This window comes from Callorhinchus milii, unplaced genomic scaffold (genome assembly GCF_018977255.1).
Source record: "Callorhinchus milii isolate IMCB2004 unplaced genomic scaffold, IMCB_Cmil_1.0 Scaffold3, whole genome shotgun sequence".
Classification (NCBI taxonomy): domain Eukaryota; kingdom Metazoa; phylum Chordata; class Chondrichthyes; order Chimaeriformes; family Callorhinchidae; genus Callorhinchus; species Callorhinchus milii.
In genome coordinates, this window is record NW_024704744.1 from 78,900,902 (window position 1) to 80,034,136 (window position 1,133,235).

The 1,133,235-nt window shown below is 41.3% G+C and overlaps 12 protein-coding genes and 1 non-coding gene across 28 annotated transcripts; 6 read left to right on the forward strand and 7 right to left on the reverse strand.

The window, feature by feature from the left end:
* Nucleotides 1–720: 720 nt before the first annotated feature.
* On the reverse strand, nt 721–74,522 carry LOC103177908. Its single transcript, XM_007892283.2, has 10 exons — nt 74,457–74,522; nt 71,356–71,430; nt 60,822–60,884; nt 51,996–52,093; nt 39,895–40,126; nt 31,908–32,008; nt 29,127–29,311; nt 20,281–20,405; nt 13,355–13,412; nt 721–2,628 (listed from the first exon to the last, which is right to left on the reverse strand). The coding sequence occupies exons 1-10, from the start codon at nt 74,520–74,522 to the stop codon at nt 2,261–2,263; spliced, it is 1,371 nt and encodes a 456-aa protein (XP_007890474.2). The 3' UTR covers nt 721–2,260.
* Nucleotides 74,523–80,933: 6,411 nt separating this feature from the next.
* Nucleotides 80,934–93,002, reverse strand: LOC103177909 (otoraplin). 2 transcript variants are annotated; one of them, XM_007892285.2, is made up of 5 exons: nt 92,786–93,002; nt 84,035–84,247; nt 83,120–83,259; nt 82,379–82,492; nt 80,934–81,930 (listed from the first exon to the last, which is right to left on the reverse strand). In XM_007892285.2, the coding sequence occupies exons 2-5, from the start codon at nt 84,150–84,152 to the stop codon at nt 81,907–81,909; spliced, it is 396 nt and encodes a 131-aa protein (XP_007890476.2). In that variant the 5' UTR covers nt 84,153–84,247; nt 92,786–93,002; the 3' UTR covers nt 80,934–81,906. The 2 variants fall into 2 exon arrangements, with proteins under 2 accessions (XP_007890476.2, XP_042189353.1); XM_042333419.1 differs by lacking the exon at nt 92,786–93,002 and having other exon boundaries at nt 84,035–84,332.
* Nucleotides 93,003–93,346: 344 nt separating this feature from the next.
* On the forward strand, nt 93,347–222,607 carry kif16ba (kinesin family member 16Ba). Of its 4 annotated transcripts, XM_007892286.2 has the most exons (26): nt 93,347–93,458; nt 98,409–98,478; nt 99,199–99,312; nt 102,323–102,439; nt 103,532–103,629; nt 105,966–106,075; nt 107,976–108,118; nt 109,221–109,389; nt 109,510–109,641; nt 110,616–110,791; nt 115,724–115,789; nt 118,216–118,275; nt 132,904–133,023; nt 133,514–133,565; nt 134,403–134,540; nt 142,413–142,495; nt 144,740–144,828; nt 149,507–149,560; nt 155,249–156,604; nt 158,161–158,316; nt 165,524–165,650; nt 169,933–169,983; nt 179,416–179,538; nt 184,149–184,238; nt 205,902–205,985; nt 222,060–222,607. In XM_007892286.2, the coding sequence occupies exons 1-26, from the start codon at nt 93,412–93,414 to the stop codon at nt 222,216–222,218; spliced, it is 3,984 nt and encodes a 1,327-aa protein (XP_007890477.1). In that variant the 5' UTR covers nt 93,347–93,411; the 3' UTR covers nt 222,219–222,607. The 4 variants fall into 4 exon arrangements, with proteins under 4 accessions (XP_007890477.1, XP_007890478.1, XP_042189120.1 ...); XM_007892287.2 differs by lacking the exons at nt 205,902–205,985; nt 222,060–222,607 and adding an exon at nt 192,938–192,999; XM_042333186.1 differs by lacking the exons at nt 179,416–179,538; nt 184,149–184,238; nt 205,902–205,985; nt 222,060–222,607 and adding an exon at nt 170,805–173,087.
* Nucleotides 222,608–248,827: 26,220 nt separating this feature from the next.
* Nucleotides 248,828–857,548, reverse strand: macrod2 (mono-ADP ribosylhydrolase 2). 2 transcript variants are annotated; one of them, XM_007892290.2, is made up of 18 exons: nt 857,219–857,548; nt 847,634–847,702; nt 846,199–846,249; nt 842,030–842,140; nt 840,505–840,615; nt 748,048–748,077; nt 694,824–694,940; nt 475,623–475,744; nt 435,079–435,109; nt 399,244–399,317; nt 301,600–301,681; nt 289,904–289,990; nt 276,758–276,832; nt 275,119–275,184; nt 274,841–274,927; nt 256,929–256,973; nt 253,065–253,109; nt 248,828–252,499 (listed from the first exon to the last, which is right to left on the reverse strand). In XM_007892290.2, exons 1-18 carry the CDS (start codon nt 857,241–857,243, stop codon nt 252,486–252,488), a joined length of 1,242 nt encoding a protein of 413 aa, XP_007890481.2. In that variant the 5' UTR covers nt 857,244–857,548; the 3' UTR covers nt 248,828–252,485. The 2 variants fall into 2 exon arrangements, with proteins under 2 accessions (XP_007890481.2, XP_007890482.2); XM_007892291.2 differs by lacking the exon at nt 253,065–253,109.
* trnae-cuc lies at nt 498,136–498,207 on the forward strand. Its single transcript has one exon. It is a non-coding gene; the product is annotated as a tRNA-Glu (tRNA).
* flrt3 (fibronectin leucine rich transmembrane 3) lies at nt 782,461–796,765 on the forward strand. The gene is made up of 4 exons (XM_007892289.2): nt 782,461–782,523; nt 791,800–792,633; nt 793,695–793,803; nt 793,958–796,765. Exon 4 carries the CDS (start codon nt 793,972–793,974, stop codon nt 795,955–795,957), a length of 1,986 nt encoding a protein of 661 aa, XP_007890480.1. The 5' UTR covers nt 782,461–782,523; nt 791,800–792,633; nt 793,695–793,803; nt 793,958–793,971; the 3' UTR covers nt 795,958–796,765.
* Nucleotides 857,549–858,599: 1,051 nt separating the features above from the next.
* Nucleotides 858,600–890,278, forward strand: LOC103177913 (SEL1L2 adaptor subunit of ERAD E3 ligase). 6 transcript variants are annotated; one of them, XM_007892292.2, is made up of 20 exons: nt 858,600–858,726; nt 861,088–861,137; nt 861,468–861,654; nt 862,148–862,280; nt 865,265–865,430; nt 867,438–867,491; nt 870,614–870,673; nt 870,762–870,843; nt 874,431–874,585; nt 876,065–876,121; nt 878,910–878,978; nt 881,600–881,677; nt 884,030–884,092; nt 884,206–884,293; nt 884,403–884,551; nt 886,160–886,325; nt 886,414–886,488; nt 888,049–888,221; nt 888,855–888,983; nt 890,120–890,278. In XM_007892292.2, the coding sequence occupies exons 1-20, from the start codon at nt 858,651–858,653 to the stop codon at nt 890,237–890,239; spliced, it is 2,130 nt and encodes a 709-aa protein (XP_007890483.1). In that variant the 5' UTR covers nt 858,600–858,650; the 3' UTR covers nt 890,240–890,278. The 6 variants fall into 6 exon arrangements, with proteins under 6 accessions (XP_007890483.1, XP_007890486.1, XP_007890484.1 ...); XM_007892295.2 differs by having other exon boundaries at nt 874,431–874,474; XM_007892293.2 differs by having other exon boundaries at nt 865,268–865,430.
* Nucleotides 890,279–892,410: 2,132 nt separating this feature from the next.
* On the reverse strand, nt 892,411–904,488 carry ndufaf5 (NADH:ubiquinone oxidoreductase complex assembly factor 5). 5 transcript variants are annotated; one of them, XM_007892300.2, is made up of 11 exons: nt 904,135–904,488; nt 902,397–902,437; nt 901,048–901,111; nt 899,882–899,929; nt 899,473–899,576; nt 899,239–899,278; nt 896,208–896,405; nt 895,352–895,412; nt 894,989–895,072; nt 893,894–893,976; nt 892,411–892,609 (listed from the first exon to the last, which is right to left on the reverse strand). In XM_007892300.2, the coding sequence occupies exons 1-11, from the start codon at nt 904,453–904,455 to the stop codon at nt 892,517–892,519; spliced, it is 1,137 nt and encodes a 378-aa protein (XP_007890491.1). In that variant the 5' UTR covers nt 904,456–904,488; the 3' UTR covers nt 892,411–892,516. The 5 variants fall into 5 exon arrangements, with proteins under 5 accessions (XP_007890491.1, XP_042188787.1, XP_042188790.1 ...); XM_042332853.1 differs by lacking the exon at nt 904,135–904,488 and adding an exon at nt 902,979–903,181 and having other exon boundaries at nt 902,397–902,463; XM_042332856.1 differs by lacking the exon at nt 899,473–899,576 and having other exon boundaries at nt 901,028–901,111.
* A 163-nt stretch (nt 904,489–904,651) lies between these two features.
* On the forward strand, nt 904,652–940,917 carry esf1 (ESF1, nucleolar pre-rRNA processing protein, homolog (S. cerevisiae)). 2 transcript variants are annotated; one of them, XM_042332852.1, is made up of 14 exons: nt 904,652–904,738; nt 907,652–908,390; nt 910,803–911,119; nt 911,284–911,397; nt 915,089–915,204; nt 916,935–917,087; nt 918,040–918,154; nt 920,912–921,056; nt 921,460–921,606; nt 925,682–925,824; nt 930,800–930,890; nt 932,597–932,688; nt 936,538–936,687; nt 939,161–940,917. In XM_042332852.1, exons 2-14 carry the CDS (start codon nt 907,685–907,687, stop codon nt 939,458–939,460), a joined length of 2,589 nt encoding a protein of 862 aa, XP_042188786.1. In that variant the 5' UTR covers nt 904,652–904,738; nt 907,652–907,684; the 3' UTR covers nt 939,461–940,917. The 2 variants fall into 2 exon arrangements, with proteins under 2 accessions (XP_042188786.1, XP_007890489.2); XM_007892298.2 differs by lacking the exon at nt 904,652–904,738 and adding an exon at nt 904,876–904,949.
* Nucleotides 940,918–951,644: 10,727 nt separating this feature from the next.
* Nucleotides 951,645–1,014,807, forward strand: tasp1 (taspase, threonine aspartase, 1). Its single transcript, XM_042333289.1, has 13 exons — nt 951,645–951,798; nt 955,028–955,095; nt 962,278–962,346; nt 969,027–969,147; nt 976,433–976,517; nt 979,097–979,176; nt 982,626–982,732; nt 988,168–988,287; nt 989,363–989,441; nt 992,022–992,132; nt 1,003,033–1,003,143; nt 1,006,837–1,006,910; nt 1,012,605–1,014,807. Exons 1-13 carry the CDS (start codon nt 951,669–951,671, stop codon nt 1,012,695–1,012,697), a joined length of 1,248 nt encoding a protein of 415 aa, XP_042189223.1. The 5' UTR covers nt 951,645–951,668; the 3' UTR covers nt 1,012,698–1,014,807.
* Nucleotides 1,014,808–1,034,786: 19,979 nt separating this feature from the next.
* On the reverse strand, nt 1,034,787–1,078,292 carry ism1 (isthmin 1). Its single transcript, XM_007892303.2, has 6 exons — nt 1,078,133–1,078,292; nt 1,053,583–1,053,834; nt 1,044,737–1,044,995; nt 1,043,622–1,043,765; nt 1,036,578–1,036,667; nt 1,034,787–1,035,775 (listed from the first exon to the last, which is right to left on the reverse strand). Exons 1-6 carry the CDS (start codon nt 1,078,268–1,078,270, stop codon nt 1,035,258–1,035,260), a joined length of 1,401 nt encoding a protein of 466 aa, XP_007890494.2. The 5' UTR covers nt 1,078,271–1,078,292; the 3' UTR covers nt 1,034,787–1,035,257.
* Nucleotides 1,078,293–1,078,803: 511 nt separating this feature from the next.
* LOC121848549 (putative uncharacterized protein DDB_G0271982) lies at nt 1,078,804–1,079,547 on the reverse strand (the record flags this gene model as incomplete). The annotated part of the gene is made up of 2 exons (XM_042333148.1): nt 1,078,804–1,078,863; nt 1,079,488–1,079,547. Coding segments are annotated over 2 exons (120 nt in total), but the record flags the coding sequence as incomplete, so codon positions are not given.
* A 13,682-nt stretch (nt 1,079,548–1,093,229) lies between these two features.
* sptlc3 (serine palmitoyltransferase, long chain base subunit 3) lies at nt 1,093,230–1,125,395 on the reverse strand (the record flags this gene model as incomplete). Its single annotated transcript, XM_007892302.1, is given in 10 exon segments — nt 1,093,230–1,093,790; nt 1,094,995–1,095,124; nt 1,095,228–1,095,363; nt 1,097,997–1,098,123; nt 1,099,009–1,099,228; nt 1,101,602–1,101,707; nt 1,112,133–1,112,226; nt 1,113,039–1,113,163; nt 1,124,006–1,124,154; nt 1,125,241–1,125,395. Coding segments are annotated over 10 exon segments (1,359 nt in total), but the record flags the coding sequence as incomplete, so codon positions are not given.
* Nucleotides 1,125,396–1,133,235: the final 7,840 nt, after the last annotated feature.

Sequence of the window (1,133,235 nt, forward strand, 5' to 3'; positions counted from 1 at the left end):
CGAGACATTAATTCTCACCAGTGACTTATTGAAAAATAAAAGAAATTAAATCGAGTGATCATTTTCTGGTTTACACCGAGATCCCATCTGCCTGTTCAGATGAACGTTAATGATCCTGTGGCATTATTTGTAAAGGAAATGTCTCCTGATGTCCTAGTCAATAAACCCCCAACAAAAGCACAGTTTTGGGAGCATTGCAGCAGGCAAATTGGCTATTTTGCCCATAAAACATATTCACTACACTTTACAGATATCCTGTGAAATGCTTTTAGGTGTCCTCCTAATATGAAAGGCGCTATGTTAAATGTGCAATCCTGTAATATATGGTTAGAGCACTCTCCTCGCAACAAACCTCTGTTTACTTAGCAGTAAGTTGGAACCTGGCTGTCCATCAATTGGTGGATTGCTTGCTTTCTGGGGGTAATAATCCCTCAAAAAAAATTAAATGATAATAATTTGGTGTTTGTGGGACACTGCTGTGCACGATTGGCTGCCACGTTTCGCTCATAAAATATACAGTCGATTCACTTTTCAATATATCCGGTGAAACGCTTTGAGATGTGTCAACAATGTGATAAGCTGCTATATCAAATGCAAGGATTATTATTAATTGTAAGGGCTATTATTATTATTTTCATTTGGAACAGCCTGCAATTCTTTTGGAAAAATTAAAGAAAAGATTCCGAAGGCGGGTACAATTCACTTAATCCCCTTCCTGATGCAATGAGTCATTCTTTTAATAAACTGGATAAGACATGGGAGCATGCAAAATCAAGGTACAAAGTGTAACATCGGAGCAAGCCTGTGTCGCAAATGCTAACGGAAGCCCGAACGGTTAATTTGGAGCAGAGCAAATGACATTAAATTACATTATAGTCCAAGAATTACTGTGACCTACTGAGTGTTATTTTACTGTGAGTAGAAAGTTGAAACTGCCTCCAGAAAACAAATCCGTTGTGAAAAGAATAGCAAATATGTGCTTGGAATTAGTCTTTTTTTTTGGTCAGTTGGGTGTTTGGCACACACAGAAACCCATCACCAAGCTGAAGAGTCTCTGAGCCATACATTGAGCTCCACATGTATCCTATCATGAATATGTATATGCCACATGTATATGCCACCTACACATGGACATTTTCATATGTCTGGGGTGGAATGTGTAGTCTCGCTCTGGAGGGATACATCCTACTTCCCAAATTTGGGAAGACGGCTCAAGACGCTTTACAGGATTTTCTGTGACGTGTCATGGTTGTGTATTTGTTCAGCCCGTTTGCACACATTAATGTCCCGCAAACACCCATTAAATGAATGACCAAATTTGCCCGGGGAGCTTATTGGCAAGAACACTGGAAGAAATTTATTTATTTTTGAATAGCGCTAAAAGATTTTTGACTTCCACCAGAACAGGCAAACGGACTTTGATTTTGACGTCTCAATCCCCTCAACACTGCCTTGGAGCGTCAGCCTGAACTGTATGAGTTCAAAGTTCCGATGTGGGGCTTGGACACCCAACCTCTGAGCCAAAACCAAGAGTGCTACTCACTGAGCCAGGCTGACACTCACTGAGCCAGGCTGATACCTAAAGAACACGTGATCCTGAAATATCCTCTGTTCCTTGGATCTCAGACACCAGGAAATGTCTATTTTCCTGGACTGGACTCGTTTGGCAGGAAAGGTGGCTGAGGCGGAGATAATAGGGAGGTGATTGCACCCCCACCCATCCACCCTCTCTTGGTGGCACCTTTTCAAGTATGTAATTGTCAATTGCATGTGCGCTCATGATTGCTTGGATTAAAAGGTTTAAAAAATAGCTGGATTATTTCCAGCTGCAATTGTGAGCTTGTGAGAGAAGCAGCTAGCCACAGGGGGGTTTGGGGGTGGGAGGGGAATGTACATGGTTCGCCGTGGGGGCGTGGGGTGGGTGCTATGAGGAGCCAGCAGCTGACGCAGAGAAGCCAGCCTGCACTGTGGAGCCACTAATAACCCATCACCTCCCCACTCCCCCACCTGTTGCAAAAACCTGGCTCTACCACTGGGTTGAGGACATGATACTGGACTCATTTAGGACACAATTTTGGGAGGACAGTAAGATAGTTTTCTCTGGGTGGGTATAGTTCACCTACAAAACAGCCAGTTACAACCCTTCACAGTATACCTTGTGAATCACTTTGAGATGTCTTGACAGTGCGAAAGGGCGTTATGTCAAATGCAAAGATTATTATTATTATTGTGGAATTCAATTTCCGCTGTTCACTGCAGCTCAGTCTGAGTTTATCTGCTGACGATCTGACCCATCAATGCAGTCAGCGCTCTCGCTCGTGTCCTTCAGGTTAATAATAACCTCAATCTGTTTGGCGAGTCTCACAGTGCTGTCCGTCACCTGCGTTTTCCCATCCTCCTCTTCATTTCCTCCTTCAGTCTCTCCTTTACTGTTGAAATCAGGCATCAAGGAACCTTTGATATCTTCACTTACTGCCACAGGCACGTCAGCAAAACATTCTCCTGGAGCATTCTGTTCAGACGGAGCGGTCTGTCTGCCTCTCTGGCTATCAGCTCCTTCACTAGGGAGTGAACTGTCTGCATCCGAGGTGGAGCAGCCAAGAGCTTTAGTTGATGTTGAAGCTTTGCCTGGCAGAAATGCAAAGCATCGCATTAATATCCTTGCAGTCAGTACAGTTTACAGCTTCAATATCACATACCTCGTTCATTTCAAACCCCTCTCTCTCTCTCTCTTTCCTTTCCTTCATGTCTTTTTTCAACTGGCTGCTGCGTTTCGCCCACAAAATATAGTCAATCCGCTTTGCAATATATTCTGTGAAGTGCTTTGAGACGTCTAAACGACATGATGAGGTGCTCTATCAAATGCAAGGATGAGTACGATTATTATTATGTCCAACACAGCAAAGCAGCTGATGTGGAAAGAAACTACTTAGCGACATCTCATAGGCATTTGATGTGGTAAATATCACACAGCTATGTTCACCCCTATATGAAGTTCATCATGGTCAGGGTTGGAGGGTGAGATTGGTGATGGAAGGGGTGGGGGAGGAGATAACACCTTTTGTATTTGACAGACGAGTTTGTTGCAACCACTTCTTTTATAATAATATTCCTTGTATTTGATATAGCGCTTTATCGCGTCTCAAAGCGCTTCACAGGATATGCTGTAAAGTGATGTGACTGTGTATTTTGTGGGTGAGTGACATGTAGAGGCCAGTTGTACTTAGCAGTGTCCCACGAACAGCACTGGATTAGGTAACCAATTTTATTTGGGGGATAATAAAAATAATAATCATTGCATTTGGTATTGTGCCTTATCACATCAGAAAGATATCTCAAAGCGTTTCATAGGATTTACCATGAAATTCAGTAATAGAGTATTTGTAGGTGAACATGGCAGTACTAACGCACACAGTTATGTCCCACAAACAGCTATGGAGTGACTGACCAATTTTATTTGTGATATTCTGTGAAGCGCTTTGAAACATCTCCATGGCGTGATAATAATAATAATAGTGATAAGGCGCTATATGAAATGCAAGGATTATTATTATTAATGCTACAGGTGCAGGGAGGAGACCGTCATTGGATTTAAACCCTGCCCCTGAGGTAGGGAGCAGCATTCTAATCCATTGCATCAACCAACTCTCGTATGAAAAAAATTACAAACGTCTGTTCAACAATGAAAGGCCTTTGAAAAATTTAGAACTAGCTTTATCTGTTTGCAAAGTGATGCCTGGGGTTAGTTTCCAGTAACTTATTGAATAAATGCCTCACGTTCTTCAAAGGGTGAAACTGTACCTTAATTTATAATTCATGTCCTTTCCTGTCCTGTGACAAATACAATTGCCCATGTTCTGTTCTTACTCTAACCAAAACCTGCCAAAGAAACAATAAAAGCAAGCAGCCTTCCCTCCAGATGAGACGGATTTGTGTGTAAATGCTTTTCAAAGCTGTCAGCCTGGCTCAATTGGTAGCACTCTCGCCTCTGAGTTAGAAGATTGCGGGTTCAACCTTTTCTTTGAAAGTAATAATAATAATCCTTGCAATTAATATAGCGCCTTATCACATCATTCAATGTCTCAAAGAGTTTCACGGAATATATTGCAAAATGAATTGACTGTATGTTTTGTGAGTGAATCGCGGCAGCCAATTGCTCACAGCAGTGTCTCACAAACAGTCGTGGATTGAGTGATCAATTTTTTTTTTGAAGGGATTATTATTCACGGAAAAGCAATCCGCCAATTGACTGACAACCGGATTTCTATTTACTGGAATAAGGAAACTTATCTAAAGTTTCGTCCTACCCTGGAATCAAACCCGGGTCCTCTCGCTTGCGAGATGAGTGCTCTAACCACTACGCTACAGGACTCCACGTGGTCAGTGCAGGGCAGAGGGAGTTTTAATCTGTACACCGCACACGTCCTTCCCTATCTCATGCTCAGTGCTGCCATTCACACCTTTTCCACCTCCAGACTTGACTCCTGAAATGCACTAGTCTGCGGTCTCCCAAGTTCCACGATCCACTAGCTCCAACTCATCCAAAATCCCACCGCCCACAACCTTACTCACATAAACTTTCACACGTCCATCACCAGACTCCACTATCAACCCAACCCCCGGGGTATCAACTTCAAGATCGTCACCTACATTCCTTTCACAAACCCTCACTTCTCTGTCTCGCTCCAGCCTCATTCTTCTGCTCGCTCCCTCTGCCAAACAAACTCAGGCTGGTTGTGTGTCTACTGGCCCCCTCCACCCCATTAGGAACAGCAGAGCCTTCAGTCACTGTTACCCCCCCCACACACCTGGGAACTCCCTCTCTCAATCCCTCCATCTTTCCATCCCCCTCTCTCAATCTGTCTTCAAAAACTGCCGGAAAACCTAAAGTTGTTTGGATGGGTGACACCATTGATGGATGGGACATTGGTTTAACGTCTCACCTGAAGGACGGCACCACCAGCAAGGCAACGCTGCACTGTTTTTGCACTTTGAGAATGTACACAGCCATTCAAATTTATCGTACGTCCTGTAAAGAACTTTGAGACAGTCTTGATGACGTGATAAGGCAAATGCAAGAATTATTATTATAAGAAAATAAGCAAATCACACTGTAAAAGTAACCAAGCCTTTTCTTCCTTTAGATTTTGGCACATTACCTACTTTCTGCTCACATTAGTCGTAAATTCAGAACGTGATATACTTTTCCATTCTGTTTCCCTAAACAGAAAGCCAAGGACTCTATTGCATTTGTAGCATATTTGTCCACCCTCACTGCTACTTTTAGAGTCTTATGAATCTGAAAGCCTAGATCCCTTTGCTCTCTCTACCCTTCTTAGGGTCCTACCATCCAACGTTCTACTCGGTATAGTGTTTGCTATAGTGAATAACAGTCTCTGTCTGGTCTCAGCTTCATGCAATTAAGTAGGAGGCACTGTGCTGATATCAATAATACATGCTAACAATAGATTTTACTGTAAGCGTACAAAACACACAGGATAAATGTAGTAATTATGGACAGTGTCTCTTAAATAATGCATAGTTTCAGATACTTCTTATTTCCATTATGATTTTGTTCTCTTCGGCTATGATTGCCATTGAAAACCCACAACATGCTGTTTATGTTAAATTTACCACAAACCTCTCATCACAGAAGGACTTCAAAGACTTGCTAAACTTCTGTGGATGGCCTGGTAGGTGCATACTTATTGGCGCTGAATATTCCTCTCTTTCCGGAAGATGTTTCATCAGCTTGCACAAAATAGTAAATGACGTGTCAACCTTGCCCCTTGAAAAGTGTACTTGCAGTGTTAAAAGGGCAGGTGGCTCCCATGAATTTCTAGGTGGACCTTGTAACAACACAAAGTTGCATTTATAAAGCGTTTTTCACGTCAGGAGGATGTTTCAAGACGTGGACAGTCAAGGGTTTGCCTCAACACCGTCATTCATATGGACCCGAGCTGAGGGCTGAGAATCAAGAAGGGCAAGGATGGTGGGGAGGACGAACGAAGGCATGGTCAAAGAGGAAGGTCTTGAGATTGGGCTTGAAGGAAGAGAGGAAAGGGACGAGGCAGAGGGATTCAGGGATGGCGTTCCAGAGGGTAGGGGCAGAAAGGATGAAGGCTCAGTGTCCAGGGCGGGGGCCATGGAGCAGGCATTAATGTCTGCATGTTCAGACAAAAATTCCCCCAGATAAAATTGGTCATTCACTTCATCGCTACTTGTGGGACATTGGCAGTTGTGAGCAAATTGGTTGCTGTGTTCGCAGTCACCCCACTTCACAGTAAAATCCTGCAAAGAAGCACTTTGGGACATCCTCCCGATGAAAGGCACCATAACTAATCTAAGGCTTATTAATACAATTTGCATTCTGTTGCATGTTTTCAAATGCAACCATTATTTTTTTTATTAAAGCTTAAACTATATCTATTTGCTGTCAGATCTTAGTACTGTATTTCTATATTGAATTCAATGAAAAAATGTAGAGAGGAATAATTGGAAAGAAAGTCAAATCTCAACCGTAACACTTGATGCGTGACAGAATCCTGGGATCCTAATAGTAAGAATTGCTTCTTTACACACATTGCTCAAGGACACTGTAACGTTCAGGGAGCCTAGAACTAAAGGCTTCTAACTAGCAGCTTGGCAAAGTATAATCACATTTGAAAATATTGTAATCAAATGTGTGCGAAATAGGAATGCAAATTAGTCTGCAATGCACCTAATGTACGTAGCAACAAATACAGCATTGCCATTAAAGAGATATGAATTACTTAAACTTTCTGTGCTAAAACATCAATACTAAAAATAATCCTTGCAAGAAACCAAAATGTGCTCCAGAATAATTATAAGAATAATAATGCTTGCATTTCATAAAGCGCCTTATCACATTGTCGAGACAGCTCAAAGCACTTCAAAGGGTTTTATTGTTAAGCGTGGTGACTGCGCATTTGCAAGTGCACCAGAAAGCCAATTTGCATACTGTAGTGTACTATAAACAGCCACAAAGTGAATGACCATCCTTATCTGGAGCATTGTTGACCAGGACACCGGGAGAAACTCCCTTCTCTTTTCGAACAGGATCTTTTACATCCACTTTAACAGACAGTCGGTTTAACGTCTCAATGGATGTAGAATGGAAACAAAAAAGGAATGGAACCTTGTGAAAATAAATAGATTTAACCATTTCTCCAGTAGTTTGGATACTGGTATGAACTAATCAACTGGATACGATCACCATCTCGACCGTAACACTGGATGCGTGACAGAATCCTGGGATCCTAATAGTAAGAATTGCTTCTTTACACACATTGCACAAGGACACTGTAACGTTCAGGGAGCCTAGAACTAAAGGCTTCTGACTCGTGGAGTCCTGTAGCTCAGTGGTTAGAGCACTCGCTTTGCAAGTGAGAGACCTGAGTTCAATTCCAGGCAGAGGGCGAAACCTTGGGCAAGTTTCCTTACTCCACACAGAGCCTAATAATAATCCTCCAAAACCAAAAACAATAATAAATTGGTCATTTTCAATCCACGACTGTTTGTGGGACATTGCTCTGCGTAATTGGCTGCTGCGTTCACCCACAAATATACAGTCAATTCACTTTACAGTGTGTTCTGTGAAGCGCTTTGGGACGTCCTCCCGACGTGAAAAGCGCTATATCAAATGCAAGGATTATTATTATTATTTTAACTCTTTGAAGGCTTTAAGAAATGACCTGGATCCATTTTTTTCTCCACACAAAAAAAAGAATTTTAATTGAAAAACAATATCGAAATAATAATTTGATATAGCACCTTTGATAATAATAATAATAATAATCCTTGCATTTGATATAGCGCTTTTCACGTTGGGAGGACGTCCCAAAGATGTCAGGAAGATGTCTAAAGGGCTTCACGGGGTTTACTGTAAACTTAGTGACTGTGTGTACAGTCAATTCACTTTACACTATATTCTGTGAAGCGCTTTGAGACGTTTCAACAGCGTGATAAGGCGCTGTATCAAATGCAAGGATTATTATTATGTAATGTAACCGAAGTGATGCGAGGGAGACCTGACAACACCGAAGGTTGTTGAAATTCGATTTTCTGCTAATTGCCATATTGTCAGTCTGCGCAGCTGTGCAAATACTCCTGCATACTAATGTATAGTGTCCCAGATCACCATTAATGCTGAGATAATGGCTGGCAGACAGTTACAACAAGTAATTCAATTGAGCTGCTCTGGAAAAAAAAAGTCATCAATGGTAAAGAGCAAAGCTGCAGCCGTTCTGACTATCAACAGTATCCTAAGATTTAATTAGTTTGGTGAACTCTGCCTGCCAAGTGTGGTTCTTGATGTTACCATCCATGCTGCTAACAGCGTTTTGTCTTATTGTTATGCAACAAGCATAGTGAGTGACTGGGATAGAGACAGCGCAGTGAAAGTAAACAGTAAAGGGCATGAACACCATTGGTCATGTGGGATTGACAGATGCGGTTATAAATAAATAAACAAACAAACAAATATATATATATATATATAAATAAATAATGAAGCCTTGCATTTGATATAGTGCAAATAGCGTCATCGAGATGTCTCAGAGAAGCTTCACAGGATATACTGTAAAGTGAAGTGACTGTTTTTTTGTGTGGGGGTGAAACACAGCAGCCAGTTTCCACACAGCAATGTCCCACAAACAGGGTTGGAGTGAGCGACCAATTTTATTTACTTTTTTTGAGGGTGGGTGGGAGGCGGGGGGGAAGTTGTTGGCCAGGACAGGACACCGGGGGAAACTCCCTTCTCTTTTCGAATAGCGCCGCGGGATATTTAACGTCCACTGGAACAGGCAGATGGGATTTTTGCTTAACGTCTCATCCGAAGGCCACAACTCTGACAGTGCAACAACTGCCGCCCCCCAGCACTGCATTAGAGTGTCAGCTTACATTGTGGTTTCTGACATGAGGCTTGAGCCTACAACCTTCTGATTCCAGGATGACAGTGAGCCAGGCTGATACACAATATGATTAGTGTGCCAGCACCATTTCTTCATCAGCAAGATTACACAAAACTAGAAAAAATGATACAGTAGAAACATGCCATTCAGCCCAACTAGTCCATGCTGGCATTTATACTACAAATAAGCCTCTTCTTCTCCAAATCCGCTATCTCAAATCCCCTTCTCTCATATCTTTGCACCAGTTTTCCTCTTAAATACATTGATTCTCTTTGTTTCAACCACAGTTCCCGGCAGTGAGCTCCACTTTCTCACTACCCTCTGGACAAGGAAGTTCCTCTGCAACTCCCTCTCAGACCTACAACTGGCTAGCTTATATTTGCACCAACCAACAAGTGAAGATAGTGTATTAATGTCCACCTTTATAATCTTAAACACCTCTGTTGGATCCCCCTGTAGAGCACTCATGTCTGACACATACAAAAACCCGCCACCATGCTTAACAGTATCCAAACTAGACAGCGTTCCATGTATGTATGCCACCTACACATGGTAATATCCCTCTGTCTGTAATGCGCATTCTCCCTGGAGGGATGCACCCTGCTTATCTAATTCCAGAGATTACTAGGTACAGGATGGTGGGAGCCAACGCTTTGAGACCCAATAAATGATGCAACAACAACAACAACTTGAATTTATATTCTCCCTTAATGTAGAATAACATCTTGGATGGACGACAAGCGAGGGAGAAGGGAGGGTGGGGCGATGACCATAGGTAGGGCATTAGATAGGCTTGATGGCAACACCAATAACATGCATTTATATAGCAGCCTTCGCATAAACTAGCATCGCAGAACCCTTGGCAGGATTTAAAGTGGAGTGACTTTGTATTTTTGTGAGCGACAAGCAGCAGCTAATTGCACACAGCAGTGTCCCACAGACAATTTAGTAAGGAAAGTAAGGAAGTTGCAGTGCATGGAGAGCTGCACTCAGTCAGAATGGACAGAAATGGGCTGACACATCCCCCTTGAGTTTGATGTCTTAGGTTATAAAGACTTAGAGGAAAACATGTGCAGTTTTATTTTCCATTTGGCAAGCTGTGTGTCGCCACTGGGGGTATCAGCTAAACCATAACATTTTTTGTTTCTTGGCACCAAAGTTGCTGGTCATGAATTTTTAGCAGCTTCCTATTCATTGTCACAACATGTCATCAAAGGGCTCTGTTTCTTCCCAGCCTGAACCACCCACTGAATTTACAGCAAATCACTCCCCTGACTACTAACCCCAGGACTGAAAGCAAAGGGACGAGTGCTGCATACCAAGGAGGGCTAGACACGTGTCTGTATAGTGAGCGTATAGGTAACTCCTTGTATGGGGAATATTACAGCAGCCTGTGCAGAGTCACCAACTTCCCAGCCCCGAAATACTGCGAAGCATCTCGTCAACTTTATAAAGTGCTGTATCAAATGCAAAGATTATTTTATTGTAAGAAATTTCACCTGGGTTTAGACTAGACTTACACTATTTTCTTAGCATTTAATTATGTGACAAATTTAACAGTATCTTACATTTAATCTTAGTTTTGAAGGAGATTTTCTGTAGTGGTCGATCAGACTTACACAAAATCTGTTTCACAATGAAGACTACATTTAATTTGTAATTTGCGCACAGCAATGGTCCACAAACAGCCATGAAGTGAGCGACCAATTTTATCTGGGGATTGTTGGCCAGGACTCCAAGAGAAACTCCCTTCTCTTTTTGAATAGCACCACAGGATCTTTAACGTCCACCTGAACAGGCACAAATGGGGAGCTCAGATTAACATCTCATCCGAAGGACAGCACCTTTGACAATGCAGTGCTCCTCCAGTGCTGTATTGGAGTGTCAGCTTAGACAGTGACTCACAAATTCCCGACTTTGGACTTGAACTCACAACCTTACAACAATAATAATCCTTGCATTTGATATAACGCTTTTCACGTCTTCTAGACGTCTCAAAGCGCTTCACAGAATATACTGTAAAGTGAATTGACTGTATATTTGTGGGCGAAACACAGCAGCCAATTGCACACAGCAGTGCCCACAAAACAGTCGTAGATTGAAATGACTAATTTTTTTTTTGAGGTATTAATAGCAGGCATGTGGAGTAAGGAAATTTGCACAAGGTTTCACCCTGCCGCAAATCGAACCCAGGTCTCTCGCTTGCAAAGCGAGCGCTCTAACCACTGAGCTACAGGACTCCGATATCTTATGACTCAAAGCCAAGATCGCTAACAACTCAGCAGATCGATCACCCGTGAGTCTATTAGAAGCCTTATAAGTGGATGCCTCAGCAGTGAAGGGCAATAACTCCAGGGCACTGCTCATGACAGCGCAGCGAGCCTGGCTCATCAGCAGGACATGCAAGAGTCGATCGTAATTGGTGGCAGGGGGTTATCCCACTTCGCTCTTTTTAGTCCTGCAAGCCAAAGCTCTAATGTATAGGGTGTTCCTAGCTGGACAAGCAGCGGGAAAGCTTGCCAGATGGTGATATCAATGGCAAGTTACGCGGTTTTAGCTGGTTAGACTCCAGCAGTTACCCCAACGCACAATCAGGGGTCCCCAAGCCTTGGCTCTTGCCAATCTGTGCCTAGTAATTTCCAGAATTAGGTAAGCAGGATGCGTTCCTCCAGGAAGAGATTGTGCATTCCTTTCCAAATGTGAATCTCTGGAATCTCGGACATCCGGCTGACCAAAAAAAATGTTTGAGCATGCAAAGAGAAACCACAAGAGAGGTACATTTATATTTCTGCTGGGTGGTATTATTTGCTCAGTGAGAGATTCCAATTACAGCACTTTGTTCAGATCCTGTGGTCGGGCAGCTTATACCCTTTTTATCAGCATGCTTCAGCAGGTAAAGGCTTCCAATTGATCTGCCCTATCTCTGAACAGCACATGCTAAGGGTCGAACGAGGAAATGTACCTCAAACCAGGAGGCTAGATAGTGATACTCGCTAATGTTTCCTTGAATAAAATAACCAAAGGCTAACTCTAGCCGCACACTGCACTTTGATTCCTAGTTTCTGAAAACAAAATCATTGCACGATCTGTACGAGTTGGAAGGATATAACGGTTAGCTAACGCACCATGATGCATTACTTGTCAGCCATAAAAGGCCTGAAATTTCACCTTATTTTAGCCCGTAAGTCCTTCTTGCCTTAAGACAACGCTATTTTCACTTCACGGCTGTTTGATGGACACTGCTGTGCGCAAATTGACTGTTACGTTTGCCTACAAAACACACAGTTACCACACTTTACAGTGAAGCCCATTGAGACATCCTTGCAATGTGAAAGACCCTATAGGTATTTGCCTAAAAAATACACAGTCACTGCACTTCACAGCAAAATCCTGTGAAGCACTTTGAGACATCAAGATTGGTTTGGATGAAGAAGTCCCTTCAGCCCTTCTGATTTCATCCCTCCAGAACACCCACCCTAACGTCCTCACCATGAAAGCATCAAACTTTTTTTTTAAGCAAGTCTAGTGTCCTGGCCTCTATCACTGTTCCTGGCAACCTGTTCCTGTCTGAGTGAATTACCCTTTGAGCAAATCCATACTTCCTAATGTCTATCCTGAAATTGCTTTTGCAACTATACCAATGTCTTTTTGTTCTACTATTTTGGAGCACCCTATAGTATTGTTCTAGGTTTCCTTTTTGTAATCCCATTTAAAATATTATTCACCTCTATAAGGTTCCCATCTGAGAAGTCTCCTTTCAACGCTGCGGGGTCTAATTTCCGCAGTACCCAGAAAGAACTGAAAAATTGGCTTCCAAATCACGAATAAAATAAGACAATGGACTTGAGCCTTAGTTGTTGAGAAATTTGGTGATCCTTACCATCTAAAAGTCTATTTAATCCATCATTAAAAGTCTATTTCACCCATCAATTGGCTCCTTCAAGGTCCGTCTCAAGACCTTCCGCTCCAGCTGCACTTTCGGTTATCTGCCCTCCACCTCTTTTGACTCCATCCCCAGTTCAGTTGCAAACCCTTTACTGTCCAATGCCTTGGGACATCTTCCCGACATGAAAAGCGCTATATCAATGTAATTTGTTGTTGTTGTTGGCTATTCGAATGTATTACTGGGCAAAGGGAGTGTTATACAGCAAAGGAAGCTTTTTGTCTGGATCTGGCAGTGCTTATTTTTGACATTTAACCATAAAAAATCTACCCATTTCACCAGCACCTAATATTTCTTACCTCAATGAGCAAAGAAACGTGTCTAAATTATGTTCAATCTGATTTGTTTGACAATTCTGAAAATCAACAGAGCAACGAACAAACAAATGAAATTGAGAAATTTAAGAATCTAAAACAACAATAAAACCCAGATTGACACAGAATCAGCTTTGGTTACATTATCACCAGGAATGACTTACTTCTGGATTTGGCCGTTCTTCCTGATCCAGTGTCATTCCATGGAGTCGCTATAGACACCTTTAAATAGAAGGTCGAAAGAGCATTTTGCATTACATGGAATCGACAGCACCGAAACAGGCCATTTGGCTCGACAGATAAATACAAGGTACTCCATATACATAGTAAGAATAGAAAACGTGTACTCCATGGATAAGATGGAACTTGCCAAGAGAGAAGCTGAAAGAGAAGTAGGAGTGTCACTATGTCAAAACAGTGTGAGGCAGCAATTTACAAAGAAGGTACAGCATGGAAACGAACTACATGACCTAAATAGTCCACGACCGTTTGTGGGACACTGCTGTGCACAATTGGCTGCTGCGTTTTGCCCAAAAAATATACAGTCAATTCACTTTACAGTATATTCTGTGAAGCACTTTGAGACGTCTTGAAGACGTGATAAGGCGCTATATCAAATGCAAGGATTATTATTATGACGGTGTTTATTTTCCATACAAGTCGCCACCCATTCTTTACTTCCTCCCTTACCCTTTTATTCCCTTCTCCCTCATGTGAAGGTCTAGCTTCCTCTTGAAAGCATCTACATTATCTGATTCGCTATCACTTCCACAATCTCACTACCCTCTGTGTGAAGCTGTCATTGCTGGTATAGGCTACAGCACACACTGCGCTTCACAGGCTCCATGAGATGATGTGAGGCATTTTTGATGTAACAAAGTGCTGCATCGAATACAAATATATTCTCTCTTCATCAGCACCCGTTCATGTGAAGAGAATATGAGGGTTTTAATAACTGCGCGTCACAGGTAATAATAAATCCTTACTTAAAGCAAAATAAAATCTTGCAGAAAATCTGCACTAACCCTTACATAATCATTCTTATATTTGATATAGTGCATTTTATGTCTCAAAACGTTTTACAGGATTTACTGCCAGGTGTAGTAACTGTATTTTTTGGACAAATATGGCAGCAAATTCGCGCACAGCAATGTCCCACAAACAGCTATGAATTGAACGACCAATTTTATTTGAGGGATTGTTGGCCAGGACACTGGGAGAGAGAAACTCCCTTCACTTTTGGAATAGTGCTGCGGGACCTTTAACATCCACCTGAACAGGTGGACGGGACCTCGGTTTAACGTCTCATCCAAAAGACGGCATCTCCAACAACACAGTGCTCCCTCAGCACTGCACTGGAGTGTCAGCGTGAACTGTGAGCTCAAAGGGCTGTGAGATGTCATAATAGGAAACTGTTCATCTCTGCAGCATCTGTGACTTTAATTATTATATGGAAACTGTTCAGCGCCTCCGACAATACAGCGCTTCCCCTTCGTCTGGCATTGGAGTGTCAGCGTAGACTGCGTCAGCCGATACTTTACAAGTTAACTTGTAAATCTGCAACCTCTGTCCTCCGCTGTCTGTGATCGACGGTGTTCTGACAGAGAGCCAGATGGAGACAGCAGCAGGTCGATTTGAACCCAACGCACGACCTGCCAACTTACAGAAATAATTAAAATCTCAGTATGAAATTCACACTCACGTCAGCAGGAAACCAGGAGAAACCCCATAGGTGCTCTAAGCAAACCGGCAAAAACGCTCCTGTCATATTTTTTTTTTTGGTGGACACTCGGTGTGCAGCTGTAACAACTCTTGAGAAAGCGAGGCTGCTTGTCAGTCCCAATCAACAGTCTTGCTCACTGTGCTTGAATTGAAGCTGATATTTACTTTGATAAAATATTTCACAGGTTAAAAAAAGGAGTAGAGAAACAGAGAGAGAGAGACAGACAGAGCGAAAACAATGCAGTAGGGAATCTTAGGATGCTGGAATGGGAAGGCAAACAGCTAAGATCCCCACATTAAAGCATTGCCGTGTTACAATAATAATAAACAATTATTATTAATAATCCTTGCATTTGATATAGCTTTATCACGGCGTCAAAGCCCTTCACAAGATTTATTGTAAAGTGGATTGACTGTGTATTTTGTGGTTGAAACGCCAACGAAACATCAAATAAACTGCAACAATAAAGCCCATCTCCACCCCAACCCCTTCCACGCATCGCCACAGACAACCACACACTCACACACCCTGTGGAAACAGAGAGCTATGGAATTGAGCCAATATTTCTGTAAGACACTGAAAGTCAAGCTGACGCTGAAAGTGGCAGCTTGACTCAGTTGGTGGCAGTGAACATTAAAGATCCCACGGCACTATTCGAAAAGAGAAGGATATTTCTCCCGGTGTCCTAGCCAATAACTCCCCACATCAAAATCTGGTCATTGACTTCATGTTTGTTTGTGGGATGCTGACGTGCGCAAATTGGCTGCCAGGTTCGCCTGCAAACACATGGTCACTACACTTTATAGTGAATCAAGTTTGAGATGATTTATCACTCTGAAATGTGTCAAAGACCTGCTAAGGCATCGTATCAAATGCAAGGGTTATCTATTATTATGTATTATTATTATTTTTGAAACTTCTTTGGAACTCCATCCCACTGTCCCTTCTCATCAACCCCTCCGTTGCCTTCCTCAAGGCCCATCTCAACACCTTCCTCTTCGACCGTGTCTTCGGTCATTCTCCTACCCCTACCTTCCCTATCCTCCACCCCTCCTGACCCAACCCACAGCTTGGGTACAAATCTTTGCCTGTCCAGCTCCTTGGGACACTCCCTCTCGACGTGAAAGGAACTGTAGAAACGTAATTTGTTGTTGTTGTTACGATTATTGAAACAGCTCAGGAATTGATTGGGAACGTGGCTGACAGCATTTCGGAAATCAGTCAGAAATGTTGCAAATAGTGCTTCGGGGGAAAAATCTATACCATCTGTGCCAAGATATCATAATAAGAACCAATCAATAAAATGCGTGGTGCAAAGTTGGCTTCTCCTTTCCCTTCTCCCCTTTCCTCTGGAGGTTTTTGTTTTGCTTTTGAAGTTGACAGAATCCATCTCCTCTGTGCTGTTTCTCTGCAAGATTTCATTTTGCTGCTTTTCTTATTTAAACTCTAACTCCTCTAACCTCTACTGCAGTTAATCTTGCTTGCGCCCTGCGGGATGTTGCTGCTGTTGGGGGGGTGGTGGGGGGGGTAAGGTTTCAAGCCTGCTGGCGATCAATCAGTAAGCATTCAGCAGATGTCGGCAACTGCAATTCCATGTCCATAAGTGAACAGCGAAATCAGGCGGCATGGAGTTAAAACTCCCGCGCACTGGAGCAGGTTCGGCCGATGTTGGCACAATGATACCCCAAAGCAAATGGTAAACGAGTCGCAAAACAAAGCCAAAAAAATGGTCCTCTAAAAAGATAATAATACCCTTGCATTTGATACAGAGCCTTTTCACGTCATCAAGATGTTTCAAAGCACTTTGCAGGAATTACTGCATTCCCTTTGGGAAATGAACTCAGGTCTTCTCACTTAACAATGCGCTACAGTATTTGTAGACCTGGACTATTCGACTGCAAACTGTCGACATTAGGGCCTCAACACACAACCTTCTGACTCAGAAGCAAGAGTGTTACAACTCTGTGCCAGGCTGACACTTTAACACTTAGGGTCACTTTATTACTGCCATGTTACTTCTGTTACTTCAATGTTGCATGGTTTGTGAGATGAAAACGTATAAAATCCATCAATTTAGAGAGACGGGAGCCGGCGTAAACCTAAGGGTTAATTGCAGCCTTGGCAGGATCAGCACCAATGAGCTTGGGTGTTTTTAATGTTTTATTTGCTGCAGATTTACGAGGGTTGACACATCAGTGATCTTTGTTTCAACTCCGTCTGCCTACCCCAGGATTAGACCTGTTTGGCAAGGCTGCACACTGTAGCTGAGAGGCTCTCATTTACACATGAGAAACAGATCAAGCGAGCCTGTCATCAAGACAGTTCGAGCAGCCTAACGCAAGTCTCGTTCTGCATTGGCCACGTAAGGTTCCCACGATTGCCGAGCTCTTCCTGGATTTCTTCAGGTGTTTCCCATGAGTCTGAAGAAATCAGATTCCACGAAAAGATCAGGTACTCATAAAACTCAGAGACCTGCAAAAACAGTCACTACACTCCTCAGCAAATCCTGCAAAGGGCTTTGAGACCTTTCGACAAACTCATTTGAAAAGCAGCTTAATGCAGTGATGAGGGGATGGTAGGCTGTGTATTCTGGAGGGATGACATCATATGGGCCATCTTCATCCAGACCAATCTTGTGATCTTGTGAGGTGACAAGACTCTACATCAAATGCGAAGCTTATTTATTATGATTATAGTCGGAGCTTGCCTTCACCTACAAAACATGCAGTCACTGTACCTTACAGTATTTGCAGTGAAGCGCTTTGAGACATCCTCCCGACGTGAAAGGCATCATATCAAATGCAAGGTTTAATATAATTAATGGCAATGCTAGGCAGCACTACATTGTCAGGATGTGCCTTCTTTTGCAGGTTAAACCGAGGTTCAGTCTGTGCCCTAGCTCAGGTGGATGTTAAAGATCCCGCAGCACTGTTTGAAAAGAGAAGGGACTAGCGTCCTGGCCAACAAACCCCCAAATAAAATTGACCATTAACTTCATAGCTGTCTGCAGGTCATTGCTGTGTGCAAATTGACTGCTGCATTCGCCTATAAAATACATAGTCACATTAAAATTCTGTGAAGCACTTTGAGACGTTTCGATGACGTGATAAGGTGCTGCATAAATGTAAGGATTATTGATCAATGATACACACGTGCACACAGGTACGTCTGAACCCAGATAAATGTGCTTACATATTGACATTCTGGATGTATTCTTGGCTTCTTGACAAAGGTCAATACGTAAGTTCATTCCAAAAGGCTAACCTTTGCATCTGGTGGATCTGAATGAAAGTTTTTTTTTAACTGCACGTCACATCCTATCCTGTACTTATGGTAATGGCATCAAAGAGTACTTAATTATAGAAAATTAGCACCAAAAGTAAATTGCAATGGAATACAGCCGAATCCCCTTAGGAACACAATTAAGGCCGGTCTTTTAAATGTTAATATGCATCTGATCACACAATGTGGAAGGAAGGGATGAAGCTAATGAAGTAATGCATATCTCAATACTGTATATACCGATGGCCCATTAGCAAAGTAGCATTCTTTGTTTTGGATAATTTCAGCTTGGTGAAGACCCATGGTGGGGAGAAATTCTATCTGGGTCTAGATTTACTCTATTTTCTCAGCAGTTCAAAGCATCCAGTCTGATGGATTCGTAAATAATAAATTCTTAACTAAAAAAGCCAATCGTAATCAGTACGCACTCGCCTCTTGAGTCAGAAGGTTGTGGGTTCAAGCCGCAAGTCGGGTCTTCGAACATACGTAGTCTAGGCTGACACTCCAAAGCTGTGCTGTGTTGTTCGAGGTGGCGTCCTTCAGATGAGATGCTAAACCGAGTTCCCGTCTGCCTGTTCAAGTGGATGTTTAAGATCCAGTGGCATTATTCCAAAAGAGGAGTTTCTTCTGCTTGTCCTGACCCAACAACCCCCCAGATTACGTCGGCTGTTCACTTAATGGCTAAGTGTGGGGCATTGCTGAGTACAAATTGGAGGCTGGGTTCACCCTCAAAGTGCACAGTCACATTTTTAAAAATCTTATGAAGCTCTTTGAGATGTCTCAACGACGGGGTGAGGAGCTACGTCAAATGCAGGGATCGTTATCTTGGAATGGGAGTAAGAATTTTGTTGATCTTAAATTTTCAACCACTAACATAGGACTGGGACATGCCTCGAAAGGGTTTAATGATAACCTTGACCGTGAGTTTAATTAGCGTCACTTGATTGTACCGCTGCAGTTGTACTGCCTACACAACGGGTTTATTTGTTCTTAAGAAAATGTACTGGAACGTTCTCATTTTCCAGCTTTACGATCGTGGGTAAACTGCCCCCCACTGCCCACACACACACCCATCAGTCGCGCACACCTCCCTTTTTAGCCCAGTGATCCTGTTTCCAAGGCAACAGTAGTGACACGGCTGCTGGATATCGCCTTAGTCGGCCTCGGAATGGATGCTGTGCACGCTCCAAAAGGTATTTATTCCTTATGGATGGTGCATCAGAATTATTAAAGGTCAACATTTATAACATAACCCTCGGTTCGATTCCCGGGCTGGGCAAAACCATAGGCAAGTTTCATTACTCCACACGTCTCTGCTTACCCAGTAATAAGTGGGAACCTGGTTGTTAGTCGATTGGCGGATCACTTTCTGAGAGCATTGATTCCTCAAAACAAAATGTGTTGACTCAACCCACGACTGATTGTGGGACACTGATGCGCACATTTGGCTGCCGTAAAATACACAGTCAATCCACTTTACAATATATTCTTTGAGGAGCTTTGAGATGTCTCAGGCACTACAACAACTTACATTTACATAGGGCCCTCACACAGGGTGGCTTCCCAGAGCACTATGTCAAATGCAATTAATATTAATATAATGATGCTAAAGATCCTACGGCGTTACTCGAAAAGAGAAAGGGAGTTCCTCCCAGTGTTCTGGCAAACAATTCCCCAAAATAAAATTGGTCACTCACTATATATATAGCGCCCTTCACATGATGGTGGAGCACTGCATTTCTGGAGGTGCTGCCCTTCGGTTGAGATGTTAAACAGAGTTTGCTGCAGAGTGTAGTGGCTGTAATTTAGAGGCAGCCAATTTGCGGACAGCAATGTCCCACAAACAGCCATAAGGCGAATGTTCAATGTTATCAGGAGGAGGGAGAGGTTATTGTTGGCCATGACAACGGGAGAAACTTCCTTCTCCTCCTGAATAGTGGCGTGGGATCTTTAGCATCCGAAGGACGACACCTTTGATAAGGCTGCGCTCTCCCCCCAGCACTGCACTGCAGTGTCAGTCTGGATATTGTAAGCCCAATGTGGGACATTCACTTTAACGTGTGGCCCCTTTCCAGTGTTGCTCACCTGCTTCCTGTGGTCGTTGGCAGCCGCCCTGTGTTTCAGCTGCACGGACTTGGAGATAAGATTGTCTCCCAAAGCTGAGATGAACCTGGGCGTCTTGTAACCTGGTGAATTAGTTTCAATGTTCCCTACAACAAAGTTGCAATCAAAAGAATCAGAGGATTCCACAGAGTATCAGTCACGCAGTCAGCAATCAAACCCGTTTGGTTCACTGATCTCCCCCTCCTTCTCACACCCCAACGCAAGTCACATACAATTTTGCTCAGATCAAACGGAGCTCGACTCCAACAAACCTCTGAACTGGCTTCCTGAGGCTTCAACGGAACTCAATTTGACATTTTTTGCTCGTGGGTAGTCGAGCAAAGTTTCGTTCCTGGATTGAGTGGAAATGAGAAACATTGTCTGGCAATGCGTTTTCCTGGAGGTGTCGTAACATCTGCGGAAGCGTTCTCCAAATCAAATTGAGCAAACACTCTTTTTACCCAGCAGTAAGTAGGAAGTCGGTTGTTAGTCTTTTGGTGGATTCCTTTCCAGGATAATAATCCCTCGCGCCCCAAAATTTGGTTACTCAACCCATGACCTTTTGTGGGACACTGCTGTATGCAATTGGTTGCCGCGTTTCGCCCACAAAGTACACAGTCAATCCACTTTTACAGTATATTCTGTGAAGCGTTTTGAGACATCCCAATGTCGTGATAACGCACTATATCAAATGCAAGGATTATTATTATTATTATAAATTTCCACAAAACACAATACAAAGTGCTGGTTTAATGGAGTAAAGATTGCTCTAGGTTACCTGGTGTTTGAAAGTCAGAGTCTTCACCTCTCCATCTCATACAGTGGATTTATTATACAGTTTTAGAGTACAGGTGGGAGAGCTGGGTATCTGTCCTTTAATGTCATAGAATTTTATATCCACAGAATATTACCAGTAATAACAATCTTTACATTTGACTCAGCCCTTTAGTAAGGTGCCTCAAATTACTTCACAGGATTTACTGTGAAGTGTGGTGAATGGGTATTTTTGTAGGCGAGCGGGGTAGCTAAATTTTCACCCAGCCTTTAAGTGACTTAATTTTATTAATCTGGGTCAGGACACTGGCAGAAACTCCCCTTCTAATTTCAAGAAGTGCCACAGGATCTTTAACATTCACCTGAACAGGCAAACGGGACCCCGGTTGAATATCTCATCCAAAGGACAGAACCTCTGACAGAACCTCCCCAAGCACAGCGTTGGAGTGTGGGCTTGAACCCACCATATTCTGACTCAGAGGTAAGAGTGCTACCCACTTTCAGCTCACAGTCTGACAATCCTGTGCAGTGCTGCATTATCAGAGGTGACATCTTCCACATAAGGCATTAAACTGAGTTCCCGATTGCCTGTTCAGGTGGATATTAAAGTTCCCGTGGCAATTCAAGGGAGTTTCTCCTGGTGGCCTGGTCAACAAGCCCCAAATAAAATTGGTTGTTTACTTCATGGCTGTTTCTGGGATATTGCTGTGTGCAAATTGCTGCCACGTTCACCTACAAATACAATAAACTGTAAAGCACTTTGAAAGGTTTGGATGACATGATAAGATGCTATATCAAATGCAATGATCATTATTCTTTTTATTTATTATTATCAAATTACCTGTCATCCTTCTCAGGTCTGACAAGCAAACCCCGAACTTGTCAGGTCTCTTTTGGTGACTGAATCCCTTCATCACTGGAACATCTTAGTGAATCTCTGCTGCGTGTCTGCCATTGCATTTATATGCTTGTTCTAACTGGATACCCAACGCTGCACACAGCACTCAAACTGGCAATAGTAATAATCTATAGCCAAGGATGTTGAAACCAAGGCTCGACAATGACATTCCTTTTGGAAGCAGTGCAGAATATAATCCCAAATAAAACAGAACATCTAACTTACTCCTCAGAGCCATCTCTCATCACAATGTCAAGCTGGTTTTGTGAACGAGTCCCATGTACCGGCCTCAACCACCTTTCCTGGCAACCGTGTTCTAATCATTAATTATTAATCATTAATTCTGGGCAAAGAGAAACTTCCTGGTGTCTGTCCTGAAATTGTCGTTTGTAAACCCTACACCTGTGTTCTGCTGTCTTAATAATACTAGTAATAATAATAATCCTTACATTTGATATAGCGACTTATCACGTCCTTGAGACATCTCAAAGCGCTTCGCAGGATATACCATAAAGTGGAGTGACTGTGTTTTGTGGGCGATACGCAGCTGACAGTTTGCACACAACAATTTCCCACAAACAGCCATGAAGCGAACGCCTGATTTTATCTGGAGGATTGTTGGGTAGTACACTGGGAGAAACTCCCTTCTCTTTTTGAATAGACCCTGGGGATCTTTACCATCCACCTGAACAGGCAGGTGGGACCTCGGTTTAACTTCTCATCTCATCATGGTGCATCCGAAAGTATTGTCCTGGGTTTGCTTTTTCAATCGCATTCAACATTTTACATACTTCTACAAAGTCTCTTCTGAGTGCTTTGAGACGTCCCAACGACGTAATAAGGCGCTACATCAAATTCAAGGATTATTAAGATGTTTTCTCTCAAGATTCAAGAGGCCCAAGCTTGTCTAATCGTTGCATATAGTATTGGCTCTAACACTGGGATCATCCTCATTGCTCTCCTCTGCACTGCCTCTGCCCCTTACGTTGTGTGGGAATTAGAACTGTACATGATATGGAGTCCTGTAGTGTATCGGTTAGAGCACTCGCAAGAGGACCTGGGTTCGATCCCCAGGCTGGGCGAAACCTTAGGCAAGTTTCCCTACTCCACACGCCTCTATTTAGCTAGCAGCATGTAGGAACCCGGTTGTTAGTCGATTGGCCTAATAGTTTTTTTTTCCAGGGGTAATAATCCCTTAAAAAAAATTAGAAAAATAATTTGGTCACTCAATCCACGGCTGTTTGTGGGACACTGCTGTGTGCAATTGGCTGCCGTGTTTCGCCCACAAAATATACAGTCAATTCACTTTACAGTATATTCTGTGAAGCATTTGAGACATCTCCATTGCATGATAAGGTGCTGTATGAAATGCAAGGATTATTATTATTATTCACACATATTTAAATGTGTAAAAATTGTCCATGGCCTCAAAAATGCACCTTTTATATTTATCACCACATGTTCTGCCACATGAAGCGACTCACATATAGAAACCTCAGTGTCCAATCTGCATTACAAATATCTTGTAAACCCGTTGCTAGGTGCTTTGTTCCTTGGCAATATGCTTGAACAGTGAGCACCTGCTGCTCAAATTCACAATTAGACATATTACTCTCAGCGTAAGAAGCAGGATAAACCGACATATAAATAGCGTGAGCTTTCCATTGAAACACTTACAAAGTTTCCTGTGTTCGTCAATGAAAACAAATTACCTTGAAAAAAATAACACAGGCTTCCCAGATGTCACATCTCACTTGATCGTCTTGGGTTGCAATAACGTTTATAATAATAATAAAAATAATAATTCTTATTATAATAATAATCCTTGCATTTGCTATAGTGTTTTTCACATCTTCTACACGTCTCAAAGCGCTTCACAGAATATACTGTAAAGTGAATTGATTATATATATTTGTGGGCGAAACGCGGCAGCCAACTGCGAACAGCAGTGTCCCACAAACAGTCATTGATTGAGTGACCAAATTATTATTGTTTTCTTTTGGAAGCATTATAAGCCCTGGAAAAGCGACCCACCAATCGACTAACAACTGGGTTCCTACTTATTGCTAGGTAAATAGAGGGCGTGTGGAGTAAGGAAACTTGCCCAACTTATCGCCCTGCCGGGAATAGAAGCCAGGTCTCTCTCACTTGCGAGGCGAGTGCTCTAACCACTGAGCTACAGGACTCTATGATATATTTGATATAGTACATTTTCACCTCATCAAAACGGCTCAAAGAGCGTCACAGAATTTTAACTGTGAAGTGTAGTGACTGTATATTTGTAGGCAATATGACAACTGATTTGCACCCAACCATGTCCCATAAACAAGACTGAAGTGAATGACCAATTTTATCTGGAGGACTGTTCGCCTGGACACCAAGAGAAAATCCCTTTTCTTTTCAAAGTGAGAAACTCTCTTGCCTTTGCAAATAGTGCCATAGGATTTTTATTACCCCTCTTTTAAGATAGATGGAAAATTGTTTTAACGTTTCATCCAAATATTGCTGTGGAATGTCCACCTAGATGATCTCAACCCACACCCATTCTACATCGTCAAAGGCAAGCAAACACAGCTGAATTTGTAAGCATGCTATCGTCCTCTATGTGCAAACAATAAAAACTGTAGCCAGTTTTTCAAAGGGCATTTATCCTCCACAGGCTGATGTTACACATTTCTGTGAGCTAATGTGGGCCAAACTCTGAAACATTTCTACTTTAGTCAAACAGAAATGTTATTATAATCTTTCGCAGCATAAAACCAGTGTCCTCACTGATATTACAGTCAATCCTACTTAACCTTAGATTTTATTAACTCTGACATCCTGCTGTTGTTTCCACAAAGGGCGGTTTAAAGATTATTTCTGTACATTAGCAGGAATTGGTGTGGTGGAGGAATTATGCTGGGGACCAGACAGTTTTATATAGGTTCAACTAATGCAATAGGTCCCATGTGAAAAAGGGTATCAGGTTTTGTACCATTAACTATTACAGCCTGGCTTAGTTGGCAGCACTCTCGTCTTGGAGTCAGAAGGTTGTGTGTTCAAGCCCCACCTCACGACTTTGAACTCAGTTCACACTGATGCTCCAATAGAGTGCTCGGGGTATGTTGTGCTGTCACACATATTGTCCTTTGGTGAGATATTAAATTGAGATCCTTTCTGCATCTTCAGGACATTAAAGATCCTTTGGCCTTACTTGAAAAGAGGAGTTGTTTTTTTCAAGTGTCCTGGCCAATATTCGATGGAGGTGGCCATAGGTGAGTTCAAAGAGGTAGGATTTGAGGTGGGCCTTTAAAATAGAAAGTAGGTGGGGTTTGGGGGGAGTTTCAGGGGTTAGCAGCGCAGAAAACGAAGGATGATTACGCAAAGAGAGCGGGGGATGCATAGAGAGTTCGAGTTAACTGAGCGGGGAGGGCGAGCAGAGGTAGGAGACAGATAGAGAGGAGAGGTTAAGAAGGTGCCAAGGAGTAGATGGATTTGTTAGTGAGGGCAAGGACCTTGAAGTCGAACCACTGAGAAACGGGGAGCCAGTGAAGCCTGGCTAGGACCAGAGTGATCGGCATGCGGAATTTGGTGTGGGTTATGGTGCAGGTAGATTAGATGCAGATGTATGAAAGGCGCCAAATATAAGGATTTATTATTATAGGAAACATTTGTATGCTTTGTAACAGATCGCAATGTGCGGAGAGGTTCAAAAATTGCATTTAAGTGCATCTGTGCTGTTCTGTTTATTCTAAGACATGAAAGTCATTTTTAAATCCATCTTCTGTTCTGTTTATTTACAGTATTTTAGATATAAGCCTCACTGGATTCATAAAACATTATTGAACTGTGTTGTTTGCTGAGATCTACAGAAATCTTTAATTGGAAGTAACAATAATAATCCTTACATTTGATGTAGCGCCTTATCACATTGAGACGACGCAAAGCTCTTCACAGAATATATTGTAAAGTGGATTGACTGGGTATTTAGTGGGCCAAATGCAGCAGCAAATTGTGCACAGTAATGTCCCACAAACTGCTGTGGGTTGAATGACCAAATTATTTTTGGGGGGGTTTATTACCCCCAGAAACGATCCACCAATCTACTAACAACCGGATTCCAACTTATTGCAAGGTAAACAGAGGTGTGTGGCGTAAGGAAACTTGCCTAAGGTTTCGCCCTGCCTGAGAATCGACACAGGTCCGCTCACTTGCAAGCTTAGCGTGCTAACTACTACACTATGGGCCTTCACAGATTCATTCAATTAACGACTAGAACAGGGTAATGATTAATAATTTATGACTAGAAAAGGGTTGCCAGGAAGGATGGTTGAGGCCAGGACTCTACACTCATTTAAAAAGCAGCTTGATGCTGTGATGCCAATCTAATAATAATCCTTGCATTTTATATAGCGCCTAATCATGTCTTCGAGACATCTCAAAACACTTCACAGAATATACTGCAAATTTAATTGACTGTATATTTTGTATAATCTGACCTCATCCCTCCAGAATATCTATCCTATCATTCCCCCATCACTGCATCAAGCTGCTTATAATGATTCCTGTCCTCAACCACCGTCTTTGTTCCAGTTATTAGTTACCCTTTGAGTAAAGAGAAACATCCTAGTGTCTGTCCTGAAATTGCCCTTCACAACTCAATACCTTTGTCCTCTTGTTTTACTGTCTCAGTGCATCTGTAAGCATCGTTCTGCATTTACGTTTCAATCCTTTGTAGTATTTTCTACACCTCTATGAGGTCCCTTCTGGGTCATCTTCAATCAAGACTCTAGCTTGTACGATCACTGCTCAAGATTCCTCTCCCTCTTCCTCCGCAGCTGGCAGAACAGCTTCTCTGTGGCAGAAATTTTGCTAGAAATCAATTGAGAATGAGAACAGCAGTGCACGTAAACCAGGGCTGTGATAACACGTCGCCCAGCTCAGAGTCTTGCTGCAGTGCCTTTGCCTAAAGTGCACTTAGCGTCTGAATAAATTACTCTCCTAGCGGGCACTTTGTGTTTTGTCTCGTGAGTAGTGCTTCTGCTTCCCCCGGGAGCTGTAGGATAAAAATAATGATAATCCTTGCATTTGATATAGTTCCTTATCGCGCCGCTGAGACGTCTCAAAGCGCTTCACACAGAATATACTGTCGAGTGAATTGAGAGTGTGTTTTGTGTGCGAAAAAATAAATAAAAAGTTGCCTGTTTTGTGGAGGGAGGGTAGAGAGCAAGAGCTTTGCCATTTCCTCACAGTGATAAATCGTTCCTTCACTTGGCTCTGCAGCATCCAGATCATTACCCTCCCCGCAGCGTCTTGCTTTCACATTTCAGTTGCAGTAGTAAATCATTCAGCAACATTGTGATCCATGTAATGTTTATAATCGAGCTTTCCCTCTCAATCTTGATTCACTTGGCTTCCTCTTATCCAGCTCACATTGAGAAGGTAAGCAGACAAGACAAGAAGGTGGTGCCAGAGCTGCTTGTTCCGTGACCCTCAGATTTTAATGATGACAATAATAACCCTTGCATTTGATACAGTACCTCATCACGTCGTTGAGAGGTCTCAAAGCGCTTCACAGAATATAATGTAAAGTGAACTGACTATATTTTTGGGGAGAAACGCGGCAGCCAATTGCACACAGCATTGTTCCACAAACAGTCATGGATTGAGTGATTTTTTTTCCCGGAGGGATTAATACCCTAGAACCCAATCCTCCAATAGACTAACAACCAGGTTCCTACTTACATCTAGGTAAGCAGAGGCGTGTGATGTAAGGAAACTTGCCTGAGGTTTCGCCCTACCCAGTGGATCTTCTCGCTTGTGAGGCGAGTGCCCTATCCAATAAGTTACAGGGCTACATTTTATCATTAGAACTGAAAATAATCACATTCTAAGGACTCCCTGGAGCACAGTTTAGTGAGTCAACCACAGATCCAGTCATACTCAGTTGATAATGGGGAAGGGAATGAGCTTGGAGCTTTATTGTTTCTGTTGGTATGTTTTCAAGTCAATTTATCTTTTTTTTAACCCCAGTCCTCGCCAGGCTCCACTAACTCCCCGATTACCATTGATCGACTTCAAGATCCTCAGGCTCACTTATAAATCCCCTGCACACTCTTGCCCCTCCCTATTCCTGTGACCTCCTCCCACCCCACTTTTCTACTCTTTGTTCCGCTCAGCTAATTCAGGTCTGTTGTGCGTCTCACACCCCCTGCCCTGACCTCCCTCTTTGCAACCATCAGTGGAACCTCTGGAACTCTGTCCTTCTACCCTTCCATCTCATCCCTCTCTTTCTTGTCTTTAAATCCTGCCTAAAAACCCTACTCTTCGACTGCACCTACAGTTACCTCCCCCATTCCTCCCCCCTCTCCCCTCCTCTTGCTCCCGCCTTTGTGAAAAGTTCCAAGACGTTATCTAACATGATGGTTGCAGTTTAGATACAAACCGCTGTTTGTTGTTGTTGACTCAAAGTGTGTCTGTGATTTCAACCAACAATGTTATATAACAAGCTGCTCCTGATTGGAATGGAGACCAAGCGATGAAATGCCAGGGGTAACTGATATCGCCAGCCATACTCTCTGTACTCAGCAACCGGATTAGTTACAAGGCTCCAAGGATACAAGTTTTTTCCGACCGAACTCAAAGTTCTCAAAACTAGTTTAACGTCTCGGAAGTTCATTGATTTGAATCCCAGCCTGTGATAAGTTTGCGGGGCTCAGCCTGGATTGCATTGAAAGGTTAACTTGCCTTTGTTCTTCCCAAGGGTAGGGAGGAGAAAATCTCCTGCTCCTGGTCCCACTACAGCACCCCCTACTGGTGGTATGTATGATTGTGTGTGGGACAGCCAGATGGGGAGAGATCGGGTTTGGCTTTGAAACACTCCTGAGTCTAGTGTCCAGCTGACATCACTGGCGAGGCTCACACATCAACAATGACCAAGGAAAGGACAGTCAGTGAGAGACACATCCCACATGTAGGACAGGAAAATTAGTTTAAGAAAAATGTGGACAGACTAATTGTGCCTAATTACACACTTAAATGGAATGGTCAGCCAAGAGTTAAACGGAAAGCCATTAAAGACCTCAACACAGGCTAAACTTTAAAATGTTATCGAGGACTAACCTGTCAATCAGGCTGAGGCAAAAAGGTCACAGAACTGCAATTACAATCTTACCCCATCTCCCGGCCAGCGCAGCTCTTCCCATAGGTACAGAGATCCGAGGAAGCAGAAGCGGAATCTCACTGACACACGTTGACGGCAGGAAAACACTGCCCTCCGCGACACTCCACAAGTAGGGCTTCACTGCTCTGATGGCCTCCACTGTCGTTTTCACCGCCTGAGAATCCTGTCGGCCCCTGCTGATTTCAAAATGCATCAATGTCGCTGGGAGGGAGGCAAGAGGAGGCAGCTGCATGAAAGCACAAACCACTCCATCGACAGAACTAGACGGTGGTTATTGCAACCTGCTGTATTTAGTCAAGTGTCAAACACTAGCAACTAACAGCTAATATGTCTAGCTCAGCTGGTAGCATTCCCACCTGTGTCAGAAGGTTGTTGGTTCAAGCCCCAAGTTGGGACTCTGAGCTCACATGGTCCAGGCCTGACACTCCAATGCAGTGCTGCGGGTGCACAGTATTGTTGGAGGTGCTGTATATCCAATGAGACTTTAAACTGACACACTGTCTGCAAATTCAGGTGAACTTTAAAGATCCTGTGGAGCTATTCAAAAAAGAGAAGGGAGTTTCTCCCAGTGTCCTGGTCAACAATCTCCCTGATAAAATAGGATGCTCACCTCATGGGGCACTGTTTGGTGCCTCGTTTTCCTATAAGATGCAGTTCCTGCACTTTACACTATATCCTCTGAAGCACTTTGAGACGTCCACCCAATATGAAAAGTGCTTAAGGACATACAAATTGCCAGATGAAAGAAAACCAAGGTCCATCCTGTTTGCCTCCCACCATTGTGGAAGTTGCATGCACATGTCATGTCCTAAACTATAACTGTATCCCAAGATATTATTTCGTAAAAAAAATCTAACTAGCTATACAAAATGTAAGGATGATTATTAACCAAGCTTTTCCTTCAAAGAGTTGCCCTTATATCAAATAAGGTGGAACCCCATTCTCACAGAAACATGATGGTTTTATTTAATGAGCAGCTTTCATCACCAAACTGGGAAAGTTTCCTTAAGCCAGTGAGCGGAATGGTATTTTTTAAAATATTCTTATGGTGTATTGTTAGTCTGGTACTTTGGCGTTCTCGGGGGAGGTTTGATGACTACATGCTGCAAGTTTGCAGAGTCTAGTGAGGGGGTGGATAATCAGCGCTTAGGTGGTGATGGACAGGATAATTAAGATTTCAGGCAGGAGAGAGCAACATTAAAGACCAGTACAAGAGGCGAGTCTGCCATCGGTCATCAGTGCAAATTCACGCTCTGAGTAATTTTATTCTGACGCTTCTTGTTTAGGTAAGGCTAAGATCGCATACTGACAATCCTTTCCCACACAGTTAGCCTTCCCTGACTGTCGTGGCTCAGAGTTTCATTTTTTTCTGTTCGATTGCAAAACCCATTGAAAAGCTGCCAGAGGGGAGGCAAATGAAGAAATTCCCACTTCTAACTGTTTAATGCAGAAAAGGGGAAAAAGAGGAAAAGGGGGTTATTTTGCAGAGAGGCTACTTAAAAAAACTACACAGAACATAACGTCAGTGCCAAAACGTTCACGTTATATCCCTCAATAACAACAACAAATTGCATTTGTATAGTGCCTTTCACTTTGGGAGGACGTCCCAAGGCGCTGTATAGTCAGGGATTTGCACCCGAGTTGGGGATTGGGATCAGGAAGGGTGGAGGGCAGGGAGGGTGAGGGTAGGAGGGTGACTGAAGGTGTGGTCGAGGAGGAGGGTCTTGAGACAGGCCTTCAAGGAGGCAAGGGAAGGAGCAAGGCCAAGGCACTGTAGAATGGAGTTCCAAAGGGTGGGGGGAGAAAGGTTGAAGGCCAGACCGCCAATGGGTGGGCCGTGTGGGGAACGTGGAGCAGGCCAGTACCCACCAAGTGAAGGGAGCGGACAGATGTATATGGAGTTAGCAGGTTATAGAGGTAGGGAGGAGCAAGACCATGGAGGATTTTGAGGACCCTCGATTTCTTTTTAAGAAAATACGGCTATTTTCCCAGAATTAAATCTGATTTGAATCTTTTGACCAGGAGGAACAGAAAATACATTGATTGCAACCATTACAAAGATGCTAGCTGGATGTTCTCACAGTTTCAGCCATAATAAATAACAGGGGCCCCGACACAAATCGGCGGTGATTGTTTTGCACTGTTCTCAGTAGATATAATATATCTCCCAGCTCAGGTCCAAATCACTAATTGTCCATGCCTTGGGACATCCTCCGACGTGAAAGGTGCTATACAAATGTAATTTATTGTTGTTGAATATGGCCCAATGCACAGTCAAATGACAAAACAGCATGATCAGTTCTGGAATTAACCACTAAATGCTGCCACAATGAATAATAATAGTAATCCTTGCATTTGACATAGTACCTTTCACATCAGAAAAGATATCTCAAAGCACTTCACAGGATTTATTGTAAAGTGTAATGACTGTATGTTTTGTAGTCAAATGCGGCAGTCAGTTTGCACACAGCGATGTCCCACAAACAGCCATAGCACATTTTATTTGGCGGATTGTGAGCCAGGCACTTTTCGAACTGTGCCATGGGATCTTTAACGTCCACCCGAACAGTACTTTGGTTTAATGTAAACATCTCTGACAATGAAGCACACCTCCGGCACCACGTTGGAGCCAGCGTCTTGACTTTTGTGAGGTCAAAGACCCGGCGTGGGAGCTTGAACCCACAACTTTCTGACTTCGAGGTGAGAGTGCCACCGACTGTGCAGGCTGAGGGCAAAACAGCAATTGACATTAGATGTCAAGTAATTGCTTACTTCCTTGCGGGACGCCAGGGCTTGCTGCTTCTTGGCTCTCTGCTAGGATTATTTTGGTCACACCGGAAAGGCAGCACTCTCTGTAACATGCACAGGCTTCCCTGGGGAAAAGGGAAAAATCAAAAAGCAATTACATTAATTGAACACCGAGAGATTTAGGATCATAGGAGCTGGAGGAGGCCATTCAGTCCATTGAGCCCATACTGGATTTTTACATGGACGATCTTTGTCGAACCTTTCTTTTGCGTAGTGGTTAGCACACTCGCTTCACAAGTGAGAGGACACAAGTTTGATTCCCGGGCGGGGTGAAAGCTTGGGCAAGTTTCCTTACTTCATATGCTTCTGTTTACCTAGCAATAAGTAGGAACCCGGTTGTTAGTCGATTGGCGGATCGCTTTCCAGGAGGAATTATACCCCACCCCCCAGAAAAACAAAATTTGGTCACTCAATTCATGGCTGTTTGTGGGACACTGTTGTACGCAATTCACAGAATCATAGAACTATACAGCACAGAAGGAGGCCATTCAACCCATCGTGTCTGTGCCGCCTCTTTGAAAAGAGCTATCCAAATCCAAATTGTTCCCAATGAGGATGAAAAACATTGCCTGAAATCAGGGGGCGAACAGCTCCAAAACCTGTCACTGAGAACAGCGGCTATAGGTTCTCAGATATAACTCACTGCCAACTGAAGCAGAAAGCGTCAATGAGGAAACTTGACACATATAACTGATAAAAAAAAGAACACCAACAAAGCTAAGCCACGGCAACAACAACAAAATCACATTTTTAAAGCGCCTTTCACATTGGGAGGATATCCCAGTGATTATAAATTATATATTCATCATTATAAAGATGCCTAAGCGAAAATCAAACCTTTCAAGGATAAGTAAAAATGCTAAACAAAAGAAGCCCCATTAAATGAAACTGAAGAACAAAGTCCTCCCACAGTAGTCCTTCCAGATGAGTATAGATATAGATGAAATGTCTGTCTGTGTATGCGTCAATCTACATTCCACATTGAATCCTTTGGTTGCGAGGGTAGCTGCAACAGGTACAGCTAGTAATAATAATCTTTGCATTTGATATAGAGCTTTATCACTTCATTGGAACATCTCAAAGCGCTTCACAAGGACTTACTGTCAAGTGTAATAGACCCAAAATGCTAATGCTATACAAATACTTAGGCCATCTTAAGGTTGGCTAATAATCATGCAGGTTTTGATTTAAAAAGACACTTGGGACATTTTGCAGGCTGGTATATCTGTGTTTCATGTCATTTGTCTCTCACATTTTTTGTCAATCACACAGACCCTACAGGCATCATTTCAGTATGCCAGGAAAATAGTTTAGCGATGTCAGATGAAATAAATGGAATTTTATTCTCAATGCTGTAGGGGGATTCTGGGGTATAGCAGCACTGGGCTGGGTCAGCCTGGGGTAAAGATTCAATGCTACTCTTCTAGGTTTGATGACTGGTGGATTGAGCAACATGACATACACAAAGCACAAACGATGATGAGCATTGCATTAGTTCATTTGACCTTTTCTAACCGACTCCTGCCTGACTTTGTTGTTAATAATAATCGTTGCATATGATATATTGCCTTATCATGTCATTGAGATGTCTCAAAGAACTTCACAAAATATATTGTAAAGTGGATTGACTATGTGTTTTGTGAGCAAAACACGGAAGCCAATTGCGCACAGCAACATCCTACAACAGTCGCGGATTGAGCGACCACATTTTTTTGGGGGATATAACCCCTTAACACATTGTTGAATCATCTCAAAGTGCTTCACAGGAGTTTCTGTAAACCATGACTGTGTGTTGTAGGCGAACGCGAAGCCAATTAGCACAGAACAACTTGCACTTATGCAACGCCCTCATGTGGGGTAATGCCTTGAAGCACTGACACAGCAATGCCCGCAAACCGCCATGAAGTGAGTGACCAATTTTATCTAGGGGATTGTCAGTGAGGCCACCAGGAGAAACTCCCTGCTCTTTTCCAGTAGTGCAGTGGGAACTATAGCGTCCATCTGAATAAGGCAGAGATGAACCTTGGTTTGATGTCTCATTTGTAAGGATGGAAATTTCCGACAGCGAGGGACTTCCCCAGCACTCTACTGGCGGGATTGTCTAGATTGTCAGTTTAAACCATGCACATTCCTCCCAGGTGTTTACATATCGCTGGGTTGGCCTGATTTCCCAGTTAGTCACTGCTCTTCTCACGCTTTGTTTGTTTCTAAGAGCCTTCGTAAAGAGACCCTTGCTGTTTGGCCAAACTCATCATCTTGAAATGCTCCTTCCACAGGGCACACACCAGACAGGCTCACTCTGGGTCAGGTCAGGTTCAATGCCAGCCTCTCCCTCCCTCAAAAAAATGTCACAGGAGTCATTCACTGTAAACAAGCCCGTCATTGAGAGGGTCAGATTCTTCTACTTTGTCCACGTTGTAACCCTGCGAGCCCAAACCATAATGTTCCCTCAGGAGCATTTATACAGCACCCTTCACATGGGGTAGTGTCTCAAAGCGCTGAACAATGGTGTAGTTTGACGCTGAGCCGGGGAGAAAGGGGAACTGACCACAGGCACGGTTGAAGAGGAAGGTCTTCCTCTTCGATCTGAAGATGGGCAAAAGGAGCAAGGCAAGCAGTGGAGGGATTGAGGCAGGCAGCGATAGGGCACTGGGTCAAACCCTACGTTTACAGCAAACATCCTTACAATGTTTAAAATAAGCAGCAGAGCTCACGTTTTCCATTAAAGGATGGGTTTAAAGGACTTAGTTCAGCACAGCTAACGTGAAATGAAACACTGCTATCAATTTTGTGGATCCTTAGTCCTTTGTACCAGAGTTAAACTGAAGAGTAACAACAAAATCGATCTAAAAATAATACCGTGGATGCAGTACAAGTGGCAGCTGGGGCTATATCACCATGACAGTGTTTACTTGCGTTGGTGCTACTGAATTAGCGCTGAGAGCTCTAGGCTTCCCAGTATTAGAAAATGTTCTGTGCCTTTGCCATCTGGGTCCTCACTTGCATTGTGCATTGAATTAGATAGAGTCACGTCTGGTGACAGTAATTCACTGAAGCATTAAGATATGGGGTCACACCATTCGTGCAGTGTTTGTTACAGCCGGCAGTGCTTTCAGAAACTGGTGTTAAGCAGGTCAGAGATCTCTACATAGGGTGGTGGGGAATGAGGATTCACAGAACACTGGCCCACAAAATACAGAGTTAATTCACTTTACAGTTTATTCTGTGAAGCGCTTTGAGATGCCTCAACAACGTAATAAGGCGCTATATCAAATAGAAGGATTATTATTGTTATTATTATTCACACTGAATTTGCTGAGTTTCACATGGAACTTGCTCAGCCTCAAAGCCAATTCACGAGCAGCTCTCACTGAAAAAGGAATTCCTCAGTTGTGGATTTCCTCAACATGTTTATATTGTATATAGCACTGACTGACTATCCCATTTGTGTGTGTGTGTGTGTGGGGGGGTGATGATGTTGTATGGATTAATTGTAGAATCATAGAATTATATAGCACAGAAGGAGGCCATTCGGCCCATCGTGTGTGTGTCGCTCTTGGAAAGGAACTATCCAATTCAATCCCACTCCCCCACTGTCTTCCCATAGCCCTGCAAACTTGTCCTCCCTAAATAAGTATCTACTTCTCTCTTAAAAGTTGTTAGCAAATCGGCCTCCACCATCCTTTCAGACCCAAATCATTCCAGATCCAAACAACTCGATGTGTGAAAACATTTCTCCTTGCCTTCCCTCTGTTTCTCTTAAAAACTATTTTAGATCAGTTTCCTCAAGTTACTGACTCACCCGCCAGTGGAAATAGTTTCCCCATGTTCACCCTATGGAATCCCCTCATAATTTTGAAAACTTCTATTAAGTCTCCTTTAACCTTCTCTGCTCCAAGGAGAATAATCCCAGCTTCTCTGGACTCTCCTGATAACTGAAGTCCCTCATTCCTGGTACCATCCTGGTAAATCTCCTTTGCACCCTCTCCAATGCCTTGCCATCCTTTCTAAAGTGTGGTGCTCAGAATTGAACACAGTAATCTAGCTGTGGTCTAAACCCGTGTTTTATAAAGGTTCATCATAACTTCCCGACTTTTGTATTCTATGGCCCTGTTTATAAAGCCTAGTATCCCGTATGCTTTTTTAACAGATTTATCTACCTGTCCTGACACATTCAAAGATTTACTTATATGAACCCCCAGATCTCTCTGTTCCTTCACCCACCACCTTTAAGATTGTACCATCTAGCTTATATTGCTTCTTCTCATTCTTCCTCCCAAAATGTATTACTTCGCATCTTTCCACTTTAAACTTCATCTGCCATGGGTCTGCCCATTTTGCCAGTCTGTCTGTGTCCATTTGTAGTCTGCTACTATCCTCCTCACTGTTTACTACTTTTCCTAGCTTCGTATCATCTGCAAACCTGGAAATTGTACTCCTTATACCCAAGTCCAGGTCATTTACATAGATCAAAAACAACAGTAGTCCCAATACTGACCCCTGGGGGACACCACTGAACACTTCTCTCCAGTCAGAAAAACAACCGTTCACCAATGCTCTCTGCTTTCTATCACCCAGCCAGTTCTATATCCATGCTGCCACTGTCCCTTTAATACCATGGACTACTCACGCTCTCACCCAGTTACCTGCGGGGTACCCCAAGGATCCATCCTTGGCCCCCTCCTCTTTCTGATCTACATGCTCCCTTTTGGGGGTGTCATCCGCAGACAATGGGGTACGTTTTCACATGTATGCGGACGACACCCAACTCTATTTTTCTACTTCACTTTGCGACCCCCAGTCCTCTGATGTTCTGTCAGCCTGTCTGTCAGATCTCAGGGGCTGGGTGAGCACAAATTTCCTTCAGCTGAATGTTGACAAGACAGAAGCCATACTCTTTGGCTCTCGTCAATGTCTAAAATCTCACGGTTCTCACCTCCTCCACTACCTGACCTCCCCATAAAACTCTCCGAACCCGTACGCAACCTAGGCGTCAGGTTCGACCCCCAATTATCCTTCCTCCCCCACATCCAGTCCCTCACCAGCACCGCTTTCTTCCACCTCCGACGCATCGCCCATCTCCGCCAATACTTTTCTCCGAAAGCCGCTGAAACCCTGGTCCACACCTTTGTCACCTCTCGGCTCTCCTTGTTGGCCTCCCATCCACTACCATCCATAAAATCCAGATTATTCAAAACTCTGCCGCCCGCATTCTCATCCGCACCAAACTCTGCTCCCTGATTGACTCCCTGTCCCAGAGAGGATCAACTTCAAGATCCTCACCCTTGTCTTCAAATGTGAATGGCACTATACAAATGAAATCGTGTTGTTGTTGTTGCACGAGGCACTAGGAGTAATCCAGAGATCACCACCTTTGAGGTCCTACTCTTTAGCTTTTTTCCTAGCTTCTGATACTCTCCCTGTAAGATCTCAGCCCTATTTTCCTTGTATCATGGCTCCCAACATGGACCACTACTTCTGGATGTTCCCCTTTCCCCTATAGAATGTTTTGTACCTGTACTGTGATGTCTTCAACCCTGGCACCAGGGAGGCAACATACCATGTGAGAGTCACATCTCTGGTTGGAAGAACGTCTGTCTACTCCTTTCACCATTGTGTCCCCAATGACAATTGCATTGACACTCTTCCTTGTGATCCCCTGTGCATCCATTTGGTTTTGACTCCCCTCACTAGAGGTGTCATCACACTGACCTGTATGCAGTACAGAGAACTGGTTTGTGAGTGCCACACTCTCAGGGGATTTCTGCACTGCCCGTCCCCTCTTCGTACTATGCCGGGTGGTCACCCACTCACTCTCCTTCTGAGCCCTCTGTGGCTGTGGAGTGACCACTAAAACGTTCGATCCATGAACTCTTCAGCCTCAGTTCAAGCTCGAGCAGCCGGAGGCACTTCCTACACATGCATCTGTCCAGGGCACACAAAGCATCCTGGAGTTCCCACATGGCATACCTTGTGCATGCAACCAGTCTCATCTGTCCTGCCATATTCCCAGATATGTTTTGTATTATTTTAATATAACTATTATATATTTTATAATTATGCTCCTCTTTCCCCCTCTGCACCGAATTCCCACTCTCACCAAATTCCTTCACAGAATTCTCACTCTGTTCCACCTCACTCAGTTCCCTCCTCACATTGCTGGGCTTCTGCTCAAGTGAGGCTCTCGCAAGTCATCTTTATATAGGTGGGATCACCTTGAAGCTGAACTGGCTCCAAGGTGATGTGCTTAGCAATAGAATTTCAAAATCGAATCAACCGTCTGTAGCGGTCTCTAGTCTAGTTACTGAGCAGATGTCCAACAAAGTGATCATCATTTGCTCTCAAGCACTCAGCTCTGAAAGGCGTTGCATCTAATGCAAGGATTCATATTATTGTTCTTAACATCAGTGCAAGGAAATAAAATTCAGTGTAAATCCAAGTAAAACTGGGATTTAATTTGAAACCTCCCACCTATTCCCTTGGGCTTGGGGGTGGACGAGTGTTTAAGTGAAGAGGTTCAAATCAAGGGAAAACTACTGCAGATGAGGAGTGTGAATTAAAAATCAGAGAGAGCAGCGGACAGATAATTAATGACTGCGGAGGATTAAACATAGACCAGGTGATCGCACACACGTCAGCTGTGATGGAGGTGGGGTGGGGGTGTATTTTGGAAGGTTGATATCAAATGGTTGTACTGCCTTATTGATCCAAACTGATTTGGTGAAAATAGAAATGGTATTTCATTGTTTTTTTTCTAATTTAACTGCAGCCCTCATCATCCTTTCTCCACAGTTTAGATTTGTAACACAGTCTTTTATGTGATTTGATGTGAAAGAGCAACTAAACACAGGAGTGAAATGATTAATAGCACAGGATCGTGGATTATAATTTTAATGAACTATATTCTCACCTGGGAAAAGAATTTAAATGTTTCAGGATTTGGAAGATAATAAGGATTTTTTTTGTTGTTTTATTTGTTTTGATCTTTTTAATTTAATAATGAATCAAATTTCCAATGAAATTATGCTTTTCAGTGTGTTCAATTTACATGACAAAGGATCTTTGAAATGTAAAAAAAAATCATTTTTAGAAACAAGTCACCCACTGCTCCAATATAAATCTCTGATTCACCTGAACAGGATCATAGTGCAAAAGCATTTCAAAAACATTGTGCTTCTGAATCCCAGATGAGATGCAGCAATATGAAATAATGGGCATATTCGAAAAGAAAACAGAGTTTCTCTCGGTGTCCTGGCTGACCAATGCCCAGATAAATCTGGTCATTAACTTCAAGACTATTTAGGACATTGCTGTATGCAATTTGGCTGCCATATTTGCTGCCAAAATATAGACACACCACTTTATTGTAAAAATTCCGTGGAGCGCTTTCAGATGTCTCAATGACTTGATAAGGCATTGTATCAAATGCAAGGAATATTATCAATTGCAAGGAATATCTATCAGACACCCTGTTGAGAGTCAGCTGCCCACCTCCATCTTTCAAAATCCTTGTCAGTTCCTACTCTGCCCTCTACACTCCAGCATCTTCATCTTCTAGTCTCCCCATCCTCTCTGATTTGGGATCTCCGAGGACTGGGAAGTATTAGGCTCTTCCAGCTGCACTATTGTAAAGAAGAACTAAAAACAACAAGAACAATTTGCAGCTATATATTGCCGTTCACAGAGGATAACATCTCAGAGCGCTTTACAAAAACGGGATCACAAACTGAGAGGGGCGAGGTGACCATAGACGCAGTCACCTCCAGAGCTCAGGGTTGTACTTGCTGAAGGCTTAGCCACCGATGGTGGTACAGAGAGGGGTTTGGGAAGGGGTGGGGGGGACAGAAGCCCTGAGTTATCTGAGCGGAGGGGGCGAGCAGAGAAGTGGGATATCTTAGGAAAAGCGGCATATTTTAAGTGAACGTGTGTTGGATCAGTGTTTCACGCCCACCTCACTCAACTCTTGGCGACGGGGTTTCAGAGTGGTCACATCCTGATTCACTAACTCGACTCTGCAGAGTTCATTGTATAATTCTATTCTGCCATTGATCGTGACAGCAGACGATTCCTTAACCTTTGTCTGGTGTGTGCTGTTCCATGGCTTTCTTGTGATGGGTTTGCTTGTTCTGGCCTGGTGACTGCTCTTGCTTTGTCTTGGAAGTCCAAAGTCCTTCAGAAGTTTTCTGTATGAAAATAACAAAGAGGCGAGCAAAATTGCTTTAGTTATCAAACGAATCCTACTTGGACCACCTAGAACCTTGTACAGAGATGGAAATTTATTTCTCATCTGTAAAAGGTCTCAGTGTTGATGAACTGGTTGTTTTATTTATTTGGAATCCTGTAGCGTAATGGTTAAAACACTAGCCTCACAAGCAAGATGACCCAGGTTTGATTCCTGGGCAGGGCAATACCTTAGGCAAGTTTCCGTAAAAAGGATTGGCTTCAATACAGGCTGAGGTGGATGACCAGATTCATGCATGTTAACTTTGATTCAAAAGGCCTGCCTCAATACGGTGTGACCTAGACAGTCCTGTAGCTCAGTGGTTAGAGCACTCGCTTTGCAAGTGAGAGACCTGAGTTAAATTCCAGGCCGAGCGAAACCTTGGGCAAGTTTCCTTACTCCACACACCTAATAATAATCCCTCCAAAACCAAAAAACAACAATAAATTGGTCATTTTCAATCTACGACTATTTGTGGGACATTGCTGTGCGCAATTGGCTGCCGCGTTCGCCCACAAATATACAGTCAATTCACTTACAGCATATTCTGTGAAGCGCTTTGGGACGTCCTCCCGACGTGAAAAGCGCTATATCAAATGCAAGGATTATGATTATATTATTATTATTATAAACTGATTCATAAACATTAATAATACTTGCATTTGATATATCATGTGGTTAAGTTGACTCAAAGCGCTTCACAGAATATGCTGTAAAGTGAATTGACTGTACATTTTGCGGGCGAAATGCTATGATTTAATTTTAAAAATGAGGTTTTAATATAATATGTAATATAAAATAATTAATATCATATTTAATATAAAATTGTCAGTAACACATTGCCATTGATCTAGAGGACTGGCTTCAATACAGTGCGAGCTGGATAAACAGATAGGTATTTTTTGTAGGTCAAGAAATCTATTGAAAACTGTTTCAATTTGAAGAAGCAAAACCAATTACGAGTGTACATTCCCAGACCTTAAACAAGACAGGTAAAAACGGTTGTTCACTTACGATTGGTTGAGGGACACTGCCACAAAATTGAAAAAAATAAACTGATTATGGGAAACTGCTGTGCGCAAGTGGCTGCCATGTTTTGCCCACAAAATGCATAGTCAATCAACTTTACAATATAGTCTGTGAAGCGTTTGAGACATCTCAACAATGTGATGAAGCACTATACCAATTACAAGGATTACATTGCAATGTACAAATTGGCTGCTGCGATCGCCTACAAAGTACCCAGTCCCTACGCTTTACAATAAATCCTGTGAAGCGCTTTGAGACATCTCAATGACAAGATACTGCACTATATTAAATGCAAGCATTATTCTTGTTTTTATTGAAGAAAGCTCAGGAGCACTTGGGAGCAGCAGTTACCTGTACCTCGCCTGGAGTAGTTAAGCTGAGTACTGTCGCTAAGTGGAATAGTAAAACATTTTCCATCCTTAGCACACTCATCCCTCTCTCTAATGAACAGTAACAAGTACCTTTCCACATTCTTTTTCTCGGATGTGATGAATGGCATGGCTAATGGAAATTTGTGTTTTCAAACATGCAAGAATTAAATTTCAATATAGCCAGATGGCATATAAGAATCTACCTCAATCCAGCCCATTAAGAAACCAAACACAGAATTCAGTAAGATCACAGGGCCGGACCACTTTAAATCGCAGTAAGCCAGAGATGTTCAAGCGCTGAAGAAAAAACACCATCACTGTCAGATCAAAACAGGTCAAAGTTATATTATAGAACAAATGAACCGCAGAAGTAAAGCACACAAACATCCCAAGGACAGCATGAAGGTTAATGTGAAAATCTGATGCTGATGCCAATCAGACATTTGTGGATGACGGAACACTAGATATACTTAAGAGTAACGTCATTTGTCATTTCCTTAAGAAAACCACTCTCACTGACTCCAGAAACAGAAACTCCGAAGTCCCGTAGCATAGTGGTTAGCACAAGCGAGAGGACCCAGGTTTGATTCTCGGGTAGGGCAAAACCTGAGGCAAGTTTCCCTACTCCACACGCCTCTGTTTACTTAGCAGTATTAGGAACCTGGTTGTTAGTCGATTGGTGGATCGCTTTTCAGGGGTAATAATCCCTCCAGAAAAAAAATTGGTTACTCAAATCCACGACTGTTTGTAGGACACCTCTGTGAGCAATTGACTGCCGCTCACAAAATATAGTCAATTCACTTATATTCTGTGAAGGGCATTGAGACATCTCAACGATGTGAAAAGGCTCTATATCAAATGCAAAGGATATTATTATCATTATTGTTATTATAATAAACAGCTCCGTAAAGACATCAAACTTCCAGGTTAGAGAAAGTGTGGTAAAAGAAACAAGCAATAAGGAAAAAAGCAAATTGTAAATATTCACCATTATTTCTTGCATAGCTTTTTCATGCAATATGAAGGATTAATGATGAGACGCAGACCAGACACACGCTTCCCACGTCTCTGAATATTACTGCGATTTGTGTAATTTGCATTTGCACACCACAGATGCCTAACCCTATCGTTGAGTAAAATGGAAAATCTAATAAACAGATATTAAAATGTTTATACCCTTTATAATCTCATTATTCAAAACTCCTTTAGTCAATCCCCACATTAGGTTTGCAAATGTATCAGTAATATTATTATTAAACTCAGACAAATGTTAGATATATTGCTTTATAAATGTAATGATAGGTAATAATAAGCATTGCTACAGCACCTTTTCTCAAACTGCTTCACTGTAAAGTGTAGTGAATATATTTTTGTAGGCAAACGCGGCAGTCAATTTCCACACAGCAAAGTCTTACAAACAGCCAAGTGAATGAGAATGTTTTTTTCACCTGGGGATTGTTGGCCAGATTCCTTCTCTTTGTAGTGGGATGGGATATTTAACATTTCTGAACAGACAAACAGGTTTAACAACGGACGGCACCTCTGAAAAAGCAATCAGCCACCAGGACTGCAATAGAGTGCCAGCCTCGACTGTGAATTCAAACTGGAGAACTTTAATAAAGATTCCAGTTTAAAGAAGAGAACAATTAAAATGTCATCACTTGTTGAATGAGATAGTCCAGTAAAACACAGAGGGAATGACATGGTGACTGGTAAGTGTTGTTCCATTCACTACCCATGTTATTGACAGTGACATGTATTGTCAGAAACTGATGTGAAAATAATAACCCTTGCATTTGATATAGCACCTCATCACGTCATCGAGGCATCTAAAGTGCTTAACGGGACATACTGGAAGGTGGAGTGACTCTGTATTTTGTGGACGCAAAAGCGGCAGCCAGCGTTAAAGCATCAGAGGAAAAAACAAACTGTGCTTTTCTCACACTCCTTTTAATGGCATTGACGAGAGTCTGGGGGAGTTAACTGGATTCCTCTTTTGTTTGGAAAAGATGAAAAAGCACCAAGAGTCGATCATAACAGATTGAACGGTGTTGAATTATAGCCTTTTTTTAAGCTGTAGTTATAAAACAGCATCCCTTAATAAATATATCTACTAGAATAGAATGGTAAATTGATATTGCTGAAAGACATGGTTTAAATTAAATTCTCCAACATAATATTTCATGAATCCCTTTGACAGTAAAAATTTGATGAGCAAATTCTATTGGGAGTTAGTATAAAGTAAAAACAACCTCCAAATATCTACCAGGGTAAAAGTAATATTATTATAATAATAAATCTTGATAATTTAATATAGCACCTCATCACATCATCGAGATGTCTTGAAGTGTTTCACAGGATACACTGTAAAGTTCAGTGACTGACTATTTTGTGGCCCAACGCAGCAGCCAATTTGCACGCAGTAATGTCCCATGAACAGCCATGAAGTAAGTGACTGATGGGTGACTGTTGGCCAGGGACATTAGGTGGCAAGACCTCTGCTGAAGACATCATTTGTAGAAGATTTTCTTGGGATTCCCAAAAAGCCCCATGTCAGGACTTTGAGCTCGTGTCTAGGGCATGTCACATCAGTGCAGTGCATCAGAGCCATTACATTGTCGGAGGTGGCGTCAGACGTTAAACTGAGGTCCCTTCTGTCTATTCAGGTGAATGTCAAAAATCCCATGGCACTACTTAAAAAGAGAAGGGAATTTCTCCCCGCATGCTGGACAACAATCCCCCAGATAAAATCAGTCATTCACTTCCTGGCTGTTTGTGGGACATTGTTGTGCGCAAGTAGGCTGCTGCGTTCACCTACAAAAAACAGTCACTCACTCCATTTTGCAATAAATGCGCTTTGATAAAGTGCTGCATCAAATACTTGGATTATTATATGATCGCTGTGCCATTATAAAATACTGAATCTATTTTTCCTCATCCCTGGGAAGATATCATACAAAATCCTATGTAAAAATAGAAACAGAAAACCTACGGGCAACAGAAGAATTGTGCAAGACAAATTAAAGATATCTAGAGATATCCTGCTGTACCAAGATTGCCCTGATCAATTTCTCTTACCCCTCCTGTTGTTTGTACAGACGCATGATTCAATGGATCAACTGGCCTGACTCATATTTAATCTCATTAAAAAAAATTGGGGACAAAGTTAGCAAAGTCAATACCAAGATGGCCAAATTAACAGAAATCAGAGAAAGCATCCAACTAAATCCAGAATCCAGACTGTCTGCATCGGGAGAATGGGGTGGCAGATTCAATCTCTCAAAGAAAAATAATTCGCAACCACCAGAAAAGTGCAAACACTCTACCAGACCCATCTCCCTAATACAGTTATGGCTCACAAGAGTACAGTTTGCAGAAGACCACTCATTTGCTTTACCAATCTAGAGCAGTTATGTTTATATTTATATTTATGTACATTGTATATGGTGTATATACGAACAGTTATATTTACTGCCTAAAAGGTTGGTGGAAGAAGATTCGATGGTAGCTTTCAAAAGGGAATTGAATAGCTACTGAAAAGGAAAAATTTGCAAGGCAGTGAGGAAAAAGCGGGGGAGTGGGACGAGTTGGTAGCTCTTTGAAAGAGCCGGCGCAGGTACCGTGGACCGAATGGCCTCCTTCTCTGCTGCAAGATTCTGTGATTTTATGAAGTTTAAAACTGCTTCCCATTACTTACACAATTCAAACAAAAAAGTACAGTAAAGTAGCTATTCATGTTCTGTACAGCTCAGGTAGCACACACTCTGGTGTCAGCTTGGCTCATTCTGAGTCAAACGGTTGCAGGTTTAAGCTCTACTTTGGGACTTTTGAGCTAATAATCAAATTGTCTGACACTTCAGTGCAGTGCTAGGGGAGCATTGCATTGTCAGAAGTGCTGTCCTTCAGATGAGATGTTAAACCAAGCTCCAGAAACACTTGGGAAACTCGTTAAAAGCAAAATAAAACCCACTCAAGACAGAGGAGGATTTTACATCAGAATTGCTCTCACAATAGCCTCCTCCCACAAAGAAAGCACAGCCTTAAAACAACGTTGCCATTTAACTCAGGGGTTGGTAAATATTTGGACTGATGCGTGGCGTATGCTGGGATAAGGCTCAGGGCACTGATTCTCTCTGAGATGTGAGGTTAGAACGCAATACCTGTATCCATGACAGCCACATAGCCCCCTGCTTCACTTAACAGTGGGTGATTCTGCGTGGCAGACGTCATTCATTTCAACTTCAATGCATAATTGAACAAACCTCAGCTGCCATAATAGATCTTCTTACGGAAAAAAGCTGCACTAGCCCTCTCAGTCTGACCTGTTAACGTCTCAGTCTGATTCTGATTTGGTAACGCAAGCCAAAGATTGCATTAATTGGTTCAATGGGGTGCCTAACACTGAATGATTTAGCTATGCTGGATATATATACTGAGTTGAAAGACCATAGTACACGTACAAAAACACAACACAGCATTCCCTCCCATCACCACCACCATAATGGCATTGACATGCTGGCTGTCACAAATGTAAAGCAGTTTACAACAGAAGGCTTTGCATCATTCCCAGAAAAATATTTTAGGGAGAAATGATGTAGAGCGCTATCGTACATATGCAAGCTGTCTGGTCAAACTAGTGCTCCGGGACGCTACCCTGAGTGAAATGTGCTATCTAAACGCAAATTGTTGTTTGTGCAATCCACGCTAGTGTTTATACCTCACGTGAGCCTCCACCATCCTATTCCCCTCGACCATCGAAAGCACGGCACCAACAATGCAGCATATCCCAAGCCCTGCACTGGAATGTCAGCCCACGCTGAATTCAAAGTCCAAATGCAGAGCTGGAACTCGCAACCTTCTGGTTCAGAAGCAAGTGTGCTAGCGATCAAGCCGGGCTGACATCTGTGAGATGTACGTTGATGAAGACCCAATTTCCGCATCAGAAAATTGATCATTTTAAACTTGGTTACTCAACGGCATGAACTGCACTCATGGAAAGTAATCCGAAATGTTTTGATGGACTGAATTCTCCAGTGAGTTTAGACTATTCTCCTCATCTCTTACTGCTGAAGTGCAGGAGTAGAATATTTGGAAACAACAAATTGTATTTATATAGCATCTTTCCCATCCCAAGGCATTGGGCAATAGAGGGTTTGCGCTCAAGCTGGGGGTTGGAGTCAAGAGGGGTGGAGTAAAGAAGGTGGGGGTGGGGGTGGTTGGGGTGGGAAGATGACCAACGATGTAATCAAAGAGGAAGATGTTGAGATGGTCCTTGAAGGAGGGAAGGGATGAGATAAAGGGATTCAGGGATGGAATTCTAGAGAGTGGAGGCAAAAAATCGAAAAGCTCAACAACCAATGTTGGGACATGCAAGGCAGGGGACATGAGGCAGGCCAGTGCCTACGGAGTGGAGGGAAAGGGCGGGTTGGTAAGGTTTTAGAAGGTTACAAAGGTAGGGTGGGGCAAGAACACAGAGGGCTTTAAAATTGAGGACAAGGATCTTGAACTCGATTCTTTGGAGGGTGGGGAGTGCGTGGAGCCAGGCGAGGATGAGAGTGATAGGCTCACGGACCCTGGTGCGGGAGAGGACACGAGCTGCAGAATTTTGAATAGTCTTCGGCTTGTGGAGGGAAGAGTTTGGAAGACCTGCGAGGAGAGAGTTAGCATAGTCAAGCCTGACAAAAGCACGGATAAGGGTCTGGGCAGTCAGGAAACAAGCTTAGGATGGAGAGTACAAAATGAATTTCATTGCAAAGATTCTTTTAAATTTTAAATCACATTTTAGCGCTGGGCTCATTAATTTGGACAATTTATTTCTGGAATATGGTCCCAAGAGTAAAGTAGATATCGTCATTGGAAAATCTCTTTCACAGTACACTGTCAGTCGTTTCACAAGATCAGTAATTTGTAGGCTGCGTTCAACTACAAAATGCACAGTCTCTACAACTTACCTTGTGAAGTGTCCTCCAGATAATGTGAATGGCACCATACAAATGCACAGATGATTACTATTATTAACTCCAACTAACTGATAGATATGTGCATTGATGAAATCCAATTTCCTGTGAGAGAATTGTGTGACTTTATCTATAATCAATAATAATATATAATAATAACCCTTGTATTTGATATAGCGCTTTTCACATCTTCTAGACATCTCAAAGCCCTTCATAGAATATACTGTAAAGTGAATTGACTGTGCATTTGCGGGCAAAATCTATAATAAAGCATGTTGTCCTCATTTCATTTGAAAAATCCTTAAAAAACCTCAATAATAAATTGGTCACTTCAATCCATGACTGTTTGTGGGACACTGCTGTGTGAGATTGCGGCAGCATTTCGCCCACAAATATACAGTCAATTCACTTTACAGTATATTCTGTGAAGCGCTTTGAGACATCTACAAGACATGAAAAGCGCTATACCAAATGCAAGGATTATTTTTATTTATTATACAAGGTAATTTTCTCTCTTAAAGAATTATCATGTTCCGCATGGGAAAGACCCTACAAAACTCTCAATGCAAAGTGTGAATTTGTTGCCCAGCGTTATTATGTAGAGGAATGGAATTACGGCACAACAACAACTATTTGCATTTACAGAGCACCATCATCCGGGCAGTGTCTCAGAGCACTTAACAGTGGTGGAGCCTGATGATAAGCTAGGCTACATTGCCATGTTCATCTGCAAAATACACAGCCGAACTATACCACAAAAAAGAGGCCACACCATACTTTACATTAAAGCCAGTGAAGTGCTTTCTGCCACCTTCCGTACAATTCAATACGTGCAGAGAAAGACTCCTCAAATATTATAGTGTGCTATTTTCGAATGGACGAAATCATGTTTGTTGTGAGGTTACGTTCTTAGGAGTATAATGGGTTTAGGAGTAAACTTAATTTTGGCACTGATATCACCATTGCTCATTTGATAGTCAAGGATTTGCACCCGGAGGTTGGGATCAGGAGGGATGGAGGGCTGGGAAGGTAGGGGTGACCAAAGGCACGGTCAAAGAGGAGGGTCTTGAGACTTGCCTTGAAGGAGATCAGGCAAGGAGCAAGGCGAAGGGACTGTGGGATGGTATTTCAAAGAGTGGGTGCAGAAAGGCTGAAGGCCCGAAAGCCCACTGAGCGGAGGAACCGGACAGGTTGCCACCTTACGAGAGGGGTTTATAGGAGGGCGGAGGAGGTCGGGGAATGACCCTGGAGCTGCGGGGGTCCCTATTATTATTCTCCTCTAAACAAAACACCAATGACATCTTGACCATCTGCGACCAGGGCTCCCTCTGCCTCCTCGACCTATCGGCAGCATTCGATACTGTCGACCACGCCATCCTCCTCCACCGCTTGTCCTCCCACCTCAACCTTCAAGGCCCTGTCCTGTGGAGTCCTGTAGCTCAGTGGTTAGAGCACTCGCTTTGCAAGTGAGAGACCTGAGTTCAATTCCAGGCAGAGGGCGAAACCTTGGGCAAGTTTCCTTACTCCACACAGAGCCTAATAATAATCCCTCCAAAACAAAAAACAATAATTTAATTGGTCATTTTCAATCTACGACTGTTTGTGGGACATTGCTGTGCGCAATTGGCTGCCGCGTTCGCCCACAAATATACAGTCAATTCACTTTACAGTGTGTTCTGTGAAGCGCTTTGGGACGTCCTCCCGACGTGAAAAGCGCTATATCAAATGCAAGGATTATTATTATTATTATTATTATTATTATTATTTAGGTCGTACCTCTCCCACCGTCTTCATTTTGTTTCCACAAATGGCTTTTCCTCCAGCCCCCGCACTGTCTCGTGCAGTGTCCCTCAGGGCTCTGTCCTCTGTGCCCTCCTCTTCACCCTCTATATGCTCTCCTTTGGTGACATCATCCGCAGACATGGGGTTAACTTCCACATGTATGCGGATGACACCCAACTCTACCTTTCCTCCTCTATCCTCAACTCCACGACCACCGATGTCCTGACAGCTGCCTGTCCGACATCGAGTCCTGGACAAGAGACAACTTTCTTCCGCTCAACTTGCGCAAAACTGAGGCCCTCCTGAATGGCTCGCATCAGCGCCTCCGCACCTCAGGCGCTGACAACATTAGCATCCAAGGCTGCACTCTCCTCCTCTCAAAGCTGGTCAGGAACCTCGGTGTTCTGTTCGACCCTGAGCTGTCCTTTCTTCCTCATATCTGCACCACAACTGGCACCGCTTTCCATCATCTCCGAAACATCGCCAGACTACGGCACTACCTCACCCCTCACGCTGCTGAAACTCTGGTCCACGCCTTTATCACCTCAAGGCTGGACTATGGGAACTCTCTCCTCGTCGGCCTTCCCGGCACCTCCCTCCACAAGCTGCAGGTCATTCAGAACTCTGCAGCTCGTGTACTGTCCCGCACCAGGCTTCGCGCCCACATCACTCCCACCCTCGCTCGCCTCCACTGGCTCCCCATCTCCCAGAGGATCGAATTCAAGATCCTCATCCTCACCTACAAGGCCATTCACGGCCTTGCTCCCTCTTACCTCTCCGACCTACTATCCCCCTATCTACCTGCCCGTACCCTCCGTTCCTCTGACTCCGGTCTGCTCCACATCCCCCACCCCAACCGCCCTACCATCGGTGGGCGGGCCTTCAGCCTCTCAGCCCCTCGGCTCTGGAACTCTATCCCCCAGTGCCTTCGCCGCCTCCTCCCTTTCCTCCTTCAAAGCCGATCTCAAGACCTTTCTCTTTGACCGTGCCTTCAGCTCCCCTCTCGACTGAGAGAGCTCCCCTCTCTACCCCCTCCTCGCTCCCTCCCCTCCTCTCACCCTGACCATTTCCCCCCTGCTCGGGTCCTGACCCAACTTTCCAGCGCCTTGGGACGTCCTCCCGACGTGAAAGGCGCTCTATAAATGGAATCTTGTTGTTGTTGTGTTTAGAGGCCTCAATGGCCCTGAAGAGGAAATGTAAATATGGGGCAAACACATAATACAATGTAACAAGGAATGAGAGATGCACAGATTTTTGTTCCTTCATAGCCATAACTACAGATTAGATTTTTCCTCAATTCACCCAAAGCATCAATAATAGCAGATAGTCTGTGCGCTGCTGTTCTGGGCGTTCAATCTGGTGAAATACAAGCCTGTCAGAAGTTATTACCGTCAACGGACTAGCTTGAAACTGATCACACTATACCGCAAGCTTCTACAGTTTCTTGACGCTTATTTGCTAAGCTCTGCCTCAGATTTGTTACACTCATCTTGTACTCCCCTATTAAAACTGCTTCATTTCACTTTGTCCATTAAAACGCACAAAGGCCTTTTGACACAAACATTACTCAGGCACAGCACCCTGAATGGCCCACCACACAAATATCCATCTCTCTCTCTCTTTTTTCACTTCACATCCCACTCCCTTTATTAATTACAAATTAAAAAGCTCTCGTTTAACCCATTACTGTGGAAACAGACACCTTCCAAAAGGGAAAATGCTTCTAGTTTCAAGCTCACGACTGACGTAAATCTACGTAAAATGTAGGTTAGCACATCTTTCCAAGGCTGAATAGGAAATATAAAATCACCAGCTAAAAGCACTTTACTTGAGACCATCATGTTTACTGACCTTCTGACTCAATGGAAAATTAGCTCTATATTGAAACCAGATTTTCATGACAATAAATGAACGGCATTCTTAGGCGGGGGCGAAGCATTAGGCAGGTTTCCTTACTCCACACGCCTCTGCTTACCTAGCAGTAGTAGTCAATTTTCAGGAGGGTGGTAATCACTAAAAAATAAACTTTGGTCACTCAATCCATGAATGTTTGTGGGACATTGCTGTGCGCAATTGGCTGCCGCGTTTCACCCACAAAATACAAAGTCAATTCACTTTATATTATACTGTGTGAAGCGCTTTGATACGTCTCAATTACATGATAAGGCTCTATATCAAATGCAAGGATTAATATTATTTATTATTATAAGCCAAATCCATTGGGAAACACGCCCTCTTCATTTTGTTCAAATAATAATCCTTGCACTTGATATTGCACGTCTCGTGTTGGAAGGATATCTTACAGGATTCACTGTGGAGTGTATTGACATACTTTGTAGGCAAAACACAGCCAATTTGGGTACAGCAATGTGCCCACAAACAACCATGAAATGAATGATCAAATTTAACTGGACGACTGTTGCTGAGGACACCGGGAGAGACATTCCCTCGTCTTTTCAAACAGTGCCATAGGATCTTTAATGTCCACTTGAACAGACAGATAGGACTCTAATCCGAAGAATGGCACCTCCAACAACACAGCATCCCCATTACTGTACAGTATTGGCGTATCAACCTAAAGATTGTGTGAATTCAAAGTCCTGAAATTCTGCTTTTGCTGTTGGTTGTTTGAAATCTTGGTGAATGTAATTGACTTTTTTTTTAAAAAACGTGCTGAAGCATCATACTCTACCTTGTCAATTTTCTCAGCTCCTCTGCGGTTGGCAGAGCAGATTTATTGCAACTACAAGGGCAAGATTCCACCTCTACGTTGACAGACTTCACCTTAGGCTGCGGAAAAAGAGAATGGAAATGCTCAGTTACATGCTGCTGACACCGCTGAACACAAACAACGAGTTCACATTTGTTCCAGAACAAAAAGGATTCTGAACTAAAACTGCATAGCTTACCTGTTAGGACTTTGGCTTTCAGAGTTAACGGGAGCTGAGTGGGAAGTGTCCCTAATCCTAGTGGTTGTTCTGCTCTGCCAAGTCTTGCCGATGAGCCAGGCTGCCTGAGCTGTCACCAACTGTGCCCTGGAGTACTACGGACCCCAATGGCTCAGGAACTGGATTACTGAGACTGCAACAGGGAGTTGACTCGAATCCCGTGCCAAGCACATCACTTTAGAGCCAGTTTCTCAACAAAAATTCAGCGCTTAGAGTCTCATTTGGAATTAATATAGAAAATTAAGTCACATGGCTTGTACAGCCTGATGCACCAATTAATCTATTTCAGCAAGGTTTTTCATTCTATAAATGGAACCAAAGCAATCAACACTTGATGGATCCCAGTGTCTTGGCTAAAAAGAATGGGCAGATACTTGGGTAGTAGAAGTATAAAAGGGAAGGTGAAAGTACTTTGGTTAAAAGATATGCTGTTTATCTACAAAATACACAGTCACTAAACTTTACAGTAAATCCTGTGAAGTGCTTTTAAACATCCTCCCAGTTCCTGGTCAACAATCCCCCAGATAAAATTGGTTATTCGCTTCATGGCTGCTTGTGGGACGTTGTTGTGTGCAAATTGGCTGCCGTATTCGTCTACAAAAAAAACAGTCACTACACTTTACAGTAAAAGCAGCACTGACGTGCATTGCAATGTCAACCTGGACCATGAGCACAAAGACCTGACTTGGGGGTTGAACCCACAAATGTTTGAATAAGAGACATCTGTGCTGCCAATGCTGACAGGATGTCAGGGCCATAAAGGTGCAGCGGAGATTTACTAGGATGATACCAGGATTCATTGGTTTGACTAATGAACAGAGACTAGAGGAACTCGGCTCGTTTTCACTGTAATACTGTAGCTTGAGGGGAAATCTGATAGAGGTCTTTAAAGTTATGAAGGGTTTTGATAAGTCAACTGGGAGAAATTATTTTTATTGGTCTGTGAGTCAGTGACCAGAGGGCATCGATTTAATAGAGTTAGCAATGGAGCAAAGGGAAAGATTAAGAGGATTTTTTTTAGACAAAGACTTGTTAGCATGTGGAATACCCTGCCGAGTGCAATGGTCAAAATATAATCAATATTGATGTTTAAGAGGAAACTACTTTTTAGGTAGAAATCTAAGAGAGGATGCACAATGCACATCTCTCTACAAAATCCTATCCTATCATACAATTGTTACCAAGTTATTCCACAATGGAGGCTAACATAAATAGAGGCTAGAGAGAGGGCTCAGAGTATCAACATCTGTCCAGCAGAAAGGGTCTGGCAAGGGGCTCAGAGCAGTATCAACATCTGTCACACAGAAAGGATATTAGGTGGCATCTCCATAGCATCGCTTACCAGCTGGGCTTCTGGAGAGAAGGGAAGGAACAAAACAAAAGAGAAGGGGAGGGAAACTGCTCTGATTTTCCACATATATACATACACACACACAAAACTGTTCTTGCTTTCCTGCGCGCACGCTTACAGCGCAGTTATACAGTTTCATGGCTCGAGCACTGGAACTAAGCACTTGTCATTTCTCACCACTCTTTCTTGGTTTTATCCAGTCTTCCCTCCTACTCTATCACAGACTTGGTGGTGTGGCCGTACTGTGCACCTTGATCCCTTCAGCCAACTTTCTCAGTTAAAGAATATTATATTTCCAGTCGAAAGTTGTCCTTCCTAACCCTGCAACCTCACATGTTAAACTTTCGCTTTCCGTTGACCTAGGTTTGGTTAACTCTACTCCTCTCTCCCCCCCCCCCACCCCACACACTTTGTGGTAGAGCGTTCAACCAATTTATCAATTTTAGCTACAAAGCACAAACACAGAGAGCAAACAGTCAGCTCTTTTCACGGGTCTGAACATATTTAATCACTCCAGGATACAACCATCGCATTCAACACATGACGTATCTGCAAACTGAGGAACAAAAGTGGGCCAATTATGGAAATTTGCTGGCAGGCAGTTCACTATGATCTACTGGGGCTGACCTGCTCTTTCACGTATTACATTCACCGCAGAGAGTTTGTTGGGCAAATAAGTTACTTTGTTGATGCAGTGAAAAGGAATGTTTGCTGAGCACAGAAAAATCAACTCTCCACGGCAAACACTCGAAGGACAATTTGTGGACAGCCATGTTGTTGCATCTCATAAGCAAACAAAGATCTGTCAAGCTTTTGAGAGATTTGTTTGAATAAAGAGGGTTCATCTGCTTCAGACGTGGATGTTCTTTCAAAAAAAAACATGAGGCAGCAATATTCATTTGTATGCTCACGATTAAGTACTTGAGATACTTTTGTTTTAAAACGTGACTTCATAACAGATTCAGCTTGGCTCAGTTGGTAGTATTCTTGCTACCAGATTCAAGGTTGTGGGTTCAAGCCCCATGTCTGGACTTTGAACTCACATAGTGTATGCTGAACTCCAATGCAGTGCCTGGGTTAGCGCGGTGTTGTCGGAGGTGCTGTCCTTCGCATGGTTCAGTTTGCCTATTCAGTTGAACGTTAAAGATCCCATGGCACCACTCGAAAACAGAAAGGAGTTTCTCCTGGTGTCCTGGCCAACAATCCCCCAGATAAGGTCAGGCATTCGCTTCATAGCTGTTTGTGTGACATTGCTGTGTCCACACTGGTTGCCGATTAAATACAGTCACTCCACTTTACACTAATTCAAGTGAAGTGTTTTAAAATGACCATTGGACATGAAAGGCCGATACCAAACCCCAGAAACTCCCCTCTCTTTTCGATTCATGCGATCATTCGGATCCTTACCATTCACCTGAACAAGCAGCCGAGATCTCAGTTTAATGTCTCATCCAAAGGATAGCACTTCCGACAGAGCAACACAATCCCAACACAGAATTGGAATATCAGCCTAGACCATATGAGTTCCAAGTCCCGATGTGGGGCTTTAACCCATAACCTTCTGACTCAGAGGTGAGGGTGCTACCACTGAGCCACGCTGCCACATGATTTCCAAACCCTTTTGAGCAAGTACAAACTCATAGTCACCAACATTGCTGTGAAAGTCGCCCTGATTTGAAATGCAATCTACTCAGTAAACTGCAACCAATTCCACTACTTCAGAGGTTCTGGAATACAGAGATGTTTCTGAAGAACCATAGAGATTTTACCACACAGAAGAATGCCATTGGCCTAATGATGTCTATACAGGCTTTTGTAAAAGCGATACATTTACCTGCCTTCCCCCCACTGCAAATGACTCCTTTTTTAAGATATCTATCCCGTTCCCTTTGAAGTCATTTCACACTATACTGGTGAGTCTGCAGAATGTTTTATAGCCTCTGTCTAAAATCCTGATCCCTTGCTTGGCTCCATGATTTCTACCATCACCTTTAATGAAACCTTGAATCCGAGTTCAGTGCGAGCAAGATAACGATTCTCATTCACTGAAATGACAAACAGCTCTTCCCCATCGCAGCAACCACGAAAATCAATTGTAGCGCTCACATTCACGGCTGGACAACTTCAAATGACTTGCACGTCAGAGCTCAGCTCCTTTTGTGCAGAACAAGTACCAGCAGCTTCTCAGTGATAAACAAGCATAAACACAGTCGAAACAGTGGAACCAAAATACAGAGCAGCTGAAAAAACACGGCTTTGTCCTTTTCAAAAAAATGCAATCTATCCTCGATTTGTTTTGCGTCACGGTAATTTCCTTAATGTACAGCAAAAACAAAGTCGTTTACAATATATTCTGTGAAGCACTTTGAGACATTTCAATGACGTGATATCAAATGCAAGGATTATTATTATTAAAGAGGCAGAGGAGAACATGGCTACAACAGCAGCAGTTAATAATAGTAATCCCTGCCTGCATCGTATTATCTCATCAAAACATCTCAAAATGCACATAGGATTTACTGTAGTGATTGCAGTTGTAGGCAAACCCGGCAGCTGGTTTGCACACAGCAATACCCCACAAACAGCCATGAAGTGAATGACCATTTTGTTTAACCTACAGGATAGTTGCTGCAAAAACGTCCCTCTCTTTTCAAATAGCACCAAGGGATATTTAACATCCACCTGAACAGGCAGACGGGACCTCGGTTAACGTCTCAATCAAAAGAAGGCTCAATTCCAGGCAGGGCGAAACCTTGGGCAAGTTTCTTCACTCCACACGCCTAATAATAATCCCTCCAAAAACAAAAACAATAATAAATTGATCATTTTCAATCTACGACTGTTTGTGGGACATTGCTGTGCGCAATTGGCTGCCGCGTTCGCCCACAAATATATACAGTCAATTCACTTTACAGTGTGTTCTGTGAAGCGCTTTGGGACGTCCTCCCGACGTGAAAAGCACTATATCAAATGCAAGGATTATTATTATTAATATTATCAAATGCAAGGATTATTATTATTATAAGGCACCTCCAATAATGGTTGACAAGAGTCAAGTCTTGGGGAATCCCAGGTGTGTGTTGGGAGTGCTGCTAGATTTCAGAGATTAAGGGCAGAATGGCTGAAAGCTCACCCAACGATGGTGGGGCGAATTGGGAGGAGAACTTGAAACAGGCCTGTGTTCTCAGAGTGGCAGTCATGTTGCAGAAGGCCACAGAAGTTGATTGGGTTGATGATGTGAAGAGGAATTTGAACATGAGGACAAGGTATCTTGAATTTGATCTACCCAGGATGGGAGCTAGTAGAGCCAAGTGAGGATAGGGTACTGGAGAGAACACAGAGCCTGGTACTCAAGCCAGGTACTCACGAGCCTGGTACTGGAGAGAACACGAGCTACTGAGCTCTGGATGGTTAACAGCTTGTGTAAACAGGAGCTGGGGAATCCAGCAAGCAGAGCATTGGAATAATTATCAATTTATTCTCGATCAATAAATAAAATCAAGTTTAGCACCTATCCTCGACTTCGTGTGAACTACAGTCTTCAATCTTATGGGATGGTGATGTAGCTCAGTGCCTTAATTAAATGCACAAATGGTTTCTGGAAAGAGCTGAACTCTTATTGGATTCAGCACCAATAAATAACACCACTTCACCGTAGAAATGAATAGTTTTATCAATGAGTCGTAACCTGCAAGTGAAAGCCAACCATTTTCTGTTTTACATTTCAATTCAACGAAAATAGTTGTTCAATCCCTGGTGTGGTCATTATTTCCATAATCTCTTAATACCATAATAAGCGTCTGTTTCCTTAGTACTAAGGACATTGCCCAGGCGATCACTGGCCTTACATAAGCAAGAACACAATAAGAGTAATGTGGGTTAGATGCAGTAGTGCATCATTGTAATCACATCCATTAGTGTCACACCGAATGCTAGCTGTTCCTTGTATCAGAAATGGCAGGGGCTCATTTAACAAATTTGAGAACATTGTGACTGTTTCACACCCTTCCACCCATTTGATCTTATTGTTCCAGATCATCCACCCTTCTGTCAACTTGTTCTTTAAATGAGTCCAGTGTCCTAGCCACACCTTTCCTGAATCACATGTTCCAGTTGTTAATTGTCCTCTGAGTAAAGAAATACTTCCTGGTGTCTGTCCTAAATTTGACCTTGGCAACTCTAAGCCAATGTTCTCATGTTCTACTGTATTGGTGCACCCAAAAGTATTGTCCTGGGTTTACTTTTTCAATCCAATTTAAAATATCATACACTTTCATAAAGTCTTCTCTGAGACGTCGCCTTTGAAGACTGGAGATCCCCAGGTTTGCTAATCACAGCTCATTCTTCTCACACTGAGGATAATCTCTGTTGCTCTCTTTTCTGTTTGGTCAGCCGAGTGTCTGACATATGCGGAAACCCACCATCGTGGTTAAGATCATCCTAACCAGACTGAGAGTTCCATGTATGTACAGCACCTACACATGGAAATTTCTCTGTGTCTGGAATGTGTTCTGTATACTCTTTCTCTGGAGAGTGTACATTCCTTTGCACCGCCTCTAGGATCTGGGCAGCCCCATTAATCACAGTGACCAGAACTTCATGCTGATTCCAGGTGGACTGACCAGAGCACAGCCTGAGTATGACTTCTGTGGATCTGAACTCAATTATTAGGCAATATAGCCCAGAATCCTGTTTGCGTTGCCTATTGACACAACCATAAGATAGCCACTATGGGATCCAAAAGAGGATTTAGGAGAACCTACTTTATGTAGTGGGTAGTGAGATTGTGGAACTCATTGCCTGAAGCAGCGATTGAAGCAGATAGTGTAGATGCGTTCAAGAGGAAATAAAGGGAGTAAAGAGTGGGTGGTGACTCTTATGGAGTACGAATGCTGGCACGGACTGGTTGGGCTGAGTGGCCTATTTCTGTGCTGTACATTCTTTGTAAATTGCTGCCTCACACTGTTTTAACATAGTGAGCGATGAGTCAACTAACACCTAGATTTCTTTCGGCTTCCCTCTTGGCAAACTCTATCTCATCCATGGAGTACACGCGTTTCCTATTCTTACTATCTATATGCAGCACCTTGCACTGACAACAAATAAATCAAATGGTTTCTAGGTAACAATGAAGACGCCCATTATGAATCAAATCTATAATTATGTAATTATTAATTGGTTTGTTCTCAATGTTGCCTGTCCCCAGTTACGATAACAAGTGCATTCAAACCCACATCAGGAGTATTAGCTGACATTCGGACATACTGGGGGATCAACAACAAGTTGTATTTATATAGTGCCCTTCACACTTGGAGGTATTCATTATATAGTGCTCTTCACATGTTGAAGGTACCTTCCAATGGACCTTAAACCAAGATCCCGTCTGCATTTGCAGGTGGGCATTGCAGATCACACAACACTAGCTGAAAAGAGAAGGGAGTTTCTCCTGGTGTACTGGCCAACAATCAACCAGATACAATTGGTCATTCACTTCATGGCTATTTGGGGGGACATTGCTATGCGCAAATTGGCTCCTGTTCACCTACAAAATACAAAGTTACTACATTTTATACTTTCTGACGTTAAAGGCAATATGTCAAATACAAGGATTATTATACTTTAACCATTGCATTCGGCTCAGATTCTGCACATGACTGAGCATTCGTGTCTGCCAATCCTAGATGTGGAAGAGGTTGCAGGGATTCTTCTCTGACACTACTCAGTTTCCCACACTACTTTGTAGGTAACAGTGCAATACAAGTGTGTGTGTGGAAAGCTGACAAGCAGTAGGCAGCAGTGACTCATGTGAGGGGATTGTTTTCAGGCAGAACTGAGCTTTCATGCTGTTTGCAGGAAACTGCATGATGCTTTTAGTACATCTTGGAATAGCATTGCAGTCGTCAAGGAGTGTGTGTGTGACTGGTAAGGCTTGAAATGATGAGGCAAGTCTCATCTGCAGCCGTGCTGGAAATTCTGTCACTATTGAGGAAAATGTGATTTTATTTCCATCATTTGGAGTCCATAAGACATTTGTGACAATAATTTATTTTGTCCTGAATTTGCACTATTAATCTAATTTTATATAACTTAATGTTTAATATTAAACATTATTAAACATTGCAATTAATATAATGCCTTTCACGTCAGGAGGTGCTTTACGGGATACACTGTAACTGCGTATTTTGTAGGCAACTTTAACAATGCCCTGCACACAAATGGACTACTGATGTTTTGAGTAAAATTAAAATGGCGTTATGCAACTCTTAAATTCAACTCTTCAAATATCAAATCCTTTTGTGGAATGATAGTGTGTTGCTATTTGTGGTTCTATCACTGTAGAAAGTCTCCCCTTCAAACAGTTGAGCCATACAGACTGGGAAGATCCCAGTTGTGTGCTGAATTACCTAATATCTACCAGGATAGAAGTTGGCACGCTACAATTGACCTCAGGACTTAACATTGTGGAGCTGAGGTTCCATTTCTGATCACAATCCAGCACCCTGGTTCTGCATGCGAAACGTGAGGATCTGGGAATATTTCAATCACACACAGAAATGTCCCACAGTAATGAAGCTATTGACTAATTCTAACAGAGTTGTTAGAATTATTGTTGGCCAGGACACATGGGAGAACCTCCCTTTTTGAATAGTGGATTTAACATCCATTTAAACAGGCAGACGGCACGTGGTTTAGTGTCTCAAATGAACAACAGCACCTCCGACAATGCAGTACTCCCACAGCATCTAGTTGGAGTGTCAGCCTAGACTTTGAGCTCAAAATTCTGATGTGAGCATGAACTCACAAACTTGTCACCCAGAGGTGCTAGTGTTACCGATTAAGCCAGGCTGACATCCAGGCACAATTTTAGGACAGACACCAGGAAGTTTCTCTTTACCCAGAGCATACTTAGTGCTTGGAACTGGATGCCAAGAAGGGTGGTTGAGGCCAGGACACTGGACATATTTATAAAGCAGCTCAATGCTGTGATGGAAGGATGGGAAGGTGGGTGTTCTGGAGGGTTGAGATCCTATGAACCGAAGGTTGAGATCCTATGGACCGAAGGGCTTTCTTCATCCAAACCGATGTTGTGTTCTTATGAAACTGTTGACAAAATAAATATCTAAAGAGACAGGAGTCTTGGGCCATACATGGATGATTGGTTACATTTTCAAGAAGTCAATTAACAGGTAGAGTACTGGATGCAGGGAACCAAACTCACCTTGACAACAGTGCCTTTGAAACCTCTCCTGGGTTCAATTACTTGAAGTGTTTCAATTTTTTCCTAGGATGAAATTAAAAAATTAGTAAAAGTGGTAATGTGTCTCTATCCAATTAAAATATTTTCTAAAATATTCATGCCCTCAGTCATGAAATAAGCATGCAACATCTCTGCACTATTTATAAAGATTATGGCAGTTCTACTTCAATGGTCAGACAACGATCAATCTCACTTCGTCAATGTTTGCTTTTATATAAAGATGTTCTGGCTGCCTCAGTCGGTAGCACACTTGCCTCTGAGTCAGAAGATTTTGTGGGTTCATGTCCCATGACTTGGAACTCATATAGTCCTGGACTGATAATCAATGCAGTGCTAGGGGAGCACTACATTGTTTCAGGTGTTGTCCTTTGTTGAGAAGTTATGATGAAGCCATGTCTAACTGTTCAGTTGGATGTTAAAGACCCTGTGGGACTATTGGAAAAGTGAGGGAGTTTCTCCTAGTGTCCCGACCAGCAGGCCCTAGATAAATTTGGTCACTCACTTCACAACTTTTTTTGGGACACTACTGAGTATTGCAAAATTCGCTGCCATGTTTGCCTGCAAAATGCACAGTCACTACAGTTTACTGAAATAAGCGTGCAACATGCCTACTACATCTTCCGGCACTTCCTTGGAATCAATAAAGCTATGTGAGAATTTCACGCAGTATAACAGAAATTCCATCAAGATCCAGAGATTGCATTTCTATCTCTGTTCCTTTCATGAATCTGCGAATGTCTAAATGTCAACTAATTCTCGCAGTGAGGCTTAAACTCAACATCAATGACGCATGTCTGATGCATCTGACTCACTGGTAGATGGAACGATCCTTTTTGTAGGATCCACTTTTGAAGAAATACACGGTGTAAAATTCCACCTGGATCTAGACTTACTCTATTCACGTAGCATTTTAGAAAGCTCAGAATTTGAATTCCAATTGTTGAATTTAGTCTTAACGTTGAAGTTCTTGAAAGGATTTACAAATAAAACAGCTTCAAAATTAAGGCTGGATATAAGAAATTCACAAATGCCGGTTGTTCTGAAATGCTACTATAATAAAGTTAATCTAAACCCAGGTGGAAATCCAAACCCCAGGATATTCCTTCAAGCTAAAGAAGTTTTATTGTCAGTCTTATTATAAAGCAACTGTAGTTTTATTCTGAAATGCTTTTGCATAAACAATAGTATGTTTTACAATCTTGACTAGGTGAGTAACAAGTACAATACTGTATAACTAAATGGTCCTCAAGGTACAAGCGAGAATGGGAAATGAGGAGAACAAGGCATTAGCCAGAGGCTCCACTGTGGACATTTGACATACTTTATCCTGTCATTCCACAAAGGGAAAGAACTGTACATTCACCAATCTGTCCCATCATTTAAATTCAAGGGCAGGGATACTTTCAATTACTTTCCTGCAAGCCAAAGCCCTAATGGGTAGGATGTTACTAGCTAGACTAGTGGGAAACTTGGCAGACAGTGATTTCAATGGTTAGTAATGCAGTATTAGCTGGTTAAACTCCAGTGCTTATCCCAAAGCAAAACCCTCAAGCCTCTCTGGAATTAGGTAGAATTAGGCATGTCTCTGGGGAGAAGATAAGCATTCCATTGCAGACACAGGAAAATTGTGAGGTGCGAGACTCACTCGGTTAGTAGCAGTCTCGCCATTGAGTCAAAGGTTGCAGATTTTGAACTCACAGTCTAGGCTGACACTCCTTTGCAGTGCTGGAGGAACCATTGGATTATCGGTGGTGTCATCCTTTGGCATCCCCCCCATGACCTGATAACCGAGAGCCCACCTATGCCTGTCCAGGTGGACATTAAAGATCCCATGGCGCTATTTGAAAAGAGAAGGGTTTTCTCCCGGTGTCCTGGCCAACAATCCCCCAAATAAAATTGGTCACTCACTTTATGGCTACTTGTGGGGCATTGCTTTGTGCAAATTTGCAAGACCCCCTCCTCCGATATAGAGGATGCCCATAATCTACCCATGCTAAAAACTGACTTGAACGATAACAAAGAACATTATAACAGGATCAGGCTGCATTAGGTTTTAGATAACATTATAACAGGTCAGGCTGTATTAGGTTTTTAATACAATAGGATAGCAAGGGATTCATTGAAGAAGGTAAGGGTTAATAGAGGCCCTAATATTTTGTTACCTTTTCCTTTGGTTGAATAGTTTAAACAGTTTCTGGTTTATAAGAATATTAAGCAAAGTACAGTGCAAATCATCATCAGCCATGAGTTAGCCCGCACAGAATAACTAATAAAATATTGAATATGCTGCAATAGCAATGCTTCAGAGGTGCAATAAATAATGACGACACTAAGTGAAGAACTAACTTGGCACTGTATTAAAGTGGCGTTCCTATGGAAACCTTTTACACAAATAGGATCAAACATAATTAATTCTTGTGCTGTGCGAAGATATACTTTTGCAGCACTTTGGACGTAATTGCTTGGAATCAGCAACGCACACTGAAACACTTCTGTTTCCCTCGCGTGTCAACCTGGCACTCTCGTCTCTGAGTTCAAGCCCCACGTCAAAACTTTGAACTCATAGTCCAATGTCGTGTTGGGAGGGCACTACATTGAACGAGGTGCTGTCCTTCGGATGGGATGTCCTGTCTGCCTGTTCAGGTGAATGTTAAAGCCCCCAGTGCATGACTCATATAGAGAATGGAGTTTCTCCCGGTATCTTGGTCAACAAATGCCCCCCTCCAATAAAATTTGGTAACTCACTTTGTACGCAAATTGGCTGCCATGTTCGCCTACACAATACATGTTTTACACTTTACAGTAAGTACCGTGAAGATCTTTAAGATGTCTCAACTACTTGATATCAAAGGCAAAGATTATTATATTATAAAATTCCGTACAATCTTAATAATAATCCTTGCATTTGATATAGCACTTTTCACGTCTTCAAGATGTCTCAAAGCCCATCACTGTAAAGTGAATCGACTGTATCTGTGGGTGAAACGCGGCAACCAATTGCGCACAGGAGTGTCCCACAAACAATCATGGAATGAAGTGACCAATTTATTATTTGTTTTTCTTGATTGATTATTATTAGGCGTGTGGAGTAAGGAAACCTGTCCAAGGTTTCGCCCTCCCGGGAATCGAAACCAGGTCGCTCGCTTGCTTTAACTTAAACTTTATTAGAATGGTCTTCAAAGCAACCGGAATGTGGCATTTCGGGACACTGATATCTCCTTTAAATTGTTAGTCAGTGGTCTTTTCCCAAACACTTAATATACTGTACTCCTCTGTAAGGCCACACTGCCACTTATTTGCACACCAAGGACAATCCAAGCTGAGTGCTAGATTGCTATCATTGCTATTTTAGATGCCAGCTTTTCTCTCCTCTGAAAACTGTGATTTATTGCGCCCCACATCTGGGCTTTGAACTCACAGTCTAGATTGACGTTCCAATACTGTGCTGTTCTGGAGGAGCTCTGCATTGTCAGATACGTCAACTTTCAGATAGGACATTAAATCAACAACAACAAAGTTACATTTATCAGGAGTACATCGCAAGCTGCTGGACAGTCAGTGTTTAGGACCTGAGCTGGGGGTTGGGATTGGGGAGGATGGAGGGCAGGGGGTGATCAAAGCAGGGTGATCGAAAACACAGTCAAAGAGGAGGGTCTTGAGATGGGTCTTGAAGGAGGCAAGGGAGAGGCAAGGCAGAGGGACTGTAGGGTGGAGTTCCGGAGGGTGGGGGCAGAGTAGCTGAAGGCCCGTCCACCAATGGTGGGACGGATGAGGCAGGGGACCAGCTGAGTGAAGGGAGCAGGCAAGATGGTAGGAGGTCAGGGGGTTGCAGAGATAGGGGGGAGCGAGGCCATGGAGGGCTTTGAAGATGAAGACCAGGATCTTGAACTGTAGAGTTGGGTGAGGATGCGGGTGATAGGGCACGGATCAAGGTGCGGGAGAGGACACAGGCTGCAGAGTTCTGGATGATCTGCAGCCTATGGAGGGAGGATTTGAGGAGGCCGACAAGCAAGGAGTTTGCATAGTCAAGCCTTGATGTTATGCGTTTGAGGGTCTCGGCGGCCTGCGGTGTGAGACAGTGTTGGAGCCGGGCGACGTTGTGGAGGTTGGGGAAGGCAGAGAGGGTCATGGCACAGATGTGGGGTAGAAAGGATAGTTGAGGGTCAAACAAGATTGCAAGGTTCCAGACTGGCTCAGTGAGGTGGAGTGTGCCACCATGGATGGTGATGCTGTCAGCGCCTGAGGTGAGGAGGCGCTGACGGGAGCCAATCAGGAGAGCCTCGGTCTTGTTGAGATTCTACTGAAGAAAGTTAGCTCTCATCCAGGACTTGATGTTTGACAGACCTTCTGTTAGCACAGCAATGGTCCTGGGTCAAGGGTGGAGGCAGAGAGGTAGAGTTGGGTGTCATCCGCATACATGTGTAAGTTAACCCCATGTCTGCGGATGGGACCAAGGACAAAGCCCTGAGGAACACCGCACTAGACAGTGCGGGGGCGAGAGGAGAAACCATTGTGGAGATGAAGTGGAGGTGGCGTGAGAGGTAGAATCTGAACCAGTCAAGGACAGAAGGTTGAGAGGAGAGGCGGTGGATCAGGATATAGTGGTCAACGGTGTCGAAGGCAGCAGAGAGGTCAAGGAGGACGAGAAGGCAGAAGGAGCCCTGGTCGCAGATGGACAGAATGTCATTTGTCACTTTGACCAGGGCAGTTTCTGTGCTGTGGGCGGCACGGAAACCCGAATGGAGGGGTTCATGAAGTGAGTGGCGGGAGAGGAAGGAGCAAAGCAACGACTCATTTCAGATCTTGGAGAGGAAAGGGAGGTTGGAGATGTGGTGGTCGTTTGAGAGCAGGGAGGGTTTTTAAGGATAGGAGTGATGAAAGCTGATTTTAATGGGGTGGGAACAGTACCAGTGGACAGGGAGAGTTTTATGATGTCTGTGAGTAGAGGGGCAAGGAGATGAAGCTGGGAGGTAAGAAGAAGGATAGGGATGGGATCGAGGGAGCAGGTGGTCGGTTTCATGCGGGTTATAGTGGTGGTGAGAGTGGAGTGGGAGACAGGTTCGAAGGTGTGGAGGGAGGCATGTGAGGACGAGATGGAGAGGGGATAGTGACGGAATGGCAGAGGCAGCTGAGCAGATACCCTCAACTTTGGATTCGAGGAAGTCCAGCATCGCCTTGCAGTTGGCATTAGAATTGAGGATGATGGGCAAGGCTTGAGAGGGTGGGTGGAGGACCCGGTTGGTGATGGAGAAGAGGAGCCTGGGGTTGTCTTGGAGTAGAAAGGCAATTTAGCAAAGGTGAGGTCGGAGCAGTAAGATTTGATAATGTCCAGCCAGATCTGCCGATGGGCCGTTAAGTTCAATTTAAACCAGATACATTCAGCGGGACGCACCTGTGCTTTAAGGGAGTGGAGATGGCTGGTGTACCATGGTGACTTACATGAGTAGGAGACAGTTCAGGAAGAGAGGGGAGCAAGCGAATTGAGAGTGGTAGAGAGGGAGCTGTGGAGCAGAGTGACCGAAGAGGATAGGTCATTGTGGGAGGAAGCCCAGGAGAGGGAGGAGTTCAGATGACTGCAAGGCAGCCGAGAGGGATGGGGGGAGATTTTTTTCCGGGCAGTAGGAGATGGAGGTGGGTTGAGTGGCAGTGGGGAGATGCATTGAGAAGTTAAGGGAGATGAAGTGATGGTCCGAGATCGCTTTGTCGATGATGGCGAGGTCCGAGATGGTGAAGCCCTGAGTCATCATCAGGTCGAGAGGGTGAGCATGGATGTGGGTGATGGAGTGGATTTGGAGGGAGAGGTTGAGGGAGGAGATAAGGGAGGAGAAGTCAGCAGAGATAGAGGAGGAGGTGAAGTGAAGGTTGAAGTCACCTAGGATGAGGAGGGAGCAGAAGGAGAGGGAAGTTAGGAGGATGGAGATGTCAGGGAGAATGGTGGGTAGGGCTTGGGGGCGATAGATGAGGAGAATTTTGAGTGAAAGGTTGGAGGGGTGATAAAGGGTAAGGTGCTCAAAGGAGGGGAAGGTTCCAGAGGAGTAAGGGGATAGGCCAAGCGGGGGCCAGGAGCTGAGAGCTACACCGCCACCACAGTGGTTAGGTCGTGAGATATGATGGAAGGTGTAGCCAGATGGTGTGGCCTCTATCAAGGGGAAGGTGTCGCCTGGAGTGATCCAGATTTCAGTGAGGGCGAGAAAGTCGATATTTTCGACAAATCAAAGCCTGTTTAGGTGCACATTAAGTTGGTGCTATTTGAAAATAGAAGGGAGATTCTCCAGGGGTCCTGACCAACTATCCCTCAGTTAAAATTGATCTTTCAATTCATGGCTGTTTATGGGACATTGGTGTGCCGGAAAATGGCTGCTGCGCTCACCTACAACTACACAGTCACCACACTACACAGTAGTTCAAAATCCTCATCCTCTCCTTCAAGGCCCTCCATGGCCTTGCTCCTCCCTAACACTGCGACCTGCTGACCCCACATCAACCTGCCCACTCCCTCCACTTAGCAGTGCTGTGCCCTGCTCCACGTCCGCCGCTCAGCCCACTCCACCATCGGTGGCCGGGCCTTCAGCCTTTCTTCCCCCACCCTTTGGAACTCCATCCCAAATTCCCTTCACCTCTCTCCCTCCAATATAGAATATGCTCCTTCTAGGTGCATCTCAAAAGCCTCCTCTTCTGGATGTTTGGCCAGCTTTGACCCTGCAGCCTTTGATGTGCCTATTTCTGCCTTCCATCTAGTGTTGTGAAGGTACAAGCACATTACTTGAGCGTTTTTGAGGCCTTAGGCTTCCTCGCTTTTTATTAAAATGTAGACAAGTTTGGAGTCGCTTTTCGGACCCTTCCAAAGTTCCTGTATTTAAACAGGCATTTTGTGTATTTAAAGAATGTGTGACTGTGGGCAATGATTGCGCCATTTCCATTTCCATTTTTTTCCTTAAAAACTTGCAAGGTTTTTGCAAGATCTGTTGCAAGGGGCCAGAGCCTTAAAATCAGAGTCAACAAAGACACTTAGAACCTGGTCAAGAAGTATTTCTTCACACAGAGGATTGTGGGGAAGTGGAAAGTTAGATTGGCCCAGTTGGATTGGTTTAGAAGATATCTTGATCCAATGTATAGCTCATTTTACTCCAAAACTGTTAACATAGAAATGTTAAGACACGGAAGCATAAAGCAACAAGGAGCGAAAGTAAAGTGAGATTAAAAAAGAATGGCGATTTAGAAAAATAGCCAGCGGAGCTAGATTTGGACCAAAAAGCCCTTTCTGTGCAGAAGACTCGGAATTTATTTGTTTGTAATGCAATGTTTTGCTTAGATTTAAAATGTGATGGTTACGAAAGGTTACAGATTCCTGGCATGGAATATACAATCTGTTACACTGGGTAGCACTAACTCATAAAACGAGGTAATGTCTCGTACACAAAGTCTCTTGCCTCCCTCTTGTGGCAAACATTAATTACTTCAATAGTACCGTGCTAAACTGTTGAGTGAAACCGATGCCTTGGTTCAATAGCTTACTTTTTAATTCTGTTCTAACTTTACAAATATCAAGTTGATGACAGAAAATCTATCCATTTTCTGAAGTTCTGAAATCAAAATACCTTCACAAAAATGGCCTGGGGAAAATTGATAAAGTACCGCTACTGATAAAGTTGCTTCAGTTGCTCCGAGTCAGAAGTTTGTGGATTCAGACCGTATCTCAGCACTTGGAATTACATAGTCTACATTGACACTGCAGTGCAGTCGAGTGCAGTGCTGGGAGGAGGCGCTGCATTGTCAGAGGTGCCATCCTTTGGATGAGACTTTAATTTGAGGCCCCATCTGCCTGTTCAGGCGGATGTTAAAAATCCAGCAGCACTACTCAAAAAGAGAAGGGAGTTCCCCAGATAAATAAGTGATTAGTCATTCACTTTATGGTTGCAAATTGGCTGCCGTGTTTGCCTGCAAATAAATAGTCACTAATTTTTACAGTAAATCCTGTTCAGTATTTTGAGGTATTCCTCCTGATGTAAAAGTGCTATAACAAATGCAAGGATTAATCCTATCATTAGTAGCAGTAACCGCACCCACACTTATAAAGTAATAGCACTTCATATGACAAATATGATATTGCAACAGAAATTATCTGAGCCAGGCTCAGACAGTGCTGATGCACAGCAAGAGAGACTTAGTTTATCATCATAAGAGGGAATCTTCAGCAGCTAACAGAGCAATGACACTGCCTCTTAACAGTCCAAGGGTTGCAGATACCTGGATTCCTGGTCAATGTCTGCACCTCTATTACATCCCACTCTTATAATAATAATAACATTTGATATAACGCTTCTCACGTCTTCTAGATATCTCAAAGCACTTCACATAATCTACTGTAAAGTGAATTGACTGTATATTTGTGAGCGAAACCTGGCAGTCAATTGTACACAGCAGTGTCCCCACGTGGATTGAAGTTACCAATTTATTATTTTTTTTTCTTGAGAGATTATTATCAGGCATGTGGAGTAAGGAAACTTGCCCAAGGTTTCGACCTACTGGGAATTGAACAGGGCATCCTACTCTTACTCACAGATCCTCCTCTGTTCGTAACATAAGCTAGATAATAATAATAATAATAATAATCCTTGCATTTGATATAGCGCTTTTCACGTCGGGAGGACGTCCCAAAGCGCTTCACAGAACACACTGTAAAGTGAATTGACTGTATATTTGTGGGCGAACGCGGCAGCCAATTGCGCACAGCAATGTCCCACAAACAGTCGTAGATTGAAAATGACCAATTTATTATTGTTTTTGTTTTTTGGAGGGATTATTATTAGGCGTGTGGAGTAAGGAAACTTGCCCAAGGTTTCGCCCTCTGCCTGGAATTGAACTCAGGTCTCTCGCTTGCAAAGCGAGTGCTCTAACCACTGAGCTACAGGACTCCACAATGATGAAAGAAGACCAAAGTCCATCCAGTTTGCCTTCCATCATCCTGGCAGTCGCATGCACATGTCATGTCCCAAATTACACACTGTATAGTCCCAAGAATGTATTTGCTAAACAAAATCTGTCTAATTTGCTTTTGAAAGAATTCAACCATCCTCCCCAAGGAGCCTGTTCCAAACATTTACAACTCGCTCACTGAAATAGTATTTCTGCAGATTTGTTTTGAATTTACCCCCTTCAATCAGAGACCATGTCTTAATCCACATTCTCCATATGTATGCAGATGACACCCAACTCTATCTTTCTGCATCCACCCTCAACTCCAAGACCACTGCTGTCCTGACAGACTGCCTGTCGGACATCAAGTCCTGGATGGGGGCAAATTTTCTACCATTGAATGTGAGGCCCTCTTGATTGGCTCATGCCAGCGCCCATGCACTTCAGGCTCTGGTAGCATCAACCTCCATGGTTGCACACTACAACTCACCAAGCCAGTCAGGAACCTAAGTATCTTGTTGACTCTCAACTGTCTTTTCTTCCCCACATCCAAGCCATGACCCGCTCTGCCTTCCCTCATCTCTGTAACATCGCCCGACTCCGCTACTACCTCACCCCTCAGGCCGCTGAAACTCTTGTTCATGCCTTCATCACCTCCCGGCTCGACTATGCAATCGCCCTGCTTGTCGGCCTTCCCAATTCCTCCCAGCACAGGCTGCAGATAATCCAGAACTCTGCAGCCCGTGTCCTCTCCTGCACCAAACTCCGTGACCCCATCTCCCCCATTCTCACCCGACTCCATTGGCTCTCTATCCTTCAGAGGATCCAGATCAAGATCCTGGTCCTCACCTACAAAGCCCTCCATGGCCTCGCCTTTCTCTGTGACCTCCTAACCCCCTACCAACCCGCCCGCTCAGCCGGCTCCGGCCTGCTCCTTGTCCCCCAACCCACCCGCCCCATCATTGGTGAGAGAGCCTTCAGCCACTCTGACCCTAACCTCTGGAATTCCATCCCCCAGTCACTCCACCTCGCCCCCTCCTTAGCCTCCTTCAAGTCCCACCTCAAAACCCTCCTCTTCGATCATGCCATCAGTCAGCCCCCTTCCCCTCACTTTCCCCCACCCGACCCCAGCTCGGGTCTGAAATGCTGCACACTGTCCAACACCTTGGGATGTCTTCCCGACGTGAAAGGCGCTATACAAATGTAATCTTGTTGTTATTGCTCATGTACTAATCTACCTAGTTTCTCAGGCATCTGCACTGGAGCTCACATTATTTACCCGTTTCAGCCACAAAATACACAGTCAATCCATTTTACTACATATTCTGAGAAGCACTTTGAGACATCTTGACGACATGATAAGGCGCTGTATGAAATGCAAGGATTATTATTATTATAGGATTCCATTTCACAATGTTACAGTTTGGAAAAGGAGTCAGCTATAAGGGTAATTATAAAATATTAATTATCGGTCTTTCTAAAAAAAATTGTGATAACAGGTGGCAACACATTTTGCAATATTACTTTGACACGTCAGAGAGTACTGATTTATTAAAGCAAATTTTAACAGAGTCCTTACGTGAGGCTCACATTCCACTGCTCTTTTATGAGACATCATGGCAGGTTGATGGGAAAATCTGGCACGAAAACCTTTCTGAAAAAGACAAAAGCAGTTACTTTAAGGTGGAGGCTTTGCTGGATTCTATAGAAATTAGTAACAACAATAACAACAAAGCAATTTTACGTTGATTTAGCCGCTTTCACGTCAGGAGGATGTCGCAAAGTACTTCAAAGAAATGACAGTGCAAGTGTTGCTATTGATTGTTTTTCTGCATTCTGATACAGCCTGGCTCAGTGGCAGAACTCTCACCTCTGAGTCAGAAGGCTGTGGGTTCAAGCCCCACATTGGGAGCTTGAGCTCACAATCTAGGCCAAGGGTCTCCAATCGGTTGAACACCACGCATGCTCAAATAACAACAACAACAACTTGGATTTATACAACGCCCTCCACGCCGGACGGCATCTCAGAGCGCTTTACAGTAACTGATCCCGGCGCCGAGCCGGGGGAGGGGGAGGAAGGTGACCGAAGGCGCGGTCGAAGAGAAAAGGTCTTCAGCAGAGACCTGAAAATAGGAAGAGAGGGGCGAGGCAAAGGGAGTGAGGAAGGGAGTTCCAAAGCCTCGGGGCATAGTGGCTGATGGCACGGCCGCCAAGATTGGAGCGGAGGACTCGAGGGATGAGGAGGAGGCCAGATTCAGAGGAACAAAGGCAATGGGTACTGTTTTGAGGAGAGAGAGGAGGTCAGAGAGGTAGGGGGGCTGCAGAGGAGTGGAGTGATTTGAAGACCAGGGTGAGGATCTTGAAGTTGATCCTTTCTGAAACAGGCAGCCAGTGCAGTCTGGCAAGGACTGGGGTGATCGGAGAGCGGGGTTTGGTGCGGGTGAGAATGTGGGCGACAGAGTTTTGAATGATCTGGATTTTATGTATGGTAGTGGATGGGAGGCCGGCGAGGAGGGCGTTAGAATAGTCCAGCTGAGAGGTGACAAAGGCATGGACCAGGGTTTCAGCGGCTTTTGGAGAGAAGTATTGGGGGAGGCGGGCGATGCGTCGGAGGTGCAAGAACCATAAAAACAGGAAGGAGCGATATTTACCGCAATTTAAACAATAAAGTTTATACTTTTATTTAGAGATGCATGAAATACTTTGTGTATCTGGCTTTGTTTTCAACTGATCTAAAATAAAACGCAGTTCTATTACAACTTCCTGTTGTCTTTTATTTCATAAGTGAGAACGCCACCTAGAGACGATCGACCAGTTGGATACCCCTGGTCTATGCCACTCCAACTCAATGGAAAATTATAGTAGTATAATTATATTACTATATTATACAGTAAAACCAATGAAGAGGATTGAGACATCAACCTGCCATCAAAGCGTTGAGAAAGAGGCAGAAATTAAAATCAAAATGAATATAGTACACATTTACATTTAATTGGTACTTTTTACACCAGGAGGAGGTCCCTAAAAGCTTAAGAAAATTAAGAAGCTTAAGGGTTGGCGTTTGTCAGCTTGGCGCAGTGGTAGCATTCTCACCTCTGAGTCAAACGATTGCGGGTTCAAGCTCCACATCGGGACTTCGAACCGCAGCTGACACTACATTGCAGTGCCTGGGGAGGGGTGATACATTGCCAGAGGTGCCACCCTTCAAATGAAATGTTAAACCAAGATCCCGCCTGCCTGTTCACGTGGATGTTAAAGAACCCATGGTACTGTCCTCCTGGTATCCTGGCCAAAATTTCCCCAAATAAAATTGGTCACTCACTCTATGGTTGTTTGTGAGACACTGCTATGCGCAATTGGCTGCTATACTTTGCCAACAAAATGCAGTCAATCCATTTTACCGTATATTCTGTGAAGCACTTTGAGACGTCTTGATGACGTGATAAGGCACTATATCAAATGCAAGGAAATTTTTTTTAAGAAAATAAGTACAAAGGAAAATACAAAAATATGTTAGGATTATTATTTTTATTATTACAACACTGAATGTTTGAACTAACTTAATTTCTGTTTAATCTAGTATTTCATAAATACTCTTAAACTAGCTCATATTACTCTACTGCACCTTCAATTAATATAAAGTTATTGAACATGCAGAGTTTGGTGCAGGCAAGGATACAGGTAGTAGAGTACTGTATTAGCTGGACCTTGTGGACAGTGCAACTGGGGAGACCAATGAGGTATGTGGATCGAGAAACCAAGCGGAACGTGACAAAAGCATGGATGACGGTTTTGTTTCCAATTGCTGTGATATAGGGGCGTTGGTGGGCAATGTGACAGGAGGCGGAGAAAGCAGTATGGGTCAGGGAATGAATGTAGGGGAGGAAAGACAGCTGAACATGCATCGAGATGCACAATTGCAGAGCTTCAAGATCAAGCGATTAATTTTTTTAAGCCCAGTTCAAAGTTTAAATGAGGACGTGCTCTGAAAAGCCTCTTCCTCTGGGTAGCCCCTGAGCACTACATCCCAGAATGGAGGCTTTATTCTCCAAGGTGTTGATAACCTTTTTGAATATAAGATACAAACTGTGTAAATGTTCCAGATGCGGCCTCAGCGATGATCACACAGACTAATAATAACCTGCTTTGGTTCACAATAAAATGCCCTCAACAAACATTTCATTACTCATTCCAACTTTACATTTTCTGAATATTTTCAATAAACAGTTAAATATTAATAAATGGATTTTTAAAAAATCAGAACACATTTTTTGGCAGATCGATTGAACAGAAAATAAACCCTGTTGTGTATTGAGGGTAATAATAACAATCCTTCCATTTAATATAGTGCCTTATAAAATGCCGCAGCCAATTGCGCGTAGCAATGTCTCACAAACAGTGGTGGATTATTTGTTTTTCGAGGGATTATTACCTCCGGAAAGCGATCCACCAATCGACTAACAATTGAGTTCCTATTTACTGCAAGGTAAACAGGCGTGTGGAGTAAGGAAACTTACCTAAGGTTTTGCCCTGCAATTGAACCCGGGTCCTCCAGTTTGTGAGGTGAGCGTTCTAACCACGCCACGGGTAGTTAGTTTCTGGCCATGTCAATATCTATTACATTGTCTCACATAATAAACACATGCACTCGTCTGCTTCACCACAGGAAATGAAATTTACCATTCCCAGGTAAGTTCCTGGCGTGCACTTTGGTCCTAGGTTCCAGTCCGGTCGTTTGTGCTGCATTTTGAAGCTTGTTGCTCACCAGCAGGAAATTACGTCTGCTTGTCTTCAGAGACAAAATGTTCCTTTATATTTTCGGGATGTGTTGTTTCTATGCCAACAAATGACATTTGTGAACAAGAGAGAGAGAGCGAGAGAATACACAAGTGACTCGACTTTGAATACAGCAAATTCCGACTGCCAATTGTCCAGGCAGCCTTACCGCTTCGTATGATGTCAAACTACAGTTCAAACATTAAAGCAAGATTCTTTCTGTATGTTCAGGTAGTCAATAAAGAGCCCATGGCACCATTCAAAAGGAGAAAGGAGTTTCTCTCACCTGGTGTCCTGGCCAACAATCCCCCAGGTCATTTACTTCTTGGCTGTTTGTGGGCCTACACATACACATTTTTATTATAATCATGAAATGCACTTTATTTTACTTTTTCCTCCCCCCTCCCACCCACACACACACACACAAATATATAAGGTTATTTAACCCAAGCTCTGATTATCCACAATGTTGTGCACATGTGGAACAGAGTCCTACTAAAATGGTTGTTAAAATACAGCAAGATCAATTTCTATTTAATATGGTATTGAAGGTTATAAGAATGGATTATAGGTGATAAAATATTCAATGCAACATAATAGTTCATTAATGGCCAACTCTATGAGTAATTTCAACAATAATAATAATCCTTGCATTTGATATAGCGCTTTATCACATCTTCTAGACATCTCAAAGCACTTCACAGAATATATTGTAAAGCCTGCTATCGTATAATGTGTTATGGGTGAGAAGATCTGAACATGCATACAAAGTGATATTGCGGTGAACAAGCAATCTCTAAAAACCTAGCTGGCAAGCTATGTGGGTTTAGGTGGTTAAATTCCGGCAGTCACCCCAATGCACACTCTGGGATCCCCAAGTCTTGAATCGCCCACAAAATATACAGTCAATTCATGCTACAGTATATTCTGTGAAGCGTTTTGAGACATCTCAAAGACGTGATAAGGCTCTATATCAAGAGCAAGGATTATTGTTATCTTGTCAATCAATTAATTTAAACAAGATTTAACTTAGGGAATTAAGATCCACTGTTGGTTTTGTGCACATTACAACTCTGTGCTTTTCTCAGAGAAATCTTGTTGTATACTTTTCAAGCACCTCAGAATAAGCTTATTGTTTTATTTTCCGACAACAAAAACATTTCTTCAAAACAATTTTAAGATTTAAATTCTTGGCAATGCCCAATTTGATTTTTCAGTAACTCCCACTCATTCGGTACTTTATAATATTACCCGTGATTATCCGCGATTCTTAAAAGCATTCACTTATACTGACAATGAAGTGCATACTCAATGTTCTGTGTTACCACAGGGAGAGTTAGGAGGACATTGAGGAACATATATCTTATTTATAGGTCAATACTATATTCTCATGGTACAATACTTTCCACCCAATTATAGCTCCAATCATCATTCACTGTGCATTACATGCAAAGTACAGCTCCTCTTCTACCAGTTTTCCTAAAATATTCTAAAGCTCTAGTTTCTACTCATCACATGGAGTCTTTTTATCTGATTCGTAGGTTCTTAGTTTAATACTGTACTAAAATATCTTACAGAGCTTCACATAATTTACTATAAAATGCAGTAACTTTGTATTTTACAAGTGAACAAGACAGCCAGTTGTCCCACAAACAGCTATGAAATGAATAATAATAATCCTTGCAATTGATATAGCGCTTTTCACGTCGGGAGGACGTCCCAAAGTGCTTCACAGAACACACTGTAAAGTGAATTGACTGTATATTTGTGGGCGAACGCGGCAGCCAATTGCGCACAGCAATGTCCCACAAACAGTCGCAGATTGAAAATGACCAATTTTTATTATTGTTTTTGGTTTTGGAGGGATTATTAAATTGTATCTGGAAGATTGTTAGCCAGGACTTCTGTAAATGCAATTTAACATCCACCTGAACAGGTGGATGGGACCTCAGCCAGGCTGACACTATTTTTTATAAAAAGAGAAAAAGGGCAGAAAAAACATTGACAACAATAAAACTATTATTTCCTTTTTTGAAAAGAGTACCAATCGGTAAGTCTGGTGCTCTCGTTAAGTGGTTAAAAATGGAACAGTTCAACAGTTGCAAGCAAGCAATGACAGATGAGGAAAATGAAACGCACGAAACAAAAGTGCCCCACCAGCAAGGAGACAAACAGCGAGAGGAAGAGAGAAACAGAGGAAAAGTCAACTTGTAATTCACCGTCGTGTGATTTTGGTTTCCAGTCTCGGCGAGTGTGGGGCTATGTTTGCTGGGTCCGCCCTGCCTCTTGCTTCTCTCCAGCTGCTGTCACTCAGTCTCTGCGGGTGATACTTTCCAACACTGCTAAGAAAGCAAAACAAAGTCCCTAACAACTATCCTAGCAACTGCCTGACAGCCTCAGCTTTCACCTTTGCCAGAGACTGGCTTTCACCACAGCCCTAAACACCCTCAGGCTCTTTATTCCCCCTTACCAAGTGTATTGGTATGATGCTGGTTCGATGAGACAATAAACTGAGGTCTTGTCTATTCAGTGAGACATTGACACCTCTCCCACCCTTCTCTTTCTCGCTGCCCCTCTTCACCTGCCCCCAATCCCTCTAAACTGGGCACCTTCAATACCAGTCTCTGTAACTGGACACCTTCAACCCTAGTCTCTCTCTGTCTCTATCCTCATTTGAAACCCATCTATGCCCTTGACCCTTTACCTCCTGACTAGCCACCTACCCCTCCTTGATCCCTCGTGTTAGGTGACATCATTAACCTCTCCCTATCTTCCTGCAACAACGTACACCATTCTTTCAAACCCCGTTCTCAAAATGCCGACCCTTTATCTCTGAAACCTCTCCATCACCCCATCTCTGACCTGCCCTACCACTAACAAAGTATAAGATGTAATCACCTTTGGGCTATGGTCCTTTTCCACCATTCTCTCTTTGAGACCCGCCAGTCTTGACACCGTTGACCAATCCACCTTTCTTCTTTCGTTTGATATAGCGGCATTCATAAAAGGAGGACAGCGTTTATGAAAGGAAGATGTCTCAAAAGTGATTCACTATAACCCAGATGGACCATAATAGTCTTTTCCATGCATTCCATGCATAGAGCACAGAGCAGAATCCAACCTGAAACCGTCTGGCCTGATCAGTTTTCTGCCTTTACTACAAGGTTACCTGAGAGGCACATGTGACCGTATAATCTTCTGTGTACAGAATGTATCCATTACTTGTGATTAAAAGTGAAATGAATTTCACTTGATGACCACAGGAAAAACATGCCAGTACTAATACTGCAGGTTATGTTTTGTGCTATTAAACATTTTTCTCCCCCAAGAGACATATATGATTTTCTTTCTCCAGAGGTGTGGGTTATTTTTGGTCTGAACTCCATATGGACTTCCATCTTCTTGTTATTATTATTATAATAATAGACTGGACTTAATTGGTTTATGCCACAATTGTATACAGCTTCACAAATTCTGGGAAATAAATGTACTCAGTGGGGTTATCCCTTCAGAGAAAAACAAACTCAAAAAGGTTATAAAAATTTGGTCACTCAGTCCACGACAATTTTGGGACACTTCTGTGCTCAATTGGCTGCCGAGTTTCACCCACAAAATGAACAGTCAATTCACTTTGCAGTGTATTTTGTGAAGTGCTTTGAATCATCTCGAAAACTTGATGGGGCTCTATATCACATCAAGCATTATTATTATTTTTTCTATGAAATTGGTTCCTTGTGATTTTGTTATTCTCCACCCAATCAAATGTTTATACACAAGGTCTGTTTTAACTACAACAAAATTACATTTGTATAGCGCATTTCACATCGGGAGGATGTCCTTTATTAAGAATACCCCTCGCCCCATTTGATCTCATCATCTCTTCCTTCCAGAAAACCCATCCTACCATCACAGCACCAAGCTGTTTTTTAAATGAGTCCAACATCCTGGCCTCACCTCTCCTTCCTGGCAACCCGTTCCAGTCGTTAATTAGCCTCTGAGTGAAGAAAAACTTCTAGTGTCCGTCTCAAAATTGTTCTTTCAACTCTAAACCCATATCCTCTTGATCTGCTGCCTTGGTGCACCTTAAAGTATTGTTCTGGGCTTAATATTTTATATATCTCTATAAGGTCCCCTTTGACTAGTCTTGCTTTAGTCTCGTGTGTCTACCCGTAGCTTGTTTCTCATTCTTTACTTATATTTATTCCCTTTTGTTTTAGACCTGGAATGAAATAACATAACTCTGTCAACAGATGGTGCTAAAACAATGTGCCAACATTTTGCAGCATTGGAATACCTGTGTCTTCTAGACCAACCAAAATAAACTTTTCGCAGTAGAGAAAGTTTATCAAAATGTATCACTTTTATCGAGTGTTGATATTGTGGTGGCAGAGCTTTAAGGCACTGACCTGAAAAGTGGTAAGAAATGGTTGTTTAATGTCTGACCAAACCAGCCCCTCTCCTATCCACAAATACTAGATTTTCATTGATTACAAGATCCAATTCCTGGAATTTCATATCTATTTATTGACTGATTTAGACAGAATTTGTGGATTTGGGATTCTAATTAGACTGGTGATAATTGTCACAGCAAGGGTTAAGTTTATTCCCTCTAAACTAAAATAATAATAATCCTTACATCTGCTATAGTATCATTAATACCAGGATGGCATCGCAAAGGGTTTCACACGTTTTACTGTGAAGTTTAGTGACTGCGTCTTCTGTCGGCGACCGCAGCAGCACAGAGTAATGTCCTGCAAATAGCCATGAAACAATCAATTCTTACTTGGGGACTGTAGGCCAGGACACCAGGAGAAAAATCTCCTCTTTTCAAATAATGCCAAAAAATCCATTTTAACAGGCAGAAAGAGCCTCAACTTCACATCTCATTCGAAGAACAGCACTCCCAGCACTGCACTAAATGTAGCAATCAAGATAATGAGCTCAAACCCCGACGTGGAGCTTGAAACTACAACCTTCTGCCACAGAGGTGAGCATGCTACTAACTGAGCAAGGCTGGCACCTTTGAGTTGGAATGTAAATATAGCTCACAGCATTTAAGTAGAAAACACAGCAGTTAATATTAGCTGAATGTTGTACAGTGCCAGCAGTGGTTCACGGCTCTTATTTCTGAAGCGCACACAACAGTAGAAACAACACGGCTCTGCTATTATGTCAATCTGTGAAGCTTACATTATTTGATTGAGTATTGTAGCTTTGCCTCAACCAGACAACTTTTCATTGTATAATCCCATTTCTTCTCTTCACGTTTTGCATCAGTTCGCAAAAAAAGGAAGGATTTTATAAATGAAATATCTTATAAAGTATGAACTTTGCTTTGATGAAAAGTCAACCACTATTAGTGCTTTTGTTTTATACATTGCCACGTGCTACCTAATCATGTCTTAACAAAACAGAACAAAGACCTCTGTTTCTTTCATAGTTTATGGCTCTCAGTCTTCCTGTGTTAATTTTGTGCAATTGACGTCAACAGTATGCAATGTCCACCAAATGCTAACCATGTCTGGACTCAGTGCCAGTTGTACAGATTAATAATAATAGCAGACAATGGCCCTCTATTCCCTAGAATAATTTTCTCTCACACATTTGACCACACGAGGAGAGTGCACTTTTGTTTATATTAATTAGGCCATGCAAGGGCTTTTGGGTGTATGCAATATTCGATAAAGATTTCTTAATCATGTTATAATCCAAACTTTTTTATATAACCAAATCCCAAACTATTCTAAATTTGTCAAATGGGCCAATGTGCTCCAGTGGTTAGAACTTGAGTAGTGCATAAATAATAATAAACCTTGTATTTGATATAGTGCCTTATCACATCACTTCACAGAATATACTGTAAAGTGAATTGACTGTATATTTTGTGGGTGAAACCTGACCGCCAAATTGCACACAACAATGTCCCACAACCAATCATAAACCACCGATTTTATCTAGGGGGTTTTAGAGTGGGAGACCAGGAGAAATTCCCTTCTCTTTTCAAATAGTACAATGAGATCTTTAACATTCACCCGAACGGGCAGACAAGACCTCGGTTTAATGTCCTAACAAAAGGATGGCACATGTGACATTGCAGCACTCTCCCAACACTGCACTTGAGTGTCAGCCTAGACAGTCACCAAGACTAGGCTAACAACCTCAGACAGAGTTTCATATTGGATTCTTTAAAACAACTGTCCTTTGCAAAGTTTCCAGAGAATTGTGACATAATACAATATTTGCAAGTTATTTCCATAACTGACATTTTTAGTTCATAAAACAAAAGTCGCATTTTATATTTATGTTGAGGCATTTAGTTGGTGAGAGGGCAACATAGATCTTAAACGTTTTGAAGTTTTTAATGATGCTCCTTGAGACCCGAATTACATTACCTTAAACAAGGGAACCTTCATTTAACATTCATCACACATTAGACGCCAGCATATGCTTGTAAATGTAATTTATTTAGTCATATGCCCAATACTATTTAACGGGATTCCATTGTACTTCAGTCTGTAAGTTAACATAGAATCTATAAAATACCTATTTCAAGCAATACAGACATAGCTGTATGAAGAGAAAGCAGACTTGTACAAGCAGCTACTCCATGTACAACAACAACAACATTACATTTGTATAGTGCCTTTCACATCGGGAGGACATCCCAAGGCGCTGGTAAGGAAAATACCTAATTACTTTACTAAGCAAGTTCCAGTAGCTGTAAGAATATATTAATAATGGTCTTGCATTTGATAGGCACCTCTCACTTTGCAGGATACGTCAAAGAACTTCACAGGCTTTCCTGTAAAGTGTAGTGGCTGTGTATTTTTTAGGCAAACACGGCAGCCAATGTCCAACATCACACACATCAATGTCCCAGAATGCAAAATACTGCAGATGCTGGAAGACGAAGGGTTCTGATGAACGGTTGTAGACCCGAAACGTTGACTCACTTTCCTTTCTCCATAGAGGCTGCCTGACCTGCTGAGTGTTCTCAGCGACTTCTGTTTTGGTTTTCTATGTCCCAGAAACCGCCTTGAAGTGAATAACTTCATTGTATCCTGGGACTGTTTTCCAACAAGCAGTTGGAAACTCCCTTCTCTTCTCGAGTAGGTCCACGGGATCTTTAACGTCCACCCAGGATCTTAGTTTAACTTTTCATCAAAAGGACTGCACGTGATTGCAAAGAACTTAGGTTTTCTTTCTTCCTACGCTTCAGTCTATGTTGTACATTCATATTTATACCGTTGAAATATGGAAAAGGAATATCTCTCAGAATCCAGCGCTCAATGGATTCTCTCCATTAAGTTCTGTACACCTTTTATCACACAGATTGATGCCTGGATCATTATCATTAGTCACAGAAAAAATCAATAGCCTAAATGGAAATAAAAAAAGAACCATTAAATTTTAAAATATAAAACCAATCAATCATGACATCTTTAAACATTCTCCTTATCCAACAATAGTTAATAACATTGCACCGTAAAAATGAACAGCTCAAACAAATTCCATGTCAGTGCAGTTTTACTGCACCTAATTAAAATGCTATAAAGTCTCACTGGCTTTTGTTGTTAACATTGTAGAGTAGGAGGAAAACATTAGCAGCAACATTTGTAGTTCACCAGCTTACAAATGCAGGCCTTTCAGGCAGGCAGCAATGCATGGTATCAGAGACACGCAGGGAAGAAGAAAGATGCATTTTAAAGAGTTATGAATCCACGACTACTGTACAGAAATATTACCATCAATTTTTATTAATAGAATTATGGCAGTTTTGAGAGGACCCCAGAAATTAAGGAAAAGTATTTTGATAGCTCACTCACAGTTGTAGCAATTTGTAGTTTTGCTTTTTGGAAAACGTGCTGCTCTTCAACCGTAGTGTTGGGGAAATAACCAACAATACCCATCTGGTCCACATACTCATCAGTACTGTAAATCTGAAAGAAAAAAAAAAAGAAATCATTAGAGCCTTAGGACTCCAGAGCACTGCTGGATTAACCAACCAACTGATCTCATCAGCAGGACTTAGAGCAATAGACTGGTCACTGGGGGGAGAAATTCTTCCCACCTGGCTCCTGTTAACCCTGCAAACTATGGTTAATAATTAGGATAATTCAGGTTATCAGCTGCAAGAAGCTTGCCAATGGCAATTAATGGCAATCTGTGCAGTGTTATCTGGTTAAACTCCAGTAGTACCCCAACACACATTCTGGAGTTCCCCAAACCTTGGCTATTACCAACCTGTGCCTAATACACTCCGGGATTAGGTTAGCAGGGTGTGTCCTTCCAGAGAGAGTGTGTGCATTTCTTTCCAGACACAGTCTAGCCTCCAATGTGATTGAAGCTCTGAGAGGCTGCTTCGCATGAAGGCCACTATATAAATGCAAATTGTTATTGTTGTAGCCACCAATTAGCCCAAACCCATTCCAGATGAGTCGTGTGCCATCTCAGAGGACAGGACATGGGTTATGTGGAAAGCAATTCAGTGAAAAGGGCAGGAGGAGCATACTCGCATGTTGCAGAGATTGTTACAGTACATTTCTACTAAAGATACGTTTACTTACACTGCCAGACCAGAATTCACCAGATTCGCTTTCCGGCACCAGTTTGGTGTACACATACAACAGCTGTCCTCGCCTGAGGTTGAGGAACCTGCAGTCCGGTGCAATGTAATCATCCATTACTTGGGCAATGGAGATAACATCTGAAGAGCAAAACATTCATTTCACTTGACCACAAGTGTCTAAGTAATATGCCAAGCGTTTTCAACCACAGTAAAAAAATATGAACTTTAAAAAAATTGCCTGTATAAAATCGCTCCTACATGTTAGGAAATGAATGTTCACTATATCAGAGAGAAGGATATAGATATAGGGGTCTAATAATAATTAATAATTATTGCATTTGATATGATGCTTTTCATATTTCAAGTGTTATAGGCTATATTGCAAAGTGTTGTGCATTTTGAATGTGAACATGGCAGTTAATTTGATTGCGCACAGCAATGTCCCACAAACATCCATGAATGACCAATTTTATTTGGGGGATTGTTGACCAGGACACAGAGAGAAACTCTCTCCTCTTTTTGAATAGCAGGATCTTTAACACTTGATCAGGCAAACAGGATTTTGGTGTATCGTCTTGTCTGAAGGATGGTACTATCGACATTGCAGCGTCCTCTAGCACTGTATTGCAGTGTCAATCTCAACTGTGAGCTCCACCTGTACAGGCAGCCTTATCTCATCAGAAATGCATCACACCGCCAACAATGCAGCACATTCCCAGTACTGTATTGGACTGTCAGCCTAGACTATATGTATTCCAAGTCCCAATGTGGGGCTTGAAGCAAGTATAAATCTACAAGCAATGTAAAAGCAGATGATCTATCAACAGTGTTTAGCAGTAGTAATGAATATTCATGGTGAAAGCTAAATATTATTTCAGGCTTCCTTCCTGAAAATCAAATAAAATCTACTTACAGATGCATTCTTCATCGACGCAAAGTTTTTTTTCTGCAAGTCTGTCCATGAAATCTGCTGTTACCGCCTGCAGGAACACCAGTAAAATAATAGACAGATAGAAGGCAAGCTGTGCCATTTTAGTCTATAACGTCCTTTTCTTTCCTCTTATGTGCTTTGAGTTTACCGAAAATAAATCGCTCCTCACTCCTTGCCCGCCTTTGCAATCTTCTCCTTCCAAAGCAGAAAGCAAACATTTTCTATCAATGCCATGCCAAGAAACAGGTAAATCAACACACTGTCCTAGAAACGGGTGAGGGGAAATTCCACCCAGGGCTAGAATTACTCTAGTCACATAGCGTTTTCAGAACATCCAGAGTTTCGCAGCCTGATTTTTGTAAGCTGTTTTTCTGTAACTTTCTCTTAAAACTTCAGAAAACTGTCTTCAAAGTTAAGACTGAATTTAACAATTTGCCAATTTCTGGAAAACAATTTGCCAATCTCTAAAATCTCATTAAAAGCAAATATTTTTAAAGTTGTGAGTGTTTATAAATGTAAAGTTGTGCAGACTGCCAACTTTCAAACTTCCTGTTCAGTCTGGATAAGTAGCCAAATGCACATATCTCCTTATGCCAGCAGAGAGAAAAATATCTTTAAAACTTCAAACTTTAAAAATAGTCCTGTGGGGTTCATTGAGTTATACATAGAATGGTATATCGAATTGCACAAGAAAGTTTAGATTTGTTTGAAATCTAAGTGTATTTGATACTTATTCCTAACAGCAAAATGCTCAATGCTTCGGTGAAAGGAACCGTTACTGATTGCAACTGTTACTGAAAATTAGAATTATTTTATAACCACAATATTTACCATCTGCAAGGTAAAAACAATAATAATTCTTGCATTTGATACAACGCCTTTCACTTCGGGAAGATGTCTCAAAGTGTTTCACAGGATTTGATGGGTGGTGTACTTTGTGGTGTAGGTGACTTGTGTATTTTGTAGGTGAACATGGCAGCCAAAATGTGTGCTGCAATGTCCTACAAACTTCCATGAAGTGAATGATCAACTTTTATTTACGAGATTATTAATCAACCACTGGGCGAAATATGCTTTTTTTTTAAAACAATAGTGCATCTAAACTTCTGGTTCAACCTTTCGGCTGCTGAGGGCCTGATGCCCTATTTGAGATATGTCCAAGGACCGCATAAGCAATATTTTTATGTTTCCCTTCCAGAAACATAACATATACGGGTTATGGAGGGAGCGGGTGTGCCAGATGAAATGGATGGATGGAGGGCCCAAGGATCAGATGCGGCCCGTGGGCCACTTGTTGGGGAACTCTGGCCTAGACTATATGAGTTCAGTTCCATCGTGGGCCTTGAACCCACAGCCTTCATATGCAAAAGCAAGTGTGCTACCAACGGAGCCTGGTTGGCAGTCCAGTGACAAGGTCCTGCACTTGACCTATATATAGAATGAATTAGGGATAATCATCTAGATCAATATGCCGAGGAGCCAACCAGGGAACAGGCCATATTAGACCTTGTTTTATGCAATGAAGCAGGGCTGATCAGCAAACTGGAAATTAAGGCTCTAGGGCAAAGTGATCATAATATGATGGAATTTAGCATTAAGTTAGAGAGAGAGGTAGTTAAGTCCGAAGCAAAGGTTTTAAATTTAAGTAGAGCCAATTTTGCTGGTATGAGAAAGGATTTAGCCAAAATAAACCGGGAAATTAGACTTAAGGATTTGACAGTAGACCAGCAATGGCAGACGTTTCAGGAGATAGTGCAAAATTCCCAGCGAGCAAGTATTCCTTTGAGGACTAAGAATGCCACGGGAAAGGTGGCCCAACCGTGGCTAACTAGAGCAGTTAGGGAAAGTATAAAGTTAAAGGAAGAAGCCTATAAAACAGCTAAGATGAGTAGTAAATCTGAGGATTGGGAGAACTTTAGGGATCAACAAAGGAGAACCAAAAACGTGATTAAGAGGGAGAAAATGGAATATGAGGGCAAACTAGCGAAGAACATAAAGACAGACTGCAAGAGTTTTTATAAATATATAAAGAAGAGGCTGTCAAGGTAAATGAGGGTCCGCTACAGGCAGAGATGGAGGGAATTATAGACATGGCTGAGTCATTAAACAAGTACTTTGCTACTGTCTTCACCTTAGAAGACACTGAAAACCTACCAAGAATAGAGGGGAACCAAGAAGACAATGTTAGCGAGCAACTTGGGGAAATTAATATTAGTAAAGAAATGGTTTTAGGTAAATTGTCAGGTCTTAAAACTGATAAATCTCCTGGACCTGATGGCCTACATCCTCAGGTTTTAAAAGAGATGGCTACTGAGATAGTGGATGGCTTGTCTTTGATCTTCCAAAATTCTCTGGATTCTGGAATGGTTCCCATTGATTGGAAGATTGCAAACATAACACCACTATTTAAGAAGGGTGGGAGAGAAAAGATGGGGAACTATAGACCAGTTAGTCTGACATCAGTGGTAGGGAAAATTCTTGAGTCCTTAATTAAAGATGTCGTTATGGGATTCCTGGAAGACCATAACAAGATTAGGCAGAGTCAACATGGCTTTACAAAAGGGAAGTCATGCTTAACTAATCTTTTAGAGTTTTTTGAAGATGTATCTAGCAGGTTAGATAGGGGGGAACCAGTAGATGTAGTATATTTAGATTTTAAAAAGGCATTTGACAAAGTGCCACACAAAAGGCTATTGCACAAGGTTAAGGCCCACGGGATTAATGGAAACATATTAGCATGGATTGAAGAGTGGCTAATGGGTAGAAAACAGAGAGTAAGGATAAACGGGTCATTCTCGAATTGGTAGGATGTGACTAGTGGAGTGCCACAAGGATCAGTGCTTGGGCCTCAGCTATTTACAATTTACATCAATGATCTAGACGAGAACATTGAATGTAACGTATTTAAATTCACGGATAACACTAAACTAGGTGGGAGAGTAAGCTCTGAGGATGATGCAAAAAGATTGCAACGGGATATAGATAGGCCATGGGAGTGGGCGAGTAGGTGGCAGATGGAATTTAATGTGGAGAAGTGTGAAGTTATTCACCTAGGTAGAAAAAATAGAAAAACAGAATATTTTCTAGAGGGGGAGAGATTAGATAGTGTTAGTGTTCAGAGGGATTTGGGTGTCCTTGTACACCAGTCTCAAAAAGTTAGTTTGCAGGTGCAGCAAGCAACTAAGAAGGCGAACGGTAGCGTTCATTGCAAAAGGTTTAGAGTACAAGAGTAGGGAAGTCTTGCTGCAACTGTATAGGTCCTCGGTGAGACCGCACCTAGAGTATTGTGTGCAGTTTTGGTCTCCTTATTTAAAAAAGGACATACTTGCCCTGGAGGGGGTGCAGCGTAGATTCACTCGGTTAGTTCCTGGGATGAGGGGACTGACCTATGAGGATAGGCTGAATAAACTAGGGCTATATTCTCTAGAGTGCAGAAGAATTAGGGGAGATCTTATTGAAACATATAAGATTCTTAAAGGGCTGAATAAAGCAGCCACTGAGGGTCTGTTTCCCCGGGTAGGAGAATCTATAACCAGGGGTCACAGTCTTAAAATTAAGGGTCAGCCTTTTAGAACAGAGTTGAGGAAACATTTCTTCACTCAGAGAGTAGTGAATTGATGGACTTCACTACCCCAGAAGGCTGTAGATGCTCAGTCCTTGAACATCTTCAAGGCTGAGACTGATAGATTTTTTAAAAACAGAGGGATTAGGGGATATGGGGATAGGGCAGGTAATTAGAGTTAGGTCTGAAGATCAGCCACGATCTTATCGAATGGCGGGGCAGCTCGAGGGGCCGAATGGCCTACTCCTGCTCCTAATTCTTATGTTCTGATGTTCTTATTCGGATCCACAACAATTTAATTTTCTTTAGTGTCTTTTTGCAAAGAATATTTCACCAAAACAGATTGCATTGCTCTTTCAATGTAGTAAGAAAAAGGCAGCCACTGAATGCAGATAAGAATGATTGACAGTTGGCAGATTAAATTTGGTCAGGGTGCTTTTATATACAATTGTTCGAAGTCACTGGTACAATGAGAGTAAGTGATTTATATAAAAGGTAATTTTGAAAAATACTGAGTTTCCCACATCTTATTTCAGAGAACACTGCAGTGCCTCACACAGTTCATTGTATTTATGTATAACCGAAAAAAAAGTAAAATAAAGTGTCTTGGCAGGACATAAAGCTTTTCTCAAACAAATTGCATTATTATGTTGCTCTTATGCATCTCTCCCATCACTCAGGTAAGTACAGGTAGAATAATTTTACTGTAATTGCTTTGTAACTTTGGAGGAAGGTACAATAGCCCCAAACCTATTGAATATACTTAGGATGTGGAGTCCTGTAGCTCAGTGGTTAGAGCACTCGCTTTGCAAGTGAGAGACCTGAGTTCATTTCCAGGCTGAGCGAAACCTTGGGCAAGTTTCCTTACTCCACACAGAGCCTAATAATAATCCCTCCAAAAAAAAAAAAACCAAAAACAATAATTAAATTGGTCATTTTCAATCTACGACTGTTTGTGGGACACTGCTGTGCGCAATTGGCTGCCGCGTTCGCCCACAAATATACAGTCAATTCACTTTACAGTGTGTTCTGTGAAGCGCTTTGGGACGTCCTCCTGACGTGAAAAGCGCTATATCAAAATGCAAGGATTATTATTATACAAGGTGAAAGAAAAATATATGTTCATCTTTAGTTTGAAGAAAAAGTCTAATTTTCAAATTCGAAACTTTTTTATTTTATTCCTCTCACTTCAGTTATATTGTAGTCAGACCGATGCTTAACACGTGGGGACAGACCTGCTTTATGAAAGAGAGTTTATTAACAGAGGAGGAAGCGCTCAGCAGCCCAGGAGCCTGGCTGGGACTTTCAGCGTTTCATAGTTTTGAATGTTCTTTCTGTTTAATCTTTTATTTATATTTCATTTTCTTCCCATTTTAGATTTGTATTTTTTTCATTTGTCATTTTTGGGTTCTCCTTACTATACCATATAATTTTCCTGGTCTCACAGTTGTGCTCTATCTGCTGTGCAATTGATTGCCTTCTTCAGGATGCATCCTTCACAGCTTTGAACCTACTCCTAACCAGATACATTCTGAAGATTATTTTAACAGGATGAACTGTTTTAGCTGAACCAAAGAAAACAAAAACAAATTCAATCTATTTTATTTGTTGCATGATCATTTGTAACAATTCAAGTCCAAGACTGCAACTTTGTTGCAACGATATTATTCATCCCTCTCTGTATTTCAAAGCTGATCACACTCCCTCTCTATCAGTCCTTCTCCAATGAAAAGTTCAGTCTCTCCTTGTAATTTTGAGTCCTAAGTCCTGGTATCATCCCTTCCCTATGTCCTCATTGATCTCTGTCCAATGTATCAATATCCTTTCTACTAATGACCAATGTAATGCGATTTAAAATTGTTTGCTGATTTCAAGCTGCACACATTGTGCCTGATGTTGCTGTAAAATAAATGTTTCAAACTACAAAACATGTTTGAACTTACAGTATCCTCAGTAAACACTCAAACGACAACATAAACAATGGTAACAGAATTGTATCAAGGGCTGTGACGTGAAAACATGTCAAAGACATCGATTGGAGGGATGTGATCTAGTACATTGATGTTTCAATGTGGGTTGAAGGACTGTGCATCAGTTGTCTGCAATTCTTCCATAACTACAATGGAGCCTTTCCATTGATGTGGTTTTCGGGCTTTGTAATATAATGGCAAAATACGGTGTTCAATAAATATTATAAGAACAGATTGTACAACATATTAATGCAGATAAAGCTTATCACATAGACAAAAAGGTGAGATCAAAAGCAGGCAATTGTTCACTTATATAATGTAACCCTTCCTCCTTACAATTTCTTTCACGTAACTCTTTGACCTGCTAATTTCACATTATAATATGCATTTTATGTGCAATTACTGCTATCAGTTATAGACTATTCAGATTGAATAGATTGAATCCATTTGTTGGCAAATTTAGAACAAGGGGTGTAAATTTAAGATATTCCCTTATTTACGCAAAAGGTGATGAGAATGTGAAACTTCCTGCCAGAAAGCATCAATGCATTTAAGAGAAACTCACTGCATTCATGAGGGGTAATGGATAGGCAAAGAGGGGAGAGGTTAAGGGTGAGGGATTAGAATGGGTGGAGGTTTATGTGGAATATAAACAGCAGCACAGACTATTGGTGGCAAATGGTCTGTTTCAGTGCTGGAGAATCAATGTATTTATTTCTCTGTATGCCAACCATAATTTGGCTCACACGTATCTCTAAAAGGGTAGATAATTCTGTAGTACAATATTTTACCTCTTAGTGTGTACCAGCTGGTTATCTTTTAAAATGTTCTTTTCTACTCCCTTATGAATTGGTACTTTAAATCCCCTGTCTATACAACTCAGAAGAGATTTAGTCCAACGAATCAAATGGGCACACGCTGATGATTTCAACGAAGAGAGTCCCTACAGAGCATGTCTAGTGCCCAGTTAGACTGCATTTAAACCCAAACTGTTGTTTTCTTGCTGATCAGGAGCTTTTTATATAAAAAATACACTTCCGTTATTACGCTTTTTAAACTGTATTTAAACTGTACTGTATTTAAACTGAGCTGAAGAAATACAAAATTGAAATATGTTTTAAAAAGGAAGGCATGAAAAGGCGAGTACACTTTCGGTTCCATTCTGTGAGTGTTGTGAATCGGTATAGTCCTGAAGAGCCCAAAGAGATCCGTTTCACTGATGTTAGGTCAGCCCTAACCCCCACCCCCTGGAAATGAACTGCAAGTGTCAGGGGCTACATGGAGTGACCGTTCAACCATTCAGCTTCTGATTTCTTAGAAAATATAGCAGATTCTTTCTCAAAGTGGAACACTGAATCCCCTTATTGAATGGGTTAATGCCTCCTTTATAACGGCTGTCGAGCGCCACAATCCATACTCCACTCCTATTCCCCAGCCTCCCAATGCACAACCAACAGCTGCACCTCAACCATGATCACAGCGAAAATAACGTTGATAGCTATAGATCCTCAATTTCTGTAGACTTTCACGCACGCAAATGATCCGACGAGGAAAAGGTATATTTTTTTAACAAAGCATCGGGTGAACTGAGAGCTGCTGCTCCATTCCGTCGGAAACGGTTCGGTCAGTGGCACTCTCACCGCTAAGGATTGCGGATGCAATCAATTTCAGGATTTTGAGCTCAGGTCTTTACCAAAATCGGAGCGTTGTAAAATACAGCACCATGCATGTCATTTTCAGGTCTCTGCCGAAGACCTTTCTTTCCGACCGCGCCTTTGGTCACCTTCTTGAGGAGTCCTGTAGCTCAGTGGTTAGAGCATTCGCTTTGCAAGTGAGAGACCTGAGTTCAATTCCAGGCAGAGGGCGAAACCTTGGGCAAGTTTCCTTACTCCACACAGAGCCTAATAATAATCCCTCCAAAACCAAAAACAATAATAAATTGGTCATTTTCAATCTACGACTGTTTGTGGGACATTGCTGTGCGCAATTGGCTGCCGCGTTCGCCCACAAATATACAGTCAATTCACTTTACAGTGTGTTCTGTGAAGCACTTTGGGACGTCCTCCCGACGTGAAAAGCGCTATATCTAATGCAAGGATTATTATTATTATTATTAACAGTTTGTCCGCTGGACCCGCCACTTGCTGGCGGGACGCCCGCCCGCTGTGCGCCATTGCCAACCGCGCGCGTTCCGCGCCCCGCAAAACGCGCAAAGTCGATTCACTTCGCGCTGTGTTCTGCGACGAGGCCTCGAGACGTCTCCACGACGGGAAGAAGGCGCTACGTCCAAACTTAAGTGTCGTTGTTATTATTATTAATAATAATAATAAAATATGGTCACCCTACCAGAGCCTGTGTGTGTCTGTGTGAGAGGGTGAGGGGGGGGGTGGAGGTTGGAGGGGGGAGGAGGTGGGAGGGGGGAGGATGGAGGTGGAGGTGGGGGAGGTTGGAGGGGGGGGGAGGGGAGGTGGAGGGGGGGGGGGGAGGAGGGGGGGAGGTTGGAGGGGGGGAGGTGGAGGGGGGGGGGGGGGGGGGGGGAGGTTGGAGGGGGAGGTGGAGGGGGGGAGGGGGAGGGGGGGGAGGAGGTGGAGGGGGGAGTTGGAGGGGGGGGAGGTGGAGGTGGGGGGGGGAGGAGGAGGGGGGAGGTTGGAGGTGGGGGGAGGGGGAGGTGGGGGGGGGAGGAGGAGGGGGGGAGGTGGAGGTGGGGGGGGGAGGAGGGAGGGGGAGGGGGGGGAGGTTGGAGGAGGGGGAGGAGGGGGGGGAGGAGGGGAGGGGGGGGTGGGAGGGGGGGAGGAGGAGGTGGGGGGGGGGGGAGGAGGAGGAAAGAGGTGGCGGTTGGTTTTGTCGCGAGCGGCGGTTGGAGCGGGTGCACGCGCCGTCCCCGCGGCGCGGCGCTGCGGTGGGGGCGGGACGGGGAGGTGACGCGGACTGACTGACTGACTGACTGAGGGAGTGGCGGCGGCGCTGTGAGGCGCGGTCCTGGGGGTCAGTCAGTCAGTCAGTCAGGAGTCAGTCAGTTAATGTGTTTATATTTTTCAGGAAAGGCACTTTCTCTTTCCCTCTCCCTCTTTTTTTTAAAAAAAAATCCCTCGTTTTCTCTGATCGCTTTAGTTGTCGCGTCCCCCCGTCCCCTCCCTCGAAAGTTTTTTTACCCAAAAAAAATAATATATTATATATATATATAAAAAAAGTTGACCTCACCCCTCCCCAATGGGTTGGAGGCAGAGAAGGCGGAGGCGCAGGAGGAGAGGGATGTGAACAGGCGCCGCGGCTCCTGCTCGCCTCGCTCGAGCCTCTCCGGCCTGGCCTGGTCCTGGTCTGGTCCTGGTCCTGGTCCTGTCCCGGCCCGGCCCCAGCGGGGACACCGCAACCCCCTCGCCTTCTTGTCAGGTCGCGCGGACTCGGAGTAGAGGTGTCTGGTAACCCGGGAGGGCAATCAGGAAAGGGAGGGAGGGAGAGAGTGAGGGAGAGAGTCAGGGAGGGAGAGAGAGAGAGGGAGTGAGGGAGGGAGAGAGAGAGAGGGAGTGAGGGAGGGAGAGAGAGAGAGAGAGAGTGAGGGAGAGAGAGAGGGAGAGGGAGGGAGAGGGAGAGAGGGGGAGAGGGAGAGAGTGAGGGAGGGAGAGGGAGTGAGTGAGAGAGTGAGGGAGGGAGAGAGGGAGGGAGTGAGGGAGGGAGAGAGAGGGAGAGAGTGAGGGAGGGAGAGAGTGAGGGAGGGAGAGAGTGAGCGAGGGAGAGAGTGAGCGAGGGAGAGAGTGAGCGAGGGAGAGAGAGGGAGGGAGAGTGAGGGAGTGAGGGTAAGGGAAGGGGGAGCTGGAAAGTGATGAACCATGGCATCAGTGAGAGTGGCGGTCAGAGTGAGACCCATGAACCTCAGGTAAATGTCGCGCCCACGTTAATAACAATAATAATAATAATAATAATAATGATGATAATAGATTGTTAATCAGTATCACGGACTCCCTGCACCCGAGCCAGACTCGCTCACAGTCACCGGCTTATCACTCGGTATCTTTAAACTGAGGCTGAAACCCCTTGGGGACGTTTCCTTGCCCTCACGACGCCTCTGTTTGCCGAGCAGTAACAGTAGTTAAAACTCCTGTTTTGTCAGTCGATTGGCAGCCCATCGCTTTCCGAAAAAATATCAATCCTTTTTTTTCAAAAAAAATATAATAATCAGTGGGGTCACTTAATCCAGACTGTTTGCGGGACAATTTTTGTGCGCCGTTGGGCTGCTGCGTTTCGCCCACAAAAGTATAGTCAATTCACTTTACAGTATATTCTGCGAAGTGCTTTGAGACCTCTCAACGATATGATAAGGCGCTGCCTCAAATGCAGGAATTATTATTATTATCCCACTGGGTCTTACTTTTCTCCCGACCGGCTTAGTTTTTCACTGTCACTGTCCTTCGGTATAGTAATAATCCTTGCATTTGATATTGTGCCTTACCACATCGTTGAGACGTCTTAAAGTGCTTCACAGGGTATAGCGTAAAGTGGGTTCATTGTGTATTTTTGTGGGTGAAATAATTTTTTTTTAAAGATCAAGACTCTCCCACAGTTCGCAATCTCCTCTCGCTCAGTGTCTCACTGGCTGTCATTCGCTACTTGGCCATCTCAATCAAGTGAGTGGGACATTGAGTAAGATTCACTTCATAGCTGTACTCAAATTGCAGCCGCATTAATCTCCAAATCCAGTCACTACACTTTACAGAAAAACAATCTGACGTGCTTCGAGACGTTTTGATGTGATAAGGAATTATATCAAATGTTGTTAACAGTTGACTTTATTGAACAAAAAGGTACCAACATCATGTATTTTGGTAAAGTCCCCTGTTTCAAAGTGCTACATGCTGATGAATCTTCACAGAGTGTAAAGGGATCAGGATTTTAGTGAGAGACTTTATAATAAATATTTGCTCAACTTTAAAGGGACATCTGTTCCATCTATTTATAGCACAACAAACTCTGTATTTGACAAAGGTTCATTAGCTATTGAGGGAATACTCCAGGATATTTTCCCCCACATCTAGATACTGTATTTGCAAGTACTGCATTATGTTCTGTAAAATATAATCTAAACATACTTCTGTCTTATTTTGTGTTTGTCAGTCTTCATAGGGATATAGTATTTATTTATTTGTCGATTTATTGATCAGTTATAAGATTTAAACCAGTCAAGGTTGAAATACAAAAAGACAAGACAGCCAAGCTGTTCAATCTATATTTTGTAATAATGCTACTAAAACTGCATGTCCTTAAACTGTAAGAATCTATAGTCTGGTTGTATAGCTCGTGAGAAAAAAATGGCATTGGAAACTAGACCAATCGTCTAGAAATACTGAAGAAATACTGTACACATTTGTATTTTGTTTTAAAAGGGAAATTATTTGTTGCTCTAATATAAATTTTTTAAAACGCAATTCAACCTTATAATGTTGATCAACTATCAAAACTTCACTCCTACGGGTTAATGGTGGTGGTTTGTCAACATCTCAAAGAATGTTTATCAACATTTCAAAAGATGTATATCAGCATCTCAAGTGTATTTATAAACACCTCAACATGTGTAACAGTTTTATGATTTAGATATAGACTCTCGCCAACCTGGTCCTGATATTCTCCAGAATTAGGTTAGCAGGGTATACCTTGTTGCAACTCATTTCCACCTTGCTCTCAATGACTTTTGGTTGACAACAACAGATGTCAGGCTTTCACAATCAAATCATGTGATTTGAAATGCCGTGTTGTCAGGTTTATTTTATTGTACCTAACTTTCTTCGGAGAAATAGTGATTCTTGTAAACTTATCACTCAGTTCAAATCACATGATTTGTTTACAAGGTGTCTTTAAAACAAAGTGCAGAAAGTGGAATTAGACAGAAAATTGTAATTGTAAGTTGTAGTCCATTTCAAGAATGCAAAATCTCTCTGGGGTGGATGTTGTTTATAAACTGTAATATTAATGTTATAAACATTGTTGCAGTTTATCAGCATCATTTTAACATCCTTCAATTGTGTTCCACCTTCTATATTGTCCTGAATACAGTACAAAAACTATATGCTGTTTCTTTTTCTGTTGTGAAGTACAATACTGTGTGGAAATTTAAATCTTGGGATTTTATAGAGAATTACATGGACTGTACAGCGTAGAAACAGGGCATTTGGCCCAACTCTCTGATTTTGCTCCCACTTGTCTCCTTGAATTTGAAGAAACAAGTTTAACCCTTTGAATGCAATATTGCTGAACAAGTGCGCAATCTAGGTGTCTGGTTCGACCTCCAGCTGTCCTTCCTCTCCCACGTCCAGTCCCTGACCAGGACCACCTTATTCCACCTCCGCCACATTGCCCACTCCGACCGTACTTTACCCAAATGCAGCCGAAACCCTCGTGCATGCGTCTGTCACCTCCTGCCTGGATTACTCAAATGCATTCCCACTGGTCTCGCCAGCTCCGCTATTCAAAAAANTCCAGCTCGTTCAGAACTCTGCTGCCCGCAAACTTACCCGGACCAAACTGTGTACTCCCATCTCACCAGTTCTGGCCAGGCTCCACTGGCTCCCCATCACCGAACGGATCGACTTCAAGATCCTCACTCGTTTTCAAATCCATTCACTCCCTGGTATCTCCCTACCTCTCTGACCTCCTCATTCCCCAGTGCTTGTCCCTCGCACTCTCCACTCCAGCATTGGAGGTTGCACTTTCAGCCATTATGCCCTGAAACTCTGGAACACTCCCTCAATCCCTCCGCCTTGCCCCCTCTCTCCTTTTTCAAGTCCCACTTAAAAATCTTCCTTTTCAGCCATGCTTATGATCACCTCCTCTCTCTCCCACCCCACCCACCCCCGGTTCGGAGTCCAGCTCCACCTTTGTCAAGAGCTCTGAAACGCTACCCTGCGTGGATGGCGCTATATAAGTGCAAGTTGTTGTTGTGCTCTTCATTGCAAACCCTTGACTGTCCAGCGCCTTGAGACACCTTCCCGATGTGAAAGGCACTATATAAATGCAGTTTGTTGCGTTCATTCAGAACTCTGCAGCTGGTGTCCGTTCCTGCACCAGGCTCCATGATCCTACCACTCCAACCCTTGCCCGGCTCCACTGGCTCCCCATCCCTGAGAGGATAGAGTTCAAAATCCTCATCCTCGCCTTCAAAGCCCTCCACGGTCTTGCTCCTTCCTACCTTGGTGACCTGCTAATGCCATATCAACCTGTCCGTTCCCTCTCAGCATGTTCTGGTCTGCCCACATCCACCGCCATCGCTGCTCAGGCCTTCAGCATCGTTTCCTCCACCTCTTGGAACTGCACCCCACAGTCCCTTCACCATGCTCCCTCTCTTGCCTACTTCAAGGCACGTCTCAAGACCCTCCTCTTTGACCGCGCTTTCAGTCACCCTCCTACCCCTATCCTTCCTGACCTTCAACCCTCCCAATCCCAACCCCCTACTCAGGTCCAAATCCCTGACTGTCCAGCTCCTTGGGACGTCCTCCCAATGTGAAAGGCGCTATATAAATATAACTTCTTGTTGTTGCCATAAGGGATCTCATTGCAGGAACCGATTATTATAAAGAAAATAATCCAAAGAAAGAAAGGGTGTCCACTGTAGATAAACTAAATGAGATAAATTTAACTGCACTTTTTAAAAAGCTAAACTTACTATTTTATACTTTCCCAAATCTCAATTATTTGTTGGTTGAGTTATCTACCGGACATGACTGCGCCACTCCATTATGGCGGATATGAATATTCTTCTTCAATACAGTAATAACACTTAAAACATATTAGTTATGTGAGTTAATAGATCTACCAAAACATATAATCCTTTAAATCTGGTAAATCTGTAGTACGCTGTGGAATGCTCATCGATTTTTGAAAGAGTATGTATCACTGCCTTTAATGGGGGTGAGACGAGTATATTTTTCTCCACGTGATGAAGCATTTCAATGTCAACTGAACCAAGAGTTTGGACCATTTGCCAGAATTAAAACGGGTATTATATAGTTTCAGCCTCCAAATAGGACACGGTGTTATAAAACAGTACATCCTCCAAACAGGACATGGGTGATATGTGTGCTGAACCATGTGACGCTTTTAGTTCAGAGCCAAAGTTGCCGAATAATGAAGACTTGGAGCTCTGTACTGAACTGTTGTCAGCAAAATGAGAGTTTATGTTTATTCAGGTATTCAACCTTGTGTTGGATATTTTCATGCTCCGAGAATGAGGTTTTGGATTTTAGCCACTCTTCATGTGACTGCATGCAGGTTCTTGTGGTGTTCATGTTAGTGCCAACACAACCCTCTGTTTAATATGAATCCTGTTGATTCTTCTGTAAGTGGAGGAGTGCTGCAAAGAAATTGTGGTAATATAATTAATTTTGATTCATGTTTAATTAAGTTTATACTGATTATGAAACAATATATATTTGTAAAAAAAATGTAATAATGTATATATTATAATATATGATGAGACCTGGCTAAATTAGGACTCTTCCTTCTTCCCATTGGAGGAGATTGAGAAGAGATATATTACAAGTATTTTAGAATAATGAACGGGTGACGAGATGGATGAGGAAAAATTATTTAATTTACGTGGGGAATTGGTGACAAGGGGGACATAGTCTTATGGTTGTTAATGGTGAAATTAGAGATGAGTTAAAATGAATTATTATTCAGAGGATTTATAAGATTGAAACACTAAGTGTTTATTGAGGCTTGATCAAATTTCCTTATTCAACCAATCATATGCTAACTCACTGTAAATCTATATTTTTGGATTTATTAATTCATGAAAGGTTATTCTGGAAATGTTGTCATCTAATTATTTCTGTAGAGAAAAGGACTTGGATGCCAAGTTCATCATCCATATGGAAGGAAACAAGACGACAATCACAAACTTGAAGGTATACCTCTTTTAAACGATTTATACTTGATTGTGAGATTGAAACTACTGTATGTGTTGTTTCATGTAATAAGCTTAATGGTGTTCGTTCAATTTAGTCAGTTTGAGATTTATGATTAGTTTGCCACATATTCTACAATCAAATAGTAATAAACTGAAAATTGTAGTTGCTACATCAAATAATTAAATAGATAAATAATACATAAACTTCCCGTTAGTTGAACCAGAAGCCACTTCTTCACTCAAGGATTGTAGGATTCAATTCCTGAAACGATTGTCAATGCAGAGTCGGGGAGAATGCTTAACAACAACTTGCATTTATATATTGCCCCATGCAGGGTAGCATTCCACAACATTGGAAAGTTTAAGAGGAAAGTAGATAAGTATTTGTTTAATAAGATATTGAAGATGGGCAAATGGTATTAAGTTACAAATCAGCCAAGACCTATGAAAATTGTAACCAGGCTCAATGGGCAAATTGGCATACTCCTGTTCCTGTGTTCCTAAATGGATTTTGCAAATATTGTGTTTGATCCATTCTACATAACATAGATATTTCTTTGAAACATTTACATGAAGTTGTTAAAAAAAGTTTTAAAAGGCAACAAGTTAGCAAATTTTAAATTTGTGTTGTGCACATGTGGATCAGAGTCCAACTAAAATGGATGTTAAAATGCAGCAAACCACTAACTTACTATAATATATTTTTTCCTCGCTACAGATGCCCGAGGGCAGTTCAGGGGATTCTGGCCGCGAAAGGTTAAAGACATTTACATACGATTATTCTTACTATTCTGCTGATTGTAAGAAACCCGACTTTGTATCTCAGGAAAAGGTACTTTATTATGATTATGAAATGCATTTTATTTTATTCATTCCTTCTCCCCTCCCTTCACACGGTGACACACACTCACACACCACACACACGCTCTGAGTATCTAAAATTAACTTCAAGTGAAACAGCAGGTTTAAATTGTTTTCCCAGTGCTGTGTACACATGGAACAGAGTCCTACTAAAAGGATGTTAAAATACAGTAAGATCAATTTCTATTTAATATGGTATTGAAGGTTATACGTTCATTAATGGTTGAATCTATGAGTAATTTCAACACCTATAATGGCAAAATATAAGTATCCAATGTTGCTATTTGATCACATGTGGAATTAGCATAATGTGTGTTGTATGAAGATGACCCGCTTCTCACCCACTAAGGAAAACCAATCACATTTCAGTGCAAAATGTTCTTTGTCACCCAAAGATCTTGAATAAGTGAACTTGTGCGAGTAATACTCACATCATTAATTTAGTAGAGTTCTCAAAAGATAGTACAGACCCATGTATTGACTCTCCTCAATTGTTCATGGTTAAATGTACCACTTGCTGTGGTCCTGAATCACACAGACTAGCAAAGTGTTGAGTTAGATCCCCGGTCCTGTGTTGAAGCAGCTGACCTGCTGAAATGATAGGGCAGACATGGTTTGCCTTCGTCCCTCTGCCTCAGGAGAGCAAGTGCCACCTTTTGATGGCAGTCCATTGCTTATCTTTAATGATATTATTAATTCATGAGGTCAATTTTCACATTTCTCTGACTCTATTTGCATCAGCCTATCAGCATAGACTCAATAAGCCAGAGTCTGAGGGAAGCCCCCACAAATACACAACAACACTGGTTCCATGTCTGTTGTAAGCGGATACCACAACAAAACAAATTAGTATGGTGTAATTTTTATAGCTCCATGTCTCTAGATCCCAAGTATACATTTTTTAAGGCTCTGAATGTTAACGTCCAATATATTCCTTTGAGATGATTACTCCTACACTTGACATTTCAGTAAACCTAGTGACTGGAATGCTAATATGTCAGCACACTATTGAATTATTTTCCATGCTGAATGCATTCATAATTAAAATAAACAATGAAAGTTTCATGAAATGCTAAGAAATGAAGTTTTGTTATTTTTGAAATAAATGAGTCTGCTTCGTATTCCATGAATTTGCTTGTATAATATGTAGAGCACTGGCTGAATTTGGTACAGGACTATATCCAATTAAGGAACTCTCGCACTGCTGACTGCAATGGCTGTGCCACTTACATGACAGCCCTCTTGTACAGTTAATACAGGAGCTTCAGAAGTCCTGTAGCTCATTGGTTAGAGCGCTCACCTCGCAAGCGAGAGACTTGGGTTCGATTCCCAGCAGGGCGAAACATTGGGCAAGTTTCCTTACTCCACACGCCTGATAATAATCTCAAAAAAAACCAATAATTATTTGGTCACTTAATCCACGACTGTTTACGGGGCACTGTTGTGCGCAATTGGCTGCCGCGTTTCGCCCACAAATTTACAGTCGATGCACTTTACAGTATATTCTGTGAAGTGCTTTGAGATGTCTAGAAGACTTGAAGAGCGCTATATCAAATGTATGGATTATTATTAATACAATACAGAATTACATTTGTAAAGGGCCTTTCACGTTGGGAGGAAGTCCCAAGGCATTGAACAATCAGGGATTAGGACCCGAGCGGGGGGTTGTTGGAATCAGGGAGGGTGGATGGCAAAGAATGTAGGAGGGTGGCCGAAGGCATGGTCGAAGAGGATGGTCTTGAAGCATGCCTCGTAGGAGGCAGAGGAAGGAGCGAGAGGAAGGAAATCTGGGATGGAGTTCTAGAGGATGGGGGCAGAGAGTCTGAAGGCCCGACCGCCGATGGTGGGCCAGGCAGGGGACATGGAGCAGGCTGAGTGGAGACAGCAGACAGGTTGATAATGGGTTAGGAGGTCTCAGTGTTCAGAAGTCTCAGTTGTCAAAAGAAACTAACCAGTTATACATTATACAAACTATGAGATCATTATGCAAAACTTCAAATAATGGTGCCAGAGGATTGCTATATGAATGAATACAGTGAGTGCATTAAACAGCACACTTCTCTATCGGTTCTGTTTTGTTTTAAGAAATTTGTTTGTTTCGCTGGATCAGTGCAGACATCTCAAAAAAAATCACGTTTTTATATGCTGGATTATTTGCTTTTTTACGGAAACATTTTAAAATCATGAAAATCCAGAGGAAATCTGAAGTAAAAATAGTGCCAGTCATTAGTTTTAGTTCAACTGGCAGCACATTGCTGTCTGGGTTAGATGATTATAGATTGAAGCCCTATATCATACCTGAACTCGCAATCGGTAGGGTGTCTACTGAGAGAGTGCTGTCCTTCGGGTGAGATAATAATCTAAGGTCTCATCTGCTTGTTTGAGTAACAAAAATAGCATTTTTGAAAATCACTTTCAAAACTAAATTGGAAAACTCGCCCAATAATACTATGATTTTTATCAGTTGCACTGATCTCTATGGAATAGTGATAGATGGTTTTATTGTGAAATAAATAGGTTTATTTTTGTTTTTCCAAGTCTATGATATAGTGCCTTACTATGATGTTACAATGTCTCTTAGTGCTTCACAGGATTTTGGGAAGTAAAGTGACTGTATTTGTAGGCAAACGCCAATTTGTGCACAACAAAGCCCACAGACAACTATGAAACAAATGGCCTATTTTATCTGAAGGATTGTTGACCAGGACACCAGGAGAAACTTACTTCTATTTTCAACTAATGCGATGGGATGTTTAAAGTCCTCCTGAATAGGCAGTTTCAACTTCATATCTAAACGACAGTACTTCCAACCATACAGCAAACCTCTAGTATTGCATTGGAGTGTTAACCTAGACTATGACTTCAAAGTCGCAATGTGGAGCTTAAACCTGCAACCTTCTGACTCAGAGGTGAGAGTACCACCAACTGAGCCACGTTGACATCTATGATGACATATGGGATCTGTGTATTTTTGCATACAGGTTTTCAAGGATCTTGGCAATGACGTACTTAAAGCTGCGTTTGAAGGTTACAATGCATGCATATTTGCTTATGGCCAAACAGGATCTGGCAAATCGTATACAATGATGGGAAATCCGGTAAGATATGTATGGTATGACAGTGTTTGATGTTTTTTGCAGGTTTCCATTAAATTACTTAATTTGTTACATGGAAAAAGATATAATATTGTATCACTACTAACTTCACTACCCTGTGCTTCATTTTATTTCAAAAATTTGTAACTAGGTTTGGTAGTGTTGTTCTTTTTTCCCTTTCTGTTGTTGTCCTAGTTCTCTACACGTGCACAAAGTGTGACTCCTTCCCTACTCTAAAGGCCAAACACAATCAAAGGACTTGGCCTTTGCTCAGCCCCTCTCTTTGACGCATTTGTTTGTTGCAATTGGTAACTTACCTTGGAGCAAAAATCAACATTTTCCCATTATGTACAGCATATTGGAGCTCATTGATGACTGGCTTCGCAGTTCTAAAGAAAAAGGGATATTTCACAGAATGATATCTAGAGCGATATGACAATAAAACAGACCATTCGTACCAACCAGTTAACAATAACAACAACTTGCATTGATATAATGCCCCTCACATAGGGTAGCATCCCAGAGCACTTGGATGATTGCAATCTGAATTGTTGAATAGCAACTTGCATTTATATCTCGGAAATATATCTCTTATATCTTCATATCTCGGAGCACTTATAAATACCTGCAACGTAGATGAAAATTGTTGAACTACTTGTGCTGGAACAAATTACAAGCACAAGTGAAGGATCAAGGGACTAGACAAGTTCCTGGAAATTAAAACAATTTGGGGTAATTAATAATAATATGCTTGAATTAATATTGCATCTATAACAAAAGAAAATATCTGAAAGTGCTTTATAGTTAATTGATATGAAGTACACTGACTATTTCTAGATATATACAGTCAATTCACTTTACAGTATATTCTGTGAAGCACTTTGAGACGTCTAGAAGACATGAAAAGCACTATATCAAATGCAAGGATTATTATTCTAAGATTTGTTATGGTGAGATAAATGTGTCAAAGGAATATTTGGAAAATTGAGTGGGTAATCTTGATACTCTAGTCCTGCTTGAAAAGGTTACTATGTTGTTACTATGTTCCTATCTTTTCCAGACCGTGTGCCATCCAAATTATATGTTCTATTTCAGGGGGACACAGGCCTGATACCTCGAATTTGTGAAGGGTTGTATGCCAAAATAGCTGGGAGATCCAGATGGAATGAAGCTTCATTTCGCACAGAAGTTAGGTAAGATTCTTGATTATTTAAACTTTATTTCAAGCTATCTTTTCCTCATCCCTTCATTGTTGTATGTCATTTCCCAGTTAAGGATAGGCTAGATAATACTAAGTCCCTGTTAATGATACTGTACAAGTGTAACATTTTGGGATAACTTACCTTCAGAGTAATTTTTAATCTAGAGATGGACCTGAATTTTATGTGAGAAGTGCAATCTTTACAATAGTTCAATACTGTTAGGTATTGAAGCCAAGTAATACCCAGGTTAATAAGGACATGCCAATTTAATTTGACATGGAAATAGTTGATACTGATGCAGTATTGTGTCTAGAAAGTGGGGAAAAGTGGAAAAATCAATTCCCAATGCTGCCATCTTGCTGCCAGCACAAAATGTTTATGTTCCCATATTATGCCATATTCAAAAACAATTGCACCTCCCTGAATCTTTTAACGACACAAATGTTTGATCATAAACTTTAGTTTTGACGTTGCCTTAACCATGTAAAATAGAACTATGTGATCATCATTTAAACTTGTGTTCACCTATATTCAGATTACTAACCAGTTCTGGTAAACCTCTGAATAAAAACTTCATGTTGTATTATGACAAATGCTGATTATCTTTATGAAATTATGCTTCCCATTCAATTGTGTCAATCTGGCTCAGTTGGTAACACATTTGACTCTTGAGTCAAAACATTGTGGATCGAAGCAATACATCAGGTGTTTGAACTCATTCTAGGTTGACACTTCAATGCTGCATTGTTGGAGGTGCCAGCCTTCAGATGAGAAGTTAAATTGCAGTTCCATATGTATGTTCAGAAAGATTCAATGGCACTATTTGAAAAGAAAGGGGTTTCTCCTTATGTCTAGCCAACACTCTGCTGGATAAAATTGGTCATTTACTTCTTGGCTGTTTGTAGGACATTGCTGTACACAAATTAGCTGCCAGATTTACCTATAAAATACGGTTATTACACTTGTATATACAAGTATATCTTGTATACTACACAAACAATACACCATTAAAACATTTTATAGCAACTTTCACGTTGTGAGGAGGCCCCAAGGTGCTGGATAGTCAGGGATTTGGACCCGAGCAGGGGGTTTGGGATGAGGAAGGTGGAAGGTAGGGAGGGTGGACGAAGGACGAAGGCGTGGTCAGAGAGGAGGGTCTTGAGATGTGACTTGAAGGAAGCAACGGAGGGAGGCAAAAGGAACGTTGTATGGAGTTCTAAAGGGGGCAGAGAGGCTGAAGGCCTGACCACCGATTGTGGGGCGAGTCGGGCGGGTGAGGTGGAGCAGGCCGCAGCCTGCTAAGCGGAGGAAGTGGACAGGTTGGTATGGGGGTAACAGGTTACAGATGTAGGAAGGAGCAAGGCCGTGGCGGGTAGTCATTGTGGTTGTTGAAATGTCCCATGATTATTATGTTATGATTTCCTACTTGCCTGAGAAAGCTTGTATAATAACAACAACTTACATTTGTATAGCACCCTTCACGCAGGTAGCATCCCAAAGCGTATGTTTGTTCACCTTGAACTAAGTTTCAGTTATTAATTTATTACTCATATCATCACTACGATTTTCTATTACTGTTTCTGCCATTTTATCTAGTTGTTGTATGATCCCTAGCCAATAATAATGCACTTCTCTACATTATCTACATAATGTACAAGTTATATTTTTGTAATTCACAACATATACCCCTTCTGCTTGAAGATTGTTCCATAATTGTAAGGTTGTTGTTGATTCACATTACGTTTCTGTAACCCCAGACTTTATTACTTTTTTTTATTAGTGTGTGTACATTCAAGCCTTAATTCCTATTTGATCCTTTTGTTATTTTTGCGCAATTTGCGCACTGCAGATATTTGCCCGCAAAATACACACTCCATTTTATAGTATATCCTGTGAAGCGATTTTAAAAGTCCTCCCTGGTGTAAAAGGTGCTATATCAAATGTAAGGATTATTAAGTGTTGAAATGTATCCTAAAACTATCTTGTGTAATGTAATCTTTTTAGAATATTAGTAGTTTATCACCAAAAGTGTGTCACACTTGAAAGGTACTAATCCCTTCCCCCCAAAATAAATAAAATTATAATTTGGTCACTCAATCCATGACAGTTTGTGGGACACTCCTGTGCGCAATTTGCTGCCATGTTTTGCTCACAAAAATATAGTCAATTCACTTTTAGTATATTGTGTGAAGCGCTTCGAAACATTTCAACGACTTGATAAGGTGCTATATCAAGTGCAAGGATTATTAATATACTTTTGTCATGAACCTTTTAAAGTGTCATGTATTTCTAGTATTAAAAATTAACTTTTTTTTGTCTCTTAACAGCTATCTGGAAATTTATAATGAACGAGTAAGGGATCTACTCAGGAGAAAGTCATCCAAAACTTACAATTTAAGAGTAAGAGAACATCCAAAAGATGGTCCATATGTAGAGGGTAAGATCAACTAATACGTATTTCACTACAGTAAATCCCTGATTTACCAGACTCCGGCCATCTGAAATTCGAACGCCTTAGCGCAGGCGCCTCCACCCCTGCCTCACCGTTCTCCGTAGTGGCCAGGTAAGGATGCCGTTCAGTCTGATTGCAGCAAAAAATTCAGCTTGCAGGATTCAAACAATTATATTGCTGCAAGCCGTGTTTTTTGGTACTGGAAAAAGCCGGTGCCGAAAAAAGGCAGTAAATGCCGATACCAGTATTAACATTACAATTAGCCAGAAATTTCGGCTCGCTGGACTGGATCCCATCCTCCCCTCCAAAAAAAATCTGTCTAGCCGGGGCTTTTGTGTAATTATAAAATGATTTACCACCTTCTGGCTATTGGTTGTATTGCATTAGTATGGTTGGAAAAGCACGAGAGGTCAGGTTGAAGAAGCCCTTCGGCTGATTTGATTTAATCTGTCTAGAATACCATCTCTTATTATAGCATCAAGCTGTTCCAATATCGTGATCGCAACCATTCTTCCAGCTAACTTGCTCCATCAATTCCTTCTAAAGGAAATACTTTCTGGTCTCTGCCTAAAATTATCCTTCACAATCCTGAACCTGAGCGCTCCCGCCGTGCTACTTTGGTATATCTGAAAGTATTTGTTCTGGGTTTATTTTCTGAATACCATTTAGCATCTTAAATACGTTTGCAAGGTGTTTGAGATGTATTTTTTTAAAAAAGATGTGTATTCAGTCTATTGGCTTTCTCTCCATTGGCATATCCTTCTCTGCTCTCTGCCCCTCAGTGCCCTGCCCAAATGGCCAGTGTGAGCATCGGCAGTGAATTTCAGCAGGCACTTGACTGTAGAGGGGCTTACAGCCAAGACTGCCCTCTCCCCATCTGGCTGTCATACATGCACAGTACCAGTAGAGGGTACTGTAATTCTGGCTGGTTTTACCCTCCCTATTCCTGGCAAAGCTGTGGATAATTTAGCCTTTCCACGCAGCCCCATCTGACACCAGACTCTGTACAAACTGGAATATGAATCATTGAGCTCCTGGTCACTAAACTGCAGTTCTATCAACTACACTATCATGTCTCTTTTCAAGACCTGTCCTATTCAGTTATTCCTCACAGCTCATCCTGAAACAGTAGGGATCATCCTCTTCACTGCCTTCAAGGCCTGGGCAGCACCCCAATTTTGCAACAATTAGAATTGTACACAGAACTGTGTGACCTGACCAAATGTCGACAACCCACCAGCATGTCTTCTAGTGATCTGCGTGCAACTGATCTGGCTCTGTATGAGGATAAATGGGTATCCAAGACCACATTTGGCAGGCTGAATAATTACCTATTTGCATCATATATGAGTTTATTATGAGAATCAGATTTTATGTTTAAATCTAACTGTTGTGCGTGGAGCTAGCTTTAGCACGTCTATCCTGGCTTTGGGGTATAAACATCTTCAGGAAGGACCTCTCTCTTTCTAGGTGCTACTGAGTTAGTGCACAGAATTGTGTAGAGGATAAAATTTTAAGAGGAAATCAAAGATTACCTATCTATTATGGTATTCATTATTTTGAAAGACAGCCTCTTCCACATAATATTCTTCCACTTGTTCTTTCAAGTATACGTACAGCTGGCATTGGTAGATTATCATAGGTGGTCATTGTCAGTTATTTGTTTTTTTTTCTCCAGAAAACAGTGCTTACGAGGACAGCCACTCTTTATTTATAGTGTTGACAAAGTCATCATTCCAAGAATGTGGCGGGTCTTGAAAGATAGATATATTTTTTATTGTCTGTTGGTCTCTGTCCCAAATTCAAGCCATGATTGCTAGTGTTCAAGAAAGTGTAGTTTTCTTTGAAATGTAAACTAAGTTGTATCCTGTTCTTATACAATTAGATTTGTCAAAGCACCTGGTCCAGAATTATAGTGATGTAGAAGAACTAATGGAAGCTGGAAACATCAATCGAACCACTGCAGCCACAGGCATGAATGATGTTAGTAGTCGTTCCCATGCCATTTTCACCATCAACTTCACTCAGGTAAGTGGACTGACAGGAACTATAATTATTTCAAACTTTATTAACTGCCATGTTAGCCTGAAGCAGCAATTGTCAGTTGTTAATCTGTAACCTTTATGTGAACTAATTATTGTAGATTTAATTAATGTCATTAACAGACAGAAGTATTTTAATCGTATTTTGTATTAATTAGTAGTGTACACGTGATAATTCCACAAATTGCTGCGAGGGGAAATTGTTCATGAAATGCACTCTTGTCAGATTGCCCATTGGACACCGTACTGAAGGATAGCTTTCACACTATTCAGTTAATTAAAGCAATAGAGGGAGTTGCACAATCTTAAATCTTAACAATTTTGAAAATCTTTTGGTGTTTTCTTACAAAGTGCTTTGTGTTATCCTGCATAATTTAAAATCCCCAATATTCCCTGGATTCAGATTGCTAAATTAAGTCTTAAACTACCTTTTCTGCAGTGTTCTTTCATTATAAAATAGCAATTGCTGTATATACTGACCTACTCTGCAATCCTTTTCCAAGGACACAATAAATCTTTCTTCCTACCCTAAGTTTTCAGGAAAATGGTTTTGGCATGCTATTCAATTGAACAACTAGTTCTGCTGTCCAGTGTGAAACTGACCACATGGACAGTCTCTGGTTCATAATGTGGTTTGTACTGAATCTAGTGATCTCAGCCAGGTATCACTAGGGACACTATAATAACCTCAGCACCCTTGGACAAGCAAGGGAAAAAACAGCCAGTATTTCCATTCCCTGATAACTATCTCTCCCCCCACTCTACCCACCCCCCGCCCCCCCACACACACACATACAATAAATGGTGTGCTGACATTCATTGATTCAGCTCTACATTGTTGAGCAAGGATCCCAAGTATCTATGTAACTGTATCAAGGTATAAGTCCACACCTTCAGATAAGGAGAGGGGAACTAGTTCTTAACCCTGTCACTGAAACAGTTATTAGCTTGAGGATCATTGTGAGGAAGGAATATTTTATCATTTTAAATGCTATTACTTTTAGTACAGAAATTCTTAATAGTCGCTGAATATGGGTTGACTAAATGTTGTTTAGAATATAACTAATTTCAGTAAATTCAAACACTAGGCCAAATTTGATGCTGAAATGCCCTGTGAAACGGTTAGCAAGATCCACTTGGTAGATCTTGCAGGAAGTGAAAGAGCAGATGCCACAGGTGCTACTGGAGTAAGATTGAAAGAAGGAGGGAATATAAATAAATCTCTCGTCACTCTGGGAAATGTCATTTCTGCCTTAGGTGAGTCTTTGTTTTTGTATTAAAACAGCTGGCTGCTTCCATTGATATGAGTTTTTATATATTGGTGAGCTTGTAAAGAAAAAACTGAGAAATTGAACTTTTTTTTCCAAACTTTTACAGCCGACTTGTCTCAGGATGGGGTGAGCTCTCAAGCAAAGAAGAAACAAGTGTTTGTGCCTTACAGAGACTCTGTTTTGACCTGGCTGTTGAAAGACAGCCTTGGTGGGAACTCAAAAACGATTATGATTGCCAGTAAGTGTTATTGTTCAAAATGCTCGTAACTCCAGTTCATTACATTACATTTAGTGTGCCTATTGATTACTCAGACAATGGAGTCTTACCTTACTATCAATAAAAATCTAAATGATTACAAATTACTTCATGGATATTGATCTGAAACCCAAGCTAGAGTAAAGACAGTAGTAGCTGGATAATTGCAGTGTGCTTGGCGAACAGAAAAAAAAGTTGGTTCAGATGACAATATTGGGCATTTCTCTAAATAGCCAGCCCTTGGCACACCTAAAAATGACTTCTTAGTGCAAGGGGAAGACTTAGCTGGCTGCAAATTTGGATATCTCTTACAATTATGAGATATTTCATCAATTTTTTGCATTATATAGATGAAACATTATATAGACTCCTTTATTGAAAAGCTTTCTGCTGCCCCCCCCAACCCACTCATGCACACAATCCTTTCTCTACTTACTCCCTCATTCCAATTTCCTGGATGTTATCGGTTCTTGCCGTTTAAATCTACTAGAAATTAGCTGTGTTTAAAATCTTGTTTATCTTGTATGAAACTCTTTTCTATATTTCATTAAAAAGAAAATGAGGAGAATCAATTGAAAATGTGGAAATTAGGAGTAAATAGAGATTTCAGGCAGAAGTGCAATGTACAATGGTTAAAAGCTTGTGGAATGAAAGCGAAGAAAGCTTTGCAACTTCTTTCCTTTCTTGAAGTCAGCTTCTTATGAGTGGTGGTAACTCTTTTTACATTTCCATCAAACGTCCATTCTTCATGCTTTGACCATGACTGTTGATGGCCTGGTTGACCATGGAGACTATGATGGTTGTATCTGAAGCATGCTGAAATGTTTATTAAATGCATGTCTGTTTATTAATACTCATTAGTTGTTTGTGTTGGCATTCCACATTCATTATCATAAAGTGTTTCATAAAGGGAGCTCAGTGTACCATAATTTTCTTTTTTGTTTTCCTTTTGATAGCCATTTCACCTGCAGATGTCAATTATGGAGAAACGTTGAGTACACTTCGCTATGCAAATAGAGCCAAAAACATAATTAACAAGCCTACCATTAATGAAGATACTAATGTCAAACTCATTCGTGAACTCCGTGCTGAAATAGCTCGACTGAAGGCATTACTTGCTCAGGGGAATAAGGTTCGTTTTTAACTTTGATGGATTAATCATTTTATTTTTGTTTATGAGGTAAGAACTCCTGATTCCTAATTTGAATTGGCTTGTGTTATGGCAACTTCAGAAAGACTAATTATGGCGCAGGATGGAGTCGATTGATAAATCATTTGTACTTTGAGCTTGGCTGATGAAACTTCCTATTTGCTTATTGTGTACAATAATAAGAATGTATTCATCATTTCTTATGAAATGGAGCTCATTTTAGCTTAATAGATTTATGAACCTAATTTACAAACTTCTAAAAATCAATAGCAGTGCAGTCTGTGTGTTATATTTTGTAATTGTATATCAGTCTGTTTGCAGCAAATAACCCCTAGATGGCAACCATGTTCTTCTACTACAAAATACAGCTTTATCTCGGAGAAACCAATGTTGGGTTTATGCATCATGTGGAAAGCTACTTTGTTCCATACAGTATGACAATGTGGAGCACCGTGACATTAATTATTTTTGATCAGCTGGGCGTCTGACATGCATTACACGTACACACGGATATTTTCCTAGAATGGAATCCGCACACTCTCCTTGGGCAGATACATACTGCTTACCGATTTTTTTTATTCCGCAAAATGCAAAAACGGGTATTTTTCGAGGTCTATTTATCCTGTAAAAATAACGTTGAGGCAATGGGGGGTAATTGACACAGAAAAGCGATCAATTCGTCAAATCAGTAAAAATCCTTCATTGTCAAATTACTAGTGACCAATGTGACCAACTCTGACAAGTAACATATGGATATTAAGACTATGTCCTAAAGTATGTTACATACATCCAGCGCACATCATCTCTGGTCAACTTTACCATCCCAGGGCTCCAAGGTCATCTGTGAGTGTAAGTTTGCATTGCAAAGCAGTAGAATTGCATTGCATACACATCCTGAGAGCAGAAAAAANGTTGGAGAATATAATTCTTTTTCAGAAAAAATAGTTGTTTACCAATTGACTTTCACCAAAAAAAACAGTTATTTATGTTGGAAATCAGTTTAAAAACTAAACTAAAAGGATGCCAGTTATAAATGCATTAAGAATATAAAACCTGGAACAACAAAGGCCCTTTTGACTTTTCAACCTTACTCCTTAACAGTCCTTCCAAAATCTACCCTGTATTCGACTTTACATCATGGGAAATATCTGCATAGAGACTCCAGACTCCATGAACACCAGAGTCCAGCAAAAACTCTTTCAAACCCACTTCTCCATTATTCAAAGCAGCTTCATTCCCTCCATTGTTAACATTTGTCACTGGCAGCGGTTTGGAACGTGTTTCTGAGTAGTATTCTTCTTGCACTTATGCCCGTGGGACTATCCCAAGATTCCACGTACTTATGCGGAATGTTTTAAGTGTTTGCATCATATTTTCCATGTATGCACAGAATAATAATAATAATAATCCTTGCATTTGATGTAGCGCTTTTCACGTCTTGAAACCAGTAAAAATACCATTAGCGATGGCAGTGGCTGATAGAAGCAGAAGTGGGATCCTGTGGTTGAAAGATTTCTCTGACATCAGACATTGGCTTTCAGTCTAATTAGCATAGCACTTGGCAAGCATACAATTCGATATAATTTCTGCTTCTGTGTGAGAGGTAGACAATGTAACTACTGAATACAAGGCAATCTTGTCTGAGAATAAACCAATTTGCAACAATCTAGACACATTTCAAGCTAACCCCAAATATTATATGCCTTAATGAATAGATCTGAAAACATGTTTTGTTAATACTTTTTGTTGTGTAATAACAACAACAATAACAACAAGATTTCATTTATAGAGCGCCTTTCACGTCGGGAGGACGTCCCAAGGTGCTGGACAGTTGGGTCAGGACCCGAACAGGGGGGAAATGGTCAGGGTGAGGGGAGGGAAGGGAGGGAGCGAGGAGGGGGTAGAGAGTCGAGAGGGGAGCTGAAGGCTCGGTCAAAGAGAAAGGACTTGAGACCGGCCTTGAAGGAGGAAAGGGAGGAAGCGGCGAAGGCACTGGGGGATGGAGCTCCAGAGCCTCGGGGCTGAGAGGGTGAAGGCCCGGCCGCCGATGTTGGGGCGGGGGATGTGGAGCAGACCGGAACCAGAGGAACGGAGGGTACGGGCAGGTAGGTAGGGGGATAGTAGGTCGGAGAGGTAGGAGGGAGCAAGGCCGTGAATGGCCTTGTAGGTGAGGATGAGGATCTTGAATTCGATCCTCTGGGGGATGGGGAGCCAGTGGAGGCGAGCGAGGGTGGGAGTGATGTGGTTGTGAAGCCTGGTGTGGGACAGTGCACGAACTACAGAGTTCTGAATGACCTGCAGCTTGTGGAGGGAGGTGCCGGGAAGGCCGGCTTCTTCCAGCTATTGATCCTAATGTTGTAGAAATTTGTTCCACTGCTTGGTTTTTAACTTCTGAAACTTCACAAGTGTGTGACATTTACCTTCTGCTACCTTTTGCTAAACAGTTTTTTAATCAAACCAGTTTATTTAATGAGTTAATTTTAAATGTCTCAGACATAGATTGTTTAAAAAAAACCTTTAAAAAAAATCTAGTTAAATTATATACTTTCCCACACCAAGCTCCACAAACCTACCAACCCCAACCTTACTCACATTTAGTGAGCCTATCACCCCTGTTCCTTGCCTCCTCCCTTCCTCACTTTGTTCAAGGTCCATTTCAAGATGTACCCATTGACCCCTTTTTTGGTCATTTTAAGCAGCTTCTCACTACCAGCTAGTAGTGTTAAGTGTTTTGAGACATCCTCCCAATGTGAAAGGCACTATATAAATATAAATTGTATCCACAGAATGGCCCTAAAATAGTTGATTAGTGACGTATAATACTGCTTCTAAATCCATTGTGATGTCTCTTTATTGCACCTGCTTGCCATTAAACCTCATGTAGCAATTTTGTTGTGTGGAATAGGAATGGGGTAATCCCATTAGCAGTACATGTTGTGAAAGCTTCTACACATTGCACCATTGGAATTTCAACCCTAAAATAAGCACTGTTAGCATCCCACATATTGTATTTTTCTCCCCAAAGATATCTGGCTTAAAAATATAAATATAAAAGTATATAAAGTATACACTGATCTAAAAGTATATTTTTTTTCAGTCTTCAGTTCCTGATGCAGTGTTTATGGAGCTCCTAAAACATTAATCAGAGCATCAACCATTTCTGTTTGCATTTCCAAGATTGCATTCGGTTTTCTTGATGTTCCAAGAGTGCATATAGTTTGTCCCAATTGTCAAAACAATCTGCACGCAAGATCTGTTTGCAAATTAAAAGCACTGCACGTGCAGTAGACTCCATCAGCAGGCTTCTTTTCAAGAAGCTGAAGTTATCAATGCTCTATCTATACAGTTCTATTGTGAGAGTATATTTGATACTGTCTATGCCACTGTTGCACAGATTAGGGAGTATTCAAGTATTGGATGAATTTACAATTGATATAGAGTTGAAGGAAGGAAGATGGAGTGAAAATGAAAGCTAATCTAACAGAGGCAGCTTTCGCAATTAGGAGATGTGCGAATTTCATTTGAAGATAGGATTGTGAGACCTGGTATTTTACATAGAATATACAGCACAGAAACAGGCCATTCAGCCCAACTGGTCTATGCCGGTTGATAGATTTTGATAGACAAAAAAAGCTTGTGAGTGGACCAATCAAAAGTAATTGTTAGATTTTGAAGTGACCTAAAGGAACTGTTTTTGATAGACTGAAAGAAAGCAGATTTATCATTGCCTAATAAAGAACACAGAGGAAATCAAGGAATAGTAATTCATCCATTCCAGTGAGAAGTGAATGTTGTGTGTATTTAGGGAATAGAGAGTAGAATCAGCAAAAAAGGTGGGTGACGAGAGGAGAAACTTGTTAAGTGGAACCCTAGGTATGCAAGGATGAGCTATCAACTACAGCAAAGTAAAAGAACGATCTGAGAGTCTGCTGGATAGTCAAGAATTTATCTTTGGTGAGAAGGCCTTAGGATGGTAAAAGTGGCCATTGTGTGTTAAGGTTTTAGATATCAACAAAGTAGTGGTAAATGATTCCCTAAAGTTGGAATCTTGCCGTAATAGAATGATAATGCTGAAACACATATTACTAATTGTGAATTAAGAAGGAAATAACTTTCAAGTTAATGGATTACTTGAGAGTTGACAGCAGTCTCTGTAATTTTAGCAAGTACTGTATAAACACTGTTTGAAAGGGTGAATAAATTGGAATTTATAGTCATAAGATAAAGATGAGATGATTTCCAAAAAACAAAAGCTTTGCTGGGAGTATGAGAAATCGAAGAGGCTGCAAAAGATTATTTCTTGAGAAGAATAGGAGAGATACTGTTGGTACCAGAGACCTTATTTGAAAACATTTATTGAATTTAATTTATTTGAGATTGTAATGATAAAATTAATATAAACCAAGGAGTTTATTTATCAAGGTTATCAAGATCAGAATTACAGAACAGTGTACTAAAGAAGCCCAGCTATATGATGCGTGATGGGAAGGAGAATTTATTGAAACTCTGAACCTAATGCGTATCAGACTGCAATTTTTCATGTACCCGTATAACGTGCATCTTTTTATACTGTAAAGTTGGCCTGAATGTCAGAGGTACGGTATATTGGAATATGAAAACAATTGGAAAAACAGATGGATTGGACCATTTTACATTGGAACATTAAAGCAGATCCATTTGGATGTTAAATATGGTTTTTGTTAAGAGATTTACAGTTGGTTTATGTGAATGCTTAGCAAAGTATATTGACCATTACTTAGTGATGTAAATGTCTCTACGGAAACTTTAAATGTGGTCACCATCTGGTCAGTCAAGGAATCTTCAGTTCAATGGTTTTAAAAAATTGTTTTGATTATATATAGGTTTTTTNCATTCTTGCTCTTGTGTAGCTGTAACTAAATTTTTTTTTTTCAGATTGCGTTGTTAGATTCTCCAACAGCTTTAAGTATGGAGGAGAAGCTGCAACAGAATGAAGCTAGAGTAAGTAATGCGTTAACATTTCATAAAATAGCCTTTCTTTGTAGCAAATAATATATCTGTTGAGCATTAATTACAAAAATGCCACATTAACATTTTTCCTCTTATAACTGAGATAGGATTTTGCCTCTGAAACTAAAACTGTAACCCACCCCCTCAAATACTGTAGGCATATATTCCCTTTGCTTTATTTCACAGAATTCAGTGTTCCTAAATCATAAGTATTGTATAGTTCAAATGATCTTGTTCGCTAAAAGTCTTTGAACTATACGTATATAGGTTTGTCAATGTAAGATACATTTCTTGTACATAAAGGGATTAAGGGATATGGGGATAAGGTGGGTAGGTGGAGTTAGAATAGATCAGCCATGATCTTATTGATTGGCGGGGCAGGCTAGAGGGGCCGAATGGCCTACTCCTGCTCCTAATTCTTATGTTCTTATGTAAGCTCCAAGTTGTGTCTTCAGTTCATAGTATAGACTAACAATGTGCTCTCTTGGGGAGAGTGGTAATATTAGAGGTGCTATCTTTCACCTAAGACATTAAACCGAGAGGCTTATTTGGCTGTTCGTTTGGTTGATGTTAACAGATCCTAAATACTTAAAAAAGAAGAGACAGTAGTTCCCTCCAGTGTCCTACCCAACAACCCTTCATATTAAGTGGTCCTTCACCTCATCACTATTTGTGGTACCTTGCTGGAGCAAATGGCTGCTGTATTTACCAACTTAAAAAACACACTATACTTGACTAGTTACTTCTGAAATGCTTTGAGACAATTTGACATGAAGCGGCCATTATATAAATGAAAATTACTACATTCTAAATTTTTTTTGAGCTACCTTTTGGATTTGGGGTAGAAATCTTTTGCAACATGTTCACCTGAATATTAAAATTGACTGATCGTCCACCTTGTAGAAAGTGAATGTTCAGTTTCCCAGTACATTATTTTCATTCTGACAAATGTCTATTCTGACACATGGGAAATGCAGCATGAGAAAATCTAGCTTTGCTGGTCTGACAAATGAAGGTAATACAATGAAATATTGACATGCTCTAGTTTTTGAGAAAATGAAAGCTGTAAAAATAAAATGCGTCTCTATTGTAGTGGTACACTGTATTGGCTTGCGATAGCTTTATGACATGTATGTCAGAAGTTTAATTGTTGAAATGACAATGTTAATCTAAATAGAAAAAGATTATTAATTTCTATAATGTGTATACATCCAAATACAGCAATTCCCAATGTTAATTAAATCGGTCCTGGCCACTTATTAAGGATTGAACCTTCGTGCCTGAATTATAAATGCTGGAAATTTTGGGTTTTTCTGTAGAGTGAAATTTCATTAATCCAAAAGACGGAATGTTTTACATTGGACCTAAACATTCATTGCTCTCATTGGTGAGGATAAATTAGAGGTTTGATTAAACTTTGGTCCAGAATTTTATGTGGAAGTTATTGCTGCAATTATGGATGTAAATCAATTTGTACCAATAACTGATGGTCTTAATATGTGACTCAAGTCCAAAAGAAATGAAGGAAAGATGAATGGGGCCAGTTGCATCAATTTTTCACTACAGTATGCTTTCTAATACCCAGCTATAATAACAAAGCTAAAATATTGTAGAAAGATGAGATTAGAACGTCTTGGCTAATTTCACTGGCATACTAGTTCATATCTCTTTGTAGGCAGCTTCCACTTAAAGGGATCAAACTGGACCATTGTGAATTGTTGTGCACTGAGTATTGGGCTGAGGATTTAGAATCGTCAGTATGTTTTGATATAAGATGGGTTTGTTGCAATGCAGGTGCAAATTAAAATGTTTGGCATTTGTTATTGTGGGGGGGGGGGGGGAGTAACTTTTTTTGGAAGACTGTGATTTAGGGAATCAGAATTTCGGTGGTAACCAATTTATATTTACATTAGACTTGTTATACACAGTTTCAAATTCAGTCCAGTAATATTTCACATCAGGATTTATGCGTTTTTTTTAATAGTAAGCACTTGGGAAAAAAGTTTTTTTTTAAAAAAAATGGTTTGTATTGATATAACCCTTGGTGTTTTAGATTTTGCTCAAACTGTTAACTTGCTACTGCTCTGGGGGTGGGAGTTATTTTAAAGATAACATTGTATATCTGGGATGCAATGAACCTTTATCCCTTGTCCCATGTCTGATCTTCTGTATTTAACACCAATTCAGCACGTTCATGTTTGAAGATTCGGTTACTACTTTGTACTACCAAACTACTTTGTACATGTCAAAATATTACTGTATTACTGAATGTTTGATTGTAATTTTCTCTTGAGAAGATTCAGATCAATCATATTTCTCATTAACTGATTTTTCTCATTGACTGATTTGCATCTAATAAATACAAATACAGTGAAATTGTATTTTTGGGTGATTGAGAGTTGTTTCTTTGATAACAGGTAGAAGAACTGACCAAAGAATGGACTAACAAATGGAATGAAACACAGAATATCCTTAAGGTAAGTCTGCTGTCTTAAATGGACTGCAGTCTTAAATGCAGTTAAATGGACTGATGCTGATTTTCACTGTGAATGCTCCAATGTTCACTGAACCAAAATGTTCTATTTTTTTGAATAATTATGCTGTGGTGCAGAGCTGAAATTTGCGAGCGGCAAGCGTAGCCTGCAATGAGTTTTACAGATTAGTCATTTTTGCACTCGGACTACACTGACTTCGGGTGTACGGTTACAGTACCTTTTACATTTCCCAAGCTTTATCATAGTGAGCAAGCAATCCTGCATGGTGTCTTCTAACTGTGTTCAAGATGATAATGCACATCTGCAGTGCAAAATGAATTGCAGGTAATGCACAGTGGAATGTAGAGATTGAAGCTGCTTGGCAGATGGCATGATAGACTGAGCTGATTTTGTTTGATGTGTGTCCAGAGACTGAAGCAGTAGCAACAGTGTCCTTGGAGAGTTTACATGAATGTTTTAGTCATCATTTTTTTTCAAGGTGTCCAGGCAAGGCTAATTTGTTTTAGAATCCTATCTAAATCAGTTATTCCTTTCATAGATTTTGATTTGATTTTGATATTTTATTATCGTATATATATATTAACAGTTTTTTATATTTATTTTAAGTACAAGTGAAGAGATGCAGCTTATTGCAATATTAATTTATAATTTTTTTGAGGTGTGGAATGACCCTATTCAATCAGTACAGCTTTTAGTCAATCCTTTGGTAACAGACATTTGTTTGGAATATTTTTCAACAGTAGCCCTCTGTGAAGGAAGTAGAGCAACTGAATGATTTTACATTGTATTTACATTGTGTTTAAAGAAACGTTGTTCCTTGTTATAATGGCTTGTGAGATGTTTCAATAGCATTTAAATTCAGTGCTACACAAAGTATTTGTTGTCACCTCTTGTCAGTGTTTTGCATACTCTGATCCCTTAAAGAGCAGTGATTAAAATCAACCTGTTTTTATTTTAGGCAATCTAGCTGTTTCAAAGCTGCAGTTTACGAAACGCTTAAGAGCTAATTTGAATACATCTAAATTATTGTTGCTTCAAACATGCCTTTTCCTCTTTATAAACCACATTTCTTAACCTTAAAAAGGTTATTGTCTGTTAGGAAATACAAATGTTAATTTTGTGAGATGTCTATCCAAGTTAGTTTCCTCCGATATGCCAAACACACAGGAAAAAAGATGTTTCACTGCAAATGAAACAATTTCTTCAATAGACCAGTGCACACAGGGCAAGTTGCTTAGAGATCTTATTGTTAGAACCATATGTCTCAGTGTTCAATGAAAGCTTGATATTCACATTTGGCTAAATAGAAATTTTAAAATGTTAATAGGGCAACCAATTACAATAATATGAAATAGATGGTGGTGATGTAGTAATACACTGCCATTTATGAAAACAATCCTATTATAATTAGGAAGTATTTTAAGTAAACCAAGGCATTACAGTACCAAATTTCGTGAATATTATATGAATTCCTGAAAAATAAAATAGGTTTGTAATGTGAGGTTCTGGACTATAGAATATCAATAGTCTACATGCAGTGTGTTTACTGTATATGTATGTAAGTTCATGGGCAACATTTTTGTACCAATCAATCTCTTATTTTGGGTACCTGTTCGAGAACTTAGTATGTGCCGGGATGTGTATATGTGTCCAGTCCCGGGATCTGTTACTGTGAAGCGCTCTGAGACGCCGTCCGGTGTGGAAGGCGCTATATAAATCCAAGTTGTTTTTGCTATGCAAAAATAAAGGTTATATTTGAATTTATGAAGGTCATTTAGCATATTCTCAATATCTTGTAGCTGGTTTTCATACAGTGATTTGCATGATTTTTTGTGGAATTTTTGTCAAAGTAATTGACTGAATTTTTTGCTATTCTGGTTAACACCAGGTGTAAAATATAAATGATTTAATTTTTTATGTGCCCAGAGTTCGGCAATATGCCAAGCATGAGTAGATGATATGGAACAATATACTCTCCAGCTGTCTAAAATAACTTCATGTGTTTTCATTTAAAATCTAAAACCTAATTTTTCTATCTAATCCCTTGAACCAGTCTGTTGTAACGTGGTGCTATGGTGTGGAGTAAATTAATGCAAATGTGCTGTTTCTCATTTCAACGGCAGTTTAAAAACTTCAATAACAAAACAGTTTCCAGTTACCATTGATTTATTATAATCTAAAATGTCAAATTGGCCTGTTTTGAAAATGAAAAAGTAGAATGGATTTATTTTTGTCTGAAATGGCGTTCCCACCCCAAACTATTCTGCAGCAGACTGATGCGCTCAGCACAACAGCAACTGTATGACTTTTTTTGATGATAATATGCTGGAAGACGATTGCATGGTACGAGAGAGTAGAATCCAAGAGACATCAACGCTTCTCGTTTCTGCCTGCAGTTGAAAATTGGGAATAATTTTAACTGGAAAATTGAAAAAATTCTAAATCATTATGGTCATTGCCACAATAACTCCAATTGTGAGCACCATTGTAAGATCAGTACATTCTGGGTTATTTTGTGTAAATTAATGTTTGACAATTTTTTAAAAAAAGATACTGTATAGCATTCCATCCGGAATATATATCAGAATTAAGAGAAAATTAAAACTTGTGCTCCACAACTTTGTAAGCAAAGAGTGCAAAGTTGATGACAACTATTATGAAATGGAAAGAATTAGTGAGAGAATTAACGTATGCATATGGTGAGATGAGTGAGAATCTTTAATAGCGCGTACATATTTTAACCAGTGACCAGACTCACAGGTGAGAATGCTACCAACCAAGTCAGGCTGACACCTGTTACCATTGGATCCAGATTTTTCTTCTTTCAAGTCTCTTTCTTGTTCTCGGATTCTTCTAAATAAATTCTATTAATGGTTAAACGTGTTCGGAGCTTATTTTGCCACCATTGTTTCACAGTATCGAGCACATTGCAGTTGAGTGAATATACAATAGAATATCACATTTGTATAGCGCCTTTCGTGTCAAGAGGACATTCCAAGACCCTGTTTATCTGACATGCAAATTTGAGGCACTCACTTTAACTTTTATTGGAAGGATAGTTTGGAACTAATTAAAGGTGGGAAGTGTGGAGCATGAAAACATTTTAATTTGGTTCAGGTAGGATTAATACTTTAGAAAACAGATGAGCCTGTAATTATTGACGATTTCATGGCAGTGTGGAATTGTGTTGCTGTAAATAAATAAAACAACCTGAATATAAACGGTTCAATGGAAATAGAATGATTGAAAAACTTCAATATTTTTATATTAATACAAAGAGTATTATGAATAAATTGTAGGAGTTAAAGGTGCATTGGCTGATAAAAGTATTGGTATGTCAGACATCTGATGCAAGCAAAAATAGATCTTTAGAGGATATAAGATTCTTTGCAAAGAGAAACCTGTTAAACTGTGTGGAGGAGGAGCATTATCAGTAAGGGATGATAGCTATCAAAAATGTGCACATAAAGCAGAATGGTAGTGGGCTAAAGTAATATGGTAGAAATTGGTAATAAAGGCAAGAAAGTAAAAATTGGCAGCCTACGGTGAAGAAGCAGAAAACTGAGCTATTTAGAGAACTGAGGAAAGCTGCAGGAAATTGCATTGTGATAGTTGTGTGGATAATTGTGTCCCTAAGGACACTGAGTGCGTTGGGCAGAATTCTTCTATATTTTCTTGCTTTCCACATCATTCATTGAGTTGGGTATAATCCACATATACTTAATTTTTGTCTTGATTAAAATGTACATGATTCAACTGAAAATGTACCACAAATGCAAATCAGCAGGTGCATTAAATAGACTATAGCATACCTAGGCAATCTATGGTTCATGGGATTTGAAAATTTAAGATTGTGTATGTGTTTTATTAGTATTACCCCGGTAGCTTGTGTGTGTGTGTGTGTGGAATCATTCACCAGTGCCTAGGAAGTTGAGAGAATAGCTGTTGTTGGGAGCAACATTTATTAGAAACATATTATTGGATGTCTGAATTTCCTACATGTTTCATAGCATTAGCATATGGAGTCATTTATATTTAATAAAAATGATTCAAAATTTAATAATAACCACTCACTAAAATTGTAGATTTAGAAATCCATCAAAAATACATATGCCAGGATTTGTCCTAAAATCTGTATGCAGTAAATACTCATAATATGATGTTCTTGGATGTTTAAAATGAAATGCCCTACTTTTGGGGGTTGGGAGGGTGGGGGGCAGAAATCCATCACCATATCCAAGAATATCCAAGCTAGACTGAGATTTCCACGTACGTATGCCGCCACCCATGGAAATCTCAGTCTGGGATAGAGTTTGTGCTCACTCCTTGGAGTGTTGCACTCTGTTTAGCTAATTCCAAAGTTTTAGGTCAGTTGGAGCCCTGGAGACCCCAGAGTAATGCATTAGAGTGGAAACCAACAGAATGGAAAGGAAGCTGTGAGTTGTCTCTGGCTTCAATAGAAATGTTGATAATATGTTTACAATGTCTCTTCAAGTAAATGAGGAATGAAAGCCCCTTCTCTCTCTGCAGAGAGTTGAGAGTTTAAGGCTATCCCATAAAGGGGACAAAGTAGAATGAACCTGCCAAATATGAAAGTGATGGCAAATTCCTCCTGGGTTTAATTGAATGTGCAGAATATGAATGGATCCTGTTAAGCTTGCTATGAAGAAGGAGTTCCAATCTGTTTCAACCATAAATCTGTGTCTGAAATGCAAATCAAATTTGTGATTGCGATTGAGTAATTAGAAACTGAAGTTTGTTTGGGAGCCCTACTCTTCGTGAGTGCTGATCTAATAGAACCTAATATTCTGGATACCGGCCACTCCAAAGAACGTAGAACTTATGAACCAATTCCACTATAATGGTTAGGTCCCCTAACTGGGAGCGTTTGGAACAGATAAATAAATATAGTGTATCCATTTTGAGAATACCAACTCTATGCTCTGTAGAGAGAATTCATTTTTCATCACGGATAGCTTTGACAATCGGGCTGATGGGGTGAATTAGGAGGGAGGGGTAAATTGATGCAGATCAGGAGTCTTGAAAACACGTCGTACATTAAAAAGAAAAGGAATCAATGAATTGCTAGAGGAGAGAGGAGAACCAAGACTTTTCTCATTTACACAAATGTGTTCTAGGTTCGTGAATTACCCCCATTCTTTGACAATTCCTACTTGCCTGATCAGCAAAAGTGACCTTTTGCCATAGGTGGAATGTTTTCTTCAGCAAAGCTTCTCAGTTGGTGATTTTGCATTATTTTTACTTGCAGTTGATAGATTTGAATATCAGCATCCCTGGGTCTTAAATCAGCTAACTGAAGTTTAATAAACTTTCTCTCATTGCAGAATGATCTCCCCAACTTTGCAAAACAACAACTTGCATTTATAATAGTGCCTTCAAGCACGTAGACAATGTTTTGAGCATATTTTATTTGAAAACCTTTGTTTTAATGTTATTTTTCTAATTTGTTCTAATTTTTCTAAATGTGGGTTATTTACAGAATTCGAATTATAGAATATTTCTTGTTTCTCGGTATTTTACATGTTTTCTATTTATTCTGAATGCAGAAATTCGAATGTACTGAATGCATGGGTTAAAATTGGGTAATACATTGAGCCAATCATGAATTGCACTGTTCTGTAGAACAGAACTCAAGTTCTGTAGAAATCAAAATGTTTCAAAAACAGGATACCCTCACAGTTATAATAGACGATTCAACAATTTACCATGATATAATTAAAATGCCAGAACATGATCAACAGACAATTTGTGTTGCTATGTTTGTTTCCAAAAGCGCCACTTATTTGTTTCTTCATACCTAACAATACAGGAATATTATGTTTTTTTTAAACTGAATCTGGCAATTCTTAATCTTTATACCTACCAACTATATCCACAAATCCATATCCATGTATTTCCTGCTGAATAGAGATAGTGTCCAATTCTCTGTTGAAGCTCATATAAGATAAGTGAAACGTTTCCAAGTTAATAATGCAGCAATGTCCTTTGGTACCATAATTCAACCTAATCGGAATTCATTGAAGTTGCATCTAGTTCAGCTTGATCATTCATGAACAAAGCCTTCCTTAATGAATTGTGTATGCACTTCCTTATCAGGTGGTGATCCTTTATTCTCTGGATTGTATTTAGATCATAGGTTATGCAGCCCTTTGTTTAGGTGTCAATTATGCAGACTCAAACTAAAACCTACCACCTCCATCCCTCAATTTATTTCTCATGAGCACCCCCTCCTCTCATACAGTGCTTCGAAGTGTGTTAATTACTGAAGTAGATGCACATTCAATGGATTACTGGCACAGAGAGCAAGCAAAATATTTGAGTTGAAATTAATCTGGCTTTATGGAAGGAAAGAAAATCAATTCTGTATGAGCTGATTTTTTTCATATTCAGTTCACCAGTAAGACTGGTATGAAAGATATTACAGATCTGGGTAGAATATATGATTGTTGCATACAAGTTTCAAGGCAGAAAGATAGTTAGTCATTTTGAGGGTTAGTATCCTCTTGAGATTGCATTGAGAAAGTATAACAATAGTGCAGGATTTATGGAAATTAATCTAATGCAAGTTGTCCAAAAACTCACTATCCAGTTGATTTATTTGAGTATTTGTTTAATGCAGGTGGTGTGAAAGTATTCCTTTCATTCAACTTAATCATTTTTGTTATGCATAGAATTATTTCAATGGCAACAACTCTACCTACTTTTGAACTGTATTAAAATTAAGATTGTACAGAATTGTGCAAACTTCCAATCTAAATTTGGAAGCCGTTTCCTTTTATAACCTATAGAAAGTCAGCTTCTGAATTAAGACTGAATTTAAAAATATTCCATAATTCTGTACAAAGATTAAATTTTAGAAAACAACAGAAAGCTGCTGATGGCCAACCAGCTAGGTTGTTTTTTTAGGAGGACTTGGAGGGTTCTCCCACTGGCTACTGTTAATCTAGAATGGGTAAGGTTATCCTGGCTGAATAAGCAGCGGGGAAAACCTGCCAAATCGTGCTCTCAACGGCAAGCTATGCAGTTCAAGCAGTTTAAGTTCCAGCAGTAATCCAATACATTCTTTGAAGTTCTTAAGCCTTGGCTTTCGACAATCTGCACTCTACTCTCTGGAATTAGGTAAGCCGGGTACATCCCTCTTGGGAGAGAGTGGTCATTCCATTCTAGACACACAAAAATTTCCATGCGTTGCTAATACACCTATAAGGATCTTAGGCTGGTTTGGATACTCTTAAGCACGTGTCACACACCTGGCTTACTTAAAAAAAGACAGAATGGTCTTACAGGTTAAGCAGAGGTGGATTTTCAGGACTCAGAGGTGGCAAAGATGGGCATCATTATGGAGATGTTTCCTTAATTTAAAAACAAGATGTGTAGTTTTCTAATGTTTAAAAGCCTTGTATTAAAAAAACATTTCAAGTGTAAAACACATGGATTTTACCAGTGCAAATTACCATCATGAATAAAACTCACAAGATAAATTTAAACCTGGTTTGCCCCAAACATTTATTACATTTGCATTCTGTAATTTTTCTACAATTTTTCTATAATACTATATCAACAATTTGTCTTTTTTGTGCTGACTGTAAAGTTTCAGAAGCCATATCCACTTTTAAATTGACATCAGTTTCACAGTATTATTGATGCATGTGTGGTCTTATATTCCCAGCATCTGTGTTTTGGTGATGAGCTATTTACAGATTTTTCCAATTTTCTGATTTAACTTTCAAAAGTTTCTCTAATTACTTTCTGTGATGAATGAGAGTGGTAGGGCATAAAGCACTGATGAAAGAGAAAACAAGCTGATCATAATGTGCTTCCTGCACCGGGTCGTGCTGTGATCTGATTTTCTTAATGTACAATGTTTACAAAAAGTGCTATTGTAGCTACTGGTGAGATACATTAACCACATCTGAATTCAATCCTTACCGTGAAAAGTAAATACTATCGTGTTGTTATGCTTCATCAGCATATCACTAATTTCAGATAATTCTATCCAGATGTATTCTATAAATATCAAAAAGCTACACATTTCTGATCAAGTTTGACCTTGATTTTAAATTTTTTTTAGTTGGTTAAACTCCAGCAGTACCCCCAGTGCACACTCTGGGGTTCCCAAGCCTTAGCTTGTCAGGCTGTGCAGAATGCTCTCTGAAATTAGGTAAGCACATCTAAAAGAGTTAAACTGAGGTGGTGAGAATACCAAAACTCACTGCCAGAGGCCTTTGATTGAAGTAGAAAGCATCAATTCATTTAAAAGGAAACTTGACACATATGTATGTGGGGGTGTAGGGGGAAGACTCTGGGGGAGGGATTAGGATGGGCAGAGGCTCATGTGGAGCATAAACAAAGGACCAGTGGGAATGGTTGGCCTGTTTCAGTGCTTTAGATTTATTATAAGTTTGTTACCTGCTTTTAAAACATGTTCCATTATAAGCATGTGTTCGCTTACAATCAAGATTTCCTGTGGTTACCGGAAGTGCAGTGCATTTACCACTGGGTCCACTATAGTGAAGTTACCTTGTTGTCTGTTATTTTATATGCCTTTACTCAGATTCTTGTCTTATATTTTTCTGTGGAAAAATCGAAAGAATGCTTCATGAAACAAAATAAGTGTAAATTTGGTTAAAAAAAATCTGTCTCTATCTCAAGAGTCTTTAATTTTCTGCCTCTTTCTATAGCTTTTTCTATCTCTTTCTATAGCTTTTCTACCACTATCTCTACCCAGTACAAATGGAAGTATTACAAACCTACTTCCTCATACCTTTAAAAGGTCCAGGTGAATTACTTGTTTTTTGAACACCACAGTTAGATTACATAGGAACAGGAGTAGGCCATTCATCCCGTCAAGCCTGTTCTGCCATTTAATTAGATCATGGTTAATCTATATCTTCACTAGAATTTCAAATCCAATTTCCCGCTTTCTCCCCATATCCCTTATGACCCTGATCTACCAAAAATCTTGTCAATCTCTTTCTTGAAGGTGTGGATGGATCCAGCATCCACGACCTTTTGGGGGGGAGAGTTCCAGATTTCTACCACCCTTTGAGTAAAAAAATGCTTCATAATTTCACTCTTAAATGGTCTGGTTCTAATTTTAAGACTGTGCTCCCTTGTTTTGCATTCCCCCAACATAGGAAATAGCTTTTCTGCCTCTACCCTATCAAATCCCACTATCAAATCACTACTCAGTCTTCTAAACTCGAGGGAATTCAATCCTTTCCTCGTAACTTAACCCTTTTTGGCCTGGTAACATTCTGCTGAACCTGCGCTGCACCCCCTCCACGGCCAATATATCTTTCCTGTGGTGTGGTGCCCAAAACTGAACGTTGTACTCCAGGTGGGGTCCGACTAACGCTCTATACGGATTACCCGTTAACCTCCTCAAGCTCTAAGGAATATTATCCAAAGTTTACCCAGCTTCTTATCATAACTAAGCCCCATCCTATGTATTAATGACAAATTGTCACCTGATCCCTCCAAGACTAATATATCCTTCCTGAGATTGGGTACCCAAAAGAGAAAAATGTATTCCAAACAAGTTCTGGCCAAAGCTGTAAATAACTGGAGCAGCACAACCTTGCTTTTATATTTCAGAGCTCTTATTATGAAGCCCAGCACATTAGTCTTATTAATTACTTTCTTCACCTGCAAATTAGATTTTAACGATTTATGGAATAGAACCCCTGAATCCTTTTGCTCATCTAAATCTCCAATTGCTTCCCTATTTAACCCATATTCCCATTCTCTATTATTATGTGCTACAACACACTTTGCAAAGTTAAGCTCCATTTGCCATAGTTCTACCCACTCACTTAATCTGTTTTTGTCTCTTTGCAATATTCTGTTGTCTTAACACTGTGCAACACCTTCATCAGCAACCTTAGAAATATTCTCCTCTATTCCTATTTATAGATAAGGTAAAGAGAAATGCATTTGATAGAGTATCTTATGGTCTCAAAGCGCTTTACCACATAAGATTTAATAATGTGTAGTGACTGATTTATTTTGCATGTGAATGGAGCAGCTAATTCTGCCCCCACTCTCTAGAACTCCTTCCCAGTTCATTTTTGTCCTTGGAGCCTTCTGGGACAGTCCTTTCCATATTTTTACAATGCTCCGAAATAGGGGCATAGAATACATTCCACATTTTCACAACCCTCTGTTCAAATATTTATTTAACTGCATCAGGAAGGCGACAGCAGAATGTCAAGAATATTATGCATTTGGAAGTTTTTTTTTGAATAGTGATGGCAAAATGTTAGAGGCTGACAATGACACTTCTCTGAAGTTTGTCATAACTGCTTGAATATTGAATTTGCTTTCTTGCCCTAAAGGAATAAACAAATTTGTCACATCCTATGATAATTTGCTAAAAAATTATTTTTACTCTTAGTTTCACTCAGTATTTTTCAATTTATTTATTTTGACACAAATGGTATTAAAATTAGTGAATTGCAAATTTTAATTTCAAAGCTGCAAGACATTAAAGAATGCTAGGTGCGTATGACTGCAGCATTAAAAATTCATATGCTAAGGTTGGCCTGGTGGCTAAGTGATAATATTGTAGTTTTGCATTTCGGTATCTGTAGGATTATTAATTTAATAATCTTAATTGGCTCTTAGTGGATGAAGAAGGTTGTATATCTGTAAATCAATTTTTAATGCAGTGGAGCTATTTGTCCTTGACCAGAAGTACAGCTTCAATTGACCAGTCTTCAAAACAGCATTATTGTTTGACTTGTAGATGAATGTGCCATGATTCACCTGCCTCCAATATTGCACCTTTTTCGTTGTGACTGCAGAAGGAACGGTCATCTTAAAAAAAAGAAGCTGAAATCAGAGATCTTGAAAGGACCTTTTTATTTTGAGATATGGATTTATTCACGTATTCATTAACTATTTGTTTTATTGTTTTAAATCTGCCAAGATGCCGTACGTGCAAAAAAGCAAAATTTTGCAAATTTCCTTTGCTAACCACTGTGAAGTAAAAGGGATAAATTAGTTTGATTAGGAGAAGTACTGGAGCTCAATGTTTCAACCTTGCTATGGTGCTTTTCCCTGTGTGAACCATTGCTTATAAAACGTGGTCTTTTAATAAATTCAGTAAAGGTTTATTTTGCTTCTGGGCAGATATTAGAGTTGGAAAAGTTCCAGTGAATTCAACGTTATTGTACCAGCCATCATATTTTTCAGTTTTATCTTGATGACTTAATGGATTTGCACCAAATTTATCTGAGTCTAGTACACTGAATTACTGAATTCTGCACAACTTGTTTTGTGTTGCCCAATAAACTGAGAAATCTGATACGTCAACCAAATTCAGCATTCAACCTTGTGTGGTGCATTGTAAAGATCAGTAATTTCTGAGAAATTCGATAAGTCTGGCTGCTAAATTTGTTGAGTATCACTATGAAAATCAGAATGCATAGCATCAAGTAACTTTGTGGAACCCTTGTGCAAACTTTTAAAGACGTTTTTCACATTTCTTTATTGTCACCTCAATACTTCATGCAAAACTCAATAAATTAAGGAGCAAGATTTGTAATGGAAATTCATTCTTCCCACGACAAAGTCCCTTGTGAAGTGAGCAAAGAATCAAATTTTGTTTCCAGGGAACAGTAAGATTTAACTGACAACATCTATTAGGGTGTGTGTGTTCCAAGCAATTTGTTGTTTTTTTTCCTAATTAGTTTACCATCCTTCACACAAAGCAAAGCAGGAGTCCCATCTCGGGGACGACGACGGGACATAGCATTTCTTTTCTTTTTCACCTATTTATCAGTTTTTCATAGTTAGGTACTTCAATTTGCAATGTAACTTGTGTCCTCGTTACCAGCCATCAAATAAGTCAACGTTATTTATTTCATAGGGTCCCCAAAAGTTCCTGGGCTGTTTAGTTAACCTACTTTTTGCATCTTTTTTATTTGAGAACAAATTAATGATCCTTTGAAACCTACCCGGATGCTGTGGTGATTTGGTAAAACGTTCAGATTTTTTTAAAATCTTAATGGATTACTGAGAGCAGCAATGAAGGCTTACATAGGTGAACTATAGCCGTATATGAGAAGATTAATTACCTGCTGCCAAGAACCTGAAAAGCTTCTGGAGACATTATTTCTCCCCTTTTTAGATCCTGGTTATAGGTTATCATTTCCCCAGCTCTAAGTGAGGTGAGGCTGGAGTTAAAGGGTCTATCTTTACTTTCCCTCCTTCAGTTCCATCACAGCAGCCCTGCCACCTGCCTTATCTTCAAGCCATTATCCGTTAAATTATATTTTATTAGCTCTTTTTTTTTGGTCATCAGCTCCTTCCACTGGTAGACTGTTTGGAATTTGTATGTGGCTGAATGAGGTCTTAATGATCACATTTCAATATGATGCCTTCTGAAGACATTTCTTTGGCATCCAGTTAGTGCTCGAGGCTTATAGCCAGTTGCATCTTATGTTGGATCTTTGCTTTCATGTACTTATAACTTTTATTCTCAACATGACTAATCTTGTTTATTTTGAAGTTTAAATAAACAAGAAAATCACAGGTGTATTGCAACTGACACTGAGCTTCATAAGCTGTTCCAAAATTCCCAAAGTTGGCTGAATGTTTATAATGGTCATGCAGACTGCCTGGTAAAGAATTGCATTAATGATATTTGCCACTAGTTTCTAAGATACAACTTTCATAAAGTTTCTTCAGTCCTTTGCACATTAAACTCCATTTTTAACAATTTGTAGGGTGGTAATTGGTTTCTTCTTACAAGTAAGAAAATGTGTTGCATTGATCTGCTGAAAATGTCTCGACTGTAAAGTTGTTTTCTTATTTTAGCTCCTCTCTCATGATTATGTAAAACTTAATTGCCCTAAGTTTTTAAACCTTTGCTATGAATACCGAGTACAGCCACACACCAAAATAAACTGAACACCTTAAATCTCAATTCCAAATTATTCTGGTTTCAATTTATTTTCTATACCAGAAGCACTAAATAATATAAAACTCTTTGGAAGTTTATGTGGCTGAGCGAGGTATTAATGAGCACACCTCAGCATGATGTCTTCTGCAGACAATTGTTTGGCATCTAGTTAGTGTTTAAGGCTTGTACGCAGTGGCATCTTGTTTCATGCTAATGATTCAAACGTTAGAGTGGTGGAGATTGCACAAAAAGACAGATAATTAGTCTATTTTTGCATTTTAAAAGCAATAACTGAAGGAGGTAGAGTGAAGAGCCAGGCCTCGCAGCTACATCATGCTCGGCACACTTTGAGCTGTCATTTGCATAGAATAGTGGGTTTAAGTCACTTGAGCTTTGATATTATTGTTTGTAATGTTACATGAACGTTACCTCCCCCTCATTGCTATCATTAAACAACAGTTATTGTTTTCTGTATAAATACAATGAAAACATTGGTAAACTGAGGAAGAGAAATAACTTTTTGTAGTTGCCAGACATTGATCAGAAAGGATTGTAATACCTTTTGGTCTGTTTTATAAAGTTCAAGATGAAATCAGTGCAGTAAGCAATTATACTGCAGTATAATAGTAGTATAAAAGTACTGCAGTAATTAGTTTTGATTTAAAAAAATAAAATACTTAATGTCTGTGTAGGAGTTTAAACTTGTACTTCATTATCCGATCTTGATCAAATTATAGAATCCTGTCTTTTCAGACTTTAGTTTGTGAATTTTGTGTTCAAGGTCAGAGATGTTAATACAAACTACAAAGTGAATTTGTTTTGGATTCTTGACATCCATGACTAGCATGCAGTTCTCCTGGGTTGTTTAGCAACATTTGACGCCAAGTAAAGCTTCTCCTGAAGTGTCAGCCTGGCTCAGTGTTAGTACTCTCACCTCTGAGTCACAAGGTTATCAGTTCAAGTCCCAGGTCAGGACTTGAAATCTCATAGTCTAAGATGACACTTCAATGCTGTGAGATGCCATCCTTCAGATGGAATGTTAAACCAGGGTCCCATCTACCTGTTCAGGTAAATGTTAAAGATCCCATGGCACTGTTGAAAAGAGAAGGGTGTTTCTCCTGGTGTCCTGGCCAACAATCCCCAAATAAAAAAAATGTTCATTCACTATTTGTTTGTCGGACACAGCTGGGTGCAAACTCACTGCTGGGATTTGTCCACAAAATACACAGTAAAACCACTTTACAGTATATTTTGCAAAATGCTTTGAGATGTCTCGACTACATGATAAGACTCTATCAAATGGAAATATTATTAGATTACCTCAACCTCAGAAGATATCCCATAATGTACAGGCATGCAATTCTCATCTCTCTTCCCAACCATGATTGAGAACAGTTTTATGCCAGGAGCCAATGCCCAGTACCAACTGGGTTGAAACTGCCAAAACCCTAATGTCTGAAGCTTTATTCTGTACTTTCACTTTATTGTAGACATTACCAGATGAAGGTGGAAGTTTACACCTGAATGCCATGGCAATTTTTTTCCCCTTTGGCTGTGAATTATATTAAAATAGTACTGAAAAATAATTTTCTTCGCATTTGATTTTTTTAAAAAACAATGGATTCATTACAGCTAATAAATGTTCAGTTTCTCTAACTTGATTTTCATTTTTACTGTTTTAGGAAGAAACCTTAGCACTTCGAAAGGAAGGAATTGGTGTGGTTTTGGACTCTGAATTACCTCATTTAATTGGCATTGATGATGACTTGCTTAGTACAGGGATTATTTTATACCATCTCAAGGTAAGGATATTTTTGTAACCCCACAGCTCCTATTTAGGGTGATCTCTCTGTGAACGTTTTGAGGCATTTAAAACGCAAAACATTTACTGTGGTGAGCAAAGCAATGAAAAACTACTCCTCTCATCCAGTTTGATTTTTTTTTCCCCTTTTACTTTTTAATCTTATTTTCATCCACTCCCTCACAAATCTGGAGTTAAATTGCATGTTTACTTTCTGAATTTTTCAACAAGGTTTGCATGAAATGTGCTAGGTGGCAGCTTTTTGAATGTTATCTGTACCTCCTATTGCCTGAATTTTAATCTCAAGTGAATCTCGAATTTAAACCTGAAGCAACTATATGTATAGTTAATCGGTAGTCCGTTGTAAATAGCATTTGTGTTTCTTGTCTTTAAGAAAATGAAATAGTATTTTGCAAAAGCTGTTTGCTGAACTGAGTTGAGTAGTTTGTAATGTTTTACTGAATCTTACAAATGTGTGTTTTACTTAATAGGAGGGAAAAACATATGTGGGTCGAGATGACGCAACAACTGAGCAAGACATTGGTTAGTTAATTTATCCTATTTGGTCAGGACATTTCAGTGCTTTCGTATCTTTTGTTTTGATCTTTTTTTCTCTTAGGCACTAAAGATCCTCTGATCATTCAGTGCAATATGCATACATTACCCACTAGATAAAGCGCCCCGTGATTATAATAACAGTCTGTTTATAGAGCTGGACTGCAGACTCCGTTTACTGCGGGTGCGGGAAGCCAGCAAGAACACTTCCATTACATCAGCCAGTCTAAAGACTTTCAGGTCATTGGATTGCTGTCAGGTGGGCAGGGCAGGAAGTCACATAGATGACAACCTGATTATCTGGAGTTTCGTTTTAGATTCTCAAGCTTTTTTAAAAAAAAATTAAACATTTTTTAAAAAAAATTGAAAGACTTTTGGGTCATCACATTGCCAATACGTAAATGGCGATCTGAAAATCTGGCATTTATAACATGGGAACCAGGAAGTTGAACACATGGGCAATAAATATGGAAGTGCTGATCTGCTTGGGTTTTTTTTAATCCCATCTACTGCCTTATAATGGGGCTCCATTGTAGTTGGATGATCACACCACTGAGGTTTGATAAAGTTACCAACCATCAGAAATAGAACATATTCATGTGTCCATGTAAAGGAGCTATTCAGTATTTCTTTGTTTCTGCATTTATGTCTGATAAGAGCTCACCGTTACGTAGATAAATCTCTTTTGTCATTTGCCTGTGAACAAAATTCAGATTATAGTATTCAAAAGTAGAAAGAATCTGGAGTAAGGCCAAGAACAAGAAGAGGCAGAAATAAGTGAGATTTATTTTTTTTCACGTTTCATATTTACTGTTTGTCTTTCAGTTCTACATGGTCTTGACCTAGAAAGTGATCACTGCATCTTTGAAAACTTAAACAATACAGTGATGCTAATTCCATTGAATGATGCACAGTGTTCTGTAAATGGAATTCAAATTAAGGAGGCCAGCCACCTAAACCAAGGTACCTCTTCGTATGTAAATATATAAAATTGAATGAGTTGTAATGATAACTAAAGATTCCAGGTTTTAAAGTAACTTTTATGAATACAAAAGCTACCATTTACTTAACAAGTTCTTGTGTGTTAATACAAAGCCAGGAAGCCAAATCAAAGCATTCCACTCCATAATTAGAAGCATGTTTCATTTAGAATATCAAATAATCTTAATTTATTCCTTTCCAAGTGTTTACTTTCTTTTATCTTACAATTACCTCCCCTAATCACTTTGTTCCTGAATGCAGGATTGTATATTGGAGTAGAGTAAGATCCGTGACCCAATCATCCTCGCCCGGCTTCACAGGCTCTCCCATCCCCCGGAGGATCAAGTTCAAGATCCTTTTCTATGCCAAAACTTTAAAGCCCTCCAGGGTCTTGTTTCTCCCTATCTCTGGGACCTATCGATCTTTCACTGCTCGCTCCGCTCAGCGGGAACTCCTGATACATGTCCCCCGCTCTGCCCGGTCCACCATCAGCTGTTGGGCCTTCATCCTTTTTTGCTCCTACCTTCTAGAATTCTATTCCGTAGCTCTTCCATCTCGCTCACTCCCCTATCCTACTTCAAAGCCCGCCTCAAGGCCTTCCTCTTCGACCATGCCTTTGATTATCTTCCCAACCAGCTTGCCCTGCCCCCTCTTGATTCCAACCCGCAGCTCGGGTGCAAACCCTTCACTGTCCAGCACCTTGGGATGTCCTCCCAACATTATAAAAGCAATTTGTTGTTGTAGAATGTCAAAGGCTACCTCTCCCGTGTGGTCTTTCTTATTTGGTCAGCCGAGGATCTTAAACATCACCAATCTAAAGAGGATTTAAACCAAACTTTTAAAAGTTCCCCATATGCATGTAAATTTCAATTTGTGTTCCAAAACTTTCTGGGCCCAAGGGCCTCCCCATTACATTAAGCACCCTGACTGAGCATCCCCACACGTTAATCCATAGAAATTGAGGACCTTACTTTAATTTGCAAAGAGCATTTTAAAAGAATTAAAGAAAATAAATGTAAGATTTAACAATGTTAATGTAGATAACACACAAACTCTGTTGATCTGCATTGGTAAGGCTTACCTCACCTGCCATTGGCATCACGTGACCCGATCGGTCAGATTTCAGCCAGTAACGTTTGGCTATTGAAGCTGCGGAGGGATGCAACAGGCCCACATGGAGCAAGTACAGTGATTGTAAGAAGACCTTCCTTTTTGACCATGTTTACAGTCACCTTCTCCCGGCTCGGTGTCTGGCTCCACCACTGTTAAGCGCTCTGAGATACTATCCCACACAAAGGACGTTATATAAATACAAGTTGTTGCTGTGAAGGTGGAGGCATGATTGGTCCTCAGGGAACAAGGATTGTGATTGGTCCACAAGGATCAAGCGCTTGAGCCGATGGTGACGGTTTGTTCCAATTGCCACCTTATCCCATTAAATCACAGCAGACCCCTGTTTGGGAACCAATGAAATAGGGTACTCCCTCTCCTTGGAGGGATATGCATTTGCCTCTTAATCACTGAATTTTTTTTAATAATTCCACTTTCCAGCTCTTTCCCAGTATCCCTTAATTAAAGTATTATTGAACTTTCCATATACTTCTGTGGTAATGGGATGGAGTATCATAAAAGGTTAGTTAACCACTCTGCTTATCTGAAGCCTGGCTCACCAATGCTTTCCTTTGGGAATACAGGGAAACCCAGTTATATTGTGGTCAGTATCTCAATGACCACGTTATAAACTAAGTGCAAAAAAAGGGTCAACTCAATCATCAGGGCACTGCTGAATACTTCCACAAAACTTGTCGCTGACTTCAACTCCTTCACAAAATAACTTTAACTGGGCTTTCTGTGCATGGGCCTGGTGATCTGAGAACCCAGAAGTTAGACATCATTTAGCATTGGAAGCTGGCCAGTCGGCTTTGGATTCCAGGTTTATTGCACGTCTGGTTAGCATGGGTACACCGGAGGACACCAGCATTATAATCGAAGTATTATATGGGGATGGGGGAATGGGCCATTATAAAAAAGTTGTCTGTACCTTGAATCTTATGAAATACTATAATATCAAAATGTAAAATAACAGTACGTCTGTACTGAACTGATCAAATATGGGAAAGATTCAAGTTAAAAGGAGAAGAGGAAAACTGACTTTTATAAAGAGATTGTGGTGATCCTATTTCATGTGTAGTGTTTCACAGATTATCTTATTTGGTAAAACTATTAACCTTTTGGTATTGGACTCTTTTTATACCATTAAAGCATTCCACAGTTAAATAAGTGCAAACGGACAGTTTTATGTAAGCATTGCCTCTTAAGTATACATTATGGGTAACCTTGATAAGGTTGAATCTGATTAAAATTAAAAAGTTCCATGTGCAGAAAAATTATTTCCCCTCATTGGAATAAAAAGAAAAAAATTATTTTCCTTCATTGTGGAGTCCTGTAGGGTATTGGTTACAGCACTCAACTCGCAAACGAGACAACCGGGGTTTGATTTCTGATCATGGCGAAACCTTAGGCAAGTTTCCTTACTCCACATGCCTCTGTTCACCTAGAAATAAAATAGGAACCCAGTTGTCAGTTGATTGGCGGATTGCTTTTCCAGGGAGTAATAATCCCTTCAAAAAAAAGCGGGACACCTCTGTGTGCAATTGGCTGCTGCGTTTCTCCTATAAAATATACAGTTAAGTAAGTTTACAGTAGATTCTGTGAAGTGTTGAGACGTCTTGAAGACGTGACAAGGCACAAAATAAATCAAGGATTATTATTATTAAATCCTGCAAGATAAAGGTAAGATAAATACAATGTGAGATCAATATTTGAAATTCACATCAGTCTGTTGCCTTATGGTCCCATATAAGCTTTAATTTTTATTAGTTAACTTTGGCAATGTATTCATTCATGAATTCATTCTGAAATATAGGGAAATCATGCATTGCCTGCCTCCGACCATACCTTACATCAAATGCAACCGAAACCCTCGTGCGTGCGTTCGTCATCTCCTGCTTGAATTACCCCAACGCATTCCTCCATTATTCATTCATTCAGCTCCATTATTCACAAGATCCAGCTCATTCAAAACTCTGCCGCACCCATATTGACCCGGACCAAACTCCGTACCCACATCTCACCAGTTTTGGCCAGGTTCCACTGCTTCCCCATCACCGAACGGATCGACTTCAAGATCCTCGCTCCTGTGTTCAAATCCTTTCATTCTCTGGCACCTCCCTACCTCTCCGATCTTCTCACTCCCCAATCCACCACCTGGGGTCTCCGCTCAACTGGCACCGACCTCCTGCTCGTCGCTTGCACCCTCTGTGCCACCATCGGAGGTCATGCTTTCAGCCACTACGCCTCAAAACTCTGGTACACTCTCCCTCAATCCCTCCGCCTTGCCCCCTCTCTCCCCTCTTTCAAGTCCCACCTGAAAACTTTCCTGTACGACCATGCTTACGGCCACCTACCACCTCCCCCCGGCTCAGAGTCAGGCTCCGTCATTGTTAAATGCTCTGAGACGCTACCCTGCGTGGAGGCCTCTATATAAGTCCAAGTTGTAAAATAGTGAATGTAGCATCCATTAACTGACACAAAATGCCTTTTAGTATTCTAGTGAAACATTTCTTATGGTATTAAATTATTTTGTGATAGGTCTTGGAATCTTCTCTAGATATGTTGATAAGTTTTTCTTCATTATATATAAATGGGAATGTATACGTTTTGCCTACAAAACCCACAGTCAATCCACTTAACAATATATTCTGCGAAGAGCTTTGAGACGTCTCAATGACGTGATAAGACGCTGTATCAAATGCAAGGATTATTATTCTTATTAAATTGGTAAAGCTAAGTTTTGCTGCAGTTAAGGTTTTTTTGTTTTCATCACATAAAAATGATTTAACTTTATTTTGTTCTTTTTATCTGAGGAAATTATAGCTAAATAGTGCTGCTTTAGGTAATGTGTGTGTGTGCGTACGGAGGTAGGTATCTGAGGAGAAAATATTAAACTAAATCTAAAGAAAAAATTGTGTCCTACTTGTCATCCTTTTATAAAATATTGCTGGGTACAGATGCAATTAAAACATTCCCCACGATAGTCTATCAGTGGTTATTGTCACTGGTTAGTAATGATGATGAACTGCAAGGAATGCAAAGGTGATAACAAAAAGGAACATTTGTCAGAGAGCAAAATATTTCTGTCTGATGAGTTTACCCTATTTCCTGATCTAAATTCATGTTGGTATTTGATCGATTGCCAGTCTGATAGTTTCATACAGAGCCCTTTGAGTTTGTCATTGAACCCTCTCAAGTTTTCCACTAAATAATTCACTCTTCTGATTTAAGCATCTAAGCGAATGAGCTTCAAGCTCTTATAGTACATCCAGCATACTTCTGAGATTGTCTCAGAATTTAAATCCACAATAAATAATGGTGGTGTTTTATTCTCCTCTCTATCCTATTTTAAGGTTAAAACAGATTCCATTGTGCAAATAAGTTTTGAGTTGTGCTTTGTATTTATAAGGCTGACGATGTACATACAGTAGTTCTAAGCAACTATTCTTTTCTCCCAGCATAAAGTTTTAGAAAGTACTTTGTTGTTGACTATAGAAATGACATGGCAGAATCATGGTATAGTGATCCATAGGATCATAGCCACGTTGTGAGAAATTACTTTAAACACAACCACGTAGTTTAACTCCCAACCCATTGTGAAATTGTTTGGGATGCAGTATGGGAATTATAAAACTCAGGGTGATGGGTGCATTTTAAATATTGGATTAAGGCATAATTGTTCGGGTGTGCTTTCAGCACTGTGTGCAGACGCTTTGGAACTCTCTTCCCCCAATCCCTCTGCCTTTCCCCCTCCCTTCCCATATTTAGATCACAACTGAAGACCTTCCTCTTCAACCACGTTTACTTGGTTTTCAAGGTCTTGAAATTGATGGGTTTTGATCAGGTTTAAGACATTAAAACATGCTCCCAGTTACTTATGTCAATTGATCTTACCCTTAAATATATAAGGGAGTTAAACATTATCAAATTTCCTTGTTACAGAGCTGTTTCTGTTGTATTACACAAACAAAGCTTTCCTCTCCTCATAAACTGTTAATTAGTTCGAATTAATTGGCCGTTCACTTCATGACCGCTAGTGGGACCTTGCTACAGCAATCAGCTACCATGTTTGACTACAGTAACAGTTGCATCGCTTGACAGTAATTTTAACTCAGAAGTGCTTTGAGACCTTTTAATGTGATGAGGCACTATAAAAATTATTTTAGCAATGTGCTGGATACAAAGCTGAACTTTCTGACACCCATAAGCAATATGTAGAACCCTGTTTTGAATGAAGGCGGAATCTGGTTGCATTTCTAAAACATTTCATAGAAGTTAAACATTCATAATAGTTTTTTTTAAATGTTCAGAAAACGTTAGAATTCATGCAGTCAAAATGTTAAGAACATACACATATTCACATTTTAACATTTTTAGTGGCTTCCAAATAGATTAATATATTGTATTCACTTACACACATGTCCTTTAGTTTCAGCAAAGAAAGTCATTTAAAATAAGATAGAATTGACCCAAGCTCTTATCACTGTGACCAACCTTCGCATTATATCTGAATTACATTCAGGTCTGCTGGATACATCGGTAATCTTTAATTCTTGCCGTGAATAGCCCTTAACTAGTGTAAACATATGGGCACAGATTAAACATACTCTGGTTACATGGAAAGAATTCTTCATGCCAGCAACTAAAAGATTTGTCTTGTTTAGTTTCACTGTTGTATTGATTGGGTTGAAGGTTAATCTGGTGAGGTTAAATCCTTTTTTTTCTCAAGAACATTTCAGTTCTTTCATGCTATGAGCATTGTGTAATCCACACAATTGATAATATAGTACATTTATATACCTCTAGGCTGGACTGCTTTCTAAAGCATTACATTTAGCACAATCAATGGCCTCTCAGGCTTTGACTGCCTGTGGCAACTGCTGTCAATAAATGGAGAGGTTCATGTATTTTTACAAGAGAGCTGTGTTATGGAAATGATGTCTTAACTCTTCTAAATCCTGGGAAGAAAAGTTGCTGTAGCAGTATTTTGAAATCTATATATTTTTAAAAGTTTGGAAGTACTTTTGTGTGTGTTTACGCCCTACCCTACTCCCTGCAGCCCTACCAAATTAACTGCTGCTTTCACTCAGCAAACACTGCCCTGCTTCAGGTCCCTCATCTGATCCACCCAGCCATTCTGCCCCCATTCTCTGGAACTCCATCCCGCCACTTAACCCACTAAAACGTGCCTTAAGTACTAATTTCTTTGACCTCATTTTCAGTCATCTTTTCTTCTCTTTTCCCAACCCACCAGCTTGGATGCTTTGCCAGCTCAGTGAAGGTTTTGAGATATTCTCCTGACATGAAAGGCGCTATATAAATGTAAATTATTCTTGTTCATTATATTAGCAAAAGAGAGCTTTCAAACTTGAACAAATAACATCCAACATATTATTGTGAAACTTAAAAGATTTAAGGCTATTTCCTGATCAATTAGCTACTTGGTTGCAGCCACAGATTTAGTACATATTGTCTTATATAAGGAAGACTTGTTGCGTAAAGAACATGCAAGAGTTGGTCTAGTTCCATTGCCACAGGCCGCTGAAACCCTCATACATCCAGATTCGACTATGTCAACGCCCTGCTTGTTGGCCTTACCAACTCTTCCCTCCACAAGCTGCAGATCATCCAGAACTCTGCAGCTCATGTCCTCTCCCGCACTAGGCTCCATGACCCCATCATACCCACCCTTGCGCAGCTCCACTGGCTCCCCATCCCTCAGAGGATTGAGTTTAAAATCCTTGTTCTCACCTTCAAGGCCCTCCATGGCCTTGCCCCCACCTAACTCTGTGACCTGCTAACCCCTTATCAACTTGTCCCCTCCCTCCAATCAACAGGTTCTGGCCTGCTCCATGTCCCCCACCTGACCCCACCCACCATCAGCGGTTAGGCATTCAGCCTCTTTGCCCCCGACCTCTGGAACTCCATCCCATGTTCCCTTCGCTTCGGTGCTCCCACCCTTGCCTCCTTCAAGGCACACCTCAAGACCCTCCTCTTCGACCATGCCTTTGGCCACACTCCTACCCTCTCTGCCCTCCATTGTTATTACAAATGTAATATTGTAATAATGTAGTATTGTTGTGCAGAATATTTGATTTTAGCAGTCGTGCTTTAGTCAGTCTCGAAGACGTGATAAGGCACTATATCAAATGCAAGGATTATTATTTATTATTATTGAATATTGCTGAAAATTGCTTTTTTCTATAAGCTTTATAAAAGTTTTAATATAATCCAATGTTATTTTGAAGGGCAAAACTGCTTAAAATCTGCTTGCACAGTGCATATCAAGTTTCACAGTGCACATCAAGTTTGTTCCTATCCAACCACACCTTTTTGGAGCTGTAGGAAAATACCATTTCTGTATACAAAAAAAACATTTGGTCACTCAATCCACAACATGTTTGTGGGAAACTGCTGTGCACAATTGGTTGCCGCTTTTCACCCACAACATATAGTCAATCCACATTACAATATATTCTGTGAAGTGCTTTGAGACGTCTCAACAACGTGATAACACACTATTATCAAATGCAAAGATTATTATATAATACAAAAAGACTAACAATTTGCTTGCCAGTTCTATGTGTTTACAACCATCAATAGTAAATTTGTGAGAATGCTTTATTGTGTTTCAAAGTATAAAGTGAGTATTTGATCAGAATACTGCATTTCATTTGGCTACTTTTGGAATTTTTTTTCAGCAACTCCTTGCATAATATTTTGATTCCCTGTTTTCTAAAGGTGCTGTCATTCTGCTGGGAAGAACAAACATGTTCAGGTTTAACCATCCTAAAGAGGCTGCTAAACTCAGGGAAAAAAGGAAGGTAAGTTATTTTGTCCAAATCTGAGCTGCATTTCACATAAACCACTCAAAAATACAGACCCAAAACGTCAGAGGTAGGGCAAATCCACTCGACAGCGGTGCTCTCTGCTTCTCTTCTGAGAAGAGATTTGCAATTACATGGCATTGCTGTGGAGTTCAGATTGGCATTGCAATCGAACACATTGTTGTGAGTAGCTTGGCACATCCTTTGCTCGCCGTGTAATTATTTGAAAGTGTTTGAGAGAGTAATAGTGAAAGGTTTTCACTGGAAAGTGAATTGATAGTGGAGGGTGGGTTCGATGGGAGGGAAGCATAAATTCATTATTTCCTGCAACATGAAAGAGAAGGGTGGCAGAAATGTTTAATAATTTCCATGGAGTCCTGTAGCTTACTTGCCTCTCAAGCGAGAGGAGCTGGGTTTGATTCCTGGGCAGGGCGAAATGTTGGGCAAATTTCCTTACTCCACATGCCTCTTTTGCCTAGCAGTAAGTAGGAACCTGCTTGTTAGTCGATTGGCAGATCGTTTTTCCAGGGATAATAATCCTATCAAAAAATAAATAAGAATTTGGTCACTCAATCCACGACTGCGTGTGGGATACTTCTGCCCACAAAATATACAGTAAATTCACTTTACAGTACATTCTGTGAAGTGATTTGAGATGTCCAGAAGACATGATAAGGCACTATATCAAATGCAAGGATCATTATTATTAATTTCAATGTGGAATAGGTTACCATAAGTGACTATTGAAGTAAAGTCAATTGTGACGTGAGAAGGTAATACAATTTACATACTACCTTTCACATCACATCGGTAGGGCGTCTCAAAAGGTTTGACACTGCCTGCTGCACACCTGAGATCAGTTGGGAGCCAAAGGGGTGGGGAGGGGATAGATGACTTAATACATTTTGAGAGGCGCCCTGAACAAGGGAGGGAGCAAGTCAAGAGGGATTGTTGGAAGAGTTTCAGAGAGCTGGGACAGAAATGGCTGATTGGTGGATAGGGCTTGGGATATGAAGCAGGCCTGTGTCTGTTGAGCGGTGGGATCAGTATGGTTGAAGAAGGTCGCAGGTGGGATGAGACCAGTGGATTTGAAGGTGAGAACGAGGATCTTGAACTCGATCTGCTGGGAATGGGGAATTTGTTAGACTCATTTCAAATGGCATAGTAAGTATCAGCCTGGCTCAATTGGTAGCTCTCTCACTTCTGAGCAGAAAGGTTGTGGGTTCAAACATTGGGACATTGAATTCACAAAGTTCCGGTTGACACTCTAATGCAATGCTGGTTGTACTGTGTAAGGGGTGCTATATAAAGGCAAGTTGTTGCTGCATTGTTGAAAGTCCCATCCTTCTGATGAGATTAAATTGAGCCTGATCAGGTGGGTGTAAAATATCCTATGGCAGTACCTCAACAACAACAACTACTTACATTTACATGGCGCCCTCCAGGATAGCGTCTCAGAGAGCTCTAAACGAAGGGGAGCTTCTCCCAACAATTCCCCAAATAAAATTGGTCATTTACTTCATAGTTGTTTGGGGGACATTGCTTTGTGCAAATTAGCGTTCACGTTCACCTACAAGTATGCAGTCATTATATTTCACAGTAAATCCAGTGAAGCACTTTGAGACGTCCTCCCGACCTGAAAAAATTAGCAACACTTTGTTTTGATTTGTAAGCATATTAAAATCATGTGATTGTTTTACAATTAAAAATAGTACAGTTCAGGACGTAGCAAGTGAAACGACCCAAAATTTCAATGTTTAGCAGAGAAACAAAAGCTCGAACCCTCATTCTGCTGAGTTCTTGATCCCAGCAGTGCATGAGGAGAAAGCAGATGGTAGCATCCATGGGACATGGAATGGAAGAAGGAGGGAGAAGAGAAATTAAAAGAGAAATCTCACCAGGTCACTGTCACATGCCTCTTGGCATCTGTCTGGTGGCAGCCTAGGAATAGGTTGTATGTTATCCTTCTTCTCTTCCCTCCTCCGCCCTCCCCACCCTTAGACACATGGAAAGATTCTCTCTTAATTGGGAGAGGTATAGGCTGGACTCTCTCACTTTGAATAATGCACCCTGAAAATAATACAGATGTGTTTTAATATTGTGAATTCTTTTGAACCAAAACTTGAATTGTGATCAATAAAATAATTATACATCCAAGTGTGTAATTTAAAATTAGACTTATTATTAGTTTTTGAATTATTTGTGACTTTTTTATAAATTATTCATTATTCATTTTTACAGAGTGGGCTGCTGTCTACCTTTAGTTTATCTATGACTGACCTTTCTAAATCCTGTGAAAATCTTTCAGCAATTATGCTTTACAACCCAGGGTAAGTGAAAGAAGCAACTGTAAATGATCATTAATACAAGTACAGTTTGCTTAATCTACTTTATTATAGTGTTCCAGTTAGCAGTAATGTCTTGTTGACGAAAGGTTTTCAACTAATTTTCTGTGGTCAATTTCATTTTGTGACTATTTATCTGATCAAACAATCAACCCAAAATACTAATTGTTTGTTTGGAAGAGTCGCCAATGGTGTCTTTCAGAAGCACTATGGAAATACCAACACACCAGGGGAGGGTCATCAGGACTTACCACTGTTGACCAAGGAGGCTCAGAATTTGTTGTTGTATGTGTAAGGGTTTAGTCTTGAGTACAATGCGAATTATTTTTGAAAGAAACGGTCCGTGTAACATTTAAGTTGCTATGAATTCTAAACTGCAGGTGGACAGAACACTCAATACAGGGACCACACACTGAATTCTGTGAATGAATACATGCACATGAATACTCAATGCATGCACATGAATACTGTTGCAGCTGGTTTCCCTTCCATTCTGGGGGACTGGTACATGCAACTCCCTTCAGTGAGTACCTACCCCAATTTCTTATTAAAATCATTCAAAAAGAAAGATCCAGTATGAGCTTCTCTTTTGCTTTCTTTTTTTACATTTTCTCTATTATATGATTTACAAATTCTGCATTAGAAGTTTAGAAGTTTGTGTAGCACTCTGATAGTCATACCAACTGAGATATGTTCGTTGATTATACTACTGTACATAGCTGTATGATGAGCACTCCAGTTTCTAGGTTATTTAGTGAATAACATTGCATTTCATATTGTTCATTTTCACTCACTAAAGTCCTGCTTCACACTTGACATGTGCATTGCCATATCAGAAGATTGTTGCTGCACAGATTGAAACTTTCCTGCTAGTCATGTTGGTATCAAAGCAGATCACAATTGTATCTGCTTTCTTTGAGATTAATTCAGAAACTTCCTAATTGCGCATATTACCAGGGTGTTTTTTGGCCATACCAAATACCCTTTACCTTTAGCTTGAGCTATAGACAACTGTTACTGCTATTACCTCCTCATTGTGCCTGATTTCCTCCTGCGACCCCACTGCCCAAGCTGCTGCCTCCAGTCAGCAAACACTGCTTCATGTCACCCTCCCAATCCATCCCACCTTCGGTCTTGACCCGTCAGCATATGCGCACCTACTGGCTGCATTGAAGTACGTAAGCGCAGTGTTCTGTTGAAACAAGCACAGGAAACAAAGTCTTGACCAGTTACCGCATTCGCACTTACCAGCTGTAGTGATGAAGTCTCTCATGCGCAGTACAGTCCTGTGTACTCCTTTGAAACATACGCGTAAAATAAGGTCTTAACCCGTCATCATGGCATAAGACAATACAGATACAACTAAACGCAAGTTAGTGACAAGGACCTTATACTAATTTATTGTATTTGTTATGTGTTAGGCATGAAAAATCCGACTTGTACATAATTTTGCATAAGTCATGTATGAATTGACTTATGCAAGTTTGCCTGTAACCATACTTTGCATAAGTCTTATTAAATGTTATGGTCCTGACTGATATGATGCAAGTTTTATTGTAGTAAAATAACTTAAACTTATCTTACCAGGAGATGGCACTTGTGTGCTTCACCTTAACTGCAATGAATTGCAGCTTAACTGCTTTTGTGGTACTCAATTTACAGCTGCCCCGAAGGGAGAATTATATATTTGAAAGAGTAATTGTTAAATATTTTTGATTTGCAGAATACTAATCTCATTTGAAGGACTTAATATGTGAATTATACATACTGTACTTTGCAGCTGTAGCTGTGATGGGAAGGTCTCAAATTGTAATTCTAGGACACTATATATTGCTTAAAGTGAATAAATTGCACATAAATTTTACTCTTAGATAAGCTTCTGCTACTTTATTCAGTGCTTGTTTGCAGTCCACTCTTTACAGAAATGTTATATTTGAGATTCCAGCAATGTTTCTATGGAACAATTATACTTTTTTTTCCAAATGCGTTTCTTCAGGAATTGCATGAAACATTATAGCACGGAAACAGGCCCTTCGGCTCAATTAGAGCCTCTACTCCTAATCGCCTCTTCCATAAACCTCTATTCCTTTCTTCCTCTTGTATGATATAATCATTCACCAGAATACTTTTATTGCTTATTCATTAGACTTAACATTGGGGAAGCGACACAAGAAACAAATTGCAAACATATTTAACATTCCGGAATTGTCTATTATTTCCGATTTCCGGACAGGGCGAAACATTGGGCAAGTTTCCTTGCTCCACTCGCCTCTGTTTATCTAGCAATAAAAAGGAATACGGTTGTTAGTCTATTGGCAGATTGCTTTTCTGGGCATAATAATCCCTTGAAAAATAAATACATAAATAAATAAATAATAATAATTTGGTCGCTCAATCCACGACTATTTGTGGGACACTGCTGAGTGCTATTGGCTGCCAAGTTTCACCCACAAAATATACAGTTAATTTACTTTATAGTATATTGTGTGAAGCATTTTGAGACATCTCGAAGACATGATAAGAATTAGTTAAGCAGGATATTTCCCTCCAGGGAGAGAGCATGCATTCCATTCCAACAATCTATCTCTGGGATGCATGGAATTCTCAGTTTGGTTTGGATACTCTTAAGCATGGTGATGAGTTTCTGCATGTGTCAGACACCCGGTTGACCAAAGAAAAGACAGTGATAGCTATGAGCTTTTCTGTCAGACCAACTATAAGTGTGCTTCTCCAGGGATCATACCATTTTTCTTTGAGAAAGATCACTGCGCATCTACAGAGTTCTCTATGCTGACCCTTTCAGGAACATTCAAACTCCAACCAGTGAGATAAACTGAACCCGAAAGTCAATCGAGACCTGAGATTGAACTTAGTCCCTCGTGTTGAATGTCCATTCTGCTGCTTTTGTTACCAATTTTATCTCTACAATTATCTTGTTAACGCCTGCAATTTAAGATTTAAAAGAAATATAAACCTTGCATTTGTCATGACATTAGCTGAACTTAACTCATTTTGTTTTAACATATTCCTCACATGCTTTCAGCTTTGCAAAATATACTGTAATTTGGTATCTTGAAATTAGTAGAAATCGGAAATTTGACAGACTTTATAGTGCATTAGGCGTGAAGTCTTTAATTATGGCTTTAAATGAAAATTATATGGTAACATTCTTTGTTTCAATTTCTAAAGGAGTCAAGATGTTCCTTTCACTACTGCTGTGTTCAGGAATCATTTTCTTTCAGAAAATCTTAAACGTTAATTTTCAAACAAAGTATATGTGTGTAGATGTATAAATACAATGTTTTCCCTGTGTTGTGTTCAGTTATATCATCTTATTGATTTATCAATGAGTTGCCATTAATGATCTTCTGTATCGGAATAAAATTAGATTGCTTTTTAAATTTAGAAACTGTGGCTGCATGCCATGCATGTATGCATAACCACACAGCCAATACTGCTAAATAAATATATATAATATATAATCTCTTTGAAATTGGAGTTTTGGAAGTTTTAGTCTGCAAAATTAACACAAATTATTGTTTTTTGTTTTGATAACATCATCAAATTAATGTTCTGTGATCAGTTCCATATATCCTTCTACAATATCCTGTAATCTTAGATCAAAAGGTGGTTCTACATATTAACCCTCAATATTGAGTCTTCAGGCCTTAAATACTCATATGATGATCTTTTAACCAGCTTTTTCCATAAATGTAGGGTTAATATCAGTTACAGAATATTATTTGATTATAGTTCATTTTATTTTGAAAAAGAAGGATTTTGTTTTATGCTCAATTACTTTACAGGAGTTTTATTTTACATGGATATAATCGGATAAATCTTATGTCTCCTTAATCAATTTCCTTTACTTTTGCTGCATTCATCATGGCAGTCTTTTCACTGTAAAGGGACCAATTTGCCTAAGGTAGAGAAATCCCATTTATATTAATTGTAATGTATGCATGAAAGTATTTTACTAAAACTGAACCAGGCATGCCTCTCTTCGGAAATGTGTTTCCTTTTTAATATCAAATGATGGGTAATATATTTTATATTGTAGCATACTCAACATCACAGGAATCGTATGTGCAGTGTCTATCAATAGCAATCATAATTCTTTATATGAAAAATATTGTGGTAATATTTTCTGCATAAATATATACCTGTTCTGTGCCCTAATAAACTGCCATTTGTATAATTATTTTAAAAGAAAATAAATTAAAAAACATTAGTAATTGCCTGGACGTTATTAATGATTCAGTTAGATCTACTTACCTTATTTTGAGGAATTCTGACGTTATAAATGATTGCAAGGACTTTACTACACTTAATCAACTGTACCTGTGTAATTCCCAAATTGTCAGCCAGAAATGCTTATTAGACAGTCACAAACAGTAGAAATTCACCAAAATTGTAATCAATCACTTTCAACTCTTTCTTGAGACTGTATTTTTAAATTTATTTTCTCCTTGTAGTGCAGAGAGCCATCAGCGATAGTGTTTACTGATCTGCATTTTAGAATGGTCCTTTGGATGTAGTAAAGTGCAAAATTGACCTCTAAATATAACTAATATACCACTGGGACATGTCATTCTGAACAATTTTAACTGTTATATAAATGCATTGCCATCTTATTGAATATCTGTTGTGTGTTTTTTGCTAGACTTGAATTTGAAAGGCAACAGCGAGAAGAACTAGAAAAGCTGGAAAATAAAAGGTGAGGGTAACAGGATGATATGCACTAGAATCCTGTTATAAAGCACTATATTAAAAAAATGCAGTGACTCTATTTTACAGTGTATTCTGTGAAGCGCTTTGAGATGTCTTTCTGATGAGAAAAATGCTATTCGAAATGTAAGGATTATTATTATAAAGTGTACAACAATATTTACTTCCCCACCAAAAATACTTCACCAACAATAGCAACAACAGCAACAAATTACATTTGTATAGTGTCTTTCACATCGGGAGAATGTCCCAAGGCGTTGGACAGTTAGGGATTTGGACCCAAGCTGGGGGTTGGGATCATGGGGGGATGGAGGGCAAGGAAGGTGGCGGTAGGAGGGTGGCCAAAGGCGCAGTCGAAGAGGAGGGTCTTGAGACATGCCTTGAAGGAGGCAAGGGAGCAAGGCGAAGGGACTGGGATGGAGTTCCAAAGGGTGGGGGCAGAGAGGCTGAAGGCCTGACCGCCGATGGTGGGACAGGCCAAGCGGTGGGGGCGTAGATTAGGCTGGAGCCTGCTGAGCAGAGGGAGTAAACAGGTTGATATTGGGTGTGGGTCTCACTGTGTCTTTGAGTATGTGTGTCTTTCTGTGTCTCTGAGTGTGTTTGTCTCTCTCTGTGTCTGTGAGTGTGTGTGTGTGTGTGTGTGTGTGTGTCTCTGGGTCTGTGTTCAGTAGTGGGCCCTAATAGCTCTTGTATCCTCACTGGTGTTCCCCCTCCTCCCCCCCCTCACCCAAAAAAAAAGGAAAGGCCACCCAGTTTTTATTAAAGAAGCAACTAATATTTTTTTTCTAACAATCTAACGTTTGTTATTTTCTTATGTTTTGCTTTTATCAATAAAGTGAAAAAATGTAGTTTGGAAGTAAAATGTACCACAATAGCACCAATCAACTCCCCTACATTTTCTGCAAAATTTGTCAAAATCGCCCCCGCACTTTCCTGTAGAATCTGCGAACTGCCCGCAATTTTTAGCAAATATTTCTGCACTATTCTATTGGCCCAGATCATCAGGCCATGGCTAATACACAGGAAGTGACATTGCCAGAAATCTGATGATCCAGAAACCGTCTTACTTCACAAACATGCAGTGAATGCGGAAGCACTAACTGTTCAGCCAGTTTTCTCTCATTGTGCTGATGGTAATGCTGTAGGTCCAAATCGTCGCATTACATAACAGGGTTCCGCTGTGTATGTGCATGTAGTTTATTATTTCAGGAATCACTTATTTAAGAGAAGGTTAATTTTGTTTCATTACCCCCAAGATTACTTGCTTGGCAATGTAGTTTTGGAATCAAGTCAATTCTCTATGACAGAATTGATAGTCCAGTTCTTGAGCCGAGTCACTGTTAATGACCATCCAGCCTGACTCATCAGCTGGACTCGGGGGGGGGGGGGGCAGATGGTCACTGGGGTTGGGATTCTTCCCACTTGGATCGTGATTTTTAAAATCCAAATTACGTTTAACAAAATATTTTTTCACTTTTTTAAAATTTTTATTAATTATCTTTGCGTTTGGTATAGCACCTTATTAAGTCAGTGTCTCAAAGCACTTCGCAGAGAATTCTGTAAAGTGTATTAGTGACTACTACAATGAGTCATGAAGTGAATGACCAATTTATCTGGGGGCCTGTTGGCAGGACTCTGGGAGAAACTTTAATATCCATCTACACAGACAGATGGGACCTTCATTTATCAACAGCAACTAGCATTTATGTAGCGCCCCTCACGTAGGGTGCTTGACAGTGGCGGAGCCTGATTCTAATTTTTTGCATGGTGGAGCTGGGGAAATTGGTAAAGAGGGCATTTGAAAAATCGGGAGGTGACAAGTAACTTGCCCAACATTTCGCCCTGTCCGGGAATCGAACCCAAGACCTCTCATTTGTGAGGCGAGTGCTCTAACCACTAAGCTACAGAATTCCACATTCTGGTTTTGGCCTGGGAGAGGCAATACGTGCGGAAGATATAAAGATCTCATCTGAAGGACAGCACCTCTGACAATGCAGGGCTCCCGACAGCACTGCTTTGGAGTGACAGCCTGGACATGAGCTCAAAGTCCCAAGAAGGGGCTTAAACCCACAACCTTCTGATTCGGAGACGAGAGTGCTACCAATTTAGTTAGCCTGACACTAAATATAATTATACTGCACTGTTTATACTGAATATTCTACTCATAGATATCATAAACTTTTCCCTGTCCGCTGGCACCGTTCCCACCCCTTTAAAAACAGCCGTCATCACTCCTATCCTTAAAAAACCTTCCCTGGACCATCCCTGCTCTCAAACTACCACCCCATCTCCAACTTCCCTTTCTTTCCAAGGTCCCCGAAGAGTCGTTGCTTCCCAGTTTCGCTCCTTCCTCTCCCGCCATTCCCTTCACGAACCCCTCCGATCGGTTTCCGGGCCGCCCACAGCACAGAAGCAGCTTTGGTCAAAGTGACAAACCACATTTTATCCGTCTGCGACCAGGGCTCTCTCTGCCTCCTCATCCTCCTTGACCTCTTTGCTGCCTTCGATACAGTGACCACTCTATCCTCCTCCACCGCCTCTTATCTCACCTCAACCTTCATGGTTTGTCCTTGAATGGTTCAGATCCTACCTCTCATACTGTCTCCACTTCATCTCCACAAACGGCTTCTCCTCTAGCCCCCAGACTGTCTCATGCGGGGTTCCTCAGAGTTCTGTCCTTGGTCGCCTACTCTTCAGTATCTATATGTTCCCACTTGGTGACATCATCCGCAGACATGGGGTCAACTTCCACATGTATGCAGATGACACCCAACTCTTATCTCTCTGCCTCCACCCTTAACTTCAGGACCATTGCTGTCCTGACAGAATGTCTGTCAGACATCAAGTCCTGGATGAGAGCTAACTTTCTTCAGTTGAACATCAAAAGACTGAGGCTCTCCTGATTGGCTCCCGTCAGTGCCTTCACACCTCAGGCGCTGACAGCATCCACCATCTCCCGCACCAGGCTCTGTCACTCTATCATCCCCATCCTTATCCAACTCCACTGGCTTCCCAGCTGGCTCCGGCCTGCTTCACGTGGTGGGTTTTTAGCCACTCGCTAAATAATGAGAACAACTTGCTTTTTTTTAATAATGTCTTATCATTCTAGGTCTCACAGAGTGCTTCACAGAATTGCTATTGTGTACATTGCCTGTTTTTGTAAAGAAACGTGGCAGCCATTTTGCTCATAGCAGTGTTCCACAAACCGCCATGAGGTAAATGACCAATTAATTTGGAAAAATGTTTGCCAGAATACAAAGATAAATTTCTTTCTCTTTTTTGAATCGTGTCATCAAATCTTTAACATCCACTTGGGGTCTGGTGGATGTTAATAGTGCTCTTGGACACTACCCTGCAATACAAGTTGTTGTTGTTGCGCAACCAGATAAAACCTTGGTTTAACACACGGATGGCTCGTGGGGCTGTCAAGAAGCTTCTCCCCAAATATTCGCAGAAATCTAGGTAAGTCCGTGATCACTCAGTAGTGTGTTTTCAGGTTTTTCTTGATTGAGTGTTTCTTGATTTATGCCATAAATCAAAACATTCAATCAAGAACATTTATTTTGTTGGTTGACCATAAAAGTTGGTCATCGCTGATTTAACATACCGCCTGAAAGATAATACCTCGAATAATGCAGCACTAACCCAATACTGCACTGGAGTGCCCACAGAGACTAAATCTTAAGTCTTCTCACCCAGACTAATTTCTGGCCCTAAAAAGTTTTGGGACTATCAGTAATATGGTAATATTCTTCTAGAGAAATTCACAATGTATCCTTCATTTTATTGAAAGCTTAGCTTTCAATGAAATGAAGGATACACAAATGCTTGTGTTCAATCATGCATTTCAGCCCCAGCAAGAACAATTTAAAGGAAATACCAATCACCCCTACTGCTCCCATTCACTTTACTGCTGAAACCACTGTTCCATTTCTCTGGCAGTATAAACTAGGCATTTAAAAAATATCACAAGCGTTGAAAATAAATCGAGTTGTCACTTTTTCACAAAAAACATAAATGTAAAATGACTTTACAATCAATCAGAAAGGATTATAGATGATAGTATGGTGAGTAAAAGTGTATATAATCTGTCATGTTTGTTAGATATTGAACTTGAAAAATTAGTATGCAAAGTAGAAGCTTGTTATTTAGTTATATCATAAATCTCATTTGAATCTCACATTTAGTTATGAATGAAAATGTTTTCTTGACCCTTATTTCCACCCATCTCTTTTCTCTCCCCTTCTCAAAAATAAATAGTGTGAAGAAATGATAATGGAAGAATGTAAACAAATCTTTACCAGTATCCTAACTTTTGCTGATGCAAAGCTGATATTAATACATTAAAATAGTATTCATATGAATGTCAGTTTACCCATATTTGTATTGTTTTGGCCTCCAATGCGGATGTTCTAAATGCGCCTTGTACGATACCAGCAAAATACTATTGTGAGGATTTGCAAAGTTGCATGCAAGGTTTCTAAGCGTGAACTGATGTCATCTACCTGATACTATCAATCTTGCATAATTAGCAGTGTTTTATTTCTGATAGTGAAGGCGTGTCTTGATGTTTTTACATTATACAATTTAAGGTTAGAGATATGGTAAAGATAGGGAAAGGCAGATAGAAAGTTGTAGAGACTCAGAAATAGACCAAATAAAATTGATCATTCACTTCATGGCTGTTTTCAAACATTGCTGTGCTCAAATTAGCTGCCACCTACAAAATACAATTACTGCACTTTACAGTAAGTCCTGTGAAGCACTTTCATGTAACCTTCTGTCATTTATACAAGAATTGTTGGTATTTGCTTGTCTAACATCTGCTTTGTGAATTTTAAAATGGCCTTTGCCAACTAGTAGAATCTTCACCCTGGGATTACAGGTGTATGCTTTATTGCTGCTTCACAGTAGATTAAAAAGTAAATTGATTTATGTTAAATGTAGGAATTGAAGTAGAACACCAAGCTGCAGATCATCCAAAACTCTGCAGCTCGTGTAATCTCACGCACGAGCCTCGCTGACCCCATCACTCTGACCCTCGCCCGACTCCACTGGCTCCCCATCCCCCAGAGGATCGAGTTCAAGATCCTCGTCCTCACCTTTAAGGCCATCCATGGCCATGCCCCCTCCTACCTCTCTGACCTGCTGACTCCCTACCAACCTGCCCGCTCCTTCCGTTCATCCGGCTCCAGCCTGCTCCACGTCTCCCGCCCGACCCGCCCTACCATCGGTGGCCGGGCTTTTAACCTCTCTGCCCCCAAGCTCTGGAACTCCATCCCACGGTCCCTTCACCTCACTTCCTCCCTTGCCTCCTTCAAGGTCGGTCTCAAGACCTTTCTCTTCGACCGTGCCTTTGGTCTCCCTCCCACCTCTCTGCCTTCCCTCAACCCTACACCACCCCACCCTCCCCCATGCTCGGGCCCCGACACCTGACTGTTCAGCACTTTGGGACGTCCTCCCGACATGAAAAGCGCTCTATAAATGTAATTTTGTTGTTGTTATTGTTGTTTATTAATACCAACCTAAATTAACTGTATCTTTATAGCTCCTTTCACTCAAGGTTCAGGAATGTGAACATTTTAAATGTAAAAATTGATTCATGAGTGGCTTGAAGCATGCCGATTAGTATTTCATAACATTTCAGTTCTTGAAATGTGCTTTCAATCTGTTTTAGGAGATTAATAGCAGAAATGGAGGAGAAACAGCAATCAGAAAAGATGGAACTGGAACGGATGCAGCAGGAGGTTGAGTCCCAACGCAAAGAGACTGAAATTGTGAAACTTCGTATCAGGAAACAAGAAGAAAGTCTGAAGCGAAGAAACCTGGATATTGAAGGTAGGCTAAATGACCTGAGAGCAGAGAAGGAAAAATTCGAGGAAGAGCGGCAAAGAGAACAACAGGAAATTGAACTACAGAAAAAAAAGCAAGAGGAAGAAATTCATAGCCGGGTTCAAAAAGAATTGCAAAAGCTTCAGGAACTTCACGAGCAGGAGAAGGCAAGGAAACTAGAGATCCTCCGAGAACTGGAGAAGCTCAAAAAAGAAAAAGATGAACACAGCATGAAGCTGGAGCTGGAAAAGAGGAGGCTTGAGGAACAAGCAAAGGATCAACAGAATCTTGTGGCACGACTGGGGGAGCAGCTTCGAGAAAAGGTAGAAATGATCCAACTGCTCAAACAAGATGATGTGCACATGATAGAAGATGAGAAAAATGTCCTTGAGGAAATAAGAGAAGTTCTTCTCAAAGCCAAGGAAGCTAGACCTGACGGAGATGAAGACCATGAAGATGTCCAGAGAGCAAAACAGAAATATATGGATCTGAAAAGAAGACAGTTGGAAGAGTTGGAAGCAACAGAAGAAAAAGCAATCCATCAAAAAGATTTTCTTGAAAGGGAAATATTTATCGAGCATGAAGTTCTGGACCAGCTAAGACATACACAGGAGGAACCCATGAATACTATGAAGGAGGATGCTGAAAACAGAGCTTTAGATTCCATGGAGCTGCATGAAGCAGCAGAGAGAGTGAAACTGGTTGAGCAAAGGTTGCAGAACAAAGAACGGCAACTGCTCTTCTTGACCAAGAATCATTTACCCAGCGTGTCAGAAGAAAAACAAAGAACTGCAGATGTCCTTGTCCGAGGCCTACCTGCTTTGGATGTTGCACTTTATCAAACCGAAAAAGAAATTGAAGAAAAGGGGGAGCAATTAGCGCAATACAGAGCCAGCTCTGATCAACTTCAGCAGCTCCAACAGACTTACGAATTTACTGCTAATGTAGCTCGGCAAGAAGAAAAAGTTAGAATGATCGAGAAAGAGATTATTGAATCACGAGAAAAACAACAGAGAGAGGCGTTGGAGCAAGCTGTTGCCAAGATAGAAAAGCGGCATTCTGCTCTTCAGCGTCACTCCGTCGTTGACCTAGAGATTGAAGAACAGAAACGAAAACTGGCAACTTTAAACATCTGTGAAGAAGCAGATCTTCGGGACAGCCTAGAGACAGAACAGAAAGCTCTAGAGCAAGACCGAGAAAGGTAACCTTCTTTTATTTTTAATGGATTTCTGGAGCCGTTGAAGTAGATACCATAAATGAGCTAAAGAAGTGACCTGGTGTTTTGCTCGGGAGGGCAATGGAGGTAATATAACTCTATAGTCAATTTGCGTAAGGGTGACAATAAAGGACTCAAAAACTAATCCTTGTCTTAAAACAGTTCTTTTAGTTTACTGTTTCAAGCCATTTTAAAAGTATTAAAGTGAACCAATTTTTATCTTCATGGAGAGAGATCAATCCATCAATAGATCCACCCTACCGACGTGAAAGGCGCTACACAAATGTAACTCTGTTGTTGTAATTGTATTTTGTTGTAGATCAGCATGTATGTTACAAGCAATTGCCTGGAACAGTTGCTTGTGAAAATGGGAGATTGCCGTCAAAATAAACAAATAATAAATAAATAATCATTGCATTTGATATAGCACCTTATCACGTCTTAGAGACATCTCAAAGCACTTCACAGAATATACTGTAAAGTGAATTGATTGTATATTTTGTGGGTAAAACGCGGCAGCTAATTGCATACAGTAGTGGCCCACAAACAGTTATGGATTGAGTGTTATAATCAAATAAAAGGATCCATTTTGTTTGAAAATCTGAAATAGATATTCCTAAGAGTTTGCCGTGTTGTCTCATATTTTTCATAATGGTGCTGAGCTTTCTCGATACGTAGTACTTTTTGGCAAGATGTCAGATACGCATGACAGTAAACTATTCAATTAAGAATGCGAGTGACACAACAATGCCATGAACACATCATCCAGAATAGACTGAAGAAAATTCTGTATTTCAATAATTTATACAAAAATTGTAGAGACAGCTTTTTTTCCCCACCTCTCTTACTTTCATTTCTTCCAACTTGAATGGTGCCAAACAAGTGTAATGTGTTGTTACAGCAAAACACGTTTGAACAGTCCCATTTCATCTTCTTTGATTATAATTGTAGAAATGCTTTCATAATGTCCTTTGACAAATGCTATTCACGTCTGTAATCTTCCTTTTGAAAAGGAAGCTTCCCTCCATTCTGTGGTCACAGTTTACTTTAAAACCGCCCGCCCTCTCCACCCCGTGCCATTGCACCACTTCCTGCACCAGTTTGATTTTTTTTTGATTTTTTCGATGCTCCATATCAACTCTCCTTATGGCTTCTCTGACTGAAATTGTACTCTGAGTTGAAATTTGCCAAATACATGTAACATAGGACTTTGACGGTCAACAGTGAGAGGCTTTGAAGCCACCAGTCTGAGCTGAAACCAATTGCTGGACCCAGAATTAGAAGAAGAGTACATAAACTAATTTCCCCACCTGTTCACAATTTTTTTGATTTCTAGATTGAGCAACCTGGATTTACATGAAGCTGTTCATCCCTCGTAAATATGCTCATGATTGTCCAATGTACTTCGTGTTTTTGATTTTTTTCAAGGACAATTTAATATGAACAAAAGATAACCAAATCACACCAAAGTTTGCATTGTGTTGTAAGCAATGAAGCACGACGTTCTTTGGCCCTAATGAGATGTGTTTTGTTTACTGTAGGCTAGAGCAAGAAATTCAACAGCTGAAGCAGAAGATTTGTGAAAATGATGTGGCACTGAGGGAGTGTGGAACTGCTGAAGAGAAATCATCGTACACTAGCAGCCCTGCTAGCCCTAAAAGATCACCATCAATAATGGGCCCAATAGCTGATGAACGGTGCGTCTCTAAAGAGCTCTTTTTAGTATCCAATGTGTTTTTTGGATAGTTAAACTAGGTAAGAGAATTTGACTTAGTTTGTAATTTATTGGAGAAGCACCAATAACATCTTCAATTGCATTTTCTGATGCATCACAAAATCAATCAGAAACCAGCGATATTCAAAGGATTAATTGTCAAACTGTCTGAATAGTTTTAGACAAATATGTCATCTTGCATTTAGGTAGCTGAAATATTGCCTTAGCACATAAAATTATGTGGCATAGATCTGATACAATTGTTATGAAGTGTTCATTATCCAACTAGCTGTGAAACGCATAGAACTTTTAAAATACTTTTAGGGACTATCAGCTCTATTTACCAATTAATAACTTTAGATTAAAAGAAAAAAAATTTATACTAACATTTTACATTGACCACATTTGTAGACACAGTTATGTTCAGAAGCCCCAACATTTGTAACAGTGCCTGCCTTGGGACACAGGTTTGTAAGAATAATGCTCCACATGCTGATAGCCAGATCTGTCAAGCTGTTGTAGGAAGATGCTAACTTAGTTGTCTGATTGTCAGCTTGGCCACAGTACAGAGAGCCATTTGTGAAAGACATAAAAAAAACTTTAAAAGAGAAAGTCTCTCCTTCAACTTACACTTTTACCACAATAAGAACATTATGAGTTTGGTAATGGTGTCAGACGTATCAACTTATTAGCTGCAGCTATTTGTGATATTATCAGGTTACAGCACTTGATTTACAAATAAATTGAAACATAAATCAAATATCTGACAACATTTTTAGCTCAGGAATTTTTAATTGCTGCCTACCAAAATATACGTGAGGTACAAAATGATAGTGTTGGACAGAAAACATATTTGCTATCACTCTTTTCTGTTTGTGATATTGAGCTACAAGGCATTTGTGACTCCAAAACATTTGCTGCATGAACAGGGGCATAATGTAAATTAGCATTGTAATCTTTTCAATTTAAGCCAATGTTGGTGATTGCACTGAATACATAGCAGCTGTAAGGAATTTCTTCATTACAAATTACTGCTTTCTATGGATTCCCTATTTTGGACCTACATTTTGTTCATAAAATAGAATAAACCTTAAAGCATTTGAAGATTGTGTTGTGTTAGAACAAATGATACAAATTCAAAGCTGTGTCAGTGGATAACTTATGTTTTGCTGTTGGAAGGAAGAAGTATGACAATTAGTAGTCGTTTCATCAAGGTAGATTGACTCATGTCGTTGGAGCTGTAACAATAGGAAACAATCAGGACAGTAAGATCACAGAGTGTATCAAACTACATAGCCCTTTCAGCCCAAAGGATTTCCTATACAGCATTTTCTTTTAAAATGAAAGATTTCATTCCCTATTTGTAGACGGTAGGTACTGATGTGAGTTTGGCTGGCACTAAGTAGTCTTGGCATAAATGCAGAACAGTTCAAGCCTGATGTAAACTGCTATTGGAAGGAATAGAACTGCTTTCACAAGAGCAAGCTGGATAAAATTCCAGCAAGCGTTGCCCCACAAAATACACAATTACTCCACTTTACAGTAAATCCTGTGAAGCACTTTGTGATCTCCTTCTGGCATGTAAAGGCACTGTATCAAATGTAAGGATTATTTATTTATTTAAGAAAGCCCTTTGTCCCATTTGATCTTATTCTTACAGAAAACCAACCCGACTGTCCTCTCATCACAGCATCAAGCTATTTTTTAAAATGGGTTCAGTGTCTTGGCCTCAACCACTCTTGCATGTTATCTGTTTCAGTTATTAATTGCCCTATTGGTAAAGTAATACGTCTTGGTGTCTGTCCTAAAATTGTTGTGTGTCCTCTTGTTCCCGCAGTCTTATTGCATCCAAATGTAATCGTAACATGTGCACTGTCCCCATAAACTACAATACATCAGCATGTGAACAAAGATCCCAAATGTCTGACTGAATTGATTACCTCCCCTGAAAGATCAAAATAAATTGGGGTCAAATTTGTGGTATGTGACATTATCATGGGTGATGTTACCTACAATAATTATCACATCGACCAAAATGCAGTCAAAAGCAGTCAATAGTTAACATTGATCTCTCGGGGGCAGGGGAGAGAGGTTCATCCCTGAGGTCGGCAATAACTATTAACTGCTTTAACAGTTGGATTTTTGGTTGATGTAATAATTATCACATGTCACAATTTTGATCCAATAATCTTCAATTAGTTCTTTAAAATTGAACTAGCTAGGTCGTGAAGTACTTTGTTTCCTAGTCCTTTCTTTAGAGTGGTTAATTTCTGTGTTTGCCACTGTGTAATAATCCTTACATTTAGTATAGCACCTTTCACGTCAAGAGAACGTCACACACCTTTTCACAGGATGTATTGTAAAGTGTAGTGACTGTATGATTTGTGGGCGTAGTCTTTCTCCTACAAAATATATAATCACAAGACTTCACAATAAGATCTTGTGAAGTGCTGTGAGACATCCTCCTGATGCGAAAAGTGCTAGGATGCAAGGACGATTATTTATTTATTTATTGAACTGGAAAATCTTAAGAAATGATTTGTGATGCCATAGCTATCACTTTTTGTGTATTCAAATTAACAATTTTAAAACAACGATATAATAATCCTTGCATTTGCTATACCATCTTTCATGTCAGTAGGACGTTATAAAGCACTTCACATGATACACTATAAAATGTAGTGACACTGTAATTTGTAGGTGAAGTCAATTTGTGCACAGCAATGTCCTACAAATAACCAAGAAGTGAATGACCAATTTTAGTTACATTTTACATTTATATAGTGTCTTTCACCCTGGAGGACATCTCAAAACACTTCATACCTTAAGCACTGAACAGGTTTCTAGCGGTATGTTGGTTTGCTTCAGTAGTAGATAATTGTAGACCTGTATTCTTCCAGTGATCAGATTGAGTGTTGCTGTTTGTGTGATCTTTGTGTTTATTGCATGTTTTAGCATATGCAAGTGGCCAACTTTCTGAGGTTATGAAAAATTGGAATTGGCACTGAAATCACCTGGGCCAGTGCAAAGTCAACCAAATAATGTTAGCAAAGTATTCCATGAGCTCAATTCTGATGCTGAAAATATCACCAATAGTCAAGAGGTCAGTGAGCAGATGGTATACCTGTGGTTTAGTATTCTCATGTGGTGCTTGGTTTCCTACATTCAACAGTTGTGCTGGAATTCAATGGAACAAATTACATGGTGGCAAAACAATCAGCAATGTCACTGACCACTGCACAACCTGTCATAATGTAAGCGGGGCATTCACACTAGATTATAGCTAGCACACCTTATAGAAATCTCCAGGTGATTAGACTTGTGAGCGGGCATACTGCATATCAATGAGATGAAGAGGAAGGCTTGAAGCTGAAATCAACGTGGATTTGGATTGGCACTTATATGATAGTCATTTTATTAAAATATACAATATGTGTATCTATAACTACTGATCCGAAATAAAATCCATAATATTCCAATACTTCCAAAGATGTTTCACTGTTAACAGTTTGGTTATTTGCTTATTTTATAATTTACAATCCTCTTTCTTAACCTTTGTGAGATGAAACAGGAACAGATACCCAGAGAAAGAATATTAGAAAAATGGAATAAATCAAAGAAAGAGTGCATCGATGTTATGAAAATTTACATTATTGTGAAAAATCCATTATTATGGATCTTAGCGCAGAAGTGCCATAAAACATGATCGCAAAAGGATCAGAGACAAATATTCCAGACATAAGAAATATTTGTCAAAGTAAGTAAGGATGCCATGTATAGCCTGCATTTAAATGTAAATTTAGCATCTGTTTTGTGAGCTGCAGGGTAAAACAATACATTAGGCTACAAACTGGCTGTGGGATGCAGAAATTTAGGAGAGGAGTCCCATGATATATCAAGGTCTGAGGTAACACTGGGACAACTCAGAATCCTAATACAGTTGCTGAGATCATAATATGTCAGAGCAAACATGGTATGAATGTCCATTCCACCTTACTGAGCTAGTCCAGAACCTTGGGTCTTGTTTGACCCTCAACTTTCCTTTCTATCTCATATCCATGCCATGACCCTCTTTGGCTTCCCCCACCTCCGCAACATTGCCTGGCTCCGCCACTGATTCACCCCTCAGGCCGTTGAAACTCTCATCCACGTATTTATTACATCTGGGCTCAACTGAGTCAACTCCTTGCTAGTGTGCCTTCCAAACTCTCCACAAGCTGCAGATCATGCAGAACTCTGCAACTCATGTCCTCTCTCGCACCAGGCTTCATGGCCCTACCACCGTCGCCCGGCTCCATTGCTCCTCATCTCCCAGAGGATAGAGATCAAAATCTTCCACTTCAAGGTCCTTCTTCCTACCTCAGTGACCTGCTAACCCCATATTAACGTGTCCGCTCAGCAGGCTCCGGTCCGATCCAAGTCCCCTGCCATGCCCGACCCACCATCAGTGGTCGAGGCTTCAGCTTCTCTGCCCCCACCATTTGGAACTCCATGCCACAGTCCATTCGCCTTGCTCCCCCCTTGCCTCCTTCAAGGCACATTTCAAGACCCTCCTCTTTGACTGTGCATTCGGCTACGCTCCCTGCCCTTTACCCCCCGATTCCAAACCCCTGCTCGGGTCCAAATCCCTGACTACCGAGCGCCTTGGGACATCCTCCCAACATGAAAGGCTTATACAAATGTAATTTGTTGTTATTGCCCATCTCATGTCTTTCCAGGGTATGATCAACAAGTTGCCAACCACTGATGAAAGCACTGATTTCAGTTATATTTCTGTGAATGTTGGTCGTTAAGGTACAGGATTGTCATCTCATGCTCGTCACTTGCAGTACAAAATTTGTCTCAGTTAAAGCTACCGGAACCATCGTCGTTCTGATAATGCCCTCATTCTGCTCACACACTGTAACTAATGCTGTCTTTATACTGCAGCAGCCAGTGTAGCACTGACAGCATTGTAAAAGCAATTGACTGAGGGTGAGCAGGAAGCTGCAGTTGTGCTGGTTGACTTGAGATTGAAAGAAGCCATGGATTTACACATGGGAACTTAAAGCGCTGCTTGTCATCCTTTGGCTTTTAGCGAGATATTTTCAAGATTCAGAAAATTTATTAGAAAAGTCAGGCCTTTTCAACCATTAGAAATTTAAGTACCTTTTAAGCACTCTGAGACTCTACCCCGCGTGAAGAGTGCTATATCGTGCAAGTTGTTGTTGGTGTACCTTGCTGGAGTTGCCATTTTTCATATAATAATAATAATGCGTGCATTTGATATAGCGCTTTACACGTCTTCTAGACGTCTCAAAGCACTTCACAGAATCCATAGGAGCATCATAGCCGAGCCCAGTTCTGTTCCCACTTTTTGGTCCATATGTGTTTCTCTCAAACATAATCTGTTAGTTATTACAGCTGCCACTATCATATCAAAATTAAACTTTGGATTTCTGAATTAGACATGCAGTGATATTGGAAGCCTCTTTAAAGATAAAGCAATATGCAAGCATTCAGTTCCTCTCGGTGAGACAAGAATTGAAGAATGGTGCCGAGTTACACTTGGTGTCATGGAGCAAGAACAGACATGGGTTCAAATTAAATTTAGTCTACTCAGTTGCTGATCTGAGCAATGCCAAATAGAGAGATATGAAGTGGAGGCTGTTGCCTCCCTCAGTGGAAAAGTAGGAATGTTTTTTATGTTCTCTTTGTTGCCAGTTACAGGGCAACAGTTACTGTGATCGCCTTTGGAGCATACACTCTGTTGGTTTCCCTGGTTTTTTAAACTCGAAATCTAAGCCACTACCATTCTCATGTAGCTTACTTCAGAATGTTTTCCACAGCCTTTTTCTAACAGTGCTGCGGGGGTCTTTAGAAATCATTACTTGGAAGGAGGGTCGAGATTAGTATTCACATCTCTTCCAGTTTACATCAAGCGGTATTCAGCATAATATGATTTATAAATGTGCAAATATGTGTTCAATATCTGCAGTCAAAGGCAGCATCAAAACCTTTGGGAGAAAGATTTATATTGCTTTACCCATAAAGGGTTGATTTAGGCTGCATTTGAAATCATAATCTGTTGCCATATTTATTTGGGTTTGATTAATGTAAATCTATAGCCCCTACACAATTCTCATATTGCACATTCTGCACACTACCATTAGTTACCTACCAGCAACCAAGCGGGTGTCTTATCTGCTGCTGTTGCAGTTTTACAGAGGTAAAAGCATTGCATGTTGCCTATGGTGTGTTTTGCTAAAATCTGAAATACTTCACACAAAAAATCCTCCTTTAAGCTACATTACAATATTTGTGTTGTGGATTTATCCTTATGGTCTGTCAGCCTCAATAGGGAATTTATAGAGAGTTACCAATTGAAAGTAATTTTGCCTCAGGTCATGAAAACTACCTGTATAGTGTCTGTTGATACTCTACTGTATTTACAGAATGCCTAGGGTATATCTACTGTGGTAAATTTGTTAGAAGTAAAAGTAATACTTGTGTATACAAGTGCCGTTTTGACATGGGAAAAATAGGGTACAAAGAACATTTTTGATATGTTGCATAGGATTTTAAAGGGAGTACGATTGAAAGGGAAATTTTGTTCGATCTAAATTGTTCCCCAATATATTTTTAAAATAAATTATAATTGTAACAGTTCAATGCTATTCTAATTCAACATTCAGATAAGTAACTGGCAGTCATGTTTTCCCATCTGAAAATGCGCAAACCACTGGTTCTCTGATTGGTACTCTGGTTATCATCACTAATCTGTACAAATCTGCATTCAAATCTGTAGTCAAGGTAGCCAGCTTTACCCTTCGATTGAACCACTTTGTCATTTGATCACTGAAATATCCTTTTGGTTTTGAATTGATATTAATAATAATCCTTGTGTTTGATATAGCACCTTTTAAATCAGCAGGGGATCTCAAAGCACTACACAGATTTTTCTCTGATGAATTCTGAAACTAACGATTGAAAAGTGGACACGTACCTCCAAATTGAATTAGAGTTACATTGCATTGACAATTGTTTTCAAACATCGCAATTTTTCGTTATATAGTAGTCATTTAGGATTAGTATTAATACTGAGACATATTTACATTGTGGAGTTTTCAAATCTATATTTTAATATCATACCATATCGAATTCAATTTAAAATTTCGGATATATCTATGTGTATTGTTTTTATTTTACAGGCTAAATGCATATATCGAAGAGGAAGTTCAGCGACGACTAGCAGAAAAGGAGAAAATACAGACAAAATATGAAACGCATAGTACAAATGATGCATTTGACTTATCCTCTTCAATGGACATATCGCAGGTCTGTACTATATTATCGCTCACTGCCTCAACTCTCAGACATACTTCAAAATAAGTGGATTTAACTGCTAAACTAGCTGCATTGGTTGAAGCAAACTTCGATCTTTTTTTAAGAAGTGCAGATTCTAAAAGCATTCATTCAGAGTGGCATGACAGCATATTTATATCATGGAAGTGCCTTCTCAAATCAAAATCAATGGAGGTGGAACATGAGGACTTGATATCCAGTCTTTTGACCTTATGTGCCAAAAACCAAGGGACCAAATCCTCTAGGAACGAAGGACTGATGATTGCCACACAATTAAACACTTATGTTATAGGATGTAGATAGTTTGTACTGTTATTTGGCTCACGTGGCAAGAAACCTATTTTCCTAGATGGGGAAGTTGTAGATTTCAGCTCAGGAATTGACAAATATCCTGTATATATCTAGGTTGAACTTTTAAACTTTGTGAAGATTTGAGCTTCCAATAGTTGATGTGTTAATCAACTTCATTGAGTGATTAGACAACTCGTGTCGGCTAATTATCTTTAGTGGAATTGATGGTGCACTTCAGTATAGGAAGGATACAGAGTGGGGAATTATGGCTTATAGGATTTATTGAATTTATCCCAAGAGTGAAAAGCAATTTAGAATTTAAAATGGCAAAATCTTTCTCTCATTCTGTTTACATTTAAGTCTTCAGTTTATGTGTGTTTCATTATTTTACCATTATTGAAGAATTTAACCAGCATTGAGAGTACTGCACAATCGCTTATTATATTATGAGATACTGTACAATAGTATTATGTTATGAGATACCTCTTAGCTGCCTACAGTAAAGTAGTGAACGCCATCATGAAAATCTTAATCTTAGGGATAATATTGTTATATTTTTAATGCCCTTAACAGGAAGATGTTGCAGAGGTCGACTTTCCTCCTTGGGGGGGCGGTGGTGGGGAGGGAGAAAAACAGGGTCTCCTTGGAGCTGAACTGGCTCCAAGGTCACATACTTGGCAGCGGAATGTTGCAATTGAGTTAACGCTCTTTGAGAGTCTCGGTATTCCAGCTCCTCAGCCAGGCAGATCCGCAATATTCCAAGACATTGCTAATGACAGTCCCGCCAGTCTGGCTCATCAGTAGGACTTTGAGGGGCAGACCAATCCCTAGGAGCAGGGATTCTTCCCACTCAGCTCTTGTTAACTGTGTAAGCCAAAGCCCGAATAAGAAGAGGTGTCCTAGATGGACAAGCAATGGGAAGCTTGCAAGACAGTGCTTTCAATGGCAATGGGTTTTAGCTAGTTAAATTCTAGCAGTTTCTCAACGCATATTCTGGGGTCCCCAAGCCTTGGCTCTTCCATGTGCCTAATATTCTCTGGAATAAGGTGAGCAAGATGCGTCCCTCCAGGGCAAGAGTGAGCATTCCATTCCAATACGCCAGAATTTAATAATAACAATCCTTACATTTGATATATCGCCTTATCACATCTTCGAGACATCTCAAAGCACTTAACAACAACAAAATGACATTTGTATAGCTCCTTTCGTGTCAGGGGACGTTTCAAGGCGCTGGACAGACAGAGTTGCGGACCTGAGCCGAGGGTGGGGGAGGGCAGTGGGGGGAAGCAGGGAGGTCGAAAACGGTCGAAGAGGAGGGTCTTAAAGGTGGTGAGGGAGGGGGCGAGACAGAGGGACTGCAGGATGGAGTTCCAGAGTGTGGGTGAGGAGTGACGGAAGGCCCGCCCACCAATAGTGGGGCGAGCAAGACGGGGGACATGAAGCAGGCCAGAGGGAGCAAACAGGGTGGTAGGGGGTTAGGAGGTCGGAGAGGTAGGGGAGAGCAAGACCGTGGAGGGCTTTGAAGGTGAGAACTAGGATCTTGAACTGTATCCTCTGTGTAATGGGAAGCCAGTGGAGTCGGGCGAGGATGGAGATGATAGGGTCGTGGAGCCTGATGCGGGAGAGGTCACATGCTGCAGAATTCTGGATGATTTGCAGCCTGTGGAGGGAGGAGTTGGGGAGACCAACAAGCAGTGAATTTGCATAGTCGAGCCTCAATGTAATGAAGGCGTGTATGAGGGTTTCAGCAGCCTGCGGTGTGAGACAGTGTTGGAGCTGGGCGACGTTGCGGAGTTGGGGAAAGGCAGAGCAGGTCATGGCGCAGATGTGTGGTAGAAAGGATAGTTGAGGTCAAACAAGATCCCAAGGTTCCGGACTGGCTTAGTAAGGTGGAGTGTGCATCTATGGATGGTGATGCTGTCAGCGCCTGAGGTGAGGAGGCGCTGACGGGAGCCAATCAGAAGAGCCTCGTTCCTGTTGAGGTTCAACTGAAGAAAGTTAGTTCTCATCCAGGACTTGATGTCTGACAGACATTCTGGAGTCCTGAAGTCAAGAGTGGAGGCAGAGAAGTAGAGTTGGGTGTCATCCGCATACATGTGGAAGTTGACCCCATGTCTGCGGATGATGTCACCAAGAGGGGGAGCCTACAGATGTTGAAGAGGAGGGGACCAAGGACAGAGCCCTGAGGAACGCCATACAAGACAGTCCGGGGGCTGGAGGTGAAGTTGTTTGAGGAGATCAGGTGCAGGTGGTGTGAGAGGTATGATCTGAACCAATCAAGGACAGCGCTGTGGAGGTTGAGGTGAGAGGAGAGGCGGTGGATGAGGATAGAGTGTCGACGTTGTCGAAAGCAGTAGAGAAGTCAAGGAGGACGAGGAGGCAGAGAGAGCCCTGGTCGCAGACGGATAAAATGTGGTTTGTCACTTTGACCAAAGCTGCTTCTGTGCTGTGGGCGGCCCGGAAACCGATCGGAGGGGTTCGTGAAGGGAGTGGCGGGAAAGGAAGGAGCGAAACTGAGAAGCAACAACTTATTCCAGGACCTTGGAGAGAAGGGGAGGTTGGAGATATTCACAGAATATACGGGGAGGGGTGGGAAAAGACTTGTGTTAAGACTTGTGTAATCTAGTGTATGCAAAATAAATTTCCATGTTTAGGTGGGATGCATGGGACTCTGTTTTGTTTGGATACTCTTAAGAAGATAATGGGGTTTCTGTGAATGTCAGATGCCCAGCTGACCAAAAAATCATGCACAATTGAGTTAAAGTTAAACATAAGGTTATAGGTCTCTGACTTGATAAAAAGCCTGAAAAATGGAAATTGGTTTTAAATTGAATCTTGGGGTCACCGTGTGCAATTTCTGCTTTAACAGCCTGCAGGAAGACATAAGTGTGGTACTTGTCATAAACTGCCCAAATTCCATTAGTTTACCAAATTACCAGCTTGGGCACAAGTCTGAAAGATGCCTGCAGCACTGAGTGTTCCCTCTCCAAAAGGTTGATGGAGGCAGGTTTTCAGTGTCCCTGGAGACAGATGCTGAACCACAGCAACTGAAAATCAAGGTTGACTTATTGACCTTGCAGACAATTTTCTTTTCGGGGGAGAGTGAAAAGAATGAGATTTCATATATAAAAAAATAAGCCGGCAGCTTTTATCTATATTTAGGAGCTGTAAAGTTTCAAATTCAAAAATATGACCTTGGCTTGGGCGGAGGAGGGAGGAGTGTGAAGGGAGAAAATAGGGAGGGCACTGGCACTTGTGTAATCTCGTTTATGTGAAATAAATCCAAGACTTGTGAATAAAGTGTATTTTTTTTTGTGAAGTTGGCCTATACATCCGTCACTGGCAAATAAGTAAATCCTCTTTGGGCACTGCTGTGTTTTGGGCTTTCCATAGTATAGTGTTCAAATGTCAGCATCAAACTTTTACCCATTTGTGTAACTGGAAATTAAGCAAATCAAACAGACCAAATGTTTTGGAATATTTACTTTGCCACTTTTGTTTTCTATAAATTGCTTTGTTTTGCTGTGAAGTTGGTGTCTGATTTAGATAAGTTAATGCTTCTGTTGACATCGCAGCCTTATGTTTGCAATAATTTGCAAACAGAATTGAACATTTTAGTACTGATGAAAAGATGAAATCACATTGCAAAAGAATGTCTTGCATTACCTGTGTGGGCCTGAACACTTGTCTGGCCTGAAGAGCTATTTTTTCACTAAATGAACTCTGTGTCCTCATAACAAGCTGCATGAGTAGCACCCCAAGGCTAGATTCTAAAATGAGACAGCAGATCATTAGACAGATAAGATACCTATTGAACTGCAGTGATGGAACTTGTCGACAGATCTGCTCATCTCCTTTGATGATAACAGTGAAACAGGCTTTCTAAAACCAATTACTGTTTTGGAATGGAGGGTGGCAGAGAGAAATGAAACTTAGCCAACTGTACATTTTTGACCCTTTTCAGGAAAATGGAAGTCTTCACAACGGCCAGATCCAGCGAAAACTGAAATATGAGGTAGGTTTTTTTCTAAATTTGCTGAAATTCCTTTCCACTAAAATGCATGTTGTTTAGCTTTTTGGGGGATAAATGTTCTAGTCCTGATTCATTAGATCAATTGTTTAGTTTGCATATTGATTTATCCAGTTAAAAGGGCTGTGCCATCTCAGGCTTATGAGTTTGACAAAGTCCCATAGTGTTGTCGCTAATGTGTTTGAACAGTCAGATCTGTTGCCATAGCAATGTTATTTGCATGGCACTAAATTCAGATCACTCAAGTCATAAGGTAGCAGCAAAAAATAGAATCACTTTGCAGTAAAAATCCTTTTGAGGCAATTTCATAGCTTTTACATTAATGTTGCACTTTTGAAACTAATGTATTTACAATGAACTTGCACATCCCATGCTTGATCTTATCCAGCAGCTATGCTGCAAACAGCACCACCCCATCTTTTGAGATTTGAACGTATTGTAACCAAGAAGCTACTGTTGCCACAGTTCTGCTATCTGAAATGTGTACTCGATTTTAAGCTTCAACTATATATGACACTAATTATTATAACTACATGATTACCAAACTGTGGTTCAGATGGACTTTTGGCAAGAAAAACAGTTTCAATCATGAGTTGAATTGATGTCTATAGGTGCAGTTTTGATTTGAAATGAATTTCATACCAATAGACATAGACATGTTTGATCTCAGATATGCATGTGCCTTACATTTCTTTAATTCCTAAATTTTCCTCTCCAGTTGATCATTAAATCTTAATTAAATCATCATATATGGTGACAAAGTCAACAGGTTCCTCCTTTCTTTTCTTTTTAATTGTTTCAAACAGAAAAAGCAAAGTCCTGTGCCTTGGCATAGCTTCCCAACCATTCCTAACGTAGGTGCTTACTGTTGTGTGAATGAACCCGAGATAAGACACTGGCAAATGCGTTGCATAAATCTTAAAGGAAATTCTGGTGTTTGGCCTTGTGATGGTGGAAATGCTAAACCTGTGTATGCTGAACCAGTACTACTAGAATTAAAAGACCAAGTTGCACAGCAAACAAATGTATTTTCTGCTGACTGCACTGCGCCTAATGTGCCGGCGAAAACTGAACAGATTTCAAGAATGAAAACATGGCAGAGAAATGCTGTTTGCAATCCATATATGGGAAAGAGTTGTGCGAGATATCAGTGTAGAATTCAAAGCATTGATAATGATGATGTCCAATTAAGGATAAAGAAACATGCATATGGCAAACAGATTCAGAAAAACATGGAATGGGGATGCAACTGCTCCTGGGTTGAGACTTCTAAGGCTGTTCTGGGTTTTTCACAGATGCATTTAGATGAGACTTGTAGTGCTTTCCATGACATCCAGCAAATGGGATTTAAAACTGTGCATGGCTTAGGAAAGAACAATGTGTTATCAGAAATCCTTACACAGAAGTGCTGCTGTCCTCCCAACGTATCTTGCAAGAGTCTTGTCGGACATCCATCAGATTCCTATCTGTGTGTGAGAAGCTTCGATAAAGCCAGAAGAAGCACCCCAGATATTGAATCTTCAAACATCAGACAAGAACAGAGCTATGGGCCAACTTACTTTTTCAGTAAACTGGCTCGTCCATATAAAGATGCATGCCACGAACTGCAGAACTATCAGAAGGTCATCAAGCAGGTTAGGGCATTAAAGTATCTGTTTGAGAAACGCCACTGGTATGCACAAATGTCATCGTTAATAAAAGACCTTTCATTTGTGAAGAAAATACAGCTGGAGGTAACCTTGAGTCCAAATTTGCAGCAACCACAGCAATGTTTTTCAGACACGTCTAAGCTCAGTATTTATGATTTGAGTCAGCCCTGGAGCATTAAATCATCTGGCAGCAATGTTAGTGAAGAAAATGTACTGAAGTTCCCAGTAATGAAACAGCCATTAGGTTCTCCTGAAGGTTCAGTTGGCATGAATGAAGAAAATTTTGAAGACGTTCATGTGTTAAGACAAAGATTAGTACAGTTCCCAGATGATCTCTGCCTGCTTCAAGCTGACCCCATACAAAAAATTCTGGAGATGCTACAGTTTAGCTTACCACAGGCTGGTATTGGAAATGCACGTCTGATAGGAATATACTGGTTAGCTGCAGCTAATTGCTTAATGCCAGATCCACAGCCTGCTTCCATCTTCTTGTTTGACTCAGCTCTATATGTTGTAGTGTCAGCTACGAATTGCCAGCAAGGAAACAACGGTCGCTCTCTGGCAATTTTCCATATTCTTCATCTTGAAACTATTAAAGAAGTTCAGGTTAACTTTTGTGGTCAGGGACTTCGGCTCCTTGGCACCACTGAGGAAAGTATCTTAACAATTGTTACATTCAACAAATACCTTACGCAACAGATTTGTTGTGACCTTGTCAGTGTTCTGACCGTCGCAGATGCTGAAAGTAACTTTTTAAGCCACCCACTTCTAAAAGGGGATTTGATGCAACTTTCATTGGGTTGGAAATCTGAGACCATCGGGTTCATGCTAGCCAATAGAGTACAGTTTTCTAGCAAGTTCAGGAATACACTCGCTGATCTTGTCTATTTCATCCATGGAAATATGTTGGAAAATAAACTTCCCCTGGCAGATGTCGATGTAATCTTTTACACTACGGTGAGGTTAGAAGACGACACTAGAACATCTACTGCCCTCTTTAAGTCATTGGTTCTCACTAATACACACATTGGCCTTCTCAGGGAAGATGTTGTATTTTATCCTATTCCTAGAGGTGTTTACACCTTACCAACAAGGTCACAATTTGACAAGATTGACCTTTTCAGGCTCACTGACTTAAGAAGAGTGTTTGTGTATGACCATGGTTGTTTTCACAAAATCGACCTCTTATTTACCAAAATAAGTGCAAAAGAGTCTAACACTGAAATGGGTTGTAAAGAACATGCTTCAAAATGGAAAACAAAGGATCAGAAAATCATTCCATTTCCACATCCAGAAGAAGGAAATATATCAACAGAAATTTTGAAATTAGCTTTTGGTGCAAAGGAAGAAGCTGCTGCGTTAATTAGGCATTTATCTAGAATTTAGTCTAAGTTAAAGAACATTGCCAGAATCAAATAAAAACACATTGAATTAAGTTTGAACTTAAAAGATGTAAGAGTTTCAAGAATTTAGGAGAACATTTCTGAATTCTGAATTGATAGATTTATTTAAAATGGGTAAAATAATACCATTGTATGAAAATAATTTATTTAAAAAATAATGGCAAGCTTTGTGGTTTTAGCACTGTTAAGCAGTTTGCCCAACACACTAACATCGGGGACCAACCTATGTCTAATACTTTCTGGAATTAGGTAAGCAGGGTGCATCCCTCCAGGGAGAGAGTGCACATTCCTATCTGGACAGGGTGTAGGTGGCATACATATTTGGAACTCTAACTGATTTGAAAACTCTCAAGCAGGATGATGGGTTTCCGTATGGTTATTAGACCGTATGGTCTTATTTTCAAGAGATAATCACAACAGGTTTGTTTTAATAAATCAGGCTTATGGTTTTGGCAGTGGAGGAAGATTTTTCTAAAGGTGGGGGAAAAGTTTAGATCCCGATATCTTCTCCCCAGTTCCTGTTGGTTTCCCTCCACCAGTAGTATCAGAAGGTAAATCTGCTCCCAGACAACAACAATAAATTGCATTTGTATAGCAACTTTCACGTCAGGAGGGTGTTGAAGGAGGCAAGGGAAGGAGTAAGCCGAAGCGACTGTGAGATAGAGTTCCAGAAGATGGAGACAGCGAGGCTGAAGGCCTGACCACAGATGATGGGGCGTGCCGGGCAGGGGCATGGAACAGGCCAGAGCCTGCTGAGCGGAGAAAGCGGAGGGGTCGATATGGCATTAGCAGGTCATAGAGGTATGAAGGAGCAAGGCCATGGATGGCTTTTGTCATTACTGCTGTAATCTGTGACCAACCTGGGGACAGCTGCTCATGGTTTCATCAGAATTCATGCAGTTTTTAATTCATATATGATACAATTTCACTGTACATATTTACTAATATGAAAAGTTGAAATTGAGAACTATGGAAATACATATAATTTTTTCTATTTGTATTTATGGTTATCCCAGTATTTATGATTACAATGCAAAGTTTCTTATGCTTCTGATTTAAAATGTTACAAATGCTGCCGTTACCTTAAATTTCTTTCTAAATATTTTGAATGTGATGTTACACTTATTTTCCAATGTGATTTATAAATGCAGTTAAATAAAAAAATTTAGAAATAATGCTGTATTATAGATTAAAACATTAAAAGTCATTTGCAAGGCAGTGCAGTTGGCTGCCGTGTTTCACTCACATCTCAAAGCGCTTTGAGGCATCTCAACAATGTGATATTATATCAAATACAAGTATTATTGTTGTATATGGAATACATACTTTACGCACTAAGTGGAAATTACAAGTGAGAAAGAAGATTGCTATATATAAATTGAGTTTTGATTCATCAAGTTAATTAAAGATTAATTATTACAGTTGTAATGATTGTGGCTAAACCACAATCTATGTGGACCACAGATTTAGGAATAACAAAACCACTTGGTAATATTTGCACTTTCCGTGTATAAAAGTATTTTATATCTTTAAGTTTCAATGGAGTATTTTTATACTGATACCAGATACAGTTTAACGTATGATTGCAAACATGAAACACCAACACGCACTTGCTGGGCTGAATTGCCTGTTTCCACGCTTTATATAATTGAAAGATACAATATTGCAATTGCAATAATGTTTCCTGTGGTTTTGTGAGCCATGGGATATCTTTAATTGTACAAATATTTGAAAACAGTTAGTTGCCTTATGAGGTAGAAATTGTTGAGCCTTATATTGTATTAAACTACCAAATTAATAGAATGAGATAAAAAAATTGTGTTTTAAGTGGATTTAAAATCTCAGATAACAAGCATGTTTTTCTGCATAATAAAGCCATATGTATTATAATTGATGTACATGTTTTTATTTAACAGCCAAATAAATCTATGCAAGCAGCAACTATCTCTCTCTCTCCCCTCTCTCTCACTGTTCCTCCTCTCTCTTCGTTTGCTCATCTTTTATTTCCTCCTATCCTTTCCCAATCGAGAGAGAAAGCGGGTTATTTTATCTAAGCTGCTCTTGAGGTAATCATTGCAAGTGAGCGGCAATGTGGCTCAAACGACATTTGTTAAAAAAATCTCCTTCTGAACAAGCATTTTGCCAATTTAGTGCCAATGTCAGGAAATCTGACTGAGATTGGGAAACCAAAATGTGGGATTTGAAGCCATTCAGGTGTGCCATGCTGCTCTGTGATGGGAGTGTATTGTGCACTCGAGGAGTCCTGAACCTTCAGATGTTTAAAGACACTTAAATGTTGCACATCCAAGGGTGGAACCTCATCTCCAGCTCTAAAATTTAAATAATTAGCGAATTGTGAACAGTATATATTGGTTTTGTTAGTCAGTAATCATCTTGTGCACAACCTCTCTCTTTCATGGAGTCCTGTAGCATATTGGTTAGAGAACACGCCTTGCATGTGAGAGGACCTGGGTTTGATTCCCAGGCAGGGTAAATTTCCTTACTACACAAACAACTGTTTACCTAGCACTCAGTAAGAACCCGATTGTTAGTCGATTGGCGGATCGCTATCTGGAGATAATAATACCTTCAGAAAAAAAAATTATTTGATCACTCAATCCCACGATTGTTTATGGGAAATTGCTGTGCGCAATTATCTGCCACATTTCGCCCACAAAACATACAATCAATTCACTTTATACGTTATAGTCTGTGAAGTGCTTTGAGACTTCTCAACAACGTGATAAGGCGCTATTATCAAATACAAGAATTATTATCATAATCTATCCCCAATGATGGATATGGTTGACACGAATGCTGTGATTTACAATCTGTGATCAGCTGTTTAGAAATATATTTTTTTGCAATCCTCATTGTGTTGGTAAACTATTCAGAATCATTTGACTGTGGATTGATTTGTAATACTTCCAATGTTAATGATTTATGGAAGTGTGTGCTTGTACATTCGTGTAGAATTTGATTCTACAGTGGTCATTTGCCTTAGAATGTACAGCTGATGCCTAATAAATGCCTTGGAGTTTCATTTTTCTGCATTTTGTTTATGGGTTTAGAGTTCAGTGTGATTTATTACTTATAATTCCCTCACATTGGTATCTTTGCATTTAATATACAAAAATTATGAGGTACAGAATTGTGGAGATGTGGCCATAAAACAAATCCAAAATTCAGGTTGCTGTCATACTATAAATTCCAAATTGTCTGAAATTCAGTATTGAATTAGTGGTGTATGATCAGAATTTATGAGTGGAATTTGTGCCCAAGTTGCTATCCCTGGATCAGACTCAATTGAAAAATCTATCATCAACCAAGTTGCACCTCTTTCTTCCCCCAACCACCTGCTAACTAGGTTCAACACTGTGTGAATGCAGCTAGAGAAAATATGTGACATGTAATATTCAAAGCACTGTTACACATACATAAAATGCATTGACTTGTAAGTATATACCTCATAGTGGCAGTTTCTTTTTAATGATGCGTAAGGTACACAGTAGTAGTAGTGGTATGTTGCTGTTGGCAATAAAAATGAAACTGCAGCATCGGTGTACAGGTCTGATGATCCAAGACATTCGCCTTGAGTAAAATTCCATAAAGGCTGGTCATAAATTCTTCAATGAGCTTTGATATACACTGTAATTCAGACAGATTTTACATTATCACTCATTGGCTCCCTTCAACATTTTCTATTCTACAGCACTGAAGCCCTCAACCTCCCCAGCCTATCCCTCGTCTGTGTGTTTCGTCCCCTCCCGACCCGACTTATCAATTGCCCTCTTTGAGGTCTCCCCAGCTCCACCACGCACAGGATCCTGATGATCCAAAACCCCACCGCCTGCATTCACCCGTACTAAACTCCGTACCCCCATCACACCAGTTCTGGCCAGGCTCCACTTGCTCCCTATTTCAAGATCCTCACGCTCGATTTCAAGTTGCTTCATGACCTGGCACCTCCCTACTTCTCGGCTGGCTCCAGCCTTCTGTATGTCCCAATGCCGTCTGTTGGTGGATGCTATTTCAGCCTCTATGCCCCAAAACTCTGGAACACTTTCTCTAATCCTCCGTCTTGCCCCTTCCAACTCTTCTTCAGCTTGTGCCTGAAGGCCTTCCTACTCGACCGTGCCTACCGTCACCTCCCCCTCCCCCCGGCTCAGTGTCGTGCTCCGCCACTGTCAAGCACTCTGGACACTACCCTGCGTGAGGGTCGCTATATAAATGCAAGTTGTTATTATTAATTTGCCTCTGAAGGCAATTAGTTCACATAAAATGAGCAGTTTGTCACCTCCAGATTGAGCAGTGCCCCACCCAGAATAGGATCTCCAAGTGCCTCCATGTAGCAAATAGAGCAATTTTTTGTGTCTGAGACATCCATAACATCGATACAAAAATATTGCGCTAATTTTTGGATATTTGTGAACCCATGTTGCATTTTCTTTGTCCACTTGCCAAATAATAACAGCAGGATCGCTAATAAACCTGACACAGCTTTATTCCTGGCTTATTTTTTGTAAATGGAGGGAGGAGTTGGGGAGGCCGACAAGCAAGGAGTTTGCATAGTCAAGCCTTGACATAATGAAAGCATGTATGAGGATTTCAGCAGCCTGCGGTGTGAGAGAGTGGCGGAGCCGGGCGATGTTGCGGAGGTGGGGGAAGGTAGAGTGGGTCATGGCGCAGATGTAGGTCGAAAGGATAGTTGAGGGTCAAACAAGATCCCAAGGTTCCAGACTGGCTTAGCAACGTGGAGTGTGCAACCATGGGTGGTGATGCATGTCACTGCCTGAGGTGTGGAGGCGCTGACTGGAGTCAATCAGGAAAGCCTCGGTCTTGTTGACGTTCAACTGAAGAAAATCAGCTCTCATCCAGGACTTGATGTCTGACAGACATTCTGGATAAAAGGATGTTCATGAAGGGAGTTGCGGGAGAGGAAGGAGCAAAGCTGGGAAGCAACAACTCGTTCCAGGACCTTTGGAGAGGAAAAGGAGGTTGGAGATGGGGTGGTAGTTTGAGAGTAGAGATGGGTCCAGGGAGGGGTGGGAACAGTACCAGTGGACAGGGAGAGGTTTATGATGTCTGTGAGTAGAGGAGCGAGGAGGTGAAGCTGGGAGGTAAGGAGAGGGGTAGGGATGGTGTCGAGGGAGCCGGTGGTCGGTTTCATCCAGGTTGTAGTGGTGGTGAGAGAGCAGTGAGAGACAGGTTCAAAGGTGTGGAGGGGCAGATGGGGAGGGTGTAGTAGACGGAAGGCCAGAGGCAGCTGAGCAGATACCCTCGACTTTGGATTCAAGGAAGTCCAGCCTTGCAGTTGGCATTAGAAATAAGGATGGGCGAGGCGTGAGAGGGTGGGCGGAGGAGCCGGTTGATGGAGAAGAGAAGCTTTCCTTGGCCTCCAAGATTATCTTGGAGTAGAACGACGATTTAGCGGAGGCTAGGGCAGAACGGTAGGATTTGATAAGGTCCAGCCAGATCTGCCGATGGACAGTTAAGTTTGATTTAAGCCAGGTGCATTCAGCGACCCGCACCTGTGCTTTAATGGAGTGGAGGTGGCTTGTGTACCATGGTGACTTACACGAATAGGAGACGGTTCGGGAAGAGAGAGGAGAATGAGAATCGAGAGAGGAGGAGAGGGAGCTGTGGGAAAGAGTGACCGAGGAGGATAGGTCTTTGCGGGAGGAAGCCCAGAGGGGAAGGAGTTCAGATGACTCCAAGCCAGCCGAGAAGGAAGGTGGGGGGAGATTTTTTTCCAGGGGCGGTAGGAGATGGAGGTAGGTTGGATGGCGGTGGGGAGAGGGATTGAGGAGTTAAGGGAGATGAAATGATGGTCTGAGATCGCTTTGTCGATGAGGGTGAGGTCCGAGACGGTGAGGCCCTGAGTGATCACCAGGTTGAGGGGGTCGTGGGTGGCGGAGTCGATGTGGAAGGTGAGGTTGAGGGAGGAGAAGTGAAGGTTGAAGTCGCCGAGGATGAGGAGGCATTCGGAGCAGAGGGAAAACAATTGATTAATCCTGTCTTGCACATTGCGTTCAGAGAATATCTAACATATTTTCTGTTTTTCTCATGCAACTTTGTTCTTTGTATTTCATACAGATATATATCAATGATTTAAAACATCAGACAAGGCTACGTATGCTGCTATCAGTTGTCAATGAGAAGTTTGCATTTCTTTGTCAAAGCTGTCGTCCCTTTATTATTCGAACTGTGCCTTTCCTTCTCTCCCCTGCCACCCTTTATAGCATGTATCTCTGCAGTCTGCATTGTATTTGTGCTTGTTACCTTCATGATGGACAGTACTTTATTTTCTCATTACTGATCCGAGTTTTCTTCTGGTCTTTTTGATCTGTTGTTTGCCTTTGCAGCGCCTGGTCTATCGCCCTCTGGGAAATGATCCAGACAGCCTGAAAGACCCGATTAAAATTAGTATTCCTCGCTATGTCTTGCGTGGGCAGGGAAAAGATGAGCACTATGAGTTTGAAGTGAAGGTAAGCACCGTGTTCAGGCTTTTATTTCTTTTTGATGTAAATATGGTAATTGACTTGGATATTTTACCTTAAAATCCACAAAGTGAAAATTAATCCTCACACTGCATTTGCACATTTACCAGCATCAACCAGACATCAGTGTCAGGAATGAAGGGAGCCCTTACCTTACACTGCGTATATTTCAAATCAACATTGTAAATATTGTGAGGTGCGTATCTTACAAAAGATGATCAAATCCTTATAAAAAATAATAATAGTCCTTGCATTTAATATAGTGCCTTATCACGTCTTCAAGACGTCTCAAAGTGCTTCACAGAATACACTGTAAAGTAAATTGACTGTATATTTTGTGGGCGAAACATGGCAGCGAATTGCGCACAACAGTGTCCCACAAACAGTCGTGGATTGAGTGACCACATTTTTATTTTACATTTTTTTTAAGGAATTATTACCGATGGAAACGCGATCCACCAATTAACTAACAACCGAGTTAGTCGTTACTGCTAGGTAAACAGGCATGTGCAGTAAAGGAACTTGCCTACAGAAACTCTCCCTCAATCCCTCCGCCTTGCCCCCTTTCTCCCCTTTTTCAAGTACTGCCTGAAAAACTTCCTTTTCGACCGTGCTTAAGGTCACTTCCCTCCACCCACCCCGGTCAGAGTCAGGCTCCGTCACTCGTCACTGTTAAATGATTTAAGACACTACCCTTTGTGGAGGGTGTTATATAAGTGCAAGTTGTTGCCAAAGGTTTTGCACTGCCTGGGAATCAAACCCAGGTCTTCTCACTTGCAAAGCGAGTGCTCTAACCAACATGCTACAGGACTCCACAATTCACCTGAAGCCCTTCCATTTTTATTCAACTAAAGCCCTTCCATTAAAAAATTAAACAAGAATATTACTGTATGATTTTCAATAGCAATACAATACAAATTTATGTTTATATAGTGCCTTGTCAAGGGGATGTCCCAATGGGGTCAAAAGTCCTAGCTTAGCACCTGAGCTGGGGACAGAGAGGGGAAAGATGAGTTCTTTGAAAGATAGTGTATTTAATTTACACCCAAAGCAGGACAACGCAAACCCGGTTTTGTTGCAGAACACATCAGTATTTTCCTGATGATGGAATTTTTTGAAATTGTAAGTTTGAAACCGACTGGTAAATATATTTCCAGTATGAAAGGCTTTTTAATTTATCTAGTATCTTTTGGTTTTGAGTGGAGGACAAAACCACCGTCTTGAGTATTTCTGTCGCTCATCAACACAAACAAATATTTCCTCTTTCATTCACTCTCCTTGTAAAATTGGATAGTGATATTAAAATAGGAAATCTTCCATTTAAGAAATGCTCTACTTTGTGGGTAGATGCCTTTCATCTCTCCTGCTGTATACAGTAGAGAATGCTGTTGTGGACATTTTGTATTTTTGTCTCTGGCTGTATTGTCCTCTGAGAAAGGGACACCAGTTGATCACCGAATCAAAGTTTTTTTCAGGAATGGTTTATGGTTTTCTTAAGTTAATGATTAAAAGCTGTAACACTATCCTCAATTTTTCATATATCCTTCCAAAGTCTTTTTGCTACAGTTTGAGGATATACAGACAAGGATCTTCTTGTCACAAAGATGCCTAGAAACTTACTGGAGTCATAGAAATATCCTCCTAAGCTTTTTTAACATTACAAGTTTGATGGCAAATTGCAGCAATTTTGTCAACAATCTGTTGGTAAAATTGCTGTATGTTGGTAGTTGCTGTACCTCAATCACATTGAAGTTTCACTTTTGAAACCATCTGCAAAAGATGATTGCCTTTGTGATTCTGAAAATTGTACTCCTCTCACTTCCCTATGCTCCATTCAAACTTTTCAGGACCTCTTAAACATCCAAATAGTGTTTGGGCCTCTTTGATCCAATTTTAATCAATGTAAATTGGGAGGCATGAATTTGACTTCTTGCACAATATTGTCATCAGAGTCTTGTTGTGGCAGTTATATAAATATAGATTTGTATTGTATTTGAACTTCAATTCAGGTTAAGTAATCTAAAACATTTTAATTTCTTTTCCAATTTTTGACATTTGGAAAATAACATTTATGCAACTGTTGTGCAATAGAAATTCAACATGAAACTTGAGGGTTGTGTATACAATTTTGAACAACAATGTTAATCTTGATAGGGTTAAAAGGAATGTCATGCTAAATAGCCTTCTCTGTTACCTGCCATGTCCAGTAAAGAGGATTTGAGTGGGAGGAATAAAAAAAGCTAATGTCTTCTTACACTATACAAGTTAGTTCATTGCCTGCTGGATACAGCCCAAGAATATCTCAAACTAAATCAGGATTGAAGTTTTCTGTTTCTTTTGCCAAAAGCAATCACATTGCAGAAGTGCACATTCTACCAATTAATCACAAAGTGGCATTGATGGCTTTGGAGAAATCCATGGCAGTCGGTGCTTTTATTTAAATCGGGATGAAAAATTGTTCCCTGAGTGATGAGACTATTATGAGTTAGTGAATCACACATTTAAAAGCCGAGTGCACTGAATAATCCAGTGGTGAAGGAGACTTTAATTCTGAGTTTGCAACTGATTTTATTTTTGGTCATCCAGGTGTCTGACATGCGCTAAGACCCATCGCCATCCAAACCAGAGTTCAGCATATACCTGCCACCTTCAAATGGATATTTCCTTTTGTCTGGAATGGGGCGCATGCACTCTCCCCCCAGAAGGATGCACCCTGCTTCCCTAATTTTTAAAAGTATTATGTGTAGGTTGGCAAAAGCCAAGCCAGTTAAAACCCCAGTGTGTGCTTTGGGGTACTGCTCAAGTTTAAACAGTTAATTAAGCAAAGCTTTGCAGGATGCCAGCACTAAATGGTTCATGCTCTATTATTGTATTTTAACTGGCACTGTTAGAAATGTAAGTTGCCTCAGTGCTCCTTCAGACTTTATGAGATGAGGCTACATCCTTTCTCCAAAATATTTTTTCATGGAGCTAATTAAGTTTCTAATTCTGACTTCCTGGAACTGGAAGTATTGAACAAAAGAGCAGGTAAGGTCACACAATACACAAGGGTATCAGCTTGCTAATGTGTGCACACGGAATTGAAAATGCCAACTAGATGATCACCAGGCAGGATTTAAGTGCTTTCTCTCCCTCTTAGTGAAAACTATAGACTAGTCAATGTTAACTACATGATGTGATTTTGCCACATCATGGAGAGAGTTTAACAGGGCAAATGGCCTCTTTCGTTCCTGCTTCAGGTTGCTTTTGTGTACCACAAATGGCCAGCCACAGAGCATTGACAAAGGTTTGTGATCAGGTTACCTCACTATTTTCTTCCTCACAATGTATTGTGGCACAGTGAAACTTGGAAAAAGGAATGAGCGAATGAATGCTGGTTTTCGATATGCAAAGAATGCATTAATCGCTTTTCTCTTTTACTCTCAACAGTCCAATCTAGAAACTTTGGCCTCTGATCAGCCACATTTAGCTGTCTTATTGATTTCTTCTAAACATGATTTTCTTTTTAAAATATCTTAACGATATCCATAGATAAAATGTATGTTTGTAATTCATCATGTTGCCAGATTAGGCATTTTAGCTCTTTAATAGGAATAGGATCTGCACAAGATTTAATACATATATTGCCCTTTTTTCATATTCTTTAATGACCTTACTTTTCAAGTATCTAGCTCCCTTTAAAGCCTCCCAATCGATTCTAAATCTACAGCCTTCTGGGGCAGTAGCTCAGTCATTGAACAGTGAAAATTGCATCCATGTATTTCACTCTGAAATGCAGGAGCTTCACTTTCAGCACTTATTTTGAGAAATGAGTCAGCTTAAAATGAACAAATTGCAATATTGCACAAATCTGATACAAAAAAGGTACTTTGCAATTTTTCTCTTCAAAGATTTCTGTTATTGTTACTGCAATTCTCGCATCGTATATTTGATATCAGTAAGAACTATAGTAGAACCCACACCCCCATTATAAGGTGGGACTTGGAGGGTGCATAAAATCCTGGACCGCCTTATAACAAGGACATAATTGCCGATCAACAATTTGTGCTCACTGTGTATGTGCACTTGCACACACACTGCATATGCACAGCGCTGTTAACAGCATCACTGTTAATGACCTGAAAGTTTTCCATTTTTAGTATGCCGATAATCAGCATTGTCAGCATACCAAAGCTGTTTGAGCGTGCCCTGGGCAACCTGCCTTATAAGCAAACTAACATTATAAGGGGCACCTTATAAGGGAGTTCTACTGTACTTTTTCCATTACTAAAATGCTATGGAAGCTCATTTCTTACAGTAAATTATTTTATCGGTTAAAATATAAATAATCCAGTTTTAACACTGGTTACTTTCAGAAGTTAATGTTTTGCACAATCATTTATAAAATGACTTGGGTTTCTCAAATGAAATGCATTGGAATATTATCTGGAACTGAAGACAATTTATAACTCCAATTCAGAATTCAATTAATTTTAAAGATGGATTGTGAATTCTCTCCAAATTGATATATTTTTAAACTTAATATTTGGACTTTAGAGTGAATTAAATCATTTTCACGTTGCTAACCTACACAAAGTAAACACTGGACTTTCTGTTAGATAACCATTCTGGAGGAAACTTGGGCAGTGTTCCGGCGGTACAGTCGTTTCAGAGAACTGCACAGAACAATGAAGATGAAATACCCAGAGGTACGTAATACAGTAATTACCTTGACAATGAGTCCGGTTCTGTGGATACTGGCATTGTGCTTCTTTCATCACAGTCAAACCATCACTGACTGAGGTAAGATTCCGCTGCTGGGAAACGTTTTTTTAAAATATTTAAATATTTTTTAAACTACTCCCAGCCTTCAAAAGTATGATGGTTGCAAGCATTTCCTATTAGCTTAAAAATTATAATGTTTAGAGATCAGAGTGCGGCCATATTGATCTGAAAAATCTTAATTTGAGCCCGGGGGAACTCTGGGCTTCAAACTTCCATTTCGTCCAAAAAATACAGTTGATCACACTTTACAATATGTTCTGTGAAGTGCTTTGAGATGTCTCAATGATGTGATAAGGTTCTATATCAAATGCAACGATCATTATATTATTTTAATATAAAAAGCTATTCCAGCTTTTGGGGTTCACAAACAACTCAGTCCAGTTATCTACTCTCCTGGTCAACACAATTGAAACCAGAAACTCACTCATATTGAACACCCTTTGACTGGTAGAGAATAGTTTCTTCCTCAGCTGATTCAGAACTGAATAGAAGCATGTCGATTTTTTAACTAGTTTCTCATCATCGTTTTACTCAGTCTCTCATCACCGTTGGGAGTATGTTCTTCCACAGCTGATATGCCCAAAATTGAAAATAATAATCCTTGCATTTGATAAAGCACCACATCACTTCATTGAGACATCTGGAAGCACTTCACAGGATAAACTGTAAAATGAAGTGACTATATTTTGTGGACGAAACATGGCAGCCAGTTGCATACAGCAATGTCCTACAAACAGCGATTGAGTGAGTGACCAATTTTATTGACCCGGTAAGAAACTCTTCTCTTTTCAAAAGCGACCTTCCCCCACCCCAGCCAGCCAGGAATGCATTGGAGTGTCATCGTCATCTTAGGTTATGTGATTCCAAGTCCCCATGTGAGGCTTGAACCCACAACCTTGTGACTCAGAGGCAAGAGCATCACCGACTGAGCCAGGCTGATAGATGATACTTAAAATGAGGTTGAACCAACAGTTATACAACTGCCTCAATGCTTCCTTGCTGTTATGTCCTGTACCTTTTTTGTGTGTGTGTGCGCATGACAAGATTGGTCCTAACCTATTCGGATCTGAAAGCATAGGCCAGTGTTTAGTTTCTGCTGGTTAGTATGTAAGAATGAAGTATTTCTGAAGTTCTAAATTGGAGGTTTATTCTTCTTTAAACTGAACATCTTATTTGGATTCTGCAGAGTGTTGCACTGTTCCTTCACTAGAGATTTCAACAGCTTTCCTTCCAAGTTAATTTCCCACATCTTTCAACCTTCAGCTGGAGCTTGAAAGGTTTGATAGCAGTTTTACTGGTACTATACCCACAGCACCTTATTGTCACTGGTGTCGCTGTCTTTACATTTAAATTAATCCAGCTAAAATGTTAATATTCCTCTGCTGACAGTATGATCATTATGGCTCCACAGTTCTGGCTTCACAAGGAGACCACTAATTGACTTGGCTGAATTTTATTCATTAATTTATATGAATTGATACAACCATTTTAAAATAATAACTCTTGATACAAAGCATCTTCCAGGATTCTGGACTGGAGGCATTTCAGATGCATTAGGATTGATTTAACCAATGTCATATGTTATTTAATTTTGCCAGTGAGGAATGCCATCATCCCCTCCCGAGTTTCATTTTAAGTTAAAATACGCTGCTGAAATACTGAACTGGTGTAGCCAGATCATCAGCCCGAAGTCTTTTAACTTTCAACAGAAATAGTCAAGAGACTAGGAAATAAAATTAATTCACTGCTAAACAATTTGGGGAATATATTTGTTCCTAAGGAATTTTATTTTTCCTAATTTCAGCTTGAAGGCACAGTACCTTTAATAGTATGTTCTGTGAAGCTTTTTGAGATGTTTTGGCACCGGAAAAGGCACTATATCAAATGCAAGGATTCTTATTAGTATATTATATTGAATGAATAAAAATTGAGAGACTGGATGTTGCCGTGGGTGGTCTGTTATAAACATGTTCAAATCCTAGGATGAAGGTCTGTGGCCTCTCTCTCTTGACTGTAAAGGCCCTATGTGGTTCCATTGGCTCCCCATCCCCGGTACATTGAATTCAAAGTCCTCATCCTTGTGTTCAGATATTCCCCCACCCACGATCTTGCCCCACCCTAATTCTGCAGCATCCTGCAATCTTACTGCCCCGGCCGCACTCTCAACTCACCAAACACCAGCTGACTTCATGCACACTGCCTAATCAGCCTCACCATCTCGCCATATGTGGGCAAACTTTCCATCATTCTGCCTCCCCCATCTCTGGATCTCTATCCTTTGTCCCTTTGCCTTGTTCCTTCCTTCCACACCTCTAAAACAAGCAAGACCTATCTTTTCAACCGTGCTTTCGATCAGATAATCTTTCTCTTTCCCCCTGCCACCAGTTTGGATTCTCAGTTAGTCTTGTTAAGAGTTTTGAGATGTCCTCCCAAAATAGAAGGCACTATATCAATGTAAATTGTTGTGAAATGAATGGCCTGTCTCAATTGGAGGTTAGTCTTCCTTCCACCTGAATTATATTAACTTTACCTTTTATCTATTCTGGTGTGTTGGTTGCAGGTGTGCTGCTGCTTGCTATGTGTGCAGGGGATGGGGCATCATTACTCCATAGAGAAACTGTCAATACTTCTGCAGAAGCTTCCTCTCCCTGCTGCAGATATTCCTCTTCATGTGGGCAACATTACTTTAAGTTGATGCAAAACTAGAAGTTTTCATTGCCTTCCTATCCTAAGTTATGACTCAAGTTACAGCATTAAGCTCTTTGAAACAATGACCATCATACATAATAATAATAATAATAATAATCCTTGCATTTGATATAGCGCTTTTCACGTCGGGAGGACGTCCCAAAGCACTTCACAGAACGCACTGTAAAGGGAATTGACTGTATATTTGTGGGCGAACGCGGCAGCCAATTGCGCACAGCAATGTCCCACAAACAGTCGTAGATTGAAAATGACCAATTTATTATTGTTTTTGGAGGGATTATTATTAGGCGTGTGGAGTAAGGAAACTTGCCCAAGGTTTCGCCCTGCCTGGAATTGAACTCAGGTCTCTCGCTTGCAAAGCGAGTGCTCTAACCACTGAGCTACAGGACTCCACATGGTCATTAATTGTGTCCTTGCGAGCCCTTGCAATGCAAAGCACAAAAAAATTTTACTGCAAGAAAATCCAGCATTTACATGCCCAACATAATTGCCTTTTTGCTGAGTGCTCCCAGCGACTTCTGGTTTTGTTTTCAGAATTGCCTCCCATCAAATTTCTCCACCATAATTGTGTCACGTGGAATAAGGTCCGTCACCACCTGTTCTCCGTTTACAAATACAGCCTATTGAAGAAAAGAATCTCAGAACATCACACGTAGGTTACTATTTGCCTTATTGTCCTTGGGACAAATGTAGAAAAAACATTTTGTGCTCTAGGCGGAGATGTCACAATGAATGTGCTTTGATTCTGATGGAGCCACAGCACATTTCTATATCATGACTCGGCAAATTCTTTCTCTGATCATTGTGTTTTCTTGAGGTCAGTCAGATACCTCCTCCAGTGCTCACTTTCTTGTTTTCATGCATTTTATATCAGTTATCTCTTTACCTTGTGACAAATCAAAGGCACTGATGAATATGCCTTGAGCATATGTTTACAGAAGTGGCTCTTACATGTGCCATTTTCATTTACGCCTGTTTCCTTATGTAGGAACCCAGTTTTTAGTTGGATTAGTGAATTGCTTTCCGGGGTGATAATCTCTCAAAAAAATTGGGAATCACTCAATCCACAACTGTTTGTGGGACACCGCTCTGCGCAATTGACTGCCGAGATTTGCCCACAAAATACAATATATTTTGGCAATATATTCAATAAAATAATTTTTTTGACCTTTCAACAACGCAAAGATTATAATTATCTCTTTAAACTCTGTGTTTCCAAATTTATCATGGTATCAATCTGATGCTTATGGAAGCCAAAAAATTCACTAGAAGTAATGGTTTGCTGCAAGTGGATTCTATGATCCAATTTTTTTTCAGGAATTTCTCATGCTACTAGCTACTGAGTAGAGGCCATATTATACATAACTTAAGTGCTTGACTTTGTGGAGTGCAAAAGGATATTGTGGTCTCTTCCTTACTGCACTTAGTGCAATAACAACAACAACTAGCATTTATATGTCCCCTTGACATTGTTTAAAATCTCATAATGCTTCACAAACATGGTTGGATGCTGAGCAAGAGAGGAGGATAAGCTTTTGTACGTGCAGTGGATGGGGCATCATTGCTCCATAGAGAATCTGTCAATCTCTTTAGTCGAAGAGGTAGATTTCTAGGCAGGTTTTAGAGACAGAGAGGAGGTGAGAAGTAGAGCTCGAGAGGAGTTGCAGAGTTTGGAATGTCGTTGCTGAAGACAGCACTGATGGTGGCACAGAGGGGAAGGGGATGCACAGCACCCTCAGTTTGCCAAGTGAAGGGGACTGAGCGGGGGATTGAAATGTGGTAGGAGAAGATCACAAATAGTTTTTTTTAAAACTATACCAAATTATTTGAATAAAAATGTCAAATTAAACAGAGTAGTGGAATGTGACTTACATTTCCCCATTTACGGCTGATCATAAATCGCTTGCAACTTGTCACTCAGTGAATTATCTGGTTAGCCTCACTCTTGGCAATATTTAGCAGATTTCCCTGCTGGCCATGAAATATTCTCAATGTAATTTTCATGGAAGCCATTATTCAATTGGATTAATTTTTTATACATGTTCAAATTTAGGACAAATCTTTAGAATCCACTTGCAGCAAAACGTTTCTTCTGATGAAATTTCTGGCTTCCATCACCAGCAGATTGATAGTACGGGTGCATGATAAACTTGGGAGCACATTTCACATAAAGCATGTGGAATCATACCAGTGCAGATGATCTGGAATTGCATACCCAGGCCATTTCCCAAAACTGGAGGAGGATCATTTTTGCATTTCTATATTTTATTCTACTAAACAAACCCTTCTGTCAATTATTTCTTGCTATTATAATTTTCCATACCAGCCTAAATATCTCTGCATCAGTGAAGATTAATGGAAAGAGAAAGAAGTTAGCTGTGAGTTTCAAATAATTCTAATTTCACTTTGTCATATACTGTACTTGAACAGGTTTTTACTCTGTCATTGACGGGTAGTTTAAATGAATTTTAAACCTGGAGCTGTTATATTTGTTTAGTATTATTATGGCATTACATGCTAGGCAACACAGTGACCTACTGTGATACCATCAACCAGCAGGAGTGAACAGTGGAAGTGTTACATTTATGACTTACCAAGTATGCAGACCTTACTGTGGTTTGGCATCCATCCAGAGTGTTCTTCAAATACTATCATTAAACTTTGTCTCTTATTCGATAACTAAGCAGACAATTACATTTTTATTTTTTTCCTTTACCATGCTTTGGGTCACCACCACTGCCCTCCATTAATCCCCCCCTCCATTAATACCCCAGTCCCCCAGCTCGGGGCCAAATCCCTCACTATCCAGCGCCTTGGGACGTCCTCCCGATGTGAAAGGCACTATACAAATGTAATTTTGTATTTTATTGTATTTTTAAAAACTCATTGTAAATAGTCACTCATAGCAATTTGTAATATACTGTACTATATACTGTGTTAGACATCAACAAACAAATCACTCCAAACACGTTTATCTATTAATCATTGCCATTTTAAAGCATTTTCGATTGAAGCAATACATTTAAATATGAATTTCTTCTCCAGACGTGAATTAATCCCCATTTCCTTCACTTTCAATGCTCAGGAATATATCGCAAATTAATCTATTTTCACAGCATGCTTTTGGAAGCAAAATATTTTATTAGTCTGCTTATTTTTGTACATAATGATTTTATCTTATGACCTGGTTTTGATTTGAATTGTTGAAAGGATGGTTAGATAGGCTGTAATGTTTAGAGTTGTGCAAATCAGCTATTATATTCGAAAAATCCTGATCTAAACAAAATGTATTGTAATTATGTATTCATGATGATTTGTTTATTTCTTAATATCACCTTTTCTTCTTCATTAATGTGACCAGGTGTGGTACTTTTTTAAAAAATACTCTTTTTGTAATTTGCCAGTTCTCCCCTTTCAATCAAAGGCATATGACTTTTTATTCTTTTGGGGGTACAACAACCTTTATTCATATATGAGCTATTCATGTTATGAATATTTATTTGGGTGGGGGAGCATTATTTCAGGTAATGTTCAGTACCCGTAGGACTGTGTAGCACAAGGTCAACTTTCTGCACAAACTTGTAATCGTACCTGGGATCTTCCTGGCATAACTGATACGAATTGCACATATTTAAAATGTACAAGGGAGTATAAACTTGTTCATTAATTACACAATTAATCAAATTATTAACTGAATAAAGAGCACAATGGTGGAATTATCCCAAAGTCAAAAGGTTCCAGATAGCAATGCCAAAAAGTAAAAGCTACTTTCAACTACCAACACCTGATGATTTTCCAAGATGGAGACAAAATCTTCATTGTCTGTTAGGGAGAGGGAGAGGGTTCTGCATTCTTGCTTCGATGAAACAAATTATGGAAATAGATTTTCCACTTTCATTTTTCCTAAAATGGACAATCCCAAAGTTCAGGCAACGAGCAGATTGATCATGATCACTTAGCATCTGAGGAGACATGGATGGTTATCAACATCCCAGCAGTGCCCAGTCCTTCAGAGTTTGTGCAAATGATGCTGGATCAGAGACTCCAACTCAATTAGAATGCATGTTGCTACAATTTCTACCTGTCACACCTTAACTATAAAGTAATAATTTGAACCTATGGGATTTTGGAAGCTATCTTTACTTGTGAACTCTATACATACAACAACTCATCCAGATATATAAAATCATAAATGTGTATTCTGTGTGATTGTGTATGTACTATGATTTGCCCTTTCAGAGATTGAAAATCATTCCTTCGCTATCGTTATCTCAGGATTCAAGATTACTGGTCTGTGGATGTTAGTGATGTTCACGTTATCTTGTCTTGTGTATAGCTAGGATGGTTGTCCAGTCCCATTATTTTTTATTCCTGCAAATTGTATCTGAATTTCATTTGTCTCTTGTTTCTTCCATTGAGAAGTGTCACATTGCATACAAAGTATCAGCGTGTTGTTGAAATGGGGTGGGATGAAAAAGTAATCTGTTTTTGTTCTGTGGAAACAAGGTTTAGATAAGCCTATTATCAATTCCTAGGTAATGTAATAAACAGGGTAGAACCATCAAGAAAAGGCTTTGCTCACTTTATTAGTGGCCATTTGTTGAGCCAATTTGAGAAAGGCTCCTTTTGAAGTCAACTTTAAGGCAAATATCTGGCACATTTTGCATGCTTTTGTGTTAAGATTTATTTTCTTGATCACAAAAGCAATCGATATTTTGACACTGACGATAGATAGCATATTGCCTTTCTCATTTTTTAAAAGATTTCAATCTCTACGTAAAAAGGTATCTCCCAATTTACCTCCTGTGTTTTAAAGGCACAGTATTTCATAATTTACTGAAGATGCTTCAACGCTCTTTTTACTTGAAGTCTCGATGTTACTTCCTCTGCTCAACCTAAGTGTTTAGCCCCACGGCAAGGTAGTGTAAGAACTAAAGTGGAGAACGAGCACCTCCACTGCACGTTGTTCATTTTCTTTGAAGGAATCGTGTCCCTTTGTGATTTTATATTCCTAGGGGTATAAGTTCCAGTTTAACCGTGAAGTTTCAACATATTTCAAAGATGAGAAAGACATTATCTACAATACATTGAGTTAATAAAATAAAAGTTAATAAAATATAAGTGCAGCTATTGAGTCATTGACACTTTAATCAAAGTAATTCATATGCGACTTGAATTTAATCCTTCATCTTAAATATTATATGACTAAAACAATAAATATGTGCTTGATAAGTTTATAGACAAAGGAAAATATAATGTGTGCCTTGAAGCACTAAGAGTGTTGCCTGAGGTTATTTGGAGTCCTGTAACTCAGTGGTTAGAGCACTCGCTTTGCAAGCGAGAGACTCGAGTTCAATTCCAGGCAGAGGGCGAAACCTTGGGCAAGTTTCCTTACTCCACACAGAGCCTAATAATAATCCCTCCAAAACAAAAACAATAATAAATTGGTCATTTTCAATCTACGACTGTTTGTGGGACATTGCTGTGCCGCGTTCGCCCACAAATATACAGTCAATTCACTTTACAGTGTGTTCTGTGAAGCGCTTTGGGACGTCCTCCCGACATGAAAAGCGCTATATCAAATGCAAGGATTATTATTATTATTATTTATTGGTGACTAACCATTTGGGTAACATTCTATAATATTTTAAAGGAGACTCAGTAAACCATATCTTCTGGCTATTTGCATTATTCACATTCTTCCCCAACATCTCTACCTCGAAAACTTAGTATGTGTAACAAATGGACATGTTATGTAATGTTTTATGGATGCCTTGCTTTCTCTCCTTTATTTATATTGACCTCTCCTGCTCAGATTCTATTCTGACCTACAGCTTAGTGACAGCTTATCAAGAATGCTTGAAGGCATTTTTCCTTTTTCAAAGGCATATCAAGATGTTATTTCTGTTATCAGGATCATCAAAGATTCTCTGCTTCACTATCGGTTCAGCTTTGAAGGAAAAGCCTTTGGCAAGGACATGTTTTGAAGAGCAGACCAGGATATACTTGTAGTGTTTTAAAAATTGATGTTAAATACCAAATTTACTTTTATGCATTTCAAAATACTCACAATATCATTTATCTCAAATGCTGACATAATATTTAATTTGTAGGAATAGATGAGATCAGTAGCGACCCCCCCCCTTTCACACACTATGATCAGTTTTAATGTCTTCACATCGTGCATACTTTACACCCTGCATTGTATTATACACATGAGTATTCATTCTGTTCTTTTGATACAAATATACATATTGTATCTACATTCAGATAATGCTTGCAACAAAAAAAATCACAAGTATTTGAAGGCCCTTATAAGGACGGTAACGTGAACATGATATTTACTTGTCAATAGCATTTTGCATATCCATTTTAGAACTATGCTGCTGTGGGTAAAGTGTGACTGCAACATAAATTTTTCATGATGGTGTGTGACACTAGATTTTGAAGCTGGCTGTTCCAGAAATTGAGATATTTGAAAATTCTGTTTTGAGGATATAACTTGCATTAACTGAGAACCTATTTGTGGAACCCATTTTTATCTTGCAATGATAGTACTGTATGTAAATCTCAACACTTTCCTAAGTCGTGTTTTCATGGCCTATACATTTACTTGTCTTCACTATGGAGCTAACTTTATTGATCAAGGTAAAAGGAGAAAGTTACCAATAAAAACTGACATGAACATTATGAGGTTTGATGGTGAATCCCCTGAACACGGTGTTGACTATTTATTCTGGTTTTGGGATTGTGATTGTTTGAACATGAATACTTTGAGAAGTAACCTGCAATTATTAGCCTGCAGTACCATGGGCAGTAAATTATCGTGTTGATTTAATGATGTCCTAGTCAACGAACCTCAAACTAAAATTGGTCATTCATTGCTGTTGTGGGTGAAAAAAAAAAGCACCCAACTTTGCTACCAAGTTTACCTACAAATATATGCTGCGTGTATACTGTTACTGTATGTCACAGTAAAAATCCTGCGAAGCAGTTTGAGCAACATGATAAGCATTATAACAAATGCAAGGATCATTTACTTTTTATTTCCACTCAAGTTATAAAATTACAAAAGGAATATCAGATTTCATGTGATATAATAATAATAATAATAATCCTTGCATTGGATATGGCTCCTTATCACGTCTTCAAGACGTCTCAAAGCACTTCACAGAATATACTGAAAAGTGAATTGACTGTATATTTTTGGGACGAAACACGGCAGCCAATTAATAATGCATCTATATTACAACTATATTAATAGCCAGAGATACTATTTTGCTAATAAGCACATCGAATATATATACAACTATATTAAAAGGCAGAGATACTATTTAACAAATATCATTACATTATATTTTATTACCTTATTATTATAGTTGTATGTATGTTGAGGCTTATTATAGAATCATAGAATTATACAGCACAGAAGGAGGCCATTCGACCCACCGTATCTGTACCGACTCTTTGAAAAGAGCTATCCCAATTCAATCCCACTCCCCCGCTCTCTCCCCATAGCCCTGCAAACTTGTCCTCCCAAATAATTATCCACTCTCTTAAAAGTTGTTATCGAATCGGCTTCCACCACCCTTTCCGGCAATGCATTTCAGATCCGAACAACTCGAGGTGTGAAAAAATGTCTCCTCACCTCCCCTCTGTTTCTTTTAACAACTATTTTAAATTGGTGTCCTCGGGTTACTGACCCACCCGCCAGTGGAAATAGTTTCTCCTTGTTCACCTTATCGAATCCCCTCATAATTTTGAAACTTCTATTAAGTCTCCTCTTAACCTTCTCTGCTCCAAGGAAAATACCTTGCCACCTTCAAAGATTTACTTATATGAACGCCCAGATCTCTCTGTTGCTTCACCCCCCTTAAGATTGTACCATCAACTTATATTGATCTCCTCATTCTTCCTCCCAAAATGTATCACTTTGCATTTCTCCACATTAAACTTCATCTGCCCATTTTACCGGTCTGTCTATGTCTATTTGCAGTCTGCTGCTATCATCCTCATTGTTTACATAGTATCATCTGCAAACTTGGAAATTGTACTCCCTATACCCAAGTCCAAATCATTTAAATAGATCAAAAACAGCAGTGTTCCCAATACTGACCCCTGGGGAACACCACTGCACACTTCCCTACAGTCAGAAAAACAACTGTTCACCACCACTTTCTGCTTTCTGTCTCCCGGCCAGTTCTGTGTCCATGCTGCCACTATCCCTTTAATACCATGGGCTTCTATTTTGCTTGCAAGTCTCTTCTGTGACACTTACTACCTCTGAGGACGTCTCCTCCCTCCTCTCTTCCCTTAACCTCTCCATCCTCATCCACTCCCCCATCCACGACCGTGGCCTGGTGATCACCCAGGGCCTCACCATCTCGGACATCACCATCGTTGATAAAGCCATCTCGGACCACCACTTCATCTCCCTCAACACCTCAGTATCCCTTACCCTTTCCCAACCCTCCACCATTACATACCATCCATGGAAAAAAATTTCCTCCCTCTCCCTCTCCACTGCCCTTGAGTCATCTGAACTCCTACACTTCTGGCCCTCCCTGACCAATCTCCCCTCCTCACTCTCCTTTCTCCGCAGCTCCCTCTCCTCCATTCTGGACTCCCTTGCCCCCCTCACCTCCCGAACTGCCTCATACTCCCATAAATTCCCCTGGTACACCAGCTATCTCCATTCCCTCAAGGCACAAGTGCGAATTGCCGAACGCGAGTGGACCAAATCCAAACTAACGGTCCATCGGCAGATTTGACTTCACCACACCAAGATCTACCGCTACTCTCTTGCCTCCGCCAAATCCTCTTTCTACTCCAAGGTTATCTTGCAGGCAAAGGACAACCCCAGGCTTCTCTTTTCCACCACTAACCATCTCCTCTGTCCACCTTTCCTTACCTCGCCCATCCTCTCCTCAAACTCCAACTGTGAGGAGATGCTGGACTTTCTCGAATCTAAAATCGAGGGGATACGTTCAGCCACCTCAGCCCCATCCACAGCCACCCCCACATCACCTCTCCCTCATGACCCACCACCCACCCATCCCCCACTATACTCCTTTGACTCTATCTCCCTCCTCCCTCACCACGACTGTCCACATACTCAAACCCACCACCTGCTCCCTCGATTCCATCCCCACCTCTCTCCTCGTCTCCAGGCTCCATCTTCTGGCCCCTCTCCTGTCCGATGTCATCAACCTCTCCTTGTGCACCAGTTCAGTTCCCACCCCACTAAAAATAGCCGTCATCACCCCCATCTTGAAAAATACTTCCCTGGATCCATCCCTCCTCTCCAGCTACTGCCCCATGTCTAACCTCCCATTCCTCTCCCAAGATCCTGGAATGAGTCATCGCGTCCCAGCTCCGCTCCTTTCGCTTTCGCCATTCCCTCTTTGAACCCCTCCAATCCGGCTTCTGCACTGCAGAAACAGCATGGAAACAGCCCTGGTCAAAGTCACTAATGACATTCTGAACATCTGTGATCAGGGCTCCCTCTGCCTCCTTGTCCTCCTCGACCTCTCTGCCGCCTTCGACACTGTCGACCACTCCATCCTCATACACCGCCTCTCCGCTTTATTCATTCTTCACGGATCTGCCCTTGCCTGGTTCAATTCCTGTCTCGCTCACCGTCTCCACTTTGTTGCCTCTAATGGTTTCTCCTCCAGCCCCCACACTGTCACGTCTGGCGCCCCCCAGGGCTCTATCCTCGGCCCTCTCCTCTTTAATATATATATGCTGTCAACCTTGGTGACATCATCCGCAGACATGGGGTCAACTTCCACATGTATGCGGATGAAACCCAACTCTATCTTTCTGCCTCCACCCTCAACTCCAGGACCACTGCTGTCCTGACAGACTGCCTGTCGGACATCAAGTCCTGGACGAGGGCTAATTTCCTACAGTTGAATGTGTATAAGACTGAGGCCCTCCTGATTGGCTCACGCCAGCGCCTCAGCACCTCAGGCTCTGGCAGCATCAACCTCCATGGTTGCACACTACAACTCACCAAACCAGCCAGGAACCCAGGTGTCTTGTTCAACCCTCAACTGTCTTTTCTCCCCCACATTCAAGCCATGACCTGCTCTGCCTTCCATCGCCGTAACATCACCCGACTCCACCACTACCTCACCCCTCAGGCCGCTGAAACTCTTGTTCATGCCTTCATCACCTCCAGGCTCGACTATGCGAACCTACTGCTTGTCGGCGTGCAGATAATCCAGAACTCCGTGTCCTCTCCTGCAACAAACCTTGGGCAAGTTTCCTTACTCCACACAGAGCCTAATAATAATCCATCCAAAACCAAAAACAATAATAAATTGGTCATTTGCAATCTATGACTGTTTGTGGGACATTGCTGTGCGCAATTGGCTAACGCGTTCGCCCACAAATATACAGTCAATTCACTTTACAGTGTGTTCTGTGAAGCGCTTTGGGACGTCCTCCCTACGTGAAAAGCGCTATATCAAATGCAAGGATTATTATTATTATTATAAACTCCGTGACCCCATCTCTCCCACTCTCGCCCAACTCTATTGGCTCCCTATTCTTCAGAGGATCCAGTTCAAGATCCTGGTCCTCACATACAAAGCCCTCCATGGCCTCGCCCCACCCTACCTCTGCGACCTCCTAACCCCCTACCAACCCGTCCGTTCCCTCCACTCAGCCGGCTCTGGCCTGCTCCATGTCCCCCGTCCCACCCGCCTTACCATTGGCAGGAGAGCCTTCAGCCACTCTGCCCTCAACTTCTGGAATTCCATCCCCCAGTCACTCCGTCTCACCCCCTCCTTATCCTCCCTCAAGTCCTGCCTCAAGACCCTCCTCTTCAACCTTGCCATCGGCCTTTCCCTTCTCCCCTCCCCACCCCCGACCCAGCTTGGTCTGAAATGTTGTACTCTGTCCAGCGCCTCTAGATGTCCTCCCAAAGTGAAAGGCGCTATACAAATGTAATCTTCTTGTTGTTGATTATCAAACGCCTTTTGAAAATCAATATAAATGACACCAACTGCAATACCTTCACCACCCTCTCCGTTACTTCAAAAACCTCTAACACGTTTGTGAGACATGATTTGCCTTTAACAAATCCATATTGGCTGTCCTTTATTAATCCATATTTTCTAAGTGAAAAGTTCTTTTGTCCCAGATTATAGTCTCTAGAAGTTTCCTCACTATTGACGTTAGGCTGACTGGCCTGTAGTTCCTGGGTTTATCCTTCTGCTTCTTTTTGTACAGTAACATTTGCAAACCCCCAGTCCTCTGGCACCAGCCCGGAGTCCAAGGAGGATTGAAAGATTGTGGCCAGAGCCTCTGTTATTTCCACCCTTACCTTCCTCAGTAACCTAGGATGCATCCCATCTGGACCGGGTGACTTATCCACCTTGAGCACCGACAACCTTTTTAGTATCTCCTCTTGGTTTATTCTTATCTCATCCAATTTCTCTACCCTTTCCTCCGATACTTTGGCATTGGCTGCACTCTCGTCTTTTGTGAAGATAGTTGGAAAGTGCTCATTCAGTATTTCAGCTATGCCCTCTCCCTCCCCAAGAAGATTTTCTCTTTAGTCTAAATTGGACCCACCCTATCTTTGACTAACCTTTTATTCTTTATGTGCTTATAAAATACCTTAGGGTTCCCTTTTATGTAACCCGCTAATCTTTTCTCATACAGTCTCTTTGTCCCTCTTATTTCCTTTTTCAGTTGTCCTCTGGACTTTCTATATCTATTTGATTACCTTCTGTATTTTGGACCTGACATTTATCATAAACCTCTTTTTTCTGTTTTATTTTAATCTCCATATCCGTATTCATCCAGGAAAGTTTGGATGCTCTACCTTTCCCCTTTGTGGAAATGTTATTTGTTCTGTCCCCAAACTATCTCCTCCTGGAAGGTTTCCCATTGCTCATTAGCCGTTTTACCTACCAATCTTTCTTCCCTTTTTCAATTCACTGAAATTAGCCCTCTTCCAGTTGAGTATCTTTGATTGCTCCTTGTCCCTTTCCATAAGTACTCTAAACCTATTGATGTTGTGATCACTGTTGTCCAGATACTTTCCTACTGAAACCTGCTCCACTTGCCCCACTTCATTCTAGAACCAGGACTGCTTCCTTCCTCGTTGAGCTGATCCAGAAAGTTATCCTGCAAACATTTCAGGAATCCTTCGCCCTCCTTGCCCTTTACACTGTTATTTTGCCAGTCTATGTTAGGATAATTGAAGTCCCCCATTATCACTACTTTATTGGTTTGGCATCTTCTGAAATGAATACAGTTGTGTTTAACCAGCTTATGTTTCATAGAGCATGGACCCTAAACTATATTTATTAGAATGTATTAGACTTGTGTGCCCTTTGACTGATTGAGATTCTTGAAATATGGACTTGTCTGTATTAAATGCAAGAAATGGTAAAGGAGTTTTATTGAACTGTTATTTCACAAAATAAAGTCACTTGACCGAAGGTGATCTGTCATATTTCAACTGTCAACCACAAGGAAGCTGAAGAGTGCAACAGAGAACTATTGCATCAACGGTAGGCAATGTGTAATCCCCTAGGTCTCAGAGATGTAATTGTGCTGAAGTCTGCCATTCAGTGACTTTACATCAATTAACTTTATATTGCATCGATCTTCCAATGAATGTGTGCAATATACTTTTGCTTTCAAAGCTGGAGTTTAACTTTACTGACGGGGTTTATTGTTTGGTGGTAGCAATTGCGATCACTGACCTGATAGTGATGATTTAATATAGCTGATATTCATAGTGTGCAAATTATTCACAGTATCTCATTACCTCTTGTATAGATATGTATGTGCCATTGGACCCTCCTGCCCTAACCATGCAGACTGGTTGTTGAATTTATGTCCTGTTAATTCTGCCCTATGTCTTAAAATGAGTCAGTAAATATTTCAATATCAATGAAATACAAGACATTTTTTATATTGTTCTTTTNCTAAAAAAGAAGTCCAAGAGAGCATATCATTAGGCATCCTATTTTACAGATGTTTGTTTTTTCACTTTACTTTAAAATGTGAAGTACATTGGAATATATTGAAATTGGCTTCCTCTACCTTACTGTTTTCACATCATTACTTGCTGCAAATAAATAACCTAGGACTTGCTAAATGTAGCATCATTAACCATGTGTACTAACAGACATTCAGGCAATGTTGGAGTACATTATCAAAGTCATTATATATAGTATCACAGGGTTTCTCTTGCATCTATTTTTAAACAATTGGCAATGGAGTGGTATTTTATATTCCAAAGTTCATCGTCCTGTGAAATTATCTGTCTCAAAATTGTTATGTGGCTGGTGAATATGCCATTTGTACAGTTGGTAGGTTGTAAATATAATCAATTATTTTATTCGTGTTTATAATTGTATTTTGATATTAATTTAAACATTTGAAAGCCCAAAAAGACACTTTGATTGCGCCTTTATATGAGTTAACTTTCACCTCTCTCCAGAGATGCTTGGTTGTCTTTTTATTTAAAAAAAACAACTCCTGGCAGAGAATAAAGTCAGGAATTATGAGCAGGTATAGCTCTCAAGAGGTTATATGATAATAGAGCTACTTTAATTAGTGAGCTGGTTGTCTCACTGGCACTGTGAGGAGGCATCCTAATCACTAACTGCCAGGAACAGTGATATGCTTCCTACTTCATTTTCCCCTCTGAGCTGTTAAATGGAGACCTGAAATGAAGTAGGACATTTATCTGCATTTAGCAGTAGGCCTGCAATGTTTTTACATATTTTTGTAATGTCTACACAAGTCACAGGGAAATTTAAATTAGCAATGTGCCAAGTTTTTTTTTAAAAAAAGGGAATCTCTACTTAGTTTCATTTTTGGATTTAATTAAATATCTACTGGTTTTTTTTTAGTTCATTTTACAATAACCCTTCAAATGACTCTGGGCTGTTGTGGTGAACTTGTGGAATAAATTACTCATTTCAATTTGCAGAGGTTATATGAGGTTCTTGTGAAAAGGACCTCACCTGGAAGAATGTGTGGTTTTGGTCACCTAATCTTTGGAGCAATGTAATTGCACTTGAGAAAATGCAGAGGTTAAACAAACAAGATTGTACTGGTGTTTATAAATTATGGGAATCGATTAAGTAATTTGTTTTTAAAAACATAATCTTTTGTTTTGTGAATGGAATTGCAAAGACAATCTGGGTAAATTGTTCAGTATTGTAGTTTTCTTTAAAAATTAAGAAGTTAGGAGTAGAAAGGGAGTCAGATGATCCTTCACCCAGAGGTTAGAAGAATTTATGGAATAAATAGCAAGAAAGAATAACGAAGCAAACGGTGTAAATGGTTTCAAGAGGCAGCTTGAAATATTTCTGGAAATTGAGGGATATGTGGTGAGGCTTTTTTCTCTGACCACCTTTGGGACCATCAAAATGAGAAAAATAATAATAACCCTTACATTTAATGTAGCACCTCATGTTGGGAGGACGTTTCAAAGCATATGTTGTAATGATTATATTTTGTAGTAAATACAGCATTCAATTTGCACACAGCGATGACCTACAAAACACCGTCAAGTTACACCTAATGACCTGTCTAATGCATTTCTGCAGTTTTGAGGCGTTTAAGTAACTTGACGTAGTTTCTGGTGGTGATTTTGTACTTGTCAACAAAGCTATTTTAAATAAAACATTGTAAAAGATGTTTATGTAGTGTACTTAAATAGGGCATCATTTTCCATTTTGCTGGCATTGCAGATTAGACCAGACCTTTTTTGCATAGGTCAAGTAACTTGCTTCAGGGAGTTGAGGATGCTGAATCCACGCATTTCAGGTGAATACTGATTAGATGTCTTATTTTTCCACTGACAGATCATTGATCTGTCGCTAGGCATTTTAGTGTTGTCACCCCTGGTGATACAGTGGAGAATTTACACATAAATATTTTATTATCAAAACTAATTGAAAATACACCCATAAGCATTGCCTCTGTCGTTATCTGATAGATTTTCTTCTCTCCATGCTGCTTTCCAACCTGTTGTTGGGAAAATTGGGAATTATATAAATATTGCAACAATCCCTAATTGGCAATATTTCTGAAGTAATCCCATTATAGAGGCTCAGGACAGTAATTTAACACCCGGCGAAAAATGTGGACCCTTAGGGGTAAATATTCCATTTAATTATTATGTTACACACAGCAGTGTAACTGCAACAATTTCAAAATTGGTAAATAATAATGTATTCGGAGGTTTGGGAGATGAATGGTATGAAATAACAAAACATTTAGAGAACATAAGGAGAAAATAAAATGAATTGTACAGTAAATGGAACATTGCTTTTCCTACTTTCTGTCCTTGATTTGCCACTGAATTGCAGAATTTCTTTTCTATCAGTAAACATTTCTACCACAGTACCATCTTGAACAATGCTTAATTCAGTGAGTATGTCTGCTCATAAGTTTGTTGTGGCCTGAAGGATTTTCAATACAATTTACACTAAAACAGTAATGATCCTTGTATTTGATATAGCTCCTTAGCACGTCTTTGAGACGTCTCAAGGCAGTTCACAGAATACATTGTAAAGTGAATTGACTGTATATTTTGTGGGCGAAATGCGGCAGCCAATTCCGACTAACAACCGGGTTCCTCCTTGCTGCTTAAACAAAGGAGTGTGGAGTAATGAAACTTGCCTGACATTTCGCCCTGTCCAGGAATTGAACCCAGGTCCTCTCGCTTGCAAGACGGGTGTTCTAACCAATGCCGCCATAGGTCAGGAGGAAGTCTTCAGCGCGGTGCAGGATTTACTCATGACTGCTTATTTTGCAACCAAATGCAGCTGCCAATCTGGGCACAGCAATGTCCACAAACAGCCATGAAATGATTGACTAATTTTATTTGAAAAATTGTTACCCAGGACACTGGAAGAAACTCCCCTCCCCTTTCGAATAGTGCCATGGGGTCTTTAATGTCCACCTGAACAGACAGACATGACCTTAACATCGTCCAAAGGACAGGTAGACAGATTTTGTATTATGCTTAGTGATGAAAAAAGTTTAGAAGCTAGTTGGTTTGAACTAGGATGTATTACTGCCAAATGAGCTCTCATTTTTTTTAAATACAATGAATTTTCTTTGGTTGTTAACTTGACTTACATATTTGGGCACTTATATGTCAAGCAGGTTGTCACTTTCTCAACCTTTGAAATGTCTCTGTTATGCAGACACACTTATCATGATGACAGCTGTGCTCTCAGAGCCCAGGGTTACAGTATAAATTCTGAAACCTAATAAATCCATCTCATTCAGCAAAAACAATGTTTGCACTGTCCTGTGCTGACATTTGGTGTTTAAGTGGCACCCTGCAAGTTTTTTTTATGACCTTCAAAAATGAAGGAAGACTTAATTGCTAGTAGAAATTATTACTTTTTTGGTGGTCAAAAATTTGACTTTGTATAACTGCAGACTTATAGCGTTTACAGGATGCAAATGTGAAACGCACAAGACCAGTTTAATACAGAGATGCAAAAAAGTCATTGAATAGGTTCAGTGAATAAAGTTGGAAAGTCTTTGTGAATTCTTTGCAAAGAATTTCCCCAGTTTATCAGTTTAAAGGAAGCGATTGGGTATGGTCTGTTGTTAGTAATTTTTCCAAGCCAGTCCAAATCGGAGTCACTTTGGAGAACTTGTGACTGATATCACCAGAGCAGTAGAGAAAGGGAAACAAAATGGTGCATCTCAGTGAATCCAAAACTTCACCAGATTTGTTTTCCAAAGTAATATAAGGGGAATGACTTCCCAAGTCCAAGAGGTAGTGCAGAAGAACATAACGAGGATGATCCCTACTGTTAGATGAATGAACTATGAACAATCATTAAGACAAGCTTTGGTTCTTCAGTCTTGAAAAGAGCTATCTCAGAAGGGACCTTTTAGATATATATAAAATTAAAATGGCCTTGAGAAAGTAAATCCCCAAAAATACATTTGTTACGTGCAGCGAGAGCAAAATAAGAGAGCATAGGTTTAAGTTGGCAAGGGCAATGTCAAGATAGACATCCAGAAGTATTTCTTTACCCAGAGGATAAATTACGACTGGAACAGGTTATCAGAAAGGGTTACTGGTGCTGGACTTATTTAAAAAATAACGCCATGCTATAACGGGTGGGTATTTTGAAGGGAGAAGATTAGATGGGCCTTCTTCATCCAAATAAGTTTTGCGTACGTAACATTAAGTAGGGAGTGTAAAGAAAAGAAGAGAGAAAGAGAGGGGAGGGGAGCAGACTGGACTGGCAGAGAAAGAAAAGAGTGGTTCAGGTAGGAGACTACTGTGTTGATTGAATTCAAGAACATCTGCTAGGGGATATTTGCTTCTAGCTTATTAGATGCATCTAAAGGTAATTGTGTTGTGCCTTGCACATATTTCCTACATTCTGGTTATTATTATTTACTCTAGCATCTAAAAGACAAAGTATAAAATCATTCCATATCTGAGCTTTACCTGCGGCATGAATCTAATATCAGTTTCACTGATACCCTTTTTAACTTTGTGCTCTCAAAGCTATTAAAGAAATGCAATTAAAATTTGCATGCATTCATTTTGTGAGAAACTTTGGAGACCTTTTGCATGAATTACTAACTGCTTCATAATTATATTAATTTAACACAAGTGCCTACTGGCATATCCATTGCAGCAGTTTCATTAATCTTTTCGATACAATACTTTCCTATGAAGGCTTTCTTTGTCTCTGTTTCTTTAAATATGATAAGTAAATGATATTTAGAATCTAATTGTATGATGTATATTCAGTAATTCACAGATTAAAAGTGTCCTAATCAACAAGACATTGCTGCTAAGATTAACACATATTTCTAGGCGGTGGGGAGATTGAAGGGAGAACACTCTCTCAAGAAGTTCATTTTATGGCCAGGAGGTGACACTAATATCTCACTGAATTCTACACAATAATTTATTTTCATTCGGAAAGTAATACAGATCACCGAACTTTGATTCTAGCATTTTCAGTCTCTTCATTTTTGCTGTGATCCACAACAGAACAGTATTCCCAGTGACAGTGACATTTCAATGAACATTAAGCAACAGCCAGAGTAACCTAGACTGCCTGAGACAAAATTATAGATGCTATTCCATCACCATGTGACAATAGCACCACATTAACTAAGAACATTTATTCAATCAATATTAAATATGTTCTGTTTGGTACCGATGTTATTGAGTTACAGGACATGCACGCTGCTTAGTTTTATCAATGAATGAACGGCTGCTTAGTTTTATTAATGATTGAATGAAAAGCATAACAAGCTGCTGAACTTGTTAAAGCACCTATTCTATCCGATTGTCAACCTATTTTTATGAGTGATATTTTGTTCAATCCATGATCTAATGTGTCCATTTGTTCAACCTTGGATAGAGAAATGTATTTATGTTGTGTATAAAGGGCCACCAAATGCAATGCAACTGGTTTATGATGTCTATAAGTAGAGCATGACAGCTCCTTTGATTTTTTTTCACCTCAGTTATGAAATTAACCTTTGGCATACATTATTCTTTCTATTGTAAGCCAAAACCAAGCTATCACTTCCAAACACCTCGAGGTTTTGCTTTATTTTTCTTACACTCTGCTAGAAACACTGAAGCCTCCAGTCACTTGTCAGATCTATGGATACATTCCATAGAAGTGAGTGCTTTCAGTTTGTTGTGAATGTAGTACTCAGACTACTTGAGCACATATACATGAGTGATTTAGTGACAGGGTGTGATGTGTAATTTCCAATGCTTAATAATGTCTGTCCCAGTTGTCAACCTAGTAAAAGACTCAAGTGTTTTTTTAATGTTCTTTTAATTTTTGACAAATGAGTCTGATCTTATCATTGCTTCCTTTTTGCAGATTGGTGGTCTAGAATTTCCTCCAAAGAAGCTATTTGGTAACAGGGATGAAAGGGTGATCGCTGAGAGACGGAGCCACTTAGAGGTAAATGTAATGGTATCATTTAGTGTTTATTCAGATGCAATGTAAACATACTGTCGGGTTTGAAATAATTACATTGAATTGTAAGAATGCACATACTTCTTTCATCAACTAATAGCTATTAACTTCAGTAATGCTGTGGTAAATTGTAGTTCAATACAGCTGGTCTTTAAATTTTAGGATTTGGATATTTTTAATGTATTAAATGGAATTACGTTACTACAGTATAATAACAATGGCTTCCTTTATGTGAAAACATTGCAGTTAATTAATCTTGGTCAATGTAGTTATTTGAATCTTGTCACAGATTAATATACAGTTGCACTTGAAGCACATGTTTTTTTTAGTTTTATTCTACTTTCCTGAAAAGGATGACCCTTGTCGGGGTACTGTTCTACAGACATCAACAGCTCTTCATTACCTCATCCAAGGAGCACATTCTTTGTGTATTAGCCTCTCCATTGTCAGCTGGCTATTCAACCAAAGGTCTGCACAGATAAGGCAGATCCTGCCCTCTCCTGACACTTCTGATGACCACAAACTTGCACTTTCCAGCAGGGGTCATTGAATAGCAAATTGGGATGGAAAGTCAGACCGATATTCTGCTCTACCTTAACTGAAGAGACAAAGTTATTTAAGGTCCAGTGGAACCTCAGATATTTTCGCCTGATTATCCACCATAATTAGCAAGTGGATTGTACATTTAGCCTCCGCTCCACCTGACTCAGCTGCTGTCTGTCACTCCACTTGCCTCCTCGATTTAGCTTCCAAATGCAGCTCAAGTAGGGGTAGGAAATCCATCTGGGTCTGGATTGAATCTATTTTCATTTGCATTTCAGAGCATTCACAATTCTGCGAATTCTTAAAAATTCTTAATTTTCAAATGAAACTTTGTTTTTTGCAAGTTTCTTTTAAGAACTTCAGAAATCTGGTTTCAAAGTTAAGACTGAATTCAACAATTTGACAAATTCTGGATGTTGTGAAATGCTAAGTAAAAAGATATGGAGTCACTACATTTTTACAGTAAAATCCTGTGACACGTTTAAGACGTTTTGATGACATTATAAGGCACCATATCAAAGTAGTATTATTAAATCTAAATCCAGGTGGAATTTCTCTCCCATACAGTGGAAATACAATTATCTGCATGAAGGGTTCACTCTATTAGGCAGACTGTACACCAGATACTGTTCACTGAAATTAAGGAATTGAACTGGCCACCTGGTTTGCAACACTGCACCATATTACCAACTGATGTAAAGTTTTAAAGAATGCAGTTCATAAAGAAGAAAATGGGTTATCCATCTTAATGTGTCTTTGTCCCCATGAGAATGTTGCCAATGTTTGGGAGGTAAAAAACCGTAAGAGCTGAACATTATTATTGTCTTCATGACACCAAGCTCAAATCATAAATGCAATTTCTTCATTGTGTGACATGATGTAAAAAAAAACTTTTGGCAGTCTTTTTATGTGTGATCGATGCTCCTTTAATGTTCTGGTGTGATTGAATGAGATTGTTTACTTGTGGTGATATCTTTTTGGTATTGGGTATTTTTTTTAATGAAGTTGACTGCATTTTGCGGTATGGATGTGATTCCAATTAGTGGATTGTATTTAGACGTAGCGTAAACTTAGATCTCAATTGATCTACTGATAAACACATCCTGACAGGAGAAAAACGAATAGCCTGTTAGTCTGCTGTGTCCCAACCAACCTGTTATTTATGTGCCAAAGAGTGACTTTGACAGGAAAGTCACAGAATATTATCAACCTTATTCATCCTCCTTCCTGGCAAGAAAAGGCAGGGACTGAAACGGGGGGAGAAAATGAAAGAAAACACAGGAACTGATTCAGAATAAGTCTGGAAATCACTGCGAACTGTAATTTTGAAGATTAATCCTTTGATGATCCCATACACACCAGTCAATAATTAACATATTGACTGTTAATCCTGTCATAACACGCCTAATAATAATCCCTCCAAAACCAAAAACAATAATAAATTGGTCATTTTCAATCTACGACAGTTTGTGGGACATTGCTGTGCGCAATTGGCTGCCGCGTTCGCCCACAAATATACAGTCAATTCACTTTACAGTATGTTCTGTGAAGCGCTTTGGGACGTCCTCCCGACGTGAAAAGCGCTATATCAAATGCAAGGATTAAGGATTATAACACTGTCATTGTTAATAAATGAACTCTCACGATTTCATCTACTAACTCTTAATGTGTATTGCAGAGGAACACTCTGCTTAGAATTGGTTATGCCATTTGTGCTTAAAATATCATTGCATGTGATGTTCAGCTCCTCATACAGGATAACTGTCTAACCACACTGAATCTTTAATTGGAGTTCTGTAGCTCAGTGGTTAGAGCACTCGCCTTGCAAGCGAGAGACCTGGGTTCGATTCCTAGCAGGGTGAAACCTTACTCCACACGCCTGATAATAATCCCTCTAGAAAAAAAACAATAATAATTTGGTTACTCAATCCACAACTGTTTGTTGGACACTGCTGTGCGCAATTGGCTGCAGCGTTTCGCCTACAAACATACAGTCAATTCACTTTACAGTATATTCTGTGAAGCTCTTTGAGACGTCTAGAAGACGTGAAAAGTGCTATATCAAATGCAAGGATTATTATTATTATTAATTATGTGTGCCTCTTGTTTTAATGCATGGTAACTGTATAACATGGTACTATAGTGACAGCATAACTCCTAATGCAAGAACCTTTCAGTTAGTGCAACATTTTGCACTTGGTTGATGACTTGATGTTTGCCTTGTTCTCATATCCACAATGGAGCCTGTCCCAAAATAGTGGCGATATGAGGTTCTCCACTGTACATAGGAGGAACTGACAAAGCTCAGCAAAACATTTCAAGCAAAGCTACCACTAGGGCAACTTCTCCAACAAGCTACCCTTCAATTTATGTTTAGTTCATGCTTCAGTTTGGATTTGATGGTAGATGTTTTTTAAAGAGAAAGAGGAACTGATTTGTCTGTTTTTTATTAGCATTGCTGAATGGATACTACGCTAGTGACTACATGGACATCATAGTGCAAACAGTGTCTGCTTATTTACTCTTATCAAAACCCCTCAACATTTTGAACACCTCTATTAAATTTCTCCTTAACCGTCTTTGTTCTAAGGAGAACAATCCCAGCTTCTCTAGTCTTGCATCCTGCTATCATTCTGGTGATCGCCTTTGTACCCTCTCCAAGGCCTTGACATCCTTCCTAAAGTGTGAGGTACATGCCATGCTGAACATATTAGAATCTATTTTCCATTTTGGGAATGTCAGTTTGTTCATTCAAATGTTCAAAATGAATATTTGATATTGCTGGTTTCTAAATTGCTAAGGCATTTTTATATTGACGCTATATGTTCTTGGAAATTGTGTGCTGACAGGTGGAACATTTTCTTTTCTCCTGTGATGCTGTGAAACTTTTATCTTCAGAATTATGAATTTATAGACCTTACAGCATAACCAATTCTGACATCATATGAATGAATAATGCTTAACAATGTATTTGAAAATCTGTTGATTTGACATTTTCAATATCAATCACAGTACTGAATTCATTGTTTACACCAATGCCACCAGTATACGAGAATTGTGATACAAGTACTGATTGGATCAGGTTCTGGCCAGTCACAATCCTTGCATGTTTTGACACATAAATTTGTTGCAATCAAATTTTTCATGATGCATGCATGCACATGACATTCATCTAAGTATCCACGTACCTTTATCGGAAGCTTACTGAAAGTGAAGAGAGAAAAAATTAGGCGTAGATTTATTTTGAACCCACCACCCCCCCAAAAACATAAAGGACGAAGCTAACTCATGTCTTTTTTTCACCTCCTCTAAGGGGATTGAGTATCCAGCTCCAGGAGAGAAGTGTAGGTAGTAAAACGGGTAGGAGATGGGATTGAGGGATTCTTACAGGAGTGGCCATCATGAGCTTCTGGCCTTTTTCTGTTTGTTTCTTTCTATGGCTGTCTGATTAGCTTTCTAATCCTTGGTGTGTCTAAATTCACAGGTGCATTATGGTCACTGGAGGAGGCTTGATCCCATTGGAATCAAACTCCTGAGACAAGTCAATGCCTTAAGGAGAGAGGGTAATTCTGTACTTGTGCTGGGACTTAAATCAGAACTTAGATAATATGGATCGAAGCAGTTAAATATCCTGCTTACTTCTATATTATCCCATTTACGCCCACAAAATACACAGGCACATTCACTTTACAGTATATCCTGTGAAGAGCTTTGAGACTTCTTAACTATGTGATAATAATAATTCTTGCATTTGATATAGCGCCTTATCGTGTTGAGGGGTCTCAAAGCGCTTCACAGAATATATTGTAAAGTGTGAATTTGTGGGCGAAACGTGACACTGCAGTGTCTTACAAACACTAGTAGATTGAGTGACCAAATGTTTTTAGGGATTATTCCCCCAGGAAAGCAATCCACCAATTGACTAATGACAGGGTTCTTACTTACTGCTAAGTAAATAGCAGAGTGTTGAGTAAGGAAACTAGTTTAAGGTTTCGCCCTGCCCGGATATCGAACATGGGTCTGCTCGCTTGATAATTCTCACATTTGATATAAGGCGCAATATCAAATGCGGGAATTATTATCATTATGTTTTCAGCAAATGTTCAGTAGTGATATAAAATTCCATTTCCACTGTTGCTAATGAACATCCCATCTTTTTATAGCCTTTTTTTCCACTGAAAGCATGCGTCATTTTCCCTCATAAAATTGGCACAACCTTACATTTATCCTTCTGCCATTCCTTAGCCAATTCATTTAATTAGTTCAAATTCCTTTTGAATGCTATTGACCCCTTCTCTACTTGTCATCTAGCCATATGGCTAGGTGTCATTGGCAAAGCTTACAATAATGTCAAGTACCTTCCAAGCACTTTCTAAAAATCTGACTTCAGATAAATCCTGGCTAGTCAGACTTTATACCCAGGGAGGGGGGACAATTTCCAGCCCTTATAGGCATTTACCAGCTTTTTTCGGCACTGCTTTTTTTTTAATGTGTGAATAGACTATCTTCTGCTGCTTTGACTCAAACAATCTGAGTCAAAGTCAATATCCTTGGCCTTTGCGAAGGCCAGCAAGGACGGTGAGGTGGGGAAAATCAGGTGGGCTTCTCACGCGCTTAAGAGTTGGGCTAGCGGAAGTTTACAAGTGGCTTGTGGAAATAGTTTTTTAATTTTTCAGTTTCGAGCTTGGTCCAGATGGGTTTGAATTCCAGATACCAGGGGTTTACTGTATATGAACCCACTGGATTGCCTTTGACTATACATTTAGCTGCCAGAGGATTTTGAGTGGTTGCTTTAAATCCATGGTTTCTGTTCCTTTTTGCCTCTGGCCTCTTTAGATGAACATTGATTCATCATATAGGTATTGTCATTTTGTACTAAGCAGCTCAATTAGTTTCATATTCTTCAGAATCATTAATCTATTACAAAGCATGTGGAAACTCTATTGCTTTTCAATGGTAGTGGCTCTCCTGTATTGACTTGAACATCATTCTTTCTGCAAATTGTTTTTTTATTAATCCAAGTAGATTAAACGTGCTGCCGATAGAGTTCACAAGATTGGTAAGGCAGTAATCCATGATTTTATTACTTGGCTCTGAATTTCATCGTTTGCATGGAAACAGTTTGTGGATGTACTGAATGAAGTGTTTCACATTCTGTGTAATAAGGAGAGTTGTGTCTTTGAAACAATGCCAACCAGTGTATTAGGCTTTATCATTTCGAAGTAAATAGTAAAAATGAATTCCATAATCTTAATACTGTATTAGTAAGAATGTGTAGGTAAAATATAGTAGTCAAAATTTGCTCTTGATGAATGTAGATTTTTTTAAAAGCTGCTAAGGTGACATGCTTGGCTGGAGAATATCGGAATCGAGCTGGTCAGCTGTGGACAGTCTCTAGTCCGATTCCTGAGATAAGCAGGTTGACAGTACTCCAGGGCACTGCTGATGACAGCACAGCCAGCCTAGCTCATAGGCAGGACCTAGAAGGGAAGACCAGTCACTGGAGGAGGCATGTCCCACTCAGATCCTGTTAAGCCTGTAAGTCAAAGCCCTAACAAGTAGGGTGACTCAGCTGGACAAGCAGTGGAAAAGCTTGCCAGACAGCAATATCAATGCCAAACTCTGCTGTTTTAGCTGGTTAGACTCCAGCAGTACCCCAACTCACTCTGGGGTTCCCAAGTCTTGGCTTCTGCCAACCTGTGCCTAATACTTTCCAGAATTAGGTAAACAGGATGCATTCCATTCCATTCCAACAATCTATCTTTGGGATTTTCATGTATAGATGTGATGCATGGAAATCTCTGCTTGGTTTGGATATTCTTAAGCATGGCGATGGGTTTCTGTATGTCTCAGACACCCGGCTGACCAAAAAAAAGCTGTCAAAAACATTTAGTAAATGATCTGATATGTTTTAGCATTTTTTAAAAGATATCATGGTTGTTATTAGCTATGCCCCTGGTGATAATGAACATGTCATAACCCATAAACATAATCAGTCTATCATCACTGTTTACCAGTCTGCCTAGATTTATTCTGACAGCTTTAGGAACATAGGAAAATAGAAGGTCATTCAGTCCATCGAGCCTGTTTTCGACCTTGGTAAATCTTTTAATACTAATACCTCTATTATCCAATTATCTGTCTATTTCTGTTTTAAATATCCCTGTTATAGCTTTCTAAGGCAGAGGATTCAACACTTTCACCATCCTGTATGTGTGAAATGCTTTCTGACCTCAGTTCTAACTGCATTGTTTCAGATGTTAAGGCTATGCCCCCTTGTAATTAATCCATCTACCAGAGGGAAGACTCAGCAGGTCAGGCAGCATCTATGGAGAAAGGAAAGTGAGTCAACGTTTTGGGTCCATGACCCTTCGTCAGAACATTCTGATGAACGGTTATGGACCCGAAACGTTGACTCATGTTCCTTTCTCCATAGATGCTGCCTGACCTGCTGAGTGTTCCCAGCGACTTCTGTTTTTGTTTTCAGATTTCCAGCATCTGCAGTATTTTGTGTGTTTTTTTACCAGAGGCAAGAGTTATCCACTATCTAATCTGTCAATTCATAGAATCATAGAGTATTCCAGCACAGAAGGAAGCCATTCGGCCCATCGTAACTGCGTCGGCTCTTTGGAAGAGCTATCCAATAAGTCCCCCTCCCCCACTCTTTCCCCCTATCCTTGCAATTTTTTCCTTTTGAAAGTTGTTATTGAATCTGTTTCCTCCACCACCTTTTCAAGCAGCACATTCCAGACTAACGACTCTCTGTGTGTAAATAAAATCTCATCTCCCCTCTGGTTCTTTTGTCAATTATCTTGAATCTATTTGCCCTGGTCACTGACTCACCTGCCAGTGGAAACAGTTTCTTCCTATCTACTCTTATCAAAACCCCTCATAATTTTGAACACCTCTATTAAAACTCCCCTTAAACTTTCTGTGCTCTGAGGAGAACAATTTCAACTTCTATAGTCTCTCCACAAAACTAAAGTCCCTCAAACCTGGTACCATTCTATTAATATCCTCTGCACCTTCTCCAAGGCCTTGATATCCTTGTGGTGCCCAGAATTGGACATAATACTCCAGCTGAGGCCTAATCAGTGAATTATAAAGGTTCAGCAGATCTTCCTTACTTTTGTACTCTATGCTTCTGTTTAAAAACCCAATGATCACATATACTTTTTTAATAGCTCTATCAACCTGTCCTGCCACCTTCAAAGACCTGTGTATGTGAGCCCCCAGGTCTCCCTGCTCCTTAGCCCCCTTTAAAACTGTACCAGTAAAATAACTCTTGTTATTTTTATTTCTCAATCAAATTACCTCTTAATCTCATGATAAGTCAGAACAGGGAACACAATCAAAATCTGCAGCAATTACTGTGGCTCCTCCTCCAGAAACAACAGAGTCAAATGACCAATGTTAGACAATTCCCATGTTTTCCATGAAATAAGAAAGGTGGTAGATAGCATTGAGGCCTTCAGCATGTCTCTATTCCATGGCTTGATTACATTCCAATAATAACAGCAAAGCTATCTGAAAGATCTAAATGCATAGCGGCTCAGCACCAACACAAAACGAAATAGCTTTCAGTGTGTTGCACAAACCTTCAGTAAGCAAAATGGATGCTCTTTCAAATGCATTTTTTTGCTTTTGTAACTTATATTGCCTTAAATGAAAATCTTAATAGTTTGTGATTCTTTAGCACTGAGATTAAACTAAAATGCCCTATAAGAATTTTTTTTCAGAAATTCACGATGAGAAGAGAATGCACATCATTTGCATTAAAACAAATTATGTCCCGGGAAATTTGTCTGCTCTGATGATAAATCAGAACTGTTTCATACTTGGTATTGGTAATTGCTGTTGTCAACTGTATTGTAATTGATGCACTATATATCAGTCATCTGTGAATATTACTGGTATATCAGCATTTATTTAATAAGCAGCAAAAAAATTGGTGAATCTTCTTGATTTAACGTGTTGGAATACTGTACTCTTTCCCTTTCTTGTTTGGATTCAAATACAGAATAGACATACAAGATAAAAATGTGTTTGATCTTAAGTGGAAAAAAAATAATTCAACTTTGATTTAGTCCCAGTGGGTGCACATCTAAAGAAGAAAACTGCTACAATTTCCAATAAAAGAGTAATATAATTAAAACCCCTTTGATTTTTCACACTTGTCAGTTGCCATTCATCTTACTGTCTCCCAGATGTGAATTGTTAGCAGTAATAAAAGAAACACTGAGCTTGAAAGTGCAGGACTGTATTCAGTAGCTGGATTCACTGGAATGGATGTTCATCACAGCGACCTCTGCAATCTACTCTCTGAATAGACTTTACGGAAGTTGGTGTAACATACATCTGATGCTACAGCAATTAATAATAATAATTCCTTGCATTTGATATATGCCTTATCACATCACCAAAGTGTATCAAAGCACTTGACAGGATTTACTGTATTGTAACTCCGTAGGTTATAGGTTTTAGTAGATCCATATGGCAAGTACCACATTTTCAACCCTATGTTATCAGAACCTGATATAAATGTGCTGGTCACACACATGTAATTTGATTTGACCTCTGTTAACTAAAGGAAAATTCCAAGTGATGCAAACTCCAAATTCTTAGGGAGTGCAGGATCCTGCTGTTTTGGGCATATTGTCCTCAAGAATTTCATTGATCTTCTTGTCCAACTCAATGCTCTCTCCCAGGCGCTGAATGGCACAGTATCAGTTATTCTGAAGTTATTCTGAAACAGGATGCCCTGCAGCCATTGCCTGCCCAACAACCAGCATAATTTTAGGGAAAATGTAGAAATTTCAAGCAACCTAGTACTGAAATAGGAGATTACTCTTTTGCCAATTTTGTTTGTCCGTGAGGCTGACAGCGACATGTGATAAATTACATCGGTTCTTGGACAGGCAATGGCTGGTGGGCATCCCGTTTTAGAATAACCTGACAAGATGCTACCCTGAACAGCGCAATATAAAGGAAAGATGTTATGTTTGAAACTGCACCATTGGTATCTGGGAAAGAGCATCGAGTTGCACAGGAATATCTAGGCTAAAGTTTATCCAACCTGACTTACACAAAACGTTGACCGTGGCAATATAGCTGGAGTGTTGCTTGGAATAAACAACATAATTTTATTTGCAGATTGGTAGTGGTACAATTATATTAGAAATTCTGCCAGTACAGCATTCCAAGACATTACCTTATGTGAAAAGCGTTATACAAGTGGTACAAGTAGTCATTGTTGTTGCCAGCAACAAATTAGACATGCATTTTGGCTCAGTTACGAGCATTCTCCACTGGGTCCGAGGTTGTGGATTTGAGCCCTACACCAGGACTTGATATCATAACCCATTTAACACTTTGGTACAGTACTGAGGCATTCTTATATATTGTAAAGTAATTTGGGCAATTTATAATAAAATACGGTATTGTGTTAACTGAAGTCTCCCCATAGCTAATCTGCCCATAGCTTTATAAAGATCAAATTGTTATAGGTCAGTCCTGGTAAATCTCTGATACTGTTGCCGTATTTAGCTAATTTTAGTACCATGGCTAAGGATCTCAATCTGCCATTAGCGAAAACTGACCCTCCCCCACCCCCCCCTTCGTACCACTGGTGTGGGTTATTCTATTTGCGACAGTTTGAGACTCGTGGGGGTAAAAAACACTTATGCTCTCATTGAGTACATGCACTTGGCAGTCAGAATATAGCTGTGCAAATGAGAGCCAGAGAAAGCACTTACTTAGGCAATGAAGCTCCCATCTCCATCAGACTCTTTCCTTTCAAATTAGAATGGCTCACTCTTTCACAGCAACTTGCATTTATATAATGCCCTCCACACAGTTTAGTGTCTCAGGGCGCTAGCCATTTAGAGTTATTTTTATTTTGAACATTAGAGCCACAGATGTATACATTTTCTAGCAGCCAACTGCAAAACTGTATTACTACATACTACAGGAACAATTCCACTTCAATGTAAAATCTTTCTTCCAAATATCTTACAAATCAAAGTCTATTCAGGGCTCAACTATGTTTTATTTTACTTTGAACCAAAAGAAAGTAACAGAAAAATGTTAACTGGTAACAGTAAGGTTTTTTTTAAGAAAAATCATCATAAAGAACACTGCAACGCTAGACAAGTTGTATATTTTAGGCTTTGCTCCTTCCAATTTTCATCCACTGGGCGCATACTCTTAAGCTGGTAAGTGATTTTTGGCTCTTGAGCTGTCACTGTCAAGGGGAAAACAAAAATACTGCAAATGTAGATTAGGTCGTTGTTTATCTGAAAAAAGAGAGAAGTCAATATTTGAGGCTTAACAGTGAGAAGGAATCACGGATGATAATTGCTGTCTTGTGTATTTTATTTCAGGTTTCCAGCAACTTGTTTCTCTTTTATTAGAACTGTTTTTGTGTGTTCTTCAGCCTCCTCTGTTTTGCTTTAAATGAAAGTGCCCGAGCTGTTTTAAGCATCAAAATTATTTGTAACCTTCAAATTCCTGTTTTCTCAGGGGAAAAATGTACATGTCTACATGATTCATTTAAGATAGGGTAATGGAATGAAATATCCCTCAGTAAAAGATCTAAAAATCAATTAGTTTCATAACAACTCGGTAGCAGATTGACTTAAATGTTTTCACAGTCATTATTTAAGCATTTAGACACAACATTTTTCAGTCTAAATGTGACAGATGCTGAACATTACATCTGTTACTGGAGGTAAATTACCTGGAAGTCATTCAGAGTTCGTCTTGGCCTTTAAAGAGGAAAGTTGAAATAAAATTAATACCACTTGTCAGTAGCCTGAGGGAATTCTATAAACAAACACTTGACAATTTCTTGGTTGTAAGCTATGGTTTTAAGGGTTTAATTAACTATATTATAATGGTTGATTTCATTACCTAATAATGCACTTGGTGTCTTGCGGTGCGGTTCAGTCAGAATGACTCTGTGTCTTTGAACCTGACTCTAATCTGGAACATCTTTTAAATGAAAATATTACCTGGCATTTAGAAGTTTTTTTAACACGTGCCAAACATTGGGCAGCTTAACCCAAATTATAGAACCGTGCAATAGCAAATTCACCTGCCACTATGGACAAAAGGCAATGTATACAGAAGCTAGAATATAGCTAATCAACTGATCAAAGAGTAGAGAAAACATAATGATTTGTGGCTTCTAATAATATAGTTCAAACTTTCAATTTAGATCAAACTTTCTCCTGTCAACTCAGTCTGTAAGTGAATAAGATAATTCTGGCAGGTAATTTGCTATTCCCAGTCAGAATCAATATATTGATCATTGCGGTCAGAAAGGTCAGTCGATACTATATTGGCTGTTATGGGGAGGGGGAGGATTCTCTTCATTCTCACCCCACACACCCGGAGGGCAGGAATTGAGCGTGAACCTGGCTTGTGGTGGCTTTGGATTGAATATTGTTACTGAATATTGTCTTAACTCAGATCAGTAGTCCTTTACCGTGATTGCATTCAGTGTGTTTTGGTTAGAGGCCATTGAGCGTCTACTTTGAACTATTCAATATGTGTATTGCACTTTGAGTCTGTCCCTGCTCAGGATTTCCTCTGATTTACTTGTTAGTGATTATCACATTTGTAGCTGAATATACAGGCACAGCCTCATGTTTCAGTGATAATTAAAAAGCTGTGTTGGAATTGCTGTTAACACGCTCCCACCTCCGATCTGCTCCCCGAAGATATTGACTAATGATGGGGTTATGGTTCCACAGGCAGCAATCTCCCTCTAGGATCTCACCCAAGCAGTCATTCTTAATGTGTGAGGCCAGACTCTTCAGGTTGGGAGGTTATTCGACCATGAAGACAAGAGAGCTTGAGCTCAACCCAACATTTGTTTCAAATCTGCGGTCAACTTACTTACCGCATATTAAAGGGTAAAATAAGTCATTTCAGATTGGAGCACAGAATGTTACAGCTCAAAAACAGACCGTAATCTTTAACATTTTGATATAGCGCCTTTCATGTCAAGAGAACGACTCAAGGCACTTCACAGGATATACTGTAAAGGCTAGTGACTGCATTTTGTAGGTGAACATGGCAACCAATTTGCGCACTGCAATATCCCACAAACAGGCATGAAGTGAATGACCTATTTCTATTTGGGGGATTATTGGCCAGAATATTGGAAGAAAATTATTTTTCTTTTTGAATAATGACTTAGAATCTTTAACATCCACCTGAACAGGCAGATCTCAGTTAAACATCTCATTCGAAGGTCGCCACTTCCACCAATGCAGTGCACCTCTGACACTGCATTGAATTATTAGCCTAGGTTATATGTACTCCCAAGTCCCAATGTGGGGCTTGAACTCACCACATTCTGTCTCTGAGATGAAAGTGCTACCAATTGAGCCAGGCTAACACACAAGTCTGCACTTTTCTCCACATGAGACAATCTAATCTCACTCTACTTGCTTCCGAATTTCCGAATTGTAATTGTAGTAACAAATGCATCCCTAAACCCACCTGGTTCCAGACTGGCTTACCTGCTCACACATCGCTTTGGAAGCACATTTCCTGAACTAACTAACTGCAGTCAGGTGGGTTTTAGCATGTACACACACAATCACGGACAGTGGGCGAAACAAATCAGTGAAAAATCTTCCCTTTAATATTCTTCTTATGTTATTATGTTCTTTGTCCGACAACTGTTTTCCTTTTAAAAGAACTTGTGGACTCTGCTTCTTGTGATGCCGTTGGCCCTGCCCCCCCCCCCGCCCACCGTTGTTGGTCAGGCTTTCAGCCTTTTTCTCCCCATTCTCTGGAACTCCATCATGGAGTTCCTTCCCCTTCCTTCGTTTCCTTCAAGGTCTGTCTCACCACCTTCTTTGACCTCACCTTCGGTCGTCTTCCCACCCCCAACCTCTTTTCCCCACCTCTCCCGAATCCAACCCCCAGCTCAGGCGCAAATTCTCAACTGTCCAGGCCTTGGGCTGTCCTCCCAATGTGAAATGCGTTAGATAAATGCAATTTGTTATAAAATTTCACATTCCAACCACCTTCTGGGTAAGTTTTATTTAAAAAATTCCCTCAATCCTTTTTGTCATTATCTTAAATTTATGTTCACCTTACTGAGTTGCCAATTGGTGGAAGTAATGTATTACCATTTGCCGAATTGTAACTTTCATATTCTTCATAAAGACCTTTATCTTAAGAGCTTTATTGGGTCACCTCTTAACCTTCTCAATATTAATGAAAAGTATCCGAACTTTGATGTTTCTCTTCATCCCAGGTACTTATTTTGTGTGTTAACGCTGCAGGCTTTCCATTGCTTTTGTGAAGTTCAATATGCCTCAGTATAGCCTTATTATAACACGGTATAGAGTTTCCATAAAACTCCATTCAACACTGTAACAGGACATGACTGATAGGCGGTGCTTTCACGTTCACTGCACACACTGTGGGTGGGGTGGATTATAATAATAATAATGCTTGTATATAGCGTCTTATCATGTCATTGAGATGTCTCAAAGCGTGGCAGCTGATTGCGCACAGCAGTATCCCACAAACAGTCGTGGATTGAGTAACCAAATTATTATTTTTAATTTTGTTTAAGGGATTATTAACCCTGGAAAGCAATCCGGAATTAAATTAAAGTTTAAATCAAGTTAAAGTTTTGAATTGAGAAGAACTGACCAGTGTTCAGAAGTGCACCTTCCGCCACTACCAGAGTTTTCAAAAATGTTCTTAAAAAGCTGATTGGTGGTAATTGCTCTGATCTTTTGACACCAGAGGACTTCCAAAACTGTCAGCGCTAACACAGAAAAATGGACTCTAAAAGCAGCATCAATTAGCAGGCCAATTATAAAATCTCTTAGTGTTCTATAATTACTCAAGGTATCCGCCAACCACAATAATGAAAGGACCTACGAATATTGGCCTGTGGATCAACTTTTACTGTAATTTACTGCAGGTCATGATTAGTTTCACAATGGTAACCATTTTAGGCCATGACACTGAATAACACTGATCCTTTTCCTCTTAGTGAAAACAGCAATTCAACCCTCACTCTGCATTGATCCATCTTAAGGGGAAGTGTTTTCCAGTAAATGTTAACCTGTCTTTCCCTTTGTTGATAATGAATTGCTGTTGGTTAACGTGTTCTATGAAGCACTTCGGCGACATGATAAGGCGCTATATATCAAATGTAAGGATTATCAACCTGTCCATTCCCTCCGCCCTGCTCCAGCCTGCTCCACGTCCCCTGCCCCACCATCAGCCTTCGGGCCTTCAGCCTCTCTGCCCCCACCTTTTGGAACTCCATTCCACATTCTCTTTGCGTCGCCCCCTCCCTTGCCTCCCTCAAGGCACATCTCAAGACCCTCTTCTTTGACCATGCCCTCGGCCATCCACCTATCCTCCTTACCTTCCCTGATCCCCCCAACCGCCCTGCTCAGGTCCAAATCCCTGACTGTCCAGTGCCATGGGACGTCCTCCCAAAATGAAAGGTGCTATACAAATGTAATTTTGTATTGTATTTAAATTTTCAGCATTTGCAGGTTTTTTTCCTTTTCATCGCTCCTCTTTTGAAGGATTTTCTAGCCCAAGAAAAACACAAAAACATAAACAGGGAAATAGAAATCTATAATCGACATCTGAAAGAGACAAAACAAAAAAATGTTTTGCTATTTTGATGGTTAACATGCTGTGGATTTGCAGTATTTGCAGACTTTTCTTCCCAACAAAATTATTGCACTGCCCTAATATTCATATTGCACGGCCATAATTTCAGCAGGATGCTGAGAAATTAGTTAATATTGTTGCTCGTCTTATAATTTTTTTGTTTCCATCCTTTTCTTCTATCAAAAAACAGCTTCAGCTGCTGCTTGCTGCTCCCAAACTGTCAGTCATCCGGACGGTTTTTGCAAACTGTAGAGTCACAGGCAGCTGCATCCATCCATGAGTTTACATACAACATGTGGAATGACACGCAAACCTTTGTGCTCAATTCATCACAGATCCTTTACAGTGTTAATGTCAAAGGCAGAGTTAAAACTGCAGAATCTACTGTAATAGATCTGTATTCGACTCTGACAATATTATAATATTATCCATTGTCCTACCATCCATCCAAGAATGGAACTGATAATTATAGGACATATAGGCAACAATAACAATAAATTACATTTGTATAGCGCTTTTCACGTTGGGAGGATGTCCTAAGGCACTGGACAATCAAGGCTTTGTACCCGAGCTGGGGGTTGGGATCAAGAGGGGTGAAGTATATTATATATAATATATTGGTACGTATATATTGACATAGGCAAGTCCCCTTTGAAGTACTATTGTAGTTTTCTTTAGAGTTGTGGGAATACAACTCCAGTATCAGAAAACTATTATATCTGCACTGCCATAACTTTAAATTATGTTCTTCAGCTAATTTTGACCACAATTATACTAATTCTGACCCAATCTATAATTTATTTTTCAATAAAATGATATGTGATGCCTTCCTTCTGTTTTTCTTTGCAGAGCTACCTGAGGAAATTCCTTACTCTGATCCTAAAATCTCCAACTTCACCAATAAGCCTCAACACAGAAGGTTTTAACTTGTCAAAACACACCTTGTGTGAGTTCACATCTTTCTTCAGGAAAGGAGTATTTGATGTCAGCAGCCATGGAACTGGATAATCCAACAGAAAGACTAAGTTTGCAAGAGATTCCTTCAAGTATCAGGACCAAAAGCAGTGCCTTCTTGCTGTCGGACAATATTTAGTAAATAAATGCCGATCATCTCTAGCAGTCTTAATTTGCTAGTATCTCAAGTCTCCTCTGGTAGAATTGGGGAATAGTACGCTCACTTTGATCACCATTTGTTTTTATAGTACGATATGTAAGGTCAAGATCTGGCGAGCACTAAATGTGGTTTCATGATGATGTTGTCCATTGTATAAAGCTCTTCAGCAATGTGACACAATGGGATTCTCAGTGTATTTTTGCACCAAATTACCAGAGAACAATTTCACCTGATAATGTTCCTGTTGCAAAACCAAGCTGTTACACAATAACCCTTAATTAAGTCCAATTGCACATTTTTTCATTCTGAAATGACGATTTTCCAACATTATCTGAATTGTAGTTATGGTTGAATCACAAAATGAAAAACAACACCTAACTAGGAGTATTTTGTTGGGAAGATGATGCATGTAATACATTTCTGTTAATTGTGGTTTTTCATTTCTAGTTTTCCATGAATTTTAAAAATCAGAATAGTAAGTACTTAGATGTATTCAATTACAAATCTGCATAATCGTTGTATTTCACATGAACTGCATGTCTTAACAAAGAGGAAAGAAGTATCAATGACTCAAGGTGGTGGCGGATCTAGTTAAGTTATTATTTACAGTCTGTTTCGCTCATGAGTAGGAACGTAAAACTGAAACACATCTCTTCAGATTTAATCAATAGGGAATTCACTTTTCTGTGTTTCTGATCCATAAACCAGTGGACAACGTAAGTTGCACTGAAGAGAAAATCACCAACTCATTCGAGAGGTACCTGGGAAAGTCCATAGTGAGCAGTCTGTGAATACTGCATTTCATTCAATCACTCCTGTCTCTAAGGATGTGTTAACCATTTATTTTTGCTGTGATTTGTGCCACGTCAATTTGCATCAGTGTGTGGCAAGTAAAAAGTAGACTCTCTGGGGAAATTCTCTGGAATAATTTTGAAATTAAAATCATACATATTTTGCACTTGACCTGTGATATCAGCAAACTTTTCAACATTTACAATTAATCTCAAGTTAAAGATAATTACAACCCCTGTACGGTGTAGCTGCCAACCTTTGCAGTTTGTAAGTAGCTGAGGAGATGTATTGATTATATTATTGAGTGGACAATCCAAATTAATTATTTAAATTTTATTGAAGAAAATTAAAATGGTATATCAGATATGAAGTCTATTTACATTATATTTTAAAAGTTTGGAGGGATTGGGAATTCTGTTCTTATGATAAACTAATTCCAACCAACATAGTTAATAACATTAGATCCCCAAATAAAGATTTCTTCAGCCCACAATAAATTGTAAATTTTAAAATGAAAATGCGTGCGTTCCATATTTAAGATAAACTGTGCCTCTCATACCAACATATTGCGATTTTGTTTTCGTAGTATAGACAGACTATTTGAGCAAAACTAATGAAATCCTTTTCATTTGCAAACGAACAATATCAGTGTGGAGTAGAACAGCCTAAAATGAAATAGCAGTCACTGTGACAAGATATTTCTGACTGTTTCCTGCTGTCAGGTTATTGTGCAGAACTCTTGAGTTTGTCTCTTTGGCTTTTCAAAAATGAATAGCTTGCTGGCTATGTGGTTACTTATTTGGTTTTGACTCCCTGTAGATAGCAGATGTCCATTAGGACACTCGATAAGATTTCCTACTTTGATGAGGAGCAACATGCCTCAGTCCATCCTGTTGATTGAACTGTGACTCAGTGCTGGCGTGGGAAGTTGCAAGAAATCTATTGGTTTGTTCGATTCCCAAGTAGAAAATATTGTAAGAAACGAGTTGCTAAGATAAATAAATATTGGAAAAGTAGAAGGAAAATGGTGTACAGTTGTGTACAGTATTTTAGTTAAATGCACTATATATGTATAACGCATATATAACGCATCATGAGAACTTATCATTTTTTTACAATTCATTGTCATGTAAAACCTCTGTTGACTTCTCATTTCTAAACGCTTCTTTCAATTTTTTTTATCACCGCTGGCATTTTCAGGTGGCATTTTCATTCACTCATTCACTCATTAGATAAGGTTTATTTGAAACCACAAAAATGGCCATTATTGGGATTGTTCATATCCTGATGGAACTTTGAAAATAATTATCTGAAAATGAAGATTTATTGTGGTGCAATTCTTCAAAGACTGAAACTGCGAGACATTTGCTGGAGAATTTATTTTCACTGAAACCACCACCTTGTATTTTGCGTGTATTATAACGCACAGCTATGTGTGTGGAAAAGGTGTACCAAAGTTTAAAATCTACTGGAGATTTTTACTTTTGTGTTGTTGACTTGAAAAGGAGAAGAGTAGAAAAGTGCTGATAACACCGCCAATAAATCTATGCATCAAGTATCTGATTGTTTTTTCTTGAATTGAGCTAAATATACAGATATTATTTATCTTTATTTTGGTTTTAAATTTACTGGCATGTCATTGTATTTAATGGAGAGTTTCCTTTTTATCTGCCCTTAATTGCTAGGATTTAAAATACATTGCGAACCTCAGGTGTTTTAGAAAAACACAAATTGTTCTGGTGTAGAATATTGATCGTGGTTGCTGGGATACAGTGAAACAGCAAAACAGCGTGAAGATCGCATTATTTTTAAAGTTTTAATTAGGAACTAAAATTGGCCCTGTGTGACTAGACTGATCTTTAGCCAAAGATTGATTTGTTAGACTGAACATAGATCTGGATTTATAGTTCAACAATAGCATGTCAGCTGAGTTCTCACTGTACCAAGAGTAGTCAGATGTTCCCATTTCCCTAAACCACTACTAATTTTACATAGTATTTTACTTATCTGGTATCTCATTTCAGGTCCTGTAAAATCACTTTACACATCGCTTGTAGATATCAGAGATGGAAGCATCCAAAGGATTGTAATTTGTGTTCTTTCATACATAATAGCTTTTTTTAAAAAAAACAGCAAGACATTGTTAATGTTTGTGTTATTCAGAATAGAACTAGTGTATTATATATGAAACCGATACCATATGAAATTGTAAGAATTACTGCTTGCAGAGTTTTTTATATATAAGGAGCTAAGAAGGGCAATTTATACTTCATAGATTTTACATTTGTAACATAGCCAGTGACAATCACAATACTGTAGATAAGAAAAACGGCATTTTTTTGCATGTTTAATAACTAATAAACTTGGCTACTTTGAAATAAACAGCAGAACCCTTTAAAGAATTATGGAAATTGGAGTGAACCTTTAAGAAAATATTTTTTTAGCAACTAAGAATTTATTGAGGCTCCTGTAATTGCAGGGAAATGTATTTATGTATTGTATATATGCATAAATAATGCAATTCTCAGCCTGATTCTGCGCCTAATCTTATAAACATTTATAATTTAGGGCCACAATGAAAGCACTTTCAGTGTCTGTTTTTATAGGTTTTTAAAATTGCTATTTGTAAAATAAACTGGCTGACCCAAATAAAATGTTAAACCAACAGCTGCTTGCACTCAAACGGGTTGGATTGTGTCTTTTTTGTCTGAAAGAAACTTAAAGCTACATTTATTAAAGGAACAACACTCACATCGCGCGAAAATCGAATTTACCGTTCTCATGGGATCAATAGAACGTGGCTACACAGATTGTTTTGTTAGTACAGTATAAACACAATATGTATCAGACTTCCACATATACCAAGGACACCAAACAAGTTTAGTTATCAACCTGGGCAGTCTGGCAGCTGAGCGAATAACAAATGTTATTCCCAGTTTCTGTGTCATCAGCCACTTTCACTGTTATTTCCCCATATGATAATTGCCCTATCAACTATATAACCGGCCATCTGCTGCCTTTAGTGAGGCTCCCCACTCTAATGGATTAATGCACACACAATTCCAGCACACCACAAGATTTTCACTACACTGAACAGACGGACAATTAATAAAACATTCCACGGAGGGCAGAAGCTATGTTTTTATTTCTGGTATAGCAAGGCAGGTCGTAAGTCATTTTCCATTTTTAAAATAATTATAAAATAATGCATGGTAAAGGGTCCAGTCCACAGCTGAGAGGTAATTGGAGGCCACTATATTTCTGTTGCGTGCTACATGTAATGGAACAAATATTGCAGTTTGGAACCTGCCAGACAGATTTGCCTTGTGAAGGCATTCATAGCAAAGAGTAACCTACCCTTGTGTCATAATAATAATAATAATCCTTGCATTTGATATAGCGCTTTTTACGTCGGGAGGACGTCCCAAAGCGCTTCACAGAACACATTGTAAAGTGAATTGACTGTATATTTGTGGGCGAATGCGGCAGCCAATTGCGCACAGCAATGTCCCACAAACAGTCGTAGATTGAAAATAACCAATTTATTATTGTTTTTTGTTTTGGAGGGATTATTATTAGGCTCTGTGTGGTGTAAGGAAACTTGCCCAAGGTTTCGCCCTCTGCCTGGAATTGAACTCAGGTATCTCACTTGCAAAGCGAGTGCTCTAACCACTGAGCTACAGGACTCCAGCTACAGGACTCCTTGAGAGACTCGATGCCAAGATTTGGCTTATTCATGAGCCAATTATCAGTAAAGATACTCAACTGACAATAGGTTAAGAATCCTTAATTATTTAACTTTTCAGCCTTTTTACCCATGCCATTAGAACCAACTGTCCAGTGAGACGCCAGGATCAGAAATCTAGATACTGAAATACCACGGAAATTAAAAGACGTTGGATGTCTCTCTTCAAATGGATGAAAATTGTAATATTTTGTTTTTTAAATTTTGTGTTTCTAGTAATTATTATTACAAGATTTTTTGTTGTAATTTCTTATTTTAATTTCTTGTTTTTTTATTCGTCAAAGGCTTTTTGAACAGAGTGAGCAAATAAATAGAATAATTTCATTAACCTATATATACAACCGTATTTCCGCAATCACGGTGGTGGTTTGTGGTATACATTGTATAATTACAAGAATAATCCCTGCGTTTGGTGTAGCGCCTTTCATATCAGAGGACGTTCAAAAGCGCTTTACACAATACACACTAACATTGTGACTTCCTGTTTTGTGGACATATGCAGCAGCCAATTTGCACTCTGCAATGTCTCACCATCAGCCAAGACCCAATTTTATCTGAGCCAAGACACCAGGAGAAATTCCCTTCTCATTTTGAACAATGCCATGGGATCTTTAACGTCTACTTCAACAGGCAGACAGGACTTCGGTTTTAACGTCCATCCAAAGGACAGCACCTCCAACAATGCAGCACACCCCCAGCACTGCATTGGAGTGTCAGCTTAGACTATATGGGTTCCAATTCCTGGCATCTGGCTTGAACCCACAGCCTCCGACTCAAAGAGGCAAGAGTGCTACCAACTAAACCAGGCTGACATCTACTATTAGATCATAAATGTAAGGTTTAGGGTATCTTTATGTATGTACTTGAGGAAAACAGTGCACTTTAATAAGAGTTTTGCGATTTTACTGTATCTTCTGTTTGTATAGACCAAATGTGTCACTTCCAAAACATACTGAGACCAGAGCCAGGAGGAATGCCGCAATAGCACACTAAATCAGTGCTGTGATACATGAAACTTGGTTATCATGATAAATCAGTGTAAAGTAGGCTGTGTTGATCAAAGCCTTACTACATGGGCCAATAACATTAAAGAGGAACAACTCCTTGATTATAAAGTGTTTATTTAACTGTGTTCCATCTGCTTATTCCAGGGTGTTCGATTAGAAGAATGCATTTCACACAGCTGGATGTCAGTTTTTTGCAGAGAGATGTATTCCACTGATAACACACAAGGGAACTCCAATGGAACACATTTACTACTCAATATTGTTGTTGATATATTCGGTCTATTTCCAGACTCGGGTTATATGTGTGTGTGTTTTTCTGAAACTCCCTACTGTCATGCTTTCATTAGACAACCAAATAAAATGACAGCAAAAGCACATTGCATTTATATACTGCCTTTCACGTCGGGAGGAAGTCCTAAGACGCTGGAGGGTGAAGGGTTTTCACCTGAGCTGGGGGATGGAATCAAGAGGGGTGGAGAACGAGGGGTGGGAAGATGACCAAAGGCATGATCAAAGAAAAGGTCTTGACAAGGGTCTTGAAGGAGGCAAGGGAATGGGTGAGGCAGAGGGGCTCCGGGATGCAGCACCGGGGGATGGGGACAGAAAGGTGATATGGAGCAGGCCAGTGCCTACTGAGCAGAGAAAGTAGATGGGTTGGTAAAGGTTTAGTAGGTTAGAGAGTTAAGGAGGAGTAGGACTGGAGGGCTTTGAAAGTGAGGACAAGGATCTTAAACTCAATCCTCTGGGTGGGGGGTGGGGTGGGGGTAGCCAGTTAAACCAGTCGTTGGTGGATGTGATCGTCTCACGGAGTTTAATGCAGAAAAAAGGTTCTGAATAATCTGCAGCTTTTGGAGGGAAGAGTTGGGAAGTCAGCACAAGAGTCTTAGCAGATTGCTTGAGAGAAATAATCTTACTGTCTAATTACAACATTTAATTTATACAGTGCCATTCACACAGGATAGCGATTTGGAGCACTGACAGCAATGGATTTGATTAGATGAGATAGATCAGAGACGGGGATGAAATGGATCAGAGACTTATGAAGTATAAATACCAGCAAGGACAAGTTGAGCCGAATGGCCTGTTCGATGGTGTACAATCCGTGTAATGGTGTACAATCAATGTAATAAAGTATCTGTGTAATAAAGTATTGTCGAAAGAACTACACAAAATACATAGTCAATCCACATCATAATATATCCTGTGAAGCGCTTTGAGACATCTCAACGATGTATTAAGGCGCTATATCAATATTATTTTATTAGTATCTGGATCACTAAGGAAGGTTCTACATAAACTCAAAACAAAATGCTCAGCCAAATAATTGGGAGCATTCTGAAGCCAAATGCAAGCACAAGCCATAAAAGGTAGGTTGGGGTATCTGTACCAGCAGCGGGAAGCTTGCCCGTGAACAGTTACTAAAAGTTTAATCAGAACAAATTATTGAAACTGGCAGCATACACCTTGTTTCCTGGCAATGGTAGATTAACACACCAGCAACATTCCATTAAGAAGTGACCTAAAGGTGGAGCGAGCGAAAAGTGAAACGGCAAGAATTATTGCCCAATTAGAAGTACCAAAAGTATTGTAAGTATTAATTTATCACTATCATTAATAACTGCTAATAGATCACTGGAGCTTCATTTTCTGGGTTTATAATATTATTTCAACTCCTTACCTTGAAATAACATAATCTATGCATTTAATACAGCGCCTTATCACATCATCAAAACATCTCAAAGCACATCACAGGATTTATTGTCTGTGTGTTTGAAGGCAAACGTGGCAGCCAATTAACAAATAGCAATGCCCTTACAAACAGCCATGAAGTGCATGACTGAGTTTATCTGATTAGCTTTACAAATAGTATTTCAATGTACACCACAGAAGTTTGGGTGAAGACCTTTTGACTCATTTGATCTCATTCCTCTAAATACCAAGCCTACTGTCCTCCCATTGCAGAATCAAGCTGCTTTTTAAGTGAGTCCAGTATCCTGTCTTCAACAACAACAACCCCCACTGTTCTAGCTATTAATTATCCTCTGGGGAAAGAAATACTCCCTGGTGTCTGTCCTAAAATTGTCTTTTGCAACTTGAAACTTGTGTCCTCATTCTGTTGTCTCAGTGCATCCAAAGTATTGCTCTGGGTTTACCTTCCCAACCCCATTTAAATTGTTATACACCTCAATTATAATAATCCTTGCATTTGATATAGCCGCCTTATCATGCTAATTGCCTTTTCTTAAGGGAATATCCTATACCAATAAAATCCCTCCTTTCAAGACTGAAGAGCCCTACTTTGTGTAATCAATACTCACAGCTCATTCCTCTAACACTTTGAGCTTCACTAGTGGTGGGGGAGTTCATGAGACCTTTTGTTCCTGTAGACACCAATGCTGTCTGTGTCACTGCTGGGTCTACACGTCCCTCTGTATAATGAATCTCAGCTATAACATGGGTTCTCTCTAGTTCTGCTTGACTGGAACCGAACACTGGAAAAATTACAAAAAACATTTGATCAGAGAAGACCATTGAAATAAATTGAAAATGTGGCTAATTATGATTTTGGGTGAGCTCAATGATAACCCACTGTTAAGTTTATGTTTTCCTGTGTACATATTCGAATGGTAATAACCATGCAGCGAGTTTGCCAAACTCTTATGTTCGGATTGGGAATTCTGTGAGCATAAAATCAACTGCAAAATCGTTGCACCACGTCACATGTTATTATTCTTTAAGCGATTTTATTCAAATAAAACAATAGGTAATACCTTTCGGCTTATTCTTCTTTAATGTTATTTGTCATCCAAAATCTCAGCAAATGTAACATTGTCTATATAGCTTTTGGAGCTAATAACTTAGGGAATGTTCAGATTCTATATTCGTGACTATTTGCAATTGCAGCTGTGTGTCAGTTTGGGTCAGTTGACAGCAAGCAGTCTTACCCATGGGTCAGAAAGTTGTGGGTTCACAACGGGGTCCTGGCTTTGAAAACCCAGCTTGAGATCTCTCTTTTTAACCACACTTTCATCCACCTTCCTCCTCCCCCGTCCTCCCCTGCCGCCAACTCGAGCTCCAGGTCAGCTGAGTTGAAGCGCTTTGAGATGTCGACTTGACATGAAAGGTTCTGTAAACTATAAAATTTTTGTTTTTCTGAACTTGCGGAGACAAATGGCTGTTGTATTTCCCTCCACAAATAGCTACCAAAGTTGGCAGTAATTTCACCCACAAAATATACGGCCAATTGCACTTTACAATATATTCTGTGAAGTGCTTTGAGATGTCTCAACAAATGCCAGGATTATTATTGTTATTAAGTGCCTTTCCATGTAATAACAGAGAGTGATTTGAAGGTGAGCCACTAATGATCCATCACCACTCCCTACCCCCAACACCCTCCCCCCTGCTCACTTGTAAAACCTGGCTCCTCCACTACGTGATCACCAGGAGTGCTCCTACTAATAGACCAAGGCTAGGTTTAGAGTTCAGAGCACCTGCTGCAAAGAGAAGAAACTCATACTGACTCTTAATGCAGCACTCAACCTTCATATCTCCAGTTCCTTCCTACAGCCCAGACCAAAGGTCAGGCCTGCCAGGGATTCAGCCTCTCTTCAACCATCTGCTCCCATCCACGGTTTTCAGTAATTTGCTGGCCAGCCAGGTGTGAACACAAGGCAGTGAGTGAGAAAGGGAAACAGGCTGAAGGATACGGATAAGAAGGAGGGCGAATGCTTCATGCTACAAAGTTGTCGGAAATTGTTAGCGTCTGCTAAAAGCAAGCGACGAGTTGCTTTGTCAAGTGTGAAAAGCGAGGTCTTAACAATCAGGAAGATATCAAGGCAATTAGAAGCTCTCCTCTTGCAATTCAACCTTAATAAAGTCAAGTCAGGTTCGTTTACTACCAGCAGAGTTTATTTGCTGTGGCGTGTTTTGAATAAATAAAAACATAACCCTTACATTAGGTACGGATCACCTTGTTGAGAAGTTTCAAAGAGCTTCACAGGATTTTACTGTAAAGTGTAATGACTGTGTATATTTAGATCCATGTGGCAGCTAATTTGTGACCAGCAAATTCCCTCACAAACAGCCCTGAAGTGAGTGAACAATTTTATCTGGGGCATTATTGGCCTGGACACCAGGAGGAACTTCCTTCTCTTTATATTTGGGTAATGAATTCCTTCAAAATAGCAATCGCTGGGTTGGGTGAAACCTTCGGCAAGTATCCTTACTCCACATGCATCTGTTTACCAAATTAGCTGCCGCATTGGCCTAAATGTAAGTGCTCTGAGACACTACCCTGTGTGGAGGGCGCTATATAAATGCAAGTTGTTGTTGAAGTTGTTGCACCAAGCAGTAAGTAGGAACCCGGTTGTTAGTTGATTGGCAGATCACTTTCCGGGAGTAAAATCTCTTCAAAAACAATGTAAAATATAATAATAGTAATTTGGTCACTCAATCCACAACTGTTTATATTACATTGCTGTGCGCAATTGCTGTTGCGGTTTGCCCACAAAATATACAGTCAATTCACTTGACAGTATAATCCGTGAGACGACTCAACGATGTGATGAGAGCTATATCAAATGCAAGGAATATTATTGTTAGAACATGAGTAAATTAAATGAGTGTTTTATTGTTGCAGTTATTTCCTCCCATTATTTATTGTAGTGGAACCTGCGAAAATGCAGCACATCTCCAGCAATGCATTGAAGTGTCAGTCTAGACTTACATGAGTTCCAAAGTCCCAACGTGGATCTTGAATGGACAACCTTCTGACTCAGAGTTGCTACCCAGCTGAGCCAGACTGACACAAATTCATACTGCAACCTGTAAATCAGAAAATTGCTGAGTGAATATGGGTTGGTGCCAGCACTAGAGGTCACGAGTGCAAAACTAACAAGCCTCAAGCAAGACTAGAGATTACAAGTCCTTTTTCCCCACACAGTGGAGTGGGGAACAAAGCTCCAAGGAAAGCAAATGAAAACTGGCTCTGTTAACACCTTAAAGAAAGATGGGTACTTATGTATCAGGACTAAAGATTACAGGGCTGAAACTCTACCAGCCCCCAAGACCATTTTTTCTTATAATGTTATTGTTGTACAGAATCGTGGAATATTCTTCAATTCAGTCTCATTTTGGAAGCTAGTTCCTCACGTATTTTTAAGAAAAACCCGAACCCACATTAAGACTGAATTTGACCCAATTTCCCTCCCCACCCCCACAACTGTCCTTGGGATACTGTTGTGCGCAATTGGCTGCTGCGTTTTACCCACAAAATACACAATCAATCCATTTTACAACATATTCGGTTTCCTCCCTCCCAGCTCAGTTGGTAGCACACTCTCTCTCTCTCTCTCTCTCTCTCTCTGTCTCCCGCCTTTGCCTCCTTCAGGGCCTTCAAGATCTTCCTCTTCGATCACACCTTCGGTCACCCTCTACCTCCTCCACCCTCCCTGCCCTCCACCACTCCTGATCCCAACCCCTAACTCAGGTGCAAATACTTGACTGCCCAGAGCCTTGGGACGTCCTTCCGACATGAAAGGCGTTAAACAAATGTAATTTGTTGTTGTTGTTTCTGGGATTCCCATCGGTTTGCAAACTTCACTTGTGAGAAAAACTTCGGGCAGTCTTGCTCTGCGAGTTTCCACGAAGCAATTTACTCTGCATGGAAGCAAACTGGGTTCCATTATCAAATTCCATCGCACACCGCAGGTTCATGGGAATCATTTAGAATAAATCGCTGCTCCACTTTTAAACAATTTCACTAAATCACATCAATATTTTGTATCTACTGTAGACGGTTAGAGTTAATGCCTTTTTTTGGCGGGTGGGGGGGAAATCTTTTCCGATATGCCTCATTTTTCAATTTTACTTTTCAGAATTTGGGTGAATCATGGAACGTGGCTGTACAACCTGTCAAGAGCTGCTTGGCAATGTCTGAGGTAGTTAATTTGTATTCCTGTCCCCTGACTAATGAAACCACCGCTCATCCTCATAAATGAAATAACCTTGAAGCTTTTAAGTGACCTGGGAAGCCTTTCAGCTCGGGAGGATGTCTCAAAGCGCTTCACAGGATTTATTGTAATAATTGGTGACTGTGTATTCTGCAGGAGAATGCGGCAGCCAGTTTGCACACAGCAATGTCCTGCGAACAGCTGTGAAGTGAATGATCAATTTTGTTGGCCAGGAGACTGGGAGAAACTCCCTTCTCTTTTTGATTTGTGCCACAGGATCCCCTTCTGACACCATTTTAATGATACTCAGTCCACAACAATGGTGTATTAAGTAATTCCTTTGTTCTCTGCTTACAACACAACACTCCTACCATTAATATCGCTTTGGGACGTCCTCCCGACATGAAAGGCGCTATACAAATGTAATTTGTTGTTTGTTTGTTGTCGCTCCCTGTTCAGCTTTTCCAATGGAAACAGTTGCTGAGGTGGTAACCTGCTTTCTGCTGAAATCACCTCAGAGTCCCATATAGTGCTGTTAAATTAATCACAGGCACAATACATTAGCACGTCAGCAATGAATCACAAAGTGAGACAATTATTGAGGACAAAACCAGACCTACGTGACAGCCTGGCTCAGATAGCAGCATTCTTGTTTCTGAGTCAGAAAGGCTCTGGGTTCAAGCTCCACGTCAGGATTTTGAACACGTTGACTTTGTAGTCGGATGAGACATTAAACCAAAGCCCCATCTGCCTGTTCAGGTGAATGTTAAAGAGCCTGTGGCGCTATTTGAAAAGAGAAAGGAATTTGTCCTGGCCAATAACCCCTCAAATAAAATTAGACATTGACTTCATGTTGGTTTTGTAGGACATTTCTGTGTGCAAACTGACTGCTGCGTTTCCCTGCAAAATACACAGTCACAACACTTCACAGTAAATCATGTGAAATGGTGCATATACTCCACATAAGCCTCTACCTCGCCACTCAAAAAGAGAAGGGAGTTTCTCCCCTGGCGTCTTGGCCAAACAATTATTGGTCATTCACCTCATGGCTGTTTGTGGGACACTGCTGTGAGCAAATGGACTGCCTCGTTCCCTGTTCCCTTCTCCCTCATGTATACATCAAGTTTTCTTTTATTCGTTTCCTTTTAAGTTGCTGCTGCAGAAGGTTTGCTACTCCCAGTGCAATAGAGTTCAGAGCTGCTGTCGAAGGTTATTTGTGGCTCATATTGCCAGTTTTTAAGCTCTTTGATCTGCAACATTCCACTTAACATTCCACTGATAGGACTAATGTTCTTCAGACTGTATATCTATGTGCATAAGTGCTTGGGTGGTAAATGCTGATAATTCCCTTAATTTACCATCCAAACCAGCTGCTGTACTGACACTGACTATTCGACCCACAGCCATGTGAGCTAGGCATCCTTCGCTGATCATCAGATCTTGTGAAAGGGATTTCCCCCCTTCTATATTCTAGCCAGCAAACCATTCCCCCCTACACCCCTCACACCCCCCCGCCAACCCCCACCCCCGAAAGAAATGGTCATGGCTGTGTATGGATGGGACGTTACTGTGCGCAAATTGGCTGTCACATTTGCTTAGCAGCCACACTTTACAGTAATCCTCTGTGAAAGATGTATCAAATGCAAGGATTATTATTATTTTATGACGATGATTATTTTAAAACAACGAAACTCACAAAATATACAGTCAAATTCACTTCACGGTATATTGTGTAAAACGGTTTGAGACGTCTCAAAGATGTGATAAGACACTAAATCAAATGCATGGATTATTATTATTTAAACGTTTGATAGTAACAGGAACTATCCCTTTGATTTCCAGTACAATTGTGAAAAATCATTAAAACTATTCATAATTTGAAAAATGGTTAATAATAATAGTAAAAATATTCCTTGCATTTGATATAGCACATTATTAGGAACTTGAGACGTCTCAAAGTGCTTCACAGAATACTATATATCATTAAGTGGATTCACTGTGTATTTGTGGGCAAAATGCAGCAGCCAATTGAGCACAGCAATGTCCCACAAACAGTCTTGGAATGAGTGACCACATTTTGTTATGCTTAAATGCAAAAGACTAGTTGATATAATCAGGTCTCGGATCGTGTTTAGCTGTGACATTCCCTGTGGTCAAGACTCTCGCATGAAAAATGACTGGATGGTGTATCAATCTGTATGTGGAACTTTAATCAAAACGTCTTCTGGATCAGAGAAATACTGGTTGAAAGTAAAGAGCGTTGAGTTTGTGCTATGAATGCAGCAAATTGTAAATCCCCGTGGAGAGCTTGGGAAGGAATAAAGGTGAGGCTAGATACAACCACAGAATTAGGATGAGCAGCTTATAAAACATTAAGCAATATTTGGAATGTATGAAGACCCAGACCGCGGATGTGTTTAATTAATCTTTTACTTTACTCAAACGCACGAAGGGTAACAAATTATTGATGACACGGAATGTCGGTTATTACTAATAGATGAATTCAAGCACTTCTCAAAACAGAAATACAAACAGACAAAGTGGACATTATTCTCCACTGACTATTTGGAACTTAAATTCAGTCTTCTGTGTCCTCCCCGCCTCCTCGGTTGTCAAAAGGACGCCCGACTAAAATCCTTCCTCTTTGACCATGCTTACAGTCACCTCCTCCCTCTCCCGGCTCGGCCTTGGGCTCCGCCACTATTAACTGCTCCAAGACGTTGCCTGTGTGAAGGGCGCTATATAAATGCAAGTTGTTGTTGGATGGTGCATTTTCTAACCTCTGACGAGCGGTCAGAGAGGTTAAGAAGGGTAGTGGTGGATGGAGGAAAGTGCCTAGCCAACCAGGGAGAAAGGAAAAGCAGTGGGCATTTCACCTTCAGGTCCTCTACCCAGCTGAGAACACAGCTGAACAGATGGAAGCCAGAGACAGAGCCGCCCGCAGCTCAGCCTCCCAGCTGGAGATCAGGATGAATGAACCGGGAGAATGAAAGGAAGCAACAAAAGTTATTTTTTTTAAAAAAACATAAAATGCCACTTGACTCAGAAAGCTCCCATGTGCGAGACGCCATCATTACATTAAAAGCTGTTTGTTGCAGAATACAAGCAATCCTGCCCCAATGGCAATTAATTTTTTAAAATGTCCTGATCGATGAGGGCTGGGGGATCTGTTCGGATTGTTTGATGGCATTTGCCCTAGGAGGTCTCAGCGCTGTAGTGCACAGAGCTAATGCTTGGCTTTGTGCTTTGGATGATATGATCTCTTTCCTTGGTTGTATAGGTGTAGGCTCACTGCTGGGCTGATCGATATTTGCAGAAGGCATTACACTGCTGTGAAGTAAATCCTCAATCAAGTCCAGTGAGGATAAACCAGGTTACCAGCAGTGGGAGAATAGAACAAAACGAGCCGTGAGCTTTCAGACACACGACCTCAGATTAACTGCTGGACTATTGGACACACCAGTAAAATTAAACACCCAGTAAAAACTAACGAATGTAACTGAGTCTGACAAACACACATTGTTCAGACGTTAAACCAGTTAAATTCCTGCCAGTTCAGGCGCTAATTAGGCTGCCACGTTTCGCTCACACAATATACAGTCAATTCACTTTACAGTGTATTCTGTGAAGCGCTTTGAGACATCTCGACAATGTGATAAGGCACAGTATCAAATACAAGGATTATTATTATTCGAAATGAGAAGGGAATTTCTCCCAGTCTCCTGGATGACAATCTCTAGGATAAAAGTTAGTCACTCACTTCATGGCTGTTTGTGGGACATTTAAGTGCGCAAATATGCTGCTGTGTTCGCCTGCAAAATACATTGTCACTTTACAGTAAATCCGAGAAGCCTTTAAGACATCCTTCTGAGGTGAAAGGCCCTGTATCGAATGCAAGAATTATTATCATTAATTATTATTACTGTGATTATTGTGTAAAGCAGCAAATTTTTGACCAATACTGCTGTCTGCTCCTCCACAGCGATTTGTGGTATAAGTTGAAGGGAGGTTAACATATCATCAATTGATACAACTTTTGTGAAGTTTACTGTAGAAATTACCTCGGTTTTTCAGTAATAGCAATTTCCAAAGTTTGCCTGTTTTTTTGACTTCTGAAATGTGCACACATCGCCTTCTCACTTGACTGATGTCACAGGTGGCCTCTGACCCTTGCCATGTTGCTTTTTTGGGGGTTAGCCAGGTGTCAGGTTGTCGGCCAGGATATTGGAAGAAACTCGCTTCATTTTCCAAACAGTGCCACAGGATCTTTAACGATAACCTGAACAGGCAAACGGGACCTTGGTTTCACCTTTCATCCAAAAAATACCCCCAATACCACTTTAGAGCTTCAGCCTTGACTATGAGCTCAAAGTCCTGACGTGGAGCTCTGAAACTCTCTGACCCAGTAGCCAAGAGATCTACCATCTGAGCCAGGCTGACAACATATGCATCATGTTGATATATTATGCTGATACTTAACTGTGGTTCAATACAACCTCCGTTGCTGTTATACACACACAATCTCTGTAACTGTGAATTCAATTCATTCAATTCAAGTGTCAAATTCATTCATTCAAAAGCAAATTAGATTATGCTTAGAAAATAATATTTGGGGAAAGTACAGTATATGAGTAATTTGAGACATGACAAGTGTAGTGTGCTTGGAATAACCAGACAACTTTGGATCTACGATTCCCAAAGCTTTGCACGCTGTTGTAGACTAATCCATACAGAAATAATTGCTGTCACCATCTACATTATTGTAGCATATGACTACCTGCTGGAAAGCAAATTAGATGGGCCTTGAACTTTTTTGTCCAGTAATTCCTATGTTCTTATTTACTGATTTTCTTCAGGATCCTGTGGAAGAAGTAGGACGAGATGAGGTCAGTTTCATTTCAGTATGCATGAAGATCCCGGAGATTGCATTTCAGAGGAGATTGAGTGGAATCAAATGATGTATAACACGCTGTTCTGGGTGTGAAATTGGAGCTTGGAGTTGAATTGAAAGGAAATTCTCTGTTCAAGGAAATGTGAGTAAAATAGCATATTCTCCCCTCGTCTCTTACAGACCAGAGTGTGGATCAAGAGCTGCATTTATTAGAACAAAGAGACACATGTACTTCTACGAAATGCAACGTGAAGCTGTTCTTAGACTGTCGATCCAGTCAGAACAACTTACAAGTTTTGTTTTCTATTTCATCATTTCAGTCATTCCTCTGAGGTGAGCCCTGTCTGATTGGATTCACCAAGGTACAAAAGAGAAGGCTTCTTTTGATGCCTCTTTGCAGAGTTAATGCTTTGCATCACAGCATTGTGGGATCTCTTTGGAGATGTACTGGCTCCAAGGTGACATGCCTGGCACTGGAATGTCGGAATTGAGCCAGCCCTCAGTGGCGGTCTCGGTAGTCCGGTTACTAGCTAGGTGGGTCCGCAGTATTCCAGGGCACTGCTGATGACAGCACATTGGCTCATTGTCAGGACCTGGGAGGGCAGACCAGACACCAGGGCAGGGAGTCTCCCACTCAGCTCCTATTAACTCTGCAAGCCAAAGCCCTAACAAGTAGGGTGGTCCTAGCTGGACAAGCAGCGGGAAAGCTTGTCAATGGCAAGCTGTGCTGTGTTAGCGGGTTAGACTCCAGCAATTACCCCAATGCACACTCTGGGGTCCCCAAGCCTTGGCTCTTGCCAACCTGCGCCTAATACTTTCCGGAATTAGGTAAGCGGGGTGTGTCCCTCCAGGAAGCGAATGCACATTCCATTCCAACAATCTATCTCTGGGATTTCCACATGTAGGTGGGATGCATGGAAATCTCAGCTTGGTTTGGACACTCTTAAGCACGGTGATGGTTTTCCGCATGTGTCGAATTCAACAAAAGCAACAAGATTACATTTGTATAGCGCCTTTCATGTCGGGAGGACGTCCCAAGGTGCTGGACAGAGTACAGCATTTCAACCCGAGCTGGGGTCAGGGTGGGGGGAAGGGAGGGGAGGGGAAGGGGGGTGGCCGATGGCATGGTCGAAGGAGGCTAAGGAGGGGGCGAGGAGTGACTGGGGGATGGAATTCCAGAGGTTGGCGGCAGAGTAGCTGAAGGTCAATGGTGGAGCGTGTGGGTCGGGGGATGTGGAGCAGGCCAGAGCCGGCTGAGCGGAGGGAATGGGCGGGTTAGTAGGGATTAGAAGGTCACAGATGTAGGGTGGGCGAGGCCATGGAGGGTTTTGTATGTGAGGACCAGGATCTTGAACTGGATCCTCTGAAGGATAGGGAGCCAATGGAGTCGGGCGAGAGTGGGGGAGATGGGATCACAGAGTTTGGGCAGGAGAGTTCAAGATCCTCATCCTCACCTTCAAGGCCATCCATGGCCTTGCCCCCTCCTACCTCTCTGACCTGCTGACTCCCTACCAACCTGCCCTCTCCCTCTGTTCAGCGGGCTCTGGCTTGCTCCATGTCTCCCGCCCGACCTGCCCTAATATCGGTGGCTGGGATTTCAGCCTCTCTGCCCCCACACTCTGGAACTCCATCCCACGGTCCCTTCGCCTCACTTCCTCCCTTGCCTCCTTCAAGGCCGGTCAAGATCCTTCTTTTCGATCGTGCCTTCAGTTGCCCTCCCACCTCTCTGCCTTCCCTCACCCCTACACCACCCCTCCCCCATGCTCGGGTCCCAACACCTGACTGTCCAGCGCTTTGGGACATCCTCCTGACATGAAAAGCGCTCTATAAATGTAATTTTGTTGTTGTTGTGTCAGACACCCAGCTGACCAAAAAGCAAACAGAAAAAACACAGCTTTGGGATCCTGGGACAATGACGGGACCCTCGGAGATGCCGGTGCCAGCAGCAAAGACCTGTGCATATTACTTGTTGACAACAGCCTGAAGTCTACCTGTCTGTAGCTGTTACAGCGGATACATCGACTTTGGTTTGAACATTACAATTGGAGACAAGGTGACAATTTTATTCCGAGATCAGAGAAAGTGTAGTCCGTGTGGGATCTGCTGCCGGGATTTTATCTGACGGACAGTGGTAGAACTCTTGCCTGTGAGTCCGGGTATTATCCCAGCACACTTGACATAAGTGACTGAGCACGACGCCGAGCTAGGTGAAGGTGACCGTAGGCACAGTAAAAGAGGAATGTCTTCAGGCGTGACCTGAAGATGAGGGAGGAGGGGTTAAGGCAGAACTATTGAGGGTGAGAGTTACAGAGTTTCGGGTAAAAGCAGGAGCCTGTCGAGGAGAGGCAAAAAGAATGAACGTGAATCCAGCAGTAAAGTGATTTACATTCAGTCGTTCTCCCTGGGCCAGGCCATTAAGCTCAGCCTTGGTTGCTTCAGGCTCAGCTACAGTTGGATTACCATTGCAATCGGAATGGAAGGATTTGCATTCTCTTCAGCCAGAAGCTCAGATTTCTCACTCCATGAAAAAACATTGAGATAATCCACTGGGAAAGATCAAAAACACAGCCTTTATTTCAGTCGCACAAGATTAATTCTTGACGTCCAGAGGCCGAAGTAATTAGAATTTGTAATTAACAAATAGCCTCCGTTGAGCTGACTGGGACAACGAATAAATCTCATTTTGGTTATGTAGAGAGCGCTGATCACCGTACAGATCGGTAACTACAAATATTCTTCATGAGTGGTAAATGTAAAAGGTTGTTTACATCAGTATCTTTCTGCAGGGCTTTGACCCTCTGATGACTCTGCTAAGTGTCGGGTTTGGATTCACATCTGATGGTCATGTATAGTAATCCTATAATCTTTGCTTTCGATATAGCACCTTACCAAGTTGTCAAAACGTCACACAGTGTTCTACAGTATTTACTGTAAAATGTAGTGACTGTGTATTCAGGCAGTGAGTTCCACAATCTCACCACCCTCTGCGTGAAGCAGTTCCTCCTAAATTTTCTTTTAGATCCTCCAGTTGCTATCATATATTTGTCTTATCTGATTACAGATAAGACAAATTGGAAACATTGGAAACAACCTATTCACATATAAATATATTTTGGGGGTCAGCTGGGTGTCTGACACATGCGGAAACCAATCATCCTAAATAAAAGTATCCAAACCAAACTGAGAATTCCATGCATCCCACTTACGTATGGAAATTCCAGAGAGAGATTGACCTTATGATTTATGATTGACCCTTTTATGACTTTAAACAATTTCTATTACATCCAAACACTTAAACCTCTTCTCTAAAGCAGTATTTGCTTGCTCTTAGCTCCTATTTCTTCATCCAGTGGACAAAGATTGGGATGAGAGTAATGTAACAAAGGGAGAACAAATGCAGTCAGATATGGGATAAAACAAAATATTTCTCTGTGTTCCAAGAGATGTGAAAAAAAGGTGCAGAAACTCTCTTTTCCTTGATCATTTATTATTTACCAGGTGACAAAAAACAAGCATCAGATCCTGGAGGCCTGGATTACTTCGGTATTTTCTTCAGATGTTGGTATTAATTTCTGCACGATTACTCACCTGGAGCCGCTCTTCCCCTCTGACAAGCCATCAATACTCCCTCCTGAGCACTGAAAGGCTATGGCTCAGCACAGCTGTGACTTCAAAGCAACATCTCACTGATGTTCACTCGTTGATGTTAGCAGGAGAGGATTCCTGATGAGAAGGCGGATGTAGGTATAAGACAATCAACTGAAGAGAGATGTGGGTGTAGAGAATAGTATTAAAAAATCCTTGCGTTTGATATAGCGCCTTTTATCATGCCTTCTAGACGTCTCAAAACGCTTCACAGAAAATACCGTAAATTGAATTGACTGTATGTTTTGTGGGCGAAACGCGGCAGCCAATTGCAGGTTTCCTATTTACTGCTAGATAAACTTGGCCATGTACAGTAAGGAAACATGCCCAAAGTTTCACCCTACCGGGGAATTACAGCTCTTCTCGCTTGCGAGGTGCGTGTTCTAACCACTAAGTTACAGGACGCCACTAAGGCACAGAATCAACTAAAGTCAGATGTGAGTATAGGCTAATAAACTAAATACAGATGTAGGTATGGAGAATAAACTAAGGACACACATGAACATAGAGAATAAAGACAGATGTGGGTGTATTACGCCCTTGCTCATTCCCCCTCTATATCAACTAAGGCCTCCCTCTTGATGTTTTCAGCCATTTTTGGTCACTCAATCCACAACTGTTTGTGGGACACTGCTGTGCGCAATTGGCTGCCATTTTTCACTGAGGGGCCGGTTTCCGTCCTGTACATTCTTTGCAATCTTTCTAAATTTACTGTTATGATGATATGTTAACCTCCCTTCAAGTTAGACCAATAAATATTCAACACCATTAAACAGAACAAGTTTCTTCTCGTACAAAACACAAACCGTCCTCCTTAGCTATCATATAACTCATGTTATAACTATTTAACTGTTAGCCTCGACTTCCTCTCTCACACTGACATTCATTTAAACTACAGTAGGTAGTTGCAGTCATTGAGTGAAACTAATAAATCGGTTCTATATTAGGTTGTGCTTTAACTAACGGATAAAAAAGGTGAAGGTGACCATGTGTGTGCATGTACATGTGCGTTTGGTGTATGTGCATGCGCAGGTGTATTTGGGTATGTGTGTATATGTACACGTTGTGTGTATGTGTACATGTGTGTACATGTGGTGTGTGTACGCGTGTGTGCGCATGTGTGTGCGTGCGCACGTATGCATGTGTATGTATGTGCATGTGTCTATATGTGTGTATACGCCTGTGTGTTTGTGTGTGTATACACACATGTATGTGTAAATATGTACATCTTTGTGTGTGTGCACGTGTATTTAAAGCTGTGTATATATTTGTGTATGTGTGTATTGTATATGTGTGTGCCGCGCATGCGTGTGTATGTGTACGTAGGTGTATGTGTGCAATCATGTATGTATGTATGTATGTATGTATGTGTGTGTGTGTGTGTGTGTGTGTATGTATGTATGTATATGGGTCTGTATCTGTGTATATGTGTATACACACACTTGTGTGTAAACGTGTGTATATGTGGGTGTATATGTGTGTACTCTGTGTACAGGTGTGTGTAAACGTGTTTGTGTGTGTGTGTGTATGAATGTATGTACGTATGTACACATGGTTTGTGCATGTGTAGTGTTAACTGCAATATATGTTTTTGCCGTTCGAAGTCCTGTAATATCGGGACAGAAAAAGGCCGTTAATAACAGCTGCCAATGATCAAGTGTGTTATTATGCAGTGGCCACCGTTCAATTGAGGACTGACAATACATTACTTTCCATGTGGCAGTTTTATCTGCATACAGGAGCGAAGGCGCATCAGTGCTGCAGTTTCTAAAGATCTCGTAATGGAGCAGGATGGGAAACGTACATTAATCTCAAACCTATTTTCAGAACATTGGTTGTCAAGATTGATATAGCACTGCAAAGATCCCCGAGATGAGAGAGGGGGAGAGAGAGACCCTGCCCGCAGTGATATCCATCCCGCCCACCACTCGCCCACCACAACATATAATAAACACAAGTATTTTATTGGCCATCACTTCCCCTCGGCACGCTATTAATTTCATGACCCATTTTGACAAGGTTTTTAAAGAAAGTCAATACTTGAGACTTGTTGTGAATACAATCAGGTCAAAGGAAAATGATGCATAACAACTGTCTTGGTGGAATCGTACCTGCAGTCGTGTGTTTGCAATTGCTAAGCAATTAAGACCGGGCTCCGGTCTGCTCCATGTCTCCCACCCGACCCGCCCTAACATCGGTGGCCGGGCTTTCAAGCCTCTCTGCCCCCACACTCTGGAACTCCATCCCACAGTCCCTTCGCCTCGCTTCCTCCCTTGCCTACTTCAAGGCCGGTCTCAAGACCCTCCTCTTCAATCGTGCCTTCAGTCACCCTCCCACCTCTCTGGCTTCCCTCACGCCTACACCACCCCTCCCCCATGCTCGGGTCTTGACCCGCCTTGGGACGTCCTCCCAACACAAAAGGCGCTTTATAAATGTCATTTTGTTGTTGTTGTTCTTTCCTCTGCCTCTGCAAAGTTATACAACAGTTTCGTTCATAACTTTGAACTCACACAGTCTAGGCTGACACTCCGGTGCAGTGTTGGAATGTGGTGCGTTGTTGAAGGTGCCATTCTTTGGATGAGAGGTTAAAACCGAGATCCTATCTGCCTGTTTTGGCGGCCTTTAAAGATCCTACGTCATTACTTGAAAAGAAAAGGCACTTTCTCAAAATGTCCTGGCCAATGATTCCCCAGGTAAAATTGTCCATTCACTTCATGGCTGTTTGTAGGACATTGCAGTGTGGAAATTAGCTGCTGTGTTTGCTTACAAATACACAGTCACTACACTTCATACTAAAATCCTGTGAAGCGCTTTGTGACATCTCGATGACATGATAAGGTGCTATACCAAATGCAAGCAATATTATTATTATAAATAACAACAAATTGCATTTATATAGCGCCTTTCACAATGGGAGGATGTCCCACGGTGCTGGACAGTGAAGCGTTTGCACCCCAACTGGTGGTTGGAATCAAAAGGGCTGGAGGGCAAAGGAGGGTGGAAGCTGTGAGAGGGTGGTTGAAAGCATAGTCAAAGAGGAAGGTCTTGAGACTGGCCATGAAGGAGGCGAGGGAGTGGGGGGNCGAGGCGAAGAGACTCCGGAATGGTGTTTGAAAGGGTGGGAGCAGGAAGATTGAAGGCCTGACCGCCGATTGTGGGACACGCAGGGCCGGGGACATGGAGCAGGACACTGCCTGTCGAGTGGAGGGAGTGGGTGGGTTGGTAGATTGCAGAGATAAGGCGGAACAAGGCCATGGAGGGCTTAAAAAGCAAAGACATAACAGACAAGCTAGCTGAACTGGCCGAGTACGAGAATCATATCATCATAGAAATGTACAGCGGGTCCACTGAGTTTGTACCAGCGCTCAGAGCAGGCTGTCCTTTCACTGCAGTTAAAAAATTACAATAAAATAATTTTGCTCGGTCCCAGAATGTTCGAGTTTTACCGAGAGAAACAAATAAAAAATGCCACCTGATTTACATCCTGACCCGAGGGTTGTCTATGTGCAGAGACAGAAAAAGTCCTCCTTGGTCTGGACTTGCAGTTTTCTCAGCAGTTCAAAGCATCCAGTTTTTGGCAGAATCTTTAACTCTGGGCTTAATTTTGAGATCTTAAAAGAAGCTACCTTCAAAATGAAGGCTTGAAGTACAGACTTGACAGATTTTGGACGCTTTGAAAAGCTGAGGAAAGGGTATAATAAGTCTAGATCCACGTGGAATTTCTCTCCTTCAATGTGGACTTCTGCTATCCAGTTCCCCTTACAGTACTTGACTTCATGCCCAGTTGAAGTTAAGATACATGAAAAAGGCAGAGTTCTTCAGATCATTATTGGGTAACACCTGTCACTCTAACGTTGTTCAGCTCAGTGCAGATACAAAGCTCAGCAAACGCTCTTTCTCCAATTCGGCTGCACTGGAACCCAATTACCTTAAGAAGCTTAAGTTGACTTCAGCCTCCCGTTACACACAGAGTATTGAGCCAACAGATGTCACTGTATGTTATTAGTGAATGTATTAGAATCAAAGAGAACATAAGCTTTGCACTATTTACAAACTAGATCAGGCACCAGCTTATTCGGGGCATTTAAATTAACAAAAGTAAATGTTAAGTCAAAAGCCCTGTTCAATCTACTGTTTAAAATCAATTCCCAACTGTAAGCTTCACTTGTTAATATTGGTCAGTATCAATTGCTTAAAAAAAATTCTGTCAGACATTTATAATAATAATAATCCTTGTGTTTGTTAAAGTGCGTTGCATGTCAGGAGGACGTCTCAAATGGCTTCACAAGATGGCATTCATGTGATCTTTAAAGAATTGAAATGGGTCAAAGACAAATTCATTCTCCCCAAGGCCATTTTCATTGCTGAAGCCATAGAATTAAGCTTCTGGCCTGCTGGAAGGGTGTTGGATTGTTGGAACTGCTGTACTTCAGCTGAGACATTAAATCAAGGTCCTGTTTGCCTGTTCAGGTGGATGTTAAAGATCCCACAGCACAGCACAGCTGCCAAGTTTGCCTAGAAATACACAGTCACTCCATTTCACTGTATTTCCTGTGAAGCGCTTTGAGACATCATCTTGACGTGATAAGTCATTATACCAAATGCAAGCATTGTTATCATTATTACTTTCTGTAAAATGTGTTTTGTAGTCAAACGCAGAAGCCCACTTCCACACCACAATGTCCCATAATCAGGCATGAAGTGAATGACTAGTTTTATCTGGGGATTGTTGGCCAAGACACCAGGAGAAACTGCCTTCTCTTTTCGGACAGTGCCACAGGATTTTTAACGTCCATCTGAACAGAACCTCGAGTTAACGTCTGTAAAGTTATTCTGTAAGGGAGAAGGGAGAAGGATCTTTTAATAAAACCCTGGCCCAAAATGTTACAGCCTATAGCGCTTAGTGTTGTGATATTAGCTTTGTGACTGCACACACTAGTAATCATTGACTATCCTATACAGATGATAAATGAATGCTTTCGATGCTTTGATTGTGATCATCATTATACTTAGCATTTGACTAAGTAGAGCCATCTACCTAAATAAAGATTGAAGGGATCGCAATAGCTTTCAGCTTAATTTAGATAGAAAGACTGTCATTTTGTAACATAATAGGGGTGGATATCATTTAGCTATATTACACATCATTGTATTTTTTCCCCAGTGACGGGCTTGATCAGAATTGTGTGAAATGAAATGCAGGGAATTAAGAATTTAACTTCCCAGTGACTGGAACATCACAGAAATGCAGGTTTGGATCAGTATGAAAGGAGTTCATTTAATTATCCTCAAGCATGATTTATTATGAATGAAAGACTTTTATTTTTTGGTCAGCCCGGTCGGTCTCTGGCACATGCGGAAATCCATCACCGTGCTTAAGAGTAAGCGGAGAATTCCATGCATCCCACCTACACATGGAAATTCCAGAGCTAGATTGCTGGAATGGAAGGCACTCTCTCCCGGGTGCGACTGCTTACTTAAGTCTTAAAAAAAACTAAAGTCCAAACCGTGATTAATAATTCTTAAGTGCCTTATGGCGTTGTTGAAATATTCCATAGCGCTTCACACTATGTAAAGTGACTGTTTATTTTTGAACGCAATATTTTTAAAATCAATTTGCACACAGCAATGTCCCAGCAAAGACCCCTTCTTCTGGACTTGGGAGGCTAGAGTGCCACAATCAAAGCCAGGCTGACAACTTCCAGTTGGGTATTACAGTGACCTGTTTAGGAACGATAAAAGACAAATCAGGTAGAGTTGTCCTTGTCAGTATCTAGCATTCCCTTGCTGGGGGGTACGGAACATTCGTCTGGGGAGGGGGAGAGGTTAAGATTGCACTTGGTTGCAATGCTCCCAGTGAAACAGCCTTTGCAAGCGCTCATGTATCTAATCTCACACAAGAAGAATAGCTACCTAGGGAGACTGGATTCAGAAATTGGCACTTCTGGAACTGTACTTAGCTTCAGGGGAAATGTGGAGCAGTGGCTAATTGCATGGGGAGAAGAAATGCTATAAAAACACACCTGGAACAGATATGCAGGCACAGATTCACAAGCTCTGAGCAAGGTTGAAACTGGAACACCTTTCCACCGACTGACCTGGGGTGATGGGTGGGGGAGGGGAGTAATGAGTGAACAACAACAATAAATTACATTTGTGTAGCGCTTTTCACATTGGGAGGATGTCCCCAGACATTGGACAGTTAGGGATTTCAACCCGAGCTGGGGGTTGGGAACAGGAGGGGTGGAGGGCAGGGGTAGGAGGGCGACTGAAGGCAAGGATGGGGGACGTGGAGCAAGCGAGAGTCCGCCGAGCAGAAGGAGCGGACAGGCCAGTATGGGGTTAGCAGGTCACAGAGGTAGGGAGGAACAAGGCCGTGGAGTGTTTTGAAAGCAAGGACAAGCATTTTCAACTGGAGTGAAAAGAAACTCAAACACAAGCCACAAAGACCGACGCTATCGTTCAAAACTGCTGTAATCGTTCCAATTTATTGAACAGACATAATAAAGTGAAGGCATCATTTCATATCAATTATACCCCAAAGTCATGGCACAGACAGAATAAGAGAGAAAGAGAAAAGAAAAACAACCTTTTTTTAATATGTAATACGGGCTCATTCACAATAGGATCTGCGACAGTTCGCAACGAGGCAGCAGATCCACAAGATATTCTCCAGCCTTGATCTATTTGGTTCAAGTCTATGAGCAACGACTGCCAGTTACAATTACATACGTTCGGGTAAGGCAAACCTCTGAAGCGTCTCAGATGGAAAAAATATTTATATACCGTATTGTCTGTTTTCCAGAAAAATCTACGCAAAGTATGACGTCTAGCTAAACATAGTCTAAAGCTAAGCATGCGTGCACTGCAGTGTGTTGTTTTAATTGAACGTATGAAGTAGACAAAGAGAGTCTGCTGAATGGTTTTGTTGAGGGAAACACGGTTTCGTCCACAGAGCAGTGTCCACAGGTAACATCTCACACCTCAACTTCACTGCCTCCTTCCCTCTTCCACCCGCATCAACCGAGGAGCTTGCATCTATGATTAGGAGTTGGTATCGAAGCCCCACTTCCAGAAATGTTCTCTTGTTGGGCACCCACGTTCACTACGAGGCCAGGCAACTGTTTGCAGACTCACAAATCCACAAAGAGTTGCCGTTCACCTTTTCTGAATGAGATCAAAGCCTCGTTTTCACGCTCCCCTCTCATTCCCTAACACCCCTGAATAACGATGGCTTTCCAGCACCCAAGAGCTTGAGCCGGATAGTGAGGGCGATCGGGCTACGATTGCCAAATCATTGTACTCTTCCCTTCCTTTCCCCTGCGCCTTCTCCCTTTTCCAAGCCGATTTGGCACGAAAGTTACAAAGCCTCAGCAGCAACGCGATATTTCGTAAAGCGAAAACTATTACTCGAAAACAAGCGCACGGGGAGGGGTAGTGTATGTGTCGGAACGACACGTTACGACACCTCCCGTACTGATCTAGAAGTCATTGGAACCGCAAAATTGCTGCTTCAGCATTTTACATCCGCAGAGCCACAGGGGATGTAATTTTAAGATAAAGTCCAGCTGTGAGGCTGCTCTGATGATTCCAGCAGTGGGATCTGCAGCATTACGTGCCTCGACGAGAGCGCTGGTGTGCGTGGCTCACAGCTAATACGGGTGTCCGCAGCTCAAAATAAAAAGGCCTCAAGCTTCTTCCCTCGGTTGCCACGACAATAACTAACCTCGTCATCTAAATTCAAAGCATTGAAGGGACACACATTTATTTCCATTAAACCCCCCCCCAAAAAAAAGTGGTGCACGGACACGGAACACGCTATCTATACCAGCGCCTTGGGACACCGTCCTGAAGGGAAAGGAGTTACGTTGATATAATTTTACATTGTATTGTGTTTAAATGCACGTCAGACGGACCTTGATACTTGAAATCAATTAGGAAGTGTGATTAAAAGGTGAATGAAGGGCTAGAGGCTGCAATTCAGGAGGTGAGCAAGGGGTTCAGGCTACAACAACAACTTGCATCTATATAGAGGGCCTTCACGCTAGAGGGCGTTTCGGAGCGCTTTCGTACAGCCCTTTCTTCTTTGGACTAAGATAGAGGGGGAGAGAGAGGGAGGGGTGGGGGAGAGAGAGAGAGGCATGATAGCAACAAGAACTAAATGCCTAAGCTTAGTGACTAATTTATCTGGCAACTTTCTCTTCGACCTTCCTCTATGGTCATCTTCCCCTCCCCGGCATTTGTGCTCCGTCACTGTCGATCACTCTGGGGATGCTACCTTGCGTGAGGGGCGCTGTTGATGTTCTTATCTAAAGGAACAACAAGAGTTACACGTGTATAGTGCTATTAACGTCAGGAGGACGTCCCAAGTCCCTGGGAACGGGTTAGAATTGGAAAGAGCGAACCTTTATTGTTACATTTTGCTTCGTGTTTTGAAAAAAGTTTCAGCTGACCCTCCCCTCACCATAACTTTTTTAAAAAAAGTCAATTATTTGAGGGCTCTTCAGAAACCTCTGATGAAGGGCTATTTAAGAGCATTGCCCTGTGTGAAGCAACGCTATACAAATGCAAGTTGTTGTTATCACTGCCCCGGATTATTTCTAGACTAAGAGAAACCTTCCGGCAGGTTCTACTGCAGATCCAACAGGAGGGAACGCTGGATTGCTGAAGTATTTTTAACTGCGGTTTTTCAGCTGTGGCGAAAAAGTCACAGCCTTGTGGCGACTTCCAATCAGTTACAAACCCATGACAAGGTCGTCGCAGCTATTGTCGTACAGAGCTGGCAGAACGTTTAAGGAATAGGAGGCATTTTTACATTCCTATAGCTGTTTGGCATCCCTCAGGGTCTGATGGAGCATAAACCAGTTTCAGGGGAAAACGCAGAGGTATTATTTTGGAATAGATTCAATTTCCCAATGGATTCCATGGGAAGCACAGCTGTTTCCGTGGCTCTGTGCTCGGGACATGGTGAGAGCACCATCTATCCCAGTCACTGAAAATCCCCATTGCAATAAGCAGGGCCATCCAAAGGACTTGTGACACTATAGTGTTGTTGTATGTGGGTTCCAGTGCTCAATACCGGCTGAGAGTGTCGAAAGGACGAGCTCTTAAGATGCTGCAAGAATAAGCTGCCCTTTACTAGCCTCCCCAAATAGGTGGCTCAGGTGGTTGATAAGAGCCAGGGTTAGGCTAGTCAAGGCTTCCTGGAGACGCAGTAGTGGTGGTTAGTGAGTTAGGTAAAGTTAGGATTTGTTCAGCCACCAACAATAGTATTACACTGAGTGACAAGCCCCAGAAATAGGCTGTTCAGCCCGTCCATGACGGGATTATTGTATCCTTATATCTAAAATAGTTTCTAAAGTAATAATAAATAATAATAATTACATTTGATGTAGCATCTTATCACGTCATTGAGACGTTTTAAAGCGCTTCACAGGATATTCTGTAAGTGAATTGACTTCATATTTCGTGGTGTGAAACAGTGTAAGCCAGTGTAAAGTAAGTAGTGATTAAAAGATGGATGTAACCCAGTGTAACTCAATGTGACCCAATGTAATCTAATCTTCCTCTATCCATCCTCCTTACCCCCTCCTTCCCCATCTTCAGGTCGCGCCTTAAGACTTTCCTCTTCGATGATGCCATGGTCACCTCCTCCCTCCCCATGGCTCGGTGTCGTGCTCCCCCACTCTCAAGCGCTCTGGGAATGCTACCCTGAGTGAGGGTGCTATACAAATGAAAGTAGTTGGGTAACCCAATGCGTCCCAGTGCAGCTGCAATGAACGCAATCAGCTCGCTCGGCCACGGTGTGAAGCAGATCCAACATCTGGATCAAAGGTCTGACTCAATTTAAAACAGCAGCTGCAGGCAGTGCGAGGAACAGTATTGCTATTTAGAAGCACAAGATCAGGCCAGAAAAAAATTCTATTCAATAGTACAATTACGAAACATAATACAAACTGAATTTCGATCCACAAAAATGAACAAGTTGGCTATCTAAACTCAAGCACAAGTATGTTCCGTTAGCCTTCCAGGAGGTCTACGGGGTGGGGTGGGGTGGGTGGGGGTTTATGTCTGCCTTCACAAACAGACATATCTTGAGTTTGGCAGCCTGAATCCTCGCTTTCGTTTCACTTTTCGGTCTCTGTTGAAACAGAAACACAAAATGAATCAACAAATACGTCGCAACTTGGAGAAGTCAGACAAGAAGAGCATCTGCGATTTTTTTTNAATCAAACGCTTCCTCTCCCCTCTCCCTGGTTTGGTCAATGCACCGCGTGGTGCGGTACGGAGCCATACAGACAATGGATCTTCCTAGCGATCCCACCATTCACCACAATATACTGCCGGTCGGTTGGGCTGGGCTGAGTTGGGTGATGGAAAGGCGTTGAGACCACCCCCACCCCCTCCCTCCACCTGTGTTCTCAGATAACGGAGTGAAATGTTGGGTAGTACGCGGAGTTCGGAGAAAGGATTTTTTTTCGTGACGTGTACAAGGACGTTGAAGACAAAATTGTCTTTGAATTCATCAAGAGAAAAGCTGGGAGTCGAATTGAATGAAGATCTCGCCCGGCTGTATCTGAATTTATTCTGTATTTTTTTTTGTCCCATTTGGCTTTTGGGCGTGAATTTGCTTTCCGAACACTCTGTGCCGTGTTATATCTGGCTAGTTTCCCAAGATCATTGTCAAACAAGAGAATTTGGTATACCTTCTTCAATATCATCAATATAGGGTATGTGCTCCTTATCTTCCCCTGTAAAACATTACATAATATAGAATCATATTAGGCTGCATTAGCTGCGTATGCCAGGTGGAATGACCATGGGCTCAGGACAATTTGAAGGTAAAAGGATCGATTACTTTGTTCATGGATGACATTTTGTAAGCATATTAAATTGGTGGATAGTTTATGGAAATGAAGTGATCACATGGGGTAATAATCCCTTCAAAGAAAAATAATAATAATTTGGTCACTCAATCCACGACTGGTGGTGGGACACTGCTGTGCGCAACTGGCTGCCACGTTTCGCCCCCAAAATATACAGTCGATCCAGTTTACACTATATTCTGTGAAGCGCTTTGAGACGTCTCAACTCGGTGATAAGGCACTATATCAAATGCAAGGATTATTATTGTATATATTATTATTTAATGTCAACGGGTATCAACCAACATCTGTGGCTGCCTGTTTTAATTTAATGAAATATCCTCAATATTTTTGTGAGGTCTCGATGGGCTGAATGGCCTCCTTCTGCACTGTCCATTTTTATGCCTCTATAGTATTGTGTTCGCCATGAAATGTCTAGGTTTCAGTTGGAAGTGGGGAAAGGGAGCGGAAGAAAACCCCTCGTCCTGATTAACACTCGAGTACCTTGCGGCCGCACACAGTCTCAATATAACGTGTGAAGTGAAGTGAGGAGCCCTAACTGTTTAAAGTCCTGGTCTAACATAAAATAGGGTTGAAACGAACAGTGAAAAGGGTATTCTCGCCTAGTCCCGTGTCTTTTTAGTTTTCCCACTCTCTGGCTCTCCCTCAGGCTCAGTGTGTGAACAGCAATTCCATGTCTCATTGTTACAGCCCTGGAACGGACTTAGGCAAATGCTTCCACACAGACACAGTGCGTGTGTTTGTATCAGGCATGTCATGTGAGAGGGACTTTTAACTGGATCAGCTCACAGTGACTCTTTTTTGGAGGGGCGGTGGTGGGGGGGTGGTCATTAATAGAGGAGTGGGAAGAAAGCAAACTAAAACAAAGTCTGAAGATCTCGGAGGCGTGGATGAAGGTTTTGACCGCGTTGTGGGTGAGATAGGGACGGAGGTGGCCGATGTAGTGAAAATGCAGAAAGCGGTTTGGGTCAGGAAGCAGATGTGAGAGAGGGAGGAGAGCTGAGGATTCGATTAAACGCTAAGGTTGCACGCTGATTCCGTGAGTTAGAGAGAGAGATTGAGAGACAGGCCCGAAAGGAAATTGAGGAAATCACAGCTGGAAGCAAAGAGAGGCTGGCGGGAGACAAAAAGAACGGCTCCTGTCATGCCCACATTCAGCTGAAGAAAGTTCAGGCTCAACCCGGATTTGATGTCAAACATGAAAAACAACAACAACTTGGATTTATATAGCGCCCTCCATGCCGGACGGCGTCTCAGAGCGCTTCACAGTAACCGATCGCGGGGCCGAGCCAGAGGGGGGGGGGGGGGGGGGAAGGTAACCAAAGGCGCGGTCAAAAAGAAAGGTCTTCAGCCGAGAGCTGAGAATAGGAAGAGCGGGGGAAGCGAAGGGAGTGAGGAAGGGAGTTCCAGAGCCTCGGAGCATAGTGGCTGAAGGCACGGCGGCCGAGGGTGGAGCGGAGGACTCGGGGGACAAGGAGGAGGCCAGACCCGGAGGAACGAAGGCAACGGGTACTGTTTTGAGGATAGAGGAGGTCAGAGAGGTAGAGGGATGCAGAGGAGTGCAGGGATTTGAAGACAAGGGTGAGGATTTTGAAGTCGATCCTCTCTGGGACAGGCAGCCAGTGCAGTCTTGCAAGGACTGGGGTAATCGGGGAGCGGAGTTTGGTGCGGGTGAGAATGCGGGCGGCAGTTTTGAATAATCTGGATTTTGTGGATGGTAGTGGATGGGAGGCCGGCGAGGAGGGGTTTAGAATAGTCCAGAGAGGTGACAAAGGCATGGACCAGGTTTTCCAGCGGCTTTCGGAGAGAGGTTTGGCGGAGACGAGCGATGCGTCGGAGGTGGAAGAAAATGGTGCTGATGAGGGACCGGATGTGGGGGAGGAAGGATAATTGGGGGTCGAACCTGACGCCTAGGTTGCATATGGGCTCGGAGAGTTTTAAGGGAAGGAGCAAGAAAGTATATAAATGCAAGAGGAGTGGGAAAAAGGGAAATAATCAGTGTACTGCAAGCAGTTAAAGGCTTAATCTGGTGGTTATGAAACAACTCTTCGCTCAAATGATTCACTCTGGCAAAGAAACTTTACAATCGTCCTTGAATTGGGCCATCATTTAACAGGGTTGGGGAGTGGAGGAGAAAGACAGACATCCTCTGTAAGGTTTGACTACAGGTGTGTGGGGTTGGAGGATATTAGTTCTCTTTTATCTTTAAATATATTTAAATATATTAGAAGAAATGCACTGAGTGATGTGATCACCATCATATTTTGATCACAAGGGCTGAAAATGTGAGCAAAACGAGTCCTTAAAATACTATTCTTTGGGGCTGAATATCTTCTCTTTGTCGTCGTCATCCCCTACCCACCCCCCACCCCCTGCTGCCCCCCCCCCCCCCCCCCCCCCCCGGCTACCAGATTATTGGAGAATAGTTCAGGAACACTGGAAAAGAGGATCAGGAGGAACCCATGTAAGCCCACTGAGCCTGTCCCACCAGTTTATTCAACCTTTGGCAGATCTTTTAGTACTTTTAGTACCAATAGCCTATCCTTTCGCTTTTACCCTTTTAATACTTCTTTTAAAGTATGTCCAAGATGTGTCTATCTCTCTTTTAAAATATCCCGATTGATTCCACCTCTGCAGCTTTCTGGGGCACAGCATTCTTTGTCCTCTTAACCTTCTGTATCCCCCTTTGCCACATGCAGAAGCAAAATTTTAAGTTTTATCTTTTAACTTATCCAGGTTTATTGGAGGCAGGCAGCCTGTAAGATCTTCATTGTAAGGCTGGGCCTGTTCAGTCTTTTCCAACAAGGCCGATAACAATGTCAGTCCCTGCTGTTTATCTCAATCGATGGACTGCGGGAGACTGAAATTATTCCCGGACAGGGATTTTAAGGGCAGGATTTTACCCAACTTGTGATAATTAACACATCACATTTCGCATTTTTCCTCCCAATAAAAAGGGAAAGGGGTGGAAAAAGATAAGGCAATAATATCCGCCTCTAAAAATATTTTGCACTGCTGTGCGCAATTGGCTGCCACATTTCACCCACAAAATATACAGTCACGACACTTTACACTATATTCTGTGAAGCGTTTTGAGACGTCCCAAAGACGTGATAAGGCCCTCTATCAAAAGCAAGGATTATTATTATTATTTTTAGTATTAAAGATTTAAATTTGGCAATTTGTTGAATTCAATCTTGTATCTTAACTTTTGACTTTTTTGAGTGGTTCTTAAAGGGAATTTGGGGGAAAACGGTTTCAAGATGGAGCCTGCATTTAAGAATTTGCCAAATTCTGGGGGCCCTTAAATGCTGCTCATAAATAAATAAGAGTAAATTGAGAGGTAGAATTTCGCCTCATATTCATCAAGAAAAAACATTTCAAGAAAAAACATTTCTGCATCAAGAAAAAACATTTTGCCATTAGGCAAACACAGTGACAATGAAACAGGAGCTTTAGAAACAGTAACATCAACTGAACCTTGCAGAATCGATTGGGAGTTTTCGAATCAAGATAGATGAGCACTGGAAAAGTAAAAGTATTAAGCGATATGGAGAAAAGGCAGGGAAATGAGATTAAAAGATCTGCCGTGATCCAATAAATTGGTGTAACAGACTGTGCACCCTACGTCCGGAACATCTATTAATGAGAAGACTCCTCAAAGCGACAGATTATAATTCGTACCTTGAGTTTGCGAATTTTCATCACCATCACTCATTTTCTGTGAACCTGTCAAGTGAAGAAACCACATTTAAATCAAGGGAGGATTTGCTGAGCAGGGCTGAATTCTAGGCCATTATTGCTTCTCCCCTCGCCATCAGCCAAGGGCTCTCTCTGAGCAATGGTTTCATTTTGCGTGAGTGGTTCAATTTGACGGCAACAAATGGACGCAGCCACGTTAAATTGGTTCCACGCTTTTAGCTGATGAAAGTGGACTGACTGACTGACTGGCTGATAGTGCTTCCTTCAGAGCAAGAGTGCCACCAGAACAAATAGTCACTGCTCGCTGCGCATGTTTCTGCTGGAGACACTGGAGACTAATTCAAGCTGTTTAACTGAACTCACAAGTTGAACGGCTTGTATTCAACTTCAATGGCTGCCACTTAATTCTTTAAATCGTTTGTACTGTCTTAAGAGAAGCTCAGATCCATGAAGCAACTACGTCGGAAAAAACTCCCAACAGAATTAGGCTTTTACTCATTCAATTTTCCATCATACTGTGCAGCACACTCTCTCTCCTACCCTCTATCCTGGCAGGACGAAACCGTAGGCAAGTTTCCTTACTCCACACGCCTCTATTTACCTAGTAGTAAGTAGGAACCCCGGTGTCAGTCGATTGGCGGATCGTTTTTCCGGGGGTAATAATTCCATTAAAAAAATTGGTCATTCAATCCGCGACTGTTTGCGGGACCTGCTGTGCACAATTGGCTGCTGCGTTTTGCCCATAAAATACACAGTCAATCCACTTTACAATATATTTTGTGAAGCGCCTTGAGACTGCTCAACTACGTAATAAGGCGCTGTATCAAATATAAGGTTTATTATTATTATGAAATACCGAAAAAGGGGTACGGGGGAAAGGGTAGGTAAATGGGACTGACAGGATTGCTCTTTAAAAGAGCTGGCACAGACAGTATGGCCTTTTTCGGTGCTGTGAAGTTCTATGGTTCTATACCTCCAACAGGACCCACTGCAGGAAAATAGCAAGGAAATAATAATATAATAATAATCCTTGCATTTGATATAGCGCTTTTCATGTCGGGGAGGATGCCCCAAAGCGCTTCACAGAACACACTGTAAAGTGAATTGACTGTATATTTGGAGGCGAACACGGCAGCCAATTGCGCACAGCAATGTCCCACAAACAGTCGTAGATTGAAAATGACCAATTTTATTATTGTTTTTGGTTTTGGAGGGATTATTATTATGCGTGTGGAGTAAGGAAACTTGCCCAAGGTTTCGCCCTCTGCCTGGAATTGAACTCAGTTCTCTCACTTGCAAAGCGAGTGCTCTAACCACTGAGCTACAGGACTCCACAAATCCTGCATGAAAAACTCACCACCTTTTTTNAAATGTGAATTTTTGAAGTGTAAACATGCATTATAAATAACACTGTCTGTCCTGCAGTGAGTTAACGCGTGCAATCGGATTGCGATTCAGATGATAGATACAGGCTGACAAAACTTCCCTCGTCTGGTGATTGATATCTGAACTCCCTGCAGTTTAATGGTCTGGAATTCAGAGCCATATCCATTGTCTTCTGTAAACCTCATTGTTTCCGTGATTTATGACAGGAAAGCACTGAACGATGTGCATGCTTTGTACACTCATTCCAAGGTAATAAAGCTTTGCAGTGTTTGCACATGTAGACACACTGACGCTCCAGTGCAGTGCTGGGGATGTGCTGCGTTGTTGGAAGCGGCATTAAATCAGACATTCTTGGATGAGGCATTAATCCGAGGTCCCATCTATGCCTGTTCAGGTGGACGGTAAAGATCCTATGGCGCTATTCAAAAAGAGAGTTTCTCCTGCTGTCTTGGCCAACAATTCACCCAAATAAAAATTCGTCCCTCAATTCTTGGCTGTTTGTAGGACATTGCTATGTGCAAATTGGCTGCCGCCACAAACCCACATTAATAACCTGTGAAGATCTTTGAACCATCTCAATGATCTGACGAGGTGCTAAATCAAACATAGAGGATTATTAATATGCATTATATGTAGATACTATTCGTAGATGAGCAAATGAGACACAAAGGTTTCTGATGAGGAGTTCATTTGTGGGGTGGAACAGGGGTTAAAACTACTCTCCAGCAGTCAGTGCTGATGCTTGGAACCTAGTTTTAGTTGTCGTTCGCTCACAACAGTCACTGCTCATTACAGTCTATTCTGCGAAGCTCTTTGGGACATCCTCCCAACTTGAAAGGCACTATACTGAGGGTTATTAATGTCTGCACATTCGCAGCAGTTTTTCCAGAAACTGCTCTGTGCAATTTCTGTCTGCGAAAACTGCTTCCCACTTTGCTGAACTAGAACGGATATTAATTAATCTCCGTTGGAGGCTAAAACTTGACAAACCAGCATTGGCGATATCCTGTAAATCAATCCTTTTCTGCCCATGAAAGTATTTTTATTCCCCAAAATGCAGCTAACTCGACTATCGCAACATTCTCATTTATTGGGCTATTGCATTATACCCAAGTTTTGCAATAATTGTAATTTTAATATATTACATTCCTTGCATTTGATACAGCGCCCTATCACGTCATCAAGATTGCTCCAAGCTCTTCACGGGAATTACTGTAAAGTGGAGTGACTGTATATTTTTAGGCGAACGGGGCAGGACAATTGTACATTGTGATGTTCCCAACAAACAGCCATGGAGTGAATGACCAATTTTATCTTGGGGATTGTTGGTCAGGACACTGGGAGAAAATCCCTTCTCTTTTCAAATATTTCCATGGGATCTTTAACATCCACTAGACCTTGGTTTAATGTCTCGTGCGAAGGATGGTCCCTCGAGACATTGCAGACACCTTCAGCTCTGAACTGGAGTGTCAGCCTAGACTGCGAGAGCTCAAAATCCCAAAGTGTGGCTTGAACCAAGTGAGAGTTACAGATAAAGATGGGTGTATAGCATAAATGAGCGTGTTAAATTTTGAAAGTAGATAATATTTCCAACTTTGTCCCTCATTCGAGTCAGACACTTTGAGCAGTTCTCCCGAGGTGAAGGGCATTGCACGGTACTGAATGCAAAGATGTTTTATGACTTAATCGGTCAAAAGAGCCAGACAGCAGCTCAGTCCAAAAGCTTCTTTTTGCTGTGTAAGAGATAAGGAAAAGTAGCCCAGCTGGAGGAAAGGACAAGCTAAACAATGACAAGTCGACCTTATGGAAATAATGCCTACATTTTTAGAATAGCTGAGAACACACATAACATTTACTACTGCCAAGATGGATGCTCTCTGACCCAATATTCAAGGCTTTCCGTCACCTATAATGCAGGAGATAAGGGAGGAGGAGGGCAATTAAAAAATGTTGAGGTGGACACTGTGCTCAGAAACACTTGAAAAGGGAGTTAAAATAAAGCAGTTCACAAAAGTCAAAAGTGTAAAGCTTAGTTTCATGCAAATTCAGCGCACTGCTTCGCAGAATTATCGCAGAGGGCTTCCTGAAAGAGGCAGGTAGCAGCTGGAGTGGCGATGATAAAAGCCGAATGGATGATATAGTATTTCTAAAATGATACGGTGCGGTCGTTTAAGGATGCGGAACATGGGATGTCGTTCCGAGTGCCCTGACCCCACTGGAACCAAACTTAAACTCTCATTATCTTTTTAATGGTATTCAAGCAAAATTCCTCCTCTCGCACAGTATCCCTCACTCCCACAGAATCAGTCGTGCCATCACACACTTATTTTGCATCACCCGAGACTGACTGTGAAGCACAAGGAGATTGCTATTATTAATATCTATTTCCATGCCTGGCTGCTTAACGTCCTCATAAAGTTGGTAATCAAAAACAGGATGACAAATTTATTCTGCCTTTTGTAAAATATTCGAGTTTCATTTCAGGAATCATTGGGAGGGTGATTGGTTGAAGTTGCTGTATACTATGTTCCTGGTGTTTTTTGTGTATAATATATATCTGCATCTGTGAAATCAGATATTCAGATATAAATGAAGCGTTAACCCCTGGCTCAGTTGGTATCACTGTCGCCTCTAAATCACAAGGTGGTGGGTTTAAGTCCTATGTTGGCATTTTGAGGTCATAGTCTAGATTGACACTCCAGTGCAGTGCTGGGGGTATGCTGTATTGTTGCGAGAAGCTGTCTTTTAGCTTAGATGTTCAACTGAGGTTGCATGAGGTTTAATGCTCAGGTGAACATTAAAGATTCCCATGGTGCTATTTGGAAAGAGTGGAGTCCTGTAGCTCACTGGTTAGAGCATTGCCTCGCAAGTTTCCTTACTCTATACGCCTGATAATAATCCAGCAAGAAAAAAACAATAATAAATTGGTCACTTCAATCCACGGCTGTTTATGGGACACTGCTGTGCGCAATTGGCTGCTGCGTTTCGCCCACAAATATAGTCAATTCACATTACCGGATATTCTGTGAAGCGCTCTGAGACGTCGAGAAGATGTGAAAAGCGCTATATCAAATGCAAAGATTATTATTTTATTTTATAGTGTTTCTCCCTGGCCAACAATCCCCCAGATAAAATTATTCACTCACTTCATGGTTGTTTGTGGAACACTGGTGTATGCAAACATTACAGTAAAACCTGTAAAGAGCTTTGAGAGGTCCTCCCAAAGTGAAAGGCGCTATACCAAATGTAATCATTATTAATAATAATTTCAATCGCAAACCAGAACCACTTATCAAAACAGTGTTTCAGTTTTGCAAATGCTTTTTTGCAACCACGCTGTCTCACAGAACCCTTCTGCCTCTTTCTCCTGTCTTCGCCTACGCAATGCAAACATAGAACCATAGAAATTTACAGCACAGATGGCCATTCAGCCCATTGCGTCTGTGCCGAAAGAGCAATCCTTTCAGTCCCATTTACATGCCTGGTGTCCTGGCTTGTACGCTCACCCGCAAACCCCATTACCAATCACCTTAGTCCTTGCCAGGTTCCACTAGCTCCGTATTACAGAACGGATCAGGTTCAAGATCTTCACACTGGTGTACAAATCCTTTCATACCCTAGCACCTGCCTACCTGTCTGATCTGTTTACAACCCACTCCACGCCTTCACTCAGCTGGCTCAGTCCTCCTACACAATCTTCATCCCCTCTGCTCCACTAATTGCTTTCAGTCACTACGCCCCTAATATATGGAACTCTGTGCCTCAATGCCTCCACCTTGCCTCCTCCTTCCCCATTTCAAATCACACCTGAAGACTTTCCTCAACGCGTTCCTACGGTCACCTCTCCCCTCTCTCGGCTCAGCGTCAATCTCCGCCACTGTTAAGCATTCCGAGATGCTATATAAGGGGCCTAAGTAAATGCAAAGTGTTGTTGTTGCTGTTGCCCTTTTCCTATACTTGACTCCTTTTTCAGTAGTTATCTTGTTCCCTTTAACCCACACTGTTTCACAGAACCTCTCTCTCCTCTCTTCTTCACGTACACAATACAAACAGCAGCCAGCTCATTCATGAACACGCTTCATTTTTCAATTTTTCGCTTCATGACCACCGTGCTGGAGACACAATATTCACACGAGGCAACCGATCAGATGAGTTGGGGGAAAAAAAACACATGGAAATCTTCCTTCAGCAATATTGTCATAATCTAGCTTCCAACCATTTGATTGTAATCACTGAGTAATTTTTCAATCTCGTTGTTATTCATCGCCAGTGCTCACACATCCTGCGACAAGAGAGCGCTGGATATTAGAACCAACAACAACTGTTTCACAAGACGGATAACGTGCAAAATGACTGCAAATAACTAGCGCCAGAATACATAATAATAATCATAATACTTGCATTTGATGTAGCGCTTTAATGTATCATCAGAATCTCAAAGTGCTTCACAGGATTTAGCTATAAAGTGTTGTGAATAATAATAATCTTTGCATTTGATATAGCACCTTATCACGTCTTCGAGACATCTCAAAGTGCTTCACAGAATGAATACATTGTAAAGTAAATTGACTGTATGTTTTGTGGGCGAAACGTTGCAGCCAATTGCGCGCAGCAGTGAACAGTCGTGGATTGAGAGACTACATTTTTATTTAATGTATAGACTTATTGGTGAACAAGGCATCCAATTTACACCCAGCAATGCCCAATAAGCATTTATGAAGTGAATGATCAATTTTATTTGGGGGATTGTTGGCCAAAACACTCCCTTGTCTTTTCGAATAGTTTCAGGGGATTTTTAACTTCCACTTGAACTGAGACAGGTCCTCAGTTTAACATCTCATCTGAAAGATGTCACCTCTGACAAGGTAACATAATCCCGGCACTATTTTGGAGTGTCAGCTGAAATACCTGGCGTGGGACTTGAAACCTCTACCTTCTAACTCAGAGCTGGGAGTGCTACCAACTGAGCCAGGCTGATCATAACTGCAGTTCAGACTTCTAACTTGTTTATGAATAATTCCTCCGAAAAGCAAATTTACAATAATAAACAGAAAAAGGTTAGTACCTGAATAGTATAGATTATTAGGGAGGTTTACTCTATGCAGCATTTTAGGTGTCCAAAATATAATAGCAATAATCATAATAATTCTTGCATTTGATATAGCGTCTTATCACGTTGTTGAGACATTTCAAATTGCTTCAAAGAATACACTGTAAAGTGAATTGACTGTATATTTTGTGGGCAAAATGCCCACAAAAAAATCGGTCTTAACGTTGAATTTTTTTTTGTAGTTCTTAAGACAAACCGAAAACTGGCTGCAAAATTTTAAAGAAATCTCAAGAGCAATGACAACATTATACTCAAAAGAGTTTGCAAGCCATGTTGACTCCTTCACGCTTCTCAGTCTTTAAAAGCCACTTTTCTGGTCCTAGTCGTAATCCTATATCGGATTAAAATACTCATTTCCCATTGTATGGATCTTGTGTCCCTCCCATTTACTGGTTTCAATGCCGAGGCATTTTGGAAATGAACACGCTTTTTTAAAAAAAACAGCTAAGCCTTTAAATTTTAAGTGCAAGGACTCCATCACATGGAACCCTTTACTCAGAGAATCCGCCCTCCAATTACATAAAAAATAGGCTTGGGTTTTTCCATTGCTCAAAGGTGCTTAGATAACTTCTTACAGCCTGAATCAATTAAGCACTGGCCTGTGACCTGCCCTGAAGGAAATGGCCTTGTGTTAAAGACCCCCTCCCCACCAAACACACACAAACACAATAAGTGGACAGGGGTCCATCATCAATATTCCCAGATTAAAAATAAGAAAGGAGAGGTCTCTTATGCTTACTGACATTGTCCTCTCATATGCCTTTGACTAACCTTACAAGATTTTCTTTACAAATCTTTATTGAAATCGCTCGGTTCTTTATTCAATCCCCCACGGAGCCTGAAAGCCTAAATCTAATTGCTCAACACTAAGACATGCTTGATGTGATGGGAAAACCCTGAAGCTTTAAAAGATCTGAAATCTCCGACCATCTGCTTGCCACGCCGGTGAAGGAACAATGGAGTCAAAGAGAAATGGCACTCAATACCTGGGATTCTTTTAATTATCCGTTTAGTGAAACTATCAGCATGTGGAAGGCATATGAAAGCAAGCGTGAAGAGTATCAGCTCACACAGTGACTTAAAAAACAGGAAGCCGCCCTCCCCCAGCAATCCTGTTAACATTCTAAAGGTGCTTCTGGTGCTCAGTGAACATAATAGGATTGCACTTCAGTCAGTAAGTCAAGACTGAGAGAAAAAGACTGAGAGAAATCAGATTTTCACACAACAGGAATAGGTATTAACAAAAGTTGAGCAAAAATTGGTAAAAGATCAGGAGATTGCAGGAGATGTCTGAATATCAGACTTCCTTAGCTATTTGGATGTCTCGTCTTTCGGATGAGACGACAAACTGAGCCTCTGTCTGCTTGTTAATAATAATAATAATAATGCTTGCTTTTGATATAGCGTCTTATCACATTGTTAAGACATCTCAAAGCGCTTCACAGAATATACTGAAAAGTGAATTGACTATATATTCTGTGGGGGGAAACATGGCAGCTAATTGTGCACAGCAGTGTCCCACAAACAGTCGTGGATTGAGTGACCAAATTATTATTATTATTTTTGAAGGTATTTATTATTCCTGGAAAGTGATTTGCCATTCGACTAACAACTGGTTATTGCTAGATAAACAGAGGCGTGTGGAGTAAGAAAACCTGCCTGAGATTTCACCCTGCCTGGGAATCGAACCTGAGGCAAGTGCTCTAACCAATATGCTCTGGGACTCCTGTCCACGTGGACGGTGCAGTATTCAAAAAAGAGATGAGGTTTTCTCCCGGTGTCTGGGCTAACAATCCCCCAAATAAAAAAAATACCGGTCATGGACTTCATGGCTGTTTGTGGGACACAACATTTGGCTATGTGCAAATTGTCTGTGGCGTTCACTTACAAAACACACAGCCACTACACTTTACAGCAAATTCTGTGAAGAGCTTTGAGACATCCTCCTGACGCAAAAAGTGCTATGTCAAATGCAAGGATTTAAAATATTTCTGAAATGACGGAATTACCGGTTCCGATGTGAGAAAGTGAGTTAAGTGCCTTTGTCCCGGGGGGGGGTGGGGTGCTTGATCCCGTTAACCAGAGCTCCTAACTATAGCCACTGAAATAACACTCAATCAAAGGTTGTGAGTTCAAGGCCCATGTCAGGATTTGAGCTCATTGTCGAGGCTGACACTTCAGTGTAGCTCTGGGGCAGGAGGGGTGTGGGCATTGTCAGAGACAATTTTTTTTTGGTCAGTTTTTTTAATGTTATTTTTCTGAACTCTCCCTTCCCTCTCAGCCCTCTCTCACCTCTCTCCTTTTCTCTACCTCGCTCTCTCAAACCCTCCCTAATTTATTTATGAGAGATTAAACCAAGGTGCGGTCCGCTTGCTCGGGTGGATGTTAAAGATCTCGTGGCACTAGATTTGATTTCTCCCGGCATCCTGGCCAATTCATTAGTCATTCAGTTCATGACTGTTTGTGGGCACAACAGGTTGTCGCATTTGCCTACATAATCAGTCACTACACTTAGCATTAATTACACCTGAAATACTTTGAGGTAGTTCAGTGCATGTAAAAAAAATCCTATATCCTCATTAAAAAAAAGGAGTACTTAATTTCTTTTTTTTAACTCAACTTCGACCCCGTTCGGGTTCAGCTCCTGAGGAGAATAATTTGTAACTGCAACTCTGGATCAATATGTTAAAGGGCAAAAGAGAACATGTTCCATCTCTCAGTGTATTTCATGTTATCGAGAAGGTCAAATATGAGTTCAGTTGGAATACAGCACCAAGAGAGCTGGAATGCATGTTTTAGAGAAAGAAGCTAGTTTGACGTGGCGCTCACAGTGAGGTTTTCAGTGTTTGAACTTTCCTTAGGAATATGGATGCAGCGTTGACGGAACAACTTGCCTTTATTACTTGCTTCACGTAGGGTAATGTCTCAGGGTGCTCCACAAGGGGATTGGACATCAAATAAGGGAGGAAGAGGAAAAGGAGGAAGGGGGAAGAGGTACGCCTTTCGATATGATTTAAAGACCAAAGGAGACAGGATGAAATGGAGGGTTGAGGGATGGGGGTTCCAGTGGTTATAATAATAATAATCCTTGCATTTGATACAGCGCCTTATCACGTCTCGAAGCGCTTCACGGAACATATCGTAAAGTAGATATGACTGTGTATTTTGTGGGCAAAACCCATCAGACAGTTACACCCAGCAGTGTCCCACAAACAGTCGTGGATTGAGTAACCAATTTTTTTGTGTGGGGAGGGATTATTATCCCCGGAAAGAGATCCGCCAATCGACTAACAACCGGGTTCCTACTTACTGCCAGGTAAACAGAGGCTTGAGGAGTAAAGGAAACTTGCCTAAGATTTCACCTCACCCAGGAATCAAACCTGGGTCCTCTCGCTTGTGAGGCGAGCATACTAACCACTACTTTACAGGAATCCTATAAACAATGAAGGCTGGGAGTGGAGGGGGCCTGGGTGTTGCTTTGTACTGTGACCGTCCTCTGCAAAATGAGAACTGCTGACATTTTCGGAATCAATGGAATTGTACGCTGTGCGATTACTGAACATCTCCCACAGAACATCTGAAGCAAAGTGTTCAACTAAACAAATGTTTATGAACTCAGCAGCAGAGCAAACCCATTATTAATGATCAATAAATGTTAAAATGTTAAAAACAGCTATCCAGCCCTTTGTTTTGCCATTTAATGAATTATACATTTTCAGGGACATTTCTCTCTTTCCCTTTAGTGAAGACACTTAGTTGCAGTGGGACTTGAGTCCTAACGTGTCAATCTGTGGCACAAGAAGCACAAATTCATTGATGCCTAAAATCTTATTTTAAATTGCTGCTAACGTGAGCGTACTTGTGGGGAGAAGCAGACTACATTTGAAAACCTCCCCAGTGGCCCAGTAGATAAAAGGAAGCAACAATATATTTGCACTTTCAGGATGTCCCTGTCATAAAACACCTTACTAGGACACAGCTTCACTGAGAACGCAGGTCTCCACGGTAACGGTGAACTGGCGCAGACATATATCACACGAACACAATGGCTGACTTCTTCTGCTAATAAAATAGGTGCCTTCTTGGTTGTCCTGTCTTAGGAAGCAAGGGCATAAACAGCCACGGCTTCTGCTCCCACTCATTGTCCAGGAACAGTGCACATGCCTGTGAGAAATAGTTAGCGCTAAATTATTAACAGGAAGCACAAAAATGTGACATTAGTTAACTGCTGTTTTGTAGCAATCTGGAGTCACCTTTTCTGGATTAACCAATATAAAGGATTAGATTTGGAATGCCACATAGGAAATAGGAACAGAAGCGGGCCATTCAGCCCCTCTGGGTGCCTGGGTTTAATTGGAAGGAATTTACCATTTCCCTTCCCCCTCTCTAATACCTCCATTACTATGCACTGTGCATTGCAATGCGAAGCCCGAATATGTGTCAGATCCCAGGACATGATTCAAAAGGAGGAGAGTTTCTCCCGGAGTCCTGGGAAACAATTCTCTAGAAACAATCGGTTGTTCACCTCTTGGCTGTCTGTGGGTCAAATTGGTGCCATGTTTACCTATAAAAAAGTCATTACATTTGAGACTAATCAACTGCTTCGAGACATTTGATTGTGATTAACTCTATATAAAACCCGGCCTCTAACCCTCTGCGTGAACTTCCTCTCTATCTGTATTTAAATTCCGCCTTAAAACCTACAGATAAACTATTTCCTCTGGTGGGGGAATCCAGAACAAGGGGGCATGATCTTAAAATTAGACCTAAACCATTTAGCAGTGAAATCAGGAAGCAGTTTTTCACCGAAAGGGTAGTGGAAATCTGGAACTCTCTCACCCAAAAAGCTGTGGATGTTGGATCCATTCAAATTTTCACGACTGAGTTGGATAGATATTTGTTAGGTCAAGGGTATCAAGGGATATGAAGCAAGGTCGGGTAATTGGAGTTGAGCTACAGATCAGCCATAATCTTATAGAATGGCGGAACAGGCTCAAAGGGGCTGAATGGCCTCTTCCTGTTCCTATATTCCTAACCTACCTTTTCGATCGCACCTTCAGTCACCTCTCCCCCTCTCCCTTAGCTTGGCTTGTGGAGTCCTGTAGCTCAGTGGTTAGAGCACTCGCTTTGCAAGCGAGAGACCTGAGTTCAATTCCAGGCAGAGGGCGAAACCTTGGGCAAGTTTCCTTACTCCACACAGAGCCTAATAATAATCCCTCCAAAACCAAAAAAACCCAATAATAAATTGGTCATTTTCAATCTACGACGGTTTGTGGGACATTGCTTTGCGCAATTGACTGCCGCGTTTGCCCACAAATATACAGTCAATTCACTTTACAGTGTATTCTGTGAAGCGCTTTGGGACGTCCTCCCGACGTGAAAAGCGCTATATCAAATGCAAGGATTATTATTATTATTATTATTGGCATCCAATCCCTCCACAGTGATTCGCTTGTAGATGTTACCCAATGTGAAGGGCTCTGTATAGATACAAGTTGTTGTTGTTGCTCCATTGTCTTTTCATACTGTTTGTGACATATTTAACTTTGGAAATACTCAAAATTAAGTTTGGTGAACGTTGATACTTTCATTTATGACTGGCGATAAATCGTGATGTCAAAAATCTTGCAGAACCACAGAATAAAATGATTTGGAGGCAGCAAGCACAAAATAGAACCATCTTTTATAAATGTCTTGCAGGATTTTATATGCTCGTGGAGTTTTCCACAGATATTCCACTGGGAAATGGGTAAATGTCTTTTTCAGTCTGATCACCATGAAAGCACTAGCAACACTGGGGCTTTATGTTAAGAGGATGTGTATACACTGCTCGGGGCATTGCAGTGGCGAGAACATTAATCAAATGGTTAAAATGTAAAGTAACTTCTATAAATAAACTCCTGAACCCTTACTTTAATAAAGAATAATATTATTAAATTAATAATCCTTGATTTTGATTCATGTCTTTCAGGGCAAGAGGAAGTCTCAAAGCACAAAATTTTCTTTAAGTATGGTGACCATATATTTTGTAGGCAAACGTGGCAGTCAATTTGCGCACAGCAATACTGCATCAACAGCCATTAAGTGAATGATCAATTTAACCTGGGGTATTGTTGGCCAGGACACAGGGAGAAATTCCCTTCTCTTTTTGATTAGTGTCTTGGGACTAATCTTTTTGATTAGTGTCTATGTTGTCTCAGCGTCCTGGGACGTCTTCCTGACGTGAAAGGCACTTTACAAATGTAGTTTTGTTGTTATTGTCATGAGATCTTTAACGGCCACCTGAACAGGCACAGATAAGACCTCAGTTTAACATCTCCTCCGAAGGACAGCACCTCTAACAGCATAGTGCTCCTCCAGCACCGGACTGGAGTGCCAGCCGTGAACTGTGAGTTCAAAGTCCCAATGTGGGGTTTGAAGCCCCAACTTCCTGACTTGGAGATGCGAGTCCTAACAACTAAGCCAGGCTGATTGCGATGAGGGTCTCACAAACTGCAATACTGCTTGTTTGCTTATTTATTCTTGGTTTGTTTTGTACTATATTCTGCGCAGTGCTGAATCAAAGATCTAGCTTTGAGAAGCTACAAACGGTTCAAAAACCTGAATAAATATCAAAGAATATATAGGTCACCAGTGGTGCTTTAGCTTCAACTGTTCATATTAATACAGTTCTCTTACTGAATCAGAGAGATTACAGTAATGAAAGAAGCCACTCGCTTCATTTCTGGTTTCACCTTTGCTGATTTAGCTCCTCCACAGGAGCTGACTATCCCAATCTGCCCTTTATATTGTTGTTCTTCAAATATTTTGTCAAATTTCCTTTTAATGTGTCACGGTTCAAGTATCACTGACCACTTAGGGTCAAAGAAGTTAATAGGAATGTTATGGTTCATAACACGGAACCTGGAATATAAAACAATCTGCTTTTTGCGGAGCGTATGTACCAGCTAAGACGAGTAATTTGGAGTGAATCCCTATATTAATACCTGAGATGAAGGGATTCAGGGGTTAATCTCTCAGCAGGGAATTGACAAGCTAGTAAGGGGCGATTCTTTACATTTATATCCAGACAATTCCATTCATGAATGTGAATTCCTAAAATTAAAAGCTAAAGGAGGTAGAAATTATATCAGAAAACAAGAGTTTCGGAATGCACTGCCTCAGAATCAGCTGGCATGTAGTAAAGGGAGATAGATAGATGCTCAGGTGGTAAGGGATACAACAACAATAACAAAATTACATTTATAGAGCGCCTTTCACGTCGGGAGGACATCCCAAAGCGCTAAACAGTCAGATGTCGGGGCCCGAGCATGAGGGAGGGGTGGTGTAGGGGTGAGGGAAGGCAGAGAGGTGGGAGGGCGACCAAAGCACGATCAAAGAGAAGTGTCTTGAGACCGACCTTGAAGAGGCAAGGGAGGAAGTGAGGTGAAGGGACCGTGGGATGGAGTTCCAAAGTGTGGGGGCAGAGAGGCTGAAAGCCCGGCCACTAATGGTAGAGCAGGTCGGGCGGGAAACATGGAGCAGACTGGAGCCTGATGAACGGAGAGAGCGGGCAGGTTGGTAAGGAGTCAGCAGGTCAGAGAGGTAGGAGGGGGCAAGGCCATGGATGGCCTTAAAGGTGATAGTAGGGAAAAAATAAGGAAAAAGGATTCCAAAATCTGCTATGATCTACTGAAACAGTGGAATATTCTCAATGAACTGTTCCTGTGTCCCAGAATAAATGACAACTCTTTGTACGCACTTTGCTTTTTAATCATTTTCAGGGGGAACTGAAGAACATCTTGAAATATTACCAGTGTTTCCTCAAAGCTCGGATGCACAATTATTTAACAGCTGAAGATGCTTAGAGATTGCTAATCGCTCAGACTGCTGCTCTGTCTTCACAACCACAAATTGGCAGCTTGAAATGAAACTGCAGTCTTTCAAAAACTAGATCACTCAAATATAGTCTCTGCCATTATTTCCTATACTTCAAATATAGGTAAAAAGACAATTAGATGCTACTTCCCAGTTGTTTCACTGTTACGAAATGTGACTGCTCTCTAGATTGCCGGGAATTTTTTTTATATTTCCCTTTATTTTTGCTCAAGGGTGAAAATTGCTCATTTTTCTCCTGAGCCCTCCAGCTGACTTCAGCTCCATTATCACTATACGTCCTTGGCTGGTAGCCTGTCATCGTGCATTTCCTTGCCTATTACAGCTGCTGCCTTGTATGCAGAATGCAGTCCGTTCTTCCATATGGTTTATAGCTCACAGATTACTCGTTGGAAGAATTTTAAAAAAAATCACTTATCAAGACTGGTAAAGCCATTATGGGAAGAGAAGGATTTTTTTTCCTCAAAATTGTGGTATTTCAATAATAAATGTGAGCATTTCAGTTGACGCCGGATTATTTTAGGTGCTTACATAAACCTTTCAGCATTATTATGACATTCTTTCTCACTACAAAAACAACTTGCATTCCTATAAGCTCCCTTTACGCAGAATGGTACGAAAATGATGGCACCTCACACAGATCCTCTGGATGTACACTTGTACTGAATACAATTAAATACTTCTAAATACAAATACCATCATTCTTCCACATGTTTCAATTGTTGGTCAGTGCATTGTAGAAATCAATCATGGGGTAACACGACTTTGTGAACATCCTGTACTATTCTTTTAACTGTGAACGAAACACCAAAGCCTTAATATTTCACTTCATAGAACACTGCATTTGGCATCGTACTCGGTCAGCTTGTGCAGGAAAATATTTTCAGAAGCAAATGCAGATAGCACAACACAGCACAGGAACAGAGTTAAAGTAAAACAGAATTCAGAATTCTATTCTTATGGCGAATCTTTAGCACCACAAGTTTACAAAGTATTTAAGTAATTGGCAAATGTTTATCTTAATTCTTTGCATATTGTTTATCCAACAATGATCCAATGCCAGAAGCTTTTCCTTCTGGCTTCTTCAAGATTACTCCCAAGCCAACTCATCCACTTCAGTGTAACTATGAAAGCCTACGCTATTCCACATACCATCCAATTAATGGTGCTTTCTGTACAAATTAACATCCCTCCATGGACTTGACATGCAGCTTAGTGTAACCATTGATGAATAGCCATCTAATCCTGTCCCTTTTGTACATTTATGTAAAACTAAGTCTTTCAGGCTCAAAATAAAAGGTTGGGGCCTACTTTGAAATATTTCTTAATAAGAAATCCCATTAGAATTTGTATTGACTGGAGAATCTCTGCACTGGAACCACATTTAGAAAGCAGTTGGGCATGACAAACCTCCGGTTACGAGAAATAGCCTCCATTTGCACAACTCAAGATTCTTTATAAAGACGCCCCGTTAAAACAGCACTGCAAACTAGTTTCCAATGGTGCTCCTGCAATACATTCTGCCAGACCTTTACCTTTGATAATAATAATCTTTGCATTTGATGTGGCGCCTTTCACGTCAGGAGGACGTCTCAAAGTGCTCCACAGGATTTTCCTGTGACGTATAGTGACTGTATTTTGTAGATACAATACAATTTACAATGGTACAGCGCCTTTCATGTCAGGAGGATGTCTCAAGGCGCTTCTCAGCACTGGTTGGGCATAAGGTTGGCTGTGGGGCCGGTGGAAGTGTACATCAATGGCTTCAGCTGGCTGGTTACTCGAGGAGAAATCTACATACAATGCGGTTTTATCACCAAAGGGAGGGTTGGACGAAATGAGAAATCTCTCTCTTCTCAACAGAATGGTCCCGGCAGGCACATGGTGAAGTGTTCAGTGAACACTGGAATACATAATGCAAGATCTGAGGTTTTTACCCAAAGAACTGATCCATTTCTCAGTGATAATTCTGGGAGACACACAATGGGTTGTGCTCACTGTTATCAAAAACACAGGTTTTTGCAATCCAATTGACCTCTAGACTCATGCGACTGTAATTGGACTGCAGAGGAGGACAGGTGGCTGACCCTATTATATAACTAAATATAGCACCTTTCATGTCGGAAGGAGAATTTACTGTAATATGTAGAGTTTGTGTATTTCATGGGCAAACACAGCAGCCAATGAGCGCTCAGCAGTGTCCCACATCATTAAGTGAATGATTAATTTTATCTGTGGGATTGTTGGCTAGAATATAGCGGTAAGAAAAGGCAAGGCCCTCCATGCCTTGCCCCTTCCTATCTCTGTGACCTGCTAACCCCATGTCAACCTGTCTGCTCCCTCCGCTCAACCCTCCCTCCGACCTGCTCCACATCCTCTGCTTGGTCTGCCTCATCGGCGGTCGGGCCTTCAACCTCTTTGATCCCACCCTTTGGAACTCCATCCCACAAACCCTTTGCCTCGCTCCCTCCCCTTGCCTCCTTCAAGGCACATCTCAAGATGTTCTTCTACAGAGCCTTCGGCCACCCTCCTACCCTCCCTGCCCTCCACTCTCCCTGATCCCAACACCCCCCCCCTCCACTCCCCACTCGCGTACAAATCCCCGACTGTCCAGTACCTTATGATGTCCTCCTGATGTAAAAGGCGCTATACAAATGTAATACTGTATTGTGATACTGGGAAAAACTCCCTTCTCTTCTTGAGTGGTGCCATGGTATCTTTAACAAACACCTGAACTGGCAGGTGAGACCTCGGTTTAACATCTCATCCAAAGGACAGCACCTCTGACAATGGAGGGCTCCGCCAGGAATGCATTAGAGAGTCAACTTAGACAATGTGAGTTCAAAATCCTGACATAGGACATGAATGCAAAATCTTCTGACTCCAAGGCAAGAGCGTCGCCCACTGTGCCAGGCTGACACCATATTGCGTCATCTCTTGCAACACAAGTATTTAATAATAATAATATAATAATAATCCTTGCATTTGATGTAGCACTTTTCACCTCTTCTAGACGTCTCAAAGCAGGACTTAAATAAATGACATTCAGGCAAAGCCAAATGTGAGACAGTGAGTGTGTCAGTATGGGAGGGAGGGAGTCAATAAGCAAATGCCACTTTCTGGCAGAGAGAAAACTATAGCACAACTTTAATTTCAGAAACACTCAACTGTCTCTGTGGTAATTAAGAAAGTAAACTTGAAACAATACTTTCAGATCCATCGAAGCAGTAGACCAAAAGAAAATAGGTTTAAAAACATAGCTCAATGCTGTGATGGGAGACTGCAGGGTAGGTGTTCTGGAGGGATGGGATCAAATGGGCCAACGGCCTTCTTTATCTGAACTAATCTTGCGAACCTGTGACCTAAACCTTTAAAAGCCCGTCTAAATTTAAGTTGTTTCCACTGAAGGTGATGAGTTTTACTTTTCTTTGTTCTATCAGTAACCTTTGACCAGCATACTAGGTTTGTAACATACAGTAATTCCCACTAAATGGCAAGAGGAGTGACATGAAGCAGCTCTTACCTGCAGGCTCCTCCTGCGAGCTTCCCATCTCTATTTCTGAGACCTGGGGCTCTGGCTGGCTATGCATTTCACTGTCCACAGGCGTGTCTGGCAAAATAAACACAAAGAGCTTTAGCTTCAAAACCTGCCTTAAAACCTTTTTCTTTGACTGTGCTTTTGGCCACCTTTCCCTCCCTTCTGCCCCCACCTCCTGTTCCGGCTCCCGATCAGCCCCATGAAACGGTTTGAGACGCAAAAGACTCTATGCAAATGGAAGCTGTTGTTAAGCTGGCTCTTACCATCCACCTGACTGTCCATACACACATCAGCCGATTTAGATTCATCGCTGTGACTTTCTGACGGTACTAAAAAAAAACACAATAAAATTAGTCAATCAGACAAAATATCTCATTTCTTTTCCTTGCTGCACGCTTACTGCTTCCATTTCCATGCGGAAATCTGATGACCAAACATGGCTTGATTCTCTCACTTTCTTTCTCTGCATAAAATCTTATACAGAAAGTCAGTATGGCCAGTTTTACTGGACAGGCAGCCCTTGTTAGTCTAAACTTGTCACTTCATCGTTATGAAGTCCAGATATAGAGGTCCATCGTGCATTTTCTCCTGGTGTCCTGGCCAACAATTGCCCAAATAAAATTAGTCACTCCCTCCATGGCTGTTTGTGAGACACTGTTGTGCATAACTGGCTGCCGCATTTCGCAAAATACACAGTCAATCCACCTTACAGTGTATTCTGTGAAGTGCTTTGAGACACCAGGAAATATTTCTTTAACAAATTTAACAGCAATTTTTTTTGTTGAAAGAATTATTACCCCGGAAATCGATCCACCAATCGACTAACAACCGGGTTCCTACTTACTGCTAGGTAACCAGAAATGTGTGGAGTAAGGAAACTTGCCTAAGGTTTCGCCCCGCCCAGGAATCGAACCCGGGTCCTCTTGCTTGCTAACGCAAGCTCTGAGACATCATCCTACATGAAGGGCGCTATATAAATGTAATTTGTTGATGCTTAATACATGACTCTTTTTTAAAAAAAACATAGCACAATGTTGCTCAGGCACACATCCCTTCCTATTGAGCAATGAATCCACCAGTTGGAGGTGCGGAGTTTAAGCAGCAGCTGCTTCACTCTCTGCCAGACAGTTTATGCAGATAAATCACAATGATGTGCCGATGAATTTGTTGTAAGGATCACTTGAGGCAGTGAACAGCATGGATCACTGTGTAGCTTAAGGCGATGTGAAAATTGACTGGGTTCAGTTGACGCCCAGTGTTAGCACAGAGAGGGTTGCTCAGTCATTTAAAGAATTAGTAAGAAAGATCAAGAGGAGACCATTGTTTACAAGTCTGAGTGGGTATAATTTAATATAAAACTTTCTAATATCAAACTTATAAGAAAGGAACTTACACAACCCTTTTGTTCTGCTGAAAGCTTTGACACACAAAATTAATCTCATAAATGCTTATCACCCAGCACTTTCAACTCTCACCTTTATAATAGGAATAATGATCCTTGCATTGGATATAGCACCTAATCACGTTGAAATATCTCAAAGCACTTTTCTGTATTTTGTAGGCGAACACAGCAGGCAATTTGCACACAGTGATATCCCACAAATAGCCAAGAAGTGAATGACCAATTTTTTCTGGGGGATCGTTGCCCAGGACACCAGTAGAAATCCCTCTACATTCTCGTCCTTTATTCATTAATGAATTGCTCTCGTTGTAGTTAGCCTGACATCATCTGAACTTAAGCGATTTACATTGTCTTAAATCACAGTGCTCTGTGCTGTTCATCATGTTGTGTGATCCTTGTAACAAATTCAATCTGAGGTAGGAAAGGGCGCTGTCCTTTATACATTACTTGATGTGTTGTAAGAATCATTTTGACTAGTTTAATATACTGAAAGTCCTTACAGGGTGATTCCATAACATCCTCTCTCTGCTTTGGAGAACTTTCTGTTTTGGCATCTAGATTTTCTTCTGCTGATGCTGTAAAATAAAGGAGAAAAAATGCTCAGTTAATAATAATCCTTACACCTGATACGGTGCCAATATTGTGGAACTATCCAAAAGTGCTTAACAGAGAGTTGCTGTGAAGTGTAGCGAATGTGTATTTTTATAACATATAATAATCCTTGCATTTGATATAGTGCCTCATCACGTCGTTGAGGCATCTCAAAGCGCTTCACAGAGCATATTATAAAGTGAATTGACTGTGTATTTGTGGGCGAAATGCGGAAGCCAATTGTGCACAGCAATATCCCACAAACGGTCATGGATTGAGTGACCGTATTTTTTGGGGAGGGATTATTACCCCCGGAAAGCAATCCGCCATTCGACTCTTGCTATGGGATCTTTAACATCTATCTGAACAAGCAGATGAGACCTCGGTCCAATGTACCGTGCAATATTTGGCACCTGTTACAATCCAGCACGTTTACACTATGAATCCCATATGTGGCTTGAAATCACAACCTTCTGACCCCGAGACGAGAGTCCTACCAATTGAGCGAGGATGACACTATTTAGTAGCTCTATAAAATTACAAGGAATCTCCTTCCTCTTAGCCCACACACTGGTAGCAGACATGAGCGTTCTGAAATAAGGCTGATTCAACACTCTTTGTAAAAAAAATCAGACGTTTTCATTAAAGTACAATTTTGTCCATTAAACTTGCTCTGTACTGGGTTAGATAACGTGCAGAAATACAATTTGCTTCTGTACTCTACAACTCCAGAGGTTCCTGACATCTCTCCTGCTAATATTGTGATCTGTTAAAAAATATATATTTTAAGACGTTTCAGAAGAATTAGGAAAACAATTCTTTGAGATAAAAATAACAAGACAAGAGAAATGAATAATCCAACAACTGTATTTGTTCACTGAATCTCTGCATGACTTGAAAGACTAAAATGAAATCAAGTAAAAGAACACTCGGGAACTGTACTTCTGTTCATATAAAAATAGGCAGCAGTTTGAGCTCTGGAAGCTATCAATGTAAAGAGGTTGATGAGATGAAAGCTCCGGGTTAAACCTAAATGAAGAGATTAAAAGGTTAGAGTTGGAACGCTCCAGGGATAAAGGGATAAACTTATTTTCAATTATTGCAAATGTACCACTAAGCACAGTACAAATGCAGTGTTAAACGTCCACATCTGCACCACACAGCTGGATCAGACCACACCAAATGATTAGGAGATTGGACAAGGCTTGTTAACGTCTATCCTCTTGGAAGTTTGTAAAAGCCCAAGTCGCTGCAGGGAAGGTTATTCTGACAATATCTTGGGCAAGCAACACCAACTCAGTGCCAAAGATAGATATCTTGCAATTTACTCAGAATACCAGAGATGAACGGTTACAGTTATGTAAGACTTGAAATGTTGGGGCTTTTTTTTAAAAACATAAAAAAGGCAAAGGGCGAATCCAACAGATACTTTCCAAATTTTCAATTCTTTTGATAGGGTAGGAGAATTTTTTTTCCACACACAGAGTAACTATGATATGGAACACCCTGCTGTGAGGCCTTCAAGAGAGAACTAGATAAATACCTTTTTGCCTACAAAATATACAGTCGATCCAATTTACAATATATTCTCCGAAGCACTTTGAGATGTCTCAACAACATGATAAGGTGCTATATCAAGTGCAAGGATTATGATTATTATTTAAAGGAATCAACTACAGACGTCTGGGGAAAGGGCGACTGAAAGGATTGCTCTTAAAGGAGCTGTCAGCAGAGACATGATGGGCCAATTGACCTTCTGCGCCATAATGTTTCTGTATTCTATGGTAAATAGAGTGGAATTTTCATAAATCTGTCGACAGTCTAAAGCTGAGCTGAGTGAAGCTCAAGACAACACAAGACCTTATGATGGTATATACTGAGCTGTTCATCTCTGTAAAGCTACCCAAAAATGTGTTCTTTAAAAAGTAAATTGATAGCTTCCGCCACAGAAGTGAGCAGGACAGACTGAGCCTTTGAGACTTCCTCCCAACGTGAAAGTTGTTATTCAAAATGCAGGGATTATTATGTTTTCTTTACTGGGCTTCTAATTGAAAACATTACCATTCAGCCTGAGTTCTTTCCACTTTCTGTAGGAATGACTGAAATCTTGGAAAATAAATCTCCTCCTGACGCAAACTTTAGCTACTGTCACCAAAATCTGAACCGATGGCAAACAGTGCAAGTGGCAGCTTGTCTCCCTTATTAAGAATGACTGCAATATTTTTACGAAGCTCTTAGCAAGTGTGTTTATTCTCTTGTGGGCCATTCCTTCAGAACAGATAAGCGAGCAGATACGAGCTCCTAAAGAGGCTGACAGACTTTGGGTAACAAAGTGTGCGATAATCGGTTGTTAAGCAGTTAGTCAGTGGATCCCATGGCTACATAGGAGTAAACAAAATCTGAAAACTATCTCATCGTGGGACAACCTGCTCTTGGAAGTATCTCAGACAAGAAATCCCATTGGGGGAAACACACTCCTGCCTTTGTTCAAATGTTTTCTCCCAAAAGGTTGTTGGCATTCCCCGAATTTGCCAGTGGCTTAACTCAACCTTAAATTGCTGGCATTGGGGGAAACTATTTAAGTCAGGGAGAGTTGTCTCCTGACATCAGTTATCCTCTAGGACCTTTTAAGGAGCAGTGAGTCTGACAATGTGATCTTGTCAGCCCAACATCCCTCAATAGAGTAGATTGGGCACTTTTGTCCTAAGCTAGACAGAAAATTGAACCTGAAATTCTTTTGCCAATATTGTCCAGACATGATATAAGAATTAATAGGGATACAACAATGTTGGGCAGATGGTGTCAACATCCTTCTCTGTCAGCAGTAAAAGAGATGGACGGGATGTCCACTGCTCCTTCTGTATTTTCCATCATCTCGTGACCCCACAGATGTCAGCCACATATTGAAATTGAATTCCTTGCCATTGCTGAGCAATGGGATTCAGTTCATCCTGGGGTCCGTCCCTCCAACTCCCTCGCTCGCTCCCTCCCGCCCCTCTTGGAATCACATCGTCTGAGCTGACAATCCAATGCAGTGCTAGGGGAGTGTTGCATTGGCAGAGGTGCGGTCCTTCAGATGAGATGTTAAACCGCAGTCCAGTCTGTCTGCTCAGGTGGACGTGTAAGTTCCCTGGCGTTATTCGAAAAGAGAAGGGAGCATCTCCTGGTGTTCTGGCCAACAATCTCCCAAATAAAACTGGTCATTCACTCCATGGTTGTTTGTGGAGCATTGCTGTGCGCAACTAGCTGCTGCATTTCACTCACAAAATTCAGTCACTGCACTTACATAACTGTATAGTATGTCCTGTGAAGCACTTTGAGACACCTCGATGACACGATAATGTGCTATATCAAATGCAAGGGTTTATTATAATCTTTTCCTCTGCCAGATAATAGTTTGGAGTTGAAGAGATTCTGATAACAAAATGTTATTTCCTGCTTCCTCAAGTCCATGGAACACTTTTAAATCGTGATGATACGACGTCTGTACAGGGAAAATCAATCTTTTGCAATGCCAGACATAGCTCTAATTCTTTAGAAGCATACATTGGACTCCTGATAGACTTCATAATATGGGCAGAGATTGCCTCGCATTGAGGTAGGGGGTTATGATAGATCTCTTGTGGAAATGCTTCATGATGCTTCCCAATCTGGATAAAGATCTTTCCTAAACGGAGAGGATGGAAGGCATAAATCATACCCTCTACTCTGGCTGGCCGAGACGATCCATCACTTCTTATGCAATCTTAATTGCACTTAGAAACTGGTAAAGACAAACAACTAAGTGGAGGATTAGACTCAGGGATATTCTGAACTCAATTTGTATTGTAGCAGCGCCGTGAACGTTAAAACATTATCCTTTCAAAGAAAAGTCGGGTAAGATATGGAAATACGAGGAGCCACGTTATCCACTCTCGAGACCATTCATTCCAGGACCACCCAAAGAGACAAATCCATAACTTATTTACTGCTCGGGGCATCACGTTGAGCCACACTATTAAACCAAGATGAAACTGATCCATCTATAGGTTACAGCTGTGTTTGTAGTTTCGAGAATGTTCTTTGTGTTAACCAGACTGACCAGTAGTGACTCCATCTGTTTCAATTCATCTTTTATGGTCCCTGGAGACTTGCATCTTTTTTCAATGTCTCTGACATTGCACAGAATATTAATTTCTCAAGGATCAAAGAATGCAAAAATGGGTAGAAAAAATAAACATTTGTGAAGGCTTCTTGAAACGATGGAAACTAGGACAAGACTAATTGCTGCAACTGGTTCAGGGGGTTTGCTGTTGCTGTTTTTGTCTCTCCCTCCTACTTTCTGCCTTTGAGGTTTTAAGATCATTGCAATTTAGCACTGTATATATTCGTCCTTGTAAAATTATAACATTAATCCATGCATTTGATATAGTGCTGTCAAGATGTCTCAAAGCACTTCACAAGGTTTACTGTAAAGTGACAGTATATAATAATCATAATAATTGTTACATTTGGTACAGCGCATTTCATATCGGGAAGATGTCCCAAAGCACTTCACAGGATATACTATAATGTGCAGTGACTGTGTGATGAGAGTGAAACCAACTGAGCCAGGCTGACACTTCACTACATGGCATAATTAGTGACTCCTTCCAGGAACCTGAAGTCTGTCAGGGTGACCCCGTTACAACTCTGCCATGATCAATTTCTGAAATGAAATTCCCTGTGTGTCCATTATCACTTCCTTACAGTTACCAGAAATCACTATTAGCGATTGCAATTCAACAATGATGACTTTTATTCCGATTGCCAGTATTTTGTCTCCAATACAAGTTTCAAGTATTTCCTCTGAATACAGAAGCAAATAAGATGAACTGTGAACAGAGGCTTTTTATTTTCTGTTCTTTTTGGCTTCTACATTTGCGCACTAAAAACACAGTCACTACACTTAAAAATAAATCCCGTGAAGTGCTTCTAGGCATCCTCTCAACATGAAAGGCGTTATATCAAATGCAATGTACATTATTATTTTTATTATTATCATCTTCGAGTACATTAATATTTCAGCCACATATGTTGGTTGAAGGTAACATTACAGTAAATGGTAATATTATGGAAATTTTCATCTCAAAGTTTTTTCACGAGCTCGTAGGAATCTCCAGGAATCAGCAAAACAAAAAGACCCACATTTCTACTTTACTTTCCAAAGACTTATAATGACTGTACATCGCGGAAAACGGCCACACGTCCCAACTAGTCCGTGACATTGTTTATACTCCACACGAGTCTATACTCCACACAAATTTTGGGAGTAGTTTATACTACCCCCAAAGCTCTGGAACGCTCTCCCTCAATCCCTCCGCCTTGTCCCCTCTCTCCCCTCTTTCAGGTCCCACCTGAAAACTTTCCGCTTCGACTGTGCTTACGGCCACCTCCCCCGTCTCCCCCGACTCGCAGTCAGGCTCCGCCACTGTTAAACGCTCTGAGATGCTACCCTGCGTGGAGGGCGCTGTACAAGTGCAAGCTGTTGTTGTTGATGGATCGTCACCCATTCCTTACTCCTTTCCATACTCTTCTATTCTCACTCATGTGAAAGTCTAGCTTCCTCTTGAATTCATCTACACTATCTGATTCAACCACCGCTTCAGCCAGTGAGTATCACAATCTCACTACCCTCTGCTTGATAGTTTTACCAAAATATTCCTGCTGTTTTATTGAGAAAATCAAAACACTGGCACTACATATGTCTCATGCCGGGTAGCATCCCAGAGCGCTAATAAAGGTCGAAAGACAAAAGACTGGATGCCAAAATAACCTTTGCCAGGTATTAGATCACAACCTCCACTCACCCTCCACCCCCATATTTGGTGAATTTCATGACAAATAAATTAATACTAAAAATAATAATCCTTGCTTTTGATAAAGCACCTTTCAGATTAGGGGAACATTTCAAAACACCTTACAGGATGTATGTACACAGTCAAGACACTTTGCAGTAAATCCAGTGAAGTGCTTTGAGACATGCTTCTAATGTTAAAGGCTCTCTATCAAATGCAGTGATTATTACCACAATGGTAAGCACTCTGGGACGCTACCCTGTGTGAGGAGCGGTATATAAATGCAAGTTATTGTTGATGTTGGTGGTGGTAGTTCAGTCAGAAAGTGGGAACGCATAAAAGATCCAAGCAGGGCCGAACACTCAACCACAGTTACTGCTTTCTGTTTTTTTGTAATCACTGCACTGTGCTTATACTGGCTGGACACAATTTATGCTGAATAAGTAAAGTGCGATAGCACTGGGCACAGTTATCAGACTAAGCTTGTCCTGATTCTATTTTTGCACATGAAACAGTTGAGAATTTCTTGCAGAATTCACTCCTGAATTGTAGCTTGGGGCTGCAGACAGAGGCTGTTTTATACAGAAGCTTATTTTATATGGATATCTAATGCTGCTACACATCCAGTAGGTGGCACTTGTGTCGTGACTAGGCACCGCTTGTGTGGCAGTTTCTTTCCATTTGTGTAACGTTTTCTGATAATATTAAATCTCTCGGTTGCTCAGCTACTGATACTGACCATAGCATGAAAAGCAGTCCAACTTGCCCTCTGATAATCAATCATTCCTTTGACTGGCTGGAACCATGGCATCAATGGAGGTGCAATGCCAGGGTGACCTAAATCTGTAGCTTTTCATCCCATAATCCAGGATGCGAAGGATCATTCAGCCACTGCTGCTGATTGCTTGGAATCAGTGTTGAGAATTAATGGCTATTTCTGTGGTTGCTGCACACCTCAGTGTTATTCCAACCAGTGCATCTTGCCTGTTAGTAAACCGAGCGCCATCTGGTTCTGAAGCCAATTCCTGACCATTGCACAATAGTTAATTTGCCATTTGAACAAGAACATATGGACAGCAGATAACCCAGGGACATCCACAAAGCGAATTATATTTTTCAGTAAGTAAACAGCTCTGTTAAAAGGAACTTTTCACGGTATGTTATAGATTAGCAGCAATTAAACGGGGTAAAAAGGACGTGACATGCCATACCGCAACTATTTGGTTCAAATTGTTTTCAGCCAGCAGTCAGGTTGCTACTCAGATCTATTCTGGACCCAAAGTGAAGTTTTAGGCTCATTCACCAACACTGAGTTTGATCCAGGAGTAAAGCATTTCAGTTCATTTTATTTCCCGATCCCATCTCCATTCACAGTAGGCCATCTGGTGAGCTTCCTGCCAAAGGCACTGAGAGTACGGAGCCAACCCTCCGGGGAGTCACACTGCACATCAACAGACCACACTTGTGCACCGCAATGAAGAACTGTTTATATGGAACAGCATAGAAAGTTTCAGCACAGAAACATGCCAATCGATCTAACTAGTTTGTGCCAATGTTTATACAGTACAGTACTCCACTTGAACGTCTATATCTCCTAATCCCTATTCTCTGCTCCCTTCTTATCATAGAATTTTACAGCACTGAAGAAGGACATTCAGCCTGTCTTGTATGTGCCAGTTCTTTCAAGAGAGTATCCTTTCAGTCCCATTTACCTGCCCTTTCCACGTTCCCCTTGATTTACTCCTTTTGAAAGCTCCAATGCTTAGACTATCATTAACAATAATAACCCTTGCATTTTATATAGCAGCTTATCATGTCGACACATCTCAAAGCGCTTTGGAGAATATACTGTAAAGTGAATCGATTGTGTATTTTGTGGGTGAAACGCGGCAGCCAATTGCGCACAGTAGTGTCCCACAAACAGTGCCCGAGCTGCAGACAGGAAGATGGTGGCAATGCTCTCACGCATTTCATGCTGAGATGCATTGCCCATCGCAGGGAGTTCCTTGCACCTGCCATCCACCGAGTGAGGGCTCAAACCTGCACTTGTCGGATGTCCAACAACCAACTATCCTCCTTGTGGGGAGGTGGGGTGGAGGGGAAGAGATAAGCAGGGTCTCCTTGGAGCTGAACTGGGTCCAAGGTGACATGCCTGGCAACAGAATGTCGGAATCGAGCCAGCCAGCTGTGGCGGTCTTGGTAGCCCAGTTCCTGAGCCAGGCGGTCCACAGTATTCCAGTACCTGGAAGGGCAGCCCAGTCACTGGAGGCAGGGAGCCATCCCACTCAGCTCCTGTTAATCCTGCAAGCTAAAGCCCTAATGTGCAGGTTGGTCCTAGCTGGACAAACAGTGGGAATCACAAAGAGAAGAAATGAACAAATTGGATTAGTAAATCGTCAGGTTGAATAAAAAGATTCCATGCTATGCAGGTGGCAAACAGGAAAGTGACTGTTATCAATAGCTGGATAGACTCCAACTTAGCTTAAGTGTATTTAAAACAAAAACGAATTAGATGGAAGCTGTTAGCAGCTGTAAGGCTCGCCATATACCTTCTCATGTTAAAATAATGACGTTTATTAACATACATTAAATTTTAATAGCACACAGGTAGAAAGGCCTTTAAATAGATTGGAATACAATTCCCCTTAATTACATATTAAATCTCATCCCCATTCTCTGTAATTTTTTTATTCTCTTTCTCTCTATCTCCTCTGCCATTCAGAATATTAAAATGATAGCAAGGTAGGACCAGCTTTCAAATCAGCCCAACAGTACTGAAATCCCATTCTTCCAAAATGACTGTCTTCTACGCTGACTATTCTAAACAGCTAATCATTTTAAGTGGCACTGATTTACGGATGAGCCAATGGTTAGAATTGGCTGGTTATACCCTTCGCTGCACTTACGAAAAGGTGACTTAAGAATGTGTCCAACTAGTACTGAGCTGACTTTTCCTGATCGCTGAACATTTCGGGATACTCAAGGCAGATATTAGTTTCAATGAATCTCTCAGTCAAAAGAGGAACAGTGGGGTCAAAATGAGATTCAAATCGAGCAGCTCAAAGTCACTCCCAGGGAATCCTGCTGGTAAGGGGGAAGACTTTGTAGCCAACTTTGTGACAGCCTGGCTCAGTCGGTAGCACTCTCGCCTCGAAGGCACAAGGATATAAGTTCAAGCTCCACAAGGGACTTGAGAGTTTATAGTCTAGATTGGTGAGGTCCAACTGATGGCCTTCGGGCCGATTTCCTCTGATCCCCCCTCCCCCATTCCTCTATTTTACCTGACCCACCGGTCCCTCCATAACCCGTAAATGTTTAGTTTTCTGAAGGAAAACACAAAAATATTGCTTATGTGGCCTGCGCACGTTTCTCAAATAGGGCATCCAGCCCTCAGCAGCCAAACGGTTGGACTACCCTGGTCTAGATTAACGTTCCAATGCAGTGTTGGGGGAGCTCTGCATTGTCAGAGGTGCCGTCTTTTGAATGAGACTTGAAACCAAGGCTCCTGTTGCCTGTTCAGGTGGACATTAAAGATCCCGTGCGACTATTTGATAAGAGAAGGAAGTTTCTGGCCAACAATTCCCATACTTTGAGACGTCTCGAGGATGGGACAAGGCTCTATATCAAATGCAAGGATTATTATTACTATTATAACCTGTAAGGAAGCCTGCGGTCACTTCCGGTGCTTCAGAGCAAGAATCTCTCCAATCTGCCATGACATAGAGACAGTTATTCTGCAATAATAATACTGGTCACTATTACTGAAACTTGCTGAGAACCTCACACCTTTTAGACCGCCCACCCCCACCACCCTTTCTATCCTTTTCATTTGGAGATCAGACTGAGTTTGGCGTTAATAAAAAGATTGCTGGCAAAAATAATTCATTGTGAAAATGAGTTGATGTTTGATAACTAGCTGTAGCTTTCACCCTAACTTGCCTGTGAACACACAGCACGGTCAAAGAAGAAATTCCTTCTGACGTGAGAGGCGCAATATAAATGCAATTTGTTGTCATTGTGATGAACTGCAGTGTCTACACTCAAATTCAATCAAAAGTGCAGTGAAGTGACTGACTTCCAGAGAGCTCCAGTACAGTCTTGTAAGCAGGCAGCAGGGGTGGTGTATGAATGGCATGAATTAGCACCTCTTGTCTCTTCCCCTTCCTCCACCTGGCCAGAAAATGTTTTCTTTCCACTTCCTCAGACAGCTCCAACTAAGATCAGAAGGTCAGTCCCCGTGAAGTTCGAAATAGAACTTCTTATTCTCCTGTGGCACAAGCTGCAATTCACTGCGCCTTTCCCTTTTCATTTCAACACTAGTGGTGTTACCGCATCATTAAATACTCACATTTATTCCAAACACATTCAATATAGAGCCATAAATCCACACTTATTGGTTCTGGCTCCACTGTGGATATGAAAACCATTTGGGTATCAAATTATTATAATAAATGCAATGTATAAATATATATAGGTATAACAGTGTATAATGTACTAATAGTACGATCCAAAAAATAGCTGTGCTGTGCACAAATAGACTGCGGCATTTACCTACACAATACAGTCACTACATTTTACAGTAAATCCTGTGCAGTGCGACTTTCTGACTTGAAAGGCAGGCACTGTATCAAATGAAACGATTGTTTATTATTATTATAATAGTTAAAATTTCTAGTGCAGTGATTTCCCAATGATATCACTGCACCTACTTCTTGATGCTGAGCTCATGTTTTTGTAACTTATAATGTAAAAAGAGGTGCAGAAAAACAGCTGTAAGCAAGACAGCCAATAACTGCAAGAGCGAAGTCTTAATAATAAACACATACATACATAGACATGACTAGAACCATATGCTAGCAGCAGACATGAAAGACATTATACAGTACACTGCTGACAATGATAGAAATTTGGAAAGCAAATGGACCCATGCACAATATGTCAATAAAGTCTGGAGTCAATTCACAGAGAACTGCTTTCTTGTAAAACTATGGCTCATGTGTAAAAGGGAATGAATAAACAAATACATTGGGCAGTAGAATCTGAAATTGCGATACCTCACAGGCCTTTTCTTTTACGTCGTCGTATTAGGATAACTCAACATGAGCTTGTATTTTAAAGGAACTCAAAGGAAATTTGAAAAGAGTTTTGAAGATCTGACTGCTGAAATTCCACCTAATCTTAGGCTGGAGATCAAATCGTGGAAAAAAAAGTGCTTATTGATGTAAACTCCATTACCTATAACTTGCATAAAAATACGGAGATTTATATATAAACCCGAATGTCACACTCACTCACAAGATCGCTTTGGAGCCAAAGTTTCATTGAAATTTCTTCACACAGAAGGTTATTGGAACATGAAATGCTTTGCCACAAGTGGCTATTTAAAGAAAATTGGATAAATACTTGAAGGGCAGCAAAATAAAACACTCTCTCCCACGACACAATTTGAAAACAGAAGGTAAGAGTGTCCTGGCCAACAATCCACCAGGTAAAATTCACGACACAGCTGTTTGTGGTACACTGCAGTAAATCCTGCAAAGTGCTTTGAGACACTCTTCTGACTTCAAAGGCACTGTATCAAATACAATTATTAAGATTATTACTATTATTATTTTATTACTTACTGCACTGGAGCTATCTTTTCTAACCAAAATTTGTTGTTCTTATAATCTTTCATATTTTTTCCCGCTTCAGTTATTTACCAATTCCCTTTTTAAATGTGGTTGCAATTTCAATGGACCACCATAAATCAAATGCAACATCCACCTGACTAGTGTGAGATACTGTCTATCAGATTAGAAGAGTAACATATCTTCAGTGGTTACTGTTAACCATAAAGGAAAAGATGGATCAGACACAAGATGTGGGTCTTAAAATGCCGGGGCATAGAGATAGATGAGAGCAGGCTATCTGATGTAAACTGTGAGCAAAGAACTGGAGGATACGGGTTTGAAATTAAACAAACCTCCAGTGAGGCTGGAGATTAGATAGCGACATGGATATGAAGAACATACTCCCAGTGACAGCATTCTGGGCTGAATCAATCAATTCTATCAAAAACACAGGCTGTTTCTCTCCTCCTAACCTTCTCCCACATATTAATGGTTCTTTACACACAATGGGATGAAATGTGCGACTTGATCAGCGTTCAGTGTGATAGTTATCACCGACACTAACTATTAATAATAATCCTTGCATTTGAGCCATAGCCGTATACATCAGGAGGATTTCTTAAATCGCTTCACAGGAGCTACTGTAAAGTGGTGACTGGAAAAGAGTAGGCGAACAGGGCGGTCAATTTGGACACAGCGTTGTTGCACAAACAGCCATGAAGTGAGGCCTAGAAAGTAGATACAGTATTTGATGAAAAAAAGTTCAAAACTGCTACTGCGGCTAGAGTTTACAATTACAAAATCAAAAACAGCAGCAGTTCATCTCTAACCCAAGTCGAAGAAGGGGTGTGCCACCAATGAGCGACCTGTCTGTAACTCTATTGGTGGCAGGACAGGTGGTGTTTGCTGTTGAACAGTAATGTTTGCAAAACTGCTCTGGTGATAATCACTGTGAATGCTTTTAAGTGTCAGCCTGGCTCAGTTGTGAGTTTTTGGTGTGGGTTCAAGTCCCCCATCGGAGGAGGTGACCGTAAGCAAGGTGGAAGAGGAAGGTTTTCAGTTGTGATCCAAAAGAGAGGAAGGAGGGGGCAAAATAGAGGGATTGGGGGAGAGAGTTCCAAAGCAGTTTTGGGGGAGAGTTACATTGCTGAAGCTGTCGTCCTTTGGATGGACATTAACAAACCCCATGACGTTATTCAAAAAAGAGAATGTGGTTTTCTCTGGTGTCCTGGCCAACAATCCTCCAAGTGCTTCACCTCCAGATTGTTTGTAGGATTTTTCTGTGTGCTACTTAATAGTAATGACTGTAAAGCGCTTCACGCAATATACTGTAAAGTGAATTGACTGTATATTTGTGGGCGAAACGCTGCAGCCAATTGCACACAGCAGTGTCCCACAAACAGTCGTGGATTGACCAATTTATTATTTTTTTCTTGAGAGATTATTATCAGGCGTGTGAAGCAAGGAAACTTGCCCAAGGTTTTGCCCTGTCGGGAATCGAACCCAGGTCTCTTGCTTGCGAGGCAAGTGCTCTAACCACTGAGCTACAGGACTCCACTAATTAGGGGCTCAGATACAGTTACCAGAAGTTTGCTCATGTAATTCTTGCAAATATCAGCAATCATACCTTTGCTCTTGTCATCACCCTTTTCCAATAAGTCTTTATTTTTATACTTCTTCGCAGGCGGTGTTTGTAGGTTCAGGTCCTCTTCATCTGAAGATCAAAAACAAAACAACATCACAACATTTGTGAGACTAATCATTCCTCTTATGACCTTCAAACTGTTAAGGAAGTTGAGCTGACCTGACTCAAATCTATCGCAAGCCTGCTTTCAAAGAAGCTATCCTTTGTTCTTTTGCAAGAGCCCACAAAGACCGTTTTGGCTAATTCCAACAAAAAACAGATCTTTTTTGTTAAGTCGCTTGATATCAAAATAGTCAATTACTCACCTTCCCAAAGCCTGCGGGAAACCTACAAGTCAAATCAACCAAATACAACACCAACAATAATTGCCGGCACAGACACGATGGGCCGAATGGCTTCCTTCTGTGCTGTATAATTCTATGAACAACAACTTGCCTTTATATAGCACCATACATGTGGGGTAGCGCCCCAGAGCACTTGACAGTGACGGAGTCTGACCCCGAACCAGAGGGAGAGGGAGGGGGGAGGTGATCGTAAGCAAAAGGGAAGGTCTTCAGGCTGGATTTGAAAGTGGAGAGGGAGGGGGCAAGGCGGAGCGATTGAGGGAGAGAGTTCCAGAGCTTCAGTACATAGTGGCTGAAGGCACATTGGTGGAGCGGAGGGGACGAGGGACGAACAGGAGGCCGGAGCCAGCTGAGCGAAGGCAGAAGGCATGGGAGTGGGGGGTACTCCTTCGGCAGTAATAGAGCAGGAATGGAGGCAATATATGTAAATAATAATAATTATTGTAATTGATATAACACTGGATCAAAAGCACATCAGCAAAATTTATCAAAGTAAGTCATAAGATTTACTGTAAAGTCTAGTGTCTGTATATTTTGTAGGCAATTTACGTTTTGCAATGTCTCATAAACAGCAGTGAAGTGAATGACCAATTTTATCTTGAGGATTGTTGGCTAGAACATTGCAAGAAACTCACTTTTTTTTGAATAGTGCCATGGTATCTTTAAGGTCCACCTGAACAGGCAGAAGGGACCCTGGTTCTACATCTCATCCGAAGGACGACACCTCCGACAGCATTGCACTAGAGAATCTAAATTATTAGCTCAATGTCCCGACATGGGGCTTGAGCCCACAAACTTCTGACTCTGAAGCGAGAGTGCTACTAACTGAGCCAGGAGGCCACCAAATACCTTGAGAATTTATCTAGATTCCAACCTCCCAGGTACATTTTAAACAGGGATGACTATGTCTCCTGACAAACAGATAGCTGTATGAGTACACAAAGCAGAAATTTTCTTTGCAATTTCCAGGCATTTATGACCTTTGGGACAACCTGTTATCTCTCAGTTGCGTTGCTACTTTTGACGATGCTGACACTCCAGCCATCTGTGAATCATTTCTAATAGATGAAGCAGTAAACAAGGCTGTATCCATCCTTGGCTATAATTTCTTTTGGCAGGGCCATAGCACAGCTGGTGGCAGAGCCATCAAGCAAGAGCTTGGCAACCTCTGACAGACAAGATTTGTAACCAAGGAGTATTGAATTCCTCAGGACAGAAATACCTTTGAAGAAGGGAAGAAAGTTCTCCTCCGTTTCAGGCCATTATACAATCACCTGCTGCTTATCATATTTTTGGCCACCTGTTAGGTGCAGAATTTGGCCATCTACCCTTAGATGCACATTCTCCTGAGCAGACTTCAATTGTCTCTTAAGAGGATTTGCTTGGACTTGAAAGATCGAGATTTTGCTGCGTAAGAACATAAGAATTGCTAGATGAAAGAAGACCAAGATCCATCCAGTTCGCCTCCCACCATCGTGGCAGTTGCATGCACATGTCCCAAACTATATTCTGTAACCCAAGATACTTTTTCCTAAAATAAATCTATCTAATTTGCTTTTGAAAGAACCAAAACTTTATAATAATAATAATAATAATAATCCTTGCATTTGATATAGCGCTTTTCACGTCGGGAGGACGTCCCAAAGCGCTTCACAGAACACACTGTAAAGTGAATTGACTGTATATTTGTGGGCGAACGCGGCAGCCAATTGCGCACAGCAATGTCCCACAAACAGTCTTAGATTGAAAATGACCAATTTATTATTGTTTTTGGTTTTGGAGGGATTATTATTAGGCTCTGTGTGGAGTAAGGAAACTTGCCCAAGGTTTAGCCCTCTGCCTGGAATTGAACTCAGGTCTCTCACTTGCAAAGCGAGTGCTCTAACCACTGAGCTACAGGACTCCACTTTCTGCTTTCATCGTCTCCCTGGGAAGCCTGTTTCATATTATTTACTTCTATATCACTGAGATAGTGTTTCCGCAAATTTCCGCAGTCTACTTCGCCAGTGTTCATGCCCTGAATGTGCTTTCCAAACTATTGGTAATACTAAGCATTGCCTAGTTAGATGCAACAGTGACCGACTCCCTTTATCATCTGAAAACACCAGCAAAGCACTGAAAGACACATCATTCTGGCACTTGCTCGGAAACCTGGCACTTGTCTTCAATGGTTTATGGGTCTGCCATAATGTTTCTTGCAGGAAAACTAAAGAAGATGCTGCGGTTGAAGAGGTTACTCAGTGTGATGTTTGTACATTCATTTCTGTCTGACAATCACACTGGTTAAAGCTCATAACCATAGCAAAGCTGGTCACATCTGGCATCTCGGATCCTTGCAAACATGCGGTTTATTTACATTAAGAATTAATGACTTTTTCCTGCTGGCTATATTCCTTCCCATCTATAAATCTTATCTCAATGGTCTAGAAGGGAATTCTAGTGTGGCAATTAAATTCTTCTCTCTCCACTGGCCTCAAGTGAGTTTGGGTAAATCTCAGCCCAGTTCCTAACAGGTTCTATAGAACAAACGTGTCGTGTCGTACAATACAGCACAACTTGGTGGCAAATTGGCACTCTCTCTCACTGGGACATAAGGATGACTGAAGCAAAATGCTGACACGTAGAGAAAGGGACACAAAAAGCACTCTTCTGAGGCTTTGGTTAAAGTGCATTGTTAGGGCATAACCTGAGTATATTTACTACCACTGCGAGCTAAAGGAGGACCTGATTCCTGGGCAGAGCGAAACCTTAGGCAAGTTTCCTTCCTTCACACGCCTCTGTTTACTTTGTTTGTTAGTCAATTGATGGATTGCTTTCCGGGAATAATGATAATTAATAATAATCCCTTAAAAAAAGTAATAAAAACTAGCTGTACCCGTTGCAGCTACGCTTGCAACCAAAGGATCCAATATGGAATGTAGATTTACACACAGACAGACATTTCATCTTTATCTATACACATCCTCCTGTGGGAGGATATCTTTCAGGAGGACTCAGTGGGAGGACTCGGTGCTTTAAAAATGTAATTTTTTTGTTGTTGCTGTGACTTAGCTTTGTCTGTGTTCTTTATTTTGTTCCCACCACTTGGATACGTGCGTGCTCTGCGACGCAGGATGCCACAGCCCCACGGTCTGCCGGCATGGACACTAGGTATTAACTGCAGTATGTACGTAGGTGCTCTGTGAAGCAGGATGCCACAGCGCAACTTTGACTTGGCAGCCACCAGGTATGACAGCAGCGAAAAATGTCAAACTAAAAATAACTCATGAACGATCGGAGGTATCCGAAAACAAATATGCCCATGTCACTTCCAGATGCAAGACCTTTCTGATGAGGTACAAATCATGTCTCTTAGTCAATTGGTTATTGAGATCCTTCTTGAAGCGCAGACAGACATTGTCGATTTATTACCATATAGTAATATATACAAGAAGAGACAGAAGAAGATAAAAGATTGATAAACACAGACCTTGAAGTGCAGACAAACATTGTTGTTTTATTAGTGTAGAAGAAGATAATTTGGTCACTCAATCCATGACTGATTGTGAGACACTGCTGTGTGCAATTGGCTTCAGGCTTTCGCCCACAAAATATACAGTCAATTCTCTTTACAGTACATTCTGTGAAGCGCTTTGAGACATCTCAAAGACTTCATAAGACAGTATATCAAATGTAAGCATTATTATTATGTAAAAGCACAGGACATTCCATTCCCAGCACTGTCACCTTAATAACTCATATAATAGTAATATCTGCCTTTTGATATTGCACCTTTCCCACTGCGAGCACACCTCAAAGCGCTTCATGTACTGTAGTGACTTTGTATTTTGTAGGCAAACTGTTACTGTACCAATTCACCAAGGTATATATTTGAAAAGGGAAGACAGCAATCGTACACTGTTACAGCACAGACACAGGCGTTTCACCTGGATCTAGATTTACTTAGATGTAAGCAGCATTCACAGGGAGATGTTATAGTTTGGGGACAAAAACCTTATTGCAATTCTAAGCCACAATCAATTCTAAGCCACAATCAATTCAATGCCCCTAACTTTTGGAACTCCCTCTCTCTACCCGGCATTTCACCTCCTCTATTTCTGACTTTAAAGTGTAGAGTCCTGTAGTTCAGTGGTTAGAGTACTCGCCTTGCAAGTGAGACACCTGGGTTTAATTCCAGGCAGGGCGAAACCTTGGGCAAGTTTCCTCACTCCACACGCCTAACAATAATCCCTCCAAAAACAAAATAATAATAAATTGGTCATTTTCAATCCACGACTGTTTGTGGGACACTACTGTGCGCGATTGGCTGCCTCGTTTCACCCACAAATATACAGTCAATTCATTTTATAGTCTATTCTGTGAAGTGCTTTGAGATGTCAAGAAGATGTGAAAAGCGCTATATCAAATGCAAGGATTATTATTATTATTATAATAAATCTCACTTAGAAACATTTGTGAAGCGATCTGAGATGCAATCCTGCAAACTATTGTTCGGTAGTTTTGGGAAAAAGAACTCCTTTGGGAGTTCTTTTTAATGAAAATACTCACACCCCAGAGAATCTAGGATAAGTGTGACAAAGCAGAAGAGAGTGGGAATCAGGTGTGAGTCGCAAAGATCTCCCACATAAACAAAACCCTGCAAAGTGGTGTGATATCGCACATTGCGTGGGGATTCTTCTCCTCGAGTTTGCAAACCTTCCGGAGTGACAGCACTCCATTCTCATCGGGAATAATTAGGAGCTTTGAAAAAACACTTTGCAAATTGGATATATAATTACCGGCAGATTACAGTGAATAAATCATTAACTGCATAAGCACCTTTAACTTGCTTTTGAACACCTTTGCACAAAAAGTTGCATTTCGGCATGCCTTTTGCGGTAACTGCGAGCTGACCTTAAAAAGTACTTCTTTTGAAAGGTAATTCATTTTCCGCAGACACAGACGTAATAGATTACTGACCCGAGAGGTAATGAAAAATGAATTTTCACAGAAGTCATCAATTCTGCGACGTCACCCGAGCCAAGGTGGGGCTTTGTGGGTAGGCGGCATACGCAACAAGAGAAGTTTTCTCCATTGATTTCATGAAGGAGACAAGATTTTCTAAGATGGAACTGGAGATAAGCTAAAGAAAGGATTTTACTTTCTTTCAACACAACTGAATGAATTTTTTTTGGATAGCTGGGGGTCTGACGAACGCAGAAGCCCATCAAATTCAAAAGACTATCCAAACTGGACTGAGAGTTCCACATAGGTATTACACCGACACATGGAACGACATGTAACTGGGGTCCTAGTCATTGCAAGGATGGGCCATTACAGGGGTTGTCACGAGTTGCACTGGCAAAGAATGAGGTTACTAGCAGGAAGGTTCAGAAATAATAATTATTATTGTTATTACTGCAAGCATTTACATTACACTGCAATGATTTAGATGTGGCATCGGAAACAAAGCTTTCTCTCTTGGCTGCTGTGGCTCAAGTTGGATTGCAAAGAACCCAAACCAAACACTGTGCAGTGGAAATTGAAATAGAATGGGCAGTTGGGCCGACAAGTGGCAGATACATTGCAAATACAGTGGTGGGAATAAACAGTGAGAATTAAGCTAATACCATGAGACAGGACAGAGGAGAGAGACTTTTACTATTGTTAAGATAAAACAAGAACAACACCTGAAAATGAGCATAGAGTGGATCGTTTATGCTTACAAGACCCAGCAGTTAGATCTTCCACTATCAGCACATGCTGACGAAAATTCTATTACAGAGGTTAGTCCCATTAAATTGGCGCTGCAGTGCACCATCGCAGATAATAAATTATGAAGCAGTTACCTATTTGATGCCATGTAGAGAATTGTGAAATATTATTCTTAGTTCCCTATCTGTCATGCATGAGTTCTTCAACCTTTTCACGAGGCTTCAAAGATTTTATCTTTCCTTTATTAGTAGTATGGATGATTACCAGTTTCAAGCAGATGTCTCAGATTGCCACAGTGTGTCACAGGGATTTTGCAATGCAATTTATTTGAATAAAATTGCTCTAGTACAAGCTCTCCACTGTGACTATATTAACATGGGTGTACAACAGCACAGGTTTCAATTTTCCGTTTTCAACAGAATACTTTCAATTAGACCTCTATATTGAATAGTTATTATTACATTAACCGCATTTAGCAACGCAACTGAATATTTCTTGCTTTATATGGGGAGGTAAGGAAAGAATCAACTGTTAGAGAAACATAACACAAACAGCCATGAAGTGAACGACCAATTTTATCTGGGGAATTGTGGGCACCAGGAGGCACTCCCTTCTCTCTTCAAATGGTGTCACGGGATCTTTAACATCCACCTGAACAGGCACAGAACGTTTTAACGTGTCAAGAAAGGGACAGCACACCCAGCTATGCTTTGGAGCAACAGCCTAGACTGTGTCAGTTCAAAGTCACAACGTGGGTTTTGAGCGCTAACAATTCCACATGCAAATGCACACAGTGTCCTGAATTCTGTAACTAACAACCATTGTAAAGGAATCCAGAATCACCTGCCTTCCTTTGGTTAATTATGCCTCCATGTTTTGCTCTTGGTTTGTTAACCCAATCCACAAAGGAGAAACCCATGTAAAAATAATAGTCCTTACATTCGATATAGCACCTTTCACGTTGAGAAGGACGTCTCAAAGTGCTTCACAGGATACACCGCAAAGCGTAATGACCGTGTATTTTGCAGGCAAAATGACAAATCTATCAAGCATTAATACGTGCGATACAGCGTGCCTTTAAATATATCAGCTGTTGCAGGAGAGGAAGCAATTTTCCATTTTCAGTAAATGTTCGGTTGGATCAAGAAATGTCAGGTGAACAACCCTGCAAGCCAAAGCCCTAATGGGTAGGCTGGCCCTAGCTGGACAATTAGTTGGAAAGCTTGCCAGACAGTGCTATCGATGGCAAGCTCTGCAGTTTTAGCTGGTTAGATTCCAGCACTACACAAACGCACACGTCCTGGCTCTTGCCAACCTGCCCCAAAATATTTTCCAAAATAAGGTAAGCAGGATGGGTCCCTACAGGGAGTGAGTGAGCATTCCATTCCAACAATCTATCTCCGGAAGTTGCCGTGCGTAGGTGGGATGCATGGAATTCTCATTTAGTTTCGGATACTCTTAAGCACGGTGATGGGTTTCCGCATGTGTCAGGCTGACCAAAAAACCCACATCACAGTGCTAACAAAAGTGCTCCTCGGGGAAGCGGTGGGTTACTGGCGCTCACCCACTGGAAAAAGTGCCTTGTGACGCAGGAATACAATATGCATCCCACTGACTGACCAGACTTGAGCTTGGTGGGGTGGGGGGGAAGAGAGGTTTCTGGTGGTTGCTTGCCAATAAAACTGCTGCATTCCTGAGGCAGTCCTTTCCGACCTCCATGTCTAACTTTGCCATTCTCCTGGTGCTGCACAAAGGGTAGCCTGCGATATCTGACAGGTCGAAGACAGTTCACATATTCACAGCACGGAGCAGTGTAAATGAGATGAATGCAGTTTGCTGAACCAGTCTACTGCTAATAGCTTGGGACCACGAGAAAAATAATCAGAATGGTGTCCTACGATCCCTTTTCCTTTCACGTATACATCTTCCCCGGGCTTGCTTTTATTTGTCAGGACCCAAACTGTGTGGCATCTCTGGCTCCTCTAAATTGCAGGCATAGATCCCGCTGAGATAGATGCGAACATTCGTTAATTCTCTGCCTCCCATAGTTAATAACACTGACAGGGCAAGCCACGCACGTCAATGTGGATGGCCCAGAGCAGCAGTTTCCACAGCCTGCAATACTGCTGATCTGCTGAGCGTCTGGTGGTGTACGCTGGTACAATTTAATTTGAAGTTCTTGATACTGTATCATTCCTGATGTGTGCGTGCATGTTTTTCCTTGAGACTGTGTTTGCTTGTAAACCAATTTTAAATGCTTATTTCCTAATGTGCGGCACAAACACTGATACAAACAGGAGGCAGGCAATCATGCTTCATGTCTCAGTCTCACTCTAGGCTAGATAGAGTTTAAAACAACTGTTAAATCAATTGTCTTGGCCTACTTCATCAGTTTTGAAGCACAACATATGCTCAACACATAGTTAACTTCATCATGGATTCTACCTGGTGTAAGTTTGCTTTTACAGGCTAATCTCTGTGAGATGGACTTGTATAATAACAAAAATAGTCCTTATATTTGATATAGCGCCTTTGCGGTTGATCTGCCTAGGAGGGCTGAATTCCTCACTCTGCTAGGTCACAACAATTAACATCTAGCAATTGGCTGGAGGATTCAGGCAGATTTTGCCCCAATATCACAGGGTCTTCTAACATTAACTTGAATGGCTTATTATTCAAGAACAATGTATTTATTATTTTGGTCAGCCAGATGTCTGAAACATGCGTACATCCATTACCATGCTTAAGAGTATCGAAACCAAACTGAGAATTCCATGCATCCCATCTACACATGGAAATTCCTGAGATAAAATTGTTGGAATGGAGCGCGCACTCTATTTCTGAGATTACTGGAGATGAAAAAACAGCAGCTTTTGATAATGGGCTCGACTGCGGTGAGATTGGCTTTCAGATCATGGTGCTCAACTCCAATTTATAGCGTGCTCTTTCCTGTGAAAAAGCAGGTTAAAAACATTGTTCAAAATAAGTCTGTTAATAAGCCTGTTCTAAATTACTCCCTTGAATAGTTGGAGTCGAAGGTTTATCCATTGGAAGTGTCTCCCTTTAGGAAGGCAGAGCTCACATAGGCAGAGCCAAAGCATAACACCACCAACAACTTGCATTTATATAGCGTCCTTCAAGTAGGACGGTGTCTCGGAGTGCTTAACAGTGGCGGAGCCCAATGCCGAATCAGGGGGAAGGTGACCGTAGGCACAGTCAAAGAGGAAGGTCTTCAAGCGTGACCTGAAAATGGGGAGAGAGCGGGGCAAGGCGAAGGGATTGAAATAGAAAGTTCCACAGCTTTAGGGCGTAGTGGCTACAAACACGGCCGCCGATGGTGGGATAGAGGGTCTGGGGGACAAGAAGGAGGCTGAAGCTAGTTGTGCGGAGGCAGCGGGTAGTAGTGCAGGGAGGCAGCAGGTTGTAGAGATAGGAGGGGCGCCAGGGTGTGAAGGGATAGTTTTTCAGCTAGTTGATTGGCACATGCAGAAACCTTTCACCAGGCTCAAGAGTTTCCAAGGCAAACTACCGAGGGTATCACAAATGTATGGAAATTTCCACTTGTCTGGAAAGGAATGTGGACTCTGCTCCCAGAGGGAAGTACCCCTGGCTACCTGCTCCCAACTGCAGCATAAATGAAACACATAAATCTCAAGTTTAAATTCTAGGGATATGTTTGAGAAACAGAAATGAGTTTTGACACTGCTCGACATTGGACTGGGTGGATCAGGAACTGGGTCCTTCCTTTCTTTCAGTTTTTGGCAGATAAACATCCTTTTGCGTAAATGGAACCCAGTGCAAGGATTTGTTTGCACAAGAAAGAACAATTCATCCCAAAATGGATTATTTATATGGCTTTTTCCATATAAAATGATCTTCTATTCAATCAGAACATTAACCAACCATTTGCAGTATCTTTCAATTGTTGTCCTACAGAAATTCCACACTGATATGTGTTTGGATAGATTTGCAGACAATAACTTCAACACAGATTTTGTTTTATACAGCATCCCTCATGCAGGGTAGCAACCCAGAGTGCAGACATTCACAGAAAGCAGTTCTGATGCACCAAGAACAAGGACACAGGTTAAGAGTTATAACGAGTAATTTCAGGGAAGTCGTTTTTCTTTACCCAGAGGGTAATTCACGACTGGGACAGGTTGCCAGGAAAGATGGTTGAAGCCAGGACACTGTGACTCATTTAAAAAATACAGCTTGATGCTGTGACAGGGAACACATAGAACGGTAACTGTAATGAATTGCAACTGCATTGAATGCTAATTTAATTGAGTAATTAATAACAACAACAAAATTACATTTGTATGGCGTCTTTCACGTCGAGAGGACGTCCCAAGGTGCAGGACAGTCAGTGTTTCGAACCCGAGCTGGGGGTCAGGATCAGGGAGGGTTGAGGGCAGCGGGGGGAGCAGGGTGATCGAAAGCATGGTCGAAGAAGAGGGTCTTGAGATGCGACTTGAAGGTGGCAAGGGAGGGGGCGAGGCGGAGGGACTGCTGGATGGAGTTCCAGAGGGTAGGGGCATAGTGAAGCAGGCCGGAGCCCGTTCCACTGAATTATCATTTAATGTAGTTGCAATTCATTACAGTTTGAGCTATTCTTTGGAAAATAACCAAACCCTCAATTCACCACCATATTAACAATTGTACCAATCACAAGATGAATTAACACTGTTGCTCGTTAACTAGACAAAAATAAAATAAACTTGAAGATTGATACACAAACTTTTAAGCTGCTGTGGGAATTAGGAATTTTGGGCTTCTGTACTATAAATTCCTCACACAAACAACCTTGGCTCAGGTCAGCTTGGCTCAGTTGGTAGAACTCTGAATCCGAAGGTTGTTGGTTCAAGCCCCACGTCGGGGTTTGAACTCACGATCTAGGCTGACACTCTAATACAATGCTGCGAATTCTGTGGGCAAAAGTGGCAGCCAATTTGTGCACTGCAAAACATTCTTGGCTTCGAGGTGTCCTCCTGACATGAAAGGCACTACATCAAATGCAAGGATTATTATTATCATTATTATTGTTCATACACATACTGGGCAAAGGATTCCAATCTTCTCAAGAGCTTTTTGTTTGAAGGGATGACCTTCATACTCAAACACCCAGAGGAGATTCACTATTTAGAGAGCTCAAAGAGCAACACCAAGAATATATTTAGCACACTTTACGGGCGTTGGCGTCTTAGTGTGCTTGGCACAGTTAATGCAACAAATGCAGTTGACTCAAAACCTGGTTGCCAACTTGATCCTGTTTGAGGGAAATGCATTAATATTCATGACCATGTCTGAAGATGTGACTACAGTAGCTCACCTACTTACCCTTTCCAGTAACACAATACAGAGGCTTCAATCAAACCCAGATTCAATGGTGTCCATCTCAAGAGCAAATTGAAACCAGAATCCTAGACAATCAACTATTGATTTTAATCATTCTTCTAAACACAATCTAAGCTCCTTCTCTCAGATAATTCCACAAGATCCTGTCTCCAGCCTGGCTTGATTTGACATGTTCCAGACTCACGATATTCCAGTTCAAATGACATAAAAATTGGTTTAGCAAAGCTAGGCATTTAAAAACTTTTTGTTTTAAAAAATAGGAATAATTAATAAATAGAATACCTATAGGAAAATGCTGCAGCATTTTCTCCTTGTAGATCTTATGGTCGCTTTCCAAGAAAACACAGAAGATAATGCGATCAACCTGGAATTGAAAACAAATACACATTTAAGTCTCGTCGTTGACACCTGGCAACTTGATAACAAAATGTTCAAACCATTTCGACTCCATAATCTATTGGTCTGAGCCATTTCTAGGAGAAGACTTGGGAGTTAAAAGGGTCACAATTGCAGCAGGCCATTATTATCATATCGACCAAAAGTAAAAGTCATTACAAAAGGCAAAAGGAGTCATTACTGCCATCAGTGTGATTATCACTGGCATTGGGGTGATTATCACTGGTATTGGGGTGATTATGACTGGCATTGGGGTGATTATCACTGGCATTGAGGTGATTACCACTGGCATTGGGGGATTATCAATGACACTGGGGTGATTATCACTGGCATTGGGGTGGATATCAATGACATTGAGGTGGATATCAATGGCATTGGGGTGGTTTTCACTGGCATTGGCACTAGCTGGCCACCCGAGCTGGCTGTGACAACTGTGTGGGGGGGAGGGGGGAGATGAAAAAAAATGCAGTCTTCAGATGGACCTTGCACGAGGTGAGGGAGTGAGAGATATCATCACAAAGGTATTTTGCTAAACAACAACCCCCCCACCCCACCAACACTCCTTCTAGTTATCACATATTTGGGATGGTGTAATGCCCACATCACTGTCCACTCATAAAGACTGCTGTAAATCTACTAAGAGTGGCAGAACACAAGCAGTGCCAAAGCACTGAACGCCGGAAATCAATCACCTTTTGTTCCATTGCCGCAAATTGCGCAGAAAGACACATAGGCGGTAAACCCTCTTTCAGATAACGGAACAAAAAATGTGATGCAATAATTATCACTGGTGATAAATCAAAAGGTACAGAAGCTGCTGTTGTTTTTGTCCAGTACTTCACAACTGTTTTGGGCTTTCTGATATACCAAAACCTCTGATGCAATGCCATTTCTTTTTAGCTCTATCATCAACAGGCATTTTAGACACCAACTGCTCCTCTCTGTTTTACAAGATATACATGTAGGATGGATGTACTGAATATATACACAGTGGAACCCCATTATAACATGCCTCATCACAATGCAGGCTCTATTATAAGGCAGGTGCCTGTTGTGTTGTGCATGCACAGGAAGAAATAAGGCATATTCTAATCTACCCACTCTAGTAGGTTTGGTTATGTATTGTGATGCCAACAATTTTCTGCGCACTCACAGAGAGGAAGTTACATCTGCAGAGACGTTCCTCGTGCACAAAATGGTCCCTGCTAACCTCACTTCCTGGTCTGCACGTGCACAGCAAACAGGAAGTGCCGTAGGCCGGGATGCGATGACCTGTTAACGCGCTGTGCTATATTTTACGTATCCCATCCATTACGCAAGAATGGAACACCACTGTAGCACATACAAAATCCAAAAATTCTCAAAGAGCTTCACAAGTAATTGCTACAAAGTGAAGTGACTGTGTATTTGTAGCTGAACAGCAATACAATCCACAGGTAATTGTTTCAAGTAATGTCAGCCTCATTCATGGAATGGAATTTCTTTTTAATTGCATTCATCAATCAAAAATATCACCATAAAATATCTCCATAAAACATTAATGATGAATGACAACTTGGAAGATGCTGGAAAGATGAGACCAATAGGCTGAGAAGCATGTGCCAGCCTGGTTCAATTGGTAGCAGAAAGTTGTGGGTTCAAGCCTTATTTCGGGAATTTAAACTCATATACTCTTGCCTGATGCTCCAGTGCAGTGCTGGGGTTGTGCTGCATTAAACCGAGTCCCGTCTGCCTATTCAGGTGGAATTTAATGATTCCCATGGCATTATTCAAAAAGAGAAGGGAGTTTCTCTCGCTCGGTGTCATGGCCAACAATCCCCCAAATAAAATTGATCATTCACTCCATGGCTGTTTGTGGGATATTGCTGTGCAGAAACTAAATCCTGTGAAGCACTGAGACATCAGCCTGACATGAAAAGCACTGTCTGAAACCCTGGTCCATGCTTTTGTCACCTCTCGGCTGGACTACTCTAACGCCCTCCTCGCCGGTCTCCCATCCACTACCATTCATAAAATCCAAACCATTGAAAACTCTGCCGCCCGCATTCTCACCCGCATGAAACTCTGCTCCCCGATCACCCGAGTCCTTGCCAGACTGCACTGGCTGTCTATCCCAGAGAAGATTGATTTCAAGGTCCCTGCACTCCTCTGCACCCCCCTACCTCTCTGACCTCTTCTCTCCTCAAAACAGTACCCGTTGCCTCCGTTCCTCCGGGTCTGGCCTCCTCCTTGTCTCCCAAGTCCTCCGCTCCACTCTCGGCAGCCGTGCCTTCAGCCACTATACCCCGAGGCTCTGGAACTACCTTCCTCACTCCCTTCGTCTCGCTCCCTCCCTTCCCATTTTTAGGTCTCTGCTGAAGACCTTTCTTTTCGACCGCGCCTTTGGTCACCTTCCCACCCCTCCCCCTGGCTCCGGGGGAAGGATGGGAAGAAATAATCTTTGATTAGTATTATTAAGAGCGTTGCTCATCCAAATTATTCTTGTGATTCTGTGGAAATCAGTAAGGATTCTAGCCAGCGTGTAAATTTGTCAAATCCTGAGGCACCCATCCTTTAGAATATTATTATTATTCTGAATGTTAACTCAGTCTGTGAACAGGGCCAAACGGCAAACTGTGGAAAGAAATGAGCTTTAACAATCAGCAGAACAAGGTTGTTTAGCTCCTCAAGCATAGAGTTAGTGAGATGCTCACCATTTGTCTTCCCTATTATATCTGCTGCCTCTTAAAGAGAGTTGCAGTGATACATGTTCAGAATATTGAAAGGGCCTTCATTTTTCGTAGTTTACGATTTGAGGGAAGCTAACACAACACACATAATCTTGTTCTGTGCAACAGCCAGGAATGAATGTGGAATGAAAAGATGCTCTCCGAAAGATGAATGATAAATGAAAGGACAGGTAATGTACATGCAAATTCTATGAAGAAACAAAGAATATATTAAGCCCACAGCAATCTTATTAATATTTTACATGCAATTTCACTTCCACGCTTTCACCTTTCAAGGAGACGATGAAGAATAGATATGAAAAAAAATGTCACCGAGACAGGATCAGCTTCCTTAACTGAGACTACAGATTTGATACGTGCTTTTATGTTGACGAATTAAATTACCAATTAGTGTGTATTCATCAGAACAGTCGTGTTTTGCGGCTTGGATTTCTGTGAGGTTTCATTGTCAGGTTCAGGTTAGAAAAAAACATTTCTGTCAATGCGAAACAGATTGAAGAGATTCTGCAAATTTTCTAGTTTCGCAGGGAGGCTCTAGGCTGATTGTTGCCTGCTCTTAAATATCCAAATCAATCTTCCTTTCCTCCTTAAATAGTCGCTTTCAATTTCTCTCAATCTGTAAATTAGAGTCAGGCCATGCGGATGGTAGGTAATTCAAGAAGTGAGCCTGGCCCTCAATTCCACTTGTCTCATTCCCCCAACCACCCGAACATTTCAGCATATTGGCAATGGTGACTGGAGTGCCCACGCACCATGTTGTGATATAGTGAGATAATAATAATAATCCTTGCATTTGACATAGCGCCTTATCGTGTTTTCTGGACATCTCAAAGCGCTTCACAGAATATACTGTAAAGTGAATTGACTGTGTTTTTGTGGGCCAAACGTGGCAGCCAATTGCGTACAGCAGCATCCCACAAACAGTCGTGGATTGAGCAACCAAATTATTTGTGTTCATTTTGAAGGAATTATTATCCCTGGAAAAGTGATCTGTCAATCGACTAACAACCGGGTTCCTAAAACCATTCTGCATCTCTTATGCTATGCTGTGTATCTCAGCTCTGCTATAGTTTGGATAAAGGGAAAAACTCCCTTCTCTTTGTGAATAGTGCAATGGGATGTTTAACGTCCACCTGGACTGGCAGATGGAACCTCAGTTTAACATCTCATCTGAAGATGTCACCTCCAACAATGCAACATACCTGCAGCTCTGCATTGGAAGGTCAGCCTATATTAGTTCCAAGTCCCGGCGTGGGGCTTATACCTACAATTTTCTGACTCAGAGGCGAGAGTGCTACAAGCTGAGTCGTTTTGCACCTTTCATATCAGATGATGTCTCGATGTGTTGTGCAGTGGTGGGATTAGTTACCGAGCGAGGGGGAAGGGGGAGGTGACCACAGGCACAGTCAAAGAGGTGCGTTTAAGATTAGTGGAATTTAAACACAGATAGAGAGGGGGGTGAGGAGGACGACAAAGGCAACGAGTTCCAGAGGTGAGGGGCATAGTGACTAAAGGTCAGCCACCGATGGTGGCACGAGGGTGTATGGCAAAACTGGGTTAACTAAGCGGAGAGCCAAGTAGTGGGGTATGAGCAGATCAGAGAGATAGGAAGGTGCTTGGGTATGGAGGGATAATAATAATAATAATTCCTTGCTTTTAATATAGCATCTTATCACGTGTTGAGATGTCTCAAAGCGCTTAACAGAATTATAAAGTGAATTTACTGTGTATTTTGTGGGCAAAACCTGGTAGTCAATTGCACACAGCAGTGTTCCACAAACAGCCGTGGATTGAGTGACCAATTTTTTTTTGAACAGATTCTTTTGAACCCAAGGAAAGCAATCTGCTATTCGACTAACAACCAGGTTCCTATTTACTGCTGGGTAAACAGAGGTGTGTGGAGTAAGGAAACTTGATGAAGGTTTCTCCCTGCCTGGGAATCCCAGGTCTTCTCGCTTGCGAGGCAAGTGCTCTAACCAATACGCTACAAGACTCCACAGGTGTGAGGGTGAGGATGAAGTTGATCCATTTAGAGCCAGGTAGCCAGTGTCCTGATAGAGGAACACAAAGGTGCAATTCATTAAACAGTGGACCCTCAGGGTTCATTCTTTTGGGCAAAGTGAACAAGGGAAGAATTGGCCTCGGAATATTCAAACGGTGCTCGGACGGAACCAACATAATAAGCTCCTGACAACAGTCGTGGACTTAGCAGTCGAAAGCCCAGATGGTGCAGGGATCCCAACAGGGTTTAAACATTCTGCTACAAGCCTTTGAATCAAAAAATAAAAGTACTTATCTTGCGTCACCATGTTCAAGCTGTCAGATCAGCAGGGTCCAGGGGCATATTCATGCCTAACCTTTATGTTGCACACTCACTGATACTACAAAGGCTTAACTGCAGACGTGCGGACAGCAGAACAATGAGGTTTCAGGTGGCCCACACACAGCTATATTTACAATGTAAATATCACCTTGCCTTTTTTCCCAGGCCCCCTCGGTTTCCTGGGCTCTCAGCACAGCAAGCCGAGAGGATGACATTCATCACATTATATTCAAACATCTCCTTAGGTAGGAGTCCAATAGCATCATTTTGAATTAAAACTAATGGCTGCTTTGATTCAGGAGTACTTGGTCCAGCCGTATGAGATTGTCATGTTACGTTATTTGTGCACTTAATTTTTGCTGTCTTGTTTACCATCGTCTGATGTTATGCTTGGGGATTGTAAAATATTGTCAGATTAACTGATGGTAATAATAATAATTATAGCGATAATAATTCTTGCATTTGACGTAGAGCCTTTCATATCAGGTAGGTGTCTCAAAGCGCTTCGAAGTTCAGTCGTTACATTTCACAGTATTAATCCACTGAAAAAGGCTGCCACGAAGGGCTGGTTGAGGCCGGGACTCCTTAAAAAAAGCAGCTTCATGTTGTAATGGGAGGGTGGAGGAATAACAATGTGGGGGTGGGGGGACTGTTGTTGGGATAAACAGGGATGTAGAAATCTTGGAAATGACTTTTGGGTGCAATGATTGTGCTGAAGTAAGAGGGGAAGAGAGATTCACTCCGGTGGGAAGGCTTTAGAGATAGCTCAAAATGTATGATATTTCACAACAGATTGTATAGCACATTCCACAACAAGAGGAATCTGATATGAAACGTGGTATTTTTTCGACCCATTAATTCAATGCCGGTTGTATCTGGCGAGGCAGCCCCCGGCCTGTGATATCTACCCAAACCTTTGGCTGAACGCCGTGGTAGATGTGCTTGGTGGAAGCAGTCTCATATGAACTGGTGAACAGTGAGCTGCATGCTGATGATAACTTAAGAGTTTTTCCATGAATGTGAAATGAGGTTTCATGGGCCTTTGCACTCATTCGTTTTCTTTTAAATTAATTTTATACAGTCCAACAGTAATAGTAAATACGAGCACAATGTTTTGTGCACTTTTCTTACAGTGACCAACAATAAAAATCACCAAGGGGGAGGCTGAGTCGACTCGCTACGTCAAAACAGTGTCAGGCAGCAATAAAACAAGGCAATCAGGGTGCTGGGCTATATTGCCAAATCAATTAAGATCAGATCCCCAGGCGTCATATCACACACAGGCTGTACAGTGGTCTGGTCAGGCCGCACCTAGAGAACTGTGACATAAGGGGGCTGCCCAGGCTCTAGAGGCAGTGCAGAGAAAAGCAACAAGGATAATCCCCAGTGTCAACCCAGGGCATGAGAGAAGAGGGGACTGTTTACTTTGCATGCGAATCCCAGCAGCTAATTTACACACAGAAATATGCCACAAGCTGCCATGAAGTGAATGACCAATTTTTTTTTGCGGGATTGTGGCCAGGACAAACTCCCTTCCCTTTTTGAACAACGCCATGGCATCTTTCACATTCACTTGAACAGACATATATGACCTCGGTTAAATGTCTCGTCCAAAGGACAGCACTTCTGACAATGTTCCCACCAGCACTGCACTAGAGTGTCAGCCTTAAAGTCCTGATCTTGGCTTGAATCCACAATCTCCTGACTCAGAGACGAGAGTGCTACATCTGAGCCCGGCTAAACTCCTCTATGTAGGGGTGCTACGTATGGGAATTAAATAGACCCACAAAAATCTACACAATTATTCCAGTTTTGCTCTGCTGTGGGGACTGTTTGTGGGACACTACTGTGCACATTTGCCTGTCGCGTTTAGCCCAGAAATATACAGTCAATCCACTTTACAATATATTTTGTGAAGTGCTTGGAGATGTCTCAACGATTTGATAAGGTGCTATATCAAATGCAAGGGCTAATATTCTTATTAGTATTACTAAAGGCATTGATCAAAGCTCATCCATAGCTCGTCTCTATAACACAACATAACATTACTCCACAGTCTCAGGCCATCGGTCCACACCAACCATAATTTTTACAACACAGCTATGCCAGAGCCTCAGACTGTCATCTACAGTTTGTGTAATGCAGCCAAACTACTGTCTTCAGATGTACATCAAATGAACAAAGCATCATTTTGAATTAAAACGAATGGCTGGTTTGATTCAAGAGTACTTGGTCCAGCCGTATGAAATAATGTAGATAATGATAAGCTGTTTTATCTTATATGGAACAATAGAACCAGAGGACATGGCTTGCATTTGAAGGAGGTAAATTCAGAACAAATCTGTGGAAACACTTTATCTTTATAATGAGTGAGTAGTTAACCTATGGAACAGGCTCCTTAGGGAGATAATGGAAGCAGAAAATGTTGTTTGTTTCAAGAACAAATTAGATAGATTTCTGCTAGAAAATAATATCTCGGGATGCAGGATATAGTTTGGGACACAACATGTCAAGCGACTGCCAGGATGGTGGAAGGTGAACTAGATGGTCTTCTTTCGCCCAGCAAATTCTTATGTTCTTAATAAATATGCTGACAAAGTATTCTGTGAGATAATTGATGCTTTCAACGATACCACAAGTGAAGCTACAAAGACAATTCAGACAATCCTTCCATAATAATCCTTGCATTTGATACAGCGTCTTATCACGTCTTCGAGACATCTCAAAGCGCTTCACAGAATACACTGTAAAGTGAACTGACTGTATATTTTGTAGGCGAAACATGGCAGCCAATTGCGCACAGCAGTGTCCCACAAACAGTCGTGGACTGATTGACCAAATTATTATTATTTTTTGGAAGGATTATTATCCCCGGAAAAGCCAATCGACTAACAACCGGGTTCATACTTACTGTGAGTAAACAGAGGCGATTGGCGATTGGAGTAAGGAAACTTGCCCAACGTTTCGCCCTGCCTAGGAATCGAACCCAGGTCCTTTCACTTACGAGGTGACTGCTCTAACCACTACGTTACAGGAATTCCATTAGAAGGCCAGGTTTTGACAATCCATTCATCACTGGCAGAGTCAGTCCCAAGTCCTTTCCGTTCTTTATCTAAATGGCATTGAATTGAAATACAGTCCAGGCACAATTACATTGGAGCTGCGTTTATATAACCTTTTGAAAGCCAAAATATTGCCATTAATTCTCCAGTGGCAAATGGTAGCAGAATCTAAAAGCAGTACGTGTGCAAAGTCATCATTATTTCTCAGGACTTAGGTTTCCTTACTCCACAAGTCTCTGTTTACCTAGAAACCCAATTGTTAATCAATTGGCGGATTGCTTTCTGGGAGTAATATTTCCCCCCTTAAAAAAAATTGTCACTCAACCAACAACTATTTGTGGGACACTGTTGTGTGCAATTGGCCACCGCATTTCGCCGACAAAATATACAGTCAATTCACTTCACAGTGTATTCTGTGAAGCGCTTTGAGACGTCCCAACAATGTGATAAGGCCCTATATCAAATGCAAGGATTGTTAATGTTATGTAAATCACCCACCTTTGCATTCAGTCGGGGTTAAACCTTTAGTGATAAATAATAATAGTTCTTATGTTTGATGTCAGGAAGGCATCTCAAAGCATTTCACAGGATATACTGCAGTGTTGTGACTGTGCATTTGTAGGCAGACTCGGCAGCCAATTTACACACAGCAATTCCCCACAATCAGCCATGAAGTGAAATGATGCGCTGGGGGCAAAACTGATCTCTACTTTGTCCAACGAACTTAAAGAATCTCATCTACTTTTCGTGAGTTGTTTTCTTCTTACTTGAGAAGACAGGTGCATCTGAACACTGAGGTGCTCATCAGCTGTTACCCCAAACATTTGCTATATTCTCATTAAGCGAAGAAACTAATTAGCTCTTAATTTTAGACCCATTAATCTGGAATGTATATATAGGGGCTATGCAGTGAGAGGCATGGAATACCATAAATATTGAAAGAATGTTCAATTGAATGACCTGTAACAAGGCTGTGGCCATAAGCTCAGGCAGATGAATATTTGATTCAACCACACCCTTCCGTGAATTTCAAACTCCTGGCAAACAGTGGCACTTTATAGTTACTTTAATATAAGTATCTGTGTTACTGGCCATTTATTGAAAGGGTGTTGAATCCACATCTGACGCTAGCCTGTCCTCATCAAGTGCTTTGCTGAGTACTTGGTCTCCAGACTTGCAGCATTCATTAGATCTTTAGCGAAACAAAACAGTCCTTTAAACGATATGAGGCTAATAAATAATAATAATCCTTAGTTCACCCACAAAATATACAGTCAATCCACTTTACAGTATATTCTGTGAAGCGCTTTGAGACGTCTTAATGGTGTGAGGAGGCACTATATCAAATGCAAGGATTATTATATTATTATTATTATCTCATCTGAAGAACAGTACCTTTGAACAATGCAACCCTCCCCCAGCACTGCACTGGAGGGTCAGCGAAGGCTATGAGCATAAACTCCCCCGACATGGAACTTGAACCCATAATCTTCTGATTCAGAGATGAGAAGGTTATCAGACTGAATCAGTCTGACACCATAAGCACTCTTCTGTCGCACAATTTCTGGCATACATCTAAAATTAAACCTCTTCCACTTTTTTGCTCCTTTTTAAACTCTGGCAAGGTTATTCACCTGCAGATGTCTGCTAATCCTGCTAATCTAGGCAAAATATTCATTCAACAACAGTTTACAACTAAACGATTCATTGCACCAGAGAGAATCGAATCATCTATAGATTGAAAATGGTTTGGAACTTTCATTTTTTATATACTTAACAAATATTTTTTGAACAGCTTTTTGTTTGAGTGAAATTGACTAAACTCTAACTGAATTCTTGTGAAACAGAAATCTGGATGTTCAAGGTCCCTGTGTAACCAAGCATCTAATTTTAGCTCAATAGTGAGTTTCAATTACCTTTGTCCTTTAACTGAGTGGAGAAAAAAANCCAATATTACAGTGTATGGCTGTGAATTAAGTTATATACCCTTTACACTTATTTCAGAATTGTTAATTTTGTTCTACAATCAAGTCCCAATTTGAAATTCTGTCTTTTCATGGGGTTGAATTGTTTCTTTTGTGCTCCTCAATGTAAATGACTTGGAGAACATGACAATGGGACACTTGCACTCTCACATCACAAGATCAATCTGGATGAAGAAGGCCCTTTCGGCCCATCCGATCTCATCCCTCCAAACCATACATCCTACCGTTCCCTTTCACTGCTTTTTAAATTAGTCCCAGTGTCCTAACCTCAATCACTTTTCCTGGCAACCTGTTGCAATCATTGATGACCCTCTGGGTAAAAATAAAATTCCCGATATCTGTCCTGAAATTGCCATTTACAAATCTATATCTATGTCTTCTTGTTCTACTGTCACAATACTTCCTAAAGTATTGGTCTCAGTCCAGTTAGGATGCAAATCCAACAAATGACTCAACCAGAACTTCAAGGACCTGGGTTTGGAGGTTTTAATCTTGAAACTGGTGCATCCGACCATATGCTTTTGTTCATATATTTACACCGCCAAGTCTTGACAATTTGGTCATCTCTATTAGTGCAGGGAAAGCTTTTGACAGGGTCAACTGCTACTTATTGCTGTCTGTCTGAAGGGATTGTGTTTGTATCAACTTAACATCCACATTGCCCATCAAACCTTGTATTTTGCCTAGAAATCACACAGTCATTGCACTTTACAGTATATCCTGAAAAGTGTTTTACAATATAATGCAAGTCTCAAAGTGCTTTGCAGTGCTGACTGGTCAACCGAGCTGGTGCGGGGAGGTGCGGGGGGAGCCAAAGAGGGGAGGGAAGACAAAGAGGATCAAAAACAGGGTCAGAGCATCACATCTTAGGGCGGGTTTTGAATGTGGGAAGGGAGGGGGCAAATCGGTGTGACTCCTTGATAGAATTCTAGAGAGCAGGGGCAGAATGGCTGAAAGCTCGCCCACCGATGATGGGGTAGGGGGCATTTAGCAGACCAGTGTTCGCTAAGTTTCCAGTGTTTTGAGATGCATCCTCCCCATGTGAAAGACGCTCTATCAAATGTAAGGATTGTTATTGTGTCTGACAGCATTAACTCATCACCATTCTTGCTTCAAAGACATGGCACAAGTCCCTTTCCCACTCTTGCTGCTTGCTGTGGTACTACAACACCAATGTGCATCTATAGGTGTAGTGACTATGGATGTTGTAGGCTTACACAGAGACGAATCCAATCGTCGCCTGAAAACTCTACCTCACTTTTAGACTAAACAGATTTTGTTTGCAAAGACAGATGTCATCAGAAAAAAAGTCAAGTCTCATATACATTAAGTGCTAATTGGATTCAAGCAAGACTTAACTGGGTGAGATTCAGGCGTCAAAGAAAGATGAAGCTGAACCAAATGGAGGCTGTAACAGTACTGGAATGTGAAGAGAATTGGATTGTGTCTCACTTAGAACAAGGGCTAGGAAGACAACCAAAATATCATGAGCCTACAAATGCTGGTGAGTTCCGCTATGTGTAGGAGAGGTGTGAAGAGCACATATTTTGCTCTTACAATCCAATCAGACCCTTTTTAAGAGCTTTGAGACAGATGGCATGGCTCAAATTCATAGTGAGACAATGTATTGCGTCCTGAGAGAAGAAAATGATGGCCAACACCTAGCAGGACCGTCCATAAAATATGGCCCCGGTCACAACTCAAAAAGGAACTTCCTTGTTCAAAATAATTTTGAATAGAGTTGCAATGGGAAAACTCTTTATGAGCACAGACTGACATTAACAGTTCTCGGGGATGAGTCAGTACATGTTGCAGTCAGTGTGATGGCCTACCAGATAAGAATCTGTCTGTCCTCCGCAAACAAGAATCCTAGCCTTGCCCAAAAATTTTACTTCACTTTTCGAGTGAACAGATTTTGTTTGCATAGACAGATGTCATCAGAAAAAAAGTCAAGTTTCAGATACATTAAGTGCTAACTGGATTCAAGCAAAACTTAACTGGGCGAGATCCAGGCGTTGAAGGAGAGGAAGCTGGAGCAAACGGAGCAAGAACAGGATTCCGGAAGGACAGGATTCCTCCTGTTGTTCTTATGGTATATTAATAATAATAACAATCCTTGTATTTGATACAGCGCCTTATCACGTCTTCGAGACGTCTCAAAGCGCTTCACACAATACACTGTAAAATGAATTGACAGTATATTTTGTAGACAAAACACGGCAATCTGTCGTGGATTGAGTGACAACCAGGTTTTTGCTTACTGCTAAGTAAACAGAGGCATGTGGAGTAAAGAAATTTGCCTAAGGCTTCAGTCCATCCGGGGATCGAACAGTGTTCTCTTGTTCGACAGTACTAACCAATACACTATGGCAATGAAATCCTTTAAACTCAGCACATGTTTAACCTGTGGAAATGTTTAACCTACAAACCACAAAAGTTTAAAGCACAAAACGTGAAGACTTTTTTTTTACAAAAATTCACTGCATTTAAAAAACACAACTTTTTTTAGCAATTTTACTCCTGAAAGTCAGATTTAAAAGTAAAGATTCCCTGTTACACCGTTTGCCTCTCTGAATACTGCAATAAAGTACCAAAATCGTTGTGGCTTTAATGGACTAACTGTATTCTGCACTATCTGAGGAGGGTGCCATGGAGTAGTCATGCTCTGCTCCTTCGTGTATGCTGGCATTAGATAGTTGTTTATTTTAACAATGTACAATATTGGTTCATGGATGAGCCACGGCAGTGAGTGTCAGCTGGCCACTTGACTGTAGAGGTTTCAGGGCTGAGCCTACCTCTCCTCGTTTCCAGTAGAGGGTGTTGAAGAAGCACCAGGTGCAGAAAACCCACCTGACTTTAACCTTCCTAATAATAATAATAATAATAATAATAATAATCCTTGCATTTGATATAGCGCTTTTCACGTCGGGAGGACATCCCAAAGCGCTTCACAGTGTAAAATGAATTGACTGTATATTTGTGGGCGAACGCGGCAGCCAATTGCGCACAGCAATGTCCCACAAACAGTCGTAGATTGAAAATGACCAATTTATTATTGTTTTGTTTTTTGGAGTGATTATTATTAGGCGTGTGGAGTAAGGAAACTTGCCCAAGGTTTCGCCCTGCCTGGAATTGAACTCAGGTCTCTCGCTTGCAAAGTGAGTGCTCTAACCACTGAGCTACAGGACTCCACATACTAACCGGGGGAAGATAAAGACAAATGTAGCTTCTCTGCACAGCTCTGGCACAGCCCAGCAAACTCAGCATGTTCGGGGATTCTTACTCCAATCAATCTACAACAACAACAATTTGCATTTATACAGTGCCCTTCATGCGTGTAGCGTGTCAGAGCGCTTAACAGCAGTGTGGTTCGACACATTGACAGGGAAGGATGGTGACCGAAAGCATGGTCCAAAATAAATACATTGTAAACTAGAAGAGAAAATTGGATGAGATACAAAGCCTCCAGCTGAGTGGGATTTCCGCCAATGGATTTGTTACAATAGGAAGAAGTGCTGTAAAACGGCATTATCTTTTCATCTAAACTGATAAATATGCCAAAGAAGAAGAAGAGGAAAGTCTTCAGGTATGATATGAAGACGGGGAAGACGGGGGGCAAGACGGAGGGATTGAAGCAGGGAGTTCCAGAGATTTGGGGCGTAGTGGCTGAAAACATAACCTCTCAGATAATATGATCATCTCCCCATCTCCTTTTTCCATTGTTCCGTGTCCAACCCCACCATTGTGAAGTGCTCCGAGATATTACCCTATGTGAAGGGAGTTATATAAATACAAGTTGTCATTTTATAGTTGCACTAATTCTTCAAGCAAATGTCAAACTGGAAGGATGCTCTTATCTAGCTTGAATTCCTTTTGCTAAAGATTAGTCACTTCGAGATCTAAGAACCGCAGAATTGCTGAAATGTTTCAGCATAAAAGGATCCATAGCAGATTTATCAGTTCAGATGAAAACATGATGCCTTTTTACAGCACTTCGTATTATAACAAATCTACTGTCAGAAATCCCACCCAGCTGGAAGTTTCATGTCCCATTCAATGTTCACTTCTAGTTTTCAATGTACAGTATTTGATGCTTTTTAAAAAAAGTTTGCTGTCTTTGTTGCACATTTCTCTATTTAGACATCTGTCAACGGATACATAGAGTTACTAGTAACCATCCTTACAATTTTAAAAAGGATTTCAAAGTAAACCCAGAACAATATCTCACGAGACCGTAGAACAAGAGTGCATACTTTAAAGTTGCAAAGGGCAATTTCAGGACAGGACCGATACTTGGAAGTTTTTCTTTATTCAAAGGGTACTTAACAACTGGAACAGGATTGCCAAAAAGGGTGGTTGAGGCCAGGACATGGGACTCATTTAAAAGGCAGTTTGATGCTATCATAGCAGGTGTTCTAAAGGGATGATAATAATAATAATCCTTGCATTTGATATAGCGCCTTATCACGTCTTCTAGATGTCTCAAAGCGCTTCACAGAATATACTGTAAAGTGAATTGACTGTATATTTGTGGGTGAAATGTGGCAGCCAATTGCACACAAGAGTGTCCCACAAACAGTCATGGATTGAAATGACCAATGCATTATTTTTTTTAGGGATTATTATCAGGCATGTGGAGTAAGGAAACTTTGCCCAAGGTTTCACACTGCCGGGAATCGAACCAAGGTCTCTCGCTTGTAAGGCAAGAGCTCTAACCACCGAGCTACAGGACTCCTATCAGAGATCAGATGTGTCTTCTTCTTCTTCTTCTTCTTGTTCTTCTTTTTCTTCTTCTTCTTCACCTAAACCAATCTTGTGATCATGTTTTTCTTTATCACAAAAGATTTTGCGTTGCGGTCTCTGACACCAATTAGGGAGATAGGAAAGCTGTGGTCAAGGGTTTAAGTGGCTAAGACACTATCCCCAGTTGTTAACATTTATATTGTGGTCAACCCATGGAAGTGGGAAAAGAAAATGAGATATTGCCATAATGGCCGGAGACAGCGTTCTGTAATGCTCTCTCCCACAGCCCGACACTTCCCTCGGCATTACTTCATTGACATGGAAAAAACTCACTTGCATGTTTAAAACATTACAAATAAATAGGAAAGAAACAATTTGATTTAAGAGATTGTTAACAGGCACTGAAAGTATTCAAAATAAAGGAAAACAATTAAGCTGCGGTTAAAGCTGCTATCGTTCCTCAACCTGGCAAAGCCTAACTGGTTCTGAGCTTCAAAAAAGCTCTTAGTGGAGAAACTGGGTACAGCCTATGTATTGTTGGTGCAAAGTGTTATGGCTTCACTGTGTTTCTGGCCTCTGGAGGATCAGTCTAACACCTGCTGGATAGATTTTCATCTATAGAGTAACATCAATGCATGAGTTTCCCTCAGGCCCTCTTCAGTGTGTGTAAAACAAAATGTGTTCCATTAACTGGTATACTTAAATTATAATAATAATCCTTGCTTTTTTTTACAGTGACTTATCCCATCGTTGAGACATCTCAAAGTGCTTCACAGAATATACATGAAGGTGTGTAAAAAAAATAAAATATATTGAATCTCTTTATCTTTTAACTTTGCGACTGTTTGCGGGACATTGCTGAATGCAATTTGGCTGCCACTTTCGCCCACAAAACACACAGTCACGACAGTTTATAGTAAATTCTGTGAAGCGCTTTGAGATGTCTTGACGATGTGATAAAATTTCATATCAACTGCGAGGATTATTATAATAAATCTACCATCGAGCTTCACTCGTGCACAGTAACGTTGATCTTCCAGGATGACACATTGGTGAATTGCATCAATATTACTTTGCCTCTATCACTTAGCAAAGCACTCCCATAACTTTTCAGTAGTTTCCTAAAATAAAATCAATACACTTGACAGAAAAGCACTCTAAGCATCAAACTGAAAACACAACAGGCTACACTTGGATACTATTTGAGGATGATTTATATGATATATGATTTAATGATCCCAGATAATGCAATCAGACTTTCTCCCTCTTATAAAATTCCTTCCATTTGATACAGGGTCTTATCACGTCATCGAGACATCTCAAAACTGGATTTGCTGTAAAGTGCAATGACTATGTATTTTGTAGGCGAACACGGCAGCCAATTTGCACACAGTAGTGTAATGGTTCAATCAATGTAAGGATAATTTATATCAGGCGAGTGTGTGATTTGTTGGGCCACACACTATTTAAAAATATAATCAAACATGTTCAAGCAGCCTTCTAACCATTCAGCACCATTCAGTGGCCCTGTTAACATCCACCCTGGAACAACCCAGATAGATTTTATCTGAGATACACAAGTCAGAAAATAGGGAGTGCCCACCAGAAAATGATTATGGACTTCTTTAGCAAACTGTAATTTAATTATTATTTGTAATTATTTGTGATCTTAATTTTTGTATCAGTTTAATTTTTGGGTTCATACGTGCACTGTATTTTTCTGTACACTTAGAAATTCTACACACACCAATGAATCCTTGCTCAGAGACCACCCTTTTGTAAAGACCATTTTGATGCAGTCTGCTGAGCGATTGTTGAAGACAGATTTGACTAAATTTTGTTCAGGTGACTGCTGTTACCCTCTATTCTGAGACCAGTTGAACAATATGCCTCAGATAAAGCATCATATGGCACTGTTTGGAGTCTCAAAGTGCAGTGGTTAGCGCTCTTGCCTCGCAAGCGAGAGGACCATGGTTTGATTCCGGGTGGGGGATAGGACAAAACCTTAGGTAAGTTTCCTTTCTCCACATGCCTCCATTTAACAAGTAGTTAATAGGAATCCGGTTGTTAGTTGATTGCTGGATTGCTTTCTGGGGGTTATAATCCCTCAAAAAAAAATTGGGTAACTCAATCCACCGACTGCTTGTGGGCCATTGCTGTGCGCAATTTGCTGTGAGTTTAGCCCACAAAATACACAGTCAATCCACTTTACAATATAAGCCAGCAAATCTACCCACATTGGACAACAAGACTAACCCTCTGGAGTTAGTAAATTTATGAAATTCCTCCGCTATCACCACATCTCCCATGTATATCACAAGACTCTCCTCTTCAACCGTGCCTTCAGTCACCCACCTACCCCACCCTCCCTACCCTCCGCCCCTCTTAATCCCAACCCCCAGATCGGGTACAAATCCTCAACTGTCCAGCACCTTGGGAGGTCCTCCTGACATGAATTGTGCTATGCAAATGTAATTTGTTGTTTTTGTTATTTTGAGTCCATACAATTATAAGAGGTAGGGGTAAAAAATTGACATCACTAATGTCACCTCTGGCTCCCTGTGCTGCCTTGCCACAGTGCTCCAGGAAGCAGGCTAGTCAACTGCGAACAATTTCACAAGAGTTTCCAGTGCTAGAAAACCTTATAAGACCTGTCACAGATAACTTGCGGGCACCCTGCGAGCTGCACATAGGTGCAGAAGTTGGTCAGGCGGTCCTGTAGGTTCTCAGTGTACCACACTTCCAGTAACCGCAGATCCACAGGGCACCCGAGTTATAAGCGAATTCACTCCTCCGGACATCCTCACAAGATGAAAGGTGCTACACAAATGGAATTTTGTATTGTATAATAACAGGCTCATTCTGTATCTTCTCTGCATCACATTCACTTCATGGCACAATCCTGTGCGCAAATTGGCTGCCGCATTCAGCAACAAAATACACAGTACCTACACTTCACAGCATATCTCATGAAGCGCTTTGAGACATCTTGATGACATTCTGTGTACAACAACCAACCTATGAGCTAAACTGCACAATAGCACTCACAGCTCCGTCACTCAAGGCGTCTGAGATCAGATTATTCACTGAATCTATTCCATGCATCGTAGGTGAACATGAAGCATCTTTATTGTTTTCGTACAGAGCCAAGAATCAGCATCTTTGCGAGTCTTAAATGTCCTCCAGGATTACTTCTTCAGTTTCTAAAGGAGCTCTTGTTCGGGAATGATAGATGACAAACTAATCTTCAATAGCTATGACATTATCAGCCACCTTATTACTAATAGAATAAAATCCATAAAACTGTGAATACCCCAGCCTGCAAAGTGCATTTCGCCCAAGTATAATGATTTTGAGAAACTTATCAAAGTTTGGATTGATCTGAATTTCAATTGTGTTTTAAAGTCCAAGGACTAGAAGAATCTGCACTAATTAACAGTCCCATATAAAACACCATCATTTCATATGCTGTCTGTTTGATTTCTCAAGGGGGCAAGTAACCATTTTCTGTTGGGAAACTGACTCCAATCAATCAGATTAAATATTTATTTTGCCAAAATTATTACAATACAAATGCTCTGCACAATGAATGTCTTAAAGTGATATAATTAAGCTTTCCTGCCCAGGATTTTAATTTGATTTTTGCAAATGTTCAACTACGTTTTGGAGGTTTAAATCTTTTTTAAAAACATAACTTGCGTTTATATAGGGCTCCTCATGCAGGGTAGTGTCACAGAGCGCTTGAAAAAGCAAACAAGATGTTCATTCTTTGGTTAAGATGTAAGTAAAAACTATTGTGTAACTGTTAGAATTTAGTTTTAATTATATTTGCTCCCTCCCCTAAATAACTTCTCTATGGAAAACTGCAGTTTGCATTGCTCACAGAGCAAAAGAGTGCCTCTACTGTGAAGTTTTACAAAGCAGTGAACAAGCCCAATTTCTCAACAGCGGAGGAACGGACCTCTTTGTTTGCGAAGTAAGTCAATAACAAAAATAATTCTTGCATTTGATATTGCTCCTTATCGTGTCGTTGAGAATCTCAAAGAGCTTTACAGAATATTGTAAAGTGGATTGACCGTGTATTTTGTGGGGAAACGTTAAAACTTTAAAGCATTAAAGAAAAAGTGGTGGAGGAGCAGTCCTATGATTAAATTTGAAGCTTCAGTTTGTAAGTATATTCACAGTGGGGCTGTCGTTATCCATGAATTATAGCGACTCAGTACCATGGGGACGCTATTGGTGGATAATTTAATTTGCATGCACAGAGTCATTTCCGTAGCAAAGCACAACAAAGGTTTCACAGGGACCTTTAGTAAAGGTCATCCCCACACTACCTGTGCCATTTACTACCACAACAACATCGCCAATGAGTAATGATGCAGAAAATTAATGGTGTAGGAAAATTATCAATTGAATTCTAATCTGATTTGATCCAGACATTTCTCTTAAGTAACAGCCCGAAGCAGAAGTTGAAGTAGGAATCTCTTACGTACACTCACAAAAGTGGAATCAATTATTTTTAAGAAATTGAATAACTTTACACAGTTTAAGACCTTAAGGTCCAGGTTAGGAATTTGGACTTGTATAGTCAAAATACTGATACTGAGTGATATTTCAGGCAGTGTTGGAGGTGCCACCTTTAGATGAGATGTTAAACCAAGACCCTGCCTGCTTGTTCAAGTGATCTGATGGCACTATTTGAACAGAAAAGGGAGTTCACATGGTGTGCTGGCCAACAATTCCCCAAATGAAACTTCGCAGCAGTTTGTGGGACATCGCTGTACACAAAGTCCCCGTCACACCCTCCTACAAGTACACAAACCACTTAACAATAATTCTTGTGATGCGCTTTACACATCTGTGTGATGTGATGATGCATTACATTAAATGCAAGCATTAGATTATTATTCTAACACAGATTGGGGATAATTATCGCAGGCAGGAGAATAGGGCTCGAAAAGTTTGCAAAAGTAAGCAGGGTCAAGCAGTGGTCATGATGCCAACTAGCTCCTGTGAGAAACATTTTGGGGAACCAGAGCATCAGCAGGTTCAATTGTTCCAATTATAGATACTACAGTACTGACACACCACTCGACTGCAGAAATTATCATTACATGTAACTGCTTCAGAAGTCAACACTCAATGTTAAGTCATGCTCACTGATTTGTTTTGTCAGGCAACTACTTTGCTAATGACCTCACTTCTCAAAGTCTTCTGCTAATCCCACTTAATTTGAGTTTGTCCACAGTTCGCCTGGGCACATAGAGATATTTACAATAAGCACGGTGGTTCTTAGCATTGTGAATTGAAGGATTCACAAATTCATACAAATACAGTTTATATCCTACCAATACCAGAAATAATAATAATCCTTGCACTTTATACAGCACTTTACCACATCATTACCAAAGTTCTTTTGAGATGTCTCAACCCTCAAGGACACTACCCTGTGTGAGGGGTGCTATATAGATGCAAGTTGTTATTGTTTTTGCTTCACAATATATATTGTAAAATGGGTTGACTATGTATTTTGTGGTCAAAACACAGTAGTCAATTGCGCACAGTAGTGTCACAAACAGTCATGGATTGAGTGGCAAATTTGTTTTGAATGGTGTAGCTATGATGAGAGGCTATAGAAGTTAGGATTCTTCCCATTGGGAGCAGAGAAAGTAGAGGGATTATGTGTCTGAGGTGTTTGAAATAGTTAAAAGGTTAACTATCGTGGAGTTAATCGAAATTAATCGTGAAAAAACTCTTTCGGCTTTGAGAGGATTTGAGGACAAGAGGGTGTGAATTCAACATTGTGAATAGGGTAGCTAAAGGAGAGGTTCAGAAGAACTTCTCTCAGAAGGTTGTCGGGATAAGGAGTGACGTACCAAGGTTGGCTGTTGGAACAGATTCGATTGGTGGGCATTTAAGAAAGAAATGGACAAGCACAGGCAGAGGAAGGGCATTACAGGGTTCAGGGAAATAACAGTGACTACGAATGGGATGAATGGGCTTCTCGGAAGTGCAAACACTCACATGAAAAACAACCACCCACTGTGCTGTACATTTTTATGGTTCTATAACAATCATTGTGCACAATTATCAATTGCACCGTATTTTGAGCTCTTATTCTCAGCATTGGTTTTGAAATCAGTCTACTATACACAACTGCATTCTCTGTTCCGTTTGGTTAGGCATGGATTAGCTGAGTCTGCACAAACTAGTTGAGCTGAATGGTCTTTTTCTGTGCCGTAACGTTCTATGTAATTCTATTGTGCCATGTTTTTTTTCTTAAGTTGAGGTTAAGCTCATTTTCTGCTTGCACTGGAACTAAGCCCTTGGCCCAGAGACCTTAGCCACCGGGGCTTTGAGTGAATTGTGACCACTTCAATCCAAACACTTCAGGGTTCCTAAGATCCGAACTTCAGGTTCAGCGAAGCCACGTGAGAAAACCTGAAATCCAGATCAGAATGCGGCTGAGGTCTAAGTCAAAGCAAATCAAAGCAAATTGGAGCATGCTCATTCCTGCTCAGAGTCCTACCCAAGTCACAGTCAAGTCATTCTCACAGAAACAAAGGGCTGGGACGTGGGAGGGAGACGTAACTTTTGCTTACAGATCTGAATCAGACACAACAAGAGTGCACTGAATGTTACGGGGAGAAAATGGACTGAGCAGAGATGACTGCCGCTGAACGTTGGAGAGCAGCAGTTGCACTGATTGGAATGCTATTATTCTACCTCATTATATTACAAAATATCACAATGAATGGCAACCAGATGGAAGCATCTACGTGGGAGGTGAAAAGCCAGCTGGACGGACATCACCAAGTAAGACTTTGTTACAGGAACAAACTGGCAGAAAGCAGCAACTGTGGCAGAAAATCAGACAGCTGTGGATCAATGAGCCTCACACCCCCAACACAGGGGCCAGCAGACTGGTCCAGTGGCAGTACTGAGTGCTTGTAAGAAGTGGCACCCCAGGCACACAACACTGATTGAGCACATCAAGGCTTAAAGCACGGCCCGTCATGCACTTCTTCCAGAAAGGCTGAAGGTCTTCTGTCCTCTTCAGTCATCAGAATTTCTGTAACATTTGCCAGGGATAAAATTTCACCCATCATTGACTGCTTCAGTGCTTTAGGCATGCAAGCTGCTCCATCACAGAACCTACCATTTACACCAAGCACAAGCAGAGAATTTTGCTACAGAGAGAGCCTTTGGCAAGCATTCCTTGCAGCAAACAGATATACAGAGCCACAACCTGTTACAGTCTACAGAGGCACATATTTCTGAATGATAAAATATTATGATAAAAAACGAGCACTAAAACTTTCTGAGATGTAAGTTTGTTTGATAAGATAAAGCACTTTAAGACAAATGTTTTCCTTTTTTTTGATACTAACGGGCATTGAACAGAAACAAACTGATGACAATAACCTTGCTCTAAATGCACTAGCCGTGTAACTGGGGTTTAGATTGCGTTGGTAAACTCAATTCACATCTACATGAACACAACGTCTTTTATTCTAATTCACTGCAATAATCAACGGAGGTTCCTACAAATAAAACCTCACTTACATTGTTGCAGGAAGACAAGTCAACTATATTAATAATCATCCTTGCATCTGATATAGCACCTTAGCACATTATTGAGACTTCTCAAAGCGCTTCACAGAATATATTGAAAAGTGAATCGACTGTGTACTTTGTGGGCGAAACACGGCAGCCACAGTAGTGACCCACAAACAGTCATGTACTGAGTGACCAAATTATTATTATTATTTTGGAGGGATTATTACCCCCCCCGGAAAAGCGATCCGCCAATTGACTAGCAACAGGGTACCTACTTACTGCCAGGCAAACAGAGGAGTGTGGAGTAAGGAAACTTGTCTAAGGTTTCGCCCTACCCGATAATCGAACCCGGATCCTCTCATTTGCGAGGTAAGGGCTCTAACCAATATGCTAACCAAGGACTCCTCAACTTCAAGTGAACCCAAATGTGAACAGTAGCTGACTAATCAATGACCCTCAAATTGTTCTTTTATTTGACTGACCAGTGATTGTAATTGAAATAAGCCCAGTCGGGTTTCTTTTTTTGAAACAGCAGCTTCCTCTTTACAACAACCTTGAGATTCTCTCTGACAGAAACGTACACAGCGCCTTTCTGTTGAAATCCATTTCCATCATCTCTCCTATAGCCAGTCCGATTTAACCTAGTTGATTCTCTCAGCAGAAATCTAACTGCCAGGTTCTGTCTGCCCCAGAGAAAAGGTCAAAGCACTTTGGGATTCAGCGTTTGATGTAAGATTCAGTGCCCCTACTTATAGAATCCAAACCACTTGGCAAAGGCCGGTACCTCCATAGGAAGCAAGCACAGCTGCACTGAAGTAAAGAGAGATCCAGACAAAACAGAAAGGAATGTAAAGAAGTTTACTGAACCATCTAAAGCCACAAGGCTTCTAAATAAAAGGGAGGGGAAAATACTTGCAGTCTTCAATTACATTGAGCATTTAATAGATTCGCCAATTGCTTTGGTGATCAATACATACTTGAGTCTTATGATCTCATCATTTTCTATTAGGATGGTTTAATACGTTCACCAAACCTTGCTACTTGTGTACTAATAGTCTCTCCCCAATCTGCCTTCAAATCAGACGTTAAACTGAGGTCCAGTCTGCCTGTTCATGTGAATGTTAAAGGATCCTGTCGCATGATTCGAAAAGAGAAGAGAATTTCTCCTGATGTCTTGACCGACAATCTTCCAGGTCAAAACATTGGTCATTCACTTCATTATTGTTTGTGGGACATTGCTCTGTGCTAATTGGCTGCCACTTTCACTTACAAAATACACAATAACTACACATTACCGTAAATACAGTGAAGCACTATGAGATGTCCTCACAACACAAAAGGCACTGTATAAGGATTATTATTATTATAAATATCCAGTCATCAAACAAAAATCTGAAAATCCACCTGCATTTTACAAGTCAGTTAATTTAAAGGTGGACCTCCAAATATTGCGTTGGACTGTTATTTTCATTTATGCTTCAGAGTAGGGGCATTCAGGCATTTGCTCTGTTCAGTCAAAGTTCTACATTGATCTTTCACTTCAGGTAAATGACGTTTTTTTTTACAGCCACTTGATGTATTGCAATGCAACAGTAAAAAACATCCAGGGCCTGATGAGGAAGCAGGTTAACTGCATTCTAAAGTGCTTTGTGCCGGCTGACAGCATTTTTGAGCTCCTATTCAGTCAAGTAAATCTAGTCCAACTGCATAGAAAACAAATGGAACACCTGTTGCCACATGACGTGTGAATTATTCGCTAAAAGAGGTATTTTCCTCTCCTGCTAATGTCATAATAATAATCCTAGTTCCTGCATTTGATATAGCTCTTTATCACTTTGTTAAAACGTCTTAGAATAATAATCCTTGCATTTAATACAACGCCTAATCATGTCTTTGAGATGTCTCAAAGCACTTAACAGAATATTATGAAGTGAATTGACTGTACTTTGTAGGCAAAACGGGGCAGTTAATTGCACACAGCAGTGTCCCACAAACAGTCGTGGATTAAGTGACCAAATTATTATTTTTTAAAGAAAATTGTTGAAGGGGTTATTACCTCCCAATTAAGTGAACTACCAATTGACTAACAACCGAGTTCCTACTTACTGTTAGATAAACATAGGCATGTGGAGCAAGGAAACTTGCCTAACGTCCCGAACCCAGGTCTTCTCACTTGTGAGGTGAGTGCTCTAACCAATACGCTACAGGACACCACATACGCTACAGGACTCTACATCCTATCTTAAAACCCATCACAAGATTTTATTGTAAAATGGTGTGACGGCGTACTTGTTGGTGAACACATTTTGGACACAGCAATGAAGTGAATGATCAATTATATGTGGAGGATTGTTGGCCAATCTCCCTTCTTTCTTCAGTTATTATTATAAATTATTATTATTATAAATTTTTAACATCCATCGGATCAGGCAGGTGGGATCCTGGTTTAACATCTCTTCTGAAGGATGACACCTCCGACAAAGCAGGGCTGCATTGGAGTGTCAGACCAGATGATAAAATAATGACTATTCATTGAGAGTGTGAGCCCAACAACTGTGCTAAAGTCAGGGGAGAAGGAATGAAGGGGTTAAAGTGATTTTGACCACATTGATAATTATCACCGGTAAATCTCATGAATCAGACTTTTGGTATTTGCAAACCAGAAGGTGTGAATCAAAGTGTAATCTGGAGGTCGCTCTCCAGTACTCTGGTCAGACTAAATTTCAAGAACAAATATGCTTTACAAATATCATAAATTATTTGCCATCATAGTGGAACAGCTGAAAAAGCAAACACAATGATGGGATTAATAGGCTGAACTGTGCACATCTGCGGACGCTGTGCATAGCTCTACAATCCACTGGTCCCACTACACTTGCAGGTTCAGTTTTGGTGTCCATAACCTCAGAAAACATAAACAAGCACCAAGAGGATGTGGAGAAGATCAACGAGACTCATCCCAAATGTAAAGAGGTATACGATTAACAACAACTTGCATTGATATAGCGCCTTTCATGTGGGATAGCATCCTGGAGCGCTCTAGGAAAGATTAGAGAGAGAATTTCAAAACAGACCAGGAAGCATTTTTTTACCCAGAAGGTAATTAATGATCAGAACAGTTTGCCAGGAGGGTATTTAGGCCAAGATCCCGGACTCATCTAAAAAAATAAACAGCTTGAAGCTGGGATGCAGTGGAGTAGGCAGTAGAGAGTAGAGTGGGTTTTCTGGAAGGTTGAGATCAAATTGACGTGTGGAGTAAGGAAACTTGCCTTGAATTTTGCCCGACCTGGGAATCAAACCCAGGTCCTCTCGCTTCTGAGACGAGTGGTCTAACCAATACTCTACAGGACTCCCGTGAATCAGTGAATCCTGTGAAGGGCTTTGAGACGTCCTCCTGTCGTGAAAGATGCTATATCAAACGGTCCTTTGCGCGAGATATTGGGGGAAGGATTGTATTGTTTACTTGGTGCTTTAATGTTGGCTCCGTTTGTCACAAAACCAGCAATGGAAACGGAAAGATAGACTGCTCTGTGTTGCGGGGTGGAGAAAATATGCACGGACAATTTTTTTCCCAATCGTTCCCAATTCTGGGAAGCATCAGTCATCAATTTCCAATCTCAGACCGGATTACAAATCTGGGGGCCATTCCAAAAGCAAAATTATTAGATGCTCTAGAAATGGTGTGCAGATTGGTTCGCTAGTACATTTTCTCTGCCTTCACTTCCACTTTAGGAAGAGTCATTCCATTTCCATGATATTTATTGTCTTCAAGATAGTTTCAGGGTAAAGGTGTAAGAGATCTGCAGTGCCATCTCTAATCTCCTTGCCAGCAGATTTAGCTTATCTGAAACGTTCAATATTGACCCTGGGGACTGGTTTGTTTGCATTTCAATTGGCTATTTCTCTTTACATTACATAAAGAGCCTCTCTCTATACTGCACAGTATTGGAGCAGGAAGACACTAAGGCTCCAAGTTTACATGCACCATAAAAGAAGCTATATCACACAATCTGATTGACAATGCTGTCGATCGAATGCTTCAGGTATGAGAGTTACTGGGAACTGCAAAGATATGATTACATACTGCGAACTCTTGCACTTCGATAAGTTACAGTGCAAGGACTTCAAAACCTACAGATAATAATAATACCTGCATTTGAAATAGCGCCTTATCGCATCATGCAGATGTTTCAAATGTCTCAGAATATACTGTAAATTGACTGTGTATTTTGTGGGCAAAATTTGGTAGCCAATTGTACACAGAAGTGTCCCACACACGAAATTGCGGATTAATTGACTGGATTTTTTTAAGGGATTATTACCCTAAGAAAGTGATCAGCTAATTGGCTAATAACTGGGTTCCTACTCACTAGGTAACACTCTGTTTTCATATTGGTGGTAAAAAAAATGCTTGTGTAAGTCAGGGTGGTTTAGTTTGTTTATGTTGTGGTACATTGTGCATCAGTCAATGCTGCACTGAAACTGGCCATTGGGAGATGCGTTAAAATGGTTAAGGATGAATGTCTGTGCAAGCATGTGCCTGGCCTTCACTTAATAGTTCCCCACTGTCCCGCAACTGGAGATTGAGAAGTTTGCTAGCAGTGTATGGGGCAAAAGCTATCCTGGCGCACTGTATGGCATATCACTGATGAAACATGCTGCCACGTCTAACGTTTTAACTTTTCTTGATAAATGCTTTGCACTTTTGTACTGAACCGGATCATTTGTTAACAAAATTCCACAGATTTGGACCGAGTTAAACCCCTTCAGTTAAAACGAAATCAGTTCAGTGCCCACATCTGGAGAGGGCATTGTGAATTCACATACACAGGTGGATGCTCACAAGGATCAAGTTTTTTTTTAAGTCTACTGTGTGGAAGAGTCAGGTTACAGTCTCAAATGAGCAATTTGCCGCATATATTGTGCAATAAATCTTACAACACCTCCTCTACCTGTTATTTAATTAGAGAGTTCAGCTTCCTCTTGCTTCGACTGTTCTCCGTGGCCTCATTGACCCTTTTCTAAAGCATTTGCCCGAGGGTTGCGAAATTCTGGCATGCATCAGATATGTCGAACGAGACGTTTCAGTGCCCTAGTGGGTAGTCCCTATAAGTCAGGGCTATTGTGTCAGCAGCAGTCACCGGCCATGCATCACAAAGCACACAGCTTGCTGGACTCCGATCCCGAGCTCCACAGTCGGGGTTAGCCTGGTATGCAGGCATTAACATTTCTTCAAACCTTCTGGGTGCAACAGAGCAAAACCCACCTCCTCCTCTCACAGGTTTAAAGTGGTCATACTGCACCTCACCTGTGTCAGTGTGGCTGGCTGATGCATTCATATTTCATTAAAGTCCCCTTCTGCATCAGATTGACCATTTTTATCAATTTATATAAGAACACAAAAGGCGAGGTGTTATAAATTGGCGTAGTGGTCAGCTTGCTTGCCTCAGAAGCGAGATGACCCAGGTTTGATTCCCGGGCAGGGCGAGTAATTAAGTTTCCTTACTCTACATGCCTCTGCAGTAAGTAGGAACCCAGTCTTTAATCGACTGGGGAATCATTTTCTGGGGTCACTCAATCCATGACTGTTTGTGGGACACTGCTGTGCACAATTATCTGCTGTGTTTTTCCCACAAAATACACAGTCAATTCACTTTATAATGTATTAGTGTCCTTTCTCCCCCACATCCGTGCCATGACCGGCACTGCCTACCACCACTGCCAGACTCCAACACTGCCTCACCCCTCAGGCTGCCAAAACCTTCACCCACGCATTCGTCACCTCAAGGCTTGATTACGGGAACTCCGTCCTTATCAGCCTTCCCAACTCTTCCCTTCACAAGCTGCAGATCATCCAAACCTCTGCAGCTTGTGTATTCTCACGCACCAGGCTCCGCGACCCCATCTCTCCCACCCTCGCCCGACTCCACTGGCTCCCCATCGCCCAGAGGATCGAGTTCAAGATCCCTACCAACCTACCCACTCCCTCCGTTCAGCGGGCTCCGCCCTGCTCCATGTCTCCCGTCCGACCCGCCCTACCATCGGTGGCCGGGCTTTCAGCCTCTCTGCCCCCACACTCTGGAACTCCATCCCACGATCCCTTCGCCTCACTTCCTCCCTTGTCTCCTTCAAGGCCGGTCTCAAAACCCTTCTCTGCGACCATGCCTGTGGTCTCCCTCCCACCTCTCTGCCTTCCCTCACCCCTACACCACCCCTCCCCCATGCTCGGGTCCCGACACCTGACTGTTTAGCGCTTTGGGACGTCCTCCTGACGTGAAAGGCGCTCTATAAATGTAAGTTTATTGTTGTTGTATTCTGTGAAGTGCTTTGAGACATCTCAAAGATGTAATAAGGCTGGGTTCCCTCGCACTCACCGAACCGGTGTACAATCTAGACATTCAGTTCGACCCCCAGCTGTCCTTCCTCCCCCACATCCATTCCCTGACCAGGACCACCTTCTTCCATCTTCGCACATTGCCCAGCTCCGACTGTATCTTATCCCAAATGCAGCTGAAACTCTCGTGCATGCATTTGTCACCGCCCGCCCGGATTATTCAAACGCACTCCTCGGCAGTCTCCCCAGCTCCACTATTCAAAAGATCCTTCACATTCAGAACTCTCAAGCACGACACTGCTTGTCCGGCTCGGACCACCCTACCCGTTAGAACTTTGGCTTGCAGAGTTAACAGGAGCTGAGTGGGAAGATTATCTGCGCCCAGTGACTGGTCTACCCTTCCAAGTCCTGCCAATGAGTTAGGCTGGCTGTGCTGTCATCAGCAGTGCCCTGGAATACTGCAGACCTGCCTGGCTCAGGAAGCAGTCCACCGAGACCGTCACAGAAGGCTGGCTTGATTCTGACATTTTGCTGCCAAACATGTCACCTTGGAGCCAGGTCAGCTCCAAGGAGACTCCACTTAGGTGGTGAGAATGTGGAACTCATTGGAAGCTGCTGCCGAAGCAAACAATATCAATGTATTTAAGAGAAACATTGGGAGGTTTGGGAGGAGGTGCAGTGCCTTCTTTGGCATGGGATAAGGAGAAAGATAATGTGGAGGAGAGATTAACCAATCCTTACGTTTGATACAGTGGCTTTCACATGGGGCAGGGGAGGAACATATTAAATAGTGTAAAAGGCGCAATATAAATGTAATGTTATCTCAAAGAGCTTCACCAGATATACTGCAAAGTAGGCGAATATAGCAGCCAATTTATGTACAGCATTGTCTCGCAAACTGTGATGAAGTGAATGACCAATTTTAGATGGAGGACTGTGTTTGGCGGGACAATGGGAGAAACTCCCTTCTCTTCTTGAATAGGATCTTTAACATGGGATCTTTAATGTCCACCTGAACAGGCACAGACAGGACCTCAGTTTAATGTTTTATCCAAAGGCCAGCACCTCTGACAATGCAGCACAGATGTATTAGGTTGTGCAGGCTTAAAATAATGGACCACTGATTCTATACATAATGGTCGGGAAATGACTCACTATTTTGGAATTTTAGCATAGCAGAATAGGATGTAAAAACGCAGGTAACAAGCAGGATTCAATGTATTTCCAAACAGCTTGAAAATAAATTCATATTAACACGTGTAAGCTTCACTTATTTCTTATGAAAATTCTGGATTTATTCAAGCAAAAGATTGGTTCCGACAGTCTGCATGAGCAAAGGATTGTTTCAAACACTGCTGTATTTTTAAGTGCTTCAATGTTTCAAATGTCAAAAAACTCATTAAAGCTCAGTGGATGATAGAGTAGCTTCAAGGAAGATTCGTAATGGAATAGGAAAGAAAAATAACAAAGATTTAGGAAACAAAGTGCACTTAAACACCATATGCTATTGGGAATTTCTGGCTTGCAAATATTCAAATGGAGCAATCCATTTACAAGATCAAAGGTGACGATGGAAAGCACGTCCGTAATGATATGGAAGGTCTGAAAGGAGTGAGGTTCACATAGAAAGCCAATTTCCGAATGCATTTCATTGTGAAAAATAAATTACGGCAGATGTACAACTATATTTAACAGTTCTGAGCTTTTTTGAACAACGTAGACTACCCTTCCATGCCTGTGTGACAAACAGTGCCCTTTTTAAAAAATGTCAAGCTCCATTAGACTGCTATCTTTGCTCCACTGACATTCTGAGATTATGGTACATTAAAGCATGGCTGTTCAACACACCACATATCAGATAAGATCTGTGGCTCATTCCAAAAGCACATTAAAGTCCTTGACGTAGATTGCACTGTATTACTGGAATATCTTTCCTCAATAAGCTGCTTTCTGATAGCTTGCTTCCGTAACAAAGCTTGATAACCAAGTTAAAAAGAACAATATGTATGCATACAGACCGTGTTCAGTCTTACGAACAGCTATAATGGGGTTGGGTGGGGGGGTGGGGAGATGGGGTGGGGGGTTGCGGGGCAGTACGCTTCACCAGTGTGCATTATCAGTTGAGGCTTTCTCAAAGAGCCTGTTTGATGCTCTGGCTGAGGGAAATGCGTACAGACATTGCACAAGACATGTCAAACCTCACAATGTACTTCACAAGGACAATCTTGTTATCGACTGCCTCAATGCATTTATCAATAATGTGATATTTGTCATTAACACTTCACATGTCGCCCCCCACACTGTAAAAAAATGGGCGAAGGCAACACTGTACAGTACTTGACTTTTTCTGTGATGTATACCCAGTAGAAATGTTATTAAGATACACATCTATTCATGAAGCATTGTGATTCAATAAGAGTCATGTGGAAAGCCTTTCTCTTGGTAGCGTACAGAGATGATCAAAGATAGATGCAGACATCCATAAATTTGACTTATACATCAGCAAACACCGGAGAAACAAGCACTGATAAGAAATCTCCTCAAGTAGTCTGGCAAATTTCTGGTTGTCATGGCTTTTAATTCAAACTGGGTTTTGAGTGCTTTTAATGAGTTACTAATATACTGTACAAAGGCCTGGGAGTCTTAACCTTCACAAATCTTATTTGTTCTAGTAGAATGTCACATTTTATGTTGACTTGAAAAAGTGTAGCACTATATTAGAACATATGTGACACTCGAATAAAGGAACACAGTACAATATAGTATATTTTGCATGAAAGCTGGGAGCTTTAACTGTTTTGTGAAACTGTCACTGGACAATATTTCTATGTGGGACAACCTACAAAACTTACAACAGTGCAGATTAAACAGAAGAGAAACCTTTATGAGGTAGTTCATAGACACATAGTTTGGAAATTGGAGCAAGAAAACACTTCCTTGTCGTGTAATCCTATCCGGTGTCTACAAATGCACTTTAGGTGTTTGCTATATGACTGCAGGGCATGAAGAGGTGAAGGTTACAGGATGCAAATGTGAGAGATGGACTTTGATCAATGGGATCCATGGCAACTCAGGAAAACAAAGTCTTTCCCTCTGAGCCGCAACTGAACGTCCAGTGAATAAAACGGTAAATAACTGGGGATAATGAAAGTGCCGGGTTCCTGGAGTAGTGAAGTGTGGATTGGAGTGTTCAGCTTCATTTGTGATAGACCAAAAGTGAAAGAAGCAGCTTTGCAAATACTGCTTGAGAATTTGGATGCTGTGGAAACTGAACGTTTTTTTCTATCATAGAACGGCAACAGCTAAAACAGAGAAATAGCCACACAGTTGGCGTCAACTCTTTGGGGTCAAAATAGCGATGTGGGATGTTATCACTGGTGATATTATCACAACCTACAATTTTGACTCCTTTGTTGCTGTCACTGTACTTTCCCAGCTTGGTTGGCAAGCTGGTAGCTGGATAGACATCCCACGCTGTCTCCAGTGGTCATGGATGGCTTAGCCACGTTAGAAGCCAGTGAGAAAAACAGATGGGGTTCAAACAACCTGCAGCATCCACAAAGTTGTGCAGCCTTGAAAAGACATTCAGGTTATGCATTGCCCATGAGGTGAGAGAGTTCAATGGTGTTTGGCCAATCCACTAGGTGTGTCTAGAAGGAGTTTTTTTTTCTTTAGTTTTAATGTGCATTTTGTTGCATGTGTCCCGGCTGGGACCTCCTAATCCATTAGGGTTTTGTCTTGCAGGCTTAACAGGAGCACAGTGGGAAGAATTCCTGCCCCAGTAACCAACCTGCTGCTGAATGTCCTACTGATGAGCCACACAATGAGTGCTGGCCCACTTCATCATGGAGAGCACATTCACCTCTCCCCAAACATTCACAAGTAGTAGAGGGCATTGTAGTGGGACTAGGAGCAGGACCCTTGGCTGGTTTTGACTTCCCTAATCCTGGGCAAGCTAATATTACCTCCCACATGCAGCCCCAGCTGAGACAAGCAAAGATTTATTTTAGGAAATAATATCATGGGATACAATATATAGTTTGGGACATGACATGTGCCAAGATGGTGAAAGGTGAACTGGATGGACCTCGGTCTTCTTTTGTCTGTCCAGCAATTCTTAGGTTCAAATTCAGCACGAACCAGGATTCGAACCCGCGAACCCCTGGTCCATAAGCTACAGCACTATCCAAGGCACCATCGCGGCTACCCTGGGAGGAGAATTAAACAGAAACTGGCAGCTTTAGCCTGACTGTATAGAACGGCCATCTGTCACCTAACTATGGAGCGGCATGAATGGTAGCTGTGGGCTAGTCAGCATCCCCTCCTCTCCAGAGCATACGGACTGAACAAGGAAACATAGGCACTGTGGACATAAAAGAGAAAACGCGGAGAATAAAAATATCAAAAGGCAAACCAAAAGAGTATTGGCTGTCGAAAAGTAACTCTGTTAACAACGCCGGCAGTGTTTGTTCAGTGGAGAATAATATAGAGTCTGAAGAAAAATGACCCAAATTATTTGTGCGCATCCTGCAGGTAGATTTCTGGAATCCACAAAGGATTTACATGATTTCTGCCCCCTGCCTGCCCTCTTTCAGAACCTTCATGCAGCACTAACTGAAACCAGACTGTTTAATTAACATTGTGCCAGCAATGCTCCAGATTAGAATCTGAAATAAATACAGTAAAATATTTTTTTTTAATCAGCACTGCGGGTGACTGGCCTCAGGAAACACAACGCCGCATGTTTCGATTAGCCTAGCGTTACAGCAATGATCTTCATATAGAAAAATGCTCGCGGTGAGCTCCTCAGCTAACCTGGAGGTGAGGGTGCAAACAATGGAGTCTCCAGAAATGTTTTCAGGAAATAACTGGAGCATTAATAACCCCGCAAAAAGAGCCTGCGGTCTTGATGCTAAGCTGCAGCTCTGGCCACTGTTGTCCGCTTCCTGTCATTATGGGTCAATAAACTGTGTCTGGGACAGATCGGGGTGGTTGTCACATTGGGAATTTCCCATTTTAAGTGTGGAAAAATGTATTAATAATAATAATCCTTGCGTTTGATACAGCGTCTTATCAAGTGGTCGAGACAGCTCAAAGCACTTCACAGAATTATACTCAGAAGTGTAGTGACCCTGTAATTTTGCAGGTGAACACGGCATCCAATTTGCACACAGCAACGTCCCACAAAACAGCCATGAAGTGAAAGATCAATTTTGTTTGGAGGATTGTTAGTCAAGTCACTGGGAGAAACTCCCTTTTCTTTTCGAATAGTGCCATAGGATCTTCAACACCCACCTGAACAGGCAGATGTGACTTTGATTTAATATTTCATCAGAAGGACTGCACCTCCTACAATGCAGCATACCCCCAGCAAAACACTGGAATGTCAACCTAGACTCTGAGTTTAGAGTCTCGACCATATCGCCAGGAGTGCACTTTTTTAAAAACATAAACGCTCGGGGTGAGACTGCCTCATTTTATGGCGTATTCTCCCCATCTATCAACGACTCAGCACAAGCCATTTAAAATCTTCCAGGAAGAAAGATTCTGCAAATTGATCCTCCTGACTGTCAAAAATCAATCAACCAAATCCTCAGAAGTCCAATCCTATGCTCCACATCAAATGTCCCAGCCTAGTTGTGTTGTGTGTTATGGAATTTACAAAATTCCAGTAACTCAGGAACCATCTTGTTCCACACAGCATTCCGGCATATTTATCCGTACATATCCTCGGGGAACTCAGAGGCTCGGCTCGGAGTTACATGTCAGTAGCATAAGTACACAAGCGTGCACTGCTAAGATTAATATACAACCCTGTTAAAAACTTGAAAATGTTATTGAACAACAACATTACATACGTATAGCGCCTTTCACGTCGCAAGGACGTCCGAAGGCGCTGGACAATCAGTGTTTCAGACCCGAGCTGGGGGTTGGGATCGGGGAGGGTGGAGAGTAGGGGGGGAAGGAAAATAGAGTTTCTCCTGGTTTCATGGCCAAAAATCCTCCTTTCCCCCCAACCCCATCTGAGTAAAATTTAGTCATTCACTTCATTGGCTGCATGCTAATTGGCTGCCATGTTTATTTACAAATATACAGTCACGGCACTGCACAGAAATTCTGTGCAAACTCTTAGGATTTTAGGGACTTCCCAAAGGTCCTCAGTCATATCGACTCAGACGCCCCTGAGTCCTTAAGACTGAGGACTTCCCAAAGCTTTCCATTGTGATACAGAATTGGTATCAACATCTCCATTATTGTAGCATGTGACGAACAGAATGGGAGAAGGCGGACTAGATGGACCTTGGTCTTTTCTCGTCTAGCCTATGGATGTATGGGGTGGTAAAGTATTAATACTAAATTCAAAGATTCTTATATTATTATTACGCCAAGACAAGTATGTGTGTAACATTGGCCCTTGTTCATAGGAAATATGGGAAACAAGGAACAGGAGGAGGCCATTTAGCTCATCAAGCCTGTTCCATCAAAGATTTATAGCTCAGAAACAGGCCATTCAGCCCATCCAGTCCCACTGGTGTACATAGTCCACACAAGTGCCCATCCTAGATCCTGTCTCAAGTCCCGTATCCTGCTTTCTCTCTCTATCCAATCCCCATATCAGCTTTAGATCTTGGAAGATCTTTTAATCTTAATATCCTGCCTTTTCACATTATTAGCTACTCTAAAATCAAAGTGTCTCTTTTAATCATCCCTTTGATTCCTCCCTACAGCTTCTGTTTTGTCTTAAAATCTAAGATCACGCAGAATTGTTCAGAATTCTTACAGAACGATAAAGTGTCTAAACCTGCATTGTGATTGCTGGGACAGTGCCTTCTTGGGCACAGTTCCTACAGGGAAAGCGCACTCCAATGCAGGCTGACATACAGTGCTGTGCCCCCGCCAATCGGGCCTCCTGGAAGAGGTATAACAGCAGCTGGTGCAAAAATCCTGCTTAGAAATAAAGTTACGCCTTTAAAGTTAGTAGCTCATCCGCTCAGTCCATTGTACCACATGTGGATCTCATCAGCTCTTCAATCATCAAACCCTCGCTGACAATCAGAGACCAGAAATCTGTGTTCTGTGCATGCGTTTAACCACATATGTGCAAAACAATCACCCACAATGTTCGCCTATAAAATGCATACATCCTGTAATGTACATCCACTTTGAGACATCCTCCCGATACGAAAGGCGCTATGCCAAAATAAAAGGATTATTATCATAATTGTTATTATTTAAGCTCCGTCCTCCCTAGCTTTGCACTGACTTGGGAGTGCTACAGTTAATTCTGAAAGGTGCTGCCACTGTAACCAAAGGGCTGGGCTGTTCCAGTCTGCTCCACACATCCGGCAAACACCCCAAATGATGAATGACACATGCTCCTTAATAGAAAACTTTTGTCTTCATTCATACGTGTAATTGCACTTGTGGATTTATAAGAGTTGATTGAAGTAGTTCCAGACTAAGTCTTAGGTCAGATAGTTTCTGTTACAGAATCGAAACAGGTCAGATAAATATGGAGGCAATAATAGTCGTTGGGAATGATTGCGCTCCATTTTGGTGGAACTTCAATGAAAGAGCTAATTTCATGCATAATAGCTATAGCACCTAGCTGTATTAAAGCTTTCTGAATTATATTCAGAGGAAGGGTTTAATTGAAAATGAAGTGCAGAGCATAAAGCAGAGACAAAACCATTTCATTTCGTTTCATTTCCAGTGCTTTTGTGATCACGTTTTTTGTGAGCATTTGCCGTTAAAAATCATTAGAAAGTTTTTACACAGTTTTACATTCTATTGCTTTCAAAGTCAATGTCCTCCTGTTCTCCTTGACGAGCGAGACTCCAAGGTGATGTACTTGATGACAGAATGTTGGAATTGAGTCAATCCTCTGTGGCAGTCTTGGTAGTCCAGTTCCTGAGCCAGGCGTGTCCGCAATACCTTAGACCAGCCAGCCTGGTTTGTCAGCAGTATTGCAGGGCAGAATTGGTGAGTCTGGGTTTCGCCTACTTAGCCTTTGTTAACCCTACAAGCCAAAACCTCTAAAGCTAGCTGGACAAGAGGCAGAAAACTGGTATCAGTGGTTAAACTCCATCAGTTCTTTGAGCTCTGGGATTTCTAAGCTTTGGCTCTTGTCAATTTTCACTCAAACTCTAGCATTAGTTAAGCATAGTACGTCCCTCTCGGGACGGAAAGTTGGAGGGACTCCAGGACGGAGTTCAATTGCGAGGTAGAGGGTGAATGGTTGAAACTGTCATACTGATAGTGGAGCAAAACGGGCAGGGGAGATGAAGCAGTAGAAAGGGGTCCTTGAGATAGAAGCCATCAGTGTCATCCACAAATTTAGCGACAATGGGGTCTACAATGTGACGTTTGCAAACAGGACTCGAAAAGGATTTTAAAATATTAAATCACGCTCGTGTGTCACATTGATCGCTCCAAACCACAGCTCTCAATAACAACCACCACAAACTGCAGCTACATAGTGCCTTTCACGTCAAGAGGATGTCCCCAGTCTGGTGGATTCAAAGCTCCACTCCGAGCTGCCTAGGAGAGATGAGCTTCTGTGGGTAGGGGTGACGCTTACTGTCAGGATATGAAATTTGCAAATCCTTTTCACATCCTCTTGGGAATGTTGCATCCTAGACCCCATAGTCTTCTGCAGGTAACGGCCTCTTTTGATCACTCCCCCCTCCCCCGAGCACAATTATAATTTATAATTAGAAAATTAGAATGATGTCCATGACACTCAAACGGGTCTTTAAATATTACAGCCAATTTAAATTGTAATCGCTTGTTCCCACTCAACACTGGAGGCGTGCGAGGAATTTTGTCCTCGCAGAATCTAGACCAAGCTGGAAACATAGGTTTGTATGTGGCTGAGTTTAGGGTGAGGTTTCTTCTCATGTAAGTAAAACGCCAATTGAACACATAACCACTCTGTATAATGGACCATGTATTATAATTATAGTAATAACCTTGTATTTGGAATAGCGGTTTCATGTTACGAGGATGTCTCAAAGCACTTCACACGATGTACTGTAAAGTGTATTTTGTAGGCACACATCAATGTCCCACAAAAATTGTGAAGTGAATGACCAATTTAATCTGGGGGACGTTGGCCTGGAATTGGGAAAAACTTCCTTCTCTTTCTGAATCATGTCATATACCTGAACAGGCAAATGGGACTTCAGTTTAACATTTCGTCTGAAGGACAGCACCTCCAACAATACAGCACACTTCCAGCAGTGTACTGGAGTGTCAGCATAGACTATATGATTCCCAAGATCGGGCGTGAACCCACAATCATCTGACTGAGTGGCAAGAGTGCTACCAACTGAGCGAGGCTGTCGCACATCCATCCTCACATACCTACCATCTAACCTGACGCCCCACTCAAGAGAGCATTCCAACCAACCCTGCCCTTCCCCCCACACACACACAGACACAAATCATCCTGTTCCAAGGAATGCTTTGCTCATCTGTATCTGCAGCTAATGCTGTAGCTTTCAAACCCATTCTCAGTCGTGGGGTGAAAAACGTTATGTTCATGAACAGACAGGGTTACACATCAAATCTGTTAAGAAATATCAAATTTTTCCCCCAACACAAATAGTTTTTTGAACTAATTAATCATTGAACATTGGTTCTTTTGGTGGCGTGTGTGACATATCCAATTCCCTGAACAGCTGGAGGGGAAAAGATTCTAATCTTTAGACACACTTGAGGCTTGTTGTTTTTAAATCCATGACCTCTAGCTCTATGTTCAAGGTCCAAGCAAATAGCCAGCTCCCATCTACATCAGCTAAGCCCTCCAGCGTTTTAAAGACCTGCATTGTGCCACCCACTCAATCTGCTTTTCTTCAAAACAAGTTCACTTTGTGACCCTGACCTCATAGCTCAAAGAAACTGTCCTTCTCACTCCTTCTCTGAACCCGCCACGTCGAGAGCACCACTCGCAAAGCAGATGTATTGTGCGATTTTACAGTTTGCAGTGAGATTCATGAAATTCAGAGCAGAAAAACGTCAGCGAGGGAATCGCCAATCCAACGCAGGTCGATCCAAGTTGGCAAAGTTCGAAAACACGTCAAAGAGTGAAAGTTCATAGAGTGAAAAGTCACAGAGTGAAACATCAGAGAATGAAACATTAGAGTCAAACCCCCAAACACTTCCCGCCAGGAGTTTTGCAGGTTTTGCAGACTTTTTGATGAATTTTGGCATGACTTTTACCATGATTTTCACAATCCGATATTCTCAAAGTTGCCATTAACTCAACAAATCTGGTTTGTGAATCATCACGACATGGACCCTCATTGATGCTCTCTTGAGGGTCGCGTGTCTAATACAGATGTTACCCACTTTGGAGTGAAAAGCGTGACGTGTGATATGAGAACAAACTCAAATTTAGGCGGGTGAACTGGCAGCACTGATGGTATAGTGGATTGTTCCTCTCTGTAAGAGCTCAAAGCTTTCACATTGGCTGGGAATGTTCAGTGAATGATCACACTCCTAATCTCTTACTTGTCACTTCTTGAGCGCACACAAACACCTCCCGCCTCGACTATTCAAATGCCCTCCTCCCCAGCACCACCATTCACAAAATCCAGATAACCTAAACCTCCACTGCCAGCATATTCAGCCGCTCTAAACTCTGCATCCCCATCACACCAGTTCTAGCCAGACTCCACAGGCTTCCTATCACCAAACGGATCGATTTATCTTCACACGGGTTTTCAAATCCCTTCATTCCCTGGCACCTCCCTACCTCTCCGACCTGCTTATTCCCCAACTCACTCGACTGGCTCAAGCTTCCTGCATTACCTCCCCTTCCCCCCGGCTTTGTGTCGTGCTCCGCCACTGTTAAGCGCTCTGGGACACTCCCCTGGATGTGGAGGGCTATATATATGCAAGTTGTTATTGGAGTTCTTAAACGGTTAGAGAAAACCCAGCTTCAAAATTAAGTCCATGTATCTATATATATATATAATATATATAATTGTCATATAAAGAAACGTAGGAACAGGAGTAGGCCATTCAGACCCTCGAGCCTGTTCCTCCATTCTATTAGATTGTTACATTGCTCTGTTATTTAAATTTAATTATTTATTATTATTCATTTAATTATTCTATTAAATCATATTCAAGAAACTGTCGAATTCTGGACAGAATAATAATAATAATAATAATAATAATAATAATAATAATCCTTGCATTTTGATATAGCGCTTTTCACGTCGGGAGGACGTCCCAAAGCGCTTCACAGAATAGACTGTAAAGTGAATTGACTGTATATTTGTGGGCGAACGCGGCAGCCAATTGCGCACAGCAATGTCCCACAAACAGTCGTAGATTGAAAATGACCAATTTATTATTGTTTTTTTTGTTTTTGGAGGGATTATTATTAGGCGTGTGGAGTAAGGAAACTTGCCCAAGGTGTCGCCCTCTGCCTGGAATTGAACTCAGGTCTCTCACTTGCAAAGCGAGTGCTCTAACCACTGAGCTACAGGACTCCAATAGAGCGTGTCTAGTTCCAAGTGGAAATTCAGAAGCAGAAACCAAGCTCTCCCTCACAGCAGGGGACTGAATGAGTCACTCCTGCCCCCTGCCAGTTCAGAGAGAGACTGTCAGGACCTGAGCAGAGGTCACCTCGCTAGACACGAGTCACCGGCTGAACGTGGTGTAGCCAGAGAAATGGTCAGACAAAAGGGAAGAAATAAAATGTCAGCAAATGGGAAGAGATCTCCTACATAAAAAAACAATGGCTTTCTCTTCATGTTGATTGGATTGTATTGTCTCCTTCCTGTTTTTGGCATTTACCTCTGCCTGACGTGACAGGGCAGCCAGGGCGTTTGCTGTCAAGCGGTTGTCATTGCTGCTCTTTAGCTGGTAGCTCGGAGCTGTATAAACAGCGACCTTCGTTACTCATCCGATTTAACCTCTTTGCTGTCTCGAGCCAGGTTTCTGCCTTGAATGCTTTCCTGCACGGCTTTGTTTACCACTTAGACATTTCCCTTCCCCTCTTCTGTGACTAACTTTTAGAAAAAGTTCAAATAATAGGCAGTTCCTGAAAAACACATTAAAAAAAAACAGCCAGGAATTCCTCTGTTCTCTGTAGTCACTTGTAGACTGTCACTCTATAGTCATGGATACAAATGGGGGGGTCAAAGACACTGAGATTTATTATTTCCTAATTATTCTCAAATACTTAGTTGAAAGGAATTTTTGCTATCTGCAAATACCAGATTAAGAACAAACGGGTCCTATATAAAACAAATATCTGTAGACAAGCCTTGTACTACACGCTTCTAAACAAATTATAAAATAATAGCTTTATCTCTGATATTAGATTAAAATCTCTAATTTATTTGAGAAAAGCAACAATCTGGGTTTATAAATATTGAAATAACAATAACTTGGGGATGGTTTAACATGCACTGTAGTATGAATATTTAAAAGGCAGTGAATAATTTCTGCTTTTTATTAACTTTTAGGAAGATTTAATTTGGAGCGAATACATGCTGGAGTCCTGGTGAAATTTCTTTGTTAAAATGGTTAAAGCTCCCTTTGAGGGAACAAAGAATCTAGTTTCATTGCTGCCCACGCCTTCATTAGTTAGATCTGATGGTATTAAGCAAAGAGCCAGGGCTCTGCCTTTCCTCTTTCTAATTGCAGCAGAAATATCTGCAATTATCATGCACATTGATGATGACTTGAAGGGGCTCTCGGAGGGTGGGAATGAATGTGCAACTGGCTGATGACTGCTCCTCATTGATCATCACATCAAACTCCCCTTCAAATCTGTCCAATTATTCCCTGAGCCTCTGTGGGCCGAGACTTACTGCACAAAGAAGAACCAGCGGGTCTATTAAAAGTGCAAAGCTTCACCTTTTCAATGGCGGCATGTTTTCCATTAGGCCAGTCGTCAAATGTTCAGGTGAAACAACTGCAGAAATGTAATGATAAAGTAATGTATGCACTTCCCAGGGTAAGTCACATTAATCCCCAACGGGGGCCAAGGCTTCAAAAATACTCTCCTGAAAGGCACTAAAATAGTTTGTCATCGACTTGCATGTGCAACCATTTGCTCATGTCAAAATTGTGACATGTGATACTATGGTGGGTGATAATATCACCTTCCATAATTCTGACCCCATTTACGGCAGCAGCAACAATTTGACCTTATTGTTTTACGTGGGGAACATCTCAAAGCGTTTTACAATGACGGAGTAGTCGAAACCGGGAAAACAGAGGAAATCTCAGCCAATTTATTTTTATCAAGGACTGAAAGATTTCCTCCTTCCCAGGGTATTTTCCTCCTTTAAGGATGGACTTCCCTTAATGCTGTTTACACCACTGGGAGCTAAGCAGTGCAGTGATGAGGAATGCGACGCACTAATTTAAATGCTCTATTTTGTTTTGAGTAAAGAATTCTATGCATGTTTTTCTAACTGATCGAGTTACCTGTTCTTTAACAGTATTTAAAAGTTGCGGGTCTCCCAACACTCGGCCCGAGAGCTTGACATGAACCACGGGCAGAAAAGCCTTTTGTGATTTTCACTTAAGAGTGTGCAGGTGTCAACCTCACTGATCCTGAAACCATCTTCTCCTTCGGAGTCTGAGAAGCAGGGCTCCAGTGTGACTCACACCTCCTCAGCTCCCAGTTACACTGCACACATCATCGCGGCAAATGGTCATGCTTTTGGCAGTGAACCGTCAGCGAAAGCATTGTGTAAATATTCCCCAAAACATTGCAGCCCCTTTCTTCCATCTCACCTCTGCTCATTTCATTCTGAGGGAACGGTTTAATCACACTTCTCCATGTGCCTCTCAACGCAAACCTCCCCAGACCTTTTGGGGAATTTTGCAGAATATTTGCAGGAACTCGTCGACCCATGCGCACACACGTCATGGATAAACCACTTCACACGTGACAAGTAAACAGGAACACAGGAATGTACAGGACCATAAAATGCCATCACAGTCCAGTAAAATAACAACAAATTGTATTTATGTAGCGCCTTTCACGTTGGGAGGATGTCGCACACTACTGGATAATCTAAGGTATGCACCCGAACTGGGGGGGGTTGGTTTTTGGAGGGGTGGAGTTGGTAAGATGACCGAAGGTGCGGTCAAAGAGGAAGGTCTTGAGAAAGACCTTGAAGGAGGAAAGGGAAGGGGTGAGGCGTAAGGACTCCGGGATGGAGTTCCAGAAAGCAGGGACAGAAAACACTGATGTATTGCCACACCAAACCGTCACTTTGAATTACTCTCAGCAGACCTCGGATGCACACAAATAAACATACAAACTAAAAACTCTGTGTAGCAACAACTCAATCAATGGTGCGCTACTAAATCTGCTCCCTGGATACTTCAATCCCTGCTCATGAACTTTTGCTTCCTCTCCTTACTCAGCACAGATAACAAGCTATGAAATAAATACATAAACCATGAATCCCTGACTGACAAAGAGCACAGTCTGTTCCTAATCATTGTGCTTTACATAATGCATCAGCTTGCAACAGGAATTAATATTGGAAGCAACTTCCTGTAACACACTCTGTCCTTAGTGGACCTAAGCCCCTCACTGAAAACATTTGACTGCAAAACGAGGGCAATTACTTTCTACAAGAATGGATGTTGGTCAAGGTTACTGAAGATATGACATTCGGCGGCAGAGTACATTTCTCACACTGCTTTTGAGCATGGAAATGTGATCAATATCTTTAGATTAAACAGCGAAAAGGAGAAGTCACCTCTCCCTCTCCTTGGAGTTTCCATTCTGCCACACAAGAGGATACCGAAGTAGTTTAAAAACAGGAGTTTTTTGGAGCTTGAAATGGAAAAATCTAACATTGAGCAGTGAACGACTGGCTCCTTATAGGCTTTTAGCAGAACTTCCTCCAATTCTACTCTCTGGAAAGTTTCACAGCCCAGTTTGACAATGCTCAGATATTTGATATGTACACTCCTACAGCGAATTGGTTAGAGCGCGCACCTCGCCGTTTTGATTTCTCCCTGCTGTGTTAGTTGCTCACCTCCCTTCCCAGGCAGGACGAAACCTTAGGCAAGTTTGTTACTCCACATGCCTCTATTTACCTCGCAATAAGTAGGAACCCTGCTGTTAGTCGATTGGCAGATCACTTTCCCAGGGACACTGCTGTGCGCAATTGGCTGCTGCCTTTCGCCTACAAATTACACTCAGTCAATCAATTTTACAATATATTCTGTGAAGAGGTTTGAGACGTCTCGACATCGTGATAAGGCACTATATCAAATGCAAGGATTATAATTATTATTATAATAACCTATTACTTGTTCGACATCTCCCTTGCTCCTGCCCGACCCCGTCACTGTGAAGCGCCCGAGACAGTATGCCAAGTGAAGGGCAGTAATACAATGGCAATTTGTTGTTGTTAATTAATACAAATAATAATGATATCCTGCAACAACTATAAATATTCTGGACTTGTTCTTGGGGGATTTGAGTATACTGAGTATAAGAACGGTAACCTCATTTTCTAAAGAAAAACTGCCATTTAATAACTAAGCAACGGAGAGACCTAATCTGCCGTGGCTTTGATAGGCAGATTTAAGTGGTCCCCAAAGGCAACCTCTAAATCTCGGCTAGGATATTATGAAATGGTGTTAAACAAAGGGTGAGTACCTTTCCATAGGGAAGGTAATAATCCATTCAAAAAAAATAATAATTTGATCACTCAATCCATGACTGTTTGTGGGACACTGCAGTGCGCAATTGGCTGCTACCTACAAAATACACAATCACTGCACTTTACAATATATTCTGTGAAGAGCTTTGAGACGTCTTGACAACGTGATGAGCCGCTATATCAAATGCAAGAATTATTCTCATTATATTATTCTAATAACTGATATTATAATATCAGAGACCCTAACTCTCTCACCCAGGTCTCTTGTTCATCTAGTCTTAGAATTGTGGCCATTTTGTGGTGCCCAGGATAATGAGAATCATGTAGGAGTACAAATGTGAAATCGAAGAGAGGAAGGGAGGTGAGCAACTAACACAGCAGGGAGAAATTAAAACGGCCAGAGAAACAGCAGTGAGAATGAAAACACAAAACAGGGGAGGAACAAAAAAAACACGGATGCCACAAAAAGAAAAATAGATTAACAGCAAAGTGAGAATGCCGACTTCTGTTCTAAATACCAGTATTATAAATGAAGTGCTATGTTCACATCAATGAACCCACAAGTGGAAATCATTTTGCTTTTCTTTTGCTTATACAGAGAATAAAAGCAAACAGTGCCATGGGATTTTTAACATCCACCCCAACAGACAGACAGAACCTCGGTTTAACAACAACAACAAAATTACATTCTTATAGTGCCTTTCATGTCGGGAGGACATCCCAAGGCGCTGGACAGTCAGTGTTTCGGACCTGAGCTGAGCTCAAAGTTAGGCACAGGGCTTGAATCCACAACCTTCCAACCCAGAGACGAGAATGCTGCCAAGTGAGCCAGGCTGACACTTCAAAGATGGCTTTGAAACTCCATTCTAAGCTACTACAACAGTGGGAGATGATGACAGATGAGGGGAAATAACCGTAGGGAATATAAGGTATACAACTTCAACAACAACTTACGTTTATATAGTGCCTTCACATTGGGTAGCGTCTCAGAGGGTTGACACAATAAGAGCGAAAGGAAAGTTTGGGAAAGTATTTTTTTCACGCGCAGCGTTGTGGGAACGTGGAAATACCTTGCAAGTGAGATGCGAGAGACAGAGTCCATTGTAGGCTTGAAGAGGGACGTAGACAGGTATTTGAGAGATAGCGGCTTGAAGGGGTATTTGGATGGGGGCATATTGGAGGGCCAGTGGGGTGAATGGAGAGCTTGCTCTGAGAGCCAGTGCAGACTAGATGGGCCGAATGGCTGTAAAAATTTCTATGATTCTGTGAACAGCTTCTCTGGGATGTGTCCCTTTCATCCATCACGTGACGAACAATAACAATCATTTTATTGCAGATCACTCTCAAGACAGACCGAAAAGCTTACGAGTGGGAGCAATCAAACACTGCACCCCCAGTCATTGCACTGTAACAATAATAATAATAATAATCCTTGCATTTGATATAGCGCTTTTCACGTCAGGAGGACGTCCCAAAGCGCTTCACAGAACACACTGGAAAGTGAATTGACTATACTTCTGGGCGAACGCGGCAGGCAATTGCGCACAGCAATGTCCCACAAACAGTCGTAGATTGAAAATGACCAATTTATTATTGTTTTTATTTTGGAGGGATTATTATTAGGCTCTGTACAATTGAAGCAAGATCAACTTGGAAAAAAACACATAGCAGACACCGGACTATTCTATTTACTTACTAATGTAATATTGTAATGCGCTCGCCAGCACACACACGACTACTCAAGTAATTCAGCAGATGGGAAACAATAGTAAATTTATTCTTTTCCTGATGTCCAACATATTCTGAGAGAATTCAGAATTGTTTTCGTTCACCAAATTTAATATTCCTTGTAAATTAAATATGAGTGGCACTGTTTGAAGTTTCTTCTGCAAAGAATGTGAAGTAACACATATTAAAAATGCATTAGTTCAACTGGCAAAATTTTTACCAACATAAAGCCGGAGGGTTTCAGCTTCTCTCCTAATTAGCTTCCTTTCAAAGAGAGACAAAGCTCTCTTCGCCAGCTTATTTCTTTGATTTAAACAATAAGATGCTGATTTTAAATACCCATTTATTTTGCTTTTAAACCCCCCCAGAATTACGCCTCGCGTTATCGAATTACTTTTTTGATCTGAATTTCAATTTTCAGACCTCTTTTTTTCCCCACACGCTGTAATTTTTACTTTTTGTTTGAAGATGTGGCACACTGTTTAAATTTTTCATGACCGTCTTTAAATAAAGATAATGTGGGAGTAAAAACAAGATCTATAACAAAATAATAGTAATAATAATCCTTGCATTTGATATGGCGCCTTGTCATGACTTTTTGGGGTTAACTTAAAATCTTTTTAATTATTAAAAATTAAATTATTAAAATCTGACACAAGCAGAAAACCATCTCCATGCTTAAAAGTATCCAAGCAAACTGAGAGTTCCACATATGTTTGCCACCTACACATGGACATTTCCCTGTGTCTGCAATGGAGTGCACATTCTCTCTCCCTGGAGAGATACACCCTGCTTCCCTAATTCCAGACAATATTAGACACATGTTGTCAAGAGCGAAGGGTTGGGGACCCCAGAATGTGCGTTGGGGTACTGCTGGGGTTTAATCAGCTAAAATCACATAGCTTGCCATTGAAAGCACTGCCTCAAAAATGAGCTCACATATCTTTACCCAATTGTCTCCTATTATGACTTAAATCAAATATTCTCTCTTTTTCTCGCTTTCACAGAATTCTCATCCCCTCTAGATTTTACCCTTTGAGGTTTTCATATAGTCATTTATAAAACAACATAAAAATGAGAAAAAGGGATAAGTTTCACAGTTTTTTTTAAAAAAGTACATTGTTTGTAATGAGCAGATCATGGGACAGTGACAACAGATAACCCTGTCAGAAAAGTCAAAGAATTTCCATGAAATGTTCTCTCACAGAGCGTTACCTCTGGAAAACTACAGAAAATAACTGGAGGGTAGGAACTTTAGGGTTTCCCTGCAAAACAGAAGACAAAAGATACATCCATATGATCCTTAAGGAATCTGTGCTCTGTGGATTCTCCACCATTTAAATGAATGAAACTACAAACCTCGGAGCTATTTGAAATGACAATTTGTCCTTAAAGTGCAATGCTTAGGCAGCAATGAATTAGTGCATTACACGCAAAGTATCAGGTGACTCGCCACTGTCAACATCCCTTGTGAACTATGGGTGCAAGGCCTCAGGCCATGTTTTAAATAAGTTTCTTTCGTTTATCAATCTCCCATGTGAGGTTTTATCTTGAAATATTTATCTACATATTGACTATCAAACTAGAACTAGGAAAAGAGGCTCAAAAATAATAATAATCATAATCCTGGAATTTGATATATTTGTGACATAACCTATGTTATATTTGATGTATTATACAATTTGTGTGTCAGACTGACTCAGTTGACTCACCTCCAAGTCAGAAGCTTATGGCTCAAGCCCCACATTGAGACTAGGAACTTATGTAGTCTAAGCTGACACTCCAGTGCAGTGTGCTGGTTTGTTGGAGGAGCCATCTTTCGGACGAGATGTTAAACTAAGGTCCCGTCTATCTGTTCAACTGGATGTTAAAGATTCCAAAGTGCTATTCGAAAAGAGAAGGGAGTTTGTTCTAGTGTCCTGGCCAACAATCTCCCAAATAAAGATCTGTCCACAATTTGTAGGTATACAAATGCAGCCAATTTGCACACAGCAATGTCCACACACAGGCCTGAAGTGGATGACCAGTTTTAACTAAGGAATTGTTGGCTAGACACCGGGAAAACTCCCATCTCTTTTTGAATTGTGCCACGGGATCCTTAATGTTTAATTGAACAGGCAGATGGGACTCTGGTTTGGAGTATTATCCAAAGGATGGCACCTCCAACAATGCCTCTTCCTCCCCCATTATATTGCAATGGAGTGTCAGCCTAGACTGTGAGTTGAAAGTCTCAAAGGCTAGGGTTTGAGCCACAACAAGGGGCGAGAACAAGACCAAACCAACTGTGCCAGGTTTAGGGAGGGGAGAAGAAAAAAAAGGATCTACACCAGTGTCTTTGAGAGCCGCACAAACTGTAATAAAGCAAGAGGCAAGTGTAAGAGAATTAACACGTTTTCTTCATAGCGAAGGAATTATTGACGAGGAACATTCTAGAATAATAGATGGTGATACATCAACATGTTTCTACAAGGGATGATTAAATTCCACTCTGTATTTCATTATAAGACTTAGGACTTGATTGACAAACCATTCGTTTTTTTTAATAAACCCGCTTTTCCTGTACAAAAAGAACAAGAGTGTTTTTAATGTAAATCCCTTGTCAGTGCAGGTAATAACTAATGAATGCTGTTCCTTTTCACATCTGGAGTATTTCATGCTCCTTCAGCTACAAGGCTTGATCATCTGCTGCATGAATGTTTGAAAGTCAGTGATTACTGTTACATGAGGCAATGTCACTTCAAAACTAATGCTTGTGGATTTCACCCCAAGAGTTACTGTCAGTATTAACCACAGCTAAAGTCACTTTATTCCCACTTCTTTGATACCTTTGAGCTGCGAATAGCAAATTTATGACATTCTTTCGGAACACCTAACTGAAAGCTGCAATTATACTTTAAAAATATCCTTCAAAAATGGAAATGTGCTATTGGGTGAGCACCGCTTGTCTCGCTGATCAAATTCAGACACATTTTTAATTTGAACGTCAATTCAATCACAACAACATAAATGCAACTTGCATTTATTTATATAGTGTCCTTCACATAGGATAATTTTTCAGAGCACGTTACAAGGATAGTGTCAGATGCCGGCGGGATCATTTGTCTCTCTTTCTTGTGCAGTATGGGTTGGGTTAGGAGTTGAGCAGAATAGGCTCCCCCCCCTCCCCACACCATGCACGTTTCCCTCTCCACTCCCTCCAGGCACACACATAAACATACACCATAAATCTACTTTCCCTCCTAACCATCATCACCACACACTCACTATGGTTGTCTATATATACACACACACACATGCTTGAGTGGTCTACGGTCACCATGCTACTAGTTGGTACCAAATGGTACATTCACACGAATGAATCATCCAGAGATTACACATCCCTGATTTTTAGTGATTGGTTGTTTTTAGATTTTATACGGCGCCTGCCATTTTGAGGATACCAATTTAGTGGAAGAGTTGGACACCAGATCCAAGTGGATGTGAAATCAATACAACATATGATCAACACAGTGGGAAAGAGCTTGGTCACCCCAAGGCCTAACAACAACAAAATTACATTTGTATAGCACCTTTTACGTCAGGAGGACGTCCCAAGGCACTGAAGGGATGCATTATGCATGGAAGAGAGACCTTGCACTGTTTTTAAAAAGGGAGGAGGTATACTCTGCCAAAGTCAGCACTCAGATCTCAATCTTTAGATTTTTTCCCAACATTCACCCCCCCATCCCATATGAAAGGCGCCATATCAAATGCGAGGAGCCTTTACTTAACTTGGTTTTGCTATATCTGGTCATTCACATTTATGTAATTCCAGGAGGTGATAATAGCCCAGCTCTGACTGACTGTATTAATCCCCTTTCCCCTCCCCACCCCCTCAAAAACACACACCATTCACTGTCTTATTCTTGGAGTCACTTTTGCTCATCTGACAACCAAGCATGGGTTTGTGTGGAAAAGAAAATGACGAAGTAGATCTCTCTGAAAGAGGAAGATACATGAAGGCGCAGCAATTCTTCTTCTGAAAGGCATTCATGATGAATGTGATGCTTCCTAAACCATTTACCCAAATGGATTTCTGAGACAAGGATAACCAGAGAAACTATGACCCTATCCTTTCAGAAACAGAGAACTGCCACATGTCTGGTGCGGTGGTGAGAGATGTGCGGTGTAAAATTATTCTGAAATCTATTCAGAAATATTTCTGTTCATGGGAGAAATTATAAAGCCTCAGAGAATAAAAATAATAATCCTTGCATTTGATACTAGCTCCTTTCATGTTGGAAGGATGACTCAAAGCACTTGGGACTTAGTGTAAAGGGAAGCTACTGTGTTTTTTGTAGGTGAACGTAGGCAGCCAATTTGCGTGCAGCAATATCGCTCAAACAGCCGTGAAGTGAATGATCAATTTTATCAGGGGGATTGTTGGCCAGGACATCGGGAGAAAATCTGATTCATTTCAAATAGTGCCATGGGATTTTTAACGCCCACCTGAACAGGAAGATGGGAGTGTGGTTTAACATCTCATCCGAAGGCCAAATTTCACAGTTTCCTCAGTTCAGTGCAGAACGGATGAACTAAGAGCACATTTCCATTATTGCTTGCTCCTTCATGCTTTAATAGTTTCCATCGTACGACTGATCCTTTTTCACACAATCCTAAGATTCTCATACGTAATGAAAGCGATTCCAAAAGAAAGGGATGACAGCTGCTATCAGCAGCTGGCTTCAAAGGACTAATAAAACAAAATCTAATGATGTGCTTCAAATGGTTGAAAAATTGTGGATAAAACTAACAAACAAACCCACAGATTTCCTTTTCAAAGTTAATACTCGATTTTCTGGTATTTATCTGTTAAGATGTATGGCTTGAATCCAGGCCCCAGTGCAGGAGGAGAATGGGATCCCTCCCATCGGTTACAGCCGAGTACAACGTTACCAAGAGAAAAGGCAGCAACAGAGGATTTTTACATTATTCCCATCTTCCCAGCTGCTGGCTGGCTAGTATGGGCATCATTGAGTATTTAAGAAATTTTGAAGAGGGCCAAGAGTGTAAACATGTTACAGCCCAGGAATGGGCCCATCAACTCTATGCTGGTGTCTTTCTCCACATAATAATAATAATCATTGCATTTGATATAGCGCTTTTCAGTCGGGAGGACGTCCCAAAGCGCTTCACAGAATATACTGTAAAGTGAATTGACTGCATATTTGTGGGCAAACGCGGCAGCCAATTGCGCACAGCAATGTCCCACAAACAGTCATGGATTGAAAATGACCAATTTATTATTGTTTTTGTTTTGGAGGGATTATTATTAGGCTCTGTGGAGTAAAGAAACTTGCCCAAGGTTTCGCTCTCTGCCTGGAATTGAACTCAGGTCTCTCGCTTGCAAAGCGAGTGCTCTAACCACTGAGCTACAGGACTCCACATGCACCACCTGATTTAATCCCACATCCTGCTCACTCCCCCAGTTCGTTTAATACAATACAACTTACATTTAAACAGCGCCTTTCACATAGGGAAGACATCTCAAAGAGCTTGATAATTCTGGGAGCCAAGGAGAATGGGGAGAGGAAAGATAACCGAAAGTGCAGGACAAAATAATATTTCCTGTATTGAAGCATCGATTTTTTATGATAATCTATGGACTCTTAATCAACGATATTTTGTTGTGTGAGAATCCCACAGTTCTGTGGCGCATGTAGAGAAATCCCACCCTGTGTAAAGATCGCTTTTGTTTTTTCTGAAACTGCTGAAAAATTCTCTGTGTTACAATCCTCGCCCTCTGACTGCACCTTTGGTCACTCCCTCCGTGCTCTGACTCCATGAAGAGTTTCGAAACATGTTCCTATTTGAAAGCTGCTATACTATAAATGAAAGTGATTATTGTTGTGCCTTCCCACTAGTGACCCAACCTATTGAATGTAATAGGTAATGTGGAGTAATCAATTTCTATTCAATTACTACATGTGGCAATGATCTCTTAACCTTTTAGTTTAGACTAGGCTGTTAGCATTTCAGAAACATGTTACCTTATAAAGCAACAAACAGCAGGGAAATGGCCAGTTATATTTTCTGTGTTGTAACCCTGGGCCCTGGGCAGATAAGATTTGTTTATGAACACAGGTGGATAATTCCCATTTGTCTCAGACACCATAGCACTTAATAATTATGGCACCATATCCATCACATGCAGAGTGATGCAGTGCGCCACGGAAAGACTCATTAGGTTAAAGGGATAAGGCGCAGAACTGGGGATTGGTTTGAAGCCAGCCTGTGCAAGGAGCAAAACAAATAAATGTTCCTGTAGACCAATATAAACTCTGAGGCATTCTCTAACTTCATAGATTGATGATGGAAATCTTGCAACCTAATGACAGCCAGGTATAAGGCAGCTCGAAAATGAATTCCCATGGAAATGTGCTGTCCAAATGTCATAGATATGCGAAATGGCTCATATTTTAGGCAGAGATCTTAATATTGCAAGGTTATTATCTCTCCTTTCTACTATAATGTTCTCATAGCTGGGAGGTTATTTTGAATCGAAGCGTGGTCATAAAAGCCATGTTATTAAAGGAGTATGTTATTAAAGGAATATTCATGGATGCCGCCCCTCACTAGCTTCATCTTCCAGTATGTGAGGTGGAACCTTGTCGACATTATAAAAAGAAAAGTATGTTTCAAAAATAGGTGTCTGAGTAAATAGGAGGGCAGGGGGTCTTGACCAGAAGACAAACTTGCACCTAGAGTTTTTAACAAAAACAAATTGGCTTTATTTAGACATAAGGAAGACATTGCTTTGTATAGCCATCTTCCAAAGTGCTCTCTCACCGCCCTCCAGCATCCAGGTATATACTGGTGCTGATTCATTAGCAGATTGCTGGTGCCCAATTATCACTGAGGGCTGGAACTTGAAATCACCGATTGGCCTCTAATGTTAGCGATGTTGGTTGAGGCATCTTTCTTTAAACAAAAAAAAACATGTTCCTTTACACATACTTGAAGGCCTATATCCATAAAAAGCAGGGACATGGCTTATCTCCCTGTCACACTGGGCTCCTCATCTGGCTGCACATCTGGATGGAGTTTCTGAGGCCGGGGTAGAAATGTAAAAAATGTAAAAAAAATGTAGAAAAAAATAGTAAAACTGCTGGGTAGAAATTCCACCTGGGCCTCGATTTACTCCATTTCAGATGTGTAGAATTTGGCAAATTGTTGAATTCGAATGAGATGTTAAACTGAGGTCCCATCTGCCCGTTCGGGTGGATGTCAAAGATCCTGTGACACTATTTGAAAAGAGAAGGCAATTTCTTCCGATTTCCTGGCCAACAATCTCCTAGATAAAATTGGTCACTCACTTCACGGATGTTTGTCGGACACTGCAGTGTGCAAATTGTCTGTTTCCGGCGTGAAAGGTAATCTATCAAATTATTTTACATTGGGTTCTAATTTGCATTATTTATAAATTGGATTTGATACATTTATTGTGGCTTGCGGTTGGCAAATATTGAAAACGCTCAAATTTGCAGTACTGTATTGGCAAAAATGGAAGCTCCCCAAATCAGCAAAGTACAGAGACAGGCTGGGGAACAAATCAAGAGAGTTTTGATATTTATAACCAGAAGTCACAAGGAGCCCAACATGCTTGATCTGTGCATTGGGTCACACTGTCGCTGGCAACAAAGGTGCCTCTCTTTGAATTGGACAGCGTACAGGGAAGCTCTGCATGGCTCTGTAAGGTGCCTGTCAAGAACATAAGAGCTTCAAAGGATGAGGCCTCCAAGTGAAATGTCAATACTGTGCTGAGGTGACAGGCTAAGACATACTGAACAAGAAATACAAGGGCACAGCCGCACACTTGCAACTAGTACATTCCGTTCTAACAAAAGAATATGCTTGTCTACATTCAATGCAAATTAAGTTCTAATAATAATAATTCTCGCATTTGATAAAGTGTATTATTACATCGTTGGGACGACTTAAAGAGATTCATAGAATATACTGTAAAGTGAATTGACTAGTGGGTGAAACGCGTCAGCCAGTTGCGCACAGCTGTGTCCCACAAACAGTCGTGGATTGAGTGACCAAATTTTTTTTTGAAAATCAAGACAGAATAATGATCGTAAGGATTAAGGCTTGCACTGGAGTCAGGTAGTGACAGGCAGTGTGACAGATTTTCTATCACTTCTTCCTTTTTACTAGCTTGCTGTGAAAAATCAGCGACAGTCCAGCAAATTCTCATAACCCTGAACTGTCTCACTGGACATTACGGGGTGGGGGGTGGGGGGCTGTGGTTCCCAGACTAGCAGTCGTTGGGCACAGAGCCAGGGATCAGTCACCCATATGTGAAAGGATAAAGATAAAGGACTCCATATGCTGATCACCTCCATGGACTTGATGGATGAAAGTTGATGGTGAATCGTACCAGTCTGTGGCGATCGGCGATAGCTTCCAAAGAGCTCCTGAAATGTGGAGCAAGTCTTAGGAACTTCTGCAGCCAAAGGAGGAATATTTTTCTTGAAACTGGGCGCGATTCCAGAGTTTGTGTGTTCAGCCAAAACCATGCTGGCATCACTGCCTGGCACTATCCAACTGCAGTGCAGGCTTTAATCCTTGCAATCGTTATTCCAATCATTTGACTTTTTTCAAAAAACCAATAGCCGCCAGGCGAAACCAATGTTTATTTACTGCAGCGCCAAGCCCACTCCAGCGGGTTAGCGGAGGAGGATTTGGAAAGTTGGTAGAATTTCGACAACTTTCACGTTGCCTTTGAATGCTTAAACTAATTATGATTACTTCTCTAAACATTAAAGTAGGTGAAGACCATGGTGACTTTAGGAGAGCGTTGGCATTAGGTTTTGCGGTACAGCTGTCTTGGTAACTCCTGCAGGCCGTGTATAGCCTGAAGGTTTTTTGTGCTCCTGCTGCCAGTAGATTGAAGATTAAACAGCTTTGCAATGGGCACGGATCCTAATTAAAAACTCACAGTCCCAAGTCATCAGCAATGGCGGGTTAGTTATTAATGGTCAGCTTCACATGGAAATGAACTGGAAGAGGAGTGGATTTCAGGCTCTCATATTGACATAAATATAGGCACTGCAAGGTTTAAGACAAAATTCATACAAGGTTTAGATTGCAGGGTATTGGAGTGCTCTTAGCCTGCCAGTTGTAAATGGAACTGAATGATAAATTATAATAATTCTTGCAGTTGATAATAGCCTGTTTCATGACAGGAAGATGTCTCAATCCACTTCACAGGATTAAAGTGTAGTGACTCTATTCTGGAGGCAAATGTGCCTTGGCCTCCTGACGTGAAAGGCGCTCTATAAATGTAATTTTGTTGTTGTATGTGGCAGCCAATTTTCACACAGCAAATGCCCACAAACAGCCACGAATGACCAATTCTACCTGGGGAATTTTTGGCGAGAACACCAGGACAAATTCCTTTCTCTTTTCTGATAGTGCCAGAGTCTACCTGAACAGGCAGATGGGACTAAAGTCTCATCCAAAGGATGTCACCTCCAACAATGCAGCAAACCCCCAGCACTGTACTGGATGTCAGCCGTGATTAGATAAGTTCAAAGCTCTGACATGGGGTTTGAACCCACAAACCTTTGACTCAGAGGTGAGAGCACCACCAAATGAGCCAGGCTGACGCTGTGCCAAACGGTCCTTCTTCCTTGTTGTATCTATGGCTCTGCGGATTAGAATCCCATTCTGTTTATGTTATAGGGCACAATCCAAATTACAGGCGCAACACGGAAATAATTTGGTATCTGAGACTTCATACCCCACGGTTCAAACATTCACAACTGATGGTTACATTGCCTACCAGATTGCAGTCAAGCCATTTTATTATTGTCAACTCTGTGATAGCTGTACAACAATCAGGTCACCTATGACAGCACCACTCACTTAAGAGTCACTCCACCCACACAGTCACTCCACCCGGCATACTATTCCAGCCGCCACAAACACTCCACAAGTTGGACTCTGTAGCAAACAGTATGGAAGAGGGTGTGAGGGAAGTGAGGAGGGAAGAACAGAGGTAGGGAAGAATGCCACAGAAGAGTCAGTTAAGGCAAAATCATGGAAATGGCCAGAAAACAAAGACAATAAGGAATCCCTCAACTCATCAAATAAGAGAACGCTTTCACTCATTTTTAGGAACATAGGAGCAGGAGTAGGCCATTCCATTCCTCAAGCCTGTTCCGCCATTCTGTTAGATCATGGCTGATTTGCACCTCAATTCCATGTTTACTCCACATTCCTTGATACACATTCACGAAGTATCTCCACCGCAGTGAAAATATGAATTGATCCAGCACCCTCAACCTTTTGGGAGAGGGAGTTCCCCCTTGCTGTAGTTCTCACTAATGTACATATTTGTCAGATACATTCACGGAGGAGGCACAGTGATGCATGCGACTGGTAATGAAATGTCACCCACATTATCCATGCCATCTGTGCCTTGCAACATTCCAACCCCATTCAAAAAAACATTTTAAAAATAACAAAGCTCATTACATTGTGCTTTATGGGGGGGCAAAGTAGACGTCTGTCAGAGGCTCTCTGTGGTGCCATGATAAGATAGGAATACAGTAATATTAATAACAATAATCCTAACATTTAGCCTTTCATATCGGGAGGATGTCCCAATGTGCTTCATTCATAGGATTTACTGTAAAGTGTATTGTGTATTGTCTGTGTATCTAGTGGCAGCCAAACTTGCACACAACAATGTTCCACATCCAGCCATAAAGTGAATCACCACTTTTATTTGGTAGATTGTTGGCCAGGAAATTAGGAGAAACTTCCTCCTCTTTCCAAATATTAATATCCAGATGAAGAAGCAGACAGGACCTTGGTATAACATCTTGTGCAAAAAACGGTGCCTCCGACAACAAAGGTCACTGCCAGCACTGCACTGGAGAGTCAGCTTAAGACCATTTGAGCTCAAAGGCTTGAACCCACAAATCAGAGGTGATAGTACTGCCAAATGAATCCAGTTAAACCTTAATCCATAAAGTAAAACTCCAGACATTTTTCAGGGTCTTATTTGTTTTTCATCAAAAAATGTGACAAAGCTGGTAGGGGGAGAGAATGTAACAAACAAATCCTGGGATTAAAATTCTGATTTATTTTGGAACGTTAAAAGAAATTTGGGAAAACAACATGAAATCCAGTGTTCAGGAGACCGAAAGAAAGCGTGGGAATTCGAGGGGTTTTGGAACTGAAATTCAGGGGGAAATAGATTTGTTTGAACCCATTGATGGTCACCAAAAAAGAAAGGTATTTATGGTGAAAATCTATTTTTTTTAAAAATATGACCAGTTGAAATAATAATACAATGATTGTACAAACACAGTGAGCATTAAGGCAGTGATTCCCGTTCACTAATGTCTGAGAAAAAAATCCTTTTTGTTTCAAAACATGTTGCAGGAGTCCAGCTGAATGAGCTCAAGGAATGTGCATCCCAAACACAAACAGGAAAGGGCTGTAAGGGGGGCCCAGGTTATTACAATACTAATAAAAATAAAAATTCTTGCATTTGAAACAGTGCCTTATCAGATTGAAAAGGCACCATTTCAAACCACTTCATAATAATTGCAGTTCAGTGTTGTGACCGTGCATTTTGTAGGTGAACCTAGCAGCCCATTTACACAAAGCAATGTCCTGCAAACACCCATGAAGTCAATGGCCAATTTTATTTGGGCGACTGTTGACCAAGACACCGGGAGCAACTCCCATTGCTTTTTGGCTAGTGTTATGGGATCTTTAACATCCATCTGAACAGGCAGAATAGACCTTGGTTTAATGACTCACCTGAATTACAGCACATCTGACAATGTAGCACCCCCCCCCCGCCCCACAGCAAATAGCTGCGACAAATCCGTGGTCGGCAGCAAAACCTTTGGAAGGAATGATTGTGTGAAGCCGGAGGGAGAACAGGGCAGGGGGGACGGGGGGTGAAACAAGGGGACAGACACCCAAAGTGGTTAAATCTTTTAAAAAATCTAAAAAAAAAGGTGTTCCGTTCTCACGGCAAATTAGTAGTAATGGCTGGAATAATGCAACATTTCATGGGAGACTGTGCACTTTTTACCCCTTTCATTTTACAGCGTTAAGAATATAAGAACATAAGAATTTGCTGGGCGAAAGAAGACCATCCAGTTCGCTTTCCACCATCCTGGCAATCGCTTGACATGTTGTGTCCCAAACTATATCCTGTATCCCAAGAGATATTTTCTAGCAGAAATTTATCAAATTTGTTCTTGAAACAAACAACATTTTCTGCATCCATTGTCTCCCTAGGGAGCCTGTTTCCGAAGATTTGTTCTGAATTTACCCCCCTTTCAATCGTAGGCCATGTCCTCCGGTTCTACTGTTCAGTACAAGATAAAACAGCTTATCATACCTATTCCCTAATTCCCATTATCTAATGTTTTGTGTACCAGTCGCGATGGTGCCAATCTGCCTTTACTTTAACGTTCTCTCGCTCCCAGTCCCCAATTGCCCAAGCATGGAGACAATTAAAGTTGCTGGGAGCCCATTGCAACAGTACACCAGTCGCTTCATGTACAGCAAGATCCACACTTGTCAACAGAAATTACAGACTTCCAAGCAATTAATTCCTAATGACACGGGGCTTTTAATCAGTCCAGAAACAGCCTGCAATAGATTTCATCCATCAAAAGGAAATCTCTGCCTCTAATCACTGAGGCTCTATTCACCACTCAGAAATAACTAGAGAAAGCACAGAGGTTCAAATTTCTGTAACGAAAAACCTCAAAGGTCAAAAGCAGCAGAAAGAAAGAAGCAACATCCACACAACTATCTGACACACTGTCAACTCTAGCTGGCACAATGATAATTTATTCCTCTCCCCCCGCCCCCGATCTTTATCCGTTCATCAGATGAGAACTTAAACTGAGGTACAATTTGCCTGTTCAGGTGATTGTTACAGATCCTGTGGCACTATTGGAAAAGAGAAGGGAGTATCCCAGCCAACAATCTCCAACATAAAGGACCTGGGTTTGATTTCTGGGCAGGGCGAAACGTTAGGCAAGTTTCCTTACGCCACACGTCTCTGTTTAGCTAGCAGTAAGTAGGGACCCAGTTGTTAGTCGATTGGTCGATTGCTTTTCTGGGGGTGATAATCCCTTCAAAAAATAAAAAATAAAATCGTAATAGGAGACAATTGGGTAGAGATACGTGAGGTCATCTTTGAGGCAGTGCTTTCAATGGCAAGCTATGCAGTTTTAGCTGGCAAAACTCCAGCAGTACCCCAAACGCACACTCTGGGTCTCCAAGCCTTAGCTCTTGACAACATGTGCCTAATACTCTCTGGAATTAGGGATTAGGAGTCCTGTAGCTCAGTGGTTAGAGCACTCGCTTTGCAAGCGAGAGACCTGAGTTCAATTCCAGGCAGGTCAGGGCGAAACCTTGGGCAAGTTTCCTTACTCCACACAGAGCCTAATAATAATCCCTCCAAAACAATAATAAATTGGTCATTTTCAATCTACGACTGTTTGTGGGACATTGCTGTGCGCAATTGGCTGCCGCGTTCACCCACAAATATACAGTCAATTCACTTTACAGTGTTCTGTGAAGCACTTTGGGACATCCTCCCGACGTGAAAAGCGCTATATCAAATGCAAGGATTATTATTATTATTATTATTCTGTGAAGTGCTTTAAGACTTCTCGAAGATGTGATGTGGCGCTAGATCAAATGCAAGGATTATTATAAAATTGGTCATTCACTTCATGGCTGTTTATCGGACATTGCTTTGTGCAAATTGTCTGTTTTCTCCTACAGAAGTACATTGTCACTCCACTTTACATTAGGCCCTATATCACTCTGAGATGCCCTTCTGACATGAAAGGCACTGTATCACATGCAAGGATGATTATTATTATTTGTGAAAGAAAAGAAATGTGAACCGAAAAAGTTAGGAAACACTCCTCTGGAAGCAATAAAGGGGGAGCGAGGATCTAAGCGGATTCAGCAGTGAGCGTTGTGTGTGGGTGAAACTCATGTCTGGAATTGAAAAAAAAACTTGTGTCTGGATTAAATCAATGGCTTAACCTGACTGATCAAGGGTCCCCCAAACAGATTTCCAGTAAATTAAACTCTCCACTTATCCATGTTATTTATCGTGACGGATTAGAAGCAAACTCTTTCCTGTTTTGCCAATCTAGATAAAACAGTTCTGACCGATTGCTTAGATGCTTCCTTCATGTCTTCGCCTACATCTGTGTGTCACCCACAACAATCCTTTCAAGCTGAGACTCTGAAGATGCCTTCCAGTCTACTGAACGGGCCGTGAGGAATAGATTACTGTCCGGGTCTGACGGGGAGGGGTGTTTACAGCAGGCTCTCTACTGGCAACCTCGCAGTGAGTTCCAGTCTATGCTTTTAAACAGCTGAGACTCATTTAACACTGGCTTCAATCTGTTTAATGTCATCACACGTCAAAAGTAGGAGCTTAAAGGTGTACAGGCAAATATCACACTTTATTCTGCCCGCCAATATTTACGGGCACAGGTTCCATTGTTAACCCCAATGAGACCTTATAAACTTTTATAAACCTTTTATAAAGGATGAGCTGAGGTCAAGATGTTGAGCTCATTTTACAATAAAAATTGATGATAGGACACTAAGGTAATTATTCTGGAAGAATGAGATTACATGGCCTGAATATCGGTGACAATTCACAGGATCACAAAATTAATTTGTATACTCTTAAGCACAGCCATTTTTATCTCATCCTTCCACAATACCTATCCTACCATTGCCCCCATAACAGCATCAAACTGTTTTTTATATGATTCTTAATGTTCCAGCCTCAACCAAACTCCCTGGAAACTTGTTCCAGTCGTTAATTACCCTCTGAGTCAACTAAAAATGTCTACGTATGTATCCTGAAATTGCCCTTCACAACTCTAAAACTGTGACCTCTTGTACTGTCTTGTTACGTTCTGGGTTCGCGTTTTCCATCCCATTTAAAATTGATATAAACCTCACGAGGCTTCTTCTCAGTCACCATCGCTGAAGAGTCTTGGCTTGTCTAATTATTGCTCACAGCTCATTCATCTAACACTGTTAATTTCCTCAGTGTTGCCTCAAGTGCCTGGGCAGCCCCCTTCGTGGTGACCAGAATGATCTGAGTGTTACACTCAGTGGGAGGTAGTTGGAGATCGAATGGCACATTACATTGTAGCTCTGGAGAGGCCAGCCAGGCTGGCTTGTCGGCAGGACTTGGGAGAGGTAGATTGGTCACTGTGGGCAGGGATTATTCTCCCCCTAAGAGGAAGGGTGGTCCTACCTGGACAAGTAGAAGGAAGCTTGCCATAACAAAAACTCAGTCTGCCAGAGGTCAATGTAATTGGGGTATAAGGCAGAGCATGAGGGGTGAGATCTAATGGTGTGGATTTATAATTAGCACCAGTGTGTGTAATAACCATGCTGTCTGGCAACACCTAGTGCAAGGCACTAACATGAGACTTCAAGAGTGACTGACACTGTCAGTAAAGGCTCCTTCAGAAAATCAAAGCAGCACAAATAAACTTTCATTAACATCCTGCTATTGACACCTTTGGGGGCGTTTCGGAGCCTGAGGAGGTGAAGGAGTGGAACAAACATAACACAATTGAAGCTTAAGTACCTTGGCTAATGACAGTGCTCTTGTGCTCAATCAGCCTCTTCACACTAGTTCAAACCATTTTAGTTCTAAGTCAGCTTTCCCAGCCGGCCATGGCGTGTAGGTAGTAAACATCTGCAGACGAGACTTTGGGAGCAACAAAGGCAACTCAAGTAAAGCAAAACAGAAATGTGACATTTAGCATCAACAGATTACTGATGCAAGAAGACAAAGCTGATGACAGATGAGCTCATTATTTTTCAAAGCACACAGATTAATATGAAGTTAAAGTATACCCTTGATGGCCCTTCTACGTTCTTCACTTAGATTCACAATAATTCAAAGATACAGAAAGCAACATGGTGCATTTTGTCTTGATTCGAATTTAAGACAACAGACAGTCTGCAAAAATAATCTTTGCATTTGCATTTGATATAGCATTCCATCACCTGTTGAGACTTCCCAAAGCGTTTCACAGAATGTAAAGTGTGTACTTTGTATATACTGTATACTTCGTGAGCAAAACATGGCAGCCAGTCGCACACAGCAGTATCCCACAAACCGTTGAAGGCGTGATAAGGCGCTATATCAATTGCAAGGATTATTATATTATATGTGAAAAGCATGTTATCAATATATTATGTTCAAGCATGGTCAGTTAAATTCCATATCTCTGACAACTTTCAGGCAAGTCTGTAGGTGGAGGGAAGACACGGTGGGAATCAATGGAGTAAGCCAACCCAGAGTGCTGCCGGGCAGCTCCTGGGGCCTGGATACGAGTGCAGCAATGAAGCAGACCGGGCCTGTCGTCCTTCTTGATCAGAGTTTAGCACGCAGAGCAGGGGCACAACAGCAAAAACCGTGGGAGGTGGAGGCAGTCACTATTTTAGAGAAGCAAAAACAACTTGATGCAGTGACTGAATGAGTTAATAAAAGTTCTGTGCATGTAGATTTTCAGCATAATTGTGCACTATGAATCATTCATGCAATCGTTAGCTATGATTTAAGCAATAAAGAGTGCCCTTGTGTACCAACCAAAGGATGCTGGGTTGAAAGATGAGACTCTTCAGTCAGTGTCTTTACTTGATCCCCTTGTACAATACACAGGGACTTTTTCTATTCCTTTTTAATCAGAGTTTCAGACAGTCGATATGAAAAATAATTTCAGCTGAGGATAATTTGTTTTGTCATTTACTCACTTTTTGCTGCTGTGTAACACTCAGCAGAAAATTAGACAGCAACAACACAGCTATGGAGCCATGGAACGATTGCTATTAGCAAGTTTCCTGCGCTCAGTGTGAATTTTGGCACTTAGTTGACAAATATTTTGGGGGCAAAGTTTTGTGCTAAGTGAGAGAGATAATAATCCTTGCATTTGATAGAGAACTTTATCAGGCTGTTGAGACATCATAAAGCGCTTCACAGAATATACTACAAAGTGGATTGACTATGTATTTTATGGGCAAAAAGCAGCAGCCAATTGCACACAGCAGTGTCCCACAAACAGTCGTGGATTGAGTGACCCAATTTCTTTTTGGAGTGATTATTACCTCCGGAAAGTGGCCCACCAATTGACTAACAACCGCATTCCTACTTTACTACTAGGCAAACAGAGGCGTGTGGAGTAAGGAAACTTGTCTAAGGTTTCGCCCCTAAGATGGCAATGTTTCAGGATGGAAGATCTTTTCAATTTTGGCGCCAGACCAAACACAGCAGAATAAAGTGCCTTCTGCCTCAGTCAAAACCTTGGAGAGCCCAAGGAGTTAGAACTGTGGGAACATAGTCTTTTCCCAAATCGCACAATCATAAGAGAGGTTTGGATAAAGAAAGCCTTTCAACCCAATTGATTTCATCCTTCCAGAATTTTATCTTACTCTAGAATACTCCAATCACAGATTCAAGCTTTTTTAAAAATGATTCCGGGATACTGGCCTCAGCCACCCTTCCCGGTAACCTGTTCCAGTAATAGAACATAAGAACATAAGAATTGCTAGGCGAAAGAAGACAAGGTCCATCCAGTTTGCCTTCTGTCATCCTAGGATTCGCATGCACATGTCATGTCCCAAACTATATACTGTATTCCAAGATAATGTGCTTTTGAAAGAATCAACACTGTCTGTGGTTTTGTGTCACGTAGTCCACTGTGGACTTAATTGAGATCACTAAACACATTTTTCAGAGGATTCCTACAGTTAACAGAAAACGAAAACAGCTGGACGTGAACTCAGGTTCCTAAGGGTAAAAGAGTACTGTCATTCTGAAAATCTTAAATATGAGGGAAATAATAGCTCCTGATCTTGCTGAGAGAGCATCAGATACCATCTGGCTTAATGGGATCTATTATGGATCATGGGTAAACCATATTGTAAACGGCCGTAAAAGATCCCATGGTGCTACTCAAAAAGAGAAGGGAATTTCTCTGTGTCCTAGCCAACCATCCCTCAGATAAAATTGGTCATTTACTTCATGGCTATTTTAGGACATTGCTGTGTGCAAATTAGCTGCCACGTTTTCCCTACAAAATACGCAGTCACTGCACTTTACAGTATATATGGTGAAGTACTTTGAAACGTCCTATTGAGGTGAAAGGCACTGCATCAAATGTAAGGATTACTGAAATGGTGACCTTTCACACCCATATCTACTCTTTACAAATAGACATGAGAAAACATTGTTTCATAACAGATTCATTGACTCATTGAATAATTATCCGCCCTGTTGTGAAACACTGAGGTTTTCATTCCCCTCACTGCAGCAGATTAAAATCTGAAATTATCTTTTTTTGGGGGAGGAAGGGTGGGATTTTTGTATATTTTTAAATAATTAATCTGGATTTAGATCTGCTAAATAATGAACGATTCCAACCTGATTTGTTGAGTTTGAACGGACTGCCCGGATACAGCGAACCCCAGATTTGGAAGCACATTTACTGAGCGGTGTACACAGATTGCTCAGGGCATAGGACTCACAGCAAGTTGGTAATTACAGGAGAAAGCCACTTCACACCACTCTGTTGGGCACCATCGGTTGCCATATTTCCAAGGCTACATAATTAAAAGGATTGTAAATGTATGCAGTGAACTTTATTGACTGGGATTAAATAACAAACCATTCAGAACACTGTATTTTTAACTATGGCAATAAATTACTTTATGTACGAATATTTTGCTTTGACCTGTGCAATTTATTTGCTGATGTTATCTCATTAAAGGAACAGCAGAGACTCGGCAGAGTATTACACTGTTAAATTTAATGGATTACCGCGCAGGTAGAGAATTAGCAGTTTGTTAATGTAAATTATGCACCTTTGTTTGTTTCAGTGAAACGTGTAATATTGCAAGAGTATTTGTGCTACAGGGCATTTCTGTGAGTGGAAACACTAATCATTCTGGTCAGAGCTGGTTAATCATTTCCTACACGAACAGTCATTGCGGTTTACGTTCAGAGACTCTTTTCCTGAACCACATTCTCAAAGCAACTTATGGTGTGATACTCATGTACTGGAAAATTCCTACCGCAAATTATATAGTGTCTGAGATTGGGGTGGGTGATGAATTTACCATCCTTTCAGCAGCATTTGCGACTTGGCCTCATTGCGTTCTTGTGGTGGTTTTATTCAAAGCAGCCTCTCATAACGTTCTGAACTAACTAGCCAAGCACAACTCAAAACTTTAACACTTTAAGTATATTAACTATAGGAACCCAGTTGTTAGTCGATTGGCGGATCACTTTTCCGGGGGTAATAATTCCTTAAAAANTAATAAATTGGCCACTTCAATCCACGATTGTTTGTGGGACACTGCTGTGCGCAATTGGCTGCTGCGTTTCGCCCACAAAATATCCAGTCAAGTCACTTTACAGTATATTCTGTGAAATGCTTTGAGACGTCTTGAAGACGTGATAGGGCGCTACAACAACAACTTGCATTTATTTAGCGGCCTCCAAGCCGGTCTGTTCTGTGACGGTGGAGTTTGCCATAGACTGGGGTAATCGGGGTGTGGAGTTTAGTGTGGGTGAGAATGTGGGTGGCGGAGTTTTGGATGAGTTGAATTTTGTGAATAGTGGAGGAGGGCACTTGAGCAGTCCAACCGAGAGACGACAAAGGACTGGACAAAGGTTTCAGCAGCTTGTGGAGTGAGGTATTGTTGGAGCTGGGCAATGTGGTGGAGGAAAGCGGTTCTGGTCAGGGACCAGATTTGGGGGAAGGAAGGATAACTGGGGATCGAACCTGACGCCTAAGTTGCGCATGGGTTCAGAGAGTTTTAAGGACAGATCGGGTAGGTTGAGAAGGTCGGAACCGCAGGGCAGATGATGTCAACGGAAGCCAAAGAGTATGGCTTCCGTCTTGTTGATGTTTAACTGCAAGAAATTTGCACTCATCTAGGCCTTGATGTCTGTCAGACAAGCTGACAGAACATCAGGGAATCGCAGCTGGAGAAGTTGGGTGTCATTCACATACAAGTTAACCCCATTCTGTGGATGACATCACTGAGAGGGAGCATATAGATGAGGAAGACAAGGTGGCCAAGGATGGAGCCTTGCTTGGGGTACCCCAGGTGACTGGGAAAAAACATTTGATATAGAGTAATCCTTGCACTATATCAAATGCAAGGATCATTATTATTTCATGTTATTTTCTTTCTAAAACAAAAACAAGCAAAAATTGGCTGCCGTGTTTGTGTGGAAAAAAAGTCACTACAGTTCAGTGTAAAATCCTGTGAAGCACATCCTGTCCTCCCAATGCAACAGGCAATTTGCACATAATAGTGTCCCACGAGCAACCATGAAGTGAACGATCAATTTTATCTGGGGGATTATTGGCCAGGACACTGTGAGAAAACACCCTTCTTATTCGAATAGTGCCATGGGATCTTTAACATCACATGAACAGGTTTAGTGTCTCATCAAAAGGATGGTACCTCTGATAAGACAGTACTCCCCCAGCCCTGGATCCCTAGAAAGTCCCAAAACAGGGCTTGAACTCGCAATCTTCTGACTCAGAGGTGTAAGAATGTTACCAACTGAGTTAGGCTGATACCAGACTTGCTTTACATTTACAGCATTTTACTTGTTTATTTCAGATTTGCCAGATTTTGTGGTTTCTGTGAGTCGGAACCACCAACAGAATTGTGGTTGTCTGTTTGCTCTCATTTCACATCAGCAGGTCTGATGAATGAGTCCCACGAATGATGTTACAACAGGTGAATAAAATGCTCAGATGCAAAATCCGGTCAAACAGAGAGCAAGATAACAGTTTACACAGTAATAATGTTCGAAGTTGGCATAGCACCATATCTCATCGTCAAGACAAACTCCACCGTCTCAAAGCACGTCACAGGATTTTAATGTGAAGTGCAGTGACTGTGACTACGACCTTACAAATAAGTTACCACAACAACAACAAAATGACATTTGTATAGCACCTTTCATGTCGGGAAGACGTCTCAAGGCACTGGTCAGAGTTATGGACACAAGCTGGGGGTCGGGGTGGGGGAGGGTGGAGGGCAGGGGGGGAAGCAGGGAGATATAAACCACGGTCAAAGAGGAGGGTCTCGAGGTGGATCTTGAGGGTGGTGAGGGAGGGGCGAGACGGAGGGACTGCGGGATGGAGTTCCAGAGGGTGGGTGCAGAGTGGTGGAAGGCCCGCCTGCCAACAGTGGGGCAAGCAAGGCAGGGTTGTGAAGCAGGCTGAGCGGAGGGAGGGAACAGGTGATAGGGGGTTAGGAGGTCGGATGGAGCAAGACCGTGGAGGGCTTTGAAGGCGAGGACCAGGATCTTGAACTGTATCCTCTGTGTGATGGGAAGCCAATGGAGTTGGGCAAGGATGGGGGTGATGGGTCGTGGAGGCTAGTGCGGGAGAGGACATGGGCTGCTTGATTGGAATTGGCCTCAGCAGACCTGAGCTGGGGAAAGGGAGGAAGAACATCATGATCGCTTGGCTTAGCAAGCCAGGTGGCGTGTGCAACCAAGGTGGCGTGTGCAACCATGGATGGTGATGCTGTCAGCGCCTGAGGTGAGGAGGCACTGATGGGAGCCAATCAGGAGAGCCTCGGTCTTGTTGACGTTTAACTGACGAAAGTTAGCTCTCATCCAGGACTTCGTGTCTGACAGACATTCTGTCAGGACAGCAGTGGTCCTGGAGTCAAGGATGGAGGCAGAGAGGTAGAGTTGGGTGTCATCCGCATACATGTGGAAGTTGACCCATGTCTGCGGATGATGTCACCAAGAGGGAGCAAATAGGTATTGAAAAGGAGGGGACCAAGGACAGAGCCCTATAAGGTATGAAGGGCTGGGTGTTTATAAGCTGTATGTATAAGCTAAAAATACATAATCATAGAATCATAGACTCTTACAGCACAGGAGGAAGCCATTCGGCCCATCGTGCCTGTGCCAGCTCTTTGAAAGAGCTATCCAAATAGTCCCACTTCCCTGCTCTAACCCCATAACCCTGCAAATTTTTCCTTTTCAAATACATATTTTGCCTTTTCAAGGATCTGGGTTTGATTCCCGGGCAGGGTGAAACGTTGGACAAGTTTCCTCACTCCACGCGCCTCTGTTTACCTAGCAGTAAGTAGGAACTCAGCTGATTGGTGGATCGCTTTTCCGGGGCTAATAATACCTTAACAAAAAATGAAATAAATAATAATAATATGGTCACTCAATCCACGACTGTTTGTGGGACCTGCTGTGCATAATTGGCTGCTGTGCTTCGGCCACAAAATATAGTCAATTCACTTTACTTTATATTCTGTGAAGCATTTTGGGCGTCTTGAAGACACGATAAGACGCTATATCAAATTCACGGATTATTATTATTATACCTAATTTCCTAAGTGTCCACTTCTTTTCAGTCCAGTTAACTTGTGGGTTAGAACACCACTGCCCTATCACCTCAAGCAAACCAGAACGGGAAAAATAAGGACACCATCTAACCTCATCTTTGTGAGGCATTCTGAGACGCTCTCTTACGTGAAGGGCGCTGTATAATTGTTAATTATTGTTGTTCATAGGAGTGTGTAACACCGTAAAAACTCCCACTTTAAAGTGAATCAGATGCTTGCGTTTTAAAAGCATTTCATAACGAAATATCACACTGGGATATAATTAAACACATCCCCCACCTCCCCACAACTACTTTGAGATCTTCCCAACATTTCTCAAAAATCCTGGGATTTCAGGTACCTCGTTTAATCCAACCTACTCACCGGAGGGGGCGACTCACACAGCATGGTGCTAATGATCAAATGGTAAGAAATCAGCCAGGGATCAAAGTACTGATGTGGAGGCTAAATTTATGTGAATCTGTGTGACGTTGCTTAGGGGATATAAACTGGTGAGCAACTTAAACTACTGTAACCTTAACTGCAAAAAGATTGCTCAATGTTTAATTCCCTTGAATTCACAAACCTAACAGGTAATTGCGCCCTTTTTGTGCAGTTCCATCCTTTTCATAGAATGTTACGGCACAGAAGGAGGCCATTCGGCCCATCGAGTCTGTGCCGGCTCTTTGACAGAGCAAGTCACTTTCACTAATCCCAATCACCAGCTTTCTCCCCATAACCCTGCAAACCCGTCTTCCCCAGATACCTATCCAGTTCTCTCTTAAAAGCTGTTATCGAATCGGACTTCACTACTCTTTCAGGCAGATCATTCCAAATTCGAACAACTCGCTGAGTGAAAAAAATTCTTCTAACCTCCCCTCTGCTTCTTTTGGTGGCTATCTTAAGACTGTGACCATGGGTCACAGACACACCTACCAGCGGAAACAGCTTTTCCCTATCTAGCCTGTCGAAACCTTTCATGATCTTGAAGACCTCTATCAGGTCCCCGCGTAACCTTCTCTGCTCTAATGGGAAAAGTCCTAACTTCTCCAGCCTGTCCTCATAGCTAAGGTTCCCCATTCCTGATATCATTCTCGTGAATCTCCTCTGCACCCTTTCCAGTGCCTTAATGTCCTTCCTGAAGTAAGGTGCCCAGAACTGGACGCAGTACTCCAGCTGAGGCCTAACCAGTGTTTTGTATAGATTAACCATAACCTCCCTACTCTTATACTCTATGTCCCTACTAATAAAGCTCAGTACACCAAATGCCTTTTTTACTGCCTTATCTACCTGCCCCACTACCTTTAATGATTCGCTTACTTGAACACCCAGATCTCTCTGTATGTTAAGATTGAGCTACCAAGTCTATATTGCCTCCTATCATTTTTCCTACCTAAGTGTATCACTTCACACTTATCCACATTGAAATCCATCTGCCACATTTCAGCCCATTCCACCATTCTGTGTATGTCTGCTTGCAGTTAGTTACAATCCTCCTCGCTATTTACTACCTTACCTAACTTTGTATCATCTGCAAACTTGGAAATAGTGCTCTCTATGCCCAAGTCCAGATCATTAATATATATTAGAAAGAGCAGTGGTCCCAATACCGATCCCTGGAGGACACCGCTGGACACCTCCTTCCATTTCGAGAAACACCCATTAACCACCACCCTCTGCTTTCTGTCACTCAGCCAGTTCTTAATCCAAACTGCCACTGTCCCCTCAATACCGTGGGCCTCTAACGTTTTTATTAATCTCTTATGCGGTACTGTGTCAAAAGCCTTTTTGAAATCCATGTAAATAATGTCCACCGCATTTAACAAATCCATGTTGGCTGTCTCTAATTACCTCATGTTCCTCTAAGTAGAGATTTATTCTGTCCCGGATTATGGTCTCCAGTAGTTTTCCTATTACCGAAGTTAGGCTGTAATTTCCGGGTTTGTGTTTCTGCCCCTTTTTGTAGAGGGGGGTAACATTAGCCACTCTCCAGTCTCTTGGCACCACTCCTGTGTCCAATGAAGATTGAAATATAATGGCCAAAGCCTCCGCTATTTGAACCCGTATCTCCCACAGCAACCTTGGGTGAAACCCATCTGGTTCTGGTGACTTATCAATTTTGAGCCCACTCAATCTTTTCAGAAGTTCCTCTTTGTCTATAGTAATCTGATCTATTTCCTCTACCCTCTCATCCAATACTGCGGCATTTGGGGCATCCATTTCCGTTGTGAAGACAGATGCAAAGTACTCATTCAATACATCAGCCATGTCCTCTGCCTCCACAACAAGATTGCCGTCATTGTCTTTGATTGGCCCCACCCTACCTTTAACTAACCTTTTTTCCTTTATGTGCTTGTAAAATATTTTAGGATTCCCCTTTATGTTACCCGCTAACCTCTTCTCATGCGATCTTTTAGCCTGCCTTATCACTCTTTTAAGATCACTCCTATATTCTCTATAATGCGCTTTGCTATCCTCAGTATCTTGCGTCTTCCAATTGTCTTACGCCGTCTTCTTTTTCATCCTAGACAGAATATCCCTGGTCATCCAGGCTGGCTTGGTTGTCGCACATTTCCCTTTTGTGGAAATATATCTATTTAGACCTTGAGCTATCATATCTTTGAAGATCTCCCATTGCTCATGAGTCATTTTACCTCCTCGTCTTACTTGCCAGTCCACCAACTCTAGATCCCTTTTTAGCCCATCCAAATTAGCCCTTTTCCAGTCAAGCATTTTCACCCTTGACTGTACTTTGTCCCTGTTCATGAGTAATCTAAATCTAATAATATTATGGTCACTGTTACCTAGATGCTCCCCTACCGAAACCTGTTCAACCTGATCTATTTCATTCCCCAGAACTAGATCCAGCAAAGCTTCCTTCCTGTAGGACTGGAGACATGCTGCTCAAGAAAATTTTCCTGTACACAGTCTATGAATCTTTCTCCTGCCTTGCCATTAGCGCTGCTATTTTGCCAGTCTATATTGGGATAATTGAAATCCCCCATTATCACAACTCTGTTCGCCTTACATCTATCCGCAATCTGGTTGCAGATCTGCTCCTCTATCTCCTTCCCGCTATCTGGTGGTCTATAGTAAACCCCTATCAGTGTAACCACTCCTTTCTTATTTCTTATCTCTAACCAGATGGATTCTGTTGTCGAGCCTCATTCCTTTCTACAGCTATAATTGTATCCTTAACTAAAATTGCCACCCCTCCTCCTTTTCTTCCTTCTCTATCCTTCCTGAACACATTATATCCTGGAATATTTAACTCCCATTCCTGTCCTGGCTTGAGCCATGTCTCGGTTACTGCCACCACATCGTAACCCCCTACGGCCAGTTGAACCTGCAGCTCATCAACCTTATTCCCTAAACTACGTGCATTTAGGTACATGTATTTGAGGAAATTGTCCGCTTGTACCTGCTCTACACTTCCCACTTGTCTTTTTCCTTTAATCTCTAATCCATTGTTTATCCTTGGATACCCATCCCCCCTCGACACTGGTTTAAATCTGCCCCTACAGCATTTGATAATCTCTTGGCAAGGAAGCTCACTCCTGCCTTGCTTAAGTGCCACCCATCCTCAAGCTTAAGATCCCACCTCCCCCATTAGTGGTCCCAATTGTGCTGAAGCTCACAGAGGAGCCCGAATGAGGATCCTAAAAGACAGTTCAGCTGCGAAAGGAGAGATGACAAAATCATCAGCAACGGGCTAAATGTCAACTAGAGACATAAGGGCGACTTCCACTCCCTGATTGCAGGGCTGAAACGGCATCATTTTAAATTGCAAAAGGTTAGCGTTCTGAAAAACAAACCCATTCAGCATTAAGACACCAAAGTGGCCGTTTCCATGCACAGCTGTATCGTTCTGTGATGCCTGCCACCTGAGGTGCTTCACGGCAAGGGGAGCTGGACTGTCCAGCCGGCAGCTCGGGCCTTTAAAACATTCCACCAAACAGGAATGCTTTACATTCGCTCTTATCAACATGTTCCTCTGCACAAAGGCAGCGAAGATCCAATTGTCAGAGCAAAGCGAAACTCAATTAGACACTGGGCAGAAAATCGATGGTTAGAATCCGACAATCCTAGCGTTTAATTTAGCACCATTCACATCAAGAGCACGTCTCAGAGCGCTTGGCAGTGTTTTACTTCGCAAGGTTAAGTGTCTTTATGGGTGAGCGTTAAAAGTGAACTGAGGCGAGGGGAGAAAGCAAATCCTGATCATCAGCTAGTGAGCGTTGTTGTAAATGATAATGTTTCCATTCTTATTGTGTTTTAATATGCTTTACCTAGACATAAGTAGGAACCAGGTTGTTAAGTCGATTGGCGAATCGCTTTCCGGGGGTAAGACGTTTCAATCTGTACTGACCGCACATTTATGCACACCAAATACACACAACAGTCAGCGATCAGGATGTTCTTTCTCCCTTTCCCCAGCTCAGGCCTGCTGAGGCCAGTTCCAATCAAGCAGCCCGTGTCCTCTCCCGCACTAGGCTCCGCGACCCTAGCACCCCCATCCTTGCCCAATTCCACTGGCTTCCCGTCACACACAAAGATCCTGGTCCTCAACTTCAAAGCCCTCCACGGTCTTGCTCCCCCCCCGTCTCTCCGACCTCCTAACCCCCTACCACCCTGTTCCCTGCTTCATGACCCCACCTTGCTCACCCCACTATCGGCAGATGGGCCATCCGCCACTCTGCACCCACCCTCTGGAACTCCATCCCGCAGTCCCTCCGTCTCGCTCCCTCCCTCACCACCCTCAAGACCCTCCTCTTCGACCGTGCTTTCGATCTCCATGTTTCCCCCCCTGCCCTCCCCACTCCCCCACCCCCAGCTCGGGTCCTTAACTCTGTCTGTCCAACGCCTTGGGACATCCTCCTGACGTGAAAGGCGCTATACAAATGTAATTTTGTTGTTGTTGTTGGCCATTGGTATGTACAAATTGGCAGCTGGATTCACTCACAAATTCACAGTCACTACGCCTCCCAGTGAACTCTTGTGAAGCACTTTGAGACTAATTATTTAGGGCAATGAATAAGAGCGAGTAGTAATCACTAGTTCTGAGCGGGTATGACAGCCAGTGTAGGGGGTGGGGGGGAGGGGGAAAAGCCACTTCATTTTCAAGAACAGTGGGGGGTAGGGGATCTTTCACACAAGAACACAAAAGTACAGACCAGGCCTTGAAAGGATTAAAAATAGCAGTGAGGGAGAGCCACGGGGCGCGTTCTGATAATAACTGCTGCAAACACAGTGCGTTCACAAAAGTGAAGATGAAACAGGCTGCGTTATCAATCTGCCGAGCAGGAGTCAAATGTGTCAGAATTGAGTTGACGAAGGGCCACAGTGCGATATGTGATAATGCGCAGAGACATACCAGACACAAATATCCCACTCAAAGTGCAACTGAATAATTACCTTACTGTTGTGTCCCACCAGTACATACAAGGAATATTTTAGCAATCACGTGCAGGATGTTCTGTAATTTTGCACAGCAATCAGCGGTGTGTAATGTGGCCCTCCGCATGCCAGCCCTTCACTGTTTTCTGCCGTGCTAATTAAAATGACTGCTTATGAAGGAGCCACAATGCAAACCATATGCTCTAAAGGTATTTTATCTGAAATGACATCCACTTGATTCTAATTACAGTAAAACCTCATTAATTCAAAATTCCACTCAGCTCAAATTGTCAGTTTTCCAAAAATCTTTTTTGGCACAAGGACTGATGGGTTTCCCTTGCACTCGTTCTCTTTTGCTCTTCATTTGTGTTTTTTTTTAATATAATCGGGGGCACTTTGAAGCATTTCTTTTCTGTGTGGGAGAAGTTGTGTGAGCGCAGGTGGTTGCCAGAAGTAAACCAACTTCACACACACAAGCAATGGCTTTCAACAAAGAAATTTACATCCCCTGGAGATTAAAAACAAAATGGGCGTTGCAGTCAAACCCAGATGATATTCAAGAAATGTGGCAATAAATCAAAGGGCATATGAAACTCAAACTGACAATAAGAACTGACAATCTTTGCATTTGATGTACCATCTTTCATATCAGTGGGTCGTCTGAAAGCGCTTCACAGGTTTTACTGTGAAGTGTAGTGATTGCGTGTGTTGCAGGAGAATGTGTCGGCCAATTTGCACACAGCAGAGTCCAACAAAGAGCCGTGAAAAGAATGACCAATTTTATCTGGGGAATTGTTGGCCAGGACTCCGGGAGAAACTCCCTCCTCTGCTGAGAACTGCCATGGAATCTCAATAGAACTGTATAATGATGGTGCAACCCAGTACTGTACTGGAGCATCAGCTGAGACTCTGTGTTACCCAATAATTAAAAAAAAGAGGGGGGTGTTATCAGTGTAAGTAGTGGTGAGGCGTGAGTTATACAGTTATTTATAGCCCAGGCAAAGCCCACCGTTCAATCCGGGGATAAAAGAAAGACGTTAACAGGCAGATCACAGAAGTTAGTTTTGAGGAATCACATAGGTAAATAATGAGAGTACCGTTATGCTTTTTATGGTAACCTCTACTGATTGTGCTGCAGAACTTTGCCAGCAGGTCTAATGGGGCTGAATACTGTCAGCTCCAACCCAAATTTACAACCTTTGAGAAACAATTATCCATGCAGCGAATGCTAAGTAAACGACCTATGAAGAGTATAAAGACCATTCATTTGTTGATTACAGCCTGTTGTAAATTGTCTCAGGGCCAAAATCCAATTTGATTTAGTTGTTATTACAGAATACAGGATTTATTTACAAGGTTATGCACTGTAAATGTTGTTGGCGCTCTGTAAAAGTTTACCAGCTTTGCAGGCCAGATCTTAATAAATAACACAGGCAGATTTTACGCTTCTACAGCATAATAATATCGGCTCAACCTCGACAAAGGCCAGATGGGGCCTGACCCCGGCATGAGCTGCTCCTGCGCAAACCGCTCAGGGCGCAACCGCTGGGTAGCCCAGGAGCGCACCCAAAAGTATGACTGAAATAAACATGAGGGTAAACCATATAAATGGACAGAAGGACGTAAATGTAAACGGAGAGCGTCCCAAAAATGTATGTACGGTAAACACGTGCGAGTACGATGCACATCGGGGCGACTTCCGAAAGCGGCAAATGCGCCTTATCAGGGTGTGTGCAGACACGCACGTGGATGTAATGAACACAGGCACGACTCCCGACTGTTTTAAAGGGAACGTCCCCAAAAAAGTGTGAAGAAATGTACCGTAAACAACAGAATGTTTTTGTTTTGGGAGAAAGGGGATAAAATGTAACAGAAGATGTTGTACGTTGTTTTGGATTTCTGCTGTACCAAATATTTTCGAAAAGAATAATAATGATGACAAGTTTCTCTTCAATAAATAAATATAAAATGCAAGCTTCACATTCATCGCTCTGAGCACTTATTGAATAATACAATCAAACCAGCTTTTGATAAACCGATTGTTACACAACACTCTCATTGTAGCAACTCAAACTGCAGGGATAAAGGTAATTTGTCTTCAAAAATACAGTCACTACAGATCACAGTAACTCCTGTGAAGCAATTTGAGACGTCCTCCCGCTATTTTGGGGAACTTTCCTAGCAGTAAGTAGGAACTCAGTTGTTAGTCAATTGGCGGATCACTTTTCTGGGGGTAATAATTCTTGATAATAATAATAATAAATTGGTCACTCAATCCACGACTGTTTGTTGACAATTGGCTGCCGCATTTCATCCACAAATACACAGTCAATTCACTTTACAGTATATTCTGTGAATACAGTATATTCTGCTTTGAGACGCCTGGAAGAGTTGATAAGATTTGATATGAAATGCAAGGATTATTATTATTATCAAACTAAAGGATTATTATTATTATTATCATCATCTTGAGTAAGCATATAGAGTAAATATACACACAACACTACAGGCTTGTCTAAGGTTAGAGCACCCAACACAAACTTTAATTGGTTTCCTTTATAGCTCCAGGTCACACTTAGGTTAGCTGCAAGTCTGAGTTTTAATCGACCTCAGCTCCTTCACACGATGAAAAGAGATTCTATTTCCCACACCTGTGTCCTTCTGGACTCACACAGTAACATTTCGACTTTCAGGGGGAATGTACATTTAATGCCAAATTATTAGTATTTTTAAGGAATTATTACTCCGGGAAAGCAATCCGCCAATCGACTAACCACCAGGTTTCTACTTACTGCTACTTACTGCTAGGGAAACATAGGTGTGTGGAGTAAGGAACTTTGCCTAAGGTTTCGCCCTGCCCAGGAATCAAACCCGGGTCTCATTTGTGAGGCGAAAGCTTTAACCAAGATGCTGTAGGACTCCTCGAAATGCGACAAGACTCCTCAATTCTCCTGAGGACGCAATTTGCCAATGAATGTTTAAATAAAAAAATGGGTTCGCTTTTGTTGCATTTGATGTTTTAATTGTGATTTTTTTCATCTTAACACTATTTTTGTTTTTATTATTTAAATTACAAATTGCAAATACATCAGCCTTTCATGAGCACAAGAGAGTTGTGTTTGATTTCCCACTAACTCTCCTCCCCATTAACTAAAGGCAGTTTATAACTACAGGATGTGCCTGCTGTCCAAAATAACTTCTTTTAATCTCTATTCAAAGCTTAATCTGTATTAATAATGAGCAATTTTACCAGGCAAAAGTGGTCATTACATTCTTCATAATCACACAGCTCTGCAAGGCAAAGATAGAGATACAATTAATACCCGTGATCGATGGTGAAGGGGTGCTTCTCTGTTTTACACAAAGGCATTATTGGTGGACAATGTCACCTTCTTTCACATTTCCAATCCAAACCAGAGGACACACGGCCTGCGATTAGGGAGATAAATTCTAAACAAATCTGCGGAAACACTATTTCAGTGAACGAGTAATAAATGGATGGAACAGGCTCCCTATGAGGACGGTGGAAGCAAATTAGATAGATTTATTTTAGGAAATAATATCTTGGGATACAGAATAGAGTATGGGACATGGCATGTCCATGAGACTGCTAGGATGGGGGAAAGCAAACTGGATGGACCTTGGTCTTCTTTCATCCAGCAATGTTTCAATGTCCCCTTTTCCATGGCACCACAAGAAGGAAGTCTCAAAGCGCTTCATGGGATTTTTCTGTAAATGTAGTGACTGTATTTTGTAGGTAAATGAGGCAGCCAATTTGTGCAGAGCAATGACCAATTTTATCTGCAGGATTACTGGCCAGGACAACAGGAGAAACTCCCTTCTCTTTTCAAATGAGATTTTTGACATCCAACTTGAACAGGCAGGCAATTGGGACTTCAATTTAACGTCTCATCCAAAGGTCGAGAACAATGCAGCTTTCCCCCAGCACTGCATTGTAGTGGCGGCCTAGACTATGTGAGTTCAAAGACTCAACGTGTGGCTTAGACCCACAACCTCCTTACTCAGAGGTGAGAGTGGCACCAGCTGAGTCAGGATATTAATATTTTCCAGATTGGCGGGGGTGGGGGGGGGGGGGGGGAGGGGGGAATTATGGCCGATTTTTGTGAAGGAGAAAAAAAATACATCAAACAAATTATCCATTTAATTGGCAAAGCAGAGAAACGAAACGCATTAGACCTTTATTATAACAGACTGAAAGAGTCTCACTGGGTTGCTATGGCTAATAAATTACTCTTTCTGCTGATCAGGCTTATTGTGCTGTAATCCGTCTGCAGACAGATGTTGGGAGAGAAAGAGATGATTTAACTACCAGGTGAAGTCAGGCATCTACTGGAACAAGGACAGTGATTTGGGGAATGATGAACATTACATATGCTGTAATCCACTGCTTTCTTATCACAGGGCCTTTATCTGGTGCAACAAATAATAATAATCCTTGCATCTGATGTAGCGCTTGATCACGTCTTCGAGACATCTCAAAGTGCATCACAGAATATACTGTAAAGTGAATTGACTGTATACTTTGTGGACGAAACGCAGCAGCCAATTGTGCCCAACAGTGTCTCACAAACTATCGTGCATTTAGTGACCATATTATTATATATATTTTCAATTTTTCTGTTTTTCCTGGAGGCAAACAACAATTTAAAGACACTGTTTTCCACCATCTATCACCTCCTCCGTGCACCTCCTCAAGCCCCATCTATCATCAAGTGAAACGCCAAGTGTGAAGAGGTCCTAGACTTCTTTGCCTCAAAAATTGAAAACATCCACTTGGCTGCATCGTCCTCCCACCCCCCCCACCCCATTTCCCCTTACACCCCACCCAGACCATCCACACCACCTTCTCCCTCCACTGCGGCTCCTGGCACTCCCACCTCCTTACACTCCTTTGTCCTCATTTCTCCCTCTTCCCTCTCAATCACCCGGATGAAGTTCACCACCTGCTACCTTGACATCCTCCCTACCCAGCTGCTGGTCACTCAACTCCCCCTTTTCTCCCCCTTGCTGGTCAACATGGTCAACCAATCTCTCTCCTCGGGCTCTGTTCCACTCCCCCTGAAATCCGCTGTCATCACATCCCACCTCATTAACCCACCCTCAATCCTTCTAATCTCGCACACTACCGTCCCATCTCCAACCTCCCCTTTTCCTTGCCAAAGTCCTGGTACGCATTGTTGCAGGTCAACTTCGGTCACACCTCTCCCTCCACTCCCTCCTCGAGCCCCTGTGGTCTGGCTTTCACCCTCCCCACAGCACAGAGACAGCGCTTGTCAAAGTCACAAACGACATTCTCTCTATCTGTGACCAGGGCTCCCTCTGCCTCCTCGTCCTCCTGGATCTCTCTGCCGCATTCAACACAGTCGACCACGCCATCCTCCTCCATTGGTTCTCCTCCCTCATTTACCTTAGTGGGACTGCGCTCGCATGGTTCGAGTCCTACTTAACCAACCACCTTCATTTCATCTCAGTAAATGTACCAACACCCGGTCCACCTATCAGCTTGTCTGGCAGACATCAAGGCCTGGATGAGTGTAAACATGCTGCAGCTGAATATGGACAAGACGGAAGCCATACTCCATGGCTCCCATCAACGTCTTCACTCCTGCGGATCTAAACTCCTCAACCTCCCCGCGTTCTCCCTCCAACTCACCGAACCAGTGCGCTACTTAGGCATCCGGTTCGACCCCTAAATGTCCTTCCTCCCCTACATCCGGTCCCTGACCATGACCGCCTCCGCCGCAGTACCCATCTCCGACCGTACATTACCACAAATGCAGCCGAAACCCTCGTGCATGCATTTGTCACTTCCCGCTTGGATTACTCCAAACCACTCCTCGCCGGCCTCTCCAGCTCCACTATTCACAAGATGCAGCTCATTCAAAACTCTGCCACCCACATACTGACCTGGACCAAACTCCGTACACACATCTCACCGGTTCTGGCCAGGCTCCACTGGCTCCCCATCGCTGAATGGATCGACTTCAAGATCCTCACTACAGTGTTCAAATCCATTCACTCTCTGGCATCTCCCTACCTCTCCGATCTCCTCATTCTCCAATCCACCACCCGGCACCTCCGATCTACTGGTACCGGCCTCCTGCTCGTCCCTCGCACCCTCCGCCCCACCATCGAGGGTCGTACTTTCAGTCACTAGGCCCCAAAACTCTGGAATGCTCTCCCTCAATCCCTCTGCATTGTCCCCCCTCTCCCCTCTTTCAAGTCCCACCTGAAAACTTGTTCGATCATGCTGACGGACACCTCCCCCCTAAACTCTGAAGAGGAGTTTATAACAACAAGTCATCTCAATGGGCTTCACAGAATATATTGCAAAGCGGATTGACTGTGTATTTTGTGGGCGAAACAATTTTTAACTGCACCGCAATTCCCATAATACCAAGGCTCCTGATCTCGGGCTTGCTGGAGTGGAAAAAAGCTTTCTTGAAAGCTACAAGCTTTCCTACTGATTTCTTCTAAACGAATGGCTCTGGGCTATGGCCAATAACATTCATTCCCTCTGGCTATCTGATCCAAACTGCCATTCGTCAAGCGTCCATAGACATTATCAGCACAGAACGGGGTCCGCTATATTTCTAAATCAATTCTTTTTCATTATTCATCCCACTTTCCATCTCTTGCCCCACATCCCTTAGTGTTTTTACTGTTGAAGTGCTTATCCAGTTCCTTTCATTCATCCAGTCTCAATAGACACTTGTTCTCTTTTCATCTTCAAAGATCCTCACATCCCATCCAAAATACGGTACAGCCCGAATATTCCATTAGCTTTGAAGAAAACAGCTGAAGAAGCCCGATTTAATCCATATTAATCAATCGGGAGCTTTTTGTCCTATTTTTCTTCTCTGCAGAGTGAGAGTGAACTGGGCCATGCTTCCCCCTGCCCCATCAGAGAATGATTGCCCCATCATTGAGCTCAGGCTGGACTTGGAATCTGGGACCTTCCTCGTCTACATAGAGCTAAAGATCAAAGGTTCAAACTCAGAAGAGGAAAGAAACATTTAGCTCAGATTCAATTATTTTACACAGAGAGTGGCGAGTACGGGTTGGACTGCCCAGGGAGACAGAGATGGATGGTGTCAACAAATTCAAGGAAGAGTTAGCCAGCTATCAGGCAAAACATTCAGTTGAGGGGTTTGAAAGATAAGAGTCACGTAGGCTTTGCTTTTACTTCGAGACCAATTAAGTGGCCTGCAATGGTCTTTCCTGCTCCTGCACAATGCTATACTCCCAGTTTAGAGCTGAACAATATTTTTTAATGCTTTAACCCGATTTGTCCATCTGTCGCGTGCAGGACCTGGGTTTGACTTCTGGGCGGAGCGAAACCTTGGCAAGTTTCCTTGCACCACACAGTCTGTTTACCTAGCAGTAAGTAGGAACCCGGTTGAAGGTCGATTGGCAGTTCGCTTTCTGAGGTTAATAATCCCTTCATAAAAATAATAATTTGGTTACTCAAACTGCCGGTTTCACCCACAAAATATACAGTCAATTCACTTTACAATATATTCTGTGAAGCGCTTTTAGACGTCTCAAAGACATGATAAGCCACTGTATCAAATGCAAGGATTATTATTATTTATTATTATAATTTACAATCAATTCATTTTACAATATATTCTGTGAAGTGCTTTGAGACGTCTCAATGAAGTGATAAGGCGCCATATCAAATGCAAGTATTATTATTAAATGCAGCATGCATTAGCTCAGTGTCTGTGAGATCTCTGCTAAGTTACTCCAATTATCCACTTTACATAGGCTGAAGAACTATTATGTCAGCCTCTCGTCAACTAAAAACATGAATTGTCTGACAAGGGTTTTAAAGTGGACCAGTTACCACTGCTGATCACTATCCAGGAATTCTACTGGAATGTGTAAACAAGTGAATGGCAGGTTCATGCTCCACTGTGATTCACACATACTTGAACGCTTGCCGACACTCTAAGCACTCAGACTCAGTGTCACGTAAGTCTATCTGACCTGAAGCAAATTCACAGAAGAAGGAATTGGCAAATCAAGATGGATATTCAGTTTTTTTTTACGCGTCACTTTCTGGAATCCATTTCTTATAATTAGAAAATGGCTCAATGGCGAAGGAACTCTCAAATCCATTACACTGCCACACTTAAAAGCACTTTAGAACTTCAGCGGCTTGTTTTATAAAGTTACACATATGTTTCAATTTACGGTCAGCCAGACAATCTCAGTAGGTAATTTCTTGCGACACAAGAATATATCTCACTACATGGAACAATGTAAAATACTGTAGCTATCTTCTCCTTGATGGCTGTAAGCAACCATTAACCCACTTAATTTTTAAATCAAAAGATGAAATAATAATCTTTATATTTGAGAACGGCTTTTATCAGAGGGCGTATCAAAGCGATTCACAGGTAACTGTAAAATAGAGTGACTGTGCATTTTGTAAGCAAATGTGGCAGGGAATTGGCATCCAGCAATGACCCACAAACAGTCTTGAGGTGGATGGGCAATTTTATTGTGGGGTGGGGTGGTGGTTGTTGGGCAGGACATCGAGAGAAACTCCTTTCTCTTTTTGAATTGTGCAATGGGATCATTAACCATCCAAAGGACGGCACCTCCGTCAATGTTACACCCCCCAGCACTGAATTGGCAAGTCAGCTAGAAAATACGATTCCAAGTCCCAACGTGGGGCTTGAACTCACAACCTTCTAAATCAGAGGTGAAAGTGCTATCCACAGAGTGAGACGCCGTCTAGTGTGGAGGGTGCTATATAAATCCAACTTGTTGTTGTTATCCACTAAGCTACGCTGACACAAATACCTGAAAGGGAAAGACTTAAAAGTGCTGTAGCTTCTGAAGTTGTATTACATTGTCGGTTTCTCCCCACTCCCACCACCACAATGCCTGTGAGCTTAGAGTCCTCGGGATTTCACCTACAAAACACTGCACTTTACAGTAAATCTATGAAGCATGTTGCGATGCCTGCCTGACTTGAATGGTGCTGCATCAAATAAATGTTGTTATTATGACATTCATTCAATGCACCTCAGCTCAATGGACCAGATGCACAAGTTTTAGATATCTCCAGGCATCATTGCACATACACAGGCATGTGTACAAGGTGCTAAATAAGGAGCATCATAGATTGTCCTCCTGAATTCTGGACAGTTTTAGTGCCATGTAATTGCTTTCAAGAAAAACCCATTTAATTTGTGCTGATCCAAAGATGAAGGGAAATGTCAGTGATTGCACAGGGTTATTGAAGAGAAAACGTGCTTACGTTTTACTGTGCTGTGGAAAAGGGAGGTGATGGACAGAATGAGTGAATTGCTCTATTTACACACAGACTCTGGAGGTTATTAGATTCTACTTACGATGTGTGCAAATCTTTCCATGTGTGCTTGAAATAGAAAATCTCATCATATCCGCACATGGATAGATTCATTGCATATACCAAACAGAGCGAAATGCCTCTCAGTTTTTACTCTGTGCTGCATCCAAAATGCTTATGATTACATTTGCATGATCTATTGGAAGTATATCAAATTATAACCTGCGTACAGTTGCAATGCGAATGTTAAACTTAGATAACACAAGGCTGCTGCACTGCTGTAGCACAGCTTGGTTTGAGGAATGGAAGCTGTGAGGATGTTTCTGGGGGTTGGTAATTGTACCACTGGCCTATTGGTATCCGGAGACAGCGATAATATGTGCCATGGTTCAGACAGAGGCTCCACACTTCCAACATAGGTTTAAAAACGCTATCAGGAATATCCTTCGGTGTTGGGAAGACTGGAGAGGCAATAATGTGGTCTGTACTGTTCCTGAATGTTGTTCTAAGAGAACAGAGTTTCTCTTGATGTCCTGGACAACAATATTCCAAACAAAATTGGTCATTCACTTTGTGGCTGTTTATGGGACATTGCTGAATGCACAATTGGCTGCTGCTTTCACCTCCAAAATAGTCACTCTGCTTTACAATATATCCTGTGAAGCCTTTGAGATGTCCTCCTGATGTGAAAGGCACCATATCAAATGTAAAAGTGATTTATTTATCTATTTACTCTTCGCTCTTTCAACTCATTCCTCACTGCCTCCATCCAACCATCTTTGGTGGTTCCCTCAGCCACAGTTCTCTGCTTTCTGGGAGAGAGGCCGCAAAACTTCTCCTCCTGCATTCAAAACTCACTTAAAGACTTCTCTCGAAAACCATGCATTTTGTCAACTCCCTAAGATTATTTCCTTTCCAATTCCTATTATCTTGGTGAAGTGCTTCAAGATGTTCATCCTACCTGAAAGGCACTTGAGATAATAATAATCCTTGCATTTGATATGGCACCTTAGCACGTCATTGAGATGTGTCAAAGTGCTTCGCAGAATATACTGTGAAGTGAATTGATTGTGTACTCTTGGGCGAAACGCGGCAGCCAATTGTGCACAGCAGTGTCCCACAAACAGTCTGAGTCTCCAAATTATTATTATTTTTTTCAAGGGATTATTACCCCCGGAAAAACGATCCACCAATCGACTACCAACTGGGTTCCTACTTACTGCTAGGTAAACAGAGGCGTGTGGAGTAAGGAAACTACCTAAGGTTTTGCCCCACACAAGAATCAAACCTCTCACTCACGAGGCGAGCACACTAACCACTGCCCTACATGACTCCACAAGTCCTGTATGCACACAGAGATATGCACACACTGCCATTGAAATACAAATGGACATGGGCTAAAAATTGAATTAAAGAACTTGGATGGAAAAAATATATCCTGAACACAATCTTATGAGAACTGTGTAGCTTGTTGTTCTATACAGGGGAAGGCCTCATTTGCAGTTTCATCGGGTTACCGAGCTGTAATTTGCAAAGATAATCTAATACTAAAATTGTTAAAAACATTAAATTAGATTTACATCAATATACCTGACAGTTCTGCACTAAAGAGCATTCTAATGTGATTACAAGAAAACGTTTCAGAAAAGTGCTTTTGCTCCATAGCGTTTTATTAAAACAAGCAAAATGGATTAGGCGATTGGGATAATGACTAGGTGTTAAAGTTGAAAGTGGGGGAATCCAAGCTCATCTTCCCTCAATACCACCGACCTTCTATCTCTATCCAACAACAATAATAAAATTAAATTTCATGGCGGGAGGACGTCCCAAGGCGCTGAACAGTCGGGGATCAGAAACCGAGCGTGGGGGCGCAGGGTTGGGATGAGGGAGGGCAGAGAGGTAGGAGGGTGGCTGAAGGCACGGTCGAAAAGGAGGGTCTTGAGTCGTGCCTTGAAGGAGGCAAGGGAGGGAGTGAGGCGAAAGGATTGTGGGATGAAGTTGCAAAAGGTGGGGGCAGAGAGGCTGAAAGCCCGGCCGCTGATGGGACGTTAAACCGAGGTCCTGTATGCCTGATCAGGTGGACATTCAAGACCCACAGCACTATTCGAAAACGCAAGGGAGTTTCTCTATGCCAACAAACCCCCAGATAAAATCAGTCATTCACTTCAAGGTGGATAGGAAGTCATTGCTGTGTGCAAATTGGATTCGCCTACAAAATATACAGTCACTACAGGTTGCAGGAAATCCATTGAAGAGCTTTAAGATGTCCTGATGTGAAAGGCGTCATATCAAATGTTGTCTGTGGGGAGGTGCCACTAAGAGGGCAACGGAAACATAGGAGAGTTAGTCATCATCAGACAACTCTTATCCGGCTTCTTGCACCCAGTTTCTGAACCCTACTGAGGGAGACATGAAAACAGGTCTCTGAACAACAGGAGACACGTGACTTTGCAGTCCAGATGTGTGTGTGTGTGTGCGTGTGAATTTAAAGAGAAAAATACAATATATAAAAATGATTATTGAAAAAGCCTTGATATCTGTTAGCCTACCTGTCCCCCATAACAAAGTCCTAAGGAAATTTCTTTTGCCTCATTCCTAGTCAATTTTTACACTGATATCATCATCTGTTTAAAGTAAAATACCAGCAGGCTTGCATTCCTGAACAATCACTCAAGGCTTTGTCTGCTCAGTTTTGCCCTACAAACACATGACTCAGATTCTACGAATTGTGTAAGACAGCTTCATCTTTGTTTCAGCTTTATCAGTTCCTCAAACTAAACTGTCTGTGAGGATGATGGTTGAATCAGCCTTTGGGGACAGCACTTCAGCTGCACCAAGAACAGCATACAGTAGCTATCTACTTGTTGAAACTCCAAGAGGCTTAATTTCTTTTCTTTATTCTTTTAGACATATCGTCTGCAATAAAACTTGAAGTATAACTTGTGTAATCACCTAAGTTGTACATTTCCATGACTGTATACACACAGCGCACATATACTTACACACGCACACACACACTGCACATAAAACGGAGCGCACACACACTACATTTACATTGGTATCCAGATTCGAATAGCTATCACCACCTTGGCTCAATAACTCAATCAGCGAAAATAAATTGAAGCAGCCTTGTTTATATTCCCCCGCTGCTGACAAAGGGCTGATAAGGTTTAACAAGTGTATCTTTTGAGAGAACTCCCCACCCTCCTCCATACCATGGTTGCTTGACAGGCAAGACATCAGAGTGACACATAATCAGATTACAAACTTGCTGTCTACGATAATTTCCAACCACCCATCTTTCTGTTAAAGAAAGAACCTATATTTGTGTAGCTCTTCATCACATCAGATATCTGAAAGAGCTTCACTGGTAATTCCTGTCAAGTGTAGTGACTGTTTTACTGTTTAGTGACTCCGAACCTCCACAAAGAAAGAAGAAAAACTCAGCATTGCAACATTAGATGAGCTCTGTATTCCATCTTAGTATTGCTGAAAAAGATGGGGTAAATGTCAATTTGGTATTGTAACATGTTTGCGGTCTAATTTAGTACGATATAAACTATTTCTGACACTAGAAAGAAGTATTTCTGGCACAACTCCGAGACTGAAGTGTTCAGGAACTATATAACCCTAGGCTTTGTTGAGCACATTTGGTTGGTGTATCAAGAATGTGTTCCAAGGTATACTCTAGAGGACAGCAAGTCAATACTTTCATTACTTGCAATGTCTACACAGTACTGTGCGAGCAGAGGATGCCTACATCGGAATTTATGAATGCATCCCAAAATGCAGGTGCGCTGAACAAAAGACAACAGGTTACAGGGAATGCAATTTACCTGTACAACCCATTTGTGAACCTGGCAATGAATCAGTGACTGTCTAGGTTGTGCAAAGTAAAGGCTTTGCTGGAGCAGTCAATAAAGCATTAGTCATGTGCTTAATCGTAGTGTTAATATTCTAATTTTCTATTCAGCATCTTGAAAAATAGTCTGAAATCGTCCCTAAACAATAACAATGGGGTTGAAATTTAAGATTGTACAATACAAAAACCTCAATTCATACAAACGAAAGGCAAATTATTTAAAGATAAATGTAACTCTGGTCACCTTTGCAATTTGCTCCGCGAGCTACAAAATGGGATTTCATTTCATTGTACAGAAAGCTCTGATGGAGAATAAAAGCCTTTGCACAATGCGGCCGCACAATGTGGATGCAGTCAATCTCCCCCCACTCGCACGTCTTTCGTAAGCTATTAAAAAGTTTCTTAGAACTAGATGTACAGATTTTATTTAAAAAAAACTCAAGGCAACTATGATAAATCTTGTTGTCAACATACACTACTTAACATAACATTTTTGTGCATGAGTAACCGCGGTAAATCCCGGATTCGTGGCACAAAGTTGAAAGACTTTTAATTGCTCCTCTTATGCTTGGATGCTACATTCGCATGCAATTAATCAAAGGCCAATTAAGTAATAAATTTATTTTTCCTTTTTAATTAAATAAATTGGATCTTTTGGTAAAGATCAGCCTTGGCAAGGTTGATGCAGATTTTAATCATTACAGCACACATTAGTTGGTGCACATCGAACTTATCTGAAAATGACTGGCACAATACCCAAATAGTGGTTCAGATCAGGTACACAGGTTGCATTGTGCCACCATGGAGCTTAAAACTGTTTGTCAAGGGCACAGGAGGTGAACTTGTCGCTGTCTGGGCTTCTCAATTCTTTGAATGTAACTTATTCCTCAACATGCGCTGGCAGTAAAACTGAGTGTGGTGTGTGATGTGATAATTATCACTGGTAAGAATTAGTGCTGATTATTACATAACCATTGCCTCAATGGGCTGGGTCAGTCATCCAAATCATCGGTTATTAAACGGAGAATGGCCATTTAAGAGCTATCCTCACCGACTTCCAACCTTGCTGAGGCTTTCTGCACCATAATAATATTAATCCCTTGCGGTTGATATAGCTCCTTATCACATCGTTGAGACATCTTAAAGCGCTTCATAGTTTGTAAAGTGTATTAATTGTGTATTATTGGGCAAAATGCACACAGCAGTGTCCCACAAACAGTCATGGAGTGAATGACCAAATTTTTTGTGTGTGTGTGGTGGGGTATTATTCCTCCAGAAAGCGATTTGTCAATCGACTAACAACCGGGTTCCTATTTATTGCTAGGTAAACAGAGGCGTGCGGAGTAAGGAAACCTGCCCAAGGTTTCAAGGCTTTACTCTGTAAAGCATTTCAAGATGTTATCTTATGTGAAAGAAGCTGCATAAGTACAAGTTGTTGTTTTAATCTATAAATGTGTTTGGCAGGATAACATTTCCAAACAGGATCTCAGGGTACAAACAGGGTATTTGGGTACAAATAGGGTATTCGGGTACAAACAAGGTATCAGGGTACAAACAGGGTATCAGATAGTATGTTGAGCTGGAACCTCAGTCCTGCCATCACCAAGAGGACCTACATAGGAACAGGAGTAGGACATTCAGCCCCTTCCAGTCTGTTACACCATTCTATGAGATCATGGCTGATCTATACCTCAACTCCAATTATCCGCTCCAGCCCCATATCCTTTGATACCTTTACCTAACAAATATCTATCCATCTCCTTCTTGAAAATTTGAATGGATCCAGCATCACAGTCTTTTTTTTATTTTAAAAACCTCATTGGATCACTCCTCAATCTTCTAAACTCAAGGGAATACAGACCATGTTTATGCAATCTCAGAATTTAATCCTTTAAACCCTGGTATCATTCTGGTTTGAGGAGTGATGTGATTTATGCCTATGTAGGATACAAACAAATATTGCTTTTCCAGGCTTGTTCCACTTCTCCACACTGCCAGGAGTGAAGGAACTTCATTGTACTCAATGTAAGTGCAGACTGCATCTCATAAGAGCCTCTCTTATGCTGAATAAGACTTGCAGCTCCACACTAGCCCCAGTTCCTATTGATAGAGACAGCCTGCTTACACACTGAAGGAGAATCATCTGTCAAAATTAATTATCTAAACAATCCGAGTCAAAGGGAGAGCCTGAAATAGGAGAAGAGAGCTTTCTATGTGCTGAGGATAAACTAGAATAAAGCAAGGACGACAATAATAAAAGTTGGTAATCTAATTCTGACTCTCATTCATCTAGACCCTCCATATACATCGCAGATTATGCAAAGTTGGCTCATATTAATCACAATGATCTAAATAAAATAAAAATACAGTGGTCTACGTTAGTGAATTTTGCGTCAAAGGAGTACTGTCTTTGGAAATTAAATCTATGCTGGTCGAATAGCCCACCAAGACTCACTGTCGAGGCTTTCAGATGAATAATGGACACTTGGCTGGGGTATTTGAGAGCTCCTGGTGCCTGTAGAACTGTCAAAGGCAAAAGGAGTTAAGGAATAAGAATTATTCTAAGTCGTTGACTAGTGTGACTTGCTTGATGGCCAGAGCTTGTGCAAAATGAACGTCCATTTCAGACACCACGCAAACTGTAAATATTTGAAGGTACCACAAATAAAGAATGGATGTGTAGGCACAACAACAACTTTCACATAGCGCCCTTTGCGTAGGAAACGCGTCGAAGCACTTCGCAGTGCCAGGGTTAGACACTGAGCAAGGGAAGAGGGAAGGGTAGGATTGTCAATACGCTTAAAAATGGGTTAGGTTCTCCAAATTCAAGCCGGCACAGGGATAGAGCACTCTCCCCTCTGAATCAGAAGATTTGTGGGTTGAAGCCCATGTTGGGATTTCGAATCACACAGTCTAAAATGCCACTTCAATGCAGTGCTGACAATGTGTTGCATTGCCGGAGGTACCGTCCTTCGGATAAGACGTTAAACTGAGGTCCAATCTCTGCCTGTTCAGGTGGATGTTAAAGATCCCATGGCACTATTCGAAAAGAGAAGCAAGTGAGTTTCTCCCGGTGTCCTGGCTAACAATCCCCCAAATAAAATTTGTCATTTATTCCATGGCTGTTTGAGGGACGTTGCTGTGCTCATCTGACTGCCACATTTCGCCCACAAAACTCACAGCCAAATCACTTTACAGAATATCCTATGAAGCGCTTTGAAATGTCTCAACCACATGATAAGGCGTTATATCAAATGGTACAATTATTATTAGTAGTAGTTTTAAATTGCCAGTTGCTACACCCAAAACAACAGCAGTCAATTAGTCATGGCCGGTGTGTTATTGAAAAAGCCCACCAGTGATCAGCTTTTATCCCACTTCAATCTTCTACGATTTGTCTTTTGGAAAGTTTGGTGCAAGTCAATATCTCTTTGAAGTCTTGCTTTGAAGAAAGGCAACAAAGACATTATTGCTGATTTTTTCGGCCCCGGAATGAATTTGCAAACTATTAGGTGCAGAGCCCGCCTGTGCTGAGGTTGTTTTTATTCCTAAACTGAGGTAAGCCTTTTGAAGTACGATAATGTGTTCTGGTGTGGAAAAGCAGATAATGATTGACAGTGTCAAAACAAAGAGAGTTCTGAGATGACAAGAAAAAAAAATCAATTACAAAACGGAAAATTCTAGCATCAAAACTTTTCTTTATCAGAACAGTAGCGAGATTGAACAGTGGGCCCTCATGCCTGTTCTGAGGGTTCAGGTCAACTTAGATATCTCATTGCATTATTTCAAAGATCAAGGAGTTGTTCATCATCCTGACCAATATTCTTTCCTCACTCAAATTCTAGTCTCACTGCCTATTCATCTCATTGCTTCTCATTTGGGAGTTAGTTCAATCCACGACTGTTTGTGGGATACTGCTGTGGGCAATTCACATTGCAGTATATTCTGTGAAGCGTTTTGAGATGTCTCGAAGACGTGATAAGGCCCTATACCGAAAGCAAGGCTTATTACTATTATTAGTGATGCTAATTAGCTATGGTGCTGGTCTATATAACAGTCACTTGGGAGACCTTCTGTGCTGCAGCCGACATCATAAACACTTGGCCAACCAGTGGGACATAGTGGTGGGTGTCCCCAAGTACAGAATCGTGGTTCTGCACAGCTAAAGAGAAGACATTAAGGATATTATCGGAAGAAACAAGAGGCATCAGTACCAATTGTTGCTCCATTGCATACCCGGGGAAATTTCCTTGTGTAGGTGTCATACATATGCGGAAGCCTCAGTCTGGCTTGGACACTCTTAAGCATAGAGATGGGTTTCCACAAAATAAAACAGTCACTGCACTTCATTATATGAAGCAACTTAACCTGCAATGTTAAAAGGTGCTATTTCACCCACAAAATATACAGTCAATTTACTTTACAGTATATTCTGTGAAGAGCTTTGGGACGTCTCACCGATGTGATAAGGTGCTATATCAAATGCAAGGATTATTAATATCGTTATTATCACATATCAAACGTAAGCATTATTATTATTGTACAATACAAATGTGTCGTCAAATTTGAGTAAATTAAAGAGATATGTGAAAAGAAACTAATTTACAACTAAGAGAGATGGAGTAGCATAGAAACGGGACAATCAGATGCACTTTCAAATTCTTTCAGCGCCGAGCAAGGGAGAGGGAAGAGGGAGGTACTCACAGGCATGGTCAACGAAGTTGGTTGTGAGGTGGGATTTAATGGCAGAGAGGGGTAAGGCACAGGGGTAGAAGGAGCGAATCTAGAGGTTGGGGGGGGTAGCGGCTGAAGGTTTCGGCCACTGATTGTCGTGCGGATTGGGCTGGGGCTATACCGCAAGCTCAATTTAGCTGAGTTGAGGGGACAAGCAGAGAAGCGGGTTGGAGAAGATCACAGAGATAGGGAGGTTCTGAGGAATGAAGGGATTTATAGGTGAGGACCTTGAAATAGAAAATAAAGAAGCCCAATGGTACAGCCATATAAAGAATCAATCAGCTTTTGAACAGAACATGTTTGGCTGATCCCCAGTGTTAGAAGCTGATCCTCAGTACTAGAGGGATGAGCTATGAGGAACCATAGTAAGTTAGGGCTCTTCAGCCTTGAAAAAAATAAATCTGAGAGGGAACCTTATAGATTTATATATAAGCTGCTTAATGGGAATGAGAAACTAAACTGGGAAGAGCACTGTTAGATACACCAAGGTAGCAGGATAAAGGTTTACTGATTCAGGGTTGTGAAAGGTAATTTTAGGACAGATACCAGGAAGTATTTCATACCAGTACTCACCAGGTTCCACTGACTCGCTATAACAGAACTGATTAATTTCAAGATCCACTCAATCATCTACAAATCCCTTCACGCCCTGGCACCTCTATACCTTTCTGACCTGCTTTTTCCCATTCCACTACCTGCTGTCTCCGCTAGGCTGGCTCTGGCCTCCTGCTCGTCCTTCATCATCTCCGCTCCCCCCATCAGCTGCTGCTCTTTCAGCCACTACGTCCCAAAGTTTGGGAACTCTCTCCCTCAATCCCTCCACCTTGCCGGCTCCTTCCCCTCTTTTAGATCACGATTGAAGATCTTCATCTTCAACCGTGCTTACAGCCACCGCCTCCCTCTTCCCAGCTCGATATCAGGCTCCGCTACCGGTAAGCGCTTGAAGATCCTGCCCCACATGAAGGGCGTTATATAAATGCAAGGTTTTGTTGTTGTTTATACAGAAGTTAACCAACAGCTGGAACGGATTACCAGGAAAGATGGCTGAAGCAAGGAAACTGGCCTTCTTTAAGAAAGTACTTGATACTGTAAATGGAAGAGATCGAACAAGCCCTCGTGCCTTTGTCATCTTGTGAGGAATCAGTTTGCTATGTTAATATCACCTCAGATTTGTGAGTAAGTAGACTTGTAGTTAGGTTTGCTAACTACAACGTGCTAGCCAATTGCGCCTAGCAGTGTCCCACAGATAGTCGTGGATTGAGTGATCAAATAATTTTTTTATAAAAAAGGGATTACAAACCCTGGAAAGTGATCTGCCAATAAATTGTCCCCCTACTTTCTGCTCGGTGAACAGAGAAGTGTGGAGTAAGGAAACTTGCCTAAGGTTTTACCAACTCTGAAACACAGCACATCCAACCTTGTTCAACAACGCAGTCAGGAAGTTCCTACTTTGCCAGGATAAGATAAGAGAACTCTGTGAAGTTGCCCAAATTTGCGGCAACGTCACTGGCCTCCCATCAAGCTACACAACCAATCTTACTTGTCAAGCAGTGTGTAGAAGCCAAAGAAATGAGAAAGTATCTGCTACAGATTTTACTCCAGATGGTTTTAAATGAGTAAACTTGAAAGAAATACTTTATAAACTAGTTATGCAAAAAAGGTGCTTTTCTGGCACAACAGCAAGTGGAGTCAAGCACTTCAAAAGGAAAAATGAGTGACGCAGCCCGATCAGATTTTACAAACTGTAAAATGAAACAAAGGCCTGTAAATCAGACTGCTGGCACAATCTCTTATACCAGAACCATTTACGTGAAAGCTGGTGATTAAAATGTACTGGAGTTAATACTCAATCAAAATTAAACACAGCCATCTAAATTGCTATGGATTTGCATAAGTCAAATGAATGTAAATGGAAGATACATGCACCCTTTCTACTGCAGGATTAACTTGGAATTGAACCTATTTTTGAACTGTAGAAATTGGCATCAACATTTGATCTACATCAACAACAACTTGGATTTATATAGCGTCCTCCACGCCAGATGGTGTCTCAGAGCGCTTCACAGTAATGGATCCCGGGGCCGAGCCAGGGGGAGGGGGAGGAAGGTGACCAAAGGCGCGGTCGAAACGAAAGGTCTTCAGCAGAGACCTGAAAATAGGAAGAGAGGGGACGAGGCGAAGGGAGTGAGGAAGGGAGTTCCAGAACCTCGGAGTGCAGTGGCGGAAGTCACGGCCGCCGAGGGTGGAGCGGAAGACTCACGGGACAAGGAGGAGGCCAGACCCGGTAGTTCAAGTGTCTATTATTGTCAACGTGTGGATGTGTGTGTTTGAAATGATATAAGATATATATAAAAATTACATTAATTCCTACCTACTCTTTTGGTAATCTCAGGTAAAATGTGCTGTTAATAAAATGATTGGTGTAACAAAATTCCTATCAAGCTTTTGTCAGTGTCAGCTAGGTTACCCATTGACTAGTTACTCTGTGAGGAGCACTGCTGTGATGAAATAAAGTTATGATGTACACTCGGTCAGAGAAGAGTTTGTCCCGGGCCAATAATCCTCCATATAAAACTGTTCATTCACTTCATGGCTCTTTGTAGGACACTGTAGTGTGCAAATTGGCTGCTGCAAATACACAGTTAGTACTTTAGAAAAAGAATCCTGCTGTGCAAACACATTTTGCACGCGCATTTTACTTGTTTTCTCTGTTGTATAAGTTAACACTTGTCAATGCACTTTACATGAATTCCTGTGAAGTGCTTTGAGATCTTTCCATAACGTGATAAGGGACTATAATCAAAAGGGAGGATTATTGTCATTATATTGTTTTTACTGTAAACACAAGGGGGGTCTATTTAGAAACATGTACAAACAATGTGTAAATGCATGTGCACAGAGGCAATTACATTTGGCCTTATGTGATTAACAACCAATGAAGAGGGAATCATTGTTAATCCTATAATTAAGGGCACCTTAATTTCCTCTCTACACTTAATATGCCTAATAATAGTAAGAATATTAATGATAATGGTATAGCGCCTTTCAAGTCAGGAAGTCATCTTAAAGAACTCACAAAATTTACTGTAGAGTGTTGTATACTTTAAGGACAGGCCTTTTCAGATCAATTTGAACACGTAATACACCAGCCTACAGAGGGATCCTGGTGAATGAATGCATCAATGCTAATGTTCTTGGCCAATCCTTTGCCGTAACCTTTGTAATGTTATGAAACAGCTCATTTCACTCTCAGCTTTTCAATACAAATTAAGAGTGTTAACTGCCACTCGGTGGTTGCTAACTGAAGTCAGTTAGCGGAGCTGTTACATTTTGCTGTGACCGGGCCTGAATTCTCATCCAGTGACAGCAATGTTGCTTCTTGTGATATCCATATTATATATATAATATACCGTATATATTTACATATATACAGCCAATTCACTTTACAGCATATTCTGTGAAACTCTTTGAGACATCTCAACGACATCTCATCTCAATGTGATAAAGCGCTTTATTATTATTATTATTACTACGAGTAGCATGAGGTACCAGTTAGGGTCACTGGACTGGGAGCCTGAAAAAGATGCAAATAACCACCATTTTGACCACACAGAATTCAGGCTGATGATGGTTTGGACAAATTTCGGGCTTTGCTTTGTTACGTTAGCTGCTGCTGCCTGGTTACATGCAGGAATTAATGCAGAGGGTGGCCTTTATGGTGCACAAGCAATTAACTCATGTACATTCACTAAATTATTAATCTTTTTTCCCCCTACAAAGTCCTAATGAAGAAAATCCCTATAAAATTCTCATCCATTATGTATAAAACTGTCATGACCTACAATCAGAGACTATTAGAAATGCATAGTTTCACAAAATAAACTAGTAGCTTTTGCTTGTAACAGTACAACATGTACTGGCGATGAATCAGAAGGGTACTTATTGCTTGTCTACTGAATGGGATTCTATCTCAATCCAGCCAGAGTTGAATTTGGACAATAAAAAGCTGCTTCAACTGAAAAAAAAACGACTGAATACATTAGAACGCAGGGAATTAACGTACTAACTAGCTTTTAGGGCATAATAGTTGATAAAATACTGTGACAGTGTTTGTGCTGCTTCTGCAGGCAACACATTCAATTCACTGAAGAGCAATTTTTTGCACCTGCTTTGAATACAACTGAAGCTTACATTACATTTTATGGAGTATAAAGTGGGTTGATTGGCACAAGCGGTCCTGAGTGTTGAAGACTTTGATTGTGGTGGGAACCCTGGCAAGTGGAGTCGGCTTGGAGAGGATCTACTATTCCCCTGGGCTAAGGGGGACTTTCACCAAAGAGCTCGATCCGAGAAGCGTCATACTGAATACAGCCGGTTCTCATATATGTGCGCGACACAGAGGTGAGGCTTCTATTCAACCAAAAATATGGTACCCACTTGCTCTCAAAACATGGAACCCGAGCGCAAACCTCAGATTGCAGCTGAGTTTGCACAATTCACAATTCTTGTTAAGCAATAACATAAATTAGTTCCCCTTTCACTTGCTTATTTGCTTTATTTCATTCAAACCTTCGCTCAGCCTGCTTCACTGAAGTTCCCAACCTATTCTCTCGCACAATCGGTGGACGGGCATTCATACTCTCTGCCCTGCTCTCTGGAACTCCATTGAAGAGTCGTCCATCGCCTTGCCCTCCCTCTAATGCCTTTAAAATCGACTTTAAAACCTTTTGAACCACGCCTTCGGCCATCTTGCTCCCCTCCCCTCCTTAGCTGCCCCCCTGCCCCAGTTCGAGCTCTCAGTCAGTTATGTGAAGAATTTTGCAACATCCTTTGAGACATCCATGTCTGCATGGTGCTGAATAATAAGATAAAGCGACAACTATTTAGCTATATCTATTCAGATACAGCACAAACAGACCGTGAATACTCACTCTATACTTCGTACACAAAAAGCAAATGAAGTTAATTGGTCAAATTTATGGTATTTCTTAACATGATCTGTGTGTTGCACTAATAGGGATTACTTCCAACAACCAGAAATGTGTCACCTCAGCCCTGTGGGAACTCGAGAAACAACCCAACTAAATCGACTTCTGGAGTCGACTTCCTGCAGGTTAATGAAAGTAAACAGAAATCTGTATTAAAGATTATGCTTACTGAAATTCTGCAAAGTACACATTAATGTTTAAGTCACTGGGTTTGCTTTTCCTCTCATGTTTGTGACCACGTTGACTGCCTTGGTCACCAATTCAAAGGTCGACCACCAAAAGGTATTGCCACGTGCTGAATTGACGCCTGAAGTAGACGTCAAACAAGTTGATACCATTAAGTTGGCTATTGACTACCTACAGTCAGAGTGCCGACTAGGGTTTATGAAGCTCTTAGCTACCCTGTGGTATCTGTTAACATTCGAGACATGAATCACTTACTTGGAGGTTCAGAGGACTGGTTATTTCAAGTAAAATATTCAGCTGTTCCTAAAAGTGTTTTCCTACGGTTCAGGGAATACAGAATTCAATTTACCGAACAATTGATCCGTGCTCTGAGCCATCTTTGATACTTCACTGCTCAAATCTCCAGAGTAGCAAACAGATTACATACCGGTGCTCGTTTTTCAAATAGCCACTCTTTGATGGTCGACACTGCAATTTCAGCTGCATCATCTTGCGGGAAACCTGGAAGAACAAAAACATTCTTAAACTCTGGGTCTCAATCTAAGAAATAATCAGCAAAGTAAAAGAGAAATGGATACCATTCAGTCAGGACTGGCATGATATCATTCTCTTCCACACCTTGACCCTCCTCCAAACTACCTACAACTTAAAAGCCCATGAGTGTGTAAACCCCGTGAATGTAATATTGGAGGAGGGGGAAAGAAGATAAAAAAAATCATAGTACGTGTTTTAACGTCATGAAAGCAGCAATATTCATTTGCAATTTCCTGTCTTCTTCCTATTATTATAATACATAAATCATTTTAGCGTGAGAACTTGTCAGGTGTCAGACTGGCCCAGTTGGTAGCACTCTCAGCTCGGAGTCAGCAGGTTAGGGTTCATGCCCCATGTTCGGACTTTGAACTCACAGACTAGGTTCACATCCCAATGCGGTGTTGGGTGGAGCATGGTATTCTCGGAAGTTCTTCGAATGAGACGTTGAACTGAGGTCCTGTCTTCCTTTTTAGCTAGACATCAAATTCTCCAATTATATACTTCAATTCAGCTCTGAATTGGCTTTTGCGACATTGTTGGAGGTGCTGTCCTTCAAATGAGACAATAAAGAAAGATTTTGCCTGCTGTTCAGGTGGATGTTAAAAATCCTGTGGTATTATTTGAAAAGAGAAGGGAATTTCTCCAGGTGTCCTGGCAACAATTCCCCAGATAAAATTCTTCATTCATGTCATGGCTGTTTGTGGGGCACTGCTGTACGCAAATTGCCTTCTATGTTTGCTAACAATTTACAGTCAGGGTACTTTACAGTAAAATCCTGTGAAGAGTTTTGGGACATTTTGACAATGTGATAAGGTGCTATATCAAATACAAAGATTAGTATTATTATAATTATTATTGTCTACAGATGAGAGCTCCACAAGAGAGCCCATGCAGATCATAGCCGTCCTAGAGAGTCCTAAGAGATTTGTGAGGGGGACATGGCCATTTCCAATGATGCAACTCAATTAACAAGGTCCTACAGTTACATTTTATTAGTAAAATCTGCTTAGAATGCAGTAAAAAAANCTTCTCAATCTGTTCACCATGGAACTGAAACAATAGCGAATCATCTAAATATCAATTTACAGTGAAAATATGATGTCTATCAAGAGACATTGGAATGTGCTTCACACATCAATGAAAATCAATACCTCCATTCACACGTGCTTTATTTCTGCCTGTGCGTAAACTGAATCCTTCAATTAGATTTTTTTTAGCATACATATTTTTCAATTTTCTTTTTTTTAAAAAAGTGTTCATTCTAGTTTAGCTTCAGAGAGTCATCGTAGAATTGTTTTTTCTGAAGCATGCAGAGAGGTCCCAGGTCAATCGGAAAGGAAAGCAAATGGTCTTTAGTTTAGGCAGTTTTTGAAATCTGTCCTGGATTCAACGTTGAGAACCCAGCAATTTCAATCAGAGCTGACTGGCTCCTGTAAGTGAATGTGAAGTTGCTGCTTTCTCCCTTCCATCACCACATCAGTCAGAAACACTCAATACGTCAACTGCTAATAGAAGCAAGAATCACCTGTCACTGCAAACAAGATTTCACTTTAAAAGGGTTTTCACTGCAATCTCGCTGTAATCCACTGACACCTTTGTAAATAAATATTTTGCAAATGCTTGTGCAATAATCGTAGGATAGGCATGCAGAACTTTAATACAATACAAGTTACACTTATACAGCGCCTTTCACATTGGCAGGATGTCCCAAAGTGCTTGATAATTCTGGCTGGACACTGGTGCTGAATGGGGGTGAGGAAAGGCACAATCAAAGAGATTATGTTTTGAGCTGTACTGTGAAAGATGTCTATACTTAACATACACAACACTTTATTCAAGATCTGTTCAAACAGCAGGAAGAATCAATTTCTCCTTGCTGGTCACCGATTTTCCAATTTAACATTACTATCGTACATCAATAAACAGACAAGTGGAGTACCATAGCGTAGTGGTTAGCACGCTTGCCTCACAAACAAGAGGACCCAGGTTTGAATCCCGGGCAGGGCAACACCTTAGGCAAGTTTCTTTATTCCACATATCTCTGTTTACCTAGCAGTAGTTGTTAGTCGATTGGCAGATTGCTTTCCCGGCGTAATCGATCCCTCAAAAACAAAATGGCCACTCAATCCATGACTGTTTCTTGGACACTGCTGTGCGCAATTGGCTGCCATGTTTCACCCACAAAATATACGGTCAATCCACTTCACAATATATTCTGTGAAGTGCTTTGAAACATCTCAACGACATGATAAGGTGCTAAATCAAATGCAAGGTTTATTATAATCTTATTCAGGATTTGGGGGGGCAAATTTTACCCCCAAAGTGATAAATGTTGTTAGTAAATATAAAACCATCTTCAAACTTTCTGGCAACAAAACCAATTTAAACACTATGTGTAATTAACTGCAGTTATTACTGAGTTTGTCTCAAATAATTGCTTTCTGCTGATAGCGACAACACCCAAAGAGCTTGTACATATATGTATCAAAATGTCAACATCAGTATCTGGATTCCGAATTCATTTTGTGATGCACTGAATTATTTCTGATGAAGTGAAATGCTTGCTAGAGAATGTAATGACAATTCTGGTTATAATCTCCTCATACCTGAAAGTACCTAGGAACACAATATCTTCACACAATTTCCTGCTTCCATTTCAATGTTATTCTCATCAGAAATGTTTTAGAATTGTGACTACTTTAATATCTTTTGCTTAGTTCATGTTTGACCTTGACATGCAACCAAGGTACGAGTTAGTGAATTGAATTGTCCCCATACTCACGTTTGCCCACAAATACCCAGTCAGAATCACGATAAAATCCCGTGAAACGTTTTGAGACGTCTCAGAAACCCGATAAGCCGTTATCAAATGCAAGGAGGATTATTATTGTTTAACATTATTAAACTAATATTCATGTTTCAACAATACCCAAGGCAAGAAATCTTAAGTTTCTACGCAACAAATTAACTTGCTGTTTGGGACGAGCTGACACCCTGGGTTATTAGATTATGGGGGCTAATTGTGGTATTAATGAGATTCATTGATACAGAATTCTCATTACTGAATTCCTGTCGACCGACGGAAAATACACACAGGTTAGTTAACGGAAGAAGTCCCCATTTGTGCAGCTTGGATCCCGTTAAGAAATATTGCAAATTAAGTCCCAATTGTCCTCAAGCCTCGGTTGACGTTCAACACAGTGAAATCAATTCAGGCTGTTTAAATATTTTCATCATTCAGGCAAAAATTGACACCAAATTAGCAATCATACTCAGAGAGGCCACAGGGATTTCTGCTGAAAAAATTCCCACGGCTTCAGTGAAGGCTAGGCGTGTGAGGTTGGGTATAAAACAAATTGGGTTGAAATTCAGAACAAAGGCATGCACAAGATCGCCGAGTGACTTCTGAATATTTCCTCCCTGCGAGCCTATGTGGGAAGCACTCAATCAGAGATGACATTGGCCCACCCTTGGGGCACGAAGCCACATTTCTCTGGCACTGCATGTTGGAGCTGCAGCACACACCAAAGCCATTTCTCACACCACCAGATTTACTTGGGGATATCGGATTGTATCAGTATTGCAGTATCCCTGCAACAACAGAATATAATGATAATCCCTGCAATTGATATAGGGCCTCATCGTGTCTTGGAGATGTCTCTCAGGCACTTCACGGAATATACTGTTAAGTGAATTACTGTATATTTTGTGGGCGAAACGCGGCAGGCAGTTGCACACAGCAGTGTCCCACAAACAGTCGTGAATTGAGTGACCATATTATGATTTTTTTAAAGTGATCATTGCCCCTGGAATGCAAATCGAAGCAGCATTCTTTATCATAGTTTGTTACAACTATTAAATATTTGTGAGTGTGATGGTTTCATCAAAAACTTTAGTAAGCTTGGCTTCGTTGACATGGATCTCTACAACTGATTCCTCTGTCCTGTCATTCAAACTCGATTAATGAAATTAGGAGCTCATCTGTAAACTCACCTAACGGAGTGAGACAAAGTTATTTCAAATTGAATTCATGTTGTTTCAGGGAAACGCAATATGTGCTGAAACAATATTGCTTATTGCAGATCAGAGGTGTGATTAATGAATGACACTTGTTTGAAGTCATGGATCCTAAGATCAAATGTTTATGGCTTTAAGGAAGAAGATATAACCCATCCTTAAATAAACCAAGTATATTATTTGGAGTGTCAGTCTGCTCCTGGGTCCCAACAAATAATGGACTGCTTGTTAGATTCTTTCAAAGACTTTTTCTGTGTCGCTTAGTGGTAAGGATTTAGGCTTGGGGGAGAGAAAAAAATAACACCTGAGCCCAAAAACTAATAACAGTCAAGTGTCTGACACTCGTGGAAACACATCAAAATACTTTTAAGTAAGGTCAGGAGGACCAACACAAATAGTCATTAGTGTTTGGGCGGGTCTGTGTGTTCCTCTGCCTTCAGCTTTATATTTAATCTCTATTTTTAAAAAAAGTATTAGATTTAATTGGTGGAAGACACAAATGTAATACAGTAAACTCCTGATACCTCGTCACTCCAATATAAAAGAGCTCAGTGATGAGTTATCCAGATTGGCAAGTAAGGCATGTGTATTTATTTATTTATTTATTTAAACCTGGCCGGGATATTGACAGCATGATGACCTGAGTGGTAGTGACTAGTTTAGCCATGATTGAGTTATCAGGAGTTCATTTGTACTTCCATTCCTGCAGATACACAGTCACACTTTACAGTAAATCCTGTGAAGCATGTTGAGGCTTCTCAATGATGTGATAAGACACCATATCAAATACATGTGGTATTTTAGAAATCAAGACTGGGGCATAGTGGACAACACAGCACGGTAAGTACCAAGGATTTTTTCTTAAAGATCCTGCTAAAGATCTCAGGTGGTTACCCTAAACAGGTGGAATTTGAGTTCATAAAAACATGGTTTGCCTGTAAAAAAAATAGGTGCACGGGTCAATCCTCAGAGATGATTGTGGAAAGCTTGCATTGCTGAATTCTACAAGGTCCTAGCTTCTAACAACTGTATTTGTACACAAACTCATGCACCTCCTCAGCATGCTAACCAATTGAAAGAGGAAGTCTTCCCATGGATGCTCAGATCGCACATGATGTTATAAATACTATCATAGATATGTGCGTGCCACTTAACTAACACCCATGCCTTTTTGTGTCACTCTTTTGGAATGAGCAAGGAAAGAAAGTCAGAGAACCATAGAAATTTATAGCACAGAGCACAAAACATAATTCACAGCTTGACATTACCAAGATTCATTTTGCAGTTTTATAGCTTGTTCATATAATAGTGAACAATTAAACTGATTCATCACTTAGTGAGAGCTAACAAGATCGTAGGGTACAAGGAATAGTGCGAGGAATAGTGATTAGACTGGATTTCCCCAGTAGAGGAGCTAACACCAAAATAGACTCAAGCAGATGGCCTCCTTTGTGCTGTAATTGCTATGATTCGATCACAAGCTTTTTTTTGAAAGACAAATCTCTTACATTTATTTCAGAAATAGCGGTAGCAGTATCAATAATTATGTAATTTACACAATTTAGACGTCGGGTCAGGAAGGATGTTCCAAAGAGCTTGACAATCTGGCTGGGCACTTGAGCTGAGGATGGGTGATGGGGGAGGGAGGAAGGTGAGGTGGGAAATATGATCGAAAGCACAGTCAAAGAAGTAAAAAAAAACACCCTAATAATCCTTGCATTTGACATAGCGTCTTTCACACTGCAAGGACCTCTCACGCGATTAACATTAGGATTGGCTAATAAAGGATAGTGATTGTGTATTTTGTCAACAAAGAAAAATTCCTCTTATAGTGACTTTCACAATTTCCCAGCAATTTCTAACAAGGTTCCTTATAATAATAATCCTTGATTTGATATAGCACCTTATCACCTTTGAGACGTCCCAAAGAGCTTCATAGAATATCCTGTAGAGTGAGTTGACTGTATATTTTTTGGGTGAAACTCAGCAGTCAATTACTTAAAGCAGTATCCCACAAACAGTTGTGGGTTGAGTGACCGCATTTTTTTTAAAAAAGGGATTATTTCCTCCCGGAAAGCGGTCCACCAATCGACCGTCAACTGGGTTCCTACTTACTGCGAGGTAAACAGAGGTGTGTGGAGTAAAGAACCCGGGTCCTCTGGCTTGCAAGTTAACCATTAGGCTACAGAAATCCTTAACAAGGACTGAGTCACAAATGATGACTCTGCATTGTAACCAGACGTGCATTCACTGACCCGCGCGGGAGATAGATCAGAATTAGATCACACTGGAGCAGAAACCCACATAGCACAGCATGACGTACCGCTGCTTACCAGAAGGAGTCCTCATCTGCAACATGGAATCCTTATTCAGGAATCCCATTAGAAATCACTGGATGTCAGCCCCCAGTGCTAATGATACAAAGATTCCCAATATGAGTCCTTATTGTCAAATTTGCTAGTTTTGGCAGCGAGAGGAATTTAATTGCTTATATTTCTAACAGGTTTAATTGTTTTCTAATAAATCAATCCTGTCTGGATTAACGTTCCATCAGAGCAAGCAGCCACTAAAATAGCGCAGAGCATAGAATTACCGTTATCAATCTTACCTCTTGAAGACATAACCCTGAAATGCATATGACAATTACACATTTCGCTACATAGGTTATGCAATATTTGATGAGCAGCAAAGCAAGCTGTTTTAAACGTGTCTGTCTGTCAAAGACTGCTTTCAGTCCCCTGCGTTAAAACGCATAGCAATCTAAAAAAAATGCAGGAATTAAAACACTTGAGAGAAAATCGCTGAAGGAGCCTCACTGTTAACTGATTCTATGAGCGACTTGGACAGCTGTTTTGACAAAAAGGCACCGTTTCACAAAAGAGAAAACCGACGAAGTAATGAGAACTGCTTAGGCCTCTTCTGCTGCAGTGTGTGTCTGCTTGGAATACTGAGAGGTACGGGAGCACTGGATCAGTATGGAAAATACTCCAGCAAAATTAAAGTTCAGAGAAGGAGGACTGAAAGGATCGGGAACCTTCAATAGGGTCGAGAGCAGAACTTGAAAAAATGCCGAATAACAGGCTCGAAAGCCCCTTCATGCAAATGTAAAGATTGTCTATGTCGCATAAGTAACAGAAAGGAAACGGCCAGTTTCCTAATAAATTATGCAGATTATATACTCACTGGCAGCTTTGTTACACTGAGCTAGTGTTACAAAAAGGTACGCATTATGCAATTTTTCTTTAAAACCGTACTCGCTGAGGAACGTGAGGCCCGAACAGGGAATGAAGGATGACGTGCTTTCTTGTACTCATTGCCATCATCAAGCCCAGCAAGGTCAAGTGAAACACAGATTGTGCCACATTCATACTGCACACAAAGCTTTAATATAGTGTAATCGTTTTTTAGTTTTTAAAAAAATACATCTTTTAATGTAATCTTTGACTGCCCAGCTCCTCGGGATGTCCTCCTGACGTGACAGGTGCTATACAAATGTAATTTGTTGCTGTTGAGCCCATGCCAAATGCAGTATAATAATATATTAATACAATATACAGTCAATTAATTTTACTGTATATTCCGTGAAGCGCTCTGAGACTCAACAACGTGATAAAGGCGCTAAATCAAACGCAAGGATTATTGTTAATATTATTATTGCATAACCAATCTGGACAATGAAAACATTTCAGATTCGGGTCGCAAAAAGGGCCACGGTCAGTTCGCAGTAGAAGCAAAAGTCACTTGGGAGCGAAGCAAGAGCCAGGTGTTTCCACTGAGGGGGAGGGGAGTTTTGGGGGGGGCGGTTGATGATACAATAATAATCCTTGCATTTGATATAGTGTCTTTCAAGTCGGGAGGACATCTCAAAGTGCTTCACAGGATTTAGTGTAAAGTGGGGTGACTGTGTATGTTGTGGGTGAACAAATAGATTCCTCTACCATTACACACCAGCTACAGTAGAACAACAACTTGCATTTATATACCCTCATGCAGGTTAGAGGTCCAGAGCACTTGACAATGGCCAATATTAATATTGTTAATATATCATAATTATCAACATGATTATTAATTGTTTTCAACTGAAATTTTAAAGAGAATCCGCAAGACCCACTGTTCTGCCTTTAGAGAGTGGATATGTTGCACATCTTGCATTGAAACAAAGCAGATTTTGTGACATATGATAACTGGAACTGCAGTTCATCTCCACTGAAGTTACTTGTCTGGTCTCTCTGTGAAATAGGTGACCATCGGCACAGTCAAAGAGGAAAGTCTTCAGGTGTGATCTGAAGATGGGCAAAGGGAGGGCAATGCAGGGGTATTGAAGCAGACAGTTCCAAAGATTCAGGGCATCAGGACTGAAAGCACGATCGTCGATAGGGTGGGGGGTGGGGGGGAGGGGAATGGGGTGGGGAGAGGGCAAACAACCATACAGAAGACCCAAGATGGCTGAGTCACAGTACAGTCTAAGCTAACACTCCAATGCAAGGAGTTTATTGCATTGTCTGAGTTGCCGTCGTTCGGATGAGACATTAAACTGAAGTCTCTTCTGCCTGTTTACGTTCACCCACAAATACAGTCACTCCAATGCACAGAAAATCCTGCAAAGTGCTTTGAGATGCCCTTCCAAAGTGATAAAGTGCTAAATCGAATGCAAGAATTATTATTGTTGTTGTTATTTAGGCGGTTGTTTGCCTCTTCCACTAGTGCAAAGTCTGCTTCGGAATATTCTGCTCATTGCTTGGAAAATTATATGGTTGAATAGCCTGTCAAAACAGGTGCACACAAGAATGGTTAGTTGTTGAGTTTGATACTGAAAGCTGCCAATGCCAGTTCCAGTTTAGAGGTTGATAGCTACTTGGTAAGTAAGATAATACACCATGTGGAGAATTGGCAGGAAAACAGAATAAAAGAAAGTTCCTGGAGACGTAATGCCAGACAAGGCTCCCCGACAAATTGCCCATTCTTGTTTGTTCATATATTGTTAAATATTACAGTGTACACCTTTCTGAAACAACAACAACTTGCACTTATATAGCACCCTTCATGGAGGACAGCGTCTCAAAGCGCTTAATAGTGGGGAAGCCTGATGCCGAGTTGGGAGGAGATGATCGTAAGCACGAAGGTAGGTCCCAGTCGTGATCTAAAGGAAGCTCAGGAAGGTACAAGGCAGAGGGATTGGGGGAGAGAGTTCCAAAGCTTTGTGGCGTAGTCTTGAAGATTCCTCTCCCTGGATCCTCAGAGCTCTTGAAATTAAAATGTGCACTTCCAGCATTTAAGTATTTTATAAGGAATGCCAGCAATGCAAAACCTCAGCTCTTAAGATAACTATTGAAACAGTTATTATCACAAATGTAACCAGTAATTGTGCACGTTCAGTTTTCATGCTCTACTTCCATGCTCTACTTTGATTCACAAGCTCTGTGATCAAGCAGTACAACTGTGGCTGCCTCACATTGCTCTCAAAAGTACTTTGGATATATCCCTGCTTGGTGCTGCATAATTAGATCAGTTGATGCCTACGCAAACATAAGGCTTCCAATACATGCACTAACAATGTGATTGAATTCAAGTCTCTGAAGAGCACCAGTGTGGCATTTCCATTTCCATTTCCTGAAACAGACATTCTTCTAGTCTGACTGAGATTGCCAATTAACTTCCATGGACTGGGAAGTGTGTTCAGATTACCAAATCTCATTTCACTGAAGAATCTTACAGCAAGCAGAGAGGGGTGACTTTCATTCAATCAGTCGACTTCAACATAGAGTTCTGTAGTCAACGTTTGGTGATGGCAACCCTGGAACACTGGGCTAGCCAGTTCTTAAACGTATTTCAATATCCCCCTTGAAACACAATGTTGCTTCCCTCCTCACCTGAAGGCACCGAGTCAAGTCATAAGAAATGCTGGATGAAAAAAGACCAAGGTCCATCTAGTTTGCCTTTCACCTTCCTGGCGGTCGCATGCACACACGTCCCGAACTACCTATCTATGTACTATATCCCATAATGTTATTTCCTAAAAGATAACTATCTAATCTGTGTTTGAAAGAATCAGCACTTCCTGATTCAACCATGTCCCCAGGGGGCCTGTTCCACAGGTTCACTATTTGCTTACTGAAATAGTGTTTGCAGAGATTTGTTCTGAATTTACCCCCCTTCAATCGCAGGCCGTGTCCTCTGGTTTTACTATTCTGGACAAGTTGAAACAGCCTGTCATGATCTATATTGTCTTGCCCCTTTAGAACCTTAAAGACAGCAATCATGCCGCCTCTCACCCTTCTCTTTTCTAGTGTCAACATGACCAATTTATTTAGTCACTCCTCATAGTCCAGTCCTTCCATTCCCTCAATCATTTTGGTTGCCCTCCTTTGTATCTTCTTGATTTCTCCCATATCCTTTATGTACTGCAGTGACCAGAACACAGTACTCTAAGTATGGTCTCACCATATCATATGCTCTATGTCCAGATGACTATTGTTCATGTGTAAGTACGGACAGCAAATACTGGCAGGTTATTCAACACATGCTCACATTCTAGCAATTGTTCGGAGCGAGAGCATTCCGCACCCCCCCCACCCCAGTTTTATTTTGTCCTTCTTCAGACCAGAGCGTTTAGGCCAACTTCAGTGTTTCAACCGCTATCTTAACTGCTTGAACCAGCCTGTTCCAGGCCTACAATGCCTCAGGTTCACTCGAGACCCTGTTGTTTGTTTAAACCAACCAAGCCACTGGGGATTGTTCAGTTATTGCTTTTGAAAAAGAATTTCGCTTGACAAATTAATTGTAGCCAAACATAGCAATCATTGCAAAATAATCACATTTCAACCCTGAATTATGAGGAACTTCACCACAATCGGTTCTGCTGGCTGATGGTTAATTCCCCTGTTCCAACATACAAGGAAAAATAGCACAATAGGGAAGAGCTAATGTCTGTCTCACTCGGAAAAAAAGGGAAACAGAAGGATCCCAGGAAGGATAGTATCTCTGTATTCTGTACTGTATGTCAGGTTCAGCCTCTCTGTCCCCACCCTTTGGAACTCCATCCCACGGTCCCTTTGCCTTGTCCCCACCCTTGTCTCAAGGCATGTCTCAAGACCCTCCTCCTTGACAACGCCTTCGGCCACCTTCCTACTCCCACCCTTCCTGCCCTCTACCCCTCCTGATCCCAACCTGCTGCTCGGATCCAAATCCCTGACTGCCCAGCGCCTTGGGACATCCTCCCGACAAGAAAAGGCACTAAACAAATGTAATCTGTTGTTGTTGTATTTCAGCTCTATTATTAATAGTAATAACTGTTGTATTTCACCCACCCCTCCTGGTAACCCATTCTTGATTATTCTTTGTGTAAAAAAAATACTTCCTGGTTTCTGTCCTAAAATTGCCCTTCGCACGCTTGAATCTACCATCTTTTGTCTGGTGGCTTGGTATGCCTGAAAATATTGTTCTGAGATTCCTTTCTCTATCCCATTAACATACATTACCAGAAGCACTATTCCAAGGTGTTTCTTCAAGACTGAGGGGCCCTCACATCTCAGCCCACTAGCAGCTGCTCTTCAAGACAACAATTGCTTGAATTTCCAAGTATGGTGATTTGCTATTTCCCCAGAGGTGAATAGTGCAACTGTACAATAAAAGTATTTGCACTGGAATAAGAGACAGAGGCTGAGTTTACAAGTTAGGGTATTTCTCTCAAGCCTGTGTCTAACGGATCCTGTAATCTGATCAGAGGATGCAGTGCCAATTGACATCCCTCTTACACATAATTATTATCATTTTTATTATGTTATTACTCACTCAAATATTTAAAATTTAAATCACTCTGTGGGAACAGTTTCAAAGTGATATTCAATGATGGGCCAGCCAGACCATATAACATAATAATAATAATTTGATATAGCATCTTATCACGTCTACGAGTCTCAAAGTGCTTCACAGAATATACTTAAAAGTGAATTGACTAAATAGTTTGTGGGCGCAATGCAGCAACCAATTGCGCCCATCAGTTTCCTACAAACAGTCATGAATTGAGTGACTAAATTATTATTATGTTTATTTATCTATCTGTCTGTCTAATCTTTTTTTTTGAAGGGCTTATTACCCTGGAAAAGCGATCCACTAATCGACTAACAATCAAGGTCCTACTTACGACTTACATACAAATGAATGTTACTTTTCTTAATGTATTTGAACTTCCTAAAATAGCTCCTTTTTGCAGAAGGTTGATAATAATAATAATCCTTGCATTTGATATAGCGCTTTTCATGTCGGGAGGACGTCCCAAAGCACTTCACAGAACACACTGCAAAGTGAATTGATTGTATATTTGTGGGCGAATGCGGCAGCCAATTGCGCACAGCAATGTCCCACAAACAGTCGTAGATTGAAAATGACCAATTTATTATTGTTTTGGGTTTTGAAGGGATTATTATTAGGCGTGTGGTGTAAGGAAACTTGCCCAAAGTTTCACCCTGCCTGGAATTGAACTCAGGTCTCTCGCTTGCAAAGCGAGTGCTCTAACCACTGAGCTACAGGACTATTCTGGTGTTATCAAAATGTCTTCTTCCCACCCTTCCCAGGATTTAAAGAACACCTGAACAGGCAAATGGGGCCTCAGTTTAATGTCTCATCTGATGAACGGATGTGCAAACTTTCCTGGTTCCTTCCTGAGCCAGAGTCTGGGTTACAGGAAATGTGTAGCCATCATAGATTCGTCTGGTTGGCAATCGCTGACAGGCAAATCATTAAAATTCAGGCAGGACTGAAGCCAGGTCAGAGCGGAACATCGTCTGCTGGTTGCAATGTACCTGCCATCTGCAACATCAGGAATTTTCCATTGCTTTCCCTGATGATGAGGTGAAGGTAAGCTTCTTTTACAGCGAGCCACCATTGTAGACACTGAAGCTATTGTGAATGGGTTTAGACCACTTATCATCCCTGATTGTTTGCACATTTGCAGTAATCCGTGCACCTGTCATTAGTCGCTTCTCTCTTCCACCAGAAAAACTTGGGTTACATTCAGTATTTGTGGAAGATTCAGAAATAATTTGAATCATTGTTGTCAAACAAGGTAATTAATTACCTATCAACGTGCCTTGAATGTCTTGAATACTTTTTATTTGAGCCTAGCTTCTGCCTAATTTCTTTTTATGGAAGTCCTTCCACCTTGCCTCCTCTTTTCCTGCCTTAAGACCTATCTTTTCAATCGCCCTTTTGCCCACCTTACCCCCTCCTCACTCCCCAGCTTGAGCTCCCATTCAGCTGTGTGACTGTGTGAAGTGTTTTGAGACGTCCTCCCGAAGTGAAAGACACAAAATACACATAGATTGTCGTTAAACAATTTTGCACATCCTGAACTCCCAATGAAATACACTGCTCCTTTCCAAGGTTGTTCACTCACTTCAAAATTCCCAGTCTTATTTCTGTCCTGGTCTACATTTAGGCTTGGTTTGTATGGTTGCTTAACCATTCCATTTAGCCATTATGCCATTGCATTTTTACGCAGAATCTACAGGGCGTTCACAAAGTCCTGTTACCTCCATGTTGTTGCTTTTTTTACACAGTGCACTGGAAGAATGATTATCATTGAATTTAGAAGTACTTAAGTGTATTCAGTACACTTGTTCAACTGTATTTAGACATCCAGAGGATCGATGTATGTGAGCACCATCACTTTCACGGCAGATAATGATCCGTCACCATGTTCAGTGCCACATCTTCCATATCATGATGGAGCGTCGAGGCGAAATGCAGCTGACAGCTTGTTTCACTCGTCTGTAGTCTCATATTGCTTTTTTGTAACAGGAGGGTAAGAGGACTTTGTGGACACCCTAAAAAGTACTGAAACAGGCCATTAGGTCCAACTAGTTGATGCCAGTGTTTATACTACCCATGAGCCTCACCCATCCTAATCCCCTTCCCCATCCTATCCCATTCTCTCTGTTTCGTTTATTTTGTGTGACAGTTTCGCCAGCATTCAACCAGTTGTTACATTTCGCTGGAGTAAAGGTACATTAAACAAGAGTGAGCTTTTTCAGAAAATCTAATGAATATGTATAAAATTCAGTTTGGATCAAGGAGCATTGAAACAACTCTCATAACAGCTATATGAGATTAAATTGAGTAACTGCAACCACATTCCCAATTTTTGTTTGCTCTCATTTAGAGTCTAAATTGCCAATTTTTGTTTGCTCTCATTTAGAGTCTAAATTGCAATGACCCATTCTGCCTTCCCCCACCTACGCAACATTGCTCGGTTCCGCCACTGCCACCCCCCCCCACTCTTTGGAACGCCATCCCACAGTCCCTTCGCCTTGCTTCCTCCCTTGCCTCCTTCAAGGCACGTCTCAAGACCTTCCTCTTCCACCACACCTTCAGTCACCTTCTTAACCCTACCCTCACCGTTCTCCACCCCTCCTGATCCCAACCCCCCCGCTCGTATCCAAATCCCTGATTATCCAGTGCCTTGGGATGTTCTCCCGTCATGAAAGGTGATATATATATAATTTGTTGATGTATTTCTTCACAGGTTTCCTGATTAAGGATTCCTGATCGAACAAATGGTGATTGCTCCTTGGATTCTGAAGTACCTCACACTGACCCACAGAAACTCCACTCCAATGTGAATTGCAGCATCTCATTCCAAACATTAGCCTGGGTTACTGGGGTCATGCGGTTACTGGGCTATGGGATACATGACAAATTAATCTATTAATTAGTGAATTTTTTTTGAGGGACACTGGGAGCACCTTTGAAATAGTGCTATGGGAACTTTACCATCAACATGAACCATCTGAACAGCCAGACAGAACCTTGTACTCTCATCTACAACAACAACAAAATTACATTTATAGAGCGCCTTTCACGTCGAGAGGACATCCCAAAGCACTGAACAGTCAGGTGTCGGGGCCCGAACATGGGGGAGGGGTGGTGTAGGGGTGAGGGAAGGCAGAGAGGTGGGAGGGCGACCAAAGGCACAATCAAAGAGAAGGGTCTTGAGACCGGCCTTGAAGGAGGCAAGGGAGGAAGCGAGGCGAAGGGACCGTGGGATGGAGTTCCAGAGTGTGGGGGCAGAGAGGCTGAAAACCCGGCCACCGATGGTGGGGCAGGTCGGGCGGGAAACATGGAGCAGACCAGAGCCCGCTGAGCGGAGGGAGCGGGCAGGTTCGTAGGGAGTCAGCAGGTCAGAGAGGAAGGAGGGGGCAAGGCCAAGGCCATCTACAAACACAAAATGAAAACATTTCACTGAATTTTGTGAAGTGATTATTATTCTTATTAAATCCTGTGAAGCTCTGTGAGAATGTTTTGATGATATAACGCACTACATCAAAAGCAAGGGATTATTATTATGTGGCTTAAAGAGGGGAAGCAACAATGGACTTCTAATCTGAGAAGTTCCCTTTAGCTTGCAAGTCCTGACTGATTTTATGGAGTCCCATAAATTAGCGGTGAGCGCATTTGCCTTGCAAGCAAGAGGACCTGGGTTCGATTCCCGGGCGGGGAAAAAGCCTTCAGCAAGTTTCGTTACTCCATATGCCTCTGGTTACTGAGTAGTAAATAGGAACCTAATTGTTAGTCAATTGGCAGATCGCTTTCCAGGGGTAATAATCCCTCAAAATCTCACCCCACCCAAAAATTTGGTCACTCAATCACCGACTGTGGAAACATCTCAAGGATGTGACAAGGCACTATCTCAAATGCAAGGATTGTTATTATTTTATGAGGACCTTTCTCAAACCACTCCATTATTTTAACAGAAAGAATTACACTGAATGTGGAAAAAGTAGCATCTTGCTTGTTTAAATGTTGAATGCTTAGTTGGAGTTAAGAGCCCAACAGCGTTGAGTGAGGTTGAATGAATATCAGTCAAAATATAGCCACAGAGAGCTGAGTTAATGACTACTGCATATTAGCAATCGCGTCAATTTAGCTGTGAGTGTGTTAATTCTGCACTGTCACACTGTCAGGCTCAGAGATTCCTCCAGGTTAGTTCTCTTGACGATATAATCAGCACAAACTCAGGAATAAATGTGTTTGAGGCCTTCGAAGCCCTTTGAGCTTCAGAAGATTCAGTGGTCGTTTTAATCATTGTCTGAAAAAAATACTTGGTTTAGATCATGGTGAAATGAGTGGAGATAAGTGATCATCAGCAGCACTGATGGTTAGTAAAGCAACATGTGGGAACATTTCAGCAAGTATAGAAATACGAAGTCTGAAAGCCAGCAACTCAGCTGATAAGGTATGATGCAGTCATTGTCAACACTGTGGAAAGTGTATCGAGACACACAGAAACAGGAGCAGGTCATTCAAAGCTATCAAGTCTGCTCAGATAGGTTCGAATGGCCTGCTCCTGTTTCTATGTTTTCATGGTTCAGAGCTCTTTGTCTTTTTAATCATATTCCTTTGTGTTTTCTCCACATGTGTCAATCTGGCTCAGTCGATAGCACTCTCGCCTCTGAGTCAGAAAGTTTGGGTTCAAGCCCCAGGTCAGGTCTTTCAATTGATAGTGTAGGCTGGTTCTCCCCTGTGGTTCTAGGGGTACACTGCACTGTTGGTGGTGCTGTCCTTCACCTGAGATGTTAAACCGAGGTCCCAACTACCTACTCAGCTGGATGTTAAAGATCCCATGGCATTACTCGAAAAGAAAAGGGTGTGCTGGCCAACAATCCCAGATTAAACAGATCATGGCTCTTTATGTTGTATGCATAGTGGTGCCACGATTGCCTACAAATACGTGAAGTGTTTTGAGACATCCTCCTTGCAATGAAAGGCCCAAATATTCATCCATCTACCTTTTAAGCACTTCAAATCATTCCTCAACTATTACCTACCAGAGCATCCCAGATACCCATAACCTTTGATGTGAAGATATATTTTCTCAAATCACTTTAAAATATGTCCCCTCATCTGCATTTCTATGGCAGAGAAGCCATAAATGAAGGCAACACTCTAGACTTGGTTTTGCCTGTGTGCCTACTTATTTTATATCTAAGTCTCATGACAGAGGGCAAAGTCCCATTAGCCATTTTTATTGCTTTCTACACCTACAAATGAGCCTTTAATGGCTTATTGACCTAGATCCCTAAATCCCTTCGTTCATCTAACAGTCAGAACTTTCCATTTAGGAAGTATTCCCCTCTGCCTTTGATAATTGCACAACCTCACACTTTGCTATGTTGAACTGCATCTGCCATCATTCTACCCACATGCTTAATCACTCCATATCCTTTTGCGATTTGCTGCTTTGTTCATAATTCACATCACCTCCTAGCTCACCTGTAAACTCGGACATACCCCCTCTATTCCCACATCCATGCTGACTATACACAGAGCAAAAAGCTAGGTCGGCAGCATCGATCTCTGACAAGTAAAAGTAAGTAGTGGTTTCTTGGAAAATAACAAGCAAGCTTAAAAGAAATGGTCAGGTTAAAATTCCACTTGGGTCCAAATTTTCTCCTTTAATTTTGCATTTCAGAACGTGCAAAATTTAGCAGATTGTTGAATTCAGTTTTAAGTTTGAATCTCTTTTTCTCTAACAAAACTTGCAGAAAAACATCTTCAAAATTAAAGACTGTATTTACGAATTTGACCTATTTTGAACACTTTATGTTAACAGAGTAAATTTAGAGATGGTGGAATTTCTACCTAAGTGTCCCTGCAAATTCCCTCTTTTCACCTCATCTAAAGCTATCGTAAGCTCCTGATAACTCGACCCTGCCTTAACATGTCACTACCACTTAATTCATCGTGGTGTCATCATCCCGACCACATTTATTTATGCATTTATACGTATGTTTAACTTGCCATTTGAGATAATTCGTCAGTGAGCCCTTTTCCCTTGGAGTGAAGAGTTATGAGGAGTTTACTGAATATATTTTCCCATTCTTTCGAAATTGGAGTTATCCACTTGAATCCCATTCCACAGCACATAGATCAAATTCTCGAGGAAGCATCGAAGGAAATTTTTGGACAATGTGTTGGGAGTCAATATTTCTCTGGTAACCAGGATTAGAATTTTTTGTCACATAAAGACTGATGATCAATATTAATAATAATAATCCTTGCACTTGATAACAGCGCCTTATCACATCGTTGAGAAGTCTCAAAGCACTTCAAAGAATATATTGCAAAGTGGATTGACCATGTATTTTGCGGGGCGAAACATGGCAGTCAATTGCACACAGCAGTGTCTCAGAAACAGTCATGGATTGAGTGAACACATTTTTTTGGAGGGCTTAAAGCTTCATAAACGGAAATTCTCTCGGATTCTGAGAGTGGGGGCGATTAAGAGGGAAATTGAATTTTAGCAATACAATTTCTATACAGACAGGTGTATTTTTCCAGAAAACACATCGATTTCTTCAGCATTGGCTTTCAGATGAACATCTTGGCCATTACTATTCAATACTCGCCATAATAAAAGTTAAAACCGCTGAAAATGAATTCATCTTGCCTGGGTCTGATGCTTAGTGCTGCCTTGGCACTACTGCTGTTCAAACTCATTCATTTAATCTTGTTTTACTCTGCAACATCAGAATGATTTATGGACTCAGTGGTTCAACATCCAAAGAGAGAGTGAGTGGGAGATGGAGAGAGAGAGAAAGAGAGAGTGCGAGAGGACATCATTTAGTCTCTTGGTATCAACATATTGTTACATTTTCTGCAACTTTACCTATACACCTGTATGGTGCAAAGTGGGAGCCAGTGGTAATAAGCACTTAATCCTCTATGTTGAGCAGCTCTTAATCATGGGATATAGGGCAAGTGATGCCGAAAGCAGCAGTGTATCGCAGTGAGTACATTTAATCTATTTAGCTTACAATTTCAACAAATGCAATATTGATTTTGGTTTCATGCACATTAATCATACTGGGAAGCTTTCCAAGCAAATGACAAACAATGCTTACAGGGTCACCCAGCTGAGCAGCTGCATGAGGAAACTGCTCGTGTGAAAGTGTGTGTGTGTGTGTGTTTGGGGGGGGGGGGGGGGAGTTAAAAAATCTACTTGCAAGGTCAAAAATGGCTGCTTGAAATCTACGCAAGGTATTTTTCTCGTCAAGCTTCACCTAATTTCATTCTAACTCATTCTGCTATAAGGCTGGATCGATGTTACATTCATTCAAAAAATAATTCGGAGAGTGCAGTCAATCAAACAAAAAATCAAGCAAAAATGCCTCTTGATTTACTTCATTGCTGCCTGCAATTCGGAATGGGTTGATATTGGACAATCCACCTGCTCAGCACACAGGGTCTGGATCCCTTCGGTACAAGTCGTGGTATAGACGGTGCAGGGCAACGGACAGACTATGGAGTGGAAAGCAAAGCTTCCGTACTGCTTTCTTTTAAAATCTGCATGAAAACACTCCCTTCCCTCTCCCACCTCCTCCCCCGTAATTGATATCTGACGCTTTGTGTTACTTCCCAGTTTATCTGATCTGAAAATTCCAGTACTGCTTTCATCAGCACTCCGCCAACCCAGCACGTATGAATCCTGGTGAAGGATCACAGGCACACATCGATAAGTTGCGATGAGTTGCATATTATTATTATCATTATTATTATTATGTATTTCCAAACAGGAAAAAAATCTGCTAACGGCGTTGGAAGGAAAGACACTGAAATGCTCTGAGCTTTCATTTGGAAATTAGTGAATGCAGTGGACGCACGGGTGATGCACAGCATCATGAACTCTGTAATGCAATGCTGTTTAATAGTGTTTTAGAGCCTTCCATTCACTACTCATCCACAAATCCTTCCACTCCCTGGCTACCCTGATCTCTCCAATCTTCTCCTACCCTACACCCCTGCTCGCCCCCTCTCCGCTCAGCTAATTTGGGTGTACTGTGCTTTTCCAGCCCTCTGCTTGTCGGCAACAGGGGCTGAGCCTTCAGTTCCTACGCTCCTAACTTCTGGAGATCCCTCCCCCTCACCACTCGGTCTTATTCCATCTATTTCTGTCTTTAGGTCCAACTCAAATGCTAACTCTTTCAACGTGCCTATTGGTCACTACATTCCCTCGCTCATCCCGTCCTACACCCTTGTTTGATGTCTAAACCCACCCTGTAAAGCTGTCCAAGATGTTACTCCATGTGAAGGCTACTATAGAAATGCAGGTTGTTGTTGTACTGCGAAAACAGAATCTGAAGGATGTTTGACTTCTCGCTCTGCCACGGGTTGTTGTTGCTAAATAAAATTCACACAATCTTAAACCTCAAAATCTCCTCTACTTGAAGGCATTTTAATTGTAATAATCCTTGCATTTGATAAAACTCCTCATCACATTGTTGAGCTGTCTCAAAGCGCTTCACAGAATATACTGTAAAGCGGATTGAATGTGTATTTTGTGGGTGAAACACGGCAGTGAACTGCACAGCAGTGTCCAATTAACAGTCAACTATTATTTATTTTTGGAGAGATTATTACCCTGGAAAGTGATCCACCAATCGACTAACAACCAATTTGATTAAATTGTAAACTTACTATTCATTTTGGTAAAACAGTTTTCAAATCTTATTTCAGTTATATTTGGCGAAAAGATTTTTGCTCTTTCCATTTTCAAACGGGACAATTTATTCCTGTTATAAATTACAACACGCTAGTTGTTTATTAACCATTTTATTAATGTCTTAATGATTTGAAATGTAATTTATGGATAACTTAACCTGGTGACATGTTCATTTTATTTCCCATTAGTAAAGGCAAGTAATATTTTGCACCCCACTGTACATGTGCCTCTGCAGTGGTACTGGCACATTTCACAGATTTACAAAAACTTTGTTACTTATGGCATCTGCTAAGATGTACAGAAAGCTGTGACTTCAAATTTTAAAAAAAATTCAAAGATTGCTGATGAAAAGGGCAGCCTTTAACCACTGCTCATTAGAAGTTTCTCTTGAATTTAGACCGAGCACGAGGTGAAAGCCGATGAAAAGCAAACCTTGCAGTCTGGCATGATCTGCATGCCTGGATCTGTGCGAGGGTCATCCTCACACGGCTAAACTGCCTCTCCCCTCAGGCCGCTGAGACCTTCATCTATGTATTCATTACTTCTAGGCTCGACTACGTCAACGCCCTGCTTGTCGGCCTTCCCAACTCTTTCCTCCACAAGCTGCAGATCATTCAGAACTCTGCAGCTCATGTCCTCCAGGCTCCGTGACCCCATCACCCCCACTGGCTCCCCATTCCCCCAGAGGAGAGTTCAAAATCCTTTCAATTTTGTGGAGTCCTGTAGCTCAGTGGTTAGAGCACTCGCTTTGCAAGCGAGAGACCTGAGTTCAATTCCAGGCAGAGGGCGAAACCTTGGGCAAGTTTCCTTACTCCACACAGAGCCTAATAATAATCCCTCCAAAACCCCAAAAAACAATAATAAATTGGTCATTTTCAATCTACGACTCTTTGTGGGACATTGCTGTGCGCAATTGGCTGCCGCGTTCGCCCACAAATATACAGTCAATTCACTTTACAGTGTGTTCTGTGAAGCGCTTTGGGACGTCCTCCCGACATGAAAAGCGCTATATCAAATGCAAGGATTATTATTATTAATATAATGTCCTCCACTGCCTTGCTTCTCCCTACTTCTGTGACCAGCTAACCTCATCTTGCTTTGTCCGCTCCCTCCGCTCGACGGACTCTGGCCTGCTTCACGTCCCCTGCCCCACCATTGGCAGTCGGGCCTTCAGCCTTTCTGCCTCCACTCTTTGGAACCCCATCTCACAGTCCTTTCGCCTCGCTCCCTCCTTTGCCTTGAAAACCTTCTTCTTCAACTGTATTTTGGTCACCCTCCTACCCCGCCATCCCTGCGCTCCACTCCTCCTAATCTCGAACCGCTGCTCAGGTCCAAGTCCCTAATTGTTCAGTGCCCTGGGACGTCTTCCCGACGTGAAAGGTGCTGAACAAATGTAATTTGTTAATTGTTGTCTTTTTTTACAGGTTGGGTATTCTGTTGGGATGAGATCAGATGGACCGAACAGCCTTCTTCATCCAAACCAATTTGTGAAATGACTGTATATTTGTGGGCGAAACACGGCAGCCAATTGCACACAACAGTGTTCTACAGACAGTCGTGGATTGAAGGGACCAATTTATTCTTGTTTTTTTTTCTTGAGGGATTATTATCAGGCGTGTGGAGTAATAATAATAATAATAATAATCCTTGCATTTGATATAGCGCTTTTCACGTCGGGAGGACGTCCCAAAGCGCTTCACAGAATATACTGTAAAGTGAATTGACTGTATATTTGTTGGCGAACGCGGCAGCCAATTGCGCACAGCAATGTCCCACAAACAGTCGTAGATTGAAAATGACCAATTTATTATTGTTTTTGTTTTTTTTGGAGGGATTATTATTAGGCGTGTGGAGTAAGGAAACTTTCCCAAGGGTTTGCCCTGAGGGGAATCAAACCCAGGTCTCTCACTTGTAATGCGAGTGCTCTAACCACTGAGCTACAAGACTCCATGAGGCCAGGACACTGGACATTGGACTATATTTGAAAAAATGCTGTCTATGGGTGAGCTCCTATGTTAGGTTCTATGTTCACACCCTAAGCCACTCGGATGGCATTGTTTGTGGCATCGCTTTCATCTTCCTGAGCAGCCTTTTTCATTTCAGTAGCAGTCAGTGCTTTACTAGCCTGGAGCCCATTCTGTTTCAGCTAGAATTAGAATTAAGGTCATGATATAATGTCCCCGGTGTTACACATACACACACGTGTACAAACAATTCTACAGGAAGAAACAGCATTTTACAGGCCTGAACACTTCCTAACTAATTAATGTTGATGGATAAGATAACAAAGGGTATTTGCAATTTTTAGTGTGAAAGATTAAACAGCCTTCAGAAGGTAGCGTCCCTTATGTTAACCAGTCTCTCCTGAATTAAAAGTCCCAGGCTTGCACCCTACAACCATATGGTTCAGAGGTGAGAGTGCTATCTGCCTTTTTCTGTGCTATAATTTGCTATGATTCTCTATGGTTGGTAGATTGAGAGTGGCTACTATTTTTAATTTTGGTTCACCATTTTCAACTGTAAATTATAGACGTTGCAACAGTTTTAAAACACAACATTTGTCTGGTTGGAGAAGGCTCTTTTGACCAATCCAATCTCAATCCCTCCAGAACACACAACCTCCTGCCTCCCTATAACTGCATCAAGCTGCTTTTTAAATGAATCCAGTGTCCTGGCCTCAACCACCTTTCCCAGCAACTCTGCTACAGCCGTAAACCTATTTTCTGCTCCTCATTTGTTTGAAATCATGATCTACCAAACTCTCCGAGGCCCAACAATTGCTTTTAAGCCTCCAGCCCTGTGGTCTCTGGCATCAGTTAGTTATCACTGGTGACAGATATGAAACTCTGCAAATACAATACAAAATTACATGTGTATAGTGCCTTTCACGTTGAGAGGACGTCCCAAGAGCTGGACAGTCAGGGAATTGGATCATTTTGGTAACAATTTTGGTAAGAGTTTGGCCTTTTAGTAGCAATTCAAGGCATGATTTTGAACAGTATATTTTTCAAGTTCTTGCCCTCTCCCCCCACAGCTGAGGTAACACTGCATCACTACATCCATTTGTCCTAATCACCGGCTGAATTTCAAGCACTGAGCAAAGTAATTTACGAGTCTTCCTCAATTCATTAAATTGTAATTATTTAAATAATAATAATAATACTTATAATAAGCCTTGGATTTTGATATAGCACCTTATTACTTCATCGAGAAGTCTCAAAGCAACTCGCAGGATATTTTGTAAATTGGTGCAACTGTTTGTTTTTGTGGGCAAACTATTATTAGTAGGTAATAATTTTATCATTGTTGTAAATTCAATAAGCAGTTACTTTTCTCACTCTATCCTTGTCGACCACAGGCCAAATGGCCTTAGTGGTTTACGAACGTGTACTTTTGCTGCAACTTATTATTATTATAATTATAAGAGGAAATGATAGGCACTGACATTTTAAAGCATTGTGCTTCTGGAGACTAAAGTCAGCATCTTTTTGTCACTGAGTCAGCAGGTATAAGCAATCAAAGCGGATTTTATAATAGTTTCAATAGTCACAATCTATTTTTTTTTGCAGACTTTCAAAAAATAAATAAAAACAGAGCTTCGATGACCTATGAAGAACTGTAGCGTTTTGCCTCCTGTGTCTGAGAATGCTGCAATGCTTCAGGCCATGTCTTTCAGGAGTCAATTCGCATCTGCTTACTCAGTGCCTTTTCCAAATGTATGTAATTTCATGCATTTGCAAACAAGCAGAGGTTTGAAGACAGAGAAGCCAATGAATAGATTTCAACAATAACAACGATGTTAGGCATGCTTTAGAGGGCGTTAGAACACAGACGTATACATTTCTGTTCCTTATCCCAACTCTTCCCTCCACAAGCTGCAGATCATCCAGACCTTTGCAGCTCATGTCTTTGCCCCCACCAGGCTCCGTGACCCTATCAACCCCAGCCTCACCTGGCTCCACTGGCTCCCCATCCCCCAGATGATAAGAGTTCAAAATCCTCATCCTCGCCTTCAAAGCTCTCCACAGCCTTGCTCTTCCTACCTGTTACCTACTGACGCCATATCAACCTGTCCGCTCCCTCTGCTGAACAGGCTCCGGCCTGCTCCACGTGCCCCGCCCAGCCCGCCCCACCACCGGCGGTTGGGCCTTCAGCCTCTCTGACCCCACTCTTTGGAACTGCATCCCGCAGTCCCTTTGCCTCGCTCCATCCCTTGCCACCTTCAAGGCATGTTTCCAGACCCTCCTCTTCGACCGTGCCTTCGGTCATTCTCCTAGTCCAACCCTCCCTGCCCTCCACCCCTCCTCACTAATCCCAACCAGCTGCTTGGGTACAAACCTCTGACTGTCCAGTGCATTAGGATGTTCTCCCAACGTGACAGGTGCTATACAAATATAATTAGTTGTTGTTATCCCATTGAAATGGCTCAAGGTGCTCATTTGAAGTGAGAACAAAATGAGCTCATTTGAAGTGTAAAGATAAACATGAATAATAATTCTTAATTATAATAATGCTTGCATTTGGTATAGCCCCTTTCACCTTAGGAGGACGTCTCAAAGCGTTTCATAGGATTTACTGTAAAGTGTAGCGACTGTGGATTTGTAGGCAAACGCAGAAGCCAATTTGCACATAGAAACTTCCTACAAACAGCCAAGAAGTGAATGACCAATTGTATCTGGGGGATTGTTGGCCAGGACACCGGGAGGAACTCGCTTCTCTTTTTGAATAGACCGATAGCTCTTCAATGTCCACCTGAACAGGCAGAATGGCCTTAGTTTAACATCTGAAGCTCGGCACCTCCAACAATGCAGTGAATCCCCAGCACTGCACTGGAGCGTCAGCGCAAATTCAAAGTCCCACGTGAGGCTTGAACCCCCAACCTTACGGCTCAGTGGCACTTCAAGTTAAGTGGGAATAAAAATCACAGCTCATTGCCCTCAATGGCTTTCTCTGACACATTCGAAATCCATCACTATGCTTAAGAGTATCCAAATCAGACCTGTATGCGAGAGTTCCACATATGTATACTACCTACACATGGAAATTTCCCTGTGTGTGAAATGGAATGGACACTCCCTCCCTGGAAGGACGCAGCCTGCTTACCCCATTCCAGTGAGTAGGTAACTGTGCCGTCTGATAAGTACAAATCTTGTTGAGATTCTAATTATTATTCAAAACAAGTTGGGTGGTGAATACTCCTCATCACGAAAGCCATCACTTGCATTTTTTAAATAAATGAATGTGGCCTTCATCTTAAAAACCCAGATCATTTATTAACTTACACACACACACACTCCAGCCCACAAAGGACAAGCTAGACTGCGAAGTCTGTGAAATTGCTGTGATTTTCAGTTCTCTTGATGCTACCAAAACACTCAAAAAGAAAAACAAGAGTGTGCTTGAGCCAGTCAGTGTAGAGAGAGCGGAAAGCTAGCTCTTCCTGATTTTATACCATGCGAGCAGGTCGTAAATCGATTCATAGCTGCTGCAAAGCACAGACTGGAGCAGACACTTACTGGGAAATAGGGTTGGCACACCCACAACAACAATTTGCATTTACATAGTGCCCCACATGTGGGAGTAGTATATTGGTGAGCTGACATGCATGTAGGATTTTTTTTATTTGCACAGGAGAAAAGCAAAACGAACACTATTTATATGAATAAAATACAGTGTTGGAATAAAAAGAAAAACTCAGCCATTTCAGCCAGGCAATTGGGACTGAATGTTGCAGATTTCAACCAAAACCTTTTCAGGATATGGACAGAGGGTTTCTGCATTGGTGTCTCAAATCCAATTAAAAATCCCAGGATCGTATACACACAAGACTATAACCCAGTTAAAAAATAATCACTTCTCTGTAATATCCTTTTGTTGTCAAATGAACGCCTTTACAACCTTAGTCTACTCTTTAATCTTATATTATATATATATAATAAAATTCTGTCGCAAGCTGCCTGCCTCATAATGGCTGTCACAAGTTGCTAGAACCACCCACTCAAGAAATTCAGCTTTGAGTTCCATTTAAATTTTCCAACAGGAATAAATAATAGCTGGCAAAGGATTGTGGTATCAGTCCTGCAGCTTTAGAGAAAAAATCTCCCAGTTAGTTCACAAGGACATTGGGATAATAATTATAAAAAACCTTGCATTTGATATAGCACCTTATCATATCCTTGACATGTCTCAAAGCGGTGCACAGAATATACTATAAAGTAAATTGACTGTATATTTTGTGGGTGAAACGCGGCAGTCAATTACGCACAGCAGTGGCCCACAAACAGTTGTGGACTGAGTGATCAAATTATTATTTAGTAACTTTTTTTAAGGCATTATTACTCCCAGAAAAGCGATCCGCCAAACGATTAACAACTGGGTTCCTACTTACTGCTGGATAAACAGAGGTATGTTGTGTAAGGAAACTTGCCTAAGATTTTGCCCTGCTCAGGGATCAAACCTGGGTCCTCTCACTTGCGAGGTGAACTCGCTAACCGCTATGCTACAGTACTCCACAAGTTCTGTAAGGAAACTTGCCTAAGGTTTTGCCCTGGCCAGGAATCAAACTTGTATCCTCTTGCTTGTGAGGTGAGTGCACTAACCACTATTCTACAGGAATCCACACAATTTAGAAATTGCCGCCCCCACAAACACATAATCCTGTTCTTAGGGCCGAGAACAAGAGGACACAGGTACCGGTTTGCAAAGGGCAAATTCAGTACATCTTTACCCAAAGGGTAATTAACGACTGGTCCAGGATTGTCCAGGATAAAGCCTCGCAGGTCATGTCGGATCTCAGCAATATCTAATTAAACAGTACTTTGGGGAGTTCTGCCGAGAGGATCCATATTGTGATCTTGTGCTGTCCATGAAGCCAGATTGCACCAAACTGGAATTGATTGTGCAATATCAGGCTGGAATTCAATGTGTGTCACCAGGGTCTAATTCACTATGTTACCAGGCTGCAAATCACTGTGCTTTGTAGGCTGCAATTCAGTCGCGGGCTTCAAAAGACGTATCTTTCACTATAGTAGTTCTATAGCTTCAACTCAAACCTATAATTGCACTACAATCTTACAACATACTTGAAGACAGCTATTATCCTCTGAGTAACGCAGCTCCCTTTGTGTTCTTGTGGCCGACAATGAGAAAGTCATTACTTTGTTAATATAACTCCACCTGAAGTACTCCTAAACTGTGGGCTGCTTGCCTTGCAATTCAACCAAGCAGAGTAAATTTCCAGCTTGAGAGAGTTACTGAGATGCTTGAACGTAACCTCTTGTTGAAGTAAACTATTCACATGCTCCCTATACTTATCCTGTTTGTGGGTTTCCAGGTGGTTGGGAGGGGGGAAGAGGAATGTATTGAAGAATAATCAGGAAATGAAAATGGTAGAGCCCCAAGTTGAATGTGCAGAAAATAACTGGCAAATCAGCTTTCCTACCGTCACTACAGTATGTTTACTGCCGCAGGCAACAGAATTAAGCTCAACCACAGAGCACTAAAAATCACATCAGGAACGAATGAACTCTACAGCATGAAAGTACCAACAGTGGATGCGTGCTAGAGGTTGCAGTTTGCTGCCCTTGTGTCCCTTTTGAATGTCCTTCAAAACTCTAAAAAAGCTGAACAGGAGCAAAAGCAACTTAAATTACTTTCTCTCCCAGTCTCCTTAGGCCACACACATCCATTAGACCAGTGATCCTTCTATTCTCAGACCTCTGCCAATGACACTAGGAAGTGTTAAGATAGCGTCTGAGAGATGAATGTTACTCCACAGTGCGGACAAGAATCTGTTCCCACTGGATGCTTTAGCTTATCCAACAAAACTGAGGTTGGGAATTTGACACTTAACCTGAACCTCGGGTTACAATACAATTTAAATTTATATGCTGCCTTTCACATCAGGAGCAAGTCACAAAGCGCTTGTTAGAGTAACTAGTCTTTTACGATGTACAACCTTGGGGGCAAAAAAGCATCTGTAATTTGCATCCTTAAATTACAAGGGCCATAAAACAACAACAACAAATTACATTTGTTTCGAGCTTTTCACATTGGGAGGATGTCCCAGGCTGTCCCAAGGTCCCAAAGCAAATATCATGAGCCCTGGTTTCCTTCTGGTAATTGATGCTTTGCCGAGTGCATTTAAATAGCCTTTGAATTATGTCATCTTCCAGTGGTTCGTTAATTTACAGTGCTTGTAAATGAGACCACAGCAAATGATGCCAGTGGCAAACCAAGCTTCCATCGCATTTCTGTTACAACGCCTTTGCGTGGTCACAGGTGAGAACAGCAATTAAATAGACTTTAAAATTTATAGCAATTAGAGCCTAGCAGGTCATGTCAGATCTCAGCACTATCTAATTAAACAGTGCTTTTGGGAGTTCTGCCGAGATCAAGTGCAATTTGGCAACAGAACAGCAAAAGTGAACCCAGAAGGCTATGTTGAAGAGATCACCCTGGATGAATACAGAGCGCCAAGTTAACAAACTGGCAAACAACATTGTGCATTGGCACGAAGGCAGAATAAAGTAATTTCCTTTGATAAAGGATAGATAGAACACAGCAAAATGTTTACTTACAAAAAAAGCCTTGTAGTAAGCCTTACATTTGGTACAGACCCTTAGGATATCATTGAAACGTCTCAGAGTCATGTCACAGGATACACGGTAAAGTGCAATGATTCTGTATTTTATAGACGAACAAGGCAACCAATTTACACACAGCAATGTTTCACAAATAGCTATGAAGCTACCAGTATTATCTGGGGATTATTGGCCCCAAATCTGGGAGAAACTCCCTCCTCTTTTCAAGTAGTACCATGGAATGTTTAAGATTTACCTGAGCAGACAGAAGGGAACTTGGTTTAACTCGGGGTCTCATCAAAGGATATCACCTCCAAAAATATAGCGTTCCCCACACTATATCAGGCTAGACTGTTGAGTTCAAAGTCCTGATGTGGAGCTTGAATCCAGAATTTTCTGACTCAGAGGTTAGAGTGACACCATTTCTCATTCCAACAATCCATAGGTACGTTAAGTCATTTGTGACATGATGGTGGTCAATAAAGAAATACCAGGTTCTAATGTGCAGTATTATCTTACAAGAAATCCTGCGAAGATTCACATCAGCAACAACAACAACAAAATTACATTTATAGAGCGTCTTTCACGTCAGGAGGACATCCCAAGGCGCTGAACAGTCATGCAGGTAATGTAAAACCAGTAAGTATGGATAGTGTAAATCCTAGGTCTGAACTAATTGAAATATGCAGCTCTAATGAGGATTCTGATGATAATAAAAGTTAATAATCCTTGTATCTGATATCTTAGGGTTATTCATCTTATTACTTTATCAAAACATCAGAGGCATTTACAGGAAAACGAACACCTCCAAAATACAGTCACTACATTTTATAGTAAATCCAGTAAATGCTTTAAGATGCCTCGACAATGTGATATGGCATTGTATCAAATGCAACAATTATTAATATCATTAACATATCATTGTTTTTAACTATAAGCCCAGTGGGGGTCTATTTTGCAGCATATGTAAACCATGTCTAAATGTATATGTAAACCTATCTAAATGCATGTCCACAGAGGCAATTACAGTTGGCCTTATTGGTCTAATTAACAACCAACAAAAAGAGAATGGTTGCTAATCATATAATTATGGGCGCCATAATTCCCTCTCTGTTTATATTGTAGGCAAACATAAGGCAAGGTAACAGAGGATAGAAAGAGTGTAAATAATGCTTTATTTGCCAAGTGTTTAAACAGGAGAGAACTCATTATTCAGTGGCATTTTGTTTGTTGCTTTGCGCATTATTAACAAAAAGGATCGGATATTAAAAGTAGTCAATGGAAAATGAGATCCGACATGAAAAGCAACAATTTTATTGCATGCTTCTTATATCCCCTTGAATGGATATTCAGAAAAAGTCTATTTTCTAGCCATTAAGCAAGGATTACCACATTATTAGCTGTCGACTAAAATGCAATTAAATATGAATGTCAACACAGTCCTTTCTTTACAGGATTTATGCGCACTTTTGAAATTCCACTGAGCAATGAACAAAATAGTATCAATATCATTTTCAGCTGCATTAAAACAGATACAAAGCTTTTAACTACAGCCTGCCTCAAGGGGGGTAGGGTGGGGGGAGGGATTCAGTTATGTAAAATTATTTTAATACAATCTTTTGTAAGGGAATTTAGACATTCAAATGGTGAAATGGATTATGAAAAGATGCAATTCAAAAAGATAAATAAATTGAACACGTTTGATGCAAATTATAATAAAAATAATAGTAATAATCCTTGCAATTTGATAGCGTGCCTTTAATGTCAGAAGGACATCCCAAAGTGATGTGTATTTTTGTAGACAATACAGCCACAGTCCACAAGCAGCCATAAAGCAAAATTGTACATTTTTCTTTTCAGAACTGGACCTCTTGTTATCCTAAACTTTAAAATCAGTTTGAAATATTTTGTTAGGTTTTCTTCTTAGCGGGTTTTATTACATATAAATTTAAGATAATTCTTTCACGTCTTCCTGACATGAAAGCCGCTGTATCAAATGCAAGGATTATTATTATAATTGGCATCAAACCAGTCTCACTGCTCCTGTGTGTAGCCAGCCAGCTTGCTCCCTGTGTGCTAGCTGGTTGCTGCGTTAAGCTCCTAGACGCGACCCTGTGTGAAAGACGCTATATAAATGCAAGTTGTTGTTGGGTTAAAAAAGACTTATCATGTCACCAGTGAGATTACTTCCTGCCTTGCACACCGGAGATGATGTCAGCACAGACCTAGTGACCCAGAAATCAACTCTTTTAGGATGAGAGCCAGCCAGTGAGCAGAAAGCAAGCGTACTGGCTCTGCGCACATGCGGGGAACGGGGTTCAGAGTACAACCAGGTTATAACATAAAGAAGTGGGTTAAAACAACAATGCAGCTGCGATGCATATGTGACAGCTTCAATGGGCATTACAAGACACTCCTATGCTTTTCTCTACACTTGACCCTCGGAAGCAATGGACTCCCATGGGATTAAGCAGACAATCACTCTGCAGGATTCAATTTAGGGTCATGTTATCTGTGCTGATGTTGTACAGCGGTGAGCGGTAGCACTTCCAGGATGAATAATCTATTTGAACTGAGGCCTACTGCATTGATGGACGAGCTACAAATATGCCAGCACTCAATACACCTTAGTGCATCAGCCCCCCCAAGTGCTGTGACAAAACAGTTTGTTTATGGGTGTCACCATGTCACTTCTGCAGCAACCCCTCCCTGGATGTGTCTAATGGGATGCACTGAAAGATGGTTCTGTCAAAGTAGCACAGACCCTCATTTTTCTTTTGTGTTCCACAAGGTCCATCATTTGTAGCCTACCCTGATTGTGATTAGTTGTCTTAGTGATGGTTTTGACACTGCAATTGAGAAATGAACTATTACTGTTATTCATCTTGCTGACTAATGTCTCTCTCTCTCTCTCTCACACACATACACACCAAAATCTGTAAGCACCAGGGGCTTCAGACAAACGTGACCCACTTTATTACAACTAAGATTATCAGGAATGTACATGGAGTCCTGTAACATAGTGGTTAGAGCACTCTCCTTGCAAGCAAGAGGACCCAGGTTCAATTCCAGGACAAGGTGAAATCTTAGGCAAGTTTCATTACTCCGCCTGTTGTTAGTCAATTGGCGGATCACTTTCAGTGGATAATAATCCTTAAAAAAAATAATCTGGTCACTCAATCCATGACTGTTTGTGGGACACTGCTGAGCACAATTACCTGCTGCATTTCGCCTACATAATATACAGTCAATTTATTTTACAGTATATTCTGCAAAGCGTTTTGAGACGTCTCGATGATGTGATAAAGTGCTAATAAAATGCAAGGATTATTATTATTATTATGGTTATTGACCAAAGCTATCTAATCCTGTATTTACCTAATGTCCATGCAGGGACAGTTCCACTAGGAGATCAATGAACAGGCATTGAAACAGATTTGAGCTATGCTGAGGTTAACTGTTTGCTCCTTATCAACACCCAAGCTGCGATCAGCTAACTCAGCCCAGACCAGGGATTAAAACCTGGGACCTTTAGGCTTATGTGGCAACCATAAGCCCCTCATTAAGAAGGATCATTTAACTCCAGACCGACCAGAGAATGAACCTCAGACTGCTGGGTATGTGGTAGTATCTCACAATGGAGCCTCGTTTTATTGCATTGGTTGCAATCCATAAAATACCTCTTGCGAGGCATGATAGCCGGTCTCACTATGCAAGAAGGCAGCCGCCCAGCTTGCTCCCTGGCACGCCAGCTGGTTCCTGCGTATTATAAACAAAGTTGTGCTATTAGGGAGCACATTCTAAAGGGGCTGCACTGTACCAACCAGTGCTTTTTGCCACAGAAAGGCTCTAGTCGTGTCATTTTCACCCAATATTTGAGCGCGATAACTTTTTTTCAATAAAGATTATTTTTTGCAATTTATGACTCATTCTTCCCCTAGCAGATTGAGCAGAGTAAATGATGTAGCAGATTTCAAGGAGCGTTCACTCTCAACCACTGATGGAGTGTGGCAAAAAAGGACAAAGTAACCTTTTATTGGTTAGCTCCATCTTGCTCAGTCAGGTTCTGGCAATGACCTTCGCTACAAATGCTCATAGTCTAAATTGACGTTCCAGTGCAGTTCTGGAGAAGTGCTGCATTGTTGGTACAGTCATCTGGATGAGACACTAAACTGAGGTCCCATCTGCTTGTTCAGGTGGACGTTAAAAATTCTGAGGCACAATTTGAAAATACCTCATGTTGTCCCAGCCAACAATACCCCACATACAACTCGACACTTAATTCATGGCTGTATACAAGTCATTGCTGGGTGCAAATTGGCTCCTGCATTCGCCTACAAATACATAGTCACTATACTTTATGTGATTCCAAGTCCCTAAGTGGAGCTTGACCCAACAACTTTCTAACCCAGAGGCGAGAGTGATATCACTGGAGCAGACTGACAAGTTTATCTTATTTTCCAAACGGTATTTTTAAAGTTATTTCAGCCTGTGAATCTCTCATTTTATCACCCTGGGAAATCCTGGATGATGTGAAAAATACTTGTAATTTACTGGAAAAACATGTTAGTAATTTGGCATTTCTTTACATCTGCTGCATCATGGCAGGAAAATAGCAGTCACACAGATTCTGTTTCTAGAATGTGGTACATTGTAGGAACGCATTGAGAAAACGGGATTCCTCACACTGTGAATCCTGTTCCCAGTCAGGAGGCGTGTCGGGAGGAACTTCCTACATGGAGGAAATTAGAAATTAGCTTTGGATTTATCCTCACCAGCAAAAATGTAGTTGCTTTTGGTTTACTAATATAATAATAGTTACATTTGATATAGCCCCTTATCACTTTGAGCCTCAAAATACTTGATTTTACTGTAAAGTGTAATGACTATGTATTTTCGCCCACAAAACACACGATCAATTCAGTTTACAATATATTCTGTGAAGCGCTTTGAGACGTCTCAATAACTTGAGATGCTCTATCAAATGCAATGATTATTATTATATTATTACTTTGTTGGCGATACAGTAGCCGCAGCAATGTCCCACAAACACCCATGAAGCGAATGACCAATTTTATTGTACTTCATTTTGTTAAGCGTCTTATATACCGTTAAAAGGTTACTTAATGAGATGACACTTTGAGGCAGAAGAGCCCAAAGTTATCTGGTCAATCCTCATAATTCATCTCTGTAATACTACAGATCAACCATTTGTGTACTTCTCTGAAGTGCTTCTTTTTATGATCATACCTGTTATGAGGTGACAACCAGATGTCTACACAGCTCTCCAGGTGTGGACAAACATGTCATGTTGGAGCCAGCTCAGAGAAGCTCTCACAAATAATTTGACCAGCTAATTAAATTTATAATCAATTTATTCTGAAAATAAGACACCAGGATATTAAAATATCCAGACAGCAATATTAAAATATCCAGCAACTGTTCCTTGCTGCTGCATCAAAGTTGTGGGATGATAAATAGGTGTACAAAAAGGCTACATCTTTTGAGCCTCAAAGGGACATATTTCAATTTCACAAAGAATAATTTCAAGACTAAAAAAAAATTCCACCTTTGTGAGGAATTGTTGTTTCCTAAAATCTGTGCTCACAAATCACGCGCCTGTTATTTTTTGTTCTGCCAGCAAAGGAACTCCAGGTAGAGAATCATTTGTCAACAACTGCAGCTTGTTTCCACTTGAAACTCTCAGCTTCATCTGATAATGAAGAGCTTCTTAATTCCAGCAAACATGTTTGAGACTCACTGCCAACCATCTCAAACCGTCCGTCACATGTTGATCGCATGATGCTGAGCTCCAGCCCAGGGCTAGAGACGGTGTAGAGGAGCACTCACAGAGGGAGAAGATGTTCTCCCTGGCAACCGCTGACAGGTTACATGTGACAGTCTGAAGAACATGTACTTCCAGATTGTGGTCTGCCATTTGGAAATCCCTGATCTATGCTACGATTTTCACACAGAACTTACACTGCTGCGGGCATAAAATAAATGTGGCACAAAAACTGTGGTGTTGCAAGATGGCAACCCGGGCAGTGGGACATTGTGGGACATTGCTGTGCGCAAATTGGTTGCCACTTTCGCCTACAAAACCATGCAGTGACTTCTCTTAGGTAAGCAGGATACGTCCTTCTAGGGAGAGAGCACACATTCCAATCCAACAATCTATCTCTGGAATTTGTGGATGAAATGCATGTAATTCTCAGTTTGGTTTGGATACTCTTAACCATGGCGATGGGTTACTGCTTGGACACCTAGCTGACCCCCCCAAAAAAAAATCACTATACAGTAATTCCTGTGAAGCGATTTTAGACGTCCTCTCAACACGAAAGGTGCTGTATCAAATGCGAGGATTACAAATAGTTAAAAAAAAGAGACTTAAAAACTGGAACAGGTTTTAATCCCTGTTCAATTCAGAGTTTTAATAAGTGTGAAGTTCTGTGTTGTAGCACTCATTCTATGGGAAAACGATTAACTCACCCGGAAATAATCAAAATGAGGTGCTAACTGATTTACTGGATTGCTTTGCGCATACCTAACAGAGAAAAATAATTAAAAAAAACAGAAAGACAGGGAGGTTCACATTTCACAATAAGTATTAAAAACAAGCAGTACTTACCATAGATACCAGTGGATATACAAGGGAATGCCTGCAATTAAAAAAAAGATTGAAGTTTAACCACACAAAAAAAAATCAAAAATTGCCACGAATCTAATCTGATTAAGGGATTAGTGAACATTTCAGAAAAGTACATTGTCTTTTGGGCAGATTAGGGAATGGAAACACAATAGCAACCAATGCAAATCTTTGTACTTATGTGAAGATCTTGTTTTATGTTTGAAATAAATCAAATACTCCACATACTTTTGTGAAACTTAAACCATCGATTTTACTTTCTTTGAACTCACACTAGACATGTAAGAAACAGCAGTGTTCAAATGCCCGGATCAGTAAATGTTTAACTTACTGGAAAAATAATAGACCGACCTCACAGAAAGCAGTTACGGTACAGTACGTGAGATAAGGCTTGGCTTTGATACAATGCTTTATCACATCATCAAAATGAAGTATTTCATAGGATTTTTTTTAATAAGTATATTTGTTGGCGAATGCGGCAGCCAAACTGTACAGCAACATCTCACAAACAGACAATAGGACACATTTTTAGCTGGAGGAAATCTGGTCTGGAAATTAGAAAAAATGTCTTCTCTTTTTGAATAGTGCCATGGGATTTTTAACCTCCTGAACAGGCAGACAGGACCTCAGTTTACCATCAGCCTAGACTATGACCTCAAATTCACGATGTGGGGCTCGAACCTATAATCATCTGACTCAGAGGCACAAGTGCTACCAACTAGACACCTAAATAAAGACCCCATGGCACTTCCTGGTGCTATCTGCTTGCATGACAACATTCACTCTAGTTCAATGCAACTCTGTTTTAAGAACTTTCAGATGAGAACATAAGAATTAGGAGCAGGAGTAGGCCATTCGGCCCCTCGAGCTGCCCCGCCATTCGATAAGATCGTGGCTGATCTTCAGACCTAACTCTAATTACCTGCCCTATCCCCATATCCCCTAATCCCTCTGTTTTTAAAAAATCTATCAGTCTCAGCCTTGAAGATGTTCAAGGACTGAGCATCTACAGCCTTCTGGGGTAGTGAAGTCCATCAATTCACTACCCTCTGAGTGAAGAAATGTTTCCTCAACTCTGTTCTAAAAGGCTGACCCTTAATTTTAAGACTGTGACCCCTGGTTATAGATTCTCCTACCCGGGGAAACAGACCCTCAGTGGCTGCTTTACTCAGCCCTTTAAGAATCTTATATGTTTCAATAAGATCTCCCCTAATTCTTCTGCACTCTAGACAATACAGCCCTGGTTTATTCAGCCTATCCTCATAGGTCAGTCCCCTCATCCCAGGAACCAACCTAGTGAATCTACGCTGCACCCCCTCCAGGGCAAGTATGTCCTTTTTTAAATAAGGAGACCAAAACTGCACACAATACTCTAGGTGCGGTCTCACCGAGGCCCTATACAGTTGCAGCAAGACTTCCCTACTCTTGTACTCTAAACCGTTTGCAATGAACGCTAACATACCGTTCGCCTTCTTAGTTGCTTGCTGCACCTGCAAACTAACCTTTTGAGACTGGTGTACAAGGACACCCAAATCCATCTGCACACTAACGCTATCTAATCTCTCCCCCTCTAGAAAATAATCTGTTTTTCTATTTTTCTACCTAGGTGAATAACTTCACACTTCTCCACATTAAATTCCATCTGCCACCTACTCGCCCACTCCCCTGGCCTATCTATATCCCGTTGCAATCTTTTTGCATCATCCTCAGAACTTACTCTCCCACGTACTTTAGTGTCATCCGCAAATTTAGATACGTTACATTCAATGTCCTCATCTAGATCATTGATGCTTGATTTATTCCGACATGATAAGAAGCTATATTAAATACAAGTATGTTAGTTATTTACTTATTTCTAGATCATGATTCATTTTTTGTTTGCGTCCTTATCTTTGGTCTCAGTCCCACTCTGTGACCAGTACTTGAGAACAATCTGAAAATTTTGAAACTGGCTTTGGGGGTGGATACTAATTACACCTCTTTGCCAGAGAGTGGCCTAAAATCCTGCAATATTATTCAAAAAGAGAAGAGTGTTTCTCCCAGTGTTCCGGGCATAATTCTCCACATAAAATTAGTCTTCGCTTCATGACTGGAGAGGGATATTGACGCTGTCTGGTGTGAAGGGTGCTATATAATTGCAAATTGTTACTGTTATATTGCTGGATTTGCATACAAATAATAGTCGCACTCCATTTTGCAGTGGTATCCTGCAAAGCACTTAGAGACATTCCAATGATGTAATAAGGCGCTATATCAAATGCAAGGATTAATATTAAGGTGTCAACCTGGCTCAGTTCGTAGCACCCTCACCTCTGCGTCAGTGTGTGCAACAATTCCCCCCAAGTAAACTTAGTTACTCACTTTATGGCTATTTGTGGGACGCTGCTGTGCGCAAATTCGCCTACAAAATCTAGTTTACAGCGTATCCTTTGAGACATCCTCCTAACGTGAAAAGGCGCTTGAACTTACAACCTTCTGACTCAGAGGTGGGAATGCTACCAACCAAGCCAGGCAGACATGATGATTTCACATGATGAGGCATCACATCAATGCAAGTATTTTATGATGACTGAAGTAGCATCGAGCTGAATACCGCCCTGCATTTGATGGATATTTTACTAATATTTTACTAATCAAACTCATGCTGTGAAGCCCATCAAGACTTTTCTGTTTTGTAAAAGGCACTATATCAATGTAAGATGCTGTTAAGCATGGGATCTTAATGGTGTAGTGAATCACAGCAGCGAAACAGTGCTGTATAATAATCATCTTTATACTTGATATAGTGCCTTTCATGTTTGGAGGACGTCTCAAAGCGCTTTACATACTACACTAGCTTGTACGATATGAATGACCAATTTTATCTGGAGGATTGTGAGTCAGGACACCAAGGAAACTCCGTTCTCTTTTCAAATAGAGCCGCAGGATCTTTAATTTTAGGAATAAAAATAAGCTCCGATAACACTGGGTTTGAAAAGTTGTGTACTATAACATTGGGTAGGATTTTGGCTCTCAGCCACGACGCTGTTAGGAAGTACCAGGCAGAGAAAGAGCTGCTTGTTTAGGCAAAAATTTTCGTGAAAAAAATGAGGTTGCAATGCAGTGTAATATATTGCATGCTTGTGAGCATCATTTTAAATTGATCTTTTTAATGCGTTAATATATATTGCACAATTATAAGGAAACCCACACTTTTACTTTGGAAGCCGTTTGACACATAAACCACTCATATCAGTTGCTCTGTTCAAGTGATTTCAGTTTGATTGTCACAGTTTGTCAAAACCATTAAAGAAACAAAGCTCTCAAGCCGTTATAAATCATAATGAATATGAAACACTGAAGTACATTTAATCTTACAATGTATCGTATATCAACCCAAACTGCTCCAACTTTCAACAAAGCAACATTCTTTTTTGTCTCCCGTAAATCACTTGTGGTCATACAATCTCGACCAAAGAGGGTTGAGGCGTGCTGTGAGCATTCAGTCATCCCTGCATTGCAACCACAGAAAATCTTTTTTCAAGAAAATCTTTGCCTTAAACAGGCAAATAAGCATGTTTTGTTTCAAATAAACGTTCATCACATACATCGCATTGACCTTTTAAAGATCAGGTCAACTTAATGTGGCATTTTTGAGATTCTCGCTGTAAACCTTTGCCAAATTGAAATAATCTTGGAAAAAGTTAAAATGATTCCAGTAGAAACAGCTAATACTGCTTTACTAGCGTCAGATAGACCACTGAACATTTCCTAGTGATATAAAGTTCATTTCATCCAACTAATAATAATAATTTGCTCACTCAATCCACGACTGTTGTGTTGGACACTGCTGTGCACAATTAGCTGCCAAGTTTCGCCCCCAAAACGTACAATCAATTCACTTTACAGTATGTTCTGTGAAGCGCTATGAGACGTCTAGAAGACGTGATTAGGCGCTATATCAAATATATCAAAGGATTATTATTATTATTATTATCAGAGCTTCTCAATAGCCACCACCTTGGAGATTTAACCCAGGCAATAAGAGGTTCTATGTGGGGGTTATAGAGTTACATTAAGTAATACAGCACGGAAACAGACTATTTAGCCCAACTAATCTGTGGCGGTGTTCATACTCAATATGAGTGACTTTTGTGAGCGAATATGGAGGTCAATCTGCACACAATGTCCCACAATCAGCCTTGAAATGAAAATCATGAGCCATCTGCACTTGATATTTGCTATTCTGTCACATAATAATTATGGGACCCAATATTAAGTACTGTAATTGGCCACGGCTGAAATGCTCAGTTACATTGTGTTAAGGGAAGTGAGTATCATGTCAGGATACAGACCTTGGATCCGAATTTGAATCATTGAGACTTATGGAATGAGGGTTTCTACTCTATGTTGTTTACAGGAGTCTTACATGAAACAATCTTGGACAGTCTCAATCCAGTTCCATCATACAAACTGCCCCCAGTTCAGCGACATTTGGCATTCTCATTCAGAGACGTCACAATGATGGGTGATGTGGGAAATGGAAATGTCACACTGATGCATCACACAGTGGCCCGACAATAATATTCGAGCATACTAGGAGAGAAATTCCACCTGGGTCTAGATTTATTCTATTCATGGAGCATTTCACAAAGGGCTCGCTGTTGGATTCACTTTTGACTTTGAAGCTGGATTTCAATGGTTCTTAAAAGTTACTTTGAGAAAACCGGTTCAAAATTAAGACTTATTTCAGAATTTGCCAAATTCTGGATCCCCTGAATAATAATAATAATAATAATCCTTGCATTTGATATAGCGCTTTTCACATCGGGAGGATGTCCCAAAGCGCTTCACAGAACACACTGTAAAGTGAATTGACTGTATATTTGTGGGCGAACGCGGCAGCCAATTGCGCACAGTAATGTCCCACAAACAGACGTAGATTGAAAATGACCAATTTATTATTGTTTTGGTTTTGGAGGGATTATTATTAGGCTCTGTGTGGAGTAAGGAAACTTGCCCAAGGTTTCGCCCTCTGCCTGGAATTGAACTCAGGTCTCTCACTTGCAAAGCGAGTGCTCTAACCACTGAGCTACAGGACTCCACAAGTCCTGTAGTTAAATAATTACTGTAGTTATTACTATTATAGTTACAAATGTGTTTGCTCTCTCATCCCACATCTTAGGCTTTGTCAGAGTCTTTAATTGTTTACTTTATTCAATATAAAAACAAACAGAATAAACAAATTTATTTTATAGCTTGAACTTTGATTAGAAAACAAACTTGTGTAAATAAAAATAGGAAATTCCTATGAAATAGAGGAAATCCTTCTTGGGTGGACTTCTTCCCCTGTTTTCTGTTTAGAAGGAGCTTTACTCTGCAAATAATAATCCTAATCATACCTGACCAGTCAGTGCTTGATGCTAATACTAATTACTAAGAGGAGAAACATGTTCAACTTCCTGGCATTGGCATCCATTAATGTGAGCGTCCACAAATTTACCAACATACTGAACTGAACAAACTTTCTACGTAAGAGTTTTCATAGATTCATAGAATGTTACGGCACAGAAGGAGGCCATTCGGCCCATCGAGTCTGTGCCGGCTCTTTGACAGAGCAAGTCACTTTCACTAACCCCAATCACCAGCTTTCTCCCCATAACCCTGCAAACCTGTCTTCCCCAGATACCTATCCAGTTCTCTCTTAAAAGTTGTTATCGAATCGGACTTCACTACCCTTTCAGGCAGATCATTCCAAATTCGAACAACTCGTTGAGTGAAAAAATTTCTTCTAACCTCCTCTCTGCTTCTTTTGGTAGATATCTTAAGACTGTGACCATGGGTCACAGACACACCTACCAGCAGAAACAGATTTTCCCTATCTAGCCTGTCGAAACCTTTCATGATCTTGAAGACCTCTATCAAGTCCCCGCGTAACCTTCTCTGCTCTAATGGGAAAAGTCCTAACTTCTCCAGCCTGTCCTCATAGCTAAGGTTCCCCATTCCTGGTATCATTCTCGTGAATCTCCTCTGCACCCTTTCCAGTGCCTTAATGTCCTTCCTGAAGTAAGGTGCCCAGAACTGGACGCAGTACTCCAGCTGAGGCCTAACCAGCGTTTGTATAGATTAACCATAACCTCCCTACTCTTATACTCTATGTCCCTACTAATAAAGCTCAGTACACCAAATACCCTTTTTACTGCCTTATCTACCTGCCCCACTACCTTTAATGATTCGCTCACTTGAACACCCAGATCTCTCTGTATGTTCACCCCCCTTAAGATTGAGCTACCAAGTCTATATTGCCTCCTATCATTTTTCCTACCTAAGTGTATCACTTCACACTTATCCACATTGAAATCCATCTGCCACATGTCAGCCCATTCCACCATTCTGTGTATGTCTGCTTGCAGTTAGTTACAGTCCTCCTCACTATTTACTACCCTACCTAACTTTGTATCATCTGCAAACTTGGAAATAGTGCTCTCTATGCCCAAGTCCAGATCATTAATATATATTAGAAAGAGCAGTGGTCCCAATACCGATCCCTGGGGGACACCGCTGGACACCTCCTTCCATTTCGAGAAACACCCATTAACCACCACCCTCTGCTTTCTGTCACTCAGCCAGTTCTTAATCCAAACTGCCACTGTCCCCTTAATACCGTGGTGTGTCAAAAGCCTTTTTGAAATCCATGTAAATAACGTCCACCGCATTTCCCTCATCAACACTCGCAGTCTCCTCTTCAAAAAATTCTATTAGATTTGTTAGGCAAGATTTGCCTTTAACAAATCCATGTTGGCTGTCTCTAATTACCTCATGTTCCTCTAAGTAGAGATTTATTCTGTCCCGGATTATGGTCTCCAGTAGTTTTCCTATTACCGAAGTTAGGCTGACTGGCCTGTAATTTCCGGGTTTGTCTTTCTGCCCCTTTTTGTAGAGGGGGTAACATTAGCCACTCTCCAGTCTCTTGGAACCATTCCTGTGTCCAATGAAGATTGAAATATAATGGCCAAAGCCTCCGCTATTTAAACCCGTATCTCCCAAAGCAACCTTGGGTGAAACCCATCTGGTTCTGGTGACTTATCAATTTTGAGCCCAGTCAATCTTTTCAGAACTTCCTCTCTGTCTATAGTAATCTGATCTATTTCCTCTCACCCAATACTGCGGCATTTGGGGCATCCATTTCCGTTGTGAAGACAAAGACAGTTCTGGTGGGTATTTGTCTATACGAACTTATACATTCTGAAGGGGAGGGGAGATTTTACATTCATTCTGCCTGTGTTGGAAGGAAACATGTATCTTTATTGTCTAGAGATTTGTGAAGCCACAAGCATCCAAGTTCCCAACAGCCTCAACAGGTTGTGGAAGGGAAACAACAAAAAATCTCTTTCTCCAACTTCCTCAACCAGACAGAGAATATGAGCCCACCATATATGAAGCTCCCAATAGAAGGGAGTTTCTCCCAGTGTCCTGGCTAACAATGCCTCAAATAAAATTGATCATTCACTTCATGTCTGTTTGTGGGACACTGCTGTGCACAAATTGGCTGCCGTGTTTGCCCATAAAAGATAGTCAGACTGCACTTTACAGTAATGTTCTGAGAAGTGCTTTGAAACACCCTTACCAAAGTTAAAGGCGCTATATTAAATGTACAGATTATTATCATAACACTGACACATACAACTGGTACAGATTCATTTATCCCACTTTACTGCACAACTTTAATAACATCCCATTAAAGAGAAAAGAGTCTGATCCATTATACATTACAATCCGTTATCATTTCATGGCTATTGTCCTATTGATGTTTCATCATTCTTAGTTTATTAAAACAATTGCATGTTAAATGGTTATTTTGTGAACATGACCTTTATGCCTAATAATTTAACTAGTCTGTCTATAGGGATTTCATTATTCTTACATTACTCTCTTATAATTTCCATCCATCCTTTGGATCTGCCCTTCAGATGAGACGCTAAAAGGCCTGTTTGCCTGCTCAGGTGAACGTTAAAGATCCTACTATTCTGATAGCCCAGTTTCCTGGCCAATAAATCCCCTAAATAAAATTGGTCACTCACTCCATGCCTGTTTGTGGGACAATGCTGTGCACAAACTGGCTGGCATGTTTCGTCGACAAAGTACACAGTCACTCCACTTTACAGTATGTCCTGTGAAATGCTTTGAGATAATGCACGATATCAGATGCAAATATTATTAGCAGTAGTATTATTCTTCAAATCATCACCTGTGCCTTTCTCCTCTTCCTCCCAAATAGATGGATACTGTCAACATTTTGCAGATGGTGAAAAATGTCTGGCATTCAAAACGTGAAACCCTTTCCTTTTGAAAGGGTTTCAGCTTTTGCCATCACAATGGTTTGCTCCATAGAGTTGAAGACAGAGTTACATAGGCCTGAAAACAGACCATTAGACCCAACTTAGTCATGCCAGTTTTTATCTATCTTCTATCTTCTTCTATCTTTATTCCTGTATATATTATGATATAGTAATAAAACGACAATGTCTGTCTGCGCTTCAAGAAGGATCTCAATAACTGATTGACGTAGAGGCGTGATTTATACCTCATCGGAAGGGACTTGCATCTTGGAGTGACATGGGCATATTTGTTTTCGGGCATCTCCTATTGTTCATGAGTTATTTTCAGTTTTGCGTTTTTCACTGCAGTTACACCTGGTGGTCACGGAGTCCTCCCAAAAGGAATCCTCCCACAGGAGTCCTCCCAGATGAGTATAAAGATGAAATGTCTGTCTGTGAATTTACATTGGATCCTTTGGCTGCAAGCAAAGCTGCAACGGGTACAGCTAGTACTCCGTACAAGCCCTCTATCCCTTCTCTCTCAGATGTAGGAAACACCTCTCCTTATTGTGGAGAGGAACAGATTTGACCACCCAAAAATAAGATACCAGCTTAACATAGCCGGTATATACTGTAAAGCAACATTTCTTTGTTGTCTGTTGGATGAGAAATTGTTTAATTCTTCTCTCACCCCATGTCACCATTCATATTTTAATGGTTACAGTCCAAACCCTTTTCCAAAAGCTGTGGGCGTGTTCAGTGCTGAAATCAGTTGATAATTCCGTGCGCCCCAAATTTCGCCCGCACGTGAAAGTCAAGTTAAATCAAGGTTTGAAATTTACCTCCAAATTCATTTTAAGGGTATCAATTCTGAATGCAAACACTGGGGTTCCTTGGCCTCTATTGGAATTGCAGTACAATACTCTGCTCTCATTGTTGGCAGCAGTTGATGGAAACTATAAAAGGGTTTCAAACTACTGTTATCTCTCGATCTCGCTGGAAAATGATTAAAGTGACAAATCATTCCACAAGCATCAGGCATAATAAATGGTAATGCTCGAGAATGCCTATAGCTCATATCACTAGCAGATGTTTGGCTTTCAGCAGCCACACTGACACCAACATTAGCAGCTCTACCCTTGGCAGATAAAAACTGCGCGATATATCTCTCTAGGCACAGCAGCAACCTTAAAACTCCCATCCTTTCAGAAACATGCTCAGGAATCTGTCTGAAATATAGTTTTCAGGGTCTGACATATTTCCAAAGTTGTGTCTGCACAGAATGTGAACAGAATTAATGACGTCACCTTTTTTAGGAAGCACAGCTGTTCGGTTCGCTTACCCTGGTTGTCACGCTTTTATAAAACTTTTGTAAGGTTTTCAGTTTTTTTTAAAAAAAGTAACAAAGCAACATCGTTAAATAAAAAAGGAAGCTGTGGCACTCAAAAAAATATTTTTATTTCCTGCGACTGTTCACTCATTGAACGTGCAGTTATGTCTATGCTTTGTCAAACCTCAGTCAATTCTTCCATCATTGGATCAGAACTTTCCTTGTATGTGTGTGTGTGTGTGTGTTTCGTGCAGATGAGAGATGGGACTTTACAAGTGACCGTTTCTTGTCTGAAGAGTGATTCTGGAGACGTCAATGGTTTAGCATGTGCGCCCATCCCTGCAAGAAGGCTTCAGTTCCGTTAAGGAATTCCAGGTTTAATATAAAGTTACAAATGATCTGATAGTTGAATTAGTTATGCTCCGAGGATAGCCATAGTGGCTTGTGTTAAACAGAGGTTTGGATCTTTGCAGACTGCCATCTCTCAGGGACTCATACTTACGTCCAATCCTCACCTATACTTATTGGCTCGTGAATGTTAGCAAAATCGATCTCGGTCTCTTGCTCACAAACAGTTTGATTGGCAAGTGCCAGTGAAAACCCATTTCATTCTATTGAACTCAGAATGGATAAAAGGCATGTAGATGCCTACTCCAGAGCACAGTCTATTCTCTGCAAAGTGCAGCACATCACCAAGGTTGAAAAGATTGGCAGGAAAAGTATGTTAGCTCAAGAAGGAGTGGTTGGTTGACACGAAGCATGTGCTTCAACAGCCCATTGCAATTCCATGAGAGAAAGGAGATTGCAGGAGATAAAGATTCCATAGATGTAATTTTTTTTGTCAGCTGGATATATGACACATGCAGAAATCCACCACTGTTCTTAAGTGTCAAAACCAAATTGTGTGTTCCATGCTTGCCATTTATATACGGAAATTTCCATGTTTGGAATGGAATGTGCACACTCTCCCCAGAGGGACTCATCCTGTTTACCCATTTCCGGAAAGTATTAGGTATTAGTATTAGGCCGGGGTTGGCAAAAGCCAAACCTTGGGGACCCAGGAGTGTGGATTGGGGTACTGCAAGTGTTTAACCAGCTAAAAGGGCAAACAATGCAGATTTAACTGGTTAAACTCCAGCAGTTCCACAACATTGAAGGTGATAAGGAGTTCACAGCTTTCAATGTTCTGGGTAAGAATGAGTTACAAGCAGGAGTGTCAATCAGTGTCAATTTCAGCACAGTACAACAACAACAACAAGATTCCATTTATAGAGAGCCTTTTACGTCGGGAGGACGTCCCAAGGCGCTGTACAGTTGGGTCAGGACCCGAGCAGGGGGGAAATGGTCAGGGTGAGGGAGGGAAGGGAGGGAGCGAGGAGGGGGTAGAGAGTCGAGAGGGGAGCTGAAGGCACGGTCAAAAAGAAAGGTCTTGAGTCCGGCCTTGAAGGAGGAAAGGGAGGAGGCGGCGAAGGCACTGGGGGATAGAGTTCCAGAGCCGAGGGGCTGAGAGGCTGAAGGCCCGGCCACAGATGGTAGGGCGGTTGGGGCGGGGGGTGTGGAGCAGACTGGAGCCAGAGGAACGGAGGGTACGGGCAGGTAGGTAGGGGGACAGTAGGTCGGAGAGGTAGGAGGGAGCAAGGCCGTAAATGGTCCAGCCTTGAGGTAAGTAAGAAAGTGTGTGGGCAGAATGGATCTAAGGTTGGGAGAAACAAAAGAGAAAGATTCAGACGAAAGCGAAAAAGAGACACGGAAAAGGTTACTATAGAGCAGAACTTAGAGAATAGAACCCAGAGGTGAACACATTTTTGTATCCAGTCCAGAAGTGTTAGAGGATTCCTGCCAGGTATGGGACCAGTGTTAAAGTCATGGATGAATTTGGGGCTTAATAGAGAGTTTGAGCGGTTGACAGAAAAATAATTGTTTGGCATGTAAGAAGAAACGTAGCTTCTTGGAGGCAGCTTTGGCAATGCAGCAGATGTGAGAATTCCCCTTGAGCTCACTGGAGAGACTAAAACCTGGAAGACTGATACAGATTCCGTCTTCAGAGAACGTAAGGGAGAGAGTAAGGAATGGGTGGTCACTCTTGTGAAGTACAAACACCGATATGAGTGGCCTGTTTCCGTGCTGTGCATTCTTCATATTCATTCAAAGAAACAAGGTTGTCGTTGCGCCTTTATTAAGGTTTAATGAACGATTCAGGCACTCACTGTAAGAGCAGCGCGGGCTGTACGCACTGTGGCTGTTGATAAATCTACAGCAGAGGACTGCCAGGATAACTACAGGGCTGTGACTGAGACAGCTGAGCAAATGTTGCTGATGACAGAGCTAGATTTTAGACCTTCACTAGCCAAAGGGACTACCGTCCCCATGATTTGGCCTGGAACAAATACAGTTCTGCAGCTACACCTCGTTAAGTTTGAGCAATCCAAAAAGGACACAGAGAATGCTGGTGATAAATACTTCAACACTACTTCTCCTGCCTGTGGAACTCCGTCCAATTCCTGCCAGTGGAACTGCATGCCAAATCTCAAATGCAGAGTTAACCATAACAATAACAACAACAACTTGTATTTAGATAGCGCCACTCATGCTGGGCAGGTATCAGGGCATGACGGGATTTGTAGATGAGTGAGAGGATCTTGAAATCAATCTATTCTGTGATAGGGAGCTAGTGGAGCCTGGCGAAGACTGGTGTGATGGGGGTACGGAGTTCAGTGCAGTCCACAGACCCAGGATTCTTGGAGCCATTAGGTTGGTACTGGTACATCAGACCACATTCCTCATTCAGACTATTTTGCTTTCAGTGGCATTAAGGTCTATTTTATGCAAGCTCTGTCCTCATTTAGAAAATGCCTGCTTGTTTGCAACTAATAAGCAAAAAAAAGCATGTGGCTGCTGAGTGGCTTTTTCTTCGGTGGGCAGTGGTTGGAATTAGATAAGGTTATCTAAAAATAAAACCAGAAGCAGAGCTGAACCAAGAGTTTAGTCTTGATCATCAGTTCCCTTTGGAATTGTTGAATTAAGTGCTGATAAACTCTCAGGCAGGTGTGTTTATTGTGAGTTTTGGCACACCAAGCATTGTATTTTAATGGTATGCAGTGAAGCCAACAACCCCTGGTGTGACAGAATGTGGATAAAGACATACCCTCTGCTCTTTTTCATGGGTAATTGCCATTATTAGCAATTGGCTGTCACGATCACCTACAATATACACAGTCAACACACTTTACAGTGAATCCTGTGAAGGGCTTTGAGATATTCTCCAGATGTGCCGTATCAAATGTAAGGAAATGTAAGGATTATTATTTTATTATTATTAACTGCTGCATAAATTCCCTTAACAATATACCAACATTTTTGATGCAGATCAGCGCAGGCTAACTTTGAAGCACTGTTTCTTATAGAAGTATAGAATTCTGTTAAATCAGTTTCTCACTGGGTATTGGAGCTAATGGCTATTCTCATATATATATATATATATAAAAATCCAATCTTTGTTCTATATGTAACAACAGCAATAGTCATATTCAACCTTATTCACTATAATCCTATTATAATGACTAAGGTTGAATATGTCAATTGCTTTTGTTTTACCCATTTTGGTAAAAAAAATCCTCATAACAACAATAATCCTTGCCTTTTGATCTGACACCTCAAGAACATCTCAAAATGCTTCAAGCTTCTGTGAAGTATAGTGACTTGTATTTGTAGGTGAATGTGGCAGCCAATTTGCATGCAGCAGTATGCCAAAAACAACCATGAAGTGAATGATTAATTTATTTGGAGGACAGCAGGAGAAAATTCCCTTCTTTTTTCAAATTGTGCCATGGGATTTTTGACATACGCTTCAACAGACAGACAGGACCTAGATTTGTCTCATCCAAAGAACAGCAGCTCTGACAATATAACACTCCCCCAGAGCCCTGCTGGAGCATCAGACTAAACTATGAGCTCAAAGTCCCGACCTGGAGCTTGACGAGAATGCTACTGACTAAATCAGGCCGATACCTATAAGGGGTTTCACAAAAACAAAACTGGAACTGAAAAGGATTTAGTGTTATTGACCAGGGAGACTGATGTATCACAGGAGTCTTTTGGAAAGTCGGATGGGTAAGCTAAATGTGCCAATCGTTTACTCCTGCCTGAAACTGTTCCTATGTAGATTAGTATGCGAAACCTCAGGCAAGTTTCCTTACTCCACACGCCTAATAATAATCCCTCCAAAAACAAAAACAATAATAAATTGGTCATTTTCAATCCACGACTGAGGCCGCATTTTGCCCACAAATATACGGTCAATTCACTTTATAGCACTTGAGACGTCTAGAAGACGTGAAAAGCGCTATATCAAATGCAAGCATTATTATTATTATGCTAGCACACACGTGTTGAAATAAAACCTCAGTTACACATCACCTGAATAAAACTCACAACTTAAAAGGTCATTATTAACCATGATGTTCTTTTCGCCCACAAAATACACACTCAATTCACTTTACAGTATACTCTATGAAGTGCTTTGTGACGTCTCAAAGATAAGGCATGGCACTATATCAAATGCCCGTATTATTATTATTATTTTGATAATATTTATTGCAAGAGTACTTTTTTTAAAAAATTTTTGCTTTTGTGATTCTTTTGGTTTTACGCACTCAGCACTCCAAACTGCTACCCTATATGAAGGGCACTATTTAAATACAAGTTGTTGCTTATGGAAATTTTTGTGACACAGAACAATGAACAAACCAGGTCCGAAATAAAAAGATCTTTCGTTTTTGCACGTTCTCAGCCAAGTGAGAATTGGGTCTGTGGTTTTCCATTCAAATAAATAATCTAATGCATATTTCATTATTTCGGCTTTATGACATTAATACTATTGCCCAATGTCCAAAAATTAAACTGTAGCAAAGTGAAAAAAAAGCAGCTAAGTTAAGCCTTATGAAGCACTACAGGTTTCGAGGTCAAGGACGTAAATAGTCATTGAGATTCCAAAAGGAAAAGACATTCACCAGCCAAAACAATCTGCCTCATAGTTATAGAAATATAGGAATGTACAGGATTAGGAAATAATAATACTTGCATTTGTTATAATGCCTTATCATGTTGTTTAGACGTCTCAAAGGGCTTCACATAATATACTGTAAAGTGGATTGATTTTGTGGGTGAAACTCAGCAGCCAACTGCACACAGCAGTGTCCCACAAACAGTCGTGGATTGAATGACCACATTTTTTTGGGGGGATTTTTCTATCGCCGGAAAGCAATCTGCCAATCGACTAATGAGAGGGTTCCTACATACTGCGAGATAAACAGAGGCGTGTGGAGTAAGGAAACTTGCCCAAGGTTTCGCCCCACCCAGGAATCGAACCCAGGTCCTCTTGTTTGCGAGGCGATTGCTTTAACCACCACGCTACAGGACTCCACAAATACCACTGTGCTTCACATGGCTTTCTGTGTAAGTGCAGTGGTTGGCGCACTCGGCTCCCAAGCGAAGAGGACCCGGGTTCAAATAACGGGAGGGACAAAATCGTAGGCAAGTTTCCTTACTCCATGTACCTCTGTTTACCTAGCAGTAAGTAGTCACCTGGTTGTTAGTCTTGGCGGATTGCTTTTCCTGGGATAATAATCCCTCCCTCCCCAAAAAATTGTTGACTCACTCTTATGACTGTTTGTGGGACACTGCTGTGGGTAATTGACTGCATTTCACGAACAATTACAGTCAATTCACTTTACAGTGTATTCTGTGAAGGGCTTTGAGACGTTTCAACAACGTGATAAGGCCCTGTATCAAATGGAAGAATTATTATTATTATTGTGGAGGGGTACAGGAACAGTGGAGCCTCTTCTAGAGTATAAACCCTGGCATGAACTGTTTGGTATAAATGGCCTGTTTCTTGCTGTTACGTTCGAAGATAACTCAAGGACCTGTATTTCAATCTGGTCATAACTGACGTCTGACCTTTTTCTGGGGGGTGGGGGCAGGAAGAAATATTTAAAAATGAATTTACATGGTGATTTTCTTATAAAACATTTTTGTATTTTTGTGCAATTTTAAAGAGTTAAATATTTCCTGAAACTCAAAACCATGGCATTCATTGCTTAGATTCACCAGGTGGATTTGTAGTTTGCATAATGTTTTCTACAGCAATACCACAGCTGTCATGAGTGAAGTACATTAGATATAAGACTTTATCATTCCGAAGTGGTAAAATTGTCAAAATGAATAATGCTACAATTTCTCTGTTCTTGAATCCTCAGCACTATGCACATGTAATGTTAATCAACCCTTGGACTGTGAGGGCATTCTTAAGAAAAACACAAAATTCCTTCTGTGCTGAACATGCTCATGCACTCCGCAAGTCAGGAACTGTGAAATAATTCCTATTCCAAATAAACAGCGAATCTCTTAAAAGCAGTTGTGTTACTGGAACCAGGTGATGGAAAAAAGCACCTTGTGACTTAAACACCATGTATCCCACTCAAACAGCTCCATCCCTAGATAGCCACAGAGCTGAGGTCTCGTTACCTGTAATGGATTTCCTTGTAGTAGACGCAGTTTATGTTGTGAGCTTTTTTTTCGGGAGTCAGGGCAGAATTCCAAGGCTAAAAGTCACAAAAAAATCTATTGACATGGTTCAAAAGGCCAGTCAAATAGAACGTGGTTACTCAACCACTTTACTTAATCCTCCTCTTCACCTCCATAGTATCTATTCCTCTGGATCTGCTCTTCAACTGAAAATATACAGTCAATTCATTTTACAGTATAATCTGTGAAGCGCTTTGAGACGTCTCAACGACGTGATAAGGCTCTATATCAAATGCAAGAATTCTTATTATCAGTGCCTTGGGAGATCCTCCCGATGTGAAAGGCACTAAACAAATGTATGCTGTGGTTGTTGTTGATAGCTCCTCAATTTCTTTCCCAACTCAGCATCGCTCCCTTCCACCCTATGAGAAGAGCTTTTTGGTACCAAACAAACCAGTCTCCATCAATGTGTTGAAGTTAATACCAGGGTTCCATTTACACAGTCAAAACTAAAAAAAAAAGCAAGATCTATCACTGAACCAACTAACACTGTGTGTCGAATACACTGAAAATCCATGGATCCTTCTCACCTGCACAATGGGTGTTGAGCGTTTGCTTTTCTCTCCCAACCCCCACTCCCCCCACTGAGGCCAACATTCCATTGAATTGGCTCACCGAACAGTCTTGGGGCAATAAAATCCATTACAACCTGCAATGAGGTATCAACGTTCCACATGATTTGTTTTCACTTTTCACAAGAGGACATTTTCTTTCAAACTGAGGCCCAACAAGCCTTGACAGGATCATACCTACCCAGCTTCTTTGTGCTCTCTTGGTCGATAAGGTCCTAGATAAGATCACAGTACACCTACTTGCCCTCTCTCTACTCAGTGCCCTTCCATTTGGATGTGCTTTCAACAGAGTTGAGATTGTTTTGTTGAACTCTATTGAATAAAGAGCAAAGAACAGATGGACATGCATTACTTTTTTTTCGGTCAGTGGCATATGTGGAAACCCATCACCATGTTGAGGAGCATCCAAAACAATTCCACATACGTATGCCACCAACACATGGAAATGTTCCTAAGTCTGGAATGGAATGCACATTCTCTTTCTGGAGACACACACTTTTTTACCTAATTCCAAAAATTAGTAGGAACAGGTTGACAACAGTCAAGGCTGAGGGACTCCAGAATGTGTGCTGGGGTAACCACTGGAGTTTAACCAGCTGAAACTACATAGCTTTCAGTTGAGAGCAAGCTTTCCTGCTGCTTGTCCAGCTGGGACCCCCTACCAGATAGGGCTTTGGCTTGTAGTATTGCATTAAAATGCACATATTTTTGCATTTTGCATATTGCATTAAAATGATGTTTGCTTAGGCTGAGCTGCCAGGTCAAGGTGTGCAGTGTGCCTCTTCTCAATCGTTATAGGCCCGGCAGGGTGAAACCTTGGACAAGTTTCCTTACTCCACACTCCTGATAACAATCCCTCAAGAAAAAGGAACAATAAGAATTTAAAAATTTAAAGCAGCAGCCAATTGCGCACAGCAGTGTCCCACAAACAGTCGTGGATTGAGTAACCAAAAAATTAAAACATTTTTTGTGGGATTATTACCCTCGGAACGTGATCTGCCAATTGACTAAAAACTGGGTTCCTACTTACTGCTAGGTAAGGTGGGCCAATCAACCCATCAAATGCAAGGATTATTATTATATACTGATTAGAAATATTCATTAGTTATTAAAAGCAAACTTTCTCGACATGCAGTCATTAACATAAAAAATATTTCCTAACAAAACATTTCCAGTTGTGGATCGTTTTTTATAATGGCATGAGGCAGCTTGTTTTCGCTTTGATTTGCTAAGGGATCTTGGAATTCATTCTTTTTCAGTTACTGAAGGGTGATTTCTTCAGGACATTTTGATCCTTATTGATACAGACGATGAGATCTGAGAGAGACGGTCAAAATGTCCTGAAGAAGAAAGCAACCTTCAAACACACCAACCTTGGGCAAGATCCTTATTCCACACGCCTAATAATAATCCCTCCAAAACCAAAAACAATAATAAATTGGTCATTTTCAATCCACGACTGTTTGTGGGACGCTGCTGTGCGCAATTGGCTGTCGCGTTTTGCCCACAAATATACAGTCAATTCACTTTACAGCATATTCTGTGAAGCGCTTTGAGACATCTAGAAGACGTGAAAAGCGCTATGTCAAATGCAAGGATTATTATTAAGATACGAAGAACCCTGAATAGCATGTGTGCCGCACACAGACACACACTCTCTCTCTCACACATACACACACTTTTTCTCAAATACACATATACTTACTCTCATAAACACACACTCTCACACATACACATCCACACAAACTCTCTCTCTCACACACACACACCGACTCGCTCTCTCAAACTCTCAATCTCTGAGTAAAGAAAAACTTCCTGGTATAAATATTTTATTGAAAACATTTGCCGCACTTTACACGCATACCGAGTTGAAATCGGTTACCAATATTTAGAATCCAATTCAACACAGAACAACAAAATCTGTCGCTAATAATTTCCAATTCATACAGCAGCAAAATTCAAGTATAGGATGAACTATTTCACGGGCCTGATGCAGCTCTGGCAATTTGCACTGCATTGGATACAGATTGCTTTATGACAAATTGGCGTCAAATACTTTATTAAAAGCAGACCCTATAATATTGGTTCCAAGATTTTTTCCCTCTTTCAGATCCTATGCCTGGTAATTCTCACTGCCACGGTTTATTTTCTGTTTCAGAATCCAGGCTCTGTTGCAAGAGCCTTAGCAAATCAGTTCAATCGCTAGCACAGTCCAAACTAAATGGGAATTTCAAAGAAGGAATAAACTAAATATCTCTAAAGAAGAAAGCTGAAAGAAAAGCCGTACATTTTAACAGACAGTTGTTGCAACAGCTCTGAAACTTTTTGATCTTTCCTTGTGAAATTTCATTCAGTTGATAACATAGTTCCAGATATCAGAACTACCCAGTCTTTCAGTTGGTTGAAAGCAAAATGGAAATACTGTTGCTGTTTTATTTTGCATCAATTTGTTCATCTACAGAAAAAGAATCATTCACTTCCTGATCATACCACTTTCGCTTACAAAACACAGTCATTGCACATTACAGTCAAACCTGTGAAGAGTTTTGAGATGTCTTCCCATGTATCAAATACGAGGAATATCACTTTTTATTATTATCAATACCAAAATCCATCACTCATCCACAAGCTGCAGATCATCCTCTGCAGCTTGTGTCCTCTCCCGCACCAAGCTCCGTGAGCCTATCACCCCCACCCTCGCCTGGTTCCATTGGCTGCCTCTCCCCTTTAGAGTTCAAAATCCAAGCCTTCAAGACCCTCCACAGTCTTGCTCCTTCCTATCTCTGTGACCTGCTAACCCCATATCAACCTGTCCGCTCCCTTCGCTCAGTAGCCTGCTCCACGACCCTGGGCGGTCCGCCCATCATCGGCGGTCCGGCCTTCAGCCTCTCTTGACCCCAGCCCTTGGAACTCCATCCCACATTCCCTTTGCCTCGCTCTCTCATTGCCTGCTTCAAGGCATGTCTCAAAACCCTCCTCTTCAACCACACCTTCGGCCACCCTCCTGCTCTCCACCCTCCCTGATATCAAGCCCACCCGCGCCCCCAGCTCAGGTCCAAATCCCTGACTGTCCAGGGCCTTAGGACATCCTCCCGATGTGAAAGGCGCTTTACAAATGTAATTTTGCTTTGTATTGTATCCCACCAACAAAGTTACTTTGAATACTGAAAAAGGGTTATTTATTTTCAACCTTTTCTTTGGGGTGTCAGCCAGGTGTCTGACACATGCGGAAACCCATCAACATGCTTGAGAATATCCAACCCCAAATTCCATACATCCCACCTATGTCACCTTCCTTCCCCTCCCCCTGGCTCGGCCCTGGGATCCATTACTGTGAAGCGCTCTGAGGTGCCGTCCAGTGTGGAGGGCGCTACATAAGTCCAAGTTGTTGTTGTTGAAATCCCAGAGATAGATTGTTGGAATGGAATGCGCACTCTCTCCCTGGAGTGACCCATCCTGCTAACCTAATTCCGGAAAGTATCAGGCGGAGGTTGGCAAGAACGAAAGCTTGGGCACTCCAGAATGAAGGTTGGGATACTGCCAGAGTGAAAATCGCATATCTCGCCATTGGTATCATTGTCCAGCTAAGACCACCCTACCTGTTAGGGCTTTGGCTTGCAAGGTTAACAGAAGCTGAGTGGGAGAATATCCTACCCCAGTGAGTGGTCTGCCCTTCCAAGTAAGTTCTTTCAGTGGCTAAACTTAAACTTTGAAGAAATGTACAGCTGCTGATAACCTCTGCCATCTGTTAACAAAGAAGGGTGTAAAGTTTGCGGCTTTTCAGAACACATTCCCCTATGTTAATCAACACAAGAAACACTTTATCAAAAGCTGCAAACTTCTTTTGCTTATTTGGCTTGCTCCCGTCTGCTGCCATTTTCAACAACAACTTGCATTTTATATGTAATGCCTTTCACGTGTGTTAGCGTCTCAAGAGTGCTTAATAACTCCCACAGCTCTCCCTCCCTTCTCTCCCCTCACCCTAACCATTTCCCCCCTGCTTGGGTCCTGACCCAACTGTCCAGCGCCTTGGGACATCCTCCCGACGTGAAAGGCACTCTGTAAATGAAATCTTGTTGTTGTATCATCTACCCCTATTGGGGCAGATCTTGAGTAAGAAAAACTACTAGAAGAAGCTACATTTACTCCGAGCCTGCTGCCTTCCAGCAATTCCTGATCAGCTCTAAAATGAGTTTAAGCCATACTGTTTCCTGTGGAGTCATGTGTTTCAATGGGACTTTTCCTATCAGGAATTCTGTCGCACTGACCTTCGAATGACTCAAATGTCTTCAAGCGAGTGATAAAACTGACATTTTTATTAAAACCTCAAAATAAAATTCCACTTTTTGTTTCCTATAAAAAGAATGCTCCCACTAGACTTCACTTGTCTCTTAAACAATGGGACTCTGCGGGCAGTGTTAGTTTTCAACCGGACATAAGAATTCATTATAATTATAGCCACAGTGGTGAGGTGGAGATGCTGAGAATCTGATTAATTTATCACTGCTGGACGGTAAACCACCTGTCCCTTTGTCTGGTCTGGTTTGAGGTCAGGTCTCCAGAGTTGAAGGGGAGTCAGTCAGTACATCCTCAAGCTGTTGTATTAATACCACGTATGTTTAGAAAGTGCCTCCGAACTGCATTTATGGCCTGGGTCTTTGGGAAGTGCCTCTGAATTACTCTAAATGGAGGAAACGGATCTGGAAAAGGACGCCTAAAAAGTTTTATTAGCTTTGAATGTTAATTCAGATTGCATTAAAATTTGAGATTTTAAATCTTCAATAACCTTTGTAACACCTAAAGGGGTTTTCAACTTGTAAAACTGCCTCCTTCCTCCTGCACTGAGGGTATCCTTCCTTCCTCCATCTGTGATCGAGAAGCCCATTTGTTATGTGACTCTCAGCTGCTGTAACTGTGCTTGCACTTTTTTTGGGGGGGTCAGCCGGTAGTCTGACACACGTGGAAACCCATCACCGTGCGTAAGAGTATCCAAAACAAACTGAAAATTCGATGCATCCCACCTACAAGTGGAGATTCCAGAGCCAGATTGTTGGAATGCGCACTCTCTCCCTGGAGGGATGCATCCTGCTTGCCTAATTCCGGAAAGTATCAGGCGCAGGTTGGCAAGAGCCAAGGCTTGCACTTAGAGCTTTCAGCACTAAAGGTCATTTGTACCTGTGTTGGCTCTTACCCTCTCACAAGGGCAGCAGTGCCGGAGACAAGAGGTGAGCAGTGAAGCCACTGTCCCCCTGCAGGTCTTTGGGTGCATGTATTGGCTCCTTTACCTCCTCCTCTGTCTCTCTTCGCTCTCAAAGCTATGTCGTACAACCTCATGAGAGTGACGGGAAGAAAGCCGGAGTGGGAGGTATGAGGCAGCATGGAGAGTCACGGAAAAGTGATGCCACTAATGGCCCATTCTCTCCCCCTCCCCATTACAAAACCTGGCTCCTCCGCTGAGTGGTGAGTGACACAGTGTTTTCAATAGTCAATACCATTCTTCTGGAGGCACACGTGAGCAGTCTTAAGTTAACCCTATTAGTTATCTGTCTGGATATTATGAGTTTAAATCTGCATTCCAATTCTCACAACTTTTTTTTGGTCGTGGTGTGTTGAATGAAGACAAGCTTCCTGTCAAGTCACTCTGGAAAGACGTGTCTGCGTTATACCCATGGGTGCTTGAAGTCAGAATTTGCTAATATGTCAATTTATAGACCACCTTCCTGTTCATACAATAATGATCAGGGCACTGGAGCACTCGCCTCACAAGCGAGAGGACCCGGATTTGATCCCGGCAGGGAGAAGTCTAAGGCAAATTTCCTTACTCCACACGCCCCTGTTTACCCGGCAGTAAGTAGGAACCCTGTTGTTAGTCGATTGGTAGATCGCTTTCAGGGAGTAATAATCACTTTAAAAAAATTAATGATAATTTGGTCATTCAATCCATGACTGTTTGTGGAACACTGCAATTGGCTGCTGCATTTCACCCACAAAATACACTTATATACTGTAAATATACTTTACAGTATATTCTATGAAGCACTTTGAGACGTCTTAACGACATGATAAGGCGCTATATCAAATGCAAGGATTATTATGATTATTATTAAGATTTGTAAAGTACGCAGACTTAACTTTAAAAAAAGGTGCTTTACAAATGTAATTTTGTTGTTGTTTGTATGTGACTGAAACAAGTCAATATGCTGTGTTTTGTACAATATTGTCAGGCGTACTTTGGTGACATTGAGTCAATTATGGTTCCATCCAGCTTACGGTTTTATAGGTTCTGGAAGGTAAACAGAGTTAACCATGTTGGCCACACGTCAGTAAATTGGAATGTGTGGGGTCTCGGTTACTGCTGAAAGGAGGCAGGTTTATTGTAGTAAAATATTGGAGCCACACAGTAAATATGAAGGGTTGAACAATGCACAATGTTTATAACCTTCCTTTGCTCAGACCGCCATGAAACACTTTTGCCCTTCACTGGGACTGTGTGTAAATAAACTAGATTTGAAGTGACCCATTGGCATAGTGAATTAGATTGGTTCAAATCTCTCAGGAAATCAAAGGAATTTTCATACAAGAATATTGCATGATGAAGTCAGAGGTGCATTTCTGCTTTTACCTCCCACTGGATAATGGATAATAAGATTTAAATGACGTTGGGTGACACAACCCTTTTTTTCTTGCATTTGATACACCGCCAATAACATCAAATTGCTTAACAGTGCTTTGCCGGCAACTGATAAGTGAAGTCACTGTGTGTTTGTAAGAAAATGTGGCATACAGTCTCGCCACAGGGGACTGAGTCGATTCCAACATTCCGTTGCCACATCGGAGCCAGTTCAGGTCCAAGACCTTGCTTACCTCCTCCTCCCCCCAAGCCCAGTCATTAAATATTAAAGTTAATATTAAAATATATTAGAGCTTGCATGGCCTATGCATACCAAAAGCTTCCCATGCTGTACAGTATTGCAGCACTCATGCTCACTGTAAATGTTTTCTCACAACTGGATTTATTTCCAGTCCCTCTTACAGTAATTGTTGCAAATGAGAACACATGCATTCAGACCTCAGAAACAACCACGCACGGTAAACATCACTTGGTAGGAGTTTTGCCCTTCAATAGTCAGTCATTCAAGCCATCCAGGCAAAATTAGGCATGCGCAGGTATATCAGCTCAGCTGACACAATAGAGCTCACACAAATAGCCTTAAAAACAAACTCTAAGTCATTAAACTGAATGAAAATTTTCAGTCAATTTATGAACATTTTCATTCAACAAGACAATAAGATTTAAATTGCTAATCTGAATGAATTACTTGCTTCGGGATAAAACGGAGACAATAGATTCCTTTTAAAAAGAAAAACGTTGCATTCGGGTGGATGGTATTTCTATTAAAAGGGTCACCTTGACTGTTTGGAGTTTATAAATATTTAAAAAGACCTGATCGGAAGGTTCTCTAAATAAACCGTTTTCTATCATATTGTTCTGCTCATTACAGCTTCAAAACCATTTTCATACATCTTCAGGTATGTTCCTTGCAATCACCCCAGGGTCCCGAGCATTAATAACAAGTGTGCACCAGGGAACGACGAGAACAAACAGTAAACAAGTTGAGCCAGACATATCCTTACTTTATTTAGTGAATTGCAAAAGACAGCAGGCAGCCATGGGTTCTCATTAGGAAGCCTACATAGCTTCAGTGACCTTTATATTGTAATTCACTGAGATATCGACATGGAAAAATCTAGCAATAATAAATCTGTCCCTATTCCCCTCTCACATTTCCTTTGATTTTCTACAATCATTTTTCTGACTTCAACAGGACACTATAAAGACCTCCACTGAGGATAGAAAGCAATTCTGAAGTTTTTTTAAAAAGTGTAATATTCTGCTGTAATAATAATTTGGACTTATTTAAAAAAAATCTGGTCACTCAATCCATGACTGTTTGTGAGACACTGTTGTGCGCAATTGGCTGCTGAGTTTCGCCCACAAAATATATGGTCAACTCACTTTACAGTATATCCTATGAAGCGCTTTGAGACGTCTCAACGACATGATAAGGCGTTATATCAAATACAAGGATTAGTATTAATAATACTGTATTCCTGACATTGAAGGAATGCAGGGTGCCCTCCTAGCTCAGTTGGTAACACTCTCACCCCCTGAGTCAAAAGGCTGTGGGTTCAAGCCTTAAATTGAACTTTGAGCTCACAGTATACTTTGACACTCCAGTGCAGTGCTGAGGGTGTGTTGCATTGTCAGTGGTGCTGTCCTTTGGCTGAGACATTAAAAACTAGGTGTCTGTTCAGGTTGTCATTAAACAACTCTGATGGTTTAAGTTTTAACTCTGAAGTTTTAAGTTTTAACTCTGAAGTGAAGTGGTACTATTCAAAAAGAGAAGGGAATTTCTCCAGTGTCCCAGCTAAAAGTCTAAAAGCGCTCCACGGGATTTTATTGTAAAGTCTAGTAGCTTGGGGTGTAAAAGGCGCTATATAAATATAACTTTGTATCGTTCAGGCGGATAAAAAAATGATTAGAAATTAATTTCAATGGGGTGGGGGGTGGGGAACATCAGTAAATTTGGATTAAGGGGAGAAATATGAACCAGATTAACCAGGAGCAAGACTTAGTTTCTGTGACAAAGCAAAGGCAGGGTTGTTCATTTACATCTCTCCCAGTAACAAACAGTCAGATTCAAAATTAATAATAATAATCCTTTCATATTATACAGCGTCTTTCACGGCAGGTGGGAGGAAGCCCCAAAGCACTTCACAGGATATACTGTAAAGCCCAGTCAATGTGTGTTTTGTGGGCGAATTTGCACACAACATCCCCCAAACAGTTGTGGAGTGAATGGGCAATCTTATTTGGGGGATTGTTAGCCAGACTACCAGGAGAGAGAAACTCCCTCCCTTTTTGATAACACAATCAAAGGATAGGATGATCATCTGGCAATAATTAAACTGTATAGAACATGGAATTTGTTAATGTGAGCAAATGTGGCAGTTAATCTGCGCTAACAGCCTCCCACAAACAACGGGTGAGGTTAAAATTGAGGAAGAGAACAAGAAAGAGAAAAGGCAGCGTGGTGGGGAGCATGGGTCTGGGCAACAGCTAACACAGAGGACTTGGGTTCGATTCCCCGGGCGGGGCAATCCCTCTGTCAAGTTTCCTTACTCAGAGAACTCGAATTAAAAGTCCAATTTAAGCGTCAATGCTCCTCTCTTGTCCACCCCACCCCCTCCCCACCATCGCCTCCTCAAGACAGCAGTTCATGCCCAGACATCAATGCCGGTGACTGTCAGCCAGCTGTGTGTCACAGCTGAACTGGGACGAGACTTTTCTAGCCAGAATTTTCTGATTCCAATTTAATGCGAGTTATTCACTCTGGCCAGACATTCTTAACAGCGAGCTACAAAGAGACAGCTGCTCCCCTCCCAATCGTGAGAAAAAACAGCTTCAGTTGAGATGTTTTTAAGTTACGGTAAAACGTAATTTCAGCGATGTTCCTGGAGCACTGAATTGGGATTTGGTAAACAGGTGAGAAAATCTTCTAATCAACTTTCCCTGATTTATGAGACATTTATCACGTTTGAGTGAAGATTTGGGGAATAAAATCTGCCAGACGCCCTCCTCTCAGTTTTTCGCAAGGCTTTCATCTTCCACTTTTGGCCCTTTATCATTCAGGATGCTGCTTAACACTAAAAATGGGGTTTGTTAGGTGTAGGTGAATATAATAATAATATAATAATAATCCTTCCATTTGATAGCGTCGTTGAGATGTCTCAAAGCACTTCACAGAATATACACTAAAGTGAAATTACTATAGTTAGTGGTCGAATCGCAGCAGCCAGTTAGCATAGCAGTGCCCCACAAACAGTCGTGGATTTTTAAGGGATTATTACCCCAGAAAGTGATCTGCCAATAGACTAAACAACCGGGTTCCTACTTATTGCTGAGAAAATAGAGGGGTGTGAAGTATGGAAATTTGTCTAAGGTTTCTGGCGTGTTCTCTATAAATCATTGAAATGGCCTGGCCAACAACTCTCCAGTTAAATTGGTAATTCACCATCTGGCTGTTTGTGGGATATTGCTGTGTGCAAATTGGCTGCTGAATTCGCCTGCAAAATACCAGGTCACTAAATGGTTAAGCATATTTCGACATGATAAGATGTTATATCAAACGCAAGCAATATGTCCAGGAGCATTAGCATCTCACAATATCTTAGATTTCACCGCACAAGACAAGTCCAGACGTCTAGACCAGCTTCAGTATTAGCTGGTTTGCTTACTGCCACCATTAAATATTTATTTGCTTTGGCTATCTTCTTCCCTAGCACTAACAATCTTTTGACAGATTCATTAATCGCTATAATTACATCAATTGTTTTAACCTCATTGTCAAATACCACCGACCCTGGATATTTGTTGTTTTTAAGGAAAAACAAAACTATTTTATTTGTAATCTGTTAATGCAGAAGGAGCTAATTATGGTTATGCCAACTAAGAACAAGTTGCTTTGACCCAGACGTGAGATAATATCAGTGAGGAGAGGCCTCAGTAATATAATAGTAATCCTTGCATTTCATATGTAGGATGTGGAGCTCTAGGTTGATGCGGACTCATTCAAGTGACAGGTTAGATTATCACTGTGGTTGTGTGGGCAGCAAGTGGGAACGTGCAGCAATTTGAATGATACAAAGTGGCCTAGGTCGAATGCACAGCAAAACAAAATATGCATTCAACAGAACACGAGAAGTAAGGAGGAGGAAATCCCAATCGCCATTTGATATCATTCTTCCAAAATGGCAACCCGACCATCGTCCTAGTGTCAAATCTTTTCCTAAATGAGTCCAGTGACCTGGCTTCCAGCCCCTTTCCAAATAAAATGTTCTAGCTGTTGTCTTCCCTCTTTCATCTAGACCAGGAAGGTCCCAAATTTAAGCTCCAGTCTGCACTGAGTTTACTGATCCCAACGCGAAAGGTAGTAAGAGGCAAAGTACTGGAGTTTAGCTGGCATGAACATGAGTCAGTGCCTTCGAGCAAGGATAAAATCAGCGGGGACAGAAAATAAGTTGACAGGCAAATGAGTTTCAGACAAATGAGTGCAGCAAACTTCCACAGAGCTCTTCAAAGAAGCTTTTTGAAACAAAATATTCTTCACAATGGTACTTCTTTGTCAAGATAAAAGTGCAATTCAATACTATCAAAATTCAAAGCCCGCAGTACGTCTACCGTTCCTTTGTACCTAACATTCTATGTTCCCCTCACTCCTGTCAATTTGCATCAGATCCAAGTTAAGCTCAAACTATTGATGCATATTTTTGGAAGGTGTTTTCTGGGTGGTGCAGTGCACCGCGATCTCGTGCGTCACACCCGCAAATCTCCACACCCTCTCAGTATTGGATTTCAGCCACTGGGAGTTCAGGGGCTTTCCACAGGAACAGAGGGAATCAATCCCAGGGTGAAACACAGCAGATCATTCTAATGCATCTTCCATTGGCACATCTTAAAGTAGGTTTCTGGTTTGTTCCCTTCCACGTGCCTGTTGGAGGAGACTCCAGGGAAAGCGGGCAAATACCTTCAAAAACATTGTCTTGCCAGTGGGTGATCCGGTTTGATTTCCAGCATCACTGAGTGTCCAATCTGAGTCATGCTGGAGTCATATGCCGAGTGCAGACCAGACATCTGGTCACACAGGTATTGAAATTTGGAGGTAAAGTTGTCACATGTCTCTCATCTCTCCTAACAGCTGGAGTAAAACTAACAATAGATCTGAGAGGCTTTCAACTAAACTATTGAAAGTCTGTGGTTAAAACAAGGAAGTTAAAACCAATCATTGAGGGATTGGGAACCTGAATTTGAGGGAAAACCGAGAGATAATTGATATTCTAATATTTGTTGAAACAAAAATTAAAGACAAAGTCAGTACATTGTTTGCACGGAGTCTATGAAGGCGAAGTAATAATTCCATGATCATAGGTTTTTCTTTTTTTTAGCGTTGTAAAAACATCACAGCCCGTATCTTTAAAACTCTGCCACAAACTATTAGAGTAACTGAGAATTCTTAGCAGGAATAGGCCTCCACTTGAGGATAGCGTTCGGTAGGTAGTGTGTTCAGTTAAATGAATGACTAACCTCCAGCAAATCAAACAAAAGGGAAACAAAGTAAGACATATCAGTCACAACCACTACACGGATTTCCCATCAAAGGTAAGAGACACTTAAATAAATATTCTGTATCAGAGACAAGGGAAGATGCTGTATAAATCTCTTCAGCTGAAGTGCATTAGGAGTACAGGTTTACTCAGCAAAGGGATAAATAAATAACGCCAAAGGGCATTCTACAAGGGAGCAAACATGACCCCAGCAAACTAAGTGGATGCAAAGTAAAGAGATCTCTGCACAGCATCATTTCTATTGAGGGGCACATTTATTTTTCTTGATAACCAGAAGGCCTTTGATTGGAAACACATTGGAGGCTTCTTTCCTGTGTTCAGTGTAGGTATTTGGATCGTTTGCTACAGGATCATGGTTTGTTGTGTGTATGTATGTGTGTGTATAGGGGGGGGAGGGGGCGCAAAACCTTCACCTTCTGCAATTCAACTGTTTAAACTCCAGCAGTACCACAGGGCACACTCTGGGGCATCCAAGCCTTGGCTCTTACCAACCTGCACTAACACTCTCCGGATTTAGGAAGCAGGGGTATGTGCATTCCATTCCAGTCACAGGAAAATTTCCATGTGTAGGTGGCAATACATTTGTGATACTCTCCATCAGCTCACACCTGAAATTACTGGTGAATGAAGCTTTAAAGTGGTATAAGAGCGGAAGGAAATGAAGCCTTACATGCAAAACCTCTGTAAAACATCCCTCTTTTTCCAGACTGGGGGCTTTGAACATGAACAAAGGAGCCCTCTGGTTTTATGTTCGAATCTCACACCTACCATTTGGGTCTCCCATGAATATATTTGTTAAAAAAAGGAAATAACCTTTTTATTGTAAGATCAAAGACTATATTAGCATGTACTTACTTGACAATCTGGGAAAGACATGGGAGATCTACCGGGAGTAATTTGGGATCCTGTTAGTTTTTACAAGCACGTTTCAATTTAAGAGTTCATTGACGTTGAGGGCAGGCTGGCGGGCAGACGTGTTAAACTGAGAACCTAACAAAATAAATACAGCTTCATAGAATAATGGAAATCTGCTTCAGCTATGGAGCAGTTCAACATAATGTTACAGGTTGAAAGGAACAATATCCAAAACACTTGCCTCGCAACTGAGAGAACCTGGGTTTGATTCCCGGGCAGGGTGAAACCTTAGGCAAGTTTCCTTACTCCACACTCCTCTGTTTACTTAGCAGTAAGTAGGAACCCGGTTGTTAGTCGATTAGCGGTTTGCTTCCTAGGGGAATAATCCCTCCAAAAAATAAATAAAAATAATAATAATTTGGTCACTCAATTCACTACTGTTTGTGGGATACTGTTGTGCGCAATAGGCTGCTGTGCTTCTCCCACAAAATATACAATTAATTCACTTTATAGTATATTGTGTGAAGCGCTTTGAGACGTCTCATCAACGTGATAAGGCACTACATCAAATACAAGGATTATTATAATTATTATTTAATTTCACACCGAACAATCTGTACCTCCACTGGCCTTTTCCAGACTGAGAACTCTCCTGTAAACCACAAGCTTCTGGGACATTCGTCTTTCCTCGTATAATCAGACACAATAATAAGAGGAGCTGAAAGAGACCTTAGGGTGTTGGTTGATTCATTGCTCACCAGGTCCAAACAGTGTGAGGCAGCAATAAACAAGGCAAACAGGATGTAAGGCTAGATCAACAAACCAGTCGAGTTCACATCCCAAGGAGCCATGCTGAAGCTGTGCTCGACTCCGTCCACACCTAAAGTATTACTCACGTTACAGGTTGCCATGACTTAAGGGACCCAAAGACAATGCTGAGGAGATCAGTGAGGTTGATTCCCAGTCGTTCCTTGTAGTACAGAGATACACTACAAGAAACAACTAGACAAAGGAGGTTTCTTCAGCATTGACAACAAAATTTATCAGAGGCACAAAAAAATGCTAAATGGGATAGGGAAAGAAAGACGGAGCAGTATTCTGGAAGGATGAGATCAAACAGGCTGAAGGGCCTTCTTTACCCGAATTTCTCTAGATATCTTGTGAGACTATCCATCGTTCAGGTGAGATGTCAAACTGAAATCCTGTTTGCATGTTCAAGTGGATGTTAAGGGTCCCATGGTGAGATTTCCCCCAGTGTCCTGGTCAATAATTTTCTTGATATAAGGTCATTGACCTCATGGCTGTTGGTCGGACATTGCTGTGACATTTGCCTACAAAGAGATAGCCAGTGCACGAAAAATCTTTGTGAATCACTTTGAGATAAATAATAATAATTCTTGCATTGATATGGCGCCTTTCACATCAGGATGATGTCCCAAAGTGCTTCACAGGATTTACTATGAAGTGGAGTGGTTGCGTTTTTGAAGGGGAACGCGCCAATCCAACGTAGGGCACGAGTAACATGCAGAAGGCTGGAGCCAGTCGAGCGGAGGCAGTGGAGTGAGGGGTAAGCAGGTCAGAGAGGTAGGGAGGTGCCAGGGCGTGACGGGATTTGAAAACAAGTGGGAGGATCTTGAAATGTAAACTGTTTTTGTATTAAAGGCATCAATTAAAGTGAAATTACACTTAGTGTTTTCCAAGCAGTAGGTTCCACTTTCCAAGAACTTCATAAATTTTTTACCACAAATCAAAAATATGATGGAATACTAGTGATGGAATACACTGCCAGCTAAGAGTCTCGATTCCAAAACAGCTGACTTGACATTGACCGCGGTGATGTTTTGCAATCAGATTCCCTAATAGAGACTGAGAATCAATAATTGAGAATATGACATACTGACAGTTAATGGCAAAATTCCCTATAAGCGACTCTTAAGTCGCTATCACGGAATGATGCATTTTGAACCTCGAGCAGTTCAGTTCAATAAAACCTCCTGACCTAAAACCTTGTTAGACAGGGGTCAGAACATCAAATCGCCGAGGTTTAACTAATTCAGCATACTGCCCCTCGAAGAAAATAATCCTGTAGCTCAGTGGTTAGAGCACTCGCTTTGCAAGTGAGAGACCTGAGTTCAATTCCAGGCAGGGCGAAACCTTGGGCAAGTTTCCTTACTCCACACAGAGCCTAATAATAATCCCTCCAAAACAAAAACAATAATAAATTGGTCATTTTCAATCTACGACTGTTTGTGGGACATTGCTGTGCGCAATTGGCTGCCGCGTTCGCCCACAAATATACAGTCAATTGACTTTACAGTGTGTTCTGTGAAGCGCTTTGGGACGTCCTCCCGACGTGAAAAGCGCTATATCAAATGCAAGGATTATTATTATTATATTATAATCCGAGAAAGGTCTCTTCTCAACACCTGTAATTCTGAACGATTTCCTCAGTTACCATTAAAAACAAGAAGCAAAAGTGCTTGATCAGAGTGCTACCAATAATTGCTAGCTCCCAGGCAGCACAGAACCGCTAGTTAAAAGATGCCACTCAAGTTGCAAATGTCAGAGCCTCGCACCCTAATTATTGTTGATTGTCCTGATCTGCATATGTTAAGCAGAACCAGGCAATGTCGGAATACAAGCTCACTGGCCTCATCAACTTTGCAAAACAGAACAAGATTTATACCAAAGTGATGGGATGCCAGGATAACTATGCCTAACTGCGATATTTTTGCCATTTGTTTTAAACACCTGAAATCTTAGTTGCGCTTTGAGACGGCCTCCCAAAGTGAAAGGCGCTTTATAAATGTATACTGTACTGTTTTGTGACCTCAAAAAGAAGCCACCCTTGTGCACTGTATGGTAAACATTTTATTGCACAATTATTCGGAAGGAGAAATGGTGAATGACCAAAAAGCACTTTTGTTCTATTATCAACCAGTCATGACCATGGACCTAATTACAGATCTTACTCAGTTTAAAAAGTGATAATTCGCCTTCATTTGCATGTTAATTGAAGCTGAACAACATATTGTAAAATGCCATAATTGTGCTAATTGGGTCTAGATTGCACATGGTACTGTATTAACAATTTACAGTTAAACAGTATGAGATTGAGTAAGAAACGGTAATAAACCAGAGTGCAGAGTCTCTGATGCTGGGTTTTACCGCTTGGCCCCTGGCGTCAGCACTTTGAGCTTAAATGCCACATCCGCTAGCTTTAAATGCTGCCGTTGGCAACAAAGACATATACTGCCATCCACCCAACCCAGGCTGCCATCTGCCAGCGGATTGAATTGTGCCCACCCATTCAAATCGCTTCACGGCCTCGCCCCGCTTTACCTCCTCATCCTTGTGCAACCCCACTGCTTCCTCTGCTGAGTGAACACTGGCCAGGTCACATCCCCTTGGCTACACCAAGGTTGAGCTTTCAGCCACTTTGTTTCCACTTTCTGGAGCTGCATCCCGGACTCTCTCTGCCTCACGCCCTCTCTTTGCCGCGTCTAAAGCCCACCTTAAGATCTCTCTCTTCTATAATAATAATAATAATAATAATAATCCTTGCATTTGATATAGCGCTTTTCACGTCGGGAGGACGTCCCAAAGCGCTTCACAGAACACACTGTAAAGTGAATTGACTGTATATTTGTGGGCGAACGCGGCAGCCAATTGCGCACAGCAATGTCCCACAAACAGTCGTAGATTGAAAATGACCCAATTTTTTTTTATTATTGTTTTTTGGTTTTTTTGGAGGGATTATTATTATCTTGTTGATACTCGTCAACAAGGTGATGTCTCACCACTGTAATCATAGACAGACTGCAGACTTGGTTGGGAAGAGAGACTGCAGACATGGATGCAGTGGGCATGGAGAGAAGGAATAACATGACCAAATCCAGTGGCAGCCGGTTTCATAGCCAAGACCAATAATTTATATTTTGAAATAGACTGAGAACAGGAGAACTGTCTGCAATTGTTGTAGGCCTAGAAGCTTTCTTGCTTAAAAGCAGATATTTGAAAAGGTTAATGATGTCCTTTGAGAACACAGACTTCAGATGAAGTGCACATATACATACCAAATGTTGCACACATCAGTTTTGAACCCTGCACCTGCTTGATTTGGATACAGTGACAGCTGACTTGAGCCCAGGTCCCATCACTGCATACAGGCTGGGGCTTTCTACCAGGCTTTGCCCACCAATCCTCAATTCCCTCCTCCCCATACTTCGACCCTTTGTGAATTGATGAGACTTCCATTCACCCCAATGGTAAATGTGCTCTATAAAGGTAAGTTGTTGTTTGTATTGTTGATGTGTTTTGTGTTCTTTAGAACCAGAGAAATTGACGGAGAAAATCCTCTCCCCCTCTCTATACCTTCTTGTGCCTCACTTCATTCATGCCAGAAGATAAATGAGGGAGCATCAGAGAACACATAGAAGTGTTGAAACCCACACACTTCATACTAAATGATTAGGGACTACTCGGGAACAAATTCATCAGAAGAACAAATCAAATATTAATTTAAATTGGATTCCCAGTTGTCCCTACCATTTCAATCCAGTTATTTTAAGTTCACCTGTAATACATTCTTCCTTTACCAGGAACTTGACCTGAAGACCACAAGAGGTTCTCTGTTTGTTTGTTACTCTGGCATGAAGGGACTCCCGAGATGAACACAGATTCTGACAAATCATTATAAAAAGCAACCTGCACGCTAGTGTTAACGTGATCACCACCAGTTCTCAATATATCTAAACCCATGTCCAGTTCTGGTTGAATACCATGACTTGTTTACCTTGGGGTTCTCTGTGCCACTATTCCTAACTTTAACTCATCCAAAACTCTGCAGCCTGTACTCTTCCATTCCAAGCTCCACAAGGCATCACTGGATCCCAGTTCCTCAACAGATTGACTTCAGAAACCTCGTCCTAACATGTAAATACCTTCAGGATCCGTCTCCTCTCTGCCTTTGCAAATCTCCTCCAGCCCTATTCTCCTGCCTGCCTCTTCTCTCTGTTCCCCCAGGCTGATCTACTGCTAACTCCTCACCACCTGAGATTTCAGCCACTAATGCTCTCTGGAACTCTCCCGAAATCCTTTCGCTTTGCACTTTCTCTCCCTGTCTTCAAAACATTTTACAGACATCTCTTTGACTGTGTGTTTGATCAAGATCTTCAATCTCCGCTCCAGCCCACCCTTGGGTTAATTCCCATCAACTTTGTGAAGCTCTTCTAGATGTTTATCCTACATGAAAGGCACTATGCAAGTGCAAGTTGTTGCTGTTCACAAATCATTCCAAAGGATTGGCCTTCTCACTTTTATTCAGCCGTAGTTTCACTCCGCTGTAACCTAACCTCCCTGTTAGAAAGCTGTTCAGATAAGAGGCGGAAGAGGCTGAAGAACAAGGGCTTCACAGGAGCTGGAGTTCAGTTTATGGCTGCTTTGTGTATTAGCAATCACACAGAGTCTGGGTTGTTTAAACACTCGGGAGATTGTTCAGTATTAGATTTCCAGATGGCTTGACATAGAAAGACTTTGCATTTATCAAGAGGTCTCTTCAAGGTCTGAAATGTAGCCACTTAAACTGTCTCAGCTAACACCAATGTAAATATTGTGTGAAATAAATCTAGTCGACCTATGAGAGGGAGGGAAGAAAATGACTGTGAGGAAAGACAGTCAAAAAGAACAGATCAACCATTTTGGCAGGCGTCGTAAAAAAANGACTTTATGTAATGCTTAAATCACAAGCAGAACTTGCAGAATACCTATTGTATTTTACACCAAGTATCTGAAGAGAGGCAGTAATGCACAATATTAAATATACCGTCTCTGGTGTATATATAAGGGTCTCTGCTGTGCATTACATTTGCAACTGGAGGGATAAAAACATCCACGTGCTAATAAACCTTCAAGATTTTTCAACAACTGTATTTTAATCAATTCATGTGACCACGATTCACCTCCCCAAAAAGGGGCATCAAAGTAATTCAGTCAACATGAAAGCACTCTGTGAGGCTTCCAAATTCAACACAAGTCTGAAAAGCCTGCAGGATGGAGTTATATTTCAAGACAGGGATAAAACGGCTTAAGTTGTGACGAGATGGTGTTCAAATAAGAAAGTCTTCTGGAACACAGAAGGACAAGTTGCCTTTTTAATAAGAGGAGGTCAATGCTATAGTGATACAGTTTAATGCACCCTCACAATTTCAAAGCTGTGTGGGGAGATTGAGTGCAGCTGCTCTTATACGCAGTCAATTCTCTGGGTGTAGACTAAGTGCAGCTGTCCTATATAGTATGGTATATAGGCAAAATTTTTATAGCTACGTTTCACCCACAAATACACAGTCAATTCACTTTACAATACATTCTGCAAAGTGCCTTTGAGACGTCTCGAGGATGTGATAAGGCGCTATAAAAAATGCAAGGATTATTATTATTATTATAAGGATCCGAGTGAAACCTCTTTAGGTGTGTTATGGTAGAACTCTGCCAAGCGCTCTCGGACGAAGCTCTCTCCTCGTGAAGGGCGCTATATAAGTGCAAGTTGTTGTTATGATATTGTTGCTTCACGTATAAGTAATTGAGGTTTGTACCCACATTTTGTCATTTAAAAATCCAGAATTCTGATACTTTGAAATGTGTCATCGTGCTCGGCATCCCATTGTCATAAGTTTCCCTGGATTTACAACATGGTTTCCAGGGTGCTGCTCTGGATATACTGTGAAACGTAAGCAGTTCAGCTCATTATCAGGTTATAATAATAATAATCCTTGCATTGTTAATGTGTTTGTGTTAGCGCCTTATGATATCTTTGAGACGTCTCAAAACACTTCACAGAATATACTGGAAAGTGTAGTGACTGTGTGTTTGTGGGCGAAGCACGGCAGCCAATTGCGCACAGCAGTGGCACACAAACAGCTGTGGATTGAGTGATCAAATTATTATTATTTTTCTTTAGAGGGATTATTACGCCGTAAAGCGATCCACCAATCAACTAACAACCGGGTTCCGACTTATTGTTGGGTAAACAGTGGTGTGTGGAGTAAGGAAATTTGCCTAAGGTTCTTCCCTGCCCAGGAATCGAACCAGGGTTGCGAGGCGAGTGCTCTAACCATTATTCTACAGGACTCCAAATGTGTTGCCAAAGAGCAAATTCACACTGAACAGTTTCATTTACAGCCAACATTCATCAGTAAAGTGGAATCAAGTTGGCGAAACAGCGAGATTTGAATCACGGATGGACCGGCTTTCTGCATGCGCACACAGTGACATCATATGATTGATGACGGGTGACAATATACGCGATATAGAAGCGTTGATCAGCAGACGTTCGATTAGAAGACGAGTTGGAACTTTGTGGACCCTAACTTTCTCCTTAAAATGGGGTTCTTCTGTCTAGAGTGCAGACTGAGTGATGCTCCTCTGGGTATAAAGCACCATATCTGTGGACAATGGTGCTACTCCAACAGTGCACCACAGTGATTTTACAGCCAGGGCCCCTGTACCCTTTAAGATCCTTTTGGAGTCCGGTAGCTTAGTGGTTAGAATACGGATCTTGTAAGCGACAGGACCTAGGTTTGATTCGCAGCAGGGCGAAACATTGGACAAGTTTAGTTACTCCACACGCCTCTGTTTACCTAGCTGTAAGTAGGAACCCGGTTGTTAGTCAATCGGCGGATCGCTTTGTCGGGGTAATAATTCCTTCAAAATAAATAAAAATTGGTCACTCAATCCTTCAAAATAAAAATAAGTTAGGTCACTGCTGTGCGGAATTGGCTGTTGTGTTTCGCCCACAAATATACAGTCAATTCACTTTACAGTATATTCTGTGAAGCGTTTTGAGACGTCTCAAAGACGTGATAAGGCGCTATATCAAATGCAAGGATTATTATTATTAAGCCTGGTTTACAGAGTTGAGGTCATTCTATGCTATTCTCAGTTCTGCTGTGGATTACTGCAGATCTACCAAGCATGTCCTCTCAGAGCTAGTTCGGCCTCAGGGACTCTCTTACCTCTCCCGGGAGGATATTTTTAGACATTGTAATGAGTGGATCTACCAGATTTGACTGCAGAATCTCAAGCTCCCAAGGCATTCGACCGAACACTCGTTTCTCTGTGTATGCAGCACAATTTCAAGGGTGCTCTTCTGAATATTCTGTGGAATGGTAGCAGGTCGACATCACGTTGCCAAAATGCAAATACATAGTGTTTATTCTCTTTCCTTCATTCAAAACAGGTATTTATCAGTAAAATAGAATATACTGAATTCTGAATCACAATCAAAAATGGTGCATTATAATTGTTGTAGGACCATGCAGTCTACACTGAAATTGTTTTTAGGTATTAGCCTGGCTCAGTCACTAGCACTCTCCCCTTTGAGTCAGAAAGCTTTGGATTTAAACTCCACAATTGGATTTTGGACTCACATATTCTATGCTAACACTCCAATACACTGCTGGGGTTTGCTGCATTGTTGTGCAGTGTCGTCTTTCAAATGAGACACTAAACTAAGGTCCTGTCTGCTTGTTCAGGTGCATATAGAGATCCCATGGCAGTATTAGAAAAGAGAAAGGAGTTTCCCATGGTATCCTGGCCGACAATCCTCCAAATAAAATCTGTCATTCACTTTATGGTTGTATGTGGGACATTGCTGTGTGCAAATTGGCTGCCACATTTGCTGACAGAATACACAGTCACTACACTTTACAGTAAATCCTGTGAAGTACTTTTGAGAAGTCCTCCCGATATGAAAGGCGTTATATCAAATGTAAGGATTATTTTTTCCTGTATTAGGAGGAGATATGTTAGGTGAATATTAGGCAGTTGTGGTGAATTGATGCGGGGGGGGGGGGGAGAGGGGTGGGAGGAGAGAGACAGAGCGAGTTCTTTGCTATGTTATATTACACTGGTCATATTGTACTCATTCAGGTTGTAATTGTATTGTATTTGCATCAGGTTATATTGCACTGAATCCAAACTAGCACTGGCATGCAACTGGTCCATTAATTCTAGCATTAGTTTGCAACACATTAATTATCATAACTTAATGCTCTTTGGAAGTCAGGTTTCTCGAAGGACTTTACAGTCAAGAGAGCAGCCTTGACAAAAGAGAAATGAGCCTACCTATCCCGAATGCAATTTAGTTTGTGCCTGGGGCAGCCTCATGGGTAAAATAACCTGATCAGCCAGCAGTAGCAGCAGTGCTTGTGCAGGATGGGATGGTCTATAGAGACACTAGCAGAGCTCTGTACTGTCTTGGCTGGATGACGAAGTGTAGCACCTTGGATACCCAGTGTCAGTATAAAGCACAGAGCAGCACTGTAGACTCTCTGGCTAAGATGGCAAATCAATGCTGAATCTGAGACTCTTTATCAATATTAATAATCCTTACATTAGGATGTACTTCTGATGTGAAAGGCGCTATATAAATGTAATGTGTTGGTTCACACCAGGAGGATGTCTCAAAGTGCTTCACAGGATCTATTGTACAATGTAGTCACTGTGTGTTTTTGAAGGTGATCATCGCAGACAGTTTTATGCACCACAATGAACCACAAAACAGCTAATTTTGGGGGACTGTTTGCCAGGACACCTGGAGAAACTCCCTTCTCTTTCTGAATCCTTAACTTGCATGTGAGCACATGGTTTAATGTTTCATCTGAAGGACGGCACCTCCAACAGTGTAGCACATCCCCAGCTCTGCACAACAGTGTCAGCCTAGATTGTGTTCAAAGTCCTCCACACGAGGCTTGGGTCTGCAGCTTTCTGACTCAGAGACAGGAATGCCATGAATTTAGCCAACTGACCTGTTGTTTGGTCAGTTCAGGCCTCTAAAGATAGAGGCTTTTGATCAGTCACACTGGGCTAGCTTTAAACACAACTCACTGAGCTTTAAAGAAAGTATACTAAGCCACTGAGCCACACTTTGTTCTAAAAATTGCACTCAATTTGCATTTTGACCCCATGCAACTGAAACCATCATCCATGCCGTTGCCACATCTAGTCAATTTTTCCACCATCCTCCTCCCCAGCCTTCCCAGCTCCCCTCTCTGCAAGCTACAGATCATCCACAATTCTGCAGCCTGCGTCCTCTCCCTTACGAGGTTCCATCCTTGCTCAGCTTCACTGGCTCCCCGTTCCCCAGAGGATCAACTTTAAGATCCTCCCCCTTACCTTTTGAAGCCTGCCACGTACTTCCCCAGCCACTTCCTCCGCACTGCAACTCTGGTTTTCCACCCCCACCTGCTCTACCATCAGCAGTCAGGGCTTCAGCCACTTCTACTCTGCTCTCCATAACTCTCTTCCCAAATCCCTCATCTCGCCCCTCCGTCTCTGCTTTCAAAATCCATCTGAAAACCCATCTCTTTGACTGCGCACTTTGATCATCTCTCATCTGTCTCCCTCCTAATGAGGCAAAGATCATTGAGACATTTTCCCTGCAAATGTCTCAATGAGACAGGAAAAAGGTATGGTGCAAATTGTTGTTCCAAATCAAGACTATAATTAACTGTACAATACGCAAACAGCACGTATTCAGAGACCTGGTTTCTAATAAATTATGGATCGGATCTTATAAGACCTCTGACATTGCGATACCTTTAGCTGTAGAAACCTGAAGAGATTTACATCACCATATATGTAACCCAGTTCTTTAATTGGCCAATTTTAGTGTAATGTCGGCTTGTTTCAGTGTGTACTTACAATGGATTTCAAATCCTGAGTCTCCAACAGCTTCAGGGAGGAGTCGTAGCAGCTTTTCAGTTGCCGTTTGAGACGTTCATCACAGTTTCCTTTAGCTATCGGCCCTACAGTGTGGATGACATCTAAAAACAGAAAAATAGACATGTTCTCAGTTACAAGAGTCCTGGAATTTATAGTCCAATTAATGTTTGTGAGTGAATAAATTAGCCATTAAACAGTTATTAAACCCCTCTTCAATAAACTAAAGCGCATTGGAATTGTATGCAGGAAATCTATTTTGCATCATTTTTTTTTCTCTCTATTTACACATAACACTGTTTTATGTAGCTCATGAAATGAGCCTGATAAAATGTCAGCATTTGGCAATGTTTTCCATGACACTGTGTCAGATCATGCCACAAAGCCTTTTAATTTCCTCTGAGGAAGAAATCTTACACTTTGCAGAAATGTACTGAAGGCCTGGTGTCTGAAACTGGTTACATTCAAGACAGGAATGAATTTGCAGTCTGGATGCAAAATCAATTACTTCGTCTTTTATTCAATTTAGCCTCACCTTCAATACTATAATCTTGCTATTTCATGGATAGCATAATAAGGTAGTTACCTGCCGAGCCTAATTTCACCGCAGTGAATTACAAAGAGGGAACCAGCTCAGGAAATTCTATTCAATCATACTGGATGACAAGATGACATTCCACCGTGGATTACGTTTGTGACCATAATTAGAATGACAATGCCCAAAAGCCAAAGACTGAGATTTGTCTGGCATGCAAAGAATGAACAAACTCAAAGCCCTACTTCTGCAAATGCAATGCGACTGCAGGATAAGGTGTCTCGCTGGAGCACTGGTTCGCTTATACATGAGAACTGCTAGACGAAAGACTAAGGTCCTTCCAGTTGGCCTTCCACCATCATGGCAGTCGCATGTACACTTCATGTCCCAAACTCGATACTGTATCCCAAGATATTATTTCCTTAAATAAATCTATCTACTTTGCTTTTGAAAGAATCAACACTTTCTGTTTCCACTGTCTATACTATGGGTGTTCTGTGCAATGGCGATTACTGACAGTGCTTCCAACTTCAAACTGGCTAGAGATATAATACATCGCCTTTCATATCAGGAGAATGTCTCAAAAATGTCTCAAAGCGCTTCAGAGGATATATTGCAAAGTGCACTGTAATTATTCTCAATCCACAATACTGGTATATTAAGTAACTTTTATTCTCAGTGATTTATTTGATAAAATGGTTCAAAATTAATAAAACAAACCCCTCACATTTATACATAGAATTAAGACTTATCAAAACATTCAAGATAAAATTCTTCAAGCCGTCACCTGGTTTAAACCAAAGCCAATTCCATATTATTCTCACTTCAAGCAACAAAACAACACCTTCCTCCAACACAGCAGTCTTTTCCTTTTCCGTCGTTTGCCTGAGTGTTTCACACTCATCCCCCGACATCTCCCCCCATCCCGCTCCAATCTTTTTAAATTCTGTTCTCGCTAGTGCGGGCACTCTCCGTTTAGGTGAATTTCCTCATCACACATGACATTTTCACAGTGCTGGTCACCCATCTATGGTTCTGCCCACAATTCCAGCACCTTGTCTCAGGGCATATTATCACCAAGTACCCCAACATCCCACACAGCCTAGGCATTCCTCGGTATACCATATACCCTCTCACTGCTCCCAAGGATATCATACTCGGCAAGTGTTCTCCTGCCCCGGAAACTAAGGATCTGGAAATAAACAGACCCACTACCTTCTTGCTCCACTCCACAGTCCTAGGCAGTAATTTTTATCGCCGGTCCCAACACCCAACAATTTCTCTTCAATCAGACCGCTGTATCATGCCCATTCACCCCCTCACGTGGAACTGCACAGTGACCACCTTCACACTGCTCCTTGACTTCAAATCTCTCCCCCAAAACTTTGACCAACTGTGCATTTTTGAAACTTATGTGAAAACTTTCCTCTCCCAGCACCTTGATCAAACAGTTCAGTTCCTCTGCATGAAAACCAAGTTCCTTCTGCACAATTTTTCAGCTAAACTCACACCTTAGCAGAGATGCTCCATTTCCTTTCTTCAAACACAGCTGAATTGCACTTACTCTAATTACTGATTTTTTTTTGGTCAGCCGGGTGTCTGACACATGCGGCAATCCATCACCGTGCTTAAGAGTATCCAATCCAAGCTGAGTTTTCCATGCACCCCACTTACACATGGATAGATTCCATAAATAGATTGTTGGAATAATAATATAATAATAATCCTTGCATTTGATATAGCGCTTTTCATGTCTTCTCGACATCTCAAAGTGCTTCACAGAATAGACTGTAAAGTGAATTGACTGTATATGTGTGGGCGAATGGAATGATAGGAATGTGCACTCTCTCCCTGGAAGTATTAGGCACAGGTTGGCAAGAGCCAAGGTTTGTGGACCCCAGAATGTGTGTTGGGGAAAGTGCTGGAGTCTAACCAGCTAACACCAGCTTGCCATTGATAGCCATATCCGGGGCTCTTTACATTGCCTAGTGTTTGTTCTATTATAATAATAATCTTGCATTTGATATAGCGCTTTTCACGTCTTCCAGACGTTTCAAAGCGTTTCACAGAATAGACTGTAATGTGAATTGACTGTATGTTTGGGGGCGAAATGCGGCAGCCAATTGCGCACAGCAGTGTCGCACAAACAATCATGGAATGAAGTGACCAATTTATGATTGTTTTTTTTCTTGAGGGATCGCTATCAGACGTGTCCAGTAAGAAAATTTGCCCAAGGTTTCACCCTGCCCGGAATCGAACCCAGGTCTCTCGCTTGCAAAGCGAGTGCTCTAACCACTGAGCTACAGGACTCCACATTGTTCTCTACACAATGCTAAAATCGGGGGAATGTATTACCCGTCTCTCACTCTCTCTTTCTGCATGTATTCTTTTCCCAATATTTACAGATCTAACCCTCTTAGCCTCTTTTATCAGGTGAGCAGCAGTAAGTAACTGAACAAAGTAGCACTTCGCTTCCTGCTGAAGTACTACAACATTAGCATAAAATGAGACACCTGCAGTAAAAGGGACCCGTGTGCACATTTCACGGACAGATCAGTAGAATATCCAGAGTTTGCTGGACTCTTATTCAATGTAATGCTCATTAGCCTAACACATAATACAGAAGTAACAGGAATAACTGTTAAGTTATTAATTTTAGTTATTACATTTTGCCCACAAAATGTACAGGGTATTCTGTGAAGCACTTTGAAACGTCTTGACCACGTGTTAAGGCATTATATCAAATGCAAGTATTATTATTATTAAGTATAAAGATTGTTTTTCTAGGTTCCAGTGATAATCTCTGCAGCGCATTTGCAAACAGTCAAGTATTCTGAACAGTTAATTGGTACTAGTCCATTCAAATGGTGAGTGTTAAAAAAAAATAATAAACGGTGGCAAGAATCCAATTCCTGGGCTGAGCCTCCAAGCTAGACTGGCAACTTGTTTTTATATCAAAGCGGCCAGATTGATATTCAAGCTGTGCCTTTCACATTATGTTAGAATTTAGCAGGTGGTAGGACATTGGGGCCATTTCCATCATATTATCCTGCTGGGGAGCAGAAAGTGTGCAATTGATGGTGGGAAAAAGGAAGACAAATTTCCATAGCTCCTATATTAATTCAAGTGGTGTGAATAGATTTGGCCTCTGCACAAAACATCAGATTACATCCCCCTACTGCATCCTTGAACATACTTGTATCACACACACTTAAATGGGACATAGGGCCCAAAGATCTCTGCTCTTAGGCTTAAGACTTTTAAAAATGTTCTTAAAATTTTGTATCGTGTGGAATTTGGGAAAATACTCCTCAAATGAAATCTCAATTAAGAAGCTGATTTTTCTGTCCTTTTTGGATACAGCATCAAATTTCTCAAGTTTGAGACAATTGCTTTAAAATGTCAGATTCTGTAGCACTTTGGAGAAAGAGTCCTTGAATTCAGTCTTATTCAGCCGGCTCATTTGATCTCAACTTTCCAGAATACCACCTTCTCAATGAAGTTTCAAGTTGTTTCTTAAAATGAGTTCCAGTGTCCTGACCTCAATCGCCCTTCCTGGTAACCTGTTCCAGCTGTTGATTAATATCCGTGCAATAAATTCAGCTTCACAATTCTGAACCTACGGCTTTTTCTTCTGTTTTGACATATGTGAAAGTATCCACCAGGCTATAAGACTGAGAAAGGTAGGAAAGAATAAAGGTAATAAAATACTCCCTCTTTGATCACATTGGCCTTTTCAACTCCAATATGTTTACAAAATCAGTTAATCATAGATAATAATTCAAATATTCCTGAATTGACAATGACCTAAACCATAGGATCACTTCAGTGGAAATGTCTGGTAGAATAGGGGACACCTGCCTGACCAAAAAACCCCAGACCGAGTCAATTCATTCTTCTGCCAGATATTTCGTAAGCGAGAGGTTCGATTCCTGGGTGGGGCGAAACCTTAGGCAAGTTTCCTTACTCCACACACATGGCTCTGTTTACCCAGCAGTAAGTAGGAACCTGCTTGATTGGTGGATCACTTTCTGGGGGTAATAATCCCTTCAAAATACAATAATAATTTGATCACTCAATCCACGACTGTTTGTGGGACACTGCTGCAATTGGTTGCCGCAATTTGCCCACAAAATGCAGTCGCTATACGTTACAGTATATCCTGCGAAGCGCTTTGAGACATCTCAACGACATGATAAGGCACTATATCAAATGCAAGGATTATGATTATTATTATGAAAAAGTGATTCTCTTGTGCTGCCTTCTTCCCTTCACCAACGGACGTTGTGATCGTTGGATAATAATAATAATCCTTGCATTTGATACAGCGCCTTATCACATTATTCAGACGTCTCAAAGCGCAGAGATAGAACAATCATAGCAGTTACTCAAAATGAGAATATCTCAATCAACCTTCGTCTGGTTTAAAATCCCAGAAATGTTGAAGTTTCAGAACACTGATTTTCCCCCTAATACATGGCTTTAATCAGATTCTGCGATCATTATGAAAACAATACAAGATGTAAGAATTAAGCACGACAAACTGGAATGGGAGTAAACCCTGAACATTTTATGTGGACACAATTTGACTTCCACTCACAAAATGTATAGGTGGACGATTCCCATCTATACATTCCCACACCTTACAGATCTAATGTAACCATACAAGTTCAAGATTTTTTTTAAAAAAGATATTACCCCTTGTGTAATGTCCGCTGCTGTACAGTCTTCTCCAGACAGATTACTGTGATCTTCTGGACTCCATTCTTCTCAAATTGCAAACTTGTTTGGATAGTTGTTAATCATAATAATCCTTACATTTGATATATATTGATATATATCAGGACGTTTCAAAGCGTAAAGCATTTCACAGGACATAATGTAAAGTGGAATGACTGTATGTTTTTGTGGACAAAGGTTAAGACTCCTCTTAAGCCCCACCCTCACACTCAAATCTTCTGGTCCACTTTGTAATTCTGAAGGAGCACTGCAAATTCTAACAGCTGAATCTAGTTGTCTACAGTATTTCCATGATTTGCTCAAAATGAAGATGAATATGTTGAATATCTATGAAAAGTGTACTCGCTACACATCAATGTTACATTTTTCATCTACCCTTAGTGGATCATTTTTCAAAATGGCCCGACTGGGAACTGATGAAACTTGTAGTGTTTAAGAGGTCAGAGTGTCAGCTACTGCTGAGACTCAAGCCCAAAGCCACACAAGTGCCAAACACAACCACTAAACGACTGAACCCAAGAGACCACCATGTTATCATTTTGATGCAGTGAGTTCTTTGCTTGAGGCACTCTGGCAGTAATTTCATTTGCAAAACAATGACTACATCCTTGAAGGAGCCACATTGTGCAGAGACACGCTATACACAGGATATGCAAAGTCTACAAATGTGAGGATCTCTCACTGCAGATTCTAATACTAGATTTTTGCCTTGAAACAGTTTTTATGGCTTGAACTGCCAACCCTTTTTTTTCCTGCAGCGAATGAAGTGATGCTGAAGAGGATGAAACAGTGGTGTGCAATTAGACTTATTAGAATTCACAAGAGCTGACAGGCCATGATTAAAACCATTTTCTTGCTGCCCATTGTAATCATCTTTCCACTCAAGAATCAACAAAGCGCACAATGACTGACAATCTGTAAAAAGATTTTAAGAGAAAAGGAGCTTTAATTGGGTATGGGTTGGTTATCGCAGGTCTCATATTAGACCTGTGCAGGATCATCAATTAAAAAAATTCAGTTGAATTGTAAAAAGTAATCAAAGTCAGCGATTTGCAACACTGCTTCCTAAGATTTTTGCGATCTGGAGTTTAATTCCTTCTGAGCACCAGTTACAATTAAGGAGTGTACAAGTACAATTAAAATGTGGGCAGCATTAAGTCCATTGATTGGCTGCAATATGGAGGACATATTTAAGGTTTTTTTTAATCTTATCAGCGAGCGGTCCCTCAAGCTAAAAATGTAATTTCAAATCTGAATAAAGCACAACACTTTTAATTCTAAATAGGTTAGTCCACATGCTCAAAACATTTTTTTTCTTCATTTGTGTCCAGTATTATGTTGTTACCGGATAATAATGCTGTGGCCAAATAAGTCTGCCTGAGGGGAAGAGGTGACATGACAATTAATTATATAATAATTCAATACAACTCTTTAAACTGATATGTGGCCATTTTATATGTATATATTACACCTGTCCGTGCAAGGTGGCATTGAGTTAGTACTTCCCGTTTAGGAATGCTACTTGTAACAATCGATTGAGGAAGGCCTCTGATAAGGACCACAATGTGGTCTGGTTCTGCTCAGGCCTGATCTCTGCCTCCCGGATTCACTCCTCTCTGATCTGTCTGCTATGAAATACCAAAACTCCCTCTCAGCTCTCTTTCACACAAGAGTCAAGGAATGCTTCTGGAGATGAAACTAATCTAACCTCCATTACCCTGTGAAATGAGTTTGCTCTTACTATCGAAATCCAGGAAGATTGGAATATAATCCTGTTTCTAACTAGCACTCCACAACACTCACTGTAGGTAGAGTAGTTTGGTTATCAGATACAAGGTCAATGAGATGCAGACAGAATCATAATAATAATAATCCTTGTATTTATCACGTCTTCGAGAGGTCTCAAAGCGCTTCACAGAGTATTCTGTAAAGTGAATTGACTGTGTATTTTGTGGGGTTATCATTGTCTATTTTTCAGTTCCATAGTATAAAGGCTGGTTTCTGTCATCAAGTTACATAGACTACATCCCATATTGTTGTAAGAGGAGGCAGTGTTTAATGATTGTTCAAGTGATTGGGGGGGGATAAAAACAATATGTATTAATAATAATACTTGCATTTGATACGGCGCCTTATTACGTCTTCGAGACGTCTCAAAGCGCTTCACAGAATATACTGTAAAATGAGTTGACTGTATATTTGTAGGCGAAACAATCATTAAGGTATTCATCATTAAGATAATAATTGGATGGCTAAACCTTCCTGAACATTTGTTTGCCCAAAGCGTGTCTGCAGAGAAAAAAAGTTTTATTGGCAAGCAATTTTTATACAAATCCTGTTCACACCTCACAACTTTCAAACAAGAACTTGGGGGAAATGGTTTTACTTCATTCAGTCCTTCAATACAAGCAACGTTCAGGTAGTGGCACTGACTGACACGAAAGAGAAAACTGATGCCTATTCGGAGGGGTGACAATGTCCACACACAATTGTAAGTGGAGAAGGTGCCGGGGTGACCTGTTGCCAGGTTTCTCCAGTGCTCTGGAAACAGAGGTCACTGAGACTTACTCACTGGCCTCGTCTTCCAGCCCCACTGTGGGGAAGCACCTTGCTTCTGCTTAGCACCTCTCCATTGCCCCAAAACACCTCAGAACACTACTTGAAGGTTGACACGGCATATGAGATCAGCACCGTTTGAAAATACAAATAGTGCAGGCGAACCATGTACAAACACAGCTTCATTGCTGTTCAAGGCAGCACAAAACACTGAATTGATATCATTATTTTATGCATTTCGCTGCCTTGGAAGTCTGTCAAGGTGTAGTGAGCATTTGTTATTTACTTGGGTTGACAAGAGGAATTGCACAGATACGGTTATTCAATCCCTCAAGTGAATAGCTATCACTGAGATGCTTACTAATAATCTTCAAATGTCTAAATACAGTATCATGCTAAAACCAATACATACAAACTGCTGAATAGTTCAGAAATTTAACATTCTGCAAATGTGAGCACAGCACAAAGAGTGAAAGCCTTCATCTGGTAAGTTTGTGTCAATTATGATTGCTGTTCTGCAGATACAGTGCAGTACCCAAAAATAATCTTCTTAAATTATTTAATAGGGGGCTGCTGAAAACCTTGCTTTTTTAAAAAACACCTGATCACTCCTGATCATCAATGCAATGTTTTCCCAACTGTGGGAAAATAGTCGGACGGTTATTTAGAAGTGGATCAAAATTCAAAGATTTATAATCAAAAATAGATGATGTGGCTGTACCCACATCTCACCAGTTCTGGCCCAGGCTCCACTGGCTCTCCAACACCGAACGGATCAACTTCAAGATCCTCACACTCATGTTCAAATCCATTCACTCCCTGGCACCTCTCCAACCTCCTCACTCCCCAATCGACCACCCGGCCCCTTGGCTCGACTGGCACCAGCCTCCTGCTCGTCCCTCGCACCCTCTACCCCACCATCGGAGGTCGCACTTCCAGCCACTATACCCCAAAACTCTGGAACACTCTCCCTCACTCCCTCTGCCTTGCCCCCTCTCTTCCCTTTTTCAAGTCCTGCCTGAAAACCTTACTCTTCGACCCTACTTACGGCCATCTCCATCCGGCTCAGAGTCAGGCTTCGCCACTGTTAAGCGCTCTGAGACACTACCCTGGGTAGAGGGCACTATATAAGTGCAAGTTGTTGTTATTGTGTTGTTTCACTCAAATTATCTGACTCTGCCTGAGGAGCTTAAGAGGGTAGGGCAGATTATAAAAGATTTACAGAAGGAATGACTTGGTTGGCTGCAACTGGTTCCTGTTTAATGCTTTTTTATGTTCTAACAGCGAGTGATATCAGGCAGAATGTGTAGTGCCGTGGACCAATACAAATGGTCGTTCACCTCTTGAGCTTGGTTTCAAATCTAGCAAAAATGAGGAGGAACAACTTGCATTGTATAGCATCTTTCACTTAGGATAACAAGTGGAGCCCTGTATCAAATTGTGGAGTGCTGTAGTGTATTGATTAGAGCACTCGCCTCGCAAGCGAGAGGACCCGGGTTCGATTCCCATGCAGGGCGAAACTTGAGGCACGTTTCCTTGCTCTGTTTACCTAACAGTAACAGAAGGAACTTGGTTGTTAGTCGATCGGCAGATTGCTCTCAACGACGTGATAAGGCGCTAGATCAAATGTTATTATTATTTAGTAATAATTCTTGCATTTGATATAGCGCCTTATCATGTCTTTGAGGCGTCTCAAAGCACTTCACAGCATATACTGTCAAGTGAATTGACTGTATATTTTGGGGGTGAAACTTGGCAGCCAATTGCGCACAATGCAAGGATGATTATTAATATTATTATGTCAGAGTGCTTCACAAAAATAAAGGCAGATGCTGAGTAAGGAAGGGGTGTGGGTGGCGAGTTAAGCAATGGTAGGGACATCAAAGAGGTAGGAAGACCAATGGATTGAGAGTTTTTCTCTGTCTGCTGGCTATAAGAGCGTTAAGCGAAATGAGTTTGGGGAATCCCAGTCCGGTTCCCAATGAGTGTGGACTCACAGAGCAGAGGTTTGGCAGCAAACTGACAATCTCACCCAGAGAGGTCACTGGATAGCTGGTGTGCACCATTCTGTGGCGTCTCCTTAGATTGGGACCGAAGTAAATGGGTGAGTCAGAGTAGAGGGTGGAGGAAGCTTCACATTGCACTTGGCTGGACTGTAGCTGATTAAGAAAGGCTTGAGGTTCACAATGGGTGGGGTGTTGTCCATCATGTGCCATAAGTAAACCATATATAAACCTTGTGAAATTGCACGTATACAGAGGGAATTATCAGTGAAAAGGATCAGTTTATAACTGCACAATGAATAACCTTTTTGTTGTTGGTTTCTAATTACTAAATAATGTGATTCTCTATACACATGCATTTACATACGGCATTTACATTTACATAACAGACCCCTAAAGTGTACGATATTTAACAGGGCTGTTTCTCATGTTAACAAGCGCAGAACAAGTTTTGAAAAGGTCAGTGACACAGAGGCAAAGTAGCAGCACTTGGAAATGGAGGCAACAGGCGAGTTGCCTTTATTTGACAGTTACTCAGCAGGAATGTGTACAGTTATTATCCTGCCTTATTTATCTCAGTAAACATGCAGCAATCGATGAGAAAGCTCTCATGGCTTGTAAATGATAATAAAAACACGGCTTTGAAAACAGAGGCCTTGACCCGTATTCTCCGTGTAAAGCTCAGCTGTGAAGACAAACCACAGAAACAATTACCAGAAAGAATGTTTACTGTTGCTCCATTGCTTTACAATGGCAAGTTATGCGGTTTTAGCGGGTTAGACTCCAGCAGTATCCCAACGCACACTCTGGGCACCCCAAGCCTTGGCTCTTGCCAACCTGCGCCTAATACTTTCCGGAATTGGGTAAGCGGGAAGGGTCCCTCCAGGGAGAGAGCGCGCATTCCATTCCAACAATCTATCTCCGGGATTATCCGTGTGTAGGTGGGATGCATGGAAATCTTAGCTTGGTTTGGATACTCTTTAAGCATGGTGATGGATTTCCACATGTGTCAGACACCTGGCTTACAAAAAAAAATTTGCTCCATTGCTAAGCTTCTGACAACCCACTCTTTTCATATAAACTCAAAGAACGCCTTCATTTTGTTTTTTTTTCCATTGAAAAAAAATTACATCCTGTGCCAAAAGGTGCAAACCAGCAAAGGCAAGCTAACTTACTGTTTCCTTTTCTATTTTCCAGAAATGTTTGCAGCCCATTCGCTGCCATGTGTTATGTGGATATCCCATGGGATACACCAGTGTTAATTATTTGTTGCTGTTGTAAAATTTGATCTACTGTGGGACAGCATAATTAACTGTCACTCTTTGAGAATGTACAGTGTGCAAAGTGACCGAGAGAAATTCAGGTTGTACATCTCTGATAATTCAGTTTATGGCTCAGTGATAATGGGATTCAAGATTATCAGTGGAAAGTCACAGTACGGTATTTTAGCTCTCAGCACTGGCCCACAATGCACCCTCATAGGCACAATAAAAGCAAGCAGCAATCCATTAAACGCAGCATGATACACATTGTCGAAGAAAAGCAATTGTAGGCACTGTAAAAATGTTCGGCTACGAAGAAGACAGTGCTTTCATTTGATACGCTTGGTGTTCACATATGCTCAGTTGCTGTGGGAAGCTCAAGTGGTTATGAAACCTCATGCATCAGTTATGCTTGAGTTAGTCGGCTGAGTAAAAGCAGAACAGTGAGTCCCATCCATTTAGCTTCCAAACCAAATAACAGAAAACTCTAGGTCTCCATTGCATCCAATGTCTACACTTAGCCTTTACTAAATCATTAACATTTGATCCAATTGTTCTCAAAAATATAAACAGTTTGCAGGATTCATCCACAAATTAAGATACATTTTAGTGATCCAGCGATTTTTGGGGTATTTTGCTAATACTGAATATTTCACAATAGTGTTCTTTACACTGATGTGCTGAGCTGCAGAGTGTTACGAGGAGCATCTGAGCTTGTTGTAATCTCAACTGGGCCATCAAGGGGATTTATCAGAGCAAAGGTTAAGTGCTTCCCCAAGTGGAATGAGGAGAAAAATGATGGGTGAGCCGGAGATTGTAGATTAACACTTATGAAAGCTTCAATCTGCCTGATCGCTTGGTCAGGAAATGATGGAAAAACTGAGAAAGTTTTTTGTAAAGGATTCAGACATTCTTCCCCATCACGTGTAAAAGTCAGCTTAGCACCAAGAAGCTAGGATGCAATAAAAGCTTACAAGTGCTGGAAAATACCCAACAAACGGTCAAATCGCACGGTTTTGTACAGAATAAAGTACACCAACTACAATCCAATGAAAAGGCTTCTTTAAACACTGAAAGCACTTCCTGCATTGACATAACCATAGATATCTTTATAAGACGACATTAAAATCCTGTGCAAGAGACAATAAAAGGGAATTGGTTTATCTACTCCAGAGACTAAAATACGCATATTGCAAATCACATGTAAACACGTGTGTAAAGGGAATTGCAGGTCCCTTCAATAATTAATGTAAGTAGGAATTTAAAGGATTTATTAATTTTACAATTAATAAGCAATTACTTTCATCGGTAGCTAATTTAGATAATTCATGGCACTTGTTATTCTATTTCTATCATGTGCATTTATAAATGGCACGTACTAAAGGATTGTTGGCGAGAACACTGGGAGAAACTCTCTTCTCATTTTGAATAGTGCACAGGATCTTTAACGTCCACATGAACAAGCAGATGGGACCTCGGTTTAACGTCGCAATCGAAGGACAGTACCTCCATTAATGCAACATAGACTGTGTGAGTTCAAGTCCCGATGTGGACTTGAGCTCACAACCTTCTGACTCAAAGGTGCGAGTGCTATCATTGAGCAAGACTGACCAAAAACCCCATTGTGTTCTTTAAATGGTCTTTAAGACAAGGTCTGAAATTATTTTTGGAATCATACAAAAGGTTAAACATGGATAGAAATGTGTATTCTTTGTGCAAATAAGTTTACGTTTTGTAATTGTACTTTCTCTTACTCAAAATGTACCAAGGCAATACGGACTGGCATTGAGAGGAAGTTTCAGACGCATGCCTTTCATTACACAAAGGTTACTATCCAAATAACCTGCTTTGTAGTATTCTTCTGCCTTTTGATATTTTTAAACTTCCAACAATTTGTTTAGAGACTGTTCTATCTAATCCACACAATCTGGATAAATCCCGTTAAATGCTTTAATTTAACTCTCAACACATCAGCTATTGTAGCGGTGTGAGGGTTTCCATTCCACCATAGCAACCATCCTCAAGAGCAAGATTACCAATTTTCCCTCTGTTTATCTAGCAGTAAGTAGGAACATGGTTGTTCGTGAATTGACGGATCGCTTTCTAGGGGTAATTTCATAATTCACGACTGTTTGTGGAACATTGGTGTGCGCAATTGGCTGCTGCGTTTCACCCACAAAATACGCAATCAATCCACTTCACAATATATTCTGTGAAGCGTTTTGAGACGTCTCAACGACACAAGGCTCTATATCAAATGCAAGGATTATTATAAAATTTGTGGCCAATATGTTGTGTATTACGAGCAAGCACTATAAACTGAGTTGAGACAGTGGAAACATGAACTGCAACATGGTTCACAAAGACCTTTCTCCTACAAATTAGTCACTCCCCCTTGACAGTAAATCATGTGAAGCACTTTGAGACATTCTCCTGATGTGAAAGGCACTGTAACAAACACAAGAAATCTTTTATAAACTTGGAACATCTTCTCAAAGTAACAGAGCCATGACAAATTTCTAGCAAGAACACGTTATAAACATTTCACAAAGCAACTTAGATGCGGCTTTTCAGGGGGGAAATGAATTATGGAGAGAGGGACGCGGGGAAGGGAAAGAGTCTTATAGTCACTCTCATAAAGTCCCCGATAATCCTCATCTTTCTCACTCCATTAAATCTTGGCTGAATTTTCACACTTGACAGCAAGTCAATTAAAATACTGTGGCTCTTAAAAGCAGAGTACATACCCTGGATAACTAAAACAAAAATGGGTAATGATTCAAGCTGTACTCTGTGACATTAAAAAGCACACAATATCCATCTCCTTTGAGGTTTCAACTGCAAATGCTAAACTTGTAGTTCCAGTCCCTTTTACTCGGTAGACGTCTAGATTTACATCTTCCTGCTGTCTTCCGGATTTCCTACCGTCAATGACATCTTGTGCTGGTGTGAAATTCAGAAAATGTTTCACTTTTCAAGTCTTGCCAGTGTGCCTGCAGCTTTGTTTTGGTGGTGCCTCAAAACGCTCAGCTAGTAAGTACTTCCCACTGGCTCTCAATGCTTCCCACTATAAGTACTTCCCACTGGCTCTCAACACTTCATAGGACTCAGAAACTTAGCTCCAAACATATGTAACAACTGCTGCATATTTAGAGGCCAACATGGGTTCTCCTCCGTGGTTACTTGAAATGGATACAATGGATACAACTATCATTTGAAAGAAACAACTGAAAGAAATGATCAAAGGCAAAGAGCTTTGTGATAATTTGCAGGCTGTTCAATTAACATTATCATACAGGTAATAAAACAGGAAAGCACTTACATTCGAACTCTGAAAAGTGTTTACAATATTCCTTGCATTTGATATAGCGCCATATCACGTCGTAAAGACATCTCAAAGTGCTTCACAGAATATACTGTAAAGGATTGACTGTATTTGTGGGTGAAATGCAGCACCCAATTGCGCACAGGAGTGTCCCTCAAACAGTCTACTGTGAAGTGTAGTGACTGTATTTATAAGGCAAACACCTTATCCAATTTGTTCACAGCAGCATCTCACAAACAGCCCTGAAGTGAATGACCTATTTTGTATTTGGAAAATTGTTGGGCAGCAGGAGAAACTTTCTTTTTGAATAATGCCATAGGATCTTTAACATCCACCTGGATAGGCAGGAACTCAGTTTAATATCTCATCCCAAGGACATCTCCAACAATACAGCACACCCCCAGGACCGCACGAAAGTGTCAGAGAACATTTTTCTCTCTAAGCCAACTTCGCCTGCCCAGAGACTGGGACAATGAAGCTAGGATCCAGGCTGATCAGCATTGATAATGCTGGTGTGTGTGTGTGTGTGTGTAATAAACTGATACAGAAAGAGACCTCCTGGAAGAGTCAAAAGGCGATGTCTAATCTACATATAATGCTCAATTTAGTGGCTCTTGAACAATTGGAGACCTTGCTTAAGTATCAATTTAAAAAAATGCTCCAAAGAAGAGTTTCGCAGAAGAGATTCCAGCCTTTGAGTACTTAACGTGATTGCATTCTGTGATATATGCACAAATCTGGGTGATCATATCCTGCTCTTTAAAGGCCCACTGAGCAACAGCACAGGGTAGAACAGGGTCAGCCAGAAAGGAGTTCTGAAAGACTTTGCATCCTCATTATCAATTTGTAAGGTATACTCTGTTCAACAGTGGACAGTGGTGTGCTGTCTGCCATCAATTATACACTTTATTAAGATGAATCTACATCTGCTTCAGAAATTAAAAATATATGTGAACCATGTAGGTTCTGTCGGGCTTACTTCATGGTTCCTTTCGCTTTTTCTCATACAAGAAAACCACCAACTACAGTGCAGGGCTATTGCAGTAAATACTATGCCTAGAGGGTTACCGAACTGACAACAAGGCTGCTCCAAGAGAAATTAGTGTGTGATTTTTTTTGCAATGGTCACCAATGGTCTGCAACTCAATATTGATTTTGGTTTTTGGTTACCCAGTCTTCTGGACTCTCGTTTAAAGATCTTTAGTATTTAAATGATTCCTCTGGCTTTTCACATTATTGCAAGGTCTGCAGTAAATACAGATTTCATTGCACCCTTGAGCTCAATTTATTTCTTTATAAACTAGCCATGTTTTCACCCATTGAGGCAGACCTGTTTCTGACGTCTGCTGGCAATGGACACTGCTTTATTCCCCACTGTTCATACTGATGGAGATCTATTCCATGCTAAAAATATGACCTTTCAAAAATTAGGGCCGCGTGCTTAAATAACGGCAAAGCTTGCGAGAAGCAGCTGGAGGGCTTGATCGAGATCCCTTCGACAATGAGGCCTGGCTAAGTTATACACAATATGATAGCCCAATTAAAGTTTGAATTTGAAGAAGACATTGTAATTCCTCAAGGCTAAACACACGCATTTCTTTTCCTGCTGACACAACCAGAAGCAGAAACACCATTATCATTAGGAGGAAAATATATAGTAATATATATATATAGAGAGAAAGCCTACAGTTCTGATGTTGCGATTAACAGCGAGATGCAGGCGCTAAGTAAAAATGAGCCAAGCACTAATTATCACCATGTGTCACGTTTGAAAAATGAATACAAAAATACAGCAGCAATTTTCTCAGTTGAAGTAAGAAGTGGTGCTGCTTCTCTCCATGGCTGCTTCTCAAAACTAATCCAGAGAAGGAAAGCTTTGGGTGAAGTTAACCGCTTGTAGCACTCTATTTAGGCTAACATAATGAACATGGCATAAACTTTGAATAAACGTGGAATAAAATAGTCACTGCAGCGCAACACGGTCCACATTCACACATCTTCCAGGTGTACTACTCAGTCCCATAATCACAGCAAAAAATTATTGTACTCGATACTATGCCTGAAACATCAAAACAGCCTGAAGCTCTTCACAATGAATTGCTGGGTGGGTGTAGTGACTGTGAATTTGAAGGGAAATGTAGCAGCTAACTTGCGCACAACAGGGTCCCACAAACTGGCATGAAATGAATGATGGTTAATCTTTAAAGTCCACCTCGACCAACAGTTGGGAACTTGGGTTTGTCTCATCTGACCGTTGGTAATTCTGACAATACAGCATCCCCCACCCCCCCGTACTACACTGAATGTCAGTTTGGACTTCAAGGCTTGAACCAACATGGGGCTTGAACCCACAATTTCTAACTCAGTGGTAACGCTATCAGCTTAGCCAATTTGACACCTACATTTACAGCACTGTGGGAAGTAGTCAAACATCTGTAATTTTCTCAACACTGATCCCTGAAATACCTTGGCAAGCTCCTTTTATGAGATCTTGGCTGCCTCCTCTGATTCCACAGTTCCTCTTAGCTTGTCACTATCTTGCACTTAGTCTGCAAATTCAGATCATTTCCCTATACGAGAAGCATAAATCCCAGCACTAATCCCAAAAGCACCTTATTCAATACCTCCTTACATTTTGGCCTAGCTCCCTTTATAACTAACTATTCCCCGCTTCCTTCTCTTCAGTCAATTACCAACCCACGTTCATGTCTTACCCTTGATATCTTATCTTAACGTTAACTAATTCTGTATAATCACACTCAGCCGAATGGTCATACATTACCAAGCTTTGCAACTCTTCCTTCCTTCATCACATTTTAAAGTACTCGGGCATGCACTTGTCCTGTCTGTTCTGCACAATATTTTTGAATCAATAAACCTTGTATAGCGCCGCGCCGTCTATGTCAGTAAGCTCATCCTCTGAACTTTACCCATCTAGAGTTGCATTTTGCAGCTTTAGCTGCGTACTTGCCGCAGTTCCCAAAGTCAGATTGAATGTTAATGTGCAATGGTCACCTCGTGATTCAATTCATTCTGCTCCAAGAATAACGTCTGGGTCACTGACAAGAACCAAGTCAAGGAGAGAGCCATCCTTGTGTGCTCCCTGACGAGGGAGCCAGGAAGCAATCATCCATTGCAGTGACAAGCTCAGAGTGCTTCCCACTTGGGTATTCCTGGTTTATGTTGGCTGCTTAAGGTGCCCTGGCTGCTACTAACTTGTTTTTCTCACATATGCTTTTAACATTGTCATAGAGCGACGATTTATTGTGCCCACTTTGGCCAGTTGGCTTGTAGCAAACATCAAATGTCCCATACCATTGTGGTACACAAGAATTCACAAGGAAGCACCCATCATTTAAGTAACATTAGTCATTTATTTTTGTTAGTACTTCTGCATATGAGGATTATTTTTAACAAAGGTTTCTGATTGGAGCTGTCCTTACTGCCCAACTTAATGGCCGTGGATTGACCGGGATTTAACTATACAAAATATCAGCGGAAAGCCAAGCTAAGATCTTCTCCTTGCATTATTGCCTTTGAATCCTATTTTTTTTGATAGTAACATAATTATTATTCAGTTCTGAACCATCCTGCCATACAAAATGGTTTTGTAAACAGGTTTTTGGTCCAAAATGAAATTTAAGGCAAGCGCACGCTCTCTGGGATAGGTGTAGGTGTGAGGAGTACACAATTAAACAATCCAAATGCAATGCTGCCAGACAGGTCAGCAGGGGGTTTGCATTTAATATGAGTGGCCTTGTGCTTCAATAATCTGCTTAAAATTATCAAACTTCAGAATGATGCTGATGAACGTGTAGCTAATTAGCTACGAAATTGGGTCGTGAAGGCTGTAAATTAAGAGTGAATGATAATGGTCTAAGTTTTGCCTCAAATCCGAAGTCTTTGAACTTGGCCACTTCATTCTCTCCCCTCCTCCCTGCTCAGTGTCCAACCCCATCCCTGTGAAGCGCTCTGAGACGTTACCCTACGTGAAGAGCACTCTATTAATGCAAGTTGTTGCATTTATCGAGTACCATATTTGGATCAGGTTCCCACATGCTTATCCCAAATCCACAATGGAAAAAAATACTGAGAATATAATATACCAAAAAAAATCAATGGATAAATCTGTCCACCCGTTTAATTGAAGGCAGATTAAAACTAAGCAAAGGAACGGTGGCACCGAGACACAGTGAGTTGCTGCTCTGAAACTCAAGAGTCAGAGGATGTGGTTTTGTTCCAGTAATTCCCTGGAGTCGATTTGGTTGGGATATTGGAGCAGACACAGAGCATCACAAGGAGCATGGGGGAAATTTACTTTAAAAATTACTCCGCAAGATTGGTAAGCAGGAGCACTATAGCTGGCATCAGTGACACTGAGGGGGGGGGGGTAAGTCAGTTCACGTTTCCTACTCCCGACGGAAAGGAAAGCTGAATACCAATATACACCACTCTATTAGCAACAAGCATCTGAAGGACTGTGACATTCACAATCATCTGTTTTTTTNGCAAGGGCTGTATGTTTTCAATACCCAATGGGTACAAAGCCTGTAGAATTAGCATACTATTGCAGCAGCCACGTTGTGTCACAGCGTGAGAGACAGATGAAACAGGGACAGGGCACAGAGATGCATCGAAATCCATCGAGAGAAAGAATGAGATGCGTATGAACACAGTGAGAGAGAGAGTCATACACCTACACATATACAAATAAAGTGCGAAAGAGAGGTGAGCACAGAGAATAACACAAATAAAACGTGTCTCATATATTCCCCAGAAGAACTGGAAGCAACACATGCCTTTATAGCCAGGATTTTTGTAAGGGGGAGGGAGATCCCTCCAGTGGCTCATGAAGATCATGGTGTCACAAAGGATTTGAGGAGGTAATATAAATCTAATCTATTACTCCCTCTGCTCCTGAAAGAGATGTCACAGCTCATCTTGTGGTGGAAAGGGGGCATTAAATAGGACTCGGCCGTTATTTTGAAGGTGCAAACCTGAAATATTACCACTTCAATTTTTCTTTTCTTCACTTGATTTAATTTTAGTTTTTGTTTTTAAAAACAAAATGGGGTGTACAGTGCTCCAAAACATAACCATACGTGAAGAGCGTTGTATAGATGCACATCGTTATTCTTCTTGTTATTTTAAACTCCCAAGACAGCAATTGATTGATTTGATGTTACCAATGTGCTGCTTTGTAACGAAAACCAGTCTAGCATTTGTTCCAAAGTGCATTACAAAAATGATCAGCTTTGCAAGTCCGGGGTTGGGTAGAGATGTGAAGTTGATCGTACCAACGTCACCTTAAAATGGTGAAATATTAAAATGAGTTGCATGGATTATTTACTAAAACATGACTGTTTGTGGGACACTGCTGAGCACAATTGGCTGCTACATTCCGTCCACAAAATATACAGTCAATTCACTTTACAATATATTCTGTGAAGCACTTTGAGACATCTCAATGCTGTGACAAGACTCTATATCAGATGCAAGGATTCTTATTATTAAAACACAGTATAAAGGATAAAGATTATCAGAGTTTTTTTTTAAAAAAGGCATACTCTGTCTCTTCGAGAGTTGGCATAGCAGGAGAAGCAACTTGTTTAACGTCTATTATTGATTGCCAGCCACAAATGACAGAAATGAAGTTTCATGCAATATAAACACCTTTAGGCTGTTCACACAGTCACTGGGCAGGTTTCCTTTTTTCGTTCCACTCTTTACTCAAGCAATCAATCACTGTCATTTGGAGAGAACCAAAAGTCTAATTAACTGAAATGAATATCCAGTCAGGGAGAAAAAGATGAAAAGTGCAATAGAGTGAAGATAGCCTGTAGATATTAAGAGGCGTATATGCATGAGTGTTGAACAACACTCATTAGGAGGGTAAAAGTGCCAGAATGGCTGTCAGCATTTTCATCATGAAGTTACATGTGAGGATGCAATGATTGAACAACACAATTTAGATCCTTGTGTCACCGATTGGCAAATGAAAATGCTTTAAGGCAATCAAGCTTCTACGGGTGAAAAAGCCCCTGCAATATATTACAAACTTCCCCCTCCCCCTTCATTTTATTTATTTGTTTGTTTATTTATTTTATCCTTATCAAAATAAGCCAAAGCGCTTCACAGAATACTCTGTTAAGAGGTTCAACTGTATATTTTGTGGGTGAAACCCAGGCAGCCAGTTTGCGCACAGCAATGTCCCCCAAACAGCCATGGAGAGAGTGACCAATTTTATCTGGAGGATTGTTGACCAGGATACTGGGAGAAATTCCTCTTCTCTTTTCAAGTTGTGCAATGGGGATCTTTAATATACAACGAGAACAATATTTGTATAGTGTCACTCACACAGGGTAGTGTCCCAGAGCATTTGAAATATCCACCTAAACAGGCAGACTTGGTTTACCATTGTATCTGAATGACTGCACCGCCAATCACTAATAGACAGATATGGGAGGTTCAGGTGGAGTAAAAACATTGGCACAGACTAGTTGGGTTAAATGGTCTGTTTCCTTGCTTTAAAGTTTTATGTAATTATATATGATTGAATAACAGGATCCTCCTCTTTCATCATATGTATATTATGTTTTTTTTATCTATGTACATAATATATATAGAGAGATGCAAACCAACATCAACTGATGCTATTCCAGCATATTTTAAGTGTAAATGTCGAGTTTTACTCAAGTAATCAGTCAATGTCACTTCACGCCAAGCCATATTCATACTTTGCGATGGTAACCTATTAAAACTGAAGCATCGCCTTTCACAAGTCTACTTGTCAACCCAACATCAATTTCATGCACTAAAAATCAGCCAATTAGTCCTCCTCACGTGACGGGAGCTGACACTTAAACACGTATCTCAATCAATAGCTGGAATATTTGAATAAATTCACAAACGGAAATGATTGAAGACAAGTTTTTTTTATTGGATTATAAATTTCAACTTTTTTTTCAATGCAGAGAAACACATTCTCTATTTTCAGCGTGTAAAACCCCTCAGTGTACTCATTGTTACTCCACATTGCAGGAATCCATGGGTTTACTGATCCAATCAGAATTCTTCTGCAAATAAAGTTGGCATCATTCAGTCAACACTAAAATATACTTACGGGGCGAAACAGACAAGAGTTCCGCATATGTATGTCACCTATACTTAGACAATTTTCCATGTATGGAAGGGAAAGCACACTCTATCCCTGGAGCGATGTACACTACTTACCTAATTCTGGAAGAAAGTCTTTGCAACAGGAATACTGACTCTGGAGTGTGCAATGGAGTGCTGCTGGAGTTTAACCAGCTAAAACCGCATAGCTTCCTATTGATGGCACTGTCTAGCAAGCTTCCCGCTATTTCGCCAGCTAGAACAACAACTTGCATCTATACAGCCCCCTTCATGCGGGGTAGCATCTCAGAGCCCTGAACAACTGCGGAATTTGACCCTGTGCTGGGGAGAAAGGGGAAGTGACCGAGGACATAGTTGAAGAGGAAAGCTTTCAGGTGCGATCTGAAAACAGGCAAAGAGGGGATGAGGCAGGGATTTCTAGAGCTTCAGGAAGTAGCAGCTTAAGGTGCTGTCACCAATAGTGGAGCGGAGCAGTTGAGGGGTGTGGAGACCAATGTGCAGCATTAACAAGAGCTGAGTGGGAAGCATCCCTGCTACCCAGTTCCACTAGATGGAGCCTCCGTGGTAGCGTAAATGGCCAGGAAGAATACCCTACGCACAGAGGCTGGTGCTCACAGCATTCTGCTTGATCACTGTGTACCCCCCGAACCTCATCCTCTCAGCTGGAGCTGGATAGACAGCGATAGGACACAAATGAATAGTAAAGAGAGTACGCAAGGCCCCAACAGCCACCATCATCTGATTACCTACCAGTAAATAGGAACCCAATTATTAGTCGATTGATGGATCACTTTCCGGGGGTAATAATCCCACCCCACAAAAAATAACAACATTTGGGTCACTCAATCTGCGACTGTTTGTGGGACACTGCTGTGTGTGATTGACTACTGTGCTCTGCTCACAAAATACACAGTAAATCTACTTTACAGTTTATAGGAGTCCTGTAGCTCAGTGGTTAGAGCATTCGCCTCTCAAGCGAGAGACCTGGGTTCAATTCCCAGCAGGGCAAAACCTTGGGCAAGTTTCCTTACTCCGCACACCTGTTAATAATCCCTCAAGAAAAAAATAATTTGGTCATTCAATCCACGACTGTTTGTGGGACACTGCTGTGCGCAATTGGCTGCCGCATTTCGCCCACAAATATACAGTCAATTCACTTTGCAGTATATTCTGCAAAGCGCTTTGAGACGTCAAGAAGATGTGAAAAGCGCTATATCAAATGCAAGGATTACTATTATCATTATATTCCGTGAAGAGCTTTGAGACGTCTCAGCGACATGTTAAGGCGCTATACCAAATGCAAGGACTATTAATTATTATTGTTATTATTATCCATCTCTGGAATCTGTTGGCTGTGAACAACTAAGTTCACCAAAGCTACCTCTTGCTCGAGGCAACCAGGTCAACAACAACAACTTGCATTTATATAGCGCCCTTCACGCATCCCGGAGCGCTTGACAGCGAAGGAGTCTGACAACGGGCCAGTGAGGGAGGGAGGTGACCGTAAGCACGATCAAAAAGGAAGGTCTTTAGGTGGGATTTCAAGGTGGGGAAGGAGGGGGCAAGGCAGAGGGATTGAGTTCCAGAGTTTGGGGGCTTAGTGGCTGAAGGCACGGCCACTGATGGTGCAGCGGAGGGGACAAGGGACAAACGAGTGAGAGGATCTTGAAATCAATCCGTTCGGTGATTGGGAGCCGATGGAGGCTGGCAAGGACTGGCGTGGTGGGGGTATGGAGTTTTGTGCGGGTGAGTATTCAGGCGGCAGAGTTTTTAATTAAATCGATTCTGTGTATGGTTGAGCTGGGGAGACCAGCGAGGAGGGCGTTTGAAAAGTCAAGCCGGGAAATGACGAAGGTTTCGGCTGCAATGGTTGTGAGAGTTGTGATGGGGAGAAAAGTGAACTAAAAAAAACAAGCAGGGAGAGCAAAAATAGTTGAAATATCACATAGTGATGAAGAACTGCTAGTGTCTATAAAAACATGCATACTTTGCTGCTTTCAAAATAAATGTTGTTAAAGGATTTAATAAAATAAATATTTTAGAATTAGGGAGTTTACAGCAGAGGAGGAATCAATTTGGCCCATTGAGTCCGTGCTGATGCCAGCTCCCCTGCTGAGCTATCTAACTAACTTACCCTGCTCTTTCCGCCTACCTTTTAATATTAGTTGCCCTCAAACATTTATTCAATGCTCTTTAAATGCTGGAGTGGACTCAGCTTCAGCAGTCATTTTGGTAAGCCATTCCACATTCCAACAACTGCTTCTAACCTGTGGTGCTTCATCCACTAAATTAATTCTGATGGCTTGAAATTATCTACCAACAAATATTGACAGCTGTTTGTGGCCTATTAAGTAAATTGCCCCTCGAATTACAGCACACAACTGGAAAACAATGCACACTCTGTCACCACTGAAATCTTCATGTCATTGGAGTGAAATTTATGATGCTTGATAACTAGCGCAAGCAAAAGGATTATAAAGGGACACAAATTCGACAGCAACAATAATAATAATAATCCTTGCATTTGATATAGCGCCTCATCACGTCTACTAGATGTCTCGAAGCACTTCACAGAATATACTGTAAAGTGAAATGACTGTATACTTTTGTAGGTTAAACACGGCAGGCAATTGCGCACAGCAGTATCCCACAGACAGTCGTGGATTGAGTTACAAAACTATTGTTTATTTATTATTTTTTTGAAAGTGATGATAGGTCCCAGAAAAGCGATCTGCCAAACCGCCTGCTTACTGCTAGATGAACAGAGGCATGTGGAGTAAGGAAACTTGGCTAAGATTTTGGTCTACCAGGAATCGAACCTAGGCCCTCTCACTTGCGAGGTGAGTGAAGGCAATATGCATTTTATATAGTGCTGTTCACAAAGGGGAGAGTCTCAGAGCGCTTTCCACGAACAGGGTCAGACACCGAGCAAGGGAGAGGAGGAGGTGACCAGAGGCGCGTTTGAAGAAATAGATTTTGAGGTGGGGCTTAAAGACAAATAAAGAGGGGGGTGAGTCGGAGGGGTAGAGGGAAAGATTTCCAGCTCGTGGTCTAGGAACTAAAGGTGGGGCAGAGAGGGCAGGAGACATGGCCAAACAGAAAGGGAGAGCAGAGGAGTTGTTGGATAGAACATCAGAGAGATAAAAGGTATCAGGGAATGGAAGGATTTGTAGGTGATGGTGAAGACCTTGAAATCGATCCGCTGGGATTCAGTGGAGCCTTAGAGGGGACTGGGTGATGGGTGATGGATATCAGAGCTCATTCATTCATTCATTCATTCATTCCTGGTGTTAACACAACTGTCATTTAGGTGCAGCTTGCTGGCATTTTGAATTTTATTCTCCTCTCCACATTTGGTGAACGAGAGAAAGGGGGAAACGCCACATCTGATGCGTAGGAGAAGGAGGATATGGTGTGTGACAGAAGGAGGGGGAATACTACATCAGGTAATGCCAATGAAAGGAGCAGTGGGTTTAGACCCAGTATGGTGGCACAAGGTGAACGTTCACGGAAACCAACTTTATCCGACTGTTGTTTCTGATCTGTGACATTGAAATGCCGCTTTTGAGGCCCCAAAAATGAAGTTTCGCTCAGACCTAGTCACTGGGGCAGGGAAATTTCAGAGAGTTATCAATAACCAATGCTTTAGCAAACATGGTGAAATTCAACCATACTTTAGAACCAATAGTACTTGATTCGTTTCAGAGATAAGAGGAAGCGGCAGACAGATGGAGAGTATAAATAAGTTGAAGAGATGAATGGTTTCACAATCCCTGTCAGAAAGCATTATTGCCTTTTTATTTGCTTCCATTTGAAACGATGAAGAACTCGTCACAGAATATGATCAGTGGTTCAGCGGAAAACTGCAAATTTTATGCACTAAATGCCAGAGGAAATCCACACTACTCTCACCACTTATATTTCTTTCCAAAGAACCTAATTGTGCAAATTGACCAGGAATCCACGATGACTATAATTTCAATTTCAGGCTCAACTTTACTGGGATGACTCAATGATCTATGTTCTCTATCCCAAGCACGATATCCCAGGGATTTAATCTGCAAGTCCTTGAGGTTGAAATAACATAAACACCCTTAGGACATAATAATGTGGAGCCAGCAGACTAACTTGATCTTCTGAGGTACCTGGAAATGTGTGACAAGAGCAGAGAGTTTCTCCCAGAGCCCTGGCCAAAAATCCACCCAGATAAAATTAGCCATTCACTTCATGGCAGTTTGTGGAAACCTATGAATCACTTGAGACATTTCAACCTCATAGGCACTATATGAAATGCAGAGATTATTATTCTATTTACAATGACATTGCTTAAAAGGTAGAAACCTCACGAGTATTTGAAATAAATTAAAGACTGTACAATGTGCATTTTTCACTTCAATTATAATCGTTCAATTACAGTGATTGTTTCCCCCATTGTCTTCACAGAATATTGTAAAGTGAATTGACTGTATTTTGTGGGTGATTCGTGGCAGCCAATTGCGCACGGTAGTGTCCCACAAACAGTCGTGGATGAGTAATCACACACTTTTTTTTCTTCGCACAAACCCATGAAATGAATGACCAATATTTAATATGGGATTGTTGCTCAGGACACCAAAAAAAATCCTTCTGCTTCTAAATATTGCCTTGGGGTCTTTAACGTCCACAAAAACATACAGATTGGACCCCAGTTTAACATCTCAAACTGAAGGATGGCATCTCCGACAACGTAGCCTCTCCCAGCACCGCACTGGAATGCCAACCTAGACTGGGAACCCATAGTCCTGACATGGGGCTTGAACCCACAACCCTTCTCTCAAGACCTTTCTCTTCAACCGTGCCTTCAGCTCCCCTCTCGACTCTCTACCCCCTCCTCGCTCCCTCCCTCCCCTCCCTCCCCTCACCATTTCCCCCCTGCTCGGGTCCCGACCCAACTGTCCAGCGCCACGGACGTCCTCCCGACGTGAAAGGCGCTCTATAAATGCAATCATGTTGTTGTTGTTTTGATTCAGAGGCAAGATTGCTGCCAACCGTGCCTGGATGACACCAGAAAATATTACAGAATAGCATGTTGCAGACATTCCACAAGCAGTGAAACGTGATGAGTATCTGTACATCAGGCTGGCTGGATACCTGATAAATGACAAGGTGACGAGTGGTTGTGTGCTGTCCCCTAAGAGTGGAGATATTTATCTTACGACCCTCAGGCTATGACATTTTCTATTTATAAGAATTTTAAGTTGAGACGGGGGAGAAACCTAATGTATTTTTCAGGCTCTTGTTAAGCCCAGGAACGTTGTTGAAAATTGCCCGTGTCACTTGATCATTGTGCGGTTACACTGGTGAAAATATCATTTTTATTTCCGCTGGCATTTCTCCATGCAAATGTTATGAAGTTAAATAATTAATGCTATTAGGAGTAAAAAGGGTATGACATGAGAACAAAATCCAAACTAAACATTGCATTGGTTTGAATGGCTAATTCCGATTGAATTCTCAATAGTCTTCAGGCCCTGTTATGAAGCAGTGGTTCAGGTCCATAAAATCAAGCCCTGCTGGTTAAACAATGGCCAGATTTGCGCTCAGCATGGCCCGGAAGCAGCCATGAACTGAGTGACCAATTTATAGCCGGGGGATTGTTGGCCAGGACAACGGGAGAAACTTCCTTCTCTTGTCAAGTAGTGCCACGGGATTTTTAACATCCATCCTGAACAGGGAGTCGGGACATCAGTTCAACGTCTCATCCGAAGGACAACTTGCAGAACATAAATGACAGTCTGCATCTGAGTATTTAAATAATATTAAAAAAATGACAAAATGCACAAAAGTATTCAAGTGCTAAAGCTTTTGATTGATGATTTATTTTTGTCATGTCATCATTAGTTTGGATGCAATTCAATTTTGCTTTGCACTTTCAACGCTTTAGGCTCATTCTACTTCATTTCATCATTCATTTTCAATTTGCTTTTGACTTTAAAAAACACAGAATAAATAATTTAATACCATTATGAAAAATCTTTAGCACAATTTACAGTTCTGGCCAAGCGGTTACTGAAGATTCCAGTCTCTGCTCAGTCTTGGAGTGTCATCAGAACTTATTTGATACAAGTCTGGCCTCAGTAATGATCACTCAAGCGAGGATTGTTTTCCAAGAGCCAAGAATCAGTCACATGAACAAGAAGGTTTAAAAAAACACCTCTGGAAAAGGCAGTGGTGAGCCACAGTGGGAGGAGTGTGTCCAGCGTTTGGCAAATTGTTGAATTCAGTCTTAACATTGAAACTGTTTTCAGTAGTTCTTAATAGAAACATACAAAAGAGCCGCTTCAAAATTAAGTCTGTATTTAAGACTTAACAATAATGACTTGCATCTAAACTGGGGTTGAGCCAAGGAGGTGAAGAGGGGAAAGATGACCGATGGTTTGATCAAAGAGTTGGTCTTGAGATGGGCCTTGAATAAGGTGAGGGAGGGAGCGAGACAGAGAGACAGTTCTTAGACTATCCTGTGCATTAATTTTGTTCTGAAATCATTCTTTCTCCAATTTCCTGGCACCTTGCTGCTTTTCCCTCCTTGACAATATCTGGGCGGAAACTAACCAGCTTTAAGAAGTGTGGTTTCGATCGAGTTACAGTAGCTTGCAGATGCCAGAAAGGGTGTACCACCAGGGTTTGAAAAATTATTCAAAACTCCAAAGCAAACAATAGGAAGAAGTCTGACATCTTCCATTTTCTCATTACTTAAGGGAACAGTTGTTTAAGTATTTATAAAGGTCATTCTGCTCTAATGGAAAAAAAACATAACAAAAATGTAAAATCCAAGGTACTGTCCACTCCATGGTGAGCTGCAAGCTGTATTTATAATGGAGAATGTAACTTAAATTTCACACAAATCTGACAACTTGTAGAACGCAAAGCAGGAGCAGAATCCATTAGTCAGTAAAGCCTTAAAAAACTGTTCCGCCTATCGTTTTCTTTGAACTTTTCAGCTCTGGACCTTTTAATCACTGAAATGTCATTTCGTACAACTCGAAGCCCGTCTACCCTTCATTCAACCTTTTGACTCAAAAAAGCTCAGTTGTCTGTCAACATGCAGAGAGAGAAAGACTCAGTCTAGTACTCCTTCAGAAGGCAAAGCTAGCAACAATTGTTTGCAAAATGTACTGGAGTGCTGGCATCATGTTTCAAGACTGCGACAAAATATACTTGCAAGCCTTGCATTGGGTATACCTCCTTTCACGTCAGGAGGATGTCTGAAAGCGCTTCGCAGGATATATTGTAAAGTCTCGTGACTGTGTATCTTGTTGGCAAACATGGCAACTAATTTGGGCACGGCAATGTCCCACAAACAGTCAATAGGTCAATGACTGATTTCAGATTGTTGGCCAGGACACCAGGAGAAACTGCTTTCTCTTTTAGAACAGTGCCATGAGATCTTTGACGTCCATCTGAGCAATGCAGTGCTCCCCCACCACTGCACTAGAATGTCAGGTTAGGCAGCGAAATACGGAACTGGGCGCTACTGAACTTCCTTTGATACATACAAGGCAGTTTCAGAAGATGAGAATGCACCGAACTTCACCAGAGCTGATACTTGCTGGATGGCGGAATCAAAAGAAGTCTTTCTTCCAGGGAAATGTTGGAATTTCTTCTTCCAAAGTAAGATAAATTACAGGTTTTTTTTTAAATCAGAAAAAAGATAATGTTTATGAGGAAAATATTTCAAATTATTCTCCCCTCCTCCGCCAAACACACACGTCACCACTGCTCCATTTAGAAGAAACCCAAATCAATATAAAATGCAGACTATGTTTATTGCTTCTGAAATAAAATTCAGAACAAGCTATCTTCCAACAAAGTGAATGCCTGGAAGCAAAAGGAAATCTGAGCCCTTGGATTGAAAACTGCGGCGTAAAATGAGGAAAGGGCTGTGCTGACACTGACGGGAGCCACGCCGAGGGGCAATTACTGTTTTTGTGAGGACTGTTTCTGTTTTTNGGGTAGGAGACAACAAATGCATTTTGCAGTCACTGCCACAGAAGCCTGTGGGCACAATTATCTCATCTCTCTGAGCAAAAGCCTGTCTCAGCACATTGTAGGAAAGGTGCAAGAAACTGCAACCCAAAGGCCGTGTTAATGATACTTAATGTAAGACAAACAAACATTCTATATTGATAAATGAGTTTTTCTGTATTAAGTTTAGGACTGTGATGTTATTATACAATTAGATTGAGATCAATGGGATTGAATTCCAATTCTTTTTGCACGCAGAACATTAAATCAATGACAGTTCTCCGTCTGTCTGGATCTCCCATGCCAGCTTGGCAGAGAAACAGATTCCCCTCTCACCCACAGAGTCTGATCCCATTGGACAAATTGACTTTCGAAGCTAAACTCAGAGAAAGCATCTCAGCATTCAAAATGTTCAATGTATTTGTGTGTCAGACTGACTCAGTTAGTAGCACCCTCACCTCTGAATCAGACGGCTGGGGTTTCGAGACCCATAATAATAATCACTTGCATTTGACATACGCCTTATCACGTTATTGAGACGTATCAAAGCGCCTCACAGAATATCCTGTAAAGTGAATTGGCTGTATATTATCGGTGAAACGCGGCAGCTAATTGCGCACAACAATGTCCCACAAACAGATTTGGATTGAGTGACCAAATTATTATTATTTTTATGAAGGGATTGTTATCCCCCAGAATACGTACTCCCCCAATTAACTAACAACCTACTTAGGGTTCCTACTTACTGCTAGATAAACAGAGGTGTGTGGAGTAAGGAGACTCGCCTAAGGTTTCGCCCTGCCTGAAATAACATTATAACATGCCCTGGTACTGTCTGTTTATGGATGATAATACTATGAGTGCTATATACAGGAGGTGCAGTACATTCCTGGTGCTGACTGGCTTCCTGCATGTAGCACAAAAGGCTGGAAGTGATGGTGAGTATTGACTGCCATGTGTCACCTCACCTGAGCAACCATTGTTCATGTCTGTGAGTGTTGTCAAGGTACTCAGCTTTGGAGGTGGGGAGAGGAAAGAATCATAGGCTGGTCCTCACTTACATTCCAGCAGATTACTGTCTAGTGATCTAGAGACAGACAATTGTCTGAGAGCATCAGACCAGGAATCAAACCTGCAATCTCTGATCTCTATAACTTGGTGCTAAACTGAGTGCTGGCTTTATCCACCAGGTCATTGGGGAAATGGAGTGTGGTAATATTGCCTGGCCAGGTGCCATCATGTTGCCACCCCAGCAAAAAAAAATGTGATAAGTGCTGACCCAATTACTTCAACTAGTTGTTGCCCTACATAAATCATCCGTTTTCACTATGCTATATAGAGCACAAACCGTTTGGAGGTCTGAATTTCCCAGTTAGCCTACATCACAAAAACACCCTCCAGAATAAACAAGAGTTTTAAAAATAACCGGTGCAATTTATTGTATTGATTGCAACCCCCCCCTTAGGTAAGGGCTAGTTGGATAAGCAGGATAAGCTTGCCAGGCAGCATTCGCACTGGCAATGATATAGCTGGTTAAATTCCAGCATTCACAATCCCCATTGCACAATCTATGCAGTCCCCAAGTTTTGGTTCTTGCCACTGGAGTGTGAGTGTGTGGTGCATTTGCATGGACAGTGGTTAAGGACAGCATCGAACCTGCCTGCTTGTGTAGCACCTCCGCCCCCCCCAGCCTCACCACTCCCCGTCAAATAATCTGCTGACATTCTCAAGTTTACAGGTAAAGAAGGACAAAATGCCCAGGATCTGCGCAATTGTTCCACAGTGGAACAAAAAGGAAATCAAATGTATTCAAAAGAGGGTAGAGGAGAAATCAGAGGAATAAATGGGTTGAAGGGGAAGAACTATTCTCCCTAAATCTTCTAAACTGATATCAAAGAGAAATTCGGTGCAAAACGCTATGACTGAGCAGCATCATGGGTATGGGACTGAGATGTAAAGTTGCATCTAGAATAAGGAGTCTTTGTTTCAAAGTCATTTAACATTGTTTTCATTAAGGCTGAGGTTGCAACTGAACACTGGATGTTCAAATCAAACATTTTATTCCTTTCTGCTTATCTTTATGGTTCTAAATTCTTGGTTGGAAAAAATAATCTAGGGATAAAAAGACAAAATGTTGCATATAGTTCATCAAATGAAATTAAGCAACAATAATGGAGCGTGCGTGCACTATGAGTGAATAATGCATGTCAAGATTAGTTTGGGCATGAATGTCTGAAGTAATCCTAAAATGCATTATTCAACAAAAGTGCTCCTGTTCAGGTGCACGATAGCTATTACACAAATGCATGTATCATCTCCCTTCAATCAGTTCAATATTAACATCAATATTTGATACAGTTTTAAATTACAAGAGAGACCTATACTGTGCTCAAGGAATTCACTACAGTTAAAGTTGATGTTGTAATTATTTAGTAATCAAACAAGTCTTTGCTGCTATCAAATATGTACAATCCCATCAATTCCTCGGCTTGTCTGATCCTCTACACGCTTGGTATCAGCCTGGATCAGTTGGTAGCACTCTCAAAACATCTCTTCAAAGAAACCAGGTCATCAGGTCACCCCAAAGGGAGGGAAAGGACTCAAGAACGGAGTTCAAGGGAGCAAAGACAGGAAAGCTGAAAACTCATCCATCCACGTCCCCACAACCCAAAACTTTCTTCCAAAAAACACTTTTTCTTGGGCACTCTCTCTCTGCCTTCAAAACACCCTTAAAAAGTATATCCTATAAAAGTAAAGTATTTGGTGAGTGAACCCACTTAAAATCCCCTCCTCAACTCAATGTTTGGCAATTCCCATTGTCCTTATGAAGCTCTACAAGGGTAAGAGAATGGTAATTCAAGTTTTCAGCTCTACGTCCAGATGTCAGATGTGAGCACTCTTGCCTGTGAGTCAAAAGATTGTGCATTTAAGCCCCACTTCAGGCCTTTGAACTCAGTCTAGGCTGACATTGCAATGAAGTGCTGGAGGTGCACTGCAGTGTTGGATGCAGCACACCTCCAGCATTTTGGATGAAATGTTAAATTGAGGTCCCATCTGTGCCTGTTCAAAGATCCTTTGGCACCGTTGGAAAAGAGGAGTTTCTCCCCTAGATAAAATTTACAAAGGTTTGCAAAAAACATATAGAGCATTCAGCCCAACCATTCCATGCCATTGTTTATGCTCCAAATGAGTCTTCACCCATTCCTTACTCCCTCCCATACTCTTCTATTCCACTCTCTCTCTCATGTGAAGGTCTAGATTCTTCTTGAATGCATTTTCAGTCATTCATTTTGTGGCTGTTTGTGGCACACTGTTGTGTGGACCAACAAATACAGTCACTATACTTAACAGTAAAATCCCATGAACACGAAGTGCTTTAAGACATCTCGATGACATGATAAGGCGCTATGTCAAAAGCAAGGATTATTATTTATCAAAATACTTTCCAATAAATGGTACATTACAGTAATGTTTCAACAGAAAAGAATGATGAGTAGAGGGCAGACACTGATCAGAAATCCATTCCACATTAATGAGTCTTGAATTTCTTAACAAACAAAACTGCACTGGAACATTATTTGCTGGAGGAAATTACAACCTGGCTCCTTAAAATGAAGCCAATAAACGAGCTTGAAATATATTTACATCTGTTAAATAAAATATGCCAACCGTTTACTGATTAAAATTCAGCAAGATGGCTATCGGGTGTGTGAGATAGTTCTTCGAATTGCAATCTGAATAATGCAGGTCGGCGAGAGAATTCAGTGCCACAAATAAAAGACAGCAACATTCATGATTATGTTTAATCAAGAGGATTGTAATGAATATTTAGCACAGGCTTGTCACCATGAGTGAGCAAATCAAAATTTTTAATGTGGGTCTAGATTAAACCTGATCACAGGAGTCACATACTAATGGAGTCAGGAGTTCAGTTAATCACACCGTGTAAGATCAAAACTTTCAAATCTCACCAAATGCCAATGCTGACACCTCAAATCTGCAGTGGATATTTACCAGCCATTTTTCTACCCTTCCAAAATGCTGAACATTCAGCCTCTCAACTTGGCTCATTCTGCAGCACTGTGGCCTCAGAATCAGAAGGGATTGAGTCCCAAGAAGAGACTCTGAACTGACAGTCCAGGCAGATGCCCGGGTGCAGTGCAGCGGTGTTGTCCTCCTGATGAGACGTTAATCCATGTTTCCCTCTGTCTGTTCTGGTGGATGTTAAAGATCCCGTGGCAGCATTTGAAAAGAGAAGGTAGTTTCTCTTCCCTTGTGTCCTGCCCAACATTCCCACAGGTAAAATTGCTCATTCATGTCATGGATGTTTGTGGGATGTTGCTGGATGACAACTGGCTGACCTGCTAGCCAACAAAGTACACTATAGTTTACAGTAAAACCCTGTGAAGTGCATCCTCACAATGTGAAAGATGCCGTTTCAAAGGTAAGGATTAGGGATTCTTCTTCAATGACAAGACATTTCATATTAAAATGTACCAATGCCATAAAATACATAATCAATCCACTTTACAATAAATTCTGTGAAGCACTTTGAGACGTCTCAACGATGCGATAAGGTACCATATCAAATGCAGGGATTATTATTATTATTAACGCAGACATCATGATATAATAAAATGCTATCCATTAACTAGGTAAAGATTGTTTCCTGGGAGCAGGGACTCTTCCCACTAAGTGCTTTCAAAACTGACTAAAGCTGGAGAACTGGAATTAGGTAAGCGTTGTGTGTCTCTCCGGGGAGAGAGTGCGTATCTGTTCCAGGCCCAAGAATTGCCATATGTATGTGACACTCATGGAACTCTCAGTCTGGTTTGGATACTCTTTACCGTAAATCCTGTGAAGGGCTTTGAGACGTTCTGAAAGGTGCTATATCGAATGTAAGGATTATTATTCATCCTGTGCGAAAAAACCTAATGTAAGTGCACTTTCTTGTTGCTGCAACAATCTACTCTCAACTATTTATTTTTGATTTGCAGATGCTTGGAACGAGACAAGGATTTAAATGCTGGAGAGGATGCTCAGAAGGGGATCGTTCAATATGCCCTCGGATTATTCACCTCGCAAACTAACAGTGGCACACATTAATTGCTACTTCCACATGTATGCAGATGACACCAACTGTACCTCTCTGTCTCTACCCATGACTCCAGGACTACTGTTGTGCTCACAGAATGTCTGTCAGACATCAAGTCCTGGATGAGACCTAAGTTAAGACCGAGGCTCTCCTGATTAGCTCAGACGCTGACAGCATCACCATCCATGGTTGCACACTCCATCTTGCTAAGCCGGTCCGGAACCTTGGGATCTTGTTTGACCCTCGACTATCCTTTCTACCACACATCTGTGCCTTGACCCGCTCTGCCTTCCCCCACCTCCGCAACATCACCCGTCTCCGCCACTGTCTCATTTCGCAGGCCGCCGAAACCCTTATACACGCTTTCATTACATTGAGGCTTGACTATGCAAACTCTTTGCTTGTCGGCCTCCCCAACTCCTCCCTCCATAGGCTGCAGATCATCCAGAACTCTGCAGCCCGTGTCCTCTCCTGCACAAGGCTCCGTGACCCTATCACTCCCATCCTCGTCCGACTCCACTGGCTTCCCATCACACAGAGGATACAGTTCAAGATCCTGGTACTCAACTTCAAAGCTCTCCATGGTCTTTCGCCCACTTACCTCTGCGACCTCCTAACCCTGTACCATCCTGCTCGCTCCCTCCGCTCAGGGGGCTCAGGCCTGCTCACAACCCCCGTCTCGCTCGCGCCACTATCGGCAGGCGGGCCTTCTGCCACTCTGCCCCCAACCTCTGGAACTTCATTCCGCAGTCCCTCAGCGTTGCCCCCTCCCTTACCACCTTCAAGACCCATCTCAAGACTCTCCTCTTCGACCGTGCTTTCAATCTCTCTGCTTCCCCCCCTGCCCTCCATCCTCCCCGATCCCGACCCCCAGCTCGGGTCCAAAACTCTGTCTACCAGTGCTTTGGGACATCCTCCCGACGTGAAAGGCACTATACAAATGTAATTTTGTTGTTGTAGTCAGAGCTTACCTCTTGACTCATAAGCACGTCATTACACTTTTGCAAAGCACCGCATCCTGTGCAGATTAGAATAATGTAGGATACAGTATGTATATTAAGCAGCACAAAACAAATAATAAATACACTTAGAATTCACGCATTTGCATTACCATAAGCTCACCGTATCTTGTATAAGTCTCACTGGAGTACTGAACTGGTATTTGAGTAGTGATTACTTAAGGTAAACGAGCATGCGTTTTGTTTGTATGTTAGGTGGCAGAACAACAGTTGCTTGTTAAGAGTTCAAAACAACTCTACAACCAGATGCGTCTTGCAAACTCTGACTGAGGTCCTGCCGGCAGTAATTTGCATTGGGTACCAAGAGGCAAGCTGACGGTCGCTCTTCAATCCTCGGTCAGAGCAGCTTCTAAATATACCATGTCCCAAACAAACCAGGATAGAAATCATTAAAGAATGAAACAGATTACTAGCAGCGTAGAAAATAACTTGAATGCTGGAAAGTTCTCAAATTGCTTCACGATAATAATACTTGCGTTTGATATTTTGCCTTGCACATCAGGAGGACGTCTCAAAGCCCTTCACAGGATATACTGCAAAGTGCAGTGACTGAGTGTTTTGTGCACAAACAGTAATTACAAGCTGAGTGACCGTTTTTGTAGGCAAACAGAACAGCCATTATGCAGGCTGCAAGGTCCCACTGACTGCTGGAAGGTGAACACCGATTATTCTGGAGGATTGTCAGCCAGGTCGAAGGGAGAAATTTCCTTCTCTTTTACCAGTGTCGGGGGCTACCATGCTGAGGCTACTAGTTAGGGTTAGGGGTTCGGGTTTCACGAATATGCAGTGCTTTGTTTCCTTCGTATAACTTGGATGCTACGTGAAAATAATGTACACTGCCTGACCAGGTGCTTCAAAACCAGCTCTGAAGTAATTCCAATTCATTATATCAATAAATGTTATTGTAAAAATTCATTGTTTATCTGGTTTTACACTTCCAGGTGCAATAATAACCTTACTTTGAATATAGATAGCACCTTATCACTTTATCAGAATGTTTCAAAACTCTTTGCAAGATTTACTGTTGAGTGTAGTGACTAGGCCATTTTGTAGGCAAACGCAGCACTTTGAATGACCAATTTTATTGTTGCGCCAGGTCAACAGGAGAAACTCCCTTCTCTCTTCGATTAGTACCACAGGATCTTTAACATCCACCTGAACAGGTAGACGGGACATTAGTTTAATGTCTAACCTGAAGGACAGCACCTCCGACAACACAGTGCTCCCCCACCACTGCACTGAAGTGTCAGCTAAGATTGTGAGGTCAAACTCCCGAACCACGAGTGATCTTCTGCCACCTCACCCGAGTTGCTATTTATCTTGTGTGGAGGTGGGTCAGTGACGATGGGAAGGTTTTTTTTTAGGAAGTTTGTATAATGAGGAACGGCAGTCCGACAGTAGATATATATATTTTTCCCCACTTTGTTTAGCGTGGGTTTAGCGTAAAGTTCCCTGGACTAGTACACTGAACTAGTGTGACATTTCTACTTCCTGCACCAGGCATCCTTGATGCCTCCCAGAGAAATTACCAATTAAGTGTCGAACTGTGACTGCTTCCATTAGGAACGGGGTTAAAAGTGCCACAACTCATTTCAGTTCGGACTGTTACACCCGACAGAGAGAGAAGAGCTTCGTCCCATCAGCCTGGGTTGAATTGTAACCCTGAAGTGAAAAGGACTGTATGCTAACCCACTGTGCATCATAGTCAGTTTCTCCTTGGAACCCAGCGTGAAGTTAACCAATTATTGTAAATTGGTATGAAATTCAGATTGTGGGGCCTTAATGGATCCTTGCAGAACTCAAGCCACTGAAAGGGGCACGCACTGTCCAAATGAAAACAAATTGTGGTTGCGAAACAATTTTCTCAGCGGTTTCTGTACAAATGCTGTGGCAATTTAACTTGTGGCCATTATGAAAATGACACGCAGCTTTTCTCCGTCCAAGGTTTTGCCGAATACATTTTTTTTAAGAAAAAGAGGTAGAGTCCACTCTTGGCCCTCCGCCCTCCCCCCAACCCACTATGTTGCTGCGACGAAAAGCATCCTGAGCTGGAATGCAAGTCAGTAGGTATCAGGGGTAAAAGCAAGTCTGACCGTACTTTTCATTCTTCTACAGCCTAAAGGTAAAAATAGCCATGCTCTAAAATAGCATTATTATTATTATACTAATAATAATCCTTGCATTTGATATGGCACCTTATCGCATTGTCAAGATGTCTCAAAGCACCTCACAGGATTTTACTGTAAAGTCTAGTGACTGTTTATTTGTAGTGGAACACGGAAGGTCAATTTCCCCTCAGAAATGATGGTAAGTAGCCAATAGCCAAGAAGTACGTGACCAACTTTGTACTTTTCGCCCACAAAAATATAGTCAAACCACTCCACAGCATATTCCATGAATTGCTTTGAGACATCTCAACGGCGTGATAAAGTGCAATATCAAATGCAATAATAATAATCCTTGCATTTGATATAGCGCTTTTCACGTCTTCTAGACGTCTCAAAGCTCTTCACAGAGTATACTGTAAAGCGAATTGGCTATGTATTTTGTGGGCGAAACGCAAGGATGATTATTATTATATAAAATTTGCGCAGTCCCCATTTCTGTGTCGGGTTTCTCTCCACCCCCATCCCCTCCATCCTCCTGTTCCAGTTTTCACATCATTTAAAATGGCATTTGCGTTCTCCGTTTAAAGGAGTGCACTGAAGGCTCTCTCGGGCCCCCCTTCCGATCCCAGTGGCATTGCTGAAACTGACGCAGGCAAAATGGCGACCAGCCAACACTGCCATATGTGCACTGACGAGACCGAAGCAAACCAAATCACAGACCGCACGTACATCACCAGGTGAAATCCCCTCATATCTCTGCCATAGTGCACTGACCACACGCACAGCGTGTGCCATTTAAACAAGAGGAAGTTTTGCAGGTATAAAGAAGATGAAGTGCATGAATATCGATGCTATGTTTTCCCCTAGAGTCAACCGCGTCTCGGAAATCAGCACAGCCACAAGCTTGCAAGGCTATCAGTCAGTCCTATCAAATGATACTATATAAATCAGTCTTATCAAATGATACAATATAATGCAAATTTACATTTATGCAGCGCCTTTCATGTCAGCAGGATGTCCCAAAGCACTTGACACAGCTGGTTGGGGTGGGGGGGGGGGTGTGGGAGCCGAAAGATAACTTGGCAAAGAAGTACGTCTTGAAATAGTAAATAATTTGAAAGACTGGATGATAGGGAGAGCAATCAATATTGGCCGAGCTTGGGGGAATTCTTTGTCAGTTTAAGGCAGCATCTCGCAGGGAGTAATAAAGAAAATTCCATTTGAGGAGAAAGAAAGAAAACATGGTGGTTAGAAATTCAGCAGTGTGGTAATTGCAAGTTCCAATTCTATCCATTTTGAAGATGTATGTCTCTGTTCCAGCACAAGGCAAGTTACAATGCTGCGAGTAACCCAGGAAAGTTTAAGGCCACACTGGGCGGCTCCTGGCAAAGGGAGCCGTAAGAATTTCTATTGTTGCTGCCAAATGCTAGTGAAAGGCTTGGTCAGGCAGAGGAAAGAGCAATTTTGGTTTAGCTAATTGAATCCATATTTCATTTTCCACAGTTAAATCTGCTGTGACATACTTGTGACTGCTATTCCTGGGTAAATGTCTGACAACATATTTGAATGCATCTCAAAGGCATGATAGATCTAAACTAACCAATCTTAGGTAAGCAAACTCTGACAAACAGCTTTAGATGCCAGCCTGGTGCAAGTAGTTGAACTTCGGACTCCGAATCAAGAAGGTTGTAGGTTCAAGCCCCAGGTCAGGACTTTAAATTCACATAGTCTAGTTTGACAATCCAATGCAGTGCTGGGAGAGTACTGCATAGCTGAAGGTGCTATCCTTCGGATTAGACGTTAAACCGAGATCTTGTCTGCCTATTCAGGTGGATGTTAACAATCCTATTCAAAAAGAGAAGAGTTTCTCCCTGTATCTTGGCCAACAAAGCCCCAAATAAAATTGGTCACTCATTTCATGGTTGTCCGTGAGGATATTGGTGTGCACGAATTGGCTGCTGCCTTCACCTGCAAAACACACGGTCACAATGCTTTGCAGTAAATATTGTGAAGCACTCTGAGACGTCTTTCCAATGAGGAAGACTCCATATCAAATAAGGATTATTTTATTACTGGTCATATACTGAACTTCTGTCTCTAAGGCTTGAGCGTGAATAATAATAATCCTTGCATTTGATACATCGTCGAAAAGTGTCAAAGCATTTCACACGATTTTACTGTAAAGTGCAGTGATTGCGTATTCACAGGCGAGAGGAGAGTGAATCCAGTCACACAAGAGGTGACATTCTCCCTCATGAGATAGGTAGAACTTGGCTCGTGTTCCAGTGCCTGTAGATATACTGTATTGCCACTCTAGACCTGAGGATTTTTCTGTGCGTGTGTCTGACTAATGCAGTCAAACCCCATTACAACACGCTTTGTTATAACAGTTTATTCCCACGGCTACTCTCAATGAGAAGGTTGCTTTCGATGGACCTCCCAGTTGTGGCAGAGCAGGTGGGAAAGAAAGGTACCAAGAGAGTGTAGCTGAAAAAAGTACATTACATCAGTATTTGTAATGATTTTCCCAACTTCTCTGCCAAAAGGGGCTTTATTTTTTGGAAAATGAACAGCATTTTGGTGCAGTGGAGAAGAGAACAGCATGGAACGAACAGTCTCCAGATTAAAACACCATTTATCAAAAGGCAAGTAGTATTATTTCTTGACAGGAGCCCACGGAGGTTTTTTTTTCTTTTTTCTGAAATCTGCACGTCAGAAACAAAATCTCCCAGCTGTTGTGGTGCGGAGTGGCACCTAGAAGTCTGATTGAACAGGAGGGGAGAATGAATGAAGAGCGGACTAAAATTAAACACAAACAATATGCTTCTGTTCTGCATTGGGTGGAGCACCACATTCTGCTGCAAACACAGAGCCATCAATGGAACGACAAGGACCACAAAAGAAACATTTTTTGCTTTCATAATGACTACTTTTCTATGTATATATAAAATAGATCAGCCATCAGCCATCCGTAATTACACTGAACTCATGCCCGACAGTTAACAGGATCTTTCAGAACTGATGCCCGAATCTAAGATTTAAAAAAAACTATGGTTTACTTTCTACTTTCTTATGGTTTACGTGCTGATCAAAACTGCAGCATCCCGCTGACCAAGTATTAATAGAATGAATGTGGTGTAGCACAAAGCCATGCAGACCAGAGGGTTGCAGTTTGAATTTCTGCCTGTGCTACGTTTGCTGATCTCAGCTGGAGAAGCAGGGTTAGGGAGAGAAACTCAGCCAGAGAACCTGCTCCTGAACCCTATTGTGAGGCCTTCTGAAGCTAGAAGGTGTGTGTGAGGATGTTGAGAATCAGGCTCAGATGTAATACCCCTTGTAGTCTGATAGCCTTGTGGAGTCAGAGGAGAAAATGTAGCCAACAGTATATAATAATCCCTGGATTTGAAATAGCGCCTTATCACATCTAAAAGCGTTTCACAGATATACTATCAAGTGGATTGACTGTGTATTTTGTGGATGAAATGTGGCAGCCAATTTGTGCACAGCAATGCTCCATAAACAGCCATGGAGTGAGTGATCAATTTTATTTGGGGGATTTGTTGGCCGGGACACCATAAGATGTTTAACGTCCTCCTGAACAAGCAGACAGGACTTTGGTTTAAATGCTACTAAATCACTCTTCAATAACTTTTAATGGAAACTATATGCTCAGAGGTCAGGAGAAACAGTTTGTGTTTTCATCAGGTTGATATCAGTTTGTATCAGGTTAACAAGGCCATAAAAAGGCAAACCAAGGGTTGGGGCATATTTTTAGAGGGATAGAATGGAAAGCAAGGAAGTTATGCTAAACTTATATCGAACTAGGTTAGACTGCACTTGGGAGTACTGTGTAAAGTTCTGGTCCTTACATTAAAGAAAGGATGTAGAGGCACTGGAGAAAGTGCAAAGGAGATTTACAAGGATGATACTGGAACTGCGAGGTTATACCGATCAGTAACGGCTGAACAAGCTCGGACTCTTTTCTCTTGTAAAGAGAAGGGTGAGGGGTGACCTAATAGAGGTCTTTAAAATTATGAAAGTTTTGATAGAGTAGACATAGAGAAGATTTTTTCACTTGTGGGGGGAGGCCAAAACCAGGGGCCATAAATATAAAATGGTCACCAATAGATCAAATAGGGAAGTCAGAAGAGTGGTGGGAATATGGAACTTGCTACCACAAGGAGTAGTTGAGGCAAATAGCACAGATGCATTTAAGGGGAAGCTAGGCAAGTACATGAGGAAGAAAGGAATACGAGGTGATGCTGATAGGCTTAGTTGAGGAGACGCACATGGAGCATAAACACCGGCATTACCCAGTTGGGCCGAATGGCCCATTCTTGTGCTGTATATTGTATAATTCTATGTTTGATGAAATATCTTGCTGACGCTTGCAAATTAAGGTTGTGTCTTTGGGTGAGGTATCGAAGTGCAGGCAGTCACTTGTGGAGCAGTTATGAGTCAGCATCTTCAGAAATGAAGCACAAGAAAAATGACAAAAACTAAAAAAAGTTAGGGCTTAATTAACAAAAGAAAATCGAAAAAGCTTCCCTGGCTTTTCAAGCATTTTAACAAAGCTTACAATAATGAAACCTGTGCTTGTTCACAGATGGCGTGTGGGTGGGACAGCACGCTAACTAATAGGAGACCTTCTTCTCACTAGTGGGTAACAGGCTGCCACTGTGTGAGGGAGACAGCAGTCTGGGAATGCTGAAACTCGGGTCACCAGTTCAGCAAAACTCAGCTCGTTTTGAAGGCAAAACGAACAACTCTTTTCATATACCTATAGTGGCTCTGAGCAGGATTCAGACAACCCTTTATCAGTAAAAAAACAACAAAATGTCATCTTGAACTGTTCTAAAAACTCCTTACAAGTCATTCGTTTTCTCTCGATAGGCCAACCTCCAGAATTCTGTAAAAGTTAAATAGGCAGTGCCAGAGTATGAGTATTAGCAGCCTCGGATTTTTAAACAAGAACCGCAAATCATGTCAGTGAAATTATACACTTTACTTACATAATTTAAGATAATACAGGTCTTTGACAATCAAAGAACAGCACAAACCATTTGGAGCCAAAATGCAGCAAACCTTACTTTTCCGTGACAAAAGCAGTCATTTTGGAATATTACATAAACCGAAATACTTTTAGAAAATGACACTCACAGTCAGTGCCGAGTCAACTGAATGCAGCAACGGGTGGCTTCAAAGCTTTCAGTGCAAATAAAAGTCAAGTGAAGGATGGGCCGATTGGCCTCCTTCTGTGATATAAGATTCTCTGATTCCATGAAAGAGGGTAAAGTGCAGCTTTCCAGTGACCATCCTCCGCCATGGAAAGTGCACATGGGGTGTGGCAAGGGTAAGGATTGGCTCCGATACTCTCTGTGGTCCACAACCTGCTGACGCTGCCCAACCTCCTACGTGAAGGCCAGTTAATTAATCAAAATAGAGGGAAGCTGAAACCCAATCATACCTCAGCATTATTCAGCACTGATCAGAGACAAGAGAGTGAAACAGGTGTGGAACTATCCTCTGATCTTGTGTAGCACTAAACCAAAAGGCCACAGGTTTCATTGCTGGTAAGCGTTGAATTAGTTTACTTTAAGAGTCAATAATCGCTGGGCTTTGGGTGCCCCACTCCTGATGTGTGCCTATCAAGTAAATGTTTGATAGGAACACAGGAACAGAAGCCATGCGTTTTTCACTGATTTAGACTCCAGCAGTACCTTAATGCACATTCTGGGGTCCCCAAGCCTTGGTTCTTGTCAACCTGTGCCTAATGCATTAGGTAAACAGAATGCATCCCTCTCGGGAGAGATGGTGCATTCCATTCCAATAAGCATCTATGGAATTTCCAGGTGGGATGCATGGAACTGTGTTTGGTTTGGATGCTCTTAAGTATGGTGACGGGTTTCCGCATGTGTCAGACACCCGGCTGACAAAAAACTGATTGTATATTTCCCCCTAGCTTGTCATCTGCAAATTTAACTAGCTGCGAATCCAGGTCACTTCTGCATACTGGGAACAAGAACAGCAAGGACCCCATTTGCTATTTAGTTATCTGCTAAGTATTATAAGCCTAACAGTACTGATCTTGTTTGCGTTCTTCAGAAAAAGCCTCAAGGCATTGCTGGAACTGGTGAAGAAATGTATTAGGGGTTGGCATAAAGAGGCGGTGAGGAAAAGACTTCAAAGCAGCCTGATTTAGGGTGTCCCAGTGCCACAGCACATTGGATAATATCCAGTCCAGTATAGCAAGTGGAGACCGAGTGCTATTGTAAGAGGAGACGAATGAACAGTAATGGAGGGACGACCCTTTCCGTGCTGTTTGGGTGGACTATAATCGTACCTGCGCCATTATTAACAAGGTCCAAATGATACAAGACTCTGCTGCCCATCTGCTCACCCTTACCATACTCTGTACCCCCATCACCCAGTTCTTGCCAGGCTCCACTGTATCCCTTTTACAAACCAATCGATTTCAAGATTTTAAAATTTACTTTCAAATCACTTCACGCCCTGGCAGCTCCTTATCTCTCCCATCTACACACATCCCATCACTATCCGCCATATTCACTCAGCTGGCTCGGGTCTTACTGAATAATAACAACAACCCTTGCATTTGATATAGCGCCTTATCACGTCGTCGAGACATCTCAATGCACTTCACAGGATGTACTGTAAAGTACATTGACTGTTTATTTTGTGGGCAAACTGACAATTAATATCCTTGAACTCAATTAATAAGAGCTGCAAACATCGACCAGACAGCTGCAATGCCATGAATCATTCTTTTGTTTCATCCTGTCAGACATCAAGACCTGGATGAAAGCTAATTTTATACAGTTGAACATCAACAAAACCGACGCCCCCCTGATTGGCTCCCGTCAGCGCCTCCATACCTCAGACACTGACAGAATCAGCATCCAAGGATGTACGCTCCACCTCATTGAGCTAGTCTGGAACTGTGGCATCTTGGTTGAAACTCAATAATCCTTTCTACCCCACATCCGTGCCATGACCCCCTCTGCCTCGCCCCCCCCCACCCCCCTCTGCAATATCGCCCGGCTCTGCTACTGTCTCACACCCCGCAGGCCGCCAAGACTCTCATACACGCATTCATAACTTCCAGGCTTGACTATGCAAACTCTTTGCTTGTCAGCCTCCCCAACTCCTCCCTCCATAGGTTACAGATCATCCAGAACTCTGCAGCCCGTGTCCTCTCCTGCACCAGGCTCCGTGACCCTATCACCCACTATCCTCGCCCGACTCCACTAGCTTCCCATCACACAGAGAATACATTTTAAGATCCTGGCCATCACCTTCAAAGCCCTTCTTGGTCTTGCTTCTCCCTACCTCTGCGACCTCCTAACCACCTACCAACCTGCCCACTCCCTCCGCTCAGCTGGCTCCGGCCTACTTCATGTCCCCCGCCTCGCCTACCCCTCCATTGGTGAGCAACCTCCTCGACTGTGCCTTCGGTCACCCTCCTTCCCTTCCCGATCCCGAGCCCCAGTTCGTTTCCGAAACACTGATTGTTCAGCACCTTGGGACATCCTACACATGAAAGGCACTATACAAATGTAATTTTGTTGTTGTTTATATTTTTGTTTGTGGAACACTGTCGTGCGCAATTGGCTGCCATGTTTCACCTACAAATGCAGAGTCAATCCACTTTACAATATATCCGGTGAAGAGTTTTGAGATGTCTCAACGATCCGATAAGGCACTATATCAAAGGCAAGGATTATTATTATATTTAGGATTACCAACAGCAAAGAATGTTCAGATGAGCATTACAATCAGCAATTAACAGACAGTGACTTCTCAATGTCGCCTATGCCAATTTTAGGCTAAGGAGATGTTAAATGCTTCTCTCTGGAGGAAGAGGGGGGGGGGGGGGGGGGGAATCAAAGGGAATCAGGCTGCTCTGGTGGCCAGATTGAAATTGACAGAGGTCAGGGAACAGGTCATCAGCTTGCCCTCTTAGCTGGGGAACAGGACATAGTACCCAGCCCTACAGATCTGTATTCTGACATGGTCTAAATAATACATAATAACTTCTACACCACTGAGGAAAACAATACACACCATTAAAATATAACCAGGAATTCTTTTACTAATATAAATTTTTGAGGAACTATTTTCAATAATAATAAAAATGCTTGCATTTGATATAACACCTTTCACATCAGGAGGACGTTTCACAGTGAACACAGGTTACAATGTAATATTAATAATAATCCTTGCATTTGATATAGCCTCTAGGCACATCATTGAGACGTCTCAAAGTGCTTTATAGAATATACTGGAAAGTGCATTGACTTATTTTGTGGGTGAAACAACGTGAGGTGACTGGCTAATTTTGTAGGTGAAAGCGACAGCCAATTTGCACACAACAATGGCCCACAAACAGCCATAAAGTGAATGATCAATTTTTATCTGGAGCAATTGTTAACTAGGACAAGAACTCCATTCCTGATGTCTTACTATGAGATCTTTAACATCCATCTGAACAGGCAGATGGGACTTCGGTTTAATATCTCATCCAAAAGACAGCACCTCTGACAGCACTCCCTAATGTTGATGCAAATTATCATACAGTGCCGCAAATGTACCTGCAATGATATCACTGTAGGAACCCTGACAAAGTATCTGAGAAAAGAGCAAACTTAGGATGAAATGCAACCCAGTTATTTAGAATCAAGCTTGGTGTTCAGAGGGTCTTTTGTGTAAGATAAGACTGCGCTTCCGTTAAGAGCAACAACAGTGATGATGGATACAGAGGCCTCCTGGGTTATATGAAGCTGAGTATTCTTTGACTGCCTGAAGCTGATCCGAAACAAATGTTTGAAAGTGCTGGTGCACAAGAGAATGACGGGGTAACCTACCTGAAGACATGTGATGCCAGTATTGTAAGTTCAAGTTGTACAGCCCCACAGTGAAATCTTCGTGACTTAGTGGCACTTGGTGCCTATTCAATCTACACAACCTCTGAAGCAAATGCAGTGGAGAACGCAAACTGTGTGGTACTAACCTTACCTTAGATACAGCAGATGCAAATTCACCAGCTGAAAGCAACATGATTGAGAAAATCAGAGTGGAGGGGGCAGGGGAAGGGGGAGTTTGAGGAACTCCAGTTCCCAGTTATCTACAATTAGCATAATAAACTGCATGTCAGGTACCTTGTAAAAGTGTAACTAGCTATGTGTCAGGTGTCTTCTAATTGTGTAATAAGCCATTTGTCAGGTATCTTGTAAAAATGTAACAAGCTGCAAACAGCTACCCAAAAAAGTATAACAAGCTGTGATCAAGTAATCGTGTAACAAACTGTGTCGGGGTTGTACTTACTTAAATTAGGCAAACCGCCAATAGCTACTCTACAGAAAACGTTGTCAGTCATTTCCTTCAGTTCAAACTGTTCCAGTTGGTTTATAGCCCTCAGTAGTTAGTCCAGTTAAACAATTAAGGGCTTCCTGAGAGTAATGGTTTGTGACGGCTGGCGATCAAGCTCGGGCTTCCTAAGAACTATTTGTAGTAATTGTGCCTAAGTACTGGAAACCTCCGCTTCCATGAGCACATCAAGCCTAAAAGTGAACCTGTTGGGAATGAAGACAAGTGAGAGATTGGAAGAATCGCTGTTAAGATTTCATTAGACCGGCAGGAACTCTGCTGCTACACTTTATAGAAAATCCTGTGAAGCGCTTTGAGATGTTTCAACAGCGTGATTGGGCGCTATATCAAATGCAAGGATTATTGTTTGATGATTACAGATACAAAACTTTTTTTTACAATTAAAAATACTACAACATAGTTGTAATATTGTGTGAGCATTTGTTTGCAACCTTACTGAGTGACAAATCTTGCTAAGTTTGTAATCGTAATCCTTGTTTTTGATATTGTAACTTTCACGTCGGGAGGACATCTCAAAGCGCTTCAAACGGTTGGGTCTGTTCACCGACTGTTTCAATGAAGTCCTCTTTCAAGCTCTTAACATGGGGGAAATGCATACATCAATGGGATTGCAGCAAAAGCTATCAATTTTAAGGGCACTTCAGAGATGCAGCTGATCCCCAACATAATATCACTCCTGTTATCCTGATGGTTATAATGTGCTATTTTTACACCTCAGCACTTCAAAGTACTAAAAAGTAGTGAGCTGTAAAAATCCTAGACAGTGTACAAGCATTGATAGTCCTCCTTGCTTCGTGGTGTAAATTTATGGATTGTGGCCTTTCTAAATTCAGAAGGCATTTATTTTGTATTTATGTTAACTCAAATTGTCCTGCTCCCAGTTGATGCTGTATGTATATACAGTATTGTGGTTTTGACGGTGATATTTGTAGACTGTTTGAGATTGGGAAAATGTCAATTCCCGAAAGCCGCCCTGGGCGGCTGACTCTCAGCCACGTCACACAACGTGGGTCCAGTAAATGTTAAACGGTTCGAGGTTACCAGATACTCCCATCAGACAGTGCGAGAAAGCACACAAGTGCAGATCAGCACTTTGGGTGATCGTCAGATTGCCACAGATATCACTTCCTGCACTATGCACGCCATGCGCAAGAAGTGTCACTGATGCCAAGAAGTGATGCTCATGGTGACCTGATGACATGGAAATCAACTATTTGTATGCGAGACATTGCACCCAGACCACTGCATTATAACGGGGCTGCCCTGAACTGCTCAGCTTCACTAAGACAGTCAGGGATTTGGACCCGAGCAGGAGGTTGGGATCAGGGGATAGGACGCTGGCCGAATGCACGGTCAAGAGGAGGGTTTGAGACGTGCTTTGAAGGAGGCAAAGGAGGGAGCGGGATAAAGGGAGATGGAGTTCCAAAGGTTGGGGGCAGAGAAGCTGGAGGCCCGACCGCCGATAGTGGTCCGCGCTGGGGACGTGGAGCAGGCCCGAGCGCACAGGGTAATATGGGGTTAGCAGGTCACAATACTGAATACTAAATACAGGGGACCTCCCCCACCCCCCCCCATTATATGTATTCCTATAGCATATTGGTTAACCACTCCCCTCGCAAGCAATAGGACGCGGGTTTGATTCCAAGTCGGGGCAAAACTTTAGGCAAGCTTCCTTACTTCCACACGGCTCTGCTTACCTAGCAGCAAGTAGGAATTCGGATGTTTATTCGATTAATAATCCCTCCCCCCAAAAATTATAATTTGGTCACTCAATTCACGACTGTTTGTCCGACTCAATCAACTCAGCTTCTGCTACAGCTGCCTGGTTCTCAACCCAAATAATAATGATAATCCTTGCATTTGATATAGCGCCTTATCATGTCATTAAGACGTCCCAAAGCACTTCACAGAATATTCTGTTAAGTGAATTGGCTGTATTTTCGCCCACAAAATACAAAGTCAATCCACTTTACAGTATATCCTGTGAAGCTTTGAAACGTATCGCTATATCAAATGTAAGTATTATTATATTATATTTGTGGGCAAAACGCGGCAGCCAATTGCGCACAGCATTGTCCCACAAACAACAACTTGCACTTATATAGCGCCCTCCATGCACGGTAGCATTCCAGAGAAATTAAACAGTCGTGGATTGAGTCACCAAATTTTTTTTAAAAGGCATTACAAACCCCAGAAAGCGATCTGCCAATCGACAAGCAAGCAGGTTCCTACTTACTGCTAGGTAAACAGGGGCATACAGAGTAAGGAAACTTGTCTGAGGTCTGCCCTGTCCGGGAATCGAACCCGAGTCCTCTTGCTTGAGAAGCGAGTGCTCTAACGATTAACCAATACGTTACAGGACTCCATAATAATAATCCTTGCATTTGGTATGGCGTCTTATCTCAAACCGCTTCACAGAATATACTGTAAAGTGAATTGATTGTATATTTTGTGGGCAAAACAATAAATAAAACAACTACAATAAAACTCATTCGACTCAGGAGCTCGAGACCACACAGACACAGGGAACAAGCTGTCAGCAATGCTGATTCCAGCGATGAATCAGGTGGTGACTGGCCAGACTCCAGAACAAGCCTGCGCCTGTGGGTTTGCAACTGCACACTCATTGTTGTTGTTTAACAGCAAGAAACTTAACACCAACCAAAGACTGAAAAGCAAAATGAAAGGGTGTGCTTCTTTCAGTCTCCAGATTTTTCCATGGTCCTCTGCACAAAGGTGACATTTTTGTTTTGTACAAAACATCTAGTCTAAAAGAAATTGCAATAAAGCCCTGAACTGTTTTTCTATAACACATTCAGACCCACTGTGTCTGCCCGATTGTATGTAAAGCCACTATTCAGTGTGAAAGTGCGTCAGCCTGGCTCAGATGGTAATACTCTCATCTCTATGAGTCAGAAGGTTGTGGGTTCAAACCCTTCATCGGGACTTGGAACGCCACAGCTTAGGATGACAATCCAATGCTGTGCTGGAGGAATGCTGCTTTGTCAGAGATGCCATCCCTCGACTGAGATGTTAAACTGAGGTTCAGCTGGAAGTTAAAAATCCCACAGCGGTATTTGAAAAGAGAAGGGAGCTTCTCCTACTCTCCTGGCAAACAATCCCCCACATAAATTTGGTCATGAACTCCAATGCTGTTTTTGGGATGTTGCTATGCGCATATTGGCTGCTGTGTTCGCCCTCAAAAATAGTCCATCCACTTTACATTAGATCATGTGAGGCACTTTGAGATGACTTGATGATGTGATAAGGCTCTAAAACATCAGCAAGGATTATTATCATATAGACATGGAAGTTCCTAAATTCCGTGCTTGTCTCTGGTGTATTAACTGATCTCAGTCTGGACAGAAGTGGGAGTTCTTCAGTTGGCCACAGTGGCCTGAATTAAGGTAGGAATCTCTCTGTAATAACCCTCCCCCTACCCCCACTTTGCTGGAAAGTGAGTGCATATGGATATTAGGTGGTGACAAAATGGGGCTTGCTGTGATGTCCCCCCATGTGGGGTGGGGGTGGGAATTCCACCCGGGCCAAGACTTACTTTATTTATGTAGCATTTTAGACCATACAGAACTTGGCAAATCATTGAATTCCTTCTCAACTTTGAAGTTGTTTTTCTGTTGTTGTTTAAAGAGCTTAAAGAAGACTGGCTTCAAATTTCGGGCAGCATTTAAAAAGTCTGGATGTTCTTCCGTGCTCAGAAAATAGAGTAAGTCTAGACCCAGGTGGAATTTCTCCCCACTTAGGCCTCAATTTATATGCCCTTTACCAAACAATGACCGGCACATGAAAGCCTACAGTTCAGCTCTCACTGACAGCTGGAGGGAGCAGAACAATTCAATTTGTGAAGCATGACTGCTTTAAGTGTAAGCATAGATTTAAATAGAATGATATGGCAGCGAAACAGTTCATTCGAGCCATCTAGAACATGGATGAAGAATCAAGACTAATGACTTAGTGATAAGATTTACAGACGTATCTCTATAAATCTCAGCGCTCTGAGACGCAGCTCCGCGTGAAGGCCGCTGTACAAATGCCAGTTGTTGCTGTGTATAAATCAGAGCTGTTCCTCTATGATGTGGTTGTTGAATATGAAGCAATACTTTTGTCTCTTAGCCATTTTGTCCCACGTTAGTAAATTCTACGAGAAGTGGCTTCTCCCAATGATGTGACCAACATCCCACACCCCTTGAAGCATAATGACCTGATTCCTCTGATAACCTTTGCCTGTAATGTCAGGATTATTACATCTGACTTCAGTGCAAGGCGGGAAGGGATACAACAAACAAGCGAGCGACGAAAGGGGGAGAAAATCGACAGTGTGTGAAGGTCAGCCATGATCATATTAAAATGACAGGTTGGGCACTCAAGACCATTTAAATAGGTCAGTGAGATTGTTATTGCTTGAAACACCACTGTCAATTTTAAAATGAAGACACCAGGATTATACATTGAAGTGCTTGGATCCTCGGATGGAAAACTACAGATTACTATGACATTTCTGGCCTGTGGGTCTGTTTCAGAGCATTGTATAAAGAGTACAGAAGAACCACATTAGAATCTATTTTGTTATAACCCATGGTCTATTATAGTGTGATTTGGGCGTGGTCTGACATTTTCACACACAAAACACTTAGTTGCTCCACTTTACTATGAAGCGTTTTGGGACATCCTCCCGACATAAAGGTGCTGTACCAAATATACGGATTATTATTATTTGTATTTGATATTGTGCCAAAAAGTCTTAGTCTCAAAATATTTTCCAGGTAAACTGCTGGATAGTAGCTGTGTATATATTAGCAAACAGATTGATCTGCCCCAATTCTGGAAGTGCATCCTTATTCCTCAACCAACCGTCCTTATTGGATCTCGGAGTGCGTTTACCAATCTGTGGGCACTTTTGTGCTATTGACCCGCTTTGAGGCTGCTCAAGATTCATTGCGCTTAGGAACCTTGCAACAGTACACGCAGATATCTCACCCCATCAGCCTGGGATGCATTTCAGCTGAAGTCCTCAAGGTGCTAACCCATTGCACCTCCCAAGGGCATCAGCATTCGAAGTGTCGCTGACAATTCTCATTGCATATTCCACACAAACAACTGTGTCACTTCACTGGGGCAGGAAATGCACAAAATAAAGTGAATTTGTCAAGTGAAGGCATACTACACCCTTTAAAGACATATTACACCCCTTTTCTCTCTCCACGCACGCACATATACATCTGTGTAATTACATCCATGTACATGTGAATACACACATTATTCTTAATGGTTTGCTGACTTGACTGTGCAATGTAGGTACTGATGCAAGCAACCCCCCCACCCCACCCACTTTAATCCCAGCTGCACCTTTTATATGATATACACAGTAGATGTTTAGAAAATGAAGGTCAGAACTTTACTCACTGTCTCTCAGAGAATAATAAATGAGGAATTTCATACAAAATTTGTGCAAAATTACAATAATGAAAGACCACATGTAGCAGAACAGATAATTGTGGCTGAGAAGAATGACTATAGAGCAGTGCAGATGGAATATATTATTCAAACAGAGTTTTATGGATTTTGAAAGATTTTTTTTAAAAAATGTTATTTTCTCTACTTTCATTTGCCATGCACCCTTGAGAATACATAGGGAAAAATTCCACCTGGGTCTCGTCTGTATTTATATAGCATTTCAGCTAATTTGGCAAATTGCTGAATTCAATCTTAACTTGTACTCAATTCTTAAAAGAAACTTATAGGCAACTGGCTTTAAAATTAAGGCTGAATTTAAGAACTTGTCAAATTATGGACACTATGGACACTGTGTACATCATATAAATGGTGCAGCTGGGATTAAAGTGTTGTGGGGGTGTTGGTTGCATCAGTACCTACATTGCACAGTCAGATCAGCAAAACATAAATAAGAGTAAATTTAGACCCAGGTAGTATTTCTCCCCCTGTACTCTGTAAAGATTAGAGGGAAGTAGATATTTAGCAATGATGTCCATCTCATTAAAAGTACTGTTCAAACGCCCTCGTCGCCGGCCTCACCTCACTACCCTCCATAAAATCCAGATTATGCAAAACTCTGCCGCCCACATTCTCACCTGCACCAAACTCCACTCCTCGATCACCCCAGTCCTTGCCAGACTGCACTGGCTGCCTGTCCCAGAGAGGATCGACTTCAAGATCCTCACCCTTGTCTTCACATCCCTCCACTCCTCTACACCCCTCTACCTCTCTGACCTCCTCTCCCCTCAAAACAGTGCCCGTCGCCTTCATTCCTCCAGGTCTGGCCTCCTCCTTGTCCCCCGAGTCCTCTGCTCCACCCTCAGCAGCTGTGCCTTCAGCCACTTTGCCCCGAGGATCTGGAACTCTCTTCCTCATTCCCTTCGCCTCGCCCCCTCTCTTCCTATTTTCAGGTCTCTGTTGAAGACCTTTCTTTTCAACCGCGCCTTTCGTCACCTTCCTCCCCCTCCCACTGGCTCAGCCCCGGGATCCGTTACTGTGAAGCGCTCTGAGACCCCGTTCGGCATGGAGGGTGCTATATAAATCCAAGTTGTTTTTGTTGTACTGTACAAAATAAAGAATTTTTGGTGTCAGCCTGGTACACAATAATAATTCCTGGATTTGATATGCCGCCTTACCACATCGTTGAGACATCTCAAAGCACTTGCAGTGTGCTGTACTCGCACCTATAAATTAGAAGGGTGTGGGTTCAAGCCCCATGTTGAAGCTCACAGCCCAGGCTGATACTCTTGCAGAAGTGCAATGCTGGGGAAGTACTGCATCTTGTGATGAATATGACTCAAATAACAGTAGAGGATTTGTGAAATGCCAGGAACAAAGTCATAATATAAAAGTGGCAAAGGATCAGAATGCGAAGTTGGCTCCAAGTTGCAATACAAATTTACATTTATACAACGCCTTTTAGGTTGACACCACTTCACAAGATTCACTTTAAAGTGTAGTTTTGTAGGCAAACACAACAGTCAATGTCCCACAAACAGCCATGAAGCAAATGATCGATTTTATTTGATGGATTGTTGGCTCGGACATCAGGAGAAATTCCCTTCTCTTTTCGAATAGTGCCACAGGATCTTCCAGCGCCTTGGGACGTCCTCCCGACATGGAAGGCGCTATATAAATGTAAATTGTTGTTGTTGTTTAACATCCATCTGAACAGGCAGACACAACCTTGGTTTAAAGTCTCATTCGAAGGATAGCACTGCCATGCACTTCATTAGAGTGTCAGCCCAGACTATATATTTTCTAAGTTCTGATGTGGAGCTTGAACCAACAAACTTCTAACACAGAGGCGAGAGTAGCACCAACTGACCCAGGCTGCTAATTTTACGTCTTAAGAGTCACTTTGTGAAAGCAGCAGGAAAGACTCTCCAAATCAACAGGTGGCGAAGGAGTGGTACGAGATCTTGCATTTAGAGTCATTACTATTTGATGCAGTGTTAACAAGGAAATCATGTGGATGAACAGGGAAAACAAGTGACGGGAGTACAAATTGAATGCAGTTAATAGGCACCATTTCATGTAGTCTGAGTCAACTTTGTTCAGTTTGTGGTTCACTGCTCTGAGGTGCAAGACACAAAATGTACAATGGGATTAGTTTTGCTTTACGAGCCTTGAGAGGAGCTGTGAAAAGCACACCTTCAATTTACAACCAGCCGCCAAACAAAGACGCACAACAACAATGCAGAACAGGATGACACAAAGTAATATCCAAACACCTATTAGTAGCTGCGTGGCACCCAGCCAGTGCGGAGCAGTTTGTCGGTCTTCTCTATTAGCATTGTTAAATTAATGAAACTGATAAATCACTTTGATGAAGTCTTGGCACTACAGACTTTATAGAATGGCGGCCTTATTAAAAGCTAAGACTCAATAATTCCAAGGCTCCTGCCGAGCCACTCTCCTTACGCAATGAGTCAGAATCAGATTATTTAGGCACGTGCAAATACAAGGCTAAGAACAAAATAAAGTTAAAGGAAATGTGTCTGGGCTTTGAATATCCTCCCCCACAAACACTGAGTGATAAAATCCGTTACTCACTTCAAAGCTGCAGATCATCCAGAACTCTGCAGCCCGTGTCCTCTCCCGCACGAGACTCCGCGACCCTATCACCCCCATCCTTGCCCGACTCCACTGGCTTCCCATTGCACAGAGGATACAGTTCAAGATCCTGGTCCTCACCTTCAAAGCCCTCCACGGTCTCGCTCCCCCCTACCTCTCCGACCTCCTAACCCCCTACCACCCTGTTCCCTCCCCCCGCTCAGCGGGCTCTGACCTGCTTCACGTTCCCCGCCCACTATTGGCGGGCAGGCATTCCGCACTCTGCCCCCACCCTCTGGAACTCCATCCTACAGTCCCTCAGCCTCGCCCTCACCCTTGCCACCTTCAAGACCCTCCTCTTCGACCGTGCTTTCAATCTCCCTGCTTCCCCCGCTGCCCTCCACCCTCCCCGCCCCCGAACCCCAGCTCAGGTCTGTAACTCTGTCTGTCCAGCGCCTTGGGACGTCCTCCCAACATGAAAGGCGCTTTACAAATGTAATTTTGTGTTGTTGCTGTTTGTGGGACATTGTCGTGCACAAGCTGGTTGCCATGTTTGCCTAGAATACAGTCTACACTTCATAGTAAAATCCTATGAAGCACTTTGAAATATTTTGAGGACACGGTAAGACTTGAAAACAAATTCAAGGATAATTATTATTGTGGCTGCATTTGCTCACATACAAACACACATGCACAGTGCCTGGTCTCACCCCATTCAGAGGGAGGAGGCCGAGCAGAAGCCAAGTGGCTTTCGCCTCACAGGGAGGAAACTTAGAAAGGTGGCACCCTGGAGAACTCTTTTATACCTCCTGGTGGCTATTTGCAGAGTGGCATCGACAGACCTCTGGGTGCAGATTAATTACCTGCTATTCCAGCCACAGAACAGTGTACTCCTTGATAAAAGACCCATGGTTTCAAAGGGCTGAATGTATATTTCTGTAAACCAAACTGTAGTAAGCTTTGAAATTTGACAAAACGTGCACTAGCTGCAGAGAATATATTGCTTTTATATTGTGACTTTGTTCCTGGCATTTCGCAAATCCTCTACTCTTATTTGGGTCATAGACATCACAATAAAGGATGGTAACAGCCTCAAATGTGTTGATGAAAGAATTATTCCCAATTACAGCCTACCAGTGATTCAATATCAACTCGCATTTATATAGCGTTCTTCACATAGAATAACCACTCAAAGTGCTTTACAATGTCAGGCAGGAGGGAGTGGAGACAACTCACTACAAATAGAAACAGAAATAAGAAACTATCCTTTGTCATTTAACATACAGATAACAGTCAAAGCAGGACTGCCTTCAGTATTAATAGTGCTGCATTCACAAAGCAACCACGCCGAGACTGACCACACAGAAGAATGCCACAGGTTGCTAGTATCTGCCATTAGCATCCACACTGCATGTCCTACTAATGTCATATTGATTAAGTATCTTTTTTCTCTTCTATGCATTTCACCCTCTACCGCTTACCATTCCCAGCCAACTGGGAAAATAAGTCATATTCAATACCTGCTCCCAGGCCTTCACTAATATCAGTCTATTAACTGTCTGCTCCAAGCTTCTTAACTACTATCAGCTTGACAATAAATTGGAACAGAATTCTTCCTAAATGGCATGATCTTACATTATAGTTTGCGCATCTTTCATACTTTCTTGTCACTTGATAAATTCGCCATCAATGTCACCTTCCCTTTCCACTAGAGTTGCTCTGGTCAGCTAATTTAAATGCACTCAACAAACCCATTTACATGCATTGCCAATGTCATCCAAGCCTGAATGCTAGTACTCAATTAAACCCCAAACCAGGCAACAATGGTACAAATGACTCCTCTTCACGGGACTCTGTAATAGATGTGAAAACCAAGCCAATTACTCAGGGGCTGTTTCAGCTTCACAATAAAGAACATCAAAGGAAACTTGCATACCAAAGAGAAACTTCATTTGAAGTCAAGTACATGACTAGGGATCGCAGTAATCAGTGAGATGAATGGGTTCCTTGCACACAGGAAAAGTCTATTGTGGGGATCTAATCCAGTCCTGTTTTGCACATTGTCACTAATTGTTTAAAGACTCCTACCAGGTGAAAAAAAATCCAAGCGTTCCCTTGATGGCCAACAGTTGCTAAAGCCTATGAAGCACACAATCATACAGACAAGAAAGTTACAGGTTCAAAGCCTATGCTGAGTTAACTGATGTCAATTGGGAATACGACAAGGGGCCTCGGGGCCCTTTGGTTCCAGAGGAAAACGTAGCCAGAGTTCTGTCATCTTGTCATCAGTCATCAGTATCCAAACAATATCATCAAATTACATTTGTATAGCGCCTTTCACGTCAGGAGGACATAACCTGTGAGGACAGGTATCAGACTCAACAGAATCTGGTCCCCTGGTTGTTTCCCCCTCCTTCCCCTATAAAATACAGTCACTATACTTTACATATCCTGTGAAGCACTTTTGACACATCCTCCCAACTTGACAAGTGCTACATCAAATGCAAGGATTATTATTATTAATAAATAGGCTACCAACACTCACTATCAAGGTACATTCATGAATAATAGCCACTTGAGCAAGGCGCCAAGTGTACAAAGTTCTGTTACCCACATATTTATTTTTACACTGTGCACTGACCAACAACTGAAACACGTGGAAGAATGCTGCTAATTGTATTTAGGAGTACTTATTGTATTCAGTACAAGTGTTTAATTGTATTTAGACGCCAAGAGGATCGGTGTGTGTGAGCACCATCATTTAATGGCAGATAATCCGTCATCGTGTTTAGTGCGACATCTTGTGTAGCATGGGTGCAGTGATGAGGTGAAATGAATCTCTTGACAGCTTGATTCAGCTCCTCCATAATCTCATCTGACTGTTTTTTAACAAGTGGGGGTAAAAGGACTTTGTGTATGTGGACCCCACGAGAAAGGAAAAATATCAGGTGTAGAAGGGTGAAACAGGAAGGGGAAAATGTTTATTTCATAATCCAAATTTCGGCAGTTTTGTTTTGCTAAATTTCAGGAAGTTCATGACCATCGTTTGCTAGTTGAGGAAACTCAACTCTCTGGATTCCTAATGGATAATAGGTCAATGTCACCTTCTTGAGTTGGAGAAGTGATGGACATCAAATGCTTATGGAAAAATGTACTCAAATAAACAAAGCTGAAAGGGTGGCACTAAACACCTCCCCAACAGAAGAAACAGGCTTTAGCCATCACTCTCCACTCAGTGAGTGCTTGACGTGCCAGAAGATCAGAGATGTACTTAAAAAATTCCTACTCTTGCTGCAGGCAATCTGCCACATCATCAAATCTGTCTCACTTAGTTCATTCCCCACAGGAAAGTTCTCTGAGCAATTGACACCCACAAAATACAAAGTCGATTCACTTTATTATTATAATAATCCTTGCATTTGATGTAGTGTCTTATCATGTCTTCGAGATGTCTCAAAGCGCTTCATAGAATATACTGTAAAGTGAATTGACCTCATATTTTGTGGGCGAAATGCACCAGCCAATTGCACACAGCAATGTCCCACAAACAGTCGTGTATTGAGTGACAAAATTATTATTTATTTATAATATATTTTACAATATATTCTGTGAAGCGCTTTGAGATGTCTTTGAGAGCGTGATAAGGCGCTATATCAAATCCAACGATTATTATTATCTTAAAAGTACCATTAACGCCAGAATATCTATCTAGCACTGCACCACTGTGATTGCTTTCCTCTGCTGGCTTTATCCTGGTACTGTTGGCATTGAACCAGCATATGATTGAATTGCAATATAACCAGAGAAATCAATGGGGTTGTTGCTGAACTATATGAAATGCTAAATGGGACAGAGAAATAAACCCAGAAAAATATTTTCAGGTTTGACAACCACCAGGGCAAGAGGACACAGGCGAATTTGCATTTGATATAAAATTGCCTGGTGAAGGGCAATTTTAGTGCAGACACCAGAAAGAATTTCTTTATGCAGAGGGTAACAGCTGAAACAAATTACCAGAAAGGTTGGAAAGATGTCAGGACAATGGATTCATTGCAGCTCAATTCTGTAATGGAATGAGATTTTCTGGGTGGTGGGTATTCTGAGCTGATAGGGTCTTTTTCATTTGTACCTCTCTGGAGATTTTGTGAATTCCCCTCAGACAAAGAGTCAGGAGAAACAAATGGGAGAGACAATCATTCCTGCTGCAGTCAGCCAGTTCCCAGCAATCTGTTTCCGCAGGGCATTGGCTAAGGCCCTTTGAACAAGCCATTAAGTTGCTACCTTTGCTGGGAAATTAGTTGGTTCGTGCATTGGGAACTCTGGGAGAAAAAAAGAAAAGGGATAAGAAGAAAAACAAGATATAAGAAAAAAGGGGAATTCAAAACATGTCTCTCCCCCATCCCCCACTAAAATAACAAGCTTGATGAGACGCACAACACAATAAACTGAGCAGCATATAATAGCAAGCTACACTAGTACAAAATAATGAGCCTCACATCTACATCTGAACGAGGTTTCATTATGATAAAATGTTGCTAGTGCAGGGAGCAGGGAGCACTGCGAGTACATTGTGTTGGATAAACCTTCTTTTCTATTTAACAAAGAATGAAAAGAGCATGAATTAAGTACAATGTATTGACATAGAAATCTGTATCATGTTTTTTCTTCTGGATGGGGCAGTTAACCGATTGGATCATAAATGATCTAAAATGTAGCTTGCTCATGTAATTCTCTTGTGATTTACTTCATATTTTCATTACCATTTTCTGCCCAGTAACACGACTTTAATCTCATGAACTATAAATCTGAAGCAAAGGTGCTTCAGCCGCAATCCTATCAGCCAGTCAGCCAACCACTCAGTGACCAAGAAAACATAAAGCGACGGCTAGCTGAGCCTGAGATCTGCAAACATGCTCCTTAATGCATCTTTGTAATCTAAGCAGAGAGCTCTGGATTAGAAAATAGAGAATAGAGTATTCATAGTAAAATACCTAAGGTCTAACAATTGAAATCAACCTAACTATGCCTCTGATTTATTACCCTTTGCATTTGTGCCTGAAGACAATTATCATAAACTTCTAATAAATTGCTCAGGCTGTCATGGCAGAGCAACCAAATGAAGTATAGGGTAATCATATTTCCTGATTAAAAAATATAATACAATTCTCACTCTTGGATTACTGCCAAATTATAAATGCACATATCGCATTATATTCCTATTACAAAATCCAAAGTGGACGATCATTCATGCAGACACCATTGCTCGCTCCTCGGATACATCAGAGCGGATGAAAATGAACTGCTACTGGCTATTTTCAGTGTTCGCTCCACGCAGTGAATGAATAGCTGAACTATTCCATTAGTATTTTTAACAGTTTCAATGCATCCCAAATTATTTATCTTTTGGGAGAACAATACGTTACATGTGGCACGTGTAACTGACCTTCAACGGCCATCTATTGCACAGGATGCAAAGATGACAGTTATCCCTGAAGTATTTGGTAGAACCAGGCATCGGTCTTCGGAGCTGTAATATGGTTACGTTATTTCCATTTCACAGAACACTTATAAATGTCAGATAATTGATGGGAGTGAGTTTCAAGGCAGAAATTGAAATCAATGATGTGCTAACCAAATACTTAATTATTGCTTTAAATTTACCTTGGACATTTGTTATTTTTTTACGTTATTTACCCATTTTATTTTCAAATTGTTCTCAAATGAGGTTTTTCTCCAGCAGGCATGCCTCAGCGTTGTAGAGGGCAGTGACATAGGAGCAGAGGAAACACATCACTGGTATCAATTAACTTACAGCTTCCCCATTACACAACATGTTGCCTGATCTTCTTCACAAGGATTCACAGTAAGGGCATCGCTCACAGTAATATCCTACAAGCTGACTATCCTTCACCAACAAAATACACAATCACTACACTTTACAGTATAGCCTGTTAGGTGCTTTGAGACCTCCTCCCAACATGAAAGGTACTGTATCAAATACAAGGATTATTCCTGGTCTTATTCTTATCTGAAATCTTTACCTTATTTTCATTCTTCCTTTTGACAAATGACATACAGAATGCATTTCACTGCAGTAACAGTACAAACATGTAAACCGTAAACTCTTAAAACAAAACAGGGAAGGAATATCAGTTGCAGAATTTTGTAATGCTTCACTGGCAAATGTATATAAACCCCTGGGGTCAGTGTTACCACAATGCTGATAGCTTTGCAGCATTCAGCATACCTCTGCTGAGTTATTAGTTTCTCTCCCCTTGCTCCAATTTTCTCCCCTTCTTTTCTGAACAATTCATGCCAGAATATAAATTAATGTTCATTGACCACACTGGAGTGGATATTTTTATGTGACAGCCTGAATAGTGGTGTTAAGGTATTAACCACATGGAAGATTATAACCAAACCTAATTCTGTCCAATATCACACACATTTTGAGGGCGCTATGCAAGGATTATTATCATTATATACTTTTCAGAAGAGATCACTCATCAGTTAGCAGAGACTCAAAAGACCTTAAAATCATGCAAATTTTATTAATAACACTAGTAGTATTTATCACAATTTATGAGTTTTTTTTTAAGAAGTCAAAGTGTGTTGGACTTAGCCATGAAATAATGTTAAGACTTTTGGAAGTCACCGGAGATCCCCAAATCCACTAGGTTTTAGCCTTAAAACCAAGGCCGTAAAATTGCAGTTTGTATAGAATTGTGGCAAATTCTTAACTTCCCTCTTAATTTGAGAGATTTGATTTAAAACAAATTGGGGCCAAATTTCTACACAATCTGAAATGTTAAGACAATAGGTTTACAGTTAACTCCAAGTGGAATTTCGAGCCCCTGAACACTCAGTCAAGGACAGGATATCTTAGTACTTCCACTTAATGAACAGAATACCTACATCGGAAGAACACTTCATTAATCAATTCTCAGTTTGCCAAGGATTAAGGAACAAGACTAAGAAGCTGAGTGCACACCTGTCACTTGTTTGCCCCTAAGCAAGTGTACAAGTAAAGCCAAACTGAGCCTTTTTTGTTGAATTCTGATAGCCCACTCAGTCAAGAATCCCTTGTCAAAAGTAATTCCAGCCGTTGTGAAAATAATTGGTTAAAGGAGCTGCAAGTCTTCACTGACAACGTTTGTGACAGACTTTCTTTAATTGTGATTTTACCATCCACAACCTGGCAACTAAATGCACTGAATAGATGATAACGGTGCGTTGGAAGGAATTGCTGGGTGAGAGCTGAGATGCACGTAGCTCTGTTCCCCAATCTCCCACACTCGGTTGCTGAAGTGTGAATCTGGGGTAGAGAACCCTTTCCTTTGCACTTAGAAAAGCCTCCACTGCCAAGGCTCAGGCACATCAATTATACTTAATAGTAAGAAAAAGCCTACAGAGGAAAAAAGAGAAACCAAATGGCAAGAAACATTCTTTCTGTATTCTTGCAAATTCCACGAACTCAATGTGGAGGATTACTCTGCATGGTCAAGTGTACATTTTATGATAGAGTAGATAGTGGGAGATTGTTTGCCCTGGTTGGAGAAATTAAAACCAGGGGTCACAACCTTAAAATCAGAGGCCAGCTCTTTCGCACTGAGTTGAGGAAGAACTTCTTCACTCAAAGGGTGGTGAATGTATGGAACTCACTACCCCAAAGGGATGTTGATGCTCTGTCCTTGATCATATTCAAGACTGAGACAGATAGATTTCTTATTACAAAAGGGATTAAGGGATATAGAGATAAGGCAGGGTCAGGTTATTAGCTGGAGTTAGATTAGAAGATCAGCCATGATTGAATGGCGGGGCAGGCTCGAAGGGCCGAATGGCCTACTCCTGCAGTTTATGTTATGTTATTAGAATTCATATTTTTCATAAATCCATTATCTCATATCAAAGTTTGTATTTTTTTTCCAATGTTCTGCAACTCATCATCAATTTTACTTAAATCTTTTGAAAGCAGCTAGGCCAGAGAAAATCTATTCATTCAACAAGTTGTTCTGTTTCATTATAAAATATAGAAATCCGTGCGCCTCTATAAACCAATTATATATCTCAAGGGGAGTTTTAGATTAATTTCACTTGTATAAAATACAATATTCCACCAAGGTCAGTGTTTTGAAATATTTTTTATATTCCATTTTATTTATTCCCTCTAAGGTCAGAGGACAATTTAATAGACCTTTTTTGTCTTTGCTTCAACAGGTTCCTTAATAACCGTGATGTTCTTCTTATCAATAGGTTGTTATGTTGATGGAAAGGGTTAGCCATAACATTGGTCTGTGGTTGTGATTCTGAAGGTGATATATGAAAGAGCAGGTGAATGGATTGCTTCTTCTCTTCGCACCGACTGTTAGCCACGTATAACACAAGGTCACAGAGGAGTCTCACACAACCCTGACAAACCCTTGAATCTCAACCTCAGAAAAATACCCACTGATGTGCAGCCAGGGAGCACTCACCCAAACACTTTGCTTCTGAGCCATCTGATTATGGGCAGCTTCAAGGACACTTTTGCACTATGGAAACTGCCCAAATCAGTTTTCCCTAGGGCCCAAAGATCACACATCTATGTGGGCTGGAATCCAAGACAGGTCAAACTGGAGATGCTTCATCTATAACACTGCACTGTTCTGTGTACAAAACTAGAAGTAGGATTCAAACTGCTCGATTTTAGCTATTTCCCTCTCCACCTCCTACTCCCGCATAATATCAAACCCTTAAAACTTATTAAACATAAGTAAATGCAGACAGTCTCCTCCTGTTAAGCAAATCACCTTTTATTATTTTCCATCACAAATAAAACTACAAATGTCTTCAAAGTAACTGTCTTGAGAAGCACACAAGGTCACTTATATCTGGCTCTCTCAAACTGCTTTGATATATTGGGGAAGAAAATGCAAAAATATTATTCCTCAGCATGTATAACACACAAACCTAATCATTTATTTAGTAGAAGAAAATATAAATTTCCAAATGCCATGTTCGCTGAGCCTGCCGTCATCCATCACTGTGGCAGCACTATTGCTGCTGTAGTACTTAATCTTGAGCTGCGTCCAGCATATGCCAAAGGTTTCCCTGATATTGCTTTCAATTTTAAAAGCGAGCCTGTATCTCTGCGAACAGCTTTGTACTTTTGTTACTCTTCTGCCTGTGTGATTATTAAAGAACAACTGCAATGAAATTGCAAAAGAGAAAGCTCTCGCTTATGAATTTGCTGTACGGACATGATGTTAAGGATTTTTTTTGGTTAGCTTGGTGCCTTGACACATGCAGAAACCCCCCGCCGGGTTTAGGCACATCTCAAAATGTACCTCTTTGACTGTGCTTTGTCATCTTTCCCATCCCCACACCATCCTCAGCTCCCAACCCCAACTCAGATGCCCATCCAGCATTGTCAAGTGCATTGTGCTTCTGTGATGAAAGACCCTACATAAATATAAATCATACTGAATTGTATCAGTATCGAAACATGACGAAACAAGCAGAGGATGCAACAGGCTAATTTATCACTAATGTAGTTATTCGATTAACAACTGTTTACCCATATTTGTGGCATGGCAATTTTTTCCAAACATTTTGAGTTTATGAGATATTTGTTACAAAACACAGAGGCAATCTGCTTTACAATGGCCAATGTTTATTTGAGGAGTAGCAATTCTTATTTTAGCCAGGCCAGTGAATTGACCGTTCATTGCTCAACTCTCTGCTACACATTATTTGTAAGTTATTGTAGATTTATTCCCTTTTTCTGTTTATGTTCTCCATATAACATGTACAGTACCCCAGCCTATTGGGTAGATTATTTCCAGTCCTGCCGCAGATCTTTGGAAGAAGATAAGAGGTCAAATGTCCTAAGGTGACTCCCCTTTCAATATTCCCTCCTTTCCTCCCTGTCCCTTTGACCCTCCGCTTGCTGTCTGCACAATATTGCCTGCTCACCCTATGTCCAATTCCAGGCTACAAGCTTGAACTCCTTCCTAGGCTAAGTCCAGGCTTGTAGAATTGTGGCCTATTCTTAAATTCGTGAAAGCTAGTTTCTTTTTAATAACTGTGGAAAAGTCGTTTCCAAATTAAGACTGAATTTAAGAATTCTCCACAATTCTGTAATATCTCAAATTTAAGACAAAATGGATTTAGGAGCTAAGACTAGGTTGCATTTCAAAGCCACAGATTCCTTATTCCACTGCGCAGAATCGTAGAGTTCTGAATATTAAGTACATCACTACTAGTCTGTACGACATGCAAAGCCGGTGGAGTACTCATTTTTTTTGTATTCTCACTTTGCTTATTATAGAAGATTTAGTGTTCTCCTAAGAGGTCCGCAATAAAAGGCTGAACACATGGTAAGCAGTGTGATACTTTCCACTGAAAATAACAAGCTTGTTTACTTTTTTTAAAAATTCATGCTGCCACACTAAACCGTTTTGCAACAGCAGCATTTAATTGAACAAATTAATCCTATGTATTCACCGACTTCGATGGCAACAAACACACTTAACATCAGGGGCAGAATAGCTATGACAAACTGCAATGTATTTTTAACACGCTTTTTTGCATGGTAATTGAGTTTGGTTAGTGTTCCTGGATGTATTCCATGTTAGATGCACTTTACAATACATTGCCTTTGTACAATGTGGATCATTTACAGTGACAGTTTATATAATAATAATCATTGCATTTGATATAATAATAATCCTTGCATTTGATATAGCACCTTATGACATCTTCGAGACATCTCAAAGCGCTTCACAGATTATACTGTAAAGTGAATTGACTGTATATTTTATGGGCGAAATGCGGCAGTCAATTGCGCACAGTAGTGTCCCAGAAACAGTAGTGTCCCAGAAACAGTCCCAAAAACAATTATTTTAAAATTTATTTTGAAGTAATTATTACCCCCGGAAAAGCGATCCGCTAATCGATCAATAACCAAGTTCCTACTTACTGCTAGGTAAAACAGAGCCGTGTGGAGTAAAGAAACTTGCCCAGGGGGGCGGGGGGGGGGGGGTGGAGAGCAAGACACACATACACAAAACATGTGCAGGGTATCTGTTTACAAAATAAAAGATAAAAGGCAACTAAGAAAGAGCCAATGAGGTAAAGACAGGAAGTGGGTATGGAACAAAATGGTGAGGTTATGGTTAATGGATTGGATTGCTCTCAGTTGAAAATAATGAAATTTATTAAAATTTATGAAAAACGCCTATACTTTGAAAGTGAGAATTATTACCTTGAGACCCAGAAAGAAGGAGCTTCATTTCCTTTCTCTCTTCCACCATTTGGGTGGTTGCATTTTTTTGCCTTTAATTTGTTCTAAAATACTTGCTTATACGCTGATTTCTTATCACCATCCATTGGGTAAATTATCCTTTGCTTGTTTTGGATAGGAAAGAAGTGTTGATATGGTGTGTCTGTTGGCAGAAGCCCAAGTAATTAGACAAGGTTTTAAGATATTTCTCCTGATTTTTGTCAAACACATTGCACAACAGATTTAGATTGCACCATTTTCCACTGCCATTGTTCAGGGGTGGGTGGATATTTATCTGTCTGTGGGATGCACTGTCAAATGACTGCTTATACAATGCCTTATTAAATTTCCCTTTTATCATGTCGAAACATCTCAAAGTGACAATTGTAAGATCATGCAAAACATGAAACAAATTCTTCAATTCAGTCTTAAATGGAAAGGTGCCGGTTCTTTCAAAAGAGCTTTTTTCACTTTTGAACTTTTATTTTTAAAAAAGCTTGTTTTTAAGAAATGCAAGAAATCAGCTCCCAAATTAGGACTGACGTTTTGAACTTTTCAGAATTCTGCACCATCTGAAGTTGGATGAGTAAATATTCAGGCCAAGTGATATCCTGTAGCGTAGTGGTTAGAGCACTCACCTCGCAAGCGAGTGGGCCCGGGTTTGATTCCAGGGTGGGCGCACCTTAGGCAAGTTTCCTTACCCCACATACCTCTGTCTATCTAGCAGTAAGTAGGAACCCGGTTGTCAGTCAATTAGTGGATCGCTTTCCGAGGGTAATAATCCCTCAAAAAAATTGGGTCACTCAATGCACAACTGGTTATGGGACACTGCTGTGTAGAATTGGCTGCCGCCTTTCGCCATTTCACAGGAGGTGGGAGCTGTTCTTATGGTCTGAAGTCAATCTTGAGGCCGGAGGGCTGTAAAGTCCCCAGCAGACAGATGTGGTGCTGTTCCTTGAGCTTGTGCAGTGCTTCATTGGAACAGCGTAGGAGACCGTGGATGGAGAGGTCAGAGTGCGAGTCGAGGGAGAGTTGAAGTGGCAGAGTTGAACAGATCCCATCTCCAATAATAGCTAACTTTCTCCTTTCCATCCCCTTCCCCCTTTTCTGTGACCATCATCTTGGTCCCAGACACACCCTTTCTCTCTCTGGTCTGCTTCTGCTGCTCTCCTTTGTTTTGCATCATTAACACCTCTTCAACCCATCATGCCCTGTCCTCCACCCCATTTTCTCCTTTTTCTTTCCTACTGCGCTTCCCCTCTCTGTTAGTCCTTAAAACCTCTACCTCCCAACATCCCCCAGTTCTGACGAAGGGTCATGAACCCGAAAAATTGACCCATGTTCCTTTCTCCATAGATGCTGCCTGACCTGCTGAGTGTTCCCAGTGACTTCTGTTTTCGTTTCAGATTTCTAGCATCTGCAGTATTTTGCGTTTTATACACTTTATATTCTGTGAAGTGCTTTGAGTATCTCAACGACTTGATACATCGAATGCAAGGATTATTATTATGAGACCTCAGACATCTATACACAGAACTACAACAACAACAACTCGCACTTATACAGTGCCCTCCACGCAGGGTAGCATCTAGAGCGCTTAACAGTGGCGGAGCCTAAATCCAAGCCGGGGTGTGTGTGTGGTGGGGGGGAGCACCATCTATATTGTTTCATCTCAGCCGAAGTTGTTTCTGTCATTTGAGTTCTTGACCTTTAAAAAAACAAAATTGTAACGTAAAAGCTATTGTGTTGTGCAGCCCCCTTTTGTACTCTGGAAGCAAATCCATTAACCTACAGGATAAATTACTTAAAAATAATTTGGAAGCCTGGTTGTACCATTTGCTTCATGACTGTTTGTGGAATATTGCTTTGCACAAATTGGCTGCTGGTTTTTGTTTACACAAATAATAATAATCCTTGAATTTGATATAGCACCGTATCATGGCGTCGAGACGTCTCAAAGTGCTTCACAGAATTTACTATAAAGCAATTTGACTGTATTTTGTAGGCGAAACGCAACAGCCTATTGCACACAGCAGAGTCCCACAAACAGTCGTGGATTGAGTGACCAAATTATCATTAATTTGGAGTGTGGAGTCCTGCAGCTCAGTGGTTAGAGCACTCGCTTTGCAAGTGAAAGACCTGAGTTCAATTCCAGGCAGAGGGCGAAACCTTGGGCAGGTTTCCTTACTCCACACAGAGCCTAATAATAATCCTTCCAAAAAAAACAAAAACAATAATAAATTGGTCATTTTCAATTCATGACTGTTTGTGGGCCATTGCTGTGCGCAATTGGCTGCCGCGTTCGCCCACAAATATACAGTCAATTCACTTTACAGTATATTCTGTGAAGCGCTTTGGGACGTCTAGAAGACGTGAAAAGCGCTATATCAAATGCAAGGATTATTACTATTATTATTTATTATTATTACTTTTTTAAAGGGATTAATAATCCCTGAAAAGAGATCCGCCAATCAACTAACAACCGGGTTCCTACTTAATGCTAGCTAAAGTGGGGTGTGGAGGAAGGAAACTTGCCCAACATCTTACCCTGCCTGGGAACGGAAACCAGGTCCTATCGCTTGTGACGCAAGTGCTTTAACCACCACTCTCCAAATACAATCACTACGCTTTACAGTAAAATCCTGTAAGGCACTTTGAGCCACCTATGACATAAGATGTTGTATTGAATGCAAGGCTTACTATTGTTATGTTCCAAGGTGATATGTGAGTGAACTGTTCATAAAGAATAATAGTCTCTTCATTCTGCTTTCTTTCTTAATGGAGCTCCCAGCTATGAAAAGCCCAAACTTTGAAGACCATGAAGGGCACATACAACAAATCACCTGTGAGAAACCATGGTCTCAATGCTCTCGAACTCACAAATCTCCCTTCTGTGTCATGCAACACTGGACACAATGTTTTTTAAAACAAATAGATTAAACTATACTGTACAGTAAATTCTGCAAAGGTCTTTAAGGATGGTAAAGTGCTATATCAAATGCAAGGATTAATATTTGTCTCATCGTTATTGAAAATGAACTGCTTAAGATCAGCCTTATTAATGATCCGAAAGCAATCCCAGCTCACACAGGCCATGGATGACATTGTGTGACACATTTTGAGCTTCCCATCTTGAGGTCTCTGTATAAAATAATAACCTTAAACTCATTGTTTGATTATTGAACAAATAATGAAGAAATTACAGTCAGGGCTCCAAGGTCAATATAACCTGGAATTGTGTATAACCCAAAACAATTGCAGTAATTACTTGGCACGAAGTCGATTTGGTATTACACACAGTGTGTAAGCATCCTCATCTTTTCAAAGTATGCCATCTCCTCAGACTTTTTGTTCTCTTTATCAAAAAAGCCCCAGACAATTAGCAGACATGACAATGAATCTGCCATTTTGCTGGCTCCAGTTGTGTTTTGGGATGTCCTGGCAGAGTTAGATTAGCTGCACTTCTGTTTGCCAGGAAACTGATACACACTGAAGTGGTTTGCTGACAAACACAAGATGTAATGTTGGCTACAATATCAACAGGTGTGATGCAGTAAACTGATAAATTGTCACTCCAGATGAAAGGGGCTAAGTGACGAGGTATCCGAAGTAGCAAGTTAGGCATATCTATGAATATATAAATAAACTCGGCCTGGATATTAACGGCATGTTCAGTCACAATACATGCACGCGATACCTCTGCCCTCTTATGCAAACTCGTGCTGGTTTGTCCTTTATCTAGTTCTATCCTGGCTAACTGCCTTCCAGATAGTTCATGGCTGTTATGTGGGAACCTGCTGCAAGAAAACGGTCTACTGTGTTTGCCAACAAAAACAGTCTCTACATTTGATTGGAATTTCCTATGAAGCACTTTGAGATGTTTCTGATTTATGTAAAATGTCAGATAAAAATAATCTTTGCAGTTGGTGTTCCGCCTTTCACATTAAGATGTGTCAAAGCTCTTCACAGGATATACTGTAGATTGTAATTTGTAGGCGAACGAGGCAGCCCATTTGTGCACAGGAATGCCCCATAATTAGCCACAAAGTAACTGATCAATTTTAGTTGGGGGATTGTTGGCCATGACCCTGGGAGAAATTTCCTTTGATAAATGCGAGTGCTTTGATACGTCCTGCCGACGTGAAAGGTGCTATATAAATGTAAATTGTATTGCATTTCATTGCAAAATTACTATTTTTTTCAGTAGCAACCTACTGTAATGCAAAGCTGGTGGGGGTCACAAAATCCCACCCTGCCTTAAAACGGGCACGATTACCAGTCAGCACTTCCACATTCACTGTCAAGTTCACACTGACGCAGAAAGCTAGCTGATGTCCGGCACTAAAACATGGCCAACATCCAGGTTGTCATGCACAAACACAAAGTAATGTTGGCAGCAACAACAAAACGTGCACTTATATAGTGCCCTCCACACAGGGTAGCGTCTCAGGGCGCTTAACAGTGGTGGAGCCCTGACTGCAAGCCGGGGGCGGGGGGGAGGTGGCCGTAAGCATGGTCAAAGAGAAAGGTTTTCGGGCAGGATTTGAAAAGGGGGAGAGAGGGGGCAAGGCAGAGGGATTGAGGGACAGTGTTCCAGAGTTTTGGGGCGTAGTGGGGAAAGGACGAGCTCCGATGGTGGGACGGAGATTGCGCAACCAGGCACTGTTTGGTGCATTGGAAGCCGGTCGCTAATAAGCAAACCACTTCAGTCCACTATAAAGTGAACCACTGTTTCAATGAAGCAGAATTGTACTGCATTGTGTATATTGCAGCGCAACTGCTTTTCTGCTGCTCGCCTTTGACTGCAGCGATACATCCTGGGACAGAGACTTCCCAAGATAGGTCTCGACCTCTCATCTGAAGGTAACAGCATGTGTGGCCTTTGCTGCTGGTGATCTGGGTGCACTGGCTGACAAAATTTCCTGCCATTGAATTTCCTGCAGCTGGAAAATTTAAAAATGCTCCACTGTGGCCCAGAGGGTAAAAATCACAGTCTAACAAAACACAGATCCCAATAGAGAGCAGCTAACTACGCTGACTGATCTCAGTCGGACTTGGACAGTTGGCTTCAATCACCCTAGGTTAGGGAAGGGCAAATCAGTCAAGAGTTCATGATTCTGATCACTACCCTGAGACTCTTGCAAAGGTGGATGTTTCAGCCCAAGTACACAGTCACTTCACTTTGCAATATATTCTATGAAGCGCTATATCAAATGCAAGGATTATTATCATCATCGGGTGAGGATCAAGCTTGGCTCTGATGGAATAACCTGCTAACAGTCTCTGTCAAGGCTCAACAGTGGAATAATAGGTGAGGCACTGAACAGAGCCGTACCCAGTACAGAAAAAAAGGCTTTAAATGTCTTTAAAGGAATGTCACAATGGCTAATGATAAGAACAGAGGAGGAGTCCAGGTAGTAACACTGCAAAGACATGCCATCATTCCCACTTTGGTTTACTGTGATTCACTCAAGCCAAGAGCACCAAAATTACTGATGAAAATCTGCTACAAGGGTTGCAAAAAAAACTATGTGTGCAGTCAAACTGGCTCGGAGATGCCTTAGAGCCTGAGAGATGGTCGCTCATTGTCCGGCTGAAAATAAAATCTTCTGAAAATAAATGGAAGTGACGACTTTGTTGCATCGACCTTTGTAATCCGACCGGAGGGAAGATAACCTACACTGACGTCCTCCTGGTGTGAAAGGTTTTAGATCAAATGCAAGATTTATGATAACCTTTCATATTTTAATTTTTTTTTAAAAAAGGAGCCTGTAAATAAAACTTAAATGGTCACCTCTTTTGTTTCGAAATTCATTTCTGACAGTGGCTAATTAACTCTGATATGAATCCAGAGTTTGCCAGGTAGTTGTGAGTTCAGGCATGTTGTGGGGTTCGGGGGTGGGGGGGTGATGAGAGAGAGAAGACATCCTGTGGAGGGCAAACATTTCCTACTGGGTGGGAAGCAAAATAGGTGGGCAAGTCTCATGGACCTCCCGCTGAGTGGCTGAAAAGCACCCCTTGCTGTTCGAGAGGAGTCTGTCTGCCTTCTCAGGGGGTTGAGAAAATAAATCAACATTCTTTTCTGGTTTTAAATAAATCACTTTATGGCCATATAACAGCAGACCTAGATTCATTCCCTTTCACCTACACTAATAGTTACAGACACAGGAGGACTTGATAAATATCCAGAGCCGATGGGAGTTTTGTGCCACAGATATATCACAGTGTAAACACTGTATTCAACTAACTAAAGTAAATCAATTCACGAATCAAATCTGTTTTATCTGTCTAGATGTGACGGGCTGATTTATTTCCCAGTGCTACTATAGAAGCTATAGGCCATCGCTTCCTGAACCTGCAGTTATTATATCTGCTCTGAATGGCTAACTCATCAGGGACTGCGTTCATGGAAAGCGGGGCCTCACGAGAGCACAAGTGGGTGTTTTGCCTGATGTGCACTCACCTTTCTAATAACTTTATAAAAATCTTAAGGTTAAAATGAAATATGCTAAAGTTGAAAGGTTTGTTTTGAATTTGCTGTAATAAAATTCAGTTCAGATTGCAGCTGAATAATATAATAATCCTTGCATTTGATTTAGCGCTTTATCACGTCATTGAGATATCTTAAAGTGCTTCACAGAATATCCTGTGAATTCACTGTATATTTTGTGGGCGAGGTATCTGAAGTAACGAGTTGGGCCTGTATAAGATTACATAAATAATTGTGGTCAGGATTTTGACGGCTTGTTCAGTCGCATTACATGCAAACTTTGTAGTTCCGTGTATAGATGTCTGAGGTCTCATAATAATAATACTTGGATTTGATGTAGCGCCTTATCACATCATTGAGATGCTCAAAGCGCTTCACAGAATATATTATATAAAGTGGATTGATTGTGTATTTGGTGGACGAAATGCGGCAGCCAATTGCACACAGCAGTGTCCCACAAATAGTCCTAGATTGAGTGACCAAATAAATTATTATTATTATTATTATTATTATTGAAGGGATTATTACCCCCAGAAAAGCGATCCACCATTTGACTAACAACCAGGTTCCTACTTACTACAAGGTAAACAGAGGCGTGTGGAGTAAGGATACTTGCCTCAGGTTTCGACCTGCCGGGAATCAAACCTGAGTCCTCTCGCTTGTGAGGCGAGTGTTCTAACCAATAAGCTATAGGACTCCACATCAAATGGCACCTATTTGATTCGAAAAGCACCTTCTGGATATAGTCTCAGCGGCAGGACTGAAAATCTGATCAATGGCACCAAACCAGAAGTTATATTGCACTGTTAATATTGGCGTAATGTGTAATTAACATTGAATAAGGAGTCCTGTAGATCAGATTTACCTGGTTTCGATTCCCAGCAGGGCGAAACCTTGGACAAGTTTCCTTACTCCAAACCTGTGATAATAATCCCTCAAGAAAAAAAAGACAATAATAATTTGGTGACTCAATCCATGACTGTTTGTGGGACACTGCTGTGAGCAATTGGCTGCTGCGTTTCACCCACAAAGTATACAGTCGATTTACTGTACAGTATATTCTGTCAAGCGTTTTGAGACGTACCAAAGATGTGATAAGGCGCTATATCAAATGCAAGGATTATTATTATATTATTATTAACTGAAAGACGGTGTATTCTCGTGAAGCAGCTGTTCAACAAAGTATACACCTGAAGTGGATATCAGCTGTCAAAACTACTTGACAGGGTACAGAACACTCAATTTGCTCAATGTTTAATTTTTCGTTAAAAAAAGCACAAGGGGTCACATCATTACTGAAAGCATTTGCCTGAAAGCGGCACCTTTAATAGAATTCTTCAGAGTCAGAAAGATCGTAGGATTCGATCAATTTCCTACAGGATTTGGATGTGTGCAGCTACACAATGCAATGAGAGTACAGAAAATCCCCACTGTCATTTGATTCCATCGAGGATAGATTCTGCCTTCAGAGATTACTTGAGAAAGGTAGTCCTGTCAACCTATGCGTCTACTAAAAGGTAACAAGAGGTTTAGAGCAGTGCTGTGATAGGAATATCAAGCGGCACTGAAGAGGGAACACCAAGCCTCCCATCATCAGTTCAGCAAACGATACTACTGGGAAATATTTCTACAATTTTGGATATGTAGAGCAGTAAGAGAAAAAGCATTAAACTTTTACTGAGTATTCAGCATGAGAATCAACCATTAGAAGAAGGTGAGTAAGACTCTGAACCTCAGGATTATCTACAATAGGGTTTACAAGAATATTGCAACAGTGTTATTGAGGGCCAAAATGCTTTTCACAACAGATTTGTTTGAATCCAGGTCAGATAATAATAATAATTCTTGCATTTGAAACAGCACCTTATCATATCTTTGAGACTTCTCAAAGTACTTTACAGGATAAACTGCACAGTGAATTGACTGTATAGCACTGTCCCACAAACAGTCGTGGATTGAGTGACCAATTTATTATTTTTTCAAAATTATGTATTTAAAGGATTATTACCCCCAGAAAGCGATCCAACACTCAACTTAACAACCGAGTTCCTACTTACTGCTAGGGAAACAGGTGTGTGGAGCAAGGAAACTTACCTGAGGTTTCACTCTGCCAGGGAATCGAACCCGGGTCCTCTTGCTTGCGAGGCAATTGCTCTAACCAATACACTACAAGACTACACAGAGAACAGGATAAGAAGATAAGAAGAAAAAGGGAAAATCAAGCAAACTCTGTGCGATAGGGCGGGTGCCAAAAAGTTCCTAATTATCAAATTAAGCATGAACATTCCCAAATAGCACAATAGAGAGAGATTTCACGCACTTGGTGAAGAAAGATGAAGCCTTGGACGTAGTGTTTCCTATCCCTTTTATCCGAGGTTGCAAATTTGTTTTTAAGGATTCTGGTCTCCCAATGGGATAGCTTTTATCCTAAGATTGTCTCATGACAAGTTTAGGGAATTACATGCAAAGAGTCATCATTAGCATGAATTCCAATTAATATTCCTGGTGAGGCATCAATTAGCATCGAGGTAAAATGATTAAGACCCCGTAGGGGCCAGTAATAGGATACGACCAATTTATTGATGTGTTACGTGAACCTCATCAGCTCTTTCAAGACGGATTTGCAGAACCATGTACCCGGTAACTGCTGGAACTCAATTACCCAAATGCTGGTGCTCTGTAAAGAAATTACATCGCGCAAAAATCCCCAAAAGTGTATTGCACTTTAAGCTACAATACAGTATTTTGAATTTCCGAGCAATGTAATAAAATCCCAAATTCTCACAGGCTCCATAGCTCCTCAATGGGTGGTTTGATTACATCTTTGAAAATATCTTGATGGTCGCAACCAACCATCTGTCATTGTACTTGCACACCAGTGGTGAGCTTGCAATTACAGGGAATTGCTGGGCTGATAAACATAATTTTTCATTAACCTCCTACTGACACATCATAAGCATGAGTGGTTGCGTTTTTTTTAAAAAAAGGAAATGTGTAAATTAAAAATGGTGCAGGAAGGCTTCTTGCACCACACGTGAGTCGTAAAACCATTAAACAAGAGTAACCCACCAAAAAATAAGTTCAGAGATTTTCTTTATATTAGGAAATGCAAACAGACACTGAACTCTTATTTTTTCAAAAAAAGGATTCTTTTCCCCCCTGTTTTCACTCTGAATTTGCCCTCTGTTCTTCTGACTACTGCTGATTTCACCCTGCCAACATCCCATCATCGGCGACAAAGACTCCAAAAACTCTTTCCCCAACACCCCTCCCACCCCCACCCCCGACACACTTTCTGGAACTCTCTCATAAAATCTCTTCGCCTTCCAAGCCCCTGCTTTCAAAACTATTTTAAAATGGTATCTGACTAAGCCTTTAAGTTTACACCCTCAGATTCCCCTTTTCACAAGGCAGTGAACCTTCTCGGAACTCCCATCTCTGAATCAGAAGGCTGTGGGTTCAAACCCAATGTCAGGGCTTTGAACTCACAATTCTAGGCTGCACTCCAATGTAGCGCTGCAAAATGCTGAGACATTAATCTGAGAGCCTTGCTGCCTGTTCAGGTAAGTGTTAAAATTCCCTGTGGCACTATTCGAAGAGAAGGGAGTTTCTCCCGGTGTTCTAGCCAATAATCCCCCAGATAAAATTGGTCATTCACTTCGTGGCAGTTTATGGGACATTGCTGCGTGCAAATTAGCTGCTGGGTTTGCCTATAATACAGTCACAATACTTTTAATATATCCTGTGAAGTGCTTTGAAAAGTCCTTCTGACATGACATGTGTGGCACAGGCTGAACTGTAGTTCCAGTCACCAAAGGCTGTCCTGTCCCTCGCCTGAGTGGGCACTCTGCATGAGCCTAGACAAAGAGAATCATAGATTATTTGACCACATGCTCCATCAGAGATAAGCACAATCCTATCCTCAGCCCAAGTGTGCATGGTGGGCGAGAACAGGATTGGGCTCAGATATGATGTCAATAGCCTGCCAACACTCACTGTCTCGGCTCGAACATGAACAGGCGTTAGAAGATGACACAAGCCCATGGAACCATACTCCGTAGAGAAAAAAAATTAGTCAAACAACTTCAGGAGAGGGGGCAGAATTTTTTTTAGATACAATGTTCCACCTGCAAAATGTGTTAAAAGGTGCTTTCCAGGTTGAGTATCAGTTGGCCACGGTGATTAATCCACAAGTGAGCAAAGACCAGCCTGCCTGAATGACAAACCCTCATTGTTTTAAAGCAGACACATGTAAGATAATAGTAGATGCTATATTACATCAATTATGTTATCTATTGTCGGAGTGTCACAAATAATGTTCGCTGGCACAATAAAGTCACACAGTTGAAATAAAATGCTGAAATGGACACATAAATCCATAGCCAGGTGTTGGATCAGATAACATGATTCAAAAGCACCAGATTTTCTTGACGCTTATCACTTCCATGTCGTATCCTACTGAGCTCTCTCACTTCCTTTTGCAGCTGTAAATGATGTCGTCTTGTGGGATTTATATTGGCTGTGCTAGGCACATTTCTGAGAGCACAGAAATTAATCTAAACTCCATAAAAAGTCCAAATTCTGACAATGACAATCTGGAATCGTGTTCTTCCTGATGGTTATGAAAGGCAGCCTCAGAGCTTGCAAATGAAACCTAAGCTCCTGTTTGGTTGTTATTCAAGAAGGATCAAAAATGTACTCAGTTTAGCAATACCCTAGCTTCTTTTCACATTCAGACTTGTTATGCTATATAATAATAATCCTTGCATTTGATATAGGGCCTATAAAAGTTTCAAAGTACTTTACATGGAATTTCTGTAGAAAGTGTTGTGACTATAGTTGTAGGCAAACAGCAGCCAATTTGTGTACTGATTTCACAAGGAGAATTGTTGGCTAGGACACTGGGATAAACTCCCTCCTTTTCCCAAACAGTATCTTTATGATACCATCGTATCTTTAATGTACACATCACAAGTAGGCTCAAAGGGCCAAATGGCTTCCTTCCATGCCCTAATTTCTATGATTTCCTGATCACTCAATGGGTATTGATAATAATGCTTGCATTTGATACGTACGGCGCTTTATGGCGCCATCAAAGCTCTTCAAGAGGATTTACCGTAAAGTGTAGTGACTGTGTATCTGTCTGCTTTCAGTATGTTGAGTTCACTGAGGTGCTCTCAGAATGATTTGTGAGAGACATGTCACATGGATAGAGCCACTTTACTATAAACATAAATGTATTCAATGTTAATGATACAGAATAGAAGCACGCATTTTTAGCTTTGACAAAAGCATTCTGACAAGAGCAGAATAATATTCCACGTATTCTGCAAACGTAACAACGTAAAACATGTCAGTGAATTGGATAAGAATATATTGTGGGCAGAAATTCACAAATTCGAACACTGATCACAACTCCGATGAAAGTGCAAAATTGATATCTCAGTTCCCAAAGTAATAGTTCTAATCCATGGCAAATATAGCAACGAACATAACAACAACTACAACAAATTACATTTATCTGGCTCCTTTCATGTCGGGAGGATGTCCCAAAGCACTGGACAGTCAGGCATCCGTGGCTGATTGGGATCAGAAGGGGTGGAAGGCGGGGAGGGTAACACACCCAAAATCTGTGGCAGGTACATATAGACAATTGTTCAAGTACTGAATCTATTATTCTGAAACCTTCAAAATTAATTTAAAAGACATTTCCTGTTACGGGTTCAATTTTGCGGTATTTTTTAATTAAGAAATCCGAGTGGAGGTTCGATGCAGTCCCTGGAAGTGCAGGCCTGCATGTCACTCTGACTCAATGGAGCTCCGCTCTGAAAACAAACTGAGTTGGTATTCCCACGAGTCAGTCTGAAAGCACGTCGCAGAATTTACTGTGGAGTGACTGTTTTTGTGAACAATTTGACCACAACAATGAGCCACACCACAAACCCACACCACAAACAGCCATGGAGTGAGTGATCAAGTTTATCTTGAGAATTATTGACCGGGACCCCTGGAGGAACTCCCTTCTCTTTGTTTTCTTTTTCTGATAGTCCCACGAGTTCTTTACCGACCACCTGAACAGATGGAACAGGACTTCAGTCTTAACGCTCGCTCCAACCCTATTCGGTAATGTGTTTATCTTTTATCTTTTTGGTCCTTGAAACTCAAGTGTTTGGAGAACTGATTGTAAAGAATAAGGTTGTCAAAATGAATTTTAAAAAATTCAAGAATCATTTTCCTGATTGTTGGGGGCTTTTTTTCCAGCACTGTTGGCTGCCTCTTGCAGGGGTCACCATGTGTCTGGTCAGCATGTTGATGGTTCCATTGTGTGCAGAACCTCAGCTTTTGTTTGACGGTTGACTGAGTGCGACATTTTGATTGTAATGGATGATTTATTGCGCTTTTTGTATTTGTCTTCAAAATGGAACAAGTAAAAAAGGCTCAACAGGCCACCGGGGAAAACTGGCTCAATTACAATTCTTAGCAAGAGTTGGAGGAAGGAGCACTGGGAGCAACGCATGTTAGCAGCCGAACTTTGTTGGGAGGGGAAGTGAGAAAAAGAAGTGGTAAGAAGTATGTAAAATTAGATTACCACAAAGAATTAAAGTGGTTTAAAACATTTTGAGAAACAATCACAAACAACTGCAAAAATTACATATGAAAACTCTGCACAGAATCTCGCGTCTTTGTTTAAACTACTGAATGATTAGACAAGTTAGAGAAGTGTTGACCGTTCCCTTGGCGCGAAGGATCTGAAGCAGTTGTATAATATATTTGCAAAGCAAGTGATACGGCGAAAAAGTAGGGAAATGGAATTAAGAAATCTGCCATGATCTAACAAAATGATAGACAGAATGGTTGATTTCTGCTCCTAGGTTCCCTTCACAGTTTGCTCCATGTCCTGAAAATTTGCTATGCATTGAAACCCCGGCTAGGCGATCCAATATGGAGGGAGATCCAGTCCAGCGAGATGGAATTTACGGTTAAGTTTAATTACAATGCCATTACTGGCATTTACCGGCTTTTTTCAGTGCCACAAAAAGTGCCGATACCGGCATCGTAATTGTTCCGAGTCCCACAGACAGAAGATAGCGAATAAGCTAGTCTGTTTGCAGGATTCAAACTGCTTCAAAGCTGATATCTCAGGGCACTGAAGGCCAGCGAGGACGGTGAGGTGGGAGCGTGTGAAAAAAGAGTGGGCCGGCAGGATTCTATGGGCGTGCAGGCCCGCGAGAATTTTTTAAAACATTTTTCAATTTCAGAGACGGTCTGGCGAGGTATGAATTCCGGATACCCAGAATTCGGTAAGACTGGGGTTTACAGTAATACCTCCCCCACCACCCCCCACCCCCGGCTTGGATGCCTCGCCAGCTGTGTAAAGAGCTTTGAGACATTCTCCTGACATGAAAGGCACCATATAAATGTAAATTGTATAGTATTAATGTAAATGGCAAGAAGGGACTGATAATTCACATAATGGCTCACAATAGCTGCAGATCATATTAGGGGAAACATTTTCTACAGTGTTCACCTTTGCAGGCAAAAAAACAAAGGCTTTGTTACTGCAGATTTATACTTACAATATCCAGAACTATTTCAAATCTAAATCTTCAATCTATACAGGGCTCCAAACTGAAGGGCAAGAAGAGCCAACGAAGATTAAAATCCTCGCTCCCCAACATTACAATCTACTTGTATTTACACAAGGGCGTCCCCTGAGGCAACGCACCATATACTTCCTGTGCAGAAGCACAAAGCAGGCTGCATGTGTCAGGACTGGAATGTGCTCACTGGGCCAGACGACTTGTTACATACACACCTACTGTTATCAGTCTGTTATATATAAAATGTAATTGTCTGAATCTGTAACAGTACGCGTAGATTGCCCTTTAAAGCTCTGCTTACATTGGCAGGAATGGCACAGCACAGGATTCATCATCTAAAATGAGAAGAGATCAAAACAGAGGATATTCTGTTTTTGTTTTGAGCAAATGAAAGCGTTGCAGAATTTTTTTTTAACTGGGCAGAATTATTCCTCAGTTCTACGAGACGCTTAATAAAAGAAATGCTCCTGTGAGCTGTTCTGGGGTCTCCTGCCCACTCCTTCTCCTCCACAGAGAGAGATGGGGCAGGAACTGGGAAGTATCAGAATCAAACAAGATTCTTTCCAAGTTCTGATCTTGAATTGTAGCTAAGCATTGAGATCAAACACCAATTTTCAGCTTGTCCCTTTGGACGGATCACTTCTGTCTGTAGCAGTGAACTAATCGATGGATGTGTGGGATATGATTACATACGCAGGCAGGGCTGAATAATTTCACAAGTACCACGTTTGTCTGCTCTATGAATGCTGGTGGTCTGGAACTGCAGAGAATATCTGCAGAAAAACATGGGATGGACCTGTGTTGCAGATGGAAATGCCAACATCTTAGCACTGTTGGAGCTATTTCCATAACTCACTGAGGGCCACTAGTGCCATAAACTGAAGATGCATCATAATGTACCTCTGCAACAACGCCTTGAGACTTAGACTCATAGAATGTTACAACACAGACCTGCCATTGGGTCCACTGGTGTGTTTTTCCACCTGAGTCAATCTAATCCTACTCTCCTACCCGCTCCTCATAGTCTTTTGATATTTCTCCAATATGAAAGGTTCTCTACCAAATGTAAGGATTATTTTTATTATTATTTTTACTCCTCTTCAAAATTTTGCTCTTCAATTTTGCTCGAAAAGAATCAGAATCCTGTAGCTTAGTGGTTAGAGCACTCGCCTTGCAAGCAAGAGGACCTGGGTTTGATTCCCGGGCAGGGCAAAACGTTGGTCAAGTTTCCTTTCTCCACCACACGCCTCTATTTACCTAGCAGTAAGTAGGAATCCGGTTGTTAGTCGATTGGCGGATCGCTTTGCCGGCGGTAATAAACCCTTCAAAAATAAATAATAATTTAATAATAATAGGAGAGTAGGATTAGATTCACTCAATCCACAACTGTTTGTGGGACACTGCTGTCTGCAATTGGCTTCCACATTTTGCCCACAAAATATACAGTTAATTCACTTTACAGTATATCTGTAAAACACTTTGAGACGTCTGAAAGACATGGTAAGGACCTATATCAAATGCAAGGATTATTATTATCTATGGAGTCACGGGATCACAAGATAGGTTTGGATTCCACTTCCATATTCTCACCACCCTCTATGTAAAGATTTTACTTCTAACCCCTCTCCCCTTTAATTATATTTTTAAATTGTGCCCTCCAGTTACTGACTCGCTGGCCAGTGAAAATAAACCATTACTATTTAACCTAAACCTACACGTCAAAGCTGGATGGGCTGCACCAAACCCCGGAGGTTTCCCAGTACATTTATTTTATTTTACAAAGCTCCCCTGTCAGACACTTTCAACTTCACACAGGAGCACGCACCCACTGTGCCAGTCCAAATGGCAGTACTACAGTTCCTGTTCACAAACCTGAGCAGAAATGAAAAACACTGCATGAGGCCACACATCAATTTCTCCAATACCAAAGCACCTGAGTAAGAACATTCATCATTTGCTCGTGTTCACCATGTAGATGGTTAGCTCGGATGAAATTATCGTGACAATAATAATAATAATCTTTGCATTTGATATAGCACTTTTCACGTCGGGAGGACGTCCCAAAGCGCTTCACAGAACACAGTGTAAAGTGAATTGACTGTATATTTGTGGGTGAACGCGGCAGCCAATTGCGCACAGCAAAGTCCCACAAACAGTCGTAGATTGAAAATGACCAATTTATTATTGTTTTTGGTTGTTGGAGAGATTATTATTAGGCGTGTGGAGTAAAGAAACTTGCCCAAGGATTTGCCCTGCCTGGAATTGAACTCAGGTCTCTCACTTGCAAAGCGAGTGCTCTAACCACTGAGCTCCAGGACTCAGTGGTTAGATCTAAAGAGCAGGCATAATGTATATCCTTGGGCTGCCATCTTATGTAAGGTCAATCTTATGTAAGGATAACAGAACAATTTTAATTTTCTCCCTTGCTCTCCTGAAGGCCAAGGCTAATGCTGATGTTTGATTTCATGGCTATGCTACCCTTCTGGTGGCTTTCGCCAGGGTCAATTTTTTGCTTTTGATGAGCCTAACAGTGATTTTCTTTAGTGGATTTTCTTTAGTCATTGGTTGAATCATCACTGGCAACTCTAACTTGTGCTTTTCCTTTAACTTGTCCAGAGGATACTGAGGCCAACAGTATTGCAACTACTGGCTGCCCGGCTGAGATCAGTTAACAATGTACAAATTAAAGACTGAATCTGGGCTTTACTGTTCTGTATTGCTCCGTATCACACCAGAGGTTTGTTTACCCAATGAGCCATCAGGGAGCTCAGGACAGCCCTCCGCAGAGGGGTTTAATACATGCTGCCTGTTAATGTTACAGACTTATTCCTACTATGCTTATAATAGAAAATCCCATTGGCAGTGCCATGTGGAGCTCAGAGATCGGCACGTATGTGCTTGGCAGATGGCGGGCTGGGCAAGGTTTAAACATTCAGCCATGCAAAGCTCCACTAGTCATTTCCACTGCTGGGGCCTGGAACTGTGTGAACTATCAGCACATGTGCCAACTTTGCTTGGAGAATCGTCCTCGCAAAACTGAGCTCGAAGATGTGTCTGTGAATTACCTTAATCTGTGAGGGAGTACAATCATTATAGGTCTTATTCACACACACGCAAACACAGAGAAAAACGTCCACCAGCTGTCAAAAGTCAATATTATTCAAGCTTGGAAGATGAACTTTCAAACACCTTGCCTCTATTCTATGCAGCTCTCTCTTGAAATCCCAGTCTTACCCCTTCTCTCCATCCCTTTAAAACTTCTTTTTGACTGTGTCTTTGACCAAAATACTCAAAGGACACTTGTGGAGTCTTGTAATTCAGTGGTTAGAGCACTCGCCTCGCAAGCGAGAGAACCTGGGTTTGATTCCCAGCAGGGAGAAAGCTCGGACAAGTTGCCTTACCCCATAAGCCTGATAATAATCCCTCAAGAAAAAGAACAATACATTGGTCACTTCAATCCACGTCTGTTTGTGGGACACTGTTGTGTGCAATTGTCTGTCACGGTTCGCCCACAAATATACAGTCAATTTATTTTACAGTATATTCTGTAAAGCGCTTTGAGATGATAGAAGACATGAAAAGCCCTATATCAAATGCAAGGATTATTATTATTATAAAGTCCCCCTTTTCTTCCCTGCTTGGTCATCCCCAACACCTTTGTGAATCAGTTCAAAGTACATCCTACGTGGAAGACGCTATAAATACTAGTTGTTGAACATCGCTAATCATTATCATTCAAAAATAAAATACTTGGGTCACATTTGTGGTATTTCTTACTGGGATTCTTTACCAAGGAATCCTGTTGGAATTTCATGTCAACTCTTGGGAATTCTGCTTTGGAAGCAGATCGCATTGGAATCGAATTCCCACAAGTTTTGTTCCTTGAAGGAATCTCTATTTACGTGACTCTGTTCTTTACAAAGAAATCCTATTAAGAAACAGCACAAATTAAGAGCACAGCAAAACAGGAAAGAAGGAGGCCATTCAGCCCATTGAGCCTATCCCACCCGTTCAGATTTTAGCAGATTTTGTAATCCTAATGCCCTGCCCTTTCCCCCATACCACTTCATATCTCCACAACTTGATACCTCAAACTCATGCTATCCTCCATGAAGGTTGCTATACATTTGTTGTTGTACTATCTAAGTATCTGTCTATTATAGGCACATAGGATCTTGATATTTCTATCAAAATATGTATTTGTTGATATCTGCAAAAATAAGTGTTCTTCACAAAGTTACAGCTTTAGACGAGACAACAAAAAAGGCTCATGCAAATAGGCCTTATGGAATTCTTCTAACCCTTAAGTTATTTGGCAACAATGCCGAGCAGTTGGCAGAGCACTAACAATCTGCTTCTAATAAACAGCTGATACTCCAAGAAGGTTATGTTAAACAATCTAACTACCTGTCACAGAGAGAAGAGAAGAGAGAGTAGGTGGAGGAGCATCATGCTGTCTGCAGCTGTACTGGAAATGGAGACAGCATGGGACCACTGCGTTCTGCGTACAGGAGTGAAACTGAATAATAGAACCTCTCGCCCATCTTGTGTTGCAGAGACAGGCTCACAAAATAAAAATGTGTGGACAAGAACTCAACAGGGAGTTATATCACAGGTTTGAACAGCTTGAAGGGGAGTATCGCAGTTGAATAAAGTGGGTACCCTGTGTGTGCAGACTCGGAGAACGTGGCTGGGTGCCCACTCACAGCTGTGACACTGGACCTATCTAACTAAAAGACTCACTTTCGAAGGGTGAGAGGGAGGTAGAAGAAAAGAAGGAAAACTGCTAAACTCACTCCCTTTTTTTTGTTGGTCAGCCGGATGTCTGACACACCCGGAAACCCAGCACCATGTTTAACTGAGAATTCCATGCATCTCACCTATACTTGGAAATTCCCTGCATTTCCCTGCATCACTGAGGTGACTATCAGAATCGAATAAGCATTGGTAAGACACCTTTAACGTCCCCAAAGCACATTCACAGTGGTGCATGGGCACCCAAGCTGGGGTGGGGGTGGGGGGAGCCGAGGGGGTTGAGGAGGAGAAAGTTGCCTGAAAGTGTTGTCAAAGAGGAACGTTTTGTACATGCCTTGATAGAGGGAGCGGGGAGTCAGAGGGACTCTGGGATGGAGTTCCAGAGAGTGGGGAAAAATGACTGATAGCTGATATTATAGGCCGATGTGGAATTCTTAGATATTTCAGCATAGAAACAGGCCATTTAGCCTATTGGCTGCACAAGTACATTTCTCCACATGAGCCACTTAATCTAATTCTACTCTCCTGCTCATGCCCCCATACACTGTAATATTCCGATCTTTCAAGCATCTATTTAATTGGCTTTTGAAAGTCTGCACTGGTGTTTTTCTCTGCATAAACCAATCTAATCCCACTTTAATATTTCTCCTCCTCAAGCACTTATCTAATTCCCTTTTAAAATAATCTATGGACTCTGCTTCAACTACAGTTTGTTGGCAAAGAATTTCAAATCCCAACCACCCTCTGTGCAAAGATTTTTGTTTCTTAATCTCCCATTTAATTCCTTTTCCGATTATCTTAAATTTGTGCTCTCTCGTGACCTATTCATCAACCAGAGGAAATAATCTATTACGATTTACCCTATTGTAACCTTTTATAACTTGAAGACCTCTAATCAGGTCTCTCTCTACCTTTCTCAGAACCCTGCACATTTAATGGGAAGTTTTACTGCTGTCCTAGTTCTACACATGTTGGAATGTGTATCCTGGAAGCTGTGGTGGAAGAAAATAGCATCAATGTATTTAAAATATTTGATCTGTACATGAGAGAGAAGGGAAAAGCTGGGTATTGAAGAGGAGCTTGTGTGGAGTATAAACACTGTCACAGATCAGTTGAGCCAAATGGCCTGTTTCCATGCCGTATCACTCTATATAAGTCTATGTGGGTATTGTCCAAGGAAGGAAAAAGTGTCCCAATTATTGATAATAATCACAAGCTTGTGTTGGTATCCAACATACCCCCCACCCATCCCCACACCCACTTAACCCATTTTATTCAACCTACACTTAGCCAACTTCCAGAGATATGTGCCATTGGGGAATGATGCATATATCTTGGAAGACAGCAACAAAAGATCTTCAATTCACAAGCGACAGGGACAAGAACATAGAGCAGCCATTTGCCTGTAACTCAATGCTCCAAACTCAACACTGATAAAATAGTTAATATTTGGAGGGAGATTAAGTTGTTATTTTTGGGAGGCAGTATGCTCTCTTTTTCTCCCCTCCTGTTCTCCTAAACGTCTCTTTGCCTAGATGTGGTTTAGATTACTCTAAACGCCATTAGATACTTTGCAAAATAGGCCATTCTTCATGTGTGACTAGTCACAGAGGGTGGGCAACATGCTTGACTTGGGGTGGAGAGAAGGACATCACAGCCAAGCCAATTGCTGTTGTCATCTGCACCCACTCACTTTCCAACAGGGCTCACTAATAGGAATTGGGAGCGGGAATCCCAGTTGATTGTGCCCTCCACTCTTGGTTGTAGAACCACAATTTCAGACCCAGCTACAATTAGCTAAATCAAACCTGAGTCTGAGAATTAAACCTGCAACCTCTTAGGCCTGTTTGGCACAATGCTACAACAGGTGGTATCTTTTGGTGGTACCTCGTCTTTAAATGAATTCTGGGACATTGTGCTATTCAATTGCTATGTATTGCAAAAACAGTGTATGCAGTTATACTACATCACTGAAGCCCTCTGAGACGCCGTCCGGCGTGGAGGGCGTTATATAAATCCAAGTTGTTGTTGTAGTATAATGAAGCTTCCAGAAAATGAGACAATATTAAACTCTGTCAAATAACTGAAGTTACATATTTGTGATATTCCATTTTCTGAGTCAATTGAGATTGCATTGTCAGTTTATCTTACAGAAAGTGCTTTATATAATTTGTTCCTCTTCTTTCCGTCACCACATGTCGAACAATAGGTCTCAATCAGCAAACGCTCCTCACAGAATCTGGGATGAATTACATCCCACTTTTCCTTTGTCCTGTGGGAAAGCTTCTAAACTCTGCTGAACAACAGCATGGCTGAGCTCACGAACAATCATATCTCACTCATTCACACAGTGTATTGGCACTGCAATAGACTAAAATAAATGCTCTTACAACAACAACAACTTGTATTTATACAGCGCCTCAGTGTTTGGGTTAAGGAGATTCTGTAGCATCTTGGTTAGAGCACTCACCTCGCAAGTGAAAGGACCTGTTCAATTCCTAGCAAGGTGAAATGTTATGCAAGTTTCCTTACTCCACACACCTCTGTTTACCTAGCGATAAATAGGAACCCAGTTGTTAGTCGATCGGCGGATCAGTTTTCTGGGGGTAATAATTATTTTTTTATAAAGATAGAATAATTTGGTCACGCAATCCATGACTGTTTTGGGACACTGAATTGTGCAATTGGCTGTTGCGTTTCACCCACAAAATATACAGTCAATTCACTTTACAGTATATTCTGTGAAGCATTGAGATGTCTTGAAGACGAGATAAGGCAATATATCAAATGCAAGGATTATTATTATTAATTCTGATCACAACGCGGTGATCCTTTCTGGAAAGTGCACATGTGGATTATGAAGACAAGAATGAGTCGAATAGCTTCCAACAGGCATCGTCCAGACTCAGACTTGACGAAAGGGCAGATTGGTGACTACCTACAAAACCATACTGCAGCAAATAAACCATGCCTTCAGGAGAGAAGGGGAGAAAAAGAGAAGATGGCAGCACTATTGCTCTTACATTTGTGGCTACCTAATGTCACTTTGCACAGCAACGCCATAAAAAGATTTTGTATGTCTGACAAGACACCACCCCAGCTTTCCTGTAAATCAACTCATCCAATCTTTAGAAGGGATTGAACTTTAAAACATAGCTTTTAACACAAGATAAAATTGGCTCTGAATGTCACAGCAGAGAGTAAGGATCAGCAGAACTGATAGTTTTTTTTNCCCTGGCAGTAATCTTCAGTTGATATACACGACAGTATTTCCAAGACATGATTTAAAGTGTCATCAAAATGTAGCCCTCCCCTGTCTCCACCCCCAAAGTGTGCTTCCAGCAGCTAATGACGCTTGGTGGAGAGTAATTTTCCCTCAGGCGCTTCTTAATGTCAAGCCCCTGTTTATTTATCTTTGGTTGATCTCCAAGTTAAAGTTTTACTAACCCAAGCGCAGTGTTAAGATAATCCCAAACATTGGACATTTTAAAAAACAACATTCTTCGATCTGACCTTCCACTTTATAAAGTAGCAAAATAAATAAAAGACCCGAAAGGCCTGTTTGCACTGGCAAACCAGAATCGCTCCAAGGGCTTCAGTCTTGCATTGCTCCCTCTGCTTCAGGTGCCAAGTCTGCTGCTTTTAGAGTGTCAAACCTCGTATCCCTCCGATAATATACTGACATCACGTTGCTATATGGGTACCCTCTGTTGTATGGATTGACAACTCAATATTGGATTTTGGGGTTACACCTCCCCCCTGATGGCACATTTAAATCAAAGCCAGACTTCCAGACAGGGCTGCTGTTTAAAGGCTACATTATCTGAAATTGAACTTTCAAGTTGAAAATTCCTGCTTGTTTAACGTCAGCCTGGGAGCAACATCAAAGCTGACCAACAGATCCAATCTGCGCATTGAAAATATTCCTTGTTCTGGATAGTCTCAACCAGAGATCCAGGGATAGCTGACTGAAACATTGCTACACTTAGGAGATATTTCACTAAGCTTTCATTAACAGTGCACAGTTTCATGGAGCCCTGTAGCGGATTGGTTAGACCACAAGCAAGAAGACTCTTATTTGATTTCCAGGCAGGCGAAACCTTCGGCAAGTTTTCTTACTCCATGCCTGTTTATCAAGGAGTAAGCAGAAACCAGGTTGTTAGTCGATGTGGCAGATCACTCTCCAGGAGGTAATAATCCCTTTAAAAAAATGGTCACTCAATCCACAACTGTTTGTGGGACACTGCTGGACGTAACTGTCTGTCACGTTTCCCCCAAAAAATATACAAACAAATTTACAGTATATTCTGTGAAGCGCTTTGAGACATCTCAACAACATGATAAGGTGCTATATCAAATGCAAGGATTATTATTATTATCAAAGACACAAATATTCAAAATACCACTTTGATTTGGTTTCTAAAACCTTCCCAGAAAGGACATTTAAAGGCTGCCCAACGCACAGGTTCAGCCTCTGGTTCAATGTGGTACAACTGGGCCTAAGGTATCCAAGTCAAGCTGCAAACAGAAACTACGGTTTCTTTCACATCATGCACTTATTTGACAGGATTAACATCAGACAAGCTGAACGCTGCCATTTTATTGTACCTTCACTCTTCAGTTTAAGACCAGCAGCAAACCAAATCTGTCAATTAAGAAATGGAAATAACTGTCATTTGTGAGTAGGATTTGAGTTTTAAAAGCCAGACACTTAACAGCGGGTGCACATTTGCAGCTATGAATTAATTAGCATCCAGAAACACGCTGGAAATAACAACAATATGCATTAGCACAACACACAGCGGGGCATTTTAGTCACCCTTTTAACACAAATAATTCAAAAGAGACCACAAAAACATTTTTGGTCAAATTCATTCATGAGATTCATTTGAACCTTGCTGACAAGGCAATCTGACCATAGTGGTAGACTTTGGCTATGCCTCTCTGTGTATGCACTCCTGGTAGTGTGTTACTTTGAACCTAAGCTTAAAATTAAAAACTTAATTTAACGTGAAATGCTTGAACTTTACCAACTCTGTCATGCTTACACCACAACAGATACTTATATCTTCACATGATAGGATGGTATCTCAGAGCGCTGCAGTATGTACTGGTGACTAGTTTATCACAATTAGATTTGACATGACGACAATTTGCAAAAATTAAATCAAGTTATCACAAGATCATAACAGAGGTCTGAATCTGAACAACAGAGGTTCTTTGGCCCCCTGACCTCATCCTCTCCGAATCCCATTCTACCCATCCTCTCATCTTGGCATTTTAAAATGAGTCTTGGTCTCAACCACTCTTCCTGGTAATCTGCTGTAGTCGATGATTACCATGTGGGTAAAGAAATACTTCCTGCTTACTTTCTCAATTCCATTTAAAATCTCATTCACCTCTATAAGGTCCTATCTGAAACATCTCCTTTCAAGACTCAAGAGCCCTAGCTTGTCCAATTGTTGCTCATTCTCCTAACACTGGGGATTATCCTTGTTGCTTTCCTCTGCAATGCCTTTAGGGTCTGGGCAACTCCCTTACGTTGTGACAACCAGGGTTGTATGTAGTACTCCAGGTGCTGCCTGCCTGACCAGAACACTTTACAGCTTGAGTACGAATCCCGGCGAGCTAAACTCAACTGATCTGACAACATATCTCAGCATTCTGTTACCTTGATCATTGCTGCCTCACACGGTTTTAATAATGAACTGTTGCCCGGATCTCTTTCAGCTTCCCCCTGCCATGTTCTATACTATCTATGGAGTACATGTGTTTCCAAATATCATTTTCTATCAGCAATATCTATATTCAACATCATTTGCCAGTCATCAGCCAAAACACTCTTATACTCTCTTTGTAAGACCATTGCTGCCTCCTCGATTACCATAAGACCATAAAACGTAGGAGCAGGAGTAGGCCATTTGGCCCCTCTAACCTACCCCGCCATTCAATAAAATCATGGCTGATCTTCTAGCCTAATTCCATTTACCCCCCTATCCCCATATCCCTTAATCCCTCAATCCTTTAGAAATCTATCAACCTCAGTCTTGAATATGTGGAGTCCTGTAGCTCAGTGGTTAGAGCACTCGCTTTGCAAGTGAGAGACCTGAGTTCAATTCCAGGCAGGGCGAAACCTTGGGCAAGTTTCCTTACTCCACACGCCTAATAATAATCCCTCCAAAAAAATAGACAATAATTAAATTGGTCATTTTCAATCTACGACTGTTTGTGGGACATTGCTGTGCGCAATTGGCTGCCGCGTTCGCCCACAAATATAGTCAATTCACTTTACAGTGTGTTCTGTGAAGCGCTTTGGGATGTCCTCCCGACGTGAAAAGCGCTATATCAAATGCAAGGATTATTATTATTATTATTATTATGTTCAAGGACTGAGCATCTACAGCCTTCTGGGGTAGAGAATTCCACAAATTCACTAGCCTCTGAGTGAAGAAATGTTTCCTCAACTCAGCTCGAAAAGGCTGACCCTTAATCTTGAGACTATGAGCCCTAGTTTTAGATTCTCCAACCAGGGGAAACAGTCTCACGGCATCTACCCTATCAAGACCCTTAAGAATCGTATAGGTTTCTGTAAGACCACCTCTAATTCTTCTATCTTCTAGAGAATATAGCCCTAGTTTACTCAACCTATCCTCATAGGTCAAGCCCCTCATCCCAGGAACCAACCTAGTGAATCTACACTGCACCCCCTCTAAGGCAAGTATGTCCTTTCTTAAACAAGGAGACCAAAACTGCACACAATATTCTAGGTGCAGTCTCACCAAGGGCCTATACAGTTGCAGCAAGACTTACCTACTCTTGTACTCTAACTCTCTTGCAACGAACGCCAACATGCCATTAGCCTTCCTAGTTGCTTGCTGTACCTGCATACTAACTTTTTGTGACTGGTGTACAAGGACACCCAAATCCCTCTGAACACTAACGCTATCTAATCTCTCCTCCTCTAGAAAATAATCCGTTTTTCTATTTTTACTACCCAGGTGAATAATTTCACACTTCCCCACGTTATACTCCATCTGCCACCTTCTTGCCCATTCACCTAACCTGTCTATTTCCCTTTGCATTCTTTGTATGTCATCCTCACAGCTTACTCTCCTACCTACCTTTGTATCGTCCGCGAATTCAGATATGTTAAGTTCTATTTCTTCATCTAAATCATTGATATAGACTATAAATAGTTGAGGCCCAAGCACTGATCCTTGTGGCACAGTGCACTAGTCACATCCTGCCAATCTGAGAAGGACACGTTTATCCCTACTCTCTGTTTTCTTCCTGTTAGCCACTCTCCAATCCATGCTAATATATTACCTTTAATTCCATGGGCTCTAATCTTACGCAACAGCCTTTTATGTGGCACCTTGTCAAATGTCTTCTGGAAATCCAAATACACCACGTCTACTGGTTCCCCCCATCTAACCTGCTAGTTACATCCTCAAAAAAAGATTTGTTAAACATGATTTCCCTTTCGTAAAGCCATGTTGACGCTACCTAATCATGTTATGTTTTTCTAAGTACCCCACTATGATGTCCCTAATTAAGGACTCTAGAATTTTCCTTACCACCGATGTCAGACTAACTGGTCTATAGTTCCCCATTTTTTGCCTCCCACCCTTCTTAAATATCAGCGTTACGTTTGCGATCTTCCAATCAATGGGAACCACTCCAGAATCCAGGTAACTTTGGAAGATCAAAAACAAAGCATCCACTATCTCTGCAGCCACCTCTTTTAAAACCCTAGGATGTAGCCACCAGATCCAGGGGATTTATCAGTTTTTAATATTATCAATATCTTTAGTACTATTGCTTTACTGGTGTTCATTTCGTTAAGTTCCTCACTAACATTAGCCTCCAGGTTCCCATTCTATTTTCAGTACGATTACCCATTATACATAACAATGTCATCATGTACCACTTGCGATGAAGAGACCACATGTGAGACGTCATTGTAAGCGATTGCCCATTGTCAGCGCATCCATTTGGATGCTGTTTTTCCTGGTGCTGCAGGTGTACGTTAAATTTAAACCAGATATAAGCCACATAAACCAGAAGGTTAACATTTGACTGTGCTGAGTTAGCTGATCTCAGTGGTTGACATGATGAATTTGTCTTCGACACCTTAGTCTAGGGGAGGAGATAAAGCAGCCAGGGTCTCTGCTGCTGATCATTGTCCAGCAACACCCCCGCCTAATACTTCCCTTTCTGGGCCGTGTATATGTATGGATGTTGGGTGAAGACAGGATGAAGTTTAGCATCCTTGCCTTGTTTGTTGGTGCCCTGACATGGTTTTAACACATGGAGAGCGATCAGTCAACTAATACCCCTAGATCTCTTTCAGACCCATGTTCTGCCAACGCCTGTGACACCACACCTCAGCAAGAGTTGGTGCCTTCAGAGAAAGACACAAACAGGAACAAAAAGAATCAAAAGGATAAACTCATTTTCAAAGAAGTCAATTGGCCCGCCAGTGAAAGAAAACTCTTGTTGCATTTGAGAAGAGCATATGTCTGTATTCTCGAGCTCTGTTTGAAGAGTGTAAATCCATTCAGGACAAACATCTATGCAGCTGGTGATTTACCACTTGCCAGTAAATCACCCCCTATGTCTACTTACAGCAGGGACAAAAACACCGAGCGGGAAAGCTGTGAGGAGCGGGAAAAAAACCTCCCATTCGCCTCTTGAAATGGACTTTACTTCAACATCTGCAGCTGTGTTTAATGGGACAAAAGCACTTTGCTGTTTAAATGAGTAAATTACCTGCTAAACACTGTCCTGCCAGTTTGATATTGTAGAATATTATGCCGATGACATACTTAATGGCTATAATTCATATGCAAATAAATTTGGCAACATTTTCCAGTCTGTTTTTATCTGGTCTGTGTGGTAATAATTGCCTTTTCAAAGTGCGGTTGGAAGCATGCCATGAGACCAGGTAAAATCTAACATTAGAACAGTTAATGTTAATGTCAGCACCTTGGAACGTCCTCCCGACGTGAGAGGCACTCTACAAATGTTATTTTGTTGTTGCTGTTAGTGTGGAATCAATGTTAATCCTCAGGCACACACATCACGATGCTTTTGGCCGAAGGCTAGAAGTGCAGATTCCAAAATCGCAGAGTACAGGTGAACCTACTGGGTCCAATAGAGGCCACATAAGTGGCTAAAGTGCTAAAATAAAGGCCAACCTCCAGGTTGTCAGGTCCCCATTGACATCACGTCCTGCACTGTATGCAAGAAGTGCCCCTGATGTCACTTCCCTCAGAGTGACGTCAGTAATGCTTCATGCACATTGGGTACAGGATGTGATATCAGGGGTGACCCGACGACCAAGAAGTTGACCATTATTCAGAGGGAGAAGACACGTAGTTCAACATGGAATTCAGTGTAGTTTTCCATTTGGCACTTCCATTTAATGAAAGACAGCAGCAATAAAAATGAGGCAACATTTTACCAGGGATATAACAGGGTTCCACGTACCTGCTGGTAGAAGCTTAAAAGAGGTGATAGTAGAGAGAGACCTGAACATTTCCACATTGACAAGAGGTAAATCAGTTAGTTAATCTATTCAGCAAACGTCTCTTCAAAAAATTCTGCTTAATATTGCGCTTTAGTTCCCAAAAGATGTAGGACTTTTTTAAGCAGCCATTTTGACGAAAGCAGCTGATGATATTTTTTGCTCATTTTATGCCCTACTTTATAAACCCAGCACACCTCAGGCAGAAATGGCACACAGAGAAATGTCGTCAAATAGAAATTTCAATCATGCCAAAACAAGTATGAACATCATATAAACAAAGATTTTAGACTGGGACTCCATTCTAAATTCATGTGCGATATAATCGAATTCTTATAAACACAGAAATAGTTTGCCAGGAAACATGTTTTAATCAGGATTTCTAAAGACTACATTTTTTTAAAAAAATGTGGAAGTTCTCGTCATGATTTGATTAGTAAAGCCACCGTTTAAAGTGGTAAAGACTGGGAGGTCTATATTCAATCCCTGCTGTGTGCTAATCTCAGCTGGTGCTGCAATAAAGGTGCTATGTTTGGCCTCAGTAACCCTGGGATAGAGAAGAGGGAAAATTAAATTGGTTTCTCTCAATGTCCTGAGAACCATGGTGAAAAATGTGCAGAAGTGGACGTCAAGTGAGGAAAACTTGTGCTTGGATAAGATGTGTCCTGTGTCAAACATCTTGCTGAAATTCACTGTCAAGGCTCATAAATGGAGAATGGTCTTTTGGTCAAGTTGCCGAAGAACAGATCTCCAAGCGGGGAAGGCTGGAAACGTGAAGGGGAAAAATTCCACTTCTACTTTTGTACTTCAGTGAACTGTTGCAGCAACTGAATCTATCGCAAAATACATTGCCTTTATTCTCCTCAGTAAATAATAATCCTTGCATTTGATATAGCGCTTTTCACGTCGGGAGGACGTCCCAAAGCGCTTCACAGAACACACTGTAAAGTGAATTGACTGTATATTTGTGGGCGAACGCGGCAGCCAATTGCGCACAGCAATGTCCCACAAACAGTCGTAGATTGAAAATGACCAATTTATTATTGTTTTGGGTTTTGGAGGGATTATTATTAGGCTCTGTGTGGAGTAAGGAAACTTGCCCAAGGTTTCGCCCTCTGCCTGGAATTGAACTCAGGTCTCTCACTTGCAAAGCGAGTGTTCTAACCACTGAGCTACAGGACTCCACGAGGAGGAGAATGGGCAGCTCCGACTCAGTCCATTCTTTTCGTCGATGTGAATGCTTCAGGGATTTTGTTCCCAACCCCCAAAACAAGGTGAACCCCCACCCAGAGGCGCCAGATCGCAGACAGCAGGGAGTTGACCAGGTTCCTGGTCAGGACTCCCAGTTTGCTAACACAATACAGTGCAATCCCTAATGTAAGCCAGCGCTGACACAAGTGTTTCATGTAAACTGGACTGATTAGGCCTCTAATGAACTATGTAAGTAGCAAAATTGGAACCTGGCATATGTCAGGGCATTCCCAGAAATCATCATGGTGCACTCACCGCTTTGAAGAGTTTAAACAACTATTTCTAAAGCTGTTCCAGACACCAGAGTCTAACCAGTAGCAACATCTGTGCATTTTGTTTGGAGTACAGATGATTCCCAGAAGGAAACATCTGCATTAGATCATGGAATTCTTCCCATCACGTGAACTATTAAAATGGGTTGCTGTATTATAAAGCTCCAAAAGTCATCCAGTTTTCATAAAAGATCTCAAGCTGTTTTAGAAATTCACTTGAAATTGTTCTTTTTCTAACTTCTCTTTCTAACCTTTTGGCCTGTGTCTTGATTTATTTGCCGGATTGCATAAGCACAGGAGACCATGGCATGCAATCCTAGACAACAAAGCCCCCAAAATATAAAATTGGTCACTCATTCCATGACTGTTTTTCAGACATTATTGTGCGCAAACTGGTGTTTCACCCACAAAAATACAGTCAATCCATTTTATAGTATGTCCTGTGAAGAACTTTGAGACATCTTGACAACTTGATAAGGTGCTAAATCAAATGCAAGGATTAATATATTGTCAGTACAATTATTCATAATAGAAGGCACAATGTCCAGCCTATCAATACTCCTACAATGAGTAGAACTCTCTTTGTGAAGCTCTTTGAGACATTTAACTCTGTGAAAGGTTCTACATAAGTTCAAGTTGTTGTTGCCTCCAGGGCCAATTTGCCACCCTCACTCTCAAGAGATGTTGTGCAAAATTCTTTTGACTTGTGTAGACTAGCTGGATGACTTCAAAGGATAGTCCCTTTTAACCAGTTCATGTAGGCCTTGCAGGAAGAACATACCTTGAATATGAATCTGTATTTAAATGCCCATAAAAAATGAATTCCTTTGGCTGACTAAGCGCCTACAGCGGTAAAAGTAATGGTTCATTTATGCCAATAGCGTTTAAAATTCAGCACATAAATAATAAGTCGCTGTGGATTTGGAGACAACGTAAGCAATGAAGTATAGATGTACAACATAGGAGTCTGGAAACTAATGGCTATAAAGATTTAGTTGAAGGAACTGTACAATTTAATTGGCAACATTGGCAGACAGAATCGCTAATATGTGATCCTACCACCAACAATGTCAAGGTGATTTTTTTTACACAACAGTAGATTAATTTCAAGCAGTGTTGCACTCACATTCCCCCAGTATGATCACCATTTTGCAATTTGAGCAGGCTGAGTAAGCTGCAGTTCCACATTTTCAGCCTTCTCCAGTCTGACCCACTTATTACGCAGTGCGTGATACAGTGACAGACTCGGATAGGCTCACTGGCAGGTCAGTCACTCCAGATGATATGGCGGCAGGAGGTACTGAGTGAAGCTAAGTAGATTAGGGAATTAGCTTCCAATTAATGATTTTAAAAAAAATTAGGCCTGTATATCTTAGTGGTACTGGAATCCTGTTAGAATTCCTGTCAACCTTGTGAGCTCCAGTCTGGAAGTAGATTGCAGACCATCTCTTGTAATGAACTTCCGGTAACTGGAAGGAGTTCCGATTTGCACGATTCAGGTTTTCTTATTCAGAAAATTGGACTCCAATTGTAATGTAGCTTTGTAAACACTAGAGTACAATAGATGAAGATAAATAAAATTATTTAAAATGTACAGTATATTCTGAATGATAAAGCTTTTTCCATCTTACTGACCAAATTCAAACATCATGATAATAATTAAATAATAATAATCTTTGCATTTGTTGAAGTACCTTATATTGTTGAAACATCTCAAAGCTCTGCACAGGATTCATTACTATAAAATATAGTGACTGTGTATTTTGTAAGTAAATGCAGCACTCAATTTGTGCACAGCAATGTCCCACAGCCATGAAGTGAATTATCAATATTATCTGGAGGATTGTTGGCCAGGACACCGGAAGAAACTCCCTTCTCTTTTTAATAGGCCATGAGATTTTTAATATCCACCTGAACAGGAGACAGGATCTTGGTTTAATGTTTCACCCGAAGGGTGGCACCTTCCCAACAATGCAGGACTACATCTCCATTGCATTGGAGTGTCAGCCTAAACTATAAATTCAAAGTTCAGCATGGGCTTGAACCCACAAGGCGCAACAAACAGAACAGAAGTGAAAGTGGTGAAGTTAAAGCCAACGCGATAACTGCTCCTTCGAAATATAAAATAAATGCCAAAATATTGCGCAGAGTACAACAAAAACAATTTGTATTTACACAACCCGCTCCGCTCAGGATAACGTGTCAGAACGCTTAGTACAGCCAAGATACTAACATAACCATTTACCCATTGTGTTATTTTTTAATTCATCCGAGTTTCTACGTAGAGAAATTGGCATACTTGCAATAAAAACATTTTGTAAAAGGAACAAAAGTGACTAAAACAAAAATGCAGCTTCAAATTGTTTGCATTAATGACCAGCCAGGGAGGGGTGAAATGGTATGCTTTGTTTCCTCCTCAATAGATTTATTGTATACACAATAATAAAGCTGTCTGTTAGACATATAACTAGCGGGCTCGAGGCATTGCCCAAGAGGTTCAAAATAGAATCTTGTGTGGGCTAATAAACTGTCTGACCTACCGATATGAGCAGTGCCCCAAGCGTGTGATTTGGGAATGATAGTCTGCTGTCTCTTTACTGTACATAATCACAGACAGCAACCATCTGATAGCTTATTATCTTGTGTGTCTCTCTGCCAGACAGCAGAATCTCACAAATAATGGTGTTCTGGTCCATGTCCGATAACTGCACTGCATCTATATGAATACAACCTCAGAGTTTAAAGAGAAAAATCTCTAGCTAATCAAAACCATCAGCCCTGCTCAGTCGGTAGGACTCTCATCTCTGAGTGAGAAAGTTATGGGTTCAAGTCCCTACTGCAAGTTCATGGTCTACATTATCACACCAGTGCAGTGCTGCGTTGTCGGAAGTGCTGTCCTTCAGATGAAAAGTTAAACAGAGGTCCCATCTATCTGTTCAGCTGCCCTGCTACCTCTCTCTGCCCTCCCTCATACGAACCCTGCCCCCCCCCCGACACTCGGGTAGTGATCCCTGACTGTTCAGCGCCTTGGGACGTCCTCTCGACATGAAAGGCGCTTTACAAATGTAATTTTGTTGTTTTTGTTGTTGTTAAGAATCCCATGGCACTACTGGAAAAGAAAAAGGACAGCAACAATCCTGGTGTTGTGACAAAGAATCCCCCAGGTAAAAAAAAGATAGGTCCACTCATTTCATGACTATTTATAGGGCACTTCTGTGAGCAAACTGACTGCCACATTCACCTGCAAACACAGTTTGAAATGATAACCGATTCGAATTCATACTGACTCAATAGCTCTACACAAATCGAAGCAACAAAAATGCCTTACGAAATCATAAAGCTGATATGTTGGTATCAAATAGAAATGCAGGATTATTACTTCAAACATTGTTCATTTTGCAGCAAAGTGAAAAAAAAGCAAAAGGCTTCACGTTGGTTTAAGTTTAAAATTGCTTAATTTATTATTTCTAGAATGCAAATTATTAATAATGAATTGTGGAATAAAAAACAACAAGAGGCGAAACCTTGCCATTTGTTTTTATATTCCACACCTGTGCTTGTTACCAATACTGAATAAAGAGCAAATTCACAGCGTGATCCATATTGCTTAGGTCAAAGGCTGAAAGTAAAACTAACAACTCCTATTGCACAGATTCAATTAGTTCTGCAGCACAAACCTTGCTGCGTTAGACAGAATATTGATCTTTCTCGGCTTCAAGTCTGACCAACTTATTCATTACTGACCACCAGTAGTTTAGCATTTTATTATTAAATATCTGTTCACACTGCAACACAATACCTGACAAAAACATAATGGGGTCAAGTTCACCAGATCCTCAAAAGGAGTAGGATAGTGCTGTGTGTAAATTCTGAAAGCAAACGTGCTATATAAAAAAAAGCTTGGAGAGCAAAACCTCTTCCTCCCGTCACTGTCCACTGGCCTTTTTTTGTACTTTGTCAGTTTTTGGAAACTAATATCTTGGGCAGATCACTGAGACTTAAATTGTCTGCTGCAAATAGCTTACGAATATCGCAATTAACCGACAGTTGGTTGCCCGCATTTTTAGCCTCCAGAAGTTCAATCTGAAAGCGAATTAGATCTCAGTGTGAAGCTGATGCTCTTTCGTCTCTCACAAGTGTTTGTAGCATTAATTTAAAGAAACAGTGATGTGATGTGACGTTGGTCACAATGGTAATTACAACGGTATAACTCTGGTACTATGCCTTTGGGGTCCCAGTTTGAATTACAGTCTCACTTATATTTGCACAGGGAACGAAAGTAGTTGTGGGAAGCAAGCACTTTACTACACTGTATTGATTTACTGCTCAATAGTCTCAACTAATATTCACACTCCAGCTTCCGAGGGTGGGTGGGAGAGAAGAGCTTGCTGTTCTTGGTTGGTTTATCTGTGAGGAATAACAATTGGCCCTTCATTCACATTCCAGTTAATTACGAAACAGCAAGAAACAACTGGAGTTTCCCACTTTCCTGACAATGGATGTTGTGCGTGTGTGTGAGGTGGTGGGGGGTTGGGGGAGTGGCGGAGGGAGGAAAGAAGAATAACTTAAGAGACAATACCATCTGAGCCTTTCCCTAAGGTTCAGATGGTGAAGCCATTGCTTTGTGGTAAAACTGATCCACACAGACCCGGAAGGAGCCCCTTTCGATCGCTGGCCAGTGCTGAGTTATTCAACCCCCAGATGGGGTAGAGGTGGGAATGGTACAATTGGCCCCAAGACCCTGAGCTGAGTGTGGGGGAGAGGGGTCAAAACCAAGCGACCCTCTACTAATCAACATCATGTAAGCATCGTTGGAATCTATGATCTGAGGCTTGGTTGTGATATCCTGCCAACAACATGAAGAATGGCCACTTAAGCACCCTACTGGATAGTGATCAATGCCCACAGTGCTGAACCCTATCATGGCCTGAAATGCCTTTAAGACTGAAGAGAGAAAAAAAAACTGTCCTCCGAGCTCCACGACGGTTCCACTTTCTGGCATTTGAAAGACTGTGGGACGTATCCAGGAAAAAGATGGCTTCATGAAAGCGAGAGCCAGACATGTTCAAAATCAATTATTTTAAAAACGTAAGTTTCAAACTTGAACTATTGCCCTCACTGCTCAAAAAACCTGACCGAGCTGGGAATAAAACGCCATCAAATCAAGTGCAATCTAAGTAGAGACTTAATCCCTCCTCGCATCCTAATTTGCAAGTTGGCAGATGGGTTTTAACAAGGCATTTTACAGTACGTGGCACTGACACAGACATTTCAAGATCAAGGTGACTCAATGACTTCCTTCATGACTGAACCTATCTATCCTAATGGAACTCACTGAACACAGTCTGTCCAGCTGCAAAAAAAACTTCACGATAATACAGGACAAATAAAGGGTCTTGAACCAACTGAAGATTATTATGTATGAGAAATCTTGGACATTTTTCGTAAATAAAACTTCAATACTCCATACATTTCCAGGGTGCAAACTGCTCTGTTATGAATACTAATTATTAATCAACACAGAAGATGGTCTTTTAAGAAACACCTTTTTTGAGATATTGTTGATGAGGAACAGTATGCACAACAAAACGATTCATTAAATTATGCTTCACAAAGTGAGGGTGTAGAATTCATCAACACACATACCACATTAAGGAAAGTGAGAAAAGAGCTGGAAGGTGGGATTTGTAAAAAGGGCAACAGGTAGCAGTAATGCAGACATAATGGACCGAATGGTCTCCTTCTGTGCTGAACATTTCGGTTTCTATGTTGGGGCAAGGCATGGGAGTCAGATCAGGGTCACAGATAGCCACTATGCAGACAACCGATCTTAACCAGTACCTGCTGAGTTGCTGGAGGGATGTGTCATCCATTGAACTGTGGCTAGCATGAAACACCATGTTGAAGAAAACAAGAGAAAAGTGGAGGGGAAAGGAGAGACGACAACTGAAATATTTGACGAGGTGTAAGGTTGTAATAATCCTTGTATTTGATATAGCGCATTAACACGTCATGAAAATGCCTCAAAAATGCTTCACAAGATTTTACAGTAACTATAGGCGAATGTGGCGGCCAATCCCACAAACAGCCATGAAGTGATTGTCCAATTTTTACTGGAGGATTGTTGGCCAGGACACCGGGAGAAATTTCATATTGGAGGAAAAACACTCCCCGCCCCACCCTAGTCAAACTCTAAAATCGGTGGTACAAAACAGAAAAAAAAAACACACAAATGGCTTTTGAAAATATTTTACTTTAGTTTGGAGGCCTCAAGCACCTTGGAGCCTTGGAACATGAAGAAAAGGTTAAGTAGACAATTAAGAGATGAAAACTCTGAATTTCCAGAGAGCAATTCACATGTCTCCAGATAATTGGATTGAATTCGCAAGGAGAAACGTTCCGTGGACGTGCTATGTGTGGTGCCAAATGAAGGGCCATTAGGCTAGGGTGCAGTCAGGTGTTGCGTGCATTTACATGTGCACATTCAATAAGGATCAATTAGAGCAGTGTCTGTGCAAAGCGAGACCCAATGCACTGCTGAGATGGAAAATTTGTTGAGGGTGTGTGGGGGGAGGGGGGAAGAAAAAGCCACTTTCCAGCTTTGGTTAGCATTAGACAAAGAAATTTATCTCCCCTTCTTCCAATCTTGCTCGAGTTATCCCTCTTTACCTACTGCCTCTTCTTTGTACCTTGTATTCCTCACGTTATCTTAGCGTTTCCTGAGCTCCGTAATCTATCCCACTCCTCAACTCACCCAACACAGGCTTGCTGCATGTCTGCCCTTTCTTCTCTTTGTGGCCAAATTTTTAGATACTACACCCCTAACCCCTGGAGCTCCCTTCCTCTAGCACGCCTCTCCCTCTTTCTTAAGTTGTTGCTATTCCTCATTGCCCAGCTTTTTATCGACACCATATATTGAACATTCTGTACATCAAATGCAAGGATCATTAAAATTAATAATTTCCAGCAGTATAAATGAGGCATACTGTTGTATTCATTTCCTTATATTACATTTTCTATAACAGTGTACAGAGAGAAAAAAAATAATTCAGGTAAAAACGATAAAGTGTTCTTTGCTAATTAGCTGGTAACAGGTGTACAGAGGTGGCAGAATTTTCCGGTGACTGTCGTTACAGTTAGTTCAGTTAACCTTCATTTTTGAGGGCAATATAAAAGGTTCCGGGCAATATAAAAGTTCAAATACTATTTTTCAGAGTGTCCTTTCCTCGCTGCTGTAAGTTCCCAAAGGATTAATGGACTTGTTTTGGAATTTGACAGGAAATTTCTCAGCTCGGTTCCCACCCTGAATGCAGGGGAAGTGCATTCCACGTTTTTAAATAGTTATTTCAGATCAATGGGTTCGGAGTTTGAAGAAGCAGCAATCATGAAAGGCATCCACTGCTCATCAGGATATGCCGTGATTTAGGTGAAAGAACAATGATCTCACCAAGTACAGAGTTCTATTCTGTAATGTACGGCACACATAATAATGGCATCATCCCATGTCTGACCTGGAGTGCCTTATGAAAAGTAATGCTAAACCACAGATTATTAAAAGTTTGCTGCTGTAGTATTTTGCTCCAAAAAGGCACAATTCACACACTGCATATAACAGATGTCTTTTGACAGGTAACCTTTCTCACTGCCTCACACTTCATGCTGAATAAATGGAGATGTACGTCCTTTCAAAAGCATACCTGTGCACGATTGATGAATGCCAACGTGATTCCTAATGGCCATTTTAATTGACACTATGATGATTAACTGGTGCTGTTCAGAAGCTACAGGGCTGCTCATTACTGAACAGCATGATATCGAGAGCAGCTGTGTGGGTGACCATCCTCGGTAAACACTGGTATGGTCAGATGACAAAAGGAAAGACAAATTGTGTACAAGACGGCAGACCTCCAAGATCAAGAACCCAGGAGTGGTACAGCTGCATGATGCAGTTAGAGATTACTTCATCACTTTCAACTGCTGAATTATGCCAAGTAAAGCAGAGCTGAACACTAGCATAACTGGTGCGATCCTTGAAGGCTGGAGGGACAGCGCATGTCCCCGCAGTGCTGCCATCCCCATGAACCCGAAAGCAAGTTCCTGTCCTGAACTGAAAAAGTTTAAAGACGTTCAATAAAATCATCTGAGCAGCAATCCATAAGAGGTATGACTAAATAAAATATGAATTGATAATCTTCACATTTGATATAGCGGGTTCATGTCAGGAGGATGTCTCAAAGCGCTTCACAGAACATGCTGTAAGTTGGAGGGACCGTGTATTTGTAGGAGAATGCAGCAGCTAATTTGCTGCAATAAACCACAAAGTGAACGATCAATGGCTAAATGGTATAGATTGATGGAGGAAGCATTGGTAATTACTAATATAATGCATTCTGTGCGCTTATGGTGGGTGCATATATTAACATGTTGAACATTTTAAAATTTGTATACCTGCAATATAGTGATCCTCTAGAGTATTAGCGTCCATATAATAGTGAATCATAACTGCCTGCATCCATTCTCCAACCTATTCCATACAGTACAGGATCTCTGTGACAGTAACCCTTTACTTACTGATGATGGTAGTGCTGCAGTATAAATATAGTGATTTCATTACCTTTAGAGGCTGGACCTGGTAGGAGCAACGCATATTTGGTAGGAGGGCGAGCAGTGTTTGAAGTTTGTGGAAAATCTTTCTGAGTCGCACTGGAAGCAACTCATCTGTGGGAAACTAATAAAAGAGAAGGCCCAATGACTAGATAGGGGTTGCCATGGAATATTTGCGCTCACTCATTGTTTAAAAGGAAAAATATTGCTGTGGAATTTTCGATTGTTTGGCAATGAAGGTACTAATGTATGATTTACGCGTGGATATGTGTGGTGGGAGGGGGTGAAAGGTACGAGTGCTTCTGTGTCAAAGAGCTGCGCAAATAAAATAGCAGTTAAACTCATTAAACCTGTGTGTCCATGATATCCTGCCTCAATACAGTGATGAATGTTAAGACTTACTCACACAAAGATGTCTTCAATGACCTGAACTTGTCTACTAGACTGACATTGCTCATGGTCTTGCTAAGAAAGACGCTCACAGTGTTACATTTAGAGAGTACAACAACAATAATAATTTATATATCATCCTTCCATTTATATAGCATCCTTCATGCAGGGTAGCGTCTCAGAGCACTTTACCCATTAAATACAATAGACTTCTGATAATTCAATAGCTTAACTTGTCACTGCCATTTAAGTCATCATGCTGTCAATATCCCAGCTGCATTTATTTATGTATTTATACATATGCCTAACCTACCACTCCTGATAACTCATCACTGAGCCCTTTTCCCTGACGAGTTATCAGAATTTACACTATTCCTACAATTACTTTGGATTAATATCGCTCAATTCACAGTGAGATATCATCCTTGGGAAGTAGTATAGTAAGCGATACAGGGAAAAGATGGGGAAAAGGGATTAAAGATTAGATATGATCTAATAAATTTATGAAACAAACTTGATGTGTTGAATGGAGCCCTCTTGCTCATTTGTTCCTTGATTGGACTTCAAAAATTGTTTCTGTTTTGACTAGAAGACCACTCAAACTTCCCAAGGCTTATTTATTCTCCATTATTATCCTTGAATTGACTATGTTTGCTACCTTTCCTTCCCCATCCCACTCCCCATCCACAAAATTGGGGGAGAAGAAGCAAAAGTAAATGGTTGCATTACTGTAGCATTTTATTATAGGATTACTATGGTAACTAAGTGTACTAAAATATCCAACCAATCCAGATTTAAAGCATTTTCTTCTTTTTGAACATTTCGTTAATCAGCTAAAAAAAACATAAGGAGTTTCCAATTGATTCGATCATCGCGAATATTCTGCTTTCTCTCAACAATTTAGTCTTTTTATGGGTCGTAAAAATTCAGATAGTGGGGCAATAAAAAGCTTTGAGAAAATAGAGTGGAATGTTTTATATAAATAGTGCGAAGTTAAAATCTCTCTTTGGGAAGTTAGGGTTAATTTTAGGTGCATATTAAACAACTGGACCACTTGGCGTGGAATCTTGTTGCACTCAGCATGTTCGAGATGGTAGAAATTGGGTTTTCTGAGCAAATCAGTCCCGATTCTGTGTGGAATCATAGAGTACTGGGATGCATCCACCTTGAGACCTTACACGAGACACTATTTAGGAATATTTAAGTGGTCATCCTCAGTCATGTCCACAACCAATTGCCTGGTTCACAATGTTATTAACATAGCAGAGTTTGTACCTCTCCCCCTCTTCTCCCCTGTAGTTATATTTAGTGTCTGGTTTGGAAAGAAAGTGTTATTCTGGAAAGGCAGGGGATATTTTCAAAAGCCATGGCTCCTTTTTTTTATTTCAAAAGTTTACACCTGAATTCTGTTGTTAAAACCAAACTGAAACCTCTTCAGCAATGAAAAATGCAATACAGCCATTTTACAGTGTGGTAGTCGAGAAGGAAATATATCCCAGCCAGGGCTATAACTGGGTGTAATCGTCAGTCAGCACTTCCAAAAGTCACTGTGAACGCATGTAGACAGACAAGCAACCACCAGCGTGGGGAAACCAAAGGCCAACTTCTAGTTCATTAGGTTACAACAACAACAACAACAACAAGATTCCATTTATAGAGCGCCTTTCACGTCAGGAGGACGTCCCAAGGCGCTGCACAGTTGGGTCATGACCCGAGCAGGGGGGAAATGGTCAGGGTGAGGGGAGGGAAGGGAGGGAGAGAGGAGGGGGAAATGGTCAGGGTGAGGGGAGGGAAGGGAGGGAGCGAGGAGGAGGAAGAGAGTCGAGAGGGGAGCTGAAGGCACGGTCAAAGAGAAAGGTTTTGAGACCGGCCTTGAAGGAGGAAAGGGAGGAAGCAAGGCGAAGGCACTGGGGGATGGAGTTCCAGAGCCTCGGGGCTGAGAGGCTGAAGGCCCGACCACCGATAGTAGGGCGGTTGGGGCGGGGGACGTGGAGCAGACCGGAGCCAGAGGAACGGAGGGTACGGGCAGGTAGGTAGGGGGATAGTAGGTTGGAGAGGTAGGAGGGAGCAAGGCCGTGAATGGCCTTGTAGGTGAGGATGAGGATCTTGAAATCAATCCTCTGGGGGATGGGGAGCCAGTGGAGGCGAGCGAGGGTGGGAGTGATGTGGTCCCGAAGCCTGGTGCGGGACAGTACACGAGCTGCAGAGTTCTGAATGACCTGCAGCTTGTGGAGGGAGGTGGCGGGAAGGCCGGCGAGGAGAGAGTTCCCATAGTCCAGCCTTGAGGTGACAAAGGCGTGAACCAGGGTTTCAGCAGCGTGAGGGGTGAGGTAGTGCCGTAATCTGGCGATATTCCGGAGGTGATGGAAGGCGGTGCCAGTTGTGGTGCGGATGTGAGGGAGAAAGGACAGCTCAGGGTCGAACAAAACGCCGAGGTTCCTGACTGGCTTTGAGAGGTGGAGAGTGCAGCCTTGGATGCTGATGGTGTCAGCGCCTGAGGTGCGGAGGCGCTGACGTGAGCCAATCAGGAGGGCCTCGGTTTTTTGCACGTTGAGCTGAAGAAAGTTGTCTCTCGTCCAGGACTCGATGTCGGACAGGCAGGCTGTCAGGACATCGGTGGTCGTGGAGTTGAGAGTAGAGGAGGAAAGGTAGAGTTGGGTGTCATCCGCATACATGTGGAAGTTAACCCCATGTTTGCGGATGATGTCACCAAGGGGGAGCATATAGAGGGTGAAGAGGAGGGGACCGAGGACAGAGCCCTGAGGGACACCACATGAGACAGTACGGGGGGTGGAGGAGAAGCCATTCGTTGAGACGAAGTGAAGACGGTGAGAAAGGTACGACCTAAACCATTCAAGGACAGTGCCTTGAAGGTTGAGGTGGGAGGACAAGCGGTGGAGTAGGATAGCGTGGTCGACCGTATCGAATGCTGCCGATAGGTCGAGGAGGACGAGGAGACAGAGGGAGCCCTGGTCACAGATGGTCAGGATATCATTGGTGACCTTGACCAGGGCAGTTTCTGTGCTATGAGCAGCACGGAAACCTGACTGAAGGGGTTCAAAAAGAGAATGGGTGGAGAGGAAAGAGCGCAGTTGGGAGGCGACAACTCTTTCCAAGACCTTGGAGAGAAAGGGGAGGTTGGAGATGGGCCGGTAGCTTGATAGCTGCGACGCATCAAGGGAGGGTTTTTTCAGGGTGGGCGTGATGATGGCAGTTTTTAATGGAATGGGGACAGAGCCAGAGGAGAGGGACAGGTTTATGATGTCAGTGATGTGTGGGGCAAGAAAATGGAGCTGGGAGATAAGGAGTGGAGTGGGGATGGGGTCAAGGGAGCAGGTGGTTGGTTTTAGGGATAGGATGAGTTCAGTGACAGAGGGTGGGGAAACGGGTACGAAGGTGTGTAGGGGAGGATGGGTAGGAGTCGGAGTGTGGGAGGGAAGGGGTGGGTGGTGGGTGGAAGTTGGAGGGGAAGTGACCGCGGAGCGGATTCCCTTGATCTTGGATTCAAGGAAATCCAGCATCTCCTCGCAGTGAAGGTTGGAGGAGATGACCTGCGCGGGGTGGCGGGGGGGACGGAGGAGTCGGGATGTGGTGGAAAACAGTAGCCTGGGGTTGTTCTTCGCCTCCAGGATTATCCTGGAGTAGAAGGACGACTTGGCCGAGGCTAGAGTGGAGCGGTAAATTTTGAGGAGGTCCAGCCAGATTTGTCGGTGGACCGTTAAGCCGGATTTGACAAAGGTGCGCTCAGCAGCCCGCACCTGGCATTTCAGTGAGCGGAGGTGGGTGGTGTACCAGGGGGAGGAGCGGGAGTAGGAGACAGTGCGGGAAGTGATGGGGGCAAGAGTATCGAGTGTGGAGGAGAGGATATTGTGGAGGAGGGAGAGAGGAGAAGAGGGGTCGGTGAGGGTTGAAGGCCAGAGGGAGAGGAGTTCAGAGGACTCCAAGGCATCGGTTAGGGATTGTGGGGGTAACTTCTTCCAAGGGCGGTAGAAGATGGTGGTGGGTCTGGTGGAGGTGGAGGTGGTGAAGGAGATGAAGTAGTGGTCGGAGATGGCCTTGTCGGTAATAGTGACATCCGAGACACTGAGGCCCCGGGTGATCACCAAATCGAGTGGGTGGCCGTGACTGTGAGTGGGGGAGTTTATGTGTAGGGAAAGGTTGAGTGAGGAGAGCAGGGAAGAGAAGTCTGTGGAGATGGAGCAGGAGGGGGTGAAGTGTAGGTTAAAGTCGCCCAGGATGATGAGGCGATCGGAGCAGAGGCAAAGAGATGTGAGGAGTGTTGAAATGTCAGAGATGAAGGTGGGAGAGGTTTTAGGGGGCCGGTAGAGGAGGAGGATTTTAAGGGAGAGGAATGAGGGGTGGGAGAGGGTGAGGTGCTCGAAGGAGGGGAAAGAGCCAGTGGAGTAGGGGGATAGGGCAAGTGGTGTCCTTGAGATAAGGGCAACACCACCGCCACGGCGGTTGGGGCGGGGGATGTGGTGGGAGGTGTAGCCGGGTGGCGTGGCCTCCGTGAGGGGGAAGGTGTCGCCTGGGGTGAGCCACGTTTCTGTCAAGGCCATGATATCAACGTTCTCATCAAGGATGAGATCGTTGATGACCAGGGCCTTGTTGCAGAGGGAGCGGACATTTTGCAGTCCGATGTGGAGGGAGCGGTTGACAGAAGGGTGTGTGGGAGGGGAGGGGGGTCCAGGTTGTGAGGCAGGGGTGGGGGAGATGGGGATGAGGGAGGAGAGGTTGACTCCCCGGGTCTGTGTCCGGGGTGGCTGGCGAGTGTGGTGGGGAATGGGGCAGTCGGTGTGGCTGCTGCTGGACAGCCAACGCCGAGTGCCGCGGTGAGCCCGGCGGAGGATTCCCAGACTGGAACAGAGGGAGGTTGTGGGAGGGTCAAGTGGGGATAGAAGACGAGAGGGACGGAGAGAGAGGAGGAGAGAGCGGGAGAGATGCAGAGGGGGGAGGGTTTGGGGGGAGAGAGGAGGGGGAGGGAGGGAGGGGGTGAGGGGGCTCGGGTCAAAGCGGCAGCCATAGTGCGCACGCGGGGACCGGGAGCGAGCGGTCAGGTGGATGGCATTATCCCGCAGATTGGGGCATCGAACCCAACAGGACCATAGTGGGCTCTGATGTGAGCCCTGGGGGGGGGGGGGGGGGGGGGGGGGTTTTTTTTTTTTTTTTTTTTTTTTTTTTTTTTGTGCGCGCGCACTCACCTGAAAACTAATCTATGACGTCGCAGTTCCCCCGCTCCGTCCCCTCCCCTCCCCTCCCTGCCTAGCTGCACTCGCTCCGGCGTCGAGTTTAAGTACCTGGGTCAGTAGGCCCAGGCTCCTCCCCGCGCTCTCCTGCCGCCGCTCCCCGACTGGCTGCACTCGCTCCGGCGTCGAGTTTAAGTACCTGGGTCAGTAGGCCCAGGCTCCTCCCCGCGCTGTCCTGCCGCCGCTCCCCGACTGGCTGCACTCGCTCCGGCGTCGAGTTTAAGTACCTGGGTCAGTAGGCCCAGGCTCCTCCCCGCGCTCTCCTGCTGCCGCTCCCCGACTGATTACCACCACCACTTTGGTTACCACCAAAGAAAGTGCATCCACATGTGCACCACGACCCCATGACCCAGAAGTCAACCCCTTTGGCTTACCCTGTGCCGGCTGGTGTTTCGAAGCGGTGATGGATCGGGATTGCAATTTGCGCATTTTAAACTGTTTGCCTAAGTAAACAATGGGGGGGGGGGGGCACACCCCAACCACTCAAACATCAAACCCGTGTGATAAAGAAATCTTTTATTCTTTTAACATTTTCCTGTACATTTCCCGAGTTAGAATCTGAGATTAGTTATTTACAGCAAGGTACTGTTCCACTTTTTATCCTTGGGCCTGCACAAATTACACAGCCTGCATTTTTGAAGAGGTTGAATTACTCCCCTAATGGTTTTGATAATGGGCTGATAATAATCTTACTTTGTTTACTGATCAATATTCAACTACAAAACTCTAACTATGCAAAATGTAATTTTGTCTGGGACTGGGCAATTAAATCTTTGTGTTAACGAGTTACGCACAATGAGCTAGCAGAGTTATTCCTAGTTTTGTTTCATCCAATTTACGCTGGATTCTCTTGAATCGTCCATGTTCTCAACAAGATTCACAAAGCAAAATGCTGCATTGCTTGGGTGAGCAGGAGAGAAGTGACCCTTCTGTAATGGAGGCTCATTAATAACATCATTGGGGGGAAGGGTGCATGTGTGTGAGATGTACACCAATTCTTGTTAGCAGGCTGGTGTTCAATGATGCATTTTGGCAGTGTTCCTGCACCAACATTTCTAGTGTATTTGTGCCAAAAGTTAATTGTTGCTGTGTTATTGGTCCAAATAACACAACCCCCAAATTGACAGCAGTGTGACTGAACACAAGAGATTGAAGGTGGCCTTCAGTTCCTATCCTTTTGCCACCGGAGAACTGCTACCAGTACACAGTCTGTTTTTTTAAAAAAAATGGTTATTTCCCATCTGGGGAAATAAGCAAAAGCTCAGGGAATAAGCAGGGCTGACGTGCTTTCAGTTTCTAACAGCTGAGGAGAGTCGTCTCACCCGTCAGCTTTTCTGAATCAGAAGAAACTGACCTGAGTCATAGGCCAGTAAGCAGCAATTTTCTTTAAACGTTTGACTTCCTGCTCACACTGCTTCTAAATTTACTTCTATAAGTTGTTGCAATACAAAATAGCTCTGTTTTGTCACAATCTGAGCAATTGGCCTCAGACTTCTTTAGCTTGGTACCCTTAGCATCTTGTAAAAAGGCTTGAGCACTTTCTCCGTAACTGGCCTATAACTAACTCCTAAAGAACTGCGACCGACTGACAACGATGACGACTTGAATTTATACAGCGCCTTTCATGCGGAGTGTGTCTCGGAGCCCGTCTTAGAGCGCTTAAAAGTGGCGTAGCCTGACACTGAGCCAGGGGGAGGGAGGAGGTGACCGTAAGCACGGTTCAAGAGGAAGGTCTTCAGTCACAATGTAAAAGAGGGGAAGGGTGGGGGGGCAAGGTGGAGGGATTGAGGAAAGAGTTCCAAAGCTTCGGGGCGCAGTGGCTGAAAGTGCGGCCATCGATGGTGGAGCGGAGGGGAGGAGGGATAAGCAGGAGTAGGGGGTAGTGGAGTGCGGCCAGCCGAGCAGAATAGGAAGTAGTGGAGTGGGGAGAAACCAGGTCAGATCCTTTTCCAAAGAGACTTTCCTTTTGGGATCGCAGACGCTGCTGCATAAGAGTGTGGTGGCTCGTTGCAAATCATAACAAGCAAATAGTAATAATGTTGGTCTTAAATGTGTTAGCTTAATTGTGCCTATCAATCCAGTCTCCTGCTCTGTATCCTTCTCCAGCCCCGAAATGCGCAGCACATCAGCAATACTTTCTAAATGCTATAATTTTATTAATAGACCGTCCAAACTGTCATCTTTTCACAAGAGTTCTTTGTTGCTTATCACCTTTCAATTGCTGATGATATTTTTTAAAAAAGTATGTACAGAAAATCTGTACGTAAAGCATTACCCCTCACCTTTGAGTACTTCTGAGATTGACTATAAAGGTGGCCCCATTAACGGAGATGAAAAAGTATCGATCGCAAAAAATCTATTTTAATAAGTGTGCTGCATTCCTCAATGAAAATGAGATTTGCGGCTCGAGTCTCAGAACATTTGTTTTCAGCTGGATGGGCACATTTGCTTCAGCAGGAAAATTAAGTGACCAGCCTTGCAGGTGTCATGTTCGCTATGAGCATCAGGATCAACTCAGTTCAGTTACTTCAGCAAACTGCATGCCTTCAGTCAATGAAGCCACAAGGATGTGTTCGAGCCAGCTTTTGTGTAAGTTCCATGGGTACAAATAACAATAATAATAACCTTGCATTTGATATAGCGCCTCATCACGTCTTCGAGACTTCTCAAAGTACTCCACAGAATTGACTATATTTTTGGGGGGTGAAACGCAGCAGCAGTGTCCAACAAGCAGTTGTGGATTGAGTTACCAAATTATTATTATTTATTTTATAATTTTTTTTGAAGGAATTATTAACCCCAGAAAAGCGATTCTGCCAATCGACAAACAACCGGGTTCCTACCTACTGCCAGGTAAACAGAGGCGTGGGAAGTAAGGAATCTTATCTAAGGTTTCGCCTCGCCTGGGAAATGAACCCAGATCCTTTTGCTTGTGAAGCGAGTGCTCGAACCACTATGCACGACTTGGTTCATTGTGTACAGCTCGATAATGGTCTCACAACTTTTGAGCTGACCTACGACCATTGTTGGTCTGGAAGAATGGGGTCTAGTTTACAGGATTCTTAACAGAATGCTATCCTGAAATAAATCCTGTGGGTAGAATGACATAATTCTGTGTCCCCTCCACCCACCCACCCCCCATACACACACACACACACACACCAAACCGCATTCATTTTATTAACAAATCCCATGAGGAACTCCCCCATTTTGGATCCCAGTATTCAGAAACAAATGGAAGGTATTAGACAACTGACATTACAGAGGATCAAGCGTGCAGTTTCTATGCAAATTCATCACCTCAAAAAGCAAGACACTTTCAACAACTCCATCTTTTAGAAGGCAGTCAATAAATGCCGTTCTTTCCTTATTCTTTTGCTCCATGTGTACAGTAACATGGTATGTTTTACCCCTAAACAGAGAGCTAACCTTCTCTGAGTACTCTTAAGAAATTGATGGTAGCTTTGCACGGTTTTGCACCTATAATACCAAATATTTATTTTTTCTGAGGAACTGAAGCAGAATTATGGTATTTGGACACTGCACATCAGTCTGTATCAGCACAGACCAAGAAAGCTATCCAACAGTGCATTGAAACAGCATCCCTTTACCTAAGCCCAACTTTCAAATCAATTTTAGCACATAACGCAATACACAGAAAAGAGAGAAAGCAATAGCCAACCATAATTCCAAATGGCGTCTTCTCTGTGTGCTACACATTGCAACTCAGGTTTTCCACAAACCTGCACGACCTCTCAGAATGGAGGAGTTTGCTTTGGAGATTACTTCTAATTGGAACCGACGGCTAGTTTAAGCCGAGTTGAACAGAAATTGTCACATCTGCAAGCTCGGTGATTGTTGACTGTAATTTCTTTGCAATTAGTTTGCTAAGTGGTCCGTGCAATAGCACACCTGATATGTAAGTGGCGTTTCACACAAACATTCAAGCCTCTGTGTAAACCATTCTGTGCCAACAGATAAAATCTGACCACCTGCCAGGGACTGTTCAGCAAGTCTTTTTGTTGTGTTGTCTTGGCATTCCACATTCTTTTAGTCATCCATCGGACACAACGCACCCTCAGGAATTAAGACTTTCAAGCCCGCAGAAGGTAATTTTCTCACACAATTCTGGCTCCTAAAAGATATTAGTTTTATTCAGCAGCTTAAATTCTGGTGACAGCTGTTTCATGACAGAATGAACTGCTAAATGACTAAGTAATGCCATTCTCACTCCTCCCACTGATGTGAATGAGAATATAGTAGTATAGTTCGCAACCTTAATTTCTACAAGATAGAAAGACAGGATCCACAATATCTGGCAGAGGACTGTTTGAGATAAAACCACTTATGATTTCTAGAAATGGGCATTTAAGAACTTCAAATTTGTTGGTATGGAACATGTTTTAGGAAATGTGGAAACAAGTGAATTCACCACTCATTTTTAAAGGTCACACCACTTTACAGAATATCCTGTGGAGCACTTTGAGACGTTTTGATGACATGATAATGTGCTATATCAAATGCAAGGATTATTTTTATTCTATATACGGTTGCAAATGTGTCAGTCATTCATAGACCGATAGGTCCTGCGCCAATCATGGCAGCAACATCCAGTTTGTAAATTACTCGGACACAAACGTTTCAATCTCGGGGCAAAATTTCTCTCTGTACTGCTTGAGGCTGATTATTCTAATGTTATTTACACTGAAGGTTATTATCTACACTCTGCAACACAGTGCCCATCTCGCAGAGTAAAATGATCTAAGGGAATACTTCTGCCACATTCTCTGAGGCTGGGTAAATGTCACAGCACCATCCTCCAGCATTGAATAAATATTCCCCAAAAGAATCAATCTGGAAAGAAAGACTTCCATCATAAAGGAGTGTTGAAAGCACAGATGCTTTTCATAAATATATTTTAAGCATGACACCTCAATATTCACAGTCTTAACATTCGCATTCTCCATTACACAAAGAATGAATGCAATGTGTGCAGCACTTCTTTCTGTTGGTCAATTATCTACACATAGATAATGGGGGTGTCAGACTGGCTCAGTTCATAGCACTTTTGCCTCTGAATCAGAGGTGCAGTGCTTTGGATGAGACATTAAATCAAAGTCCTGTCTGTTCAGGCAGGGGTTAAAGATCAGATGGCACTATAGGAAAAGGAAGGGAGTTTCTCCTGGTGTACTAACCAGTGAGCCTCCAGAGAGGAAACAAATTGTTATTCACTTCATGGACATTTGTGGGATGTTGTGTCCAAATTGGACGCAAGGTTTGCCTACAAATACGGTCACTACTCTCCACAGTAAATCCTATGAAGCGCTTTGAGACACCTTGACAATGTGATAAAGCTCCTAACAAATGCAGGAATTATTAAAACAAGTGCACCTAGTTATTCCTGTAAGTATCTCAATCTAATATGAACACCACCATCAGACAGCAAACTGTTTGGCAATTTCACCAGAAGAGCTTGCCAGCTGAATTTTGATATTGCTGGTTCTGTTTCAGACAGTTTGGTTGTGGATACTGTATTTCAATAAAGTACATCTACTCAAAGCCCAAGCTTTTATCTTGCTGTTCTGAGACTGCACACTCAATACAAAATCTTATATCAGTAAGAAATAACCTGTGAATTCTGCTGAAGTCTGTTATGAATTGGGACAGTTAACTCCAGGCAATGCTATCACTGAATTCTCCAAGTAAGAGAGAGAATCACAGCACAATTTAGTTATCTAAATCTGTTTTTCCATGTGTATTTTCTTTCTATCTGTACGGAAGAGATTGAGAGTTTTTTTTATTGCATGGAGGAGCGTAAGGTAAGGGCTCTAGGGAGAGGGAAGGCAAGTGGGGCTCCTTCAGATAGCTGGCATTACTATCCTCCTACTGTACTGTAAATTCTATGATTTTATCATAGACCAAACGCTTATTTAATTGTTTGTAAGGGACTCTCATACACAGTCCCTTACAAACAATTAAATAAGCTCATACACAGGGCTATATTCCCAATGTCCCAATTTTATTTTGTGGAATCAATGTTTTTAAAAAAATGATATTGGAGAAGAATTACTTGGTTAATGTGCTGCACTAATGCTGCCTCTGTGATCCATTTTAAATCTCTCACTAAGCCTTTGAGTAAAGATGCCTTGGGATAGGAACCACTACTGGGAGAGGCTTCACTACCCTTTTTAACTGAGTTCCGCTGTCTGAGCAGCTGCATACTGATTAATGGATTTTGAGTGCTTGTTATATGATTTCCCTATAGCCCTTTAAATGCAAAGTGGCATCTGGGATTTGGAGGTTATGGGATTGCACCCTTTGTCCAAACAACAACTTGCAGTTATATAGCATTCTTCACACGGGGAAAAGTGTCTCAGAGGGCTTAAACCAGCACCAGGGCTAGAAATTTAAGATTTACCAGAGTGACTGCAGTAACATAGACTTCTGGTTTGCAACTGAAATTGCAGGATTCACGATGAAATTGAATTCAAAAATAGGGGGGGGGAGAGTGAGGAAACCTGATCCCAAAGGACAGAAAAGGCTACTTTCTAGTTCGTTTTTTCTCTCCAATTTTCTGTCAGAGTTTTCAGACATGTTCTCACCCCAAAAAGAGCTGCAAATCTCAGCAAATAGTCGGAAAGCAAAATGGCCTGTGGATTGGGGAGTTTTTTTGTGAATTTTAATATCAAATTCCATTTACAAACCATCATTTTTAGTTCACTGACTTCCAGTTTGCAAACATCACATTTTTAAGCCACAATGTGAATTCGCAGAGATTGGAAACAAAAATAGCTGCTCACATTATTTGTGAACAACTTCAAGGTATGATACCTAAATGTACAGGTCTTTCACATATGCACTGCATATATTGGATCGGTTTCCACATAAACTCATTAATGTCTATCAAACTCCTCAAAACACAATTAGGCTAATTTTATCTTCAAGCAGATGTTTTTAGAAACATTCACTCTTTCATTTTTCGGTTTCCTTTCCTGAAATATTGTGGTTCATATCTGTATACAATTGTACAGCCTTCTAATAACTCAAGACGGTAAGTTAGAACTGAGGTCAGGAAATATTTCCTCACAAGGATTGTAATGCTCCCTGAATCCACCACTTTGTCTCACCCCCTCTCTTTCTGTCTTCAAGCTCCACCTCAAAATCTTCTCTCTCTTCCCTCTCCCCTCCTCGCCAACCAATCCCGCCCGTGCAAAATGTTCCAAGACGTTACCCTACATGAAGGGAGCGATATAAATACAAGTTGTTGTTGCGTTGTGATGCTATGGAATGCTCTGCCCCAGAAAGCTGTAGATGACAGCAAAACAGATATTTGAGTAGTAGAGCACGGTGATAGGGCAGCGCATTGGAATCAAAAGATAAACCAAGATCTAATAAACCGATAGAACAAGGTTGATATGGGCTGAATGGTCTCCTCGTATTGGTATTATTTTGCTACATTCCTGGGCTAAATACTTTTTGAGCCTAGACATTATGTACCACCAGGGCTATTCTACAGTGGACTTAGCCTAATCTTGCAAACATTCTAGCAGCAAGTTACTGCATATCAATCACGTGCTGTAACCTTACCTGGGTTTTCCCCCTCTCGCCGGCCCAGGGACACTAAAATAAATTGTCATAGCTCACACAGCTCCTCTGTCAGAAATCAGCTAGTTCTAAACAATCAACGATCACATCTGAGACCTTTCCAGGCTGTATGGCCTAGCACCTCACTATGTGGTGCATTTACAGCTTAAGTGGAGAAAAGATTTGTTCAGTAGTAAACACTTCAATGTTTATAAGATAGTATACATAATTCATTTTGTTCACCAGATGATCAGTGAAAATCCTCTTTGTCAAATCTATTCTAAGAACGCACAAAATACAAGTGTGTTGTCACCACCATTATTTTAAACATCACTCCAACTCACGTGACCAGCATTCCCATCTTCTCATTCCCAAAGGGATTCCTAAGGAAAAAATGAAAAAAGCACGAACTTCCCACGATTTACCAATCTCCAACCATTCCATTTTTTGCCCATGGATTCTACAAGAATGGCTCCAGAGATTCGCTGAACGTTGTTAATGTCAGCAAATCTTGATTAAAAAGTTAACTACAAGAGTCATATCAGCAGTCTGAGGGGCAAAATATATTGGGAGAATGAGGACTAATTTGTGAAACAGCGAATCCTGGATTAAGTTCCATCCAACTCGCAGGCATTCAATAGCTTGAACGTCAATTTCACAGAAGCCAGACCTGAGATCTCAAGTGAAGGATCCACAGGGTTGACAACGAGACATCCAAAATTTGTATTTTGGCTCCAGGGAAGGAAAACAGCAGGAAGATGCCATAAAGAGAGAAAAAGGCAGAATCAATATATACAGAGTCAGCACGACAATTGTACAAAGGAATTTCTGGAAGTTATTCCTCTACATCATACAAATGAGAATCAAACAGCAAATTATGGAAACTGTTTGAACTTTATCTTAGTGGTTACACATTTACATGCCCCACAGGAAAAATTGGAGAGTGGGGATGGAGGGGGAAAGGTTCATGTCATGATATGAGGACTACATTGCTGAGTGTATCGCTCACTCCATTGTTTTTATCCACTCTCATTCATCCAGACAAACATGGGAATTCTAAGTCAATTCTTCAGCTCAATGCATAGGTTCGGAGGATGTCCAAAGTAAACACAGCTTGAGCTGTGTGGATTCCCAACTGAGCTGAAGTTTAAATAAGATGCATTATTAACTGCAGTCACTTTTGTCAATATCCAAAAAGCCAACTGCATGCAACAATGTCAATTAACAGACTAAATTGAAGAACAAAACAGTTTTATCTAAGCAGTTTGAGGCTGAACTATTTTTAACTACTCGTCAACCTAGATTAAACCAAAATGGAAGTCATCTTCCATGCTGACGCATTAACTTCTATCGACTCCCACCTCCCATAAAGTGTCAGCTTGGCTTATTTGGTGTCACTCTCACTTCTGGCTCAGAAGATTGTGCGTTCAAGTCTAGGGTCGAGGTCTTAGGTATTGGCTGACACTCCAGTGCAATGCTGGAGGAGCACTGCATTGTCGAACGTGCTGTCCTTCAGATGATACATTAAACTGACTTAGGTAAACTTTAAAGATCCTATAGTGCTATTCAATAGGAGAAAGGAGATTCTCTCGCCCAGCAGTCTGCTGCATAAATTGGTCATTCACTTCCCGGCTGCTTGTGGGACATCGCTGTGCACAAATTGGCTTGCCTAATACTGTAATTTGCTATAAAACGCTTTTACAGAATTATCATTATTGTGACAATAAAATTTGACCAATAAGATATAAGAATAATCCTTGTATTTGATATAGAGCCTTATCACGCCTTATCTTTGAGTCGCCTCAAATCGCTTCACAGAATATACTGTAAAGTGGATTGACTGTATATTTTGTGAGCAAAGCACGGCAGCCAATTGCACACAGCAATGTCCTACAAACAGTCATGAATTGAGTGACCAAATGTTTAATTATTATTTTTTTGCGGGGGATAACTTCATACTCAACATTTACTTACGTTTTATTAACTATATTATACATCAAATGTAGTTTTAAGAGTCAGCTTTAAGGCAGTACTGGACATTCCTGTTTAGAGTAATTGAGGGCTGCTACAAAGACAGATTATAATGAAGTTCATCAGAAGGCTACATCAGAAGATACATTAAGGAGACACAGCAAGCTCAGTGTAATAAGTCCATTCATAAGAGCTTCCAACTCTGCTAGTTATACTAATAAAATAATAGTGCCTTCAGCTCCCCTCTCGACTCTCTACCCCCTCCTCGCTCCCTCCCTTCCCTCCCCTCACCCTGACCATTTCCCCCCAAGGCTCGGTTCCTGACCCAACTGTACAGCGCCTTGGGACGTCCTCCCGACGTTAAAGGCCTCTATAAATGGAATCCTGTTGTTGTTGTTGTTGTTCCTACATTAGTTATCTCCCCTTTCACATCATTAGCATTCAAAACCACGCTCCATGGCTCCAGAGAACTTTAATAAAAGTTTAGCCTTAAAGCATCCAAAACACCCAGAAGTGTAAGTTCAAGGGTTTTATTCAATCTTCCGTGGTTAAATTGGTCATCAAAAAAAATCAAAAACTCTCTCATTCGTCCCATGACTATTAGTGAGTGGGTCATGCTGTGCGCAATTAGCTCCCACATTTTGCCCACAAAATACAGTCAATCCACTTTATATTGTGTGAAGCGCTTTCAGACGTCTCAACGAAGTGATACAACAACCACAACAACTTGCACTTTTATAGTGACCTCCACGCAGGGCAGCGTCTCAGAGCACAAAGGCGCTATATCAAATGCATTATTATTATTATCAAATCTTGGTTTGAAGAGCTCCACTGGGTGTGTACGAGACGGGCCAACTGCAGCACACCCACTTGTGCCCTGACCGAGATCAACCTAACCCAGGACTTTTATTAAAGTTCCCTGGAGCCATGGAGTGTGGTGTTGAATGCTAATGATAACTGCAGTGAAAATGTAGAACACTGTACATCTGTACATTTCAGGCTCCCCTTTTTTTTTACAAGCTGAGTTTCTTCTGAGGTCCGGAAATAGCACGTTGGTTTGAGCAGCAGTACCATAGTGATTTGCAGTCTGTGGCTAGTACTTTACAATGCCAGAACATTGTAAAGATGGCTGATTCCCTCCAGTGTGCCAATGTTCACACATAATGAAAAGGCACTGTCTGTATATGCTAAACACTCGTTTGAAATAAATATTTGGGATGAAGAAAATACACAACCAGGAAGAATGGGACATATAAGTAAATACCTCATAAAATAACATGATTTTGCTATTCGTGGATTATTGTGGAATAAACTGTACAACCCATTAATGCCTCAGTAATAAAACTCAGACAGAAACGTTTTCAGTCACTTACAGAAAGGGCCTTTAATCAAGTAATTCACTTCAGCAGAAAGAACTGCATCTATTCAATTCGACTCAATGAAGAGTAGCTTCACATGGTGCAAGTGTCCTCTAAATGAATGAATAGTAACTTCTTCTATCAACCCATTTGCAGTGAAGGCACATAACTACCTTTCACTTCACGTAGCCTGCTCGTCTTGTCAAGCAAAGGAAAATCTCATAATCAGGTTTAGTACCCTGGAGCCATTCCAATTCTCAAAGTAATATTCTGAGCAGCTCAACTACAGCACAGTAACACATGGCACACTGGCTAGAGCTCAGTAATACCATCGCCAGGCTGTGCTGCATAAGATCATCAGTATCTGTGAACTTATGAAATCCAGTTAGATTACCTGTGCCTTGAGATGAAATCCAAATGAACATTTTTCACTGCTTCAACTCTCTAAGGATTTAGGCTTTCGAACAAATGTCCGTATGTTTTGATGGAATCAATATCAACTATTCGGCATGGATTGCTTTTTTACAACTTTGCACATTGCTGCCAAGACAATACTGGTACCATATCTGCACATTTATCATAAGGTCAAAACATGTAAACTGGGTTGCCTTCATTCCACTTAAAACTGTACAATAGATCATGTGTGTGAAATACTTATTAATAATCTGATGTTAATTCCTCGTTGGGTTATAAACTGGGTTTTGAATTTAATTAATTAATAGTGGTCTTTTAATTAAATACTAAAAAAAGGCACTTCAAGACAAATTGCTACTACAGCCCATTAAAAGGTTTCACAGAATAAATCTCAACTGTGAACTTTTAATAAGCTTTCTCTGACACAATTATATTTCATTTTCTGCAATTCAAATGAATAGTTTTACTTTAGAAGATATGGTTTGGCCATTTGGCCCCGAAATTCCACCTACCTTTAATTGTAAGTCTTCTTTGTCTTAAAAAATTAAGTTATTAACCAAGTAATTCAGCAGAAGCAGCTGCAAAATTGACTCGATGAAGAGTGGCTTCATTTAAGATTTTTCCTTAAATTTGATTTTTACACAGAATTACATGGAGTGGTACAGAACGGAAACAGGCCATTCAGCCCAACTAGTCCATGTCAGTATTTATACTGTGGAGTCCTGTAGCTCAGTGGTTAGAGCACTCGCCTTGCAAGCGAGACACCTGGGTTCAATTCCAGGCAGGGCAAAACCTTGGGCAAGTTTCCTTACTCCACACGCCTAAAAATAATCCCTCCAAAAAAAAAACAAGAATAAATTGGTCATTTTCAATCCATGACTGTTTGTGGGATACTGCTGTGCGCAATTGGTTGCCGCATTTCGCCCACAAATATACAGTCAATTCACTTTACAGTCTTTTCTGTGAAGCGCTTTGAGACGTCGAGAAGACGTGAAAAGCGCTATATCAAATGCAAGGATTATTATATTATTATCATTATATACTCCACATGAGCCTCCATCCATCCTGGTTCTTCTCCCATACCCCTAGATTCACTTCTCCCTTATAATAATAATAATAAAAATGATTGTATTTGATATAGCGCTTTTCACATCTTCTAGACGTCTCAAAGCGCTTCACAGAATATGCTGTAAAGTGAATTGACCGTATATTTGTGGGCGAAACGTGGCAGCCAATTGTGCACAGCAGTGTCCCACAAACAGTCATGGATTGAAAATGACCAATTTATTATTGTTTTGTTTTTTTGGAGGGATTATTATTAGCCGTATGGAGTAAGGAAACTTGCCCAAGGTTTCGCCCTGCCTGGAATTGAACCCAGGTGTCTTGCTTGCCAGGCAAGTACTCTAACCACTGAGCTACAGGACTCCACAATGCATTAATCAATCATAATATAATGTTACCAATATTTTTATAATTGAATATAAAATATATTTAGCAGATTGCATCCTCACACCTACAATGTAATTATCAAAAGCATGGTGATGAGTTTGCACTTGTTTCAGACACCCAGCTCACCACACACTAACTGAAAATGTATTTGCATTTTCCCCATCACCCAGCAGATTGAACTCAATATTCTCGTCTTCATTTTCAAATGTCTCCATGGCCTTGCTCCACCCTACCTGTGACCTTCTGCCCCAGCTGTTCCCTGTGCTCAGCAAACACTGTCCTGCTTCACGTCTCCCGCCCGCTCCTTCCCACCATCAGCAGGCAAATCTTCAGCCATTCTGCGCTCGTTCTTTTGAACTCCAACATCGCCCTGTTCCTCTCCCTCTCCGCCTTCAAATCATACAGTAAGATCTACCTCTTCAACATGCTTTTGCCCATCTTTCACCAGCCCCATTCTGACTCTCAGTCAGTTGTGTGAAAAACTTTCATGTCATCCCAACATGAAAGACGCTATATAAATGTAAGATTTAACGCATCTTTCTTTAAATAATCCAATTACACAAAATACAAAACAAATTATAGCAAAGGCTGTTTTTAATAGAGTATTCCTCTGAGAGACTAACACCCAGAGGAAATTGTGTTGTTAATGAATTTGGATTCAAACGAGTTGTACACAAAGAAAAAAACCTTTCCTGCGTGTAGGTAACCGGATATTCAAGAAGGTGTCTGTCAAATTGAAGAAAAGTGACTCTCTATAACTTGAGAAGTGTGAGAGGATGGGGCTTAAGGAAGACTAGCCAGAGTATGCCTGCTACATTAACTATTCCGCCTTAATGAACTAACTTGGTTAAAGTTGTCCTTAAATGTCAGTCGGAACTCATTCTGCAGGGAAACAAAATTCACTAAAGTTTTACAACGCAAGCACAAATTGGATAGCAACTGTTCTCGGGGGGGGGGGGGAGTGGGAATCAAAGAACAGTCTTCACTGTATGTGGCTGTAAAGGAAGTTGAACGGAAACAAATCTCTTGGGTGGTATGTAAGTGCAGAGAACAAGGGCCAACTGTATAGCGATGAATTGGACCTGTATGTATACACTACTAAAGCTGTGATTGCATTACACTTTTTCTTTAGTCATGTCTGTGTCACATCTTAACCAATGAGCTTTCCAAACTGCCACTGTATCTGCTAAGCATCAGGTTTCAAAAACCACTTCAAGTTCTGATGGAATAGCTTTCACACAATGTGAATAGGTCAGCACATTAAAATTCATTCCAAACTGTACTTACAGATTGTGATGTCGCGGTTCACATTAGGCACAAGGGAAGGCGCCCTTAGCATTTTAACTGATTTGATGCAAGATTTTGAACAATGTTCTGGTATCACTAGTGACAATTAGGAACTGGTTCAAGACATAAATGCTTAACAGCCTAAGTAGCAATCCATGCTAATTTGGAGAAAATCATCAGGGCCTGTATAGTATGCTAAATACATAATACAATGTGTTAAATACATTTGAATAGATAATCAAGCATATTGCCAATTAACTAATAAATCTATTAATAATCCTTGTATTTGATACAGATCTTTCATGTTGGGAGGATGTCTTCCCAGGATTGTTCTTACTGTAAAGTGTAGCGACTGTTTATTTTGTAGGACAGTGAAGTAATAACAATAATAATCCTTAGTTTGACAATTTGTATGTGTATTTTGTAGACGAAATGCGGCAGCCAATTGCGCACAGCAATTTCCCACAAACAGCCGTGGATTGAGTGGCCACATTTTTTTTAGAGGGATTATTACCACCGGAAAGCAATCTGCCAATCGACTAACAACTGGGTTCTTACTTACTGCTTGGTAAACAGAGGTGTGTGGACTAAGGAAACTTGCCAAAGGTTTCGCCTGCCTGGGAATCAAACCCATATCCTCTTGCTTGAGGGGCGAGCACGCGACTATGCGATGTCCCACAAACATCCATGAAACAAACTAATTTTATTTGAGGATTCCTGCTCAGGACACGGTGAAAAACTCCCTTCTCTTTTCAAATAGCTGCATGGGATCTTTAACATCTATCTGAACAAGCGGATGGGATTTTGGTTTAATGTCTCATTTGATGGATGGCACCTCCAAACACACAGAGCTCCCCCAGCACTGTGATGGAGTGTGAGTCCAGACTGAGTTCAAAGTCCCAATGTGCGGCTTAAACACACAAGCTTCTGACTCAGAGGCGAGAGTGTTACAAACTCTAGGTCAACATCTAACTAATGGAGTACAAAAAAAAGAGACATCCTTCAGTGATTTATGGTTAACATTTCAAAGGGGGGAAAATCTCTCAGATGTGAACAGAATTGTTATTACCTTTGTGTTCAGTAGGTAAAGTGAATGCTGTTCATTTATGTTTGTATATCTACTGTTATATATATATATATATACACTAATGTAGCATAAAGCACCAATGGGATGAAATCCTACTCGAGTCAGAATTTACACAGGTTTGAGAACCTACCTTTTGTGAAAAGTGCTCTATAAATGCATGTTGTTGTAATCTATTTTTATTGTTGTCCTCTATTAGCATCTTAAAAACAATCTTAATTTTGCTGTTGTTTACTCTTAATTTTTTTTAAGAACTACAGAAAACCCACTTCAAAGTTAAGTGTCAATTCAACAATTTGCCAAATTCTAGAAGCTCTAAAATTCTACATAATAATAATCCTTGCATTTGATATAGCGCTTTTCACGTCTTCTCGACATCTCAAAGCGCTTCACAGAATATACTGTAAAGTGAATTGACCGTATATTTGTGGGCGAAAATTGAGTAAATCTACATCTGGCTGGAATTTCAGGTCACACATCAGTACTTGATAATCGCTGGCATTACTATACCTAATCATTGGTCAGACTGTAATTAAGTATTAGCCTAGTGTTCACAGTTTTAATAAAAATGATCAGTGAGATTTGGACTTACAATTATGCTAATTCCAACAAAAAAGATCAAATCTCATTTTATTTGAACATAAAGAATAAAGAATAATATCAACGCTTCAGCTAGAAGAAATACACCAGAAACGGTTGCTGACCAGTCCAACAAGTTTCCTTTCATTCTGTTAAAATACTTTGTCTGTCCTTGGCTATTCCCCTGAATTCAACTAGCTGTTGAGAACATACGTTCTCACCATGCCTTCACTATTAATGAAGTCTTTCGTAAAAATATCATTGCTCTGTACATTGCTCTGGTACTTAAGCCTAAATCACAAAATGGTCTTGCTGCCTTTGTTCCTGCTTGTAATTTTTTCTTTGCATTTCTACTTTATTAGTAGAATTATACTTCGCAGTGCAGTGTATCATTAAAATTAACTCTGGCATTCAACTTTATATTTCAACTAAAGGTTAAGACATATGGTTCCAGTCAGATCTTCCTATCTGGCAAACCTCCCTACAAACACAGAGTGAATAGTTGCTCTGTCGTTCACTTCTGAAGCCCTCTGTACATTTCCAGGCAGCAGGGACAGCAGTATGGAGTATATCACCACACAGCTCCCTTATCTGGCACCCATCTGGGTCTTGTATTGTGCTGAGCTATTCTCCCAGGCCCAATATGAAGTAAAGCAGTCAACTTAGATTATTCCCGTAAAAGCAAAAGACTTGTGCTAAAGTTATTATCAGTAAAGGGAAAAGTTAAATAAAAGCTGACTGTAGTTTACGCTAAATATTTAATTGTTCCTTCTTATGACTGTCTTGTGACACTCCTTTACATGAGGATACTTTGAAGTTTCTTAACCTGGTACTTTACTGTTCCGATTGTGGTCAAACCGGCAATGATATTGACACACGAAAACAATGCTCACTCAACGGCATCTAACAGCAAAAAAGCAGGCCATTCGGCACACAGAGTCATCGTAAAAACACTTCCAGAGACTTAGTAAATACAGTATAACAACAACAGTGAAGCTAAGTGTGCACTAGATGAAAATTCTGTTTTAATAGATGGAAATCCTGTGTTTTGGGTCCATAAGATTAGAACAGGTCTATAACAGAACCATTTGGTAATTGAAGGTAGATCAGTCAATAACTTTATAAAGCAAGACCGTGGCAGTCAGCAGGGATACTTCAAGGTCCCATGCTTTGCAATGCCAGGCCTCGAGTTCGTGCCTCGTGAATAGATGTCAAGTCCTCATCCACCATATCCTCAGTTCCATGACGAGGCCTATTTTCATACATTGCCATTTCATTGCCAATGACAAACATTCCCATGAAACGTTTAAAAAAAATTGTGCATCTTCACTTTATTGTACTTGCAAGAGAAATGCAAAGCCTAATCATACAGTGACAGCGAAACATTTTCTCACTGCTCAATGACATACTGATTTTATCATTCTTGACCGAGGCATTTCATTTGCCAGTTGTTAACAAACAAAATAGAAAGGAACAGCCTTTGCAATGGCAGATACTGTAATTTAAAAGCCTAACTATGATTAGTTATACTTGTGAGGCACTTTGCTGCTTTCAGTCATGAACAGATTTATGTGTGCAGAACACCCATTTGTAGACTGAGTGATGAATAATGTAATGCAGTGTAGTGTGACTGCTTAATCTTACAATACTTTATTCATGACACTGACTTTACCTCAGCAGTTTACCTTTCAGCTCAAAAGTCTGTCCTGAAGATAAGCTTCCTTTCTCGTCGTCCTACTTGACTGTGTCAGGTCACATTTAAAACCAAAAACAAAGCTTTATAAAGTGACCTACTGTCAATCAACAGGGATACTTCAAGGTTCTGTGCTTTGCAATGCCAGGCTTAAGGTTGTTCCTGCCTCGCCACATGATGCCATCCCAAGAAAATTGGGAAGTACGGAGATGGGGTGGGGGGGGGGGGTCTCCACAGGAAAGGGGAAGGAGGAGAAGAAACAAAGAAATTAGTAGACAGGTTACCCCACATTGCTCTTCTGCCAGTTTTACCCGATGACTGCAGATCAGAATGGGGAGAGTCTGGCATCACATTGTGTGCAAAAACGTTCAGAATTAATTTCAAATCAGCACACTGAAGTGAAGTGGGAGAAGAAATAATTGAAAGGCTTGCGGGCTGAGTTAGTAGATTAAAAATAGACGTTTTGTTCTGAGAAAATGAAAATCTTTCCCCGAAAAATTCCAGGGTAAACAAAGCCAAAATTTTCCATTGTGTGTCATTTGCATTTTAGGCTGTGGGTAAATATGTGAATTTGGTGAAGTTGGAAGGCAGCTCAGTCTTACGAGTTGTAGTTACTGAGCTTAATCAGGGCTATGTGTTCACTTTGTGTAACCGTTCAAAAGCCACTTTCCATACTGTAGAGTCTGTAAGATTCTGCTCAACAAGTAGTTGGTTATCCAGGCAACTAAGCATAACACAAGGGGAATAGCTCAGAATTCCCTTCTCACACAGTTCTCCGATTAGGGGTGTTACTGTAAGCGATCAGTCATGTAGACACGCTGCATCTGTCTGAAATGACAGAAAGTCAAGCACAAGAGAGGAGCAGAGATAATAAAAAAAGGCACCAAGAAAAACATTGCTGATTACCTCTTAAGATATCGCAGTTTTGCTGTATACACATAAGGACCCACTCCCTTCACTCAGCGAGCACTGGCCAGCTTCATATCCCCTGCCCTATCAGCATTACCATTGGCAGGCAACCTTTCAGCTATTGTGCCCCAATTCTCTGGAGCTCCATGCCAGAGACCCTCCGACTCTCCCCCTCCCTCACCTCGTTCAAGGTCCAACTTAAGACGTAACTCTTTGACAACACTTTCGGTCATCTTTCCCCTTCGGCTTCCAATCTTCTTCAGGGGCCCAGTCAGCAGTGTTAAGCACTTTTAGACATTCTCCTGATATGAAAGGCGCTACATAAATGTATATTGTATTGCATCGAAAGGACAAGCACAGTAAGTAAACAAACAAAACCTCTTCTAAGTTCTTGTTTTGTCACTCTAGTGCATAGAAGAATGTTTTCAATTTGTAAACTGTCCTGTAATCCTGCATTGTGATGATTGCATTGCATTTCTTGAGTCTCTTTAACTCGTTTTTTCCTTGAGAAACTACGTACTTCTGCAAATATTATCACTTATTTCCTCCCTCTCTTTGTTTAAGCTTTGTTGAACAGGAACTACTGTAGCTTAGAGAGCAGATGGATGACCTGTTCCCCGGCCCTCACCAAAGCTGCTTTTTGGCCAGACTTCAGAATGACGTGCGAGAAATGATACCCTTTGAATTTCCTCTCTCCTGTAGAGACATCTCAGCTCCACCTGGCACCTCTCCACACAGCTTGGCTGAAATATGGAACTAGGCCCAGCGAGGAAGTTAAGCTAACAATTCTCCAACACCATCTTCTCAGTCTCACTGCTTCACCCTGCTATTGTTCTTTAATTTGTAATTCTGTCTGCTCTTTCCTTCCTGATTCCCCACTGCGACTGACATCACCTATCACATAATCCAATTTCAAAGAGGATCTTGCAAACCTTTAATTTTCATGAGTGTTGGATATCAAATAGCCTGGGTTTTAGGTTGAGGAGGCAATTACATACCATAGGGAATTAGTCGGTGGGAAAGAATCATGAAGAGGCAAATAGACTCCCTCCTTATGGAGGGCGGGAGTGATGAGTTCCACACCCATCAGCAACATGAATCCACCAAAAAATCAAAAGGACAGTTGAGCCATGTACCTGGAAATGGTTCAGGTTCATTGCTGAAGGACCAAGCATCTATCACGATGATAGTAGAGGAGCTACATTTGGTATCAGCTCTTCGGTTAGGGAAAGTCAGACAGGTTTAACCTTTGATCAATATCCAGTAATTCCAGCTGGAGTGTGAATGCGGTTGAACTGAGTAGCAAATTGATGGAACAAAATAAAATGGATGAGTGTGTGTGGGAGGGAAGGAAGACTCATGCAATGTAATTCCAATAGCCAAATGGGTAAGCTTTCCATGAGTTTACCTATTATCAATTTTGCCCCCAAAACTCAATTCAGAGTTATTTTATTTCATCTTAAAATGTCCAAGTTTCAAAAGTTCTCAATGCATTTTAAAGGTTTTCAAAATTGCAATAATCGGATCAATTGTGTAGTACATCTCAAAGCAATTCTGCAATAAGGGATTGTAGGAGAGCATTCCACTGGTGGGGGGAATAGTAGTTGAATGCTTAGCCACCGATGGTAGGGTGGAGGCAGTTGGGGATGCACAGCAGGCCTGAGTTTGTCGAACGGAGATGGCGAGCAGGAGAGTGGGTGAAATACCTCCACACACTATTCAGTAGAGATGTTAACTTTGCATGCTGCATGCCCCAGCACTGCACACAGAATACTGGAGCGTGACTCTGTTCTTATCAACTTAGGTCTCCCGAAGAGTAAATCTAATTAGCTTCCAGCGACGCTTCAAATATTTGCAATAATGATATTTGCAACGGGAAACTGTGAAATTGTTGCCATTTATTCCCCCTGAATACTGTATTGTAATTGCATGTTCACATTACTAAAATAGAGCAAATCAAACAAATTATAGTGTACTGAGACACTCAACAAAGAAAATGTAAATTTCTTGCTTAAATTCCAGTGTATGACAGTTTGGCTGCCAAAACATACTAACATTACCGAAGTAATTATTCCGCCACAAAAATGTATATCACTGGTTAATCCAATCACAAAATTCTATAAAACCCTGAAAAGACAAAACTGCAAAATGTTTATGTGCACTTTGTGAGCGCTTTCTGCACTTTAAACATTACCACCTCGGCATTCAATATTTTCAGCATGAAGAATATTAATGTGGTGAAATAAGAATAATTTCTGATATCCCTTAATATTTCTTATATTATTTCTTAATGAGGTTTCAGAGCTATGTAAATGAGTTCTCCATCCAGTATATTTCAGATAGCACACAATTTTCAAATGGAAAATTTACATAATAAGAAAATATTACACTGGGTTTACAATGGATCGAAAACATGCTCATTAAAAGAAAGACCACTGCTCTAGCTGCGTTTACCAACTACATTCCAAGAGCAAACCCACCAGCTGTTGACAGTGCCACTGTTGAACTAGCCAGGAGTTGAAAGGATGAGGATAGTATGCTCTGGGTACCATCAAATAAAATGAAATGCTACATTAATCTTCACTGTCAAAAGCAAATTCTGCTGCGTTAGCTGCTTCTACGCCCAGTTTGCTGCATATATTTAAAATGCTGTAATGCAGCTGTTGCAACTTGAATAGTAAACCCAAGATTTTGCTAATTATAATCCTTGTATTTGATACAATTCCTCATCACGCCATCGAAACTTCTCAAAGCGCCTCATAGAATATACTGTAAAGCGGATTGACCGTGTATTTACTATTTTGGATCAATGCAAAGTGAGCCATCTCCGTGTTCACAGTGGATGAACTCCCTGTTCTCCTTAGTTCCAACAGAAACTATCCAGGCCAGCAATCCCAGAGATAAAATTAGTCATTCACTTCCGTTTATGTGCGCAAATTAGCCGCCGTGTTGCCTACAAATACAGTCATTGCACTTTACAGTAAATCCTGTCAAGAACTTTGAGACGGTTCGACAATGTGATAAGATGCAAATTCAAATGCAAGTTGATAGTCTGTGAGTCAAGGGGGAGAAGGTGGCGAGGGGTTTCCAAGCCCCACATCAAGACTTCAAGATCATAGACTTTTTTGAGACTCCAGTGCAATGCTACCAACTGAGCCAGGCAGACATCAAAATACAAACTATATGTAAAACGGATGCAAGTGAATAGAAATATCAATGCATTAGCATTTTCAATCCAATCAGCAAAAAATTGTCTATCACAATTTGCATAACAGATTGAACCATGAATTTAATATAATCCTAATGATGCAGTAAAACTAATGAATGTGTATTTCCAAAAGCACGATAGAATCAAAAAGGGTACTGGAAGTTAACGCAACAGAACAGCAAGATTTTAAAGGTAAAATGTCACTTGCAATTTGGTGCTGGCTGATTTCCTATGGTTTTCCATCAGTTTTATTGTACTCAGAGATGCACCATTTCACATTGATTTGCAGCACTTTGATAAATCCTTGGAAGATCCTCTGAGAATGGTGCAACGCAGAGCTGTAACCGTTTAAGCGCTCTGGGACGTTACCTGTGTGGAGGCCACTATATAAGTGCAAGTTGCTGTTGTTGTAACAATACATTTTGTTAAATGTGTGAAATGGACCTTACAACTCAAAAGCAACAAAGTCAATTACCTCAACATTAATGCCACTGAAATCACACTTTATTGAATTATGCCTGAATCAATATCCTTCCAACAAAATGGTGTTCTCAATAATTTAGAAACAACTTTTCTTATAACTTTTGCTTGTTTTTTTCCTCCAACTGCAAATGACATTCATTCCCTGGCCAACAGGTCAGGCAAGGCAGTCTGCTCACAGACTTCAAAACAGGAAAGCAGTTTGCATTCACTAGCACTGCATAATTTTCTCCCAGCAGGAAAAGTGAGCTCAACACGTGAGACATCGCAGGTGTAAATTGCAGGCTCAAACCTACGAGTTTGCAACTTTTGTTCATTGAGACAGATAATAGTATCGTCAGATCATTTGTATTCTATAGCGGCTAACACAGTCCCCTGACCCCTCTGCACCATCATCCGTGGTCATGGCTTCAGCCACTGCACCACGAACCTCTGAAACTCCCTGCATCATCCCTCCACTTCACGCTCCCTCTTTATCTATTGTTAAATCCCACCTTAAGATCTACTTCCTCGACTGTTCCTGTGGTCACCTCCCCTTCTCCCTTGCTTAGCGTCCATCCCCTTGCTTGGGGTCCATCCCCGCCACTATGCAGTGATCTGCGACACTATCCTTCATGAAATGCAAGTTGCATTCTCGACAGCCAGTTTTAAAAGCAGTGAAGATACTGAATGGCTACAGATTTGTCAATGAGGCTTATTTACAAGCAAAAAATCCAGTGGACATTGAACCTTTCAAATGTGTCATCAATCTACAAAACGGCATGTCCCAGAATCAACGGTACACTCATATATCACCTGTGGGACAATTTATCTTAGTTTGCAATTAATTACATTTTCACTGTGAACATGACTGTTTATGTAGTCATCAGTTCTCTGACTCAATATTGTGATTAATTTCTGTATTAATCCAGTATCCTATTAGTATGCTAATGTTCTGTGTTTTCTTCATATTAGGCGTTAATAATTACTCCTTGTTTTCAATACTGTTGTTCAAATGTATTAAGTTTGTATTTAGAATATCACTCAAACATAAAATTACTGAAATCCCTTTAATAAAATGAATGTCAGGAACTAGAAAATAATAATCCTTGCATTTGATAGGGAGGGGTGAGCAACTGAGGGGTGACTAATTATGTCTCTTTAAATATTTAGAAAATTCAGATCTTATAAATCTGAAGCTACAGGGCACACACAGATGATATATATACAACAAACACATATGCACGTGTAGATTTGAGGCTAATAATAATAATAATAATCCTTGCATTTGATATAGCGCTTTTCACGTTGGGAGGACGTCCCAAAGCGCTTCACAGAATACACTGTAAAGTGAATTGACTGCATATGTGTGGGCGAACGCGGCAGCCAATTGCGCACAGCAATGTCCCACAAACAGTCGTAGATTGAAAATGACCAATTTATTATTGTTTTGTTTTGGAGGGATTATTATAAGGACCCATTGCTTCACTATCACCACTTCCTTGAATCAGAGATTGCTAAGCCACAAGACTTTGAGAGATTTACATTTCCTGATCCAAAAGCTGTACGTACATTAGTTTCTGCTCGATCAGTCAGTCTTTCTTTACCTTTCTAAGAAAGATGCCACCTTTGTATCTTCTTAAATTGTTAATACTATTAATAAATGAAGCCTGTCTGTCTGGTAACTGAAAGTACGTCAGGTGGAGATACAGAGCTCTGAGACGTTATCTTACATGAAGGGCGTTTCATATATATTGTAAGTCATGCATGTTACGCTTGTTAATCTTGAGGGAATAGTAGTCCAGAATTAGACTGAGGTGGAGCAGTATTCCCATTAGTTACCGTCACAGATTTCCGAATTCTTAATTAAGAAATCTGTTCAGAAATACCGCAAAACTGACCTCAAGAATAGTAAACTTGTAACTGCTAAGTGTACACCGTGTAAACGTTGACTAGCTGCTGAACTATATTAAAGCTTGCGGCAGGATATGGAGCATGATACTATTGGGGGGGTGGGGGGGGAAGGGGTAATCCCATCTCTTGTGTTTGTGCAGGACTTGGAAAACAGGCATTCACACTTTGTGTGAGTCTCTGTTTGGATCCATGCTCATCCAATCAATCTAGAATAATATATAATAATCCTTGTATTTGATACAGCATCTTACGACATCCTTGAGACATCTCAAAGCCCTTCTCTGAATATACTGTGAAGTGAATTGACTTTATTTTGTGGGCGAAACGCAGCAGCAAATTATGCAGAGCAGTGTCCCACAAACAGTCGTTGATTGAGTGACCAAATTATTATTATTATTTTTTGGAAGAGATTATTACCACTGGAAAACAAGCCATCGATCAACTAACAACTAGGTTCCTACTTACAGCTAGGTAAACAGAGGCAGGTGGAGTAAGCAAACGTGCCTAAGGTGTTGCCCCGCCAGGGAATCGAACCAGGGTCTCTCGCTTGCGAGGCGAGTACACAAACCACTACGCTACAGGCCTCCAAATCTGCCTTAAATATGGAACAAACTAAACCAGGGTCATCAAACTGAGCAATGGCTTGTGAAACAAGATTAAACAAACAGGCAGAAAATTAATACTCTGGCTTGACAGCTGCTGCAAAAACAACTGCTGTTCATTGTTCAATTATCTGATTTCCTAAAAACAGTGGGTGGGGAGGAATAAAAAGAAGCCAAATAAAAAAAACATCAATCAATCCACGCTGCCCCCAAATGTGTCCAAACCCTTGAAAATAAATTGATTCCATTAAATTCAAAAAGAACTCAAACTCCTTCCAGGTGGAAAGCATTAGCCAATGGATCTGGTTAGTTTCAAAATTACATCCCATTATCTGATAAAAGAGTTGGTATTCCACAATAAAACACCCAACTATTATTTCCCACCTGGAACCTTTTAAAGGTCTACTGTCCAAGGAAGCATTTCTGCTCCAGAGCTACAGTTTAGACAAAACAATGTGAAAATGGGGAAATAGCAGAAAATCAAAAAAGTACTGGAAGCAAGGGAAATTGGAATATTTAACAAGCACAACCCCAAACAAATGTAGAAACACGATAGCATTACTTTTCACAACCATAATTGTAAATTATTTCCAAATTATTCTTAGCCACCTTTGAATACAAAGTTAAAAGATTTCAATTCAATTTCAAATCTTTTATGTAAAGATGTTAGTCGACATATCAATAACATCACATTGCCTTATACAGCAGTATTCACATCGGGAGGTCATCCCAAGGCGCTGGATATCCCAAGGGTCTGCACCCGAGCTGGATTCAGGAGGGGTGCCAGCCAAGATGGTTCGGGGTTTGGGAAAAAGGCGCAGTCGAAGAAGAAGATCTTGAGACGGGCCTTGAAGGAGACAAAGGATGGGGCGAAGTGAAGTGACTCAGGAATAGAGTGGGGCCAGAGAGAAGAATTTTGCACATAATCAGTTTCAGAAATCTGAGTTATTCTGCTCCTGCCAAATCTGTTTCAGGCTGTCTTTCTTTTTACATTGACAAGCATTGTTTGACACCAGACAATAGCCATTTTATTATCCTGGGAAATTATATATTGTAATCCTGAATTTAAATACAAAATTTCATTAAGGTGGATTATTTCCACCTCCCAAGATGGAACATTTTTTGATATTATCTTCATATAATTTTTTATTAGGAATAATATCTCATTTGAGCTCATTTCTATTTAACAGCATTTCATGATCAGATCCTTGTTTTAACAAAAGTACAAAGAGATATGTTTAACTCCTGTATTGCCTGTTGTATTTCCATTGACTTTTTCAATGTATCTATACAAACAATTGGTGTGATTGCCATTGGTAAATGGACCAATCTGGGTGTTTTAACCAGCCTGGGAAGGAATGTATAATTTGAATTACTTCACTGCAAAGCATACCTGTCGAACAACAACTTAATATTTATATGGCACACTTGCATAAGGAAATTTGCATAAGGTTTCACCCTCCACGGGAATCAAACCCAGGTCATCTCATTTGCGAGGCAAGTGCAATAACCACAATGCTATGGGACTCTCTATGAATGTAATATAGTAAAAATGTTTTCATCTTATGGAGAAAGATCACTGTACTCTATGATAGGCATATTGTCCAAAATGTTCCATTTACATCCAGTAGACTACAACAGAAAACACAATCAAGAATAACCTCAAATACTTTACCACCACTTGAGGGAATAATAAAACTAACCAGTCAATTTTCTTCAGTGGAGCATTTTCTGACGTCTAACAAATGGGGCCTTGCAATATTCCCTGAAGGCCCGATAGATTAATATATGCAAGTTAATTTACATAGTCCCTTTGCAATGTTCAGACAATTTTATTCCCTTTCTCGAGGTTTTGTTCAAAGGCTGGTGACAAATGCTTTGAATGTGGAATTAATATGTTTCAATTTGCCAAGTGTTTTCTTGGATGTTCCCATTATTAAACATTACAACACTGTATTATAGCTGTCATGCATAATGATTTACCAATAACTAGTAATGATTTCAATTCTAGAAGAGACTTCATTGAATGTTTTTTTTAAAAAAAATCATATGCAATAAGTTTACAACTGGTCTGTCAAAAGCAGATGGGCACAGGAGTAGACCATTCAACCCATGAAGACCACCTTTTTATTAGGTGAAGGCAGATCCACAACTTAATTCCATTTCCCTCAACTCCTGTTAACCCTGCAAGCCAAAGACCTAATGGGTAGGGTGGTCCTAGCTGGACAAGCAGTGGAAAACTTGCCAGGCAGTACTCTCAATGGCAAGCTACGTGGTTTTATCTGGTTAGACTTCAGTTTGCCAACGCACTCTCTGGGGTGCCCAAGCCTTGGTTGTTCCCAACCACGGTATAGCCTGTGAAGCACTTTGAGATGTCCTCCCAATGTGAAGAGCGCTATATCAAATTGCTAGCATTATTATTTTTCTGACTGACGGTTACAATGCAACATTACAAATGTGTATTTATACATCGTCCTGCACGTCAGAAGGAGCTTGACAGTCCTGGCTTGGCTTCCAAGCTGAGGGTAGAAGCAGGGGGAGGGAGGGGAAAAATGACCAAAAGCATGGTCGAAGAGAAAGGTCTTGAGACAGAGCTTGCAAGAGGGGAAGGAGGGGTTATAATAATAATAATCCTTGCATTTGCATTCTTGCTCATCTCAAAGTGATACAGGATATACTGTGTATTTTGTGGATGAAACGCAGCAGTCAGTTGCGCACAGAAACGTCCCACAAACAGGCATGGAGTGAGTGACCAATTTTATTTGGGGTATTGTTGGCCAAGACACTGGAAGAAACTGTATTCTCTTTTTGAATGATGCCATGGAATCTTTTTTAACATCCATCTGAACAGGCAGATAGGACTTCAGTTTAATGCCTCATCCAAAGGACAGCAGCTTCAACAATACAACAATGGAGTGTCATCTTGGACTATGCAATTCCAAGTCCCAACATGGGGCTTGAACGTACAACCTTTGAACTCAGAGGTGAGAGTGCTACCACCGCGCCAGGCTAACACACGATCAGGATTGTTCCTTTAACTTGGTGAGTTTTATTTAGTGAAAAGCTCCGATCCCGCTAACCAACAGACTAAGCAAGATCAGCAAGTGGAACCCACAACCCAGTTTCACAGGAGTCAGCATTTGGAACAGTTTGGGAGGACTCTATCTCCAGGGTTCCCAGGTCATTCCTATTCAAAAGTTCTGGAATTTCTAAGTTCTAAGTTGAAACCACATCAGTCTTCAATACCTTAGCAAGAAATGCTTCAGTCATTTATCATTTAGTATGGATATCAAGGACAAGGACCATACTAGCGGACAGCATTCCACTGAATGCCATGAAGTGGGGGTGAATTAAGGGCTCTAAACTTAAGAACATTGGATTTAACCCCATCCTAAATTTGTTTGAAAAAATGCCCTTCAGTCACTCCAAGGCGGCAAACTCGCCTCAAGGTTAATGTGACAAATATAAACTATTTGACTTTGTTTTTACAGCTTATAACATGATTTCAAGCCCTTGATTAGATTGCTGCCTTGCAATAACTCTCAACTATCCGTTAATCTGTATTTAGTTTGCAAAAATCTCTCTAAAGTACTTTCTAGCAGTGTGACCTTTCTCTCCCAGATTATCAGTAAAAATGAATTGTGCATTGACATGGTTATGAGAGTTCCACGACAAGTCTAAGATGAATCCACTCCCAGAGATATTTACTTTTTGCATGCTAATTTTCTCCCCTCCTGAATGATTGGCATCTTTTTCTTTCTACAGATCCACAGGTATCAGGTGCCCTCCAGTACCTTGTTCATGAGGCCATTCGTCATGTGTACATGTCCTCTCCTGCACCAAGCTCCTTGACGCTATCATCCCCATCCTCACCTGGCCCCACTGGCTCCCCATCCCCCAGTGGATAGAGTTCAAAATCCTTGTTGCATAAGGCAGAATTTCACACAATGACTGTTGGAACCTTTCTTTCCACAAACATTTGAAATTGTTCCGAGAAAAGCATTAGGGCAAAATAATTTTAATGTAATCCCATCCACAAAGGAAAAATGTGTTCAGAGATCACTGGCGTTCCTAAAGGCCAAAAAACAGCTTTGATTGTGGGCCTGGCCATTGCGGGTAGACATTTTTCATTTCAATTAACTCCAGTTTTTACAATAAACCTGGGATCGCAAGCTAGAAACGGGAAGCATCTCCTACTTCCACTGCATTGATCCTCCCTACCTCTATGACTTGCTAACTCCATATAGAGTGGAGTCAGCTCCTTCCGGTCAGCAGGCTCCAGACTGCTGCAAGTCTCCGACCTCTCCTGATCCCAACCCACAGCTCAGATCCAAATCCCTGACTGTCCAGGACCTTGCGACATCCTCCCGACGTGAAAGGAGCTACATAAATGTAGTTTGTTGATGTTGTGTGCCTTCAAAGTGTTGGCAGGTAACTTGAGAGCATCACAGCCGAGCCCGATCCTGTGCTCACCTGACGTCCAAACACATTCACATCTGGCAGCAGAGCTTTTTGGACAGCAATCGGGGCAGGAGCACTGGCTGGTTTTCTCCTTCATCACCCGAGAGCGCTGAGGCCAATTAAAGCCCCACTGAGGTATGTCATATCAGATACCTCAGGTAACATCAGGATCAAACCAGACACCTTCTCAGTCTGTATGTCTGAGTGACACGCTGACTAATACTGTAAGATTCTCCATGACGCAAGAAACAAACATGGTTAAATGTGGATTTACAATATACACTCTCTTCGTACAGACTGTAAACCATATAATGTTTGGTTTTTAACTCCTTGACATTTTGTGGTGTTTGGACAGCAGGTTGCTATTGTGAATATAGCTATCGTAAAAAGGCTATATAAAATGTAATAAAATGTAACGACAACAATGAACAATGACATATCCAGCTTAACACTGTCCAACTGCACAGTGAAAATACAGGATTTGAAAATCATCCACTGATCTCTTCACATCTTCAAACATAGAATTGTGCGCACTTTAGTTTTTGGGTTTAACAAATTGCTAACAAGTCATTTTGAGCAAATTAATATTCAGCAGCATTTAGTTGTCAGGAGCGTTTTAAGTCAAAAGTGGACTCCACAGGACACAAGTCCAAAATAAAAGCTGTGCTGTCAGCGTTCTCCTTTAATCCCCTGCTAAAGATAAAGTTAATCCATGACTTGCAACGTACAGTTTTCAAACGGTTAATGGTTCAAATCTACCCCAATTTTGGAAACTCTTATTGCGGTCACTCAAAATAATGCTATGTCGTTTCAATGAGATTTCTCGTTTGAAGATTTAATAAAATATCACTCCTTTAAAATATCACCTATGTATCATTCTACCCATCTTATTAAGTTGTAAAACTAAACACTGGGGATGGAATGGATGAGACACTTGAGTTGAACCAACCTTTTGTTGCATAAGGCAGAATTTCACGCAATGACTGTTGGAACTTTTCTTTCCACAAACATTTGAAATTGTTCCGAGAAAAGCATTACGGCAAAATAATTTTAATGTAATCCCATCCACAAAGGAAAGATGTGTTTAGAGATCACTGGCGTTCCTAAAGGCCAAAAAACAGCTTTGATTGTGGGCCTGGCCATTGCAGGTAGACATTTTTCATTTCAATTAACTCCAGTTTTTACAATAAACCTGGGATCGCAAGCTAGAAACGGGAAGCATCTCCTACTTCCACTGCATTGATCTATTGATATACATCTATATAATAATAATCCTTGCATTCGATACAGCGCTTTTCACGTCTTCTAGACGTCTCAAAGCGCTTCACAGAATATACTGTAAAGTGAATTGATTGTATATTTGTGGGAGAAACACAGTAGCCAATTGCGCACAGGAGTGTCCCCACAAACTATCGTGGGTTGAAGTGACCAATTTATTATTGTTTTTTTTCTCTTGAGGGAATATTATCAGGCGTGTGGAGTAAGGAAACTTGCCCAAGGTTTCGCCCTGCCGGTAATCGAACCCAGCCAGGTCTTCCGCTTGCGAGGCAAGTGCTCTAACCACTGAGCCACAGTAGTCCTTATTTAATCTTTAATTAAATAAATCTAAATCTTTCTAGAATGAGCCACCAAGTAATGCTGAATTAAAAACAGTCTCACGATCTCTAAAGGCAAGATATGAAGCTGAATGGGAGGAAACACACTGACATATGTCTCATAATCTATGTTACATCTGTCCACGAATTAGGTTCTTACATTACTTTGGAAACCCTATTCCACACCTATAGTATGCATCAGTGAAGATAGATCTGGTGGCTTCTGCCTCAGAATACGCCTCACACTTTTCTGGAAGATAGGTTCAGTCTATTGTACGAAGCAAATGGCAGAAACCAGGGTATTTGAGGAATAAAAAGTGACTCGTCAACACTGACGAGTGCTAAATTCTGAGATTACATGTTAAATCCTTGTGAAAAGCTTTCTAATGTTCACTAAAGGCACGAGAAGATTTGCACATGGATGATCTCTCCCTTGGAAAATCCAATAAAATGTTCCTTGGAAAAAAATTACAAAGAGCTTGTTTTTCCTCTCCGTCACACCACCACATTGAAACACCATTGAAACATTAATGCCTAGACATTCAGGAAATGGCTTGTGTGTAGCACTTTGAGGCATTCTCCTGACATGAAAAGCACTACATAAACGTAACTTCTTGTTGTTCTCCAACGTCTGGGACAAAAAGTGCTTCGTAAGTGCAACTAAAGCAGAACATGCGGAAAATGCAGTGCAAGTAACGAGTTTTGAAAAAAAGATGCGTTAGCATACCTGGTGTGATCTGAGCAGGGGTTATGCCTAAAACATGAACCTGTACTTCTCTTTGAGATAGCAGTTACTGTTACTCTGTTGCTGCCTAGTATCTTCGGGGGGGGGGGGGGGGGGTGGGGGGCGGTGGTGGGCATCTGCCCCTCTTTCCTCGTTTTGGTTTTGAGGTGCAGTTTTAAGACCCTGTCTCAGTGGCTATCGTTCATGTGTGAGACTTGGTACATTGCTTTGCCAGTCTTCAACCGCAGAAGGGGGTGTTACAACCTCAGCTGACATCCGTACGAGAGCAAGTTGTGTAGCATGGGCTTACTAACTAGCGATTCGCAATAGGAACCCTGGCTGATTTTCCCCAGTTACCCTGGTCCTCCATTCCAACAACCTAACTCTGGAATTTCTATGTGTAGGTGGGATACATGGAATTCTCAGTTTTCATAAGCAGGGTGATGGGTTTCTACATGTGTCAGACAGCCGACTGACACCCCAAAAAAGCAGCATCTCTGAGTACCGCCCCGTGCGAGATCCGCTAACTCGACACAGACCACGCATGGTTCCTGGTTTTATGTCAAGAGTTCCAGTATCCAGAGTTTCAATTTTAACCATTTCATTCCATTCCCTCTAACCTCTTTATTTTGTTGAAAGCAATCACTTCGTGCAACACGATAGCAACAATTTCAGCCTGCAGCGTTTCTGATGTTAAACACTTCCATGTGCAATGCCTTCCCGGTTGCATGACCTTCAAGGGGATGAAGAAGCAATAAAAATGGACAGGTTCTCCCACGATTCTGACGGCAGTAATAATTTCAGTGCACTGCTAGTCACACCTGCAAGAGGCTGTAGCTTTGTAGCTTTGTGGTGCTATCGATCACCGGGTTCAAATCTGATCTCGCTTTTCTTCCTGTGACCTGTTCAGGCAGGCACAGGCCAACACAACATGGCTTCCATTTCACAGCTGGCCAGCTAAGAACGGGCTTCAATTTCCTGAGCGTTATAACTGTGACCTGTGGCATCTGGCTTCTGTTAATTTTAGACAAAGACAATCAAGTCACAGCAATTAAAAGTGGAATATGAAAAGTCTGCTTCAATCAGATGCCCCGTGCTGACAGCTCATATTGCAGTGGTGGCTCCAAGTCACATTGAGGCTCCATGCCCTGGGGGGAATTTGATACATGGTATTGAGATGATATAATGTGATGGCATGGGTAAAAGGCACCTCTGACTGCTGCTTCATTTGCTTTTAAATTACAAACCTTTAGAGAAGCCAAAGGAGAGAGAACTTTAATTTAGATCTGTCCGTGCACTGTAACCCAAAGGCAGATTGATATGCCCGGAAGTACAAGCAAACGTAATAATTTATGCAATTCTTTCATTTACAATATTAAGATAAGACAACTATAATGAACCGCTCAATTATGTGTCGGAAAAGGTAGAGCTGTCAGTAAGAACTTTCACTGTAATGTTATCTTTCTCTCTCTCTCTCTCTCCCCACTCCATACGTTGTGTTTTAAACTCTCCTCTACCTCAGGCATTCCAAGGAAACTACATTCAGTCCTTAAGACTATGTTTGGTCCCTCCACTTTAAAGGTCTGTTGGTTCTGTCTCACAGACTCTCCATTACTTTACCGCAAGCTCCCTGCTCCAAACCTGTTAGTGAATGAGCAGCCAGGAGATTGCTTCATCCTCTTAAATGATTCTTACTTTCAAGTCGGGAGGTGCATCCATTTACTGTTGACCCAGCGGCCGAGTTGAAATCAGAAACATAACTGGAGAAGTGATAGGCTTGATTTCCATTCTACCAATCTACACTGCATAGTTAAATCTTTTTAAGGAGGAATCCCATTGTAGCAATTTTGCAAAAAAGATTGCTGTCGGCGTACATCAGATCTCAATATCACCAACCTAGATAGGCAGAGGAGGATAATTACCAGAAAACATTAATAATAATCCTCGCAGTTGATATAGCACCTTTTATGTCAAGAGGACGTCTCAAAGCGCTTCAAAGGATTTATTGTAAAGTGTAGTGAATGTGTATTTTATGGGCGAATGCGGCAGTTAATTTGCATACCCCAATGTGCCACAAGCAGCCATGAAGCGAATAACCATTTTCATTTGGGGAAATTATTGCCCACGGTATCAGGAGAATCTCCCTTCTCTTTTCAAATGGGATCTTTAATATCTGCCTGACCAGGTAGACAGGACCTTGATTTAATGTCTCATCAAAAGGATAGCACCCCCAGCAATGCAGAAAAGCCTGAGTACTGCATTGGAGTGTCAAAGACATCCTCCCGACGTGAAAAGCGCTATATCAAATGCAAGGATTATTATTATTATTATTATTATTATTATTAAAGACTGTGAGTTCAAAGTCTTGATGAGTGGCATGAACCTACAGCCTTCTGAATCAGAGCCAAGACTATTACCAATTGAACCAGGCTGACAATGAGTGACAAAAGCTCCACATCAATTAGATAGAATTCCCACGTAGGGATCGTACCCATTTTCTGATCTTGCACATTAATTCAATAAATCATTGTATTTCCTCTTTCTATCCCCAACCACCAAATTCACCAACAAACCACTCATACAGTGATTCGATACATAATGTGTACAGGATCCTTTAATTGTCACTGTAACAGCACCTGCAGGCGGCTGTTGCAATAGAGCTTTTACAAAGTGAATTGGGGAGCTCTACTGGCAAAAAGTAGGTTTTGCAATGTATTTCTCTCCTCGTTTTCCAACACACATAATGATACGAAGCAAATCAACAAATGAAGAGCATTAGACTTGAGAGAGGTGCATGTTTTCCGTTGCCACGGTTTCTGGTAAAAATCATTCAGCAGCATGAATTTCCATTTAAATAGTATCTCATTACATCAAAAACATCTCAAAACACAAACAATTACTGTCTAGTGGATTGACTCAATTTTGTAGGCAAACAAGGCAGCCATTCGAGCCAGCAAGTTCCCACAAACAGCCATGAGGTGAATGACTAATTAATCTGGAGCATTGTTGGCCAAGCGACTGGGAGAAACTCCCTTCACTTTTCAAATAGTTTCATGGAATCCTTAACATCATATGAAAACAGGCAAGTGGGACCTCATCTTAATAACCAATCTGAAAGAAGGTAGTATTTGGCAACTATAATAGTGAAGACGTCACTTTGTTCATCCTTGCACCCCAGTGTTCCCATAAGTCATTCATGACGTACTGACAGTTACAGCAGCGTTCCTCATAAGGAACTCCAAGTCTCCTGTTATCAACTCCGAGGCACTGAATCCCGTTGTGCACCATTGCAACATAACTGCTTTTTCCTTCCACACCAATAACAACAACCTGCATTTATATAGTGGAGTTCACGTAGAATAATATCTTCGAGTGTTTGCCGAGCAAGGTGGTGGTGGGGTGGGGGATGACTGTAGGTCTGGTCAAAGAGACACGTTTTAAGGATAGGATTTAGATACAGAGTGGGCGAGGTGGAGAGATAGAGGCAGTGGGTTCCAGAGGTTATGGGGGTAGTGACTGAAGGCTCAGCCACCTATGGTGGCAAAGAAGGGGAATGGGACATGCAGCAGCCTGTGTTAACTGAGCAGGTGTCGTCTCATAATCCTTGTATTTGGTATAGCCTCTAATCGTTTCGGTACGACGTCTCAAAGTGCTTCACAGGATTTTACTGTGTGAAACATTTGTGAAATGGATTGACGGTGCAGCCTAATTGCTTACAAGCAATTCATTCATGTGCAAGTTAAGGAGATGAACTGTACAGCATTTAGTTAAAAACAGAGCTGTAAAGACTGAATACACCAAATGCAGATATGAAATAGTTGAATGATTTTAATTAGTTTTCATATACAGATGTATTTCTTTTATATGACACTTCCTGCAGCAGATCTCAAGCAATTATTGAAACTCCTTTAGGGCACATATTCCCATTTGTAGTTTTTCATGTAAACAAACAGTGTTGTTTTCAACATACACTTCTGTATTAGTTTAATATACCTTCAGAAACATGGGAGCTCAAGCAGATATGTGCCTACATTTCAAACAGGAGGTTGTGAGTTCAAGTGCCAACACATCACTCAAACTAATTCATTTCACTTGTGTGAGTATTATTGTGTCGTTAAAACATAGTCTGACTCTCCTGCCTCTTTTTATGCTGCTGAAAGCAATGCACAGGGATTTGGAGCAGCCCACATGAGTCTACACTGATTTTCCAATGCAGTTCTGGTGTGGTGCTGCATTGCTGACAATGGCATCTTTTGGATAAGATGTTAAACCAAAGTCCTATGTCACCTTTGTATTCAGGCCATCATCTTCATCAGCCAGTCCTAAATCTTTCAATATCCCTTCACAGAAAAACTAAAGCGGCATCTGAAAGGCTCCACTGGCTCTGATATGAAACAGTACAAGCAAGGAGGAGGTTTGTGTGTTGGGCAGGGGGGACGGAGGAGGGGATACTTATAATAATAATCCTTGCATTTAATATAGCCTTATCATGTCTTTGAGAAGTCTCAAGCACTTCACAGAATATACTGTAAATTAATTGACTGTATATTTTGTGGGCGAAACACAGCCACCAATTGCACACAGCAGTGTCCCACAAACGGTCATAGATTGAGTGACCAAATTATTATTATTATTTTTTGGAAAGATTATTACCCCCAGAAAAATGATCCGCCAATCGACTAACAACAACAACAACATTCCATTTATAAAGCGCCTTTCACGTCAGGAGGACGTCCCAAGGCGCTGCACAGTTGGGTCATGACCCGAGCAGGGGGGAAATGGTCAGGGTGAGGGAAGGGAGGGAGCAAGGAGGGGGGAAATGGTCAGGGTGAGGGGAGGGAAGGGAGGGAGCGAGGAGGGGGAAGAGAGTCGAGAGGGGAGCGGGTTCGTACTTACTGCTAGGTAAATAGAGGCGTGTGGAGTAAGGAAACTTGCCTAACGTTTCGCCCTGCCCAGAAATCAAACCCAGGTCCTTTCGCTTGCGAGGTGAGTGCTCTAACCACTACACTACAGGATGCCACTTCAAACAGAAATGTAACCTTGTTCCTTAGATAAGGAACTAAAGTGTTCGGGAATGCTGTAATTTAATTTTATTGTCTCATACGGTTTCTGGATACTCCAATTGATAGCCAGGAGCTTTTAAAGGACTGGTTTGTTAGATACTCCTTGAAGAGTAGATTGACAAGTAACAAAAGGGCCAATAAGAAGAAGGGCAGGAAGTACAAAAGGACACTGGGGGTAGGACAAAGTGTGCGGTTTAAAGTGGTAGATTATTGAGTGGTTTGATTGACAAATAAAGAAGATACCAACACACCCTTGATTTGGATCGAGTTATTATTACAGAGTTCTGAGCAGATCATGATCGTGTCACACTTGGTGCATTTACACTGCAGCTGTGACAATGAACATGCTGCCCAAATCACCTGCTGAAGGGAGGTCTTGGCAAACACGCTCCAGAACAAATCCCTTTCATGTTGCGCTGCTCAATGCTGATTTATACCATACTTTTCTGATAGCCCAGTGAGTAAAGACACCTGTGGTGAAGCACTAGGTCATGCAGATAGAAAGTTGCTGATTTGAATGTGCTAAGTTAGCTATTCTCAGCAGGGACAGCAGTTGGAGCGCCCCAATTGGCCTCAGCATTCCTAGGTCAGTGCAGGATAAACTGAGCATTAGATGGAGTGCCGCACAACTTGGCTCAGATCAGCACACTCCTTGGCAAGAGGGGATTCATAGTACAGTCGCCACTTAAAATTGGAAAAACTGCAAAGAGAAAGCTCAGAAATAAACAGATAGGTATTGTTCATCCATTCATAGTGTAAAAAGGAAAGTTAGAACTGACATCATCAGAAATAATTTAGGATTACAAAATACGTAGAGTAAATGCGTTTCAATCTGCAGTAAATCATTGCCCACATTAAGCTTCATATGTCTATCACCTCCATCCTCGCCAGGTTCCACTGGCTCCCTATCTCCAAATGAAACGACTTCAAGATTCTCACTCTCACCTGCAAATCTATACACTTTCTCATCCATCCATACCAATGTGATATTCTCCACTTCCCTCTCCTGCTCACCCCATCCACTCAAAGACTTGCTTTATACAGCGCCCCTCACCAGAGTAGCATCCCAGAGCGTTTAGCAGTGGTAGACCACAACGCTGAACCGGGGGGGGGAGGGAGGAGGTGGCCCTAGGCACGGTCGAATAGGAAGGTGTTCGGGCACAACTTGAAAATGGGGAAGGAAGGGGCAAGACGGAGGGATAGAGGAAGAGTATTCCAGAGTTTCGGGGTGTACTACCTCACCCCTCACGCTGCTGAAACTCTGGTCCACGCCTTTATCACCTCAAGGCTGGACTATGGGAACTCTCTCCTCGCCGGCCTTCCCGCCACCTCCCTCCACAAGCTGCAGGTCATTCAGAACTCTGCAGCTCGTGTACTGTCCCGCACCAGGCTTCACGACCACATCACTCCCACCCTCGTTCGCCTCCACTGGCTCCCCATCCCCCAGAGGATCGAATTCAAGATCCTCATCCTCACCTTCAAGGCCATTCACGGCCTCGCTCCCTCCTACCTCCCCGACCTACTATCCCCCTATCTACCCACCCATACCCTCCGTTCCCCTGGCTCCGGTCTGCTCCACATCCCCCGCCCCAACCGCCCTACTATCGGTGGCCGGGCCTTCAGCCTCTCAGCCCCTAGGCTCTGGAACTCTATCCCCCAGTGCCTTCGCCGCCTCCTCCCTTTCCTCCTTCAAGGCCGGTCTCAAGACCTTTCTCTTTGACCGTGCCTTCAGCTCCCCTCTCGACTCTCTACCCCCTCCTCGCTCCCTCCCTTCCCTCCCCTCACCCTGACCATTTCCCCCCAAGGCTCGGGTCCTGACCCAACTGTACAGCGCCTTGGGACATCCTCCCGACGTGAAAGGCGCTCAATAAATGGAATCTTGTTGTTGTTGTTGTTGTAGTGGTTGAAAGCGTGGCCACCAATGGTGGAACGGAGGGCATGAGGGACATGCAGAAGGCCAGAGCAGGTCGAGCGGAGGTAGCTGGTTGTGGGTGGGTTGGGGGCTAAGCAGGTCGGAAAGGTAGGGAGGTGCCAGGGCATGAAGGGATTTGAAAATGAGTGTAAGGTTCTTGAAAACGATCCGTTCGGCGATAGGGAGCCAGTGGAGCCTATGTAAAACTAGCGTGATGGGGGTGCAGAGTTTGGTACGGGTGAGCATGTGGGTGGGGAGTTTTGGATCAGCTGGATCCTGTGCATGGTGGAGCTGGGGAGACCGACAAAGAGGACATTTGAGAAGTCGAGTCGGGGGGTGAGGAACACATGGACGAGTGTTTCGGCTGCATCTGGGGTTACGTACAGTTGGAGGCAGGCAATGTGGTGGAAGTGGAGGAAGGCGGTCCTGGTCAGGGACTGGATGTGGAGAAGGAAGGACAGCTGTGGGTCAAACCTGATGCCTAGATTGCGCACTGGTTCAGTAAGTCTGAGGGATAGGCCGGGGAGATTGAGGAGATCAGAGCCACGGGATGGAAGACATTGATGGGAGCCAACGAGTATGGCTTCTGTCTTGTCAACATTTAGGTATACGGCGGCTTCATTCATTCAGGTGCTAAGTCCGTCAGACAAGCCGAGAGAACATCGGCGGACCTGGGGTCGCAGCTGGAGGAGGAGAAGCAGATTTGTGTGTCATCCACATACATGTGGAAGTTTACCCCATGTCTGCAAATGACATTGCCAAGAGGGAGCATATAGATGAGTAAGAGGGTGGGGGGTAAGGATGGAGCCCTAGGGTACACCATAGGTGACCGCTCGGGGGCGGGAGAAGAAACCGTTTTGAGGAGATATAGTGAAGGTGGTTTGTTACGTAGTTCTTGAACCAGGCGAGTGTGGTCCCACTGAGCTGGATGAGGCAGTGGAGGAGGATGGTGTGGTCGACTGTGTTGAACCCAGCTGAGAGGACCAGGAGGATGAGGAGGGAGAGGGAGGCCTGGTCACAGAGAAAAAGGACATTGTTTGTACCTTGACAAGTGGCATCTCTGCAATGGGCGGGGTGAAAACCAGACTGGAGGAGCTCGAGGAGGGAGTCGAGGGAGAGGTGAGAGCAAACCTGGTGAGTGACAACACGTTCCAGATTTTTGGCAAGCAAGGGCAGGTTGGAAATGGGAATGGAGATTTTGTGAGGTTGGAGGGGTCAAGGGTGTATTTTTGAGGAGGGGAGTAATGACAGCGGTTTTAAGGGGAGAGCAGTTCGTTGACTGGGTCGGCCAGCTGCAGGGAGAGGAAGGGGAGTTGGGTGACCAGCATCTCAGTGGGGAGGAGGTGAGGCAGCAAGTGGTGGGCTTCGTCTGGGAGATAGTTGAGAGGGAGGTGGGAATAATCGGGGTAGAGAGTGTAGGGAGGGCGGAGTGGTAGGGGCTGTGGTGGAAGGAGGGAGTGGTGTAGATGGTTTGGGGGATGCGGAAGAGGACTTAGGGGAGGAGGATGCAGCCAAACAGATATTTTCGATTAAGCTTACTGTGCATTCCTCGTCCCGTCAATCTCACAATCAGCAGCCAAGCCTTCGACCACTTTCCCACCACCTCTGGATCTTCCCCCCAAAAATCCTCAACATCCCCCGTCCCCATCTACCTTTAAAAACCTTCCTATGATAACCTCCCCATTCCCCCATTGCCACTTGGTATCTCACCATCTCTGTAACCACCTTGGAGACATTATGCTAAGGGAAAGGCACTATATAAATGTAAATTGTTGTAATAGGGTGTTTCAATCTGCAGTAGGAACTTGCACCTTTATTCACTGATAACCTTAAAATTTGCATCATGGGTGTTTTGATAACTCAGGGGTACAAATCCTTCTATTCAGAATCTACTTCAAGGAAATAACTAATTAATTTATGCTCTATGACTATAAAGATGGTATTACATTAAAACAAGCTTCAAATAAGTTTTGCACAGGTAGGAACAAACTATCCAGTGAAGTCAGATTTTTATGAGATGCAATATGCCAGAGGCAAAATGTCACTTGCTCCCCAAAGACATATTTCTGCATCTTTCAAACTAGTGACACGTTGGAAAAAAAAACAGCACTTTTCGCTTGAACCTAGCAGCAATTGGATTTTCTACAATAATCTTTACCCACCCCATGCCCCATCAAATAAATAAATCATTGGGTGTAACGGCACAAAGGAAAAATACAGCCAGGAAAGCTGCTGGAGTGAAGGCTGTACACTTACAAAATCGATAAGGTCATAACAGATTGTTCATTGTTGCTAAGGACCTGTCACTGCAGCCAGCCATTAAATTTGACACTTACAATGATGACATAATAAAGAAGACTGAAAGTTCCTTGAAACATATGGTAAGTCTTTCTTTTTTAGCCAAGATAAAATGTCCTTGGTTAATTAATACTGGAACCGATTCTGCTGTGCATAGATTAAAAAGTTGGTGCATCATCTGCAGTCTATATTCCCATTTGTCTTTTCAGAAACTACGGTGCAGACTCGTCCCTGTAATGAACTGTGATCCTCAAGTAGCCCAAACAGCAACGTAAAGCACTAACTTTGCAATCCATCATACAACATCATACATCATACTATGTGTATTCCTGAAAGTGTGCAAAACAAAGTCACTTTCCTATACATGTAACAGGAATGCAAGCTTATAGCTTTTCACACGTCTTTTGAAGGAGGAGAGATTGCCTGGAACTGTGCACCATCAAAAATAAATTAGCATCACCATACCCAGAAAGCAGTGACAAGTCTAATGTAAGCATTTCCCATTCCTCCTAAGATCTGAATTTAATTCTCCCAATGTCAGCCTTTCAGAGCGCCACAGAGCACATTACGCTGCACTCGTCTAACCTCACTTACCTATTCCTGCGACGTCAAATGAAAGACTTATTCATTTATATGATGCAAATGTGGTTATTTATATGGTGCAGCACACTGGGTTCAAGCAAGTGCAAACAACAGTTCTGTAAATATGTATGTTCGCCTGCAAACTACAGACTATATATTACAGTCAATCCTGTGAAGCACTTTGAAACATCTCCTAACTTGAAAGGCACATCAGTAAACTCCTGTTAACTCAACCCTGGTTTAACTTGTCAATACCACTTAAGTCATCATTGCTGTCAATATCCCTGCTACATTTATTTATGTATTTATACATATGCCTAACTCGCCACTCTAGATAACTCGTCATTGAGCCCTTTTCCCTTGGAATAGCGAGTTATAATAATAATCCTTGCATTTGATAAAGCGCTTTTCACATATACTAGACGTCTCAAACGCTTCACAGAATATTGTAAAGTGAACTGACTGTACATTTGTGGGCGAAACTTTATCAGGAGTTTACTAATAGTAAATGCAATGCATTATTATTACTGTTATTGTAAACTGATATTTTGGTTCAATTCTCTTGGGAAATAATTTGTGGATTAAAGAATCCTGTTCGAATTTCGACCCACAGAAATTCTGCTCTGGAAATTATTCTCAAGTAATCCTGCAAATTAGATCCCGTTTTGTGCAATCCGTTTTCAGATACACTTTGACTAAGGCCAAGAATCTTTTTAACCACAGCATCACAATGATATCTAATGTTAAAAACCGTGCCCCTGTCAACCACAGGGGAGCATTCTGATCGAATACAGCACACACGAATGCACGTGGCACTCTATTTACACTTACATATGTAAACTAAGAAAATACCCAAGGAAATAAAGAAAATAATTGCATTTCAAAATATATTTACACTGGTGTTAAGGATAGACTGTTTCTTTAAATACAGATGTGAGGCAGGCTGCTTGTCGACAGCATATGGTTTGCTCTGTGTACAACGTGGCAGAAGAGCTAGCTTGTTCACATGGTCTACAGCAAGATGCTCTACAATACGGCCCATTTTTCCCCAGTAACTCACGGTGATGGATGGTGTGTTGCTAAAGGTTACCTATGAAACCCAAGGGGCAATATTCTAATATTATTGCCAGCAAACTGCAGTTGTATATGTTTTGTGAAACCTTTGGGCCAGATTTGCCCAGTCATGAATGAACAGAGTAATGTGGATAGCTATTTTTACTAGGAGATAAGTGGACAGAAGTCGTTTCTAATAATCATTGTCATGATTTCTCATCGACATAATTCATATATAATGTCTGGGCCTCTGAAAGTGAGTCTAGAGGCAAAGGCTATTTCAACGGCTTGCTGCAACATTGAAATAAGTCAGCTTGATTTCACAAACCCAGTACTACCATAAATTAACATGAATAGATTCAGGGTAACCTCGTGCTTCACAACATCTCGCTTTACACTCCGAAGAGAAGAAAAAAGACCTGCTCAAAATATCACTTGATTAATGAAGTATGAACTGTTTGAAGATCCCTGAAGAAGAAATATGAACAAAACGTTGTCAAATCTTACTACAAACTGCAGGAAAAGGCCATTAGGGGCTCTAGCCCTTGCAAAATAAACACTTGCTTCTGAGCTTTAAATATAAATATGTTGCTCCCAGCACAACACAGAGGCTTGGATTGAAATTCAAAATATATTTCAGATGGAGTCCTGTAAAGAAAAAGGGTAGATTGTGCCTGGAACAAGACCTAGGGTAAGGCTTGCAAAACTGTTGAAAATGTAGATGAATCTCCACGTGCAAGTGAATAGGCGGCCATGTTAATGGAGGGGGACAGTGGCAATGTCGAGATGTTTGCCAGCATTCAGAGACTATAATCAGGCACATGGTATTCCCCGAGGTCTTGTTCCAGGCACGACTTTGATCTTCTGCAACATTGCTGCAGCAATGAGGACCAAGTTGATAAAACATGATTAAAGAAACAAAAGCAAAATTGCAGTTAGCATCAGGTCACACAGAGAGAAGAACCGAGGAAGCTTTGTATGAGGTTGGGCTGCAGGCAACATTTTCTCTTATTCATTCAGCTCCAAATATAAATGAGCTATGCCAACACTGTACAGAAAACAAGAGGTGGGACTCCAAGACTGGCCTATGTATTTCTCATCGAATGCTGTCAGATCAAGGCAAGAATGTGTCGTAAAAGCATGTGCATTACTTCTAGTTGTGTGCCTAACATGCTCTGTTAAAGAAAACTATTGTGCACTAGCCTTGATTTTGCTCAATAATAATCCTTGCATTTGATATTGCGCTTTTCATGTCTTTGAGACGTCTCAAAGCGCTTCACAGAATATACTGTAAAGTGAATTAACTGTATATTTGTGGGCGAAACTTGGCAGCCAATTGCGCACAGCAGCGTCCCACAAACATTCATCGATTGAGTGACCAATTTATTATTGTTTTTTTTCTTGAGGGATAATTATCGGACGTGTGGAGTAAGGAAACTTGCCCAAGGTTTCACCCTGCCAGGAATCAAACCCAGGTCTCTCGCTTGCGAGGCTAGTGCTCTAACCACTGAACTACAGGACTCCACTCAACTGAAGTCAACTGCAAGTAGAATAGGTTCTACCATTTCAAAGCAGTTCCTGACCAACCAAATGATAACAGAACAAAGAAAATTGTACATTAGGGGTTCACTTAAAGATTGTTTCAAAACAAAGAACCATTGTATTGAGTTTCAAAAAAATCAGATGTGGAGACCCATCATCACCAATGAAGAGAATTTAGGAGGAACTAATTTATACAGAGAGATTGTGGAACTCATTGCGTGAAGCGGTGATTGAAGCAATTGGTGTACATTGCATTTAAGAGGAAGCTAGACCTTCATATGAGGGAGAGGGAAATAGAAGGGTATGGGAGAGTAGATGGGTATATCGGTGTTTCTACTCCCGAGTCTCCCTCTCATGTGGAGTATCAACACTGGCACAGACTGGTGTGACTGGTTCCATGTTGTGCATTCTCTTCCTATTCCTAAATCTCTCCAATCTCTCTGTTCCACGAATAACTTACTCTGCGCAAACAACAAACATAATCCAAGCAAATGCCAATGCCTGGGTAAAGTTGGACCGTTGCTGAAAGGTGAAAGCTCTTGTAAAGGGAGATCACGAATGTCGGTTAGGCCAAGTAAAATACATGCAAAACTGTTTCGGAAATATCTTCCTAGGGTGCTGGAAATTTCATAAGAATGAATGTGCATTTCTAAAGTTAGGTCTACACATACAGTAGTTTAAGGGGGAGACCACATCTTAACTTATCTTCCTTCACCTCAATCACGGCTTCCTCATTTCTGTAGAGGTGCAATGAATAAGAAGGAAAAAAATCTGCCGAAATCAAAGAGCAGCTTATTCATATGAGACTGACACACTCGAAAGCAGATAAACAAAAAAAACATAGTACACAAACAGGTTAAATTAGATTTGAATTGCAAGCATTTTTTAAAAATATTTTTATAGTGTGGTACATGATCTATTTATAGAATCTATGCTGCTAAGTGATTACAGGAATAAAAAGCAAACAAGGAAACAGTGACAATTTTTAGGTAAGTAATTGCAGATTTAAGTTTGAATTCTTCCAAATTAATCACAAGTGATGCTGAAGATTACTTATTCTTTGACATATGGAGGAGGCAAGCTTAAGTAAATGATCATAACTGTTTTCCCTCGAGTATTACTGAATTTTGTTTTACTTTGAATGCAACGTGATTCCAAATGAAGTCTCACTGTTTTGCTCCAAAATACTAGAGTGCCAAAGCTCTCAAACAACCGGGATTGTTTTAACTTATGATTTTAGTCTTGAAAACTATCAATATCTTACAGGCATTGTTGCATTGGTTTAAGAAAACAAATTCTTTCATGCTGCTTTGAAGATTCGCCCGTAAAATACACATCAATCCACTTCACAGTATATCCTGTGAAGTGCTTTGTGATGTCTCGATGATTTGACAAGGCGCTATATGGAATGCAAGGATTATTATTATTATTCAGTGAAACATGTATATTGTTAACTTAAAGGTGTTATTTCTGTTCTTATTTTGAAGGCTATTCTTTATGAGAGGAGAAATCATGACAACAACATGGTTTTATTGGAGGCAAACTCCACGTTTTTCTACCATCTGCCTGAAATGCATCTTCAGTAAAGACAATATCTACAACTAGGAGAACTGGTGGTTCATTAATCTACGTGGCTGGATCATAGGTCCCTGGCAATCCTGACACATTCCAAAGATGATGAGGAGATATGCACATACCTTCAGAAAGATGAGAAATTCCCTACTCTTTTCGAATAATTTATGGGTTCTCCTGAACAGGCCTTTGTTTAATGTCTCAATCGAAGAACAGTGCCTCCGACAATGCAGCACTAACCCAACACTGTAATGCAGTGTCAGCCTAGAAAGATCATGCCCTCAAAGTTCCTGACAAGGTCCCTGACTTGTTTCCAGATGACTAACAATACCCCTTTTTGACAAAGACATGCAATATTAATCTGATGAGGAGCCTGCAATCCCACAGTGCAATCAGTAATACTCATCAAATCTATGCCATAGTGTAAAGATAACATGGAGCAATTCTACGCCATAGTGTAACTGTGACACTGATAATAGAAGTACAATGTAATCTTACAAAAAGTTGCTAGAAGATAGCTTGAAGATGTTCCCTCATAATCCTCTAAGTGAGTTTATTGTGGTTTTCTAATCTATAGGAATACACAAATATCAGGGGGAAAACACAAGTTTGTGTTATTGGGATAAATTGCCTTGTCTGGAGAAAGGTCAATTCCATATGGAAAACCAATTTCCCGTATGAAGACTGGCTGGCAGGTAGGCTCCCTGAGGCACTCAGAAAATGTGGCAAATTTGAGATTGTTCAAAAAATTCAAGTGTGGGTAACTGGCTTGTCAGAAGTGCCGTACTTTGAACGAGACATTAAACCAAGGTCCTTCCTGCCTGTTCAGATGGATGCAAACTGGTTGCGTGTTTGCCCATAATTTATACGCAGTCACACCACTTTACAGTTTGTCCTGTGAAACTCTTTAAGATGTTTTGACAAATGTGATAAGGTGCTACATCAAATGCAAGGATTATTATAATATCTAATGAAGGATTATTCTTAGTTGTTAGAAGTGCTGACTGCATAAGAATGCTGATTGATGGTACAGAGGGTGGAAAATGCAGTGTGCAATGAAGTCATTAGCTAAAAGGACAAAAAATGTGGTTAAAAAGAGTACTTAAAATCTGCCTTTGATTTGGACAGGTTTGGAACTGATTTTCTCCCCTTCCCCCTGACCTTGAGAGAATAGTTTTGCTCAGCCCTGCTGAAGGATCAATGTCGCTAGTTTTTTTATATATATCATGAATAGAGACCTCGATGCCCTGTTCTTGGAGTAGCAATTCAACCATGCTTCACTAGCTGATAATAACTCATGTGGAACCAGGGTGTCGGGAAAACAAAAGATGGAAAGAGAGAGAGTAAAGATGTACCTTTCTGCGCATGGTATCTACCTGCATTGCTTGTGAAGATAACAGAATTATTCCTAAACATTGGATTATGATACGAATGGCAAGATAATAGCAGATTTAACAACAGTCAAAATCCTTTTTCAGATTAAACAATCAAATCTTAAAGATATAATCTAGTGTATCACTGAAGTGAAAGTAAAAGCCCAAGTGTATTAGAGTATAAGGGTAGACTACCCAACAGTTCAAATAAACCTGCCAGCCACAAAGCACTGATCACACACACAATACACAGATGAACATGAACAGTAAATAGTGCAATAATGTCAATGGAAAAATACACATAATACTTCATCAAAATTATTTTCCTTGACTTTTTCTGTAAGACTTTGATAACTGTACTGCATATCCGTGCTAATTTAAGGTTGGTCCCCAGTGGAGCAAAAATGGAAACATTTTACAGTTGATAAACTGGTGAATTTAGCGTGCATAAGTTGCAGGGTTTATGTGGTGAGGGCGTGAAACAATGTCACAAGAGCACTAAAAGTGTCAGCGGTCCATACACAGACAGCTCTCCCATTCCTGTCCATCAGGAATTCAAGCCTCTAGCTATTTCTACATTAAAGCAAACAAGAGTAGAAAACTGAACTTGGTTGGAATCTAAATTACTCAGCCATCGTTTTCAATTGACAATACAAGAAACAAGACATTCCAACTGATGAGAGAAACAGGCAGCTGGAGCCAACACAGAGGGTGGCTCACGCAAACATTTCCTGCCAGAGAGTCACGATCATTCCCAGGATTAAGAGAAATAGAAATTGACTAGTGGGACATTAATGCAGCTGTCCAAGGAAGTAGACCAGAATATCGCTGGATAACTTTGCTGGACCTGCAAACACAGTAGTTCAATCAAATGTGTAGGTTTTCTGTAGTGATCAGAAGACTGTCCGTGAATTCAATCCCATATTTTTAAATTAGCTCGGCTTCTAATGTTAATATTATCACGGTTTAGAGTGTAGATCTTTCCTAATATTTCATAACATCTTTTGCTGAAATTTAAAAAGTTGAATCCAAAGTAATTTTGGGAGGAGGGGGAATGAACACCTCCAAGGTTCATCAGAGGGTAGGTGCAACAAAATTGCTAATTTTCACCAACTTTGTAGATAGTTATTTACCACTAGATTCTAAAGCTTGGCCATTTTTCTCCATCAAATAAGCAGGTGGTCATATGATCCAGATATTTATGTGTATAGACGTAATCCAGTTGCCAGAAGCAATGGAAAACAAACTCCAGAACACATCCATTTCCAGTCTGGGGAATGAATGATATTTTGACTGCCCTCATTATTTGGGCTTAATATTGCTCACTTTTTACATTGGGGGAAAAAAAAGTCTCACGTGCAGTACAGAGAATAAAACATCCAGCTGTGCAAGTTGCTTTTCATTTTACTTTTAAGTCCTACCTTGTTAACTCCCTTGCCGTGCTTAAGAGTTATATGATTTTCCTCTCTCCAGATATGAAAAACGATTTTACTGACAACCGTGCATTAACCAGTTTTACTTATTATGAACTTCATATGCATGAAATACGGTTTACAGTTTTGTGAAATGACGAGGTTTTAAGATTTAAAAATACCCATAAAATAACAAAGGTTCTGATGGAATATTCGCATGAGGCAGTAGGGACCTAGAATTTAAATCATTGTATAAACAGGCAGATTGAAGGAATCAAAAACTGATCAAATGATACATGCATAATTTAATTATTCTAACATTTGGTTTTATTCAAGAAACAATAAAATCCTGATGTTCAGAATAAATACACTTGTTGAAACTGTAGTTAATATTTCATTAGCATAATACGATTCAGAATCAAAATAAATATGTAAGCAGCTACGATGTGTTTTTAGAGGAAACATGAAGAGCTGAATACAGCTCCCTTGGTATGCAAAGGAGACAGACTGAACAAGAACTGGCATTTACAAAGATATTTAGTTTGAGAGATTCAAATAACTGGATAATCCTCAAATCTTGCTTCATGCATTCATGTCAAGTGACGTAAGTGACCTACAGTATTAGGCTGTAACTTGACAGATTTCATTTTATTACCATAAAAATACACTTGACTTTGATGTGAGTTACCAAAGGGACTTTGAATTTCATTACAAATGTGTCATAATGGATTAAATTTCAATGCTTTCTATACTTGAAACTCTTTTTGTAAATTCACGTTACTTTGCTATATAATGTCACATAAAGCCTTTTAAGTCAACAACCATCTTACTCAAACCTAACAAACTAATTCAGTCGAGACATTATACTCCACACACATTAATGTCCTCTCAATATTTGTTACCAAACTTCAAACAACAGTTCATTTTCAATACTCATCACGTCTGAAAGATTCTTCCATTTCATTAACTGACGCAAATAAAAGGCAATTTTATTTCATCAGAAGACTTAATAGTAACATTGTTCTAAGGTCAGTGCTGAACAGAATAAAACTTTATTACATTACCCTGATCACTCAAAAACATCTCATTTCAGACGAACATAGCAACGACCCAGCTTTTCAACCTATCACCCAACTAAAGCACTTTTAGTCTTATTTTTACCTCTTCAGAACTCGGGCAAGGAAAAAAAAATGTAATTTTAACGTTACTAAGTGATTTGTTTGGATATCAGTGCTGCATGATTGCATCAATGGGCTTGTAGAAAGAAAAAGGCAATTTTCGCTCACCATCTGATGTTCTGTATCTTAAATACCATTTTACCCTACAATGACACTATCATAATAGGCAGCCCATTTTGCAGCACTGCATCAATGTCTAGCAGCTCATCCTTTCACTGATAAAGAATTTTTTTATCATCCTTTCACTGGTAACTATACATAATTTCTCTTTGAATAATAGCTTTTTTAATTTTTTTCATTGTTGACTAAGTTTCATCAACATTAAACCTATTTGAGTGACAAATTCAGCCTGGCTCAGTTGGTAGCACTCTTGCCTCTGAGTCAAAAACAGTGGGTTCAATCCCCATTCAATCCCCACTTGAAACTCATATAATTAAACTGACACTCCAATGCAGTTCTGGAGTGTGCTGCATCATTGGAGGTACTGTCCTTGGGATGAACCGATAACTGAGGCATAATTTTCTTTGCAGCCCAGAACATAAGTTGAGTCAGTGTCTCATTGGATCCTTTGTGCTTTGTTTTAAAATTTTGATAACAGACATGTCTGTCTGTTCAGGTGGATGTTATAGATCCCATGGCACTAATGAAAAAGAGAAGGAAGTTTCTCCCGGTATCCTGGCCAACAAACCCCCAAATAAAATTTGTCATTCACTTCATGGATGTTTGTGTAACATTGATCTATGAAAATCTGGCAGCCACATCCATCCACAAAACACACCTCAATCCACTTTACAGTATCTCCTACGAAACGCTTTGGGACATTCTCCTGGCATGAAAGGCACAATACCAAATTTAACAATTATTATTTAACACAACCATTCTTACAGAAGGGATTTTTCAATCTACAAACATCCATTGTCATAAAATACAGTTCAGAGTTACATGCAACCATTTACTTTTCTACAGCATCTTTCATGATTTAAAGTGAGGTGACTACAAATTTTGCAGGCGAATGTGGCAGCGAAATTTGTCAAATGTCCACTGAGTTTACGCAGAACAGGCGATTCAATCAATGAAGAGCTAGCACCAGCAATTGCACCAATTCGACACAACTTCAGATTATGCTCAGCATTTGATTTTTTTTGAACTACACAATCACTTGATTCAGATTCCCTTCTCCTGTGACAAACAACCAATATCCTGGCCAGCTTCGTTGCTTAATTTGGAACCCAATACTGGGTTTAAATTCCAATGGGTTCACACAGCCCTTCACTTTATCCTTTTGAGGTCACTGAACTGTAAGTGCTATTTTTATATCAGAACATTCGTTGGAGTGGAGGGAACAGGTTTCCACTGGGTTCATAAATGGAGACACACCTGGCAAAGCTAGTCAGGTCTGCAGTAATCCAACCCCTTGTTGATGGTTGACCAGCATGTCTGGCCTCATCAATTGGACTTGGTGCAGCAAACATGTCTTTAATCCTGGGAGAAGCGTTTTAACAGGTGGGCCTGTGCTGTTCCCTTTCTTTGCATTATATAATAACCTCAAAGGGCAAGGTGTAAGGTGTTTCCACTAACTGATGACAGTAATTTTGTGGCAGGGCCTCCTAGTAGCATTTGTGTTTTTAATTTTGAAAGGACCTGTTTTGTGTGTGTGTTGTGTGACTCTCAGTCTGCCAGTAAGGACTTCAGTTAAATTTTAAAACAAAGCACAAAGGATCCAATGAGACACTGACTCAACTTATGTTCTGGGCTGCAAAGAAAATTATGCCTGTCAGGTGGCAGAAGTCACTGAGAATCGCCAACAATGATCTTGCCATTTGACTTCTCTTATAAAAGCCTTGGCTCCATGGTTTACCGCTGTTACCTTCAACTGCAGGATGTGGAATTTTGACTGAATATCTATCACAAGAAACTATTTGTTTTGTTCGGTAATTCTGCTGATTCTGTTCACCCTGGTCACGCTGGAGGTGAAATGAACTCTATTACAGAAATATGCCAAACTCTAGACAAAACATGATAGCACAAAGGTGATGTGTCAGAGTGAGACAGATCACATGACAATAGTTGGCACCAGTCTTTCTCTGCATGGAGCATTAACGGATGCTGCTCAACTAGCAAAAGAGCACACGGACATCAAAGAGTTCAAGACCCTATTGGACGTATTATTACAGTAAAATATATCTGTGATGGAGCTTGGCAGCTGAAGCAATGGTGTCAGGCATCACAGTCTATCAAACGTGACATCTCTTCCTTGTAGGGAAGAGTATAAGCTACTCATCGCACACTGCTAGTCATATGCAGCGTGTTGAAACAAACATCCATTCTGTGTAACTGCACTATCGTGGCCATAAAGGCATTTCACCAGGGATTGTATTTTGTACCAAGATGTGGACCTCAGTCATGAATATGTTATGGGAGAAATTTCGAATTTCTCTGACGTGCTTACCTACAAATAAACAGGTTAGTACTGCTTTTCACATACTAAGCTCATGAGACATGCCATTGAGAGAAGCACAGAGCAATGGTCAGAATAGCTCCCCACATACATGGCAAGTCACTCTGCCAAGTGTTCAGAATTTCTCATGACAACCAACACACGAGTGAGACTGCCAGTGGCCTAAAAGCAGGTTTCAAAATCAGCTGCTATCCTCTTGGCTAGAGAGGACATGGATTGAGAGGGAGATTTCTGAAAAGATTTCTGACACAAAAGGTTATCTTGGAAAAACCCCCCTGAATTTCAGTTGTTCATTATCTAATTGCACTTTGTGAGACACCACTGATGGAGAAAAGCTGCTATCTTTGTCAACACAATAGTCACTATACTTCAGAATCATTAAACGAAACAAAATGTCACCATAAAATACGGCACAATATGAAATATTACTATTATAATGTGGTAGTCGAATGAAGTACACAGTCCTAATTTGAATCAGGAGTCCTGACAGCTCAACTGAGGTTGATAATGGTATAATTACTACATCTTATGCAATCCTGTAGCTCAGTGGTTAAAGCACACATCTCGCAACCAAGAGACCTGGGTTCAATTCCAGGCAAGGCAAAATGTTGGGCGAGTTTCCTTACTCCACATGCCTCTGTTTACCTAGCAGTAAGTAGGAACCAGGGTATAGTTGATTGGTGAATCGCTTTTCCGGGGATAATAATCCCTCAAGAAAAAAACAATAATAATTTGGTCACTCAATCCACGACTGTTTGTGGGACACTGTTGTGTGCAATTGGCTGCCGCATTTCACCCACAAATATAATCAATTCACTTTACAGTATATTCAGTGCAGCGCTTTGAGACGTGTAGAAGACGTGAAAAGTGCTATACCAAATGCAAGGATTATTATTATTATCTTTTCCACTGGTTAATTACATAATTAAGAGCAATGGCAATTCACTCTGCACAAGTATGTTTACACACGGCGCACAATACAACTGTGTTTGCGCATAGTTAACATACAGCGCATAATTGTCATCCCTAACCCAAATGATGGCCTGTAGTCCTATTGCGAGGAAGACACTGACTGGCATTTTTTGATACTTTTGGAATTAATTCAAGTTATAACCACGTTTCAGATCATTAAAAATTGTAGTTATTTTAGGAATAGAAGGACATAACATCAGGAGTATGCTATTTTAGTCCGTCAACTCTGTTGCATAATTTTATTAGATTAGGGATTCATCCTATTTGCCTGCCTTTTCTCTATCATCTCGTAATACCCTTATTTTCCAAGCACCACCCATCTCCCTTTTAACATTCTCATCAGTTCTGCATCTACGGCTTTCTGGGGTGGTGCATTCCAGATTTGCACAACAATAAATATAATCCTTGCATTTGATATAACACCTTATCCCATCAGAAGATGTATCAAAGCGCTTCCCAGGAATTACTGTGAAATGGAGTGACTGCGTGTGTTTTGGGCAAATTGTGTACAACATTGCCATGGAGTGAGTGACCAATTTTATTTGGGGGATTGTTGACCAGGACACCTGGACAAACTCTATTTTCAAATAACACCATGGGATCTTTAACAACCACCTGAATAGACAGACGGGACCTTAGTTTACCATCTCATCCAAAGGACAGATATGAAGAAATATCTTTCGAGGCTGCTAGAGTGTACTCCCCAGCTGGTAGGAATTAGGATTCAAAACATAACTTCAGTATTCTAATCATTGCATGAGTCACTCAGGAAATCAGCAGCAGTCTTCAATTGTGTTATAACCCAATAAGATATTCCAGGCCATCTGAAATTCAACATAGATTTATAAAATAAAGTAATAATAATTATCCTTGCAATTCATATAGAGCCCTTTCATGTCGGGAGGCCGAATCTGAGCTCACAGTATATAATGTGAAGAATAGTGACTGTGTGTTTTGTGAAAGATTCAAGATTGACCAGCACCAGATGATTTCATTGTCACGAAACAAAGCCAAGATTGCATTCAATTTTGATCTGATGTTTCATTCCATTCTGGCTGAATTGGTTCAGACCACTTCCTTGTTTTTGTCTCAATTGTGAAACGCACTTTATAAACGTAAATAGTTGTTGTTGTATTTAGGTCTTATAAATATACAAAACCGTAAGGAAAAATAATTCAGGATATCTACAATATACAGAAGATTTTAAAACAAGGAAGCGCTCAATTCTGGGAAATGGAAACTAGACGATCACACCCAGATAATAATAATAATAATCCACGTATTTGATATAGCGTCTTATCACATTGTTTGAGACATCTCAAAGCACTTCACAGAATATATTGTAAAGTAATTGACTGTGTATTTTGTGGGCGAAACCCGGCATCCAATTGCGCACAGCAGTGTCCGACAAACAGTCATCAACTGAGTGACCATTTTGGGGGAGTTGAGGGATTATTACACCCTGAAAGCGTTCTGCTAATCAACTAACAACCAGGTTCCTACTTACTGATGGGTAACTAGAGGTGTGTGGAGTAAGGAAACTTGCCTAAGGTTTCACCACGCCCAGGAATCGAACCCAGGTCTTCTCACTTGCAAGGCGAGTGTGCTCACCACTAAATTATGAGACTCCATTAAGTGTTGCCTTTAGGATGAAGGTAGTGATCCCAAGTTCTGTTTTTAACCACATAGAAGACAAGGATGTCCTTGACATCTTGTCAGCTGTAGACATCCGTAATTTCAAAAAGTAAATGCAGGTGAAAAACGTAATGCAGAGAACCAGAGAGAATTTCAACATTCCAAAAACCTGTTACATACGTATTCACTCACGTGAATGTTACTGGTAATTTTTTTTTCCATTAAAATTTTTTATTGTTTCTAACTTTATTTTGCTCTCTTAGTATCTCTTAATTTAATATATAGGGCGTGTATTTAAAAGTCAGTGACGCAGGCTTTCAGGAACACATTTGCATCGTGGGGTTCCCTTCCTTCAGAGTGACATGTGTGATAAGCTTCCAGTTACCAGATGGCGTATGCACTCGGATTTCTTAATTCAGAAATGCGGAAAAGTTGACCGCAATATTACCCTGCCAGTGGGCCTAACTGCATAATCAAATATAAAACATCAAATGTAAGGTTTACATTGTACTCATGCTATCAGATACATTGAGTATAAAGGAGAGCTCCTCTGCTAACAGCAACATCCTCTGCCTTTATAAAACCCACAAAATCTGTTTTGTTGTTCTTGTCACCTAGGGACGGGGATAGGGTCAGAGAGAGTGAGAGAGAGTAAGAGAGAAAGAGAGAGTAAGAAGAAGAGGAAGAAAGAGAGGCGATTGATAATAATCATAATCCTTGCATTTGGTATACTGCCTTTCACATCAGGCGGTCATCTCAAAGTGCTTCACGGGATTTACCGTGAAGTGGAGTGACTATGTATTTGTAGGCAATTTGTGCACAACAATGTCCCATAAACAGAATGACCAATTTTATTTGGGGGATTGTTGGACAAGGCACTGGGAGAGAGAAATGCCTTCTCTTTTTGAATAGTACCATGAGATCTCTAATATCCATTTGAATAGGTAGACGGGACCTCCATATTAACATCTCATTCGAAGGACGGCACCTCCTCATTATGTGGTAGATGAGGTCCACAGAATACCAAACTGATCTACAATGGGCGAAAATTATCAGTTAGTCCATTCCTGGCACATCTAGCGTGCAGATAGGTGGGCAGCTCAAATCGTGCTTCAAATCGCCCGTCATCATGCAAAAAAACAAAATGGCAGACTTCAGGTTCCTGCCAGTGTCACTTCCTCCATGCTGCAGATAGAGCGGATTTTTTGGGTAAGTAACAATAATAATACTTGCATTTGATATGCCACCTTATCACATCGTTGAGACCTCTCATATCACTTCACAGAATATATTGGAAAGTGAATTGGCTATTTTGTGGGCGAAACGCCAATTGCTCACAGCAGTGTCCCACAAACAGTGGTGGATTGAGTGACCAATTTTAAAAACTTTTTTTTTGGAGGTATGATTATCCCCAGAAAGGATCTGCCAATTAACTGACAACCGGGTTCTACTTAATGCTAGAGAAACAGAGGTGTGTGGAATAAGGAGTTGGCTGCCGCGTTTTACCCACAAAATATATTAAATCCACTTCTGTGTATATAGTATATTCTGTGAAGCACTTTGGGATGTCTCGAAGATGTGATAAGGTGCTATATCAAATGCAAGGTTTATTATTTTATTATGTAATTATTTCAGACAATCTGATCTCTTATAATTTTCCAACCAATTTAGGACTGCACTGGCACAGATTTGGCACCCTGAGCACTCACCATTGGCAAGCTTCAAAGTTTTGTAGGAAATCTGACTCAATTTGCCACTAATGTCACAGAATGAATTGATGTTTTTGCTTACATCAGTGTGAAAAGCTTGCTCAAATTTCATGGTAATAGAAACCTGCCAAGTGCATTGTGCCATACTGTCACCGCAATTACAAGTTACAATGGGAAAGGTTGCAATCATTTTCTGCTGGAGAAAGTGGCTTTGTTTTAATTGAAATTGTGGTACGTGCAACTGAATTAAACGTGCAAGTGGATCTGTGTGCATCTAAAAAACTAGCTGTGAACTGCAAGCCTGCTCTGAAACCCAACTCTTCACCATGAAATAAGACAGGAATGAGTGGCGAGACATGTATGTAGGTTGGATGAATCAGAGGCCAGACCACAGGTAGCAGTCAATGCCTGAGGTTATTTACAGAAGTTATTAGACAAAAGCACCCAGGTGGGCAGGTTCTGCACAGTCAATGTTTTGTACATGCAGGTTCCATACACGGAGAGAAAACCCTTAGGTCTATCTGTGCCATTCCTAGCCACCCCACGGCATTGGAAAAGCCACAGTAAACGATGTCTCGTCTATCCACCTGCCTGGTTGCAGAATAAATGATGCATAGATTTGAGACAGGCAAACTGTGGGTAGAAAATATTATGGCTATTTTGAGAAATAAAATCAGTAACATATTAATAAAACAGATGGGATTTTATTTTCTTGGTTGGATACGCTGAGTCAGTGTCTGTCAGTGTTTCAGACCCAAGCTGGGGGTCGGGATTGGGGAGGGTGGAGGGAAGTGGGAGGAGGGTGACCGAAGGCATGGTCGAAGAGGAGGGTCTTGAAGGAGGGAATGGAGAGGGCGAGGCGGAGGGACTGGGGGATGGAGTTCCAGAGGGTGAGGGCGGGTCGCTTTCCAGGGTAATAATCCCTTCCAAAAAAAACTTTCACTCAATCCACGACTGTTTGCGGGACACGGCTGTGCGCAACTGGCTGCCACATTTCACCCACAAAATAGTCAATTGACTTTACAGTATATTCTGTGAAGCGCTTTGAGATGTCGCAATAACGTGATAAAGCGCTGTATCAAATACAAAGATTATTATTATTATTATCTTTCCAGGCTTCATACCAGGTAGGATACCTGCAGCATCATTTACAAACAAAGAAAGGAACTAGCAGGGTGCTCAGAACTTGTTGAGCAATAGCTAGTTGGTAGTTTTAAAGTGGTGCTAAAGTAAGTGAAATTCACGATGCAATATGTAATTTCTACATTTAACAAAGTAATGCTTGAAAATAACATGCATTATGCAGTAAAAATAACATGCATTACTCAGTTAAAAATATCATTCAGGAAAAACATCTAAAGCACTTAATAAATGCCACAGAGGAAAAATAGAATGGAATGGGATAAAATAAGCTGACAGCAGCCCATTAAGAGCACTGCAAAAATGTAGGCTTAGTCTGCTTCATAGTTTCCCATATTATGAATTGCTTGATTTCAGATTGGTAGTTAGGGGGAAATGGCAAGTCGATGGAAAGAGACTGAGATAGCACGTCATCCTGGGCCTCTCACACATCTCGTACCATCAGCTTTATATGGCTATAGTAGAGTGGAGATAGGCCAGAGATTGCTGTGCCACTCAGGCGGATCACGACAGAGACACAGCTGAAGAAGGCACTTCATCCCATTTCATCTCATCTTTCCAAAATATCCATCATACACTATTCTCATTGTAACACCAAGCTGTTTTTGAATGAGACCAGTGTCACCATCCTTCCTGGTTTACCAACCCATTCCGAAGATTAGTTACCCTTTGAGTAAGAAATACTTCCTGGTGGTACCTGTCCTGAAAGTACGATCCACACAGCTTCTAGCCCTAGCTGGGCAAATTCCTGTTCTAATAAAAATGCCCAAATGCAGGTTGTCACGTCACTGCTGAGGTCATTTCCTGTACATTGTGCGTGTGCGATATGTATGCAGGAAGCACCACTACCGTTACTTCCTGCACGCTGGGCATGTGCTATGCTCAAGTGCCGCGGACGTCACTTTGTGAAGTAAGTTGGGCAGAGCACAGGAAGTGACAGCCTGACCACCCGAAAGTCGGCCATTTTTTCATACTTCCTTTTAATGTGGGGCTTAGTTAATGGAGTCAGACCACCCTGCTCTAATGGGGTTGCCCTTTACCTCTATAAAATCCCCTTTTTGAGATGTCTCTTTCTAAGGCCATAGCTCACCTAATTGTACCGAAGAGCTCATCACTCTAACACTCGGGTCATACTTAATGCTCTTCTTTGCAAGTTAGTGAGAGAGTGTTATAGGAATTCCATTAAAAAAATGTGAAACACAATACAATTTGCGTAGTTTTAAAAAAAATCCAATGATTGCTTCACTCTTAAAAAAACATGCCTTTCGACTTGTTGTGCATATCCACCATCATTACTCCACTTATAGTTAATCATGTTTACTTTGTACACTTTCACCGTCTCCATTTATTGGAAGTCAAATACCGTCACACTTTAAAATGTGCCAGATGGATTCCAGGTTGTTTTACAGTAGTTCGTCTTTAAATCTCCTGCTGTGAGGTGGTAATGGTAAAAGGGAATATTTTCTGCATTAACCTCTTGCCCCCTCCAGCTAATGGTTCCTTGTTCCCTCCAGATCAACAAACATGGCATCGTCTGAGATCCAAAGCCATCAGTAATCTTAGGAGTCAGGTCTTTGCAATTACATGGGCTGGTTTCCTAGTCTTTTGCAGTGTTACCCAATACATTCAATGCAACAGTCTGACAGTCTACATAATGCATTTGGTGGATTTTTGATCATGTTTCCTACAGCTCGAATTCACCATCACACTAGGTTATATTTCTTTTTTACCTGGTACTTCGGTTTCTCTCAAAGAATCTGATGGGAGGTGGAGCACAAGGTGGGGGGGGCAGAGAGGGGAGGGCAATTAAGACTGTATTCAGACAAGCCCGCATAAATGTAAGAAGTTCAAGTAATTCGAGAGGCAACAGCTGTTAACACTTCCCATATCAGGCAGAAAAAATCTCAACCTCTCCATTAATACTGATACTTCATACGGATAACACTTCAGCAACAAGAAACAACTGCGAGCATGGATTTTATCAGCATCTCAATTTGCTGCCAGGAATTCCCAAACTCAAAAGAGAGTGTGTCCATTTCAGCAGCGATCAAACACAACCAGTGACATTTACTCATTTCTAGACCAGTGGTAACAGGAAATACAGTGTCACGACTGTGGGGAGTACAGAGTGGATTATGTCACCTTCCACTGTTTGCAAATCTGACCTGTCTCATTCTTCAACCACTGGAACCATCTTCAAACAGGATAAAAAATAATACTGGCTGGCAGTGACCAAGGGACAGTGTTTGACATGGAAATGTTGACCATCCCAAAGTTTCTAATAACAATGCTTACATTTAGTATAGCGCCTTTCACATCAGGAGTATGTCCTAAAAGCTTCACAGGATACACTGGAAGAATATGTTTGGGCGTTTGTGGACGAATATGGCAGCCAAATTGTACACAGAGAGCCATGAAGTGAGTCACCGATTTTATTTTTGACTAGGACACCAGGAGAAACCCCCTTCCCTTTCTGAATAGCGCCTTGGGATTTTTAATGTCCAACTGAAAAGGCAGACAGAGCCTTGGTTTAATCTTTCATCTGAAGGACGGCACCTCCAATGCAGTGCTTCTCCAAGCATTGCACTGAAGTGTCAACTTAGGCTATACGAGTTCCTTATGTTGGGCTTGAACCCACAATCTTCTGACTTAAGGGGTGAGAGTACTACCAACTAAGCCAGGCTGACATAGAATAAGCATTGAAGAAACAATTGAAATGAATACTTCCCTAACTTTGGGTCAATGCACTCCCTATTTTTACATCAAACCATTTGGTTCAAAACAAAAATTCTGACGGAAGATAACTGACCTGAAATGTTAATTCATTTTCCTCTCTCCATAGATGTTGCCTGACCTGCTCCATGTTCCCAGCGATTTCTGTGTTTATACCAGATTTTCCAGCATGTGCAGTACTTTGCCTTTTGATTCAATCCTGGTCTGTGTTGAATAATCTGGTTTCAGGTGAACAGTACTGAAAGTACCCAGTTAGCCTCAGTACAGCTAACTTGTGGTGAGGGTGAAGGGGATGAGTTTTTAAAAGGCAGTTTGGGTTCCCCGCCCCCAATTCCAGTGAGTTCTGCTGGAAAGACCACTGGTGGATGTCAAGGTGAAACAGGATCGAAAGTTATCACAAAAGATTCGGCAGGTTATAGTTGTTTCTCCTTGGAGATGCAACACCTAAGTAGATGTATTTAAAATTATGAAAGGATTTGATTAAGCTGGACATTAATGGGCTGTTTCCATTTGATGCTGAGTCCAAAATGAGGGGGCATGAATATGATAGCCACTAGCAAATCTAAAACAACAACAACATTACATTTGTATAGGCCTTTCACGTTGGGAGGATGTCCCAAGATGTCCCAAGGTTCTGCTTCAACTACAGCTTCTAGGAGTGAGTTTCACATTCTCACCTCTAGAAGCTGTGGTTGAAGCAGAGAGCATCAATCTGTTTAAAAGAAAATGTGATGCATAGACGAGGGAAAAAGGAATAGAGGGATTAGTAGTGGCGGGGATTATTAGTGGTGGAGGCTCATGTGAAGCATGAACACTGGCATGGACTAGTAGAAACAAACAGCCTGTTTCAGTGCTATTTAACTTTATGTAGCTCAACTTTGACATCTCCAGAGTTAAAACGCTGTCACTCACTATCCAGCTTACACACAAATGGTGGCCACTTGGGTGAGGAATGCTGGGATCAAGTGAGCCATGTTCCAGCATGTTACCGTGGAACTCTTGGTAATGCATGTGACATGAAATCAAACTTGAATATATCATGGTGTTCCCCACATACTGAGTGAGCTCCCTGAAGAATTATGAATGATCTAGATCTGTGTTCTCGGATTCATAAGCTATTCACATCATTTTTCAAGCGTTTTCCTACTCGACTCTACACGTCCAGTCAGCAGCTCAGTGAGATTTGTTCACATTTTAGTACAAATCCAATTTCGCCACTAGTAATTTATCAACCTGAAAAGTTTGGGTTTCTACAACATCCCTGGTAACACAAGACAGAAAAAAACCCAAAATATTTGCACTATAAGGTAAACTTCTGCACCAATACAAAACAAAAGTGGTGGTGATTAAAGGCTCTTTCAAAACAGGGTTCTTATCAGATTTAAGCATCCTTATCTCATTAGAAAAAAGAAAACAGTTCACAACTTTATGGGACCTGTCAAATGTTATCTTCTCATTTGGTTTGGATCTATACCAATTCCTCTACAATCCTGTCTACAGATGAGTGAATTTAATTACTGCATCTTAGCTCTCTCCCTTAATGGAAGATGGCTGCCAATCAATGCAGTGAACTAACTCACTTGACTCACTTGAACTTCAAAGTCTGTAGGTTCTTCAGGGTGAATAAAATCCTTGTTTTTTCTTTTCATTCTTTTTTGATGATTGTTTGATGGTCGTATTTTTGGTTACCTGAGCGTCTGACACACAAGGAGAAAATCCAAACCAGACCGAGTTCCACCTATACATGGAAATCACCTAAGCAGACCATACCTCACAAACTACCTTCAAAGAGATACAATATTGGAAGGTGATGTGACTTTCAATTTTCACTGATCAAAGATTTCTCATCAAAGGACCCTGCCCCTTTATGAAGGTGACTGCACATATAATAACAACTGTTGCACAAAAATACTGCTTGGTAATGTTTTCACTGAGAAAAGTATAAGCCTTTCTCGGCTAAAAAACAACTTATTGCATTCAAATATTAGATATGCAGTATTGATGTTAAAGTTCATTTTAAAAATAGGATTTTCTTGCATTTGACATAGCGCCTTATCACATCTTCGAGACGTCTCAAAGCGCTTCACAGAATATACTGTAAAATAAATTGACTATATTTTGTTGGCAAAACACGGCAGCCAATCGCGTACAGCAATATCCCACAAACAGTCGTGGATTGAGTGATCACTTTTTTTAAAGGATTATTATCCCCAATCAACTAACAACCGGGTTCCTATTTACTCCTGAGTAAACAGAGGCGTGTGGAGTAAGGAAACTTGCCCAACGTTTCGCTCTGCCCAGGAATCAAAGTTGTGTCCTCTCGCTTCCTCTCCAACCACTAAGGATTCCACATTTTTGGTTACTTATGTTCTTGGTTCACTGACAGCAGAGCTTCCTGCACATAGCACTCACGTTCTACCTACTTACATTCTAGCTAGTTATTCGCTAAACTTTTTTTGTTATAAATATCCTCTGAAACCGTGGTCGGACATTGGTCATCCGTCTCGGCTTCCAGCCCCGGCGGGTGCCCAGTCATTAGTGTTAAGCACTTTGGATCATCCTCTGGACATGAAAAGCGCTGTGTAGATGTAAATTTGTATTGTATGGCAGGAAGGTTCACTGACAGCAGAGATTCCTGCACATAGCACTCATCTGCAGCTTACAGTAAATGACAATGACATTATGGGTGCTTGTGTCGTTAATGATGCTTCCTGAGCATAGTGCACATGTGTGAAGCCAACAGAAAGAGACGCTAATAGCGACTTGATTTCCCAGAAGTTGAACATTTTTTAGCGCAAGAAACAAGCTAGGCAGGTCTGGAAGCCTGGTGTACAGTGCATCCGTGCTCCAAGAGAAGTCACACTTCAACAACAACAACAAAATTATATTTGTAAAGCACCTTTCACTTCGAGAGGACGTCCCAAGGTGCTGGATAGACAGAGTTATGGACCTGAGCTGGGGGTCCGGGTCGGGAGGGCGGAGGGCAAGGGGGAAGCATGGAGATCGAAAGCACGGTCGATGAGGAGGGTCTTGAAGGAGGCAAGGGAGGGGGCGAAGCGCAGAGACTGCAGGATGGAGTGCCAGAGGGTGGAGGCAGAGTGGCGGACGGCCTGTTTCAGCCCCACAGGGGCGGGAGGGGGCTTTCTAATGGAGCTGGTCCAGAGCCACTTAAATCTTAAAAACACTAAGTGGCTGATTAGATTTAATCATGAAATTTATTTTGCCTGGTGTAAAATTAATATTAAATGCTTTCTGTATTACGTATTACTTTCTCGTTCTGTTCATCATTTATAACAGCATTCAGTGTAGCTGCTAATGCATTTGAATGCTACTTGAGCATAAATGCTCCAACATTAAAATCAGTGAATCATCGCGCAAACGTTGCTTTTGGTTGTCTCCCTGGCCATCTAGGCTCTCGCACTCTGAAGACAGCATACTCCAATTATTCTGTAATCAAATATTTGGAAAGCATTATAAACATTGAACAATTCATCTCTTTCACTGTTCACTCCAGACTCTGGCTACGTAAAAGCTCCCAGTACGATTCGCTCTCGTTTTGTAACCTCTCAAAGCGTCCTTTTGTTTTCCAGTCCCAAAAAAAATCACATTTTATTATCTGCGATATTTGAACGCAGCATTCAACTGCATTGTATGATGTGAATTGGAATCTTTTTATATTGTTCACTGTTCTTTCTTCTCTATTCTATATGGAGTCCTGTAGCTCAGTGTTTTGGGCACTCGCCTTGCAAGTGAGACACCTGGGTTCAATTCCAGGTAGGGCGAAACCTTGGGCAAGTTTCCTTACTCCACACGCCTATTAATAATCGTTTTTCAATCCACGACTGTTTGTGGGACACTCCTGTGCGCAATTGGCTGCCGCGTTTCGCCCATAAATATACGGTCAATTCACTTTACAGTCTATTCTGTGAAGCACTTTGAGACGTCGAAAAGACGTGAAAAGCACTATATCAAATGCAAGGATTATTATTATTATTATATTATATTCTGAAAAGGACGTCTGCTAATGACTATAAATTGAATCAGATTGATACAGCACTTGATACAGCTGACAGGTTATGAATGATGCAAGTCCAAACAAAGTTTGGACCAGCCCTCTGTCTATAGCAAGAAATCTATTGCTCAATAAAAGTAAACGGTCAGTTTAATTCTGAACAAAGAGAAGCAAGCCATCTTAAGAATGCCAGACAAACCCCACATGCTGGTACAACAACAACTTGCACTTATATAGCACCCTCCATCAAGGGCTGAACCTCAGAGTGCTTAACAATGGCGGTGTCTAACTCCGAGGTAGGGAGGGGGTGGGGGAAGGAAGGTTGAAAAGGAAGGTTTTAAGGCAGGACTTGAAAAAGGGGAGAGGGGGCAAGGCGGAGGGATTGAAGGAGAGTGTTCCAAAGTTTCGGGGAGCAGTGGCTGAAAGCGAGACCAATGGTGGAGCGGATGGTGTGAGGAACAAGCAGGAGGCTGGTGCCCGCCGAGCAGAGGCATCTGGTGGTGGATTGGGGAGTGAGGAGGTCGGAGAAGTAGGGAGGTGCCAGGGAGCGAAGCGATTTGAACATGAGCGTGAGGATGTTGAATTCAATCCGTTCGGTGATGGGGAGCCAGTGAAGCCTGGCCAGAACTGGTGAGATGGTACATTTCAGAATAATGAGTACAGCTAATTGATCGAAGAGGAAACAGAGGGCTTTATGTTTGTTTTTGTACCAAACGAAGAAAACTGGGTGAAGCGCTCCGGGACGCTACCCCACGTGAAGGGAGCTATATAAATGTAAGTAGTAGTAGTTGTTGGGTGTCCGTGCAGCATTGCATAATGTATCCTTTCATTCGTACCTTATTTGTAATGTCGATTTCATTGTAAAATTAAACGAGATAATATTTTTCAAGTCTACAAATTATTTTTTGGCTCTGGGTTGAACATTTTGATAATTCATTTTACTTTAGCATTGTCCTTACTGTAAGTGATCCAGTCAAAGCATCTTCTGACAAACTCCTGTGTCATGTACGTTCCCAGTTATAACCCGGTTGATAACTGACCCAATGCCACCATTATTTCTCTCCTATTTACTGCTATTCGCAATTAGCTGCCATGTTTCGCCCAATTCCCTTTAGAGTATATTATGTGAAGCGCTTTGAGACGTCTCGAAGACGTGATAAGGCACTATATCAAATGCAAGGATTATTATTATTATTATACAAGATAAGACTGTTTCCAATCTACAGATTTTTTGGGGGCTCTGGGTTGAACATTTCAATAATTCTAGAACCGAGTTGTTCAGATCTGGAATGCATTGCCTGAAAGAGTGGAGGAAGCCGATTCAATAACAACTTTTAAGAGAGAAGTAGATCATTATTTGGGGAGGACAAGCTTGCAGTGCTATAGGGAGAGAGTGAAGGAGTGCGATTGATTCGGATAGCTCTTTTCAAAGAGCAGGCACAGACACGATGGGCTGAATGGCCTCCTTCTGCGCTGTACAATTCTATGATTCTCTATGACTATTATCTGCTTCTTTTCTATGAAAAATACTGACAATATTGAAATCAGAAAATTCAATTTTATTTCTTTTCCGAATAATCACAAGATTGGTTGCTCTGAATGAAGAAGGCTTTTTAACCCGTCCAATCGCATCCCTCCAGAACACACACCCTACCATCCCCATTCTCCATCACAGCATCAACAGCTTTTGAAATAAGTCTAGTGTCCTGGCCTCAACCACCTTTCCTGGAAATTGTTTTGATGTAGTTATCATTCAACAAAAGTCACTCTGAATTCCGTCTCTATTTTATCTTTAAACTCCACTGACTCAAGCAGCTCTACAATGGAAGCACGAATGGCCCTTTTTCTTAAGGGATAATAATAATAATAATAATAATCCTTGCATTTGATATAGCGCTTTTCACGTCGGGAGGACATCCCAAAGTGCTTCACAGAACACACTGTAAAGTGAATTGACTGTATATTTGTGGGCGAACGCGGCAGCCAATTGCGCACAGCAATGTCCCACAAACAGTCGTAGGGATGTATAGTAATCACATGGTCAGGATATACCATCCGATTTTGCCTTTCCCTTTCAAGAAGCTCATATAAGTAACAGTATGAGGGAAAACAACCCCACGCTAACTGATGCGACAAGTAGGAGCTTGATATAATGCCCCGAAGATTAACAGCAGCTATGGGAGAAAATATTTTCTCACCAGACATGTTTATCCTGAAAATTGGTCACAGAAGAAATTTCCTGCTTAAACTCTAATTTTCTCACTTGATCATGCACCAGATGGTGGTTGGCACACAAAGATAATTTTCGAAACAGCCAAACAGGACAGAGGTGTTTTTCTCTACTATTTATTTGAATCCAGTTAATTTTGTACGGCAATGAGATTATGCTATTTTTTACTTTTTATTTAGCTCATTTTATTTTGCTTTTAAGATCATTCACGGATACTTGCATATTCCTAAACTGAATTAAGTGTTTAAAAGCATAATCATTTATACTAACTGAACTAGATTTAAAAAGAAAACATAGCAACACTGCAGATCTTTCATGCTGAAAATGTTAAATAAACAGTTTGACAACAAACTTTTTTGACTTGGTAAATTGCTCCTGAGAGCATGGAAAGAGCATCTATTACCAAAAGGGGAATGGTTTGTGTCACGTACATTACCTACTTTACTGCACCAGGAGCAACTCAATTAAAGGGAAATGTTTCCCATTGAAACAAGGAAGGATACAATTATTGATATGATAACAATTGTTTAGTTGACCACAAACTGCTTAATGAAAATTACCTTTACACGCAACTATTATAGAAGTGGCAAGCAGGATATAAAGCGACTTTATTATTCATAATGATAATAATAATCCTTGCATTTGATATAGCACATTTCATGTCGGGAAGGCATCACAACAAGATTACATTTGTATAGCGCCTTGTGTAGGACGTCCCCAAGCGCTGGACAGTGTACAGCATTTCAGACCCGAGCTGGGGTCAGGGGGGGAGAAGGGAGGGGACGGTAAGGGGGGTGACTGACTTGAAGGAGGCTAAGGAGGGGGCGAGGCAGAGTGATTGGGGGATGGAATTCCAGAGGTTAGGGGCTGAGTGGCTGAAGGCTCTCCCACCAATGTAGGGGCGGGTGGGTCGGGGGACATGGAGCAGGCCCAAGTCGGCTGAGCGGAGAGAGCGGGCGGGTTGGTAGGGGGTTAGAAGGTCACAGAGGTAGGGTGGGTCGAGCCATGGAGGACTTTGTAGGATCTTGAACTGGTTCCTCTGAAGGATAGGGAGCCAATGGAGTCGGGCGAGAATGGGAATCACAAAACACTTCATTGGATTTGCTGTAAGGTGCAGTCAGTGACTGTGTATTTTGTAGGCTCTCATAATAATAATAATAATAACAATAATAATCCTTGCATTTAATATAGGGCTTTTCACATCTTCCAGTTATCTCAAAAAGCTTCACAGAATATACTGTAAAGTGAATTGACTGTGTATTTGTGGGTGAAACACGACAGCCAATTGGGCACAGCAGTGTACCACAAACAGTCGTGGATTGAAGTGACCAATTTATTATTGGGTTTTTTTCATGAGGGATTATTATCAGGTGTGTGGAGTAAGGAAACTTGCTTAAGGTTTCGCTCTGCCTGGAATCAAACCCAGGTCTTTCGCAGTCTGTGATCGTCAAAAAAAAAGTTCTGGCTGATAATAGGTATGCAATTCCTCTTGATGACAAAGACCCAGAGACGTGGTATTTCTTATAATTAGGAAGCCGGACATCTCATGATAGAATAATTAGAAAGTAACTACCGAGTAGAATAAGATAAGTAGATTTATTATCCTGAAAAGCTGCTTAAACCGCAAGCTAAGCACCAGCACCAATAATTAGAATTTTCAACTGCAAGCATCTTCAGTCTTAAAATGCCCTGCTTCATATCCCCGTCTGATCCACCCCACCGTCTGCAGGGTGAGCTTTCAGCCTTTCTGCTCTTTTTAGTTACTCCAAGTTTTCAGCCATTCTGGAACTCCCCGGGGCACTGTTGGTGATAGCAAGGGCAGCCTGGCTCATCGTCAGGACTTGGAAGGGCAGACCAGTCACTGGGGCAGGGAGTCATCCTACTCAGCTCATGTTAACCCTGCAAACCAAACCCCTAACAGGTAGGGTGGTCCAAGCTGCACACGGAGCGGGAAAGCTTGCCGATCTCTCCACCTTGCCCCTTTCCTTGCCACCATTAAAGTCTTCCTTTTAATACTTACCTTTTTGACCATGCTTTTCGTCACCTTCCCTTCCCCAGCTTTCTTTCCCTCCCACAAAACATCAGGCTCCCAGTAAGATGCATGAAGGGCTTTGAGACAGTCTCCCAATGCGCAAAGCAAAATATATATAATAAATATACATTGTTGTTACTGTTCATGTTGAAATTCTACCCCTTTGTTATCAGAATAACCAGAGACCAGTGCTAGCAAAAAACTACAACATTACGGTCAAAAGGAGAACAGCACAGTTCATTCTAAATTAGATTTGGGGGAGCAACAACAACAACAACATTACATTTATAGAGCGCCTTTCACGTCGGGAGCACGTCCCAAAGCGCTGAACAGTCAGATGTCAGGGCCCGAGCATGGGGGAGGGGTGGTGTAGGGGTGAGGGAAGGCAGAGAGGTGGGAGTGAGACCAAAGGCACTGTCGAAGAGAAGGGTCTTGAGACCGACCTTGAAAGAGGCAAAGGAGGAAGCGAAGGGACCGTGGGATGGAGTTCCAGAGTGTGGGAGCAGAGAGGCTGAAAGCCCGGCCACCGATGGTAGGGCGGGAGACGCAAAGCAGACTGGAGCCCACTGAATGGAGGGAGCGGGCAGGTTGGTAGGGGGTCAGCAGGTCAGAGAGGTAGGAGGGGGCAAGGCCATGGATGGCCTTAAAGGTGAGGACGATGATCTTGAACTCAATCCTCTGGGGGAAGGGGAGCCAGTGTTCTGCATGATCTGCAGCTTGTGAAGGGAAGAGTTGGGAAGGCCGATGAAGAGGGAGTACTCGTAATCGAGCCTTGATGTGACGAACGCGTGGATGAGAGTTGCGGCAGCCTGAGGGGTGAGGCAGTGTTGGAGTCTGGCAATGTTGCGAAGAGAGACTGATGTGCTCTGATTGTGAGCAAAACAGCAGACTTCCACATACGTTTATCACAGAGAAAGGGAGGCAAGCTCTGGACTTTAGGAATGTGAGAAATCTATAATGGATAGGACTCACATAGGAAGATGGATAATTTTTGATAAAAGGCATTAAAGTCTGGGATCCAATAGTGGCAAAGCAGAGAGTGACTTATTAAGAGTTTCGCAATCAGTTTGGGTCAGAAACATAAGTCAGCTGGAAAATGAGTCAGAAAGAATGTTTTGTGGGCAACATTTTCTGTTCCTGTACAAACGTTTATAAGTCAGAAGATCTCATGCTGGATTCCAGGTTAGTGGCAAATAAATTGATCTTAACCAGAACGGCCCTGTATCTTCCATGAGCTGAATGCTGCTGGACTACAGGAAGCAGAAAAAAGTCAGGGCTTCCATTCCTGACTGCTATTATACACTGCAAAGCTCCAAGTTTTTCTTTAATTATTGGCGAAGCTAGAGCTAACATAACCATAAATGCGTACAACTGAGACTTACATTGGCTGTTTCAGGTCTCTTTACTTTTATGCCTCTGTGGTTTGACAGCCACCTTGCTTCAAGGTTGGCAGAACACCAAGCATTGCTTTGCAGCCATGTAAATAGTTGTAGTCGCACAAAACTCCATACCGCATCACACCAGTCCTTGCCAGGCTCCACTGGCTCCAAATTACCGAATGGATCGATTTCAAGATCCTCTCACTCGTTTTCAAATCCCTTCAATCCCTAGCACCTCCCTACCTATCTGATCTGCTTACCTCCCACTCCACCATCTGCTACCTCTACTCAGCTGGCTCCAGCCTTCTGCTTGTCCCTCATCCCATCTGCTCCAATATCGGTTGCCGTAACTTTAGCCATTACGTCCCAAAACTTTGGAACTCTCTCTCTCAATTACTCCACCTTGCCCACTTCCTCCTAACCTTCAAATCCCATCTAAAGACCTTTCTTTTTGATCGTGCTTACGGTCACCTCCCTCTCCCCCTGGCTCGGTGTCAGACTCAGAGAATATACTATGAAGTGGATTGACTGTATAGTTTGTGGGTGAATTGTGGTAGCCACAGCAGTGTCCCACAAAAAGTTGTGGACTGAGTGACCAAATTATTATTATTCATAATTTATTGTTTATTTTGAAGGGAATATTATCCCCAGAAAGTGATCTGTCAATTGACTAACAACCGGGTTCCTACTTACCTCTAGGTAAACTGAGGCGTGTGGAGTAAGTAAACATGCCTAAGGTTTTGCCCTGCCCGAGAATCGAACCTTGCGAGTCGAGTGCTCTAACCACTACACTGCAGGATATACAAATTTAATTTTGTTGTTGTTTTTCTCCACAATGGCTTGTCTCACCTAAAAGCACCAACTCATTTACTGGGCAAAGGTTCTCCCAACACAGGTTTTATTGGTGAACTTCTCTCCCTCTCAGACACTTACAAGACAAACATCACACTAACAGCAGACCAGCTTGTTCCAGTCAACACACAAAACGTTTAAAAAATGATTCTGTTGTTTTTTCTGTTCGATGATTTTGTTGGGTTTTCTGTTTTCACCTCGGAAGGAATAAATTCGAAAATGTAATACATTTTAGAAGTGGCCATCAATCAGACAAGATATTTCTGATTCAATGACTGCAGTTTCACTTAAATGTTATCTAAAGGAGGGAAGACATCAGGAGATGTACAATAAATAATGCAGATATGATAGGTAGGGTGGAATATCAGTTCAGTAATAGGAAAAGACTGAGTGATCAACTCAATAAAAATAGCTCGGCAAAGGCTCACACCTCAATACATATCATAACAATTACGGTGCGTATTCAACTGAATAGCTAATGCATTCAAGATGACTATACAGCACATTTTATTCTTGGTCGTAAATTCTGCAGAAGTTTGCCAGGACAATACAGAATCCCAAGAATGAAAACCTTTCATAAACTACCTGGCTGAATCACTCCAACAAAACGATGATTATCACTGAACTCAGCGTGCCATCCTTTCACACTCCATGGCTTCACTGACTTGTCAATACATCTCTTACTAATGTTGACATATGCCACATCTGTCACAATAAACTCACTTCAACCTGCTCATTCTGCAAGGAAAGCTACATCAGCAATAAACAGTGATAAATTGTAAACTACCTGCTGAATTAGAACAGGGTCATTGCTCAACCTTGGGAAAGAATGTCACTGGTTCTTATCCAAGAGAAATTGCCACTGTATGTACATCCTCTCCATTCCGCAACAAAGCCTTGGCTGTTACAGCAAAAGGCTCTCTTGTGAGAAAATCCTATTTTCATTAAGTATTGCAAAGTGCTCGTGTTAAGGTAGGATTTTACAAACTGGAAACCTGAGGTTCGACATATGCAGCAATACATGAGGTACCAAAGGTGAAGATGAAAGAGAATTAGGTGCATCAGTTGACTTGTCGCACATCATGTACAAACTGTGTGAGGCAGCAATTAGCTGGGCAAAAAGGATGCTAGGCGACATTACCAAACCAGTGGAATTTTGGTCCCCAGAGGATGTGTTCAATCTGTTACAGTGCCCTGGTCAGGCAGCACCTGAAGTACTGTGTACAGTTCGTCACCGCGACATAAATGGGCCACTTAGGCCCTAGAGGCAGAATAGAGAGTGGTAAGGCTGATCCCCAGTGTCAGAAGGATGAACTATGAAAAATGAATACGTAAGCTTGCGTTCTTCAGCTTCAAAAGTTTATAATAAAAGTAATAATAATAGGACCATGTATTTTGTAGGTGAATATGGCAGCCAATTTGCATACAGAGCAATGACCCACAAACAGTCACAAAGTGAATGATCAAGTTTATCTGGGGAATTGTTGGCCAGGATACCCGGAGCAACTTCCTTCTCCTTTCAAAAAGTTCCATGAGATCTTTTACGTCCATTTGATGCTATAATGGGATTGAGAAAGTAATCTCACAATAATAGATTAAAATATGCCAAGGCACCAGGATTCAGGGCTGTCCAACACACATTTAGGATAGACATCAGGAAGTATTCGTTTACACAGAGGTTAAACAACATTTGAACCGGCTATTGGGAAGGGTGGTACAGAGACTAGGTCACTGGACTCATTTCATAAGCAGGTGGACACTGTTAAGAGAAAAACAATAAGGAATCATACTCTGAATTGCTGAAATGCTGTACTTTGTCCAGCGCCTTGGGATGTCCTCCCGATGTGAAAGGTGCTATACAAATGTAATCCTGTTGTTGTTGAATGAAACCAATTGAACCAAAACAAGTTTCTTCATCCAACATTTCTTACGATCTTTTGCGGGTGTCAAGTATGCATTTGTCCTACTAAAAACTGAAAGATGAGTTTTCGTGCAAACAGCATGAAGATTTGTTTAATACTGAATTAATTTCACACTATAAATCTGCATGTGCAGAATAATAATAATACTATAAAAATACTAGAGTGTTACTTGGATGAAAGGGGTAACGTATACAGAATAAATCAACTTGTTTGAAAAATAAAGTATGAACAGATAATTTGCTAAACACAAGCTGAACATAAGAATAAATAGATGTTAACAGTATTAATTAGCAATTAATTAATTAATTAATTAGTAAGATGTGAAAAGGTATTTCTCAAGACAGATGCAATGTCAAAGGTTCACAAATATTTCGATGTGAGAGAAAGTAGCACTGATGGAGCCGATACCTTCTGGTATGATTATTAAGAGTTGAGCTGTCTTTGCTAAACAGAACTCTTCGTGTTTTTTTTACAAATAAAGGAGCACGGGTATAAGTAGATTAACAGTGAAAAAATAAATATTTTGAAGAACTATTGGGCTTCATTGTCTACCTAGCAGTTGTTAGTCAATTAGTGCATTACTTTTCCAGGGCTAATAATCCTTAAAAAANTAATAATTTGGTCACTTCAATCCACAACTCTTTGTGGGACACTGCTGTGCGCAATTGGCTGCCGCATTTCGCCCACAAAATATGCAGTCAATTCACTTTAGAGTTATTCAGTGAAGTGCTTTGAGACGTCTCAAAGACATGAGAAGCACTATATATAATGCAAGGATTATTATTAGATATTATTATCCACAATCTTTTCAATATTAAGAATACGAGGGACAAGGGAATAGAGAAATATGGCAGAGGGACTTAGGAAGTTAAGGAGTCTCATGTGGAGTATAAACACTGGCACGGATTAGTTGAACCAAGTGGCCCATTTTACAGACTGTAATGTTCTATACAATAGTGTGTACAGTAAAACGTCCAGACAGAATGCAGCATCGGTTTATTTAATTAATCCAACGTCTCAAAACCGCACCAAGGCAGCAGCAAACAGAAAAGAATGATGATGAATACAAGCACAACTCTTCCCCACTTCAATTCCCTGCCCCTCTCCAAAACTAGTGAATGTCTACCAAAATAAATGCAACAAGGACAAACAATGAAAAGAGCATCACTCGGTTAGAAATTAGACAATCGATCCTATCTGAAGATTACAATAGTGTCTTTATTTTCAGATACGGCAAAGCGGCATATCAAGAGGACACAGGTTTTTAGTGATAGAGGATAATTTTGGCCTTACACAGACAACAAAAACAACAACAACAAGATTCCATTTATTGAGCGCCTTTCACGTTGGGAGGACATCCCAAGGCGCTGTACAGTTGGGTCAGGACCCGAGCAGGGGGGAAATGGTCAGGGTGAGGGGAGGGAAGGGAGGGAGCGAGGAGGGGGTAGAGAGTCGAGAGGGGAGCTGAAGGCACGGTCAAAGAGAAAGGTCTTGAGACCGGCCTTGAAGGAGGAAAGGGAGGAGGCGGCGAAGGCACTGGGGGATAGAGTTCCAGAGCCGAGGGGCTGAGAGGCTGAAGGCCCGGCCACCGATGGTAGGGCGGTTGGGGCGGGGGATGTGGAGCAGACCGGAGCCAGAGGAACGGAGGGTATGGGCAGGTAAGTAGGGGGTTAGTAGGTCGGAGAGGTAGGAGGGGGCGAGGCCGTGAATGGCCTTGTAGGTGAGGATGAGGATCTTGAAATCGATCCTCTGGGGGATGGGGAGCCAGTGGAGGCGAGCGAGGGTGGGAGTGATGTGGTCGCGAAGCCTGGTGCGGGACAGTACACGAGCTGCAGAGTTCTGAATGACCTGCAGCTTGTGGAGGGAGGTGGCGGGAAGGCCGGCGAGGAGAGAGTTCCCATAGTGATAAAGGCGTGGACCAGAGTTTCAGCAGCGTGAGGGGTGAGGTAGTGCCGTAGTCTGGCGACATTCGGGAGGTGATGGAAGGCGGTGCCAGTTGTGGCGCGGATATGGGGGAGAAAGGACAGCTCAGGGTCGAACAGAACCCCGAGGTTCCTGACTGGCTTTGAGAGGTGGAGAGTGCAGCCTTGGATGCTGATGCTGTCAGCGCCTGAGGTGCGGAGGCGCTGACGAGAGCCAATCAGGAGGGCCTCAGTTTTGCGCACGTTGAGCTGGAGAAAGTTATCTCTCGTCCAGGACTCGATGTCGGACAGGCAGCTGTCAGGACATCGGTGGTCGTGGAGTTGAGGGTAGAGGAGGAAAGGTAGAGTTGGGTGTCATCCGCATACATGTGGAAGTTAACCCCATGTCTGCGGATGATGTCACCGAGGGGGAGCATGTAGAGGGTGAAGAGGAGGGGACCGAGGACAGAGCCTTGAGGGACACCACACGAGACAGTGCGGGGGCCGGAGGAGAAGGCGTTTGTGGAGACAAAGTGAAGACGGTGGGAGAGGTACGACCTAAACCACTCAAGGACAGGGCCTTGAAGGTTTAGGTGGGAGGACAAGCGGTGGAGGAGGATAGCATGGTCGACCGTATCGAATGCTGCCGATAGGTCGAGGAGGACGAGGAGGCAGAGGGAGCCCTGGTCACAGATGGTCAGGATGTCATTGGTGACCTTGACCAGGGCAGTTTCTGTGCTATGGGCAGCACGGAAACCCGACTGAAGGGGTTCGAATAGTGAATGGAGAGGAAAGAGCGCAGCTGGGAGGCGACAACTCGTTCCAGGACCTTGGATAGGAAGGGGAGGTTGGAGATGGGCCGGTAGCTTGATAGCTGCGACGCATCAAGGGAGGGTTTTTTTAAGGTGGGAGTGATGGTGGCAGTTTTTAAGGGAATGGGAATAGAGCCAGAGGAGAGGGACAGGTTGACGATGTCTGTGATATGTGGGGCAAGGAGGTGGAGCTGGGAGATAAGGAGTGGAGTGGGGATGGGGTCAAGGGAGCAGGTGGTGGTTTCAGGGAGAGGATGAGTTTGGTGACAGAGGGTGGGGAAACGGGTACGAAGGTGTGTAGGGGAGGATGGGTAGGAGTCGGAGTGTGGGAGGGAAGGGGTGGGTGGTGGGTGGATGTTGGAGGGGAAGTGACCGCGGAGCGGATTCCCTTGATCTTGGATTCAAGGAAATCCAGCATCTCCTCGCAGTGAAGGTTGGAGGAGATGACCTGCGCGGGGTGGCGGGGGGGACGGAGGAGTTGGGATGTGGTAGAGAACAGTAGCCTGGGGTTGTCCTTCGCCTCCAGGATTATCCTGGAGTAGAAGGACGATTTGGCCGAGGCTAGAGTGGAGCGGTAGATTTTGAGGAGGTCCAGCCAGATTTGTCGGTGGACCGTTAGGCCAGATTTGACCAGGTGCGTTCAGCGGCCCGCACCTGGCTCTTCAGTGAGCGGAGGTGGGTGGTGAACCAGGGGGAGGAGCGAGAGTAGGAGACAGTACGGGAGGTGATAGGGGCAAGAGTGTCAAGTGTGGAGGAGAGGGTGTTGTGGAGGAGGGTGAGAGCAGAAGAGGGGTCGGTGAGGGTTGAAGGCCAGAGGGAGAGGAGTTCAGAGGACTCCAAGGCAGCGGTTAGGGATTGAGGGGTAACTTCTTCCAAGGGCGGTAGAAGATGGTGGTGGGTCTGGTGGAGGTGGGGAGGGGGGTGGAGGTGGTGAAGGAGATGAAGTGGTGGTCGGAGATGGCCTTATCGGTGATGGTGACATCCGAGACACTGAGGCCCCGGGTGATCACCAAGTCGAGTGGGTGGCCGTGACTGTGAGTGGGGGAGTTGATGTGAAGGGAGAGGTTGAGCGAGGAGAGCAGGGAAGAGAAGTCTGAGGAGATTGAGCAGGAGGGGGTGAAGTGTAGGTTAAAGTCGCCCAGGATGATGAGGCGATCAGAGCAGAGGCAGAGAGATGTGAGAAGTGTTGAGATATCAGAGATAAAGGTGGGAGAGGTTTTAGGGGGCCGGTAGAGGAGGAGGATTTTAAGTGAGAGGAAGGAGGGGTGGGAGAGGGTGAGGTGCTCAAAAGAGGGGAAAGAGCCAGAGGAGTAGGGCAAGTGGTGTCCTTGAGATAAGGGCAACACCACCGCCACGGCGGTTGGGGCGAGGGATGTGGTGGGAGGTGTAGCCGGGTGGTGTGGCCTCCGTGAGGGGGAAGGTGTCGCCTGGGGTGAGCCAGGTTTCCGTTAAGGCCATGATATCAACGTTCTCATCAAGGATGAGATCGTTGATGACCAGGGCCTTGTTACAGAGGGAGCGGACATTTTGTAGTCCGATGTGGATGGAGCGGTTGACAGAAGGGTGTGTGGGGAGGAAGGGGGGTCCTGGTTGTGAGGCAGGGGTGGGGGAAATGGGGGTAAGGGAGGAGAGGTTGGCTCCCCGGGTCTGTGTCCGGGGTGGCTGGCGAGTGTGGTGGGGAATGGGGCAGTCGGTGTGGCTGCTGCTGGACAGCCAACGCCGAGTGCCACGGTGAGCCCGGCGGAGGATTCCCAGGCTGGAACAGAGGGAGGTTGTGGGAGGGTCAAGTGGGGATAGAAGGCGAGAGGGACGGAGAGAGAGGAGGAGAGAGCGGGAGAGATGCAGAGGGGGGAGGGTTTGGGGGTAGAGAGGAGGGAGGAGGGAGGGAGGGGGTGAGGGGGCTCGGGTCATAGCGGCAGCCATATTGCGCACGCGGGGACCGGGAGCGAGCGGTCAAGTGGACGGACACATTATCCCGTGGGCTGGGGCAGCCAACCTAACAGGACCATAGTGGGCTCATACACAGCTGGAACAGATTACCAAGAAGGATAGTGGAGCCCAGGATCCTGGACCAATTTAAGAAACTGCTTGTTCCTGTAATCGGAAGGCAGTAAAATAAGATTAAATGGACTGAAGGACTCTGTAACTCCCTTGAGATCTTGGGATACGTTCAATACTGTCCACACCTGTGCACATCTGCTTGGCTAGCTCTATAGACTATGTAGCTCATATCTTAAATAGTTGTGCAGAGTACAAAAAGGGACATCACTACCTAACATGTATCAATTTATGATCTTTTTTCTGATAAGTAATGGTTGGAAAAGCTCAAAAGCAAAGCTATTTCTACATCACGGGTTTTCTTTGTAAACAGTCATTTCATTTTTTTTAAAAAAAGGCTCCTTCGTGGTACTTCAGCCGTCCTGGCTTGTTCATGTTCCACACAGCAGAGACAACAATAATACTTCTGAATTAAAATCAATATCCGTGGCTTGTGTCTATGTCTGGTCTATGGAATCAATGGGAGTCTGTTTGCAAAGTGAGTTTAATGAAAGGGCAGTTCAATAAGTTTTGACAGATTGGTCACAACGTTGTTATCTGCTCTATCAGAATCAGTGTCTGAAATATAGCTGCTCTTCGTACTTGTAATTCTGCATCAATAATAAATCATACACTTTCACATCTGAAGTACTAAAGAGCTGCTATTTGAAATTATAGCTTGTTTAGTGCAGCAATCAGTAACCCGATATCTGAATGCAGGTTACACATTATCGTTAGCTAATGTCATTTGACAAACGTTCTAGATGAGTTTTCACTTCCTTAATAAAGTGAAATAGTGTTTTTATATTTAAAAATATTGGAATAATTGATGGAAACATCATCCAATATGTAAATTAAAATTGCCTTACTGTGTGTGAATCCAGTGACTTCCATATTCATGAATTGCAAAGTGATAGCATTAATTAATGTAGTATGCCCTCTTGGTCATGGACACAATAAATATCAGCTGGTTTGACAGTATTGGATTCTACTGTCATTAAATATACTCTAACATATGCATAATATTTGCCAACTGATCAAATGAAACATGAGAAATGTCATGTGCTTCCTTCAACAAACATACTAATCAGTCAAAACTGAAGTGAATCACAAGTTTGGTGAAATTAAACATCGTCCCTGAGCTGAAATTACAGTGAATGAGACAGCACTGTGAGAGCACAGCAGATCAGCAGGCTTCAGGAAAAGGGTGTCCAAGGTCAACACCTAATGCCATTCACACAGAAAGGCATCACAAAAAACATCACAGAGAGTACGTGGGAGATAGAAGGGGTAGTAGGGAGACGCCTAAATTATAGTCAGTCAAAGAGGGACAAGGAACACGCGGAAGGCTGGAGTCAGCTGGGCAGTGGTGGCTGGTGGTGGAGTGAAACGTGAGCGGGTCGGAGAGGTAGGGAGGTGCCAGGGCAACAAGTGATTTGTAAACGAGTGTGGAGATCTTGAAATCGATCCATTCTTTAATAGGGAGCCAGTGGAGAATGCCAAGGATATTGCAAGTTTGTAAATGAGACACAGAAAGCATTTCACTTGAGAATGGCCTTGGAAGGGGACAGGTGTGCTTGAAAACATGCGTGTGTGTGTGTGTGTGTGTGTGTGTAAGAAAAAGGAAGACAGCGAGAGAAAGAGAGTGAATGAAGAAACTTATGCAATTTTAACTTAAAGGTCATTTGACTCATTGAGTGTATGCTGGTGCTTCCTCATCTGGAGCTTCATACTGTAATCCCCAGTCCCCGATCTTTCTTTGTGCCCTTTCAATATTGTCTCATTCATCATTCTATTATGGCACATTCGCTTTTCATTTTTCAACAGGTTTATTGCATGAAAATTGATTGTGTACTGACTTCCACAGAATATGGAAGACTCCTTCATGACTCCATAATGTTAAGTTGTCTAAGGATTTCCTATTAGACTGGTACATTTTATTTACTATATTTTGCAGTGATATTTGTTTAACATCATTATTGGCCACCATCGTCATCTATCAGAGCAGCGTTTAGAGGGCAAGGGTAAATCGGGATGACAGTCGAAAGGTCACATGGAGAAGCTAACGCAAATAACTAGAGACACTCAATTCAATTTGTTAAACAGTTAGCTTAGTATACTATTGCATCAGTATTCAACTTTAGTTTTCATTACAAACATCTATAAATAAATAGATACCTAAAACAGACTTTTTAACACGATTTTGATTTTTGTAATTCATCAATATATATCCAGGCTTTAATGATTAATGTATTTGTTAGATATACTGGTGAAACTCCAAACCTGCGATCCAATTGAGGGTTCAATTACATCTTAAAACAATGAAAACAACTCTTCCTATCGACGGGATAATGTATAAAAGGTATGGCAAACTTGGGTTTCCACACAATTTTTTTTAATATGCAAAACTATTTTCCAAAGTAATATACAAAACTATTTTGAAAGCCTCAACAATATCCTCCAAAGTTAAGGATTGCTTTTGTTGCTTGAATTATAAGATGCATCTACTTTGTAATTAATCACATTTCCCTGGGAAAATTGGATCTAATTAGAGGAATTAAAGGGAAACTCTGACAAGGTCATATTGTTGAGATATGATACAATTGAGCTCATGTGGTGGTTTAGATCACATCAGTTTTGTATCCTTATTACACATAATGGGTGGGAATGCATTAAATGTTATTAAATTTTTGATGACATAGGTTTCGGAGTTAATAAGGAAAGTCTATTATCTAATTAACAGCATCTTATCCCTACGGGTATAATGACAGTTTCTTTCAACTTTCAAACAAAGGTGATGCATACATTTTCATGCTCATTAACTGAATGTTCCTGCCAAAAGTACTTCACACCGCTGTTTGCCTCTTGCCCTATGCTTTGCTCTATTATACACAGATGGGTGAACCACATACAACAACAACAATTTGCATTTACACAGCGCTCTTTGTGGAGAATAATGTCTCGGAGCGCTTCACAATGACGGGTTTGGATACCGAGCAAAAGAGAAGGGAATGGGGAAGGGGAGGAGGAGGTGACCATAGGTGTCATCAAAGAGTTAGATTTTGGGCAGGATTTCAAAAACAGATAGGGAGGACAGATGAAGAGTTAAAGGGAATACAAACAGCATCAGTAAGGAAAATCTATAGGGGAGTAAAACATTGGGATTTTAGAAAACAGATATAGTCAACATACATAATATATACGTCATATATGTCCTCTTAAATAACTAGCTTTGGAGACATTGCTTACAAATGACTATTATTGTGAATTATTATGAGGCTTTCTAGGAGAAACCATTTCACTGAAAATTGGAAAACGTTTGCACTGACAAATCACTCTATGATTTCTATTCCTCTACTAGAATATAATAATAATCCTTGCATTTGATATTATAATAATAATCATCCTTACATTTCATAGAGTGTCTTTCATATCAGGAGAATGAACCAAAGCGCTTCACAGAATTTATTATAAAATAGAATCACTGTGTTTTTGTGGGCAAACAGACCACCAATTTGTGCAGAGCAATGCAAACAGCCCTAAAAGTGAATGACCAATTTTATTGGGGGGGGGGGGTTGTTGGCCAGGACACAAGGAGAAAGTCCCTTCTCTTTTTGAACAATGTCATGGGATGTTTAACGGCCATTTGAATAGGCAGACAGGAACTTGGTTTTACGTCTCATCCAAAGAATGGGTATTGATTGTAATAATTCGGGTGGAAACCCAAATAACAGTAGCATTTGCTTATAATTATTTAGGAAGAGTGCAGCGAGTTAAGATTTGGACAGTCTCTGCAATGAGGTTAGTGTGCATGATTTGTTTTGAGCATTGTAAACAACTTTTTATTATTATTTTTTATTATTTCAATATTTTTCGCTGTGGATAGACAGTGAGTGGCAGTGTTTGATCCTCACAATCCATTTTGTATCAGTGGTTGTGTTTTCAGCCACTACACTCCAACTCACTGGAATTCTCTCTGCCTTGCCCCCTCTTTACCTGTCTTCAGATTACACCTGAAGATTTTCCTCTTTGATAGAGCCTATGGTCACCTCCGCTTTCTCCCTGGCTTGACATCAAACTACACCATTATTAAGCACTCTGATATTCTACCCCACATGAAGGACACTATATAAATGCAAGTTGTTGTTGTTGTAGGCCTTTCCTGATCTGTGTCTTCCCATCTCAGCCAAACAGAACACAAGATTGCATCAGTTCAATGGACTCTCTGAGTTACAGATAAAATGAAAAACAAATAAACATGGAATAAGTAAGGTATGTCCTTGCTACTGTTCATGACTTGGAAGCCAGCCAAGCACCTTGTTCTTTCCAGTTATGCTATAAACACATGCCATCGACTCTCAGTGTAAGTACTGTGTAGAACGAACAGGAAAATCAATGGGTTTGCTGGTAGCACTCATTTATTTCGATCATATTACTGCAATATAATTGTTTAATATTAGAATGGGAGGCACCTGAAGCAATAGTATCTTAGTATGAATAGACATAACATGACCAGTGCCTGTAGAAAAATACAGACATGATAGATACGGTGCCTGGAGCTGTTGTGTGCTCAGGTAATTTACCAGCATTTGGACTACCGCAACAATTTGCATGCATATAGCACTTTCAAGTCGGGAGGATGTCTCCAAAAGCTTCATAGCTGAGTTACCTCAGATTACATGATAAGATTGCGATAGGTATTTGCATTTGATACAGCGCCTTATCACGTTGTTGAAAAGTCTCAAAGCACTTCACAGAATATACTGTTCAAGTAAATTGTCCATGTGTTTTGTGGACGAAACACAGCAGCCAATTGTGCACAGCAAGTGAAAGTCCAGAAAAAGGACACCAAAGGAAAGAGTGAGTTAAGATTAACTCTAATAGTAACTTTTGCCTTAGATCTTTCGCAGCCTTCATTCACATTTGCTTTATTCTGACAATTAATTAACTGAAATACTTTAATCAAAACATTAAATGAAACGCATTCTGTAACATTTACCCTGCAGTATTCAGAAGCCAAATTAATGCAAAAAATTCCCGTGCAGAACTCCGCTGGGACTAATGTTAAGACTTTCAAAGCGCTCTGTCAGCACTTCTTACTTATTCCAATATTCCACAAAGTTCACAGCACCATTTTTCTGAATTGAATACTTTTGACAGGCTGAATTGACAACTCTTATAAATCAATTAATCGCTGGAACTTTGGTGGAAAACATTATTTTTTTTAATGCTGAAATGAGCACTCTGGTCAGAGTGGAAAAACTGTGGGTTGAGAGCTTGCAAATAAGTCGCAATGAATTGCAGATCTTGCAACCTACCTAGCTGGAGAAGACGGTTTGAAAATAGTTGCAGCTATGGCCTGTGCCAGATCTGAATGACTGCAGAAATACTTGATGTGAAATGATTATCAAACATAGGATAGCTGTGGCAAACAGACAGTTGTTACCAACATCACTGTTTATTTGCAAGCCCTAAACTAAGGAGGGGAATTGACGTGGTTTTTTATATAACATACACAGAATACTATAAATCGATTTTCCTTCTGCCTTTGTTTATGAAGAAAGACCATAATGTCCTCCTATATGCGAGCAGGCCTATTAGATGGCAAAAATGCACTCACATGCACATTGCAAAGATTGCACATTCTTCAAGTGCAAACCAATGGAGGTAGTGTGATGCAGCAAAGTAGATATTCCAGTGTTTAGTGCGACTGACGGGACATTGTAGTCACAATTCCAATTTAGGCTGTGAACGTTAAGGGAAGGTGTGAATAAAAAGCTGTTTCTTTTACCTTGGAGAGGAGAAGCCGGATGGTGAGGAGATAAAAGCAATGGTCAGTTAATTGTCAACAGTTAAGCTTGTGAGTTGCTTGCCTGCTCAACAGTTCTCAAAAGTTGAATTTATAATCTTATATACCTTATACTTTTTTTAGCCCAATAAAAATAAGTTTTTATTTCATATTGTACTTAAAAATTTTTATTTCAAAATATTTTACTATAGGGCACACTTAACAGGGGACTTAATTCCCCTGTTTACATTTATTAAGGAACATTCAGACCCTATCTTTTTAAACACCAACCACACACCAAGAAATCTCAATCAGATACCATGAAGATGTACATCCTATTAAACAGATCTCAGAAACATCGTCATATTTTGTCTAACTAGACCATATAAAGAGGTTCAATGGGAAATCTCACTTCAGTCCATCTGCCCCTATGACAAGTAAAAGGAAAAGCCTACATTCAGGTTGGTATTTCCATTGACCCTCAAAAAATGTACAATTTTGATTTTAAATAAATGAATCCACATACAATGGTTTAACTCAGATGGCTGCTGAATTTAAACTGAGGATCAGTAGCTCATGACCGTGTGCACAGAATGAAACATGTCAAGCACAAATTAATAAGATTTGAAAGCCAGATGTCAGCCTGGCTCATTTGGTAGCACTTTTGCCTCTAAGTGGGAAGTTTGAAAGTTCAATCCCCACATCAGGACTTGTTGAGCTAATAGACTGAACCTGCATTGCTGGAGATGGCAACCTTCAAATGATACATTAAACAGAAGTCCCGTCTGCCTATCAGATGGATGTTAAAAAGCCCATGCCACTATTCCCAAAAAGGAAAGGAGTTTCTCCCAATGTCCTGGCTGCCAATTACCCAGAAAAATTGGTCATTCGTGACTGTGGGACGTTGCAGTGTGCAAATTAGCTGCCGAGTTCAGTTACAAATCGAGTCACGAAACTTTACAGTAAAACTTCTGTGAAGCTCTTTCAGATGTTTTGGCAACTTTATAATACATCAAAGGCTTAAAATCAAAATTCTTATTTTAATAGCCAAAGAAATTAGAAATTTTCAGTCTGAATGTATTTCTAATTAATCAAATGCTTCTATTTTGAAGGGACTTTTCTTCCTAGGAGTGGATCCCATAGAATGAATGCAACTTCAATTTCTAATAACATAAATTCTTGCTCAAGAATGAAAGGCCATCGGTCCCAGTAATTGGTATTTTCCTCCAGCAGTATGCATTTTGTAGATTAATCTTTCAAAATGGAAGAAATTTTCACAAAATATTAAGCACCAGATCAAATCAGAAAATAATAATTGAAATGTCAAAGTGAGGTGGTCACTCAACAGAGTAATTTAATTGGTCCAAATGTAGTTTGTAAATAAAGCATTTCTGCATCCAAGTGGGAATATATTCATTATTTCCTCACACATCTGAGTCACTTTCATAAATGTAATCACAAAACAGGACTAAAGTATACAGCAGACTGCAGTGATACCTGTGTCATCAGTACCAATGTTCCTGTATTCTCGACTTAGTTAAGTGGAGTCCCATAGTGTAGTGGTTAGAGCACTCGCCTTGCAAGCGAGTTTCTGGTGCAAGTTTCTTGACTTAACATGCCTCTGTTTTACCCAGCAGGAAATAGGAACCTGGTTGACTACTGGAAAATGTAATCACCAAATAATAATAATCCTAATCATAAAAATCCTTATATTTGATATAGTGCCTTTTAGGTCAGGAAGACATCTCAAAGCACTTCACAAGATATACTGTAAAGTGGGCATTTTGTAAGCAAAAGTGTTAAAACTATATCAAAATTTATAACTGCGAAAATATACAAAGAAGTAAAAGGCTTAGGCCCCCCAAAATATAAAGTACTTACAGCTCTGAAAATGTTGCAATTTCTGGTCACATATTGCAATTATACGCTGGATGCTCAAAAGTAGGAGGCACAGATGGTATTTAGTTTCAAGTACTTTGTCTTTGTCATAGACCTGAGTTTTCTGGACCTCTGCCCATACCTTTCTTCCCATTGATCAATTTACTCCAGCAGTATGAAATGCAAAGATTAAATACAACTTACATGAAGTTGCATAAAAGGGCGATGTTTAATCAATGCACCAAAGCTCTATTCACTGAATATTAATCGTCACATTAATTTGATTGTACTTTCTTAAGAAGATTATAAGGTGAAACTTTCCAGTTAAATTACAGTACTCAATTATAGATCACTTCTCTTTGTTATTTTATATGCTAAGTAACAACGTTAAACTAATAAGACACAAGCATTTTTTCGTGACTGGCCTCAAACCATCTGTTGTACCATTTTGTACTGTCCTTGTACTTTAAAACAAATTAAACATTTCAACAGAGTCAAAACAAATATTACAGTCCCATGTCGAGACTTAAGATCATTGCCTTGGCTGAGACACCAAATGCAGTGCAACTTTGCTGAGGTCCAATAGCCTGAACCATCCTTTGCACTGGCTCGTTTTGAACTCCATTTCAAGTGCTGTCTTATTTCAAATACAGGTTTGCCCCACTTTCTCCTTCCAGTAGAACAGGTCTGTCTCGATATACATGTGACTCTAAAGTACACACGTGAATTGGCTGTTAACGCAATGTGCTTCAGTATTCTCAAGGCAAGGGCAGCAGGAAGTAGAGGTCAGGCCCTCGATTCTCCACACAACACATGTTCGATCACTGAATGGGAAAATGGCTGAAAGAAATCTTTAATAGTCACCTGAAAAGGACCTTGGTTTAATGTTTCATCCAAAATACAGCACTTTCCCTTCATTCCAAATTTAAGGAACAAAGGATGAGTGGCTAAGAACAACCTGAATAACAGCATTTCACAGAGATCAAAATAACTATTTATCCCTGTAAAGGTAAAACACAGGCCTGAAAAAGCACAATTTTTCTTTTGTTTCGGCTGAAGCAAGCCAAGACTAAATTCTTAGACTATAAACTACCACAAAGGGTAATCGTACAGAGATCAATTTTTCCTGCAACTCAAAAAGGTAATGAGTCATGTCTTTTGTACAACTGTTTTGTCTACCAGTAGAAGAAATATTTTCAGCATTAGAAGGGACGAAAATAATTTATTTTTTGAAAATAATTTTCTGCTTACTTTTCCCTATCATATTATCAATTATTCTGAATTTATTAAAACTCTCAGCATTAGACTGCATTAGAGTCCCTAACAACCCTCAGCGTTAACAGTTTTCTAGGCCTCTTTTGTACGCCTTTCAGTAAAGTTGCTGAGTGAAGAGTGTGTAATGCAGCGGCAAAGTGGTCCACTGGGAAGGGGTAGAGTAAGGAGTACCTTCTTCTTAGCTGATTATAAAACTGTAATATAGCAGCAATGAAGAGGTTGACATTTTCCAGAGCCCCTACTCACAATGCTGGAACAGGTAATATGGGAATGGTAGGTCAGAGCAGAGCTTCTCAATTAGTTTCAGATCGTAAAACTATTCTATCTGGACCAGGTGGTACGGGAGATGTGAATTGTGTGAATGTATCCTGCACGCACATGTATGACTTGCTGCTTTTACTGGTTCAGATAAATTCTGGTCATCAGAAGTTCAGCGATTAGGATGACATCCCACCTGGAACCCTGTCAGAACAATGAGGTAAGTGGACCTGTGTTTTAATATAAGTGATAACGTCTGTGCAAGAGACATCCCAAGTGGACATAATCTGACGGGACTGAGAGTTGAACACATCCTGACTAAATGCACTTTCCTTTCCTAAACATGCAAGAGGCACTTATCAATAATTACATTCAACCATAATTTAACTTCCACTTCTTCATAGTATCAAATGTGAATATTAGAAAGGCCAAAGTGGTTTTAAGCTACATTAGGCTTTTCACAGAACAGCATTTAGCACAGTTCAATGAATTTGCAAAATTAAATAAATGCTTTATCCTCTGCAATTTGGAAAGTTTTTGCTGTTGATTTTACAATCATGAATGAACCTCCGTGCAATCTCCAAACCGTCTTTTATGCATTCTGATTTCCTGAAATTAAATCTTTATTTCAGATGCGCTTTCACAGATTTGTAATGTGTCCTATATCAATGGACACTGTTATACTGTATTGCAGCAGATATTTAAACTGGCTGTGAAGTTATAAGTTTAGCAGATAAAGGAACACTAGAATTTCCTTGGCTTGTATAACAAGAAGGGAGTTTTCACTTCGGTGTCCTGGCCTACAATCCCCCACTCACTTCATGGCTGTTTGTGGGACATTGCTGTTTGTTTGTCCACAAAGCACTTGATATTTGAACGGCATGATAAAGTGCTATTTCAAATGCAAGGATTATTATTATTATAAATCTTGGAGAAAGCAGAGCAGCGAACAAAGCGCAAATGTGTAAAATGTAGAATCTGGAGCCATTTGACACAACAAGAAACTTATTTAGCTGAGGCACAGAAAGTGTCACTTTGACTGGGCAGCTAATTAGAATTGGGCCAAAGGTACAGCCACCTTCTGTAGGTTAAAATAACTCTAAGTAAAACAAATGGCACTACTCAATTTATTCACTATCACCTAAGTGTCTATCGATTTTATTTTTAGAAATCAATAGAGCTTCCAAGCACCCCGTGGGATTTGTTATGCGTAAAGCTTTTATAAGCAGCTTTTCCAGGTTGTACAAACACAGCATTTGTGTAGGAACTGATAGAAGAATGCAGAAAAGACTCTTCGTTGTGCAAATTCGTTCCTTTCTCCAATTGTTCCTAATAAACCAGGACGACTGGAAGAATAGGTACCAATCTCAAAATGTCAGATTGAGTTCCTGGTTTAGAGTCGTGAAGAGTTCTGAGGGACCTTTAGACAATTTATAGTCCCCAAGTGAGTTTTTAAGGTGATCTTTCAAGAATTTAAAGGTCAATATTCTGAGGAACTATCCAGTTACAGCAGTAAGTTCTTGTGCCCCTGCAAGCATACTGTAACATTTTTTACAGTACAGCGTTACACATCTATAAAGACAGGATTTATTCTCCTACTCCTTTTTATTCACCCAACCACCCAGGGCCTTCAATGCGATTTTAAACAATTGGAGGCTGGGGACTCCTTCTTCTAATGCGTTGGACCACAAGCTGCCTAGGAATCGTAGGAAAAAGCTAGAATTCCTCAATTCCCTAGAATATGCTTCATAGGAAAACACACCTTCAGGTTTGTTCTGGATCTTTATGTCTGAATTGAGACAAACACACATTATTCATTCACATGTCTCAATCAACCCTTCCCAAATCAGCAACATGCAAAATTACTAACTGGTCAACTTGGCTCAGATTCCAACGTGAAAATCTTTGGCAGTCAACACAAGCTGTGATCCTTACTCTGCCAGCAAGGAAATGTTCCAATGAAAGACGATGTGGCATTATCTTCAGACAGTTTACTAACTGGGCAACTTGGGAGTCAGGCTTGATATCTTTATACAGCATTGTTGTAAACCTCAACTTTTTAATTGATGTTCTAGTATTCACAGAATTCAAGTCATGCAAGTACATATTATACTCCTTATCCTCAAAAATCTGGAATGTGTTCTTATAAAAACATGTGTCTGCCCCTTTTGCATGCAGGTATCAGCCTGGCTCAATTGACATCACTCTCACCTCAGAGTTAGAAGGTTGTGGGTTCAAGCCTGATGTCGGGAGTTTAGCTCAGCGTAAATTGGCTCTCCAGTTCAGTGCTGGGAGTGCACTGTATTATTGCAGGTGCCACACTTCAAATGAGATGTTAAATCAAAGTCCCGTCTGTCTGTCCAGGTGACTGTTAAAGAACCCATGGCATTATTCAGAAAGACGAGAGAGTTTCTGATGGTGTCTTGGCCAACAGTGCTTCAAATAAAATTGGCTATCACTTCTTGGCTGTTTGTGGGACTTTACTGTGCACAAATTACGGGCTGTGTATGTCCATTAAAAAGAACTCTTATCACTGTCCTTTCACAGTAAAACTCCTGTGAAACGCTTTGAGACATTTTGATGATGAGATAAGGCACAATATCAAAGGTAAGAGATATTATGTTTCCTCATTCCCTTTCGTTAAATCTCCTCCTGCAGCACCAACTCAAAAGGTAGGTTCAAAGTGAACCAGCGCTTCCATAACTTATCTCAACTTCTGTCTGATAGATTGCATGAGAGCTTCAATCACTTAAAGTGTATTCTGACAGATAAGCTATCTTGTGTGACAGTCATTTAACACAGCTTTTCACATAGTCAAAAGTGTTCTAAGTTTAGAGCTCTTTGTAAACCAGATGCCTCTTGCTGTGTTGAAAAGCAGCGCAGAAAAAATACTTTCTCCTACATGATGCAATATCAACTCATTGAAATTCTGTTTGCTGGTTACCCAACTCTACCTCTCAGGTCTATGACCAACTATCTGATATCAAGTACCAGATAAGCAATATTACCATTCGGCAGTTGAAAGTCAACAATACTGAAACAACAATAATAAATATGATAATCCTGCATTTGATATACTGCCTTTCTTGTCAGGAGGATATTTCAAAGCAGCTCATAGGATTATTTATCGTAAATTGAAGTAGCTGTGTATTTTTGTTGGCAAATGCGGCAGCCAATATGTGTTTTTTTGCTGGTTACCCAACTCTATCTCTCAGGTCTGTGACGAAATGTCCCACAAACAACCATCATGTTTGGATCTCACCAGCACTTGCATGCTTCTGCCTGTTATTCTATCAACCTCTCCATCTGATATGAGTTTTCAAACACCACTCTGGTCCATTGGCAAGATTGCCTTCTTCCACATCAAGGACATTCATTGCTCTTACTCTCTCTTTCTCTCGCTCTCCCTCTATTACACTCACAAACAATTCCCCCACACTATCGCTCTCTCCTTTAACCGCATTACTCTGCTCGTTCTCTCTCTACTCTAGCCCTGTAGCTTAGTGGTTATAGCGCTCGCCTGGCAAAAGAGAGGACATGAGTTTGATTCCTGGCAGGACAGGGAAATTTTTTTCGCAAGTTTCCTTACTCCACACACACGCATCTGTTTACCTAGCAGTGAGTAGAAACCTGCTGGTTAGTCGATCGGCAGATTGCTTTTCCGGAGGTAATAATTCCTTCAAAATAATAATAATGTGGTCACTTAATCCACGACTGTGTGTGGGACGTCGCTGTGCACAATTGGATGTCACGTTTTGCCCACAAAACACAGTCACTACACTTTACAGTATATCCTGAGAATCGCTTTGAGACATCTAGAAGACGTGATAAGATATGATCTCAATAAGTCTAGAATTGGGACCCTCATGTTGAAAAAGCATCATAGTCACTGAGTGAGGTCTGGTAAAGATTCGCTGGGATGATACCAGGGATGACAGTTTACAGTTATGTAGAGGAATTTGAAAAGATGGGACTGTTTTCACTGGCAAAGAGAAGGGGGATTACCAGGGATCTAATTATGAATGACAGAACTAAAGAAAAGAGAATAAACTATTCCCCTTATTAACAAATCAATTATAGGAGAACACAAATGTGGATGATGCTCAAGCGAAAAATGGCTCTATTTAGACATTTTTTTAAAATATGAATTTGTAGAATGCCATACCAGGGAATAACTGTTGAATCCAAGTCCACAACAGCATTCATTGCATAAAGTGCTTGAGGAAAAATGTTAGAGTTTGGAAAAAGAACAAGCGAATGGAATAAAACAGATAGATCTAGTGGGGAACTAGCGCCAACACAGATGGCTTCCTCCTGCTTTGTAAAATGCTTTATGGCATGCACACAGGTTATTGAAATGGAAAAAATTGTTGAACATTTCCCCAAAACATTAAGTTGGACATAAAGGACAGCATTTAGATGTTTCATTAACAGTGTGCATTCCATAAATCATCCTGCAATTCTATATCGGTGCAATGATAGAGAAATAACTGCCCACCTGAACAATCAACAGCACAAAATGGCACCAATTTTTGAAGGTTCACAAAATGCACGGTACTTAACTAACGTTGTACTTAGCACAAAGTAGAACAACCTCTTCTCCCAAAGGTTACACAAATATACAGGAAGATTTTTCTTTTCAAGGCAGCCTAGCGAGAGCATCAGCAAGTGGTCCCATTTCTGTCACTGTATTAAGACGCCGCACATCTTTGAATGACATAAATCACTGTTACTGCACCCTTGGTGACGTAGCAATTACCGTAATTATAAGACACAATGTGATCATTACAATGTCAGAAATGCTAAATTACTCTTCGCCCTCCTGAGGTTTACTTAAGAGATGTCAGTTCACCACAACTTGAGTGAAAGAAAAAGAGGGGGGTGGAGGAAGAAGAAAATCAGCAGAGGAAGAATTGCTACGTAAGTGCTACTATATTCAAGATAGAAGCATCCTATGACAGTCGAAGGCAAGCATAATCTACTCATTAAATGTTTGAACTGCTGTTACAGTCTAATTTTCTATGCAATATAATCGGAGCTAAATTTTCATTACTATTTCAAACAAAATCACCAGTGAGGAAACAATTGCCTGCAACTGTTCTCATTGCACATGCATAATGAATAAAACAGAAAGTAAAAAAAAGCACTATGAAAGTGAGTGGTTTGGGGAAAATTCACGAAACAACTTATCATTAGATGACAATATAATGTCCTGCTGTATATCATGTCACTGTCAGTATAGTATCCAGTTGACATCAACTTAAATCACATTTTATACACTGATCATAAATCACAACAAGATTTTGCAGCCTAGCCCAGATAAGCAGACAGCCATCATAAAAGGCAGACCAGTTTGGTAATGGTGAATTATGTTCTTTTCTGCTGATAAACACTTAGAAGCAATTCTTTTATCCTTCACTTCTATTAGTAAAATATACAAACGGCAGTATGTTTTCGCAGTAACAGCTTCAGAGGTCTGCAACTCATTAAAGCGTCAGCTACTCACGCACAAATCAATGACTTGAAGATTTGTGAAATAGTCCAGGTGCACTTCCCATCAGTGGTGGATTGTGATGTCAAACCATACTCGCCAGACTGCTTCAAAATGTCGCGCATCAAACTTCTATCTCAGAAATCCGATAAATAATACAAAAGCAGTACCAAAGAAGTGCATCATAGACGTGTACTGACACATAAAGTGACAGAAACATTGGTCTCCGGGTTCATCTGCATTTTAAAACGAGCACGTCCGAGTTCTGTGAACAAACCTCCGCAAAAAAATGTCCATGCCCTGATTGTCAAGAACATCTTTGAAGGTAAAAATAATAACCCTTGCATTTGATATAGCGCTTCTCACGTCTTCTAGACGTCTCAAACGCTTCACAGAATATGCTGTAAAGTGAATTGACCGTATATTTGTGGGCAAAACGAGGCAGACAATTGCGCACAGCAATGTCCCACAAACAGTCGTGGAATGAAAATGAACAATTTATTATTGTTTTGTTTTTTGGAGGGATTATTATTAGGCTCTGTGTGGAGTAAGGAAACTTGCCCAAGGTTTCGTCCTGCCTGTGAAAAGTGGCAGGACAGGTAGATAAAGCTGTTAAAAAAGTATATGGGATACCAGGCTTTATAAACAGGGGCTTAGAATACAAAAGTCAGGAGCTTATGATGAACTTTTATAAACAACAATAACAAGATTGCATTTGTACACCGTCGGGAGGACACTGGTTAGGCCTCAGCTAGAGTACTGAGTTCAGTTCTGGGCACCACACTTTAGGAAGGATGTCAAGGCATTGGAGAGGGTGCAAAGGAGATTTACCAGAATGGCACTAAAAATGAGGGACTTCAGTTATCAGGAGAGGCCAGAGAAGCTGGGATTATTCTCCTTGGAACAGAGAAGGTTAAGAGGAGACTTAAAAGAAGTTTTCACAATTATGAGGGGATTCGATAGGGTGAACAAGGAAAAACTATTTCCACTGGCGGGTGGGTCGGTAACCCGAGGACATTGATTTAAAATAGTTGACAAAAGAAACAGAGGGGAGGTGAGGAGAATTTTTGCCAGCGAGTTGTTCGGATCTGGAATGCATTGACTGAAAGGGTGGTGGAAGCCGATTTGATAACAACTTTTAAGAGAGAAGTAGATAATTATTTTGGGAGGACAAGTTTACAGGGCTATAGGAAGAGAGCAGAAAGTGGGATTGAATTGGGATAGCTCTTTTCAAAGAGCCGGCACAGACACGATGGGCTGAATGGCCTCCTTCTGTGCTGCATAATTCTATGAATCTAACAGTGGATTTAAAAATTCTAAAGATAGGATATCGGCTTATTTCAGCCGGTTGCCTGTAAAAGTGGTTTTAGACGCTCCCTCTGAGTTGATCAAAAAAAGTATATTGTCTGCTCGTTCCCCAAATGAACATGGTGGCCAAAACGTTTTAAAAAGCTTCTCTCAGGCCAAACTATTTTTCTAAATTTATAAAGAAAGATGAAAACAGGATATAATTCTGCCATATTATAAACAGAGGGTTCCCTCAATTATTTTACTTGTATTTATTTAACCTTTTGTTATATTGCTTTCATGATCAGCAGGTCCAACAATTTAAATAAAGGGCATTCAAGACAACCCTGATGCTTTCAGACTGACTGACATCCCCCCCCCCCACACACCCACCTGGATGACGACTCATAATGGATTGGTATCTAGGTGTAAGTCACTCCCTTGCTACCTTGGTCATACAACCAGGGGATCTTAGAGAGTAAAGAAAATGAGTGTAAAAAGAAAAAAATTGGGAAGATTGAGGTTATTAAACTAAAAGGAACAAAATCTAGTACATTTGCACAATGCATTATATCAGACATAAACGACAGCATTTGGATGATACATTATCAGTGTACATTCATGAAAGCATTCCACATAATTGTTCACAAGCTGAAAAACGAGTATAAAATACCACAAAGGAATGCTCCAAGCATTAGCTTGATTATATGCTGGTTCATTAATGTCGGCAGTGTATTTGCAAGTGCTAGTGGGATGAAGAATGCCAAGTAAGAAAAGAAGCATTCGGGAAATAATTAAAATCAAAATACTGGATAAGTCTTCAATGACAGAGGAGTTGATTCAGAAAGACATTGCTTGATTTTAATCAGCTTAAAATGCATTCTGAATGCAGTGCTGAGTTTCATGTGAGCATACTGTTGCAAGCAACATTCTTAAGCAAAATCAAACATTAGTTACCATATTCCATCACAGATGCTCTGAATATTTTCAATGATTCACTACAGAAGCTGATCTGGTTTTCAGTTAATTGATGCATTTTAGGATGTTAATTTTGCAAAACATGGCAGCCAGTTGCGCACAGCAATGTCCCACAGGCATGGAGTGAGTGACCAGTTTTATTTGGGGGATTTTTTGGCCAAGACACTCCGAGAGACTCTAAATAGTCATGTGACTGTGATGAGATCCCAATCCACTGTGAACAATCTGAGACACATAACCTAATCAATTGTAAATTCCTTGTTCTTATTTATTATAATAAATCCTTGTATTTTTGCACCTGTAACACTGAAACACCTCCCTCCCCACTTCAAAGTCTGCTTCAAGATTTACTTCTTTGATCATGCTTTCGATCATCAGCGAACCTGATAACCATTGTAAAGGTGTTGTATTCACAACGAATACCACGTCTGCTGTTACGTGAACTGGTGCAGTTAATGTTTAGAAGTCATCAGCATAGAGAATGCAATCTTAAATGCTTTGCGTTTGGCAATCAATGCCAGCTGTTATCAGTCTGTACAGCATCAAATAACCTCGTAGCACTGCGTAAAGGCACTCACTTTACATGCAGAAATCTGTTACCTTATTCACTTCGGTCAGAACGCCTCAAAGGATTTCAAACAACTACTTTTCCTTGCAAATGTATGTACTTTGCCTTCCAGCGAGGCTGGAGTTAGAAAATGGCACTACGCTGCTTTCTTTCTCCCCACCACAAGTACAACTCCCTCCACACAAGTACATGACACATTTGAGAAAATTGTCATGAACCAAGCTTTTGTGTGTCGTTGTCGGGAGGGAATTACATATTAAAAGAACATAAAGAAAAAGGAGATGAAAACTGTAATGTGTTTTTAAATGCTCGTGTCAATCTGACTCATCAAAGGCATTGGAAGCACTGTAAGGCTGGAGCTTGGCTTAAGAAAGAATTTATATGATATTAAGTTTTCAAGCAAAACTTAATTCGCAGACCCATAGCTTCTCGGAGTGCAATTCACTGTAAGCACACTTTGAGTATCCAACAGTGTATGCAGACAAGGCCAATTTGATTTTCAAAGTCATCCCGGAGGCTTACTCTGGAGCTTCCCATTGCTGCAGCACATTTGCACTTATCTCAATTATGCAACCATTGTGCCGCTAAGGTTTTCTTCCTCCACTACAGATTTTAACTAGCTACCGTGAACACTTTTGTACTTGCATAACACCTTATATTCTCCAACAAAATATCAAAAGCAGAATCGATAATTCCATTCGCCCTCTTGTTTTTCCATTTTTTACATATCCCACCCCCCCCCCACCCTCCACTCCCCACAGCCCATTTAACAACAAATGTTTATATGAAATGAAATGTTAGGCTGAAGATAATAATTCTAATAATCCTTGGATTTGATATAGCAGTTTATCAAGTCGTTGAAGAGTCTCAAAGTGGTTCACAGAATATATTGTATATTTTAATGTGGATTCACTGCGTATTTTGAGGACAAAACGTGGCACCCAATTCCAGACATCTGTGTCCCACAAACAGTAATGGATTGAGGGAGCACATATTTTGGGGGGAAGAGATTATTACCCCCAGAAAGAGATCCGCCAATCGACTAACAACCAGGTTCCTACTTTCTGCTAAGTAAACAGAGGTGTTTGGAGTAAGGAAACTTGCCTAAGATTCACCCCGCTCAGGAATCGAACCCGAGTCCTCTCGCTTGCGAGATGAGCGAACTAACCACTATGGCACTCCAGATATAGTTGATTTAGGTATTCATGAGGAAAGTAGGTGTCAGCCTGGCTCAGTTGAGAGCACTCTCGACTTGGAATCACAAGATTATGGGTTCACCTCCACATCTGGATTTTCAACTCACATAATCTTGGTTAATACTCAGTACTGAACTTCCCTGACATGAAAGGCGTACCAAATGCAAGGATTATTACTATGGACAGATACTTAGTTAGTAAGGATATGAAGAGATATGGAAAAAGGCAGAGAAATGAAATTAAAAATTTAACTCAAAGCAGGCTGTATGTGCTGAAGGGTGTAATCTTGTCCTTAAGTTTGCATATCAATGGCTTACATTCCATCAGACACACATAAGAAGTCAATCTGGCAACAGAATTAGGTACCTCAGTAACCTGGTACCTCAATGCAAATTTTGCAGATTGTTTGCATTGTATTTATTTTCATTTTTTTTAAATAAATGTAAATGGCTTTCCAGCAAAAGTATCAGGTACTTTTTATACTCAAAAGTATTAATTCCACAGCTTTGTAAAAGTACTGAGTAACCAAGGCAGAATAAAATACAGCACATAGAGTTGAGGAAAAAAACAAGTACAACTGTATGTACAACATAATAATAATAATTCTTGCATTTGATATAGTGCTTTTCACATCTTCTAGAAGTCTCAAAGCGCTTCACAGAATATACTGTAAAGTGAATTGACTGTATATTTGTGGGCGAAATGCGGCAGCCGATTGCGCACAGCAGTGTCCCACAAACAGTCGTGGATTGAGTGACCAAATTATCACAGTATAATAATAAGAATAATCCTTGCATTTGGAATCATGTCGGAAGAACGTCTCAAAGCGCTTCACAGGATTTACTGTGAAATTAAGTGACTGCATTTTGTGGGCAAATGCAGTTTTGTAAAAGTATCAGAATCTGTCAAGATTTTTTTTAAAATCAGATTCACGTTCAAGTGCAAGATTCACCTTAGCGCTTAGCACTATTCAGAAGTACCACCCAATGCATTGCCTCTATTGTCAAATGATGGGAATAAGCAGGAATGATGAGCTCAGTCCCCCTTAACAAACTATGCTTTTCCAAACAAAAGTATTCAAGATAATCCATTCTACAGTAAATGACCATAAGTAAATTGTGTGCTTTTTAAAGTTAATTCTGTAGCTTTGATCTTTTTGTCCATTGAGAAGAAATTGACACACCCATACAACAAATGAGAAACAAACAGTGGACATGTGTACCCATAATTTGGGAAGTCTATCAATAATATCACACCTTCTTAAATAATAGGCATTCATCAGGTATCACATGCCATGTGGAAATTACATTAAATTTATTTTTCCAATTCAGCCCATTTTTGGAATGGATTACCCAAGGAAGTAGATTAAAAAGGAACTTTGATAGCTACTGCCTTTGGCAAATACATCAATTGAAGGATATGAGAGTTAGATCAGTGTGTGTTTTTTTAACTTGGGAATTGGCCAGATAGACCATGATAATCTTTCCCAATTTGAGGAAATATGGTGATAATAATAATAATCCTTGCATTTGATATAGCGCTTTTCACGTCGGGAGGACATCCCAAAGCGCTTCACAGAACACACTGTAAAGTGAATTGACTGTATATTTGTGGGCGAACGCGGCAGCCAATTGCGCACAGCAATGTCCCACAAACAGTCGTAGATTGAAAATGACCAATTTTTATTATTGTTTTTGGTTTTTGGAGGGATTATTATTAGGCGTGTGGAGTAAGGAAACTTGCCCAAAGTTTCGCCCTGCCTGGAATTGAACTCAGGTCTCTTGCTTGCAAAGCGAGTGCTCTAACCACTGAGCTACAGGACTCCACAAATAAAAGGTAGTAACAGAAGGATCCAAAAAGAAGGAGCAGGTTGGAAATACCAGATACCGTATTAAAAAGACTTCTTAAGCATCTAGGATAAATGCTTGAACATTCAAAAAAGCAGCACAACGTGCATTATCAAGTATTATCAAAAATGCATTTTTGTGTTTAGATAAATAATAATCTTTGTGTTTGACATAGCGCTTTATCATGTTGTCGAAACATCTCAAAGCGCTTCACAGGATTTAATGTGGAGTGTCCCACAAACAGCTATGAAGTGAATGACTAATTTTAGATAAAAACAAAGAGCACTGAAACCAAGCTGTGAGTAAGCATCTCAACATGTTCCCACGTGTCTTGTAAAGTTAAAAGTTTACTTTAACGATATTTACCAATCACCCCTCCATTTAATCTCATGCTGCCTAATTTACAATGTTTGTTTTCTTCCCTGGTGGTTTGTATATCCCTCAGCACCTCGCAGAGGTACTCTTCACCTTGCCAACATCATCAGCCATCAGATTTCTGATTAATGGATCGCATTTGGAAGACTCCAGTGAACAGAAAACGGGTTCATTCAGGTAAGAGCATTACTCATTACCCCAGTGATAATGAATGTGGGAAGTAAACCGAATGTCAATCCCTGCTTTACTCTCAACCATGAACTGCTGTTGATTAATAGCCAGCATTATGTATAGATCAACACTCAAGTCACCTTGCGCTTCTTACTGTTTGCAGCGAATTAGAAAACTCCAGCAAACAATACGATTGCAGATACATTCAGATCTGGTTTATGATCTTGTGAGCCATGCGTCTGACCTGGAGTAAGGAGTTGGAGCTGTACAACCCTTCAGTCATTCTGGCCTGGACAGAGAAGGCCAGCATGGGACCATCTGGAAGCATTGGACCACCTATAAACTTTTTAGAGGTATTTCTTAGCCGAAGTGAAATCCATTTGCACTGCCTGCATTTTTACTGATAAATCAATGTTATTCCAAAATGGTCTCGGCAACCAGGCTCCAACAACCCAGTAGCATAAACTGGACATTAGCAAGATAACAATCAATTATGTTTTAAGTATCTTATAATCTATGAAGTAGGACCAAGATCTGGCATTTTCACATGTGGCTTAGCATCTGTAAACTATTACAGGGCCTTATGTTCAATATTAATACTTATGTATTTTTCTACCAAGCATAATTTATTAAAATAAATCCTGTAGGTGTAATAATAATATATTAATGATAATCCTTGCATTTATCAGATGGACATTTCTCTTGGTGTCCTGACCAACAATCCCTCAAATAAAGTTGGTCACTCATTTCTTGGCTGTTTGTGAGACATTGCTGTACATAAACTGGCACATTCATCTGCAAAATATCCTGTCACTACACTTTCTAGTAAATCCTGTGAAGCGATTTGAGATGTCCTCCCGACATGAAAGACGCCATATCAAATTCTTATTATTGTATTATACAAAAACAATTTGAGTTTATATATTGATACGATCTGTACTTGAGTACTGAACTCTGAAAGCTGTCTTTCTTTCTAGTCCCAAAGCACCCAATTGCAGACAAATAGTCCTAGGATTTCAGCTTTCTTTTCTGGAGTGGCAGGCATTTTTTTTTACGCATCCAAACTTCTTTCCATGGGTTGACGTTTGCAGTGTTTCATAACACTTTCTTGTGATAGTTATCACAAGGAATGCGTTATGAAACGAAGCAAATTTTAATCCCATATGTCAAACCTTTCCTCAGTTGCCTCCACGTTATTAGGCTCAGTATGACATTTCAACAGCTTCTCCTGTTGCCTCAGCTCTCTCTAATTTTACTTATTTTTGTCCTTGTCATTTCCCTATCACATGCTGTCTATTCATTATGCGAGAGAGAAAAAAGAGATCAAAGCAACAATGGCAGAGAAAATAAGAGAGAGTGAGACAGACAGATAGAGAGAAAAAGAGAAAAAGCACAAAGACAAGTAAAGAGAAAAGAATAATGAAGAGCTATTCCTATAGCAAGTCATCACAAAATAAGAATGAAGAATGCACTTAATGGCTCAACAAACTGAAACATAGTAAGAGTGCTGCACATTTACAAGAATTAAAATGTTTCTAGGTCAGTCATTTTATTTGTTGTAGCTCAAACCCAATTATGTTTATTAATAAAAGATTCTCTTTATTCCCAGTTAGGATGACGCACAGAATGAGAAACCTGCAAAAGACCTTGGTCGTCCACAAGCTGATGCTTCTGCCACCCGCCACATAATCTTATTTCATTTGTGCCTTCCAATGAACAATAATAATCCTTGCATTTGATGTAACGCCTTATCAGGTCGTTGAGGCGTCTCAAAGCGCTTCACAGAATACACTGTAAAGTGAATTGACTGTATATTTGTAGATGAATGAGTAAAATGAATGAGTAAAAACCTGTAGAAAACACAAATCTCCAGACTTATTTTCTATGTGTTTATATTTATCTAACCATATTTATCTTACGCATTACAACTTTTGAACAACACTGGATATATATTAGACCTAAAATATTGACCAGACCATGCACAATACCATATTTCAGAACAAGTTTTGAGTACCTTTTTTTTTAAAAAAAACTCTCCTTTACTCCCAGACAGGTTTGTCTCTTAAGCAAAAATAATAAATAATCTTGGCATTCAACACAGCATCACCTTATTAAGTGGTTCAAACGTCTCAAAACTCTTCACAAGATTTCCTGTGGTGCAGTGACTGCATATTTTATAGGCGAATACAGCAGCTCATTTGCAAAATGAATATCCTGCCAATAGCCACAAATGACCAACAACAACAACAACATTACATTAATAGAGCGCCTTTCATGTCGGGACGACGTCCCAAGGCGCTGGACAGTCAGGGATCAAGACCAATTTTTATCCAGGGGACTGTTGGCAAGAACATTTTCGCCACCTTAGTCTTCTGATGCAGGGACGAGAATGTTTCCAATTAACTCAGGCTGACACCATAATCCATATAAGTTTCTTAATTAAAAAAAAGGAAAATTCACCTTTAACTCACACATGAACAAGAAAACACCAATGTTGTTCTTGGAGTGGGTCATTTGAGCAATGTGGGCAATGATTACTCACCAAACTGATATTCTCTCCCTTGGATCATATTGATGTGAGCATTGATGTGTAAAGTTGAAAAAATGAACACTTTGAAAACATGTGCTCTTAAAACGTGCAACATTTAAATACAGAATTCAAAATGTTATTTGCGTCACATCAGATCAGGGATGAACACCTAGTTCCTGGATTTTTCATTCCCTCTGATCAGGGGATCTCAGATCTTCATCAGACACCATTGATCCTTGAAAATATAACAGTCATTAATTTTTTTTTAAAAAAAGTTCAGCTGTTCTGCATTCTTAAACCGAATTGCAGTAAAGCCGTCTCTGTCAACTTTATGATGAACATCTCAAACTGTGCCATTTATGTTGCCAAATAAAGGCATAATTTGGATCGGAAAGAGAACGATTAGCTGCATGCAGACAGAGACCATGAGCGCTTTTACATGTTCTGTATGCGATGTTCGCTGATGGTGGCAGATAATGTATTCAGTGCAGTCTTAATTGAATCCTACTTTGTTCATTTTCAGTACACTGCTGGACTGTCCTCAAACAATTGTAGAAAATCCTGGACCACAAGCTGAGGCTTTTAGGTTTGTCATTGACAGAAAAGTACATATGAAAAAGATCAGTTTGTGTCCATGTGTCACACCATAAATATACCTAAAACTATGGTTGGTGGCCACAGTTTCTTCAGAAAAAGGCTTGAAACCCAATCTCCAGTTTAATGACATACAACACAGCACATAGAATGATAAACTGGAAATAAAATTGTACGATAAGGCCCTGTTATAACTCAGTGGTTGGGGGAGATAGGGGGAGCTAAAACCAGCATTTTAACAGGTTAGCACTTCTGTATTTACTGTGCATGTGTGTAGAAAGTCAGCTTACTGCACGCCAAAATAATCATAATATAACCCTTGCATTTGATACAGCGCCATGTCACATTGTTGAGGAGTCTCAAAGCACTTCACAGAATATACTGTAAAGTGCGCAAACACGCAGCCAATTGTGCGCAAACAGTCATGATTTGGAAGGAGGGATTATTACCCCCAGAAAGATAATCCGCCAATCAACTAACTAACGGGTTCCTACTTAATTCTAGGTAAACAGAGACGTGTGATGGTCAATTCCTGGGTGATCAGGTCACCGCATGTCACTTTCCGTGCGTCACGCACGTGCAACAATATAAAAGTGGTCAAAACCCGATCAGCTGCTTTATGCGCTAACAAATAGCCAATCGTTCGGGTGGCCAGACGATCTGGAAGTGAGCCGAGTGCCATTCTGTGCACATTTAGGATTTGGGGGGGTTGGTAATTGACTGGGGCCACTTCCCAATCACGCAATAAGCCCAGTTACAATGAAACGTGTTATAAAAGGGTTCCACTGTGTAGGTGGAGAATCCAACAACAGGAGCAAAAAAATCTGCGTTGAAGTGTACTTAAGGACGAAAAGTGCAGCTCCGCGACTGTTAAGCTCCTCGAGACTCTATCCTGTGTGAAGGTCGCTATATAAATGCAAGTTGCGGTTCTTGTTGTCATACTATTAGAAGACCACTAGCTTGAGAATCAATCATAGTTCCCAAAAATTGGCATTCCTATTATAAAACTGCTTAATGCGTCACCCATGATATCTTTTCTTCGTTAATTTTTACCACTGCTACTATACTCTGGTTCAAGAGAAATTAGATAAACACAATTTTAAAAAACATCTTTACAAAGTAACTTCACTTTATTTCCAAATAGAGAAAACAATGCTCAGATATGCTTTCAGATGTTTTATTGAATTATACTATCAAAGGCAAATGTTCTTAAAGGACATGTCATCCGTGACAGGAATTCACTGGAAGGTCATGTTTCTTGTGCACAGTAGCCCGAGCAGAACATCCTGCCACGTGACCCCAGGCCACTTTAACACAACAGAAGGGGTGAAAACTCCAGCAACAGTCTTCATCCTGTACCTCTCTGCACCAGTGCAGTACTGTAAAGGATCAGCTGATGAGCCCTGGGTTTTATGACACCTCCCCTGCTGAAAATATCAGTGCTGCATTACTGTAGTATTTGTTAATAAATTACAGAATTTAACACATAATTTGTTATAATGGAGTCCAGTAGCTTTGTGGTTAGAGCACTCGCCTCGCAAGTGAGAGGACCTGGATTCGATCCCCAGCAGGTTGAAACGTTGGGCAAGTTTCCTTACTCAACACGCCTTTGTTTAGCTAACAGTAAGTAGGAACCCGGTTGTTAGTCGATTGACAGACCGCTTTTCAAGGGGTAATAATTCCTTCAAAAAAATTAAAATAATTTGGTCACTCAAACCACGACTGTTTGTGGGACATTACTGTACATAATTAGCTGCCGAGTTTCATCCCCAAAAATATATAGCCAATTCACTTTACAGTATATATTCTGTGAAGCGTTTTGAGACATCTCAAATATGTGATAAGGCACTGTATCAAATGCAAGGATTATTATTATTATAATTCCCCTGATGGATGGAAACATCTTTGATGAGTGACACAATAAACTGTCTCTGGTAATTAAATATCACAGTATAGATGATAAGATTGGCAAAGAATATTCCTTTTTTGCTGGGCAACCTAATGAACCTACTACATTTGGAAATTGCATTCACCCTTAGAGGCAACAGACCACACACTGTGCAATAGCACAGGAAAAACAGGATAAGCCTCAACCTTCTTTTCATTAACACGCGAACCTTACTTGAACTTATTCAAACAAAGTTGATCTCCTTATCCGCCTTTAGTTTTAAAGATTAAGAGAAGCGGATCTGTACACCAACTGATCTGGTGTCTAGTTTCATCCTGCTGACATCTACGTGAGCATCCACCCACAGCATCACTGGATCAGTTTACTCCACTTCTATTTAAAATCTGAAAAAAGATGGCTGCTACATTAACTTACCTGAATCAGCAGCCTTCGCTTCTAGGTTAGATGGTCCACTTCATTCCAATTTCTCTCACCCTGACAACTGCACTTTCAGGAGTCCCCCAAACACCATTACAATTGAAGCATGTGGAATACAGAAATAGTCATTTATGCAGCGCATGTTATACCTTTATGGCTCTGATACAAATGATTAAGTGTGAAGTAATGTAGAAAGGAAATAAGAAAATCCCACACCCTTTTCGTTACTTACAAAAAAAAGCACAACAGATAGAACTACATATCAAAGTAAATGTAACAAGTCATCCCTAGCCATACTTGAATTACTTCAGTTAGTGATGAAGCAGCAGAAGCCTAGAGCAGCTGTTGTCGTGTCTCAAGGCACAGCAGTCTTTATCACAACATCTGTGCAGCTTCACTCTGCCCATTAGAGGCCATATAGTAAATATGGAGATAATCAGTTTTATCTGTTACACAACCAACAAACAAAGAAAATTTCAACAGCTTAGTTGCAAACTGGTGCAAATAGCTACTGTATCAATTTGCCGAATTGTTGCCCATGTGCATTTTATTGTACGCGGAAAACTACAAGTTTGGTTCAGTACCAATCCTGTCACTAAATCAAGTTGAAATAGATGGTGATTTATTTTGCTGAAAGCATTTAGTTTTAAAACAAGACTTTGAAAGGTTTCCGCTACTCAGCCTTGGAGTCATTTCAACAGAGCGGAGAATGTGCTTTGGAGTTCCATAGAAATAAGGGATTCCTTTGAAGCCTGCTCGGCGTGTTGTTAGTAGTATGTCCTCTAGCTAACTGTTGCTATTATGCCCCCAGCCCCCACACACAACATCCAGCTGCTGAGTATTTGTGACCTTTTGGTTAAATAATGAGAAGAGACTGTACAATTAAATAAAGTAGTTCACAAACAGTCTCGAAAGTGACACGTCTCACTGATCTCAATGATTGGGGTTATTATAATATTATTATTATAAGGAGATTTTGCTGCCGTACATCACCCCACTTTGGATGCTCTATTCTAATAATAATTTAGCAATAATTTGGTCACTTAATCCACAATTGTTTGTGGGACTCTGTGGTGTGTAATTGGCTGCCGCATTTCGCCCACAGTCAATTTACTTTACAGTATATTCTGTGAAGCGCTTTGAGATGTCTAGAAGATGTGATAAAGTTTCCTTCTACTTCACGCATCACAAATTCTACTTCACGCTGAGGCAAATTCTTTACTGAGGGAAAAAAATTGCATCTTACTGATGCAAATAACATCACGATAATACAAGGCTAATGTGGAAGAAGGAAACATGGAAGAACATGTTTGTGCTGTACATGAGCAAAGAAACAGACACAGCAAGTTCTTACACCCATTTACAAATGGGGAGAAGAGAGACCACACAAGCAGAATGACACCATGATGGTATTCTTGCCCATTCAGTGTAAACAAGACCCTTCAAGTTGTGTCATGTTCATATGTTGACATGGTTCAGGTTGATCCTTAGGGAAAAACATACAATTGGGGTTCTTTCTGGCTAGCTGGGTAAAGATGGGTCAAATGGCTGACCAAGATATTGAGTTATACGTTATAAGACTATGTTAGAGCCCTGTTACAATACGTTAATTTGGGTCCATAAAATCCCAAACAGCGTTATAATGGGGTGCAATTATCGTCACCGTTTCAGCATTCATTGTCCATGCATGTAGAAAGCTGGGTTAATTTCAAAATAGCTTTTTGCACGTTAGAAATAACCGGTCATCGGGTTTCTGCCTCTTGTGCTTTGTGGCAGAAAGTAATATTGGTGGCGACCTGATGACCCAGAAGTTAACAAGAAGGAAAAATGACCTGTATACAGCGCCTTTCACATCCCAAGCCGAGACTGATGGTCTACATGACAGATTCATTTAAATGCTTGTGAAATGAGTTGAGGCTAACTTATGCAAGGAGCAAGTTTCATTTTTATTCTATTTAATCTGGTCAATGTCCCAGTGATATCCTAAAGTTACCATGCTCTACAGCTGAGGCCTAAGGATTTCCTAAATATCTAACCTAGCTCAGATAGGTCTCGATCAAACAAAATGCAACCCAGTTAGTTGCAGTGGAGCAGTGGGGTGGGAAGAATTCTATCACCTTTATATCTGCCAAGGTGAAGGATAATGGAGGAAACATCATTTATAGGCTATACAGATGTGTTGTCTTCTTTGTCCAATGTTCTCCCCTTCTGCTCTTCAGATAATCTCATGGAAGGATACAGATCCAGAGGTGCCAGCAGCCCTCCAACAATTGGATCAAATTCTTCATACACCTTTACATTATTCACCAAATGGAGGGAGGAGAGGAGTGAAATTGCTGCCAACTTCCACAGATATTCTCCCTGGCAGGGGCCATGGACAGTGATCAGAAATAGAAATAGCTCACTAGTGCAGAAGGTCATTGTAACTGCCATGACGCTGAACCCTAGCTGATGTGTTCAACAACAACTTGCATTTATTTTGCACCCCCACGCAGAGTAGCGTCCCAGAGCGTTTCTCCCTTCTCCAGCCCAAGGAACCTTAGGCAAATTGCAACACCCCAGATGTCGCCTAAACTAATATCAGTTAAATTAGCACAGATAAGCTATTGAGCCCGAGACTTTGTATCTTAGTTTTATTCAATATCTCACCAGGCAGTGCATTTACCCACTGAGGTATTCGGGCAACTTAACATATAAAGTTTCCATATTTCTTCTTTACAATGATCACCTGCAGAAGGCGAGGGCAATGAATCTGAGATATCGGTTCGATCTTTGAGTGCTGCAGATGATACCAGTCATTTCAATCTTGCTGCTTCTATTCCAGCAAAACACATGGACCACAGCAAATGTTTATTGTTGTCCTTTTTCAAAAATCAACACCAAAAAGCAGAGCTGATTTCTGATGTCTGCTGAGAAGTATTGTGTCTGCTGTCTACCCTAAGCTAGCACAAAGTTATATTATATTTAGATTTAACAAACAACCATTCCAAAGCCCAAACATAAGATTGTGCTGCTGCTATTAATTTTGCCTGCCTCGAAAATGAGATTACAAGCCTGCGGCGATCTGTTAATAAAACAAAAGTAATTCATGAAAAAATTATCAAACCTAATTGGCAGTTATTGAAGGGACATAAACACCATTGAAAGATTGTTGGGAAAGATTTTCTAATGTTGTGTTAGCATATAGTGCGGCAATATAATCTGGATATAAAAATAACAAATTATTGCTTTGTGAGGTCCATTTTTTTACGTGCTTTCTCCATCCCCAATACAACGACAAAGCCGCTCTTCCTCTAAATTAGATAGCTGGTGTTCACGAGGAGGAACACTTTCAATGTAATTTTCTTGCCTTGCAGATATTGTTAATAAGCATTCAGAAATAAACTTTACAATGCGCTTTGAAGCTCCATCAAATGGTGCTAAGAAGCAGTTACTGAGCTTAGTAACCCAGTTCCAGGAAGACACCAGTAAAAACACCATGAGGAGGTGAGAGTAAAAAAAGGAGTAGCAATAACAACAAATTATATTTATACAGCACCTTCCACATTGGGAGGACGTTCCAAAGCACTTGACAGTCAAGGAGGACAGTCATTACTATCCACGCTCATGCACCTCCTATAGGTAAGGTCAAGAATAGTATCATAACACTGCAAGAGGTAGGGAAAAAATACTTACTTGCCCACCCCACTCCCCCACCCACCCAAGGAGGATACGATTTGAATAAAGAAGGCCTTTCAGACCATTTGATGAAAAAATTAGCAAACCTAATTAACAGCCATTGAAGGGACATAAACACCACAGAAAAACTGTTGGGGAAGATTTTCTAATGTTGTGTTAGCATATGGTATGGCCACCATACACCCATCTTCCAGAATACCCAAACTTACATCGCACCCCATTATAGCATCAAGCTGTTTCCTAAATGAGTCCAACGTCCTGGCCTCAACAACCTTCCCTGGAAACCAGTTCCAATGGCTAATTACTCTTTGTGTAAAGAAATATTTCCTGGTGTCTGTTGTGAAACTGCCCGTTACAATCTTGAATCTGTGTCTTTTACAGTCCTGGCATATTCTGAAGGCATTGTTTTGGATATACTTTCTCAATTCCATTTAAAATCGTATCCATCTCTAAAAGGTGAGACATATCTTGGAAGGCCCTCTACATCCTTCAGTTAGAGATTTTCAAGTCCACGTCCTTTCATTACCCTTTACACAGTTTGTGAAGCAGTCTCTCATATTGTACTTTATCGAATGCCTTTTGGAAGTCTAGGTGCACTACGTCACACGGTTTCCTTTAGTCAATGCAGTCTTGTTTCGGTCTGAGAGTAACTTCATGATCATAAATGGTTGCTGAATGAATAAATAACAGCATATACAATACTGCTTACTGTACCAACTAGCGCTAAACATGGAGAAAGACAGGCCATAGCATAAGTCCCTATTCTATACAAAACAGAATAAAACTGAAGACCATTTCATTTCAACATCAAAATAGCTAAACCATGGTCTGATTCGTTCCTCCCATCTTTCAAACACAGTGCAACAATTTGCTGCCTTCTCTTAAAACATGGCATGGGGGGGGGGTGGCAGCACAGCCCATAGAAGCGCATTTTGATATTCAATAGCCCAATAAATATGGTCCATTCCACAGAAATGTATACCACTGCCTATTACATTAGCTTTTACTGAAAACTGTGATTCAAAGCAATACTGAATTGTGACCAGTGGCTTCAAGGTAAACAACTGCTAAATGTACTGTAGCTGTGTCTACAGTTGCAGTGCTGTCTCACTAAAACTGTCGCAAACACAGTGTTTGCGACTACGTAGACCTGCCAATAAGTATTTCAGCGGAAAGTACTCACGTTTTGTAGGAAGGTCGAAGCCCGGTGTTATCTTGGCTTCCCCAGTGTTACAGCCATTAAGCTGACGACACGCTGACAGCAATTTCGGCCCTGCAGCTCTGTGGATACAGCCGTCAACTAAAAGAAAGGGAAAGAAAAAGTGACATTATTCATCTCAACTACTTAGACAACACTCTTGCAAACTAGGTTTATTTCAGTGATCTTTGGTACTGTAGGGTACTGCTTAGAGCGCTCGCCTCGCAAGCGAGAGGATCTGGGTTCGATTCCCGGGCAGGACAAAACCTAAGACAAGTTTCCTTACTCTACACATGTCTGTTTACCTAGCAGTAAGTAGAGGCACGGTTGTTAATCGATTGCTGGATTGCTTTCCAAGGGTAATAAACCCTTCAAAAAAATGAGCGACTATTTGTGGGTCACTGCTGTGCGTAATTAGTTGCCGGGTTTCTTCCACAAAACAGTCTTTACAATATATTTGTGAAGCACTTTGAGACATCTGAACACAATAGGCACTATATCAAATGCAAGGATTATTATTATTACTATAAAGAGGAACTGTCTATGGATGAAAGAAGGAGGTACCTCTGATATATGGTGGAACGCACAAAAACACAAATAAACAGACCCAACGTAATGACACCAAGAATAGGATGAAGGAAGTGCTATGGCTCACCAGAATGTCTCCATTCATCACTGTTTTACTCAGATAATGAAAAAATAATTATCACAATAGCCCAAGAACATAAGCTTGGTTTGGATGAAGAAAGCTTTTCTGCCAATCTGTTTCTAGTCATTAATTACCATCTAAGAAAAACCTCCGGAATCTGTCCTGAAATTTACCTTCGCATCTCTAAAGCTGTGTTCTCTTCCTCCCCAAGAAAATGTTTTGGGGCTCAGTTAACACATGCGGAAACCCATCACCCTGCATAAGAGTATCCAAACCAAACTGAGAATTTCATACATCCTATCTACACATGGAAATTCCAGTTAGGCAGTGCTACCTACTATTCAAAAGAAGGTGTTCGGGAGGGGGTGTAAAACCTAACATCACGTTTTATGCAGCCACAGGGTTTAAACTTTTAACTATCCTAGGACATGGACATTTCCAGATTTGTAGTAGATTTGCCACATTTCCAGATTTGCATTTCAGTAGTTAAACATTTTTTATTTTTCATGGTCAGCGTAAAATAACTCCATGGTTCTTCTGAAGTTTGTCAAAATATTATTGATAACTTGTCTAATTTCAGACCAGTAACTGAACACAATTCATAAGAGAATAATAGTTCATATTTACATTGATATTTACATAACTTGTGAAAACTGAATTAAACGATTAGATAGTGAAGTGCTGTAAACAAATCGAAATTACTAAAAATTCCACTCATTTAATCTGTCACATAATAGACCTGATTATTGCATGGAGGTTCAAAACTGTAACCAAATGCTCAATAACCTGCAAACCAGCAGTACTTTTTTTCACAAACTGTATCAGACAACTACATTTTGTAGATACGTTTTTCATGCACTACACATGCACACGCGCATTCACACACATGCACTCACAAGAAATACCGAGCTGAAGGTAAAAAAATAGACACACACAAGCACACTGAATACCAGCAAAAAGTGAAAAAATACAGACACGCATAGAATTATAGAGTTAGATAGATTGTGATAGGAAGACGCGATAAAGAGCTATATCAAATGTAATGATTATTTACTTTATTTATTGTTACAGCACAGAAACTGGCAATTTGGCTGAAATAAACCTCGGCTTGTTTATACTCCATTTGAGCCACTACCCCTCCTAATCCCAACGCCCATACTTCTCGAGTCCCCTCTCCTCTCTCTCACTTACACACAATACGGTTTCCATTTATATAGAATCTTTCATGTCGGGAGGATGTTTCAAAGTGCTTCACTGCGCTGATGGGCACTCGAGCTGCGGGTGGGAGGCAAGAGTGTGTGTATGGATGGGGGGGTGAGGGGAAAACTTAATGTCAGGTTTAAAGTGATGAAATACAGACAAACATACACTCATAAGTCTCCTAAAGTTTCATGCAAGTCCTTTGAGGTTACTAGCTACCAGCTACTGTTCTCTGTATTATAATAATAATAATCCTTGCAGTTGATATAGCTCCTTATCAGGTCTTTGATACGTCTCAAAGCACTGTAAAGAATATACTGTAAAGTGAATTGACTGTGTATTTTGTGGGTGAAATGTGACAGTCATTTGCGCACAGCAGTGTCCCACAAACAGTCATGGATTGAGTGACCAAATTATTATTTTTTAAGGGATTTTTACCCCCTGGAAAGCGATCCAACAACCGAGTTCCTACTTACTGCGAGTTAAGCAGAGGCCTTCCCGGCACCTCCCTCCCCAACAGAGGAATAACGAAACTTGAACAAAGTTTCGCCCTGCCTTGGAATCAAACCTGGGTCCTCTCACTTTTGAGGCGTGTGCTCTAACCACTAAACTACAGGGCTCCATGAAAGTATCCACATTAATTTTTACAAAAATCTTACGAAGTGCTTCACAGAATATATTGTAAAGTGGTTTGACTGTATATTTTGTGACTGTGTTGATAATCTACAGCCCCATGATACTTACCAAGCAGCAGAGTTTATTTCACAATAATATATTCATATATACTAAAAAATTATTAATGTATAACTGATTAGAGCATGTGATGCAACACTCTGAGGAATTGGTTCCCTGTCAATGTGGGCGAGATGCCAAAGTTTCAATGGATGGTGTATTTGCTCATTCAAGTGTCTGTCAAACAAGCAGAGACTACTGCGTTTTTACTTGTACTTTACTTGTAGTAAAACGACTTCATTATATTTTGGGTTTAGATTTAGAAATTAATGAAGTGTGAAGTAGGAAATGCCCAGATGTGCTAGAGGTGCCCTTACAGTATTCTCAATGTCTACAAACATGAAGCTGAGTCACACATTTGACCTCAAGCTCACAGCATTCAACTTACTGTTAAGGAGATATGCAGCTAGTTGCTAAACAAAATGTTCAGGTAACTTGGTGCAATCCCCTAGTGCTTCACAGAGGCTGGTGCTGAGAATGGTGTCTTGAAACACTGGTCCACGCCTTGAAACACTGGTCCACGCCCTTTTCACCTCAAGGCTGGACTATGGGAACTCTCTCCTCGCCGGCCTTCCCGGCACCTCCCTCCACAAGCTGCAGGTCATTCAGAACTCTGCAGCTCGTGTACTGTCCCGCACCAGGCTTCGGGACCACATCACTCCCACCCTCGCTCGCCTCCACTGGCTCCCCATCCCCCAGAGGATCGAATTCAAGATCCTCATCCTCACCTACAAGGCCATTCACGGCCTCGCTCCCTCCTACCTCTCCGACCTACTATCCCCCTATCTACCCGCCCATACTCTCCGTTCCTCTGGCTCTGGTCTGCTCCACATCCCCCGCCCCAACCGCCCTACCATCGGTGGTTGGCCTTCAGCCTCTCAGCCCCTCGGCTCTGGAACTCTATTCCCCAGTGCCTTCGCCGCCTCCTCCCTTTCCTCCTTCAAGGCCGGTCTCAAGACCTTTCTCTTCGACCGTGCCTTCAGCTCCCCTCTCGACTCTCTACCCCCTCCTCGCTCCCTCCCTTCCCTCCCCTCACCCTGACCATTTCCCCCCTGCTCGGGTCCTGACCCAACTGTCCAGCGCCTTGGGATGTCCTCCCAAGGTGAAAGGTGCTCTATAAATGAAATCTTGTTGTTGTTGTTGAGTGTTGTGCCTATATTCTGGTCATTCTTGATACTTTAGGAGTTTCCGTAGAGAATAAGTGTTGGGACCAAAGTCTCACAAGTTGGAGGTGTATACAAAGAATTCCTTTCAGAAAATGTGAGAGGATTTTTTGCGGGTAGAGCATTTTTCCAACATTAGGATCAGACTTGTTACACTCGGATGCTTCCAATGCAGAACGCCTACTTAAATGCAACATGAATTGCACAACCATTTATTGGGAAACCACAAGCATGAAATGAGATGTTGTATCATCTTGTGTTTGCAACAGATTCCGTGTTATTTTTTTCTTGGGGAAAAAAAACAGTGGAGCTTGATCTGAATAGTTGCCACAAATCAGCAGTAATCATAGCCTCGATGTTACAGTCTATTCGTGGCTCACTTTCAGATTACCAGTTGAATCATGTTTTTTATTCATGATAGAACTACTGCAAATGATCAAGCCATAAAGACAATATTTCTCTCTGTCCGACTACTTGGAAATATAATTTCACTTAATCAACATCTGCATTAAAAGTACACCATTAAAAACAGTATTTCTTGCTCCCATTGCTGTAATCGTGATTAAAGAACATTTGGAATGGAAAAAAATATCTCTTTCTACCTACCTTATAAGGTGTAGACACATTTAGAAGCCCATTTGTTTTTTCAAACTTCCAAAATGTACATTTTAAATTTTTTTTAAAAAATTACAAATAGGCTTCATTATATTGTGATGATAATAACAATAATAATCCTTACATGTCATATAGCACCTTTCGCATCAGGAATACATCTGCTAAGCGAATCACAGGATTTACTGTAAAGTGTAGTGACTGTATTTTTTGTGGGCAAACAATGTTCACAGAATTCAAAAATCTTTTTGTAAAAAATTTCACTCCTAGCAACTCCTAATATACAGTATCCAGGGCTTGGCTACTAATATGAGTTTACATAGCACTCCGTTTAGTATTCAGGGATGCTACCCTATGTGAAGGTGTCAATGTAAAGGCAAATTGTTGTTCCATACAGACCTAAGAGGCTTATAGTTCTAAATTCTATCACAGTGGTCTATTATCTGAGTGTCGTAAACCATGTGTAAACATGTGGACAAGACAAATTACAGATGCTCTCGATTAAGCCCTTGACAACTAAGTGAAACAATTACAGCTGATTTTGGCAGATGTAAAAATGCAATCGATGTTGACTCACTCGACTGACTTGCTGTTTCAAGTTACTTTATCTTAGTTTTGCACAGCAAAAGTGGTAAATTGTAGACCCAAATCAACATCCTACAACAGTAAAACACACAGAAGTCGTATCAGTCGGACCCATAACATTTAATATGACTTTCACGAAGTCCAAACTGCAGGTAAGCTGTAGAAGTTGTAGAAAATTAATTTGCGTAATTTAGTGCAGCCGGTGAGCCTGCAATGATGGGTTAAGATTACATTTCCCACAATTCAATGCGTCTCATAATAATAATAATCCTTGCATTTGATATAGCGTCTTTCACATCTTCTAGACGTCTCAAAGCACTTCACAGAATATGCTGTAAAGTGAATTGACTGTATATTTGTGGGCGAAATGCGGCAGCCAATTGCGCACAGCAATGTCCCACAAACAGTCGTGGATTGAAAATGACCAATTAATTTTTGTTTTGGTTTTGGAGGGATTAATATTAGGCTCTGTGTGGAGTAAGGAAACTTGCCCAAGGTTTTGCCCTGCCGGGAATTGAACCCAGGTATCTCACTTGCAAGGTGAGCGCTCTTACCACTGAGCTATAGGACTCCACAGTCTTCACCCGTCACCACTTGCTCCCTTACCGGCAAACCTTAAAATCACATTGAAATGCGGGAAATGAAGGTTTTCTGCCCAGGTATCGACGGGTGAAGACTATGTTTCCCACGATTCAATGCAGCCGTCCGTTAAGTGCACATGCAATGATTGGTGAGGACGCAATTTCCTGTGATTCAAGGCTTCTGGTAAGTGCGGGAGTAAAGGAGATTAGGGAAGTGGAGTTAGGAGGTAAGTAATACAAGTGCAGTGGAAACCTGGTTTGCGGTCACCTCAGTAATCCAGCCTCCGCACAATTGCACAATTGCATCTTTCATTGTCTATGCTAAAGATAGGCTGTCTCTCTGCTTCAGTAAATCGGGCACCTCACCATTCAGGACAACAGTCAATGATTGCAGCCACTACCAGCGCCCTCCTCCGGGAAAAACATGGTACAAACACACCCCTCCGCTACTAACCTGGCCTCGGGCCACTTGCGCTGTTTGCTCGACGCTGCTACTTGTGGGTGGAGTGGGCTCCAGTCACGCATGCGTGGCGTGGGGAGTGTTGGGATCGCGGAAGTGGCGCGAGCGGAAAATCGACTTCGCCCGGCACCAGCAGCCTAAACTGAGCTCCTGCAGCACTTGAGTGACCGGATTAGTGAGGTTCTACAGTAGTGTAAAGAAATCTAAATGGTTTGTTATGAAACTGAATGGGACTCGGGTGAATGTACAATTTAGGTGTTTATACAATATATAAACATATGATTTACGTGAGCTTTACTGCACTCTGTTGCGTGGTGCACTAGAGAATCACCAGTAGGCAAAGCACCAAACTCTACTCATCTATCTGCATCAACAAGTTTGTCGTGGAAGTTTTATTGTTCTATTAGTGTCGTTTTTTCTTCTTGTTGCTACTGAAGCTAGCCAAGTTTCCAGTGTAACTTTGTACCAATGATTCCATTTTAAAGTGTTGGAAACAAGGTTTATTGTAAAATTAATTGTCCCTCAGAATCGGAGACAGTTTTACTTCTGCATTATTACATTTGCTCATTGGGTTAAGAAATGTTTTATAGTCTTATAACCCCTGCATTCGATATGCGGCTTTCACTGTCAAAGGGTGTGTCTCAAGGCACATCACAACATTTACTGACAAATGTAGTGAGCAGTGAGTATTTTGTAGCCAATTTGGCCACAGCAATGTCCACAAACAGCCATGACCAATTTTCATTTGGGGGATTGTTTGCCAGGAAACCGGGAGAAACTCCCTTCATTTTTCGAATACAGTAGTGCCATGGGATCTTTAACGTCCACATGTCCCTTCAATTAAATATTTATTTTTCCGCAGTGCTCAATAATGATAGTATGCTTTGCTGCATTTGACAGTGTGTCAAAATTTCTCCACAAGCGGCAGTGAGATGAATGAACAAATAATGTGCTAAATTAATGTGAACAATTAATGTGCCCAACTTGTGGGTACTTTAGTTGTGATCAGAACTCCCTACTCAGGCCATTTTTTCACTATTTGCTTCATTTGAAACTGATGGTGACTAAAATCCCAAGCTCATTAATGAAAGCAGTTTCCTAATAAGAACAAATTAGGTAGCAATTAAGATTGCTCTTAATAATGAGTTTCAATAATTTTTCAGATGAAAAAAGGATATTGACTATGTCAACAGAAGATCTTTGTGTTCTATAAAATAGTTCCCTGCAATCTTTAACAACAACATGAATAGGCTGTCAGGGCTCTTATTTCAACGTGTTATCCAAAGGACTACATATCTAACAGCCTCCGTACTGTACTGATCAGCCATATTATGAACTCTAGTCATGGTATGGAACTGGAAAACCAGAACCACCTGACCCAGAGGATAGAATTGAGTGAATTGTCGAACGTGTTACTCAAAGTAGCTGGTGAAGTGAATTTGTGACATTTAAAAAAGGGAATCAAATAGAAACATGAAGATTAAAAATATAAAAGGTTATGGAAAAACAGCAAGGAAATGGGATGAGAGTACATAGCTCCAGTGGGAATAAAGCATGGCTGAAACTATACATTCCAATCTCATTTCACAAATGAGTAAATGGTCTTCTATGCTGGCATTTCTACACTGTTATATGATTGACGGGAGGCAACAATAAAGGATTATATATTTATACTTATAACCTTCCAACTCATTCTTGACCACTCTAACCAACAGAGCAATCATCAAAAGTTAGGTAAACCTGAAAACTATAAAGAATGGTGAAAGAACCAAAAGATTAGGAAATAGAGAGAAGTAAAAGAGTAATATAGAGTAATTTAAATAAGTAGCAAGTAGCATTTTAAGTTTGGAAATTATGCGATTTGAACAAATTCTAAATTTGCAATCTTGTTTAAAATTATGTTAATTTATTGCGCGTAACATGTACTAGGTTATTAGTTCGTTCATAGTTCTGCTTTAAAACTGCAAGATAATTCCATTATAATACTGAAATGTTATTGCCCAACAATCCACTGTGGATTAAACTCCAGTAATCTTGCGGTGACTGAGTTGCAAATTCTTCAGAGAATGAGTGAATTAAATCATGTCTGTTGAAGTTTGCCACAATACCTCCCACTGAAAAATCCATTCAAAAAACACAAACCTGTATCTGTGAAGAGAAAGCACTGCGATGGGTTTCTGGATGTGACACTGGCACCCAACTGACCAAAAGAAAATAGATTTTAAAAAAAATCAGATTGGAGAAAGTGATTGCAAAGGAAATAATCTAATCTTGTGATTCTGATGACAATAAAGCACTCAGGCGTTTTGCACTGAGTTTCTGGTGGGAAACCTCGAGATTATTTCCTTGCAAGCACTCCTGTTTTTCTCTTATTTCTACTGTTGAAACAGTATCAATTTACAGTGTTGACAACTTGAAACCAAGCTGCCATTGTCAAATCATGAATGCAGATGATGTTTCATCAGAGGCTATAATAAAGAGGATCATCATTTCTGCCTTAGAATGCTAAACAAGAGACCTAAGAACTTAGATTTCAATATACATTATTAACAGTCATAATTTCAGACTGTAGTGTAGACGGTATATAAAAAAATTATAATGGTAGATGGTGAATTATAATGGTAATTTACTCTTGGGTGACAACTGATAATGCCATCTGATCTCCTCAGTAAATTGCAGCCTTGTTATGAGTTCCTGACCAGTCACAATTCTATCTGAACAGATTGCTTCATTAAAAATAATTATGAGAGGAGCCAAGTTGAGCAATAAGTTCCACTGCATTGACAAGGTGCACCACAGTGTGATGGGGCTCGAGGTAGCTGAGTTCCCAGATCGTGCTCCCACGCTCAGTCAGAATCCTATGAGGCATTCAATGGTGACAATAAATTAGTCATTCAGGAAGGGAAGAAAAAAAATGTGAAGTAAAGGTTTTTTCGCATCACTCAATCTCCCTGAGAGAGTTGCTACGTGTCAACAGTATATTTTTGTCACCACTCTTGCTCAGAAATGAATGCATGGTGCAAGAACCGAGATGGAGAGAAAATTTATGCAGTGGGGGAGGGAAGGATAGTGGGGGAAATTATGTATAAAATTTGATACTACATATATTTCCTTTCACTGATCAGAAAGGGGGAAAATATCTATTGAAATCATAAACATTTCCACATGCCTCTCATTAGCTCAAAAGAATAATAATCCCCACAAATGTAATAATGATAAAATACAATTTAATGCACTATTAAATAAAATTTGCACATTTAAATATAGTAAATGATTAAATATTTGCCTCTCGCCTGTAACACAAGGAAAGTCCATATCACTATAATTTACACAGAATAACATGGAATCTCCGTCTCCTTCAACCCCACCCTTCATCTCCTTCCTCCCTCTCATCCTCCGACACCCTGATGAAACCGACCACCTGTTGCTTCGATGCCCTCCCCACCCAGCTGCTGATCTCTCTTCTCCCCCTCCTCTGCCCGCTGCTGGCAGACACCATTAATCGGTCCATCTCCTCAGGATCAGTCTCACTCACCCTCAAAACACCGTCATCAACCACCTCCTTAAAAAACCTACCCTCAACCTCTCCAACCTCGGGTACTACCGCCCTTTCTCAAGCCTGCCCTTCCTGGCCAAAGCTTTGCGCACACCTCTCCCTCCACTCCCAACTCGAACCCCTCCACACCAGTTTCTGCCCTTCCCACAGCACAGAGAAAGTCACAAACAATGTCCTCTCTATCTGTGATCAGGGCTCCCTTTGCCTCCTGTCCTCCTGGATCTCTCTGCCGCGTTCGACACAGTCAATCATGCCATCCTCCTCCACTGCCTCTCCTCCATCATCCACCTCAGTGGGACCGCACTCGCTTGGTTCGTGTCCTACCTTACAAACCGCCAGCACTACATTTCTGCAAATGATTTTCTTCTCGGGTACCCCAAGGATCCATCCTTGTTCTCCTTCGCTTCCTCATCTAAATACTCCCTCTCAGTGATGTCATCCAATGTCACAGGGTTAATTTCTCCATGTACGCGAATGACACTCAATTCTACTTCTCTTCCAGTTGCAACCCCCAGTCCCCTAATGTTCTATCAGCTTACCTGACAGACATCAAGGCCTGGATGCGCGCAAATTTCTTGCAGTTAAACATCAACGAGACAGAAGCCATACTCTTTGGCTCCCATCAATGTCTTCTATTCTGGGGTTCCGACCTCCTCAACCTACCCGATCTGTCCTTAAAACTCTCTGAACCATATTTAGGCATATGGTTCGATCCCCAGTTATTCTTCCTTCCCCCACATCCAGTCCCTGACCAGGATCGCTTTCCTCCACATTGCCCATCTCCGGCAATACCTCACTCCACAAGCTGCCGAAACCCTAGTCCACGCCTTTGTCGCCTCTCGGCTGGACTACTCAAATGTCCTCCTCGCCGGTCTCCCCTCCTCCACTATTCACAAAATTCAACTTATCCAAAACTCCGCTGCCCACATTCTCACCCGCACTAAACTCCGCACCCCTTGCCAAACTCCACTGGCTCCCAGAGTGGAACGAATTGAAGATCTTCACTCTAGTGTTTAAATCCATCCATGCTTTGGCACCCCCCTATCTCTCCAACCTCCTCTCTCCTCACAGCACTACCTGCTGTCTCCGCTCTATTGACTCCAGCCTCCTCATCACTCGAATCCTCCACTCCACATCAGCAGCCGTGCCTTCAGCCACTACACCCCGAAGCTATGGAACTCCCTCCCTGAATCCTTTTGCCTTGCCCTCTCTTTCAGCGCCTTGAGACGCCTTGTGAAAGGCACTATACAAATGTAATTTTGTTGTTATTGCTGTTTTGCCCATTTTGCGCCTGAGGACCTTCCACTTGGAGCGTGCCTACGGTCACCTTCCCTCTCGCCCTGGCTCAGCATCGGGCTCTGGGATCGCTGCTCAGCGTGGAAGGCGTTATATAAATGCAAGTTGCTGTTGTTGAAATTAGCACAATTTTACAGTATTAGTCCGTGCTGTTATTGATACTCTACATGAGCTTTCACCTGGGCCAATAGGAAAGTGCAGAAATATTTGCCAAAAATTGCGGGGATTGGTGCTACTGAGAGGTACATTTTGCTGCCAACCTGCATTTTTTCACTTTATTGATAAAAACTAAACATAAAAAGATAACACATATTGTATTGTCCAAAAAAAAAAATTCTTTGACAAACCTGGGTGCCCAGTCAGGAGGGGGGGGGGGGGGGAATTAGTCCTGACCGAGGGGTTTCAGGAAGTGATCATCTCCTGTCTCTCGGGGCTGCCACTGTGCACAGACACAGAGAGACACCCACACTCACAGACACACTCACAGACAGAGAGAGAGACACACACACAAACTCATAGACACTTACAGACCCAGAGAGAGAGACACACACACACACACACACAATCGCATGCCCATCCAGAGCCGCTCTGCCCACAGTAGTGGCGTTGAGTAAACAGCAGCGTGAGAGGCCTGGGGCCCCGAGCACCCTGTGATTTTAGCTTTTTTTTTTTAGCAGAGGGGGCTCTTTGGAGCGGATTCCTCAGAAAAATTGCTGCCGCACTTTTCTATTAGCCCCGGCTTTCACCTATCCTAATCCCCTCTCCCCACACTCCCTCCCGTACCCCTCAACTCTCTTCTCTCTCGTGTATGCAAGATGAGGTGTGCTACTCATTTAATCAGCTCTGGAACAAATAAGGCGCAATCAGTCTGCATCCACAGAGCATTGACAGAGAAGCATTGCCAATTCATTCATCAAATGGCTGCATTTGAAACTACCACCCAAATGACAGAGGGGAGTAATAACAATTCTTGAATTTGATATTGCAACTATAATTTCAAATCATCCGAAAGTGCTTCGAGGAAATTGCTGTCAAGTATAATAACTGTGTATTGATAAGCAAATGTGCTAGTCAATTTGACAGCAGACAACAATTAAACAGCCATGAAATGAATGACCAATTTATATTAAAGTGTCACCCTGGCTCATTTGGAAGCACTCTCAACTATGCATAGTAGGTTGTGGGTTCAAGCCACATGTCGGGACTACTTCATTTGTCAGAGATCAGCCCAGATAAATATCCTGTTGGGCTCTTTCAGAAAGTTCTGCTTCGACAGAATTCGCTAGCTTTGCAACAGAGTTGTCAGATTCCGCCACTGTGAAGTACTCTGGGACGCTACCCCGCGTGAAGGGTGCTATATAAATGAAGTTCTAGTCCGTTCTTAATTCACGTTCACATCTCACCTTTGGTTGCCCAGTGGCCTCCGTTTTTGAAGGATTCTCTTGTGTGGTACTTTGTGTAAGGACTTTTGAAAGTCTATAGCTTCCTTTGTCAAGCTGATTTAAGCGTAGCAATTGACTGGCAACCTTATTTGCGGTGCTAAAATGAAAATTACCATAATTCCACATCACATAAGCGAGAGGTGTGATAAAACAATCAATGGGGAAAGTACCTGCATGGACATTAAGATATTTAGATTAGGGTCATGATCCCTCAAGCTTACTTACCAAAAATAAGACAAATAAATGTTTTAAATATTACGGCTATTCGAAAAGATACTCACCTGGCCCGCTGGTCTAAAATGCACTATTTTCCACTTATTGCATTTTGCCATTGATTACTGAAGATGTGCAATATAATTTGGGTTAACAATTGGAACGTTGAGCAACAGGAAAGTTTACATTAGATATTAACGGGAACAGTTAATTCCTTAAGACATGTTATCGATCTTGGTTGCTGAGGCGTGAATTTTTACTTCATGTCAATGGTGGATCTGTTTTCTCTCCAGCGTTTACACTGCAGCTTTTAATTCAATGTCACCGTACATTCATTAGAAATGTGAATCAAAGGCTGCTCTGCAAATGGGCCATTAGTCATGCAACTAAAGAATATTACCCATTAGCACTTCCTGAATGACAATCCAATATAATTTATGGGAAAAATGATTATCATCTTTTTATGGTTACAAAGCTGTAAAGAATTAGACACATTAACCCTGCAAGGACTGACCTCACCCTCCCTTTACAGAACACTTAAAATCACTTTCCTAAACAGTAAAAATACAGATCCAAAGTCGATAAAATAATGATTTAGAATTCAATCCAAGTTCTGGAGCCTTGGGATTATTGCACCAAAGCTCTTAGTATTAAGTGAGAGCAGACAGCTGTCTTGCTGCATCCTCTTGATACAGTGTTCCTGCACTCCTTTGTTAAAAAATCTTTAGAAATTATGTTCTTTACTTGATGGCAATGCATATTAAATGATCAACGATCATTCAACAAACTAAACAGGTAGAACGTTTTCATCCCGTTCACCTCCATTATTCCTCGCACAATCCATCAATAACAGTTGTTAATATTCACTTAGTTGCAGAACCCGAGTACAGTTTTCAAGTTTGATTAATTACAAGTGAAATCGAAGACTTCTACGCAACTATAGGAAGAGCTGGCACATTATTCATAGAATCATAGAATATTACAGCACAGGAGGAGGCCAGTCGGCCCATCGTGCCTGTGCCGGCTCTTTGGAAGAGCTACCCATTAAGTCCCACGTCCCCATTCTTTTCCCATATCCTTGCAATTTTTTCCTCTTCAAGTACCTATCCAGTTCCCTTTCAAAAGTTGTTATTGAATCTGTTTCCACCACCCTTTCAGGCAGTGCATTTCAGACCATAACAACTCTCTGTGGAAAAAATGTCTCCCCATCTCTCCTCTGGTTCTTTTGACAATTATCTTGAATCCAAGTCTGCTGGTTACCAACCCATCTGCCAGTGGAAACAGCTTCTCCCTATCAACTCTATCAAAACCTCTCTTCATTTTAAACACCTCTATTAAATCTCCCCTAAACCTTCTCTGCTCTAAGGAGAACAATCCCAGCTTCTTCTAGTCTCTCCACATAACTAAAGTCCCTCATCCCTGGTACCATTCTGGTAAATCTCCTCTGCACCCTCTCCAGGGCCTTGATATCTTTCCTAAAGTCTGGGGCCCAGAATTGGACACAATACTTCTTCTGAAGTATCGTGCCAGTGACTTACAAAGGTTTAGCAGAACTTCCCTGCTCTTGTACTCTATGCCTCTATTTATAAAGCCGAGGATCCCATATGAGTTTTTAACAGCTCTATCAATCTGTCCTGCCACCTTCAAGGGAATACTATTGAAGGAATATTTGTGAAAACTCTTGGGGCTAAATATTGGACGGACCTGACCCCTGGCAGCCATCCTTGGCTTGGTTTAGTCTAAGAAAAGGCTGAGGATCAATTGCAACTCTGATTCCCCACACAGCACCTTACTGATTAGATAGGCCTGTTATTTACCAGTGTTCCCTTTGATTCTCGGTGGTGAAATACTGAGCATATTGCTGTAGCAACTTTGAATGCCCTCAGGTTACAGCGGTTGGATTGAATCGTAAATCACTATTTTTGCAGTTTATATGATTCGTTTGACCAGGTTACCTGAACAGTCATTGCTTTATCAAAACGTAAAACTGCAGATTCAAATTCATAACGCAAAAAGTGATTTCCAATTTAGTTCAACGTCTATATCAACAGCTTTCACTTATACAGCACCTTTCAAATAGGATAAACGCCTTAAAATGCTTAACGGACAGGGAGAAAGAGAAGTGAACTGAGGATGCTGACTACAACTCCAACCAAATAGATGTGTTTTAAGACAGTTTGAAAGCAAGAGGCAAGGAAGCAAGGCAAACAGAATGTGAATGAGAGATCTAGAGGATAGCAGCATAGTGGCCGAATCCACATTCATCATCATGGGGCAGAGTAAGGAGTGCATCACAAGAGGTTCAGTTGAAGAAGGTCCTTCAACCTATTTGATCTCTTCCTTTCAGAATACCCACCCTATCAAAATGAGTCCAGCGTCTTTTCTCAACCACACTTCCCGAAAACTAGTTCCAGTCATTAATTACCTCGGATTAAAAAAGTACTCTCTGGTGTTAGTCCTGAAATTGTGCTTTGAAAACCTGAACTTGTGGCCTCTTTTTCTGTTGTTGGCGTATCTGAAAGTATTTTAGTTTTTATCATTAAAGTGAAAAAATGTAGGTTGGCGGTAAAACGTACCTCAAATAGCACCAATCAATTCCCTGCAAAATCTGCAAACCTCCCCACAAATATTTCCGCACTTTTCTATTGGCCCAGCTCATAGCTCATTCCTCTAAAACTATGGATCATCCTCTTCACTGCCTCCGGGACTTGGACAGCCCCTTTATGCTGAGACGACCAAAAATGTAAGCAGTCTAAGTGCAGCCTGACCAGAGCACTCCAAACTTGAGTACGAGACTTGAACCGAACTGATTTGGCAATGTAGCCCTGTCCGCTTTGTTTATTGAAAATGAACACGCAACAGTCCAGAATAACATGTTGGGATATAGAAACCCGATGCTGCAATGCACTTGATATGCAGGACAACAACAACAACTTGCACTTATATCGCGCCCTTCATGCAGGGCAGCGTCTCAGAGCGTATGGCAGTGGCGGAGCCTGACGCTGACCCGGAGGGAGAGAGGCGGTGACTGTGACAGTTTAGTTTATTAAACGACAACGATAAAGAAAACAATTCTAAATTTCCATTGCAACAAGCTCAGCCTGCCATTTTTTATTGTTTAATAAAAAGCTTGAGGTGCCCGTGAGGCTCTGGTTATCAGGCCTATGGTAACTTCATGTAACAAGATGAAATAAACTGCAATTTTCTAGTCATTTAATTCTAGCGTTTGTAATTCAAATGAGAATGCAATCTGTTGCAAAGCTCAGCAGAGCTTGTGCTGCTGATTGATTGTATGATTGTCTAACTTGTCAAAAACACACTATGTAGATTTGTTTTTAAAAAAANGCAGGAGCCATACTACCATACTATTCATAATCATAAACTCAACAATTCTTTACAATGGAAAGTCACAATTTTTAAACTCCGACACTAAGAAATACTGTGCGTTCAGCCACCTTCTGGTGTGAGCTGAGTCACTGTTGTCGGACACCAAAACCTGGTTGAGCGAAACTTCCTCCAGCTGAATGTCAACAAAACCGAAGCTATTCAGTTTGCCTCTAGTCAGCTCCTTCTCGTATCTTGCTGCAAATCCATCGACATCTTCAGTTGTTTTGACCCCAAGCTCTCCTTCAAAACTTTAATCCAGGTCTTGTCCAAGACTACCTTCCTCAATCTCCAGAACATTAAACTGGGGTCTAGTACGTGCCTATTCAACTGGACGTTAACAATCAAAAAGGGAAGGAAGTTTCTCTTAATGACCTGACCAACATTCCCCCAGATAAATTTGACCATTCACATCAAATTCTTGGAGTGAGAGACAATGAGCATCAACACTAACATTGTGTTTCATTAACAGCAGCCTCTCCGTTTTATGTAGAATGTTACGTCTTCATTTTTTAAAAATCGGCACAGTGTTTAATTGCATACATGTCAAAGCGTTTGACTGACATATGTTTCTTGCCTGCAGGAGTTACTCTAGTTTGTCTTTAAGTCTATAAATGGGCATCAAAATGGTTGACAAGTACGAATATTTCAATACAAATCCCTTTCACAGATACAGCTGTTGGGTATAACAAGCCATTGATAAAAATAACAATGGAGCACAAATTAGACAGACCTCAGAACACTGATGAAGACAAACATTCTGCTTGCCTTTTAATCGACTATAAAATCTACAAATTAAGTCTAAGATATGATGAATGTTCTACAAGCAATAACGAATAAAGGACTGTGCCTATGGCGCCTGCTTGGAACAACCATTTTATCAATTATTAAATATCTTGATCAAATATTCAGGTGCATTAAATAATCATAAAAAGTGGACTACTTCCTAATATATATTCAGCCTCTTGAGCAGTAATGCATTTCACTGAACTTTAAAAGGCCTGTCTGCCTGCATGTTTTAGTCAATACACATAGGTTATATTATGCTAGCCAAGGGATAAGAAGGAGTGGGTCATTTAGCTTGTCGAGGTTGCTCTGCCATTAAGTCAACAGCAACTCTTTTTGGAACATAGAAAATAGGAACATGAAGAGGCCATTCAGCCCATCGAGCTTGTTACACCACTTTATTAGATCTTTTACTATAGACTGAGTATTTGTAAATGAACTCAATAGTCAATTTTTGCACACCAAAAGCGAATGAATTGAAGTGAATGAATAATTTTATCTGGAGGACTATTGGCCAGAATACCAAGAAAAACTCCCTTCTTTTTTCTATATACAATCTTCTCAAAACGGTAGTCTTAAGACCAAGAGAAATCTCAGGGTTCACATCCAGTAGAATTTTTTTGTATGTTTTCAACTGAAGAGAGTGTTAAACTGGTCTGCATAATAATCCTTGCATTTCAGAAACATTCTTGGATGTCCTCCCGACTTGAAAGGTAAATTGCATTGTATTGTATTTATATTGCACCTTATCATGGCAAAACTTCTCAAAGAACTTCAGGGAATTCACCGGATAATGTATCAACCATGATTTGCCAGCAAAGTTTGTTGGTAAAAGGAAGAAAATGGAGAGAGAGAATGCTTTCATACTCAACTACACATTTGCATAAAAAAAACACAATTTGGGAAGGATTTGTGACTTAGGGCAGTCTTAGCTGTACAAGCAGTGGGAAAGCTTGTCAGTCAGAGCTTTCAATGGTAACCTATGCAGTTTTAGCTGTTAGACTCCAGCAGTACCCCCAACACGCACTCCGAGGTCCCCAAGCCTTGGCTCTTGCCAATCTGCACCTAATACTTTCTGGAATTTGGCAAGCAGGGTGCATCCCTTCAAGGAGAGTGCACATTCTATTCCAACAATATCTCTGGAATTTCCATTTGTAGGTGAGATACATGGAATCATGGTGATCCGCAGGTGTCATTGCTGACCAAAAAAAATACAGTGCACTAATTTGCCTAAAGTTGAAACAGACCTGGGAAGAAGAGAAAGAAGAAACTACTTAGAAGAAAGCTTCTGAAACTGTATGTTCTGTTCTCTGGATTAGTAATGGTACCTTTCTGTATCATGCACACTGTGATATAAAGTTTGAAAAGTTGATTTTCACCTGTCAGTGTGAGCTTGATTGTCTCGGGTTCCTGAACCCACACAAAGACTCAGAAATCTTTGGCAACAGTTTGATTTAAATTAAATACAATTAAATACACAATTGACGCATTGCAGTCAAGACTATTTAGCTTCAACCTCTCAACTTCGTACAAGCTGCTAGCTAATTTCAGTTTATTCGATGGAACTACTCCAAGTGGTTCCATGGGAGTCCTGTAGCTCGCAAGTGAGAGATCCTGGTTTGATTCCCGGCAGAGCGAAACCTTGGGCAAGTTTCCTTAACCCACATGCCTGATAATAATCCCTCCAGAAAAAAAAATAACAAATTGGTCACTTCAATCCACAACTGATTGTGGGACACTGCTGTGCACAATTGGCTGCCGTGTTTCTCCCACAAATATGCAGTCAATTCACTTTACAGTATATTCTGTGAAGAGCTTTGAGACGTGTAGAAGACATGAAAAGCGCTATATTAAATGCAAGGATTATTATTATTCAGTGGATCTATACCTACATTATTACTATGGTTCACTGAGTACTCTAATATGAAGGGAAACCCAGAATTCAGAAATTTAGGGCAACTTTTAGTAATTTGAAAGGAAAATCTACCAGGCATTTTACTTCAGTTTTGTAAATTATATAGAAATAGTGGTTATATTTTGCGCTGAAATTACTTCAGTCATTTCATCCTTTCAATGTAAAAAAATGACTTGAAGTGTCTCTGTTATGCCATTTCATCAATGAGGTCATACCTACTGAAATTGAATTTTTATTTCTACTGGTATTTTCCCACACATAAGTATCCAATAAGCTAAAAGCTCAATTCAGTATTTTTTTCAGCTTGATTTGTTACTGAAATGACTCCTGTAGTCATCTGAGTAACCTGATCAGATTGTATCTTCCTGGGCATTCTGAATCAACATTTGTCAATAAGCCAGCTTTCTGCTGATTAAAAACTGTCGTGAATCAACACAGAAGCCTTGTCATATTTTGGCAAATTAAAAGCTGAAAAGCACAGTAAATGTTTAAACAAACAAAAACATAATATGATTTTGTACCCGATGCTAATTACATTATTAATTACGAGGGAGGTTAAGCTGGAAAGGTTAAAAAACAAAGTGATATTGAAAGCATGTTCATAAATTTCAGTATCGATCTAATGCAGTCAACCTTCATTAAAGTGAGCCCCTATTTTGCATGTTGTACAGTAACATATTATCATGAATGTTTCATAACCAAGGATAAAATGTCATGTGAATATATTAGAATTCATGGACGCTGAAGATTGATGCATGGAATATCACTGTAAACGAGAGCCTTATGATGAAATTAAACGAAATCAGAAAAACCTACGAGAGAGAAAAGAAAATATAGTGGCCGACATCCTGGAAGTTTGCAATGAAATGGATTTTTGAAGTGGCCATTTACTCTAGATTCCAAAAGTAATTCAGATCAAAATGCTGTGAACATTTGATCTGTATTAATTCTGAAGTTGGCAAAAAGCAATGCAGCACACTGATGACAAGAGCAGATCCATCATTTCCTGATCAAAATGAGCCATGATTCCTGTGGACGGATCAGGAATTGAGAGGTGAAATGACTTAATTCTTATCCATCTGATCTAATGCTACTTCACTTACCAACTATAAAAGCAGTTCAAGAAAGATCGTTTTCAAGCAAACTTGGAATGAAATGAATTTGAAACGTTTGAAATGTTCTCAACAAATATATCTGCAACATGACTAGCTGTTCTGCAGATGGCCAAACTATCACATATTGCACAAGCGTTTCTTATTTTCTCCAGTAATATGCAGTAAATCTTTCAAGGATCTAATAAAACAGGTTATGAAATTTATGGATTTCAGAAATTCATAATAAGCTTGCAGCCCAGCAGCTTAGTAAAAGATCTTTCCTCTCTATCCAGTGGTTGCAGATTCAAGTCCCAGGACTACCTGGCAGTTGAATCTGCCAGCCTCAATTGATATTTTTATTAGTTCTCAGCAGCACATTTCACCTCAAGGGAGTAAAATGTTAACATTGCTCAGATTATAATAAGTGCATCTCCCATCCACAAATCAGTGAGATACTGATAGTAAGGACCATGCCATGACCCAGGCCTCAACAATTCAACTCGGGGAAGAATGTTTGCCTGAATATCTGATTGGAAGCATTTTCGGTTGTCAGAATATTTTGACGGATGGAACATAGGAGCTGTCCTGTTCATTCGGCCTGTCAAACCTGCTGTGCCACTCAATGTATCGCAACTCTCCTAAATTTAATTTATATGTCTTCTTTCTGAACTCTTAATACAGGGCAACCATGTCGTTATACAGTGTATGGATACAAAACAATTGGTCCCCGCATTATAATAGGTCTGCAAAGAGAATGGCTGCCAGTCCCGATTCCAGATCATCAGGTCATCGCTGGCCAGTCACAACCACTCTTGTGAGTGTTTCTAGCAGGAGAACTACTTCAGAGAGCAGTTGCAGTTGACTAACTAGCCCTCATGTGGGAAGCAGGCCTGAAGTGTACCTCACTATCAGTAAGTGGGTCCAACTATAAGTGAACTATTATCAGCGAATTCTAACAATGCACTTAATAATGGTGTCATAGATCCTGTATCCTCACTTACCAAGTAACTATCCTTTTGAATATATCAATTAACAGGAGCTATGGCCTTTTCAGGCAATCCCATCCACGTTCTCACAATCTGTTATAGACTTCCCTTACATTGGCTGGGTCCTAATGTATGTCCTCTTGTCCTGGATTCCCCAACTAGAGTGGAGAGTTTTTCTGACCCTTTTATTATTTAACACCTCATTTAGATGTTCCCTCAGCTTCCTGAACAATAATGAACAGAGCTCCAGTTTACTCAGCCGCTCATCATAATCAAGCTATTTCATCCTAGGTAACATGATGGTAACTTGTTGTTGGATTTCCTCCAAGACGAGTAAATCTTTCGTCAGGTGAGGCAGCCAAAACTAACAATATTCCCAATGAGGTCTGACCACAGAAGAAATCCTGTGAGCTCTATGAGACGTCTCGACAACATGACAACATGATTAGGTGTTAAATCAGGGTCCTGGCTAAGAATCACCAAAATAATTTTGGTCATTCATCTCACGGCCATCTGCGGGACATTGCTGTGGGCAAATTGACCACCAAGTTTGCCCACAAAATGTAGTCACTCCGTTCTACAGTACATCCTGTGAAACACTTTGAGACCTTCTCCCGACTTGAAAAACGCTGTATCAAATGTAAGGATTATCATCATTATTATCAAATGTCAGGATTATATACCATATTTCATAACTCTTACGGAAATCAAAATACACTGGCCTTATTTTATTTGCTTTCTGAACCTGGGAACCAACATTTAGTGACATTAACCTAAATGCCTAAATCCGTTTACTCATCTTCCCTACACATTCGTCATTTTATTAGCATGTATCAACAACAACTGCATTTATTTAGCGCCCTCATGCGTGGCAGCGTCTCGGAGAGCTTAACCGTGTCGGAGCCTGCCACTGAGCCTGGTGGAGGGAGGTGACCGTATGCACGGTCGAATACAAAGGTCTTCAGTCATGATCTAAAAGAGGGAAGAAAGGGGCAAGCCAGAGGGATTGTGAGGAGAGAGTTCCAAAGCTTTGGGGAATAGTGGCTGAAAGGACGGCCACTGATGGTGAAGCGGAGGGGATAAAAGATAAGCAGGAGACCAGAACTGGCCGAGCAGAAGCTATGAGTAGTGGAATGGGGAGAAAGCAGGTCAGAAAGGTAGGGAGGATATGTAGACAAGTGAGAGGACCTCGAAATCGATCCGTTCTGTGATAGGGAGCCAGTGGTGCCTGGCGAGGACTGGTGTGGTGGGGGTAGAGTTTAGTGTGGGATGTATTGCACTTTACCATTCTTAGGTTCAAAATCTACTCCCTCGCTCTCTTCCACAATGAACCCAATCTGCTATTGTGCCTCCCATTCGCTTAATCCTTTAAGTCCTTTTACAGTTTCATTCTCTCTTCACTGTCCACTACACTTCCCATCTTAGAATGCAAAAAATACCATTCAAATTAATAGTATCCAAGCAACCTATCAATACTCAGTGTTTCCCCACAAAAACCTATTGAAAGTCAGTTAGGTACTGTACTGTGCAGGTGATCAGAGGTGATCTATACATTTAAAGATCTAAACATTACACCGCCTTTAAACACAGACTTGCCAAATTGTCTAAGAGCTATAAAAATCCATTTTACTCTGGGCAGACAGTTCAACTTTCACAAAACCACTTATTCTACTGAAGTGATATTGCACCACCTATTCCATGATACTACCTAAACGTACACACAGTTCCTTTTATATGGTGGGATTGAAACTACAGCAGAAGAAGCTGAAACCATACACATTGCATATAGACAGTTGCTATTAAGTTACAGTTCACAATTTTGTTTCTGGGCATCAGAGCATTATCCCCAATGCTTGGAGAAGGTTCGGAGAAGTCAGCAGGCAAACAAAACGTGTCAGTGGTTTGTCATGGGTAAAAGTGTTGGAAAGGGTATTGGAAAGACGTCCAGTAGAAATGTAGTCTTTTCTGTCCTGGTTGGAATCTGATCTCAACTAGAAACCTAAGGAGAAGCTACTATGGTATTTAGTGGGGAAAGAAAGAGAAAAATCACGCATGGTTCCTGAATGCTCTCCAAATACTCCAAGGTGCACTTGTGTGGACATTGGCCGAGGGTACAATTGGGCCATCCCAAACCTAATCCTTGTTCTACACAATAAACAAAACTGCAGGTAAACCCTAAACTCAGAGTATAATGAGAATTTCTGTGAGCTGATGAGGAATGGACAAATTAACAAACATATTGCCTTCAGACAAATGTCAAAATCAACAAATACAAAAAAATACTCGCTAACTCCAAATGTGCTATGATACGCAATTTATATTCAACCGAACAACAAATATAGCCATGCTTGCACACAAATTTAATTAGCTTTGCCTTCCAAACAGGCACCTTAATTTTAAAATTGCTAAGATTAAAGAGACAATGCTGCATGTTGTTAGATGAGTCAGTGGAGCATTAAAAAATGATGCATGTGGTCATTTTATGTAAGCGATAAGGAGAATGACAATGCAGTGTAAATTGGCCCCATTTGTGGGCTGGCAATTAACCACTTCTGAGTCAACTCCTTAGACGCACACTTAATTTCCGTGCTCATTAGAAGTCTAACTAGACACTTAGCAAACCTGCTTTAATTATTGGTCGCACCTTCTGCTCTTTCGAATGCAAACATTCAAAATTCAGTCCGCTCAGTGAAGTAAACTTACTTTTCCAGGCTGCTGCTGGGAAATAAATCATGATAAATTAGGATCACGTTCAGTTAGTAATTTTACTTTTCTCAAAGTAAATTATCATCTGACCATTTCATTTATTCTACGCCAAAAACTCAGGTAGCAGTTCAACCTCTTTCGTCAAACAGCCTGCTTCCAGTTGATGGAAACACAAACTCCTGTTACAACAACAACAACTTGGATTTATATAGCACCCTCCACGCCGGACGGTGTCTCAGAGCGCTTAGCTCAGTTAGCTTTACAACTGAAAAGAAGTGGGAACTGGTTGTGATTAGTTATAACAGCCTGATAGCAAAAAATGTATTGACTTTCGTTCTTCACACGAAACTGGACACGAGCCTGAACAGTCTCTCTTATAAAGCCTCATTTTCAAATATTGTTAAGTGAAATACTTGTCATATCTAATTTTCCAAATGATCTTTAACTGAAATGTAACTAAGTGGAGCAAATTTATTTTCACCCATTTATGTTCAATTTTACAAGCAATAAAGTTCAATTTACTCCTGTAGCAGAGCCCAGTAAAGTTCAACAAAAGACCAATCCAAAATGCAGTACCTGTGTGTATATGCACTTCAGATTTATCTGATTATCTACTCTTCATCTATTTAACGCCCTTATTTGCCCAACAGACATTACCATCAAATTCACATAGGCTCTCTTTTGGCCAGGAACGATAACTGTGAAATAGGAACTGGATTTGCATTTCTATTGAAGCCAAATGTAATGCGAGATTCATGAAGAGCAAGAGATTTCTACGGTGGTTATCAGAATGTGCAAATCTTTTATAATTTCACACAATAGTAATAATAAATGTTGCATTATCAATAAGCCTTGATAAAAGATGGCCCCTTATTACATCACTGAGACGTCTCAAAGTGCTTCACAGAATATATTGTAAAGTGGATTGACTGTGTATTTGTGGGCGAAACACAGCAGCCAATTGCGACAGCACTACCAGCTACTTGTCCATAGTACCTGATCCCACTTATTTTGGGTGGGAAGGATCGCCTGTTGGCACCTTGGGTGGGGGTGGTGGGGGTGGGCAATGTTCAGCTACAGTGAGGAGGAATCCTAATAGGCTGCTTGTGCTTGGAACCAGGTGAATTGTATGTGGAGGATCAGAAGGCAATATGCTGGATCGGTTCAACTCTCTTTTCGATTCCACACTCAACATTTTCACTCTACTACATAGAAATGCACAAGATTGGAAGAGACTACTGCGGCCCTCCTGAACCCACTTTCGAATTCTCTCTACCTTACACGTTCCCCAATTTGCTTGGCTATCTAATTCCCTCTGGAAGCTCCCCAAAGAAAATAACGCGGGCAAATATTTTTCCCCCCCATTTGTAAAGCAGGAAACTAAATTGTGTCAAAATATATCATAGCCTCACGCACAGCTTCATACTGATGAAACTGACACACAACCTCCAAACAAAAGATATGTTCTACCAAACACTAATACCTGATCAAGAAGCCAAATGGGTCTATGATGTGAGTTAGGCAAACCCAGGATCTATTATGGACATCTTGCAAACCATGTTTAAGTGCGTATGTAAACGCATATTTACAAAGAGAATTACAGGTGTCCTTCACAATTTGTTTTAAAAAGGCTTCACACTAACATACATCTAAATGAACTGTAATAAGTACTCTTTGGTCAGAACTTATTCTTAGATCTATACAGTCAACATCAAAAGGTAAGAGAGATTGGCGATGTGCCCAAAGTGTCTGTTGTCCAGTCAAAAATGCCATGTAATCCTCCAATCCTTCGAGTTTAGCAATAACACTTTTTATCATATTAATAGGGCTAATTGTGTAGAGGGAATTACTTGAATGTAAATGGTCTCTCCATCTAACAAGCATGGATCACATTAGACAAGAAAAACACTCAGCTGGTAGGAAACAGATTCTCTTTCCCCTGCCACATGGAGCCTCCCTGCTCTGCAAGGACTACTTTGGCAGTCAGGCAAAGGGCCCACCAGCAAGTAATTGGACTGAAATTCCTGTAGATCAGTATCTGCCAATGAGGGTGTGTGAAAGTATAAATGTCTTAGCAGCCAGGAAGAATTTTTGGCCCTCAATGTTTTTTTTCTCAAAATACAATTCCAAATGCCTTGCTCTAAATTACTTCTTAAAAAAATGTATTGGCTTAAATTTGTAAAATATTGCTTCTGCACTAAGGAACTGCCACTAATAAACAAAGCGCCTAGAAATCATAATTCTCAGGAGGCAGTCCCACATAATCAGGGATCAGAGCCAGGACACATCCATCGCTGGAACTGAGCTTTCATGTCAGAAAAAAACATTCCCAGTTCTTAGACAGGGTGTTGGATGAGAAAGTAAAAGTAAACTGTAGGTATTTGCCGACAAAATACACAGTCACTAGACTTTACAATATATACTGTGAAGTGCTTTAAAATGTCATCCTGACATGAATGGTGCTATATTAATGCAAGGGGACTGTTAAGTTATGGTGTGATCTTAGGAAAGAAGTCAAGGTACAATAAACTCCTGATAGCTTAACACGCCAAGGGGAAAGGGCTCAGTGACGAGTTATCCTGAGTGGCGACTTAGGCATATGTATAAATACATAAGATGACTTAAGTAGTAATGATAAATTAAGCCAGGGTCGAGTTATCAGGAGTTCTTTGGGCTTGCTCAGCTACAGTCGGACCTGTTTGTTCGTTGCCCTGGCTGTGGAAACATAGCTGGCCCAACTCATCTTGCACTCATTGCTCAAGCAAATCATTTTCTAAGTAATCAGTAGATCACATAAACTAAAAGAGAAAAAATCTTCATGGGGGAATGAAAATATGGTCATACTATAAAGTGTCAAGCAAAAGCTAGATATGTGCGGTCAGACAGGGAAGATTAATTCAGGGAATGAGTCATGAGGAGGTGTCCACTGTGATCCATTACAAAAAGCCCAAGAACTTTCATGTTGATGGATTGTCAGAAAAGCCTATAGATAGAATTTCTTTTAATTGTTAATTCCATAAATAATAAACGTTTTTCATTGGTTGCTAATTACATCCTTTTAAATCCCTCTGTAAACATACATTTACATATAATTTATAATACACATGACGCATATTCTTTTTTTAGTGACTGAAACATGCAGAAACTATCATTATGTTTAAGAGTATCAAAACGAAACATAGTTCCATACATGCCTACCACCTACATTTAGACATTTCCCTGCATCTGAAATGGAATTCACACACTCCCTCTGGAGAAATGCACCCTGTCTATTTAATTACAAAATGTATTAGGTGAGAGCTAAGGTTGGGTACCCTAAAGCATCCTTGTGCACCCCACCAATCCAACGCCCAGCACTCAATTGGAATGTCAGCCTCAACTGCGAAGTCAAAGTCCCGACGTACAGCTTCAACCCGCAGCCTTCTGAAAGTTAGTGTCTAGTATATCAGCTATCCAAATTGGAATTAGGCGAGTTTCAGATAACTGACCTCATTTGGAAGATCAAACATAAGTTGGACAAACATACAAACAAGCTATTTTATTTCACTGCTTTTTGTAATCCATTACACTGTATAGCTGCCCTATATTGAGGTAGAACAAACACAATCTTCTGTAACAAAATTGGGAAAGAGCACATAAAGCTATCTGAATAATCAAACAGCTTAGTGAATTTGCATGCTTCCACACTGCTTGTTATTCTCATCCTGTCCAAGATAAGTGACTGTAATTAGATTTCCATCACACTGGATCACTGTTTCCTCTAAAGATCAAGGGTCATAGCAATAAAAATGCTTTGAGGTGTGGAACCAGTATTGAATAAGGTATTAATACAGTAATCTGCAGCCCTTTTTATATTTGAGAAATTGCATAAAATTAAATTCAATCTCAACACATACATTTTAGTCAAATCACATACATACATATACCCACACGCAAACACGTTGTTACCAACAGTTGGAACTCTGACTGCACTGCCGTGCAAAGTTCCTCACCTGAGATCAGCACAGATCAGGTACTGACCCTGGCACCTTTCTGATCTGCATTCCAAACACCACTGAGTTATCTACTGAGCTATCGGGGGAAAAAACCTGTGAAGCATTATAGTTTTATTCAGGATTTGAACAATTTAGACCCTTTTTTAAAAAACGACAAATCTTTCAAATAATCCTTCTTTACACACCCTCCACCACCCAAACAAATCTTTACTCTGAAGATTAAATTACTATTCCAGCCTTTTAAAACATATTTAGACTGCCTTTCCGGGTGTGTGTTTATTTTTGTGTGTATAAATACAGCAAGAAAAAGGAAGGCACTATTTTTTGGCATTTTCTCATTTGTGCATACATAATGATGTCTGATATAAGATGTACAATATTTATGTCTTACGCTTTTGCTTTTTAATGTTTCCCCCTTTTTCAATCCAGGATTGATGAGGCCATTACAGCAAACCACTGCCAGTCGGAGACTGACTCACTCAGCCCACACTATAGATGAGACATTCATTTCATGGTCAGAATAGCTCCAAACCACATTATGCAATGCAGCGTTCTCCAACCGGTCGATTGCAATCAACGTCTTGGAGTGTCAAGAAGTGGCCCACCAAACACCTGCACCAGTCCAGGCAAATCTGCACCAAACCTCCATTAGATCCCGAGCCATGATACCCATGGTGCAGCCATAAATTAAGTAAAAATTCAATAAAGAAAACATTTATTTGTTGGCCATCCATAAAGGTTGGCGACCACTAATGTACTGCATTTATATCCCAGTAATATCCCGGTAAGGACATTCCACAAGTGGCTCCTTCCACAAATGTGAAACTGTTACTCAGCACCTAACCTGACTATTACTTGCTTACGGTGGAATGCACAGATCTTGTTCCTCTGCTTACATACATGTAAAATGTGTATAAATAATCAATGTGTTTTTTGAAAATGTATTTAGTGGCAGCAGATGTTGAGTTTCCTTTTCTCTTCCAGCATTTCTCTTGATCAGCATCATATAATCGCTGAGCACATTTTCAGAAGAAACGTTATCCACCTTTAAGGTTTGGTTTCATTCTCTCTCTGCCCGCTATAAGCTTTAGCTCATCCACAGCGAATATCTTCTCCCACACTAGAACACTGGGAGAAACTCCCTTTCCTTTTTGAATAGTGCCATGGGATCTTGAACGTTCACCTTAACGGGCAGATTGGACCTCGGTTTAAGATCTCATCCAAAGGATGTCACCTCTGACACTGCAGCACAGCCCCAACACTGCAATGGTTTGTCAGCCTAGACTGTGAGTTCAAAGTTCCAATGTGCAGCTTGAAATTGCCCTCTCCATCCTAACATCTGCATATTCATTTTTATAATGAAAAATTAATCTGGACATCCATCGTGGAATCCCTTCGCCTAGCCCCAGTCCCTGCCTCCTACAAGGCCCGTCTCAGGACCTTCCTCTTTGACCATGCCTTTGGTCATCCTTCCCCCACTCCAGCTCAGGTGAAAATCCTTGACAGTGCAGGGCCATGGGACGTCCTCCCGACATGAAAAGCGCTACATAGGAACATAGGAACAGGAGTAGGCCATTCAGCTGCTCAAGCCTGTTCTACCATTCTATTAGGTCATGGCTGATCTGTACCTCAACTCCAAATAATAATAATAATCCTTGCATTTGATACAGCGCTTTTCACGTCTTCTAGACATCCCAAAGCGCTTCACAGAATATACTGTAAAGTGAATTGACTGTATATTTGTGGGCGAACACGGCAGCCAATTGCGCACAGCAATGTCCCACAAACAGTCGTAGATTGAAAATGACCAATTTATTATTGTTTTGTTTTTTTGGAGGGATTATTATTAGGCGTGTGGAGTAAGGAAACTTGCCCAAGGTTTCGCCTGCCTGGAATTGAACTCAGGTCTCTCACTTGCAAAGCGAGTGCTCTAACCACTGAGCTACAGGACTCCACTCGAAATACCCACCTTTGCCCCATATCCCATATAATTACAATTTTTTGTTGTTGTTTCCACATGTGTCAAACACCTGGCCGACCCCTAAAAATTGTTGTCCACACGCGAACCTCCCCACATGGAGTCGTTGGTATATCAATCAGGAGTGGAATAGCTAACAATTTGTTACAGGGAAGTCTACCTCCTATTAATTCGGTTTCTATTTCAAACTAAACATTCCTTAGATTTATGGTACTTACAAGGATACATATCCCAATTTAACTCACCAATTGTGATTTGCAGCTTGGCGCCAATAAATATTCCTCCAAAGTTAACAAAATACAACCCTTCATTACCTGTGACCTGTCTCTCCCAAAGTATCTATACATCCGTATCATTTTAATTTGTGAACCATTAACAGCTACTTCAAAGCTGTCTCCACTCAGCTCATAAAAAACAGTTCACCAGTGTAAACATTTTCTGAAAGCTATGCATAGAGCTGTGAGAAGGCTGGTTTGCATTAATTCTGTAAATCGAGTTTTTGTCTTATAAGTTGAAACTGACTAAACAGATAGAGGCTAGGAAAATATTTTTACAGTCCAAGCTGATCTTTATAATTGTGCCGAAAGCAATGTGGGTGTGAACCTTTCTCGTAAGGTCAACTTGCAAGCTGAAACTTGATCTCGGAATAGAGTTTCAGCCGTTCACATCTGCTAAAGTGTGGCTATACAAAGACGACCTAACATTTTATTGGATTGTTGTAAACCGTATATCTCTCATGCTTGGTGACAAAATTCCTTCCGCGCCTTTTGTGATGTGCAATGAATGTGCTGCCAGATTACTGCTAATTAAATGCTGTTTATATGCAGTGTGAATTAAGACAAACGTGTCAATTTGGCTGATTCATGCATGTTATTAGCAACTTTAGTAATTCAAAGCTGAATTTGGTTTAATTGACACGTCTGCAATGGCAAAACAAATGGAGCACATTTTGTAAAGCACATTTTGTGACATCTTTCCCTGAACCTAGATGGACAGTGGATTTTTTTATTAAATGCATTAGTTATCCAATATCCCCCATTTCATTTCCTCCTAGTCATGAAGGCCTGCTACAGTGATGATTTTGCTGCTCGCCAGTGAGGTGGTAGAATCCAATTCATCTACACCAGTAGTGGACAACTTTTATAGTCGGCCAACAAAATAATTTAAATCAATTACAAAAATTAAAACACATTACCAATTGAACACAGACATACCTAAAGTCGTGCAAATGTTCGGGGTCGGGGGGGGGGGGAGCGTGGACGAGGGAGTTGCAGGGCAAGTGGGTGCGCTTTTTGAGAAGTTGGCCACCACTGATCTATATTATTCAAAAGGATCTGTTGCGCGGTTTTGCTACCCTTCCTTACACAGACAATCTGATGGTTTTACTCTTTAATGAAACACGTGCAGCCTACAAAATAGACATAATTTATAAGATAACGACTAACTAATGGCTATTCACCAATGGGGAGAGGGAAGGTGATAAGTGGGAACTCCTTGAAGCTGAGTTGAGTTGACTCCAAGAGGCTGTATTTGGCATTGGAATGTCAGAATCGAGTCAATCCTCTGAGGAGATCTCAGTCGTCCAGTTCCTGAGCTAGGCGAGACTGCAGCTTACTGACAGGACAGTTGCATTCCCGTGCATCAAAACACTATTGCCATTCCAATCCAGTTACTAAATGTGGTTTATCATCTCCACAACTTTAAGAGATGAGGCCCCACTGCTTTACTGGCGAGTGCTGTATTGTTGGAACTGCCATCCCTCAAGTATGATATTAAATCTCTCTATCTTTTGAGGTGGACATTAAAGATTCCATGAACTATTCAAAAATGCGAAGGGAGTTTCTCACTGTGTACTGGCCACCAATCCTCCAGATTATTCAGTCATTGAAATGCCTCGGGGAGGCGCTTTGAGATATCTTCCTGACACGAAAGGCACTCTATCAATGTAAAATTGCTGTTGTCATTCACCTCCTTCACCCTGTGGCTTTGCTGAGTGCAAACTGGATGCTGTGTTTTGCTTACAAAACCAGTCATTACACGACAGTAAATACTATGAAGCACTTCGAGATATTTCAAATTTATATGCACTATTTCCACTGTGTGAAGTTCCATTCTGCTTATGAATAGATCATGGGAAGCCAAGCTTGAGATAGTGGAGCCATATGAAAAGACGTGACTGGAAGAGTATCAGTGGGCAGAGGGAAGACTGAGCATAATAATAATCCTCGCATTTGATATAGCGGCTTTCTCATCGGAAAGTAAATGCAAAGTGCTTCACAGGATTTAATGTAAACTGTAATGACAATGTATTTTGTAGGCAAAGATCTAATGTCATTTTCGAAGCAGCCTAGGCAAAACTGGCTGAAGGCTAGTTATATATTCTGGAGTTTTGCTCCATTTTCTCTTTTGGATTAGGGAGGAACTTTGCAGAACCTTTCCTCAAGAAACAAAAAGTTCTGTGCTCAGACTAAGTGAACAGGGGAATATGATCTATGGAAGGAATGACTTGATAAAGTTTTTCTCATTACATGGCTTGAATTCTATTTACAGTTGACAGTTACATATTCATTCAATATTGAACATGAAAACCAGATGTGCAAGGAGGTGGTCCCCGAAACATCTTCTTCAATTCAGACAACTGTGAAACCAGGTCACTCATCTGGGTTATGGATTAGTTTGTTCAGTTAAAGCTCCAATCCCATTAATCAGCAGGCATAGTGGACACTGATCTACTTCATGTCCCCCACCCAATTTATCCCACCATCAGTGGGCAAACTTTTAGCCGTCCTACGCTACTTGCGTGAAGGGTGCATATAAATGGAAGTTGTTGTTATTGTTCTGCCCCTTCACCCCTTTCTGGAACTCCATCCCAGAGCCCCTCCAAATTACCCACTCTCCCCACTCCATGACCCCATCACTCCCACCCTCGCCTGACTCCACTGGCTCCCCCCAAAGGATCAAATTCAAAATCCTCGTCCTCACCTTTAAGGCCATCTAAGGCCTTGCCCCCTCCTATCTCTCTGACCTGCTGACCCTCTACCAACCTGCCCGCTCACTCTGTTCAGTGGGCTCCGGGCTGCTCTATGTCTCCCGCCCGACCTACCATCGGTGGCCGGGCTTTCAGCCTCTCTGCCACCACACTCTGGAACTCCATACCACGGTCCCTTCACCTCGCTTCCTCCCTTGCCTTCTTCAAGGTCGGTCTCAAGACCCTTCTCTTCGACCGTGCCTTTGGTCTCCCTCCCACCTCTCTGCCTTCCCTCACCCCTACACAACACCTCCCCCATGCTCGGGCCCCAACACCTGACTGTTCAGCTCCTTGGAACATCCTCCCAACGTGAAAGGCGCTCTATAAATTTAATTTTGTTGTTGTGTTATTTAAAGCTTGACTATTTGACCAGCCAGAGGTGTAAAATGCTTTGAGAAGTTCTCCTGATGTGAAAGACTATGTAAATTTAAATTGTATCTGTGACCCGGCTTCATAGAAAACAGTATCAAGGGACCCATTGCCAAATATTTGGAAAATTCATACTAAGTAATAAATTATAGCTGAACATTTCTCATTTCTAACTAAATTACATAATTTGCAAAATTGCAAATGTTCCTTAAAAATTACATGAACTAGAAAAAAACAAATAATAATAATCCTTGCATTTGATACAGCGCTTTTCACGTCTTCTAGACGTCTCAAATCACCTCTCTTGTGAGATCCTGAACTGTCAAGAAGCTGTACAACAAATGGGAATAAGTGATTGATGGCCAGTGGCATTGCTTATGTCTATCATTATGATTATAACCCCTCTCACAGCCGCTTCCCACTCGGAAGCGAAAAAATACCTTATTTAATTCCTCAAGTGCTGCTGATGAGTATATTATTCAATATGATTAATGTGTGACATTAGAAGTTGTTAAAATAGATCTCTTTATTGAATGCATGCACTATAAAGTGGATGATGAAAGTTTTAATGGGTGATGTTTAATAGAAATAAAACCCCTGGAGAATGAACATGAATTATGCTTTGTGCAGTATTAGGTGATCCGCAGATGATAGTTACTTTGCACCAATGGAGTTACTATTCCATTGTATATATCTGAAATAACACAAAGCAACAAATACAGAGTAGTAGATTTTATGAGAATATATGTGAAGAGAATTTGATGGTATTGAAAAATAACTTGTTCATCCAGGAAAAAGCTGTTGATAAAACTATATATTTTTTTAATAAAGATCGCATCTTTCTTGCAGGGTCTCTGGAAGGACAATGTGCATTTAACACAGTTACCGTTTTCCCTGCACTTCACATGTTTAAAATAAATGCACAATAGCACTATAAAAACTTATTTTAATATGTTAATATGGGTGGAAGAAATGCCAGAAATACCGTCTCTATAGTTAGTGCCTATATTCATTACACGGTAATCACATTACAACGCTGAAGTCAACAACAACAAATTGCATTTATATACCACTTTTCATGTCGGGAGACATGGGAAAGGTTGAAGTGTCAGGAGTGCTGTTTTCCCATTGAGATGTTAAACAGAGTTTCTGTCTGCCTGTTATTTAGGTGGACCTAAAAGTTCCTATTTGGCATAATTCAGAGTCTTTTGAATTGTGCTGTCCTGTTTTAATGCTACCTTACTCTTGACCGTATTATGAGGGTAAAAGAAAAAAACAAGAAAGGTTTTATTTGATATAGTCACAATTCTCTAACCTACAACGAGACTTCTCTGTCGTTTCAGGTCTCAAATGTTACTGTTCACTTCCAGACACAAATATGCCTGGCTCAGGTGTATGCACAGCCTTTCTGGTCTTACTCCAATGCTGTAATGTATTCATACAGAAGAAAATAACAACAAAATTACATTTGTATTAAATAATCCATTATATAGCAGAATTGCAGCTTTTATACCAGATATTTTGATAGCAATCAAACTGATTTCAAACACCACTCACTTAAAAGCTACTTAGCGTTTGAATTGATGTATTAAAATAAACTGGTGGTTTGCTGTGACATTAGTCTACAACTTTACCACTTCAGCTACACTGGGCTTTCTCCACTTCATTTTATTTTCACCTCCAAAAGGTTGGTTTGGTCATCTGAGTATTAATTTGCTTAACAGGCCTAGAATTCCAACTTGGCATTTGAGGCTTCAGAATAGATTAGTGGAAATTTGATACAAGCTAAAGCCACAGTGTCTCCAATCAACAACCACTGCAGTCACTTGAATTATCCCACTCGCCTTCTCTTCAATTAATCAGTCACAAAAATGACAGCGTCATTCACTCAAATTCAAACTGCCCCTCTCACTCAAAAATTATTCTGAATACATCTTAAATTAACAGCGTCACAATCCCTCAAGACTGGGAAGCAAATCTGTTTCATCACTTAAAACTCAACTCTTGTTGAGACAGTGCCTACAGCGACCATGGTAAATAAATTAAGTGGGGTATTATGACTGCCTTGTTCCTCCAGCCTTGGGCGGACTGAACTATCAATGTTTTTTTGGCACCACCAGCCTGTACAGAAATCTCGAAGAATCAGTGAAGGTCTGTGGGCAGAAAGTAAAAACTTCAGACAGCCAAAAGTGCACTACAATAGAACCCTCCTGTAACGTGCTTCTTATAATGCAGGTTCATTTATACTGTGATAAGATTGGGTGTTGGATCCTGACATTTTTTTACCTAAAAATCCGTAATCATTATATTTTGCCATCCAAATCCATCGTCGTGCTCAAATTGTGCTTGAAAACTGTGTTTAGCTGGCTCCCACCTTCTCCAGACTCCCTGACCCTTCTGCTCCACTATGCCCCAAAGTTTTGGACCTCTTTGCCTCAACTCCTCCCCCTTGCACCCTCCTTGCTCGTGTTCAGATTGCATCTGCAGACTTTCCTCTTTGACCGTGCTTATGGTCATCTCCCCTCTCTCCTGGCGTCAAGCTCCCCCCACTGTTATGTGCTCCTAAATGCTGCCCGCATGGAGGCTGCTATATAAATGCAAATTGTTGTTGCATTTCCGTTGTTGTGCTTCAAAGTGAGTTAGCATAACAATGGAGTTTGAAGCACGACAGTAGATTTCAATAAACTTCAAGCGCAATGCTCGGAAATGATTCCCAGCCGGCTTTCTTCGTGTACGTGTAGTGAGGTCACGTAATCGGTGACATTTGTATAGCAGAAACGCTGACAGCGGCTTCACTCAATCGTGACCTGCTATAAGACAAATTAGAATTTTATGGACCCCAGTTACCACCTTATAATGGGGTTGGACTGTAGCTAGCACACTCACAGTTTCAGTGCTGCTGGAATTGCCTTGGATTCTGTCCAGCAGAATATATGAGAGTCGATGATGCGAGGGGAGGGGGGACTGAGATCCTCGCACCAGCAGCCTCGTGGTACTTTAGTTAAACTAGTTCTGAAGCACTTTGCCTTATTGATCGCAAAAGCCTTCAACAAAATGAATCCTTTGAATTCTATCGTAGTTAAAGCAGCATGTTCCTGATAATTTGTAGTGTCATAAAATTCTATACAGAACAGGTTTTTAACTAGATTATTACCAACTACACATGTAGGCAATCAAACAGGATGTTTCACTGGCATACTAAAATAAATATGAAACAATTAATGTTTGACAATATTTCAAAACCTGTATTCATCCACTTTTACTTGCATTTAATGTCTCTTCTAAACTGGAGGGAATTTTTTTTCCTTCTGTCCAAATATCTGTACAAAGCTTCCTAGATGTTAGGGCCTCTTTGAAAATAGGCATCAGTTTACAGAATCTCCTACTCTAATAGAGGGCTAATTTGTGGTATTTCTTTACTGAATTCCTTAATAAGGAACATAAACCGCTCAAATGGCATGTCCTTCAGGTAATTGAATTCCACAATCTCTGCTCTGACGTAATCTACTTCTGGAGTTCCCACAAATTGACATGACAATCCAACAGGATTCTTCATTAAATAAGGATTCTTTAATAAAGAATCCTGCTCAGGTAGAATACACATTAGGCACCAATATTTCAAAAATGGGCAAATTCATTTTACAGAGTTAATATTTCTTCCTGCAGCAGTATGAGGCAGAAGCAATCACTGTTGCAGAGTTGGGCTTTCCATTACTTGGGAGGCAACATCTCTTAAAGGGCTTTCCCACCGCTGGCCCATTGGGGCCTTTCCCATACAATAGAAAAAGCATGTTTTGAGTTGCGGGCACCTCTAGCTACCGTTTTCGTTTCCAATAACTAGCCGCCAGGGGCAGTGTTTTTTTTTGTCCTGCACGTGCACAGATTGTTTGATGTCTATTTGTACAAACGCAAATATTTGTCATTATTTCAATAAAATATGATGGGGGTAGAACTGGGAAAATGGGTGGGAGCAAAAACAGCTGATATTCAGGCATTTCTCCCAGTCTTTGATATCGTTATTGAGGTAGAAATCCATTCTGGGAAAAAACAATGTCAAATATTCAGAGATATCACATTATTAGTATCACATTTGCACTGGCAGTTGCATGTGGATGTGGAACGAAAGCCCAGAAAACACTTAGAATCTCAAATTGCTGGGGCTGCTTCTCTACTTGAGTTTTGCTCATAGTGCACAAGACTCAAAAAAAAACTTAGATTATGATTCAAGCAATTCTTCTGTATTGTGGAATATAAGCATAGCATTACTTCGATGTCTGAAGAAATGAGTGACCTTAATGGTTAGGCAACCTTCAAATAGAAAAAAGTAAGAAAAGATTAATGGGAAAGCGTTACGCTAGTTTACTTCCTAAGTACATAAGTATAGGAATACACTGTTGAATATATGGGATTAAGAATCCAGAGAAGAATACGGGAGGATTTAGCAGCTGCTCTGAAAAGCATTCTCCACTAATGCTTCACACTTCAAAAAGATGCAGACATACTCCAGTTGCTAAAATAATAAAACAAATGTTGAATTGATGCTTCATTAGTTATGTATCGGTTCCAAATTGTAAATATGTTTTATTGGTGGGAAAATAAAGTGCCTAATGTTTATCCTCCAGGAGGATTCAGAAAAATGAGAAGAATGATGCTCAATATTGTCCAATGTGGGAACTAAGAAGTAACGACTAATCATAACTCTCCTGATATGTAGAACAGCTGCACAAGGAGACTCTGATCAGCAAACTTCACAATTATTATTCCACTCTGAACATCAGCATTGCAGAGGTCTATTAACGAGAATTGTTGCTGAAGTTATAAACAGTGGCTATTGTAGCAGTTTCAACAGTGTCTCGGTTGCTAAAGCTCAATATGAAACTGAACTATTCCAACCTAGGAGGTTCTACTTTTAATTCCCTGTCTGTGTTGTGTTAGCAAATCTCTGTCAAGATGGTAGTACAAGCACTACAACTGGCCTCAGTTGCATCGGTTGAAGAGAAAAAAGAAATTAACCACGGTTCTCACTCCTGATCACTATCCAGTGACCCCTGTTGGAAAGTATGCTTATTTAAACAATGGATGTATATATTTAAAAATCTTGCTTGTCTCTGAGGCCCTTTCTCCCCTCAGTCATTTGGTGTTGATACTTTGCAATCTGAGCTAACACATGAAGGTTGGCCAACCGGGCAGGGCCCCCAGTATCTGTTAAACTGACTTCTGCACAAGTCTTTAAGAAAAGGGTTAGGGAAATTGCTTTAATAAAAATGAAACAATGGTTATATCCAAAAGTCAACATAAACTAAATCACTAGATTTTTGATGAAAATATAAATAACATTATTCCTTTTTCTGTAAATACACGTCTTCCCAACAACGTGAAAATGAATGAGAAAACAAATTTCAATAAGTATCAGCCAGTGTTCGGTGCATTAATGCACAAACTTAAGAGTAGTAGGAAAACTATGACTTCTAAATCCATAAGATAATAAGTTGCAAAGTACATCACTCCAATTTTTTTTCCACTCTTATTGTGCAACAAATAATTTCCCCAAAAAGTAATCTGCAAAAAGAAACAGGAGGATTGTGAGAAACCATAAAAACTTGGGAAAGTTGCAGACCAGGAAAGGGAGGATGTGTTCAGATAGCTCATTCTGTCAAAAGTCAATGGTCTGTGAACATGCACGCAAAGCAATGAATGTCAAGACTTCTGAAGCTGCTGGCTGCAGCTGGTATTCAAATTTTCCATGATGATACCAAGTGGTTCAGGATCAAGTGGATTCCTTAGATTCCACTTGGCTTCTCATCATTTGAAGTACCAACACAACAATGGATCACATTTTATAGGTTATGAAGCATATGTTCACATGATGAAACAAGTCTCATTGATGCATTTCCATGCTGAATTTAACTCCACTATCTCATTTACAATGGCTGGCCTCTTGCATTTTGTTCAGTAATATAACCCAAACTTTTTATCTTTCCAATTACATTCCCTCTTCTTATGCAGCTGTTATATACATATATATTATATATACACACACACACACAGAGACACACACAAAGTTAAATACTTTCAACACTAACAGTAAGCCAATTGTACCATCCTAGGAACTACACATTTATCAATGACAACCATTTGTCAGCTTCAAACAAATAACCATGCTGTTTGCCATTATAAGTGGCCTGATTTTACATGCAAACTACAACTGACCTGCAGGGTCACTTTAATTGGGAAACCAGAATATTGCTACCGACAGTTACAATGCAACTTACAATTTCCTTAAATGTATCAACAAAAAAAGAGGAAAGTGCAAAATGTATGTTAAAAATATAATCAAAAATATAGTAAGAAACAATATTGCACTATGTTTAGTTATTACATTTCACTTACCAACCAGAAATGTGAAGGCAATAATGGCCAAACTCTACTGATGGTATGCTATGTATCCTTCATCTGCAGGAAACACAATTGTTTTTTCTAAACTACAAATAAAGCAATCATATTGCATTATACAACAACAAGCTTATTAGATTTCAACAAACCATGCTTTAGTGATAAGTTATATTCTTCTGATGCTATACTGTAAAATGTATTACAAAAGTAAATTGAACAGAGTCTGAGGAAAGATAGCAGCAAACTGAGCAACATTTGTTGGAACAAACAATTGGCTTGCTATTATTTTTTATATAGTCAGTCAGTCAATCTTGCATGCAAGTCACTTACTGCTGACTTCAATAAAAATATCCCAACTCCAGTGCTTTCTCTTCATTGCACTCATACATTTGGTACAGCATAAGAACATAGACAAGGGTGTCACGAGCCTGAGGTTTTACAGTACATTTGTTGAATTCAAATGTAATAAAATTCATCTATTCTCTACTCCTGGGCCTACAATTTTCAAACCTTCACCTGACGGCAGTGTGATGGTGGCTGGCTGGTTACCTTGAACTCAAATCAGTCAAGAGCGCAACACCTGGCCAGCAGTACAAACAACCAACACTTTACCATCTCCTATTATCTTACAACACATCAGCAAATACTTAACATGACTCCTTGTTACCTTGAGAATAAAGCAAAGGCTCTGCTGATGTTATTAAAACCAAACAAAAAAAAACCTCTGATCTTAAACCTTTTGTGGGTGACAGATTAGAGGGTTATTGATAACAGTGGCAAACTAATTTAAAAATTTGGCAATTATTGTACAATTTAATGAGTAAAAGTAATATATATTTTAAAATTCATTAATTAATTAAAAGTACAAAGATTGGAATTTTAATCAAAGTGGCCCAACACTATCAAAGAGCCTGTGTCTCTGGAGAACAGATTATTATGAAGTGTATTTAAAATTACTGAAACCATTTTAATAAAATTTTGCCCTGGTCTCGCAAAGGCACTAACTCACACTGAGGTATGGCTCAGTTTCCAGCAGCCTACCACTATTTCATCAAAGTGCCCATTCTTCTCATGTGGGATCACAAACAACTCTGATCCTACCCTCACTTAAAACCCACATTAACCCACTTTCTACCTCAAATTTACCAACACTAACTGTACCAACTTTTAACTTAACCCGCCTAACCATCTGTTCTTTCCAGTATCTACTGCAACAGACTGATAGGTCAATCGCTGCATGCAACTTAAATTTAGCAAAACTAAAATTCTTCAACACAGTCCATGTACACTCAACACTCAAACGTTAACTCCCTGTATTGTGAATTGTAAATGCCCCTCACAACAATAACAACAACTTGTATTTATATAATGACTATCAGGTAACTGAGCACAGACCTTTATGTGCTGCATTGTGCAGTTCTATTGTACAGAGTTCCGAGATCCCTCCACCCCATGTAATGGGCGCTATACAAGTACAAGCGGTTGTATAAAACACAGAGTATTTGTCCACTGAGTCAAAAGAGGAGCTTCCAAACTACAACTCTGAAAGCTTTAACCCCATCGCAAAAACATACAGCATTAAGAGAAACCAGAGCTTTCTTTAAATCACAACATACCCCACCCTTGGCACTTTAGTAAGGTACTGAAGTGTGCTACTATTTGAAAAACATAAATTTACACACTTGCTAAAATACTGCTAAACACTGGTGTTTTAGATGGACTAAATGAACACAAGATTGAAATCATTCCACCGCTCTGAAAGCCACAAATATGGTTTGAATTGTCTTATTGATCGAAAGCTAGAGGTATGAATTCTTCCAAGAGATGTTTAACGTATTTCAATAACCGACTTTTAAGTTTCTTACCTTCGAAGCAAAAACAGGTTTTCATCTTTATTTAGAAGGGGTAATGATATAAAAAATATTCAGTATGTAATCAGTATCAATTGACCATTAAAATCAAATGATCCTGACCGGTATAAACCATGCTACAAGTCTTTACTATTGCCAGCTATAAACGAGAATCGCAGAAATGTTTTACAACTTCATTTGTTGCGGTTAATTACTGCAAAATAATTTAGCGCTCAGTGTACGGGTTTACACATTAATATCTTGTGTAATTATTACTGTAGTCACTGGCATCTGGACGGTGTTCCAATCAATGCACTGCCACAAAACTTTACAAAACATAGTGACAAAACATAAAGCCCTGATGGTGATTCAGGTTAGGGAGTCACTCAACTCCGGTGCATTATTCTGAAGCAACGAAAAGTCAGCACAGAAGTAAATTGACTACTCGCTCATCACAGGTAATTGAAACAAATTAGGGAGGAAAAACTATTTCTTCTGAATTTTACCCTACAACCTCCCCACCCCCAACAACTTACTTTTATTTTATTCAGCCCTGTATTAGTAAACAAGAAATCCGTTAAAGTCTATTGTCACAGAGATAAACACATGAAGATGCTGGTATTATCCATGTTCACCCAGAAAAAGCAAGCCAATTGCCATGTCATGCGTTTCATCCTTACCCTGCGGTAATGGTGGACCTTTAGCCTTTGAGACTTTCATGAGCGAGTAGATTCTTCAAATCTCTTTGTACTGCACTAAAGTGACTAATCGCTCCTTGGCAATTAGGCTTTTATTCAGTCTTCTACACTTGAAGCCGAATCCAAGATTATTGACCTTTGCACCACAAAGGTGCATAATTCCACACTGAATTCTATTGACAATTAAATATCATTAGGAACCTGTCAGATTTTACCCCCTGTGATTTTAATATGGCAAAATCCCTCCAGTTAAACTTAAATCCAAGTTCTTTATCTTTCTTTATTCCAAAAACAAATGGCTGAGAGAGCAAACCCTTACTTTTAGGTATCTAAGCCGGTTTTGGTAAGAGCCTTGGACTCAACTAAGACACACGTCCCTTCAGTGCATAAAATATTTATTGTATACTCTTGCTCAGATAGCAAGTACAATGGATGGATTCTTGCTTAGATTGCCAGTATATATATTCTTGTCCAGACAGGATATACGCATTTATACAGCACCTTTCATGTCAGGAGACGTCACAAAGTGCTCGAAACTGCTGGCTGACCACCCGAGCTGGTGGTGGGAGCCAAAGTAGGTTGGGAAGCAAAGAAATACCGAAAGAGGCCAAATCCCCACTAACTTAGTTCAGCTAGCTTGTCACAGACCAGAAATCAATATTATCACATCAAAGCTGAACTATATAGCTCAGTACCACATCTGGCAAAGGAACCATCATTAAATCAACTTGAGTAATTTGTTTTGCAAAATGACCCCTATCCAAATAACTGTTAAACGTGATAACATCTATCACTCAAAACAGTCATTGAAAAGTCCTGCCCTTTCAACATATGAATCCAGTATAAAAAAACTAATTGCAAAAATATAAATAATATAAAGCGTTTAATTATTCAATGCAACTGCTCCAAAACGATAAATATGACTAGCAATAGCAGTCATCTGCCAGAACATTATTGTCAGTTCAGTCTACTAACAAACTGCATTCCTATAATTCTGAGGGTTTAAGTGTATATAAAGAAGAAATACAAGACAATTTGTAATTATGCTCTCAAAGACCTCTGATCCCTGCTATTACTGTGCCAATAACTGTTATTACAGACTGAAAGGCAAAGCTGAAACCAGATTCAGTTCCTTTCTTCCATGAAATCTATGATGATTCAGGTCACCAATTACTTCACTTTGCCACTTGTCAGTGTAAGATTTTTCCACTTATACACACACACCAGCAAAAGTACAAATCTTTGCTATCTTGACAGCAAGCCTCTTTAGTCAGTCGTCATGATGATCCTGAAATAAAACAGTGAATACTTCAATCAGCATGAACAGATTTATTCACATATCTGTCACACCTGGCAGGGCTCGGTGATGTGGTCCCCAAGGCAATTCCTGGGAGCAGAAATATAGAAATTCTGATCAGTCTGATTTCTGCTGAGAACTGTCAATTACGTTCTACATTTTGCTTTCTCAAACTTACATTATCCAGTACAATTGACAGATATGGCACACTGCACTGCCCCAGTCAAATGTATTCATTTTTTTTTCAAAGTTGCAGCTTGTTTGCCTGAGGGTGTCCTGTAGTATTCCTATCCATGTCAATAACAAGTCAGAAAATGCAGCTGCATTTCGTTTCCTGAATGGCATTCAACCAAAACTTATTCGGGATCTCTAAAAAAGCAGTGAGAGGATGGATTAAAAGAAGGGAAAATCTGGTTTGATTTAGGACAACTGTCAGTACTGTTCATTTTCCAGGCTTTGTAATCAGCGTTCGCTATTTCATTCTAACAAACTTCCTAAAAAACACCGCACTTATTTTTATGCATGCCAGCACGCACCCTTTTTTCAATCTTCTATTTTAAATGTATCTGGGCTTAGCATCCAGGTGAGAATGTAGAATCATTATCAATTGTCTGCTTTAGCATTTGCAAACCATTAATATGGCTAATACAGTTAAAAGCTGGATATTTAATTATACAGCATTAAATAACAGTACAGTAAGTACATGGTGATTACAAGATAACCTTTTCTATCGTTTTTACTATGTACAAAATTACTGAACTGTGTGCTAACTCTTCAAACTCTTAGACATGTTAAATTTATCCAGATGCAGTGGGGCTACTCCTAGGGTACTTGTTGGCAGCTCAGTTTACTATTTTGGATGCGTTTTTATGCATCAAAATGATCTGAAACTGTGACACAAATAAGAACCTCAGGTTTTGACAGGCTAGAAAGTCAGCCTTTAAAGATACTTTTCAGTTTATCAAAAGATTCCTTAAAAACATGCTTCCACTTCCAAAGTAGACAGTGGGAACTAGAACATTGGTGAAGTGGAAAATTTATGACTTCTGTAAAAAAATAGACGTATAAGAGGTATAAAAGATTTATAACAATAAAATGAAAAAAGCAATGAGAGAATACGGAGAAGAAAGACTAGGAGGCAAGGAGAAGTGCTCTTATTTATTTAAAATAAAATTTAGATATATTTTTTGTAACTGGGGGTTAATACTGCATTTTTTGAGCAACTTTATTACTGTAATTTTAGTTCTGTGTCACTCATGTGCTCTCAAATACAGGAGGCTTGCCAGCAATCTAAGGATAAAATACAAACCTTTCGAGCATACACAAATTCTATATTGGTACCCATGTTTTACAACCCTATTCGATCTTTAGGTCGCTGAGGAGGAGTTTACACCTGTAAGCTTGTGCTTGCATGTTAACGTTCACCACTTGCTCTTTCCGACGCTTAGATTCACAGAGTTGACTCAATGAAGTGACTCCATCAGTCACTGATCTTTTATCTTTTGGTTTTGCACCACTACCAGGGCAGTCATACTCAAGAGATGCCCACTGACCCTCAATTCCAGGGTCAGGATCTCATTTTACTGTCAAAACTCAAGTTTCATTGGAACTAAAAAGTTTCAGACACAATTCAACCGGGAACCAGTAAATCTGTCCTATCGTGCTACATAAATTGATTGAGAGGCAACAGTTACAACAATAAAAACATGACTTTTATTGCATAAAATTAATGAGTTTCATTTAGTTGGCAAGAGAAGGAACAGATGTAAGGCAATCACACCATGTAAGTTTTTCTCAGAAAGACCAATTCAATGCATTTGATAAAAATTAAAACAACAAATACAACAAACTAGCTACTCACGAGTTCTACATTATTTATTCATTTCTCTGGGGCGGGAGGAAAAGAGTGGGGTTGAGGAACAAAACAGAGTTCTCATAATACTGATTCTAGGTTAACATCTGCACATATTTAGTTACCTAATTAAAGCAACATTCTTTATTGATTTTAAGTTACTCTTGAGAACTGTAATGTTGAAACAGTAAAATTGTATCCAGATTATTTTCTAAATTAAATGTTGCAGAGCTCAATGCAGCTATTCAATACCATATATGTTTGATTCTACTTTGTACCCCACCCAATAAAGAAACAGATAAACCCATTAACCTGAGCCTGTATCTAAATGCACTAATTAGATTAATCCTTTGGGTCAGAAGGACTGCAATGGTCTCTTCCAGTAATATATATTCTGAAGGTCCTATTCCTTGCTACATTAGAGAGTAATGCAAATCAATCATCAACAGTAACCACTATTTGAGAGCCAAGAACTCCAAGACATAACAGCTGATAAACCAGCTCGCCTAGCTTGTTAGCAGGATTTGGAGGACCAGACCAGTTACTGGGGCTCTTCCCACACAGCTCTGGTTAACCCCACAAGTCAAAGCCATAACCGCGTAGGATGGTCCTTGCTGGAAAAATGGCATTGCTTCGGTTGTTGAAATCAAGCCGTACCCAGTGTTCCCCAAGCCTGGCTGTTGTCAAATTGCGCAACTGTCTGGGATTAAGTAAGGAGGGTGCACCCTTCTGGCAAAAGACTGCTCTGGGGAAAGAGTTCATAGCAGACAAATAGAAACCACACACATGTGGAACTCGCAATAGTTTGCAGAGGGATCGATGAGATTAGTGGAATCAGCAGAAGAAAAGGAGGGTCAAGCAATGTGTTGTAGTTTTCACTTAAGTAATTGTGAACCTATTTTGGTAAGAGGGGCAATTGACATTAAATCCATTCTTATCCAATGCAGATCAGATTACTTTTCAAAAGATTAATAGAAAACTTTAAAAATGTGATCCAATAGTAAGCCAGAACATAGAATAAATCAAAGACTGTTTGAAAAACCTTTCTGAAAATGTGATACATTAGCATCTAAGTAAGTGAAAATTGGTATATTTGACTTATTTTGTATGGTTTTTTTGGTTAATTCTTGAACAAATCTAAAATTTGGCAAGTCAATGCCAAAACATGATGTTTCATTTAATCAAAATAAACTGGTTGCAATGGGTTTGGGAATTTGTCTCAGGTTTCTGAAAGACTTACTACATCAAGACACCTTTGATCCTGGTGCTGTTAATTCTAGGGCTATATACTTTTTCAGCCTAAAAAGTCAAATAACCAGATATCAGATAAAGGAACAAGCTTGTCTGATAAAAGTGACCTTTGTGTCTCTGGGAACAGATCATATACGTCAGTAAATTATAAGTGCATTTGGTCTTGCATTAACTCTGGAGACAAAGCTACTCTTGGAGCATGTATTATTCACAAGAGTTATAAGGTAAAAGAAAAAATATTTCCTTGTAGCAGTTGTAAAAGTAAAATTGTCAGTTGCAAAGATGACAAGATTACAAAGAACGTATAGCATGGAAACAGGCCATTCATCCCAATCAGTCTGTGCCGCTGATTATATTCCACACAAGTCCTTACTTCTTCCCATACCCTACATGTCGTATAATAAAGCTTCACCAGAGATTTCAAAGTTTGATGGTGATATAATGCTATATTTTTTGGGTCAGACAAGTGTCTGACATTTCCAGAAACCCATCGCCCTGCTTAATAATATCCAAACCAAGGCATCCTACCTACACATGGAAATCCCAGAGATAGATTGTTGGAATGGTATGTACACTCACTCCAAATCAAAGCACTCAGCACATAAATAGCAATTCTGCTAGGTTTGTATGTGTGCCGAATATGTTATCAAAGCTCAGTTATAATAATCCCTATAATTCTTGCAATTATATCAGGAGGTATATGCAAGTCTCACATCAGGAGGACGTCTCAAAGCGCTTTACAGAATTTATTGTCAAATATAATGACTATTTTTAATGTTGCTCAAATCTGAGAATCAGGGAATGAGAGGGCAAATAAGTTTAATGCAGTTTAATAAAGCATTGATTTCTATTTCATATGGCAACACACTCCCTTGCTTTCTGCAGTTTTCCGATTCCAGTATATGGGTCTCACAAGGTGGTGCAAGATTACAACCAGCACGATGATCATAAAACTCTGTTCAAATGGTTCTGCCCAATACAATCTTGCTTTTTTCCCCCTTGGATACTTTTTCAGAATAATGAACTTCGATATGACATTCTTGAATTATGCATTACATTACCACAATTTTTTTTAGCAATTTCTTTTTCTAATCTAAAACTTAATGGAAGACTCACATAAACTCAAACTGAAATCATTTTAAAATCAATAATGCTAAATGATTGCTACCTCGTTTAGTGTAATGACTTCATCTACAATCAAGTAATTTACCAAAATACTAAAACTGAAGCAATTATGTGTAATTGTATGTGACAACTGGTGTTTCTTGCATTAAGGAAATACAATATTTCATTGTCAGAATGTCCATTTCTTTTAGCACAGTACTTTTTTTTTACATAATAGAATATTGACCAAGGATGCACCAGAGAAATCGAGAACTGAGCCGTTAAATTATTCTATTTACAGTAATCTCCCAACTGCAGCACTGTAAAAACAAAATAACATTTCAAAGTACATTTACAGAATTGGGCTAATCAGAATATAAACAACCGAATAGATCAAATGAGTAAATTAAAGCAGTATCACGTCTAAATGGCTTTGGAAGAAATGAGAGCACCGACTCTTAATGTATATTCACCAGTTAAGATTTTTTTTAAACTCTGCTCCTGGTTACCTTTTTTTAGTTAAAATACATTAATTATACACATCAACAAATATCTTGTGAACATTATAAGACAGATAAAACTAATACTTGGTTTCCCCTCTACTTCAACAAAATCATCATCTCACACACATACACACACTTTCATAATACTACAGATACAGTGTCAAATGTATGCCAGCCTGGCTCAGTGGTAGCACTCTTGCCCCTGAGTCAGAAGGTTATGGGCTCAAGCCCCACGTCAGAAATTGGAATCACATAGTCCAAGCTGATGCTCCATTGCATTGGAGGGTTGCATTGTTGGAGGTGCCATCTTTCAGATGAGACATTAAACCTGAGGTTCCGTTGGTCTCTTCAGATGGACATTAAAGATGCCATGTTGGCACTACTGTGTGCGCGAAAACTGGCTGCCGCACTTCTGCCACAAAATACAGTCAATCCACATTAACATGTATCCTGTGAAGCAATTTGAGACATCTCGACAACATGGTAAGGCGCTGTATCAAGGGTAAGGTTTATTATTATTATAAAGTACATGCATTCAAAAACTGTTAAAACAACCTATATAAGAGCTACCCTGATTGCTCAGTTGGTAAAAGCACTTATGCACTGAAAAATGGGTTGTGCAAGCGGGGAAGTACCATGCATCCATCCCTTAGCTGTACTAAGTTAGCAGTAAGAACAGCGTTGGGAGCACAGCAATTCGCTCTCAGTAGTTAAAGCGAAATTTGTTAAGAAGAGGAACTCACTCTCAGCCCTGTGAAGCATTTGACCCCACCTATATTTATTCTCTGCTAAAAACAAATACCAGCAGTTTGATTGAAGGATCAATTCATAATTACTTGATCATATTTGCATCTAAACGTCAAATCATTTTTTTTCAATAAATTTGATAAGTCAGTAATAGAAACAAGTCACAATGCAGTTTTTTCAAACAGAATTGCCCCCATCTAAAAAAGGGCAGGGTGTTTCAGAGTATACAAAATTTGCAGCATAAAAGAGAGAATGGCACTGCTTTCAGCACCAAGGGTCGTCGCACCTTATTATCACTAATTGAATGATAGAAATGAAAGTATAGGAAGAGGCCATTCACCAACTGAGGTTAAACTGATGCCAGCAATCATCACTGGATCTAAAATAATAATGGTTGCTTGTGATAAAGTGACTTATGTCATTGAGATGTCTCAAAGTGATTCACAGGATATACTGTAGACTGGTATGATTGTGCACACAGCAATGTTCCACAAACAGCCATGGAGTAAATGACCAATTTTATTGGGGGGATTATTGGCCAGGGTTCTAATCCTCACTCTTTATCCCATACCCTTTTATATTCTTCATCACATGTTTATCCAATTCCCCACACAAACAAAAACATTGGCACTGAATAAACCAAAACCAGAAATGGACTCTATAAATGTAGAACATTCACATTGCGTGCAGGGAATGGGACCCTTTCACAACTCACATGAGTGTGTGTGCCTTTGTGAAGAAGCAGTCAAGCATTCAGATGAGTTCTTCCGAACCAGCTTAATAATGAGAGTCAGGTCCTGCTACTTGAGACTGCAGGAACTGAAGGACAACAAGGGCTTTTTGTTTGGCTCTCAGGTAGAGGTTAGTGAAAGAAAATGGGCAGAAATAATAATTAGACCAATGTTTTTGGTACTTTTTCATGTTTGAGTAAGGCGGCAATTGGCAGCAAGAGCCAGACTGGAGGGGCAGTGTGGGAAACCGGATCACAAAAATAAAAACTGACTTATCCGCATGGCTACACTAACAGGGAACCAGACAGTGGCGAGCATATGTCTGACTCCAAAATTCCACAATGGTGCAATTTGAAAACCTCAGCACAAGATGTAAGGGACACCTAGGAGGTTAAGACAGTTGAGTCAGAATCAGAGGATCAGTTTTGGTACAAAATTCTAGAAATATACATGCTCAACAAGAAAGGACCAGGACAACATTTTGAATTTGCAACAACCCATCAAATCACAGAAGAGAGAATGAGCTGTCTTTATTTTTTTACTATGAACTTCTTGTCATAAAATTTATGCCAATATTAGAAGTGTACGCAAGGATTACAATATAATACAATTTATATTATGCCTTTCACATAGGAAGGACCTTTTAAAGTGCTTCATACTGCTGACAAGACAATGAGCTGGGGGGCAAGAGGGGAAATATGACCGAATGCACAGCCAAAGAGATGTCTTCATGATGGTCAGCATGGTCAAAATAGCTGAGCTCATTCACGGATGGTGAGGCTAATAAGCGCAGAGGACTCAAAGGCCAATGTTCACCGAGTAGAGGGAACAGTCAGGTCTGTAGGATTGCAGCCAGTCACAAAAGTAGGGTGGATCGAGACTATGCAGGGATTTGAATGCAAAGATGAGGACCCTGAATTAGACTCGCTGTGGGATGGGGAGCCAATGGAACCGACCAATTGTAGCCTCACAGAGTCTGATGCGGGAAAGGACTCAATGTGTTAGGGAGCCACAAGAGTTCTGACCAAGACTAAACCTCCTTGACATAATTCCGATCAGTGACCCCAACATTATTTAGGGATTACGAGTAGTTGATCAACTGGGCATGTCACCAAAGCATAACAATGCTAGTTCAGGTTTGGGAAACAGCACAAGTATGCAACCAAACCCTATTGTTCAACTTCAGGCAAACAAACATCTGAAGGTTGAGCTGGATGGCATGAGGGTTAGAAGTGTACCTCAGAGAGACAGCAGCAGAAATGACAAACACAAAGTGCGGGAGCTAGACTTAAACACTATGCAGATCACATCTGAGCCAAAATTTCACGTGGTTCCCCCAAGAGAGAGACTTTGGACGCATTACTGAAGGATAAAGCAGTTTAGGATAAATGGATATCCTTGAAAACATTCTGAGAAGTGTGCAGGACATGTACACAGCCAAGTGCAGCAAGAGCAAATGAAGCAAAAATGCTCCAAAATCCTGCTCCAAACAGTTTTGTATTATTACCAAATGGCTAAACAAACTGTACAGGGAATACCTCAAATCAGGAAAGTGATTTACATACTGTTACACTTGAACCTCGCTTTGCAACATTCCAGTTTACCGCAATCCGAGCCCTAAAGTGCATGAGATCAATTTTAAAACTTCCAACTTTAACATGATTCTTGCAAAGACAGCATTATGTAGTGACCATTATATAAGCGTAATATTACCAAGTCTGAAATGGCACAGCCTAATTTGCAATATTGGTAAACTGATACCATTTACACTTAACCAATGTTTTGTGTATCATAGCCACACATATATATATATTTTGAATGCACTAGCAAATAAGCATTGAAAAAGTAACACCCCATTAATTACATTTATTTCATAAAAGACCTTAAATAAATATGTGTTTAGAAGAGAGAATGATGCAGAGTAAATGGTTTCTGGTGCAATCGATGATTACTTTTAGCATAATGTACTCTGCAAAAGCAGAGTTGTGTACACATCTACACTGCCGAGATTTCTGAATGAGCTCACCTAACCGGTCAAACATCAACAAATCCTAGGAATTGGTTATCCCAGGGAACTCATCTCTTTCTTTCCTCTGCCCCCGGTAAGGTCTTTTATTTTAGATATGGTGCACAGTTTATCAGGGATGTTCCCAAGATTTAAAATCCAGGAGTCTGGTGCATAGCAGACTAAGGTACCTTGCTTGGCACCGTGTTTTTAAAAATGGTGTAAATCTCTCTTTGGAAAAGACAATGGAATGCAGCCCCTAGCACAGAATGGTATTAACATTTATGGAGGAGCCTTCAAGCAAACAACAACAACCTTACATTTGTAAAGCGCCTTACACGTCTGGAGAACATCCCAAGGTGCTGAACAGTCAGGGATCAGGAACCCGGCGTGGGGAGTTCAGGATTGGGACGAGGAAGGCCGGAGAGGTAGGTGGGCAGCTGAAGGCACAATCTAAAAGGAGGGTCTTGAGTCGTGCCTTGAAGGGAGCAAGGGAGGGAGCAAGGCAAAGGGATTGTGGGATGGAGTTCCAAAGGGTGGGAGCAGAAATAATAATAATAATAATAATAATCCTTGTATTTGATATAGCGCTTTTCACGTCGGGAGGACATCCCAAAGCGCTTCACAGAACACACTGTAAAGTGAATTGACTGTATATTTGTGGGCGAAAGGATGAAAGCGAGGCCGACGATGGTAGGGCAGGTCGGGCAGGAGACATGGAGCAGGCCGGAGCCTGCTGAACGACAGGTTGATAGGAGGTCAGCAGGTCAGAGAGGTAGGAGGGGGCAAGGCCGTGGAGAGTCTTGAAAGTGAGGACGAGATTTTGAATTCTATCCTCTGAGGGATGGGGAGCCAGTGGGTGGGGGTGTTGGTCTTACAGAGCCTGGTGCAGGAGAGGTCATGAGTTGCAGAGTTCTGGATGATCTGAGGAAAGAAGGGCCAGGCGAGGGAGGGTGGACCAAGGAGACGGTTGGTGAAGAATAGGAGCCTGGGGTTGTCCTTCTCCTCCAAGATTATCTTGGAGTAGAAAGACGATTTGGCGGCGGCAAAAGTGCTGTGGTACATTTTGATGTGATCCAGCCATATATCTGCCGGTGGACCGTTAGATCAGATTTGAGCCAGGTGCATTCAGCAGCCACCAACTGACCCCTTGAGGGTCGGGTGCCGATAAAGATTATCTTTTAAAAAATTGTTCTGAAAATAAAAGCTAAATTTGTACAGAACCCTGGTATCGGAAACATTTGAAACAGCTGAAAACTGAGATCTTGGCATTTTTGTCACAAATAAAAACAACTTGCATTTATATAGCACCCGTCAGTCAGGGTAGTGTCTTGAGGCTCTTATCGTGGCAGAGCTTGACACCGAGCCAGGGAGAAAGGGGATGTGACCGTAAGCACGGTCAAAGAGGAAGGTTTCCAGGTGAGAACTTTGTGTTTGTTATAACGTTTTATCAAGTTGTCCAAATGTCTCAAAGCGCTTCACAGGATTTCCTAACTGTATTTGTCAGAAAACACAACAGTCAATTTGCACACAATATCTCACAAATAGCCAAGAAGTGAATAGCCAATTTTTTCTGGAAGATTGTTGGGCAATCCAGTGCTCCAGAAGAAACTCCCTTCTCTCATCAAATAGTGGGAATGGATCTCTAATGTCCAATTAAACAGGACAGGACCTGGCTTTAATATCTCATCCAAAGGATCACACCTCAAAAAATATATCTCTCCCACCCTCCACCCACTGTATTAGAGTGTCAGCCTAGATAGCTGATAACGTCAAAGTGCTGACATGAGAACTTGAACTCTTATCCTTCTAACTCGCCTGAAGTGACGGTGCTTGCAACTAAGTCAGGCTGATACCAAGAAAATGTCAATGGAGAAAATCTGGACAAAAAATCATGGTTAATGTCCCAATAAAAAATTATTATGCACTTCTAACAATTCGAGCAAATAGAGGGGAACAATATTTACAACCACGTTACTAAATTTAATTGGGTTTTAAATTCAAACTATTAAAGGAACAGTGAGAAAAATTAATTAATAGGAACTCACCTCCACCTCCTCCAAGCAGACTCTTGTTCGCTGAAGGAAAGAGAAAAGAAAAGTTAACATCTGAACACTTCATAAATTTCAGTTGCGTGCATTCGATGGGCAACAGCAATGGGCAAAAAGCGTTTACCCTTTGACATGCATAAGGATTTATCACTGATCTCTATGTTAATTTCAACCTGGTTTAATAATTTTGAAATCACACCAGCCGTGGAATCCTTCAGTTTCATAAATATACAAGTATAACACCACACCATAGGAATTCATCCGGCACAAATATTGCTTATGTTTGAATGCTCCCATTGTTCTACTATTAAGAAACAGTGAACAAGAGGCCAGTTCCTGTTATAATAGTGTTTTGTACATTTAACGTAACTGTTTGTGTGAAGACAAAACATATGAGGTTCCTGATAATAAATAAAGCTCAATACTCTGTTTAAAGCATGATTTCATAACAAAACACTAGCACTAACCGAAAACCGCAACTAATGTTTAAGTCTGGGTTCATTCCAATGCAGCTGTCTTCATTGTTCCAGTGGCTGCCTCGGTTTCCTTTCAAAATAAACATCTACCTGTTTTACCTACTGCTCTGCCCTATGTTTCCCCACCAAAACCTCATTCTGCTTGACTCATTTAAAAAGTCTTGATTGTCCTGTCCAACTGGATGAATGCATGGCAGCAGGTCTGAGGCAAACGCATAAAGATCAGCATAAGGTCAGTAAGAAACAAGTTGTAATGGAATATTATTAGGCATCATTATAATGAGTGTCTCAGTCTTAATTAATGATACTGAAAGCAATTACAATGTTCAGGCTAACTGTTGCATTTTAGCACTTTCAAACCAATAAAAATCGAGATCCCACAACAGAGCTCTTTTTAGCCAATTGTACAATTATTCTGCATCAGAGCCATAAATTATGCTGTGCCGTTTTTCAGAACCAGGCAAGGTGGACCCTCCGGAACAGAAGAGACTTAAACGTGGACGATGGCATTACCAAAATACTTATTGAGGGTTTGTGCCATGATTGATATAAGACTTTCCATTTCACAAAGCAGAAGCATGTTAATTTATTCTGCCTCATCATTTTCACATCGATGACTTTGGAGCCTCCTTCAAATAAATCCTTGAACTTGAATAGTTAGGAATCTTAAGTTCACACCCATAGCCATTCATACGAGTCACTGATTATAGCCTTCCTGTTCAGGAGGTGGGTTTGGGGGGGTTGAGGGAGTGAAGTGGGAGGAGTAAAAAAAAGCCAACCACACAGAAAGGCGAAAGGCCAGAGTTTTACCATTGTAAGAACACGGAATTTAAAGACAGGCATTTTAGCCTGCTCTTGCTTGCTTTAAGTGTGTTGATGGTTAACTGGATGCTTATGGTTATATACTGTAGTTCATTGATGGAGACCGAGAAATGAGGCTTGTCCTTTCGAATAAGGGATAGAAAGAGAATTATCTAAGCTGTTAACATTCTAAACAACCAATTTGCAGCTGACATACTCAGAAGAAATGTTTAAAATCCTCAAACTAAAAGTTTCACATTATTTGATAAATGTAGGACATTCTCCTTGTCCAGAATGCATTTTCACTGATGTTGCAGGTTGAATATCAGCCATGCTTGCTGGAGTCCGGTCAGACCTGGCTTATGGAGATTGATGGAGCTGAATATCTGGGGATCCACATATTCGTTTCTCGTGACTAGCCTCCATTGCAAATATACTGTAAAATCTTGCATTCTAAATCAAAATTGAAACTTACACCATTCAGCAAATCCCCAATCATCTGCTTGTTAGATATTCACTGCAACTTAATACTTAGGCTTTTCAGCTTCCTTGAACCTTGCTTCCATTCCAGTTTATTCCCATCCTTAGGAGATTTAAAGTAACCTATTTTGTGGTCCTAATTTATTTCCATCTGAACACAGCATTTAAAATGGCATCTTGACCAGGTTTTCAGACATCAGTTCTGCAGGAGAGATCAGTATGCGAAGTACACTCGCTCCAAGATCTCAATTAAGCAGTTGCATCTGCTATTCATCTGCATTTGATTCACTGCCCGTAACGTTAAAATCAAAGTGCTTCACAGATTGCCGTCAACAAAGAGATGGTAATGTATACACAATTTAGTTTGCCCTACGGCTGGGACAACTTACATAGACATCCAGAGACCAAAAGAGGTTCAGACTCAAACACAGTCGCTCAACCAATGTCCAGTTCAGCTAGAAGGAGACGTCTGTTGAAGATCTATTCTTTCCCTGACATGTACAATGCAGATAATGTAGACATTTTCAATAACAATTAATTCTCAATGCTGCAATGGCAACAGCTTCATTCGTAAGGACAAAGAGGTCCATTGACAACTTGATGTTGCCCTCTGCTGTGATGCGGATGATTGTAATGGATGGAAGTCCTTTTTACTGGCGAGGTACAAAAGCATGAGGCTTCACTGGGAACTCTGCTCTAGAAATGAATGTTAACTATAGTACAATTGGGGAGGCCTGCATGAATGCAGCAGAGCCTATGGTATCATTTAAAAGTCATACAGGTTTTCTCTCATTTCTCACAGATTTTTCCATTTCTGATAGGACAAAAATCCAGTGACATCCCGGTTTCTACCAACTCCTTCACATGCAGCCTCTGTGAAGTTAGCAAAAGTTGGAGAAGATACCACTCATTGCCATATCATGTGAACCATAGAATTAAATGTGATTCAAGTGGGCATAGGTAAATAAGTCAAGCCCTCATCCCTGAATCTGATCTCTGTTGATTTTAAAATCACACTGAAAATATCTTTTATGGAAAAATGCCAACTACAGTGTCATTGAAAGGTAACTAAAAAAAGAATGGCAGCTAAATAAAAGCACAAGCAAGGTAAAATTAGAGCATTTTTTCACGAGATGAGGATTTCATAGACTAAAACAAATTTAAGACCAACTAAATCGCTTCATCTATTATTATAACGCATATTAAGTTATTCATATTAACCCTCATTGACAAGATTCATCGTTAATATCAGATAGTTTTGTCACAGGCGCAGAAACACAACCGAAAAAGGTGTTGAGTCTATGAAAGATATTATACTTGCCAAAGTATATAATTTGACAGAAGTATATAATTCTGATGAGGAGCTAGTATTTCCCAGTTTGAAAAAGAGTCACGATTTGCGAACCTGCAAATATGAAAATTATTATTTGGGATTGCAAGCTGTTATAATAATAGGGCAGTTCCACAGTTGCTGGCTTGATCGGTTGCCTGTTCGATGAGACCGGCTTTACTTTGTGTAGCAATTGGTATTTCGAATTTGAAGTTTCCAACTCTGTATTAATTTTATTGTCGTGTCACAGCTGTCCACTCCCAGATAGACAGGGAATTGTTCCAATAAATATAGCCGATTAATAAAACCCAGGAAAAACAGACAACTACTTATATTGTGGTAGTTTGGGTTCATAAACTCAAGCCAAAATCAGGCATAATACTATACAAGTGGCTGCTGGTCAGCAAGTCATCATTGCTATCATTTCTTTGCATTGGCACGTATTTCCAGTTACGCCGCCAGACACTGGGAGGCCTTCTGCCCCTTGAGATTTGTGCAAGGAGCAAGCCAGTCAGTGCTGGAAGTTAGAAGTGTACCCACAGTACACACGCACTGAAAGCAGACACGTGCTATATAGAAGTGCGTTATAACAGGGGAATGACGTACTTCTGGTTACTGGAAAGAGTCATTTCCTCAACTCAAGAATCCTTTTTAATCCTGGTAAGCAATACCACAATGTGTTGAAAGAGGCCTTTTTGTGTGATTTCTATTGCCTTTTGATATTGGAATAGCAGCAGATAGAGGCAAGGGGGGGATTCAGCCATTTATATGTCAGGCAAGTGTGAGCTCAATACAAACTGTATTTGAGAGCCCTGATTGAAAGGAGAAAAAGAAAAAGAATCTCAGCCTCTGGTTTATGAATGTATTTTCAAATTAAACTCAAGTGGCTTTAAAATGGGTACATTCTCAACCAATTCATGATTCATTGCGCTCAACAGCATTATTGGTTTTGTATTTTACTGTGTTGCTTGCTGTAAATAAAGTCAGCAAATAAAATGATCATCTTTCTTTAGCCTGTGAATGTGTGTGTATGTGGTAATATCCCCAATTGAACAAGAAATTCCACAGAACGCCCAAGACTAAGTAAACATTCAGCACACAGAATAAATCTGTGTGGAATAGTGGCTAATCCATCATGTACACAATTTTCCAAGGGCAGAAAATTAACCTCGGCAAGGGGATTCCTTGTTACCTGCAATAATACAGTACAACTGGTGTGAACTAAAATCTTCGAAAAAGGTGATGCTTTCCTGCAGAGGGAATACAAACCAGCAAAAGCAATCGTCAAATAAACTGTTATTAAAAAAGAAAAAGCCATGCAATAGAAATTCTTGACAATAGGATCTAACGTGCAGTTTAAATTTAGAAATTCCAAACAGTATTAATTATTTGGATGTTCAGGAAACTGATTCCATTCCTCCCCCTCCCTAAATCTCATTCTCAATGTTACTATGACCAGTAGGTACCATAATTTAATGTCACTGTCCTAAAAATCAGCAATATGTGATAATAATAATCCTAGCATTTGATATAGCGCTTTTCACATCTTCTCGATGTCTCAAAGAGCTTCACAGAATATACTGTAAAGTGAATAAGACCGTATATTTGTGGGCGATACCTATGTGTGGCTTAGTTATTTGGTTCAATTTAAAACAATTATGGCATACTAAAGTGGTAAATAACAGGACAAAGGCTGACTAAATACAAAAGGATCTGCACAGAAACATATGTTAGAGTGACAAGTAGCAAATGTCATTTAATGTAGGTAAACAATAACGATAATAATAAGAACATTAGGACATCTTAAATGCTTCAAAGGATATAATCTAGAGAGTAATAACAGTGTTCTTGTCGACAAATGCAACAGCCAATATATTTTGAGTTGAGGAACAGATTGGCCATGATCTGATAGAACGGCAGAATAGGCTCGAGGGGCTAAATGGCCTACTCCTGATCCTATGTTCTATGTATTCCTAATTTGCATACAGTAACATTCTACAAATTGACCAATTTTATTTGGAGGATTGTTGGCCACACACAAGGAGAAACGTTCTCTTTTCAATTAGTGTCGTGGGATCTTTAACCGCCATCTGAACAGGCAGACACACAAACCTTGGTAAAATGTCTCATCGGAAGGACAGCAGCCAAACAATGCAGCACTCCCCCAGCAATGGATTGTCAGAGTGAGGCGTTCGAACACACAATCTTCTGACTTAGAGATAAGAGTGCTGCCAACTGAGCCAGATTGACAAATAATTAAAATGCCAAAACGCATAAACTCAACCAAAACTGAACATGATAAAAAAATCTAGAACAACAACAGCAGCAACTTGCATTTATATCTGATATTTTCTGACACTCAATTCATGAATTGCAAACAGATGATGCAATGACTGAACTGATTTATAAGATGCTATATTTTCTCTATATGGATAAAATGCATTGTAAACCATAACATTAGACTGTTCTTTTTATCCCAGTACACTTATATGTAATTTATAAGTACTTTATAAGTATTTATAAGTACAGTGCGTCAGTCTGGCTCAGTTGGCAGCACTCTCAACTGAATTAGAAAATTGTGAATTCAAGTCCACTTCGAGACTTGAACCTACTATAATTTATGCCGACACTACATTCCTGGGGATGCCCGATTGTTGGAGGTGCCATCCTTCAGGTGAAGTGTTAAACATTAAAGATCGCATGGCACTATTCGAAAAGAGACAGGCTGGCAAATAATCTCCAAATAACATTGATCATTCAGTCCACGACTGCTTCTGGGACATTGCTGCGGGCAAATTAGCTGCTGAGTTCACCCACAAAATAAACAGTCATTCCACTTTACAGTATGTCCTGTGAAGCTCTTTGAGACTTTCTCCTGACCTAAAAGGTGAAAGTTTTAGAACATCCTCTAGTTGGAGTTGTGATCAGAAGCACAGAATTACAGTCCTTCAGTTGATCTAACAATCCAATTTTAATAATCCATTGAGTGGTCCATGCACTATTTAGTACATTAAATGGACTATATTCAGTGTTGCAGACCCGACTCACCCCGACCACTGTTCTCAATGGCAAATTCTGAAAACCATGCCCACTGCACCAGCCTCCCAGCTTGCAAATTGCAGCTTTCCACTGTCAGTCAGCAACAAATTGCATTCATATAGCACCTTTCACACCGTAAGGACATCCCAAGGCAGTCAAGGGTTTGCACTCAATCTAGGGATTGGAATTAAGGAGGGGAGTGTGGAGGGCGGGGAGGGAGGATGACGAAAACCACAAAGAGGACGGTCTTAAGATGGGCACTGAAGGAGGCAAGAGAGGGGGCAAGGCAAAGGGATTCTGGGATGTTCCAGAGGTGGGGGCAGAAAGTCTGCATCCTTCACCTTCAGATGGACACAGAGCTTTTTGTCAGGGTTTTTTGATTTGTGTTTATTGGAAAAACGGTATCTGCTAACCTAACCAGCAGTGGAATCCTTGATCTGTAAGGCAGAAGTCCACAACTATGGTTCTGGCTTCGAGGATCTTGCCAATAAGAATGTCATCCGGGACTTGGGGGGCTGAGAACCCACACATCTGGTCCTATTTGATGGGCTATGTATCAAGTCGAACACTGAATTGACCCCATTGTAAGAATCACAACACAATTATCTAATCTGCTGGGGGGGCTTTGAAAATTGTGTGAGAATTGTGTGCTATCACATGCTGGATCACAAAAGCAGCCAACAAGACAACACACATTTGAAATTTAGTATCCTGAATGCTTTGAATTGCTTGTGGCTCCCACACTACAATCCATTTCAACCTCTGTTGAGACTAAGCTGATAATGAGAGGTTAGAAGTCCAGGGTCACTTTTACTCCCCCCACACCACCCCCCCACCCAACAAAAAACTATTAGCATCCACTTCTATTTATCCATTCTGGATGCCTTCATTTGCTTTCATGTCCTGTACAGTCAATCATTAATCCCACACCATTTTTTTTTAGCTTCACAACAGTGTTTGATCAGCAAATTGTCAATAGCAATCTCCTTCCAGTGGGCTGTTCAATAAAAAGGCATCTAAATAGATTTAGCAGGTCAAATATTGTATCAGCCGTTTTACTGATGACAGGTTTAAACTCTGAGTAAAACATTAGGTATTAACTATCTTCAACAACACCCAAAGAAAGATAGTGGTGCAGAAGGCAGCTTCTTATAAGAATGGAATAAAAAAATCAATAGTTTAGCTTAGGTTTGGATAATAAATTCACATACAGAGAGAGAGAAATATAAATGAATGTAGAAAGAATGTTTTGACTGTATACATTTCTTTTTTAGTAACTTTGTAGTTGATCTTGATAGAGTATGAACAGAGGAGCTGACTGCTATTTTATTTCTGCTTATTCAGACGGTGTGTGCATCAATACATGCACAGCACCCACCTATGTACATGAATTCCCACTTTAGATCAGAACTCTTACTCTTCCCCTTAAAATTTCAGAAATGGATAAGGACAAATTATATCATCTTGACAATATACTGCATTACTTACAGTCATCTCCTCCCTCCCCCTGGCTCGGAGACAGGCTCCGCCACTGTTAAGCGCTCCAAGACGCTTCTCCACGTGAAGGGCGCTGGATAAGTGCAAGTTGTTGTTGTTGTTACATTCTCAGTGCAGCACATGCTGCTAACACTATGTAATTAAGATGGCTTTGTCCCCTTGCCTAAAAGCAAACAACCCGTTTCGTACTTTTTCCATTCGTGCCTCTCCTGAACTTTTCCCCATTCCTCTTTAGCACTGGTTCTAATGTTAGAGATTGTGCTTTCCAGGCTAGCTACCTTTGCTTAAATATCAGTAAAATTCTACAAAAAAATTTAACTGAAACAAAGACACCTTAGTCAAGTCTGGCCCAGGAGTGTTAAATGCTGACACTTGGTTTTGACTGAAACACCAAAGTTGTTTTCATATTTTTGAGGATGACACAAGGTAATTATAGCCTGCTGCAACATACCTATTTTGCTCTGCATTTCAAAGACAAGTCTTTTTGGAAGCACCATCTGCAGTGCTGAAAGATCTCTCGAGTTTCCGCACTTGTTTTTCTGCTCAAATGCAACATTTCAGACAAAAAACATAGCATATTTTAGCAAAACACTCTCAAAAGATGGATCTAAGAATGGTACTGACTTTATAGAAATACACAAAAGCAGGAAGGACAAGCTGAGGAGTCAAATGCATCAAGGTATAACTCAAAGCAGAGAATAAAAACATTTTTCTTAGTCAGCCGGGTGTCTGGCATGTGCAGGAACCCCTCTCCATGCTTAAGAGTATCTAAACCAGAGTTCCATGAATGCAAGTACCCACTCATGGAAATGTTCCTGCATCTGGAAGAGTGTGACCTCTTTCCCCAAAGGAACATACCCTGCTTACATAATCCCAGAAAGTATTAAGCGCAGGTTGGTAAGAGCCAAAGCTTTGGACTAGAGTACTTTAAGGTACTCCTGGGGTTTAACCAGATAAAATCACATTGCTTGCATTAGGAATTAAAACCACATTGCTTGGTAAGCTTACTGTCTTTGGAGTACTGTGGACCTGCAGGGCTCAGGAACTGGACTTCGGAGACTTGCACAAATGGTGAGTCAATTCCAACATTTCATTGCCAAGCATGTCACTTTGTAGCCAGCTCAGCCCAAAGACTCCACTGACTCTGCTTAATATAAAAACATTCACTAATTTGCCTACTATAAAGGACACTTTACAGTGATTTATAAATGTTGACATTTAGTTTAGTAAGTCATTCAATACGATTTTTTTTCAGAATAGGAAAAGAATAAGCAGCCCGACCAGCCCACACCTTTTTCATTCATCTCAACCTCCACCCGCCCGGTTTCTCATTATATCCAACAACTCCACACATTTAGGGAACTCTCAAAACAATTTGGAAAATCTGCTTTGATAGTCCTCCTTCGTATAGTATTCCACGAGTCTATTACCCTTTGTTTGAAAAATGCCTTTTCTTCTTATTCATAACTTTGTACCTGGTTTTACAACCAATTACACATAGTGAAAAATTTGCCTGAATTCATTCACTCAAAATCTCAAAAACTTGTAATTAGTCACTATCTTTATTTAGAACTTTGTAAAATAAATTTCTAAACAGTAAATTACGTATATATTAAAATGCTTTGAATTTTAATGAATGATTCACTGAATGTTGAGATGAGCTGACATCTATCAAATGCAAGGATTAATATTATTATTGTTATATTATTATTATTATCATCATCATCATCGATGCTGGCTCAGTAGGTAAACATTCAGAGCAGGAAGATGTCAACGTCAATACCTGGTCTTTGCAAGTGTACCTAATTAGTTGAGGTCCAAGCATAGATTGTCTGGGATATAGCACATACATGATGGGCTGTTTCTTTGCACAACATTTCTTGGTTTCTACTTCTGTCTTCCACATGATGACCTCTTAGTGGTCTTAGTGCAAGAAGTGTGCACATTGGGTGAGAGGTGATATGGTCAAGGCGATTTTGATAATGGCAATTTGAGAGGCGGCATGATAGAGGTGTTTAAGATAATGAAAGTCTCTGACAAAATTAAATGTGAGAAAACTTTTTCCGCTGGTAGGGGATTCAAGGACAAGAGCGCAAGAATTTAAGATTGTTAGTAATGGAGTAAAAGGAGGGGTTTGAAAGAACCCAGATGGTTGTCTGGGTATAGAATTATCTGGCAGTTTAGCTCTTTGAGCAGACCATTGGGGCAGTCAAAAAGTACTGAATAAGCACCTGCAGAGGAAGGGTATTAGAGGGTAAGAAGAAAAAACACGGAATAGGGGTGAGGATCAATAAGTTCTTGGAGGAGCAAATACCTCCATGGAAAAAAAGGTAAATTGACCTCCTACTGTGTCGCACATTTCTATGGTTGTGATGGCCCCAATGGCCAAATAGCTCCCTCTACTCATTTAAAAATACTCCGTACCAACCTGCCCACTCCCTCCCTTCAGCGGGCTCAGGCCTGCTCCATGTCTCCCGCCCGACCATCGGTGGCCGGGCTTTCAGCCTCTCTACCCCCACACTCTGGAACTCCATCCCACAGTCCCTTCGCCTCACTTCCTCTCTTGCCTCCTTCAAGGCAAGACCCTCCTCTTCGATCGTGCCTTCAGTCGCCCTCCCACCTCTCTGCCTTCCCTCACCCCTACCTCATCCCTCCCCCATGCTCAGGTCCTGACCCCTGACTGTCTAGCGCCTTGGGACATCCTCCCGACGTGAAGGGGGCTCTATAAATGTAATTTTGTTGTTGTGTTATTATGCAGCCCGACGCTTTCCCTACAAAATACAGCCACTACACTTTACAATAAAATCCCCAAAAACGTTTTGAAACATTCTCCTACTGTGAAAAGCACAATATCAAATGCAAGCATTTATTATGTTCCCACCATGGAACTCTACCCCAGCATGATTTAATGTCTTTAGGAAAAGAAGGATGGGCGAGGAAAGGAAGCTCATATGGAAATTTATATTTTTCAAGCTAAGACAGTGACTTGAATATAGCAGTAAAACTCTATTTTAGCAGGATGATTGGTGTGCAATTTTTATGATCAATCTGATTTAAAGGAGAAAGTACATTAGTTTAATTGGCAGATTTAAATTGAGTTTAATTTGCATAATTCAGTCATGTTGCTTTTAGTACAAGCAATGTATACTCAAGTACTGTTTAAAAAAAATCTACTTTTTGTGTTAATGGGAAAAGCTTAACTAATCTTAATTTTCATTTACATATGCAAACCAGTTGAGGACTATGCCTCATAGCATAAGTAATATGAATTCTAAGTGGCACAAAGATTGCTTTCCCTCTCCTGTTCCTGTACTTTTTCACAAGTAAACAAAAAAAACAGAAAACAATAATTTGAATACTAAAAATGTTCTTGGCAGACAACAAAAATGCATTTACTATTTATTTTTTCAGTCCCCTGGGAGTTTGAGAAGCACGTAAAAGCCCTTGCTGTGTTTAAGAGCCTCAAGTTCCAGCTGCTGAGAAGTCACAAGAGCATAGTTACTGCTTGCAGATTCTGAAGACCGGAATCTCTCCCCTGGGTTGGGGGTCGGGGTAAATGAACAACACACACATCTTGCCTACCCAGAACAAGGTTATAGATTTGCATAAGTGACTTTAAAGTGCACCTTGAGGTAATTTGGGAATTCAACTACTTAAAACAATACGTCTTACAGATGGGAGACACTGGTAAAGTTTTTGCCTATCTGTTAGGCAGCTGGATCACAGGATCATGAAGCGTGAGCTGCAAGAACAATCCCACCCTGTGATATGTCTACCTCTTCCAGTCCCAATGATTGAGCCAGTAAGATTGGTCAAATATCAACAGTGTTTGGGAGCATTATGGACAGACATGATTAATACTGAATCACACTCTTCACCACAGACACCCAACCCAGATTCGCTCTTTCTTTCCTAAGCATGTCACAATGAGGTCAGCTTGATGATAAAGACCCACCTTACCATCCCTCCTGTATAGAATATTCACTTATATATTTATTATGAATAGAATACCTTCTGTAAAAAAAATTGCAAGGGGCATGAAAGGGATTAAACAATATGACTGATAAGAGATTTAAAACCACAATATACAAACTATGCCACTCAAGTCAATCAAACCCATAAGCCAGTGGATTTCTCTGTATCACGATCAAAGCACAAAACTATCTGAAAAAGGAAAATGGTGACAAGGTCAAAAGAGCTTCAGATAAAGAAGGCCCTTCAGCCCATTTGATCTCATCCTCCCAGAATGCCCATCACAACATTAAGCTTTTTTTTAAAAAAAATGAGTCGACAGCTTGATCGCAGCCACTCTTCCTGGTGACTTGTTCTTGTTAATTACCCTCTGGGTAAAGAAATACTTCCTGGTGTCGGTCTTGAAATTGCCCTCCGCATCTCTAAAAATGTGTCCTCTTGTTCTGCTGTTTCAGTTTATTCAAGCAGCCCCTTTATATCACAGATACGAAAACTGTAAGCAGAACTTTAGATATGTCCTGACCAAAGCATTACACAGCTTGAATTTAACTTCTGGGGATTTTGATTTGGCAACAGTCTAACGTTCTGTTGCCTTATTTATTGCTGCTCATACCATTTTGACATGGTGAGCGATGAACCAACAAACTCTTCCAGCTTCCCCCTTGGAAAGTTCCATCCAATTCATGGAGTGTTTGTTTACGAATACAGAGTTGCTACACTTTTGCAGTAAATCCTGTGAAGTGCTCAGTGAGACACTACAACATGATAAGGCTCTATATCAAATACAATTATTATTAGATGTGCTTCTTAATTGCTACATTACATGTATGCTTACTTGATATATGCATCAGCTTACATTTATATTGAACTTCATTTGCCAGCTATCAGCTGTGTGTATAATCTACCTTTGCTTCCTAGTCTGACTTCACCCCCCCCCCCCCCCCCCCCCCCCGTACCCCACCCCCAGCTTCGTGTCATCTCCAAAGGTATGTACCTTACACTGAGTCTACAAATGCAGATCATTAATGTATACAAGGAACAATGCATGACTACCACTTAGGGAAACTTTATCAATGCTTAATGTTTTGTCACTGTGATAAGACTCATTTATTCTGCATTCTGTCCTGTCAGAACATCTGTTGAACCAGATAGCCTCATCAATTTATTCCTGCAGCTATCAACACCTGTTCATGCAAGACCACAGTTATAGATGTGCCATTAAGACAAACTGCACTCATTGCCAAGTACATTTTGAAATGTAACCAAAAATATATGAAAAGCAATAATAATAATAATTCTTGCACTTATATAGATCTTTGTTTGAAACAGCTCAAAGTGCTTCAGGGTAATCACTATCATGTGTAGTGACTGCACTTGCAGGTAAACGCGGCTGCCAATTTACACACAGCAAATTCACACAAACAACCAGGTTGTCAATGTTCAAATATAAGTGGAGGATTGTTGGTTAGTGTTTTCAAAAAGTACCACAGGATCTTTAACATTCACCTGAACAGACAGTTGGGACCTCGGTTTAACATCTCATAGTTCGAAACTGCCCACAATGCGGAGCTTCCCCAACTCTGGACTGGAGTGTCAGCCTCCAAGCTCCAAATATCTTGTGCGGAACCTCAACCCACAACTTCCCGATGCAGAAGCCAAAGGACTACCGATTGAGCCAGGTTACCACAAACTGTACGGTTTCTCAATCAACTTTAAGTGATGTTCAGTTGAGGAGATGGAGCTTATAATAAATAGCAAGCAACAATTTCAAGTCTTGGAATCAATTCCACCTAGCCACATGGAAATCTGAATAAATCTGTAACCACCTGATAAATCTTTCACTTGTTACATGTTAGCAGTTGGTTTACAATACAATGGACCCTAAAGGCATCTTTGGGAGTCTAAGCTCCTGCTTTTTATGACAAATGACCTAAACCAGAATGGCAGATAACAGTTAATACGCAAATCAATGTTTTCGGCATTACTAAGCAAATATAAAGCAAATATTCAGAAAATAGTTAATGTTCTAAGTTATTCAATTACATGGAATTTAATTTTCTACAATTGAGTACACATTCAAAATATACCATTAGAGAGGGCATTGGTTATATGCAGGACCAGGCATTAGGCTCTAGTTTAATTTAGTCTTATCGAGTCTAACCTTGTCTGTGCTGATTTGGCTGATCTCAGCTGCAGCACCAGTTGACACGCTACAATTGGCTTTAGTGTTCCTGGATTATGATGGCTAGAAATTGGACAGCATTCTTACTCCTACGAAATAATAGCCACTTGGATTAGGTACTGGATGATGCACTATTAGAACCTAACCAGTTGAAAGAAAAACAAGTAAAACTTCTCCAAGAGAAATGGAGGGGAAGAAAAAAAATTAGAAATGGGGAAACAAAGGAAACTATAGTGCACTATTGAAGACTAATTCCATCCTTGGTATACATTTAATCTATTTGTGAATAATACTAGGACATCCAGAATGTAGCAAATTCTTCAATACAGCCTTAAATTTGCAGACAATTTTCTGTAAGATATTTTAAGAGTTACGGAAAACCAACTTTAAAGTTAAAGACAGAATTGTACAATTCACCAAATTCTGGATGCTCTAAAATGTTACACAAATGAAAAAAATAAATCTAGATCGAGGTGAAATTTCTCACCTTGTATTTTTAAAATAGCCATTTATAAACTGGTTATAATAATAAACCTTAATCTTTGAATTTGATATATTATCATTCAATCCAGTTCTTGCTCTGCGGGTGCACAAATTGTGGATCTCGGTCTAAATCCAGAACCAACAAGTGTCCTAATACAATTTAAAACATATGAGCTTATGATAAGCTTGGCTATACACTTTCAATTTGCTCACCGATTCCATTTTCTGCAAACTGTTTTGATCACTGGGAACTATCATAAATCATTTCTAAAACTGGCTTGGAATCAATTGCAATTGCATTTTGCTCAGGAACTTGTTAAAAGATAACAATTTGAAACAGTCATAGCACAGAATGGTGGCAGCGCTCTCCAATTGACTATCAATGCATAATAGCAAGACTGAAGTAAACAGCACCATTAACATCACCATTAATAAGGGTTGGAATGTCGTCGGGGTACAGGGCTATGAAATTTTATTATACAAAGCAGGGGCATTTAGATAAAAATATTAACTAACACACCAGGCACTTAACAGGCAGACTGATGCTTTTCTGCTGAAGTTTACATTTATCTGCAAAAGATTTTTTTTCAAAAACTACTGTTTGTTGAAGATGCTATTTAGATACTTCAGGAAGTTTAACAACACAAAATCTCAGAGGTAGCCTGCCAGCTGCATGCAGAACAGTTTGAAAGAGATTACAAAGTACAAAATACAGAAGTTTTCATTTGTAATTTGGAATGATTCCGATGCCTAAACGTATAGATGGTATTAAACAGTTTCATGCAAGCTGTTATTTTGTAATATATACCATCTTGCACCACATTTGCACCGACCCTTACTTTTTATACACCACATCTTATGTTTGAGTTTCCTAAAACTGCTACAACTATCTGAACTCAAAGCCAGTGGAACATCAAAAGAAGAGGATTATTTCCAGATTCTTCAACACCTTACATATCACAACACTGGTGTTGGGATTCTTGACAAAAGACCCATCAAGTTCCACTGGGTTTCCATAAACAACAAGTATTGCAAGTTTCATTATGTGGGAGCAGTGCCCTCTACTCTAATCAAATACACCTACATCTATACATCAAATAAACCACTTAGGTTAACAAAGCTTGTAACTGATCATCTCATCAATCCAACTGAAGAGAGCGCCCTAGAAATGGGGAGGTAGAAGAGGAAAGAGTTTTTGCTAAGCTGCGATATCAATGGTTTTAACTGGTTAGACTCAAGAAGTACCAACGTACACTATGGGGTCCCCAAGCCTTGGCTTTTGCCAACTTGCGCCTAATACTTTCCGGAATTAGATGAGCAAGTTGCTTTCCTCCAGGGAAAGTGCACATTCCATTCCAACAATCTATCTCTGGAATTTCCATGTGTAACTGGGATGCATGGAATTCCTCAGTTTGGTTTGGCTGCTCTTCAGCAACGGGATGGATTTCCGCATGTGTCAGGACATGGGGCTGACCCAAAAAAGAGAAAGGGAATGAAAAGGGAATAAAAGGCCAGTTGTTGTATATAAAGTACGTGAGTCAGCTGGGCTTTGCTCTTACTATGCATGTCAAACTGTTTTATTTATTTTTAAAATTTCACTCCGAAGGGAGAAGATTCTGAATTCCGTAGAAATTTGAGATCCTGAAGAATAATAATTCCTTAAAAAAAATTGGTCAATGCAATCCACAACCGTTTGTGGGACACTGCTGTGCATAATTGGGCCACAAAATATACAGTCATGTCACTTTACACTATATTCTGTAAAGAGCTTTGAGACGTCTTGAAGACGTGACAAAGCGCTATATCAAACGCAAGGATTATCATTATTGTTAAGTCATGAAAACTCAGAAACTTGGGAATTCTGACTTTTAAACCCTTTAAAGTAAATTAAAACAAGATTCAACTACTCCAGAACAGCAGCAATAATTTATATACTTTTAGCAGTTAAATCTAAATAAGATTAGTGCATTATTCACATCAGATGACAACTGCTGGAATTCTGTGGTGGTCTTACTTTTTATAATTATCAGATCTCGCACAGACTCCCTAAATACAGAGAATCAAGAAAATCTGTCTTTCAATCACATTTTCCATCTGCTTTGGCTTATATTTTTTTTAAAAAGTTAAGCAAATAAATGCCCAGATCCAAAATGATCAATGGGAACTCAGACTGATCTTCAGCGTCCACTTCCTGGTAAACAGAGATTAAAACAACCACCGCAGTTCAAGGCACACAGAACTGACAAAGAACAACGTTCAGACGTCTCAATTGATTTACAGGATTAAACTGAATGTTTTTAGAAACTGATTTAAAAAAAGTGCACATTAAAGGTTTGAAGCATTTAATAAAGTTCAGAAAATCTCCAGTCAGAGGGCATGTTACAAGATGCAGACTGCTATGTTTTAAGTACCAGATAGTTAACCGATGGGGGTAAAACTGCAGAGAAATTTAAAACACAATCTCACCAAAAATGACAATGCACTTGAGTGGAGCACAAATATTAAACCTAATAAATTAAATATGAACTGTTTGCATCTATAATGCCCAGTCACTTATTTGTAATGGTAGCCCTGATAAATTTTACAGCTATGAACTCCCTCTCTGTTTGGAGCTTTGGCTTGCAGGGCTATACAAATGTAATTTTGTTGTTGAGAATGGCTGCATGTTAAACTCTCAGCAATAAGCCAGACAGGCTAGTCCACCAAGCCAGCATGTCTCTTCCAAGGCAGTTGGAACAGAAAAACTCTGATTACACAAGATCAAAGCAGATTCAGGCATGCAAAGAAAATAATCTGCAGAGTTAGAATGCAGGTCAGAAAATAAAGAAAGATTATTACAATGCAACGGAAAATTACATTTATATAGCTCCTTTCATGTCAGGATTTGGACCCAAGAATGGGGGTTGGGATCAGGGAGGGTGGTGGGCAGGGAAGGTAGCTGAAGGCGCGGTCGAAGGGAACGTCTTGAGACATGTCTTGAAGGAGGCAAGGGAGAGAGAGTGAGGTGAAGGGACTGTGGGTTGGAGTTCCAAAGGTGGGGGCAGAGAGGCTGAAGGCCCAATCGCCAATGGTGGGGCGGGCCGGGCAGGGGACGTGGAGCAGGCTGCTGAGCGGAGGAAGCGGACAGGTTGTTATGGGGTTAGCAGGTCACAGAGGTAGGAAGGAGCAAGATTGTGGGGGGGGCCTTGAAGGCGAGGACAAGGATTTTAAACTTGGTGGAGGATTCCCAGCCTGCAGCAGAGGGAAGCTGTGGGATGGTCAAGTGAGGATAGGAGGCGAGGAGGATGGAGGCAGAGGAGGTCCGAGTGTGAGTGAAGTAGGATCGAGGACAGGGATGGGGGAAAGCAGCTCAGGTCAGGGTTGGCAGACAAAACGCGCACGCCGCGACTGGAGGCAAAGCGATTAGCGGGGCATAGTCAGCCCGCAGGCATGAAGACAGCGGGGGTTAGAGCAAACAGCCCAAAGCGGGGGCGAGGGAGGAGGGCACTCATTGTGTTATTTACCAAGTTGCCCAATCTGGAAAATAACACAGAGAAGTTCACATTGAGAAGAGAGAGGGAAGGAGATAATAATAAAGACTATACTGAACCTGATTCCAGTATTTCACAACGGGTGGGCAGAAATTACGTCACGCTGTTGATTCAGGCGTGAGATTTTGAAATGGTGTCTCTGCGCCTGAATCCTGTGTACTTGACTGCTCGCGTCTGCGCTAACATGGTTTATTGTTTAACCATGGCACTTATTTTACCAACCTCATTTTATCAACCTCAAAAGGTTGAAAGCCCGAGTGGACTCAACAAGATTTCAAAAACAGAACCTAATTGCAATTCAACCAACTGAGCTTCCCGGGGCCTCATCACCTTATCTGGATGACATTTAATCAAAACGCTCTACTTTTTCAACATCACTGTGGTTTTGTCCTTCGCCCTTTTGTGCTGACTATTTTATGTAACAATATTTGTTGGCCTTGTAATGTAAATGAAGCAGTCAAGAAAATATGCAGGATATTCAGAGTCCACCATGGATCAACTTGGAGGCTACCAGAGACACCAAATTCGTCTGGCTTTTGATTATAGCGGCTTTGACAGTAAAGAAAAATCATTCAAACACCTCACTTTTTTCAGCCATACCAGCACTCAGACTGGAAATATCAAGGCAGTACTAACTGTACAGTACTAACTCCCGTTTGCAATTCCTGACCTGCATCCTCAGTTTCCAGGTTGATATATTGGTTTGCATGCTCGATTCTGCTTTAGTTTGTATCTATTCAGTTTGGGTAAGTGGAAGTTTACTCTTTACCATCCTTTCCATATTCTCTTACTGATACTCCATCTGTTTGCTTGCCTAATACTTCACTCAGGAGGCCTGGGTCTCAAACCAATAGTGCCTGGTTGATTTGAAATAAGCTTGTGCACAATAGATAACTGATGCCAGCCTGAGCAACCACAATATTTCACTAAGGACTGGAATTTAGAATTAAGTATTCTGATTGTTTCCAATTATAAATGTACTTAATAGCCTGGAGGCCTGGCGACATAGCAGATGTTTCAGATTGTGGTCTGCAAAGCAACTGAGGCAATATGCATAAGAGTTATTATAGAGCGAACGGGAGCTAAAACAATTTATTCAGGTCATGAAAAGTGCTTAGAGACAAAGTACAATCATATCTGTGGAATTGGAGGAGGAAAAAGGTTCAAAGCATTGAACAATTACAAACTTTATAACTTATTTTGGAGAAAAAGGACTGTGAACTTATGAATAGTACTGTAGTGAACTGAGCAATTCAGTTCATTGTTCTGCACACTTCACATCAATCAACTGAGCACAGAATTGCTTAGTTTCTAAATTCTCATGAAGATATTCATCTTGTCAGAGACACACACAGCGATACAATTGCCACCGACGGGAGAAAAAGAGAAGTCGTCCTGTTTGCCAAGGCATTCATTTCATACTTGAAGCAAGCTTGAAGGCAACGCAAAACAAAAACGGTAAGTGGAAGGAGAACACAGACTTAAAGGTGCTTGAATTAGAAAAACTATTTACAGTACTCACTCAGCAAACACAAACATCAAATTACCCTGTGAATCTGATATGACAAGGAACAAATCCAATGAGATTTTAGGGCAGAGGAAGGGAAAAATTGTTTGTACCTAAAAACACAACTACAATCTGAGTTCATAAAAGTAAATCTAACAAACTGGAAAATATTATGTATGTTAAATATCATGATTTTAATTGATTATATAATTTTTACATTACAAACACTGCAAAATTACCATTCTAATACAATATTTGTGAATCACTGTGAGTTTTTTTTAAACATGAAAAGTATGTCAAACCCACCAAAAACTATCAGTTGATATTCCTATCATTAATTTCTATGCCATGCAAGCTCAGAAAAGTACCGTCTTTCATAACGTCTTCCACAATCTGTTTTTAATGCTAACACATGAAACTTCGAATACTGCCACTTTGGCTTCTGTACGCAAATATGTCCAGGGTTGAAGTCCTTGCAATGTTCGAATTTTCAGTAAAGTGACTAAGGTTTTAGCTTTCTCTTCCCTCCTGAGAACAAGTTTGTCTGATCTTTAAAATTGAAAAAGAGTGTTTTATATAGATAAAATGAAAGGAGTTGAAAATTGGGATCTCCCCCCTATAGCTCAGCAAGTTTTTCCAGTGAGAAACTGCATCAACCCCTGGTTAACATTCAGACTTGGGCTGAGAAGTAGCAAGTTACATTTGCCCCGAAAAATGCCAAGCATTGTCCACATCTCACAAAATAACTTAAAAGCCTACAGACCACAAAGGCTCCACGTTCGATTCCAGTCTGTTCCTCAGTGAGCTAAGCTCAGTCATTGGCCACAGTAACTCAGATTACAGGGGAAAAGTGGAGGTGGCGGGGGGGGGGGGAATAAACAGGCAGAGTTTCTGTTCCTAGATGCTGCAGTGACATTTGGTGGATGTGTCCATGAACACATGTTGGATGAAGACAGGATGGACAGCAACTGCCACACCACAACTCCCCCCACACCACCACCACACTTACTGCCTGCCTTATCATGATCATGGACAGTCACTTTCAAGGCCCAAACACGAATAGCTCTTTGGGCAAATTACTGCAAGGTGATTGTATCACAGTAACAGGGAAGAAAACGAGTCAAGCAGTTTAAGCAGAGAAGGTGAGACAATTGGTGGGGAAAGAAAATGCATTTAGAGATTCTAACATGTGATTTCACATTAATGATTGCGTGTTTCAGCTCAAGAGGCAAGAAATTCTATTTATAAACTCTCGTAATCATTTGCACTTACTATTGTAACTGACACTTTGTCTAAAAGACACATTATGAGATTTTAAAAAATCAGCAAAGAAGACAATTCACTAATCCCTCTGGAAATCCTCCTGACCAGTTCAAAACTGAATTGCAGCTCTTAAGGGAAACAGGTACAATTAACTGTAGTTACAATTACAATATAGATTTATATAGCACCTTTCACATCGGGAGGGCATCTCAAAGTGCTTTGCACAGCTGAAAGGAAGCTTGAGCTGAGGGGACAGAGGAGAGGAGGAAGAGAAAGGTAACCAAATTTCCAGTCATAAGTTAGTGGGTTTTGAAGATGGGAGGTGGGGAGGGAACATGGCAGAGGGCTCCAGGATGCAGTTCTAAACAGCGGGGGCAGAATGGCTGAAAGCCTGCCTTCCGATGATGGCCCAGATAGAATAAGGGACATCAATTTGCTAGCATTCATTAAGCGGAGGAAGCATCCAGATCAATATGGTTGAAGGAGGTTGTAGAAGTAAGGGTGGGGGGGAGCGCGTGCAATGATTTGAACATGAGAACAAGGATTTTGAATTTGATCTACTGGGAAGGGAGAGCCAATGGAGCCCAGTGAAGATGGGGCTGATAGGCTGGCGGAACCTGGTGACCATCCGTTTCCACTGTGCGAAGCACTTTGAGATGCTCTCCGGATGTGAAAGGTGCTAATATAAATCTATGGTTAGTATGGTTAGTCCTCAGCCTGTGTGGGGAAGAGCTGGAAGCCCGACAAGTAGACCATTGGCATAGTCAAGCCTAGATGTGAAAGGCGTGGATGAAGGTATCAGCGGCCTAAAGGAAAAGCCAATGAAAGCGGTGAGCAATCTTTCGGAGGTGAGGGAAAGTGGAGCAGATAAATAAACCCAATTAAAATTCCTGGAGTTTGAAATATCAAGCAAAAGATTTTGTAAAATCAAACCTTCCAATAAGACAGGCCTGTGGTGCAATGGGACAAAAAACTAAAATCTAGCAAGTTGTAAAGTCTGTCCACGTCCTAAGCTGCAGGATTCTTCAGAAAGTTTTCTAGGGTGTTTCCAATCAAAACTTAAGAGCAGCTTTTATTTAGGTCAAAGCTTACCTTCCCTCTTTTTAAACTCAAGTCTACCATTCTTCTGCTGTGTTTAGACATTGATCCCAACAGTCGGAAGGATAGATAAACTGATCGGAAATGAGAGGGCGAGAGACTGGCGATAACCAACTGTTTTTCACTTGCTCGCAATTTGCTTCTGCCACATTGAATCTTCCAAGGCGTGGCTGATGGCCACCATGCGTGCCTTACTTGCCCGGTATTATACATTCCATTGTGACAGCACAGGGCTCCAATTTAAAAGATGGCTCCAAAGATCTGCCTATTAGCAACAATCAAAAAGCTTTTGTCATATCTAATGTGCTCAGCTGCTCCGTACACAATAAAATTGTGTTGAAAAAGTTCAAAGATGTGTCCTGACATCATTAATCCATTTGCCCTCTGACCTAAGGATCTAAGCTGTAGCCATGGTGACCACGGCTTGACCCGACAATGCTGAGAAACTTCTAAGCTCTGCATTATTGCGGGTCATGCTGCCAATAAGCAAACTGAAGGAGTGAGAGAAGAGAGTAAGTACAATTGCGATTACTACAGACTGAGAACTACAGGCCACGAGGAACATGCTGCATGCCTCAAGCATTTTGAGAATGCTTAGGCTTCAAACCTCATAGGCTTATGTCATGCAACAAATGAAATTTGCTTCCGATCAGTTTTCATGTGTGTTTAGAAAATGTAACACTTTCCAATTGGTAACCCAGGTAAAACAGAACAGACTAAAAAGACTAAAGAAGCCAGCTTGCCGCTTCATAAACATATCGTCAGCATTTCTTTTTTTTTAGCTTTTACTGTTTTCAGCAAAAGTGTCAGTTATGCGAAGTAAATGCTTTTAAGGTGTTGACTTCATGCCCAATAATCTTCCAAATAAAAACTGGTCATTTACTTCATTGCTGTTGTGGGACATTGCTATGCATAAATTGGCTCCGGAGTTTGCCTACAAAATACCTACTCACTACAACTGAGAGTACAAAAATCCTAGGAAACATTTTGAGACATCTCGATGACATGATAAGACGCTATATCAAATGCAAAGATTATTATCGTAATTTTTGTGTTCAGACAGGTTATTGTAAAAACCCAATAAATGTGCCTGCACCAGCATTATTTATGCATGAAATGTCGCCACAACCTCAAGATAGAAATTTCCAGTTTCACATCAAAAATCCTCACTATTACATTACCTCTCCCCACAGGTCACAGCTATCTGCAGTTGAGCTAGTCTTCGAACAAATGAAAAATAAGGCAGGTGTTGGATACGTCTATTTTGCATTAAGAGCATGCGTTTCCTTAAATCATTTCTCAACAGAGATTGCTACTTCCAATCGTCTTGTCCTCTGAACTGTCAGCAGCACAAGTGTAAATGATGATTCTGTTAGTCACACAATATCCAATATTCCTGTATTTTGAAGGCAATCTTGTGTGAAACAAATTAGGTTGGATTTCAAAATCACATTCAACGTTCTTGTAAATCGCAATAGAATGGAAATGTCGATCACTGAACGGAGATAGCTGCAAGTATGAACACAAAAAGAATCCACATGCGTCAACGCAATATCACATCCAGAGATTTCACATTTCAGCAATCATCTCTAGGGGTTCATTTTTTATACGTATGAAAGCCGTACTGTAAAGGCTGAGCAACAGTGACCACCTCAGGTAATCTTTCGATGACCTCAAGCATTCACACAGCACTAGCTCTGCGCTACAGTGGAAGTTCTACAAGTGCTCAACTATTGACATATTAATGACAGGTTCAGGCTCTTAATTGGAGACTGCAATTTGAATCCCAGTTGCTATCAATACCTGGATTGCAGCTTCCCCAAGAGGATGTGTTTGCCTTGCCCAGGTCCACTTGGAGAGGGAAATCATTCCCTCATTTTTTTNAATGTTCTACCTGGTAGCTCAATCAAGCAACACTAACTTGTTGTATGACGTTACCTACGTGTTCCATGAGGTGGAAATAAATCCATCGGTTATAAATTATTTTCAGCCAATTTGCTTCTAATTGCTATGTGACTACATTAGGTCCATGGCTCATGGGGGCAGATCCCAACTTCTTTTTTATGTAGTGCAAAAGAGGGGTATTTGGAACCATGGGAGAGGTAACAGAATAGATTAAAGAATGGTTAGAAAACCAAAAGGAAAAGGTAGGAGTCAAGGGCATCTTCTCAAGCTGGAAAGATGTCCTGCAAGGATCCATGTTAGGACCGTTGTTGTTCATACATTATTTGGATTCAGGTATAGGAGGTGTGGTGCCAAAATTTACAAATGACACCGAACTGGGGGGCCTGGTAAACCATGAAGGGGATTGCAGAAGAATACAACAACAAAATTACATTTGTATAGTGCCTTTCACATCGGGAGGACGTCGCAAGGCGCTGGACAGAAGAGTTACGGAGTTACAGAATGCAGACATACACAGACTCTCAGAATGGGCAGACAGATGGCAAATAAAGCTTAATGAAAGAAAAGGCAAAGTAATTCACTTCGGCAGGGAAAATAAAGAAGCCATTTGTAGTCTAGATAATAATAATAATCCTTGCATTTGATATAGCGCTTTTCACGTCTTGTCGACGTCTCAAAGCGCTTCACAGAATATGCTGTAAGATGAATTGACTGTATATCTGTGGGCAAAACGCGGCAGCCAATTGCGCACAGCAGCATCCCACAAAGTCGTAGATTGAAGTAACCAATTTATTATTGTTTTGTTTTGGAGGGATTATTATCAGGCGTGTGGAGTAAGGAAACTTGCCCAAGGTTTCGCCTGCCTGGAATTGAACCCAGGTGTCTCACTTGCAAGGCGAGTGCTCTAACCACTGAGCTACAGGACTCCACAAGAAAGCTCAGAGGAGTAGAGAGATCTGGGGATTCAGATCCACAAATCTCTAAAAGTAGCTACACAGATAGATAAGGTTATAAAAAGGTCAGTGGGGTCTTGGGCTTTATATCCAGAGAGGTGGAATATAAAAGTGAGGAGGTGATATTAGAGTTACACAAAATCCTGGTTGGACTGCATTTGGATTATTGTGTCCAATTTTTGTTTCTACACTATAAGAAGGATATAGCAGCAATGGAAAGAGTACAGCATTGTTTACGAGGATGATACCAAGGCTGGGAGTTCACTACTACAAGGATAGACTGGACTGGTTGGGCATTTTTTTTGCTAACGAAGAGGAGTTTAAGAGGGACCTTACAGAAGTGTTTACAATTCTAAAAGGGTTTGATAAGGTTACGTAAATAGGCTGTTTCCACTGGTTGGGGAGGCTGTAACCAAGAGACCCAAATGTAATTTTGGAGAAAATATTTCACACATAGGATAGTAGATTGTGGAACTCACTATCTGAAGCAGTGATTCAATCAGACAGTGTCGATGCATTCAAGAAGAAACTAGACTTTCACACGAGTGAGAGTGGAATAGAAGTGTTTGGAAGAAGGTAAGGAAAGGGTGAAGAATCGTATGGAGTATAAAGACTGTTCTGGACTGGTTGGTCAGAGTGGTTTCTTCCATGCTGTGTATTCTTCGTAAATTTTCGGATGTGTAATACACCTGTGACAATGGGGGTAGAAAAAGCGACTTTAACAGGATTCACTAATAGAAAATTATTCTCACAAACAGGGATTTCTGCTGGTACCCAAGTAAATGCCTGCTCTGAGGCACCCAAATCAGATCGGGTTCTGCAAGACAGTTGCAATATTCTAGCTGTTCCCTGTCTGTGACTCTCGAGTTGTTGTTTGAGAATCCCACTGCGAACCTCCACTTTCTCAAACCCAATATCTTCTTCAAAATCAATCCCACAACCTGCATTGAGATCACTTTTACTGACAACATGAATGCAACATGGCACTCATAAACATCACATCTGGTCCTTAAAAGAGAAAGCAATTAAAAGTAATACACCAAAGGGAATCGCTGGCAAAGGTGTTAGATTTCACTACAGATACTGGTATTCAAATGAGGCAGAGAGAGGAATGAAGAGCTTCTCTCCCTCACTTTCTGAAAGCTCTCCCAAAGGAGATTAATTCAGGTACTCTTAGCTGCTGCACAAGATGGTTCTCAAATTTGCCTCAACTTCCAATAATTAACCCTTTCAATAATCAATATTTATTTGCAGCTCAATTATGCATTGGTTTTCTGTACAAAAACATATTCTGTACATAGAGTATCAATAGTATGAATAGATGCCAACTGAAGCACATTATAATCTTGACTGTTGTCTTTGAGAAAAAACGCAAATAGAAAAGTTATTGTAGTCTACAATGGGTTAAATAAACACAGGAATGCTGGAAATCCAGTGGGCAACAGTATCAAATGCTGAATTTCCAGCTTCATTTTACATCCTTTATCTTTTCCACTTTTCCACAGAATTAGAAAAAATGTTCCAAAAAGGGTATGAGGAACAATATTGTCACAGAGGTGCAAGAAGCAAGTAATTTGCTGAAGGTGACATTTCAGCTCATTGTCAGGGTAATGATAATACAAGGAGTGCTCTAAATTGCATCAACACCATGTCAAACCTGGCTTAAGAGAAAACTTTACATCGCTGGTATAACAATTTCATACTCCTCAACTTGAGGAGCACAACAATGTCTAAATTAAAAAGGCACGTGTGCTTTTTGATTTCATTCCCCTTAAATAATTTTTTGTTTTTTTCCTCTACCTTTGGGGTACACAGTTCTATGGGTCCTATGCCGTGTCTAAAGAGTCATTATTCATGTGTGACAGCTGACCATCCACAAACTATTTGTCAGCGGGGGAGCGGAGGTTGGGGGGTGGAGTGGCAAGACTGTAACTGAGCCCCATTGTGTCCTTTCCGACCTTCAGCTCGAGTTATTGGATAACCATTAGGAGCAGGAATCTTCCTCAACCCAGTCCAATTGTAGGTTCCTTGGCTCAGACTGGGTAGCTTTGCAGAGATCAGGCTTCAAACCTAGAACGCTAATGGACACCCCAGCTGCTCATTAGATAAACTCACTTACCCACTTCGGAGAGACCTAAAATCACTTAAGCACCGAAGGTGCTAAAATTATTAATGTTATTTGAATCTACTATTAGTGTAGTAACAATAGAAACTGAAAACAAATCTATTATGTATGTACACCCAATTCAAGTACTTACCATTGTTGTTTATTTTAACATGTAAGATAACACAGAAATCCTGTGTGCCTAGTTATATTTGCTTAAAAATGGCAACATAAGGCTTTTTAAAATTTTATATTTAAAAAGAGGGTGGGATTGTCCATTTTCTAACCTAATTTCAAGGTCACAGAACATCATTGCTCCATATACACACATATGCACATACACACACACACACACAAAGATTACATGCTAATAATGCCCCTTTGGTATTTTGGGTGCCATGGTGATATAACTTTATATGTTGTTGGAGCATGATCTCCTAACACCACATACACAGGGATACAAAGCGCTCTGAGACGCTACCCTGGGTGGAGGGCGCTAAGTAAGTGCAACTTGTTGTTTGTTGTTGGATATAAGAAATGTACGACAAAATCTAATATTGGAATTTGATATTGTTTTACCTTGAAAACCACTTTCAATTTTAACTCTGATCACACAACAAACTTTCAACATGTTCATTGCTTTTTTAAAATCCAGGATTCAGCGAGAAATTTGATCTTTAATGAACCTCAGTGGAATTCTATTATACATACTAAACTGGATTTTCACACCTGTATCAAGAACAACCCCCCAAATACGGGTCTCAAGGACAATAATTCCCCAGCATGCATGTTGTTTAGCTTTTAACCAGAGTAATTTCCACTATATTTAGCAGGTTGGAAGACACAGAAAGATTGAATAGGAATAGCAGGGTCAGCTTGATATTTTGGAAAATTTGATACAACCACCGTGATGATAAATAATTGTCAGATTCAAGCATGTATAATGCCAAAATGCCTCAGAGTATTTTGCTAGGAATCGCTGTGTATTTGTGGGCAAACACAGAAACCAATTTGTGCACAATAACAACCCACAAACGGCCATGAGGTGAATGACCAATTCACCCGGAGGATTCTTGAACAGGACAGCGGGAGTAACATCTTTCTCTTTTCAAATAAAAGACTATAAGCACAACATGTACAAATTTCATCTACATGATTGCATTCCCAGTGGAAGGAATAAGGAGCTAAACACATTCAGGAAACGATTAAAAGAAGATCAGAGATACATTTTGTTTTAAGAAAGGCATTTCTTTTGGAGACCATCACATTTTATGTAATAAAAGCTAAGACACTTCATCGAGAACGAGTGATCAGAGAAACCTCCTGGCACATGAAAGAGTCATAACTCACAGGAGTGTGTGATTAATAGTATAATCAAATAAGTGACAAAAATCACTTGAAAGATTATTCCTGCTGGTTGGTCACATTGCTAACAAGGAGTTACATGCTCCGGAATACCACAGGAACAGCTAAAGTGCAGGTTGGCGAGACCTGACTCTTTCACTTAGATACTAGAACATGGTTTTGAAGTCAAGTGCATAACATTTATAAATGGGAAATAGAAGAATATTTGAAACAAAGGATACAAGGAAGAAATTCAGGATGAGGGAAGATGGCTCCAGTGATGGAGGTCAGTCCTGCAATGGGCTTGATTGACTTAATGGCTGTAATTTCAATTCTATGAAACTCTTCACTTACTCATTATCAGTGAGTTAATCGATTTATAAGGAGATTTGTGAGCGAGAAACAATACAAAAATGGCAGACACACACATGCTGTCCTCCTATAATGATAGCTAACGTAACTCCTGATGGAAAAATATTTTGATGGATAATGTAGTCAATTGCTACTTTGCATGTTGACCCATTGTCCACAGTTTGCATCGACAAAAAATTAGGCCAATTCCAATTAGTGCAGATATCATGCTCTCTAGTGCAGGAGGTCACCACGCAGAATGCAATGTACAATAGTAACCAAAAGCTCCATCAGGAGCTTTTACTGCAATATAGTCAGTTCTTCGTCACTCTCTCCTTCCTTCTCCATCTGTCACTGGTGCCAGAACTTTGTCTTCCCCATACAGTGGCCTCTCTCTCTCGCTAATTCTCACTCTGTCTCTCCCTCTTTCTTTCCACCAGGTATTTTAATTATGTAAATTACAATCTCAATAAAACTGAGCAAGTATTCATGGCTTAATTGGCTCAAAAAGACTTAAAGGGCTTGAAAATATGATATTTGCGAACTGGAAGTCACTGTCTTAATAGCAACTTCTAGTCAAAACTGAAATTACTGTATCGGATTAATTGCAAAAACATGTGGGAAAATCATGATTTCAAAAGTCAGCAAAGGCCCTTTTTCAGTCAACATTCTCATGTGGAGTTTTGGTCAAGTGTTTCTGGGCCTTTTTTATGCAGCATGTGTGATAGCGATTCTGACATTTTCAGTTGCCAACCAAATCCTATTACACTAAAAAGCACTTGCATCCAGTTTCATTTGTGGAGCAGAAATCCCACTTCTAGATACAACACATCCATCTGAAAGGATTTAATTTGCCCCATATCTGCTGTTGGGCCTCTGCTCACTAATTTTTTTCTCTCACTTCCTGAGGAAAAGCACCTGGATTCCACTCTCGATCCAATTGCACAATCAGGATTGGAAACTCATTCAAAGACTTGTTATCAGTGTGAATGCATAGCCTATCATTTCATGACAGCATGTTGGTGCGTTGCTAAGCTCTGTTAACTCTCTGATCCGTCACCTCTCTGCTCCGGCCTTGAAATCTGTGATCATGTGAATTGCTTTTACCAATTCAAAGCATATTACTGAAGAAAATCAGATTAAATTAGAATTTAAAATTCCAATTACCCAGTTCTGAAGTTTCAGACTGTCAAAGTACTGTACTGCTTATGAGCAGTTATGTGGACACAACTCAGCCAAAATACTGCAACTGGTTACAGATGGAGTTTCCATCAGCTCCCTTTCTTCCACACTGTACCACTTATTAGCAGTTATGTGGACACAACTCAGCCAAAATACTGCAACTGGTTGCACATGGAGTTTCCTTCAGCTCCCTTTTTTCTACACATCAAAATATGCCGAATGCCTAATACTTCAATGCTCACCTTGCCAAAAAAGCTACTAATCAGGAATTGTAGTAGCTGTGCAGCTGAATCGAGAGCAGAAACTAAGTACTATACCTTCTTTTAGTGAGAGCCAGCCAGGATGCAGAAAGCAAGGTGGCCAGCTGCACAAATGCAAAGTTAAACCAGTTATCGTGACCTTGTTCTGAGGTAGGTGTTGGGATCTTATGGACACTCAACTACCACTTTATAACAACTCCATTTTTTAAATGCATCCTCTTTTAACCCGAGATCTGGTTTTAGGACTGAAACAATTGCATTATAATAGGGTCAGACTGTATGCAAGACATTTATGTCAGGCATCCAAACGTCAAAAAGACAAGTCAGAATTAGATTTGGGAAAGAGAATTTAGACCAGAAACTGGAGTATTTGATAAAGGGCTGTGTAGGCAGTGGAATGTTAGAAAAGCTGGAAAAGCTGCTCTCGAATTTCATTGAGCACCATTCATACTCAAATCACAATAAATTTCCCTGAAATTTATGGTTGGGGCCAACCTCCACAGCCCATCTGCGGGATATTTGTGTACTCATTGAATGTAAGTGCATCCGCCTCAAACAAGCTGAACATTAAAACACTATACCAACATTAATCCCTTCCTCTTTTATAATTTAGCTAACTGTTCATATTCTTTACAGCAGTGTCATTTTGCTATGTTATCGATGCACCCATTGCAAGATATTTATTGCTATTCAACTATTGCTGGATGTGCATATATGGATACTACATGAGAGCTCCATCCTTAGCTGCCCGGACTCATTTGTAGATTATGTACCAAAGGGCCATTGTAATCTAGATGGCTGTCTTGCTTTCTCAGTGCTGACTGGCTCACTTTCTGAGTGCTGGTTGGCTCTTGCACTAAAGGAAAGAAACTACCAGCTTCATTGCCTGTCAGGGTATTGAGAGGTAAGGCAGGAATCCCAGCAAAATGTTAAAAGTTCACTTTTAGTCTTTGTGTTTACTTGCTGCCAGTAGTTAAATAGCATAAAGGTTACATTTACTCCATACAAGCAGCCAGCTAAAATCACATGAACGACAACTATACGTGTGCCATTTCTTGTTCAATTTACTGAAAATTATCAAAAGATATTTGAAACAATTGAGGAACATGTGAAAATGCCATTTCCTAAATTTCCTAAATTTGAGTTTCACTACTCAACATTAAGTCTACTTTTTAAAAAAAAAGTACTACGTGATTAGATAAACATCCAGTGTTTATCTCGGGCTAGCCCCAAGGAAGAGGAGGATAGAGCAGATTGTGATTACATCAGGAGGCACACCATGACTTTTTTTTTGTATATATAGGCTTTTCCCACTGCCAACAGAGAAAACAAAATGCAGCTGAGGTGTTTGTTTGTGTGACGGTACACATACTGTGCTACTATAATGATAGCCAGCATTATAGAAAATAAAAAAAATTTGATGGGCACTGTAGCCCAGTGTAGCCAATTGCTATTTTGCATGTTGACCCATTGCCTCAAGCTGATCAATTCTCACTGATGAATTCTCAGACGCCTTAGATACCAAGATGTGTGTGCTTATGAAGGTCTATCTCACATTTGTTTGCCTCAAACTCAGTGTAGTGCTGGGAGCACTAAATTGTCAGAGAGGCCAAGGTCCATCTACCTGTTCAGATGGACGTTAAAGATCCCATGACACTATTTGTAATAATCCTTGCTTGGATATAGTGGCTCATGATATTAACGAGACATCGCACTCAAAGCACTTCACAGGATATACTGTAAACTGATATGACGGTGTGTGTTCTGTGGGTGAACACAGCAGCCAACCTGTAAACAACATTGTCCCACAAACAGGGATCATGATCTCATCTGAAAGATGGCATCTCCAACAATCCAACAGCCCTCCAGTGTATTGGAGTATCAGCATAGACTATATGGATTCCAAGTCTCCACATGGGGCTTCCATCCACAACTTTCCGACTTACCCACAACCGAACGAGGCTGGATCACTTGGGTTTTGCCCAACAATCCTCCAGATTTCATGATTGTTTGTGGGATATTGGTGCGCACAAATTGGCTGCCGTACCTCCCTACAAATACACAGTCACTATGCTTCACGGTAAACACTGTGAAGGGCTTTGAGATGTTTTGATGATAACATGCTATATCAAATGTAATGATTACTATTTTACTGAACAGTGCCTAGGAAATGTTTCAAAAAAAGAAAATGAAAAATAAACATTATTAGAAACCTGTTTTTTTTAGGTAGAAAGTTTTGCTTCACTCTTCTTGCAAACCTCAAAAAAAAATCACTTCTCACCAATCCGTAGCTTTGAAGTGACTTGCAACAATGTGGTCCAGTGCATCTGGCAGCTTTCCAGATCTCTCTGCAAAACCAATAACCTTCCCGATAATCAAAATTGCACACTAAATCTTTTATGACTCTCACAAGCTTGAACAACAATAAGCATTGACATAGCAGAGATGTTCCTCAAAAGCTTAATGGCAAGACATTTTAAGTCTTCATTGTAAATAATAATTTAAAAATCTCATCAGGTTCTTTTAAATAGTACTCGGCATGTTTATAGCACAAACCCTAACCATACAAAATATCATCTGGTCTTATATTCACTGAATTGATGCAACGTGTCTGTTTCTAAAGCTCGTTTCATACTGCTGGAAGGGATTCAGCAGATCGCTATTCAGAGTAGGAAAGCCTGTTTAGATTTCCCTGCTCCAAATTGATGACTAAGGTGAAGTGAGCTGTGCACATGCACACAGAATTAATATGGATTTTTACTCCACCTTTAGCATTGATTTGACTCAAAAATTGTGTCAAATCAACTCTGCAAGTGAGGTATAAATGGGACTTCGCATTATATTCCGTGCACCAATTCAGAGCAAAACAGTAAATTACTATACTGCTTCTCCCAATGATGTGCACTGTTGTCACAATGTAAATGAGAGCTGATGTGACTGTATTCAGCCTTTGATGAAGTCCGTCTCCAGGCAACAAAGGATACAGCCATCCTTGCATTCCTCATCTCAAGGCTGCACAGCTGCATTTAAAATGGTTTTAAGATCCAAAGATTCAGACCTTGGTCTGTGGTGAACTATGATCATCCCAGGTAAAAGTGTGAAGGGACCATCTCTCAAAAGGGTTGTTTCCTTCACAGAAAAGTGTTTGGCTAATCTTTAAGGAAGAGTAACAGAGCTGTGTGACTTAATGATATTACAGACAAATGACATGACTACAGGAATTGGTGAGTTTTAATCTATCATGTTGTGCAGGTCTAAACAAAAAAGTAGTTTCAGAAACACTTTTCCATAATGCAGTCCCTTTAATGTAATTATGAGTCCCTTTTATATGGTCTTCAAAGTCTCTTTGATTCAGGATGCAATTTCAGGGGAGTGTCTCATGCTTAAACTGTAAGATGCTGTGTGTGCCCCATGCCAACCAGGCCTTTCCTTTTCTTTGTATAATCCACACATCACTACACTGCATGCAAACATCTCTGCGTGATGGTATCATGTTCCTATGGCAATCTAACTCCAGAGGGAAACGTGCATCCTATTTATTTATCCTGACTGGCTCTGAAATCAGACTTGAAACCTACAAATGATAAGATAGCCTTTCAAGTTGAGATAAGTTCAGGCTGCAGATTTGGAGTAACCCCAAATTGCAGCCACTGGGTTCAGTCTGAAGCGCAAAACAAATACGGTAAAAGTAATTTAAAGTTGAGCAGGGGCATGGCCTTGCTCTGCTGGGAATGTCCATTAAATGTCCAATCATGCAACAATTGAAGTCAACATTGTTCTTATTATCCTCCAGCCATCCATTTTGATAGCACTAAATTCTGTGTGATGATCGAACAGTTCTTTGTCTCAACAAACAGCTGCAGATAAAAGGTAAAACAAATAAAAGGCAATGAAGACGCAATTATCAAATACTTCTGGGAGGTGGGACTTTAAAGTGTCGCAGGAGAAACAAGTTGCCTTCTCTCCCTTAAAAATCCCAAGGACTTGCTTTGATCGGAAAAATAAATCTTAACTTGCTACAGTTTAACTTTTGTAAAAGTTTACCCCCAACAGTGATCAATATTTCCGTTGTCGTCGCTGAAAGTCACTCCTTGCTGGGATAAGTGTGTTTAAAGAGGATTGGTTTTCATTTGCTTACAGATAACATCCGATATTATTTCTATCCCGAGGCCTTTGCTGTCTCAATGTTTTGCTTTGTCCTCTCCCTTTCCTTCCCATGTCATTCATTTGTAAAGATCAGTTAAGATTCGAAAAATGATAATTCAACTCATTCAGAAAGAATGCAAGTGTTTTATCAAATGGCATTATCTAACTTAAGTAAAAGAATCAATCCAAAGCGTCTTGAGCTCGTTGCACTTTTCCTTGTGCCCTTCTTCAACTCCCCCTAGCGTCTGAAATGCACCAGTCTCGCTTCATTATTCAGCTCTTACCTCACCCACTGCTACACAAGCCCAGCCTACCTGTGACCTCATCAGTCCATTCGACTACTGGTAGACGACGGAGCTTTAACTTCAGAGTTTCTGAGGCTCCTCTCGCCTTATTATAATGCTTCGCACTCCCACTCCTTTAACAGAGCTGGAGGATTGAATAGGCACAGTACAGACAGATATAGTAACTGTTTTTGCTTGCTCTCTACCGTTTCTGCTTAACAAGCTGGAATAATTAGCTGCCTTGTGTACAGGATGCAGGATGCTTGAAGTTTCTCCTTTATATCTGGTAAGTGTTTACAGTTACTCTCGTAACACGGCAACTTGGATTATTATAAAAATTAGGTGGATTTTTAATTTATTAATTGATGTAAGAAATGCTGCCTTGCCAAAGAATAGTCTTAGGAAATCAATAAGACTTATCACATATGAAGGCTGCAAATGAAACAGTATGGAACATTGCGGGCAAGAGGACAGCAAAGCAACCATTTGAAATTCTATACCTTTAGCTTTATGTAAGATAACAGCTCCATTTTTTTCACCGATGTAAGCATCATGATTTAAAACAAAGCTTTCTTTAAGTCTGTCTACAGCAATGTGAACAGACTAGTAAAGCTAGCAATTTTTTCTTAGTTTCCTTGCCTCTGCCTTTGTTCTCACATAACATTTGATACATATCATGTAGAGAATTTCTTAAACACAAATGAACAGATGCTTATACGACAGTGTAGCTTGAAACCTTATTGCTGCTATAAAAAATGCTTACAATTCTAAACAACAGTAACTTTAAGGAAAATCTATCACAACATTACATTTTACCTTTTCTTAATACCTTCAACCAAATTGTCAACATCAGCAAATTCCATTTTTTTTAACTACTACTTTTCTCTTCACACTGAAGTTCATTCATTTTGGGGTATTCTGTGGTGTTAATACAGTTCACATCTAAGATTGAAAAACAAGACAAACACTATGCCTACTAAAATTAAAAAGATCGAGTGAATATGATGTAACCATAGTAAATTGGTGAGGTCGATATTTTTTTTCAACTGAAAACAAATAAGACGGCAAAAGCTAATTAGATTTTAGGCACGGTGTTAAGATTTAGCTCAAGCTTCTTCATCAGATTAGTTCAGAAAGTTTTTTTTGCATGACTAGTCAGCAGCTTTGGTAACTGGCATTTCAGCACGACTTAAACCCATTTTAAAAAGAAAACATCTATGGCTAGTGAAGTCATTGAAGCTTTGCACCTCTATTGTCCAACAAAATGAAATCAAAAACCATGTTGTTCTTGTCGATACTTTAAGTGGATACTCTGCCTGCCTACAGCGAATGGCAAATACAGCCATGGCTCACGCTATCGAGAAAATGCGCTCAAATCTTGTTGTGAATTGTGACTTAGAAAGATACCAGAATTATGTAAAATGAACAGAAGGAAAACCACTACGGGCATCTGTCCCCTTTACAAAAAAACAGCGAGAACCGTACCACATTTAATACCTACAGTGTGGAATGGCACGCATAGATTTTTTTTACTCCCGGGACAAAAAAGCGCAAACTGGCATCTGTACAATGAAAGGTAGTTCAGGCGTGCTTTCCTACGATACAATGCGTTAGTAGCTGAAGTCGACAATCTGAATGGAACAGAGCAAGAAGTTATGCTTAAAAAAAACAACTTCCAAACAATCCAGGACGTTTTCTTTCCTGAGGCAGCTGCAGATTTTTCCTGACAGAAGGTTTTGTCACAATTAAAGTAAATTAAGGTGAACACCGGCAGTAAACATCTGACCAGTGATCTTTATAAGACCAGCATCTCGCAGTGCGTACCACCCCCAAGTGGGCAAAAGCAATGCAAGAGAAACTGCAGCCGTTTGCAAGCACTGAGAAGAATACAGCACTTGAGAGGAATAATAACAAGAGCATCTTTAACCTTATCTGTGAACATGCTGTAAAGTCATACGGTTTTGATTAAACTAAATCTGGAAAAGATTTGGGAATTTTGCAACACTCTGGACCACAACATTCCAATTGAAAGAGGGCAGAATATGAATATGCAAGGTTGAGGTTTGTACTATTTTCTCGACTTTCAAGGGATCTTTTTTAACCCTTATCTTTGTGAAAACAAAAGACTGAATTAATTCTGTATCAAGCTATTTATATAAATGGCAAAAAAAAATATTCCAGCTTAGATGCTTTTTCCTTCTTTAATTAAGAGCGTGGGTCTTACCACTGTTTGTAAAAATAATTAAAATTTCGTTCTAACTGAGGCTGCACTTTTAGCGACCACCTTTAGTGGTTTCTAGTTTATTAACAGCAGTTTCCATCTTGTTAAACTGTGCATTAATTCAGAACTGTTATACACTCCGAACAAAACACAAAGATTGAAGTAGAAGAGAATAGCGAACAGAAAAGATCACACACATTCCAACGTTGTCAGTTAACTTCTTTATATAAACAGGCTTCAAGTTTCAAGACTAATGTAATCTTTTAGTGGCTGAAACACCAAAAAAAAACCATGAGCTCTGAAGGATTAGCAGCAGGAATGGGGTAGGGGGAAGGGAATAAAGAGTGGCAGCAAGAGAACAGACCATGTTAACATTCTTTGACAGATGCACAAACTTTTGTGCAAGCATAACCAACTGCTATGCCTTTTGGGTAGACGCGAGCAATTTGTTAAACCGCTTCTCCATAATATTCCACTGAGAATTTACAAGGGAAAATTTTAAAAAAGTCCCTTTACTTTAGGCAACAAAACTGGCCTTTGTTCTCAATTCTCATGTGTATAAGTACTAGATACCTTGGAAACTATGGCTATATTTGGCAAGAGACCAGAGGAGAAAGAAAAAAAACACAAATATCCAAGAGTTTTATAAACTTAGCTTGTGGTAAAAAGCAAAATGAAGATTACAAAATAGGTAAGGTACTGCCATGTCTAAAATTTTCATAGTTTTACAAGTTAACCAGTTGTGGTATGTATTTCACACAAAATTTACAGGTTCATAATTACAATGAACATTTTTGGAACATGATTAAAAACCTACTTTTTGCAAAGTTTCTTATAACTAGAATTAAACTTGTTAAAATAAGAGTCAGTGCTTCTTCTTGACGAATTACTGTCTCTGCAAAACGTAACTGAGCAATTTATCTCTTATCTGGACACAAATTCATTTACCTTGCTGCATAGAAAGTAGCTTAAGAAATTCACTGAAGAAATGATGTGGTAACCCGATCTAAAACAATAATTCCTCCCCTGTATTGTAATCTGCAAGTGTAATATTTGCTAGTTAAATCAATAGTGGCCCCACTAATAATGCCAAAGAACATAATTAATTATCAATTAATCCTTAAAGGGTAGTATAAAAAGCAGTTAGGCTGAAAAGGACCTATAAACCCATGGAGCTATGTTTTGAGATCTGCTACAGATGGTTGCTCATTGGATTGCTACTGCACTTGTTCCATTGTTTAATTGCAATAAGCTTAAAACACGCTGCTGAAAGCCAAAGTGACGATGTGCATTTTGTTTTATAAATGCTCGAGTTAACTCCGACTTGTAAAGTTAATGAAGCATCAGCAGGTCTGCCCATCATTAACCTCAGAGCACAAACAACATCACTAAGAGGTTGTGGAATTAGTGTGCGATTTTGAAAAAACAGACACATTCATTTCTATAAATAGCACCAACTAGATTAAGGGCACACTTTCACAGCACAAAACCTCCTAGATTCAAGGATTTAAAAACAGATCCAGAGAACCTTCTGCTGATTGACTCTGAACAAAAGGAGGAAACCTCAGAGAAACACGATCATCTCATCGTGGCAACGTCCCCAGATAGTACTGCTCGAAAACATTCCAGATTATTGTGGAGGGAGGCACTGCTTTGCTCAGCCAAGTAAAGATTTAAACAAAATGTCATGTAGGTTTTTTTTGGGGGGAAGAAGCTTTTTTTAAATTGCTTTTCAATGAGAGGGGGGAAAATCCCCTCCCAAATCATTGCATATCAAAGAGTGAAGCTGTTGCAGTCTGTCCAAAGGCTTTCAAAATTAAAATAGCTAGAGGAAAAACAGGAAAAAATAATTGCAATACACCAAAGGCCAGTACAAAAGAGCACAGCAGTTTTCTATCGAGTGTTCAGACCTGCGCCACTGATCTCACATGTGTTAACAAAACACAGGCAAGCATATTCCTATCTTAAGAGTGCACAAAAGGAAAACTGAAACATCAAAAACAATCTTCCTCTTCTCTGTGTTATGATTGGATTTGTTCCAGTTTCTGTAGACATTGCATTTATCAAAACCAAAATGACATCTCATCACTTGATTTTTCATTCATTATCCCTGGCATCACTCACAATTCAAAGCAGATATATGTATACACTCTAATGATCTGTTGTAGCTTAAGAACGTAGGTGGATCAGCACATATGTGAACACAAAGCTGAACTGTTTAAAAGAGTTAAATTAATTGTGCCATAGTGTCAGCTTCTAGGCAAACTGATGGTAAACATACTGACAGCTAATTCATGAAACTATACTTACTGGTTTAGGCTGTACTGCCTGCATTATATACCAATTTATATAAAATTAACTACATGCATTAGGTTAGCGGTCAACTGTACAGTTTAGCTATTGGCTATTTTGTAAGCACATCGCAGATGGTTGAAATCTCTTTCACGGTGAGGCCTTCCCACGAGTGGCTTACATAGTGTTGTACAAGAAACAATAAAACATCCCGTAGCATCTAATTATTTAGTTCACTGATGCAGTAATTTCATATTGATGCCTTATCTTTTGAAAACATTGAAGGCTATGGAGGAATTTTTTTGTTAATAAGTGAATAGAAAAAATCTTTATATACTTGACTGAAACCTTAAATGCAATGCATATACCCATGCAATACTGCAATCATTTGCACATTCATTATGCAAAGCCTGACAAACTGATAATCTCCTGGAGAGGTTGAAACATTTTGTTTATTTTGAAGCCCCCACAGTCACCTATTTAATTATTTTTAAGCAAATAAACTATTTAGACTGATTTAACAAATGCCCCCAAACTGTCCTGAAGGAGGATAGAGGGTATTTAAAGAGAACAGGACATATTTTACTGGACGTACAAGTCACAAACATGGTGCATAACTCATCAATGTTATTCTTTTATTGTCCATGCATTGTTACAGACATCAAAAAGTCATTCTACCTCTAGTGAATGAAAAGGAAGCAAAAATAAAGTGGTCACTTCCTTAGATGCACTTTTTCCCCCCTTCCTCACATCAGGAACCTGGATAGGCATTTTACTTCCACTTAGCATTTCTTATCATGCTTCAGTGATAATTAACGGCTTTACTTAAAATGCACCCTACATTGACTGCTTGACATGGCGCTTCAGAGACCTGACAACACTGTCTGCACAAAAGGGGTCATTTCATTCCATACTGCAAGCTCAGCTATTACGACTCATTGGGAGTGAATGGTGGGCGACAGGTTCAAAAAAGAGGAGACCGAGCACAACAGCAGGATTCCCGATTTCTATTTGGTTAGGATCACTGTAGCTTTTGATATGCAAAGACATTCTTTTCTGCCATCACCATAGATGTGAAAAGCAGGGCAGGGCAGGACATACAATCAGAAGCAAAGCTAAGGGACCCTTTATGAAAACCACAACAATTCAGCTAATCCTCAACTCAGAAATGGTGTCCACTTTCAAAGAGGTGTCATGCCTTTTATCCTGCTGCAATTTGGACGAAAAAAAGGAAATAATTCCTTTGGTACACAATAACTTGATGAGCTTTAGTGCTTTCACCAAAACAGACTGTTTTTACTTTTGGAACAACATTACTGCCAGCAAGAGTTTGCATAACAAACGTGTTAAAAATGAATCGGTTTAAAATCTGAAAGGGAAAATCAAATGCCATTAGACCCTTGGTGTTTTCAGAATTGTGGCTGGTATTGGGTATCAGAGCGACAAAGTATGCTCACTCGCTCAGAGCTTTCCTCTTCCACTTTGAGTCCAATGATTTTGGTTGTAATCTGAAAAGGTTCTCTCACCCAGCTACTCTTGTACAGTGTGTAAATAGATCTTGAAGCCCTGGCAAGTTATCCCTAGAGTACATTAATTGTCACTTGAGGACTTTGATCATATATCAAAAGATTGATTTTTTTTCTTTTTCCTGCAACTTCGTTTGCAGTTTGTTTTCTCAGGGAAAATATTGCAGTAATATCAAGACAGCAAATTCAACCCTACTTTGAATGTTTATACAGCTTTCACGCACTTTAAAGTCACAGTACTACCGAATAATCTGTAGGACTGTATTTACTGTACTGGAATACAATTAGTGATACTGTGGAGGAAGATGTGAAAATACATTGAAATCCAGTAATCAAAACAATTTATTCAGGTTTAAAGTCAGTTTACCAGCTTTCAATTAAACAGGGTTGTTTACTGAGTAGATGCAGAATTACAAATGCTACGCAATTCTGATTTTAAAATCATTTAATATTTGCTTTAGTTTTCTAAAATCTGAACTCATTGGAAACATATGCTTCCAAATACAGTATACTGGACTCAGCATCAACATTCCATTTACAACAAAGTTTTCAGTCTTATACTTTGCATTAATATTGTAATGACAGTGCAAAGTTTTTAAATCTTAAAGTGTATCTGTTCACATTTTCGTTAAAGAAGATACTTTCTGCATTACCTATGCCCTTTCTCTCCCCCCCCATAAATAACTTCACCCACAAAATACTCAGTCAATACACATTACAACATGTAAAGCACTTTGAGACATCTTCCTGACATGAAAGGCGTTGTATCAAATGTAAGGATTATTACTACTAACAATAACTTGTACATCATTCTATTCAGTTTATTATGTAAAATATCTCAAAATGAAATGTATTTTAAAAAACTGCATAAATGTAAAGGACATCATGGTGAACAGAATGATGTATAATTTTAGAAGCTAATCTCCTCAACCAGCTGCCTCAAATCACAATGACTTGTGGAGGAGGCAATACCTGCCATACCTTTGTTATGCAGCAAAACGTTGAAGGAATAGTGTGGAACCTAGTTTCAGATTATGATATAAATGACTGCAGTGCCAATTGTTGGTGACTTGAATGTCTAGCATGACCTGAAGCAGTCACTCCAGTTAATGATGAAAATGAACATTGAACATATGCTAAATTCCTGCCCCATCTATCCTCTTCATTAGCTTTTAACATGCGTAGAATTAATTCACAAACAGCTCCCAATTCACCAACAGGGGTCTAAAATGTAATTGCACCACATACATGAGCCGTTTAGAAAAGCTTTATGAAATTTAGTAGATTCTATTGCATTGCATGAATTACCATCATTATTTTATGCAATGTATTTTCATGATTGCACAAAGCATATGCTTGGAGAGGAAACATCTGCAAGTACTTTTACCCTTTAATCATCCAAACCGTAGCAAGCGAAGTGATCTTATGCCAACAATTAGTATTAAAATAAAATAACATGCAAGTTGAACGAATTAGGAACATTTGATTCACCTTTACTGGAGGCTTATGTATGTTAAAATATGTTAAAATGTATTCTAGTTCACATACCATTTACATTAATATTCTACCTTAAGACTTAAGAGTGGAATAATACATCATTCAGAGAAAATGTTAATCATGATCTTAGATTTATTAAGGTCTCCACTACAGTCTTTTTTTTTTGAAAATCCATCTCTTCCCAAAATAAAAGTTCAGAACTTCTGTATTTGTGATTTAACAAAGGATTTTTTTTTGTTTGAACACTAGTTTGAAGACTTAACCACTAGTTAAGATGAATTGCTTATGTTAAGTATCATCCATTGAAATAAGTTTTCAATGTGATGGAACTTTCATATTTTAAAATATGATTCTTTGGATAAATGCATCACAAGGTACAGCAGTGAAACATATAGACCAGGCAGTTCCCAGCTTTGATCCCTGATCTGAGAGAATTTGCTGATCTCAGTGGAGGTAGTAGTTGGACAAATACTGGATTCAATATCCCGATGTCGGGGGTGGGGGGGTGGGGAGTAGGGGAAATGAAACAGAAAATCCGACAGAAATTCCTTTTATACTTGATCAATATCCACAGACTTTTGTTGGAAAATGTGCAACTGTGGATGTCAGATCAGGGCATGGTTCGTCTTAGATGTAATGTTCGCATGCATAAAAAATCTGCAGACACACATTCTCTCTCTATGTTCACATATGAAGAATGTCGTCTAGAACAAAGTATCAGAACTACAGTGAGAGTGGAGATTCAACCTAGCAGGAGTCAGTGCCTTCAGGGAACAAGAAGGAAAAAAATGTAGTGGCCCCACCTCTAAGTTCCAGGATTCCTTAACTAATACAAAGCACATATCCCTTTTTATATCCCATTCTTCACCAAAACTCTTTTTAAATGCCTCTCAAAAGATTCTTTATAAAAAGTCTTTATTAACAGAGTCCAATATATGTCAATGCTGTCAGGGCACACAGAACTCTTCAACATTCAAGATGTAATGAATTTTCTGACCAACAAACCATCCTTGAATAGCTGAACAGCTGAAGCAGCATAAGGGGACACAACAGCTTCAATAAATCTTCTGATCACTTTTAATTCGAACATTGGTCGAAATTCTAATTTTCTGCATTCCAGCCTTGGGTAACTTTCAGACAAATGTTACGCTTGCCAATTTATGTGGTGAAGTAAAATGATAATTTTATGGTCATGCATTTCAATTTTAGGTCAACAGTATCTACTACCCTGCAATTGCTTGGGTTAAAAATATTGTTTCAAAAAAACATACATTCCAGAAAGAAATGACTGTTCAGAAGCTAAAGAGACACTTGAGAGAGCTAATTAAATACTGTAAAGCAATGTGGCTTTCACTGCATATAACATACACACTTCGCACTCACAAAAAAAAAGCAAAAAGATTTGCAGATTAACACTTCAAAAGTGTAATACTAGCTTTCTTTTCCATTTTCGTTTTAATAAAAAAAAGTGACATTTTAGGTTTCTCAGTTCTTGTGGCGGTTTTATTTCAATGCGTTTCAAAACGAAAACCCTTTGTGAGATTAAGAAGCCTCTGCATTGACTGTCAGGCTGCAGAAGTAATAGCATGCAAAACCTGCAGCATGACTCCATTGCTATTTATAATCAGCCAAGGCAGGTGTCAGCATTTACAAAAATGTTTTCTCCACAAACTGCTGATTTAGACCGATTGCAATTACGCTTTTCTTAAACCACTATCACTGACTGCCGGATGTCTGAAATCAAAAACCTGCCAAGTGATTGCCAAAGGTGGCCTCTAGGGCGAGTTCTTTGCATTAGTAGTACACTCACAACTGTGGCATATTGATAAGATAGATTCATCAGTTATGTGGTAATCAGGGTATTCCATCTCGCCTCTGACACCATTTAAATTCATTTTCCTCATCAACTCTCAGTGCCAAGGGTAATAGATGCCTGAAATGCAGCTTTCAGCTTTGATCATGTCAGCCCCCAAATTCTATCAAAATTGTGTTTTTGGTGTGCTATCCATTGTGATTGTGTTCACAGGCAAACTCAAGGTCAAAGCTCTGCAGAATGAATCTTCACTGAAACCACAAAGGAAGACACCAGGCTACAAAATTTGTCTGGAAGTGGGAAATGTTTCCAAATGGGGAAGAATTAGAGTCGGCATGACCTGACCTCTTCTTTCAGGGACGAGAATCACAGTTTTGACTGAAGAAAAACAGACGTTTCCCAAAAGAATAAGCCGCATTTTCTCAGTGCATGTGGTGAATTTTGCTGGAACTCACTATAAATTTGCAGTCTTTCTCTCCCTCTACCCCCCCCCCACCCCACAATAAAAAGATGGAACACTGAAAACACTACACATCATCATTGGTCAGGCCTCAATCACTGAATGGTTTTCCCGACGTGGAGTTTGAAGTTACTGTTCTCGACCACACTGCAGAAAGGAGCTTTCAAAAGCCACAAAGGACCTAATTCAAGTCACAGCTGTGGAAAACAACAAAAGAGGTCTATATGTGTCAGCTTTTTAATATAAAGTGAAGATTCAAAGGAAGCAAAGCACAATTCCCAAACAGTGAGAGGAAGTTAAAGGATTTCTACAGGCAGAGGGGGTTTTATATTGATTATCTGGCAATCATAGACCTTTGCTGGCATGTTCACTGAAAGATCCTGGAAAAGTCAGGTGGTCTGGAACACAAACCGGGATCAGTTGTGTAAACATCAAGACGACGGGAAATAACTACTGTGCTGGAGGAACTAAACAGGAGAGCTCCCCAGAGGAAAAGGAAGTACAGTACCATCTGAACATGCTAAATTTGATGTTCAAATTTGTTTTTTCTTTGCAAGCACAAGATTTTCTGGAAGCCCCCACAGATGGTAAGATTCTTTTTTGTTAGTTCAATTCATAGGATAAAGTATAGATTGTAAAATAATCCACTGTGTTCAGTTCCACAACAGTGTGTCATTTTAATGACAAAATAATACCAGTTGTGTTTTCAACTGCAAATTGTTATTTTATCCGAGGTGAGGCTTGGAAAAAAAAACATTCCACACATTTTCTTCTTGATGTCAGAGTAGATTGTTACTAAGTAAACACATGTAGATGTTGTGCCTCCTGCTGTGCAGTTAAACACAACACAATGTAGCAACTGGCCTATTTGCCTACAAATACACAGTCACTCCATTTCATAGTAATTCCTTTGAAGCGCTTTGAGATATGATGAGGCGCTATACCAAATGCAAAATGCAAGAACTATAACACAAAGAAGCATGCTCAAGAAACAATATGGTTTATGCCTTACAATTTTCAGCAACAATTTTACATTTATACAGCTTCGTTCACGTTAGGAGGTCGTCTCGAAGCTCTCCACTGAGCCAAGCTGCGGGTGGGGTGGCTGAGGGAGGTAGGGGGAAAGGTTCATCAAAAGCGTAGTCAAAAAGGTCTTAAAGCAGCCTTTAAAGGTGGTGAGGAGGAGCTTGATATATGTAGGAGGATCCCAAATGAACTGTGCCAAGTTTTGGCAGATACAACAGCAACAACAATTTGTATTTAATATAGTGTTGGTCAGGTGGAAAAGTGCAAATTCTGGAATGAGTATGGAAGAGTGCGATGAGACCAAGTACATGTCCCTATAGCACTCACAATCTCTTTAATTCAGCCCTGTTAAATCTCCCGATTTGAAAGTTGGAATGTAAATGGCTTATATTTACTCAAGTCAGAGCACAGAATTGACAGATCCTAATGGAACGTCGTTTCCTTTAAATACTTGGAATCATCAAGTATCCGTGACCAAGACTTAAATCAAATGTTCCTCCTCAAGTATTCTAAGTTCATGCTTAGTGAGAACAAAAACGAGACGACTTACTATAAACAAAAGTGAAGAGCATATTTAGCTTCAGTGCACATGAAACTTTTGTTAAAAAATTGTCTTTTACAGGAGACTGTTGCAAACTAGAAGACAATCGTCAGCCTGAAGTTCTGATCTGAAGATAAAGACACCAAACCGTTTTTCTGGAAGGAAGCTATTCCATAGAAATTGAAATACGGTAGAAGTCTGTTTATAATTATTTTAAGCTCTAGTGCAGGAAATCTCTGAACTTATTCTTTGAAAGTGCACTTAATACAATGCAACTTTTTAGACATGTTCATATTTTCCTATATATTGACATATATATTAATACATATTTTTAAATCCTTAAGGTTTCAGGAATCAAATGGGCTACAGAATAAACATGTCGTCCTTAAAGCTGATCTACAAAATCTGGAGCTTCTTCTTGTTGACTGAGACAGGAATGTTTCTGGGTTTAACACAAGCCACCACCGCAGACCCCTGTCCCTCAGTTTGTCGGTGTGATGCAGGCTTTGTATATTGCAATGACCGAGGTTTGACGTCCATACCTGTCGGAATTCCAAACGACTCCACCACCCTCTTCCTGCAGAATAATCGAATTAAAAATGCTGGAATTCCATCAGACCTCCTGAACTTACTGCAGGTGGAAACCATTTACTTGTACAGCAACAATTTGGACGAGTTTCCTACCAACATACCAAAATACGTTAAAGAACTGCATTTGCAAGAAAACAATATAAGAACGATTACCCTTGAATCACTCGCCAAAATACCCTACCTGGAAAAACTACATTTGGATGATAATTCAGTCTCGGCTGTTAGCATCGAAGAAGGTGCTTTTCAGAGCAGTAAATATCTAAAATTACTTTTTCTGTCGAGGAATCACCTGAGCAGCATACCCCCGGGACTCCCCAAAACTACTGAGGAGCTACGGCTAGACGACAACCGTATCTCTAGTATTTCGGAAGATGCCCTCAAAAGTCTTACTGGCCTAAAACGCTTGGTGTTGGATGGAAACCTGCTGACTAATCGAGGGCTTGCAGATGAAGTTTTTATGAACCTCGTGAACCTTACGGAGCTGTCTCTTGTCCGCAACTCACTCAATTATCCACCAAATCTACCTGGAGCAAACCTACAAAAACTCCATCTCCAAGAAAATCACATTAATCGCATACCATCCAATGCCTTTTCGGATCTAAAGGAATTAAATCGGCTAGACTTGTCTAATAATAATTTGAGTAACTTGCCTCAGGGAATCTTTGATAGCCTGGACAACCTGACTCAGGTATTACTGCGCAACAATCCCTGGTACTGTGGCTGCAAAATGAAATGGGTGCGTGACTGGCTCCGCAGTCTTCCAACTGGGGTTAACGTGCGTGGACTAATGTGCCAAGCGCCTGAAAAGGTCAGAGGCATGGCCATTAAAGATCTGGCGGTTGAGATGTTTGAATGCAAAGGTGTTACATCAGAAGACACTTTCACCTCCATGCTAACCAGCACCGTAAGTTCTACCCAGTTAGCTACCATCCAGCGCCAATGGCCTTCATTTGGGACAAAACAACCAATGGTGAGAAAAACAGACCGAAAGAAGTACAACCATCCCACAGCAGTCCCAGGAACAGCCGTCAGAATTCGCATAAAATCTGTAAGCATTGATACCATTCAAATCACCTGGAGGGTTTCTCTGCCTATGACAGCGCTGCGCCTCAGTTGGCTTAAGATGGGACACAGACCTTCCCTGGGATCCATTACAGAAACTATAGTACATGGGGACAAAACAGAATACTTACTCACAGCCCTTGAACCAGAGTCGTCCTACAGAATATGTATGGTTCCCATGGAAACCAGCAATGTCTATCTGTTAGATGAGAAACCAGTCTGCGTAGAAACACAGACTACTTCCTCCAAGATGCACAATCCCACCACCACTCTCAACAGGGAGCAGGAGAAGGAGCCTTACAAAAACACAAGCCTCCCTTTGGCAGGCATTATAGGGGGCGCAGTGGCATTGGTAATAATTGCTTTGCTTGCATTAGTTTGCTGCTATGTGCACAGAACTGGAACCCCTTTTTCAAAGACTTGTGCATACAATAGGGGCCGGAGAAGGAAGGATGATGATTATGCAGAGGCTGGAACTAAGAAGGATAACTCCATTTTAGAGATTAGAGAAACTGCCTTTCAGATGATCCCAATGAACAGTGAGCACGCAGCAAAGGAGGAGTTTGTAATACATACTATATTTCCCCCAAACGGAATGAGTTTGTACAAAAACAACCATAGTGAAAGCAGCAGTAGCAACAGAAGCTACAGAGACAGTGGAATACCAGATTCTGATCATTCACATTCATGATAATTACAGGAACTGTTGACTTTGAAATTAAGTTACTGCAGAAGTGGCTGTGCAAAACACTGGATTTAGAAAAACTGGAGGAAAAAACAAAAACAAAATGTACATTTGCCATATAATTTATATTTAATGAACTTTATATTAAAAGTTGAGGAATTCAGGTGATTATTGCTGATTGTGCAGTATGGCTACCTGACCATTGATCACAATTCTCTATTTTAGTAATTTCTAGTAATTTGTATTTTTCCTTTGATAATCTTAAAAAGGTTTAAGCGATTGAAATTTCATGTTCTATTGACAAGACTGCTCGTTGACTGTGAAAGTGGGTTTTCTAACAGTGTTGAACGTACAGAGACCTTTTTTTTTAGCCAATTTAAGAACCTTGTAGTTTAAGCACAGTTCCTTTTCCTAGTTATTGAAGGCAGATGTTCTGCAGATAAATGATATACGCGGCGAAGACAATTTTAATTCAGGACGTAATAAGGAAATTAGTAGTTTGTTCCTGCCCGAATATGTTGCACAGAGACAACCATATATCCAAAGAGGAATGTGGCTGTAGCATCTCTTCATTCCAGCTTGTGGTCTACATTATCTGCTATTTCCATTTAGAGTTTGAGCCACTGACTTCTTTGTTGCCACAAAAGGTACTTTTTAAAATGAAAACCAAAGTGCAATGTTAGCCCTTTGGCCAGTCTTGTATGTGCCTTGACCAAACATTGTATTCAGCATTTAAGATTCGGTGATTTTTTTTCATACACATGTGAATAAGAAAAATGTGGTCTTTCTGCAGAATAAAACTGAACAAAATGAATTGCTGCGTTCCTGGTCTACCCTCTCCTTACACTTTCAAAAAAGTTTATTTGAAAAATAACTCTTTAAAATTAACCTAATTAGTTGCAAACTGTTTTCTTTCTAAAGACAATTGCTGGTTAGGTCAGAGCCTTCCAGGAAGGACAGCACTGCCCACAAGTCTCCCAATAAGGCCACATTTTCATACAGATAGTAAACAGATGCTAAATAAACCCTGGAAACCTAAAGAAAACATGATCACTCAATCAGATACACTGACAGATATGCCATTCAACATAACACTAAAATAGTCTTAAATTTGGACACATGGAAAGTTATATTGTCCCCTGCAGAAAAGGCTTGGTAGTATTTTTTTAAATGAATGTAACTTTGTTTTTTTAACCCTGCAGCACGTAACAGTGAACAGAAACAATAAAGGATCAGGAAAAAAGAGAAAAAGTGAAGATTAGCTCAGAGGGAGAGGAATGAGCACTTTGATATTTATATTTAAATGTAAATGTTGGTTTGCGTGGGATGGAAAGCAAAATATTTATAACTATTTGATGAGAAACAGTCTGTAGTATCGTGTGTGCACATATACACACACACAGATTCAAATTAAACCAAATGTTAAACTCACTTAAAAATAGCTGAATAGATCAGCCCTGACAGTGGAATGAGCTGCAGTTTACAGACTCGTTTCAACTGGGCCTTAGGGGCGGCTAAATCAGTCCAACATACCAAGAGTTAGGGAAAAACAAGCCAGGTTACTGGTCGCTCTTCAGCACCCTCTACCGGTTGTGCAAATTTGGCAGTCAAGTCAGAAGACAAAAGCCTGGTCTGCTGATTCTCACAAAGCTCACACATGAATTATGTACATTTGGGCAAGGTACCAAAGGGGACAAAAACAGTGCCTGCGGGTCTGCATGAGGAGGCAGTCAGTTTTAAGTCTGCTTTTGATTTATCTATCTTGCATCTCCAATCTTGTAGTCTCTTCCTTTCCTTTATATTTTGTTGTCCCCTTCCCAGACACATAAGCACAAAACACATCACAACGTCATGCTGCTGCTGCTGCTGAGCCGTCTTGCAGGAGTCCGCCCTTTACAATGTAACATACCCTATAAGATTTTGAATGGTGCAGAGCCACAGAGTTGCTGACCCTTTAGCCAGAATACCATATTTACACCAAGAATTCAAAGACTGCAGTCGCTGCATATCAATGCTGCAAACTGTAAATTTACTGAACTAGGTGTGATACCGGAACATGCACTGGACATCAATATTTCTGCGATTTGCCCCAATGATAGACATGTACATTTTTCAGAGTGTATATTGTCTACACAGTCGAGGTATGTAATGAATTTATAGAACAGTGAAATCTATGAGAAACACTTGGGCAGATTCCCCCCCTCAACTTAAATGCACTCTGTGAAATATATACAACCTTACCGATTAATAATAGAGTACAATGCCTCAAAATCTTTCTATGCTCCCAGCAGTCACCAAAATCAGTTTCATGAGATACATCCATCATTGTTACATTGATCTCCAAAGTACAAAGATGAAAACAATAACGTAAAAGTGATGAAAGCCCATTAGGTCAGTTCAGCTCACTCTGTCGCCCTGCTCAATTTTCAGAATTGTATCCGACAATAACAGTCCAGATTTTACCAAGGGAAAACTAAGAGCTGTATTAAGGGAGAGTGAAACATCATCTCAATGAAAAGCCGTAGCTTTTTTTTCATAGAACTCACAAAAAAGTAACCTTGCTAAGCTTGCTTATCCTATTTAATGAAACGCATGACTGCAGGAAACTGGAAATAAAATGAACATGAGTCACAGATCCTCACGCCAACAAGCAGTATATATATTAATGCTGATTGAGGTGTTAATGCACCTCAGGGCCATGACAATATTTGATACAGAATTATATTACTGTTTCCCCTTGCATTGCTGGATTGTTTAAATGGGCTGAGAGCTCACTGGCTGGTTCCTCTGAAGACAGCACTTCTGAAGAAAGCAGGGGCATTTACAGTAATCATCAAACAGCTAACTGACATTTCCACAAACCAATCAACTAGAAAAAAGACCAGCAAGAAAAATGATGAAGTACCATTTTGCTCCCCAGACTTTTATTTGGCAGCTTTTGGAAATAACAACAAGCGATTTGCAAATAATACAATTGGATTTTGTTCCATATTGACAAACTGAAGTCTCAAATTAGAAGTTCCCATCCTGTACAAATATCTCAAATTCAATCCCAGGCATAATATTGCAATCCCGGCAGCAGTGTGGAAACTTCTTGAAGTGGTTTCCCCACACCTACAGAAACATGAGCATCACCTTGAAAGTCAACATTCTCAACTGTTTTGAGAGGTCTAGATAACGTGATAAGGCGCCATATCAAATGCAAGGATTGCTATGATTATTATAAATTTAGATGTAAATGTTGACCTGAACAACAACGAATTACATTTATATTGTGTCTTTCATGACAGCAGCATGTCCCAAGCCACTGCAGTCGAGGGTTTGTATGCAAACTGGGGGTTGGATTCGAGAGGGGTGGGGGCTGGGGTGAGAAGACGACTGAAGGTGCAGTTAAAGAGGAAGGTCTTGAGGCAGACCTTGAAGGAAGTGAGGAAAGGGCCGAGGCTAAGGACTCTGGGATGGAGTTCCAGAAATTGGGAGCAGAAAGGCTGAAGGCCTGACCACTGATGGTGGGTTGGGAGGGCAGGAGAGTGCTTGTTGAGTGAAGGGGTTGGTAAAGTTTTAGAAAGAAAATTTCAGGAAGTTTGAAGGAGAAAAGAAATCAAGATATAATTTTATTTTCCTTCCCCACCCAAAGTAAATTTAATCCAGGAAACCGACATAATGTTTAGCAATATAATAATAATCCTTGCATTTGATATGGCGCCTTATCACTTCTTCGAGACGTCTCAAACCATTACAGAATATACTGCAAAGCGAATTGACTGTATATTTCGTGGGCAAAACGCGGCAGCCAATTGCATACAGCAGTGTCCCACAAACAGTCGTGGATTGAGTGACCAATTTATTATTATATATTTATTTTTGGAAGGAATTGTTATTCCCGGAAAAGCAATCCGCTAAGTCTGGTCTTAGACATTAAAAAATTATGAAACCCAGTTGCTTACTTCATAGCTCAATATCTAAAAATAACAATTCACAAGACAAAAGTGCCACTATATTGAGAACTGTGAATTTCAACAATCAGAAAGCGATTATGGTCAGTACACCCTATGCGTCTAATATATGCAACATTTGTTCAAAGAACTTCACTTTTTTCCTGATGTAATCTTGACGGAATATGCCTTTGTGGATGTTTATGGCTTTATTCTTTAAAATAGTCATCATGGAAATATCACAGACAAAGATTGAAGTTGGAGATAAATAATCTGTCACTTTTTTAACATCATCAGCTTGAAGCATGAAACCATACCCTCGTTTCCTGTCTATGGAGAAAATTGAGATGGGACTTCTCAAGTGCTTAAAATACCAAAAGTCAAGGATAATATAAACATACTGTATATGGCAGGTGGCTTAAATTAGGATCACAAGACTACGGAAGCTAACCGTACAATTTGTAAAGTCTAAAATGAATCTATTTCATTAGATCATCTTTTAATTCCATTTACCTGCCTCGTCTGTGCATCGCTTAATATTATCTCCCCTCCAAGTATTCATCTATCTTATAATAATCTTTGCATTTGATATAGCGTTTTTACGTCTTTGAGAGGTCTCAAAGCGCTTCACAAAATATACTGTAAAGTTAATTGACTGTATATTTTGTGGGCGAAACACGGCAGCCAATCGTGCACAGCAGCATCCCACAAACAGTCGTGGATTGAGTGACCAAATTCTTATTGCTTTTTTCTTGAGGGATTATTATTAGGCATGTGGAGTAAGGAAACTTGCCCAAGGTTTCGCCCTATCACGTCTTCGAGACGTCTCAAGGCACTTCACAGAATATACGGTAAAGTGAATTGACTGTATATTTTGTGGGCAAAACACAGCAGCCAATTGCGCACAGCAATGTCCCACAAACAGTCGTGGATTGAAGTGACCAATTTATTACTATTATTTTTAAGTAATTATTACCCCCGGAACAGCGATCCGCCAATCGGGTTCCTACTTACTGCTTTGTAAACATGTGTGGAGTAAGGAAACTTGCCCAACATTTTCCCTGGCAGGGAATCAAACCCAGGTCTCTTGTTTGCGAGGCGAGTGCTCTAACCACTGAGCTCCAGTGGTCTATACAACCTCAATGGTCCTCGTACAAATCACAATGAGTTGTCTTCCCATTGTTTGATGAAAACTCAAGTGATCCATTAAACTGCCCAAACACACCATTTTTTAAAAAGAAAAGTCAAACATCGAATTTTGGATTCTATTGACGTACTAAAGCTCTGCCAAAGTGCACATGCACCAAACTCCAAAATTGGAGGTTTTATTCCTGTGGCCTCAAAGCTGTTTATATGAATGCTCAAACCTGGCTTCTTACTCCACAGCAGTTTGAAACCACTTCATTACCAGCAGTGAAGCACAGCATTCATAATCACAACCTTTTCAAGTACTGCATTGCATTTTTAATTCCCTTCCAGGTGTGAATTCAATACCTGAACTAGGATTCCCCTGTTGATAAGATAGGAAAGTTATCCATTCTCAGGTCTCTGCCAAACTGTTGGGTGGCCAGAAAGAGCACAAATGGAGGGCTCTTTCTCCTTGTGGGAGAAACGCTTCCTCCCCAATAACTCAAAGGAGATCAATTCTTCACAACACTAAGTGGAGAGAAGGTTTGCACACCAATAAAGTGCGCCTCTGGGTTACTTGAAACAAACACTATTCCGACCTTCCAGCAGAATGCTTCAAATTTCTAATAGTCTTTTATCTATTGATGATTCTAGAGTTCAGTCCTGCACACTCAGGAATAAATAAGCTGCTCGTTTCAAACTTAAGTGCAGGTTACATTGATCGTTGCTAAATTCCTTGTGAAAAGGGGCTGTAATTAGATTGCCAAACTCACATTCTTAAGTGGTTCCTAGAATCACATATGAAACTCTATTCATCTACCGCACCTTCTCTCCTTCCCATGAGAAATTAAACTACCAAGGCCCTGTTCTATTAAAGCAAGAACTGCACAAGAATATAAAAATAAAGGCCTTGAATTGTCTTCTGTTCTGCTTGACTACATCCATCAGAGAAAATGGACTGTGCACTTGAAGTAAAACTTTGTAGCATGAAGCCCTTATATAACATAACCAGCATTGAAGCATGGGGTCAAATTACTGACATTCCCTGAAATTAAACTTCAGATATAATTAGCCCTTTTAATGCATCATTTTTTTTCCTTCTGCAGCATTACAAACCTAGACAAGAATCAGAATACAAATGAAGCAAAGTGGGGGTAAAATGAGCCTCTGGGTCACAGGGTAGAAGAATGTTTGTGGCACGAATGCAGTTCTAAAGCTCCCAATGCAGCAGTCGATTTCGGAAGGCAAAGGCGATTATTGATTCTGCTGAGTGAGTAGGGCTATGCGGAGGAACCCAGGCGCAGCAGTTTTATAAAAAAGATGAACCAAACCTTCCAACATAGAAAACAGATCCTGAAGATAGTACTTTAAACTAAAGCATGAAGCCATATGGTGTGGAGGGCGCTATATAAATGCAACTTGTTGTTGTGATCAAACTCCCTATTCCACGGCTCTTCAAGCTTATTTATACTACTTCAATAAATTTGTATTTATTAAAAAATTTGAAAAACAGAAACAGATGCAAGTCAACATTCGTAGGAAAGTAACACAACTAGCATGTATTATTCAGGCCACACCCAAATTCTTGTATTATTCAGGCAATTTATTATACCAACCCAAATCTCAGGGAGCAGTTTGGAGGTGTGCAGATTAGGTAACCTATGAGAATCCTCCACGTCTGCCACTGATATGGAAAACTAAAAATTGAACAGGTTACCATGAAGATTGTTAGAGGCCAGAATGAGATCAAACGTCTTTATCCAAACTTCCCTTGTGATCTTCTGAAAATGAGCACAATATTTTCTCTCTGCTTTGTCAGCAGAATTATTACAAGTCAAGATATAATTTAGCACCAGTTTACATGATCCAAGTTATAAGGGCAGCAAAATCATTAATTGGCAACTGTGCAGTTAAGTGACAAACAGGTCAACGTTCAAGGAAGGACATTGCACGAAAATATTTTTGCAATTTAAATACATTAACAAAATTGAATAAGATATAACTGAGTTGGTTTATATACATAAAGGAAATATACATAAAATTATAGAGTGAGAGACACACACAAACACTTTGTTAAACCAGCACCACCTTACCCAGACAGCAGCTTTACACTGCAATCACAGACCAAATCATCTCAGTGTATAGCGGTACCAAAAGTGTAATGTAGAACGTGATCAGAGGAAATGAAGAACATAAGATTTCAATATATAACCTGGGTGGTAGGGGACACTACAACTAAGGGCTAAGTCCCCTTGGGAAGGTTACTATTTGGCCTTCAAATGTAGAAGTGATTTCAGCAAAGATATTATCTCACTGTTTGTGCAAGTGCTAGTTATTAGTCCATAGCCGGGAGTAACATTAGACAAGGCTGATACCTCCCGCAATCTTAAGGGACTTACAAAAAATTCAGTGAACAAAGACAGCATTAGAGCTAAAGGACTACATGAGCGATTGTGCTATGTTCTCTACCTAATGATACCGTTTATTCATAAGGTATTTGTTAAAACCTACATTAAACTAGCTATAAATTAAAATGATTACACAATGGCTTCTCGATTTATCAAAAGCTTTACAATCCACTAATTGGATACAGAGGGGGCTCGAAAGATACAAAGAAACTACTTCATAAGAATATTTCAGGTTAAGACCCAAGATGGAATTATCTTTGGATATTCATTGGATAAATACAACCCTCAACTTAATATGTTAAAAACATTTTCAATCCACATTGGAATGGTTGGCCTCCCAGCTAGGGCTGCCAGCTCTTCTGAATTTCCTAAGATTAAGGTGGTTAAACATGAGGTTTTGATACAAAGAAAAAACAGAAAAACCGATAAAGTACTGTATTGCAAAATCTGAAAAAGTTCAAAATGGACACCAGCTTGATTATTATCTGAAAAAAAGACATAAACTAACTGACCAACCTGCTGTGGACTTGAAACATGCCGATTTGTTGCCGAGCCTCAGCTCCCAAGAGGCCTTCCCCATTGCTCTCTTAAATTCAATACTTGACTAATTTAAGGATAAGGCACTATTGTACTGAAGCACGTGTATTAATATTTAAGAACTCTGAGACGCCAAGTTGTTGGTGTATTCCTTTAATATTTTGATCTAAAAAAATTCTCATTAATCTGTATTTCTTGATATTCTTTTAATTGCTTGAACAGGTCTACATCTTCCCAAGAGAAGATGCTTAGAACCTCTGAAAGCAGATGACTTTCGTTTCTCGGAGTCATTAACAACCCTTTAACTTCATGCCCCCAATCGAGAACATGGAGAGCAATAGCCTTCAAAATGCGTTCTCTTAAAGCACTAAAACAGTAGGTTACTCCTGTTAAACTCATTTCAGAGCTGCCTAATAGACCATTAGGCTACCAGCAGGCTCTCATAGGATGTTCATTGACAAAAAGGTCACACGGGATTCATCAGGAGAGATTTATTAGGACTAATTCTGGAATTCTAAAGAGCTAGTGACCCCCTGCCTGGTAGTTCATGTCTACGGATTCTGGGTAGGACAGGATATTTTGCTTTCACTATCAAATAGCCTGCCAACATTTACTATCTAAGCTCACACGGTGGGGATCTGCCAGCAACATGGAATTGCACAGCAAGAGTCAGTTTGTTGAGGAGAGGAAGTGACAAAAGGCATTTGCCTACAAAAAAAAGTCACTACACATTGCCTTGACATGTCCTCCTGATTTGAAGGCAAAGATCGTTTTAACAAGTTTTAAAACACTTGGTTCAGGCACACAATTAATGTCAATCCTATGGATATCTGGAAGAAAAAGGCCATCCACCACATCAAGCCCATTCCTTCACAATTCACCCAGAATCACCCTAATCACCTGCAACGATCCCTGAATTTAATCTTCTTCATACCCCGTCTTAACTCCCACCCCCCTCCCCTTGGTTAATTAAGCAAAGCTCCTTGGTGCATTTGATGCATATTCTCAACAAATATTGATCTGAATCCCTCTTAAGTTATCAATTGACCCATTGTTTAACTACTATCAGCCACTTTTCAGCCCATCTTCTAAACTGGTGCAAAGCCTCTGATCAATATCAATCTTCCTTTTACAATCACCTAGCAACTTCATGCCATGCATTAGTCATTAATTTCATGGCTGTCTGTGGAACATTGCTGTGTGCAAATTGGCTGCAGTGTTAGATTACAAACACAGTTACTACATTTCATAGTAAAATTTCTATGAGGCACTTTGAGTTGTCTTGATGATGATATTTTATATGCAAGGATTATTACATGAACGGGGTACTGGGATTTTAAAATGTTGAATTTTGCCATTTATTCTTAATTTTGAATTACTTGGCAATTCAATTCACTGCCACAGGCACTAATTTATAATGTAGACTATATATATATTAAATTATAAGGATAAAACGTAGGCTCTCTGGCAAGCAAATTAACTCTTATCTACGCCCCACCTCACCTCCACCACAAGCTTCCCCAGCAGGAGGGAGTAACAGTTTTGCCTAAAAAGATCTGTATGAAGAGGATCTTGTAAATGCAGTATAGTACCTCTTCTTTACCCCATTCCCCCTTTCTTTTTTTCTTTCACAGTGATTGGGCTTAATAGCTGCTATTTATTTTCTTAGTGGTTTCCTGCCCCAATTAGCTTTGTGTATCATAAATCTTTGGAATGATGAATCAGTTTTACATATGTTGTTGATTTTAGCACAATAGAGAAATGAAGATTATTAGTAATATTTGTTGCACACAAGATGACTGACCTATAATATTTGCACAATCTTGTTTTTCAAATAACTATAATTTTGACAGAAGCTGGAGTATAGTGCATTGAGCAGCAATTGCCTGCAGTACGTTATTGTTGCCTAAAGGTTCAATAAGCCTGCAATCAGTACATTGGTTGACTGTAATATTACCACTTTCAAATAATGCTTCTCAAGGGCGGTTGTTCAGAGTATCAACAAGCAGCATAATAGAGCAGATGGATGTCAGTTTCATACATTAGAAGGATTATAGGATTGTGTCAAAAATAGTGTATCTGGACTCTCACTCACAGAGAAGGAAGGCAAGAGAGCTTTCACATTATGAGGGCATATATGGAGAAATATAAACAGGACAGATAGGGCAGGGAATGGCAATAATATCAGGAAGGAGAATAAAGATGAGCATTGTACACCTACACGTTCATCAGCAGCAGTGTAAAGGTTACAATCAAGTTTTTTTAAGAAATAACAATTAAAATAAGGCACTTGATTTCGAAAAAGATATTTCTGTAAAAAACTGAGCACACAATTCCATTCCATACAGATTTTATATGAAGTTTCAAAATAGCAATTTAACTTTTTGTATAGATAATAGATTTATGCATTTTTTTCAGAATATGGAAAAATGATGTTTCTACCCTTTGTAGCTATTCGTAGCATCAGGTATTCCCTGTTGAGATCCGTCATCATGTTCCGTGATTGAACGTAATACTTGAACTTCATGCTGAAGTTTATACTTACCTCTCAATCTGATTCAGTCAATGCAGCTCTAGCTGTGCCGACTGCAATATTTTCTGGAATACTCCTCTTAGTGCCAGAGTGCTATCACCATTGCCATACTGGTGTTTGTGAAGCTTCAAAATTCCGAGGAGACCAGTATGGCACATAGCCAGCATTGAACACAGTAATTTTTAACAACTAGTGTGGCAATTAGCAAATGTGCAGGTCAAATTTGATCAAATAGGTACATGGTGAAAATACATTCTGGGCTGTGAGGTTCATCCAATGTATTATGCTAAATTTATGCTGTTGGAAAGGAAGCGATTTTGATTCCGCAGTACTGTAATGTGATGCGGAGTGGGAAGCCTGGATTCATACTTCTAGCTCCATCATAGTACTCAAAGGGCACCTGGTCTTGGAGTTCTTCAAACACACACACACACACACACACACACACACAATTAAGCCTTTGCACAGAACTCAGAAATCCAAGGTTTGATGTTTTACTGTTAATTGAAGAGCCGGTAATGGCTGGCGCCACTAGACTTGTACTATAGCGAATACAGATCAAGCTGCTGCTGAAAACATCTCTTAAAGGTGGTCTAGACATCAGGGTTCCTTTATGTTGACTCAACTCAGTTTAATACTGCACTTTCTCACCATGAAGAGCACGGATTTTCTGCCAATAATGCAGCACGGAGACTGGGAGCAACATTATACTAATCACACAACACTACCACCTTGTGGAGGACTTGAATTTGTTGGCACGCTGGTCTAATTCTAAATCAACGGGTTCTCACTCTTTATTTTTGGTGCTCCATTTACAAATTTACAAAATAGAGCAACCTGAATATGCCATTCAAAATCAAGTGCAAACATCTGACAGAGGAGCCCTGCATCAGTAGGACATTCCCAGTTTCTGTGCTCGCCTGCTTTGTTGCCAAGAGCATGTTAAGTGATGCTAAATTATGCACATCTTTGAGTCTAAGAACTTGCATCCCAAAAGGAGCTGGGGATGAAAGTGACGAGAAGCTAATTTCATGCCTTGTTTATACAGTGGTAAATGAGAGGGGTGGAAAAAGCAGCATGATTTGGCTCACATCTGCCATTGCAGGCTTGAATCATTCTCAACAAACACAACCTTTCTTTCTTTGTTTCAGATCATTTAAAATTGGAAATGCTGTAACATTCTATGATCTGTAAATGTAGAACTCCCAGCAGTACAGGTGCTGAGAGGGACAAATTTCAGCAGCAAATTAAAGGGTGTTCCAGCAGTTCAACTCCACCATCTCCACTTTAGCTCATCATCTCTCCGCACTCCCACCTATCTGTCTCCGTCCCAAATACGCTTCAGGTTGTTTCAATATCTTCCCTTTATGATTTTCTGAAAAAAAACCTGCAAATTTGCAATTCATTTTTATACCTTCCTCATTCTTATAACTTCCAACTTTTCAAAGATGGTATCAGGTAGTTAAGCTAGTGGCTTAGGGGAGACTTGGCTAAACATCAGGGAGTTTGTGCCAATCTACCTCACCAGAAGCAGTTGAATTGCAAAGTGCAATTATAATAGTTGCAGCTACAAATTTAACATTAGACTAATAACCACCATAGTGAAATAATTATTTGTAAAAGTTGACAATGGGCCTGCAGTCATTACAATTCAAAGAAAATGAATGAGACATATTCCAAGAAACTTCTGTCCATGTGGCAAAACAAGCAACTGACATTCTCGGTTATTTATATTCAGTAAATTCACTTTACATTCTGTGAAGCACTCTGAGATGTCTCAACAATGTGATTAGGTGCTATATCAAATGTAAAGATTAATATTTCCTTACCCTATGTGGTCTTCTATTTTAAAATGAATTTCGAATACTGATCCTGAGTCACGCCTGCTCAGAAACTCTTCCCTTGGCTAACTACAGTTGAACATAGTCAGATATTCCCAGTTAATGTTGTACTGCAGAGCTACACAGAAGGCTGGTAAATGTTGCTTTCTATCTGTATCTTTCAGAGGGAGAAGAGGTAGAGTCAGGAGTATCAGTGACACCTGACTGTTCAGCGCTTTGGGACGTTCTCCCGAAATGAAAGGCGGTCTATAAGTGTAATTTTGTTAGTGTAGAAGTTTCAAAAATTCTTGAATTTGGAAGCTAGCCTTTTAAGAACTGCGGAAAATGAGTTTCCAAATTAAGACTGAATTTAAGAATTTCCATGGTTTGCGCCCTCAGGAATCTCACTGAATCAAAATACATTTTCTCAGTCTTTAAGTTGGAACATATCCCCCCCCCCCATTCCCTAGGTCTTTTGAAGACCCTATTGCTTTCTTAAAAGAATTATATTATCTATAATTTATATTCACTCAGTTTGACTACGTCTGGCTTTCTTTGGCTTTATCTTCCCCGTCCCCATCTCTGTTGTAGTCTCTGTTGGCTTCTCTAATTATTCTCGCTTTTCTCCATTTCCTGGCTGCTGGGATTTCACCAATTGCTCTGTGGTAACTGATTGATGCAGCATTTGATTTCATCCCACAGGTGGGCGATTGAATGCTTGCCAGGTCTATCAAATTTTAATGGTTGAAACTAGTTTAATATAATCAAATTATTTTGTGTATCAAGAGCACAAAAGTTACCCGATTTTAGCAAAACCACGTATTACATAATTATATTTACCTCCTGTTGTTAAAACCACCATTCAACATAAACTACGTGGTTTCACCAATGCTGATGCCTCTGGTGAGTTTCATTGCCTGAGAATGCAGCAGTGAGTATCAAAGATCTAAAACCAAGAACAATTTGCATTTATAATATAGGGGTTACAATCTTGGGATTTCAGGAGCACCAGTACCGTATGGGATTAAAGGAATCCGGGATTGGATAGTTAATGTTGCTGTTGTAACATTCGGAGAAAAGCCTCTTTGTTCCTGGTTTCACCGTGGAGCCTAAATCCCAGGATTAGAACCCCTACTGATATAGCACCCTTCACATCTTGAAACGCTTCGCAAGGGCAGGTTTAGACAGTGAGCAAGGAAGATGGGGAGGGAACACAGGAGGTAACTCAACAGACTCCCAAAGCACCACATTCTAGCAGGTGTAGTAGAATGCACTGTGTGCTGAGACTTCAATAAATTTCTATTGCCAGTGGACACAATGATTAATAATTTATTTACCAGTGTACAATATTTTGAATTATGAGAGCATTAAGTGTTCTTAGAAATCATTTATGCCAACTATGGAAACTTCTAACAGTAAATTTTGAAAGTGAAAGTGCCAGCAGTTCCAGAGGGAAATAAAAGGCTGGGTATATTATCAGATCCACAGAATCTAAATTACTGACACTTTATTGGGCATTATTGAGACCACATAAGAAATATTATGTCCAAGGATGGCCACCACACTTAAGGTACAGAAGCTGACAATAAAATTGGAAAAAGGCATTCTTTTTTGCTGGGTGCTGGATAGCTACTGCTGCTGTTATAAGGTTGTGCGAATAGCCGCCTTGTTCCCAGCTTTATGTGGAGCTGGAATCCCAACTCGTTAATTTCTATTCCACATCCCTTTTAGACAGGATTTTAAAAATTCCATTCTCCGCATTGAACGTTAATGTAAATTTAAAAAGTCAATTCAATGAAGGAACAGAGCATGTAGAAGCAAGTCTGGTGTGACTTACACCAGTTTATACAACACCTTTGCAAATCACACGGATTCTGAAATTTCTTCTGTCAGGAGCAGGTCTTCAGCATGGCTTATGTTGTTCCGGTTTTCTGCATGTTTGACATCAAATTGCTGTCAAATATGGTGAGGATTTGCCATCAAACGTGCTACATAAATGCACCAGCTCTTGGTAAAACAGGTTAGGGACTCCAATCTAAACAACTTCTTTAGGAAAACACTATGTGAAGCTTTTAGAATTACAAAGTGAATAAACAAGATTGTATCTAGAGAGCCATTCTGTGGACAGAGAAACAAACAGCCATCTCATGTTAAGTCAGCATATGGAATAGCTATTTCACACTGACAGATCGTGCTTTGGCCAAAAGCCTGCAACCATGTCTGGTAAACACAAATTCTATAAAAGTATTCCGAAAAGGAACTGGACCCTTTCCCGATGGAACAAACAGTGGAGAAATATGGGTGGTTAAAAGGACCTGGATGACTGAGCGAGCTGGATAAGCTGGATGACCTTTTCCTATTCCTGCATGTTTACATTCCAAAAAAATGTAATTGGGATACAGCACAAGCACAAAAGCTCCATTAGATGTTGTGAATGTCATTCCTGCCTGTTAAGTCAAATGAGGTAGAACAAATTACAAGATGATCCAACTACCCAACTATCGAATAGATGACAGGTTTCAACAAGGAAAAATATTTCTGTACAGCTCCTTTAAAAACATAATGGATATATGGCTTGTCTGGATGTTGCCGTATGAATATATGCAAGCCAGAAAAGTCCCAGATTTGACCCCATTTCTTTTTACGTGTAGTTAACTGATCTCAGATGACTGGTCGGAGGGAGCAATTGCAAATGGCCTCCCTAGATATGTGGGTATGACTGTAGGTAGGCCTGATGTCTGCTCCTGACCACTGGAAATAATTACAAGCATGTATTGGGGGAAAACCCTCAGCAATTCTGTAGCTTACCAACATCCATCATCTCGGACCACACATGAAGAGTTATCTGACGCCCAGAAAACAGTAACCAAGTATAAATGAGTGTCTTCAGGAAAACTGAGAAAATTGTATTAAAATAATGCCCTGGTGACATTAACAGAGAAACTGGATTTAAGGATTTGGGTCAAAAGTGTATTTTCAGCATAATGTTAAAATGGCTCTGTTTCATTTGAGATTACTCAACTTCTTCCAGTTGCCCACTCTACAATTCGATTGCCCTAATTTAAGTATTTGACCAATTCTGCAGGCTCTGAAATGCTACAGTAATGCAGTAAATCTAGACCCACGTGGAATTTTTACCACCAGTATTCCAACCATCAATGGCAAAACACAAGATTCATTACAATAAATGTCAATGGTTTAAAATACAAACTGGCTTCAAGAAAAGTACTAAATGTGTAAATACCCAGGAGAAACCAACAAGCTGTCCCAATACCATGAGCAACATTAAATTTTTATATTGTGCATCAACCGTAAAATCCAATTAAATACGGTGATGGAAATGTGTACTTAAATGAAGTGCAGCAATGAAAATACACTATCGAAGCAGCTTCTGTTGGAGATTATTCAAGGGAACGTTCAGAACAGACGGATCACTAACAGTGTTTGATGGATGCAAATTTGAAGCTGGTCACAAAATCAAACCTAAACTATGGCAACAGTACCAAATCCATTTAGTGGAAAACTGCGCACCAATAAAAGGTGCCAACTGTCCATTTTATGACTGCTATCTGAATCAAGCATTAGAACAAATTCAGATGTTTGTACAAAAGGGCCACTAAATTAGACACGTGGTTCCTTAAAATTTAAAAATAAGTGAGCAGTCAATCAAAAACATTACACCATCACAGCCATTTCTGCTAGAGTTATCAATTAGTACATTACTGACAATCAAATTCAATTTTACAAAATGTGCATGTACAAAATGCTTGAACGGACGGACGAAAGGGGCTGAAAAAGTACTCATCAGAAAAGCAACAACAAACATCAATTTGCATTTATACAGTGCCCTTCAAGCAAGATAGCGTCTCACAGTGCTGGATTAGATATTTTGTCAACAGAAAAAGTGCCTTAATAATAATAACAACAATAAACCTTGCATTTGTTATAGCGCCGTATCATGTCATTGAGATATCTGAAAACACTTTGCAGTCAATTCACTTTACAATATATTCTGTTTTGTGATTTTGGGAATTAAACTGTGTTTCAACAAGAAAACCATATGTTACGCCAGCTCACAAGACCTCTGCTCCAAGGTGACCTCGTCATTCCCAAGGTCTCACAAGGCATAGCAACAATAGGTGGGTTTCCCTACATTAATTTTTGTGTCATGTGGCATTTATTCTCAGGACTAGGACCAGTAAAGTTACTACTTTAATAATCTGTCCAAAACAAAACACAATAATAAATTAGTCATTTTCAATCCACGACTGTTTATGGGACACTGCTGTGCGCAATTGGCTGCCGCGTTTTGCCTACAAATATACGGTCAGTTCACTTTACAGCATATTCTGTGAAGCGCTTCTAGAAGACGTGAAAGGAGCTATATCAAATGCAAGGATTATTATTATTATTACTTGAGTAATGGGATTTAAGTGTCAAAAGAACTAGTTTACACTATTTACTTTTTGAGCACCATGGGAAAACACAGCTCCACGTTCTTATCAATTAGTTCAAGTTAGCAGAAGGTAAAAACACTTAGTGTCACAGCATTCACTTTTTATTTTAATCTACAAGTTTCTTCTCAATTAAAAGGATATACAGATCAATTAAAAGATCCATTAAGAATGAAACAACACATAAACATGGCAATATAAAATAGCAGCTTATTCCCAATGCCTCGTTATTCTCTATAAAAAGCAGTTTCTTCCTGAAACCTGAAAAACTACCAAAACATAGGATCATTCGTCTCTACGCTTTTATTTGCTATTGCTTATCAGGAAGGCAAGTCTCAAGGGAGACATTGAGCTGCTCCGCAAGCTGTAGTTTCCAACATCAGGAAAAGAGATCTGTTGAACACCATAAGAAATATTTATTTTGGTCCACTTCTGTATAATGGACATTATTTTTGCCCAGTTGTCTTGTTTTTCCATCAGCAGGATATTGTTTATTTTAAGAAAATATAGCAGATATGGATATTCCTATTCTTTGTTATTATCAGCACTCTTGAGTCTCTACCACACGTGATGGGCACGATATAAATGCAAGTTGTTGTTGTATTTATATCAAGCTGTAAATCCACACAGAAATACTTCATATATATCACAGGGATTACCTTTGCATTAATTGGTTCTTAAAACTGTACCAAGTAAAACCAAACTGGGAGGGTTTAAACTCTAAACAAACAGCATTACTCAAAAGTATTCATTACTCACTCAAATGACTTCCTTCCATGCTGTAAACGTTCTTTGACTCTAGGATTCATAATTTAAGTCTCTATCAATTTAAATGTTAATTCTGCACTAGGCAAAGTTGTAAAGTGAAGGTGGATTTTGACGCTGGTTTATTCATTTTGCTCCCAAATGACTTATTTAATTTCTTTTTTTTAAAAATGAATAAAATGATGTATAAACTCCACCCAATGCCATGTTTCTATATCCCCCCAAATTAGCCAGTGTCACTACCATCGATGGACTGGTGACCCTTGAAGTGCCAAGCCTTAGCTGCTAATCAAAGATAATATCAGCACCCCGCTCTCCCAACAGTGCATTTGGGGAGAGGGGAATAGGAGCGGTGGTTTTGTGAATCAAGCAGTGCCTTTTCACCTCCCATTCCCCTCTCCCCAAATGTTCAAATCCAGGCAAGTAAGAGGTGAAGGTTTTGAAACATGTTAATATTTGTCAGACTTTTATTGTAGAAAATCAACTTTGTGGTTTTTAAATGGGTCCCGTCTCAAATACCACATCATGCTTAGAATTTTTGTCTTAAGCAAATGGTTCTGTGAGTTGCACAAGTACAGGATCAGATCAGCAGCCATATGTGGAATTTGTTTTACTTACAAAATATTTTGAAATGCAACATTCAAGATTCATACATTTTTCACCAGCATCTATCTCTCTTGTCCTGTTCCTAACACCTGCAGAGAGTGAACAGTCTGTACACTGCAACAAAAATCATTTAAAATATCTCATTCTAATAAACAAAAATAAAACTGCACATTATAACAATGAAGTTAGAATGGATTTGCAAAAGGATGAGAATAATTGCAGTCATCTCTGCAATTAGTGAATCTCAATGATGCATTTGTTGAAGCTCTGAATGGGATTATTGTTACTGATGTGACACATTTACATTATGGGTTTCGAGATCAATAGAGATGGCTTCAATCCAAGTCTCCTTAGTAACTGTACAAAACTCACAATTGCTAACTGAAAACAAAATTCAAGCAGCGCAGCTAGTGGTCCAATGTTTTATGTCAGTCGCCGAATGCGTATCCGCATTCCTGATTCTCCACAGGACATGTTCCTAAATAAGTTTAGTCTTCAGAGGAAATGAATGCCAGGCACTTCCATAGGAAAGTTTGCCATGGGTAGCTTGGTGGAAATGACATGGGTAGCGTAAGAGAAAAGTTGAAGAGGAGATTTTATTTAAATTGCTGCTTACTACAGTATACCCAAACATCAAACAATGCAACCAGCATTCTGGGTTAAGAGAGAAATAAAAATAAAATACCTGCAACTATAATTCCAGTCTTTCAAGAAAACAAATCTGTCGCCAGGGGACTTGCACAATGTAGCTGTGAAAGCTGAATAAATAGACTGGAACCCACACCGAACCTCGGTCTCTTCAGCAGCCTCCACTGAGGCCATCCCAGAAATGTTAATATTTTTTGATCAATGGAGTTTGAGAGAAAACGAAAGGCTGCAGAGAAGGTGGGATGTTGGGAGCAGTGGTGAATGAACCAAGAGTGTGCAAAGAGTCCCCTCCCCAGGATGAGATTTTACTTTATCTTACAAGTTTCAAATAGCAATTTAATGGAGATGAGCATCTATCTCGGGGAGATTGTAGAGTACATTAGGGGGATTCATCCTGTGTCAGTTTGGCTCAGCTGGTAGCATTCTTGCCTCTCATCCAGAAGGTTGTATGCTCCAACCCCAGATCAAAGCTCGTAGTCGAGGTTGATTATCAGTGCATTGTCAGAGATGCTTTCTTTTGGGTGACGTCAAACCAAGGTGCTGTCTTCCTTTTTTCAAGTGCAAGACATTCCACGGTGGTTCTCCAGTTGAGCATTCCACTTCTGTCACCATCTGTGAATCATGGTGGTGCTTATGGCCACAAGTTACCCAGAGAAGTTCAATTTTGAAAATTCAAAGAAGCATTTTATTTATGCAAAGTTCAAAACAGTCATTTATATGAATAATCGCAAAGGCGAACCAATCTGCAGAAGTCCACACTTCTTTTTTCCTCAATAGCAGGTATGTATCTATCCTCATATATCTACCCCTCAACAGTGAAGGCCAGCAGGCTTCTACCATAATTACATAGACCTCTTCCGCATTAGAATGTTTAGTAAATATTCATTTAAATTAAAACTCTCTTAAATCAGTCAACAAGGCTTTTGGAAAATGTGGATCAGGTGCACTATTTGCATTGTTGCAGCTCCAGAAATTAACTCTGAATAGCACATGACAAAAAGTCAAATCTGGCATAAGGTTGATGACAACTGAAACCACGAGCCTTATATTAATGTACAAGTTTCAATGTGTGTGGCTTGGTGAAATGGACGCAACTGGTAGGTGGTGGAGTATTTTGGGCTGACATACATGAGCAAGGAGAAAGCCAGAGCACCTCCTTACTCAAATTTGACCAGTGAAAGTCTGGTGACATTTTTCAATGCACCCACTAAAAATGCAAAACATAGATCACACAGAATTGATTTTATATCTGCTAAAGGTAGCCCTATCTATTACCAACAGAAACTTATGTCTGCAGATTCAGAACTGCTGACACCTGACGCTTCAGCAGATTTCAGTACTGATAAAACTTCAGAAACACTAATTTAATCTAAGCGTGACAAAATAGGATCACTCTGCAAAACTGAGTGTGTATAATCAGTTAGTACAGAACATTTGCACCTACAATGAACGTAAATGAAATTCACAGCCGCAATCACCGCTCCATTACAAGATTCAAATCCCTGTTGAAAATTTGGTTTCAATATTTATTAGGTACTGCTCCACTCAAATTGCTACAGCAGTGTTAAACTGAGGTAAGAATAGATGCATATTAAAAGGATTATATTCACAAACATCCATCGACCTTGAACTCAACCACTAGTGAGGAAAAGGGTTAAAAAGCTACGGTATAATTTTCCATTTACAGCCTTGAAGTTAATTTCCCCACCCCCGGCAATCATTTTCAAGCAATTCTGCTACTGGAACCAAATCATCATACTGTTTCTAAACTCTAATTATAGATTACAGAAGATTAATGAGTAAATATTTAATCCAATGTTTAACAAAATTGAAAATGCTCTTTGAATTATTACACACCTTTGTAAAGAAAACAGTAAAATAAAACTTAATTTATATTCCTTCGCCACATCTTAGCCCTCAACTCCTTGCAATTCGACACAATCAGAAAACCACTATACTCTCTACCTGTTTAGCTGCCTTAGGGCAGTTTTTTTTTTACTTTTATTACAAAGCAACATAGGAAATTATACCACCAGAAAAGACCATTACAGTCCATCTGACCCTTCAAATTCCATTTGTACCTATCTCCCAATACCCTCCACCCTCAAATGCTGATCCTCTTCAAACTGCTCACAGAATCTCACGCCAGCACCTTACAGGAAAGCTTTTTCCACATGGTAACTCCCCTTGAGCAAAATAATTAAATATAAAGTACTGTATCTCTTAATCCTCCCCCTTCTGAGTTTAAACATGAACCCCTTGTTATGGAATGTTTGACCATATTGGACGATGTATTTGATACTAAAATGCGCCTATAAAGTTTAGGATCTGGAAGACTTCACTAAAATCACCTTCAATCATCATTTTCACCTTATGTATATAATATGCATGAAATGTTGCACTTATGCAGCTGCTGAACAATGCAGCCCTTCAAATGGAAATACAACATAACATGTAGGAGTAGGCCATTCGACCCTTCGAGCCTGCCCCACCATTCAATCATGGCTGATCGTCTAATCTAACTCCAGCTAATAACCTGACCCTGCCTTATCCCCATATCCCTTAATCCCTTTTGCAATAAGAAATCTATCTATCTCAGTCTTGAATATGTTCAAGGACTGAGCGTCAACAGCCCTTTGGGGTAGTGAGTTCCATACATTCACCACCCTTTGAGTGAAGAAGTTCTTCCTCAACTCAGTGCGAAAGGGCTGGCCTCTGATTTTAAGGTTGCGACCCCTGGTTTTAGTTTCTCCAAAAAAAGGTCAACTTCCAGATCATTAGGATCACCTTCTTTGTAAAACAAGAATTGGAATCATCAGCAACCTGTTGATCCAGGAGTCAGCTATTTTTATTTAACACTGGAGCTAACATGGCCGATTTCCAGTTAATTAGATCTCAGCTGAGGTCACTTGTTGCGCACGGCGCAAGAAGTGATGTTAATGGCATTCTATTGACCTGGAATTTAGCCGTTTCACACCAAGTACCAACCAATGGCGGGAAGTGAAAGGGCTGGTTGCACAAGTGTGCAGCGAATTGGGTCACATTGGGACTGTATTATAACCTATAATAATAATCATTGCATTTGATATATTGCCTTATCAGGTCTTCAAGCTGTCTCAAAGCACTTCACAAGAATTGGGCCGCTCTATATGGTGGCATATCTTTAATTAGATGTAATGTACAGACAATGATGTACTGACTAATTCATTCCACAAGTCATGGAAGAAAGTTGAATGCAATGCCCAATACAATTTAATCTTGTAACCGCAGCAGTGTTTAGCTTTTACAGAATACATTACGACACCAATATTACTTTATAATCTACAACACACAAAAAAACAATTAGAAGTCAAGCTGTTTACATCACAGCAACACAATGCACTGCTCCCCCAGTACTGGGCTCTCCAGCTGTCACATCATTAAGAGGTGCAAATTCGCAACTGAAGACTTGGTTAAAGAGGTGATTAAAATCACCCATTCAACTATTACAACACCATTATTTACATGACAATAGCCTCTACCAAAATACACTCTGAATACCATAAACGCATACATTTGTAATTTTACTGCAAAATGCTATGATTTACAGTTAGTTTACATGCCATAACAAATTTGTAGCAGTGAACGGGAGCCAAATTAAGCTGCATTCAGCTTCCCTTTGCCATAACACAGCTTTCAAAATTCAACTTCTCAAAATGTTTTCAAAAGTAGAAGCCGCCAGGCATACGTTCGATCTTCGATTTCCTGCCAACACAGCGGCCAAAACCATGGCTGCTATCAGGCCACTGGCCACAAATCTGCTGTACCCTTGCTCTCTCACTGCTGTAGCACAAATAGGAAGATTGTACGACTAGCATGAGAATACCTCAAATCTATACTAGTAAAACAACAATGACGTCTGCGCTTCAAGGAGGATCTCAATAGCCGATTGACGTAGAGACATGATTTATACCTCATCGGAAAGGTCTTGCATCTGGGAGTGACATGGGCTTTTGTTTTCGGGTATCACCTATCATTCATGACCTATTTTTAGTTCTGCATTTTTTACTGCAGTTACACCCGGTGACCACCTAGTCAAAGTGGCGCTGTGGCATCGTGCGTATGTATACACACACACACACCGCAGTAACACCTGGTGACCACCCGGCTGACCGTAGCACTGTGGCATCCTGCGTCACAGAGCATGCAGGTAGCCAAGCAGTGGGAACAAAATAAAGAACACAGACTAAGCTAAGCCGCGGTGACAACAACAAAATTACATTTTTAAAGCGCTGAGTCCTCCCAAAAGGAGTTCTCCCACATGAGTATAGATGAAGATGAAATGTCTGTCTGTGTGTCAATCTATATTCCTTTGGTTGCAAGGATCCAAATTGGAATTTGAGCGCCCCGGGCTTAAATCAAACCTAGCTGTCCATCGGCAGATCTGGCTGAACCATATCAAAACCTACTGCTTCACCCTCGCCTCCGCTATATCGTCATTCTACTCGAAGACAATCTTGGAGGTTTAAGGATATCCCCAGGCTCCTCTTCTCCATCACGAACCGGCTCCTTTGTCCACCCTCTCACACCTCACCCATCCTCTCCTCAAATGCTAACTGCGAGGTGATGCTGGACTTCCTCAAATCCAAAGTCAAGGGAATCCACTCAGCTGCCTCTGCCACTGCATCTGCAAACCCCTCCCCTCTTCCCATCCTGGTCCCTACCCATCCCTCCCTCCACACCTTTGAACCTGTGTCCCACTCCTCTCTCATCACCAACATAACCTGTATGAAACCGACCACCTGCTCCCTCAACCCCATCCTCATCCCTCTCCTTACCTCCCAGCTCCTTTCCCCTCTACTCACTGATATTGTAAACCTCTCCCTGTCCTCTGGTACTGTTCCCATCCCATTAAAAACTGCGGTCATCACTCCTATCCTTACAAAACCCTCCCTGGACCCTTCTCTATTCCCTAACTACCACACCATCTCCAACCTCCCCTTCCTCTCCAAGTTCCTGGAACAAGTTGTTACTTCTCAGCATCGCTCCTTCCTCTCCCGCCAGTCCTTTTTCGAACTCCCCCCAATCGGGTTTCCATCCGCCCACAGAACAGAAATAGCCCTGGTCAAAGTGATAAATGACATTCTGTCCATCTACGACCAGAGCTCCCTCTTTCTCGTGCTACTAGACCTCTCTGCTGCTTTCGACACTGTCGACCATTCTATCCTCATCCACTAACTCTCCTCTCACTTCAATCTTCACGGCGCTGTCCTTGACTGGTTCAGATCATACCTCTCACACCGCCTGCACTTCATCTCCACAAACGGCTTCTCCTATAGCCCCCAGACCGACTCGTGCGGTGTTCTTCAGGGCTCTGTCCTTGGTCCCCTCCTCTTCAATATCTTTATGCTCCCTCTTGGTGACATCATCCGCAGACATGGGGTCAACTTCTACATGTATGCGGATGACACCCAACTCTACTTCTCTGCCTCCACGACTACCGCTGTCCTGAGGCGCTGACAATATCACCATCCAGGGTTGCACACTCCACCTCACTAATCCAGTCCGGAACTTTGGGGTCTTGTTTGACCCTCAACTATCCTTTCTACCCCACATCTGCGCCATGACCCGCTCTGCCTTCCTCCACCTCTGCAACGTCGTCCGGCTCCAACACTGTCTCACACTGCTGGCTAGCGAAACCCTCATACATGTTTTCATTACATCGAGGCTCGACAATGCAAACTCGTTGCTTGTCAGCCTCCCCAACTACTCCCTCCACAGGCTGCAGGTCATCCAGAATTCTCTCCTGCACCGGGCTCCGCGACCCTATCACCCCCATCCTTGCACCACTCCACTGCCTTCCCATCACACAAGAGGATACAGTTCAAGATCCTGGTCCTCACCTTCAAAGCCCTCTACGGTCTTGCTCTCCTGACTCTGCGACCTCCTAACCCCCTATCATCCTGTTCGTTCCCTCCGCTCAGCAGGCTCCAGCTTGCTTCCCCTGCCTCGCTCGCCCCACTATTGGCAGGTGGGCCTTCCGCCACTCTGCCCCCACCCTCTGGAATTCCATCCCGCAGTCCCTCCACCTCGCCCCCTCCCTCGCCACCTTCAAGACCCATCTCAAGACCCTCCTTTTTCGATCTCCCTGCTTCCCCCCTGCCCTACACCCTCACCCACCCCAACCTCCAGGTCGGGTCTGTAACTCTGTCTGTCCAGCGCCTTGCGACGTCCTCCCGACGTGAAAGGCACTTTACAAACGTAATTTTGTTGTTGCTGCAAGTGTAGCTGCAACAGGTACAGCTAGTTGAAATAAATTAGGTATTGCCTGGAACAAGAAGGGCTGAAAATACATCTGTAGCAGGTCACTGACTTTGTTACTTAAAAGCAGAGCAGATGGGTAATATATGGACTTCATGATCCCAACAATCATATCATTTTTCTCTGGGCTTGTATTTTTTGTGATTCCACAGTAGTTACCTCATAATGGCTCAGTAAACTCACCAGAAAATTTTTGATTTAAAAAATATATAATAACAATCCTTGCATTTAATATTGCGTCGTGATAAGGCATAATTTTTTCCAACTTCATAAATGCAGCTGGGATATTGATAGTATGATGACTTAAGTGGTAGTGACAAGTTAAGACCGGGTCGAGTTATCAGAAGTTTACTGTATATGAAACCTATAGCTATGGAATACCACTGAAAGCTGTTTTGGGTGAGAGAATAATTCAAAGTAGAATTAAACACATCACCACCTACTTCACCATTGAAACAATACTGTGTTCAGAGGTGACATCTGACATTTAATTTGAATGTTTTTGCGGCTATTTATTCCTGATCTTTCCTCCATCACTTTTTTCCATTCAAAATATATTCTGTTTGCTACACCATCCAATTTCTTGAGCTCATTTGGGTACTAATTAAAAACTTGGCTCATTCGTGTGCGTTTTCCCACAAAAAGGTTTCAATTTTTTTTGGAATTTTATGGAAAGGTTCAGCCTTTTCTCTGGAGGAAATTCTAAGATATTAAGAGAAAGATAATTAATTATTTGCAGAAGACCAAAACATGTATTGTTCTTGACAAAATATTCTATTACTGTTAGACTATCTTCTCACTAAGAACACATACATTTGGCCTAGACTTGAGGTATTCTATTCCCCTGACATTTGAACAAAGTTCTATCATTATTCTTATATAAAGCAGATTTATAATATTCATAGTTTTCAAAGCATGTGTATATTTAACAGCTAGCATCTTCTGCAAACTTGGTTCATAACTTAATTAAAAAGGGTCTGAGTAATGGAGGACAACTGTACAAAAAATTGCACAGAATTGAGGGACTGCAGTTTAATAAACATTTTCAAATTTGAATTTCAATTGAAAAACAGTTACTGCTGAAATGAATTCACACATTCCCCTCACAAGACAATCAATAATGAAGTAAAGCCAACAAGACTTTTGCTACAAGTGCCAGTATTGAAACCCTCAGCCACTCTTTCGTCACCTCCCGCCTCGATTTTGCCCACAAAATTTACAGTTAATTCACTTTACAGTATATTCTGCGAAGCGCTTTTGAGGCGTCTCAAAGACGTTACAAGGCGCTTTATCAAATGCAACAAGTATCATTATTATTATTATTATTAATGCAGTTCTCACCGGTCTCCTCAGCAAAATCATTCACAAAGTTCCAACTAATTCAAAATCCACCACCCTTATCCTCAACCACATCAAACATCACCCCATTTCTTGACAGGTCGCAGAATGAATCCACTTCAAGATCCTCCTACTCACCAACAAATCACTTCACTGGCACCTCCCTTTGTCTCTGAACGGCTTACCACCCACTCCTGTAACTGGTCTTACGCTTGGCCAGCTCGGATCTCCTGCACATCCCTCAACCCCTCCAATCCTCTATCAGTGGCCGTGCTGTCAGACACTATGCCACAACCCTCTGGACTCCTTGCTTCAATCCCTCTGCCTTTCTTCCTCTTTAGATCGCACCTGAAGAATTTCACCTTCAACCATGTCTACAGTCACCTCCCCTTTCTCCCCAGCTCGGGATAAAACTACGCCATTGTTAAGTGGTCCGAGATGTTACACCACATCATGCACTCCATATAAATGCAAATTATTGTTGTATTGAAATATGTTGTGGTATCACAGTGCTTCTAAGCATTATAGTATTCAAGATCCTCACCCTCACCTACAAGGCTCGAATTCAAGATCCTCACCCTCACCTACAAGGCCATTCACGGCCTTGCTCCCTCCTACCTCTCCGACCTACTATCCCCCTACCTACCCGCCCGTACCCTCCGTTCCTCTGGCTCCGGTCTGCTCCACATCCCCCGCCCCAACCGCCCTACTATCGGTGGCCGGGCCTTCAGCCTCTCAGCCCCGAGGCTCTGGAACTCTATCCCCCAGTGCTTTCGCCGCCTCCTCCCTTTCCTCCTTCAAGGCCGGTCTCAAGACCTTTCTCTTTGACCGAGCCTTCAGCTCCCTTCTCGACTCTCTACCCCCTCCTCGCTCCCTCCCTTCCCTCCCCTCACCCTGACCATTTCCCCCTTGCTCGGGTCCTGACCCAACTGTACAGCGCCTTGGGACGTCCTCCCGACGTGAAAGGCGCTCAATAAATGGAAACTTGTTGTTGTTGTAGTATCGGCTTGCTGCACCAAGAAATAGTGGGGCACATATTCCCGAGTTCCCAACTTCGCTGTAAGATCATGAAGGGAAGCATAGCGGAAAGGAAATTCCCAGATTACCCCTCAAGAACCAAATGACCTGCTCTATTCTTCCTTGCCTCCAATTTTTCTCTCCCATAGTATTTCTTCCTTTGGTACATTCCACAGGCATCAGTCAGCCTCTTGTACCTTTGAATAAGTGGTCATTTAGAACATAGGAGCTTTAACGATGTGTAAACTATGTGACCACAGCAGGGGCAGAGATCACAACCAAGCCCCATCCTGTCCTCCCCCCCCCCCCCCCCAACCCAATGTCCACCATTAGCAGGAATCATTGGATACCAAACAGCATGAGGAATCTGAACTCCCTCCTGCCATGCCCAGGGGACACTGAAGTGGCTGACTGCAGATCATCACTAAGGCCCTTGCTGAGATCAGTTAACACAGACCATGGATCAAACCTGAAAACTGCCTGATCTCTACAGAACAGCAAGATACCGAGCAGAGCAATTAACCAATACGCTATTTTTATATTCCCTTAACATCCACAAATTTAAGAAGCTGACCAGGTTATTCTCTAAATTAGTAAGAAGTCTTGTTTGCTCACTCAGTTGAGATGCAGCTTCTCTCTTGCTCAACCTGCTGCTGCTGCAACCATAGGTCACGCACAAGCCCGGGAAATTTTTCTGTCTGGTTCAGACAATAGTGGTCAAAAATATCCCCACTGTCAACCCTAGTTTGAAAAAGTAAACAAGCTGCTTAAATTTGAGCAGCTTCCATTCACCACATTTAGTGGTGGTGCCAAAATCTGGAGGCCAGAAAACAATGTTGATATCGCCTGACAGTCAGGCGTCACTCTCAAACTCCCACGACTTTATTTTTCTCAGGACCAGCTCCGCACTGAATTGATTTTGATTTTCAGTGAAGATAATGTCAATGTCCATAATCCAATGGATAGGCGACACTCCACACCAACAAGATATACGAGACAAATTCATATTTATAGCACCTTTTCACATCAGGGGGACATCCTAAGGCACTTAACATGCAATATACTAATGCTTTTACATATGTAAAATTATTGCCCAATGAAACATGGGGAAATCACTTGTGGCGTAGAGAAGCCAGTGAGAAAACGGGGCTTGTTGCCAGCATTTCAGCTCCTGCGCCAGTCTTTCCAGGTCCAATCTAAATCAGGCAGACAGGAAACTGAGAACAGATCGTATCTTTAACACCAAACAAAGAAGAAAAACACACCTCATCAGCATTTTCAAAGAGCAATTGCTTTAACAGCAGTAAAACGTGCATCACTATGAAAATTATTCCACATGGTCTTCTCAATTGCTAATAAACTCAAAAATCTTTTATGGAGCAGTAATGTGTTGGAACAGCTTCACACCCCCTGTTGAAGAGCATTTTCCCACCACGTAAAAAGTAGAGTGGAAATGGATACTGAAAAAAACTGTTTCAGCTAATTCTACTGCCGAAAAATTATTTCTTTGCACCAACTGTATTTTCTCAAATGACTTATATTGAGTAAAACCATAACTTGCAAAAGAAACATTATTGTAGTCATTGTAGAACTTGAAAGAATTTTAAAGGATTAAAGCAGCTGATTGGAAATTATTTTTCTGCTAAGTGGATTATCACACCGCTCTTTTAACTCTAGGACTCATGACTGAATGCAGTTCAGGTTTATAGAAGAGTCTTTTCTATTTTTTAGTTGTAATGTGAAATAAGCAGCACTCGCAATCCAGTACCTGATATGCATATTTCTGCTGGTCAATCAAGTGGCTTTGGTGGACTGTAGTTATGACGGAATATCCTATCTAAGTTTAGGTGTCTAGAATTGCACACAATTCTCCAGATAGAAGTCTGGCTAACACTTTCTAAAGTATCAGTATCATCTCTTTTAGTTTATGCAAAATTTGCCTGCTAAATCAACCTCACACATACAATGATTAGTAATTGAGACAAAAATTTATATCTGTGCATATTCAGAAAGTGATGACCCAAAAACCATAGTAATTTACAGCACAGAAGAAGGCCACTCAGCTGATTGTGTCTGACAGATTCCCTTTGCAAAAAGTGGAATCAATGAAATAGGCAAATAAGTCTGACCACTCTACGCTAATCACATTTTTGTAATATATTCAGCATATCAACTTAGCAGCAAGAATACACAAAATGGAAATAGGAAATTGCACAATTAATTATAATAAATTATGATAATTGCATTTCATGGAGCATCTTATCACCACATTCCAAAGTTTCTCCACACAGATTAAGTGCAGCAACTTGTTTGTTGACAGACGCAGCAGCTAATTTGCATCAGGATTGTCCCACAACCAGCGATGAGATGAATCTGCAGTTAAACTGTTACTCAGCGATTTGGATATTCTTCTAAATAGTGCAATGGGATACTTAACATCCACCTGAAAAGGCAAACAGGACCTCAGTTTCACACCTCATCCAAAGGACAGCAACCATGTAGCAGTCCTTTAGCAATGGAGTGTCAGCCTAGATTACGAGTTCAGGTTCTGGTGTGGAAATCAAATCAAACCTTTTCATCCAGAGGCCAAAACTAGCTTATTCTGTCTTCATATACGTGCACACACACACAATTTCAATTGTATTTTGGTTGACAACAATGTTTGCAATTTAGCTTTATAATCCAATTGATAACATCAAAACATTATTTAACCCGAAGCAGGCTTAGAATAGATTGAATATTGGCCAACAGATGGTTGGCAGTGTATGAGGTCTATAAATCAAATCAATAGGTTCAGAGGAGAGCATAAAACATCAGCGCTTTATTTATAATATATAAAAAGTTACCCAAATTACGCATGTCCAGAAATTCGTTCAACTATTCTGCCTTGAAATTTGCCTCATTTTCTTTTCTTCGGTGTTACATTTGTCAGTCGAAGCTAAAGTAAACCCCTGGCTATTCAGAATTAAGCAGACTGAGTGCCAAAGAAAATCGCACGATTCCGCCGTTAAAAATCCATTCTGCGTGGTAAAAATCCACCCTCCGTTTTCAAACGACCACCCTATGCCAGTCTGATGCCCACTGCTTGACATCGATTGGTTCAGTGAAAGGCATTCAACAGAGCTACATTTTAACATAGTCTACGGGGTAAAAAACACACCTGTTGAAGTACTATTAAAACAAACAGTTCTCAATGATGTATCTAAATATGGAACTAATTTCAAAATAAAAAAATGGCTTCAAGAAGAAAACCAGATAGGTTTGCAAACTTAAAAATGATGTTGGTTTCTTTTTAGGCACAGAACAGTGTAGCACAAGACAAGAGCAGCAGCTTTGCTCCCTGACAGCATCCAATCGAATCAACTCAGCTCAGTATACTAAATGAGCAGTTAATAGTCAAAGTGCTCAAAACCAAGTGGCCAAGATTGCAATAAGGCTTAATGTGTTTTTGATCAGGTTATTTCTTACTGCTTTATCTTGTTAAAGAACTGCTGAAGATAAAATTTACTTTGTACGCATTAGTTTTACTTCCTTGCATCAGAGTTACAATAGATGGCCCATTTCAAATGACAAAAAAATCCCCAAAGCAATTACAAGCTTTGGGATATTCAGGAATCACTTTCCTTCAAATCATCCATGGGAAAGACCTTCTGTGATTACTTGGTGCCAAATGCAAAACAGAATCTTGCTTTAAAAAACAACACTCAGCAGCTTCCAGTAAATTACTGCTTTCAAAACTGAAATGTATTGATCCCGGAGGACAAATGAAGCTAAGACCTGCAGAGAGAATTGGATTCCCCAAGTAAAACAGGTCATTTCCCAGGGCAATGCTTGAATCTAGGACAATGACCATCAACAATAGTTAACTAAATAAAGTTTTGAGTAAGTGATCATTTATCACCTTGATGCATACATGCAAACGTTTCAAAAATATTATGAAGGGTCAGTATCACATTCAGATTAATTTACATTTATATAGCACCCTCAGGTCAAGCTCTTCACATTAAGAACCGATGAAGAGCTCGGCTTTCTCTATCTTTTCTAAGTATTCTGTTAAAGATGCTGAACATAGGAATGGAAAAGTGACACATGATCCATGAGAATGAGGAAAAATGAGGATACCAATACCGAAAGTACAACAGTGAGAAGCTGTATCTGAACGTTTACTTTAACAGTCTTGAATGTCAAACATTTACACAGCAAGTAAGCAATTGTTTGCTGTTAGAATACTGCTTGCTTCTGCTCATAATAATGTGCTTCATGGGATAGCACTTATTGTGTCAGCTTTTTAAAAAACATAATAGGTATTAGGCTCTCTTGCTTCCTCTGCATAGGACACTGAACACGCAAATTTCTCTGGTTTTACAATTATAGTCTCCACTGTCCTACTTTTATCTCCAGCCACTCCCATGGTAACAAAATCACTGACCTCAGCTAATGTGACACCATTCCTCTTGGCTGGTCATTTATTTAACTGGTTCATCATGTAGTTGACAGCAGTTGCAAATGCTAAAGGTGACAAACATGAGTGCTTTACTTGAAGACAATTTTAATCAGGTACTGCTGGGCTCTTTGAGTAAATAATTGTAAATCATGACATCATCTGGGTCAGAAACACAGGGTTTCTCCTGTTGTCTTAAAACAAAATCTACTGGAGGTTCCCGCCTGCTCATTTTTATGCAACCTTCTTTTCTCCAGGACATGTAAAGTATTTTGCAACAAAATCGCCACCCATTCTGAGGTCCTTTTATATTGTTTGCGGATGACATGTATGCGGATGACACCCAACTCTATCTCACTCCCCAACTCCTCCCTCCATAGGCTGTAGACCATCCAGAACTCTGCAGTCATGTCCTCTCCCGCACCAGGCTCCGCGACCCCAACACCCCCACCTTACTATCACAGAGGATATAGTTCAACATCTTGGTCCTCATCTTCAAACCCCTCCATGGTCTTGCTCCTCACTTCCTCTGTGACCTTCTAACCCCCTAACAACCTGCCTGCTCTCTCCGCTCAGCCTACTTCACATCCCCCACCTCGCCCATCCCACCATTAGCAGGTGGGCCTTCTGCCACTCTGCCTCCACCCTCAGGAACTCCATTCCACAGTCCCTCCGCCTTGGCCCCAAAACACTAATTGCCCAGCGCCTTGGGACATCCTCCAGGCATGAAAGGTCCTATACAAATGTAATTTTGCTGCTGTTGTTTGCTTGAAGCAGAGTTGCAAGATTATTCGTTCGAAATTGTAGCATTCCGTATTTTTAAAATCAATCAGAAATGCTTGCGTTCATTTAACTAGACATGTGATTCAACCATAGAAATAAGCACACCAAACATATGCACAACCAAGCCCCGCTGTCTAACTAACTATCTTCCACGACAAAGCCTTTGACTAATGTTCAACAACATGGTATTGTACTGGGGCATCTGGTGTCCCCTTGATCACCACTCATTCAGATTAGTTTACTGGGATTCACTGCAAAGAAGAGGTAAGTGGGCGTAATTTACGAAGAGAATTCACGAGAAACTGAGCAGTCACCCATTGACAGAATAGTATCGTACTGGAAATACTTCATCGTAGCCAGGCAGCGAGGACAGAACCAACCAATGGATCGTCTCACAGCATCTTCAGGTGGATGGAATCATAGCACCCTCCAATGGTAGAAAACTGCAGCTGCTGCTGTGCTGGATTTGTTAACTTTCTTAACCATGAGTAAGTGCCCGAAAATTGCACCGACCAACCCCATACCAGCCTGCAGACGACTATATAATAAATTGTCCTTGCATTTGACATTGCACCTTTCACCTCGGGAGCACTTCCAAAGTGCTTCACCAGAAAAACTGTAAAGTGCAGTGGCTGTATTTTTTAGGAGAACCCCAGACAGCATTGAATCATTTCATCTGTTGGTTCAATTAAAATACTAAATTGTTACAGCCGTAATGGTAACAACATATTTCTGAGCTTTGCATTTTATTCTCCAACATTTTCAAGCTCAACTCCAGCTGGATCAAAGGCTCAATAATTGAATTTATGGAAGGTTCCCAAATACCCCTCTATTTGCAAGAAATTATCTTGGGCAAAACAGGTTCTTAGAATTCTTTCGTGGAGCATGGTCTGAGAATACCTGAGCTGGTGCATTTGGCTTGAAATACCTAAGACTGTTATCTGCAATTACAGCAATACATTTTAATATGGTGTTAAATATTTAATAATGGGTCTTGTGAAATTCAACAATCAAACCCATCAGATCTGCTGTAATTGCTAATTCTACCCACATCAGTTCTGTGCTAAGAGACTGAATTTTACATTCTCCATAATAATTCAGTTTAACCTGACTTCTGAATGGGCGGGAGCCAAAGGGAAGTGCATGGTTTGGTTTCAATATGAGCTTCCTCAAGTCAAAATGGTTGCTAGGACTGATCTGATTGTTAAATTCAGAAAATTAAGCCATTTAGGACATATAATAATAATCCTTGCATTTGATATCGCGCTTTTCACGTCGGGAGGACGTCCCAAAGCGCTTCACAGAACACACTGTAAAGTGAATTGACTGTATATTTGTGGGCGAACGCGGCAGCCAATTGCGCACAGCAATGTCCCACAAACAGTCGTAGATTGAAAATGACCAATTTAATTATTGTTTTTGGTTTTTGGAGGGATTATTATTAGGCGTGTGAAGTAAGGAAACTTGCCCAAAGTTTCGCCCTGCCTGGAATTGAACTCGGGTCTCACACTTGCAAAGCGAGTGCTCTAACCACTGAGCTACAGGACTCCAGATATACAAAATCATCTACAAATAAATATGTGTCAATAACTCTGTCCTTTGCAGGATATTTGAGAATCTCGGTTTTCTCCACAGAAATTGGGGAATTTGCTTTGCCTCACTTGTGGTTAAATAATCCTGCCCTGCTAAACATGAAGTCTCAATAAACCAAAGAGGTTCTGTCTATTTCAGCTCCGAGCAGACCCCTATCCTATTCATCAAATGTGGAGCAATATTGCACAAAAACAACAAGATTACATTTGTATAACGCTTTTCACAGCGACATTTAATAATTGGTTAGGTGACTATCTTTGTACTAGAAGGACTCTTTTTTGATCCATTTCTCCCTCATCCCCCGCCCCCATTTGAGACCAATTTATTTGAATTTATTAGCAAACCTGAATTGTTAGATGAATTGCAACATTCAGGTTGCAAATATAAGATCATAATTCATTGAAAAAATTGAGGTCAGTGCAACTGCAAAACTCAAGCAGGCGGGAACTAAAACTGCTGGCAAGCAAAATATTGGCTTTGGGTATTTGTGTGTCATTATAATAATAATCATTCTCCTTGAATTTTATGTAGGACCTTATCACATTGTTGAGATGTCTCAAGTGCTTCACAGAATATACTGCTAAGTGAATTGACACTATATTTTGTGGGCAAAAGGCGGCAGCCAATTGCGCACAGGAGTGTCCCACGAGCAGTCGTATTATTTTGAAGGAATTATTATCCCCGGAAAAGTGATCCGCCAATCGACTAACAATCGGGTTCCAACTTACTGCTAGGTAAGCAGATGCGTGTAGAATAAGGAACTTGTAAGGAACACACATCTGTTTCTCCCTCCTGGGATTCAAACTCAGGTCACTGGCTTGCGAGGCGAATACTCTAACCACTGAGCTGCAGGACTCACAATTATCCATATGGACTATGAACTGACTGCACAATCCGATGCAAGAAAGAGAGAGAAACAGAGACACACACACACTATTCACTAATTTTTGATTCATAATGAAGCAGTTCCAATTAGGCCAGATATCAGCCTCGCTACTGCATTACAAATTGGACATGAATTTCATTCTAAAAATGCGACTCAGAACTCACATTTATTTGCATTAAGTAATCCAAATTTGTAAAATACTACATTAAGAATTGTTGGTGCCAGTCTAAAGTAGATCCATCTGAAAATTAGATTGCAGAATATCCTACCTTACAATAGTTTTGACCGATACCTTTGCTATACTAACTTTGCTAGCAAAACTGTGGCACGTTAATAATATTACCTCAATAGTCGGATTTATTGGCAACACATAGCTAACTCTCTTCATAATATGGCAGCACCTCTCTACTGCTTCTCAAGATCAAAACAACAACTTGCACTTTTTTAGCGCCCTCCACGCAGGGTAGTGTCTCAGAGCGCTTAACAGTGGCAGAGCCTGACAAGTTATTGCAAGTATCAATTAAGTTCTGATCCCCAAAACTTATACTCAAGCTCTATTGCGCTCTGGTTAGGCAGCACCTAGAGTACCCCATTCAGTCGTAGTTGCCACGACTGAAGGGGGCTACCCAGGCCATTGAGGCGGTATAGAGGAGAGCAATGAGGATGATTCCTAGTGTTATTATTAAACAAGCTGGCGGTGTTCAGTCTTGAAAGGAGATGTCCCAGAGAGGTACAGGAATTAAGATTTCAAATGGAATTGAAAATGTAAATCCAGAAAAATGCACTGTGACAACAGAAGAGGTTTAAGTTTTGGGCTATGAAGGTCAATTTCAGGACAGGAAGTGTTTCTCTACTGAGAGATAATTAACAATGAACAAGTTGAGCCAGGTCCTCAAACTCATTTAAAAAACAGCTCAGCTGTAAGGTAAATATTCTGGATGGATGAGATTAGGTGGGCCAAAGGCAAACCTCTCTTGTGCTCATGTGAATAAATTGGTGGTGCCCTAACCAACAGATAAATTGAGTAATTCCCTTTAAGAGACTGTTTTTATGATTCTGGTGTGCACTAATAGGTTGTCGGATTTCCCTACAAAATGTTCATAGTTACCACTTGTAATACAGATATTAACGTTATACAGGCCACTGTCCTAAACGTAAAGGTTATTGTTAATTTAACGGGAACCCATTTGTTTTAAAATCATTTTATATGGATACAGAATGCATCTAAAGTATCGGTATTATTTATACTTTAAACCTCTGCTGTTAGATTATGACATTAAATTACAGTGCTCAGTGCCCCTGATGGCATTAGATATCAGGTTCCACTGCAATATTGCAAAGGATTGTACCACACCAATGATAAAACATTTTTACAATTCAACAGCCACTGGACAGCTACCTGAACAACTGTCAAAAGAAATATAGTGGTGTAAAGGATGTACAATTCTGAATCTACACCTATGAATAATTCTGAATTACTACAATGTCTTCAAATTTAACAAAAAAAACTGGAACGGTAGTGTAGGCATCCACAGATTTTGATTTAAAATAAGATATCTGCTATTGGAAAATGCATTTTAGACTGTTCATGCTCATTATGGTCAAATGGAGTTTATAAGAAAAATTCACTTGAGCTTTACTCTCATGGTTCAGGATGCCTTATGTGCTTCTTATATAACAATAATAATAATCCTTGCATTTGATATAGCCCTTTTCACGTCGGGAGGACGTCCCAAAGCGCTTCACAGAACACACTGTAAAGTGAATTGACTGTATATTTCTGGGCGAACGCGGCAGCCAATTGCGCACAGCAATGTCCCACAAACAGTCGTAGATTGAAAATGGCCAATTTATTATTGTTTTTGGTTTTTTGAAGCGCTTGGGAACACTAGTCCGCATGAAGGGCACGATATAAATGCAAGTTGTTGTTGTTGAGCAAGTATCAGCTTGATACTGTTATACACTTTAGGTGATGATAGATTTTGGACTAAGGACCAGTAAAAACGTAAACCCCCCTCGAGTGGGCCAGTTTAAATGGTGTTTCTCCTGAATGTAGGAGATGTTTTCAATAGACGGCCTACTTAGGGTTAAAATATGCCAAGCAATCTTTCTGAACACTAAAAATGTACAGCTCCAGAGTTGCTGACTGTAACACAATTACCAATGTAATCAACATATAATTTTTCAATTCCACACTACATTGATTTTTTTAAAAATTGTTCAGATCATTTATTTGACATTTCAATTTACGGTTACTAACTATTTCTTTTCCTGTCAAAAGGGACAATAATATATTCCTCACGTACAAATTCAAGCCGAACTATGTGATCCTTTAAGGGATCGTCATACAAAGAAGCCACCTTGGCAGACAGCACTGTAAGAGAAATGATAGCTAGGCAATGAAATAGTGCAGGAAGGTGCAAGTGGCAGAACATAACAGTACATCAAATAAAAAAAGCCATTACATGCTGCTAATGCAGTTCATGGGATCAATGAGAACACCTGCAAGCAGTCTTCTACAACTTGAAAATCTCTTTAACTCCTTGCAAACCATGGCAGAGTTGCTGCAATATATATATATATATAAAAAAAATACACACACACAAGTTTCTTCCCCAACACTAAAAAAATCTATGTTCAAATGGACAATCTACATGCTAGTATCGGTCAATGTTGTTCCAGAAGGGATATGGATAAAAGAGCGATGAAATGGTTTAAAAATATTAAGACCTGCCGTAATCTAATAAAATAGCACAAGTAATTTAATGGACTGAATAGCCTATTTGTATATTACAAACGCAAGAGGTCAATGAAACCCTTTTCCTGCCTTTAGATAAATGGCTTACCAGACTATCAATAATAACAACAATTCTTGCATTTTATATAGCTCCTTATCACTTCATTGAGGTGTCTCAAAGCGCTTCACAGAATATATTGTAAAATGAAATGACTGTATTTTATGGGCAAAACACAACAGCCAATTGCGCACAGCAGGGTCCCATAAACAGTCGTGGATTGAGTGACCAAATATATTTATTTAGAAGAGATGATTACCCCCAGAAAGCGATCCGTCAATCGACTAAGAACCAATTTTCTATTTAGTACTAGGTAAATAGTGGCGAGTGGAGTAAAGAACCTTGCCTAAGGTTTCACCCTGCCCTGGGTGAAATATACAGTGAATTCTGTGGGTGAAATATACAGGCAATTCACTATCCTTGTATACCATTGCTAACTTGTTAAATACCTTTAAAATCAATAGTTACCGAATGACCGAATGCTTAGAATCACCTGAGACAAATGCCATCTTATCAGCAGCTTTTTTTTAAAAAAAGGTAGTTGGTTTTCTGACAGGCAGTGATGTAAACATAGCCATTCACCAACCCAACTCCTTCTTGTAGTACCTAAATGAGGAAGGAGTGGAGAATTATTCACAGCTGCTTACCTGGTCCTCTGTGATCTCAAATTAACTTGGAAGACTTATTGTGGAATACTATATCAACTGGAAATACGCTATGATTTTCTTCTTCCAATACGCCCTAAAACGTAGCCCTTTATTATTTACTAATTCAGTAATTAACTTCCATTTTTGTAATTTACAGATTTTCTGATTAGTATAGCAAATAATTTGTCACAAGACAGAGAGCAATTATGAAAATAGATTAAGCAGACATTCTACTACATCTGAATTAATAACCCAACACGATTAAATATTCTTTTAAATATTATCTAACGTTTGATATACAAAACAAATCTAGAATAGTACATGCACATGTGCATTCGCACACACACACCTGAATTAATCAATAAAATATTAAAATAATTTCCAAATAAACCAAATTACTTTTCAAACCACAAATTGCCTGGCCATTTGAAAGTTTTTTTTTAAAAAAAGATGAAATAAGTAATTTCTGATCCTATTCTCTTTAAAACAAAACAAAAGTTCCAGGGAAGAATTGAGAGCGCTACACATAATGCATTTCTCAAGTAGAACAAGGCACAGATGGCCACTGTGACAGTAGCGCATTCATTTAAACGTGTGCATATTTCCATGGAGAAGTAAAATGTGGTTTAAACTTTCAGTCAGTCCACTGAGCATGAAGGACTTGTAAATGAGTCATCTAATATTGCTTAGTAATACAATAATCATAGCTTCATTTAAATCATTTAGAAGGTAATTTTGTATGTGTATCGAATTGTTTTTAATCTTGTGCTAGTGAAATGCTTATTCCACCATATTACAAAACACTTAAAAGTATCTTAACAATGTAGGGCAAGGAAATTAAATGCTGTTGGAATTTGTAATTGCAAGGTTCCATGATACAAATTGACTCCTCACTGAAGGCTTTCCTAGCACTGAGCCAGAACTGCTCAACCTTTCATTATCGGTCATGATTATGAATTCATTTCCAGTTCTTACACTTACAGATGTAAATTCCTAACTCAGTGATAAATTGTGCTGCCAAAAAAATGGATTCGTGATCAGTGAAATGACTTGATAAGTTGTCAGAGCTGCGTCAAATTAGAATTCATCCTTTCTGCACCTGTTCATTAGGAGAAGGGTTCAGAGCAACTTCAAGGATTGATTGCAAACTTACATTACTGTGATGTATTCATAGTCTCATCAAAACTCTACCATGATAATGCGTTTTTGAACATCCAATAAGGGGGAAGGAATTCACATAATACATTCAGTTTATGGTCCCACTACACACAAAATGTAGTTACTTTGACCTTTTGACACACTATGAAAAAGACTTGCCTACATTTAAATGAAAACTTTTATATGTCATTACCTATGCCATTACTAATGAAAATATGATTAAAATGATACAAAGTTTATTGAAGTAAGATGGTAAAGCTGTGAATGTCTTTGAAAATCACAATTTTATATTTTTTAAATATTTTAAGCGGTAAATTAAACAAATCTCACTACATATTCAGCAGTTAAGAACAAATAAATGTTTCCACATTTACTTGAACACCGACAAACTGACAAATATCTATCAAAGAGAACCAAATTAGTTAGCAAGTCAGTTTGGGATTTTGTATATGTGATATGAAGTTAAATTCCATTCAGTCCTTGTGCAGATGGGTTGTGATGCATCCAAAACATGTAAAATCAGTTTTGATCAAGTTTCAGTAAATCAAACTCCATTGTTAACTGAATATATATTTCCCACAAATCATCCTGTAGGGCTTTCATCATTCTGAACCTCATAATATTAACCATAAATTTGCAGTCTAGACAAGCAGTCAGACAACCCATTAGTACCATACAGTCATAGAGGTGATTACTTTTATCTCTACAGAATTGAATCCAGCTGATTCCAAGAAATGCTAATATTTTAGAATTTGGACATTTAGAAACAAGCAGCTTTTTAAATTAGAAATGCCACTGAAAAGTATACTGAACTGGAAAACCAGTCACCAATTGTAATTCCGAATACTATATTGTCCTGTTATAAATATTTTTAACAAGATATTGAACCAGCAGTGCAATCTGCAATTTTCCCAACTACAAAGCAATTGTTGGAACCAAATAGAATGAATCAAGCAGTTGAAAGGAATGGAGATTGGGGGAAAAACAAATCAGTATTTGTTGTTGAATACAAGCTCCAAACAAATTTTGCTGATGAATGTCAACCTTTATTTCAGTGTACCCTGGTGACACAAGAACACATCTCAACATGCCATCAATCTGAAAATACTCTGGTAAAAATTGCATCCTGTGTTAAGTTCATTAACACATCACTGAAAATTCCACCCACAGTTGATAACTAAAGACACCCACTAGTTTGCAAGAGTGATTTCTTCTTCCGCCACGCACTAGCCAGCTTGTAGTTTTGGACTGCCAGTAAGTGCAATTTTAGCTTTACTTAACATAAAATATTGTAATAAAGCTGGCATCCTGTTGACAGTCAGTTTAATGCTGGAATCTGCAGGCCAGCAACTAGACCAATCATTGTGATAAACTCACTGAGGAGCCACACCAACAGACTAGTTGATGTCTAACTATCTATCTTTAAAAATATAATTTTTTTAAAGTTCAAATACATCACTAGGCACAATTTGTTGCCCAGTGAATAGATATCTTACACTGGGTAGTAGGTGGGAGATCTGGAAGAAACAAATAGAGTAAACAAGAGAAGATTAAACAAACTGAGAATTGGAAGATTTATTTCCTTTTCCTTAATCTTGAAGGTTTTAAACTTTGGAAGTTCAAAGATTGGTGAGATGCTGCTGCACATGCAGGAGTATTGGGGTGCAAGTGTAGTTCTCATGTTATATATGTGAAGCACTGAACATAGGTGAGCTGTTTCTCCGCAGACTAGAGGAAGAATTCTAGCCACCAGGCAAAAGAAATGTGCTCGGTGGCTAGAATTGACACAAGAGATGCCGCAATTTGGTTGGGGTGTCTTAAGAGAAAAATAACCCCCCTTTTCAAAAATGCAACCTCTTTAGCTCTAATTAAAATTAACAATTATGGAAAAACTAAATGTAAATGTTAACGTAAATTACAAGCCTGCCTTTTGTACATAAAATACAAGATGTTTTTCTAGCTATCTAATCAAAAGCAATGGTTTGTAATAGTGGTTGTATTATGGGGTTCAGCAGGTGCAGAACTTACATGGGATCTTTGATGTCCACCTGAACAGGCAAATGGGACTTTGGTTTAATGTCACATCCAAAGGACGAGATGTTAAACTGAGGTCCCGTCTGCCTGTTCAGATGGACATTAAAGAAACCATAACACTATTCGAAAAGAGAAAAAAAGATTCACCTCCAATTTTCTGGCCAGCAATCCACCAAATAAAATTGGTCAATCACTCCATTGCTGTTTGTGGAACATACCTGTGCACAACTGGCTACCAAGTTCTGCCCCAAAATAACCAGTCAAAAAAACTACTTTACAGTGTATCACGTAAAGCGCTTTGAGCCATCTCAATGACATGATAAGACGCTATGTCAAATGCAAGGATTATTATTATTAGGAGGAACTAATCCACTTACTGCCTGAAGCGATGATTGAAGCACAGAGTGTAGATCCATTCAGGAGGAAGCTACACCTTCACAGGGAATCAAATAACACCAATAACAACATTTATCAAGACCAATAAAAAGAATTTTAAATCACCTACCTATTATGCTTGACCGCTTATTATCATAATTTTGGGAGGAGTGAAGGAGTAACCTGTATGTCATAGGATTAAATGCTTCCAATTACCACAATTATAATAATAATCCTTGCATTTGATATAGCGCCTTACTTTGTCCAGATGTCTCAAAGTGCTTCACAGGATATACTGTAAAGTGGATTTACTGTGTATATTGTGGGTGAAACGAGGCAGCCAATTGCACAAAACAGTGCCCCACAAATAGCCAATTTTATTTGAGGGATTTTGTTGGCCAGGACACCGGAAGAAACTTCCTTTTTTCAAATAGTGCCGTGGGATCTTTAACGTCCACCTAAACAGACAGATGAGACCTCGGTTTAACAGACAATGCAACACACCCCCAGTAATGCATTGGAGTGTCAGCTTAGACTATGTAATTCCATAGTCTGACGTGAACCGTGAACCCAGAACTTTGTGAGCACTGATTGAGGCTGATACACCATAATAATTCCATACGCACACACACACACACACACACACGTGTGATTCACTGAGGAAATAAATCGTCTGGCCAGTTAATTTTCAACTAGTAGAGCTGGTAATGGATATGACCTAAGATCCTATAACATCATCAGCATTACTTGTGTTTCAAATAATTATCTACAGTAATATAATTACACACATGGTAAAATTGATCCTTGAAGTCACTCAACCAGCCACTACAAACATCAGCTTGTCAAGCATCTGAGTGAAAGCCATAAAGTAATTTCTGAAAATCATACAGACTTGCTACAGTAGGTAGATAAACACCTCATTAATCCTACATTAGTTTATTACTTAATGAAAGTTTGTCCTTACTGTTCACAAACGCAGAGTAATAGCACCTTCTGTTGTCTTGCTAGCACTTTTTTTTGTCTTAGGAAGACACTAGAGGTGCTATTAATGCATCTGTGCAGAGCGAAATCAGGCCTCAATAAAGCAATTTCTCATTGACAGAGTATGAAGAATGATTAACAGACCATTTACTTTCTAGAAAAAACTGCAATTGCCTTTGGCCTAGCTCTGGAGGAGGTAAAGACAAAAAATTGGTACAAAGGCACAATTACAAATCTGATTGATAGAAGAGAGTGGAGATGTCACTCTGCTACGGCATTTACAGCAAAATAAAACACACTTTACTGAACAAAGTTAATGTGGCACACACAGGACAGTTTGGATCAACATTGTCACAATCTGCATGAGACAGCACTGTCAAAATGAGAGACACTGCTGCTGTTGATTTGCAAATTAGCCTTTCAAGCAAAACAGCAAGCAAGAAATTTGAGGTCTATTAATGCAACTGTTCATATTTGCTTGAGGATATTCTTGAACAGAATTATAAAGCTGATGAACCAATCGTGGAATTTCTTCCAGCATTAAAATACTACAGATTGAATGCTTCACTATATGAAGCTCAACTTTACAAAGGGCTGAATACAAAAGACCTGTTAGCTTTAGGCTAAAATGTGGTGTAAGCAATACCATTTTGCGCAGCAAGCTATACGAGTGCAGCATTCAGTCCTGCCACCTTGAATCTGAATTGAAGTAAATTAATAATATTATGCCTTTCTGATTACACAAAGGGTAAGGACAACGCTGTGGGACTAAATCATACTAATCAAACAATCCTCCCGGTGGGTGGGTGGTGGTGGGTGGGAGGGAGAAGAAGAGGAGGTAAGGAGGGAGTAAGAAGAAAACGTTTAAAAGTAAAATTTACAGGATTTTTGTCCAGAATAAGAAACCGAGCCATAATATTCCACAAGAATACCCCAAAAGAAATCTGCCACCTGGTTCAAATTTGGACAGGTTTATATAATCTCTAAGTGTTATTAACTCACAACCTGCTCAGAAGTATTCGGATAACACAGTGGTCTGAAATATTACATAATGTAATTGCTTTTTAACCTCTAGAATTAAATAAATGATAATAGATGTCTATTGTACCAAAATCAAATCTGTAAAGAAATTGCTTCCATGGATTTCAGCACTATCCACATACATTCAAATGTAAAGTGTACACAATAGCCCTGTGCAAATTTTACAAAAAATAAAGATTACTTTTTGTATCAACCCCAAATCTACAAGAAATATATAGATTTTAGTGGCGCAAATTAATCACACGTGCACACCAATGGAACCAAGGTGTAGAATTACATGAATGGTTTCACGAACACAATTTCTCATTAGGTTTTAATAAGTATACCAACCTGCATTTACTATTGCGTCAATTTTAAGTTTTGTTATATCGCCTCTGTAGAGTGAAACCTTATCACTCAGATTAGTATTTTGGGGGTCAGACACCTCTTCATCGTCATCATCTGCAAAGTAAAATGGATTAATCAGCCTTTTGGCATCAAATTCCCCAAACAAATAATTATCTTCAGTCAATAAAGGTCAGCAAACATGGTTAAGAAATTTGTTTGCCTCCTAGTGCCTCTTCTATGTCATAACAGCACAATCCCAATTTGTGACTACTGGGGCATGGTTTCATCAGAGGCATTTTCCTTCCAGTTTTTTTATTCATGTATGAACACTGGAAACATCAGCAAGCAAAATGATCATTGAGGGCATTGCAGCTAAACACAATCCTGTACTCACTGAACATCAACACACATGCACCTCCAGCGGGGAAGCCATTTAATCCAATTTGGTGTCAACAAACCAGCTGGATAGTTTAATCTTCAGTCTCTGCTGTTCAAATGAAGAGTTTTAGATTTGATCATCTCACCGGATAACTTGATTTTCACACATCTACTGCTATGTTAATTTGCTACATAGTATAGCTGGGAATCCCACCGTGACATTGATACATACACCTTCTGCCTGCCAAGTCACAGTACAGAACTGGGACTTCCTGCACCAAGAGAAAGAAAGTCCTCCTCCTGCCCATCAAAAACAGAATCGAAATTCTACAATCACATTTTAAAGCTTCTTGCTTAGAGTGTTTACTCCATTTTCACAAAACAGAAGGTCTTTTAGTGATGACAAAAGGGTCTCAGTCAGTTTGTACAGACTGATCACAATCACAACCAACAATTTTAAAAAAATAAACACACAATCTGGTTTGGCAAATAAAAATTGCATGTTTCCTGGAATGAATAATGACACAAGTATTATTAAAAGTATGGTATTTCTATGTGTGAACTACGTATGTGAGCAGTAAATAAAACATCAGAATTTAAACTAGAAGTGATAATTTCTGTTGATGCTTCATAATTTGTTTGCTCAATTTAAAGACGTTCCTATATTCTATGAGATTTGCTTCAGGTTTTAAAAGAATTATCCTGAGTGAATCCAATGCATTAAAGGCCAGTCTATGTTTTTTTAAAAAACTCACCCTGGTGTAATCTTTACTTTGAAATTTACATTAAAAGTTACATAAACAAACAATAATTCTTACAGTTCGCATAGCGCAGGGGTCATTTAAGTTACCACTGTTCACTTCGGAAGTTTAAAGATCACAGTGAGTAGGGAGGGGAGAGAGAGAGAGACGAGCAGGGCTTCCTTGAAGCTGAACTGGCTTGGCAACAGAATTGTCGGAATCAAGTCAACCCTCTTTGGTGATCTCAGTAGTTAAGAACTCGGTTGTATTGGATGCTCTTAAGCATGGTAGAACGATTTCCGCACAAGTGACACACCCAGCGGACAAAAAAAAGTAAATGACTCACAAAACTTGCAAAGAGAAAAAAAAACATTACACAACCACTTTTTTTTTTACTTTGACAAACCAACCTGCATGTTCTGCTGGGCTATCTTTAGGTTTTGCATCACCTCCTCCAGATTGAATCTCTTTATCTGCTGTCTTGGCATTTTCTTGAATAATATCCCCTTCCTCTTCTTTATCTGCAACAATAAATAGTTTTAATTCTGCATCATATACAGGTTTAATCCTACATAGTTTACTTGCTAAAAGTTATCAATAAAGACCATAAGTGTTAGTATCATTACTCATCCAGAAAGCACCTTTGTGGACTCAGTTTAACTTGAACTCCGCTAAGATCCGATTACATCTATTGGTGCAGTGGCAAATAGAATGGACAGACTGACCCAATGATATAAGGAAAGGGATTGTCATACAATCAGTCTTTTCTGAAGCATACAGGACCAAACTCATTTTCTCTTTCAATCCTGCTTGGAGTCTGGATGTGAATTTCTCTTTTCCATCATGTTTTGAAAACAATTTTTTTTTTGGCTCATCGCTATTATATTCTTATCCCTCATAGTGGTATTGCCAAAGAAGACATCAACTGGATATGTACAACAGATGAATTTTCCAGGCAAGGTATTTATGATGGTTTTCCCCATCGTCAATTATTTCTCTCGGATTTCCCGTTTCAGTACCTTTGTCCCTTTCTGAGTGCTTTGAGATGATAATGTTTGTTTATGCTCAGCCCTTAGTCATTGTTGGCAACAAAAACAAGTTTGTTTTGTTCAAGCTACTGAAGAGGCTGGGGCAGCTCATCCTTTGATTTTTTCTATTATGAGGCTATGTCTCTAAATAAATCTGGAAAGAATTATATTTAGAGTTTGGATGCATGATAGATTTCGTTAAGATTAGTGGCATTAAACACCTCTTCTATCTGAGAACTCCGACAGACTGGATATTGCAATCGTTTAATTACCTGTTTCCTGGGTTGAGTTACCCTTTGCTTAAAGCAGAGTGCACCATTATGCTCCCAGTAAGATGAGACAATTGCTTAGCGTTTGAAGGAGGGTAGCCTGGGGCAGCAGCTACTTGTCCTGATAGGGAGTTACACCAAAATTCAAAACATATGGAGGCATTACCAGGGAAGCTTATAAAGTTGACTGCATTTATATCACATGCAAAAAACCTGGCTCCTCACAGCACATTAGAGCTTCTTCAATTTTCTATTACAGAATTCTTTTAACCGTTGCGTCCTACTTTCATTAATACGTGGGACGTCCTCCTGACGTGAAAAGCGCTATACAAATGTAATTTTGTATTCTAATATTGTAGGAAGTGGCTTAAACTTGTAATAGTTAAAACAAGCTATTTTCTCCATAAATGCATTGTGACCGCCAGAAAGGTGGAAGCCAGACTAGATGGACCTTGGTCTTTTTCGTCTTGCATTTCTTATGTTCAATTGCAGACTTCTAGAATATGAAAATCAACACACTGGAATGCTAATACATTTTGCTGTACATAATAGATTAGTGTGTTGAGGAGTGGAAATAAGCATTAATATTCCTTTATGAAGATTTTTAATTTAAAATGTTTTATATTTGAAATTCTACCATGCATTTTTTTTAAAAAAAGGAAGCTACAACAAAAACAGTGGTTAAAACAGCTTCCATAGTAGTTTTAAAAGGAAATTAAACAAATATGTGTAATAGGAAAAATCTAAATGCAAATAGGGGAAAAAGGCAGGAGAGTGGATTAAATAGATTACGCATTCAGAGAGCTGACACGAGCATAATGGTGAAACGGCCTCCTTCTGTGGTGTAAAATTCTATAATTCTATTACAATACTAAAACAGAACTGACATTAGACAGACACTGGTGTTGCAAAGGATTACCAATTACAGACTAACTATTATGCAACATAAAAGGTTCTCATAATTTGCTAAATAGGAAAAAAACTGTTGCGATGGCCTCATTATCAGAACTATAAGCAATCAAGTTGTCTGAGTGCTATACATTGGCGGCGGGGGGGGAAATCAGAGTACACCATCGATTCTGTTGTCACTACAAAAATTGTACTCTGTCTACAACAACAGAGTTAAGTTTATAGAGCGCCTTTCACATTGGAAGAACGTCCCAAGGCCCTGGACAGTCAGGGGTCAGGACCCGAGCATGGGGGAGAGGTGGGGTAGGGATGAGGGAAGGCAACTGAAGGCACGATCGAAGAGGAGGGTCTTGAGACCGGCCTTGAAGGAGGAAAGGGAGGAAGCGAGGCGAAGGGAGTTCCAGAGAATGGGGGCACAGAGGCTGAAAGCCCGGCGACCGATGGTAGGGCGTGTCAGGTGGGAGACATGGAGCAGGCTGGAGCCCACTGAACGGAGTGAGTGGGCAGGTTGGTAGGGAATCAGCAGGTCAGAGAGATAGGAGGGGCAAAGCCATGGATGGCCTTGAAAGTGAGGAATCTTGAATTCGATCCTCTGAGGGATGGGGAGCCAGTGCAGTCGGGCGAGGGTGGGAGTGATGGGGTCACGGAGCCTGGTGCGCGAGAGTACACGAGTCTAAAACCTAACGTTTGGAATATTGACACGCCAGCTTATTTATCAGCATACACGCCAACCTTTAGAAGCAGGATTTTACAAGTTAACATAGTGTTTTGTAACGTACTAAATTGATTAATAACAGAACAACCCCTATTGTATTTTCCAACATGGTTACTTTGTATGCCACCTAGTGGTATGTTCATTGCATAAATAATCTACCGGCATGGTGCAGCATTTCATTTCTTATTTTACTGTACGTGATCTGTCTTACAAATAAAATATTCTAATTAGGAAATTCTTCAGATGGAAAATACAATGCTATTTTGCACCTAAAGAATTTCCGAATTAGAATATTTCATATATAAATAAAATATTTCCAGTCTATCACCAAATCAACTACTTTTTCAAAGCCACGAGTCAAAATGAAGCTTACATTCACAAATAATCAAACAGCGTTCATTTTAAAGCTGCTGTATATCCGAGAGAGATAAAAGGTTAAGAACTCCAAGTGCAACGCTGTATCAAGGATTTTTGATTTCTAACATATGATCAAAACTGGTAAGAAAATCACAAGGGTCTACGTTTGTTCCATAAGGATCTTCTAAAGACTTTTTTTTAATATTTGGCCTCTATGAAGAATGCACCTCTTAATTCGCACAAGCTACAACATCTCAAGCTAACTATTCTCAAAGAAGTCCACTCACCTGATAACTTAAACCCATAAACTCATACGAAAATCCTACTACTATGCTACAGGTACAGAATCAACTGGAATGCTCACGTGGAATAAGTAAGGGTATTAAGAGATCTGGAGAAAATGCATGAATATGATATTAAAAGGTCCATGATAACCAATTAAAATAGTGGAACAGGCTCAGTCGAATCTCCCTAATCTTGTTTTTAAGAACATGCTCTCATAGGGAATAGATAGAGCATGGAGTTGAGTAAAAATGTTTATTGCTTGGTTTAAACATAATAATAATCCTTGCATTTGATATAGCGGCTTATCACCTCTTTTAGACATCTCAAAGCTCTTCACAGAATATACTGTAAACTGAATTGACAGTATATTTTGTGGGCGAAACGCAGCAACCAATTGCGCACAGCAGTGCCCACAAACAGTCGTGGGTTTTAAGTAACCAATTTATTATCATTTTTGAAGGAAATATTACCCCCGGAAAAGCAATCCACCAATCGACTAAAAATCGGATTCCTACTTACTGCTAGAGAAACAGAGGCGTGTGGAGTAAGGAATTGCCCAACATTTTGCCTTGCCGGAAATCGAACCCAGGTCTCTCGCTTGCAAGTGGAGTCCTGTAGGACAGTGCTCTAACCACTGCGTTACAGGACTCCACAATATTATGCAAGCACAGATATGTTGTTCATCAGAAGATATGGATAAACATTCCAGATGGCCATAATGCTTTGTATTTTTAAACAGAATTTCCACCCATTCTCACACCCCTCCTTAGCCTCCCCATACCTCTCTGCTCCCTTCCCTCTCATTTATTTAGTTTGTGTGGCAGTTTAGCCACCATTGAACTATTTATTACATTTCATTGAAGCAAGGCAAATTAACAAAGTCATCTTTATAAGGAAGAAAATCTAATGAATATGTAGAAAGTTCAGTGTGGATTAAAAATAATTGAAACAATTTTCACAACGCCCATGTGAGATTAAACTGAGCGACTTCAACCACGTTCCCAATCTTTGCTTACCAATTCCTTCATCCTGTTCTTTTTCTTCTAGCTTCTGTTTCAGATGGAACTCTGTTGTAAAAGACCAAATTGGGAAGTTTTTTTTAAAAGGGGAAAATAAATAACTTTCATACAAATGATACTCCAAATATTTGGCCGACATAAAATTCTATTAGACAAAGTGATTGCCAGTTGTGATATTATGATACTCAGACCAAAAATGTCATGTGTTGAGTTAGCTATCCTGTCAGGTTGGACTATGATTGACCCTTGGAATGAAGGGAGGGAATGCCAGTGACACGGATGGCCTGATCTCAATAGACATCCTCCACCGGACATCTTGTGTGTCAAAATACCTTTGTATGGACGTAAAGCTGTTACAACATTCCTATGATGTTCTCCAATGATCTCAGATGAGTGGGTGTTCTGCAAGATCAAATGGGCCACAGGATCTTTAACATCCAACCTGGCATGTTCTTATGCTGGGCCCCCACTTTTGACACCCACTGAAGGTGATTTCAGGAACAGTGATTTGCATTTACAGTATAAATGCAGTTTGCACCAATTGCACTGGATTTGGACTCAAGATCTGTCAGGAATTCTGAATGGGCTATTTAATATTTATTAAATCATAAAATGATCATAAAAAATATCAAAAAACACGCAAATGCAGATCACACCAAAATTGGTCCTGTTTTACTCCACGGCAAACATTGAAAATAATGCAGAATGGTTCAGGATAAACCCTACTTCACAACAGTATATTGCTGGGAGCAATCAGCTGTGCTTACAGCAGTCTAACCACAGCAATAGTGACCAGAGAAATTTCTCACCCTTTGTAACCATACAAATACATAATAAATAATCCTTGCATTTGATAGAGCGTCTTATCACGTCTTCAAGATGTCTCAAAGCGCTTCACGGAATATACTGTAACATGAATTGACTGTATAGTTTGTGGGCAAAACGCAGCAGCAAGTTGCGCACAGCAATGTCCCACAAACAGTTGAGGATTGAGTGCCCAATTTATTATTATTGTTCTTTTAACATACAGTTAAATAAATGAATCCTGCAACATCCTTGTTGGGCTAATATTTAAATATTACAATATTTTGAAGTGCTGTGAAAAACATAATGATAACAAATGAAAGAAATTACATATTTCTACTGTGTACAGTTAATTGTATCATAATTGAAATGAAAAACACATTTGAAATGTGCTAAATGAGAAAAGCTGCATCATTGGTTCATAAACCATTAAAATTATCTCCTTGACCACCATAACATCTTCACCTTGCAATAATACTTTTTAAATGTTCTCATCTTTTAATTTGTTTTCTTTGAAATGTAAAGCCTTAAACAGCATCTCCATTTTGCCTTTTAGCTGCAGCATCTTAGCATTTCAACATTCAGAAACTTGAGAATAAAATACTAGACCTCAGTGAAAAGCACTTACTTTTTGCATCTTCTCTCCATACAGAAATATCCTTCAGGTTTACTAATCCATCCTCAAATGAATCTAGTGCTGTTGGGGAAATAGGAAAGACTATTTCAATATGAACATAAAACAAAATTAACATTTGTCTACAACTGCCAACATTGCCATGTCCAGATATGTGCAGAATTGAATATTTCCCATTTAAGATTGGGTTAGATTATTGTGGGCCCACACCATTCTCTAGAATTGAGAGAAAGAAGGAAATATACTTCTGTATTTGTTAAGAGTTCCATAAGAACAAACTACACATTTAATAACAATCCTTGCATTTGATGGTAACTATAACATGAAAACACCTTGAAACTCTTCATAGGCAATTGCTGCCAAATATAAGCACTGTGTATTTGCAGGTAAACATAGCAGTCAATTTGTGTGCAGCAACAATCCACGAACAGTCACTATGAAAATGGGAATATATAGAATTATATATGAAGGACATTCCACTTAATTGTATATCAGTTAATTGGGTAGTCCATTTCATTGCATAGCAATTTCTCGCTACCAATAATTTTATATTTGTTTGCATGGTATTGCACTCAACTTAAATTCATATTGGATAATTCGCTTAAATGCATGAAAAATAGCCAGTTCATTACATTTGTAGCTGTATAATTAGTTTGGATAATTGCATTGGTTGAGGAGTTGACCGTATCAGACCATACGACCATAAGAAATAGGAGCAGGAGTAGGCCATTCGGCCCCTCGAGTCTGCCCCCTCCATTTAATAAGATCATGGCTGATCTTCTAACCTAATTCCATTTACCCGCCCTATCCCCATCCCTTAATCCCACTATCCTTTAGAAATATATCAACCTCAGTCTTGAATATGTAAAGAGGTACAGCATGTATATGTACAGCAGAGAGGCAGCGAGAGAGCGACATGAAGAGGGCCAGAGTAGAAGATATGAAAAGGCAGCGCGGAGAGCGGCAGCAGAGGCACAACAGAGTGACAGGAAGGCGGCGCCACTAATGAACTTCAGATAGTTGTATTCTCCGTATAACTGCATGGTGTCTGTCCAGTCACAACTCCATAAAATTATACGGAGTACAGGGTATATACTAAAGAATGAAAGAGAAAAAGAGAGCCTCACACTCACTCTGTATTTTCCCTCAATGGTCTAGTCAAGATCAGGAACTCACTGTCCCGTTAAAAGTTTAATTTGGAGAGTAAATGAAGTTACGACATATCTGAACAAATGAAATAACTTGCATTCTTTTAACAACTTTTATGTTGTGTCTCAACATAATAAAGATAATCCTTGCATTTGATATGACGCATTGTCACGTATTTGGGAAGTCTCAAAGCGCTTCAGAAAATACTGTAAAGTGAACTGATTGTCTATTTTGTGGGTGAAACACAGAAGCCAATTGCACACAGCAGTATCCCACACAGTCATGGATTTAAGTGACCAATTTATTATTACTATTTTATTTTCAAGGCATTATTACCCCGGAAAAGCGATCCACCAATCAACTAATAACCGGGTTCCTACTTACTGCTAGATAAATAGAGGCGTGTGGAGTAAGGAAACTTGCCCAACATTTCGCGCAGCCCGGAATCGAACCCAAGTCTCTCGCTCGCGAGGCGAATGTTCTAACCACTGAGCTATAGGACTCCACAACATGATTTACAACAGCAAAAGGAGACAAAAATAGCAGGGAGATGAATAAACAATTAACCTGGAGGTCAGACATTGGAAGAAACTCCATTCTGGTTTGTGAATAGCATCACAATATTTTCAACATTCACCTGAACAACAGGCACACAGGCTCGGCCTTGGTTTAGCACCTCAAACAAACGATGGCACCTCAGACAATGTACCTCTCTCCCAAAAAGTGGACAGTCTAGACCAGTGGGGAACAGGAACAGCAGTACATTATGGCTGCTCTTTTTTTTATTCTATGCTAGCTGAACCAGTTGCAGCTTCACTTGCAACCAAAGGATCCAATTTGTATATCAATCTACATTCCAGACAGACATTTCCTGCAGACATTATACTCAACTGGGAGCACTACTGTGGGAGTGTTCCTTTTGGGAGGACTCAGTGGGAGGACTCCATTAAATATATTTTCTCCCGAGAACCTAGCCCCGGTCTCCTGAGAGCCTCGCCCAGGTATCTCGAGAGCCTCGACCCGTCTCTGTCTCTCTTTCTGTCTCACTATCTCAGTCTCAATCAAACACAAACTCAACCATATCAATATGGACTGCAAAAAGTTTATTAAAGTTGCAGATTAAAATCCTGACTTCTGGTAACAAACCATCTTGTGTTCTTCAATATGCGTAACAGGCAGTTTATCTTACCTATATTCATCAGCCTGGCTCATTTGATAGACCTCTTGCCTTGGAGTCAGAAGACTACAGGATCAAGCTCCACATCAAGACTTAGAACTAGACTTAAATTGAGACTGACATTCCAACAGAGTGCTGGGTTGTGCTAAGTTGTCGCAGGTGCTGTCCTTTGGATGAAACATTAAACATAGGTTGCTTCTGCCTGTTCAGGTGGAGGCTAAAGATCCCATGGCACTATTCAAAAAGAAAAAGGAGTTTCTCCCGGTGTCTTGGTCAATAATCTCCAAAACAAAAAACGTTGTTCACCCCTCAGGCCGCTGAAACTCTTGTTCATGCCTTCATCATCTCCAGGCTCGACTATGCAAGCGCTCTGCTTGTCGGCCTTCCCAACTCCTCCCTCCACAGGCTGCAGATAATCCAGAACTCTGCAGCCCGTGTCCTCTCCCGCACCAAACTCTGTGACCCCATCTCCTCCACTCTCGCCCGACTCCATTGGCTCCCTATCCTTCAGGGGATCCAGTTCAAGATCCTGGTCCTCACATACAAAGCCCTCCATGGCCTCGCCCGACCCTACCTCTGTGACCTCCTAACCCCCTACCAACCCGCCCGTTCCTTCCGCTCAGCCGGCTCTGGTCTGCTCCACGTCACCCGACCCACCCGCCCCACCGTTGGCGGGAAAGCCTTCAGCCACTCTGCCGCCAACCTCTGGAATTCCATCCCCCAATCACTCCACCTCACCCCCTCCTTAGCCTCCTTCAAGTTCCGCCTCAAGACCTTCCTCTTCAAACATGCCATTGGCCACCCCCCTTCCCCTCCCCCTTCTCCCTCCCCGACCCCAGCTCGGGTCTGAAATGCTGCACTCTGTTCAGCGCCTTGGGACGTCCTCCCGATGTGAAAGGCGCTATACAAATGCAATCTTGTTGTTGTTGTTTATTCACTTCTTTGCTGGGCATAAAAATCGGCTTTCCCATTCCCTATAAAATAGTCTCTATCCTTTACAATAAATCCTATGAAGTACTTTGAGACATTCTCTCCATGCAGAAAGGCCATAATATAAAAATGTAAGGATTATTAAGAATTATTATTCAGGCCTTGATGTCAGTGAGGCAGGCAGTCAGAACATCAATGCTCCTGCAATCAGGGATAAAAGAAGTGAAGTAGATTTGGGTATCATCATTGTATATGTGGAAACTAACTGTCTCGGTAGCACATGAAGTCACAAAGCAAGAGCTGATGAGGAAAAGGAAAGGATAGAGCCCTGTAGCACACAGGTGACTGCGCGAGTAGGAGGAGAAGCCAAACGAGGAAACAAAGAGGATGTAAAGGATGGTCACATGAATGACAAAGTTGATGTAATCAAGGAAGATAGAATATCAAAGGCAGAAGAGAGATCAGGTGGAATGAGGAAAGTATATCATTTGTGACTCTGACAACTGCTGTCTCAGGCTGTGAGCAGGACAGAAACCGAATTGGAAGAGCTCAAAACATATCATAGTCGATTGCAAGGAGAGTTTCTTGCCCTGATGGGGGGACGGGGGAGAAGGCAGAGAGAGAGAGAGAGGCAATGGTTTCTTAAATGGTCAAACAAGATTTGGCTGTGGACCGTGAAGCTATTCTTATGCAACCTGCATTCGAGTGTACAAAGAAACAGCAGTTATCATTATACTAACCAGGGGAATGGCTAGGTAGGGAGATGGCTCTGCATTTTCACACCCTCACCCCACCCCCAGTGTGTTGCAGAAGGAAGAGGTGTATTGGGGTTGGGTGGCGAAAAGTCTAGGTTTTACTAAAAAACACAAAGAAAAATTACATGGAGGCAAAGGGAACTGGAGAATTGAAAACTTTTCATTTGACATCGAACAGCAACAAGCAAAGAACAGCCTGAATGCAGAGTAGTTCTTTTTATTCTGCCACATCTAATCTGCCAACCCAGGAAGAGTGTACTTCGCTGTGCCATTCTGAAATTTTGCACTTCCCACACAAACAATCTTTGCAATCCTCTAGAAGATAGGTAATTTAGATAGGTACTTTTTGTGCTGTCTGCTCTCACCTATTGGGTTATGTTGAGGTTGCCCAAACTAATTTTCTAAAGCACATTACAGCCAAGAGTGGTGAATAAAAAGAAATGCAGACACAACCTTCATCCAGTCAGTTTGAGCTGAATTCAAGCCCAGACGTGAAGTTGTTGACTTACTGAATTACCTGGCCACCTGCAAATTTTTCTTGTTAATTCTCATTATTAATTATCACTAATAATACAGTATTTACATTTGATAGCGCTTTTTATGTCAGGGGACATCTCAAAACGTTTCACAGGATATACTGCAAAGTGTAATGACTCTGGAGTTTGTAGGAAAATGTTCCAGCTAATTTGGGCAAAGCAATATCCCACAAGCAGATATGAAATGAATGACCAATCTTAGCTGGGGAGTTAGTTAGAACACCAGAATAAACTCCCTTCTCCTTTTCAAAGAGTGCGTCTAGAAGACGTGAAAAGCTCTCTCTCAAATGCAAGGATTATTATTATTATCCACCTAAATAGGAAAACAGGACCTCAGTTTAACATCTCATCCAAAGGTCAGTACCTCCAACAACGTAGCACACCCCCCCAACACTGCATTGTAGTGTCAGCCTAGTCTATATGAGTTCAAAGTCCTGACATGGGATTTAACAATCTGACTTAGAAAAGAGTGCTGCCAATTAAGCCAGGCTGACACACAAATATAAGAGTCCTACACTTTTTTAAAAATAAGTTTTACAATTTAAAAGCAATGCACTTAATGAGCCTATTAGCTCAAACTCTAACAGCTAGAGTTGTCCTCAGTGGAAAAGTAGCAGGAAGCTTGCCATACAGCGTTCACAAATGCACATTTTCAGATGGTTAAACTCCAGCAGTACCCAAATGCCCACTCTGGGTTATCAACCATTTGCTCCTGAAACTTGCACCTAATACTCTCTGGGATTAAGCGAGCACGATGTATGCCTTTGGGAAGAAAGAGTCCACAATCCATTCCAGACAAATGGAAATTTCCATGCATATGTGTAAGTCTCAGTAGTCTGGTTTAGATACAAGTGGAGTCCTGTGGCTTAGTGGTTAGGGCACTTGCTTCACAAGCGTGAGGACCTGGCTTCGATACCCAGGCGCAGCAAAATGTTGGGCAAGTTTCCTTACTCCACATGCCTCTGTTTAACTAGCAGTAAGTAGGAACCCGCTTGTTAGTCGATTGGTGGTTCGCTTTTCCTGGGATAATAATCCCTTCAAAAAAATAATAATAATTTGGTCACTCAATCCACGAATTGGGACACTCCTGAGCGCAATTAGGTGCCCGTTTTAGCTTCAAAATATACAGTCTATACACTTTACAGTATGCGCTTTGAGATGTCTCAAAGACACAAAAAGGCGCTATATCAAATGCAAGGATTATTATTATTATATATCAAATGCAAACATTAACAAGCACAAAAAAAAATTAATGAACCCATATGTAACCCAATTTTTAAACTTTCATTCTTCCACCTGTCAGTTTTATAAAGTCATCAAGGGATTGCCAAACCGAAAACAAATGAGAATGTAGATAATTGGAACCTCCTGGATTAAAGGTAAATCATTCTATGTCTGTATACATCATTTGCAAGGCCTGTTCTAAAAAAAAAATGATTTTGGAAGCTATAGCTAGTTATACTGAAGCAATACATGGGAAGTTTTGACCATCAAAACAGTTCACCCTTTCTGCACACTACTAGTTAGTTTCTCTCTCCTAATAAAGCTGGAATTGCAACCTCTGATGTCACAGCTTTGTTATGAAAGTAACAAACCAGTTTGTCAACTGTCAAATTAATTTGACAACATAAAATGCTAGACAACCTGCTTAATGCATTCATGCTTTATTCAAACTGGTATAATAACATGGTGAATATGCATAACACTCTCCCTTCTAAAGTTTACATTATATCGCTTAGCCTTTCCCTCATCTTGCCCCATTACTCATGCAGCATCAATCTTTGGTTGATCCATTTAGTCTTTCCTGGAAAGATTTTAACAGTCTAACAGGACTCAAATCCCCTCATCACCAGGCATGGAAACAACTTGAACATACCACATTGGGAAATATCCACCAGCAACGCATCTTTCAACTTGACTATCATCCCAGTCATTCATCGGCATGATTCACTGAAACACCACCTGCTTCAGCCAGTCAATCCACATACAAATTGAAACATCTGACTGACACTCAGCTTCATAAATAGATGGAAATAGGAACTAAATCCAAAGTATGCAGCTAGAATAAAAGGGCTACTGGGAATCCCTTTCTGCACTAACCAAGCAAGTTGTACTAACTCAAGGTTGAGAAGATTTCCCAATAAGAAGCTACAACAACACCTTTAACAATGACGAGTTCGGACACCAAGCCGGGTAAGGGGGGGGTCACAGTAGACAAAGTAGATTTTAAGACTGGATTTATAGCCAAACAGAGAGAAGGCAAGACAGAGGAATGGAGTTCCAAACGTTAGGGGGGTAGTCGCTGAAGCCTCAACCACCAATGATGACCCAGGGGAGTAGCAAGAGGTCCAAGTTAACAGAACAAGTGAGAAAAGCAGTGGGAGAGATGATCACAGAGATAGGGAGGTGTTTGGGAGAAAAGGAATTTATAGGTGAAGATAAGCACATTGGGAGACAGCAGAACTGGGCAAAGACTGGGGTGATTGACATGCAGTGTTTGGTGTGGTGAGCCAAAGGTGATGTAGTTTTAGAATAACTGGAGGCTAAGCCTCTCCCCCCCACTGTTTCTATTTGCTATCAAGATGGAATTCCAAACCCTTTTTTGAGATGAGAAACAGGGTTGAAAATACTGAAGCTGATTTTAAAGAGCCTTACAACCAATTGGAAAAGGAGATCTTCTTTGCATTGCATTGAACTGAATTCAAACCAATGCATCAGTGGCATGCTAATCTAACATGACATCCAATCCCCATTTTGACTCAAGAAGAGCATTATGATCTGGTGCATGAGGTAGGCTTTGAGAGGTAGGTAGGTTTAGGTTACTGGTTTACGTAGATTAATACAATAGAAATAATTTATGTTGAAGTAGCCTCCATATCACACTTCACAACATTGTAATACCAAACTGCAAAGCTAGTTTACAAATTCCATTTGGGTCTAGATTTACTCTTTCAAAGTGTACAGAAATTGGCAAATTGTTGAATTCAGTCTTAACTTTGAAAACAGTTTCCTTTAGCTCTTAAAACTTCAAAATTGAGACATTATTTAAGAAACTGCCAAATTCAGGATCCTCCGAAATGTGAAGAATGAAAGAAAATTAGACCGAGGTAGAATGTCTCCATCCCCAATGTCCTCCCTCCCCGAGAATTATCCTGTTTTTAATAATAATAATCCTTGCTTTTGATGTACTTCCATATCATGTCGTTGAGATAATAATACTTGCATTTGATATAGTGCCTTATCACATCTTCGAGACGTCTCAAAGGGCTTCACAGAATATATTGTAAAGTGAATTGACTGTATATTTTGTGGGCGAAACGTGGCAACCAATTGTGCACAGCAGATGTCTCAAAGCGTTTCACAGAATATATCACCCACAAAACATACAGTCGATTCACTTTACAGTATATTCTGGGGGGAGGGGGGAGTGTGGGGGGGAGGGGGGAGTGTGGGGGGGAGGGGAGTGTGGGGGGGGGGGGGGGGGGGAGGGGGGGAGGGGGGAGTGGGGGGGGAGGGGGGAGTGGGGGGGGGAGGAGTGGGGGGGGGAGTGGGGGGGGGAGGGCGGGGAGTGGGGGGGAGTGGGGGGGAGTGGGGGGAGTGTGGGGGGGGGGTGTGGGGGAGGGGGGAGTGTTGGGGTGGGGGGAGTGTTGGGGGTGGGGGGAGTGTTGGGGTGGGGGAGTGTTGGGGTGGGGGGGAGTGTGGGGTGGGGGAGTGTGGGGGAGGGGGAGTGTAGGGGGAGGGGGGAGTGTTGTGGGGGGGGGAGTGTTGGGGGGGGGGAGTGTTGGGGGGGGGGGGAGTGTTGGGGGGAGGGGGAGTGTTGGGGGAGGGGGAGTGTTGGGGGGAGGGGGGAGTGTTGGGGGGGGGAGTGTTGGGGGGGGGGAGTGTTGGGGGGGGGGAGTGTTGGGGGGGGGGAGTGTTGGGGGGGAGTGTTGGGGGGGGTGTTGGGTGTTGGGGGGGGTTGGGGGGGGGGAGTGTTGGGGGGGGGGGAGTGTTGGGGGGGGGAGTGTTGGGGGTGGGGGGAGTGTTGGGGGGGGGGGGAGTGTTGGGGGGGGGGAGTGTTGGGGGGAGGGGGAGTGTTGGGGGGAGGGGGAGTGTTGGGGGGAGGGGGAGTGTTGGGGGGGAGTGTTGGGGGGGGGGGAGTGTTGGGGGGGGGGAGTGTTGGGGGGGGGAGTGTTGGGGGAGTGTTGGGGGGGGGGAGTGTTGGGGGAGGGGGAGTGTTGGGGGGGGGGGAGTGTTGGGGGAGGGGGGAGTGTTGGGGGGAGGGGGAGTGTTGGGGGGGGGAGTGTTGGGGGGGGAGTGTTGGGGGGGAGTGTTGGGGGGAGTGTGGGGGGAGTGTTGGGGGGGGAGTGTTGGGGGGAGTGTTGGGGGGGGGAGTGTTGGGGGGGGGAGTGTTGGGGGGGAGTGTTGGGGGGGGGGAGTGTTGGGGGAGGGGGGAGTGTTGGGGGGGAGTGTTGGGGGGGGAGTGTTGGGGGGGGGGGGAGTGTTGGGGGAGGGGGAGTGTTGGGGGGGGTGTTGGGGGGGGGGGGGTGTTGGGGGGGGGGAGTGTTGGGGGGAGTGTTGGTGGGGGGGCAGGAGGTTGGGATAGAGACGTTGACATACAAATCTGTCCGCTTCCTACAAGTGCCTGAAGGCAGTCAGTGTGAAAGCGCGTCGGCGAACCTGTGTCCCCCCATTGTCTCCTGTGACGGGGATGGATTTCAAGGCCTAGTCTCGCCTCCTGTGGCTCGGAATAACGGGCAGTCTCCACTCCAGACAGCGGCCACGGCCGAGGGGAGCCGAGCCGAGCCGAGCCGGGGCGGGGCAGCCTGTCCGGTGAGCTGCAAAGCGTGGCCTCGGCGGTACCTCCCGTCGCCGAAGGTGTGGGACCGCCCTCCCACCCACTCCCATCCCCCTGACAGTGGGGCGGGTGGCTCACACGGAGGCAGACGAGAGAGGAGCAGCCCACGCGCCTTTGAAGCCGCTGCCCACCCGCCCGCCCGCCCGCTGCCCGCCCGCCCGCCGCCCGCCCGCCGCGCAAAACAAAAACACGCACCTGTGGATTTCTTTTCTTTCGGCATCTCCGGAGCGTTTGTTGTTGAACTGAACTGTGCCGAGCGCCCGCCTCTCCCTCTCTCACTCTCTCTCTCTCTCTCACACACCCGCAGCGGTTCCTGTCAAAGTGTCAGCCCTCCGCCTCCTCACACAGCTCCAAACCCAGACACTCCGCCTGCGCTCTCTCTCTCTCTCTCTCTGTCGCTCTCTCTCTTTCTCTGTCGCGCTCTCTCTCTCTAACCAGCGGCTGCCGCTCAACCCAACTTGATAGCGCGAGAGAAAAGGAGAGGTGGGCGGGTGGGACCGAAGCCCCGCCCACACCGCCGCCACCGCCACCACCACCTGACGCTTCTGCGACGCTCTCCTGGCTTGCGATTGGCCGGGCCGCCTGTCCGTCGCTCGCTCGCGGCCGGGCACGTGTGCTGGAAGGGGGGCGGGGCCTCGCGCGAGCGGCGCCCGAGCGACGGTTATTTTTTTTTTCCCGGGCGGAGTGGGGAGGGGAGAGAGCAAAAAAAAAAGTTTGGCGGTGCCGGACGCCGCCGCCTTTGCTCCCGCAAGTTTTATTTCGGGGGCCACCGGCGGCCCGAATGCAACATCCCCCCCCCCTCCACCAAAAAAAAACCCCGAGCCTCACACCACCTTTCCCGTGCAACAACATTTTTCTCCCGGTTTTATTTTTCCGTCTCGCGAACAACCTGGGCAGTGAGTTCTACCGGGAAAACGAGGAGAGAGGCACGAACCTAAACCGAGCGCGTGCGTGCGTGCGCGTGTGTGTCTGTGTGTGTCTGTGCTTCAATAACATCTACAGTATTTATTGATGCGCTGCGACCGAACGTGGTGCAGTTCTTGTGTTATCTGGTCCACGCTTTCTCTCCAGCGCTCTCCCCTCACCCGGTGCTGAGCTCCTCACCGACCGACCCCCCACCCCCCCAAACACCAAATTGTTTCCGGGGCAAAGTGGACGCAGGCGGGAGCGGGGTTGGCAAGACGCAGGGCTGTCAGAAATTCTAATTAAAATACGTCTGTAGCCCCAAGTCGACCGAAAGCCGAAAGTAGCCCAATACTTGCGCGCTGCTGACTGAGCGCCCGATTGAGAGGTTATTGGTGCTTTTTTTTTTTTTGGAAAGCGCGCAAAGGGTCTTCCGAGGAAAACAAAAAAAAAGTTTTGCAGGTTTACATTCAATTGAATGTTTCCCCCCCCCCAAAAAAAAATATCAGGCAACCCGCCCCATGTGCACCAAACCAAACCCGCCCGGTTGGGGCGTGAACCCGCCCAATCTGGCAACGCTGATGGTGACACGCCGGTCCCGCGCACGTGGGTGGCCGCGAGCTCTGATTGGTTCGGTTGAGCGCAGCGGTCGCCTGGCAACGGCGCACGCGGGTGTTTTGAAGCGGCCGAGGGGGCGGCGGGGAGCGAGCGGCGGCTAACGGCTATGGCACGAGGGCAGCTCGCGGTTGTCCCGGTTCTCCTCGCTATGGCGTTGCTCTTGCTGCAGCCTTTGGCGGCAAGTAGGTGTTTCTTCTCCCCCCCCCTCAACCCCTCTCAGTTGAAACTGCTCCTCATCCTTCTCGTGTCTGGGGATACGGTGTACCGTTTGGGACACCACATGTCCCGCTCCCTCCCTCCCTCCCTCCCTTCCCATTTTCAGGTCTCTGTTGGAAGACCTTTCTTTTCCGACCGCGCCTTTGGTCACCTTTCTTCCCCTCTCCCACCCCGGCTCGGTCCCGGGATCCGTGACTGTGAAGCGCTCTGAGATGCCGTCCGGCGTTGGAGGGCGCTGTATAAATCCAAGTTGTTGTTGTTGTTGATGATGGTGGAAGGCGAACTCGATGGACCGAACACATTCTTATGTTCTTCACCCTCTCTCGCTCTCCCTCTCTCTCCTCTGCCCTTTGAACGAACGCCCAACGTTTACCCAGTTGGCGGATCGCTTTCCAGGACTGAAAGGGGGCTGTGTAATAATAAAACAATAGTCCTTGCATTTCATATAGCGCCATATCACAGCTTCGAGACGTCTCAAAGCGCTTCACAGAACATACTGTAATAATAATAATAATCCTTGCATTTGATATAGCGCTTTTCACGTCGGGAGGACGTCCCAAAGCGCTTCACAGAACACACTGTAAAGTGAATTGACTATATTTGCGGGCGAACGCGGCAGCCAATTGCGCACAGCAATGTCCCACAAACAGTTGTGGATTGAAAATGACCAATTTATTATTGTTTTTGGTTTTGGAGGGATTATTATTAGGCTCTGTGTGGAGTAAGGAAACTTGCCCAAAGTTTCGCCCTCTGCCTGGAATTGAACTCAGATCTCTCGCTTACAAAGCGAGTGCTCTAACCATTGAGCTACAGGACTCCGATTATTGCACATCCATTACTGTTACTTTCATAGTAGAAAATATATATTTTTACATATGTGATAATGACTAGTTAGCTCTACAATATACTCATTAAACAATGCATATCTCACAAAAGATTATCTGAATAAGGATAATGAATAAAGTGTAGTGAGTGTATATTTTGGTGGGGGGGGTGAAACGAGGCAGCCAATTGCGCACAGCGGTGTCCCACAAATAGCCTTGACTGAGCAAATTATCGAGAGAGAGTAGATGCGAGGATTATTATTAGCGCCCATTTAATTCACTTCATGGCTGTTTGTAGGATTTTGTTCGGCAGGTGACAGCCTGGCTCAGTTGTGCCTTGAGTCGTCTCGAAGACATAAGGCTCTGTGTCAAATGCAGATTATTATATTATAATCAATCTTGTGATATTGAGCTAAGATGTCATTGATTCTCTCTCTTAAACTCCAAACATCTATCCAACTTCCTCTTAAATATACCAGAATTGGATAGTGCAGAAAGTGATTTTGTTTCATATAGGAGCAAAACAAGGTAGCATTCCTCTCAAAGCCAATTAAAATGAATTAGTTACTAAATCTTTAATCAGTAGCATTTATCCAGCTTTCAAAACCCTTTTTTATGTACAGAATGAAAGTTTTTCTTCTGATCTACTTGAATGAGTTGTCCATAATCTTTTCTACACGTTAATCAGCAAACTTTGTTATTGTAGTCAATTTTTCCTTTGCATTTATAATAAACATTTTATAGAAATGTATTCTACACTTTGTAATGTGCTACCAATTTAACTTTTTACTTAAATGTTCTGCTTCTGGCTTAAAGTGAATTGCACTTTACCATTTAAACATCTTACAGCTACAGGAATCCTGTAGCTTAGCGGCTAGAGCACTTGCCTCGCAAGAGAGAGGACCTGGGTTTGATTCTCAGGCTGAGCAAAACGTTGAGCAAGTCTCCTTACTCCATCACCTGTTTACCTAGAAGTAAGTAGGAACCCAGTTGTTAGTCGATTGGCAGATCGTTTTTCCGGGGTAATAATTGCTTCAAAAATAAATAATAAATTGGTCACTTCAATCCATGACTGTTTGTGAGACACTGCTGTGCGCAATTTGCTGCCACGTTTCGCCCACAAAATATACAGTCAATTCACTTTACAGTATATTCTGTGAAGCGCTTTGGGACATTTTGAAGACGTGATAAGACGCTATATTAATTGCAAGGATTATTATCATTATAACTTGGTGCAATGGACCATCCCCTCTTTCCCTGGAGAGACACATCCTGCTTACCTAATTCTTGAAAGTATTAGGCGCAGGTTGGCAGGAGCCAAGCACTTTGAGACATCTCGAAAATGTGATAAGGTGCTATATCAAATGTAAGTATTACTATTGTACTCCATACCTCAATCAAAAATATAACAAAAGGTTACTGGAGTGCATTCTGTAGCAAACCAATAGCTATAACAAGATTCTTTTTAAACAATATATTTTAAAAATGCTATATTGTTCACAGGAACAGACAACAGTTTTGCAAAAAGGAAAACCTCCCAGACCAAAAAAGAGGTGAGATATACAACAACAAGATTACATTTGTATAGCACCTTTCACGTCAGGAGGATGTTCATATTATTGTTAAATACTAAACAAATATTTATTTATTCTGTTGAGAAAGTTAGCAAAGACAATACTATTGTGTGTTAAAAAGCCTTTTAAGACTCACTTAAATGAGGAATAATCAATTGAACATGCTATGATGGGTCTGCATCGTATTTGTGGAACCGTAATCAAAAGTGGAGGAGAGGAAAAAATTCCATCGAAGCAAAATAATCAATTGAATGTACGAAAATGGTGTTGTTAATTTTAGAATTAATTTGAAATAATTTTATATTACAGCTGGTGGAAGACGGAAATAGTAAAATGGCACGAGAGGTCGTGGAAAGAACTCCTATTAGAAGTAGTTCAAAAGAAAGCAATTCAGTATCATCTCAGAAAGGACGCCCTTCACCCAATCCAAAAGAGGACAACAGTAATGATAAAAAATTACAAGAAATAAATAATGTTTCAAATCAGAATTCACAAGGTAAAAAGATTAGAGCAGTGGAAGGTTTACAAACACTTTATTTCATATTTTTGAACATAGACACTACCCAACCAACACTAAGCATCTCAACCACAACATCTTGCATTTATATAATGTCTCAGAGTGCTGAATGTTTCCTCATCCAGTCATCAATCCATAGAAGGTATAATGTAGAGACCTTGAATAGCTTTAGGGCTTCTGGCAATGCTGTTTTCCAACTAGACACTTTAAAGGAATTAAAACATTTGACCTTATAACCAAGAGCAAGAATAAAATCATACAGTACATGACTACTTTGTTGAAGCACTTCATGTGTTTAAAATTAATTTAATATTTGTTCATAACAAGTGGCAGAACATATTGTAGCTATATTTAGAATATTTTTCAGCCACTGTCAAACATTACCAATAGTTTACTAAATCTATAAATCGTGCCATTCGTTAGTTCAAAACCAGAAATAAAATAATGTTTTGAGCATTTTGTTTAATATTAGGCATCTATGGTTTGTTGACAATGACAGATGAGCAAGAAGCATTGAGAAAGAAACAAGTGCAAGAAATAGAGGAATTGTATCGGAATGGAAGCAAAATCCTGAAACGATCTAGAGATAAGAATCTTAGAAAGGAGTGAGTAAAAATATATACATTTGGTGGTTGGAGTGATCTTTGTTCTTACCAATATGTCATTGCTGCAGATTATAAATGTTTTTGTAATATTGATTAGTATCACATGAGATATATATATGGTAACGTAAATGTTGATTGTAACATTTGGCATAGCGTCTTACTTATCACACCGTCAAGGTATCTCAAAGCGCTTCACAAGAAATACTATAAAGTGCAATGACGATGAGTGAATGTTTTAAGCACTAAGAAACAGCTATTAAGTAGATGACCAATTCTATTTGGAAGTTTGTTAGCCAGAACACCAGAAGAAACTCTATTCTCTTCTTCAATAGTGCCATGAAATCTATAGCATTCACCTAAATAGGCAGATCAGACCTCAGTTTAATATCTCATCCAAAGGACGGTACAACAACAACAACATTGCATTTATAGAGCGCCTTTCACGTCGGGAGGACGTCCCAAGGCGCTGGACAGTTGGGTCAGGACCCGAGCAGGGGGGAAATGGTCAGGGTGAGGGAAGGGAGGGAGCGAGGAGGGGGTAGAGAGTCGAGAGGGGAGCTGAAGGCACGGTTGAAGAGAAAGGTCTTGAGACCGGCCTTGAAGGAGGAAAGGGAGGAGGCGGCGAAGGCACTGGGGGATGGAGTTCCAGAGCCTCGGGGCTGAGAGGCTGAAAGCCTGGCCACCAATGTTAGAGCGGAGGATGTGGAGCAGACCGGAGCCAGAGGAATGGAGGGTACGGGCAGGTAGGTAGGGGGATAGTAGGTCGGAGAGGTAGGAGGGTGCAAGGCCGTGCGTGGCCTTGTAGGTGAGGATGAGGATCTTGAATTCGATCTTCTGGGGGATGGGGAGCCAGTGGAGGTGAGCGAGGGTGGGAGCGATGTGGTCGTGATGCTTTTTTTTGTGAAGCAAACCTTTGAAAATACAGCACTGGGCTCGAGTGCCAGCCTATTTTATGAGCTCGAAGTCTCAAAGTGTGGTTTGAACCCTTCTGATTCAAAGACTGACACCCCTGGCACAGGTGAAAGCTCCTCTGTTGCTGCGCTAACAAACTTCCCTAACTCTGATTTCAGAAATCCAAACCAGCACGGGGTGGGGGGGTGGTGGTAGGGGAGGGATTGTGGCTCCTGTGAACTGCAGATCTAGATTTATCCTGTCCAGTAATCAAATTTCTTCCCCGCTAACAATAATGGCTTGCATGTGTATGTTACTTAAAACCATCCTGGGTAACATGAAGGATGCTTTGCTGGTGGACCACCTCATAGATTTACTAGTCTAATAGTTATGTAAAATTTCCATTGTACAGACAATCCCTTGTTTCCACTCATCTTTCAATGGAGAGATCCAATTATATGGTGTTGTAGTACAGAAGCAGTTGCGATACTGCCAATGCATTGAGTGAGATTCTTGCAATGCTAAATAATACATTTTTGTTCAGATAACTTATTAATCTTCAGAGGCTTGTTCCTCCTATAGATCTGTTGTTTATCAAGGCTATCAAGTGCACACCTTGGAGGTGCTATGTGTTGTGACCATTGGTGAAGACAGAATCAGGCTCAGTGACAACACTCCCGCTGGTAGATAGCCTGCCAAGATTCATTGACAAGGCTTACACATTGATAATAATCACTTGGCTGAAGTATTGTATGGTAACTACTTTTGGTGGTGTCATACCTTAATAAAACAAAAAAAGGAAGCAATAATGATCCTTGCATTTGATACAGTGTCTCTAAGGTAGAAAAACACTTCATAGGGAATTACTGTCAAGTGAACTGACTATATTTGTAGGTAGAAGTGGTAGCTAACTTGTGCACAGCAAAGATTCACAAACAGCCATGAAGTAAATCACCAAGTTATCTGTAGAATTGTTGGCCTGGACACTGGAAGAAATGTCTTCTGTTTTCAAATAGTGCCTGGCAAACCTTCCTGCTGCTTCTCCAGCTGGGACCACCCTACCCGTTAGGGTTTTGGCTTGCAGGATTAACAGGAGCTGAGTGGGAAGAGTCCCTTCCCCCAGTGTTTAGTCGTCCTGCTGATGAGCCAGCCTGGCTAGACTATCATCAGCAATGAATACTGCGGACCCGGCTGGCTCAGGAACCGGAACCATCGAGCCTGCCACCGAGGGCTGGCTCAATTCCAACACTCTATTGGCAAGCATGTCACCTTGGAGCAAGTTCAACTCCAAGAATACGCCGCATTTCCCCTCCTCCCCGGGAGGATAGACTACTTACAAAACTTTCATATTAACTGACATTTTCAAAGTACAGTCTGTGCTTTCCATTGCCATTAATTGAGACTGTTTTCAAAAATGATTTCTAAAGTCTTCTGTGCAATGATTCATTCCTTTGGGTGGATGAGATGTTTTTAGTATTGGCTCATTTTCTGATTGCTATGCTGTATTTTTAGTAGGGAGCCAATTCTGCTCCAGAAGCTATGTAACAATAATGAAAAAAAATTCTCTCTAGGTGTGGTGTTGCTTCTTTTCGTTGCACTTACATAACATAGATAATAGAAGAAAACTGAAGACAGATTGATCCACAATGGAAGTTAAATGTTTTTGATGGATTTTCATTAAGACCTTTTTTTGATTCGGACTTTTCTTTAAGTTCTATTTAACTCTGAAAGCAAAGCACAAGATATGGTCTTTCGAAAACCAAGATGATGTTACAACTCATGAAGTACTCTGCATCTCTGCATACAGTTAATGTAAAGTTTATATTAATGAACTATTTAGTGACACTGAGGTTTCTTATTATGTGAGTCTTTAGTCTTCTGACAGCTTCTCTTGGGCATGCTACTGCACATTATCACATAGGTATGCTTATTTCATTAGTTAATGAGCAGTCTCCAATTAACTTTACATAAGAACAGAGAATATAATCATAGTGGTTATATAAACCATACTCTTGATATCTCAGAATATCTGACAATGCAGTTGGGTTTTAAATTGTTTTTTTTGCATCTAACTTTAATTTTCCTGTTTTAAGTAGAGGCTATAAGCTCCTGATTAAAGCTGCTGACATGGGAAGCACTAAAGCCATGGAGAGAATAGCCTATGCCTTGTTGTTCGGTGACCAGCTGCCTCAGAATGTCACAGCAGCTAAAGATCTCTTTGAAGCCCTGGCAGAAAATGGTTCACACAAAGCCCAAACTGTGAGCTGTTTGATAGTAGATTTAAGTAATGTGATATCTATTAATTGGCCATTTGTTTTGTTTTTAGCCAGAAAGTTAAATGCATTAGAAAAGTCTATTATTTTGTTGAATAAGTTAGTATTCATGATGTCTGGGAATGCAAGGTTGGATGCTCAAGATTCAAGAAAAAGGCTACAGTGTTTAAACTAATAGTTTTCAAGAATATTAAGCTTTAAGGAAGTTGGATTCAATTAGATTTGGCACATTTTCTAACTTTTCCATATGTTAAAAAAAGTGCACAGTAATACTTGGCATCAAATTGTTAGGTGGCATGCAAGGGAACCGTAGGTTAATTCATCCTCTCTTTCCTCCAAATGGAGAGGAATCTCTTCAACAACATCAACAACAACTTGGATTTATATAGCGCCCTCCATGCCAGACGGCGTCTCAGAGCGATTCACAATAACGGATCCTGGGGCAGAGCCAGGAGGAGGGGGAAGAAGTTGACCAAAGGCACAGTCGAAAAGAAAGGTCTTTAGTCGAGACCTGAAAGTAGGAAGAGAGGGGGCGAGGCGAAGGGAGTGAGGAAGGGAGTTCCAGAGCCTCGGGGTGTAGTGGCTGAAGGCACGGCCGCTGATGGTGAAGCGGAGGATTCGGGGGACAAGGAGGAGGCCAGACCCGGTGGAGCGAAGGCAACGGGCACTGTTGTGAGGAGAGAGGAGGTCAGAGAGGTGCAGAGGAGTGCAGGGATTTGAAAATAAGAGTAAGTATCTTGAAATCGATCCTCTCTGGGACAGGCAGCCAGTGCAGTCTGGCAAGGACTGGGGTAATCGGGGAGTGGAGTTTGGTGCAGGTAAGAATGCAGGTGGCAGAATTCTGTATGACCTGGATTTTATGAATGGTAGTGGAGGAGAGACCGGCGAGGAGGGCATTTGAATAATCCAGCCAAGAGGTGACAAAGGCATGAACCAGGGTTTCGGCAGCTTTTGGAGTGAGATATTGGTGGAGACAGGCGATGCGTCAGAGGGGGACGAAAGCGGTGCTGGTGAGGGACCGGATGTGGGGGAGGAAGAATAATTTGGGGTCGAACCTGACGCCTAGGTTGCGTACAGGTTCGGAGAGCTTTAGGGGCAGATCGGGTAGGTGGAGAAGGTGAGAACCGTGCAATTGAAGACGTTGACGAGAGCCAAAGAGTATGGCTTCCGTCTTGTCAACATTTAGCTGAAGGAAATTTGCGCTCATCCAGCTCCTGATGTCTGACCGGCAGGCTGACAGAACATCAGCGGACTGGGGGTCGCAAAGTGAGGTGGAAAAATGGAGTTGGGTGTCATCCGCATACATGTGGAAGTGTGGCCCATGTCTGCGGATGACATCCCCAAGAGGGAGCACATAGATTAGGAAGAGGAGGGGGCCAACGATGGATCTTTGGGGTACCCCGCAGGTAACTGAGTGAGAGCGGAAGGAACAGCCATTTGTGGAGATGTCCTGCTGGCAGTTTGTGAAGTAGGACTCAAAGTGGTCCCACTGAGGTGGATGACAGAGGAAAGGCAGTGGTGGAGGATGGTGTGATCGACTGTGTTGAAAGCGGCAGCGAGGTCCAGGAGGACAAAGAGACAGAGGCAGATAGAGAGGATGTCGTTTTTTCATCTCTGCTCAACACCATTCTCCAGATGTCCTGGCTAAGAACGGATACTCACTGCATGGAAAACTACATACTATGTGATTATTTCACGCTACAGTGCATTGGTAGCCCAGCCTACAATACTACTGAATATAATTTGTATGGTGAGAAAAGCTGGAGATATCTGACGAATATCAAAATAAATATTGCAATGATGGCTGTGCAGGTAAAACTGTTATGAATGTAGCCTAATTCTAATCTACAATTTTGTTTTAAAAAAGGGTTTATGTCTTCTCAAGTTGACATTATGGGACATTCAGTTTCCTTAAGAACGCTATAAATAAATGAATGTGTATAAACTGAGTTTTGTTTGAACGTTTTGATGGTGTTCTTTGGAATTTTGTTAGGCATTAGGATTCATGTATGCCACTGGTATTGGCGTAGATCCTAATCAACCTAAGGTAAGAACATGTAGGGTAATAAACTTAGATGAAAGCATAGTAGGAACTATCAATGACTTTAATAAGAATATGCTTTGATTGCAATATGAGACTTGCTGAATATTATAAACATTTTGCAAGCACAATGCATGATTTAGCCCAGTGATGATCCAATCTAAACAGATGTTGACATTTTAAAAAATTGTTTGATCCCACATTATTTTCTAGAATATAGAGATTTGTTCTGGCAAGAAACATTTTTGTTTTGAACACCAACAACCTTTGTTCTGATACGAATAACTATCAAGGGACTAGGGGTCGCAAAGTGAAGTGGAAAAATAAAGTTGGGTTTCGTCCGCATACATGTGGAAGTGTACCCCGTGTCTGCGGATGACATCCCTAAGAGGGAGCATATAGATTAGGAAGAGGAGAGGGCCAAAGATGGATCTTCCTAGGTTCAAGGATTTAAAACTCACCTTAAAGTGTGAATAAGAAGCACCAAAGGTGTCAGGGGATGTCATATTTAAGTGACCTTGGATCATACTGGACGTGAATTTAAAAGTTTGCCAGTTATGTGCTATATAGTTTGGTCTATAATCCTATAGTCTTCCCACCTGTATTCCGTTTCTGATAGTTTTAAGTTCTTTTTTTCCAACTTTTGGGACCCTCCCATACCTCACCATTATTAACTTATGAACCATGTGTTGGCAATCTTACCTTCCACAGTGGATATTACAGCTTAACCTTTCTCATCTACACAAACACATACTCCAAGCCTTCCAGCAAAGATTTCTGGATATTTTTTCCTCCCTAACACTCCAGTAACTCCATACTGTGTTTACTGATCTCAGCCAAGTGTGTGATTCAAACCTAGGATTGTCTGGTGGTAATCTTGTGTTGTATCAAGTGGTACTTTAGACTACTCAGCCTTTGGGATAGTAGTGTCTTTCTTGTATCACACGAACACTGATGTATTTAATCATACCACAGTCCAGAAGCTGAGAATGATCAGTTCAAGCATAATCGCTTCTTTGTCTTTATAAATGGAAAGCCTAAACAAATATTTGTGTGAAGAAAAAAGTTGTATGATACCTTAAAAGAAGCTTTCACACTTAACTGGGTAGAGATGGATTTATTATTATTTTATGTGTACATAAATTAATAATAAATAACAGTAGGGCTTTGAATATGGCAGTAACAAGATAAATCATGAAGTTCTTCATATAATTTTTTTTGAAAATTGGATGAGCTAGAAAAATGTCTCGGAATCTATGAATAATAAATGATTGCAAGAGATGCTCATATAGTTTTGTTTTATCCTCAACAATACGTCACAAGGTGAATATTAAATCCGTTACTTTTCATAACTTCACCCTTTAAATATCACCAGCAGGTCGCCATTAATTGATTAAAATTGATTGGTACATTAGCAACAGAATATTAAGTATCTCAAAGAAAAATTATTCCTCCAAAGACTAATAAAGCTTTTGATACTTGCTAAAGATTTCCCTAAACTCTACCCGACATCAGAAATGCTTGCTTAAAATCAGTGGTTTCCCCTCAACTCAAAGTACATTTCTAAAATCAATACAGACTAAATCCAGTATTACAATCTATTCAGAATAGTAAAACTGTAAACAATATATTCTTTATTGCTATTCTACACTGATCTCAAACAAATTCATATCCATGGCATGTCTGCTGTTAAAATTAAATAAAATGATCAAATAAAATTGGTCACTCACTTCATAATAGTTTGTGAGATATTGTGGGATACTGCTGTGCGTAAATTGACTGCTGTGTTTGCCTACAAAATACACACTCACTACACTTTATATGTCCTGTGAAGCACTTTGAGATGTTCTTCGTACATAAAGGTGCTACATCGAATGTAAGGGTTATTATTATTATACAATCTGCTGCTAACTTCCAACTACTACCCCCTCCCCATCTCCCCCTCACAATCTGGCCCCTACCCACCCCTCCCTTCACACCTTCAAACCTGTCTTCCCCTCCTCTCTCATCCAGACGAAACCCACCACCTGCTCTCTCGGACCCATTCCAATCACTCTCCTTATCTGCCAGTTCTACCTCCTTGCCCCTCTACCCATAGACCTCATCACCCTCTCCTTGTCCACTGGCATCATTCTCACCCCCTTAAAAATAGCTGTCATCTCACCCCATCTTAAAAAAAATCCTTCCCTGTTCTCAAATTACAGCCCCATCTCCAGCTTCTCTTTCCTTTCCAAAGTCCTTGAACAAGTTGTTGCTTCCCAGCTTTGTTCCTTCCTCTCCTGCCACCCCCTATACAACCCCTCCCCCCCCATCGGGTTTCCGTGCTGCCCACAGCACAGAAACAACCCTGGTCAAAGGGACGAATGACATTCTGTCCATCTATGACCAGGGCTCCTTCTGTTTTCTCATCCTCCTTGATCTCTCTGTTGCCTTTGATACCATTGACCACTCTATCCTCCTCCATTGCCTTACCTCAACCTTCATAGTTCTGTCCTTGAGTGGTTCAGATCCTACCTCTCACACCACTTTGTCTCCACAAATGGCTTCTCCTCCAGCCCCTGCACAGTCTTGTGCGGCATACCTCAGGGATCTGTCCTTGGTCCTCTTCTCTAACTTGTACATGCTCCCTTTTGGTGACTTAATCCGTAGAAGTGGGGTCACGTGTATGGGGATGACACACAACTCTATTTCTCTGCCTCCACCCTCGACTTCAGGACCACTGCTGTTCTGACAGAATATCTATTAGACATCAAGTCCTGGGAGAGAGCTAACTTTCTACAGTTGAACGTCAACAAGACCAGGGCACTCCTGATTGGCTCCCGACAGCGCCTCCACACCTCAGAGATGCACAGTCCACCTCTCTGAGCCAGTCCGGAACCTCAACTGTCCTTTCTACCCCACATCTGTACCATGACCTGCTCTGCCTTCCCCCACCTCCTCTAAAGATTAAGATCCAAAGTTATTGGTAACTGGTAAATAACTGTGTAAAACTGCTTAGTGACACCCTAATTAAAGGGTTTCGTAGTATTGTACTGTGGAATTAAATACACAAATTTGATTATTCTAATAGCATCTGTCTTTATGAACTGATATCTGTGAACTGAGTGTAATCTCTCATTATTTTTCAGGCATTGGTATACTACACCTTTGCAGCATTGGGTGGAAATTTAGTAGCAGATATGATTTTGGTAGGTGCATTAACTGTAGAATTAGTCATCAATAGCCAGTAGCTTCTGAGTGCATGGTACTACATTGTAATGATATCTGTTTTAACAGGGCTACAGGTATCTTAGTGGAATTAATCTTCCTCAGCATTGTGAAGCAGCTCTAGTTCATTACAGAACTGCAGCAGAATACGGTAATCATTTCAGTATCTGAATTCAAAAAATATTGATTATTGTTAACATTTAAAAAATAATTGGAGCATTTAAGAAATTAGACACGTGCATATAGAGCAAGCATATTAGAGGGTACAGAGAAACAGAGTTGAGCTTAGAATGCATTTTGGAGGTGGAACTATTAATGGGCTGAATGGGGCCTGCTGCTGAATGAAACATTTCTATGGTTCAAACTTGGGTCTTTCATGGTTACCAAAGTTTACAACCACTCATGCATGTCCAGTAATGCATCATAAGTATATCTGTATAACAGACCTCAAGGGCCTAATTGTATTCAGTTGAAAATGCACAGTGTAAAATATTGCAGTTTTCACACAGGTTACACATCTTTAACCACTGCATGAGTCATTTTCTCAATGTAATGAATAGCTACTCGTATGAATGTACATGCTCCAGCTTCTCAGATCCCTCCTACGCTTACGTATCTCACTTATTTTACACAAGTATAAAACACCACGAACACACATAACCTTTAGTCAATTGTTTATTGTTATGTTTTTTTTAGTCAGCTGGGTGTTGGGCAAGTTTCCCCAAAAAATAATAATAAATTGTTCACTTCAATCCCTGACTGTTTGTGGGACACTGCTGTGCACAATTGGCTGCCGTGTTTCGCCAACAAAATATACTGTCAATGTGGTAAGGCGCTATATCAAATGCAAGGATTATTTTCCGAAGAGGGACACATCCTGCTTCCTAATTCCGGAAAGTGTTAGGCACAGGCTGGCAGGAGACAAGGTTTGGAGACTCTAGAGTGTGCATTGGGGTACTGCTGGAGTCTAACCATCTAAAACAGCACAGCTTGCCATTGACAGACACTGCTTGTCCAGCTTGAACTTTACTTAATTTTTGCGGACCTGCCCTTGACTGTTTCGATTCCTATCTCTCTCACCGTCTCCACTTTGTTGCCTCCAACGGTTTCTCCTCCAGCCCCTGCACTGTCACATCTGGCGTCCCCCAGGGCTCTGTCCTTGGCCCTCTCCTTTTTAATATCTACATGCTTCCCCTTGGTGACATCATCCGCAGACATGGGGTCAACCTCCATATGTATGCGGATGACACCCAATTCTATCTTTCTGCCTCCACCCTCAACTCCAGGAACACTGCTGTCCTGACAGACTGCTGTCAGACATCATGTCCTGGATGAGGGCAAATTTCCTACAGTTGAATGTGAACAAGACTGAGGCCCTCCTGATTGGCTCGCGCCAGCGCCTCTGCACCTCAAGCATCAACCTCCATGGTTGCACACCTCAACTCACCAAGTCAGTCAGGAGTCCAGGAGTCTTGTTCGACCCTCAACTGTCTTTTCTTCCCCACATCCAAGCCATGACCCGCTCTGCCTTCCCTCACCTCTGTAACATTGCCCGACTCCGCCACTACCACACCCCTCAGGCCGCTGAAACTCTTGTTCATGCATTCATCACCTCCAGGCTCGACCATGCAAACGCCTGCTTGTCGGCCTTCCCAACTTCTCCCTCCACAGACTGCAGATAATCCAGAACTCTGCAGCCTGTGTCCTCTCCTGTACCAAACTCCATGACCCCATCTCCCCCATTCTCACCCAACTCCATTAGCTCCCTATCCTTCAGAGAATCCAGTTCAAGATCCTGGTCCTCACCTACAAAACCCTCAAAGGCCTCGCCCCACCCTACCTCTGCGACCTCCTAACCCCCTACCAACCCGCCCACTCCCTCCGCTCAGCCGGCCCTGGCCTGCTCCACGTCCCCTGACCCACCCGCCCCACCATTGGCAGGAGAGCCTTCAGGCACTCTGCCGCCAACCTCTGGAATTCCATCCCCCAATCATTCCGCCTCACCCCCTCCTTAGCCTCCTTCAAGTCCCGCCTCAAAACCCTCCTCTTCGACCATGCCATCAGCCACCCCTTTCTCCTCCCCTCCCTTCTCCCCCACTGACCCCAGCTCGGGTCTGAAATGCTGTACACTGTCCTGCACCTTGGGACGTCCTCCCGACGTGAAAGGCGCTATATAAATGTAATGTTGTTGTTGTTGTTGAACCATCGTTGCCATTGCCAAACATGTCAACTTTGAGCCAATTCAGCTCCAAGGAGACAGGGCTTACCCCCCCCCGAGGAGGATAGTCACTAATTGATCATTTGAGCTGAATGGTAGACGTCAGGAACTCCCTTTGAGCTTCCTCGTGGGCAAAACAGCTCATCATGAAATGTGTGAGAACATTGCCACCATCTTCCTGTCCGCAGCTTGGACACAAGTCTCTTCCCATTGAGCGATGGTTCTGCCAGGTGGAGGTGCAGAGTTTAAGCAGCAGCTCCTTACCTCTCTGCAAGCCAATCAAGGTGGATTCTATTCGCTTGATGTATGAACATGTGTTCACGAATTCGAACTCCAAGAAACACCTTCCAACAGCTCAGAGATTTCCCAAGCCTCAGAGATTCCTCAACAGCTATCTGGCGGACATTTGCCTTCATTGTGGTGGGAAGAACTTCACAGGACAGTTTGTGATGTGCCAACCACCTCGATGTTCTCAAAGTCCAAGTGTGGCATCCACTCTGACAATCACGACTGAGAAGAGACTGTTGCAATTGAATAATAAACAGTAATATTAACCATAGAGAGAAGCAAGCAAGAAAAAAAATCAGCTATTTTTGCAAACTAGTGCTATGAGTCCAAATTTAAGATTCTAAGCTGGTTTGCAGAATCGGATACTTTTGAATTGATGAATGAATAGAATAGGATACTTATGAATTGAATAACAAATAGGTTCCTTCCAGTGTTAATATATTGGGAACAAAGTCGAGGAACACTTAACTAAGCAGAATGTATTTCTTTGCAACTGAGATAGGATATTTAGCAGCTTAATTATACAGTATGTCTCTCTGGAGATGAGTATCTTGTAAAGTCAAGGGAAGCAAATGATGAGTCCATTCAGTTGAGTCTGCTTGTGATTGCCTATTGGAGAATTGATTCATTCCCACAGGAGACAGTTTGTAGCCAGACCAGATAATAAGGAAGAACAAATTGTGTCCTGTGGTACATCTTAGAATATTTGAACATTTTGTTCATTATCACATGGAGTAGTATTAATTGACAATCTATGGATCTGGAGATTTGCCTTATCTCCTTAATTTTGATCTCTCTCAATCTTTCCCTCTCACACATAGATGTTACGTTTTTGTAATTTAAAACTTTTAAGTAACCAAGAATAGCCTCATCAGTTATGTTTTCCATTATTCATTACAACAAAAAAGGGGGAAGAAATTTGTATTTATATTGAAATGAAACTTGAAAATACAGTATTCATTGAATGATGAATAAGAAAAAATCAATTCATTAAACCATATTTCCCACTAATTGCTGGATTTGATAACTATCTTTGACACCAATTGAACCAAGGCTGACACCAATAATGTTATTACTGCTTCGTTTTCTTTACCCAACAAATTCAAAGTTGGCTACTTATTTGTCTTTAATTTTATTACGATAAAATGTGAGATTTGTTTAGTTTCTGATACGTTTTAGTGTAAATTAACAACAAAATGTCATAATGTTTAATTCTGGTTTATTATGTGCAGTTGCCAATGATATTGCCCTTAATGGAGGAGTGCTAACAGAAAAGGTTAGACTGACAGAAAGAGCTGAAAACCTTAGCTCAAATGGTGAAATAATGGAATTAGATTTGTACCAGTACTTCCAATTAATAGCAGAGAAAGGAGATGTTCAATCACAGGTATGAAACTGCACTGAGTGAAGTTAAATAATGGTTTTAATAGCAGTTTATTATTATGGAAGTCTGTTTTCAAATCTTGTTCATTTTTTACTATTTAAAAGCACTTCGTAAAACTATATTTGACATTTCATTGAAATCAAAAACAGAAGTCGCTGGGAACACTCAGCAGGTCAGGCAGCATTTATGGAGAAAGCAAAGTGAGTCAACGTTTCAGGTCCACGACCCTTCGTCAGTTCTGAAATATTGACTCACGTTCCTTTCTCCATAGATGGTGCCTGACCTGCTGAGTGTTCCCAGCGACTTCTGTTTTTGTTTTCAGATTTCCAGCATCTGCAGTATTTTGTGTTTTGTTTGACATTTCGCTATTGCCTGGTTAGACCTTGACTACAAGTGTGGACATTTTACCCTTTAGAAATTTTGGATGACTTTGGATGGAGTATTACCACACAAGCCTAAACCATTAACAAGTAAACGTAAAAGCAATGAAATCATTCTGATAATATGCTAAGCAGTAAAGAAATGCAATTTTGTATGTAAAAATAGAAAACTGTAAAAAATATTGGAAATCTGGGGGAAAAGCACATAATGGGTCAGGTCAATCAGCAAGTCATAATACTACGAAAGAAATTCAAATGAAGACAACCCTTTGCCCCATTTGATTTATTTCTTACAAAATAACAACTCTTCCATCTTCTCATTGCAGCATCAAACAGCTTCTTAAATAAATTAGTGTCCAGGCTTAATCAACCCTTTTTGTAACCCATTCCATCTGTTAATTATCTTCTGTGTAAATAAGTATTTCCTGGTGTTGAATCAGGCAAACATAGCAACTAATTCTTGCAAGAAATGTCCTGCAAAAAAAACAATGAGATGGATCGTCAATAAATTAGAATTTGGGGATAAATGTGGATAAGGAGGGAATATAAGCATGTTAACCAGAAGATTGTACGCCACATTTTCTTTGAAGTAGCAATGGCCGGGCCTTTATGTCCAACTGATTCAGAAACCAGACAGTATATAAATTAAAGAAGAACCAAAAATATTATCCAGTCATTCCACATGTTGATCTGCTCTGCATTATCACTAGGGTTAAAGGTAAAAATCCTATCAGTGATTCACCTGGGACACATCAATGATGTTGCCCTTCAAACATTGACCAAGGTTTCACATTTCACAATTTAAATCACTTTTAATAAAAGTTCCTTCCATCTTGCAAAATATATAGAGGTTATTTTTTTTAAATTGAAATATAAAACGTTTAGAATAGACAAAATTAGAAAGGTAAAATAAAAATTGGACAGGAAAAATAAAAATTGAATAGCATAGAAAGGGAGCAAAAAAGAGAAATGAGAAGGAAAATAAACTGATTCATTCTCATTTCTAATTAACGTTATCCTTTAAAATACTTATATATGCTTTGATGAATGTAGAATAACTATGGAAGTTTATATTTGATAGATTGCCTTTGTTTTCCTTTAGGCTGGTCTTGGTCAATTACATCTTACAGGAGGCAAAGGAATAGAAAAAGACTATGAAGTAGGCATACTTTCAGGCTTGTTTTAAACATTTACTTTTATAATAATAATAATCCTTGCATTTGATATTGCGCTTTTCAAGTCTTCTCGACGTCTCAAAGCGCCTCATAGACTGTAAAGTGAATTGACCGCATATTTGTGGGCAAAACGCGGCAGCCAATTGCGCACAGTAGTGTCCCACAAACAGTCGTGGATTGAAAAATGAACAATTTTTTTATTGTTTTGTTTTGGAGGGATTATTATATATGGATAGTGACTGAAAGAAAATGCAGATTAACTTCAATACCATAGTGAAAAAAACAAATAATATGCATTCTGAACTGATGTAGAATGAAACCTTGTTATAATACGGAAATCATTTTTAAAATTGCAGCCTCTAACATGGATCACAAAATTCTACCTTATGAATTATGAATTCTTACATGAAGAGATTTTTTTAATGTTTCTCTGATCGTCCCAAGTTGTCTATACTGTACCTCCCCTCATCAATGGAAGAGGTACAGTATGAGCCCTCACCCGAGAATGGAACGTATGAATGGAATATAATATAGAATAGAATATAGAATATAATGTCTCTACGATAAAGTTTACTGCCTTGTTTATCAAATAGATCGGGGACAGGATACTTTGCTAGTGTCCTTTATTTCAATCACTTTATTATGCAATCAATAATGTTTTATTTCTCATATCTTAATTCTTTACCTTTTTCTCATTTCTCATATTTTAATTCTTTATCTTATTTCTCCATATCTGTTCTTCAATTTTTATACTACATTTATTTTGCTGTAAGCAAAAACAAAAATATGGTTATTTGTCACCAATGGTGCAGCATAAATATAGTATTGAAGCATTTTGGCTGCTCTGCACCTTTCAGATATGCAGCTAGACATCTACCAGCTCTTTCTGATCTACATGCTCCCTCTTGGGGATGTCATCCGCAGACATGGAGTACATTTTCACATGTCTGCAAATGACACCCAACTCTATTTTTCCACCTCTCTTTGCGACCCCCCGTCCCCTGATGTTCTGTCAGCCTTCCTGTCAGATCTCAGGGGCTGGATGAGCACAAACTTCCTTCAGCTGAAGGTTGACAAAACGGGAGCCATACTCTTTGGCTCTCGTCAACGTCTAAAACCTCACGGCTCTCACCTCCACCTACCCGACCTCCCCCTAAAACTCTCCGAACCCATACGCATCCTAGGCGTCAGGTTCATCCCCAATTATCCTTCCTTCCCCCACATCCGGTCCCTCACCAGCACCGCCTTCTTCCACCTCCAATGCATCACTCGTCTCCGCCAATACCTCTCCCCAAAAGCCGCTGAAACCCTGGTCCATGTCCTTGTCACCTCACAGCTGGACAACTCTAATGCCCTCCTCGCCGGTCTCCCATCCACTACCATCCTGGAGTCCTGTAGCTCAGTGGTTAGAACACTCGCTTTGCAAGCGAGGGACCTGAGTTCAATTCCAGGCAGGGCGAAACCTTGGGCAAGTTTCCTTACTCCACACGCCTAATAATAATCCCTCAAAAAAAACGATAATAAATTGGTCATTTTCAATGCACGACTGTCTGGTACACTGCTGTGCACAATTGGCTGCCGCGTTCGCCCACAAATATACAGTCAATTCACTTTACAGTATATTCTGTGAAGCGCTTTGGGATGTCTAGAAGACATGAAAAGCGCTATATCAAATGCAAGGATTATTATTATCCATAAAATCCAAATCATTCAAAACTCTGCCGCCCGCATTCTCACCCGCACCAAACTCCGCTCCACGATCACCCCAGTCCTTGCCAGACTGCACTGGCTGCCTATCCCAGAAAGGATTGATTTCAAGATCCTCACCCTTGTATTCAAGTCCCTGCAACCCCCTCCCTCTCTGACCTCCTCTCTCCTCAAAACAGTACCCGTTGCCTCCGTTCCTCCGGGTCTGGCCTTCGAGTCCTCCGCTCCACCCTCGGCGACCGTGCCTTCAGCCACTATGCCCGAGGCTCTGGAACTGCCTTCCTCACTCCCTTCGTCTTGCTCCCTCCCTTCCCATTTTCAGGTCTCTGCTGAAAACCTTTCTTTTCAACTGCGCCTTTGGTCACCTTTCTCCCCCTCCCCCTGGCTCGGTCCCGGGATCCATTACTGTAAAGCGCTCTGAGACACTGTCCGGCGTGGAGGGCACGATATAAATCCAAGTTGTTGTTGTTGCCAATCTCCATTTCTGAGCTAATTTCTCAGGAATACATGAAAGCATCCAGAGATAACTCAACCTTAGACTTGTTCCCCCTTTTGGGAAAATACAAAGCTTTATTTTCATTCTGTTGATACAAAAGCCATGATCAAAAGTAGGACCATATTCTACCTCTTTGCGGTACAGTATTTTAGAACTCCACCCTTAGGCCGTCTGATCCCATTCTAACGGAAGTCCACAGCTTGTGGACTACGCTATATTTGAAGTGTGATACAGGGTGCACAGGAAATCAGTCAGTAGCATAAATGATATCAGCGGCAAACTGACGACCCATTATAATGTTGTGTCAAATTTTATGGACCTCACGTTATAATTGGTTTGAATTGCACCTTTTTTTTAACCTTTTGTCTAATTTATTCAGTGATCTCTACATTAGTGTAAGTGCACAGAGATGTATGTTTGGTTGTTTCTGAATACCTCGTACTAAATGCAAGTAAAAACATAAAGTGAAAAAGTGCTGCTTTACTTTTTAAGTCTGAAAAACATAGATTGGGATAGAAGGAATAATGAATTGTAAACAATTAGAACATGATTTTCTCTTTTTTTTTTAGAAAGCCTTCTACTACTTATCAAAAGCTGCACATGGTGGCAGCATAAATGCCCTGGGTTTTTTAGGAAAGGTAATAAAATGAATCCTTATCAAAAATGTTTTGTCACACAAAATGTTGGAATTATTTTACATAACCATTACTTGAGTTCAATTTAAATGTAATATTCTGTGACAGGACGTTGTATCTACATAAAATCTTCTTTTATACTTTTGTGAAATTATTTATTCTGCATTATCCAATAAACATTCTAGAGATAATCTAGAAAGTTTTACAATTTTGCATTTACAATTTCACCTCAGAGTCATGAATTACGACTATTCTGACCCATTGCTTTGTAAGATACACTCCTGGTATGGTAAGATCGCTTATAGAATCGATTATAGAATTGAATTATTCAAGGTTACCATTTTGATAAACAGTTGTCATTTGTAAACAAACATGGTTCATAGGTGTCAGAGAATTGGATTTAGGAAATTTGGAGTAAAAAAAGACCATTACAGTCATCTGGTTTACTGAAAGGCATACACAATGAACAAATATGAACATATCGCTAAAGCTAACCTCTTTGTAGTACAGTACAAGGCATTTTTTGGAAGCGAGGACAAGATGGGCAGTATTTTATTTAAATCATACATATTTGTCAGAAAATATTGTAACAAAAAGAATTGTAATTGTTGGGTCCTCTCAAGTTTAAACAGCATACATTATCACAATAGATAGATTGATGCACCACCATCTTTCAATATACCGGCATTACCAAAATTTCTCTTTCTGGTATTAATGATGGGGAATCACAGTATACAGGCATTTAACATTCTGGCTGACATAATGATATTTAGTATGCACATTTTATAAGTCTTTGATCATGGATGTTTTGTCCCAGTGCTATTGATTAATATTCAAAGCTTGTAAGAATAATTGTGATAATATTTACTTGATATTATGGGCTTGTTAGATAATTGTTTGGCTTTGTGAAAGAAAATTTGTCATCAGGCTTCCCATATGTCAGATGGTGGATAATAAGTGCATGGTAAGAAAGAGGCAAATATTTGAATACTGAATTTCTGAAATTAAAGGATAAACACAACTCTGTTGGTACAGAGACTGGATGTGAATAGAGTAGAATCATGGCATATATAAAATTAATCTTGCATTTTGGTATAGCGCCTTTTGCATCTTGAAGTCCTTCACAGGAAGTGTAAAGTGTCATGTTTGTGCATTTTATAGGCCAACAGTCCATTTGTGCACAGCAATGTCCCAAGTGAATCCCCCAAAAATCTATTTAATTTTGGGGATTGTTACATTGCCCGACTCTGCCACTATCTCACCCCTCAGGCCACTGAAACTCTTGTTCATGCCTTCATCATCTCCAGGCTCGACTATGCAAATGCCCTGCTTGTCAGCCTTCCCAACTCCTCCCTCCACAGGTTGCAGATAATCCAGAACTCTGCAGCCCATGTCCTCTCCCGCACCAAACTCCATGATCCCATCTCCCCCATTCTCACCCGACTCCATTGGCTCCCTATCCTTCAGGGGATCCAGTTCAAGATCCTGGTCCTCACTACAAAGCCCTCCATGGTCTCGCCCCACCCTACCTCTGGAACCCCCTACCAATCCGCCCGTTCCCTCCACTCATCCGCCTCTGGCCTGCTCCACGTCCCCCGACCCCCCCGCCCCACCATTGGCGGGAAACCCTTCAGCCACTCTGCCCCCAACCTCTGGGATTCCATCCCCCAATCACTCCGCTTCGCCCCCTCCTTAGCCTCCTTCAAATCCCGCCTCAAAATCCTCCTCTTTGACCATGCCATCAGTCACCCCCCTTCCCCTCCCTTTTCCCCCACCTGACCCCAACTCGTGTCTGAAATGCTGTACACTGTCCAGTGCCTTGGGACGTCCTCCCAACGTGAAAGACGCTATACAAATGTAATCTTGTTGTTGTTTGTGTGGGCCACGGGAGATATTCCCTTCTCTTTATGAATAGAACTGTGGGATCGTTAATAGAACATCTGATCAGAATCTCGGTTTCAAATCTCACCCGATGGATAACATCCCAACAATACAGCACATCCCCAAGCACTGCATCTAGTCTGCCAACCTGCACTACATGTTCAAATCCCAACGTGAAACTCAATCCCACAACCTTCTGACTCAGAGGCGAGAATGCTTCCAAATTAGATAGGCTGGACATGTATGCCTTGAAACAGGCCTTTCGGCTCAACTGGCCAGGATAGCGAGAGAGAACCGGGAAGGGGGAGAAGAAACACAGCAAGAAAATTAGAGAAGCTACAATAATCCCAATTTCAGCTCCCTCCAAAATCAATACATAATATTTACTGGATCCCCTTGGACAAACCAATGTGATTATACACAGAATTAAAGATTCAAAGTGGGTAAACTTAAATAGATATTTGCAGCTGTCAGCAACCGCCAATTTAGTGTTGTAAGCAAGGGGGCTTTATAAATAGTGAGGTTTAAAGGGCCTGTTTAAAAGCTTTGCTGTTAGATTCTGGAATTTTCTTCCTAAATAATTGTGACCCACCTACAAATCTACCTGACTATATTTGCAGCTCACATCAGTCTATGGGACACTCAAACATCTTTGGGACTTGTCATTTTGTACACATCTGATGAGACCTTGACTACTTTGAAGAAAGAAAAAGTTGAAATAATTCATATATTTGGTTTTCCAGATGTACTCAGAAGGCAGTGAAGCAGTGCCTCAGAACAATGAAACTGCACTCCAGTATTTTAAAATGGCAGCTGACAGGGTAAGGCTTATTATCCTGCTCTGTAAATAGTTCACATACACACACTCACACACATTTATATAATAATAATATATTCAATTCAACTTAATGCTTGATAGAAATAAATTTGAGCAACAGCTTTGTAATATGTGTAACATGAAATCTGAATTCATATCTATACATACAGGGTAATCCTGTTAAAGTGCTATTATCTGATGCAATGTCTCAGATTTTGTGTTATGAAACGCAAAACAGGTTATTAAGTCGCTGCTCACATCAAGACCTAAGCCCTCAACCAGCAGAGTGTTACCTTGTATTTAACTGAAAAAATGCCAATACTAGACAGCCCTTAAGTTTGTGATAGTCTATCCCTGCTTTTCTGTGTCGACACATCGTGGAATTGTCATTTAGAAAAGGTGAGTTTTAAAAGGCTTGGTTGCACTTCAGATACTAGATTATCAATTGAAATACGTTCCTAAATTATTCAGCCTTCTATAAGATCATAATTTAGCAGCACCACAAGAGTTGTTGAACTTCAGACCAATAACCATGAATCTTAATAAGAGCACATTTCTGCAACAATAAAAAGTCTGCATACCAATAGGGCTGAAGTCTTGCACTCCACTCTGCTTCTGGAAATCAATGTCACCTGTTCCGTCATGCAGATATTCACATGCACAGTTAGTCATCATTTCTAACAGGATTGAGCAGGATTATTGGAGGAACATGCAATGATTTATAGCACAATTTCACCAATCTTTCCTGTGTTTCAGGATCTGCTGTAGCTACATTTTTGAGACATCTAACCCTAATGCATTTATTTTTAAACTACATTGTGTTAAACCTGAATAAGTTATACTGTACTTTATTATCCCTTAAATTACACTTCTGGTAGACTGGAATCAGAAATGCAGTACCACTGAATGCCATCTGGTGGCACTGGAAAATTGATCCTCGTTATAAATTTATCAGCAGATAGTTATTGTTTCTATAGCTGTTCGTAAAATGTATTCAGGCAGCGTCAGTTATAACGCAGTTGTTGAGGCCATAAAAAAAGGCATCGTTTTATGTCAGCTTAACAAAATGACTACTGGTAAGTGCTTCTGAGCTGTCAGGCCACTGCTGATGTCACTGAAACATGCTGACCGCAAGAAGCCAACCAATTAGTAGTCTGGTCTTAAGGAGAGACTCGTGATCTAGGCTGGAGAGTCCCTGCCAATGTTGGAGGTACTCTTGGTTGTAGTTAGATGAGAATAACTCCCAATTCTCTGATAAGCTTCCCTGTAATAGCTTATCACGAACACTGCACAACTAAATATCTTCACCATCTTTATATTTATCTCCTTCGATGACAACATCCGTAGGCATGAGAGCCACTTTTACAAGTACATGAATGAAGCACAACCGCATCTCTCGGCCTCTACCATTTATCCCAGGAATACTGTTGCTCTGATCAATTGCCTTTCAAGTACTTGATAAATTCTAATTTTCTATAGCTCAATGTTGACAAGACTGGGGCCTTCCTGAATGGCTCGTTTGTGCTTTCTCACCTCAGGTCCTCACCATATCGAGCTACATAGGTGCTCATTCCACCTCCTGGTTTGGAACCTTGGTTTGACCCCCTCCCACACATTATCCTTCAAACCTTTACATCTGGCTTTCACTAGTTCTACTTTCCCCTCACCTCTGTAAAATGACCGGCCTTCCCCATAACTTCAACCCCCAAGCTGCTGAAAACCTTATCCACACCTCCAAGCTTGATTACTAGAATATCTTGCTTGGTGGACTATCCAGCTCCTCCGTGTACACACTGCAGACCATCCAGAATATTGCAGCCAAGTCCTCTCCACCAGGCAACAATATCATAAAAAAAGAAACAGATCATCAAGCCTTGCTTGCTCAACTCCACTCACTTCCCATCCCCCAGTGTATTGAATTGAAGATTCTTGTACTCACTTTCAACTACCTCCATGACCTCACACCAACCTATCTCTGCAACCAACTGCCTGGTTGATCCTTCCATTCAGGAAACACTGGCCTGCTTTACGTACGCCTGCCCTCTCCACTGCTCCATAGGTTTGAGACTTAAGCCGCTCTGACACCACCCTCTGCAGCTTCATCCCAAAGTTCTTCCACCTCACCCCTACCAATTCATATGGCTTCTTGGGAACTGTACGCAAATAATTTGGCCAAATAGCCCAGCAAACTGTTTGGCTCGTTTATTGCTATCTCACATGTGAACGAGTCAACTGACACCCTGAGGTCTGTTTCAGCTTTCCCCTTGGCAAGTTTTGTCCTATCCATGGAATATATATGTCTTTTATTTTTACTTCCCATATGCAGTACCTTACATTTATCTGTGCTTTTTTTCAGGGGAATCCAATTGGATTGACAGGTTTAGGATTAGCACATCTTTATGGAAAAGGACTGCCTGTGGTAAGTTTCCTACTTCCATAATGTGAGGTTGTTTTTTTAAAAAAATACAGATGATCCAACTCAACAGTCCATGGCTATCATATATTGTTTTAATGTTTTTTGTTTTGTTCCAGGACTATGAAGAGGCATTAAAGAACTTTAAGAAGGCAGCTGATAAGGGCTGGGTAGATGGGCAGTTTCAACTAGGAGTCATGTACTATTGTAAGAATACAAAATACATTGTTTTGGTATATTAATAGTAAGGTAACATTGTAATTATACTTTGTACACTGTACCAACAGAAAATGAATGTAACTTTTTTTCATTACAGCTGGCTTCGGTGTAAAAAGGGATTATAAAATGGCCAATAAGTATTTTCAGCACGCTTCTCAAAATGGCCATGCTCTGGCATTGTACAATCTAGCTCAGATGTATAGTAGTGGAACTGGAGTGGTTAGATCCTGTGTCACTGCAACTGAGGTAATAGAATTGGTCCAGTTTATTTGAGTGGTAAAAATAGAAACATTAAACAGCAAAAAATGAAAAAAACACTTGATCCATCAAGTCCATTATCTTTGGACAATTTTGCACAATTTGCTTTAATATAGACACAACTAAACCCAGTTAATTTCCTGAAGAAAGGTTGTGCAAAGTAGATCAACCAAAACTTGAGAATATTTCTTTAACTTTATATCCTGTATAACTGTGCCTTTACTTTCCTTGGCATGACATTTATTTTTATAGTTCAAGCTGCTCAAGAAATATGTTCCTTGGAACATTTGAGCACAGCTTTTCATTAGCTCTATCTATCATTATCCTCCAACTAACCAGATATTCATTTCAGCTATTTTTAAAAGTTGTTGATTAAAATAGCTGCTCTAGCTCAGAATCAATTCCATACTTACAATGTAGAAGAAAACACTTTTTGTTCAATTTGTACTGTTGTCTTCTGATTCTATGCTTAGAACCCTAAAACAAGGAATTAGTTTGTATTTACATTGTCCTTTGCCGAAAGTATTGTAAAGATTTGGATCACCTCTTGATTTTTTTTTAAAAAGAACATTAAGATCAATTTTGTAAGCAATTTTTTTTCACAATTTAGAGCCCACCTTGCCATTTTCCTGAATCATTTCCAATGCATTAATGGCCTTTTGAAGTAAAGTGGCTAGAATTCCAAGTGTAATGTCACAGATCATCTTCACAGTAAATAATCACATCTTTTTTCTTTTCTGCCTTTGGTATTGCCTAAGACATTCCTTTATCACATACATGTTTTATTTATCCTGTCATAGCATGTGTATCCTTCTATTTGTATACATTAAAATTCATCAGTGGCCCCAAGTTTACGAACCATTAAATGATGGTTATATCTGTGTAACATTGCAGATACTTTAATCATCATTATTATTATAGAATTCATGCAAAATAGTTGAAGGATGTCAATAATTTCATGATTATTAATAAATACCTTTTCTTAAATGGTGACACATTGATCAAATCACTGTCTAAATTATTAACAGAGGATTATATCTATACAAATTAGATATGTAAATGTTCTTTTGAATTTGCATTATGGGATCTAATTTGTGGGATATCATAATTAGGAAATAGACATAGGATGCAAGTTATGCAGAAGCAGTTCCTGCAAGTTGAAAAGATATACTTCTGGTCATCAGATAAAGCTCCCATTGTATATTTATTAAGAATTCTTATTAACAAATAAAACCACAAATAAAAAACACACAAATTAAACTGCATTTTATGGTGATAAATGAACACCTAGAATAAGCTTTTTTCTCATCAGATGCGATGAGGTTTGGTGAGCCAAATGGTTTTTCTCATCTCTGACTTCTTTTCTTCTAACAAAGAATTTGCCCTAAAGTTACAGCAGATAAATTATTCAGTGTACTCTTTACTTAAAGTTGTTCCAATTTCGAGACAGTAATGTAGTTCAATGGTTTAATTATATTCTGATTTAAATATTTTATTTCACTTAGGCATTTATTCTAAGCAGTATTTATTTTGAATTATCATTTCTTTCAAATTCCTTTTAAGTTCTAAATTGCTCTTTCTTCTTCCCTTCAATAGCTGTTTAAAAATGTTTGTGAACGAGGCCAGTGGACTGAGAGAATCTTGTCTGCTTATTTTGCGTATAAGGAGAACAATATAGATTCTGCATTTCTTCAATATATGTTCCTAGCTGAACAAGGATATGAAATGGCTCAGAGCAATACAGCTTACCTTCTGGAATATGGTAGCTTTCAAAACTAAACTGGATCTTTTGAAGGATTTTATTTGCAAAAAAAATTGTTATTCAATTTTCTAAATATCCTTTATAACAGAACAACCTACACTAGTTGCAAAGACTGATTGCTACCCAATGGCTCTGATATACTGGAACCGAGCTGCAGTTCAAGGTACAGTTGTCTGTATAAAATACATAGCAAAGGCAGTCTAATTAGTCTACCTTCTAGCACCTAAAAACTACCCCAAGCTTGACTGATTTGTAAGCCAGTTTGTGGTTTTATACATAAGATCTACATGAAATACTTGTTTATGGAAAATAAACTACTGAGTTGCATAAAACATAACTACTGAATTGCATAGATGATCATGCTACAAATGCTTTTTTTCCATGTACCAGATTCTTGACTTGTATCTTGTTTTATATTTTATTGGCATATTGTTTAAAGTAGTATTTAGTACTTTTGGGGGTTTGCTTATCAGTCTGCATCTGGAGAGACACTATTTTGATTTTAATATATATAGTCCTATACAATAGTAGTTTCAGCCACCGATGGTAAGGTGGAGGGGCGAAATAGGGTGAGGGCCTTGTATTGTTTTGCCCTTATGTCTCTGGAAGTCCCACTGCTTCACTCTCTATGTATGGGGTCAAATTTCTATGCAGTACATTACAAATGTTTCGGAATTTGGATATAATAATAATAATCCTTGCATTTGATATAGCGCCTTTCACATTGTTGACACATCTCAAAGAGCTTCACAGGATATACTGTACTGTGGAGTGACTGTATACTTTGTGGGCGTAACACAGGAGCCAGTTTGCATACAGTAATATCCCACAAATAGTCATGGAATGAGTCACCAATTTTATTTAGGGGATTTGGTGGGCAGGAAACCAGGAGAAACTCCCTTTTTGAATAGTGCTATTGGATGTTTAACATCCGCCTGTTAAACATATATATCGTCCATAAAATATAGTCAATTTCACTTTACAGTATATTCTGTGAAACGTTTTTAGACATCTCAAAGATGTGATAAGGCGCTATATCATATGCAAGGAGTATTTATTATTATTACCTGAAGAGGCAGATGGGATCTTAGTTTAACATCTCATCAAAAGGATGGGCTTGTAAAGCTAAAATAGCTTGCAAAGGTTTCAGAGACTCCTTTTCTATAATTCATTAGTATCTACTTTTCAGTCAACAAATTGGACAAATGATGAAAGTCTCAAAGCACTTCAGTAAGATGATGGAGGTTACTAGGCAGGGAGAAAATCACCCGACTATGGTTATGTGCCTTCCTCTATCTCTTTGGATGAGATTTTGGTGGAAGACTACAAATGTGTGTCTTCACCATGTCAACTGAAATCTAGATTGGCCTTCTGTCTGAGGATGAGAGAAATACAGAACTACAACATGTGTGTTGCCATGGTCAGTTAGAAATATACATTTTCCCCTACCACCTGTCAGTTAAAATGAATAAAACGGGAATTCTGTTTCAAGCTGGAGAAATACTATGTCATCTCTGTCCTCTGCATCAGTCTTTACATTACAACCCCATTAGGCACTCCTCTTCTTTCTGTGAGAAGGACGAGATAGAGTGATAACAAAATCCCCAAATGCTGAGAATAGTTCTGCATGATTGGGGATATAGTCAAGTGTAAGATGGCTACTAATTTGAAGCTGTTATATTCCTTCAGATAGATTGTAAAATACCGTATAATTGTTTCTTAGGCTATTCATATGCCAGAATTAAACTGGGTGATTATCACTACTACGGATATGGCACACTGGTGGATTATGAAACAGCTGCAATTCACTATCGTCTGGCTGCTGAACAGCAGCACAGTGCACAAGCCATGTTCAATCTAGCGTATATGTATGAACATGGTCTTGGGACAGAGCAGGTATGGAGCAGTAATTTTCTTTATTTGGGGTTATTTCAATCAGGGTCCAACATTGCTAATGTTATTCAAGTAAGGAACTCAAGAATAAGACGCCCTCCAGTAAGGAACACATCATGCAACCTGCTGAAAGTTTTACACTGAAAAGCATATGACATAAGAGCAGAACTTCCATGTTGAAATGTCATATGTCCAGTGTTCTTATTATGCCATACATCCCTTTGGAAATTGATGTATACTCTATTTGATCCCTATGTTGTATTTTAGTAAAATATTTTATATGATGTATATCATTTTATATAATGTACATACTGTGTATGTTTAAAAAATCATCATAATTTGGTCACTCAATCCATGACCGTTTGTGGGACGCCGTTGTGTGCAATTGGCTGCTGCATTTCACCCACAAAATACACAAGTCAATCCACTTTACAATATATTCTGTGAAGCACTTTGAGACATCTCAATCACTTCTTCAGCCACTATATCAAATGCAAGGATCATCATCATCTTGTGTTATATATTTCAAATCAGATTATTTTATTCTAATAATACTGTGGTTTTCAATCATTTATATCCAAGATATTGTACCTGTTAGCCGAAATTGAACAGTATTTCAAAATTGTATTCCTCTAGGATCTTCACTTGGCTAAAAGATTCTATGACTTAGCTGCAGAAACAAGTACAGATGCCTATATTCCAGTCTTCTTTGCACTTTGCAAGTTAGGAACCATAAATATCATCAATTCTATTCAATCTGCCAATGTAAGTAAAATAAGAATGTACAAAGATTTATAAAGCTAGCTCACAAAAAAGCTAGAGGCATGGAATGTAAAGCAGGGATTGTGGCTGTATGGGAATCATGATCAGTTTTGTGCACCTTCGTAGACAGGATATCCTGACATAAGATGGGAGCATTGGCACGTAGCACAGATTCAAAGATAGAAGGCTATGTCACCTCCTCCCCCGGCTCAGGTTCCGTCTCCATCCAGTGGAGGCCTGTAGCTCAGTGGTTAGAGCACTCGCCTCGCAAGCGAGAGACCTGGGTTTAATTCCCGGCAGGGCGAAACCTCGGGCAAGTTTTCTTACTCCACACGCCTGATAATAATCCCTTAAGAACAAAAAAAGCAATAATTTGGTCACTCAATCGATGGCTGTTTGTGGGACACCTATGTGCACAATTGGCTGCTGTGTTTTGCCCACAAAATATACAGTCAATTCACTTTACAGTATATTCTGTGAAGCACTTTGAGACGTCTTGAAGACGTGATAAGGCCCTATATCAAATGTAAAGATTAATATTATTATCTCTATATCATTTTGAGATATTATTCTATACAAATACTGCACTTCTTCCTGAAAATTCTTCACACAAATAGCTTCTTTGCTGATTTTGCCATTTTTAATGTCCAAAGGGACAGTGTCGATCATGTAACACCATTAACATATTGATGTTAGAAACCCTTTTCAGAACAATGCAGTTGCGGAGGAAAACCTGGATGACTCACTCCACTCAGCTTCTTTAAAGTGCTCCTCCAAAACATTACCCTAAATTGAGGGTACAATATAAATTCAAGTTTTTGTTGTAGACAGGAGGCTGTGCCAGTAGCTGATTCGGAACTTGCTTTTCTCCCCACTTAATCACCTCCAAGGTTCTCAGAGACCAGCAGTCTGTTATTGCACGAAGCTCAGCTCCACCAAATCCTAACCAGGAGCCTGATGCCTTCTCCCAGAATGGCTGCTCACTGTCTTTGCAAGCCCTGCTCTATGATGTATGCTCCTGGACACGAGAGCAATAAAAATTTGCTGCAAATGAGAGCAAAATGGAAAAGCCATTAATTTTACTATTAGTATTAGATTGATTGTCTATTTATTTTTAATTCAACTTTTCATTCTTACAGCTCAGTGAAGTGTGGAATCAAATAAACCTGGACAGGGTACTCTGGCCTCATTGGGATTTGTATCTAATAATGATTTTAATTCTACTTCTGGGGTTACTGAGGGCACACAGACACGGCTAGATGGAGAACGCTTGAGTTATATCCTCCATCCTAGTCAGCAGAATGGATTAACATCTTGGATTTAAGGTGACCAAGGAATAAGTGTAGCAAGTATTGCTTTGTAAAGTTACCTTCTCCATAAGAACCTTCAAATGACTGCTGTACTGAACTGAAACTCAAGCTTCAAAATACCATGATATTAAATACATCAAAATCTGCATTATTTGTAACTGTTTCCTTGATTGCTCTTTCTATAACTTGTGACATTACTAAAAAAAAGTATTTGCTATGCTTACATGGAATGCAATTATCAGGCTTAATTGATGTTACTTCCTGCTTAGCAATCATAGTGGTTACTTTTCTAATACAACAGCAACAAATTGCATTTATATAGCGCCTTTCACATTGGGAGGATGTCCCAAGGCCCTGGACGATGAGGGGTTCGCACCCAAGCTGTGGGTTGGGATCAGAGAGAGGACATGGAGCAGGCTAGTGACCCTACACAGCGGAGAGAGTTCGACAGGTTGGTGAAGTTTAATAGGTCGCAGAGGTAGGGAGCCTCTATTCTGAAACTATTCCTGAAAAATTTCTCTCATTAATTGTAGCATTAAAACAGTAATGCAGTGATCAGTAAACTTAAATTTAAAATATTTAAAAATTAAGCCTGTGATTTTGTTTATACTCTAAACATAGGATGAAAAATGTTATGTAATATTCAAGAAGATTTAGCTGAATCTCATGCAACAAAGCAGAACTTCATTCCCAGGTAAGATTCCTCCCTATTGCCCAAGCTGGAATGGTTCACTGGTTCATTTATTTGTTCTACAAGCTATTATATTTTGCATAGTTAGTATTGATGATTCTGTTCTTAGGTGCCCAAACTGGAAATATATTCAATTTTCCAACACTGATATTTTTCCCACCTCAAACGTAAGCAATCATAACATCAAAAGTGCACGAGGGCTGTGAAAAGAAAGTCTAATGAATATAGAAATATATTATTAAATCTGCTTTAATCGATAATCCTGCAATTCAAAGAGGCCATCTGGGTAAGGATGAAGGCACCTTATATTGACGGGTAAGAATGAAATTTCGCACAAGTCAAGGCTTCAGGTAACCTCGGGAGTAATGGAGGGCAGGGAGAGTTAGGAGGTGAGTAATACAAGTTGTGTAAAGAAATCTCAGTGGTTTTGATAGGAAACTGAAATGGAGCTCAGTTGAATGTAAGATTTAGGCGTTTAAACAATTTATACAAAGACTTATGCAAGTTTTACTGGATTTGATTAATTAACAGCTTCATGTTGACAAGAACCTTTCAATTAATTATTAGGAATAACCAAAAAAAAACCCTCTCTACTTCGCTAATTGGCACATTTCATTGTGCACTATTTCCTGAACCAATATGCATTTATCTCATTAAAATCCATCTGTCATTCTTTAGCACCTGTTTAGGTTTAGATTTTTGAATCATTTTATTACCCATCTCACCACAAATTGCAATGTATTACAGCTAAGCTGTCTAATTGTTGCTAATCATTAAAGACTTAATGAGAATGATCAATTGATTTAACCAATTAGTTTCCAAGTTAAAAGTATTGATGTGCTTTGGCTCTATTCAATATTGTTCTCCAATTACCTTATGAATATAATTCCAGAACTAAAGAAGACTGGTAATTGAAACACCTCTATGGGAAGCAAAGGGTTTCCTTTCTATTCATTTCTAATCAATCAAATGCATAAGAAATAATTAGGGCATATGATTATTCCTTTGAAAGATGTTGTCTCATTCATTGGTTTCTATTATACTCTTGCAATTGAAAAGGAATCTGGCAAATTCAAGACTCTTTAAAATCCTTACAAGACACCGGTATAAGAAATCAAAAGTGTGACCGTTTTTGATTGCATTTGTTCCTAACAGGGTGTTGCACCTATAGAAAGGTAGGATACTGGATCACAATTATGATTCTGCACATAGCAAGTTTGTTTCCTAATCTCAGCTGTGCCATCAAGGAAACGTTGCAACTGAAATCCAGCCACAAGAATGAAAAATCAGAGAGCGATTCACTCTCTTCCATACTCCATAGCGTGCTCCCCTAAGAGAAATATTGGCAGATCATCTGCCTGTCGCCTTGGCCAAGGAACAGTGCCTCTTCCAGCTAGGAAATAAAATATTTAAGTAGTGGAGACATAGAATAAACAAAAGTTTAATTTGAAACAGAGCTCCAACCACAATCACATTATAAAGTTTTCCATTTATACAATCCATAAATTTGTCAGTCTCAATTTAAACATTTTATTTCAACTTTTATTCTTTTTTGTTGATATAAGTTCATTCATTTTCCCCAGATGGTCAAATGATAATGCAGCAGAACCTCTCTGTGCTGGTTTAGGCTGAAAGGAAGCAGAAATAACATGAATACAACAGTAGCGATTAGTGAGTGATGTAGAAACTAAAATGTCCCTGAAACCAGTCTTACTTGAGCATATACAATTCACAGTAAATGTGCACATTCTGTTTCATTAAGATACAATTAAGGGTTAACTTGAAAACAATCATATTTTTAAATATATGTAACAATTACAGATATTTCTAATTATTTCCTCACACCACCAATGGAATTTGTTTTTAAAATTAGTTGGACAATGAGTTGAGAATCCAAGCCATCTGTTATTCCACACGCATCTGCGTGTGTTTAATATAAGAGTTTGCTCTGTGGTTTTCTATCTCTCCTTTGAAGTTTGTATCATGCAACAAGTCAAAAAGATGAAAGCAATGGATCAGCATTGGGCAATATTACAAAGAATGAGTAGGATAATTAATGTCATTGGCTAGTTACGAAATTGTGAATAGCAAGAATTTTCAGTTTTTGTCAATAAGTGGGTACTTTTTCAATTAGGAGAAACTTGAAGGATGGTTTGTACTTAACTCCATGTGTAGCTAAACTGCACAAATATGAGCACCAATTCAGATTAATTTAAACTAGTTTTGGAGATGGTGGGGAAAGGCTTTGTTCAATAAGAATGATTTAGGCCCATTGATGCTACGAGTTGTGAAAGGTTGAAGATTACATGTACTTTATGTATGTAATACATAGAATATTATTTAAATATTTATAATATATTTTAGTGTATCCTACATGGGAAGTCACTGGCTTTCTGCATGCAAGTGATGCTACAATGCAAAAGTACTGACAGATAATCACACCCAGATATAAGGCGGGTTGGGATTTTACGAAACCCAGCTACCATGTTAATGGTACCATGTCACTGCACATTTAAATTCCACAAAATTAATTTAAATCAAAACAAAAGTAAGACCATTCAAAGTTGTTTTTAAAACAAAGGCAATAGAGGTCAAATTAACTACCAGCACGAGGTAATAGTGAACTTTTGATGAGTGGATTCAGGATTTTTTCCATTATTTTTTGTACTCTGGCATTACTTGTTATCCATTTTTGAACTGAACGGGGGGGTGGGGGGAGAGTGGTAAGAGATCCAAATTGCCCACTTAAGTTACCTGGGAATTTGAAAAAGTAACTCGTAGAGCTGATGGGAGTCTGGAGTCTGTGCAGATACCACTCTGCCTTTTAACAAAAGATGGTGTATATAAAGAAAAAAACAAAAAAAAAGTTTTCTGGTAATCTGTGAATCAACATTTCATTTTAATTGTCTTACCTGCGATTCGTGGGGTTTCCAACCAATCATATAGAAAATTTGAAATGTTGCTGGCACAGATCCATCGTCACTCCCATACATCTCTTTCAAAAGAAGAGGTTAAAAGCAATGTGTTCTATAACTTGCAAAAATAATCAATCCAAATCTATCCAATATTAGTTTAGATGCTGTCAGTAAATAATTAAAACAATTCTTCATTAGCGCTAGAAGCAAAAATGAGCTACCATATTGATCTTTATATTCTAAGATTAGTGGTGGCAATTATCTATTCCAAACCAACTTTCATGGGTCTTGCATTGTATTTTTTAATCTCGGCCTTCCAGTTTCATTCATACATCTATATGTTAACTATAATAATAATAATAATCCTTCCATTTGGTATAATGCTTTTCACGTCGGGAGGACATTCCAAAGCGCATCACAGGATTTACCCTGAGTTTGAATGATTGTGTATTTGTAGGCAAATGCAGCAGCCCAATTGCATACATTAATGCCTCACAAACAGCCAAGTTATCAAACAAGCTCATAGAAATCCACAAGACATGAAAACTCCTCAGACGTCAAACTGATTTCCAGCCCATAACTGATTAGAATAGCCCATAATTAATACATTGCTAATTAAGCTCATGAGTTCCTATGGATAAGCACTGCTAGCAAAAATCTGGTGTGTGAAAATATTCAATGAGAATAGTCCTACATGAGCTGGCAAAATAAATTATATTTCAATGTACTGTGTATCAGTGGTAAGAAATAAGTTGCAATCAAGATTCTCACCCTTCCCTTTAACTGTGAATTACCAATCACAGTTAGGAAGGGATCAATTGTTTCCCTACAGGGAAGAGAAGGTCATCTTCCTAGTTATTCATAAAGTAATGCAACCTGCTACAAGGTTTCATGCCAATCCTCTTAACTGAAGATGCTGGCACAGGGAAGAATAGATGCACTGTAAAAATGTGCTGAACTTTAAAGTAAGCACAAGGAGGGGAGTTTATCAACATGCTATAAAATACTGTATACCATTTATCATCTGTCAATTTTAATTCAGATCAGTCAAATTTCACAACCAATCTAATCTCTATACCAGCAAAAACTCACCTTTGTAGATTGCAGCAGCTGCCAGCATTGTGTCTCTATGCAACAAGGGTTTTCTAGTCCACGCACAATTGCTCTCTCCCATACCTTCACATTCACAAAAGAAAATACAAATTGTCTACTTTCTGTCAATTGGTCATTTCAAACTTCACAGTCCTGTCAGAATAGTTCTGCACCACATCCAATATAACAATCACAACTACATTTTCTTTGCATAGATCCATGTGCACAAGACAAATATTATTGTATTTTGGCATTAAATATATTTCTCCTAAATCACAATGTTCGTAGGTTCACAAAATAAGTGACGTAAAATCCATTAAGAGTAGAGTACAACAATGGCAGAGATTTCTAAAATTGACACACCTTGTAAATCTTCCATTATTTCAAACATTCCTGGATAATTCACCTGGATTTCATCAAAGTCCTATTGGAAATTAAGGACATGCATTGCATGTAAAACAATTCTTTATAACAGAACGTGTCATGATTGGCAGTAGTGCAGTTTGAGTGCTTATCAAAAGTATGGGCAGATGCCAACTGAAAGTTGTGTTTTTATTGAAACTATCTTTCCTGTGTTTGTCTGCTTTATCCCCTACCTACCTGCCCGTACCCTCCGTTCCTCTGGCTCCGGTCTGCTCCACGTCCCCCGCCCCAACCGCCCTACCATCGGTGGTCGGGCCTTCAGCCTCTCAGCCCCCAGGCTCTGGAACTCCATCCCCCAGTGCCTTCGCCTTGCTTCTTCCCTTTCCTCCTTCAAGGCCGGTCTCAAAACCTTTCTCTTTGACCATGCCTTCAGCTCCCCTCTCGACTCTCTTCCCCCTCCTCGCTCCCTCCCTTCCCTCCCCTCACCCTGACCATTTCCCCCCTGCTCGGGTCATGACCCAACTGTGCAGCGCCTTGGGACGTCCTCCTGACGTGAAAGGCGCTTTATAAATGGAATCTTGTTGTTGTTGTTGCTTTCTGGACAAACAGGTAGTCAGATACACAATTGATATTTGCAGAGGTCTAGGAACTGCTAGTTTAACAAACAATGGTGTATGGGTGGTAGACAAAAACATTTTTCCAAAAAAATTACAAACAAAATGCCTCTCAGATGTTGGAATAAGAACTTTGCCTGCGAGAACATATACATGTGCAAAGTAAGTCCTGGAACTTATGAATAAAACTGGTGAGCATTTGGATTGGAAAGAAGCTGCTGAAAATTATCAATCCACTTTACCAAAGTCAGCATGTTAAACCCTGCTCCTCCCAGCAGATTGCCCAAGTCCGTCAAGGCAGTGAAAGGTGATACGTGGGGTGCAAAACCTCCTTCACGCTCCAATTCTGCCAACTGTAGGGAGCAGCGAAGTTCGTATAGAGTCTCTCCTCCCACCATGGCACCAATAAATACCCCATCTGGTTTTAAGGAATAATTAATCTGTAGATGACACAAGCAGACAAAACATGTAATCAGCCATTGTATCTAAATTATTTGGTGAAACACACAGGTTAAGCTTCATTGTGATGCCCAATAATTCATTTATTTTGGACCGATTACTTTGCCATTTTGATTTGATCAAGAACCAAAACATAAGCCTTTCAAAACTGTTTTAAAAATAAGTTTACAATATTGCAGTTCTCAGTTAGCTTTACCGCTGGAAGCACTCAATTCCAGGAAGCAATATTTTAGTAGCCACTTTTGTATATAATTTTGTAGCAAGCCATATATTAAATATACACAGGTGTCTGGGAGAACATGAGCCAGTATTGGTAAAATTGAGACACTGTTAAAAAAGATAGTTAAATGCTGTGTCAAATTAAATACAACAGCACATTATGCATAGCACATACAAAAAAATTGTGTAGTGCCCTTCACGCGGAGTACATAACACCTCGGAATGCTTATAACATGCTGATTATCTGCATGTCTAAGTTTTTGGGCACCTCCTTCCTGGCAACCTATTCCAGTCATTAACCAATTTCTGTTTAAAGAAATACTTCCTGGTGGCTTGTACTGAAAATGCTTTCACAACCCCAAATAACCGATGGAAACTGCAATGGAAATTACACAATATTGAAGAAATATGTACAATTGTAGAATAAGCAATCAATTGGAAGTGAGGTAGTGTGGGGATTCCAATTCATATGACAACAGGTGACTGTAACCACCTCTACAATGACCCATCAGAGAGGCTTGTAAGTGCACCAGTGCGAGAAGATGAAAAACTAGATAACACATTCTACAGACCTGGATGTCTTGTTAGGCAGTAGTGATCTGGGATTGGTGCAAACAGTGGAGATGCACATTGCTCTAAGCTGCTTGTTTGGATGAAGGAAGATGTAACATAACATTCAAAAGAATGTTCATTTGAACAAAGTTTAAATAATATTAATAATGTAGCAGCTGGCTCACTCAGTTCTAGGTCAGAAGCTTATTCGTTCAAGCCCCATATCGTGATTTGAGTTCATAATCCAATGCTTTGACACTTCAATGCAGTACAGGGTGAACACTGCATTGTCGGATGTGCCTTCTTGGGGCTGAGCTGGCTCTAAGGTAATGTGCCTGGCAATGAAATATGAGAATCAAGTTGATACTCTCTCAGTGATTTGAGGAAGCTTGCCAATCAAACTCACAATAGCAAGTTTTGCGGTTTTAGCTCATTAAACTCTCAGAGATCTCCGTCTAACATAACTTAGCTACGGCATTCGCTTGAAGGAAAAATCACTACATTTTACAATAAAATTCTGCAAAATGCTTTGGGTTGTTTTGTAATAAGGCGCGACATCACAATTCCTCCAAAGAATTTACAGAATATATTATTCTACCAGCCTGAGATAAACATTAAAGTTACCTAAATTAAATGTTAAATAGTTAAATGTATTATTGATGCAAAACACTCCAGTAACAGCAACAAAATTACATTTGTTTAGTCCCTTTCACGTCGGGGGGACGTCCCAAGGCGCTGGACAATCATTATTTTGGACCCGACCTGGGGATCGGGATGGGCGGTGGGGAAGGAGGGTGATCGAAGGCACAGTCAAAGAAGAGTGTCTTGAGACGGTTCTTCAAGAAGGCAAGGAAGTGAGGCGGAGGGACTGCGGGATAGAGTTCCAGAAGGTGGGGACAGAGTGGCTGAAGGACCACGCACAAACGGTGGGGCAGGCGAGATCCCGCTGAGTAGAGGGAGCGAGCAGGATGGTAGGGGGTTAGGAGGTCGCAGACTTAGGGGGGAGCAAGACTGTGGAGGGCTTTGAAGGTGAGGACCAGGATCTTGAACTGTAGCCTTTGTGGGATGGGAAGCCAGTGGAGTCAGGCGGGATGGGGATGGTAGTGTCATGGACCCAGGTGAGGGAGAGGACATGGGCTGCAGAGTTCTGGATGATCTGCAGCCTATTGGAGGGAGGAGTTGGCGAGGTCGACAAGCAGGGAGTTTGCATAGTCGAATCTATATGTTATGAATGCGTGTATGAAGGTCTCGGCGGCCTGCGGTGTGAGTCAGTGGCGGAGCCGGGCGATGTTGCGGTGGTGGGGGAAAGCAGAGGCGACCATGATGCAGAAGTGTGGTAGAAAGGATAGTTGAGGGTCAAACAAGATCCCAAGGTTCCGTACTGGCTTAGTAAGGTGGAGTGTGCATCTACGGATGGTGATGCTGTCAGTGCCTGAGGTGTGGAGGCACTGACGGGAGCCAATCAGGAGAACTTCGGTCTTGTTGACATTCAACTGAAGAAAGTTAGTTCTCATCCAGGACTTGATGTCTGACAGACATTCTATCAGAACAGCAGTGGTCCTGGAGTCAAGGGTGGAGGCAGAGAGATAAGAGATGGGTGTCATCCGCGTACATGTGAAAGTAGACCCCATGTCTGCAGATGATGTCACCAAGGAGCATATAGATATTGAAGAGGAGGGGACCAAGGACAGAGCCCTGAGAAACACCCACAAGACAGTACGGGAGCTACAGGAGAAACCGTTTGTGGAGATGAAGTGGAGACGGAGTGAGAGGTAGGATCTAAACCATGAGGTTGAGGTGAGAAGAGGCAGTAGAGGAGGATAGAGTGGTCAAACGTATCGAAGCAGCAGAGAGGTCAAGGAGGATGAGCAGATGGACAAAATGTCATGTCACTTTGACCAACGCTGTTTCTGTGCTATGGGCGCCACGGAAATCAGATTGGAGGGATTCATGAAGAGAGTAACTCCTGCAAGTTGTCCTAAGAGAGGGCTACGAAATAATAATTCCTGCCCACTTATTTAACAATCCCAAATGAATTCTTACCTGTCTGAATGCCCCAGGAAGATCATTCACCCAATGCAAACTAAAAAGAAAAATATATTTTAAGTCCCAGTTTAGTATATTCAATTAGTTTTTGTGTGAATTATTAATAATTTTTGGATTTACCCTTCAAAATAAAGTTTTAAAATAGAATTCATTTATTTTTTAAAAGTCAAAGGGAACTGACCAACTTCATTAGTTTGGAGCAGGATACACAGCTACATAATCAATGCATACCTTAAACTACTAAAAACAAGGTCAAATGTATTTTCTTTGAAGGGAAGGAATTCTTCATCTGCTAAAATATTATAGGTGGGAACTTCGGTCTCAATTGGATTTTTCTGGAAGAGAGGTGTATTCCTGAGATTACAACAATATCTTTTTAATTTTAACAAACATGCTGAGAATATCTAAATTTGCCCAAAGGACACAGCATTTACACTGACTCCTGTGAAGCAGACTTTGGTCTGTTTCCGTGCTGTAATATTCTGATTCAATATCGATAGAAAATCAAATGTTCTAAATGTTCAACTTAAAATATAATTGCATATGTCAAATACTAATAATGTCAGGGTGCCTTATTTCAAAGCATTCCTTTAATACAAAATCTAATATTTAAAAGAAAGAAAACCAAATGTGTACCTACCAAAGTATTTTCTGCAATGTCCACTTGGAATAATTTCTGAACAACATCCTAAAATAAAATAACCAAGATACAAAGCTCAATGCATAATCAAATCACATTTTCATCCGGTTTAATTTAATTTCCTTTTGTCTGAGTGTTAGTTTGTTTGGAGGTGGGGAGCGACATCGGAAGATATTTGTTTTCAGTTAAGAGTGATTATTTTGCAGTGTGAACAGAAAGGTATAAACGCCCAATCACGTAACATAAATCAATGTGTTAGCAAGTGCAACTTCTTTGTTGACATTGTCTAAGGAACATTTTTGAACATGGGACATTGCAGTGCCCAAATTCACTGCTGTATTTATCGAAAAATACAGTGACTACACTTTACAAAATATCTTGGAGCTTTAAAAAGTTTTTACATAATGGGCACAATATCAAATGTAAAGATTGTTTTATTATAAAAGGGCCAGATAATACAATATTCTATTTTATCACACTTTGTGATTTAGTAACCCAATAACATTTAGTACATTGAGAGAACTGCCATTCATATTGGGATTGAAAGAATATTATTGTAGTATAAAATGATAGAAACTCCAAATGTTTTGCCTACTACAATGTTAGGAGTCCTGTAGCTTAGTGGTTTGAGGACTCACCTTGCAAGTGAGAAAACCTGGGTTCAATTCCCAAATAGGGTGAATTGGGCAAGTTTCCTCACTCCTCTGTTCACTGAGCAGTTAAGTACGAACCCAGTTGTTAGTCAATTGGCAGATCGCTTTTCTGGGGGTAATAATGCCTTAAAACATTTTTTAAATATAATAATTTGGTCACTCAATCCACAGCTGTTTGTGGGGCACTGCTGTGCGCAATTGGCTGCTGCGTTTTGTCCACAAAATATACAATCAATTCACTTTACAGTATATTCTGTGAAGTACTTTGAGATGTCTCGAAAACATTAAGATTGCTCCTAATCCTCCAACTCCAGTAGCTGTGTGTCTCAAGATGCTTGTGTCTATTCAGAACAGGATTGAAACTGCCCAAAATTATTTTGTGTAGCTAATATTGAGGAAACTATCATCAATCAGCCTGGACTGTAATCAAAACCAAATCCCTGAAACTGACAAATGCTAACCCAACTTGGTCTTGTTCCTAAATTTCAAAGACATGGCGTGTGAAATATTTACCGTGTTTAGGTTTTGAGCAATGTAACCTTTTCCACACCCAATGTCCAATGCAACAGGAAAGGTTCTAAAAGAAAAACGTGAAATCATAAGCAGATTAGAACGCAAGCAAATGTTTGTACAATGTAAGCTTAATATACTACAGTTCCTTTATAAGGCACCATTTGGGGGCCAGAAGATTCTAACTAGCCTTAGAGCTGGGCCGTGAAGTTACTGCATATGCACACATAAAGCTGTCTGGCTCTATTGGCACACATCGCACTTCAAAACACGTTGTCATGCTTCAAAACTCGTCATCATTTGTCAAAGTGATAAAACATGTTTTAATGAAGCTTTACTTATTTTAGAGCTTAAAATAAAAATGGATTAGATAACTCAATATTCAACTTTCCACGCAGCTCCTCTGTCTCCAAATAACTGGGTTGTAAAGTGAATACTGTCTATGAAGAAATCTGCGCTCTGCTTTGCTGTTCTATTTAAAGGAAAGAGTAGAGGCAAGAGGCCCTTGTGAAGGATCAACAACAACAACTTGCACTTGTATAGCGTCCTCCATGCAAGGTAGCGTCTCAGAGCACTACATCAAAACTACAGAATCAAAACTACAGAAAACAAAATCACGAAGCATGTTCCACTTAAATGTTTTGCCTGGTGACCAGTAAACTCCACCAATATCTCTTCATAACCAGGTTTGAGGAGATGCTGATGTAAAAGATTAGATCAATTGGCTTGATCTCTAGTTTTCCATTAAGGAGTCCTGTAGCTCAGTGGTTAGAGCACTTGCTTTGCAAGCAAGACACCTGGGTTCAATTCCAGGCAGGGCGAAACCTTGGGCAAGTTTCCTTACTCCACACGCCTAATAATAATCCCTCCAAAAAACCCAAAACAATAATAAATTGGTCATTTTCAATCTACGACTGTTTGTGGGACATTGCTGTGCGCAATTGGCTGCCGCGTTCGCCCACAAATATACAGTCAATTCACTTTACAGTATATTCTGTGAAGCGCTTTGGGACGTCCTCCCGACGTGAAAAGCGCTATATCAAATGCAAGGATTATTATTATTATTATTATTATTAAGGGAAACAGCATATATCCACCTGGTACTTCCAACAAATAGCAGAACTGCAACTAGTAACTCACATTGTGGACTATTATAGTTCAAATTAATATTAGTACAGTATTTCATGCAACATGACTTTGAATGACGTAAGTGTTGTGCCAATCTTTGCATGACAAAATGAAACTTTAAATGATTTGAAATTTGAATACTCTCTCCAGATGAAAAAATATTAATCAGTCCATTACATCAATAGTAGAAAATATGATATAGCAATTCATTTAATCTGATTTACCTTGATACATCAAAAATACGTTCCGCAACTCTGCTTCCAACCTGTACAATTGCAAAATTATTGTGATCTGGAGGATATAAAAACACATCTCATGATTGAAACTTGACTTAATGATGTTTTCAAGAGATCAATACCCAATCTTATAAAAGTTAAAAGTAGAATCTAAAGTGCTTTAATTTACTTATTATTGGGAAGTTATATTCCAATCAATAATCTCAAAATATTCTGAAGTAATACGTTTGTTAATTCAAACGAACAGTCTTGGAAGAAGCTTTTTTGTGTAATACCTCCCAGATTTATTTATTCTAATATGAATGGTTAGAGTAATACCTTATGCAACACAATGATGATACTAGTTTTGTCCATACACAGAAATAACCAAACACAAGGTAAAATAGGAAGAAGACAGAATTTCAAAGTGAGAGGAACAAGTTGGGATAATCTAAACCCAAAACAAGATTGCCTCTACACCATGTACAGCATCCCTTCCCCATCCACTCTAAAAGCTTCAACAAAACTAGAATTCTTCAGCCCAAGATTTCTTCTGGACAAGACTCTGGAAACCCATTACTCCATCCTCACCAAGCTCCACTGGTTCCAGCACTTCCATGGAACATGTTTAACATCCTTATCCTGGTCTTCAAATCCCTCCAAGATTTTGCCCCCGAAACTTATGTAATCTTCTCCATACCTTCTGCTCTTCTGCTGTTTGCACATCAATCAGTGGTGTAATGTTTTGTTACATGCCCGTCCTCTGAAAGTCTTTTCCACATGGCATTAAAAGCCTTCAAAAAAATATTTTCTTGACTATCCTTTTGATCAATATCTTTAAATCACAAGTTGCACTGTCCACAACTAGTGTTATTAAGCTTTGAGTCATTTGTTTCATGAAAAGAGCTCTATAAATTCATATTAGAATCACAGAATATTCTAGCACAGAAGGGGATCATTTGGCTCATCGTGCCTCTGGTTTTTTTTTGCCAATTATCTTAAATGTATGTGCCCCGGTTACTGACCCTCCTGCCAGTGGAAACTGTTTCTCCCGATCTACTCTATCAAAACCCCTCATAATTTTGAACACTTCTATTAGATTTCCCCTTAACCGTCTTTGCTCTGAGGAGAACATTCGCAGCTTCTTTAGTCTTCCCACATAACCAAATTCTCTCATCCATGGTACCAGAATTGCCCAGAATTGGACACAATACTCCAGCTGAGGCCTAACCAGTGACTTATAAAGGAATAGCAGAATTTCCTTGCTCTTGCACTCAATGTATAAAGCCACAAGGATCCCGTATGCTTTTTTTTTAATAGCTCCATCAACACCTCACGTTCTAAGTTTATTTAAAAGCATTTGCCCTTCTCAATTTCAGTTCTGAAGAAAAGTCAAGATGCTAACCCGCCTTTCTTCTGGACGCCGAGTTTTTTTTAAAAAAAAATTTCTCCGCTCAAAATGTAAAGTTTCTTTACTCTCAAATAGAATACAAAATATTACCGTCTCCGTGACTCAATTGTTGCTTAGGTTGTGGCCTACGAAGCACAAGGATAACACAGACTAAAGCATAGGTTGGAACCAAATGCAGACAGACATTGGCATCTCATGCAAAGGACTTGCGATAGCAACAACAAATACTATATACTGTATATACTGTAAAGTGGAGACTGCGTATACAAAATAGCACTTTGACACTTTGGCACTGTGTCAGATGCGAGGATTATTATTAATATAGTGCAAACACACCTCCTTCTTAAGATAGTCGTATTTGCCACTCTCCGAGACCGAGGATGCCCAGTTTTTCTGTCTCCTCTTCGTTTTCCTGTCAAACACGTTCAGTGTATTTTCAGTCGGGGCTGATCGGGCTCTGGCCGGACTGACCCGGTGGTCGCCGCCTGAGTTTGTTCGGGGCAGAGTCCGAAACCGAGACGCTTCGATCCCGCGGCCTTTCCTCGTTCGGGCCCAGGCGGCCGAGGCCAGCAACCGGGGGTGACGGTGGGTGAAACTAACCGGTCTGCTGCACCGACACAGCGAGGAGTTCAACACCGAACACAGGACGCGGTTCATTTTGGAATCTCTTAACGGTCGCGCAGACGTGTGACGGACGTTTTCAAAGTGAAAGTGAAGTGAAATACCGGTGCTCGGTCCCGCTCGCGGGCTTCTCTGTGCCGGTGCCGCCGCCGTATCTCCTTCACCAGACGCCCAACTCAAACCACCGGCTCTTCCAAGCGAACGGACGTCAACTCCGTCTACCGCGGGTGGGGGCTGCGTGAAGCCCTGGCGGGCGGCATGCGCATGCGCGCGCGGTGGCTGCTGGGATCCGGTGCACGCGGGGGGCCCCTGTCCTGCTGTGAGTTGAACGCGCGCTGCTCGCGCGGTGGCCGTTACTGACCGTTCGTGTCGCGCGGGGGCCGCGAGCGCTCACTCGCATCTCCCACAGACCCCCCCCCCCCCCACCGACGGCCACTCGTGGCGCCGCCGTGTTTCGGGCTCAGACGCCGAAAAAGAGAGGGGAGACGGAAGGGGGAAGAGAGAGAGGCAACGGTACCTCTTCAGGCCCTGTGAGCAACGAGACATCTTTATAGCAATAATAGCCCTTTGCGTTCGATACAGCGCCTTATCATGGCTTCGAGACGTCTCAAAGCGCTTCACGGGATATACTGTGAAGCGACTGTTTATTTTGTGGCCGAGTGGGTCTGAAGGCTGGTCTGGCCTTGGGGGCAACCCGGTGCAGCTGGAACATCCCCCCCACCTCACCCTGGGAGCAAGTGCTCAGGGGCTGCCCCTCTGCCAACCACAACTTGCATTTCTCTCGCGCTCTTCACGCCCGGAGCGCTCGACAGTGATGGCGTCTGACCCCGAGACAGGGGGAGAGCTATCTCCCTCACAGGGTCAAGGCTTACGTCACAGACGGTTATCGTACTGTAACGCTACAGCTTCTAGACCCGGAAGTGAAAATAATGATCGGGAAACAACAACAACAAGATTGCATTTATAGAGCGCCTTTCACGTCGGGAGGACGTCCCACGGCGCTGGAAGTGTGGGCATCGTGTTTTTGTTTTAATAATGTCTTGTAAAAGCAGAATCCGCCCGCTGCCATGTGTCAGCCCCGCTAAGTTGGCTGCACTCCCACCTCGGGGCATCGTCCTTCGGGTGACACGTTAAATCTGGGTCCGGTTCTGCCGGGTGAAACAAAATATCCCACGGTGCTGTTCAAAAAGAGAAAGAAGGTCCCCAACCGCCCTACCATCGGTGGTCGGGCCTTCAGCCTCTCAGCCCCCAGGCTCTGGAACTCCATCCCCCAGTGCCTTCGCCGCCTCCTCCCTTTCCTCCTTCAAGGCCGGTCTCAAAACCTTTCTCTTTGACCGTGCCTTCAGCTCCCCTCTCGACTCTCTTCCCCTCCTCGCTCCCTCCCTTCCCTCCCCTCACCCTCACCATTTCCCCCCTCCTCGCTACCTCCCTTCCCTCCCCTCACCCTGACCATTTCCCCCCTGCTCGGGTCATGACCCAACTGTGCAGCGCCTTGGGACGTCCTCCTGACGTGAAAGGCGCTTTATAAATGGAATCTTGTTGTTGTTGTTGACGAGCAGTCCTCCAGAGGGGAAAACAAATCAGTCGTTCATTGTGCGTTTCGCCTACAAAGCACACAGTCACCACCTCTACAGTATATTCTGTGAAGCGCTTTGAGACGTCTTGAAGACGTGATAAGGCACAAAATCAAATGCAAGAGTTGTTATTATTTTACGGCAGGACATTGCTGTGCCACAAATTGGCTGCTGCCTTTGTCCTCCGAATAGACGGTGACAGCAGTGAAGCACTTTTAAGATGTTCTGACTACTGTGTATCAAATGCAAGGATTATTATATTATTATTTACTGCCAGCTATTGTGCACATTTATATTTTAGAATTTTCTGCATAACATGTAGCAAACCCAAGTCAGGGTCATATAAATGGCAATCCTATTGCTCGTGCTTCTAAATGTTCATCCCACATGTAAGACCCTTACGTAAGTTCAAGTTGTTCCAGTGACTTAAGCTAGTTTATTATTGAGCAATCCCTACTGTAGGTTGTTCATTGAGATATTGAATTACAAACAAAACCTGTCGGAAGGAGGGTCAAAGATTGTACTGGCAAAAAATTAAGGTGAGAGCCAACACAACCATTGGTGCAACATAAACGATTGACCTATTCATTGAGTTTGAAATCCTGTCTCTGATCTATGATTTTTTTTTTAAAAAAACAATTAAACTGGAAAGCAAAGTTGTTTTTAAGTGGATTTTGAAGGTAGATTGAAGAATGGCCTATGAGATTCCGAGAGTGGTAATACCATGTTTTAGCTCCAAAAAGATATAACAGGTTCATACTGTTATCTCCACAAGGCAGAGGTGCCAGGTATAAAGGCATTTCTCCATTGCAAGGATAGAAATATCATTAGATTTATCAAAAAAAATAGTTTTTATACAATTCATAGTTGCCAGATCAAGTGGAAAAGACTTGAAGGGCTGAATGGCCACCTATTCCTGTTTTCCTAACAGTGGATGTGTAGAGGTATAACAGTAGATCACTATATCTTACTAAATTGGAATACTGTAAAAGGAATGAAGGAAGTACTTGCCTCCCTCAAAAGTTTAAAAATAATAATAGTCCTTGCATTTGATATAGCACCTTTCATGTTGTTGAGACATCTCAAAGCGCTTCATAGGATAGATATACTGTAAAGTGGATTGACTATTTTTTCGTGAGCCGAACACGACAGCCAGTTGAGCACAGAAATGTTCCACAAATAGCCAATGATTGAGTGACTAATTTTATTTGGGGGACCGTTGGCCAGAATACTGGAAGGGACCCCCTTCTCGTTTCGAATAGTGCCATGGGATATTAATAATCCTTGCATTTGATATCAATATGAATTTGATGTGCTTGAACTGCCACCTGAGCCGGCAGACTGGACCCCGGTTTAACATCCCACCTGACGGACGGTACCGCCGATAATGAAACACAAACCCAGCACTGCATTGGACTGTCAGTTTAGACGATGAGATTCAAATTCCCGACGTGGGGCATAACCTTCTGACTCGGAGGCGAGAGTGCTACCCCTCTCCAGGCTGACACACACTATGCAGACAGACTACAGTTAGAAATGTAGTATAATTCAGAAATGTTATGCTACAAAAGCCCAGTACATTTAATTCACTATAAATATTTCAACGGTGTCCTTTTGTGGATTTTTATGATTCTTGAAAAGGTTATCTCTTATTTCAGGTTTTCTCTGTTTGGGTGAAAGCCGGGATAAAAATGGCTTCAAAACAACCGGAAATGACAAATGATGACCGCTTCAGTCAGGTGATGAAGGACCCAAGGTTCTGGGAGATGCCTGTAAAGGAGCGCAAAATCAAGATTGATAAAAGATTTCAAGGAATGTTTCATGACAAAAAATTTAAACTGAATTACACAGTGGATAAGAGAGGAAGACCAATTAACCACAGCACAACAGAGGATCTGAAGCGCTTTTACCAATTATCAGACTCCGACAGCTTGACAGACAGTGAAAGTGAAAAAAACAAAAGAAAAAAGAAAAAGTTGAAACCAAAAGAAAAGAAGGGTTCTGACAACATTGAAAAAGATGCCATGGTCAAAAGGAAAAAAACAGAAACACTCGTAAAATTTGGAACGGACAAGGCTAAAGAACAAATAATAGACAAACAACCAAAAAGTTCTACTTCAATTGATAATCTCTTGGAAGTCTCTAATGAAGCCAAAGTTAAAAAAGGAAAAGAAAAGACAGTTAGTAAGATACAAGTAGCAAAAGATAATCAAAGTAATTATGTTGAAGTGGAGCAGAATGATACAAAGAAAAAGACAGATTCTGACTCGAAAAAACAATTGAAGAAAAATATTAATGTAAATCTGAAAAATGAAGAAAGCCATCAAAACAAAGAGAAGAGAAAGAAAAGTATGAATATCGTTAAACCAAGCATTTTAAAAGATGCAACTGAAATAGGTATGTAGCTTTCCTGAAGTTATTTTTATTTATTTTACATTCTGCAGTTAACCTTAAGAATAGTTGTCCTAACTAAGATTAAGTATTTCCCAGCCTTCCCACTCCCCCTGGTACAACAGCCACCCTCGCTCCCTCAAATCCAAGACATCTGCACTCAAGTGCGGATGGCACGAAACCGGCCTCACAGTTCCCCGCCAGACACTGCTTGAATATTTCCGAATTTACCACCCCTCCCACAAAAAAGCCCAAATTGCATTTTATTCCATTGCTATTTTGGAGGCCCAAAACGTCCCAAGCTCCTGTTTTCAACCATACATCATGATCCTCCTCCATGCCGCTTCTCAAGCCCCCACCATCCTCACCTCAGATGCCAAATGCGAAGAGGTCTTGGACTTTTTCGCAATAAAAATAGACAACATCCGCTTAGCTGCTTCCTCTTCCTCCACACCACCTTCCACCTCTCCATCCTTGTCTTGCAGAACTCCTATTTCTTTCTCTACTGCCGCAACCACTGTTCCCTCCCTACATACGTTTGCCCCATTTCTACCTCATCAATCAGATGAAATGTACCACCCGCTCTCTTGACCACATCCCCACCCAGCTGCTTTACTTCACCCCCCAACCCCATTGGTAACACAGTCACCTGTCCCTCTCCTCCCACTCTCCTGCTCCACCTCAAAACCAAAGACATCTCAAAAAAAACAATCTTGATCCATCGAACTTTTGTTAATTCCAGCTGATCTCAAACCTCCCCTTACCTTTCTAAAGTCCTGGAATGCGTTTTGCCCCCAACTTCACTCACACCTTTCTTCCCATTCGCTTGACCCCTCCCAGTCTCTTTCCATCCGTCTCAAGACCCTCCTCTTCGACTGTGCCTTCGGTCACCCTCCTACCCGTCCTCGCCTTCCACCCCTCCTGATTCCAACCAGGGTACGCATCCCTGACTGTCCAGCGCCTTGCGACATCCTCCTGACATGAAAGGTGCTATACAAATGTAATTTGCTGCTATTGTTGCTCACAGCATTGAGACAGTGCTCGTCAAGTTTACAAATAAGGTCCTCTGTCCCTGTGACCAACTCTGGAATTCTTTGTATCAATCCCTCCATCTTTCCCCTTCTCTACCCATCTTCAATTCACACCTGAAGACTTTCCTCTTTGACCATCCTTCCCCATTCCATCTCTCTCCCACCCCTTCCCCCTTCAGGTATGGCATGAAGCCACGCAGCTGTTAAGCGCTCCATGAAATTGTAAGAATATGCCATGATGCTATCTGCATGAAGGGCACCATATAAATGCAAATTGCTTTTGTACGTGGAACTGGCAAGGTGGATTGTGATGGTCTTTTCTAGGCCTATTTTTATTCAAGTACTCCTAACAAAAATGTTATAATCAAGTTTAAGGCTTAGCAGATATGTAATAATCTTTTTTGACCATTTCCCCCCTGCTCGGGTCATGACCCAACTGTGCAGCGCCTTGGGACGTCCTCCTGACGTGAAAGGCGCTTTATAAATGGAATCTTGTTGTTGTTGTTGTTAATACTTTCTGCTGTTTTGACAGATTTTATGAATAAAATTATTGAGTTTTAAGCTGTGGATCAATTCTGAAATAATAATAATAATAATCCTTGCATTTGATATAGCGCTTTTCACGTCGGGAGGACGTCCCAAAGCGCTTCACAGAATATACTGTAAAGTGAGTTGACTGTATATTTGTGGGCAAACGCGGCAGCCAATTGCGCACAGCAATGTCCCACAAACAGTCATAGATTGAAAATGACCAATTTAATTATTGTTTTTGTTTTTTGGAGGGATTATTATTAGGCTCTGTGTGGAGTAAGGAAACTTGCCCAAGGTTTCGCCCTCTGCCTGGAATTGAACTCAGGTCTCTCGCTTGCAAAGCGAGTGCTCTAACCACTGAGCTACAGGACTCCACAAATGTGGAATTTATGCAACCTCTCTGTCACTGGTTAGGTGAACGACTACAAACTCCGAGTCTGACTTTTTCCCCTCTGACACAAGTTGGTTGGTTCTTGAATGATCTGGAACTGGGATAACTCGTCATTTTACAGTACCTTTTACAGCAAATTGCTTTCTGAGAGAGGTTTGCCTCCTGAGACAAGTTGTTAATATAAACATTTTTTTGTGTACATATAGAATAGTACAGTACCAATATGTGTAGACCCTAGGGAGTCTTGATTAGATCACTCTCAGTCTGTGTTGGTGAGTATACAATAAAATAGATTTTTTTTTGCTATAGGTTTACTGTGTTCTGTCCAAAGTCAAGAAATTGAACATTTCACTTTTTCCCAGTTTAAAATGCATCAGGAAAAGCGGTTTTGGTTGAACATAAATATTGTGTATTCTTTCATATTTATATCTTCTTTCATAGTAAACCGTTGTGTTTCTGATTTAGAAAGTGGCAACTGTGAAGAGGACAGTGACAATGGTAAGGACAGCTGGGGTGATGAAGAATCATCAGGGTCAGATAGTCAGAGTAAAACCGAGGAGAAATCAGAAAATGAAGAACTTGGAGATAATGATGAAGAAGAAGAAGAAGAATCATCTGAGGAGGAGAGCGAGAGTGACAGTGGTCCTGATTTGGCCAGAGGGAAAGGAAATGTGGAAACAAGTTCTGATGAAGATGATGATTTTGCTGATGTATTGAAAGTTGGAGAACAAATTGAGCACAGTTGGGGAGAGCTGGCAAAGGATGCTCCTCGAGGAGATGAGGTATATCACAAGATATATTTGCTCTTTCTATTTAGGTGCAAATACAAATGTTAGTGGTGAAATTGTCGTGGCTAATCATTAAATTAATTTATCAATATTTAGGGATTGTAAAAAAAGAATTTTCACAACTGTTTTTCGCATGACTGACCTTGTCTATTTATCAGATTACTCGACGTTTAGCAGTTTGCAACATGGACTGGGATAGAATAAAGGCAAAAGACCTGCTGGTTTTATTTAATTCGTTTAAACCTACCGGTGGTGTTGTGTTCAGTGTGAAGGTAAGTGTGTTTCATTGTTCACCTTGAAGTTAGGTAATTCCTGTATGTACATGGCATCCCTTTTAAATCCTATGTCACCAAACACATGAATGCCAGTGCCCTAATAGCCAATGCATATCCCCTGCTTGCTTAAGAAAAGTGAAATTAAAAAGAATTTTAGAAAAATACGCTTTGCATAATAGATTTTTAAGTTCACTTTTCTTCAGCTAGTACCTGATGTGAAAGTAAATAGGTAGAGAAGTTGAGAATGGGAAGGTACAGTGAGATGCAAATAGATTGTAAGATTGATAATAGCATAATGATTATAAAGGTTATCCCATAACATAATGGTTTGTGCACTCGCCTCGCAAGCGAGAGGACCCGGGTTCGATTCCTGAGCAGGGCAAACCCTTAGGCAAGTTTTCTTACCCCACATGCCTCTGTTTACCTAGCAGTAAGTAGTAACTCAGTTGAATTCCAACGCCTTCCTCGCCGGTCTCCCCAGCTCCACTATTCAAAAGATCCAGCTCATTCAGAATTCTATCGCCCACATAATTACCCGGACAAAAACTCCATACCCACATCTCACCAGTTCTTGGCTCCCCATGACCAAACAGATCCACTTCAAGATCCTCATACTCGTGTTCAAATCCCTTCACTCTCTGGCATCTCCCTACCTCTCCAACCTCCTCACTCCCCAATCCACCACCCGGCATCTCCCCTCGACTAGCACCGGCCTCCTACTCGTCCCTCGCACCCTCTACCCCGCCATCGGAAGTCGCACTTTTGGCCACTACACCCCGAAACTCTGGAACACTCCCTCAATCCTTCCGCCTTGCCCCCTCACCCTTTTTGAAGTCTCGCCTCTCGCCTGAAAACCTTCCTCTTCGACAATGCTTACAGACACCTTCACCCCCGCCCCCCACCCCGGCTCCACCAATGTTAAGCTCTCTGTGACGCTACCCTACGTGGAGAGCGCTATATAAGTGCAAGATGATGTTTGATTAGCAGCTAGCTTTCCAGGGGCAATAATCCCTCCAAAAGAAAGGTCACTCACTCCATGATTGTTTGTGAGACACTGCTGTGTGCAATTGGTTGACGTGTTTTGCCCACAAAGTACACAGTCAATCCACTTTACAATATATTCTGTGAAATGCTTTGAGACGTCTCAATGACATGATAAACCGTTATATCAAATGCAAGGATTATTAATACTATAGTGCCAGTGATTTTCCTTTTTGCTAGCTCTGCACATGTCCGGAAAGTGCTTTTTTTGAGTCTGAAGGCTTCAGGATGAGAAATTCCTAACTAAATTGAGGATTGGTATCACTCAGCAATATTAGAGATTTCTCACCTCAGATTTGAAAATTAACTTTTTTAATACTGAATGTATATTTTTCAACAGCTCTAACTGAAGGGCAGTTATTACATAGTTATCCTGGTCTAATATTTCAGAGGCTGCTTTATAACAAGGCTTGAAAAAATGTCCAACTTCATGTTGTCAAGTTATCACTGACATCACTTCCTATGAGATGTGCATGCACAAGAAGCACTGTTGACATCATTTCGTTCACAAACTTACATCACCTGGCTTCCTGGAAGTAAACTTTGTTAGGATGGGAAGCCTACTAGTCAGCACTGAAAGCCCAGTGTATGCCTGGGTCGAAGTGTTTTCTATCTGCCACCCAAATATGTTCTAAAGGGCCACCCTAATAATTTGTATTGAAGCTAAAATCTATAACTTTATGGTTAGATTCTGGCAGAATATCCACATAGAGAAATATATTGCCACTGTAGGCTTTTTTTATTTTATTCAGCACAAAAATTCAGTGCGCACATTGGCTGTTACTTTTGCCTACAAAGTACACAGTTACTATATTTGACAGTAAAAATTGGTGGAATATTTCCCTCCTGACTTGAAAAGCACTATATCAAATCCATGTATGATTATTATTAACTTTGACATATGGAGGTGCAGAATGAGACCAATGTCTTCAAATTATTGATGTGCTTTAGGACTTCCTTGATCCTTCTAATGGACTAAAAAAACTTCAGAAATTGTTGGGTTTAGGTATGATCGAATAATGATGAAGTGGATCCCAATAATAATAATCCTTGCATTTATCATGTCTTCGAGACATCTCAAAGTGCTTCACAGAATATACTGTAAAGTGAATTGACTGTATATTTTGTGGTCTGTATGTGGATTTGTTCTAATATGCATGAGGATAAAATGGAATTGAAAGCAAGAAGCAGTGCTTCAAGCTGCAATCCAGTAGAGGGTGCTATCGCTATTTTATTTTTCCAATTTGGCATAGTTGATATTGTACATTGCAATGAGCACCAGGACGGAGAAGTATCTATAGCAATAGCTTAACCAACCTGCTGTTTTTTCCACATCAACCAATTTATCCAATTCCACTCTCCTGCTCACTTGTCAAATCCTTTAATTTTTTTTAAAAAATGGATCTAATTCTTTTTTAAAATGATTTATGGACATTGTTTCGAAAGCATTTTAAGGCAGATAATTTCACATTCTAACTTCCCTTTGTGTAAAGATGCTTTCTAGCCTCCCCTTTTATGATTTTGGTGATTATTTTAAATTTGAGATTTCTCATTACTGGTTTGCCAACCAGTGGAAATAATGTATTACTGTAATAATAATCCTTGCATTTTATGTAGTACTTTATCGCTTTTGAAATGCTTCACAGGATTTTTAATTTGAAGTGTGGTGACTAGGTAAACGTGGCACCCAATTTTGCATACAACAGTGCCCCAAAAAGAGCTATAATTGAGTGAAGTCTGGTGGGGGATTCTTCTGTTTTTCATTGTTTTGGGGGATTGTTAGACGGGACACAGGGAGAAACTCCCTTCTCTTTTCGAATAATGCCATGAGATCTTTAACATCCATCTGAATTGGCAGTTTTACCCTATTATAATTCTTCATAATCTTGAAGATCTCTTTTAGATCATCCCTTAATACCTTCTCAGCACCAGTGGAAAAATATCTTAACTCCTCAAGTCTCCCTTTATCACTGAAACCTCTTATCCCTGGTAATGTTTCCCACACTACATCTGCTTTTCCCTCCAGCCCCATTCTCCTGCCTGTACTCTTGTCATTTTAGTACTTGTGCCGTACCACCTCTGCCGCACCAATGATAGCTGTAAGACATTGTGGTTCTGATTGCTAGAATTCTTTCAAAATCCTTTTTACTTCTCTCCTTCTGCTTAAACACCCTTCAAACTGCACCTTCACATCATATTTGGTGATCCTTCTCATCTTTGTAAAACGCTTCAAGATTTTAGCCGAAGTAACAAGAAAAGTCTGGATTTACATAGCGCCTTTCATGTCAGGCACTGTAGCAAAGCACTATACAAACTGCAAGTTCTTCTGGGAACTGCCCAGCTCACGACATCCTATTGTGCTTTATTAATAAATTTATTAGGTGAGGTCTATGAAAATGGTAGTATCATCCTGGAATACTGTTTCTTATTAGTGGATGTGCTCCTGGCAAACCTTCAGGAAATAACAACTACTGTATTTGAAATCGATTCTTCCCAATAGGCTATGGAAAAATTTTTACGCATTGTCTTAACAAATTATATAACCAATGAACATTGTGCATTATATACGAATTGTGCATTGAAAACAGATTATATCATTCTAAAATATTTAATCTGATAGATAATATTCTGTGAAATTTTATTTTAGATCTACCCTTCAGAGTTTGGAAAAGAAAGACTTCAAGAAGAACAGATGCATGGGCCCCTCGAATTGGTGCATGCCAATTTACCAGACAATGCAGAAGAGGACACAGAAGAACAGCGGTAAATATCATAATAATAATAATAATAATCCTTCCATTTGATATAGCGCTTTTCACGTCAGGAGGACGGCCCAAAGTGCTTCACAGAACACACTGTAAAGTGAATTGACTGCATATTTGTGGGCAGCCAATTGCGCACAGCAATGTCCCACAGACAGTCATAGATTGAAAATGACCAATTTATTATTGTTTTTGGTTTTGGAGGGATTATTATTAGGCTCTGTGTGGAGTAAGGAAACTTGCCCAAGGTTTCGCCTGCCTGGAATTGAACTCAGGTTGTTCGCTTGCAAAGCGAGTGCTCTAACCACTGAGCTACAGGACTCCACACCCTAATCCTAATTAGGATCCTAATCCTTTCATGGAGCAGAAGAACATAAGAAATGCTAGACAAAAATAAAGACCAAAGTCCATCTAGTTCGTCTTCCACCTTCCTGGCGGTCGCATGCACATATGTCCCAATCTATGATTGACAGCAAAAGAGAATACTCCAGGCAGGATAGTTGAATTCAACAAAACAAGAGTTACCAGCAGTGACAATACAATAATGCATTGAAGTAACCCACACATTACCGCTTTAATAATAATAATAATCCTTGCATTTGATATAGCGCTTTTCACGTCTTCGAGACGTCTCAAAGCACTTCACAGAATATGCTGTAAAGTGAATTGACCGTATATTTGTGGGCGAAACGTGGCAGCCAATTGTGCACAGCAGTGTCCCAAAAACAGTCGTGGATTGAAAATGACCAATTTATTATTGTTTCTGCTTTTTGGAAGGATTATTATTAGGCGTGTGGAGTAGGGAAACTTGCCCAAGGTTTCGCCCTGCCTGGAATTGAATCCAGGTGTCTCACTTGCAAGGCGAGTGCTCTAACCACTGAGCTACAGGATTCCACGAGTTGCTTTATCGTAAAAAAAATGGAAAATTATACCGTACGTAGAATATATCATCATTGGTTGCCAACAATGATCTATCCTAAAATATTCTGTTTAGAGTAACCATCAGATAAGATGCCAACCCTTGAAATTGCATACCATTGCTGATGGCCAACATAACTTTACTTGAACTCATATTTATTTATTTTTGTTCCTCTCTTTATTTTAAGCTGCTTTAATTGTTTCCCTGACAGAAGGCAGGCAGAGTACCATGCTTGCTTGCGGTGGCTGTTAAAAAATGTTTGAGACGTCTATTGTAAATCTCTTAGTTTCAGAAATGTTTCAAAAACATTTCTCTTACGAAGGTTAGGAGGGCACCATACAAGTGCTCAAAAGCTATTTGTTCATATTGAAGCAAGTTAATACAAATTGTCTTGCTTTAAGGTAATTTGCATACATGAGGGGCATGGGAGAGGGCATTAGGGGGCTTGGTGATCCAGGTGAAGTATAAACACCAGCACAAAATCGGCTGAATGGCTGTCTATGAAATTCTAGGTGTCACAATACAGTGGAAGCCGCTTTAGCCGGATGGCGGGTATATCGGACTGCAAATTTGTTGAGAGAAAATATAAGTAATATTGGTGTCAGTTTTCACAAATACAGAGCAACCCTGTCAGAGCACTGGCATAACAGGGCTTCTCAGACTGGACACTGTCCACCCGGATTCCAGTGCTGACTAGCTGCTTCTAGATTGTCTAGCGACTGCTGACAACACTTCTTATGTTGGTTGCTATACACAGAAAGTGTCACTGATGTTGCTTTATGAAAGAAGTGTAAAATACATTTTCTTTGCAGGATTGCAAGAGAAAAAGTGCGAGATTATCAATTTAAACGGCTGAAGTATTACTATGCAGTAGTGGATTGTGATTCTCCTGAAACAGCCAACAAACTTTATGAGGAATGTGATGGAATGGAGTATGAAAGTAGCTGCTCTTTTCTGGATCTCAGGTAAAATAATCCACTGAATTCATATGGTTTAATAGCCCAGAAAATTAAAATAATTTTATTTGTGCATGTGGTGAACAAAAGGACATGTCATTTGTGCTAAAAAAGTTTTGTTGTATGTTAATGCCTGTGCAAACACTACTGGGGACAGTAGTATTTTTGTTCAATTTGGACCATTGGATAACAATTCATTTTGGGGTACTTTCTTCAGTTCTGTTCGCCTTTGATGCTGACTCTTGTCAAAGTGTAAACTACTTTTTAAAAATGTTTAGCTTTCCATTTTTAACAATATTAATTAAAAATGTATTCTTCCTCCAATTTTCACTCCCATTTCCTTTCCTGTCCAAAAAATAGTGGCTCATACTTGGTTATGATTTTATAGGCTCCAGTACCTGTAGTTTGTCATCTAAGTGACCATTCTCCAGGAGTGAGCCCAGGCAGTGACTACTTGACATCAGAGCCATCATTAATCTCACACAAAATCTACACAATTATGTGAGGAATAGTGAGGCCAATTGTATCATGACCCCAGTTGAACTTAGCTATTTCAACGCAGAACAGGAATCATGCTTGGGACCTTCCTAGTCTGTATGGCTCAGTAATCTTTTAAGAATTTTTAAATTAATATATGTGGTTATGAATCTGAGTTTTGTGATAATGAATTAGAAAGTTTGTGTTCATTGCTTAACATGCTATATTTTTGCAGAAATAATCACTAATACACCCTCTGACTCCAGAAATAATCCCTTAATACACCTCTGGATCTACATTTTAGTGAACTAATGGCAAAGTTAACCTATTGACACTTGGTCAATTTTGGATTTTAAATTTGACTACAGATTATTATTGTACGAATTTTAATTGAGTGATGGTATTGATAAGAAATTATTGTGCTCTAGTATTAATAAGAAATGGAAGAATTCTGTATCTCAGTTGGATTTTTATTGTTACCCAGGTTTATACCAGACGTTTTAACATTTGAGGATGGGCCAAGGGATGTAGCTGCAGATGTGGACTTGGCACCATACAAACCAAAGTATTTCACAACAGCAGCACTCGGCACATCAAAGGTAATTAAAAGCATTTGCCCTTCATCTTATAAACAACATGGGTCATATGTATACAATGAATCGTCCATTTCATAAACTGTAAAACGGAAAGATCTTGGAATTTTGAAAATCAGGGAAGTTTAAACTAATAAATATTGTGTATATGGTAACAGTTAAGACCAGATGTAAGTTTTGCTTTTTGAGGTCGCGCATACCTCAATTTAAGCAAGAAAGGAAAAAAATTAACGCAGAAAATTGCATAACGAACGAAGTCCATAACGTGGACCAGATGAAACATGACGTGCAGAACTGGACAGATTTCATGCAGTTTTGTCATTTTGATATGCCAAAAAAAAGTGCTTTTTTACTGTAAAGATTGGAAGTTAAAATGTCTTTGAAAGATAAAACTGTCAGAATGTTTTAAACCGTAAATTTCTTCCATAGAGTAAAATTCTGCAGTATCGTGGCATTCTTCATTTTTAAGATATCTATGATGTGCATATTCAGATGATCTATTTATGCAATACTGTGATGATGTTGAATGATATATAAAATACTGTTCAGTAAAAGTCAATGAGTGCAGCAATTCTTTTTAAAGTAGGTTTTAAATTATTTTTCTAATTTTCTCTCCATCTGCCTCTCAGCTTCTGGTCTGGCCTCCTCATGCTAGAGTACAGTTTGACTGGTGCTTGGTGCCCTCATGTACCCTGCCCTAGAAGTTCATGTGTGAGCCTGGCAAGTGCAGGCCACTAAACTGTAGAGGAGGTCATAGCCGACAGCTTGTCCTTGGTTTCCACACACTCGCACAACTAATAGAGGGACTAGAACTAGGATTCGTGTTTGGTGTTGTCTCCCTCACCCTGGGAAGGCCAATTTAGGAAGCCTGCCTCTTAAGTACAATATTAATGATACCTTCTGTTAAATTACATTGTGTTTGATAGTCTCTTAAGTACAAATGATTCCTAATTTAGAAATAATGCAGATCTGGTACATACTAATAATAAGTATATAAAAAGAAGAAATAATGCAGATCTGGTACGTAATAATAATAATTATATAGTAATAAGAAATAATGCAGATCTGGTACATAATAATAATTATATAATAAGAAGAAGAAGAAATAATGATAATAATAATAATATACAATGATTCCTAATTTAGATGTTATTTCAACTGAATTTGGGGAAATAATTTTAAACTACAGTATTTGTTAAATTGGGTCGAACAAAGCTTTACATTTCATTAAATCTCTGAAGAAATCCACTGTGTTGACTTTGTAGTGGAAATTGTTCCCATCCAGTGGCTGAAAGTACTGGGCAGGGTAGCTTGTTAGAGTGCCCTGACAAAAGACCATCATCCCATCCTTTGATCTTTCTGTAGACTGAACTGTGGCTTCTTGGGAAAATTTATATTTATTTCTTTGAATTTTGTAGACTCTTATCCCTATAGAAAACCTATTCCACTTGTGACCTTTACCCTTCTTGAAGTTGCGAATTCTTTGATGCTATCAAAACCTGTGCGCATTTAACTTTGTATCATGTCAGCAAAAACGTTGCACCTGTCATGGTTTTTTTAATGGACTGTCTAGAAATTTATAAAATATGAACCAGACGCCAATAATGTGTAGAGCATTAAGACTTTCAATGAATTTTCATCACAAAAGCAATCTTCAGAACTCCAACTATGATCGTGCTCTGTCCTTATCCCATCCTTCATTCGGATTTAAATATGGTAAAAGGAGACAGCCCTAATCAGCAAGATAGTTTTTTTTTACTTTTTCTATTGGAAGTTATTTTATTTTTCACAAACCTTTCTGGTATTTTAAACACATCTGTAAGGTGATGGTAAGGGTGTGTGTTGTTAAGATTCGATGGATGAAAGCAAACACCTTTTTGTGGCTATCACCTGGGGCATTTGTGACAGTCTGGGAATAGGTTGTGCCCTCACCCTTTTGGCATCAAAGAGTGAAACCCAGTGAACCAAAGCTGTGGATAAATTACAAAAATTGAAGTATATAAAAAGAAAGTATAATTTGAAAAAGTTGAACCTTGCTCCTTTCTCCCAGAGAACTATTTGCATACGTTTTGACAAGAATAATGCACTTTTTAAGTAATCATTACATTATTATTAAATCCTAATATAAGAGGGAACTTCTTTTTAAAAAATAAATCTCCTTCACTATACTCCTGCAGGAGTGAAGAATGCATGGATTTGGGGTGTCTTTCTTCAAAGATCTTGAGATTGGCCAGATCCAGCCTCTGACTACTTGTCTTACCTTTCTACCTGTTGGCAAGAATTAGCTTAAAAAAATGTGGTCACTCAATCCACCACTGTTTGTGGGACATTGCTGTGCATAATTGGCTCTGTGTTTTGCCCACATAATACACAGTCAATCCACTTTACAATATATTCTGTGAAGCGCTTTGAGACGTCTCAACGACGTGATAAGGCGCTATATCAAATGCAAAGATTATTATTACATTTGTCATAGCTATACAAATTTTAATATTTTTAATAGTTTCATTATGATTCTTGCAATTTTCTGTTGAAGATAATTACTGTACTTGAAATAACCTCTGTGCTTCAAAATCCTATTTGTTTCTTTCAAAAATCAGAAAAAAATTTTGTTTTGATTTCCTATTTCTAAAGTTTTTTTTAGAGATTGTTACAGAATAAGTGAAATCCAAAAAAACAGAACTCTACGTCTACTTTTGACTGGTAGATAAATACTATTGAAAATGGTTAACGTGTTCTTTTATTTGCTTAATATTGTTACAGGGACACCTAACCTGGGATGAAACTGACCCTGACCGTGCTGCCACTTTGATGAAACGGTTTAGCAAGGATGATGTTTCTGAAATGGATTTCCAAGCATACTTAGCATCTTCAAGCGAGGAAGATGATGACGAGGAGCTGCAGCAAGGTGAGGACACATCTGACTTCCGAAATCTTAACTCTTGAGAAGTTGGTTTGCCTACAAGTTCCACAGTTATTATACTTTGCAGTATATTCTGTGAAACGCTTTGAGATGTCCTCTTCATGTGAAATACAAGGATTTTTAAATTGTAAATAATATAGTTCATTTCATTACAGTTACCACACATATAATCATTCAAGGACTACAACAGTAATGTGAGAATGCATACTGGTGTATTTTTACTTATATAAGTGATCATCACATCTTTATTTATATAACTTGCTGGTGTGGTGTGAATCTGGAGTATAAATAATTTTGCTTAATTCTATGTATTTTTCAAAGCCTTTATGTCAAATATTATGCAATATATTTGAGAATTTAAGAAAGGATTTTTATTGTTGACTTTTAGATGAAGACATCAAATTTGAAGTAAAAGATAAAAAGACAAAGAAAGATGACGAACAACAGATTTTAAAATACAAAGAGCTACTGAAAACAATACAAGGAAAGGAAGAGAAACCGAAAGACATGGAGATGGAGATTAAATGGGTTCCAGGTAAAACTTCTTTTACCCTTGTGTGCAAGAGTTTTGGATAGCCATGTTCTCTTTCCATAGTTCAATGTGCCACTTGCTTTCACCATTTCCGTTGAGAGATTTTGACTACCATACAAGTATTATTTTTTCTGTTCGAGGGTGAGAAGATAGAACATAGATTTTTTGCAATATATTTTCTGGGAAAAACCAATTTGCTCAAAACTAACCTGATATTAGTGATATTACTCATACAACTTATTTAGTAAAGAAAACAAAATGACAGACAAAACAAACCCAAGAAAAAGACAGAGGCAAAGACATTTACAATAATTATAGATGTACTGACTTAGAATTTGTGCATTAATTCACATTCGTGAAGTGGTGATCTAACTCACAATGTTAGAGGATATGCTTCTCAACATTACAAGTTATTTTCCTTTATTTCACAGATTCTATATTAGCAATTCTGTTTAAACCATATGTTTGTTTGTGCGATACAATTATAAAATGCCAATTGTAAAGTTGCTACTGATGGTTGTGATCTTGGGCACCTTACTTCAGGAAGGACATTAAGACACTGGAAAGGATGCAGAGGAGATTCACGAGAATGATACCAGGAATGGGGAACCTTAGCTATGAGGACAGGCTGGAGAAGTTAGGACTTTTCCCATGAGAGCAGAGAAGGTTACGCGGGTACCTGATAGAGGTCTTCAAGATCATGAAAGGTTTCGACAGGCGAGATAAGGAAAAGCTGTTTCTGCTGGTAGGTGTGTCTGTGACCCGTGGTCACAGTCTTAAGATATCTACCAAAAGAAGCAGAGGGGAGGTTAGAAGAAATTTTTTCACTCAGCGAGTTGTTCGAATTTGGAATGATCTGCCTGAAAGGGTAGTGAAGTCCGATTCGATAACAGCTTTTAAGAGAGAACTGGATAGGTATCTGGGGAAGACGGGTTTGCAGGGTTATGGGGAGAAAGCTGGTGATTGGGGTTAGTGAAAGTGACTTGCTCTGTCAAAGAGCCGGCACAGACTCGATGGGCCGAATGGCCTCCTGTGCCGTAACATTCTATGAACCTTTGAGACTTATCCTATTATGAGTTATTTCTATTTGCATTTTCTTTAACAAGTTTGTAGACTACCCAAATTGGGTCTGACTAAAAAAATCACTCAGATAACCTATTAATGGGTCTATTCAGCTATCTTGCGTTACAGTAAAGGAAATTTGTCAAACTTTGTAGCCCTGTTTATCTTGGCAGTTTGGCTCTGCTGGAACCAAATGTGTTAATGGTGGTATTGCACCACAATTGGCATTCAGGAGAAGTTGGTATTTTGAGCTATGTGCTTAGCTTTCATTTCACTCCCCAGTAAAACCCCTGATCTTCCACTTCCCTTGGTTTATTTACCACATGGTGGCCTGAACCAGAAATGTCAAACGTATTTATAAATACAATTGATGCATCTGTATCTTTGGACTTTTAAATCTGCTTCTGCTTATTTCTGAAGCAATCATTTTAACTGCTTTTTGTTAGCTAATTGTCTCAGCTACGTATTACTATCCCGCTGCTCCTTCTTTCAAGTGAAGATGCAATGATACCTTATAATGCTTTCCATATTGTTTCTCTGAAAAAAGTTTCAGCCAGCAGGTGTCCTCATGTTTGCAAATCTTATTTTATGACTACAAATGGAGTTTCATCTGTTTGTTCAGGCATTCGCAGTTTGCACTGTCTGAAGTTCCTTGCCAAATACATTTAACAGAAACTACAACCACTTTTATTATATCTACATCCACATACAGAGCATGACCCTCAAAGTAGGTGCATCATTGTGACTGCTTTTATTTCCGTTGTTAGGACATTTGTTATTTTATTATTATTATTAGCACGTTCATTTCAATGGTATGAGTAAGCGTGTCCTATGGAGGTAAGACAGTCTGGGAAGGTTTTGAATTTTCTGTTTAACTTACCAAGTGAATTTTCAGCAGTGATTTGATTTTTTGGAGAACTGTGATCAAGGGTCTTGGTGAAGGTTTTGATTAGTCATTTTGATCACCAAATGGTAACTCAACTTTTGTTGGAGCCTCCTAATTACTCTTTGTTAAAGGATGGGAGCTGATTTGATTTTCCTAACTTCTGTATCAAAAATACTTAAAGCCATTTGGATCCCGAGTTTGCTTTGTTGAAGTCAGTTACATTCACCAAATAAATATCTCAACAGAAATCAGGATTGCATTCCATTTAATTTTTGAGCGATGTAAAAAAAAAAACAGTTTGAACTATACTTAAAACAGTTACTTCCGTTGTGGTGTTGCGTTCTACTCTGCTAACTGTGAGGTGTTTGAACAGCATATCAAAAGGATCAGAACAGTGTTTTTTAAATACAAGAAAAAGTTGGCACACACTGGGCACAGTGATTTGATCATTCTCAGAAGCCATTGGATGAAGGAGAAGCACTGTAATCCACTTGATGAAAAACTTCTTCACCATTTAGCAGCGCGTAGTTTATAACAACAACTTGCATTTATATGGCACCTTTCATGTAGGACAATGTCTCTGAGCAGGATCAGACACCGAGCAGGGGAGAAAGGGATATGACCTTAGGTGTGGGCGAAGAGGTAGGTTTCTAAGTCAGGACACAAATCAGCTGGAGAGTAGAGAAGGGATGAGACAGAGCAGTAGAGGGAGGGAGTTCCAGAGGTTAAGTGTGCAGAACTCAAAGTTTAGCCACCGATGAGGCACGAATGTACAAGTCCAAGTTAGTCGAACTGTTGGTGAATTAGGTAAGTGTGGTAAGAGGAGATCTGAGGTAGGGAGGTGCTTTGGAGTGAAGGGATTTGTAGGTGAGATATGCTTGGAGCACAGATTTACTGAGAACCTGAGTTGGCGACCTGGAATTTGTCAATTTCTTAACGCAGGCAGGCAGGTGTCCATGCTAGCTGTTTGTACAGGTTCACAGTCAATCTGTGCTCTTCGCGAGGCACTGCAAGAACAACAACAAATTTATATAGTGCCTTTCACTTTGGGAGGACATCCCAAGACACTGGCAATGAATTTAGGCTGAGGAGCATTGGAGGTCCTCCTGTATTTGCAAACATCACTTTCCAACAGGGTCACTGAACACCAATTAAGAACTGAAATATAACTGATTTTTCCCTTCCATAGCTCTGGACTATGATGCTAGATGTAAATGCAATACCCCCAACACCAGAGAAATGCATCTTAAGAAGTAAAGGGTTTTGAATAAAAAATTGTGGACTCTTACCATTATAGCTGTCAGCAGTATTTCCAGATAACCAAACCATTGAGTAAATCACTTTAAAATCACTGGTTAACTTGGTTGTAATTATTAGTTTCAGCTGGTAAAAATACAATATGATTCATCTTCAGTGTCATTCTGCTGCTTTTAGTATCTACTAGTTAATTGGAAATAGAAATTTGCTCCTTAATAGATTCAAATTTAATGTTTAATGCTTCAGAGCTAGACCACTTAGGGCATTTTCCCAGATTTGAAGCAGTCTTTAATTGTTAAGACTGCAGGAAGTAAAGTGAAGCATTCTGCCAGAGTAGAGAGCTGATAAAAGGTTAAATAGACGATGAAAGTTGTAAGTAAACGGTTCGTTAATCACAGGGTTTGACTTTTCCCTTGTGTGCTGGATCCAACGCACTTTGATCTTTAAATCTGTTCATATAATACATATTCCACATAATGAAAGAAGGCTGTTTGTTGCTGTTTTAATAATCAGGAGACCTAAACTGACCAGTAGCAAAGCGTTTTTCTGCAGTGGTCTAGACATATAGTATAATATGGTGTCATTTTATTTTGCATTTTCATAAGTTTACGTATGTCTATCTAATTAATAAATTATTTACAGATTGCTAACAATATAAAATCTACGTGTATGACACAATAACATTGTTCTTTTATGATTTCAGCCTTTTTTGAGATTTCAACATTTTATGCACTATGTCATCTGCAAGGGTTATTTATTATTATACAGTAATTCAATTTAAACTGGGAATGTTCAATCCTATCCAAATTTTGAATGTTTTGTGTGACTCAAATAGAAAAGAATCTAACTGTGCTTTTTTCTATCCTGTTCCAGGTCTAAAAGAATCAACAGAAGCAATTGTCAAGAAGAAATTGGAGAGAAAGGGTATGACAACACCATGGGAACAGTATTTGCAGAAGATAAAAGAAAAAAAGAAGCAGAAGAGAAAGAACAAAAGAAAACACGAAGATGAGGAGGTAATGTCAACTTTGGTGATTTTTTATGATTTAGAAGCTTCATTTCTTCCTCCCCGCATCCAAGATATGCAATGTAATCCTTTATACATACTTAACTTTCTCATGAATAGCAAATATTGGCTGGTCTCCAAAGACAGCGTTGTTTACTTAGAAACCACATGCCATGCTTAAATAATCCCTTTTAATCTATATTTTGAGTGGTAGTCAGGGCTGTAGTTTAGTAAAGGCATTCTACATATTTGTAATCTTCATGTAACTGCCAGGGTAAACATCATTAAGAACCTTGAATGATTAAAGCAAAATAAACATCTTGTTGATCCACCCAGAAAGATGAAAACTAGCTTTCATCATTGAACTTTAAGCGTAGAAATACTCTTGTATAATTTAACTGTTTCGATTTTTTAAAACCAAATATTAGATTAGTACCCACCATTCATTGCTAATTCATGGGTATGAACATACTGTATTTATTCTTTGGGGAAGCTCTGTTAATTGGTTAAATTATTCTAATTTTCCATGTCCACGATTAACCTATTGAGAATTATGGAAACTTTTCAGTGCAAAAATTAAAACTAGTCAGATTATAATATTTGTTTATTAAAAGTAGGCTACAAACAACAACAACAAAATTACATTTGTATAGCACCTTTCACATCGGGAGGACGTCCCAAGGCACTGGACAGACAGAGTTTCGGACCCAAGCTGGGGGTCGGGGAAGGTGGAGGGCGGTGGGGGAAAGCATGGAGGTCGAAAATACAGTCGAAGAGGAGGGTCTTGAGGTGGGTCTTGAAGGGAGGGGGCGAGGTGGAGGGACTGCGGGATGGAGTTCCAGAGGGTGGAGACAGAGTGGCTGAAGATCCGCCCAACAATAGTGGGGCGAGCGAGGCAGGGGACATAAAGCAGGTTAGGAGGTCGCAGAGGTAGGGGGTGAGCAAGACCATGGAGGGCTTTGAAGGTGAGGACCAGGATACTGAACTGTATCCTCTGTGGGATGGGAAGCCAGTGGAGTCGGACGAGGATGGGTGTGATCGGGTCACAGAGCCTGGTGTGGGAGAGGATACAGGCTGCAGGGTTCTGGATGATCTGCAGCCTGTGGAGGGAGAAGTTGGGGAGGCCGACAAGCAATGAGTTTGCATAATTAAGCCTTGATGTAATAAAAGCACGTATGAGGGTCTCGGCGGCCTGCGGTGTGAGACAGTGTCGGAGCCGGGCAATGTTGCGGAGGTGTGGGACGGCAGAGCGGGTCATGGCACAGATGTGGGGTAGAAAGGATAGTTGAGGGTCAAACCCCAAGGTTCCGGACCGGCTCAGTGAGGTGGAGTTTGCAACCATGGATGGTGATGCTGTCAGCGCCTGAGGTGAGGAGGCGCTGACGGGAGCCAATCAGGAGAGCCTCGGTCTTGTTGATGTACAAATTAAGTCACTTTGGTTCTGTACATTTCTCCCATTGTGCTTCGTAATTCTCTTTTAAGAGTTTGCAGATGTACAAATTTAGAAAATTGAAAACCTACTCATCTGGTTTACCAGAGGGGGAATGAATAGATAAGCAGCCCTTCAATAAAAATGTTAATCAAATTCTAAAAGATTTATAGGAACAGGAGTAGGCCATTCAGCCTCTTCAGCCTGTTCCGCCATTCCATTAGATCATGGCTGATCTGTACCTCAACTTCAATTACCCGTCTTAGCCCCATAAAAAAGGCAAGAGTACATTAGATTTTCATTTGAAGGTGTAAAATGAGAATAGAAATACTTGTGTAAATTCCTGCCCTTGGAACTGTCAAATTGGTTCCATGGGTACTAATCTAATTTTTGGTTTTAATAAGGCCAAACAGTTAATTTATACAAGAAATTTCTTTCATCTTGTCAATATCAAACCTAAAGAGGAAATAATCTGGGAGGTTCACAATTTAAACTTTGGTGGTGGTTCAGATATTTATATTTTGCCTAGTCTTTAGTAAATTTACAAAACTTTATACAATGTACATTTGATTTTTGAACATTTTCGTGCATAATATAGAATAAAAGACATAAAAGCTTCTAAGAAAATGTAATTTTTAATGGTTCAAGGAGTCTAATAAGAATCATGAATGATTCAAACGATTTTATTGCTTAGTAATAATCATCTTCACATTTGATATAGTGCCTTATCACATCAATACAAATGTAATCGTGTTGTTTGAGACGTCTCAAAGCACTTCACAGGAATTACTGAAAAGTGTATTTTGTGGATGAAACGCGGCAGTCATTAGTGTTTTATGAGTAGTGGTACAGGAAAGGAACCAAATTAATCACTGCTGTTAATATGAATAATAATGTTTAATTTTGAAAGTAGAGTATTCTAAATTTACAATAACTTGTACTCATTTTTCTCTTGATTATACAGGTTGGCATGTGAGCATAATTTTAAAACGACCCAATGTCACCTAGTTTATCACACATTTATGCTTGATTTGCACAAAAATGGACCTTCAGAATAGGGTCTTTATTTCCCTTATGAATTTGCCCAGTCAGAATGATCCACAAACATAATAATAATAATCCTTGCATTTAATACAGGTTCTTATCATGTCTTTGACACTGAGCGAAATGCGGCAGCCAATTGCGCACAGCAGTGTCCCACAAACAATTGTGGATTGAAATGACCTATTTATTTATTTATTTATTTGAAGGAATTATTACCCCTGAAAAAGCATTCCGCCAATCGACTGACAACCAGGTTCCTACTTACTGCTAGGTAAACAGAGGTGTGTGGAGTAAGGAAACTTGTCCTATATTTCACCTTGCCGGGAATTGGACCCAGGTCTCTCACTTGTAAGGCGAGTGCTCTAACCACTGAGCTATTATGTGTGTGGTCCAGGAGTTTTACCTTACATATGACGATGAGCCTGATTTCTAAGATGATCAAGTGTTTATATAGACTTTATATTTATTTTTCTTGCTTTTCTAGCTTGATTGTTTTAAAGCGGAAACTTTTCATTTAAAGGTGGAAAGAGAATGGGAAATCGTTGAAAATGTGATCACTGCATCAAATTGCCCATAACTAGGGGTCAAAACGGTTTATGTAATTAAAATTCTTGGCATTATCATGAGTACAGTTCTTTTGAGTTCAGCTGGTGTCCATATTTAGATTTTTGTATTTTAGACTTATCAGAAAACTGTAATTCTAAAGCTTACAGTTTTTTAATTAAAAAAAGGACTTTCTTGTCTTTTCCCCTTTCTCTCCCCAAAGTTCAACTCCATTTCAGAACAATAAAAATTTAGCGAAAGCAGAGTTATCCATTTTTAAAATTATAATACTGTGTACAGGCAAGCTTGACTTGCACAGTGCAATTTTTTGACTGATTGTGGCTAGAGCTAAAGAGTGTGAACTCTTGTTACTTGTTTCTAGTTGTCTTGTGACGGTTGATATGTTTTGGTTGCATATATTGAAGTTTTCATCTTCCTGGCAGCTTAAATTAAGTTTTGTAAAAGTCTAACTTGCAGATTTAATCCATATGAGTATGATTGCATGATCGTTACCTGTCTGGTATACAAATAGTCACGGATATTGATAAACAAGGATATATGGATAAACAAGGATATTGTTAACAGCGTAAGTCACTTTGGCAATTTTTCTTTATGCTGAATCTGGGAGGAAGTATTTTTAACAACAAATAATTTTTATATTTCAGCTCAGGGTGATTAATTTTGTTGAAATACACAGTTTTATAAAAGGAAATTGGAGGCTTTTTAAAATGGTACCATGCTGAGACTTTTTATCGCCATTATCCTCAGTTGTTTGCGCTCCAAGACATCCTCCTGTGTGAAAAGGGCTATATAAATGCAAAATTTTATTCTACAAGTGCCTTTCCATTCTTCTGCACAAGTGTATAGAGATTCTGCCTGGAAAAAAAAGCAGCAATTTGTAACTTGACCAAATGTTATATGTTTTGGTAGGTTATGCAACATTGAAGATACTTTTTAAAAAAAATATTTTGTAAGCATTATGAATCATCAGCAGGACTTGGAGGGGAGAGACTGAAGAGCAGGAATTCTTCCAATTTAGCTCTTCTTAACCTTCTAAGCCAGTAATGCATTTGTTCCTGTTTCTGCAGACCAACCAATTTTCTCTATTACCAACTCATTTACTATGAAAAACAGCAAACGCAGTAATTTTACCCAAATGTCAATGTTGCATAACCTACCAAAACATAAAACATTTGGTCAAGTTACAAATTTAAAATAAGTTAAATAATAATTTAAGCTATTATTTTAAATAATCCTTGCATTTGATAATATCAAATGCAAGAATTACTTTATTATTTTTAAATACTTGTGCTTGTCCTGCAAAATGTTTCCTTTCTGCTTCCACATGCTATTTTTATTCATTTTTTAAAATCTGTCCCACTAAACCTTTTTAAATTGTTTTCAAATTAAAAATTACTATCATTCTTCCCTGTTTTCACTACAATTGTTTAACTGAAAGATGGGAGCAACATATTTTACATGAAGTTAAAATTGACTTGACAGATCAGCTGTATAATAAACGAACAGACGGAACACTGAAGATTAACCGAACTATATGTGTAATGCAAGCATTGTTTTTGACATGGAAATGAATCAAAAATGAGAAATGGAAACAATAATAAATAATAATCCTTGCATTTGATGTAGTGACTTATCACATTGTCATTGAGACGTCTTGAACTCGCAGGATATACTGTAAAGTGGATTAACTGTGTATTTTGTGGGCGAATGAATGAAGCAATGAATGATCATACCTTTTAGCTTCCTTCCTTCCTTCCTCCCCCTCCCCCCCCTCTGGGTACACTAGTTAGGAAGAGTTAGGTATACTCATCAGTAGCAATGCTCAACTCTTATCCTTCCATGAAGAGCTGAGGTTAAAATCCGTCATGCACCATTAGATGCAAACAGGCCACAGAGATGCATTATAATTTAGTGTTTGGTGTTCACTTTTTTNCTGTTTGTTGCATAGGCTAAAGATGCGGAAGGAATAAGTGATGATGAAATTCCATCAGATGTGGATTTGAATGATTCTTTCTTTACAGAAGAACTGAGACAATCCGGTAAGTGAGAAGATTATATTTCACATGTATTTTGAACAGACTCAATTTGAATTGGCAATGGAAACAAAAATGTAAGTGTTAATGTTGTTTGTTTTCTTATAGTTACATTGAGTTAGAAACAATATGGTGAAAATTGCAACGTGTGATCATCACATTATTGGTAAATGCAGTAGAGGCAGTTCTTAACAAGACTATGAATATCTCTGATGCTGTGATCATGGTTGAGTCCAAAGCTGACTTGTGGCTTTGGACCCAACAGTGATAACTGGGTATTCGATTGATAAGCGAATATTCGAATGCCAGTTCTCAGGATATTAGCTTTACTGAGGTTTTTTGAGTTAGACTAGTGACCTACATGCTGGCGATCCAATGGCTGCTTTGAGCCCAAGCATTGTGGCGATGTCGTTGGGGAGGGATGAGTTTGCTTTAGTTCTATCATTGATTGCCTCAGCCAATCAAAGATGAACTAATAATCACACGTCATAAAAAGAGCGCTGTAGCAAACAAGTCATTGAGGTGACTGGAACAACTGATACAATTGAGAATCCTTCAAATAGTTCCGCTTTACTATTGACAATTTCAGTGTTTTATGAAAATATTCCAGGGTTGGAATATTTTAATCATATTTGGCAGGCTGCAGTGGAAAACTCTCTTGAATCTGGGCTCAGTCCAGTTCAAAACTATACAGACCTGTGAACATAGATTAGGATTACCCATTCCAACTTCTGTAACATCAGAGAGATGCAACTGAGCTGTCAGATTTCTGAAAGATTGTACGTTAACAGCATTATGGTTGTTAACGCTGACGTTTATGACTAGAACACAGGAGTTTCTGCACCAGCAGCTCAACATCCTGTATGTATCTTAAAAAGTCAGCACAAAATCAGAATAGTGAAGGTTTGCACCTCACTTCAATCTGTAGATCATGTGATAGATCTGCATGCAGTTATAAATTAAATCTGCTAATGTATTTTTTTTACAAAATATCCAGCTATTGTGCTGTGTTTATATTGGGCCTGCTTTTGACAACATGGTAAACTATAGACAAATTACTATCTATAAACAGTTCTAACATCTTCATATTTTGGCCTATTAACGGATTGCACTCACTTTTTAAACAAATGTATCCCAAACTGAACAAAGAAAAAAAAAGAATATTTAAAGCCAAGAATCTTAATTATTTTTATTTAAAATGTTGATCTTGGTGAATTTGTCTTTAAAACTCTTGCAAGTAAGAATACTGTTCAATGATGAGTCGTTATTGCTTACCCTGGCTTTCCAATAGGCCTCCTGATGCACTGTTACAAACACTCAAGGGGCAATACTGACACTTGAGTGTCACTCAAAGTATCCCCAGCTTTTACATTTGAATTTCTCCTGCTGGGTTTTCATTCTGAGCTGATAAGAAGAATTAATTTGGTGTGCAAATATGTTCACATTAATAAAAGGGGAATTAAAGGGTTAATGCCATTTTTGAGCTTCAGATTGTATTGATGACAATGACACTATTAGATATTTATTCAGTGCATTTCCAGAAAAAAAAACACAATGTTATTTCATGTGTATTGAACATCTGCCCAGATTAGACGTTTCTTATTTTTTTAAATATGTATATGATAACTTCTAATTGTAAATGAAACTTCATTTTAATAGAAAAATTGTGTTTTTCTAATTTGACGTTGCATATTTTTGCTTCTGATTGATAGGGTTGCAGCAAAAGAAATCAAACAAAAACAACAAGAAGTTGACAGAAGAGAAACTGGCACCTAAGGAAGAAGCTGATTTAGAAAAACAGAAGGTTTGAAATCCTCCTAATGTTCAATAAAAAAATTGCATAAATAGATACAGCCGAGATATTGGCAGAATGATGATTTAAGTGGGACTGTAGTGACAAGTTCAACGAGAGTCGAGTTATCAGGAGTTTTCTCGATGCTAATACCTCTTCTGTGCATGTATACTAACATAGAATCAAGACTTGTTACTTGGATTTCAGTCAACACCTTGAAGATTTTTTATGAGTACAAATTGTCTTTAAAAAAGGTGTTTTTTTCCATTTGATACAGCGCCTTATGTCGTTGAGACATCTCAAAGCATTCACAGAATATGCTGTAAAGTGAATTGACTGTATATTTTGTGGGCAAAACGTATACAAGAAAATACACAGAAAAAAATGCATAGAGTATTAGAAAAATAAGTTGTATAGAATTTTGCTTTGATTTTTCATTTCTTTGCTGATTTCTATGCTTTCCTTGCACATGTCTTGCCTATGTGTGTTCTTTTTTTCTTATGACTCCTTTGCATCTGCTAAGGAAGGAACTGGTAGCAATTACCCCATCTGGAGTCTATGTCTGGTCATCTAATTGAAGAAAGGATAATATTGCCCTTGAGAGGGTAGAGAGACAAGTCACCAGGATGATTCCGGATATTATGAATCTTAAAATAAGGAATTTGGGTCTGCCGTCTTTTGCACAGAGACTTTGAGGTGGCCTTAGTGAAGTTGCCAAGATTATGAAGATCGACTAATTCAGTTAAATTGATCAACCTGATGAAAGGTTCAGAAATGTGGGACTTAAAATTAGGAGTAAATGTTGGCAAATGTTTCATACAAAGGATAACAGGCATATGTAGGCAATAAGTTACCAGGCAAGGCTATTAAAGCACAAAATGGTTTGATACACTAGGATGTGTGCCTGGAGAGACAAAGATGGAGGGATATGGTGGAAAAGTGGGTTAAGAGACAGCCTTGTTGGGGCTATTAGATTTTTATTATTCTTAAAATTGTTGTGATGATGATATTCAAAATTGCTTCATATTTTAAACAGCCATTTTAATATTGGTTTGGACAAATCACCACATTAGCAGGGTTTGACAAATAATAGAATCCTAGATATTACAGTACAAACCCTCAACCAGTGGAGCTAATTACTTTAAATCCCAGTCACATATTTTTCCCTTTCAATCCTACTCTTTCCCCTTACTTTTCATCTCAGATCACCATTTCATTTCCCTTAATTCTCGAATCCCTCTCCCCACCGCCACCCAACCCACCTCCCATCTCCTACCGCCCCTGGAAAAAGATCACCCGACACTCCCTCTCCGCTGCCCTGGAAGGTCTGAACTCTTCCCCCTCTAGCCTACCCCCCGCACCGACTTATCCCCCTCGGTCACTCTCCTCCACAACTCCCTCTCCACCATTCTTGTTGCCCTTGCCCCCCCTCACCTCCCAAACCACCTACTTCTCATGCAACTCACCCTGGTACACCAGCCACATCCGCTCACTCACCCATCGCACCTGGCTCGAATCTGATTTAATTATCCACCAGAGGATCTGGATGGACTCTGCCCTCGCCTCCGCTAAATCGTCCTTCTATACCAAGATAATTTTGGAGGCCAAGGACAAACCCAGGTTCAATCTTATCCACTACCAACCCGCTCTTCCTTCCACCCTCTCACACCTTGCCCATCTTCTCCTTCAACTGCGAGGAGATGCTGGATTTCCTTGAGACCAAAATCGAGGGGATCCGTTCAGAATCCTCCACCCTCCCAACTGCCTCGCCCCTCCCCAACTGCCTCCCCTCTCCATCTCTCCCTCATACTCTGGCCCCTCTCCATCCCTCCCTCCACACCTTTGAGCCTGTCTCCCCCTCCTCTTTCACCACCATTATAACAAGCATGAAGCCCATCACCTGCTCCCTCGAACCCATCCCTACCACTCTCCTTACCTCCTAGCTCCCCCTCCTCGCTCCTTTACTCTCAGACCTTGTCAACCTCTCCCTGTCAACTTGCACCATTCCCACCCCCCCTAAAAACAGCTGTCATCACCCCTGTCCTTTTAAAAAAAAAACTTCTTTGGACCCATCCCTGCTCACAAACTACCACTCCATCCAAGTCCTTGAAAGAGTTGTTGCTTCCCAGCTTCACTCCTTCCTGTCATGCCACTCCCTTTACAAACCCCTCCAATCGGGTTTCTGTGCTCCCCACAGCATGGAAACAGCCCGACCAAGGTGACAAATGATATTCTGCCCATCTGTGACCAGGGTTCCTTCTGTCTCCTTGTCCTCCTCACTGCCCCTCCTCTCACCTCAACCTTCAAGGTTCTGTCCTTGAATGGTTCAGATCCTATCTCTCACACCAGCTCCACTTTGTCTCCACGTACAACCTCCTCCAGCCCCCACACCATCTTGTGAGGTGTTCCTAAGGGATCTGTCCTTGGTCCTCTCCTCTTCAACCTGTATATGGTCCGTCTTGGTGACATCATCCCTAGACATGGGGTCAACTTCCACATGTAAACGGATGACACCCAACTCTATCTCTCTTCCTTCACCCTCAACCCCAGGAGCACTGATATCCTGACAGACATCAAATCCTGGATGAGAGCCTACTTTCTGCAGTTAAACGTCAGCAAGACCGAGGCTCTCCGATTGGCTCGCGCCAGCGCCTCCGCACCTCAGGCTTTGGCAGCATCAGCATCCATGGATGCACATTCCATCTTACATAGCCAGTCAGGAGCCTAGACATCTTGTTTGACCCTTAACTCCTTTCTCCCCCACATCTGTGCCATGACCCTCTGTGCCTTCCCCCACCTCCACGACATTGCCTGACTCAGCCACTTCAACACTTCGGCCGTTTTTACTAAAATAGAGAAGGTTGAGAGGAGACCAAAAAGAGGTGTTCAAAATTATGAGGGATTTTGTTTAGTAAATAAGGAGTCCTGTAGCTCAGTGGTTAGAGCACTCGCCTTGCAAGTGAGACACCTGAGTTCAATTCCAAGCAGGCCGAAACCTTGGGCAAATTTCCTTAATCCACGTGCCTAATCCCTCCAAAACAAAACAATAATAAATTGGTCATTTTCAATCCACGACTGTTTGTGGAACACTGCTGTGCGCGATTGGCTGCCGCATTTCACCCGCAAATATAGTCAATTCACTTTATGGTATATTCTGTGAAGCGCTTTGAGACGTCTAAAAGACATGAAAAGCGCTATATCAAATGCAAGGATTATTATTATTAAAGAAACATTTTCACCGGTTTCTCAGTTGCTAAATACAGCAGTGGTGGCCAACCTGTATGGTCAGCCAACAAATAAATTTTCTTGATTGAATATTTCTTAATCAAGAAAAAAATGAAAACACACTACGAATCGAACACGGACTTACCTAGACTCATGCGAATGTTTGGGCACCTGCCCTGCGAGCCACAGGTTGGTCAGCACTGAACTAGAGAGTGTAGTTTTTTTNCTTTAGCCAAAAATACTAAGGAAGGGAGAAGCAAAAAAAATTATACCCAGGGTTTGTAGAACATGGCAACAACAGTGGTTGAAGCAACGTGATATCTTTTAAAAGGGAATTATACAAATATTTGAACAGGAAAAATGTAAAAAGGTATAGGGAAAAAGGCAGAGCTGTGGGACTAATCAGAAAGTTCTTTGGGAGAGCCGGCTTAGGCCAAATAGAGATCTCCTGTGCTGAAAAATTTATTTATTCAAGTGTTATTCAAATTGATGCAAATGATATGACATAAACTCCAGTAACATACGTTGCAATGTATGGAGAACATTAGTATTTGTTTTCTTTGTAAGCAGATTTGCACAAGGCTGAATTATTAAATGCGATTAAACTGACAACATAAAACTTTATTTTATTATTAGGCTGAAATGTCTTTACTGATGATGGATGAAGACGAGGAAGAACGAAAACATTTTAATTATGACAAAATAGTGGAGCATCAGAACCTTGGCAAGATGAAAAAGAAGAAAATAATGAAGAAGCAGGGATATCTAGAAGAGGACAAGTTCCAGGTAATTCCTAAATTATTGCACACCACATCCATTCTGGTGAATGCTTTGCAACCAAGATTTACACTTCAAATATTAATTTGGCAAAACGACTTAAAGTGGAACTAAAGAGAAGTTATATTGCCACACTCTTACTCCTTCGGCTCCCACCATGAGCTCTAGTGCCAGTCAGAATTGTCAACGGCTTTGATAATTAGCGTGTTACTGATGTGAAAGGTGCTATTAAAGCGTAAATTGTATTGCTGGAATTTTTTTAACAATTGGTTTGTACAAAATCAGTTTACCATCAATTGTGATTGATTATATTCAATGGAAGGACTTTATTTGTGCACGTTTCATAAAGTAAAATGCCACATAATACAATCAAAATTACATTTGTATAGCATCTTTCACGTCGTGAGGACGTCCCAAGGCCCTGATATTCTAATAATACATTGGAAGTGACATATGGTCCTACTGAGATTGGATTTATAGTAAAGTGCAAAGATGTACTTCTGGATATTGCTAACAACTGGAATTCTGTACATTAGTATCAACAAGGAAGTTCAGCTATCATTTTATAGTTTGGTCATCTACTCCAAAATAGAAAATTTGTTAAAGCCTATTTGTCTAAACATCTCAAACTCATCTCATGAAATTGGACTCCTTTGGATTTTCTAATTTCTATGAAAGATAATAATTTTGTTGCTGTTGAAGATCTTTGAACATGAAAACATTTTCAAGAGAGTTTGCATCAGTATAACTGCAGTTTTAGGAGTCCAAATGAAGTGAGGTTTTTGTGCCAGCTGACATTAGCAGGTCCAAAATGCCTCAATTTAAAACATTCTTGTTCAGTATTAAAATTTGATTACTATTTGAATGTACAGTTAAGAGAACTCTGTTTTGTATACATTTTATTTGAGGAGAATGATTCAGAGCTATACTTTGCAATGCTCCACAACATACATCATTCAATATAGTGCCATTAGTGTAAATGAGTCATATGTTTATGGTGGTTTTCTGGATTGACATAAAGTTGTGCTTTTAATCAGGTCATAGCTTGATACACATCTGTTTGCTATTTTATAACCGTTTGAACAGGCTGTTTATTCATTCAGTGTCATCAAGTTAAAAGTTTATCCAAATTAAAGAGCATTGTATAATAATGCAAATTAACAGTTTGGAGAGATTTGAAACTAATGTCAATTTACACAACTCTAATTCTTCCTAAATACTGCTAGTGCAACTGGAGAAAAAAGGTAGTAGCAAAGATGTCTGAAATTCAGATGCAGCCCCACATGTTGACTGCAGTGATTTAAGTAGTGGTCAGATCGGGGAGGGGATCCCTTAATATAACACACAAAAAACAAAGTTGGTGATTTTTAAATGAAAAGCATCAGTTGTACTGAGAACAACATCAAATGTCGACCGCATCATTTGCATGCCGTGCTTTGTACAGCCAGTGCCTAATATAAAAGCACTTTTTTTTGCAGTGCCAGGAGATTCCAAATTGACATTGGTCTTAATTTTGATTAATAGGCTTATAAAGGATGAATGTGAATTAAAGTTTTAAGTCAAGCGCTCCATAATAAACGTATAAATTACTTGTTGATTTGAATAGCATAGTTGTACACACAATCCAGTTAAGTTTGTGCAATTCATATGCTTCCGAATTAGAACTAAAAACAGTCGCTTCAGTTTACAATTGTATTTTAAAGTACAAAGAAACCTGAAATCATCACAGATTCAATTTCTACCACAAAATTGCCAAAGTGACCTTAGGTGGACTGTTGGCACGTACATTGGTTTTAATAATACCTTTTCATGTGTTTTAAGGATTTCGTTATCTCTTTGTTGCTAGGTACCCTAAGTAAGATGTTGTCAAGTGTGTTTACTTTCTGTTGGCACTAAGTGCTGTTCTCACTTGCTTTATATGGCAGGAATCATAAGTGGTTTTATGTTGGGTTAGTTAAATGCGCTTCAGAGCTTGCATTTTGTGAAAAAAACATGTTTTGTTTTGTAAACTATGATATGTTTATTTAACAAGTAAATTTCCGTGAACTTGTCAAAATAACAGTGTCTGAAAACTTTGTATGAAAAGTAGTAGTGAACACCAACAAACTGAAATCATTTTGGAAATTTAAATACTTTTTAAGTGTCTTTAGAAAGACACAATTGATTTTAATTTGTCACTGAACGTATAGCACCATAGAAGTTTTTCTTCTGAGCTTAATATTTACATAAAGAAAAAAAAATGTTGTTTTAATAGGGACTTCACTTTAAATGTTTTCCCGTTTGTGGGAAATAAATAGGAAAGTAAGACACAAAACACAAATAGGAAAATTGAATTTGTAAAGCATACGTTTCTTTTCATGAGGATTGTGGTGACCAACTTTGGTAATTTAATATTAAGTAATATATGAACATGTTGACAGACACACAAAAAGCTGTAAAGTAGATTTTAAGATTTATGCTGACAAAACTATATTTTCTGCAGGTGGATGTTGGTGATTCCCGGTTTCAAGCCATGTACACTTCGCACCTGTTCAACCTGGATCCTTCAGATCCTGCATTTAAGAAAACTACTGCCACAAAATCTATTCTAGAGGAAAAATCCAGGCGAAGACAAGAGCAACAAAAGCAGGCAGCATTTATCACAACAAAGGAGTGTGAATTTGTGAGTCCGGACATGCCAGCTGTGAAGAAATCTGTAGACCCTGCACTTTCGATGCTTATAAAATCAGTGAGAGCAAAAACAGAGCAGTTTCATGCCCGAAAGAAACAAAAAGCTGAGTAACAAAATTACAAGTTTAAAACTAAGATGAAATGAACATCAGATTCTTTAAAAATGTCTCATATTTTTGATTGCCTACAGTAAACATTTAATAGCATCACTGGGAACCAAGTTTATAAAATTAATTACTGAAATACTTTGTTTGCTAAATCTAATAAATGTTTGTTTCCTGATTACAAGTTTTTGAGATTGTAAAATAAATGTTTACCAAATCCTTAAGGATTACCATCATCGATATTAACCATAGTGTTGGCGCATGACTAACAGTACATAAAGTTTAATTACTTTTTATGTTCATCTGTGAAAACATGAAGCTTTAAAAAGTTATGAGGTTCAGTTCATCTTCATTATCCTTTTCCTTGTGTTCTTTGATCAGGTGCATTTTGTTCAATGCAACAGTTGACATAATGAGAACGATGCATTTTTTATTAGGAATGGATGCTATATGAAAGCAAATAAAAACTGCTAATCAAGCACACATGTTTTTAATTCGTGAAATAATGAGGAAATCATCTTTTTAAAAGTAGCAAACTAAATCTATCTTCTATACTAATAAAACAACAATGTCTGTCTGTCTGTTTGTGCTTCAAGAAGGATCTCAATAACCAGTTTACCTAGAGTCATGAGGTATACCTCATCAGAACGGGCTTGCGCCTGGGAGTGACATGGGCATATTTGTTTTCAGGTAACTGCTATCTTTCATGAGTTATGACCTAAAATGTATTTCAGTTTTGCATTTTTTTGCTGCAGTTAAACCTGGTCAAAGTGGTGCTGTGGTGTCGTGGGTCACAGAGCACCTACATATGTACGCACGCGCTGCAGTTACAACAGGTGTCCACGCCGGCTGAACATGGCGGTGTGGCATCATGCGTCACAGAGCACTTATGTAGCCAAGCAGCGGGAACAAAATGAACACGGGAAGCTGAGCCGCGGCAACAACAACAAAATTAAATTTTTAAAACGCTGAGTCGTCCCACTGAGCCGTCCCAAAAGGAATCCTCCCACAGAAGTTCCCCCACAGCAGTATAGATAAAAATGAAATGTCTGTCTGTCTGTGTATTAATCTACATTCCATATTGGTTCCTTTTCTTTGCAAGCGAAGCTAGTATTGAATAATACTGTGGCTCGGGTTGTTTACTGGCCAAAACAAAATGAAAAATTTGTTAAGGAAGCAGAAGTGGGTAGTGACAGGGCTGCCCGGACCTCAGACTAGTAGACTGGGTGTTGGGTGATTTCCATCCGATAAATTGGCATTTTTTGTACAATATGGACTGTTCCAACTCACTGAGGTGCAGGAAATGATGTCCCAATGAATTGTCCAAATTCTGCCTTTTATTGGTTAATCTGTGTGTTATTGATGAGGAATTCTGAGGAATTGTGTTGTTGCAGATTTAGGAAAATGTACTGTGACAATGTAACTTGCAGGTGTGTGTATTAAATTATTTAATGAATTTAAATAAGTTTACTCTTTGTGTACCCTATAATTTATTGCTTGAAATATTTCCCAACATCTTGTGCCTTACCTAGTTGATAGGATGAGCTTGAAACATGTTGTCCTATTGCTACCTATTGGAAGTTATGCAAGAACAAACAAACAACAAAATTAGATTTCTGTAGCGCCTTTCATGTCAGGAGAATGTCACAGAGCCACAGATTTTCCATTTGTCCCTCTTCAAATGGGAAGCACCTGGCCTCAGATCAGCATATCCTGGAGTGTCACAATTGAAATCACAGCATGTGGGAAATTTTACGTTAATCCACGACCCTTCATTCTCAGTGCAATATGTTGCGTCACTAGGAAATTCGTCTGCTGTCCTGATTATTTAAATAAAGTTCCATTGTTTCCTGATTTTTTCTGCTTTAATAAAGCTTTTACTGCCGATTGATCTTCAAGATTTAACCATATGCATGTTCTGTGGTAAAACATCTGGAAACATTCTTTAATTTGTTGTCCTCCACATACCATACATAATAATAAATCAAAGTCAGCATAGCTGAGAGGGAATGTTTTCAAGCTGTTCCTTTTAAAAGCACTTTATTTCATCCCATCATATGATTTTTTCTGTGCCCTATATGCCAATCCTCATAAGTCACATTTGCAACTGCTTCTGAACAATCTCTTTGAATGACTGCTATCCCTTTCAACTTCTGAACACCTGTATTAAACTCTAATCTCTGTTTTGCCAGTTCCTGATAACAATTTGTGTCTTCAAGCTAATTACGTTACTCAGGAAAGTTATTCCAGCAACATGTCCAGTCCCTATGTTCATGCACAACTTTATCATGTGAAGTCTGCCACTGATTCCAAGGAACATCAAAAAACAAAAGGCTTAAGGGTGGATCAGAAGAATCAATTGGCAAGTCCTGTACGTTGCCAAATCTGCAGCATCTGTGTGGTGTGCAGTGTGTTCAGTGTATATACTTGAGTTGACCATCGTTATTTTACTGAATGTGATGGTTACTCCTTGAGAGACTGGCCCCTCCCCCCCCCCCCCCCCCCTACAAACAACCATTCAGCAGCTATCCAGATACCACATTGGTATTCTCTCAGAGCATTCTGAGTGGATGGAGCGGACCGGTTGATATGGGGTTAACAGGTAACAGAGATATGAAGGAATACGGACTTGCACCTTCCTATCTGCAGGACGTGGAGAAGGTGAACAACAAAATTACATTTCTATAGCGCCTTTCATGTTGGGAGGATGTCCCAAGGCGCTGGACAATCTGTTTCGTACACAAGCTGGGGATGGGGGAGGGTGGAGGGCAGGGGGGAAAGAGGGTGACTGACGGCACAGTTGATAAGGAGTGTCTTGAGACGGGTCTTGAAGGTGGCAAGGGAGGGGGGTGAGGTGGCGTACTGCGGGTTGGAGAGGAATCGCGCTGACAGCATCAGCATCCAAGGCTGCACTCTCCACCTCTCAAAGCCAATCAGGAACCCCGATGTTCTGTTCGACCCTGAGCTGTCCTTTCTTCCCCACATCCGCGCCACAACTGGCACCGCCTTCCTCCACCTCTGGAACATCGCCAGACTACAGCACTTTCTCACCCCTCACGCTCCTGAAACACTGGTCCACGCCTTTATCACCTCAAGGCTGGACTATGGGAACTCTCTCCTCGCCGGCCTTCCCGGCACCTCCCTCCACACTGCAGGTCATTCAGAACTCTGCAGCTCGTGTACTGTCCCGCACCAGGCTTCGGGAACACATCACTCCCACCCTCGCTCGCCTCCACTGGCTCCCCATCCCCCAGAGGATCGAATTCAAGATCCTCATCCTCACCTACAAGGCCATTCACGGCCTCGCTCCCTCGTACCTCTCTGACCTACTATTCCTCTACTTACCTGCCCGTACCCTCTGTTCCTCTGGCTCCGGTCTGCTCCACATCCCCCGCCCTAACCGCCCTACCATCGGTGGCCGGGCTTTCAGCCTCTCAGCCCCTCGGCTCTGGAACTCTATCCCCAGTGCCTTCGCCGCCTCCTCCCTTTCCTCCTTCAAGGCCGGTCTCAAGACCTTTCTCTTTGACCGTGCCTTCAGCTCCCCTCTCGACTCTCTACCCCTCCTCGCTCCCTCCCTTCCCTCCCCTCACCCTGACCATTTCCCCCCTGCTCGGGTCCCGACCCAACTGTACAGCGCCTTGGGACGTCCTCCCGATGTGAAAGGCGCTCCATAAATGCAATCTTCTTGTTGTTGAAACGGAAGGGATGTTGAGAAGGGGTGGTAATTTGAGAGCAGGGATGGGTCCAGGGAGGGTTTTTTAAGGAGAGGAGTGATGACGGACATTTTTAAAGGGTTGGGAATGGTGCCAGTGGACAGGGATAGGTTTATGATGTTTGTGAGTAGGAGCACTCCTTAAGGAGGTGGAGTTGGGAGGTAAGGAGAGGGGTAGGGATGGGATCGAAGGAGCAGGTGGTCGGTTTCATGTTTTCATGTGTTATAGTCATGGTGAGACAAGATTCAGGTTCAAAGGTGTGGAGAGAGGGATGTGTAGGGGCCAGGGTGTGAGGGGGAGATAGGGAGGGTGTAGTAGTCGGAAGGGCAGAGGCAGCTGAGCGGATCCCCTCAACTTTGGTTTAGCGAAAGTCCAGCATCTCCTCGCAGTTGTCGTTGGAGGAGAGAATGGGCGAGGCGTGAGAGGGTGGGTGGAACAACCGGTTGGTGATGGAGAAGAGGAGCCTGGGGTTGTCTTTGGCTTCCAAGAACAAATGAGATTTGATTGAGACAACTAAATAAATGGTTCTTTAAAAAGAACACCTTTTTTTCCCAGCCTTATTAGGTAGCAATGTATAGAGTATATAATAATCCTATTGAATATACTGAAAGTATAAATTGAGTTTCCTGCTTTATATCACTCCAGTGTTGGGAACAAAGGCAGAGTCTACCCAGGATAATGCACTTTTTTCCTTTGTCCTGGGTCTATGCCTAGGATCCTTATCAAGTATCATTTGGCAGCGTATCTCTTTACGTTGACTTGAAACTTATTATTGAAACTTTGTATCACCTATGTGTGGTTTCAGAAAGAAAGAACTTTACGGTGCCACATCACTAGGCGGTGGCTAAGATTTAGCTGTCAAGCACTGTCACCCCTGTCACCCCGTGCTGTTGGAACATTGGCTTCTTTCAGTAAACAAACAAGGTGGCGTTCAACCTAATTACTGTCTGTAAAGATATACTGGAAATTAGGCAGGAAACATAGTGTTCCTGATATCCAACATTTAGCAGATAACTTGAGTCTGATACCCCGAACAAGAACACAATAAATTTATGCAAGTGGGCAGTACACCAGGAGGTGGTAATCCTGATTTTGTAAGGGTCAGCTCAACTTGTAATAAATCTGTTTCTAGAAAAACAAGGAAAACTCAATTATGTTCCCAGAGCCACAAATACAGGACATTATCTTTTGACAGGTTCCTTAGATAGGGAATATGGGGAACTTATTTTGTTTTCTTCCTTTCCTTTTTATTCCGGTCAAAGAAGGACAAGCTATCTTAAAAATTGTACAAATAGAAACCTCAAAGTTTAATAAGATTTTTTTTAATATTTCATATATTGTGTTATATTACTATGCCACAAACAATAATGATTTAATAATAATAATCCTTGCATTTGATATATTCATAGAATATACTGTAAAGTGAATTGACTGTATATTTGTGAGTAAAACAAGGCAGCCAATTGTGCACAGCAGTGTCCCACAAACAGTTGTGGATTGAAGTGACCAATTTTATTATTGTTTTTTTTCTTGAGGGATTATTATCAGGCGTGTGGAGAAAGGAAACTTGCCCAAGGTTTCACCTTGCCGGGAATTGATCCCAGGTCCCTCGCTTGCAAGGCGAGTGCTCTCACCATTGAGCTACAGGACTCCTATCCACTGAGCTACAGGATTTGCACTTATATATGGCCTTTCATGAAGCCCACTTCAGAGATAATGTGGAAACCTGAGCAGGATAGGAAATAAAGGATAGGAGGGTAGTCACCAAAGTAATGGTCAAAGAGGAATGAAATACAAATTATATTGTACTAATGTGACTAGGATATTCCACTGTGTAATGTAATATAGATAAACTCAAATACAGTAACATGAAGAATGATGGAATGATGGAATGAGTTTATAAAGTCCCGAACCCTTTCCTGATGGAAGTGAGTTCATAGTGCACACAACTGAATGCTCAATTGGTTGTCTTACTCAGAAAGTCCACAAGGGTGGCTGCTGTAGGAAATGGAAATATCACTCTGGTGCTCAGCAGCATCTAATATTAAAGATACTGTGGGACTAATCTCTTCTACCAGCAGCACTGGAGTAGTTTAAATAGTTGGAGTAGTATTCTGACTGTCCAGCGCCTTGGGACGTCATCCCAATGTGAAAGGCACTATACAAATATAATTTATATAGTGCCTTTCAAAGTTATAGTATTTACTCATAATGAACCCAACTTGGGAGTGTTTGGTGCTGACGCTGGATACGGTGTTCAGAACCTAATTTGCATTTTAGTGACAGCAAACTATCATCCTCCTCCCCCCCAAAACCAATTGTCTAAGATGTAAGGTTTTGACAGGTTTCCTCAAAACAGCTTTTCACTCTCTTCTATCGGACTCTTAAACTTGATTTAAAGATCTTTGTAAATGTAAAAATCAAGTCTTTATGCAAATCCTTATAGAAAATCTCTAGCATACGTACAATAAAGTATTGGATATAGTACATAGGTAGTTTGAGACGTATGTGCATGCGACCATGAGGAAGATGGAAGGCAAACTAGATGGACCTTTTTTCGTCTAGCATTTCTTATGTTAAAGATCCATTGATAAAGAGTTCTGCTGACAAAAGGAAATTGATATATGAAGAATGAATAGATATGTTACTGTTTTTTTGGATTTTGAAATGAGATGTCAGAGAGGATCAGATGAATATAATTTATATAGTATTGTATAATACAGGCATGATGGGCCGAATAGCCTCCTTCTGTGCTGTAAAATACATAATATGTAAATTGTATTAATAATCCCTACAGTTCTTACATTTGATAATGCGCCTTTTACTTCAGGAGGATGTCTCAAAGCATGTTACTGAATCTTCTGTAAATTGGAGTGAATTTGTACCTTGTGGGCAAATGTTTACAAGATGCTAACTAGGATAGAAAAAGGCCATCAATATTTTCAAATACTGCCAAAGCAGCAAGACAAAAGGGCACAGGTTCGGAGTTGTGAAGGCAAATTTAGGACAAGCAGAGTAATCAACAATTGGAACAGGTTACTTAAGAAGGCTGGTAGAGGCAAGGATTCATTTACGAGACAATGTGATTCATTTAAGAAACAACGTCACATTGTAATGAGAAACCTGCAATTGAGAGCAAGCGAGCCAAAGGACAAATGAGAAAGAAAGGTTACTCTTTTATGGCCACCTGCATGCACCATTCTTTTTCAAGATAACAGGTATGAGATCCACATGTATCCTAGTTATTTCTGAATTAATTTTTTTCATCTTAAATAATGGATTCCACTATAAAAAAAAGATTACAGTTACACCTCCTGGTCTTTGATCTTTGACAAAGCCAGTTAGTAACAGACTATTTGCTGGAGCATCTAGGGTTAACTCACCTGATAACGTTTGCTTCAGTTGACGAACCAACTTGTCTCCACTATGTCCACTTATAGTAATAATATAGCGATGTAGCGCCTTTCACATCAGGAAAAGGTCTCAAAGCGTTTCACAAGATATACTGTAAAGTGTAGTGACTCTGTATCTTGCCGATGAATGCGGCAACCAATTTGTGTACAGCAATTTACAACAAGCACTCATGAAGCGACTTTGTATTGATACTCAGTGTGTGGGGAAATGTTACCATGATGTTCATTCTCAATCACTCTGGTGGTATATATTAATACATCGATATACCATTTTTGTTTTGCTAATTTTCAGCTCTCCTCATATTACTATTCTGCCCTTCGTGAAAAATCAATGTATTTTTTTTTGCTCTTGACACACCTTGATTTCAGATCTCAAATCCTAACCAGCTGTATCAATATACAGTTCATTGATTTAATTTGAAGGCTGCAGATACAGTTTGTTGAGCTAAAAGATAGTGGATCAAAATATTCTGTTGAGATAAATTGTTTCCATAAAACCGAAAACCAAAATCATTTAAATCATCAGTGAACTGTATAAACTATCAGAACATTAAGCACAAAGTATTACTTCTTGTAAAGCACATATATTAGAAAGCTGCATTCCACACTGACAGATTAAAACATGTTCAAAGCAATATAATGACATACATCAATACATAACTTTCTGGAAAGATAAAGATAAAAGCTTAAAGATTCTCCACGTCTAATAATTTGTAGAATATTCTTATCACATTTCTGGTGAAAGCATAGATGGATATCCTACTTGACCAGATGACTTGACAAAGACTTTATGCATTCACCAGATGTTACACTTTAGGAACTGTTCTGTTAAAAGCCTCAGCTCTTGTATCGCTCAGGTGTGAGATAAGAAGCATAAACTTTATGTAAGTTAAAACAATCTAGTTTTTAAAATATTACAGCATAAAAATAATTTGGAATGTTTACTTGATTGCAACAACAACAACAAAATTACATTAATAGAGCGCCTTTCATGTCGGGAGGACGTCCCAAAGCACTGAACAATCAGGTCTCAGGGCCCGAACATGGGGGAGGGGTGGTGTAGGGGTGAGGGAAGGCAGAGAGGTGGGAGGGAGACCAAAGGCACAATCAAAGAAGAGTCTTGAGACCGACCTTGAAGGAGGCAAAGGAGGAAGTGAGGCGAAGGGACCGTGGGATGGAGTTCCAGAGTGTGAGGACAGAGAGGCTGAAAGCCCGGCCACCGATGGTAGGGCGGGTCGGGCAGGAGACACGAAGCAGACCGGAGCCCACTGAATGGAGGGAGTGGGCAGGTTGGTAGGGAGTCAGCAGGTCAGAGAGGTAGGAGGGGGCAAGACCATGGATGGCCTTGAAAGTGAGGACGAGGATCTTGAACTCAATCCTCTGGGGGAAGGGGAGCCAATGGAGTCGGGCGAGGGTGGGAGTGCTGGGGTCGTGGAGCCTGGTGCGCGACAGTACACGAGCTGCAGAGTTTTGGATGATCTGCAGCTTGTGAAGGGAAGAGTTGGGAAGGCCGATGAGGAGGGAGTTTCCGTAATCGAGCCTGCCTCCCTCGATCCCATCCCTACCTCTCTCCTCATCTCCCATCTCCACCTTCTGGCCCCTCTCCTGTCCGATGTGATCAATCTCTCCTTGTCCACCGGTTCAGTTCCCACTCCCCCTAAAAACAGCCGTTATCACCCCTATCCTGAAAAAACCTTCCCTGGACCCATCCCTCCTCTCCAGCTACCGCCCCATCTCTAACCTCCCATTCCTCTCCAAGGTCCTGGAACGAGTCGTCGCATCTCAGCTCCACTCCTTTCTCTCTCGCCATTCCCTTTGAACCCCTCCAATCCGGCTTCCGCGCCGCCCACAGCATGGAAACAGCCCTGGTCAGAGTCACTAATGACATTCTGAACATCTGTGATCAGGGCTCCTTCTGCTTCCTTGTCCTCCTCGACCTCTTTGCCGCCTTCGACACTGTCGACCACTCTATCCTCATACACCGCCTCTCCTCTTTACTTAATCTTCATGGACCTGCCCTTGCCTGGTTCGATCTTTACTTAATCTTCATGGACCTGCCCTTGCCTGGTTCGATTTCTGTCTCTCTCACCGTCTCCACTTTGTTGCCTCTAACGGTTTCTCCTCCAGCCCCCACACTGTCACGTCTGGCGTCCTCCAGGGCTCTGTCCTTGGCCCTCTCCTCTTTAATATCTACATGCTCCCCCTTGGTGACATCATCTGCAGACATGGGATCAACTTCCACATGTATGCGGATGACACCCAACTCTCATCTTTCTGACCCCATCCTCAACTCCAGGACCACTGCTGTCCTGACAGACTGCCTGTCGGACATCAAGTCCTGGATGAGGGCAAATTTCCTGCAGTTGAATATAAACAAGACTGAGGCCCTCCTGAATGGCGCGCGCCAGCGCCTCAGCACCTTAGGCTCTGGCAGCATCAACCTCCATGGTTGCACACTACAACTCATCAAGCCAGTCAGGAACCCTCAACTGTCTTTTCTTCCTCACATCCAAGCCATGACGCACTCTACCTTCCCTCACCTCCAGAACATCGCCCAACTTCGCCACTACCTCAGGCCGCTGAAACTCCTGTTCATGCCTTCATCAACTCCAGGCTCGACTATGCAAACGCCTGCTTGTCGGCCTTCCCAAACCCTCCCTCCACAGGCTGCAGATAATCCAGAGCTCTGCAGCCCGTGTCCTCTCCCGCACCAAACTCCATGACCCCATCTCCCCCATTCTTGTCTGATTCCATTGGCTCCCTATCCTTCAGAGGATCCAGTTCAAGATCCTGGTCCTCACCTACAAAGCCCTCCATGGCCTCGCCCCACTCTAACTCTGCGATCCCCTAACTCCCTACCAACCCGCCCTCTCCCTCTGCTCAGCCGGCTCCAGCCTGCTCCACGTCCCCCAACCCACCTGCTCCACCATTGGCAGGAGAGCCTTCAGCCACTCTGCCCCCAACCTCTGGAATTCCATTCCCCAATCACTCTGCCTCGCCCCCTCCTTAGCCTCCTTCAAGTCTCGCCTCAAAACCCTCCTCTTCAACCATGCCATTGGTCACCCCTCCCTCCCTCCTTCCCTGACCCCAGCTCAGGTCTGAAATGTTGTACACTGTCCAGCGTCCTCCCGACGTGAAAGGCGCTATACAAACATAATCTTGTTGTTGTTGTTGATGTGACAAATGCATGGGTGAGGGTTTCGGCAGCCTGAGGGCTGAGGCAGTGGCGGAGTCTGGCAATGTTGCAGAGGTGGTGGTAGGCAGTGCCGGTCATGGTGTGGATGTGAGGGATAAAGGACAGTTCAGGGTCAAACAAGACACCCAGGTTCCTGACTGGCTTAGTGAGGTTGAGTGTGCAGCCATGGAGGCTGATGCTGTCAGCGTCTGAGGTGAGGAAGCGCTGGCGCGAGTCAATCAAAAAGGCCTCGGTCTTGCTGACGTTGAGTTGGAGAAAGTTGTCCCTCGTCCAGACTTGATGTCGGACAGGCAGCCTGTCACAACGCCAGTGTTCCTGGGGTTGACGGTGGAGGCAGAGAGGTAGAGTTGGGTGTCATCAGCATACATGCGGAAATTTACCCCATGTCTGCGGATGATGTCACCAAGGGGGAGCATGTAGAGGGTGAAGAGGAGGGGACCGAGGACAGAGCCCTGAGGGACATCACACAAGACGGTGCAGGGGCTGGAGGAGAAGCCGTTTGCTGCGACAAAGTGGAGGCGGTGTGAAAGGTAGGACCTGAACCAGTCAAGGACAGAACCTTGAAGGGATTGCAGTATGAAAATACCATTCATACATAAGATTTAAACCACGGGTGCACCCCATATTTGTAAATCCAAAATGAATGCTGAAGTATTTAATTATTGCTCCATTTGTGGCCTTGAAGTTCTTGAGTGGTCCGAGACGCTCCGTGAAAGGTGCTGCATGAATTCAAACTGTTGATATTGAGGTCCAACCAGTGGTACAAGCCAGCCAACCCCCTCACACGCCAAACCCTGCCCGGCCCCTCACACGCCAAACCCTGCCCGGCCCCTCACACGCCAAACCCTGCCCGGCCCCTCACACGCCAAACCCTGCCCGGCCCCTCACACGCCAAACCCTGCCCGGCCCCTCACACGCCAAACCCTGCCCGGCCCCTCACACCCCCTGCCCGGCCCTCACACGCCAAACCCTGCCCGGCCCCTCACACGCCAAACCCTGCCCGGCCCTCACACGCCAAACCCTGCCGGCCCCTCACACGCCAAACCCTGACCGGCCCCTCACACGCCAAACCCTGACCGGCCCCTCACACGCCAAACCCTGACCGGCCCTCACACGCCAAACCCTGAGCCGCCCTCACACGCCAAACCCTGCCCGGCCCCTCACACGCCAAACCCTGCCGGCCCCCCTCACACGCCAAACCCTGCCCGGCCCCTCACACGCCAAACCCTGACCGGCCCTCACACGCCAAACCCTGCCCGGCCCCTCACACGCCAAACCCTGCCCGGCCCCTCACACGCCAAACCCTGCCCGGCCCCTCACACTCCAAACCAAGCCCTGTCCTTCACAGGATACACCACGGAGTGTAGTGACTGTGTCACGTGTGGATGATCCAAACCTCTTCCCCACACGCCTCCAACCAACCAACCAACCAACAGTGCAGTGTCGTGTTTACAAGGCCTCAGAAGCTACCAGCCTTTTAATTACAACCGCACCCCCCCCCGCAGCCGAGCCCACCCATCTCAAGCCCTGACCACCCACCCACACACACACACACCCACACACACAGGGCCGCACCAGGTCCGGGCAATGACATACCCTCCGGAAGTGACGGTAGATCGAGACCGGAAGTGGACGGTGTAAACAGCGGCTCGCGGAGCGGTTGACAGTTGGACCGCGGGGAAAAGTCGGAGCCGGTGACCGCTTATCCTCCGGTTCAAATAGAGCCTCCGGCCCGCACCGTGACAGCCCCCCGCCCCCCCCCCCTGTGCCGGGGTCTCTCGGTGAAGCCATGAGCCGCGGGTGAGGCCGCTCACCGGGTCTCAGCTCAGCCGCCGCCTCCACACCGGCCCCCGATGGAGAGAGGAAGCGGCGATGCGGCCGCTCGGCCCTGACCATGGCCGAGGCCGGTGGGAGTAGGGCCCCCGGAGCCGGGGAGGACAGGGCGGCCGCGGCGGAGAAACGGGGAGAGAAGAGAGAGATGGCCCCCGAGGGCAGGAATGTGGGGTTTGTACTTGTACACGCAGGTGAGTGAACCCCCCCCCCCCCCTCCCTCTGCCCCCTCCCCCCACTACCACTGCCCCCTCCACCCCCACTCCCCTCCCCCACTCCCTCTGCCCCCTCCCCCCCCACTCCCTCTGCCCCCTCCCCCCACTCCCTCTGCCCCACTCCCCCACTCCCTCTGCCCCTCCCCCCCCACTCCCTCTGCCCCCTTCCCCCCCCACTCTCTGCCCCCTCCCCCACTCCCTCTGCCCCCTCCCCCCCCACTCCCTCTGCCCCTCCCCCCACTCCCTCTGCCCCCTCCCCCACTCCCTCTGCCCCCTCCCCCCCACTCCCTCTGCCCCCTCCCCCCCCACTCTCTGCCCCTCCCCCCACTCCCTCTGCCCCTCCCCCCACTCCCTCTGCCCCCTCCCCACCCACTCCCCCCCCTCTGCCCCCTCCCCACTCCCCTCCCCCTCCCCCCCCTCTGCCCTCCCCCACTCCCTCCCCCACTCCCTCCCTCCCTCGCCCCCTCCCCCCCACTCCCCCTCCCCCCACTCCCTCTGCCCCCTCCCCCCACTCCTCTGCCCCCTCCACCCCCACTCCTCTGCCCCTCCCTCTGCCCCTCCCCCCACTCCCTCTGCCCCCTCCCTCTGCCCCCTCCCCCCACTCCCTCTGCCCCCTCCCTCTGCCCCTCCCCCCCACTCCCTCTGCCCCTCCCCCCCACTCTCTGCCCCCTCCCCCCCCACTCTCTGCCCCTCCCCCCACTCCCTCTGCCCCTCCCCACCCACTCCCCCCCTCCCTCTGCCCCCTCCCCCATCCCCTCCCCCACTCCCTCCCTCCCTCTGCCCCTCCCCCACTCCCTCCCCCACTCCCTCCCTCCCTCTGCCCCCTCCCCCCCACTCCCCCACTCCCCCACTCCCTCTGCCCCTCCCCCCCACTCCTCTGCCCCCTCCCCCCACTCCCTCTGCCCCCTCCCTCTGCCCCCTCCCCCCCACTCCCTCTGCCCCCTCCCTCTGCCCCTCCCCCCACTCCCTCTGCCCCTCCCCACTCCCTCTGCCCACTCCCCCCACTCCCTCTGCCCCTCCCTCCCCCCTCCCTCTTCCCCTCCCCCCCCACTCCCTCTGCCCCCTCCCCCACTCCCTCTGCCCCCTCCCCCCTCCCCCCACTCCTCTGCCCCCTCCCCCCCCACTCCCCCCACTCCCTCTGCCCCTCCCCCCACTCCCTCTGCCCTCCCCCCTCCACCCCCACTCCCTCTGCCCCCTCCCTCTGCCCCCTCCCCCACTCCCTCTGCCCCCTCCTCCACTCCCCCCACTCCTCTGCCCCCTCCCCCCCCCACTCCCTCTGCCCCTCCCCCCCCCACTCCCTCTGCTCCCTCCCCCCACTCCCCCCCACTCCCTCTGCCCCTCCCCACTCCCTCTGCCCCCTCCCCCCCCACTCCCTCTGCTCCCTCCCCCACTCCCCCCCACTCCCTCCCCCCACTCCCTCTGACCCCCCACTCCCTCTCCAACTATCTTTTTCTCCCACTCCCTCTGCCCCCCACTCCCTCTGCCCCCCCATTCCCTCTCCAACTATCTCTTCCCCCCCATTCCCTCTGCCCCCGATTCCCTCTCCAACTCCCTCTGCCCGCCCCCCACTCCCTCTGCCCGCCCCCCACTCCCTCTGCCCGCCCCCCACTCCCTCTGCCCGCCCCCACTCCCTCTGCCCGCCCCCACTCCCTCTGCCGCCCCCACTCCCTCTGCCCGCCCCCCACTCCCTCTGCCCGCCCCCCACTCCCTCTGCCCGCCCCCCACTCCCTCTGCCCGCCCCCCACTCCCTCTGCCCCCCCCACCACTCTCACACCCCCCAACTGCCTCAACTCTCCCCCGTCTCAACTCCCGCCCCCCCCCACCCGTACCTTGTGTTTAAACTAATAATCCTTGCATTTGATGAAGCACCTCACCACGTCGTCCAGATGTCTCACAGCGCATCACAGGATGGATATACTGTAAAGTGTAGTGACTGTATTTTTGGGAGAACCAAACCCCTGTGCACCACCCACATCTCCAAACAGTACAATGTCCTGTTTACAGGGCCAGATCGGCCACCGGCCTTTTAATTGCAACCGATTTATATTCATGTAAATTCATATAAGCCAACAGTTTATATGAATCTATATTTATATTGCATCCTTCAAGTGATGGGAGGTAGTAGTGTGTCTCCTAACGTTTAAAAATCCAGACAGGTTGGTTTCGTGTAGTGGTGGCTAACCCAATAAATGTTCTGGATTCAGGGCCATGGGTATTGTGCTCGGCAGCTACTGGAAACAAGGCATTGATTTGGAATGGAGTCCCCTGGACTGGTATGAATGTTCAGCGGGTCACTAGTTGATGGCCCCACTGGCCATGCAGTGGTTTAGACTTTGCAACGGGCAATTTCAGGACAGACACCGGGAAGTAAGCCTTTACCCAGAGGGTAATTGAAGATCGGAAGGGTGGTTGAGACCAGGACCTAACCTTGGTTCTTAATCTTGGTTTACGCATTCAGTTTTCTGGAGTCAAATATTTGGTTTGAAGGCTTGAAGTGGAGTAAAAGATAGTATAAAAGTAATGTTCTGATCTTAAACACGTGCATGTGCTATTGACATCTAATTACATATTCAGTTTTTATTTATTTGTAAGATTTCCAAATTGGATTTTTATCTCAAATTAACTGCTATAAAGAAGCTAAGAGAATTTTTCTAGAATGAGCTTGACCTAGAATTGTTTTTGTAGTGTTAATTGTATCAGGCACAATGCTACAATGTATTTAGTGTTAAATTTGTTATTCTTGAAATGTTTAACAACAAATTTAATTGTAAACTCCTGTTAATTTCTGAAATAAAAGCCTTTCAGTAGGTGGTATTCAGTAAGTAAACATTGTTACTACAATAATAGAACCCATCAACAGAATATTTTAAAATGTATCTTTATAGTTATGATTGTGACTACATTCAATAAAGTTTTCTGCCAAAAAGTGTAGTGTTATTCTTCAAATAAATGTGATAGTAACAGAATACCTAGTCAATCCATTTTGCAGTACATCCTGTGATGTGTTTGAGATGTCCCAATGACGTGATAAGGCGCTGTATCAAATTCAAAGTTTATTATTACAGTATTTAGAAAAGTGAGTGTAATAGTTGCATTGCTTGCATGTTTTGTTAAAATCTAGTTTTATTTCACAGATATATTATGATATAATAACATAATTGTTTAATTTTCAGTACACTACTAATTATTTAATAACTGGTTGCTTTAGGAGCAGGCTATCATTCTGAATCCAAGGCAAAGGAGTACAAGCAAGTTTGTAAGAAAGCCTGCCAAAAGGTAGGAATGTCATCTTGTGATATTCTGAACAATACTGTACAGCACAGGAAAAGACAGTTGCTATCCACCTACCATTGCAAAGTTTTTTTTTAAAAAATACACCATATTTTCATACTCCTTGATCAATTTCTTTGGGAAATAACTATAATTCTTTCATGAATGTTCTGATACTATCTATCTCCCTGAGTAGTCCATTCCACATGTTCACCATTTTGTGTAAAGCGATTAAATATAAACTGTATGTTCACCTTTCTCCTTTCAGTTTAAGCCCATGCTCCCTTGTAAGTTTGCTTTTAAAAATCGTTGCATTTCATATAGCGCCTATGACGTCTAAATTGGGCAAAACTCTTCAAGAAATTTCAAGAAAATCTATTTACTGTATTTATAGGCAAACAAGGAACCAATTTGCATCACATAATGCAGACAGCTTTGAAATAAATAAAGAATTAATCTAGAGATTTTTTTACCAGAACAATGGGAGAAACTCCTCTCTCAAAGGGCTTGAAACCACCACTGACCGAGATGTCATCCTCTCTATCTGTGACCAGGGCTCCCTCTGCCTCCTTGTCTGCCTGGACCTCTCCGCTGTGTTCAACACAGTCAATCACGCCATCGTCCTCCTCCGCCTTTCCTCCGTCATCCACCTCAGTGGAACCGCACTCGCCTGGTTCGAGTCCTACCTCACAGTACATCTGCACAAACGGCTTCTCCTCCCGTTCTCACCGGGTAAACTTCGTGGTACCCCAAGGATCCATCCTTGGCCCCCTCCTCTTTCTGATCTACATGCTCTCTCTTGGGGATGTCATCCACAGACATGAGGTACACTTCCACATGTATTCGGACGACACCCAACTCTATTTTTCCACCTCAACAGCAACAACAACAAGATTCCATTTATAAAGCGCCTTTCACGTCAGGAGGACGTCCCAAGGCGCTGAACAGTTGGGTCATGACCCGAGCAGGGGGGAAATGGTCAGGGTGAGGGAGGGAGGAGGGGGAAAATGGTCAGGGTGAGGGGAGGGAAGGGAGGGAGCGAGGAGGGGGAAGAGAGTCGAGAGGGGAGCTGAAGGCTCGGTCAAAGAGAAAGGTTTGAGACCGGCCTTGAAGGAGGAAAGGGAGGAAGCAAGGTGAAGGCATTGGGGATAGAGTTCCAGAGCCGGGGCTGAGAGGCTGAAGGCCCGACCACCGATGGTAGGGCGGTTGGGGCGGGGGATGTGGAGCAGACCGGAGCCAGAGGAACGGAGGGTACGGGCGGGTAGGGAGAGTGGGGGGGGAGAGGGGGAGGGAGCAAGGCTGTGAATGGCCTTGTAGGTGAGGATGAGGATCTTGAAATCAATCCTCTGGGGGATGGGGAGCCAGTGGAGGCGAGCGAGGGTGGGAGTGATGTGATCGCGAAGCCTGGTGCGGGACAGTACACGAGCTGCAGAGTTCTGAATGACCTGCAGCTTGTGGAGGGAGGTGCGGGAAGGCCGGCGAGGAGAGAGTTCCCATAGTCCAGCCTTGAGGTGATAAAGGCGTGAACCAGGGTTTCAGCAGCGTGAGGGGTGAGGTAATGCCGTAGTCTGGCGATGTTCGGAGGTGATGGAAGGCGGTGCCAGTTGTGGTGCGGATGTGAGGGAGAAAGGACAGCTCAGGGTCGAACAGAACCCCGAGGTTCCTGACCGGCTTTGAGAGGTGGAGAGTGCAGCCTTGGATGCTGATGGTGTCGGCGCCTGAGGTGCGGAGGCGCTGACGTGAGCCAATCAGGAGGGCCTCGGTTTTTCGCACGTTGAGCTGAAGAAAGTTGTCTCTCGTCCAAGACTCGATGTCGGACAGGCAGCTGTCAGGACATCGGTGGTCATGGAGTTGAGAGTAGAGGAGGAAAGGTAGAGTTGGGTGTCATCCGCATACATGTGGAAGTTAACTCCATGTCTGCGCATGATGTCACCAAGGGGGAGCATATAGAGGGTGAAAAGGAGGGGACCGAGGACAGAGCCCTGAGGGACACCACATGAGACAGTACGGGGGTGGAGGAGAAGCCATTCGTCGAGACAAAGTGAAGATGGTGAGAAAGGTACGACCTAAACCATTCAAGGACAGTGCCTTGCCTTGCAAGACAGTGGACTTGCTCACTTTGCGACCCCCAGTCTCCTGATGTTCTGTCAGCCTGCCTGTCAAACCTCAGGAGCTGGATGAGCGCAAACTTCCTTCAGCTGAACATTGACAAGACGGAAGCCATACTCTTTGGCTCTCATCAACGTCTAAAATCACACGGTTCTCAACTCCACCTACTCGACCTCCCACTAAAACTCTCCGAACCCATGTGAAACTTATCAAGCTACCGGCCCATCTCCAACCTCCCCTTCCTATCCAAGGTCCTGGAACGAGTTGTCGCCTCCCAGCTGCGCTCTTTCCTCTCCAACCATTCACTATTCGAACCCCTTCAGTCGGGTTTCCGTGCTGCCCATAGCACAGAAACTGCCCTGGTCAAGGTCACCAATGACATCCTGACCATCTGTGACCAGGGCTCCCTCTGCCTCCTCGTCCTCCTCGACCTATCGGCAGCATTCGATACGGTCGACCATGCTATCCTCCTCCACCGCTTGTCCTCCCACCTAAACCTTCAAGGCCCTGTCCTTGAGTGGTTTAGGTCGTACCTCTCCCACCGTCTTCACTTTGTCTCCACAAATGGTTTTTCCTCCAGCCCCCGCACTGTCTCGTGCGGTGTCCCTCAGGGCTCTGTCCTCGGTCCCCTCCTCTTCACCCTCTATATGCTCCCCCTCGGTGACATCATCCGCAGACATGGGGTTAACTTCCACATGTATGCGGATGACACCCAACTCTACCTTTCCTCCTCTACCCTCAACTCCACGACCACCGATGTCCTGACAGCTGCCTGTCCGACATCGAGTCCTGGACGAGAGATAACTTTCTCCAGCTCAACGTGCGCAAAACTGAGGCCCTCCTGATTGGCTCACGTCAGCGCCTCCGCACCTCAGGCGCTGACAACATCAGCATCCAAGGCTGCACTCTCCACCTCTCAAAGCCAGTCAGGAACCTCGGGTTCTGTTCGACCCTGAGCTGTCCTTTCTCCCCCATATCCGCACCACAACTGGCACCGCCTTCCATCACCTCCGGAATGTCGCCAGACTACGGCACTACCTCACCCCTCACGCTGCTGAAACTCTGGTCCACGCCTTTATCACCTCAAGGCTGGACTATGGGAACTCTCTCCTCGCCGGCCTTCCCGGCACCTCCCTCCACAAGCTGCAGGTCATTCAGAACTCTGCAGCTCGTGTACTGTCCCGCACCAGGCTTCGGGACCACATCACTCCCACCCTCGCTCGCCTCCACTGGCTCCCCATCCCCCAGAGGATCGAATTCAAGATCCTCACCCTCACCTACAAGGCCATTCACGTCCTTGCTCCCTCCTACCTCTCCGACCTACTATCCCCCTACCTACCTGCCCGTACCCTCCGTTCCTCTGGCTCCGGTCTGCTCCACATCCCCCGCCCCAACCGCCCTACCATCGGTGGCCGGGCCTTCAGCCCCTCGGCTCTGGAACTCTATCCCCCAATGCCTTCGCCTTGCTTCCTCCATTTCCTCCTTCAAGGCCGGTCTCAAGACCTTTCTCTTTGACCGTGCCTTCAGCTCCCCTCTCGACTCTCTACCCCCTCCTCGCTCCCTCCCTTCCCTCCCCTCACCCTGACCATTTCCCCCCTGCTCTGGTCCCGACCCAACTGTACAGCGCCTTGGGACGTCCTCCCGACGTGAAAGACGCTCAATAAATGGAATCTTGTTGTTGTTGTAGGTGTCTAGTTCGACCCCCAATTATCCTTCCTCCCCCACATCCTGTCCATCACCAGCACCGCTTTCTTCCACCTCCGACGCATTGCCTGTCTCCGCCAAATCTTCTCTCCGGAAGCCGCTGAAACCCTGGTCCATGCCTTTGTCACCTCTTGGTTGGACTATTCAGGTGCCCTCCTCACCGGTCTCCCCTCCACTACCAGGCCATACAAAACTCTGCTGTCAGTATTCTTACCTGCACCAAACTCCGCTCCCCAATTACCCCAGTCCTTTCCAGACTGAACTGACTGCCTGTCCCAGTGAGGATCGATTTCAAGATCCTCACCCTTGTCTTCAAATCCCTCCACTCCTCTACAGCCCCCCTACCTCTCTGACCTCCTCTATCCTCAAAACAGTGCCCGTTGCCTTCGTTCCACCAGGTCTGGCCTCCTCCTTGTCCCCCGTGTCCTCCGCTCCATCCTCAGCGGCCGTGCCTTCAGCCACCACGCTCCGAGGCTATGGAACTCCCTTCGCCTCGCCCCCTCTCTTCCTATTTTCAGGTCTTGGCTGAAGACCTTTTCAACCACGCCTTTGATCACCTTCCTCCCCCTCCCCCTGGCTCTGCCCTGAGATCCGTTACTGTGAAGCGCTCTGAGACGCTGTCCGGTGTGGAGGGCGCTACATAAATCCAAGTTGTTGTTGTTATGTGAAGTGCTACCATCAGAGCCAAGCTGACACTTTTGTGTACGAATTACATGTTTTTTTATTTAAGTTTTTTTTGGCATATTGCTGGCATTTTTTGGCATATTGCTGAAATGCTTTACATTGTTTAGAGCCTTGGGACGTTCTCCCGACATGAAAGTGCTATACAAATATAATCTTGTTGTTGTTGTTTAATGTATTGCAAGATACCAAAATGAAAGAAAAAGATCACTAGGAATATCTCTTTAGGATGTTGTTGCCCATCCAATCTCTTGTTCCATAAAACTAAGGTTTTTTTTTGACTAACAAATTTCTAATTCCCAGCATTTGTGTCACGTTTCTTGTTTTTACTTAGTGAGCAGTTACTTGTATTCCAACTGGTATTTTTTTTAAATAGTACAAGAGTACAATTCATTTTTAATGTTGGCTTTAGGATAATTAATGTGTTTCTTTGGGTAGACCAATTAGACCACATACTGCTCCTGCGTAGTAAGTGAAAAGAGAAGGGAGTTTCTCCTGATGGCCTAACCAACAATCACACAGATAAAATTGGTCATTCACCTCGTGGAGTCCTGTAGCTCATTGGTTAGAGCACTCGCTTTGCAAGTGAGAGACCTGAGTTCATTTCCAGGCAGGTCAGGGCGAAACCTTGGGCAAGTTTCCTTACTCCACACAGAGCCTAATAATAATCCCTCCAAAACCAAAAACAATAATAAATTGGTCATTTTCAATCTACGACTGTTTGTGGGACATTGCTGTGCGCAATTGGCTGCCGCGTTCGCCCATAAATATGCAGTCAATTCACTTTACAGTGTGTTCTGTGAAGCGCTTTGGGACGTCCTCCCGACGTGAAAAGCGCTATATCAAATGCAAGGATTATTATTATTATTATGGCTGTTTGAGGGACTTTGTTGTTTGTGTAGTCACTATTTATTTGTAGGCAGTCATTTTTAATAAATACAGTGAAGTGCTTTGATGTCTATCAAATGCAAAGATTATAATGCTTTTGCCACATAAACCATGGGGTGAATAAGGATGCTTGATTCCTCAAATGTTCATTTCAGTTCAAACTTACCCTACCCTAGATGTAAGAATGCCTCCGCTTTTGCAGATGGCCACAATACATAGTTCTTCTATTGGTCCTTGAAAAATTATATGGACAAGTGTGATTTCTATCTAATTTTAAGTCTGCTTACATGTGTTGTCTGCAAAGGCTACAACAACAACAACAACTTGGATTTATATAGCGCCCTCTACGCCGGACTGCGTCTCAGAACGCTTCAGAGTAATGGATCCCGGGGCCGAGCCAGGGGGAGGGGGAAGAAAGTGACCAAAGGCGCGGTCGAAAAGAAAGGTCTTCAGACCTGAAAATAGGAAGAAAGTGGGAGAGGCGAAGGGACTGAGTAAGGGAGTTCCAGAGCCTTGGGGCGTAGTGGCTTAAGGTACGGCAGCCAATGATGGAGCGGAGGATTCGGGGGACAAGGAGGAGGCCAGACGGGGCTAGATTTGTCGGTCCAGGTGTAGATTGCTACCAAGTGGGAAAAATACTGCTCCTGGTCCTTCCTTCCAAATCCTGCTGAACAACCAGGCGAGCTTGTCCACAATCAGCAGTGTCGAGAAACGCTCTGAACCATCTGGCTCATGATCGTGTCTATCGGTGTCACGGGGGTTGACTCGATTCCAACATTCCATGGCCAAACTTACCACCTTGCAAATTGTTCAATTACAAGGTCCTTGCTTACTTACCCTGCACCTCTCCTGCAGGGAGGATGATCACTAGTTGGTCATTTGACATCTGATAAGTGCGTCCTCACTGGATACATAACAGGTATCCCAGAACACCGTATGAGCTAAATGGTAAGCAGTACAACTCGGCAAGAAATGCGTGATGCTCTGCATCAGTATCATGCTGCGTTGCTCTGCTGCCTAAAACACCTGTGAATCCTGATAATGGTTTACCACCTACGTCCCTCAGAATAGTTGGTCTTGGTCACCTCAGGGCTCCCCTTTAAACTTTCAGAAGCTCTTAGGGTATTTACAAAATGCCGGTCAATCCTTGCGGCTCACCTGTAATTGTTGCTCTTGCAGGTCTATCTTTAGATGATTGGCTTTGACAGCTCTATGTTGTGAGCTAGCTTCAGCAGCAGACCTACAGGTCCTGTAGTGATATTTCCCTTGTAATTTTTTCCCCCTTGCCAGTACCTGAACCCAGCAGTGTGTAGCGGATGACTTCATTGGAAGAATGAAGAAAAGACCCTCCTTACTATGTAATCATTCTATTCAAACATTTTATAAAATGTTTATTAAAATAATCAAAATGTTACAATAGATTGTCATAATAATAATCCTTGCATTTGATATAGCGCTTTTCATGTCGGGAGGACATCCCAAAGCGCTTCACAGAACACACTGTAAAGTGAATTGACTGTATATTTGTGGGCGAACGCGGCAGCCAATTGCGCACAGCAATGTCCCACAAACAGTCGTAGATTGAAAATGACCAATTTATTATTGTTTTTTTGTTTTGGAGGGATTATTATTAGGCTCTGTGTGGAGTAAGGAAACTTGCCCAAGGTTTCGCCCTCTGCCTGGAATTGAACTCAGGTCTCTCGCTTGCAAAGCGAGTGCTCTAACCGTCATCTAAAATATCTAATGTTTTAATGCAAAGCTTTTTATGGTTGGTGCACATTAACCCGAAACCTGTTTCCCATTCAGGCAATAGAGAAACTGCAGGCTGGAGCTCTTGCTGTTGACGTAGTAACAGCAGCCCTTGTCGAACTAGAGGTAAGAGTCGAGCTACAAACAACTTCTTAGATGAGATGCAACGCATCTCAGATGTTCTCATGTCTCTATAATCCATTAGATGGTTCAAATCACTTTGTGATTGGGGTATGGTTTTATCATGTCTACAGTCAAACCGATTAGATGTTTTACCTGTTTAGAAGTCTGTTTTTCTTGCCTTGACATCAATCAGCAACATAATGCAGCAGTGAGTAATTATGAGAAAAAAAAACCTGCCTTCTATTCGTTTTAGTTTTGTTATTATTTTTGAAATTTAGGGACAATGAATCAGAAAGGTAAGCTATTTTGAGATTGCCAAAAAGTGACATTATTTAATACTGTAATTGGCTGTAGTAGTCCAATTTTATATTCACAGTAATATTTGTGACTGCCAGTTTTGTTCTATTGGTCTGCTTGCAGACTGTGTCCTTCAGTTTGACTGTAGAAAAGCTAAAAGAAAGGTGCGAAAACCATTTTTAAAAATGTTTTAGCTGATTCAGATCCCCGGTTTCTGATCATGCTTGGAATTCAAAATACTTTATTGGGAGTGGGGTGGGCGAGACCAACATTGCCGCGAATGGCCCATAAAATATACAGTTAATTCACTTTACAGTATATTCCTGAAACGTCTCAAAGGCGTGGTAAGGCCTATATCAAATGCAAGAATTATTATTTTTATTCTGTGTAAGGTGGAAACTGGCAAGATAATCCTGTTTTGGAGAATACAGTAAAACTCCCATGGCTCTGTATAATTCGTATAACTGCCTAAGTGGTACATCTGCCCAAGTCCTGTTGAATTTCCTGTAACTTTCACATAACTAATACTTTGTATAAATTGTATTAAATGTATGGTCCTGACTTATGTGAGGTTTACAGAGAGATTGGAATGCTAAAGAGGTGTGAGATTTCCCTTCATCTAATGCATGCTCTTGTCACTCTGGTTTAACAAGTGAAGGTTAACTTTGTACATAAGCTTGTATGGCTAGTATAAAGTTCCAGCTGGCAGCACTATCTGGGAGAATTTTAACTGCTATTGCTATTGGCATTTTTATAATTGGTGCAATTTGTTGACATTTAATTACAGCAGTTCTTGTATTCCTGGCAAAAACATAGAGCCTTAAATCCCAGCAACTTTTGTGTTGCTGTTCCAATCAGTATCTTCTATAAATTTGAGATTGCTGGGAACACTCAGCAGGTCAGGCAGCATCTGTGGAGAAAGGAAAGTGGCTCAATGTTTCAAGTCCATCACCCTTCTAATGGCCTGCTTCACGTCACCCACCTCACCCGCCCCACTATTGGCAGGCCAATCTTCAGCCACTCTGCACCCCCTCTGGAACTCCATCCCGCAGTCCCTCCTCCTCGCCCCCTCCCTTGCCTCCTTCAAGACCCTCTTCTTCGACCGTGCCTTCCATCTTCCTCCTTCCCCTCCACCCTCCCCGATCCCGAGTCCCAGATCAGGTCCGAAACATTGATTGAGCACCTTGGGACGTCCGCCTGACATAAAAGTGGAGTCCTGTAGCTCAGTGGTTAGAGCACTCGCTTTGCAAGCGAGAGACCTGAGTTCAATTCCAGGCAGGTCAGGGTGAAACCTTGGACAAGTTTCCTTACTCCACACAGAGCCTAATAATAATCCCTCCAAAACCAAAAACAATAATAAATTGGTCATTTTCAATCTACGACTGTTTGTGGGACATTGCTGTGTGCAATTGGCTGCCACGTTTGCCCACAAATATACAGTCAATTCACTTTACAGTGTGTTCTGTGAAGCGCTTTGGGACATCCTCCCGACGTGAAAAGCGCTATATCAAATGCAAGGATTATTATTATTATAAGGCGCCATACAAATGTAATTTTGTTGTTGTTGTGGATGTGATAAATGTGTGGATGTACTGCAAAGTGAGTTGACTGTGTATTTTGTGGGAGAAACTCTGCAGCCAATTGCGCACAGCAGTGTCCCACAAACAATTTGAGTGACCGATTATTACACCTGGAAGCGATCCTTTCAATCGACTTAACAGCCGGTTTCCTACTTACTGCTAGGTAAACAGAGGCGTGTGGAGTAAGGAAACTTGCCTAAGGTTTCACCCGTGCCGGGAATCGAACGTGGGTCCTCTCGCTTGAGAGCCAAGTGCTCTAACTGTTACCTACAGGACTCCTACAGAGTCTCTGTAGGTGTTTCGAAATCATCCTAAATAATTGTGCTACATTATTGTAAAATGATCCCAACGTGGCTAACATTACATAGTTAAAGAACTTTGGCTAGCTCAGTATATGCTCGGTAAAATTTTCTTACTACAACATAAAGTTCCAGCCAAAGTGAAATTCGAGTTTTAAAGTTTTTTTTTCTTAGCTCTTATTTTACTGCACTCTCCTCTCCTGGAGGCAGTTGTTCTTGACAGGGAGTTGTCCAGACACCCTTTGATATCTTACCCAAGTTCCTATTTTCGTGTGAACCTAGACAGTGATTATTGGCAGGCTATTTGACCATGTTGGACTTCAAAGCGCAATCCAATGCTTTCCTTGTCCTTCCATCAGCACACAAGAACTTTTTTTTTGACATTTCTTGTTTTTAAAAGAATGATGGAGCATGTTTTTCACTGAAAGTGTCTTCTTCTAACATTGTCTTTTTAAATAATCATGCTCACTGCAGCACTGTTCACTGAATGTTCCTCAGTTTGAGAAATGCCGACGAATGTATAAAATATAAGTGGTAGAATAAATCTAAGCCAGTAGATGCAATTTTCACGTCGGGTCTGTTGCCTCCAGGATTAATAATAATTCTTTTGCAAAGTGGTTCCTCATCCCACCTCTGGAGGCAACATCAACTGAGAATATATAAACTGCGGGCTGTTAACCATCCCTGCAGGCCAGCAATGTAATTTTGGAATTGCTGGCCTTTGTGTATGTTCCACTAATGTTGTGACTCATGATGTGGAAACCACTTCACATGAAGGAGTTTGTGCCAGTGCTGTTTGTCTTATGTGACTTTGATGTTTTGTATTCTGCCATGTACATCAGAGCTAATCCTGTTAGAACTAGCTCTGAAGCACTCTGCATCTTAAATGTGCATTTGTTTATCTATTTCAGTTCATCAGTTGACATTTTATAGTATGCTGCAGTAACTTATAAGTAGATAGTCATTAATATAGTCTGAAATGGATGTGATGTTCTTTTTGTGACATTTTATTTAGTATGTTTGCTTTCTTGGTTTGTCAAGAAAAGAAACTGGCAGAGTGCATGTTTTTGCTGACTTCTCTGAAGCGCATAAAGAGAGTGGTCATTGAGAATAAAAGATTTACTTTGTAATGGGCAAGCAGATTTGTAACCTTGAGAATTAACGATCATTTATTTTCGCTATCATTTGCTGTCCAATCATTAGATTTTGTTTTTAGCTTTCTGTATGAATTTATGGCTGGTTATCGTCTTTGCTTATAACTTGTGCTCAGCCATTTGTTCAGCAGCTGTTCAGGTACCAGCATACAAATGTTTGAATTCAATGCAGCCAAGAAGTCAAAAATCAAAGGCAGGTCACTCGGTCTCGTGATAGATAATGTTTCCATATGGAGGGGCCCACATTCAAGCTCTTGTCTTGGCCACTAGATGGAGCACACACTTGGTCAGAGTGAACTCAGATTTTAATCCGGTAACTCCATGGACTGACTTGCCCAAAGGGCAAAGGTTTATTCATTTTAGTGTAGAATTGTGCTCTGAAGCATTTTTTTTGTTGACTATGACTGCTGGTATCTCTCTGCTGACTAAGTACTAAATGATCTTGAAAATATATCTGCCGTTATGTGTGTGACCTCGTCTGAGTTTGTTTTCCAGCCATCTCTGATATTTATTTCTGCATTCCACTACAATTGACATGCACTCACATATTTCACATCAAAGTACAGTTTATCAGAAGTATTCCTTGCTGAATTCCCCTCTCTAACTTAGGGGGTGCTGAACCATTAACCTGGGTCTCTATTGCCTGGTGGTGTATGCGTAGTGCATTTTATCACAATAATTTTAAAGTCTGCCTGTTCAGGTTGGACGATAAAGTTCCTATGGCAATATTCAAAAAGAGAAAAGACTTTCTTCCAGTGTCCTGGTCAACAATCCCCCCAAATAAAATCGGTCACTCACTTCATAGCTGTTTGTGTGGCATTGCTGTGTTCAAGTTGGCTATCGCATTTACACACAGGTACACAATTACTACACCTTACAGTAAAATCCTGAGTGTTTTGAGACCTTTTGACAAAGTTGTAAGATCCTATATCAAATTTAGTTATTATTATAATGATTCTCTAAATCTTGTTCATCCTTCATATAAAATTTATTTGACTTCCTCTGACCTGCAATGCTTGGAACTTCCACCCAAGCATCCAAGTACATCATCAAAGATTTGCTGGGTTGCAAAAAAAACTCCACAACCAACTTAATAATAATAATCCTTGCATTTGATATAGTGCTTTTCACATCGGGAGGACGTCCCAAAGCGCTTCACAGAACACACTGTAAAGTGAATTGACTGTATATTTCTGGGCGAACGCGGCAGCCAATTGCGCACAGCAGTGTCCCACAAACGGTCGTAGATTGAAAATGACCAATTTATTATTTTTTTTTTTTGGAGTCATTATTATTAGGCATGTGGAGTAAGGAAACTTGCCCAAGGTTTCTTCCTGGGGTCTGATCCTTTCAGGTACATGTAAAAACAATGGAATGTTCATCTAACGTATCAACAGAAAAGAACAATTCCAAGGAGGCAAGTAAATATAGGATTGTAGCCAGGATCTGAGAATTGGCAAGACAATTGCATGCCTAAGGATAACAAACAAATTCACTTTCCTTCATATAAAACTGGTACTGGAGAGACATGGGACTCGACCATTCCATTTTTTGGGGAATCGGCAGGCCTCTTGGGTGCAAAAAAAATGAAATCTGAAGTCATCAGACAAAATATCTGGATTGCACCAGAGAAGAAAAAATTTAAGAAACTCAAAATGTAGATCGAAATCTTGACGAATATTCTCTAAAATCATAACCCTGTCTAGACCATCGGATCAAATGGTTTATCTGAAAGGAACAATAATCCATAATAATCCTTATATTTAATATAGCACATTTCAAGGCACAAGATATCTCAGGACTTTGCTGTAAAGTGTATATTTTGTGGATAAAGTTAACTGATATAATGTTGATTATGTTCATTTGAATGACATCCTGTTCATTCCCACAAAGAAATGAAATAAAAAATGAAGAAGGTGCCATTCCTAAGTGTTCTCGGTTTGTGTTGCTGTGGAAGTCGATTTATTTGGTTCAAAAACGCATCCTCCTTCCTTCCAAGAAGGAAGATTTTAGTGCCTAGATTTCAGTAGGCAATTCTCTCACCAGTTTGATAATTGACACACATTGGACACTGTTAGGGCATTTTATGGCGCAGAAAGTTACAATAAAACACCATCCATTTGCCTTCCGGGTTTCAAAAGGTTAACATTGACTATGAAATAATAATAAGCAAAATGAAGTAGTAAAAGTTCAAATTGAAAGCTGTATTCAATGAACAACTGAATTTGTTTTTAAAAAAATCGTGTTTGTTTGTGGTTTGGATGGCATTTTCATTTTATGAAAATGCCCCTGAGGCTTTTGGGTAGCATTTGGGAGAAATCTCTTTGAAGAGCTCAAATTGATGGCATGAAATTAGTGTAAAGGTCCAATTTGAAATGTGTTTGGACTGTCTGAACTCAGTTCCTCATGGACATGGTCTGGACTGCAAATCTGCTTATAATTCAACATAAATTGACATTCAGTTGACATTCTCGCTTGGCTCAACAGGATGGTAAGAATGGGAAGTTTCCCGAGGTGTAATTTTCAGTAATGTGGATTAAGATTCATTGTTGGAACAGTGCATTTCAAGTTTTACTCTGTTTCATTCTGCCGCTAGCTCACTTGATCAATAACACATTTGGTAAAGTGTACAATTCACTTTCAGGGATTTTTTTGTAATGATTTTATGAGAAGTAGTTTTACTTTCTAGTTTGTTTTTCTGATGCTTCTGCTTGATTTCCAGATAACATTATAAACATCTTTTTTTAATATAGATTTAGTGAGTCCAATTATTTTTTCCAATTTTTTTCATATGCTTCTTCTGGTCCCCAGCCTCCATGCCAATGTGTAGTTCCACATGCATCGGCTGCCCTCTAGTACCCTTATTCAGCTTTGATCCTTGGCAATGAGTATCAGCAAGGTGATAGCCCAGCCATCTTTGACCTCTCCTCATCCAACTGCCACACAAATGGCCTACTAGTAGATATTGTAAAGGGACCCTGAGCAAGAACCCTGGCAGGTTTTTCTCCTGCCTAATTCGGGGAAGATCTGAGCCAATGTAGACTTTCCCTGCAGCCCTGGCTGAGACTAGTTAACTCAGCATGGTCTGAGATTCAAACCAGCAAGCTCCCAATCTTGTAAGCTGAAGCTCTATCCACTACACCATTAGGGGTGCCTGAACATCAGTATCTTTAGAGTTAGAAAAACTTGAAATATGAATTCAGTCATTCTAAATTTTAGGTAACAGAATGTGAATGTCAGAAGAGGGAAACATGAGCACTCTTCCTTGTAGAGGCCAATGTTATAACTAAATCTGCTTTACTGTTTGAGATCCAAGAAATGATCCATTACATGGTTAACTTTTTTTGTTTCAGGACTCACCTTTCACCAATGCAGGGATGGGATCCAATCTAAATCTGTCTGGGGATATTGAATGTGATGCCAGTACGATGGATGGAAAGTCCTTGAATTTTGGAGCGGTTGGAGCACTCAGGGGTATGTGCACTTAAACACCCATGTGGTTTCACAATTGGTGCTCAGGTGTGTAAAGGAACTAAACAAAATTGAATGGTTAATCTCATTCCTATTATGTTATGAATTTTACTTAATTTGGTCTGATTTCAGAAAAATGTTAATTCCAAGTCATTTTAAAGAATTCAGTTACATGTAGTACATTTTAGTATAGTAATAAATGCCAATCGAAGTCATTCCATTTACCTTTTTCTTTCCATCTGAGTTCAGCATTCTGCTTTGAATTATTTTGCTACCATAAATAATTTGACAAATACATTTATCTATTTTAGTTTTCCTTGTATTTGGAAATGTCATTGATGGTCCCTTTCACGATTGATACACATGGCTTTTGACAGACTGTTTGTTTCCTGTGGCTGTCTGTAAGCAGTGACATCAGGCGACTTCACACAATGTTGTGCAATCTGCAGCAATGTTACCTGTGCCCATTCATCCATCGCAATGGATTTACTTTGTGGCTGTTTGTGGGACATTGCTGTGCACAAATTGGCTGCCGTATTCTCCTACAAGATATACAGTCACTACACTCTACAGAAAATCCTGTGAAGTGCTTTGAAACCTTTTGATGATGCGGTAAATGGAAGGATAATTAATAATAATAAGCCTTACATTTGGTATGGTGATTTCACGTCGGGAGAAGGCCCAAAATCGTTTCACTGGATTAACCGTAAAGTGCCAGTGGAGTAACTGTGTATTTGTGGGTAAATGCAGCAGCCAATTTGCGTGCAGCAAAGCACCACAAACAGCCACAAAGTGAATGACCAAATTTTATTTGAGGGATTGATGGCCAAGAAACCGCGAGAAATTCCCTTCTCTTTTCAAATAGTGCCATGGGATCTTTAATGTCCACCTGAACAGGCAGATGGGACCCCAGTTTAACGTCTTACCTGAAGGACGGCACCTCCAACAATGTAACACACCCCCAGCACTGCATTCGGGTGTCAGCTTAGGCTATGCGAGTTCAAGTCACGACGCTTGAACCCACAACCTTCTGACTCAGAGGTGAGAGTGCTACCAGTGAGCCCAGGCTGACACACGTATTATTAATATCATGTTATTATTATGTTAAAATGTTGCAAAACAATTTACAGTAATTGTCAAATGTAGTGACTGTTTTCATAGGCACACATGGAACAGCAAGGTTTCACAAACAGTCATGCAGTGAATGATCAATTTGTTTCTGGAACATTTTTGGCCAGGATACCAAGCTATACGGCTATTGTATGTGGGACATACGTGGAACTGTTCCTGTTCTACATAGTGTAGATCTATATGGGAGAGTATCTATGTCAACTATGACATGGCTTACATATTTTGGGTTGAGTTCTTTTGTGACCATTTTTGTATTTTCACAAATTAATGAATGCTATGTGATTGCCAGCTGTGCAATGAGTTTTCCACCACAAGTGAATGTGACCACATAATAAATGAGTAACTAAGTCGTGAGTCAGTGGTGTTGACCATCTTAATGAAAAATAAGATGCCACAGCTGGTCACCATGTGTTCAGATGGTGCCCATGTTTTTGGGGTGAAAGATAATTTTTAAGATACTACCAAAGCTGTACAAATCAAAATCACAATTTTTATAATGGCTACAAGTACACAAAATGTAATTGTTTTTATTTTGAATCGGCTGTTCAAATTTTAAACGGATAATCTTCGAAACATTTGAAAAAGAAAAGTGTATTTGCATTGCTCGGACACTCAGACTTGTGAAGTATTTGCGATACTACCCAGTAATCATCAGTTAAAATCTATCAACCATCAAAAGCTGTGGGTAACCAAATATCTATGTCCTACCCCACAGTTTTACTAGGCTGAAATCATTCTTTCTTAGTCAAATTGCTTCTGTGATTGGAACAGGGGAATCCATATAACAAATGCTTGGTGTTGATAATGTTTGGCATCAGATACTGAATTAGGAATTTACCATTTTTCTGGTTAATAGGCCAGTTGCATTTAAGTTGTGGGAATTGTAACAAAGATAATGAGAGTGAGGTCTGAGTTCTTAAGTTTCGACGTTATAGATGCTATGTCAAATATTAATTTTGGATTATTATGTTTTCATTATTACCCCTTTTTATACAAAAACATTTTTTTTCTTAAGTTGTCTTCCTATAGAATTTTTTTGGGGGAACATTGTGTTAAACAATTGGATGCTGATCACTTTATTGGAAGAATTGCTTATAGGAATTAATTGGCCTAAATGTAAGTGCAACCTGAACATACTAGTTTAATAATTGTACTTCACTGATGATGAATTTGGCATTTTCAGCATTGTAACTCCTTCAAGGTATACTCATTGCAACCTTGAACTTGTGCCCCCTGTCCTGCTGTCTTGGCATATCTGAAAATAATCTTTTGGTATGACTTTTTGTGTAATTCAAGAGTCTCTTTTCAAAGCTAAGAAGCTCTAACTTATCCATTTGTTCATGTATGACAATTCCTCTAAAATGGGCATCAGCCGTGTTGCTCTCCTCTACTGCCTCCTGAGTCTGAATAGTCCCCGTATATCATAGTGACTGTAACCATATGGCGTACTGCATGTGAAGCTTGGTCAGTATATCACTGTATATCTTGAGCGTACCTTATAGAGATCTGAAATGACTGAACTGCTTTGACAATATAGTCCAGCACCCTTTGTGTTTACCTTCTTTATTGCTGCTTTGTACTGTTTATGATCATGAATAGACTCACACTCCTCTCAGTTTCCTGTTAGCAAAGAGTTGGTTTAAACAGCACTTTGATTTGCCGTACAATATATTGTAGAAAAGCAGCAAGATGAATTAATTGGACTCTACTCCAAAATGTTCTCTTAATTGTTCTTGGGCTGTCCAATAACAATCCCTTGAAATTCCAAGAACTTTCAACGGATTGTTATTCAAGCTATTAAATATGTTCCCAGATTTAACAGGCTAACAGCCAATATGAAAGCTCATCACAGGCAAATGCAATGAGGAGCTGGAACACAAATCCAGCAAAAGCAATGAGGAGCTGAAGGAATAAATTAGACCTCTTTCTTGACATCACTTCATTTCAAGCAGTATAAATGAAGCCAAAGTCATAGTTCTTACTTCTTCAGTGTGCACTTGACAGTGGGCAATTTGAGAACGCGCTGACTGTTGGTATTTTCATTATACCCCGTGGAGCTGTTTTTTTTTGATGGGGGAATAGCATACAAAGGTTTGATTTCAAGGCTATCATCATTTCATTTTTTAGATCAGTTTGACAATTATAAATCTCTTGTGTTTTCAAGTCTGTTTTTAAAAGAAAGTTGAATTTGCTGCGATACGAGCTAATTAGCTAATTACAACAGGAAATTTTTAAAAGCTCGGTCCTGTTTTTCAAGTGTTGAGTCACACGAGTCAAAATACATGTCATTTTTATATTGAACTTAAATTGCTTGTAAATTTTAAGCCTTTTTTTCTTAAGAAAATAACCTAGAAAGTAGGTGTTTCAGTTCATCTATCAATTGGGTAAAAAAAAATCTGCTGTCTGGATCTGACATGTCCTCTCCTAAGAAACAAATTTTGTGTGTTGCCAAGCTTTTTATCATTGGCCTTTTAAAGAATGAAGGAAAATCTGATTGCAACACAAAGGAGCAAATTCAATATTTTTAAAAAGAATAGGAGTGAAAGCAAGAAGTCATTTGACTGGTATTCATTTTCCTTACCTCAGTGGCAGGTTATGACAAAAAATGTTTTTTCCCCTAGTTTCTAGAGGGGCAGATTGTTTATCACAATCATGATGGCTATGAGTTATGCCACTATAAATTATATGAGCATTCCTGTTAATGTTGAATTTTTCTTTTGAATGTTTAAGTATTATATTTTTTCCTTAGTTGCCTCAATTGAAAGATTGAATTGGAGAAAAATGTGTTGGAGGTTGATTAATAATGTTATTTTAGGTTCCCAATCAGGACATGTGGATTTAAACCATGGAACCATAGAGATTTACAGCATGGAAGAAGGTTATTTTGCCCATTGTATCTATACTGGCTCTTTTACGAGCAAGCATTTTAGTCCCATTTACCTACCTTTTCTCCATACCCCTGTGGTTGACTTAGTGGGTTTGAGTCAGCATATTTATGGTTGGGCTGTCCAGAATGAAAACCATACGAGAAGGAGTGATCACACGGCCTCTTCCAGGAAAGCTGAAGCACTCGAGTTTCCACTTGCCGCCACCCGCTCACAATGCCAGGGCTAAGGTTATAAGTGTGAACTTGCAATGGAAAAAAGTAAAGAAAATTAGATGAGTAAACTAAATAAAATCAGCATGTGGAAAATGCATTAGAATAGGATTTGTGCCTTTTTTAACAAAAAGAACATTGACTGTACAAAGTCCAGAATATCCTCAATAGTATTCTGGAATTAGGTTTGTCCAGTACTTCTGTTACACTATCATGTTGTAATACTGTAGAATGCCAAATCTTCAAAGAGACTAGCTCTACAGACTTAGCTGTGACTTATTGTGAATTTCTGGCATTTTCTGATTCAATTTATGGTTTCTGCTATTCCTATTACTCAACAAGTTGCATTTAGATAGTGCCCTTCACACGGGGCAGTGGAACAATGGTGGAGGAAGTCGGGAGGATGGAGATGACCGTAAGCACGGTCAAAGAAGACGTTGTGATGGGAAGGAGGGGGCAAGGCGGAGGGATTGAGGGAAAGAGTTCCAAAGCTTCCATACCGTAAAGATGTTTCATTCATTCAGGAGAAATGAGGAAATGGATAGCTTTTAAAAAAATATAGTCTGCATTATACATCCATGCACATTCTTTTGAAATGCCTGCCATGTATGAAATCCTATGTTCTTTTTATAACCTTGCAGGAACCACTGCAGCTCATGCTTTTCTATCCTTGCATTTTATTAAAAAAAGTGGCTCATTATCTGTGGGTGGATCCCTGCTTCTTCCTATGGGAGCTAATTGATCGACAGAATGTAATTTCTTCATGAATTAAGAAGATACTGAGATTATTTTTTCTCTTTGGGTGTATTCGTGGTTTGGGATGAGACGTTAAACAGAGGTCCCATCTGCTTGTTCAGGTGGACGTTAAAGATCCGATGGCAGTATCCAAAAAGAGAACGAAGTTTCTCCCAGTATCCAGGCCAACAATCCCCCCAACTAAAATTGGCCACTCACTCTTTGGCTGTTTGTCAGTTATTGCTGTGCGCAAACTGCAGTGTGTTTCACCCACAGAATACACATTTAATCTACTTTAAAGTATATCCTGTGTGGTGCTGTGAGACGTCTCAACGATGTGTTAGAGCACTATATCAAATACAAGGATTATTATATATATTTATTTTCCTGTACTGCACTTTGAGATTTCTCTTTTTTTTAGTCAGCCGGGTGTCTGACACATGCGTAAAAACCCATCACCATGCTTAAGAGTATCCAAACCAAGCTGAGATTTCCATGTATCACACCTACACATGGAAACCCCACAGAAAAATTGTTGGAATGAAATGTACACTCTCACCCTAGAAGGACGCATCTTGCTTAGCTAATTCTGGAAAGTATTAGGTGCAGGTTGGCAAGAGCCAAGGCTTGAGGTCCCCAGAGTGTGAGTTGGGGTACTGCTGGAGTCTAACCAGCTAAACCCGTGTAGCTTGTCATTGATAGTGCTGTCTGACTAGCTTTCTGGTTACTTGTTCAGCTAGGACTACCTGTCCCGTTAGGGCTTTGGCTTACAGAGTTCACAGGAGCTGAGTGGGATGACTCCGTACCCCCAGTGACTAATCTGCCCTTTCAGGTCCTACCGATGAGCCACACTGGCTGTGCTGTCATCACAGAATACTTCTCTTTGGAAAACCTGCAGATAACTTGATTTAAGATTTTGCCGCAATTTCTTTGAAATGATTGTGAATTATTTGCTGCTCTTTCACCCTCCTTCCTATCCACAATCCACCACTTTTTCTTGTAGTCTTAAGTTTTTTTTTTAATTTACTTGGCATTAACTTTGCGTGACCTCATGCCCGGCACAGCTTCTCATAAGGGACCTACATCCATTTGCCAACTTCCTGAATCAAAATCTCACAGAGGAAGCAGCAATATTAACTTTTAGGGGAAAAATGTACTGTTTACCACTTTTGTAGCTTCAAGAAGCAAGGAATGTGGCTCCAAGGGACAAAAAATAGATCTAAAACTTTGCATTCCCACCCTTGTGTTCCTCTTTCCAACTGTTAATTGTCCTTTAGGTAAATAAACATTTCCTGTATTTGCCTGAAAATTGCCCTTCACAACCCTAAAAAGAACCAATACCCTCTGGTCCTGTTGCTTTGGCATATCTGAAAGTATTATTGTAGATTTACTTTCTCCCCTTTAGCGTATTATATATACCAGTGAACCTGATATCCACACAACTGGGACTGGCCCTTTTGATATAAAAACATTGTGAATATGATGTCTTCGACACTTCCCAAAATCATCTTCCATCAGGCTATGTAACATTTAATAATAATACAAATCATTTATTACAATGCTTAGAACTAAAACTGTGGCAACATCACAGCCCTTTCTGTAACTGAGCCCAATACAGACAAAGACATTTAATTATTTGATGATTGGATTAGTGCCCTCTACTGTACCTCCATAAAGTTCCAGGTGGCAGCTTGGCTCAGTCGCAAGCATTCTCTTCTCTGCGTCAGAAGGTTGCGGGTTCAAGCCCCATACCAGACATTTGAGCTCATAATCTAGGCTGACACTCCAGCGATGTCCAGTTGGACTGCTGGATTGTTGGAGGTGCTGTCCTTTGGATGAGAGCTAGTGGACTTTAAAGATCCCATTGCACTTTTTAGTGAATTCTGGTGAGAATGAGAATGATAGGTGTCACTGAAACTTTCTGCTTTACTCAAATTACTCAAATTTTAGTTTTTTTTTCACATACAGAAAGTTTCAGGTCTTCCTTTTATTTACCTACTTTGATCGTTTCCCTTCCGTTTCATTTTGTTCATTAATTGAATTGAAAACTTGTACTGTCCTGTTTTTCTCTGGAATCTTTTTATTTTGATTTTAGCTGTATTTCTTAATTGAATGTTTTCAAGCTGTAGAAGTAAAAACCTGAACTTCTGAGAGTTCAAGTTAAAAATCATTGCTTGAATCATTAACCAGTCAAATGATGTGTAAGTAAATCTTAAAGGTACCGCATTTCTGCTTTTTTTAAACTGTTAATTGAGGAACGGTAATTCAATAGGCACAAATATTCAAAGGCCTTTTCTGAAGTAAACTGTTTAATTTCACTTTTAGGGATCAAGAATCCAATCTTAGTTGCAAATAAACTGCTAAGTGAAGCACAGAAGGGGAAGCTCTCTGCTGGCAGAATTCCTCCTTGGTAATTTTTTCCGCTGTTTGTGTGTCTTTTTGGATGTTAATGCATGATGGATTCTAAACTGTACATAACCACAACATGTTGAAGTTATTTAGTGCATTTTCAACAGCATGTTTATAAAAGAAACGTATTTTCCCCTAAATAGTTTACAAAATGTGTGTAAACAGAACTGTTCTTAATCACTACTTGTTTTCTTTTAGCTGGTATAAAACTAGTGATTAGAAAATCGTTTACATGCAGTATTAATGTAACTAAAGAGGTAATCTCACTGGGAGATTAAGTAGATGGCCACATTTTAACTGCCTTTAAATCCCTCTTCTTCCTCTAATCCTCTGTAATAATAAAAACACATAGAACTGTAGTGGGGGTGATAAATATTTCCATGCCTATCATTTTTGCCAAACATTAACGCTTGAACACCTTCCTGCAGAGGTAGAGGACTGAATTTCTGACTTGGTGCTGCTCAGAGTTGCTTAACCGCTGTATGTTTTCATTGCTATCCTATTATGTTGCCTTCTTTGGTCAAAGCCTGAGATATGTGACCAAGAATGAAGCCTTGCATTTGGCAGTGAGGGAGAGGTCCTATAGGAACAGACTCCCTAGAGAATTTCCCCCATCTAGTCTGACACAAATTCCTGCCTGTGTGTGTAGGGTGAACTTCATACAAAGAATGAGGTTACCTCCTCTAAGTATGGTCTTACCAACATTATTGTTCACCTAGCTTAGACAGTTTCTTATTAAGTCAGTAAATAGACAAGTAACTTTTTCAGTTTCTAGGCCATTCCTTTGGTCTAATACAGGAATTTAGTGCAGTTACCGAGTGCCCCGCCTGGCCCCACCATCGGCGGTTGGGCCTTCAGCCTCTCTGCCCTCACCCTCTGGAACTCCATCTCACATTCCCTTCGCTTTGCTCCCTCCCATGCCTCCTTCAAGGCATGCCTCAAGATTCTCCTCTTCAACCGTGCCTTCGCCCACCCTCTTACCCAACCCTCCCTGCCCCCCACCCTCCCTGATCCCAACTCTTTCCCCCACTCCGCCCCCTCAGCTCAGATCCTAATCCCTTACTGTTCAGCATCTTGGGACATCCTCTCGACTCGAAAGGCGCTTTACAAATATAATTTTGTATTGTGTATATATAGATGTGAGTAAATTAAATTTCCATTGGATTATTATTAAATTGCTGGGATATCTAATGTAATTCGACTCTAATCCCACAGTAAATTCCACAACCTTTAACTCTTTATGTAAACAGAATCATAATCTTGCTTGGAATGTGTTACAAGGATATAATTCGGTCAAAAATGTTCTTATCTTATAAAACGTGAGAGTTCAGCATGAGTACTTTATGAAGCCATCAGAGCTTCTGATTGCATAACATGCTTGTAATACAATCTAAATCAGATGTATATTGTAAAAATGATTTTTTGGAGAGATTGGGGTAAAAAAAAAAGTTTCATAATTGCTGTGAAGTAATTGAGTCAATTAACTTGTACGACTGGCAGATGTTGCAAAAGACCTTTATCGGGGAAGAAATTTTAGTAGCCAAACAGTAAAAGGCAGACACTCCAGTTTAATGTAAGGGACAGTGTATTGCTGGTGGTGCCATCTTTCGGGTTGAAATGTTAAACTGATTGTCTGCTTGTTCAGCTGGACTTTAAAAATAATAATAATAATCCTTGCATTTGATACAGAACCTTTCATGTTAGGAGGATATCTTAAAGCATTTTACAGAATTTACGATAAAGCGTAGTGACTGTATTTCCAGGCGAATGCAACAGCCAATTTGTGTACAACGATATCTCATAAAGAGCCGTGAAGTACCATATATTTTGATATGCCCAAAAAGGCCTTCAGAATTTCTCACGTTATCAAAAAANGGAAGGAGCTGCTTAACTCTTAAAATTCCACCATAAATTCCTTTGCCGTTCTGACAGAATTTTGGGCCCAATATGTGGAAATGGGTAGTATTCTGTGATAGGATTCTGACTAATCCTTGTGTTCTTGTTTTCTGATCTTTAAAAATTCTCTGAACCAACAGAGAATTAGCTCTCAAGCAAAGGGTACTTTCTTCCCATAGTTATCGTTTCTTGTAATCGAATGCTTTGGAAAATTGAAACACTTTAATATTGTTCGTGTTTATAAATCTCTTAAAGAACTCCTAACCCATTCTAGCAGCAATTTATGTTTGTATTTAATAATGCAATTGCAGTATTTGCTGTTCCTTTTCAAGTTCAAAATTCAGATTTTTTTTTAAATAAAGATTATGACCTGAGGAACTTAGCTTTTGTTTAATTGTCTAAATTGCTTAAATTTAGACAATTAGATTTTCTAGTATAGATTGATAGATAGATTGCCTTTTCTTGACTTCCCCTGCACTCTATGAGGCAGGCTAATAATGCCCAATGTTTGAGAAAGCGGCAAGAAAATTATTTCAAAGGTGTATGTACTCTTACAGAAGGTGAGAGAGTATAGCAGTGTTTCCCTTTTTTCCTCCCATCCCCTATTATAAGAAAATCCTATGTATTGTGTAACCTTTATTTTACTTGTTCTTTAACTATCGATTCTGTTTTTTTTTCCCTTAGTTTTTTAGTTGGAGAAGGGGCTTACAAGTGGGCAATGGACCATGGAATACCACCTTGTCCTCCTGACATCATGGCGACAAGTATGTTGTAATACTAATAATAGTAATAATAATAACCCTTGCACCTTATCGCGTCTTTGAGACATCTCAAAGAGCTTCACAGAATAATAATAATAATCCTTGCATTTGATAGAGCGTTTTTCACGTCAGGAGGACGTCCCAAAGCGCTTCACAGAACACACTGTAAAGTGAATTGACTGTATTTGGTGGGCAAAACGTAGTACAGATTTGCCAGAAGTATCAAGTTTTTCCAAATATAAACCGTAAAATCCTGTTCAGAATGTTGTATATTTTAATCAAAAAGCTTTGATTTTTGAATAGCAGTGATTTGACAATTTGTTTTTTGTTGCGGATTCTTGGAATGTGTGATCTCGAGTTTTTCCTCATTATTTCTGTGTACAGTGCTTCTGTTTGACTGGGTAGTCAGATAGCTAGCTTGTTGACATACTCCAATCCCTTGTTTGACCAATTACCAGAGGCATGTGAGGATATCCCTCATGCATATCCCTGACTCACAAGAAGGATCCATAGACTTTGTGACTCATCTTAGAAATGACCAGAGTGGAGGTCCTGTCAGCTAGGTCCTGTTTCAATTCTTTTAGTTGGTGTGAAATTGTTTGTAGAAATGATGAAAATAATAAAACCAATGTACAGTATTTTAACAAGCAGCTTAGAGGAGAGGAAGCCTTGCATTGTCAGAAATTTTTGAATCTACTGGTCAAGATCTTACCTATGATTTACTTGTTTTCCTCAAGATTAAAAGAGAAGAAAAGGCTACATGGAGTACTTTCTGTTTGAAGCACCCCCAAACTCCCATTAGAAAATATATAAAAGTATGAACTATCATCAAGTTTCAGTATGTGTGCATGTATGTGTGCAGGTCTATGCACCTTAATGCAGACTGCTGTTGCAGATTGGGTTTGAGGTCAATCCAGAACTACCTGATCCTGGAAAAGCACACTGATAGCTCATACTTATCTGTGCAAAGCTCCAGCCTCCATTGAATTAAGTGGAGCCAGCTTGCTTGATGATTCTGACCATGAGCTTTTGCCTCGTGAGACTCAGAGCCATTCTGATCTGTCACTAACTATCTACAGTGGAAGGCAGAAGCAGTTTCTGCTTGTATTTGAATAGATAACTATTGTCTTGTGTCTGAGATAGCTTGCTTCTTCAAACAGTGGACTCACCACAAGGAGATTACATTTTCAATGGTAACATGGAGGCTCGAAGACAAGCAGCTCTGTTCAAAATCATGACCATCTGGTACAGCCAGGCCACTGAAGCAATATTCCTTTAAAGCAGAATACAGTTACCTGGTAATAATTAGGTTACCAGATTTAAAAACAAGTCTGGACATTCTTTTGCAATCAACTTGGGTTTTCCATATACGGTAGAATATTCAGGTGGGGAGAGGTGAATATTCTACCGTATATGGAAAAGTTATTGGCCTTTTCAGGCTGCTATTGTTTTAATTTTTGTTTCTGATTTTTTTTATCAGTTCAAGTGAGAAAGCACTAAAAGAATTTGGTGTATTATTACAGTTAGAACTTAAATTTTTAACTTTTCACTAGTGATGTGAACGCTATTAAAGAGAAATATCAATCAAAGAAGAAATATATTTTTGTGTGGACTGCTCATTTAACAGGACTCAAGCTGGCAATTATATTAATTTTTCTGTCTTTTAAAAATCCTGCTAAGGATGTATGCTAAACAGGTGATATGGCAATAATGCTCATTAGCACTTTGAACAATTATTACATAAGAGTACTTCTCTTTATTTATAATAATACTTTCATTTGATATAGTGCTTTTTCACATTGAAATGTCTCTTCTGCTTTACAATAGTGACTGTGTATTTGTAGGCAAACACAGTAACCAGTTTGCAACGAGCAATATGCCAGAAACAGCCAGCAGATGAATGACCAATTTAACTGGGGGATTGTTGACCGGGACATCTGGAGAAACTCTTGTCTTTTTGATGAGTGTCATGGGTTCTTTAATGTGCACATGAACAGGCAGATGAGACCTCAATTTAACATTGAATCTAAAGTACACCACCTCCAACATTGCATGGCTCAACTGGAATGTCAGCCTAGACCATTACCTGTTTATATTAATGTGGTGTGATGACTAAATCTTGCTCAAATGAGACACCACACTTTTTTAATTGGGCCCTTTTTTATTCTTCTAATGAATTCTTTCTGACCCAGAACATAGAGCAAATTGTCAACTCGTAACACAGAAATCTTATGAATTATGTGTCCATCTGTTTGCAGCTGTCCTTGCATTGTCTAATACTGTTCTCAAGAAAACACTTGCCCGATTTTTTTTTTTTTCTGTCCACAATTTCTCCTCTCCTCTACCAAGATGCCTTTATTCATGTATGAGCATGTGTTTTGGCCTCGCCGTCTACAGGCACCTTTTCTGCAGTGGTCTCTGACCGAATGGTGATCAGATGTGGAAAACTTACATGATTTTGTTTCTAATACACGAGGGACAAGACACTGACACCAAATATAGCACCCCCTGGTTGAGATCAGCTAACTTATCTCAGTCTAGCGTTCAAATCTGCATTCATCAAGTCTATATAGCCTTGTGCCGCCCAGAAACGACTATGCCTTTATTTTCTAGCTTCAGTGGAGTCCTAATTGTTTTGTAAGAAACCCCAATTTGAGCTTTTTATTTGTGATTGCATTGCCTGCTTTAACCTGGTGATTTTAAAAATACTTCATTTGCTGTGCAGTGGTTTGCGCAAAGTCTCTGTGTTCAATTGCATTATTTCTTGTTGACAAATCTGAGTTTGTCATTCCTTGTCAGCCTTAATGCGAAGCATCTTAAAACTGGAGAAAAACTTTTGAATCATCTCTTTGCATATAGGGAATAAACTTTTTGGTTACTGAGCAAAATAGGAATGGCAGTGAAGTTTGCTTGGCACAAGAAGTGTTGTGCAGGGCAAGTGAAGAGTTGTGTTGTCAATTTCTCTTCCTACCCTTCCTCCAACATAGCCGGCTGGCCATTCCTGAATGATGAACATTGTCAGGCTATGTCTGGAGTCATCAGTTCAAGTGCAAACCTGGTTTTGTTAAGTGTCCGTCCATACATTTGTACTTCTAGCTCGACTGGCTCACTGATGATCAGGATTGGGAGTCTTGCCCCATTCTTCATTGAAATCTAGGAATATGGAGCCTAGTTGTAGGAACTGCACTACTGCTGTACCTTGAGCTTAACTCTGGGACTTTAAGGCTTTATACCACACCATATAGTACATTTTACCCATTGGACCTTTGAAGCAAATTTTATAACTAGCTTAATTTCATTATTCGTTTCAGATGTAAAGTTGAATTATTTTTCTTAACCATGTTGTTATCAAAACGTTGTTGCATATTCAGGGAACTGTGCCATTGATCAAATACTTTGTGAATGATTTATTCAGATACACACATCTTTAATATTTTTTNAATTCTGTTTAGAATTCAGCTTATCTGCATTTAGGAAAAACAGGCGAAAACTGGAACTTGCAGAAAAGGTGGAAACAGAAATGATTCAGACAAAGAAGAGAAGAGAAGTGTCTGAAAACGTTAGTGTAATTTTTTATCCTTAGAATAAGGGAGAAAAAAAGTTGTATTTTTTAAGTTGTCCTAAAGTAAACTGTGCAAAGTGGTAAATTGGAATCCCTTTTTGTTTCTTTTCGATGTTAGCTTAAGGGGGTGAAACCAAATAAAATGCTGATTTAAATATTTTTCTCAGGAATGCTGAAGACAAAGCTCATTGCAATAAAATCACGGAAGAAGGTGTGATACAGAACCAATGAGTGTTTGTGGACAAATGCTTCCTGATAAGGGGATGCATACGTGATCAAGTTGCACTCCTCTTAATTTCCAGTGAGCCATTACAGCCTAAAGTGTGAATTTTGGATTGCAACAGTGGCCAGTTTCTTAACATATTCTGTGTCCTTGGACTTTATGGAAAACCCACCCTTTGATAGGTTATGATAGTTAAATGACATCCAGGCAGCTGCAGGATATCTAAGAGGATTCCTCATGTCCAGAATGGGCGGGGAGATTGAATGAACACCTTGCTCAGAGAATCGATACAGACTCGATGGGCTGAATGGTCTCCTCCTGCACTGAAATGTCTATGATTCTATGAGAGATATTTTATAGCTTGTTCCGAAGGGTCGAAGTAGAGGCATGGGAACAAACCATCTGTATGCTCTCTTGAGTTGCACTTAGTAGCTGGGCCTGGGAAAAGCGAGAAGACTTAGGAGAAAAGAACATGAAAATAAAATTGTCGGAGTGGGGAGAAGAAAATTACCATTTTAGCACTGCTTAAATAGTGTCAAATGCTGGTCTGGTCTAATTGCTGTTTTAAATCAACTGCTATGAGCTGCATAAATGGCCCAGGGTTGACTTTCTCCCACCTCTACCCCTTTCCTCCTGGGAGTATCAAGCTTCCAATTGGCACTTCACTACAGTGACACAGCTGAGGGCTCAGAAATGTGGGCCCAAAACTAGCATTTTACTATTCATTTGTATTCCAGGTACAGTTTTTCCAACTATTTTGTCACTTTTTAATTTTGACCTTTTGAAGTGGTCAAAATCGTTTCCAATTTGGATATTTTCCAGGCCATCTGGATCCAGGAAAAGTCCAAATGTGAATCCTTTGGACCCCACATGATTGTGATATTGCTTTGCACAGTGCACAGTAGAAGGTCATTTGAACCTAGAATGTCTTATTCCAGGATCCAGTGGCATCTCCCGGGAGTCCTAATATGCATTGAAACAGAATCAAGACTTGATCCTTGTGCTAACCAAGACTTAGTAGGTCTTGATCTAATCACAAGTCTTTTAACATTTAGGACAGACAACTTTTCTTATGTAAATTCCATACATTTGTAGTGTTCTGTTGATGTCCAGACCACCTATGAGAAGCACCACTGAAATGAATATTTGCTGTTTGGGTGAAAGTGTTATTTTGACGATTTTGCACATAGAAAAGATGGAAAAGAATGCTTGTTATAAATCATACATTATAATAAACATTAACAATTTCTCCTTTCACCATCTTGAAGTTATTTTGTAAGATCTTGTACAAATCATATGTAATCTCGGGTTACTTAAGTGAGGAATTCTGGCACACAATCTACTGCTTGGTGATAATGAACACATCTGATCAAGCAGTTCTGATCAGAATTGGTCTAATATGTTTGCATGTTTTTATTTTTGTAAGTAAGCTGTCTCAATTATAGTTAATTTTTGTTAACCTTGTTTGGATTGGTGTAACACATTGAACACTGTTGGCTGATGTGTTAATGCAACCACCACCATTTTATGCTACTGTTTGAAATTGGACAATTTTTGTAAGAAAGGAAAACTAAGGGAACCAAAAATAAGATGGTTGGGATCCATAACATCCCAATCTGGGTTAACAACAACAATAACAAAATTACATTTGTACAGCGCCTTTCACGTCAGGAGGTCGGCCCAAGGCACTGGATAGACAGAGTTTCAGATCCGAGCTGGGGGTCAGGATTGAGGAGGATGGCGAGCAGGGGAGAAGCAGGGCGATCGAAAGCATGGTTGAAGAGGAGGGTCTTGAAGGAAATATGAGACAAGGAATGGTTTCAATGGCCAGTCGGTTCCCACGGTAAAAAATGGACGATATCCAGGTTACCGCCAAATGAGTTCCTGTTTGCTGCATAACCGTGAAAGTGGGAAATGACATTGACGATCTGATGACCCAGAAACTAGTTATTTTTAGCACGGGAAGCTAAGATGATTTACTTCTTGGTCATTAAGTCACCATCAACTTCAGTCTGTCCTGCACAAGCAAAGCATGAGCTGACATTGGCAGCAACCTAATCATCCAAAAGTCTGTCATTTTAGCACAAAAGCCATTTAGTGAGCAGAGCAGGGGTGATCAGGCCGGCTGTGTCCACGCACATTGAATGCACAGCGTAATCACATTGTAACTGAATTTACGCTATAAAGAAGCACATTATAATGGGTTTGCATTGAGGTAACTAAAATAACAGTTAAATAACAGTGTATTGCACTAGAACTATACCTGTAGTATGCCTGTGATTTGATGCATTTGGCCAAAGGGTGAATATGTCTTGTGAATAGATCTGTTTAGCGTCGGTCCATTATTTCACGGAGTGCATACTGTGGTTTGATGCATTGTTTAAATGTAGGTGAGCCAATTCATCTTGATTTACTCCCCCCCCTCCCCCATCCCTAATGGTTAAAGTATTACTATTAAAGTTTTTTGTGTGCTTGAGCTCAAATTATTTGTAGATCATTTGTAGTTTAAATTGCCTGAATTGAATTGTACAAGCAAAACCCATGTGATAGAACAGAACTGTACAGTTGGTACTGTCTATAACGGAAGTGCCCTAGGATAAAAGTTCTAGGAAAGGTGGTTGACAATAGAGAAATCTTGTTGGATGCCAAAGTTAAACTGCAACTTGTTGCCTTTAGTTTGTTAATCTGTGAATGTTGGTTTTGCAGCCAACAAACTTCCCACCTACAAAACATCTGGTGTATTATGAGAGATCTCTTGTGGTTGACCCAGAGAACTATATTGTCTGAATTTTGGAAATAATTTTGTGGTGCACCAATGTATGCTGAAAAAGACCCAAATATTTACAGTAACATGGAACAACCAGTGATAAATTATAGGTTCCAATGTTGGTTGACTTTGAAGATCCTTTTTGTTTTTAAATAAAATGGCTTTAACTTTTGTGGTTCAATGCATAAATCCACGAGATGGTTTGTTACTGAACACAGACCAATGATTGAACTTGTGAATTTCCATTTCATTATGGCTGTTGATCCCAACTTGGGGAGCAATAAGGATATTATAATTGACCCCTGTGTCGGGGAACAAAAACAAAATGGGCTTCCTGTTTATTATCATTATCTTGCTGGCTGCACATTGTGAATCCTGATCAGGGATTATTTGCTGTGCTAATTTGGGCATGTTGAGAAAGTCCTAAATTATTTTCATTGTTTGCTGGCTTAACATATTGTACATTGCAAGTTTATGGTTTCTGGAAAGCTTTTTTTTAATCAATCACATGTTCTCTGTAATTTTTCTGCTCATCATGTACCCATTAGGAATATTCCACTTTGATATTCATATCATCGGATGACAAAAACGTCAAATTTCTGTTGGTACAGAGTACTGTGAATTGTTTTGTTCTTGGTTTTTTATGCAACATATAGTTCGTTATCAGCCCAAAAGCTCTCTTCAAGCATGTATAAAGACTTGCTCCAGTCAATAGGTTATTAAATATATGAAGCTAATTCCAGTTAGCCAAAATTACATTTGCAAAATAAAGTTTCGCTGGAAGGAAGATGTATTAACCCATATCAGCCTTGTGGGGACTGAGGCAAAGGACAATTAACTTGTAAATCAATTGGGATAATGTAATTGTACTGCAGATAATATTGGAAATGTATGTTTAATGTTTTCAAATAATTATTAAGCATTAAATAAGCAAGGCTAACACCATTTTTAGTGCAGCAATTCTCTGATAGCCCCATTTTGCATTTTCTCACTCTTCTAATTTTCTGAACTCTTCCCTTTGCATCATAATTTAAGCAATTGTCACTGTCCTACTAAATCTTGTGTTGTATATAATTCGAGCACCACTACAAGCCTGTCCTTTGTGAGTCTTAGTAACAACCATTAGTTATCGGATACAGTAGTGGTGAAATTAAAACAATTTCTTTATTTTTATTCTCAACATCTTTCAGGTACAGTAGGATTAGTTACTCTTGGATTTGTATTATTTGAGGTTTCCAAAGGAATGTCACTGTTTTTTAAGAAATTTCTTTGTTGAAGTCATATCTATCTTTCCCCTTAATGTGGAGACAAGAATTTTAAAGTGAGGGCTTGGATTGGAGCAGTGACAAATAATTCAATCCATTAGACAGTGGATAAATTTGATTAATCTTCAATACGTTTGACTTATTTTACGCTCCCAGTGAGTTGGCAAAGTTTTGTAAAATTACAAGTAGAATTCCTCCTAGACCAATTAGGGGTAATTCCCTAGATAGAGACAGCTGCTTCATGAGGAATTCTTTACAATATCTCATTTGCTGGGCTCTGCCAGGCTGAGAACTGGGGAAATTCTCATTGCATTTGACAAATATTAGAGCTTGGATTCATCTATAATAATTATAGCTGTATTTGATCTAGTGCCTTTCACTCTGGTAGGATGCTGCAAAGAGCTTCATAGGATTTATTTCAAAGTGTAGTGACTGTGTACTTTGTAGATGAATGAGGCAGCCAATTATAGCACAGCAGTGCCTGCAAACAGCTATAATGTGAACAACCAGTTATCTGGGGAGAGTGTTGGCCAATACAGTTGTGATTTTACATGCATATTATTTAGTGACAGGGCAAAGTTATTTCATAAGTGAATATGTTGCTTTCAAAATCCTAACATACCAGATTTGGGTGGGTTTAATTCTATAGTATGTGGAGGATATTATTGATTTCAAGAATGAAGAAGACCCAATTAGTAAGTTATCTTTCTCTTCAGTTTTCGTGCATTTCTTATCTCGAGGTAAGTGTCTGTCTGACGTAATCATTTTGCTTTCATGGGTTGAAAGCTAAACTAAACTAGGGGAATCATGTCACTTATGTTTTGGCAGGTCAACAAAGTCTCAAATTGACTAAATTTATCAAGTTATTAAATCATTTGTCAACTTCCTTAGTGGTAGTGGTATGCAAAATTCTGAAACGTATAGTTTATAAAATGTGAAATTAAGAATAGTTCAAGAATATCATTGAAAATATTTTAATATTACATTTAAAAATCAAGCCTACCCTTGGTTCTTTTCTACCCTGGTAAAACAAAACTTTACATGTTTGAGCTGTGTTCGGTAACACAATTCCTTACACATGTTAAGGGTTTCAGCATGAATAAGAAATTATGCTTTCATTTTATTGAATAAATCCCTATTTATTCTACTATTCTTTGTGTGTTCTTTTTTAAATCAGACCAATGTCACCACTTCACTTGATACTGTTGGAGCAGTAGTTGTGGACCATGAAGGAAATGTGGCAGCTGCTGTTTCCAGCGGAGGTTTAGCAATGAAGCATCCTGGAAGAGTTGGTCAAGTAAATATGTTTGTTCCATTTCTCGGGTTCTTGCTTTGAGTCTAGCCCCCTGGTATGTTCCTTTCTGTTGTGCACAGCCCAGAAGAGAAATTCCACAAAATCAATTTCTAATGCTATTTGTATTCAGTGGTAAACCAAATGTGTATCAAGGAGATCTTGCCGGACAGAAATGATGGAAATCAACATCTGAGAGAGAAAGATACATTGACGTTTTGGGGGTTGTTACTCAAAGGAAAAATGCACAATTGGATACAATGTTTTTCATTTTGTTTCTTGAAGTGGTTTCAGTTGGCTGCAAAAGAAACATGAGCATATGTCGCAAAAAGAACATAAAAGTATAGACTTAAATTACAAGCACTAAACTGTCTTTTATATATTTTAAGCAAAGTATTGTTTTCTTGCAATATCCTAAAGGAGAACTGTCTTAAGAGGACAAAGTAACACAAGTAGAAGAAAAGAGAAGTTTAAATGAACATCTCTCAGCATGGAAACATTTCTAGATACATTGTGAAAATGTTCATTTGAAGACTGGAATAAAGGCAAGAGATGCACTAATGTATCACAATCCCTTTGAGACCCAAGTTTGATTCCTGCTCTGACTGCTGGGATTAATGTTACTCTCGGGTGTGTCACTTTTATGTGAAATTAGTTTACACAGTTTCAACACATTGAGTGGGCTTAAAATAGAAAATTTACCTCTACTTGGCATTTGTATTCAGAAGGGCTACAGGATGGCTGGTGTGAGAGATACGGAATGCCAGGCTCTTGTGGGTGCCTTTTTTAGTTGGGTTAGTGCAGAATAGGAGATTTTCTCTGCATCTAATTGTTTCTATGCTTGATCTTATTGTGATGTTGAACCTGGGTGAGCCAAAATAGGAATGTCTTCCAATTGCCAAAACTTAACATTTCTCATCTTGAGGTTTTTTGAAGAAAAGTTAAAAGCCTCAATAGTATAGTATGAGAAATAAGCAGTTAATAATCATTAAATTATCTGAATGTTTTGTGTTAGTGATCCACTTGTTGTTAAGTTTATGAAGAGATTTTCTTAAACTGCATTGTCTTCACTTGTTTCTAGGCAGCTGTCTACGGCTGTGGTTGCTGGGCTGAAAATACAGGAGGCAGTAATGTGTATTCCACAGCTGTGAGTACATCAGGTATTTATTCCATGTGCATACAACTCTTAGTGTTCAACAAATATTTTTTTCTATGTTGTGCTGTTTATAAGGGAGAGTGTTCTCTTTTTTCACCAGGTGTCCAAATCAGTCAATGATTACTTTAAATGTATTCTGAATTTTCTCTATATTGATCCCCAAATGCTATTTCTATGTGTAGTGTTTCCTTGGACCATTGTTAGAGGGACTGATGTTTCTTTTTTTGGGTGAGGATATCAAAACTCTTCATCTTTCCGGACCTTGTGGTATTCTTGTTTATTGGGCTGCCACAAGATGGGTAACAGTAACCAGCATTGTCACCACAGCAGAATGGGATTGAGATCACCACTCAAAGCCATGGAAAAAAACTTGTGGCCCCTGGTCTCAGATACAGAACATTTGTTCGTGAGAATGAACATACAAAGTACAGAGTGGCACTGAAGTTGGAGAGAGGATGGGATACATCAGGAAATAGTAGTTTGCTGATGTAAAATCTTGAGCTCTAAAAGCTTTTAACTGGGCAGCAGTTTAGGACAGACAACTCCTGGTGGCTGTCCTAAAATTGTTCTTTGCAACTCGAAACCTATGTCCTGTTCTTCCTATTTTAGTGAATCAAAAAGTATTGCTCTGGGTTTACTTTTTCAATCCCATTTACAATCTTAAATACCTCCATAAGGTCCCCTCTGAAACATATATCCTTTCAAGATTGAATAACTTTAACTTGTGTAATTGTTGCTCATAGCTTATGTCTCTTAACACTGGGGATCATCCTCATCGCTCTCTGCTCCACTATGTCACAGTAACCAGAACTGTGTGCAGTACTTGAGGTGCCTGACCAGTGCATTTTATAGTTTGGTTAAGATATTATCTGATCCCTTCAATTTTATGATTTGTAACTAACTTCCAGTTTTGGTCTATGTATTATCATTTCTGTACAGTATGTGTCACTACCTTATACCATTCAATGAAATAAAAGCCAATAATCACTACAAACTGTATAATTTACAGGAATAATGTGTCTTTTTTGGATCAGGTGGGTGTCTGAAACCTGTGGAAACCATCACTATGCTTAAAAGAGAATTCATACCAGTCTGAGATGCATCCCACCTACACATGGAAATTCCTGTGTTTGGAATGGAATGTGGACTCTCTCCCCAGAGAGACGGATCCTGCTTACCAATTATGCACAGGTTGTCAAGATCCAAGACTTAAGGACCAAATGTCTATTGGAATACTGCTGGAATTTAACCAGCTAAAACCACATAGCTTGCCATTGAAAGCATTGTCTGACAAGCTTCCCACTGCTTGTACAGCTAGGACCACCCTACCCATTTGGGCTTTGGCTTGTAGGAATCCATACTCACAGTGACTGAATAAAGCTATACATTTCCTTTAGATTAATAAATCTCTTGAGTTTTGGTTCCATAATGTGGACCACTTAATGTTTTCCTTTATTACTGTACTTACAATAATTTATACAAACCATCTTAGTATTAGCACACTGTTAAGTATCAGCTATTAAACAGCACAGTTTGTGTGTGTATATATGTATATATATATTTAAAGCACTGTGCATGTAGTATAAGCCCTGTATTACTTATCTGTTGAATGAATAAATTATAACTTGCCTACAGTTGAAAATACTGGAAGAGGAATGGACATGTGTATACACCTGCTTACGAGTGGAGCACATTATTAGGCCAATAATATGCTAGATTTTTCAGTTCTAGATTTCGCTCAGCAATGTACAGATACTTGAGGGCAATATAATGATTTGCTCATTGAATCACAAATATTCACATGTTAAACACACACAAAACTTGTCTGCAAATTTAATTACTGTGGTGGTTATTGAAAAAAAACTTGCTGTGTCAAGCTGCTGCTAGTGATGATGGAGCTTGTTCTTTTTTTTAAGTAAACATTTTTATCTTAGCTGTAAGGCCTTCATCATGTGGCAGACAGAACCAAATGGATTTTATTTTTGTTCTCTGTAAAAGGAGGTTCTTTCATGTTTGGAAATTGAAAACGTGTGTCTCTTAATGTAGAGAATGTATGTGTGTTCTTTATATGCACCTGTTTCTAATTTTCTAACATGAAAGAAAAACCCATCCAAAGATCTGAAACAATCTTTTTTTTCTCTAATACACAGTGCAATAGAAGTCCATGATGAGTCTCATTTGTCATCATTATGTAGCCCAAAATGTTATCATAGATTAGGAAAAATTTGTGTAGTGTATAGGTCTCACTTTTTTAAGCAGTTTATTTGTTGTGTGGTTCTGGGTATAAAATGCATTACTCAGATTGACGTTTGCATTTCTTGAAAAATAATTCCATTGTGGTTTGAATTGAGTTCTGACAGAAATCTTAATAGGAAACCACTATAGTGGCATTCTAATGACTACTTTGCCTCAAGTAAAATTTCCAAAAAGAGCATGTATCCCCACTGGGCTAATATTAAATCGAGTTGAAAAAGTGTCTTGTGTTGTCATTGTTCATTCTGTTATTAACCTGTTTCTTCTGCTCTGGTAGCTGGCCTTTCATTTGTGAACTTTCTAATTCCTCAGCAATTTGCTTCCCTCCCAGGCTGTGGAGAGCACCTTGTACGGACCATGTTGGCCAGGGAATGTTCGGTGGCCCTACAAGCAGAAGATGCTCATCAGGCCTTGTTAGAAACTATGCAAAAGAAATTTGTTCGTAAGTTGAATTTTTCCTTTCTTCCCCCTTCCGCGACTCATAACACCACATTAGATGTAACTGGTTAAATAATGAGCTCTGATAGATATCATCCAGCCAAATAATAGAATGCATGGCTTTGCTGAGGAATCACTCTCATTCAGTGCTATATAAGTGTTTTTTTCATTTCTTCCTGTGGGAATATTTCCCTATTAGAAGCTACTTAAACTCGCAACTGAGATAACAAGACTTGACTGTCAGTCATTACTTCCATTTTGGGATCACAGTTTGAAGTTCTAGATCTTAAACTGCAGGCAAGAAATTCACCTTTGCTACTAAGTGAAGCAACCTTTAGGATATATGCTTACAATAGAAAAATTGCAATTTGAAAGCACAAGGTGAAGAGGAATTCTCACACTTTTTTACATTAAAATGGAAATTAAGGTTCTGGGTAAACCTTCTGTATCATTTTTATCACAAATATTTGTCTAATCGTTTTTTTTTAATACTCACAAATGTTTGACTCGACTCTCGACTCTCTACCCCCTCCTCGCTCCCTCCCTTCTCTCCCCTCACCCTGACCATTTCCCCCTTGCTCGGGTCCTGACCCAACTGTACAGCGCCTTGGGACGTCCTCCCAACGTGAAAGGCGCTCAATAAATGGAATCTTGTTGTTGTTGTTGTTGGCTGCATTCTTTGCAATTGCAGTTCAACAACTTGCATAAACAAAATATAATTCTCAGACTGATATTAAACGTTGAGGCTTCTCGTTGGCATTATTCAATTTTTTATATTTTTCAGAATGATTGCTGCAACTTTGACATTCCAAATTGCTACAATGGTTATAATTTGGAAGTTATTTTTGTGGCACTGATATTTCCCAATAACTTATGCTATTTAAATTAAAGTATCCCAATGGGGTGTATAGTTAAAGTTTTATCCAGATTTTGTTTGTGAAATGCATCTCACAAGTTTCAAGATGCTCACTTATATTTGGGTTAGAGTTTCCATTTGTAATGCACCAAAGTTAAATCTCATCCCTACTCTGGATATGGATTTGGATAGGCTAGAAGGACAGTTGGTCTCGCACTGTTCCTATCTGTAAACAAAACTATTTCCTGTTAAGATTTTTAACAGCTCATTCATTACATCATCATGCGTTATAGTTCACTTTTCCTTTTGTTCTTGGAATTGGCCACAATTGCTTTCCGTTCCAGAAAATACAATGTTTGATATAGTTTTGCAGAATTATTCTCCTGCTGAATGGCAGTGCATAGTTTCAATTTCTAAATGAGATTCATGGATTTTTTTCCATCTTCGAGTGGTCACACTTGGAATGTCTCCAGTATCTCAGCTAAATTATGAATTTTCAGTCTATAATTTCTGTCACAAAATGAACAAGGAAACAAAATAATTTGGGTAACATTGTTCAGAGAGAAATGACTTATGCAAACTTTGTTTATCAGCTAGTCTAAGGGAATTCTGATTTGACAGCAGCCATTTGGTAAAGGAAAATGATCTGTCCCAAATTCCTCCTGAAGTTGGATTAAACCAGAATATTATTCCCTATTTTTTTCTATCTGCATTTAGATGTAATTTGTATTGCAGTTTCACAATATTGATACAGCACCTCAGATCTTTGGTTAGCATTGGGTTGAATTTCCTCACTTATTGTTGCATTATGGTTTTATTTGAAAGACTACTTCACATCTCTATACGTGCAGCCAGAATGAGGAAACATCATTTATCAGATTGCATATCTCTGTGGAACCTGCAAGGTAGAATGGCTCTTTCTCATCCAAAACTAGAAAAGAACTTGCTGAAAACAGCAATACCATCTATTCCTTTAAACAGCTGTGCACTTCTGACCTAATCCACAATCACAAGTGTGTTTAAGCACAGCTACTCCGCTGGCAATCTTGATTATCTTGTGTTCCTACATAAGAAAGCATAGATTGAGAAAATATTGTTCAGTTCATCATTGAACCTGCTCTTTAAGTGTAAAACTTTGTGGGCTTCACTCCACTCTTGTTGAAAGAAAATTCATTCCCTCAACCCCAAAAGCAATCGAGCAGAAATTTAAGGATGGCAGTAACCCAGCCTAAGTAGCTGTTATTCATATGTGAGTCTTGACATCTGTGTTGATCTTCCTTTTTGTAAACCAGGGCATTGAGGTCAATTCTAGTGTCTACTTCTGTCCTGGCTGATATTATTAACTAACCAGCCAGGCTTCAAACCTACAATCTTCTGATCTGCATGACTTGTCCTGCATTCAGCAGTCGAGCATTCAGCCTCTCTGCCACTACCCTTTGGAACTCCTATTCAACAGTCCTTTTGCATCGCTCTCTGCCTTGCCTCCTTCAAAGCCCGTCTCAATGACCTTCCTTTTCGACTGTGCCTTTGGTCACCCTCCACCCCTACCCTCTTGATCCCAACCCCCATCTTGGGTCCAAACCTCTGACTGTCCAGCGCCTTCGGATATCCTCTCAATGTGAAAGGCTCAACACAAATGTAATTTGATGTTGTTGCATTGTATGGTACCACAATTTACTAAGCAACCAGACAATTCTCTGCTCATTTTTTGACAGTTAATGGAACAACTGTCTTGTTTGAGAGTTTGCTCCACATATACACCATACTGTTGAGTGGGAGGGAAGCTCTGAAATTCTCTCATTGGGAATTCAAGCTCTTACGTTTTTCCTTCCATTCTCTGAACCAGCAGTAGTTTTATTTGTTAGAGACTGATTTCTCGATGGCTTAACACATCAAGTATGTATGGAAGGATCACCTTTTACTTTGTTCTCTTCAATGCACTTTTAAAGGTAAGATGTTCAAATCTACATTCCAAATTTGATTTAATCTGCGGTCTACACTAAATTTATAATAAAAATTAAATGCTTCAAGGCAATTGGTGTTTAATACATCTGCTCTTGAATACTTTGGATATCTCCAAAGTTTTAATGAACTGTTACATTGCGTTTATGAATGAGTTACTATTTAATGGGCATCCACCAGAATGTCTATCTAGGTTACTTTCCATATCTTTTTATTTTGTTGAAGCAGCATTATACGGTAATCAGTGTGGGGAACTTTTAATTTAGTACAGCACAGAAATGTGTCTTAATAATAATAATAATCCTTGCATTTGATATAGCGCTTTTCACGTCTTCTAGACGTCTCAAAGTACTTCACAGAATATACTGTAAAGTGAATTGACTGTATATTTGTGGGCGAACGCGGCAGCCAATTGCGCACAGCAGTGTCCCACAAAGAGTCGTGGATTGAAATGACCAATTTTTTTTTGAGGGATTATTATCAGGAGTGTGGAGAAAGAAAACTTGCCCAAGGTTTCACCTTGCTGGGAATCAAACCCAGGTCTCTCGCTTGCAAAGCAAGTGCTCTAACCACTGAGCTACAGGACTCCACTTAGCAATTCGAGAATTAAAGAATGTCGATTGAACAGGAAATGTTAACAAGAGCATTCAACAACAACAACAAATTATATTTATATAGCACTTCTCACATGGGAAAGACATCCCAAGGCAGTCAAGGGTTTGCACCTGAGCTGGAGGTTGGAATCAAGAAGGGTGCCATAGTCTTGATTCTGAATAGGTACTGCACCGATAATGGATGCACCATGTTCTGTATCAGCTCGTGTTCTGGAGAAGGCGTGGAAGGGGGTATTTCTGGAGGTCCCAAAGCTTTCCACAGCCTTTTTGCAACATCATTTGTAAATCTCCAACCTTTGGGTTTCATCTCTGATCTGGTAATATCCAATATATGTTATGATTCAGTCACAACACCATCCAGGTTATCAAATACTGCTCAGCCAATTCATTGTTCTCTACCTTTGCAACCTGTGGATTCAGTGTTAGTCTTCATTAATAATAATAATAATAATCCTTGCATTTGATATAGCGCTTTTCACGTCTTCTAGACATCCCAAAACGCTTCACAGAATATACTGTAAAGTGAATTGAATTAACTCCCACAGAAAGTTGTATTGATAACTCATTCATACTTTTACTGAATCTGCTTTGATGAGTAGAATGTAAGAATTGCTTTTCAGTTAGAGACCTAACCACAAGTACATTGTGGGATAATCAAGGATCGTATTCACCCAGAAGATATTAGTTCTGTATTTTTACAAAGTCCTAATTGCAATCCCCACAAAGCAAAACCAATTTAGGAAAATTTGGTCCAAGCAGTACTTGTAGATCCAAGCCTGATAGATTTTGCCATGTTATGTATTCTATGAGCCAGGATGACATAGAATGCGGTTCCACTGATGTACCAACACAGAGATTTAGGCAGAGATTTCTGTTAATGCAGCTTTAATCCTGACCCAAAGCTCATTTTCCAAGTATGGATAAAATATATCAAATTTGAGAACCTCTGATGACTTAGTGTGTAAGTGCACTGCCCAGCATGGTACTTGACCAGAAAGATCTTGTACTGAATTGTTTGTCTGTGTTCATTTAGCTGATCTCACCCAGTTGACTCAGTCTTCATGTGTGAGCCTATAGTGTGTATTTGCATGCTACCTGACATTTGTGGACATCAAGATTAATCCTGCCCTAAGTTGAACTATATGCGTTTAACTTTCCAGCAAAAATCATTTGAACAGCTGCCTATGGAGCTATGCTCTGGTATTACTCATTTATTGTCTTAATGATTAGGTAAAGAGGAAAAGAAAATTAGGAGGCAAAGATGAAAAATAGCTTGTCTGGACAGAGACAAGCTCAGATGCTATGAACAAGGAATAGAGTATGAGAAAGGATATTAGGAGAAGTGGAGGCTCATGTGGCTTATGAACACCGACACAAACTAATTGGGCAGAACAGTCACAATTTTAGTATATTCTAATCCTGCTTGACAAGGAATTTAAATCTGCTGAGGTTCAGAGTTGCTGCTTTTTCTCCCTAAATCTCTGTATTGGGTACATCAGTGGAACAGCATTCTGTGTCATCCTGGCTCGTAGCAAACATTTCCAGAAGTGCAGCCTTTCGTTTCTGAAGTTGTTCTTATAAGAGATTAAACCATTTTTCTAAATAACCAGGGTAGAGGAGATGATTCTTTAATCAACTAAAAATTTCCTGACATTTGTGGAAAAGCTGATTTGATTAGTGATCAACAGGGAATCCAATATTTGATGGTGATGTATGGGACAATCAGGCCCAGATAGGTCGAAATTAAATCTATGGGTCCTTATGAACCTATTCACATTCATTAAATGATTGGTTTGCTAGCCAACATCTTTGTGTTGTTAAAGAGCCAGTCCCAATCTCGACTCTTTAATAACCTGCTCAGAAAGAATGCTCCTCAGCAATTCTCTCCCTCCATGAAATCCCCAAGAAGGGAGCACTGCTTCCAGAATTATGAAAGGGCATGAATATCTGTGTGTAGTTTCAGTTTGGTTATTTTCAGGCTATTGAAGCTTTTTTTAAAAAAAATTTATTCAAGCAATTATTCAAGAATTAATTAGACTTCATTCGTTGAGATTAGATTATCCAGAAAATTCTCAGTGAAAAAAACCCATTTAACAACAATTTTAAGGGTGATTTTTCTCTAGATGGTAAATGATTCACTTGAACTATAATTCTAAGCTATTATCACGAGAAACTGAATAATGAAGGAGGACATTGCTGGGAGTATTATCTTGCAAATATATAGGATCGCTGGCATGCATTGTTGGATAGATTGAAACACCTAAGTAGTAATATTTTTAAGTTACATTTACAAGGATATATTTGGGTTTAATGGATGTCGAACAGCATAGCTGTCCATAGCTGCTTGTATTGCAAAATCAAACCCAATAAAACTTGTCCACATAAATAGTTCAAATGTCCTACATTTTATAAGTGTCTTTCTGTTTATGGTCAAGATCGGAAGGCTTAGATGTTGCTGGAATATTTCATAAAATGCAGATGCATTTTTTACTTGTCACGCCACATAATTAGCTGGGGAGATCAAAGCTGAGCAGTGTGTATTGTCACTTTTTATTGTCTTCCACTGAGAGGATGCCATCCAGCAAATGAACAGGCTGTTAGTAGACCTGAAAGAATTAGGGTTGGCAGGACAGTTGATGTGGCCAGCAGACAAGAAAGCAGCTTTAGTTGCATTTGTCCTGCTAGCAACCAATTGTTGCACTTGCAATGGGCAGCCAGCATCCTGTTTACAATTTAGATCTGAGTCCCTGCGGGAGATTTGGGCTCCTGGCCAAGTGGGGAATGCCTGGCATTGACGTTTGGAGCTCTTTAAGCAGCAGGTGACAGACAAACTGATGGCAGATGTTTTTTTTTGTGAAGAATAAATACTGTACACTGTGTGATAGGAGATGTTACCAAATTGTGGGGGAGTGGAAGAAGTAGAGGGAATGTAAATATGTTTATTTGATAGATTGTATAATGAAGTAGTTAACAGGAAAATGCAAAAGGAATAGGGGCAAGACAAATGTGCTAGTATCCTGTATAGTTGTTGTTGGTGGTGTGTTTGTGTGTGTTTGAAGCCATTTTCTCTAAACTTTTTCACAAATCTACCTCATAAAATGTGATATGGGCCTCCTAATAGTAAACTGCTGTAACAGAGGCACATGAGGGGTTTACATTACTGAAGTGATTATATACGGCTAACAAGATTGCAGTTTTCTTTAACAATAGAATGAATTTATTTTAAAAACCTGCTTAAGACTATTTTGTTCCTTATTATTTCAATGCAATCCTCATGTTTACATTATATCTGAACTTGTACAACCTGCCTTTCTTAATTTGACCCTTTCTACTCTCACCCACCCCCTCCTCCACCATTACCACTTTCCCCAAAGGGGATGTCGTAGTCTGCAGAATGCATTTAGAAACTGATGTAAGAACCATTTTTATATCAAATTTATTTATTTTTACTGGCTTTCAGGGATAATTAATTAATTGCAGATTTTTACCTGCTTGGAGTTTTTGTTGGTGCATCGTTGTTTGAACATACTGTAGATAGAGGAATATCAGAGATGTGATTCATAGACCTTGTTCGTGAGTATAGTGAGTGGAGGGGGAAGAGAGGAGAGTTATCAATGCTGCCCTTGGTTTGGGCAACATCTCAAAATCCCCAAAGCAAAACTGAAGCTTTTTTGAATGCCTGAAGCTTCAAGACTCAGAACAAGTGGTTAATTCCTGAATAGAAGATTATCAATTTTCTATTCCAAGTCAATACGTTGCTCCAAATTGTTTGCGTTAGATGTCATTATTTTTTTTCAGGTTCCTGTTAGACCTGTGATGTCCTAATAAAGCAGAGTCCCGTAGCTTAGTTGGTTAATGCACTCGCCTTGCAAGTGAGAGGACCCGGGTTTGAGTCCCGGATGGGCAAAAACTTAGGCAAGTTTCTTTACTCCACAAGCCTCTGTATATCTAGCAATAAGTAGGAACCGGTTGTTAGTCGATTGGCGGATCATTTTCCGGGGATAAATAGTCCCTCAAAGAAAATTGGTCATTCAATCCATGACTGTTTGTGGGACACCTGTTGCGGGCAATAGGCTGCCACATTTCACCTACGAAATACACAGTCAATTCACTTTACAAGACATATTCTATGAAGTGCTTTGAGACATGATAAGGCGCTATATCAAATGCAAGGATTATTTTTATGAAAAATGAAAAGGTACAGCCGGGGTTTGTTTATTCCTCCCCTTTGAATCAATCCCTTTTGAATCCCTCAACTGCAGGTCAATTACAAGTTTGGCTGATTTGCCTGCAAATATGTTACTCTTGACAGTAATTACCTTTTATAGTTTTTTTTTATGTATCTTGCCCTCTCATGATTCAGTTCAGATGCTGTAATATTATTATTGCATCTTTTACGCGAATATTTGAATCTGGCACACAACATTTATATTCTAGGTTAAGGAAAAGTCATTATTGCTTTCCCACATTTTCCTCCAACCCAAATATCTTTTGACCAATTGACTATCTTCCTTAATGGAATGGTAAACGGGATCTCCTTGGAGCTGAACTTGCTCCAAGGTGACATGATTGGCAATGGAATATCAGAGTCAAGCCCACTCTCTGTGGCAGTCTCGGTAGTCCAGTTCCTGAGCCAGGCGGGTCTGCAGTACTCCAGGGCACTGCCGAGTCCTACCACTCTGGTACAACTGGTACTCTACAAAGAGTCCTAATGCTTTGCTTAATGCAGCGAACCCTGCAGATTTAAGTATTGTATTTTACATAACACTGTTACTAGGGGATTTCAGGGAATACATTTTGGTGAGCATATTTGGGTGATCACATTCCTGCATGTAGTTTGAGAATGACTAATCAAGGGCAGGTTTTTGAAGATTGCTAGGTGGGCCAACAACATAATGCGGCACTAAGATCAGCCATGATCTTATTAAATGTCGGGGCAGGCTCGAGGGGCTGAATGGCATTCTCCTGCTCCTATATCTTATGGTCTTATGTTGCAACAGCTAGTATTTTGGAATAAATGACTATTTCACCTGGTGAATAAACAGTACTGCTGATGTGTCTTGTGCAAAGATTAATCTTACTGTTGTATCTGCACGTGTTAGAAGTTGTGCAATGCCTGTAATGCAGTTTATTTACACTTTCAGAAAGTTTTTGACAAACATCTAACAAAATCTTTTTTAAAAAAATCCAAGTGAAACATAGGACTGGGTAAAAAACTGGTTTAAAAAATAAAGTAATGCAAATACGTCGTGGAGTGTTTTGATCAGACTGGTAAGAAGCACTTCTCAGGAAGGTGGTGGGTGGGGTAAAGAAGATTGGGTAGCTGGCAAAAGAAGCTTTGGATCACAGCCTAACTTTATCCTTAAACCTCAAGCAAAATATTCAAGTTCTGCCAGTGTCCTAGATTTTTCAATTGAATTTCATCTGCTTCGTGTCTGCCATTTATATAACTTCATTTAGAGTATTGAATGAGAGATGGTTTAAGGCGTTATCCTGGGAGTGGACTCCCATGTTTCTCTGGACCTTTTTCTACTTATTTATTTCAATGTAAGTGTTGAGTAGAGCCCATAAAGGTTATTTTTTGGATTCTTATTATTTCTAGCTTACATAAATCACTTGCCAGCTGACCTGTAAACTGGTCAAATTGGCTGATGAAGATGCAAGAAAAAGAACTGAATCAGTCATACAAATGGGCAGACATATTGCAGGGGAAATTTAATGTGCAAAATATAAGACATTGGCAGAACTCCAATATTGAGCTTCAGGTTTAAGGATAAAGTTAGGCTGTGATGTCAGGAAAAGATTTTAGTTGCGCAAATGCACATGATACTTATCTGAAATGCCAGGTGGAAAGATCTGATCCAGGCAAGTATGGGATTAGAGAGAAACGTAAAATATTTATAAAAACACTTATAGAGGAAGAGAGAGAGGTATATGTAGTCATTCATCTGATATCCACAATATCACAAATCCTAATTAGTGTATATAACAGGCTATGTACTCATATAACAGGCTACGTCACCTCAGTAAAGATTTATTTTTACTAAAAATGCTACTGAAATTGGAACAAAACTTGGCTCATCCCAAGTGTAAAGAATGTTTTAAGAAAAAAGAGCAAACTTTATATGGTCTGGAATGAAAGTGGTTAAGAGGTCTCATGGAACGTTATAACATTATAAAATATTTAATAGTAAAGATAAGATAAGCTTTCAAAGTAAACTAGGTAATAAATGGAAATGTGTGAAACATTTACAGTATACAAGAAAAATAGGTTGGATTCAAGAAAATGAATATTTGAACTAATCTGCCAAATAAGGTAATAGAGGCAAAAGTATTGGGGTTACTCAAATAAAATTAGCTGCCATGAAAAGAGAGTTACCAAAGTGATAAGGTGGGCTGAATGATGCTTTCCTGTCCTTGACTTTTCTTATGTTTGAATTATAGAAAATACATCTGCTTTTTATATATTCCAAAAGTTTTTCATTTTTCTTTTGTTTGTCTCTTGCGTTCAACTTCCAGTCTTCATTTGTGTTATTTCTGCTATGCTGTCCTCACACTGTGAGCAGGACAGGTGAACTATGCCAAAGAATCTTGTCTACTCTGCATTAACTAACAATTACAGTTGGGAGTTGTGTTGGAATAGATTCACTTGCTGTCATTTATTTCCTCCAGTATAATGTTTTTTCAGTAATATAAACCTTGCAGACATCATGAAGGTACAGTCTTAAATAAATAACACTCAATCTTGTGGTGGCAGTGAACATGAATCAAATATCAAAGTCACAATACAGGGTGACCCTATTATAAAGCACCTCTGTGGAGCACAAGTTTGCTTATATTGCAGAACAAAGTAAGACCAGCGATGGGTGACCTGGCAGAAGTGGGGCCATTGTCTTTTTCTATTATAATATGATATTTAATTTTATGTCCCCAAAGCATTGTGATAGAGTTAGGTCTGAAGATCAGCCATGATCTTATCGAATGGCGGGGCAGGCTCGAGGGGCCGAATGGCCTACTCCTGCTCCTAATTCTTATGCTCTTATGGAGTTGCTCTGTAGTTAGTGGCAAGAGGAATTTCTTGCCCAGGTGTTTCTGAAACCTCTGAAATTCTTTAAAAATCTGCATTCTTATTTATTTTCCCTAAAATTCATACGTTTGTAGTAATTGAGGCAACAATGCAAGGAAATTGGACACTTTCACCTTGATTATGCCGTTCTAACATCCAATATTTTTGTCATGCACAGCTTATTAGAACAATAATACTCTCACTTAACTGTACAATGTTCAGCTCAGAAGGTTTTCCACCCCCAGTTATTAGTTGTAATTCTGTATTTAATGAATAATGTCCAGGTATTCTGTCTCACTGAAGAAGAAACATGTCTTTGAAGCAGTAAAACATTGAATTCAAAATTAAGTTGATCTTAATTTTTCTGTTCCTTCATTGCAGTACCATTTTTCTGACTTATTTATAGGTTCACCATTCCTAGCCTGTGAAGACTCTGTACTTGGGGGTGTGATAGTTCTCCGATGTTGCAGATGTTCACTAGAATCTGAGCCGTCATCGAATACTCAGGCCCTCCTAGGTAAGCAGTATAACTTTCAGAATAGCAGCTTTATTGAGGCGCTTCAGAATGCAGGGTTCAAAATTCCATCACAAAGTCTAATGATTGGCAATATCTTATGATTTGTGCAATTTAACTTTTTTGTTTTCAAAACCTTTTCCAAGGAGTATTAAGCCTTTTTTGTTGATTCCCACAATAGTGTTCCTTTTTTTCTGATGAAGACATTCCTATCATCAACCTATATGTGTTCCCTCAGCAATAAAATCAGCATGCCAGATTGAAATATCTCCACACAAATTACTCCCATCAATTACTACACAGACTTTACTCTGAAGCTCAAAGAGTGGGTTTGGTCTGACTTAATATGTGTATCTTATAAAGCATATTATGTGAGTGTACCTGCAGTTCACCCAGAGTGCGGTACATTTCTGGCACTATATAGCCAGTTTCCTGGGCAGAGTAGAGAAGGCCTATCAGTGACATCCTAGCAATGCTGGAGATGCTCATGAGGGCGTTTGACTGAGCAGCTGGCTGGAACCCAACACTGTCGCAGTTTAGTGACCTCAGTGGCAACCCGATGACCCATACACATTGGCCAGTGACTATTTTTATAATGTAACACAGGGTCTGATTTTTATGGAATCAAAGTCCCACATTACAACAGTAATACATATATATTGGAGCCTCCCGCTCATTCAGTAGGACAATATTGCCCTTTTTAGTTCTTTCATACGTCCAGTGATTCTTCCTTTTTTTTCAAATATGGCAACTTTGCTTTCTGAACCATTCAAGCCCCTCCATAGTATTAGTAGTCACATATTAATATCCATATTCTTCTTCATTGTTGACCTTTTCCTCACCCCATTGGAACGAAATATGCACCAGTATAGACGCATTAAAGAATCCATTAAAAGAACCCATCTTCACTTTAAAAGTATTTGGCTTTGTGACATCCAAGGATGCCTCCCACTGATTCTTGGATTTTTATACTCTGTATGTAAGCCAGACTTTTCCAGTGGCTCTTCCAAACAGTTTACCATAAATATTCTATTTTGTGTTGAATTTGTTTTTAAAAACTGTACCAACATTTGCAAAGGGTTTATGTATTTTAAAGTGTTCAAGTGCTTTTTGATTGTCACAATTCTTTTCAGAACACAAACGGTGCAATGTGCTTTATCCTATGTTTAAATTGCAGTCAGTTTCCTTTCAGCTGTGAAGCAAGTGCTGAGAAGAAGGTTGATTTTATGATTCTTCCTATCACATTCATTTTAAAAAAAAACACTTTATTTCAGAGTTCTGCAACTTTTGTATTGAATTTTTAATGTTATTAAGAGTTGGGGGAATGCGCAATTCTTTTTTAAAAATTAATTCTGAATTTGACATCTGATGTCATGATACCAAATGTGTTTCACACTGATTACATACAACGATAACAACAACTTGAACTGTCCAGTCCTTCAACAACATGCATGCCTAGCACTGCTGATACAGCTCTGATCCATTGTTATAAAAAGGTGGTGAAGAAACGTTTACTTCCCCACAAATTGCTCCCATCAATTAGGACACAGATATCACTAGTTAGTAGTTTGAATTCTGATAAGCACGGGTTCAAGCCCTTACTAGCTGGAAGGTAAGTGCAAGCTTCCTGGTGGGCAACACAGTTCAGCATGAAATGCGTGAGGGCATTGCCACCATCTTCCGATCCGCAGCTCAGGCACACATCCCTTCCTATTGAGCATTGGTTCCACCAGTTGGAGTTCTGGAGTTTAAGCAGCAGCAGCTTACCTCTCTGCAAGCCAAAGTGGATTCCAGGCACTGGATGTATGAACATGTGTTCACGAACACGGATTCCAGGTAATGTCGTCCAGCAGCTGTTGCTCCAAGCTTCAGTTTCATCAGCTATCTCGGACAGCTGTCTTCAGTGTGCTGGGAGGACCTTCACAGAACAATTTGTGACATGTCAGCCACCTTGGTGTTCTCAAGGTCCTGGAAGCTGGAACCAACTTACTTCATCTGTTTCTGGACCTTTCTGGCATTACAGTCAGCAGTTTTGGGATGCTCTTGTTGAGTGGATGTTCCAAAATAAATCCCGATTTTTCACTGTATTTTCCTGGGGAATTTGTGTTGAATGTTTTCCTCGCGTTTTCTCTCTTTTCTGATGGAAAAATTAAATCTCAACAACTCCCCCCAGAAAATACTCCCCCAAACTGTTATTTTATTGAATAAAAGTTGACATTAATGGTCCTTAGCCATCAGGAACGACCAAATAACTTGGTCACTCCAGCCTTGAAAAGAACATCTTAGTGTGAACATTATTATAGAATGCAGTGCTCAATGGGATTGAGAAAGTAAATCCGGAATAATATTTTCCGATAAGCCAAAGGCAGCGGAATAAGAGAGCAGAAATAAAGTTTAGAACAGATGCCCGGAAATACAGTACAGGGAATAATTAACGGCAGGAACAGTTTATCATAAAGAGTGTTAGGAGGCCAGCATCCTGGAGTCGTTTAAAAAAACGCTTGATGCTGTAATTGGAAGACAACAGAGCAAGCTGAGGAAGGCTGAGATCAAATGGCCCAAAAGGTCTTCATCTATCTCTTGTGGTTGGTCTTCTGATGTAGATTGGCATTGACTGAGGCATGGCAATACATTGGCAACCTATCTAGTCAACTAAAAACAGAACTTGGTATGCAAGCGGCTATCATCTATAATGGAGAAAAAATTTTGTCTTAAAATTTGGCAATAAGCTTACTTTTTTTTATAATCCTTTAAGTTTTTTTTAAGAAACATTTTGGTTTGAATACCACATGAATTGCGGTGTATGCTGAACTAAATTGAAAAATGGTGTGGCATTCAGAAAATAATGAAATTGTACATAATTAAACTAATTAAAGCCAGATATGTTTTTCCTCGTTTTTCCTGTCACTTCCCTTGTTGCTCTTCAAGTGTTTTGTGTTAAGTAAGGATAGGCAGCAAGAGCTCTGGTCCATATGGCTGTGAATAGTGGAGGAAACAGTTGTCAGTAAATTATTATTACCACTTATTTTACAGTTGTATAATCTCTCATAAATGGAGGTTTACCCCTCTGTCCTCAAATTCTCTCCCCTCCCTGCATTGTCTTATTGAGATGTTTTTTGATTCCTTTCTCCTATTGGGGTAAAGTTCCAGAAGTACTGTTTGCTCTAAGGTTTTGAGTTTAGGGGACAAAAGGTGATCCTGTCCTTAGTTGACATCTACACTTTTCTGCAGGGGTCTCTGGATAGTGATCAAGAGTGGCCCACTTGGTTAATTTTCCCCTACTAAACCTAATTGAAGCACTCCAACGGCTGCCTTAACTAACTCAACACACACCTACAATCTTCCACTGTGTACGATTAGTGTTGCATTGATTGAGACCATTACCGATTTCGGGAGAAGCTGAGGATTTTATTCAGATAATTAAGCCAAACCCTACACGCCATTTAATGAAATAAACTCTTGATGCTCTTATATGAGGAGCCCATCATGATCAAGCCCACCACTGAGCCATAGGTGTTAATTTTTTTGTTGAAGAGAAGAGCCATTGTAACACTATTTTGAATTGGAAATGTTTCATTAAATTTAACTAATAATTTTCTTTGAGTGTTTTTCAAAAGGGATTTCTGGGCACCCAGTACTATAGATACTGTTGGTATAAATCACATAAATAATGTTCTTGTACCTTTTTTTACACAGTTGAGTTCCTATGGAGTCATACCACTGAGAGTATGTGTGTTGGTTACATGTCGACTCAAGATGGCAAAGCCAAGGTAAGTCTGTAACAAGTGGACATCACTATTTTTGCAAATGCTTTTATAGAATATTACAGCAAAGAAGCAGGGCATTTGGCCCATCAAATCTGGACAGTTTTGTTTCCCACATTCACCTAATTTATCCTGATCACTCCCCATGCTTTAATATTTCCTATTTTACAAGCATCTATTCCAATTCCTTTTAAAAGGAATGTATAGACCCTGCCTCAACTTGTGGCATAGAATCCCTTGTTCAAACTATCCTCTCTCTTTAAAAAAAATCCTTGTTAATTTACAGTAGAGGCTGGTTATTCACAGTTGTTCATTTGACCTTTTCTGATATTAATGCATTGGACAATTTTAAATATATATTTTGCATTTGCCTTCTTTGAAATGCGTTCGATCCCCTGAAGATTATTTTCCATTACTAAATCCTAAGTCGTGCAGACAAACATTTTTACTTGACACTTCGTGATTGCTTTTAGTTTTTTCGGGTGTGGGAGGGAACCTCTTCCACATTCCATCTTTAAAAGTCATTCAAAGTGAGAAATCGAACACTTTTTGTGTTGCATTTCTTTAAATATGCAGAGCAGTGCTCAAAAAGTCAGATGCGTGATTTACGTTGGAACCTAACAGTTGTATTCCATGTGTGACATGTGGCTCGGTAATAGAGGTGACACTGCGACATTAAAGGCACGAGAAGCTGGCTGCTTGCTGAGCAGTTTCTCTTCCATTCTTTGACATCTGGTGAACATTGTTTCCATATTGCCCACAAATTCTGCAGCTGGTATTGTTGAAGGGATGACAGACGCAGCTGCTCTTCTCACTTCAATTTTAAATTACGCTTTTGACCTTCCTTTACAAGACTAATCTCTCTTCTTCTACCCCTCCCCCCCCCCCACCCCCACCCCCCTTGAGTCTGTGACCACAAATGTTTTTCGGAGAGCTACCACAAATACAAGTATTGGGTGAGGTGATGAGTGATCAAAAAGTAATCTAATCTGTCAAAGGCTGGCATGTCAGTATTTGCCATTTAAACCAGATCTTAGAACTCTGTAAACCATGGTATGACATGTTGTTGTTTTGAGGAAGGAAAATACATTGAGATTCTTTTCCCTCCTTTATTGTCCATTTTTGTTCATACACAAACCCTTACTTAATCCAAGTTATCCCTGCACGTACTTCAAGGAAATCTGCTTGCTCCAACTGGTCAAAAGGATAGAACTGCACAGCAGTTCAAACGATGTTGTGCTTGCAAACAGATTTAATCTCATGATAACAGAACAGCTTTTACAGTATCAGTCGTCCACCAACACCAACAAAATTCCATTTGTATAGCACCTTTCACATCAGGAGGACGTCCCAAGGTTCTAGGATCCTCAGTTCTTCCTTTTCTTGATGCATCGTACAGTGAAGGTGATAATATAATAATAATCCTTAATTTGAGAAAGCGCCTTATCATGTCTTCTAGACATATCAAAATGCTTCACAGAATATACTGTAAAGTGAATTGATTGTATATTTTGTGGGTGAAATGATGTAATATTGTTGGATTAAAATTAAGTTTAAAATATGATCCATTTATCCATAAAGTTCCACTCTACTGTTCACCTAATTGCTTGTTGTCTTTAACCCTAATTTGCTCACAAAATTTAGTCACTTCACTTTACAGTATATTCTGTGAAGCGTTTGGGACGTTTCATCCACGTGATAATGCGCTACATCAAATGCAAGGATTATTATTATTGAAATGATCTAGAGCAGTGGTTAGCTAACAAATGCATTTTCTTGATTGAATATTTCTTGATTAGTGGCATAAATCAAGAAAAGACCAGAAACAAAACATTGATTTAAAATAGACTCACATAGTGTGAATGCGTGGCTACTGCGGATCACTTCTGGCCCATGGGCAAGGCTTGGCCACAACTGATCTAGAGTTGTTGTTTTTTTGCCACATTTCACAAATCCAGATTACCTTCTTTTCTTAACCTAATACAGGACAATCCTATCAGAATATGCCCTGTTGGGCGTAGGTCTACCATAAGCACAGTACCCCTAGCTTCCAGCACTGACTAGCCAACTTCTCACATTAAAAATGCCATCTACTAGGGCAACCGAGATTGTCAGTGATGACATGTTGGCACATTGAACTGCACCTGGCATCATTTTGCCCACTTGCTGAATTTTTTTTCTGGACCTTTTATAGTTTTTTTTTCTTTTCACCATTCACTGTACTTCGCAGCTTAGAATTAGATGCAAACATTAATATACTCTCCTGTTTTTATATCCAATGCATAAAAACATGGGGCCTCAACTTCTTGTGGGAAACCAGTTGTCACTGTCAGCCAAACAGAGAGTATCCCTTTAATCCAAATTCTCTGCTAACCAGTTCCCAATCCAAGCCACTTGGTTGCCTTCAATTCCATTCGTCTTCATTGTACATATCAGATTGCAGCAATTCATGTGAAAACATTGGTTGTGGATGACGATGCGATTTGTACTTTCTGTACATCTGTGCAACTGGGGAGGGGGACGCATGTGCCCATTTCCAACACGAGTAGAACTATAACTGGTCAAAATAAAACTTACAAGTGGATGCTTCAAATCAATCTATCAGATATCTATTAAGCATTGTTTAAAACAGGATATTAAAAAATGAAATCTATTTAGAGCAGTGTGTACTCTCCTGCCTATTTAATATCATAAATCCTTAATTTGGGATTAGAATTAACTACTTAGAATTGGATTTTAATTAGAATTAGAATGTGCTAATGTTGAGTTCCCAGTCATGTATCTTCGCCTTTGAGGTCTTTTGGTTTATCTGAGAAATAGTCAAAGACATTTTTTTTTAATGAGCTTTCATCTGCTTACCTCTTTACGCTCATAATATTAGGTTTTTGAAGATTTTTTTAAGACAACATCTGTTATCTTGATCAGTAGTGATGAAAGGGACTTTCTTGTAGCATATGGAAATGGCTGGAGATTATTATTACCAGCATCAGAAAGCAATCTCTTGCACAGAGAGGCAACAGGAATAAAGCAAAACTGCTGACCTGATATCTGCAGGTGGAGATTCTGTTCTCAACATGTTGCCTCCAACATTTGACCTTCTGTCCTTTTACTGACTAAACACTATCAGAATTAATGTAAAATAAAAGCACCGTTCAAAGGGCTAATTGTTCCAGAAGATGTTTGTTTGCTCAGTACGTTTTTCCCAGCAACTTCATGACCTAATGTACTGCAGTATACTTTCGTTTAACTAACTTAAATTCTGAGTTTCACAGATGATTCCATGTGATTTATGAGTATTTTACCGTACGATTTTAATTAAGTGAAGTATATTCACTCGGAATATAAATCTTCTCAAGAATCAGTTTTTTTTTCTTCAAGTGGCGGAATGTACTTTATTTCCTTCCATCTTGAATTCTGTACTTGCTGTTTGCAGAGTGTTTCCTGCTTTAAATAGGATATTCTATCTGATTTACATGAAACTATGGAGTCCAGTAACTTGGTAGTTAGGGCACTCGCCTCTCAAGCAAGAGAACCCAGGTTCGATTTCCGGGCGGGCGAACAAAACCTTAAGCAAGTTTCCTTAGTCCACACACACCTAGCAGTAAGTAAGAACCCAGTTGTTTGTCAATTGGCGAATTGCTCTCCAGGGGTAATAATCCCTCCAAAAAAAAATTGGTCACTCAATCCATGATGTTTGTGGGACACTGCTGAGCACAATTGGCTGCCGCATTTTACCCACAAGTACACAGTCAATCCACTTTACAGTGTATTCTGTGAAGAGCTTTGAGATGTCTCAACAACATGATAAGGTGCTATATCAAATGCAAGGATTATTAGTAGAGGTAATTACATCACAACTGATTATGTGCTACAATGCTGTAAAGGCAGAATAGTTCTACATTATCCTTACTGCTATTGGAATTCTTATTTTAAAGAAATGTTATTTTCTATACTCTGATTTGCGATCTGGTGATCAAATGGCAGTAGTGGATGCTAACTTATGTGTATCAGAGTTTTACCCATACCAATTTTTTACATTTTAACAGCCTTATGTCAAATTAATTGCAGCTTGGGTCAACCTCTTTGCCCCCACATAAACACATGTTGATCATTTGCTGCCAATTAAGTATAAAATTTGTTGATTTTGTCTTAGACTTTGACTTGCAAGGTTTTAGTTGGTTAAGTCCAGTGCACCCTCAGGGTCCCCAAGCCTTTGCCAACCTACACCTAAATTCTTCTGGATTAGATAGGTATGGTACATCATTCTGGAGGAAAGAGGGTCCATAGTAGATAAATTAAATCATACGTACGGGGCAATACCATCATAATGCGTTGATTTGAGTCAGAGTGCTTCTGGTATAGTGCACAGTACACCCACACTATCAGTGGAACCCTGGAAAGATTTCTGCACGGCGATGTGTTTCCGTGTCAGTCAGATACTGGGAAGACCTAGACAAAATACACAACTATTCTCCTCTATGAACTTGTGAATGGCTTTTGTTTCATTAATGCAATAGCCCAAAATTCTTGGACCTCCAAGCAGCACTACCATCACAATATGTGGAAACGGTTGGCTATTACCCTGCTGTTTCTCCAGAAAAGTCGAGGACTGCCGAGCCTTGAAGGTCTTCATGGTCTTAACCTTAAGATGTTGGCTTAAAATTTTAAGTATGTGCCGGAATTTTAGAATATTCTAAAATTTAGTACGCCAATTTTTTTTTAACAACCGCAGAAAAAACAGCTTCTTAATCTTAAATTGTAAGAACATGGTCATCAGGCTAAGACCATGAGAATTTCACGAGAATTTCCTGTAAAGAATTTTCATTTACCATTCCCGAAGTAGGGTGCATGTGAAGATGGAGGGGGAAAATACCTAGGGGTTTAAAATGTGACATTCGCAAACAGGATATGTTGTGAATATCGGATTGCAAAATTCGTAGTGAAATGTGAATCCCAAGGCAGCAAGGCCTGAATATAAATCTTGGTGAACAGAAGGCCAGCGGGATATGATAACACTCAATCAGTTTGCCAGGCTTCTATTAATAATAATAATAATCCTTGCATTTGATATAGCGCCTTATCACAGCTTCGAGGCGTCTCAAAATGCTTCACAGAATATACTGTAAAGTGGGTTGACTGTATATTTTGTGGGCGAAATATGTGGACTTTACTGATTTAGGCTTCGTATTCCACAGTTTTTCAAAACACTCTTTCCGAAAAAATGCTGAGATTGCTAAGAGAAAGACTTGATATTTTGTCCACATTACCTGTAAAAATATGCTGCTTTACAACCAATTTATACTACTGTAATTGCAAGTCCACACATCCTTCTCTTTCCTACTGGCCAGTGGGAAAGGGGAAGGTGAGAATATTAAGGTAAAAATAAAAATAAAAGGTTGAATTCTGGAAATTAGAAATAAATACAGAAGATCTGGAAACGAATAAATGCTAATTGGTCTCTGAAAGATTAACATAGGAATGAAGGGAGGCTGGAAAAATTGAGAAAATTCATGACCATGGTAGTTAGTTGCAAATAGAAATAGTCTTGTTAGAATACAACACGTCTCTCACGTTTTTCTTGTTTATTTTTCACATTACTAATCAACTTATTGAGGATGTCTTTAATCCAATAAATCAACCTGCTCATTGTACAGCTATGTTTATCTGAAGCCTTGAAATGGTTAACATGTTTATCCACAGACTCACATTTCCAGACTTCCACCTGGAGCTGTGGCGGGGCAGTCACTGGCGATAGAAGGCGGTGTTTGTAGACTTCGCAGCTCCGTGAACTGACCCTGCTTGACTTGTTCAATTGACAACACACAGCCTCAGATGGACTATCAGCTATAATGCATTATATATCTTTTAATGTTGTAAAGAATTTTGAAAGTTTTAACTTTTGGGGTAATAAGAGTTGCACTTTGTACTTTATATACGCTGACTATACTAGTAAATGTTGCTTTTTTCCCCCCTCTGAGCACATTTCTGCTTCAACTGAAGATCAATACAGTTGACTTAAGTGTACGTCCTGTTTGGTCAGGAAATCTTATCCTTTTTGTGTTGAGCACCTCCCCCCTCCCTGTCAAATTGCTTATTGTGAAAGACAGACACCAAGCTGACTGGGTTTTTATAGTTACATGGCATTCCATATTTGTCATCTTAAGAAGTACAAGACTGTACGCTTTCTGTCTGCCACTAAATTTAATAGTTATTAGGTCTTATTTAGAGGTTCTATACTATTAGTTTCACGTGTAAGTAGATACTTAGTTAATACCACATGTACAGTCCTTAGTGTTGCTTGTGAATTTGAGATTTAATAGGATGCTTATTTTACATTTACAGTGGGAATTATAATGGATGTGGTGCTATGAACTATGATACATTAAATGATCCAAATGCAGAAATGTTAATGTTGCGCTATTAGTGCTGTCATGCAAGGCATGATCTGAATGCATTGCAATTGTGGCTGAAAATATGACAATTATAATCTGAGCAGAAATTATACAGTTAAGACATAAATAGTAAAATTACAGTTAATAAGGATGTGCAATGGGTGTAGATCGTAAATGTGTTTATTTTTATTTTAAATTGCATACAATTAACAAAAGTCAAAAGCCATTAGGTACACACTGAATCAAATTCACTGAACCATATTATCCTGTGAACAGCATCTCTTTCACATTTTCCTTGTTTGTTTTGTTTTATGAACGGTTGGCGTGTATGTTTGTGTATTTGCAGGGACTTGGTTATGCTGCTTTGGTCCACTTTAGATAGCTTTGAATAGGAGCACCTGATGTACTGGGTCTTTTCAGCCTGCACTGTTGGTTTATTTAGACATCCATTGTGTTTGTTGGGATGTTGCAATGTTCTACAGTAGAACCTCATTGTACGAGTAGCAAATGGGTTATTATAAACCTGTTTGTAGCCAACTTCTGCTGTTCTAACTAAAGCTCTCCAATAATCAGCATGAAGTGATAAGGACTTTGATAAGATGAACCACTGAACAGAAGAACAACTTTGTCAGTCTCCACAACCTTGTATTGGTAAGGTTTAGCCGTACTGTTATTTTTTACAACCAAGACAATCTTAAACATTTTGAATGTAGATCATATATTTTCAGGGACTATGGTTATGTAATTTAGTGGAACACCATTGATCTGATCTTTCAATTTCTGAAATCAAAGTGATACTAATGCATCCAGTCTGCCAGTTTTTTTTTCTCCAGTACCCATATGGATTTTTTTTATTTTTAAAGAATTATATAGTTGCTGCATTTACTCATTCATTAATACCCAAAACTGTCAGGTTTGTAAGTTACAAGTTGTGCCTCAAAACTGCATGCAAGACCATATGAAATGTTTTATAGTAAATTAACAGCTGAAGCTTGATCTAAATTACCAGTATATTATTGGTAGACTGTTGGGTGACATTTTAAATCACTGCAATACTTAAATTAGAAAGGACTTAAAAGGTCTTTAGTACTTCCTTAACCATAAAAAAACATCGACTGACTATTTTTCTTTTGCTATTATCAAAGTGGTTAAAGTGTTGTGTCTCCACTGCCTGCAAATTGAAAGCCTAATTTTGTGTGGTGGTGGGAAGCAGCAAGGAATTGAATCCTTGTTGACCATGGTTGTGGTTTGTAATTTTAGATCTTCTAGAACTACACTCGTTCCATGGTATTTTAAATCATGAAATTGCGGCGAGGGGAGTGACTTTGTACATGACTCTTAAAGATTTGATCTTAACAGAATTGATGTTGCATTGTATTGATTCCACTATATTATATAAACTACCAGGGCTATATGATGAGCTTGCAATGTTGCTTTTAGTTGATTATTACAAAATGTTATCCCAGTGTTTTTGTATTATATGCTTATAATAAAATCTTTGGGAAAGAAAATAGATTTTTGTCCATCAAGCGTGTGTGGAGAATTTAAAGTGAAAGGGCAGATCGAACTTTGAAACTTTGGTTCCCTCTATAATTGAAACTCTACAATTATGCAGCATTTAATTTACAAATATCACAAATTAGACACCTGTGTCAACCCTTGTTTCCAACCTTGGAAAGAAATTGTCTAGCAACTTAGTCATTTGGGGCAGTTTATTTATAAATGTAATGAGTGAAATTGGCAGGTTATACACATCTAAAGGGTCCTTTCCAACATAGTTTTCATGCCCAAGATCCAGCTGTTTTTGATCGTTTTGACAACGGTGCCTTAATGTCACTAGACATTACAGAAACTCTGAAGTGCATTGAGATGTTTAGAGGTAATAAGGCACTATATAAAACACAAAGATTATGTTATTTAAGTGATGTTAAGTGACGTTTAATTGAATTAATTTTATTTAAATGAAATTTCAACTGAAACTTGAGTGTGCGTGTCACCCTCAGATGTGAAGCAACTTTTGCACTGTTATTCGGAAGGAGATTCCTAGAGTCAGTGACATAGCTAGAGTCTCTGAGGTTCTGGAAGTAAAGCTGCCCGATATTTTTCTCAGAGAAGTTGGAGAAATCTCGTCTGCAAACAGGAAACAATCAACTGTCTGTTGCTGTATCAGGTGCTACCCGCAGGCAGCTCCCCAAATAAATGCCACCAAAGCTGTTCTAGGTATTCTGAGTGCTGGTTTTGATACTCAGTCTTCGATAGTGATGCTTGGAGAGCGAGGGAAGGCAGGTCTGTTAATTAGCTTAGTCGTACAATGGGATAATCTTTTAATGACTCATGAGGTATTAAAGTAATCCTTTAACAAGTCCATAAGGAATGATTGCTTCAATGTTCTACTCTTTCTCTTTAAAGATGCATGCTGGATTTGTAGGGAGACTCAAACAGCCAGAAACAATAAAAATGTCAATGCTGCTGTAAGATAAGGGACCAAGGATTTGGCCCAAGACATAATAAGAGTAAGAATCTTTGCATTTGATATAGCACCTTATTTCACTATCAAGGCGTCTAATAGTACTTCACAGGATGTACTATGGATTGCCTGTGTATTTTGGGGGCGAAACATGACAGCCAGTTTGTACACAGCAACGTCCCACAAATAGTCATGGGGTGAGTGACCAATTTTATTTAGGGGATTTGTTGGCCAAGACACCGGGAGAATTTTCCTTCTCATTTTAAATAGTGTCATTGGATCTTCAACGTCAGGCAGACAGGGCTTCGATTTAATGTCTCATCCAAAGCACAGACATGATTCATATGGAGTGAATTTCTTAAATGTAGTTAATTTACTTTTTTTAGATGGGCTAAAGCACCTTCTTCATTCAAACCTCTCGTAAACTTTTGAATAGGATGTTTAATGTCATTGAACAGGCAGGTGGGATCTCAGTTTAATGTCTCATCAGAAGGACAGCACCCCTGTCAATGCAGGACTCCCCCCACCCCAATACTGCACTGAAGCACCATACTGCACTGTAAACTGAAGGCCTGACTTTATTAAAAAAAGAGCACGATTTTCGACTCCCGTACCAAACTCTGTGAACCAATTACCCCCATTCTCGCCTGGCTCCACTGACTCCCCATACCTCAGAGGATAGTGTTTAAAATCCTCAATCTCACTTTGAAGGCCTTTGCTCCTCCCTACCTCTGCAACCTCTTAATACCATGCCAACCTTTCCGCTCCCTCTTCGGTGGACAAGGGCATGCTCCACGTCCCCGCCCTGCCCGCCCCACTATTGGCGGTCGGGCCTTAAGCTATTCTGCCCCCACCCTCTGGAACTCCATCCCCAAATCCCTCCACCTCGTCCCCTCCCTTGCCTCCTTCAAGGTCCATCTCAAGACTTTCCTCTTTGATGGTGCTGTCAGCCACACTCCCTCTACCCTCTACCCCTTTTGATTTCAACTCCCAGTTTGGGTGCATACCCTTAACTGTCCAGCGCCTTGGGACGTCCTTCCGATGTGAAAGTCGCTGTATAAATGTCATTTGCTGTTGTACATGGACTACAATAATTCAAAGAGTAGAAGACCATCAAATCACCTGAGCAGAGGTAAGCTTTTTTATGCAGCCAGAAATTTCCTGGTTTTCAAACGTGATTAAATCAGGGCTCCCAAATCTACAGTCAACCAGGCATTTTTATTCCCCTGCTTCTCTTTATATCTGACAAACAAATTGACAGATCAGGAAACTGACTTTTTTTTAACTACAGTGTACATTTCTTAGGGAGCAATTACTGTTGAGTCACCAATGCCTCAGAATCTGAATTCAAATGTATAATTCCCTTAAGATCACTAGGATAAGAGGAAAGCAATGTCAGAATAAGCGATGTTGATAGGCAGTTGATAGCTTGGCGCCAGAGAACCTTCAAGCAGATGTCTCTGTTTGCACTACCCTGACTCCTGCATCTAATCATGATGAATCCCTATTGACAGAGATACTAACCTGACTCCCATCTATATGCTCCAGCACGAGTGCACATTGGGTAAACTGGGTACAAAGCTTCCTGTTTGGCACCATCCTAAACTTGTTCGAGATCAAGCGAAGATCAAAGGCACTTCAGCCAAGTGGCACTTCAATAAATCACCTGAACCAGCTTTCATGTCGGTGTGGAAGTCAGCGGGGTATCTGACCACATCAAATGTACAGAAATACTCACTGATGCCCTTATGACCCCTTGCTCTTCTGATCCACATTCAGTGAACATGTGAATTGAATAGCAATATCTCAACTGATAATGCTAAACTTTGTGCTGAAATACAATGGGTTCAATGCTCTAACTTTTAACTGTACATGTTTACATTTATTTGAGAAATAAATTATTGTGGAGAGTTTCGACCAGTTTTGATCAACATCTACGACTTTATACAACGCTATTTTACATCATTAGGGTTAGTGCTCCAGCACTGTGACAGTTTAAGGCTCATCAATAAGTTGAAAGAAGATTAGGCTAAACAAAGAAAGAGTACAAATAGCCAATTCTAATTGATCCTCAAGTACTATGCAGAAAGAGTAGTCTTTGCTGGCCATTGGTGTTTCTAAAATAAATAATTTGTGTCCACTGTTGCAAAATAAAACAAAATAAATTTCTGTTACCCAGAGCAAAACATGGGTGTTTTGATGAGAAAATAGTCTTGCATTTTATATGCCTTTTTCATTGGGAGGATGTCTCAAAGATGTTTCAGTGTTTTTATTATAACAATTTAGTGACTATTTTGTAGGCAAATGCGGCAGCTAATTTGCGCAAAGCATTGCCCACAAAAGACCATGAAGCAAGTGGCCATCACTCACAATGCATGTGATTTCAAGCACCATTAATCTACAAGTTTCTTTTTAAATTGTACTTATAATACTGTAAGTCTGGTAAGAAAGCCGCAGACATGTCATAGTGTCTGTGATAGAGCCTGTTTCAGTTATAGTTTTATAAAAGGTAAAGAGCAATCAAGTAGGAAGATAGGAAGAAATTTTCTGTAGAGATGCCAATTTATAGCTTACGATGCTTTTTAAACCTAAAAATAACAATAAACAACGTCACTACTGTATTAATGTTTTTTTCTGTGCTAAGTAATGAAACAGATCTGCACTAAAATCATTGTGGCAGCTTGTTACACAGAGCAATGAGACATATCACTCGACTCCTGTTAACCTTGCGAGCCAAAACCCTAAGGAGTAGAGTTCTGGACAAGCAGCAGGAAGCTTACCAGACAGTGCTCTCAATCTCTCAATGGCAATGGTTTTCGCTATGCTCCAGCAGTACCCCAATGCATACTCTTAACTCAAGGAGTATGCGTTGGGGTCTCTAACTCTTTACTCTCTCCTAATACACTAAAACCCTCAGTTGGCCCATCCAATGGGAGGAGATCCAGTCCGACAAACCAGAATTACAATCCCGTTTCTGGCATTGTAATTGTTTTGAGTCCCGTGAGCAGAAGATAGCGAGTAATCTAGCTTCTGCTTGCGGCATTCAAACTGAGTCGAGGTTCTTATCCCTGGTCACTGAAGGACGATGAGACGGGAGTCTATACCTGGGTAGGCCTGCGGAATCTTTTTTAAAATTTATGTTTCAGGCCCGATCCAGACAGGTACGCATTCAGATACCCGGAGTCTGGTAAATTGGGGCTTACTGTAGATCTGAAATTGGGTAAGTGGGTTTGTTCCTCAGAGGAGAGAGTGCGTATTCCATTCCAGACGCAATTTCCATGCTTAGGTAACATACATATTGTGGAACCCTGTTTGGTTTCGATACTCTTAAGCACGGTGATGGGTTTCCACATATGTCAGATACGACAATAACAACAAATTTCATTTGGATAGAGCCTTTCATGTTGGGAGGATGTCCCAAGGCATTGGCCAAATGGCCAAGATACACCTGGCTGACCAAACAAATCCTCTGCACTTGCTTATATGATTCCTGACTGCCCTTTCACACCTGCTGCCCTTAGAGGAGACTGAGAGCAGATACTCCACCCACCCGCCTTCTCTTCGTTAGGGACAGAAAAAGAAGGGAAAACAAAAAAACCCTTAAAATTGGTGCTCCACCTCATGGCTGTTTGTGGGGCACTGCTGGTGCAGAAAGGTTACCAGGTGTGCTTGCTAAAACAGTCACTACACTTGACAGGAATTTGCTTTGAAAAGTTTCAACGTGATAAGGTGCTATGAAAACACAGGTTCTTTATTTTTCTTTTCAAATTAGACACCTGCTACTCTCTCACTGTATAATTTCTCAATTTTTTTTCCTCTCGCGAGTATCAAACGTTAAAGCCATTTTGCTCCATGAATGTAGTAGTCAGCGACTTAATCGCTAATCCAAAGTTATTCTTTGACTTCCTCTCTTTAAGTCCTCGCACAGATCCCATTTAAGAGAACAAAGCTGATAGGAAACTATTTTTGTATCTTTCACCAACTCATTGCCTCTTGTTTACATTAAGGATTTCAACGCTTTTCCAACCTCTGACAGTCTTTCCATTTTCACACTGATATCTATCTTGTTTCGATACATAATAATAAAGCATCTATTGGATATTTGCAGTATTAAATTTGAGGCTTGAAAATCTCTTAGTATTTATCCTGTTTGTAGACTCTGACAAGGCTGAGGTGAAGATTCCAAGACTGCAGTAATTGAGGCCAAAGTGATTTTTTCAGGTGTGTGGAAGCAGAAGGTAAAACAGCTTTAAAATATTCTGAAAACCACTTTGTGAAAAAAAACAGTAATTTAAGCCATGATTACAGTACTCGGCAAATATTTGTGAACACAATTTTGTCATACAATTTTGAAATTCTGTTAGTTATTCCTTGTTATTCCTAAATGAGAATAAACCAGAAAACAACAGAGTAAATTGTTTGAAATGTTGCTTTCATGCATTTTCAGTATACAATATATTCTGTAAAGCGCTATGAGACATCTCAATGACGTAATACGGTTCCATATCAAATGCAAGGATTATTATTATCAGATTGTGTCATGGGATCTTTAATTTCTGCCTGAATAGGTTTACCTCGTTTAATGTCTCATCAAAAGTGCGGGGCCTTTGGCAATATTCACTGGAGTATAAAGCCTAAAATTGAACTCAAAATCCTGATGTGGGTGTTGAACCCACATCTTGTAACTCAGAGGTGAGAGTGTTACTGACTGGAACCAGATTAATGTTAACACTAGCTGAATAAAAGCAGAACTTCAAATGGGTCTGGCACTTTTGTTTTCCCTTGGTATTTCTTTGATTTATCTGAGGCATTCTTTGTGTGATGGGAAGCCAGTGAAGTCGGGCGAAGATGGGGGTGATAGGGTCATGGAGCCTGGTGCAGGAGATGACATGGTCTGCAGAGGTCGGGATGATCTTCAGCCTATGGAGGGAGGAGTTGGGGAGGCTGACAAGCAAGGAGTTTGCATTGTCAAGCCTAGATGTTATGAATGCGCATATGTGGGGTAGAAAGGATAATTGAGGGTCAAACAAGATGCCAAGGTTCTGGACTGGCTTAGTAAGGTGGAGTGTGTAACCATGGATGATGATGCTATCAGCACCTGAGGTGTGGAGGCACTGAAGGGAGCTAATCAGGAGAGCCTCGGTCTTGTTGACGTTCAACTGTTAGTTCTCATCCAGGACTTGATGTCTGACAGATATTCAGTCAGGACAACAGTGGTCCTGGAGTCAAAGGTGGAGGCAGTGAGATAGAGTTGGGTGTCATCCGCATACATGTGGAAGTTGACCCCATGTCTGCGGATGATGTCAACAAGAGGGAGCATATAGATATTGAAGAGGAGGGGACGTTCCACAGAGCCCTGTGGAACTCTGCACGAGACGGTGTGCGGGCGAGAGGAGAAACCATTTGTGGAGATGAAGTAGAGGCGGTGTGAGAGGACAGAGCCATGACCATCTGAACCAGTCAAGGACAGAGCCATGACGGTTGAGGTGAGAGGAGAGGCATTGGATGAGGATAGAGTGGTCAATGGTGTCGAAGGTTGGAGATGGGGCAGTAGTTTGAGAGGAGAGATGGGTCCAAGGAGGGTTTTTTAAGGATAGGAGTGATGATGGATGTTTTTAAAGGGATGGGAACAGTTCCAGTGGACAGGGAGAGGTTTATGATGTCTGTGAGTAGAGGGGCGAGGAGGTGGAGTTGAGAGGTAAGGAGAGGGGAAGGAATGGGCTCAAGGAAGCAGGTGGTCGGTTTCATGGCGGTTATAGTGGTGGTGAGAGGGGAGTGGGAGACAGGTTCAAAGGTGTGGAGGGAGGGATGGGTAGGGGCTGGGGTGAGAGGGGAAGATGGGGAGGGTGTAGTAGATGGAAGGGCAGAGGCAGCTGAGTGGATCCCCTCAACTTTGGATTTGAGGAAGTCCAGCATCCCCTCGCAGTTGGCATTGGAGGTGAGGATGGGCAAGGTGTGAGAGGGTGGCAGAGGAGCCGGTTGGTGATGGAGAAGAAGAGCTTCGGGTTGTCCTTGGCCTCCAAAATTGTCTTGGAGTAGAACGACGATTTAATGGAGGCGAGGGCAGAGCGGTAGGATTTGATAAGATCCAGTTATATCTGCCAATGGACTGTTAAGTTTGATTTAAGCCAAGTGAGTTCAGCGGCATGCAACTGTGCTTTGAGGGAGCGGAGGTGGCTGGTGTACCATGGTGATTTACCTGAATAGGAGGTGATTCTGGAAGAGAAGGGAGCAAGGGAATCGAGAGTGGACGAGAGGGAGCTGTGGAGAAGAGGAACTGAGAAGGATAGGTCTTTGTGGGAGGAAGCCCAGAGGGGAAGGAATTCAGATGACTCCAAAGCAGCCGAGTGGGGGTGGGGGGGGGGGAGATTTTTTTTCCAGGGACGGTAGGAGAGGGGAGGTGGGTTGGGTGGCGGTGGGGAGAAGCATTGAGAAGTTAAGGGAGATGAAGTGATGGTCCTAGATCGCTTTATCAATGATGGTGAGGTCTGAGATGGTGAAGCCCTGTGTGATCATCAGGTCGAGGGGGTGACCGTGGATGTGGGTAACGGAGTGGATGTGGAGAGAGAGGTTGAGGGAGGAGATAAGGGAGAAGAAGTCAGCAGGGGTAGAGCAGGAGGAGGTGAAGTGAAGGTTGAAGTCGCCGAGGATGAGGAGCAGAGGGAGAGGGAAGTTAGAAGGGTGGAGATGTCGGAGAGAATGGTGGGGAAGTGCCTGGTGGGGGCGATAGATAAGGAGAATTTTGAGGGAAAGGTTGGAGGGGTGATGAAGGGTAAGGTGCTCAAAGGAGGGGAGGATTCCAGAGGAGTAATGGGATAGGCCAAGCGGGGGCCGGGAGCTGAGAGCCACACCGCCACCACAGCGGTTAGGTTGTGGGGTATGATGGAAGGTGTAGTTGGGTGGTGTGGCCTCTGTCAGGGACAAGGTGTCACCTGGAGTGACCCAGGTTTCAGTGAGAGTGAGAATGTCGATGTTTTCATCGACAATAAGGTCTTGGATGTTGAGAGTTTCATTGGAGAGGGAGCGGACATTTTGTAGGCCAATGCGGAGTGGACAGTTGGTGCCAGAATGTGGGGGGTGTGGCAGGGGGAGAAGTGACAGGAAGGGTGGGGATGTGGATGAGGGAGGAGAGATTGATCCACATGGTCAGGGACCGAGGGGCCTTGCGGCTGCAGAGTGGCTGCTGTTGGACAGCCAGAGGCATCTGCCACGGTGGGCCCGACGGAGGATTCGCAGGCTGGAGCAGAGGTAGGTTGTGGGACAGTCGAGAAGGGATAGGGGTTGGAAGAGATGTTGCACTTGCCAACAACAACAACAAAATTACATTTATAGAGCGCCTTTCACGTCGAGAGGAAGTCCCACAGCGTTGAATGGTCAGGTGTTGGGGCCCGAGCATGGGGGAGGGGTGAGGAAAGGCAGAGAGGTGGGAGGGCGACCAAAGGCACGATCAAAGAGAAAGAGGCAAGGGAGGAAGCGAGGCGAAGGGACCGTGGGATGGAGTTCCAGATTGTGGGGCCAGAGAGGCTAAAAGCCCGGCCGCCGATGTTAGGGCGGGTTGGGAGGGAGACCGGAGCCCGCTGAATGGAGGGAGTGGGCAGGTTGGTAGGGAGTCAGCAAGTCAGAGAGGTAGGAGGGGGCAAGGCCATGGATGAGGAAAGTGAGGACGAGGATCTTGAACTCGATCCTGTGGGGGATGGGGAGCCAGTGGAGTCGTTGACGTGACAAATCCGTGGGTGAGGGTTTCGGCAGCCTGAGGGGTGAGGCAGTGGTGGAGTCTGGCAATGTTGCGGAGGTGGTGGTAGGTAGTGCCGATCATGGCACAGATGTGGGGGAGAAAGGACAGTTCAGGGTCAAACAAGACACCCAGGTTCCTGACTGGCTTAGTGAGGTTGAGTGTGCAGCCGTGGAGGCTGATGCTGCCAGGGTCCAAGGTGTGGAGGCGCTAGCGCGGGTCTCGGTCTTGCTGACGTTGAGTTGGAGAAAGTTGTCCCTCGTCCAGGACCTGATGTCAGACAAGCAGGACGCCAGTAGTCCTGGAGTTGAGGGTGGAGGCAGGAAGATTGCGTGTTTTATGTTTACCAGGTCCTATGGAGCCATCTAATTAACAGTGGCAGTTAACTAAATATCTCTGTGGCATTATGGCCAGACATCTCCTGAAGTATGCACCACCTCCCTCAAAACATCACGGGGTAAACAAATCACGGTCAAATTTGGCCTGTGACAGAAAAGCATCCCCACCCTGAAGATGCAGTTAAGACTCATTCAAACACACAGCGTGACACTAAGCAAGGCCTTGCTACAACAGCTTGTACTTCTATAGCGATCCTCACACAGAATAGCATCTCAAAGCGCTTGATAGTGGCAGAGTACGACACTGAGCTTGGGGTGGGATGTAAGCACAGTCAGAGAATAAGTCGCAACCTGAAGATGGGGAAAGAGGGGGAAAGGCGGTGGGATTGAGGGCGAGTGTTAAAGAGATTGAGGGAGAGTGTTAATACTGTATTAGAAGAAGTTTAAAAAAAGAAATATCTGTAATCCTTGCATTTGATATAGCACCTTATCATGCCATCGAAACACCTCAAAATGCTTTGCCAAATTTGCTGTATATTGTGGTAGGTGACTTGTATTGTAGGCAAACTAGCTTTCACTGCACATTGATGATGCAGAATGAGCCATTCTGATTATTCTTCATCACGGAAAAGATGCTACCAGCCACTTGTGCCTCGCAAATAGGCAAAAGCTCCAAGGGCACTTCAAAGCATCAAATGAGATATTAAACCGAGGTCCCGTCTGCCTGTTCAGCTGGACATTAAAGATCCCATGGTACTATTCAAAAAGAGAAGGGACTTTCTCCGGGTATCTTGGCCATCAATCCCCCATAATAAAATTGGTCACTCACTTCATGGCTGTTTATGGGACGTTTCTGTGCACGAGGTGGCTGCCATATTTCATCCACAAAATGCACAGTTAAATCACTTTACAATATATGCTGTGAAGCCTTTGAGAGATCTTTATGATGTGATAATATTAAGCACTCTGGGACGCTGCCCGGCGTGGAGGGTGCTTTATATGTGCAAGTTGTTGTTGTTGATAAGGCACTATCAAATGCAAGGATTATTATTATCTCAATTAAAGGGCAATTGTGTCTTCTTTTCAGAAATCTAGCCATTGATAATTTGATTCCCAAATGAATCATTCTAACACGTCAGTTTCATTTGTGGGAGGTTCTTGTAGGATCTATTGGCTTCTCAATATGAAATAAGAATCCTTACATTTGATATAGCGCAATATCATGTTGTCAAAACATCTCAATGTAGTTCACATGGTTTTACTGCAATGTGTAGTGGCTATGTATTTGTTGTCAAACAGGCAACCAACTTGCGGAAAGATGACTGAAAGGGGTAAGGCTTGAAACATATTTAGAAACAGCAAGAAGGGAAACAAAGTTTGCAAGGGGAGAAATAGAAACAGCCTGGAAAACCAGCATAAGAAATGGGGAAAGCACACAAACAAAAGGAAAGAGAAACCTGCAGAGTGTAGTTTAAAAACATCCATAAAAATATTCCCAGTGGCTATGGCACTTTGTAAAGCAAAATCTCCAAGGGGTAAATAGTGGGCAACCAACATGAAATACTCAACAGGCAGTCAGTGATTTTACCAATAATTGTCATGATAATTACAGTCTTGCACAGTTTCAAAGAGAGGATTTAGAACACATTTTTAAAGCTGTTCAAAGTGGTGTTATTGAAAATTATACAGCAGCCTCTTTGAACACTGCCCTATTGAATAACGTAACTTTTGGTCTGTTATAAAACACTTTTTTTGTAACACAATATTGTATAGACTTGTGAGATTAGTAATACAGGGGTATGGATCGCTAAGCTGCATTAGAGGTGGGAGTTTCAAATTGTGACTCTCACCACCCTGTGAGTTTGAAGTGTTGAGAACACTGCCTCTGCCTCCAAGATATATTCCCATTCAATCGGGAAAGGATTAAGTTGTAAATTACAGAGAAGCTGAAAGCATGTTTCGAAAGCCATCTGTGAGTACGTTGTGCTCATGCCTTTAATGAAAAGTGGTTTGTTCCTTTGCCTTGTCAACTCTCAGTCACGAATAATGCTGCAGGAGGTTATTGGAGAGCAGCTAGATGTTTGTTTCCCTGAAGATCTGGCATGTTGTATTAAACCATGCTTGCAACTATCGACTCCAAAGTCCTTCGCTAAAGCTCACCCCTAAGGTTAGGTATTTTATTTAATCCATCATGCAGTGTAGCTATGTAACATCTGCTTCCAGATATCCAGAAAAATATTCTTGGTACGGTTCCATCTGTGACTGATCCAGGTTTGCCAGATTCCCTACAGAACCAAATACAAAGGCTACTTCGTTGGAAAACTTGGAGTCTTCTAGGAAGTCTAGTTTCACGAGCCAGTCATCCAATTGGGGGCACACATGGAAACTCTGAAAATGTAGGTAGATTGCCATCACTGTTAAATCATTCAAGCCTATGAACATCAAAGAGTGTCTGAAGAGAATCTGTTACTGTATTGGTAACAGATATCTGCTCTGCGACCATTGAAGAATGCCCTATAGCTTTCCATAAGGCTGTGCTGAAAGTACATGTTTTAAGGTCTTTGGCATGGTCTAAAGGCAGCACTTGGATAGCAATGGACAAAGCTCCCATTTTTCAATTTGTTTAAGTTCCAAGATGAGTCAGAACCACCCCCCCCCCCCCACAAAGTTGGCATAATATATTTAACGTTTTGCCTCATCCAGCTCTCTGACTAAAGCTTGGAATAAAATGTATCGAGTAAGATTCATATCGGGGTCTAATTTGCTTGTATACAGAGGAATTTATACACGCAGATCGGTCAGGATGTGGAATGCCCTGCCCTGCGGTTGAGCAGAATCCATATTAACTTTCTAAAGAGAACTAGATAGATATCTAAAAATGAGTAAACTACAGGGATATGAGGAAAAGCAAGGTAAATGGGTCTGAAAGAGTTGCCAGCACAGACACAATGGGCCGAATGGCCTTCTTTGCTGTACATTTCTATGGTTCTATGTTACAAGTAAAACCCTTAGTAAAGTAATTAGGTGTCAGCCGTGGCTCAGATGCTAGCACTATCACCTCTGAGTCGGAAGGTTCTAGTTCAAGCCTCACATGAAGAGATGGAACTCACATAGTCTAAGCTGACACTCTAATGCAGTGCTTGGGGGGTGCCCCATAATTGGAGGTGCCATCTTGCGAATGAGACATTAAACCGAGCTCCTATCTCCCTGTTCAGGTGGACGTTAAAGATCCCATGACACTATTTCAAATTAGAAGGGAGTTCCTCCCAGTGTCCTGGCCAATAATCCCTGAAATAAAATTGATCAATTCATGATATTGCTGTTTGTGGGACATTGGTCTGCACAAATTGGCTGCCTCGATTGCCTACAAGTCACTGGCCTTGACCGTGTACCCTTTGAAGCATTTTGAGACGTTCTCCCAATGTGATGAGATACTGTATCAAGTGAAGCATTATTATTATGGACAACCAATGAAAAGAATTACTGATGACTTTATAGTCCTTTTCATTAGTTGTTAGTTACATCATTTAAGATTATTACTATCTCTGAGATTTCAATGTGTAGGTGGGGTACATTTAAATCGCTGCTGGGTTTGATTACTCTTAAGCACGGTGATGGGTTTCTGCATGTGTCAGACACTCAACTGACCCCCAAAAAAGATTACCTGCAATTCCCTTTTAACACGTGTTTCCACATGGTAAGCACAACTGGCAAATTATAATCTCCTTATTATCAATCAGATGAATGATTCTGCCGGTTAGTCTTGGGTCTGGAAGGTACACCCTTAGGCAAGGTGATTCCCTGGATCCAAAACTAAACAAAAGGGTCCCACTGCCTTTTTCAGTGCCTTTCAGTTTGGTTATTAGAGGGACGTCATTCGGACTCATGGGAATTCTGTTTCAAATGTCGATCACATCAGAGCAGATTCGTTTTAGACAACTTTTTGCATGGCTCTGGTTTGGATTATTTTTTGTGTGGTGCTCTGCCCTTCTGTGCAATTCACAGGATATTATTTCTGTGTTGGTTGTTTTTTGCACCTTGTGAGTACCCCCTGATGTTGAAAAGTAATCGAGAGGAAAAGAAAACACAGAATAGTTATTAGATATCACTTCAGGAAGTCCTTCCAACGTCAAAGGCACTACTGTATATAAATATAATTTTTTATTGTATTGTAATACTTACAATATCATGCTTCAAAGCTGTTTGCTCTTAGACAATGTGTTCCCTCTACATACATGCACACACACACACACAAGCAGCCTCCAAACCAATGTGATGTGATTCCTCAGAGTATTTTCTTTATTTCAGTCTCCATCTATCCTATATCATTTGTCAAACTGTACTCATGCAGATATATATCAACACATGAATCGCTTTCTCTGCAAGTCTGTTCCACATCTTCACTGTTGAATGGGGAAAATCATTCTTCTAAGTGTAATCCCTTTTGAGACTTAATCTTCAACCCATGCCTTCTCAACTGCCTCTTGTGTTTTACATTAAACAGTCTGCTTACATTTTACGTCCTCTTAAAGGTAGTTTGTCCCAGTTACATTCAATGATAATTAATAAATTGAATCTACTACGAAATGTTGCAAATTACACACAATACATCCAAATGTAGCTTCTCCAGTGACTTAACATCAAACCCCTTGAGATTTATTTGATAATAATCATACAAAAATCCTTTCCTTTCTCTACTCTTGCCTTTGAGCCTGTTTGCTGTTTCTTGTTGCAATAATGATTTTCTTCCTTTTACCAATGTTAACATACATCACCTTAATCTTCTTGAATGCTTTTTATCCTCATATTATTTAACTGTCGTCTATTGTATAACATCCAACCTCGCAATTTGGTATCCACAGCAAATTGCATTCAGTTATTACCAAAAATACTCTTTCACAATTTATAATGCATTTTATTTCTATTAAGTGCAGAGCTGTCAGGGTATGGTATCCATGGATTATGATTCCTTTGGGTATTTATAAAACTCAATAGCTCCTTTGCATCAGTGGTGTGGAGACAACATGCAGTGAAGGGGTGAGATTTCCAATCTCATCGGTGCTGCATGAGGAGATCCTAATAGACACTGAGTGACATTTGGGAGAGTCAAGTTCAAATTGGATGGTGTTTTCCCGACCGCAAACTTTGTACATCTTCAGCCTGGTTCAATTGGTAGCGAGTGAGAGGACCAGGTTTGATTAACGGGCAGGGCAAAACCTTAGGCAAGTTTTCTTGCTCCACGTGCCTCTGTTTACCTTGCAGTGAGTAGGAACTCGGCTGTTAGTCGATTGATAGAGGAGTCAAGCCTGGGTCCACTTGTTTGTGAGGCGAGCGCGCTAATCTATGGGACTCCAAATGCTGACCATCAGATCCCACACAAAACCAAGATCCCAACTACTTGTTCCTCAGGTGGATATTACATTTTCTGATAAAACCACTTGAAAAGAGAAGGAAGTCTGCGCCTGCCAACAGTCTAGCAGATTGTTTCATTTACCTCCTGCCTTCTGGCTGTGAATGATGCTGGATATGACTGCAAAAACAATCACTGCACTTGACAAAAATTAATGTGAAGCATATTGTGGTGTGATTGGCTGCTACAACAAAGTGAGTGCTTTCTTTCTTGTTATTCTATTAATAAGTAGCTGCAATTTGTGTACTGAGGCGCAGTGATCTTCCAAACTGATTTCAGTCTTATTTTGAATAATTTAACACTCTTTATGCGATGCACTTGCAAATGCAAGGACAGAACGCACCTCAGGGGCAATTTCCTTCTACAGGAAAGCTTTAACATCTGTCTTGTGATTTTTTTTGTGCAATAGGCTGTCAGTGGGTGAAAGGTGACTGCTGGTACCATGCGGTGAAAATGTGCATCTGAATAATTGGGACACTGTTCTGCTTTGATCGGGAATGCGTTAGTCTTGCATTATTCCATATGGATCTACGGATTTTTAATTTTCCAAGAAATCTATCTGATTTGCATAAGATCAACTTATTGAGTTGGTAATAATAATAATCCTTCCATTTCATATTGTGCCTCGTTGAGATAAGGCACTATATCAAAGGGCTTCACAAAATATACTGTAAAGTGTATTGTCTGTGTATTTTGTGGGCAAAACACAACAGCCAATTGTCCCACAAAGAGTCGTGGATTAATATTTATGAAGGAATTATTACTCCCAGAAAGCAATCCGCCAATCAACTAACAACCGGGTTCCTACTTACTGCTTAGTAAACAGAGATTGTGTGGAGTAAGGAAACTTGCCTAAAGTTTTGCTCTGCCCGGGAATTGAACCAGAGTCCTCTCACTTGCGAGGCGAGTGTTCTAACCAATATGTTACAGGAATCCACTGATTCTATATAGCTATGCAAATTTCTTTTAGGGATACAGTATATGAGTAATTTTGCGACGTGACATATAGTAAGTCTAGTATGCTTGGAAGAACAAGTTAACAATGGATCTACGGTTCCCAAAGCTTTCCACTCTGTTGTAGACAAATCCATATAGAGTTAATTGCTATAAACATCTCCATTATTGTAGCATATGATTAACCAGGATGGTGGAAGGCGAACTAGATGGACCTTGGTCCTTTTTCGTCTAGCAATTCCTATGTTCTTATTTCAGAGTTGCTTTTAACATGCTGGTGCATGTTAGTAACAATTTTTAACAACTCTGCATGTGGTCACACCATAAGCATGTGCACTGTGCAATGGATATCGTGCAAGTGAGTTTGTGTCTGTGATTCTCCCACACAGCAATGTCCAGATATTGGCCAAGGCTTTTGGTGGAAGGTGGCTTCCAAAGTGAACCTGATACGTGTCCTGGATTGGCTTCAAGGATCCTCCTGATGGCTGTCTCAACTCTTGTTAGTGTTCCGTTACACTTTGTTTGGTCCAGTGACCATTCTCCCTCCCTCTGACATTGATGGTGCAGGTTATTGAGCTCATATTAATAACAATAATCTGTGCATTTGATATCATGTGTTATCACCTTTTTGAGATGTCTTGAACCGCTCACAAGATTTTACTTTCAAGTGTAGCGACTGTGCATTTGTAGGTGAACACGGCAACCAATTTGCACACAGCAATGTCCCTCAAACTGCCATGAAGTTAGTGACCAATCTTATTGGGCAGGGGGTGGGGGAGGGACTTGTCAGCCAGGACACCAGGAAAAACTCACTTCTCTTTTCAAATAGCCACGGGGATCTTTACCATCCACCTGAACAGACAGAAGGTTTAACATGCTATCGTGGCTAAACCTGTTCCATTTCTTCTCCGTCTGAGATCATACAGATGTACTTTCCAACACGGTTCACAAGAATGTGAACCTTGGCAAATTTGTGTCTCCCTTCCTAATTCAGTGACATTGTAATGATCTTCCACACACACATGCGTGCACACACACACACACGCAACCACCCATGCTGATATTAGTTGTGTTGCTGCAGACAAAGGATCAAACCTTGGCTTAGTATCACTGAGCATTAATCAGTGAGCCGTTGAAGCAACAGCACATAATATTGTCTTCCTCTCGAGATGTGGACTCAGGGCTGCAGGAGAGAAGGGGGTGGGGGGGAGAGTAATTCCACAATCAGCCCTCAGGAGCCCTCTTCATTTGTCAGCAGAAGGTTGTTATTGTTGGCAAGGTCCGTATGACCGCACCCCAGCGTTGGGGGCTGGGGACCAGGGAGGCAGGCGAGTGCCAAATGGAAGGTGAAAAATTAAGGAAATCAACGTTAGGGTTTGCACTCAAATTAAAAGCAATAGAGGAAAAAATGTCAGCGGGTTGCTCAACCGGGGAGGAGCGTAAGAAGAAACCACTGGCAAGTTTTCCCGCTGCTTGTCCAGCTAGGACCACCCTATCCGTTGGGGCTTTGGCTTGCAGGAGCTGAGTGGGAGGATTCCCTGCCCCCAGGGAGTGGTCTGACCTTCCAGGTCCCGCCGATGTGCTGTCATCAGCAGTGGCCTGGAATATGGCAGAGCCGCCTGGCTCAGGAAACGGACTACAGAGACCGCCACAGAGGGCCGGCTTGATTCTGACAGTCCGTTGTCAAACATGTCACCTTGGAGCCAGTTCAGCTCCCAGGAGCTCCCACTTATCTCCCCCACAAGCATAGTTGGGTAAGAAGAAAGGAGATGGGGGGTTTGTACGGTGCTCCCCCATAATTCAAATCAGTTTTCATGCTGAAAATCATAACTTACTTTCCCCGCTAGCTGTTTACTCTCTTTGCTCTTTTTTAATAACAATAATCCTTGCATTTGATATAGCATCTTATCACATTGTTGAGACGTCTCAAAGCACTTCACAGGATTTACTGGAAAGCGTAGTGACTGTATTTTGTGGGCGAAACGCGGCAGCCAAGAGGGTGAATGACCAATTTTTTGAGGGGGAGGTGGAGGGATTTTTGACTGGGATACCGGGAGAAACTGCCTTCTCTTTTCAAGTAGCGCCATCATGGAATCTTCACTGTCCATCTGAACAGACAGATGAGGCTACGGTTTAAAATCCATCCATGGCCATCCATGGCCTTGCCCCCTCCTAGCTCTCTGACTTGCTGACTCCCTACCAACCTGCCCGCTCCCTCCGTTCAGCGGGCTCTGGCCTGCTTCATGTCTCCCGCCCGACCCGCCCTAACATTGATGGCCGGACTTTCAGCCTCTCTGCTCCCACACTCTGGAACTCCATCCCACAGTCCCTTCGCCTCGCTTCCTCCTTGCCTCCTTCAAGGTCGGTCTCAAGACCCTCCTCCTCGCCCTCCCACCTCTCTGCCTTCCCTCACCCCTACTCCCCCCTCCCCCATGCTTGGGCCCCGACACCTGACTGTTCAGCACTTTGGGACATCCTCCCAACGTGAAAGGCGCTCTATAAATGTAATTTTGTTGTTGTTGTAATGTCCCACCTGAAAGACGGCACCTCCGACAATGCAACAGCCCCCCCAGCACTGCATTGCAGTGTCAGCTGAGCGCTGTGGGAAACCGATTGTTCGTTTTCCATGCTCCCCCCAAGAAATAAGCAATGTTATGTGGAGAATCACAGCACACAACCACTCTGCAAAGTTTACTTTTATTAAATACAGTGCTACTTAACTCTTACAGCGCCACATCCCTTTGCCCTAACCGCAAGTGGGCAGCTCCCGTTTTTTTTGTTTAACTCACTGTCATGAGGTAGTTTTTAAAAGTTTAAATTTAGTGAAATTAAACAAGTAGTGAACGGTAGATTTTTCTCCCTGAACACCCGGCCCCCCTCACCCCCTGAATTAAATAATGAATTGATTAATGCACGTTTCAGTCGTCAGAAATGGTGTGTTTCACAAACGGATTTCTGCGGTGGGGTTTGAGGGATGTGAGTTTTATTAGTGAGCAGCTGAGAATTGATTGTTAGAACATCCCGAATGCTAAGACAGGCAATGTCATTCAGAATGGGTTCAAGCTTGGACAGATCATATGTCTGTCACTGAACTGTTTTTAACTTGACATAGCGCTAAATAAATGCACCTTGCTTTGATCTCCAGCACTTCCTGGGCAGACTGGATGATTAGATAAAGATCAGTTGTCCTCATCCCTTAGGAAAATGTAATCTTAGCTACAGTAATGCAGGGACTGGCACTTACTGCTAAAAGATGCAAGACCTATGGGCTTTTTTTATATGTATGTCTATATATTATATACATATGAAAAACACAACAGTAGTGAGTGAAAATGGGAAGGTTATCATGCACTCCTGTCTCCAGGAAATGAGAATGTTTTTTAGTGGTGGTTTCAGAGCAGAGATTAAAAATAGAAAGGATGGTTGGAATAGCGGGTCAGGTTAGGAGCTGCGAGAATGCTGGCAATCCAGGCACAAGCACAGAAACATCGGAGGCTGATCCTCCTGTTCTGGGCTCTGAGGGTCAGCAGCTGATTCCTGCAGCCAGTCATGGATCAAATGCTTTGTGGGAAACACCCTCCCATCCAACAGCAACTGAGTGGTTTAAAAGGTGCAGGTTGTAATGTTTCACACATACCCACAAAGACACACACAAAGATACACAGAAACACACGCATACAGACACAAAGCGAGAGAGAGACACAAACACAACAGCAACTGAGCGGTTTAAAAGGTGCAGGTTATAATATTTCACACACACATACATACATACAGACAGACACACAGAGACAAAAAGACACACAGACGCAGATAGACACAGACACAAAAACACAGAGACAGACCGAGAGACACACCCACAGACACAAACACGCAGAGAGAGAGAAAAAGAGACACTCACACACACACACACAGAGCGAGACACACACAAAGACAAAAAGAAGGAAAAAAGGAAAATAAAGGGTGGGTGAGGAGGTGGAGGAGGAGGAGGAAAGAATAATCTCCAGGTTATACTTAAAATTCAATTACAATTTATTTTAAGATTTGCTTTCCATGGAGAGGTTTATGAGTACCCTCTTGCTTATCCTTCTCTTTACTCAGCTGGCTGACAGTCCAGATGGTATCTAAAATAAGCAAACCACATGAAACGCCCTGCCCTGTATGTGTGTGTGAGTTTGTCTTGCGTGTGAGAGTTTGTGTGTGTGTGAATGTGTGTGCATGAGTACATATGTGTTTGTGAGTGTGTGTGTGAATGTGTGCGTGTGTTTTTGAATGTGTGCACGTGTGTATGAATGTGTGAGTGTGTGTGTGCGGTGTATGTGTGTGTGTACATATGAAACTACAGCTCAATAAATACTATACAAAAATAATGCAGACTTTTTAAAATCTTAGAACATTGTTTAAAAGAGGTTTCGATAAGAAAAATTCTCTATGACACAACTTTACAAAGTGAGGTTTTCTGTAGCATACGATTTGCGTTCAGCACAAACTAATATCTTATAAACAAACTCTTGAGGGGCTCAAGATCATATACAAGCCAATGGTTGTGGGGGGTGGAAGAGAAAGGCCTAAACTCTTAAAAGTGCCACTTCTTTTTGTTTACAGGTTTTATTCATTGAAAACGACTCCCAAATCACAGAAATGCTTTGAATACTGTAGCTGGTCTCCACCACTTACCCAACCCTTTCTCTCCCAATTCTCTCTAATTAGATTAAACACATTTTTTGCTTCCCTTTGCCTGTCTGCCTGCGTCCCCATTACAAATGGAGCTTTGCTTCCTGCCAAAGTCGCTTCCTCAGAGTTTGCACCTGGCAAAGCAATGTGTGAAAGCAGGCACCGGGTGATAAAATGTTTCTCCTCTACAGTATTTATTTTGGGTGCTTTGGTTGCATTACCCCCAGTGAGCTGGCCGCCCACAATTAACAATAAGCATGTCTCCAGAGGGTTGGCGACTAGCATTCGGTTTTAGTAAATATTCCTCCAACTCTAAAGTTAAGGGATGCTCCAGGGTAGGGTGGGGCATAGGGCTTTGGGGGAGCAGGGGAAGGGAGGGAGGTTTGCTTTTAATACTCCCGGGCTTCTTGGAACTGTCTATAGTATACTTCATCTGTAGGATTATCCGTACATTTCAGGCCGTTGTTTGGAGGCCTGACTTCGTTGTACCTGCTCCAGTCTCCTTTGCAGATGATCCAGGGGAGGATGTCCACTTTGTAGTGGAGTTCGGCCGAGAACTCGGTACTGATGAGGTTTGGTGTCCCCGCGCCTTTCCCCCTGGTGATGAGTTGCATGTTTTCATCGTAGCAGCAGTGCTGGGCGGCCAGTGTGGTGCTGTCCAGCGACAGCATTGAGCGGATACAGTAGCGGGCGGTCGGCTTGTAGATCTCCAGCCGCTCCTTGGGGCCACTGGCGTCCTTCCAGCGGAAGTCCTTCAGCTTGGGCTGGTCGTAGATGTCGGCGGTGCTGTAGGCCACTTCGGTTGGGTAGGAGCAGATACAGCTGGGAAGGTCATTAGCCACTTTGTGCATGTATTTTTTTAAGAATTCACTTTTACAGTTCATCCAGCGTTCACAACTGTCGGTATCTGAGAGGAGGAGGGGGCGGGTGTGTGGGAGGGTGAGGTGTTGGGGTGTCGGAGGGGGTGGGGGGAGGGAAACAATGTTCCAATATGTTAGCGTTTGCTTTAAAGAGACACCTGCACAATTTCGGAGTTCTCTCCGCACTTTCAGTTCACGTGACCTACCAGGATTAGCTTCCCCCCGTCCTGCTCACGTGACAACATTCACTTTATTATTCCCCCTAAAACCCTCCAGCCATGAGACCAACCCTGGTTCAACCAGCAGTTGTAGGAGAGCTTGCCGGGAGCCGGGTGTCCACAAAGTTCTGTTTTTCCTCTACGGTGCACTGACCAACAATTGAAACATGTGGCAGAAACATGATAATTGTGTTTAGAAGTACTTAATTGTATTCAGTGCAAATGTTTAACTGTATTTAGACATCCAGAAGATTGGTGTGTGTATGAATGCCATAATTTTCATAGCAGGAAATGATTTGTCGCTATATTTGGTGCGACAATCTTCCCAAACATGGACGGAGTGACGAGGTGAAACGTATCTCTGACAGCTTGTTTCAGCTCCTCCGTAGTCTCATATCACTGTTTTGTAACGGGGGTGGTTGTGGGGGTGGGGGTGGTGATAAGAGGACTTTGAGGACACCCTGCACTTCAGAATGAAGTGTTAAGTTAGTGAGGTTGTAACACAGGGCTCCCTGCGTATCAAACTCCTGGAACAACATGCTAGAGAGACTTAAATCTCATAACTGACAGATCAGAGAATAGCTCTGTTTGCAATGTTAAAGTTTTACATTAAGCAATGCAAGCAACCCACCTACTCCAAATAACTCGGTAGCATTTATGTCTTCTCCTCCAGCCATCAGGCTCATTTCGGTGGCAGCCGTCTTGAAAGTGTCTTCAATTCCTGGTGACGGGAGGGGATGGAGGGGGGAGAATAATAACAATCCTTGCATTGATATAGCATCTTATCATCTTGTTGAAACTTTTCAAAGCGCTTCACAAGATTTTAATAATAATCCTTGAATTTGATTTTGCGCCTTATCACGTCGTCGAGACGTCTCAAAGCATTTCATAGAATATGCAGTACTGTAAATCCTATGAATCGCATTGACTATTTTGTGGGCAAACATGGCAGCAGGTTGTGCAAAGCAATGTCCCACAAACAGCCACGGAGTGAGGGACCAATTTTATTCAGGCGATTTATTGGCCAGGAGAAACTCCCTTCTCTTTTCGAATAATGCCAATGAGATCTTGAACATCCATCCGAACAGGCAGATGAGACCTCGGATAACGTCTCATCCGAAGGACAGGGCGGATTTTGCGATAAAATGTAGTCATTGTGTATTCGTAGGAGAACACGGCAGCCAATTTGGGCACACCAATGTCACGCACAAAAAAACATGAACTGAATGATCAATTTTACGCAGAGGATTGCTGGCCAGGACACTGGAAGAAAATCCTTTCTCTTTTCGAATAGTGCCATGAGATCTTTAATGTGAGCAAGAAGACGGGAGCATGACTTAGCTGAAGGACGCTACCTCCTAAAATGCAGCGTCCCCTCGCCCAGCACTGCATTGGATTGTCACTGTACACTTTGAGCTCAAATTCCCGTGGGATTGAACCTGCAACCTTCTGACTCAATAGGCAAGAGTGGGTTTGATATATTGCTAAGAAGACCTCCAAATTCTCAATGAAACAAATGAAGAAGTGGGTTAAATCCTGAACTGTTTCCTATCAGTTCGCAAATAATAGTAATCACAACCCTTACATTTGATATAGCGCCTTAACACGTCATCAAAAGAGCAGCACTTCTCTCTGCAGTGTTTCAGAGGAATTACTATAAAGCAATCAATTTACAGTCAATTTTGTGCACAGCAAATTGTGCTAACTTCATAAGCCTGAGATTGCACATTCGTGTCTTAGGGCAAGCAGTTACTGCCATTTTCTCAGTTGCTCCACTGGTCACTGAATTCTTTTTTAAAAAAAGTTATTTAAAAAAAACGCTTTATTATTTTATTTTAGTCCTACTCACCCACCCCATTAAGATGAATTAGACCGAAACGTTCCACTTTGGGAAACCCTAACCCCCCCCCCCCCCCCAAAACTCTTCTAGGCCTCAAATTGTCAAAGGACAATATGGACCTGAACCATGTCTTCACAACCAGCCCAAGCAAGTCAGGTGACTGGATGGTCTCTCTGGCAGAGAAAGTCTGGCCTGAGCCGAGTGACCGAGTGCTCAAGGTAGCTCCGAGTTCAAGTATTCTCTGCTTCCTCTTTGTGAAAGCAGATCAAACTCCTCAGATCGGAAATAGTGCAAAACCATTCCCAACCAACATAGGGCTGAAAGCATCCACTGATCACTAACAGCTGGACCAACAAAATGTCCCCGAACTCTCAAACTCCATCTTTCTCTCTCTCTCTCTCTTATCCTTGCTGGCTCCCTTGCTTTCTTCAAGGCCAGTCTCAATATCTTCCTCTTCGACCATAGCTTTGGTCACCCACCCCTCTTGATTCCAACCCACAGTTCGGTCGCAAAACCTTGACTATCCAGCACCTTGGGACATCCTCCCAAAGAGAAAGATCCAATATATAAATGCAATTTGTTGTTGTTGTGCATTTGGTGTGTGCAGGAGGAGCAATCCAACCTGACCCCAGCCAACCTGTTGGATTCTTGTGGACAATTGGATGAATCAGTTCCATCCACTGTCTCATTCTTTGGGGAATAGCTGCTCATTTGTTAAAAAAAAACCAAAGCTTGTTTTTAGCAACAAATAGGTCTCATTCCCACTGGCCAAATGTAGACTGATTTGTTCATTATATATTTGGCTCGACGGGCTGGGAAATAGCCAGCTCTCACAACACTTAAGGCAAGCATAGACTCAAAGATCTCAACTACAAGTAGGCAGCCTGTTAAATGTACTTACTGGACTGATCTCACTGTGGAAACAGTGCAAATAATTAGTCATCACCCACAATACATATTGGCTACAGTGCTAACACAAAATTATACCAGCAATTATACAATCACTATAGTGTTACATACTGCCATCCTCTCTCTCTGAATCTGTTTTTCTGTCTCTGAGGCACTTTCTGTCTCTCTTTTTCTCTCGTTTTTGCTTTTCTTTCTTTCTTTCTTTCTTTCTCTCTTTCTCTCTTTCTCTTTCTCTCTCTCTCTCTCTCTCTCTTTCTCTCTCTCTCTCTCTCACCCTCTCTTTATCTGTGTGTGCCTCTCTCTGTTTCTTTCTTTCTGTATGTGTGTCTCTCTCTTTCTCTCTGTCACTTTCTCTTTGTCTCTCTGTAACTATTTTTCTCCATGTATCTCTTTCTCTTTGTCACTTTCTGTCATATACTTTCTCTGTGTGTCTCTTTATGTCTCTCTCTGTTTCTTCCAGCCCCTGGGCCATAGATTGGAGGGAGTCTGAGGTGCTTCAAACTATTTCCTTGTGGGATACACAAAACTGCTCAGACACTGGAGGACAGTAGTACCAAATTGACACTCGCGTAGAGAGACCATAAGAACTTTACCTGTCTCCCTCTTACACATTCCCTGGAGAAGATAATGGCTTGTGAGGTTCAGACAGTAACATTATCTAAAAGGAACTGGAGAAATATTCTATTTCAGAATTGGATTTTGCGCTATCATTCACCCATAAACCACAGTCACTCCATTACACAGTGAATCTTGTGCAGCTTTGAGATGTGGGGTGGGGAGAAGGGCATGTAAATAGGACTGAAAGGATCGTTCTTTAAAAAAGCCAGCCCGGACATGTTGGGACGAACAGCCTTATTCTGTGCTGTAAATTTCTCTGTGTCTATGGTAATGGATGAGATGGCAAAATTGTACAGGTACTATTATTTTTGAGTGCTCCGTGCAGCTCAGGCTTTGAAGAGGGAGCTTTCCTCTGGGGACGTTAACTATTGTCTGTCAGGTTGCCTCCCTCTGTAGCATTTGTGTCTCTGGATTCAAAGCCCTGCATTGCTCTTGAGCTCACACCCTCAAGGTCTGAGCCCAAATCTTAATACGATAGCGGGGGAACACTGCAGATTTGGATGTGCTACCTATCGGATGAGACGTTAAACCAGGGGGTCCTGGGTGGATAATAATAATCCTTGAATTCCCTGGAGGATGTTAAAAGATCTCATAACACTATTCAAACAAAAAAGAAGGGAGTTTCTCCATTGAATAGAATATTTGATCTGCAGAATTTTCTGAAAGATATTTACTGCCTGTCAAGAAAGGCTCATGAATATAATGAGACTGTCCAGATGTCATATTTAGTACAGTACAAATTGAAACGTGGCTCTGCTCTCTAAATACAAGGTTCTCAACATGAAAACACGAGACATTAAACTGCCCGTCATTAAAAACGACATGCAATCATAGCACAAAATTATACCTAAAGAGTTCCTTTACATCTGCATTAACAAAACAGACATGCTGACATTTATTTCTATAAGTAATCATTTCCCGTTGGAGAACGGTGCTTTGTGAACAGCATCTATAGAAAGGAAAAGCCCAGGTCAGATATAAAAGCTGTACCACCTATCTATAATCTTGGCATTTAATCATCGTGGGGAGGCTTAAAGTTCTGTCAGTTCTATAAGCAGAAAATTAGTAACTATACATCTTTTCAGAATCATAATAAAGGCTTGGGCCATGGCACTGTTCCTTTGAACCTCTTTTCTACAAACTTAATTGCTAGAGTATGTAAGGTTTCCTAGTAATTACTTGTACGTTCCTTAAAGAATAGCTGGACCGAAATTGAACTGTTTTTTTGGTTGTTCGAAACACGCTATGTATACAGCTTTACGAGCGAACCAGCGAACCGCAAACATCCCAGCTATACACAGGCTCAAAAGTTATTCTGGGCTGTTAGAAAGAACTGTGCAACACTGGCTCACAGATTACTATGCGGTGCAGTGGATGCTTGGGACACCGTCTCAAATTAGGACCGAGTTATGGGATTTTCCAAAGTTCCACGTAGCCTTACATTTTAAGGCAGTGGTCTTATGGCTAAAAACCTGGGAAATTTCGGGCCTTGTGTCCCAACAGCTACAACCAATCATCTTAACACTGCAGGATTTGTAAGGTTCCTGGGGAGCACAACTTCATTGAGCACTGAGTGACAGTGTCACTCTGCGTAGCCACAGGAAGCCTGGTGAGGGGATTGGAGAATACCACAAGGATGGGGTAAGAGGTGCAGGAACTGAGGCCGCTCTAAACCACGTTGTCGGGATATAATATAAAGTATCTAAACATGTATCTAACCTGAGCTGGGAGTGCTCTATGCTGACGCTGGATATTAAAATACAAACAGTGATTGTTTTCCAAAATCGATGAACGTAAAATAGTAAATTAATAAATATTTATTAGCAATAAATTTTGAAAGATTGCCTCATGTCAGGAGGACGTCTCAAAGTGCATCACAGGATTTACTGTAAAGTATAGTGTTTTAGTGTGAGGTAAAATTTACTGTAAAATGGAATGATTGGGTATTTGTAGGCAAACATTGCAGCAAAATTGCGCACCACGATATCCCACAAACAGCCAATGTATGAGTGACCAATTTTAAATGGCTTCAGCATAACTCGAAATACTATCTGCAAGACAGGAGTTTCTACAAGAACATGACGGAAGCTGCCTTTTACTTCAGGGCTAGGTCTCGGTCAAGCAAAAACACAAGGTCTGAAACGCTGGCCACAAAACGGGACTCAGCATCTGAAATTTCCCGGGGTTTTTAACTGAATCTTACAGTTTCATTCACAAACCAGAAGCTGGTGCTCAATTAGCACAGTAACCAGTTTGCAAAACGGCCCATTTTCAATTCCAATACAGTATCTCTAAACGGGTAAGAAATGCAGCTTTGGGAACTTACAAACCTATACAGTACTGGAAGCAGTCAGTGTGCACCACACATCACGCTTTCCTACACTGAAAACCGCAGGGAAACTCACCCTCTAGTTTAATTAGCAATGCTCCGACATCCAAATTTGGAGGCTGTGAGAATCCGAGAGATCTGCAGCAAGTGCTGTTTATTTGTGAAATCACAAGAGTAGCCCTGACATATTCCAGCGCTTGTAAAAGCTTTCAGTCTCTAGCAGAGGAATTAGCCAGTCAAGGTTGTACAGCCAGGTGATGCTGACAGGCGCTCTCAACAATCACAGAGTGAGACTGGTCTCTCTTTGCCCGTCCAAAGTCATGGACATTAAATCGCATTTGCCGTGTGCAATTTGTGCTGCCGCTGTTGCTCACAAACACACAGTATGGAAGCAGTGCATCACTCCATTTCACAGTAAATTTTACAGAACACTGGAACGCTATACTTTACCATAAATCCCGTGAAGCACTTTGAGACGTCCTCCTGACATGACAGGCGCTCTTATCGAAATGCATTAATTAATAAATATTTATTAATTTACTATTTTGCATATGGTCAAATCGCTATCACTGTCAGCATCGACCATTCCCAACTCATGAGGGGTAGCATCCGGGAGCGCTTGACAGTGGCAGAATCTGACACTGAGCCAGGGGGAGAGGAAGGGGGGAGGTGAACCATAAGCACGATCGAAAAGGAAGATCTTTAGGCGAGATTTGAAGATGGGGAGGGAGGGGGCAAAGCAGAGGGATTGAGGGAGATAGTTCCAGAGTTTCGGGGCCTTGTGGCTGAAGGCACTGCCACCGATGGTGGAGCGGAGGGGATGAGGGACAAACAGGAGGCTGGAGCTAGCCGAGTGGAGGCAGCGGGTGGTGAATTGGGGGCTAAGCAGATTGGATAGGTAGGGAGGTGCGAGCGCATAAAGGGATTTGATACTTTACATTATACCCCGACAGTGTGTATCAACACCACCACAGTACCAGCAGCTCCTAATCTACCCTTGTGATATTCTCCATTCGCTACTCCAGGCTTCCTCTGGCCTCATTGAGACACGTCAGAGGTATTTAATAACTCAGGCAACTGTTACAATCGTGATAAAAATATCACCTTGTGAGATGCCATTATTATGCCCACAGTCGCCTCTCTGTTCCCCCCCCACCCCCGATCCCTCACTCCTAATGCCACCACTGGACACTATCCTGCATAAAAGGTAATAATAATAATAAGCCTTGTATAGCACCTTATCATGTCATTGAGATGTCTCAAGTGCTTGGATCAGTGCACGTTGTTGTTGGTGGTGGTGTATTAATGACAACAATTTTACATTTATACCATGCCTGTCATGTCAGAGGGTGTCTCAAAGCCTCTTGACTTTATTGGTTTACTATTTAATATCAGTTTACATTATGCCACATAACCTCTCCACAGAATCTGTAGTCACAACGCATTAAGTGAGCGCATTGCATCCTGTGCACCACTTATACTGGGTAACGTGTTGGACAGTAGCTGAGTGACGGCAGGAATAGTCGGTTGCCGTAGTGATTCAAATCCCTGAACCTATGCACCAATGTTATCCAAACAAGTACCGCCCTATTTCAGATCCCACCGCACCACCACAAAGAAACTGGAAGACATTCTGAACATCCCTGGCTTGACGTCAACTCCACCACTGTTCAGGTGGACCTTAAAGATCTGTGTTGTAAACTTCTATGATTCTATACGTTGTCTGTTAATTCAACACTGTTTTTTAAAAGTAATAATCATAATAATAATCCTAGCATTTGATATAGCGCCTTATCACGTTGTACTGACATCTCAAACCGCTTCACAGAATAGACTACAAAGTGAATTGACTCTGTGTTTTGTGGGCGAAACGGTGGCAGCCAATTGTGCACAGCAGTGTCCCACCCATCGTCGTGGATTGAGCGATCTGCCAAAAGGCTTAATAGCACTTTTGTTGAGTTGTTCAGGAAAATACTGACCGGGGCAGTTAGGCATGTCGCAAGTCCTTGATTCAGTGGCTGTACACGCGTATCCACAGGACCTTGTTCGCTTCTGGTTGCCGCTTCCGCAGGTGACACTGCAGAGCGACCAGGCGCTCCAGTCACCCTCTCCGTCAAGGTAATCTGGGGGAGGACAAAAGAAAATGTGCTTGAGGTTAGCTGCCGTCGGTTGCGGTGAGATCCATAATTGGAACCACGTGTTCTACCTGAATCTTAGGCCCAAACCCTTTCATTTGTATGCCGTTCAAATAGCTTTCACACGCGCGCATACACACACACACACACACACACATACGAAGCACTGCTGCCACATTCTTTCTTTAATCCAAGGCAGCTGGAAAGTTTCAGCTGTAAATCTTTATTACGGAGCCAGCGGTTCGCAACGGCTGACTTTTTGCCGCAACAAACACTGGCGTGTAAATTGAAAAAAAATATATCAAATCTCATTTTGCAGCGTACATCTGAGAGTCTTAATTATTGTTCGTGAAACGGCCAGCGTGATGTACGGAGGCTGAACCCCACAGCTCGGCTTTACTTGATCAGTCTGAAGTACAACAAATACTAAAACTACAATTGGTTGGACTGCTGCCATCACAATCCAGATGTTTTTTTTTCCTGCAGAACATACTTTAATCATACCTAATAATACTGGGGAGGGCATAATCACACAAACCATGTCATCCTGATGTAGACCATTTATTTCACTTGGTTTATTTCCAGTGAATGCTCTTAAGAACATTAGAATTGCTGGACGAAAGAAGGCCCCACGTCTATCGAGCTTGCCTTCCATGGTGGAAGGCAGTCGCATGCACTTGTCATGTCCCAAACTATGCATTGTATCCGAAGGTATTATTTCCTAAAATAAATCTAATTTGCTTTTGAAAGAATCAACACTCTTTGCTTCCACCGTCTCTCTCCCCAGAGAGCCTGTTCCATGTGTTTACTGAAACAGTGTTTTCGCAGATTTGTTTTGAATTTACCCCCTCTTCAATCGCAGGCTGTGTCCTCTGGTTCTACTGTACTGGACAAGATAAAAGAGTTTATCATGTTTCCGCTTTACTGAAGCCCGTAACCGGAATGGAATGTAGACTTACCATATTCTGGTTGTCCCTTGGATTCCCATTTCCGATGAGTGGCTGCTCTTCTGTCCCACCCACCCACAGGGTTCAAGAAATTGCTGTCTTCACCAGCACCATCATAGTTGCCATCACTGTCACCCTTGTGGTTTGTTGCTGACGATTTTTGCCACCAGTTCCTCCAGTCGGACGATGGTACCGGCCAGCTGGGTTTCGCCTCTCTTTGTAAATGTCTATCTGCCTCAATTTCGGTTCCATCCACCACCTCAATGGTAACCTAGGCAATGTGACGGAGGTTGTGTTATTTGCAGGTGGACAAACCTAACGCGATATCAACACATCATCATCATCGCTGATGGTTTTGCAACATTCTATTTGTTTTCCTTTTCCGATTGCCCCCCCTCCCCCCCTCTCAATCACTTCAGATTCCCATCGGGCAGAGAAAATCCAACTGCCCACAGCCGAGTGCAGAGCGTGTGACTGTCAGGTAATGTAGTGAAGCTCTCTGAGACGCTACCCCTCCTCACACTCATCTACAAATCTCTTCACTCCCTGGTACCTCCCTAGCTCTCTGATCTGCTTATTCCTCACCGCACCACCTGCTGACTCAGTTTGGCTGGCTCCAGGCTCCTTCATGTCCCTCATCCCCTCCATTCCACGTCTCAAAGCGCTTCACAGAATAGCTATGCTTTCAGCCACTACGCCCTGAAACTCTGGAATTCTCTCTGAGTTTAGGCGCTATATAAATGCAAACTGTTGTAATTAGTGTCCAGTGACAGGTTGAACATATCGATATCAACAACAACAATTCACACTTATATAGCACCTTTAAGGTTAGGAGAATGAATCAAAGAACATTAGGCCGAAAAGTTGGTTGACGTGACAAAATTTAATGCGTAAAACTCTTTTTTTGGCTTGCATTCGATAATTTTAAAAAAGGATTTAAGAACATTGCATTTCCTTGCAAAACTGCCCGTAATTTTAAGCAGAAGGACAACTATGAGAATTGAATAGCTATTGCAAAGAATTGTGAACTTTATCATTCACTGGGGATTTCTGGAGGGATTTTAGTACACAACATCTGTTAGTATGGAACATCTATGAAAAACATTGAACTCATTGAGACTGTTACTGTCAGTGGAACACACATAAACTGCATTGCAAAGGTCTCTTCCCTCCCAGCTTGCAAAGCTTCCCATGGGAACTTCCAAGAGTAAACTGTGAAATGTCTTCTCGAGTTCTGAAGACAATCAAGTGAAAATTCCTGGATATCAGTTTAAGAATTGCAATTCAGGTAATTCAACTCTCGTAGTCTGGCAATTATGGCATCTAGGTGGTTTCTACAGGCCTGTTCCTTGCCGCATCTGATAATCTGTATCTGATCTTTATTAAAACGATAGAGTTGCTTAGAAGTTATAATTTAGTGAGTTCAATTATCATAGTAATAGAAGAGCCTGAGGGTTGAAGAGAGTTTGGTAACAATTATTAATTATTAATGTCTTCAATGCTCTACCATGTCCTGATGTATCTAGTGATGGTAACACAGGTCTCTTGACTTCCTGCCTCAATCCCTCTGGCTCGCCCATCTCTTTATCTATCTTTAAATTCCACTTGAAGATCTACTTTCTTCCTTGATCAGCAATCTGACCCCGCCAACTGTGCTCAGTTATTGCTGCTCCATCTCATCACTCTGAATGGATCCAACATTTCCCAGCTCGGAGGCTAGTTCGCTCGCCTCCAAGTCACAAATCGTGGGACTAAAGCTCACAGAGTCTAAACTGACACTTCAATGCAATCATAGGGGGAGTTTTCTGACCAACAATCCTCCATGGCTGTTGTGGGACATTTCTGCAAATTTCTGGAAATTGTCCATCGAGCCTTCAGGTAAGTTATAATAATAATAATCCTTGCATTTTATACGGCGTCTCATTACCTCATTGAGACGTCTCAAAGCGCTTCACAGAATATATTGTAAAGTGGATTGACTGTGTATTTTGTGAGCGAAACGCGGCAACTAATTGCACACAGTTGTATCCCACAAACAGTAGTGGATTGAGTAACCAAGTTACAAACGTTAAATTTTTATGTTTAAATATAATAATAAAAAACACACTAATTTCGGCAAGAAGAAGCAGCAATGCAATCCACAGACAGACGTGAAAGAAAAATGACCCTCCCATGGGCCTAAGCAGCTATTGTAAATTTTAGCACTTTTCGGGTCCTGTGGTTAAAAATGCGTTAAAAAAAAGCCGCATCTGCCCTAACCGCTTGGAACCTTTCACCACTTTTCCACTGAGCTCCCAGCAGAAGACAAGACACTCCACAAAAAGGTGGGCCGGGCTTTAAATAGCCTTCTCTGCACCCCAGCTGAGAACTGGCAAAGCTATTTTAATAGTAACCAGATTGTGTTTGGTCAAAGAATATTACACGTAATATTTGCCGCTTTGGAACGAAAGAGGTTCCTTTTAAAGGAACCTGCGTTGGGGAGTAAAAGACGCTTCCCAAAGATAAGGATTTTCTGAAATCCTGCACAATCTTAGCATTTTAAAAGTTAAGCGGTCTTAAGGCTAAGACCCATGACGCTTTCAGGTATCCAGTCTATTACAGCAATTATGTTTGTGACACATGTGTAGGTATTTATTTTGCTGTGTGTGGTGGAGGGTTTTGAAAGAGGTTATTGGATACTATGAGCGTACAGCAGGAAAGGCAATGCATTTGGATGGGGATCTTCTCGATTGCAAAATAACTAAACCGAACTAATTTGTTATCCTCTCATCCAATAAACTCTGGCACCGTACGCTTTCCCGAGCTCCCTTTTGCAAGCTTTGTAAGTTCACGTTGCGTCCCCGGAAGGCTACATCACTCATACATTCCTTGCTGAGGTTTCTTGAAACCACCGAAGAAAAATGGCAGAGAGGGCATTTCCGCCATTCCTTCGCTCGAGCCAAACATTGCGTCATGCTATAACACTGAATGTTAACAGGGGATCAGTTTAAGAAAAAAGATAATTTATTAGCTGAAAAATTTGTAAGAAAAACATATCCATTACGCAGTATATTGAATTTCCAATTTAGAGTGTAGTCATCAGTTAGATAATTAGCTTGCGTTTACCTACAGAACACACAGCCTCTACACTTCACAGTCAAATCCTACAAAGCACTTCAGAGACGTCCTCTCGACCGTCGTGAAAATAATAATAATTATAATCGTTGCATTTGATACGGCGCTTTATCATGTGGTTGAGACGTTTCAAAGCGCTTCACAGAATATATTGTAAAGTGGATTTCCTGTGTATTTTGTGGGCCAAAAGCTCTTGACCAAACTAAAGGATTATATTTATTATAATTATATTCATTTAACTACTAGGTACAACGATTCAGTCATGTGCTTTCTGAGAGCAAAGTTTGAGATCAGAATTATATTGATTTGCTAATTTGAAACGCGACTCTCTCCCCCGTTAGGGTGGATGTTTTGGATATTTTTATGGGGAGAAAAATATATTTATTTAATAAATTTATTTATTTATTTTATTTAAAAATAAATTCCTTATTTATTTAAATCCCCTTTTCATGCTGTTCACCATTAAAGTGGGTTAAAAGGTTACTTAGTTCATGTTGCCAGTTAGAAAATGTACAAAGAGTTAGAATATAAAGATACAGCAAACGCCTTGTAACTCAACTCTTCCTTAACTACCAATCAAGTTAATTGGTTGCTGCATTTCACCCACAGTCAATTCACTTTACAGTATATTTTGTGAAGCGCTTTGAGAGTCTCAAAGACGCAATAAGGTGCTATATCAAATGGAAGGATTATTATTATTAAGTCATTGTGCTGTCAATATCCTAGCCCAATTTATTTATGTATTTATACATATGCCTAACTCACCACTCCTGATAACTTGTCAATGAGCCCTTTTCTCTTGGAGTGATGAGTTATTGAGGGGATTGTTCCAAGTGAAGATGTGACAGACAGTTTGAAGCCAGATCAAAGATTATGGAAGTCTAACTTGCAGCCTGAGTTTTAGAGATTCTGAACGTATTGAATAGGGTTGGCTTTTAGCCAAGCAAAATACTCGAGAGTAAGCCACCATCCCTCTAAACAGGCAGCTGAAAGCTATGATGTGCGATCTAGAAATTGAATGTGTACACCCAGCTTCATGGACAGTGAGAACATTTTGGGGTGGGAGGAGGGGAGAGAGGCAGAGGAAGGGTGTTCACCTCTGGCGAATCTGGGTCTTTCTATTCAATACTTTAGGATTTACCAAATTTAATCCACATTTCATCCCCTAGATCCGTCAGCCTTCTAACCAGCCCACCCTCCCAATGGTTCACTGAATATAATGCAGCTCTAAGGATCTAACAGGTTGCATTTGAAACGGTGCCTCATCACATCAATGCATATTAGGGGGTCTTTGCAGCACAACAACAAATTACATTTCTAAAGCGCCTTTCACGACTGGAGGACGTCCCAAGGTGCTGGGAGTGACTTTGAAGTGTGGTGTCTTGTTATGCAGGTAATCTGCACTGGCAATCAAGCCCAAAAACAGCAGTGTCTCAAAAATAATAATAATCCTTACATTTAATGTAGCACCTTATACGTCGAGAGGACGTCTGTCTCAAAGTGCTTCACAGGATAATCGATACAATTTACGTTTACACAGCTCCTCTCACATCCTTCTGTCGTAAAAGACATTAAACCAAATGCATGTAAGGATATCAACCTTTGAATAGAACACAGGGTTCGTAAAGGTCAGCGCTCTAACATAGGACTGTGTGAATTATTTCCAAAGAGAATCGTTGAAGCAAAACAGCCTTGCAAAACCCAAAACAACAACAAATTGCATTTATACAAAGCCCTTCACCTGGGAAGGACGTCGCAAGGCACTGGACAGTTAAGGGATTGCACCTGAGCTGGAGGGGGTGGGAGGGGGCCGAAAGCACGACCAAAGAGTAAAATCTTGAGATGGGCCTTGAAGGAGGCAATGGAGTGGGTGAGTCGGAGGGATACCAAGATGGAATTCCAGAGGGTGAGGGCAGAAAAGCTGAAGGCCTGACCACCAATGGTGAGGCACGCCTGGCAGGGGACATGAAGCATGCCAGTGCCTGCTAAGCGGAGGGAGCAGACAGGTTGATATGGTGTTGATAAGTTACAGAGTTAGGGAGGGGCAAGACCCTTTAAAAGATAGATTGAATGGAAATACTGCAGAAGTACCAGTTGCAGGGGTCTCCACACTGGCCGTACTCAAATTCTACGACAATGAATAAGGCATATTTTTTGTTAGTTTGTGGGGAAAAAAAGCACTAAATCATTTAAATTTTACAAGAATTACTTTTTTAGAAAGTGGCCATTTTTGCTCAGTTTTGGAATTGCCCCTCCCTAACTCTGTAACCTATTAACACCATATCACTGCCACCTCTCCCACTTACAACGCTCGTACAATTCGAACTGGCAAAATTCTGAAACTCTCGTAGGTTAGTGGAAAAAGATGAGGCTCAAAAAGACAACCAATAGATGAGTTTAATCAAGTGGAGCCATGTATTGAATTGGATCCCTAACAGCAACATCTGTATTCTGCACTTGGCTGCCTACTCGACGGTGGGCAACCTCTGTGCTTAAATCTGATTGCAATAAACTCCTGATAACTAAACTAAACCCTGCATTAACTTGTCACTACCGCTTAAGTCATCGGGCTGTCAATATCCTGGCCGCAGTTATTTGCGTATTTATACATATGCCTAACTCGCCACTCCGAATAACTCGTCACTGAGCCCCTTTCCCTTGGAATGATGAGTTATCAGAAGTTTACTGTGTTTATCACAGTGTGGGTTAATGGCACAGATCAGCTTGGGTGAGTGATAACTGGTCACTGAACTCTTTTCCCTCGGAGAGCAACAAATTAGCAGGAATTTACTATGCTTCTTTTTTATATAGAAAAAAAGCTAAATCTAAAAAATATAAGTTGAGTTTCCCTGTTCTGCAGGTGTGACATCGTGGGTAGCTTTCAATAAGAAGTCTGAAAGCTGTTCGTTTTTCTGTTGGTGTCCAACCCACAGTTTCAGTTGAGAAAGTCTGTCAAGTTCGCAAATGTTTCATTTTTAGTTTTGTACAGATTTAGCTGCTTTTCCCCCAAAAAGGAAATCACCAGCTTCTTCTCCCAGTCGCTCCTCAAAAGCAGTCAGTAAAATGAGCAATAATTCAAATGTGACGAATTTGGGCCTAAAAATTAGACCAATGAATTCCTACAGACTAATATTCAGTGATCCAAAAACATCAATTTGCACACATATATATATATATGGCGCCTTTCTCACGGGAAGAAAATGTTTTACAAAGATGGAGTTGGAGCCTGAGCTGGGAGGGAGATAGGAGGGAAAGGGGGCCGGTAAGCAGAGTAGGATGATTTCAGAAGAGAGGTCTGTGGGAGGGAGAGGGAATGTGGGAGTGACTGGGCAATGCGGTCAACAGAAGATTTTAGATGAGTCAAGCCATTCACACTTGCCACATTCTACAGTGTGGATGTAAAATGCATTTATCCGAATAGACCTGTCCAAGCCCTCCGCTCTGCAAAATAGGCCTGCTCCATGTCCGCTGCCTTTGTAACTTCATCCCACGGTCCCATCGCCTTGCCCAATCTCTTGCCTCCTTCAAGGCCCGTCTCAAGTCCCTCCCTGATTGTCCAGCACCTTAGGACATCCACCAGACACGAAAGGCGCTACACAAATGTAATTTGTTGTTGCTCCAAGTAGTATGAGGAGCAGGGCTTTGAAACATGCGGTATAAATGCAAGTTTACAGGATCACATCAGAATAGAATGTTTTGAGGGAATGAGGAATGACTGGGAAAAGTTAATTGGAATGCCAATAATGTTTGCAAATTGGCAGTAATAAAAATGCGGGAGATATTTATAGGACTGTTTGTGAGACTGAAATCAAAACTCATTCCAGCTGTATCTGAAGGGCTACATGGTGGTTGAGCAAAGATGCAAAATATAGTCGGAAAAATAAGATTGTAAATCCGTTTGAGGAATCTGGGTAAAGGATTGAGTGGACTTTAAAGTGAAGCAAAAGCAGGTACAGAGATAGTCCAAGAGAAACTGAGTGCAGGACGTGAACAATATACAGCATATATTTACATAGTGGAGTCCTCAGTGGATAGAGTGATTGCCTCATAAGATGGAGACTTGGGTTTGATTCCCAGCAGGGCGAAAGGTTGGGTAAGTTTCCTTACTCCACACGCCTCTGTTTACCTAACAGTAAGTAGGAACCCGGTTGTTAGTTGACTGGCAATTGTTTTTCCAGGGATTAGGGGTAGGGTTAGGATTATTCCTTCAAAATAAATGTAACAATTGTTGTGGGACAGTCCTGTGCACAATTGTGCTTTTTACCCACAAAATATACAGTCAATTCATTTTACAGTTTATTCTCTGAAGCTCTTTGAGTCGTTTCGAAGATGTGATAAGGCACTATATCAAATGCAAGGATTATTATTTATCGAAATATATATATGTAGCCACTGAAGGATGAAGGAAAGTATATGTGTCATAGAGAATGATGCTGCAATACTGGAATATACGGATGTGCAACTTTGAACTTGTGCCCTCTTGTTCTTCTGCCTGGTGTATTCATAATCATTATTAATTATTATTATTAAGCATTATTATTATCATTGCTCTGAGTTTATTTTCTCCTCATCCCATTTACATCAGGCAAATTTTGCGGAAAACTGGTTATTCCAGCCTACAATTTGGAATCCTGGACTTTTAAGAAATGTGGAAAAACTGCCTTCCAAATGAGACTGACTGTAAGAGATTCGCATAACTCTGGCAATCTTAGATTTTGAGGCAAAAATGATCTTGCGAGCTAAAACCAGGTGGAAATTCAGGGCTTTGCTTTTTTTGACAACGCTTTTAGTCTGCACCCTTAAGATTCCCTCTCTGCTCTTTTCTGTTAGGTTTTCCTACTACATCCCATGTGATAGGTGCTATATCAAGTTCTTTTTTGGACACTCCATATGAAGCAGAACGTTGTTTGGGTTTTTTTTACATGCGGGTTAATATGCATTGCAGAATAAGTTGAGCTATGAGCTACGATTAGCCAAGCTAGGGCTCTTCTATCTTGAGAGAAGATGATTCAGAGGAGACCTCATATGACAGTATAACAGTAAATCCAGATCATTACTTTAGAATACACCAAGACAGCAAGAGAACACAAGTTTTAGTGTTGTAACTTCGGGACAGATACAAGGATGTTTTTCTTTACTCCGAGGGTAATCAACGACTGGAACAGCTTGCCAGGGACGGTGGTTGAGGCCAGGACACTGGGACTCATTTAAAAAGCAGGGTGGGTGTTCTGGAGGAATATGGTTGGATGGGCCAAAGGGCCTTCTTCATCTAAATATTATATTATTATTATTATTATTAAACCAATCTTGTGATCCTGTGAAGTTTCCAGGAAAGCAGAGAGCACAGATCACTTCAAGATGCGATGAGTTGTATTTCTGGAAGGAGCTGATAGACAAATGGGCATCTCCTGTCCTTAAACATTATTAGGCTCTTAAATTAAATGAGTTACATTTTGGCTCAAACAATAACCTCACTCATAACCGGCAGACCTTATATCTCGCCACCTCTGTAGGGGTAAACAATATGATCACTGCCGCAGAATGTAAGGAAACAATAATAATCTTAATATGGCGCCTTCATGTCAGGAAGACGTCTCAAAGCACTTTGCAGAATATACTGTAAAAGTGGAGTGATTATATGTTTTGTAGATGAATGACTAAAAGATATTGGTAGTTATTTCCACTGCCGAAAGGTTATAGTGAACCTGCCAAACTGGCACCATTAGATAGAACACCCATTTTACCTGTATGTTGGGATTTTGGCCATTGATGTCCGCTTTGGACAAATCAGGGAAGTTCTCCAGATCTAGCAGGAATGTTCTGGGTCCATCTCTCTGGAAGGGGACATGTCCATCCTCCTGCTTGGGCTGGGGTTTGGGAAACGTTCTTTGTCCAGTCCGATAAAGAGGAGAGACATTCTTCCCTTCGGAGTCAGTCCCTGAACCAGAGGCTCGAGCCAAACTGGAAGACGAAGGGTTTCCCATATTAACGCCATTCTGTAAACAAAGAAAATATCAGCGTAGATCAAAACAAATGCAGTGAACTGAGCAACGGAAGTTAGCAGAAACACTGTGGGTAGTGCGTAGAGTGCTGGAGTATAGAATAGGGGAATTCAAGTTTGGTCACCTCACCACCAACCTTACTGAGATCCTGCCCTCATTCACAATGCTGTGGTAAGGTGTTGAGTGAGGTGTCTTTGTCATTGTACCTTGGTTGGCCCCAAGGTCTGAACAGCTCCTATGCTGTCCTAGAAGCCTCTCTCTCTGTGAAGGGCGCTATATTGTTGTTATTAATAAGTTGTTGTGATTGTTGTAGAATCCTTTAACACTACTCAAGAAGTACCCCAACTCCCTCCCCCATTTCTCACGTAGCGAATGTCCTACATCTTTAACTTGGAATAAAGGGGAAGTGTGAAAGAAAGACACAGTCAGGATACTTATAGTCATGTTGCACTATACCCAGCTGCCATTTTGTAGACAATGGGGGAGAAGTGAACCAATAGCACAGTCATAGAGTTAGGTCTGTAGGCAAGACCTTCGAAACAAGGGGCGAGGGCAAGAGAATTAATTGAGAGAGCACCACGGGCTGCTGGTGAGGCAGGGAGCTTGAAGCAGCCTGCAGTTGGTGGCCCAGAGGGGGTAAAGTCGCAATGCAATTGCATGGAGTCCTGTAGCATATTGGTTAGGGCACTCGCCTTGCAAGCAAGAAGACCCGGGTTCAAATCCCAGTCAGGGCGAAACCTTGGGCAAGTTTCTTTATTCCACCTGCCTCTGTTTACCTAGCAGTTAGTAGGAACCCAGCTGTTTGTCGATTGGCGGATCGCTTTCCGGGGATAATATTATCCTAAAAAAAAGAACTGGTCATTCACTCCATGGCTGTTTGTGGTGTGCGCAATAGGCTGCCTCGTTTCACCCACAAAAATATACAGTCAATCCACATTACAATATATTCTGTGAAGTGCTTTGAGACGTCTCAACGAGGTGATAAGGCGCTATATCAAGTGCAAGGACTATTATTGCAGAGGTAGTTGTGGGGCTAGGCCACTTGAAGATAAACACAAGAATCTTCAACTAAAACCAGCCTTCTGACCCTAGGAGTTAAGAGCAAAGTCACATTGACTTTCTGGAACACCAAGGTGGCTGCATGGTTTGCAAATCCAGAACAAGAGCAACCAACATGTGAAAGTCGGGGGTTTGTTTTAGTACCATTGGATAGATAATAAGCAGGAATTCTGTAACAGACTATGTGATAATTATCACCAGAATATACCATAAGGTCCCCAATAATGAATTAGAGCCTTAAATGATTGCCAAACAGGTATTAAGTCATGCTATATACTGTATATATTTTCAGCTGCTATGTTCCTAAACTCTGGAGCTCTTTCCTTCTGCTTTTCCGTCTCACGGCCCTTCCATCTCACTCGCGCCACCCTCTCCACACACAACTATCAATTAGGTCGCGCCTTAAAACCTACCTCTACAACTGCGTCTCTCCCTTTCCCCCCCACCCTCTCCCTTGATCGTCACTGTAAAGCACTCTGAGGCTTTATCCTAAATTAAGTGCACAATATAGATGCAAGCATTCTTACTCTACACACCTCTGTTTACCTAGCAGTAAGTAGGAATTCAGTTGGTATGTCGCCTTTCCGGGGGTAATAAAAGTCCTTTCAAAATGAAGAACAAATTGGTCACTCATTCCACAGCTGTTGGTGGGACACTGCTGTGCGCAATTGGTGATTCGTCCATTTTCTAGGCAATTCACTCTATAGTATATTCTGTGAAGCGCTTTGAGACGTGTCAAAGACATGATAATGCGTTATATCAAATACAAGGATTATTATTATTATTATCACTGCCCCTACAGCCTTTAGCAGCTCTTTATTAAATTCGCTTTTTACTTGCTGTCTAACACCAGATGCTTTAAGCACGGCAAAGGCAAAGTAAATGCTGCTGAAAGGTTAATAAAGACATTAGTGATTCAGGACCTGAAGGAACAGCAATGTGACTGGTGCCATATAGTCTTACAAGGCTTTTGGCTCAGTAATAGGTTACTAGGAAATAAACTACACTCTTCATTATTGGATTATATATCACAGTGCATTAAAATGTCAGCTTGCTGAGCGCAGAACCAATCCTGAACAAACCTGTGCCTCATAATGTAACACAACAATATTGAATTCAAAACCATGTTAACTCTTGAGTAATAGACATCCGCGAGAGTTTGGAAATCCGCTTAAGACTTGTGGCCAAGTGATCCCTGGGGTGGATTACTTTACTGATTATATCTTGCTCATGTTATAATATGTAGCAGAAAAATGCCTTTCCACATGACTGGCTACTAAAACTCTACACTGCTGCAGCTCTACATTCACTGGGAGGCAATAATAATAATAATGCATTTGCATTTTGCATTTGATATAGCGCCTTATCACGTCGTCGAGATGTCTCAAAGCGCTTCACAGAATAAACTGTCAAGAGAATTAACTGTATGTTTTGTGGCAGAAATGCGGCAGCCAATTGCGCACAGGAAGATACCTTGTCCCAAACGTGAGCCAGACTCCTGTGCTGACTGCCTGACGGACAGGGAGGTTCTGCTCAGAAAACAGCCTCGAATTTTACAGCAAATCTTCACTTCAAAGCGCAATTCGCTCTCACCTGCGTTTCTAAAAACAGTCCTCGACAGAGGAAGGGGCTCTGAGACTCTACTTCAGCAAATTAGGCAGTTTCTTTCCAAAAAAAAAAGCCTTGAGCATTTAAAAGCTCAGTTTTGTTTTCAGAGCGCCCCTGATCTGCACCACTTTAAACCGACTCCTATGGGAGATCATTTTCTAGTGTTGCTAAACATAAGATTGAATTTCCAAGGGACGTGGGTCAGTGGTTCATGCTTTTTGTTATTGTTACGCGTGTTCTCGGGTTCACAGTGTACATTTTGGCACATTTCCTCGTACTCAGTCCGAGTGCAGCAACCAACCCCTGCCTCAAACCCCTGCCTCAAACTCTGCCGTCGGCCCGAGGTAAATCAGTGACCTGACGTAATGCAACCCATTGAGCAATAGGCAGGAAATGTTTACCAGAAGCTTAATTAGCAACCACGCTTCCATTTCACAGGCACGTCCTGCGCAAATTAACAAGAAGCGTGCGTGCACATGCTTTCACATAAACAAACAAATCGCGCACGTGCGCGCGGGCATGCGTGTGCTTGCACAAAGGTATGCACATACATCCTTCACGCGTTCCTGAACCGTGTTTTCACTGTGTACTTTTATTTGTTTCAAACAACCATTTACTCTAACTTTCACCTTGCAAGTTAAATAAAGTTTGCCTACAAAATGCACTTTACAGTGAATCCTGTGAAGCAAATTGAGACATCCTCCCGACATGAAATGTGCTTTGACAAAAGTTAGTTTATAATAATAATAATCCTTCTATTTGATATAGCACCTTATTTGTTGTTGAGACGTCTCAAAGCGCTTCGCGGGATATACTGTAAAGTGAATTGACTGTGTATTTGTGGGCGAAGTAAGTACGTTTATACTTACAATATAAGTTTATTACTTTATACACAACGCCCTCAGTGAGAGGTTTGAGTGTGGCTGTGGAATGAGTTTCAAAGCCTCACCACCTGGGCAGTCATCTCGACTTGGCCAATTGAGACATTAAGCCGAGGTCTGACTGTTCAGGTGGATGTTAAGAGATCCGATTTAAAAAAAAGGGAGTTTCTCTCTCCCCATTTCCTGGCCAACAACCCCCCAAATAAAATTGGTAATGCCTCCATGGCAGTTTGAGGGCCATTTCTGTGCACAAAACTGGTTGCCACGTTTCCCCCCACAAAATATACAGTCAATGCACCTTACAGTATATCTTGTGAAGCGGTTTGAGATGCGTCAACAATGTGATAAGGCACTATATCAAATACAACGATAATGACAAAATTATAAAATAATAAAATAATTTTACACTACACTTTATAGTATATTCTGTGAAGCGCTTTAAGACATCTTGAAGATGTGATAAGGCGCTATATCTAATGCAAGGATTATTATTATTCCTTACAAGCAGGGAATAGGGGACTTTCATGCTGTGCGTGGATCTTGAATATGAAGAAAATAACCCATTATTAAGATGTCAGCTTGACTCACATCGGGGCTTTGAACTCACACATTCTAGGTTGATACTCCAATGCAGTGCTGGGGGAACGCTGCATTATCCAAGGCGCCGTTCTTCGGATGAGACTTTAAAGTGAGGCCCCATTGCCTGTTCAAGTGAATATTAAAGCATTCGCCTCTCAAGCGAGAGACCTGAGTTCGATTCCCAGCAGGGCAAAACCTTGGGCAAGTTTCCTTACTCCACACACTTAATAATAATCCGTCAAGAAAAAAAAATAATAAATTGGTCACTTCATTCCACGACTGTTTGTGGGACACTGTTGTGCGGAATTGGCTGCTGCGTTTCGCCCACAAATATACAGTCAATTCACTTTACAGTATATTCTGTGAAGCGCTTTGAGACGTCTAGAAGACGTGAAAAGCGCTAGATCAAATGCAAGGATTATTATTATTAATATTAAAGATCCCATGGCATTGTTCAAAAAGAGAAGAGTTTCTCCTGGTATATGGCTAACAATTTCCCAAATAAAACTAATTATTCCAACTTACCGTGGCTGTTTGTCAGACATTGCTGTGTGCCTCTGTGTTTGGGTACAATAAAGACAGTCGTTATATTTTACTGTAAATCCTGTGAAGCATGCTGAAAACATCTGCTGTGTTTTTAACAGTTTCCTGTTTGTATATAGGGCACCCTTTCAAGATATCTCATTCAGATCCAAGTAGAAGCACACATACCGCGGTGGGCGTAGGGGGTTGGGTTGTGAACGGGTGGATGGGAGGGGGGGGGGGTAAAGAAGAATTTAGCATATCCTTATTTGCCTTGGACAGATGTATGACCGACCAGCTGGTTCACATAGCAGCGCTGAGGTCAGAGATGTGAAGGGGGCCAAAAGTTCAGTTACCTCCTGTCCTAACAGCTGGCTCTCAAAGCAACCCTGAGGTCAGAGTTGTGAAGGGAGCGTAACAGCTCGACTTAGCCCTTCACCTGAGGCCAAGGATTCGCGACAACGTACAGCTGTGACAGGTCAAAAAGAGAGCGAGACTGGGATCAGTTATAGCTTGAGAGTTTTCTTTTTGTTAAAGAAAGTGTTGATCCTTTAGATACCAGAGAACCAGAGGACAGATGGCCCGCGATTGAAGGGGGAAAATTCAAAACAAATATGTGAAAACACTATTTTAGTGAGTGAGTAGTAAATGCATGGAACAGGCTCCCGAGGGAGAACCTGGAAGCAGAAAATGTTGATTCTTTCAAAAGCAAATTAGACAAAGATTTATTTTAGGAAATAATATTGTGGATAAAGTGTATCGTCTGTGACATGGATTGCAACTGCCAGGATGGTGGGAGGCAAACTGGATGGACCTTGGTCTTCTTTCTTCTAGCAATTCTTATGTTCTGATGTTCTTTATGTAAAAGAACAAATAAATTCTCAACAAGAAATTGCCCCATTTGACCTTAATTCTTAGCCACATTCACTTGTGGCTAAGAATTAAAGGTCAAATAGAGCAGTTCTGGAAGAAGCTGGTTAAATAATTCAATGCTTCGCCTTCTCCCCCTCCCCTCTCACCCCCACTTGAATAAACAAGTGTTCCAGTGTAGTAACAGCAATAGATGCTCTGTATGTTTGGAGAGACACTTTTCCAATAGGACACCCCTTTCAAACCCTGAATAAACGTCACAATTTCAGCACCACAATTGGGAAAGTAGCGTTGAGGAGTAAACCCTGAATGAGCTGCGAGTGTAACTTAGTGCCCAACAATAATAATAGTCCTTGCATTTGATACAGTGCCTTATCACGTTGTCTCAAAGAGCTTCACGGAATATATTGTAAAGTGGATTGACGGTGTATTTTTGTGGGTGAAATGCAGCAGCCAATTTTGCACAGCAGGGTTTCACAAACAGTTGTAGATTGGGTGACCACATTTTCTTTTGAGGGATTATTAACCCGGAAAGTGATTCATCAATCAACTAACAACCAGGTTCCTACTTACTGATAGGTAAACAGAGGCACGTGGAGTAAGGAAAATTGCCTCAGGATTCGACCTGCCGGGGAATCAAATCCGTGCCCTGTTGCTTGCGAAGCGAGTGCTCTAATCAATACACCACAGGACTCCCATCGCATTGTATCACATTGAGGAGTGAGCAAGTTGAGAGTGTAATTTGGTGTCCAACAGTACTGCTACTACTACTTTTGTATGGCAAGAGAGGTAATTGGCAACGTTCAAATAGCCAAGTCCAGGTTGGTGATCCAGTGGGTAGCTTCGGAAGTGGTTTGGCAAATGATCGAAGCAGGCACTCGTTTACAACCCTCAACAGTCACAGCACTTTATACAAACGCACAATGCAACACAATTTACATTAATACGGCACCTTTGAGGACATTGCAAAAGCATCTCAAGAATCCCAAACCATCCCTTCCTTTTTAATTTCTCAATGATTATAATTGACGCTAGCTTGATAAGGAGCAATCACTCACACCTCGGCATGCACTGTTCAGGCTGTTTTGATGACGTACGAGCAAAGGATTAAGTTTTTATTTCCTCTCTCGCTCTTTTATTCCTCAATGATTATAGTAAATGCTAGCTTGACAAATAGCACTCACACCTCGGTGTGCACTGTTAGGGCTGTTTCATGACGTACGAGCAAAGGATTAAGTTTTAATTTCCTCCCTCACTCGTTCTGCCTCTCACATTAACTCATACAGTCTGGGTTGACCATCCAACTCAGCGCTGTGGGCAGCACTGCATTGTCAGTGGCGCCGTCCTTCGGAGGAGACGTTAAAACCGAGGTCCCGTATGTATCTGTTCAGGTAGACATTTAAGATCCCATGACATTGGGTAAAAAGAGACAGGAGTTTCTCTGGTGTCCTGGCCAACAATCCCCCAGTTAAACTGACCATTCACTTCATGGCTCTGTGTAGGATGTTTCTGTGTGCAAATCGGCTGTCGCCATTCACCTACAAATCTGCAGTCGCTACACTCTGTGAAGCACTTTGAAATGTTTCATTGATGTGATAAGACGCTATATCAAATGCAAGGAGTGTTAAAGCTTCAAGTCTCTGCTGTGCTGCAGGAGGTCGAGTGAGCGGTCCTGGGAGGCTGAATCAGCTGGCTCTCTGTTACTTGATGCTAATGACCACAAGCACTGACTTACATGTAACTCAATCATCTATTTCCAGCTGGTAAAAAATTCAGAGGCTTTTGATTACACCCGTGCTATCGACAATCAACCGGCTTTGATTTCTGCGCACTGAACTCTCAGACATGTGGCGAATAAAAGAGAGAGCCATGGATCGCCAGGCATTGAGACACTGCAGTGGACAGCAGCCCACCATTGCACACAGCTACACAGAAGTCCTCTCCCACCCTTTACTCCTCTCTCTGTCCCCAGGCATTTGTTGCCAGCTAGTCAAAGATCCTTTTGCTCTGCCAACCAACACCTTACAGCACAGGAGACAATTCGGCTCACCGTGCCTCTTTGCTACCCAAATAGTCCAATTCCCCCGCTCCTTCCCTGTAGCCTTGCAAATTTTTCCTTTTCAAGTATTTATCCAATTCCCTTTTGAAAGTTACTTGTGGGATTATTGGCCAGGACATTCCCTTCTCTTTTTGAATAGGGCCGTGGAATCTTTAATATCCACTTAAACAGGCAGATCGGACCGCAGTTTAACGTCTCATTTGAACTTGGCACCTCCCACAATGCGAAACACCCCAGCATCGCATGTCAGCTTAAACTACGTGATTCCAAGTCCTGATGGGGGCTTGAATCCACAAGTTTCTGACACAGAGGGGTGAGTTCTGTCGACTGAGCCAGGCTAGCTAAATAGGTAAATCAATGTGACCACTGGCTCGACCTGTAACCGCACTATTGAGCTGCGGTGCACGAAATGAGACTCTGTCCATCAGGTTTGGAATCTCACTTCCAGAGGAAATGTCAGCTGTCACATACACCCATCAGCCCTTTAAGGAAACCAGTCAGCTGTTCACATTGACGAGAGAGGGGCAGCGCACAGTGGGAACAGGGAATGAGACTTTCACACGTGTGGCTGCTGGAGTGAAAATAGCACTGAAGTACCAAGAGTTTCGTTTTTTTAAACTGCGAAAATAAAGAGTGCCGTTAACCTTAAACCATTTTCTTTTAACTGCCTGGGGTGTATTAGTGGGATGTTGGTTTGTGCCCCACGCAAGGAGCCAGAGAGGTTAAGGCCTCCACTGGGAGTCCAGAGGGTTCTCACAGTGAGAGATAGTCTGCTGGTCTGACAGCCAGACTTCTCAGAACCAGTCACACGGTGGCAATGGCAGAGAGGTGGGGACAGGCTTCCTGCCCACCCAGTGTGGGGCTGCAGTGTGTATGTGTGTGTGTCTGTGTGTGTATATGGGGTTGTGTGGGGGTGGGGAGAGGTGAGGCAGAGACCTAAATGGAAGAAAGATCAAATAACTTAACAGAATAAAAGGTTATTAAGCTTATACAATGATTTGACATAGTGGATGTTGATCAGGTGGTTTGATGAGTCCAAAACCAGAGGGCATAAATACACGCTAGCTAACAGGACATCTGATAGGGAGTTTAGGAGGAACTGTTTCACCCAGAGGCTGTGGAACTCACTGTCAGCGACTGTGCTTGAAGAAAAGAGCATCAATGTGTTTAAGAAAAAACTTGATGCATACAGGAGGGAGAAGAGAATAGCGAGGTACAGGTGATGTGAGAGAAATAAGGAGGGAGGGAAACTCTTGCGCAGTATAAACATTGGCATGGACTAGTTTTCATGCTGTATCAGTTGGGTGTCTGCCTGACTCCGTTGGTAACACCCTTGCCTCCGAGCCAGAAGATTGTGGGTTCACAGCCCCATTTTGGGACTTTGAACTCAAATAGTTTAAGCTGACACTCCAATGCCAGTGCTGGGGTGTGCTGCTTTGGCGGAGGTGCTGTCCTTCAGATGAGACGTTAAAACGAAGACCCGTTTAAGAGAAGGGAGATTCCCCCTGTGTCTTGGTCAACAATCTCCTAATGAAATTGGCCATTACCTTTGTGGCTGTTTGCAGGACACTCCTGTGCGCAATTTGGATGCTGTATTTGCGTACAAGATAGTCACTGCACTTTAGAGTAAATGCTATGCAGCGTTTTCAGACGTGAAAAATATTGTATCAACTGCAAGGATTATTAATTATTATTATTATTATCGTTCGATAGTTGGAGCAGAAAAACATCCCATTTTCGAAAGCCCAGTAAAGCTGCTCCACACATAATGTATCTGGACAATTCCCACCGGGCTACGCTAGGAATAGTTTATAGCTTTTCCCCATTCCATAAAGCTCAGTAAGGTCAGATCTGACCTGGAGCAAAGAACCCACGTTTAGAATTACCTTCCCATCTGCACAGCATTGCTCTTGTTCCTCATTAACTACGTTCCACAAACCCTTAGCAATAAGAACCTGTGCTTTCCATATCATTAGCAAACCATTTACAACTGTTTTTGAGAGTGGGGGTGGGTGGGGGGTGGATGGAGAATAGGTTAGAACGGTAAGGACATTGTTATAAACAGCTAAGTTTGAAATGCCTGCTTGATGTCAGCAAACAACACATGCTTTTTTTTATTGAGGCTCACAAACTACACCCAGTCACACACACCACTTTACGGTAGATCGCTTTGAAGCGCTCTGAGACTTGATAAGGCGTTATACCGAATGCGAGGCATATTTTTATTTGTATTCACGTTCACGATTCAGGTTAGCACCAAACCGAAACTGTGATTGCAAATTGCCCACTGAACACAACCAGCGTGCTCTCTGGGAACTTTTCACAAGTTTCACCTTGCTTTAACCAGAGGGGTGGTCGAAAAGCTGGTTTTCCAACAAAAATGATTCTCGGTTTGGTTTGAATACTCCTAAACATGGCAATGGGTTCCTGCATGTGTCAGACACCCGGCAGACCAAAAAATAACAATAACAAGAAAAATAATAAGAATTAATTAATGCTCCCACCCCACCTCCTAATAAGAATCGTTGCATTTGATATAGCGCCTTATCACATAATTGAGACGTCTCAAAGCGCTTCACGGAGTACACTGTCGAGTGAATTGACTGGTGTATTTTGTGGAAAAACGCGGCAGTCAATTGAGCACAGCAGCAGCGCACAAAAAGTCGTGGATTGTGTGACCATTTTTTTTATGCAATAAAACAAAACAAAGAGATTCACAACAGACGTTAAGGACACACAGCTCATCAGATTTCATGGCATTGTGTAGGGTCCATTTAACAAGGTTCCTGTAACATGACTAAAACCCTTTTTTTAGTTGCCTAGGGTTGATTAAAGGAGCATGGGCTCTATTTTTGATTTTTAACTACACAGGGGGCATTCCAAACGACAGCAGACAGGAAATTAATACCATTCGTGCTATCCACAGCGGATGCATTTGAATTTCACACTTGGGTGTTGGGAAAGTGATCATTTCTTTTGCTTTGCGCTTTCGTTACTGAATATCGCAGATGGTTTGCTTTTTGAAAAAAAATCAAACCCAATAATCTAGGTTTGACCTCGAAAAAGTGAAAGTGAACAGTTCGCACCAAATTGTTATTTTAGTTAAAATGGAGTCCTGTAACGTAGTGGTTTAGAGCACTCACCTCCCAAGCGAGAGGACTTGGGTTCAATTCCTGGGCTGGGCGAAATGTTAAGCAAGTTTCCTCGCTCCACATGCCTCTGTTTACCTGGCAGTAAGTAGAAACCCGGTTGTTAGTCGATCGCTTTTCCAGGGGTATTAATCCCTCCAGAAAAATAAGAAGAAGAAAAATTAAAAATTTGGTCACTTAATCCACGACTGTTTGTGGGACACTGCTGTGCACAATTGGATGCCACGTTTTACCCACAAAACGTACAGTCAATTCACTCTACAGTATATTCTGCGAAGTGCTTTGAGACGTCTCGAAGACTTGATAAAGCGCTATCTCAAATGCAAGGATTACTATTATTAAAATAAATGTTTCTACTTTCAAATGCTTTGTTGACAATATTGAACCATTTGGCCTGATTTCTGAGTAAGTGTTCCCTCTTAACTGGAGATCTTACATGTCCACCTTTGAGGCAGAAGGTTTGTGGGTTGAAGCCACTCATTGGGACTTTGAGCGCACAGTCTAAAATGGGTGTTGCATTCTCAGTGTTGCCGTGCTTCCTACTTACTGCTAGGTAAACAGAGCCGTGTGAAGTAAGGAATCTTGCCTAAGGAAATCAAACCCAGAAATCGAACCTGGATCGTCTCACTTGCAAGCCAAGTACGCTGACCACTATGCTACAGGATTCCAATATCAAATGTATGGATTATATATTTTCCTCAAGGAATCCGAAAAGACACTGTTATTGTGGTTGTTCGGGTATGGAGCAGATGAAAACCACTGACGTTATGGGGTGAGGTTGGTATTGCGATCAACAATAATAAGAGTTTGTGACTAAATTATAAGTTGTAAAAAAAAATCCTCCACTGTCATAAATGTCCCATGACACAATTTAAAAAGTGAAGGGAGTTTCTCCCGGTAACCTGGCCAGCAATCCTTCAGATAAATCGACGATTCATCTCATGGCTATTTGTCGTGCCTTCAATGTGCACAAATGATCATCACAAAAACTGAAACAACAACAGCAACCTGCATTTATATAGCGCAATTCAATTCATGCAGAATAATGTCTCAGAGCGCTGAACTGCAAAGCACTATGAGCTATTTTAAGACAATACGAATAATAATCCTTGCTTTTGTCATGGCATCTTAACACGTCGTCAAAGCACTTTATAGGATGTACTTTATACTGCCTGTATATTTGTGGGCAAAACAGTTCACTCACAGCAATGTTCCACAAACAGCAATGGAGTGAGTGACCCAATTTTATTTGAGGGGATTTGCTGCCAGGGCACCAGGAAAAACTCCCTTTCTCTTTTTGAATAGTGCCACAAGATCTTTAATGTCCACTGGAACAGGCAGACCGGATCTCAGCTTAACATCTCATCCAAAGGACGGCACCTATGCCAATACAATGCAACCCCGGCACTGCATTGGAGTGTCACCTTAGATTATGTGATTCCAAGTCCTGACATGGGGATTAAGCAGAGAGAGGCTTCCTCCGACCCATTTACAAAGTCACACAGCGCAAGTAGGAGCTTTGGATCGAATAACAATAGCAATGTTATTGACAGGAGCCCTATCAGCAGTGTCAATGTTTATTGGACACGATGGGAACTGAATGTTGGCCTCCTGTGAGTGGACAACAACAACAACAAAAATAATAAAAGATTACCTTTGTATGGCGCTTTTCACGTCGGGAGGACGTCCCACTGGACAATATGACTCCCGCTGGACGGGAGTCACATTGTGCTAAAATAGGCTGATGGATTAGGGAATAACAACAACTTGCATTTATATAGAGCCCTTCATTCAGTATAGAGTCTCGCAGCCCTGATATCTGAACTGAGAGATACATTGATTCTTACAAAATATTTGACTTGCCAATTAACTGCTGAAATTTGCAACTAGTTAGCTTGGGTCCAAATCCCTGACTGTCCAGCGCCTTGGGATGTCCTCCCGCCACCTACAGCACAGAAACAAATGACAAGCGACACTTTGTCCATCTGCAACCCTCAACTCCAGGACCACTGCTGTCCTGACATCATGTCCTGGATGAGAAGTAACTTTCTACAGTTGAACATCAACAAGATCAAGGCTCTCCTGATCGGTTCCCGTCAGCACCTCCACACCTCAGGTACTGACAGCATCACCATCCATGGTTGCATACTCCACCTTACTAAGCCAGTCAGGAACCCTGGCATCTTGTTTGACCCTCAACTATCCTTTCTACCCCACATCTGCTCTACCTTGCCCCACATCTGCAACATCGCCCGGCTCCGCCACTGTCTCAGACTGCACGCCGCCGAGACCCTCATACACGCAATCATAACATCCTGGATTGACTACGCAAACTCCCTGCTTGTTGGACTTCCCAACTCCTCCCTCCACAGGCTGCAGATCATTCATAATTCTGCAGACCATGTCCTCTTCCGCACCAGGCTCAGTGACCCTATCACCCCCATCGTCACCCGACTCCACTGGCTTCCCATCACACAGAGGATACAGTTCAAGATCCTGGTCCTCACCTTCAAAGCCCTCCATGGTCTTGCTCCCCACTACCTCTACAACCTCCTAACTCCTGTACCATCCAGCTCGCTCGCTCCCTCCCCTCAGCAGGCTCCGGCTTGCTTCACGCCCCTGGCTCGCCCGTCCCACCATTGGTGAGCAGGCCTTCTGTCACTCTGCCCCCGCCCTCTAGAAATCCATCCCGCAGTCCCTCCACCTCACACCCTCCCTTGCCTCCTTCAAGACCTGTCTCAAGACCATCCTCTTCGACCATCTTCGACCATGTCAAGGTTGGTGAGGGGTCGTGAGTGGGTGGGTGGGAGGGAGGGAAGACATAGCAGAGGGATTCCAGGATGGAGTTCCAGACAGCAGAGGCAGAATGACTGGAAGTTCAGCCATCAATGGTGGGGAGATCGGGTGGGGGACATAGTAACAGTAATGAAAGGAGAACAACTGGATCGGAAACTGAACTGAATTGATGGTTGACCTTTTACACACACCAGAGCGCTTCACAAAATAAGATTAAGCAATTAAGTGAGCGTTTTGCAGGCCAATGCAGTGTATAGTTTGCACCAGCATCGCATCACCGTGGGGTGAGCACCCAATTATTTTGAAACAATTTTTTGGGGTGAAATTTGTTTGCGGAGAAATATTAGCCAGGACAATGTTACAAATTATATTTGCATTTTTTTGGTGTCAGCCCGGTATGTTTGACACATGCGGAAACCCATCACCATGCTTCCGCATGTGTCAAACACCCGGCTGACCAAAAAACATTTTTACATGGTACAAAAAAAATACATTTACATGAAAACCGACCGTCCCCTTACATTTTCTGCCACTTTTATCAAAGAGCCCTGAACTTACACAACTGTCCAACAGACTGTACACAAATCGTCAGAAAAGTTGCAAACAGCCCTGGAAGGACTACAGACAGAGAGGTCTGGAGAATGTCCTCACACAGACCATGCTTTGCACATTGTGTTTCTCTGCCTCCGCTGCCTGTCAGGCTCCATTCAATACTCGAAAGATTTATTTTTCTTGCCCAATGTGTTATAATGGTAATTGGCTTTCACCAGACACTTCACGTGATAAATGCTCGATGAAAAAATAACAAACAAAATGAAGTCTAAACTCCCAGGAGGAATACACTGCCTTTCAAAAATACTTTTGAAGTCACACGCTGCCCGGCGTGACACATGAGAAACATATTCCAGCCACGGGTTTGAAAAACTGATCCATGGAACACACAACTGTTTCCTTTGAACTCGCAAAGTTATATTTTGCCATGCATTTTCTTGAATCCCCAGCGGGTTTTACCTCTTAGCCTTTAACCAATTGCACTCGCGCTGGTGTTTGTCTTACAAAGGAAATGAATGGCTCCTAAACAAAGCCCAAAAAGGCACTTCAGCCCAGATCGTTGGATGTATGTTGGGAAGCTTACCCACAAAATATATATTTCAATTCACTTTACAGTATATTCTGTGAAGCGCTTTGAGACATCTCAATGACGTGATAAGGCGCTATAACAAGTGCGAGGATTATCATTATTCTCCTGCCTTAAAACCTACCTCTTCCACTGGTTTTATAGTCACCACTACACCTGCCCCGCTTCTCGCTTTTCCCTGCTCGGTGTCCGATCCTGGTCATTGTGAAGCGCTCCGAGATGTTACCCTACGTGAAGGGTGCTGTATCATATAATAATAATAATCCTTACATTCGATACAGCTCCTTTCACATCAGAAGGACATCCCAAAACTCCTCACGGGATATACTATAAAGTGTGTTTTGTGGGCAAACACAAGTTGTACATTCTTTACTTGTTTTACTTCTGCGGACTGGCCCAACTTTGACAACTCACACTCAAAAAATAAACATCCCTAGGGCTCTACAGAATTTACTGTAAGGTAACTGTGACTGTGTATTTGTGGGCAAATGCAGCAGCCAATTTGTGTCCAGCAAAGTCCCACAAACAGCCATGAAGTGAATGACCAGTTTTATTTGGTTGATTGTTGGCCGGGAAACTCATTTGTCTTTCCAAATAGTGCCACGGGATCTTTAATGTCCACCTGAACAGGAAGACCAGGCCTTGGTTTAATGTCTCATCTGAAGAATGGCACCTCCCGGCACTGTGTTGGCGTGTCAGCTGAGAAGACTATGTGATTCCAAGTCCTGACATGAGGCTTGAACATTCTGACACAGAGGAGAGAGTGCTACCACTCCACAAGGCTGACGCACAAACATACATGGAGAAATGTACATGAAATACATGAAGAATGCCAGCAATTCCAACAACTGCAAGTCTCTACACCTATAATTGTACTGTACTGTATAAGTACTCTATAAGGCAGGAGCAGAGTGCACAGCAGAAGGTCAGATCAGGTTACTGAGCTACAACTTGACATTTCGTTGGCACGATTCCTCTATAGTATCACTTTAGTGCTTTTGACATATGGGTAACACAACACTTGAGTTGACTGCAGAGGGGAAGGAGAGGAGGGGGTGGGGGAAAAGGCGTAAGCTGTAACTTTGGAATCTCACTATCAGAGCACTAATGCACAGAAGTGAGACTAACTAAGGATGAGCAAACAGTTTTGATTTTGTTCGCTTTCCCGGAACGGGTGAACTCTATCAGCGGTGGTGTTGGTTTGGCTTTGAAAGTGGTGTTCTTGCCTCTTGTTCAATACAAGCCACACACAAGGTCTTGAGCTGGTGACAAGTTCGGGGGGGGGGGGGGGGTGGGCGACGTAAACCTAAAATAAAAATAGGGAGTTTAGGAGGAACTTCCTCACAGAGAGGGTGGTAGAATGTGAAGTTCACTGCCTCTCTCACTGAAGCAAAAAGGGGAATCTTGATGCATAAATGAGGGAGAAGACGACAGAAGGTATACAGGTCAGAGGAATAGGAGGGGGGTGGGGGAAGAGTATAAACACCAGCGCACACCAGTTGGGCCGTGTGGTCTATTTCTGAGCTGTATCACTCTAAGTAATCTATGTGGGAACTCCAGTACAGCATGGCGGGCGGGGGGAGGATGTTGTATTGTTGGAGGTGCTGTTCTTTTGGGTGAGACATTAACCCGAGCTCCTGATCTGTTGTTTTGGATGTACATTAAAAATCCTACAATGTTATTTATGTAAAGTGAATTGACTGTATATTTTTGGGGCGAAATGCAGCAGCCAATTACAGACAGCAGTGTCCCACAAACAGTCGGGGACTGAGTGACCAAATTATTATTTTTTTAAAAAATGTTAATATAGTAGAATAAGCATTACAGTGTTCCTGCTAAGCCTAAGGTATCATATAAAATGACACTAATTTGACTGGCAAACACACTACCTGGGGGACAGGATGCTGTATTCTGTTTGCACGTACCGTCCTTTCTTTCACCTCCAGAAGCTGAGCTTGGTAAGCAGCCCTGCCTGATGGGATGAAAGTCTTCCCTCTCTGCTGGCTGTTACGCCACTCGCTGATATTTGTTTACTTAGCGTCGGTCTGCTTCCTTAAGGGTGTGAGCTCACAGCACAAAGACAATCAATCTCACTTAGAGAGTGGGAAAGCGGAAATGTTTACAGTGTTAGTGCATCCTTTCATGTCAGTGAGGAGAGAGAAAGACACCGTTTTGCTTTTGAGAAATTTAAGCCCAACACTCGTGAAGTCTCTGTAAATGTTCCAGTGCCTCGGGTCGAGGAATGGGATTTTGTCAGCCTTTAGTGCGAAAAGGCAGCCAGTATCGAAGAGGCCGTGAAAATAGGCATTTCACGGGCGAAACCTTAGGGAACTTTCCTTATGCTACTCGCCTCTGTTTACCTAGCAGTAAGTAGGAACCCAGTTGTTAGTCGATTGGCGGATCGCTTTCCATGGGTAATAACCCATCAAAAAGAAATTGTGGTCACTCAATCGCCGACTGTTTGCGGGACATTGCTGTGAGCAATTGGCTGCTGCGTTTCACCCACAAAATACACAATCAATCCACTTAACGATATATTCTATGAAGCATTTTGAGACACCTCAACGATGTGATAAGGTGCTACATCAAATGAAAGAATTAGTATTAGAATAATTATTCTACAATACTCCATCCTCCCATCACAGTATCAAACAGTTTCTTAAAATGTGTCCAGGCCTCAACCAGCCATTTGTGGTTACCCTGTTCCAATCCTTAATTAGCCTCTGGGTAAAGAAATTACTTCCTGATGTCTGTCCAGAAACACACAAAACTGCCGTCGGCTGCCCTGTATCCATTGAGTGTGGGGTTGACCTTCACTGCCACTGGTGGTGCAGCTACGACAACAACAGTTGACCTGCTCCATGTTCCCGCCCTACCTGCTTCACTACCGCAGGTCAGGCCTTCAGCCTTTCTGCTCCCACCTTTCACCTCACGCCCTCCCTTGCCTTCTTCAAGGTCCATCTCAAGACCTTCCTCTTTGACCACGCCCAGTCGTCATCGCACCTTCACCCTACCCCCACCCCCTGGCCTCCATCGCCCTTCACTCCAGCATCCAGCTCGCGTGCCACTCCAGCAGTAACCCAAATGCAGATTCTGGGACCCCCAAGCCATCGTTCTTGCCAACCCAAGCCTAGCCTCGCTGGGATGAGGTATGCATTGAGCATAACTCAGATGACAGAGCCTACACTCCACATTCCCATATGGAACTCCCCTGAGTTTGGTTTGGAGACTTTCAAACACAGTAGTGGGTTTCTACATAGTAGATCAGACACCTGGCTGACCAAAAAGATACAGCACCTAATTGTAATGGTATTATTCGGACAACCACTCTATGGAAAATGTTGATGGCATTAGATCAAGAGGCAGGCAAAGAAGAATGTGGCGAGACAGAGTGATGGAATTGGGCAGGTGTGTAACACTGGGGTCTGATACAATTCACCGTGTAGATACTGTAAAGTACAGAACGCATTGGCTGCCAATATCAGAGCAGAGAATGCTCATAACAACAGCCTGATCCCAACCGTACGCCTGAGACATTAAAATTCTTTTATTCCTCCCATTTCTACATTCCAGTATTAGCATTTTACAATGAGCACACTCCCGAGATTAACTAGCGATACAAACATATGACCAGCTATGTAATAGTGAGCATTCTTTGGATGGCATTGGGTAACACTATATGTGCTCTGTGTATTTCAGTATGTGTTGCTGGGAGCTCTCAGTGGATTGGAACAGTGTAATATTACAGCTTTACACATTTATTCTTGTTAGTGGATGTTCATTGCTCTTCGGTAGACACATATCACTGATTCAACTGGCACATAGCTCTGCAATCTGCAGAAGATACTGAACTGGGCACATATTGTGAAACATACCATAACTCATGCTTTTTGGGTCAAGGCTGAAATAATACAAACGCTTTGACCATCACAAAGATTATAAAAACTCTAACAGAATCTCTTGGCCCGAAATTCTCCCTTCATTCGCTTCTTATCCGACCTGTGTTATTGTTAGTTTGCAGTCACAGGGAAGTCGGTTTTTTAGCACTGTCTGGTAGCAACAACAACAACTTGTGTTCACATAGCGCCCGTCATGCGGGGTAGTGTCTTGGAAGCTGGGTGTTCTGTGTTTCTGGTTAACATGGGTTGACAGGGAACCAGCTCTATAAGCAAAGCAGCACTATCACAACAGCAGGAGGAGGCCATTCAGCCTATCAAACCTGTTTCCACAAGTTAACAGATGCTGACACAACGTTTAATCCCAATGCCCTGCTCTCTTCAATAGCCCTTAATAGCTCTGCCACCAAGTACATGTCTATCAGTGCAAAGGGCTGCTGCATTTGCCTAGTCACTGCACTTCACAGTAAAATCCTGTGAAGCAATCTGAGACATCATGGCGATGTGATAAAGTGCTGTATTAAATGCAAGGATTATTATTATAAAACAATAAATACAAACACACACATATAATTGAATAAAAAAAAGGAGAGATGCCCAGGGATGCTAATAAACTACAGAGCTCAATGGGTAGAGCGGGGAACATGGAGCAAGCTGAGCGAAGGGAGTGGCTGGGTCGGTGTGGTTCAAGGAGGTCGGAGAGTTTGGGTATGGAGAGTCTGTTGAGGGATTTGAAGGTGAGAACGAGGATCTTGAACTCGATCCACTGGGGGATGGGAAGCCAGTGAAAACATGGGCAAATGACCTACTTCTGTAACCTCCAGAGATAATCTAAGCACTTTATTTAAATTTCCTTCCCGTTAGTGAGCAGAGGAATCAATTAGTGGGTTAGAAATTCCAAGCAAGTCTAGATTTGCTCGATTTTCTTAGCATTTCAGAACGTGCAGAATTTAACCGATTCTTAAATACAGTCTTCATTTTTTTTCTCTCTCAGGGTCTTTTAAGAGCTCAGCGGGCAGCACAAAGGAGCTCAGAAACTGTAAACACTCAAACCTCGATCTCAGACAAGACTGAACAAGACGTTGGTAAGAAAAACACGACTCACACAATGACAATGACCGTAGTTCATTCACAATATTCCAAAAGTGAATAAACGTACCAGTGCTCCCTTTAGCTCACGCAGGATACATTAATAATAATAATAATCCTTGCATTCGATATAGTGCCATATCACATTGTTGAGACATCTTAAAGCACTTCACGGAATATACCGTAAAGTGCATTGACTGTATATTTTGTAGGTGAAACACGGCAGCCAATTGTGCACTGCAGTATCTCATAAACAGTTGTGGATTGAGTGACCAAATTTTATTTGGTCGATTTGTTGACCAGGTGAGGAGAGGGAAAGAGAGATCATCGCCTAGGTCAGCAGGATTCCCGATGCAGCCCCACGTCCCATCTGAAATACCCACTGCATGATGTAGAAAACAGATTTTTCTAAGGTCGATATTTGCAACAGAACTTTAAATATTGTTCTTGAGAGAAAAAGAATCAATGTAGCAAAACAAAAACGATGAATGGCTGGGATAAGATCACAACAACTACAGCCCATTTGTGATTTTTGAATCTAAAGCAATATTTTCTCAGCTTTGAAAATGAAATTCATGAAGGAAAACAAAGCACCATCTCAGCCAGGCAGAAAAGATTGACATTTCACGGATCACAACCTTCTCTTTAATTCACATTTTATCCATCCCGTCCAGCTGGTAACTCACAACAACAGCAAGGTAAAAACACAGGAGCATGTAATGTGCTGCACAATACACGTCCTTGTCTTTTACCTTGTTGTTGTTAGTGGGTAAATGGTAAATGGAAACACAATGAGGTAATTTTGATAAAATGAAGTCAGTTACAATAAACTTGGTATCAATAATAATCATAATCGTTGCATTTGATTTAGCGCCAAATCCCATCGTTGAGACGTCTCACAGAATATATTATAAAGTGGATTGACTGTGTATTTTGTGGGCGAAACGCAGCAGCCAATTGCGCACAGCAGTGTCCCACATAGAGTGGATTGAGTGATCAAATTATATTTTTTGAGGGATTATTACCCCCGAAAGCGAACCGCCAATCGATTAATAAACAGGTTCCTACTTAATGCTACGTAATCAGAGACATGTGGAGTATGGAAACTTGCCTAAGATTTCGCCCCAATCGGGACTCTGTAAAACATTACGTTACTAAAAGTAAATCTAGTTCCAGGTGGAATTTTATTCCCAGCAGTTAGCTGCTGAAATGAACACGAAGATGAAAGAGTAACAGTATATACGGGGCATCCTGCCAACAATGTAAAATAATCCTTGCCTTTGGTATAGCGCCTTTCACGTCGGGAGGACGTCTCAAAGCTCTTCACAAGATCTGCTGTGAAGTGCAGTCACTGTGTGTTTTGGAGGCAAATTTCCTTTTTTTAAAAAAATGAGAAAGTGCACTTCAAAAGAAAAATACTGCACTTTTCAGTCAACCAGCTCAACCACTAAAAGAAAAGCTAGAGTTATTTATGAATGCGAACAGAAACCTAAGGTTAAATTACTGCTTTAAACAGACTATCTGCTGTTGCTATTTCTCATAAGACATAGCTCTATTTTAAGTGATACTGTACATGTTTTTCAACCCCTTCACCGTTATTTGCCACTGTTACGCCTACCCTCCCTGACTCAATCCCTCCGCCTCTCCCGCTCTTTGCCTGTCTTCAGGTCACGTCTGGAAACCTTCCGCTCTGACAGTACTTGGCTACCTCACCCACCCACCCACCCTCCACCCCAGCTCAGTGTCAAGTTCCGCCACTGTTGAACAATCCGAGATGCTACGGTGCGTGAAGGGCACTACCCCACGTGAAGGGCGCTAGCTATATAAATCCAAGTTGTTGTTGTTGTCGAACCTTACACTGATCTTGGGAGCTGGAATACATGACATTCCGGATAAAATCCAAGATTTGGCCACGTATTCTCATGGCTTCTAGTTTCATCATGAGGGCGTCGTGAAGCACTAGGTCGAACGCCTTGCGGACGTTGATGAACACAACGTAGGTGGGTTTAGCCTGAGGAAGTTCTGCGATTCCATACAGAGCTACAACATGTCCCACACATTCCTTAGGAGAACAGAAGCCAGCCCGCTCCTGCATGATCAAGCGCGCGCGATACGTGCGCAGTACAGCAATCTTTCTTCAAGGACAGCAAGGTCCCAATGCAGGTCAAGCTTGCAAGGTACAAAACCTGTGTGCAAATATAGATCCGAGCTCCTGGGGATGCAATGGATAGGCTTTTTCTCTCTACACCACCACCACCCCACCCCGCACACACACACACACACACTAACAACCACACACACACACACACACACACTCAATATCTATGACAGGTATTTTTAATTTAGGCCGTACTAGTGGGGAAGAGCGATGCTTCCACACATTTCCATTGAATCACAGGGACGATATCCTCTTTGTGTTTGTTCAGCAAAGTGAAACACGTTGCTTTACGATGAGGATCTTCGAACACCATCTGTGATCGTTCGCTTTAACTCACCCCAAACCCTCTCCTCAAAACACACACACAACACAACACAACACATACACAGCAGCTACGTTTCTGGAGCTTTGATCCCTGTGGCTCCTTTGGGATGACTTGGGTTTGAATGTAAGTGGGAGTGGAGAGGGCAGGGCAGGGGGTGAGGGCTGCACTTTGCTATTTTCTACAAAGACTGACTGGAGCAAAAAGCGATCATTCGTTAAACATGAGCTACAAAACACACCCACACACACACACATATATACACACACACACACACAAGAGGATCGCAAAGGTACAATCGCTGCTCTCTCGCTGTCAGCGATTCTCCTTCACCTCCGAACAGTACAAATAAATGAGTAGCAAAACGGCACAAAGGAATATTCATATCCTGTTATAAGGGATATGCATAGCCTGTTATAAGGGATATGCATAGCCTGTTATAAGGGATATGCAGAGCCTGTTATAAGGGATATGCATAGCCTGTTATAAGGGATATGCATAGCCTGTTATAAGGGATATGCATAGCCTGTTATAAGGGATATGCATAGCCTGTTATAAGGGATATGCAGAGCCTGTTATAAGGGATACAACAACAACACATTGTATTTAGAGAGCCTTCCCTGTCGGGAGTAAGCCGTGTTATAGGGGATGTCCACCGTCTGTTGTGTAGGGGACGGTCACAGCCGGTCATTCGGGATACTTACAAGTGTGCAGTCACAGCCCTGTTATAGAGGACATTCACAACCTGTTATAGGGAACGTTCACAGTGTTATAGGAGATATGGACTGCCTGTCATAGGGGATATTGACAACCTGTTATAGGGGATAATCGCAGCTTGTTATAGGGGAACATTGACAGCAGGTTCTATGGGAACTGACAGTGTTACAGGAGATACGGCACAGCCTGTTATAGGGGACCAGTGACAGCCTGTTATAGGGGATCACTGACAGCCTGTTATAGGGGATCACTGACAGCCTGTTATAGGGGATCACTGACAGTCTGTTATAGGGGATCACTGACAGCCTGTTATAGGGGATCACTGACAGTCTGTTATAGGGGATCACTGACAGCCTGTTATAGGGGATCACTGACAGCCTGTTATAGGGGATCACTGACAGCCTGTTATAGGGGATCACTGACAGCCTGTTATAGGGGACCAGTGACAGTCTGTTATAGGGGATCACTGACAGTCTGTTATAGGGGACCAGTGACAGCCTGTTATAGGGGACCAGTGACAGTCTGTTATAGGGGATCACTGACAGTCTGTTATAGGGGATCACTGACAGCCTGTTATAGGGGATCACTGACAGCCTGTTATAGGGGACCAGTGACAGCCTGTTATAGGGGATCACTGACAGTCTGTTATAGGGGATCACTGACAGTCTGTTATAGGGGATCACTGACAGTCTGTTATAGGGGACCAGTGACAGTCTGTTATAGGGGAGCAGTGACAGTCTGTTATAGGGGACCAGTGACAGTCTGTTATAGGGGATCACTGACAGTGTTATAGGGGAGCAGTGACAGTGTTATAGGGGACCAGTGACAGCCTGTTATAGGGGACCAGTGACAGTCTGTTATAGGGGACCAGTGACAGTGTTATAGGGGACCAGTGACAGTGTTATAGGGGACCAGTGACAGTGTTATAGGGGACCAGTGACAGTGTTATAGGGGACCAGTGACAGTGTTATAGGGGAGCAGTGACAGTGTTATAGGGGACCAGTGACAGCCTGTTATAGGGGACCAGTGACAGTCTGTTATAGGGGACCAGTGACAGTGTTATAGGGGACCAGTGACAGTGTTATAGGGGACCAGTGACAGTGTTATAGGGGACCAGTGACAGTGTTATAGGGGACCAGTGACAGTGTTATAGGGGAGCAGTGACAGTGTTATAGGGACCAGTGACAGTGTTATAGGGGAGCAGTGACAGTGTTATAGGGGAGCAGTGACAGTGTTATAGGGGAGCAGTGACAGTGTTATAGGGGAGCAGTGACAGTGTTATAGGGGACCAGTGACAGTGTTATAGGGGAGCAGTGACAGTGTTATAGGGGACCAGTGACAGTGTTATAGGGGAGCAGTGACAGTGTTATAGGGGAGCAGTGACAGTGTTATAGGGGAGCAGTGACAGTGTTATAGGGGAGCAGTGACAGTGTTATAGGGGAGCTTTACCTGTCCGGTGGTGTCGGCGGTGGCGTTGCTCGGGCGCTGCCCCTCGGGTCGGGCGGCGCTGCCCCTGTGGAGGGTGATGTGGAGGGTGAGGAGGAGGAGGAGGAGGAGGAGCAGCAGCTCGGCGGCGAGACGCGCCATCTTCCGGACCCGCCGCCGCCTCGGGGGGAGGAGGAGCCGCGGACACCGCGCGCCGCCGCCGCCGCTCTCACTCTCACTCCCGCCCGGCGGCGGGGCGGGGGCGGGGGGGGAGGCGGGGCCGCGGTCGGGCTCGGCCGGGCCGGAGGGGGCGGGAGGCGGCGGCCGCGTCTCCACTTCGCAGACGAGCCGCAAAATCGCAGCCGGGAAACAGCGCGCGGTCGGTGCGGAGCGCGGAGTCAGAGACCGTCGGAGCAGCCGCGCAGTCACTATCCGCGGAGCCCTCAGGTCCAACTCCAGCATCAGCGCCCACCGCTCCTCCCGTCCTCTCCTCCTCCCTCCTCTCCTCCTCCTCTCCTCCTGTCCTCCTCTCCTCCTCTCCTCCTGTCCTTCTTCCTTTCCTTCTTTTTTCCTTCTTTCTTCCTTTTCTTTCCTTCTTTCTTCCTTTACTTTCCTTCTTTCTTTCTTTCCTTCTTCCTTTCCTTCTTTTTTCCTTCTTTTCTTTCCTTCTTTCTTCCTTTTCTTTCCTTCTTTCTTCCTTCTTTTCTTTCCTTCTTTCTTCCTTTTCTTTCCTTCTTTCTTTCCTTCTTTCTTTCCTTCTTTCTTTCCTTCTTTCTTCCTTTACTTTCCTTCTTTCTTTCCTTCTTTCTTTCTTCCTTCCTTCCTTCCTTCCTTTCCCTTCCTTCCTTCCTTTCCCTTCCTTCCTCCCTTTCCTTCTTTCTTTCCTTTCCTTTCCTTCCTTTCTTTCCTTCCTTTCCTTCCTCCCTTTCCTTCTTTCTTTCCTTTCCTTCCTTTCTTTCCTTCCTTTCCTTCCTCCCTTTCCTGCCTTCTTTCCTTCTTCCTTTCCTTCTTCCTCCCTTCCTTTCCTTTCCTTCTTCTCTTTCTTTACTTTTCTTTTCTTTCTCTCCTTCCTTCCTTCCTTCCTTCCTCCCTTCCTTCCCTCCTTTTCCCCTCCTCCGGGGGGGGATTCAAGCCTTCGGGGCTCTCAAGTCACATCAAACAATTCCGCACTCACTGGATTTGCGAAATAATATAAATTTAGAGATAGATTTTTTTTTGCAAATTGATTTAAAAGGCAAAAGAAAAAAAATCCCTCTCTTTCTTTTCGTTCCTTCCTCAGTTTCTTTCTCTTCTTCTCTCTCTCTCTCTCTCTCTGGACAGTCAAAAAAATATAACTGTAATTTTTTTAAAAAAATTTCGTTCCTTTCTCAGTTTTCCTCTCTCGTTTTTTTTCCCCCTTCTCTCTCTCTCTCTTTCTCTCTCTCTCTCTCTTTCTCTCTCTCTCTCTCTCTCTCTCGGTGGGGTGCAGTTTTTTTTAAAAAAAGAAAAAAATATAAATATGAAGGAAAAAAAAATAGCAATTTTTTTCTTTTTTTCCTAAAAAAAAGTCTCTTTTTTTCTCTGGGTTTTTTTTTCTCTCTCTCTCGTCTCTTTTTTTTCTCGGTGCTGGAAGGACAATTGCAGAAAAAAAATAAAAAATAAGAAACAAAATCCTCTCTCTCTCTGTCTCTCTCTGTGTCTCTGTCTCTCTCTGTCTCTCTCTGTGTCTCTGTCTCTCTCTGTGTCTCTGTCTCTCCCTCTCTCTCTCTCTCTCTCTGTTGTCTTCCCTCTGTGGCTGTGGCTCTGTGTTGCACCGTTTAAAAAGAAAGTTGCACTTCAGGGTCTGCACAGAGCTGCGGCTGGAAACGCACTGCTGCTGTCTGCAGCCATACACCCTCTACCCATTGCTTTTGGGGTGTGCTTTTCCTTTAACCCCTTCCCCCTCCCCTCCCTCCCTTCCTCCCTCCCTCCCTCCTTCCTTCCTTCCCTCCTTCCCTCTCTCTCTCTCTCCCAGGACGATCTATCTCATCCCTCTCACCCCCTCCTCACCTCCTCACCCCCCTCTCCCAACCAAATGACTGCAAGTGTTGGGCTGGGATCTGACAGGCAATCCTGGCAGGTTGGGCTTTCTCTCTCTTCTTATTCACTCTTATTCCCTCTCTCTCTCTCTCTGCTTCTCTTTCTCTCTCTTCGCATTCACTCTTATTCTCCCTCTCTCTGTCTCTCTGCTTCTCTCTTTCTCTCTCTGTCTTCATATTCACTCTTATTCTCTCTGTCTCTCTGCTTCTCTCTTTCTCTCTCTGTCTTCATATTCACTCTTATTCTCTCTGTCTCTCTGCTTCTCTCTTTCTCTCTCTGTCTTCATATTCACTCTTATTCTCTCTGTCTCTCTGCTTCTCTCTTTCTCTCTCTTCATATTCACTCTTATTCTCTCTGTCTCTCTGCTTCTCTCTTTCTCTCTCTGTCTTCATATTCACTCTTATTCTCTCTGTCCCTCTGCTTCTCTCTTTCTCTCTCTTCATATTCACTCTTATTCTCTCTGTCTCTCTGCTTCTCTCTTTCTCTCTCTGTCTTCATATTCACTCTTATTCTCTCTGTCTCTCTGCTTCTCTCTTTCTCTCTCTTCATATTCACTCTTATTCTTTCTCTCTGTCCCTCTGCTTCTCTCTCTCTCTGTCTTCATATTCACTCTTATTCTCTCTGTCTCTCTGCTTCTCTCTTTCTCTCTCTGTCTTCATATTCACTCTTATTCTCTCTGTCTCTCTGCTTCGCTCTCTTTTCATATTCACTCTTATTCGCTCCCTCTCTCTTTGCTTTTTTCTCTCTTTTTTTCACATCGCATCCAGGGATCCCTGACGTCCTTTTTCTTTCTCTGGTTCTCCTTTCTCTCCACCTCTCTCTCTCTTTCACAGTGCTCCCTGACCCTATCTCTCTCACTACCTGTCCCCCCCCCCACTCACTCACTCCCTCACTCACTCATCACTCACTCAACCAGGCTTTCCCCTTTATATTCACTCCTCTCTTCCTCCATCGCTCTTGTTTGCAAGGCTCAGCTCAGGGTTGTTGTTTTAATCCCCCCCCCCACCCCTACATGCACACACTACAATGTTTTAATTCCTTCTCTCACTCGTTTTTTTTTTCTCTCTCTCCTCCCCTTTTCTGCCTGTCACACTGATAAGCTAAGTGTTTATTTAGCTTCTCTGTCTGTCCCTCAGCTGCTCGTTTCCAATCCTTTTGAGTTTGCCTCTCGCTCTGTCCACTCTCTTTCACTCTTTTTCCCCTTCTCTCTGGGTGACTGACTGAGAGGAGAGGCACTTCCAGGGATGGGTTGATTTTGCCCATGTTTTCTTCTCCCCCTCCTGCAAAGGTTATTACTGTTGTTGATAACACTAAGGGCAACAACAACTGAGGTTCCTTGAGACGCCTCAATATGCTTCACAATATATTGTAAAGTGGATTGACTGTATTTTGTGGGCGAAATGTTATGTGAAAAAAAGGGTGAAAAATATATGCTGAAGTATCGCTCTGGGCTTTTTCAATCCCATTTGATGTCTTATGCACCTCTGTGAGGTCCCCTCTAAGACGTCTTGTTCTGGACTGCCCACTGACCACGTATATACCAATACTCGCTGTTTACAACACGTGGCTGCAACACATTTCAATTGCAACAAAATTCCGTCTTCATTTCAAATCAATCTCCCTTTGTAAAATGGTTCGAGACGTTTCTTTTACGTGAAAGGCAGGATAGGAATAAAAGTAAGTTGCGGTTGCCAGTTAATCGCACATCGGATAGTGGGAAGAATGTTGGAGCCAATTATCGGAGGTGGGGAGGGAATTGATGAGGGCCTTGAAAAGAATAGCCTGATCAGAGCTGTAAAGGACTAGTCTGATTGAATTTTTTGAGAAGATGACTTAGAATATAGATGTGGGAAATAATAATAATAAATAATAATAATAATCCTTGCATTTGATATAGCGCTTTTCACGTCTTGTAGACATCCCAAAGCGCTTCATAGAATATACTGTAAAGTGAATTGACTGTATATTTGTGGGCGAACGCGGCAGCCAATTGCGCACAGCAATGTCCCACAAACAGTCGTAGATTGAAAATGACCAATTTATTGTTGTTTTTTGTTTTGGAGGGATTATTATTAGGCTCTGTGTGGAGTAAGGAAACTTGCCCAAGGTTTCGCCCTCTGCCTGGAATTGAACTCAGGTCTCTCGCTTGCAAAGCGAGTGCTCTAACCACTGACCTACAGGACTCCATTATTATAATAATCCTTACATTTGATATAGTGCCATATCACATCGTTGAGACGTCTCAAAGCACTTCGCAGGATACACTGTAAAGTGATGCAACTGTGTGTATTTTGTGGGCAAACAGCATTGCAGCATTGTAGCATAAGAGATTTAAATTATCAAGATGTACAATTATAAACAGTCAGTGATTTTGTTATTATAGTGGAGTTACTCTATTAAGAAAAACAACAGCCCTTTTTTTAGATACCATCTCTGTATGTGGTTTTAGATCAGCAGAAGTCTGATATTGGTTATGGTCTGAGCCGTCAGATTATTGTCCCCAAATTTAAGGTGGTGCAAAAGTTTTGGAAAATTATTAAAAACTAAATTAATATGAGAAAAAAAATTGCACTTTTTAAAAATATTGTAGAAAACCTCTTCCAAGTTAACAACAATAACAACAACTGGGATTTATATAGCGCCCTCCAAGCCGGATGGCATCTCAGAGCGCAGAGAGAAACACAGGAGAATGGTTCAAGTATGAGTGACCGTTCATTAGAACTACAGGCACAGATGTTAAGACTGAATTGAGAAATGTTCTGATGTTCTGCACCATCTATCTAGTGCACCTAGAGTCCTGTAGCATAGTGGTTACAGCTCTCACCTCGTAAGCTAGAGGACCCCGGTTTGATTCCCAGGCAGGGAGAAACCTTAGCCAAGTTTTCCTAAGTCTACACTCTTCTGTTTATCTAGCAGTAAGTAATTAGCAACCTGGTTGTTAGTCAATAATCAATGCTAAAAATAATCCCTCCAAATAAAATTTGGTCACTCAATCCACGACTGTTTGAGGGACACTACTGTTCGTAATTGGTTGCCCACAGAATATACAGTCAATTCACTTTGCAGTATAACCTGCGAAGTGCTTTGAGACGTCTCAACGACGTGATAAGGAACATAGGAACAAAGGAACAGGAGTAGGCCATTCAGCCCGTCAAGCCTGTTCCGCCATTTAATTAAATCATGGCTGATCTCTATCTTTACTAGAATTTCAAATCCAATTTCCCACTTTCTCCCCATATCCCTTAATACCCCAACCTACCAAAGCTGCTATATCAAGGTGATAAGGTGCTATGTCAAATGCAAGGATTATTATTATTATCTAATGTTTTGAGACGTTGTTCTTCTATAGTACACTCTACTTGTAGACACAAGTTAAGCAAGAACAGAAGCTGTTGCAAATACGCAACTGGTCAGTTAGCATCTGAAAGAGAAACACAGGAGAATAGTTCAAGTGTGAGTGACCGTTCATTAGAACTACAGGCACAGATGTAACTGCTGAGCATTTTCAGCACTTTATGCTTTTTACTTCAGTTTTTTAAATATTTCTTTCATATATGTGCTCCAAGATGTTATCCTCCAGTGCAGGGCACCTTATAAATGCAAGTTGTTTTGTATGCATAATATACATAGAAGCTTAATTTTTCTAATAATCAACCTGTATGTTTCATAAATGCCTTAATAAACAAAAAACGTTTGATCCTAATACATTTGGACTGATTTATAACAGGCGCTGGAGGTAAGCAGATTTACTCAATAAAATTCAAAAGAACTTCAAGTTTAAAGTCAAAGTTTGATTTAATTCTAGAAACGTAGTTATGGCAACATGTTTTGATTTATTGTAGCTTTAATTTAGGCTTATAATTTTTTCAGGTGAAACAATATTTAACCTTTAGTCTTTCTGGTTCAGTACCACAGCCTGTGATACATTTACCCATTGAAGTCACTGCGAGGTCCGTGGTGTTGATTTCAAAGGGATGGAATGGATTTTATTTTAAAGAATGATTTTGACTCAAACCATCAAAACCATCACAGTTTGGACTCCTTGACCAGAACTGTGCTTATTCTCTATTTACTTTAGCAACAGCTTGGCTCACTTGGCGTGTTTGAGTCAGAAGGTTGTGAGTTCAAGCCCCGTTTAAGATTTGGAACTTATATACTCTAAGCTAACACTCCAATGCAGTGTTGGGGGTGTTCACCCACAAAACACACTATCACGGCACTGTACAATAAAATTCCAGTGCCTCCTCCTGTGGCCTATTGGTTAAGCGAGAGGACCCAGGTTCGATTCCCAGGCAAGGTGAAACCTTAGGCAAGTTTCCATACTCCACACGCCACTGTTTACCTCGATAAGCACAGTCCTGTTTGTACAGTAAGTACAGTTTACGATCCAACCCCAAAAAAATGTTTTTCTATCAATTGTTTTGCATGGGTTTCACCACAGCTTTGTCCAGTGGATAAGACCCTAGATGGTTTTCATCCTACAAAAGGGAATGGGAGTTTGACCTCCTGTAAAGGGAGGTCAACAAGCAATAATTGTACCTTGGACAAAGCTTCTCTATACACAGGAAATTAAACTGAAACAGAATTGCTGTTTAGAAAGACAGACATTTATTTTCCGATAAATAGACATTTTATAATTTGGAAGCCTTGTCATGTCAAGGAAGATCTCTGATTAAAGGGTTACGTACAAGAACAGGAAGTCTGAAGACATGCAGTTAATGTCTGTCTTTTATAATCAAATATTAGGCTGAATAGGTACCCCACATGAAGAACGATAATATCGTATAGGAATGAAGTCCGGCATCATTGATTCAACTTTAATAAATCAGCCAACGGTAAAAAGATGGTGGGCATTAAGTGCACGATTTAAAGAGGAAGTTCTGTGATTCAAGAAAAGATTACAACTCTTTCTTGTGTGTTTGCCAAATGGTGGAAAGCGACTGCATTGGTCCCAGGGTTTAACCCAAGTGCTGTGAACTGTTATTGTGTCATTTGGGCGTGATGTTGTTCCAATGAAAATGGTTCAACAGCAATCTTGCTGCCCCATCGCTCCCCACCCTACTGTTCAGCACCTTGGGATGTCCTTTCGATGTGAAAGGCACTTCACAAATTTTGTATTGCATTGTACCGTCTTCCCGTCACAACATTGAGATGTTTTTAAATGAGCCCAGAATCTTGACCAGGAATTACGGTTCTAGTCGTTAATTCCCCACTGGGTCTGCCCTGAAATTGCCCTTTGTAACCCTAAACCTGTGCCCTCTTGCTTTGCTGTCTCAGTGCATCAGAAATATTGTTCTGCATTTACTTTCTTAATTCCATTTAAAATCTTATAGATATTTAAGGTTATGAAAGGTTTGTCAAGACAGACATGGATGGGCTGTTTTTGTCCAAAACAAAGGGGCATAAATATGACAGTAGATCTAATGGGGATTTTAGGAGGAAAATCTTCACATTGGCGAGAATGAAGAACTCACTGCTAGAAGCTATGGTTGAAGCAAAAAGCATCAGTGTATTTAAGATGAAATTTGACTTATGCAGGAGGGCAAAAGAATTAAGAGTAAATGTGAGGGAAATAATAATAATCCTTGCGTTTGATATAGCACCTTATCAGGTCATTAAGAAGGGCCTTCTAGCTTGCAAAGGCAAGTGGTCAAACCAATGCCTTACAGGACTCCACAAGGAGGAGTGGGGACTTGAGTGGCCCAAATGGCCTTTTAGCCTTGACATATCACTCTAATGTAATCACTGTAAGGTCCTCTCTGAGACACTTTGTGACTTTCCTCTATTTGGCAGCTCATCAGTTACATGTAACAGCAGCCGTAATAAGGACAAACACCTCCTGAATTTGACCCTGAATAAGAATCGACTTGGAGAAATGGAGCAGGCACAGGTATGAACAGGCTAGTTGATTGATGGCTAATGTCATTACTTCTCTTTCACTTTGTGCTGTGGAAGTTAATCATTATCCAACATGCTATTCCCTCAATTTTTTTTTAAACCTTCTCCAGACCGCTTGATCGGAATAAATTGTGTGTGAAATGCAACAACAGTCTTAAATCAAAACCATCGTCAAGGGAGGAATAAAATCAGTGATTTATTCATGATTGATCAACCCAGCTTATTCATTTATGGTTTGGCTCGATTTGAAAAGTTTGGAGAGTTGGCAAATTATCAAGCAACGGGTACAGGCATTTTGGCTCGATTCCAGCCCACAACGGAAACAGCACTCAGAATGACCATCCAGGTTTTACCCCAGTGCCTGTTGCGGAGGTGGCCATATTGCAGATAACTCGAATGTGATTTCTGTCACGGCCTGGCTCAGTGGGCAGCATGCACACCTCTGAGTCAGAAGGTTGTGGTTTCAAGCTCCAGGTGAGCACTTGTTTAGCTCATGGTCCAGGTTGACGCTTCAGTGCAGTGCTGGGGAAGCACCTCATTGTCAGAGGTGTCATCCTTTGGATAAGACATTAAACCAAGGTCCTGTCTGTCTGTTCAGGTGGATGGCACTATTTGAAAGAAGAGACGTGTTTCGCCTGGTGTCCAGGCCAACAATCCCACAGATAAGATTGATCATGGTTGTTTATGGGACATTGCTGTGCACCAATTGACTGCCACATTCACCCACAAGTAGTGACTACACTACAGTAAATCCTGTGAAGTGCTTCGAGACATTTCAATGACACCATAAGTCTCTATATTAAATACAAAGACTATTATCATAGAGTCATTCATAATCCTTTTCGTTGATAGTTAATCACGTCATTTAGGGCAACATCATGAATTTGAATATGGTAAGACTCCATTGGAGTTAAAAAATATATTTATTGAACCAGAAGTCACTGGTCTGACAGCAATTCCTAGTTGTGCGTGACTGAATAGTCAGATTCTCTGTGATGTTCAATTTTTTAAAAAAGGGGTGGGGAGGGGGGAATCCCTCATTTTGACTTTTTTTTTCTGGCATTTTGACTTTCAATCCTTTGCTGGATTGGCTGATTTTCAGGCTCTTGGTTTTACCCAATTTGTTTTTTAAAAAATCAGCTCAGATTGCAAATTGATTGTGGAGTCCTGTAGCTCAGTGGTTAGAGCACTCGCTTTGCAAGTGAGAGACCTGATTTCAATCCCAGGCAGAGGGCGAAACCTTGGGCAAGTTTCCTTACTCCACACAGAGCCTAATAATAATCCCTCCAAAACCAAAAACAATAATAAATTTGGTCATTTTCAATCTACGACTGTTTGTGGGACATTGCTGTGCGCAATTGGCTGCCACGTTCGCCCACAAATATAGTCAATTCACTTTACATGTGTTCTGTGAAGCGCTTTGGGACGTCCTCCCGACGTGAAAAGCGCTATATCAAATGCAAGGATTATTATTATTATTATAAATCCTGCAATTTAATTTGCACAAGTTGGTAAATATGGCATTTTCAAACGCAGTCTCTGATCTCGAGATGTCTTTTCTGATCATTGTACAATTGTTCCATTTAACACATGCTCCTTTTTTAATCCCTTGCTCCTACACACATCATTTCACTTGATCTGCATTAAACCACATCTGCCACCTATTGGCCCAGTTACGCATTATTCCTTATTATGTACTCTTGCCACCTTTACAGTATTACTCACAAACTTGCTTAGCATTTTCTTATCAAAGTTTTATTTTTGCACACATTTTATATAAAAGCCTTATATAAATAACTGTCTCAAGACCGACTCGAGTTATCGATACAATACAATTTACGTTTAGATAGTGCCGTTTACCTTGGGAGAATGTCTCAAAATGCTGTATACTGCTGGATGGGCATGGGAGCTAGGAGAGAGCTGAAGTGGATGGATAGGGGCAAGATGACCAAAAGAAGTAAATCTTGAGTCGGGCTTTGAAAGTGGGAAGGGAACAAACACACACACACACACACACATACATACATACATACATACCAACCTTTATTTTCAGAAGCTAACTCCAATTCACAGGCAGCAAGAAAATGCACAGGGTTTATAGGAATGCAAAAGGTTTTATTCATTTTTTACAATACATTCGATAAGTCAGGTGCCAGTCGGGTGTCTTAATCGTACAAAATAAAAACATCCCTGCTATCACACAGAGAGAAAAAAAGGAAAAATACATATGTAACTTATTTTTTACATTATGTATAAAATCATCGTACAAATATATATATATACACACACACATTTCACCACCAACACTTTAGTGAGTGGGGTAAAACCTGGACATAAAAGATCAAAGATAACACACAATATTTGCAAACTTCTCTGTGCCAGTTACCATCAGCACAGACTCGGAATGAAATACTGGTAGCCCTATCAACGAAGGATTAAGACTTAAAGAATAAAAAGGAGGAGGGGAAGGCAGGGAGAGGAAAAAAATTAAGTTTTTACAGTAAAACTCGAATAAGTCTGAGCTCTATAAATCATACCATCTGCCCAAGTCATGTTCAAGAGTTTACATGAATGCAAGTTTGACATAACTCATACTTTGCATAATTCATGTTATGGTCCGAACTGCTACGACTTATGTGTGGTTTACTGTACTCTTCGTGCATCTCAGCACACGTCACTGTATTAAACAAATGTATTAAGTAGGGAGACTTAATACATTTGCTTTCCTCACCCGAGTAAGAAATATGGAATGATTTAATTTCAAAGGTTTATTTGAAGGACTCTAATCAATTTTACTTTGTTCCATTTTTAAATTTTTACTCTTTGGATAAAATAAATGGTGGATTCAAAATAAAAAAAAGTTTTATTATACTTTTTGGGTGGGTTTGTAGCGATTTTCTGTGCGACTTCAACAGGTCAACCTCCGGGCCACAATGTGCCTGCGGACATTGCTTCCCGCAGCCTGCCCACGTGTGATGCACAAAGCGACTGCAGAGCCGTTTAATCAACCCCTCCCACCAGCTAAAAATCAATACTTAAAAGATAAAACAAACGTGGATATTATCAGTCATTTTTTAAAATTCATATTAGAATCCCCACTTATAATTTTCATTTTTACTGTGTATGTTTAACTGTATAAGGCTCCTTGCACCGAATTTCCCTAAATATTTTCTTTCCTTTCTCCCCCCCCCCCCCCGAAAAAATTAAGCAGGAAAACAATTGCATTCCTATAATGATTTACAACCCTGATGTTTGCCTTTTTGGGGATAGATCAACAAAACAGTCCCATTTGCAAACTCCTCGTCTTTTAACACAAGTCTGCCAGTAATTTGCCCAGTCTAGTGTTATTGCCTCTGGCATGCTACCCCGGTTGTCTGTACTGAGCGACCAAGTACAATGCAGACTTGGGGTGTAAAACAGTTTGTATCAAATGATTGCCAGATTTGGGGAAAAGAATGCGGGAGCGAGAGGGTGGAATATTCAGGGAAGAGCGAAGGGAATTCTGCCACCATTCATTCCTTTACAGATTTTGTATTACCTTTTCCAGATAAGGACTTCCATTCATTATTTCCGTTAGGAAACAATAAAGAGCTTAATTTCCCGAAAGAGGGAATTTTGGGGGATGAGATTTTCACAAATCGAAGTGGGATTACGCCTTGCTGTAAGTGTTACCGTTCTCCCATTCCTCACTTTCTCTAAGGCAGGTTTTGGAGGGAAATTTGACATTTGAACTCTTATACTCTTTAGTTCGTTAGCTCAGTTGAAAGTGCTCTCTCAGGCAATCGGCTGAGCTTTAAACCTCATGCAAGAATACAAGCCCACCCTCCCATTAAACATTCTCTCTCTGTCTCGTCTCCCCCTTCCCACATATCCTCGTCCCAACTGGACCCAAAATGGTTAAAAAACACAAAACGATATTTAAAATACCATCATCGTGGTCGTAATGTTGACCAGACTGGTGCACTTGACTAACTGGTGCGATGATGGTGAGAACAACAAACAGTGCAGTATTAAATAAAAAGGCACCACTAGAAGGCTTGTCTTACACTCAGTTAAAAGCAGCATGTGAACCCCACCGTTAGCTAGCGAAGACTGTGGGCGGTCAGCACAATAACCTGAACAGGCTTCTCAGTGGCAGGGTTTAGTTCATTTAGTTTGGTGTGTGTGGGGGGGGGGGTGGAATGGGAAATGGAGAGAAGCCCTACTAGAAAACAACTTCCTTTGACTCGTAAATCTCCAAATCCTCCGCTTATATCGTATCAGTCTCGTGCAACCAAGAGACACTTCATCGCAGTGTTAGCGCCCACAAGTGAAGCAGTTTTGAGGGGATTAACAACATTGCAATTACCCTTTTGCAAACAAAACCCAAAACATTCCCCTCCTTCCCAAACAGACACTTCCCGCCACGCCCCCCCACCCACCTTAAAGCCCACGTCTTATAAGCCCAGGAGGCTCCAGGCACAGCATGAAGTAGCTAAAGTTAAGAGGCACCGTCCCTATTGATATAGTAATGTGCTCCAGAATGATTAGCTATTTAACCCAGCCCTTCACCAGAAGCCTGAAGTCTGTGGAGCTGCACTGTCGAGGTGTAAATTATCAGGGAGAGGGACACAGATTAGAGTTCATTCTGACAACATGCAAGTCAGTCTCTGTGAATTCATGTTTGATGGTGCTGCTCTTATAAGTGATGCCAATTTATTTTTTAACCTGGACATTTGCAGCAATGAACAGACTTGCTTTTGTTAAACTGAGTGGCACAGAAAATGGATTTTAACAGTAAAGGTAAAAGTGTGGGGTGAAAATACCCCAAAATTTACAATATGCTCAGGGCATACTTTTTTACCCACTCAAAAAAATAAACACAGAATTTTTCCAACAACATTCTTTACAAGTTAAGTGTATTGAGCTATTCATTTTGCAAAATAACTTGTGAATTTTTTGCTCGGCAAGGTGAGGGATGTCAGGAGTTAGAAAAGGGATCCATTCCTAATGTGGACAGTGCTGGTTGTTAAACACTCTCAGGTCAGGTGTAAGATGGTTTGACGCACAATCGGCTCCCTCTACTCTTACTAAAGTGCCTCGCTCCCAAATTCAGCAGATGCTCCCTCCCTTCCGCCCGCCACCCCTACTGAGTGATGTTATTCCACTCAAGTTAGCAAACCTCTCGAGAGAAGGGCTGCCCACTCTCTGCTGATTCTGAGCCGCATTACCCTGTGGGCCCATGTCTATTAGGTCCTGGGTTTAGACTGTCTTAAATCTCAATTTGCAGCTTTCATCTTGCAAGCAAGATGACAGCAACTGCAACAAAGGCAGATCCTGAGGTGCAGTGACATATGGTGCATTCCAACACTGTTTTTAAAGGCCACTTGTTCAACAGAATTGCTGTCTTCTGCTACAGATAAGTGGCAGTGACACCACTGCCTGGGATATCTTCAACCTGAAGAACAAAGGCTACGGGCTCTTTGCTGAATCAGGAAAGTACAAAGAGTGACAGATTAGCAGACGTTTCACGCATAACGTATGATATCAGTGCAAACAACATCAGAAGCCTCCCTGAGTGGTCCCCAAGACCATCTGCTGGCTCGGTCGATGCTGTAAAATGGGGTCCGTTAGCTGCAGCAGTGAAGTGTTAAGCAGATTCTTCAAAAGAATTTAAGTGACTCAAAACTTCCAACAAATAGTTGTTTGTAACTCTACCATTTCAGTATTAACTTTCTAATTTTCTAAAACTTTTTTTTTGAAAGAAAGCTAGAATTACAAAACAAGGGGAGCAAAGACCAAGTGTTTCACTTGACTGTGCTCTGGAAATGGAGATTCAACTCTGGTGCTGGGAATTAATGGGTTAGTGTCCTTCGGACCCAAGGTTACAATATATTCCCTACTCCATCTCTTTGTGAAGTTCGGGAGCTTTCTGCAATGCAAGGCAAGTTGCTGAAAGTTTGCACTGCACTGCAATGGAACATCTATACTCTCAATATGCATTAGACCATTTTCCAGGGGCAGCATTTTTAATGAGCAACAAACAAGTACTCACAACAAAAATAATCTCTGTTTTTAAGACTAGGTTAAATTGATCATTGTTCTTTTAAAAAGACAGTCCGACAAAGGTCAATCTTTATAGACCCTGCAGTGTGGTGTGGTTTTACAAACCCAAACCTCAACATTTTGGGGGTCAGCAACAGTAGTTAACTGATAACTTCCTCGATGCTCATCATTCTATTTGCCAGATCATTAGCTTTAAATTCTCAATCCTACTGGAGCCGAGTGCCTGAGACTCTCCTCTCTCCCTCTCTCCACACCCCATCCCTCTGTTGAAACTCAAGCCATAGTCTGTCTGTCACTAACAGAGGAATCCTGCCATTCCCACTAGACATTTACAGAAGGGCACAAACGGTAAGACGGAAGCTAGTCTAGTGAGCTTTGTGATCAGAGGACAATGTGTATGTCTGTGTGCGCACACGTATACAGCGTGAAGGTAAGGAGGGAAAACCACGGGATTTTTTATAAAAAGTATAATAAAACCAGCCATAGTCACAGTTAACAAATCTCCCTTTTACTCCTCATGACTGTTTTAATAGGACGATCTATTTTTACGGAAATAACTGAACACTTTCTTTTTAAAAAGCTAAAACCTGCACTGCTTGAAACATCTATATTCGTAATGTGCATTAGGACATTTTTCAAGGACAGTGTTTTTAATGAGCTTCAAAGGAGTACTCACTACAAAAATTATAACCTCTATATATACACATTTGTCAGATCTTTTAAACTTTTTTTTAAGATATATATATATATATATATGCGATTAAGACAATTCATCTTTGGCAAGGTTTCCCCTGAAAACAAATTCCCATCTAAATGTTTTTTTCTTTAGTTGTAATAACAGGTTATTCCACGACAATGGCCAACAGACCTGGGGCATCTGATTCTAAATTCACTGTAGCCCCAGCCCGTCACAATGTGCCTGAGTTTAACTTTGGCTATTTCCTGAATCAGCATCGATTACGATAGCTGCACATTTAGACATATACAGTAAACTTTTGATAACTCCATCGTGGCTTAACTTATCACTTACCGCTTAAATTTTCATGCTGTCAATATCCCAGCCCCATTCATTTATGCATTTATACACACGCCTAACTCGTCACTCCGGATAACTTGTCACTGAGCCCTTTTCCCTTGGAGTGATGAGTTATCGGGAGTTTACTGTATTCCAAATGTTTGCCCGGAGTAACGGCAGCATTTTTTTCCCCTTTGTTTTGGAAGAAAGATTCCAAAATGGAAGACGGGCGACTGAAAAGATCGCAGCAGAGAGCGAGAGGGAGGGAAGGGAAGAGAGAAAGAGAGCCCGCATAGAGTCGGCTGGTCTTTGATGGTCTACCTGTAAACAACACTTGAGGCAGCAGCCGTGATGCACCACACAGTGTGTGTAAGGCTACAAATTAATGGCTCGCTACCAGTGCCGGTGCAAGCTCGCACAGGAATCCAAACAGCCCAGCAGCCACCCTCTTCTTGCTCCTCTTGGTCTCTGCCTGTTGGAAGGAGGCACGTGATGGTCTGCCACAAGGTGAAGCTTCCCTGCCCCCCGTCCCCAAGTTGCCAAAGCAGCTCAAATGTCAAATTCAAAATAGTTTTCGTCGTACTTTAATTCAGGACAGCTATTCCTTGGCTTTCGAGAGTACTTCACTCGCAGGAAGTTGCCCATTTCGTTAAGGACAGTCAAGACCTGAAACACAACAATTTTCTTTATTACAATAGCTTTACTAAACACTGAAGTATACATATATATTATATATGAGCGCACATAGGATGTTTAAAAGAAGATCCTGATGACACGTTACAAACATTAATAATAATAATAATCCTTGCATTTGATATAGCGCTTTTCACGTCGGGAGGACTTCCCAAAGCGCTTTTGACTGTATGTTTGTGGGCGAACGCGACAGCCAATTGCAGCAATGTCTCACAAACAGTCGTAGATTGAAAGTGACCAATTTTTATTGTTTTTCAAGGGATTATTATTAGGCTTGTGGGAGTAAGGAAACTTGCCCAATCCAAGCAGAGCACAGAATTTGAGTGCTACTCTCTAAAAAGCGTACTGCATTTATAAAACGCAACTCCAACCTTCAGGACCATTTCTATAGCTACGATAATTGAAAGCAAGGCAAGCTGGCACCCACCCACCCACACCAACAAAGAATGTTAATGCCAGGCTCCAGGAAATAGGATCCTGCACACTCCCATGTTCTACAAATGCCGAATGCTCCTGACTGCTGATGAATCAAATTGTCTCAACAAAAAATAGTGAAATGTGCCAAATCACAGTGGCAGGATAAGACAACAACAAATTACACTTCTACAGCATCCTTCACATCGGAAAGACATCACAGGGCGCTGGACAGTCAGGATTTTTTGGAACCGAGCTGGGAGTTGGGGTCAGGAGGTGGAGGCCAGTGAGATTGGGGGTGGGAGAGTGGCCCAAGGCACGGTCGAAGAGGAAGGTCTTTAGACGGGACATAAAGGAGGCAAGAGAGGGGGTGAGGTGGAGGGATTGCAGAATGGAATTCCAGAGTGTGGGGGCAGAGATGCTGAATGCCCGATCAACAATGGTAGGGCGGGAGGTGCGGGGGGACCTGAAGCAGGCCGGTGTCTGCCGAGTTAGGAGGTCGGAGAGGTGGGTAGAGCAGGACGGTGAAGGGCTTTGAAGGTGAGAACAAGGGTTTTGTATTCTATTCTCTGAGGAATGGGGAGCCAGGCAAGAACGGAGGTGATTAGTTCCCGGAGTCTGGAGCAGAAGTGGACATGAACCGCAGAGTTTTCAATAATCTGCAGCTTGTAGAGGAAAGAGCTGGGAAGTGCATCGAGCAGGAAGTTGGCGTAGTCAAGCCAGGGTGTGATGAAAGCGTGATGAAAGACCTGTGGTTACCGACCCTGTCCAACATCTCCTGTGTGTGAGCCGCAGACAGGCAGAAGCGAGCCCTGGACTCGACGATGGGGGTGGCGGGGAACCCAACCACCACAACCCCAATGTTCTTCTTCAGCATTCTCCTGGCAAAGGCCCTGAAAAGCACAGTTTGCTGTTACTTTACTGCTAATAAAAGGCATCGTTGTGCAAACAGAGGTGGGGGGTGGGGGGGGCGGGCAGTGCTGGCCTGACACCTACCCTACTTTACCGGGCATATACAACAGCAGCGGCACCACCGGAGAGTCTTCGTTGCCATAAATGATGAAGCCCATCTGCTGTAAATGCTGCCGGAAATACCTGGTGTTTTCCTTCAGCTTCCGTATTCGCTCAGCACCTGTGAAAATAAAAGATTGGGATTGTTTAATAACGATAAGAATAAAAACCCTTGCATTTGATATTGCACCTTATCACGTCATCGAGATGTCTCAAAGTGCTTCATAGGAAATACTGTAAAGTGGATTGACTGTATTTTGTGGACGTGGATTGAGTGACCACATTTTTAAAATATATATCAAATGCAACAACAACTTGCATTTATATAATGCTCTTCACGTGGGACACTGTCTCAGAGCACTTAACAGTGTCTCAGAGGGCAACAGGCCTGACGCTGGGCCTGGGGAAGGGAGGAGGTGACCATAATTGGCTGAATTTGCAAGAGAATCTGTAAACGTCTAATCTTGCAGGTGCGCCTCACCCCCCTATGGGAAGTCTGCTCCGTGCAGCCAGAAATGAGATCACGTGAGAGGTTTTGAGTAACGACGGTCTCTCGGCCCGAACAATCTCATCCTTCGAGAATGCCTACCCGACCATCCTCCTATTAAAGCCTCAGGCTCTCTTAAATCAGAGATCCCATTAACGCAAAATCATCCTTACATTAAGCAAAAAAATCTTGTCTGTATGCAAATATTGGTACGTTGTGCGGTTTTTTTACAATCCAAGACTTGTCGAGGTTCTTTGTTTTCTCACATAACTGACAGTCGTCAAATAATCATGCATAACACGGATCAATCAATTGGCATGTTTCATTTCAGTCCAACCCCCAAGATCTGTCAATCAGATCATTTAGGATGTACATATTTTTTGGAGACCCGTGTTTACATGGTATGCATTTTTAAAAATCCTAATGTGATCGCCGAGAATGAATCCAGTGCTTTGCTCTTAACCACCCCTCCTGCCTGTCCTTTTCTATCCGCTAATTACCCTCTCCTTCACATCAGAGCAGAGCTGTCGTCTTAACACGTGTCCAGTTACCGGCAGGTAACATGTGGAGACCCATTACCATGCAGTGTCTGGAATTGAATGCGCACTCTTTCCTCAAGAGATACACAGAGAGTATTAGATACAGATTGGCAAGAGCCGAGGCTTGGGGACCCGAGAGTATGTTGAAGTATGGGCTGAAGTACTGCTGGAGTTTAACTAATTAAAACTGGAGTCCGCTATTTTCCCCACCCCTAATGAAGTGATCCTGAGGCCAATTTTAGAGCCAGCAATGATAATCCATCTTAAATTAGCTAATTCAGCACAAAACCAAATTCAAACTTTCCCAAAGTGATATTATGTTGGATGCATTTTGAATATGATCTCGGGAAAAAACATTAAAACCCACAAAAACATACAAGAGTTGAATGGAGCAAAATAGAATAGCTTTAGTGCAGTGCCCTCTGGTGGTTGATATGACACATACCAAAATCTTGTATCAAAACCGTTATTTAACTCTCTTTTCATTCTAATCCTGGTCTGGCAACACGGTGCTGCGGAACAATTCTTGTCTTGTAAAGGCCGAAGGGTGGGGTATAAAACAGAAAAAAAATCTACGAATGATAATTGATAGTGGATTGTGTTGAAGATAATATTAGGCACAAGTGAGTGAGGCATGCTTCCATTTCGAATAACCACGCAAGACACACATGTGGTTTATGATACCCGCTGAATTCACTAAATGCATTTTGGGTGTATAATGGTGTAGTAACAGAGGTCAGCAGCCACAATGAGGACAAATCTTGTTAAACGGGCAACATGGTAACCACCTGGCACCTTACTAGCTAGGACTGCGGCTGGCAGAGTTCAGGATATGTCTACACATCCCTGCAGACTTTCCTCCTTCTCCGATGCCTCGTCGCAATTCCTGGACACCGAAATGACAAAGGGTTACACAGGGAAGCTGTGACGGGAGGCCTGTATCGATAATAATCATCGAGGAATAATAATATTAAAAATAAAAATAACACTTGCATTTGACATAGCACCTTATCACGTCATTGAGACGTCTCAAAACACTTCACGGGATACACTGCAAATTAGTGTATACTGTAAAGTATTTTGTGGGCAAGACACGGCAGCCAGTTGTGCAAAGCAATATCCCCACAAACAGCCATGAAGTCAGTGACCAATTTTTATTTGGGGGATTCTTGGCCACGACGCTGGAAGAAATTCCCTTCACCTTTCGAATAGTACCATAGGATGTCCAACCTGAACAGGCATCCGGGATCTCGGTTTAACATCTCATCCAAAGGACAGCACCTCCAACAACGCTCCACATCTCCAGCACTGCACTGGAGCATCAGCTTAGACTATATGGTTCCATATGAGTATCATCTATCAACGATGTGATAAGGAGCTATATCAAATGCAAGGATGTTTTATTATGAGTTCCATGCTCTAACATGGTGCTTGAACCCACAACCTTCTAAATCCTACCTTAAAACCTACCTCTTCAACTGCACCTACATTCATCTCCGCGCCCCCTCCCCTTCCTGACTCAGCATCAAACCCCACCACCACAGTGAAGTGCTCCAAGATATTATCCTCAGTAAAGGATGCTATATTGGCCAGTAAACCAAGAGAAACTCCCTTCACTTTTTGAATAGTGCCGTGGGATCTTTAACACAAGTTGTTGTTAGTGCCAGCAATATGGTGTTGCAGGATCTACACGGTACAGACAAACTGTGGCTTTGGGGATCTTCGTACCTATTGTTGTTCCATCAAGCCCCATGATGCACTTCAATGTTCGGACAATATGTTCGGCTATTGCTGGTGGCATTGAGGTAGCGTAGGCTGCACTGTGAGAATAGCCTCGGAGGTAATCCACCAGTTCCTGCAAGAGAAGAGATCCTCTCAGTTAGAACATCTAGTATTACCAGAAGGGGCTAACTGGCTATTCATTCAAACACTCAGCAGACTCCCCTCCACACAGAGACAAGAAGACTCTAATAAACTCTCTCACTCACTCACACACACACACACACACACAAGACTCTCACAAACAGCATCAACATTTGATACCCATATAATATCAAATATCTGAGACCCCAAATCCCTCATGGTCTTGGCCTTGGTTCACTTACAGTAATGGAAAGGGTAGAATAGGTTACTAAAGTATGGCATCTGCTAATTCCTTGCAAGCCAGTGCGATATCAAGTTGAGTTGTTTTGGCTTACGATGAGAGGCACAAAGATTATCAGTGTCTTCTAGTAATTGTGTGGCTCGATTACAATAATACATCAGTGTACATTTTGATATCCCATGATGCTTTGACTACAGCCAGTCTATACTTGTATTCTCTATTTTCTCCCTCCCGGGGGAAGAGATTGCACATTTCAGAATTAGTAAACACATCTCTGCTTCCCCCTTTCTCTCTTTCGCTAATTCTCCGAAGTGAGAAACAGACAATCGAATGCACTGACCCCAAAAAATCTTGCAATTACAGCTGCAATAAGAGTTCCAAAGTCAAGATGACTATGGAATATTCCTTGTATTTACCTTTCACTAAAGGACACAAGGAAAGTGTACAGCTAGGGTATTAAGTAAGATAATGAGCGACTGACGCAGATTGGAACTGGCTTGTCGCAAAGAGGACACCAGGACAAAGAACACATCAGGAAAAGCAAACACGCCCACATGTCCCCAAGGGAACTATTGAGAAACAGTGGCAGCTTCTGCCAAACTGGAGGGAAAATCAGAAGCCGATTTTGAGCAGTACCTTCTTGCCAGCGATGTATCCTCCAATTGCACCAAAGCTTTTAGTGAAGGTGCCCATCATCACGTCGATATCAGCGGGGTCCACTCCGAAGTACTCCACCACACCGCGGCCTGTAGGCCCTACAGCTCCTATACTGTGGGCCTCGTCCAAGTAGAGGTAGGCTTTGTACTTTTTCTTCAAGAGTACAATCTCTGGCAGGCATACTATCGACCCCTCCATGCTGGAATCAACCAAAAATACAGTATAGTTTAATTTGAAAAACGTTTTGTTTAAATTGCATTTCTTTTGATTGGCTAGAAGCTGCTGTCTGTCTGCTCTCTTTCCACTCTCCCCCCCCCTCCCCACCTTCCCATATCACTCATTGACTGATGGGAAGCACAGGTCCACACTGGGGTTGAGAGGCTGTTGTGGACTGACTTACAAGTGAGGGAATAAAACACAGTCTCTGGTCAGGTTGATCTCTCGTGACACGCAAACCAGTTTATAACTCGCCCGCTTTCTGTGCTGACGGAACAGAGTGCACAATGCTCTCGGATTAAACAACCCGACAGAGTCTGCACTCTTTGAATAAGTTTTGTTCCCCCCTCCCATCCATTGTAAGTGCCGTGCCAGAACAGATTTGGCCGATATCACGCTCGCCTCTGAATCAGGAGGTTGTCGGGGACTTGTAGCTGATAATCTAATTCAGTGCTGGGAGAGTGCTGCATTGGTGCTGTCCTTCGGATGAGATCTTAAGCTGGGGTCCTGTCTGGCTGTTCAGATGGATCTTACAGATCCCGTGGCACAATTACATTAACTCCGTGGAAAAGAGTTTCTCCTAATATCCTGGCCAACAATCCTCTATTTATATTAGTCATTGTCACCTTGGCTGTTTTATGGTACATTGCTGTGTGTAAACTAACTGCCACAATTACCTACAAATACAGTCATCACACAATAACTACTGTGAAGTATTTTGAGACATGGACGTGATAAGGCGCTACATTTCAATGCAACAATTCTTTATTTACCCACCCAAGAAATCTCACAGCCAACACTGAGTCGCAGTGCAAGACCTTCAGCCTTTGAAGATACCACACATCTCCTCGATCAGCAAGTCTCTGTCCCACAGTATGGAGGGTGGTAACCATTGTGTACGTGTGTGAGATAGAAAAAGTGTGTTTGGAGGGAGGGTGTGTTGAAATATACCGACTATCACCTCAGGGTGCCTTGATATATTTCAAACAGCAACCGAATGTTCCAGAAGGTTTGTTAATTAAACAGTTAAAAGTGGCTTTGCTGGACGGGTTGAGGTTAGTTTCTGATTACATTTCATATTTTCATGTGGAAGATGTTCACTCCTCTAGAGATGATAAGCAATCGGGTCCTTGAGCACAGATGTAAAAACAATGGACCACAGAAAGAAAAGGCTGCAGCCTCAGACGCCTGCCTATCTCAAGGCTGAGAAACTAACAGGCTGTGGAAGGTTGCGCAGAAGTTGTTTATATCTCTCTGCGTGCAAAGCAGCCTGTGAAGGGTGGGAGGTATCTCTGTGACAAGGGGTGGTGGAGTTAGAAACACATAAAAGAAAGACGTAACTTTGAAATAGTTGGGAGCTGTGTAGAGGGTCAGCACACTTCCCAGTGGAATCAATATCGATTCTACTGTATCAATGTATACGTACAAGGGTGAGGGAATTTACCTCCAGTAAGAAAGGGACCATTAAAAGTAAAAGAGGATGAGTAGTGGATAATATATTTTCGGTTCTGTTTTCTAGGCAGAGAAGTAATAACAGTACTAGTGGTTGGTCCGTTTGAAAGGTGAGGTGCTGATTGTTTCTGTTGAGTTTACTGGAGCCGCCCTCTGTGATTCTGTGTGATAGTTCTGTAATTAAGTATTGTTTTTATAGGACTGGTTGTGTGTGAGGGTTTACCAGCGCCAGTACCTATTAAGTTTTGTATTACAGAATCAGTTGACCCTGAGAAATTTCTGGGGGCTGATCTCTGTTGTGTATGTTGAGGTGCGTTCTCGGGCTTATTGTTTTGTCTGGAGTACTGAGCAATTCCTGACTGCATGCTGTTGTTTCTCAATTATTTGATTCGTATATCTGTGCCGTTGTATGGTGCGGACTATTGTGTTGTGTTGTTTTATGGTCATATGGTTTGAATACAGATTGTTGAACTTTATCGTTTGTCATATATATATTTTTGATATTAGTAGAACAAACACTATAGTCTCACCACCACCTGTTATTAACAAGTGAACATAGTCATTGTGAAGATGGTAAATATGCGCATATAAGGGGAAAAGGTAAGTGCTTGTGTAATTGTGTTACATGTGTATACGTGTATTGGGGATGGAGGTAAGTGTGTGTGTTTGTTAGTGTGTGTGTGTGAGAGAACGGAGAATGTGAGAGTGTGGGATTGAGTGAGCGAGCAAACAAGGGAGTGAGGGTAAAAGTGTTTGTTGAGAGGATTGTAATGCTCCATACTGAAGACAGTGACCAAGCTTGCTGAAAGCAAGCCTGTACAGATTGATAGCACAGTGAGCACCCAGAGCTTCCGAATTGGCATATATTTAGGGGCTTCAAATTCCTTACAACACTGTACAGTACCTGTAAATTCCCTCCACCAGGATAAGGATCTTCTTCCAAGGTCGATGGGTTCGAGGCTGCCCGTTGACCACCGCATCCCGCAGCAGCTTCTCTAAACTCTGCATGTCTGCGGGAAAACATTGCTTTGAGTCCTACTCAGAAACACATACAGTTCAAGACATTGTAAACTCGGTCTCTGTTCATACTGTGCCTGACCAAAGCATTGAGTGCTGCTCCCTCCAGAGGGGACCTTCAAAAAATACACAAGATTCTAAATGGGAATACAAGCTATTAATTCTACAGGAAAGCATAGTAACTCATGTGGAGACAAGCTATGCCCTGTCTCTCTGTGATGGAGAATATTGGAGCATTTCTGAGAACAGCCATCAAGCAAGCTACCCCTCGATGGTTTGACCCTCGACCAAATGTCAGTGAGTGACAATGCTCGGAGATGGGACCTCTAACCTTTCTGGTGTGTCAATGCCTCAGAGAAATCAAATCCACAAACTGCAGTGTGCTGCCTGAGAAAGCTTCTGGCAAATAATAATCCTAACATTTGATATAGCACTGGATCACGTTGTTGAGAGGTCGCAAAGAGTTTCACAGGATACGCTGTAAAGTGGATTGGCTGCATATTTTTGGGGCAAAATGCAGCAGCCAGTTGCACACAGAAATGTCTCTCAAATAGCCATGAGTGAGTGACCAATTTTATTTTATTTGGTGGATTGTTTGCCAGGACACCGGGCGAAACTCCCTCCTCTTTTTGAATAGTACCATGGGATCTTTAATGTCCACCCGAACAGGCCATGGGATCTTTAACGTCCACTTAATCAGGCAGATGAGTTTAACGTCTCATCCGAAAGATAGCACCTCCGACAATGCAACACATCCCCAGCACTGCATTGGAGTGTCAGCTTAGACTATGTGATTCTAAGTCCTGATATGGGACTTGCAATCACAACTTTCTGACTCAGTGGGAAGACTCCTGTCAAAGAAAATATTTAAATATACAGCAAATATCCTCAAAGATGTATTATTTAATGTTCTGTCAAAAATTGATTCCCCACCCCCAAAAAGTGAAAAATCATGCCTATGATGTGCTACCTTATCAGATGGTCCTTCACTTATCAATTGCCATTTAGATTAGAAGATCAGCCATGATTGAACGGCGGGGCAGGCTCGAAGGGCCGAATGGCCTACTCCTGCTCCTACATGTTATGTTTTGTTATGGACCGCATTCATCAACAATGTGATAATAATCATCCAGGCTCACATTTTATATGGCGCCTATGACAAAGTATCTCAAAGCACTATATGGAAGGTAAGGTTTATTATGATGATTATTATTCTTTCCTCTTTAGGTAATTCAAATTCAGGAAGCAAAGAACGACATAAGCCTGACCCCAAGTGGTGCAATGGAGGAAGAACAAGGGGAATGACACCTTGAGGATCTGATTAGTCATGGACATTTTCAGCACTGGGTAATTAAATATATTGCAAGTTATTAACCCAGGTGATTTGTTGCAACACAAGGATACAAAATCAACCTCCCTGTGATGCAATATGAATCAACTCTCTCGCCCCGACAGACCCGCACCCCCCCATACAATCAAAAAAACATAAGAATGTCAACCTGCCACTCCCTGCACTCAGATAAGTTCACAAGATCCACTGCATTTGTCTGAGTCACCTTCACAACGAACATTGGCAGAGTGATGTCATCTAGTATTAGTCGCTTTCTCTGCAGTATCTAGGGTATCAGTATCTATGATCGTCTCCACGACAAGCCATTCAATTCTGGATAAGTCGTGATAAAAGGGAGCATCGTCTCATTTCCAGAAGGGTACATGTGACTGGAATCCAAAACTATTGTTTAGAAACTGAAAGTTCCTTGCACATTCACACTTCCTCCTTCGTTAAGTCTCTGTAGCTAAAGATCAATGCCTTTCAAAATGCCTTGCGACGTTTCATTTTAGCAGTTTATTAACATTATTGGTCCTTACAAGCCTTGGGACGGCAGTTGGGCAGGTTGTTCCCACACTGCTCTCCCCTCCCTCACCACGTTTTGCAGCAAGAGGCAGCAACATGTTGCGGACTCTTCTGCCTGACGCTGCTCTGAATAACAACAATGTGTATGTTTACATCTCAAATAGGGAGAACATCTCAAAACACATTAGAAAATCCAAGCAAGGAGGGACCCGGGGAGTGGGGGGTAAGGGAAGGTTGCTGAAGCCACAATTAAAGAGGTACATCTTTAGAGATCTGGGTGAGGTTTGAAGACAGCTGCAAAGGGAGGGGGCAAAGCGGCTGAAAGCTCGCCTGATGTTGATGGGGTGGAGCAGGCAGGGGGCAGAAAGAAAGTCACAGCTGGTGGAGCAGAGAGAGTGGCCGGGAGAGTATGGTTGTAGATCAGAGGTGCAGTGGGCAAGACCACGGAGGTGTTTGAAACTGAGGATGAGGACCAATTCCCTTGGGGATCCGAAGGTTTCAAGCCAATGAACATGTGGAGTGCGGCAGAGTGGAAAATCATACTTGTATCTCCTCGCTCTTCTCCAATCCCAAAGCAATATGCACCAAGATCACACAGAGAGTCAGATAAAGAAGGCCCACTTGGCCCATTTAATCTCATCATCCCCAAATAGCCATCATGCCTTCCTTGCATTATAACATCAAGTGCTTTCTTTTAAGATGGTGCCTTGACCACCTTACCTGGTTCAGTGGTTACTCACAAAATAAACTCTTCATCCTTGACGCACTGTATTAAAATTAAATCTCTTCTAAATAAGTTAAGGGAAGAGGCAGAAAGAGGCAGAAATATTTCTCCATTTACATGTCAATCGTAAGACAGGTTATAGAATGGTGAGGGATGTTAGTGCTGGGAAATGGGACACTCATAAAAATAATAATCCTTTTCTATTTAAAAAATAATATGGTCACTCAATCCACGACTGTTTGTGGGACACTGCTGTGCGCCGAGTTTCAGCCACAAAATAGTCAATTCACTTTACAATATATTGTGTGAAGCTCTCTGAGACATCTCAAAGACGTAATAAGGCGCTATATCAAATGCAAGGATTATTATTATTAAATTCAGTACGGAGCCTTTCACATCGGGTGGATGTCCCAAAGCACTTCACAGGATATACTGTAAAGTGCAGAGCAGAGTACTTTTGGGCACCAGAATCGAGTGTGCTCAGGTCAGGTGCGGAGTGGAAAGGTGCAGAGTAGAGACCCTTCTACTTTGGCCCCAGGGCAGGCCTCCTATATCTCGGGCCCCTAAGACTAAGATTACCGAATTAGGGGAACGATTGTGCTGCAGGCCCCATGCTCACTCGGTCGGCATTTCCCAAGCTTGGTTTTGACTGCGCAGCCAACAGACTGAGGTGATTTTCATCCCTTCAGCCAAGGCTGGATTTGAACCAGAGCCCAAGAGATGAAAGTCCTGTGTGCTCACACCATAGTCCTCACCCTGTTATTTCTTTGTGTTTGCTTTCTTCTTTTCAGAGCCACTTTCACTAAGTAAACCCCCAGGGTTTTTTTTTGCTGTGCTGGGAAGATGATAATTAATACTTCTCATTGCTCAACCCAATTGTTTCAGGGATGTGAAAAAGGGAACCTCCCAACCCAGAAACTCGCCAAGCACGCCCCTCCCCTCCAGTCACAGGACACACCACACTCACTTCAGAATTAGTACAGTGTTGTACCTACCCTGCAGTCCTACCATGAACTGGTTTTACTGCATGTTTGTACACAATGAATGTGTAGAATTTGCCAATCTGTAACTGGAGTATTTTTTGATGGCAGGATTCCCTTTACTCTCTCTTTGCCTGAACTGAGGGCTCACGGCAGACATCTTACTGTCTGCTGTGAGGTGGCGTCATGATTGGTTTGTTTGGCGATTCCTTTCAATTTTGAAATAATTATTTTGGGTTTGATATCTATACGTCTGGCTCAGTCCATAGCATTCGTTTCTGTCAACTGGAATGTCAGCGCTCAAGATTCGTCCCCCTGCCCTCCACCCCTCCTGACCCCACTCCAAAAACCTCTGACTGTCCAGTACCCTGGGACGCCTTTCTGACATGAATGGCGCTATATAAGTGTAATTGCTTCCCAGCTTTACTCCTTCCTCTCCTGCCACTCGCTTTATGAACCCCCCACCCCCCCCAATCGTGTTTCTGTGCTGCCTACAGCACAGAAACAGCCCTGGTCAAGATGACAAATGACATTCTGTCCACATGTACACGGATGACACCCAGCTCTACCTCTCTGCCTCCACCCTTGACCCCAGGAACACTGCTGTCCTGACAGACTGCCTGTCAGACATCAAGTCCTGGATAAGAGCCAACTGTCTACAGTTGAACGTAGGAGACCGAGGTTCTCCTGTTTGGCTAGCCCCCGCGTCTCCACACCTCAGCAGGCTCTCGCCTGCTCCCATGTCCTCCCCCCAACCTGCCACACCATCTGCAGTCGGGCCTTCGGCCTCCCTGTCTCCACCCTCTGGAACTCCATCCCACATTCACTTTGCCTCGCTCCCTCCCTTGCCTCCTTCAAGGCACCTTTCAAGGCAAGTTCCTCTTCTTTGATCCTGTCTTCGGCCATGCTCCTAACCTCTCTGCTAAATGTGATGCAACCCTCCCCCTCTATAGCAACAGGAAATAAATAGACTCCCAGGAGACGTAGCTTTCACATCCAGCAACGAACCAAGGTTCATCATGTAACTGCTGTGCCGACCAATAATTACCAAAAGGTGACACTTTTGAGGCGTTTCAAAAACTTTGGAACAACCAGCTAGTGTTTGTCTAAATTGCATTGCTTTACATTGAAGCACATCTATTTTCGATTCCTATTCAATAACACAAAAGAAACAGGATACAGCTGAACTCCAAGCAGTGCAGTTTCACAACAGGAAGGGAAAAGATTCCTCATATAACGCGGTTTGTCAAACTCCACTGCGGCGCTCAGAAGCTCTAAGCTAATGGAGGAAATGGAATTGCTCAGTTACTTACTTGATTGTTTTGTTGGAATTGTCACTGACCAAAAAGAAAGCCCCTTTGAACAGCCTGATGCCAGTGAGCTGCCAGTTCGAGCAGAAAATTTCTCCTTCTTGCTACTATAGCTTCAAACAGAGCACCAAATAGTGCTCACGTACCGTGTCCACTGTCAACACGGATTTACCAACGCCCACACCTGTTCCAGATTGGAATACCTTCAAAAGATCCATCCAATCACAAAACAGCAACTGAAAAAAAATAATCCTTGCATTTGATATAGTGCCTTATCATGTCATTGAGACGTCTCAAAGCGCTTCACAGAATATACTGTAAAGTGAATTGACTGTATATTTTGTGGGCAAAACACTTTCATATTACAAAAGAGATGCTTCACTCTATTGCAAACCAGCTGGAGTTTGTAATTCTTATTGGCTGGGTTTCTTTTCGTTGGGTGTTGATTACATAACCAAGGGTAACTTACATACACATGGCACATAATACATATGTTTTCCAGTTACCACACATGGCCCGAATCACACAGTATTATTGATTGCGCCTTCCTAGGTGTTTCATCATGTACAAATGCAAACACAGCACATCAAACAAAATCTTGGGGTCACTGAGCTTGGCCAGTAAACTTAAGATGGTGTTGAAACTGCATCTGTAAAGGATGCCAAAGTCTGCCTAAGTATAGATTGAAACACCATCTTGCCTGCTATTTGGCATTAAGTTTGTTCAACCTCCCCTTTGTACATGGAAAAAGGCACAGAGCTGCCACTAGGGTGGCTATCATCACCAATGGACGAATAACTCCACATTTACTGACAAATCAGCTTTCCGGCAATAGTGAAGGAAAAGTCTAGCACGTCAACGTTTCCATTCTGGCAACAGTATCAAGGGATATGGAACAAAGATGGATAAATGGAGTTGAGGTACAGATCAGCTATGCTCTAATAGAATGACGGAACAGGCTGGAGAAGCAGAATGGCCGACTTCTGTTCCTATTGTTATGTTCTCAACAAACAATGTGTAGAGCACTCTTATTTCAGCTCACAAGTTACAAATCCAAATCAGTCCAACCAAAAACCCTCTACTCAGTTATCCCTGCTTGCTGCTTTTCTACCTCCTGATCCCCTTCCATTGGTCCTAGTCAATTGGTCCTTATTGTCCTAATGAGTATCCAACACCTATGTTCCTATGTCTGCTTCTCACTCCGGCCACCATTCTCACTTTGGGAGCTTCAGGACATTGCCAACCCCAATCCAACCACTCAAGTGGAGTGAGGAGGCTCAATTTAGCAGTCCCCATCTGTTTTGCGAAGATGCAGTCTTGTAGCTCAGTGGTTAAAGCACTCGCCTCACACGCGAGAGACCTGGGTTCAATTCCTGGGCCAGGCGAAACATTGGGCAAGTTTCTTTACTCGACGCGCCTCTGTTTACCTAGCAGTAAGTAGGAACCCATTTGTTAGTTGATTGGCGGGAAGAAAATCAACGTTTTACCCACCCGGGGCCTCTTGCTTATGAGGTGAGAGTGCTCTAACCACTAAGCCACAGGATTCCCCAATCTCATAAATGAGATTTTGAGAATTAGAAATGTCTGTGCATGTGTGCGTGCAGAAAACCTCGACATGCAAAACACCCAGTGTTATACATAAATACAACAACAACAACTTGCTCTGAGGGAAGCATCGGAGCAATGGCAGAGCCTGACTCCGAGCCGGGGGAGGGGTGGGGGAGGTGACTGTAAGCACGGGCGAAAAAGAAGGTCTTAAGCCGGGACTTGAAAAAGGGGAGAGAGGGTGCAAGGCAGAGGGAGTGAGGGAGAGTATTCCGAAGTTTCGGGGCTGAAAGCGCAACCTCCAATGGTGGAGCGGAAAGATGCGAAAGACCAGTAGCAGGCCGGTTTCTGTTGAATGAAGGCACCGGACGGTGGATTGCCAAGGAGTAAAGCGATTTTAACATGAGTGTGAAGATCTTGAAGTCGATCCGTATGGTGATGAGGAGCCAGAGGAACCTGGCTAGAACTGGTGAGATGGGGATATGGAGTTTGGTCTGGGTCAGTATGTGGACAGCAGAGTTCTGAATCAGCAGGATTTTTTGAATAGTGGAGCTGGGGAGACCGGTGGGAATGCATTTGAATAATCCAGGCGGGAAGTGACAAACGCATGAACAAGGGTTTCGGCTGCATTTGGGGTAAGGTAAAGTTGGAGGCGGGCAATGCGGTGGAGGTGGATGGAAGCGGTCCTGGTCAGGGACCGGATGTGGGGGAGGAAGGACAGCTGGGGATCAAACCGGATGCCTAGTTTACGCACTGGTTCGGTGAGTCTGAGGGAGAGCCCAGGGAGGTTGAAGAGTTTAGGAGTGAAGACATTGACGGGAGCCAAAGGGTATGGCTTCCATCTTGTCCATATTCAACTGCAGAACGTTTGCACTAATCCAGGCCCTGATGTCTGCCAGACAAGCTGATAGAACATCGGCTGACCTGAAGTCGATACTGGAGGAAGCAAAGTAGATTTGTTTGTCATCCGCATACATGTGGAAGTTTAGCCTGTGTTTGCGGATGACATCACCAAGAGGGAGCATATAGATTAGGAAAAGAAGAGGGCCAAGGATGGAGTCCTGGGGTACCCCACAGGTGACCAGGTGGGGGCAGGAAGAGAAACCATTTGCTGAGATGAAATGGAGGCGGTTGGTTAAGTAGGACTCAAACCATGCGAGTGCAGTCCCACTAAGGTGGATGAGGGAGGAGAGGTGGTGGAGGAGGATGGCGTGGTTGACTGTATCAAACGGGGCAGAGAGATCCAGGAGGACAAGGAGGCAGAGGGAGCCCTGGTCACAGATAGAGAAGACGTGGTTTGTTACTTGGATAAGCGCTGTCTCTGTGCTGTGGGCAAGGTGAAAACCAGACTGCGGGGGCTCGAGGAAGGAGTGGAGAGAGAGGTGTGACCAAAGTTGACTTGCAACAATGGGTTCCAGGACTTTAGCAAGGATAGGTTGGAAATGGGATGGTAGTGAGAGAGATTAGAGGGATCTAGGATGGGTTTTTTGAGGGGTGTGATAACAGCGGTTTTCAGGGGGAGTGGAACAAAGCCTGACTGTGTCAGCCAGATGGGGAAGAGGAGGCAGAGTTGAGGACTGTGTGACTGTGAGGAACACTTTACCATTCATTTTCTGAGCACTCTGCATTCAAAGAAAAGATTTAATGGAACAAAATGTGCAAACAAAATGGCAACGCTGTCATTTTGCATTCAAAACAGAAACTCGCACATCAGCAAAGCCATTTCCATTCCCAAATACCCCAAAGGTTAGCTATTTCGCATGATAATTAATACATTATCCAACTGAAATAGCAAGCGGGCAATTTCCAGGCTGCAGAAATATGCAGAATTGGAACCATATAAAGTACATCTCCACTCATCAATAAAGTCACGTGTACACTATTTACAGTAGTTGCAGTGCATAACATTTCCATGTAGTGTTCTACTCATGATCTGTACTGCACCACTCAAGTGCCTGCAAACTACAAAGCAACCAAACAAAAACAACCTCCACCTGCAACCATTAAAGAGACAGTCATCCTTATTTTGCTACCACCAGGGAGGATAATCTATTGCTTCTCCTTGCTGCACAGGAGAATTGTGGATATAACAGGGGGAGTAATATAACGGAGAGGTTCCATACCGATCTGTCTGCTCCTCCACGCAGCGGACTCTGGCTTGCTCCACGCCCCCCACCATTTGCAGGTTGAACCTTCAACCTTTTTCAGGCGCTGACAGCATCAACATCCAAGGATGCACTCTCCACCTCACTGAACCAGTCCAGAAACTTGGCATCTAGTTTGACCCTCAACTATCCTTTGTACTCCACATCCATGCCATTACCCGCTCTGCTTTCCCCCACCTCCACAACATTGCCCAGCTCCGCCAATGTCTCACCGAGGCCGCCAAGACCCTCATACACACATTCACAACATCCAGGCTTGACTATGCAAACTCTTTGCTTGTTGCCCCCCCCCCCCCAACTCCTCCCTCCATAGGCTGCAGATCATCCAAATCTCTGCAGACCGTGTCCTCTCCCGCACCAGGCTCCGTGATCCTATCATCCCCATCCTCACCTGACTCCACTGACTTCCCATCACACAGAGGATACAGTTCAAGATCTTGGTCCTCACCTTCAAAGCCCTCCATGGCCTTGCTCCCACCTACCTTTGAAACCTCCTACGAACCTGCCCGCTCCATCTGCTCAGCAGGCTCCAACCTGCTTCACATCCCCCACCTCGCCCACCCCATCACCTTTGATCTTTCGGCCCCTGCCCTCCACCCTCCCCGATCCCGCCTGCCAGCTCGGATCTGAAACACTGATTGTCCAGCGCCTTCAGACATCCTCCTAACGTGAAAGGTGTTATACAAATGTAATTTTGTTGTTGTTTCTACCCCCACCCTTCAGAACTCCATCCCAGTCCCTTTACCTCACCCAATCCCTTGCCTCCTTCAAGACCTTCCTTTTCGACCATGCCTTCGGTCATCCTCCAACCCGCACCCTCCCTGCTCTACACCCCTCCTGATCCCAACCCCAGTTTGGGTGCAAATCCTTGACTGTCCAGCACCTCGGGATATCCTCCTCATGTGAAAGCACTATTCAAATGTAATTTGTTGTTGTTAAGCTATGTGTTCGGCTTCTAAGAATTAAATGTTGGGTTTGTGTTTGAGTGTGGAGTCCTGTGAAGGGTAACCTACAGAGTATTCAGAATGGACTGCTGGAAGAAGGCTTCCCTGGCAAGGCATGCTCTAACAGACTGAATTGCTCCATCATTAATAAAGTCAACATTACATACTGTACCTAGCAGGTTCTCTGTACGGTAGGACATTGGGCTGATGAACTCTGGTGAACATGATGGCATTTAATGTTTTTTAAACTTCTAGCAAGAACAGAACTAAGCACTCTCAACAACAGCAAACACTCGTTTCCACTCCCAAATACTCCAAAGATTAACTGTTTCACATGTTGGAAAAGATGAAATAGAAATAACAACTTGAGGCTGTCAAAAGTGCTTAAGGGTATAAAGTGGGACTACTGTGGGAAAGCCCATGTACGTGACACCGCCTCTGGCTGGTTCCTGCAGGGTGGGCATCAAGCAAATGGACTTCCCCTTCGGGAATCAGACATTATGTCCCAGATCACATTTTCTGGAATGGAGGCTACATTTCCATATTACAAATACATTTTTAAGCTTGCATTGTAATTAAAAGAACATATTACAGTTGGACCCTGCTCATCAGCAGGTATGTCAGCTTGTGCACATCAGGCTCCAATGCAGAAACGAGGGCAATCTTTTGGCAATTTATCTGCCCTGTTCAAGCAGATTTGAACTTTACACTTGTTTGAGCTTTACATTTGGGCTTAAAATGAGCCAAACCTTTCAGTTACTTTGGTCTTGTCACTTTCTCTCAATGTGCATGAACTTCCTATATGCAACCAAAGCATCTCCAAGCCAGGTGGCTAATTTCCATTCCAACAAGTTACATAAATGCCCCCCAAAAACGCAAGCAGGATATTACTCACTGTTGTGTTTAAAGACTCGGATGGTGGACCCAGATAGACGAGCACCAAGGATGAGGGATGTGTGGTTCAGTTCATCACTCAGAATAAGACAGCCCTGTAGAGGAGAAAAAAATGGAACTCAAGATTATAAATTCCATACGGTTTTAGTTGTGGAAAATAGTTCCAAAAGATCACACCTTTATTCACGTTTTTGTTGAGTTTATTCGCAACGTACAGACTTCATTTATAAGTGAAAATGCAGGGGAACGTTGCAGGTCTGAACCACAAACTTTTTGCCCACAAAATACAATCAGTCAATCAATATACTTTACAATTAATTCTCTGAAATGCTGTGAAAAGTCTCAACGACATGATAAGGCCCTTTTGAAAGCTCATATGGATTCTGCCTCATATACTGCTCCTGTCGAGGCATTCTGTATCCTAACTACTCTATGAAGTGAAAATATTTCTCCTAACCTCCTCATTTGTTTGTTTGCTAACTAGCTTAAAACATGCCTTCTAGTCACTGACTACTCACAATTACTTCAGAAGGGTGTTCCTGAGGTAGGTTGTTCCAGAGTTTCAGGGTGTAATGGCTGAAAGCGCGGCTATCAATGGTGGAACGGAGGGCACAAGAGACAAAGCAAAAGGCTGTGAAACCGAGGTACGGATATGTATTTCAGAGGGGTTCAGAGTCATTGCTTTGCGACGTCCCTACAACATGGTAAGGCGCTATATCAAATACAAGGATTATTATTATTCCTTTACGAAGTGACTTAGACCTCTCGTCACAGTTACAGTTGCTTCCCTGTGTGTATTATGTGGGCAAAAAAAAGAGCGAGAGAGAGACACACACACACCAATTATCTACACTGGGGCCACAGCAAGAACAATGAGGAGCAAAATAATTCTTTCTAAGCTTCATACCTTGCCCATTAGAGCTGGAATATTCATGCAGTTGGTAGCAAAGCCCATGCCAAATGTCATCGCTGCTTCCACTCCCAAGAACTGGGTGACCAACTTCTCTACCTCAATGTGTTTGTCCAGGTTACCTGCAAAACAAATGATAAGGAGCTATTTAAAGGAAAATCCAGTACTCTTCGGAATGCTGCCAAAGAGCCTTCAAATTATTATAAAAGTCAGGGCCAGGAGTAAGGGGAGCTCTGTAGGAGGCTCAAATGACAGGTTTGGGAAACCAGCTGAATGCGCATTCGAAAGGATAGGAATAAGACTTTTTTTTAAGGCAGGGAGAGAGGGTTAACACAGAGTTACATCAGATTCCAGAGAGTTAGGGCAGAACGGCTGAAAGTTCACTGACGAATGATGAGGCAGATCAACTGGGGAACATGAAGCAGGTTGCTTGTTGTGTTTGTGAGTTCTAACCTCATTTTGGGTCTTTGAGCAAATGCAGTTCTGGGGGAGCGCTGCATAGTCAGAGGTGCCATCCTTCAAATGAGACATTAATCTATCTGCCTGTTCAGGTGGTCATTGAAGATCCCATGACACTTATTTGAAAAGAGTTTTTCCACAGTGTCCTGGCCATTATTCCTCCAGATGAATTAGACATTCACTTCATGGCACTATGTGGGACATGTCAGGGAAGGACTTTGCTTAATAAGCACTATATCAAATGGACCCTTACGCCAGTGACAAAAATCAAGGTTTGCTTGCATAAACACAAAGTAGCTGAACAGACAAATGTGAGCATTAATAAGAATGTAGATGTGCTCCGAGACGCTACCCTGCATGAAGGGCACTATATAAACAAACAAACCCAACGAGAGATAAACCTACATACAAGCAAGTCTAATTTATACTGGTCCGTATACCTTCCTGCTCCTCCTCTTTCCTTCCACCAACCACCCACCCCAAGCACACTAATTTCTGCTGGAAACAAAACAGTTCTGCTGGCAGAGGGCGGGAAGTGGTGTTCCACAAGGATTAGTATTGGGATCACTGTTGTTCACAATTTACATTAACAATATGGACTGCGGGAGTGAAAGTACAATTTCAAAATTTGCAGACAACACCAAATTTGGCGGGGGGTGGGGGAGGTGTAGTTAATACTGAGGAGGACTGCAACAAACTGCAAGAATACATTAATAAACCTGCTGAATGAGCATTTAATTGGCAAATTAATTTCAATATAGATAAGTGTGAGGTGGTACATTTTGGTAGAAGGAATAAGGAAATTGCACATAAGAATCTAAATGGGGTAGAAGAGCAAAGGGATCTAGGGTTACAGATACACAAATCGCTAAAAGTAGCGACGCAGGTTAATAAGGTCATAAAAAAAGTAAACAAAGCATTGGGGTTTATTTCTAGAGGGATAGAAATATAAAGCAAGGAAGTTATGTTAAACTTATATCGAACCTTGGTGAGACCACATTTGGTGTACTATGTACATTTCTGGTCTCCACATTATAGAAAGGATATAGAGGCACTGGAGAAAGTGCAAAGGAGATTTACAAGGATGATACTGGAACTGCGAGGTTATAACCATCAGTAAAGGCTGAACAAGCTCAGGATCTTTTCTCTTGAAAAGAGAAGGGTGAGGGGTGACCTCACAGAGATCTTTAAAATTATGAAAGGTTTTAATTGTGTGGGGAGACCAAAACCAGGGGCCATAAATATAAAATAGTCACCAATAAATGAAATAAGGTAGTCAGAAGAAACTTCTTTACCTAGAGAGTGGTGGGAATGTGGAACTTGCTATCACAAGGAGTGATTCAGGCGAATAGCATAGATGCATTTAAGGGGAAACTAGGCAAGTACATGAGGGAGAAAGGAATACAAGGTGATGCTGATAGGCTTAGTTGAAGGAAGGCAGGAGGAGACCCATGTTGAGCATACACACCAGCACAGACCAGTTGGACCGAAAGGCCTATTTCTGTAGGCTGTATATGCTATGTAGTTCTATGTAAAAAAAACTCCCTCAGCAACAACATCACTCAATGTTTACAGCCTATTGCTACCTCTGCTCTTAATTTATCAGCAGTCCTGATATGCTACAGAACTCACCGAAATATACTAGACAGTCACCTAATAAAGCTTCTGTAAGTACACCAACAAAGGAATTATTGACCCAAAATCATTTACAATGTTTAGTGAGCTAATGGTGCGATGTATATGGTCCGTGACGCTGGCAGAGAAACGGAACCCAAATAATATTCCGGCAATGCAACTCACCACACTGGGAGAAGGCGGTGGTTTCAGCAGTGATTCTGCTGATATATGAATGAGCATTACAAAGGGCTCATCTAGCTGTGAACAACCTTTGAACAACCTCTTGCACAATTTAAAGTTGACAGCGCGGCTGGCTAATTAACGGTGGCACTCTCGCCACTGAGTCTGAAGGTTCTGCGTGCAAGCCCCAGGTCAGAACTTGGAATTACGTAGTCTAAGCTGATGCTCCAATGCAGCGCTGGGGGAGTGCTGCATTGTCGGAGGTGCCATCCTTCAGATGAGACATTAAACCAAGGTCCCATCTGTCTGTTCAGGTGGTTGTTAAAAGATCCCATGGCACTATTTGAAAAGAGAAGGTAGTTTCTTCCAGTTTCCTAGCCAACAAATCCCCCAAATAAAATTGGGTACTCACTCCATGGCTGCTTGTGGGACATTTCTGTGTGCAATTGACTGCCTCGTTTCACCCACAAAATACACAGTCAATCCACTTTACAGTAAATCCTGTGAAGCACTTTGAGGTGTCTCGATGATGTGAAAGATTGAAAGATGCAACATCAAATGTAAGGATTATTATGTAATTGATTTTCCCTCCCTCCAATTCTCCTGAAGTTGCCAATACTTGCTGTAGGTGCAGTAGCACTGGCTCTATATTCAGCAGCGCACTAGCTACTTGGGAAATCGGGACATTTCCGAAGAGCTCACGATTGGCTCCAAAGTGCCCTGAGATTGGCTCCCGAGCGCCACCGCAAATTGTCACCTTATTTTACAGCAGAATCCCAAACCTTTTTGGTAGGCCCGTCCGCTGCTGACTAGAATCTCCCCCACTCATATCTACACAGCATACAGTCGAGTGTTTAACCCGCGCCCCCTCCCACCACCTTCTCTCCCTCCCAGTGTCGTAGCCAAGATCAATCATGCTCTCATCCATCATGCACAACGGCACTTTTCAGCAAGTATCGCTATTTGGGAATGAGGAGGGGAAACACTGGTTGGTTTTTCTCCTCTCAAGTCCTAGAGCACTGACGGCAGGTGTGGCACCCCAACTGCTATGAAAGCCAGGACCAAACTAATTTAGGGCAGAATTTGAAGCTGGTCTGTGTGCCTTAGGTTAAACCAGGTGTGACTTTATACCCCGGGACCGTTGGGGAGCTGGGACTTTAAACCTGACTGCTAGGCTTGTCCAGGAGCTCGACACCGCACAATGCGTTCATTGCCGTGTGACATATAATACTTCTATTATACTTAAGGAGAATCGTCTCTGATTATGTTTCTTCCCCACCACAGTAACAGGAGGCTTTATTCTCCCGTTTATTCATGCGTTTATGATCTTCTAAGGAAGAATTCAGAACAGTCGCCTTACTCTTCTCAGACTCGGTCATTTACTTCCTGGTTGCTTGTGGGACATTGCTGTGCATACCTCAAGTTTACTAGATGTTTATATTAAGCGTTCCATCAGTAACTATAGAAGTAATTGGATTATTTAGGGATCTGTTGAGTCCAACTAATTCAGAAAGTATGTCTGTAGACTGCCCTGGTGTGTTATTGTATGAACTGATGCTCCGCACATTTTTGTGTTCAGTACTACTTAACAACAAAATTACATTTATAGAGTGCTTTTCCTGTCAGGAGGACGTCCCAAAGCGCTGAACAGTCAAGTGTCGGGGCCCGGGCAAGAGGGACGGGTGGTGTAGGGGTGAGGGAAGGCAGAGAGGTGGGAGGGTAGCCAAAGGCATGGTCGAAGAGAAGGGTCTTGAGACTGGCCTTGAAGGAGGCAAGGGAGGAATCGAGGCGAAGGGACCGTGGGATGGAGTTCCAGAGCGTGGGGGCAGAGAGGCTGAAAGCCTGGCCACCGATGATAGGGCGGGATACATGGAGCAGACTTCATCCTCATCCGCAGACATGGGTAAATGGAGGAAGCGGGCAGGTTAGTAGGGAGTCAGCAGGTCAGAGAGGTAGGAGGGGCCAAGGCCATGGATGGCTTTGAAAGTGAGGTCGAGGATCTTAAACTTGATCCTCTGGGGGATGGGGAGCCAGTGGAGTCAGGCGAGGGTGGGAGTGATGGGGTCGCGGAGCCTGGTGCATGAGAGTATACAAACTGCAGAGTTTAGGATGATCTGCAGCTTGTGAAGGGAAGAGCTGGGAAGGCCGAAGAGGAGGGAGTTCCTGTAATCGAGCCTTGATGTGACAATGCGTGGGTGAGGGTTTCGGCAGCCTGAGGGGTGAGGCAGTGACAATATTTGGCAATGCTGCGGAGGTGGTGGTAGGCTGGCGCAGATGTGGGGGAGTGGGAGTGGTCAGGATGTCCTTTGTGACCTTGACCAGAGCAGTTTCTGTGCTTTGGGCAGCGCGGAAACCCGATTGGAGTGGTTCATAGGAGTGGGAGGAGAAGAAAGAGCGAAGCTGGGAGGCAACGGCTCTCTCAAGGACTTAAGAGGATATCATTGTCATGTAGTTTGTACAATGTATATATGGACTGAATGTATAATAATCATCTTTACAATTGGTATAGCACCTTTCACATCACGAGGACGGCCCAAAGTGCTTCACAGGATTTACTGTAAAGTAGGGTGACTGTGCGCTTTTTTGTAGGTAAATACGGCAGCAAAGTTGCACACAAGGTCCCACAAACAACCAGGAAGTAAGTGACCAATTTTTTTTTATTATTTGTGGGGTGGAGGCGTGGGGGAGAATTGCTGGCCAGGACATTGGGAGAAACACCCTTCTTTTTGCGGTGACTGTGGACTGAATGTGTGACGTAACTGTGGGGTGAACGCACTGTTATCTCTTTTGTACAAAAGAACTGTATCTCATTAGCTTCATGATTTTATTCAGTCCCAAGTTGCACCTTGTACTGTAATGTCCAAGTTTAGGAATGCCATCATGTTGAAAGGATCCCCATGTCTCCTGGTATCACACAAATTACAGAACAGGGGAAGGCCAATGATTAATGATTAATAATAATTAATAAATTAATAATTAACTAGATTCATGCCAGTTTCTCTATCTGAGCTATGTACTCGAATCCCATGCTCAGTCCCCATGCTCTTTTGTATTGTTCATTTTCAAACATTTATCCAATTTTCTTTTAAATGTTAAGGTCTCACCCTCTAAGGCAATGTGTTCCTCGTTGCAACAATCTCTGCACAAAGTTTCTTGTAACCTCCCCTTAACACTTCCAATGACAATTCTAGGTTTATGGTCCATACCAACCACTGGGAATAATCTCTCACCATTTATCCTCTCCTAAACTTTCAGAATTTCAAAGACCTCCATAGAACCCTCTTAGCTTTCTCATTCTTACTGAAAAGTCACCCAATATTTCATGTTTATTATCAGAACTATAACTACTCACCCCTGGCATCATCAGTGTGAACCTACACTGTATCCTTCCATAGATTTGATGCCTTTTGTGGAATGGGGTGTCCATAATAAAAAAACAACCCTTGCATTTGATACAGTATCTCATCACATCAATGAGACGTCTCAAAGCACTTCACAGAATATATTGTAAACTGGATTGTCTGTGTATTTTGTGGGTAGTCAAAACGCAGTAGTCAATTTCGCACAGCAGTGTCCCACGAACAGCAGACTAACACAGGGTCCTACTTACAGCGAGGTAAACAGAGGCATGTGGAGTAAGGAAACTTGTCTAAGTTTTCATCCTGACACGGAATCAAACCTGGTACTCTCGCTTGCAAGGCGAGCGTGGTAACCACTACACCACGGGGACTCCACGTTTAGCAGAACTGCACACAGTACACCAACTGTGGCCTAGCCAACATCTTATGTAAATGTAACATAACTTTCTTACTTTTATATTCAATGCCCCTATATATAAAATGTACAAAATCCCATTTTCCTACTTTATTGCTTTTTCTAGCTGCAGTCTCACCTTTAAAGTCCTATATACCTCTCTGACCTGCTGACTCCCTACCAACCTGCCCGCTCCCTCCGTTCATCGGGCTCCAGCCTGCTCCATGTCACCCGCCCGACCATCGGTGGCCAGGCTATCAGCCTCTCTGCCCCCACACTCTGGAACTCCATCCCACGGTCCCTTTGCCTCACTTCCTCCCTTGCCTACTTCAAGGTCGGTCTCAAGATCTTTCTCTTCGACCGTACCTTTGGTCTCCCTCCCACCTCTCTGCCTTCCCGCACCCCTGCACCAGCCCTCGTCTATGCTCGGACCCCGACACCTGACTGTTCAGCACTTTGGGACATCCTCCCGACTCTATAAGTGTCATTTTGTTGTTGTTGTATCTGCATCCTTACATCTCTCGGTTCCTCAACATCAAGAACTTCACCATTTAGGTACACTTTTTCTTTGTTCTTTTTTCAAACTTTATGACTTCTCACTTGACGATGATAAACTACAGCTGCCAGTCTCAGTGATTTTTTGGGGTCATATACTTTTGTTTGTTACTGGGCCTCTCTCTTGTCCTTTATATCACCTTTGCCCTGGCCAAAAATCCCCCAAATAAAATAAAATTGGTCATTCACTCCATGTGATTTTAGGGGACAGTGGTGTGTGCAAGTTAGCTGCCATGTTTGCGCACAAAAACACAGTGGCTCCACTTTACAGTATATCCTGTGGAGCTCTTTGGGCCGTCCTCTGATATGAAAAGCGCTATACCCAATGAAACAATGTTTATTAGTTATTATAATAATTACTATTAATATAATAACTTAGGTTTTGTACAAGACGAATCAGCTCAAAGCACTTCACACAACGAGTTTCGCTGAAATTCTGTGATAGCTGTTATGTAGACAAGTGCAGCAGCTAATCTAAACTTCAAATCGCTTCACAAATTGTGATACAGGGATTATCTCCTTGGGTTTAATGACCTCTCACTGAGCAAGACAGTAACGGTTTGCAGTCTGTGACAAGTCTGTGGTCACAGAAGAATACAGTAAACTCCTTGTCACGATTGCTTAAGAATCGTGCTGTTAATATCCCGGCCGTATTTGTTTATGTATTTATACAAATGCCGAACTCGCCACTCTGGATAACTCGTCACTAAGCCCCTTTCCCTTGGAGCGATAAGTTATCAGGAGTTTATTGTAGTAAGGAGTGGGAAGTGCAAAATAGCAAGCGGAGGCCACCAGCTTTATGCTTACAATGTGAAAACAACAAAATATCAGTATTTAAACTGATCACAATTACAGTAGAACGGAGGGGCATTTGAAGCTATGTTAGACCAAGGTCAAATCTGCCTATCCAGGTTGTACATTAATAATCCCACACACTATTCGAAAAGAGAAGGGAGATTGAGGTACAGATCAGCCATGATCTTATAAAATGGTGGAACAGACTCGAGGCACTGAATAGCCTACTCCTGTTTCTATATTTCTCTCGGTATCCTGGACAATAACATTTCAGTTAAATTGGTTCGTTCACCTATCTGGTTGTGGGACATTGCTGTGTGAAAATTAGCTGCAGAGTTCACTTACAAATACATAATCACGGCACTTAATGGTCATTACTAGTAAACTCTTTTGAGATATTTCTACTTGATAATAATAATCCTTGCATTTGATATAGTGCTTTTCACGTCTTCGAGACGTCTCAAACACTTCACAGAATATATTGCAAAGTGAATTGACTGTATATTTGTGGGCGAAAAGCGGCAGCCAATTGCGCACAGCTGTGTCCCACAATATCAGTGACAAGGCAATGTCTTAAAAGCAATTGCTATGATTATTGCAGGGTACGTCAAGGCAGTAAAATGTTCAAAGTAATCCAGGTACGAGAAGAAAGGCAGAGCCAGTGGGAACATGAAACAAGAATGGAGACGGCAGAGCAAGCACTTGAAAGCCAGAAAGAAAAGCCAATGTTTTCTGTGGTACATTTCATTTCTGATCAAACACTGATCAGACCTTCCGTCTGCTTTAATCGTTCACAGGCATGAGCATTTTCCACTCTGATTATTTTTGTTGGTTGAAACAAAGCACGGTCTGAGTTGGATCCACAGCTTGGCAATGATTGAAATCTTGCCTCATAAAATAAACTGAATTGCCCAACAGGTAGATTAGTCACATGTTTCACTAGCACCTGCTGCAGAAGAACCTTTATACCTTGCACCCGAGAGCAAAAGTCAGCGCCACATGGTCAGCGCTGCAACCTGGTCCACGCAGCTAGCTGGACATTCCACATCCCATCTCAAATACAAAGTGTTTTCAGCAAGAAACGACCCTCTAGTGCCAAGTGACTCTAATAATAAAAATACTAGTCCTCGCATTTGGCATTTGATATAGTGCCCTATCACGTTGTCAAGACATCTCAAAGCACTTCACACAATATACTATAAAGTGGATTGATTATTTTGTGGGTGAAACGAGGCAGCCAGTTGCGCACAGCTATTTGCTATGTCCCACGAACAGTCATGTAGTAAATATTCAATTTTATTTGGAGGATTGTTGGCCAGGACACCAGGAGAGAGAAATTCCCTTCTCTATTCGAAAAGGGATCTTTAATGACTATCTGAACAAGCAGACGGGACCTCGGGTTAATGGGTCACTTGAAGGATGGCACCTCCGACAATGCAACATCCAACCCCTCAGCACTGCATTAGAGTATTAGCTTAGACTATGTGATTCCAAGTCCCCCAAAAAAGGGCTCGAGTCCAAAACATTCTGACTCAGAGGCAAGAATGCTACAACACACCTCCTGTGGCTTCCACTCCAGTAAGTATGATTATGCTGCAGCTTTACAATAAATCCCAGGCATTTAGCTGGGAAAACCAGAAATTCCAGAAGTTATCAGTCCCTCCCTCCACATCCACCCAAACTACCAGCAATGTCTGAATAAACATTACGTGGAGCAAAGAAAGTTTAGAATGGCTGTTTGAGATGCCCTAAGCTCCTGTGCTGTTTCCATGGTGAGAATCACAGGGACACACAAAGCCCAGGGTTCGCTTTGCTTAATAACAGACTGCTGTTAAGAGGGCAACAATCACAACAAGCAACTGGCTCACAGCTCAGGAGGAGCAGGAGCACATTCAGGCTTTGCAAAGATGCATCAAACAGCTCAAATTCAAGTGCAGGTAATAATAATAATAATAATAATCCTTGCATTTGATATAGCGCTTTTCACGTCGGGAGGACGTCCCAAAGCGCTTCACAGAATAGACTGTAAAGTGAATTGACTGTATATTTGTGGGCGAACGCGGCAGCCAATTGCGCACAGCAATGTCCCACAAACAGTCGTAGATTGAAAATGACCAATTTATTATTGTTTTTTGTTTTGGAGGGATTATTATTAGGCTCTGTGTGGAGTAAGGAAACTTGCCCAAGGTTTCGCCCTGCCTGGAATTGAACTCAGATCTCTCGCTTGCAAAGCGAGAGCTCTAACCACTGAGCTACAGGACTCCAGGTAAACAGATAGATGTCAAAATATTTTAATAAATAATAATGATTATCTTTATGTTCGATCGAGGACGTCCTAAAGCGCTTCACAGAATTTACTGTCAAGCGGAGTGACTGTAATTATGGGTGAACCCGACAGCCAGTTAGCATACAGCAATGACCCACAAACAGCCATGAAGTGAATGACCAATTTTATCTCAGTGAATGTTGGCCAGGACACCGGGAGAAACTCCCTTCTCTTTTCGAATAGTGCTCTGGGATCTTTAAAGTCCATCTGGGATCTTTAAAGTCCCCGTATCACTGAATTGGAGTGTCAGCTTAGACTATGCAAATTCAAGACCCGACGTGAGGCTTGATCCCACAACCTTATGACTCAGACGCAAGAGTGCTATCACTGAGCCAAGCTGATGGACAACTCGGCTCTCACAGGCATACTCACGAGCTATTTTTGGGGTATGGGAGAATATAGATTTTGGGGGTGGCGGAGGATGAAGAGAAAGAGAGAAAGGAGGATAATTGCTTTAAGAAAAAGAACATAAAGTGATAAAACAATACAAAGGTTAACTACACTGTTGGGGACAGAGTGTAGAGAAATGCACGCACTGGTGTCTGTGCTGCACATGATCTGGAAGTGTTTGACCCTGACACCAGAGACCTGAAGTTTCCCATTGCCCAGTATTAGCATTCATACAGTACAATTTATAAAGCACGTTTCATATTAGGAGGACAATTCAAAGGGCTTAAATCCACTGCCTTGATGAGCACCAAAATCCAATCAATAAAAAGTTCCATTATATACCTGGGCTGTAAATTAACTCACTCAGAGCCGTAGGCGGCAAGTGGCTAGGGCTGGAGGGGGCCAAGCTCCCTGCAAATCTATCTATAGTACAAATCTTTAAAGGGGTTGAGCCGCTTCTCCTTCCTCCTCCTCACTGCATAGACTCCATGACAACCTAAAGACCCGATTTGTATCACTGATTGGTGTACACAAGGCCATCCATTCACTAAAGTCCTGTCCCTGTCGCTGCCTTCCATTAAATACAGCCTTCATTGTTGCCCACAAGAAGCATTTTATAACTACTAATAAGTCTCTAATTTGTAAAACGAAAAAACTTCCAAAGACTGTTCTTAATAAAAAGAGGTGCATTGGTGTGTTTCCTGCAAAGGTCCGAGATTACACCCAAGCTTACAGGAAGAATAAATGGAGGGACAGGCTACCTGAAACAACAAGTACATTACAGAACGCAGCAGAGTTAATGTGGGATGATTAAATGTGGCCTTTTATCCACCCACCAATGGAGCTACAGTCAATATACATGGACAGACTCAGAAAGATGGATACATACCCATTTCCTGCCTCGTGCTGCACACTCCTGAACCGTACTCCATCATCACCTCTGCAACAGGTTTCAGGAACTCACTGTGGTTTTCCGCGAAGCCCAGGTAGTTATAGGAACCCATATTAATGACATCTTTAATTATTCGTCCTGTGTATCTGTAATAAATTCCATGATCAATATTCATCTAGACTCTAGAGCAATACACGCAGAGCCCAGACCATCAGCTCGCAGTGACTGCATTGTAAAGGGATGTCGTCAGAGTCAACCACATGGGTCATATGGACCTTTGACCTGCGGCACAACATCCCCTGGCACAACCGTAGGAATAAGCTATTCAGCCCCTGAGTCTGTTCCGCCATTCTACTAGGACATGGCTGATCTGTACCTCAACTCCATTTACCCATCTTTGCTCCTTATCCCTTGATAGCGCTACTATACAAACCAGAATAAAAAGACCCCCTTTTCTCCCCACTCCCTCGCCTCATGGGGCTGACTCTGTCACCCTCGCTCACTGGTTGCTCACTCCAACTCATGAACTCAGTGTGGAACCTCAGCGTCTTGTTTGACCCTCAACTCTCGTTCAAACCTTTCTACTGGGCTCTGACCAAATCCACTTTCCTCCATTTCTGCAACATTGCCAACCCTGTCACTACCTCATCTCCCATGCAGCTGAAACCCGCTCCTCCTCCTCCCCCAGCCACACATTTTTCACCTCCGCTTCGACTTTTCCAATGCCCTGCTCACTGGCCTCCTCAACTCTATTCTCCAGAAGCTCCAGATCATCCAGACCTTCACAGTCCACATCCTTTCACACACTCAGAGACTCCTAGGTTCAAATGTTAGGACTGGAGGGAAAAAGAGAAGCTTTCAGGGGTGTACAGTTCACGTGGGAAGGCCGCTGGGCCTAATATGCTTCATCCAAGTGACATTAGGCATGTGTGAAATTGGGAAATGGCAGCAGGATAATTGAGTGAGAAGGGTGACATGGGTGGAAGGAAAAGAAAAGTAAAACACTGGTTGATATGTCCCTATGGCTCAGGACAAAATAATAATAATCCTTGCATTTGATATAGCACATCGTTGAGACGTCTCAAATCGCTTCACAGAATATATTGTAAAGTGAAGTGACTGTATATTTTGTGGGTGAAACGCCAGAGCCGATTGCGCACAGCAGTGTCCCACAAACAGTCGTGGATTGAGTGACCAAATTATCATTATGGACATTGTTCTGAGCTTTGTACCTGAATGTCCAGTTGTAGTCGTCAGTGACCCGCTCCACCAGGTCAAATGTAGGTCCTGGCACACTGCAGATGGGCCGATTCCAGTTGTCTCGCACCCTCATGTACAGATTCCTTTTGTAGAAGTTTTCAAAGTCTTGGTAAAGCGGTACAAAATCCTAGTTTTGAAACATGAATTTTGCCAAAAATTAGTAGAAAAGCAAAATAAAGCATAAAGTGTTACACCCTGGGAAGGCCCTATATCCGACACTTTTTTTTGTTATTCTCATTCTCCGCTCAGTGATCAGAGCTGCAGAGCAAATGCAGATCACTACTTTGCCAGAGAAAGTTCATTCAAGAAGTGTTGACCCAGGTGTTGCATTAACACTGGGCAATAACCTCATCTTACTTCTGAAGCAAATTCCAAAGGACTTGGATTCCTCTTTTGAGACAAATAATATTTTCTCCTCAAATAAAAGCAGAAGTCGCTGGAAACCCTCAGCCGGTCAGTCAGCATCTACGGAGACAGGAAAGGGAGTTAACGTTTCAGGTCGATGACCTTCGTCAGAACTGAAGTTCTGGAGCTTTGGTGAAAGGTCATCGACCTGAAACATTAACTCACTTTCCTCTCTCCATAAATGCTGCTTGACCTGCTGAGTGTTCCCAGCAACTTCTGTTTTCATTTCAGATTTCCAGCCTCTGCAGTATTTTGACTTTTGTTTATTATTTTCTCCTCACCAACCGGATTTTCACTAAAAAGCTTTAAGATCCATCTATCATTTGATGAGACTCCTCGAAGCCCGTTCTTGCCTCTCTGGGCAGGATACAAAGAAAAGGCCTTTCGTCTGACCTTTCCCTCATTCCTGGCCTCCATCCCCTATTGCTCCAACACAATCTTTCCTGTTTTCTTTCTCTGAGCTTTACTGATACTTCACGCTTCTTTACCACAATCTTGTATTCTTTCTTCCAGCTTCTTTCAGAGGCATCCCAAAACCTCTTTATGACCCAATTTCTCAACGTATTCACCTAATATTTTCCTGTCTTCTGAGCCAACCCCCCCCACCACCTCTGCTCTTGCCCTCCTCTATAGCAGCTCGTTCTTCTAAGCTTCACAATTGTGATCAAGTGTCACATCCTAAAGGCCAACCAACCTTTTATCATTTGACTGTGGACTACTGACCCGCTGTTTATTTCCAGTGGTTTTGTTTCCAACTGTAACATTTGCAATTTCCTTCTTGTCTGCTTCCCGTTCCCCTCGCTTATCAAGATTGCTGTTGCTGCTCCACTGAGCTTTCCTTTCCTTGTTCCTTTGAAGTTTTGAGCACTTTTTGCTGCATGTTCTCCCTCCTATTTGCATTTAAGAATCCAATGTTTCCCAAAAGCTTAATACTGTGGAAATCCCTCACTTCAATCAGTCTTCTCTTCCTCAACAACAACAACAAGATTCCATTTGTAGAGCGCCTTTCACGTTGGGAGGACGTCCCAAGGCGCCCCTCGTACAAACTGCAGGCTTTTTAGCCTTGGTGCCGTTTGTGTCAGCCTGGCTCACAAGGTAGCACCCTTGCGTCTAAGTCAGAAGGTTGTTGGTTCAAGTCCAACATCAGGCCTTAAAACCTATGTAGTCTGTGCTGACACTCCAATGTAATGCTGAGGGTTGGAGGTGCCGTCCTTGGGGGAGATGCTAAACTGAGGTCTCATTTGCCTGTCCAGGTGAATGTTAAAGAGCCATATGGCACTTTTCGAAAGGAGAAGGGAGTTTATCCTGGTGACCTGGCCAACAACTTCCCATATAAAATTGGTCACTCACTCCACGGCTGCTTGTGGAACATTGTTGTGTGCAAATTGGCCTCCCTGTTCGCCCACAAAATACATAGTCACACCACTCTACAGTACATCACTTGAGACATCTCAATAACATGATAAGCTGCTATATCTAATGCAAGGATCATTATTACGTTTCTCAACTGATCTTGTTTACTCTGCTACAGTTAACCTTGGCAGTGTATTGTGTTGTTAACTCTGGTCTGGATGTTCACTTCAGCACTCGATTTTAAAAAAATTTAACTAAAGCATTTTTACACAGCAGGAAGTGAATGAAGAGGTTTGAAGTCAGTCCAGATTCACTGGAGTAATTGTCAATATCAGTTATACCCTTGGGTACTTCCAATGCGGTGGATAATTGAGGCGCCTTTCATACGTTGTGCGCAGGTTTAAGCAGAAACAAGGAGACAAAGCTTGCTTTTAAATAAACAGGTACAGGCCAATACATCTCCATAGGGAGATACAGTGAAACATTATTTTTGAACCGCTAATTGGTCTATGGCCACTGGGACTATAAAAGAGCGAGTTTCTGCTTCTTCAAAGGAGCTGAAGTATATTAGTGTTTTTAAAGCTCCTGACATCCTGTAGACCTCTGTCAGACGCCTCCTACTCAGGTACACTGCAACGAACCATCTTTTCGATTTTTAAAAAAAACTGCTATTGCGTTCAAAACATTTAATGCAGCGATTTGTTCGGCTCATTGGTTGATCATGAGGCTCAACCGATGGCAGGAAAGCCTGCAGAGAAGTTTAAAGTACACAGAAATCACTTGAAGAGTTCTCAGTCATATGAACTGGGGCAAGATTCATTTGAAGCAATCAAAATGTTTCTCCTTTCATTTCCTTGGAACCAAATGCCATTTCTATGATGCAATGGAAGTGAACGCAGGCTTTTTTTCTCCAGGGCACAGCAGCTCATCCAACCTGAAATTCAACCCGACAGGGTTCCCACCTTGTTTACACAACACTTTCCCCGTCTTCTTTGACCTGTATATGGAGGCACCACAATCCATACTTTCCTGGCAGTTCCTCCCGCTCCATTAGCCCTCAGATATCTGGCCTGTCGATAGGTAATAATTCTGTGTTTGTCTCTTTTAGCTTCCCGTCGTCCTTCTTGTTAATTTTTTCCCTTCATGATTATTCCACTTCAGTCTCAGATGCCAAATCTTTCTCCAACCGTGGGTGGGGGGTGGGGGGGGGGGGGGAGAGAACCAACCAAGCAGGGATCACACACCTCCCTGTAAGATCTCCTCTCCCCTCCCCCCTCCCACCCACCTCACCACCCCCGGCCAGGCTCTCTCATGTTGTGAGGGAATGGGCTAAGGAAGGAAAAGAGCTGAACCTCTCTAAATGGAAAATGGCGACATGACCCTACTTGGCTCCTTCTCCTGATGCCATTGGCGGAGTGTGGCAGCGAGCTGTGTCTGGATTCGACATGGGAACCTGTATATGACCCACCCCAAAGCGGGGGACTCCAGGACGCTGCCATTCCAACCACCCTTTTAGAATAATACAGGGGTTCATGTCTGTGAACTCCCATGTGACCGAATTGCTGCTCTCAAACAGTCGCTGGGAGAGGCAAATTAAAGGCGAAGACTTTGGCACCCTTCCACACATCTAGTAGCATGAGAACCAAAGGTGGTTATTGCACTCTATACCAAGGATGGCCTGACATGAAGAGGAGGCAAATAATCAACTTATTTTGAAAAGGAAATGCATTATTTTATTTCTTCCTGGGTTGCTATCCTTCAGTGCTGTTCGGTGTAATATCCTTTTAACAGCTGAAAGGCACTTAAGGTCGTACACTGACACAGTAAACATGAGATTTCTTTCATGCTGTACAAACACAGTCTTGTTTGAGCAGAGACAGTTCTTCCACTAACAGCGAGGACACTTGCTGGTTGCCCAATACCGCCGCACTGTAGAAATCTAGCTGCCGCCTCCTGCACACACAGCTGAAAGCAGGGCTTTTAGCTACTCAGAGCTGTTTCAAAGACAAGCGATCTGCATTAAATTATGCTACAACATACCAGTAATAATACCAGAAAACTAGCTGAGTTGTGCTAATCTTTTCTGTATCCCTACATCCTATCCTCCCCCTTTACGTCTTCCCAGTGTGAAAGGCTTGTTCCTACTCACTGCTAGGTAAACAGAGGTGTGTGGAGCAAGGAATCTTGCCCAACGTTTCGCCCTGCACTGGAATCAAACCCATATCCTCTCACTTGTGAGGCAAGTGCTCTAACCCCTAAACTAATGGAGGAAAGTGGACCTGGTCAAGGACCAGACAAAAGGCTTTAAGGAGAGTAGAGAGGCAAATAAAGCACTGAGATTGCACATTGGCTTGGTGAGCTCTAAGTGAGCAGCTGGGAGGTTGGTGCATTCAGAGCCAGAAGTGAGGGACGGTGCCAGATACCAAACTCAAGGGTTTGGGTTTTTCTCCACATTCAGTCGAATAGAGCTGGAGATTCTTAAACACGGCAAAGAGTTCCCACATGCGTACGACTCCCACCAAACCAAGCAGAAACATGTGCCACCTTACCCTGATCCACCCAAGTCTGTTTTATCCTCAAACAAAATTCAGTGAGCTTGTTATTTACAACTTGTGTTTTCTGTGGATGATTACAGAGGATCTTTTTTGCTAGCAGTTACACCAAAGTTCTCTAAATATAACATGGCCTGTAATTAATTGGAACTGTCTGCAACAGAAATAATAATAATCCTTGCCTTTAATATAATGCCTTATCACGTCATTGAGATGTCTCAAAGCTATTCACAGAATTAGTGTAAAGTGAATTTACTGTGTATTTTTGGGGGGAGAAAACCACTCTCCATTGAACAATAAATCCTGTAAACAGCTTTGAGACATCCTTCCAATGTGAAAGGCACTATACCTAATGCAATGATTTGTATTATTATTTATTATTATTCATGTGCTATACAAATATAGTTTCAGTTGTTATGTGGCATTTTGCTACAGAACAATAACTTGCATTAATTATTTTTAGTAATTTGGTCATTCAATCCATGACTGTTTGTGGGATACTGCTGTGTGCAATTGGCAGCCGTGTTTTGCCCACAAAGTATATAGTCAATTCACTTTACAGAATATTCTATGAAGTGCTTTGAGATACCTCAATGACGTGATAAGGCGCTATATCAAATGCAAGGATTATTATTTATATAGTGCTTCTCACACAGGGTAGTATCTCACAGCATTAAACAGCACCTTACTGACAGAAATTTGATGACTACAATACTTTCAAACTGCAAGGTGGTGTCTTTGATAACACAATCCATTGAATTAGGCATTATCTACTGGCTTGAATGGAATTTCCGTGTACCATTCAGCCCATTATATGTTGATGCAAAACCCCCAAAATGAAGGAAACAAGAAGAAAAGATAGTGTCAAGAATCAAAATATTAATTCCCATGTGGTGAGGTGAAAAGGATTGAGACATTCAAATACAGAAAATAAGTGTCTTATGTTGGCCTTTAATGAAACTGGTACTGCAGTGCCTTAACTAATTCCCACTAATCCTGGTTAAACTTGGTTATGGTTGTTCTGGCTATGAACCAAATGACCTCAAAGGAGTTTATTGTTGTTGTTTATGGGTTGCAATAAATGTATGTGCAGTTTGCTGTATTTTTCCACTCTGGAACGTCCTTGCCAATATGTTTGAGGAGCGAGGAATTTTGTAATGCTAGGCTGTTACGCCGAACTGGATGGGTGTGGGAAGCATCCTGCCATTCTCCTAAATTGCAAATATGCTTTGGTGCCCTCTCCACTCCATGCAGCCATTCATTTCTCTGCATTGTAATAATAATAATCCTTGCATTTGATTTCCAAACCTCAAAAAAATTGTGGTTCAAAACGCAACGCTTCTCAATGGGTTTTCTCCAATAGCAAGTCAGTCTGTCAGTGACCATCAATACCTCAGGGCTGTTGCATTTTGGATAATGCTTGAAGCTCAACCACAGCAACTGGACAGACATCCAAGTACAGAAAGCTTTTACAGTACAGAACATGCCATTTTGGCCCATTGGGCCCATTCTGTTCTAATAATAATAATAATCCTTGATTGCATTTGATATAGCGCCTGATCACATCTTCGAGATGTCTCAAAGCGCTTCATTGAATATTCTGTAAGGCGAATTGACCGTATATTTTGTGGGTGAAACTTGGCAGCAAATTGCACACAGCATTTCATAGTTTATCAGGATGAAATGTGCAAATTTCATAAATGGATTAGATGCAATATTTATCAGGTCAAACACTCAGAGATATCGGAATTTCAGATGATAATCATTGGCTCGTTTAGGCTCCAAACATCTCTAAGAAGTGGCTTCAGGCCTAATGGTACATTTCATTGACGAGAAATGAATTATCTTAATTCAAGCGCTGTGCTAGAAAAGCAGCTTCAGACACTGCCTCTAGATTAGGAAAAACTGTATATTTCCTCACTTCCGCCAAACCTAAATGGGAACCAAAGCTTTTTTTAAAGACTGGTGAAACGTAATGTCTGAAAACTGAGGGTGTTTAGAATTAAAACAAATCAACATTTATCCAATTACATCTAGTCCTTTCATAGCAGCTTAAATCAAATGTAAAATTAAACTTTTTAAAATTCCAAATTTACTTCCCTTATTAATAAACTGATGTGAATCCTTAGATTCTTTGAGGCGAACTGTAAAAATAATTCACTTTAGAGGAACTACCCAACTAATATTAATTTCTAATAATAGTTGCATTTGATATAGCGTCTTATCACATCGTTGAGGCATCTCAAAGCGTTTCACAGAACACATATTGTAAAGTGAATTGACTGTATATTTTGTGCGCAAAATGCGGCAGCCAATTGCGCACAGTAGTGTCCCACAAACAGGCGTGGATTGAGTGGCCACTTTTCTTTAAACTTAATTTACTTTAATTTAAACAAGATAAAATACAATAATTTGAATGTACGTTTCGTGTTTACAGCTACTGATGCTCCCATTCTTTTGTGTCAGTCCAGCTCAGTGGGTACTTACCTGCCTGTACCCTCCGTTCCTTCTGGCTCCGGTCTCCTCCACATCCCCCGCCCCAACCGCCCTACCATCGGTGGCCGGACCTTCAGCCTCTCAGCCCCTCGACTCTGGAACTCCATCCCCCAGTGCCTTCGCCGCCTCCTCCCTTTCCTCCGTCAAGGCCGGTTTCAAGACCTTTCTCTTTGACCGTGCCTTCAGCTCCCCTCTCGACTCTCTACCCCCTCCTCGCTCCCTCGCTTCCCTCCCCTCACCCTGACCACTTCCCCCCTGCTCGGGTCCTGACCCAACTGTCCAGCGCCTTGGGACGTGCTCCCAACGTGAAAGGCGCTCTATAAATGGAATCCTGTTGTTGTTGTTGCACTGTCTCTCTCGCCTCTAAGTAGGGTTGTAGGTTCATGCCTCACATTTGGACTTTAAACGAGGCTGACACTTCAATACGATGTTTGGGTGTGCTCCATTGCTGGCGCTGCCGTTGTGTGGATGAGATTTTAGGTGTTAGCCAAGGTCCACCTGCCTGACCAGGTGCACCTTAAACCACCACCAGTCGATGCGAACGTTCAACATTTATTTGCAGAAAACTAGAGAAGACTTTTATCCATCTGGTGGGTATCTCCAGACTCTGAAACGTGGCCCCCAGAGGTTGGAGAGTGACTGGGAGTCAGTGTGAGGGGTGGGGGTCAGTGTGTGAGTGGGGGGGTCAGTGTGAGTGGGGGGTCAGTGTGAGGGGGGGGTCAGTGTGTGAGTGGGGGGGGTCAGTGAGGGGGGGTCAGTGTGTGAGGGGGGGTCAGTGAGGGGGGGGTCAGTGTGAGTGGGGGGGGTCAGTGAGGGGGGGGTCAGTGTGAGGGGGGGGTCAGTGTGTGAGGGGGGGTCAGTGTAGGGGGGGTCAGTGTGAGTGGGGGGTCAGTGTAGGGGGGGGTCAGTGAGGGGGGGTCAGTGAGGGGGGGGTCAGTGTGTGAGTGTGGGGGGGTCAGTGTGAGTGGGGGGGTCAGTGAGGGGGGGTCAGTGTGAGGGGGTCAGTGTGAGGGGGGTCAGTGTGAGGGGGGTCAGTGTGAGGGGGGGTCAGTGTGTGAGTGGGGGGTCAGTGTGAGGGGGGGGTCAGTGTGTGAGTGGGGGGGTCAGTGTGAGGGGGTCAGTGTGAGGGGGGGTCAGTGTGTGGGGGGTCAGTGTGAGGGG

Coding starts and splice junctions, on each gene's coding strand:
- LOC103177908 (XM_007892283.2), bottom strand. CDS start 74,522: ATGCAGCACAAACGACCGGACTGGAACCTAGGACCAAAGTGCACGCCA. Junction 71,431..74,456: donor CAGGAACTTACCTGGGAATG/GTAAATTTCATT, acceptor TGTCTTTTTCAG/AAAGGTTTTCGTGCCAGATT. Junction 52,094..60,821: donor TCAAAGGCACTGTTGTCAAG/GTGAGTTTGGTT, acceptor CTTTTTCCGCAG/CCTAAGGTGAAGTCTGTCAA.
- LOC103177909 (XM_007892285.2), bottom strand. CDS start 84,152: ATGGCACAGCTTGCCTTCTATCTGTCTATTATTTTACTGGTGTTCCTG. Junction 83,260..84,034: donor CGTCGATGAAGAATGCATCT/GTAAGTAGATTT, acceptor TTTGCTCTTCAG/ATGTTATCTCCATTGCCCAA. Junction 81,931..82,378: donor AACTACAAATTGCTACAACT/GTGAGTGAGCTA, acceptor ATTTCCATTTAG/GCTATTGATTTTTTCTGTGA.
- kif16ba (XM_042333186.1), top strand. CDS start 93,412: ATGGCATCAGTGAGAGTGGCGGTCAGAGTGAGACCCATGAACCTCAG. Junction 93,459..98,408: donor GTGAGACCCATGAACCTCAG/GTAAATGTCGCG, acceptor TTATTTCTGTAG/AGAAAAGGACTTGGATGCCA. Junction 133,024..133,513: donor TTATTTTATACCATCTCAAG/GTAAGGATATTT, acceptor TTTACTTAATAG/GAGGGAAAAACATATGTGGG.
- flrt3 (XM_007892289.2), top strand. CDS start 793,972: ATGGGCTACAGAATAAACATGTCGTCCTTAAAGCTGATCTACAAAATC.
- macrod2 (XM_007892290.2), bottom strand. CDS start 857,243: ATGCCGAAAGAAAAGAAATCCACAG. Junction 275,185..276,757: donor GGATGTTATGGAATCACCCT/GTAAGGACTTTC, acceptor GTTTTTTTTTAG/TACCGTCAGAAAGTCACAGC. Junction 253,110..256,928: donor TGAAAATTCGCAAACTCAAG/GTACGAATTATA, acceptor AATGTTTTACAG/GGGAAGATAAGGAGCACATA.
- LOC103177913 (XM_007892292.2), top strand. CDS start 858,651: ATGGCACGAGGGCAGCTCGCGGTTGTCCCGGTTCTCCTCGCTATGGCG. Junction 876,122..878,909: donor GAATAGAAAAAGACTATGAA/GTAGGCATACTT, acceptor TTTTTTTTTTAG/AAAGCCTTCTACTACTTATC. Junction 888,984..890,119: donor ATTCTATTCAATCTGCCAAT/GTAAGTAAAATA, acceptor TCATTCTTACAG/CTCAGTGAAGTGTGGAATCA.
- ndufaf5 (XM_007892300.2), bottom strand. CDS start 904,455: ATGAACCGCGTCCTGTGTTCGGTGTTGAACTCCTCGCTGTGTCGGTGC. Junction 902,438..904,134: donor ACGACTATCTTAAGAAGGAG/GTGTGTTTGCAC, acceptor GCAATTGTACAG/GTTGGAAGCAGAGTTGCGGA. Junction 895,413..896,207: donor GGTTTAACATGCTGACTTTG/GTAAAGTGGATT, acceptor AATTTCCAATAG/GACTTTGATGAAATCCAGGT.
- esf1 (XM_042332852.1), top strand. CDS start 907,685: ATGGCTTCAAAACAACCGGAAATGACAAATGATGACCGCTTCAGTCAG. Junction 911,398..915,088: donor GTGTTGTGTTCAGTGTGAAG/GTAAGTGTGTTT, acceptor ATTTTATTTTAG/ATCTACCCTTCAGAGTTTGG. Junction 918,155..920,911: donor CAGCACTCGGCACATCAAAG/GTAATTAAAAGC, acceptor ATATTGTTACAG/GGACACCTAACCTGGGATGA.
- tasp1 (XM_042333289.1), top strand. CDS start 951,669: ATGGCCGAGGCCGGTGGGAGTAGGGCCCCCGGAGCCGGGGAGGACAGG. Junction 969,148..976,432: donor AGCGGTTGGAGCACTCAGGG/GTATGTGCACTT, acceptor TTTCACTTTTAG/GGATCAAGAATCCAATCTTA. Junction 1,006,911..1,012,604: donor CTCAAGATGGCAAAGCCAAG/GTAAGTCTGTAA, acceptor GTTTATCCACAG/ACTCACATTTCCAGACTTCC.
- ism1 (XM_007892303.2), bottom strand. CDS start 1,078,270: ATGGCGCGTCTCGCCGCCGAGCTGCTGCTCCTCCTCCTCCTCCTCCTC. Junction 1,043,766..1,044,736: donor CAAGGGACAACCAGAATATG/GTAAGTCTACAT, acceptor GTCCTCCCCCAG/ATTACCTTGACGGAGAGGGT. Junction 1,035,776..1,036,577: donor TACCGAGTTATTTGGAGTAG/GTGGGTTGCTTG, acceptor TCCTCCTCTCAG/ATACCGACAGTTGTGAACGC.